This window comes from Balaenoptera ricei, chromosome 16 (genome assembly GCF_028023285.1).
Source record: "Balaenoptera ricei isolate mBalRic1 chromosome 16, mBalRic1.hap2, whole genome shotgun sequence".
Lineage (NCBI taxonomy): Eukaryota > Metazoa > Chordata > Mammalia > Artiodactyla > Balaenopteridae > Balaenoptera > Balaenoptera ricei.
Window position 1 is genome coordinate 50,429,841 of NC_082654.1, and position 1,153,433 is coordinate 51,583,273.

At 43.7% G+C, this 1,153,433-nt stretch overlaps 2 protein-coding genes, 1 long non-coding RNA gene and 4 other non-coding genes across 10 annotated transcripts; 4 read left to right on the forward strand and 3 right to left on the reverse strand.

The window, feature by feature from the left end:
• The first annotated feature begins 51,507 nt into the window (after positions 1-51,507).
• WAPL (WAPL cohesin release factor) lies at positions 51,508-129,129 on the forward strand. 4 transcript variants are annotated; one of them, XM_059899880.1, is made up of 19 exons: positions 51,508-51,890; positions 54,576-55,096; positions 76,129-77,172; positions 79,908-80,026; positions 104,433-104,528; positions 105,980-106,132; positions 106,408-106,544; positions 107,257-107,368; positions 109,558-109,785; positions 112,927-113,038; positions 113,414-113,511; positions 114,226-114,302; positions 117,095-117,270; positions 117,964-118,079; positions 118,456-118,620; positions 121,878-122,085; positions 122,889-122,977; positions 126,357-126,452; positions 126,796-129,129. In XM_059899880.1, the coding sequence occupies exons 2-19, from the start codon at positions 54,598-54,600 to the stop codon at positions 126,859-126,861; spliced, it is 3,591 nt and encodes a 1,196-aa protein (XP_059755863.1). In that variant the 5' UTR covers positions 51,508-51,890; positions 54,576-54,597; the 3' UTR covers positions 126,862-129,129. The 4 variants fall into 4 exon arrangements, with proteins under 4 accessions (XP_059755863.1, XP_059755864.1, XP_059755862.1 ...); XM_059899881.1 differs by having other exon boundaries at positions 79,926-80,026; XM_059899879.1 differs by having other exon boundaries at positions 51,683-51,890; positions 76,135-77,172.
• LOC132351334 (U6 spliceosomal RNA) lies at positions 63,957-64,063 on the reverse strand. The gene has a single exon (XR_009498273.1). It is a non-coding gene; the product is annotated as a U6 spliceosomal RNA (small nuclear RNA).
• TRNAW-CCA (transfer RNA tryptophan (anticodon CCA)) lies at positions 107,447-107,519 on the forward strand. The gene has a single exon. It is a non-coding gene; the product is annotated as a tRNA-Trp (tRNA).
• Positions 120,414-120,516, reverse strand: LOC132351350 (U6 spliceosomal RNA). The gene has a single exon (XR_009498289.1). It is a non-coding gene; the product is annotated as a U6 spliceosomal RNA (small nuclear RNA).
• An 83,608-nt stretch (positions 129,130-212,737) lies between the features above and the next one.
• On the forward strand, positions 212,738-859,774 carry GRID1 (glutamate ionotropic receptor delta type subunit 1). The gene is made up of 16 exons (XM_059899403.1): positions 212,738-212,816; positions 215,044-215,199; positions 344,201-344,485; positions 406,701-406,906; positions 617,281-617,334; positions 655,067-655,237; positions 667,806-667,967; positions 669,484-669,603; positions 752,913-753,014; positions 754,477-754,674; positions 758,326-758,650; positions 759,855-759,993; positions 817,628-817,823; positions 833,744-833,910; positions 840,739-840,979; positions 859,206-859,774. The coding sequence occupies exons 1-16, from the start codon at positions 212,738-212,740 to the stop codon at positions 859,632-859,634; spliced, it is 3,030 nt and encodes a 1,009-aa protein (XP_059755386.1). The 3' UTR covers positions 859,635-859,774.
• On the forward strand, positions 443,861-443,933 carry TRNAA-CGC (transfer RNA alanine (anticodon CGC)). Its single transcript has one exon. It is a non-coding gene; the product is annotated as a tRNA-Ala (tRNA).
• A 226,374-nt stretch (positions 859,775-1,086,148) lies between the features above and the next one.
• LOC132350376 (uncharacterized) lies at positions 1,086,149-1,133,214 on the reverse strand. Its single transcript, XR_009497906.1, has 3 exons — positions 1,133,135-1,133,214; positions 1,126,407-1,126,465; positions 1,086,149-1,086,221 (listed from the first exon to the last, which is right to left on the reverse strand). It is a non-coding gene; the product is annotated as an uncharacterized LOC132350376 (long non-coding RNA).
• Positions 1,133,215-1,153,433: the final 20,219 nt, after the last annotated feature.

Here is a 1,153,433-nt window from a genome sequence, read left to right on the forward strand (position 1 = left end):
GACCAAAGTCAAAGGCTGACTGTTCCCATGCATTTGGCAGGTGCAGCAGCTTTTGAGTTCCTGCCATATGCCATGCCAGCCCTGTGAGGATGCAATGGATTAGACCTGGTCCTTGTCTCCAGGCAGTGAAACTGACTGAGGAATAGTTGCACCAACTAAACAGGCACAACACTTGCACATACTTTACCTGTAAGGACTCATTTATTCCTTACAATCCAGCAGGGCCGGTACTATTATTATTCTCCATTTTGTAGATAAACAAACTGAAGCCAGTGAAATTAAGTAACTTGCTTGTAGTCTCACAACAGATAATGGGCAAAGCTGGGATGTGAATCTAGGCTGAATAAGCTAGATTCTTGTGGTTGCATGCATATGAGGGGAAAAGGAAGAAGGCGGTGTCTGAGCTGAGCCTGGAAGTGCATTTTCGTAGAGTGGGAAGGGAGGAAGGACAGCAGGAAGGGAAGAACAACGTTAGCCTCAGGCAGATACAGCAACCTAGAGCTGAGTCTCTGTGCCCAAGGATCCCAAAGGCACTGGGCCTGCTTCTCTGACATTCCACCCCCATTTTAACCTTGGCTGTGGAGCGCTGGAGGGCCCTGCCGAGAAGGAGACCCATCGATCACCTTCAACTCCTGCAGTAACCGGCCTCCACCAGCAGGGGGTGGAGCGGAAGAGCCCTCGGCCGGCATCCTCAGTACAGCCAGCCCGCCACTGGGTGGCATTGCGGCTCCTCAAGAAAGGTAGAGGCCCGCCGGGATACTAGCCACAAAAAGGAGTGGGAGCGATGCTGGGCCCTCCTGTGCCGGGCACAGGGGTTACAAGAGAGACAAGAAATAGTTCCTGCCTTCCAGGAGCCCATGGTGAGACAGAGAGACACATGGATAACTAATTAATTGTTCTGACGAGTGGTTCCAACTGAAAGGCCCGAGGGAGGAGGCGGTGTTTGAATGCTGATACAGGATTCCTTGTAGGCCATTCTGGGACAGGATGGCTGTGATGGTGCTGGCTCCCGCGGCACAGTGTGCAGACGTGGGGTGGGGGGAGAGGATTCTGCAGGGCGCTTAGGAGGGCAGCTGGCGGCGGGAGGCCTCCGTCAGCAGCGGTGCGCCTCTGTGCACAGGAGCCGCAGTGCCACAACCCCGTACGCCCCTCCCACCCCGGGGTGCTCTTTACCTCCGTGAAGCACTTAATTCAGGGACATGGAGAGGCCCCAGTGTCAGGACGACTAGAAAATGCTGGAAACCCCTGGAAGGGTTGGAAGACTACCGGCCTCCTGTCCTCTCGCTTCCTGGCCCTCCTGGAGCTCGGCCTCCAATCCCAGCTCTGGTGCCACCTTGCTGCGGGACCTGGGCCCAGACGCCGCAGCTCTTGGGGCTCAGTGACTGCATCTGTAAAAGGGGTCTTTCATGTGCACAAATATGTTGAAAATGCAAAATGTTAGTCAGAAGCCACAGGGTGGGGGAAAATAAGTCAAATAGCAACAGAACAGCCCATGTGGTTTCCTGCTGACCTGAAGGTGCGCCCCAGTCTTCTTTTGGGAGGTGGGGCAGCTGGGGGCAGCAGACTCCTTGTGCTCACTTCAGGCCTGGCCAGGGCCCACTGGAAAACCAGAATATGTCTTTGTCCTTGGAGCACAGTTCATCTCCACGGAGTCTGTAAAATTTGATAGGCCCAGCTTTGCAGCAGGGAAATAAATGGTTTAATATCTGCTAGATATATTTTCATCAAGTTTTTAAAGATGGAACAAAGACTCTCTGTTTTCAAATTTTCTATTCAGAAATGAATGCATCATGATGTTGAAACCCACGTTCCAAAGGCTGAACTAAAATCGACTTCCTAAAGAGAAACACAGGTGAAGACGGACTGGCGGAGGTTAGTGATTGGAGACTTCAAACCCGTGCGTCGCAGGTGGTCAGCATCGGGGTCGGCGGGCTCTTACCACACACACCCATCACTTGAAGGGGCTGCCTGTTTTTGCCCCCAATCCTACCACAGGCACAGAAGGGACAGGGCAGGTCGGGGGCTGCAAGCCAGGACCCGGTGTATCATTTCAAGCAGATACTCTGTGCCTCTTTTTGTCATTTACAAGTGACTCTGGTGAGAGGTGATAAGGGTGCTTGGAGGTGCCCAGGGTTTGCCAGGGAGGGAGCTCTTCCTCACACTCCCCTCCACCAGTTTCCAGCCCCAGAGCCAGACTTGCCCACCCCAGCTGGGTAGCCCAGGTCACCTTTTAGAGACTCCAGAAGAGGCACAAGGGGCTTTGCTGGAAGCAACATGTGTGTAGGGCTGCACAACTTTTTCATTTGAATAGTGTATTACAGATCAATACAAATTGCAGTTTTCCAAAGTTGCTTTTAATTACACGTTTCTGTTGTTCTGCAAAGCAACAAAAATTTTATATATTGTAACTACCTATTTGAGTAATGAGGGGAGGGGAGGAGGATGGCCTGAGGGGAGCTGATGGGGATTAAGGGAGATAAAGCCCTCTGGTCCTGCCCTCTCCTTTGCCTTTGTCCATTTGCTCCTAAACAATTACCTTTTAATGTTACAAAGAGTCATGCAGCAAGAAGGTCAAGAAATGCACTTGGCCCAGCCTTTGTGGTACCACACTCTGTAGTCAGATTGTATGTACTTTCATCCCCAAATTGATGAGGAGCTTTTGGGTCAGACGGAACTAGGTGCAGAAATGCTTCAGCACAGAAGCTGGCCTTGGAGGAGGGGCAACTGGGTTTCCAGAGGCATGATGCAACCCCCAGGCACAGATTTTGTTTTCTGCAACTGTGGGGTCCAGGAGAGGATTTGGGGAAACTGGGAATTTATCTTATTCCTCATCTCTTCTGCAGAATGCTTCTAATCCCTTTATGGGGTATCCTGGCACCACTGAGCTCTTTTTATAAATTTTAGATATGTAGATTTAAGCAAGTGATGTCGTGTCTGGTCATTTCATCAGTAAGAGCTTACTGTTGACTTTGTCAGTATCTTGGTGGTGTATTATCCTTAATACATAAAGAGCTCATATAAATCAAATAAAAAATGAGAACCCCAATTGAAACATGGGCAAAAGAGATGAAAAATACAATTCACAAAAGGTTAAAAATGCCCAGTTTTAGATGAAACTGGCCCTCACTTTCTATGACTAGGTGTGTAATTTTATACAGTCTTTCAATTGAGAATAGTTTAAAAATTGTTGAATGTATATACTCTTTTTTTTAAAAATCAGTTAATTTATTTATTTTTATTTTTGGCTGTGTTGGGTCTTCGTTGCTGCGTGCAGGCTTTCTCTAGTTGTGGCGAGCGGGGGCTACTCTTCATTGCAGCATGTGGGCTTCTCATTGCAGTGGCTTCTCTTGTCGTGGAGCACGGGCTCTAGGCACACGGGTTTCAGTAGTTGTGACACGTGGGCTCAGTAGTTGTGGCTTGCAGGCTCTAGAGCACAGGCTCAGTAGTTGTGGTGCACGGGCTTAGTTGCTCTGCGGCATGTGGGATCTTCCCGGACCAGGGCTCAAACCCATGTCCCCTCCATTGGCAGGCAGATTCTTAACCACTGTGCCACCAGTGAAGTCCCAGTGTGTATACTCTTTGATCAAGCAGTTCCAATTCCAGAAATTCATCCTGTGGAAACCCCTGCCCAACTAAGCAGAGACAGATATACAAGGATTTTCCTTGTAGTACTATTTTCTTTATAGGCAAATTGGAAAAATCATAAAAGTCCATCAAGAGTAGATTGGTTAAAAAAAAAAAAAGAGTATATTGGTTAAACTATGGTATAAGCACACAATGGAATACCGTATAACTATTAAAAAAGATACAATAGATCCATACCTGTTTTTTTGTTTCTTTGTTTTTTTTTTTTATTTTTGGCTGTGTTGGGTCTTTGTTGCTGCACACGGGCTTTCTCTAGTTGCAGCGAGCGGGGGCTACTCTTCGTTGTGGTGTGCGGGCTTCTCATTGCAGTGGCTTCTCTTGTTGCGGAGCATGGGCTGTAGACGCTGGCTTCAGTAGTTACAGCACACGGGCTCAGTAGTTGTGGTGCACAGGCTTAGTTGCTCCATGGCATGTGGGATCTTTCCAGACCAGGGCTCGAACCTGTGTCCCCTGCATTGGCAGGCAGATTCTTAACTACTGTGCCACCAGGGAAGCCCAGATCCATACCTCTTCATGTATGCCAATAGATCTTCAATATATTGTCAAGTAAAAAAAAGCAGATTAAAAACTAGTATGTTCCTGTGAGTTCTTCTATATAAAAATAGAAATCTATATATACATAGAAAATCTGGAAAGTTATAGAGCACATTAAACTTTTGCAAGTGGCTAGCTTTGGGAAGGATTTAAAATTTCCTATTTCTACTCTTTTGGATTAAAAAAAAACCTTTTGTAATATTTCTTAGTATTATGGTCAGTAAAAATAATAGAGTTTCCATCTGGGGAGAAAACAAATATTCCAACACTTTAATCCCTATATCTTTGGATGTTTCATGAGTTATTTGCCTGTTGTGAATGGGTCTGATATGATTTCAAACCCACTTGTTTATGACTGAAGTGAAGTTATTTTAATCTACTTGGTTATGGCAAAGACCAAAAAAAAGTTGTTTTTAGAGGTAAAATTGTTTTGATATAAGAATGAAGTAAGTAGTGTCAGGAAGTCATCATCTTGTTTGTTGTCACTGGTAAGCACTCAGTAGCTCAGCTGCTGAGGGGCCCCAGTGGGTGCTTATTGATAAGAACATGTGAAGAACTGACACAGGCATACCCCAGAGATGATATTGCAGGTTCAGTTCCAGACCACTGCAATAAAGCGAGTCATACTTTTTTTTTGGTTTCCCAGTGCATATGAAAGTTATGTTTACACTAAACTGTAGTCTATTAAGTGTGCAAGAGCATTATATCTTAAAAATGTACATACCTTAACTTAAAAATACTCTATTGCTAAAAAATGCTAATCATCATTTGACAGCAAAATGTTGCCACAAACCTACAATTTGTGAAAAAATGCAATAAAGTGAAATGCAATAAAACGAGGTATGCCTGTAAATACTGAGTGTTTGTGGGGCTATCAGCGTCTGGGCAGGCAGCCCTTTGCTGATCTAAGTAGTCTGGGGGACTGTTAGACATTAGCTCCTATGAGATAAGGGTGAGTCTTTTACTGGCAGTAGGGAAAGCCTCTCAGCGGCTCCTCCAAGGAGGCCATCTTGCCCAACAACAACAGTGCCTTCGTTCCCTAGCAATGTGCTCTAGCAACAAGGGACTTTGACTTTTGTGCTGGCAGGTGGACATCAGCTAGTAGTTGGCTAAGTCATCTGTCCCCTCCCAGCTTGTATAAAGGTACATCTCATGCTGAATTTGGACTTTATTCCTTTCCTCTCCCCTTGCCTGGAACAATAGTGTGATTAATCTGTCAGTGGTTTGGGGTATGTTATTTCGTTATTGGCTTATTAAGAGACATTATCCTGTATGCTCTTAGCTTGTGAAATTCCCACAGTGAAACTGTGTTAAATAAATTGCTGTGCATAAATTTTGCCAAAACAAAACACTGCCCCTCACCAGGTCAGGGAGGAGGTCAGTCAGTTCACCTCAGTCTTACAGGTGGGCCCCTTGAACCCCCAGGAGTGTAGGGAGCTTGGCCAGGATCACACAGTCGGAAGTGAGTGCTCACTTCTCTTCAACTAGATGTTTCACAAGGAACTTTTTGTTTTTCTTTTTCTGAGAGCCATCCCCTTTGCCCTGAGTATCTTCCGGCAGTCACCTTGGTATTCTGTATTTTCCTGTAGCAGATGCTACCTTACCTGTACCCTCTTAACTTTCTCATTTCATTGTATGCTGGCCTGACTTCTGAATGCTGGTATGTGCATCTAATTGCCTGAGAGCATTCTCTAGAGCCCACTCTGCCTTCAAAAACAGTCCAGAAGTGACAGAGAGTTCATCCCTCCTGGTGGCAGCCCTCTACTTAATCATAGGCAGGAGTTGGTGTATAAACACCCCAGCTCCCTCACTCCTCAGCTGGCAGAACACTGAGCCAGCTGTTCTACACTGACTTCCAGAGTTCCATACCAGACTGACCTCCTGTTGCCCACAATGGTAATTTGCTTGATAACATAGTATATTGACTTCCTTCCCTAACTTACTTTCCCACACCCTTAATGGGGTTTCCAGGGAGCCTTTCCCAAATAAATTACTTTCATTTAAATCCTTAGGTCAGAATCTGCTCCTGGGTCTACTCAAACTAAGATGCTCTGCTTTGTTAGCAAGTAGGAAATGGGAATCAGCCAGGATGGAGGAGCCAAGGGGTTTGAGGGCAATAATCACTCCTTGATGCCAGGTTAGGGCTCTGGAATAACCTAGAAAAAGGAGAATACCAAAATTCCCTCATAGTTCCAGTGTGCTAGGACAGGGTTTGGCCAGCTTTTTCTGTAAAGGGCCAGTAATTAAATATTTTAGTCTTTGTGGACTATATGGTCTATGTTGCCGTTGCCCAGCCCTGCCACTGTGGTATGAAAGCAGTCATAAATAATACGACAAGAAATGGGTACGGCTGTGTTCCAATAACACTTTATTTGCAAAAAGGCAGCAGGCCAGATTTGGCCCACAGGCTGAGTTTCCTGACCCTTGCTCCAGGACAACAGCGAGAGGCTGGGCAATCAGCTGGCCAGAATGGGGCGCTGGGTGGGAGGTGAGACCCATTGCTGCCTTGGACTCTATGAATCCAGCAGCAGAGCTCTCCGCCTGAGAGTCCCATGGCTATGCTGCCAAGTCAGGAAATACTCCTACAGCTCTGTCGACAGTGGGGCACTCAGTGTCTTACTTTCCAAGCTCAGGATAAGCTTTCTGCTTCACTTTTATGCTAATAGGTCACTTTTCCTAATGGGAAGAGTCCTGCCCACTAGAAAAAAAAATCCAGCCCCCCCCACCAGAAGGAAAAGCAGCTTAATATTTTAAAAGGCATATAAAATTGGTAAATTCAACTGATGTTTCAAATAAGACAGGGAATACAAAACTTGATTGCAAATAATTTACGGAGCAAGAAATGGAGTCTTCTGTTGGAAACTAAAGACATGATATTGATAGATGACTGCGAGAAAGGCCTTGTTTATGGTACTGAAAAGTACAGAACCAAGTTTGCCAAAAGAGAGTTGATCCAAAGATGGGTGACAGCATTAATAAGAAAACTGTTCTAAATAATACAGGTCTCCTGCTCTGATGAACTACATTCTGGAAAACTTGCAAATAAGCTAACAAAACTAGTTGGTTACCATTTCCAGTTTCCAAAAAAGAATTCTCCATAGTGAACTTCCTGCAGGCCCAAGGTCATATTGTAGACTGAGTTTTTGGAGAGGTTGGTTTGTGAGCTGACCTAAAAAGGCAGTGAACCCCAGAATGAAGAAGAGACAGTATCAGGCTAACTTTATTTGCTCTTTTGATGGTGTTACTCTGCTGGTGTGTCAGAAAGTGCAGAAGACAGAGGGTGTGGTAGAAAAATATTTTGATACATTGATCTTTGTGCTTTTCCCTTTTCAATTCCTAGTGCCTTGTGGCCCTCCCCAGACCAATCAGCTAGGCCCGTCTCCCAATCCTGTCTCAAGAGAGGTCAATTACTTCAAATGGGCATAGGTATCAAAGAACTCTTTGAGTTCTAAAATAGGCTTTTAGAATTTGTGACAAAGACACCACTTTGATAGAAAGGGTTTTAGAATCCCCAAAGCTTTCCATTGCCTTGGATGTCAAAAATAAAGCCCAAAAGAACTCAGGGCATCTAGCTTATGCCATAAATAACTGTTTTGGGGAACTGTAGGTAAAATGCCAAATTAACCCCACTTCACACATTTGAGATAAAATTTCCACTTCCCTGGGGACAAGCAGGACAAATATGACCTGGCAAAGAGATTAGAAGTGTTCAAGTCAAGGTTACAGCGACATGAATTGCATGGAAAACAAGATTAGAATCAGCGTGAAGCAATGGCCTAGAATGCCTTCCTAAACTTGGAGTGGGGACATCCTTTTTAATTTCAAAGTTCTTCAAAATTCAGAAGTCATAGACTAAAATTCAATCAATTTGATTACATAAAATCTAGACATTTCTGCATGGAAAAAAATTAATAACAAAACGAAAACTCTAGAAACAAATTGTCAAAAAAAATGACAGGCTTTCACTTCAGGCTGTAATGGAATGAAAAGGACCAGATTTAGCATTCTGCCAAGAGACCAATTAAACAAAAAACTGGACAGAATATGTGAAATTGATCTCAGACATCAAATAACAGGCAACACACACTGTGATACTTTTTGTTTTTAATTTACTTATTTTATTTACTTATTTTTGGCTGCATTGGGTCTTCGTTGCTGTGTGCTGGCTTTTTCTAGTTGCAGCGAGCGGCGGCTACTCTTGTTGCAGTGCGTGGGTTTCTCATTGTGGTGGCTTCTCTTGTTGTGGAGCACAGGCTCTAGGCACGCAGGCTTCAGTAGTTGTGGCACATGGGCTCAGTAGCTGTGGCTCGCAGGCTCTAGAGCATAGCCTCAGTAATTATGGCGCATGGCTTAGTTGCTCTGTGGCATGTGAGATCCTCCTGGACCAGGGCTCGAACCTGTGTCCCCTGCATTGGCAAGCAGATTCTTAACCACTGTGCCACCAGGGAAGTCCCACGACTGTGATACTTGAGAGAAAGGAAACAAATGAGTTGAGCCCTATGATCACCACAGCTTTCTGCCTGGAGGCATATTTCAAACTATAGAGTAAGGAAGAGGAGTCCAAACATAGTCCAACAATCTTGCTTAGATGAAGAGCCAGAGTTCAGGATTATCTGAGGTGGCTGGAAATTGCAGGGCAGAGTTCAGAGAGGAGCAGATTATGCAGAAAAAGAATTCCAGAAATCTCCATAGATACCTCCATGAATCTTTGCTGAATACTAACATGTGAATGTATGGGATAAAACTTCATGAGGCTGGTTGGAGACCAACCAGGAAGCTATGAGCTGAATGATTCCCCAAACTCACAAAAAACTGGAACACATTTGAGTTCTGACCAGCCAGAATAGAGAGATCTAATCCATCACTTGGGGCCCTAAGTGGGCCATGCCTTAGTAAAAAGGCTCAACTATCCCTAGAATATAGGCCTCTCTAAACACACTTTAATGACACTGTAGAGGAGCCTCAAAAGGATCAAGCTGAACTGAAGGATCAAGCTGTTCTCATTGACTATGAGAACAAAGCCCAACATCCTGTGGAGGAAGAAAACAAAAATAAGACACACAACAATGTAAAACAATGGTTAACATCCAAATTTACTAGACATAGAAGAAGCCAGAAAATGTGATCTGTAACTAGGAGAAAAATCAGTCAATACAAATAGACTCAATGATAGATTTAATAGAACTAGCAAATAAGAATATTAAAACAGCTATTATAGCTATTTCATGTATTTAAAAGAAAACATGAACATAATAAGGAGAGGAAGCATGAACACAAAAAGAAAGAGACGAAAGATAGGAAAAAAAGAGCAAAATGAAACTCCTAGAGGTGAAAAACAATACCTATGATGAAAAAAAAATCACTGGATGGAATTAAAAGCACGTTAAACAATGAAGAAAACAATCAGTAAACCTGAAGAGACAGGAATAGATTCTATTCAGAATGAAACAACGAGAGAAAAAGAAAGCCTTAAAAAAGTGAACAGAGTCTAGTGACTTGTGGGACAGTATCCAATGGTCTAACATAGTTCTAATTGGAAACCCAGAAAGAAAGGAGAAATAATAATACAGAAAAAAATATTTGAAGAAATAGTGGTCAAAATTTTTTCCATGGGCGATAAATACTATCCAAAAACATCAACAAACATGAAACAGGATGACTACACACACGCACATCACCACCAGCACCAGCACCAGAATCAAGACACATTATAATCAAATAGCTGAAAGCCAAAATATTATTAACAGAAAAATCTTAAAATTAGCCAGAGGAAAAAAGAAACAAAGGAATAAAGATAAGAATTAATGAAAACTTTTCAGAAACTATGTAAGTCATAAGGCCATGGTACATTTTTAATGTGCTAAAAAACATGATCAACCTGGAATACATATGTACCAAATATTGTTTACAAAAGAAGATAAAATAAAAATCTTTTCAGACAACAATAACAAAAGCTGAGTAAATTTGTCACCAGTTGGCCCATACCACAAGAAATGTTAAAGGAAGTTCGTTGGATGTAAGGAAAATGAAACACATGGAAACCTTGATCTATAGACAGGAAGGAATGGCACCATAAATGGTTGGGAGTCATGACAAATGCAGAAGTAAAATGTGTGAAAGTGGGTGGAAAAAGGAAAATGGAAGTGTGCTGTTGTAAGATTCTTACAATTTACGTTAGGTTATATAGTATTATTTGAAGGTAGACTGTGAAAAGTTAAAGGTGTATATTGTATGTGCTACAGCAACCACTAAAACTAATAAAACAAAGAGGTAGAGCTAGTAAGCCAATAGAAGATGTAAAATGGAAGCATAAAAAATTAATCAAGGGAATTCCCTGGCAGTCCAGTGGTTAGGACTCTGCACTTTCACCGCCAAGGGCCCGGGTTCAATCCCTGGTTTGGGAACTAAGATCCTGCAAGCCGCGTGCACGGCAAAAAAAAAAAAGAAAAAAAAAAAGAAAATCCAAAATAAGCAGTAAAAAAAGAAAGAACAGTTGGTACAAGTAGAAAACAAATAGAAGATAGTAGACTTAAACCCAATCATAACAATAAGTACAATAAATGTACATGGTCTAAACATTCTAGTTAAAGGGCAGAAGTATCAGACTGGATAGAAAAGCAATACTGTACAATGTGCTGTATACAAGAAACCCACTTTAAACATAAAGACACAGACAAAATAAAGTAAAAGAATGTAGAAAGATATACTATGGAGGCACCAATCATAAGAAAGCTAGAATGGCTAAATTAATATCACACAAAGAATATTACAAGCAATAAAGAGGGACATTACAAAGACATAAATATACTAAATACATACATACCCAATAACAAAGCTTCAAAATACATGAAGAAATAAACAAAAAAGCTAAAATAAATGAATAAATCGACAATTATATTTGGAAATACAAACATGCCTCTTTCGGTCATTGATTCAATAAATAGGAAGAAAATCAGTAAGAATGTAGAAAACCTAAAAACATTATCAACAGCTTAATTTAAATTCATAGAACACTCTACTCAATATATAATTTTCACATGCACATTTATTAAAATATACCAAATGCCATAAAACAAGCCTCAATAATATTAAAAGGATTGAAATTACGCAAATACAAAATGAAGCAAAATGAGCAAAAGAAAGACTGAAAAAAGTGAATAGCACTCAATGAGCTATGTGACAATATCAAGTAGTCTAACATTTGTATGAATGAGATTAAATTAAGAATTAGTAGTTGAGTTGAATTAGAAGAGAAATCAATATTAGAAATGAATCTAGAAAAATCTCCAAATATTTGGAAGTTAAACAACACTTCTAAATAACCCATTAATCAAAGAGAAAATCACAAGGAAAATCAGAAAATACATTGAACCGATTGAAAACGAAGACACAACATTTCAAAATTTGTGGGATGAAGCTAAAGCAGTGCTTACGGGGAATATTATAACTTCAAATGTTTATATTTAAAAAGAAGAAAGGGGCTTCCCTGGTGGCACAGTGGTTAAGAATCCGCCTGCCAATGCAGGAGACATGGGTTCGAGCCCTGGTCTAGGAAGATCCCACATGCCACAGAGCAACTAAGCCCGTGCGCCACAACTACTGAGCCTGCACTCTAGAGCCGGTGAGCCACAACTACTGAGCCTGTGTGCCACAACTACTGAAACCCGTGTGCCTACAGCCCTTGCTCCGCAACAAGAGAAGCCACCACAATGAGAAGTCCACGCACCACAATGAAAAGTAGCCCCCGCTTGCCGCAACTAGAGAAAGCCTGTGCACAGCAACAAAGACCCAACGCAGCCCAAAAATAAATAAATAAAATATAAAGAAGAAAGGTCTAACATCAAAAATCCAATTTAGTACATTAAGAAGCTAGGAAAACAACAACTTAAATCTAAAATAAGTACATGAAAGGAAAAGATAAAGATAAGGGGCTAATATCCAAAATATATAAAGAACTCATACAACTCAACAGCAAAAAAAAAAAAAAAAAAAAGATTCAAACAATCCAATTACAAAATAGAGAAACAGAACAGATATGTTTCCAAAGAAGACATGCAAATGGCTAACAGGTACATGAAAAAGTGCTTGACATCAGCAACCATCAGGGAAATGGAAATCAAAACCACAATGAGAGGGACTACCCTGGCGGTCCAGTGGTTAAGACTCTGCGCTTCCAATACAGGGGGCGTAGGTTCAATCCCTGGTCAGGGAACTAAGATCCCACATGCTGCATGGCACGCCCCAAAATAAAAAAATAAAAAACCACAATGAGATATTACTTCACACTTGGTAGAATGGCTGTCATCAAAAATACAAGAGATAGCAAGTCTTGGAGGATGTGGAGTAAAGGAAACTCTTGTGCACTGTTGATGGGAATATAAATTGGTATAGCCAAACAGTATGCTGGTTTCTCAAAAAATTAAAAATAGGACTACCATATGATTCAGCAGTTCTACTTCTGGGTATATATCTAAAGGAAATGAAAACAGAATCTTGAAGAGATATCTGCATTCCCATGTTTATTGCAGCATTATTCACAATAGCCAAGATACGGAAACAACCTAAGTGTCTGTCAATGGATGAATGGATAAAGAAGATGTGGCACATATGTACAATGGAATATTACTCAGCCATAAAAAGGAATGACATAAAGTTATTTGTAGTGAGGTGGATGGACCTAGAGTCTGTCATACAGAGTGAAGTAAGTCAGAAAGAGAAAAACAAATACTGTATGCTAACACATATATGTGGAATCTAAAAAAATAAATGGTTCTGAAGAACCTCAGGGCAGGACAGGAATAAAGACGCAGACGTAGAGAATGGACTTGAGGATGTGGAGGGGGAAAGGTAAGCTGGGACGAAGTGAGAGAGTGGCATGGACATATATCCACTACCAAATGTAAAATAGATAGCTAGTGGGAAGCAGCCGCATAGCACAGGGAGATCAGCTCGGTGCTTTGTGACCACCTAGAGGGGTGGGATAGGGAGGGTGGGAGGGAGATGCGAGAGGGAGGGGATATGGGGATATATGTATACGTATAGCTGATTCACTTTGTTATACAGCAGAAACTAACACACCATTGTAAAGCAATTATACTCCAACAAAGATGTTAAAAATAAAAGATTTGGTGTACATATATATGTATGTATGTATATGTATATACACACACAATGGAATATTATTCAGCAATGAGAAAGAAGAAAATACTGCCATTTGCAACAATGTGGATAGAACCTGAGGGCATTGTGCTAAGTGAAATAAATCAGACAGTAAAAGACAAATAGTGTGTGATATCATTTATATGTAGGATCTTAAAAAGCTGAACTCATAGAAACAAAGAGTAGAATGGTGGTTCAGGGGCTCAGAGGTGGAAGAAATGTGGAGATGTTGTCAAAGGGTACAAACTTCCAGTTACAGTAAAAGATAAATAAGTTCTGGGGACCTAATGCACAGCATGTCTCGAGATTATAGTTAATACTCTGTTATATACTTGAAAGTTGCTAAGAGAGTAAATCTTAAGTGTTCTCACCACAAAAAAGAAATGGTCATTATGTGACATGATGGAGGTGTTAACTAAAGCTATAGTGTTAATCATTTTGCAATAGATAAGTGTATCAAATCAACACCTTGTACATCTTAAACTTACACAGTGTTATATGTCAATTATATCATAATACAGCTGGGAAAAAGAAAATAGGAAAAGAAGAGGAAACTAATCCCAAGGCAAGCAGAAGGAAGGAAATAATATAGATCAAAGCAGAAACTAATGAGAGAATTTTTTTAAAAAATGGAGAGATTCAACAAAACCAAAAATTGGTTCTTTGAAAATATTATCAAAATTGACAAATCTTTAGGTAAAATGAACAAGAAATAGAGAAGACTAAAATGACTAAGATCAAGAATGAAGGAAGAGACATCACTACTAACCTTACAAAAATAAAAAGTATTTTAAGGGAATACTATAAACACTAATACACCTTTTTTCTTTTTTTTTCTGGCCTTGCCGTGCAGCTTGCAGGATCTTATTTCTCTGACTAGGGATTGAACCCGGGCCCTCGGCAGTGAAAGCACAGAGTCCTAACCACAGGACTGCCAGTGAATTCCCTAATACATATTTAATAGAATAAAGGACAGAACCACACACTCACATGAATAGATGCAGAAAAGCAGTTGACAAAATTGAACACCCTTTTGTGACAAAAGCACTCAACAAATTAGGAATGGAAGGAGATTTCCTCAAGCTATAAAGGGCATTTATGAAAACCCCACAGGTAACAAACATACTTAATAGTGAAAGACTATTTTTCCCTAAGATCAGAAACAAGAACGTTCTCTCTCCCCACTTATATTCAACATTGTATTGGAGGTTCTAGCCAGGGTAATTAGGTAACATAAAGAAATGAGTCATTCAGATTGGAAAGGAAGAAATTAAGCTATATTTATGCGTATATGACATGATCTTTTACATAGAAAATCCTAAAAATTGCACTAAAAAACTGGTAAATAATAAACAAGTTAAGCAAAGTTGCAGGATGTAAGGTCAATATACAAAAATCAATTGTATTTCTATACACTCCTAATGAATAATCTGAAAGTGAAATTAAGAAAATAATCCTGGGACTTCCCATGTGGCACAGTGGTTAAGAATCTGCGTGCCAATGCAGGGGACACGGGTTCGAGTCCTGGTCCGGAAAGATCTCACATGCCGCAGAGCAGCTAAACCTGTGTGCCACAACTACTGAAGCCTGCATGCCTAGAGCCCATGCTCTGCAACAAGAGAAGCCACCGCAATGAGAAGCCCGTGCACCGCAACAAAGACCCAATGCAGCCATAAATAGATAAATAAATAAATATAAATTTATAAGAAAGAAAGAAAAAGAAAATAATCCCATTTACAGTACCAGCAATAAGAATAAAATATCAGGAATAAATTTCACAGAAGTGCGTGGTTTGTACATGGAGAACTACAAAACAGTAGTTTAAGGTAATTAATGAAGATCTAAATAAATGGAAAGACATTTCACTCTCATGGATTGGAAAACAGTATTAAGATGGCAGTACTCTTCAAATTGTTCTAAAGATTCAAAACAATCTCTATCAAAGTCTCAGGTGCCCCCACTTTTTTGCAGTAATTTAGAAGATGATTCTAAAACTCATATGGAAATGAATGAGACTCAGAATAGCCAAAAAGTCCTGGAAAAGATGAACAAAGTTGGAAGACTTACACTTCTCAATTTTATTTATTTATTTTAAAAAAATAAATTTATTTATTTATGGCTGAGTTGGGTCTTTGTTGTTGCACACAGGCTTTCTCTAGTTGCAGTGAGCAGGGCTACTCTTCATTGCGGTACACGGGCTTCTCATTGCGGTGGCTTCTCTTGTTGTGGCTCTAGGCACGCGGGCTTCAGTAGTTGTGGCACACGGGCTTAGTTGCTCCGCGGCATGTGGGATCTTCCCGGACCAGGGCTCGAACCTGTGTCCCCTGCACTGGCAGGTGGATTCTTAACCACTGTGCCAACAGGGAAGTCCTACTTCTTAATTTTAAAACTCACTGTGAAGCTACAGGAATCAAGAGGGTGTAGTACTGGCATAAGAATAGCTAGATAGATAAATAAAGTAGAACTGAGAGTCCAAGAATAAGCCCTTACATTTATGGTCAATTGAGAGACAAGATGCCAAGACAATTCAAAGGGAAAGAATAGTGTTTTCAACAAATGGTGCTGGGACAACTGGATATCCACATGCCAAAGTGAACTAGCTCACATCATATGGAAAAAAACTAACTCAGAATGGATCGTATACCTAACTGTTGGAGCTAAAACTATAAACATTTAGAAGAAAACATGGAATGAAATCTTCATGACCTTAAGCTAGGTATGACCCCAGAAGCACAAGAAAACAAAGCGGGAGGGGAATAGATAAATTAGACATCATCAAAATTAAACACTTTGGGGATTCAAAGGACACCATCAAGAATGTGAAAAGACAACCATAGAATGGGAGAAGATAATTGCAAATTATATGTCTGATAAAGGACTGATTATATCCAGAATATATAAAGAACTCTTACAACTTAACAATTTTAAAAATCCAATTTAAACTTAAGCACAGTACATTTTTCCAAAAAAAAAAAAAAAAAAGATATACAAATGGCGAATAAGCACATGAAAAGATGCTCAACATCATTAGCCAGTAGGGAAATGCAAATCAAAACCACAATGAGATAACACTTCGTATCTACCAAGATGGCTTTAATTTTTTAAAACGGAAAATGACAAGTGTTGAAAAGAATGTAGAGAACCCTCATACATCATTGATGGGAATGTAAATGGTGCAGCCACTGTGGAAAACAGTTTGGCAGTTCCTCAAAAAGGTAAACACAGAGTTACCATTTGACGTAGCAATTCTACTCCTAAGTATATACTCAAAAGAACTGAAAACATGTTCATACAAAAACATGAACATGACTTTCATAGCATTATTCATAACTGTCAAAGGTAGAAACAACTCAAATGTCCATCAACTGATGAATGGATAAACAAGATATCGTATATACCTACAATGGACTTTTTTTTTTTTTTTTTGCGACACCGAGCAGCTTACAGGATCTCAGTTCCCCAGCCAGAGACTGAACCCCAGCCCCAGCAGCGAAAGCCTGGAATCCTAAACACTAGGCCACCAGGGAACTGCCCCTACAATGGGCTGTTATTCAGGAATAAAAGGAGTGAAGTACTGATACATGTTACAACATGGCTAAACATCAAAAACATTATGCTAGATTTTAAAAGCCAGCCACAAAAAGCCACATATTGTATGATTCCATTTATATGACTTTCCTGGAATAGGAAAATCCAAAATAAAGTAGGTTAGTGATGGCAGGACCTGGGGAGGGAGAATTGGGAGTAACTGTTATTTACTGGTAGCAACTGCATATGGAGTTTATTTTGAAGGATGATAAAAATGTTCAAAAATTTTATAGTATACTCTTTGAATATACTAAAATTACTGAATTGTACACTTAAAGGGTGACATTTATGGTATGTGAATTATATCTTGATAAAGCTATAATTAAAAAATGGGTCATAGATTAAATGTAAAAGCTAAAATTATAAAACATTTGGAGGAAAACATAAGAGAAAACCTTTGCAACCTTGGGGTAAACAAATACATTTTAGATAGGACACAAAGAGCACAAATCATAAAAGGAAAAATGATAAAATAAATTTTTAAAATGTAAAACTGCTGTTTGAAAGACATTATTAAGAAAATGAAAAAGCAAGCCGCAGACTGGGGAAATATCTACAATACACAAAACTGACAAAGGACTTGTTTTCAACATATATAAAGAACTCTTTCAATTAAGGAAAAAGAGAAAAGCCTGGTGAAGTAGGAACAAAAACCTCACCATATGAATGGTCAAAAAACAGAAAAAGATGCTCGTTGTCTGTAATCATCAGAGAAATTCATAGTAAAACCATGATCAGATACCACTACACACCCACTAGATCAACTAAAACTAAAAAGACTGGCAAGTATTTATGATTATAAACTAGAACTCTCATATATTTCTGGTAGGAGTATGAAATGTTAAAACCAATTAGGAAAACAGTTTGGTAGTTTTTTTAAAAAATGAGATGAAACATATTCTTACCATAAGATACAGCAATTGTACTCCCTAGAGAAAGGAAATATATATTTACATAAAGACTTGTACGTGAATATTCATAGTAGCCTTATCCATAATAGCCAGAATCTGGAAACAGTATAAATGTCCATCAACAGGTAAATGGATAAATAAATGACTGTATATCCATACAGTGGTATATTATGCAGGAAAATGAAGAAAACAAAAAGAATGAACTGTTGATACACACAACAACATGGTTAAGTCTCAGAAACAATCTGCTGAGGAAAAGCAGCCAGACAGAAAAGGGTACATACTGTACATTCCATTTATATAAAATATAGGAAAAACAAATCTATAGTTAGAGAAAGAAGATACGTGATTTTTTGGATCTGAGAGTGGTGCATGTAGATCGCCTGGGGATGGGCACAAGGGAACATTTAGGGATGATAAAAATATTCTATATCTTGATTGTGGTACTGATTACATGTTGCATGTATGTTTTTCTAAACTCATCAAATTGTACTCAAAATGGGAACATTTTATTATATATAAATTATGCTTCAATTGAGCTGATTTTTAAAATCTCAAATTGGTTTTTAAAATATATTCAGGGAATTCCCTGGTGGCGCAGTGGTTAAGAATCCGCCTGCCAATGCAGGGGACACAGGTTCGATCCGTGCTCCAGGAAGATCCCACATGCCGCGAAGCAATTAAGCCCATGGGCCACAACTACTGAGCCTGCACTCTAGAGCCCTCGAGCCACAACAACTGAGCCCATGCACCGCAACTACTGAAGCCTGCGTGCTCTAGGGCCTGCGTGCTGCAACTACTGAAGCCTGCGCGCCTAGAGCCCGTGCTCCGCAACGAGAAGCTAGCGCATTAAGAAGCCCGCACACCGCAACAAAGAGTAGCCCCTGCTCACCGCAACTAGAGAAAGCCCACACGCAGCAACGAAGACCCAACGCAGTAAAAAAAAATATATATATGTGTGTGTGTGTGTCTGTGTATATATATATATATATATATATATATATATATATATATATATATATGCAATTCAGGGAGTTCCCTGAAGGTCCAGTGGTTAGGACTCATGCTTTCACTGCTGGGGGTCCAGGTTTGATCCCTGGTTGGGGAACTAAGATCCTGCAAGCCTTGCAGTGTGGTTAAATACATATATATATGCAATTCAGATCACAGAGGCCAATCTCTCTAATAATAAAGAATATCTAAAAATCAAGAAGTCAAGGACCAACAATTTATGCAGAACATTTATGCAGAAAAATGTAGAAAGGCATGAATATAGTTTTCAGAAAAAGCAATACAAATATGAAAAAGATGTTTAACTTCACTTATAAAAAGAGAATGCAAACATAAACCACAATGGGGTTGCATTCTCACCTATCAGATTGGCAAAAATTCAAAAGACTGACAACACACCCGCTGAAACCATGGGAAAGCAGTCATGCATGAGACAGTCACATATGTATGCAGCTCATGCATAGCTGGTCCAGATGCAGAATGGCACCTTCCCCAAAGAAGGAAATTTGTCAATATCCACCAAATTACAAATGCACATACATTTTGACCCAGCAATCTCACTTTTGAGAATGTATCTGACAGATATTCCTACATATGGACAAAAAGATGTGTATACAAGTTTACTTACTTATAAGATAGTTTTTAATAGTAAATATTGGAAACTCCTCAAGTGTCCCTCTGTGGGTTTTTGATTAAGTAAACCATGTTTCATCCATATAGTGGCAGGTATTTTTAAAAAAGAATAAATTCTTTATATGCTGATATGGAAATTTCTCTAGGAAATATTGTTAAATAAAAAAGCAGGGCACAAAACAGTGTAAATAACGTACTACCTGTTTTTGTAAGAAAGAGAAAAAATGTGTATAAATAAAGTACTTTATTGAGGTGTGATTGACATACAAAAAACTGCACATATTTAATGATACAACTTGATGAGTAATATACACTTACCTGTATTTTCTTTTATTTGCATAAATAAACACTGTAAGTATTCACAATAAATGAATAAATGTGGTTCTCTGCAGAGAGCAGATAGGGAGGTAATGGGGTGATGGGGATGTGAGTGCAAGCAACACTTCTGAGCATGAATATTTATATACTGTTTCTGTATTTGAACCAGGTAAATGTACTACCAATATTTTTTAAAATTTAAGAAAAACCCAACAAGAATGATATCATCAAATCTAGGAAGAATGTAATACAATTATTTTACACATGCACACATATGCACACACACAAGCCCCATCTGCATCCAAGCAAGCATCATTCATTGCCAGCATCAGAGATCATTTTTCAGTTGATTTTTTTTTTTTTTTTTTTTTTTGGCCGCACCACACAGCTTGTGGGATCTTAGTTCCCAGACCAGGGATCCAACCGGGCCCTCGGCAGTGAGGGCGCGGAGTCTTAACTACTGGACCGCCAGGGAATTACCTGATTTTTCTTTAAATCTTCAGTAACTCTGCTCTGCACTACAGACTAATGTGATGTCTGGGCAGTGATTAGCACAGTGACACAGGAGGCTTGGAAAAATCTAGCTGAAGATGGGTAGAATGGAGCTTTGACTTTCTTTTAAAGCTGCCAAGCACAAACATATCTATGTCTCTTGGTGGGAGGCAGAGATGATCATTTTCCACTGTGGAAGCCATAAGGGCCAGATACCCACTTTTCCAGCTTCCTTTACAAACAGGGCATGGGCACGTACGACACAGGCTTAGTCAATCAGCTGCATCCTCCCTAGAGCCTGAAGTGAGAGCTAGTGGTGTGAAGAATCCTTTCTAGGGTCATCAACTGCAACAAGGATACCACCCAGGTCCTGGGACAGTGTAGGTATCCCAGAAACAATGGTAGTAGAGAGTCCAGGGCTGACAGTGGGTCCAGTGGTGATGTCCCAGATTCCATGTTGGCAGACCAAGTATATGCTGCAGTGGCCTCATTTTATATCACAGGTTTCGTTTTACAGCATATTTGCTGTGGCTCTGGCTGCATAGCTTCCCTTGGACCTGTTTATTTTCCAGGCCTGGGTCTCCAAGTCTCCCCATATTCACTCTATACATTCCATTTTCCTTAAATCTGTCAGAGTTGGCTTCTGTTGTTTGCAACTAATAACCCTGATTCAGGCATCTGGATTTTGTCAGGGTTTCTCTAGATAGAAATCAGAGCAAATAAGGGAACCCACAACCTAGCAGGGATCTCCAGGCCTGCACTGCTGGTGGAAAAGAAAAAGAGGCTACAGAAGTTCCCTCAATCTTAAAATTGTGTGTGTGTGTGTGTGTGTGTGTGTGTGTGTGTGTGTGTGTGAGTGTCTCATAGGACAGCAGTGGGGGCAGGAGTCGGACATGAGAACACAAGAGGCTTTCCTGAGAAGAGGCTGCTGGACCAGGGTCCTGGCTTAAGCTGGAAGGCAAGCTTTGACAGGTACACACGGGTGTTAATTTCAGCCAATTATCATTGGAAGTAAACGTTTGAGAGTGGGGGTAGGATAGAGAATCTGTGAAAGTGAACTGTTACATAGTTACTGTTTGAGCGTGTATAATTTTTTTTAAATTAATTAATTAATTTATTTTTGGCTGCGTTGGGTCTTCATTGTTGCCCTCGGGCTTTCTCTAGTTGTGGTGAGCAGGGGCTACTCTTCGTTGCAGTGCGCGGGCTTCTCATTGCGGTGGCTTCTCTTGTTGCAGAGCACAGGCTCTAGGCACACGGGCTTCAGTAGTTGTGGCACGCGGGCTCAGTAGTTGTGGCTTGCGGGCTCTAAAGCGCAGGCTCAGTAGCTGTGGCGCACGGGCTTAGTTGCTCCGTGGCATGTGGGATCATCCCGGACCAGGGCTCGAACCCATGTCCCCTGCACTGGCAGGCGGATTCTTAACCACTGTGCCACCAGGGAAGTCCCGTGTGTATAATTTTTAATAGCAACCATGAATTCATATATTGCTTTTGAAGTTTAAAAGACAGATGGGAAAAAGGGATTCAGCCGCGAAGGTTTGTGTGATTGCTCCACTGTATATATCCGACAACACTTCCATTAGATCTGATTCATTTATTCATTTAATACATATTCACTGAGCAGATAAAAAAGTGATTTAAACATGCACATCTAATTTTACTACTCTGGAAACCCCGATAAAATGACAGTAAAGGAATTTATAATTACTTTTTTCTTCATTTGGATCTATCTTTTTTTATTGTGGTAAAATACACATAATATAAATTTTATAATTTTAACCATTTTTACACATACAATTCAGTGGCATTAAGTACATTCCTAATGTTGTTCAACCATCATCACTATCCATTTCATCATTCCAAACAGAAACTCCACACCCATTAGGCAGTAACTCCATGTTCTTTCCTCCCTCCAACCCTGGTGTCTCTATTCTGTTTTCGGTCTCTATGAATTTGCCTATTCTGTGTACCTCATAAAATGGCATCATACAATGTTTGACCTTTTGTGTCTGGCTCATTTAACTTAGCATAATGTTTTCAAGGTTCAACCATGTTGTAACGTGTGTCAGAATCTCCTTCCTTTTTAAGGCCAAATAATATTCCATTATATAGATGTACCACCTTTTGTTTACTCATTCATCTGTTGATGGACACTTGGGTGTTTCCACCTTTTGGGTGTTGTGAATAATGCTGCTGTGAACGTTAGTGTACAGATATGTGTTCAAGTTCCTGCTCTAAGTTCTTTTGGGTATATGCCCTGAAGTGGGATGTCTGGATCATATGGTAATTCTACATTTCACTTTTTGAGGAACTGCCATGCTGTTTTCCACAGTGACTGCATTGTTTTATATTTCTATCAGCAATGTATGAGGGTTCCAAGTTCTTCACATCCTTACCCACACTTATTTTTCATTTTTAAAAAATAACAGCCATCCCCAAGTGGTATCTCAGTGTGGTATATTGTTTTTTAACACATAGCCTCACAAAGCCAGGGATGTACACCCAAGCGTGTCTGACTGATCTTTCCATTACACACCCTGGCCCTTCTGAGGCACAAGCATGTTTGTTTTAACAAAGCAGAAGGTTTCCCAACATTGCAGGACTTAGCTTAGACATGCAGTGTTTGGTGCTGATGCCATGTATCTCATCTTTAGCCCCATACCCTGGAATCCTGTTTCAGGAACTGTGGGAAAATAAGCCTCAAGAAGGACTAACTTTGATGTATAAAAGTGTCCATCACACACCTACTAGGGAATGGACTTGAGGATAGGGGGAGGGGGAAGGGTAAGCTGTGACAATGTGAGAGAGTGGCATGGACATATATACACTACCAAACGTAGAATAGATAGCTAGTGGGAAGCAACCGCATAGCACAGGGAGATCAGCTCGGTGCTTTGTGACCACCTAGAGGGGTGGGATAGGGAGGGTGGGAGGGAGGGAGATGCAAGAGGGAAGAGATATGGGAACATATGTATATGTATAACTGATACACTTTGTTATAAAGCAGAAACTAACACACCATTGTAAAGCAATTATACTCCAATAAAGATGTTAAAAAAATAAAAAATAAAAAAATAAGTGTCCATGACATTATTCTCTTATAAAAGTAAAAAAAAAAAAAAAACTAGAATAATATAAATGTACAACAGGTCAAATAAATTACAGTGTATCTTTTCAATGAATATTATGCAGTGATTAAAGAATGATAATTATGAAGTCTTTGTTGAACCATTGTACCACTGAAAAACACTTAAGTGGAGAAAATGGTCTATAGCTGTAGTAAAATAATATGAAGTTACATGAACAAAGACCAGAAAACACACTCCAAAAAAAAGTTGCTATGTTAGGGTGTGGATTATAGGTGATTTTCTTTTTTAAAAACATCACTCATGTCTTTTTATTGCATTTCCAGTAAGAAAAGGGAAGGACAAAGTGAACCAGACACTTCACTGAGTTTTCTGATGAGTGACAACCGAATATCAGGTCTCACTTTCTAAAATTGAGATGCAATTGACATAAAACATTGTGTAAGTTTAAGGTGTACAATGTGTTGATTTGATACATTTATATTGCAATACAATTGCCATTGTAGCATTAGCTAACTGTTCGTCATGTCACATAAGTACCATTTTTCAAAGTGATGGGAACAATTAAAACTTAATGTCAGCAAGTTTGATGTTTATAAAATGGTATTGTTGTCTATAATCACTGTACTCTGTACATGTTTATGCTATGATATTGTTGTCTATAATCACTGTACAAGTAAGTCTCCAGGACTTACCTATCTACTAGTTGTAAGTATGAACCCTTACATAATATCTCTTCCAGTTCCTCTACCCCCCAGCCCCTGGTAATCACCATTCCACTCTTTCTTCAAATTTGGTTTTTTAGATTCCACATGTAAGAGATATCATACCATATTTGTCTTTCTCTGACTGACTTAGCATAATATCCTCAAGGTCCATCCATATTGTAGCAAATGGCAGGATTTCCTTTTTTCTCATGGCAGAATAGTATTCTAATATATATATATATATATATATATATATATATATATATATATATATAATACTAATACACATATACATGTATATGTGTATATATATTTACATATATTAGAATATTATAGAATAAAATAGATTAGTATTCTATATATAATAGAATTATGTATATTATGTATTATTATTATTTTTTATTATGTATTGTTATATATATGTATGTTATCTTCTTTATCCATTGACAGACACTTAGGTGGTTTCTGTATCTTGGCTGTTGTGAATAATGCTGCAGTGAGCGGGGGAGTGCAGATATCTCTTCAACATCAGTTTTCATTTTTGTCAGGCAGCCCATCTCACTATGATTTTGAAATTTATTCTGAATCATCTGCTGGCATTTTTTGCCTAGTTACATCCTTAGATGGGTTCCAAGAAAGGTGTGATTAAAAACATGGTGTCCAAATTCTAGGAGTCCTAGACAAATTTGTCACATTTGGATGCAAACCATCACTAAGGTTTATGGCAGTTGGTTTGACGGGAATATCCTGATCCTCACATTTCCCCATGTATTAAACAACCACTAGATGCTGCTATAGGCTGTGATATGCTTCCCAGACAGGCAGTGTTTGCCTTTCCTCTTTCCTGCGGGGAAATGACAAACATGCATTGAAATGTTTTGTGTTAGGACACACCTGTATGCATTTTTATGCCAAGTAAAGACCTGCAAATTGGGAGCATAACTTTTTCTACATCTTTTGAGCAGTGAGCTGGAACTAAGGTCTATTGAGTGTCTTCGCTGGGCCGGGCAGGCACTCTTCATTCATGTTCCATTTAATATCTGCACCGCAACGCCCCCCATCCGCTCTCCACCCCTCTCCACCCACCCTGTGCCCCCAGAGGCTGAGCTGTTGAGACAGCGTCAGCCAGCTCCTTCCTGCTCTGGCTTCCCCTTGGGTTTGGCCAATGGGGAGCACCCGCAGGAGGTGGCACACAGAGGAGAGAGCACCTGACGTGTTTGTTCCCCTGTTTCCACTGAAGAACCCCTACTGGCTGGCTACGTCCAGCCACCAAGGGCCCCACCACCCACAGGGTAGCCCTCTGCACAGCCTCTCTGTCTCCAGTTTTTGTCCTTCAGGCCCACGGGAGATGACAGCCCTATTGTTCCTAGTCCCTAGTCTCTGCTCCCAGAGGACCACACTATCCCTGGTGGTTATTCTACACCTTATTCACACCTTTGTAAATAGTCCCTTTAGTAAACTCTCCTCAAATTACCCCATAGAGTGTGTCATCTGTTTTCTACCAGGACCCTGACCGATATAATCCCTAAAGAGATAAGGAGTAACTCACCCAAGTTTAAGGGTTTGTAGGTGGCAGAACCACACTGGGAAACAGGTTGGTCTGCATCCTTTGCCAGGCCAGACTACACTACCCAGGAAGGAGCTGACCTGAGGAGTGGGCAAGTTGGGCACCAGGGATGAGGTCCAGCACTGGGCACGGGGAATGGGCTCTTCTCCTCCTCCATGCCCTAGGCTGCTGCACATCCTGAGCCCATTCCCCCTCTGTATTTCCTGAAGTTGGTGTGTGCCCTCCTCATGATTCAAACACTGCATTTGCCCAGGAAGCCTTTGCTTGCAGAGCCCAGAGCAATCTCCCTAATGGTTCCTGTGGTGGTTTTTAATACATGGCCACAAATTCTTGGAGATTCTCACCATTGGGAGTGGAGTCTAATTCCCCTTCCCTTGCATATAGGTTGTCCCTAGTAATTTGCTTCTAACAAATAGAATACAGAAGAAATGATATGGTGTGACTTCCGAGGCTAGGTCATAAAAGCAGATCAGCTTCTGTCTGCCTGTGTCCTCTTGGGACACTCCTTCATGGAATCTAGCTGTGAGGAGACCTAGGCCACAGGGAAAGGTCACAGGCAGGTGATCCAGCTGAAACCCCAGCTGAGGTTCTAAACATAAGAAAGCCTTCAGGTCCCAGCCGTGGTTTGACTACTACAGGAGAGATGCCATCGAGAACTGCTGAGCTGAGCTAGGCGGTGACCAAGAAAAATAAAATAAAATAAAATGATTGCCATTGTTTTAAGTCACTAAGTTTTGGGATGATGTGTGACACGGCAATAGAAAATTTACAAACTCCTTTCTGCATCAGTGTGGTGGAGTCACCAATATTGATTGGAGTGTCCAATGTATTCTGGAAGACTACTCTTCTCTAATCCTTTTAAAAAAATCTCCAAATCTCTGATTTTTAGTTCACCATGATTGTCCTGGATAACTTCTTGGGATTAAATGTAGCTGAATTTTGTTCAGAACAAGTTCATGTTCTAGGACTTGCTTTTTTCATCAAGAAATATATTGTAGGGCTTTCCTGGTGGCGCAGTGGTTGAGAATCTGCCTGCCGATGCAGGGGACATGGGTTCGAGCCCTGGTCTGGGAAGATCCCACATGCTGCGGAGCAACTAGGCCCGTGAGCCACAACTACTGAGTCTGCGCGTCTGGAGCCTGTGCTCTGCAACAAGAGAGGCCATGACAGTGAGAGGCCCGTGCACTGCAATGAAGAGTGGCCCCCGCTCACCGCAACTAGAGAAAGCCCTTGCACAGAAACGAAGATCCAACACAGCCAAAAAGTAATTAATTAATTAATTTTTTTAAAAAAAGAAGAAATATATTGTAGACAACTTCCCAAGTAATTATAGATATCATGCTTTTTAGAAAGTAGCTTCACAGTAATAAGCTTGGTTTTTAAAGAGTTTTCCCAAGCTAAATATGCCACCAGATAACATCCACCTACTACTAGAGAATTTATTAATTCATTCATTTATACATTCATTCTCTCACTAGCTTATTCAAAAAACCACAAAATGTTCGCTACATACCTAATGGTAGTTTTGAGAATACCAAGAACTTTTGAGAACACTAACCCTAATTTTATAGAGACCATTTTTGCTTAAGCTAACCAGAGTTGGTTTTTTATTTTGCCATGAAGAACCTTGAATATAACGGCAGTTCATATGAGGTGTGAGGTATAAGCAATAGACTCTCAGGGAAATGGAGAGAATCTGAGTCTGGTATCTTCCCTTATTGGGGTTAAGATAATTGTGGTAGGCAGTCTTTAAGACGGCTCCCAAAGATCTGCCTCCTGCTAGTCATGCTATATTGTAATCTGGACCTAGTGACTCGCTCCTAACAAACAGAGAGTGGCAAAATAATGGGATATCACTTCTGAGATCAGGTTACAAAAGACCATGATTTCCATCTTGCTCTATTGCCTTCTATGTTTGCATTTTTTTTTAATTGAAGTATAGTTGATTTACAGTGTTTCAGGTGTACAGCAAAGTGATTCAGTTATACATATATTCTTTTTCAGATTATTTTCCATTATAGCTTAAGATATTGAATATAGTTCCCTGTGCTATACAGTAAATCCTCATTTATTTTATATATAGTAGTGTGTATATGTTAATCCCAAACTCATAATTTATGTCTTCGCCCCCGCCTTGCTATCCCCTTTGGGTTATAACTGTAAGTTTGTTTTCTATGTGAGTTTTTTTCTGTTTTGTAAATTAGTTCATTTGTATCATTTTTTAAGATTCCACATATAAGTGATATATGATATTTGTCTTTCTCTTTCTGACTTACTTCACTTAGTATGATAGTCTCTAGGTCCACCCGTGTTGCTGCAAATGGCATTATTTTATTCTTTTTATGGCTGGGTAGTGTTCCATTGTGTGTGTGTGTGTGTGTGTGTATATATATATATATATATATATATATACCACATTTTCTTTTTCCATTCATCTGTCAGTGGACATTTAGGTTGCTTCCATATCTTAGCTATTGTAAATAGTGCTGCTATGAACATTGGGGTGCATGTACCTTTTTGAATTAAGTGTTTTCATCTTTTCCAGATATATGCCCAGGAGTGGGATTGCTGGATCATATGGTAACTCTATTTTTAGTTTTTTAAGGAGCCTCCATACTGTTCTCCATAGTAGCTGCGCCAATTTACATTCCTACCATATGTCTGCACTCTTTAGTGAAGCAAACTGACATGTTGGAGAGGCCCAAATGACAAGGAACTGATGGGGATTTCTGACCAATTGTTCATGAGGAACTGAATCTTCTCAACAACCATGTGAGAGCGCTTGAATATGGATCCTTCTCCATCAAGATGAGATCACAGCCTCAACTGATACGTTGATTGCCACCCTGTGAGAGACCTTGACATAGATGATGCATATAGACTGTGCCCAGATTCCTGACCCACAGACACTGTGAAATAATAAGTGTGTGTTATTATTATTATTTTTTTTTTTTTAAGAAATTCACGTTCTTTTATTTATTTATTTATGACTGTCTTGAGTCTTCGTTTCTGTGCGAGGGCTCTCTCCAGTTGCGGCAAGTGGGGACCACTCTTCATCGCGGTGCGCGGGCCTCTCACCATCGCGGCCTCTCTTGTTGCGGAGCACAGGCTCCAGACGCGCAGGCTCAGCAACCGTGGCCCACGGGTCCAGTTGCTCTGTGGCATGTGGGATCCTCCCAGACCAGGGCTCGAACCCGTGTCCCCTGCATTGGCAGGCAGATTCTCAACCACTGCACCACCAGGGAAGCCCAAGTGTGTGTTATTTTAAGCCCCTAAATTGCAGAGTAATTTGTTATGTACCAAAGGATAACTAACAGTAATTATTTAGGGATGGGAACTTGCAAGTTATGGCATGTGGTGATGAAATAAGTAATTTAACTATTGCTTAGGGTTGCCTACAATGAAGCATCCATTGAGGCAAGGCTCTGGGGGACCGGATGGCTGACACCAAAAACCAGCGTATAGGAAACAAGGAATTTAAGGGCTATGGGTGATGCCATTGCTTTGAACTCTGCTGCACAATTTAAGGAAAGAGATTGATAAGCACAAGTTCATAAATTCTTCTTCCTCTTCTACTTCTTTTTACTTTTACTTTTCCCTTTTCTTCTTTCTCCTTACCTTGCTGAAAAATTCAATCCTAAAGGCATTAGATAGGACAGAACAAGGAAGGCATTTGTGCCTGGAGTGGAAGGAACTGTGGAGGCACAGAGCAGTTATTGGTGTCTGAATTGGGTAAGGAGAGCATTTGTATAGGAGGGCAGCCTGGCATAGAGAGTCAGAACTTGAGTTGGCTGTGGAGGGCACAGGAGGGCGGCCTAGCATAGGTGTTAGAGCCCAAGAAGGGTGAGTAGGACAGCCCTGCAAAGGAGATGCTCAGTGAGAGCATCATAGCCTGAGCATGACACTGAAAGTATATTAATTACCTCTTGCTGCATAGGAAATTACCCCCACATTTAGTACATTAGAACAATAACCTTTTACTATCTCACAGTTTCTGTGGGTCAAGCACTGAGACAGGGCACAGCAGGAATAGCTTGTCTCTGTTCTATGACATCTGGAGCCCTGGCTGACAGACTTGACAGGTGGAGAGCTGAAATCATCTGAAGTCTCGGCTAAGGCTGGTGGGATCTGCTTCTAAGGTGGCTCACTTCAGACTTGGAAAGCCAGTGCTAAAGAGTTGGCTTCTCTCCATGTGGGCCTATCCAGATATGGCGCCCTCCACAGGGCTGTTGAGTGTCTTCACAACACGGCAACTAACTTCCCAGGGAGCCAGTGATCCCAGAGAGTGAGTCAGGAAGAAGTGATCCTTTTTATGACCTAGCCTAAAAAGTCATATAGCATCATCTCCTTCATGTTTTATTCATTAGAAGTGAGTCGCTAAATCCAGCCCACAGCCAAGGAATTAGATTCCACCTTTTGAAGGCAGGAGTATCAGAGAATCCACAGACATATTTTAGAACCACTATAGAAGCCATGGAGGGACAGCCTGGTATGGGGTCTCACAGTCTGAGCAGGGTGAGAAGGGCATACACACGAAGGGGAAGCTGGCCTGGGTTTCCAGAGCCCAAGCAGGGTGAAGAAGACATCCATATGGAGAGACAGACTGGTTTGGGGAGTTAGAGCCCAACTGTGTTTGAGGAAGTCATCTGTGTCTGTGTGGGGGTGGGAGCAGTGGTGGAAGATAGTTTGCATACAGGGGATTGAGCACGTGAGTAAGTGTATTAAGGATAACTGGAGCTTCTCACTGTCAGAAGACTGAGTTACAAATATAGAAAGGGAGAAAAATAACATAAATCCTGTGGTGTTGGAGATATGAATGTTAACTCATGGTTTTCTAGAAAGATAGATGTGTGTGTGTGTGTGTGTGTTTCCTGTTGCTGTCTAGGGGGCCTGGAAGAGGAGAATCCTAATAGCAATGAGCATACCTAGCAACCAGAAATACCATTTTTCCTAAAAAAGAACCAGTGTTCCTTAGAGAAATGGCAGATTCCAGGCTTAGAGCAGGAAATATACAAGATGAGTGCAAAACATCTTTTTGTACCAGAAGGCAAGGATTTGCTCAAAGAATGTTGGAGACATGTCAAAAGGACCTGTGAGCCAGCATGAAGGGGTTCCTGCTGGCCAAATCTGGGACAATTTGAGCCAGTCAAAAGAAATGACATTAAGAAAGTACAACTCATTAAAATAAAATAGGAAAGCATGAGTCTATATGTATTAATAAACAAATTAATTAATTACGAATGGGATATTTACAGAGTTTCAAAATATCCACAAAATACTTGTCAATTTCAAGGAGAAAAAGGTGACTTTACAGTGGCAAGGCCCAGCAGACACTTTCTTACTTAAGTGGTCAAAATGGCGGTCCAGCGGTTAGGGCTCCGAGCTTCCACTGCAGGGGGCACGGGTTTGAACCCTGGCTGGAGAACTAAGATCCCATGTGCCATGTGGTGAGACCAAAAAAAAAAAAATCCATTAAAAAAAAAAGTGGACATCACCAGCAATGTGACAAATCAAAATCATGCACCATCTGATTGGATGAAAATAGAAGGAAACAATATCACTTTGGTGATAACCCAAATAACAGACAAATCTAAATTGGGAGCTAAAAAAAAAATAACTGAACTATAATCTCCCAAAATATCAAGGATATCAAGGTTAGGGAAAGACTGAAGAATTGTTCCAGAGTGAAGGAGATTAAAAGGACATGAAAACTAAAAGCAATGTACCAGAGGGCAGACAGCAGAAGCAAGAAGAACTACAATCCTGCAGCCTATGGAACAAAAACCACATTCACAGAAAGATAGACAAGATGAAAAGGGAGAGGGCTATGTACCAGATGAAGGAACAAGGTAAAACCCCAGAAAAACAACTAAATGAAGTGGAGATAGGCAGCCTTCCAGAAAAAGAATTCAGAATAATGATAGTGAAGATGACCCAGGACCTCAGAAAAAGAATGGAGGCAAAGATCGAGAAGATGCAAGAAATGTTTAAAAAAGACCTAGAAGAATTAAAGAACAAACAAACAGAGATAAACAATACAATAACTGAAATGAAAACTACACTAGAAGGAATCAATACCACAATAACTGAGGCAGAAGAACGGATAAGTGACCTGGAAGACCTAATGGTGGAATTCACTGCTGCGGAACAGAATAAAGAAAAAAGAATGAAAAGAAATGAAGACGGCCTAAGAGACCTCTGGGACAACATTAAACGCAACAACATTCACATTATAGGGGTCCCAGAAGGAGAAGAGAGAGAGAAAGGACCCGAGAAAATATTTGAAGAGATTATAGTCAAAAACTTCCCTAACATGGGAAAGGAAATAGCCACCCAAGTCCAGGAAGCGCAGAGAGTCCCATACAGGATAAACCCAAGGAGAAACACGCCGAGACAAACAGTAATCAAATTGGCAAAAATTAAAGACAAAGAAAAATTATTAAAAGCAGCAAGGGAAAAACGACAAATACTAGGGAACTCCCATAAGGTTAACAGCTGATTTCTCAGCAGAAATTCTAAAAGGCAGAAGGGAGTGGCATGATATACTTAAAGTGATGAAAGGGAAGAACCTACAACCAAGATTACTCTACCTGGCAAGGATCTCATTCAGATTCAATGGAGAAATCAAAAGTTCTGCAGACAAGCAAAAGCTAAGAGAACTCAGCACCACCAAACCAGATCTACAACAAATGCTAAAGGAACTTCTCTAAGTGGGAAACACAAGAGAAGAAAAGAACCTACAAAAACAAACCCAAAACAATTAAGAAAATAGTAATAGGAATATACATATTGATAATTACCCTAAACGTGAATGGATTAAATGCTCCAACCAAAAGACACAGGCTTGCTGAATGGATACAAAAACAAGACCCATATATATGCTGTCAACAAGAGACCCACTTCAGACCTAGGGACACTTTCAGACTGAAAGTGAGGGGATGGAAAAACATATTCCATGGAAATGGAAATCAAAAGAAAGCTGGAGTAGCAATACTCATATCAGATAAAATAGACTTTAAAATAAAGAATGTTACAAGAGACAAGGAAGGACACTACATAATGATCAGGAGATCAATCCAAGAAGAAGATATAACAATTATAAATATATATGCACCCAACATAGGAGCACCTCAATACATAAGGCAACTGCTAACAGCTATAAAAGAGGAAATCGACAGTAACACAATAATAGTGGGGGACTTTAACACCTCACTTACACCAATGGACAGATCATCCAACATGAAAATAAATAAGGAAACACAAGCTTTAAATGACACAATAGACCAGATAGATTTAATTGATATTTATAGGACATTCCATCCAAAAAGAGCAGATTACACTTCCTTCTCAAGTGCACGTGGAACATTCTTCAGGATAGATCACATCTTGGGTCACAAATCAAGCCTCAGTAAATTTAAGAAAATTGAAATCATATCAAGCATCTTTTCTGACCACAACGCTATGAGATTAGAAATGAATTACAGGGATAAAAACATAAAAAACACAAACACATGGAGGCTAAACAATACGTTACTAAATAACCAAGAGATCACTGAAGAAATCAAAGAGGAAATCAAAAAATACCTAGAGACAAATGACAATGAAAACACGATGATCCAAAACCTATGGGATGCAGCAAAAGCAGTTCTAAGAGGGAAGTTTATAGCTATACAAGCCTACCTAAAGAAACAAGAAAAATCTCAAATAAACAATCTAACCTTACACCTAAAGGAACTAGAGAAAGAAGAACAAACAAAACCCAAAGTTAGCAGAAGGAAAGAAATCATAAAGATCAGACCAGAAATAAATGAAATAGAAACAAAGAAAACAATAGCAAAGATCAATAAAACTAAAAGCTGGTTCTTTGAGAAGATAAACAAAATTGATAAACCATTAGCCAGACTCATCAAGAAAAAGAGGGAGAGGACTCAAATCAATAAAATTAGAAATGAAAAAGGAGAAGTTACAACAGACACCGCAGAAATACAAAGCATCCTAAGAGACTACTACAAGCAACTGTATGCCAATAAAATGGACAACCTGGAAGAAATGGACAAATTCTTAGAAAGGTATAAGCTTCTAAACTGAACCAGGAAGAAAGAGAAAATATAAACAGACCAATCACAAGGAATGAAATTGAAACTGTGATTAAAAATCTTCCAACAAACAAAAGTCCAGGACCAGATGGCTTCACAGGTGAATTCTATCAAACATTTAGAGAAGAGCTAACACCCACCCTTCCTTCTCAAACTCTTCCAAAAAATTGTGGAGGAAGGAACACTCCAAAACTCATTCTATGAGGCCACCATCACCCTGATACCAAAACCATATAAAGATACTACAAAAAAAGAAAATTACAGACCAATATCATTGATGAATATAGATGCAAAAATCCTCAACAAAATACTAGCAAACAGAATCCAACAACACATTAAAAGGATCATACACCGTGAGCAATTGGGATTTATCCCAGGGATGCAAGGATTCTTCAGTATACACAAATCAATCAATGTGATACACCATTTTAACAAATTGAAGAATAAAAACCATATGATCATCTCAATAGATGCAGAAAAAGCTTTTGACAAAATTCAACACCGATTTATGATAAAAACTCTCCAGAAAGTGGGCATGGAGAGAACCTACCTCAACATAATAAAGGCCATATACAACAAACCCACAGCAAACATCATTCTCAATGGTGAAAAACTGAAAGCATTTCCTCTAAGATCAGGAACAAGGCAAGGATGTCCACTCTCACCACTATTATTCAACATAGTTTTGGAAGTCCTAGCCATGGCAATCAGAGAAGAAAAAGAAATAAAAGGAATACAAATTGGAAAAGAAGAAGTAAAACTGTCACTGTTTGCAGATGACATGATACTATACATAGAGAATCCTAAAGATGCCACCAGGAAAGTACTAGAGCTAATCATGAATTTGGTAAAGTTGCAGGATACAAAATTAATGCACAGAAATCTCTTGCATTCCTATACACTAATGATGAAAAATCTGAAAGAGAAATTAAGGAAACACTCCCATTTACCACTGCAACAAAAAGAATAAAATACCTAGGAATAAACCTACCTAGAGAGACAAAAGACCTGTATGCAGAAAACTATAAGACATTGATGAAAGAAATTAAAGATGATACAAACAGGGGCTTCCCTGGTGGCACAGTGGTTGAGAATCTGCCTGCCAATGCAGGGGACACGGGTTCGAGCCCTGGTCTGGGAAGATCCCACATGCCGCGGAGCAACTGGGCCCGTGAGCCACAATTACTGAGCCTGCGCGTCTGGAGCCTGCGCGTCTGGAGCCTGTGCTCCGCAACAAGAGAGGCCGCGATGGTGAGAGGCCTGTGCACCGCGATGAAGAGTGGCCCCCTCTCGCCGCAACTAGAGAAAGCCCTCGCACAGAAACGAAGACCCAACACAGCCAAAAATAAATAGATAAATAAATAAATAAAAATTAAAAAAAAAAAGATGATACAAACAGATGGAGAGATATACCATGTTCTTGGATTGGAAGAATCAATATTGTGAAAATGACTATACTACCCAAAGCAATCTACAGATTCAATGCAATCCGTATCAAATTACCAATGGCATTTTTTACAGAACTAGAACAAAAAATCTTAAAATTTGTATGGAGACACAAAAGACCCCGAATAGCCAAAGCAGTCTTGAGGGAAAAAAATGGACCTGGAGGAATCAGACTCCCTGACTTCAGACTATACTATAAAGCTACAGTAATCAAGATAATATGGTACTGGCACAAAAACAGAAACGTAGATCAATGGAACAAGATAGAAAGCCCAGAGATAAACCCATGCACCTATGGTCAACTCATCTATGACAAAGGAGGCAAGGATATACAATGGAGAAAAGACAGTCTCTTCAATAAGTGGTGCTGGGAAAACTGGACAGCTACATGTAAAAGAATGAAATTAGAACACTCCCTAACCATACACAAAAATAAACTCAAAATGGATTAGAGACCTAAATGTAAGACCAGACACTATAAAACTCTTAGAGGAAAACATAGGAAGAACACTCTTTGACATAAATCACAGCAAGATCTTTTTTGATCCACCTCCTAGAGTAATGGAAATAAAAACAAAAATAAACAAATGGGACCTAATGAAACTTCAAAGCTTTTGCACAGCAAAGGAAACCATAAACAAGACGAAAAGACAACCCTCAGAATGGGAGAAAATATTTGCAAACGAATCAATGGAAAAAGGATTAATCTCCAAAATATATAAACAGCTCATGCAGCTCAATATTAGAGAAACAAACAACCCAATCTAAAATGGGCAGAAGACCTAAATAGACATTTCTCCAAAGAGGACATACAGATGGCCAAGAAGCACATGAAAAGTTGCTCAACATCACTAATTATTTGAGAATTGTAAATCAAAACTTCAATGAGGTATCACCTCACACCAGTTTGAATGGGCATCATCAGAAAATGTACAAACAACAAATGCTGGAGAGGGTGTGGAGAAAAGGGAACCCTCTTGCCCTGTTGGTGGGAATGTAAATTGATACAGCCACTATGGAGAACAGTATGAAGGTTCCTTAAAAATCTAAAAATAGAATTACCATATGATCCAGCAATCCCACTACTGGGCATATACCCAGAGAAAACCATAATTCCAAAAGACACATGCACCCCAATGTTCATTGCAGCACTATTTACAATAGCCAGGTCATGGAAGCAACCTAAATGCCCATCAACAGAAAAATGGATAAAGAAGATGTGGTACATATATACAATGGAATGTTACTCAGCCATAAAAAGGAATGAAATTGGGTCATTTGTTGAGACGTGGATGGATCTAGAGACTGTCATACAGAGTGAAGTAAGTCAGAAAGAGAAAAACAAATATCGTATATTAACGCATATATGTGGAACCTAGAAAAATGGTACAGATGAACTGGTTTGCAGGGCAGAAATTGAGACACAGATGTAGAGAACAAATGTATGGACACCAAGGGGTGAAAGTGGTGGGGGGGTGGGGATGGTGGTGTGATGAACTGGGAGATTGGGATTGACATACATACACTGATGTGTATCAAATGGATGATTAATAAGAACCTGCTGTATAAAAAAATAAGAAATAAAGTAAATAAAATAAAAGCAATGTACCAATCTTCACTGGATCCTATTGTTCTAAAGGATTTTACTAAGACATTTGGCAAACCTTGAATGGGATCTGAGGATTAGATGGTAGTAATATTAATTTCCTGACTTTGATATAGGTTGCTTTTTCATAGGAAATACACCCTAACTTAGTGTTCTATGAAAGAAGTAAGCTCTAATATCGTAAGCACCCATAATATAGTATGAATTAACTCTCTCCTGAGCATAATGATATGAATTATGTGCCATCCTTGAGAGAACTGGAATAGTCACTCAAATCATTTTCTCCTCTTCTGTCATTCAGTTGAGGAACCCTGGCTGAGAAAGGCTGCACTTTAATATTATAGGATGATCATGTCAGCAACTTACTCTCAAATGGTTCTGGGAAAAAAGAAAAATAATTCTGAGATAGTTTCGAGGTTAAAGGAAAGAAAGAAAATGTCATAATTTTTTTTTTGACATTAGACAAGATAAAAACCTTTATTTACAAATATTCTATTCCTTAAAAAATGTATACAGGAAAAGGGTTTGGATTAAATATGATAAAATCACAGGAAACAAAGCAAAATTCTGATAAAATCGAGGAGAAATTGATGACAGCCGGAAAATCCAAACCAGTTATAACTGTTACAAGAGGGTCAGGGCAAATAGATTGAGGAAGAAAAACCACATCAAATTTCCCTTGAACCCTCTGCCCACTGTTTTTGTTCCATAAGTTAATAGCTAGCTCAGAAATTTCAAGTTATGTGTGGTTTTACTTCTACCCACCTCACATAATGGTGAAGACATTTATTTAATAAAAACAAAATCAGAGAAAGAGATTGCCTCCATTCAGAGAATACAGTAGGAAAACCACTTGCTCAAAGTGACTGAGAATTCTTTGAGGAATGAAATCATATAACCTGGGATTGTGCTAAGTTGCCACTGGCTGAGGTAGCCAAAAGTCAGACCCAAAGTTTGAGCAGTAATCTGATAAATTGCATGATCAGTTGAATTCACAGCCTCACTGTTTTGTTTTTGTTTTAATTTATTTATTTTATTTATTTATTTTTGGCTGCATTGGGTCTTCATTGCTGAGCGTGGGCTTTTCTCTAGTTGTGGTGAGCGGGGGCTACTCTTCGTTGCGGAGCACGGGCTCTAGGAGCATGGGCTTCAGTAGTTGTGGCAAGTGGGCTCAGTAGTTGTGGCTCATGGGCTCTAGAGCGCAGGCTCAGTAGTTGTGCTGCACGGGCTTAGTTGCTCCGCGGCATGTGGGATCTTCCCAGACCAGGGCTCGAACCTGTGTCCCCTGCATTGGCAGGCGGATTCTTAACCACTGCGCCACCAGGGAAGCCCCAGCCTCACTGTTTCTTAGCTGAAAGTCAAGGCAGTGATGAGGATTCTCAAAAGTGCAATGAGGTTCACACTTCTAACCATACTCAGCCTCGTTTGTCTGAAGAGTCACCTTGCTTGAAGACCCGTTAGAGACTCTGGAGCGAGTTACCTGCAAGAGAAGGCCAATCCCATCTGGTGCTGTATCTAGACCTACTACGAGAACTATGGTTCTCAACCTTGGCTACACATTAGAATCACCTGGAGAGTCTTAGAAAACACTGTCTCTGGCTTTCATGCCTAGAAATTTTGATTTAATTTTTCTGGGGTCCAATTTAATTTGGGTTTTAGCAGCTCCCAGACCTTCTAACTTGCAGCCAAGACTGAGAACTACTGGACTATGGAGATCAGACCCAGCTTGTCCCAAGGTCAGATTGCAACATAAAACACAGGAGCAGCCTTTTATGAAAAAAATTTCAAGATTTAACTAACTCACATCGGCAGCATGCATTATTTGAAATTCTTGTGCATGGGAGATTTGTCTTTTCTTTCCCATTTATTTATTTATTCAATCATTTATATCAGCATGGACTCATGGATATTTATTTTATATTTTGGGTTATCACCAATACTACCTTCATTGATCAAATTGCTCCAGCTTTAGCCATTGGGAACTCTTTCAATTGACGTCTGTGTCCCCTTAACACTCCCAGAATTGTGAGGCTTTGTTTTTCAGCACTCCCTTACTTTCTGGCACTACAAGATGCTCCAGGTTTTTCTTGTACATTTGTTACCCCAGTCCTAGAATGAGTCATATCTCCAAGGGACCCTGGTTCCTTTTATTGGAGAATGGTGTTTGAAACCAAGAGCTGAGAGCTCTGTGTAATTTTTATATCCTGCTACACTAAAACAAACAAAACCTGCAAATTAAACAAACAAACAAACAAAAAAACCCCTGAGTTCCCAGGGCCAACCTTGGAATCCCTTTCCTGGCTTCCTTTGAGAGTTGGGGTTGGAGGTCGTCCTGACCATCAACTGTTTGGTGACTTTCCTTCAGGTGGGCGCCAGCCTGGCTCTGGTGGGCATTGATAAAACTAACAAATGATAGTGTAGTAAGTACTCAAAGAGAGGAAAGTAAAGGTGCATAGAAGGAGAAACTAATGCAGTGGGGTGGAGCTGGAAGAAATTTCAAGCCTTGAGAGTAGCTCAGGATGTGCTGCTTGAGTTCAGACACAGTAGCTGTCATCTTTTAGATCCCATGCTCTTGGTACCCCTAACCTGACCCGCCGCCTGGCCCACAGCAGTCCTCCATCAGCATCCTGCTGATGGTCCCACCCCACTGAGCTCAGAGTAGCCCACAGAATATTAGCAGAGCCCTCAATGTGGGAAGCCCCAAAGTAGCTCTCCAGCCCTGCTGCTTGTCCTAGGCAGAAGAATCCTTCCAAGTTTCTGAATTTATTCTGTGTGCCGTTTGGGAATTTCTGAACCATCCTTGGTGACATCTCCACTGAAAGCAGCATTTGGGAGGTTACCTCTAAGGTGAAGCTATCAAAGGGGTCCTCCAGTCAGCTCTGGACTAAGGTGGGTGGAGAGGGAACAGAGAAGAGCGAAGTAAAGGCCCCGTCCCAGGAGTGTGCCAGTCATGGGAACTGAGACAAACCCAAGGAAGACAAAGGCTAGGAGGCAGCTGGCTCCAGGTCACAAGGTTCAGTCAGTTGCTGTGGCAGTTCTGAGGTGATGACCCCTGGCTGCAGTGGAGGGTGGGAGGGGTGGGAGAGTTGCAAGGGGTGGCATTCTTGTAGGCAACTCACTGCTAACAGACACTGAAGCTGGACAGCCCAGGTACCTGCTAGGGAATAACAAGTAAGCCATCTTGACAGGAGTAAGGGAATAAGCAGGGAAGTGGAGGCTGGGAAGGTTTTAGAATAGGATTCTTGTACCTGGGCCCAGACAAATTTCATGGCCTGGAGACTGAAACTGGGTGCAAAGCTGAGAGATCACGTGCATTTTTCAGGGCACAGGGTTAACAGAGCTCATAGCATTTTCTCAAAGGTTGAGAGCCACTGTTGCTTCTGGGCAGAGTGAGATAAAACTCGGAAGCTGCCTAGGATCAGACCTTACAGTTTATCAACCCTGCCTGAAGTACAGTGGCCCTTAACTCACTCGGGCCTCCTAAAACCCTTTCTGCAGGGGGAAGGGGGACTGGTATTATTGTTTTCATTTCACCGAAACTGACAACTCATTCCTTTTCTATAATCCCAGGGGTCCTCTTGGAGGTATCTCCGTGATTCCAGAGAAATTGCACAGCCTGGGGTGAGTACGGGAGACCCTGTGTGCAAACATTCATTCTCCAGGGGAGACCCAGGGAAGCCAAGGCCTGAGGAAGTCCAGGGTGCACACAACTAATTATGACTGCGACTACAACTTTGTGGAATACCTTCGGGGTCGCCCAGGGATTTGGGGGCGGATAAGAGGCCACGGGCTCGGAGGCCTCAGGTTTGCTGTGTTGATCAGCTTCGGGAGGACCGAAGAAGCAATGCAGGTGTGAGCGCGGGGGAAAGGGGACAGCGGCAAAACGTGCAGGAACCGTGCATCCGGCAGCAGAGACCCCGGCAGCATGGTGCGTGGCCGGATGGGCACTGCGCGTGGCCTCCGGCGCCCAGGACCCGCTGCAGACCGCGGGTTCACTCCCACACTTCCCTCCTGAGCTGCACAGGCCACACCTCGATGGGACGCTGTGGGCGGGAGGCACGGAGGTGCGGGTGTCCACTTAAACCGGGCTGGCTCAGTGCCAGTCGTTGCTAAGCCCTTTTGGACTCAAAAGCCTCATATAAGGAGGTCAAAACCCAGTTGGGGGTGGACGAGAGAATCCTGCCGCCGCTAGCCGGTCCCCAGCGGCTCCCGACCACTGTGCGGGTCAGTAGAGCCGGTGCGCTCGGGCGACGGCTACTGCCCCGCGTTCTTCCGCCCGCGGGAGCCCAAGGACCCGCCTTCGTTCATCATCCACCATCCGCTCCGCGGGCCACTGCCGAGTAGCCCCGCGTAAGCCGCCGGGCCATCGGTCAGTCCAGGAAGTGCCCGCGAGGTCATCGGTACAACAAAGGCGGCCCCAAGCGGCGCCTTCTGTCTTGTAAATACCGGGCCGGGTCCCCGGGCACAGTGGAGTCCCGGGAGAGAAGCAGCCGGAGGAATCCCGCCCCCACTCCGCACCCTTCCCCCACAATTACGGAGCGCATTCATTTGAAATGTTAATGTTTTGAAGCTTCCCGTAGGCCTGCATCTGTCTCCCTGAAAGCAGGCTGCAGCCTCTGGGATTAATAAACAAACCAGCATTTGGCTTGGATGGGAGCCGGGTAAACATTTTTTGGTCTCAAAGAGAGAGGCAGGTGTACTAGGACAAACGCGGGTAAATCATTACACAGTCCCGCCACTCGCTTTAAAAAGACTCCTTTGTGCACAGATTCCAGGAGAGAGTTTTCCCAATCTACAGGCCCTTATTTGCACCCTCCGGGCTGAGGTCCCCAGCCCCGCTGCCTTCTGCCCCCCGACCCGCACGGTGGAATCCGGGCCACAGGTAGAGGGCGAGGCGGCGCCGCGCTCGGGCGGAGCCAACCCCAGGCCCCGCCCAGGTGCTGTCAGACCAGTTCTCCGCCTGCAGCTCCACCGCCAAGGGGCCGCTAGAATTCCGGGTGTCTTGGGGTAAGAGCCCCGACCACCGCGAGGTTCTGTGTCTCTGGCCCGTAGGCCTGAGCCTAACGCGCCCAGCCTCCGCAGCGGGAGGACACAGAGGGTTGTCACAACCGGTGTTTTTTTTTTTTTTTTAATTTTTTAAAATTTTATTTTATTTATTTATCTGTTCATGGCTGTGTTGGGTCTTCGTTTCTGTGCGAGGGCTTTCTCTAGTTGCGGCGAGTGGGGGCCACTCTTAATCGCAGTGCGCGGGCCTCTCTTGTTGCAGAGCACAGGCTCCAGACGCGCAGGCTCAGTAGTTGTGGCTCACGGGCCTAGTTGCTCCACGGCATGTGGGATCTTCCCAGACCAGGGCCTGAACCCGCGTCCCCTGCATTGGCAGGCAGACTCCCAACCACTGCGCCACCAGGGAAGCCCCCACAACCGGTGTTTTTAAAAGACTTGACCTGTGTCTCCCTGCTCACATTCCATAGTTGTCGGGTTATTGCCAAAATAGCATCATGTCGGATTCTTTGCTCAGCCCAGCTGCTAGCGATGATAATAGTACCCGCGAACACTTTGGCAGCGCTGACACTCTGCCAGTCACTGTTCGAATCCCTTTACATGGATTAATTTGTGATGAGATGATTCAAGTCATCGACGTGCTTCTTTCTAGAACAGGTACATCACTTACTCTCCACCCGTCCTCTCGGGATGAGAGCAAATCGGGATGCGCGCATAGAATATGGGGTTCCAGTTGTGCAGGTATGACTCCAAGGGCTCGGGGTTCATATGTGCTGCAGAGAGGCTGTGGAGGTCGCCAGGGCGCCATTGTGGTCCTGGAACGCTGCCAGGCCTCCACAATTCCCCAACTTCAACATTCTTTAATCCATTAAACCCTCCAAGCAGGCGCTGCCTGGCCTTCCAAAAGCTTTTTCCTCAAGCTGGGAAAACCCAACAGAGAAATGATCATTTTTCAACTATGAGAGCCAACAACACTCATACATAATGAAGCAAGTCACACAAAAGAGAGAATTCCTTCCCACTCTCCTGGGAGAGGTCCCTCAGCGCAGAGAATATTCAGCGCTGCCCAAACTATGGGCCAGGCTGGGGTATGTACAGAGTAGGAGGGCTCTCACCCAAGAGCTGGAGTTTGTCACTGGAAGAAATCCCTGCCCAGGTTATTCATAAGCATTTCTTTGAAATCCCAATTCCTGTGTTTCCTCTGTCCCAAGTTGTGGATCCCCTGGGCCAGCTGAGGGACACAGGGAAGGGAGGAGGAACAGCTTAGAGTAGAGGAGCCTGCTCTCTATCCCAGTAATAGCAGCTGGGTGCTGTCAGAGGACCCAATGGACAAGGTGGGAAGAGATTGTATATCACCTGGGTAAGACTAGGCACTGTGGCCCCAAACTGGTGAATAAGCCTGGTCTTGTAGACACCTGTCTGCCCCTCTACCCTTGGTATTCACAGATTACATATCTCCTAGGGTCTCCTAGATTTGTTTTATCTTCCTGCAAGGACTAGTCCATTCCTGACTCCAACCTGGCCTCTTCCTCTAAATACCCCCAAAGTCTCAACCAGATTCTTACTTTTCCAGGCAGGCCTGAACCTCTGGCTTAAAAGGACAGCAAAACGATGGGGTTCCTCTACATGGCCTGATATTAAGGGCCCAGTATAGTACATGCTTCATGCCTGTGACCTTTGGAGAAAGACAGACACCTAAGTAGTTGGGTGATCTTGAGCAAATCATTTATCTTTGACAGTGTTCCTTAAGTTTCCCATCAGCAGAGTGGTTGGATAATAGAACCAAAATCCCTGAAAAGGAGATGTAGGGAAATCTGCATCGTAAACTCAGCACCTGGAAGCCTGCTCACCTGTTTTCTCACATGCTCTCCTGAGGCTCTACTACATGATAGTAGAGACGGTAATGTCACTACCACACTGTCGTTTGCCCTGCAAGTGAAATACTTGAAACTGAATCACCCTGGCATCCTGGCTTGGGTGAGCAGCAGTCAGAGGGAGATTGGCTTTCAGAGCAGGTGACAACCCAGAGGCCTGCCTCCTGTCACTGTAGCCAGGCAGTCAGCTAACACCACCTCACTGTTGGGATGGATCTTGCTCCCAGCAGCGTATCCCACTGCCTCCTGCCTAGGAGGGGAGCCCAAGCAGATCTTCACTGACATTCAATAGCCTTGTTCTTCCACTGTTTCCATCTCAAGGATATTAATCTCTAGCCTGCCTGCGGCTATCAGAATTCTTTTTCAACACTTCCAATACACACACTCATCATAGCCATTTTCCGGACTTACTAGGAAGAGGCACAGAACTCCAATATGACCCAAACTCCATATGCCTGGTTTTCTGTATCTACTTTTAATTGAGAACTATGGAAACACGGAATAGAGGATGATTGATTTATGTGAGAGGGTATATGATTCATGATAAGGTTCCACAAGTGGAGAGGGAGAAAGACTTTCCAGGCAGAGGGGACTGAACGAGTCTTGCAATGAAGGCTTGAGGCTCTTGAGTAGTCTGATACAGGTAGAGAGGAGAGGAAGCGGGACGGGAGGTGTGGTCAACGCCATTGCAAATGCCAATGGATGTGAACTCATTTCTGGTAGACAGTGGGGAGCCACCAAAGTTTTTTTTAAAAGAGGTAGGTGGTTTGTTACATTCATGTTTTAGAATTATCATTCTGGTGGCTGTGTGTGAATTCATCTTTTTAAATAGACTTTTTTTAGAACAGTTTTAGGTTCACAGAAAAATTGAGCATAGAATACAGAGAATTCCCATATACCTCCCTCCCCACCCCCCCACCCCCCAGTTTACTGTTTTGCATTAGTGTGGTATATTTGTTACAATTAATGAACCAATATTGATACATTGTTAACTAAAGTCCCTAGTTTACATTAGTGTTCACTCTGTGTTTTACAGTTCCATGGGTTTTGACAAGTGCATACTATCATGCACACACCGTTACAGTATCATACAGAATCGTTTCACCACCCTAAAAAAATCCCCTGTGCTTCATCTATTCATTACTCCTCCTCCCTTCCTGTAAATCTCTTGGCAATCACTCTATCTCAACTCATCTTGCTTTCCCAGAACATCATATAGTTGGAATCATACGGTATGTGGACTTTTCAGACTGGCTTCTGTCTCTTAGTAATATGCATTTAAGGTTCTTCCATGTCTTTTTGTGGCTTGAGAGCTCATTTCTTTTGGTAAGTCTATTTCTTTTGGGGAAGGGGGGGCCACACTGCGCGGCTTGTGGTATATAAGTTCCCGGACCAGGGATTGAACCCAGGCCCTTGGCAGCGAACGAGCCGAGTCCTAACCACTGGACCACCAGGGCATTCTCTGGTGAGTCTATTTTTTTACATTTTCCTTCAATAAATATTTACTGAACTTCTATAGCAACGTCTATAGATTCTGTCTATCCAATAAAGATATAATGCAAGGTCACAAATTTACTTTTTCTAGTAGCCACATTAAAAAAGGTAAAAAGGAGATGAAATTAACTTTAATAACATATTCTACTTAACACAATGTATTCAAAATATTATTTCAACATTTTATCAGTATAAAAATTGAGATACTTTATATATACATTTTTTGTACTAAGCCTTGGAAACCCAGTGCTTTGTATTTCCAGAACATCTCAGGTTGGACTAGCCACATTTCCAGTGCTTGGTGGACACACACAGCTGGACAGTGCAGTACCGTGCTGGATGCTGAGGATGAGCAGGTGGACAAGGTCTCTGACCTCATACTGTTGACAGTCTAGTGTGGGAGACAGATAGTAAAGAAGTCAACAAATCATTCTGGAGAGAGATTAGCGTTATTGAGAAAATAATACACCGGTATTATATAGAGACTGGGAGGCAGATTTAGATTGCCTGGGTAGTCGGAAAAGCCTTTCTGAGGCTGAGACCCAAATGAGGAGGCATTAACCATCAATTATCTATTGCCACAATAATGCTGTATAACAAGCCACTTCAAAATTCACAGGCTTACTATAATAGCTAGTTATTATTGCTCATGAGTCTACAAGTCAGCTGGGCAATTCTTCTGGTCCCAGGTGGGCTCACACATGCATCTGTGAGCAGCTGCAGGTCAGGTGGGTGGCTATGCTGATCCTGGCTAGGCTTGCCTGTTTGGGGTCTGCCGGCTGTTGACTGGTATAGGATGTCCTCAGCTCTTTTCCATATAGCTTCTCATCCTCCAGCAGGCTAGCCCAGGCCTGTTCTCATGGTGGAGGCAGGGATCCAAGAGAGAATGTGGAAGCATTCAAGGTTTATGAAGGCTCAGGCTCAGAACTATTTATCACTTCTGCCACATTCTTTTGGCAGAAGCAAGTTACAAGGCCAGCCCAGATTCTGGGAGGAGTTGCAAAGACACATTGCAAGAGGTGTGTGTACAGGGAGGGATGGAAAATTCAGGCGATTTTGGCAATTCATCTCCCATATTACTTAAAAAGCTTTCAACACCATCAGGAAGTTATAACAATGCTAAACTCGTATGCGCCCAATAAAATATCCTAAAAATATAAAAACAGAAATAGAATTGTAGGGAGAAATTGACAAAATTCCTCTTACAGTGGGAGGTTTCAATATACCTTTTGCAATTATTGGTAGTTCAAGCACACACACAAACAATAAATAAAGATATGGAAGAGTTCAACATAATTTACGAGGTATTTAGTTCACAAATATTTTCAGCATGCTTTCTGTGTGTTAGGCACTATTCTAGGTGTGCTGGGCATATAGCTGTGAAAAGTCAACAATCCCTGTCCTCATAGAGTTTATATTCTAGTGGAAGGAAACAGACAAGTTAATATGTAAACAAACATGATGACTACTATGGTGAAAGACAAGAGGGAAAGGATATGGAGTGTGGGGACAGCAGGGTGAGGGGTTTAACTTAAATAGCATGGTCAGGGTAGACGCTACTGAGGAGACACTGGAGCGAAGACCTGAGAGAGGTAAGGGCATGAGTCCTGTGCTTATCTCCAGGACCAGTGGAGGGAACAGCAGTAGCAAGACCCTGAGGCAGTAGCTGGTTTGGCAGGTTCTAGTAGTAGACAGAGGCAGGCTTGGCAAAGTGGGAAGGGATAGGAGTAGTCAGGGGCCAGATCATGCAGGGCCTTATAGGCCATGATAAGGACTTTGGATTTTAGTTTTGGTGATGGGAAGCCCCAGGAGGGTTTTTGTTGAGGGAGAGGGGTATCATAGAGCATTAGGGGTGAGGACCTTGGGGAGAAGAGGGCTGCTTCCAGACAAGGGTCAGGTAGCCAGACCTTTAGAGATGACTGGGTACCAATCCTTATCAGGCAGCCTGTCCCCAGGGAATTTCCCTTGCTTTGTCTTTCAATTACCTAGACAGCAGTTTATTCCCCAAAGGATGTCACTATCTCCAGAGAACATGTTCCAATTATCCCAGAAAACAAGGTAATTGGGATTATAGCAATATTCGTCGCCTCAATTCTCAGAATGAAAACCTATCCAAAGCAAGAACAAAAGGTAGTTCCAGAAAGCACTCCCTCCCACTTGGGAAAACCCAGTCCTCAACTTATGGAGCCACAGTTTATGTGAAACTGTTGTTAGTTTCAAGTCACTTTCTTTTTATGATATAATCTTACATTAAAAAAAGAAAGAAATGGGGCCGTTTATTCAACAAATATTTACTGAGCACCTACTATGTGCCACACACTCTTCTAGGTGCAAGGGATACAGCAAAAAACAAGACCGGCAAAGATCTCTGCCCTCATACGGAAGATAAACACGCAAAATATGTGATATGTTGGATGAGGAGATAAATGCGCTGAAGAAAAATAAGGGGGGGAATAGTGAACATTTGAGAGTGGGTGTGTTACGATTTAAAATAGGCTAGTCAGGGGGAGATTAGTTGAAAAAGTCCTATCAGCCCAATATTCCTCGGAACACAGAGAAGGGTTGGGGAGTGTCAGAGGGATAAAGGCAGGGCGGGGCCCACATCTTGTAATACAACCACTACAATGTTAAGGGTATGATTTATAATTTTATTCCACATTCCATGAAAAGGAAAAATTTCCTCTAGCCGATGTGGTAATTTCTGACCTCTAGTTCTTGGAACTGAATTATATAAGTTGTAGTACATTTTACTACACATTATCAGAAAAAGACTGCATAGCTCTCTTTAGCAACTCCAGTTCTGACAGTTCCCATGTCTGGGCTAAAACAAAGGCACAACAACGGCAGAATAGATTCTTCTATTAGTTTTCTTTCTGGGATTTTCTTTTTTCAGCTAGAGTCCATCTGAGTGGAACTCAAGGTAGTGGGGATGCTGTGCTCCTCTAGGCAGCATACAGGGACAGCCTGCAGCATCAAAGGGTACACGCTTGCCTCAGATCCTTTTCAGTTTCTGAAATACATAAGAAATTTAATAGGAAAAAAATCAGACATCTGAGAGCTTTGCATAGTGGCATTCTAGCAAAGAAAAAAGCACCTACTGGGTGTGTATGTGCGCAGATTCAAATGAAGTGAAGAGAACCAACCTAGGGGGTGGGGATGGGGAATGGGCAGGAGTATAAGCTGAGGGAACTAAGAAAACAAAAGCAATAAAATATAAAAAAACCCAAAAAGCTGCTTGCCCATGTGTTATCCACACTGGAATCCAGTTCGCTCACTCTGGTATGGAACTCGGGGCCATGGCAAGGGAATGGGGTGGAGCCTTCAGAGCATTTGTTAGCCTCAGTGGAACCAGGGAGGTAAAGGGTAAAGTGGTGGTACAGCTTGCAGATCCACAGTCTGAACTTCCTCTAGCAGGGGCCCTGGAGTGGGCAGGTTCTCCTGTCTTTAGTGTGGGACACATGAGGGTGGAGAGCCCTAGCACAGCTCTTTTCAGTATTCATACACCAAGCTTCCACAGACTTAACACACAGACACAATTTATTTTTCAAATCATGTACTGGATTCAAGAAGATCTGAAAGTAATAATGGGTCCTGAATGCTTAAGAAAAAGTTTGATTTCCTCATTAGTTACAACACCTCGAGCAAATGCCAACGTCTCCATTGTCTCCATTACCTCACTCGTAAAATAAAGATAACAGGTAGAGATGCAAATGAAGACTTCCTCAAGAGCCTGATATCATATCTGATGCATAGTAGGTTCTTAATGTTCTCCCCCATCCTAACAAAAAGAATTAGATTACTGTCAAACGCTATGGGTATACTTTAAAACAGTACTTGTTAACCTTTAACATGTGGACCAATCACCTGGGGGAATCCTGTTAAAGTGCAGATTCTGATTCAGGGGAGTTGGGGAGGGGACAAGGATTCTTGCATTACCCAACAAGCTTCCAGTTTCTGACTATGCTGGGGGTCACTCTTGGAGTAGCAAGAATTTAACATTAAGTTCCATTACTTAACACAACTACCACACAAAAACCCTCAAAAGGAGCTTCACGGACTAGCTATTTCTTTAAAAATTTTACTTTTCCACTTCAGCTTCATGCAGAGTCACTGACCAAGCTAAGTCCCCAACACCAGCCAGGCCAGGGCATAATGGGATTTGTGAGGGCATCATTTGGTCCCGGAGGGTTCACAGCACCCTTTTACAAAAAGATCCTGCAACTGTCTCCCCACCATTTTCAGCTTTTTGATCTTAGCCTTTGCCTCTGATGATAATTACCCCTTAATTAGCACCCACCATCATGTCATCTAAATAATTATAGTAAGTGCAGCTTGCACCTCTGCTGGCAGTCTTCAAACACACTGATAAAACGAGATCCTATGCCAATTTTTAAAAAGACAAAACTGACCCAAATAAAAGTCACATGCCGTGGAACACGCAGACTCATTACAACTTCCATTAGAATAAGCTACTTGAGTTGGTTTTGGAAAAAAAAAAAAATTATATAGTGAAGCCCTAACCCCAATGTGAGGGCATTTGGAGGTAGGGCCTTTGGGAGGTTATAGTTTATGAGGGTAGAACCACTATATGAAGAGACACAAATGATCTCTCTCTACCATGTGAAGAAACAGCAAGAACGCAGCCATCTGCAAGCCAGGAAGAGAGTCCTCACCAGGAAGATAATCAACCTGCACCTTGATCTTGGACTGCCTAGCCTCCAGAATGTGAGAAATAAATTTCTACTGTTTAAGCCAAAAAAAAAGAGAAAAAAGTTGGTTTTGAAACAATCAAGTATTGATATATTTGGGAAATGTAAATGTCGGAATGTAAATTTTGCAAGCAGTTGTGCAAAAGTAAAACAGTTCATCCAGACTAAAATCCACTTTAAATTCCCGTTGGGAAGGGCTACAGGATGTCTGAACTATGTTTTCTGTTTGTAGCTGCCCGAATATATTGGAGGAGTTTGGTAACTTCCGGTGCATTAAAAGCAAATTGCCTTTTGTGTAGGAAGAGGCGGGCTTTTCAATTAGTAGTTTTCTAATTTCCCAAGTGGATCTCCATTCACCGCCCACCTAACAGCAGTGCCATCCGAGCCCAAAGAATCATGTACATCTCTTAGGAGGAACCAATTGTGCTACTATTAACGTGGTTTTCCCTCCGCAGCCTTAAAAACAAAAAAGGAAAACTAAAACTTTCCGAGTTTCTGAAGAGGTAATACATTGATACAGAAAAAACTTCGAACAGCACAAATTGGTGTATAAAGAAAAGTAAATGATCTCCCATCATCTGCCACCTCCCTGTCCTCCCCAGAGGCAATCACTGGTTCATTAAATTTTTTATTATGGAAAATTTCAGATATATAGGTAGATCTATTGGAATGAGTCCGTGTATAACACAGCATCAGCAATGAAAAACACACCACTGGCTTGTTTTATTCTCCTTCCATCAGTTTTTGTAGGAGTTATTTTAAAATAAATCCCAGACACCGGATCATTTTATCTGTCAAAACTTTTAGTATTTCGTCTTTTTTTTTTTTTTCTTTCTCTCCTTCACATAACCACATTACTGTCATCACACCCAACAAGGTTAACGATAATTCCTTAATACCATCCAATATTCTCAGGGGTCACTTTTAACGGGTTCGGGACGGACAGAGGGAGAAAGAACTACGAAGGTAAGGACCGAGGGGATACAGGTGGCACAATACAGAGCCGAGCCGACATCGCTCCAGGCCACGGCCGTGGATCGGGTGCCCAGTTCCCCGGGCCTCCCCGTTCCCGCTGTCATTAACTGCGCCGGGACAGCACCGGCCAGGACTGGTCGAGGGCCGCACGGAGCCGCGAGCTCCCAGCCTCCCGGCCGGCTCCCAGGAGGCGACCCCAGCAGGCCCGGCGCAGCTGTACAACCCACCGTCCCCAGACACCGGCGAGTCCCTGGAGGGGAAACGATTGACACAGCTGCCTGCACTGCGCCCCCGGCCCTCCCCCGTGGCACCTGCGTCTCCCGGCAGGACCAGCAGCTGGAACTGGCTCCGGAGCCCGGGCCGCCCGTGTCCGCCGCAACCTCTCCTCCCGCTGCCAGCTCCCGCGCCGAGCTCTCAGCACCGCGACCTCGAGGACTCGGACTACAACTCCCGTCGGGGCCCGCGGTCGGCCCAATGGCGGGCGCCGGAGCATGCGGGGCGCGGCGCCTGCGCGGCGGTTTGAGTAAGCAGCCGCGCGATTGGCTGCGGGGTCGGGCGGCCGCGCGGGGCCTGTGGGAAGCGGAGTGACGGAGCGAGCGGCTGTTGGAGGAAGGAGGTGGGGGCCGGGAGCGCAAATGGCGTTGAGATGGTTCAGGGCCCTGTTCAAACTCTAGCGCTGACCATTCACCGACGGAAGCGGCGGCGCAGGAGGCGGCGGCGGCCCATCGGGGGCACGTAGCGGGCTCTGGTACCAGCTCCGGCGGCGGCGGCGGCAGCCAGGGAGGCCTAGGCCCGGGCCCGGCCGGCGGCGCTCGAGGTGGGGAGGGAAGTTGCGGTGCCGCCGCTCCTCCCCCCCTCCACCGGGTTTCCTATTTACCGAGAGCGGAGTCGCGGGTTCTGACGGTGGCGGAGCCCTTTGCTTCTCTTCGCTCACCAGCCGGCCCCGTTCTCCCGCGCGGGGCTCCGGCGCCCGCCCGTGGGCTGTTGGGAGCGGGAGAAGCGGAGGCGGCCCGAGGCTAAAGCACCCTCCAGGCGCCGAGGGTAAGTGAGGTCTCGGGTGGCTGCCTAGGCCCGGAGCTTGCCGAGGGTGGGGGAGGCAGGGGTCCGGGAGGGGGTGATGGAAGTCTCTGTATCTCACCCACCCGGCCTCTGAGGAAGTTGGGTAGGGGAACAATCTGAAGAACTCTTTTCCCCTTTATTCTGAGTTCTTTCGGGGGCTACGGCTGATTTAGTTCCCTCCCCAGGCGCGGTCAAGTGCGTTGGTTTCAGGCCGGAATTTTTTGCCGTCTTTCCTCCGCCCCTGGCCGCCACTGAGGCCTTCCACTGCCCTGGGGATTCGGTGGCAGAGGCTTCCGGGGCGTCGGAAGCAACATCCCTTTCCTGGGAGGTGGGGGTGGGGAGGAGAAAAGTTGCGTGAGCTTCCAGCGGGAGGGGGGCCGCCTCTCCCCGCCACCTCCTCGCGCACCGCCGCCCCCAGGTGAGGATTTCTGGGTGATGAGGTTTGGCTTTTCCGGCTTTCATTCCGTCGTGGAAGCCCCTAAGCCCTTGGAGATGTGAAAGACGCTGGATTTGCTTGGGGGTTAAGTGTGAGGACTTTTTATCCCAGCGCACTTCCCAGAAAATTCGACCTGGCTTTGGGCTGGGGCAAAGGCCCACCGACAGAAAAGACTTACTTGTGAATCATTCTTTCCTTTTTGGTTATGGTAATCTTTGGAGTTTGAAGCCTGAGCAAGACAGCCTGTGTTCTTGAAGTATACTGAAAATATAATGTCACATACGTCTACACACTTGTTTTTGAATTTCTGTGTACTTTACACTCGAGGCTTGGATAATGCCATCACAACAGTTTGTCTAGTGACTTAAAAAAAAAAAAACGTGGAAAACTGTAAAGACAGGCAAATGTAGGGGATATTGTATAATGAACTCCCATGTATTCATCTTTCAGATTCAACAGTTATTAACTCTAAACCATATTTTTCTCATCTATGCACTTTCCATTCCACACCCTTTAAAGTTAGAGAATCACTGACATTATTGCATCAGTATTTCAGTATATGTTTGTCAAAGACATGGGTTTTTTTAAAAAAACATAAGCATGATTTTCTTGTAACTTAAAGTAATTCACTCCTTAATATCAAATATTCATCTGCACACTTTCAAGTTGTAACAGTGAATGCTTTATGGTTCTCAGACCACTTTTGCCATGAGTTTTTCTGGTATGGGCCTAAAGTAGCCCAAGTCTAGATTTTTGGTTTGGCCTTTAGTCAGCATTTTTAGGTAATTACCGTGTTAGTGTATCCAAAACATTCCAGCTTTGTTGGTGTATGTGTAAATGTAGATCTGTAGATCAGGGCTTTACATCCAAGGAGGAATGAAAAGAAATGACTTATTTTGTGTTTCTTGTAGCTGCCAAATATACTTAGTTTTTTTAGCTATACTTAACAAGAAAGACAAGATTTTTTAGTGTAAATCTACAGTAGAAGGGGAAATAGATTTCCCAAAGGAAAAAGTTTTGTGACATGTTAAAAGGTCTTCAAACAAATTACAAATTATTTTCTCTTAAAGCAGATGTGTATGATGACTAAATTAAGTATTATTTTGTCCAATTAGAATTGGCTTCTAACCAAAATATTAGAGGGGAAATTCCTTTACTGGATATATATATGCACACACACATATATATATCAAACTGAGTTTATAGGGATTCCCTATAAATTGGGAGAATTTAAGTTGATAAAGGGAAACATAAACTACAAATTAAAACTTTGAGAAGTATAGGTCAAAATATCATTCTGATTGTTGTATTGTGTAAGAAATGGATGAGGATTGATAGTGTTTAAGAAGTACTTTAACTTGTTTTAAAAATGTTTGACTCTTGATTTACTGTCCTGAAATATTTTTGTCCTAGTACTTAGTATGTAGATAAATCAGATGAATCAATTTATCCTATCTTCAAGCGAAGAGGAAAATAAAGTTACATGTTTCTGTTGCTTCTTTTAATTATCCATGGACCAGTCAGTGTAATATGCTGGAGTTCACTAGCTCCAGCAAATGAGCACAGCACTATGGAGACAAGGAAGGTAGAAGAAATATGGTTTCGTGCACTAAGGGAGATGACCAAGTAAGGAATATTTTTCAAGTCATAGTTCATATTACATTAGACCAAAAATCAGGTTTTTAAGGATGGGTTAAAAGCTGCAGGTTCTAATATGTGAGAAAATAGCACCATTTTTCTGACTTTTTCCCCCTTATATGAGTAAGTGCTCTGAAGTTTCGAAGAACTATATTTAGTCAATTATTTGACATCTCTAAAATCCTGAAAAAAATTAACATTTTGTGCTTAAGATTTTATATTAAGGGTAATTAACCTATTCAGATTATTTTTTATGGTAAAAGTGATATGAGAATAGTAAGTAGATTAATTTCAAACTTTTAAAGAAATCAGTGTTCCACTATAAGTTGGTTTTGTGAATGCTGTATTATAAATTGGTTAGTTGTTAGGCTTTCTTATTCTGAAAGTAGCATATGAATATGTATTCGTAAAAAAGATTAACAGAAGTATGTAGAGTAAAAAATGAGCCCCTCTCTTTATACTCCCTCCCCTTATTTATTTAACTGTTTTTAAAGATTTGTACCTTGAACGTGGAAAAGCCACATGGGGAGAAAAGCCATATTTACTTGTTAAATATTTGGTGATTATATATTTTCTTACTTTTTTTTCCACAGAGAATATGAAACAGGTGTCAAAATGACATCCAGATTTGGGAAAACATACAGTAGGAAAGGAGGAAATGGCAGTTCAAAGTTTGATGAAGTCTTTTCCAACAAACGGACCACCCTTAGCACAAAGTGGGGAGAGACCACATTTATGGCTAAATTAGGACAGAAGAGGCCCAATTTCAAACCGGATATCCAAGAAATTCCGAAGAAACCTAAGATGGAAGAAGAAGATACTGGAGATCCTTTTGGATTTGACAGTGATGATGAGTCTCTACCAGTTTCTTCAAAGAATTTAGCCCAGGGTAAAGGTTCCTCTTATTCAGAATCTAGTGAAGCTGCTCAGCTGGAAGAGGTCACTTCTGTACTTGAAACTAATAGCAAAATTAGTCATGTGATGGGTGAAGACAGTGTTGTATCTGATAAATGCTTACGTTTGGAGGATACTTTGCTTGGGAAAGAAAAGAGCACAAACCGTGTCTTAGACGATGATGCAAGCAGAAGTAGCTGTGCTAAATTAATGACTTCAGGTAAGTTTTGATTTTCTTTATTCTGAGCCAGGAGAGCTTTGTGTAAGCCATTTAGTTAAATGATTTTGATTTAGATTCTGAAATATTACACCTCTTGGGGTTTTTTTCTGCATTAATAATTAATGGGGGGCTTCCCTGGTGGCGCAGTGGTTGATAATCTGCCTGCCAATGCAGGGGACACGGGTTCAAGCCCTGGCTGGGAAGATCCCACATGCCGCGGAGCAACTAAGCCCGTGAGCCACAACTACTGAGCCTGCGCGTCTGGAGCCTGTGCTCTGCAACGAGAGAGGCCGTGATAGTGAGAGGCCCGCGCACCGCGATGAAGAGTGGCCCCCACTTGCCACAACTAGAGAAAGCCCTCGCACAGAAAGGAAGACCCAACACAGCAAAAATAAATAAATAAATTAATTAAAAAAAAAATTAATGGGGACCAAAGATAATTTTGTAGAGGCGATTTAAGAAATTAAAGAAACCAATTAGGAGTTGAAATTTTACTTAAGCAACTTGGAAATTAATGTTTCCAGACTGTACTCACAGTACATTTTGGGAGTGATCTTTCATTAATCCTTAGCTCCAATTGCAGTAAGAAACATCTCTTTTTGTTGTGTTGGGATTGCACAGTATCTCATTTCTATTACTGTGGAGGATTTGGATGGTTACTGATAATGAAACTGAGATGAGCATTTACAATGAGGATTAAGTTTAAGAGTGTTAGACTTTCTTCCAAATCTAGGAAGATTAAGGAAGTATGGAGTGGAAACAAAGAATTGAGCAAATTGAAATTAGTTTGGAGTCTGGTGCCAGTAGCAACTTGTATTAATAGATTTTCATCCACAAAACCAGTTGGATTTTTAAAATGTTAATTTGTAAACCTGGCATCTAGTGTTTGTTCTTAAAACAATGTATTTTATCAGTTGTACCCCTAACTCATTTTTGTAAAGGATTTAAGACTTACAATAATAAATGATAAAAAGTGCAATTAACTAAAAGACTGAAGAGCTTAGATTGGAGATGGCAAGGGAGACAACCTGTGTGCCTTATCAGCAATAGGATAAGGATCGCACTGTGGTCTAAAACAAACCTTAGTTCTTGACTTCCTGGCAAAATTTAGTGATAATAAAAGGTTACATAGAGACTTCCCTGGCAGTCCAGTGGTTAAGACTCTGCGCTTCCATTGCAAGGGGCTCAGGTTCGATCGCTGGTCAGGGAACTAAGATCCCCCTTGCTGCGCGGCCTTAAAAAAAAAGAAAAAATTACAGAGAGCTCATATTTTAAAAGGAGGTAAAGACAAAACTTTCCTATTTCTGAATTCTGGAGAGGAATTTGTCCTTTGGGGGCTTACTATAAGGCACCTCAAATACTTTGCCTCGCATAGTTTTACAAAAAATCCTGAACATTTTTCACTCTTTTTCTCACCCTTGGATGAGAGTGTGAGCCAGCTGTTACTGTCATGCCCTTGTCCTCCTGGTTAATTCTGATTTGGCTCTTCTTATCCTTTGCCTACATTTCTCCTGAAGCATTGTTCATAAATTAAGGTTAGGTTAAATTTTCATTAGAAAACAGAGCGTAAAAGCTGTTTCCCAGATCAGCTCCTAAAAATGTATTCTAATCATAGAACCATTGAGCCAAAATGAACTTTAATTCAGCTTTCCTTGTTTTATAGATGAGACTCAAAAAGATGAACAGTCCAAGTGTGGGTAGTGGCAGAATTGGAATGAGATTCATTTATTGATTTTTTTCAAAACACGCACCTACTGTGTCCTTCACTGTGCCAGGCTCTGGGAATGCTGTTCCAGTCAGTTATCCAGTGTTCTAATCCTCAGTATGGGGCAGATAGGCTGGAGGAGGGAAGATGAGGCTGGGGAAGTGGTGAAACTGGTCAAGGTGTGCAGACACAAGCTTCCCCAAGTGCTGTCTTTGGAGGAGAGGGGGGCATCACTGGCAGGCAGAGGGTATCATCAATAGGATAAATGTTTACTTGCAGGGGGAACAGGAACTTGGAAGTGAAATATTCATAGGCAGCAATTGCTTATATAGTTTTGTTCATGTTACATCTATATATATCCAGAGTGCCATTTGAAGTTGTTCACTGGGAACTGGAAACATAATGTTCTGTAGAAATGAGGTATTAGCTTCCCAGTATAATGTAGCTAAATTGTAGTTCTGGTGCTGATACTGTGGACTGACTGGGAAGCCAAACTCCATTATAATGGGTTTGTGAGGGGAAAATATATACTAAAATAGAGAAAATAGATGTTCAAGAACATCTTGTTCCTCTTCCTTCTTTCTTCACAAGGCACCCTTAGTAGGAAGGGAATGGTGTAGCACTATAAGTATTTCTTACTTTCTCCTCTCCCTCGCCCATCCAGAGCTGCAGCAACCCTGGTAGCTTGCTGTAGGATAAGAAGGGAACTTTGAAGGAGTGCTTTTAATTCTCATGGTCTTATCCTATCCCTAAGATGTAAAAGTTATTGTTCTTATAAACCCTTTATAAGTTCATGTTTATAAGTTGGTTATAGTTCTGAGAATACTTCTATACATTATGAGCTTCCTTTTTTGCCCGTCTTCTCTAAAATTTGGGCATTTCTCTGTGCCTAGACTCTTTTCTTGCATTATGTCTGTCAGATTGTCATCGCCTTTGCTATCGTTCAGAAAGCCTTCTGATTTTAGTTGAAGTTTAGAAATTCAAACCTAAGGTTTTGATAAAAGGAGTCTCTGTAAATCTAGAGTGGTTCCTAAACCTTTTTTGAATTAGAGATCTTTTGAGAATGATAAAATTTTGGACTTCAGATAAAAGTGCTGTACACCTATTTTGGTCTCAGAAATTCTTTGCAGGTCATGTACAGGAAATTTTATGATTATTCTGTTCAAAGTGCACAAGTCAGTTTCTTCGGTATCCTTCCAGTGGAATGTTCCTGCTCATTCATACCATTTTTGCTGCAGAATTATATCACATCAGTGAAAAGGACTTATCCAAGCTCAGACTTATTATATCATTTCTCCTGGCATTAAGTTTTAAAGTAGATCTCTTTATGGGGGAGTATGTGGTTAATTTTTAGGTACTATTAAAATTCTTTGTTTTAAATATTTTATACCAGATAGTGCTTTTTAAGATTGTGGCTTATTTGAAGAGGAAACCCAGAATGAGGTCATGATAAAATATGATGGTTGCTATTTTCCGAATAGATGCTTGGTGGGTAAGGGAACCAGAAGCAAGATTACAAACTGAATGAGAACTGCAGGGAAGGACTGAGTTGCTAAAACATCCTAACCTTGATTTAAGAAAAAAAACTTTTTAGTGTGGAACTTTCAGACACACAAAAATAGAATGTTAAAAAGAATGTTTTCTAGCTTCAACAGTTGTCAGTATATGGCAAATCTTGTTCCATCTATTGTACACACTAGTCTCTGCCTCCTGGATTTTATTTTATTTTTTTAATTTATTTATTTTATTTATTTATTTTTGGCTATGTTGGGTCTTTGTTGCTGAGCACAGGCTTTCTCTGGTTGGGTGAGCGGGGGCTACTCTTCATTGCGGTGCGCGGGCTTCTCATTGCGGTGGCTTCTGTTGTTGTGGAGCACGGGCTCTAGGTGTGCGGGCTCAGTAGTTGTGGCGCACGGGCTTGTTTGCTCCGCGGCATGTGGGATCTTCCCAGACAAGGGCTCGAACCTGTGTACCCTGCATTGGCAGGCGGATTCTTAGCCACTGTGCCACTAGGGAATTCCCTCTCTTGGATTATTTTAAAGCAGCTTCAGGATTTGTTATTTTATCTGTAGATACTTTAGTTGCAGTTATCATTAAAGCCAGTGAATCCTCAAACAGTGTGACACTTAAAAATGACTTTTAGCAGGACCTAAAACTTTGACCTTTTGAGAGATCTTGGAGTATTCTTAATAAAGTTTGGAATCCAGGGCTATGTGCATTAGGGGTAAAAGAAAGCTTCTCTTGCCTTTTATATGCAGCTACTTCTATTTTCCATCTTTGTGCTTTCTGCTGCAGGTTTTTAATCTGGGCTCCAGAATAAAGTGTGTAAAGACTTGTATTTCTACTTGGCACACTTTCCTTGCTAGCCAGCTGGGATTCAGTCTACATATCCTGCCAAATATTGAGATAACTATGGCATAGGCTCTTAATTTGCATGACTGTCTTTGTAGCCAATAAAATTTTTTCCATTTGCTTAAAGCTGTACTGAGTATTTGTATAAGTTAGAGGGCCGTTATTGTCAGGAAATTAGCAACTTTGATTTAGAACTGAAGATGGTTTTTAGAAAGGGAAATGAATTGTTCTAGTCCTGAAAGCTTAAAGTAGGCCAGGAACTTGTGACCTGAGAGATTGTCATCTACTCATTGGATAAAGTACAGGTGATTAATAAGGATTACTGAAGAATTCTGCAAGTATAGCATCAGCAAGAGTTACCTGCCTTCATTTAGATATTGAATGTATTTGTCATATAGAATATACTTGTCATACCTGAAATCAGCTTCTTTTAAGAGAAGAGGATAAGGGACTTCCCTGGTGGTCCAGTGGTTAAGACTCTGCACTTCCACTGCAGGGGGCACGGGTTTGATCCCTGGTCGGGGAACTAAGCTCCTGCAAGCTGCAAAGCTGGCCAAAAAAGAAAAAAAAAGAGAGAAGAGAAGATGCCTGTTGTTACTTTGTGCTAAGCCCTTTATATATCAGTTGCTCTTTAATCACAACTATTTAAGGCAGGCTTTATTCCCATTTTAGAGGGGGTAAAGCATAGTTCAGAGAAGTTGAATAACTTGAACTATTAAGTGGAAGATCTGAGAAATGTCCAAAGTGTTCTTTTCATACAGTGCTGCTGTATTCTGATGTGAGTGAACTTAATTTTATCATATTTAAAGCTTTGTATTTAAAATAATAGACTGTCACTATACAGCGAGTTTTCTCTTGATGTTGGAAATAACTTTGACAACAAATTATGGATTATCTCTTGCCTCTGTTTAAGTAATTTGCTTTTTAATAAGAATAGAGGCCAAACTACCTATAATACTTACTGAAGAAAGCTGACCTTATTTTTATAGTTAATAGGTATCTTCTATTTGTTAATTTTTTGTTCTGTGTGGAAATTTAACAATATGCAAATTCTGAGAGACACTAATTTCAAGTAAATACATTTTGTTTTAAAGTAGAGCTTTAGTTTCTTGTAAAGGAGTTTCTTTGTGAAAGGAGGTTCATTCTCAGGGTTTGAGCAGTAACACAAGTGCAGGTAATCACTAATAAGTTTCTTCTCAGATCCAGGTTGAATACCAGCCGTGAGCTGGTACAAGAAAACCGTAAGCATAGTCTCTGCCCTCTAGGGATGGAACTGTTGACTTCTGCTGGTTATGATAAATAACTATTTCTAAAACAATGGCAACACATTTTTGTAATGTTTGTTGTTTTTCAGAGCATTTTCAACATGTATTCCATATTCTTAGAATTTAGAACAAGATGATGCACCGTATATTTTTATGGTTCAGCCCCTGACTCTTCAGGAAATAGTCCTCAACTTTTCCAGACCTCTGGTGGTAGAGGAGGATGAATATTTCATAAGTAGTTGTGGGGATGCCTTCCTTCCAACCGTCCAGCTATAATTTCAGTGTCTTCTGTATGCCGGGTGTTGGGTGTATGTCCATGAACAAGATCTTGCTTTTTCACATTCTAGTGGGCAAGATGGATTGAATAAAGAATAAGAGATTGCATAAAGACAAACATTTTCTGCAGAAAATGACAGAAAAATATAGGATGCTGTGAAATATATCATAGGCTAATTTACCTAGTCTGAGTGAGGCCTGGGGGCAAGACTGACATTTGACTTGAGACCTGCTGGTGCACTGGGAAAGGATAAAAGTGAACCTGCTTGGTGATGTGGGCTTTAAGGAAGGAGACATAAAGAATGAATCCCAGGTATCTAATGTGAGCAACTGAGTAGGTTGTAGTATCATTCATTGAGATAAGGGGACATTTATGAGGGGAAGTTCGTGAGTTCAGTTTTGGATACATTGAGTTTAAGATATTTGTGAGATATGTTCAAGAGGCAGCAGGATCTGCTGGTATGGAACTTAGATAAGAAGTCTTGGTTAGAGATGGTAAATTTGCGACTCAGCATATAAATGTTATTTGAAAGTACAGGATTAGAAGTCATTACAGAGAATATAAGGAAAAGTACTGAACTGTGAAGAACTTGCAATACTTAATGGATGGAGAGAAGAGGAAGAAAAACTAGATAAGGAAATTGAGTAGGAGAAGCTAGAGTACCTGAAGGAAAATCATGTGAGTGATATTTTATAGAATCCAACAGAAAAGTGTTTCATGAAGGATCTACTGAATTGGAATTCCTGCTGTAAAATCAATGAAAATGAGGACTGCAAAGCAGGCATTGGACTTTACAGCTTGGATAGAAGTGGTCTGAGCAGTGAGTACACAGCGAGGAAATGGGGTTGGCAAGTGTACACAACTTGTTAAAGATGTTAGAAGGAGAGAAGAAAAGGGGCAGCTAGAGATAAATGAGGGGTTCTGGAAGGTTTGATTATACAAGGGAACCTTGAAGCGTAGGATCCAAAACCCAGGGGGAGTGGTCTTAGGAGAAGGGATGCTGCATTTCTTGGCTAGGAGGAAAGGTGGGTGAAAATGTGAGTTTAATGGGAAGATGGAAGATAAGGTGGTTTATGAACAAAAGCTGCTTTTTTTTTCTTTCTTTCCGTAAAGTGGCGAAAGAAGTCATCTCTGAAAGGGAGAAAGAAAAAAGAAGGGGTATGTAGTGGCTGGAGGGGAGGAGCAAAGGGTTCAAATAGATGTTGCAGAAAGTGGAGAAGGAGGGAGCTGTCTAGGGAGGAAGTAGAATTTCTGGACATTATTGATGCCTTAGTTGAAGTTTGTATCACTGAAAACTCATGATTGCTGATCTCCCCATTGAGTATGTGTGTTTCCCCCTCTTCTTTAGTAGGCCCTATTAGCCAGAACCTGCACAAAATACAGAATATTGGATAGAATAATGAGAATTACCCTGGACTGGCATGTTGTCTGAGTAGATATGGAATGAACAGATAGAGAAGAAAGAATTTAGGTTATCAACCAGAGAGTGACTGAAATGATGGACTGTGCAGTTTAAAGTTTACTAACTGGACAGGGTGGGTGGGTAGGAGAAAGGAGAGAAGAGAGGTCAGTATACTGAGAGTCTTATTAAATAAAAGTCAAGAATAGGATTACTGGAACAAGCAAGTTGGATAGTTGGTAGTGATTAAAATATGGGTTATCTGATTTTAATATTTGAAAGTTGAAGCATTTTAGGACATGACAAGTTCCTGGATGAAACTGTGAACTGGTGGCTCAGATGGAATGTAGAAGACTGTTGATGGGAGAAGATTAAGGAACTGGGAGGTCAGGGGGTTGGAATTTGGTGGAATTCAGGATGATAGCGAAAGTGGCATGGAGGGGTAGATTGTAAATCTTCGTGTAAAATCCTTAAATGCAGAATAAGAGGTTGTTAGATAACAGATATGAGGAATATTAGAGGGTAACTAGCCAGGTGGCACAAACCTCAAAGGAATGGGCTTTTATAAGATTGGGGAGTAGTAATAGTTGTATAAAGGGCAAGCCATCCTTCTCTGAGATACTAGAGGGCACTGCAGGAGAAGTAGCGTCCTTAGTCAGGTTTCAGTTAGGGCAAGGAGGTGATAGAGGGCATGACCCCCAGGTGGGTGTGAGTTTGCTGGTCACTGAGGCCTGAATACTCTGGACTTAAAAGGTACGGGGAGGTGGGGGCAGTGGGTTGTTGGATTAGGAGATGGGAAAGAAGTACAGGTACATTTTGAGTGTTAGAGTACAGGAGGAGGTAGATGACAAGATGTGTTTGCCCTCTCATACATATATTTTTAAAGTTTTCATCTTGATTTATCAGTCAAGGTCACACTTGGAAACATGGCGGGCCCCAGTTAGGCTCAAACCTGGAGGGTTTTAGGCTATTTACAAAGGTGTGGGAGGAATGTTAGGGAAAGTCTAGCCTGGGTTAGCTGCAGTGAAGCTATTATCACCCAGTTTCACAGGGGCAAGCGATTAATTTAGCCGCTTAGAGGCCACCTTAAGAAGAGCAGTATCCTTCTGTTGAAGGGACCTCCTAAGGAGGGTGCTTGAGGAGGATAAAGTATTTGAACCTAACTCTGCTCCTTCCCTCCTCTGTCCTGAGGCTTCTCATAGATGGAACCCAATGGAAGCCTGAGGGTAAGGAAACTTTATTACAGGTCAGTCTCCCAGGGCTGAGATCAGGGTGGAGAGTAGATCTGGAAGGGCAAGTAGAAGATAACTGGTGCAGTATCTTAAAAAAAAAAAAAAAAAAAAACTGTGGAAATGTACACAATTAGGTAATCATTATCAAGATAGAGACTATTTCCCTCATGTCAAAAGTTCTTTCATGCTCCTTTGTGGTGGGTCCCTTCTCCCACCACCAACCCTGGCATCTACTGATCTGTTTTCAGTCCCTGCAGCCTTGTTTTTTCCAAAATTTCATATACCTGAGGTCATACAGTATGTAGCAGTTTCAGTCTGGCTTTTTTCATTTAGCATAATGCTTTTGAGAGTATTCCACGTTGTTGCATGTATCAGTTTTTTTTTTTAACATCTTTATTGGAGTATAATTGCTTTACAATGGTGTGTTAGTTTCTGCTTTATAACAAAGTGAATCAGTTATACATATACATATGTCCCCAGATCTCTCCCCTGTTGCATCTCCCTCCCTCCCACCCTCCCTATCCCACCCCTCTCGGTGGTCACAAAGCACCGAGCTGATCTCCCTGTGCTATGCGGCTGCTTCCCACTAGCTATCTATTTTACGTTTGGTAGTGTATATATGTCCATGCCAAAAATATGGAACGCTTCACAAATTTGCGTGTCATCCTTGTGCAGGGGCCATGCTAGTCTTCTCTGTATCGTTCCAATTTTAGTATCTGTGCTGCCGAAGCAAGCACTGTTTCAGTATTTTTATTGTTGACTAGTATTCCATTGTACGTACCACAATCCATTCACTAGTTGAAGGACATTTGGGTTTTCAGTTTTTGGCAATTATGAATGAAGTTGCTTACAATTCCATTTAGGTTTTTGTGTAGAGATATGTCCACATTCCTCTTGGGGTACGTACCTAGGTGTGGATTGCTGGTCATGAAAATATTGAAATGCTTGCAAAGGATATACATTTTCTGTAAAATAATAATATAATTTCCTGTAAATATTGACATTTTAAAATAAAACTGACATGCAATAGGTATCATAGTGATTTCTTTTTTTTTTTTTTTTTTTTTTTAATAAAGAAATTCACGTTCTTTTATTTATTTATTTATGACTGTGTTGAGTCTTCGTTTCTGTGTGAGGGCTTTCTCTAGTTGTGGCAAGTGGGGACCACTCTTCATCGCGGTGCGCGGGCCTCTCACCATCGCGGCCTCTCTTGTTGCGGAGCACAGGCTCCAGACGCGCAGGCTCAGTAATTGTGGCTCACGGGCCTAGTTGCTCCGCGGCATGTGGGATCTTCCCAGACCAGGGCTCGAACCCGTGTCCCCTGCATTGGCAGGCAGATTCTCAACCACTGCGCCACCAGGGAAGCCCCCATAGTGATTTCTTTAACTTTTTATTGTAAAAAAAAAAATACAGAAAATCACACAATATAATAAAATATCTAGAAATACATGTTTTGCTTAGTGAATTATTATAGGAGCAACACTGTTGTAACCACCACCCACATCAAGGAACAGAATAGTGCCAGCCACTCCAGAAGCTCTTCCTTGTGTCCCCTCCTTCACCTCAAAGTAATTGCTATCCTGTCTTTTATTGTAATCACCTTCTTGCTTACAAATACATAAGTATTTGCTGTTCACTTTCGTACATTAAAAAAAATAAAAGAACAAGTTTTTCTTTAACAGCCAGAAGACTTACAGCACCCTTTATCCTTTTTGAAATTGTATTTCTATCCCACTTCCCCTTTAGAATTTGATCCTAATGAATATGTCTTTTTTTTTTTTTTTGACTGCTTTGGGTCTTTGTTGCTGCACGCAGGCTTTCTCTAGTTGCGGCGAGCGGGGGCTACTCTTCGTTGCGGTGCACAGGCTTCTCATTGCGGTGGCTTCTCTTGTTGCGACACGCGGGCCCTAGGGTGCACGGGCTTCAGTAGTTGTGGCGTGTGGGCTCAGTAGTTGTGGCTCATGGGCTCTAGAGTGCAGGCTCAGTAGTTGTTGGAGCACGGGCTTAGTTGCTCTACGGCATGTGGGATCTTCCCAGACCAGGGATCGAACCTGTGTCCCCTGCATTGGCAGGCGGATTCTTAACCACTGCGCCACCAGGGAAGTCCCTGAATATGTTTTTTAATGGTCATCTTTTCATAATTCTTTGTACAAAAATATGTGTATAAATTTAAATGTAAACTTTTAAGAATTTTCTGTGATTCTGATGCTTTAAGTATTTAAAAATTCTTCTAGATTAAGTTATGACCACAATTATTAGTGTATAATTGATCAAATGTGATTGCTGTGAGTCTTAAAGGCAAAGTTTATTGGAAATACACCTCTTAATGATATGCGTGGTGCCTTTTTTCAATTAGCTCATGTATATGTGGATGAATATTGTTGCTGGAATTACGAAGTCTTTGGCATCAACCTATTCCTTTTTTTTTTTTAATTAATTAATTAATTTTTATTTTTGGCTGTGTTAGGTCTTCGTTTCTGTGCGAGGGCTTTCTCTAGTTGCGGCAAGCGGGGGCCACTCTTCATCGCGGTGCGCGGGCCTCTCACTATCGCGGCCTCTCTTGTTGCGGAGCACAGGCTCCAGACGCGCAGGCTCAGTAGTTGTGGCTCACGGGCCTAGTTGCTCCGCGGCATGTGGGATCTTCCCAGACCAGGGCTCGAACCCGTGTCCCCTGCATTGACAGGCAGATTCTCAACCACTGCGCCACCCGGGAAGTCCCTATTCCTATTTCTTAATACATGTAAATATTGGGATACCATATTGACAAAAATAAGAATGGAGAGAGTTTTGCTATGGTAGTTTCTATTTGGAAAGCAATAATTGGAACCACCTGACATGCAAAGGATTTGTTACCAAGACATTAGAGTTACTCAGTTATTAAGCACAGAAACTAATAATGTATCACATTATTTCTTTATAGGTCATGCCAGAGTAGGAGCAGTGTATCATAGATGAGGGGTAGGTGAGGGATATGCCATTATTTGTAACATGGGAGAAGAATGATTAATCCCAGATGGGTTGGTAGATCAGTTTTTGGACCAGAGTACATGAGGAAGATGGGGATTTAAAAATGAATGTCCCTAAAACTTAATTGTGCCTGTATATGTTTTGGAAGGTCTTTGTGTAACTCCAGGGGTCTGTGTATCTAGTTTGAAGAGTTAATTGTCAGGGTGGCCTACTGTTTGAGTATTGGCTTGGGTATGTGGGTGTGTTCCCTGTTCTTCTGCAAGGGTGGGCAGAGTTAGGCAGCTTGAGCAGGAGGCCACAGGAGCAGACAAGCTTCTTGGTGTGTGGGTGGGCAATGGCAGTGGGCAGTAAGGCTCTCCATGGGCTATTGTTAATGAGGACTGAGGGGAAGTTGAGTTGACTTGGACTGCTCTGTGTAGTGGGCCCAGCTGAATGCTGCTTTTGAAGTTTTTTTGGCCATGCTGTGCGGCATGCAGGATGTTAAGTCCCCTGACTAGGGATTGAACCCGTGCCTCCTGCGGTAGAAGCGCAGATTTTTAACCACTGGACCACCAGGGAAGTCCCTGAAGTTGTTTTATATTTACTGTTTTATCTTTAAAATTACATGTTGGCTTTGTGTTTGATAGGTATGCTTTATAAAATATAAAAACATTTTAAATTACCACTTGAAATGCTTAACTTTTTAAGTACTTTTTACCTTCCAGATCTTTGAGTAAAACTGACCCACTGAAGATGATGTGCCATGTTTTTCCTGTGACTTTTTAAGTGCCCTTGATAGATAGCCACATACCTTCGCTGACAGTGAAAAATCAGTTCCCTTTCACAGAAGCAAGTGCTGTTAACAATTTCTTATATATACTTTCATAATCTTTAATATGCACAGCATGTAAATCTATGTATCCTTAAAAACAAACACATAAATGGGAGCATGATATATATCTGTGTATACTGTGTGTGTATAGTGTATTGTGCCTTAAAAAACACGGAAAAAATCTTTAAGATGTACACATCAGTATTTATAAATCTACCTTGTTCTTTTTTAGCAGCTTCATGGTTTTCCATTATATGGATGTACCATACTTAAGTCTCTTAGGAGTAGTTTGGCTGTTTCTAGTCATTTGCTATTACAAATAAATGCTACTTGGAACATCATTCTACTTATGTTTTTGAGAGTCATGTCAGTATCGTGGCAGAAGATGTTTCTAGAAGTTGAAACATCTAGAATTGAAAAAGAATATACATTTAAATATTCAATTGATATTACCAAATTTCCCACTAACAGTGTGGCTTTTTTTTTCTAGCATATCATTCTGTCGAACTTTGGACTTTGTCTAGCTGAAAGTAGAAAAAAAATGTTTTGTTTATTTTGGGGATTTAATTTTTTCTGCTTTAGAATATATACATCTTTATGTTTTAAAAATATCTGCACATGGTACAAAATGATAGTGGTTAGTTAAAAGCTTCCCAGCCCCTTTCTCCAGTTGTGCCAGTTCCTCTTGGCTTGATCGACCATTCATAATTTTGTTACCCTTTCTGACATATGCTGTGCACCGACAAGCAATACAAACAGTTACATATACGTGTGTGTATTTAGATCTGCAAAATGATAACGTGTTGTTTTGTACCTTGCTTTTTCACTTAATATATCTTGGGAATAATTCTATGTCAGTATATGAAAGTTTTCTTTCTGGCCTCCCTCCCTTTTTTATTTAAAAATACTGCTGCGTGGTGTGTCAATTTACCTATGTTTTGTAATTTCTTAACCAGTTCCTTGTAGATGTCAGACCTTTGGGTTGCTTCCAGTGTTTTTGTTTTCTTTAAAAAGTTGCTTTATTTTTCAGACAATAAACACCACTTAACTATGTGGCTGTCAACTGTCTACAAACTGAAATCTACCGTCCCTCATCTGCAGAATGGGATACAGCTTCACATTTCCTTACCTGAAACCTTTGGGGCCAGATTTATCTTGAAATTGGGATTATTTTGGAATTTAGGAAGTGTATGTATTTTACGTTAACACCCGTCAGGGGCTAGGTAGCACTCTAATCAAGACAGCTGTTTCTTCAGAAAAAGAAAATACTATCAGTAGCCTCACTTAGGTGAGGTCAGGTTTTGCTTCAAAATGCATTATGAGAAAACTTTGTTTTCAGAGCTTTTTAGATGTTAGAATTGTGGATAAAAGCTTGTGAACTTGTAATAGTACCTACATCAGATGGTTGCTAAGAGATCAAACGAATTAATAGATGGAAAGTATTTAGGACAGTACTAGTAAAACAACTTTGTTTTACTTTCTTCTTCCAGCTTTATTGAGATATAATTATATAACGTGTACTCTGATTTTTAATTGTGAATGAAATTGAGTGTCTTTTCATAAGTTATTAATTCATTCTATTTCTTTTTCTATTGATTGCTTTTATGTGTCTCTACCTGCTTCTTCTGCTGGGACGTTCATTGGACTTATCGATGTGTAAGAATTCTTAGTATATATATATTTTTTCATAGAAATCTTTTAAATTAATTAATTAGTTTATTTTTGTCTGCGCTGGGTCATCATTGCTGCGCGCGGGCTTTCTCTAGTTGTGGTGAGAGGGGGCTACTCTTCATTGCGGTACGCGGGCTTCTCATTGCGGTGACTTCTCTTGTTGCAGAGCACAGGCTCTAGGCATGCGGGCTTCAGTAGTTGTGGCATGCAGGCTTCAGTAGTTGTGGCATGCAGGCTCAGTAGTTGTGGCTCGCGGCCTCTAGAGCGCAGGCTCGGTAGTTGTGGTGCACGGGATTAGCTGCCCTGCGGCATGTGGGATCTTCCCGGACCAGGGCTCGAACCCTTGTCCCCTGCACTGGCAGGCGGATTCTTAATCACTGCGCCACCAGGGAAGCCCTGAATTCTTAGTATATTAAGGAAATCAGCCTTTTGCGTTTCCTTCATGACTAATGATCATTTTTCATGTACTTATTTGGTAACAGTATAGTTTCTTTGGTGACGTCTGCTCACATTTTTTTGCTCAGTTTTAATCGGGTTGTTTATTTTCTCACTGAATTTTAAGAGTTCTTTATTCTGGGTACAAGTATTGTATCAGACATATTTATTGCAGACATTTTCTCTGACTCTGTGGCTTGTCTTTGCATTCTCTTAACAGTGTTTTTTGCAGAGCAGAAGTTACTGGTTTTGATGAAGCCCCATTTTATCAAATACTTCTTTTATGACAAGGGAGTACACTCTCCTCCCTAGGCATCCCCTTCATTGGACGGCTCTAATTGATTTGTTAAAGAAAATATTTATTTATTTATTTATTTATTTATTTAGCTGCACCAGGTCTTAGTTGTGGCACACAGGATCTACATTACAGCGTGTGGGATCTTCATTTGCGCCATGCAGGATCTTTTAGTTGCGGCATGCAGGATCTTTTAGTTGCGGCCTGTGGGCTCTTAGTTGAGGCATGCGGGATCTAGTTCCCTGACCAAGGATCGAACCCGGTCCTCCTGCGTTGGGAGCGCAGAGTCTTAACCACTGGACCACCAGGGAAGTCCCTCTAATTGACCTTTAATGCTCATCAGTCCTTTTAGTTTCTGTGAATTTGAATGATTTCTACACATTGAATAAGTTTGTTCTCTCTTTGCATGACAGCCACTCAGATTAGAGGCAGCTTGCCATGTAATGGTGGCACATCCCCCCTGCCTCACAAATTAAACTTTTCTCGTTACCTCAACTGTATTTCATGGGTCATGGTCTCCAAAGCCACTTCTCTGTCATCTGTACAGTCTCCTTAGAAGTCAAAGGTTTTTGTTTAAATTTAGTATTTAGCACATCAGGTGATACTCATTGCAATTTGCCCAACACATTAGATTTTTACCTCTTCATCTCATCTAGACCTCTTATATTAATGTGGGTTAAGATGGTTTATCTGTTTTAGTATTTCAATTTTCAGCAGCCACCACTAGAGGTAGTTAATATGTATTAGAATTTGGTATGGTTCTTTTTATAAGATCTCTTGGTCATTGGTTTAATTGGCAGCCTTTGTCATCATTGGCCTCTCTGGGCTGCCTTTTCTTCATCTCTATAATGATGGGTTTAGTGAAAAGTGAAAGGAAATATCTTCATTTTCTTCTCTAAGAAGGGTGAAGGTAGTATATATGCTGTTTGTATATACAGACTAGCATACAGTTATACAGGAGTGTGTGTGTATCCAGCTTCAATAAACATCAATTCATAGTCAGTCTTATTTCATTTTTATTACCACCTACTCCCTTTCAACAGTGGATTATTTTGAAGCAAATTCCAGACACTGTATTTCGTACATAAATATAATTCTTTAACAGCTCAGCACTCCAAAAAAAGATAACTGTAGGACCACTGTTACAGTTTAAGGTACTTAATATGTACCTTTGTTAATTTTTACTTTTTGTTTTTGTTTTTTTTTGTTAATTTTTACTTTTAAGGCTTTTGAATAGACTATTTATAGACAATATAAAATTCAAGAGGTATGGAAGACTTTCCCTTTATCCTTCTGTCATCCCTTTCCCTAAGGGCAACCATATCTGTAGACCTGCCTCATTCTTTTTAACAGCTATATAGTATTCAGACATGTGGTTGTATGATAATTTAATTAGTTCTTTATTGATAGGTATTTGTATTGTTTATGAAAACAGAAATCAGGAAACAATGTTGTAGTGAGTTTCCTTGTTACTTATGTTATTCATACTCATGGAGAGTTATTTGTAGAGTAAATAAAACAGCTTGCTTCAGGGTCAGTCTATTTCTTTCATATGTACATTTTTAATTTTAAAAAGTATTACCAAATTGCTCTCTGTAGTGATTGTACTAAGATATACTCCTACAGAAATGTAGTTTTATTTATTTTTATTGCTCTGCAGTATTTCTTTGTATTAATAGACCACTTTTGATTGTACTGTTAATGGATATTTATATTTCTTTGTTTTGGAATGATGTTGTCATAAGTGTACTTCCCTTACGTTGAACTACGTGGAATTGCTAATACTTGATTATTTTAAAAGTGGAAGTTTTGTATGGTTAAGTTTAATAAGTCGTTTAGTGCATGTATGCATACATTTCTTTTAGGTAAGTACTTTGAAGTGGAATTTCTGGGTCATAGGGTAACTGTTACGTTTAGCTTTTGTAGATAATGCTAGAGTGGTTGTTCCCATTTCCATTCTGAACAGTTGAAGTTGCTTTACCTCCTCCGCAATACTTGGCATTGTGAATTATAACTCTCTCGGTGGTTGTTTAGTAGCATCTCATTATGGTTTCAGTTGCATCTTCCTAATAACCAATGAATGTCAATGCCTTTTAATATATTTATATTTTATATGTTTATTGAATATCCTTTTTTATCAAGTGACTGGTCAAGTCTCTTGATCATTTTTCTATTTTAAATTTTTATTGGGTGTCTTATTGAGTTGGGGCATTCTTTACATAGTTGTAATCAACCCCCAGCCCTGACCCGGCCACACACACACACACACACACACACACACACACTCACTCTCCTCTCTCTCTCTGGTATGGTAGTTCTCTTAAATAGCGTTTTTTGGTGTGTGTGTGTGTGTTTTAATCTTTTCTTTTTTTCTTTTTTCTTTTTTTGGCTGCGCTGAAGCATGCGGGATCTTAGTTCCCTGACCAGGGATCGAACCTATGTCCCCTGCAGTGGAAGTGTGGAGTCTTAACCACTGGACTGCCAGGGAATTCCCTAAATAGTGGTTTTTTTAATGGACATTTAATTTTGATGAAATTTCTTTTGCTTTATGGTTAAAGATAAAAGATGTTCCAGTACACATTATTGAATAATCCGTCCCATAGAGATTTGAAATTCTGCAATTAACATATACTGATTTCCCACAGCTATTTTGCTCCTTCTCTTGTCCTTTGCCAATTAAAAAATATATTTTGGAGTGTTTGAAAACCTGCTAAAGTTATAGATACTCTCCCTGAAAAATGTGTGCACAGGCATTTTTTTTCACACAGTGTCACAAGATTTGCAGATCCCATGAAATCATTCATAAATCTCTGATCAAACCTCCCTTCCCACTTTTTAAATACTTCAGAGTTCACTTTACGCATGGAAGCCTTAAATTATCCCACCTGATTATTTTCCTGTATAAAACCATATATACTCATGTTATTGCAGGTACTGATGTGTTTTTATTTTTAAGGGAATCTTCTGTTTCCTTTCAAAATTAAGAATCTTAAGGGAATAATAGGCATTTAATGAATCTTTAATGTGAGGTTGCGTACTGCTTTTTAGATAAGCAGAATGAGGCTTAGAGAGGAAATACGACTTGCCAAATTTTTACACGTCTAGTTATTGTCTTAGCTGTGTGGTTCAATACCATGTTTCTCAAATTCCACGTAGCCTTTATTATGCTAAATTCTCTCCCTTTTGTATTACCGAATATACAAAAGATTGAGTACCTATCCAGTGATACTAAAATCTAGTGATATTAAAAAGCATTTATTAAGTATCTTTGCAGATGGTGCTAGGCTAAGTCTTCTGCTGAAAACTTTCTACATATCCAATCTTCACCCTTTAGACTGAGGAGGAACAGTAGGCCTTAGAATGTAGTTTTGGATTCCTTGCTTGAAGCTGATAGACACAGGACCTAAGGGAATATTGATGAACATACAGGTTAAATTCCACTGAGAAATGTCTCACTAAAAGATTATTAAAAATATATGCTATATTGTGGCAGAGTTGTAACAGCTGTGATAATTTGCATTTGTGTGATGCTCTGTAACCTGCATATATCCTTAGATACATCTTCTTTTATCTTTTTTTATCTGTTCAACTTGCCCTTGAGACAGATTTTATTAGCTCATTTTTTCAGATGAAGAAATTGTCCCAACTTCTTTTTTTTTTTAATGTTTATTTTATTTTATTTTTGGCTGCGTCAGGGCTTAGTTGCGGCACGTGGGATCCTCCGCTCTGGCCTGTGGGCTCCTTCGCTCTGGCCTGTGGGTTCCTTGTTGTGGTGCATGGGCTCCAGAGCGCATGGGCTCTGTAGTTGTGGTGCATGGGCTCTCTAGTTTTGGCCTGCGTGCTCAGTAGTTGCAGTGTGCAGGCTTAGTTGCCCCACAGCATGTGGGATCTTAGTTTCCTGACCAGGGATTGAACCCGAGTCCCCTGCATTGGAAGGCGGATTCTTAACCACTGGACCACCAGGGAAGTCCCTGTCCCAAGTTAAGGTGACTTGCCTAAGGTCATTTTAGCCACTAAGTGGCAGAGCTGGCACTCATCTGTTTAACTCCTAAACTGTTATCTTTGCTAGAAATACATTTCTGTTTATATAGCTGGTTTAGATTAAAACAGAGTAAATACTGATATTTATCTTCTCTGTTTAAAAAAAAAAAGAGGCGCGGGGGCGTACCAGGTTGGACATTTGAGCAAAGATAGATGAGTATGCTTCCTTGCTAAGGTGGTGTGAGTGAGCCTTGTTGGCATACAGAAAAGGGTTTAGCCACCTAAGAACTGGAAATAAAGATTTCCAAGTAGAAATGTTGCAGAAGCCCTGAAGTGTCTCAGTAAAAGCCATTTTAAAAGAAAAAAAAACCAACTCATTTTTGTTTCCCCTCCCCGCCCTTGATGTTTTGAGATATAAAGTGAGTTTATCTGACAAGGAAGCTGGGATGTTTGAGGAAGGAGGGCAGTTGAAAGTAATTGCTATTTTGCATTTTAGGACAAGATAGCCTTGCTTTCTCTTCTGAAGGTATAGTTAAGAATATTTCTTGAAGACCTAAATGATGAAGGACTGTAGAAAGCATTTATTTTATATATCAGAATACTGTTGTGGAAAACTTAGATAGCTTTCCTTGTGCAGAACTCTTTGTTGATTAAATTAGTTTTTATCTATGCAGTGTATTTCTGAAGTTTAAAAATTATATAATATACTTTAATAATTCATCTGTAGGATTATTTATGCTATATAATTGAATACATGAATAAATTGTATTTACTAGTGACATAACTTTTAGTGACAAAACTTCTTTCTCTGAGGCTCTTTATTACTCTTTGCACTTAAATTTATAAGGTATACTCACAACAGAGTTAGATTTACATATGAAAGGCAGCCCATGAGAATAGTAACTGTTAAAACACAACACATATTCTCTGACTTTAGGGGAAATGGGAGTGGTAAGTAAAACTTAAAGTAGGAATTTTTAAAAACATGGATAATAAAGTTTACTGTAACATAACCTTTTTTTTTTGAGTCAGAAGGATGTTTATTACATAAAACAATTAGAAACAGCTTAAATAAATTTTGTGACATTAAGACAGTAGAATGCTATGTAACTAAAAGTGGTGTGGTATAACATTTAATGACATCTCATAGACGTCTGTGTAGCTAAGCATACAATGCATTCCCATAGGCATTTTTTAGCAAATAATTCCTTTAATAATGCTGTAAAGTAGTATGGGTCAGTGGCTTCCCTTTTGAGCACAGGAGGGAATTGAAGCCCTCAGGAAAACGCCCAAAGTTGAGGGTCTTGCCTGAGCTCTATAGGGCTAGTTGGTTAGGGCAACACAAGTCTCCAAATTCAGCTACTAGTGCTCTTTCCACTTGTTATGAGAGCACGGGTATCATTTCTTCAGATTTGGTTTTAAACTTGGCTTTGCTTCTGCCCCTTTAAGAAAGTATCAGATGTCAGAGTCAGCTTTTAATTCTTATCTTTTCAGTATTGTATACTTAGTGATTTGGTACTTCTGAGATTATGAAAACTATAGTTCCTTGCCTTTGGCTGGGAAATATCCAAGAATAAAACAGGTATACCTATAAATTAATTGCTTTGTAGAGGTAAGTAAATATAAATTACATTTACACCCATTGGGTAGCATTAAAAATTGTACAGTGAATTCATGTAAAGCATCCCTTTGCTTTTATTTGATGGTTTGTTAATTGAGATTTGTAAATGACTTTTCTTAAATATAGGTGGTTTTTTGTTTTGTTTTTTGGTAATTTTATTATTTGGCATAAACATTTAACCCAACTTTTTCTACTAACAAGTGCTTGGAGAATTAATTGTAGTACCAGTTTGAATCACATTTCCATCTCATTTAGAAAAATTTAAAAAATATTTCTGATGATAAAATTAAAGACAACAAAAATGAATTCCCCAAGTACAAAATGAATAGGCAATTTAAGATTTACCACTGGCTGATATGGATAAATAGCCACTGTAGCCATGTAATTTAGGCATCAGAGCCACTGTTTAAAAAAAAAAAAAAGAGCCTTGAAGTTGTATGGCTTTTAGGATTAGAAAAAAGAATGGAAAGCAGAAATAGGTAAAGAAACCTGACCCTGGAACAGGTTTCTAGACAGAGCTGGCATGCCATATGGGCAACCCTACCCCAGAGAAGTAGATACTGCCAGAATGTTTTCATTAATTGTGTTACGTTGTTTAGGTTCTATTAAATAATTTTTAAACATTTTTTTAAAACTTCTTTATTGGAGTATAATTGCTTTACAGTGGTTAAACATTTTTATTTGAAAAATCCATAGTACGTCTTAGAAGGTTTGGCCGAGTTATTTATATGTCATTCTGAATTGATCCTCTTGTTTAACACTGCTGAAATCTCTTGAGTTTAGGGTGACGATTTTAAGGGACTTGGATGCCTAGGGAGAGGTCACTGGAAGACATGAGAGCTGTATACTGGAAGGGGAATTATCAGATTTGTAAACATTTATTTTTTTCACAATTTAAAATTATTGCAATTATTTCATAATTAATTGTACTATTAATTAACCAAATGTCCCTTTTATTTGTTAACTTTTACATTGCTGTCACTCATATTTTTATCCTTTGACTTATTTTTCATTTTTATAGATAAAGTGGAGAACTTTAGTGAAGAACATGAAAAAAATAGTCACCATATTTACAAAAATGCTGAAGACAGTACTAAGAAACCCAATGCAGAAACTACAGTGGCTTCTGGATACAAAGCTGATGAAATCAAAGAAACAAATGATACTTGGAACTCCCAGCTTGGAAGAAGGTCAGAATCTCCATCAGAAACATCTTCAATCAAGGGATCTGTAAGAACTGGTTTGTATGAATGGGATAATGACTTTGAAGATAGCAGATCAGAAGATTGTATTTTAAGTTTGGATAGTGATCCTCTTTTGGAGATGAAGGATGAGGATTTTAAAAATCGGTTGGAAAATCTAAATGAAGCCATTGAAGAAGATATCATGCAAAGTGTTCTTAGGCCAAGCAACTGTAGGACGTATTGTAGGGCCAATAAAGCAAAATCCTCACAAGGAGCATCAAATTTTGATAAGCTAATGGACGGCACCAGTCAGGCCTTAGCCAAAGCAAACAGTGAATCAAGTAAAGATGGCCTGAATCAGGCAAAGAAAGGCAGTGTAAGTTGTGGGACCAGTTTTAGAGGGACGGTTGGACGGACTAGAGATTATACTGTTTTACATCCATCTTGCTTGTCAGTTTGTAATGTTACCATACAGGATACTATGGAACGCAGCATGGATGAGTTCACTGCATCAACTCCTGCAGATTTGGGAGAAGCTGGCCGGCTAAGAAAAAAAGCAGATATTGCAACGTCTAAGACCACTACTAGATTTCGACCTAGTAATACTAAATCTAAAAAGGATGTTAAACTTGAATTTTTTGGTTTTGAAGATCATGATGAGACAGGAGGTGATGAAGGAGGTTCTGGGAGTTCTAATTACAAAATTAAGTATTTTGGCTTTGATGATCTCAGTGAAAGTGAAGATGATGAAGATGATGACTGTCAAGTGGAAAGAAAGACAAACAAAAAAAGATCTAAAACGGCTCCATCACCCTCCTTGCAGCCTCCTCCAGAAAGCAGTGATAATTCCCAGGACAGTCAGTCTAGTACTAATAATGCAGGTAAGACTTTAAAAAAAAACTACTAGTAAATGTGTTTTTCAGGCTTAAATAACAGCTACTTAGTTTCCTCCTGGATACTCAGTTTTAGCTTGCTACTACATTTAATTTTAATAGGAGTACCTATTTAGTGCCGAAGATTACCTTATCCAAAGATAACAGCATTTAAATGTTAATAAAGTCCCACCTTTTAAGGAACCAGTTTGTAAATTGGGGAGTCTTTTCATATTTGTATTTTAATTCTACCATTAGCACTTGAGAATTTTAAAGTGTGTGTGTGTGTATAGGGATACTGAACATCTTGATGTTTCAGCTTTGAAAAACTAAATGCAATGGAGACATAAGGATAGATTTTGGTCATTTAGAACTATATTGATATTAGGTGGTTGTAATGAGGGAAATATTAGAAAATTAAAATAAAAAAGCGTAATCAATCAATAAATGTTAAAAAACATTCTAAAGAAATCTTAAATTTATGAAGTTAAGATTAAATCTTAAGAATCATCCTCGTAAGTTGACTTAATAAAATTAAAAAGTGCTAGTTAAATATTTATACACTCTTATCAGTGAAAAATTAATTTGTCCCTTAAGATAGTAGGACCAGTAATGACTTGAAGTCCTTGAGGAGTTGATAGTCTCCACTGAGAGACAAACAAAAGAAATAGGTTAGCTTTGCTATGAGTAAGTCACTACTTGACAAGGGCTTTGTTAAGTGGATTGACTGTTGAGCGAGGAAGAGTATGTGAAAGCCTCTGGGATACAGGGGCTAAATTTATTTGTATTTAACCAAATACATTTTTCCTATATCAGTTTACTTGTTAAATAGAGCTTTTGTCCTTTTAGGGTCATAGAACAAGAGTCATTATGGTGAGTTAGAACTATCATAGTAGGGACTTCTCCTGGTGGTCCAGTGTTTAAGACACCACGCTCCCGGGGCTTTCCTGGTGGTGCAGTTGGTTAAGAATCCGCCTGCTAACGCAGGGGACACGGGTTTGAGCCCTGGTCCAGGAAGATCCCACATGCCGCGGGGCAACTAAGCCCGTGCGCCACAACTACTGAGCCTGTGCTCTAGAGCCCATGAGCCACAACCACTGAAGCCCACGCGCGTAGAGCCCGTGCTCCGCAACAAAAGAAACTACCACAATGAGAAGCCCGCGCACAGGAGTGAAGAGTAGCCCCTGCTCTCTGCAACTAGAGAAAGCCCGTGCACAGCAACGAAGACCCAATGCAGCCAAAAATAAATAAATAAATAAATATATTTTTTAAAAAAAAGACTCCATGCTCCCAATGCAGGGGACCTGGGTTCTGATCCCTGGTCAGGAAACTAGATCCCTCATGCTGCAACTAAGAGCCCACAGGCTGCAACGAAAGATCCCACAGTATTTTTACATATAGATTCTCTTATAGAGTGTCTCATACTTGAGGCTACCTACCATTTAGCTTCATTTGGCCTAAAAATAGGTTTGCTAAAAATAAGAGTATTTTCAGAATTCAACGTTGTGTTGAATTGCTTCTGAAGAACTGAAGTTTGCTGCAGCCTTGCTAGTCGCTTGAGATATGACTGGTTAGACAGCTTTACATTTGCTTTCTCAGGAGGGTGGTTAGTAATTATGTATTGAAACCTGAGCTCCAGTCCTGCTACAACCTTCTTAGCTCTTATCCTAACCTTGATAGCAAGTTATCCTAAATCATTAGGCTCCCTTTGAAAAACGTCATGTTGATACCAAATATGTTTAAAAATTAGAGACTGTTTGATTGATATATCCAAAGTTGGAATCTGAGTCTTCATACAGTGTATGAAACAGCAAACATTTTTCAGGGTTGGGATAGAGAAAAGTCTTCCTAGTTTTTAAAAAATATTTATTTATTTAGGCTGTGCTGGGTCTTAGTTGCCGTACACGGGATCTTCGTTGCTGCGTGCAGGCTCTTTAGTTGCGGCACGTGGGATCTTTAGCTGCGGCATGCGGAATCTTTAGCTGTGGCATGCGAACTCTTAGTTGCGGCATGCACATGGGATCTAGTTCCCTAACCAGGGATCGAACCTGGGCCCCTTGCATTGGGAGCGTGGAGTCTTAGCCACTGGACCACCAGGGAAGTCCCCTTCCTATTTTTTTCTTTTTTGTTTTTGTTTAGGCTAGAAAAAAATGTAACCATTTGGAAATTAATGTAATCCTTTGGTTAGTTTTGTGGGAGTACCACAGACCACTGAACTGCATTGTACTAGGTCATTCTGTATCTTTTGCCAAGGATATAGCTATATCCTTTTTTGGGTTTTTTTAAAAATGTGGCCTCTTCAGATGTAAGCAGGCATTCTTTGAAGGCCAACATGATTCAGTGTACTTAAATTCTAGAAAAATGTTACAGGTACATATCACCTGATGGGGTGTGTGTGTGTGTTTAAACTAGACCATGCCAGTGTTAATGTTGATAGATAACTAGCAGTTATATGAACTTTGAAGAACAAATTATTCTGGAAAAGAATTGATTTTGCCAGTAAAACTGGAGCACATACATAGCAACTAGGTTTCTGATTTTCTTTTAGAGTAGGGGACAAGCAGGGAGTGAGCACGGGAGAATGAGACTTAATATCATTGGAGTATTTTGTCAACTCTGTGGTGCTTTTATTCCTTTATTTTTTTCTCCCCACAATATGCCTCTTTCTCCTCAAAATGTTCATAGGTTGTCTGGTAGATAATTTGAAATAATAGAAAGCTAGCTAGTTTTGATTACCATTTCAGAAAACTTGGATTTTACAGAGGATTTGCCTGGTGTGCCTGAAAGTGTGAAGAAGCCCCCAAATAAACAAGGAGATAAATCAAAGGAAAATACCAGAAAGATTTTTAGTGGCCCCAAACGGGTAAGTAAAGCACTATCAGTGATTTGTATTATTGTTGGAGGGCTCAACTCTTAATTTTTTAATTTAAAAATTACTAACAAACATCATGGCAATTAAATTTTGTCTTTCAAAGGATATATGTAAATTATTTTTTAAAAGCATTGTAACCATTTTTTGAAGTGTTGTAAAACATATATAACATAGTCTTTATTATATGCAAGTGTACAATTCAGTGACATTAAATACATTTGTAGTGTTGTATAACCGTCACCATTACCTATAACCAAAACTTTTTCATCATCTCTAACAAAAACACTGTACACATTAAACAATAACTCCACCTTGACCTTCCCAGCCTCTGGTAAACACAGTTTTACTTTCTGTCTCTATAAATTTGCCTATTCTAGGTGCCTCATATAAGTGGAGTCACACCATGTTTGTCTATCTGTGTCTGGCTTATTTCACTAAGCATTATGTTGTCAAGGTCCATCCCTGTTGTAGCATATATCAGAATGTTTCTTTTTTACGGCTGAATACCAAATTTTGTTTATCCATTCATCTGTAGATGGTCACTTGGGTGGTTCTCACTTTTTGGCTAGTTGAGTCCCTGCTTTCAATTGATTTGGATACTTAAGAGTGGAATTTGGGGGACATATGGTAGGTCTTTGTTTAACTGCCAAAGTGTTTTCCACCTTGACTGCACCATTTTTATATTCATATTAGCAATGCACAAGGTTTCCAATGTTTCCACATCCTCACCAACATTTATTTTCTGAGTTTTTTTTTTTTTTTTGATAATAGCTATCCTAATGTGTGGGAAATGGTATCTCATGGTGGTTTGATTTACATTTTCCTAATTATTGATGTTGAGCATCTTTTCATGTACTTGTTGGACATTTGTATATCTTTTTTGGAGAAATGTCTATTCAGTGCCCATTTTTGAATCAAGTTGTTTGGTTTTTTATTGTTGAGTTATAGGAGTTCTTTATATATTAATGTCTTATTAGATACATAAATTGCACATAGATGTTCCTATACTGTGGATTGTCTCTTTCTTGGTAGTGTGCTTTAATATCAGTGAAGTCCAGTTTATCTATTTTTTTCTTTTGTTACCTGTGCTTTTGGTGTCATATCTAATAAATCATTGTCAAATTGGATGTCATGTACCTTTTCCCTATGTTTTCTTCTAGGTTTTATAGTTTTAGGTTTTACATTTAGGTCATTGATCCATTTTGAGTTAATTTCTGTATATAGTGTAAGTTAAGGGTCCAGCTTCATTCTTATGCATTATATAAGTCATTTTAATATGGTCCAGCATAGGTATTGAGAATAATTTGCTTGACTTTACCTTTTTTAAAAAATATTCCTTTACTTAAATAGCTTGTATAGTGTTAAACAGTTTTGTTATTGAAAATTGCAGTTAGAAGTTGTTGACATTTTTTGTAGATTGAACTACTTTTAAGCAACTAAAGAATGAGTGTGTCCATATTATCTGGCCTCGTTTTATTTTTATTCTTTTACCTCTGTAAACAGCCAGTTAGGAATCTTTTCAGAGTGATTGTGTTATACTTTTGCAGCCCCAGGTGCTCACCCCCCACCAGAAAAAAAAATACTTAATGCTCATTTCAACAGAGCTAACTTGCTCTGGAGCCAGGGGCCAGGGTAGTGTGGTGTAATGGCTATAGCCCTTAATGCTTAGGTGAGGTTTTGGTTTATAAAATTGTGTATGGCATGTGTTGATTTCTAGTGTAAAAGTTATACATGTTTTGGTCTCAGGACTACTTCACATTCTTAAAAATTTTATTAAGAATCCCAGAAAGCTTTTGATTATATATGTTATATTTATCAAATTGGAAGTGAAAACATATTTCAAAGATACTTATTAATAATTCACTTAACAGTAACCCATTACATGTTAATATAACATTTTAGCGAGAATTATTTTCTTAAAAAAAGTAGTAAGAAGAGTAGCATTGTTGTACATTTTTTGCAAATCTCTTTATAAAGTTTGGCTTAGTAAAAGACAGCTAGATTCTTTGGGATTAGCAGATGCAAACTAGTATGTTTAGGATGGATAAACAACAAGGTCCTACCGTATAGCACAGGGAACTCTATTCAGTATCCTGTGATAAACCATAATGGAAAAGAATATGATAAAGAATATATATAACTGAGTCACTTTGCTGTACAGCAGAAATTAACCCAACATTGTAAATCAACTATACTTCAATAAAATTTTTTTAAAAAACAGCTAGATTCTTACATCCTCTATATATTCAGTATTTTTCATTATGTTGTTTTAGTTGAAAAAATATGAAGAAAATCCAGCCTCACACAGATAAGTAGTTGTATTTTAAGTAGCTTTTTCGGATAATTATGGACATTCTTTGTTGACATTACACCAAAATTGAAAAAAATGGGAGTTTCTTTTATAAATAAATAAATTTATTTATTTATTTATTTATGGCTGCGTTGGGTCTTCATTGCTGCACACAGGCTTTCTCTAGTTGCGGCGAGTGGGGACTACTCTTCATTGTGGTGCGTGGGCTTCTTACTGCGGTGGCTTCTCTTGTTGCAGAGCACGGGCTCTAGGCGCGTGGGCTTCAGCAGTTGTGGCTTGTGGGCTCTAGAGCGCAGGGTCAGTAGTTGTGGCGCACGGGCTTAGTTGCTCCGCGGCATGTGGGATCTTCCCGGACCAGGGCTCAAACCCATGTCCCCTGCATTGGCAGGCGGATTCTTAACCGCTGCGCCACCAGGGAAGCCCCAGGAGTTTCTTTTCTTTTTTAATATTTATTTATTTATTTGGCTGCGCCGGGTCTTAGTTGTGGCATGTGGGATCTAGTTCCCCAACCAGGGATCAAACCCAGGCACCCCCTGCATTGGGAGCGCAGAGTCTTACCCACTGGACCACGAGGAAAGTCCCTACCCCAGGAGTTTCTTAAAGATTAGTTGCAGCTTGGAATCTAAAACCCTGCCAGTGAACCTTTCATAATGTTGCATTAAAATCTGTTGGTCTGTCTTGCCTTTGAATGGATCTTTTACACATGCATGCTTTGTAACATTATACATTGGTCATTTGGAAAATACTGGTTAGACTGATTTATCTAAATCTTTCAATGGTGACACACTTCATTATACAGTATCAAAAATATCATTAATATCACTGCCAAACTCATCAGAAAAGTCTTTTAAGTATTGGGAAGCTATCAAGTTCACAGTTCTCCAGAATTTTAGTTTTTGCTTAAAAGTTGAAATTTTTTCATTGGCAGAAAATACTTCAGGGAAAACGACTGGCAATGACAGGCCTACTTTGTTCATTTTTGAGAAAATGTCTGCCTAATACCCAAGTCTGTATAAGCATAGTTTGTCAGTCTTTCAAGTAAAGAATGGTGTTCAGAAAAAAAGTGGCTAGTTCAGCTTGAAACTTGAGCCAGTAGTGTTTTTTTTGATACAACCACACTTTGTATGCAACAGAAGTGTTTTAGGCACACTGGTTTTGTCACATAGACCATTAGTGCACTTAGGGTTATGATTTAATAGTAATTTTCACTCCTTTATCAAGGGCTTTTTTCTTATGTGAAACTGGCATTTTATTTTTTAACTGTGAAGTATGTAGCAGTGAAGAATATGACTACCTAAATACAGTTCAGAGCCCCTACCTTGATTCATGCTGAGGCACCAACAGCTTTACCCAGCATTGCTTTTGCACCATCCCTGCAAATATCAACAAAGTGAAAAAGGCAAACAGCATATTATTATTGTGAAAATGGTTTTGTCTTTGTAGACACCCTGGAAGAGTTTCCTGAGTCCTTTAAAGCATTCTTTATTTCTCCCACCTCAACTTTTTATTATAAAAAAGTTAAAATATACAGAAAATGTAAAAAAGCAATGTGATGAATAACTATATTCCTCTATCTAGATTGATCCCCACCCCCCCCACCAAATCGTCATAATTACACACACAGTCCCCTTCCTCTTCCCCTTTTTCTCTTCTCTTCATATATGGGGGTGTGTGTGTGTGTGTATATATATTATATAACATTTTTTCCTGTCGTATTTGAAAGTAAGTTGTTGAGATAGCATGCATTTCTTAAGAAAAAAGACGATCTCATACCTAACTGTGGTTATATGATTATAATACTTAAGAAAATTAGTAATTCTTTGATATAGTCCTATGTCCAGTCCATATTTAGTTTTCCTCAGCTGTCTCCAAAATGTCTTTTAGTGCTGTTTTTCTCCCCAAACTATAATCATTTACTTGTTATGTCTCTTTAATCTTGAGCAGTCCCCTCATCTTTTTAAAATTCCCCATGGCACTAGTTTTTTGTTGTTTTTTTTTGTTTGTTTATTTTTTGTTTTTAAGAGCCCAGGATATCTGTCTTGTAGAATGTTTCACATTCAGAATTTATCTGATTGTTTCCTGATGATGTAAGTTGTTACTCCACTATATTAAAGTAGTATGGTGTCATAGAACACAGGGAGTAAGTCTCTATGTTTGATTAGGCTGAGGTTAAACATATTTTGGCAAGAATGCCTCAAAGTAATATTGTGTATGTTGCATCACATCGGAAGGTATGTAATACCTGGTTATTCCACTCAAAATTGACCACCTATTGAAGGTTGTGACCACTGGATCTCCCCAAAATAAAAGTATGTTTTTCCTTTTATAATTTAATTAGTAAGCTTCTGGGTGTTACTCTGGCAGCTCGTGAATATTCTGTTCCCCATTATTGTTTCACCTCATCATTTTAGCATCCATTGTTGATCTTTGCCTGCATCAGTTATTACACTGACAGTTACAGAATGGTGAGTTTTCTAATTGCGATTTCTTCTACATTTAATAACTGGAATTTTGTAAAAAGGGAGTTTTCTTTCTCCCCATCCCAACCCCGAACTCCTTTCACTATAGACTCAATAATTTTTACTTATTAAATGTATTTATAATAGATTTGGCCAGAGTAAACCATTTCAAGCCATTTCTTGTGTCCTTTTGATATAGGCCCATCATCTTTGAGCTTTTTTTTTGCTTTCTGCACAAAAGATGACCCAGACTTATCTTGTGCTTTCAATCATGGACCCATCCAAGGATCCTGATCCTTGGTTCTTTTTGTGGGGATTAGTACTTAGAAACCCAGAACTAAGTGCTGGGTGTGTTCATTGCTTCTAGGCTCTTTCACTGGACAGAGCTATGAAATACGTTGAAAAATAAACTGAGTCATATTGATAGTTTCATTTCAAATTTAACATTTCAGAATTTGGTACTTAGCTTTCTTGCTTTATTCTACAGCACACATTACTTTTTAAATTATAACACCAATATTATTATGAACAGTAAATACACTAAGTGAAGTTAAAATTTCTTTCCAGTTCTTTTTGTCTTTAGATTATTTCACTAAGGATGGAGTCATAGTAATGTGTTCAAAAGTTTTGAAGTAATTTTTATCTTGTGTATGTTAATTCAGTATTTGAGTTCATTTGTACTTATTTATGTTCATTTTTTTAAACTTAGTTTTAAACTTAATATTGGATATATTTCTTTCCTACTAACACGACTTAGGAGGCAGCAGTGTACATGTACTTGACCCGATTACGAAGGAATCTCTCTGGCCTAAAGTAAATCAGGTCATACAACCAGGTAGGCAGAAGACCTATTTACTGTTGATGGATAGTGTCAGAGGAAAATTAAGAAAATCATTATTAATTTATGAAACCAAAAGAGCTATGAGATTGAACTCATTTAAAAGATGTAATATAAGTAAAGCCTGCCTTAAAACAATAGTCCTGATCTAATCCCCAAAGAGGCTTCAGTAAATGTTTTAATTTCCTTTTTAACCTCCTATTGAAAGGTTTGCCCAAAACCCTCTTTAAGTGGAATTGTGTCAGAATTTTTTCACTTAGATACTACTACTATTTAGGTGGATCAGTAAGATTCAAAAATGAGACTTTGATCCAGAGTGTTATAGTACTTTAGTAAAAAGTAATAAAAAAATGCTTTAGATCCCATGGAAGTTATGTATCCTTATGAAAATATCTAGGTAAAGAATTTAGAAGCCTCCTTCAGGAAGAGAGCAGCAAGAAGTTAAGCAGTATAAAATCCCTAGCTCTTAAATAGGTCATCCATTTGTCTTCAAGACAGCTAAAAGACTACTTAAGAGTTGTTTAAAAGGAGAGAATCATTGAGAAACAGAAGTAGTGGAAATTTAACCTATTGAGTTTTGATGAGTATAAAGGAATACAGGAAAGAAATGGGATCAAAGTTTTAAGCATTTATAGATTAACAGAGTGGAAAGAATAGATTTGTTTCATATTTGAGAAATCAGGATTCATGTTTTCGATGTAAAAAGGATAAGCTCAGTTCTCCAAGGAGTTTTATGTAGGTTATCCCCCAAATCTCCAGAGAAAAAGGAAAGGCAGGGGTCACTAGGTAGGTGGGCATAGGAAATGTACTCAGCAGTTGTTCCATTTCTCCATTATAATAGAAATACCCTCCTGTAGCTGATAGGTCAGTGGGAGTATCTGGGTCTTCTGCATTCTGATTAAAGGCACTAATGACCTCATTTCTGAGTGGTAGAGAGGTGGCCCACGTCTTGTAGTGGCAAATTTTCCTCCTTACCTATCAGGCTTTCTTAGCTCATGTTTTGGATTGAATAAAGCTGTTGTGGAGGGTAGCCCTGTACATTGGAGGATATTTAACAACATCCCTGGCCTCTACCCACCAGATGCTAGTACCGTTTTCCCCTGCTCCATCCGCCTCCATTTCAACCAAAAATGTCTTGGACATTACTAAATGTCCTATGGGGGTCAAAATGGGCTCCCCTCTCATTGGGGGTATGTGTGTGTATGTATGATTTGAGAGTAAGTTGTAGACTTAATGCTGATTACTCCCAAATACCTTAGTCTTTACTTTCTGGAAACAAGAGTACTCTACTCTATAGCTATAGTATACCCGTCAAAACCAGGAAGCTAATAATAACATTGATATAATAATTCAGCCTAATCCACAGATCCCATTCAGTTTTACCAATTGTCTCATTAATGGCCTTTATAGCAGAACAAATCACACATTACTGCCCCCTCCCCTGCATCTTCCAAAGAAAGAACCCATGATCCAATCCAGAATCACATGTTGTATTTAGTTGTCACAAGTCTCCACCCTCCTTCAGTCTGGAACATCTGTGTCTTTCCTAGTCTTTCCATGGCTTTGACATCTTTGAGGAGTTAAAATCAGTTATTTGTTGAATGTCCCTCAGTTTGTGCTTGTCTGATGTTTCCTCCCGATTAGATTTAGGTTTTGTGTATTTGGTGGAAATACCTCGGAAGAGGTGCTCTGTTCTTACTGCATCATAACCAGGTGGCGCACAATGTCACTTTGTACCATTACTATTGATGTTAACTATCCCTTGAGGTCTGTCAGGTTCCTCAACTCCTCATCAAACTTTTTTTTAAAAATTATTTATTTATTTATTTATTTATTTATTTATGGCTGTGTTGGGTCTTTGTTTCTGTGCGAGGGCTTTCTCTAGTTGTGGCAAGTGGGGGCCACTCTTCATCGCGGTGCGCGGGCCTCTCACTGTCGCAGCCTCTCTTGTTGCGGAGCACAGGCTCCAGACGTGCAGGCTCAGCAATTGTGGCTCACGGGCCTAGTCGCTCCGCGGCATGTGGGATCTTCCCGGACCAGGGCTCGAACCCGTGTCCCCTGCATTGGCAGGCAGATTCTCAACCACTGCGCCACCAGGGAAGCCCCCTCATCAAACTTTTACCCACTAGTTTTAGCATTGATTTTTGCCTGAATCAATCTTTACTATGATGGTTGTTGAATTTTTTTTTCTAATTACATCCTGCCTTCTCTAGTTGTTAGTAGTTGGCCTTCTACTGGTAAGGTAGATTTTTTTCCTCTCCATGTATATAAAAGAATATGTATTTATATATTCATTATATAGTGTATACATTATATATTCATTATTATATATTCATTTAAGTATTTATAAATTTTTTTTTTAAATTAATTAATTGATTTTTGGCTGTGTTGGGTCTTCATTGATGCGCGCGGGCTTTCTCTAGTTGCGGAGAGCGGGGGCTACTCTTTGTTGCGGTGCGCGGGCTTCTCACCCCGGTGGCTTCTCTTGTTGCGGAACACAGGCTCTAGGCACACGGGCTCAGTAGTTGTGGCACGTGGGCTTCAGTAGTTGTGGCTCGCGGGCTCTAGAGCGCAGGCTCAGTAGTTGTGTCGCACGGACTTAGTTGCTGCGCGGCATGTGGGATCCTCCCGGACCAGGGCTTGAACCTGTGTCCCCTGCATTGGCAGGCGGATTCTCAACCACTGCGCCACCAGGGAAGTCCCTGTAAATTTCCTTATGTCAGTATGAACATGGATTTCTGTTTTATTCAGTCATTTGTTACAGTTATTTATTTAAATGATAGTACTATTATTATTTCAATACTCAGATTTTCTTAGACTTGGCCTGTTCGTGTTTTTTCAAACTGGTTTTTAACATGGCCCACCATTTTGCATTTCCTTACTAATGACACACTAAGATGTTCAAGGCTCATGATGCACATTCCCAGTTGTGGAATCAACCATTCCTCCAAGGACCCCTGTTTTCTTTTAGTGGAGAATGATTTAAAAATAAAATTTGGTCGCCAAGTATGGTCATTTCTTCTGGGATGTCATTGCTTCTAGGCCTTCTTTGAGTTAACAGAGCAAGGAAACACTTGAATATATACATTTTCTTCCTCTCTCCCTCGCCCCCCGCCCCATCACCACACAGACACATACTTATTTCATATCTATGTATATTTAGAACCATGAGTTCACACTGATACCTTCAATTCTAGTTCAACACCACATGTTTTATTCTAGCCTTCCCACTTTGCACATTTTACTTCTCTTTGCCGACAATGAGGAATCTGGTTCCCAGTATCCTCAATACATTTACGTATTTGCTCAGTCCTCTTGTATATAGCCAATTTCCTGACCACACAGGCCATCACTTAGTGCCACCAGCCAAGAGGTCCCTCTTCCCTCTCTCTATCTTCCCATGTTAGAAAACATTAACTTGGGAATTCCCTGGTGGTCCAGTGGTTAGGGCTCTGCACTTCCATGGCTGGGGTCCCAGATTCGATCCCTGGTCAGGGAACTAAGATCTCACAAGCCGTGTGGTGCAGCCAAAAAAAGAAACACAAAAAAAGTTAACTTTTTAAGCTTGCTGGCTGCGAGAATTTTCCCCAACACCTCACCAGGTATATAGAGAATTCTGTTCATAACAGAATTGAGGGCTGGCTGGGTGAACACATGTGGCAGAAAGAAGATGAGGAAGGTAAAGTAAACTTCTGGTAAGAACATATTTGAAATGATTACTCAGAAAAGTTGTCACTTGCAAGGGAGAAAAGTAAAGATAGAGTTTGAGGGATTAGGTTGAAACATACCTGGTTTTAAGTACCTGTTGTTTCTGTATGTGGTTTTATCATTTGATAATTTTTTAAAAAATAAATAAATATTTATTTATTTATTTATGTTTGGCTGTGTCAGGTCTTCGTTGCTGCGCGCGGGCTTTCTCTAGTTGCAGCCAGCGGGGGCTACTCTTCGTTGTGGTGCGCAGGTTTGTCATTGTGGTGGCTTCACTTGTTGTGGAGCACAGGCTCTAGGCACACAATCTTTAGTAGTTGTGGCACGCGGGAGCAGTAGTTGTGGCTCACGGGCTCTAGAGTGCAGGCTCAGTAGTTGTGGGGCACGGGCCCAGTTGCTCCGCGGTATGTGAGATCTTCCTGGACCAGGGCTCGAACCCGTGTCCCCTGCATTGGCAGGCGGGTTCTTAACCACTGCGCCACCAGGGAAGTCCTGATCATTTGATAATTTTAATAGTTTTTTTTTTTCTTTCAGTGCCATCTTATTTCTGATCACTGAATCCCATTATTTGTAGTTGCCATATACGGGGTTGGCTAAAATGTACGTTCAGTTTTTTTCCATAATATGGCTCTAGTAGTGCTTAGTTGTCATTAACTTCATTTGAAACAATTTTTTTTTAATTTGTTTATTTTATTTATTTTTGGCTGCGTTGGGTCTTTGTTGCTGCATGCAGGCTTTCTCTAGTTGCGGTGAGCAGGGCTACTCTTTGTTGCAGTGAGCGGACTTCTCATTGTCGTGGCTTCTCTTGTTGTGGAGCACGGGCTCTAGGCGCACGGGCTTCAGTAGTCGTGGCACGCGGGCTCTAGAGCACAGGATCAGTAGTTGTGGTGCACACGCTTAGTTACTCCGCGGCATGTGGGATCTTCCCAGACCAGGGCTTGAACCCGTGTCCCCTGCATTGGCAGGCGGATTCTTAACCACTGCGCCACCAGGGAAGTCCTGAAACAATTTTGTTAGATTGTATGTGACAGCTGTCATATCAGCGTGCATTAAAAAAAAGATCAAAATTGGTGAATTTTTGTGTAGCCATTTTAATATTGAAGATGGAAGAAAACAACACTTTCGGCATATTATGCTTTATTATTTCAAGAAAGGTAAAAACGCAACTGAAGCGCACAAAAAGATTTGTGCAGTGTATGGAGAAGGTGCTGTGACTGATCGAATGTGTCAAAAGTGGTTTGCAAAGTTTTGTGCTGGAGATTTCTCGCTGGACGATGCTCCACGGTCGGGTAGACCAGCTGAAGTTGATAGTGATCAAATTGAGACATTAATTGAGAACAATCAACGTTATACCACGTGGTAGACAGCCGACATACTCAAAATATCCAAATCAAGTGTTGAAAATCATTTTCACTAGCTTGGTTATGTAATTGCTTTGATGTTTGGGTTCCACATAAGTTAAGCAAAAAAAGCCTTCTTGACCATATTTCCGCATGCGATTCTCTACTTACTGTAACGAAAACGTTCCGTTTGTAAAACAAACTGTGATGGGTGATGAAAAGTGAATACTGTACAATAATGTGGAATGGAAGAGATTGTGAGGCAAGCGAAATGAACCACCACCAGCCACACCAAAGGCTGGTCTTCATCCAAAGAAGGTGATGTTGTGTATACAGTGGGATTGGAAGGGAGTCCTCTATTATGAGCTCCTTCTGGAAAACCAAACGATTAATTCCAACAAGTACTGCTCCCAGTTAGACCAGCTGAAAGCAGCACTGGACGAAAAGTATCCGGAATTAGTCAACAGAAAACGCATAATCTTCCATCAGGATAACACCAGACCACATGTTTCTTTGATGACCAGGCAAAAACTGTTACAGCTTGGCAGGGAAGTTCTGATTCATCCGCCATATTAACCAGACATTGCATCTTTGGATTTCCATTTATTTTGGTCTTTACAGAATTCTCTTAATGGAAAAAATTTTCAATTCCCTGGAAGACTGTAAAAGGCACCTGGAACAGTTCTTTGCTCAGAAAGATAAAAAGTTTTGGGAAGATGGAATTATGAAATTGCCTGAAAAATGGCAGAAGGTAGTGGAACAAAACAGTGAATACGTTGTTCAATAAAGTTGTTGGGGAAAATGAAAAATATGTCTTTTATTTTTACTTAAAAACTGAAGGAGCTTTTTGGCCAACCCTGTATGTGCTGATAAACTTAGATCATTTTTTCTGCCTGCCCTGCTTTTTGTTTGATTTCTAGCTTTCCATTCAGCTGCTGCCAGTTTGCTCTCTTCCTAAGGGATTATCTGTATAATCATCCCAACTAACCTTCAGTGCTTGGAGGGTTATATTTTACCTTGGGCTTTGGCCATCTTATTTTGCCCATTAAGACTATCTGCTGGGTCATTGATGAAACTAACCATGATGTCAATCTCAGTTTCAGTTCTCAAATATTTATACCTTCACTTTCATCATTTCCCTGTGGTTTAATGCTGGGCCCATCTGGTACTGTCTTTTGTTTGACTCTCAAAGGAACATTCTGGACTTCTTTTTCTTCTTCCCTCCTGTCATTCAATATGACATAGGATAGTGGGTTTATGGGCAGTTGAATTAAAACTTGATTATCAGTATAAATCATGGTTATATATTTAGCTGTATTCAAAAGTTAGAATTGTGTAAAGCTGCAGTTTTAAAGTTAAGTATAGTTTTTATAGTTTTGTAAACTCATTTTTTTTTGTTTTATAAAATGAGTTTATATATATAGGTTGTCAACTTAAAAACAGAATCTTACAATTGAAGAGATTTTAAAGGACAGATAGTTCCACCTCTCACCCAAGAACAGATATTCCTTTATAGTATCCTTCTCCAGCAATTAGAACTCACTCTGATGAAGCAGCTTATTTTTCTGTCAAATTGTTTTACCCATGGTTACCTTTGTTCTGTGTCTGGGGATTCATTGACCATCCTGGGATCCAGTCATCGAGATAGCAGTATGAGATTCACTATAGTCTCATGGACTAGAAACCTGAGACATAGATAAACGTGAAGCCCAAAAAAAAGAGAGACTCTAGCCATCAGCAGCCATAGTCTGCTAATGAGGGATGCTGGCCAAAGTGTAAAAGTAAAAAGCAGGTTGGTGAGTCAGAGTTGTTGAAGCTGAGCGTGTTCTGGCTGAGCCTGGGTATGGAAGAGGGTCAGTTTTAGTTGACTTTTCTTTGTCATTGTTTTTACATAATACCTGCATTTCACGGTACTAGGTACTGGGGATATAAAAAGGAGAAAGATAAGTAAGTGTCTTAGAAAGTGAGGTAGAATGTTTTTCCCCCACGGAAACTTTTGAGTAGTCTTAGTATTTCATACTCATTGTGTTTGTTCCAAAGCAGGAGTATCTGTCTTCCTTTTATATAGATAGTATTTAACTTAAACATTGAACCACGTACTTAAATCATTGATCTGTATTCTATAAAGATGTAGGAAAGTGTAAGTTATTTTCTTTATGAGATCTAATTCTGGTGTTTTTTTTCCTGTAATATTTTATTCTGGAAGGATTTTAATAAGGAATAAAAGCACCATTAATCTTTTTATTTTCTGTAGTTCAGGTTCCTTTAAAGTTTGAAAGTTCAAAATATTTCACTATAACTTACTTCCCAGAAAATGAAGTTTGAAATGAGAAAATGTAGCCATGGGTTAATCAAGAGCATGGGAACTCGAACAAATATTTGACAGAGGGAGAGGGAGGGAGGGAGGGAGGGAGAGAGAGAGAGAGAGAGAGAGAGAGAGAGAGTGAGTGTGTGTGTGTGTGTGTGTGTGTATGTGTGTATTAGGTTGTTTATAGTTTGGAATTTGGTTTTCCAGTTTGTAGTACATTTTATTTAGAGTTCATTTGGATTCTGACATCCAGAAAACTCTTTGCTGAACTTTCTTTTATTGATAGTCTTATGACTTTATGCTAATGATGACCATAAATTAACATTAGATGTAAAATATTGGGAGTTTTTTGGGGATGGTGACCATATATTTTTTCACCTTTAAATTCTTAGTGTCTGAGATACAGAAGGTGTTCATAAATGTTTATTTCTAGGATTTTTGGAAGTATCTTTCAGCAAAGAATCTTCATATAGTACTAAATGTTTGGGTATTTTATGTTTGAAAATTGGTAAACATCAAATTTGGGAAAATTTTAGCCAATATTCTTCAAATAGTTTTTGGCTCTCTGTCCCCCTCTGGGGACTCTTATTATACTGTCTTGCTTGAATCAGCCTAAGATCAACACGTATAACCTGTAATCTGACAGAATAAGGCTTATTGACTTATTGCAATAAGGGATACTGCACAGCAGAGAAACCAAGGGGCGTCTTACCAAAGAAAAGTTTTTGTAGGATTTTGGGGGAACTGGGGAGTTTGGGTAAAATTTAAATGAAACAGTGTTTGAGAGGTTCAGGGCAAAGTACTCTCTGTGAAGGGAGTTAATTTTTACTTTCTCATACATTTATTGGGCTGGGTGAACTTGTCCCAGTATGTGCTGACATTCTTTCTATCTTTTTAATTTTTTCAGTCTTGGTTTCATTTGGAGATAGTTTAGATAGTTTCTGTTGCCCATTTTCAGGTTCTTCTACAGCGTCTAATCAGCTATTAATCCCATCTCTGAAAGTTTAGTTTGGGTCTATTTTATATCTTTCTTGTCTGCTTAACGTACTCAGTTGTTTTCCCTACTTTCTTACATATGTGGAATATAGTTACAGTTATTTTCAGTGTCTTTGTCTCCTCATTCTGTCATCTGCCTTGTTTCTGGGTCTGTTCTTATAGTGAACAGAGACAAATTTGGTAGAACCAGGTTGAAAATAAATGAGGAAACTGTGTTAAGAAAAAGTAAGGAATAGATGAGTTGGAGCCAAAATTCAAGCCTTTTTGTCTTGATGGATTTCCTGGGGACCTACCACAAATACAACTTTGAGCTTCTTAGAAGCCAGGGCAGAGAAGATTATCAGTGGCCCGTTTTCTTTTTAGGAGGGGACATTAAAAACAGAAAACTCTTACTACCCTTGGGCCAGGTATGGGTTATGTTTTCATCTTTTTCTGTGCCTCAGCTAAGAAGTATTGCTATTTCATTTGTTACTGATGGGCTATTTAATTAACATTTGATTTAAGAACATAAATGAAGAATATCTTTATCCCTTCCCATTTTGTAGGATTGCCTGTATTAAACTTGAATTCATCTTTTTATTACTCTTTGATTTCTTACTTTCTTTTACTGTTGTCTGAATTTGATTTAGTTGTTTCATGGAAATTAAAATATTAATTGATAGAATGATGATTTATACTTTTTCTATTTTACAAGTTTTCTGAGAGAATTTTAAAAGATTTTTAACATTTTTTATCTGGAAATAATTTAAAAATAGTTTGTACTTGGAGATAATTTCAAAATTACAGAAGAGTTACAAAAATAAAATAGTACAACAAACATTCCTTACGAATATTATCTTAATATTCGCTTTTTCATTTGTTCTTTCTCTGTGTTTGTGTGTATATATATTCATACATATGTATTTTTTCTGAATATTTAAGGGTAAGTTCATATATATATATATAATTAGCCCTGTACCCTAAATACAGTGTGTACTTCCTAATCAATTACATGTCCACATCACAGTAATCATCTTTAGTAAATTTAACATTGGTCCAGTATTTTTACCTAATCTGTTGTGTCAGTTTTGTCAGTTGACACAGTAATGTCCTTTGTAGCATTTTCTCGTCTCTGCTACAGGATCCAGTCTAGGGTGAGGTATTTCATTTAGCTGTCATTCATTTAGCTGTTTAGCTGTGTCTTTAGTCTCTTAACCAGGAACATTTCTGTAGTCTTTCATGACGTTGACATCCCCTGATCCCCCTTTTAAAAAAAAGCTTCTCATTTTGGTTTAATCTGAAGTTTCTTCATGATTGTATTCAGGTTATTCATTTTAGGCTGGGATACTGTGTAAGTGATGATGTATTCTTTTCAGTGTGCCACCTCTGGAGAATGTTAATTATGATCACCCAGTTAAGGGGTTGTCTGTTCCTCTGCTGTATAATTATTTTCTTCCCCATGCAACTAAAAAGCAGTCTTTGAAGAGACTATTCAAATACCTTGTTCTTCATACTCTTAGATTTGATATACATGATGATGCTTTCCTGATTCAGTGTTTGCTGTGCTGCTTGCAAAATATTCATTTAGTCAGTTCTCCCCGTTTATTTATTTATTTTATTTGTTTGGTTTTATTTTTCTTTTATCAGTATGGACTCATGAATTCCTGCCTAATGGTTCATAATTCATTATTTATTTTGGAGGTACATTTGTCCTGATTTGGCTAGTCTGGCTCTTCCATCTCTGTGACATACCCCCATCATTCTATGGGCATTTTCTTACTTATTGACATAACACAGTTTTCCAGATTCATATTGTACCTGCTCTGCTCCAGCCCTGGAATTAAGCCCATTCTCTGAGAAGTCTCCATTCCCTTTAGTGGGGAATGGTACTAGAGACCAAGATCTGGTCAGGAGATGTGGTCATCACTTCTTGGCCCTTTTAGTAGTAGATGGAGATAGGAAACATTCATGTATATGCATATGGATTCCTGCATATGCACATATCTGTTTTAGAAATCATGTGTTCACACTAACTTCAATATTAGTCCATCCCTACAGGGTTCTTTCTTGCCTTCTGTCTTAACCCTGACTCCCAGCAATATCAACACTTTTACTAAAACCTATAATGCATCTAAAATAGTTTGAGAATTGCTTTGTCCATTCCACTACAATAAATAACTCTACTACTGTGTTTAGGATTTATTTGTAATCCTGCACTTGCCCTACCCTACACTGCCACTGACTCAAGGTATAAAGTCAAATACTGTGTTCATAAGTTATTTAGATTAGTTCTGTCTGCCTGTCTTTTCTTTCTATCTTCCCTTCATTGTATTTGCTATTCATTTGAATTATGAGTAGGTTTATGTGTTCTGGTTTGCTTTCACTTTTAGGTTTTTATCCGCTTTCATTCTCATTTATTTAATTTATTTGATTGAATATGCACAACATTAGCATGCTTCCAAAAGTCAGCACTATACAAAAAGGTAAGTTCAATGAAGGGTCACTTCATTGAGTGATGTTCTAGCCCATCACTCACCCCTGGTAGGGAACTGACTTCCCTGCTTTATCCTTTCTGTATTTCTTTTTATAAAAATAAGCACAAATTTTCTTATTTTCCCCCTTTCTTATATAAAAGGTAGCATCTGTATGTGCACTTTGGCACTTTGCTTTCTATTTAAATTTTTATTTAGTAATAACTCTTGGAAATTGTACCATGTGAGTTCACAGATATTCCTCAGAATATATATGTTTATGTTTGTTTTAAGAATAGTTGGCTTTAGATTATATTTTTCCTTGGTTTTTTCCTTCTTCTCTTAAATGTCCTTTATATCCTTCAAATTGTTTCTTTTAAGGTTATACGTGTGTAGGTTATGTATATACAAATCCAGTGTTGGTAAAATCTTATATATTCAGCACATCCCTATCATTATTTAGTCCTAATTTCAGTCGTAGCATTTGCCTCAACTACTGTAAAAGAAATCTCAAGTTAGTTTTTAATTGGTAGCTTATTTTTCTGTGGCGTATCAGACCTTGGCTGTTTATCTCTGGACTATTTTCAAGTTGCTGTATTGTCAGGGACCCCTTCCTCTGTGGGTGGTGTTCTACCATCTGTAGAGTATTGAAGAGTACAAATAGTAAGAATGGGAAGGGGAGGCAAAGAACCATCCCTAGAAGGCCAGGACCCAGAAGGTGTACCCTACTTCTGTTCATTGATTGACTAGAACCTGGTCACGTGCCCACACAGGTAGCAAGAGATGTTGGAAAATCAGGGCAAGCATGTGTCCAGCTAAATATTCTTAAGAGGAAAACGAAGGGGAGAATGAACATTCTCTATCTACCCATAGGTGTCTCAAGATATTTTCAGCTTCTCTTTTCGTGTTTCTAAATTTGATAAATCATCTCCCTAATACAGCTGGTCCATTCTATATTTAGTGATATTTTTAGTTGTAAAACTGATGCTTATTTCAGCTGATTTTTCATCATGGCTCATTCTAGTATCTTTTTATTTAACAATTGTTGAGTTGTAGGCTTAGTTGTGTTAGTTTTCACAAAGGGCCAAGTATTGGATTTTATGCTTTGTTACCTGGACTTTTTTAGAGCTTATGTTCAGGTTATGCTATTTCAAGGTGATATTCTGATGTGGCAGTGCTTGCTTTTATAAAGTTTTATAATATTGGTATAAGTACTTTTGAAGTTAAAACAACTGAGTAGTAGGTGTATTGTTCTTCTTGTGGATAGAAATTGACAGTTTCTTCATGAAAATAGCAGCTCTATCTTTGAAAGGTTTATCTGTAGCACTTAATTGAATCAGGGAGAAAAGAAAGATTTTCAGCTCTACTTCTCCTGTGTGCCTGTGGATTATATTCTTTGCATAGTGCTCTATCTTAACATATTCTAAATGTCTAGTTCTTAGCAGTACAGACATTCTTGGTTTTAGTTTAGGGATAGCTGCAGTTTTTCCTCAAATAATTTAATGCCCTGAATATTTAACAAATTATGAAAATTTACTTTAAAGCTTTTTTGGTCATAGTTTTAAGACAACTTGAGATTATATGATTATGCTTAAAAGAAAGTTCTAAAGAGCTAAAAGGTACCCTAATCTTTGTAAAACTTTCTTCCTCAAATTCCCTCTGCTTCTACTGCCCATCTTTAGGAAAAAACAAACAAACTTAACAATTTATTTAAAAAGCCAAATTCAGATTAATTTTCCCCCTTTCTGAATTGCCACTAAAGTACTGTGTGCGCGCACAAACACACGCACGCACAGTGGTGCATTGTGGCACTTTGCTTTTTCAGAACTCATTTAGTTTTAGAATGTGCTGATTGAATTACTGGTGAGAGTGCAATTCTGTTATGACATCCTTGTGTGGGTAAGGCTGGATGAATTCTAATCGGCTTACTATATTTGTTCTCCTTTAGTACACAGTATACATAGTACTCTTTAAAACTCAGAAATAAGTTTGGTACTGCTAAAAAATTCATATGGCTTAAAAGCGGTTATTCCAATTTTTTTCCCTTTTGAGAGCCAGCTCAATAAAGGATAACAATACTGTAATTTCTTCTTAGCTTTTCATGAAGGAACTCTTCTTACCTCTGCTTTATAATTGTGATTTAACAAGCCAATCTGTTAACCACAGCCTTGGCATTATAATTGTAAAAACCAATTTTTAATCCATTGTTTTTGTAGATACTGGATTCCCTCTCATGGATAAATGCTCTAGGGTCTGTCACTGGCATATTTTTTCCTTAGCTGTAATACAGTGTTACATTTGAGGTTCTCCTTGTTTGTCATGCCCCTGGAGAACTGAAAGAAAGGAATAGTATGTTTAAGATTACTAGGACTGAAATGTGCTACAATGATTGCAAATCTTTAGAATGTTAGAGTAGTCTTAAGAGCTTTCTGCTTATTTTGTTCTAAGTATTCTTCCCATTACATTTCAGAGGAAACAGAATCCACAAATATTTTAACACAGAAAAGTTAAGGAATCTGGTTAATATGGTGCATCTGTTTTTTAAACCAGAAAAAAATTAACAAGAATTAAAGATAAGCCTGGTGGTGTAATCAGAATGACCCAGTTAAAACTTAGCTAGGTTGCTAAATGATAGGAGTGATTTTCATTTTCCATGAAAAGTTGATTGCTATCTGGTATATTTGCAGATACTGTACACAGTCACTTTCACTGAGTGACATTATTATGTGACATAGTAGTGTTGTATGGTTTCCATATACAATTCACTTAGGTGCATGTGGAATTGTTATACTATTTGGAATGATGTGAAGAGCTCAGAGTTGGTCAGTGTTGTCATAACTTAACCTCTGCCACCCCCCCGCCCCGTGTGTGTGTATTAGCCACATCCAGATGTTATTTTTTATTTTAATTTTTAGATAGTAGGGTGTATCTTCATCTCCTCCTGCTGCCGATAGTAAACTCTATATTAACCTTGTAAAACTTTGAAATAATGAATAGTCGAGGAACAGTTCTCATTGGATTCACTTTCTTTTAGATTAATCATTAGCATTAAAATGGCAAAACCTTGTCAAAACTTTTAAAATAATAGTATTTACTAAGCTGCCTAGTTCAACAGAGTAAACAAAATGTTCACTGAATGTATCTTTTGAATATAACTTATGCAGTTATTCTGTATACTTTTAAGCTTCAAAGCCTTTTCAAAGTTTTTTTTTTTTTTTATTGTGGTAGAAAACACAACATGATGTCTACCCTCTTAGGAACATTTTAAGTGTACAGTATTGTTAACTGTAAGCACAGTATTGTACCACAGATCTCTAGAATTTTTTCATCTTGCATGACTGAAACTCTATACCCACTGAATAGTAACTTCTTACTTCAGTCTCCCTCCAGCCCCTGGCAACCACCATTTCTGTTTTTATGAGTTTGACTAGATATCTCATAAGTGGAATCATGCAGTTTTAAAGTCTTTCTGTGACTGGCTTATTTCATTTAGGGTAACATCCTGAAGGTTCATGTTGTAGCATATGATAGGATTTCCTTCTCTTTTATGGCTGAATAATATTCTGTTGTATGGATATGTAACATTTTCTTTATTCACCTGTTGATGGATGGTTAGGTTGTTTCTACCTCTTGGCTGTTGTGAAAAATACTGCATTGAACATGGGAGTGCAAATATTTTTTTGAGATCCTGCTCTTAATTCTTTTGAATAAATACCTGAAAGTGGGATTGCAGGATCATGTGGTAGTTCTACTTTTAATTCTTTGAGGAACCTTCGTACTGTTTTCCATAATGGCTTCATTATTTAAATTCACACCAACACTGCATGAGGGTTCCAATTTCTCTGCGTCCTTGCCAACACTTGTTATTTTCTGTTCTTTTGCTAGTGGCCATCCTAATGGGTGCGAGGTGGTATTTCATTGTGATTTTGATTTGCATTTCTCTTATGATTAGTGATGTTGATCATCTTTTTGTATACCTATTGGCCATTTCTTCTTTGGGGAAATTTCTGTTCAAGTCCTTTGCCCGTTTTTTAGTCAGGGTTTTTTGTTGTTGTTTTGTTTTTTGTTTTGTTTGTTTTTGCTATTGACTTGTAGGAGTTCCTTATATATTTTGGATAATAATCCCTTATCGGATATATGGTTTGCAAATATTTTCTTCCATTCCGTAGGTTGCATTTTTCACTCTTGATTGTTTTCTTTGCGGTGCAGAAGCTTTTTATGATGTAGTCCTACCTGTCTATGCTTGCTTTTGTTGCTTGTGCTTCTTGGCAAGAAGTCATTGCCAAGACCAGGGTTATGTATTTTTTTCTCCCATGTTTTCTTCTAGGAGTTTTTAGCTCAGGTCTTATGTTTAAGTCTTTAAGTCTTTAATACATTTTGAGTTGTTTTTTGTGTACGGTATAAGATAAGGGTCCAGTTTCATTCTTTTGCATGTGGATATCCAGTTTTCCAAGTCCCATTTATTGAAGAGACTGTCTCCATTGGTGAAGATCATTTGACCATATATATGTGTATTTATTCCTAGGCGTTCTATTCTGTACTGTTGGTCTATATATTTGTCTTTATGTCAGTAGCCTACTCTTTTGATTACTGTAGCTTTGTAATGTTTTGAAATCAGCAAGTGTGGGGCCTTTGAGTTTTTTGTTCTTTCTCAAGATTGTTTTGGCTATTCAGGGTCCTTTGGCATTCCATATGAAGTTTAGGTTCATTCTGTCTATTTCTGTAAAAATTATTACTGGGATTTTGACAGGAACTGCATTGAATTTGCAGATCACTTTGGGTAGTATGACCATTTTAACGGTATCAAGTCATCTAATCCATGAACAAAGGATGTCTTTCCATTTCTTTGTGCCTTTATTTTCAACATTTTGTAGTTGTCAGTGTACAGATCTTTTGCGTCCTTGGTTAAGTTTATTCCTAAGTATTTTATTCTTTTTGAGGTTACTGTGAATGGAATTTTCTTCATTTCCTCTTTTGATTGTTTTTTGTTGGTGTATAGAAATGCAAATGAGTTTTGTATCATACAGCTTTATTGAATACATTTATTCTCACAGGGGTTTTTTTTGATGGAATCTTTATGGTTTTCTATATACAAGATTATATCTGTGAATAGAGAAAATTTTACTTCTTTCTTTCTGATTTGGATGCCTTTTATTTCTTTTTCTTGCCTAATTACTTTTGCTAGTATGTAGAATCAGTGAGCATCGGCATCCCTGCCTTGTTCCTGATCTTAGAGGAAAAGCTTTCAGTTTTTCACTGTTGAGTATGATGTTAGCAGCAGGCTTTTAAAATATGACCTCTATGTTGTGGTACTTTCCTTTTGTTCCTGTTGAGTGATTTTTCATGAAAGAGAGTTGAATTTTGTTAAATACTTTTTCTGCACCAATTGAGATGATTATGTGATTTTTGTCCTTCATTCTGTTAAGGCAGTGTATCACATTGGTTGGTTTTCATATGTTGAACCATCCTTACATCCCAGGGATACATCCTACATGGTTATGGTGTATGATCCTTTTAATGTGCTATTGAATTTAGTTTTCTAGTGTTTTGTTGAGGATTTTTGCCTCTGTATTTATCAGGCATATCATTCAATTACTTTTGAGATGAATTAGAACAGTATATCCCAGTCTACTTTTTATAATAATAATATTTGTTAACAGAGTGGGTTCATGTCATTTATCCCTTTTATTGCAGTCCCTCTGTTATGTGGGTAGACCATATACTCCAATTCTTTTTATGAAGATGCTGAACTCAGAATTGCACATCATCACATAACAATTATTATAACTTGAATTATCAGCAGTAAAACTTGTATAGCACATATTGTTTCAGGCACTCTAATATGTGTTTTACATATATTCATTTAATCCTCACAACAACCCTTTACAGTCGGTACTGTTATTAACCCCATTTTACAGATGAGAAAAATGTTTAGTAACAAGCAGTAGTAGAGCTTACTATTTATCTGGATCATCTGGTTCCTGTGTCTCCTTTATAACTGTTAGGTATATATTGCCACTCACAATTAACTGGAAGGGGGTCTGTTTAATTTATATATATTTTTTGGTATTAATCTTTTTAAAATTTTTATTGGAGTATAGTTGATTTACAGTGTTAGTTTCAGGTGTACAGCAAAGTGAATCAGTTATACATATACATATATCCACTCTTTTTTAGATTCTCTTCCCATATAGGCCATTACAGAGTATTGAGTAGAGTTCCCTGTGCTATCTAGTAGGTCCTTATTAGTTATCTGTTTTATATATAGTAGTGTGTATATGTCAATCCCAATCTCCAGGGTCTGTTTAATTTAGAACATTGACCTGACTGTGCTATTTTGTTACCTGTGGAACCAGATAACCTTTTTGTTATCCAAAAGATTGTTTGTTACCTGAAATCAGTGCTTTTTAAAAATAAGTAAAGTGCTTAAGCCTTGAGGCACCTATTCCTTTCAAAAGTCTGTTATCTTCCTGTGCTTATGGCTGTGCTTTGGGGATTAGAGGTTGCTTAAATGAGGGATCTAACAGTTAGCAGGCATGTAGATTATATAGATAATGTTTGAGAGAAAAATAGTAAGGAATAGAGCTAGGTTTAAAAATTTATGTTCAGTCTGCTCTGTATGGTTGTGCCTTAGGGGGCCTGATCAAGTCATTGCATGAGTACCTAAATTGCTTTAGATTACTAATGCTGCATTACTTTATGCTAACCTGATATATAAGAATAATACATTCATATACACAATACAAATGAGACTTTCTGCTTTATGTAAGTTTCACAGTAGATTCCTTTTACTGTTAAGATTTTCTGACAAATTTAATACGTGAGTCAGTTTAAACTTTTATCTTTTGAAAAACCAGTTCTTGTGGAGCTTACACTGTTGTCTTTGTCACAGCATGGTTATTTTGAAGATAATATTTGTATAAAAAGATAACTTTGTATGATGCTTAATTCCAATTATGTTACTTCACTGCAGCTAATAAGGGAAGATGGTTAATTTTTTAATGCAGATTTTTGGCCAGTCTTGAAGTATGTTTCTTTTGTACTCTTTATTTTTTTATGTAGTACTGAAAGTATGAAGATCATTAATTAATTACACTCTTAAAAACACAAAATTTCTAATGAGATTATTTATTTGAAGTTTAAAGGACATAATTTAACATCACTTTTGTAAAGGATGGAGAAAATGTCAGTCTGTTTAATCAGTCCTCTTTTGAAAGTGAGGATTTGTTCCTTTTATACAGATTTAATCCTATGGATTTGATCATGCAGGCTCACAGTTATTTATCCTCAATTCTGAAATTCAAAGTGTTAAAACAAAGTTTTTTTTCATTAAGTTTATAGTATATTGATTTGGCAGCAAACTAATCTGAACTGGGGTGGGGCAATTTACATCTTTATCCCACCTGGTGTGAATTTTTATACATTTTGCATGTATTTTAGTATATAGTACTGCTTTAGATTCCAGTGTGTTATGTATTACGTGTTATACATACCATATTTACCTTTATAAAACCTGAAAACTTGAATAACGGCACTCATCTGGCCTCACCAGTTTCACTTAAATGAATAAGGACTTTTATCCCTTGTCATAACCTGCCTGATTTTCATTGTTGGAAGAATGTGGGGCATGAATCAGCAGTATGAGGAATAAAGAACAGGTTGAATTTAACTATATTGATTAGTTAATATAATTATAAGTTAATATAAGCCTGGCAAGAGGTTTAATTTCTTTTCTTGGTTGGTAATAATCGTCCAGAACACTGATTGTCAATTTTGTGTCAGAATAGCACTGTGACTCCATGTCTGCCATCGGCATGGGAGCATGGTGGGAGTATAAGCCAGATATTGTCTATCCTGCTCTGTCTAGGATATATGTTTATGTATTTAAATTACTCTTTATGATTTTTAGTTTTAGTTTTAAAATGAGGTAATTTTATAAGTATGCAAAGTAAGATGGAAACAGTTGATCTTTTCCTCATTTCTCTAGTCTCCTACAAAAGCTGTATATAATGCCAGGCATTGGAACCATCCAGATTCAGAAGAACTACCTGGGCCACCAGTAGTAAAACCTCAGAGTGTCACAGTAAGTGAACTGTACTTTTTTTTTTTTTTTAACATCTTTATTGGAGTATAATTGCTTTACAATGGTGTGTTAGTTTCTGCTTTATAACAAAGTGCATCAGTTATACATATACATATATTCCCGTATCTCTTCCCTCTTGCATCTCCCTCCCTCCCACCCTCCCTATCCCACCCCTCTAGGTGATCACAGAGCACCGAGCTGATCTCCCTGTGCTATGCGGCTGCTTCCCACTAGCTATTTTACTTTTGGTAGTGTATATATGTCCATGCCACTCTCTCACTTTGTCACAGCTTACCCTTGTACTTTTTAATTTCATGTTTGTGTAATGAATTTTAAATTAAGCAGTTGCTATCTTCATTCATAATTTGAAAGTCTCTGGCTTTTCTGTTTAACAGTTTATTTTCAACTTCCTTACTAAAATTTAGTGGCTTTAGTTTAATTCATTGGAAAAGTAAGGATTGTGGACAGGATAACAGAAATTCTGGTGTTGCTCGGTTATAAATGAAAGCCTTAAAAAATATTGGACTACTTTTTTCACTCCTGACATTTTATGGAATTATAGTATTTAGTGTTTAAGGGCAAATTATTTGAAGTTTGTATTAACTGTTAAGAGCTATATTATAAATTACATATTTCAAGTTTGTATTAATGATTAAGAGCTATATTATAAATTATATCCTATATTGATCTTAAAGTGTCTTTGAGTGATTAATTTGTTTTTCAGAGCAGAACTTTTTCCTGCATTCCAGTAATATCGTTCAATTCAAAACACATTTGAAAAAGATTCTTATCAAATTATTTTTTTCAGAATAACTGGTAGGACCATGCATTAATACTTACAGATTAATGGTGACACCTCAGTCATCTGGAGCTATCAAGGAATGGGTTCTTTATAGACAACAACAAAAAATAGGGATAGAGATCATTCTAAAATGTAATGTACAGTTCCCTGTCTTCTTGATATATTAAACTTCTTTCACTAGTATTAAACCATTATTGTGTATATTAGTAATTAAATACCATGCTCTTAATTATGGCTTTTCCCCCCTACCCTAAACTATGGACTCCTGTACTTTAAAAATTCTTTTGTCTATCTGTTGTAGTTTTCCTGTCTATCCTGAGCTGCTTATCAATACTATTTATGTATGTAATGGTGGTTCTTTGTTCCTTGTAATGGTCCTGGAGATGGATAACAAATTGTATGAAATGTAAGGTTAAAAAGACCAGAGTAAGTTCCTGAATGGTTCTTTTGTGAATAAAACACATATGAGTCTTACCTTGTAGTGCATGGAATTTTAAAGTATCCCTTGTGACCTTTCAGAGGCCTCCCCCTACCTTTGAGGGGGAGAATAGGGGTTTTATTACTCTTAAGCTAAATTTGCCAAGTAGATGAGATGTTACTATTTTTATATATTTATGTAGAACAACTAATTTAATACCTTTATTAATAGGTGAGGCTGTCTTCAAAGGAGCAAAATCAAAAAGATGATGGAGTTTTTAAGGCTCCTGCACCACCACCCAAAGTGATAAAAACTGTGACAATACCTACTCAGCCCTACCAAGATATAGTTACTGCACTGAAATGCAGAAAAGAAGACAAAGAAGTAAGCAGCCATATACAGTTTTACTGCACATGGATAGAATTTCGTATGTAATTTAGCCTTTTAATGTCTTGAACACATATCAGTACACTGATACTCAGTTTTGAACCACAAACTTATCTTGTCCTACTACTACCCATGTTTTTAAAACATTTTTTTTGGTTGCCATCTAATAAACTATTTTATACACTTTTAAATAAAGCATAGCAAGTGCTTTAAATATTTAAATATGCTACTTCATAGTTACAAAAGAGGTGGACATATTTTTTTCTTGGCAGTTGTATACTGTTGTTCAGCACGTGAAGCACTTCAATGATGTGGTGGAATTTGGTGAAAATCAAGAGTTCACTGATGACATTGAGTACTTGTTAAGTGGCTTAAAGAGCACTCAGCCTCTAAACACACGTTGCCTTAGGTAAGATCTTATTTTTATATTTGAAAACTGTGTGTGTGCTTTCTCATTAAAATTTTCTAGCTCATTAGAGCCAAACATTTGTGATTTTTGTTATCGTAGGTGTAGGTTATAGCCAGTGATGTTAAAATGTGATTGATTTCTTTTAAGGGACTTGATTCTACATGCACAAAGGAAAGTTGGATGATACAGCATTTTAGCACAGCATAGGCTTCAGTTTCCAGATGCTTAAAAGAGTGTTATGCCAAAGAATATTTTAAGTACTTTTAGTCCCAGATTTTACATATGCAAGTGATAGATTTAATTTAAGCATGTTTTGATTTGGATCATCTTTTACATACTGTAATGGATTGAATATCTTGGTTTGATTGAGTTATCCAGTCATTTGGAATATGTCCAGTTAGATATTTATAATCTTTATGGATCAGAAGCATTATGAAAGGTAGCTGAGGTTTTTTGCTTTTCATTTAATGGTAGTAGTAATGTAAGGAAAACACTGAAGATGATCATGGGTTATTCATATTTCTTATATAGCATACCTAATCACATCAGTAAGTTTTTAATAACTTGTTTTGCCCGTGTTTTTAATATTGTGATCTGCATGGGCAATGCTTTGACACACATACACCCCCACCCCTGAGCGCCCTTTTGCTTATTTTGGTATTACGCAAATAAAAAAACTTCAGCCCCCTTAACCTAGTCTATTTTCTTCTAGTGTTATTAGCTTGGCTACTAAATGTGCCATGCCCAGTTTTCGAATGCACCTGAGAGCACATGGAATGGTAGCAATGGTCTTTAAAACCTTGGATGATTCCCAGCATCATCAGGTATTTAAGTTTCTGGGATTGAGAAGCATTATTTTAGAATTCTAGTTTATTTGGCTACTGAGAAATACCTTTGGGAATTCCCTGGTGGTCCAGTGGTTAGGATGCTGAGCTTCCAATGCCAGGGGCCTGGGTTCGATCCCTGGTCAGGGAACAGATCCTACAAGCTGCGTGGCATGACCAAAATAGGAAAAAAAAAAAAAAAACCTTCATTGGATATTCATCTGTAAATATTTCTCATTATGGGTTGAGTTAGTTTTACGTGCTAAATATTTAGAGCTTAATGCCAGAATTTTTGCTTAATAAATCATTTAAGATTATCTTCTCATGACATTTTTCCTCCTTAACTTGTCAGTATATCCTATTAACCGTTGTATAACATAACATACCATACCATACTGGATACTGTAGCTAACATACCATGCCATACTGGATATTTAATTCTGTAAGTACTGATTTCCTCGAATCAGAAAGTACTGGAAAAAAAAAATCTTTTACTAGTTTTTGATATTAATAGCATGAAAAAAAAGTTTTGATATTAATTTTTTTTTAGCAATTTGTCTGGATGTTGAATCCCACTGTGAAAAGGAATCATATCCTCATTTTCATTATGACTTTGACACTTAAAAATAAAGCATATTTACATATAAAAGTCAGGTTTAACATTTTCAAAGTTAGAAAAAAATCATTATTAATCATCAATAGTGATATTTTGAGATGGCTGTATTATATTTTTGTTCAGGGAAATTGTGTTCCAAGTGCAGATTAGGTGACATAATCTAATATTGAGTCTTCTGAAACTGAAAGCAGTATACTTAACCCCGAGTGAGGAGAACTCCATTACCAAGTTGTAGCAGGTATAAAACAATGAGGGAGAAGAGAACAAGAATTAATTTGCTTTCTTATGCAGTTACGAGAGGACCAAGGCATTAATGTGTGTTCTTAGGGGCGGTGGATCTCCTAAGGCCTGTACTGTGACATCCCTATTTCCAAAAATATTTGCTCTGTAAGCATTTAATTAGTCACCTAGTCTGAATTTTGGGGATTCAAAGTTTAAATCTTTAGATAGTTAACTGTGTTTCTGTGCATTGAAATAAGTGTAAGATCAACTATACTTCAATAAAAATAAATACATATGTGGGGGGAAAAAAAGTAATATCCCAAATGTTGGAATATTCGAACACAGACCTCTTTGTTATATTAATGCTTACCTATATCACCTTCAGTACTTGTAGATTTTATTATAAGCAGAGTGTGCTAACTACCAGATCTGAATGATTTTGAGAGCACATTATATTAATGGTTTTTTAAAAATTACTTGGTTCGACCAGACCTGATAGGTTTATTTTAAAGAAATGAGTCTAAATATGTTTATTTGAGCATCGTAGTTTTATGTATTGACACAAACCCAGCTGTGTTTATTTTTACAGGAAAAAAATAGCTAAGTTTCTGATACAGATTTTAAAACACATTTACATTATTGATTTTATTTATTTTTATTTTTTGGCTGCGTTGGGTCGTCGTTGCTGCGCTTGGGCTTTCTCTAGTTGCGGCGAGCGGGGGCTACTCTTCCTTGCGGTGCGCGGGCTTCTCATTTGTGGTGGCTTCTCTTGTTGTGGAGCATGGGCTGTAGGCGCGCGGGCTTCAGTAGTTATGCACAGACTCAGTAGTTGTGGCACACGGGCTTAGTTGCTCCACGGCATGTGGGATCTTCCCAGACCAGGGCTCGAACCCGTGTGCCCTACACTGGCAGGCGGATTCTTAACCACCGCTCCACTAGTGAAGTCCCTACATTATTGATTTTAAACGGAAATTTGACTTTACTATATCATAAAGGACAAAGAGTGAAGTGCATTGTAAAATAGGATTATATAGCTGAAAAAATGTTTTGTGAACTCTTCATTTAGCACAGAATGGCTAAAAACATATGTAATTCCACTTAAACGCTTCTAGCTCTGGGGCGTTCATATAGGGAAGGTCTGTAGAAAGGAAAATCTTAAGCAGTGGTGCTTTATTTATGTATTTATTTAATTCACATTTCCCTAGAATATTTTGAGGAAGGTTTTCACTGAATAAAACATATTCAAGGTTTCCAACATGTGAACAAATGTCAAAATAGTCTTGTTTCCTGAAATTGTCACTAATTGCTTACATTAACTTTTTTTTTTTTTTTTTGGGGGGGTCCGTTGAAGAATCTGTCCCTTTGTACAGCTGCCCTCATGTACATACTGAGTAGAGATCGTTTGAACATGGATCTTGATAGAGCTAGCCTAGATCTAATGATTCGACTTCTAGAACTGGAACAAGATGCTTCTTCAGCTAAGCTGCTGAATGAAAAAGACATGAACAAAATAAAAGAAAAAATTCGAAGGCTCTGTGAAACTGTACACAACAAGCACCTTGATCTAGAAAATATAACGGTGGGTTCCTTCCTTCTATTGTAAAATGAAAATTACTTTCAGAAAGTTTTTAATTTGTCACAGCAGCTGTGTGACTTTGGACAAATCATTTAACCTCTTGGTTTACAATTTGGCAAATTCTTCGAAGGTTTAGCTCTGAGCATAATTCTGTTCCCTGCCTGAAATTTCTAAACTTGGCCCATTGGTATTTAGATTTTTTTTCCCAATAAATTTTTTATTGTGTTTTGCCTAATCCTTTCCTTTTGAAAAAAAATTTTTTTCAGTGTAGAGACTACATTTAGGCTATTAGGAACTTGAATTTTTAACCCTCTGTGGGTTTCAGGAATAAAGATTTAAAGGATCTTCAGAAAGAGCCAGTTTCAATGAGCATTCATTTATTCCATAGTATCTCACGATGTCTGATTAACTGCTGCAAGGGACCAAGACTCGGAAGATTCCTAGGCACCTGCCCTTCCGTCGAGCAATGTCCCTAATACTCAGGGTCGTGGCCATGGCTACCCTTATGCTCAATACAACTCCCTAAGTTTAAGATGACTATGTTGCCTTCGGTTGATTTTAGTTCTACTTTCCTCTGGCTTTCTTTAACTTGTAGAATCCCCAAAGACTAGTAGGCCAGTAGAAGATGAATTGGCCTTGTCATTTTGAAAAAATAAGATTATTTATATATACCTGACTTTCAGATATTTCCAACATCTGAACTATATAAACATTGATTTTTCTGCTGCCCACTAAACTGACAACTGAAGACATTTGCCTCAGAAAATTACAGAATGCTTTGTGCTACCCACATATGAACTTAGGGTTATTGCTCTGTTTAGTTAAGGTAGAGTAGGGAATAGATTCAGGTAGAGTGGAGGGTTGAGGGGTAAAGCAAGTTAACATTAAAAGGCAGTATACAAAATTGACACGTATTCAGTACTTTCACTTATTAAAATTAGAAAATAGCTGTTATGCTCAAAGTGTGGCTAAACAATCCTTCTACCTCACCAAACTATTTGTATACTGCTTTTAAAATATATTCATAATTTTTATTTACTTTTAACAATTTTACAACATATACTAATTTTTAATGCTATAAAAGAATAAATTTGAGCCTATAATTTTATTTGCTGCATAATGGAATAAATACAGCTCTTTAAAGTTATTATTATTATTTAACCCCCCCCTACGGTTGAACACTTACATTCTTTACAGGCATTCGCTCTTAAATAACATGATGGGAAACTTGTTCATTGAATTTTCTCCATTGTTTGTGGAATTTATTAGGATGGTAAATACCAGCTAATAACTTTGTTATATTGTGTTAAGTAGTTAACTCACATGATTAAAACCAGAACACACAGTTGCTAATACTAGGATGCCTGCCTCCCCCCACCCCAACTTCAGCTATTCTTGGATATTGTGTTTGTTTTAAATTTTAACAATAGCCATTGTTTCGTACAGTGACTATCTCCTACACATTAATTTTGTTTTATTAATTGCTCAACCTCTTCCTTGAAATACATTGCTTCTCCTGATGTGCCATGGAAAGATACTTTAAAACATTAACACTATAATATTAAAATATAATTCAGATAACTGAGAGCTCGCAATTGCTGAATAGCATTCTGATTAGTGATTTGGTTGTGATTTAACTTTTTAAGGACTATTCCAGTTTCAAATAAAATGTTTGAATTGTAGGCTGTTTTAATATACTAGCTTATTATATTTATATACTGAGTATAGCCTAAAATATCCAAACAGTCCTTTTTATGCCTATAGAAACAAACAGTCAAGTCCCTTCTTTGCGTAAAATCTTGTGAGTCTTTGCTATATTAACATCAAATCTTCCTAAGCAAAGAAAGCCTCATTAGTCTTCAGTTTCACTTCTGTGACTCAGGTGCTAACCTACCTGTACCGATCTCATTACATTACTCTTTCAGGGACTTAGAATGAGAATTGAGCAAAATTTAATCTGTTCTTGTAGTGTTGAATTCTAGTTATATATTTGTCACCTTGGATATCAACCTTGTTCTTTTTAAAGTATAGAGTAAAATCTATAAGGTACAGAATAAAATCTCTTCTAAATCAGTAATAGGAAGATTTTCGCTGATAAGGTCTGTTTTTTGCATTTCTGAATATCTAATTTATATTCAGTTCCAAATAGGCCAGGAAGACTTAATGTAAACTTGCATCTTTCAAGGGAAAAAGCTTTGGGAAGATACCCAGGTCTTTTCAGCCTTGTTAATTAAAGCATTTCTTTTGTTACACTAAAGTTCCTTTATTGCAACAGGAACCAAGTTGCCCATTGTTGGGGGGTGGTTTTATGTTTTTTAGAAGAAATACAATAAAAAGTAAGATTAATAATTAAAGGCAAAGAGAAGGAAAAACCTAAACTGGTTTATAAATATGGCTCTGACTGTCCTATGCTTCCTCTAGTGGTGGTCCTGAATCATTATTTATATATAATTTTGTCATGGTGGCCACATTATGTATATCTAAGCTGCTAACCCTTAGTATAAAGTTTAGAACTGGTGAATCTGAAACCCTAAAAGTAACAAAGGATTTTTGTTCAGAATAGATAAGAAAATGTATAGAACAACAGGAAAAAGACAAGCAACTTTGCAAGAAAATAAGGAAAGAATATTTGACAGGGGACTTACAGTAGAAGAAATACAGTTAACTGATAAATATGTGAAAACAAGCTCATTTGCTATAATTAGAAAAATACAAAGCAAAGCAATAAGATTTCAGTTTTTACCAACAGACAAAAATGCAGACACACCCACACCTTGTTCCTAGAGTATTACTTTTTACAGCCTTTGTGGTAAATTAATCCAATATATTGATCTGCAGTTAAAATACATGTACCCTTCGATTTGCCCTTGAGTCTTTATATGATGATACCAGTATATATTTTATTGAACTGGCAAGTGATAGACTACTTTAAATAATGGATTTTCTCTGAAAACAACCCAATGGTTAAAAACATTTCTTCAGCTTAAGAATTTAAATTAGTTTAATTTTACTTAAAAAAGCATTTACTGTATTACTGTGGGCTGGTAGCATGCAATATGCTTTAAAAAAAAGCAGTCTCTAGAAGTGTTGCCTCAGAGTTATTGCCAAGAGTCAGTATTCATTAATGGTGCTTTTGATTTTCAGACTGGGCATTTAGCTATGGAGACATTACTGTCCCTTACTTCTAAACGAGCCGGAGACTGGTTTAAAGAAGAACTACGGCTTTTGGGTGGTCTGGATCATATTGTAGATAAAGGTATGATATACACACGTATAACATTTTTATATATTATTTAAAGCCTGCGGAAAATATTCTATTTACATACTTCAAAGAATAATTGCATCAGTTTGAAAAGATCTGTTCCTTTTAGTAGCATCTTTAAAATCTCTTAACTTTTAAAGGAAAAGCCATTAACAGTTTGATATTGGGGAATTATGGAAATAAAATAATTATAATAAATTAGATTCTCATAAATTTCAGCATCTTACAGTATAAAACTTAGAATAAACACTGTTCGGAGAGGTTCCAGCATATTCGTAGCACGTGTACAGATGGCTTTTAATATTAGTAAAGGGGGTAAGTATTGAAGTGGTGAGACATGCTAATTTATGTACATTTCTTTTCTCCTAGTGAAAGAATGTGTGGATCATTTAAGTAAAGATGAGGATGAAGAGAAACTAGTAGCCTCATTATGGGGAGCAGAGAGATGTTTACGAGTCTTAGAAAGCGTAAGTATGGACAATTATTTGGAGAAAATTATTTAATCTTAAATGTGACTCTGTATGTGAGACTGTCATAGTTTATATTACATATCCCTAGAGTTTCACTTTTGTTAATCCAAATTGAAATTGTAACTGTAATGCAGTCTATTTGTTCTTTGACTTTTATGAATGACTTAGCCTAGTTCAGTGTAGATTAGAATTTATTCTGCCAGTGAATTTCAGGATGCAGAGACTGTGTGTTGACCACACTGGATTAGCTAGGTACTTTATGAAACATCTATGGGAAAATAATCTAGTGTGAATGAAAAGTTCCTGGCACAGATGAAATTGAAATTGTTCCTTTTCTAGAGTGTGAGGTACATTTGATAAACAGATCTAATTTTTTAAAATTCTAAATCTACTTAAGTAGTTTAAAATATTAGTTTGTTTATTAAGTTAGTGATTGCTCTTTTCTGACATTTAAAGTGCTTGGTAGTTCATTACAGTGAATGTATAGTACAGAATATATTAATTATGAGCAAGCAGTTATAACAGTGGTGTTTAGATTTTGTAATAAAGCTATAGCTCTATTATTTTAAATTTAGAACATGTGGGTTGTTATTCCCTTAGATGACAAGGGCTAATTATGCCTCATCTTTATGTCTTTTAGAGCACTGTGTGTTGTGTGTGAATGAATGAATGTTATGGATTGCCACAAAACTTCAAAATTTTCCCTTTTAGGTAACGGTGCATAATCCAGAGAATCAAAGCTACTTGATAGCATATAAAGATTCACAACTCATTGTTTCATCAGCTAAGTAAGTTTTTCTGAAATGTCATGCTATTTATTTAAAGCATTTGGATTGACCATTAAGGAAGTGCCATTGTATCACCTTCCTCCATAAAGTACTTCTTTCTGTCAAGTTCTGTGAACCAGAAGCAGTGCAGTATAGTACAAAAGTTAGAGGAGTACAGATTCTGAAGCCAGAATAACTTGAGTTTGGATCCCAGCTTCATAACTTCAGCCCTATAACCTTGGGCAAGAATACTTACAGGTTCCTCAGAAGGGGGGTAATAATTGTATCTACCTACCCAAGGTTGTTGTTACAATAAAAAGTATTAGTATATGTTAATGTATCTTAAATTATATATGATGTATATTTTAAATGTGTATTTTAAATAATATTTTAATTCTAAAAAAGATTTTAAAATATCTTTTGTATATTGTATATAATATATATTATATACAATATATATTAAGGAGTTTTTATATATATACATAAAGTCTAGAACAATGCTTGGCATATAGTAAACACTAAGCATTAGTCCTTATTTTTATTGTAAATGAAGTTTACTAGCTGCCTTCTACTGTTTATTTATACCTGTTTTCCCAGATCTATATGTAGCTTCCTCCGTTTCACACTCTCCACCCAACTTTCTTGACATTAGGCTAATGCTGTCACTCAGTGTGTGTAAAATTTCCAAGTATGTTTCCAGTCCTGGTTCTAGCTTATTACAGTAGCTTCTTCCTAATATGTCTATTTTAGTTTTTGATACCTCTGCCCTGGTACTCTGGCCTCTAGCCTCTCCAACATAATACCACAGGGGGTTAACCTTCCCCAGATTTCTGTTTTGTAAAAATAATCCCAAACTCCTAATCTCTGTGATCCCTTGTCTTTGGATATATGTCCAAAGTCCTTAGTATAGTATCAAAGGTCCACTACAGCCTGACTCAAGTTTATCTGTTTTTTAACTTCTTATTTTGGAGAATTTCAAACAGAGACAAAAGTAGACAATAGTTTGATAAACCCCAATGTACACTTCATGCAGCTTGAATAATCGTCAGACATTGGCCAGTCTTGTTTCCATGTATAACCCTATCCATTCCCCCCTCTACATTATTTTGGAGCAAATTACAGATTTCATATAATTTCATCCATAAATACTTGAGTATATAATCTCTAAAAGAGGACTCTAAAAAATATAACCACAATACCATTTTCATCTCTTAAAAATTATTAATTGCTTAATATTATCATAAATCCAGTCAGTATTCAAATTTGCCATAGTCTCAAATTTCTAATAGTCTCTAGTTCCCAATAGACTTGTTTTTAATCTGTAGGTTTCCCCTCCATCTCTTTAAATTTTGTATCACAGTTAGTATCCTTAAGGCATGTGTTCTGGTTGTTTTGTTACCATGTTTTACCTTCCCTCACCAAAGAGTATTCTTGCAAGTTAAATCTATTTCTTATTTTTAAAACGTCTCCTGTATACTTCATGACCCCTGACAAATGGACTTCTAAAAGGAGGTTAGGAACCTTTGCGATTAGGAACTTGTGTCAGATGTCTTAAAAGTGGCAGTAGACGTCAGAATTGGATGTTTGTGAAAGACTTTTTGAAATTTTCAGTAGAACCCTGATAAATGCAGGGATAGCATATTGAACGATTAAATGGTACACCCTTACTGTTCTCCCCTCACCTCCCAACAGATTTAGCTCAGTGCTACTTAAGGCAGTTAACAGTAACAGCATGGTAATTCTGGCGAACATCCCCAAACATCTAAACAAATTATTTTAGGTTAGACACGAACACCTTCCTAACTAGAGGATGTGTTTTAAGGAGCAGCTAGAGGGGGATTAAATATAGTACAGTTTTCTTTAAGGGTCTTGTGTGGTATATAATACATGAAGAATCAACTGACAGAGTCAGCTTACCTCATTCTCTCATAGACTTTTTTAAGTTAATGGAGTTAGTGATTTAAAGAGAGTCTTCAGAAATACTAGACCCACTTAAAGATTACATTTCCTTGTTATTTTGGGTAGCATCTTGAGAGTCCTTGGATGTATCTGGTACCCTTGTATGTCTGCCAGGAGACATGTCAGTTAAGTGACCTCATGTTAAAAAAAATGATTTGCTCTGATGTTTATGAAGTATTTAACATCCATTTATACAAGGTTATTATGCAATGTTAATATAAATAATATTCTTTACTTGCTAAGAGCTTACATTCTAAAGGAAAAACATCTAAATGAAATTCAGAAGTGTCCAGTGTTAGCTTTTAAAGGTTTTACCTTGTTTGGGGTGGGGTAGTGGTAGGTCTGTTATGTTGGAGAGATTGGTAAAATGGGGAACAGCTGTAGGTAGTATAGTTATAAACTTCCGCATTGACTTTATAATTTTAACTTTGCTTAGAAAAATTTATATTGTCAGGTTTTCCCAAAATAAAATTGAGCACCTGGTGTGATATCAGACATGTTTGGTACATGACTGAATAGTTGATATAACTTTTGGGGTAGAAAAAAATTAATTTGGCAGCATTTATGACAGATTTTTTTTTTCTTTGTGTGTTTTTAAAAATATTTATTTATTGGCTGTGTCGGGTCATAGTAATGGCACGCAGGATCTTTAGTTGCGGCATGAATGCGGGATCTAGTTCCCTGACCAGGGATTGAACCTGGGCCCCCTGCATTGGGAGCGTGGAGTCTTACCCACTGGACCACCAGGGTAGTCCCTATGACAGATTTAAAACATTAAGGTCGAAGTAAGTAGAAATTCTTAGTGTAACTATTTTAGTTTAGCATAATAGTCTGTATTTTGTCTTCTCTTTAAGAGCATTACAACATTGTGAAGAATTGATTAAGCAGTATAACCGTGCTGAGAACAGTATATGCTTACCTGACAGTAAGCCTCTGCCTCACCAGAATGTAACTAATCATGTGGGCAAAGCAGTGGAAGACTGCATGAGGGCCATCATTGGGGTGTTGCTCAATTTAACTAATGATAATGGTAAGTCATATTTTCTACATATATTCTCAATGATAGATTGTATTACATGTTAAAAAAAGTTAATCCATTTTTTTTTACTCTTGTTTATTTATTTTGGCTGTGTTGTGTCTTCGTTGTTGTGCATGGGCTCTCTCTAGTTGCGGTGAGCGTGGGCTACTCTTGGTTGCAGTGTGTGGGCTTCTCATTGTGGTGGCCTCTTGTTGCAGAGCACAGGCTCCAGGCGCGTGGGCCTCAGTAGCTGTGACATGTGGGCTCAGCAGTTGTGGCTCGTGGGCTCTAGAGCGCAGGCTCAGCAGTTGTGGCACACGGGCTTAGTCGCTCTGTGGCATGTGGGATCCTCCTGGACCAGGGCTCGAACCCATGTCCTCTGCATTGGCAGGCGGATTCCCAACCACTGCGCCACCAGGGAAGCCCCTCCCTTGTTTCTTGTCTTGATGTAGTGATTTTTAAATTGCCATCATGTAATTCACTTACTCATGTATAGATTTAACTGCTTTTAGGAGTTGATATTTTTAGAACCAGCTTGGTAGCTTGGCTCAGAAATATTATAGTCAACAATGTATTTTAATAAAGGAATAGCTATACTTTTTTTTCAAGATACATGTTTTTAACTTTTAATATTCATGTTAATAAGTATTGGTTGTCATAAAGAATCAGTAACAATTTTCATACTCTTCCCATTCTCCATTTTAGAATGGGGCAGCACCAAAACAGGAGAACAGGATGGCTTGATTGGCACAGCGATGAACTGTGTGCTTCAGGTTCCAAAGTACCTACCTCAGGAGCAGAGATTTGATATTCGAGTGCTGGTGAGTTGAAGTGTAACTATTTCAGAAATGAGTACTTGATCTATTAAGATGATAAAAACTTCATCTTAGTTTTGGATTTAAGAACCAGTTGTTTAATATGTTGTGGGTTTCAATTGATTCCTTATGAATATACCTCTTATTGTACAAAAGAGAGCTATGAAGGGCCCTGTGTAAAAATAAAAAGTATAAGAACTAAAAGTGGTAACTTTTAAAAGTGGTGACATCTTTGTTTGGGAAGATCATATACTGGTTTTTAACCACTTTGTAGATGGTAGAGCACTGATTAGTTTTCTGGCTGCAAGTAAGAGTTATGTATATTGTGTTCATTTGCTTTTAATTCTCCTCTGTGGTAACATGCATGTTTTAATTTTTATAGGGTTTAGGTCTACTGATAAATCTAGTGGAGTATAGTGCTCGGAATCGGCACTGTCTTGTCAACATGGAAACATTGTGTTCTTTTGATTCTTCCTTCTGTAGTGGAGAAGGAGATGATAGTTTAAGGATAGCTGGACAAGTTCACGCAGTTCAGGCGTTAGTGCAGGTAAGCAACAATTTAAAACCTAACACTTTAGTTTGTTGCATCTGTCCAATTTCTTGATCAGTTGCATCTTCTCTCTCCCCCCTACCTCCCCTCCCCCTTTCTCTCACTCTCACCAGTTCTGTGAGAGGTACACTGGGTTAGAATGTATACCATTACTTCTCTGCTGACTGTTTTCAACTACTATAATCACTCATTAGACATTGTTAGCAAAAAGCAGAAACAAGGCATATTTGTTTATGAATCAAAGGTAGATTATTAACAACAAATTAGGAATTAAGTTCTAGCCCTATCCTGGTTCATGTCCTCCAGCATTTACTTACCGGTCTCATCTGTGCCCAGGACTGTGTGCAACTAAATATTGGGACATACTTTTCAGAGTATAATTTCCTGGCTTAGGAATTGTGTCAGAATATGTGTTTTAAAATTGATGTCTCCAATTCGCTCCACCCCAAAAACCAAACACTCCCTCGCACCTCGATTTATACTCCCCCCGAAACTGTGAGTTTTTGTTTTTTGACAGTGCTGGGCATTACAGTTTTTACTTTTTGCCAGTTCCTAGCTACCTTTGTAATTTTCTTAAATGACAGTTTGCACATGTTCACAAGTGATAGTGAACCATTCTTTTCATTTTTTCTGAAGCCTTTGCTAACCTTTAATCCTTTTGGCCTTTTTGAAACTAGAAGTGCTTGAACTGTATCTTCAGGAAGTAATCTTCAACAACTTGGATCTTTTCCTGAGTCATAACTAGAAGCCCATCATTCTCTTTTCAAACATTTTGATCTCAGGACTTCTCTATACTCTTAACAATTATTGGGAACTCCAAAGAACTTTTGTTTATGTGTGCTTTATCTATTGATATTTACTAAATTAGAAATCAAAACAGAGAAAAGTGTAAAATACAGGCACTCATTCTGTTAACCATTGGAGCAGTAACATAATCACATAGCATGTAGATTCTGGAACACTCCACCATACAGTCATGAGAGAATGAAAGAAGTCAGTTGACCTTTTAATATTCTTATGAATGCAGTTTTGACCTCACCGACTCCCTGAAAGGATCTTGCGTTCCCCTAGGGATCCTTGAACCCAATTTTAAGAAATACTGCTTTATATAAAGCTTAAATTTTATTTTTTTAAGGGTATTAAAGTTTACATACCACTCTTGTATATACTCAGCAAGTTTTTGAGATCTGCTTGGCATTTAGTTTTCAGGTAGTTGTCATTAGTAACTTGGGATTTTCTCCAAATCATATCAGCAAATATATGAAATGCTTTCTGTACATTCAACACTGTATCAGCACAGGGAAGTAAGTGAAGGCAAAAGATTTTAGTGTGTGTTCCCTTTTAGACTTTTTGGTATATACTTCCATTGACAATTGTACTTCCATTGTTTGTTTGTTTTTAATTGAAGTATAGTCGATTTAAAACGTGTTAATTTCTGTTGTACAGCAGAGTGACTCAGTTACACATATACATTCTTTTTCATATTCTTTTCCATTATGGTTTATCCCAGAACATTGAATATAGTTCCCTGTCCTATACAGTAGGACCTTGTTGTCTGTCCATTCTATATGTAATAGTTCGCATCTACTAACCGTAAACTCCCAGTCCATCCCTCCCCCACTCCCCTCCCCCTTGGCAACAAGTCTGTTCGCTGTATCTGTGAGTCTGTTTCTGCTTTGTAGATAAGTTCATTTGTGTCATATTTTAGATTCCACATATAAGTGGTATCATATGGTATTTGTTTTTCTCTTTGTGACTTACTTCACTTAGTATGATAATCTCTAGTTGTAAAAAATATGGAACACTTCACAATTTGTGTGTCATCCTTGCGCAGGCGCCATGCTAATCTCTGTATTGTTCCAATTTTAGTATATGTGCTGCTGAAGTGAGCACTGTACTTTTTTTTTTTAACATCTTTATTGGAGTATAATTGCTTTACAATGGTGTATTAGTTTCTGCTTTATAACAAAGTGAATCAGTTATACATATACATATGTTCCCATATCTCTTCCCTCTTGTGTCTCCCTCCCTCCCACCCTCCCTATCCCACCCCTCTAGGTGGTCACAAAGCACCGAGCTGATCTCCCTGTGCTATGCGGCTGCTTCCCACTAGCTATCTATTTTATATTTGGTAGTGTATGTATGTCCATGCCACTCTCTCACTTCGTCCCAGCTTACCCTTCCCCCTCCCCATATCCTCAAGTCCATTCTCTAGTAGGTCTGTGTCTTTATTCCCGTCTTGCCCCTAGGTTCTTCATGACCTTTTTTTTTTTTTCCTTAGATTCCATATATATGTGTTAGCATACGGTATTTGTTTTTCTCTTTCTGACTTACTTCACTCTGTATGACAGACTCTAGGTCCATTCACCTCACTACAAATAACTCAATTCCGTTTCTTTTTATGGCTGAGTAATATTCCATTGTATATATGTGCCACATCTTCTCTATCCATTCATCTGTTGATGGGCACTTAGGCTGCTTCCATGTCCTGGCTGTTGTAAATAAAGCTGCAATGAACATTTTGGTACATGACTCTTTTTGAGTTATGGTTTTCTCAGGGTATATACCCATGCCCAGTAGTGGGATTGCTGGGTCATATGGTAGGTCTATTTTTAGTTTTTTAAGGAACCTCCATACTGTTCACCATAATGGCTGTATCAATTTACATTCCCACCAGCAGTGCAAGAGGGTTCCCTTTTCTCCACACCCTGTACTTCTATTGTTAATAATACTAGTTAAGATTCAGTTCTGAGTCTTTCTCTGAAAACTGGCCTTTTACTTTCACTGGTTCTTGTTTATTTCTTTAAATTTCTTTTAAGGAAGCTATGTTGCTTTTCCCCAATACTATGTAGCTTTATTCAGTGTCCTTCCTTCCTTCCAGTTAATTTATCCAGGCTGCTTAGGTTTAAAGAACTTTTAACTCTTTTAATTTTAACCTTTAATTTGTAGTTTTTGCTTGAATTTCCTGTCAATATTATCTAAATTAAGGGAAGGAGTTGAGATTTTCTTTCTTAAAAACAATGTATGCATCATCAATAGTTAATTCACTTGATTGAACCCCAGTGGCATTTATATTTTTGTTTTGGCCTTCAGTTGGATGTAGAGTGAAGGCTTTTATTGATACTTACCCTTTTTACCAAACAACATGCTTCTTAGGGATAGTGATGTTTAAAAGCAAATAGAACCTTATATTTGGGTACATACATGTTGGTTGGTGATCCCTTTTAATGATCTTCAAAAATGATGTTTATCAGCTATTCCTTGAGCGAGAGCGAGCAGCACAGTTGGCAGAAAGTAAAACAGATGAATTGATCAAAGATGCTCCCACCACTCAGCATGATAAGAGTGGAGAGTGGCAAGAAACAAGTGGAGAAATACAGTGGGTATCAACTGAAAAGACTGATGGTACAGAAGAGAAACATAAGAAGGAGGAGGACGATGAAGAACTTGACCTCAATAAAGGTATATTTATTTTGACTGGTGTATTAAAAAAAGTAATGTGGTTTTTTTTCCTGCAAGACTTTCTTTTAATTCACGTGTTGTCATAATCTTGCTATTTTATGGCCTCTCTAGTTCAGTGGAGACAAGCCTTGCTTTTTCATAGTTCTTCTTCATTGGCTTCCTAGCAGTGAGGAAGGTATATGTGCAGTGTGGGGAAGGTTTGCTTTTCCTCCCTGGTTCGTTCTTTACTCATCTGTAAAGAGAAGCAGCCAAATAATATGACCTCTAAAGGTTTTTAGAGTTTTGAAATTTTGCCCATATTTTAAATTGGGTTGTCTTTTTTTGTTGTTGTTGAGTTGTAAGAGTTCTGTATATTTTAGAGACTGGACTCATATCAAGTACATGATTTGCAGATAAATTCTGTGAATTGTCTTCACTTTTTTGATGGTGAAGCTTTAAATTTGATGAAGTCTAACTTAACCTGTTTTTTATGTTGTCACTTGTGGTTTTGGTGTTGTGTCTAAGAAACCATTTCCTAACCCAAGGTCACAAAGATTCCTAACCCAAGGTCACAAAGATTTAGTCCTGTGTTTTCTTCTAAAAGTTTTACGGTTTTAGCTTTTACATTATGGTCCCTCTTCCATTTGTGTTATTTTTTGGTTAATTTGTGTGGATATCCCATCTTCCTACCACCATTTATCGATGTTCAGCAGTTTTGAAGAAAAGATGACAGTTGTTGGTTTCCTGGGGGCGTTTGTTTGTTTGTTTGTTTGTGGGCTTTTTTTTGGATGTACTGTTACGGTTTTCTGTTTTAATACTTCCAGCCCTTCAGCATGCTGGCAAACACATGGAGGATTGTATCGTGGCCTCATACACAGCACTACTTCTCGGGTGTCTCTGCCAGGAGAGTCCAGTAAGTTCAGTGTTGTTTTATGTATCTTAAAAGGATTCCATTGCGACCACTTCACATCATTACCTAATTAACTTATTATTTATTTCCCCTCATGCTAAAAACATTTACATTTATTTGGTGAACTTTAGAAGGTGCATTTCAAAGTAAGAGTATATTGGATTTGATGAGTAAGTTCCAGATTGATGGAGGAATCGATTTCACCTGTCTTTGGTTGAAGTAAAAGAACACCATATAAAACCTGCGCTCAACTGACTTAAGGTGGAAAAGTCTAGCCTCAGTGATACCATCAAGGACTCATAATTTCTGTTTTTAAACTCTGCTGTCCTCTGCATATTGTCTTATCTTTTGCTAGCTCTCTTCATGGCCCTGTGCTGACTCTGGCTATGTGTCTCATCTAGTTAAATAATGTCCAGCAGAAGAATGTGGCTTTGTTTCTTTGTAAGAGCAATGGTTTCTTTTCTCTAGGACCTCTCCACACCCACTGCAAAAAGTAGACTTCCCTTTACCTTGGCCAACATTAGCTCACATGATTTTGTTTGATCTACTCACTGGCCGGGAAAATGGGATTACTATGTGAGATTTAGATCATCATGATTTAACTACGAGAAGCATGTGAGTGTCTACACAATTGGGCTGAATCAGCACAAAAGTGGACAGTTCTGGCTATTCAGACAGTCTGCTTTAAAATCGGGGACATGTGGATTTTTTTCTTTTTTCTTTTTTTTTTAACAGAAGAGGCCCAGTAGAAGAGCCAAATTTTACAATAAAAGGGAGGTGTTTTTTTCCCTTACAAGCAAGGGCATTCAGGATGCAAGAAAGAGTGGAGATGTGTTGTATAGTGGGATGGTTAGTTTCTCTTTTCTGAGACTGGAGGATTAGAAGAACATAATTATGATATGAAGGGCTTCTATCAGCCTACCCTTATTTCCTCATTTTTGCCACTGAGTTTTCTGCATTGCCCTGTATCTGTCTAAGTCCTGTGTATTTTTCTGAATCCTTCTTGTTCATCTCTTCCATATTTATATTGTAGACAAGCTCAGATCTAAATGCACAGTAGCCCACTTCGTTGTGGCCCTTGCTGGCACAGCTGCTTTCAGGATCAAGACCAGAGTTCTTACTGTGGCTCTGGAGGCCCTGCAAATCTTTATTCCATTTCCTGAATCTCTTCAGCTCAGCTCTTTTCCTTATTTCCTTAAAATCCGGAGATTTAAGGACAAATGAGAAACACATACCAAGCAAAGGGAAGGAGGAAGACTCCCCCCTCGCCCCCCCAAAAGAAAAAAACAATGGGTATGCTATTTAAATTTAAAGATTTTTAGGTATTGTATTTTGTATACACCTGGTTTCAATCATGTTCTTTCTTAAATAATCATTCTTAAAATTAACTTGAGTTATTATCAGATGTGATTTATTTAGGGCCATCTTTCCCATGTTAATAATTTCCTATTTGTCTATCTCTCTCCTGTCTTTAAAGAGATCATAAAATCCTTAGGTTGTAAACAATATTGTGAATTCATAGAGCCCAGGATGTCTTTGTTGCCTTGGGAATCATTATGATTAACCCCAAAGAGCTAGCTGATGCCACAAAATGTAAAAGAAACTAGTTTGCCCAATGTTTAAGTGGAGGAGAGACAAGAAAGCAGGTGGTTATATGCAGTTAATGCTGCTTTATGGTAAAGGACAACGTGTTTAGGAAGCCCAGGAGACTCTGGTGTCATTTTCCATTACCCACTATACATCTTGGTGCATTGCAATGGTCAGTCTTCTCTCTGGTCTTTCTGTCCTTGCTGCTCTCTTGACACTCTCCATTCCTGAAATCCTGCACACTGCCACCATAGCTGACTTCCTTACGAGCACATATGATCATGTAACTCCTCTCTCATCAATCTTTCCTGACTCACCATCATTTAGGGAATGATAACTTTGTTTACTGCTATAAGACTCCAAACTTAAATGCTTCTCCAATTTTTTTTATTTTAAATTTTATTTTATTGAAGTATAGTTGATCCAATATTAAAATCTGTCATACCCTCTGGGTACTTTTTCTAAATTTCCCAAATAGGCCATGCCATTTAACACCTTTTCTTTTTATACCTGCTGCACACTATTTAAAAATAAATGCTCAGGCTCTCCTTCCTATGCCTCAGCTACTTCTTATGTTGTATTCTGTAGTGTGTTGATAGAAAAGGATTTGATTTGGGTTGTTGAGGGCTTTCACTCAAAACCTAGGATCTAATTATTTATTCTGAATGATAAAAGTACACTTTTCTATTGAGCACTCTTCATAGACAACATAGCCACTATTCTTCCCCCCACTGTGCTATCATGTCCCTTTCCTAGAAGCTGGTTAAAGCTGTTATTAAATCCAGCGTTCCTTTACCTCTGCAGTTAGTTACCATAGCTATTGCCCTTATAACATACTCTCCACTTTTCAGTATATTTTAAAAATATAAGTATTTTAAAGATTTTAGCTCCAAGATCTAACTCAGTAGCAGTGAAAGTGGGAAGGAGGGGATTGGTTGCAAATTTCCTAAGAGATAATATGTACTCTTTCCTCCCCTGCCTCCATCAACAAAAATCAAATCAGAAGCTTCCCACTTCCTCCCCATCTTGCGGCCCAAAACTCGGGACAACATTTTTTTGTATGTGCTTTTTATTATAGGTGAGCCTCCTTAGAAGAGCTTTTCCTTTTATTCTTTATGAACCTTTAAAGCATTTTAAAAATATATTGAAATAAAACAGTTTTTTAAGCAGGCCGTCTATTTTTCTTACAACAAATTGGTTTATATATAGTTTGGCTGCTTCTTGGTAATAATGGAGGGAAACATCTTAATCTTCTCTCCTGGCATTGCCTACATTTTCCTTCTCATAGATGATATTAATGATAATATAATATAAGATAATAATTAATTAAGATGTAGTTAATTCCTAGCCTACATAGGAACACGAAGAATTTTCTTTGATCTTTTTCTTTCCTAAGCAGCTTTTTGGATAACATTCTAAGTCTGTACTCCTTCCCTCTCCTTACATCTCCCCCCCCCCCCACAACACACACATTCAACAGTGCATTTTGTTATTTCAGGCATCTTTTTGTGTGTTTACAAAAGTAAATATGCACACGTTTCTTTGTAGCCTTTGTCAGCTTTACCTTTTTTCCTTTCTTTCGGAGAATGGGATAGAGTAGGGAATGGACACACACGCTTACAGAATTAAGGAGTGTGGAAAAGGAAATCACATAGGTCCTTGAACTACTATCTACAAGGAGTTCAAGGACCTTGTAGAAGTTTGAAATAGGGTGTGTGTGCCAAAACCAACAACACAGTGCAAGGTTCAAGCTCATGTTTTCTGTCGCCTGATCAATGTTTCCATGTTTCCTCAGATCAATGTGACCACTGTGCGTGAGTATCTGCCAGAAGGGGACTTTTCCATAATGACAGAGATGCTCAAAAAATTCCTGAGCTTCATGAATCTTACTGTAAGTGACTTCTATTGCAGCTTCTGTGGTTTTAAATATGATACATTAATGACAGTAGAAATACAAATATTTGGCCATAGTGAATAGAAGCAAAAAAAGATTCTCTTCTAATAATTGTGCTCTATTTCTTTAAGAAAACTGAATTATCATGGCCAAATATATTGATACTATATTATCAAAGCCACAATTTAATCTGTTTGTTTTGATTCATAGTGTTTATTTGGTTTAGTAAAGCTAAAGAATTTAAGCTTTGATTCAATACTTTTGAAAATTTGATAAATATTAATTGTTACTTCCTCCCCCCCTCCCCCCCAAACCCGACCTCCAATCCTCCCCTTTTCAGTGTGCTGTTGGAACCACAGGCCAGAAATCTATCTCTAGAGTGATTGAATACTTGGAACATTGCTAGCTGCTTTACCTTTGCTTCAGGTGCTCGGTAATGCTGGAGCTATTCTTAGACAAAGAAAAGTCATGAAAGAAGTCCTTGAAGATATACCAAGAACATTCATCAGTATCATTCATATGTGGATTTTTAAGGCCACCTGATTTCTTCTTCGTCATGCATTCTGCATTTGCTAAATGACAGTTACTACATCAATCTGCAACTATCAAAAATGAGGGAAAAGGTTCAGGCTGTTAACAGTTCCACACAGTATTTAAACACACTTTGGCAGAATTTATACTCTCCCCTTGTTTTCTTGCTTTTATTCTGGGCAAGTTTTAAGGGGAAAATTTGTGCTGCTGTTAGTGCAACTGCTGTGTATGTTGAGCCACTGTTGTCATGCCAGCCAGGTGCAAAGGCAGCTTAGCTACTGAGGTATCGAATGTTCTGGGGACATTCTAGACAACAGCTTAGTTCCTTTTTCAGGCTCATTTGCTTTTGCTTTTTTGTTGAATGATTCCAATCGTAAATAAAGCTTTTAATAATTTTGTGAATTTTTTTTGTTGTTGTTCCCTGAACTACTGTCTATATTTAAAATTAGATGGAATCCAAAGACACAAGGGATTAATAGTATATTTTTTTATTCTTGATTTGGTTTGTCAAAACTGTTTTTCACCTTTGAGACCATGACCATATTCATTATCATATCATAATGAGTCATAGCTATAGACGCAAGAAAACAAATAACAGTTTGAGGGAATATAAGATGATGTGCCCTGTTAAAAGGATGAAGCAAAATAGACAAACCCAGGGTAGTTTACCCTTAATGTTAGGGTAGGCTCTTGAAACATGATTAAGTAAGTTTTGAGGGAGAACTCTCTAGATATATTTTCTAATGTTCAGTACAGTAAATATAAGTAAGCTAAAACACCAATGTAGAATTCATGTTTCCAGATAACATGTATATTCTTCTATAAGAGTGACAGGATCAAATGCATAAACGCAAAGCCTTAAATTGTTGGTTTAGAGAAGATCCTTTTTTTTCATTCAGATTCTTTTAGTTCATAGAACAGTGTGTTTGGAACACACAAAACACATTTTACGTATTTAATTTCACAACACTGCAAATTTTTATTATATTAATTATTGTTCAGACCACTGGTTAATACATTTTTTTCTTGATCAGGCCTGAATACAGGCTTTCCAGAGATTTCGTTTAATACATTAAAACACCTTTCAGGTAGTTATGTTTCTTCATTGGATTTGTAAAACTTGAAGCCATAAAAATATTAGTTTGGTGTGTATTGGGGAAAATAGCTGAAAGTCTAATTTTTACCCATTTAGACTTTGTTATTTCCTTGTATAAAGTGACAAATTGGGGCTCTTGGATCAGTGCCACCTGTAATGTTTTTTAATGCAGTGGCTGCCTTTTATTGTCTTCCTATTTTTGATAATGCAGATTGTTGGGAAATCTATAAGGAAGTAACTGATTCCAGTCAAATTGTTTTCTTCTTCCTCCTACCCACCCCACACCCCACCCATCACCTTTTAAGAGCATAGTATGCCAGTGTAACTTGGGAAAGATTGAGGTTGTATTTGCCCTGAGTATAAAAGCTAGCTTAGCAAACTATTTTAAAAGCTTATTGGTAAATGATATCCATAAAGTTGAATTAGTTAAATTATTTTAAAATACACTGATATTTATTACTCATTGGATTTAGGAAGAGATTTTTAGTGTTGATCAAACTGACTTGTGGCAGATGGTAAGGGGTATTATAAAACATTTGGATAAGAACAATCAGGGTGAACTACATTTTTCTGTTACACTGGTAATCATTTGAGAATTGATTTACCTCAGTGTTTAACAGTTTTTTTTGTTCTGTTTTGTTTTTTAAATAATAACTAATTGTCAAGCACTGATAGAGATGCAGATTTTGGTGGGGAGTGGTGGGGGAGAAATCACCTCACCAACCGCAGTGCATTTGTGTGTTTTTAACCCTCAGAGAACTCTGCATTTTAGGGTACTTGAGGCTGACTTGCAAATTAACTAAAGTTTTAAAGTAACCTTTTTTTCCATTGTAAATATTTCTGTAAATACTACCAATTGGAAATTAGAAGGTAGAGTACTTTTTTGAATCCAATCCTATTTTTATTTTATACAGTATTTCTCAGCTGTGATCTTTGGAGCAAAAGCCAACGGCAGGAAAAAAAAATAGTTTGTACCAGTTTCATGAAGTATGTCTTTGGGTTTTTGTAAATAATTTTAACTCAAATAAAATTGCTACTTTCAATACACATGTTGTCTTTAACATAAATCTATTGAACTATTTTGGAGGAAGAAGTCTCACGAACTTGATGTAGCCAACTAATGGGAAACATGATGTGTCACTTAAGTGAATTTCACACTTTGAATATGCACATAAAAATTTAACCAATTTTTGTTAAACACTATGTATCTCTCCATGTTTCTAATAATACTCATCTGAATGTAATGTCAACTCAGCAACTCACATATTAGGGATGGTAGTATTCTGGTTGAGTAGTCATGCCCTCGGTGTGTTTTTTAAGTTGCTTTAATCCTTTTGCTCCTCTGAATATGACCCAGGACTTCTTTGCGTTTGAGTTTTTAGAGCTGCTTTTTAGTTTTTCAGTTTTCTTCTTAGTTGACAGCCTTTAAGTTTCCTGTATTTACTCAAGTGGGTTCCTCAACCTCTCCTCAGTGCTTTTAACTACAAACCTAGATGAAAGGATCTGTCCTGGAAGTTCCCAACTACTTTCCCCTCTTACCCAGATAGAGATAGTATATAACCTGTTTAAGAGTGCAGGCTAAGGATACAGAAAGATCGTTAAAAAAATGCATATACTTTGAATATTAGTGATGTTTATGGACTTCGAATAAACTCTTGAACTTTTATTTTGTTTACTCAACCAGAAATGGGGGATAGTACTTAACCTCAGTGTTGTGAAGATCAAGATGGTACATGTGAAGCATTCAGTGTTTCAAACAGGTCTTGGTAAACGGCTTTTATCAAACAATTTTGTTTTCACTCCATCAGGAAATTAAAATGTTGTAAAGAACAATTTTAAACACCTGGGATAATACCTTTTCATATCACTGAGGGTACTGGGTTTGGGTTACTTTAAAGGCAAATCTCTAAAATTGTTGTTTCAAAACATACTATTAATATCTTGGTAGTGACTAATAAAGTAGGGAAAAAATGGAATAAAGTAATCATTAAAATGTTTCAAACAAGATTTTTCCTTACATTAGAAGCAAGGCCCAGAAGAAGTTTACACAATTCACTGTCAGTTAATTGATATCCTGATACTGGATGCATAGATAAATAATTTCATACAGAAAGTCTTTAAACTGAAGAAAAAAATTGAATAAATACTGTTGAGTGTTTTGGTCAAACCTCTATTTCCTTAGCTTCTGTGTTTGCAATTTGAATACTCCAAAGGCTGTGCACTGGCTCAAGGAGCAAAAATAGAAAACCATACCTGTACACCACCTAGATTAAAAGGACCTGTCTGCCAGAGTTGTATAACGGAGACTATGGGTAAATAGAACTATACTGTTACAAGGTTCAGAAATCTTAATGTAAAATAGTGTAATACTTAGTAGATTTAAGTCAATTAAAGATGCCTGTTATAATGCCTAAAGCATCCAGTAAACAGTAATGCAAAAAGATAACAGCTCGAGCCCCTTACAGGAATCAAAGTCAAACACTGGAAAATACTTGATTAACCAAAGGTAGAGAAAGAGTAGCAGTAACAAAAAGCTGATGAGAAAAATAGAAAACACATGTAAGTAAAAAGCAAAAACTGCTTTCCTCCTAAGACAGGAACAAGCCAAGGTTGTTCACTAAATCTAATGATACCAGTAATTATTTTGAATTATTTTAACACTCCAATTAAATGGCAGAGATTGTCAAATTGAAAAATGAAGAGTCACACAATAAACACAAATATAAAGATAATTTCAAAGAAAATGGATATACAAATAGTTTCAAAGAAGATGGATGGGAAAAGATACATTGTGCAAGAATTATAAGAAAATTGGAGTGATTAAAATCAGGCAAAGTAGACTTTTAAGACAAAAGAATATTAACAAGTCTAAAAAGAATTATTTCATAATGATTAGGGAAAGGGGAAAATCTGTATCAGTAAGAAATAACAATTATGGCTATGCACCTAGCAGTAGAACTTTTAAAATGCACAGCAAAAACTGAAAGGGAGTGTCTACTGAAGAAAAACAACCTAAAAGTTGTGAGTTAAGTTTTATTTGGGGACCTTACTGAGGACTATAGCCGGAGAGCTTCTCATATAGCTCTGAGGAACTCCTCCAAAGAGGTGAGGGTGGAGCCAGAATACATAGGAGTTTTTGCTGAAAAGAACATGTAGTCAAACACTGAAAGATTACTGCTGATTACAAAAATTTCAAGCTAATGGTTTTAGTGCTTTTCTGTGTATGGGAAGATGCAAGAGTCTGGGCTCACAAATCATTCCTTAAGATACGCATCTTAACTACCTAGGGCCAGTATCCAGATCACAGAATCTTAACTGTTTTTCTCCATCCTGAATTCCCCTCAGGGTATGCCTTCGTGGTGGTGGGGAGAGGGGGTCTGCAGTGGCTGAGGGCAGGCAACATTCTTTTTCCACAGGAGAAATAGATACAGTCACAGTTTGATATCTTAACACCTCTCAGGAATTGATATATTTTACCGATCTGAATGACAATATCAACTACCTTGACCTAACTGACATTTGTGGGACATTTACACTGAACAGTTTTTCCAATGCATGTGAAACTTTTACCAAGACAGAGCACACAATGGCAGTCTCAGTGAATTTCAGATGACTGAAGCCTTGACCACAAGGAATTATATCAGAAGGCAATACAGTACAATATCTAGAACATAATATTTGAAAATTAAATATACGTCTAAATAACAAATCACAAGGAAAACTAGAAAAAAATTTGAACTAAACGACAAAATACAAAAAAAATTTGTTGGATACAGATAAAGCAGTGCTTAGAGGAAAATTAGCTTGAAGAAGCTAATTACTGGAAGAAGCTAGAAAAAGTTGAGCAATTAAACCCAAGTAAGTTGTTGAAGGAAAGAAGTCAAAACAAGAGCAGAACTCAATAAAATAAAAAAGACAAGCAATGGAGAAATTTTACCAAAGCCAAAATTTTGTTCTTTGAAAAGTTAGTAGAATTGATAAACACTTAGCAAGACTAATCAAGAAAAAAGAAGTCACAAATTACCAATGCCAGGAATGAAAGATGGAATATCACTATAGATACTGCAGACCTTTAAAAGGATGATAAAGACTTATGAACAACTTAAGCCAGTAAGTTTTACAACTTAAGTGAAATGAGCAAATTCCTTGAAAAACAAAACCTACCAAGACTGACTCAAGAAATAGGAAACCTGATTTGCCCTCTATCTATAAAAATAATTTATATTTTAAAACTTTCTTACAAATAAAAGTCCTGTCCCAGAAGAACACTAGTGTATCATAAAACATTTAAGGAAGAGTATCAATCTTAAATAGACTTATTGAGAAAGCAGAGAATGGAATACTTCTCAAATCACTTTATGGGTCTTACCCATATATCCCTAATACTAAAGGCAGACAATGGAAAAAATAAACAGCAAAGGGAAAAAAAAAAAAACTACAGACCAAATTTTATGAATAAAGATGCAAAAGCTTTAACAAAATACTAGAAAATAAAATCCATTATTATATAAAAAGTATAATACATCACAAGTGGGGTTTATCAAAGGAGTACAAGGTTGTTTTAACATGAAAATCAAGATGATAAACCATATTAACAAAATAAAGGACTAAAATAATATGATCAGCTCTTTAGATACAGAAAAAGTATTTGACGAAATGCACCCCCCATTCATGATTTTAAAACCCCCCAACTCTTGGCAAACTAGAAATAGATGGGGACCACCTTAATAAGAAAAAGAGCATATAGGAAAAGTACAGTAATATAATGTAGAATACTTTACTCCTAATATTGAGAAAAAGGCAGAGATGTCCAATCTCAATACTTTTCTTTTAAGAAGACTTGGCAAACTGACCTAAAATTCACATGAAAATGCAAAGAACCTAAAGTAGTCAAAATAATCTTGAAGAATAACAAAGGATGTACACTACTGAACTTCAAGTTTCACTATAAAACTACAGTAGTCAAAACCATGTGATATTAGCATAGGGCAAATAGATCAGTACAGCAAAGAGAGCCTAGAAACAGAAGCACATATATATCACCAACTGATTTGTGGCAGAGGCAGCAAAGCAATTTAATGTAGAAAGTACTTTTTAACAAATGGTTCTCAAACAACTAGATACCCAATTAAAACAAAATCTTGACCCCCCCCCCACCTCATACCAAACACAAAAATTAATTCCAGATGGTTCCTAGATCCAAGTGTAAAAGCTAAAACTATAAAGCTTTTAGAAGAAAGCATGAAAAAACATCATCATAATTTGGGGATTGGCAAGAATTTTTTTGACAAGATACAGAAATCAATAACCAAAAAATTGATTCATTAAATTTTATTAAAATCAAAAATGCCTGTTCATAAAGGTACACCATTAAGAAAATGAAAAGGCAAGTTTTAGACTGGGAGAAAATATTCACAAATCATATGCTTGACAAAGGACTTGTATCCAGAATATAGAAAGAACTCAAAAAAAAAAAGCAAACAGTCCAATTTTTAAATGAACTTGAATAGGTACTTCACAAAGGATGATGTATGAATAATTAATAAACACATTTAAAAGTGCTCAACATCATTAGTAATCATGGAAATGCACATTTAAATTACGAGATACTACTCTATTCAACAGAACAGCCAAAATTCAACCAAATATAACACTAAATGTTGGTACAAATGAGCAACTGGAACTTTGTTAATGTTGCTGGTGGGAATGTAAAGTCATAACACCACTTTGGAAAAGTTTTGGGATGTGCTTGTAAAATTAAAAATACATTTCTCTTTCAACTCAGCATTTCCATTTTGTCCAGGAGAAATGAAAACATTCAACAGAAAAATTTGTGACAAAATGTTCATAGCCATTTTATTAACAATAGCCAAACACTGGAAACAACACAAACGTCCATCAACAGGCAATGGATAAACAAATTGTGATTTATTTATGCAACAGAATTTAGCAATAAAGAGGAATGACCTACTCTTTCAATCAACAATGTAGATAAATCTCATATTTATAATGCTGAGTGGAAGAAGCCTAACAAAAAAAGCTTACTTATAGCATGAATCAATTGATACAAATTTGTAGAACTGGCAAAACAAGTTTAAGGTGAAAAGATTCACAACAATTAGTTTGGAAGACAATAACAAAAAGTTAAATGAAAAATTCTTTGTTTAGAAAGTTTAAAACAAACCTCCTGATAACTTATGGGTTAGAGAAATTATGGTGGAAATTTTTCAAAAATTAGAACTAAATGATGACAAATAAAATATCAAAATTCATAAGATGCAGCAAAACAATACTAAGGATAAATGTTTAACCTTAAATGTTTATATTTGAAAAACAGCATGGCTGAAAACTCTAAAGGAAAACTTTCCACTTTAAAGATAGAACAGCAATAGAATAAACATTTGATAAGTAGAAAGAAGTTAACAGGCATCAGGCTCTGGTGTGCTGCGCCCGGCAGACAGCCCCCGGGGCGAAGCAGTTCCAGCTAGAGGAAGAGGATAGCGAGTCTTCACCTCCCCTTTTTTCCCCAACTGACAAACTGAGGCTAAAGGTGCCTGGCTTCCTGACTGTGCTTGGGCTAAAGCGCTCCAAGATGGCAGAGGAGTAAGATGTGGAAATCACCTTCCTCCCCACAAAAACATCAGAAGTACATCTACAAGTGGAATAACTCCTACAGAACACCTACTGAACGCTGGCAGAAGACCTCAGACTTCCCAAAAGGCAAGAAACTACCCACATACCTGGGTAGGGCAAAAGAAAAAAGAAAAAACAGAGACAAAAGAATAGGGACGGGGGGTTTCCCTGGTGGTGCAGTGGTTGAGAGTCTGCCTGCCAATGCAGGGGACACGGGTTCATGCCCTGGTTTGGGAGGATCCCACGTGCCGCGGAGCAACTGGGCCCGTGAGCCGCGATTACTGAGCCTGCGCGTCTGGAGCCTGTGCTCCGCAACAAGAGAGGCCACGATAGTGAGAGGCCCGCACACCGTGATGAAGAGTGGCCCCTGCTTGCCACAACTAGAAGAAACCCCTCGCACAGAAACGGGGACCCAACACAGCCATAAATAAATAAAAATAAATTTTAAAAAAATTATTAAAAAAAAAAAAGAATAGGGACGGGACCTGCACCTCTGGGGGGGAGCTGTGAAGAACGAAAAGTTTCCACACACTAGGAAGCCCCTTCACTGGAGGAGATGGGGGGAGGGGGGCGGAGGGGGGAAGCTTTGGAGCCACAGAGGAGAGTGCAGCAACAGGGGTGCAGAGGGCAAAGCGGAGAGATTCCTGCAGAGAGGATCGGTGCTGACCAGCACTCACCAGCCCGAGAGGGTTGTCTGCTCACCCACCAGGGCAGGCGGGGGCTGAGAGCTGAGGCTTGGGCTTCAGAGGTCAGATCCCAGGGAGAGGACTGGGGTTGGCTGCGTGAACACAGCCTGAAGGGGGCTAGTGCGCCACAGCTAGCTGGGAGGGGGTCTGGGAAAAAGTTGGGAGCTGCCTAAGAGTCAAGAGACCATTGTTTCTGGGTGCGTGAGGAGAGGGGATTCAGAGCACCGCCTAACCGAGCTCCAGAGATGGGAGCGAGCTGCAGCTATCAGCGCGGACACCAGAGACGGGCATGAGACGCTAAGGCTGCTGCTGCAGCCACCAAGAAGCCTGTGTGCAAGCACAGGTCACTATCCACACCTCCCCTCCTGGGAGCCTGTGCAGCCCACCACTGCCAAGGTCCCATGATCCAGGGACAGCTTCCCCGGGAGAACAGAGGCACACCTCAGGCTGTTGCAACATCACGCCGGACTCTGCCGCTGCAGGCTTGCCCCGCATTCCATACCCCTCCCTCCCCCTGGCCTGAGTGAGCCAGAGCCCCCTAATCAGCTGCTCCTTTAACCACACCCTGTCTGAGCGAAGAACAGATGCCCTCAGGTGACCTACACGCAGAGGCAGGGCAAAATCCAAAGCTGAACCCAGGAGCTGTGCAAACAAAGAAGAGAAAGGGAAATCTCTCCCAGCAGCCTCAGGAGCAGCGGATTAAATCTCCACAATCAACTTGATGTACCCTGCATCTGTGGAATACCTGAATAGACAATGAATCATCCCAAAATTGAGGTGGTGGACTTTGGGAGCAACTGTAGACTTGGGATATATATATTTTTTTCCTTTTTCTCTTTTTGTGTGTATGTGTATGCTTCTTTATGTGATTTTGTCTGTATAGCTTTGCTTTTACCATTTGTCCTAGGGTTCTGTCTGTCCATTTTGTTTGTTTGTTTTTTGAGTATAGTTTTTAGCACTTATCACTGGTGGATTTGTGTTTTGGTTTGGTTGCTCTATTCTTTTTTTTTTTTTATTACTTTTTGATTTTTTTATTTTTAATAATTTGTTTTTATTTTTTATTTTACTAACTTTATTTTCTTTTTTTCCTTCTTTCTTTTTTTCTCCCTTTTCTTCTGAGCCATGTGGCTGATAGGGTCATGGTGCTCCAGCCAGGTGTCAGGCCTGTGCCTCTGAGGTGGGAGAGGTTCAGGACACTGGTCCACTAGAGACCTCGTGGCTCCACATAATATCAAATGGCGAAAGCTCTCCCAGAGATCTCCATCTCAACGCTAAGACCCAGCTCCACTCAACAACCAGCAAAATACAGTGCTGGACACCCTGTGCCAAACAACTAGCAAGACACAACCCCACTCATTAGCAGAGAGGCTGCCTCAAATCATAAGTTCACAGACACCCCAAAACACACCACTGGACGCGGTCCTGCCACCAGAAAGACAAGATCCAGCCTCATCCACCAAAACACAGGCACCAGTCCCCTTCACCAGGAAGCCTACACAACCCACTGAACCAGCCTTAGCCACTGGGGGCAGACACCAAAAACAACAGGAACTACGAACGTGCAGCCTGTGAAAAGGAGACCCCAAACAAAGTAAATTAAGCAAAATGAGAAGACACAGAAACACACAGGAGATGAAGGAGCAAGGTAAAAACCCACCAGACCAAACAAATGAAGAGGAAATAGGCAGTCTACCTGAAAAAGAATTCAGAGTAATGATAGGAAAGATGATCCAAAATCTTGGAAATAGAATGGAGAAAATACAAGAAACGTTTAACAAGGACCTAGAAGAACTAAAGAGCAAACAAAGATGAACACCACAATAAATGAAATTAAAAATTCTGTAGAAGAAATCAATAGCAGAATAACTGAGGCAGAAGAACGGATAAGTGACCTGGAAGATAAAATAGTGGAAATAACTACCGCATAGCAGAATAAAGAAAAAAGAATGAAAAGAATTGAGGACAGTCTTAGAGACCTCTAGGACAACATTAAATTCACCAACATTCGAATTATAGGGGTCCCAGAAGAAGAAGAGAGAAAGAAAGGGACTGAGAAAATATTTGAAGAGATGATAGTTGAAAACTTCCCTAATATGGGAAAGGAAATAGTCAATCAAGTCCAGAAAGCACAGAGAGTCCCATACAGGATAAATCCAAGGAGAAACATGCCAAGACACACATTAATCAAACAATCAAAAATTAAATACAAAGGAAAAATATTAAAAGCAGCAAGGGAAAAGCAACAATTAACATTTAATGGAATCCCCATAAGGTTAACAGCTGATCTTTCAGCAGAAACTCTGCAAGCCAGAAGGGAGTGGCAAGACATATTTAAAGTGATGAAAGGGGAAAACCTACAACCAAGATTACTCTACCCAGCAAGGATCTCATTCATATATGATGGAGAAATTAAAACCTTTACAGACAAGCAAAAGCTAAGAGAATTCAGCACCACCAAACCAGCTTTACAACAAATGCTAAAGGAACTTCTCTAGGCAGGAAACACAAGAGAAGGAAAACACAATAACAAACCCAAAACAATTAAAAAAATGATAATAGGAACATACATATCGATAACTACCTTAAGTGTAAATGGATTAAATGCTCCAACCAAAAGACATAGACTGGCTGAATGGATACAAAAACAAGACCTGTATATATGCTGTCTACGAGAGATCCACTTCAGACCTAGGAACACATACAGACTAAAAGTGAGGGGATAGAAAAATATAGTCCACGCAAATGGAAATCAAAAGAAAGCTGGAGTAGCAATTCTCATATCAGACAAAATAGACTTTAAAATAAAGACTATTACAAGAGACAAAGAAGGACACTACATAATGATCAAGGGATCAATCCAAGAAGAAGATATAACAATTGTAAATATTCATGCACCCAACATAGCAGCACCTCAATACATAAGGCAAATGCTAACAGCCATAAAAGGGGAAATTGACAGTAACACAATCACAGTAGGGGACTTTAACACCCCACTTACACCAATGGACAGATCATCCAAAATGAAAATAAGTAAGGAAACACAAGCTTTAAATGATACATTAAACAAGATGGACTTAACTGATATTTATAGGACACTCCATCCAAAAACAGCAGATTACACTTTCTTCTCAAGTGCTCATGGAACATTATCCAGGATAGATCATAGCATGGGTCACAAATCAAGCCTTAAGAAAATTGAAATCATCTCAAGTATCTTTACCGACCACAATGCTATGAGACTAGATATCAATTGCAGGACAAGTCTGTAAAAAATACAAACACATGGAGGCTAAACAATACACTACTAAATAACCATGAGATCACTGAAGAAATCAAAGAGGAAATAAAAAAATACTAGAAACAAATGACAATGAAAACATGATGACCCAAAACCTATGGGATGTAGCAAAAGCAGTTCTAAGAGGGAAGTTTATAGCAATACAATCCTAACTCAAGAAACAAGAAAAACCTCAAATAAACAACCTAACCTTACACCTAAAGCAATTAGAGAAAGAAGAACAATAAAACCCCTAAGTTAGCAGAAGGAAAGAAATCATAAAGATCACATCAGAAATAAATGAAAAAGAAATGAAAGGAACAATAGCAAAGATCAATAAAACTAAAAGCTAGTTCTTTGAGAAGATAAACAAAATTGATAATCCACTAGCCAGACTCATCAGGAAAAAAAGGCAGAGGACGCAAATCAATAGTATTAGAAATGAAAAGAAGTAACAACTGACACTGCAGAAATACAAAGGATCATGAGAGATTACTACAAGCAACTATATGCCAATAAGATGGACAACCTGGAAGTAATGGACAAATTCTTAGAAAAGCACAACCTTCCGAGACTGAACCAGGAAGAAATAGAAAATATAAACAGACCAATCACAAGCACTGAAATTGAGACTGTGATTAAAAATCTTCCAACAAACAAAAGCCCAGGACCAGATGGCTTCACAGGCGAATTCTATCAAACATTTAGAGAAGAGCTAACACCTATCCTTCTCAAACTCTTCCAAAATATAGCAGAGGGAGGAACGTTCCCAAACTCATTCTACAAGGCCACCATCACCCTGATACCAAAACCAGACAAAGATGTCACAAAGAAAGAAAACTACAGGCCAATATCACTGATGAACATAGATGCAAAAATCCTCAACAAAATACTAGCAAACAGAATCCAACAGCACGTTAAAAGGATCATACACCATGATCAAGTGGGGTTTATCTCAGGAATGCAAGGATTCCTCAATATACGCAAATCAATCAATGTGATAAACCATATTAACAAATTGAAGGAGATAAACCATATGATCATCTCAATAGATGGAGAAAAAGCTTTTGACAAAATTCAACACCCATTTATGATAAAAACCCTCCAGAAAGTAGGCATAGAGGGAACTTACCTCAACATAATAAAGGCCATATATGAGAAACCCACAGCCAACATCGTTCTCAATGGTGAAAAAGTGAAACCATTTCCACTAAGATCAAGACCAACACAAGGTTGTCCACTCTCACCACTATTATTCAACATAGTTTTGGAAGTTTTAGCCATAGCAATCAGAGAAGAAAAAGAAATAAAAGGAATCCAAATCGGAAAAGAAGAAGTAAAGCTGTCACTGTTTGCAGATGACATGATACTATACACAGAGAATCTTAAAGATACTACCAGAAAACTACTAGTGCTAATCAATGAATTTGGTAAAGTAGCAGGATACAAAATTAATGCACAAAATCTCTTGCATTCGTATACAAGAATCTTTTGCATGAATCTTTTCATGTGATTGTTGGCCATTTGTGTATCTTCATTGGAGAACTGTCTATTGAAATGCTTTGCCTATTTTTGAAACTGGGTTACATTTGTTCTTTTTTTTGTTGTGTTGTAACAGTTCTTTATATATTCCGGATACTAGACCCTAATCAGATATATGATTAGCAAATATTTTTTTTCCATTTTGTGGGCTGTCTTTTTACTTTTTTGATAGTTTTTTTTTTAATTTTAGGAAAACATGCATAAAATAAAAGTATCAGTTTAGCCATTTTAAAGTGAAAAAAAAAAAGAAGTTAATAGAAAAAAAATTTTTAATTGGCCAAAAACAGATTCTTTGAAGAGGGTAACCTAACTTTGGGATACTGACCAAGAAGGAAGAAATAAAGTACACATTTAAAAATTAACTATAAAAATATGAAAGTACAGAGACAGTGATTTAAAAGACATTAACTGAATACTCTGAATAGATATATGCTAATGAAATTGGTAACTTAAAAGACATTATCAAATCAGAAAAATTAAGTGAACAAAACACACAAAAAGAAATGAAAAGCAAAAGTTTTATAACTTCTAAAGAAATCAAATCAACATTAAGAAAAAAACTCCATAACATATATAACAGAAAGTTCATGGTTTTGAAAGTTATTTCCACTAAATTTTCAAGCAATAAACAATTCCAATTTTACAAAAATTCTAGGGCATTGAAAAAGAGGGAACTTGCCTAAATACTCGATGAAGTCCACTGATAACAAAATAAGACAAGGAGAACAAGGAAAAGGAAATTGCAGGCTTCTCCCACTCAAAACCATAGACACTAAATTCCTTTAAAACATGTTAGCAAATTGAGTCCAGCAATTTATTAAAAAAATACAGAACATGTCCAAGTTGGATCTATCACAGGAAAGCAACGGTAAATTAACATTAGGAAAATCAGTATCTGTAACTCATCATATTAATAAATGACAAAAACCGTGGGATCTTCTCAGTGGATGCACAAAAAGCATTTAATTAAATTCAAATAATATTCAAAGATAAATATTCAAAATAAAATAAATCGAAAGACTAGCTGAAAGAATTATTTTATTTGAAGATTCAATATTAACAAAACAAATTCAAAAATATTCAAAGAAGAAAAAGATCTTTTAGCAACGTAGGAATAGAAGGGAACTTCCTTGAAACAATCAAAGGTATCTAGTATAAATCTACAGAAATGTATCTTAATAGTAAAATCCTAGAAGCATTTTCTTTAAAGTCAGTAACAAAATAAGGATTTCCAATGTCAGTACTTCTATTGAACATTATTTAGAGGTCCTAGCTAGTGTGATGACAAGTAATTACAGACATAAAAGCTGAAAATAAAGAAAGCCTGAAACCACTTGCAGATATGATTGTCTAATACAAAATCCAAATAAATCCATAGAGAATTTGTTAGAAATAAAAACAGTTTAGCAATATAGTACATAAGAATTTAAAAAAACCGAACAGCCAACAGAAGAGTTCAAACCAACCATCCTGCTGAAGACAAATTAAAATGCTGGCAAAAAAAATTCTTTTAAACCCTTTAAGAAAAGCATTGAAGAACTAACAGGCTAATGAAACATTACTTGGCTTAACAAAGAGGTGAGAAGGAAGAACCCAGCACTCACAATCACTTTTGCCCTGAGGGATTTGCTTGTCCACAGGTAATAACAGTGACACTTTTTTTTAAATTTATTTATTTTATTTTTGGCTGCATTGTGTCTTCATTGCTGCATGCGGGCTTTCTCTAGTTGCGGCAAGCGGGGGCTACTCTTCATTGTGGTGCGTGGTCTTCTCATAAGGGTGGCTTTTCTTGTTGTGGAGCATGGGCTCTAGGCTCGTGGGCTTCAGTAGCTGTGGCTCACTGGCTCTAGCGCACAGGCTCAGTAGTTGTGGTGCACAGGCTTAGTTGCTCCACATCATGTGGGATCTTCCCGGACCAGGGCTCCGACCTGTGTCCCCGCATTGGCCGGTGGATTCTTAACCACTGCACCACTAGGGAAGCCCCAACAGTGAAACTTTAAAAAGGATTATGCATCATAAACATTACATAGGCAAATCTCTGAAATACCATACATCTGTGGAAAGAAAGAGATCATTCTTCTACTGACACGATCTCAAAGTCATATTGTTAGGGGGATATTTAAGTTGCACAGTAATATGTACAGTGCATCATAATCAGTTAAAGTACATATTTATATGATATCTAGATATGCTTATGAGTGCATAGACAGAAAAATTCTGGAAGGCTACTTATCAAACTGATAACAATGATTTTTATGTTGGAAGATGAGATGAGGGGAGATGTCAAGGTGAACTTTGTTTAATCAGTATCGATTTGGATTTCTTTTAAATAAGAACATATTTATTCATATGTATTAAAAATAAATTTGAAAGGCCAGAAAATCAAATGAACAGACATAAAGCTGGTATTTGTGCCACTGCTACCTAGTAGCTATCTGCAGAGGATTCTAAATATTGAGCCTAAATGGTGATCTGGTTACATTCAAGAGCATCCCAGCAAACCACCCTCAACTTAGTTAAAATAGTCCTAATAGCTCAGTGGAAACCTGACCTTTGTGGGGGCAAGTTATCATTATTTAGTGCCAGATGTAGGCAGTAAATATAATAAACATGTTACATGCAACTAAGAGTCCTTGAGAGGTTAACAGGTATTGTATATTTCAACCAGCATCATATGAATAGCTTAATGCAAAACTGTGAATGATTTTTAGATCTTTTTAATGAATGTCTTGATCCCTGGAAAAAAGCAAATACTATTGAAAAGAGAGTCGATTTCCAAATGATAGTCTGTTTAAGGTATTTAAAGTGTTTTAAAACATCAAGAGCAGAAGTAACTCAAAACAACTCTGTGCAAGGATGTGATGAGAATGGGACCACTATTTGCTGATAAACGATCAAGACTTTGGGCAGGAAAGCAGGCCTGTGAGCAGCAGAAACCTGACCCTCCGATGAAGAGCCAAGCTGAGGATGACGCCATAGGATGGTCGCACTTTTCAGCTTTCACGTAATACTCCCTGATGGCTGATTTGAAACCTTATAATTCTCTTAGAATATGAAACATCAGAATTTTTACTGGGGCAATTTTTCTCACAACCAATCGCCAGTATGTCTGACACACAAAACTTGAGTCGAGCTCTGAAATGGGGATGAACTGAAACAAAGGTTTTACCTTCCAGTAAAATTGAGCTTTTTACTCCCCTAGTTACAAAACTGTAAAAGCCCGAAGTTTGTATGGTGGTTTTGGGGAGGATGATTGCAATATGAAATTAATGTTGGCACAAATCCTAAGGTATGTGAACCTTGGATTTTATTTAGAGAGTTTTTTTGTGACTGCTACGGGTCCAACGTGGTACTAGGTGCTTTCACATGTCTCTTCTCTGATATAATCTCTCCGACATCCTGGAAGGGTGAGTGGTATCTGTATTTCATTGAGAAATAAATTGAGGCTCTGGGAGGTCAGGTTGGTTACCTGAGGTCCCACCGGGGGCAGAATCAGGATTCAAATCCAAAACTGCCTGATTCCAAAGGTACGCACCCACGCTGTCCCACCTGGGGTGACCTCTCATTGTATCCCCTGCAAGGGTCTCTGCATCTTTCTGTTTCATGGGTTTCCCCATCCAGACTGAGTTTATTGAGGGCAGGAAGCACGACTTATTCATGTTTGAATGCTCAGGGTCCTGATGAAACTAGCTTAAAATAACTTTATTTTTCTCTCATCCAATTTCTAAAATAAATTCTGATTTCTTACAGCAAAGAAGAAACCATTTAAAGTTCTAAGGAAGAGAGTAATTAGAAACAGTAGGACTCCAGGAGGGACATAGTTAAGAAAAAAAAATTAGGCTGCTGGATACCTCATTAGTTTGAATGTGCTGAGAAGCAATTTATATGTCAGTTGGCAATTTGGGATGAATTAGAGACAGGTACTTAGAAAACTAAGCAAATTATTAACTTAGAGGTAACCAAAGTTGCACAAGAAATGTAATCAAGGTATATTATATATAGCTCATCTGGGAGTAATATTTACACAATTGTTATTACAAATATTGAATATTGATTTCACCAAAACTTGTGACATAGATATGTTGGAAGGGTAAATGTGGGGTGGGGGCCATAGGAGAGGGAATCTGAGTCTTCCAGGGTGGCTAGTTGATGAAAATACCAAGAAATAGCAGTATAAGCATATTGTTTAGAAATAAGGAGGTGTGACTTCCCTGGTGGTCCAGTGGCTAAGACTCTGCTCTCCCAATGCAGGGGGCCCAGGTTTGATCCCTGGTCAGGGAACTAGATCCCACATGCATGCCACAACTAAGAGTTCGCATGCTGCAACTAAGACCTGGCACAGCCAAATAAATAAATAAATATTTAAAAAAAAAAACTTAAAAAAAAGAAATAAGGAAGTAACAGGCAGAAGAAACAGCTGAAAGAGCAGGATGTGGGTACTTCTGGGGAACGGGGATGAGGGTGCGTTGGAGGAAAGCCAAGGGAACTGTTATATTTCATTGTAAGCATCTTCATTGTAAAACTTCTGACTTCTTAAGGTACATACATATATTACTTTGACAGAGATAAAACTTAAATTATAAAGTAACGTGAGTGGTAGCTGGGACCGTCTTCAGGGTGGAACCCACATCCTGAGTTGAACCTTTAGACCATGGAACTGTTTCTGAAGTACTTGAGTGTGAATTCTTGCATGATTAGCCATGTGGAGCATCAAATAATTTTTGGTGACTAAACTGAAGAAACAAAAATAAACGTTCAGGGTTTTAGTACTGTAGTTGTCAGTACTCTAGCCATACAGCACATCATGGAAAATAAAACAGTACAAATCAAACATTACTTAAGCACATACTGCTACTCCAACTTTTTCTGTTTTCTGTTCCTGTCATTCAAGGTGAAAATGTAAGCACAGTTTTCATAAAAATAATTCACTTACACTGAACATTCGCTATATCTATGCCAGACGCTGAATAAACCACTTCCTGCCTTTAACCTCTGGATCACTGAACAGTTTCTGAAACGGTAAGCATGAATTACTGCACAATCTACCATGGCCAGCCAGAAATAGGTTAAGTGGGCTAATATTAAATACAGCATTTATTTTTAGGGTTTTAGGAGTGACAGAGCAAAGCCACATTCAAGAGAAACTAAAATGGAATAAAGTAAACCATCTTTTTAAAGCACCTGTTAATTTTCCAATGCCTCTCCTTGCCTCTCCAACCTAGGATGACATTTTGAGGGACGTTTTAATATAAACTGCTAACCTTTACTGAGCACCTAGGATGTGCCTGGCACAGCCTTCAATATTTAGATACTTCCAGAAGAGCTGATGTTTCAGTTATGGGGTTCTAAGTCTATGCTTGAAGACCTTATAAAGTGTGAACAAGCTAACTTAATTTTCAAGGCAGTATGACGGTAAAAAGCAATGAAGGTTAACTTTAGGGCTTCCTTGGAAGTTAATGAGTTATTTATCATGTAGTGTGTAGCTCCCTTACATGCTACATCAAATTAATACAATGATGTTTTAATCAAATCTTCTACATGGTAAAATGACCCGCCAGGGCTGGACCCACTAGGGGTGAGCCACAGGTGTGTATAGCCTCATGTGGTAGGAAAATGAACAACTCCTTTGGAAGAGGCAGTGCCGAGTGGGGAGAGCCTACCAGGGCCTGGTTCCATGACAGTCGATAAAGTGGTTGGACATGGCCAGCTGTTTGCAAGGCTGGGCTGCTCCAGCAGTCCCAGTAAAAGCCAACATCTACTGCATATCTACAAGGTGCTACGTATGGTGCTAGGGGCTTCCTGTGCACTCCCTCAGTAATTGTCACACTGGCAGGAACTGTGGCCTGGAGAAGGCCAGGATCACAGTTAGCAGATAAGGGCTAACTCAGGGCTGTAACCCAATTCTCTAAGCCTGTCCTGTACCAGCAATACTCCCTGTGTCTGCAAGCTCTGAAGGGCAGTTATGTCCTGCTGAGCTCCATGGATGTTTCCTGAAATAATCTGCTGGGTTAGAAGACTGACTGATGTGTTTTATCAGTTCAGTCTTTGACATTTATTTCTGTTTTGCTCCATCTACATTTTTTACTAATACTTAGGTTTTTTGAAGATGTGGCCTGAATGAGATATCCAGGAAGAAGCTGGGTGTAGTGGGGAACAGTGTCAAGAGAGGAGACTGACTTAATTGTCCACTCATGGGTTCACCCAAAGTAAAGTTTTCATTTTTCTTTCGTGAAATAAAGAATCTTAGTCTCCTAATTACAGAATGGATAATACCTCTGTGTGTTTCCTTAAGCAAGGTTTCTTAGGCACACAGTGGACACCTGATGCTGATGCAAAGCCCAAGGCCCTGGTTTAGCATGATTTTATGTTTGTTTTAGGGATTGTGGCAGCCATTATGTGAAAGTTTCACAAGACCTCAATGGGAAAGGAGATGATGTATTAAAGTAATGCCTAATGAGCAGGCATTGTTAAGAAGAGGGAAACCCTAGTTGAGCCATTCCAGATGACACCATGTGGAGAAGAAGCCATGCCCACTGAGCCCAGCTCAAATTTCTGACCCACAGAATCATAACTGACAAAAGGATTGTTGTTTTAAGCTACTAAGTTTGAGTGTACTTTGTGACACAGCTATAGCTGACTGAGACAGACCCTTATTAGGAACAGCCTAAGTTGGAAAGATTCATAGCCCAAGGTTGAATCCAAGCAAGTTAAACTCAGGAGCATAAAAAGTACACAGAGAAGAGGGTGAAAAGGTGACAGAATGAGGCAGGTACAGAGGGAAACAAACTATGAAGGGGAAGATGAAGCTAGTTCTGTTGCTAAGGGATAAACAAGATGGCCTGATCCTCGGAGGAGAACTTCGCACTATGTCTGCACATGGCAGAAGTCCAAAAAAGTATTTGTTGAATAACAAATGAATTCGTGGGGCAGTCAGCTTTCCTGTCCTACTTATCTCCATTCCATCAACAAAATACATTCCTCTCAACTGTGTCAGCTTGTTTCTTGTTTATCTTGTGAGCCATATTGTGCCCCTAATAATACTCAGTTTCTTTGCTGTCATTGCTCACTGTGATTCAAGTGGCTTTCCTCAGGCAAAATGTCAAAGGTTCCAAAATTCTTATACAGGGCATGCTGGGGAGGAGAAACCTGGTTGAAAGGGGACACTAGAAAAAAATTTTTTAATGGTATGACCTATAGAAAGTACACTACACAAATCTTAATTGTACAGTGCTATAAAATGTGCATATGTATACACCATGTAACCACCACTCAGATCTAGGACATCCATCATCCCAGAGGTTCCCTCATACATTTCCTAGGTACCATGAGGTAACCACTACTCTGACTTCTATCATCATAGATTGATTAACCTGTTCTTGAACTTCATACATATGGAAATACAAAGCATGTGTGTCTTTGACTCCTTTTGCTCCACATAACATCGAAAATTCATCCATGTTGTATTAGTAATTTGTTGTTTTTATTGTACAAATATACCAACATTTATATACCTTGTTGATGAACATGAAGGTCATTTCCAGTCTGGGGCTATTATGAATAAGGTTGTCATGAACACTTTCCTACATATTTGTGGACATATGCACTCATTTCTCTTGGGTAAATACCTAGGAGTGAAATTGCTGATTCATAGGGTTGAGCATATGCTTAGCTTTAGTAGATAATGTCCAACAGTTTTCTGAAGTGGATAAAATCATTTACTCTCCCTCTGAAAATGAAGCGTGCTCCATATCCTTGTTAGCACTTAATACTGTCAGACTTTTATATTTTAGCTGCCCTGTCTGGTATGTAGTGCTATCTCACTGAGGTTTTAATTTGCATTTTCCACATGAATGATGAGGTTGAGCACTTTTTTGAAAGCTTATTGACCATCTGGATGCCTCTTTATGAAGTGTCTGTTCAAATCTTTTGCCCATTTTTTAATTGAGTTGTTTGTCCTTTTCTTATTGATATGTAGGTGTCCTTTTGTCAGATAGATGTGTTGTGAATCTATTCTCCCAGTCGCTGGCTTGCCTATTAGTGATATCTTTTGCTTAACCTAAGTATTTACTTTTAATGAACCAGGACTTATCTTTTTAAAAATATGATGAATACATATTATAATTATAATTAATTATATTATAATAATATAATTATTATAATATAATAATAATAAAATGAATACCTGCAAACCCACCCCAAATTTCTGATCTAGAACGTGACCCCTACTTTAGAGCAGCTTGCCCTTCAAGTCAACTACTCCCTCCCTGCTACTCCCTCAGAGATAACTCTTGCCTTGAATTTTGTATTTATCATTCACATACTTTTAAAAATAGTGTTACCTAATATGGATGTATCTCTAAACAACATGTTGCTCCACTTGTCTGTTTTTGAGATTTATAAAAATAGTCTTTTATACTGTGTTGTCTTCTTAGGCTTTCTTTTTTCCTCCTACTCACTTTGTTTCCAAGATTCATTTTTATTTCTTTTTTTTTTTTTAATTTACTTATTTATTTATTTATTTTTGGCTGTGTTGGGTCTTCGTTTCTGTGCGAGGGCTTTCTCTAGTTGCGGCAAGCGGGGGCCACTCTTCATCGCGGTGCGCGGGCCTCTCACTATCGCGGCCTCTCCTGTTGCAGAGCACAGGCTCCAGACGCACAGGCTCAGTAGTTGTGGCGCACGGGCCTAGTTGCTCCGCGGCATGTGGGATCTTCCCAGACCAGGGCTCGAACCCGTGTCCCCTGCATTGGCAGGCAGACTCTCAACCACTGCGCCACCAGGGAAGCCCCATCTTTATTTCTTCATGTAGTTGTAGATCACCCATTTTCACAGCTGGATAACATTCTACATGATTCTTTCCCCCACAATTTATTTATGCATTAGCCCATCCATGTTGTTCTCAGTATTTTTTTTTTTTTATTTCAAAGAATGCTGTTAGGATCCATCTTGCAAATATCTTCTTGTGTACCTGTGCAAGAGTTTCTCTAGGGTATATACAAAGGAGTGGAATATACAGCTCATAGAATGTGGTCATATTCTGTTTTGCAAAATACTGTCAAAGTGTTTTCCAAAGTGGTTGTACCAATTTATACTCCCACCTGCAGTTAAAGGTGCCCCCGTTGCTCCATATTTCCCCAAACACTTTGAACTATCAGATTTAAAAATGTTTCTAATTTGGTGGATATAAAATGATATCTCATTGTCATCTTCCACTTTCTTCATTACTAATAAGCTGGAGCATATTTATGGACCACTGGTCTTTTATCCATTTTTCTATTAGGTTATCGTTTCCTTATTGATTGTTATAATTATTTATTCTCAATACTATTCCTTTGTTGCTTATACATGTTGTGAATATGTTCTCCCAGTTTGTGGCTTGACTCTTCACTTTCTTTATAGTGTCTTTTAACAAAGAGAAGTTTTTGATTTTAATGTAGTTGCATTATTAATCTTTTCTTTCATGATTAGAAAAAAACTTTTTTTGGCTGCACCATGTGGCTTGTGGGATCTTAGTTCCCTGACCAGGGATTGAACCTGGGGCTATGGCAGTGAAAGTGCCCAGTTCTAACCACTGAACCACCAGGGAACTCCCAGAATTTTAAAATATTGTTTAGTAAACTATCCTCTACCCAAGTTGATAAAGACATTCATCTGTATTACCTTCTAAAAGTATTAAACTTTGCTTTCACATTTAAGTGTTTGATTTGGAATTGATTTTTGTGTTACAAATATCAATTTCATTTTTTCCATATGAATAACAAATTGTCCTAGCTTGATATGTCTTCATTCTCTATTGGTCTTTGTGGTAGGGTGAATAATGGTTCCCCAAAGATGTCCACTTCCTAATCCTTGGAACCTGAGAATGTGTTACCTTTTATGGCAAAAGGGAATTTGCAGGTATTCATTAAATTAAGGATCTTGAGAATGGGAGATTAACTTGGATTATGTGGGCGAACCCAATGTAATCAGAAGGATCTTCATAAGAGGGAGGAGTAGACTTAGAGAAATACAAGGACAGAAGCAGAGGTCAGAGATGGAGTTATATACTCTGAAGACAGAGGAAAGGGTCACAAGCCAAGGAATGCAGGCCTCTTTAGAAATTGGAAAAGGAGTAACAATACATTCTTCTCTAGAGCTTCTTTCTAAAAGGAACAAAGCCCTGTGGACACATTTTAGAATTCTGACCTCCAGAATGATGTGATAATCAATCTGTGTTGCTTTAAGCCACATAGTCTTTGGTAATTTGTTGCAGCAGCCACCGGAAACTAATATAGTCTTCATCATCACCTTTGTCATATGTCAAGGTTTCACATTCTCCTGAGGCTTTCTAGGCTCTCTATTCTGCTCCATTAATCTATTATTAATTACAGTAGCTTTATAATAACTATTGATCCTGGTAAAGCAGGTCCTTCATCCTCCTCCTCCCTATGTCTTAGCTAACTGACTCTTCTTAGGCCTTTGCTTTTCCAGATAAATTTCAGAATCTGCTTGTCAGGTTCCTCGTAAGACCCTATTGTGGTTTTGTTTAGAAATATATTGACTCTATGAATAGTCATTTTGGGAAAAATTAACCTCTTTCAGTCTTGAGTTTTCCTAAGAACATAGTATACTCTTGTATTTACTTAGGTCTTTGATGTATTACAAGAGGCTTCAAATTTTTTTTCATACTGGTGTTGTACATCTTGTGTAAGATTTTTCTGTGGATATCTTGTGGGCTTTTTGTTCCTAATGAAAATACGTTATTTTTAAGATTTTATTCTAACTGCTGTCGAGGTATAGAAGTGTGATTGATTTTTAGATAAGCTTTTATTACCATAATAGTTTGTCTATAGATTTCTTTGGTTTCTATTAGACAATGATATCACTTGTGTAATGACAGTTTTGCTTCTACCTTTCCATTTTTTATACACTAATTTTCTTTTTCTTCTCTTACTACAATGGCTAGGATCACCAACGTAATATTGAATAGAGGTGGTGATTGTGGTCATCCTTTATATATTTCTAGTTTTAAAGGAACTTTAACATTTTCCCATTGACAACAATCTCTGATGTAGATTTTTTTAAAGTTATGACCTGGTGGTGAACTTCATCAAATGCTCCCTCTCATATTTTCCTTTCAGTGAGATGCAGCAACGTATTTCAATAAGAATAGATTGTCCCTGCTATTGCTCTTGATTGCTTCTCTTCAGCATTTCTACCAGACATGTCATTCAACTTCTGATCTAATCTGCTTTGCCAAAGCTCAAGAAGGGGCAGCCCTGGGTGACCTCACCCAAGAGTAGATACATGACCCAACGCACACATAGTTCAATGCTAGACAAGTATTCCCATGTCAAGATCCCAAACTGTTCATAACTGTGCAGCACTGGAACCTTCAGGTCACAGAGATAAGAGGTCAGAATTGGTGGCATGGCAACCCTGGACCACTGCAGAATGAAGTCACAGGGAACAGAAACCTGGAACCGTCTCAGAAAGGAGAGACAAGGACCACACATAAAAAGAAGAGCCTCCTCTGATCTTAATGCTTCCCAGATCCGAGCCTTGTTCCCATGAGGCCTGGTTCTGTTTCATTTCTGCCCTTATAGAAGACATCCCTTTCCCCCCTACTTGCAGCCTGAATGGGCTTGTCCACATGATTAAATAAATAAGCCTAACCCATATCTCTTCCATATCAGTCTTTGTGATGCTGGCCTCCAGAGCATCTGTCACACTGACCCCCTGCTTTTCCATTTCCACCACCTCATTCAGGTCCTTCTCATGTCCCACTAGGGCTCTTGTGCTTGTGCCAAACCAGTCTCTAGGCTCACCCTTAGGTAAATCATTTCCCCAGCTTCCAGATACATCAGTCTGCAGCCTAGCTCTGAAACTGCCTTGCCCAACCTCGCAACTGGCCATGGCTGCCCATCCCCTCTGGAGTCTGAGCATCTCCCCACGGCATTCAAGGACTCCCATGGTTTGTTTTCATCACCTCTCAAACTTCTCTCTCCTCTCAGCTACAAGTGACCCGAACTGATCAGAACTGTACTTACTTTGGGTCTTGGTGTGCTCACACTTTGGTCCCCAGAAGCCTTTGCTCCTGTGCTTTACTCCATCTGCCCTGCCCATGCTCCTTAGGTCTTCGCAGGCTGCACAGAACAAGGAACCTCTCAGGTCCCTTAGGGATGGACACACAGGGAACTCGGGACACATCTCAGTAGTGGTGACCAGCCCTCAGGAGCATGTGTGCATCAGTCCTCTGCCAGCTGTCCTGTGATTCCCATGCCTCATGTGCCGTCTGTCACTTCCCCTCCTATGGTTCCCCTGCTCCATCTACTGCCCCCTCTGTTCTCACTGCAGACACTGGTGTGTCCTTCCCTCCTGTCAGCACCCGAGGGCAGTGGAGCCAGGCTGACTCACCCTTCTACCCCCAAGACCATCTCAAAGCTGACAAGGAGCAGTAAGGAGGGCAGGAGATTGCCCTTGGCGGACTCCAAGTCCAGGGCTCCAGTCCCTGCGTGCATCTCTATACTGGCTAGATCGTGGAGGAAACTGCGTTGCTGACCCCGGCCAGCTGGATGTCCCCTCCACTTAGCTCTCTTCACCCAGGGGTGGAATCGGAGGCCCCAGGAGGAGCAAGCCGCCCAAGGGCTACCTGGAGAGGAGGCTGATCCTGGTAGGTGCTGAGAGCCATCTTAAGCCCCAGGCCTGCCTAACCTTGTCCTTGTCTGACCTCTCCTGGGGTCTCGTCAGCACCCCAGGGCCGGCGGCACAGGGCCAGGATTCGCGGGTGTCACCACGTGGGTAAGTAGGTAGGCAGAGTGACACATCCTGGCGTAGGCACCACATCCCCGGAACTTGCCCTGCTCTGCTCCTTCCCCTGGGGGCCTTAGGAGGCACTGGCACCTCGGCCCCCATTCAAACCCATGGCCTCATGCTCCCAGCCTTCAGTCAAGGGAAGATCCACCTCTCCCGCTCCCCACAGTCCCTAGGGGAGCCCATCAGCTCCAATTTCGACCTCCTCTGTCCCTGCGCCACCATCCTCTCTGGATTGACTGGCCCTTCCTCCGAGCCTGGAAGATGTGGGTGTGGGGGAACTTGGGGGTGGCGAGGCTGACCCCAACCAGCGCAAACAGCTCTAGAGCCCAAGTCAGGCTGGGGTCTGCCTGAGCGGGTTGCAGGGGAAGTCCGAGAGGTTGGCAACTGTCATCGGCATCAGCCCAATCAAAGGAGCCACCGGGACAAGCAAAGCTTGGCAGTCAGCCAGCTGCGGGGGGTGGGCCACCTCCTCCTGGACCAGATTGTTGGCTGGGGCTCAGCAAATTGCAGATTTCCACCCTCCTGTGCCTGGCTGCAAGCCAGTTCTCTGGGTGCTCAGGGCCATGTGCCCAAGCCTGCCTGTCCGACCCTGGGGCTTACGTCAGCCAGCTGCGGGGTTCAGATCCCTGACGCCCTCCTCACTGTCTGCTCTCCGGTTCTAAGTTGGACTGGGGAGGCCTCTGGGCTTCCCAGGATTCAGGTCAAAAAACTGCAGTCCTTTCCTTGATTCCAGTGTGCCTACAGCGCCCCCTGCAGCGAGTCTCCAGTATGGGTAGCAGGGGACCCATTTCCCAACCTTGTCTTAACTAGAGATCCCTGGAGCCTTCCTTTTTTCTACCTGACAGACTCTGCCTCTGTGGGCTGTAGCCTTGGGTGTTGGAGTTAGAAGTTCTCAGTCTGTATCAAATATCCAATGTATAGAAAATGACACAAAACAAATGGGAAGCTTAGTGAATTATTACAAAAAGAATAACCTTGTATGGTTCAATATCTGCAAATCTATGTGATATATACATTAACAAACTGAAAAATTAAAATCATATGTTCATTTCAATAGATTCAGAAAAAACTTTTGACAAAATTCAACATCCATTTATGATAAAAACTCTCCAGAAAGTAGGCATAGAGGGAACATACCTAAACATAATAAAGGCCATATATGATAAGCCCACAGCTAATATCATACTCAACAGTAAAAAGCTGAAAACATTTCCTCTAAGATCAGTAACAAGACAAGGATGCCCACTCTTGCCACTTTTATGCAACATAGTATTAGAAGTCCTAGCCATAGCAATCACACAAGAAAAAGAATTAAAGGAATCTAAAATGGAATGGAAGAAATAAACTTGTTACTGTTTGCAGATGACACGATACTATACATAGAAAATCCTAAAGATGCCACCAAAATACTACTAGAGCTCATCAATCAATTCAGTAAACTTTCAAAATACAAAGTTAATATACAGAAATCTGTTGCATTTCTGTACACTAAGAACAAACTATCAGAGAAATTAAGAGAACAATCCCATTTGCCATCACATCAAAAAGAATAAAATACCTAGGAATAAATATAAGGAGGTAAAAGACCTCTACTCAGAAAACTATAAGACACTGATGAAAGAAATTGAAGACCACACAAACAGATGGAAAGATATACCCTATCAAAACATCAAAACAGAGAACTAGAACAAACACTTCTAAAATTTATGGAAACAAAGACCCCAAATATCCAAAGCAATCTCAAGAGAGAAGAACAGAAATGGAGGTATCATGCTCCCAGACTTTAGACTATACTACAAAACTACAGTAATCAAAACAGTATGGTACTGGCACAAAAACAGACACACAGATCAATGAAACAGAATAGACTGTCCAGAAATAAACTCATGAATATATGGTCAGTTAATCTATGACAAAAGAGGCACTGGAAAAACTGGACAGCTACATGTAAAAGAATGATTAGAACATTTTCTCATACCATATACAAAAATAAACTCAAAATGAGTTAACCATATACAAAAATAAACTCAAAATGAATTAAAGACCTAACTGTAAGACCAGAGACCATAAAACTCCTAGAAGAAAGCAGGCAGAACACTCTTTGACATAAATTGTAGCAATTTTTAAAAATTTGTCTCCTCAGGCAAAGGAAACAAAAGCAAAAATAAATGGGAGCTAATTAAACTTAAAAGCTTTTGCACAGCAAAGGAAACCATCTACAAAATAAAAAGACAGATTACTGAATTGGAGAAAATATTTGCAAATGATATGACCAATAAGGGGTTAATATCCAACATATATAAACACCTCATACAATTTAAGGTCAAGAAACCAAAACATCCAATTAAAAAGTACATAGAAGATGTGAATAGACATTTTTCCAAAGAAGACATACAGGTGGCCAACAGGCACATGAAAAGATGCTCAACATTGTTAATCCTCAGAGAAATGCAAATCAAAACCACAACGAGATCTTACTGCCCACCTGCCGAATGGCTATCATCAAAAGGATAACAAATAACAAATGTTGGCAAGGATATGTAGAAAAAGAAACTCTTGTAGAAAACAAAAACACCAATTTGAAAAGATATATGCATCCCAATGTTTATAGCAGCATTATTTACAATAGCTAAGATATGGAAGCAATCTAAGCATCCAGCAAGAGATGACTGGATAAAATATATATGTAAGAATATATATATAAATATAAATATATATGTAAGTATATATATACAATGGAATGCTACTCAGCCATAAAAAAGAATGAAATTTTGCCATTTGCAACAGTATGGATACACCTGGAAGATATTATGCTTAGTAAAATAAGTCAGACAGAGAAAGACAAATACCGTATGTTATCACTTGTACGTGGGAGCTAAAAAAAATGAAACAAACAAATGTATATAACAAAACACAAACAGACTCACTCATATAGAGAACAAACTAGCTGTTACTAGTGGGGAGAGTGGGGAGGGACAAGATGGTGAAAAGGATTAAGAGACACAAACTACTATGTATACAATAAACTATATGTTGTTAGGAATTTTTACATTTATGTTTTTCACTTAATCAAGGCCCCAGTTTTGTTGTGGGGATTTGTATGGATGCCAGGGCTAGGGTAAAGCTACCTTTGTCAAATAATTGCAAACTTCCCAACAGCTCAAAAGAATCAGCTTTCAGTCCATCTCTAGGTGAACTTGTGACCAACTTTTAAAATTCTTTTAAGAAAGTGGTCTGTTTGAAGTCTCAGTCATTTCTAGATTAATTTTAGTCACTTTTGTTTTCCAGAAAATTATCCACATAGCCTAAAATGTCAGGTATACAGGTATGAAGTTGTTCATTACCTTATTTATAATTTTTTGGTAGAGTATTCCTTGTCTTATAATAAACTAATTTTTTATTGTCTTGACAGGGTTCATCTATGTCCAAATAGAAGCAATACTTTGCTTTGCCAAGAACCAGCATTTAGTTGTATCCATCAAGCATGAGGTTTGCTTTCCAATTGGTTTTTTTAGGTTTTCCATATTAAATTTCTCCTCCATTTCCAATGTTTAAAATTTTGCTTTCAATTCTTAGGTTGAATGCATGCTTTGTGTAGTTTCAATCTTGCTAAATAAAGAAAAAAGTCCAAGTTTTTAATGAAAAAAAAAAGAAACACAGCTGCCATAAAGGAAAAAAGACACCAGAAACAAGGTTATAGTAAGTGATAGGTGGAAGAATATCTTTTAACATAGCTAAGACAAAGAGTTAAAATCAGTAACATACAAAGAATACCGCAAATGAAGAAAAAAATAGAAAAACTGATAAACGGTATAACGAAAAAGTCACATCTGAGGAATTGCAATGCTCACTGAATCTCAAAAGACATCCTTGACCAAGTAATAAGAAAAAGAGCATTTTAAATGACTTCCAATCATATCACTACTTTTATATAAATATTAAAAAACTGTAACATGCTTTACCTAACATTAAATGTACTTCTTCTCCACAGAAACCAGCAAATACCCTTGAAGATGAAATGCTAAGCACAGATCTTCATGTTTCTTTAATAGGAGATGGGCTCTTGATTGGATAATTGCAATAACATGGATTCTCATGGATAGTCATTGCACCCATCAGCTTAGCTTTCTCCCAATTAATCCAATGATAGAAGAGGCTGGGGGGCTGGGAAAGTTCCTTCAAGGAGAAGCTGGAGAGAAACCCTTGTTATATGGGTGTTAACAATCATGTACTTGTGTGAAACACTAGGAAGTCAAAGATTTGTGTTCCCCTGGCTGTTATTGGTAGTAGTTTCTTTTGGCTTCACCTGATGATGGTTTGGTCAGGATGAGGGAAAGCTCCTTCTCAGTTACCACCCACTTCATACCAGTGTTTCTCCACTTGCCTAAGCATGAGAATTCCCAGGACCCTTGCTGAAAGCACAATTCTCCTGGTGCTTCATGGAGGACTCAGAAGTGGGACCATGAGGATGGACTTTCCACAGCACCAGGGGCTTCTTACTATCAGCAAGAGACCAGGAAACACTGCTAATAATCATTCGCTCTGTGCTGCTTTATTCACAGATTCACAGATGTACAAATGAGATACAAATAACTGCACATATTTAAAGTGCACAGGGCTTCCCTGGTGGCGCAGTGGTTAAGAATCTGCCTGCCAATGCAGGAGACACAGGTTCGAGCCCTGGTCAGAGAAGATCTCACATGCCGCAGAGCAACTAGGCCCGTGAGCCACAACTACTGAGCCTGCGCGTCTGGAGCCTGTGCTCCACAACAAGAGAGGCCGTGATAGTGAGAGGCCCACGCACCGCGATGAAGAGTGGCCCCCGCTTGCCGCAACTAGAGACAGCCCTCGCACAGAAACCAAGACCCAACACAGCCAAAAAATAAAATTAAATAAATAAATTTAAAAATAAAGTGCACAGTTCAATGAGTTTTGACATAAATACCCAGAAAAGCATTAGCTTAAAGAAGATAAAAAATATACCCATCGCCCCCCAAAATCTTCTCATGCCCCTCTGTAATTCACACCTCCCTCCCTCCCATCCCTAGGCAACCACTAATCTGCTTTTTTCCCACTAAAGATAACATTGCAGGGGGCGCCTTCAAGATGGCAGAGGAGTAAGACGTGGAGATCACCTTCCTCTCCACAAATACATCAAAACTACATCTACATGTGGAACAACTCCTACAGAACACCTACTGAATGCTGGCAGAAGACCTCAGACTTCCCAAAAGCCTCAGGAGCAGCGGATTAAATCTCCACAATCAACTTGATGTACCCTGCATCTGTGGAACACCTGAATAGAAAACGAATCATCCCAAAATTGAGGCGGTGGACTTTGGGAGCAGCTGTAGACTTGGGGTTTGCTTTCTGCATCTAATTTGTTTCTGGTTTTATGTTTATCTTAGTTCAGTATTTAGAACTTATTATCATTGGTAGATTTGTTTACTGATTTGGTTGCTCTCTTCCTTTTTTTGTTTTAATATATATATATATATTTTTCCTTTTCCTCTTTCTGTGAGTGTGTATGTGTATGCTTCTTTGTGTGATTCTGTCCGTATAGCTTTGCTTTTGCCATTTGTTCTAGGGTTCTAACAGTCCTTTTTCTTTTCTTTAGTATAGTTTTGAGTGCTTGTTATCATTCGTGGATTTGTTTTCTGGTTTGTTTGCTCTCTTCCTTTTTTTAAATTACTTTTTAATATTTTTTTCTATTTTAATAACTTTATTTTATTATATTTATTTATTTTTCCTTTCTTTTTTCTTTCCTCCCTTTTCTTCTGAGTTGTGTGGCTGACAGGGTCTTGGTGCTCCAGCTGGGTGTCAGGCCTGAGCCTCTGAGGTGGGACAGCCAAGTTCAGGACACTGGTCCACCAGAGACGTCCCTGCCTCACATAATATCAAACGGTGAAAGCTCTCCCAGAGATCTCCATCTCAATGCTAAGACCCAGCTCCACTCAATGACCAGCAAGCTACAGTGCTGGACACCCTATGCCAAACAACTAGCAAGACAGGAACACAACCCCATCCATTAGCAGAGAGGCTGCCTCAAATCATAAGTTCACAGACACCCCAAAACACACCACCGGAAGTGGTCCTGCCCACCAGAAAGACAAGATCCAGCCTCATCCACCAGAACACAGGCACCAGTCCCCTCCACCAGGAAGCCTACACAACCCACTGAACCAACCTTCCCACTGGGAGCAGACACTAAAAACAAAGGGAACTATGAACCTGCAGACTGCGAAAAGGAGACCCCAAACAAAGTAAATTAAGCAAAATGAGAAGACAGAGAAACACACAGCAGATGAAGGACCAAGGTAAAAACCCACCAGACCAAACAAATGAAGAGGAAATAGGCAGTCTACCTGAAAAAGAATTCAGAGTAATGATAGGAAAGATGATCCAAAATCTTGGAAACAGAATGGAGAAAATACAAGAAACGTTTAACAAGGACCTGGAAGAACTAAAGAGCAAACAAACAATGATGAACAACACAATAAATGAAATTTAAAATTCTCTAGAAGGAATCAATAGCAGAATAACTGAGGCAGAAGAACGGATAAGTGATCTGGAAGATAAAATAGTGGAAATGACTACCACAGAGCAGAATAAAGATAAAAGAATGAAAAGAATTGAGGACAATCTCAGAGACCTATGGGACAACATTAAACACACCAACATTCGAATTATAGGGGTCCCAGAAGAAGAAGAGAGAAAGAAAGGGACTGAGAAAATATTTGAAGAGATGATAGTTGAAAACTTCCCTAATATGGGAAAGGAAATAGTCAATCAAGTCCAGGAAGAGCAGAGAGTCCCATACAGGATAAATCCAAGGAGAAACATGCCAAGACACATATTAATCAAACTATCAAAAATTAAATACAAAGAAAAAATAGTAAAAGCAGCAAGGGAAAAGCAACAATTAACATACAAGGGAATCTCCAAAAGGTTAACAGCTGATCTTTCAGCAGAAACTCTGCAAGCCACAAGGGAGTGGCAGGACATATTTTAAAGTGATGAAAGGGAAAAACCTACAACCAAGATTACTCTACCCAGCAAGGATCTCATTCAGATTCGACAGAGAAATTAAAACCTTTACAGACAAGCAATAGCTAAGAGAATTCAGCACCACCAAACCAGCTCTACAACAAATGCTAAAGGAACTTCTCTAGGCAGGAAATACAAGAGAAAGAAAACACTTACAATAACAAACCCAAATCAATTAAGAAAATGGTAATAGGAACATACATATCGATAACTACCTTAAATGTAAATGGTTTAAATGCTCCAACCAAAGACACAGACTGGCTGAACTGACATGAAAACAAGACCTGTATATATGCTGTCTACAAGATACCCACTTCAGACCTAGGGACACATACAGACTGAAAGTGAGGGGATAGAAAAAGATATTCCATGCAAATGGAAATCAAAAGAAAGCTGGAGTAGCAATTTTCATATCAGACAAAATAGACTTTAAAATAAAGACTATTACAAGAGACAAAGAAGGACACTACATAATGATCAAGGGATCAATCCAAGAAGAAGATATAACAATTGTAAATATTTATGCACCCAACATAGCAGCACCTCAATACATAAGGCAAATGCTAACAGCCACAGAAAGGAAAATTGACAGTAACACAATCATAGTAGGGGACTTTAACACCCCACTTTCACCAATGGACAGATCATCCAAAATGAAAATAAATAAGGAAACACAAGCTTTAAATGATACATTAAACAAGATGGACTTAACTGATAGTTATAGGACATTCCATGCAAAAACAGCAGATTACACTTTCTTCTCAAGTGCTCAGGGAACATTCTCCAGGATACATCATATCTTGGGTCACAAATCAAGCCTCGGTAAACTTAAGAAAACTGAAATCATATCAAGTATCTTTACCGACCACAATGCTATGAGACTAGGTATCAATTACAGGAAAAAATCTGTAAAAAATACAAACACATGGAAGCAAAACAATACACTACTAAATAACCAAGAGATCACTGAAGAAATCAAAGAGGAAAACAAAAAATACCTAGAAACAAATGACAATGAAAGCACGATGACCCAAAACCTATGGGATGCAGAAAAAGCATTTCTAAGAGGGAAGTTTATAGCAATACAATCCTAACTCAAGAAACAAGAAAAATCTCAAATAAACAACCTAACCTTACACCTAAAGCAATTAGAGAAAGAAGAACAAAAAAACCCCTAAGTTAGCAGAAGGAAAGAAATCATAAAGACCAGATCAGAAATAAATGAAAAAGAAATGAAGGAAATGATAGCAAATATCAATAAAACTAAAAGCTGGTTCTTTGAGGAGATAAACAAAATTGATAAACCATTAGCCAGACTCATCAGGAAAAAAAGGCAGAGGACGCAAATCAAAAGAATTAGAAATGAAAAAGGAGAAGTAACAACTGACACTGCAGAAATACAAAGGATCATGAGAGATTACTACAAGCAACTATATGTCAATAAGATGGACAACCTGGAAGTAATGGACAAATTCTTAGAAAAGCACAACCTTCCAAGACTGAACCAGGAAGAAATAGAAAATATAAACAGACCAATCACAAGCACTGAAAATGAGGCTGTGATTAAAAATCTTCCAACAAATAAAAGCCCAGGACCAGATGGCTTCACAGGCGAATTCTATCAAACATTTAGAGAAGAGCTAACACCTATCCTTCTCAAACTCTTCCAAAATATAGCAGAGGGAGGAACACTCCCAAACTCATTCTACGAGGCCACCATCACCCTGAAACCAAAACCAGACAAAGATGTCACAAAGAAAGAAAACTACAGGCCAATATCACTGATGAACATAGATGCAAAAATCCTCAACAAAATACAGAATCCAACAGCACATTAAAAGGATCATACAACATGATCAAGTGGCGTTTTTCCCAGGAATGCAAGGATTCTTCTATATATGCAAATCAATCAATGTGATAAACCATATTAACAACTTGAAGGAGAAAAACCATATCATCTCAATAGATGGAGAAAAAGCTTTTGACAAAATTCAATACCCATTTATGATAAAAACCCTCCAGAAAGTAGGCATAGAGGGAACTTACCTCAACATAATAAAGGCCGTATATGAGAAATCCACAGCCAACATCATTCTCAATGGTGAAAAACTGAAAACATTTCCACTAAGATCAGGAACAAGACAAGGTTGCCCACTCTCACCACTATTATTCAACATAGTTTTGGAAGTTTTAGCCATAGCAATCAGAGAAGAAAAAGAAATAAAAGGAATCCAAATTGGAAAAGAAGTAAAACTGTCACTCTCTGCAGATGACATGATACTATACATAGAAAATCCTAACGATGCTACCAGAAAACTACTAGAGCTAATCCATGATTTTGGTAAAGTAGCAGGATACAAAATTAATGCACAGAAATCTCCTGCATTCCTATACACTAATGATGAAAACTCTGGAAGAGAAATTAAGGAAACACTCACATTTACCACTGCAACAAAAAGAATAAAATACCTAGGAATAAACCTACCTAAGGAGACCAAAGACCTGTATGTAGAAGACCTTAAGACACTGATGAAAGAAATTAAAGATGATACAAACAGATGGAGAGATATAGCATGTTCTTGGATTGGAAGAATCAATATTGTGAAAATGACTATACTACCCAAAGCAATCTACAAATTCAATGCAATAACTATCAAACTACCAATGGCATTTTTCACAGAACTAGAACAAAAAATTTCACAATTTGTATGGAAACACAAAGGACCCCGAAGAGCGAAAGCAATCTTGAGAAAGAGAAACAGAGCTGGAGGAATCGGGATCCCTGACTTCAGTCTATACTACAAAGCTACAGTAATCAAGACAGTATGGTACTAGCACAGAAACAGTAATATAGATTAATGGAACAGGATAGAAAGCCCAGAGATAAACCCACGCACATATGGTCACCTTATTTTTGATAAAGGAGGCAAGAATATACAATGAAGAAAAGACAGCCTCTTCAATAAGTGGTGCTGGGAAAACTGGACAGCTACATGTAAAAGAATGAAATTAGAACACTGCCTAACACCATACACAAAAATAAACTCAAAATGGATTAAAGACCTAAATGTAAGGCCAGACACTATAAAACTCTTAGAGGAAAACATAGGCAGAACACTATGACATAAATCACAGCAAGATCCTTTTGACCCACGTCCTAGAGAAATGGAAATAAAAACAAAAATAAACAAATGGGACCTAATGAAACTTAAAAGCTTTTGCACAGCAAAGGAAACCATAAGCAAGACGAAAAGACAACCCTCAGAATGGGAGAAAATATTTGCAAATGAAGTAACTGACAAAGGATTAATCTCCAAAATATACAAGCAGCTCATGCAGCTCAATATCAAAAAAAAAAAAAACCCAATCCAAAAATGGGCAGAAGACCCAAACAGACATTTCTCCAAAGAAGATATACAGATTGCCAACAAACACATGAAAGGATGCTCAATATCACTAATCATTAGAGAAATGCAAATCAAAACTACAATGAGGTATCACCTCACACCGGTCAGAATGGCCATCATCAAAAAATCTACAAACAATAAATGCTGGAGAGGGTGTGGAGAAAAGGGAACCCTCTTGTACTGTTGGTGGGAATGTAAATTGATACAGCCACTATGGAGAACAGTATGGAGGTTCCTTAAAAAACTAAAAATAGAACTACCATATGACCCAGCAATCCCACTACTGGGCATATACCCTGAGAAAACCATAATTCAAAAAGATTCATGTACCACAATGTTCGTTGCAGCTGTATTTACAATAGCCAGGACATGGAAGCAACCTAAGTGTCCATCCACAGATGAATGGATAAAGAAGATGTGGCACATATATACAGTGGAATATTACTCAACCGTAAAAAGAAACGAAATTGAGTCATTTGTAGTGAGGTGGATGGACCTAGAGTCTGTCATACAGAGTGAAGTCAGAAGGAGAAAAACAAATAACATATGCTAACACATATATATGGAATTTAAAATAAAATGGTTCTGAAGAACCTAGGGGCAGGACAGGAATAAAGACACAGACGTAGAGAATGGACTTGAGGACATGGGGAGGGGCAAGGGTAAGCTGGGACGAAGTGAGAGAGTGGCATGGACATATATACCCTACCAAATGTAAAATAGATAGCTAGTGGGAAGCAGCTGCATAGCACAGGGAGATCAGCTCGGTGCTTTGTGTCCACCTAGAAGGGTGGGATAGGGAGGGTGGGAGGGAGAAGCAAGAGGGAAGAGGTATGGGGATATATGTATATGTACAGCTGATTCACTTTGCTATACAGCAGAAACTAACACACCATTGTACAGCAATTATACTCCAATAAAGATGTTAAAAATAAATAAATAAATAAAGATAACTGCATTTTAAAAAATATTTACTTATTTGTTTTTATCTTTGGCTGTCTTGGGTCTTCGTTGCTGTGTGCAGGCTTTCTCTAGTTGCGGCGAGCAGGGACTACTCTTCATTGCGGTATGGGGGCTTCTCATTGCAGTGGCTTCTCTTGTTGCAGAGCACGGATTCTAGGCGCACAGGCTTCAGTAGTTGTGGCTCACAGGCTCTAGAGCGCAGGCTCTGTAGTTGTGGTGCACAGGCTTAGTTGCTCCGTGGCATGTGGGATCTTCCCGGGCCAGGGATCTAAACCGTGTCCCCTGCATTGGCAGGCGGATTCTTAACCACTGCGCCACCAGAGAGGCCCAACATTGCATTTTATATAAATGACATCTTTCTGTATCTGGCTGCTTTCAGTCAGCATAAATATTTTGAGATTTAAATAACAAATAAATAAGCAAGCAAGCTACAAGGACATATTTTGCAAGACAGGGAATATAGCCAACATTTTAAATGACTTTAAATGGAGTATAACCTGTAAAGTTTTGAATCACTATGTTTTACACGGGAAACTAGCATAATATTATAAATCAACTATACCTCAAAACAAAACTGAAAAACAACCTTGTAACCACCATCCACGCCAAGAAACTGTACTTTTTCTTCCACTCCAGAATACCCTCCCTGTGCCCCTTCCCAATCTCAACCACCTCCCTACTTCCAAAAGTATTCTCGGGCTTCCCTGGTGGCGCAGTGGTTGAGAATCTGACTGCCAATCCAGGGGACATGGGTTCGAGCCCTGGTCTGGGAAGATCCCACATGCCGTGGAGCAACTAGGCCTGTGAGCCACAACTACTGAGCCTGCGCATCTGGAGCCTGTGCTCCGCAACAAGAGAGGCCGCGATAGTGAGAGGCCCGCACATCGCGATGAAGAGTGGCCCCCGCTTGCCGCAACTAGAGAAAGCCCTTGCACAGAAACGAAGACCCAACACAGCCAAAAATAAATAATAAATAAATTAAAATTTAAAAAAAAGTATTCTCTGTCCTGATTTTTATACTCATTGCTCTCCTTGAGTTTCTTTATAGTTTTTTGTCACCAAAGTTTTCTCTCTAGACCCTGTAGATGAGGCTTGCTCATTTTGTTGATGTCTTTTAAATCTTTTAGTCTATAAGTTCCTTCTGCATCCCTTTCTCTTTCTTACACTGTATCCATGGAAGAACCTGAGCCCTTCCCCCTATGGAACTTTCCAGTATGCATTTTACAGACTGTGTTCTAGGATGCAGTTCAACATATCACTCTGTTCTCTCCATTTCTGCAGATTTTCAAGTGTATTCAGAGGACTGACCAGACTCAGGATCAAGATTTTGGGTGAGACTCTAGGTATTGATGTGCTCTTTCATCAAGGGACACATAATGTCAGGGTGTCTGTCTTTTTCTGAGATGTTAGCAGAGATGATGTTCAATGCTCACATCCATTAATCCACTTGGGGTGAAAAATGATGGTATTCTAATTACATCATGTCTTTCTCATATCAGCTGGATTAATTTTATAAAGACACACTTCCCTTCATCGACTATTTGGTCACCCAGTGGAACAGTTCATAGAGAACAGGCAGGTTAGATGTTTCTTACTTTTCATGTATTTATCCATTACCAAGAGGATGAACTGCTACCCTGTCATCCTCCAAAAATGATATATTAATTTTTTAAAAACATGGTGAAGTTAAGAATTAAAACATATTTGATGGATTTCAATACATTGCAATTATATGTGTTGATGTTCAAACCGTCTCATCAGACTTTCCTGGTGGCGCAGTGGTTAAGAATCCACCTGCCAATGCAGGGTCACTGGTTCGAGCCCTGGTCTGGGAAGATCCCACATGCCACGGAGCAACTAAGTCCGTGGGCCACAACTACTGAGCCTGCTCTCTAGAGCCCACGAGCCACAACTACTGAAGCCTGTGTACCTAGAGCCCATGCTCTGCAACAAGAGAAGCCACTGCAATGAGAAGCCAGCACACTGCAATGAAGAGCAGCCCCACTCGCCGCAACCAGAGAAAGCCCCCACGCAGCAGCCAAAAATAAATAAATTTATATATATATATAAATATATATATATATATTTATATATATATGTATATATATAGTGTCTCATCTTTCACCAGCTGGAACACCTTCAAGCTAACTCTTAAGTCCTTTTGACGTGACCCTAGTAGTCTGAATGCTTCCTGATATCTAGCTTAGCAAGATGTTTCAAGCTCATCTTGTATATTTCCTGCCCAGGACTAGAATCAGTCATTTATCTAAGAAACCTTGGTTTCTTTTAGTAGGAAATAATATTGAATATTAAATACTGAACTTTAGAATGTTAGGAATCCTCCTTCTTTCTGGTTTGATCATTGTTTCTAGGTCTTTTCAGTGGGAAGAGCTAGATATTACATATAGGAGAAAATACTCTGATAGTTTATATAGATACATCCAATTCAAACTGAGAACTTTAAGGTTTTATTTAACCTCTTCTGTGACATCTGTATCTCCTTTCTTCCACACTGGGAAATCTGGTTCTCAAGGACACAGGGAATAACTGAATTAGAATATCTAATTAGTCATTTGTTTCATCTCAACTGATGCACACACAAGTTCAGATTAACAATATCCACAATACCATATAAAACACTGATGAAAGAAATTGAAGAAGATAAAACTAAATGGGAAAATATTTTATCCTCATGAACTGGAAGAATTAGGTAAAATGTCCAAGTTACCCAAAGCAATCTACAGATGTAATGCAATCCTTATCAAAGTTCCAATGGCATTTTTCACAGGAATAGAACGAACAATCCTAAAATTTGTGTGGAACCACAAAGGACACCCAACAGCCAAAACAAACCTTCTTTTTTTAAGATTAATTAATTAATTAATTTTTGGCTGTGTTGGGTCTTCATTGATACCCATGGGCCTTCTCTAGTTGCAGTGAGCAGGGGTTACTTGTCGTTGCAGTGTGTGGGCTTCTCATTGCGGTGGCTTCTTTTGCTGCGGGGCACAGGCTCTAGGGCATGCGTGGGCTACAGTAGTTGTGGTGCATGGGCTCTAGAGCACAGGCTCAGTAGCTATGGCGCACGGGCTTAGTTGCTCCACGGCATGTGGGATCTTCACGGACCAGGGGTCAAACCCGTGTCCCCTGCATTGGCAGGCAGATTCTGAACAACTGTGCCACCAGGGAAGCCCAGCCAAAGCAATCTTGAGTAGGAAGGACAAAGAGGGAGGCATGACACTTCCTAATTTCAAACTATATTACAAAACTATAATCATCAAAACAGTATGGTACTGGCATAAAAACAAACACACTGGTGAATGGAACAGAATAGAAAGCCCAGAAATAAACCCATACATATGGTCAGTTAATTTACTACAAATGGCTAAGAATATACAATGGGGAAGGACAATATCTTCAGTAAATGATGATAGGGAAACTGGATAGCCACATATAAAAGAGTGAAACTGGACCACTATCTTACACCATACACAAAAATTAACTCAAAATGGATTAAAGCCTTGAATGTAAGACCTGAAACTAGAAAGCTCCTAGAAAAACACAGGCAGTAAGCTCCTTGACCTCAGTCTTGGTGATGGTTTTTTTTTGGATCTGACTCCAAAAGCAAAGGAAACAAAAGCAAAAATAAACAAGTGGGACGACATCAAACTAAAAAGCTTCTGCAAGGCATAGGAAACCATCAACAAAATGAAAAGGTACCCTCTGAATGGGAGAAAATATGTGCAAATCATGTATCTGATAAGCAATTAATATACAAAATATATAAAGAACTCATACACCTCAATAGCAAATAAATGAGCACTCTGATTAAAAAATGGGCAGAAGATCTGAATAAACATTTTTCCAAAGAAGATATACAAGTGGCCAGTAGGTACACGAAAAGATGCCCAACGTCACTAATCATCAGGGAAATGCTAATCGAAACCATAATGAGATATCACCTCAGACCTAATAGAATGGCTATTATCAAAAAAGACAAGCAATAACAAACGTTGGAGAGGATGTTGAGACAAGGGAACCCTTGTGCACTGTTGGTACGAATGTAAATTGGTGCAGCCAGTATGGAAAACAGTATGGAGTTTACTCAAAAAATTAAAAATAGAACTACCACAAGACACAGCAATTATACTTCTGGTATTTATCTGAAGAAAAGGAAAACACTAACTTGGAAAAGATACATGCACCCTCATGCTCACTGCAACATTATTTACAACAGCCAAGATATGGAAACAACCTAAGAGTCCAATGAGGGATGAAAGGATAAAGAAATTATGGTATAGATAGACAATGGAATATTATTTAGCCAAATGAAAGAATGAAATCTTGCCAAGTGACAATGTGGAAGGACCTTGAGGACATTATGCTAAGTGAAATAATTCAGGTAGAGAAAGGCAAATACTGCAAGATCTCACTTATACATGTAAAAAGAAATTTGAGGCTCACAGCTACAGAGAACAGATTAGAGTTGCCAGAGGCGGGAAGTGGGTGGGGTGAAATGGGTGGAGGTGAAAAGGTACTAAGGTCCAGCTGTAATAGTAAAAAGTCATGGAGATGTAAGAAAGAGTATGGCGACCATAGTTATTAATACTATACTGCATATTTGAAAGCTGCTAAGAGAGACCTTAAAAGTTCTCATCACAAGGGAAAAGTTTTTGTACCTATGCATGGTGACAGATCTCACCTAGACTTATTGTGGTGATTATTTCACAATATATACAAATAATGAAACATTACATTGCACATCTGAAACTAACAATGTTATATGTTAACTGTACCTCAAAAAAACCCACTATGATATCCTAGGGAAAATGTATCAGAACTAGTTGTGACTTCTGAAAACAGGCACAACTTTTTTTGCATGCTATTTCAATTCTCTCCTCTCCCTTCCCCATTTTTTGTTTGTACCATATCCACATTCTCAGAACATAAAGCCATTATGAGATAGGCTGGGACCTGGGTCCCTCTACCTGAGCACTTGCACTTGCACCTGGGCAAACGTCTCCTTGAGCAACAGAACACACACAAAAAACCTCTAAGAGACTAAAAAGAGCTGCATGCATGTGCAATTATGAACAGTAAGATACAAAAAGGCCACAAACCAACTGCCACTTCTGAGGTGCCAGGAGCAAAAGCAGGGAACTGCATGATGCCTGCACACACCACCACCAAGCGGGTGGGCAGACCACCTAAGCCAGCCCTCTGGCCTGACCCACCAATCCTTCCCCACCATTATCCCATTTAAGGGACCAGTCCGCCTTCCTCAGAGAGCAAACAAGGGCACCTGTTACTTGTTTTCGCTCCCTCGTGCTGCAGCATGAGTCCCAGTAAAGCCTTGCCTAAATTCCTACTGTGGTGTCTTATCAATTACTGTTGATTAATGAGTCCAAGGACCCAAATTTGTATCAATTACATACTATAATCTCTTTTTACCTTCCTTTAATCTTAATTTTACAAATAACTACATATTTTCTGCTCACATGAATCCTTACTACAATGTTTCTAATAACTGTGGTTTCTGAATCTGGTTCTTTAGTAGATTCCTCAAGGAGGGCTCTGGAACACTCTACTGGAACACTGTAATAGAGACAGGATCAGTATTACTGATTTTTCCTTTTGCTTAAGGCTCCAGTATGGCTCAGCATCAGAATCTGAATGATTCTATCTTTAACTAAAAGTTAGGTATTTTGCTCATCAAGGATTTGGGGCATTACATTTTCTTTTTGAAAAAATTTAGCATTAAAATCTCATTTATTTCATAATAAATCAAGATTATATCTCATAATCTCTTGATTTAGGAGTTGTTCGGTGTTCCCCAAAATTTTGTACACGAGGCCAGTGCCTTTCCTGCCTCTCTGGTTCTAGCCGTGAGTTGGAGCTGCGCTGTCCTCTGTCTTTCGGTTCCCATCCCACTTAATCTTGAGTCACTCCTTATGGTTGATGTCCACTGTGGGTCCAGTCCCAATGGAGCCAGGACACCTCAGTGTGAGAATTCAAAGAGTTTCATGTCTTACCTTAGACCTCTGCCTCACTCGCTGGTGGAGGGAACCAAGTGCCTCCCTGGCTGGCTCAGCCGCAGGTCCGGGACTGGCTCCTGCTCCGCACAACCTCTAGGCTCCGCTGTGGAGCCTCATTGGGTCCCTGCACTGCGCATGCGGGGGCCCTCCTGGGAAGGGGGAGGTGCAGGCTCACTCTGCTCCTGTACTGAGCATGCGCCGGGCCCTCAGGCGTCCAGCTGCACTGTTGCTTCCTTCTACTTTCCCCGCACTCGTGGTGACGTTGGGCGGGTCTCCTGGCTGTTGTCCACCCACTCGTATTTTGTGGTAACAGGGGGATACCTTGTCAGCTACTCTTGTTGTGAATATTGCCCATGGGTATGGTTTTAATATCTTATTGCTCTGTCTGTGTTTATGTGGAGATTCTGGAAGATAAGACTACGCTTCCATGAATACTGCCATCTTTCCAGAATTCTGAAATTTATTTTGTTTTAAAAAGGATACTTTAAAAGAAAAAATGGGGAACCAGAATTATTTTTTATGTACGGAAAGCATTTAAAAAATACATTAAAAACAACAACAACAAGAGACTACTGTTTGTTCAAGGCCTAGGTATGTTCTCATTGCTAACAAGGATGATTGTAACTGCTAGGGATGTGACAGCTCCTGGTCCAGGCAAGGTGTAGACCAGGCAATCCAAACACTCTTGTGCTACAAACAGCCATACATGTGACGACCTGGCCAAGATCAGAAGAGAGAACGGGAAAGGCCCTGAGAGTGAGGAGGGAAGCGAAAACCAGGTGCAAGTTTGTGATCCAGTGTTTCAAGCTGCCAGGGTGGGGGTCCTGCTATTGGTCCAGGCAATCACGTGAGTGACTGAGATTTACTGCCTTCTGATGTGACAGGAGGCAGGGATCAGGGATGGAGACACACACACACAGACACACACACACAGACACACACACAGACATACACAGACACACACAGAGACATACAGACACACACACAGACATAGACACACACAGACACACACAGACACACAGACATAGACATCCACAGACACACACACACACAGACACACAGACACACACACAGAGACACACACACACAGACACATAAGCAGACACACACACACACACACACACACAGCCAGGTCTGTTGGTGGACTGCCCCTAGTAGAAGGTTGACTAGAAAACATTCAACTCATTGAGGAAGCTTTGCTGCCTGGGCTGTGGGTGAGGAAGAAAGAGAATCCCCTGAGGGGATATTACTAGGCCTGTGCTGTGGACTGAATATTTATGTCCCTCATATTCATATGTTGACATCTTAACCTCTAAAGTGACGATATAAGGAGGTGGGTCCTTTGGGAGGTGATTGGGTCAGAAGGAAGAGCCCAGAGGCCTGAGAGAGCCCCCTCGCCTCTTCTGACATGTGAGGACACAGCAAAAATATGGCCACCTGTGAACCAGAAAGTGGGCCCTCACCAGACGGGGAATCTGCAGGCACCTTGATCTTGGACTTCCCAGCATCTAAAACTGTGAGAAATAAACTTCTGTTGTTTATATGCCACCCAGTCTATGGTATTTGTTATAGCCGCCCAAACGGGATAAGACAGCCTGCGATTCTGGCAGCCAGTGTCTGATTATAAGTGCTGTGGATAGAAGTAAACAGAGGAAGGGGGTGGAGGTGAGGATTGGGGGACGTTTTGTTTCAACTGGGGTGATAAGTGAAGCCTTTCTGTGGGGAAGAAGAGGAAGGAAATGATATTTAAGAAGAATTCTATATGTTTGTTTCCAGAGGGTCTGAAAGTGCGTTGGAGAAAACGCAGTATCCTTTTCTGATTAAAAACCAAAATAACACTTAACAAAAATGGCCATAGGTAGAAATGTCCTGAACATGACAAAAAAAACATATACATACATTAAAACCCCCAAGCCAGCAAGGATCCACTATCACCAAAACATGCCCTGATCTCACCATGAACAAGAGGCAGCAGACACTACAAATGGGAGGATTAGAACCCCAAAACCTTCGTGAAATAGAGTAACTTGATTAAACAATTACAGAAATTTCTGTAAATTGGTTAAAGGCCTAAAAAATCGTATTGGAACCATAAGTGAATAAGATACTATGAAAACATAACAGGAAAATTAGAAAAACAAAACAAGATAAAAAAATTTCTAAAACTAAAAACACAGTGCCATGGAAATTAGAACTCTACTGGGTGGATTAGACAGCAGATTAACGAGGGTTGAAGAGAGAACCAGTGACCCAGAATGTTACAGGAGATAAAGTGATGGAAAAAAAAAAGAGGGCAAGTACAATGAGGCACATGAGGTATATATAGAGAGAGAGTCTAATGTACATGGAATTTTAGGATGAGAAATGGAACAAGTGGTGAAGAGACAGGATTTGAAGTTTTTAGAATTTTGGTAAGCATGGATCTCCAGATTCCAGTCCCGAGCAGGAAAAATAAAAATAAACTCAAACCTTGCCCTACAGTAATGGACTGTAGAATATTAAAGACAATTGAAGAGATTATCACAGAGGAGGGAAGGCAGACGACAGTGAGACCAAACAGCAGACCAGTCAGCAGTCACAATTAAGGGCAAACACAAGGGAATGACATCTTCAGAGGCCAAGGGAAATGTCACAGAAACGTCTGTATAGATTTCATTCTAAACTATCACTCAAGAATAAAGCAAAATAAGAACCTTTTCAGATAAAAAAGACTAAGAGAGTTTGCCTCTCTCAGGCTCTCACTGAGAGTGAGGAAGGATGATGTATTTAAGGAAGAAGAGAGTAAAATCCAGAAGGAAGGAGTGGAGTGTGAGAGACACAGAGGCAGGAGATGGGTGAGTGCAGGTCTAAGTCAGACAGTCATCGAGTGTGTGAAACAACAGTCATGCGTTAGTAATAACAATCATCAGGACCAATTAGAGTCATAAACCTCTGTGGTTCAGTGTTGTGTCCTAGCCATCGCCTGCCATCCTTCCAGGGTTCAGGAAGCCTGAGCTGAGGCTGGGAACGCACACATATCTATTGACATAATAATAATTTACATCTATTCATATAATAAGAACAAGTGGGTTCATTCCTGGAATGCAAGAATGCTTCAACCTAGGAAAATGCATTGGTGTAATGAAGCACATTAATGGAAAGAAGGGAAAAACACAGGATCACCTCAATTAATGCAGAAAAAGCAGTTGAAAAAATTCAACACACTTTCATGATAAAAAACACTCAACAGGACTTCCCTGGTGGCGCAGTGGTTGAGAATCCGCCTGCCAATGCAGGGGACATGGCTTCGAGCCCTGGTCTGGGAAGATCCCACATGCCACGGAGCAACTAATCTCATGCGCCACAACTGCTGAGCCTGCGCTCTAGAGCCTGCAAGCTACAACTACTGAGCCCACGTGCCACAACTACTGAAGCCGCATACCTAGAGCCTGTGCTCTGCAACAAAGAGAAGCCACTGCAATGAGAAGCCCACACACCACAATGAAGAGTAGCCCCCGCTCATCGCAACTAGAGAAAGCCCACGTGCAGCAATGAAGACCCAACACAGCCAAAAATAAATAAATAAATATAAATAAATTTTTAAAAAAACACTCAATACACTAGGTTTGAAGGTAATTACCACAACGTAATTAATGCCACATATGTAATACCCCCAGCCAACATCATAGTCAATGGTGAAATTCTGAAAACTTTTCCTTTGACGTCAGGATGCATGTAAGCATGCCGGGTTTTACCACTTCTAAGCAACATAAAAGTGGTAGTTTTAGTCACAGCAGTTAGGAAAGACAGGTCAATAAGTACATGAATCAATGCATAGATCACTTACACTCAAATCTGAAAAGAGGTACTAGCATTATCTCTGTTCACACATGACATGATCTCATATTTAGAAATCCTAAGGATGCCACAAAAATAATGTTATAAATAATAATAAATAAATTCAGCAAAGTAACAGGATACAAAGTCAACACTGAATATCATCCGCATTTCTATACGCAAATATGATCAATTTGAAATGGAAATTAAGAAAACGATTCCAGTTATAATTGTGCCAGAAAAAATAAACTACTTAGTAATTAACTTAACCAAGGAGGTGAAGAGTTACACAACTTAACCAAGGAGGTGAAGAGTTACACCATGAAATTTGCCAAACTTTTGCAAAGAGCGTAAATGCCACAAATCCCATTTTCATGGATTGGACAATTTACTGCCAAGATCTCAATATTACCCACTGCAATTTACAATTCCATGCAATCCCTTCAAAACCCAACCCTAAATCAAAAAGTCCATCCTAAAATACTTTACACCTAATAGACCCCCAAAGAGTTCAACAATTTTGAGCAAGAAAAACAATGTGGGAGGATGCACGCTCCCTGATTTCAAAACTTACTACAAAGCTACAATAATCAAAACAGCTTGGTACCTGGCATAAAGACAGAACTATCGAATCAATGGAATAGACTTCAGAGCCCAGAAACAAGCCCTAATGTATATGGTCAAATAATTTTTGACAAGAGTGGTAGATCATTTAATGGGGGAAAGACAGATTTTTCCACAAAATGTGCTGGGAGAACATGACATCCATGTGCAGAGGAATGAGGCTGGATCCCTGCAAACACCATTTATAAAAGTTAATTCATAATAAAGGTGAGACCTGAAAACACATAACCTATGTCTCTCCCACAATTATTATAACCATTGTTCATTATACTGGCCCTGATGCTCCTTCAGGATATACAGGATTTTAACAAAGTTCCCTGGGGGGAAAGCAGACTCAGTGCTTTGGGGTTAGGAGACAGTGTGGATCTGACCTTAGCTATGCTGAGCAGGAGATCTCCCGCTTTGACCAACTCCCACTGAGACCTACTCCCCACTTTCACATTGTCTCCTAGGGCACCAGGGACATTCTCACTGTCTTATGAACAGACCACTTGCCACCCAAAGATTCATATTACAAAGAAGAGGCAACATGACTGAAAAATCTAAGTTACATAGATTGTCAAAAGATGTTTTACACAGATAGATGTTTATGATGGTTGGAGGAAGAAAGGAGGGGACAGGTGCATAGAGATGGGGGGTTGGACAGATAATTTTAAATGCTTATAATGTGTCACAAGGGACAACTTCCAGTCAGTGGCTCTCATATTTATTACTTGTAGTGGATTTTCACTAGTTTCCAAATGAGATTGGAGAAGAGAGGCAAGTAAATTAATTAAGAAATCCTCCAAGTTTATAAAACATGTTCTGGCAACCTAAATGTCCATCAACAGATGAATGTATAAAGAAGATGTGGCACATATACACAATGGAATATTACTCAGCCATAAACACGAATGAAATTGAGTTATTTGTAGTAAGGTGGACGGACCTAGAATCTGTCATACAGAGTGAAGTAAGTCAGAAAGGGAAAAACAAATACCGTATGCTAACGCATATATATGGAATTTTAAAAAGCGGTACTGATGAACCTAGCGGCAGGGCAGGAATTAAAGACACAGACGTAGAGAACGGACTTGAGGGCACAGGGCAGGAAGGGGAAGCTGGGATGAAGTGAGAGAGTAGCATTGACATATATACACTACCAAATGTAAAATGGATAGCTAGTGGGAAGCAGCCGCATAGCACAGGGAGATCAGCTCCGTGCTTTGTGACCACCTAGAGGGGTGGGATAGGGAGGATGGGAGGGAGGCTCAAGAGGGAGGGGATATGGGGATATATGTATACGTATAGCTGATTCACTTTGTTGTACAGCAGAAACTAACACAACATTGTAGAGCATTTAGACTCCAATAAAGATGTGAAAAAAACAAAAAACAAAAAAACCTGTTCTGATGAAGGCTAACTTGGAAAGGACCACTTTTGAATGGGAGCAGTGTTTGTCATAAGCATCTACACACCGCCCTCTGGTGGCCGCGTGAGATATTGCATGAGTAATTCAGGGCCCCATGGTTTTGTCAGCAAAAGCAGCCAACTCTCAAACTTACACACTTTCACCATCTTGCTGTCAGAGCAAACCAAATTCTGTACGATTCAATGTTTTGGGGGAGCCTTCTAGTGAAAGTCATTGTCTTGACTACGACACAATAGGCCACTTCCCAAGTGCAGTATTTTAGAGAGTGTTGACTGAGCCCCTGTGTCAGGTCCAGGGTCCACAGCAGAGAATAGAGAGGAGGTCGCTGCCTCATGGGACCTGCAGGGAGAAGGTGGGAACGTGCTGGCGTTCACTTGTCTGCATCCCAGCGCTGCGTGTCTGGTGAGGAGAAATTAGTCTATCCAACCAAAGAAGTTTATGGCACTTTTCTGTTTATGTTAACAATAAAACATTGTGGAAAATTGGAAAAGTGTCACTCAACATATTTGTATAATTTCATCCAAATTTACATAGAGCTAAAAAAAATGGGATTACCTTATATTACCAGTCACTTTTTCACTTAATATGAGTAATTGTTCTGCCCATTTAAAGTTTTAGAATTTATGAATTTAATGGCTGCATGATATTCCTTATGATACCTTGTATTTAAAGGACCTGCTTCTATAGCTCCTGGTTATCTTGTTCATCTCTGCAAGTGGAGTCCAAATTCTATCATCTCCAGGCAGCTTCCAAATCTAGAATCATTCCCTGAACTTCCAGAGAACATTCTCTTTATCCTTGTCTCCTAGGATGGCAGGCCTTCATTCCATCTCATCTCTCCTGTGGATTCACAGCTTCTCCCAGACCAAGATGCTGCTCAATAAATTCTCAGTCTGCTCTCCACACAGTGATTGGCGTAGGGCTAATACTCAATAAAGATTTGAAAACACAAGAGATCCAAATGAGTTACTCACTATTGCTGAAGTCATCCTAAAATTAGAAATAAATCTCAGAAAAGAATCGGGGTTATCTTGAGGCAAAAGACTGGTTTATTGTTGGCAAGGTCTGCAATCTGGGGATACGGAGCTTTTGCCTGTAACTGAAAGTAGGTTCCCCGGGGCGTGAATGGAGTGAAGCATTTTTAAAGGCAAAATCTGCAGAATGCACAGTTGGGAGACTTGTAAGGGGACTGGATGGCCCTTTGCAGTGCGACCACAAGTCCTCGCAGCTGGACCACAGTTTGCGATGACTGGCTGTCACCGGAGCTTCACCTTTGGCTCTTTTCCAGGTGGGACCCTTAGCAGAATCAGAAGTCCTTTAGAGTTTTTGTTTGTGGTCTTCTAAGAACTCAGAGCATGTTACTGAACCCCAGGTCTGTCATGACTGCCTGGTTCCATTTTATTTTGGGTCCCTGTTAGCCACACCAGGTCCATTTTCTATGTTCTTTCCTTATGGGATTTCTCTCCTTTTTAATCTTCCTAAAGAGATATTATTTTACTGTAGCAGTGACAACATTAATCGTCCATGAAAATCCATTCCCCTCCTTGGGGTGCACAACTGGAAGACTTTCCAGCCTCTTGTGCGGCCACAGAACCATGTCCTTGCCAATGGAGCAGGAGAGGAACTGATGCATGTCCTTCCAGACCTGGCCCATTATCACCTCCCACATGCATTTCTCCACGTTCTTGTCCCTTCTGCTGATGGATGCAGATGGGGATGACGTCCTGGGGATGGAGGAGGCCCAGGATGGGAGAACTCTGGGTTCCTGACTGATCACGCGAAGGAGTGCAGGCTCCCCAAAGTGAACACCCACCCAGCACTGTGATATGGGAAATATAGAGGGATACGCTGCTGAAATTTGGGGAGTTGTTTGGTGATTCACCGTAAACTAAACTCCTGAGTGTATATTTGAAGAAAACACAAATTTGAAAAGATACATGCGCCCCAATGTTCACAGCTGCATTATTTACAATAGGCAAGATAAGATGCAATCTGTGTCCAGCAACAGATGAATGGATAAAATAGATATATTTCTATATAAAAGGGAGTACTATTCAGCCATAATAAAGAATGAAATTCTGCCATTTGCAACAACATGGATGGACCTGATGGATACTATGCTTAGGGAAAGAAGTCAGACAGAAAAAGACAAATACTGTATGTTATCATTTATATGTGGAATCTAAAAAATAAATGAATGTATATAACAAAACAGAAACAGACTCACAGATATAGAGAATAAACTGGTTGTTTTTAGTGGGGAGAGGGAAGTGGGGGACAGGATGGGGTAAAGGATTAAGAGACAGAAACTACTATGTATAAAATAAATAAGCTATGTGTTGTCAGGAATTTTACATGTTTTAAACTTATGTAAGGCCCTTGTATTGTCATGGGGGTTTTTATGGAGGCTGGGGCTAGGGTAAAGCTACCTTTGTTGAATAAAATAATTGCAACCTTTCCAACAGCTCCAGGGAATCAGCTTTCAGTCCATCTCTAGGTGAATGTGTGACTAACTTTTAAAATTCTTTTAAGAAAGTGGTCTGTTGGGAGTTTCTGTTCTTTCTAGATGAAACTTTGGTTACTTTTGTTTTCCAGAAGATTATGTATATAGTCTAACATGTCAAGTATATAGGAATGAAGTTGTTCATTATCTCTTTTAGAATTCTTTTTTTTGTACACAATTTCTTGTCTTTTTCATAATAAGCTAATTTCTTATGACTTGACAGAGTTCATTTATTTCCAAATCGAAGAACAATTCTTTTCCAAAAACCAGCCTTAAGTTGTATCCATTAAGCACAGCATTTGCTTTCCAACTGGCTGTTTTACGTTATCCATATTAAATTCCTCCTCCATTTCCAATGTTTAAAATTTTGCTTTCAATTCCTAGGGTGAATGCATCTTTGTGTAATTTCAATATTGCTATATAAAGAAAAAAGTTCAAGTTTTTACTGAAAAAAATGAAGCACAGCTGCCATAAAGGAAAAAAAGACACCAGAAATGAGGTTATAGTAAGTGATAAATAGAAGAATATATTTTCAACACAGATAAGAGAAGAAGAGTTAAAATCAATAACATACAGAGAATACCACAAATTAAGAAAAAGAACAGAAAAACTGACAAAGTGCATGACAGAAAATTCACATCTGAGGAAATGCTCAGTGAATCTCAAAAGACATCCCCGACCTTACTGAGTCATAACAAAGAGGGCATTTTTAGTGAGTTCCAATCACACCACTACTTTCATATAAATATTAAAAAATGGTAGCGTGCTTAACCTAGCATTAAATGCATCTCTTTCACTACAGACACCAGCAAATACCCTTCAAGATGAAATGCTAAGCACAGGTGTTCGTGATTCTTTTATAGGAGACAGGATCTTGATTGGATAATTGCAATCACACGGATTCTCATGGAGGCGCCATTTCACCCATCAGCATGGCTTTCTCCCAATTAATCCAATATATAAGATGCTGGGGGCTGAGAAAGCTCCTTCAGGGAGACACTGGTGACAAACCCTTGTTATACGGTAGATAACCATCAGGTACTTGTGTGAAACTAGGAAATCATAAACTTGTGTCCCCCTGGCTTGTTGTTGGTGGCAGTTTCATTTGGCTTCACCTGATGATGGTTTGGTCAAGATGAGGGAAGGCACCTTCTCAGCTACCACCCACTTCATACCAGTGTTTCCCCACTTCCCTGAGCACGAGAATTCCCGGGACCCTTATTGAAAGCATAAATCACCTGGTGCTTCATGGAGGACTCACAAGTGGGACCAGGAGGATGGACTTTCCACAGCACCAGGAGCTTCTATCAACATAACTGGGAAACACTGCTCATAATCATTCGCTCTGTGCTGCTTTATTCACAGCTTCATGGATTCACAAATGAGGTACAAAAACTGCACATATTTAAAGTGTACAGTTCAGTGAGCTTCGACAAATATATATACCCAGAAAAGCATCAGTCTAATTAAGGTAAAAAAATACCCATCACCCCCAAAAGTTTCCTCACGCCCCTTTGTAATCCACACCTCCCTCCCTCCCATCCCCAGGCAACCACTAATCTGCTTTGTTTCCACTAAAGATAACATTGCATTTTATATAAATGACATCTTTCTGTATCTGGCTGCTTTCAGTCAGCGCAAATACTTTGAGATTTAAATAACAGATAAATAAGTAAGCAAGCAAGCTACAAGAGCATATTTTGCAAGACAGGGAATATAGCCAGCATTTTAAATGACTTTAAATGGAGTATAATCTGTAAAGTTTTGAATCACTCTGTTTTACACGGGAAACTAGTATAATATTATAAATCAACTATACCTCAAAAACAAAACAAAAAAAACCCTTGTAACCACCATCCACGCCAAGAAACTGTACATTTCCATCCACTCCAGAATACCCTCCCTGTGCCCCTTCCCAATCTCAACCACCTCCCTACTTCCAAAAGTATTCTCTGTCCTGATTTTTATACTCATTACTCTCCTTGAGTTTCTTTATAGGTTTTATCACCAAAGTGTCCTCTCTAGACCCTGTAGATGAGGTTTGTTGATGTCTTTTAAATCTTTTAGTCTATAAGTTCCTTCTGCATCCCTTTCTCTTTCTTACACTGTATCCATGGAAGAACCTGAGCCCTTCCCCCTATGGAACTTTCCAGTATGCATTTTACAGACTGTGTTCTAGGATGCAGTTCAACACATCACTCTGTTCTCTACCTTTCCTGCAGATTTTCAAGTGTATTCAGAGGACTGACCAGACTCAGGATCAAGATTTTGGGTGAGACTCTAGGTATTGATGTGCTCTTTCATCAAGGGACACATAATGTCAGGGTGTCTGTCTTTTTCTGAGATGTTAGCAGAGATGATGTTCAATGCTCACATCCATTAATCCACTTGGGGTGAAAAATGATGATATTCTAATTACATCATCTCTTTCTCATTTATCAGCTGGATTAATTTTATAAAGACACAATTCCCTTCATCGACTATTTGGTCACCCAGTGGAACAGTGCATAGGGGAAAGGCAGTTAGATGCTTCTTTCTTTTCATGTATTTATCCATTATCAAGAGGATGAATTGCTACCCTGTCATCCTAGACCTACTGTCGTGATTACTTCACAATATATACAAATACTGAATCCTTAGGTTGTACATCTGAAACTAGCAATGTCATATATCAACTATACCTCAAAAAAAAACCCCTATGATATCCTAGGAAAAATATATCACAACCAGTTGTGACTTCTGAAAAGAGGAAACACTTTTTTTTTTGGCGTGATATTTCAATTCTCTCCTCTCCCTTCCCCATTTTGTGTTTGTACCATATCCACATTCTCAGAACATAAAGCCATTATGAGATAGGCTGGGACCCGGGTCCCTCTACCTGAGCACTTGCACTTGCACCTGGACAAACGTCTCCTTGAGCAAGAGAACACACAAAACCCTCTAAGGGACTAAAAAGACCTGCATGCATGTGCAATTATGAACAGTAAGATACAAAAAGGCCACAAACCAACTGCCACTTCTGAGGTGCCAGGAGCAAAAGCAGGGAACTGCGTGATGCCTGCACACACCACCACCAAGCGGGTGAGCAGACCACCTAAGCCAGCCCTCTGGCCTGACCCACCAATCCGCGCCCACCATTATCCCATTTAAGGGACCAGCCTGCCTTCCTCAGAGAGCAAACAAGGGCACCTGTTACTTGTTTTCGCTCCCTCAGCACAAGTCCCAATAAAGCCGTGCCTTAATTCCTCCTGTGGGCGTCTTATCCATTTCTATTGATTAAAGAGGCCAAGGACCCAAAACCGTACCAATTACCTAGTATAATCCCTTTTTAACCCTCATTTAATCTTAATTCTACAAATAACTATATATTTACTGCACACACTAATCCTTACTGCAACGTCTTTTTAGTTATTTTGGTTTCTGAAGCTGCTTCTTTAGTAGATTCCTCAAGGAGGGCTCTACTCTACTGAAACAGTGTAATAAAGACTGGATCAGTAATACTGATTTTTCCTTTTGCCTCAAGGCTCCAGGACGGTTCAGTGTCAGAATGTTACTAATTCTATCTTTATTTAAAATTTGATATTTTGCTCATCAAGGATTTTTGGCATTAAATCTGCTTTTTGAAAAATTATTGCATTAAAATCTCATTTATCTTGATTTCTGAGTTGTTTGGCGCCCCTGAAATTTTGTGCCAAAGGCCAGTGCCTTTCCTGCCTCTCTGGTTCTAGCCGTGAGTTGGAGCTGCGCTGTCCTCTGTCTTTCGGTTCCCATCCCACTTAATCTTGAGTCACTCCTTATGGTTGATGTCCACTGTGGGTCCAGTCCCAATGGAGCCAGGACACCTCAGTGTGAGAATTCAAAGAGTTTCATGTCTTACCTTAGACCTCTGCCTCACTCGCTGGTGGAGGGAACCAAGTGCCTCCCTGGCTGGCTCAGCCGCAGGTCCGGGACTGGCTCCTGCTCCGCACAACCTCTAGGCTCCGCTGTGGAGCCTCATTGGGTCCCTGCACTGCGCATGCGGGGGCCCTCCTGGGAAGGGGGAGGTGCAGGCTCGCTCTGCTCCTGTACTGAGCATGCGCCGGCCCTCAGGCGTCCAGCTGCACTGTTGCTTCCTTCCACTTTCCCCGCACTCGTGGTGACGTTGGGCGGGTCTCCTGGCTGTTGTCCACCCACTCGTATTTTGTGGTAACACGGGGATACCTTGTCAGCTACTCTTGTTGTGAATATTGCCCATGGGTTTTGGTTTTGATATCTTATTGCTCTGTCTGTGTTTATGTGGGGATTCTGGAAGAAAAGGCTATGCTTCCATGAATACTGCCATTTCCCCAGAATTCTGAAATTTATTTTGTTTTAAAAAGGATACTTTAAAAGAAAAAATGGGGAACCAGAATTATTTTTTATGTACGGAAAGCATTTAAAAATACATTTAAAAAAACAACAACAAGAGACTACTGTTTGTTCAAGGCCTAGGTATATCCTCATTGCTAACAAGGACGATTGTAATTGCTAGAGATGTGACAGCTCCTGGTCCAGGCAAGGTGTAGACCAGGCAATCCAAACACCCATACATGTGACGACCTGGCCAAGATCAGAAGAGAGAACGGGAAAGGCCTTGAGAGTGAGGAGGGAAGCGAAAACCAGGTGCAAGTTTGTGATCCAGTGTTTCAAGCTGCCAGGGTGGGGCTCCTGCTATTGGTCCAGGCAATCACGTGAGTGACTGAGATTTACTGCCTTCTGATGTGACAGGAGGCAGGGATCAGGGATGGAGACACACACACAGACACACACACACACAGACACACACACACACACACACAGCCAGGTCTGTTGGTGGATTGCCCCTAGTAGAAATTGACTAGAAAACATTCAACTCATTGAGGAAGCTTTGTTGTCTGGGCTGTGGGTGAGGAAGAAAGAGAATCCCCTGAGGGGATATTACTAGGCCTGTGCTGTGGACTGAATGTTTATGTCCCCCAACTTCATATGTTGAAATCTTAACCCCTAAGGTGACGATATAAGGAGGTGGGTCCTTTGGAAGGTGATTGGGTCAGAAGGAAGAGCCCGGAGGCCTGAGAGAGCCCTCTCGCCTCTTCTGACATGTGAGGACACAGCAAAAATATGGCCACCTGTGAACCAGAAAGTGGGCCCTCACCAGATGGGGAATCTGCAAGCACCTTGATCTTGGACTTCCCAGCATCTAAAACTGTGAGAAATAAACTTCTGTTGTTTATATGCCACCCAGTCTATGGTATTTGTTATAGCCGCCCAAACGGGATAAGACAGCCTGCGATTCTGGCAGCCAGTGTCTGATTATAAGTGCTGTGGATAGAAGTAAACAGAGGAAGGGGGTGGAGGTGAGGATTGGGGGATGTTTTGTTTCAACTGGGGTGATAAGTGAAGCCTTTCTGTGGGGAAGAAGAGGAAGGAAATGATATTTTAGAAGAATTCTATATGTTTGTCTCCAGAGGGTCTGAAAGTGCGTTGGAGAAAACGCAGTATCCTTTTCTGATTAAAAACCAAAATAACACTTAACAAAAATGGCCATAGGTAGAAATGTCCTGAACATGACAAAAAAAACATATACATACATTAAAACCCCCAAGCCAGCAAGGATCCACTATCACCAAAACATGCCTTGATCTCACCATGAACAAGAGGCAGCAGACACTACAAATGGGAGGATTAGAACCCCAAAACCTTCGTGAAATAGAGTAACTTGATTAAACAATTACAGAAATTTCTGTAAATTGGTTAAAGGCCTAAAAAATCGTATTGGAACCATAAGTGAATAAGATACTATGAAAACATAACAGGAAAATTAGAAAAACAAAACAAGATAAAAAAATTTCTAAAACTAAAAACACAGTGCCATGGAAATTAGAACTCTACTGGGTGGATTAGACAGCAGATTAACGAGGGTTGAAGAGAGAACCAGTGACCCAGAATGTTACAGGAGATAAAGTGATGGAAAAAAAAAAGAGGGCAAGTACAATGAGGCACATGAGGTATATATATAGAGAGAGTCTAATGTACATGGAATTTTAGGATGAGAAATGGAACAAGTGGTGAAGAGACAGGATTTGAAGTTTTTAGAATTTTGGTAAGCATAGATCTCCAGATTCCAGTCCCGAGCAGGAAAAATAAAAATAAACTCAAACCTTGCCCTACAGTAATGGACTGTAGAATATTAAAGACAATTGAAGAGATTATCACAGAGGAGGGAAGGCAGAAGACAGTGAGACCAAACAGCAGACCAGTCAGCAGTCACAATTAAGGGCGAACACAGGGAAAGACATCTTCAGAGGCCAAGGGAAATGTCACAGAAACGTCTGTATAGATTTCATTCTAAACTATCACTCAAGAATAAAGCAAAATAAGAACCTTTTCAGATAAAAAAGACTAAGAGAGTTTGCCTCTCTCAGGCTCTCACTGAGAGTGAGGAAGGATGTATTTAAGGAAGAAGTGAGTGAAATCCAGAAGGAAGGAGTGGAGTGTGAGAGACACAGAGGCAGGAGATGGGTGAGTGCAGGTCTAAGTCAGACAGTCATCGAGTGTGTGAAACAACAGTCATGCGTTAGTAATAACAATCATCAGGACCAATTAGAGTCATAAACCTCTGTGGTTCAGTGTTGTGTCCTAGCCATCGCCTGCCATCCTTCCAGGGTTCAGGAAGCCTGAGCTGAGGCTGGGAACGCACACATATCTATTGACATAATAATAATTTACATCTATTCATATAATAAGAACAAGTGGGTTCATTCCTGGAATGCAAGAATGCTTCAACCTAGGAAAATGCATTGGTGTAATGAACCACATTAATGGAAAGAAGGGAAAAAACAGGATCAGCTGAATGCAGAAACAGCAGCTGAAAAAATTCAACACACTTTCATGATAAAAAAACACTCAATACACTAGGTTTGAAGGTAATTACCACCACATAATCAGTGCCGTATGTGTAAAACCTGCAGCCATCATAATACTCAATGGTGAAAGACTGAAAACTTTTCCTTTGGCATCAGGAAGCATGTAAACATGCTGGGTTTTCCCACAAAAGAAGCAACATAGTAGGGGTAGTTTTAGCCACAGCAGTTAGGAAAGACAGATCAATCAATAAATGAATGAAGGAATTAATCACTGATGTCCAAAGTTGAAAGGAGGAAGTAGAATTAGCCCTGTTCTCACAGAACGTGATCTCATATGTAGAAATCTTAAGGATGCCACAAAAATGATATTAGAACTAATAAGTGAATTCAGCAAAGTAACAGGATACAAAGTCAACATTAAAAATCATTTGCAATTTTGTATACTAATGTGATCAATCTGAAAAGGAAATTAAGAAAACCATTTTATTTACAATAAAATCAGAAAGAATAAATTACTTAGTAATTTACCTGACCAAGGAGGCAAAGACTTTCACAATGAAACTTGCCAAACTTTTGGAAAGAGAGTAAATGACACAAATCCCATTTTCATGGATAGGAAGACTTATCACTGCTAAGATCTCAATATTACCCATTTCAGTTTACAATTCCAATGCAACCCCTATCAAAACCCCATTCTCAGTCGAAAGCCCCATCCTACACTGAAAACCCCATCCTAAAATTCACTTTACACCAAATAGACCCCCAAACAGTCAAACAATTTTGAGCAAGAAAAATAATGTGGAAGGACACAAACTTCCCAATTTCAAAATTTACTACAAAACTACAATAATCAAAAGAGCTTGGTACTGGCATAAAGACAGAATTATCAATCAATGGAATAGAATTCAGAGCACAGAAGCAAACCCTCACATATATGGTCAAATGATTTTTGACAAGAGTGGCAAGATCCAAGATCATTCAAGGGGAAAAGACCGACTTTTCCACAAAAGGTGCCGCAAGAATGTGGCATCCACGTGTAGAGGAATGAGGCTGGAACTCTGCAAACACCATTATGACAGTTAACTCACAAATGAATCTGAGACATAAAGGTAAGAACTGAAAATACATAACCTTATCTCTCTCTCACATTATTATAACCATTGTTCATTATTCTGGCCGTGATGCTTCTTCAGGATATACAGGATTTTAGCAAAGTTCCACAGGGGAAAGCTTACTCAGTGCTTTGGGGCTAGGAGACAGTGTGGCCGACCTTGGCTATGCTGAACAGATCTCCCACTTTACCGACTCCCACTGAGACCTACTCCCCACCTTCACATCATCTCCTAGGGATTCGGGGACATTTCCACCATCTTATGAACAGACCGCTTGCCCCTCAAAGATTCATATCACAAAGAAGAGGCAACATGACTGAAAAATATCTCTAATACGTTACATAGATTGTCAAAAGATGTTTTACACAGATAGATGTTTATAGATGGATGGAGGGAGAGAGGAAGAAACAAAGGACAGAGATGGGGGGTTGGGCACATAATTTTACATGTCTTTACGTGTCATAAGGGACAACTCCCAGTCAGTTGGTCACCTTACATTTGTTATTTGCAGTGGATTTTCATTAACTTCAAAATGAATTTGAAGAAGAAAAGAAAATGAATATACTTTAAAGAAATCCTGTAACTTTATAAAACATGTTCTGATGAAGGCTAACTTGGAAAGGACCCCTTTTGAATGGGAGCAGTGTGTTTGTCATAAGCACACTGCCCTCTGGTGGCCTTATGAGATATGGCATGACTGCTGCAGGGCTCCAAGCATCCATCAGCAAAAGAAACCAACATACAACTTGCAAAATTCACAGTCTTGTTGTTAGAGCAAACCACATTCTGTAAGACTCAAAGTTTTGGGGGAGCCTTCTAGTGAAAGTCATTGTCTTGACTACGACACAATAGGCCACTTCCCAAGTGCAGTATTTCAGAGAGTGTTGACTGAGCCCCTGTGTCAGGCCCAGGGTCCACAGCAGAGAATAGAGAGGTCGCTGCCTCATGGGACCTGCAGGGAGAAAGTGGGAACGTGCTGGCGTTCACTTGTCTGCATCCCAGCACTGCATGTCTGGTGAGGTGAAATTAGTCTATCCAACCAAAGAAGTTTATGGCACTTTTCTGTTTATATTAACAATAAAGCGTTTTAAAAAATTGGAAACTGTCACTCGACGTATCTGTATAAATTCATCCAAACTTATATAGCGTTAAAAAGAAAAGGATTACCTTATATTACCGGTCACTTTTTCACTTAATATGAATAAATATTCCATCCATTTAAAGTTTTAGAAAATACGAATTTAATGGCTGCGTGATATTCTTTATGATACCTTGTACTTAAAGGACCTGCTTCTATAGCTCCTGCTTCCAGCTTCTTCCACAACCGTATCTTGTTCATCTCTGCAAGTGGAGTCCAAATCCTATCATCTCCAGGCAGCTTCCAAATCTAGAATCATTCCCTGAACTTCCAGAGAACATTCTCTTTATCCTTTTCTCCTCGGATGGCAGGCCTTCAATTCCATGTCATTTCTCCTGTGGATTCAGAGCTTCTCTCAGACCAAGATGATGTTCAATCAATTCTCAGGCCACTCGCAGCACAGTGCTTTGCATATGGTAAATACTCAATAATAATTTGAAAACACAATAAATCTCAGTGAATTACTTGCTTTTGCTGACAATGTGAATTGTCCATGAAAATCCATTCCCCTCCTTGGGGTGCACAGCTGGAAGATTTTCCACCCTCCTTTGTAGCCATAGGACCATGTCCTTACCAATGGAGCAGGAGAGAAACTGATGTGTGTCCTTCCAGACCTGGCCCATTATCACCTCCCACATGCATTTCTCCATGTTCTTGCCCCTTCTGCTGATGGATGCAGATGGGGATGAGGTCCTAGGGATGGAGGAGGCCCAGGATGGAAAACTCTGGGTTCCTGATTGACCACGTGAAGGAGTGCAGTCTCCCCAATGTGAACTGTGATGTGTGAAATGTAGAGTGATGTGCTGCTGAAATTTTGGGAGTTGTTTGGTAATTCAGCATAAACTAACATACACACAAAAATTTTCATCATAGCATCAACTTAAATAGGCATCAATCAAGTACATTTAAAATGACAGGGACAGGGCTTCCCTGGTGGCGCAGTGGTTGAGAATCTGCCTGCTAATGCAGGGGACACGGGTTCGAGCCCTGGTCTGGGAAGATCCCACATGCCGTGGAGCAACTAGGCCTGTGAGCCACAACTACTGAGCCTGCGCGTCTGGAGCCTGTGCTCCGCAACAAGAGAGGCCACGATAGTGAGAGGCCCACGCACCGCAATGAAGAGTGGCCCCCGCTTGCCGCAACTAGAGAAAGCCCTCGCATAGAAATGAAGACCCAACACAGCCAAAAATAAAAATTAATTAAAAAAAAAAAAATGACAGGGACAGGATTTCTCCAGTGGCGCAGTGGTTAGGAGTCTGCCTGCCAATGCAGGGGACATGGGTTCGATCCCCGGTCTCGAAGATCCCACATCCCGCAGAGCAACTAAGCCCGTGTGCCACAACTACTGAGCCTGTGCTCTAGAGCCTGTGAGCCGCAACTGCTGAGCCCGTGTGCCACGGCTGCTGAAGCTCACAGGCCTAGAGCCCGTGCTCCACAACAAGAGAGGCCACTGCCGTGAGAGGCCCGCACACCTCAGTGAAGAGTGGCCCCTGCTCGCCGCAACTAGGGAAAGCCTGCGCAGCAACAAAGACCCAACGCAGCCATAAATAAATAAATAAATAAACTTATGTAAAAAAAAAATGACAGGGACTTCCCTGGTGGCGCAGGGGTTAAGAATCTGCCTGCCAATGCAGGGGACATGGGTTCGAGCTCTGGTCGGGGAAGAGCCCACATGCTGTGGAGCAACTAAGCCTTGCGCCACAACTACTGAGCCTGCGTTCTAGAGCCCGTGAGCCACAACTACTGAAGCCTGCGCGCCTAGAGCCTGTGCTCTGCAACAGGAGAAGCCACCTGAATGAGAGGCCCGCACAGCACAACGAAGAGTGGCTCCTGTTCACGGCAACTGGAGAAAGCCCGCACGCAGCAACGAAGTCCCAACACAGCCAAAAATAAATAAATATTTTTTAAAAATAATAAAATTTAAAAAAATGACAAAACTCAATTTTGCCTTTCTAGTTTCATCCTCTAAATTAACCCTGCTCTTCTGACCCAGTCATTTGACCTCAGAGAACTTTGATTCCTCAGAATTTTTTATTCTGACCTTAATAAACATTGCAATCAGAATTATAACAGTATTTGAAAAATAGCATTGAGAAAGTATTTTACAGGGAAAATTTCAATCAGACATTTTAATTGTTTTGATCCTGTTTTGAAAATACAGCACAGTAAATTATTTATAGTTTATCTATGTTTATTTTCAATTAACTAAAAGTATTTTAGTTGGGATCAATTTTTAAAAAAATAAACGACAGGTTTTTTGTTCACATCACATCTTAATGACTGACTATAAGTGCTCTCGTTTTAAGATTTCTTTAGTGATCGTTATTTGTACTTGGTCAACTGATCTGAGTCAAATATTGATATCAAAAATTTCAAAATGATCTTTTTCTTCCATCAATCTTAAATCAATAATACATTTGACCACATGGAGTTTTATATGGTATGTATTATTTTTACTATTAATATTCTCCATGATAGTGCAAGTCTTTTTTTTTAAAATATATTTATTTATTTTTGGCTGCGCATGGCTTTCTCTAGTTGCAGCGAGCGGGGGCCACTCTTTGTTGTGATGTGCAGGTCTCTCATTGAGGTGGCTTCTCCTGTTGAGGAGCACAGGCTCTAGGCACGCAGGCTTCAGTAGCTGTGGCTCGTGGGCTTCAGTAGTTGTGGCTCGTGGGCTCTAGACCACAGGCTCAGTAGTTGTGGTGCACGGGCTTGATTGTTCCATGGCATGTGGGATCTTCCCGGACCAGGGATGGAACCTGTGTCCCCTGCGTTGGCAGGCGGATTCTTAACACTGTGCCACCAGGGAAGTCCCAGTGCAAGTGTTCTTAATGTCAAAAGGCTTGTGTCCAATTAGTGTATTCCTTGAAGACAGCAATTCAATTTAAAAAAAAAAATTATTATTTATTTATTTTTGGCTGCGTTGGGTCTTCGTTGCTGTGTGCGGGCTTTTCTCTAGTTGCGGCAAGCAGGGGCTACTCTTCATTGCGGTGCGCGGGCTTCTCATTGCAGTGGCTTCTCTTGTTGCGGAGCACGGGCTCTAGGCATGTGGGCTTCAGTAGTTGTAACACACGGGTTCAGTAGTTGTGGCTCACAGGTTCAGTAGTTGTGGCTCATGGGCTTAGTTGCTCCGTGGTATGTGGGATCTTCCCGGACCGGGGCTCGAACCTGTGTCCCCTGCATTGGCAGGTAGATTCTTAACCACTGTGCCATGAGGGAAGTCCCAGCAATTCAATTTTGATGCAACCTTTGGAACACTTGCCCAAAAGCCTCCACCACCCTCCTATTCTGCCCACCTCATTAGAGAACAGAAGCTGTTCTCAGAGCTACTTACAAGGTACAGGCAGAAAGAAGCTACTCAGTGGATCCAATCACCTGCCTAGGAATTGAAAGAATCTTTCCCACTCAAATATCCTGGTAAGGCACCATGTTTCTAATTTCTCTGGGAATAAAAAGACACCAGGGAAAGAGTCCATGGTGGGGAAATGAATGTCTAATTCATCTGAAAATCACTCCATCTCCTTCCCTTTCATCCTGGTGTTTATTGTAGGGAAAGAGTCCTGGCCGTCACCATGTGGTTTTCATTATATTTTCCTTAAGAAGAGAAAAATAGTCTAAATGAGGATGGAAATTGGCCAAATTCAACGGTCGAGTTCCTAACCTCTGTTGCAGCCGAAAGCAGTCAGGTGAACTTCAGGCAGATTAGAAGTGAGCAAAAGGATTATGTGGACTTGTGGGAGGCTGTTTAGATAGAGCAGACACAGCTGGATTGGCCCTTTCGCCCTTCATTTTCCTCCCTCCTGCCTCAGAAATGAAGACTTGGTGGCTGGTCAAGGCTGGTGCTCCAGCAGCCACTTTGTACCAAAAGACAGACAGCCTTGAGGTTGGACACCAGCTAAAAATGCTGGGGCAGGAAAATATGGGCTGACTACCAAGGTGTGCAGGTGAGGGTCAGTATGAACAGTTTACATTCATGAGAAAGGAAGAAATCTCCCTCTTGCCTGTGCCTGTGGTATTCTGGTTTTTCTGCTATATTAGGGAAATATGGGCATCCAATGATAGTGGGCCCTCCTTGCTAAGGCAGACAACCTGCACTGCCCTGAACTCTGTGGGACACCCCGTCCTCAACCCTTGTCCTTGCTCACGAGCTAGACAGCATCTCAAGCTTCCATAGACTCCAGGTGACCAAGTGATATTTTGGGTTCTTTAGTGAAGATGTTCTCTGGAGGTGAATTTGGAGACTTTGATGGGATGATTCCCGGCCACTTCCTGCAAACCAACACAGAGCCTGTGCTCCTAACCATTATAGTAGAGCCTCAGCCCAGGCAGCCCTTCCCTTTGGTCCTCTGTTCTCTGCTTCATCTACTCCAAGTTTAATCAGGGCCTTCAGTCTTTCCTCCTCAAGGGAGAGCTTAGAATTTCCTCCCTGTGAGGACTTTTGTTCTCTGCTTTAGGGGGGCTCCATCTCTGGGCATAGAAAAGAGAGGTCGCTGACCATGGACTCACTCAATAACTCAGACCGTGGGACTCCCCCTGACTTTACTTTTTTTTTTTTAATGGGTATACTATTTTACTGACATTTAAATTTCACCAAAAGTGAGCTCAGGTATATGCTGGCCATATGTTCAGATTTTTGAAAGATAAAATGGATAAGACAGCTTTAAGGGTGCAATGTATTTAACACTGTACAATATACTCAACAATTAGACAATCTAAGGGGTGGTATAACTATACACTTAGGAGCACAGTATAGGGACAAGCCCTGGAATTGGAGAAAAAACCTGCCATTCAGGACTGAACACAGGTCCTTGATTGCTAACAGAATCTCTCCTTGACTTTCGACTTGAGACAAACCGAGGAGTCTGTCAGTATACGAAAACCACTGCATTCAGGACAAAGAGTAACAGGATAGATTGGCCAGAGCCAATTCGGATTGTGAGGGGGGCCAGTCTGAAGTGAGTAGGGTTCAGCACTGCAGCTGAAGTCTAGGGTCTGTAGATTAGAGCAGCCACCTTCTAAAAATCGCTGTGGACTTCCCTGGTGGCGCAGTGGTTAAGAATCCACCTGCCAACACAGGGGACAGGGGTTCGAGCCCCGATCCGGGAAGATCTCACATGCCGCGGAGCAACTAAGCCCGTGCACCACAACTACTGAGCCCGTGTGCCACAACTACTGAAGCCCGTGCGCCTAGAGCCCGTGTTCCGCAACAAGAGAAGCCCGTGCACCACAACGAAGAGTAGCCCCTGCTCACCGCAACTAGAGAAAGCCCGTGCGCAACAACGAAGACCCAACGCAAAGATAAATTAATTAATTAATTAATTAAAAAAGAAATTGCTTGTTTCCAAACAAGTTCCTAAGATGCTTTTCCCAAACAGGGCCCCTGACTTGACTTTGATGGACAAGGTGGCCCATAATGCCCCCACCCATTTGTGGTTTTGGGGAAAAGGCAGAGCCCCTTCCTGTGCAGAAGCTGAATGGGAGGGATGCCAGCCCTGGGGGCCTGAGGGGTGGGTGGGGCCTGTGCTCAGTCCTGAGCTCCCTGGACTGAGACTCTGACTTTCCTGAAGCTTCCTTGAGCACCTGCTATGTTTTGTTAAAACCCTTTCTGCTCACACAAGCGCCACTCAGAAATTCCCCTGGATCAAACACATCCAAAGTCATGCCTCTTAACTCAGTGGCCACCTTAAATTTTTAACATTTTTTATGTAAGCCAGAATCAAACTTTAATCAGTCTCCTCATACATACTTGGCCGGACACAACAGGCCACAAGTTACATGTTACCACTGATACGAAAAACCAGGGATTGATAAATCCAGAGATATAAGGAATATTGGGGCGTCCCAGCGCTGAAGGTGAGGGGAATGAGGAGTGACTAATACATACAGCATTTCCCTTTGATGAAATGTTCTGGAACAGACATTAGAGGGGGTTATGTAACACTGTGAATGTACTTAGTGCCACTTACATGTACAATTTTAAATAATCAAAGAATTAAATTTTAAGTGAACTTTATATCATAGAATAAACAATTTAGTATCTGTAATAAAACCCCCAAATATTAAAGAAAATGGAATTAGAGGGGAGGGGAAGGAAGGCTCCAGCGCTGCTGTAGGCACTGGGGCAGCTCCTAATTCGGCCCTGAAGGCTCTGCATGTGCTTGTGCTTGTGGCTGAGCTGGCAGCAGCTCCAGGGATCTTAAGGGAGGAACTGGCTCTAGCACCTGAGTAACTAGAAGAACTGGGTCTGCTGTGGTCTCTAATCCAGAACTGGAGCTGGATACACTCCGGGGCCACAGCTGGTGCCAAAGCATGATGGGCTCCAGAGCCAGGGGCAGTGCCCTCGCCGAGGTGGCTTCAGCTCTGAACTGAGGCTGTTGAGGAAACTGGCTGAAGTTGTAGAGGAAGCACTAGGACAGGTTTCTGTGATGATTCAGGCTCTGAAGATGGGAGGAGAGCTGTTGCTGGAACCTTCTCTGGATCAGGAATTGGAGCCTGTGTAGATGCTTTTTCTCCCTTTTGAGATTAAATGAGAGCTAGGGCATAAGCATGCCCTGGTTGTGGAATTGGAGCTGGCATATTCACTTGATCTTGTCTTTGAACTTAAGTGAGAGCTGTGGCTTGAGCTTGCTCTGGCTCTGGAGCTGTAGCGGGCAGCAGAGGTGCAGGTGGCTCTAGGTCTCAAGGTGTTTCCAGAGCTTGTTTTGGAGCCTGTGCTGTAGCTCCAAGAAGAGAAAATATCATCAGTAGGATTGCTTTTCCACGGGCCTCCCAAAGACAAGAAACTTCTCATGGCCAATCAGTGAAGTCTCAGTCCAACATGCCACCCCCAGGAAGTCTTCCAGGACTGCAGTCCAGGAGAGTAGTGATCTGAGCCTCCTCATTGCTCCTAGCCCAGTTCTAGCCTCTGAAGCCTCTATTTTGTGTGGCCCAGCCACTCCCGCTCCCCACTGATTTCCATCACCCACCCTGAGTCCTCCTCACCATCACTCTCTACCTCAGTGGGCTCCGGGTGCTCCAGCTGTGCCAGAAGGAAGTAGGCACGGTGCTCTAGGTCTGAGCCAGGTATGCTGAGCTCTAGGTAAGCCAATAGCATCTTCAGGCAGGGAAATTCTGGGGGCTGGTGAAAATCCTCACGGTAATAGTGCAGCCAGGTGCCCAGGATGGAGGACACGGCCCTGGGAGTAGTCAGGTGGGCAGCAGAGACAGAGGTCTGGCCTTTCCTTCCACCTTGCAATGTGTGGGATCCAGGGTTCTGCCAGCTCCCGCCCATCCACAGACCCTACATCTCTACACAGCTCTTTGGGGAATGGAGCCCCTCCCTCTTGAATCAAAGCCCACTCACATTTTCAGTTGGTGCAGGTGTCCGCCATCCTCATCAGAGTAAGGGAGGATGCATCCGTACCTAGAGGAGGCCAGGAAGGTGTCACATGGACTGTGCTGAGGACACCTGGATGTGATGGTCAGTGTGACGGTGTGACCCCAGGGAGAACGGAAGCTCTGGAGGGAAGGGCTGCTGTCTGCTCGATGCATTAAATGATGGTTGTTCCTAGAAAAATGCCTGCACCTGGTGGGCCTTCTTCTATATTTGAAGAATGAATGAGCCCAGTCAGCCCCATCACACATATCTGAGTGTCCTGGGCCCTATTGCTCGCCCCCAGGGATCTCTGCTCTCACTCTAAATTGAATCACACGTCAACATTCAAATGGGAAAACAGTTCAGTCAAGGCCACTGGCACAGCAACCAATGACAACGTAGCACAACCACAGCCCCTCCAGCAGACCTTTCCATGGGGCCAGGTCCCCAGAAAGGACTTTCCATGAAGGACCCACTTAGTCCCTACAGTCAACCTAGGGGGCTGGTCCTCTCTTTACCCTAGTGTGCAGAGGGGCAAACTGAGACTCAGAGAGGTGTAGTGACATTCCCACATCTCACAGCTAGTAGGTGGCCAAGTCACCAATGTCCCAGGAGGGGCAGAAGGTCCAGCACCTGCTGGGTGGTTGCAAGGGCTCTGTAGGTGCCCAGAAAGGCGGGGAGGACGGAGGGGTCGCTGTCCAGGAAGGCAGGCACCAGGTTGCCCACCAGCTTCTCCAGCCTGCCTGCCTGGACACTCCACACCATGAGAGTCTCTTTCCTGTCCCCTGTGGACACATTTCCCCCTGGGGTGGAACAGAGTAGAGACACGAGTCAGAGGAAGCATCGTGGACCACCAGGAGGGCTGGGGCTGGAGCTGAGACCAAATCCCCAAGCCTCAGGGACCTGTGGCAGGAGATGGGGCAGGAGCGCCCTCAGCAGAATAAAGGTTCTGGCGTCACCAGTAGAATTGGCCGTGGGCAATGATTAAATGTATTAGGATCTCAGGGTAGTTTGTAGCACAGTACTGAGAGCCCCTTCCTGTATTAACTGCATCATCCCTGTGATTGTTATAAAAATATGCCATTCTAGGGATGAGAACACAGAGGCTGATCCCGGGGTGGGAGGGATCAGGATGGTCAGGCAAACAGGGACACCTGGGGATGGAGTTAAAACAGGAAAATCTGTAGAAAAAGGCAGAAACACCCTTGACTTAACATGAAGTAGATCCTATCAGTCTTTCTGAAATTCCTACAAATATGAGGACAATGACTTTGCATCTGGACAAAGCAGGGACTGGGCAGTAGGGCAGGTGGGAGGGGAGATGGGGTCCAGATTCCTCTGGGAGCAGGGCTCTAGGAGGGAGCCCAGGGGAGGACCAGGGTGGCTCCGGGACCCGGGGCTTCCTGGGTGTGGAGTCTCCTCTCCGGCACTCACCCTGAGCCTGCCCTGGGCTCTGTTGCTGGTGCGGGGCACCTGCCCCTCCTGCAGGGAGATGGAGCAGGGGGCTCCGTGGACCAGCTCCTGTCCGATCTCCTGTGTGGAGCCCTGAGAAATCAGTGCCCAGCAGCCGGGCAGAAAGCCTCAGAGCCTTGTCCGGCTGTCTGTGCTGGTTCTCAGACCCACCAGACATCTGCACCCCAGACACATGCCTTCCACTCTGCACAGACCTCCACCAAGGACAGAAAAAAAGCTGACAAGCTGAGGGCCTTGGATTCACACTGGCACCTCAGGAATCCTCCTTCCTCCATGCCAGCCCTGTCCTCGGGTGTGACCATGACAGGACCACCAAGTTACCAAGTGTACACCAACCAGTTCCTGTCCGGGGGGAACCTCCCATCAAGTCCCCCTTCCTCCACATGGAGATGAAGGGATGTGGACCTGCTCAGGGTGGGCTCCCAGAGGTGGCTGGGCCTGGATTGGCCTGCTCTAGGCCACCTTATGTTACCTTAGGTGACCTCCTGGTAAATGACCAGAGGTGTTGGTTTTGAGGGTTGAACCAACGTCTACAGCATCTGAAAAACCTCTCACTCCAGGGTTTCCTGAAGCAGAAGCCCCAGGAAGTCGGGCCACAGCAGGAGAACATCTTTCTCTATGAGCTGGGGCTGTCACTAGAATGTGGGTGCCTGGTTGGAAGGTTCCGAGCTCTGCTGGAGTTTGTTGTCAAGGAAGTGACTTCACTCCCGGGGGCCCCCTTACTTGAATCCCCTCCTCAGACAATAGCTCTCCACACAGCACTCTGGGTGGCGGACTGTTCACCCTCTTCTCCACATAAGCCCATATCTCACACAGTCACACCCGCAGCCCTCTCCACAGCCCCCGGGGGGGGGTCTGTGGGCAGCTTTCAGGAGACAGACCTGGGCTCCAGACTCGTCTCCTCATTCGTACCTGTTCTCCATCCTGGATAAGGCATTGTGTCTCTCAAGGCCTATCTGTCTCCCATCTGCACTGTGGGAATGATTCTAGCATGTTCTTCTCGGGATGTCCTCAGGTATAGGTGGGAAAAGAACTCAAAAGTGTGGGAGTGGTGTCACATGTAGGCCGTGCCTCCAATCCCTTTTTCCTCCTCTTGTTACCTCCCCCCATGTCTGTTCCTTTTCTGATCCCACCCCATAAGACCTTGTTTAATGTCACTGCGCACGTGTGTGTGTGTGTGTGTGTGTGCGTGCGTGCACGTGTGCCAGTGCTCACTCTCTGGAGCCCAGAAGAATCCTGCTCCCACATAGGGAGGGATGGGCAAGAACTTCCTAAGATCTTAACGGTTTCTAATTTCCAGAGTAGACCCGAGGAGAGGGGTTCCAGCCTTGGCCTGGGCCGTGGTAACACTGTGACACAAAGCCATACAGGGAGCAGGACCTGGAGGTGGGATGACAAGCCCAGACAGTCTGGCTGCACTGTCCACACTCATCACCACAGTGCTGGCAGCAGAGAGACGGACACCTTCACGGGGCACACAGCTTGGCAGGCTCGGCTTCTCTGGCTGGACACATAGTGGCCCAGGGACAGACTGGCAGATGAAGGGCTGCCATCACCAGGTAGACTTGACAATCTCATTTGCTGCTGTCTTTATGTTCCTGTCCTTGAATGCCTCTCCCCAAGACTGAGGCTGGCTGGAACATGATATCCAGACCCAACCCCAGTATAAACAGTCCACTTCACTGGGAACAAGAGAATTTTTAGTCACCTGGAGTAAGAAGATGTTCAGCCTTGCTCAAAATCCCCTGGGAAGCAGTTTCTCCCAGTGACTTCATTAGGAAAGTAGATCAGAGTTGATCTAATCTTATAAGGGTCTAAGTGTTAACTGGCCCCAAACTGCCTTCTGGGACTCTCTTTCCACCCCCTCCCCCATATCCATGCATCAGCAGCTCCATCTCCCCACCTGCTCAGACCAGAACCCTCGGGCTCTGTCTGCTCCCTCTTTCCTCCTCACCCCCACATGCAATCAGCTCATCCCCTGTCCCTGGATCCCAACTCCAAAATGCATTATCCCCTCTCTGCATCTCCCTCCCTTCCCCTGGTCCAGGCCACCACTGACACTGTCCCTGATTCCTGTTCTCTGCTTCCATTTCCTACTTCCTCTGATTCAAGAGAGATATCTTTAAAAACAAGTCTGTTCCTGTCACTCTGCTAACAAACAGGAAATCTCTCAGTGGCTATTTGGGGAAAAGCCCCAATCCTCAGCCAGACCTCAAGCCCCTCCTCCTGCCAGCAGCCCACCTTGCCTCTTCCCGCTCAGTCCAGCCACACTGGCCTCTGTCTCTTCTTCCAAGAAACTCCTCCTCCCCAGCCTTCAAAAGCCCCAGGCTAGGACCCCACCGAGCTCTTTACCTGGGTGACTCCCCCTGCAGGTTTTACTTCAGGCTGGAGGTTGCTCCTCCCTGGGCCCTCAGTTCCTCCCCGACGGTGCTTGCCTTGGTTCGCAGGAGTTGTCAGTCTAGCCTGCTGGGCCCCAGTACTTGGCTAGGGGAAGTGGCAGGAGGCTGGGACCCCAGGCAACCTCAGGTGGTTAGCCTGGAGGCTCCTCCTACCACCAGCTTGCAGGTGAGCCCAGAGGTCTCTGTCGCTCCATTGCGACCCGGGAAGAGGCCCCGCGGAGCTCCCAGAGCCTCTCCCTTCTGGTTTTCCAAGTGGAATTTAGAGAAGGAGAAAGCAAGCCAGAGCCAGGGCGGGGCTTCCCCTTAAAGCCAACGCTGTCAGAGGCTTATCTACCTCCCCTCCCACTAACTCTGTCAGTGCTGCAGCCCTGGGGGTTGATATTGTCCCCAGGGCAGGAGTCGTTACTGGGTGCCTGTCCTGCGGATGTTCAATGCAGCTGGAGGAGTCTGACCTTTGCTTACCAGTCAGAGGGGCCAGAAGAGGATTTGTTCAATTTAATTAATTTTAATTTTAATCTTTAATTGTGATACAATACACATAAAATTTACCATCTTAACTGTTTTTAGGTGAGTATATTTAATGGCATTAAATATACTCACACTGTTGTTCAACCATCCAGCTCCAGAGCTTTAAAAACACGTTGCTATTACTCACAAACATAGAAAAAAAAACTTATGGTTACCAAAGGGGATGGGGGGTGGGAGGGATAAATTAGGAGTTTGGGATTAACTTATACACACTACTATATATAAAATAGCTAATCAACAAGGACCTACCTTATAGCACAGGAAACTAGACTCAGTATCTTGTAATAACCTATAATGGAAAAGAATCTGAAAAAGATATATATGTATATGTATAACTGAATCACTGCTGCACACGTGAAACTAACACAACATTGTAAATCAACTATACTCCAATAAAATAAATACAGAAAAGAGATGCATCTATTATGTTTATTAGTGGTAAGAAATATATAACTTAGCAGGATTTTTAGTTCGTAACACCCACGTTACCTATATATACTAGACTGAAATACTATTTAGATAATTCTGTGTTTCATATTTATCTACATTAAACAGCATTTTATATGATTAAAAGTAAAAAAGTTAAACAAAATTAATTTTTGAATAAATGTTGAGTAAAACAGACATCACAGAACTGTACATTTACCCAGAACTTTAAATTTTTGTTTTTTTTTTTTTTTTTGGCTGCACCATACAGCTTGCAGGATCTTAGTTCCCTGATCAGGAATTGAACCTGGGCCCACAGCAGTGAATGTACTGAGTCTTAACCACTGGACCACCAGGGAATTCCTTACCCAGAACTTTAAAAATCTTCCCTAACTGAAACTCTGTACCTATCCTCCCTCCCCCAGCCCCTGACTGACAACCACCGTTCTACCTTCTGTCCCTATGAATCCAACTACTTTAGGGACCTCATAGGAGAGGAGTCATAGAGTGTCTGTCTTTTGGGACTGTTTTATTCATACAGTTTATGTCCTCAGAATTCATGCATGTTGTAGCATATGTCAGAATTTCCTTCCTTTATAAGGCCGAATTATACTCCATCGTATGTATACACCACATTTTATTTATCTGTTCACCTTTTGATGGACATTTGGGTAGCTTCCACCTTTTGGCTATTGCGAATGCTGTGAAGATGCCTATACTAATAAATCTTTAAGATCCTGCTTTCAATTATTTTGGGTATATACCCAGAAGCAGAATTGCTAGACCATATGTAACTTTTTTAGTCCATATATTGCTAGTTTTTTTGTAAATTGAGGTAGAATTGACATATAACATTATATTAGTTTCAGGTGTACAACATAATGGTTTGATATTTGTATATATTACGAGATGATCACAACAATAAATCTAGTTAACACCCATCACCATACGGGTTAGAGAATTTATTTTTGCATGTGTGGTAATACTATTTTTAATTTTTTGAAAGAATATGTTATACTGTTTTCCATAGTGGCTGTACCATTTTACATTCCCACCAATAGTACACAAAAGTTCCAATTTCTTCACATCTTCGCCAACGCTTTTTTTTTTAATAATATTTTGGTCCTCGTAGGTGTGAGGTTGTACCTCATTATGATTTTGATTTGCATATCCCTAATAACTAAAGACGCTGAGCGTCTATTTACATCTTTACTGGGCATTTGTATATCTTCTTTGAAGAAATATCTGTTTAACTCCTTTGCCCATTTTTAAATCCAGTTGTTTGTTTTGTTGTTGTTGAGTTGTAGTAAAGGGTTTTAAGCAGGATGTCATAATTTGACATATGGTTGGGAGAGGACTGAGCTTGAAAGTTTTGCAGTAATCAGGGTGAGAACAGGAGGGCCAGAGCTGTCTGCGGCTGGGAGGACAGACACTGCACACAGGTGTTCTTCACAAAGGCCCACAGGGCTCTTTTCCATCTGGATCTTGGGTGACCCAGGACAAGGATGACTCGGGTCATTCCCTTAAATTCTGGAGTCTTTTGAGATTCCAGCCTTTTAAACTCCGTGGGAAGGCTCAGAGAAGTCCCAGGCCCATGTGAAATCCAGGGCCTCAGTCCTTCCATGTGGCCCAAGCAAAGAATGGTTCATAATTGGGGCTATAGGACACCTGTCTGCTCTTCTGCAGCTGTGGCTGAGACATGCGGGTTGGGCTCTAGAAATTGCAGAAAGTGAGACCTTGTTGGGGCACTCTGCCACTTCCTAGTTGAGCAAGTTACATAACCTTCTAGTACCTCAGTTTCCTCCTCTGTAAAATGGGGATAATTAGTGTGCCTCCCCTATTAAGAAGTGAGTTAGGAGTAAATGAGTTAACAATGTATGTAAAGCATTAGAGCAGCACCTGGCTCATAGTAAATGATGGCCGTTATTGTTATTTTCACTGAGATCTGAATCTCTCTGGCTTCTGACTTCGCTACCGACCAGCACAGCTTCCGCAACAATCCCCACCCAGGTCAAGGCGACCGTATAGCCCAGAGCCAGGTCCTGTCTCCTGGGGGCCTCATCGCAGTTGCAGCTGGGCCTGTTCCCTGGCCGCCGGCAGGGGGCAGCATTGCACCATGGCTGCCCCTGCTCAGGACAGTAGTTCCAGCCTGGGAAGCTTGGCGCTGAGTCCCTAGGTCCATCCCCTCTGGTCTGGCATGGTGGGCACGGGAGCAGGGAGGTGGCCCTCTCTCTGCCTGGCCCGGGGCTCCTCCTTCAGGAGGCTCCCAACCCTCGGGGCACTTGTGGCTCTTTCTCTATCCCTGTGCAGCCTGGAGGTACTAGACAACGCTCTTCAGTTGCTGCACAATCTCCACATCTGTGAAATGGGGTAACAGTGCTGTGTTGCAGGTTGCAGGGTGAGGGGCAGGAGATGTTTTAACAACCTCCACGATGGCCTTCCTTAGGGAGTAGGCTGGCCTGGGCTGTGGCCTGGCAGTTTTCTGGGCTTGTGACCAACTGAGGGAGAGTGTGGCCATGAGGATATGCATGGGGGCGTCTCTGCTCCAGGCTGTGACTAGCTATGTGGTCCTGAAGACAGGGCTGATCTGGGCATGAGCACACCTCATTCTTGAACCAGCTCGGTGCCTTTGCATCTGCTTCCTGGAATACCTACCCCTTTCTCCTTCTTCTAACTCTGCTTAGGCTTCTCAGAAGTCCTTAACAGCCTTCTGGGTCTCTCTCTAGGCCTGGCATCAGCTTCCCTTGGCCCTTGCCAGGCCCCAAGCCCAGTCCTGTCCGCACCTGTGGCTTTCCAAGTTCCCACCATCAGGCTCTGGATCTCACACCAGAACACATGTCTTTCCCACCATGGCCCCTAGCAGGGGACCAGGGGAGTGGCCCAGCTTCCAGTAAAGAAAGGCCCCTCCATGATTCCAGTTCTGGAATCTCAGGGACTCCAGGGGTCTAGCCCTTGGCTTTCCTCCTCCACAATTCCTGGAAGGCCTTGAACACTGGCCAAGGGGACCCCACCTTCACCATCTGTGTTCGCATACCTCCAGTAGATGATGGCAGATGCAGGCTTCAAGGCCACCCCTCCACCCGCCCCATCCCCCCGCAGGAGCCTGGGGCCTGAAAAGACCTGCGAAAAAGCCTCAAGCTGGTGAAAGAACAATCTGTGACCCCAGTGATCAGGAATGCACATTAAAACAACTTCGAGACATAACTGTTCATGTACCAAAATGAAAAAACATTAGAAATGAATAATGCCTAATGTTGGTGGAGGTGTAGAGAAACACTGTCATAAATTTCTCGTGGAAATGTTAATTGGTTTTAAAAACTGCTTTGGAAGGCAATTTTGGAAATATGCACTAAGAGATTTAAATTATGCATAACCTTTTTAGGCATTTATCGTAAAAAATAATTGCATAAGACCTGGAATGCATGTAAGAGTATTTTTACAATAGCGTTAAAAAATGTCCACCAGCAAGTGACTGGTTAAATAAAGTAGATAGATGCATGGGAGAGCGCTGTATTCAGCAAAAAATTCAAGGTTTCAGAAAACAATTTCATGGCCAGGGGAAGGGCTCACATTAAAATGTTCATTCACTCATTAATTAATTCATTGATTTAACTAACATTTATTGAACATCTAGACATGCCAGACATTGTTCTGGATACAGGGAATAAAATCATAATGAGATTACACTATCCTTCTTGTGAGGCTTATCTTCTACAGGGGGGAGACAGACAATAAACAAGCACTAAAAAATAAAATAATTTCCGGTATGATACTTTGTCTTCTTGTATGTAAAAATTATACCTGAATAGAGAAAAGGACAGAAAGAAAAACATTATCATGTCAGCAGTTGTTATTTCAGGTTGGTGGTTATTAGTTAGGATTTGTGTTACGAATAACTGAAAACTTTACTCCAGTAGTTTAACTAGTTGAGGGCTTAACTGTCTTGTGTGTCCAGGGTTGAAAAAGCCCACCACTGTCATCTGGCAGCTCTGCCATCCCGGGATGAGGCTGTCAGTCTCCTGCTTGGCTTCTCAAGGTCACAAGATGGCAGTCTGTCTTTTGGATCTGCTGTTTACATTCCAGGTCTGAAGGAAGAAAGGGGAAGGGGAAGAGTAATGTCTTTCTCCTTCTGAGGTGCTTGCCTTTTTATTATCCAGGAGCAAAGCTTCAGCCAATGTCATTTGTTCCTTCCCTGTGGCTGCCGTATCAAATTACCACAGATGAGGTGTCTTAAAACAACAGAAATTTATTGTCACGATTCTAGAGGCCAGGAGTCTGAAATCTGGTGGGGCCATGTTCCCTCCAGAGGCACTAGTGGAGAATCTGTCCTTGCCTCTTCCAGCTTCTGGTGGCTGCTGGGATTTCTTGGCTTGTGGCTGCATCACTCCAATCCCTATCTCCATGGTCACATTACTTTCTGTCTGTGTGTCTACCTCTGCTTCTCTCTCATAAGGACACGTGATGGAATTCAGGGCTCACCCAGACAATTCAGGACAATCTTCTCATCCTGAGCCCTTAATTTAACCACATCTGAAAAAACAGTTTTAAATAACAAGGTCACGGGACTCTCCTGGTGGCACAGTGGTTAAGAATCCGCCTGCCAATGCAGGGGACACGGATTTGAGCCATGCTCCAGCTCCATGTGCTGCGGAGCAACTAAGCCTGTGCGCCACAACTACTGAGCCTGCGCTCTTAGCCTGCGAGCCAGAACTACTGAGCCTGCGTGCCACAACTACTGAAGCCTGTGCGCCTAGTGCCCGTGCTCCACAACAAGAGAAGCCATCTCAATGAGAAGCCCGCGCGCCGCAATGAAGAGTAGCCCCCGCTCCCCGCAAGTAGAGAAAGCCCGCGTGCAGCAGCGAAGACCCAATGCAGCCAAAAATAAATAAATGAATAAAATAAATAAATAAAAACGCAAGGTTTACTAAAAAAAAAACAACAAGGTCACATTTACAGGTTCTGAGGATTATGGCATCAATATCTTTGGGGGGACCACCTTTCAGCCTATCACACCCATTAACTGTCCAGGGATTTTGCTGTGCTGAGCCTCAGTGATCTCACCTGTAGATTGGGCATGTGAACCCTATTCTAGAGGGTCTTGTACTGATCACCAACCATATGAGCAGGTGACGGGAGGACTGGGCCTCTCTGTGGTTGAGCCCTGCCCCTCCCCTCTGATCTCTGAGGGCTGTTCCCATCTCCTAGGGCAGCTTCTCCCTCCAATCTCCTTTTATCATTAATCTCACCTGGTTCTGGAGACAGTTACAGTGAACCTGGGAGACCTGGGAGATAAGCAGACCTTTATCCCCATCTCCAGCTGATTCTTTTTCTGGCATTGCTGCTTCTCTGCAGTGAGGTGTGTGCGTGGCTGCTGTACCCAGGTCTGGCACTTGGCAAGTTCAGAACATGTGAGTTCCCTTCCTCTCCTGGGGTCTCCCCTCGGGGCTTCTGCTCTCTCCTACTCCCTGTCGTGTTTTCCCCCACCAACACGCTGGGTCTCCCTCTCTATTTTCCAGATGAATGTCTGGGAATTTAGGGACCCTGCCCAAGGTTGCCCAGCATATCAGCGGTGGATCCAGGGCCTGTGCCGTCTCCCTGCCTCACCTGGAGGAGCACTGGGCAGTCCCTGCTCCAAGCCGAGTCCTCAGAAGCATTCCCGGGAGGTAGCACCTTCATCCTTCGGGGTTACAGGGTGCTAAATGCATCATGACACCCAGACAGAGAAAATCAATCACAATTTCATTTCATCACCACATAAAAGAAGAGGTTTACAGGGGAGAAAAATTGCTCATGGAAATGGGTGTGTCCATGAGCAGGGTGATCTGATTCATTAGGGTTTGCTTCTAGCTGGAGGCCTGGGTCTGGGGAAGAGGTTATCTGCCAGATGAGCCAGGGCTCCAGGCAGATGTAGTTCCCCCAATCCCTGCCCCTTGGGAAAGGGGTAGCTTGGCTTTGAGAGGCTACAGGCCCAAGCTGGTAAGAGCAGCAGGGCTATACCTGACTTGGGATGGGATGCAGTGGGGTGGGTTGAGCCTCTCACATTCATTTCAGAGTGCCTGTGGTGTGCAGCTCCCAGCCCAGTGGGAGGGGTGACACTTGGGTGTCCCATCACAGACGGGAACAGGCCAGGTCTGGGGTCCAGTAAGCCCGGGGCCCCCACCTCATCTATGGACACCCGCAGCCCCATCCCGCATGAGTGCAGAGGACATAGGACTGGCACAGAGTGTTGTGTGCAGAGTCAGGGTGGGTCAGCCTCCTGTGAGCTCCCTGGTGGCCAGGGGAACAAGGGCTTCACCCCTCTGTCTTGACTGTCCATTGTGGATCAGTGGCCCTCTGGCTTCCCGAAGATGGCCACTGAGGACATGCATGTTGACATGTCTCTGGCTGCCCAGGGCCACCTCAGGACCCTGCTCTGTAGAGACATGTCTGAAAAGTAGTGGGACTGGCCTCAGCATCTCCCACCAGGACTATTCTGGCAACTTCCATCCTGGCCCCTCCACCAACTTCTCCTTCACAACTTGCTGCTCTTCCCTCTGTGTTCCTTTACATGCTTCTGCCTCCATACTTTTCCTCTTGCTATTCTCTATTCTCTCTGCTTGGAAAGTGCATAATCTTCCTTAACTCAGCTCACGGGTTCAACTCAGCCTGTGTAGAGCCCACCGAGGGACCCACTGCAGCAGATGGCAGAGGCAGAGGGGGACCATGTCCTGGGTCTGGAGCCTTGGCAGTGGCTGATGAGGGTGTGGAGGCCTGAGTTTTTCTTTGGAAAAAGACAGGCTAGGTTTTGGTTCCCAGCTACTTGGTCCTTCCTGGGGAATCAGGAGCTCTCCCAAGTGAAAAAGGCAGAGTTGCAGGGCCCAGGGGCTAGGCACAGAAAGGAGAAGCCTCCTCAGGCCTTGTAGTGGGGGACCAGGGATCCCAGCATGCAAACTGGGAAGGGCTTGGACCAGCCCTTCGGCTCAGGAGAGACTGTCAATGCTGAGGTTTTCAAACTTTAGACTCTCAGCAGGAGAACCCTTTCCTTGCACACAATGGACTCGGAGCACACAGGTCAAGCCTGAAGGAAGTGGGGTGGGTCTAGAGCCTTGGAAGCCAGAACTTTCTCTAAAGAACACCCTGGATTCAGGCTGGGGGACACACACCTGGAGGATTACTGCTTTAGGAGGAGGCTGGGATACAGGCTGCCCCGGGATGCCTGGGCCTGAGATGACTGCTCAGGGTCCTTCCTGGGAACCGGGCCTTCCCCCCTCTTGCTGGCCTTTGGTGTTTGGTAATGCCTTTGTGCAAACTGCGGCCTGCCTCTTCTGCCCTTCAGAGGGACCTATGGAAGTGAGGGACGTTGCTGAACTCCAAGGGGCCAAGGGGAGTGCTGGATATCAGCATGAGAGCTCCAGATGGGCCTGAGCTGGTGTTTGGTCCTGCCACCCACCCTGCCTGGAGAGCCTGGGTCCAGGGACCAGACCTCTGAGGTTCCAGCTTGTTTTTGTGAAGGAAGCAACTTTTCACACTGGTAACTTTTTGGACTATCTTGGTTCTAAGTGGACTGCACACTCCAAACTGGGCCCCAGTTTATGGAACATATAATGGTGAAAAAGAGGGGCCCCTGCCCTGCAAAAATGAGATGCTCCTCTCTAAGAAGGACACGTTGTGTGTGATTTCCTTCCTCCTCATTAGCCTGTGGGGTGTGGTTCCAGCAAACAGAAGGCTCCTCAACAGGGCTCCCAGATGTGGCACCTGCATGTGCCATTGGCAGTGCCCTGGAAAGGGTACCTGGAAAGGGTGTGAAGGCTGGGGGTGGGCAGGGGGCCGGGACGTACTAGTGGGTCCTGCCCTGGAAGCTCCTGCAAGGTGGGTGCAGGGAGGGCACCTTCAGTCTCACTTGCCCAACCCCCAACGTGGAGAAAACCCAAGACTAAATGAATAGAAAGCCTCGAATAATGGAAAGAGCGATGCAAAAGACTGCTGCCCTGGGAAATTGAAAAGTAAAAACCCATGGGGCTAACCAGAGTAAAAATAAAATAAAAAACATAATAATATAAAAGAAGATCAAATAAAATAAATACAAGCTGAGAAACAGTAAAAATGAGAGGAAAGAGGTTGGCAAGAAGGGGTAAGGAAGACAAAGTAGAAATGGAAAATGAACATACAACAGAAGACCAAATGCCGAGAATGAAGGAAAGGATGAAGTAACCAATAAATGTTTTTTCTTTCTTTCTTTCTTTTTTTTCTTTTAAAGAAAAACCCAGTGGGTTAATAGAGGAAGGTAGCAGTGGGATTTTTTGAGCTCAGATTCTGGCCAACTGTGGGTTCCTTGGAGCCCATGGGTAGGGAGGGCCCAGCCCAGAATTGAAGCTTCAGGGCATTAAGCCTGGCTCCTTCTAGGATGCTGGTTGACCTCTCCCTGGTGGCGGTGGGGGATCGACCCTGGGACTTGGGTTGCCCTCTTCCTTGTGTTCTCAGGAGAGCTGGTCTTCTGTGCCATGGCCTGCAGAGAATCCTCCAGGTTGGGCCTTGGTGTGTCTTGCCAGTAGCAACCTTCATGCAGGTGTGGGCTGTATTATCTTAGAAATCCCAGGTGGGCCCTATGCTGGCGAGGGAGGAAGGCAATCTTTCATGGTACACTATCTTGTTTAATCTGGGGGCTTGCTTAAAGAAACATGATTGGAGAGGGGGCATCTCTTCAGGGGCTGAGTAGTGGTAGTTCTACATGGAGTAGACAGCTCCCCACAGAATGTGCCAGGGCAACAGGCTCCTGTGAGGGTCAGGATTCCAGCTGGTGCTTCCTCAGTCCAGTTATTGACTGGGGTGAGAAACAAGATGACAGAGAAAGGAGAGGTATGCTTTATGGAATGATGAAGCTTTAAGTGATGACTGTCGTGACTTCCTAGTGGACCACCATATTCTCTTTGTCTTGACATTTCACCTGCAGGTTTGGTGGCAAACTACTGGCTTCCAGTAGTATTCTAGTTGAGAGTGCTGATGGGCCCAGTTTATCTCTTTGCACCCTCCTTTCCCAAGTGGAAAATGGGAATATCGTCTCCTAAAAAAATGTAGGGTGCTGAGTGCAGTGCCTGCAAATGGTAAATGCTAAATAAATATGGTTATAATTAGTATAACTGAAGATCTCTTTAGAAAAAGCAATCACCTGTGTTGGCTGAACTCTGTGCAAATGAAGGATTTATTGACCCAGTTTTAATTTCTGTGAATACATCTTTGTGTAGTGAGGAGCAAACCAAGAGGACTGAGTCCTGGGTGCAGCAACTCACTTGGTGCCTTGGGTAAGTTACTCCTTTCTTTGAGCCTCAGTTTTCCCCTCTGTAAAATGGGTTTGTATCATATGACCCAGAGATTGCTAATCTCTCTTCTCCAGCCAGGTTATTAGAGTCAGGGTGAACTTGTTCATCAGGTAGAGTTGCTTGCCTGGGAGCCTGTATTGGGGGAGGCAGCTTTTACAGCCCCAGAGGTTATCAGGGTCTAAAGGGACTGGGCTGGCTAGGATCAATAAGTAATTAAGGTTTTGATGAATCTGATAAATCCCCAATAAGCCAATGTCCTTGGAAACTGGTAATCCCAACTTCAGGTGGCAGAGAGGATTAAAATAGTTTTGCCTAGAGGTAAACAGGCATAGGGCCCCAGTGATCTCTGGGTCTGCCTCCCAGCTCTAGTAGAAATGGGACCTGTGCAGAGTATCCTTCCTGGCCAGTCAAGGTATATCTAGGCCATTCCAGTCTGGTAGGGAAGACCGGCTTGGCTTGGAAGTATAAGAGGATGAGCATTAAGAGATGAGCATCTTGGGATGGTGAAGGACTCCACACTGTCGGAAATGGAGGGGAAGGTGGTACTCAGGAGAGGCGCTTCCAGGGGAATGTCAACCTGTGTCATAGCCCTCAGGTCCCAAACTAGAGGGACCTCATCATCCAGATTAGAAACTGATAGAACTCTTCCCCAAACTATGTGTGTTTCTAGGTTGACTTCTTAATATTTGGAAGGGGGGGCATGAGACTTGTCTCACTGTAATCATGCTGCCACTACCTAGCATAATAAATATCAAGAAAAACTTCTAACTGGGTCGAAGTATCACACATCAACTTTACTAACATACTACAGGGGTCCAAACAAGTGTGTTTGGGGATCCCTGACCCTGTGGTCTTGACCTCAGATTTGAGCCCCTACAGGGTGAACATACCACCATCCTTCCCAGGAGGAGACTGTCTCCATAGGAACCAAACTGTTACATAATAAAACCCATTCTTTATTTCCCTTCTTTCTACAACTTTTCAGCCAGTGAATGGTAGAATTTCCAGAGAGTGAGAATGGAGGCATGGGGGTTTTGTAGAGCCCGGGGTGTGTTTTACAATTCAAGGCCCCTAAGATGGATTTCTTGAGGAAGTGCCTTTGTGTGGGCACCACACCGAGCTGGACAGCCCAGCCTCCTTCAGGCGTGGTCATTCCTCTCCTCTTGCCCGTGGCCCCTTCATCCTGGAAGTCACCTTGCCAGCCCATGTGGTTCCCTGCTGTTTCTCCAACCCAGCTTCTCCTCTCCCCTAGGTTCCCACTGCGGCCCCACCAGCCACTGCAAGGGCTGCCTCACTGTTCTCCAAGCCTGCACTGTCCCCCTCTGCACAGCCTCCTTCCACACCTTTCCAAACTAAAATTTGCCAGTGACTTCTGTGGCAGGCAGCTTGGGACACACACATACGCGCGCGCGCGCACACACACACACACACACACTCACACTAAATTCTTTTTCTTCCTATCTTGGTTCGCTAACCAGCATTCAATGCCTGGAAGCCTCCCTTCCTTCTCCCTTGGTAACCCCCACTCAGCCTTTAGAACTGTCACCTCCTCCAGGAAACTATCCCCTGGCTCTTCCTCCCAGGCTGGGTCACAGCCCAGAACGCGCCTGTGCATACATAGCTTATTCAGGGTCCTTGCCACATCTTTTAATGATCTGTTTAGGTGTCTGCCTCTCCTCTGAGCGGGGAGTTCCAGGTAAGGTCTGTTGCTGAGTCTCTCTGAATCCCTCACGCCCTGCGCACGGCCCTGATCAAGGCAGGGGCCTTGGGTCGCGGGCCAACGACAGGGCCAAGCGGCACTCCCGGGGCTCGCGGAAGTGGCCCCTTGCACTAGGCTCTGCCAGGCGCGCCCGGACCGAGCTTCCGCGGAATCCCGGTCCGGGAAGGCTCAGCTGTCTTCCTGAAATCTTGGGTGTGCCACGTGGAGCCCAGTCTGGAACTTGTTGGGGGGGGGGGCGGTGCAGGGTGGCTACGCGTCAGGCCTGCCACTTCCACCCAGGCTGGAGCCCAAACAGCTTAACGCTACATCTGGTCGTGGCTGGCCTGAGGCGTTCCCGGAGCGGTGGAGAGAGCCCCGTTCTGCGCTGGCCGCGAGGAGCCGGCTCTTCGCCCTGGGCTCGCGCGTAAAGGCTCCGTGCAGAGTCGGAGTCTGAGCACGCCGGCCGCTTAGAAGGCTCCTCACGTCCAGGCGCCGCGGTCACGGATGCGCCGGTTTCCGGCCATGAATTGGGCTTCAGAGTGCGAGCCGCCTGCCCGACTCCCGGCTGAGCCCGGGGCCGCGGGGTGGGGGATGGGCGCCCGCCAATGTCGGTGGGCCAGCTAGGGTTGGAGCCTGCGGCCGTGGCTCTGCTCCGCGACGTTTGGCCGCGGCGGGTCCCCTTTGGCTCCCCTTGCGTCTCGGTGCCTGCTCCGCGACGTTTGGCCGCGGCGGGTCCTCTTTGGCTCCCCTTGCCTCTCGGTGCCTGGCTCAGTGCCCCGCCCGGTCTCTCTCCCGGCTACCCCTGGCCTGGCTCCGCGAGGGGCTCTCTGCCCAGGGCGGGGGTCATGGCCCAAGACGCAAGGCGGCTGAGGTCGGCGGGCGCCAGGGGAGTCCGGGAACCCTCGAGGGCAGTCGGAGGCCGACCCTTCTCCATCCTCTGGTCCCTGGCACGGGGGGCACGAGGCCCAGGGCCGCCAAGTCTCTGCGCGCCGCAGCCCCGGCCGGTCCCCATCGCCCGGCTGGCCTCCGAGCTTCCCTCGGGCTGGAAGCGCTGAGCACCCGGCGCCCCCTCCGAGCCGCGAGCGGGAGAGCGCCGCGCTGCGAGGCAGAGGCTCCGCAGTCACGTGGTCGAGAGGAGGGCGGAGGGGAGGGAGGCGGGCAGGGAGGGGAGGGGGAGCGGAGTCGAGGGGGAGGGGGAGGGGAGGGGGCGTCCTCCGCAGTTCGGCTCCTCGCCGGGGCTCAGACACACAGCGAGCCCGGAGCCGCCGTGCCGGCCCGGCTGCTGCCGCCACCGCCTCCGCCGCCTCCGAAGCCTCCCGAGCCGCGGGGAGCGCCGCCGCCGCCGCCGCCGCCGCCGCGGGCCGCCCCCGCCGCGCCGGCTTGGGCTCGGGCCGTCAGCGCCGCCGCAGCCACCAGCGGAGCCGGAGCGGGAGCCCGACCGCGCTGGGCTGGGCTGGACTGAGGCGGGCGCAGGGCGCAGGGCGCAGGGGCGGGCGCGCGGGGAAAGACGCACGGGCGGGCTTGGCTCCCGGGGAGCGGCCCGGGACTGCACCCGGACCGGCGCCTCCCCGCTCCGCGCTGCCCTCGGCCTCGCCCCGGGCCCGGGCGGATGAGCCACGCGCCCGGGGGACATGGAAGCGCTGACGCTGTGGCTTCTCCCCTGGATATGCCAGTGCGTGTCGGTGCGGGCCGACTCCATCATCCACATCGGTGAGCGCGGCGGGCGCGGGGCCGAGGCTGGGCGGGGGCCCCAGCGGCGCGGGGGGTGCGCGGCGTCCAAACTTGGCTGTTCCCTGGGCCGAGGGGCTCGGCGGGCGGTGCTCCCCCGAAGGGCCGCTCCGCGCCGCCCCGCGGAGGAGATGTGCACGGGCCGCGCCGCGCTCCCGCGGGCTCCCACTGCTCCCCGGGGCTCCAGTTCCTCCCGCGGGGCCCCGCGGCCTCTGCCGACACTTAGGGCCGCGGCTGCGGGAAATCCGGGGCTAGGCGCCAAGTCCAGACCCGCGCCCCTGGCGGGCCCGTCGGCGGGGTAGGGCCAGCCCTTAGGCGCAGCTCAGAGTAGCGGGGGCCGAAGGCGGGCAGGGCCCGGGGTCTCGCCAAGTTGGCAGGGCGGGATTGAAGAGGCCCGACCGGAACCGTGCGTGAATGTGGGTGGGTGGGTGTTGTCAGCGTGTGTCTCTGTGTGCGCCTGTGGCTCCATGTTGGTGTCACTGCGAGAGGGCGTTGGGGTGTATGGGGCCATCGGAGCCTGTGTTGGTGCGTGCATGACTGTCAGCCTGTTAGAGTGGACACAGTGTCTGCCTGTTTCTCTGGTGTGTGTCTGTGTACCTCTCTGTATATGTGTGTGTGTGCGTGTATCTGGCTGTGGCGACAGCAGCCCAATCCTGGACAGTCCCAGAGTTTCCTATGGCCCAAGTCTTGGGGGTCGGCACATGGTCTGGGTGGTGGGAATCAGGGAAGAAGCCTGGGCCGCGGTGTGTGGTGTGTGGGGGGAGTGTGTGTGCGCGCGCTGAGCGGGAAGAGACGGATGGAGGGAGAGAACCGGCAGAGGAGAGAAGACGAGATAGAGGAGAGGAGGAGGGGGCGCGTCGCCGATGGGGAGTGTGTGGGAGTTGGTAGCAGCAGGGGAGAAATCCCAGGAAGTTGGTCCGGGCTGGGGGACTGACAGCGGTTGCTTTTGGGGAGCCCGTCTGCAGTCGCTTTTCCGGAAGTTGGGAAAGACCAGCGAGCCCAGAGAGGCTGGGGGGTTGGGAGGTGTGAGAAGGCAGGGATGATGGGACAGGCGAGGCAGGGGTGTAATGGGTGGTCAGAGACTAGGCCTGGGCTTGGTGCGCTGCAATCCCCCTGCAGGGGTCAGGGGCCGGGACCAAACCTGCTTCCCAATGGTGGTGGAGGTTGTGGGGGGGGGCGCTTGGGTCTCGAGGTCGGCATTGCGGCTCTGGGTGTAGCATGGAATGGGACCTCCCTCCTCCTGCCCAGCGCCCAGCTCGGGGGATCACTGGGCCCAGCCCTGGGACTGTGGTGACCCTCAGGGCCTGGTGAGGGGGGAGGACTCTGGAGTTGTCCAGGCTGCAGGGCCAGGTTCGGCGAGTCCCACCGATCTCGGCTTCAAGCGCTGGGAGTCGGCCACGGCGGTGCTAAGAGCGCAAAGGGCCGGCGAGGCCGCCCCAGAGGAGCTGTTCATGGTTCTAGAAAGCACTTTCAAGAGCGGCTCCTTCTGGGCTCCTCAGCCCTGCTGGGTTAGAAGGCAAAGGGTCTAGGGACATACCTCTACCCGCCCCCCCCACAACGTAACGCGGCAGGAGAAAAAGTGGGGAGGGATGGAAAGCAGGCGGCAGAGCCCAGGGATCCAGGCTGGGACTGAGCTGCCTGTTTGCCTGTCATCGGTTATCAAAGGCCCCTGCGTAAAGAAGCCCCCTGGCATAGGAGAGCCACTGTGGACCTGCTTGCTTAGCTCTTTGCAGAGGGGGGTGCGCAGGGCAGAAGGAAGTCATTGTTCCATATTGGGATTGGGGCTGGGGAGACTTGCCTGCAGGGGAACTTTGTGGCTCCTGGGATAGGACTCATGGGCCCTGTCAGGGCATTTAGGTGCTGCCTGAGGTCACAACAGCTTGGCTCAGTCCATTATGTGGGGCATGGTTGGTACATGAGGTGGTTTGGTTGTGAGACATTTGTGTGACCTGGTGGCAGCATGTGCCATGTGCATGTGTAACTCATGTCGACTGTGTTGGAATATTTGGGGGGCGTATTTCTGTGTTGGGGGAATGAGGAGAGCCTTAAACTATCCTATCAGGCTGAAACCGCAGCCCAGAAGTCCTGCCACCTGGCAACCTGCAGTCCTGCCAGCACCATGACCAGAGGGCCAAGGCTGGGGTAGGGGTGGGGTGGGGTGGGGAAGAGCCCCTCTCTAGGCCTAGTCTTGACCCCTCGTCTCCTCTAGGTGCCATCTTCGAGGAGAACGCAGCCAAGGACGACAGGGTGTTCCAGCTGGCCGTATCCGACCTGAGCCTCAACGATGACATCCTGCAGAGCGAGAAGATCACCTACTCCATCAAGGTCATCGAGGCCAACAATCCTTTCCAGGCCGTGCAGGAAGGTGAGTGGCCGGCCGCCATGCCCAGGGCTAACAGGGCGGGGGCCTGCCAGCAGCGCTGGAGCCCTGCAGGGTCGCGAAGGGCTGGGCCACGCAGGGTTCCCTGTGTGCCTGGGCAGTCAAGGTGCCGCGCACGGTGCGCGCTCCCTCCCCGGCCCACCAAAGCAGTGGTGCGGGAGGGCCTTGCGCTTTGGGGCTGGAGCGGAGAGCTTGTGAGGAGAGCTTGTGAGCGGGGAGCTGGGCTCCTTGCGGGGCGTGTCTCGGGCTTGTGCGGCTCCTTTCCAGCTGGGTGGGCGCGTCTATGAGCCGCGCAGGCGTGTGTGGCTCAGGGCTGTCTGTGTTGAGTGTGGGTGGGTGTGTCTGCGAGCAGGGTACCTGTGTTGGTGCACCTCCCCTGACCTGGATGGGCCAGTGTCTTCTTCTCTATCAACCGAGGAGCGAGGAGCGTGTGGCGCCCAAGCCCGTGAACGCGCAGCATCTCTCGCCTCGAGGTCCCTCTGTGCCTCGGCTGGCGTTTCTCGGCCGGCCGCGCTCCTCCTCCGGGTTTGGAGGAGCCGTTCTCCCTCGCGGTCCCCGCCGTGGGTGGAGGCGTCCCTGCCTGGGCCGAAGGTGGGCGCTGTTTGACCAGAAAAGCAGCGGAGTTGGGCCAGGCCAGGCTGCGGGGAAATCGTAGCCCGCGCCTGGGCCGCCGTGGTCCGCAAACTCGGCCCGCAGGCAGAGGCAACAAGTGCGAGGCTAAGCGCAGAAGCCCCCTCTGCTCTTCCCTCCTCTCTCATTCGCTCACCCTCCCACCGGGCTTGAGCCTGGGCTCTGGGCCTCAGGTATCTCTCCCACGATGCCTGCTTCCTCATCAGAGACTAAGGCTCTCACTGCCCCTGATATCTGCCTGGCCCAGGGCCCCTTTCCTCTCCTCTGCCCCCATATCCATGGTTTCTCCTAGTTCCATATATCCAAGGCTTTGACTCTGAGGCCCTCGCCCAGGAGTATTGAGGACAGAGGCCACAGCTGGTGGCGGGGATTTCTCCCAGGAGGAACAGACAGGACAGAGGGTCGGTGTAGGGAGGAGGTGGGCTGGCTGAGGGCTCCAGGCAAGTTACCCTCCCCCCGCCCCTGGGCCCAGAGACCTCCGGCTCTAGGTTATATGTTGGCTGCTGGTTTTCTTGTATCTCCAGGGATAGGGTGACTCAGTGAAGGCTCTGGTCTGGGTCCAGAAGGTCAGAACTGGTGCTGGGGAGAACTTGGTGCTGGAAGGAGGTTTTGCGGAGTCTGCTATTCTTGCAGAGGAGGGAGAAGGCCCAGCTCTGGGGCCTGAAAATCCAAGGATGTCTTGAGGTAGTTGTGAAAAGCTGGAAGTCTGGATGTGTTTTGGGGGTGGTGGTGAGTGGGGTGAGGCTGGTGTTGTCTGTCAGGGGAGCTGCCACTCCTGGCCCTGGCAGATGTCTGATGTTCATTGAGGTACGAGGGAAGGAATCCCTGTCCTTTTTTGCTGTCTGATCATGTCCTACCTGCAGTCCCTGCCCCCACATGCCCTGTCCTTGGACTTTTTTTTCAGTGTGCCCTCATCACAACTGTTGCATGTGCTTGGGGTGGGCTCTAGCCAGGGGAGGGTGGGACCTCCTTAGGCAGGAATGACCCTAGCTGGGGTGGGGATCTGTGGTGACACAGGCTTTTCCAGTTACATGCCACAATTTTCACAGTGCCTCATGCTCCCTTGACACTGTCCCCAAACACTTGTCTCTGTGGACATTCATTCTTTGTGCTTGGGAGCTGAGGACACAGCTGGGTAGCACCTATTTCCTGCCCCAGGGAGCTCACAGTGTGATAGGGATGCCGCCTGTGTTCGCCATGGCAGTTTGGCTCTTCCACCTTCTCTGCTGACATACCTTGTTTCCGTTGACTTCCCTTCGCTGTGTTGAGTATTCCATGCTCATTCATTTTGCTCCAAATGACGCCCATTGGCCCCCCCCCCCACCTCCCTCCAGCAGCAGGTCCCCAGAGACTGAAGGTAATGCTCTTGCCCAGGGTTACAGTCTCAGGCAGGTAACACACATGGGTGCACTGGGCAGCTGGGCCTGGAAGAACCTGGAGTGTGGGGTCTGGAGAGGTCACCTCTGTCAAAAGGAGCAGCTGTTCCGTAGCTTCAGCTGACTTTACCATTTGGGAATGAAAATCCTAGTGTTATAAATGGGCTGATTTTTTTTTTTTTTTAAAGAGGAGCCCCAAATCTGGACTTTAATGTAAAACCTGATTTCTAACTGTTCTCGGCTAATCAAACGATTTGAACAACACAGTACAAGCCAAATACAACAGAGCTATGGGCCGTTCAGCTTTCAAGCCCTAATGCAACTTTGTTCTGGAGACACAGGGCTCCACCCAGGGGCCTTTTCTGGGTCTCAGTTTCTCTATTTTTATAACTGGAAGAATGTCTCAGGCTCCAAGCATGGCAGGCTGACACAGTCTTGGAAGGGTGTGAAGTGAGTGTGTGCGTACATCCAGAACTAGAGAATTGGAAGCTGATGGCTGACAGTTGTCCAGGTAGAGGAATACTGACCAGGTGGTGTTGGGCTACCCTCTGCCCAGAGGGCGTGTGGGGGTTAAAGTTGGCATGCTTTCAACTGATCAGCCCTGTGGGCAGAAATTCACATCATTATCCCATGACCTTTTGAAGCCCTGGGATGTTACCAGGGATGGGAGGAGCTCATCCCATCCCTGGGCTGGGACTCCTCGAGAGCCTCAGGGAGTACAGAGCGGGGCCGGAGGCTCCTCCTCCCTGGCCTGAGGCTTGGCACAGCAGGCCCTCAGCTGGCTGGGTGTCCTTCCTTCTGTGCTCTGTGGGGTGCTGTCCATCCCATGGCTTAGCCCTGCTTGATAGATATCTCATCTCTCTCCTTGGCCCTTCTTGATAGATATCTCATCTCTCTCCTGGGCTTGGACAGTCACAGCAGCAGGACACGGGTGGTAGATACAGCTCGGATGGGAAAGGAAAGGACTTCTTGGCTGGGCAGTGGCCAAGGATGAGGGCAAAGGCAGACTGGGGTTCAGTCTCCATCATGGACTGGGCGAGCTCCCAGTGACAACCCCCCCACCCCCGAGGTGGAATTGGGATTGAAGTGATGCTGCCCCATTTTGGCTTGAGAGGTAGCACCATGCAGGAATAAGAGCTTTGTTCTTGGAGCCCAAGAAACTGGGTTCAAATCTTGCTTGCCTCACGTGCAGTGTGATTTTGGGAGAGGCCTGGCCCTGTTCTGAGCTTCTGTTCACATATCTGTTGAAAGGGAACAATCACAGTACCTGCCTCCTGGAATTATTGTGAGGATTAAATGAGATGAGACATGTATAAATTGTCTGCAGAAGGCCTGCAGTAGGTGTTCAGTAGACATGAATTCCCTCTCCATTTCTTGACCAGCTGTGAATCCATCTCAGCTTCTCCTGAGGCTGTTATTTTCAGCTGCACCGTTGCTTAAGCTAGTGAATTCCTTGAGAGCGGACCCTAACTGACCTTTTCATTTTCAGCTTTTTGCTTAACTTTTTCCCTCCTGATTATAAAAGAAATGCTTTGCTACAATGAGCATGAATTAATTTAAAAATGTGAAAAAGGAAAAGGGCAATGCATGCTCATTATATAAAATGTGGAAGGTACAGGAAAGCATCAAGAGACAGAACAAAATCGTTTGGAATTCTACCACTGTTCTTTCCTTCTAGTCTTTTTTCGCGCACTGAATTTCGTAAGTGCTGAGAGTTCCTATTCTGTTCAGTTGTGTATATATATATATATATATTTTTTTTTTTTTTTTTTCATTTAACATATCATTGGCTTTTTTTGAAATCACTATGAACTATTTGTAAACATTACTTTTAACGGCTGCATATATTTTCAATATCCAAAACAACTGATTTTTAAAAATGCAAACATTTATGTTGAGATATGCTTAAGTATTTAATGAAGAAAACAAGAAACTCTACTTTGGCTTGTTGGTCCTAAGATTTATACCTGCAGTTTCTTTAGGCTGATTTTGTATCCGTACAAGCTTCTTACAAGCTACCTTTTGAGGCAGTTGGTCAGTTTATGTAAAAGATTGGATCACTTTTTAATAAAATATGCATTTGGTGAGGATTTAGCAAATGATAACACAGAAATGGTATTTAAATCTCTAAAAGGTTGTATCTTAGATTTAGTTGGCAAAGTCCATATTAACAGTAAGTGTGAAAATTTGTCTTCTAGATACTAGAAGAGATACTAATTTGTTAAATAAAAAAATTTTATATTGCTTTAAAGTGCCTGCTCAAGGAGAGGATTATATAAATGCATAAATGCATAAAAGAACTGCCTGAACACGAGTCTCTTCCGTTCACAGTATTATCTTTTACTGTAAGTAAAAGACTTGAGTTATTGGTTATGCTGTAGATATATCTGTCACAGAGTGGAAAGATAACAGTTTAGGGAAGAGGAAGAAAAAAAGGAATATATGTGATGCATTATTCCTTTTAGTTACAATAAGCACGAAAGTGTTTTAGGAAGACAAGGTAAAAATCACCCAAGTATAGCTTGGTGTTCACAGAATACAACAATGAAACAATGAAATAAGAGGAAAGTAAAGCACAGTGAGCTTGGTGGTGTCTATCTGATGGTCTTGCTCATATTATACTGGTCACTCCTAGGTGGTCACCCTGCCCCTTACACTCTATGACATCTGCTAGATGGTTTCCCTCCCTGAGCTTTGATGCCTCTGGTGTCTTCCTTGACTTCCCTTCAGAATTATAGGTCCCGCTGAGGCTGTATTTTTGCAGCCTCTGCTGGCAGACCCACTGTTCTCCCTGATAACGGCGTTATAGGTCCCTGCCTGGGAGATACTGTCAGCATTTCCCTGGGTGTGATGTTAGAGTCATTAAAGATGCTTGCAGGCCCACACCATCATTCCCATCGACTCAGCTGCATAATTTTTCTCTTGGTGCTGAAACAAATATTACCACAACTTTGCTGGTTAAAAATGGGAATGTAGGGAATTCCCTGGTGGTCCAGTGGCTAGGACTTGGCACTTTCACTGCTGAGGGCCCAGGTTCAATTCCTGGTTGGGGAACTAAGATCCCACAAGCCTATGTGGTGCGGCCAGAACAAACAACAAACAAACAACAACAACAACAAAACGGAAATGTATTATCTTACAGTTCTGCAGGTCAGAAGCCTGACATGGGTCTCCCTGGGTTAAAATCAAAGTGTTGGCAGTGCTGATTCCTTCTGGAGGCTCTAGGAGAGAATCCATTTTCTTGCCTTTTCAGCTTCCAGAGGCTGCCTGCCTTCCTTAGCTCCTGGCCCCCTTCCTCCATCTTTAAAGCCAGCGATGGTGGGTGGGGTCCTTCTCACAGCAAGTCACTTCTGTCCTCATACCCACTCCTCTGATTCTTCTGTCTCCCTCCTCCCAGGACCCTTGTGATTACATTGGGCCCACTGGGATAATCCAGGCCTGTCTCCCTGTCTTCAAATCAGTTGATTAATTCCATTTGCAACCTTAATTCCATTGCAGCCTTGCTTCTCTTTTGCCTTGTAGCCTAGCATATTCGCTGTTCCGGGGATTAGGATGTGCATGTGTTTGTGGACCCTTTTTCTGCTACCGTGTTGGCACACCTGGCAGGTGCCTGTTGTAGGCAGTGCACATCGTGACCCTTCCCTTTCTTCCACTTGGTTGGCTGCACTTTTGCTTACTGGGTGGCATCCTCTTGTCACTTGGGGCATATGGCCATGTTTCCCTGTCTTTCAGACTTGCTCTGGAGGTGGCACACTGTAAGTCTGCAGGCCTCTACAGACTTCCCTGTGCTCTCCAATGACACACTGACTTCCTGCCTGGGGTCTGCAAGCTGCTTGTGCCTAAGGAGGTTCCTAGAGGAATCTGCTTTGTGAATAACTAGACTGTGAGTCTGTGCCACCGTGCAGGTCCATGCCCTCCATTTCTTCCAGGCCAGGTTCTTCAGATCCCCCTCCTCTCCCCGCCCTCCATCCCGCTCACCTAGAGCACAAGGTGAGGGTCCCTACAAAGGACCCTTTGTAGGTGGGGTCCCTACAAAGGTCAGTCTTTCTCAGCTGACACACAGGGTCTTCTGCCAGTGATGTTTCAAGCCAGAAGATGGCTGTGGCCATGGCTGCAGGTGCTGATGACCGCTCACTAAAGTTGGGCTGGGGACAGGGAACCATCTAGTCCCCTCTCTGGATTCCTCACAAGCCTGTGTCTATGTAAAATAATAACTGCCATCTTCCCTCAGCTAGACTACCAGGCTTCAGAGCTGTCCTTCATTCTAGGGTCACTCTTGTGTGTCCAAACACACACACTCTCTCTTCATAGACTGTACTCCTGCCCTCCCCACATCCTCATATTTAGTGGGTCCCAGAGGCTCCCTTTTAGTATCCCTATTGCCATAGCCTTGCCCCCAGATTGGGAGGTTGGACTTAACTGGCAGTGAACAGATGGGCATCTCATGCCAGGCGTGTGAGTTGGAGGCCATAGGTCTAGTGAGACACTTTTCCTCGTGCTGCCTCCAAGCTGCTGCTATTCCCATTCCTGGTGACATGGGAACTTTAACAACCTTCCTGTCTAGAGCAGCACGTTGGGGCCATTTGTCCAGGTTTCTCTTGGAGGATAGCTAAGGCTATCCCTTAACACTGAAAGCCACATCTTGTAAGGGCAGACAGACTCTTTCCAAATTCTTGTAGTTGCCAGGTCAAAAATCCCCTTGCCTTGGTCCCTATATCAGCCATCTTCTCTCTTTACTTGGACTTTTCACTACCCAGAAAATTCTGTCACCTAAAAACTTGGAACATTGAGTCTGTACTGCTTGTTCCCAAACCATTTCTAACCCAGTCTAATAACCTGGATATGAATCTTTTTAGACTTGGCCACACAGGGAAGTGCCTATTTGTTCCTACCCTTTGGTTTTGTTCTGTGGTTCCCTTTGTATCAGTCAGGATAGACTAAGTTATGCCATCATAACAAACACTCTCCAAGTCTAGTGGCTTAACATAACACAAACTTATCTCCTGCTCATGCTACATGTCAGCTTGGAGCTTGGCTCGTCATGGTCACTCAGCTTGAATATTGCTAGTTGCTGTGCCAGAGGGAAAGAGAGCTCTAGGGGTCTCCGCCTGGATGTGACACATGTCACTTCTACTTATAATTTATTTATTTATTTATTTATTTTAAAATTTTATTTATTATTTATTTATTATTTATTTTTGGCTGTGTTGGGTCTTTGTTTCTGTGCGAGGGCTTTCTCTAGTTGCAGCAAGCAGCGGCCACTCTTCATCGCGATGCGCAGGCCTCTCACTATCGCGGCCTCTCTTGTTGCGGAGCACAGGCTCCAGACGCGCAGGCTCAGCAGTTGTGGCTCACGGGCCTAGTTGCTCCGTGGCATGTGGGATCTTCCCAGACCAGGGCTCGAACCCGTGTCCCCTGCATTGGCAGGCAGATTCTCAACCACTGCGCCACCAGGGAAGCCCCTTATAATTTATTGACCAGAACTAGTCGTGTGGTTCCAGCCAGTTGTAAGGGATCCAGGAAGCACAGACATACTATGTGCCTGGAAAGAGAGAGAGAACTGGAAATAGTTGGTGAATGACACAAATATCTACTACTCAGGTCATGTCAAAACAACCCTCCCATTTCCTTGGTGACTCGTTAAAACAACAACAAAAACAAAAGAAAAAAAAAAAACAAATAGAATTTTAGGTATTGGATCCTTGTTGGACCAGATCCATGGCTCCCATCAGTTCCCCTTTGCCCACTCATTTACTTGTCCCTCTGCTCCAGAAAGCGCCAGGCAGCCCTTTGGTGTAGGGGGACGTCAGGAAGCCTGGGTCTCCAGCCCCGCCAGGCTCTCAGAAGAGAGCCAATCTGTGTCTACCAATCTTGTCCTCTGTGAACTAGGGCCTGGATGGGCCCAGCTCTCCCAAGAAGACTTGGGCTCTGTGCTTCCTAAGCAATGAGGTGAAGATTGGCTATTGTGACACCAGCATCAGTGGCCCCCACAGCTGGACTTAAGCAAGTCTGTGTTTCCTGTGGACTCAGCAGGACTCCCTGTGGCCCTGTTTCTTCTACAGACACCCCCTGCCTCCTCCCAGTGCCCTCCTCATCCCTACCTTCCCCCACAGCAGCAGCTCTCTCTCTTTTGCTAAGGCACTGGGCTGGAGTGGAGACTCATCTCTGCCATGGGCTGGCCTGCGACAGCTCCCTTCTCTGGAGTCTGGCCTCTCTGACAGGCATGGGGCCCAGGAAGGCAGCTGGGTCTGTGTCCAATATCCCATCATTTGGGTTCTCCTAAGACCTTCCTTCCAGCCTGTAAACAGCCAGTTTCCTGGCTGATGGCCACAGGTTGGGAGAGAAAGACCCAGGGTTCTCCCTTCCGGGCCTGAAGCACAGGCAGGGTAGCTGGGAGGTGGTTAGATGGCCCTCTTCTATCTGTTTCTGGCCCCGATCTGGGCAGGGCAGGCTCGCAGTGGGTGAAGCCAGGGGCACCAGGCTGCCCCTCCTCCTCGAGCCACATCTGGAGTATGTGGCTCTGGCTAGTCCTGTCTGCCTAGTTTACCTCCCTTACATTAGTTCTTCGCTGGACCCACCAGAGGCAGCTAGACACTGCAGCTCTGTCTCTGCCTGCCCTGTGCCTGTTCCCAGCCAGAGCTCAGCCTGGCCCTCCCATGCCTCTGCGTGAGATTAGACATGGTGCCTACAAGCCGAATTGGGGGCAGAAGGAGTCTTGTTGATCTCACGCACAGACTGGGGTTCCCGTCCCTGCTCTGCTGTCCGACTCTGGGCAGGTTACCTCAGTTTCCTCGACTCAAAGATGGGAATGATGACACAGAGGACACTGTGATGGTCAGTTGAGGAAATGTACTGCAATGCCCAGCCAAGGGCCAAGCACAGAGGTTGGGATGGTTGTTATAGTACCAGCCTGAGTGGTCCCAAGGGGCTCTTGGCCTCCTTCCACTTTCTGACCTGGGCTGGGTGGGCTTTCCCAACCCCTGCCCTATTTAGGGTGGCTTGGAGTTGATCCTGGCCTTGCTGGTGTCCCAGGAAAGCAGGTCGGCAGGTTGCTATTGATGACATGGTTTACGTGGAGGCTGCCTGGAGCCACCAGTGTGGGCTGGGGCTCCGGGAACCTGTAGACCGTCGCTGCACGGAATTGCAATCTTGCTGCAGCCTTGCTGTTCTGAGTGCACGGAGTGGCCCGAATCCAGCCAGCCTGGCCCAGCCCCTGAGCAGCTGGCCATAGCACTTGCTCTTTTTTGGTGGAAAGGGGTCAGGCAGGTACGGGTTCAAATCTCAGCTCTGTGACTGATTAGCTGTGTGGTCTTGAAAGGTCACTCGTCTTCTCCAAGCCTCAGTTTTAACACCTGTGAAGTGGGCTACCTTGGGGTTGTGGTGATGGATCTAGAGAGGTGACTTACACCTGGTAGGAAGGAGGCTGTTGGCACGCAGCAGCCCACTGGGGCGCCCAGCAGAGGCACACTGAGGGTGTGGGTGGTGGCACACAGTACACTAAGTAGGCATTGGTTCTCTCTGTGTCCTGGCCACCATTTGCTCTGTTCGTCTGTTCACCTGCCAAGGGTACATGACACCCCTTGGTCTCTGGGCCCTGCCTGGGTGCTACCAAACCCCAGGTCAGGGCAGAGACATGGTCCCTGCTGGCTGGACACCATCCCCACCCCCACCCCTTGGCTGGAGCTCTTGGCTCAGCCTGGCCATGTGCCCGCCCTGATGTGGCCTGAGGCCCTGCAGACTCGCCCTGGGCCTGGCCTGGCAGGCTGTCTCCATGCTCTCCCATTCCCACGGAGCCCCTCCTGCACTTGGTACAAAGGCAGAGGCTTTGGGTCTTGCCCTGGCTCTGTTCCTGAACCGGGACTGGGGGCTTTCTTCCATCCTTCTGTCTGAGCACCCAGAGACCTGGGAGGGAGGGAGGGACCACACTCTGGGCCCTGGTCTGGGCTCGGGGCTCAAAACTCCGAGACCTGAACTGGGCCCTGGGCGAGGCCCTGGCTGCTCGTCTCTGTGGTGTCCATCTCAGGAGGTTGGGACCGAGCGCTGAGGAGGCCGTGACTTGGCTCGGCCCTTGGACCCTTGCTGCCTTCCCTGTCACGGCCGCAGGCCTCAGATGCGGCTCCTTCTCAGTCCTGGGTGGTTCCCAGGGCACCTGCCCTCACTCGCCTCTCCCTCCCTCCCTCCCTCCCTCCCGGGCTCTGGTAGCCCAAACAATCCAGTGGTCTGCCCCCAAGTCCTGTGGGCTGCCAGCCCAAGCCTAGAGCTCTGGGGGAGCATCTCTCCCTGTCACGGGGCCCCAGGCTGGAGCCTCAGCTCAGGGCTGGCTCGGGGCTTTGCCTACATACTGCATAAAGGCTTCTGAGGGCTGAGGCATGACCCTGCACGACCCACAGCGCAGAGCTGGGCTGCACAGGGCGCCTATGGCCAGTGTTCCTCAAGGGACAGGCAGGGGGTGGCCTCCGGGGGAGGGTGGTGTGTTGGGCAGTGCCGAGGAGGGGGGGCTGTCCAGCAGCGGGGGTCGGGTCCTCTGGCATGCCCTGGAATCTGGGCCGAGTACCCCTGCCTGTGTGTGTGTGTGTGTGTGAATGTCCATGTGTGCCAGTATATGGGTGTGCAGGTGTGTGCATGGGTGTGCGTGTCTGTGCACACACATGTGCTCATATGAGGAGGCTGTTGCAGATGTCCACGCTGCCTGGGCACGTTTGGCGGAAAGAGCCGCAGTTCCAGCTGCCACTGGGAGCCAGCCCAGGAGCCTCACTGAGGGAGGGAATGCAGTGAGCTTGGCAGCTGTGTCTGCTATAGGCTCCTGGTGATGGCCTGTTAAAAAGCAGAGGTGTCTGTCAGTACCCAGTGTCTACTGACACCTGTGCCCAGGGCTGTATGAGCATCATCTCTGGACCACCCCGGGGAGCACGGGGATTATATGGAGAGCAGAGCGAAGCAGGGATTGCTTCAGAAACGCGAAGGATTGGTCGCTGAGCCAGCATTCCCCTTGTTCCTTGCCTGCCCTCCCACTATGCACATGACCCTCCCTTTATCTCAGCCTTTGTCCAGTTCTCTCCACCTCTACCACCATCTCCCCAGCCTCAGCCTGGATCCCTGTGGTCACTTACTCACTGTTACCTGGCTCTGCCCTCCTCCCTTCCAGGCCCCTGTCCGTGTAGCAGCCAGAGCTATCAGAAAAATCAATCCTGTCACCTCCCTCTTCTGCTGCAACCCTTCAGTGGCTCCCTGCAGTACTAAGAATAAAATCCAGACTCCTTGCTAGAGCCTGCAAGGCCTCAAGTACAACAAGGGCTGAGCTCACTTGCTTCACTGCTGCCACTCCTCTTGATCTCTTTGCTTCAGCCACATTGACTTTCTTCCTGTGTCTCCAACAGTTGAAGCACGCTCCCACCCCAGGGCCTTTGCACATGCAGTTCCCTCCAGCAGGAAGGCTCTTTACATGATAGGCTCCTTCTCAGCCTCAGCTATTCCTCAGATCTCACCTCCTCAGAGAGGCTCCCCTTGGTTCCAAGTAAGGACCCTCTTATTCTCTGTCAAAGCCTTCTTTTCCTTCTTTGCATGCTTCCTCACCTGCAATTGTGTTATTAATTTATTTGTGAGGAGCGTCAGGTCTGTGAGGGCAGGGAAGTGTCTGTCTCATCCAGAGCTGAGTTCCCAGAGCCAAGCCTGGTGTGCAGCTGGTCATGGGTGCTCAGTAAAAGCCTCTGGATGGATGACAGAACAGATGGACACACGAGACCTCTGCTCTTTGAGGTCCCCTAAAGCTTGTGGTCCTGCCTTCATGCTCAGAACCACTCAGAGTCCCATGCCATGTGGGGCCTGGAGGCTTGATGCATTTATAGCAGCCCTGTCCTGCCACCTGAGGCCCACTTATGCCAGCTGTTCCCTCCTGGCCAGCTTCTAAATGTGAAGATCTTTCTCCTGGCAAGAAATGCTAGGAGCAAATACCACAGCCTCTCCCTGGCAGTGGCCACTTCCATGGGGGATTCCAAGGCCCAGCACAAAGGGTACAGTCACAGTGGAGGGGTTTCTCACGCTCATGGGCTGGAGCGGGAAATAGTTTTGGAGGACCTGTTTCTGGAAGGCGTTTCCCCGCCTGAGCTGCTCTGGCAGGGGCTCAGGGCCATTGGCCTGTCCATCCGCTCTGAGATGCGCCTGTGCAGATCGGAGTGGGTGGTGAGGGAAGGGAGGCTGCCCAGGGGAAGTAGACATTCCCCCTGGGCTCCAGGTGCTGGCCCTTGGGGGCTGTGTGGGCTGACTGCTCTCTGGGTGTTGGGCATGAGCCAGGACTTGGGTTTCCATCCTCGTCTCTCACCTGGGAATCCTCTGGTGGTCTCGGGAGCCGCACCCCGACATGTGGCCTCAGTCTCCACATGTATGAAATGGGGATGACGTTGTCCTAGCCACTGCCTCTTCCAAACTTGGGTAAGGAAAAGGGCTGGGAGAGGGAGGAGCAGCTGCAGGTGTGGGACCAGTGAGCCTGGCAGCCTCAGCTTGGAGGGGAGGGTACTGCCAACCCTCCCCCCAGCACCCCTGCAGGAACTGGTGAGCAGCGCCCATTTACGAGGATGTAGCCGCCACCCCTGCCACGTTGGCTTCTGAGGAAGCAGGAGTTAGAACCCTTCCAGTGAGCTGGGGCTGAAGGGGCTTTGAAGCTCTGTAGTTGTTAATGATGGAAACCTCATCAGGAGAAGCCTGAGCGTGGCTCAGGGAACCGACTGTGTCAGGCTGCTTAGCTCCTGCCAAGAAAATGGACTTCTTGAAGGGGAAGATGGCGGGTCTGTGATGGGTATCAGCACCCACTGATCAGTACTGGCGAGTGCTCCAGGGGAGCTTCTAGATGGCGTTGTGCAGCTAGATAGGACTACATGTGCGCTCTGCTCCAACCTTGCCTCTGGGACGCTCTTCAGGAGGCCTTCCCTGACTGCTCTGCTCCCTTAGCTGGGGCGAGGTCTTCTCTTGGCTGCCATGCCATCCTGCATGTCTCGCCTTGTGTCTCAGTGGGTGCCTGTGAGGCCTGTGAGCTCTACATCTCAGGACTCCCAGCACATGCAGGGCCGGAGCAAGTGTTTGTTGAGTGGCTGTCTGACTGTACTGATGGCATGTACACATGTGGGTCTGCAAACACACACGGGAGTGCATGCCTGTGTGTCCTGGCGCGCTCCCAGACATACCCCTGCAGACGGACTGAGCCCCTCCCTGGGGGAGCCTGTCAGGTGGCCTGCCAGGGGTGTGCCTTGAGGACCCCGCTGGGACTGTGGCAAGGTGGCTGAGCCACGGCACTGTGGGGTATGTGGAGAGTTTCTGAAAATACCACCGCCTAGCAGCCTCACATCAGGGAATCCTGCCGAGTGTCTGAAATCACGCTCTATATTAGTCACGTGGGTGTCAGGAATACTCGTACTGGCCTAAGCAAATTAGGGATATTTATCAGGCCGTGTAATGGAAAAGGCCTGACGTTGCATAACTTCAGGCATGGCTGGATCCAGGGACCCAAACGGTGTCCTCAGGACACCACCTCCTTCTCCACACCCTGTCCCTGCCTTCCCCTGGGCGGGCTTCCTTTCCAGGCAGCCCCATCCACTCAGAGCCCCCAGGCTATTGTAGGCTGATGTCTAATCGGCCCAGCCCCCTGGTCCTTCCCCACGGGAAGAGGGGGACTGTTTAACAAGAGTCTCACAGGTGTCCCAGGATTGCTGCTGTTTGGCCTGGCATGGGGACAGGCTCCTTCTGGAATCAGTCCTGGTGCCAGTGGAGTGGGGTGCCCTGATTGGCCAGGCCTGGGGCTGCCCCAGCCCCAAGCTGAGGGTGAAGGGGCAGAGCAGACCTGGGTGGGTGGTGTCACCCTGGAAGTGGGAACGGCTGCTCAGCGTGGGGCTTCTCTGCCCACGGGACACTCGGGACTGGAACTGGGCTGGAAGCCCTGGGGCCGCACCTGGTGACAGGACGTTCCCACACAGTGGGCTCCAGGAGACCTCAGACCTGGCTTACTCGAAAGCTCTGTGCGGCGGGCAGGACTAGGAGGGTGAGAGCCAGGGTCTGAGCTCTGTGGTGTGCCTGTGCGCGGCGGGAAGCAGACGGGATGGGGGCCAGGCGGGGCCGGAAGGCTTTCTGGGTGAGGGGCACTTGTGCTAGCCCAAAGGCCAGGAGGCTTTGAGTGAGGGAAGCCTGTGTTTCAGGCATGGGGCAGGGTGAGCTGAGCTGTGGGTGGCATTTGGGACAGTGAGGGAAGGGTGGGAGCCAGCCTGGTGGGGCAGGGACTGGGGGATGGGAAGGGGGAGGGGACCTGGGGCCTGGGCCCTCTCCCCACTGGGTGTCCTGAGGGTTCCTGTGGGCGTGGTGTGACCTGGACCTTCCTTTGCACCCCCAAGTCCCGAAGGGAGGCAGGGCCTGATCCCCAGGAGGTGGAGCTCACTGCCCTGTGGCCTCCTGCAGGTCCTGGGGTGTCTGCAGTCCTACCCCATACTGTGCATGCTGTCAAACTCTATTTGCAGGAGGGGACAGGGCAGTGGGTCTTGGCCTTACACACTTGGCCCCCACTTTATATGTAGACACAACCTGTAGCCTTGGCCCCAGACTCAACGTTTTCCACCTGGGGTGAGGGGGTCTTTCCTATCCCCACACACACCACCTGTTTTGGGCAGGGGTCTCTGTTCCCCTTCTTCCAGATGGCCCATTTGTGGCCACCCCTGGAGCTCACCCAGGTTCCAAGGGAGGGGAAGGGGTCCTGGGTTGGCAGCCAGAGACCTGGCTTGCCGCAGCAAAGCAGAGGGCCAGCTCTGCTCACCCTTCTGTCCGGTGGGGACACTTGTCTCAGGCTACCGCGGACCTTGGGAGGCTGGGCCGGTCATGGCAGAACTAGGAGTGCCAGGAGGGGGCTGCCTTATCGGCAGAGGCTCCCGCATCCTCCTGGGCAGTATCTGCCCCACACTGAACGGCTAATTGAATAGAAACCCTCCACACGCTGTGACACAGAGCCCGGGCCCTACCTAATCTCGTTAAGAAGTCCCCTGACAGTCTCATCAGGTGGCTGGCTGCTCAGAGAGGTTTATCTCTGCCACGTGGTGGTCAGGCCCCCAGAGACTGGGCCTGGGATCAGGCCCCCTCCCAGCTGCCCTCCAAACAGGGGCTCAGGCAGAGGTGAGGCTGCTAGGCTCTGCTGGCCACCAGCAGTCCTTACTTAATTGGATATGGTTTGCTGGACTTAATTACTTTAAAATTATTAACTTCAGCCAGAGAAAGCAGGCGGGGTGGGGGGTCAAGGAAGAAATGTGAGCCACCCAGACTCCTTCCTGCCTCCCAGTAGGTGAGCTAATGGAGGCACTCATCACCATAGATTTCTTTCATTTCAGCTCTGGGTGTGCTCCTCCAGTTTAGACCGTGTTCAGGAATGCGCACTTCTGCTCCACTAGGAGGTGTTCCTGGCTGGGCCGTGAACTGTCATTTGGTCCATCCCCCTGTCCCAGGCCCCTTGGTTTTCCCTCCTCAGACACTGAGCACTGGAGTTCAGTAGAGAGAGGACAAGGAGAGCCAGGCATCACTCACTCTGGGACTGGGGTCTCCAGAAAGAGCCCTCCCTCACATTGGCTGACACGGGGACCACCTCCTTTCCCAACTCGGGAAAGATGCTGCATAAACCTAGCAGCTCTGAGCTGAAGAAGGCTTACGTTCTCCATAAGGAATATTTCTCTGCAAGGAATATTTCATCTCATCAGTAACGTGAAGCAGTGGAGCGGTGGTACGTGCGTGTTCTAATTCACAGTTCTACAGGAATTTAAAAAAACTCAAGATGTTGGTTTTCTTTCCATTAGTGAGATGGCGGTAGGCAGTAAAGCCCACTGTCTTCTTATAGTCAGATTTAAATTGTTTTAATTATACAGCCCATATTCTCCCAGTAACATACCATCTCTGTGAGTTAATGGGCTTTGAAATCTCCTTTTGTTCCATACACTGTAGATACAGATTTTTTTGTAAAATGATTTATTTTATATATAGAAATTCAGAAAATTAGCTATGAGGTAGCTTCAGGTGAGTATTGCGTGGTTCTGTTATGTGAGAAGAAGGTAAATAAATGTCTACAGAAGACCCAGCCCGAATTCCTGGATGGAATTCTGAGCATCTCCCTGTCTCTGGAACAAGGTTTTCAGAGCACAAGTGATGTACAGGGCTATCATTGTTGCTCTGACGGCAACAGAGAGAACATTCCTATGCTGTATAAATTTCTCTGTTGATTCTTCAGTCAGGATATTGGAAAGGAAATGTTCGTTCATTCATTCATTCATGAGTGTCTGCTGTGGGCTCGGCCCTAAACTTGGGGATACACAGCAAGGAAGGCCATGATCTTTATCCTTAAAGAGTTGGTGCTTTCCAGAGAAACAAGCATTTATCTACATGACTCTCAAATAAGACCTTTTCAGTAGTCAGCGCTTCTGTGGGTTGGCTGGCCAGGCAGGCCTCACAGCTCACAGGGCGCCCTCTCTGTTGATGATCTCTAAATGCTGAGGAGGTGCACAAGGGTCTGACTCAGGTTGCCCCTAGCAAGGGAGCATTGTGGCTCTCTAGGGCTTCCTGGAGGGTGGGCTGGGCCAGGCCAAATCTCCTGTTCTTCAGACCCAGGGCATCCCTCAGCCCTGCCCTCTTCATTCTGTCCTGGGGCCCTGGGCCCTGTCTCAGGACCCCCTTGAGTATCTACTAAGGCCCAGTCTTAGGTCAGCCTACCTCTCAACTGGGTGAGGCTGCCCTACTCAGGCCAGTGGAGTAGCCAGAAAAGACTCCTGGGTCCTGATGGCCATTGGCTGAGGATCCAGTCGGGAGCTGTGTGTGTGTGTGTGTGTGTGTGTGTGTGTGTGTGTGTGTGTGTCTGCACTGGAGGCGATGGGATTCACCCTTCTTGGTTCCCCTGGCCTGGAGCTGACGCACTACTGGAGTCAGCACCTGGGATCATCCGGAAGTGCTGTGTGGCCTTCGTTAAGTTGCTGCCCTCTCTGTTCCTGATGCTGCAGCAGGCAGAGTGTGCGGTGGTGCTCCTACCACAGTCTCAGGGAGATATGCCCTCCAGCGTGAGGGCAGTGAGACCCCTTCCTTCTCCAGCGCTTTCTTCTTGCCCCTGCTCCTTGAGTCCATGGGCACTGTGTTTGGAGACCTGTCAGCTAAGGGTCTCTTAACAGGGCCATGGGAAAAGACCAGAATCCCCTCAAGGGTTCAGGAGTAAGCAGGATGAGCCAGCCCAGGAGGTCCAGCTGCCTCTCACCCACATCAGCCCTCTGCTGGAAAAGCCCAGAGCGATCCTTTTTCATAAGCTTTCTCAGCATAGAACTTCAAACCCAGAACCCCTTCCCACCCCCTGATAGAACTTCTAGAATTAGTACCCTTAAATCTAGACCCCTTAACCAGGCTCACAAACCCCAGTATAGCATCCCAGGCTAAAAATCTCCATGGCAAAACCTCAGGTTCCAAATCTCTACATGGATGCCTCAGAATAAGAGCGGCAGACTCAGAACTCTCTAGCCTGCAGACCCCTTTTGGAAGCCACCCAGCCCAGACCCTCCAAGCTAAGCTCCCCTGTTACAGAATCCCAGAACCATGCCTTCGAAGCCAGAACAAGCTCAGAACCTCAGCCCAGTGCCTCACTCTCTGGGTGGGCAGGGATGGGGAAGAGGGGCGCTGCCCCACTACTGGAGGTTCCAACTCCACAGATGTAAATGCTGGACCCACTTGTTGTGAGATGTGAGTGAGATTTCGTGACACGTGGCCTCTTGCAGTGTGTCTGGTATTTACAACTGGTGAGGAGCTCTGTACTTCTGGAAACTGTAAGAAAGGGGATGCCTGGGCTGAGGGCGGACTGGGGACTGGGAGCCCTACAGCAGAGAACTGCTCGTCCTCACTGGCTGCAGTTTTACCCTGAGCAGGGATAACGTGTTGGTAGGAGGGGTGCAGTGTGAGTGCCCAGAGTCCTGGCTGCGTGAGGGGATGCAGCTGACACGGGCCATCAGCCACAGGGTTCTCTGTGGTCCTTCTGGCTTGTTTAGTCGGGCAGTGGAGGCCCTGAGGGATCTGCCAGCATGTCGTATCGGGATCTCTGTGTCAGCAGTAGGATTTTCTCTCTGTCTCCAGATCACCTTGCTCCCTTTTTCCTTGTGTTTGAAGGGCTTATGTTGAAAGATGGACCTGGGGGATCAGGGACAGTCCCTGCAGGAGGCGATGTCTTAAGTGAGGCCTGAAGGATAAGGAGCACTTTTCCAGGGAAGGGATGGGGAACAGCATGTGCAAAGGCTGAGAGGCAAAAGTAGGGGTGCCCTGGGGGAAGTAAGGGCAGGAGTGTGAGGTGGGCAGTGGGAGCTTGCAGAGCCTGAGGAGCTCAAGAGCGTGGAAGCCCTCCAAGAGTTTACAGGATTGGAGGAGCTGGACTGGATTTGTCAGCTGTAGGGGCTGGATGGGAGAGGCCTGGAGTTGAGGGGAGTAGGGGGGTCCACCTATGGTTCTCAGATACGAGGGGCCTGAACTAGGCGGGCAGAGAGCTCTGCCTTTCCCTTCGTGGGCATCCTCCATGCATTCCTCCAGGGCCACCTCCTCCAGGCGGCCCCTCCGGTCTCCAGTCCTCACCCCAGCAGCTCTGCTCTGATGCCCCTGCAGGCTCTGGCTGCCTTGAAAGCTCCAGCAGGCAGGGAGTTCTTGGCCACTTTTTTTTTTCCCTCCCTCCTTCCTTCCTATCCTTCCTCCTTCTCTCACTCCTTAATTTTTTATTTATTTTTTAATTTTTAAAATTTTATTTATTTATTTATTTATTTAACATCTTTATTGGAGTATAATTGCTTCCCTCCCTAATTTTTATTTTCATCAAAATTATACATGCAGATAGTTGAAAGAGTTGATGACTTCCACAGGGTTAGAAAACCAGCAGCTCCTCCCCGCTGCATTCTTCCCCTCAGTGGCAGCCCCTGTTCCCTCTTAGCACATGTTGGGTGTTTACCTGCACATTTCCCGGGGCACCCTGGATTGCACCCCTTGATTTCTCAGTTTGGAGGTGGGGACTCTTGGGACCTTCCTGGCTCCATTCAGGGCTGACATTTGTGATCAGTAGGTGTGATGTTCACATGACCACTGGATTCCTGACCCTTTACTGGCGGGTGAGGCCCCACAGAAACTGTGCACAACAGAACTTCGGGAGGCCCCCCGAAAGGGTTTGCCCTGGGCCAGGGCCAGGCCAGGGCCCCGGACATACCATCCCATATTATCTTCGCGGTTCCCTGGGGAGGTCAGAGTGGGGAGGGGCCCTCCTGTCATCTTGGAGAAGTGACCATGGAAAGTGCAAGGAGCTGGGAAGTCAGAAAGTTCCAGAAGGCTGGCCCAGCTCTCCTGCGTGTGCCTTTCACTTGGCATCTTTTCCTGAACTGCAGTTCCTAATTGTGTGTCAAGGGCCTGCCATGTGTTTGTCTCTGTGCTGGGTTCTGGGGATACAGCAGTGAATGGGAGAGATCTCATGAGTCTGTGTCTTTATTTCTAAGATGGGGACCACTCGACTTTCCTGGGCTGTTGAGGAATGTGATATAGTAACAGCATGCTCCAAATTGAGTTCTGCACAACTAGTTCTACAAAATGTTGTGGGAGACACAACATGTGACCCAGCTAGATGCTTCTCTTGGAGACATCACCATGCGCATTGGCATATTTAAGGCTCTGAGAAGTCCTGCAGTCAAGAAGCCCGTTCACTTTTGTGAACTCAGCATTTGCAGGCTCAGTTGAACATGGAACTTTCTTTGGCAGAGCACCCGATAGCATCCTGTGTAATCACTGCTTCGCAAAACCCATTTTGGAAATGCCAAGGCGGCATATGTAAAGTACCCCACAGAGCGCCTTGCACCTGTGAGGCGCTCAATAACTGTGAGTCTCTCCCTGCCTCCGTGTCCTGAAGGAGGCACAGGGACCAGGCAAGGGCCAGCTGCCCACAAATCAGCTTGATGGAGCTGACGGTAGCTCACACACTTAGGTATTAATGGTTATAGCAACAAAAGTCAAAGTGAATTTAATCTTAAAAAGGCAAGGAGTGACTTTCCCCTTGCTCTGCCAAAGCAGGACTTCATAAATATTGCAGTGGGGTGTGCTGTATGCTGGGCACTGCTCCTGGCTGGGAAAATCTCCGCCAAGCACCATCCAATAGCAAAGCCGCACTCCTGTTCTTGTTAGCAAGACTCTCCACCTGACAGATTTACCTGGCAGTGCCTCTGGCTAGCCTGCGGATGGCAGTGGATTTTGCAGGCCTGTGTTCTGGAGAAAGCGTCCCTGCAGCCACTGATGTGGGGAGGGACTGAGGGCATGGGAGGCTCTGCGGACCCAGCACCCCCTCAGCCTCCTAGACATGATGTGGGATGAGGGAGCCTCAGTTTACTTCTCTGGAACATGGGGATCATCATGCTCAGCACTGTGGGTGCCTTGAAGTAGGGACTGCATCTTCCCCACTGTGTCCCCATACCCGAGCACAGATGAAAATCAGAATTGGCTTTTGAAGGATGAATGGGAGTTTTTTATACATGTCGTAGGAGAAGGGCATTCTAGGCAGACAGCAGTCCAGGTACAAAGGCATGGAAGCCTGAAAAAGTCTGACCTGTGACATGAACCATACATAATGTGCAGGGAGTGTGTAAGGACCAAACAAGTGACAGAAAACCCTTCTCTCTCGGGTTGGATAGGGCAGCCTCGGGAATTTGCTTCCTACGCCAGAAGAGACACCAGGAAGGGAAGCATGGTATGTTCAGAGACAGGAGTGATCCCTGCCCCCACCCCGTTCTGGGGAACTGGTTGACTTCCTCCTGACAGCCAGCAGCAGCAATAAATGAAGGAGATGGAACATGTTATTTTAATTATATATTCTCACCACCTAATTATAATTTTAATTGATATGTGAGCAGGTGCTGTGCTCTTCAAAGCAGTTTAAGGCAGGAGCATTCCCTGGAAAAGGAACACCGGTTGTTCTATTCATTAGTCAAGCAGATGGATGGTCTAGAAGGGCCAGGAGGGGCTGGGTGCCACGAGGCCAAGGGGTGGGGGAAGCAGCTTTTGCCCTGAGTGATGCAGGAGGTGAGGGTCCTGCCCTGGATGGGCTGAGTGCAACATGAGAAAAGAGGAGTGGAGGGGAGGGAAGGCAGGGGAGGGAAAAGAGGGAGGAGGTGGCTGGCATCCAATGATATAGTGGATTTATTCATTTATTCCTTAAGTTATACTCTCAACAAACATCTATTGAAAGCTCACTGCATGGCAGGCTCTGTGCTAAATGCAGAGGATTCCAGAATGACTCCAGTGCAATTTCTTCCCTTAACATGCTCCCAGTCTGGTGGGGGAGGGAGGTTATATGTGGAAACAAATAATTACAGTTCATGGAATAAATGGGAGGTTATCATAGAAGCAGCATAGACTAGGGGGAAAGTTTGCTCTCTAGTGAAGTCAGGGAAGGCTTCTGGAGGACACTTTTGTTGGGGTTTTGAAGTGTGAATAGGAGTTGACCAGGTTGTCTAAGGTTAAGGATAGGAGATGTTAGTGGGGCATGGCATTCTAAGCAGAGGCAGGAAGCTGTATGGGATATACAGGGAGTGCCTAGTGGTTTGCTGATCACTGGCATGAGGGAAGATCTGGTAGGAGATGAGGCTGTTGATTTGAGTGGTGAGTGGGTCTCCCAAGGAGAGGAGCCAGAGTTTAGCCTGATAGCAGAGAGGAGATGAGGGAGGTGGTTTGAAGCTGGGGTGATGTGATGAGGTGGTTTGTGTTTCTGGGAGATCATCATTGTGGAAGGTGTGCTGGAGACGCCAATGATGCAGCCAAGGGGGGAAGTGAGGAGGGATTTCATGAAAGCAAAGGCAGGAGCATGGTGGTTGGATTTGGGATATTGGTGTTAGGGAAGGAGAGGATCAGGGGGAAGCCCAAGTCTGGGCTTAGGCCTTCAGGGGAGGCCACACTTGAGATGGACAGTCAGGGAGGAGCAGGGGAAGGCAGTGAGGTCAGTCTTGACCACAGAGTTTGGGGTGCCTGTGGGTCCTTCTGGGTGAGACGTCCAGAGGAGAGGGCTGTGCTGGAGGCAGCACTTTGGGATTCAGTGTTGGAAGGCAGGGGAGGAAACCCCAGCAGGGATGAGGCAGGTACCTGGGAAACAACTTTAAAAATTAAAAAAAAAATTTAAATCTTTATTTATTGTGGTAAGAACACTTAGCATGGGATCTACGCTCAACAGATTTTTAAATGCACAATACAGTGTTGTCAACTACAGGCAAAATGGTGTACAGCAGATCCCTAGAGCTTATTCATCTTGCATAACTGAAACTTTATAACCCCGAACAGCAACTCCCCATTTTCCCTCCCTCTCAGCCCCTGGCAACCACCATTCTGTTTTCTGTTTCTATGAGTTTGACTGTTTTAGATATTTTATATAAATGGAATTATGCCATATTTGTCCTTCTGTGACTGGCTTATTTCACTTATCATAATGTCCTCAAGGTTCATCCATGTTGTCACATATTGCAGGATTTCCTTCTTCTTTAAGGCTGAATAGTATTCCATTGTGCAGTTATACCACGTTTTATTTATCCATTTATCTATCCACTGATGTATATTTAGATTGCTTTTATATCTTGGCTGTTGTGAATAATGCTGCAATGAACATGGATTTGCTAATTTCTCTTCAAGATTTTGATTTCAGTTCTTTTGGCTAAATATCCAGAAGTGGAATTGCTGGATCATATGGTAGTTATATGTTTAATTGTTTGAGGAAGTGCTATATTGTTTTCTCTAGCAACTGTACCATTTTCATCCCCACTAAAAGTGTGCATGGGTTCCAGTTTCTCCATATCCTCACCAACACTTGTCTGGTTTTTTTTGTTTTTTTGCTTTTTTTTCCCAATAATGGCCATCCTGGAAGTTGTGATATCTCATTGTAGTTTTGATTTTCATTTACCTGATGATTGATGATGCTGAGTAGTTTTTCATGTACCTGTTGGCCATTTGTTTGCCTTCTTTGGAGAAATGTCTATTCAAGTCCTTAGCCTATTTTTGATTGGATTATTAGTGGTTTTTGTTCGTTTGTTTGTTTGCTATTGAGACCCACAGACCAATGGAACAAACTAGAGAGTCTAGAAATAAATCCACACATATACAATCAATTGATCTTTGACAGGGGTGCCAAGAATACAGAATGGAGAAAGGATAGTCTCTTCAACAAATGGTGCTGGGAAAACTGGATATCACATGCAAGAGAATGAAATTGGACCAGGATCTTATGCAAGACACAAAAATCAACTCAAGATGTATTAAAGACTTAGATGAAAGACCTGGAACTATAAGACTCCTAGAAAAAAACGTAGGGGAAAAGCTTCTGACATAGGTCTTGACAACAATTTTATAGATATGACACCAAAAGCACAGGTAACAACAATAACAACAAAATAGACAAGTGGGAGGACATCGAGCTAAAAATTTTCTGCATAGCAAAGGAAACAATCAACAGAGTGAAAAGTCACCCTATGGAATGGGAGAAAATATTTGCCAATCATATATCTGATCAGGGGTTAATTTCCAGAATATATACAGGCTTTGACTTTTAGGTGGTTTATTAGCGGGAGCTTTTGGGACCCATACCTGGGGAAGGGAAGGATGGGGACAGAGTCAGGCCTGGGCAGGGGGACAAGACAAGGAATGAGGTCATCCTTGGGGAAGGCCCTGCACATACCCTGGGAACTCTGAAGATGACATGCAATGACCCTTCAGAGGAGTTTTGACATGGTGTCAGGGGGCTGGGCCCTTCACGCCCCGTGCTGCTCAGCCCCGGGGGGGACAGCTGCTCTAGGAACGGGATGTGACTTGGGAGCAGGGTTTCTCATCAGCTGGGGAAATCCACATCGGGAGCTGATGGCGAAGAACATCTGAAAGCAGCATCCTAGGGGCCCTTCACTCCCAGAGAGGGGTTTGGGGCACATCCCATTGTCCTTCACACGTGGATTTGAAGGAGAACAGAAGAGGATCCCCAACCCAGCCTCCCAGGCCCTCATCACCCCTGCTTCTTGTGTCTTCCTGGCCTCTGTTCATCTTGTTTTCTCTTTCTGGAAGGCCTCCCTCTCCTCTCCACGGGCTATTCTTACTCATCCTTCACCTCGGCAGCCTCCCCTCCTGGGGCAGGAAGTCGACCTTGATTCCAGAAGGGTAGAGGAGGGCTGTGAAGGAGCCGGTTCAGCCGTGAGGGTGGGGAAGGCCAGGGACAGCCAACTCCGTGTCCCAGGCTGTCACTGGCTGGCTGTGTGACCTCAGGGAAATCCCCTCCTCCCTGGGCTCTGGTTTTTCCATGTCTGAAGTGAATGATCTGGACCCAGCATGTTCTGACATTTGCAGGCAGCTCTGGTGTTGCAGGCCTGCCCTGGACTCCCCCAGCCTCCATCTGGTCTGTGCCCTGCAGTCAGTTTCTGCATCCCTGTCCGACAAGATAGCCAGTGTCCTAGGCAGTGGACCTGTGTCTGATCCAGCTCTGCCCGCCACAGAGTACCAGTAAGATCCGACAGTGACAGTGGGCCTGATACCCTTCTCTCTGGAGAAGAGATGGCAGCCTTGCTTTACCTGTCTTGTGCCAGGTGCATTACAAGCACTAGTGCATTTATTTCTCAGGACAACCTGTCTGCGAGGAAACTGAGACACAGAGACTCTCAGTATCTGCCCCAGAGCTGGGATGGAAGTGACAGCTGAGTTGGGAACTCAGGTCTGCTGACCCCAAGTTCTGGGTTCTTTCTGTTCTACCTGTTCCCAGGGTCCTAAGGTAACACTGTGGGTAGACTAGAGGTCTCTGTTCCCCTCCAGCCCTGCCTGACTGGGGCCGCTGGTGGGAATATCCAGCATGGGGTTGCCCTTGGCCGTGCAGCTTCAAATGGTGCTGTGGGCACTTTGCTCACCTCGCTGGGGGTGGGGGGCAGGGGGGGCACTGCCATGGCAGCTGAGCTTTGGAGCCACCCACCCTGGCCATCCATGGAACTGCTCAGGCTCGGATGTGTAGTGACCTGCCTGGGTAGGAGGTTGTCTCTGGGTGGCTCTGGGTGTGCTTCCTGCCCCACTCAGGGATGCCCAGCGTGGGAGCCAGAGGCCAGAATGCCTAGTGGAAATGTGGGGAGAGGTCCGGGCGTGGGTTCCCTCTCGGAGGTTGGATTGAGTCCTGTGGCAGTGAGGAGCCCCCAGTGATGCACCTGCTAAGCCATGATGTGGCCTGGTTTGCCTTGCAGGGGGCTCCTTCCAGCTTCTGCAGGAAGAGCAAGGCCCCAGGTCCTTTCAGTTGAATCTTGAGTTGTCCAAAGTGTGGGCAGGGAGGAGACTGGAATGCTCCCCAGTAGAGTCCCCAGCAGGGCTCTGTCCCCTAGGTCTCTGCAGCTGGGACCTCCTGGTTCTGCCAGATGGCTGGTCAGGGATCAGTGGCGTAGTGTAGAGGATGGGCACAGAAGGGGGCATATGGGTGTTGGAGGTCATTTGGGCAATTCTCTGATTGCCGGAGGTGGGGATTCACTCCCCCCTCCCCCTAGCCTGCTCCCATCCTCTGACGCAAAGGCAGGGGGTCTCTTGCCCAAAGTCCTTCCCAGGGAAGGTGGCCCACAGGCTCTGTTTCTTCCCTCCTCCTGGTTTTCACTGTGACACGTTGAGGGTACTTGCCCTCCAGCCACGTGGGCTTGTTAGGGGCCGGTGGTCCTTTGAAACCACAGTATGTTCTCTTGCCTCAGAGGGTCCCGGAAGTCCTGACATGGTTGGGGGTGCTCAGAGACATGGTGGGGGCAGGCCAGGCTCGGCAGCCCTGTGGAGTCTGCAGCGGGCGGAGTGCGTGCCATAGGCTGGCAGGGCTGGCGAGGGCAGGCATGCCAGGCGGCCACCTTATCATTTCCCTTCAGAGGGTGGGAAGGGATCCTGGCATCTGCCTGCACACGTGGAAGAAGATGCCGGCAGATGTTTGCTGAGGACCTGTACCCTTGCTTCTTCCCCTCAGTTGGGGCTTCCTGGATTTGACCACCTATCCCAGGGAGGCAGGACTTCTGAAGAGGGGCGCTCGGCGCTCAGTCCTCGTGGCCTGGAAGGTCCCAAGTTCAGTCCCCGAATCCCAGGCCCTTGATGCATTCTCCTACAAGGACCTGGCAGTACAGGGAGGTTCTGGGCCCAACGACAGGTAGGGGGCTAGGGGCGAGGGGTGACCTGGCGTCCTGGAGAGGGCTGTAAGTGGAGCACAAGTCCCCATATCCAGTGATTCTTCGGCTTGCAGGAATGGTGAGTCTGAGGGGCTGGCATGGGCAACAGGGGTCTTGCCAGGTGCACAGGGTTTGGGGCTCCCTCTTGACCCTGCACCGGTTCTCAGAATATGAGAGAATTATGGAGACTCTCTCCCAGTGGGAGCAGTGGGGCATCAGACATCTGTACATAAAAAGGTTTCCTGAAATTTCTGTTTGTAAAAGTATCACAGAAAAATTAGGACATCCTGAAAAGCACAAGAAAGTAGATAAACGTTGCTAGGAATGCAGCCATGCAGAGAACCATTGTTCACATCTTCCAGCCTCTAGTCTTGCAAACTTCCCTCTTCACAAGGTTGAGCTCATACGACTTGCTTGTTTTGTCTTCAACCTCAACACTTCTGTTTCTTTAAAACACTGTCAAAAAAAAAAAATCTGTCGTTATCAAAGATTTAAGAACTAATTATAAGAATAACTACTTTACTTCTCTGTACAGTAGAAACTAACACAACACTTTAAAGCAACTATACCCCAGTTTAAAAAAAAAAAGAAAAACTGACTATAGAAGTCCCATTTCCCTCTGTAGAAGGAAAACTGAAATCAGGTTGCTCTGTCCTTCCAGAACTTTCTGTGTTTACATTTATGAATACACAAAATGGAATACAGAGTTTTGCTTTGTGTGTTTTGATTAATGCTGACTGCACGTATTACATCGCACCTTGCTTATTTTCAATCACCAGTATGTCTTGGAGAGCTCGCTACGCTATTTCATATAAATCCACCAGATTTTAAACAGAATCTTACAACATGTTTCCCTGTTAGTAGATGTAGGGTACTTCTGATTTTCACAATTGCAAACCATACTGTGATTGAAATTCTTATACATGTTTATGAGTATTTATCTAGGTAGATTCCAAGATTGCACGTGTGCTTGGCTGAACAGCAGGCATGGTTAAAATTTTTTATTATTATTATTTTTAAAATTTATTTTATTTACTTATTTTTGGCTGCATTGGGTCTTTGTTGCTGTGTACGGGCTTTCTCTAGTTGCATCGAGCGGGGGCTACTCTTCATTGGAGTGCGCGGGCCTCTCATTGCGGTGGCTTCTCTTGTTGCGGAGCATGGGCTCTACGCGCGGGCCTCAGTAATTGTGGCACGTGGGCTTAGTAGTTGTGGCTTGTGGGCTCTAGATCGCAGGCTTATTAGTTGTGGCGCATGGTCTTAGTTGCTCCGTGGTGTGTGGGACCTTTCCGGACCAGGGCTCGAACCCGTGTCCCCTGCATTGGCAGGTGGACTCCCAACCACTGCGCCACCAGGGAAGTCCAAGGTTAAATTTTTTAAATAGCTTCTGCCAAATTGCCCTCTAGAAAGCTGAATCAATTTGCATTCCCACCAAACAGTTTAAGAAGAGGACCTACTTCCTCACGTTCCTGCCAACACTTGATATTATCAGCCTTTTGATTTTTGCCAATCTGGTGGCTAATAGGCAGTCCCTTCATTGTTACTATAATTTGCGTTTTCCTAATTACTGTGAGTCTTTTCATACCACCTACATGACATATGCCATTTTAGCAGATCTTAATTGTTAATAAAAATATTATTTCAATTTATCCAACTGCCTCATTGTAAATGAAATTAATAAAGACACTCTCCTTTGATACAACACTTGATGAGCGCAATGATGAAACCTTTGAAAGAGCAGTATATGGTGCTCTGGGACTCAGCACTGCTAATGATTGATTGATTGGTGTCCACCAATGTGCGTGGCCATTGTTCTCATGTGGATTTGCTGCATGTGTAAGTTTTAAAGATGATTTTGCCAAAGGGTGGGGTCTCTTGCAGTGGACAGAGTAACTGGGTATAGATAACTAGTGTATAACCAGGGTTTCTGTGAGACCCTTGGAATCTCTGAGCACAGGGATTTTAGGCTGCCCTACCTCCATATCTAATTCAAAATAAAACCAGCCCAAACTGTAACATAAATATAAGAATGTCCAATAATCATGTTAGTTTTCTCAGGATGACTAACTTTGAAATCAAATTCGTTAAAAAATGTGTTCTTATTTTGGGGTTACCGCTCTGCTGGTTACCTGTTGGGTAATCTGGCATGTGCTTCATTCTTGCCTGTAATTTAACCTGAAATGGCGCATACCTCCTATGTTATGTGCATCCATGGGGCTTTCAGCTCACTGATTACTGGAGCCTAGGACTGCCATTTGCTTGGTCTGATAATGCTCCTTCACTGCTCTTCCAATGGCCAGTCATTCTTCTTTTTCTTTTATGCCATTGGGTGACTTTGTGGCCCTAGATTTTAATTTTACTCTCATGGTCTATTTGAACTGCCTTCTATTATTTCATTAATTTTTTCCTTTGATTTCTGAGTCTGGTCATATGGCTCAGACCATTTTACCCTTCTTAAAACTTTCAAACATTTGATTAATTAAATGAATGCTTGGAAAATGAATGCAATTCTTTTTTTTTTTTTCCAGACTTTCTTTTATTTATTTGTTTATTTATTTATGGCTGTGTTGGGTCTTCGTTTCTGTGCAAGGGCTTCCTCTAGTTGTGGCAAGCGGGGGCCACTCTTCATTGCGGTGCGCGGGCCTCTCACTATCGCAGCCTCTCTTGTTGCGGAGCACAGGCTCCAGACGCGCAGGCTCAGTAATTGTGGCTCACGGGCCCAGTTGCTCCGCGGCATGTGGGATCTTCCCAGACCAGGGCTCGAACCCGTGTCCCCTGCATTGGCAGGCAGACTCTCAACCACGGCGCCACCAGGGAAGCCCTGAATGTAATTCTTATACACAATCATTAGCTACTTGTCACACGCTGGTGTTAGCAGTTATAAATGAAAAGGTGTGTCTGTCACTGGATGCTTTGAATACATAGATCAACAAAGCGAGAGCTGTCATCTTCACATACTGATAGTTACCATCCAGGAACATACTGTGTCTCTTCATTTATTCAGAGTCTTTTAATGCTTTTAGTAAAGTTTTACATTTTTCTTCATATAGGTCTTGCACATTTCTTATTAGGTTCATCCCCAGGGATTTTATAGATTTTCTTTTTTTTCTAATATGAGTGAGCTTTCTTTTGGATTACATTTTCTAATTGGGAGTGCTGGTATACATGAAAGCTATTGATTTTTGCACAGTGATCTTATATCCAGGAGTTTTGCTGAACTCTCCTACGAGTTCTAATAGTTTATGAGTTGATTCTCTTGGAGCTTATAGGTTGATGCTCATATTTTCTACAAATCATGGCAACTTTGTCTCTTCCTTTTCGACATTTATGCTTATTTCTTTTTCAGGTGTTATCACGTTGTCTAGGACAATTCTAAATATTGATAGTGATAGAATATCCTAAAATTTCATGATTAAGTATGACTTTTGCTGTAGGTTTCCGGGAGATGTCTTTTATCAGGTTATGGTAGTTCCTTTCAATCCCTAGTTTACTAAGAATTATGAAGGGTCTTTACCAAGAGTAATATTTTGGTCAAACCTAACAGGTGCCCCAATTAAAATTCATTTCTAAATAACTTGGAATTTCTGTTGTCATGTTCTCTTCAGCCAAAAGCTATAGAAAAGAATATTTTGTTTTCTAAGTAGATAGATTGGGACAGTTTCTTTGTATTGTTAATCCCTAATCTGATTGCATAAGACTCAGTTAAGATACAATAAATTTCTTTCTTTTTTTTTTAATAAACTTATTTTATTTACTTATTTATTTTTTACTGTGTTGGGTCTTCATTGCTGCATGTGGGCTTTCCCTAGCTGCAGCGAGCTAGGGCTACTCTTCGTTGCGGTGTGCAGGCTTCTCATTGCGGTGGCTTCTCTTGTTGCAGAGCACGGGCTCTAGGCACATGGGCTTCAGTAGGTGTGGTACGTGGGCTCAGTGGTTGTGGCTCGCGGGCTCTAGAGCACAGGCTCCATAGTTGTGGCGCACGGGCTTAGTTGCTCCGAGGCATGTGGGATCTTCCCAGACCAGGGCTCAAACCCATGTCTCCTGCACTGGCAGGCGGATTCTTAACCACTGTGCCACCAGGGAAGTCCAGATACAATGAATTTCTGAATAATTTTCTCCTTTAGGATTTTACTGAGATTTCTACTATGGTGAGCTGGGTGTGCATGGAAAGGACGGTGCTGTCTCTGTTGGGTACCATGAGAAGGGTGCAGAAGTGGGGATTGAGAGCCGACTCTGGGGCGAGTGCCTGGGCTTGAGTCTCAGCCCACCTCCTACTGGCTGCGTAATGGTGACAAGTGGCTGGACATCAGTATTCTCATGTATAAAATGGTCATCATAATAGTATCTACATTATAGCATTGTGTAAGGATTAAATTGCTTAATTGAAAACTTTAAAACAGAACCTGGAACATGATCAAGTACTTAATAAAATAAATATTATTGGATACATTTGTAGGCGAAATATGCATATCTTCCATATTATTATTTTTTGCCTACTGAATCTGAAATAAAAATGTTGTCACCTTTAGGATTGTGGATTGGTTGGTTTCTTCTTTAACTATTGTCGAATTTTGCTTTATCTATTTTGAAGTTGTGTTGTAAAGATCATAACTTGCCACGACTGTTATATTTTTGGTATGGCTTGTTATCTTTTATCAATATGAAATTTCCCTGTCTTTTCCTTTGAGCACTTTCACCTTGAATTCCATTTTGTCTGATAAACACCTTCTTTTTCTGGATTATCTTTTGTTTGGTATTGCCTTTCTCATCCTATTATTTTTAACCTTCCTAGGTATTTAGCTTTGTAACTTTTTGTAAAAAATTTAAAAGAATTTGCTCCATTAATTGAGATATTTATTAGGAGAAGTTAATCTAATTACATTTAATGAGATTACTGATATGCTTGGACATTTTTCTTGCCATTTTATTGTTTCTCACTTGCTCTGCTTTCTTGTACAATTTTTTTTCCTCTCCTGCCTTTTGTCGTGTTACTGGGTTTTCTTTGTCCCGGTTTTTGTTCCTTTAAGCAATGTTCTCAGTGGGGGCGCTGCTATCATTTTGGGTGGGACTGTCCCTTGGGATGTGGCCCTCTTCCCTACATTGATGGACATTTGGCATTCTCGGCCCTGGACACTCCAGTAGAGCCCTGCCCATCACTGTGACAACCAAAAATGTCCTCTTCTTTCTGTTCCCAGTGGAGAACCATCTACTAAGGTTTCAAATAATATATGATACTTTTGTTTTCTAGTGATTACTTTTATATTTTACAGATATATTTAGGTTCATATTTGTCTCTTATCATATAATCAGTGTTTCCATTATGTCCTGGAACAAATTAAGAACTTTAACATGCTTTCACTGCCTCCACACCCAAACCTTATCTCCATTCAAGGTGAGACCAGCTGGGATTTTAGTTCCAAGTTTTAGCAGTTAATGATAGCCAATAGATGGTTTTAACAGTTAATTAAAAATTTTTCTCACTGCTGCTTTTGTATTCCACGTCTTGTTCTTGGATTCATTTGTTGTTCTTGAGGTAAAATTCACATAATATCAAATTCATGATTTTAACCATTTTAAATGTACATTTAAAATGTACCATTCAGTGACTTCCAGTGTGCATTCAGAATGTTGTACAACCATCACCACTGTCTAATTCCAGAACATTTTCATCACCCCAGAAAGAAACTCTGTACCCATTATGCGTGGTCATTCCCCATTCCCCCCTTCCCCCCAGCCCCTGGTGACCCCTCATCTATTCTGTGCTGGATTCATTTTCATGGTGGCTGGAACACACCACTTGGTAATTCTTTCCAAGAGGGTATGTGGGTGATGAACTTTTGTGTCCTCACACATCTGAAATTGCCTGTTCCCTTCCCAAAGGCTGAGTGGAGAATTCAAGGTTTATACCATTTCCACCTAAGCACGTCTGAGACACTGTTTCATTGACTTGTGTACATCTGATGTTCTCATAACTGTAAGGGCTAAATCTTACACGATGGGAGCTTTGTGCCACGGCTTCACAAATGTCAACCCACCTAACTCTGATGTCAACCTCTGTGAGGTAGGCACTGTTCCTCACCCAAGAGATGGGGAGAGTGAGGCAGAGTGAGGAGGGACTCCACCGCTAGGAAAGAGGGGCCGAAGTTCACACCCAGGCCGCCTGGCTCTCAAGTCTCCATCCGTCACTCTGACTTCTGTTCCACTGTAAGAAATCTGTGTCGTTTATTCCCTGAAAGAATTTGGCACTTTTTCTTCTTCCCTTGGGTTCTTAAATTTCACCACTGTGTGCCTAAATATTGTCTTTTTACATAATCCTCCTTTGCATGTGGTGAGTTCTTTCAATCTGAGGATTTGTGTCTTTCCGGATTTGTTTATTTTACTAATTTCCTGTATTCGCTCAGGTCTCTCTTTGGAACTCCTTTTAGATGGTGGTTGGAGTTTATCCTCCATTTCCCTTTACTTGACTTTTATCCTTTCGATCTCTGGGTTTTTGTGCCGCCATCTGGGAGAATTCATGTCTCTGTTTCCAGGTTGCTAAATTTATCTTCATCAGTTCTGTGCTGCTCTTCAAACCCCTTTTTATACTTTAGCATGAAGTGTTTGGTTCCCAGATCTAGTTCATTCTTCTTTTACGGATGCAGTAGCCTCTGAGACCCATCACTCTGAAGGTTCTTATTATAAAGCGTCATTCTGTTTGTCCTAGTATCTCTATGTCCTCAAGCGTTAGTTCTTGTAGTTGATGAGTTTGGTGTGCCTCTTTTGATGCGTAGATCTTCTTAAATGTAGGGGAGTGATTCTGGGTTGTGTACTTATTTGTCTTTGTGTTTGAAATTTCCCGTTGGCATGTCTGTGAGGCCATCCCCGTCCCCAGCAATGGCTGGGTCGGGTCCCTGGACTGCTATGTTGGTGGCACCAGATTCTAGTGTTTGGGGGTGTGGGGTTCCACTTTCCTCTTGGGTGTTGGTGCCACTTTAGAGCCACCTGTCCTTGGGAATCAAGTACTCCTACTCCTTGCTCCTGTGGGCAGGTCACTGCTTGATGTTGTGGGGAAGGGGCACCTACCATCAGCCACCCTTACATTTGATCTGGGGCTTCTTCTGTGTCCCCATTTCCTCGGCTGCCTGCTTGAAGCTGCTGCCTTCATGGCAGCCCTCTCCTGGGCATATTTGGTGCTATTTCCAATCTGAATACATTAGCCTTCCGCTGTTCAGGGATTCCTCATGATTTCTGCCCTGTGAAGAATTCCATTCTTGTTTTCTAGCACTGAAACAGATTTTAAAAAATTACTTTTCATGTCATTTTAAGTGTTTTGTGTTGGGAAGGAGAGGCTGAGCGTGTCCTTAGGACAACATTTTGATCCAATCTCTGTTCCTTTTTTGTGGATGACCTTGTTCCAGAAGGACCTTATAATGTTGCACACCTTTCCATATAATTACCATGATATGGTCATCATTTCCCCGTCATTAAAAGTCCCTTGTAATCATCATTTTAATGACTGCATGATATTTCTTCTAGTGGCTATACCTTAAATGACTCACCTATTTCCCTTTTCTTCCCAACATTTTACTATAATCAAAAACGCTGCAGTGAACCTCTTGTACTTTGTCCACCATTGGGATTATTTTCCTAAGAAGATACGTGTGTGTATGTATGATTGTGGTGGTAAAATGTACATAACAAGTTTTATCATTTCAACCATCTTTAAGTGTAAAGTTCAGTGGCATTAAGTATGTTCACAGTGTTGTACAACTGTCACCACCATCCATCTCCAGGACTTTTCTTACCGTCTGAAACTGCAGCTCCCTACCAGATAAACAACTGCCCATCTCCCACGCCCCCAGCCCCTGGCAGCCACCATTCTACTTTCTGTCTCTATGAATTTGACTACTCTTGGTACCTCATATAAGTGGAGTCATATAAGTGTCCTTTTGTGACTGACTTATTCACTTAACATAATGTTTTCAAGCTTCATTCATGTTGTCAGTGTGTGTTTTAAAATGCCTGTTCTGTCCCCCTTCCTCCCCTTGCCCCGCCTCGGTCACCCAAGTTCGGGAATCCACAGTGCTGTCTCTGGAGGTGGCCTGGGTGTCTGTCCTCTCTCTTCATTCCTGCGCAGAAGGGCTTTTCCCAGAGACTCTGCCATCCTCATTCGCTTAGTGATTCATCTCAGAGCCAGAGCCAAATAAAATGGAATTTCATTCCCAACAGGGCTTGTCTGGAAGTTTGTGCTCATAAGCTTACTTTACAGTAATCTATACATTGAATTTTCACGCTCTGCCTGCTCTGTTTCTCCCTCGTCCGCCAGATGCGTTGTGTCAGTGGGCTGAGGGGCCCAGGCCTGAGGGGAGGCCCCAGGATGCTCTGTGCCTGTGGGGTGAGTGGCTAGGTGACAGCGAGGGGTGCAGTTTAAACATGGAATTGCATTTTTATTATTTCATTACTGCTGGTTCTGTCACCAAGGGAGTGAGGGGGCTCCTGGTACAGCTGCTTCTTACTGCAGTTCATGCTTTAATAGCTGACCCTGGGAGGGAGTTTGGTAGAGTACAAGAGTGCTCGAGGGATGGAGAGGGCCAGAACCTGTAGCAGCCTGGGCACCAATCCCAGCAAGTCCTCCTGAGAGCTATCAGCAACATCTTTGCCACTCTTGCTGGTCCTTGTCAGCAAGTTCTGCAGACACCGAGACCCCCCACCTCCCAGATTCACTCAGGGGACCTCTGAGGGAGCTGTTACCATGGAGACACCAAGACCCCCCCCCCCCCACCTCTCAGATTATCTCAGGAGACCTCTGAGGGAGCTGTTACCCTGGCCATTTTATAGATGGGTAAATGGAGGCTCATTGCCCAATGTCACAGCTCAACTTTGTTTCTTATGGCAGGTTGGGTGCCTTATCAGTGGGAGGAGGGGAGAGGTGAGGTCTGCTTCCAGAGATCCACTGGGCCTGGAGAGAGTGGAATGAACGATGGTGGGCAGGAGTATCCCAGCCCCTCTTCCCATGCACTCCTGCTCCTCACTCCCTGGGGCTTGCCCAGAGCTCCCCTCGGTCAGGCTCCTCATTCCCTCCTGCCCAGTGCAGGGGTTGCCCTGGGGAATGTGTGGGGCAAGCTGGCCAGTTGGTGGTAGATGGAGTCTTTGCAGGGTCCTGGAAGCAACAAGCTGGAGCCCCAGATTGGATTCTCAGCTCTGCAGTCCTTGCTGAGTGACCTGGGATCACCTTCTTAACCTCTCTAAGCTTTGGCTTCTGTTGCTGTGTCACCCTGCGGGTTGTGGTGAGTTTTTGTAAGGCTGATATGTCAGTCTAGTGTCTGTGCCTCTATTCCTGGCACTGCTGTCAGGGTGAGCCTTATAAAACAAAGGCAGTTCATGTCGCTCTTCTGCTTATAACCTGCCATGGCTCTCTGTTTCTCTTAGAGTTCAAGCCTCTGGGGCCCCTCATGATCGGGTCCCCTGTTACCTCTTGGGCCCCATCTCCTCCCTCTCACCCTGTGCTCCTTCCGCTTCAGCCACGCTGGCCTCCTCCCTGCTCCTTGAGCACCCCAGGCATGGTTCAGCCTCAGGGTCTTTGCACTCCCTGAACCCTCTGCCTGGAGTGCTCTTTCTACACCCACGTGGCTTCCCCTCCCACCTTCTCTGAGTATTTGTTCACACATCACCTCGATGAGACCTACCCTAACCCCCTATTTTAGATTAAAGCCCATTGCCCAATCTTCCTTTCCCTGCTCTTTCCATAGAACACTCATCACCTGTAACCCACTCTGTGCTCCTTATGTACATAACGTACTTGTTTATTTTTTAATACACTTCCTCCTGCTAGAATGCAAACTCCATGAGGATAGGGTTCTAAATCTCTTTGGTTCTCAGATGAATCCCACGTGCCTGGTACATAGTAGTTGCTCAGTTGAATGAATGAATGAATGAGTGAGTGGATGAGAGTGTCTAGCGCTTTGTCCGGTCTGTGATAGGGTCTCAGGAAGAGCAGTGCTTTCCTCTCCCGCATTCTCTCCTTCTGCCCATGACCTCAGGCCCAGCACCTTGGCTCAGATGGGTCCCAGCAGGAGGTGGACAGGCGGGACATTGGGCCTGGCCTGGTTGGGCTTTCTTGTCCTTCGGCCCCAGCACATCCCTAGGACACCGGAAGTGGGGTTTCCACAGCTGGAGTGGCAGCCACGTGAGGTTTGCCCACTCCGTCAATCTGTGCTGCGTGGCTATGGGCTGGCCCTGGCAGGTGGAGGCCAGAGGGCTGGGAGTAACCGCTGGAGCAGAGCACAGAGCTTGACTGGGGACAGCGGGGGCATTTTCCAGCCTTGGCACAGCTGTTGCGTGGCAGCTGTGGCCGTGAGCATGTCTGAGTTCAATGCAGTATGTGGAATAAAAGCCAGAGTGAGACATGATTTCTGGGGTCAGCCTTGTTCCATTACCAAGAGGGACTTTGGTGGAGAGCATGGGGGCCGGCTACCTAACTCCTGTGCTTCCCTTGGGCCCAAAGCCCCTACCCTCTGCCTCTCTCACCCTGAGGGTCCTACCTGTGCTTGGCTGTGCTGACTTTTAACATGGGGTGTGGCATTTTGGGGAGAACCAGCCCCCTACACTAGCTCAGGAACAATAGGGGAGGCTGGAAAGAGGGGTCAGAATCTATTAAAAGAATAGTGAAAGGCTGGGCCTCACGGTCTAAGAGAGAGGCCTGGGTCCCTTGCTGCAGGGGAGGCTGGAAGGAGGCTAAGACCACCAGAAAGGTCTGGTGAGTGTCTGTTCAGGGCTCCTCTGCCCTTGGGTTCTTCACCCTTCCCGAGTGGGCACTGGGGCCTACAGCAGTGGGGGCAGGGAGGCCACACTTGGCACCAGCACTCAGGTACTGAGTCATTGCTAGTACTTGCCTGCACTGAGGTGGGCCATGGCTCTTCTCATGCCTCTGAAGAGCAGGCCAGCGGTGGGGTGAGGTGCCACAAGCACCTGGGGCCTTTTCTTTCCACGTGGGAAGCCCAGGCTGGCTTTGCAGACTGTATGAGCCAAACTGACACAACTTGGGTGGTGTCCTTTGGCCTCCTGCTCCCTAAATCGGAGCCAGAGAAGGGGGCCCACTTGCCCTCATGACCCAGCCAGGGGCACTGGCTGAGCTCCCCAGGCACAAGGTGCCTGTTGTATGCAGCCCCCCGACCTCTCTTTGCCATCCCAGCAGAGGCAGGCTGTGAGAATGCCAGGCGGGTGCTCCCTAGAAAAACAGCAGCGTGGAGAATCCGTTTTCAGAAGGTGAGATGTAATTGTGGGTAATTGAAAACACTGTCAAGCTATTTGTCATCATTTTTACAAATGCTTTTGCCTTGGGTCATTCATAACACTTGCAGAAATTCACAGGCCCACAGAGCATCCACTCACTGTGTTCCTCTCCTCCATGGAGTCTGTCTTGTTCAGAGTGGATGTAGGGGTCTTGTGGGTGGGCTGGCCTAGCCAGCAGGAGCATGCAGGCCTGGGTGGGGGAAGGTTCTGTGTTCAGGGGTCTGAGCACTGTGGGACAAGGCACCATCTGGTCCTAGCAGTGAGCTGCAAGCCCAGTGTTTAGAATCAGGGCATGAGGCAGTCAGAACAGAGGGGCAGCTATGCTCACGTGGGCTGAGCCCGGAGGCCCTGAGAAAGGGCCTAGGGTGGGCTGGCGGAAGGTGGGGGTCTGCCTTTTGCATGGAGGTGAGGGGCAGGGACTCCGTTCTCAGGGGATTTAGATGTGTCGTATTTTTTCACGAGTGGCCCTGGGGCCACCTATATCGGAATCACCAAGGCTGGACTTGTGTACATCTTCCTGCCTCCACCACCCCTGCTGAGTCTCTTGGGGAAAGGCCTGGGGATTTGCAATTCATCATGGATAGTTCTAGTGACTCTTGTGCACTTTGTAGTTGAGAAGCACCGGCTGGGAATAGGTGGTTCCAAACTCCAGCCTGTCCCTGTCTCAGACAAAACTACAGCAGACCAAGATGGGGACCTTATCTGGAAGCTGAATGGGTTGGTTTGGGGTTTTTACATTTGTGACTGATGCCCATAAAGATGACCTGGGAGCTGGGAGGGCTGGGGTCCAGGAGCACTCAGGTTTCGTGCACTCACTGCTGGGTCCTTCTAGGCTGGGCTCCACATGCCTGTCTTCCATTGGGTCTGGCTCTGCCAAGCCTGGAGGTCTTGCCTATGCTACTCCAACTTGGCTGGGGGCACTTTTGAAGGGCCTCTGGGTCCAGTGTTGGGGAAAGGCTCTTTCACTTGGTTTCGGGAGTGTGCAGAGCTTCCGAGGCCAAGTTGGGCCTGCCATATGGGGCCCCTGCAGCTCTAGAGACCCTGGAGGGCTGTGCCTTATGACTGGACTCGCTTGCAAAAGTCCAGGCTGCAAAGTCCCTGGCATGAAGTAGCTGGCAGTCCCAGCTTATAGGAGTGTGTGGTGGGGATGGAGAGTGAGTGAACTGAGATCCTTCCAGAACATTCTGGAGGTACAGAGTCTGTCTGGGGCATCAGGGAAGACTTCCAAGAGTGCAGTGCCTGAAGGCTGTGGGAGGTGTTGGCTGAACAGAGGTTCCCAGTATGGACCAGAGTGGATGGGGTGCCACAGGCTGGGTCTGTGGCCAGTGCTAGCCCCCCATGTTGCATTCTAAGACACACTTGCTTAGTCTTAGGAGAAGAGCAGGGGAATGGAGTTTGGCTGGATGTGTAGATGTGTGGATAATCGTGGATGGGTGGATGTGTAAATAGATAGATGCATGGGGGCTAGATGGATGAGTGGATGGAAGTGATAGGATTTAGAAAGATGGGTAGATGTAGGTATGTATGTATGAATGGTTGATTGAGTTTATGGATGTCTGGGTAGTCAGTGGGAGGATGTGTAGATGGTGGATTGATGGGAATCAGAGTTGGATAAGCAGATGAGTGGATGGATTGGAAGATGGAGTTGGCTGGGTGGATGGGTGGATTGATGGAGTGTAGATAGGAGTAGGTCGATGGATGGGTGGATGACTGGAGGGAGATAAATAGGGTGATGAAGGAAAAGATGGATAGGTGGGGGTATATGTATAGGTGGGTGGGAGGATAGGTGGATGAGGGGTAGGGTGAATGGATGCATGGATCTACAGGTGAATGGGTTAATGGGGGTTGCTGGGTAGGAGGTAGATCAGATGGATGGTGAGGCTAAGTAATATAATATTAAGCTGCAGCCAGATATGCAGAAATCCAGGTTCCTTGTGGGACTCAAAGAAGCTGAAGGGGTTCTGAGAGAAGCTACTCAGTCTCAAACCCATTTGGGGAAGCATCCCTGCACTCCGCTCTGGGCCACCAGACCATGTTCCTGCCTTGAGAGTTGCTCTCTGCCCTGTGGCCCCAGCCATCCTTGCCTGGTGGGTGTGGTCATCTGGAATCTGGAGAGTCCTGCCTGGGATGCGGCTGTGCCTGGCCTGGGTGACAAGGTGAGAGCTGTGATGTGGAGCCTGGAGGACAAAGGCTGAAGGGAGAGCATGATCTTTGTTTTATGGAATCCCAACCAGGCACTGTGCTAAACGCTTTGTTTACATTTCCCATTTCATTCTTAGGATGGCTGAGGAGATATGGGCCTCACAGAGGAGGAGATTGAAGCTGGGGGAGGGTGGGTGACTGGCCCAAGGTCATGCTGTTTGACACGGGCAGAGCCTGGAGGTCCAGCAGAGGCTGGGGGCTCTGAACTGGAGACGTCACAGCGGGGTCTGGGGCAGAAGGTCAGTCCTGGGAAAGACAGATTGGGTGGAGGGTCCTGACTGTAGGCCCAAGCAGAAGGCAGGTCTCAGCGGGCGTTTCCTATGGGATAAATGAACACAAGGGGCTTGGTGACTCAGCGATGGGGCCCTGGGTCCTCTGTCTGGGCTTCACACCCACGTGGCCTTTCTGTTAAAAAAATTTTTTTTTAATTTAAAATTTTTTATTGGAGTATAGTTGATTTAAAAGGTTGTGTTGAGTTTCAGGTGTACAGCAAAGTGAATCAGTTATACATATACATATAACCACTCTTTTTTTAAAGATTCTTTTCCCATATAGGCCATTACAGAGTATTGAGTAGAGTTCCCTGTGCTATACAGCAGGTTCTTATTAGTTATCTATTTTATATATAACAGTGTGTATATGTCAGTCCCAGTCTCCCAATTTATCCCTCCCCTACCTTATCCCCTGGTAACCATAAGTTTGTTTTCTACATCTGTAACTCTACTTCTGTTTTGTAAATAAGTTCATTTGTACCCTTTTTTTAAGATTCCACGTATAAGTGATATCATATCATATTTGTCTTTCTGTGTCTGACTTACTTCACTCGGTATGACAATCTCTAGGTCCATCTATGTTGCTGCAAATGGCATTATTTTCTTTTTTATGGCTGAGTAATATTCCATTGTTTATGTGTACTACATCTTCTTTATCCATTCCTCTGTTGATTATGTGGCCTTTCTGATGCTCCTGCACGAGGTCTTAGGGGACTGGACATGGCTCTGGAATGGCAGCCCTGTATACTGGCTCAGCACAGAGGGTCAGACGGCGGACATACCTGTGACAAGTGCTGGGAGAAGGGACTGCCCAAGAGCCAAGGTGGCTTCATAAGAGATACGGCCTTCAGAGCTACTTTCTCAGGGATCTTCCCCTGATAAGCTGCAGGTGCTCCCTGCAGCCCACTGACACTTTCATTCCAAGGGCCCTGTGTCGTGATTTCCCAGGCCAGCAGGAAGCAACCCCAGAACTCCTGAAGTTTCCTTGTCCCTGCCTCTGGGCCAGGTCATGGGTTGCTCTGATACCTTCTAGGCAGAGCTGATCCCATCCTGAGGGCTTGCGAGGGCAGATGGCTGCTTGACACAGGAGCCTAAGGGGTGGGAGGAGCCCTGGTCTCAGGGATCTGAGCCACCTCCATGCCACTCACCCTCATCCGGAGCTTCTGACATCAGGGCAGGACAACCTTAGCTTATTTTATGGTGGGTTTCAGGCTGGAGGAGTCAGCCCTCATCAGTTCAGACCCTGGACACCAGTTGAAGCAGCCAGCCCCACCTCTTGGTGAAAGAGTCCGGGGGAGGGACAGGGAATGGAGCCTCAGAAGTGAAGGGCAGGAAGCCCGCATGTTTAGGAGGAAGGAGAGAGGAAGCTGGACCTGAGCTGGCCTGAGCAAAGAAAGATAAAGCAGGAAAAACAGAAAAGTAATGTTAGTGCATTAGGCTAGAGATGGGAGAATGTTTACGGATCATTTAGTTTATGGTTGGTGATAGGTTAGTGGTTAGATTAGCAGGAAGCCAGTCAGCTCGAAAGGAGGGAATTAATTTATGAGATTGCAAAGGGGAAAATTGTTTGCGAGAAATACAGGGGTTTTGTTGTAATAGCATCAAGTTTAGCAGAAACAGCAAGCGTTGGCAGGCCTGGCTGTCCAGCGGGGAGCCAGCCACCAGGAGTGTGAGTCTGTGGGCTGGGGATGCGGGGGCAGCGGATGCTGCAGTTGGGGGACAGCCCAGCTCTCACCTGCTCCCCAGCCAGGGGACGGCTGTTCCTGTCCCGTGAATTTCCTGGGCTTCGGCACTGAAGTTCTAGAGCCTGGAAACTGGAGTGGGGGTCAGGATTGGGGGAGCCTTGGCTACTGGGCGGGGGGGCAGGGGTCCAGATCCAGGATGCCACCCAGTCCTGGGCCACCATGGCATGCCGTGCCAGGTCATGCTGCACTGCACCTCTGGAGGGGAGGCCTCCTGCTGTGGAGACCTGGGAAGGGAGGCTCCCGGGTGGCTCTTCCTGCTCCTGTGTCACACTGTGAGATTAGGAGACAGGGAACCTGAACAGGGGATCCCAGAGATTCTCCTCTGTTCATGACATAAACACCCCTTTGCTCAGCTCATGTGCTCAAGAGATGCGTAAGGCTCAAGGGATTGGGCTCCAATTCCAGCCCCACCACCTACTGGCTGAGTGAGTTGGGCCACAGCTGTGGAGCCTCTCAGAAACTCAGTACCCTCATCTGTCAACGTTTCAAGGTTGTCATGACGATTAGCTGAGAAGATGTGTCTGAGGAGCCTGGCATGGTGCCTGACTCATGGGTAGTGCTGGGTGATGGCAGCTGTCAGTATAATTCCTGTATTATTAATGGCAGGGGAGTTAAGGGAGCCTGTCAAGCCCCAGGTTCTTGTGCCCTCACCTCGCTGCCCACCCTCAGCCCTGGTCTTTTCCACAGGACATACCCTTGTGGTAGCAAGGAAAGAGCCCCAGAGTTTGACATCTTCTTTCCTGGTTTCCTGTCCTACAGAGCTGCTTTGAGGTCCCATTGCTTCTCCAAATGGGATGCCAAAGTGGGTGGACCACTGCGGATATTATTACTGGGATTCGTTGGGTTCATTTGCACACAGCCCCCTCCCACAGGGGGCGCAGCCCTGGGCACCGTTTGCTGCAGTCTAGGTGAATGGCACCCTGAGGGTGGGGCAGGCAGAAGCCCTGACAGCACGTAACCATTAATAAAGGGCTCAGTCTCCCTAGTCACCCTGTGAGATGTGACCAATGGTGGCTTCCAGGTGAGGAAATGGGAGGGACAGAAAGGTGAAGCGTCTTGCCCAAGTTGCAGGGCTTGTAAGTGATGGAGCCAAGATATGGACCTTCCTCCCACCGCCCTGTCTGTACCATCAGCTCTTCCCATTCTGCTGCCTCCAGGCCCAGCCTAGCCTCTGTGGTCGGAGGTCTAAGGCAGCTCCACCTCCACGGACTGTGGCGAGGCTGGACGAAGGCCTCTGCATCCATTGCCAGAGGTTAGAAGGAGAGAAATCCCTCTCTGGGGGAGCAGCTTGGAAGGAAAGGAAAGCAATCACTTTCCTTTTGCTGACTTATGAAGGGTGAGCTGCTTTTTGGGAGGTGACGAGTGGGCACTCTTGTCATCAGCTCCAGCAGAGAAAGGGACAGTGTGTTTAGGGCGGGACGGGGGACCAAAAAGTGCATTTCCTGCATTCACTCCTCAGCACCGCCATGGAAAGTCATTTTCCAGGTTGGGGCAATTTCTGTTTTGAAACTGAAATGACTCTGATGTCATCTGGGCTTAGTGGAGCTAAACCACCTGAAAACATTAGGAGATAGCTTTGCTTTGTTTTCACCCACATTTAACTTAACAGTAGCCATGGTGGTCTGAACTTTACAAAAGTGTCCATGTTAGCAGAAAGAGCCTGCACGGTGGCACTCAGCCAGGAGGCACTTTGCTCAGATTACAAGTGCTGGGAAGTAGAAGCCAGCCCCAGGGGAGAAGCTAGGCTCCCCGCTTCTGTCCATGTGGGGCAGGCACCCTGGGCTGAGTCACTAGAGACCCTCGGAACTGTGGACCCAAGGGTTTCAAAACCAGCTAGTTTAAACAGACTGTGGTGCTGCCAGTGGGTTTTTGCTTTAGCTTCTGAACCCCGAGCTCAGGTTGGAGGGAAGGAGAGACAGCGAGAGAGAGAGAGAGGGAAGGATCATGGTACATTTCTTCACTCTGATGGCCCAGTGTTCTTAGGAGCCAGGAAGCCCCTGACTCTTCTCTTCTGTTGGGTCATAAAGATGTGGCCTGGGTATTTGCCCTCCCTGCCTGGGGGTGGGGGGTGGTCCTCTCGGGAACCAGTAACACTCCCAGGCTTTGATGGAGGGAAGTTTTGTTATGGGTGTGGGTAGCACCCCATGCATGATATGGTAGAATGTTATGGGAACAAACACGTGGGTGACACTTATCTGCTGTGACCAGGTCTCCCAGCTGCCCCAGGTTTCCCCTACTGCCTGTTGGAAACTGCACGATACAGTGGAGAGAGGAGTATCTTTCACATCCGACAGTCTGAGTTTGCACTTACAGGCTGTGTGATTTAAAGGACACTTAAACTTTCTGAGCCTTGGTTTCCTCATTTGTAAAGACACAATAACACTTGCCTAACAGGCTTTTGGGGGATTGAACAAGATATCAATATATGATGCCTTGGTTCCCAGGCTGGCACAGAGGAGGTGCTCAGAAAACGTTATTCTGTCCCTCCTAAGCCACTTCCTCCTCCTCGTCCTCCTCTGCCCTCTCTTCCTCCTCTTCCCCACCTCCTCCGCTCGCTCCTCCATCTTGACGCATGAGGTTCTTTCAGGATGGATTGGCTGGAAATCTATCATGCTCACCTTCCTGTACCCTCTGCTGTCTGGGCTGGAGAGATCTGAGCTCAGAGATAACACGCTATTACTGTGCAGACCGCTGCACAGTGTTAGCAAAGCTGGCCAAGTTGTAAGTTCCTCCGACTTTGGCTTTTTGGAAGCTCCAAAAATAAATGTGGGGACATTTCAGGCTCCAGCAGACTGGAGTGCACGTGAGTCTCTGGGACAAGATGACAGAAGGGCTTCAGGTGTTTCTGGCTGGGTCTGAGTGGGATCAACTGCCTCTTCTGGGATTTCCAGCCTCTTTGCAGAAACCACAGACCAGGCAGGGGGATGCCTGGAGTCTGGACCTATATATGCCCTTCTCTCCAATGTTCAGACACCTGAGTCCCCTGCCAGAGCACTGCTGGGCTGATACATTAAACTGTGATTGGGGTCCTCGGGACTCAAGGCTCATTGGTGGGGTGGGGCACAGGCTGAGAGCTGATGGAGTCCTGTTCCTACCACTCTGCCCCACCCAGGGCTAGGAAACACCTCCTGCAAATGCTGGCCCTGGAGAGAGTGCTGGGGGATGGGGAGGCGCCAGGTCCAAGTGTATAAAGAACCCTTGTGGTTCTGTCCTGAGCAGAACCTTGGGGTTCAGTCCATTGAGACGTTTGGGGAAAGATTTGGGGCATTGGGCTATATCTGTTAAATCCACTAGTGGCTCTGGGCCTGGTTAGAAGGATCTGGGTTTGGGGATGGGAGGAGGAGGGTGTGAGGACTGCCACTATATAGCTCTGGGACAGGGCAGATCCAGCAGGAGAGTAGGATGGGGGATTTCCGGCTCAGGTGACGGCAGGAGCAATCAGAAGCCACACAGATGGTGGAGCTGAGGCTGCTGACCCTGGCAGGTGGCCTCAGGTCATCCAGCTTGGACCTGAGGGGGTGGTGATAAGCTTGAACAGACCTGGCTCTGAGTTCTGAGAAGATGGGGGTGGGGAGATAGAGTGGAGTTGGCTTGTCCTGGATGTGTGCATATTGCAGGGGTGGGATGGAGGGCAGGGTTTAGAGCTCCAGGGGCTGAACTCATTGAGGCAGTGGCTTCCAGGATGCACTGGAGGGGATGGGCTCTCTCCCAGAAAGGGGTCTTTGTAGGAGGAGGAACTTCAGTGTAACCTTTGTGGGCACATTGCATAGCTGTGTTTAAGTATTGAAGCATATTGACTTCACTCCACTTATTGCACTTCCATTGGGGTGGGGTTCTTTGATGACATTAACCATGGAGGCCAGAGGCCGAGCTGCTAGTAATTCGAGACTCTCATAAGTGTGGCCAGGGGAACAAATGCTATCCCCTCCTCTCCAGGTTTCTTTCCAGGTAGAAGATGATGCAGTGTGGACTCCTCCAGTTCTTTACAATTCTTTGAAACTGTGCCCTTAAGAGACACAACAGGCAGGTACCATTCCCAGAACTCTCTAGAACACAGGCTCAGTTGATTCCTTTTATGGATCACTTTGGCCCTCACACTTATGCCCCCCCCCCTTTTTTGGCCACACCACGCTGCTTGCGGGATCTTAGTTCCCGGACCAGGGATTGAACCTGTGCTCCCTGCAGTGGAAGCGCAGAGTCCTAGCCACTGGATCGCCAGGGAATTCCCTGTGCCCTCTTTCTTTGTCCTTTACTCAGTCCCTCTAAACTCCACCCCAATACCCTCACCCAGGGTAGTTTTTTTTCATTAGCACGAGGAGGGGGCCCCTTGATGGGTGACTGAGAATAGAGTCTGCAGGCTTTAGTCTCAGCTGACCCTTTTTCACTTTGTCAAATCTAGCTGTGTTTAGGACTCACCTCACTCTGTGGTCTCAAAGAAATTAATGCTCTGAAGCTTCCCCCTTTACCTCCCCTACGACTTTATAAATCCTAAGTTCTAAGACAGGTTCTCCTGAATCCACTGATTTACTATACGATCTTCCTATTAACATAAAGTATAGACTATTTCCAAAAATAAATAACCAAATAATTATATATTTAGAAACCCTCTAACTAAGTTTATTTTATATACTTACTACTGAACGTAATACGTTCTCCTTTTCCAGCACAGCAGATTTCTCTTTAATCAATACCACCCTACAGGAGGGTTTATGACTTGTGAAGAGTGACACAAAGTCCCTTGGAGGCCGGGTGCTTTGTGTTCTTATTCCACCAATACATTTGGGCATAGACTCTCCAGCTTGTCAGAATGTACAGAGGCAATAGCCTGTTTGAATCAAATATCTGCATTTTCTGGAGGTGGCTCTGGGGCTGCTCCCAAGTGTCAGGACCTCACCCCAAAGTCTGGTGGGCCTTAGTTCAGGTCTGAGGGTGGAGGGACCCAGGTGAGCCCTTAGAGGTGGGCTCAGGTCATAGGTCCATGAAGCTAAAGATAAGGTGCTTCTAAGGCAGGGTCCAGCTGGAAAGTTAAGTGTCCGGGGAGAGCAGGCAAGAAGGGTAGGGTGGCAGGAGGTGAGGGCAGAACTGGTACCTGAATTTTGGACAGTAGACTTCACATCAAGGTGGCAGCCAGGTGTGGGGTTAAAGAATGGTGGTTCTTTCCATCCTCGCTTTGATCACAGCACACTTCAGGAGGTCAGGTCCGCACCTTGGACAGCTCCAGGGCAGTGTCATTATCTTAAGCAATTCCGAGGTAGAAACTATTCGACTCCACAGTCCAGACTGCCATTGGTACCTTGCTGTCTCTCTGGAGCTTTTATTTTTTATTGCATGCTACATATCCTCAGGACTCTGGATCTCTGTGTCAGGGGGGCCCTTGTTTTCTAGCCTGGGAAGTATATCTAGACTAGTGTTTGACCACCGTGGCCTACCCAAGTTGACACATAAAATTAACCACCAGTTGGGGACAATGTCATCTAGTGGCTTAGAAATGCTCCTCTAGCCCATGTTTACATCCAAGAGGCTCAGATCTGAGAACACCCCACACTCTGACCATGAAAAAAAGGTGGCTTTTTCTTTTCTTCTTCACTGCTTTGGCTGTTGCCTTCTGGAAGCCAGACTCGTGGCAGGGGCAGGAGGGAGAGAATTGAGGGAATTGAGCCCAGACATAGGGGTTTTAACCACCTTAGAGACCCTGTGGTTTCTGAGCCCAGGTCACCACAACTTTATATTTGAGAGTTTCCAGATAGCTCCTCGGTTTCTCCGTGGGATTTGGATGTCTCCTTGAAGCAGATAAGAGAGAGCCAAATGTGATTAGGAACAATTTTAAATCAGTGAGAGGAAGTGACTGGGGAAGGATACCCATGGAAAGAGCCTTCTCCATTGGCCTTGGCTCAGGAGAGCCCTAGGCAAGCCACCAGGGCCCATTAACACTCACAACTCTTGTGGGAGCCAAGGCTAGAGCAGGGGCCAACTGGGGTCTGGGGCTCTAGCAGGAGGGGGACCCAAGCTGGACCAGCTGGGGTGGAGGACTCATCCATTCTAGTTTTGGAGAAGAAGCTGGGAGCCCAGTTTGCTTAAAGATTTGCTTGAAGAGTCTTGGTGGGATGATCCCTGCAGGCAGTTTCTCGTCTCTGCATTCACATGTCAGGTGGAGTCAGCGTTTTCCGTGGCTGGGAGACATCTGAGGAAAGGGAATTTCTAAATGTTGTCAGGTAAATTGGGGTGCTGATCACCATATAAAGGTCAGTGGGAGGATTTGGGCTGGAACACAAGAGCATGCGTTTTTGAAGTCAAAACACTCGTTCGTAACCCTGGCTTCCACCCATCTTGTTGCAAGGCCTTTGGAAAGAGGACTGTGACAACTTTTGAGCCTCAGGCTCCTCAACTGTAAAAGGGGACAACGTTGCTTGCTTTATAGGATGGTTGGGAACATTAGAGACAAAGTATAGAAACTTTGCTCAGTGGGAGTCTCAGCTCTTCCTCCTCAGAGGATCCAAGATGCTGTATGAGTCTCCTTTCTGAAGTCCCTGGGGGAGCCACAGTGGTCTGGCACTGGGGAAGGACCTCCCTGGAATTCCCAATCCCCATTGTTTCTGGGAGCTGATACCTGGGACTAATGAAGACCCCAGCCTCTTCTGTCTACACATAGGGGCTGAACTGAGTAGCTTCTCTGTGCAGAAGTGCTCCCAGCTGTGGCAGCGCTTCCCCCTCTGCTTCTGCTCCTACAGCCTTTGGGGCCTCTGCTGTGGACATTAGATATTCTGTTGCTTCCTAGGGCAGGAGGGAAGTAGGGGTGGGGAATGAGGGCTGAGAATCACATGGTTATCAACTAACAGCTCTTTCTTTTGAGTTTTACACAGTCATAAAGCCAGGATCAATCCTTAGCCATGTTGCTTCCAGTCACTTTAAGAGAAATAAAGAAAGGTTTACAGGGCATATCTCAGGGCTGGCATAGGTCCTGCTTCTCTGCTTGCCTCTCAATACCCCCATACTCCTGACCAGTGACAGGATCTTGAGGAGGGCTTCTTCCAGGGAATGGTGTATTAGGGTTCTCCTGATAAACAGAACCAATAGGCATGCTTATTTCTCTCTCTCTCTCTCTCTCTCTCTTCTCCATCCATCCATCCATCCATCCATCCATCCATCCATCCAAAGCAAGAGCAAGAGTGAGAGAGTTACTTATTTCTTTTAAGAAATTGACTCACATGATTGTGGGTGCTGGCAAGTCCAAAATCTGCAGAGTAGGACAGCAGGCTAGAGACCCAGGGAAGAATGTTGCAGTCTTGGATCTGAAGGCAGTCTGTAGGCAGAATTCCTTCTTCTTTGGGGGAACTCAGTCTTCCTGTTAAGACCTTCAACTGATTAGATGAGGCCCACCCACATTATGGAAGATAGTCTGCTTTACTCAAAGTCTACTGATTTAAATGTTAATCATTTCTAAAAACACCTTTACACAACATCTGGACTGGTGTGTTTGACAAAGCAGCTGGCTACCATAACGTAGCCCTGTTGACACATAAAATTAACTATCACAGATGGGGACAATGCCATCCAGTGACTTTAAAATGCTCCTGTAGCCCATGTTTAAATCCGTGAGTTTCAGGGCTGAGAACACCTTACACCCTGGCCATTGACAAAGTGTGGCTTTTGAGTATACCAGTCTGGGTTCTGATCTCTGCTTCCCATGCTGTTGGCAATGACAGGTAAATTGGGGTGCTGATCCTTTGTCCTTTGAGCCTTAATTTTCTCATCTGCAAAATGGAGACAATAGTTATGTAGTTTGCAGGATTGCTGGCGATTGATTGAGATCATAGATATGGCAGAGTGTTAGTTTCCTCTCCATTTGTCCTCCTGCCTTTGGGAGCCTCTGTCTACAGCCTTGGCACCTGCCATGACCTCTGGACTGGGGGAAGCAGACAGAGGCAGAGTTCAGTAGGGCTTAGCAGGTGCTTTCTGGGTCCATGTCAGGGGCCCATGAGCAAGTGGGATCCTCTTTGAGACCCCAGCTGCAGAGCTGGGGGTAGGGCAGGTCCAGACTTCATGGGGAGCCAAATGTGGCAGCTGCGGGTGAGACACATGGAGCATTTATTCAGGTGTAGGAATGGAATCCTTTCTGCCGATGTCTTCCTCCTCTTAATCAGGTCCTTGCTTGTGCCTTCCCTTTGTCTTGGTGCATCTTAAACGTGCAGCTTCTGGACTCCCCAGGAAGATCATGTGGTATGACAAGGGGTAGAGTGCATTTTGAAGCTGGTTATTGAAGAGGCAGGTCAAGTAGGTTGTACAGAGAAGTGCAGTGGAGTGAGCTGGGGACTGGACCCTCGAGACCCTCTCAGCACCTCTTCTGAGTGAAGAAAGAGCAGAGAGGGTCACCACCCGGGTCAGGGGTCCCAACAGTCTGCCGAGGAAGAGTGGTGGAGAAACTTGACATTGTGTCTTCTCCTGGCACAGCCAATAGGTACACTGTGCGAGCATCCAGCTCGAGGGGGAGGAAATATTGGAGATGGGAAAGGGCAGTGTAATGAGAAGTAATGATCTGAGACTAAAAAGGGAAACTATGTTGGGTCTTTAAAAGGCCAGCATCTGTGAGGTCAGTTAGGGTGGAGATAACTTGCACAGGCAGGTCTAGGAGGGGGTGTCCAGAAAGGCACCGGTGTGGGTGGGAACAGCTCAGGATGAGCCTCATCCCCGCTCCTGCCAGCTTCGGGGTGCCCAGAAGAGAGTTCAGGTGAGACGTCTCAAATAGCTCCCTGTGGAACCAGATGGGCTGCTGGTGTGTTGGAGAGAACTGAGGCTGTCACCGAAATCCAGACCCCCGTCCTTACCCAGCTGTGTGATGTGGGGTGATGTGCTGTCCATTAGGCAACTTAGTTTCCTCATCTGTAAAATGGGGCAAATAAGACCAAACTCATGGGTTGATGTTAAGATAAATGAGGAAAACACGTAGCAACTACTCTTGTGCCCAGTAGGTAGTAGGTGTTGAAGCAATGTGTCTTCTCCCCTCGCCTACCCCTCCTCCACTCACTGCCTACCTGTAGAGCCTAATCCCTGCCAAGTGGAGAAATCACTTCAGCTGACTCCTACCTGAGGAGTACTCTACTTTTTGTTTAGAAAATCTCTTGCATGAAGTAAAAGCTTCTTCCGTTTTTTTTTTAAAATTTATTTATTTTATTTATTTTTGGCTGCATTGGGTCTTTGTTGCTGTGCACGGGCTTTCTCTACTTGTGGCGAGCAGGGGCTACTCTTCGTTGCGGTGCGCAGGCTTCTCATTGCAGTGGCTTTTCTTGTTGCAGAACATGGGCTCTAGGCGCGTGGGCTTCAGTAATTGTGGCACATGGGCTCAGTAGTTGTGGCTCGTGGGCTCTAGAGTGCAGGCTCAGTAGTTGTGGCGCACGGACTTAGTTGCTCTGTGGCATGTGGGATCTTCCCGGACCAGGGCTCGAACCCGTGTCCCCCGCGTTGGCAGGTGGATTCTTAACCACTGCACCACCAGGGAAGCCCCTTCTTTCCTTTTATTTCTAATTTTTATTACACAAATTTTTCATACATACGGAAAAGTAGTAGAATAGTATAATGGACACCCACATGTCCATCACCTAGATTTAAATTATTAACATTTTGCTATATATCAGCTTCGTCTACTATTTTTTCTTGTTGAAATATTTTGAAGTAAATTACAGACATGACATTTCACTCCTAAATACTTAAGTATGTATCCCTAAAAATTTCAGGACATTTTCCTACACAATCACAATAGCGTTAGTGTGCCTGGCAGAATAATCATAATTTCGTATTATAATCTAACAATCCATATTCAGATTTCTCTAGTTGTCCCCAAAATGTCTCTTACAGCTGATAGGTTCAAGCCAGGATTCAATCAAGGACTGTGTATTGCCATCCGTTGTTATTTCTCCTGTTTCTTCTTAGACCAGTGTTTATCAGATTTTCATGTGTGCGTACAAATCACTTGGAGTTCTTGCTAAAATACAGATTCTGATTTGGGGACTGGAGTGGGGCCTGAACTTCTGCATTTCTAACAAACTCTTTTTTTTTTTTTAAATTAATTATTTATTTATTTTTGGCTGTGTTGGGTCTTTGTTTCTGTGCGAGGGCTTTTCTCCAGTTGCGGCAAGCGGGGGCCACTCTTCATCGCCGTGCGCAGGCCTCTCACTATTGCGGCCTCTCTTGTTGCGGAGCACAGGCTCCAGACGCGCAGGCTCAGTAGTTGTGGCAAAATCACGGGCCTAGTTGCTCCATGGCATGTGGGATCTTCCCAGACCAGGGCTCGAACCCGCGTCCCCTGCATTGGCAGGCAGATTCTCAACCACTGCGCCACCAGGGAAGCCCTAACAAACTCTTAAGTGATGCTGCTATTGGTGGTCCACGGAATACACTCTGAGTAGCCAGGGTCTAGAACAATCCCCCTGTTTCTTTCCCGTGACATTGACTTGTTGTAGAGCATGGGCCATTTGTCCTGTAGAAGGTGTCCTCTACTGGATTTAGCTGGTTACTTCCTCATAGTGTTACTTAACTTGTTCATCTGCCTCCTGTATTGCCTATAAACTGGATGTTAGGTTTGGAGATGAGCGTGATCCACGTAAGACCTTGTGGTGAGAATACATTATCGGGGTGCTGTATGCTTCATGTTGCATCATATAAAAAGGCACATAAAACATCTTTTAGTGCAATTCATGGTTGGGCATCAAAGGGTCCTTGACCACTTGGGATTGTAGGTGGATGTTATTAGATGTGAGTGTACATATTTGGGGAGGTGGGTAAAGGTTTCATTAATTGCGTCACATTCTCAAAGAAGCGTTAGAAGTTTTCACTCATGAGAGACAACCCATAGAGCTTCCCAAACCCTTGAGGACACATCAGAACTGTCCCTGGTTCCTCTTTTTTCCCCATCTCCTCATCCACAGAAATGCCTCTGCAGGGTGAAGATCATCGCCTCTTGCTGCAGATGTGTCTCCCGAGGAGGTGTGTTTGTCCCTGTGGAGTGAGTCCCAGGGAAGAACTTGGTCACAGGCACTGCTCTTTGTGTCTGTGATCTGCCCGCTGGGCGTGGTCCACACCAGATGCCAGGGCAAGGAGAGAAGTGCAAGGTCAAAGCTATGGAGTTGTGCAGAGTGAGGTGGGGCCTTGAACAGAGAAACAAGTGCCGGGCCAGGAGCCAGAATGGTTGGAAGTGGAGTCAGGGCTGGCAGGGTGAGTGACTCAGGAGAGAGGTGGTGAGCCACGCCCTGAGTCAGCTCATTTCTGGGGGTGTGAGAACAGCCTTGATGGCTTAAGAGGCTCCTTCAGGTACAGAACAACCTAAGACTCCAGAATATATTCACTTGAATCAGAACAGCTGTTATCCAAAGGCTGTGAACAGTTGCTTTGTTTAATAGCACTGAGGCCTTAAGAAGGGGGAAGAGCCTGATGGTAGAAGGGGACCCTGGAGTCAGTTATTAGTGACGATTGTCATCCCTTGGGACCAGTGATGCTAATGGTTCAGGCAAACACAGCTCAGAGGCAAGGCAAGGGGCTGACGTGTTAGCGCTCCCCTTCTGAGGCCTCTTGGGTCCCTGCTGCCCCTTTCCTCAGAAAATTTGGGCTACAAAGTTGGAATGATACTCTGTGTCTGAAGGGCCGTCTACTGGACCAGTGAGCCCCTTGAGAAATGGGTCTAAACTGGGTGAGATTTGTACCTACTTCTGTCTTTAAAGAGTCAGCAGAGCCGGAGAGAAAAATACATGTGCGCAGGCTCAGGGGAAAGATAATGCTGTATAATTTTATATCTTCTTTTATACTGTGGCTTAGCCACACACCATTAGCACAACAGGAAGGAAAATGAATGGAAATGAAGGGTGTCACTGGCAGAGATAGATAGATGGGGATGATTGATTTTGGGTTTTTCTTCAGTGCAACCTGAAGCAGAAAGTCGATGAGCCACCCTCAGCCAGAGTCGGCCAGGGCCCGGGCAGCAGGGCCAAGCTGGGAGTCGTGGGTCATAGGCCCGTGTGCCTCTGAGCTTATCTGTGACCTGTGGCTTGGTCCCCATGGGGACCTGGCCCAGCTGTTTCTTTTCTGTTCCCGTGAGGGGTTTATGTTACTTGTCAAATAAGGATATATTTTCTTTGCCTTCCTTGGAGCGCGGAAGGAACTTGCAGGGCCTGCAGACATGTGTTAGCTCTGCAGAATGGACTATGCCATGCTCCCTACTCTCATAGGATTGCTCATTTTCAGCGACTTAATTGAGATCGCCCAGCTGGTAAATGCTGGAGGTGGAATTTGAACTCACTCTTCCTGCTTCCAAAGCTCTTGCTCTTCCTGCTGCTCCATGATGCTGTGGGTCTGCCTTGTCTTCTCTTCCTCCTGGCCCAGGCTCCTGGGGCCCCACTCTGGACTCTCCGCTCATTCTCCAGGTGGAGGTGGGGGAATGCCTGGCTCCACTGGGATGCAGCCCGGAGTCCCAGGGCCTCGGGGGCTCTGCCCCTCCTACCCCATAGTTACTAGAGCTTCATTCATAAGTGTTGGATGGCTCTGGTGGGACCTTGAAGAGGCCAGTCTGTGTGACCCCAAGGGCAGGACCAGGTCAGAGGGTGGAGCCTCTAGAGAATTCCATGTGAGGAAAGGCTGTTTCCAGGTGGACTTGGGAGGTGTCCCGTCCAGTTTCCTAGGGTTTCTGTATCAAATTACCACAAGCTGCATGGCTTAAAACACCAAAAATGTCTTCTTCTTCCAGTTTTGGAGGCTAGAAGTCTGAAATCAAGCTGTCAGCAGGGCCATGCTCCCTCTGAAGGCTCTAGAGAAGAACTCTTCCTTGTCCCTTCCTAGCTTCTGGTGGCTTCCAGCAGTCCTTGGAATTCCATGATTTGTAGGCACATTTTTCCAGCCTCTGTCTCCATCTTCATGAGATCTTCTTCCCTTTGTGTGTCTCTGGGTGTCCTCTCATCTCCTTATAAGGACACCAGGTCTTGTAAGGATTTAGGGCCCACCCTAATCCTGTGGGACCTCATCCTAACTAATTACATTTTCGATCACCTTATTTCCAATAATAGGTTACATTCTCATGTTCCGTGGGCAAGATTTTTTTTGGGGGAAACTACCGAACCCACTACATATCCCATCTGAGTGGGTCCAGGCAGAGGCTTGGACAGCCCAGGCAGATGTGAGTTAGTGGTGCCAGCATTTCTTGCCCTCAAGACTCTCCAGCCCATGGCTCTGTCCAGGTGGGGTGGCCATTGATGCTTGGAAAGTGTCAGTGAGAAGCAGTCTCTTTGAGGCAGGGAGTGTGGTTGGTAGCCTCTGACTGCATGGGCCTTGGTGTAAGGGGAAGGGATAAGCCTGGATATTCTGCTGGCTTTCTGCTAAGACCTCACAATCTGCTTTAGCAAAGTGTTATTCTTATTGCTCATGTGGAAAGCCAGTCCCTGTCCTGCAGGTCCCCTGTGGGACAGACAGGCTGAGTGAGGTTACAGGGCAAAGGCACAACCTTTGGATCAACAGCTTTGTTTACATCCTGGGCATCTGTCAGGACATCTGTAAAGTGGAGGTGATGAGAGTTCCCCCTTACAGGGTTGGATGAGGATGGAGTGGGATAAAGCACAGACACTACCCCACAGTGCCTCATAAGTGTGAACTACCCTTCCTTTCCAGCTAATCTGTGAACTTCTAGAAGGCCAGATGCTGCTCCCTCCTCCTATGTACTTTCCCACGTACCCTGCCCCACCCACCCCACCAAGGTTCGGTAGAAAATGGGAGGCCAGTGATATGTGAAAGATGAGCAAGTCTTTATTGATGTCCGCTCTGTACCTGGTTGGAGCTCAGTGCTGGGACTACAAAGGCAAACTGGACAGAATCACCGCCCTCAAGAGAACCCCCAGGCAAAGCAGGAGCAGGACAAGGATACACTCTGGCAACTCAGTCCAGAAGAGTTGCAGGTGCTATGAAGGCGGAGTTTATATGGGGTACTGGGGGGGAGCTGAGGAAGCCTCGTGGACATGTAAGCCATGGAATGAATCCTGAAAGATGCGATTTTTCCAGGGAGGTAAGTGGGGTGTTTCAGGCATCCCAGGAGAAACACAGCACAAGTCTGGGGCACCCACAGAGCTGGGGCAGGCCAGACCTGGGTGGGACCCCGAGAATGGCCAGGGGGCATCAGAACCTCTCAGCCCCAGCACAGGGTTTCTGGAGCTCAGGGGCAAGCGGCAGGTTAGGCTGACCACAGAGCCCAAGAGAGTCCTTTGTCTGAGTTTTAATGTAATATACAAGAATACTATTACATTGGAATGGAAATAACAGAACCAAACCCCATGGTTCTATTTTCATTTTCTATATTCCCTTCTAGTCCTTGGTCCACAGGCATATATTTTTTTAAATTAATTAATTAATTAATTTTTGGCCGTGTTGGGTCTTTGTTTCTGTGCGAAGGCTTTCTCTAGTTGGGGCAAGCGGGGGCCACTCTTCATCGCGGTGCACGAGCCTCTCACTGTCGCGGCCTCTTGTTGTGGAGCACAGGCTCCAGACGCGCAGGCTCAGTAGTTGTGGCTCACGGTCCTAGTTACTCCGCGGCATGTGGGATCCTCCCAGACCAGGGCTCGAACCCGTGTCCCCTGCATTGGCAGGCAGATTCTCAACCGCTGCGCCACCAGGGAAGCCCCCACAGGCATATTTTTAATCACAGCACAACTACAGTTTTGGTTACAGCTTCCTTCATTATACTGTAAACATTTTTCACTGTAGCTACAGAGTTTTCATAATTATCATTTCAATGGCTGCATAAATTGGCCATTAAGTTAATGTTCTTTAATTTGCTTAAACATCCCCCTTTGTTAGAGGTTGAGATTGTTTAGATTGTTTTCAGTTTTTGAATATTATAAATCATGTAATGTTGACCATCTTTTTTTTTTAACATCTTTATTGGAGTATAATTGCTTTACTAATGGTATCTTAGTTTCTGCTTTATAACAAAGTGAATCAGTTATACATATACATATATCCCCATATCACTTCCCTCTTGCATCTCCCTCCCTCCCACCCTCCCTATGCCACCCCTCTAGGTGGTCACAAAGCACCGAGCTGATCTCCCTGTGCTATGCGGCTGCTTCCCACTAGCTATCTATTTTACATTTTGACCATCTTCTTAAAGTAGGCTTTTCCATTTCATGAATTATTTTCTCAGGGAAAAAAGTGAGATTATTGGATCAAAGAGTGTGTGCATTTTCGTGGTACTTGCAGTGGTAATGCCAAGCTGTTTTCAAAAAGGATCATTTCCCATCAATACGTGAGAAGATGAGTCTGACTATAACTCAAGAAGCATTTGGTGTTGCAATGACCTTTGTTTTTCTTTGTTGCTATTTTAATAGATGAGAAATGATTTCCCATTTGATTAACAGAGGGATGGAGCCTTTCTCTTCATGTGTATTTACTAAAGATACCTCTTCGTATGTGGATTTCCTGTTCAGCCCATTCATCTGTTGGCATCTTGAAGTTTTCAGAACGATTTGTGTGAACTCTTTGTATTAGAGTTATCGACACTGTGCCTGACACATTGCTACAAATATTTTTCCTAGACTATTTCTATTTTAGTTATCTTGTTCCTTTCCCACAAAGCTTTTGTACTTTTATATTTTTGAATCTGTTTTTTTTTTCATTTGTACTTTCTTTTACCAGTATGAAACTTGAGAAGTTATCACTCCCTCCAAAGAACAGATAAATATTTCTTGCTAAGTTGTTTTTTTTTTTCTTTTCATTTGACTTCTCCGTTTCATTCTCTAATCTCTCCAGAGTGTTTTTTTTTTTTTAAACATCTTTATTGGAGTATAATTGCTTTACAATGATGTGTTAGTTTCTGCTTTATAAGAAAGTGAATCAGTTATACATATACATATGTTCCCATATCTCTTCCCTCTTGCGTCTCCCTCCCTCCCACCCTCCCTATCCCACCCCTCTAGGTGGTCACAAAGCACCGAGCTGATCTCCCTGTGCTATGCGGCTGCTTCCCACTAGCTATCTGTTTTACATTTGGTAGTGTATATATGTCCATGCCACTCTCTCACCCTGTCACATCTTACCCTTCCCCCTCCCCATATCCTCAAGTCCATTCTCTAGTAGGTCTGTGTCTTTATTCCCGTCTTGCCACTAGGTTCTTCATGACCTTTTTTTCCCCCTTAGATTCCATATATATGTGTTAGCATACTGTATTTGTTTTTCTCTTTCTGACTTACTTCACTCTGTATGACAGACTCTAACTCCATCCACCTCACTACAAATACCTCCATTTCGTTTCTTTTTATGGCTGAGTAATAATGTATTTTTTGGTGTGTGAGGTAAAGTGTGTTTCTGAATTAATTACTTTTCCTCAAAATTACCAGTTATCACAGCATAATTTATCAACCAAGAATTCCTTTCTCCATTGTTTGGTGAGCCCTACTTTGTAATACATTAAATTCTTCATGCAATTAGGTCTGGATTTTTAAATTCAGATCCACATTTCTATATTTTTGCCAGCTCTATAGTATTTTAAATTATTTTGCTTTATAATATATTTTTATATTTAGTTTCCTCTCATTTTTCCCTTTACAGAATTGTATTTACTGTTCTCATCTGTTTATTTTCAAATGATTTTAGAATAATTTTATTTAATTCCTTGAAGGAATCCTTTTGAGATTTTGATTGGAATCAAATTAAATTTATAAATCAGCTTTGGGGAAAATTGACATCTTTATAACATAAAGTCTTCCCATCTGGGAGCAGTTATTTTCTCTATTTATTCAGTCGTCTTTTACAACTCACAATAAAGTTTGGTAGTTTTCTTAAGTGGGTCATGCATATCTCTAGTTAAATTTACTCCCAAGTAGTTATAACTCTTTGATGCTCCTGTGAATGGGTTCTCCTTTTTAACTTTATTTTATATTTATGCCTGGCTAGAATACAGTGATAGAATAATCAATTTTACAAATTATGCTTCTTATTTATTGTATAACCAAGATGGCAATAACAATTGCAGAATTCATAAAGAAAACAAGGGAGTAACCCACAGTCTCACCATTTTAACAAGCAAATGGTTTAAATTTTTCTGTGGCTCCTTCTAGAACTTATCCACAGACACGCTGTGCACAGCTGTAACTGCAGTGGTGATCTGTTTGGCATCCTGTGGCTTCTCTTATACTATATCATAAGCATTTTCCCTTCTTGCTGCAGAGTTTTGCTAAAGATCCCCTTTAATGGCGAGCCATGGGGACTGAATGTTGGTTCTCAGACGTCCTGAGGGGCGTATGGGGGCGAGGGAGACGGCTGTGGCTATGGCCATGGTGTGGAAGGTGCCGTGATTAACACGGAGCTGGTGGAGCAGGCAGTACAGGGAGCTGCCTTGTTCCCAGCAGGGCTTGCCAGGGCTAGGCTGATCCCAGCTCCATGAACCTCCGTGGAAACAGCAGGAGCAAGGAAACAGAAGCACCCTCTGCAGGAGAAATGGGGAGATGAATTTGGAATCAACTGACTGAAATGGCCCTCTACAGTCCTGTACAGATGAACAGGATACTTGCCAGATCTCTCTGGCTTTGGGGCCAGGTGGGCACAGTGTACATCTCATTGGTATGTCTCCTTCCCTCATCACTCCTCCTCTTAAACGTTTACTGAGTGCCGAGAGAATGCTGTTGGGTGCAAGAGATACAGATGAGCGAGACAAGCTCAGATGTGAGCTACAGTATCACCCCAACCTGCTGCTGCTTCTGATGGGGAAAAATGAACATCCATGCTGACCAGTCTCACTTTAAATCCATGGTGTAAGGGGACACTTACTCCATGTATTGCGTTTCTCCATTCCCTTTGCCTTCTTGTCTCTTTTCGTATCACTAACATCTTCCCTCATCTGTGCTGCCTCCCCTCCACTAGCAGAAGACTTGCTTCCTCTATATTTCATTGAGAAATAGAAGCCAGTGGAAGAGAACGCTCTCTTCCTCACCACCAAGTTAGCTTTACCACCAGTCTGCGCTCCGGACAATGCTCTGGGTCCCTCCGGACAAGTCCATGTCCTCACCTGAGGCACCCCTCCCCTTGGGCTGTACGCTCGGTCCCCTCTTGCTCACTCAAGGCGGCTGTCCCAGCAGATCTCCCTTCTCTCCTTTGTTGTTGAGTTTCCTTCTCTGTTGATCTTTTCCATCAGCTTATGCATAGACTGTGCTATCTCCTCCTGCCTTAAAAAATCCCTGGCTTGGCCGCACTCCCTCTCCATTACTGCCCCACTTCCCCGCCCCTTCACAGCACTGTCTATGCTCTCTGCTCCAGTGCCTTCCCTCCATTCACTCCTGAATCCACTGCAGTCAGGAGCAAGCCCTCAAGACTCTATCAGAACTACCCCTCTCAACGTCCACGTTGCTCGGTCCAGTGATGCAGTCATCTCAGTTCCCCTCTTACCTGACCCATCAGTAGCCTTTGGAACACTGGACGCAACCCCTGCCCACTTTCCACAGGGCTGGAGAGCAGGGGTAGCGGGCTGTTTCCTCCCAGCTCTCTGGCCAGCCTTCCTGGTTCTGTTGCTGGGTCCTTCTCACCTCCCTGACCTCCACACCTTGCAGTGTCCCAGCCTCAGACTTTGAACCTCTTCTCTTTTCCAGTGACGCTCCCTTCTCTGGTGATTTTGACCTTTCTCCTACCTTTAAATGCCACGTACGTACCAATGACTCCCAAGTACAGCCAGCCACTATTATCCACTCCAGACTCATTTGTCCCCTTGGATGGTTTCTCCGATGAGCATGTCCGCAGCCAAGCTCAGTTCTTCAGCCCAAGCAGGCTCCCCGAGTCTTCTCCATCTGCCCATAATTCCAGGTGCTCAGGCCTACATCATGGGGTCCCCTCATTCTCCTCTGTTCCCCTTGCCCGGGCAGCCCCTCCTTCCATCTTGCCCCACTTACCACCCTGCTGGCTGCTGCTCTGGTCTCAGCCACCACCGTCTCTCACTCGGATTAGTGGAACAGTCCCTGCCTCTGCCCTTGTTCCTTCAGTCTGTTCTTAATGGCAGCCAGTGTGATGCTGATACAAACAACTAATATCACGTCACTCCTCTGGTCAAAACCCCCGATTGCTCTCCATATCACAGCGTAAAATCTCCCATTGTGACTGAGGCTGATGTTCCTGGGAGCTGATTGGTCTTGTCAGACAGTTTGAGGGTTGAGGGTGCTTTGGCCCTCATGGACTGTGCTTCTCCAGTCAGCCTGGTGGGGTCCATTGGTCTGTCTGTTGACCTTGAGTGACATGGACTTATGAGTCCACCTGTCAAGCTTGTAGTTCTGATGGCAGTGGGCTCTTGGGCCCCAGTGTGATAAGATCTGTGGGGCAGAGCATATTTTTGTTCACCTCTAAGCTGGGGCAGACATAAGTGACATGAGGTGTGTGTAAGACCAGTTCCTGCTGCTGAACAGGGGGGCGAGGAGCTGGGCAAGGTTTGCCACTCTCCTGCAGCCATCACCCTGGAGCTTGTCTGGGGCGTCCTGGCGCCTGCACTGCCTGCCATTCATGAGGCCGGCATAGCCATCAGTGATGGCTCAGAGAAGGACCCTGACAAAGCTATCTGGCAAGTTGAGTGCTGCCACCTTTGAGAGAAGGACCCTGACAAAGTTATCTGGCAATGTGAGTGCTTGTAGAGGTAATGGTTGCGGTGAAGCTTGAGAGTCTGATGACCGAGGCGCCATTTGGGGGAGGCTACCGACCAAGGTGCTTTTCTCCTAGAATGTACCTGAAGGGCCGGTGTGGGTGTTCAGTAGGACTTCTGGGTCCTCATGAGGTTCTATCTTGTTTCCAATTTCTGACTCAATTCAGGAGCAAGTTTCTAGAGAGAATGGTGATCGCGTTCTAGAATCACAGTGCCCCAGAAAAGCCTCCTTTGTGGGGATATGACCCAGGTCTTGGGCTGAACGTTGCAACAGGGAACCTCCCTGATCAAAAATGTAAATGAGCACACGCTCTCCAAACGAAAGACACCATTATTGCCCTTAGAGAGTCCTGACTGGATACAGTGGGCTCTCTCAAGCTCCTTGAGCGTGTTCTTGGTGGGCTGTGCCTGCTCCTTCCAGCTGAGGGGGTTCTTGCCCAGGAGACACTGGGGTCTCTTGGTGTTTGCTGCTGCACTCAGCTCCGGCACGGCGAGCAGGTACATCAGTGGTGAGATTCTGACCTGTAGGGAAGGCAGCCCGTGATCAGAAGTGAGAGTCCTGTCCTCTTGCACACGCTCAGGTTCTGCTGTGCACAGCTTGGCATCTGTCAGAGCATCTTTGGGCAGCTGAGAGCACTGCTGTGGGGGTCGTTTTCCCAGGAGGCTATGGTATGACTTAGCAACCGGCACCTTTGGTGGAGGCAGAACATAGAAGGGACTGAGGAGCCCTGGAGGGCGGCACTGGGCCTGCATGGAGCGCATGTCAGAGCTGGAAGATGCGACCCTGGCAGTTCTGAGCACGCCCCAGCCGAGGTACTGACCAAGGAGGAGTTTCCTGGAGTCTGCGTGTACATCCTCTATTGATCTGGATCCCAGCCACTTTCTGACTCGGGTGTCTAGGTAACCTCAGAAAATCCCAGGAAAATCCCAGGACAGCAGGAGTTCTGAGCTAAAAACACAGGGCTCAGAGTTTAGGTTGATCGCATGAGATCTCATCCAAACTGGGAAACCTCTGAAAGTTGGTACTATTAATAATTATGCCAAACAACAAGTGCATCGTGGCTGTGTAGGGCAAAGCAGGAGGTGTGGTCACCCTGCTGGGGTGCACCTCGTGGAGGGGGATGGCCAGCTCTGTCCTGTGGTCTCTCTGATGGCCCAGCTGATGGTCAGAGGTCTGCCTGAGTATCACATCCTCAGGATGAGCCCCCTCTCTGTTCTCTTGGGTCCTGACACAGTGCAGACAGCCCATTTGAACCAGGGGTCTGGGCCGAACGGAAGTATAGTCATTCATGTGCATTTTTTCTCGTTGCAAAAGCCACTTGATAAACCAGTAGCAGCAGCTACCTTTAATTAATTGACAAATCAGTTGGGGCCCCGACACAGTGCTCTGGACTTTTCCTTAGTTATCTCTTGCTTTGAGGTGGGCACCTAATTTTCAGTTAGGGGTGAATTCGTGAACGCTCTGACCCACTCCTTCAGGAATACCTTGGAGAATTTGGTGACCTTTACAATCCGAGCTTCTCGTGTGGCATATCTGCTTCTGTCTGGCCTTGGTTCCTCTCCACCCTCACTGAGGCTCCTTCCCCACCGGGCCTCCTGTGCCCCAGGCATATTGGCTACTTCCATGCCTCCAGGCCCGTCTCGTGCACCTTTCTGCATCTCACCCTCTCATCCTTGAGGGTCCTGTCTGTGGATCCTTCCAATCGCCAGCCAGAGTGGTCCCCCTGTCCTTCTCCCTAATCCCCCACTGCACCAGCAGGAGTCAGAGTCATATGTCATGTGTCTACCTCCCCCACCGGCCTGGGGCTCTCCCGAGAGCAGGAAGCATGATCTATAGAAACGTGGTTTGACTCAGCAGACACACATGGCTGTTTGTGTCTGTGACCTAGGACCTGGGACCTTGTAGGTGCCCAGGCAGCGGTCGCCCAAACCGGTGGGTTTCCTGCTGGGGGCAGGGGGGGCAGGGTCCCGAGGGCCCTAATTTTTCCCCTCTGGTCCTCTGTGTGGGCACTGATGGCTTCTCACTGACAAGGGAGGGTAGGTAGCACTGATGGAGCATTTGTGGGGTGCCACAATGCTCTGAGCACAGAGCTTTGTTAATTCCGTCACGTGGTGTAGGTACTGCTGTCATCCCTACCTCACAGATGAGGAAAAGAGGTTATAAGTCCGGTGGCTCTGTCTTGGTCACGTATCTGGTGTCTGGCAGAGTGGTGATTTCATCCTGCGTCTGATCCGATTCCAGGATCTTAACCATATGCTGAGCTGCTGAGAAGCATTCCCTCCCTGCCCTTTGTGGAGGGCAGTCCTACTGCAAATTCCCACTCCTGATTCCTGTGGCCTCAGTCGTGGGAGGGAGCTGGGGCCTTGTGGAGCCCACGGTAGTTTCTCCAAACCGGTGAAAAGGCAGGAAAGGGAAAGATAACCTGGGGAAAGCCGGGAATTTTTTCCCTGATGATAGAGTCTTGGTGGCTGCCTCCATCTCCATCCCCCGCCCATCCAGAGATGGGAGTACACAGGCTGCTCCCCAAGGCCTTTTTCCTAGGTCCTTGATGACGGCCAGGTTCCCAGGGTCACTGCCCTGTGGTGGTCCAGGCTCTCCGCTATCGTTGTTTCCTCATCTGTAAAATGAGGAGATTAAATATGTATTCCCTGGATTGTGGTGAGGATTGAGATTGAGCCTATATACATACATCTATACCTTTATATACCTCTGCCTCTATCTCTATCTGCATATATGTCTAATCTGTACCTATAGCTACATTTATATATATTAATATGTAATGTATATATTAATCTAGATCTACACCTATACCTACAGCTACACCTACCTATCTCAGAGCAGTGTTGGCAGGCAGTGAGTACTGTGCATGTGTTAGCTGACTTGTGATTATTCTTGCTGAAGCCAAGTGCTGGGGCCCAGTGCTGGGTCTGTCTGAGGGTCAGGAAGCACGCCTGCTTTATGCTGCCCACCCCACGCTGCCTTCTGTCTCCTCCTTGGCCTGCACGGCCCCCAGGCCTGACCTGATTGTATGATGCAGGTTTCCCATTTCGCTGACCTGTTCGTCAGGGGCTCAGGGCCTGGACATTTAAACAGCTTGTTTATTAGAAGTGGCCCCTTTCTTTCTATGTCTGACGTCTCCCTGCGAATCTCCTTTGCGGATGGATCATTAAGAATGTCACATTTGGTTTAGGCGAGTGTGTCACCACAGGGCTTCTCTGTGAGCATCACATACAGGGCGGTCCTGAAGGCGCCACCCAGGAACTCCCTCGCTGGCAGCCCGAGACTGAGTGGGAGATGGTGTCTGGCCCATGCGTCGTCCTGATGGTTGCAGTGCCCTGGCTCTGGGGACGCAGCGCATCACCGGGCTACTGAGTTTGACAGTGCCGCTGCTGGGGGTGGTGTTTGCAGGAGCACCCTCGACCCTCATCCGACCTGGGCGGGGCAGAGGCAAAGGTCTCTGACCAGCAGGACAGCCCCTTTCTCGCCTGTCCTGATGTCACCTCACTGTGGAGGGAGAACTGTTGACAGGTGGAGTGTGAGGCCAACGGGGCCCACGTGGGGCTGGGTGCAGGCAGGGGTGTGCGTTACTGTACCCTCCAGTGACCCCACTGCTGTTGTCCCTGTTGCGTATCATGACAGTGAGGCCTGAGGATGGCAAGGCTGTCCCAGGCCACCCTGCCGCTTGAGGCAGAGCCCACCTGAGTGACCACAGGTCCCCTTCGTTCTTCTGAAGCACAGTGCCCACCCGGCCCTGCTCTAGCACCTAACCCCACACCCCTCTGCTGTGACTCTGCCCTTTCCTTGGACTCTGACCTGGGATGCCAGGAGCCCCGGTGTTCTTTTCTCTGATATTTACTGTGGGAATCTGGTTGAGCTCCTGGAGGCAAATCTCATAGGACTGTGGGATCCCTCCTATTACTGGGTCCCCTGGAGTTTTAACTCTCAGAGTTGCCCACAATGAACCTCTAGTAATTCATCAGCTACAATTCCGATTTTCCTTCCCACCACTGGTTCCCACAGCAGTTTCCACTCACGAGTCTCTGCTCCAGTAAACCGCGGCCACCTATATTCACCTGTCTATCCAGTCTTGGGGGCAGTGATTTTTCCCTGTGTACTCTTCTCTCGTATGGATCCAGGAAGAGTTGTTGATTTTTCAGTCTGTTATGCTTTTTACTTGTTTTTTTTTTTGGACAAAGTGATGACTTCCAAGCTTCTTATATGCAGAACAGGAAACTGCAAGTCTGCTCTTTTTAAAACAAATTTTTAAATAGAATCTGAGGTCATTGAATTCACCCTTTTATAAATATATAATGTCCTTCATTGTCTCTTGTAACAGTTTTGTCTTAAAGTCTATTTTTTCCTGGTATTAGGATAGCCATCCCAATTTTCCTTCGGTTACTATGTTCAGGGAATAAGTTTTTCCAACCTTTCACTTCCAACCTACTTATGTCTTTGGATTTAAGGTGAGTTTTTAATAGACAGCATATAGCTGAATTAATATTTTTAAAAATCCATTCTTCCAGTCTCTACCTTTGATTGGAGAGCTCAACTCATTTATATTTAAAGTAATTATTGTTAAGGGTTGACTTATTCTGCCATTTTGCTGTTTGTTTTCTGTATGTCTAATAGCTTTTCCCCCTCATTTCTTTTTTTTTTTTTTAAATTATTTATTTATTTATTTATTTATTTATGGCTGTGTTGGGTCTTCGTTTCTGTGCGAGGGCTTTCTCTAGCTGTGGCAAGTGGGGGCCACTCTTCATCGCGGTGCGCGGGCCTCTCACTATCGCGGCCTCTCTTGTGGCGGAGCACAGGCTCCAGACGCACAGGTTCAGTAATTGTGGCTCATGGGCCCAGCCGCTCTGCGGCATGTGGGATCTTCCCAGACCAGGGCTCGAACCCGTGTCCCCTGCATTGGCAGGCAGACTCTCAACCACTGTGCCACCAGGGAAGCCCCCCCCCCCACCTCATTTCTTTATTACTGCTTTTTTGGGGTATATATTTGATTTTTTTTGGTAGCAATCCATTTGATTCCTCTTTCATTTCCTTTTGTGTATATTTCTTAGATAGTTCCTTTGTGGTTACCATGAGGATTACATTTAACCTCCTAAATTTATAGCAATGTAGTTTGAATTGATTCTAACTTAAGTTCAATAGCAATTGAAGAGCGCAACTAGGCTCCTGTACAACTCCATCGCCCTTTATATCATTATCACAAATCACATCTTTATACATTGTGTGTCCATTAACATAGATATATAATTTTAAAAATGCATTTGTCTTTTAAATCTTTTAGGAAATTTAAAAAATGGACTTAGAATACAATAACAATGACTTCTATATTTGCCCATGTAGTTACCTTCACTGGAGATTATGATTTCTTCATACAGTTTTGAATCACTCTCTAGCGTCCTTTCATTTCAACCTGAAGGACTCCCTTTAGCATTTCTTATAGGGAAGTTCTAGTGGTAACAATCTCCCTTATCTTTTGTTTATCTGGAAATGTCTCAATTTCACTTTCATTTTTTTATTGTGGCAATATATATATATAACATAGAATTATCATTTTAACCATATTTAAATGTACATTACAGTGGCATTAAGTATATTCACCTTGTGCAATCACCACCCTCCATCTCCAGAACTTTTTTTATCTTCCCAAACTGAATCTCTGTACCCATTGAGCAATAACTCCTTATTCTCCTTCTCCCCTTCCCCTGGTGATAACCATTCTACTTCCTGCTTCTATGAATTTAACTATTCCACACACCTTATATAAGTAGAATCATATAGTATTTGTCCTTTGATGACTGGTTTATTTCATTTAGCATAATTTCTGTCTCTTTTTTAAAAAAATAAATTTATTTATTTTTGGCTGCATTGGGTCTTCGTTGCTGCATGCAGGCTTTTCTCTAGTTGTGGCGAGTGGGGGCTACTCTTCTTTGTGGTGTGCGGGCTTCTCATGGCGGTGGCTTCCCTTGTTGCGGAGCATGGGCTCTAGGCGTGCGGGCTTCAGTAGTTGCGGCTCGCGGGCTCTAGAGCACAGGCTCAGTACTTGTGGCTCATGGGCTTAGTTGCTCCGCAGCATGTGGGGTCTTCCTGGACCAGGGCTCGAACCTGTGTCCCCAGCATTGATAGGCGGATTCTCAACCACTGCGCCACCAGGGAAGCCCTGTCTCTCACTTTTGAAGGGAAGTTTTGCTGGATGTAGAATTTTTAGTTGAAAGCTTTTTTTTCCCCAGAACTTTAAACATGTCATCCCCACAGCCTTCTGGCCTCCTTCCTTTCTGATGAGAAACTGGCTGTTAATCTTACTGAGCGTTATGGGTTGAATTGTCACCCCCTCCCCTCAAAATTCATATTAAAGGCCTAGCCCATAGTATCTCAGAATGTGACCTTATTTGGAAGTAGGATCACTGCATGTGTAATTAGTTAAGATGAGATCATTAGGGTGGTCCTTAATCCAGTATAACTGCTATTCTGATAAAAAGGAGAAATTGGAACACAGAGCTAGACACACATACAGGGAAGACTATATGAAGAGACACAAGGCGAAGACAGCCATATACAAGCTAAGGAGAGAGGCCTGAAACAGATCCTTCCCTCACAGTGCCTGGAAGGGACCAACCTGGTGATAACCATAAATTTCTGTTTTGTAGATATGTTCATTTGTACCATTTATTTTAGATTCCACATATAAGCAATATCATATATTTGTCTTTCTCTCACTTTCTTCACTCAGTATGACAATCTCTAGGTCCATCCATGTTGCTGCAAATGGCATTATTTCTTTCTTTTTTGTGGCTGAGTAATATTCCATCGAATATATATACCACATCTTCTTTATCCATTCCTCTGTCGATGGACATTTTGGTTGCTTCCATGTCCTGGCTATTGGGGAAAGGCTGGGGATAGGGATAAATTGGGAGATTGGGATTGACATATACACACTACTATATATAAAATAGGTAACTAATAAGGACCTACTGTAAAGCACAGGGAATTCTACTCAATACTCTGTAATGACCTCTATGGGAAAGAATCTAAAAAAGAGTGGATATATGTATATGTATAACTGATTCAATTTGCTGTACACCTGCAACTAACACAATATGGTAGATCAACTATACTCCAATAAAAATTAATAAAAAAAAAAAGAAAGGACCAGCCTCAATTTCAGACTTCTGTCCTCCAGAACTGTGAGACAATAAATGTCTGTTGTTTAAACCACTCAGTTTATGGTATTCTGTTAACAGCTTCTACAGTAAACCAATATATTGGTGATCTCTTGGACATGATTAGTTGCTTCTCTTTTACTGCCTTTAAAATTCTCTCTGTCTTTCGGTGGTTCCCACAGATCACTGACTTAGTCAAATTGGGCTGCCATAACAAAATATCATAGACTTCAACAACAGAAATTATTTTCTCACAGTTCTGGAGGTTGGGGAAGTCCAAGATCAAGTTTCCAGCAGATCTGGTTCCTGGTGAGGACTCTCTTCCTAGGTTTCAGGAGGCTGCCTTCTCACTCTGTCCTCACATGGTAGAGAGATAGAGAAAGCTAGTTTTCTGATGTCTCTACTTATAAGGACACTAATTCTATTGGATCAGGGGTCCACATATATGACCTAATTTAACCTTGCCTGATTTCCTTACTCCAAATACAGTCATACTGGGTGGAAGGACTTCAACATATGAATTTTGGGGGGACATAATTCAGTCTGTAGTAGTCACTTAGGAGATCATTATTCATTCATAACAGTTTTGAGTTATTGTCTAGTGTCCTTTCATTTCAACCCGAAAGACTCCCTGTAGCATTTCTTATAAGGAAGGTCTAGTGATAACACACTCCCTCAGCTTTTGTTTATCTAGGAGTGTCTTAATTTCACTTTAATTTTATTTTTTATTGTGGTAATATTCCATGTTGGAGGGGGAGTGGGGCAAGGGCAAGCAAAAATGTTACAGTGCTTTTCTACTGTTTTCGAGTTGCCTTTTTTTGTGGTTAAGTATTCTGTTGCTTGCTGTAAACCTTTGACTGTTTTGCAGATTTCTGACAAAGTTGGTTCTGGCAGTTTATTCTTGTGATGATTATGATGATGATGATGATGATAATGATGATGATGATTTTGATGTTTCTATAGAAAGATGAGAGCTTAGAGCTGCCAGTTCTGCCATTTTTGTTCCACCTTCATTTTTTTTGAAAGCTATTTTTGGTGGGTATAAAAATCTAGGTTGATAGTTTTTCTTTTTCAGTACCTTAAAGATTTGCTCCACTGTCTTCTCTTTTCCATTGTTTCTGGTAAGAAGTTTACTGTCATCTTTATCCTTCTTCCTCTGTACATAACACACCTTATTTCTTAAGCTGCTTTTAAGATTTTCTCTTTATCCTGGTTTTGAACATTATGTTGTGTCTTGGTGTAGTTTTCTTCATGTTTCTTGTGCTTTGGGATTTCTTAAGTTCCTTGTATCTGTGTGATTATAGTTTTTATAAAATTTGGAAAATTTTCATGAACTATTTCTATAAATTTTTTTTCTTTTCTTATCCCTCTCCTCTCCTCTCTCTTTTCTGCTCCTCTGGGACCCCAGTCACACATATATTAGACTGCTTGAAGTTGTCCCTCAGCTCAGTAATATTCTTTCCTTTCTTTCCCTTTCTTTTTTCTTTCTCTCTCCTTTCTCCTTTCCTTCCTTCCTTCCGCCTTCCCTCCTTCCCTTTCTCTCTTCCTCCCTCCCTCCCTTCCCTGCTCCCCTTTCTCCCTCCTTCTCTTCTTTCTTTCCTCTTTTTTCTTTAGTTCCTTTTTTTGCTTCTTTTTAAGAAAAATTTTTATAGAAGTATAGTCGATTTACAATGTTGTGTTAGTTTTAGGGGTACAGCAAAGTGCTTCAGTTATCTATCTATCTATTATCTATATATTCTTTTTTAGATTCTTTTCCATTATACGTTATAATAAGATATTGAGTGTAGTTCCCTGTGCTATACAGTAGGTCCTTGTTGGTTACCTATTTTATATATAGTAGTGTGTATATTCTGTTCCCAAACTCCTAATTAATCCCTCCTCCTCCCCTTCCCCTTTGGTAACCATAAGTTTGTTTTTGATGTCTGTGAGACTATTTCTGTTTTGTAAGTAAGTTCATTTGTATCATTTTTTTGATTCCACATATAAGTGATTTCATATGATATTTGTCTCTTTCTGACTGACTTCACTTAGTATGATAATCTCTAGGTCCATCTGTGTTGTGGCAAATGGCGTTATTTCATTATTTTTTATGGCTGAGTAATATTCCATTGTATATGTGTACCACATTTTCTTTGTCCATTCATATGTCGATGGGCATTTAGTTTGCTTCCATGTCTTGGATATTGTAAATAGTGCTGCTATGAACATTGGGGTGCACATATCTTTTTGAATTATAATTTCCCCCAGATATATGCCCAGGAGTGGGATTGCTGGGTCATATGGTAACTCTATTTTTAGTTTTTTAAGGAACCTCCATACTGTTCTCCATAGTGGCTGCACCAATTTACATTCCCACCAACAGTGTAGGAGGGTTCCTTTTTCTCCACACCCTCTCCAGCATTTATTTCTTGTAGAGTTTTTGATGATGGCCTTCTGAGCAGTATAAGATAAAACTCTCTATTTCATTTTCTATACTTTCTTTTACCATGTCTTTAAGTTCACTAATCTTTTTTTTCTACTATATCTAATCCAACATTAATGTAATTCGTTAAAAAATTTTTTTTTAAATTTTTGGCTATGTTGGGTCTTTGTTGCTGCATGTAGGCTTTCTCTAGCTGTGACAAGCAGGGGCTACTCTTCATTCCAATGCCCGGGCTTCTCATTGCGGTGGCTTCTCTTGTTGCAGAGCACGGGCTCTAGGCGTGTGGGCTTCGGTAGTTGCAGCATGTGGGCTCAGTAATTGTGGCTTGCGGGCTCTAGAGTGCAGGCTCAGTAGTTGTGGCACACGGGCTTAGTTGCTCCACGGCATGTGGGATCTTCCCGGACCAGGGCTCGAACCCATGTCCCCTGCATTGGCAGGCGGATTCTTAACCACTGCCCACCAGGGAAGCCCTGTAATTCAGTTTTTAATCTCATAAATTGTAGTTTTTCTCTCTAAAAGTCTAATTTGCATCTTATTTTAATTCTTTCATGTCTCTCCTTAACTTTTGAACATTCGGCATGTAGTAAAAATGACTGTTTTAATATCTTTTTCTGCTAATTCTGACATCTGTACCAGTTCTGGTTTGGTTTTGACTGATTGATTTTCTCTGCATATGGTTTGCATTTTTCTGCTTCTTTACATACCTCATGAGTTTTGTTGGATTACATGCATTGTGATGGATATTTTTATATTCTTAGAAGTATTCTTGAACTTTATTCTGGGGTGCAGTTAAGTTACTTGGAAACAGTTTGATCCTTTTGAGTCTTGCTTTTACATTTGTCAGGCAAGACTACAGCTATTACTGCTAAGGCAGAACCTTTGTGTGTAATCTCCCCAGCATTTTGTGAATCATGAGGTTTTCTAGTCTGATTGGAAATAGGCACTGTTCTTAGCCCTGTGTAAATGTCAGGCACTAGTCCCTCAAATATTTTTGGATGGTTCTTTTCCTGGTGTTGGAAAAGATTTACTCTGCTAAATACTTAAGTGGGACCTTCTGAAAATTCTGATTTCTCTGTCTGTGTACATCTCTCTACTTTCTGGTACTCTGTCCTGTGAACTCTGGCTGTCTTTGTCTCCCTGAACTCTCAGCTTCAAATCCTTAATTCAGGGCATCTGCTGGACTCTTCTTGTATGCCCAACCCTTATGTCACCCTGGAAACTCTCTTAGGACAGGAAGATGTCCATAGAGCTCACCTTACTTTAATCTCTCAGGGATCACTGTCCTTTTTTTTTTTTCTTTTTAAGTATTGTCCCCACCCCAGATCTACAGAGTCAGAGACTCTGAGGGTGAAGCCCAATAATCTTGGGGGGGTTTTTTTTTTGTTTTTTTTTAAATTAATAGCTACTCTATTTATTTATTTATTCATTTTTAGCTGTGTTGGGTCTTCGTTTCGTGCGAGGGCTTTCTCAGTTGCGGCAAGCGGGGACCACTCTTCATCGCGGTGCGCGGGCCTCTCACTATCGCGGCCCCTCCCGTTGCGGGGCACAGGCTCCAGACGCGCAGGCTCAGCAGCTGTGGCTCACGGGCCCAGTTGCTCCGCGGCATGTGGGATCTTCCCAGACCAGGGCTCGAACCCGTGTCCCCTGCATTAGCAGGCAGATTCTCAACCACTGTGCCACCAGGGAAGTCCGATCACTGTCCTTTGTTGTCTCATATCCGGTATCTTAAAAACCATTTTTTAATATATTTTACCAACATTTTTGTTTGTTTCAGGAGTGAGGGTAAATCTGGTCCCTGTTCCTCCATCTTGGTCAGAAGCAGAAGTCCAAATGTTATTATTTTTAATGGTGATAATTTGGTTTTATTTAATGATCGAGAGAATGGAATGGATAAAGATGTAAGGGATGGTGGAGAGGAGACAGTTGTTGGAATGAGGTGGGAAGGGATGTTTTAATTATTTAACTTGCTACTGATCAATACTCTTTGCCAGGCTCCTGTGGGTATTGGGTGGAATAATTTATAGCCCCTGCCTTCTAGAAGCCCATGATCTGAAGAGGTGGGGGAAGTGGTTTATAGTTGTTTTAATCAGGAGATACAGTTGCTGAGACAAAGCAGGTGTTTCATGTTTCCAAACTATGAAGAATTAGGTTCATTTAAAACATGTTTCATTGACTGCAATTATAAATGCTGTTCCAGGAAGGGCTACAAATCAGGGTAGATTTGTTCAGCCCTTACAGGAAGAGGATGGTTAGTTTTGTGAAGAGGTTGTGGGAAGGAGCTTGAGATCTGGGGTTAGAAGACCAACATGTGAGCCCCCTGGGTCCTCTCCCCTTAGGGAGTATTAGTGCCTGTATGCACAGTAAAATGGAATAATGGGAGGCATCTTGGAGGGTTTTCATGGGGCGCACATGTAAGGTACCCAACATGGTGCCTAGCATCTAGGAGGTGATCGGCAAATGTGGTTCCCGTGTCTTTGTGCAGAATGAGCTTTGCTTTGTGTCTTTGCACAGTGTGACTCTCTGATGGGCATTTCCTCATGAGTCCCAAGTATCTAGGCATACCAGAGTCAGACCCTCGCCAGAAAGGAGCTGTGGGGGGGCTTTGGTTTGTGGACTGCATTCTGAGAGGTGCAGTTTCTGGCTCTTATGGGACCCGTTGTTCATTAGGAGTCACCCCTGTTATGCCCCTAAATAAGACAAGTCTGAAGGCTTAGAGGGACAGCAGGAAGCAAACGGGAGGTGCCCCTGTCTCCAAGAAGCAGCTGTCAACCTGCCTCAAAAGTGTCTTCTGTTTGGGACTAAAGGACAGAGAAATCAGTCTTAGATGGGGCCTGAGGAAAGGGCCGTCTGTGGCCAGGGAGGAAGAGAGGGAGGACAGAGGACCAGGAGAGACGTGAGGATGAGGACAAGAAGACAGTTAATCTGCAAGGGGTCAGTGGAGGCCCGGGTTCAGGTGCCCCGGAGGAGCCAGAAATGGGACTTCTCAGAATGCTGCCATTTGTCTTTGCGTGTGGGAGGAGGCGTGGGGGGCATAACTTGGAGCATTAGCTGGTGACCTCAGTGAGCCCAGCACACCAGCAACCTGGGGCCACTCTCTGCTCCGTGTGAGTGACAGGTGGCATTATCTCAGATACAACCTGTCTCACGGTGGCTGGATGGTACCCGAGCCTTCCCATGCCAGGGCTTAGGGCTCAGCCTGGCTCATCCCGGTCCCACTGGAACCCACCAGGCATCTTCGAGTCAATCAAAAGAACTGGCAGCTGTGAGCAATGAAGGACTCCCAAAGTGCTAGGCACTTTACATGCAGTGTTTGTACTCTTGATCCTTTAAGAATGCCCTCGGGGGATAGGTATGGTTGCATCTATTTTATGATAAGGAAAATGAGGTTCACAGAGGCGAAGGGACTTCTCCAAGGTCACAGATATGTCTTAACTTGGATTTGAACCCAAGTCTATCTGCCTCTAAACCTCAGTCTTTTTATCATGCCCTACAGTTTCTCTTCCTTTTTCGTATTGTCATGTGGTCCTCAAGGGCCTCTGAAACACAGTCAAGAGTAGGCGTACTTCAAAAGCCATGCCATGTTAGTGGCGTCCTGCAGAGTCCTGACACCTGTACTTTCCTGGGCAGGTATGGGAAGCATTTGTTCCTTCTCTCCTTGCTTTGCCAGAAAGTGACAGTAACAAGCAGCCTGCAAATCTTGGTGACTTATTTCTTGCTCAGACCACGTGTCCCTCATAGGCTGGCCCGGGGGCGCTGCTAGCCTGTTGTCATCTTATTCACTCCAGGAACCAGGCTGGGCAAGAGCCACTTTCCAAACCACTGTTGGCGATATTGGTAGAGAAGCCAGACCAGCTCTGAAACTTCTGCCTGGAATGAACGCATATCACAACTGCTTGCATTTCATTGGCCAGAGCAGGTCACCTGCCAGGCCTGGCTCAGTGGCACTGGGGAGTGATTGGGCATTGGTGACAGCAACAGTCTACAGTGGATGCTCTGTGCTGTCCCACTGGGGAATGACGTTCAGGGTCCCCGTGATGCTTTCCTGAGCTGGGGGTGCTCAGGGGAGAAGGGTCCTGCTCCCTGCCTCCAGGAGCTCACTGTCTAGTGGCAAGACAGTCATTGCCCCACGAAAGGGATGTCTCTGAGTGAGAGGAACTGTGTGTGACACAGGCGAGCACAGGGCTGTGGGGTACACGGGAGCGGTGATGTGTTCTGCTCAGGGAGAATCGCAGCGGGGGAACACTTGAACCCTTGGTTCAAAGATAAGAAATCCCTAGCAAGGGGCAAAGAAGGAAGGGGCTCTGCAGTCTGAGGGACAGGGTTGCAAAGGCATGGAGAGAGCATGGGACTCGGTGAAGCCAGTGGCCTGTGTGTTTGGAGCCCAGGGGCCTACGGGGGCTTGGCGGAAAGGGGAAGAGGCTGGCGAGGTTGCAGGGGAGCCGCGATAGGGCTTTCATGGTTTTGCTGTCTCGCTGCTGAGCTGTGGTTGTGGAGTTCCGGCTGGAGGGTGTGGTGGGCGCTGGGAATGCCCGTCCAGGGAGCCTGGCCCGGCCCCCCTCCCCACATGCATCAGCCTAGACCAGGTTGCTCCAGGCTGCCGACGGGGGTCTCAACCCTGCTCCCCTGCTGGCAGCCTCTGCTCTTCACCCTGGGGGATGAATCAGCTCCATTCTTCAAGAACAAAAGCTCCTGGGTTGCCAGGGAGATGCAGCGGCTGCTGCCTGCACTTCCTGGAGCTGTGGTTTGGTGTCAGGAAGAGATGGGCACCGATCTCCGGAGGCCTGTCCTGAGCAGGGTGGGGCTGCAGCGAGTAGCCTCTCCCCATGTCATCCCTGTTGAATGGGGCTCTCTGTGGGTCAGAGCTGAGCAGCGGCTCTGGAGTAGGACAGACTTGTGTTTGAATATGGCTCTGCTAGTGGATGGCTATCCTCAAATTGTTTGGGGTAATATTACCCAGCTTGTCAGGTGGCTGAGATGTTTCATGAGACAACAGGTGGAAAGCCCTCTATCCATTCATTTATTCAATGAATGCTTCTTGCTGTGCACTGTCCCAGCGTCGGCATCCATGCAGTGATGTAAGGCTGACGTGGACTGTGCTGGCCAGACGGCCTGGCTGGCACCATGTGGGCACACGGGGACACTCACTAAGTGATAGTCAGTATTGTTCTTGAGGCCAGTAGCTCTGTGGGGCTAGGAGAGGAGTGCCCCCAGGTTTGGAGCATTTCTGGGAATTGGAGGGAGGGGGCCTACCACTCCCTGGTGTCACAGCCCTGCTAGAAAGGGGGTGGGGCTCATGGGAAGGTTCTGTGGACCTCAGCTCTGTCCTGGTTGTGAGTCCCCGGGCACAGTGGGGAGAGGGGGTTTCCTGAGCCAGTGAAAGCTGCTGCAGTTGGCTTTGGAGCTCACCGTGGAGCCACACTCCAGCGACGAGTGGGCCTTTCCCCGTCTCTCTTAGCAGGCCACAAAGCTGGCTGTGGAGAGCTTGGCTGGAAGGCTCCGAGCTGAGCTGACACCCCATCAGAGACCTGGGATTGGGAGAGTGGGGCAAAGCCCCTTCCCTCAGAAAGGATCTGTCTTTCTGTCGCTGCTGCGTTAACCCTGCCACCACCTCACACAGGGACGGGGGAAGCCTTGGGCAAGATTCGGGCAGGACCAGGGGCAGGTGCAGAGTCTGGGATCTCCTCAGCTGCGTGGAAGTGCTGGGAATCTGGGAGGTGCCTTTGGGGACCAGATATGGTGGTTTGGGTTGTTGATGGCACACAGGAGTGCCCTGTGTGTGGATTCCCCATGATGGGGTGTGGGGAGTGGGAGGGGTGTGCTTGAGGACCTTTCTGTTGGGGTCATTGGTGCTGTGCATTGCAGGCTTGATGGCAGGTCCTGGAGTCACAGGCGTGTTGGAGAGTAAGTGATGATGGGCCGATTGGGGAAGATTGTTGGTGGTGTGGTGAGGGGTGGAGATCAGCGAGGATGGGGTGGGGACTGTTGCCTAGGGGGTCATCAGTGCCTGTTCCTGAGCTCTGAAGGATCTGTTTCTTGTCTGCCTACCCCAGGGGGCAGCTTGGGGCTTTCCTGGATAGAGAGGCATCTCTGGTGGGCGGGGCTTGGGGGCAAGCAGACGAGGGGCAGGCACAGAAGGGGAGGGGCTGAGCCAGGGCCGTGAGGAGCCAGAGGCTTGGAAGGCTGGGCTGCTGCTCAGCGACTTTGCAGACCCGAAGGGTCATTACTTGCCATTGTCACTGGGGAAAGTTGCAAAATGAAAATTAACTGTCGGAGAAGATTGATTTGTTTGATGTCTAACCAGGAACAGCCTCTTACTGCTGTAAAATGTTGATTTCCTCTCTCTGCCAATGACAGGTAAGTCTTAATGGCACTGAAGGAAGACAGACCCCTGGTTGTGAGTGACTTTCAACTGTAATCATGTATTGCTTTTCCATGTGTACCTGTAAGATTTTTCTGTCATGTCTGAAAAGTAAAGGCTTTAAGAAAGAAAGAAAGAAAAAAAAAAGGCAAGAACAGATCTGTGGGCCCGCCAGCCATGTGGCAGGGTTGGTAGTAACACTTGGGGCTCTGGATTCAGACACGTCTGGGTTTAAATCCAGGCTGGGCCACTTAGAAGCTTTGTGCCCTGGGCAAGCCTCAGTGTCCTCATCTGTAGAATGGGAGGGGTGTACCTAATTATGTCTTAGACTCTAAAGCTCTCAGCACAGTGCCTGGCACAGATTATTAGGGGGTTTGACCTGGACCTTGCTGAAATGATCAGAACCTGATGTGGTCCAGGACACAGATCACTTTCCCAGTAGCAGCATCGGTCAAGCGTGAGCATGAGACTGAGGGCAGGACACAGATCAAAAGACGGAACAGTCAGGAAAGTAGAGTAGGAGGCTAGTGAGCATAATTCTTTAAGATGAGATTGTCCAAGGTAGGAGTGTCAGGAGCTCACATCTGCTGGGGGCTGGGCAGGGTGAAGGCCCAGGCCAGGCTGGCCACCTGAAGCCCCATTCTGTCCCCATTGTGTGGCCAGGGAGCTTCTCCTTGCTCATGGCACTTTTCTTGCTTAAATGTGGCTTGGAAGACAGGGGCTGGGCAAGTAAAGGTCCTACCTGGTTGGTCCCAGACCTTGATGGCAGATGACAACGTTCAGGGGGCTTCCTGGAGGTTAGGAAATAGCCATCCTCCCTTGGGAGCTTCTGGCTGGCAAAGGGTGCCGTTGAGCGTAGGTGGAGGGGCTTCCAAGTCTGTGGGGCAGAGGAGGAAGAGGCAGTAGTGACGCGGCGGGCGAGCGTGTGGGAGGTCTCTGTGTCGGGCGTCTGTCTGCCCGCATGCCTGCCTCTCTGTTGCTCTGAAGGAGGCAGGGGCTGGGCCTGCAGCTGCCTGGGCAGAGCGGCTCCTGCGTGGGACACAGCTCTTCTCTCTGGTTACAGACTCACCGCTTTGCTCCCCGCCCACCTCGACAGTCAGCGTGGGGCATTGGGCCAGGCTCGCACGAGTGAGAAGATTGTGGAAGTCTCATTCTCCAGGCAGAGCAGCCAGCCCTCTGGGAGGTGTTCAGGGACTGGCCCTGGTGGGGGACAGCCCCTAGAGGGGTGTGGTGGGCTCAGGCTGGGTGTGAGCTGGGCAACGATGCATCCAAGGAGCCTGCATCCGAAACTGCAGGATGGTGGTGAGGGCAGTGAAGCTCAGGGGTCACCCAGCCCTGGGTTGGTCTCTAGCCGGTGAGGCAGGGTAGAGACTCCAGCCCTGGGGGCAGGGGTCCAGCGTTCCAAGGGGCAGACAAGATACAGGGAGGAGAGGCAGACGGTTTCAGAAAGTTTCCAGGCCAAGGAGATGCTGCAGAGACCCAGAGGAGGAAAGGAAATGACAAAAGAAGGACAAATGGGCAAGGGGTTGCCAGCCTCCAGAGTGGGGGAAGGTTGAAGTCTGAGGGTCCCAGGGTTTTATCTGCCGGTGGGGGTGGGGGGGCTGGCACTGCAGCTGCTGGGGTGGGAGAGGAGAGTGCCCAGCTGGTATCATTTGTGGGTTAGCCTGACCTGGCATTAGGTAGAGAGGCTGGTGAGAACCTTACTGAAAGTGAGGTGAATGCATCCTGAAGTCACACGTTACAAACAAAAAAGGACCTGGGGAGCAAAGGTCTGGATTCTGCTCCCAGCTCTGCCATGAACTTGCTGAGGGCCCTGGACAAGTCCTTTTTCCCCTCTGGCTTTCAGTTTGCTTCTCTTTAAAATGCAAGCCATGGCTTTAAAAAAAAAAAAAAAAAAAAAAAAAAAAAAGAAAGGCTTTCAAACATTTTCAAGCAGTGGGACCCTTAGTTCAAATGAAATGTTCTAGGACCCTTTCTATCCTTAACTGAGTGAAGTAGGTGGAGAGGGTGGGGTGGAGGAACTGGGTGGTACTCTGCTCACCTTCTCTCTTCTTGCAGGACACATTTAGGACCCAGTGGTCTAGCCTATTTCTAAAGCCCTACTTACAAACACTTGCCCTAGATTTTCAAAATTATGTGTATTTTAAACCAAATTTTACTGAGCACTTAATATGTGCCAGGCACTGTTCTAAACACTTTACAAATAGTAGCTCATTTAATTCTCACAGCAACCCTGGGAATTAGGTGGGGGAACTGAGGCACAGAGAGGTGAAGTGACAGCTCAAGGTCACCCAACTAGCGAGTGGCCCAGCCAGGATTCCAGCCCAGGCAGCGGGGCCCTAGGTTTTCCCACTGTTCCCCGCGGTCTATAGATGATAGTGGAAAGAGGTGGCTTATTCTGCTGGGAGAAAGGCCACCAGCATGTGACTCAGGGCCTGTGGCTGCACGCTGGGGCCCCAGACAGACCGTCTCTGGAGAACAAGGGTCTGGATCTGGATGAGCTGGGAGAGGCTGGATCCTGGCTGCTGCCCTCTCCATTTCCCAGCTGGGATCGCCGAGGCCGCGGGGTGTCAAAGGCGAGTTTATAATGGCAGCGATGCGCACATTGGTACCTAAGAAATTGAATGCGGGAGTTTCTCCGCCAGGCACACACTCTAACCACCAAATTTATTTAAGCAGATAAAATGCAGGGGGTGTAATGTCAGATTAATGGATAAATAACTGCTCTGATTTTTGGCAGGATGGCAGGGAGCGGCAGTGAGAAGCCTCATTATGTGCCGCTCTGCCTCGAAGAACAAGCCTCACGCTGCAACCCCAGCACCCGGGCCCGCGAACAGAGCATTAAATTGTTGGAAATGGCTCCCCTTCACTCGCAGAACAAAGATGTTTTCTCCCGAATAAAGTGACTCCCTCTCTGCGCGCTGAGTCCCGGTTTCCCACAAATGCAGGCTATATTGCTGCTCAGCTCCCCACGGGAGGGCAGGAGGCATGAGCTTGGGAACGGGGATCTGGGAATGGGGCTCGTGGGGCGCTTCCTGCTGGGGTGAGGCCACTGGCCCCGGGGGGTTTCTGGCTCTTGGGCTGTCTGTTGCCAGGTCTCGGTGGCTTTGGGCGAAAGGAGCCAACCCGCAGTTGTGTGGACAGTGCGGGAGTCTGGAGGAATGGGGTTGGAAATTAGGGCTCGTAGAGAGGCAGTGTGTGTTGTGCTTATGGCTTTGTGTTTAACGAATGTTCCTGGGTTTGTGTGTTGCTCACCAGCTGTGCCATCTTTAGGCAAGTTATTTAACCCCTCCGAGCTCTGTTGTTATTAGGGACACGGGGATAACAGCCCCTCCTATGCAAGATAACACACAATGAATGAAGGACCTCGGACAGCGCCAGCCAGAGCCAACTTTTGAGGGCGGAGCCATGGGTGCAGTACCATCAGGGCTCCGCCTCCTCTTTCTGCAAACTTGATGCCCAAGGGAGGGGGGCGGGGTGTGGGGACCCAGGAGGCTGCTGTGCTGCTGGGCCTTGGCCCTGTGGTATGGATCAGGGGCCTGGGCTGAAGGACCCAAGCTCCTTAGGGTGACTGATGGTACAAAGTCCCCTTCCGACTCCCCAGAGTCTGCCCGGTGCGTGGCAGGCCCCTGCCTGGGTGGGACAAGAATCTCAGGGGAGACTTGGCTTTGCCCTGGGGCAAATTTAAATACAGAGATTTTGAGTTGCTGCCCTGGCTGCCCTGGGGTCAGTAGGAACAGGGCTCGGGGGAGAGTAACTGCTTTCTGCTCCAGAAGAGCCCTTTCGCCCTCTCTTTCCTCCTTCTGGATGCCACGTGGGGCAGTGGAAAGGGCACAGGCTTTGAGGCCAGACTCACTGCTGTCACCTCTTAGCTGTGTTACTCTGGGCGCATTGCTTCCTCTCTGAGCCTCAGTTTTGCCACCTACGGAGACTGGAACAGTACTTCCAAGGGTTTGGAAAACTGGTCATGAAACATGAAGCTCCCGGAACAGTGCCTGGCACATAGTAGGCTCTTTGGGCAGTGATATTCTGTAACAAATATTTATGAAATGTCTACTCTGTGCCAGGCCCTGGGCTGGTCTCCAGAGATGCAGTGATGAGCACAGCAGCCGTGTTGTGGCCTCTGGGGGTTGAACTGGGGAGCAGGGCTGATTTGATGCTGGGGGCCGCCTGGAGGCATATATGTCCCTATGTGCTGCTACCTATGTGAACCTGCCCCGGGCCTTCAAGGGTGGGTGACCTGGGGTTCTGTTGAATCTGGCAGGATCTGGCCTTTCGGGCAGTGAGCTGCCTCTGTCTTGCTCTGCCTTTCCCCTCCTCCTTTGTGCCTTCCCCCTTATTCCCACCTGCTTCATCAGAGCTTTATTTCCTCCAGCCCAGAGGTTGGAAAAGGAAAATTCAGAAAGTGCCCTGGCCTGGACTTAGTCAGATGAAGCCTGATGCAGGTGCGTGGGGCGTGGACCCCTGATGGTTGATGGAGCTTCTCCTGGCAGGTGTCATCAGGTACTCTTCAGGCACTAGGGTCCCAGGTGGGCAGAGTAGAAGAAGTCCCTGTCCTCATGGAGCTTTCCGTCTTCTGAGAAATGACAATTACTGAGCGCTTTCCCAATGTCAGTTTCAGTGCTAGTGCTTTTCACATCTCATCCTCACCGTGGAATGGACAGTCTGTGGCCAGCTTTGAACCCCACCCCTTTCCCAGGCAGGCAGATCCTGTGTGGCTTCCCTGTCTCCTAGGGTCCTGCTAGGCCTGCGGAGATAGAGCTCTGGGCTCAGGCGGGGCGGATGGGAACTTGACCCAGTCCTGTTAAGTTGCAAGTCATATAACCTGTCTTAGCCTGATCCCTCATGCACAAAATTGGGATACCGCTCACATCACCTCCCGGGGTGTGAGGAGGAAGCCAGCAAGCACGGAGCTGTTGTGGGGCTTGTCCCACGTGGCTGGGTGTTTCGTTCCCTGGGAAGTGGGCTCCAAGGTCCCAGGCCGTGTCCCAGGGCAGCAGCCACGTCCTCTGCAGCCCCAGCCCCTGCCTTTCCTCTGGTTTTAGAAACACGTGTTTGGGAGGGATCGGGCTCCCTAGGCAGCACTCCATCTCCCACCTGCTGGGTCTTTGTTTAGCTCCAAATTAAAGTGAAAGCAGAAAACACAAAACATTTCCTGCATCTAGAGTGAAGGAACTGTCTGTCTTGTCAGCTCCAGAGCTGCCAGTGAGCACAGGCCCTTAATTGTGGAGTCTGGCTGTAGGGGCCTCCTCTGGGGGGCTCGCTTTCCATCACTGTTCCTGTCTGTTATCATGGTTATCACATTCCCAAGCAGACGCTGGGGAAGCAGGGCTGACTGGGGACTTTCTGTTTTCTGGAGGTGTAGCTCTCACCTCTACTCACTCACTCATTCTGCTGGCCCAGCTCCTTACAGCCCTTCCTGGCCCCCACCTTGAGCCTTCTGCCATGTCAGCTGGCATTCATGCAGTTCATTTCAGTGTGTCTGTCTGTGTCCTTGCTGAGACTGTGAACTCTGAAGACTTGGCTGGGGTCCAGGCAGAAGTGCACTGCAGGGACCGTTAAAGAAGCTCTATGGAGGAGGGCAGTGGGGCACTTGGGGGGGGAGTACAGGCCTCCGAGGCAGACCCGGCTTCTAAATCTAGCTCTGTTGCTTGCTGTGTGACCTTGGGAAAGTTACCTAACTTCTCTGAGCCTCACTTCCCTCATTTCTAAAATGAGGGTGATGGTGGTACCCGTTGGCTATAAGGATTGTTAAAAGGATTATCACAAAGTAATATTCACAGTGTATAGCTTAGTGCCTGGCACATAGTGTTTAGAAATGGCTGGCTTTAAAGTGGCAAGAAGCCATGTGGGCACTGCCTGAATTTCCCTGGTGAAGGCAGAGCAGAGAGCGAGGCCTAGGAAAGGAAAGGTGGTCGTTGCCCAGATGACAATTCCACCGGGTTCCCATGGGTGGGGGCAGGCTCATGGCTGTCTTAGGACCAGGTGGAAACTGAGTCATACTAACCAAACTCAGGAGTGATTGATTTTTGGCTGAATACATGCCAGCGAATTAAGTCACAGGGAGAAACCACTGGCTGGGCTCTCACGTGCTCCTCCAATGAGAAATCCCTGCAGGGAGTCCAATTTCAGCCAGCTTCTCCGTGAGCCAGGTGATCAGGAGCTTCCCACATCCGTCTCCGTGGGGGTGACCCTCCTGGGTGGGTCTCAGGGAGATGTCTTGGTCACCATTTGGAGCCTACTCTGGAAAGAGGTCAGGACGCGGCCTCTCCCTGGCTCCTCTGCTCCCTGCGCTTTCCTTACTGGCCTCTTTCCATCCTCTCCTTCCTCTTATCTTTGCCCCCTTCTCTCTCTCTTCTTGTCCCCTCCCCCATATGTGCCTCTCTCCCCCCACAGATGTTGCACTATTAGAGATGCAATTCCAGCTGGACTCCACGCTTGATTAAGTACGTTTGAAAAAATTAACTTTTTTTCTGCTTTGAAGCTTTCAGATTTTTTCCCTCTTGTTGGTGGTGCCCAAGTTTCCCCTGATTATCTTTTAAATTAAAATTTTTATGTATATACTTTTATACGTAATTATAGATTTATATGATTTTCATATTCTTTAATGATTCAGAGACATTTCGTTTTCTGCATGCAAATAGTTTACAGACACAGATGAGAAAGGATGGGCACTAGACTGTCCTCAGTGAACATGGGCACATGGAGATTTATGAGGGAGAAGGGAGAAAAAGACTGCAGAGGTCTGCGACCAGCCAGTCCTGTCTTTACACTTTTGGGATTAGCGATTGAGCTGACAGTTTGCAAAGAGGTCATCCTGAGCTATCTGCCCTGAGCAGGGGGCTGGGCTCATCAAAGGAAGCAAATCCACATCTTATGCATTCTCTTGAGGCTTTGAGGGCATAGCTGTGGAGCACCTGTGACAGACTTGCCCTTGTGGGGTCAGCCCCTGTCAGCACTCAGCTGCATGATACCACAGTGGCACCATTTCCTCATCAGAATATCCCATTCTCTTTTTCTTTGAAATTGACCGAGTAAGGTCATGAAATTTAACATTCCTTTCTGTGTGTAAACTTTTCCTTAGACAGGGTGTGTCCTTTTGATTTTTAATCTCAGTTTTTGGTTCAGTTCCAGGAACTCTTTTGTTGGGCTTATGAAGATAGCTACAATCTGTTTCTTATGTTTTCTTTGGGAATCAGAGCTCTTGCCATTGGGTTCTTCCAGCATTTTCTCTTATATTTGTCATCTTCTCCACTTATTCACTCGGTATCCTGGATATGTGTGGTAGGCTGTTGTGTTGTTCAAAATCTCCACAGTGGGAGAATTTATGGGCTTCTCTGATGATGTCGTTCCTGGCCACCTGACTTGCTTGGGCCAATGAAATAGGGGTGAGCATGACATAAGCCTCTTTTGAACAGAAGCTTTAAGATCCGTCACACGATTTTGGCATGTTTGTTGTTCCCTCTGCCATGAGAGATGGGGGCTGCTCCCTCAGCCTGGATCAAGATGTCACAGAAAGGAGCTGCAGTCAACCTGCAGTACACATGTAGTGTGAGGGGAAAATAACCTTTTGTCTATTTAAGCCACTGAGATTTCGGAGTCGCTTGTTATGACAGCATATCTTAGCTTAAACTGACTTATACAATACTAATACTAAGATCCCTCCAATGTGTTTTTTGTTTTACTGGTACAATTTTTTGGCAGTACCAATTCTGTTTTTTACTGCTTCCAACAGTGGGTTTATTGGAATCATAGAAATATTACTTTTGTTTTGAACTCTATTATTCAGTTGATGTATTTTTTTTCCTCTTTGAAAACAACTGGTAGCATTTTTCTAAAATCTTCTTGTGCTCCATATATGAGTCTATTTTAGGGTTGGCCATGCCTCTGAAATTGTACTGTTTTCTTTTTTTTAAATTGGATCATAGAGATTTGATTTTATTTTTACCTATTTACTCATCTTTGTGTTTTTTCTGTTGTTCCTTCCTGTTTTGCTGAGGGATTTAGTAGACGCTTTCAGGTAGAAAGCTGGGCTGTAAGGCTGGAGGGGGACACCCACCCCAGCACCCTCGTTGGTGGTAGGAAGCGTGTGATTTGAGGCTGGGTCCGTTTTTTTGCTCAGGGCTGTTGGTGCTGCTGATGTTCTTTTTTTGGTGATTGCAGATGATTTTAATTGGATCAGGTGGAGAAAGTCCTTGGCACTGCTCCCCTGTTCTTTATCTTCCCGGAGATAATCCCTTTAGCTGTCTGGAGCCGGCTCTCATGTCACCTTCTCACTTGGCCTGCCGCTTCCCAGGCTCTCTCTGGTCCCCTCAGCCATGCCCTGTGGTGAGTTTCTGTGTCCTGTACACTTGGCCTGGCTGTCCGCTTCCAAACCTTCCCCACGGTACCACTGTCCCTACTGAATTAGATCCCAGGATGGAACTGAGCTCTCAGTTGACATCTGGCCTATTCCCTCCTTATCCTTGGTGTCCTACTGTTAATTCACCTATCACTAATGTGACGGCCACGTTAGTCTGTTGACTTATATTCAGCTTAAAGGTGGCTGAACCCAAGTCTTTCTTCCATAAGCTTCTCACTGAGTCTTCACCTCTTCTTATGCCTTTGGCCTTCTAAACCTCCAAGCCTCCATCTGTCTCTGTTTTGCTGACTGTGGCCCATTGTTCCATGTGGCTGAGACCATCTTGGATCCCAAACACTTTGATTTGGTATACTAATTATCTCTTCAGTGGGATCAGTAGCAATCAATGTCCTCTGCCAAATCACTCATAAAAATGTTGATGAATAAAGAGGTCTTAGGACAGAGCCCTGAGGCATATCACTAGAGACACTTTGCTGGTTGTTATGAATCATCTGACTTTGGATCTGGTTAATTCAGTCTCTGAATCCACTTGATTGTACTGGCACCCAGCCCACCTCAGAGGACTGTGCAATACTTTGCTGAAATCCAACCCTACACCAAAGCCTATAGGTATAGATTCTCCAGGTGAAGTCAGTGTCGGGCAAGAAACAGACTACACATTCTCAAGGGTCGTTGAGCAGATTAGATGAAGAGGAACCAAACAGGGATAGGGAAGCAATCAGGGACGAGAGGGGAGCTGCACCATCCCTGGGCCTGAAGGGTCAGGGGCAGGGGCAGGGTTACTGAGCCTGAGAGAAGGATGCAGCAGGCAGAGAGGGGCTGCCCGATGAGAGCTGTGTCCTAGATGCGGGAACACAGCCACTGCAACTCCGGGCTCAGCTCAACTCTCTGATCGCCTGCTGTTGCCTCCCAGCATGTAAAGCCAAGTAGAAACCAGGAAGCAAGGAAGCCCAGGAGTGGAGTCCCCGGAGGCCAGCCTCGCAGGGCACATGGGAGGGTGGATCAGGAGGTGCAAGTAGAATAGGCAGCTCACCAGGTCAGGTTGTGACCACGTGCGCTTCTACAACAGTGCCACTTAACCTCCGTCTGGTGCTACTCGCAGTTACTTATTGAAGTCCCAAACAATCTCGTGAATTAAATACTTGTTCAGGGGCTGATCCTGTGGAATGGAGATTGGTCTTGTCTGTCATCACTTGTGGACTCTCTTGCCAACAAGGTGAATTTAATTGCAGTCATGGGGATGTGATGATACTTACATAATTTGGCAAATTAAATATCTATGGGAGCTAGCTGGGCCATTCCTGCTGGGAGCCGAGCCCCTGCCCTGGCCAGACACAGTGGTCTCAGGCTGCCGAGAAGGGGAAGGAGAGCTGGCAGAGACCCCAGGGGTGGGAGGGGTTGGATGGGAGGTCATGGAGTTGTCCCTCTACCCAGGACTGTCCTAAGCAAGACAGACAGACACAGTTCACACTGACACACCCGTGGACTAGGAGAGCTTTGTCACCTTCTGAGGAGCCGGATGGTGTCTGTTACACGCCTGCTTTTGAAGGAAACGCAGAGGCAGGCTGTGATCTGAATGAGCCTTGTTTCCTCTCCGGGAGCTCTGGTTGCTGGCTGTCCTGTGCATCCTGGTGGTGTGTAGGATGTAAGGAGCTGAGACGAAGTGTGTGCTGGGGTGGGCGGCCGACGTGCGGCCCTCGGACTCCTCTCAGGTTGTCCCTCCACTGCTGACCCAGCCCAGCACAGGTGAGTGGACACAGCCAGTCTCTCCAGCTGCGATATCCAGGGCCTCTGCCTGGCAGGACCAAACTGAACTCTTATAGGCACAGTGCTGAGGCTACCCCAGGATTCCTAGGGGGCAGTCCGGGACCCCTCTGAGGCCCCAGGCTGGCACTGGGCAAGAAAGCTGGTGACAGCAGAAGGAGGGCCTCCTGAGCCATGGGTGCTCGGAGCCTGGCCAGGTGTGCACGTGGGCTGCAAGAGAGCTTGGCCAAGGCATCCCAAGTGTGGAGAGGCCAAGGAAGGTGTCCCTGAAGGGGGCATTGACCTAGGCTATGAGGTATGGAGACAATTTATTCTAATTATTAATTTTAAAGTATTGGGAATTCCCTGGAGGTCCAATGGTTAGGACTTGATACCTTTCACAGCTGGGGCCCGGGTTCAGTCCCTGGTTGGGGAACTAAGATTCTGCAAGCCATGTAGCAGGGCCAAAAAAAAAAAAACAAACAGTATAAATGCAGTATAATTATATGACAGAATCTTTGAAAAAGAAAGGAAAGAAAAAATATACCTTTACCACACACCCTAACCCAACCAGGGTTGCATTTTGGCTTGTTGCCTTCCAGGCCTTTCTCAAATAATTGCAATTCCTCAGGGAGTGGAGGGCAGGAGCCACAGTGGGGTGACACTCAGGTGAGTGGAGGGCCCACGGAGAGGGAGAGAGCTTGGCTACCAAGGGCAGGCCTGGCCTGGGGCTTCGAGGCCAGGCTCGTGCAGGGCTTGTCCACAGTGGGTTCCCATGCGGCCCGCCCTGTAAGCCAGTCCTCCTCTGGGCTTCCCGTGTCCTTGAGGCTCTCCCCTGTCAACGCAGGTGTCTGTCAGTGAGGTCCTGAGCAGCGCCTCGGCAGGCATGGCCAGCGTTGGTCTTTCTGCAGCCCAGAGATCCCTGGTTGGGTTGGTGTAGCAGGCTTGGGTCTGGCCAGGACTGCTGCTAGCAACTCTGGTCCCCCTAGAGGGGGGCTGCTGGACATCAGACAGGTGATGGCCAGTCTCAGGTAGTGGGTGCTTCTGCCAGAAGCCCAACTGGGCCTTGTTGGGCTCTTCCAGAGAAGCATACAGGGCCAGAGCGTGACTCTCAGCCCCAGCTGCACGTTAGAATTACCTGGGAGCTTGGAAAATCAGTGACACCAGGGCCCCTGTGTTCTGGGGGTACCACCTGGGTATCAGGGTTTTTACAGGCTCCCAAGGTGATTCTAAAGAACAGCCACCGTGGTTCTCAAATTTCATGTGCATCAGAATCACCTGGAAATCTTGCTAAAAAACACGAATTGCAGGGCCCTACTTCAAAAGTTTCTGATTCATTAGGTTTGGGTGGGGCCTGAGAATTTACAAGAAATTGAATTCTGACAAGTTTCCAAGGGGGTGCTGATGCTGTTGGTCTGGGGAGTGTGCTTTGAGAAGCACTGGCTTAGAGGAAGATGACTGGGGAAAGTTCTGGTACTTACAGGTGGTAAGGGCAGGTATCTGCTCTCCCAGGGGGTGAGGGCAGGGGTTGGCTGCCACACGGAGGTGGTGAGAGAAGATGTTTGTCAAAGATGGTGAGGGAAGAGGTTGGCTGTCACAGGTGCTGAGGGCAAGTGCTGGTTTTTGCTGCCACACCCATAGGTGGTCCAGGAAGGTGATGGCTGCCACAGGTGGCGGAGGAGGGTGTTGACTGGTATCAGGTAGTGAGGAAAGCTCTGGGTTGTAGGTGTAGGTGGTGAAGGAAGGTGCTGGCTCTGACAGGTGGCAAAGGAAGGTGTCCGTGTCAGTGAGCGATGAGGAAAGCTGGTGGCTTGCGGCAGAGCTGGTGAGGGAGGCCTTGCTTGTTGCAGGTGGAGAGGGAAGGTGCTGGGCACCAGGTGGTGAGGAAAGCTCTTGGCGTCACGCACGTGAGATGAGGGAAGCATTGTCAGTTATAGGTGGAGACAGAGGTACTGGCCCTTCTGGTTGGCTGATAGGGGTATCAGTCCCGTTTGCCACTGAGGCTGAAGCGGCCTTCATCTCTTAGGTTCCCTTGTCTGTCCTCCCATTCCCGCTTTCCTGTGCCCTTGGACCTGGCCTGTCTGTCCCCCTATGCCACAGGGGTCCGAGAAGGCCAGTGGAGTCCGAGGCCTCTTTTAGGGTCGGCGTGTTTCTGGTCCTTGGAGGTGGGGCTGTGAAGGTTGGGCGGGACATGGCAGTGAGTGCAGGGCTCTGTGGTGGGTACGTGCTTTGCACAGAAGCACTTTGGCCATAAATAATGCATTCTCCACAGAAGGATGGTCCCAGGAAGCATAACTTCCCGGCACACGTTCAGGAGGCACATTTCAATGCAGAAACCACAGGAAGAGTGCGTCCTTATCTCTGTCTTTTATTATCATTTTCCGATCAAGAATCACAGCAGCCCATGTCCTGGGGCTCCAGCCTGGTGCCTGTGGGGACAACAGTTTTCCCAAGAGCAGGCTGCCGAGATGCAAGATTTGGAGTCCCGTCCCTGGAGATGGCAACATGCAGATGAGCCATCCTTTGGGGAAAAGACAGAGCTGTCAGCCCGGCTAAGTCTGACATCCCTTGTTTCTATAGCTACAGTAAATGTAATTACCAAAGAGTAACCCTTTGCGGATTTCATTGTAACCTCAGATAGCTAATGACATTTACTGGGTTTCTAGCAATCTGGGACAAAATGCTCATTTTAAATTTAACATGAGTAATGCCATTTTCCATTTTAGTTAAGTACTTTGTGTCATAAAAGAGTTATCTGTACAGAGCCCCCTGTCCTGTCAGTAAACATTATTACACATATTATCACCACTTATTTTCTGGATGAAAGATGTGGTGAAGGCCCAGAGAAACAGTCCTCCTTTACATTTATGACTCTGCTCGGAGACTTAGCAAATTCAGCATGAAATCATCATGGAGGCACCAATATTTCACACGTAGCCGGAGGCCCCCTGGAGACGGTAATGTTATCTCAGGGAGCACAAACTATGTAAATACGTCCTTCCGCCGTCTGGCCACGGTAGGTGTCAGATGGTGTCACTTGGCTACCAACACAGATGACGGATGCTGAGTGTCTTTGGTCTAGGGAAATGGAAGTCACTGAATGCCGCTTGTGAGCGGGGAGACGTGTTTTCTCTTTGTTCTTGGAGACGTAAAGAATTTGCACACCAAATTAGAGTTGGTGCCAAACCACATATTCGTTTGTTCATCCGTTTATTCATGCACCTTGTGGATCCATTCACCCAGCCCCATCAATAATCCTGTGTGTGCAGTGTGCTGGACGTTCTGATGGAGGGGTACCAGGAGTGCTGGGGTAGGAGGAAACATAGTGGGCGAGGCACCAGAACTGCCCAGCGGGTGTGGGTGTTCCAGGCAGGCCCTCGGGGAAGGTACCACTCAACCAGGGTCTGCGTAGATGTGATGGAGTTGGGCAGCCTGAGGCTGAAGTAACGAAGCTCTCCTCGGCCAAGTCCAGTGTCTCTGGCTGGAGGGAAGACTGGCATCTCCCTGCTTCCTCTTGGGCCCATCACTACTTTAGAGGTCTGTGGGATGGAGGGGAGAGCCCCTGTGGGCCTGGGGCTCAGCTGGACCCGGGCTCTACACCTGCTCTGCCACTCAGTAGAGGGTCACCTCAGGTAAGGCCAGAGCCTCAGTCTTCCCATGTATAAAACGACACTCACATGTACCTCCTAGAGCAGTGGTGAAGAGACATGAAACAACATACCAAGATGCAGGTGCTGCTTCAGGTCTTGCTTGAGGCACCTCGTTTAGGTAAGGAGAGCGCCCATCAGGATATTCCCCTGGGAAGTTTGTGTCCACAGAGTCTCCCAGGACAGCCCTTGGCCCAGCTGGACCTAGAGAAGCCCCCGCAGACGCCTGGCCCTGAGACACCTCCCAGCCGCACAGGTGTGTGGGAGCCATCTGTGGCCGTGCCAGGTATCCATCTCCCTGATCCCTGGTGATACCTCGAGTGACCCTAGAGGCAGCCGGGTGATTGAGGGTGGTTTCACTCCAGCCACCGGCCCGTCCTCGCTCTGACTCTTACAGGCAGTGATTGGCAGACAAATTCCAAAGTGTGAGGCCTTTGGAGGAGGCACTTCTTCGTTGCCCTTCCTGGCAGTGGATTGAGTAGATTCAGGTGGCGGTGCCCACCCTTGACTGCAGACCTGAAGGCCACTCCATCTGGGGCCTGACATTCTGGGGAAGTGAGCAGAAGGGTGCAAATCTAGGATTTTCCAGGAACAGCTGGGTAGTGGCCCTGCAAGGCCTGGGGGCACCAGCTCCTGGCAGAGGTGAGGGGCCTATGAGCCATAGGTGCAGGGATTGGTCGCAGCTATGAGACTGGGTAATTTGGCTTAATTTTTTCATATTGTATAAAAATACACACAGTTTTTAAGGGCTCTTTTTTTTTTAAAATTGATATATAGTTGATTTACAATATTATGTTAGCTTCAGGTATACAACATAGTGATTCAATATTTTTATAGATTATACTCCATTGCAAGTTATAAAATATTGGCTGTCTTCCCTGGGCTGTACAATATATCCTTGTATCTTATTTATTTTATACATAGTAGTTTGTGCCTCTTAATCCTCTACTCCTGTCTTGACCCCCTCCCCTTCCCTCTCCTCACTGGTAACCACTAGTTTACTCTCTATATCTGTAAAGTACACACAATTATTTATTTATTTATTTATTTATTTATTTATTTATTTATTTATTTATTTATTTATGGCTGTGTTGGAACTTCGTTTCTGCGCGAGGGCTTTCTCTAGTTGCGACAAGCGGGGGCCACTCTTCATCGCGGTGCGCGGGCTTCTCACTATCGCGGCCTCTCTTGTTGCGGAGCACAGGCTCCAGACGCGCAGGCTCAGTAGTTGTGGCTCACGGGCCTAGTTGCTCCGCAGCATGTGGGATCTTCCCAGACCAGGGCTCGAACCCGTGTCCCCTGCATTGGCAGGCAGATTCTCAACCACTGTGCCACCAGGGAAGCCCCCACACAATTTAAAAATACTTCTTGGGCAAGCCTGCTGAGTGTCCTGATGGGGAACCGAGATACAGCACGCTTGCACGAGGAGCTGGATGTGTAGAGAAAGTCGGAGGCTCGACACCCTCCTGCCCACTGAGAGCATTTCCCATTGCCCAGAAGACACTCCAGTGCCGAGGCCTCCCCACACCACTCTTCTTCTGGAAGTCTGTGCACTGAGAATGTAAGTGTGGAAACGAGGGGGCTGCTCAAAGGCAGCAGCAGGGGAAAGCTCAATGCTGAGGGGATGCTGAAGAGGTCAACTCGTCTACCCCTTTGCCTCCGCGTAGGGCTGCCCTGAATGCCCTGACCAGAGGGAAATGTGCCATATTCACAGTCTGGTGGAGCCTCTTTTGCGTGGAGGGAATCTTGGCCCTTGGAGACAGTGTCCATACTGGCTCCTACCTTTGCATTTTCTTCATGTGGCATTCTTGTTGGACCTCTTCATCCATCCATTCGTGTAGTCATTCATTCATTCATCCATTCATTCATTCATCCATTCGTGCATCCATTCATCAAACACCGATGAGGCTCTCTGTGAGCTGGCCCCTGTCCAGTAACTGCGGATTGGAAGGGTCTGTTGTGGGGAGACATACATATAAGTAAACATGCATAAGAGGACCTGGAGGCCCAGTAATTGGGTAGCAGTTGGAGACTTTCTCAAGGAGCGGACGCCTGGGGTAAATCTGAATTTTAAAAAGGCATTAGCTCTGCAAAGCAGTGATTGAGGCAAAGGAGTTCCAGGTAGAGGGGACTGCCTGGGCTAAAGCACTGAGGCTCAGAACAGTTCTCTCCTCCTGGTCGGGGAGGGGTGGATCGGTGTTCAGGTAGTTTCGTCTGATGTCAGAGACTGGAGAGGGTGGGGCGGCATGAATGGGGGGTAGGATCTGAGTCAACTCCAGTGGGGGAGTGGAGGCCTTGAAGGTAGGGTCTGTGGTGACCCCAGCTGGCCCACGGTGGCCAAATGCTGGACCCTTTTCTGCCTCCCAGCCCTAACCCCAGTGCACAGGTCCTGCTGTCAGGAAGGGTCACCCTGGGAACCCCTACCTCCTAAAGAATAGGGGAAGCCTTAGTATGGGACCCTGTCTCCATCTGATGGCATCATGGCAGTCAGAAGAGGAAGTATTTGCGGACAGGAGGGTTTCTTGGAGGCCCCTGTGGGCTGCCCTGCCCCAGAGTAAGTGCAGGCCTCAGCCCCCTAGAGGTTTTGGCCCCTCCTGTAGAGAGGGCAGGTGTCAGGGAGGCCATTCTCCTGGGAAAGTGAAGGTCGGTATGGCTCCATTTCCCTGTGCCTGGAAAGTGCCTGGGCCCATGAGCTTTTGTGCTTTCTCTGGCTCCTTCGATCCTGACGACAGCTGGAAGGTGGGGATTGTCACACACAGAGACAATCTGATTGAGAAACTGATTTATCCCAGGTTATATGACCTGCACAGAAGGTAGAGCTTTCTTCCAAGTCTGCTAATTCCAAACGAAGCTCCTGGGTATTTTTGGTTGATTCATGTAATATTGTTCTTATTGTCTCAGCCGCTCCAGGCAGCACCCCCTCCCCTGCCTTCCTCCTCCCAGTTTGGTTCTGCAGATCTGCCTGAATGTGGCCACCTGTCTGGGGTGAGGCCTCAGCACGCAGAGGGGGAGGGGGAGTGAAGGTGGGTGAAGGTGACCGGTCTCTGGCAGAAGCCATCTCATTAGACAGTGCCTTTGCATCTGAAACCACTCCTTCTGTGCTGTCTCCCTGCTTTGCTTGTGGGTTTTGGGGAAGGAGTTTAATAAGCAAGGATGGGGATTCTGTACATTCGGGGGGATGTGGGGGGCAGTGGGAGGGGTGAGTACGCCCTCTATTGGTGGTCCCTGGGTCCAAAGGTTCATTTCTCAGGGTCTAGAAATGGGGTCCAGGTTGAGGCCCAAGCCTCTTCGGCCTCCTGTTCTGCTCAGAGGAGGAGGTCAGCTCTTTCTGGGACCTGCCACCCGCTCCCTGGCCAGGTTAGCACTGACCTCACCTGGGCCCTGGGCCAATGCCTGTCCACTGCCCAGCCACGCCACAGCCTCCAGGGCAGGACTCATTGATTACCCATCTCTGGGTTCTGGTGGAATTTGGCTGTCAGGGTGGTCAGAACCACATTCCAGGCCTGCTTGGAGGACCTGGTGACCGATAGACACAGCTACCAACTCACACTCAGTGTTCAGAGGGCTGGTGTGGGGTCCACATTGATTCTTTCAGACTCTGCCAGGCCTCCTCGAGGGCGGAGTTCCGCCCCATCCCATCTCTCCAGCTCATGGCTTGGTGCTCCCTGGGGCCTCTTGGGGTCCAGCTGGTGCTGGTCTCTGCTCTGCCTAGTGCCGCTGGTTCCATCACCTCCCCTTGTCGACCTCAGACTCTACCTCCTGCCTCTTCCATCTTGGTTCCCCCTCGCTTTGGAGGGACCCCCAGGGGGCAGGCCTGGCTGTCATGGCCCCTTATCGAAGCCCTAGGGCCTCTCTTCCTGGCCTGTTGAAGACAGTGTCCAGCCAACCCTTTGGATTTGGGGGGCTGGTTGGGGTCTCTTTTTGGTGATTGTTTGAGAGTTTATCTGTTCATCCATCTGTCTATTTGTCCATACCTGTATTCTTATACCCTTCTACCCATCCATCTGTCCATCCATTCATGCATACATCCACCTACCCTCCCAGCCACTGACTCCCTCACTCATCTATCACTCACTCATCCATCTGTCTGTCTGTCTGTTTATCTGTCCCTCCATCTATGCAGTCATCTAGACAACAAGTATTTATTGACACTCACAGTGTTCCAGGCTTAGTGCCAGGGACTCTAAAGTAGACGGGCCTGTCTGCATTGGAGAGGTGAGTCCTCATCTGTGCAGAGGGGCCATCAGTCACCCTCAGGGGCTGTTGTGAGGCCTTATTTAGTGACCCAAGGCTGTCATGGGCTTGGTGAACTGGTAAAGGGCTCTGAACAGGTGGACCCATCACACTGGCTACTCCTGGAGGCCGTGTGAGCTGGGTGTGGAGGGGCAGTCAGGAGCCAGGACTGGGCGGGGGAGGTCCTGGGCGGGGCACAGCTTTGGTGTGGACCTTGGTGAGGTGGTTTTGGTGAGGACCCCAAGGCCTGGAATAAGCTTTAGGGTGGTGTCAGGAAGATGAGGGGGTGCTCTTGTGCAGGGTGCATGGGGTGGGCAGGGGCCCTGGGCAGTGGTGACCCAGCACCCCTGGGAGGCAGGACAGGCCTGCAGGAGGCAGGGGCAGTGGGCTGGAACGAGGCGTGCTGGGTGGCCGGTGGGGGATGTCAGTGAAGGGGACTCTGGGCTCTGTGGCCTTGTGTGGCTGGACGGACCCTCAGGCTCCTCCCAGGGTCACATGTCACTGCCCTGTGAGCTGGCCCACAGGTGGCCGGGTTTGGGGCACTGAGAGCCAGCTGGAGTCATCGTCAGGAGCTCCCCTGCTTGTTTCTTCTGGAGGTGGCTGAAGCTCCGACAGGCCAGGGCTTTTCTTACTTTCCAAACGCACCATCCCCGGCACCAGAGAGGCCCTGGGAGAGCGAGGAAAGGTGTCCATACCGGGCCCTTAGGGAGCCCAGGTGGGCCACGTGGCCTCCCAGGGGTCTTTGGCTTTGCCTGAGTGGCCTTGGTCAGAGGGGGGTGGGAAGCGTCAGGGCCAGTGAGGAGAGGTGAGGGGAGAGGGTACTCCGCTCCCCCCACCCCTCCCCAGGGCTGACCCTGAGCCAAAGCCAGAGAGGCCTAGGGGTGGGATGGTTCTAGCTGGGCCTGGCCTCCAGATAGTGGTGCCTTAAGCATACATATTAGCTATGAGTAATAGAGTAAAGTTAATGATCATAGGAGTCATGATAGTAGTAATAATGAGCCTTGGGAATAGTTGACTGTCAGAGGGGAGGGTGGGTGCTGGGATGGGAGCCCCTGGTGGGCAGCATCCTCATCTCCCAGGACACTAGGCCATGTTGTGGGCCCCCTTGCCCTGAGGGATTTCTGTGCCAACCCCAGGACTGGCAGGTGGGTAACATCTCCCACTCCCTTCCTGGGTGGAGCCAGTCCCCAAGAGCCTGGGAGAGGAGCTTCCAGATGTGGGGAGCTGGACATAGGCCCGTTGGTCTGCCAGGAGCCCCAGGCCTTGTGCCAGCCCAGGGTCCTAGTGCCTAAGGTACCTGCCATTGCCTTGGGAAGAGAAAGGGAGAAATGAAAATGCAGAATCAATGAGACAGGGGTCTAATTACCGTGGGTAGCATCAAACCTCCAATTTTGGGCACCGGTGCCCCCTTTCATTTGGGGTGTTTAAATATTTACCTGACATGGAGGGGAAAAAATCTTTTGGAATGCAAGGCTATTCTGGCAGCAGTGCGCTGAGAAATTCATTAAACCACAGTTAATTAGGGGATGAAAGATACATATATAGCTCATTAGTTTAACCCACATACTTTACACCTCTGAGGATATTCGAGTACTAGCTCAGCTCAGGCTCTGGGAAATGATGTCCTGAACACAGCCTTTCCTTGTGGCTGCCTCTGGGCCTGTGGGACTAGGGAGGGGGCCATGGCTGCCCTCTGTCCGTCTGTCCATCCAGGAGCGGGAGAAGGTGCTGTGGGCCTTGCTGCCCCTCCCGTTTCCCGCTGGAGAGGGTGGTGGCCCGGCTGGCTGTGGTTCTGTTGCCGGGGATGATAAACGAGGCGGCGCAGCCCCCTTGCAGCCACTCTGCTTAGCATAATGGTGCCGTGTCTGAGCAGATTTTAAGCTGCATCGAATCTCGTTCCTACATCAGGGACATTAATCCCCGATTTAATCGGTAGCAGTCAGAGAAATCAGGGCTGCAGCATCAAATCCCCGTGTCTCTTTACCAGACAGTAGTTCTTGTTCTGGAACCTGCCTAGGCCTCTGAGAGGCCGGAGGTTGGCTTGGCTCTGCTGAGCCTCCAGCCCGGCCTTGGACACGCAGCTGGCCCCTTGAAGAAGAGCCTTCTCCTCCTCCCGCCAATTTGATGGGATTGCTGACCCTGCTGAGGGTTCCCATATAGCCACTGCCTCTTGTGGGGAGCCGGGAGAAGATGGTGTTGGTAGAAAGTGGGGTTGGTTTAGAAAAATTCCCTGTCCTGACACCGTCCAATGCTCAGCCTGATTATGCCCCCAATTTGGGAATAGAGACACGGTGAGGAAGGGAGGCGCTGTGTGCATGTGTGCGCATGTGCAGAGCGATGGCAGTGAGGGAAGGTTGGACTACACATCCTAAAAGACATCGCGGCCCCTGTCCACCCTGGCATGCTGGGGACCGTGAGTGAAAGGAGAGTGGCCGTCATCAGGCTCAAGCGTGGGGATCCCACATCTGATAGTGACTAGATGTGGCACTTTGGTAGGCAACTTTCACTTCCACTCCTGGGTTTCCTCATCTGCAAACTGGCAGCAATAATCCCGCTACTTTTGAGAATTAAGGGAGATAATGCAATCGACGCTCTTTCTCCAGGGCCTGTCATAGAGCAGCGGCTCAACAAGTGTTAGCTCTTTTCATTAGTATTTTTTGTTACTTTACTTCTCTGAGCCTCAGGTTCGTCATCTATTAAATGGGGTTAACGTTGCCTGGCTCACGGGGTGGTGTGTAGAGCTGAGTGCCCGCTCGCACCTGGCACACAGTACACAGCAGGCCCCATGGCATGGGGGCCATGTGGATACGTGTGGAAGGGTGGGCAGAGGCTGGCAGCATTCTGTTCCCTGGCCTGTGGTGGGGCTCTGGAGTATCGGAGCCCCTAAAGGGTCTGAGGACACTTGGCCCCATCCTGGCCTCGCCCGCTGGAGACCTGCCCCACTGAGCTCTGGTCTGTCGAGCCAGACCTTCTCTTCTTCCTTGGGGGGTGGTGCCCGTTCCTGATGGCACCGCATCTGTGCCAGGTTTTCTGCTATGAACCACAACCTCCACCACAGCAACAACGGCAAGAGTGACAGGTGATGTGCACTGTCCCTGGAATTGACATCCTCACCTTTGCTCTGGGAAGTCGGCACCCTTACGAGCTTCGTCTTAGAGATGAGGCACAGGGAGCTTGAGCCTGTTCCCAGGCCGTGCCAGTGGCGGGTGTGTGCAGGGCTGATGGAGAGTCCATGTCCATGTCCACCAGCTATCAGGGTCAGTTCTCCACCCTGCCACTTATCACTGTGACTATGGGCAAGTCACCCGTCTGTTCCTGAGCTCGCTCATCTGCGACCTGGGGTGGCATCACTCGGAGAGGATGGGGTGAGTTCACCTGTGTAAAGCACTTAGCCCTGTATTGGGCTTATGAAGAGCTCTGATTATTTATGGGAGGCGGGGCAGCGAGGAGATTTGATCCTGGAGAAGACCTCTTGGAGAGGGGGTCTAGAGCTGATGCCGAGGCCTTGGGGCTGGCATGGGCCACTTCCATTACTCGGGAGCCTCCCAGGCTCCAGCCCTGCACTTCGTCAGCTGTCTTACCCATATGGACTTGCAGAAGTGATCCAAGTGGGGCTGAGCCAGGGCCTGTAGGGTGAGGCTTCCCATGAGGCGTCCCTCCTCTGGCAGGCAGGCAGCTCCAGAGTCTGCCATGCTGTCCCTCCCCACCCCCACCCCCGTTCCCTCCTGGAAGTGGCAGTGTGTCAGGCCTCTGCTTGGCTGACCTGTGGCCTGGCTCCCCGAGGCTCTCAGTGACCATGTAGGGGTGGGGAGGAAGTCTCCTTGTCCCCTCATGCCCTTCTCAGCATCATATGGAGCTCTTGCCCCAGATATTCCCTGTGTGATCTAAAAAGTAACTGCAGTTCCCTGGACCAGTGCCGTCGTCCTGTCTCCGGGTCCTTGTATATGCTGTTCCTTCTGCCTGGGATGCCTGACTCTATTCTTTACTGGTTGAACACAGCTCAGCCTTCAAAGCTTAGTTCCTGCTTTTAGAAACCCCCAACCCCTGCCAGGTAGGGTCATTGCCTCCATCAGACTCCACTGTGTCTCCAGAATCTGGCACAGGGCTTGGCACATAGTAGATGCTCAACAAAGATTTGTGTAATTGAATTAGTGCACGTTATTTCCGCCCGTGTCATGCCTCTGTTGTCTCCGTGTGAGCCCTTGACACAGGGCCCTACCTGAGGGTGGGGGCTGCTTGTTTCCTGTGTCCAGGGGTCCAGCATGGGCATCAGCACACAGGAAGCACTTCCTGAAGATCTGTTCATACCCTCCCGTGGGCTCTGGCCAGGTTGGGTCGGGTTGGGGTGTCTCCTTCCCCTTCTCAGGCCAGGCTGGGCCACGTGTCCTGAAGCTCCCTACAGGCCATCTGCCTGCTAGTGCTGGTCTCCCCGGGTCAGTGGCTGGGAGTTTGTCCCAGCAAGACTGAGTAGGAACTTGCACTTGAACACTCGTAACTAATTAATTATATTGTGGAATTGAGATTCATTCCCATTACTCAGTGATGAGAAAATTAAAGATCTATTGATATTGCAATAATTAATTGAACAAAAAGTGGAAATAACTATGCAAACTTTATCTGGGGTTAAGTCAGTGCTGTTAACTCCCCGATGGTCAGATAGTGATGAAGAGCCCTGCGTAAGGGGAGTGTGGGCTGGCCAAGGCCTGGGGACCCTGGTTGTCCATCAGGGAGGGGGGGCAGGTTGATGGTGTTCTGTGTGGCCCTGTTGCCAGGACTTTAGCATCAGACTGTCTGCTGATGTGGATCTGTAAGATACAGTGTCCACGCAGGCTGCAGGACCTCAGGGGCCCGAGGGGCCTGACTTGGCCTGGGAAGTGGTGTTTGGGGGTGCTTAGTGGAAGGAAGAATACCTTCCATGCCTTTCCCTGGGGTGGGATGCTGCTTTGCTTCTGGCCCTCCTGCCGCTCTGTGCTTTGGGCTCCCTGAGGCTGGCCTGGGGCTCCCATCTTCTCATCTCTGGAGGATGAAGGCCTGGGGAGGGTGAGCCACAGCTTGGTGGCGGCCTTGATGCTGTGGCTGGGATGCCAGAATATTCTGGCTGCTGCCTTGCTGGTAGGGAATCCCAAGCGGGCACAGCCCCAGAGCTGGAGGGCACCATGGAGATTACCTCCTCGGCTTCTGGGTCTGTGTGCGGCCCCTTGTGGCTGCTCTGACTGTCCACCAGGGAGCACAACCCATAGGCAGGCAGTTGGTCTTTCCTCCTCTGGCGCTAACATCCGCTTCTCGTGGGTCCTGGCTCTGCCCCTGGGGCCCTAGAGCACAGCTGGCAGTCCCTCTGTGAGGAGCTAGGGCCCTGGGGCACATCTTCCCTCCAGTCTCGCACACCCAGTCCCTAAGGTCTTGCTCAGAGCCTGCTTCCCATCTTCTCACAGATCTGCTGCCTTCTCTGTTCTTTCCGCTGGGTGCCTCCTGCTCCTCCAGTGTGGGGCTCGGTGCAGGGGGAGAGGGTGCTCAGCTCCCATCCCTCAGAGGGTCCCCAGTCCCCTCTGTGTGCCAGGCATGGTTCTGTGTGCTAGTTGGGGTGTATGCTGGGGTGAGGTGGCAGGGGGACAGGATGGAAATCTAGGGATCTGAAGCCAGACAGCCTGGGCTTGCCTCTCCCCAGCTGTGGGCCTCAGGCACGGTGCCACCTTCTGAGCCTCAGTCTCGTTGTCTGGAAATGGGCTATACAGTTGACCCTTGAACAACACGGGGGTTAGGGGCATTGACCCGCCACACAGTCAGAAATCTGGGTATTATTTATCATTAGCCCTCTGTATCCACATATACAGAGGATTCCTCTGTATCCTCGGTTCCTCTGTATCCAAGGTTCTACATCCACAGGTTCAACCAACCCTGGGTCGTGTAGTATTGTAGTACGTATTTATTCGGAACAAACAAACACGTATAAGTGGACCCATGCAGTTCAAACCCATGTCATTCAAGGGTCAACTGTATTAGTTTGCTAGGGCTGCTATAACAAAGTACCAGAGACTGGGGGGCTTAAACAACAGAAGTTTATTGTCTCACAGTCCTGGGGGCTGGAAGACAGAGATCAAGGTGTCGGCAGGGATGGTTTCTCCTGAGGCCTGTCTCCTTGGCTTGTAGATGGATGTCCCCTTGCTGTGTCCTCGCATGGTCTTCCCTCTGTTGTGTGTCTGTGTCCTAATCTCCTCTTCATACAAGGACACTGGTCATATTGGATTACAGCCCACCCTAATGATCTCATTTTAACTTAATTTAAAGGCCCTCTCTTCAAATACAATCACACTCTGAGATGCTGGGGGTTAGGACCTCAACCTATGGATTTTGGGGAAACAACTCAGCCCATAACATGGAGTAATGTCACCTCCTGACATGATTGTAGTGAGAGGATGACACAGTGTCCCGACACAGCCCATGGCACGGAGGGTTTCCCTCTGGTTCTCCCTGGACTATGGGCTCCTTCAGAGGCCAGGGGGAAGAGTGCAGAAGCAGAAGCAGTGGACTGTGCCATCCTGGCAACACTTGGAAGTAAACATTCTCATGAATGCATCTTGCCAGTCACCATGTCAGCAGAGATGCCCCAGGGGCTCTAGGATGGCCTGACTCTCCAGAGCGCCATCCCCTCCTCCTGCCCTCCTGGTGACCCTGATAGCTGGGCTGGCCACACGCCCTGCATAGGGCGTGTAACTCTGTCTTGGGCTCCCAGAATGTGGCGTGCACTTTGTCGTTTTCTGTGCTGTGCTCATGCTGTCCCCTCTGCCAGGACTTCTTGTTGTTCTTCCCCTGCTAACATCCCATCACAAGCTCCCTTCCTGGTGCTCACATGGGATCTTGCCCATTGCCCTGCACTTTGCAAGGACCAGGGCTGGTGCTGCTGAGGGTGGATGGGGTCCTGGAGGGAATATGCAAGGGGCTGCCAGCATGGGTGGGCGCTCAAACTGACTGAGGTCCTCCTCTGCACCAGGCCCCTACTGGGCGCTTCAAGCCACAGGCAAAGACTGGTCCTTGACATCCAGGGGCACTGGTGATGGTGGTGGTTCCAGTTATCGCAGGCCTAGTGTGTGGCAGGCCTCAGGCTGGGCACTTCATACACATCACCCCTGCTCTTCACTGCAGCATGGCGAGGTGTTATGGCAGACTTCATTTTGCAGATGAGGACATTGAGAGGTTGAAATACTGCCTAAGAGGAAATACTTGCCAATCACATATCTGGTAATGGATTTGCATCCAGAATATATAAAGAACTCTTACCACTCAATAATAAGAAGACAAACCATGCCGTACACAATGGGCAAAAGATTTAAATAAATACTTCACCAAAGAAGATGTACAGGTTGCAAATAAACACATGAAAAGATGCTCAACATCATTAGTCCTTAAGGAAATATAAATCAAAACACAAGATACACTTCACAAAACACAAGACGGCTACTAGGATGGCTATGATAAAGACAGACAGTAACAAGTGTTGGGAGGATGTGGAGCACCTGGAACCCTCATACACTGCTGGTGGGAACGTAAAATGGTACAGCTGTTAGGGAAAACAGTTTGACAGTTTCTTAAAAAGATACACATATACTTAACTGTATTATTCAGCAATTCCACCTAGGAATTAATGCAAGACAAGTGAAAGCAGAAGTCCATGCAAAAACTTGTACAGGAATGGTCATAGCAGCATTATTTATGATAGCCCCAAACTGGAAACAGCCCAAATGTCCATCAGCTGGTGAACAGATAAACAAAACTGGGCATATGTATTTCAGTGGAATACAACTCGGTAATAAAATGGAATGAAACACTGACACACGCTACAACATGGATGAACCTCAAAACATTATTCTAAGTGAAAGAAACCAGGCACAAAAGGCTACATATGTGATTCCATTTATGGGAAATTTCTTGAAAAGGGCCAAACTATAGAAATAGAAAGCAGATTCATGGTTGCCTAGGGTTAGAGGAGGAAGCAAGGGTTGACTGCAAACAGGCATGAGGGGACTTTTGGGGGGTGATGGAAATGTTCTAAAACTGGATAGTGGTGATGGTTGTACAACTGGATGTGTTAGCTAAAACTCAAAGAACTGCATGCTTAAAATGGGTGAATATCATGATATGTAAATTATAGCTTAGTTTAGCTGCTAAAAAGTCTTGCTGAAGACCATACAGCTTGCAAATGGCCATGATAGAATTCAAACCAAGGTCTGCCTTCTTCTGAGCCCTGGCCTCTGGCCCCCACCACCAGGTAGAGGCGGATCAGCCTGGGAAGGAGTTGAGAGACCTCTGCCCTCAGCAGGGTGGGAGCCCCAGGTGAGGTTACAATTACATTTGGCAGTGGGTGGAGAACTGGGGATTTGGGAAGTGCCTTCTGGAAGGCCCAGATTTTTGGGAAGGGTATGTGTGTGCAAGTGCATGGGGTGTGTGAGGGTCTGGACTTAGGGGTAGGAGGCTGAGAGGGCTGGCCGGCAGCTCCAGGTCCTTTCTGCAAAGTCTATCTCGATGCATGTCCATCTGTGGAGCTGGTTTTCGTCTCCGCCGCACCTCCTTCCCTTCGAGGTTTCTCTACTGCTATTGATTGGGCTGGCCTCAGTGCAGCTGCAGGTAGCGAGCCAGATTTTCCCCGCAGCATGTTGGCTCATTAGGGAAGCCTGGAGCTCCCTGGGCCTCCAGAATGCCTGTTGTATTTTGCTGCTGGGCCGGGAGCGGCTCGACCACGGAGGCTGCTTTCTCATCCTCCCAGTCCCACCATGAGCATCCCAAAGTGGAAAACAGGCCTGCTGCCTGCTGCCTAAATATTGATGGAATACTGCTGGGGTCAGAGGACAAGAGCGGCAAATGAAATGAAAGATTTACACCCAAATACCAGCCAGGGGAGGGCTTGCGCCACGGCTTGCTTTTTGTGTTGCTTGGAGAAAAGGGTTTTCTCTTTTCTTCCAAGAAACTTAGTTTTTATAGATTTTTGAAGCCAAAGGCATGAAATTTTAATCTGTTGCTTCACATTGCATCATATGCTTCATATGTTGTTAGTTACTAAGGAGCTGAAGGTGCGGGCACTTCTGTGTGTCTGGACGCACACTTGGGGATTTTGGAAAAACCAATTCCTTTGCTTGGCTTTCATTCTTATGGTTCCACTGGGGGAGGAGGGCCCATTATATAGTGTGGGAAGTGGTAAGGTAAATTAGGTGGGAGCAGAGGTGCTGGATTGGGAGAGTCTCAATAATCCTGAGAGCCACATACTTCTCTTTCTGGGGCTGCCTCTGATGAAACCCCCCACCTCACACTGGGGAGGGCAAGGGAGGCTGGAGCATCACTTCTGGACCAGTTAAGGGCTGGCAGGAAACGGAGGGTACACTCAAAGGGTAATCGGAGCGAGGTTAACGAACTGAGTCTTTACAAAAGTGTGGGCCAGCTGAGATTTGTTGAAGCACCTGGGTCAGTGCTGCCGGGAGATGTCATCTTCCTATTACTGAGGGAGCCAAGAGAGGGGACAGTGGATAAAGCACAGATGCAGCCATGGCCAACCCAGCAAGGAGGGAACAGGGGAGACCTCCCCCTCCCCTCCCTCTCCCTCCGCCCTCTCATTTCCTGCCTGAGTCCCCCTTGGCCAAATCCCAAAGGGAACTGGAGGACAGGAAGTTCTGGCAATGGCATCCACGGTGGCCAGCCTTCCAGAGCGCAGGAGTGACTTTGCAGGGAGGGGCACATCATCTCCGCTCAGGCTCCCTGGGAGCAGAACCTGGGATGGGGGTTGGAGCGTGTGGTCTGTTGGGGGAAGCAGGTTAGAGAAAGAGAAAGAGCCAAGCAAGAATGTGGTGTCATCGAAGTCTAGCCTGTCCCCAGCTGGGGACTCTGGGACATAGGGTTGTCCCCTCTGGGGGTAAGGAGGAGACCACCTTCTCTGCCACCATGACTGTAGGTCATTGGCTGTGAGCTGCCCTCAGGCAGGGAGTGGGCCATCACTTCTGGGTAAGGTGGCTCCCTCAGGGGAGGATGGTTTGCGGAGAAGGAGGTCGCTGTGACTCTCGGCCCCCCAATGCTGAACAGGTAAGAGTGACAGCACGGTCCACTCAGAGAATGGCAGCCACACCACCACAGCATGACATTGGTCGGCGGGGTGCGGGGATAGATGTCAATTAGCAAATGCCTCTGAATTACAGAAACCCAGCCCCTTGCTCCCCAGCCATCTCATCTGGGTATTTAATCTGAGTGCCAGTCTTCTCAGTAGCTGCCCCGAGCCTGGAAGAGTTTGTGACAGCAGAGCCAGAGCCCCCTCTGAGGCTGATGGATTTCCCTCTCGAGATGCCCAGGGCTGCTCAGCTCTCACTCAAATACTCCTGCCTGCCACTTAAGTTGGTCTTGCTTTGTGTCCCCCAGGCCACCGACAGAGACTCCATGGCTTCTGCAAAGGTCGGGCTGAAGTGCCCCCTCTGGTTATCCTGAGAAATAATACTGAAGGGCTCCTGCAAGTGAAGAATTTTAGATGAGGATATTTATCAGAGCCGAGCATTAATAATAAATGCTGCATGATTTTTTTATTAGAGGAGCCCCATAAATGTGGCCGCTTCAACTTTTTAACTCTCTGGAAAGCTTGGAGTTGCGGGCCTCGCTGCTGTGGGAAAGTGTCGGGCTAATCAGTTTCCATTCATATGCAAAGCACTCACTTAGCTGAGTTAATCAAAATTCAGTCGTTTCTTAAAAAAATTATTTATAGACTTCCCCTCTCTGCAAAGGATTGCGGAGAAGACAGACAGTGAAAAAATACAAATTGCTAATACGCTGAAAAGGAAGCCTCACTCTGAACCCTGCTAAGCATTCCCTATTCTTTGAGAAAAACTTAAAAATGGGCATTTGTACTATAGCGTTCTCTACTTCTCTTTTCTAGATTTTCTCCCTCCTCTTATTCCAACTGCTTCTCAGTGTCTCTCTCCTTCAGAGGCTGGCCTGATTTGTCAGGATGGTGGTGATGGTAGTTTCGGGTGTGGGCAAGACAGGGAGCAGGGGAGGAAGCTGGCCTGTCATTGCTAAGGCCCTGGGCTCTTGAAAAATCGAGTTTTCACATCAACTTTGTCCCCATTATAGAGACTGGAAAAGTGAGGCTTATAGAGATGCCCAGGGAGCGCCAGCTAGAGAACCCTCAGTGTACCAGGGCTTACAGGATTGGAGCTGCTCAGCTTTCCTTTTCTCTTGGCTTCATTATGATGGCTGCTTTGTTACTCTGGGGCCCTTCCTGGCTTCCCAATTGCTGCATTTTTACAGGATAGGGGAGCTAGGATTCAGGGGTCCCATGAGCCCTTTTTCTATCTCTTCTTCCCCTCTCTAATCCCCAAGTGCAGGGAGGATAGGGCAGCCCAGTCCTCAGGAGGGAGAAAAAAAGTCAGTGAGGATGCATGGGAGGGTCGGCAGTACGGGACCCAGCCTCACTCCATCCCCCACCCCACAAGCACTTGTTGAATGTGTTCTGGGGGCCTGCCATGGGGAATCATGGTAACAGAGGGCCTGTTTTCTTGGGGAGACAGACTGGCAAATGCAGATTACTGTGGAGGGCTTTGGCCGAGGAGTAAATGAAGACACTGGGTCTGCAAACACGGTGGGCACAGAATAGGTACCAGCTCAACATGAGATGTCGCATGACCCCCATGGCTGGTTTATAATAGCTGCTTACCCTCTGCTACTTCCCCTGATAGCAAGTATTCTTGCCATTTGTCAAGTGGGAAAACTGAGGTCCTTAGAGACACTATAACCCAGTTGTGCTCTTCATACAAAGCTTCAGGTGAGGCATTTCTCAGACCGCTACCTGGGAGATGGTCTCTCGGTGGGCGCTTGTGGTGTGAGACAATGGTTGAGCAATAAGACCCCTGTGCCCACCGAGGCTCAGCCTGCTCCTGGCTTAGGGCACGGGACTTCACACAGTGGGGCTGGAATTGGGTTACAGGTGGGCTGCTGGTTCAGGAGCCATTGAGCCGGAGCCTCTGTCCCGGTGCAGAATGACTGGTCCCTGCTTCCCAGGCAGAAAGGCTGTGCCCTGAGTACTCGGAGGTGGTGGGGGGAGGTCAAAAGAGCATCTCTGACCTTCCAGGAACCAGCCCTGGATCACTTTGCTGCCCTCCCAGGAGACACTCTCTTCAGATATTCAGGCAAATTAGCAGGGACTTCAGCAAACCAACCATTTCCGTTTGGAATTTGAAATTGATAGTGGACAATTTTCTGACATGTGTGTTTCCTGCCTTTTGCAAAATGTGCATCACAGGCCCCTTCTGGAAGCCTGGCTAGGCAGGCAGCGTTTCCTCTGTCCCCAGCCGTCACCACAGGTTTCCAGGTTTGCTGAAGCCAGGGTTGTGTTTAGAGACCTTGGAAAGAGCCCAGTGCTCAGCAAAGTCTCAGGGAACCTGGGGTGGCAGCTTGGACAGATGCAGGGCCACCTGGGGCCCATCACTATCCACACTGCAGGGCAGAGGTGACAGTGCATCATTCACATACCATCTGTGAAAGGAACCCATCTGCCAGGGCTCCTTCCTGCCAGCCCTGGGCAGGGAGATGAATAGATGGCTTAGATATGACCCTACCTGGAGGAACTCACAGACCAGAGGGGGAGGGAATTCTGGGAATACAGAGGAGCGACCTGGGAGAAATCAGGGAGGACTTCCTGGAGGATGTGACAGTTGAGCACATTCTTAAAGTGTGAGTAGGAGTTTATAGTGGCCAGGGGAGAGTTCTGCAGATGGAGGTAACAGGGCACGCAAAAGTACAAAATCTTGAAAGGTGAGGTTGTTCTGGGAACAGTGAGTATTTCAGATGTGGAGATAGAAGGGAATGCATATTTCCTTGCTCTGGGCTTGGTGCTGATGGTGGCTCACTCAGAGTTGACTAGGTGAAGCTGTATGAGCTCTGTCTGCTGCCCTTTTGTTGTATATCACGTGACCAAGTGGCTTCTGGAAGGGGTGAGGCTTCTGGGAGAGGAGGCAGCCTGGCTCCCGTGTCTTTACTCTGAACCCTGCACTTTCCTTGCATGACGCTTGGTGTTTTGCGGGGCCTCCCTTCTGCCTCAGCGGGAGGGGCACTGGCCATGTTGGCCCCATGCACTTGCTGGGACTGAGTGACCGGGGGTACCGTGGAGGCATGGAAGGTATATGGCTGCAAGATTGAGGGGCCAGGGAGCTGGGAAGGAGGGGTCACAAAGTAGAAGGCCCTGAAGAGATCACATGGAAACCCTTTCTGAGCTTCAGATCGTCCTTATTTGGAGGACAGAGAGCCCCTTTCTGGGCCAGAATAGCCCCTCCCCACTGGATTGCCCACCCAGTGGTGTCACACGGTCCACCCTTGTTTGGGGTACCTCTGGGTGGGTAGAGGATATGGAGGGAATGTACCCCTTTTCCTCACTCCCGCGAATAATGACCAAGATGCCACTGTCATTTTTTGGTGTTGAAGAGACTCCTTATGCAATGCATGAAGCCCTTAAAAGTCCCTCCTCCGGGCACCAACTCTCTAGAGCCATGAACTATCTAGGAGAGTAGCTGAGGCAGAAGGGGACCCACATGTCCATTTCCTGAGGTTGACCCAGCTCCCTTGGAGGTGTGTGGTCTCCTGGGATCTCCAAGCTCTGCTCTGCCTGTAGCTCATTGGCACTGTTGTCCCTGTTAGACATTGGGGATCCAGGAAGCTGACTTTGCTTTGGCCTTGGCTGAGTAGGCCCAGCCCCTACGATCCCTCATTTGGGGCTGACACCTGGCGCTCCGAGTTGCCTAGCCAGGGTGTCAGGTGGAATTAACTGGCAGCAGGGACAGGTGGGTGTTGATTGAGGCTGATTGTTGTGAGACAGTGGCCGCAGGCTGCACAGAGCTATTTCCAGCCACTCCAATTGTATCAAGGAGGCTTAATCCTTCTAAGTGCCTTTGTGCTCTGGCAGCATGGAGTGAGGGCAGGGGCCCAAGGCCAGAGCAAGGTCAGCCTTCCCCTGGTTGTCTGCATTTCCCTTCACTTCTACTCACCCACCCACCCATCCACCTACCCACCACCTATTTACGCATCTACCCTTCCACCTACTCACGCATCTACCCTTCCACCTACTCATTCACCCATTCACCCACCCACCCACCCACCCATCCATCCATCCATCCTTCTGTTGTCATCATTCAGTCACTCATTCCCTCTGTGTTCATTTTTGATCTACCACGTGCCAGGCACCATGCTGGGCCCCAGGATCCTGGCTCACAGTCTAGGGGTGGGGAGAGAGCACCAATGGCCTGTGATGGAGGGGAGCGTGCCCACCATAGGAGCACTGGCTGGCTTTGGGGGATGATCCGTGCTCGAGCTGTGTCTTGGGGACCAAGTAGGGAATTCACGAGTGGGACTTGGGCTGATGGTCCTCTAGACAGAGGGCCGGCATGGACAAGGGCTCAGAGGCAGGAAGAAGGGCAGCAGGGAGCAGGAAGTCATCTGTGAGATGCAGTGTGAGTGGTGGGGCAGGTGTTGGGGAACGGAGTGGAAAGCTGGATGAGGCTCAGCTCATGAGAGTGTTGGGCCAGGTCTCTAGGGGCTGGTCCCATAGGGATGGGAATCCTTGAGGGTCTTAAGCAGGGGAGCGTTTTAGAAAGATGCCTTGGGTGAGAAATGTACCAAAGAGGCAATACTGGAGGCAGGAAGATGAAAGAAGGACCACAAGGTCTGCTTTCAGGGAGCCTCTGCTCCCTGCCTTTTGTTGCTGGGGCCTCTTTTCTACTCTCCTCGAAGGCTGTGTGCTCTGCTTCTCTGTTGGGGCTTCTCCCTGAGCTCCTGGTGGAGGGCGGGAGAGAAGAGGCTGGGCCAGGACTTGAGGCACCTGCCGGGGTGGCTCCTGCCATTGCAAACACCCCTACTCCTCTGGGAGCACAGAAGGGGGAAGCTGTGCTGGGTGGGCTGTGTCCGCCGCTCCAGGGAGTGTCAGCTCAGGAAGGTGGCTTTTCCATAGCTTTACATATGAGTGAGGGGTGTGTGCGTGTGCGTGTGTGTGTGGTGTGTGTGTGTGTATGTGGGGTGTGTGTGTTGTCTCTGGTGGCCAAGGATGGGTGGGTAGGAGCAGACCGGTCCCCTCTTCCCCGGTGTGTGGCTTTGTGCGTCTTCTGGGATGCCTGTGATGGGATTCTTCTCTCTCATCCTCACCCTCTTCTCTCTCTTCGTGGCTCTGCCCTGTGCCCCATCAGCCCACCTACCCATCCGCAGGTCTTGACATCTTCATCAGGCAGCTGTTAACTGAACCAGGCCTGTGGAATTCCAAAGCTCCCTGTAGTGGGTCCCTGGGGGTCCCAGCTCTATAGAAAGGAGACGTGACTCCATGAGTGCTCCCAGCCTGACCCTGGCCACACACCACCACAGTGTCACTCTGGTTGGTATAACCACGTGCAGGTTCATTTACTGAAGGTTCATCTGCTCATGCTGAATGCTCTCAGCCAGTGCGTACTCATAGAACAACTACCTCGGGTAGGGACCAGTTTTGAACTTAAAAAAGGTTCCGCCCTCAAAGAGGTGTGGGACCTCTAAGCCGGGACACCGGTACCTCTTAAGGTGCCTTCCAGACCCCGCTGTATCCAGGCCAACTTCGGGCATCAGTCCACCTTCCCTGCAAAATAATGTGCTCCGAGGAGACTGCGAATTGCAGTGAGCAATCTATAGTCCTCATCTGAATACGATTATGCTTAAACACTATAAATATTCGTAATTCTCAGCCTGGAGTACTGCTTCCCTTGGTATTATATGCTTTTACAAACCACTTGAGAAGTCAACCGTTTAAGGTAAAAGAGTTGTGCTGTTCTGGGCGGCTGCCTCTCCTGGTGCCACGGCTGCAGAAGTGCAGGAAGTGGACGGAGACCCTGAGCGGTGCTTGCATCTCAGTTCCGTGATGTACCAGGGCCCTGGCCAAGTCATTGGGCAGTTCAGCTCCCGACTCTGGCCTGTGGGAGGGGCTGGAAATGGAATCCCCTTCCTTCCTCCCCTCCCCTTCTTCTTCATACCTGGGTCCTCCGCTGGAAAACTCGAGCCACAGTTCTGTAGGGCAAAATCAATACTTTCTATAAGAAGTGAGTCCTCAGCACCACGGCTTGATCTAACTCAACAGTTTCACTCACTCCTTCAATAAACATTCAATCCCAGGCGGCTGCACCATGGGGACCCTGGAGTGGCCTCGACACGGTCCCAGACCTCCAACAGCTCACACTTTGGTGGCAGAGACAGAAGGTGATCATTCAGAGTGACAAGTGCCAGGCTGAGCTGAGCTGGGGGGTGTGGGTGTATGTGGGTGGAAGGTCCCAGGGGGCTTCCTGAAGGTGGACACTCTTGAGCTGAGCTTTGAAGCGGGAGGAGGAGGGGGACACGGAGTTTGGGTGGTGGTGTGACAATGGCCAGTGCTCTAGATGGCTGTGTAGAGGGAGTGAACCCTGGGTGCACTAAAGATGTCAGCTGGTTGCCTTCTCAGGGTGGATTGGGGCCCCTGGGGCACGATGGAGGTGCAGGGGGTGTGGTGCCACCTGGGGGTGGGGTCTTTGTGAATGGGCAGTGTCTGTTTGTGTGTCCCCTATATCCCATCATACCCAGTCTCCATGTGGCCCTGTCAGAGCAGAAACAACTGTGCTGGGAGGCCCAGGACAGGGCTGGTGGGGCAGGGTGGCCATTAGTCTGACCGTAGCTGGGTGGGCTGCAGCGTCCCAGTGCCCACCCCTCCTCATGCCTTCCTCTGTCCACCCTAGACTCTGAGGCTTAGGGAGTGTCTTCTGGTTAACTGTGTGGGAGTGTGAGCAGCTCTCTAAGAAGGAGGAGGAGTGGGCCAGGGTGGGGAGTGATGCCCCTCTCTAGTAAGGCTCTGCCCAGATAGGTGCTGGCACTTAGGCTTACTCAGCCTGATGCTATCGTGGTTTAAATAGATGCAGGAAATAGATTTGTGAGTCTGTGTATGTTGGGAGTGTTGGGGGGGGTGGCGCTGGAGAGGGTGGGAATTCTGGGGGTTCGGTAGGAGGTGGGAAGGGGAGGAATAGAGCCCAGTTAGTGGGAATGAGAGCAGGAAAGTTCTCCTTCTTTCCTTTTATCATTTGACTTTCGACATCAGTCTATCGCCTCCTGGTCCTTGGTCTTCACCTGTATCACTTGGGAGAGTGGGAATAGCAGGATCTGCAAAGTTAGACTTACTTGAGTTCGAACTCAGGCTCTGTTGTCTTCCTGCTGTGTGACTTTGGGCAAAGGACTTGCCTCTCTGAGCCTCAGTTTTTTCGTCTGAAAAGCACAGTCAATACTCTTATCTGAGAATTGTCAGGCAGATCAAATGAGATAAGGAAGAAGCTGTCATGCGGAACTTATTTGCTCAGTAAGTTAGGTCTCTCCTTTGGCCTGTTCTGCCCACAGTATCACCGTGTCTCTGTGATGAGACGCAGCATGTGGTTGTAGCTTGCTGTCTATGCCACCTCAGCCACATCTTGGAGAGCAGACTCAGGCCTCTGGGGGCTGCCCGCTCACATGGGCCTATGGGAGGGAGTGCACTTGCCCAAAGGGCTGAGCCGAGCTGCCCTTCGATGAGGTGTAGGTCCCTGCAGGGAGGAGAGACAGCACTGAGGCAGGCCACGGAGTTCAGGTATCTGCAGAACTGCCCGGAGTCATCCCTGCCAAATCCCGGCAAGGCTCAGTGGCTTGGAGTAAGGCTTGGGCAGCTGCCAGCGCCACCATGGGACCTCCTTCTCTGTGCAGAATGGTGTGCATGCACGTTTGCTGGGTGGGGCATTTGGAGGGACCAAGCCCTCAGCACCCCCATCTTCCCCATTCCTCTTCTGGTGTGGACACTGGTGACTGTGTCCTCCTGCCCTGTGTCCCCTTGTCTTCTCCGGGGAAGGTGTCTGGGCAGAAGAGCGATGGGGGCGCTGCCTCCCACGCCTGGGGCAGGGCTGGAGCTGGGTACCACTTCAACCTACCATGCCTTCGAGGTCCAGCCATCCACAGGGCACCTCTTTCACAGCAAGAAAATGCCTTGGGGGAATGCAAATCACAATAAGCAGCATATTGTGCTATTTTTGTGTGTGTGGGAGGGTGATTCTCATTTATTCTCCAAACCTCCCCGCCCTGGTTTGATGCACCACAGTGCCCTCCAGAAGCAGGCCTGCTGCATGGGAACCTGTGTCCCCGGGCTCCTCTCCTGGCCAGCAGGAGCTCACCCAGGGGCCCTGTGCCCAGCTGAGCTTGCCGTGGGGGGGGGGTGGGCAGCCTCACAAGTGCCTCCACCTGTGATGGTGCCATTCTGTGCGTGTACCTGGCATTGCCGCCTCCTGCTTGACTGAGGTGCTGGTGCCCGGTGATGAGGAAGGGGATGCCTGCTGCCCTCAAGCTGGCCTCTAGGGAAAGGCTCATGTGCTGCTGGTGCCCACTCTGACTTGGAGAGTTTTGTGACACAGCTTTGCTCACGATTACACCCTCTGCACCCATCAGAGGTCTTGGACGTGATCAGTCCCAGTGACAGGCCCTGCATGTAGGGTCTCCCTTAGCTCTGATGCCCTACGTTGCCAGGGTGCCTCTCCTAGGGTGCATCCTTCAGAGGCCTCTCATCCCCTTCAGCACACAGGCCCGAGGCAGCCCTGCCCGCTGGCTGCCAGGTGTGCCAGTGTGTCTGTGCTCATCCTGGCCTGTGATGCGCGTGACCTCCATGAGATTTCCATGACGGCAGAGCTAGGTGAGGGCGCTGCTTTTCCTTTTAACCCTGATCTGCTCTCCTCCGCCAGCTTCTTCCCTGGCACTCAGGCCTCACCAAGCTCCCTCAAGCCTCCAGGGGCTACCCAGATGCTGATGGAGGGCTGAAGGGCTGGCCTCATTCCCCGCAGGGCTGGGAGGCACCGGCTCTTGTCCTGTCCTGCCCTGTGGGCCTTCGGCCCAGGCTTGAGGTGGGCAGCTTGTGCGTCTCAGAAGCCTGAGTTCTCCATCTAATTCAGCTCATTTCCTGGGGGTGGGTCAGACTTAGCAAGAGACCTCATGTCACCAAGCCTGAACTATTCCTTCTGGAAAGGGGGGCTATGCCCTCCTAGGCCTGTAGAAGATACCAGGTGATAGTTTGTAAGTGTAGCGCGTGCCACTAGGCGATAGGTGCCCCTCCCCCAGTCCTGCTGGCTCTGGGGTGGGGCCTGGGCTCCTAGGTCTGCCCATCTCTTTGTCCCTGAGTCTGTGCTTCTAGCTGACTCTGTCCCCTGACCGCCCATGGCCCTGACTGTCCTCTCTGCCTCCTGTCCCGGTGCTCACTGACCCAGGTCCTACCAGGATGAGGAGCAGGAAGAGTCAGCCTAAGCCTCCTGTCCTCTGGCTGTGTCCTCACTGGGGCCACTTTGCCAAAGGCAGGCCTCACCTGTGCTCAGGAGGGGAGCCTCCAAGCCTCCCTGGTGCTCATGGGGTCAAAACAAAGCCCTTCAGCTGAGCAGGCAAGACGTCCACTGTGAACCCACCTCCTTGTGTCCCCCTCACCCCAGGACGAGTGGCCCATTCCTGGCAGATCCACAAAAGCCACGTGTGGGCCTTGGCTCTCACCAGGCCACCAGCCTCATTGCCCTCTTTCTCTTGGTCCCCCCTTTTTTTTTTTTTTTTTTTTTAAATATGATTTATTTCAAGTAAATGTCCTATTTGTTGTTGTTGTTTTTTTTTAATACACTTCCGGGCATTTTTATTTTTAAATTTCATTTATTTATTTATGGCTGTGTTGGGTCTTCGTTTCTGTGCGAGGGCTTTCTCTAGTTGCGGCAAGCGGGGGCCACTCTTCATCGCGGTGCGCGGGCCTCTCACTATCGCGGCCTCTTGTTGCGGAGCACAGGCTCCAGACGCGCAGGCTCAGTAATTGTGGCTCACGGGCCCAGCTGCTCCGCGGCACGTGGGATCTTCCCAGACCAGGGCTCGAACCCGTGTCCCCTGCACTGGCAGGCAGACTCTCAACCACTGCGCCACCAGGGAAGCCCTCTTGGTCCCCTTTTTAATCTATGTTTTGGCCCAGCATCAGCAGCCCTGCCCTTTGTGAAGCCCTTTGCCACTCCAGGCCACATGACCGCCAGCTCACTCTCCTCCTGCCTGATATCCCTCTGTGGACACCAAGCCTCGTCTGGCCCATGCCCCGGGTCCCCCCTCCGTGACGTTTCTGGGACCTGGGGCCAGATCTGCATCATCTCTGTGTTCCCAGCGTGGGCCCCAGCTGGGCATATAGTAGGTGATTGGAGAGATTTGGGATGGGCTCTCGGGGGCAATTTGACTACCTGATGGGGAGGACCTGTCTCCCAATCGGTCTTCTTGTGGCTAGAAAGGTGCCCATGGGAACACTGACCCCCACCGATCACATTTCTCTTAAGTTCCTCTCTGATTTGTGAATTTTGTCGTATTGTTTTTGAATTTTCTCCAAGCATCTGCTACTATGAAATTTTTCATTATCACTGGCAAAGATCCCTTCTCATCCCTGCTGGCTGCAGGAGATTTCTGACTTCTCTCCTGGTCTGCTCCAAAGCACCTGGGAACTGAGATGGGTAACGTCCCTGGACCAGCCGGGCTCTTTCATGCAGGTCTCAGGAGTGAGCCATCAGCAGGGCTGGCCTGAATGGCCAGGGCCACACAAGCCACAGCCCATGTCCTGAGCGTTTTGCTTTTATTTCCTCAGGCTGTAGGGCTGGTCCAGCCGGGAAGGCTGCCTTTGGGGGCCAGGCCAGCACCCGCCCCATCCCCTTTTCTGTTCTTGAGAGACCCTCAGGTGGGGGCCGCTGGGAGCAGGGGCAGCTGTCTCCTCTAGACTCATTCTCTAAAAGTGGCCCCGTCTCTACAATTCTGGAGGCTGGGTGTTGTCATGATGGCTGTTAGGATGATGGTGAGCTGTTAGAACTGAAGGGCGGGCAGGGCCTTGGGGTGAATGAGCAAAGCAGCTGCAGGCTTTGGCGGGCACCCAGGCTGGGTGTCAGCCCCCCTCACCCCTCACCAGCAGAGCTGCAGCTGGCACCCTGCTAGGCGTGTGCACAGGTGGGCAGAGGCAGGCCTTGGGCACTATATTTCGTTGTTGTTTTGTTCGGTTTGTTGATTAAATGCATTTATCATATCTGAAATCACTGTTGTAATCCCATTTTTAAGGTGGGGCCTGGAGAGGGTGTGGCTTGCCCAAAGCCCCATGTAGCTGTAAGAAAAGAGCAGTGATTTGAGTGCAGACAGTTCGGCGCCAGAACCTGTTCTCTTACCACTGCACTGTTCATCTCTCTATGAGGGAAGCAGTGCTTCACTTCTTTCTGTTTTAGCCCCAGAAGGCTGGACAGTGGCCTGCCACCTTCCCCTATATGTCATCGGATGTCCTCTGCACTAATGTGGCTTTCAGTTTAAAAGAGGCTGGGGGCTTCCCTGGTGGTGCAGTGGTTAAGAATCTGCTTTTGCCAGGACAGGAATAAAGACGCAGAGGTAGAGAATGGACTTGAGGACACGGGGAGGGGGAAGGGTAAGCTGGGACGAAGTGAGAGAGTGGCATTGACATATATACACTACCAAATGTAAAATAGATAGCTAGTGGGAAGCAGCCGCATAGCACAGGGAGATCAGCTCGGTGCTTTGTGACCACCTAGAGGGGTGGGATAGGGAGGGTGAGAGGGAGGAGACGCAGAGGGAGGGGATATGGGGATATATGTATACGTATAGCTGATTCACTTTGTTATACAGCAGCAACTAACACAACTTTGTAAAGCAATTATACTCCAATAAAGATGTTAAAAAAAAAAAGTAAATTTTAATTAAAAAAAAAAAAAGAATCCGCCTGCCAATGCAGGGGACACGGGTTCGAGCCCTGGTCCGGGAAGATCCCACATGCTGCGGAGCAACTAAGCTCGTGTGCCACAACTACTGAGCCTGTGCTCTGGAGACCGCGAGCCACAACTACTGAGCCCGCATGCCTTAACTACTGAAGCCCGCGCACCTTGAGCCCATGATCTGCAACAAGAGAAGCCACCGCCATGAGAAGCCCGCGCACCACAACGAAGAGTAGCCCCCGCTCTCCGCAACTAGAGAAAGCCTGTGCGCAGCAACAAAGACCCAACGCAGCCAAAAATAAATAAATAAAATTAATAAATTTATTTAAAAAAATAAAATAAATAAAAGAGGCGGGGAAGGAGTGTGCTAAGTGCTTGATAAGTGAATGAATGATGAATGAATAGACGCTTCCCAAGGGGAAGGCATTAGCATCTTAGAATTGATTCAAGATGTATTTTGTGCCAGAGGCTTCTTTTCATGTCTTCTGTGTAATGCGGGTGCTGTGACCCATCCCACCCTGCCCTCTTCCCATTAAAAAAAAATTAGACACTGACGTCTGACGAGTGTCCAGCTCGGGCTGGATGCTGAGTGACAGGATGTGGCTTGGGTTTCAAGATTGCTGCCTCCCGGGAGGAGTATCAGAGGGCTGGATGGACACAAGTTCACATATAAGAGGCACGTCAGGAATTTGTGGGACCACTTCCCTGCCAGCATTCTGTTCACAGTCAGCTGTGGGTTTGGACCAGTAAATGTGGACAGCAGCCTGCTTGGACTTCTTCATGCAAAGACCATGACAAGGATGTGAAGAACACGGCGGGACCTGGGCGGTGTAACCAGCTCCATCTGCCACCACCACCTCCCCGGTGTTGCCCAGTTTCCTGCCTCCTGCCCTCACCCTCCGTGCCATGTGATGAGGGCTGTGGAGAGCAGTGTACAGAGGAGTGAGGAAGGCGTGAGGGGGCTGCCCCTTGCTGCTTATCTTCCTGGGCTTGGCTTCAAAGCACGGGTACTGGTGACAGCCAGGGAGGCCAGCAACTAGGTGGGGCAGAGTGAGGAAAGGGGCTGAGCTGTGGAGGGGTGGGCCCTGAAGAGGGCTCGGCAGCCCAAATCCCTCATTTGAGGGACATCTGGCAGTTGGCAGTGTTGAGCTCAAGGCTCACATCTGGAGACTGGGTGTGGCTCTCCAGTCATGGAACCAAGGAAGGGGGCAGGATGGACTGGGGGCCCCTCTGGGCCAGTAGAGCCCAGAAGATGGCGGTTTAGGGATGGTATCCTTCCCTGGAGGGTGGGCTATCCCTGCCTTTTGGGAGGGCTTCAGGCATGGTTCCAACCAGGTGACAGGCCAGGGAGTGGCACAGAGGGCTGGATCCACCTATGCCTGACCTGCCCAGGCTGTTGGAGGGGGACTGAGGTGTGTGTGGGTGTCCCTGTGGATACTTACCCTAAAGACATCCCCGTAGGATGGTGACAACCTATGGCCTTAAGGTTTGCCTGGTGATAGCAACCATCTGGGGCTGCCCAGTGATGGTGGTGGACCAAGGCCAGCACTGTGCTCCTCCAGCATTGTCCTATTGTTGCCTGCTCCCCTGAGGCATCTGAGTGTCGATCCCAGCCTGGGTGCTAGGCGCAGAGAGGTCTTTAGGGTGCTCAGTCCAGAAGGTGATGGAGACCCCCGAACAAACAGTGACACTGAGCTGTAATCGTGTATGTGGTAGGGATACAGCAGGCGCAAGGCCTGTGCTGTTCTAACTGGGTGAAGAAGGCCTCTGGAGAGGAAGAGGCACTTGAACTGGGTCTGGAATGATGATGAGGGGACAGCGATGTGAATTTCTAGCAGGGGAGTGCAGGTGCAGAGATTTGAGCCTGACCTCAAGGACCCCTGCTTTGCACCTTGGAGCCTGGGAGTTGCCTTCTGGAAGCCTGCTGGCAGGCCAAGCTGCAGGATTAGTGCGAAGTCTTGGAGCTGGAGCTCAGCGCTGGAGCTTGGCAGGATGGGGATGTTTCTGCGCCCTCCACATTTTCCTGGAAGGAGTCCTGGCCCAGAGGTGACACTTGTTCCTGCTACACTAATCCCCTGGGCGGGGAGGACCAGAGAGCTGAAGGCCTACAGGTGGGCATCCATGGGTCAGCTTTCAAGCCCCGGATGAAGACTGGGTGCCAAGGCATAGATGTGGGGCTCTGTCCCTTTGGGACGGTCAGTCCTTCTGGGAGAGAGGGCATAGGCTGGTGGGGGAGAGAGTGAGATTTGCATACACATATACTCTGTCTCTCTCTGACAGAGAGCTGAGACTTAGAAAGTGGGAAACAACAGAGAGAATAAGAGAGATATCAGAGAGAGCTAGAAAAAGTCAGACATGGGTTGAGATGCAAAGGGAGAACCTGAAGCCTCATGGTGTCTCTATTCCCCATCTGAGAGGGCCAACGGGCCCTGGAAGGAGCACCAGGCTGGGGCCTGGTGTCTGGATGGCCTTGGCTTTCCGGAGACAAATGCAGGTGGAGGGAGGGGAGAGGCAGGCACGGAGCTGGCCTTGGGCACCCTGGGGATGCGGGGAGGACTGAGGTCAGGCTCCGTGGTCTGGCCTGTCCATGTATATCCAAACGTGACCTCTGGTTCACTGTGCTCATTTAATCCTCGTAAGAGTCCTAGAGGTGGGGACTGTTCTTAGCCCATTTACAAGTGAGGAATTGAGGCTCAGAGAGGTTAAGTGACTTGCTTGAGGGCACACAGCTGTAGCAGTGGGCCTGCCTGCCTCCTGGGCCCATGTGCTCAACTTTGAGGTCAGGGGCAGCTCAGGGTTTCAAGTCAGGCTCCCCTGTGACTTCAGGCAATACCCCAACCTTGGGTCTCTGCTCCTATGCCTCCTGTCTAAAATGAGGTAGCAGAACCCACTTCCCTGGGAGGCTGTGGGACTCAGTGATTAGTTGGATGGGCCCTGAATGGTGCCTGGCCCCTACTTTGCCTTTCAAACTCCTACTCATCCCCCAAGACCCATCCCAAATGCCTCTTTCTCTATGGAACTTTTCCTTGACATCTCCTTGCTAGGCAAAATTAATCATTCCTTTTCCTGCAAGATTCTAGCACACTTCTCTTGAGTGTGTATTATTTGACTTTATGCTGAATTCCTAAATTCCTAAGAAAAAGGACTGAGTTTCACAGCCTTCTGTGTCTCTAGGCACAGGACCTGATACAGCGATGATCAGAGGATTTTGGGTGAAGGAATGAGTAAGTGCAAGCACAGATACACGGTGAGGGGAGCCCAGGAAGAGACGTCTGGCCTCGGGGCAGAGAGGCTGCAGGAGTCGCCACCCACCACCCCCCCTTGGTGCTTGGCTGCTTTTGAGGTTCTCTGAATCTCCCAGGACTCATCACCGTCCTGATTTAACTTTCACAGTGTAGGCTTCCGGTGAATCCCGGCCTGGGAGCCTGGTGTTCCCTTGGTGGAGCAGTAAAAGTCATTAACGAGGAGCCGGAGAGCTATAAATAAGCCAGCACGATCTCACCCAGTGTTCCCTGTGTTTCCAATCTGCGGGAGCAGGGAATCCGTTTTGATTCATTAATTGGCATAAGGATGAGGCCCCAGAGATTGGCGTGGAGCCGCCGGCCCTTCCCCACCCTACTGGTTGGCTCCGTGCATCCTGCCTGCACCAGCTGCCCCCCTGCCCTGGGCTACAGTCCAACATCCAGGGGGACCCTTTGGCCTTGCTCCTGTTCCCCTCCCTGGGCTGGGCTGACCGTGAGGCCAGAGGGGCGTGGGAGATGCTGCAGGACAGGCACCTGCCCAGGCGCTGCTGCCTAGGCAAGGCCTTGGGCCCAGCCAGCTTTCCTCTCCACTGTCCCCTCGGTACCCTCTAAGCTCTTGGTGAAACCCGCCTTAGAGTGGAGGGTCAGCTTTAAGAAACTCCCCTTCTCCACATTGTGGGATGTAGCTTCACTCTGGGGAGGACCTGAGCATCTGGGGACCTTGGCAAGTTTGAAAGCTCTGCCTCACCCATGAAATATGGACACCAATAGTGCTTGTCTTATGGAGTTGTTAAGAGTATTAAATAGTTTGTTGCTCTGCTAGGCCATGCTGGGGGCTGGGCCACAGGCTAGGAGGGTGTGCAGCACACAGGTGCTTCTGCTCACGGGCTCATGGTTCAGAGAATGGGACAGAACAGTCCACGATTGCAAACGTCAGTGGGTGGTCTGCAGGCGGAGTACCTTGAGGGAAGATTAGGTTCATGGAAAATTCTCTTCAGGGAGTCACAGTTACCCCCAAAAATACAGAATGAGGAGAGATAGCCAGATAGAAGTGGGAGGAGTGTGGCAGGCCAAGGGCGAGTATGTGAGGAGACCCACAAGTGGGCAAGAGCTTGGACATCCGAGTTACTGCACAAAAGCCAGCTACCTGGAACACAGGGCACGGGTGTGATGGCTCAGGGCTCTGTCGGGGTGTGGACTTTATTTTAAGGCCGACGGGAAGCTAATGCAGATTCTAAGCAAGGACAGCACAGTCTGGTTGGCATTTTAATCTGTGAAGGCCAGTCCACTGCAGTGGACTGAATGGGTGGCATGTGGATCTGGGGGAGGTTGGGTGTGTGGAGGTCCAGTGGGGAGATAGTAGTGGTTTAGACCAAGGTGATGGCATTGGAGATGGAGGAAAGTTGACAGATCCAAGATACATTTTGGAGATAAAACAATCGGGACTTGGTGATGGCTTGGGTGCAGAGGGTCAGGGAGAGAGAAGGTTCAAGAACAACTGGGTGGGTGGGAGTGCCCCTTTATGGAGATTGGGAGACCAAGAGGGACAGGATCACACCCCAGGGAGCTCGGTGTTGACACACCAAGTTTGAGTTGCCAATGGACTCACTGTGGGAGACCCCCTGGTTGGGGGTCAGGAGCCCAGCGAGGGCTGTGGGCTGGAGCGATTACAGGAACCGTCAACAGAACCGAGGTGTAACTTTCAAAGGGATGGGTCAGATATACCAAGGAAGGTTGATGATTCCATAGAGAGGACATTGTGATGGATCTGGGTCTGGGTCTGGGTCTTGGTCTGGGTCTGGGAGACGGCAAGTCATGGGAGCAACCAGAGCTCGTAAGCAGGGGCCAGCCTAAGATGGGAGAAGCTTTCTTCCTCAGCTTTCAGCACAAACGCAGATAGGTGTGTAGATCTGGTGATAAGAACTGGGATGAGTTCCTTATGATGATGGCTTCTGTTTTTAATCTATGAAAAATGAAGCAAGGTCATTAGTTGAACTTGGGGCAGAAACCCGGAAGGTTTGAGGAGAATGAGCAAGGCAGGTGGTGCAGAGGATGTAAGTGAATATGGCGGGGTGAGGAGCCCTGTTGAGGATGGTGACACAGCTTTCCCACTTTGGGTCCCCACATTGCTGGGTGCGTGGGTCTCTCTGACTCTCCGCTGTTTGCTCACAGACATGGAGAAGTGGGTGGGCAGGTGGACCCACCACGGTTGACCCTGGGTTGGGGTTTCCCAGCCGTCCTATATAAGGAGAGAGAGCAGAGAGAGGGAGTTTGCAGCAGAGGGACTGTATCGATAGACAGGCAGAAACCAAACTGAGCAAGGAGTCAGGAGTGAAGGCAGGAGGATGCTGGTGGGAGAGTCACTTAAGCAAAAGGTCTGTAGGACAAGATGCTTATCAAGTTTGTCCTGTGCTCAGGAGGGATGCGAGGCCTCAGTGACCCTCCCCTTTGGGGGCCTTTCGATGGTGAGAGGCGATGGGGGTCAAGGTCCTGCCGGGCCCGAGCTCTAGCGCTCACCTTTGTATGGTGCTGCCACCCGTTTCCCCCCATTTCATGGTTTTGTTTACCTTTTAAATGTCTTAATAAAACATGAAAAATAGTTATTCTCCATAGATCAGTAATTTACTGAGTTACGACGATACTAAATTTGGTCAATTATTCATCAGCTATAAAGTATTTATAAATGCTACCTTAATTTAAAGCATTAGCCACTAGAATTCAAATATTAATAAAGTTGGTGCCAGCTTAAAGGAGGAAAGGAAGGGCACAGATAATGAGGGTAGCTTGGGGGAGGGTGAGTGCTCCTGGCTGTTCACATTGTTGGAGTAGCGGGGTGGTACATGGAGCCCGGATTGTGGGGCAGGCAGAGGTGCTGGAGGGCCTGGGGCTGGCCTGCTGGACCCCGTCGGAGAGAGATCATTACCTCTGGAGGGCAGGGCTGAGCCCAGGGCTGCCCGGAGCCAGCTCTCCCTTCTGCTGCCTGCTGTTACCGGCAGAGCCTTGCCCAGCTTCTCTGACATGAGGGCACCTCTACTAGGCTGCTTCCACTCGGATGGAGTGCCCTCTCTTGCCTTGTCCATCTGGAGAAGTCCTGTCACTCTTTAAGGGGCTACCCAGAGGCCAGTTAGCACATGAGGTTGAAAGGGTTTGTAGCCTCAGAGAAGCAGGGGCTGCATGGGCGATCTCACCTATTTGGGGACCACGTCAAGTCTTCCAGGAGGAACAGGTGTGGATGTGCTCGGGGCACCATGCATTCAGGGCACATGGTGGAGGGAAGGGCTGGGATGGCCGTGGTCAGCATCATTATTAGGTGACGGCACCAGGAATGGTGCATCTCTTCCAGCACAAGCCTCCTGGGGTATTGCTTCCCCCCGTCTTGGCCTGAGAATTTTCCAGGAATGCCCATGGGGATGGAGAAGACTGGGCGTGGATCAGTAGTGGTTCCCAGACTGATCTCAATGTCTGGGGGCACCTCTCTTATCTCCAACACTCACCTGGGGCCCCGAGTGACTTGATGCACCAAGGATTTGCCTTTAGCAGAGGGAGGCCTTGTTCTTGCTTGCTGGCTCCTTCTCTAGGGCCTGCGTTAAGTGTGGAGCTGCCCCAGGAGTTTCCATCCAGGGAAGGGCTGGGTAGAGTCAGCCATGGAATCCTGGCCTCTGTCCTCTGCTGGCCACCATCTCTTCCTGGGACTGGCTGTAGAGGTACCTGGTGGTCTGGTTCCGATGCTCTCGTTGCCATTCACTCTCTGGCTGTATGGCCCTAGCCAAGTGGTCAGCCCTCTCTGTGCTTCAGTTTTCTCACCAGGGGATCAGAAAGCTCACCTGGGGTGAGAATTAGGGAGACCCTGCTTGTCAGTGCTACACCTGGCACATCCTACCCTGAGAGTCCTGTGTCTGGAGAATCCTGAATCAGCAGGACGCTGACATCTCAGGGGAAGCTGGCAGGGATGTGACTGTGGGGCTGTCTGGGAAATGCTGGCTGAGCTCCATGATCCTCTTGCCTGGGCCCAACCTGAGTCTGAACAGCCTGCTTCTTCCCGATTCCTGGGAATCCATCACGTGGCCCGGAGACCTCTGCTCTCCTAGGCCGCTGAGCTTGGGTAAGGGGTCTCGAAGCTGCTCATTACATTCATCTCCACTTCTTACTTTCGCAGCTGATGAGCCATTCTTGGGGAGCTCATATCAATCCATCAAGCCTGCATTGTTATCATCAAGAGAGAGATCAGCTTTATGACCATATGATATTGGAGACAAAGAATTATAACAAAGGCTGTTATCTTCTAGTGAGCTGCAGAAGCACCTCTAAGCTGGAGACAGAGGTGACTTCTGCATTCTTACTATGCATCAGGCAGTGCCAAATGGTTCTTCACATACAAAGACCTTTCAGAGAATATGCACAACAGCTCTGTGAAGTGGGTGCCATCATCCTTCTCTGACAGAAAAAGCACAGAGGCCCAGAGAGGGTCAGCCCCTCGCCCAAGGTCCCACAGCATGTACGTGGCAGGGCCTGGATTCAGATCCAAGCCATCGGACGCCAGCACTGGAGTTCAGTGTCTCTTCTACAACTGGGGTGTGAGTTGTGTGATGTCCTGTCCTAGGAATGAGCACACAACCTTGTTTAAGCTAATAGCTGGTGTGGCTTTGATCTGATGTATTTTGATCTTGTTATTTTTATGTTAGGAGCCTCTAAATAACCATCATTTCAACAGTGCCCCAATTAGCAGGCCATTCACAGTGGATTAGAAATTGACTTGTATCAGGCTTCTCCATTAGTGCCTGGGAGAGGCTTCCAGCCTTAATTACCCACCCTGCTCACCTAGGAGGTTGAGGCCTTGAGGAGCTTCCGTGGTGCTGCGGGTGTCCATACAGGGACGGGTCAGGGTGCCCACCTCCACGGGGAGGGTTGGTCAGCAGCAGGAGTGAGGTCGTTCTCTGTTGTAACTGCTATTTCTTGGGATCCTGGGCATGACTTGGGTGGGGACATTGATGGGGAGCTGGGGATGCCCAAGGAGAGGGGCAGGAAACTGACATGTATTAATATTTAGCATCTTTCTTGTGCATGGCACGGGATTGGCATTTGTGGTCCACGTTCTAAGTCAGTGCTCCCATAGCTCTGCTGGGTAGAGGTTCATATCTTCAGTTAATAGAAAACGGGCGCTCAGGAAGGAGACACACCCATGACCACACAGTCGCTGGCCAGAGGAGCCCAAACTGGAACTTTGGTCTGTGAGATTCTAGCGTTCCTTCTGCTGCCCTGGTGAGCCCAGGCCCAGCCAAGAAGCTGGTGTCTCGGGCTGCCACCGGGGCTGGGGCAGGGGGACCTGTTCCCTGAGCACGTTCCCACTGCCCAGCCCCTGTGTCTTTGTCCCACTGCACCCCTCACTCACACTGCTCCCCCCATCTCTCCTGGTCTAAATCCTTTTCTTCCTTTCAGGCCCTGATGCTGACCCCACATGAGTTCAGCCTCTTCTGGGTCCCAGGGAGCTTCCCCTTTCCTTCCTCGCAGGCCAGGTTGTGGGGTCTGGCTCCTTGGTAGATCCTAAGCTCCTCAGATGGGGCCTGTGTTCATCCTGCTCTTTGCCCCTCCCCCTCCCCAGTGCTCATTGCAGGGCTTTGTGCTTAGGGGGTGTGCTGAGTGTATACATAAAACACACAGGAGGGAAGAGACAAATCCATCCATGGTGAGCAGTGGGATGTGTGCCCAAATGAGGAAACTGAGCCTCACGGAGGTTTAGTGACTTAATAACCCAGCATAGGTGGAATGGGGATGGGGCTCGCCATCAGAAGTCAGGAAGTCCCTGAGATGGAGCCAGGTGGGGTGGACGACAGAGAGCCAAGACCCAGTGATGGTACAGTGGGTGTCTTGGGCTGGGACCAAGGGCTGGAGTTCCTGGGCAACTTTACACCCTAGTGATGTACAGTGTGTTTTGTAAGATTACTTTTTAAACGTATAAATGCGGTGTATCAGCGTTAAAGAGAATATGTACAAGAGAAGAAAGAAAAATCCATTTATCATCACAGACCTTGGCTTTTAGTGTCTTCTCTTGCCTTTTTCATAAGCATGCTATCCACCTAGTTGTAATCCTGGTGAGCGTAAAATGTCGTGCCCTGGTTTTGTCACTTAGTCACCCCCCAGAAGCATTTTTAGACGAGAAGCCATCTTAGTCCAGCCCTTATCGGTTGTGTGGCTTCACATCTTGTTATCTGGAAAATAGACACAGTGATGCCTGCCGTACAGGGATGTCGTGAGAATAATGTGAACTCATGTATATAGAGTACTCGACACAGTTTTTTGGCACAGAGGAAATTCTCACAAAATAGACCCTCCTCCTACATAGCTTCATGTTTATCCATTGTTGGAGGATTATTTTCCTTTTGTAAAGGAATTACCTGTTCACGACATGAAATTTTGGCAAAATGTAGAAAAAAAGGAAAACCATGTCTAGACGTCTTCTAAAATGCAGTCACTTTTAACATTCTGCAATATTTCCTTCTGGTCTTTCTTTCATGCATGTTAAGTTTTATTTAATTGGTATCATAAAATACATACAATTTTGTATTACTTTCACATAACTTTTTTATGACAAGCACTTTCCCATCTTCCTGTAGTATCTTCATAAATAGTTTTAAAGGCTGTGTGTGCTTTCAACAAATGGAACACTTTTATGTCACTCACCTCTTCGCATCTTTTAGATCGTTAGCAATATATCAAGAGTCTGGATAAGTATCCTCTGAATGTTTTTGGATCTAAAGCCATTTTTACAGCTTGGATGGATGCCCAAAGTGGAATTATTGACCAGAGGGCATGAAAATGTCAAGGCTTATGGTATTATTGTATCAGTCTTGACTGACTGCTGTGTGCCAGGCACATTGTGTGTCTGGAAAAGGATGGTGAGCAGAATGGGCATGGCCTGTGTCCCCTTGGAGCTTGAGGTCAAGTGGGAGAGAGAGACAGTTATACACGCAATGCAGTGTCATATAGGGGAAGTGTGGGATGCACATGAAGCGCTTGACAAAGGGTCCTTAGTCTGGGGGTGTAGAGTCTGGGTCTTGAAGCGAGAGTGAGTGTGAAGGTTCAGGAGGCAACAGGAAATGTGATGGGTTCCAGGGGCCGAAAGGTGGGCAGTGGTCTGTAACAGAGCGGGCGGGGGCGTGTGAGGAGCCTGAGGCTGCAGGCACTGGGGAGCCTGCAAGACTGCCCTAAGGAGTTTGACTCTATCCGCAGCGGTCTTGGGAGCCACCAAAGGGCTTTAAACAGTAGCATGACATGATTGGATTTCAATTCAGGAATGAACTCGGCCGCGTGGAGCCTGAATGCGAGGGGCCAGAGCATTTAGGTGGCTGCATGGTCTTCAAGAGAGACTGCAGAGAATCTCTTGTTTAACCACCCCCTCCTCCTGCCTTGTGTTTGGAGGCTGAGGGTTCAGCAGGGAGAGTTGTGGGCATTTGAGTTGTCTTCCTGCCGAAGCCCATGAATGTGCAAGGTGAGAGTCCGTGCGTGGGGAGCAGCTGGCCTTTGGTATTTGAAAGCTTGGAGGTGTCTTCCTCTTCCCGCACCTTCCCAGGCTCCCACTGCCTTGCTCCTTGGATTTCCTCCCCCTAGTCTTCGTCTCCTCCTCCCAGCCTGGTCTGAGGCATTACATAAACCCAGGTGCTTTCAACCGAAAGAACCGCATTGTCAAAGTTGTTCAAAAGTCTGCCGTTTGCAGTAGAGGCCTGCTGACATTCACAGGCTGTGTTTTGAAACTGCATCTGCTTTCCCACATTCCTGCCATCACATAAAGCATTATTAATAAGTGTTTGCTTCAAAACTGGTGCAGTGGGTTGCAGTGTTGGGAGGTACATCTTTCTATTAATTGGTCTGATGTTCCAAAATGGTCTGTGTGGCTAAAAGGGTTTACTGGAACTCATGGTTGCTGGATGACTTCAAAAGGTGATCCCTGAGCGCAGCTACCCTAGAAACAGCTGCTGGCGTCTGGTCGTGTTCCTCCTGCACACCTGCGGTCAGCGCCCCAGCTGCACGAGCATCTTCCTTTGTTATTGTCAAGTGGCTTTTGAATAATCCTGGGCTTCTGGAACCAAATGCTTCCTCTGGGATTTGACCTAGTATCTTTATGATATGAATCAAATGGACTTGGCCAGAAGACCTAGGGTTTCTGGGGGGTTTTGCCTACAATCTGGATCCTCGGGGGTAAGTGTCTCCCTGGCTTTCCAATGTTATTCATTCCCCTCAGCCCCAATCAGTTCAGTTCAGCCAACAATTGTAGAGTACACAGTGTATTCTTGGCCTGTGGCGTGGCCTTGGGAATACGTGGATCAACAAAACGAGCTCACAGCTCTTAAGGGGCTCACAGCCCAAGTGGGAAACGGGATGGCTAATTTAGTAGCACTGATGGCTGTCTCAGGCAGATGTGGGTTGTATCCCTGTTCTACTCTCCCCGCTTGAGTAGCCTAGGACAAATGATTTTGCCTCTCCTGACCTCTGTTTTCTCATCTCTTGAATGGACACAAGAACATCTAGCTGGCAGCATCACTAGGGCATCACAGACTGTGCCTGTGAGCGCCTCTGGCCTGGCCTGACATGGGTTCTTGGTCCCTGGAGGGAGGCAGTGTTTCTTGGAACCCTGGGAATGAGCTGCCCGGCATGAGCTGTGCCAGTTGAAGCCAGGGCAGCATCACCCCCATGCTGACCCCACCCTCTCTCTCCCCTCTCTTTCCAGCCTGTGACCTCATGACCCAGGGGATCTTGGCCTTGGTCACATCCACCGGTTGTGCGTCTGCCAACGCCCTGCAGTCCCTCACAGACGCGATGCACATCCCACACCTCTTTGTCCAGCGCAACCCAGGGGGCTCTCCGCGTACTGCCTGCCATTTGAACCCCAGCCCTGACGGCGAGGCCTACACGCTGGCCTCCAGACCTCCTGTGCGCCTCAATGATGTCATGCTCAGGCTGGTGACAGAGCTGCGCTGGCAGAAGTTCGTCATGTTCTACGACAGCGAGTATGGTGAGTTGGGGGCAGGGGCTGCTCTGGGGCTCTGGTGGGGGCATGGCCAGGCACTGGGAGATCTACGAGCTGGACCATCGCTCGTGGAGGCTGAGCACTTTGGAATGGGCTGGGTGTGGACAGCGGTTGGTGGTCTGAGCCAAGTGGGTCTCTGGGTGGTAGGACTGAACCTCGAGCTTTGTGAGTGGGGGAGGAACTCTGAAAACAGATCTGTAGACAGGCACTAAAGTTGCCTAGCAACAACACCTTATCATGACAGCTGAAGTTGGAATCATCTTAGAGTTTTCAATAAAATATTAATAAGCCACTGGCAGGGATCCGAAGGGCTGCACGCAGGCAGTGGTGGAGGCTGGCCAGCATGGGTCCTCCTGGAAGCCTCCTCTGCAAAGTGTTCCCCTCTCACTGGCCACTCTCCCAGCCTTCCCAGCTCCTTGTCTCCCTCTGCCCTGATCTGCCCTCAGTTTCAGGGTTTCTGGCTGGGGCAAAGGTCAGGGGGAGGGACACCCTGAATGTCATGGAGCCAGGCTGGGGTTGTGTGGGTCTGGGGACACTGGGCATGGCTGGTCATGGCTTCTTTGAAGGCCTCCCATATGAAAAAAAAAAAATCATAATTTGCTTGTGAGGAAACTAGAACAGTGGGCTTTGAAGAAATAGCTTTAGGTTTTCTATGACTGCTTTGTGAAAACAGACCATTTCTAGTCCCAAGATAAAATGGTTTCCACCTTATGCGTTTTTTTTTAAAAAAACCTTTTTATTTTGAGGTAATTGAGATTCACATGCAATTATGAGAAACAATTCAGAGATTCTGTGTGCTCCAACATCTCGCCTGTCATACCATATCACAAGTGGGATTTGACCTTGACACAATCCATAGGCTTTGCTCATATTCACCAGTTGACATGCACTTGGGTGTGTGTATTCACTTCTGTGCAATTTTATCACATGTGGATTCATGTGACCGCCACAGTCAGATGCAGAGCAGTTCCCTCACAAGGATCCCCGTGCTACCCTTTTATAGCCACAGCCACCCACATTACGTGTCTTTAAAGGGTGTGGGAGACTGGTGAGGGTCAGCAGCTGCATAGCTGGGGCAAGGGTAGAATGGAGTGGACCCTCGAAAGTCCTGTTTTTCTCTCTTGGTGAAATAATTCCTTTGCCAAGAATGTAACTCAGAGGAGAAACCAGCCTATGTTTGCCTTTGCCTAAATACTCTGCTTCTCTAAGACCAGAATGTTGTCCTCAGCTCTTGAGCAAATATGCTGTTTAGAGTCTTCCAGAAGGAACTGAAAGAGCAGACAGTCACTGGGCTGAAATTAAGATGAGGTGGTGATGGGGAGAAGGGCAGCCGGAGGCTGCAGGCGCTTGAACTGGACTCTGTCCAGGACTCGACCTCTCCTTCCAGACCCCGCTCAATCCCTGACTCTGGGAAGGAGTTTGAGACCATGTCATAGCACCTCTCAGTGGCCCAGCCTTCCCCTGAGAACCCTTTGTGTTGGTGGTTCAACCCCCGACGTTGGGTCTGCTCTGAGGCTGCATCCTGTAGGGAGGTGTGGACACTGCCAGGGCTGAAGGATGCTCTGGTCCAGTGTCTGTAGACCCTTCCCACCTCACTGCTCCTGGTCTCTTTGCTCTCCTTTTGCTCTGACCTATAGAAACTCTTCAAGCCTTGGTTCTTCCTAAGCCCTTAAGGTGGCTTTGGTGGGAACCTCAGCCATAGGAAGCAGGTATCAGCTCTCCAGCCTACCTATCCCATCTGGGCTCCTGTAATTCTTGAAGACCAAATGACACCTAATGGCACTTGCTCAAATTCTGTGTTTTCTTCTTCTTACATCCCTTACCCCCACTTGGCTCAAGGATCAAGTCCCCAAGGAAGGGCACCTGATCTCCACCTGCCTGCAGACTCCTCCCTTTCTCATAGAGCTGGTTCCTTGGTTACATGCTCTCACAGACACGTGTCTCCTTCCTTCAGCCTGCTCTCAGCTTGGTGCAACACACTCATGAGGGCTAACCCTTGATGCACAGTTACTCCCACCCAGGCCCTAAGCTCCAAGACAGTGGGCCATGTGCTCTTCCCTATGTCTCTGCTGCTTAGCATGGTGGCTGGCACAGAGTAGGCCCTAAGAAATTGTCACTGTGTGAATGAACCCACTCGTTTATGCGGACATGGACTTTTCAAGCAATTTTCACACAAGACAAAGGAGAAATGGGGGAAAGACAAGGGCACTGAATAGTCTGACCTCTGAGGCAGGGGAGGTGAGCTAGGAAACAGATGTTTCATTCTGTAGGCACACTCCTCTGCCCCCTCTCCTCTCCCACCCAGACCCACCAATCAAACCAAAAGGTGTGCCCCTCTTTTCTGACACGGAGACCTTTGCTACCTTTGGTAGGGTTGAAGTGAGTTTTCAACCAGACTGGCCTTTATTAGTAATTCTATAAAGACACAGGGTAACCAATAGCTTTCCTCTGGTGGACCACCGCAAGCAATTGGTTGAGCCTTGAATGCTGTGTTGGGAAGGATTCTGAGGAAGCATGTAGGCTCAGCAATAAAAGTGCTGTGATTGCTCCATGAAGCATCATGGTGCGGGGACGGGCTGGCAGCAGCCTGCCCTGTTTGCAGATTCTGATCCGGAAGGTAGGGGAGAATCAAGCATTTCAGAGCTGCCTTACACTTGGCTGTCGCTGTCCGAGGTGCTGATCCATTTGACGTTAGCCTTTCTGGAGGCCAGTGCTCTTTTTTTTTTAAAACCTTTCTTTTTTTTTAAATATAAATTTATTTTATTTATTTATGTTTGGCTGCGTTGGGTCTTTGTTGCTGCGTGCGGGCTTTCTCTAGTTGCAGTGAGCGGTGGCTACTCTTCGTTGCGGTGCGCGAGCTTCTCGTTGCAGTGGCTTCTCTTGTTGTGGAGCACGGGCTCTAGAGTGCAGGCTCAATAGTTGTGGAGCACAGGCTTAGTTGCTCTGAGGCATGTGGGATCTTCCTGGACCAGGGCTCGAACCCGTGTCCCCTGCATTGGCAGGCGGATTCTTAACCACTGCGCCACCAGGGAAGCCCAGTGCTCTTTCATTGGGTACTGTGCAGAACCTCCTGCCTTTGCTTGCCCTGGTCATTGGCCCCCTGATTTGACAACCTTTGAGGCCGGGTTTCTACCCCAAACATTCTCTATAAAACGTTCACCACTGTTACTTGTTTTGGCCATGCCCCTCAGGCACAGCCCAAACTCTGGCCCATTTTTAACATGTTAGACGAGCCAAGGCGGTAGAAGCCCACATGCTGTTTGATGCAGCCCCAAGAATTCGGGGTGTGGGTGCTCCCTCAGCTTGGCTGGCATTGGCCTCTCCGAGGGCCGTGGGTGGATTTACATTGCTGATATGCCCAAGACAAATGGTGCCTCCACAACTCCTCAGGGCCCTTCCTCCACCCGACCACTGCAATACTAGCTGCAGTGAGCCCAATTAAAAAGCAAATTGAGTGTAAAGACTGTTTCATTCCTTCCAAAGTCAAATAGAAGTGGTTTGGGGATATAGCGACTTTTTTTTTTTTTTATGCTGATCTGCAAGTATCTTTACATATATTATTTTATTAAAGCCATTTAATAACTCTCTGAGGTGAGATTATTGCTGCATTTTACAGATGAGGAGTGTGAGGCTCAGAGAGATTCTTTTTGACTTCGATGCCCATGCACTTAGCCAAGGCACCATCCTATTTCTGTAATCTGGGGCTTGCTAGGCTCCAGCCTTCTTCTCCTAGCCCCAGCCAGGCAGAGTTAATGCAAAGGATGGGGTGTGTGGAATGGACTTGGCATGCCCTAGCTTTGTGCAGTCAGTGACTTGCTAATGAATGTCATATGTAAGATCCCACCCTTGCAAGGTGAGGACTGATCCTTCCTCATTTGCCCCTCAGCCTCCCTTTAAACAAAGGAATGTCCTTCCCTGGGTGGGGCCTGAGGACTGGGCATCTGAGTCAAGAGTCAAGGGTCAGAGAGACAAAAACACATTCTAAGAGAGAGTTTGGCAGAGTGGTGGGAGAGGAGTTTGTGTATTTAAGGTTTACAAAATGCAAGATGTGCCATTTGGTAAAATTCCATCAAAAATACTTGTATGCTTGTTGTGACAGCGAAAGGAAAAATGAAAGAGAAGCTGACATTTGGGAGAGAAAATCTGTAACATTAAAATACCAAAAGTTTGGATTGAACAGAAGAGAGAACTTTCTGACTTGCCACTTCAAATTCTGGGATATTCGTGTGTGTCTTGGGGAGGATGTGCTAGGAGCTGCAGGCACAGTTTCTCCCTGGTGAATACATTTGGATGAGGGGTGTATTTACGATTGGGATCTTAGAAATCACTGACTCATTCATTCAACAAATATTCACTGAGTCCCTACCATGTACAACTATTTTGCTAGGTACTCTTTTTACATGAAGAAACAGATGGGTGGAGTATCTTGGCTAAAGTTGCACAGGGCTGGGATGTGAAGTCAGGACCCCAGGGCTCTTTCCTCCACAGCACCTCCGGGGTGTGGTGGTCCCTCTTGGCCTCTGGGCCAGCTCGCAGGCCTGGAATGGGGTTAGGAGCTGGGATTCCACAGAAACAAAAGCTTAAAGCTCTAAACGTGTGGCCATTTCCTATTCGTGCTTGTTTTAAAATTATTTTAAGAAGTTTAAAAGTTACACATGTTTACAATGTATATGTCAAGTTAAAAGAATGGTGATAAAGTGAACTCCCATGAACCCAGACCAGTTTAAAAATGTACAGGAGCCCTGTGTGTCTAGCTCGTATCATGTCCTCTCCTACCTAGGGGACATAAACACTATCTTGATTGTGTTCTAACCAGTTCCTTGCTTTTCTTTATAGTTTATCATACAAGTATGGATCCTAAGATGCATATCGCTTAGTTTGGCCTCTTTGAGAACCTTAAATATCTGGAGTAACACTTCTGTACACTTTTCGTGATTGCTTTCCTTTTTATTCAATATTAGGTTTTTGAGATCTGTTCATTTGATGCAGATGGGTATATTCGATCATTTTTACTGCTGCAAAGTATCACCTGATTTATTAACCATTGTGTTACTATGGGCATTTGAGTTGTTTCCAGGTTTTTGCTATTACAAATAATACTGATAAGATTATTGGTGTTAGTGTGCAAGAATTTTTTAAGGGTCTATCTCAAAGGAGCAGAATTGCCGGACTATTGGGTATGCGTGTTTCACTTTAGTATATCATTCCAAATTGCTTTCCAAAGAATTTCTACCTATTTTTACTGCTCTCTGCAATGTATGAGAGTTCTCGAAGCTCGCCAACTTCACCAACACCTGGTACTGTTTTTACTTTTAAGATTTTCATGTGAAATGGTATCTTGCTGTGATTTTAATTTATATTGCTGTGATGAAAGATGAGGCTGAGAATCTTTTCATATCCTTATGCACTATTTTTGTTTGCTCTTCTAAACACCTGTATGTAGTTTTTAATTTTTGCCTATTTTTAAGATTGAGCCTTTTCTTTTGTAAGTTAGGGATGTTCAATACTTTCTTTCAGTTAGTTGTCTTAATTCACAGAAGTTCTATATTGTATTGTTGTCAAATTTATTCAACTTTTAGACAAGTAGCTCTGTTTCCTCTCTCATTTAAGAGGTCCTTCCCTATCCAAATGGCATAAAGATATTCTCCTGCTGAAACCTCTCTCTCTGCACTGAGAACAAATGTTGTCCTCCTGCCTGGATGTCCATAGCTAGGTCCTGGCCCTGGGTGTGCCTGGATCCCAGTGCTAGACCATCTCTCCCTGCAACCATGACCTGACATTCCTCGCTGACACTGCTCTGCTCTGTATAGTCACAGAGCTGATCTTATTCTTGGTGGTGATTGCACAGCCTGTGGCATGGTGGCTTGGGAGGGCTTCCAGGAGGAGGTGGCATGTAAGCAAGGGTCTAAAGGACTAGTAGGAGATAGGCAAGCAGAGGGCACTGGGGGAGGAGCGGGGGAGGAAGCGTGTCCCAGGCAGAGGGAAAAGCATGCTGGAAGGCCTGGGGACAATGGAGAGGGGAAAGATCATATGGCTGGGCTGTGGGCAGTGGCCATGGGTGAGGTTGGAGCTCTGGGCCAGGCAGGCCTTAGAGGCCTCACTGATGAGCTCAGAGTCCCCAGAAATCCTTGGGAGCCATAGCTCACTACCTCAGGTGGTGCCTTTGGGTCCTATTCTACACGCCCAGTCCAGAAACCTGAGGATAGACATGGGGTCTCCATCTCCAGAGGGCTCTGGTTCTTCTGTTGCCTGTGTCTGGACTCATTGGCTGTCTATGAAAGGGAAGAAACTAACACACAGAGAAGAGCTGTGATCTGACTGAGGACAAATCCCAGACCCAGAGTCCAAGCCAGAGTCAAGGCCTGAACTTCCCAGGTAACCCAGGTGGCCCAGGTATCAGTGAGTAACAGCTCACGTCTCTCCAGCCGTCACTCTGAGCAGGGCACTGTGTAAGTGCCTTAAGTGCTCCAGCTAACATCATCCTTATGGCAACCCTTCCAGGTGGGTGTATACTATCCTTGTTTTACACATGAGGAAACTGTGGCTCAGAGAAGTAAAGGGATCTAGGTCATATGGCTGGTGAGTAGGGGGGTTGGCCAGGTCTGATTCCCAAAGCCCGGGTATCACAGCTCTGCTCACAGCATCTTGGTCCTCGTGGCAAAACTGTGGGGAACAAAACCTCAGGTAGACTCTTTTCTTAATGCACAAGGATTTATTGTAGCACTGTTGGTAACTGCAGACATTCCAACAACCTTAATGGTTAAACATATTATGATACATATATATAATGGAAAACTATGGTTCTTTATGTATTAAGAGGCCATAGTTCCAACACATGGTACTGTTAGCTCACAATAGCAAAGTGAGAACAGTGGTGCCAGTATTGCTCTGGGTCAAAGCAAGCTCACATGTGTGTGTATCTGAGTACACAGACAGTCATAAAGGAGTGCTGTGTTAGGGAGGGAAACACAATGACTTGGGACGGGGATGGGAGATATATTTTTTACTGCGTATTTTAAAATATCTTTTAAGTTTTGTTTCAAGTACAAAAAATAAGTAAGTAAATAAAAAAGAGTGGAGGTTGCCATTCCTCCCTCCTACTGACTGCCCATGGTGACTTCTCTGAGCTTCTGCTTTCTCACCTAAGGAACAAGGATGGTAATTTCTGAGCTACAGAGTAAAACCCCCAGCAGAGTTCCTGGTACATGGCGAGTGGTCTATATGATAATAACAAATCATGTGTGGGAACCAGGAGTGGCAGTGGTCAGTATTCTTCCCTCTCATGGCTGGGTGTGGGCTCAGGGCTTGGTAGAGTCTTGGCAAAAGAGCTTTGGCTGTTTGCCCCTCCTCAGGATTACCCTTGAGTATAATGGTTAGGAGCAAGGACTCAGGAGCCGTCTGCCTCAGTTGAATCCCGGCTCTGTCTCTATAGCTGTGTGACATTGGAGAAGTCACTCAACCTCTCTGTGCAACAGTTTCCTCATTTGTCAACTGGGGATAAATAATCATTTCCCCCCGGTGTGCTTGATGTGTGGATTAAATGCATTAGTACATGCCAAGAGCTTAGCACAGTGCCTAGCACATGCTGAGTACTCAGGAAGATTTCCTTGCTCAGGAGCTGCACCCAGTGGTGGCCCCTTTACTGCCCGTTCTCCCTTAGCCTCTGAGCTGGTTCATCTCTGCTGTGGCCCAGAACACATCTTAGTTATATCCTCGGTGCTTGTGGAGGGTCAGCTCTCTCACCTGCAGGGGACACTCCAGGCCTCCCTGGCAGCAGGGCTGAGCTGCTGGGCAACTCTGCAGGCTCACTGCACGGTCCCAGGTGGCCCTGGTGAGCCATGGCACCTTCTCAGCTGGACAGCCTGACAGTTTCTCGTGGCAAACATCTGTCGGTGTTGGTCCTCACCCTCGAGTCCTCCTGACATGGAACTCCCCAGAAGAAAGAGAATTACTGGACAAATGCTATTTTAACCAATGCTTTGTGCCAACGAAATCTCCTTTCTTGCCCCCGGCATAGGAAGTCAGGTGACTGAACCGTGATGGTGAGCGTTCTCAAAAAAAAAAAAAAAAAGATGGTACTGATGAACCTAGTTGCAGGGCAGGAATAAAGAGGTAGACGTAGAGAATGGACTTGAGGACATGGGGTGGGAGGGGGAAGCTGGGGTGAAGTGAGAGTAGCATCGACATATATACACTACCGAATGTAAAATAGTTGGCTAGTGGGAGGTAGCAGCCTAGCACAGGGAGATCAGCTTGGTGCTTTGCGATGACCTAGAGGGGTGGGATGGGGGGATGGGAGGGAGGCTCAAGGGGGAGGGGATATGGGGACATGTGTATGCATGTGACTCATTCACTTTGTGGTACAACAGAAACTAACACAGCATTGTGAAGCAATTATACTCCAATAAAGATCTATTAAAAAAAAATAACACATATCCTATCATTATGGCATTAGTTTAAATTGAAGTAATAAATACTTTTTCCAGATGAAATGAACAAGTGAGTTTAATTGCTAGGAAACCTACCAAGAAGTTCCACAATAACTTTACCGGGACAAGTGTTTTGTGTTTGTTCTCCGATCTAATTATAAAGCGACTGTACTTTGGGGCACGTTCATTGTAGCACTTGCTGGAAGATTAAAGTTCAGTAACTCTGAAGTTCCCTCACCCTTCCATGAGATTCCATGGTGCGTCTGAGGACGTGAGGAGATGCCTGATGCCGGCGTGGATGAGGGACAGGAAGGCGAGGCTGCCCTGGCCCCCACGCACGGCCCATTGTGCAGCTGGGGCCCAAGGGAGTCGCCACAGCAAGAACTTGGCCAGGCCTACACCTCCCTCTTCCCATGTCGTGCCACAGTGCCCCCTTGGAAGACAAATGTGGCCCTGTCGACATCCCTGTCCTGCCAACCCTGCTTTTCCAGACCTCCTCAGCCCCAGGATACAAGAGGGAACAGGTTTTGGTGTTAAATGCTAGCATTCCAGGAAGAGCACCCACAAGATGGGGCCCCAAACATCTGGGAGGACTGTTGGCCCAAGTGGGATCCTGATCCTCCCCGCAACGCCCAGTGAAATGAAATATTACGTCCTTTTCATTGTTTCAGTTGAACCATCTCCTACCCTCCCATCAGGGAGATCAGGGCTCTTTCCTAATAGGATCCAGCAATGTCAGGAGAGTTCCTTCATTTTTTGAAATGAACTGTGTTGAGGCACAATCGGCATGCAATAAAATACACTCATTAGACGTGTACTGTTTAATGGGTTTTGACAAATGTATGCACTAGCATAACCACCATCCTCGTCAAGGTGCAGAACATTGCCAGGTATAGAAATGCCTTTGCTGTGAAGAGAGAACATCATAGCTAACTTCCTTCTGGCCCCAGTCACTTCAGCACTGGCTGGAAAACCATAGGCCCTGAGAGCAATTCTATATGCCTGGAGCCTGCGTGTAGCCTCCTCTGCTCCTAGGAGTGTTCTCAGGGACCTGGAGTGTCAGTGTGTCTGATCAGAAGACAGGGAAAGCGTGGGGAGGAGTGGAAGACAGGGGAGGCGAGGGGTGGGGGGAGCCAGGGAGGCCCTCTGGCAGCTGTGGCTGGCACTCGGGCTGAAGCCATCTCCAGCCGGGATGAGAGCTCTGACTGTTTGCTCATTGGCCAGAGATGGCTCCTCTTCCCTTGCCAAGCGACGCCTGGCACCTCCTTGAGAGGCGACATTCGGGTGGTTATGAGCACAGACTCCAGCATCAGAAAAGTATGACATTCAAGTCCCTGCTCCACTGCTTACTGCATCCTGGGCAAGCTATGGGTACCCTTCAGAGCCTTGGTTTTCCTGATCTGTAAGATGGGTATCATAGTGCTTCTTTCCTAGGCTGCTGGTGGATCCTGGCCAAGCACGTTCTCAGCGCTATAGCAGGTTGAGAGCCTTATGCTTTAAAAGTTTTCCTTTGCTTCTCACAAATGGAATCTCAGTGGATGGCACCCAGCCCTGAAGAAGCCTTTTTGGAGGCTTGGGAAGTGGGTTTCCTTTCCTGGTTGCTCAGCAGCTGGGCCCTGGGGGAGGGGAGCCATGGGTCTTGCTGGTCTAGATGTGTCTAGACAGCATCTATGAGCAGCTTTAGGAACATCCTTCTCCTTGGGAGTCTTAGGAGGCAGAAAGGCTCCGGGAATACCCTAAGATGTTTCCCTGTGAAGTGTTGTGTGGGAACACTTGGGGCACTTCTGCCCCCAAAAGCCTTCCCTCACCAACTCATTAAAAAATGGAACTCCTTTTCCTCTTGATACCCTCTTCCCTCTTCCTTGAATTATTTTTTTCATTGAATTTACCTGCCATTTACTTACTTTTTGATGTTTGTCTTCCCCCAATGAGAATGTGAGTTTTGTGTTTTATTAAGTGACGCTGCGTACCCAGCATTTAGAATAGCACCTGGAACATAGTAGGTGCTCAATAAATACTCAATATATGAGTGAATGAATCTATATTTTGCGGTGCTTCATTGCCTATTTATTCTTGCAGGAAGCATTTGTTTCTTTATGTGAGATTTCTGATTACGGCAGTAACATGTGATTTCTATGGAGTCCAAAGATCAGGCAAGACCTCACCCTCCTCCACTCCCACCAGTGAACTAGTGTGTCCAGGCTGCTGAGTTTCTGTCTACACCTTCCTTCTTGGCAAGTGTGGAGGGAGCACTTGTGTACCCAGGGGCAGGGCCTGATGAGAGTTCAGATGGGCCCAGCCCTTGAGAAAGCTCTCCCCACAGCTTCACAGGAGGAATAAACACAAAATACATGTTTATATCACAGTGCAAGGTTAATAGTGGCCGCTGAGGTTTTGTGGGTGAACACATTGGGGAACTTCGGTTCCGTTCCTGCCTCAGCCTTTTTTCTCACTTATCTCTGGGCCCATTGACAAATATTTCTCATCCTTGGTTTTCTCATTTTGGCAGTGGGGATAATAAAAGTGCCTACCTCAGAGGGTTCTTGGGAGGTTGAAATAAAATGAAATGATGGATCTGAGAGCGATTGAGCTTGTTGTACCAGTCCATTTCTCATTTGTCTGACTCTTCAGTACCCAGGACAGTGCCGCAAGTGCCGGCCTGTGATTGCAGAACCCTGAAGCCTAAACTGCCCCCCCTCAGCCCCTCTCAACTCTGCTTTGGCAGGCGGTGGGTTCTGAATTAGCTGGGAGCAAGGAGGGCTTCGTCAGGTAGAGGAAGGGGGAGGGAGATCCCAGGTAGGGGAAACCTGTGTGCAAAACATCAGGGTGTAAAATAGCACGGCATGTTCTAGAGGAATGTTTGGAGGGCTAGCAGCTTATGCTGAGAGCTGGAAGTGATGGAAGGTGTCAGTGGGAAGGGTGGGCAGGGGCCGCGTCACACAGTCTCAGGCGACCTGGCCGGGAGCATCTGAGTGGTTAATTCATCATGTCTATGGCAGGGTTTCCCCTCTTCCGATGCAAGGTGTGTGTTGTGCCATCAAGGCTTGCCCTTCCGTGGGAACTCTCCTGTCTAGCGAGATGCTTAGGAACAGAAGCCTGTTGTCTTTGGTTGTGTCACCCTGGAATGTGACAAGGTTGAAGTTGCTTGTACATTGTGTGGCCAGTTCTCCATTGTAAGAAGTCTGGCAGTTTTGATTTGGGGGGCTACTGCCCACCCCACGTTTCCCACTGGAGGCTCTGAGAGTGGTGACAAGTTCATTTGAAAGCAGCAGATGGAGGGGTCGCACTGACACGGCCACGTTCCCTGTAAGTGGCATTATGTCTCTTCTCCAGGCCTCCGTTTATCTGATCCCTTGCTGACCTGGTACCTGTGAGGGCTTGCCTGCTCCTCGCCGCAAGCCTCCTGGTCCAGGGCAGGGGCCTCCACGTGGACCTGGCATGCTGTCGTGACTTTTGGTTTAATTGTTTTGGGATGCCGTGTTTGCCTGTTTGCTTATTTGTTTATTTCCTGCACACACCTAGAGAGGGTTTGCAGAGTCTCCTAATGAGGCGGCGGCAGTCAGGAAATGAAGACAGGGCCACAGAGGCTGCGCTGGCTGGGAGGGTGGTGGGGAGCGCCGTGAGCACGCCTTCCTGGCAGGCAGGATGCGGGGAAGGAAGCCGTGGCTTACAGGGCGTCCTCATCCTCCAGAAGGAGGAAGCAGGGCAGCTTGCTCCTCAGCGGGACCCGGCTTCTCCAGCACTTCAAAGGATTCCCCCGGAGGATCCTGGTCTATGCAGGGGACACGGAAGACAGAGTGTAGTAGTAATCCCGGCTCAACGTTAAAGCAAAGGCAGAGGTGGGTTTTGTTTGACTGTCACTCACAGTCCTCTGACTATGGAAGGTGGTCTCCTGCTAGAGCTCGCCATTCCCGGAGGGCGGGTCGGACTGCCCCCACCTGAGCTTCCTTTAGGCTGGTCTTCATGGAGTCTGTGGATTCTTGTTGCCCACTGAGCAAGGCCTCCTGTGTCTAATCAGTCCAGTTCCATCGGCCAGGCACCCACTGAGTTCCAGCTGCTGTGCTGGGGATTTGGAGGTGAGCGTGGCAGGCATGGCTTTTGTCCCCTTGGCCCCAAGGGTAGCTGCCTTCATTGGGGAAGAGGGTCGTGATGGAGGCCGTGCTGTGACGGCCACTGGAGCTGCGGCAGGGAGCTCGGCCTGCCCGGCGGAGCCTGGGAAGGCCTTTGAGAGTGGAGCTCAGTCCTGATGGAGGGAGGAGGGCCGAGCAGAGGGGAGGGCAAGGTGGGCAGATACAGGGGCCCAGGGGTGAGAGAGCTGGAGGAAGTTCTGTCTGGCTGGATCTAGTGTCTGGGGTCAGGGACTGAGACGTGGACCTGGCCCAGGTGGTGGAGAGGCTGAGTATTCTAAAGGCAGTGGGGAAACATGGAAGGGTAAATCACTCTGCTTTCTTTGCTTTGTTGATTTTTCTTTGAAATTATTTTTATTGTATAAGTAATAACACAAAATGAATATGTCTTGTAAAAAAAAGGTAAACAACTTAGGCAGTTAAGGTGAGAACAACAATAGGTGCCCTTAATGCTCCCTCCCCTGCATTCCTCTCTAGAGCTAAGTAAAGGCCTTGCCTGGGCTCATCACACTTCTCATGTACAGACATTCATGTGCACATACATGGAGCTTTTCAAAAGCGGAAGCTTTTGCTTTGTGCTGTGCTTCTTACTTGAGTTGCTTCGGAACCTTCACACCATGTCAGCCCCGTTGGTTCTACCTTGTTCTCCTTACCTGCTGCACAACATTTGGCAGGGTGGGGTTTATGGATCCATTTCCTCATTGGGTGGTTTCTGGTGATTTTGCTCTTACAAGCAATGCTAGAATGCACACCCTTGAAGGCACAGCTTTGTGCACATGCCTAAGTATTTCTCTGGGCTGGATTGCTAGAAAGTAGAGTTGCTGAGTTGCAGTGGGCCCTGTGTTTTCCAGTTAGGAAGCTAGAAAGATAGTGCTAAGGTGCCAGGGACCAAAATAAGGCAGGCAGGAAGAGAAGTATTTTGGAGAGCAGACCCTATTCCGGTCCTTGTTTTTTTTTTCTTTTTTTTTTTGTTGGTTTGGAGGAAGATAGTTTCTTGGATGCCATGTTGCTGGGAAAAAGTGTGATTAGGCAGAAAATCAGGGACAAAATCCAAAATCAGAGAAGCAGATGAGGTGGAGCAGGGGCCCTCTTAGGTCAGCAGCAGCTCTTTTTTTAAAATTTTTATTTATTTATTTATGGCTGTGTTGGGTCTTCGTTTCTGTGCGAGGGCTTTCTCTAGTTGTGGCAAGCGGGGGCCACTCTTCATCGTGGTGCGCGGGCCTCTCACTATCGCGGCCTCTCCTGTTGCGGAGCATAGGCTCCAGACGCGCAGGCTCAGTAGTTGTGGCTCACGGGCCCAGTTGCTCCGCGGCATGTGGGATCCTCCCAGACTAGGGCTCGAACCCATGTCCCCTGCATTGGCAGGCAGACTCTCAACCACTGCGCCACCAGGGAAGCCCAGCAGCAGCTCTTGTGAGAAACTATTTGAGAACTGAGTCATTGCAGCTCGGTGGGGATGGGCAGTGGGAGCGGGTGGTCCTGTGGTGTGTCCTGTTTTGAGGGGGTTAAGCCTCACTGGTGGGATGGAGCCAAGCCGACGTGGGTGGTCCCTGGAGGAGCAGCTGACAGGCAGGCCTGGGACTGGGGGAAGGACTGATGTGAGCCAAAGACTCCAGCCTGCTCTAAGTGGTACCAGGACTGGACCTGGACTAAGGGGGAGGTGGTACAGGAAATCAGGAACTTTCCAGCTGTCAGAGCTGGTCTGAGCTAGAAGGGACTGCTTCCATCCCCCAGGGAGCCCCCAGGGTCACTGTGGCAGGAAGAGTCCCTGTCCCTTGTACACCTGGGATGGGGGGGGCGCATCTTTGGTTGACAAGTCATTATTAACCAAAGGTCCCCATGGAAGATCTCTGCCTCATCTCCCTGGGCCTACAGGCTAAAGGCCGTTTGGTTGAGCTTCGCTTAGGGACCATAAACAGAGTGATGTGCCCTGCATTGTTTCTCCAAAAGGAAGGGGATAGAACACTTCTTGTGCAGTTACCCTGTGCCAGGCGCCTTCACCATCCTTTTCTCAGTCTGCACAGCCAATCAGCAAGGTTGGCACCTGCACACCAGCTAGTCTAGGAAACTGAGGCTGGGAGGGGTTACAGCTGCAGGTGGCAATTCAAGTCTCAAACCCTTACTCTCCTCCCCACTGCTCCAAGCGACAGATGTGTGTGTTCCCCTGGCGTGAGGAGGAAGAGGAGGGGTGGGACAGGTGGCACCCTGAGGGCCCCTGGGTCAGAAGATGCTGTAGTGGGAGGAGGCCCAGGAGGCTGGGAGGCCTTTTCTGGCCGTCCCACCCTCTCTGCATCCCCCACCCCTTGCCTCCCATCCTCCAGACCCTCCTGACGCACACCTCCTGGACATGAACACAGCACAGCCTTAGGGCCGGAACTCAGAAGGCTGCTCTGGAGGGTGTACCCTCATTGTGTGGCCTGTATGGACTTTGTTGCTGGAGACCTCCGTGGCTCTGTGGCATTGCCACAAATGTAGGTATGAAGGGATGTCACCTGCGGGTCCTTGTGACATGTTCTGCAGTCTGCTTGTATGCTGGGTATGTCCCACTTTGCTTTTTTGCTTTTTTCAATTGTGGTAAAATCTATACAACATAAAGTTTACCATTTTAGCCATTTTCAGTGTGCAAATGCAGTGGCATTTAGCACATTCCCATTGCTGTGGAACCATCACCACCATCTGTATTTGGAACTCTTTTCATTTTGTGAAGCTGGAACTCTGTACCCATTAGATTCTAACTCCCCAGTGCCCCACCCCGGCCCCTGGCCACTACCCTTCTCCCTCCCTCTATGAATTTGACTGCTCTAGGGACCTCACATAAGTGAGATCATACAGTGTTTGTCTTTTTGTGACTGACTTATCTTACAACACAAAGTCTTCAAGGCTCACCCATATCATAGAATGTCTCAGAATTTCCTTCTTTTTTAAGGCTGGATAATATTCCAGTGTATGTCTATACACCATATTTTGTTAATCCATTCATCTGTTGATGGACATTTGGGTTGTTCCCACCTTTTGTCTACTTTGCTTTCTGAGGGTAATGAAAGAAAAGTGTAGTCTCTTGAGAGCCTGTGTGTGTGTGTGTGTGTGTGTGTGTGTGTGTGTGTGTGTGTAGCGTGTATTTGCATATAATACCTTTTGGAAGATGTCCATTCATTCTTCATTCTGTCACCAAAGTCACCTTCCTTAAACTCACAACCTTGCTTAGAGCCCGGCAATGGTGCCGCTTCTCCTCCGGGTGAAGTTCAGATCCCTTCAGGGAGCCCATGGGCCTCAAGGTCTGTTCCTTGCCTCACTCCTTCTCCAACCTCTTCTCTCATCATTCCCCCAAGACTCTGTAAATCCTGGCTACACAGGATGTATCAGTTGGGGCGCAGTCAGGGAAACACAGTCCACTCCCCGTCCTTCAGGGGAGGGAATTTATCTACTACCGGAGGTGAGACAGGTGACATGGAAGCAACCCAGACTAACAACTTTAGGAAGGCACCAGAACACCCAGGGTTAAAGGGGCAAATGGGAGAGATGGTCCTGGAGCCAGGACCACCCAGTGGGAACGGGGATCTCCCAGAGAGGCCACTGTGTGGGAGCTGGGAGCATGGAGGAGGCACTGAGCTGACATGGGTCAGAGGTACAGAAATAGAAAGACCAGAGATCTGGAGGCTTACACACGCACGTGAGCACACACACGTGCAGGCACGCACACACCTCAGGCGCCTGTGGTAATTAAAGTCAGAGGCACAGATGAATGTAGTCTGCTGCCAGCTGTGAATCTTGCTAACAGTCACCAAGAAAGATCAATAAATTTGCTTCCTTCTAAGCGACGCAGGATTTCACTGGAGGGCCTAGGGCAGCTCAAGGTGAAATCTTCCTGAGGACTTCCAGTTAGCCAGCCCGTGCGGGGAGGGCATCAAAGTGAGTGTCAGGTGCGCTCCAGACCTGCAGGATGGTATGGCGCATCAGGGGCACCTTGGTACCCGGAGACAGGAGCTGGGGGAGAAGCTTTCCTCCCCAGCGGCCCACCTTGGACCTCCCTTGTGCCTTGGTGACAGCCTCTGTGGTCAGAGGCCCTGGCCACAAAGCCAGGCAGTGGCTGTGGGTGCTGCTTCAGCCTCTCCTGACACGGCAGAGGGCACGGCACCAGCACAGTGAGACTTCTTGGGCCTCCACATCTGCTGTGGGGACGGAGGCAGTGCGGGGAGGGGTGTGTGTGGTCACCAGCAGCCAACGTGCACGGGCTCATGAGAGCCGCTGGGCCACTTCTCCCCAGCCCCATGTTCAGTGACAGCACTTTAGTAGCTAGAAATTGACCATGTGGGAGTATTTACACCATGGAAATCAGCAAGTGCTACACACCAGGGCTTTTTGACAAACTGATTTTAAAGTTCATACGGAAATGCAAAGTACCTAAAATAGCCAAAACAACTTTGAAAAGGAAGAATAAACCTGGAGGACTAACTAAATGACCTCAAAACATGAAAAACTATAATAGTCAAGACAATGTGGTTTTGGTGTAAACATAGACAAGCAGACTACTGGAACAGAATAGAGAACCCGAAAATAGACCCCGACATGTATAGATGATTGATTTTCAACAGAGGTGCAAAGGCAAGTCCATGAAGAAAGAAGAGTGCTTTCAACAAATGGTGCTAGAACAAGCAAATATCTATGTGCAAAGACATAATCTTCAATCTATACCTGTACTGTATATAAAACATAAGTAAAAAATGGATCACAGACTGTGAAAAAACTAAAATTATAAAACATCTATAAAGCACAATAGAAAATTTTTGTGGCCTTAGGTTAGGCAAAGATTTCTTGGGTACAACACCAAAAGCACAATACATAAAAGAAAAAAATTGGTAAACTGGATTTAATTAAAATTAAGACCACTTTAAGAGTGAAGCTCTTTGAAAGACACTGTTAAGAGAATCAAAAGACAAGCCACAGACTGGGAGAAAATATTTACAAGTTACATGTCTGATAAAGGAGTCACATATAGACTATAAAGAACTCTTAAAACTCAATAATAATGAACACCACAATGAAAAATGGGCAAAGTATTTGAATAGACACTTCACCAAAGAAGATATATGTTTGACAGGTAGGCATATGGAAAGATGCTTACTAGTTAGGGATTAGGGAAATGCAAATTAGAACCACAGTGAAAAGCTGCTGCCCACCTACTAGAATGGCCAGACAGACAATACAAAGTGTTAGTGAGGTTACAGAGCAACTGGGATTCTTTGTTTTTATTTTTTTAATTAAGAAATTAAAACAATTTTATATTGGAGTATATTTGATTAACAGTGTTATGTTAGTTTCAGGTGTACAGCAAAGTGATTCAGTTATACATATACAAGTATCTATTCTTTTTCAAATTCTTTTCCCATTTTGGTTATTACAGAATATTGAGCAGAGTTCCCTGTGCTATTCAGTAGGTCCCTGTTGGTTATCTATTTTAAATATAGTAGTGTGTACATGTCAATCCCAAACTCCCAGTATATCCCTCCCCCAACCCTTTCCCCTGGTAACCATAAGTTTGTTCTCTAAGTCTATGAGTGTTTCTGTTTTGTAAATAAGTTCATTTGTATCATTTTTTTAAAGATTCCACATGTAAGTAATATCATATGATATTTGTCTTTCTCTGTCTGACTTCACCTAGTATGATAATCTCCAGGTCCATCCATGTTGCTGCAAATGGCATTATTTCATTCTTTTTAACAGCTCAGTAATATTCCATTGTATATATGTACCACATCTTCTTTATCCATTCATCTGTCGATGGACATTTAGGTTGCTTCCATGTCTTGGCTATTGTAAACGCTGCTGGTAGGAATGTAAAATGACACAACCACTATGGAGAACAGTTTGATAGTTTCTTAAATAGTTAAACATGCACCTACCATATTAGCCATTCTACTTCTGGGTATTTACCCAAGAGAAATGAAAGCATATATCCACTCAAAAACATATAGCAACTTAATTTGTAATACTAAAACCAGAAGACAGCTGAAATGTTTGTCAGCAAGTGAATGGATAAACACATTGTGGTACTGATGATAAACACAACTATACAATGGGATACTATTCAGCAATAAAATGAGATCAATTATTGGTACAGTAACAGCGTGGATGAATTTCAAAGTAATTAGGTTTAGTGAAAGAAGACAGAAAAGAATACACCCCAAATGATTACATTTATATAAAACTCTAGAGCATGCAAACTAATCTATAGTGAGAGAAGCAGTTCAGTGGTTTCCTGGGGACTGGGGTGGGTGTCAGGGGCCACAAAGGACACAAGGAAACTTTGGGGGGTCACGAAATATGTTCGTTATCCTGATTGTGGTGATTGTGGCAATACATATGTTGAAATCATGCACTTCAATATTTGCAATTTATTGCATGCCAATTATACCTCAATAAAGCTGTTAAGAATTTCATTGCCTTTTCCAGATACCATGCTGCCTGTCACAGGGGTTCTGTTCCCACGCCAAAGAAACCAGCACGCCTGAATTCATTCAAACTTTTTCTTATGGTTTCCAAAGACATATTAGTTTGAGAATCCATCTGTGTAACATCTACCACATAAGTGAGTCATGCTGGCTTGCTGGAATTCTGTCACACATGGGATAGAAAGGGTGGAACAGTCAGGATTGTATCAGGGGCCCTGAATGCAATGAGTGATTTCAACCGATAGTCCTTGAAATGCACTACAAAAGAAGCTAAGTGAATCGTGATCTTCTAGAAGCTGACATCATGGTTTTTAATCTCAGCGTTATAAGTTTCTTCCTTTATCAACTGTCTGCATTAGGGTTGATTAGTAAGTCTCTGGCCTGCTCAGAAGCCATCAGGTAGGGGCAGAGTAGCGTGCCAGTTATGGAACAGCGGTGGGGAGAAGCTGATCAGATGTACTCAGCACGGTAATTAGCATGCCCGAGACACCAGGCTGCCACGCTGGGGCGGCCTTGGCCAGTCTCACTGTGGAGCAGTTTGTTCCTTTCCACAAAGAAATTCATTAGTGGAGATCAATGGCCAGCAGAGTGGAGGCCCCCTCACCCCTGCCCGCTGCTGCCTCCCATCTTCACGGCCCAGAGGCAGAGGTGCACAGGCTAGTTTGCTGGCTGCTCTCCAGGGCTGGTGGGCAGCAGCCTCAGGGCAGGGCTTCTGGGAAGCGCCCGCAGACCCTGGAATTCTGCATGCCCCCACCATCTCACCTCACGCTCCCAACCAGAAGAGCTGAGCTCTCAGCTCCAGGCTGTCTGCGTCTGTGGAGGTGCATGTGGAATGATGCCAGGGTCTAGTTCTGGTGGGAGGAGTCTGAAGTTTCTGAGTCAGATTCATAAAGAAGTCCACTTCTTTGTGGTCTGTCCCACGCCTGTTTGCTGACCAGTGGGAGCGAGGACATAGCAGATTCTAAATCCATTTACGCATCCAGTAAGTGTCTATCATGTGCCGTCTGCATGCCGGGCTCTGTCCTAGGTACTGGGGAACGAAGAGAGTGACAGAGTTAAGATTTCTGCCCTCCCTCATGGAGCTTATAGTCTAGCATAGGAGACAGAAAATGAAGAAATAAGGAAGCAAGAAGATAAGTACCAATAAGTGATTAATAATCTTGTTCTTATTTAATGCACAAGATATATATGACTTCCTCTCATTCAGAGGTTCACTTCCTGGGTTCACAGAATCCCTAAGCTCCTTGAAATTGTATGGAAAAGTGTGTGTGTGTGTGCGTGCGCATGTTTCTACTTTTTCTCTGGGAAAGGTCTGTAGTTTTCACCAAATGCTTAAAGGGTCCATGTTCCAAGGAAGGGTAGACCCATGACTTTAGTTCACCGACCCCCTCATGTCCATGGGTGCAGGTGTCCAGTGCTCAGCCTCTCCTGGACCCACCATGGCTCTCTCCTCCTTGTCTCTCTAAGTCAGCTCACTTCCAGAGAGGTCTGTCTTCCCTTCTCCCAGCTGGGCTCTGAGCTGTTGCCTCCCTCTCTGGATTCAGGTCTGGGTACACCGGAAGGGGCTTCTTACCCGGCTTTCTGAGTGGCAGAGGTCACTCTGCCCCAGTACTAGGTCTTTCTGCAATCATGAGAACGGGGTCTCCATTTACCATGGGAGGCCCCAGGAGATGGGCCATGTGCAGAAATCTTCGCTTTCCTGTCCTGGACCAGAAAGCTGGTCAGGAGCCTGCCGGGTGTCAGGTCTGAGCCTTGAAGATTGTCCTGCCCGTGGCCTGTATGTCTGAGGGAGCCTCAGGGTCTGGGCCTAGCTATCCTCCACACGGCCAGCATCCAAGTGAGGACCCCACGCTGCGCACCCTGATCCTCAGCATTACCTTGGACCCTCCAGGTTAGCCTGCTCTGAGCTTACCTGGTCCCTCAGGGCCTGTGGCCTCTCTGGTCTGGCCCTGGGTTCCCTCCACCCCATCTCAGGAGGGTGCTGGGGGGGCCCTGGGTGCACCTGTTGCTCTTTGTGTCTTAGTCTCAGAGGACTCTCACCGCCCAATTCCAGGGCCTGTCCTCAGGTGGTGGAGAAGGCTCTGGCAGCTACCTTATTCCTGCTTGCAGCTCACAGGAAGATGGGGCCTTTTGTGGACGAGCCCCTGGAGAGTGTGGGGGAGGCTTGGGACTGAGTACGTACACATGGGCTTTCTCCCACAAGGCTCCCCAGTGCCCGTACCTTTGCCCCAGCCCGGCTCAGGGCAGGGAGCCCATGGGGCCGGTAACCTTGGTCCCTCAAATGGTCCTTGCCCTTGACCTGATCCCTGCACTCAGCAGACCACAGGTTCTGATTATGTTTGGAACAAGGTCAGTATGGGGCACTCTGAGGACAACCTCAGAGTCTCAGGGATCCCAGAGTCACTTTCCTAACAGAGAGTAAGACCCTTATACATGCCTAAGCATGGCCCTGGGAAGCATTTGATCACCTGGGGACTCTGTGTCACTTGTCAGGAAAACGGGCAGAGGGACACCTGCTATTGGAGTCGAGCAGAGGAGTAATTGAGGTGATTCCTGCAGGACCCCGTGGTATGGTGCTCTCCCACCACATTCCCTGGGTCTCCTTCCCTTGCACCAGCTGGACGCTCCCTCTCACAGGCTTGTTGGCGGGTCACCTCACCCGTAGCCACCACCTAAGACGCCCCTCCCTTTGTTCAACCCTGCTCTGCCCTGCCCCAGCGTGTCCCACACTCTCGGCTGTGCTTCTGTTTCAGGCCATTGGAGCTCCACTTTCTTTATGGTGCTCCAGGCCTTTAAGCAGGATGATGACCTCTCTGGGAGTCTTTCTGGACCCAGAGCCTGGGATTCTCCCTGCCCATGTGCAGGGGTTTGGATGGAGGTGGATGAGTAATAATGTGAGCCCCTTTCCCCTCTCCCTTTCCCCTCCCCCTTTGCAGGAAGCTGGCTTTTGGGGGGAAAGATGGGCTTCCTCGTGGTCACCTGGGGAGGGTGATTTTCACTGTCAGATGTCTCTTGATTAAGGTGGCTGAAATCCTAGCCAACATTTATTTAGACCTGATTCACTGGTTTGGGCCAGGAGGATCATCTGTAGCTGTCGTGATTGGTGGTTCTGGGGCAGGGCAGAATTTGTGTGAGCTGTGGCTCCCTGCTTCATAAAGACATTCCCATAGATGGAAGGGCACTGTTCTATGGCCAGTTGGTGCAGTAAGTGGGGGACCCAAGGAGAAAAAGGGACCTTGAGGTCCCACAAAATCCCATCACCTGTTAGAGCCAGTAAAATCCAAAATTACATTGTGGCTCTCCATTTGCAAATTATGTGACCTTGGACAAGGAAGGGAAACTTTCTGAGCTGGAGTTTCCTCCCTTGAAATCTGGGGATGGAAGTGACTTCCTGCTTGGGCTGTGGTGAGAATCAGAGGAGGTGACCTGGTGAGGATGCCTGGCATATCATCAGGGGGAGCCTGATTGGATTTGGATAAGTAAATGTTCTGCTGGATCTCAGGACAGTGAGAAGGATGGAGGGGGAGGGGATAGAGCTGCTGGAGGCTGGCAGGTGCCCAGCTTGATCTGATTGCCAGAACCCCTGTGCTTTCCATCACATCCTTTGCTCCGGCCAGGCTGGGACCCTGGACCACCAGCCTGAGGAGAGTGGGGCTAGAGGAGAGCTTGAAGATCAGTCAGACTCTGCAGCCTCTGCAGTCCTGCCCGCCCAAGGTCAAGGCCCTCAGCTCAAAGTCGCGGAGAAGGTTCTCCCCATCAGAACACTTACGAAGGGTTCCCTGGTGATGACACTGATTTTGAGGGCCTCTGGGATAGATGGTCCCACTCAGAATTAAGCAGGGATGCTAGGAAGGAAAGGCCTGCTGAGAACAAAGTGGAATGGGGGAGGGGGAAGAGAAAACAGAAAGTCCGAGAGGCCTAGGAAGGCCTGGCTGTGGCTCCTATGCTCCAAAGTGCGGACCAAGGGGCTGCTTGATTTAAGGAGCCCCTGGTTCACCGTGTGAGACCACGGTCCTGAGGAACGAGCCACGTGTTGGTCAGCTGGAGGCCGGCATGTGGAAGTGTGGCCTCTCTTGGGTTTGTCCTCTTGGCTGTTGGCAGAAACCCTTCCTGCGACCCCCCACAAGCAGCGAAACGGCCCATGGGCATGACTCTGGGGCGTGGATGGGAGCAGCCTGGGTGACCTCACCAGTAGCCCTGTGCCGATTCGCCAAAAATCAGGCCAATTTGTCCTTAGAGCAACTCACGGAATAGTCTGTTTGCTGAAAGACTGGAGATATTTCCCCAGTTTTGCTTTTACCCCAGTCCTTGCCTCTGCGCTGTATCCTTCTCCCCCTGCCTCTTCCTCTGCCTCAGTTTTATGTGCAAATGGGTAGGTTGGGGAGGAGCAAGATAAACAGAAAACTTAGAAAAAAACCCTTAGTGACACCAAGTGGCGTTTGAGAGACACGGGATTTTGCGATCTGGCCTCTGGTCAGTTGGCCGCTAGGGGAACTGGTCGCTTGGTGATCTTGTCATTTGGGCAATGGCCTGTGGAGATTTGGTTTTTGTGGAGATGACCTGATTTCTGAAGAAAAATATTAGCACAGAGGTCTACAGGAAGCCACAGACCTCCTCCTTGAAAAGCCACGTCACCCGTTATGGCCCTCAAGGCTCTGACTGTCTCTTCAGAGAGAGTGGCTCGGCGCTCTCTTCACAGTGATGGGCTGGGCTCCCCCCTCCAACCGCGCACCCTCTCTCTCTCTCTCTCTCTCTCTCTCTCACACACACACACACACACACACACACACACTTCTGCCTGAAGCCGACAGAGAAATAAGTTGGATGTCGGGCAGGCTTTTCCCAGGGGCTGGCTCAGAAAACAGCCCTAATTGGAGGGAGTAGGGAAAAGACAATGCACTCTAATTGGTCTCAATAATCCTTCTCGCTGAGTGTTAAAGGCAAATAAGTTCTCCAGGAGCAGACACAGCTATTTCCTTCCGTGGGTTTTCTTTCCGTCTTGGAAGCGCTTGCTCCTGGTGGCGGTGCTTACCTCTCTCCCCTCAGGGCGGGTGGGAGACCCTGGGTGCTGCTGGTCTTTGCTGCTTCAGGGGCGAAACGCGGGACAGTGACATGACAGAAGCCGGGCTGTGTGCCTGGGGCTGTCTCGGGGGCGCAGTGTCTGAACTCACTGTTTCTCCTCCACATCTGGTCCCCTCCTGTCTTGGCTGGTGGCACCACTGTCACTGGGGGGGTATTCCCTACTTTCTCACACAGCTCTCAGTCCATTGATCACCCACTCTTCTGAACATCCTTGAATCTGTCCTTTCTCCATCCCCCCATTACCAACCTTCATCATTTCTTACCTAGGTTAGTATGGTAGTGACCTGTCAAAGTTCCTTCAACCGATATTTCTGCTTTTAATCCACAGTCACCAAAGGGGATTTGAGAACATGTATCTGATCAGTCGAATCCCAGTCTGATAATTTTGGTGGCTCTCTGTTGACTCAGGATCAAGTTCAAGCTTTGCAGCATGGCATCTCAGAATTTTCCTAGCCTGGGCCTTCCTTTCCTCTCCAGTATCATCTTTTCTTACTCTCCCATCTTTGCAGTTAATCTCCAGCACACTGGATTGCTTTAGTTCTCAGAACATGCATGGACTGCTCGTTGCTAGTGACCCCAATTTTATAAGCCTCAGTGCCTTTGCACATGCTGATCTTCCTATCAGAGAATGCTTTCCTTTCACCTTGTACCCTAGTAAATTTAATAGGCCTTCAGGACCCAGCTCAGAGAACATCTCTGTTCTTCTAGGTAATATTAGATATATACTCCCTGTGCTGATTCCCTTCGTCTCCTTCCTCCTCTTCTTCTCCTTCCCTTTCCCCTTCCCCTCCTTCTCTTCCTCCTCCTCCCCCCCTGCCCTCCCCCTTCTTCTTCTTCTTTGCATGACTACTATTATGCTTTTATTACTGTGCTGTAGTATTCATTTTTTTCTATATCCTAATGTCCTCCTACCCCCACCTGGGGTGTGGTATTTGAGGGTGGGAACCATGCTTTGCCCACCTCTGTATCCCCAGCATCCGGCCCAGGACTTGGCAATTGCTAGTCCTCAAGAATGGTGGTCCATTCTCCCCAAATGGGCTCATCCACCAATGTTTATCAAACACTGACGATGTGCCAGGCACAGCTCTAGGCAGTAGGGACATGACAATGAACTTGACCTCATGGAGCTTCCATTCTAGGGGCGAGAGGTGGAAAATAAACAAATACATAAGTAAATGTGTGTGTCAGATGATGCAACCGAGAACCAACAAGGGAGACCAAGAAGGAGCCGCCAACAAAGTGAGAGGAGAACCAGGAAGAGATGGCGCTCTTGGGGGAGGGTGCAATGAGGCTCATCCAATGGTGCTGGTGGGTCAGGGAAGATGAGAGCTAAGTTCTGCCCATTGGGTTTACAGCAGAAAGGCATTTGAGGTCCTTGACAGGAGCTGTTGCAGTGGGATGATGGAGCCAAAGCTGATGGAAGTGGGTTCAAGAGAGAACGGGAAGAGAGGGAGTAGAGCCAGCAGGTACAGGCAGCTTTTGATAGAAGTCTCATTATAAAGGGGAACAAAGTCATGGAGGGGTGTTGGTGTCAAGGGAGGGATGTTTTCATTAAGATGGGAGCCATGGCAGTGTGCTTGTGTCCTGATGGAATGCCCCTGCAGAGAGCGTGCCACGAACAAGAGAGAAGGGACAACAGGTCGAGTGATGTCCTTGAGTCGGTGAGAGGGGATGGGATCTGCTGCTCAGGATGCGTGTGTTATAAGTGAGATGAGCCTCATCTGGCTTCTCCAGCACCATTTACCAGCTGGCCGCTGATGAGCTCAGCCCTGGAGAGATTTGCAGGCTGTCCTTTCCCTGCCATTTCTAAATGTCATGGTCATGACCTCCAGGACTCCCAGCATGCCATGAGCACGTGCAGGGCAGGGCAGCTCCACAGATGTGGCAGGATATCCCTGGTCACAGGACAGTCAGAGCAGCCTGGGGGTGGGGCGGGTAGGGTTGGCAGCAGGTTTGACTATGGTTCACTTAAGAAGAAATGGTGTACACGGTACCCGAGTGGTGGTAGTGTTTGGGGAGGGGCTCATAGATGTCCAGGCTGGTGGGGACACTAGCAGAGAGCAGTCTGTGAACCAAGGTCATGGTCACATTCAGGGTACCAGCTCCTATCGAAGAAGGCTGAAGCAGTCAGGCACAAGTCAGGGGCCAAGTTCAGGAGCTGGGCAGCAGTGTGCAGACTAGGATGGGAGTTAGGCAGAGGAGGCCAGGGTGAGCGTCCTGTCCCGGGAAGTGGGGGCAGTGTGGGGACCCCCCCAGAGCTCACTTAGCAGCATTGTCACACAATGTCTACACCAGGTCAGCATGGGGAAGCAAGCTCGCAGTCCTTAGTTTTAGTGCCAGGCTCTTGGGTAGATTATTTGTTCATCTGCGCATTCATTCAACAAGTGTTTCTCATGGCTGGTCTGTTCTGCATTGAGGCAGAAATGATTGTTTTCATCTTACAGATGAGGAACTAAGACTCAGGAGAGTTACAGGATGTCCCTAAGATCGCACAGCTGGTTAGTGGCAAAGAACTCAGGCTCCTGCCACTGTGTGGTGCTCCACACCAGGAAGATGTGCTGGAGAGGTCCAGGTGGGCTGAGGTCCCTCAGTCCCCACAGGGGGCGTTCTGGGTCCTGCAGAGGGGTGCATGTGTGTACATTTGTGTGCATATGTGTGTTGGGGGTGTCAGGTGGCTTCAACCAGGGCAGAGGAGGGTTGCAAAGGCCATTAGCTAGGGAGGGCCCGAGGCAGCGTCCCTATCGTGTGTCTGCTCTTTGGGTCATGCAAGTCCAAGGTCGGATAAAGGCAGGCAGGCAGGTCTTGTGGGTCATGGAGATTGCAGCAGCCCTGCCCTGTCCCACCCACCTTGAAGGCCTCTCAGGGGGCTCACCTCTGTGACGAGCCTGCTCTCCAGGCAAAGGCAAGGAGGCAGCTCCTGGGCCAGACCGCGGGCCTGAACTGGGGCGCCTTTGTTCTGGTGCAGCGTCGCTGTGAACTGTGGCCTTGCCCGGCAGCCTCGCTGCCTTTGCTGCTGATGGTCAGAGCACGTGGGGACATTCAGGGAGGTGGGGTTTGTATTCCTCACGGCCGCAGCTCTTTGCTCTCTCTGAGGTTGCGTCTCTCTGGCACAGTAGCTGGGGAGTGTTTGGTAGATTGGATGCTGGTCTGGTCTTCAGGAGACACTGACTGAGCACCTCCTCTGGGGAAAACACCATGCTAGAAACCTCTTGTTCTCTCTGTGATTTCATCCTCAGGGCGACAGCATCACCTTGTTTTACAGGTGAGGAAACTGAGGCCTGGCAAGTAGCACTGGTGTAGGAACCAGGTCTGCTTGACCCCAAAGCCCGGAGAATTTCCAGAACCTTCGTTGCTGACCATTGAGCCATTAGTTCTTATTAGCGTGTCCTGGATTGACATGTCTAAAGTCATTCACGTATTCATTTGTGGACAGAATGAAGACCATCCTTGACAGTTCCAGGCAGTGCAGCGGGTGACAACTGGTCGAAGGGAAAGGGCAGGGTCTGGAAACGCCCCCTGGAGTCTGAGGTGGAGAGAGCAGGAGGCAGAGTGAGGGGTGTTCGTGGCAGAGTGAATAGCATGAGTCAAGGCCCAGAGTTAAGGGGGTGGGGGTCCCTTGACAGGAAATGGCTCCAGGCACACCCCCCACCCTGGCCTGGCGTGCTTGGCACCTGTCTCTAGTTTCATCCGTATCCAGCAGCTCATTTGTGCATGTGCATACGTGCGCGTGTGCAGGCCTACACGTGTGTATGTGTGCGCAGCAAGCGGGGAAGTGTCTGTGCATCCGTCTGTCCATCTATGCTGTTGGCGCCTTGATCTGTCCATCTGTAGTCATTGTCTGCTTATCTCTGTATCTCCAGAGAAGGTGCTTAATCAATGTGGATAAGATGGTGTCTAGCTCCATCTCCGTGTCAGGTCATGCTCCCGTGTAACAGTGGCAGTGTGGCCACCACTGTCCCTGCTAATAGTTCATTTCTACCTTGGGCAGGGCCCCCTGTTCCCCTTTGTGTCCCCCATCCCCATACAGGGTACCCCAGGCCCTTAACCTCTGGTCGGGACTCTTTCGAGGGTGCAGGATGGTGGAGGGCTCTCGGGTGGTGTGTCGCTGGGGAGGGGTATTCCATCTTTATGGGCACCTCTGCATCTCTGCCTGTCTCTCCTGGTCCCTCTTTTTTTTTTTTCACATCTTTATTGGAGTATAATTGCTTTACAATGGTGTGTTAGTTTCTGCTGTAAAACAAAGTGAATCAGCTATACGTATACATATGTCCCCATATCCCGTCCCTCTTGAGCCTCCCTCCCTCCCACCCTCCTGATCCCACCCCTCCTGGTCCCGCTTTATAGAAGGTTTTGTCTGATTCTCTCCCTCTCTCCCCAGTTTGCTTTTTTAGTTTTTCTTTTCTAGTTTTTCACTCTGACCTTCCCCCGGGCTGGACCTGTCTAGCGTCTCAGAAGTAAAAAATGAAAAACTAGCCCTGAATCTTCTCAAACTTAGGTTGGCATTTCCTTGAGTCTTTTTTTTTTTTCCTGCTTTGATGAAGGTAGGAGAGTAGAAGAAATGTTCCTTGGGAAGTGAGTGAGTGAGAAAAGGGGGAGAGAAATACATAGAGAACAACCAGATCAGTACTTGGCAACATTTAATCTATATTTACATCTCTATCTACATTTGCATCTACATCTATTATCTATATTTACAGCTGAATCTATACATATGTATACACACCCACATACACACATTTGCACACATATCTGTCTAGAACTTTTCATGCTTCTCAAAGGTCCTGTGGAACACTGGCTATTTTGGGGGAGAAAAGGAAACAGAGGCGCAAAGTATAGACTAAAGTGACTAAAAAGATGCATCAAACAGTTGGCTGTATGTAATGGACTTCATCAGGATCCTGATTTGAAAAATTTGTTTAAAAAAAACTTATATGAGACTCTTGAGAAATTTTAATACTGACTAGATATTGGAAGATATTAAGGGATCCTTCACTTTTTTAGGTGTTCTCAGAGTATTGTGTTTATGTTTTTTTTTCTTTTAACCCTTGTCTTATAAGAGATACAATTGAAATGTTTACATGTGAAAAATATGATGTTGGAGATTTTCTTCACAATAATTTGGGGGTGGGTGAGGTATGGTTGATGAGAGTTGAAGCTGAGTGATAGATGCATGGAAGTTCATTCCACTCTTTTGAATGTTTGAAATGTTCCATAATAAAAAGTAAAATAAAATCGTATAATAGTATTCTTTCCTCTAGTTATGCAAGGAATATTGTTTGGTTTTTATTTTAGATTTTATGCTTTAACTTTTCTATAACCTTAGGTGCTGTTGTTACTTGCTGGCTAGAGAGAGGAGCAGATGGCAGGATGAATGGATAAGTGATGAGCAAATATTAATGAGAACAGGAAACTACCAGTCGAGTTTCCTGGACAGCTTACTTTTATCCCTGGATACTTCTGCGAAATTACATGCACATAATATAGTCCTATTATTTTTTATAAGGAAATGATTCATACCATGGGATTAAATAGGCCAGTACTTTATGGTAGGTCGTTAATAGAAGCTTAAGTGTGGACTCTGAAGGCAGACTGCCTGGCTCTGCACGTAGTCGTCCTCTGACCTTGGGGAGTCACTCCCCACCTGCAAAATGAGGATAAAGATAACACCTACTGTATCCCCATGCAATGGAATATTACGCAGCCACAAAAAGGAATGAAGTACTGAAACTTGGATGAGACTTGAAAACATTATGTTAAGTGAAAGAAGACAGTCACGAAAGACCACATATTGTATGATTCCCTTTATATGAAATTTATAGAATAGCCAAATCCATAGAGATAGAAAGTGGTTGCCAGGGACTGGGGTTGGGTGTGGGTTAGGGGTATAGGAAATCTCTCAATCTGTCTGGGCGGTTATAAAAAATACCATAGGTAGGGTGGCTCATAAATTAAAAAAACATTAATTTCTCACAGCTCTGGAGGCTGGGAAGTCCAGGATCATGGAACTAGCAGGTTCAGTGTCTGGTGAAGGCCCTTTGCTTTAAAAATATTTTTTATTATTATTTTTTAAATTTTTAAAAAATTTATTATTTTTTAAATAAATAAATTAATTTATTATTATTATTCTTTTTGTGAAAGCCCTTTTCTGGGTTGCAGACTGATGATTTCTGGCTGTGTCCTCATATGATGGAAGTGGGTGGGGAGCTTTATGGTGTTTTCTTTTTTTTTTTCTTTTTTTTAAATAAGTGCACTGATCTCATTAGAAGGGCTCCACTCCACCCTCAAGACCTAAGCACCTTCCAGTACCATCACATTAAGATTTCAACAAAGAATTTTTGGGGGACACAGACATTCAGACCATAGCTGGGAGTGACAGCTAATGGACATGAGGTGCCTTTTTGAGATGGGGGAATCTCCTAAAATTAGACTGTAATGATGGTTACACAACTCTGAATATAATAAAAACCATTGAATTGCACACTTAAAATGGATGAACTCTGTGGCATGTAAATTATATCTCAATAAAGCTGTTTGAAAAAAAACCACCCACGTCATAGAGTTGAGTTAAGGATGAAATAAAATACCGTGTGTAAAGTATTTAGGAGAGTGCCTGGCATGTCACGCGGGGGTTATAATTCTCGGTGCTTTACTGAAATCATTGGGGGGAGCATTTTCTTGCAGCATTTACTTTCTGAAGTGTTTAATATGTATCATGCTATGCAAACTTTGGATGCCAGTGGTTTAGGTAAAAGTACAATCTCAGGGTTTTAATGACCATACGCTGGCCTGGACTTAAAAGTCTTCTAAAATAGATTATTCATCTATCTCCACATTTTTGGTATTAAAAAAGACTCTCTTAAAGAAACTTGAAAAGACTTTGGACAGTCTACACAGTCTACAATGTGGCATTTTCCTGCATTGCTGCACTCCCACCCCAATTTAGACTGTCCTCTATTCCCATACCCACGTTTTTCAGGTTTTGAAATGTCTGAATCTTGGTACAACTTCAGCCTTCAGAGTCGTCCTTCCATTAACAGATATAAAGCTAATTAGTAGCTAACCTAATTGATTCACCATCTCCTAATTTATCTCTCTTCCTTCAATAATTTCTTAATTGACTAAACCGCTGTGAGTGAGACACAGAGAGGCCTGACCCTCAGAAGTGACTGAGAATTGGCCTTGATGTTGGGGATTTCCTTTCCTTTCAAGTTCCAGGCTTGCAGACCCAATCCCTGGGCTCAAGGCAGATGGCCTCAGATCTGCCCTAGGTCCCTTCCCTGGGTCATTCCTTGGAGTATGAGGGGAATGCGTAGTATTGCTTTAATTTAAACTCTTGCTGCCCTGGCAGGGACAAAGCACACGTTCCATAGTGGTTGCACGTGGAATCACTTGAGAAGTTTAAAAAAAATACTGATGCCTGGGTCCCGCCTCTAGATGCTCTGATGTAACTGGTACAGGTTATAGAGATTATTCAAAGCTTCCTGGTGATTCTAATATGCAGCTAAGTGTGAGAACCGCCACCTCCAAGGGAAGACACACCGAATAGGAGGGCTGAAGGCAGGAAAATCAAGAGTATTTGATCACTGGGGGTAGGAAGTACAGAGGGTAAACATTTCTCTTGTATGTAGAGGAAAGCCTGTGAGTAAACGTGCTATTTAAAAACCATTCGGCATTCTGCTATAGATAGATGGGAAGCATGGGTCCAGCCGTCCATTCAGCTTTTAGAACGTGGACCAAAATAGCTCCCCTTCTGCTCTGACACATCCTCGGGCAGAACTCTTCCTCCTTTGTCAACCAAATGTGTCGGTTGTTGTCCTCTGGCACTGGGAGCGTGTGTGCCTGTGTGACAACAGCGAGGTTTGCTCAGCTGAGGGCCCTTGGCAGATTGCTTCTCTGTGGTTCGCCTGTCCCTGGGGGAGCAGAGGCTTGTATCCTCCCGGAGATGAGCAGGCCCACCAGGGAGAGCGGTCCATTCACTGAAGAACAGGGTGTCTGCCTCTCCTGGGGAAGGGGCCTCTGGAGGCAGGCACGGTGCTGGGGCCCTTATCTCCTGCAGGCTTCAAACCTCACTCTGGTGTCCTAGCTCCACCTTACAGGGGAGTAAACTGAGGCTGGGGGTGGAGGGGCATGCATCCAAGGACCCACGGATGATGGATGGTAGAGCCTGGATCAGGACCATAGCAGGCAGCTCCAGGCTGGGGCGGGAGTGATGGCAGGGGTGACATCTGCAGCTGCAGAGACCCAACCCTGGGGGCCGGGCCAGAGCTGCACAGGCTCTGGGGCTGGCTTGGACATCCTCGTCCCCTCTGGCCCCTTGATTCCCTGGAGTCCTAGGCATGCCTGGAGACTTCCTGGGAGAGGTAGCGTGGTGGGAAAGGCCTGCCCGCTGCAAGCCCCTGGCAGTGCTGATTTGGAACTTGCATGGACCCCTCTGCTGCCTCCCCTCACTCCCTGGGCAACAGGACAAAGGAGGTGACTATATGTTGAAGAAGCAGAGTTCTCAGAGCCCCAGGCTGAGTCACGTGAATGGCCACTGTCCTGTTTCAGCAGCAAATCTCTTGGGACGAGGCTCCTGCTAGCGGTTCCTCTTGTAGGATTTGGTTCTTTGCCTCTAGAATGGGGGCCTTTCCTTGGCTTGGGAGGGCCCATGTTCTGGAAATCCCAGTCTGGATTGCTGCTGGGAAATATCTGGAAGAATTTTATGGCTCCTCTGACTTGCTGGACTCAGGAAGCCTTACCAGTTGCCCTGTTAGCATTCCCTGAGGTCTGTCTTTGGTTCCCACTCCCATTTTCTCCTGGGTGGCTTGCCCTCCACACCTCCGAAATAGAACGAGGCACATGGGGGTGTCCCAGGGGCAGAGGTGTGCTGGAAGTAGCTCTTATTGGCTGGCTTCCTAACTCCATGGGCAGTGAAGTCACTTTGGTAGCTTGAAATTGACCCTGTTGGATGTATCTTCACCAAGGAAATCTGCAAATACTACAACTCCGGGGTTTATTTATTTATTTATTTATTTATTTACTTTCCAAGAGCTTGTTGTTAAGCCTCTACCAGCACCCCTGGTGCTGCAGGATGGCTCGACAAGCCCAAGAGTGCTTGTGTTTTTCTCCATCTGTCCAAGCCCAGCATCACTGCATGCCTGGGTACTTGGCTTTCTCACAACAATGATTCCAGAGGTCACTTGCTGCCCTTTCGCTGTGACTGAATCCATAGGTCTGACCCAAGCCCTTATTGCCATCGAGTCTAGTTCTTGGCCTGGTCCTGGGTTGGCCTGGATCATTGCATAGAGGCCACCTCCAATGTCACAGCCCATGTCCTGCAGCCTCCCCGAAATGCCTGGATGCCTCAGCAGCCCCACGCATCCATGCAGGGGGCATGTTAGGGTCGGGAGCAAGGGGCCGGCTGGAGCTGTGGGCCTGTGCTCCCCCTTCAGGTTTGACCTCCCTTCCCTGCAGTCCCAGCTGAATTCGGAAAGTCCAGTTCACTCTCTCTGGGCCTATGGACTTTGAATGGTGCTGCCTCCCATGTCCCCTCCCTCTGATGTACACCTTCCCCAGGTCCTCTGCCCCATCCCTCAGGGGCAGTGGATGGGGTTAGAAGAAGATCTAATAGAGGCCCATGTTTTCATAAATCCCGTGTGTGTGTCTGACTGTGTGAATGAGTATTTCTGTGCGTCTCTGTGTGTTTTCTCCCTACCAGCAGTGCCTCACCGGCTGCTCTGCCCTGGGTTGGCTGGGGCTGCCTCGGGGCTGGGACAGGTGAGGGAGGGCAGTTGGCGGGGCATTCTCCATACCTTGCAGGGCAGGGGATGCCAACTCAGCAGGTAGAGTGTGAACAGCAGGCTTATTCAGTGCTGGTGATTATCTTGGGGCCAGAGGTGAGGTGTCCTGATCCTTGAGGGCATCCCAGGGCTCAGATGCACCCAAGGGAATAACAGCCTTCAACTGAGGCAGGGCACACCTGTCTTGGTGCCATGGATGAGGGCAGGGGCAACTCGCTTTATCTAACCTGCATTATCTCACTAGCTCTGCACACCAGCCTGGTGAGATAGATGTCACTGTGTTCATTTTTCAGAGGTGGAAACTGAGGCTTGGAGTGGTTCAGTCCCTGACCAAGGCCACACAACCCATATGCTAGGGGGAAGATTTGTCTTGGATTCAAAGGCCTGTGCTCTTTCTCTCCAGTCACGGCACTGCCTGAGGCAAGGAAATGAAGGTCCACCCATGTACAGGCTGACTTTGCCCTTTGGTGCCTCTTGTAGAGTCTGGACCTATTTAGGCTGCCCTCTTGCCTATGAAGGATTTCAAACCACTGATGCCTATGTCTGCCTCCTCCAGGCAGCCTGCCCTGACTGCTCCCTTCTTTTCCTACCCTCATTACACTCAGTCGGCTCTTGAGCTTGAACTGTGAGCTCAGAAGCTATGGGGCTTGTGTGGCTTCTTGTCACACCTTCCTTCCCTGAGAACCCACTGTGGGCCTGGCCTGGCACTTACCTGCAGTCCCAAGTGTTCAGCCTTGATTCTTTCCTTCCCTTGAGGACACTGTCTTCTGTCTCATGAGTCTCTCGAGATTCTCAGGCAGGATGCCTGGGCCGTAGCTGGCCCAAACGAAGCCCGGTGTCCAGCCAGCCCTCTTTTGTGTCCAGAAGGCAGAGGCTCAGGAATAGGCTTTGGAGGGCTGATCCCCCAGTGGTTGGGAGGCAGAGAAGACATCAGAGCCTTAGTTTCCTCATCTGTAAAGTGGACAACACCATGGACCCTGCCTGGCCTTGGTGAAGACTAGGTGGGATGGTCCAGGTCCAGCAGGTTGTCCGGAGTTGGAGAATGCCGCAGGGAAGCCCTCCCGCCTGCCACCCCCGCAGATACTTCTCTCTCCCAACAGGACCTTAGGTCCATTTGCCTGGTTCTGAAGTCCTTGGAAAGAGCCGGGTGCAGGGATGTGTGTGACCTCTGGGATCTATCCTCTGCATCTCAGGGAGATGCCTGAATATCTTCCAGAGAGGGAAGGCATCTTCTCTGCAGCTGGCTCCATGGTTCCTTCTAGAAGACAGGCACTCTTTCTGGGCAGGGCCTGTACGAAGGCCTTCAGGCTGCCTCTGTGGCCCTTCCTGCCCCCTGCCCATCCCCAGAAAGGCAGGAGCAGGGGGGGCTCTGGCCAGATCCCGATTGGCAAGCAGGCTGCCTCCTGCCAGTGGCTGGACACACTCCCAGTGCCAGGCCCTTTGTTTTTTCTCATTGGAAACCCCAGATTGGCCACCCAATCAACCATCATTCACATTGTGGGATGACCTTTGGGCTCCCTGACAAGATGGTGCTGGGGCTTGTGGGGAAAATTGCAGTGCCACACGGAGGGAGAGGTAGTTTTCTCCTGCTCCTCTTGGCTGGGCCTTTTCTGTTCTGGGGGGGTGGGTGCTGTTCACTGAGCCTCCCTGCCAACAGAGCCCAGCATCCTTGCTGCAGCAGGTGGGTGGAGACACCTGTAGCTTCCCAAACACAAAGGCAGGAAGGTTCTGAGCCTGAGAATTGGGACTTTGGGTTTGGGGCCTGGCTCAGGCTTAACTGGGAGGGGAGGAGGTACTGGGCACAGGGCAAAAACCAACCCTGCCACAAACAGCGTGGAAATAGAGACTGCCCAGCAAAAACTCAGGTATGGCTGTGGTAACCAAAGGAAACTGCGTCTTGGTCACAGATAACCTGGTTTGGGGAAGCAAAGATAGAGTAATTTGTTTCTATCTAAACTTTAAATGTCAGCCAAGCCAACTTCTACTGTGGGCCAGCAATTGGGCTGTCCTGCCTGCAGGTCCTGCTTTGACACCTCCCAGTTGTAGGACTGCACTAAGTTACTTGTCCTCTCCAAGCCTCAGTGTTCTCATCTGCAGAATGGGACAGTAATATAGACCTTACAGAGTTCTCTTGAGGACTAAGTGAAAAAACATAGTGAAGTACCAGTAAAGCTGGACCCGAGGCTCATTAAATCGTGCCAAGATGATGACAGTGACAAAAAGGACTGCTGAGAACGACAGATCTCACATTACGGACGCCAATCCGTGGATCGCATTCACTCCCCAGTTAGCTTAGACATAATGAACCGTGGCACGTTTTCCTGTGTCTTCAGCTTTCTGCCATCTCCCTTTGCTCTAATGTCCAGTCAACAGGATGCGGGCCTCGTCTGAATGTGGTGAGGACCGCTGCTTTGCACAGGATTTCTGGGGGTGTGAGCAGGAGGTGAGTCTCACCTCTTGAATCCCAAGTCCTGCTCATGTGTCACTTCCCGCTCGTGTGTCACTTCCCGAGACCGCCAGCAACTCACCCCCCAACCTGGTCCTGCAGCAGGAACTGCCCCATGCTCCCTCCTCTGATGTACCCCAATGCAAAGCGATCTGTGGGACAGACCCACTGAACATTTGGGACTAAAAGAAGGGATGACCCCTCGCCCTGATCTCAACCCTAGCTCTAACACTCATCCCAGACCCAACACTCATCCTAACCCTGACCCCCAAACTGACCCCAGGCCTAATCCTTAGCCTCAGACGCAGTCTTAATCCTAAACTTAACCAGAGCTCCATATTGGATCCCCCCCTTTGTAAATTGTTCCAGCCATAGGTAGCCTCCTCAGCCCCTGGGGCTTGATCCTTAGCCCCTGCTGTCACGCTCTATCCTGATGCTCTGCATCTCCTCTCTTCCCCCAGCCCACTCTCTCCAGGAAGCCAGGAAACAATGCTGCACTCCTGCCCCTTGGTCCTGCAGAGCCCAAGTGTTTTCTTTCCCCCTCCTCCGTGGTCTAGCCTGGGCCTGGTCCTTCACGCAGGAGAAGGACTGTTTAGGCATTTCTTCAACGAAGCCTGAGCCCGAGCACGGCAGCATCCTGCTGCTGCTCTGACGTGACCACCCCTCTTTACCTTGTCTCAGTTCTACTTCTTTGTGGCGCTCCTTGCCCTCCCCGTGCCCCTCACCCCCAGGGTATAATAAAAGGGAGTAAGAAATGTGCTCTGAGAGCAAACCTCCAGGATCACAGAATTAGTTTTCCTTCTAGTGGGTATAGCCGGGGCCAAGGGAAACCCTCATGGCTGCTCTATGGCTGTTAGTCCTGCCAGGTGCCTAGGCTGCCTCTGGGAGCACATAGTAGGTCAGCTGAGGGCAGCCCCACTGTTGCTAGGCTCCGTGGATTTCCACCACTCCTTTGCTTCTGTTCACTGTTCTTTGCACCTGTCCCTGGCTTTGGATCCCAGGCCTGCCTCTGGGCTGGGAGCGCACACAGACATGCTTTACCACTGCCCACGTGGCCTCCCCAGGCCGCTGATGTGCAGGAGGAAGTCAGGCCGCCACCATCATCTTCTACCCCTCAGGGCCCCAAGGGAGGGGCTGAGTAGTCGCGGGGTCCAGTGGATTGGAGGAGGCGGCTTCTCTCAGGTCCTTGAGGAAACCAAGCTCCCAGCCTTTGTTCCTGCTCTTCCATCTGCCCCAGTGCTGTTCCTGCATGTGCCCCTCTGGCTAACTCCTCCTCCAAGCCTCAGCTTAAAGTCATTTCTCTGGAAGCCCTCCCTGACCCTCCTGACAAGCTATACTTTGCCCTCGTTTAATTGTAACGTAACTATTTCGTTGTGCCATTATCAATTTAATTACACATCAGCCTCTCCACTGTGCTGGGCAAGAGCAGGGACTGTCCTCCCTGCCGGTGTAGAGCAGGCTGCCTGGAACACAGGTGCCACTCAGTGCATGTTTGTCCCAAGCTGGGGGGTCCAGGGCTGGGCTTCAGCGTGGCTTTCTCTCTTCTGCTCTGGGATGCTGATGGGGATGGGTCCGCCCAGGCTCTGCTGTCCTGCGAGTCTCACTCACCCCCAGTTCTGAGCCTCTTTCCTCCTAGTTCCTGGGCTGCTGTTCCAGGTCGCTGGGCTGGAGCCTCCCCCAGATTTTGTCCTTTACAACTCATTGATTTTTGTGCTGACTTTTACAGTACAAATGTCATTGTTAGATAAAATAATTGAAGCAGGTAATCTATTCGCTGAGCTCACAAGGCCCCTCCCGCTCTGCCTGGCCTGGTGTGTCTGCGAAAGCGCTGCTGGGGTTTGCCTCGCCAGCCAGCCCCCACCTGGGCTCCAGGGACTGGGGTCAGCTGGGCTGAGCAGGACCAGTGATGCAGAGGCCTCTGGCCGAGACCCTCTCCTGTGCACCAGCGCCTTCCGAGGTGGACTCTGTGTGTGATGCAAGGGAACGGGCAAGGCTGTGTGGACAACTGCTCACCAGCCAGATCCGGGGGCCGCTCTCCACCCTCTCTGCTCTGCAGCCTCTCCGGCATTCAGTGGGGACGGTCATACTTCCCTAGAAAGAAAATTACATGAGGCCACAGACAGGTGGCCCGCACTGTCCCTGACACCCAGCAGGGACTCAGCAGGTGTGGCTCCCTCCTCCCTCTCCAGAATGAGTCCTGCAGGTGTGGGAGGGGCCAGGTAACCAGGAAACTGTGTAGGTGTTATACATCACTCAAAAACAAAACAGAGTTGGGCGCCCCAGAGAAAAGAGCTTTATCACCAGAGCATAAACCTACCAATCTTTTCTGTCTTCAGGAACTTTCTTTAGGTAAGGCAAAGAGTAGCTCGAACCCAATTTCCATTCCCAATTCTGCAAATTCAGTCTTCAGAAATGGAGGGTTTCCTGTAGAGGAGAAGGATCCTGGGGGGCCATCTTTTCGAAAGCAGAAAGGCACAGGGTCCGTTTGGACGTGGAGTTGGCCGGCTGTGCGTCAGCGGGCGGGTGAGGGTGTTGTGTGAAGCTGTCTGCTCTGCCAGCACATGCAAATGGGGGTTCGGGGGCTGGGGAGACGGGGGGCTCCCCTGGGTCCCGGAGCGGGTGAGGATGAGTCTGGGTGATGGGGAGGAAAAGGCCTTTGCTTAGATGCTGTTGAGCTATTATGCAGGAAGGCCCTGGTGACAGAAGAAAGCTAGGACGGAGCTCTGGGTCCAGGGGGCAGCATCTGGCTCTCTCTGCCTGCTGAGCGGTCCCGGGATTGGGGCCAGCAACGTGCAGAAGCTCTACCCCGTGTGTGAGGGAAGCACGGCATTAGCACCTGCCTGCCTGGGTGTGGGTTCAGATTCTGCTACTCCAGGCTGAGGCATGTGGGGCCCATCACTTCACCACTCTGAGCCTCAATTCCCTCGTCTATGAAAGGGTGCCCACCCGTGGGGTGGAGGTGCAGGTTAAGAAGTGCGGAGTAGGAAGGCATGAAGTGCGGGGCAGACAGGTGCTGGCTTGGAGCCGCCACTCGCCCAGCAGAGGGTGTGCGCTTCCCGGGTGCTTGGCTTCCTGGCAGGGCAGGGGCCTGATGGCCTCGGAGCCCAAGGGCGAGAAGGAGGAGACGAGGAGATAAAGTCGGCCTCTAGTAGGGAATGGCAGTCTCAGCCACAAAGGCAGACTGAGAAAGTGTGCCGGGAGATGCGTGGAGTTGGGGGGCAAGTCAGGTCAGGGCTGGGGCTGTGGCTGGAAGGCCACAGGGAGCCCAGGGGCCCAGAGGGAGCCGTTGGGCCTGTGGGCCGACCAGGCATGTCTTAGGAAGGCAGCAATCCCTCCCTCTCAGTGCAGAGTCCACCTCCCTCCTAATCCCCATCCCCATTCCACATTCACTCTGGGCAGCCTGGCTGTCCAGAGAGGGCAGACCTCAGACCCATGGGAGTGGAGAGTGAATCCTTCTGCCCCCCGGCCCCCTGCCCCTCACGGAGCAGCCTGGGCCTCCTCTGGGAACTCTGTGAGGTTGGGGCAGACCTGGCTGGCCTGGGACTTCCTGGCTGCCCCTGCAGCACCTTTCAGCCTTCATGTCTTAAAGATGCTCTGTTGACACGTCAGTTAGCTTTAAGCCAGTGATGAAGGCTTGAGAGGCAGGAACGTAGCATCTAGACTGAAAGGTCAGTGCACTGATGTGAGACATGGACAAGGGGTCAGAGGCTGAGACTTCACATGCTGGCCCATGCCTGCACCCTTGCTGCTGGACCCTGGCTGCCCCTTGGTCACACAGTGACTGTCCTGCAGGCTGCATGGACCCAGTCCGAAGGCAGAGGAGGTCGCTGCCGGGGAGGATGCCAGCTCACACCCAGCCAGGTACACCGGCCAGTATCCCAGGGCCCTTGGAAAAGCCTTCCCCTCAGGAAGCAGGAAGAGACCCTAAACGTGCTGTGCCTGCCAGGACAGTTGAGAGGAACGCCGAGGAGGGTGCGCCGGATGGACCCATCCTGCCCAGCCTCGTGGACGCTCCCGTTTTCATGGCCCCCTTGAAGGGGCTGTGGTTGGGAGCTGGCTGGCTGGGCTTTTGGTTGTAGGGCTGCAGATGCACCAGTGTCCGCTCCTGAGTCTGGGAAGGGTGAGGGCCCCCAGGCCTCAACAGGGACACGGTGTTGAAGGCCCCATGGTTTTACCTTTTTTCTCTCTCGGTTCCTGGAAGTTCCTCACTGTATGGCCACACCCTCTTCCCCTTTACTCCCTGGGCCTTGCTGCCCAGGACACAGGGATCCATCTGGATAAATTGCTAACACCAAAACACATTCACTTATTTAATATTTAATTTGAATTAGGAGTAAAATTGCACCCCCAAAATACATCTGGTCCCAAGCCCCACTGAGGGTTACGTGTCTTGCTGTCCCCTAGAACAGGCTGGGTTTCAGCCAGCCGTCGTGAGCATTCCTGTGTGATTGCCAGCATTTGGACAGAGTGTGGCAATTGGAAGCTCGTAGAAAATAAGACACACTTGTTTTTCTGCCTTCTTTATTGATTTGGTTTTAGGAGGAAGAAGCTGGATGTAATTTTTGTTTGATTTTCCTCTTGGTTTCCAAATGGATAGAGATGTTCTTATCAATTCCTCCACCCCCAGCCCTCTCTGTGATCCACTTCCTTCATGACCACCATCATCTGCTTGCAAGCCTTGTTGTGTGAGCAAAGCAGCCAGCAGGTCATCGCTGCCTCCTTTGAACCAGGGTGATGTGGCTGAGTTCCGCAGCATATTTGGGAAGGCGAGCTCTGACTGATGAAAAGACAAGCCCTCCTGGAGACTCCCTCAGGCCCTCACAGCTCTAGCCTCAGTTGCTGAGGTTATTTCCTGGCTTGACATACTCTCCAAGCCTCAGTGTTCTCATCTGTACAATGGGCTTAGGGTATTTCTCCTGGGAACCAGGAGCGCTCAGTGGGATGACACATGTCAAGCACCTGCCCCACCATCTGGCCCAGAGTGTCCCTTCCTGCAACTGCCTGTCCTGGCTCAGCTTCTCAGACTGAGTCATTTCTCCAAGTGTCCCAACCCTCTCTTGGGCCACCCACCCCATGAGCCTTCAGAAATCCCAGCATAAAAATCCCCACATTTTCTGAGCCCTCTGAATGTGCTAGGATGTCAGACCAGGGCCCAGAATTTGCTCGTTTTCCCACTTGATACTCTTGGGATCAGCTTAGTTTCTCATAACATCTCTTACTCCAAACAGCGTGGCTGATACCAGGTTCTCTGGGTCACTGAGTCAAGGGTAAGGTGGTTTTTACATGGCTGTGGCTTCTTTCAGGTTTCACAGTCAGCCTGTCTGTCGTTGCTAGCAGTGACAGCTGAGAGGTAGGAGGCCTGGGACAGATGCACAGCTTTCCCGAGAGCCAGCTGGGAGAGAAGGGGCCAAGTAGGTGGTGTGGACTGAGCTGAGCTGGGAATTCCCCGTGGTTGAGATGGAATGTGTGCTTTGGACAAGTGCACTCAGCAGGGAGGGAGGACAGGCACAGAGTGAGCACTTACAGGGCTCCTTCGTCCTCAACCAGAGACTTTGGCAAGACTGGCCATAGCTCGTACATGATGGTTCCTCTGTATGGAAATCAGAGTCAACCTAGCCCAGTCCCCCAGCTTAAAGATTAGTGTCCTGAAGATATGGGGTGGACAAGTGTACTTTGACCCACATGATGATGATGATGATGATGATGATGATGATGATGATAATGGTGACGATGATAGTGGTGATGATAATGGTGACGGTGATAGTGGTGATGATGAAGACGTGATGATGGTGATGGTGGTGATGATGATGATGAAGGTGTGGGTATGATGATGGTGGTGGTGATGATTGTGGTAGTGATGGTGGTAGCTTCCTCTTTGACAGAGATTTCAGACTCCAGAGCCCTTGGCCTCTGTCCTTTTTTCCACCTCAGCCGGAGAGAAGGCCAAGGGTCTAGGGCTGCTGTATGTGGGCTTCTAGGATTCCCAGCAAGGGTGGGGTGCGGTACATAGAATCTGCCCCCATCCTCTCCTCCTTTCTTCCCGCATCAAGGTCCACAGCCTTGCTTCCTAGCTGTGGGGCCCCAAGTGAGTTACTAAATGTCTCTGGGTTTCTATCCATTTCCTTATCTATGAAATTAGGGTGACCGACTACACCTCCTTACAGGGCGTGGCAAGGATTTGGAGCAGATTCGCTCTGGTCCCTCCCATTCGGCAGCCAGCATCCATTTGGTTGTTTGGTGTCCATGCTGAACTGCTTGTGTAGATCTTGACCGTGGCCCTGATGCAGTGGATAATGAGAGAACCACCCCCCTCGCCTGGCCCCCAGTTCTCATCCTCTCTCTGCTCCATTCAGGGGCCTCGCCTCTCAGATCAGTTTCTCTGTTTCTTGTTATTTCAGTCTTTCTCTTGATTCAGTTCCCTCCCATTCAATTCCCCCATCCCTACAGGGCAAGGAAACCCGGCTCCTTCCCCTGCCGTCCTGCCTCTCCTCCAAGCTCCCGTCTTCCCTCGGAGCAGGAGTCTTGAAAGTGTCATCAGTATTTACTGCCCCTACTGCCTCTTCTTCACTTCTGCCATGGTTGGTTTTATGTGTCACCTTGGCAGAGGCAATAGTACTCAGTTATTCAATCAAACACTAATCTAGGTGTTGCTTTGAAGGTATTTTGTAGATGGAGTTAACATCTGCAATCAGTTGACCTTAAATAAAGGAGATCAGCCTGGATAATCTGGGTGGGGCTCGTCCAATCAGTGGAAAAAGGCTTAAGACCAAAACTTTCCCCGAGGAAGAAGAAATTCTGCCTCCAAACGACAGCATCATCTGCCTGAGAGTTTCCAGCCTGCGATATGCCCTACCTATTTCAGACTTGCCACCCCCCAACAATCGCCATCAGCTAGTTCCTTTATATCTGGCTAAGGTTTATCCCCACCTTTCCCCTTTGTGTCTCCACCTGCATATTGGCTAATTCCCTCAGCCTTGCTTCCTCCATACGGCAAGAAACATGGCAGCTCTCACCGCCTGAGCTGACATGATGTGCTTGGTCGCTAGAGGGCGTAACCCTCTTCTCCTAGTTCCAGCTTGGAAAAAGTCAGGGAGTAGCTCTGTTGGCCTGGCCTGGATCAGGTGCCCTCTCCTGAATCCAGTGTGTGGGGAACAGAGGACTCTGGAAGGCAGCCCCACGAGAACTGCAAGACTGGAGTAAGGTGAGGAGACATCCCCCGGAACAAGAGCAGGGCTGTTCCCAGAAGAAGAGGGGTGTGCTCGGCACACGCCAAGCTGGGTATCCACTGCCTCTTTTTGTCTTGCTTTCCTCCACGTCTTCATGACGGCGAGACCTTCCCTCTGCTTCCGTAGCATTTACATGTGCCTCTAATATAGTTCTTAATTTTGCCACTTGACCCAGCGTTTCCAAGTCTGGCTTCTGCCCCAGCCCACCAGCTGCTCCAGGGCACTGCTGATGCTTGTTCATCTCTGTGGCCTCCTGAGCCAGCAGACTGCCTGGGGCATGGGATGCCCAGTGTATGTACATTTCTTTCCTTTTCCCCTGCTCATATATCATGTTTCTGGTTCCCACTTTCACGCAGGTATTTTCACATCTGCTGCTATTGCTATTAATAAAAATATTGACTGTTTGCTAAGTTCACTTGAAGCACCTTACACTTGCTATCTCATGGAATCCTGGCATCCACTGTGCAGAGGGGGTTTTATTATTATCATCATATAGATGAGGAAATCGCTGCTTAGAAAGATTTGAAGTGACTTTCCCAAGGTCACATGGCTATGAGGGGCTGAGCTGAGTTGATTTCAAACCCAGAGCAGGCTTGTTCCAGACTTGGGCTCGCCCCGCTGCAGCATTCTGCCCCTAAGTTTTACTTGGGCCATTAGTTAACATCTGGTAACTGCCTGCTATGTGCCAGGCACTGCTCTGGGCCCTGGGGACACAGTGGAAGATGAGACATGAGGACTGATCAATGAAGATGATCATTTCAGGAGGTGAGGAGTATTATGAAGAAAAGGGTAGGGGATGTGGCAGAGACTCACAGGTAGGGATGGGGCCACCCGGCAGCTCAAGGAAGGTCCCTTTGAGGAGGTCACATTTGGATCCGTAACACAATGCATTGAAGGAGGCAGTAAGATAAAAACTGGGAAGAGCTTTCCAGCAGAGGGAAAAGTAGGTGTGAAATCCCTGAGGTGGCAGTGAACTTGGAGTGTTCAAAAAGGAGGACGAGGGCTGTGTGGCTGGAGGGTGGGAAGGAGAGGAGAGAAAGAAATTGGGTTGGAGATCAAGTCAGGGGCTGTGTCACGTGGAGCCTCTTAGGTCCTGAGTGAGGAGTTGGGATTTTATGCTGAGCGTGCTGTGAGGCTGGTGGGGTTTTAAGCAGGGCAGAGACATGTCCGCGTCACGCTTAGAAAAATCACTGTCTCTGCCATGTGGTGGGCAGATGGCAGGAGGGTGAGGGTGGAGGCAGGGAGGCCAGGTAGGAAGCTGTCAGAATAGCCTCTGGTAGAGATGGTGGTGGCAGGGACAGCAGTGGCAATGGCGGGGAGAGGTTGGGTTTAAAGTCTCTGGTAGATTATAGGTGAAGAGTGTGGAAAAGGGAAGTCTCCAGGAAGACTCCCAGGCTTGGGGCCTGAGCACTAGAGGGATGGTGACGTCGTTTATTAGAAAGGGGAGCAGAGCTAATGGGCGATTGCAAATCAAGAGTTCCTGTTTGGGTGGGTTAAGTTTGAAATGCCTGTTTCCGAGTGGATAGGTGAGTCTGGAAATCCTGGCAGAGTCCAGGGTGGTGATGTAATTCAGGTGTGGATGGTATTTGAAGCCCCAGGACTGGATGATATCACCTAGGGGAGAGAAGAGGCTGCTCGGGACTCTGGAGAGAATGGGGTGCTGACTCCCGAGTCCCAGCTAGATGGAGCTCCCCACCCCCATCCCCTGGCAGCTGCTCTCCCCCATGGCTGCAGAAACTGTGACAGTAACGCCATCATCTGAGATCCCCTCTCTCCCTTTCCTTCTGGGATCCTATGCTGGTCCTGATCTCTGATTCTGCCTCATTGTAAAGGAGTTGGTAGTTCAGCATGTGCATGGTGACCTCTAAGTCCTGACTTCCTGGCTTCTAGGAGGAGCGTGAGTTCAGAGTGTGGACTGGACCAGACCCTGGGTGTCTGGGGGCTTGGTCCTACCCATCGGCAGACTTGGTCACTCTCGAATGCTTTGAGCGATCCTCGTTCCCCGGATGTTTCTCTGCCTTCACCTCCTCCCCAGGCCTGCAATCTGTGCAGCGGATCCTCAGACCTTCCTTGAGGGGCACACGGTAGAGCCCCGCCTGAGATTCATGACTTTCCTCCGTCCGGCACTCTCCACCCCCCGTCCCACAAGAGAGCCCTGAGGACCATCAACCTGTCCCTCCCTTATGCTGATGCATGTAGTCAGAGGAAAAGGCAGGGGAGTGGGGATGAGGAGGGGGAGCTTCTGCCAGAGCTTTGATACTTCCACCTGCCTGGGAACCCGAGCCAGCCAACAGACAATTGGATCTCTCTTTTCTCCCAGTGACAGGGCTTGCGATGTACTGCCTATATTTCATTCCTAACGGAGTTTTATTGCTGCTCCAGGACGGTAGGGTTAATTCTAAATGATTTCTGCGGTGCTCATTTCCCTGTAACCTGGAAATCACTAGGATCATGGAGAAAACTCCGACTCAGAATCGGAATCTGCATCTCCAGTTGCTCTTGTGAAGTTGGGGGAAAAGGCAGCTGTGGGCTATGAAAGAGCCCTTTTGGTGCCTGGGCAGAGGCTGCGTGGCTGCTGCTGTGGAGAATGGCAGGCCGGCCACCCCCCCAGAGCCGTGGAGCTTGATAATGTGGGCACTGAGCCGCCGGCTGCAGGCTGGGGCAGCTCAGTCCCAGGGCCATGGTAGGGCAGTCCCCAGACTTCAGTGCACTGGACAGCCCATGGTGCTGGCCTGGGAGGGGGATACTGGGCAGAGTGTGGGTTTATTTTAACTGTTGGTTTTCCTGGAAGGCAAAGGGGGCTAACAATAATGAGGAGGTTCTGTGTGGCAGCCACGTCCCCATAAGGCAGAGAGGCTAAGGGCAGAGGCTTTGGAATGGTGGCTCTAGCACTTAGCATTCTTGAGTCTCAGTTTTACTATCTGTAAAATGGGGATGATGATAGACCTGCCCTCCTGGGGTTGCTGGGGTGGTAGATGAGATAGGGAGAGCACAGGGCTGGGCACAGGGCATAGTGCCGGGTGCACTGCCAGGATGTCCCCCACGGTCGCTGCTCCTGGGGAATGTGTGGTGGGCAGAGGCGTGTGCTCCAGGCCAGCCGGCAATGGCAGCCCTGCCAGCCCCTCCTCTCCAGTTGCATGACCCAGCTCCAGTGAGGGCTTCTGCTTCAACCAGGAGGCTCTTCTTGGACATGGACTTCCTCCCCTGGACAGAGAATTGCCTTTCATTAGTTAATTCACACATTTTCCCCATGACGCTTTATTGAGCTGCCATGCTTGGAGAACAGGATATGCAACGGTGAATCAGATACTCAGAATCCCTGGCCACTGGCCAGAGACACCTGCTGCTGCTGGGATGGGCCCCCTGGGATATTATGGCTGGCCCAGAGTCAGGCAGGAGTCAGGGGGCCTCCTGGAGACCGCGGCACAAAATATGGTCCTAGGGGCTCGATGTTCTGTTGTTTCACTGCTCTGGGGGCAGCAGCGTGGGGTGGAGTCAGGTCTGACTGGGTCAGCCCCTATTACTTGAGTGACTGAAGCTCTCTGGGCTCCGGCTTTCTCATCTGTAAGCCAGGAATACTAATACTGCCTTCACAGGCTTGCTGTGAGGAGGTCATGAATTGGAAGTGTGCGGGGCTAGCACACAGAAGGGGCTCCGTGACTGGTCTTTGCTCCCCTCGTCCCCAACCCAGTGCTCCTGGCAGGGAGGACGTTTGCCCTTGGAGGAGGAGCAGGGGTGGCCTTGGCCCTGGCAGCCACGCTTCTGTCACTTGGCCTGCCCCACTGACACTGATCAAACTGTTAGCCCAGTTGTCCCCATCCTCCTCGGAGCCCTAAAGCAGCCCTGGCATTTCCAGGACCTTCCAGAGGCTGGTGATGGAAGGTGCCACGGTCCAGGCCTCGCTTGTGGCAGGTGCGGGCAGAGGTGGGCCTGTGATGGATCAGCCCGAGGATGGTATTTTGGAAGGAAACTTCAGATTATATTTCGGATAGTACCCTGCCTCCCCTGGCCCCCCACCCTGAATCCCATTTGTAATCTGGCCCAAGAGGTTCTGGCGGGAGTTAACTAGCCTGTGACAGATGGGCCGGCAGTTCTATTAGGCCTGCAGAGCCTGGCTCTTAACTAATATAGGTGCGGGTTTAATTTGGGGGTTTAGCAGGGCTGCATGGGGCCACAGAAGCCCTTGGCCACCTGTGTTTCCTCCCAGAATGGCCGGGCTGCCTGGGCCAGGGCGTCCAGGCATCTCACCCAGACTTGCAGAGCTCCTCGTCTCTGTGGACAACCGACCCCATTATGACTGATCTCTGCCGTCGTCTTGCTTTTATTACTAATGTGAGGTGCCCTCCAGGCAGTGTGGGGAGGCTGCAGCACAGACGCCTTCTGGGGGAGTCAGCTCCCAGGCCCGGGGGAGGGTGGGGGGAGGCCAGGGTGAGCAGACGGTACGGTTCTGGTCTCCTTCCTGGGCATGGCTGTGGTTTCTGAGCGTCTGTGTGATGTTAAGGGAAATGAAACGCTGGTGTGTGTGTAAGAGAGTGAGGGAGCATTGTGTGTGTCTGTGTGAGTGTGTACGTGACTTGAGTGGCACTGTGTGAGTGTGTTAGTGCGGGTGTGAGTGTGTGTGTGAGCGGCTAAGCATGGGCGCAGGTGTGCGTGTGTGAGAGTGGGGGAGTGTGAATGTGCGCAGCATTGTAAGCCCTGGTGTGCTAGTAAGTGTTCAACACCCGGCTCTCCAGGGAAACAGAAAGCCCTGCTTTATAGTTTTGCTGGTTTCTGGGGTGTAAATACTCCTATGGTGACTGATTTTGAGCGTCATGATATCACTGAATGTGGAGTTGGGAAGGGATGATGCACCATTAAGTGGTATTTCAGATACAACAGACATTAACAGCTCCATGAACACAGATAAGAGTAAAATGTAGCAAAATAATTAGGAAGTGATGAGCTTTGTGTATTTGTCAATTTTGTTTGTAATGTAATTTGTTTAATTATACGTTTATATAATTTAATTTATAGTGGCTGTATTTGATAACTGGCTTGCAAAATCCCTGAAAATTTAACCACAGCCTCTCGTGAGATGGGACAGGCTGGTTCCAGCACGCTGCTGTGTGAGTGAGTGTGTGTGTGGGTGAACGTGAGGGTGAGGGTGCAGGTGAGTGTGTGTGAGCGAGTGTGTGTGAAGGTGTGAGTACGAATGTATGAGTGTGAGAATGTGGGCATGGATGTGAGTGTGTGAGCAGAAGTGTGCGTGAACATGTAAGTGTATGAGTGTGAACATGTAAGTGTATGCGAGTGAGTAGGTGTGTGTGCACAAAAATCAATGAGTTGTAAAGGACAAAATCTGGGGGAGGCTCCAGCCTGGAACAGCAGCCCAGGAACTAGGAGGAAAGAGGCGCAGAACTGGGGGTGAGTGAGACTCGCAGGACAGCAGAGCCTGGGCGGACCCATCCCCATCAGCATCCCGGAGCAGAGGTGAAGGAGGAGAGGCGCTCCTGCGCTCCCAGCGTAGGCCTGGGGCTGAGTGGCTGAGGCCACTCAGGACTGAGCCCCCGTCCCCCGTCCCCCTCCTATATTTCTCTTCTTGGTTCCCCATCCACCAGCCTGGCAAGCATAACCCGGCGTCCCTCATGTTTAATTCCTCCCTCACCTTCTTTCTCTGAGCCGAAGGCCCTCCTCTCCACCTCAGTGCTCCTGCCCGTGTTTGTGCTTGGGCCATGGCCTTGAGATTTTGATGACCTATGGCCCTTTGCCCTCCAGGTCACGCCCCTTCTTACAGAACTGCCAAACGGATTTTTCAAAATCAGACCCTTTCTTCCACCCCACGGTGTGTCCGTGCTGCCCTCTGTGGTCTGCCCAGACCTGGACTCCAGCCTCATTTACACGACGCCCCTGGGACCCCCACTCTGCTGCACCAAAGAGGGTCCTGGCAATGCCATCAGTCCATCCACTGCCTCCGGACTCCAGCTCAGTCTGATGCCCAGCTCCACCACTTCCCCACCACTCCTGAGCAGAGGACTCCTGCCGTCCTTCCACCTGGCACTGCCCACACTTCCCTCTGGGGCTGGCGTAGAGAGTCGTTCCTGGCACTGGTGTTTACGCACCTCTCTCTCCACTGCGAGGTCTTCGCGGGCAGTGATCCTCCCCAGCCTGGCCCCCATCTGACACCGGGAGGTGTGAGGCTCCGTGCATGGTGCCTGTGTGCGGGCAGAGCCTGGTCCTTCTGCAGAGGCGGCATTTGGAGGCCCCCCCGAGAGGGGCGGTGGCATCTGTGAGCCCCTTGCTGCGCTTCACTTCTGTCTCTGGTTGGCACTGTCTCTTCAAAGGCAAGTTCCAGAGGAAACAAATTAAATCTGAGTAAATATCAGAGAGTAATTATGTAAATTAAATGCATAAGTAGAAGAACATTTGTCATGAGGTCATCAGAGAGCTGTGAAGACAGAGGTTTCCTGTGGCAGGGCTGCGGAGGAACAGAAGGGGCAGGGTGGCGCTGGAGGTGGCATGGAGATGGCGGTGTCACTGGTGAGGCAGGCCCATCGTTCCAAGCCCTCCCCACACTTGGACTGTGGCCCAGGTGCTTGCATCCATCATCCCGCTTGCTCCCTACAATGGTCCTACTGCCTAGGAGGCATCACCCTGCCCATTTTACAGAGGTGGCAACTGAGGCTCTTTGACTCTCTCCTACCCAGGAGCCAGAGCCCTGCTTTGGAAAGGACCCCCCCAGGAGTTGGGCAGCAGCTGCTCAGGCCTCCTGGCTCCGGCCATGGGGGACACTCAGGTGCACACTGGGGCTCCAGGCTGCCTCCAGAGCAACTGAATTTGCTGCCCCTCGGTCCCTCGGTGGGGCTGTGGCCACAGCCCTGGTCTCAGCTGACCCAAAGACCACTCTGATGCTCTTCCTTCTCCTGCTTTCTGGTCAGTCCCAAGAATGCCACTGTGGCCATCCTCCTCAGGGGCACATCAAGCCCTGTGTCCCTCATGACCAAATAGAGCCATCAGCAAGTCCCCCAGGTGGGCTGCTGGGTTCCACGAGGCCCTTGATCCTGATGTTCTCTTGGTCTGGAGTACACTTCCCTCTCTCGTCTACTTAGAAAAGGCCACTTTGACCCACAGGCTCCAGCTCCTGGGCTGAGCTCTCTGAAGGTTTCCCGGAGATCTTTCCTCGCTTGACACTGCCTGGGGAAACAGACTGCTTCCCAGGTACTTCTCATGGGTCCTAGCACGTCTTCAAGCGTTGCTTGCGTGTCTGTTTCCATTGAGCTCCTTGTCTGATCCGTCTCTCAAGCCTCCACAATGGTTATGGCACAGTGGGCACCAGACGCTTGCAGAAAGCCTGAGTCGGGGGCCAGTCCCATACCCTTGGCACTGGGAGGTGGGAGGCTGCTGCGGTCCTGGGGCAGCAAGGATTGGGGTCAGCAGGCGGCATCCCTGGGCTCCCCACGGGGCAGGTCTGAAGATGTGGAACCTGGCCCAGGGTTGCTTCCAAGTCAGCCCAGTCGAGCTGCCGTTTCTGGGAGCGTGGGCTTTTCCCTACAGTGATAATTTATGGAATTAATGAAGATGCTGCATTTCACTGTGTAATGTCAGTTATTAAAACTGATTGCAAATTAACAGCTGGTAATAGCATGCATCACATTTCCATCTTCTTGCCATTCCTAAAAGCTAGACTCCAGCATTCGACCAGCATGCTGCGTGGTCTCTCTGGAGCCCTGTGTGCTTGAGATGACCACTCTGTAGGCCTGGGCAGGGGTCTGGGGAAAACCCTCGCCACCATCAGCAAGTCCCATGCCTTGATGTGACACAGACCAGAGCCTCTGACAGTATATGGCTCTGGGGTTGAATCAGCTCTGTTCTGAGCCGGGGGCTAATCTGTGAAATAGGCGTGATCTGGCCATTCCCTAGGGGTGTGTGAGGCTCAGATGAAGTGTGTGTGACAGGCCCCTGGCTCAGCCTGTGCACGCAGTGGGGGGCTCTGACCTGCCTCCTTCCCATCCCTTCCCAGGTGCCTTTGGCTGATTGGCGAATGTGGGTAAAGAGCTCTGACTCCGGCATCAGAGCTCTGGATTTGAACCCTAGTCCTGCCTCTAAAGGGCTGGATGACTTTGGGCCAGACATCAGGGTGTCATGGGGACTAAATAAGACAGTATGTGCAAAATGCTTAGCATGGTGCTGGCACCACACCAGGCCTTAATAAGCAAGTGCAGTGAGCATGATTCCATCTTCCTCACCACATGGCATCGTTCCCGCCATGCCATGGAGGGAGGGCATTTGTCTGTGGCATTATCAAAAAGCAAAGTCGTCATCTCTGGGGCCCCTTGGAAATTCAAACATGGTTGTTTTGGGTAAACACTTGGAAATTACTTTTCTAGATTTGCTTCAGGATCTTACTTAAATTAGAAAGAAGTCCAGAAAAACATCCAGAAATTTCTCAACGCATGACTGTGGGTTGTTCCTCTTGCTGGCTGTGTGGTGTTGATGGAGGGACTCAACTTCTCTGGCTTCAGTTTTCTCATCTGTGAAATGGGAAGGTTGTCCCTTCCTCACAGGCTGTGGAGAAGGAGAGAATAAAGGAAGCATCTAAGGATCCAGCAGCTCCAGGAGAGGGAGTTCTGGCTCTGGGCCCGCTTGCTGGGCATCAAGGACCAAAAGGCGCGGGGTGGCCTCATGGGGCCGGTGGTCAGTCTCCTTAAGGACCTCGTGCTCAGCCTCCTCTGGGCATGTCGAGTATGTCCAGTGGGGTCTTGCTTCTTTTCTGAGGGGCCTGTTGGTGCAAGCCTGTTGAGAAATGCCATTCTGATGCCTCATCCTGAAAAGATGGCAACCAAAACTGCAGGACTTTAAGCCAATCCTATAAATCTTGGAGGAAGAATTGCTAAAATCAATACCAAATACCTAGTAAGTGAAAGGTGACAGGAACATCAAACTTTATTTGTGAAAATTCTAAGAATCATTAGTGTATTATGGATTCTTTAAAAATATGAGCTCTCTCAGTTGATGGAAGGGAATTGCAAATCAAAGGGACTATTTATTGCAGTGGGAATAAGGGACCTGCCAGATTAAAAAAAAATATTGAAGGAGCCAGAGATTTGAAACATGAAAGACAGTAGCAGATCAGCACTGCAGAATTTTATCTAAATACTGGAACCCAACTCGGAACAGAAGTTGGTGAAGAATTCTTTTATAAACCTATTTTCATCATAACATGTGTAAAATGCAAATTTTGATCATTATGTAAATTAGTTACTTGGTGCAATTTACTTAATTCAAAGCACTTAATGCAGCGTGATATGTTTTTTCCAAAGTGCCAGGGTAGACGTTTATTTTAAATTGTTTTTAATCTTGATCTGCCAGCCTGATTATTTAAAATGTTTTTCCCTTGGGTTTGCTTTTTAAATGGAAAGGAACAGAATCTGGGGAGAAGTGAGCATGTTATGATCATGCTATGCCCTCCTTTGCCAGGGCTTCAGGCGGTGGGTGTGAGTAGGGCTCACGCATGGACTCCTGTGTCTGAAATGACACATGTGTGTGCATACACCATGTAAATGTGCTCACAAGGAATTACCCAGGCGACCCTTTCTCCTATACAGAATCTGCTCATGTATAGTTTCGTGGCTTGTTCTGAGACCTGTTTGAACAGAGGCTCCTGGATATTATTGGCCCCTATTATGGGCAGAAATTTGGTCTCTTTCTCAGAGAGTTTTCAATGACAGACCTTCCCCTCAGCCACTTTACAACTTTGGAATTTCCATTATCACAGAAGGGAGAGCCGACCTTTTTAGTCTTCTGTTGTGTCATCCGATTATCAGGATGGCACCTCCCTTCTTGATGAGCCTCTAGGACAAGAGAGATGATTTGTTCATTTGGGAACCTTTTGGGGGGTGTTTCCAGGGCTGGTGAGAAGGTTGGAAGGGAGCTGACAGCCACTGAACATCTATTTTGCACTGTGCTGGCAGTAATGTATGCCACTCAGTGAAGGATCATAGTGCTCCTAGGAGGAAGGTGGAATTAGCTCTGTTTGCAGAAGAAATGGGCTCAGAGAAATGGCTGCCCAAGGTCACTGGGCTAGTGAAGGGTGGGATTCGAACCCATGCCTGTGCTTATTCTGTGACACCCGGGGGAGGGGGCAGGGAGTGTGGCCAATGGGGCTACTTCTGTGTGCCCCTCCCTGAGCTGCATCCCAGGTCACCATGCAGAGGATGTTCTATTGTTACTTAGGTATGACAAGGCCAGTAGATCAGGAGACAACTTCCATTGGAAAAATAGTTTGTGACAATTCCCATGTGGAGGGGGCACACCATGCCTTGGGTGGCCACTGGGAGAAGCACCAGGGTTGATCAGGAAGCAGAGGGCGAAGGGAAACTATGGGCAAGAGCCCTTCAAGTGATTTCTGCAGGAAAGAATGGGTGAAGTGGGGTAAGCAGGCTTAGGAGTGGCTGGTTTGAATAATTTTGGCAGGCTGTGGGGCACAGGGGTGTCCCGAGTTGTCTGGTACCTGGTCCTGGGGTGATTGGAGCGGGTGGATAGTGGCTCAACGTGTGCGAGTCCCGTAGAGGAGGTGGTTGAGGGTGCAGGCCCTGGATTGGTTGGTTTGCATATGAACGAGGTGCTCTGGGGCGAGTTGTTTACTATCTCTGGGAATTGATTATCCTTCTGAGGGACAGTCCTCCAGGGTCAGCAGAGCTCCAGATGCCCTCAGAATACCAAAAGTATTGATAAAAGACATGATTACTACAGAGAGCAGGGTTTTGGCAGGGGGGGTGGGGGGTGGAGTTTGGGATGGGAGGTCACTCTGGAGGACTCCCAGGGCCAGCTGGGCAGCTGAGATTGTGACCAGGAAAGGGAGGCTGAGAACCTTGCCAAGAAACATAGAACAGTGGCACTGTGCCGCCAAAGAAGGTGGGACATCCCCTGAGGGTCTTCCTGCTCACCTGAAGCCAACCCCTGCCTGGGCCCTGGGGGGGCATTTGCTGTGGGGGACCTTGTCATCTCATGACAGGGAGAGGCCTGCATCCTGCTTTACTGAGAGCCGGCTGGATGCGTCGCATCTGTGCATTTCTGCTCCTCTCTTTGCTGAACTCCCATGGGCCTGCTTTGTGACCACCTCGCTCCCATAGAGAAGCCCTTTATCCCACCAACATGGATTGATAATGCATCCAAGAAATGTAGTCTGCAGATGGAACCCACGCTGGCACATGGGAGGTGCTCAGTGAGTGGCAGGGCGAAGCCACTCTTTGCTCTGGGCTCAGTCTGACGTGCAGGACTGAGAGCTCCTTGAGGACTGGGCTGTGAAGTTTTCAAATTCTGCTGTTCCCAGAGCAGTGCTCAGGAAATATTTGAGGAAGAGGGAGGGAGAAGGGAGGGAGGGAATGCACAGCTGGGCAGCTGCGTTCTAGGAGGTGAGGCACCAAATGGATTCTGAGCAGAGGGAAGGGGTATCACTTTTGATTGGCAGCAGGCAGGTCTTTGTGATCTCTTTTCTTGGAAACGGTGGCTGCTTCCTCCCCTGCAGACCCAGCCTCCGTCACACCCCAGTTCTGGAGCTGTTCCATGAATGACAAGCATGGTGGCATTTTGAGTTGGTGCTGTGGAGGGGAGTGAGCAATTAAGGAGGAGAGGACCCTGGGCAGAGGTCTTGGAAGTGAACTCGAATTTGGGTAAACTCTAGCTGGGAAGAAATTCGAACCATGTATTTGGGGGCCAGATAAGAAAGGAGTTTTAAAAAAAAAAGTCAGTAGAATGAAAGTTGCGTCTCAGCTTTTGGAAAATTTGCCAGTAATCCCCAAACACTTCTAACTTTGAACTTCTGGGTGTGAGGTGGCAGCCTTCATACATATACATATATATCACAGATGGTAAAATATTCTTTACAAGTACTCTCAGTGCTTGGACATTTCTTGGAAATTGAAGATAGTATGGGAAGCAATTTGAAATGTGTTCTTTCATTTCAGTTACTTTTTAGAAAGTATTCTAAACACCCATGACTATATGATTCTTTTTTCAGAAGGAGTAGTGGGATAGTTACAGCTTTCTTGCTTAGTAGGGCTGTGCCTCCATCAGATACAGGGCAATTGTGTGGTTGCTGAAATCACCCTGGGCTTCAGGCTGCTTCTTGCTTTGATCCAGTTTGATTCTGCTGACTTTGGCTGTCTTTGACTCTGTGCTAGTCACTGAGCCTTGGGCTTGGACAAAGAAATGAGAAAGACCTAGTTTCTGCTTCTCAGGTCCTTGAGCTATGAAACTTCAGGGAGGCATGAATTCTGACTTGAGGATCTGAGATGGCCTGGGGGGAGGTATGATTTCAGTTGAGTCTGATGGAAAGGTAGGGCTCCGTAAATTTCAAACTGGGAGCATCTAGGCTGAGAGTATGAGTGCGTGTGTGTGTGTGTGTGTGTGTGTGTGTGTGTGGTGTGGTGGGGTGTGGGGTGTGTATATAGGGGGGTGTCCAGGGAAAGGCAAAGAGCTTTTTTTACTGGGGTTTGGGTGCATGGTTTCTGGTGGTGGTGGTGGAAGAAGGTGATGGTGATACAAAAGCAAAAATAAAAAAAGCTGTTAAAACCAGAGAGTCTCTTATGTATCAGACTAAGATGCATGGAGTTTATTTATATACAATAATAAAATCTCTGGAAGGCTTATTGTTTGTTTGTGATTGATGGATTCTTTTGCGAATATTAATTTCTTGGCAACTTTAAAAGAAATGAGTTATTCATGGAAGGTTTTAGAGGAGGGCTATATCATGAGCAGATATAAACTCTGAAAACATCCTGGTGGAGGAAGGCATTGGCTGGGAGGACCCCGGGGTCAGGGAGACCTCGTAGGAGACTGTGGCAGAAGTCCCAAGGAGGAGATGATGGTGCCTGAACTTGGGAAGGGATCATGGAGATGGGCTCATGATGGGATGTTTAGGAGAAGTGGAGAGCCCTTGGCCAGCCTGGGTGTCTGGTGTTGATGTTCTCCAAGCCTGGCTGATGGGTGATGCCAGAGGGAAGCCCAGGAATGTGGGGATGTGAGCAGGAGTGCATGAGGGGAGGGATCAGGAAAGAGGCAGGGGCAGAAGGGGCACATGTGTGTGTCTGGAAGCCCGGGGAGGGGAGAAAGGACTTCAAGGATGAGCGGTCACAGGCTGGGTGCTCCGGAGAACCCATGGAAAATGAAGAGAGAGGAGGGTCTCCATTTGTTGATGGCTTTGGCAAGAGCTTCAGAGCAGCGTGGTGTACGTGGCAGTGGGCAGAGAGGTGAGTGCTGGGAAGTGCCAGAGGGTGCCTGGGCCCAGCATTCGGAAGCTGGTCTGTGGAGGGGAGGAGGGATGGGGCAGAGGAGGCCCAGGGCTCGGGCACTGGGGATGCATGTGCTCACCCCCTCCACTGCTGGTGGTGGGGCCCCAGCTTCCTTCCCTGGCAGCCCCACAGTTCCGGTCCTCCCTATTCCTGGTCCCCGTTGTGAGGTGAGCAAGGCCCTTCTTCATTTGGTATCCCAGATGCCTCATTCTGGAACTTTCCACGTGCTGTTTCTTCGGTCAGGAGTGGTCTTCCCCGGGCAGTTTCCAGGGCTGGATCCTTTTCACCGATGCTCTTCACAGGGGCCTCTCCCACCCTGACCCTCTGCAGTTTCCTGCAACCCAGTCTCTACTTTCTTCAGCGCTCACACCACCGTTGGAAATTATCTATGTCAACAGGACGACTTTGGTATTGCAAAGACTTCTGATGACCAGGTCCTTTGAGAGCCCAGAGGGTGGGCCAAGGCAGCTGAGGCCCGTCCTGGGGTGTCGTCACATCAGATTCCTCGCAGGAATGCACTTGCCCTGTTCCCTGAACTGCTTCCTTTCTCTGGGGAGCAGGGCGTCTCTCCTGGGAGCCTCTTCCTGTCATCCCTGTGGGTGGCCGATGCCTTTGTTCATGGTTCGTGCCCCCCGCACCCTCCCCGCTGCCACCTTGGAGAGCTGTGGGCCGTTTGCCTTCTCCTGCCCTTTCTGGGCTGCGGCTGATGTGACGCCCACTGTGGCCCCCTCGTCTCCCTCTCTAGTGGAGGTGGGTCTGCTTGGGGGGAGCTGCACCAGCAAAGGTGGACTGGGCCGGCCAGTCTGCACAGAGAGCTCCCAGTGGAAGGGCCTGGGCCAAGGTCCAGAACTCTGTAGGGGGCCAAAGGGCTCCTGGGATGCCCACACTGCTACCCCGAGAGCAGCCCCATCTCTGTCTTTAGTCTAACTTCTTGGAGAGTTCTCCCTTTCTGGGGAGCAGCAGTGGACAGCTGGCTTTCTTGGGGGATGACGGTAGGGTGGTGTTACACACTCAGTCTCAGTCTTGAGGGAGGAAAGGATTTTCGTTGGAGAAGTGGACTTCCTTGGCCCCATTCCTGGGGAACGGCAGGAGGGCGGCAAAGTTAGCTTGTGCTCTTGACTGTTATTCTGCCCCCCCAGCTCTCCTCAAGGGCAACTGAATAAGACCTTCAGAGGCTGAGGGCTGACCTTTTCAGCCAAGTGGGAGCAGGCAGCTGTAGCCGGGGCCATGGTCCCTCAGGAGCACTGCCTTCAGCCTGCGTCACTTGTTCCAGGTGTGAGGAGCCAGCCACTGGCAGGGAGCTTAAACTCTCGCCGATGGCTCAGTTCCATCAGGGGCTGCCCGAACAGAAGGCAGAAACGCAGCAGCTGTGCGTGCGCAGGAGCTCTGAGGGCTTGTGTTCCCTGTGTGTGCATGTCCTCGTGCGTCCCTGTGGGTCCCGAGACAGTTGCCACCCCCCATGGCACCTCCTATTCCCTGAGGAAGTGAAACAGTCCTATGACTTGAGATGGATTTAGGTAGGGGGACCTCAAGGAAGAGACTGAAGGGGACTTCTTCCCCAGCCTGTGAGGACCGGCCGTGCTGGTGTGATGCGTGAGGTTCCTGGACCCCTACCAGACTGGTGGACCCATGGGCACACACACAGAGCCACCCTGGAGCTCTCTTTGCGCATGTGCTCACGTAAAGCATGGCTCTGCAGACGTGCCAGTCTCTGCCACTTTAAATACTTGTAATGGCCTTGAAAGGCGCCAGAAGTGGAGTGGGAACTGGTAGATGGTGGGTCTCAGAGCGCTGTCTTTATCCCTGTCCCATCGGCTGTGCTCAGATCTGGGTCAGAGCCAAGGCCACGGGCAGTGAGGACATTGGTGTCCAGGCGAAGGGAAAGCGCTGCAGAAGCTACCAGTGTCCTCACCCCAGGACTGGCTCGCACTCGGCCCCATGTGGGGAAGCTGTGTGTGTGGGTGACTTTTTAAGATACGGGCCTTGCTCTTTCAGTGAACTTTTCCTAAGGCATATTAGACATAATGCATCTGATGAACTTGGTTTATCAGTTAGTTATTGCTGAGAAACAAACCATCCCCAAAATTAGTGGCTTAGAACAACAGTCATTTGTGTGTGTGTGTGAGTCTGTCGATCAACTAGGCAGTTCTGCTCTGGGCTCACTGGTGTATCTGAATTCAGCTGGCATGTAGCCGGGGGTGGCTGCCCGGTCCGCCTGATTCTTCTCCACGTGTCTGCATCCTTCTGGAGGCTAGTCCAGGGCTGTTCTCACGGTGGTGGCAGGGTCCAGGAGTGGAAACAGAAATGCACACTTACTCAAATCTCGGCTTATACCAAGTCACAATGGTCTCATGAGTCAAAGCAGGTCATGTGGTTGAACCTGGAGTAGGAGCCGGGATGGTCTTCAAAGTGACAGGGCAAGAGGCATGGTAATAGGGAGGCCTGAATGCAGCTCATCTCCCATATTTGGGACCATCATTTACACTGCACAGGTTAAAAGACAGTTTCTCAGGCAGACCCTGTACTGGAACTTTCTGTGATGATCCATCATATATGATCTATATTTGTGCTATTTAGTATGGTTGCCACCAGCCAGATGCGACCATTGAGTACTTAAAATGTGGCTGTGTGACTGAGGAACTAAGCGTGTGACTTTATGTAATTTTAATGAAATTAAGTTTGAATTTGAATAGCTACAGGTGGCTAGTGACAGCCCAGATTGAGGGGAAACCATCATGGGCCATTTGGGTGCAAGCTGTTGCATGCCCGGCACAGGAGCGCACTGCTGATTTAGGCATATGGGTGTCTGCTCGGTGCTGAGATGTTCTCAAGCTTGCCCTTGGCAGGCGTGAGTTATGCTGTGGTCAGGAGAGGGAGGGGCCAGTGTTGACACCAGCCCTGACTTTTCCTAGTTGGGGGTCCCCTCCCCCTGCTATACTTCTGCTCCTTGAGCCATCTCTGCCCATTTGCCTGCCATTCCCTCTGATAGGTGAAGAAGCTCTGAAGAACCTCTTCAAATTTTTCTTTCAAGAGGCTTTAAGGCTACAGATCTCTAGGGGCCCAAGCAGGCTGATGCGGACTGCATGGCCTCTCTGGGGATCCAAGGGGTGTTGACAACCCGGGGCCTGTGTGTTGGGAGCCCCTGGTGCCAGGGCAGGTGTAAGGCACTGTGTGGTCTTCCATTGGTCACCTTTGGGGGAGCCCTGGGGCTTGGTGCAGAGGGCCCATCCTGCTTCCTGGCACCTTTTCCTGTCTGGATCAGAGGGCAGAGCAACGCTGAGACCTCTGTGCTTTGTCAGGCAGGCAGCTCTGGGTGCATGTTTGTGCTTCAGGGGCCAGGCTGCCGATAGACCAAGCTGGCTGAGGTCATGGCTGGACTTGAACACATGGACTTGAATATCAGTCTCACATTTGCGATCTCTGGAAGGGACCCAGGGGTCCTCATTTGGGCACTGCTGTGCCCTCGGATGGACCATTAGGATGTAGGCTCTCTGTGCCTCCCAGGTGCAGGCCCCTGAGATGCAAGCAGGTGGTACCTTCAAGAACTGTGGTTCCTCACAGTCCTATGAAAATGGTAGTCAGGAACTTTCATCCCCAGTTTACAGATGAAAACACTGAGGCACAAAGTGGATGGAACTCTACTAAGGAACTGTACTAAGTTCTAAGTGTCTGAGTCTACGACAGGTACTCAGACCCTATTCCAGGGCTTCCCCCCATGGTGGGAACAGAGGGACTCTGTGCACATTCCCCCCAGCACCCCAGTTATGACTGCCATGGTACTCTGGTCTCCCTGGCACCGTGCTTGCTTTTCCATGGCTGCTCTTGTCGTATCCAGCTGGGACTAGACTTACTGGTGAGCCAACCTCCCAGCAAGATGGGCAGTGAAGGAACCACTGTAGCAGCTTGCATGCTGCCTGGTACGTGTAGAATTCATGAAATTTGTGGAATGGGCATGAAGTGAAAGTTTGGAAGAGGAACTGGTTGGGAAAAACAATTGGGTTGAATTAACACTGTATCCTTTGAATTTGATTTTGGGTGACTGGATGGGCCAGGGCATGCCCGGGCAGCCCACGGACATCCCAGACACTGAGGGAGTACTACGAGTGCGATGTGGACTGGCCCAGTGTCCTTTGGAGGGGGTGGCTCAGGTGTGGGGCCTGCCTTTGGGAGCTGGAACACAGATACGGACCAGATGAAGGAAACATCCCAGACTTGAAAAAGTGGCCTATGCATTGAGACTCTGGGCTGCAAGTGACAGAAATCCAGCTCAAGCTGGCTTAGGCAGGAAAGGGTATTCTTTGGCTCATGAAACTGAAAGATCCAGGAGAAACAGGCTTCATAGGTGGACCCAGAGGCTTAAATGACATCATCGGGACTGTGCCCCACTCTTGGACCTGCTTGCTGGCTCCATTCTTGGGCAGATCTCCTTTAGGAGAAGCCAGATGGCTCATGCAGGGCTGCCGCTGAGAGATTTGGGCCCTAGTTAAAAAAAAATATTCAGCAGCCCCGGCCATCACAAGAGTAGGTTTGCACTAATATTTGATGTAGCTGGGCCCCAAGCTCCTTATGGGCTCCTGCTTCCTGGTAATTTATTCCAGCTTTCCATGCTCCCCTCCTGCCCTGGGCTTGTATCCTGATCCCTTGGTTGATCACAGGGGAAATAGCAGACCTCTCTCCTGGGTGCTCCACCAAAGTGTCAGGACGGTGCTCAGTCTAGGACCATCCTGGACCACCTGCTCACCCCTGAACCAGTCAGGATGCAGAGTTCTCGTTGGACTTGGGGTGAGATCACCCCAGCTGGAAAGAGAGTGGAGGAGGAGAGCTCATCCAGGAAAATCAAGTCCCTGGAACAAGACAGAGTCCCAAGCCTCAGGGAGGCTGTGAGGGTGCAAGCTGTTCAGTTACAGGATTGGGGCAGGGACTGAGTCTGGGCCTGCTCTGACCAGGGCAGTCAGGGGCCTTAGCTCACCACTGAGGGTCAAGGAGTCATAGCCCTGGGGAGCAGAGCCAGGTGGAGGGAACAGGGGTCCAGGGTTAGGGACCACCACCACATGTAGCAACCAGGACAGAACTGCCAGAACCTTCACACCCATTGGGTGAAAGCAATAGGGAGAGAAAAGGAGCTTATCATGCAGGACACTTGTGGCCACAGGACCTGTTGGATGGCAGGAAGTGCTTCCTATGGTGGGAGAAACTTACCCAGGGGCTGGATGCTGCTGAGGGACATTGGGACTAAATACATGCCTTCCATCCTTTGTTCATTGGACCATGGAGGCGGACTTGAATCCTTGCTCAAGGCCCATATGGGAGGGGGTAGCATTGGAGTTAGACGCCCTCCAAGGTCCCTTCCCGCTTAAAGATGTTTCTCTCTCCCTCGTCTTCTCCACTGCTCAGATATCCGTGGGCTCCAAAGCTTTCTGGACCAGGCCTCGCGGCTGGGCCTTGATGTCTCTTTACAAAAGGTGGACAAGAACGTCAGCCACGTGTTCACCAGCCTCTTCACCACGATGAAGACAGAGGAGCTGAACCGCTACCGGGACACACTGCGCCGCGCCATCCTGCTGCTGAGCCCGCTGGGGGCACACTCCTTCATCAACGAGGTAGGTGGTGGGGCCTGGGGCGCAGGAGCGCTGCCCAGGGCTCCCTGGGGGTGGCTCAGGTGGGCTGCAGGCACTGTCTGCTCGGGCATGGCTGAAATGGACGTGGGGATCCCTGGGTGCTGGGCCCACAGCACATACCACGAAGGAGGAGACCCCAGCACAACTTGACTCCTGACTGGTCCCCGACAGGTGACCCAACGCCTGCCCAGATGCTGAGAGGCTGGGGGCGGCTAGTGGGAAACCTGGTTATTAGTCACTGCCAGGGAATTTTGCAGCAAAATTTAGGCCGTTGTTGTTTTTTTCCTTTTAATTTTCCTCTCTTGGTTGACAGGTGTAAGCCTCTAGGGATAAAGTAAATTTCCAGCTCTCGGCAGAGGTGGGCAGCTCTGCTTTGGGATGTGTTAACACCCGGAGCAGGTGTCGTTTGCATGTCACCAAATGATACTTGGTGTACGTGCTTATTTTTTTGGTGCCTGGGATAATCAATGATTTTTTTCTAAACAACTTTATTAGGGGTCAGACCCACCAGTTTAACAAAGAATCCATGAATTTGGGAACAGAAAACTAGAAGTACTATATGAGCTGATGATGGGTGCGCCCTGGTGGTCTAATGGCAAAGAGGTGACAACCTGGAGTTGGCAGGTCCCTCTCCGGCCTGGGTAGGTTTTGGGGGACAGGCTGCGGGTGTGGTGTGCCTGGCAGCAGCGGTGGACGGAAGGAGTCAGGGGGTGGCTGAATGCTCCCGGCGGTTCTCTTTCCAGCCCCGGGCACTTTGTTGGCCCTCTCTGACTGAATGTAAAATGAAGTGAAAGGCAGAATTGTACTAACTCCATCTGATGTCCTCTGCTTGCTTATTCTGCTTTCTTCTCTAATTAATTATTACTCGAAATGCTACCTCATGCATCAGCAGCCAGCACGAAGCCCACTGCTGGAGAACTTAAAATTTGGGAACGCTTAATTTGGTGCAGTTGGCCAGCAGCCCTGCCGTTCTGGGCTAATCAGGCCCCAGATCACGCTGGTGGTCAGCCCGGCTGTGAGGTCCGGGCGATGCTCGGCATTTTCACCAGAACACATTTCTCTGTATGAAGTCATTCAGGCCAGTAATGGGCAGGCTAGGATTAGCAGCACTAATGTGTCCAAGGCTTTCTCAGAATGTTCCCAGCAGTGTCCGTGCCAGTGTCTGCTCCCAGGAAAGCTTTTCTCCTTGCTAAAAGGCCGGTGGAGTCTGCTCTGGGGCTGGTGTCTGCTAAGTGTCGCCGGGCTCCTCCCCTCCCCTCTCCTCGCCAATCCCTCGCCTCCTCTCCTTGCTTCCTTTCCTCCTGGCTACTGCTCTGCTGAACGTTGGTTTTGGATGTAAGCAACTTTGGGGTCGAGTCTAGCTCCCCCACTTACTCTGTGTGTGACCTTGGGTCATTTGCCTCACCTCTGTAACCTCAGTGTCTTCATCTGAAAGTAGGGATGGAGGCGGTGATGGACACATAGCTTCTCGAGATGCATCTGTGCTTGTTCACTGTTCACATTCATCATTTCCCTTCCAGATGAATTCAGCTCTTGCCCTGTTTCTAGGCCCTGCAAGGATTTAACACATAACCAAGACTGGCCTAAAGGTATTATTTCCAAGTGGTTAATTATGCAAATTCCTGCAGTGTTGGATACACTTGGCTTGGCTTTGGCCGGTTGCCTTCTTGATCTCCCAGACCGTGTTTGCAAAGCCTTTGCTTTGCTGGGTGCTGCGGAGCTGGGGTTGCTCCTGGAGTGGCTGCTCTTTTTTTTGGCTGCACCTCGCAGTGTAACCTCTTAGTTCCCCGACCAGGGATCAAACCCGGGCCCCTGGCAGTGGAATCGCGGAGTCTTAACCACTGGACCGCCAGGGAAGTCCCCTGGAGTGGCTGCTCTTAATGTCGGGCAAGAATGACAAGCCCCTGGGAGGGGTGGCCAGAGATTGTAGGGGAGGACAGCACCTGGGCTTCATTGCTTCCAGCTCCGGCTGCTCGGAGTCTTGGTTTCTGGTCCCACGTGCCTGCTATCAGGAGGAGGGAGGGTACCATCATTTCCTGGGTGCCCGCCATGGGCCTGGCCCTCTGTGTGCCTTCTCTAATCCTAACACTTTGAAAATGAGGCAACTGGAGCTGAAGAAGTTAAATGCCTTGCTTAAGGTCATGCAAGCAGTCACCCAGGGTTTGAACAGAACTCAAGTCCAGAATGACCCACTCCAGAGCCCCTCTGTGCCATGTTACAGGCACATCTAGCCTTATTACGCTTCCCAGATATGGTGTCTTTCACCAGTTGAAGGTTTGTGGCAACCCTCTGTTGTCAGATGATGCTTAGTATTTTTTAGCAATAAAGTATTTTTTAATTAGGATATGTACTTTGTTTTTTTAGACATAATGCTATTGCACACTTAATAGACTACAATATAGCGTAAACATAACTTTTATATGTACTGGGAAACCAAAAAATTCATGTGACTTGCTTTATGGCACTATTCGCTTTATTGCGGTGGTCTGGAACCAAACTGACGATATCTCTGAGGTCTGCCTGTATGGAAAAGACAAGCATAGGAGTTACTGTACTGGGTAAAACAGGGCCATGCTGGTTTCATGGGGGAAGGTATAATTCAGTTGCCTCTGTCCAGTGTCTGGCAAAGGTTTTTAGGGTGCTTATGCTCAAAGAATTTTACTGCATCTGTTAAGCGTGGTAGGGGAAGGAGCCTGGATTCTGGAGGTGAACGTGTCCTGTATGGCTGGCTAGCCCAGCGGGTCCTCCAGGAGAGACTTGGAGATGCCAATCCCAGAACAAAACCTTTGTGCACTGCACACAGGCATTGCTTGGGCTTTTTGAGCAGAGTAACCCAACCTCTTCTTTGTTGTGACAAGGACAGAGGAGGTTCACAAGGGTGACCCACTGCCAGGGCATGTCCTGAATTTTATGAAACACAGAACATTGTTGCGGGGAAGTGAATGGCCTCAGAGCCGCGCCGCTATTGATGACATGTTGATATTGTGTCCGATCAGGCCTGGTATGGACAAGTTCCAGTAGGACTGGGTTATGTGGTCCTCCTAGCTGTACCTCCTCCACTTCCCCACTCAGAAAGCCTGGCTGATGGGAGTGAGGGAGGAAGATAGTTCTGCTTGAATCGTTTACATTTTGCTGCATGTGAATCTGTTGGGAAGGCCGGTGCTTTCGCTGTCGTTAATGACAAATTCTATATGACACGGACATGGCTGTCTGGGACCTGCCAGGCTGTTCATATGCTGTGCTGGGAGATCCGCTCAGTCACTGGGGCTGTGTGGGGGGCTCGGTCTGGGGGCCCATGCACCTCTGGCCTCTCTGTGATCCCACTTTGCAAGGGGCTGCCCTTGCCAGGGGTTGTGGGCTTGGGGAGTCTAGCCTAGATGGTGGGTGAGAAGAGGGGTGTGCCGCAGGCTGAGGCACTGGGGTCTGCTTGGGGGGCCCTGTGGGCTCATATAATGGGCCCCGCCTCAAGCTCCTCTCAGCTTGTATCACTCAGTCTTGAATCCACATTGCCTCCTCTGAGATCTTTTTTTATCACAGTGTTAATATTATCACTGCATCAATGCATTATCTTTAAAAGGCTCCCCTTGGGGAGACTGGGCTCAGGGGTGACAGAACTCCCGTCTCCTGGTTCCAGACTTGGAGCCCCCCAGGGTGCTGCCCTTGGGGGGCTGTGAGGGCACAGGCCATGGAGGGAAGCCTTGCATGGGCTCGACACTGGGACTCTCGGAGTGAGGGGAGGTGGCACCTTCCAATCACCCCTAATTGGGACTGAGTTGGACTCATCCTATCCTGAGCTGGGCCTTGGTTCTTCTCTGGACCATTGTCTGCCAAGTGGGGATTTAGTGGATGGTGACAGCCATCTATGATGCTATACTCATGTAGCCTGTCAGCCCAAACCAGCCAGGGGAGGTGGGAATGTCACTGTCCTCTCCTCACTCACTCCAGGGCTGTGGAAGTCCTGAAGTGATCAAGGTGACAGCTGCTGAGAGGGGCCAAGGCCAGGGGTCTTGCTCCTGGCTGCTGGAGCCACCTCCCCTCTGTTCAGGAGTTCCTTCTTTCATTTGTCCAGCATTTAATGAACCCGAGTGCTGTGCTAAGTTCTGTGCCGGGCGCTAAGGCTACTGTCTCTGCTCTCTTGGGGCTCCCAGCTTGGTGGGGAAGACAGAGGTGTAAACAAACCCCTTCACCTATAAAAGCAGAGGTGTGGACCGGGTCCTGTGAGGGCACCGAGGATGGAGCCATGTCCTCTGGTCTGGGAGAGATGGGGGTGGCCAAGGGGTCAGGGATCCTCCCTGGAGTAGGTGACACTGGGTCTGGGTCTATAGGGATGAACTTTGATTAACCTCATGGTCAAGGTGGGGCTGGAGACAGGGGTCTGGAGAGCCCTAGGATCTTCAGGGATGTGTGTGGTGAGGTTGCTGCAGTGGGTGTGCAGGGTGGGGAGTGGTGGGGCTGAGGCTGGGATGGCAGCAGGAAGGGGTTCCCTATTCCGGGGGTGGGGAATCCAGACTTCGGGACCGGTTTGTTCTTGGTTTGTTCTTTTCAGGGTCTTCGAGGTTAATAGTCTATAGTGGCCTCCATAGCCACAGCCACAGCTGTTGAGGGGTGTGTACGTCTCTCTGTTATTTCTTCCCCAGGTCAGGTTTCATGGGGAGCCCTCCAGTCCACAGTCCATTTTGGCCCCGGGCTTCATCTCATCTTCCTGAAGGAGAGTCTATCCATCCGTTCATCAGCTGTCCATGTGTCTGTGTGTCCATCTGTCTGTCCATCCGTCCATTCGTGTGTTCATGCATCAGTCCTTCAGTCCATCCATCCATCCACCCACCCAGTCATCCATGCAGCCAGTACAGATTGGGTGCCTACTATGGACCAGGAACCATATCAAGTACTGGCTGGGAACACAGTGGTGGTGCCTTCTCCTGGGGACCTGCCATGGTGTCGAACATTGTGGCTACACCGTGGCCGTGGTCCTGCTGGGCACTCGGCCGTGGCGGCCGAGAGGGGGCGCCCCAGGGCTCTCATCCGCCAGAGCCTCCTCTGGGCGTGTGCGGGGAAGGGGGACTCCAGGACTTTGTCCTTTCAGCTCTCATTCGTTATTTCTGTGCTTCTGTCTCTAGCTGTACTTGGGCTTCCCTCTTCCCTTTTGTATCCTCTTTATTTTTCTCTCCTCTCCCTCCCAGTCTGTTTTGTTTTACTGGAAAAAGTAGAAAAATTAAGGTATTTTAAGCATTTATGGAGAAGAATTGCCACTGCTTGCTGACAGTTCGTGAGGTAGACACCGTGCCCTGCCCCCGCCCTGCAGTCCGAGCGCCGTCCAGCCCTGTGCAGCCTGTCCCTCCCGCGGGAATGTGACCCCCTCAAGGGCAGGGACTGCGTGGTGTCCACTGCTTTATCTTCCAAGAGCAGCACAAGTCTTGGCCCGCAGTGGCTGTTGAGGGAATGATGAATGGATATTTTATATTTCTTACTTCCAATACAAAGCTACGTTTTCTTGTATATTCCTCAGTTGCCTTGTTTTGGTTGGTCATCAGGTCCTTGGCCAGCCCATCAGCAAGGGCTTGGGTCTTAAAACTTCTGCTCTTTGGAAGGCTTAAGTTTGCTTCAGAACCCTGCCTTTGGCCTGGTCTTGGTTCCTCGGTCAGCGAATGGGGTGAGCTCTTCCTGCGGGTGACACGTGGTACCACAGGGGGAGAGCACTGTGCAGGGAGGTGAGTGGGTTGGGAGAGGGCTGGCAATAAGCAGCAGTGCAGGCAGGTGTGGGAGACTGGACACACACACACCCCACACACGGACGCACACACGGATACAGGCTGATACAGTGATACCGCCAACCAGCCACATACTCTGGTACAAGCAGACCCTCAGACTAGCACAGCCCAAGAGGCACTGATACACACACATACGCGTGCACACACACACACACACACACACACACACACACACCCTGAAAGGCACTGCTGATGGCAGAGCAGTCTGGGGAAGGCATTGCAATGTTGGGAAAGAAATAGCAGCACCGAGTGACAGTTGCAGCTGATGGCTTTGCCTCTGCGGTTAGAATGATACCAGGGACCTCTTTCTGTACCGAGAAGGATGAGAGAAAGAACCACAAGGGAGCAACCTGTTCGTAGGACAGCTCCCCATTGCTCTGGGAGTGGGGGCCATCGTTCACCCAGGCTGGGAGGAGTAGGTGAATGTGAAGGGACCTGGACTGGCTTCCCAGGCAAGGGGTGTGGCTGGAGGCCAATTTAATCTTTACTAGAAGCACAGCCAGGGTTAATGCCTGGCTCCGAATCAGTTGCTTCTCAGAGTTTGCTGCAGTGAGTGAGTTTGCTCCTACAATTTGAATATAAAGACTGTGCTTTTAAATACATTCATAGCAAAGGTAAATTAAGTGATTGCAATGTTCTGTTGTCCCACATGATACATGCAAATATTTCTCACTCCACCATGGTAAATCTTCAGCAGATGACTTTATTACTCAGAGCTAGGATAATTCTGTGCCATTTAAGTATCATTTATCAGAATGTTTAAAATTGCTAATTAATTATAGAAGATTAATTTTTAAATGTGGCCCCGCATTTGCATTTAATTATATCCTACTGTTTACGGATTTTAAAGCCTTAGTAGTTTAGCAAAAGTACAACGAGTCTGAGAAATTCTTTTTTTTCCCTTTAGAAATTCTTAGAAATGAGCTCAGGAGGAAGAGATATTCGGTAGAGTTTGTTCTGGCAGGTTTGGAGCTCTGCGATGCTCAAGACAGCCGGAATTCGGGGCCTGGCTGAGATGGGGAAGGGAACAGACAGCTGTCCCCCCAGGGCCTGTGTCCAGGTCACTGTCTCCTTCCTTCTCTGTTCCCACACTCCTCTCATCCTTCTGAACCCTGTGCACCTGTTGCCGAAATCTCGGCTTCTCTGTGCACTGATGCCAAACAGAAATAACGGAGACAGAGATTTTGGAGGAAGAGAGAGATGGCTTTATTTTTCTGCCAGGCAGAAGGGAAGACACAGCAGGCTAGCGCCTCAAGAACTGGGCCCCCCTACTCCTTCGGGAATCAGAGAAGATTTTATATGTGGGGCTCACAGTGCAGGGTATATGATAAGCATCAAAGTAGTGAAGGTCTTGCATTCTTCGTCTTCCTGCATTATTTCAAAAGAGTCACAGCTGGCATCAGGCAGCCCAGTAATTGGGTCCGTTTGTCTCTGGGTTATCTGCCTGAGACCTTTTTTTCTGAAATGCAAATGCTACATGGGGTGATTTGCTACAAGGTAGTGCAGGATGTAATTCACATAGTGTTAAAGAGTAATAGGTTAGCTCTGTGAAGTACAAATCTAGTTACAGATTAGTAACAGTTAAAAAAAAAAAAAAAACTAGGAGTGATTAACTCTTTCAGGCCAGGTTATGTTTCTTCTTTAGCCTGTTCACTGTTCCCTTTATTCTCCTTGTTCTCAGGAGAGGGAAAACTTCATTTCTATTTTTGCTGCAACACACCCTGGGAAAGCCATTGAGGGCTTGCAGGGCACTGCAGCACCCTGGGCATACCTCCATGGCCACCCTCACCGCAGGGCCCACAGCCAGCCCCCACTGTGCTGTGAGCGTGTTTGTCTCTCTCCCCGTGGAACCTAGGAGCATGTGAGGCCAGGAGCTGGGACTGGGACATATTCATCTTTGTTAATGGCCTTTTCAGAGCCTGTGGATGATGGTTTTCAAAGGGATGGATGCAAGGCTGACTCCCAGGAGCCCTGACTCCTGCTCCAGGCAGATATTCTCTGGACGCTCAGTTACCCAGTGGGCACAGAGTAAACACATTCTTAAGGTTCAGGCCAAGCAGGGGCACCTGAATAAGAGATTGTTTTGAAAGAATGAAATGTTTGGTTTTTAAATTTCAAAGGAGCATCCAAGCCCTCCTCGAGGGAAATGCTTGAATGTGGCTGGACCTTCTGGAGTTCGTTTGCTGTTTGAGTGCTGTTTCTATTTCAAGTTGCATTTTGAATCTGCCACACCATTCCTGGTGCTCAGGAAAGCCTTACTCAGCTGTCTGCGAGGCCTGTCTGCTCCTTTCTGGGGTTGAAGAGAGGGATCTTGAACCTGAAGCATGGGCCTGGAGGTACCTGGTGTTCTTTTCTTCTTCTGTGGACCATTAAATAGCCAGCAGAGTGTCAGTTCCTCCCTGCAGGGGTCTCTGTGGCTTATTAGCAGGTAGCCCCTGGGGCTGGGGAGGCGGCAGGCATGGGAAATAGGCATTTACATAGGGAAACAGCCTGCAGCAGTGGAATGACTCAATTACCCTTTCCGCTTCTGGATCCCTAAGGGTGTTCAGCTTGGGGAGGCTTCCCCTGAGGTGGTGAGTCAGCCCTTTGTTGATTGAAGGGCTGGGTGGGGAGCCCAGTGGGAAAGGAGCAGAATTTCCTCAGCACTGCGGGAAGCCACGGGAAGGCTGGGGTGTTAAAGAGAGGCAGAGTTGAGGCGAGGTGATCCCGTCTGGCGAGGATTCATCTCAGAGAAGCTGTCTGTGCCTTGCAGCCCATATCTGGTGCCATCCTCTGCATGCTACCAAATGGGGCCCTTGCTTGGTGCCATCAGGAACTTGGCCTTGGTCGTCTGCCTTTTGTGTCCAAGCTGCCAGTCGGCTTGGAGAATAGAAGGCCTCTGCATCAGCTAGCTGGTGCAGCATCACAAACCATCCCCAAACTCAGTGTCGTGAAACAATAATACTCATACTTATGAGTCTTCTGGTCAGCAGACCTGGGTCAGATATGACTGATCTTGTCTGGGCTTGCTCATTCATCTGTGGTCAACTGGCCGTTCAGCTGGGGTTGGCCGGTTAGGATGGTGGTGGGCTGGCTGTGAGTTGGGGTGGCTGGTGACCAGGCCTTGGGTCTCTCATCACCAGTTGCTAGCCCACACTTATTCACTGGGCACCAGCAGAGTTTCAAGAGAGCAAATGTAAGTGCTCAGGGCTGCTTGAGGCCTAGGTTCAGACCTGGTGTATCATGGCTTCTGCCATGATCTCTTGGCCAAAGCAAGCCACGAGCCTGGATTTAAGGGCCAGGCGAAGGAGACGCTGGGGAAATTCCTCTTGGGGGAACTGCAAGGCTACATTGCAAAGGGAGTGGAAACAGTAAAGGATGATGAGTTTGGATGGGGCCAAAGTGGATGGGGCCACTTTGTGATCTGTCTACCATTTCCAGATGGGCTTCCTGGGAGGAAGGTCTGTGAGTGACAGGGGCCATATGCCTCCTTTCTTGAACTTTGGTTTTTTTTTTTCTTTTGACACCTTTTTTGGAGTATAATTGCTTTACAGTGGTGTGTTAGTTTCTGCTGTATAACAAAGTGAATTAGCTATATGTATACATATATCCCCATATCCCCTCCCTCTTGTATCTCCCTCCCACCCTCCCTATCCCACCCCTCTAGGTGGTCACAAAGCACCGAGCTGATCTCCCTGTGTTATGCGGTTGCTTCCCACTAACTATCAATTTTACATTTGGTAGTGTATGTATGTCCATGCCACTCTCTCACTTTGTCCCAGCTTCCCCTTCCCCCTCCCCGTGTCCTCAAGTCCATTGTCTACGTCTGCGTCTTTATTCCTGTCCTGCCCCTATGTTCTTCAGAACCTTTTTTTTTTTTTTTTTTTTAGATTCCATATATACGTGTTAGCATACGGTATTTGTTTTTCTCTTTCTGACTTACTTCACTCTGTATGACAGACTCTAGGTCCATCCACCTCACTACAAATAACTCAATTTTGTTTCTTTTTATGGCTGAGTACTATTCCATTGTACATATGTGCCACATCTTCTTTATCCATTCATCTGTCGATGGACACTTAGGCTGCTTCCATGTCCTGGCTATTGTAAATAGTGCTGCAATGAACATTGTGGTACATGACTCTTTTGAATTATGGTTTTCTCAGGGTATATGCCCAGTAGTGGGATTGCTGGGTCATATGGTAGTTCTATTTTTAGTTTTTTAAGGAACCTCCATACTGTTCTCCATAGTGGCTGTATCAATTTACATTCCCACCAACAGTGCAGGAGGGTTTCCTTTTCTCCACACCCTCTCCAGCATTCATTGTTTGTAGACTTTTTGATGATGGCCATTCTGACCAGTGTGAGGTGATACCTCATTGTAGTTTTTGTTTTTGTTTTTTTTATAAATTTATTTATTTATTTTTGGCTGCGTTGTGTCTTCATTGCTGCGTGCCGGCTTTCTATAGTTGTGGTGAGCAGGGGCTACTCTTTGTTGTGGTGCACGGGCTTCTCCTTGTGGTGGCTTCTCTTGTTGAGGAGCATGGGTTCTATGTGCATGGGCTTCAGTAGTTGTGGCACATGGGCTCAATAGTTGTGGCTCGTGGGCTCAATAGTTGTGGCTCGCAGGCTCTAGAGCGCAGACTCAGTAGTTGTGGTGCATGGGCTTAGTTGCCCCACGGCATGTGGGATCTTCCTGGACCAGGGTTTGAACTCGTGTCCCTGCATTGGCAGCCAGATTCTTAACCACTTCGCCACCAGGGAAGTCCCCTCATTGTAGTTTTGATTTGCATTTCTCTAATGATTAGTGATGTTGAGCATTCTTTCATGTGTTTGTTGGCAATCTGTATATCTTCTTTGGAGAAATATATTTAGGTCTTCTGCCCATTTTTGGATTGGGTTGTTTGTTTGGTTTTTTTTTTGATATTGAGCTGCATGAGCTGCTTGTTTATTTTGGAGATTAATCCTTTGTCAGTTGCTTTGTTTGCAAATATTTTCTCCCATTCTGAGGGTTGTCTTTTCATCTTGTTTATGGTTTCCTTTGCTATGCAAAAGCTGTTAAATTTCATTAGGTCCAATTTACTTATTTTTGTTTTTATTTCCCTTTCTCTAGGAGGTGGATCAAAAAGGATCTTGCAGTGATTTACGTCATAGAGTGTTCTGCCTATGTTTTCCTCTAAGAGTTTTATAGTGTCTGGCCTTACATTTAGGTCTTTAATCCATTTTGAGTTTATTTTGAGTATGGTGTTAGGGAGTGTTCTAATTTCATTCTTTTACATGTAGCTGTCCAGTCTTCCCAGCACCACTTATTGTAGAGGCTGTCTTTTCTCCATTGTATATTCTTGCCTCCTTTATCAAAGATAAGGTGATCATATGTGCGTGGGTTTATCTGTGGGCTTTCTATCCTGTTCCATTGATCTATGTTTCTGTTTCTGTGCCAGTCCCATACTGTCTCGATTACTGTAGGTTTGTAGTATTGTCTGAAGTCAGGGAGCCTGATTCCTCCAGCTCCATTTTTCTTTCTCAAGATTGCTTTGGCTATTCGGGGTCTTTTGTGTTTCCATACAAATTGTGAAATTTTTTGTTCTAGTTCTGTGAAAAATGCCAGTGGTAGTTTGATAGGGATTGCATTGAATCTGTAGATTGCTTTGGGTAGTATAGACATTTTCACAATGTTGATTCTTCCAATCCAAGAACATGGTATATCTCTCCATCTATTTGTATCATCTTTAATTTCTTTCATCAGTGTCTTATAGTTTTCTGCATACAGGTCTTTTGTCTCCTTAGGTAGGTTTATTCCTAGGTATTTTATTCTTTTTGTTGCAATGGTAAATGGGAGTGTTTCCTTAATTTCTCTTTCAGGTTTTTCATCATTAGTGTACAGGAATGCAAGAGATTTCTGTGCATTAATTTTGTATCCTGCTACTTTACCAAATTCATTGATTAGCTCTAGTAGTTTTCTGGTAACATCTTTAGGATTTTCTATGTATACTATCATGTCATCTGCAAACAGCAGCAATTTCACTTCTTCTTTTCTGATTTGGATTCCTTTTATTTCTTCTTCTCTGATTGCTGTGGCTAAAACTTCCAAAACTATGTTGAATAATAGTGGAGAGAGTGGGCAACCTTGTCTTGTCCCTGATCTTAGTGGAAATGTTTTCAGCTTTTCACCATTGAGAACGATGTTAGCTGAGGGTGTGTCATATATGGCCTTTATTATGTTGAGGTAAGTTCCCTCTATGCCTACTTTCTGGAGGGTTTTCTATCATAAGTGGTGTTGAATTTTGTTGAAAGCTTTTTCTGCATCTATTGAGATGATCATATGGTTTTTATCCTTCAATTTATTAATGTGGTTTATCACATTGATTGATTTGCATATATTGAAGAATCCTTGCATTCCTGGGAGAAACCCCACTTGATCATGGTGTATGATCCTTTTAATGTGCTGTTGGATTCTATTTGCTAGTATTTTGTTGAGGATTTTTGCATTTATGTTCATCAGTGATACTGGCCTGTAGCTTTCTTTGTTTGTGACATCTTTGTCTGGTTTTGGTATCAGGGTGATGGTGGCCTCGTAGAATGAGTTTGGGAGTGTTTCTCCCTCTGCTGTATTTTGGAAGAGTTTGAGAAGGATAGGTGTTAGCTGTTCTCTAAATGTTTGATAGAATTCGCCTGTGAAGCCATCTGGTCCTGGGCTTTTGTTTGTTGGAAGATTTTTAATCACAGTTTCAATATCAGTGCTTGTGTTTGGTCTGTTTATATTTTCTAGTTCTTCCTGGTCCAGTCTCAGAAGGTTGTGCTTTTCTAAGAAATTGTCCATTTCTTCCAGGTTGTCCATTTTACTGGCATATAGTTGCTTGTAGTAATCTCTCATGATTCTTTGTATTTCTGCAGTGTCAGTTGTTACTTTTCTCTTTTCGTTTCTAATTCTGTTGGTTTGAGTCTTCTCCCTGTTTTTTTTTTTTTGATGAGTCTGGATAGTAGTTTATCAATTTTGTTTATCTTCTCAAAGAACCAAGTTTTAGTTTTATTGATCTTTGCTATTGTTTCCTTCATTTCTTTTTCATTTATTTCTGATCTGATCTTTGTGACTTCTTTCCTTCTGCTAACTTTGGGGTTTTTTTGTTCTTCTTTCTCTAATTGCTTTAGGTGTAAGGTTAGGTTGTTTATTTGAGATTTTTCTTGTTTCTTGAGGTAGAATTGTATTGCTGTAAACTTCCCTCTTAGAACTGCTTTTGCTGCATCACATAGGTTTTGGGTCATCGTGTTTTCATTGTCATAGGTTCTAGGTATTTCTTGATTTCCTCTTTGATTTCTTCAGTGATCTCTTGGTTATTTAGTAGCATATTGTTTAGCCTCCATGTGTTTGTATTTTTTACAGTTTTTTTCCTGTAATTGATATCTAGTCTCATAGCGTTGTGGTTGGAAAAGATATCTGATATGATTTCAATTTTGTTAAATTTACCAAGGCTTGATTTGTGACCCAAGATATGATCTATCCTGGAGAATGTGCCATGAGCACTTGAGAAGAAAGTTTGTTCTATTGTTTTGGATGGAATGTCGTATAAATATCAATTAAGTCCCTCTTGTTTAATGTATCATTTAAAGCTTGTGTTTCCTTATTTATTTTCATTTTGGATGATTTGTCCATTGGTGAAAGTGGGGTGTTAAAGTCCCCTACTATTGTGTTACTGTTGATTTCCCCTTTTATGGCTGTTAGTATTTGCCTTATGTATTGAGGTGCTGCTACGTTGGGTGCCTAAATATTTACAGTTGTTATATCTTCTTCTTGGATTGATCCCTTGATCATTATGTAGTGTCCTTCTTTGTCTCTTTTAATAGTGTTTATTTTAAAATCTATTTTGTCTGATATGAGAATTGCTACTCCAGCTTTCTTTTGATGTCCATTTGCATGGAATATGTTTTTCCATCCCCTCACTTTCAGTCTGTATGTGTCCCTAGGTCTGAAGTGGGTCTCTTGTAGACAGCATATATACAGGTCTTGTTTTTGTGTCCATTCAACCAGTCTGTGTCTTTTGGTTGGAGTATTTAATCCATTTACATTTGGGGTAATTATTGTTATGTATGTTCCTATTACCATTTTATTAATTGTTTTGGGTTTGTTATTGTAGGTGTTTTCCTTCTTTTGTGTTTCTTGCCTAGAGACGTTCCTTTAGCATTTGTTGTAAAGCTGGTTTGGTGGTGCTGAATTCTCTTAAATTTTGCTTGTCTGTAAAGCTTTTAATTTCTCCGTCGAATCTGAATGAGATCCGTGCTGGGTAGAGTAATCTTGGTTGTAGATTTTTCCCTTTCATCACTTTAAATATGTCTTGCCACTCCCTTCTGGCTTGCAGAGTTTCTGCTGAAAGATCAGCTGTTAACCTTATGGGGATTCCCTTGCATGTTATTTGTTGCTTTTCCCTGCTGCTTTTACTATTTTTTCTTTGTATTTAATTTTTGATAGTTTGATTAATATGTGTCTTGGCATCTTTCTCCTTGGATTAATCCTGTATGGAACACTCTGTGCTTCCTGGACTTGATTGACTATTTCCTTTTACATATTAGGGAAGTTTTCAACTATAATCTCTTCAAATATTTTCTCAGGCCCTTTCTTTTTCTCTTCTTCTTCTGGGACCCCTATAATTCGAATGTTGGTGTGTTTAATGTTGTCTCAGAGGTCTGTGAGACTATCCTCAATTCTTTTCATTCTTTTTTCCTTATTCTGCTCTGCGGTAGTTATTTCTACTATTTTATCTTCCAGGTCACTTATCCGTTCTTCTGCCTCAGTTATTCTGCTATTGATTCCTTCTAGAGAATTTTTAATTTCATTTATTGTGCTGTTGATCATTGTTGGTTTGCTCTTTAGTTCTTCTAGGTCCTTGTTAAAACCTTTCTTGTATTTTCTCCATTTTCTTTCCAAGATTTTGGATCGTCTTTCCTGTCATTACTCTGAATTCTTTTTCAAGTAGACTGCCTATTTCCTTTTCATTTGTTTGGTCTGGTGGGTTTTTACCTTGCTGCTTGATCTGCTGTGTATTTCTCTGTCTTCTCATTTTGCTGAATTTACTGTGTTTGGGGTCTTCTTTTCACAGGCTGCAGGTTCTTAGTTCTCGTTGTTTTTGGTGTCTGCTCCCAGTGGGTAAGGTTGGTTCAGTGGGTTGTGTAGGCTTCCTGGTGGAGGGGACTGGTGCCTGTGTTCTGGTGGATGAGGCTGGATCTTGTTTATCTGGTGGGCAGGACCACATCCGGTGGTATGTTTAGGGGTGTCTGTGGCCTTATTATGATTTTAGGCAGCCTCTCTGCTAATGGGTGGGGTTGTGTTCCTGTCTTGCCAGTTGTTTGGCATGGGGTGTCCAGCACTGGAGCTTGCTTGTCATTGAGTGGAGCTGGGTCTTAGCGTTGAGATGGAGATCTCTGGGAGAGCTCTTGCCAATTGATATTATGTGAGGCCGGTAGGTCTCTGGTGGACCAATGTCCTGAACTCGGCTCTCCCACCTCAGAGGCTCAGGCCTGACACCCGGCTGGAGCACCAAGATCCTGTCAGCCACGTGGCTCAGAAGAAAAGGGAGAAAAAAAATGAAAGAAAAAAAAAGTTATTAAAATAAAAAATAAAAAAAATTCTTAAAATTAAAAAAATGTAATAATAAAACAAAGAAGAGAGCAACCAAACCAATAAACAAATCCATCAATGTTACGAAGCACTAAAAAGTATACTAAAAAAAAAAACAACGAAAAACAAAAAATGGACAGATAGAACCCTAGGACAAATGGTAAAAGTAAACCTATAGAGACAAAATCAAACAAAGAAGCATACACATACACACTCACAAAATGAGAAAAAGGAAAAAAAAATATAAAAGGAAGAGAGCAATCAAATCAATAAACAAATCTACCAATGATAATAAGTTCTAAATACTAAACTAAGATAAACATAAAACCAGAAACAAATTAGACACAGAAAGCAAACCCCAAGTCTACAGTTGCTCCCAAAGTCCATCACCTCAATTTTGGGATGATTTGTTGTTTGTTCAGGTATTCCAGAGATGCAGCATACATCAAGTTGATTGTGTGGATTTAATCCGCCGCTTCTGAGGCTGCTGGGAGAGATTTCCCTTTCTCTTCTTTGTTTGCACAGCTCCCAGGGTTCCACTTTGTATTTGGCCCCGCTTCTGCCTGTAGGTCGCCTGAGGGCATCTGTTCCTTGCCCAGACAGGAGGGGGTTAAAGGAGCGGCTGATTAGGGGGCTCTGGCTCACTCAGGCCCAGGGGAGGGAGGGGTATGGATGCGGAGCGAGCCTGCAGTGGCAGAGGCCGGCGTGGTGTTGCAACAGCCTGAGGCGTGCCGTGCGTTCTCCTGGGGAATTTGTCCCTGGATCATTGGACCCTGGCAGCGGCGGGCTGCAAGGCTCCCGGGAGGGGCGGTGTGGATAGTGACCTATGCTCGCACACAGGCTTCTTGGTGGTCGCAGCAGCAGCCTTAGCGACTCATGCCTGTCTCTGGGGTCCGCGCTGATAGCCGCGGCTCGCGCCTGTCTCTGGAGCTTGTTTAGACAGTGCTCTGAGTCCCCTCTCCTTGCGCACCCTGAAACAGTGGTCTCTTGCCTCTTAGGCAGTTCCTGACCTTTTCTCAGACTCCTTCCTGGCTAGCTGTGGCACAATAGCCCCCTTCAGGCTGTGTTCACGCAGCCAACCCCAGTCCTCTCCCTGGGATCTGACCTCCGAAGCCTGAGCCTCAGCTCCCAGCCCCTGCCCACCCCGGTGGGTGAGCAGACAAGCCTCTCAGGCTGGTGAGTGCTGGTTGGCACCGATCCTCTGTGTGGGAATCTCTCCGTTTTGCCCTCTGCACCCCTGTTGCTGCGCTCTCCTCCATGACTCCAAAGCTTCCCCCGCACCTATCCCCGGTCTCCGCCAGTGAAGACCTGGGCTTCCTAGTGTGTGGAGACTTTTCCTCCTTTACTGCTCCCTCCCTGAGGTGCAGGTCCCATCCGTGTTCTTTTGTCTCTGCTTTTCCTTTTTTTCTTTTGCCCTACCCAGGTATGTGGGGAGTTTCTTGCCTTTTGGGAAGTCTGAGGTCTTCTGCCAGCATTCAGTAGGTCTTCTGTAGGAGTTGTTCCACATGTAGGTGTATTTCTGATGTATCTGTGGGGAGGGAGGTGATCTCCACGTCTTACTCCTCCACCATTGTGAAGGTCCTCTTGAACTTTGTTTTGACCTTGCTCAACTTTGGGGTGAGAGTGGCAAGGCGGGGGATGTGGAACAGCAGGAGAGATGGAAAACAGGCCTTTATCAAACTCGCTTATTTAGACCCATGAACTCACCAAATCTCCTCAGCAATGCTGGAAAGGAAGGGCTGTCACAGAGCTCTGGAGCCTGGGGTATTTAGGGATTTGCTTGTGCTCCCACAGATAGAGTGACAGGGCTGGGATGGGAATTCAGAACTCCTTGACTCACAGCCCAGATCTTTTCGACTATATGCCACTGGGAGAAGGAAGAAACTTGCTGCCTTTGACAGATCAAGGGGAGGCCCATTTTCCTCCTATAATTTGGCAAATGGTGGGCTCGATGATAATTGCCATTGAGGAGCAGGTGGGGTAGGGTTCCAGAAGGTTGACTGGATACCTCTGAGAGTTCATCCGGGGAACGAGGGATCCCTCTTGCCCCATCGCAGTCCTGTCTTTGCCAACACACCTGCAGAGAGTGTGAGGGGATGGACAGGCTGCCTGTGCCTCTCCTTGGCACCTGGAAGAGCATCTTTCAGGGGACACTCTGGTCACCAGAAAGCCTGAGGGCATTTTACTGGACCCTTCTATAGTGTGGTCAGTGGGACGGGGAAAGAGCAGAGTTCCAAACAGACATGGTCCAGCTTCTGTCCCATTCCTCACCGTGCATCTTTCTGAGCTTTGCTTCCCTATCTGTACAAAGGAGTTAATGATACTTGACTCACAAGGTTACTCTAAGAATTAAGCACAGAGAACATTCTGGGGTGCAGGTCTCCCTGTTTCCTCCTTCACAGTGCCTAGCACATGGCTAGCACTATTGTGTCAACGGGGAGATGGATGAGTCTTAGAAAATTTAAGGATATGAGGCCCTGAGGGCATTGAGAGGAATAAAATCTTTTGTGACTCTGGGCAAGGTCAACATTCCAAATTTTGAAATGTGCTGGTGGTTGACATTAGGGATTCTGATGGGGAACTGCTGCTGGGTCAATTGACTGAAGGAGAGACATGGGCATGGTTGATGGGCCATTAATAGGTGGGTCTAATACTCATTTCTCAGCTGTTTGCTATGCGGGAGTGGAGTGGCGTCTCCCTCCCCCTGGTGTGTTACCCGTGAGTCTTCAGTATCTGCATCCATGAGTGATGTCAGGGAGAAAGCAAGGAGCAAGGGTTGTGGTTCACAGTTGGAGCCCTGGAGATGGGGGAGAAAGGAGATGCTGGGGGAGACGAGTGTGAAGGTGTGAGAGAAAGAAGCAGATGCAAGTAGAACATCGAAGGAAACATTTACTAGGGGAAACTTGCGTGCATCCCCCAACCCCATATACAAAGCCCCGGTACACTGGCAGGCAGTGAGGGAGGGCGTTGGGTTCCTACCATGAATCTCTCCATAGGGAGATTCAGGACTAGAAGCACTTTAATTTCAGTAACAAGAGCCAGGGCAGAAGACCCGAGTGTGTCCCCTTTTTTTCCTCCTTCCTCCTGTACCCATCTAGTTCCTTCTTCCTGGAGGAAATCTGAGGCTTTTAGATGCTCAGCTGGGGACACGATGGTGCGTCTTCAGGAGCTAGGGCTGCTGACAGCACAGAGGAAGGGACATTGCCTTTGGAACAAATAAGCACACAGTGAGATCCCAGCTCACAACTGGTGCCATCTTTTTGAGCCTGTTTACTGGTCTGCTAACTGGGATAATAATACCTTCCCCATGTCTTTGGATGGTGCTTGGCTGAGATTGTAGAACCAACCTGGGCTATTGGGGTCAAGGGCGGAAGTGTCAGTGGCTCAGAGGAGCAGTGCTTTGAGCAGCCCTTGAGCTCCTTCTGGACTGTCGGGTGGTCGACCACCATCAAGACAGAGTGGGCCCTGCCCCCAGACCCCTCACAGTGGGTGCTTTGGGGGAGAAAGATACAGGCTCCGCCCCCAAAGAGTGGCCAAGCTTAACTGGAGAGAAAATTCACACTCAGGAAGAGCTATGAGCGAGAGAATTGGGTGCCCACCGGTGAGCCCCTGACTGGAGAGAGCGCCATGCTGACAGCATGGGGGAAGGTGCTGTGCATCAGCTCTTTTCTTGCGGCTCTGCAGTAATCAAGTGGGTCCATCCAACCCAGGCAACCACAAGAACCACTCTTGGCTAATTCTGTCACGTGCGGATTTTGAAGACAATCAAAGGGTTAGGTAAGAATGGCTAAAGCCACCCTTTGGAATGCCAGCCAGCTATAACACAAATCACAAACCTGAATGCCCATGACCTCCAGCCAGGTATATTAAAGTGTAGAGCAGGTGGGCTGTGAGAAGAGCTGAGAGGGTAGCACCTGTGGGCACCTGGAGGGCACGTCATTCCCTGGAGGGGATGGTCAGGCTTCAGTGAGGCTCCCACGTGAAGGCCTGGTGCAGCTGCTGCTTCCTGTGTCTCAACAGGAGGCAGAAATCTGGACTTTACTGTGAAATCTCTTAATTCTTAAATGTCGGCAACTAATTACTAGATTTTTAAGCTCTCCATTGGCCAACTCTGCCTGTGGCAGGGCTGATAAGACTTTTCAGACTGCTGAGTGGCAACGTCTGACTTATCTCTTATATACTGTCAACTTCAGCATATTAAAATACGGGCATGGAATGAAGTGAGCCCATTCTCCTTTCCCAGTTCTTTCTCACTAGGAATCAGCAATCATCCTTAGCACAGTGTTCCTAAGAGTTCCTGTTTCACTCCTGGATCCTCAAGGTACCCCACTTTCTGTGCATCTGTTATTCTTCTTGCCCTTGCCAGTTGGTGTCAGGATGTTGCTGACCTGCCTTAGGATCCTTCTTTGTATTTATTTGCAGGAAGTTCTTGGGCTTATTATCCATCATTTCTCAAAGTCTACGTTAAATGCGAACTAAGTGTGTGGAGGTCAACTCCTTAGACAGAGGTTATCATTGGTGTTGGTTTGGCCCCTAATAGTACTCCACAGTGCTGCTGCTAGTTGCGTATCCTGGGGCTGGCAGTGTCCTGTTCTTGAGTCTGGTAGCTTTCCACGGCCCTGGGTGCTCCTGAGTGTGATACCGGGAACTGGTCAATTTCTTAAAAGCCTGGCTGATGTATTTGGTGACTCTCTGAGCATCTACTCCACACAGCTCTTTCTGGGCACTGGAAAGCAACTGAGAGGTGAGGTTGGTCCCTTCCTGCAAGTGAGACATGGTTTAGAAAAACATGAAAAGTGAGCCTACAGCCCAGGTAAATGCCTGAGCCCGGCCCGGACCAGGCTCCCCTGGGATGCTGTGCTCTATATGACTCTAGTGGCTCTCCAGGTCTCAGTTTGCTTGTCTTGAAATGGATTAAATATTAATCCAGCAGCCAGTATGGATCAGGCCATTCTCGGTACTGGGGATACAGAGGGGCTGAGACAGATATGTTCCCTGACTTCAAAGAGCTCACATTCTAGTGGAGGCAGTGGGCAGACACTAAGCAAATAAATGAATAAACCCAAAGTAATTCAGTTAGTGACAACCTCCATGAAGAAAGATAAGGCAAGGTAAGAAGAGAGTGGGTCGTTGGGACACTGTTTTAGTTGCAGTGATCAGGGACGGTGCTGCCAAGGAGGAGGCTTTCGTGGAGTGACCAGGAGGATGTGATGGAGCCCATCAAGCAAGATCTGACTGCAGAGCGATTTCAGCAGTTGGAAAGCATGTGCAAGGGTCCTGAGGCTGGACTGAGCTTGGCACACACAGGAGGATCTGTGAAGAGGAGGGTATGCCTGGTGCAGGGTGAGCCAGGGGAAGGGTGGTGGGAGGTGAATGTGGGGAGGGGTCCAGGGTCGGAGCACAAAGCACTGCTTTCTGGGAGGGCACAGGAGCTCATTTGGGGCTCTCTGCATGGGCCCTTGGTGTGGGAATTAGGCCCCTGCTTTGTGTCTCACCAAGCAAGTTCGCAGCGGGGAGTGCAGCCTCCTGGCAGCCGCCATGGCAGCTTCCGTGAGGAGCAAGTAATCAGGCTAAAGAGCTTTGCATTTTATTCACCTGTGTGCAAAGGGGCCTGCCTTGCTGTCCCAAGGGCTCTCCTTCTGGAAAGGCCGAGAGGACATGCTCTTTGCAGAAACATCTTTCCTCTATCCTTCACCAGGGAATTCAAACCCAACCATGACTAACCTTTCCTCAGTCACCTAATGGGAGTCAGGCAGGACTGCTACTGAGCCTCTGCTTGTTTGCACTTGTGCCAATATGTAAACAAATCTGGGCTGCTGTTGTATGTTTGTGTGCATGTGTGTGCATGTGTACCTGTGTGTGTGTGTAATGCGGGTCAGTTTGCTCTTGGGTCCCACCTTTATCCGCCTGCTTCCCCCAACCCCCTTCCACACCCCACTGGGGCTCTCCATGTGTTCAAACCCCATGGGGTCAGTCCCATCAGGGCCATGGCTATAGCCTAGGCATAATAGGAAACCTCAGAGGCAAATAAAAGGTGGGGGAAAAAAAGACTTTTTCTTTGTGATGGGGAACACTATTTGCACATTTAATTCAGTGGCCAATTTAAAAAAATCATGACTTTTTCTTTCTTTGAGGGGAGGTGTCCTTTCAAATCTGGCTAGTTTTAGCTTCAAAAAGAAGGGAAGTTGTATAATAAGCTAGCTGGGTGCCCGGCTGGGCTCCAGAGCCAGGAAGAGGCTGAGCAGGGAGAATTCCAACCCTGGGACTGTGTGTTCCCTTCCAGTTGTCTGGAGGCTCTTCCTCTGAGGATGGAGCCGTGCCCAGAATGGCTGCCTGCCCCAGGGAAGGCAAAGCAAATACACCCCGGGCACTTAGAAGTGAATGTACAGTGAATGACCCTGCTTCTCCGACATGGTCAGACAGAGGGGCCTTGCCATGTGGCAGGTATGACCTGTCCTCAAGTTTGGGGAACATTGGGGGCAACAGAAAGAGCAAGGGCTTGGGAGTTACACAGCTGGGCTCACTCTCTGAATCTGGGGTCACTGGTAAAATAGGGAAGCTAATCCCTGCTCACCCCCGGGGCTTAGTGAAGTTTAAATGAGATGTGTGGGAAGTGCCCAGCATTGCCTGACCTAGAGCAGGTGATTAGTAAGTGACTGCACCCTGCCCCCTCCCACGACATAGGGTCCCTCAGATCTGACACTCTGCCCAGACCGGGCCGTTGTCACCACTCCCATTTTCCAGATGCAGGGACTGAGGCACTGCCGGGCTATATTCGGGGGTCTGGGGTCTCCAGTGGAATATTTCTAAAGCAATTCAGGGTGACGAGCCATGGAGCCAGCTTGAGGGAAGAAGAGCCAGAGCAGTTAGATTGGGCATGGCCTTTGGAGTTAGTGCATTTGGGGTTAGAATCCCAGCACTGGCCTTATGGCTGGTGGCTGCGGACAAGTTATAAAACTGCTGTAAAACTTTGTCTTCTCATCTCTAGGATGGGGGGTAGTAGCAGGACAACATCATGAGAATGTGATGAGAGTTTGACAAGACTGTGCATGTGAAGTGCTTAGGATGGTTTCTGGTACATAGTAAAGTGCTCAGTAACTGTCCCTGGTATTACTGGGATAATGGTGGTGATGCTTCTGCTGTTGCTGCTGCTGGTAATAGTGATGATGACGATGATGATTAGGTTGAAGGTGGTGGTGATGGTGATGATGATAGTTATGATGATGATGGTGGTGGTGGTAGTGATGATGGTGGTGATGATGGTGATAGTGATGATGACGATGATGATTAGGTTGAAGATGGTGGTGATGGTGATGATGATAGTTATGATGATGGTGGTGGTGGTGGTAGTGATGATGGTGGTGATGATGGTGATGAAGATTATGATGAAGATGGTGGCGATGATGATGATGGTGATTGTGCAGATGGTAATGATGCTGATGGTGGTAATGATGATGTGGATGACAGTGAAGTCTGTGCTTCCCATCAGAACTACAGCCTTTGGCACCGTCTTTGTCTTACTTGTAACGTGAGGTCTCAGCTCAATCGTAGAGTGCTTAGAGGTGATTTTTGTTTCATTTCTGGTTGGTGGGTGGGAGTGAGGTGGGGGTAAGGAGTCCTTGCTGTGTGGGGTTAATGGGGCCTGGGAATCTCAGGCCTTGCGGTTGTGGGGTATGAGTAAATGTTTCACGGAGTTGTTTGAGCCAGAGCACCAGGACATTGGCGCGTCATTCTCTGTCCCACAGTGGGACCGGGACCACTCTGAGAAGCTGAAGCCAATTTTGGCTGCTGGAAGAAGGGTCCGAGAACTGTTTGTTCACTGCAGTAGCTCTGATGTTGGACCTTTGTTCTGGTTACCTATTGCTGTGTGATGAACCACCCCAAAACTTAGTGGCTTAAAACAAAAACTATTTTATTTTCTCTCATGTTTTCCTTGGGTCAGAAATTTGGTAAGAGCTCAGCTGGGTGATTTTGGATTGGGTCTGTCCTGCTGTTCCAGTCAGACAATGGCTGGATCTGGAAGAGTGAGGGGAAGGAGAAGCTGGAGGCTGGCTCGGCATCTCTCCCTCTTCACATGATCTCTCTGAATATAGTAGTTTGAGCTTCCTCACAGCATGGTGGCCTTAGGGTAGTAGGATTTATTACATGGCTGCTCAGGGCTCTAGTATTTTTTTTTTATATAATTGTTCTTTTTTTTTTTTTAAATTATTTATTTATTTATGGCTGTGCTGGGTCCTCGTTTCTGTGCGAGGGCTTTCTCTAGTTGAGGCAAGCGGGGGCCACTCCTCATCGCGGCGCGCGGGCCTCTCACCATCGCAGCCTCTCTTGTTGCGGAGCACAGGCTCCAGACGCGCAGGCTCAGTAATTGTGGCTCACGGGCCCAGTCGCTCCGCGGCATGTGGGATCCTCCCAGACCAGGGCTCGAACCCGCGTCCCCTGCACCGGCAGGCAGACTCCCAACCACTGCGCCACCAGGGAAGCCCAGGGCTCTAGTATTTATAAATGTTCCAGCAAGCCAGGAGGGAGCTTGGGCTTGTCTCTTCCCGAGTCATGGCTGGATCCAGGGAGAGAGAGGGGCTAGGGTGGCACATTGCTTCCTGTGTTTGGCTTTTGTGGTGTGAACATTCATGGTCCTAGCATTTGAGAGTAGCCAGAAGTCAACTGACAAGAGACAATGTTTTTTGTTAAGGCACAGAATGAAATCACAATCACACTAAGGATGGAGCCAGAGCCAGGCTTGTGAGTGGCTGGAGAAGAGGGCATGGCAGAGGGTTGGAGGCCCAAGATGAGGCCTTGCTGGTCTGCAGCAAGTGGGGCATCCCCTCCCTGAGCTGGCTGTACTGTCTCTGCCTTGACATAGCTTCTGAGAGTCCCTCATTCCTCATGGTTGCTCTTACTTCTTGTTATGGAGGTAAGTTGAGGTCATGAAAGGATGTGTGACTTGGGAACCTCCCAAGGGTCCTAGAGAGATCCCTTGAGAAATTCCTCTGCCTAAGGTCCTTGGTTTAGCCGGAGCAAGACCAGGTATGGTGGTTTGTGCCTGCGTGTGTAAGAGATGGGGCCCATCTCAGGGTTAGGGGTGCCAGGAGCTCAGCCTCAAGCCAGGGCAGAGGCGTGCTTCCTGGAGGACAGTGGCAGCTGGCAAACCAGAAGTCCTACGTGGCATCGCTTCCCCCATGGTAAAGGTACCTCTCATCAGAAACTGGGATTTCCAAGCCCAGTCATCACAGGGTTAGAGAATAGTTACATTGAAGGTGATATTTAATATTTATGTCCAAACTGGCAATACCTTGACATTAATTATCCTGCTATAGTTAAATCTAGTAACCATTACATTTGCCATATAATAGAATGTGGTTACATAGGACTCTAGCGAGGTTGATGGGTCTCTGAAGCATAGAATTTGTAATTTAAAACCCAGGAACAAAAGTCCTGGAATGCTGGGTACGATTTTTTACCCCACCTTTTCCCCTAGTGATTAACTCATTGTTAAATAAACATTTGGTGAAGATTGGTGCTAGAAATACATGAGTGAGAGCACTGTGCCTGTCCTCAGCGAAAGTAGGCAACCATCAACAATATAGAATAGATTTAAGTGTAGGTATGATTGGGGTGTCCACCAAAGCCAACATATCCCCCCTGGGGCAAAAGTAGGCTTTCTGTAGGAAGCAGTGTATGAGCTGAGTCTTGAAGGACAGGCATGAGTCAGCCTGGGTAAACAGTGGGCAGAGGACATCCCAGGTGAGGAATCAGCAAGTACAGGAGCATGGGAGGGAAGCACATGGAAGCTGGAGGAATAGCTTTTTGGGGAAAGAGCAATAGGCATTTAAAGGAAGAGTAGGAAGCAAGGCTGTGAAAGGACCCCAGATGCAGTGCGGGGGACTGGAATCAATCCTGAAGATATGGGAGCCATTGCAACATGGGCGTGCCTCATCACATCTGTGTTGCTGAAAGCTCTGGGTGGCCTCAGGGAGCAGGGTGGATTGGTTGGGGGCCTGGGGCCAGGGAGGAAGGGTGGTGGCAATATTTGGGTGAGCATTGACATAGCACTGATGAAGGCAGGGATAATTCAGGAAAAGGGAACACTTTTGAGGACTATTTTGGAAGTATAGAACTCAGGATGAGGCTCCAATTCTTAAAAATAAACTTTTAATTTTAGAATAGGTTTTGATTTACAGAAAAATAGCGAAGATTGTACAGAGTTCTCATATACCCCACACCTAGTTTCCCCTATTAGAGCATCTTCCATTCGTACTGTACATCTGTCACAGTTAATGAAGCATTACTGATGCATTTTTATTAACGAAAGTCCATGCTTTATTCAGATTTCCTTCTGTGCCTTTTCTGCTCTAGGAACCCACCCAGGACACCACATTGCTTTAGTCATCATTTAGACTCCTCTTGGTTGTGATAGTTTATCAGACTTTCCTTGCTGTTGATGACCTTAACAATTTTGAGGAGCACTGGTCAGGTATGATGTAGAATGTCCCCCAGTTGGGATTTGTATGATGTTTTTTCATGATTAGACTGGGAGAGGAAGAGTGCCGTTCTCATCGTCACATCAAAGAATGTGCTATCAATATAAGTGATCACAGTTGATGTTGACCTTGACCACCTGGCTGAGGTCGTGTTTGTCAAGTGTCTTCACCACAAAGTTATTTTTTGTTTCCCTTTTCTTATACTGTCCTTTTTGGAAAGAGGCCACAGCGTGCTGCCCACACTTAAGGAGTAGGGGGTTATGCTCCACATCCTCTCGGTGAGCCGCAGCCCTGGCCACCTGGTCTGTCTTGCAACTTTCATGCTCTTTACTCTATGACACAGAGAAGGCCATTCAATTCAACTTATTAATTCAAGTCAAACCCACAAGCACTTTTGCATGTTGACTTTTGCATGTGTGTCAGACCTGGCATTGATCTCCAGAAACAGAAAGATGAGTGAGACACATTCTCAGCCCTTGAGAAGCCCTGTGCTTGTGGGTACCACCCTCCCATAAGCAGTCTCCAGCCTCATGTGGCTTCTAAGACAAGCTAAATTTGCTTGAGGTTCCAACCCTGCCCCTTCCAGCCTGTCACCCCTTGGGCTCCTCCCTGAGTGCCCTATTGAGGAGAAGGGCTGAGGAGCAGCATTATTGCTCTTGGGCGTTTGCATGACAGATTCCGGGGGTAGAGGTATTGCAGACATGCCTCAGCCTCAACATTTGAGGCTCAGTGCTTTCCAAATACCTATTTTTCATGTCGTTATTGTGTTTCTGTGAAATAAAATTTTGTAAACACTTATCAGTTACAGCCCAGAAGGTGACAACTGCATTTGGTTGATTTTTCTGCCACTTAACCCTAAGCTGTTACAAGATATGCACATGTTTTGGCCTCTTAGGGCAACAGCTCGCAGGCTACTTCTGACAGGAGCAGCTGGGATGGGGCTGACCCTGTGTAGTGGGGTAGGTGGCTCAGCAAGCAAGTTGGATCTTTGCACAGATTCATAGAGTAGCTAAACACATGGGGCTGGAACCATCCTCCTGAGTTGGAATTCTGGCTCCAGCACTAACTATGGGATCCAAAGTGAATGTTTCACTTTTCTCGCCTGCAAAATGCAGGTAATGTTATTACCCACCTCATAGATGGCTGTCAAGATTAAAGGAGTTAATACATGTAAAAAGGTGCCTAGCACAGGGCAGATCTTTACCGAGGAAGTATTGACTGTTATCATTTCTCACACAGGCAGGAGAGACTTATGACTTTGTGAGCTAAACAATGGATTTGGGGTTCTCATTTATTTACTCATTTATCTGCTTAAAAAATATTTTAACATGACCAATAAAATTTATTTAACATATTTACATATATTCACAAATTCTTTCATAGTTGAGTACAAAAATAGACATTTACAGTTTCAGAATTTTCACTGAGTGTCTTTCCTTTCTGTGGTGGGGAGGGTAATACACTTTACTATGATATGAATAAGGAGCCAAGTTTCTTTGTGTGACTAATTCTAAATATGGCTAACGTAGTAAGTCAGAGGTACTATCACTGGAGACTAGCATTTCATTCATTTGTAATCCAAATAAAACTGGTGGTGCCCCATGTCCCAGCCTCTATGTAAAGCCACATTAGAAAAAAAAAAAACCAAACAGGAAACATAATGATGTGCTTAACAGTTCTTGACTGAATCCTTTGAAGACTGTCAGAAGATCCAGTTCATCACTCACAGCACTTCTTAGGATCCTCGTTCTCTTTCTTTCTCCCCCTTTGTCTCTTAAAAGCCACCATCTCCCCAGACTCTGGATACGTCACCTTTCATAGTCCACATGTGCTCTTGCTTCTCTTCCTCACTCCTCCTTCTTTCTGCCCCGATTTTTTTTTTTTTTCCTGCAAAAGCCCACAAACCAGCGCAGGAAGCCCGAGGAAGTGGAGGAGATACAGTGGCTGATACTGGGTCCCTGTTAGTGGGCTGGGAGGGAAGAGTATTCTGACATGACTTGTCCTGACACGTGGTTATTTGGCAAATCGGCGCTGAGTGCCTCCATGTGAGTACCTGTCCCAGGTGATGGGAAGGAGGTGTGGCATGTACAGAGAGCTCTGTGCCTGCACAGGGCTGGGAGGAGGGAGCATGTGATTGTACTTGTTCTACCAGCTTCCCTCTGAACAGGCATGAGGCTGGATGAAACAACAGGGAACTGAATGTAGTTCCAATTTGGGCTCGACTTGGGGGATTGAAAGGGCCTCAATTTCTCCGGAGACAGGGGAGAGGAAAAGGCAGAATGAGTTGAGAATGTTTCCAACTGGATAGGTCTAAAATGGGGAGGAAAGTGTCTGTCCCATTGGGGGTCAAGGTGTCAAGATTGCAGGTCATGGCATCCTTCAGATCTGAGCTCAACTCTCAGCGTCACCTAGACCCACTGTAGGACTGGACCAGAAGCCTGGCTTCCCTGAGCCTTGGTTCCTTGTCTGGGGCTGGAAATCATGTCAGCCCCTCCCGGGGGGGAAAAGCAATCAGAGTGCAGGTTGTGATGTTCTGTGACCGCCACCTCTTCCTCTTTCACCTCCTTGCCTGTCCACTCTCCAGGCTTGTGTCCCTGGACGAAGGCACAGGCCACAAGCTCAGCCCTGCCAGGAAGGTGCCCATCTCCACATGGGGCCCCACGGAGGTAGCCCTGCCTGGAGCCTCCTGCTTTCACCTTAAAGGGAATCAGGCACGTTTACTCCACTCCATGTCTGGTGGACGTGTGTGCTCCATCTGTCACCATGGCCTTGCCCTGTGCAAGGCACTGTGGGGCTGTGCTGGAGAAAGATACTCTGCCCTTGCTCAGGGGATCATGATCTGGATGGGAGAATAAGACCAAGACAGAAGACACCAAAGTGGATGTTGATGATGGCTGTGGACTCAGGAACTTAGAAGGATGTTCATCTCTTGACTTCATGGGCACAAACAGTGGCCTCTGCTTACACACCTCCAGAGATGGGGAACTCGCCATCTACTGAGGAAACCCATTCTGTTATTGGGCAGCTCAACAGTGAGAAAGCTCCTACTTAATGCTGGGCAAAATCTGTCCCATGGCTTCTCATTAGTCTTAGATCCATGTTCTGGGCCACATAACAATTTTACTCTTTCCCCCATGTCAGTCCCTCAGTTATCTGAAGGTAGTATGTATTCATCTTGTGGTCCTCTTTGTAAGCCAAGCCCCACCAGCTTCCCTACTGGTCTTGAGTCCATCAATATTTATTGAGCCCTTCCGGTGTGTCAGATGCTCTGCAACTCTGCAAGGTGCTGGGGTGTGGTGGGTAATAAGACAGGTGAGGTCTCCATAACTACAGAGCTTACATTCTAGGTGCGAGAGGAAGAGGCAAAAAGCAAGATGATACCACATGATATCTATAAGAAGGAACCCAGAATAGGATGACGTGATATGGAGTGATTGGGGGCCGCTTTTGACTTCTGAGCTAGGACCTGCTTGATGGAATCAGGCCCGTGAGGGCCTTTGCTCTTGTAAGGGAGACCTTTGCCATTGCCAAGGTCCCAAGGTGGGAATAAAGGCCGACTGGTTGGAAGAACAGAACGAGAATGGTTGAGTGGCTGGAGCTTAGTGAGAGGAGGGGAGAGAGTGACATGGTGAGGTGAGAGAGGTGGGTGAGGGTACACCTCCTGGGTTCTGCGGCCCAGGTGAGGATGTGGGTTTTATTTTAAGTGTGAAGGGAAGTCATTGGAGGGTTTTTCTAGGACAATAACATGACCTGTTTTCCATTTAGTGATTCTTCTGGCTGCTTTGTGGGGCGAGCCTATAAGAAGGCAAGAGTGGGAGCAAAATGGATATCATTGCCCGTATTGTACTAATAGGACCCTTGAAGATTTGCTTGGACAAATCAGAGGCTAAATGTCTCATCTCTTGCAAGACTTGGGGTCAATGAGAACCTCTGAGTCTTGGTTCCTTGAATACCCAACTTCTAGGAGTATTTTCTACTCATGTAAAATTTGTGTCTGTCTTCATTTTCCCCCAGTTCTGGGTAACCCTGGCCAATGGGAAGCCTCCACACCCCAGCCAAGGCCCCCAGGCTCTGGGTATGGCCAGCCCTGGGGAGAAGAATGCTCAGACATCTCCACACTCAGCAATCCCCCAAGGCGCCTCATTCTCATGATGTATCATTAGGAAACATATCAGTGGAAATTGGCCTTTCATCTTCATCAGCGTCACTTTTATGTTGCAGAAAAGGCCCATCCTCATTAGAAGGCGAGGAGGAGGTGAGACTTGGAGCTGGAGCTCCTTGGCAGATTCCACCGTCACATCCCCCACCCCCGTCCTAACTCAGCCACAGTTGTCATCAATCTGTGTCTCACTCCTGCTTTCATCCTTCACTTGCTGTTTGTCATTTTTGGAGAAGAATCCTCTCAGCACATTTGGAAACCTATTTCATTGCCGAGGAGAAGGGAACAATACAGGTTTTCATCTCAGACTAATTTTGCCTCCAGTACACTGGTGCTGAATAAAACCAAGGGGAAGGTAATTGGAAATTTTTGATGTGACATTCACAGCTTTGAGAAAAACAGATGTTCGCTTGAGGAGCTGGGAAGAGAATGCATATCCCTGAGGCTGGCCAATGAGGTCCATCCCAGGAGGTTGTGGGTGAGAGCTGAGCCACCCCTCATCCTATAGACATGGCATGGGGATTCTCTGCGAGCCCATCTGTTCCTTGTTGGCCTGGCCTATGCTTTGTCCTCACCTGGGCCAACATGGATGACTCCTGTGGTGTCATCTAAGGCATTCAGTGGCAACTCAGGTCTTCAAACAGAAGGTGTCTGCCTGCAGCCTTGTCCTTGCCACCCACCAGCTGTGGGACTCAGGGCAAGGACTCTAGTTGCTATGATTGTCCATTTCCTCATCCATCAAATGGAGCCAGCACCTCACAGCATCTTACAGGGTTCCCCTGAGAATTCAGTGAGACAGTATCTGTAGTGTGCTCAGAACATGGAAGTCCTCCGGAAGTTTGCATTTTCTTTCCAAAAAATGGTACCTTCCTGCGGATTAAGGCTGTGCCAATTCATGAGTGCTTCTTCTCATCAGTTTGGATTTTTTTGACCTCCTTAAATAGCGTGACTTATTGACCAGCTCATCTCTGGTTTCTATTAGCCTGGGAAGCTATGTACACTACATCTACTTCCTTTTTCAAATAAACCCTTTCACCAAATGCAAATAATAGTGGAGAACTGAGGCAACTGAGTGTGTCTTGGGCAAGCCCCTTTATCCCTCTAAGTTGCCTCTTCCCCACATGTCAAATGGGGTAAAAACTGCTGGGCCTAATTTACAGGACATGTATGTAGGGGGAATGAGAGAGGGGATATTCCCTTCTGGCCAGACAAGACTCTGGGTCCCAAATAGCCCCAATGACTGGGGCAAAAACACATCGTGCTGCAATTATTCTTGATACATTGCACTCCTTGTGCTGGCCAGGAGGAACTCTTGAAGGGCACAGGCTGGGTGTGGCCAGTTGAATAGTTACCCCCAATTCTTCATCACGCCCTTGCTGTGGCCTCATGGTGGGTGGAGTATACTTTCTCATACTTTGGCTTGGTTTGGCCGTGTGTCTTGCTTTGGCCAACAGCATGTTAGCAGGGGTGACAAGGTGCTAGTTCTGAGCCTGGGTACAAGAGATGTAGGATGTTTCCACCTCTCCTCCTGAGTTGCTACCACCTTCACCTTTAAGAAGAGAAAGAATAAGCCCTGGGTAATCCACTAGTCCCAGGGGGATGAGAAACATAAGGGTCAGATCAGAGCCACTGAGCTGACTGACCCACAAACCTGCAGTGAGAAAAAGATCTGCCCCAACCAACCCACACATCTGTAAAAATATATCACGGTTGGTTTTAGCCGCTGAGTTTTTTTTTTTTTTTTTAACATCTTTATTGGAGCCACTGAATTTGGGGTGGTTTGTTACATGGCATTATTATGGCAAGAGCTTACTGATACAGTGGGCTGTATTTGTTTCTGCATTCCCCACATCCAGCATTATGCCTGGTACAGGCGTAGTGGAAGTTTCCATTGCCAGAAGACAGCAACTGGACAGTTGCAGCTTACTGAGTAAGCAAATGAATGAATGAATGAAGAATTTTATTTGGTTGTTAAACCTGATTATTAACGTTGATCCTTCATTTAAGTTGACACACACGGACACTCTGAATCTGAGGGTCTTCTGGAGCTACTGAGGTGCCCACCCCATCTGGCTGACTCTTTCAGAGTCTTGTTCAGATGAAAAGTATGAGTGTCAGCTGGGGAGCGGGAGGAAGAATGAGCCATGAGGGCCTGGTCCTGGAATACCTGTCCAACAGTGTCCTGAGGAGAATTGCCTTGAACCCTGGGTTCGTGGGTGGTAGAGACTGGAAGTCCCCCTGGTGCCCCGCCTACCCCTTGTTCTCTCTAGGAATGCTGTCCTCCTTCCCAGTAGCTGGTTGCTCTAGTGGGGTGCTTCAATAGTCCTGTGACAAGCACTGTGACCCACACCATCTTCCCTACTGCCTGGGGCAGTCAGCCCAACCCCAGAGACAGACCCAGGGGCCTTTCCATTTCCCTCTGAAAAGCCCTGTGCAGAGGCCTCCTGGTGGACGGGGAGAGAATTGGGATGGGATGACCCCGGGATGAAAGAAAAACGGGAGTACTTAGTGTTTATTGAGTGCTGACATTGTGCTAGGCTCTTTACATGCCTTTTCTACTTTATATACCAGGAGTGCTATTTTGATTCTCCCTTTTATAACTGAAGACACCGAGGCCTAGTGAGGTGGGGTAACTTGCTGGAGGTGGATTGTGGAAGCAGGATTTGGATCCCAGACGCCTGGCTCCTGTGTCCCAGCTCTCGGAAGTGCAGTGGTCTCACCCTGGCCTGTACAATAGAGGCATCTAGGGAGCTTTCAGACAGCTTTGAGGCCCAGACCCCACTCTAGATCCATTAGGAGGGAGCTGTAGGGTTGTGACCAGTCAATCAGATGCTTAAAAATCTCCCCAGGTGATCTGATGAACATCTGGGTGGGACCATCATACGATGTCCAGGCCTTACTGCTTGCAGCTGGGGCTGAAGGGCCATCTGGCATCGGGACACAGAGTAGTGGGCGCTGCTGTTCTTGTGTGGAGTTGTGTGTGCGAGGGAGTTGGCATGGCTTGGCCACTGTGACCTCAAGGGTGGCCATGGCCCCTGGGCCTGATGACAGAGGCTGCTACCCTGGGGCAGGTCAGTGAGGCTCTGTGTGTTGGGCACCCAAGCCCTTTGCTGAGAGCTTTGTGAGCCGTGCTCGCGCCTGGCGGCGCTGGGGTGAGTGATCATCCCTGAACATGTAGTTTCTCTTTCTCTTTGCACTTCAATTTGCTCCTTTTTCCCTTCGTTCACTGCTTAGCTGCTAAGCAGAGGCCTTGCTGGAATTTAGGGAATGGCTGTTTTGACTTACAGGTGAGGGAAAACACCTTAAAGCAAGATAAACAGGAAGGCAAATGCATGTCGTGATAGATATTCAGTCTCTAACCATGGCTGGAAGAGTGTTTGCTTAGAAAAAGGGTCAGGAGAAAAGCGGAAGCAAAGGACAATGAAGGGAAAGTGGAATGAATGTTTGGAATTTTGAACTCGGGCGGGCGTTCAGGGCTAGGCAGAGAGCAAACTCAGACGATGGTGTGCAGGGAGGGAACGGGCTCCGAGAGGGAAGCGGGCCAGGGTGGGGATGGATGAAAGCCAGCTGAGGCAAGGGCTGCCCTGAAATAACTCAGGGAGACCGAGTGATCAAACACAAAAACTGCCAGACTCACAGGCACCCGTGGGCCCTCTATGCGTGGGCCTCTTCCAAAAAGTGCTGACGGAATTTTGAAAGTGATCAAAGACCTCCCCTGTTGAACACAGGATGGACAAATAAAAGAATGTGGGAAATCAGAAAGACTAGAAGAAAGGCAAATGAGAAAATGTAAATAACTCTGTGGAGAAAAGCAGAGGGCAGTCTGGTACAGGTGGCGGGGTGTGAGGGCTGGCACCACTCCCCCCTACCCCAGGGGTTCTGCTCCTAGACAGAGATGGAGCTGGGTTCCCAAATATCACCCGTGTGTGTGTGTGTGCATGCAGATGTGTGTGTGTGTACACGCCTCTTCTCATGGAAGTTTCCAGTGCCAGAGGACAACAGATGGTTAACTGCTCCATTCCAAGCAGGCAGTAATAATAACAGCTAATACTTGTGGAGGCTGACCACAGGCCAGGCACTTTCTGAGCACCTTCTGTGTCTTGTCTCATTGAATCCCCTCAATCCTATAAGGTAGAGATGTAAACAAAGTGCATTTCCATTTTATTTGGAAAAACTGACATGATTCCTAACCTGGCTAGGGTTTGGGCTGGCAGCCTGGCTCAGGATTTGCTTCTAACACTTGCGCTGCTTGTATGTTGGACGCTTTCAAGGGACACCTTTCAGATCGTGGTCGTGGTAGCTGTGGATCTTATCATGACACACTTCTGCTGTCAGCGCTCTTGGGCAGAATAGCTCTTTGGGCTGGTGCAGGGGTGCAGGGCTGCAGCCCACTCCTGGGTTCCCTTTCAGAGCAGCAAGCACGCAGGGGGAATGTGAGGCCCTGGAGAGGATGCAGGTAGGTGGTGAGCTGCATGGGGCCCCTCTGGAAGCTCATGGACACGCCCTTGAAGTTTGGTGTCTTGGCTGCTTGGAGAAAGGAGATGCCCAGCAGACTGGAGGAGTGGTAACTGCAGGCTGACGGCCTGTAAGCCCCTGGCTGCATCACCACCAGTGTCAGGGGCTACCTAAGGCAATGAGAGTCATACTCAGTGAGACAGCACCGGGAGTAACATCTGGGTTCAAGTCCTCAACGTTCCTGCTGTGTCTGCACAGTGAAAACCTCCTGTTCCTGGGCCTGTAGTGCAATAATCCATTTGCATCTACTTTGGGTTTTATGTAGGCAGGTTTGGCCTCAGCCCACACAGGTGTCTGGGTTCTCTCACCTCACCCCTCCCCTAACCTCCGCCTTGTCATCATCAGTTCATTTTTCTCTTCCCCTCTGAGTGCCTTTACCTTCTCCATCCGTCTTAGCAACCGACTCCTACGACCTCATCCTGGAGCTTGCCCAGCTGCAGAACTGCTCCACCTCCACTCTGCCACTCAAACTTTCCATCTTGTTCCAGTGCTTCCCTAGACGTGTCCTTTGACTTCACTGAAACACCCCCACCCTCACCTCATTGAGCAGAAATCAGAGAGGTGAAGGACTTGGCCCAAGTGTGCCACCCAGGAATAGAACTTGAACTTGAACTTAAGTCTCCCTCCTCCCATCCCCATTCCTGAAGGCAGGTCCCTCTTCCCATTCTCACACCTGAACGCAAGTCCTTCTTCATAGTCTAACACCTATTTTGCTTATTTTGAAAGCATTCTGACAATATCAGGATGAATTTCATAACCTTACTGCCTACCCAGTCCCCTTTTTCGTTTTCTGTATTCTTCTCTAACCACATGCACACCTATTTCATAAAGAGTCACTCATAATCTAGATGCAATTTTGTGTTCTGCTTTTTTTTTTCTTTTTTAAAAATTTATTTATTTATTTATTTATTTATTTATTTATTTATGGCTGTGTTGAGTCTTCGTCTCTGCGCGAGGGCTGTCTCCAGTTGCGGCGAGCAGGGGCCACTCCTCATCACGGTGTGCGGGCCTCTCACTATCGTGGCCACTCTTGTTGCGGAGCACAGGCTCCAGATGCGCAGGCTCAGTAGTTGTGGGTCATGGGCCCAGTTGCTCCGCGACACGTGGGATCCTCCCAGACCAGGGCTCGAACCCGTGTCCCCTGCATTGGCAGGCAGATTCTCAACCACTGTGCCGCCAAGGAAGCCCCCTGCTTTTTCTTTTGACCTAACATCCTGGCATGAACATTTCCTGTGTTGCTGCAAAGACCTCCTAATGATCATTTTAAATGATTGCATTGAGATAAAGAATTGATGTTCCATAACCTACCTAATGTTTCCTGTTATTGGACATTGTAACTTTTTCCAATTCTTCAGTCAGTTTTTTTTGGACAGTGTTTCAGTGAAAATTTTCATGTGTCAGGTTTTATTTTCCTCCTTGGATTGTTGCTGATGGGAAATTTCCAGGGTCAAAAGAGTCAGGGTGCCAGTCTCCTGAACGGCATCATCTTGGTCTTGGCTACCATGCCCTGTGGTGGTATCGTCACCCTCCTTTTACAAATGAGAAAACTCGCCTTTCCAGAATCTTCTCACACTGGCTTCCTCTCCCTGGAGCAGCCCCTGCTGCTCTTGTGCCCACTTTGCACACCTCACTAACTCCTATCATCCTTTCCATTTCAGCCCAATCACTGCTCCTCGGGGCAGCTTTTCCTGGGTGCCCTACCATACCCAGGTCTGTTAGATATGCACATGGCACCCCGGGCTTTTCCTGCAGAGTGCATGTTTCACTCTGTGGTGATATATCAGTCACATAATTATTTGACTAATGTCAGTCTTGCCCACTAGATTCTAATCTGTGCTACAGAGGGTGGTATGGCCACCTTTCCCCCCATAGTGCCAGCCTGGTGCCTAGCATGCAAAAGGGTCTTACTAAATGCTTGCTGAATAGGGAATGAGGGCTCCATATGCCAAGGACACCACTGGTAAGGGGCAGCTGGCCCCTCGTGCTCTGCTTTCCTTGAAGAAAAATGTTCCTAGCATACTCTAGCTGTGCGCCTAAGAAGGGTATATCTCAAGCTTGAGAATAGAGTGCAAGCAGCAGGAGGCAAGAACAGTGAGCAAATCTGTAATGTTCTTGGAAGACAGCATGGTGTGGTGAGGCAAACAAGGCTGTGGGCAATAGCAAGGACGTGCTCCTGATTAACTCTGCACTAAGTAACTGTGGGGCCTTGGGCCGAGCCGTCAATACCTCTGGGTCTCAGTTTTCTCACCTGGACAATGGGCACACACTTTGCCCCCCTGGGAAATGACCATGACTTGGAAGTGACCTTCCCTTCCCTCATTGTCCCCTTGAGCAAATGAAAGCTACCCCAGTGCCCGTATCATTCGGCTTTCTTCCCAGGTATTTGAAGAAGGGTAACACTTTTTGTAAAAACACGGCCCAGGGACTTCCCTGGTGGTCCAGTGGCTAAGATTCTGCACTCGCAATGCAGGGGGTCTGGGTTCGATCCCTGGTTGGGGAACTGGATCCCACATGCATGCCGCAACTGAGTGTGCATGCACGACTAAGGATCCCGCATGCTGCAATGAAGACCCGGTGCAGCCAAAATAAATAAATAAATAATTTTTATAAACCCCAAAACAAAAAATAACATAGCCCATTAAATTCAAAGTGCTCCTCAACTTCCTGGGAAGGAATGCAGTGATATCCTTATCCAGATGTTAGAGCAGCTGTAAGTCAGTATTTTTTAAAGCTCAGGTGTAATTATGTGAATAAATCATGAAGTCAGAAGTGGGTTGGATTGATGTGTCAGGTAAATTCATCTCAGCAGCAAGTGGAGGTGCATGGGGGCCCGGGACTCGCCGCAGCCCTGCCACCGGCTGTAGGTCTTGCTGGTTTCCCAGTTCTCACTTGTGGCCTTTGCCCTCCTGTCCTCCCTGCCTCATGGCCCTGGACCTGCCTTCCAGTGTGCTGTCTGACCGCCAGCTGCATGGAAAGGCCCAACGCACCTCGTCGGGCTCTGGAGGGTCATGGGAGCAAGGCATCAGGGCTGAATTTCAGCCGAATCTGAGTATGATGGGAACTTGGGTGCAGGCGTGTGTCTGAAACTGAAGCGGCAGAGGCAGATCCCCTCTGTTTTGGGGGGCTGGGGTGGGGGATAGGCTGGGTCCCATCAGAGGAAGCATGGATGGCTCTTGGCATTAAGTCTGCTGAGGATTCCCTCAGATGTATGGCATGAGCTGTTCTCTGGTCCTCCCTATCTGCCTGTCTGCCGCCAGCTAAGGCTGAGCCTTGGGCCTTGGGACACATTGCACATGGTGGGCATACCCTTGTCTGGGCTGTCCTTGTAGCAGGGACCTGTACCCTGGGAGGGGACTCCAGGTCCCCGGCCAAGCAAGTGGTTGTGAGCTGTGCCCTCCATAGGTTAAAGGATACAGGTATGAGAGGCCTCAACACCCTTGCACTTGCTAAGGCCTTCTCCACAGAGCTGAGGAGGTTTGCAGGTGTGGGATGGGCACAGCCTGCAGGTACACCCCAGGTTCTGAGCTAGGCTACCTGCTAGCTTTTCAAGAGGACTGAGGTCTTCCTATCTACTGGGCACATTTACACACGAGCACATTTATTTCTTATAGCTCGAGACATCTTACAGGTGAGGAAGCTGAGGCTTGGGGATTAAGTGACCCGCACCAAGTTCACAGCCAGAGAGTGACAGGTTTGGGATTTGAACCCTGGTCCATGTGTCTCCAAGACCCTGCTTTTGTCAACTCTGTGATATTGAAAAGAGTGAGGCAGGCAGTGGGATGGTGCCTTACCTAGTGGAAGGGGCCCCCACCCACCTCTGTGCAGACTGGAGTGTGCGTGTGTGTGTGTGTGTGTGTGTGTGTGTGTGTGTGTGTGTAGTTGGAATAGACTCTGAGGGCCACACCAGGAGCGGTGCTTACGAGGGAAGGACGGCAGAGGGAGCTGTTCTGACGTTTGAGATGAGCAATTTGTGATAGCCGTCTAGAGATGGTGAGTGGGAACCCTGAGGGTTGTGTCCGTCTAGCATCTGTCATTGGGTGACTAATTTATTTCGCAGTGTGCAGGGCTCGGCTCAACAGTGCTAAGTAATGATTTTCTCTGTCTCAGTGACATGGCTGGGGTAGAAGGAGGTGGCTGTGTACCAGGGTGACTGCCCTCTGCTTTGCTACCCTTGGGCTACAGGGCATATCCTTTCTTAGGAACTTTGTGTGTGCAAGAATGTGAGATACAGTGAAATGAAGGGGCGGGGCCTGTCCCCCCACCCACCAGAAAGGTGGCGCTTGACCAGCAGTGGGAGCCCCCCGCCCTGCCCCTACCTCCCGCTCCTGTCTGCAGTGTCATTGCTCATCCACAGGGTCTCCCAGCTCCCGGGGCTGACACTTGCCCTTGGGAGCCTGGACACATGAGCCAGGATGGCAGCCCATGGTTTGGGGGTGTGGTAGAATCTCCTTGGGGGTCAAATTGTGAATCTAGCGGTAGGCCCTGAGTTGATGCCTATGGGTAGGCAGGGGGCTGTGGCCTCTGTCACAGGCTCACACAGAACTACTGAGGGAACCAGAGTTCCCCACCTGCGCCCCAAAGGGAATTCAGTGCCAACTTGGACCTCTAGTCCCAGAAGGAACCAGGTTGCCGTGGATGACCTCGGGTAGCAGAGTGGCAGCCAACGCCCACACTGCCTCTTGCTCAGCCATCCTCCTGCAATGCACAGACTCAGTGGGCTGATGAGTGTGGGGTGTGGTCAGGGCCCCCAGACCCTACTGTTTGCCTGTCCTCGCTTCGTGTCCCTGCTCCCCAGCCCTTCCCCAGCCTTCATATTCTGGTTGCGAACAGCCCAGGGGAAGATCCAGCTCCCTCCCTTGGGGCCTCTTGGCAGCTCACCCCTGGCTGGGCCTTTCCTGGAGGGGGCACATTTGTGCTGTCGGAATGGAATTGTGTCTGGAGGACTCCCAACATGCGATTTCTCCTTAGGAGGAGAACTTTTGCTTCCTCCTTTTGACATAAGGCAAATGGTGTGGTGACGCCAAGCAGCTGGCTGCTGGAACACCAGTCCTGGCTCTGCTGTCTTGATGTGTGGTCATGAGCAAATGTCTTATCCGTTCTAAGCCTGCAGTGTTCTCCTCCGTAAAATGGGCAAAGCAACCCTTCTTTACTTGCTCGGGTCAAAAATCTTGGTGTTGTTTTTGATGCTTCTTTCTCTCACACCTCATAATTAACCCATCAACAATTCTTTCAGCTCTCCTTGTGGTGTATCTGGAATCTGATTTCTCCTCACCACTGCCACGGCCACCTCCCTGGTCTATCCCACCATCATTATGACAATAGCCTCGTGATTGGCCTTCCTGCTTTTGTCCTTGGCCCCGTAGCCAGAATGATCCTGCTAACATGGCAGCTGATCACGTCATTCCTCTGCTCAGAGTCTTCCCATAGCTTCCCATCTTTCCAGGGGAACAGCCAAAGTCCCTACCTTGACCTAAGTCAGGTGAACACAGTTCCCCAGCTTCATGCAATGGTCCCCATTTATACCTCTTGGCCCAAAAGAATTATTCACTCTCAGAATTGTCCTAGTTCACTGTATGCTAGTGCTTGTAGTGGCTTTATTCATGATAGCCCAAACTGGAAACAACCTATATGCCCTTCAGGTGGTGAATGGATAACAAACTGTGGTACATCCATATAATGGAATATTATTCAGCATCAAAAAGGAGCAAAATACTGACACACATAGAAACTTGGGATGATTCTCAAAAGCATATGCCGAGTGAAAGAAGCCAGACTCAAAAGGCCTGATACTCATGATTCCATTTAATGATGCTCTGAAACAGGCCAAAGTACAGGGCAGAAAACTGAGTGGTATTTGCCAGGGCTGCTAGCTGAATTGGCCCTAAGAGGCCAAGGAATTTTTGTGGGTGATGGAACTGCTCTATATCTTCAGTAGGGGATTGGTTACACGATGGTCTAAGATGATCAAACTCAGAATTGTACACTAAAAAGAATGTATTTTACTATATGCAAATGATAGTTCAATTTTAAAAACATATTCTGGTTTGGATGATAAATTATGTGGTCATCCTATTTCTAACGTCTTACGTGATCTAGCCATGCATCATCTCTTTGACCTCGTTTCCTCCTGCCCTCTTTCTTGTTCCCTTCATTGCAGCCACCCAGGCCTCCTTGCTGTCCCTTGAGTATTCCTGGTATGATCTCTTCACTTCTTCTCCTCTCTGCCTGGCACAGTTGACACAGTCTTCCCCCAGAGAGTCACATTGCTCCTTCTCCCCCTTCCTTAGGGTCTTTACCCCAAAGTCTCTCTATCAGTCACCAATATGACCACATCATGTTACATAACAAACAACCCAGCAAATTTCACTGGCATTCAGCTTCTCATGCATCCCTGCAGGCTGGCTGGGGTGACTTATCCAGGCTGGGCTGGGTAGGTTTTCTTCCACCTGTGGATTTGCTTCCTGGCATCTTGGCTGGGGCAGAGCTTAGAGGAGCAGCTCTCTATCCTTAAGATGCTCTCCTTTGGCCATGGCCAAAGCATAAGAAGGCAAGTGCCTGTATGTGCATATTTCAAGCTTTAGCTTATGTCATGTCTGTTAACATCCCACTTGCCAAAGCAAGCAGGGCTATGAATATTACCAGTAATCCAAACTGCCACTGTCACCTTCCCAGGGAAGCCTTCCCTGACCAACCTCCTAAAATTTTAACCACCAGCTAGACATTTGCTAACCCTCCTCTCTGCTTAACTGTTTTCCTAAACACTCATGACCCTGTAACTTAATATACATTTTATTTATTGTTTATTTTCTCTTTTCCTCACTGGAATGTAAGTTGCACCAGAGGAGGGACATGTGGCTGTTTCATTCACTACTGTATCTCCAGCACCTAGAAAAATGCCCAATAAATAGTTGCCTCAATGACTGAATGAGGTTATGCTAAGAATGTAGTGAGATGAATTTAGGAGACATGCTTGAAGTACAGTACTGCACACAGGAAGTGCTCAGTAATTGGCGACTCTTATCACTCTGAATGCTGAATGCCTGAATGCTGTTGGGAGAGTCGGGGACTCAGTTATATACATGATTGCAATAATTTGCATGATTGACCTTTGAAGCAAGATCTGTTTGAATTCTGACTTCAGAGATAAGGCGTTGAAGCAGGGAGAGACTGTCACTTGCCCAAAGTCATCTGGTGAACTAGGATCTCTTTAACTGAGAGCTCATGTGTTTCCTCAGTGCTGTGCTGCTTCTGCACCTCCCTTCATGCCAATTTCCATGCTCTGGCTTCTTTCCTTGCACCAGAGTCCCTGTGGAGTCAGAATAACTGACCAGATTAGAGCTCAGTCCCGTGAGGGTGCTGAAGGTGGGTCCCAAACACCCCTCTCAGCAACCCGGGAGTCGGGCACAGCGTGGGGCCTCGGGGACACCAGTGGCTGTTCTGTGCTACCTCCAGCCACTAGTGGCCCCTGTTTGTTGAGACCCCAGAAGGGCAGCTCTCTGCAGACTCTGAAGTGGTCAGACCCTGAGGATGGGTGGCTGGGCCTCTGGGCAGAGATCACAGAAGCACATGTTCAGGAAAGACGTAGGCTCCTCCTGCCGAGGGCAGAGAAATGGAGGGAGGGCTTGATGGATGGGACGTGGGAAAATTTATGAGAGTCATTCTGTTTGGTCTGATGACCCCTCATGGATGACACTGGGCTGAAAGAGCCAGACTGCCCAAACGAGAAAGATCAGAATGTTGAATCTGACCTTGAGTGATGGATTCTGTCTTGGTGAGGGGACAAGGAGTCTGGGTCATGCCCACTCAGTGCCTTGTACGTGCTTCTGTGAGGCCTTCCACGTGGATTGGCAGTCTGTCTATTTTCCCTGCCAGACTCTGAACTTCTGCGTTCCCATGGTGCATTCCCAGGGCCCGGGAGAGTGGCCCCAAAGGCATCAGCAAGTGTTTATGGCATTAATGATTTATGGAGCAGTTACAGTGAGCCAGGCACTGTGCTCAGCTTTGTACATCCATCATCTCATCTGCCCCCTCACCTGCCCCGGGAGGAAATCGCTGCTATCATTCCTGGGGCTTGGAGAGGTCTGCCCATTCGAGGTGGTACAGATGGTCAGGGTAGAGCTGGTTTACATACCTGGACTCATAACGTTTGCACTGTCTTGCCTCCTGAAATTGAAGGACCCATTCTGCTCCCAGCCCTGCTATTTAGAGGTCATGTAGCCCTGGATATCTAATCACATTGGACCTCTGCTTTCTGCTCTGTAAGATGGGGGTTACAAATCCCATCTGTCCTACAAATAAATAGGACTGTTGTGAAAATCAAACCAGAGGTTGCTTGTGATGAGTGCTCTATAGATCTAAAATTTCATAGCTAGTGTTATTTCAAGTGGGCACCAAAGGCAGTCAACAAATAGGGGAGTCATAGCAGAAGGGTGACAGAGAGGGCTTAGGGAAACTTAATTATGATACTGATCATTCTCAGTGGATAAATGTGCAAAGAACATGATCAAACAAATCACAAGAGGAAATGCATCTTGTTAACAAACATATGGAAAATCACTAAAACCTCAGCTGTAATCAAAGCAAAGCAAATTAAGACAGGATGCCATTTTTCACCACTCAATTAAAGAATACCCAGTGCTGGTGAGACTCTGGTAAAATGAATGCTTGCCTTTTCTACTATATACTGATGAAGACTTTCTGGAAGATAATTTAGTAATGAGTGTCTGGAACCATAAAAATGTTTAAACCCTTTACTTGGTAATTCCATTTCTAGGAATCTCTCCTAAGGGATTATCCTAATTACACAGAAAGCTTTCTGCACGATGTAGTTCAAAACAGCTGAATAAAAAATTGTGACAATCTAAAGAGCCAACGTTAGGAGAGTGGTTAAGGAGACTATGGAATAGCCAAGTGATCGAGTATCGTTCCATGAATGTTCGCCCACTTGCATGAGATGAACACGCAGACTATGAGGGGAAAAGCAAGCCACAAGATTGTACACATCATCATGTTATAACTATGTAAGAGATCCTAGGGATCTTTGCATAGAACTAAATCTGGAAGGAAGTTAAACAGAAATGGTAACTATGATTGTTTGAGGGTGGAATGAATATGGGTGCTTCAAAAGTCATAGTTTTAATAGTAAGCATGCACTTCTTTCATATGGGGACAGTAGTCTAGTAATTACATTGACATGGGAGTGTGAGTGGAGACCTGGATGCTGCCGGAATAGAGGTGCCATGGTCAGCAAAGCTGGGTCAAGAAACTGCTCTCGCATGTAATATTTTCATCTAAATTCATTTTGGTGAAAAGAACGAGATGGTTTCTGATGATAAGCCATGCTGGAAAATTGCTGCTCGATTGCATTTTCTTCATATCTGGAATTTTTTGTTTGTTTTGTTTCACATTTAGCTCCTTATCACTTTCTCTTTTTCTTGAAAAGTGCCTTGAATATTTTTCTTCTGCTTACAAACTTAAGAGACAGTTGTATCAACTTCTACCATGATCAATCCCTACACGATTAAACGTGAACAAGGCTTGTTTCCCAGCCTTCAAAGATAATCACCATCAAGGATTCAGTGTGCATCTGCCCATCTTTCTCCACATATATAGTGTCATGTAATTATAGCGTATTCTTTTTTTTTTTTAAGGTTGGGTCATAGTATGCATTTGCTTGTTTTTTTTATTTTAGCAATGTATCTTGGACATTTTTCTATTTCTATAAAGTAGTTGTAGGCCAATGTTCCCTTTCACAAACTGTTGGCAAGAGGGTAAATTGGTAAAAAATATTTAGCAGTGTCTATTATAATACAAAATTCTCATCCCTGTTGACTTCACTCCTGAGAATGTGCCCTTCAGAAACACTCTGCTATGGACTGAATGTTTGTATCTGTCCCCCGCAGCCCATCATGTGTTGAAGTCTTAACCCGAATGTTGTGGTATTTGGAGGTGGGGAGATAATTACGTTGAGATGAGGTCATGAGGGTGGAGCCCCTTGATGGGATTAGTGTTCTTAGAAGAAGAGGAAGAGATCAAAGCTCCCTCTTTTGCCATGTGAGGGTATAGCAAGAAGGAAGCCCTCTACAAACCGGGAAGAGAGCCCTCATCAGCAACTGAATCTGCTGGCACCTTGATCTTGCACTTCCTAGCCTCCAGAACTAATAAAGAGAAATAAATGTTTGTTGTTTAAGGCACCCAGTCTATGTGATTTTGTTATAGCAGCCTGAACTGATTAAGCTGTACTTCCACAAAGAAAGATATACTGGACTGTTCATTTGGCACTATTTTTTATAGTCTCAAACTGGCCCTTTGATTTCTGGAGCATCAGGACAACTGCTTTTGTGAGCCCCACATCATGGGACAAAGGCTGGTGTGGGTCAGGCAGCCCAGGCTTCCTGGGGGTGGCCATGGGAGGCTGCAAAGAGGCTCAGTGGGGTTGAGGCACCATTAACCAGTGAGAGCCCTGGTGTCATTGGGGTGACCAGGGGACACCCAGGTACAGAGCTTAAATCCAGGCACTGCGTTCTTAAAAGGGCTTTAGTAAGTTAGAAGGGACAAAATGTTTGCCGAGAATCCACTGTGTGATGGGTGCTTTGCATTTGCCCTGTTTAAGAGTGCAGACATTGGTATTGGATGGGTCTGGGTTTAGATTCCAGTAAAACCACCCACCAGTGCTGATGGTAATGTTGGGGATCTCCTCACCATCTCTGAGCATCTGCTTCGTCCTCTTATGATGGAGATGTCTGCTTTTAGGGTGGTGGAGACCACTGAGTGCAGTACTCGGCCCATAGTAAGTGATCAACAAAGGTTGACATTATCGTTATTGTTGTAATTAAGTAATCCTCATAGCCACCGTGTGAAGCAGACATTATTAGCTCCAGTTTACAGATGAGGAAATAAAGCATTTATACAATTTGCCCAAGGCCCCATAGCCAAATTCAGGTACATGATTGCATTTCTCTAGAGCCTTTGCTCTTTGAACCATGGCCACTTGTATTGTCCCCTGGTAGAAGGGACTGCTTAGTGAGGTGGTGAGCTCCTCACTGCCACATGTGTCCAAGCAGAGGCCAGCAACCATTCTTTGGGTCTCTTGAATCTAGTGGAAGTTAGGAGTAGATCATCATTTTTCAAAGCATGCTTTTTGTAATCAAAAAGGAAGTTGCATGGCAATAGATTTCTCTGGCCAATCAAACTATGAAATGTTGGCAGATTGTTTACGGTAGGACTTTTCAGTGCCTTCAGCATGCTAGTGTGCACTACGAATTGGCAAGAAGGGCATGCAAAAATGCAACGGTTCCCAAACTAATCTGACCACTGAATCCTTTCCCCAAAAATATCATGTAAACCTAGGGAATGTACCCTGGACAAGAGGCTTGCTTGGCACCCTTTCAACTTGGCGTGTTCAGAGTCTATGGCTGGCCTAGAAGGTACCTTCCAGAGTGACCCAGCTTCACTGTCATTATCCAGCCAGTGTTTTCATGATCCAGAGCTGTGCCATTGGAACTGGGCGGTTCTGCCATCATCTCCCTTTCATGGTCCCAGCCTCTCAAGGCAGGGTGCTGTGATGGACAGCAAAGGACAGTGGCCATAATGGGGTGCCATGGAGCATCTCTGTTGCCGTCCGGGTGCCTCACAGAAGTGGTCTTCTGGGAGGATAATCCTGCCCCTGTTCTCTCTTCCTCCGGTGCCATGAGCTACTCAGGCTCAGGAACTGGGCTGCTTGTGTCTGCAGTTTCTGGAACTCATGCAAGTGACCTTTGCAGATGCTGGTTGGCATCCTGAATGCTGGACTTTTCTCTGCCCTCAGCTTTTTTTAAATGAAACTTTTTATTTTGAGATAAGTAGAGATTTACATTACTTGCAGATGTAATGAATAATTCAGAGACCCAATGTAACTTTATCCAGCTTCCCCCAGTGGTAACATCTTGCAAAATTATAATACAGTATCACAACCAGGATATTAATATCAATACAGTCAAGATACAGGACATTTCTGTCACCACAAGGATTCCTTATGTTGCCTTTTATATCTACATCCACCTCTCTCATACCTCACCCCTCCGGAACCCCTAGCAACCAGTAATCTGTTCTCCATTTCTGTAATTTGTCATTTCAAGAATGTTATATAAATGGAATTATACAACATGTAGCCTATGGAATTAACTTTTTTCGTTTAATGTGATCCTCTGAAGATTCATCCAGGTTGTAGCATGTATTCATAGTTCATTCCTTTTATCGTTGAGCAGGATTCCATGGCATAATATATCACAGTTTGTTTAATTAGTTGCTCATTAAAAGCATCTGTTTTTAATACATTGCTGGTGGGAATGTTGCTTGACATAAGCCTTGGCAATGATGTTTTGAATCTGACAGCAAAAGTAAAAGCAACAGAAGCAAAAATAAACAAGTGGGAGAACATCATATGAAAAGCTTCTGTACAGCCAAGGAAACCATCAACAAAATGAAAAGGCAACCTATTGAAAGTATTTGCAAAACCTGTATCTGATATGGGACTAATATCCAGAAAATATAAAGAACTAATACAACTCAACAGTAAAAAGAGCAAACAATCGAATTAAAAAATGGGCAGAAGTTCTGAACAGACATTTTTCTAAAGAAGACATACAGATGGTGTACATGAAAAGATGCTCAGCATTATTAATCATCAGGAAAACGCAATTAGATACCACCACACATCTGTTAGAATGGCTATCATCAAAAAGACAAAAAATAACAAGTGTTGGTGAGTATGTGGAGAAAAGGGAACCCTTGTGAACTGTTGGAATGTAAATTGGTGCAGTCACTATGGAAAACAGTATGGAGGTTTCTAAAAAAATTAAAAACAGAGTTACCATATGATCCAGCAATTCCACTTCTGTATATTTACCCAAAGAAAACAAAAACACTAATTCTAAAAGATATACGCACCCACATGTTCATTGCAACATTATTTACAATAGCTAAGAAATGGAAACACCCGAAGTGTCCATCAATGGATTAATGGATTAAGAAATTGTGGTATACATATACACACACACACACACACACAAAATGGGATAATATTCAGCCATTAAAAGAATGAAATCTTGCCATTTGTGACAATATGGATGGACCTCGAGGGCATTATGCTAAGTGAAATAAGTCAGAGAAAGACAAATACTGTATGACCTCTCTTATATGTAGAATCTAAAACACACACACACAACAACACAAAATGAAACAAACAAAAAACACAAGCTTATAGATACAGACAACAGATTGGTAGTTGCCAGAGGCAAGGGTGTGGGGTGGGAGAAATGAGTGAAGGGGGTCAAAAGGTAAAAGTTAAAAAAAAAATAATTTAGGAAAAATAGTGGTGGTGGAGAAGAGTTAGCTTGGACTATTAAAAAAAAAGATACATGTTTCCCCCCCAGTTTTTGGCTATTAGGAATAATGCTTCTAAAAACATTCATGTGTAGGTTTCTGTGTGAGCATGCTTTCACTTCTCTGGGATAAATATTCAGGAGTGCAATTTCTGGGTCATACAGTAGTTGCATGTTTTGTTTTGTTTTATTTTGAAGAAACTGTTTTCCAGAGGGGCTGTACCATTTTATATTCCCACCAGCGATGCATGAATGATCTAATTTCTCCTTGTCTTCATGCATATTTGATGTTGTTACTAATTTTTTTTTTTTTTTACTATTTTTTATTTTAGCTTTTCCAATAGGTGTGTGGTAATAGATCACTGTGGTTTTAACTTGTGTCTCCCTGTGACTAAGATGTTAAACATCTTTTCATCTACTTGTTTGCCATCTGTATACCCTCTTCAGTGAAATGTCTTTTGCTCATTTTCTAATTGGATTTTTTTTTTTACTGTTGAATTTTGTGAGTTCTTAATATTCCAGGTAGTGGGCCTTTGACAGATAATGTGGTTGGCAAATATTTTCTCCCAGTCTGTAGTATGTCTTTTTATCCTTTTGTTGTTTGAAAGAAACATCCCTGGATCTTTTGCAGAAAGAAAGTATTTTATTTTGATGAAGTCCAATTTATCAATTTTTAATTTTATGGATCATGCTTTTGGTGTCAAGTCTAAGAACTCTTTGCCCACATCTGTATCCTGAAGACTTTCTCCTATTTTTTTTCTACAAGTTTTATAGTTTCAGGTTTTATGTTTAAGTCTGTTACCTATTTGGAGTTAATTGTTGTATTAAGTGTGAGCATTAGTTTGAGGTTATTTATTTATTTATTATTTGTTTGGCCAGTGGATGTCCAATTGCTCTAGCACTATTTGTTAAAAAGACTGTTCTTCCTCCATTAAATTACTTTGCACCTTTGCTAAAGATCCATTTGGTGTACTTGTGTGGGTCTATTTCTGGGTTCTCTATACTGTTCCATTGATCTGTGTGTTTCTCTGTCTACCAATACCATCACAATCTTGATTTCTGTAGCTATATAATGTCTTGAAATTGAGTAGACCAATTCTTCCCACTCTGTTTTTCTCCCCCTTCAAAATTGTTTTAGCTATTCTACTTCTTTTGCCTTTCCAAATAAATTTTAGATTAATCTTGCCTATATCTAGAGAAAATCTTGCTGGGGTTTTGACAGGAATTATTTAAACCTGTACATCAATTTGGGTACAATTGATATCTTTACTGTGTTGAGTCTCCCAGTCTATAAATGTGCTATGTCTCTCCATTTATTTAGATGTCTTTCCTTTAATTTCTTTCAAATTTTAGTATAGTTTTCTGCATGTAAGTCATATACATGTTTTTCTTTCTTTCTTTCTTTTTTAGATTTACACTTAGATATTTCAGTTTTTGGCAATAATAAATAGTATTTTATTTCAGTTTCAGTGACCGTATGTTCATTGCTAGTCTATAAAAATATAATTGATTTTTGTATGTATATCTTATATCGTGTGGCCTTGCTAAACTCATTTATTATTTCTAACTATTTTTTTCTAGATTCCTTGTGATTTTCGTAACAATGAGGTCATCTGCAAATGGGAGCAGCTTTCTTCCCTTCTGTCTTTAGACCTTTTATTTCCATTCTTTGCTTTATTGCACTGGCTGAAATTTCCAGTACTATGTTGCATGAGAGTGGTAAGAACAGATATTCTAACTTTGTTCCCTACCAAATGAGGAACAAATGAAAGAGGAAAGCATTCAGTTTTATTTTGCCATTAAGTGTGATGTTAGCAGTAGGTTTTTTGGTAGATGTTCTTTGCCAAGTGAGGAAGTCCCCTCTATTCCTTTTCCAGAGAGTTTTTATCATGAGTGGACATGGAAAGTTGTAAAATACTTTTTCTGCATTGATGGAGATGATCATGTGCTTTTTCTTCTTCAGTCTGTTAATATGGTAGGCTATTAAATTGATTGACTTTCAAATATTGAAACATTCTTGCATCCCTGGAATAAGCCCTACTTTGTCATGTTGTATAATCCTTTTTATATATTACTGGAATCCATCTGCTAACATTTTGGTAAGGATTTATGCATCTATATGCAGCAGTGATATTAATCTAATGTTTTCTTCTTTTGTACAGTCTTTGTCTGGTTTGGTATCAAGTAATGATAGCTTCATAAAATTAATTGAGACAAGTATTTCCTCCTATTCTACTTTTTGGAAGAGATTGTATAAAATTAGTGTTAATTCATTTTTAAACAATTGATAGAATTCTTCAGTGAAACCATCTGGGTCTGGAGATTTATTTTGGGGGAGTTTTAAAATTATGAATTCAATTTCCTTAATAGTGATAGGGCTATTTAGATTATCTATTTCATAATGGATAAGTTGTGTGGTTTGTGTTTTTTGAGGAATTGATCCATTTCATCTAAGTTGTCAATTTTAGATGTGTAGAGTTGTTCACAATATTCCCTTATTATCTTTTTGTTGTCTGCAGATCTGTAGTGATATCCCAGTTTCATCACTGGTATTGGTAATTGTGTCTTTTCTTTTCTTTCTTTGTTAGTCTCACTAGAGTTTTTTCAATTTTATTGATCTTTTCAAAGAACAAACTTTTTTATTTATCTTTTCTTCTTTTTTCTGTTTTCAATCTCATTGACTTTGGGTTTTATCTTTAATATTTTCTTCCTCCTGCTTCTTTTGGGTTTATTTTGCTCTTCTTTTTCTAGATTCTTGAGGTGGGAGCTTAGTTTATTGATTTGAGGCTTTTCCTCTTTTCTACTGTGTGCTTTTAGCTTTATAAAATTTCTTCTCATTATTACTTTAGCTGTGTCCCAGCTAAAGTATGTTGTATTTTCATTTTCATTCAGTTAAGTGTATTTTTTGGCAACTTCCTCTTTGACCTACGGACTACTTTGTAGTATGTTGTTTGGTTTCCAAATGTTTAGAGATTTTACTGTTATTTTTCTGTTATTAATTTCTAGTTTGATTCTATTGTGGTCAGAGAATGCACTCTGTAAGATTTCAATTTTTAAAAATTTGTTGACATTTGTTTTATGGCCCAAGATATGGTCTATCTTGGTATGTGTGCTCTGGGCACTTGAAAAGAACGTGTACTCTCCTGTTGTTGAGATATGTATTTATAGATATGTATCAGATTCTGTTGGTTGATTGTACTGTTAAGTATTTCTGTATTCTTGCTGATTTTCTACCTAATCATTCTATCAATTGTTGCAAGATATGCACTGAAGTCTCCAACTATAACTGTGGATTTGAATATTTATCTTTTCAGTTCTATCAGTTTTTCTTTACACATTTTGCAGCTCTGTTATTTGGTGCATAAACATCAAGGATTGCTATGTCTTCTTGGTGGACTGACTCTTTTATCATTATGTAATGTCCCTTCTGTCTCTGTTGACTTTCTTTACTCTGAAGTCTACTTTATCTGATATTAGTATTGTCACTCTTGCTTTCTTTTGATTAATCCTGTCATAATATAGCTTTTTCCATTCTTTCCCTTTCAACCTCTGTATTGTTATATTGAAACAATGTTCCTACAACAAAACTGAGTTTGTTTTTGTAGACAGCATATAGGTGCACATGGTTTTTAATCCACTCTGCCAATCTTTCTCTTTCAGTTGTCATGTTTAGGCCATTTGCATTTAATGTCATTATTGATATATTAAAGCTTAAGTCTTCCATTTAATTTATTTTTTTTCTGTTTGCTTGTTTTTCTGTTTTTTGTTTCTCTATTTCCTTTTTTCTCCCTTCCACTTTGTTACTTGAGCATTTTTTAGAATTCCATTTTGATTAATCTGTAGAGGTTTTAAGTGTATCTCTTTGCCTAGCTTTTGAAGTGATTGCTATAAGTATGATTCTCTCTCTCTCTCCACACACACAAAATCTTGGCTCAATATACTGGTGTTGACATTTTACCTGTTCACATGAAGTGTTGAAACCCTACCTCTCTTTTAAAAAGAATTGTTTTCCCACTTATGTAATATAATTTATAATTATCTTACATGTTTACATACATTTAGAAACACATCCGGCAGTGTTGTAATTTTTCTTCAAGGTTCAACATAATTTATAATGCTTAGTAGAAGAAAGTATATTGTGTTTGCCCATATTTTTGCTTACCGTATTCTTTCCTCCTTTGTGATATTCTAATGTACCTTCTTTTATCATTTTCTTTCTGTTCAGAGAACTTCCTTTAGCCATTCTTAGAGTAGGTCTGCTGGCAACAAATTCTCTTAGAGGTTCTTTATGTGAGAATATCTTTATATTCCCATAATTCCTGAAAGATATTTTTACTGGCATAAGGTTCTGGGTGACAGGTCTTTTCTTCCAGCACTTGAAACATTTTGTGACACTTCCTTATGGCCTCCACGGTTCTGATGAGACATCTACTCTCATTCAAATTGAGTTTCACCTGTAGTAGGGTGCTGTTTATCTCTTTCTGCCTTAAATAATTTTTTCTTTGTCTTTAGTTTTTAGAAGTTTGACTAAGATGTATCTTGACATGGATTTATTTGGGCTTTTCCTATTTGGGGTTCACTCAGCTTCTTAAATCTGTAGATTTATGTCTTTTGCCCAATTTGAAAAGTTTTCAGCCATTAATTCTTCACGTACTTTTTCAGCCCCACCCTCTTTCTCCTCTCCTTCTAGGACTGCGATAACACAAATGTTAGATATATTTTTTAATAGTCTCACAAGTCCCTGATGCTCTGTTCCTTTTTATTTTTTTCCAGTCCATTTTCTCTCTGTTGTTTAGATTGGGTAATTTCTATTGTTCTACCTTTCAGTTCACTGACTCTTCCCTTTGTTCCCTCCATTCTGCTGTTGAACCCTCCACTGAGCTTTATTTTCAGTTATTGCATTTTTCAGTTCTCAAATTCCATTTGGTTCTTTGTGATATCTTATATGTCTTTGCTGAGACTTTCTATTTTTTTCATTTGTTTCAAGTATATTTGCAATTTCCCATTGAAGCTTTTTTTTTTTTTTAATGATGGCTGCTGTAAATCTTTGCCAGATTGTGCTCATTATTTTCATGATGTCAGTGTTGGATCTATTGCTTGTATTTTTTCATTCAGTTTGAGTTCTTCCTGGATCTTGGTAAGAACAGTGATTTTTCACTTGAATCCTGGACATTTTTGGCTATTATACTATGAGGCTCTGGGTCTTAGGTCAACCTTCTGCTTTTGCTGGTTTCTTCTGACTCTACTCTAGGGAAAAGCTTGCTTTCTCATTACTGCCAAGTGAGAGTAAAGTCCTGATTCTCCTCTTGGCCTCTGTTGACACTGGAGGTGAGCTCGCATGTTATCGCTGGGCAGATGTGGGAGTTTAGGCTCCCCACTGAGGCCTCACTGATCCCTCCCTGGCTGGGAGAAATAGGAGTGCCCCATTACTATTCCTTACCTGCACTAAACCCACAGGGGTAACCTCTTTATCTCTGTGGTGGTGAAAGCCCTGACTCCCCACTGAGCTTCCTGTGACATCACACAGGTAGGGGAAAGGGAGCCTTGTTACGGCCTGGTGAAGGTGGACCTCTAGGGTCTCCGCTGTGCTTTTGCTGGTCAGAGTGTGGTTGGGAACACACTTTATTCTGCGGTGTTTGGCTGGAATAGAGTGCTTACTGTCCAGAGGTTTTCTGTCTTTTTAAACTGCCCCTTTCCTGGACCTTTGGCTAGAGAGAGCAGGCTTTGTGTGTTTTTTTTTGGCCTATGCCTGTTGGTGTTTCTGGGTTGCCAACTATTCAACTCCAAAACTGGAATATATGAGACAGAAAGAAAACCCAGGGATCACATTATCACCACATTCCTTGGGTTCTGAGGTCCCTCGCTGGTTTGCCTTCTCTTCATTGTTCAGATTCTTCTTATGTTTGTTTTCTGTATAATGTTTGGGGATTTTAATTGTACTTAGGAGGAGGAATAGGGGAGAGTATGTCAATTCCATTTCCCCAGGAGCTGAAGTCTAGACTGTGGCTGCCCTTAACAATCCCCTTTTCGTTGAGCTCTTTTCCAGTGACCCCAAATTTGTGCTGGAGAAGCAGAATCACTGCTTCAGAGCTAGAATTCCAGTGCTCCCCAGGACACGTCTGCTGTTCTTTAAGCAGGGAGATACAAAGTTAGTTAAAGCACAGTTGCTCATTTTTCTGGCATGTTTAACGCTAGAATTCATTTGCATGCTAAACAAGTATATCTGGACTCTAAGAAAAGTGTTTAAGGATCTCAAGTGGAGGATTAGTTCTGAATCAACAGTTGTCATCTCTCTCTCTCTTTTTTCCTTTTTATTTGCCTTTTATCTCATTGTTGTCTTTTAATTAATTCTTTCCCAGGATGTTCTTTCATTGAGAATTATTAAAGATGTAAGCCTTCCTTTATCAAACCATGGGCTGTGCAATTGTATACACTTTACATTTGGCTCTGGGGAAATTTTAGAATTGCAGGAGAGAAGGTGCTTCATTAATTGGTTGAGCAAGATTGTGCCTTTAATGGAGACAAAGCCACGGAAGCGTTTGTGGGGCTGGAACAGTCCGCGGTTGTTGGTGAGGACACAGGCAGCCAGTGTTGGGGGCTCTGCAGACAGTTCCTCCTTCTGCACTGAGCACACAACGTGCCCTGCATGAGCCGATGGAGGGCGAAGGGGGTGGGGAGGACCAGCCTCTGCAGGGGCCTGAATGGGAGCTGGCGGCTGTGCTGCAGGCCTGAGCGGACCCTTGAAAACTTGGGCTGCCTTTTCAGGGTGGGGTGTCAGTGGTCCAGGCGGGTGGAGGGAGCTGAGGCAGATGGGGTGGGAGGGTGAGCGGTGGAGGAGTGGGGGCTATCTACCTGTGCTGTCTGGGCTGGCTGGGCCCTCATCACTGTGAGGCTGGGAGGCCCTGTGGACAGGGATCCAGGGGAAGGGTGAGCCCTGAGCTCACCTGCTGTTAATTGACAAATTAGTTAATTAACAAATTGCACTTAACAGACACTCAGAAAGTGGCCAATGAGAAAAAGAGAAGGAGGGGACCTGGTCTCTCTCTTGTCAGGAATTTACAGTCTGGAGGGGGAAGCAGGAAGCACACAGACAGACAGACACACACACACATACACACACACACACACACACACATGCACAGACACCCTCAGACTCACACAGAAGACTCCACCCACCCAGACACACACAGACACATACACCCACTCACACACATACATTCCATCTTCCAAATACAGAGGTGACATAGGAGGCAGGGTGGGGAGGCCCAGACAGGAAGTGCGTGGAGCGTCAGGAGCTTGTTGGTTCCAGGCCCCACGCCCTCCATGTCAATACATTCATTGTTTACCCCTAAGCTATTGCTAAGCTAGCCTCTGGAGGCTCAGGTGCCCTGTTCCCCCCGACATACACATGCAAAAAAGCACAGGAACTTAAAACAACGATTGCTCACATGGAGACAGCTCTTGGATTTGCAGTTAGTTCAGCAGACTTTTACTGAAGCTCAGTTGAAGGCCCTATGGAATGTCCTGGTCACAAACATGTGAAAAAGACAAGGGCCTTCTCCTCCAAGAGCTCTCAGGCCTGTGGGGTGGAGCCATGTCCAGGCCTAGGGGCACTGGGCTGGTGCCTGGTGAGCACATACACACAGACACATGCATACTGTTTCATTTGCTTCTTACATCCCCCTGAGGGCTCTGCAGGACCCTCAGACAGATGTGGCTTTGAATCTCAGCCCTGTCTCTGTCTCACTGTGTGCCTGGCACTCAGTCTCCAAGGGCTTACTTTCCTCATCTGTAAAGTGGGGATGGTAATTCCTATCTCAAAGCCATTTCCCGATCAAATGAGTCGATGGGCGCAAAAGTGCCTGGCAGATAATATCCATTCATTCATTTATTATACAAATATTTTGACTCTTTTTGCCCAGTGCTGAATCTGGGTACCTGGCCAAAAATGTCAGATAAGACGCTGGCCCTCCTGGAACTATATGCTACTAGAAGGAGACAGACAGCACACAAATAAGTGAATAAACAGAGCAGGGGATGTGACAGAGAAAAGCTGGGTGGTCAGGGCAGGCAGGGGGTTACCTTTAACTCCTGGAGAGTGTAGCTCTCATGGGCGACTGTTGCTTCTCACGGGCCCTACCAGCCATCCTCTTCTGACCCTGCTCTAGGGGTGTTTCTACTTGTACTCTTGGTTCCACCGTCTTCTCACACTTGTCTGCCTGCATCTGCTGGTCCCGTTTTAACTTCTTATCCTTGGGGGGTGCACTGTCTTTTGGGGGCTGGCATGGTGGGGCCTGTGGAATGGGCAGAACAAGGCAGAACCTCACGGGCAGGCAGATGTGGGTGGATCAGAGCACGTTGCAGAGCTGGGTGAGCCCTGAAAGCCCAGCAGGACAAACTGAGGACCCTTGAGGCTCGTTGAAAGCCTGGCTCTCTCCCCCGCTGTCCCTGCAGTGTTCCGACCCTCCCCACCCTGAGGCCCGTAGAAGCAGCAAGAGAGGCTTATCACAGCGCTCCTTCCTGAAATGCTCTCCCCTGGAGACTCCCCTTCATTTTTATTTATTTATTTTAAAAAATTGTGGTACAGTATACATAAAATAAAAGTCACCATTTAAACCATCTTCACGTGCAGTTCAGTGCCAGTTCAGCGCATTATCGTGCAACCATCACCAGCATCCATGTCCAGGACTTTTTCATCTTCCCAAACTGGAACTCTGTACCCATTAAACACAAATTCCCCATCCCCCACTCCCTGCAGCCCCTGGAAACCACTGGTCTACTTTCTGTCTCTATGATTTTGACTACTTAAGTACCTCATATTAGTGGAGTCATGCAGTATGTGTCTTTTTGAAACTGCGTGATTTCACTTGCAATGTCTTCATGGTTCATCCATATTGAAGCCGGTGTCAGAATTTCCCTCATTTTTAAGGCTGAATAATATTCCACTGTATGTATAGACCATGCTTTGTTTATCCATTCATCCAGTGAGGGGAATTTGGGTTGCTTCCACCTTTGGGCTTTTGTGAGTAATGCTGCTATGAACGTGGGTATATGTTCTCTTTGAGATCCTGCTTTCAATCCTTCTGGACATATACCCAGAAATGGAATTGCTGGATCATATGGTAATTCTATTTTTAATTTTTTGAGGAACTGCCATACTGTCTTCCATAGTGACTGTACAATTTTACATTCCCACTGCAATGCACATGGGTTCCAATTTCTCTACGTCCTCATCAATATTTATTTTGTTTTTGTCATTTTCTTTTTTTTTTTTTTGGCCACACCGTGTGGCATGTGGGATCTTAGTTCACCAACCAGGGATCGAACCCATGCCCCCTGCATTGGGAGCGCAGAGTCTTAACCAGTGGACTGCCAGGGATGTCCCTCTTTTTTTAATAGAAGCCAACCTAGTAGTGGGTGTGAGGCCTTTTTATTTTTTAAGGCACAAGTGAGCCATCACCTCTTCCGGGAAGTCTTCCCTGATGCTCCCAGCCTAGCAAGGCACCTAGCCTCTGTGCTCCTTCAGCCCCCTGTACTTCCCTTGATTACTTTGTCTGTGTGCATGACTCCTCCCTAGCTGGTCTGTGAGCAACTAGTGGGAACACGCTGTGAATATTCAGTGCTTGTCTATTCAGTGCTTGTCCCCTTTCCCCCTCTTCATCCCACCCCCATCCATGCCAGGGTCTGACCCTTTGACCCACAGGAGGCACTCAGGACATCTTTGTGGAATGAATGCCCAACACCTAGACCCAGGCTGGCCTCCAGGGTCTAACAGTGGGACTCCAGACTCAGGAGAAAAGCCTGATCCCCTCCCCTGGGGCTGCTGGCCCAAGGACACTGGGAGAGCTTCTCGTGGGTTCTGGCACAATCCTAGAAAGCAGTGCTGTTTTAGGGACTCATAGCTGGAAAAGCAGAAGCACAGCTTAGTGTGAGCTGAGTTGGATTTGGTCTGCACGGGAGTGAGGTGTTGAGTGGAGGTCATTGGTAATGTTGATCAAGGTGACCTGATTCCTGAAGCTAATGGTGGCAGATTTATCATTCTTCTTCCCAGTGATAAAGATAACGACATAACTTATATTCCTTGTGATTTACTGACAGCCCCTTCATTTCTCAGAATGGCCAAGAGACTTGGAGCTGAAGGTGGGATGGCCTTTCACTGTCACTTGAGAAAGCAGTATAAGTGGTAGCTGTCCTTATCCCCTGGGGGGATGTCTGCTTCTGAAATGAGATTTAAGGAGCAGACTTCTTGACAAGAATTGTCCCATTACAGCAAGGAAGGGAATTAGCTGGCAGTAATTAAGCACCGACTGTGCAAACCTGCAGTGCGCTTCACCGCGGCCTCACAAGAGCACACGGGGTAGAGATGGGAGCAGAGTGACGCCGGCTCTGGGAAGGTGGAGACAGCATTAGCTCCCCTGCATCCGGCCGGCTCCACGCCGAGCCCCACCGCAGCCCCCTGCCCTTCTCAGAGATGACATCTATCTCCCAGCAAGTAATGCTCGAGAAATGGTTCTGCTCGAGAGTATCACGTCCAAGGGAAGAAGAAAATGCTGCCTTACATTCCACGTTCAGGTGGGAGCTGGGCCAGGTGGTATTTCCGTCCATTCACATTCACCCATTCACTCAGCATTGCACAGACTTTCCTGAGCCCCCGCCGTGTGTCTGGTTTTGTGCTGGGAGTGGAGATGGTGACAAGAGGAATAACGTGTCGCCTTCCATCCCCCAGAAGCTCCTAGTCTAGTGGAGCGGAAAGGCAGACAAGCCCTTCCATGGCACAGGCATAAAGGCGGGAGTGGAAACAGGATTCCAGAACCGTGAGAGCTCAGACTGCTTCCTTGACTCTCCCTAAGTGTGCTGAGGAAGCACCGCACAGGAGGGGACACGTGAGCTGGGTGTCCAGGATAAAAGTGAAGGGAGAGGGCAGGGCAGTGAGCAGAGGGGACGGTGTGTGCAAAGGGAGAGTCATGGCTTGGGCCCTGCATGGCAGGAGCAGAGGGCGTGGAGGAGGGTAGGGAGAAGAGGCAGGAGAGCCAGGGTGGGCCTGGGTGGCTAAAGGCTTCCTTGTGCGTCGTGTTAGGAGCCTGGTGTTTGTCCTGTAGGCAACTGGGCACCAGCAGAGGTTGTGAAGAGGGAGCGTGACTTCCTTGGGTGAGTTTTCTTTGAAGCTGCCTCTGGCAGTCATGTTGAGGTTGGAGTCTCACCAGAGGGGGGACTCGTGAGAGGCTCTTACAGTGGCCCAGGTGAGAGATGAGAATGGGGGCAGAGGAGAACATTCAAGAAGCATGCTTGCAACCCCATGCTGGGTAAATCCAACTCTCTCTCCCTTCTGCACCTGCAGCTGCACCCGGGCAGTCGGATGTGGTTGGAGGGAAACACACGACCAGGCTGAAGCAGGCCTCTGTGATCTGGCTGCCCACCTCAGATAGACCCTTCCTGCCACTCCCCCTAGGCCCTTCATTCTCCCACTCTGTAGAAGAATATTTCACAAGTGTCCTCTCTTCAATTTTCCAAAAGTTTTTCTTCTATACTTATTTTTGGCTGACTTTTTTTTCTTTTAAAAAAATTAATAGACTTGACTTTTCGGAGCAGATTTAGATTTACAGAGAAGTTCTGCAGAAAGTATTGTGTTCCATATACCCCTCGCTCTCCTTCCCAACTTCCCCTATTAATATCCTGCAGTGATGGGGTACATTTGTTACAACTGATGAGCCAGTATTGGTACATTATTATTAACTAAAATCCTTAGGTGACATTGGGGTTCACGCTTGGTGTTGCATATTATGGGTTTGGACAAATGTATAATGATGCGTGTCCACCATTATAGTGTCATAGAGTCGTCTCACTCCCCTAAGCATCCTCTCTGCTCTGTCTGTTCATTCCCTGCCTCCTCCCCTAACCCCCGACAACCACTGATCTATTGTCTTCATAGTTTTGCCTTTTCCAGGATGTCATATAGTTGGAATCGTATGGTATGTAGCCTTTTCAGATTGGCTTCTTTCACTTAGTAATATGCATTTAACATTTCTCCATGTCTTTTCGTGGTTTGATAGCTCATTTCTTTTTAGTGCTGAATAATATTCCATTGTCTGGATGTACTACAGCTTATTTATCCATTCACCTACTGAAAGACATCTTGATTGCTTCCACGTTTTGGCAGTTGTCAGTAAAGCTGTGATAAACATCGTGACCTTGCTCTTTAAATCACTGAAGAAACAGGAGGGATGAGGACAGAGCTGAACTGTGGACCAGGGCTATGCCCACCAGCCTCCATCACTGGTACCCAGGAGCCTTGGCCTCTGTCCTGATGCTCTGTGTGAACACTGTGGGGCCCTTATAAAGGCGACCCCTTTCCTTGGAAACTGGAAACCATTCCCTGTCACCTACTCAAGAGTGGAACTCTTGCATCCTTAGTGTCTCCTTTTTTTTTTCTTGTTTCCAATACTTTATTCAGTTTTACAAGCATTTAAAAAATTTTTTTTTAATTTTATTTTTTATTGGAGTATAGTTGATTTACAGTGTTGTGTTAGTTTCAGGTATACAGCAAAGTGATTTAGTTTTGCATATATATATCTATTCTTTTTCAGATTCTTTTCCCATTTAGGTTTAATGTCTTCTTTAAAACAGATCATATTCACAGTTCTCGAATACGCTGTAATTTAATTTTTCCCGTCTTTGCATAACCCTCTCTTCACCCCCCATTCATCTCCAGCCTCATTTCTCTGCTCCCCTTTATGCAAAAACTCTTCAAAATAGTCAGCTGTACTTGCTATTTGCACTTCATGTTCCCTGCATTCTCTCGCAGAGGCCCCCTGGGACAGGCGCTGGCAGTGATTGGTCCACACTCCTCAGACCCTCCTATTTCAGCAGGATCTGCCTCCATCTGCCTCTCTGTGACCAGGGTTTTTTTCTGGAACCTCAAAGGCCATGCTCTGCTTTCACTCATAGCAGGCAGGAAGTGCCGGGGAATTAGCACACCTGGGAACAGCCCTCCACTGAAGATGGATGGGAGTTGGTGTATAGATACCCTGTCCCCTGTTCCACAGGTGGCGTGATCCCAAGGCCCACACTGTGTTCAGGCGTTCCCTGCAGGAGGAAGCTCCAGCCGTTATGTGGAACCTTCCTGATAACTCTATTATTGGCTGCCTTCCCTTCCCTGTATCACTTCCTACTCCCTGACGGTTTCCTCTGTGCTTCCCAAACTAACCCCTTGCATTTGAATCCTTGTCTCAGAGTTTGCTTCTGGGGACCCAGACTCAGATACTTTCCAATCAGGTGATGCCCACCATCCCAGCACTGCTCCTATATGGTCACCAGTGACCTCCGTGGGCCCAAGCCCAGCTTGTTCCCTGGGCTTCATCTGACCCCACTTCTCACAGTCTCTGGCCCTGCCAATCACTACCTTGTACTCGGAACACTTCCTCACTTGGACTTTGGGACACTGTTCCCTTTCGGGTTTACTTTTTACTGGCCGGTCCTTTCATACTCCTTTGCTTCTCATCTTCCTGCCCCCAGTACCCACTTCCAGGGAGATTGGCCAAAATATACAGAAACGAAATAACACACACTTCAGACAGAGCAGGAGTTAATTTTCTCTATGAGTTTTAAGTTGAGGGGGGAGGTGACTGTTTATGGAGGGCCCAATATGTGCCGGGCACTTTGCATCATTAAGTCACTTGATCTTGACACCAACCCGTGATGGTGGTGCCCTATATTGCCACATACAGAGGAGGAAACAGAGGCTCACACAGATTGAACAGAGGCTTGGTCAAGGCCGGGCCCCCAGGGGTGGTGCTGGGATTCAGACTCTGGGCTGTCCCACTCCTTCCCCTTTGAGGAGACAGATGTGGCCTGAGACAGCTGTGCATAAAGTGGACCCTGATTTCTTTCCCATCTTCTGTCTCCCTCACTTCCTGGTCTGATGACTGCCTTTATTCCCTCCAGCCCAGTGCCCTGAACCCTTGATTTGGCTGAGCCGTGGAATAAGCCCCAGAGAAAAACGGGTGATTAAATCATCAATAGTGCGGAGCCCCAGCCAATCGCAGGAGGCCCTTGCCCCCCGCCATCTGGAGCATTCAGCCTCCCTCAGGGAGAGTGAGGCCGACTTAGAAATTCCTTTTCAGAACTGTGTTCAAAGGGTAATCAGCTCCCACCCAGGCCATTTGCTGAAACAGGGCTGAGTGATTCACCAGGCGCGCCAGTCAGTCCCTGTGATTTGGTCCAAGTCACTGAGGCTGAAAATGGGGTTTCCCGGAAGTGACACGGTCCACGTCCCCACACTCACTTCTCTGAAACGTGTGCTGTGACCCGGTGAGGGAGCACGGCGCATTGAGTACGAAGCAGAAGTCCCTTCGTGCCATGTGAAGGGAACCACAACTGCTGGTCTGCCACTCGGTTTGCTGGGGCTGTGGTACCCTGGGGGCAGCTCTGCCCTGGGAGTGGTCGGTCCTCACGCCTGTTGGGCCCCCCTGGAGGTGGCCCTGAGTCCGTACAGCTCCTGACACAGAGCCTGGTCCAGGCAGGCTTCCGGGCATGTTTGTATCAGTGAGGAATGCCTTGCAGGCTCCCCTCACTGCCACCGATGCTGGGTGGCTGGGAGAAGGCTAATGGTGCCGGGGGTCTAGCGGCAAAGCCCAGGGAGCAGGGGTGGGGGTGGGGGACTTGGGCTCTGTGGAGAAGGCTGGGTTAGGCGTGTGTCTGCCGCTCCCGAGCCCTCGTGCGTGCATGGTTCCTCCGGAGCCCTCGTGTGCGTGCGCGGCTCCCGAGCCCTCGTGCGTGCGCGGCTCCGGAGCCCTCGTGTGCGTGCGTGGCTACCGAGCCCTCGTGCGTGCGCGGCTCCGGAGCCCTCGTGTGCGTGCGCGGCTCCGGAGCCCTCGTGCGTGCGCGGCCCCCAAGCCCTTGTGCGTGCACGGCCCCCGAGGTCTCGTGCGTGCCTGGCTCCCATCACACAGTGGGCCCGGGCCCCTGAGTCGTGCCGGCGGCTCCGTGAATAGTGGGAAGGGATGCGGTTGTTGGCCGAGCCACCTGCTCTCACATCGATCCCGTGTCTTATTCCTCGTTCAGGGGAGATGGAGGACAAGAGACAACGCTTTAAGGAACATAAAGAGTTTTGAAAAGAGGGTGAGTCCCTGATTTACAGGATAAGGAGAAGAGGAGGGAGGGAGGGGGAAGCAGAGCCAGGAGAGGGTGTGGAGAAGCTGCTGCAGCCACAGGGAGCACCCGCTCCACCTCCTGACTGTGCCCAGGGCGGCCAGCTGCTGACCGCCCGCGAGAGGACGTTTCTGATTTACAGATTTTACACTTCAGGTTTTTTGCAGTGAAGAAGCAGCTGTGCATTTTAGCAGGAAACTAGAAGGAGGCAAGAAGCCCAGGCAGGAAAGGATCCACGTGTGACCTATAAAATTCGTTTCAGGGCTTTGCTAAGCATATCCTTGGAGTCATCTGCCTCCTGGTCTTCGGAAAAGATAAACAGTGTGATCGCAGCCCTTTTCTAGCTGCAAAGTTGAAAATCAAGGCCTGTTGCATTTCCTCGGAGATGGCCTGTGGGTGCTCAGGGTCAGGCCTGCCAAGGGAGAGGTGAGTGCCTGCCCTGGCACTGCCAGGTCCCTCTTTAATCTGTGTCTTAGGGAACCCTGGGGGCATTAAAGCCACCAGGCTTGCTGTGGGTCAGGATTTTGCCTCCTGTAAGCCCCCTGGGCAGCCTCAGAGGGACCTTCCTGGTCAGCTTAGGAACCGAAGTGTCTGGGGCTTGCCTTGCAGACCAGGCCAAGTGGGCCATTGTCCTTGTAACTTAATGTCCATGCAGGGGTGTGTGGGGTCTGAAGCCGAGGTTTCTTCCCATCTGTAATTTGTCTGCTTTACGTCCATTCATTCACCAGCCTCCTGGTGAATGAACCTGACATCTATTTCCCAGTATACGTCCTCAGAGGGCCATAGGAGCTCCCAATCTATAGGTGGAGATGGCTCAGCCCATGGCCACATCAGGGTGGTGACAGACTCCTTAATCCTTAACCGACACAGATCACCAATCCTAGTCACACAATACATGCTTTAATGGAGGTCTGTGCAGATGGAGACATGGAGACATAGAAAATAGAGGATGTGATTCTGTCTGCAGGGAGCAGGGAACGATTCATGGAGGGGGAGTCTCAAGTAGCCCCAGATCACGAGTTCCAGATGGGACAGAGGTGAGATGAAGTTTTTTTTAAATTCTATGTTTTCGTCTACCCAATACCAAAGCCATAGTATTTGGAAACATCCAGCTAACTCATGGAATTTCCCCTGCTTATCCAGATGTGTGGCTTTGTGAATCTGGAGCACAAGGACTAAACACAGAGCAACAGCCCATTCATATTTCCCGTTTGTAACTTACTAGTAATGGAAAAATCTTTGCTTGTTGAGGGATTTAGGAGGAGACATTAACACCCCCAGAGATTTCAGTAAGTGAAATAAATTCTGAATAAAATGATTAGCAAATAGAGACTCTGTAAACATCCAAGCAGACTCATACATGTGCTCATAGTGTAACCTTTCTCTCCATCTCACCTCCATTCCGTAGATACAAGGTGTGCTGTACAGGAATCTGTACATTTCGCAGGATGCAGTAGTGTGGCTGAAGTGAGGGCAAGTAGGTCACTTGCTCCCCTACACTAGCAAAGCAGTGAACATCTTCTTGGTGTAGACTGACATCTGAGACGATGAAAAAATATGGGATAGAAGGATGAAAACACATGAACAAAAATACACAGTAGTAAGGTAAGAAACTCACTATGTTGGTCAGATCTGAGCTGCTTTGTGTTAGGTGTGGCTCCTCATGTGGTTGGATTTTATTTCTTGACTCAGCTTGAGAACTGATTTCTGTTTGTCATACTAAAAGATATGTATTGCTCTTATTTCTTATATTTTATTTTATATTTTTGTTTTCTTGCTGTTTCTTCTGATTTTATATTTTGATATGTGGTTTGGGCTTCCAAAGGTGGTTATTTCCCTTAGGAGTTTGGAATGACTACATCTTATTTTACTTCTATAGTGTTTTACTTCTATAGGTCTTTAATGACCTATGCTATTTTTTAAACATATGTATATTTCCTGAAATGACAGACATGCATTTTTTTACTCAATAGAAATAGAGAGAGAGAGAGTGAGATAGAGGGAAAGAGAGTGAGAGAGAGAGAGAGAGAGAGAGAGAGAGAGAGAGAGAGAGAGAGGCTATTGATTCCTCTGTATACCATGAGGAAATACCTGTTACTGTCTGAGAAAAAAAAATCTACTGGCCTGAAAAATGGCCAGGCATTGTCTTGCCCATGAGTCTTCTTTTAGCAACTTAGTTGTTACAAATTGCAGAAGTTTCTCCTGGCATCGGCCCCTTGGTTAGTGATAAATCTTCGTTTGCCGTTTTCATCTTAGTCTGAGTTGTCATAGATTTTTTTGGAGGGAAGTTGGCTGAGGTACGGATTATTGCAGACACTGTCTTAAACTTGAAAGTCTAAAATAGAAAACTTAGCTTGTCACTTCCCTGCATACAACCCTTCCACAGTTCTCCAGTGTCCCAGAGTAATGTCCTGATCCTTTAGCCCCTGTGGGGTCCACAAAGAGCTGCCAGCCATTCCTCTTCCCGCTGCCCCCATTCCTCTTCCCTTCCCCTTCCCTGCCAGCAGCAGCAAATGACCCATAGCCCTGTCCTCACTGCCCTCTGCCTTCCACCCCCTCTCGCCTCACTATTCCTTCATGTCCTTCACCGTTCACTCAGGTGCTGTCTCCTCCAGGTTGCCGTCCTGAGCACCTGTCCCACTGGCTGGGGAGGCTCCCCTCATGGAAATCTGGGCTTCCCTCTCTTCACCAGCTACCATCTTATACTAACATTATGGATCATTTAGGAATAGCTCCATCTCTCCAAGTAGACCATCAACTCCTCAAGGGCAGGGTCCTTGCCCCACCTGCCCACTACCTCCCTAAGCACACAGGTAGCTCAGAACCCAGCACATTCTAGGTGCTCAGAAAATGTTTGTCATAACCTGTAAAAAGAATGGTGTCAATCTTTGTTTAGTCGAAAGCAAGACGTATGAATTTAATGGAACGGGGTAAACTAGAGTAAGGAAATGACTTGGATTTGAAGAAAAGCGTTGCTTTTCAAGGCCGTTGTCTTGAGTTACCATTTCTGGAGCATCTTGCTCACCATTACCAAACACCTGGGAGAGTATTGTGGACCCCGTTTTGTGCACAAGGGACCTGAGCCTCAGTAAGTTGCTGAGTTGCCACAGCCGGGCTGGCAGAGCAGGGCTCTGAGTCCGTGTGCCACCAGCTACTGCATTTGAATTCTGGGCAGTTATGCCAGGCAGGCATTCTGAGCCACACTAGAACTCTGCTTATCATTTCTGGACAATGGGCCAGTGGCTCTACTCTCTCAGGGAGGATCTTGCTCAGAACAGGCTGGGCCTGGGCCAGCTGTGCCTGCATGGGCCTGTTGGGAAGATACTCCACTTGAGTTTATTCCTAAGCAGTTCTTCTTGTGCACATGTCAAAATCAGGCCAAGCGATCTCAGACATTCACATAAGTTGACTCAATATGTGAAGCAGATAAACTGAGGGCCACACACCTAGAGGCCACCTTGGGTTTTCAAATTTGCCTGCAATCTCCCAGCTTAGAATGGAGGAGCAAGGTGCAGAAATTGGTCCCTGGGGATGCTGATGCCTGGGTGATGCTTTAGGTGAACAGAGAGGGGCATGTGGTGGTTCTCAGCCCTTCCCAGACACTTCCTTCATTATGGGGTCCCCTCTATTAACCTGAGAGCTCCTCCAAGGTAAGAACAAAATCTGATCAATTCTGTTCATTTCTGTATTATCAGTGCCTAGTTCAGGGCCTGGCACAGTCAATGAATGTTTGATGAGCCATCACTCAGTGCACAAGTGAGTGGGTGGGTAGAGGCATGGGTGCAGGAAGGGGTCATGTCACCGGAGTTGCCTTTTTTCCTTGCTGCTCTGGAGATTCTGAGAAGGCTGATGGAAACTTCTCAATGTCCACTGTGGAGAAAAGGGAGCTTGTGCATCTTTTGGGATTTCCTTTACCTTGTTCCCGTCCAGACATCGATGGGGGTGAGGGCTCCTGGCGAGGGTTTTTGGCGGACTGTGGGAGCAGGTAGGATGGGGAGCCTGGCCAGACCAGAGTTTGAAACAATTACCCTAATTTGAGCAGAAGACTGCAAGGGCTGTGCTGGGAGGAACAGCTTCCCTCGTGAAAGATTTGGGTCTGGAAGGAGACTCTCTGGTAGAGGTGGGGCCGGGTAAAGCGTGTGAACCATGAAGTGCAACTCTGCTCCCGCCAGGGGTTCACGTTTGTTTTCTACTGCTCCGGGAGATGCTGGCACTGACCACCCCCAACCTCTCCACCCCAGTGCTTTCTTCCAAGCCTGGATGCTTGTTACTCCTCTGGTTAGCCCAGCCAAGAGAGAATTATTGAACATCCCCAAACTTATCTGAACTCTGAGGGGAAATAATAAGGAGATAAGCATGGGGTGCATCTGGTGTTCCTTGGGCTCATAACTGGATTTCCATTCCACAAACCTTCTGAAAGATGGTCCCTCTAGGTCCAAAGCTGAGAGCAGATATCATATCAGAACCCACAGCGACTTAGGAGTTTCCTCTTGGGTGTCCCTGTTTCTCCATGTTCAAGAGCAAGTAGTTCACTCTTCTTATCCATCCAGTGCCCTCATTGCTCCATCAGATCTCAGCTGAGGTGTAGCGGAGTGCTCTGGCCAACAAGAAATGAAGATGCTGCGGGGCTAGCTTGCTTCCTAATTTCCTGGGCATTTTTCCCACTGAAAATGGGAAATGAGAGCTTGGTCCAACTGATGAAACCTTTTGGCTGTTGAGGATGTCGGGGAGGGAAGTGCTCTCACTTGTAGCACTCTCAAAGGCCTGGCTTTGTGGTCTGGAGCAGTACCTGCTCCCTGAAAGGTAGGGCCTACTTAGAATTCTGCCCATATCTAGGCTGAGTGTACTCGGCAGCCGTGACTGTGTCTACAGCGGCAGGCGTGGCTGCAAACCTGGCCACGTGGGCGGAGCCGCCTCCTGCCTATAGCTCTCATTTGGGAGCCACAAGTACATAATCACGTACACACTCCAGCCTCGTGCCCCTTCCCTGATCCTCCACCACCCAAACTTCCCCAGTGGTGCACATACACTCCCCCTCGCCAAGGCATCCTGAGGAAATTGTTAGATTAAATCAAGCCAGAGGCGAAATGGCTGCAGACCAGATTGGAGTTTCTGACTGTGGCCAGGGGAACCAGGACTTGCTGGACACTAGGGAGGGGGTCTGTGGATGCAGAAAGGTGACACGGTGAGAAAGAGGCTTCCCTCGACACCTGACTCCTGCTGCCTGTCAGCTCTGAGATCACTGGGACAGTAATTAATACCTTACAGGGGTGGCATCGCACTGTTGGCTTGGAGTTAGGCTCCCTGCCTTCTTAGGAATGACAGTATCCTTGGGTGGCACCATCTGAGCAGGTTACCTCTCCAGAGATGCTCATCACAGAGCATGCTTTAGTTTAGCTGGAGTATGTGTGACCGTATCAGAAGGCACTGTCGCTGGCAGGAGCCTTCTTTACCTTTATGGAAATTGTGAGCTCCTGTAGGCCGGAGCCCAAAGGAACATTTGTCTCAATCTGTTGGCCAGTGAAATAGACATCCTAAATTAAAATGTAGAATATGCTTTACAACTGGGAAGCAGAGAGGTGGCAAGCGATTAGTTTCTTGCCAGCCAATAGTGTAGACTCTGCTGGGGGTGACAGGAGCTTACAGAGTGGTGATTTGAGCCCCTCAGCTCAGTGTGGGGAGGTTTTCTTTCTTCCTGCTGGTCTGTCAGCTTTCAGCCTTATGTATCTTTTCAGGTCTCTATCTTTATTAAGCTCTGTTCCCTCTCCTTCTGACGCCACACGTGGTAAACAGGGGGAAGCAACATGGTGTCATGGAAACAGACTTGCTTTGTTTTCAGCATCAACCAGTCTGGGGTCACATCTTGCCTTTGCCATTTAGGCTTCGTGTGACCTTGGCCAAGTCACCTTCCCATTCAGAGCCTCAGTTTTCTTACCTGTGAATGGTGCCATGATTCCATACCTCACAAGTTTACTGAGGAAAGTTAGTGAAACAGTGTGGAAATGTCTAATAGTGCCCTGCACTTAACGGTGCTCAAACATTAGTAGCTCTCACCCATCTTCTTTCCTCCTGCTTAAATCTGGTTCCTTGGAAGCAGAGCCTGGCATTGCACGGGTGATGTATCCCGGGGCAGCTCTCAGGTGAGGTCCTTCAGAGTGTGAAGGAAGCAGGATAGGGCAGGGGAAGAAGCTCGGTAAAGCCGACGCCTGGCCTCAGCCTGATCCCAAAAGGAGTGGGAATTGTACCACGAGGTTATACCAACTTGAGGCAAAAGGACTGGACTTGGGTGTCCCATCACAGTCATTTATTGACTGGCTGCAGGCCACCTGCAGAGGGGGGAGGTGACCTCCCAGGCATTTCTGGGTGAGGCAGAGTCCGCATGCACAGCCACTGGGGAGATGGATACACCAGCTGGTAGAAGGGATCTGGGTGGGGGAACCAGCAACACCTATTACATTCCCCTTGACCATTTCGAAGCCTCTTATCTCAAGAGTTTTTATACCAGCTACAAAGGTAAGTATGTTGGAGAAAGTTTTGACTCCATTCCTACATGCCTGATACCTAAAGGTTATCTGGGGCAGGAGGGATGTGTGTCAACTTCTCCACCCTTGTGGGGTGCAGTCTGTGAAGCACTTCGTGCCCACGCTGTCCCTGGGTACTGAACTCAGGCTTGACGCCACGGGGCAAGCCCTACCTGCCGGGCAGCTCTAAGGCACTGGAGGTGCTTCCTGCTGCTGACTTGGGATCACTTCCAAATTGAGAAGCTCCCCAGGCTTAACTGGCCAACCCTCCAGCGTGTGTGAAGCACAGCGGCTCTGTGCTGCTGGAGCGTCTCTAATCAGCATTTGCTAAGGTTTATTAACACCTTATCAAGTGCTAGGGACGGCTCAGTGTACATACTCCCTTGTCTGTGGCGTTATCTCACTCTGGGAAATTTGAAAACATTAGATGTGGGGCCATCCTGCATGGCTCATTAGCTGTTCAAAGCATGCATGGTTTGAGGGCCATCGGGGGAAATCCATCAGCTCCATGTGATATTAAAAGAAAGGTGATTGATAGGTTAGCTCTGTCCCGAGGCTCTGCGGCACCAGGGGCACCTGGGCAGGGGTGACAGCCCACAGAGAGCCCCAGGCCCTGCTTGTACCTATGGGGAGCTTGTGCCTAAGGGCAGCCCCCGTGGGGTCTGGGCTGTGGCTCAGGGTTTTTGCCATCTGAGCCCATTGCCACTCTGCAGTCATGCCAATGCACATGTCCTTAAAGGAGTGGAGGTGGCCCCATGACAGGAAAGAACACGCAGAGCTTCCTGAGTTAAGCAAACTTGGATTTGACCTCAGCTCTGCCACTTACAAGTTGTGAACTTGAGTGTGTTCCTCAGTCTCCTCTTTTAGAAAATGGGGATAAATCCATTTTCCTTTCAGGGATGATAAGTATAACCCCTCTTGGCATACAGCCTATTGGAAAGTTCCAGACACATATTAGCTGCTCAACTATTAGTAACAATTTTCATCATTGCTATTGGATTCTCGGCTTGGGTTTGAGCTTGTGAGAGGCCTGTGGCCCCTCTGGGCACGTGTTTGCATCAGAGCTCCCCATGGAGGAACATCTCTGAAATCTCTCCGGGAAGGGGCTGCAGGGTTGAGGGTTTTGATGAATAACTTTTCTTCCAAATCTTACGTTTCAGTCAATTTAGCCTCCTGCTGTGTGTGGGAAATTGCACCATGTTAGTATTTCTCTCCCCCCTCTTTAATCTGTCTTTTCAGAATGTTCTGTCAATTAGAAAATGCTTGTCAGTGAAGTGACTATTCGGGAAAACAACCTACATGACTTCTCCAGCACTTGAAGAATTTAAAATAATGGGAGGAGATTAACTCGCAGGGGAAGGCATTGTTAGGAAGGAGGGCTGCTATTCAGAACTGCCTCCTAGTCTGTACGGTTTCATTAATAACACCTTTCATTCTATAGCCCCTCGCATCTAGAAGGATCTTGAGTGATTACCAGATGCTGTGAATAGGAATTACTTCATCTCTGCTGAAATATTGCTTCTCCTGCAGCTGCCAGCATTTGATGCTTGACATCCTTGTCATGTCAGAGGAGGGCTGAGGCTGCCTCACGGTCACTCTCGCTTCAACAAATTAGGGGGACATAAATGATCACTAAGTGATCATTGCTTCAGTGCTGTAGAAGCCCCTGAGTCCCTGACTGGGGACTTGGCTCTGTGCTAGGTGCTGGGGAGGGAGGGATCAAAAGTAGCCCTTGCTCAAGAGGATCTCAGTGGGTACGAAGACAGTCGGACAGGTAAACAGCCCGGGGCCACAGGGCAGGGGAGTGCATGCAACAGAAGGGTAATGAGTGTGGTAAGGAGCTGGCACAGGACTGAACTTTGCTGGAACTGAGGATAGAAGGATGGAGGTCAGGGGTAGAGAAGGCTGGCCGGCTGCTTGGGTGAGATCCCACAGTGCTAGAGCAGAGAGTCTCTCATTTGAGCGGTCATCAGAATCCCCCAGAAGGCTTGGTAGTACACAGATTTCTGGGCCCCATCCCTGGTGTTTCTGATTTAGTAGGTCTAGGTTGGGGCCCTAGAGTTGGCATTTCTAACAAGTTTCCAGGTAATGCTGATGCTGCTGGGCCGAGGAGCACACTTTGAGAACCACTGTGCTAGAGCATCTAATGCAGGAATTGCAGTCCTAGATAGATGCCTACAGAGGCCAGCAGAGGAGGCTGGGTGGTGGCACTGGCGGGGTCCCTGGCCGGCCGAGAAGCATGTACCCCATGAAAAGGAAACAGCTGCTATTCAGCCACAGCCTGTGGTGGCCGTTTGGAAATGTGGGATGCGTGTTACGAGGTTCTCCGCTTGGTCTGGAAAGACTGGGAATCTCAAAAAATTTTTATATCAAATGTCTTTATTTATTTATTTTTTTTTTTATAAGCGTATTTTCTTTTATCCTGGATTTCCTCATTTTTTTTTTTTTTTTAATTCACGTTCTTTTATTTATTTATTTATGACGGTGTTGAGTCTTCGTTTCTGTGCGAGGGCTTTCTCTAGTTGCGGCAAGTGGGGGCCACTCTTCATCGCGGTGCGCGGGCCTCTCACCATCGCGGCCTCTCTTGTTGCGGAGCACAGGCTCCAGACGCGCAGGCTCAGTAATTGTGGCTCACGGGCCCAGTTGCTCCGTGGCATGTGGGATCTTCCCAGACCAGGGCTCGAACCCGTGTCCCCTGCATTGGCAGGCAGATTCTCAACCACTGCGCCACCAGGGAAGCCCCAAATGTCTTTATTTTTATAAGGCCACATTGGTCTGAGAAAACACATCTGCTGCCTTCATGTGGCCAGGGAGTTTTTAGTTTGTGATCTTTCTTTTTAAAGAATGAATAGGAATTTGTCAGGTGGCTGGGGAGGGAAAGGACTTTTCACGCAAAGAGAACCAACCTCATTTGCAAATGCTCAGAAGCACAAAACACCCTGAGTGGAGAAGTGCAACGACTTCTAATTGGCTAGAGCGTAGAGTGGACGCCCCTGGATGAGGAGGGAGGAGGTGGAGGAGTTGGTGGGAAGCAGGCAGGGAAGATTTTGATTTGGTCTCTGACCCCAGCCTGGCCAGATTTGCTTGCTGACCTCGGTTCTTCTGTGTCCCGGGATAGATTGGTACGCATTACAGCTGGCCCAGCAGGCTGAGGTGGGAACTGTGGACTCAGTGACCACATGCAGAGTTCTGATGCCTCACTCCTCGGTGCCATGCTTCCCATCCAGGCAGGGAGGAGGGGCCGTGGGTTATGGTGGTGCCTCTCCTTGGCGAGGGGCCCTCTGTCCCTGTCTTCTCAGGAAAGGAGCCTGGGGACCTTCCTTCCATTGAGGTCTCGAGAAGGTCTTTGCGTCAGACAGACCCACGCTGGGGTCTCACATGTACCACTTGCTGTGTGACTTCGGACACATTGCTAGAACTTTCTCAGACTTGGTTCCTCAGCTGTAAAATGGGGAAAATCACTGTGAGCATTAATGAAATTATTTTTAATGTAAATATGCTAATAGGTTATTTTTATAAATTATGTGCTTTTTAGAAGATTGTACATTATCATGGTAGAAAAAATATAAATATGTAGCTAGGCATAAAGAAAAAAAAAACAAAATTAAAATTACCCAACTTCCTACTACCTTGAAAGTAAACATCATTAACATTTTGATATTAACATCTGATATCTATTCTTCTAGACCAGGCTTAACAAACTCTTTCTTAAAGGGCCACTTAGTAAATATTGTTGCAGCACATATGGTCTCTGTCAAAACTATTCAACTTTACCCTTGTAGCCTGAAAGTAGCCACAGAAAATTCATAAATAAATGAATGTGGGAGGTTTTCTAATAAAACTTTATTTATAAAAACAGGCCCACAAATTGTAGTTTGCTGACCCCTGTTATAGATTTTACTCTATGCAAACTATACCCTATATTTTAGAATCATGGAATGGTTAATACTTTTTCTTTTTTAATCTGATCACTTCACAATATAGCATGGAAATCTTATACATATATACTCATTTATATTTTCATTTCTAAGAGCTGCAGGGTATTTCTTACCATAGAGGACTGGATAAATAAATTATCGGACACTTGTAATTGATTTAACCAGTCTAGTACTGTTGGATGCTTTTCCAATTCATTTTTTTTTTAAATTTTTTAAATTTATTTATTTATGGCAGTGTTGGGTCTTCGTTTCTGTGCGAGGACTTTCTCTAGTTGTGGCGAGCGGGGGCCATTCTTCATCGCGGTGCGCGGGCCTCTCACTATCGCGGCCTCTCTTGTTGCGGAGCACAGGCTCCAGACGCGCAGGCTCAGTAATTGTGGCTCACGGGCCCAGCCGCTTCGCGGCATGTGGGATCTTCCCAGACCAGGGCTCGAACCTGTGTCCCCTGCATTGGCAGGCAGATTCTCAACCACTGTGCCACCAGGGAAGCCCCCCCAATTCATTTTTATGAAAACATGATACTGAGGATAAGCTGTACATTACATCGTTGCACACTTGTCCAGTTTTGAAATAACCTCTTCAGAGTCTGGGCACCGTCGATCTTCAGGAAGCGTTTGTTGGTCCCTCTGGTCTTTCTCAGGTTCCTGTCATGGTGTTTCACATCCACCTCTGTGTTCTCCTTTATCTAGTTCACCCAGGGCCTGGGTGGCTCAGGTGAAAAGCACAACAAAACGTCATCCTCCCTGAACTAGAATGTTAATAGCCTCTCATTGTACAGATGGAGGAACTAGAGAGAAAAGTTGACTAGCTCACCGCAGCATGTGGAAGAGCCAGGGTTGTGGCTCGGCCTGCTGGAAGCTCTCCCCGATGCTGTGATGCTATAGGGAAGGGAGGGCAAGTATCTTGTGCTTGAGGAATGGGAGCCCTTAGGGACAGATTCTGGAGGAGGGGCCTTGGCTGAGCCTGAGGGGTGGCAACGATGCCAGGTTTTAAATGCAGCGCTGATGGCACTTTGAAGGTGGCATGAGGGACAGAAGCAGGCGGGGACCATGGGAGGCAGGGAGGTCCTAGATGATGATCATGAGGGGCCTGAGGGGACCAGTGACCATCTGGAATGACAATGGAAGGCTTTGCCCTCCTTGCTAAATGGCAGGGGGCCCTGTCGGCATCTGATGAACCCCTGGCTGGGCTTTGAAGAATATGAATCTGGCAACAGGAGCAGGACAGATTAGAGGGGGAGAGCCTGCTGGCAGGGCCACCATTTAGAAGGCTGGTGTCAAATGTGAGGTGGCTGCTTTCAGGACAGAAAGGAAGTCCCCAACAGAAGCGATCCTGGGATGGGGTGTCCCTCCTGCAGAAGGGAACAGGGAAAGGGACAAGTCAGAGGCATCACCTGGGCTTCTTGCCTGGGGGATGCTTAGCCTGGCCCTGCTGCTGAATGGACCTAACTCACGGGGGAAGTGGTTGTTAGCATTTGGTTCTCATGAGCTGCCTTTGGGACCTCTACCTAGTGAAGATGCCCCCAGGCATTAAGAATGGAGAGTCCCAAACTCTGGCGGGCCGTGAATGAGGCCCTTCGAGTCCACTTTCAGGAGGGGACAGGGAGAGGAGGGAGCAGCGGGCACCAGGATGACCCAGTACCACACAGGTCAGGGGGCATGAAGCCGCAGGAAGGATGGTGCCGGCAGCAGGGGAGATGGGGGCGCCTTCAGAGTGGGGGGCTTCTCTGCCCCTCCCTCGGGGGCTTTGGGAAGGGTGCAGTTCTGAGTCCACTGATCTCCTGGTGTCTGGAGGTGAGTGCTCAGCTCACTCCCTTCCCAGCTCTGTTCGGAGGTGGCTGTGCAGAGGGCTTCAGCATCTGTGAAGGAAGGAGCTGCCAGTGGATGGGGGACAGAGGCGCATGTCAGCCCATGGAGAGTCCAAGGAACTGAGGGGGCTGCCGGACGTGGGGCAGTTGCCTGTGACCTGGAGGCTGGGGGTCTTGAACCTGGCCTGGGTGCCGTGCTCTCGGGTGGTGGTAGGGGGATGGAAACCACAGCGGGGGGGTTCTGCTCACCCTGAACTCCTGAGCCAAAACAGGAAGGCCGGTTGCTGAGGCCAGGGACCTGCTGTGGTGGTGAGTCTGACACCTAGGGACATGAGAAGCATTTAGGCGACGAGATTGTTCAGAGTTGGGCAGATCCAGCTGCAGTCCCGGTTTGCCCTTTTGCCTGTGTTCATGAGCCAGTCAGCCTCCAGGGCCTCTCCAGATCTGATCCCTCATCAATAAAACAGGGATACGTTATCTGCAAAGTTTAGGTACGTGTATGGAGTGCTCTGGCTGGCGGGGTCAGGCCACTTCTATCTGGCAGGTAGAATTGGGCAAGCTTCCACTCTGCCCCCTGTAGCTAGTTCCCGTAAACGCTGGAATACAAAATAGCTCCCCAAAGAAAGTGTTTTTTGCATTTTCCCAGGGGGAAGATCCTATATTTAGGGGAGAGGGTCAACTTGAAGTTGAACATATAAACTCTTCAGGAGGTAGATGAAAGAGTCAGATGTCTATTTAGAGCACTGGATTTATTAATTTAGTGACACGTACATATTTAAACTCACATGTTATGTAAAATAGTATGATAATTTAGAAATACTGCTTTCTTCCCTCTCTTGCATTTCATGGAGCAATTTTATTCAAGACCTCTTCTTTGGCAGCCGTGCTTCTTCCATTGCCTGAGCCATGATAGGCAGCGACTAACCTAGTTTTCAGGGCACAAAATCTCCACTTCCATCGGAGTTGTTTGAGGTCCAGTATTTTGTGGATCTGTATAAAATGCTGTCACTGGAGACTCTATCCCAAGCCACCTGCACTTATTTGCATAATATTAGGGGAGTGTTTTTTCCTTTTGTTCTGTAGGTATATTCATGCTCTCCGCAGTGTGACTACTCATGGTGTTGCTTTTTAAAGTGATTTGTAAAAGGCTCGTTTAGAATAACATCCCCAGCTTGCAATTCTAAGGTCATACGCAGGAATAATTATTAAATAGATGTTAAATAGCTTTGCCTCCTTTTTTAACAGTTCCGTCAGGAAACCTCTCATAAGCATCCAAAACTAACATTGATTGAGGTCTTTTCAGGCTAATGTCTTTTCCCCAAATAGTACTTTGTTGGTTAAAATAAAGTCAATGAGATAGTTGCCCTTTAATAGGAGAGGGTTTGTCAGGGATTTGAGTGTAAGTACACTCACTCTTTTTTTGTAGGATGATTTTGGTAAAAATTACCCTTGCTGTTTACTTGGTCCTAAAGAGTAGCTGTGGCTCTATAGCTATTTGTTGAACTGAATGAATGAATGAATCTAAGGATTTCATAAGTGAAACCCTTGCATATGGCATAATGCCTGAAGAATAGGAGGTGCTCAGGAAAGGCCAGTTCTTTTCCCTCTTGTCAGACTCCCACTGCATCTTTCCCACCTCTCTTTTAAGGTGTGACCAGCAGGTCTCTCTCACCCGTGATGTTGTCAGGTCCCCTGGAAGCGGGGCCCCTTGACATTATCCTGCACAGTGGGACTCAGGACCTGGATGGCCACACCTGCCTCCTCTGCCTGCCTTATCTCAGCCCACACCTGCCTTCAGCATCCACCCATCCACGTGGTCCTGATCCTCCCAGCAAAGGGCTTTGCACATGCTGTTCCCTCTGCTGTGCATGCTTTCCCCCTGCCCGTTCCTTCTCCTCATTAACTCCTACATCCGTCTCTGTCCTTTTCTCAGGGAGGTGTCCTTGGCCTCTAGATGAGGTTAGTCCCCTCACACCCCATGTTATGCTCTCCTAGAGCCGAGTACCTTTCCTTCCCAGGTTGTAATTGAACATGCATTTGGGTGGTTGGTTGATTGATGCATGTCTCCTCCCCTGGATTATAACCTCCTCAAGGGCAGGGACCTCATCTGCCTTCACAGCTGTGTTCCCAGCTCTCAGCGTGGTACCAGACACACCGCAGGTGCTCACGACAGCATTGGCTGGGCATTGGACTGAGGGTGTGGTGCTTGCAGATTAAGAAGTTTGATGGAGGAGAAGTGCTAGTCATAAAATCTTGACTTGCTTTCTGGGTCTTGAACACCCTCTGGCAGACGTTGGTTTCTGTCATTTTGCATAAATATGATGGGCTTAGGAAATTGAGGCAGGTGGGTGCTTGGAGCCTCCAGCTGTGGGTCATGGTCTCCATACAAGGTGCCACTTCTTCCTTTGGAGGGAATGAGTTGGACCTTTCAGTGTAATCAGCCAGTTTTGGTATTACATGTAGCCACCGGTAGGGCCTGAGACTTACCTAAAAAGATTCTTGTCCTGGAGGAGCTGAAATTGTGTGCTAATGGGAAACCAGTGGCAGTGAAACAGGGAGGTTGGACCCGATAACTCCCATATCCGCGTGGCTAGAACCTGGGACTGGAGTCACCACAAATCAAGTAGAAAACCAAGCAGCAATGAGCTGGTTCCTCGCTTTCTCTTACCTGTCCTGTCATGCACACAGGTGAGCCTCCAGCCTGTCCTTCTCCCTTCCTCCCTCCCCCATCCCCCCCAGCCATCTAGTCCAGGGATCTCCTGTACACACCCTGGTGCTTCCTCCCTTCCTCCGTCCCTTTTTCCTTTCTTCCTTCCTACCTTCCCTCCTTTCTTCCTTTCTTCTTTCCCTATCTTCCCCACTCCTAGATCAATTCTTCCTGGTTTCACTCCCTAAATAAACTGACTTGTACTCACATTTTTCTCCCAGCATCTGTGTCTGGGGACACCCAACCTAAGACACCGTGGATCCTCCATTCCCCAGAGCAAAACTGCCAGTTAGAATTCTTGCAATCTCATTCATCTATCCATTCACTCAACAGATATTTGTTGAGTGTATACCGTGTTCCTGGCACTGTCAGATATTGAGCATACAAGTATAAGCAAAAGCAGACACGATTTCTGCTCTCATGGGGTTTACTGACTAGTGGGCAAGACAGATGTTAACTAAAAAATTACGTCAACAGGAATATAACTTCAAGATACATTAAAGTACTGTGAAAGGGATGTGGTTCTATGAGAGAGTAAATCTGAGGACGCTGACCTAAACTAAAGGGCCAAGGAAGACTCCCCTGATGAAGTGACCCTTGAGATGATACCTAAACTCGGGGGAAGCAGCGTGTGTGCCAAGGCATGTGTGGGTGGGATGTGGCTCGGGGCTGAAGGAAAGCCAGAGTGCCTGGAGCCCAGCAAGGGAGAGCAAGAGTGAACAGGCAAAAAGGCTGATGAAGAGGGCGAGGGCAAGCCTGCAGGATCTTGTAGACCATATGGAGGGCTATAATCTTCATTGAAGAAAAAAGGGAAGCCATGGCTTGCTTTTAAGCAGTATAGCAACAGTAAGTAGGGTGGGGATCTCAGCCATCTTGTTGGCCATTGCAGAAGAAGGTGAGCTCAGATGCTGGAGAGCATGGCACGTCTAGGAGGTAACACACAAGACAGAGTTCTCATCTGCTTCATTCCTGACTTGAATCCTAGATGACTTCTGGGCAACCTCCAGAGAACTGATCATGGGAAAGAGCTTCTTGAAGGCCCTGTTCAAAGGTCCTGTCCTCTGAAAAGCTTTCTTTAAGGCCTTCCTGTCCTCTGTCCCTCCAGACCAGAATCAATTATCTTCTCTGCACTCCTGCAACTGTATAAACCTCTGTAGGACACCCACTACTTGACTGAGGCTTCCTCGAGGGCCACAACCATGCCGTGTTCATCAGAGGTCCCCAGAGCCCCAGAGACTGCAGCCCTTTGCCTGTGTACTGAACGAACTCCATCTTCCCTAAGAGTTTCACCACAACCTAAAGGCTGGGGCAGTGCTCCAGCTCCAAGGGAAGCACACAGCGTCCTTGATGCTTTGTGGCATCTGAAATGAGGCTCTTGTCTTTGCATAGCAGATGGGCCCCAAGCCCTAGGGGTTCCTGATTACTGTGTGGTGTGCAAGCTCTTAGAAGTAGCTGCCTGGCCACCATATGCATGGCAACAGCCAAACCTTCTCCATAAGCTATAGCCTCTGCTACAAGATCCTTGTGTGGCCTTGGAGAAACTCTAAGGATGACCCAGGGGCTCCTACATGGGCATACGCTGCTGCTGCCTTTATGACGCTGGTGGGCTGAAGCAGCCTCATGTCCGCTAGGAACCCAGGCCCTACCATCTGCCCATGCTGTGTTGGCTGTGTTGCTTAGCAGGCTGATTTGTGGAGAAGGGCTTGGGGAAGGGGGAAGATGAGATAGGAATTCATAAGCAGCTCCTAGGAGTTTTGGTTCCTGGAACTCAAGACTGGGACCCTTGGGGCACTGGGGTAGGGAGCAAGAAGAGACTTGCCAAAGGACAACCCTTTCTTGCTCTTACTATGCTTGGAGAGACAGAGCGGCCCTGAGTGGACCAATGAGCACTTCCCTGGGGGCTAGGAGACCTTTACTCCAGTCTTCTCTTTGCCGTTATATATAGTCTGACCTTGGACAATTCATTTGGATCACCTGGTTTTCAGCAGCATCATCTATGTCACCGGGGAGTTGGAGTTAAAGCCCTCCAAGTCTGTTTCCAGCTTTGGAACTCCATGTGCCTCAACATTTAGGATTCCAGGATGGCTCAGGACAGAGGGCAGCCCAGTGGATGTGGCTGATGAATTCCCTGGAAGCAGAGTCCATCTGCTCTGGTCACAGCCCCGAGGCTGGGTAGGAAGCCATGAACTGTTTTTCAAGGGTACAGGCTTTGGGTTCTCACTCTGTTACCTACTAGCTGTGAGCTCTTGCCTTCATCTCCTCTGGCTGCCATAACAAAATGGGGCTTAAACAACAGAAGTTAATTTTCTCACAGTTCCGGAAGCTGCAAGTCCTATGTCGGGGTGCAAGCATGGTTGGATTCTAGTGAAAGCCCTCTTCCTGCCTTGCAGGCAGCCACTTTCTCGCTGTGTGCCCTCATGGCAGAGGAAGAGTGAGGAGAGAGAGAGAGAGAGAGCGCGCAAGAGAGTGAGCTCTATTATTTCTTCTCATAAAGGCAATAATCCCATCAGACTAGGGCCCTGCCCTCATGACTCCATCTCATGCTAATTACCTTCCAAAGGCCCCAGTTCCAAATAGCAGCACAGCGGGGGGTAAGGGTTTCAACATGAGTTTGGGGGTGGGGTGTGGGGGGGGGGTGGGTACACATTCAGTCTATGACAGGAAAGTTTCTCCTTCCTCAGGTTGAGTTTGGCAACCATGGTAGCACTCACCCGCTTCCAGTTAATATATTGCCGTAGCAATTCAGTATAGCAAACTATCCCCAAACTTAGCAGTTAAAAATGACAACCATATAATATTTCTCATGAATCTACAGGTCTACTGGGTGGTTTTGCTGATCTGGGCCTGGCCTGGCTGATCTTGGATCACTTATGTCTGTGGTCAGGTGCAGGGTTGGCTGGCTTAGGGTGGCTTTGGCTGGGATGGCTCTTCTCCAAGTGGCCTCTCATCCTGCAGGGGGATGTTCTTGTTCCCGTTCCCAGGCTTGTTCTCATGAAAGTGGCTGGATTGCAAGAAAATGCGTGTGCAAGGACACTGGAGGGCCTAGGCTTAGAATTGCCACAGCATCGTCTCTGTTGCACATCTTTGGCTGAAAGTCAAAATATCTGCCCCAAGTCAAGTGATGAAATATAGACTCCACATCTTGATGGGAGAAGTCACATGACACCGAGCGTGGATACAGGAAGGAGTGGAGAAGTGGGACCGTTTTTACAGCCCGCCTCCCAGACTACTTCAGAGCCTTGCTGTTAGGTTTAAACGAAATTGTTTATGTTATTGCAGTGCCTGATAAACAGCGAAAACATGAGAAATGATGACTGCTATTATATTATTAGACTGATGACTTTTCAGAACTAGATACAGGTCAGCCACTTCATGCAGCCAGGGACCAAAGTGAGAAGTACCTCAGCCTCTGCAGGGCATGCTGTTCCCTCCTTCACACTCATAAGGAAAAAGCTGTGGATAAGTGAGGGGCCCTTGCCTTCAAGAAGAGTCAGTGGGACGCTGGTCTTAACCTACTTTTAGTGTTGGGGGAAAGACCAGCCCAAGTCTGAACCTCCAGCATCAAGTCGTCTTTGATGGCAGATGCAGCTCAGTATAGTCTCAAAGACCAGCCCACACTGTGCTCCGGCACCTGCTGAAGTGAGTGGGGGGCTCTGACCCCCTTCCTTGGTCTGTCTCTGCTTCTCAGGTGCCCACTCTGGTTTCACCTTGCTACCCACCCCCACCCCCCCAACCCCCACCCATTTCTCTCTCTAGCAGACAGACAAGCCCACACTCTGCTTCCCCGTGAGTCCTGTTGAATCGCACCTCTGGGCCTTCACTCATGCTGTCATCTGCCTGGGATAAAAGCTTTTCAGACTCATGATCTGAGTTTTGAGAAGACATCTCTGGGGAATTGAGAGTTGAATGGTTTCTTGGTGCTTGGACTAGGTGTCAGGACAGAGCTTCGTGGGCTAGTATTCCTGTGTGTTTTCATCTGCTAAGTTAAATCTTAGGCAGAAGGCCTATTTGTAAAACGTGAAAAAGTGGAGCTACTCTAAGTGTGTGTTTGAATATGTGTGTGTGTAGGGATGGGAGGGCCAGAGTGTGGAGCAGAGCCTCAAACCCTGCCTGCCCTCTGCAGCCCCTGAGGAGAGCTTTTGGATTTCACCATAGTGTAATTTAAAAATTATTAGAGTAGAGAAGCTAGATAAGTGATGTCCATTAGGTTGGTGCTCTTGGGTATCAATCAACTATGCTGGGGGTTTTCTTTTTCTTTTTTTTCCTTTTTAATAACTTTTATTGTTTTTTTATTACACAAGTAATACATATTCATTGTAGAAAAATTAGAAAATATTAATATGCAAAAAGAATAGAAGTCATCCATAATCCCAGTCCTAGAGATAACTGCAGTGAATATTTTAGTGTATATCTTTGCCAGCAGAGAGTAAACATCTTTTGGTATCATTAAACATTCTACGGCATAAATTTGGTGCCTGCTTGGCATTCCGTTTTATGGGAGGCCATGATTTACTTAATGAATCATCTATTGTCGAACATTTGCTTGTGAGGTACAGCTTTGTACCAAAGTCTTTGAGCACGTTCTTAGTGATTTCCTTAAAATAGAGTTCTAAATGTACAATTGCTGGGGACAAAGGGCATGTATTGCTCATGAAAATGTTTTAAATTATGAAATTTATATAAATGTGTGCACACATAAGAGTTTTATATAATGTATATGATTATAGTAGCCCCCCTTTTCCATGGGGGATACATTCCAAGATCCCCAGTGGATGCCTGAAGCCACAGATGGTACTGAATCCTGAATATACTATATTTTTACCTGTAGATACACACCTATGATAAAGTTTAATTTATAAATTAGGCACAGTAAGAGATTAACAACTAAAATAGAACTATTGTAACAATATACTGCAACAGAAGTTATGTGAATGTGCTCTCTCTCTCTCATAATATCTTATTGTACACATTTAATGCCTTTTCCATCCTAACCAAGCCCTTATCATGCACTGTGGCTATAACTTTTGTAGTTTGAGTTGTGACAGCAAAACTAGCATGAACTTCTTTTTCCTTCTTCCCAATTTCATGGATAGAAGATTGATTCTTACTGTAGATCTTAGCAAACTCAGCATATGATTTTTTTTTCTTTCCTTATTAAGTTGAGGCCTTTTACCTTTTCACTTAAAGGAAGCAATTTATGGCTTCTCTTTGGCATATCTGAATTGCCTGCATCACTACTCTTGCATTTTGGGGCCATTATTAAGTAAAATAAGGGTGACTTGAACACAAACACTATGATACTGTGATGATCTGATAATGGAGATGAGATGGCTAGTAAGTGACTAACAGGGCGATATGCTGGACAAAGGGATGATTCACGTCTCCCGCAGGATGGTGGGACGTTCTCATGTCACTCAGAATGACATACAATTTAAAACTTAATGAACTGGGACTTCCCTGCGATTCTTAACCGCAGGCAGTGGTTAAGAATCCGCCTGCTAATGCAGGGGAAACAGGTTCGATCCTGGTCCGGGAAGATCCCACATGTCACAGAGCAACTAAGCCTGTGTGCCACAACTACTGAGCCTGCGCTCTAGAGCCCACGAGCCACAACTACTGAAGCCTGCGTGCCTAGAGCCCATGCTCCGCAACGAGAAGCCACGGGAATAAGAAGCCCGTGCACCGCAACGAAGAGTAGCCCCCACTCGCCGCAACTAGACAGAAAGCCCACGTGCAGCAACGAAGACTCAACGCAGCCAATAAATAAATAAATAAATAAATAAAATTACTTAAAAAATAAAACTTATGAATTATTTATTTCTGGAATTTTCCATTTAATAATTCTGGGCCGTGGTTGACCACAGGGAACTGAAACCTTGGAAACTGAAACCAAGGATAAGAGGGAACTACTGAAGTTCAAAGACGTTAGGTTGCTTATTTCTTATGCGTTATTCCTTCACAATCCCAATTATTTGCCCTTGGCACTTCCATTTTAGTCCTACAGAGTCTTGCTCATTTCCTTTCCTATCATTCTTCTCTTTTATGTCTTCTATCTCTGTAGTTCTAGAGTTTCACTTTATTTTTGTGGTCTCTGTGATCTATGCCACTAGCATTTATCTTTTGAAAAAAATTAACATATTTATTTAATTTTTTAATAGACAGTACATTCCCATGACTCAAAAACTAGGGGTAAAAAGGTGTAGAGAGAAAATTCTCCTAAGCCCCATTCAGCTCCATTCCTTCCCAGTCCCTCAGATAAACACATTATTCATTTTGGGGGATCCTTCTAGATTTTCATTAAGAACTATAAGCAGATATAACTATAAATTCACATTTCCCCACCTCTTTATGCAAACGGGGACATACTCTGTATACCTATTCTGCACTTTAGTTTTTTCACTTGGTAACACATCTTAGAGATATTTCTGTAGTAGTATATCAAGAATTTTCTCATCTTTTTCCCAGCTGCACAGTATTTTATTGTATGGATGTGCCATTACCTATTTAACTAGCTTCCTAATGAGAGCATTAGGGCTCTATCCAATCTTTTGCTGTGAAAAATAGTGCTGCAAAGAATAATGTTGTAATTAGGTCAGTTTGCATTTTTCCAAGTATCAGATGAAGTTCTAAAAGCGGAATTGCAGAGTAAAAGGATTTTTGCACTTGTAATTTTGATAGCTATTGCAAAATTCCCTTCCAAAAGGGTTGTGCCGATTTATACTCCCACGAGCAATGTATAAACATGCCTGCTTTCCCATAGTTTTGTCAACAGAATACATTATCAGACTTCTGGATTGTTGCCAGTTGAATGGACAAAAATAGTATGAGAGCATAGTTTTAATTTGCATTTCTCTTGTGAGCGAGATTAAGCATCTTCTCACATGCTCAGGAGTTATCTGTATTTCATTTTCTGTTAATCATGTGCTTTGCTTATTTTCCTATTGGTTTTTGGGAGCTCTTTATAATTAGGGATTTTATCCCTTGTTCTTTACATGAGTTGAAAATACTGAACCCAGTTTGTTGTTGTTTCTTTGCTTTTTTTCATGAAGAAGTTTTTGATTTATATGTAGTAAAATTATCGATCTTTTATGGCTTCTGAAATTTAGTTCACAACAAAATATACCCCAATACAAGGTTATAAAGGATTTTCTCCATTTTTCTTAGAAGTTCTATTATAGTTCCATTTTGAACATTTAAATCTAAGATCCATTTAGAATTTTGCTTGGTATGGAGTCTCAATACCATTCATTGAAACATTTATCTTTTCCTCATTGATTTGCAATGCCAAATTTATAATATAAATTTATATATTTTTTATAAATTTAGTATACTAAAATGCTGCATATATTTGAGTCTATTTCTAGAATTTCTGTTCTGTTTCACTGATCTTTCTGATGATCTTTCACGTTTGTACCAAACTATTTTAATTATTGATGTTATCTAATAAGTACATTTTCATACCTGGGAGGATTAGGTCTCTCTAAACCGTCTACTATTTTTTAACTTTAGTTTTTTTTTTCCGTAGCTCTCCTCTTTGTTCATTTTTCCTTTTGAACTTTAAAATCAGCTTGTTAAGTACCAGAAAAACAACCTATTGACATTTATTTTTTATTGCTTTAAATTTATAAATTAACTTAGGGAGAATCCAAATCTTTGTGATGTCAAGTCCTACTCAAGAAAAGATATTGTAAGTTCTAAATTAATTTTACCAGTTGAGAATTTCTGTGCTTCATGTAGAAAATTTTTTGAGTAAACTTTATCATCTAGTGAAATATAGTTGGTGTACAATATTATGTTAGTTTCAGGTGTACAACATAGTGACTTGACATTTAAATACATTATGAAATGATCACTATAAGTCTAGTAACCATATGTCCCCATTTAAAGTTATTACAATATTATTGACCATATCCCTTATGCTGTATATTACATCTGTATATATATTTTATAGCTGGAAGTTTGTACCTCTTAATCCCTTTCTCCTATTTCGTCCAACTCTGTACCCCCTCCCCTCTGCTAGCACCCATTTGGTCTCTGTATCTATGAGTCTGTTTTCATTTTGTTTTGTTTGTTCATTTGTTTTTTAGATTCCACACATAAGTGAGATCACATGATATATGTCTTTCTCTGTCTGACTTATTTCACTTAGTGTAACACTCTCCAGATCTATTCATGTTGTTGCAAATGGCAAGATTTCTTTTTTTTTTTATGGCTGAGTAATATTCCTGTGTGTGTGTGTATGCCATTTCTTCCTTATCCATTCATCTATTGATGGACACTTAGCCTGCTTCTATGTCTTGGCTATTGTAGATAATGCTTCAGTGAACACGGGGGTGCATGTATATTTCGAATTAGTCGTTTGGTTTTTTGGGGTAAATACCCAGAAGGGGAATTGCTGGATCATAAGGTATTTCTATTTTTAATTTTTTAAGGAAACTGCCAATATATACTGTCTTCCATAATGGCTGCACCAATTTACAATGCCACCAGCAGTGCACGAGTGTTCCCTTTTCTGCACATCCTTGCCAATACTTATTATTTATTGTCTTTTTGATGATAGCCATCTATGCTTAATTTTTTTTTTTTTTAATTTTTATTTATTATTTATTTATTATGTTTATTTTTGGCTGTGTTGGGTCTTCGTTTCTGTGTGAGGGCTTTCTCCAGTTGCGGCGAGTGGGGGCCACTCTTCATCGCGGTGCACGGGCCTGTCACTATCGCGGCCTCTCTTGTTGCGGAGCAGAGGCTCCAGACGCTCAGGCTCAGTAGTTGTGGCTCACGGGCCCAGTTGCTCCGCGGCATGTGGGATCCTCCCAGACCAGGGCTCGAACCCGTGTCCCCTGCATTGGCAGGCAGATTCTCAACCACTGCGCCACCAGGGAAGCCCCTGTGCTTAATTTTTAAAAGCTTAAGTAAATAATCAGAAATACAGACTTATAAAGTGTCACTACCAACCTGTCACCCCTCACAAATTTATTGACTTGGTTTTCCAGTGATCCTTGGATGTGTGTCATTTGTGGAAGCACACCTGGCTTTCTTGTGAGAACGCACCCAGATTTTCATGTGTGCAGAGCCTGTCATTTCCCCACTGCCTAACACGTTTTGGCAGAAGTGGCCAAGCAGACAGTTTGAGATTGAGTTCTGGCCAGTGCTCAACACACGTGCCCTCGCTCCATGGGAAGACTAGGAAGAGATTCTCCCTTTTAAAAACCAGCCATGTAGGGGGCAATGTGGACATTCTATGTAATGTAAGGGGCGACATGGACATTCTGTTGCAGAAAAACTGGCGACAGTATAACGGGCTTGAGGGGGTTACAAGGAGAAGGGGAAGTTGAGCTGTGGGCAGGGCCCAAATATGTCTCAAGAAGAGTGTTGTAATTTCTTAAGGGTTTGGACAAGTTAAGGCTCGTGGGATGGAGTCTGATCCCAGTGGTAGTCAAAGCCAAGCAATGCAACCATACCCACCAACGGGCCCAGTGGTTTGGAAAAATGCATGACTTCTGGAGCCACCCTGATTCTCATGGGTCCCCACTGCTACTAAATGGCTGGATTGTCTTAGTGCCAGTGGGAAGCAGCCTCTGCCTTGTTCAGGGACCAAGTATGTCTGTCGTTGGTTTTTTTTTTTTTTTAATTAAATTTAATTAATTAATTAATTAATTTTGACTGCATTTGGTCTTCATTGCTGTGCGTGGCCTTTCTCTAGTTGCGGCAAGCATGGGCAGTACGCAGGCTTCTCATTGCGGTGGCTTCTCTTTGTTGCGGCGCACGGGCTCTAGACACATGGGCTTCAGTAGTTGTGGCATGCGGGCTCTAGAGCACAGGCTCGGTAGTTGTGGCGCACGGGCTTAGTTGCTCCGTGGCATGTGGGGTCTTCCTGGACCAGGGCTCGAACCCGTCTCCCCTGCATTGGCAGGCGGATTCTTAACTACTGCGCCACCAGGGAAGTCCCTGTCGTTGGCTTTTAATACCAGACTTGCTTTCCATCTTCTGGTTTAGTCCCTCACCTTTACTATTAGACCAGGCTTTTCCTGGGCCACACAATAGCCCTTCTCCCACAGTCTTCTTTATTCAGGAATAATGTCTTTATGAAGGAAATTTTATAGGTCAAAAATATCTATGTTGCTAGAATGTTGGGTCACATCGAACAGAATAAAATTTGATAGGAATCAGTGCAATGTATAAGAGACTGCCTCTCTATCCCAATGATCCAATCAAAGTCAGTGGGTGAGGGTGGGGGTAGGATGGGGGTGGGGAGGTGAGGCTGTGACCGCTGAATGAGGGGCTGCTGTGTGGTTGTGATACACCCAGGACCTGTTGTCAACGCACTTGAGTTTACATCTCAGCTCTGCTGTTTACTAGCTAATGGCTTTTGGACCAAGTTGCTTAACTTCCCTGAACCTCAGTGCCCCATGTGGAAAATGGGGACAATGGTAATGCCAAGTTCATGGAAGGACTGAGAATAAGGCAACATATATAAGATGTCTGGCACAAGGCTTGATATATAGAACAGCTTTTTTTTTTTTTTTTTCCATTTTCAATTCTTGCACTAATTTTGTGGGAGAAGTGAGTTACTATTTCCATTTTACTGAGAAGGAAGCTGAGCCTCAGAAAAGAGAAGGAATAAAAGATGCATACCCAAGTCTGTAGGGCTCTAAAGCTTGTGAACTTTTTACATGTCCTGCAGAATTCCGTATTATTATTATTATTGACATTACAAACTAGTTCAGTCTTCAGTGTGATGTGTCAGGAATAAAAAGCTAATGTGGCTTTAGGCCACATGGAGCCACACGATTTGCAGCCCTCCTCCCACCCCACCTCCCAGATGGCATTTCTGCACACAACCACTCACCCACTCTTTCGTCAGGAAGGGAGAGGCCATTAGCATCAGCCAGAAGCTCTGCCATGGATGCCAGGCATTGGGTTTTGAGCCCATGCCACTGGCCTAGCCTCACTTTTCCCTGATGTGGTTTTATTTCCAAGTCTTATTATGTGCTTCTGCCTCTGGGACAGGAAGATCCCAGCTGGTGTCCTCTTGGCCGTCTCTCTAACTTAGAATATTAGGTTGCAGTGGTTGGGGCTTCTGTACCTTCTCCCCCGGAGGCCCCTGTAAGGCTTTGCAAAGCTCCGAAGGAAGTGATTGTGTTAATAGACTCAGAATCCCAGGCCATAGCTGCCTGTCTGCCCTACTTTTGCCTAAGACGGGCACTCAAGTGATCCTTCAGAGGTCAAAGAAGTCAGTGTTTCTATTTAAAAATATATATATGTGTGTGTGTGTGTGTATATATATGGCACTCTGCTTAATATGCCTAAGAACTTGAAGTGCATGCAAATTAGAGCCCTTAACTGGTGACCTTTGATACTGGAGCCTCGGAATAGTTTATCTTCCTCACTAGGCATTTGGAGTTTGTTCCCAGAAGTGAGGAAAACCTACACATGTGTTCATTTGTCTGCCAGGATGATAAGCTTGAGGTCAGGGCCAGGAGAGCAAAAAGCAGGAACTGACAAAGGGCATGCAGCCCTGCATTGCCACGCGGGGTGTTTCCAATGAGGACGAAGCAGCCATTATTTTCCTCCTGGGAAGTTCCGGTCAGCCTGAGAACAAAAATCCAGATGCCTGCATCAGCATAGTTAATGCCTAAGTTCTTGCTAGCCTCTGAGAACGGAAGTCCAATATTACAGTGAGCTCCCTTGCTTGTGGTTTTGTGGCTGCTTTTATCTAATTGCACATGTAATTCCATTTCCCAGTCTTGATTAAAAGTCATTTTTCTCTCTGGAAACCACGTCTGCAGTGCCTCTGCTGTACCGCGAGGGCATCCAGGTGGCTCGTGTGTGGATGAAAGGCCGCCAGGACTTGGCTAATCCAGGATCATGGTGAAAACCATATCCAGCAATCACGGCTGTGTTCTCCTTAGCCCAGAGCTTCTTTGATTGCCTCAGTCCTTAAAGTTTACTTCATCACAGTTTAAAGGCAAGGAGAGGGGCAGGGTTAGGAACTCTGTTTAGACTGGGTAATATAGCGGTGCTACCCCCCTCCCCCAAAGTCCTAATTAACCATGAAATTGTACACCTCGCCCTGGTAGTAACGAGTCCCTTAACATCTCCATTCACGGGGGTAATTGCATCATTTCTCAGGGCTGCTGCCATGTCCCAGGAAAGGGCCAGCACTATTAATCACCTAATGCAGAGTAAGTGATTTTCAGCTTATGTTTTAATGATATGCGCCTGGCTCGGGTCCGTGTACTCAGGGCTTGGCTCTGCTCTGCACTTGTGGATTACTGTTCAGCCTACGGCCATAATCCCTTCTTCCATCAGGACCCAGGTAGCTCAGGAGGCTGAGTTGTTTAGACGAGTGGGTTTCCTGCTGGGGAGTCGTCTTTGATGATGAATTCAGGTTTGGTATGTTTAATCATTGAGGGTGAGGCTTCAGTGAGCTGAATGAAAACTAATTAGTTTTGAGTATGAGCAGCTAATTAGTTTTAAGGCAATCCTTTGTCCTGATGCTCAGAGTACATGGTAGTGAGCAGTGGGGAAGTTTTGCAACCACTGTTCCAGTGGCCCATCTTGAGTTTGAGTGGGGATAGGACGTGCCCTTTGCCATCAAACCGACAGACCTGGGTGGCGTCCCCACTTGACCGCTTGCTGACCACATGGGCCTCAGCAATGATGTGACCTCACTGAGGCTTCATGTCTTCTTTGTGCAGTGGGCTTAATGATTTGCAGCATTATTGCAGGGATTCAATGCATTTACATATGTAAAGAGCCTGCATACATGAGATCAGTAATTGGGAGTTATATGGAGGTAGTAATTGTCCAGAAATAAACACCCGGCGTTTCCTTCCTTGACAGTATCACTTGTCAAGATAAGCCCTCCCTCCTCCTCTGCTGGCATGGGGCGAGCAATCCAGATGGATCAAGGTGAGTTTAGGGTTTAACTATTATGTATGATCTTTATCAGACCAACTCTTTGGGGGATTAAACTTTCAGAAGAGAATGAAGAAATTCTTAACTGTCTACCTGATGTGGTCATATTGACTATAACCCAGAACTCACTGGCCACTCTGTGCCTTGAGACCAAGGTGAAATCACCCTGAAACCCCTGCCCAAGTCCATGGCCAGTGGAAGTCCGGAGCTCACCCAGTGATAGTGGTGTATCTCTAAAGGTTTTCCAGTCTGCAGGCTTCCTTTTCTCTGAGCCAGCCGCTGCCCTGCACCACATATTCCCAGTGGGAACCTTAGACCTCTTCTGATTCCAGCAACAACTGCAACAACCCTCCCACCAGTCAACAATCATCACACTAATCAGTCATGAGATTGGTCGACTTTCCTTAAGATTTGCTGGGGGTGAGGGGGCAGAGATGGTCAGCTGTTACTTGGTGCCTAGCCTTCCTTCCGCCATCTTGGTCTCTCTTCTCTCCCTCCCTCCATCTCTGCCTCTTGTCTTTTCCCTCCGAGATTGTCCCAGGAGCCCCACATGCTTCTCCTCTTATACAGCTTTACTCCCCTTCGTCTGAAGCTTGGGGCCAGTCAATGCGAATGTTTATTGGGCAACTGCTATGTGCCAGGCTTTCCTCTCAACACTGGGAAAAAGGACTTACAAATACTTGCTTTCATGGAATCTACAGTCTAATAGAAATTATTTCAGCATAGATAACATTTACTGAGTTATCTGACTTCTCTCGTGCCAGATACTGTTTTGGGAGCTTTATTTGTATTAACTCATTTAATCCACTAACACCCAGTGTGGTAGATTCTGTTCTTATCTGTTGGGAATTCCCTTGTGGACCTGATAATAGCACCTCTGTGATATGATTAGTAGGTTTTCTTTTTTCGAATAATGTTTTCTATGGGAGGTAAGGTCTCGGGACCCCGGGGGAAACTGGGTGGGCTGTCATACACTCTCAGTGAATATGCAATAGAGAGAAGGAGTATGGAAAGATAGAGTTGCTTGTGTGAATGTCTAGTTCTTCATTTCTAAGCAAATCATGTGTCTTCTATAGATCAGCAATGTTTCAGGCCTTCCTGGCTCTTCAGAAGGACCGGCAATTAAAATATATCCAGAGTTAACACTCGTTGGCATGTCAGAAATGGTTAGGCCAGTGCAGGTTTCTAAGTTTATGTGCTGTGATTACTGAGTAGGGGAAGGAGGCAGGCTGTGTGGATGTTTGCCTGAAATTTGAAAATTAAGCATCGGATGCACTGGAATGCCATTAATTCCTTCACCCCTTCATTCAGCAAACATTTCTATGGCACATATTACGAGCCTGGCACTTGCCAAGGAGCTGGGGTTGAGAATTTAACACAGCATAGTTCAGCTCTTGACCTTGACAACCTTATTATCTTAAGCAGTGTTTGTGTACTGGAGTCTGATAAAATAGCTAATATTTCTTTAGTGGTCTATTGAGGAGATGTAAACTGGTACAGTATAATAATATACTACTTGCTTTCTTAATATAGAATACATGTTGTACATGATGATTGTTAAATCTTTCAATAATCATATTAAATATTTTATTTTCATTTTCTATCGTCATGCATTAATTCTCTGAAATTTAGAATGTCATAGGCTCATAGCACATGGGATGATTTACCTTGTTGGTAAAGATCCAGCTATTAAGAATTCCAGAAAGTACAAGTTTTTATAGATTGGTGAAATTCAGTGTCGGAGCTGACGTTTGGGGGATCAGAAATGGAGGATGGGAAGAAATTGTTTTTGGAAGAGTGGTCAAAAATCTGGTAGTCGGGTTATTTACGATGCAGTGTACAGTTCCAGAGGGGGTTTGATTGAATTCAGCTGAGCTGTGAATTTGCCAGAGATCAAATTGAAGCTCCAGCTGGATGCAGAGCCGAGGTAGGTCACCCATAGCCTGCAGCCGGGCCACCTGCGCCCTATCCTGTGCCTCCAGGCCCGTCCAGCCGGTAATGAGGGCAGGGGTCAGCAGGCCACAGGCAAGAGGCCTGCAGGAGAGACTTCAGGACACACTTCCAGGGGAGGCTTTGGGCTTCCAGACATCCTCAGGGCCCGATCCCAACCCCCAGCTGTCAGGAAGGTCTTTCTTATGCTGATTTAATTCCGTTGGAATGGAGAGGGAGAGCTTTACTTGTTTCTGGTCTTGATTCTTTAATAGTCCGATGGAGTGCAGAAATGGGTGCTTAGAGAGGAGAGAGTCTGAGAGCTCTGCTGGGTTCCAGGGGTGGAGGGCTCAGGGCTGAGGGAGGGCCCTTCCTGGTTGGGAGTTTCAGGTATGTTTGTGTGTGGGAGGAGGGTGTGTAGCTGCTCCCGCTGGTAGAATAGACGTTTTGATGGCCTCTCGCGAAGTCTTTTCTCTGGCATCTTGGGCTTTCTGAGCTGCTCAGAGATGAAGAGGAAGAGGGAGATGCTCAGAGTGCAGCTTGGATGGTGCAGGAATGGCAGGACCACCTCCTGCTCCTGGCAGGTTTCCATGGAGTTCTTTGGAAGCAGCCCTGTGGAACTTGAGTTTGCCATTAGCCTGCTACTCCAGTGTTGGCAGCATCTCCAGCTTTGAAAGTACCTCCTGGAGGTACTTTCAAACCTCCAGGCTCCTAGAAGCTTCTTGGACCACTGACCAGACCTTCCAGCTGTGCAGGGGCCTCTGCTCACCTGTTGGTCCTGGGGGCCAGGGCAGCCGGGGCTTTATCTCTCCAGGTCAAGTTCCCTCTTCCCTCTCTAACTTCCTTCAGGCACTGCTGGCCCCACTCTGTAGAGGGAACTCTGTTTCTTAGGGAGGCTCCCACTCTTCTGGAAGCTGTGTGGGTTATGAATGTGGTGTCTGGGAGCCCAGAGGCCTGACTGCCAGGCCAGGCTGACCTCCTCTAGGGGAGGAAAGACTCCAGGCACACGAACAAGCCTCCTCTCTGTCCTGAGGGTTTGGAAACAGTCATCTGGAAGGAAGGGGTTAGGACTAGGCCAGCCGCTGTGCTGACGTAGCCCTTTATAGGATGGTCTGGAGCCCTCACGAGCCCCCCTGGTACCCTCACGGTCTCCCCATCGCATGGCTGGGCTGTTTGAGGAGCTGGTGGATCTGGTCCTGTTTCCTGGCCGAGACTGCTCAGAGGGGCTGCCACTGGACAAGATGGTTGGCTTTGCTTGGTCCCCTTGGATAGGTCCCCAGGATGTGGCTGGAATCAGAGGGGAGGGTTCAGCTACCCAGGTGGGAGGGCCTGACAGGTCGGTCCCCCTGTGGCAGGCAGTGGGAGGCCAGGTATCTGTGGTGAGGGACGGCGTGTTAGCACTTCCAGTGAAAAGTGGTGGAAACCGAATTAGGGGTTCACCGGGGCTCCAGCAGGCAGCTCCGCCCTCAAGCTTCCTGAAGACAACAAGGCTTGTGTGACTCTTTGGGAAAGCCAGGCTGCTTCAGGTGGGTCCCGTGGCTGGCCTCACCAGGGAAGAAAGCAAACTATCAGTTCCCCCTCTCCCACCCTATTTCAGGATGCCACCCCATAAATAGCACTGGCCAGGGAGGTTTCTAAACAAGGTCAGCCTCTTTCCCACAGGTCACGGGACAGGGTGTGGCTCGTAGCCTTGCACCTCAAAGGCCCGTGTGTTTCTCTCTGAGCCCCTGGTGGTAGTAATGGTGAAGGCAGATGAGGGTTCTGCTCTGTGGCTGTGGTGTTTGTAAGACTTCAGGCCATGCAGGAGACCCCCACAGGGGCTTGAGGCCTTGCCCCACCACTGACACCCCAGGTTAGTTTGTTTGTAGGAGTAGATTGCAGTGGCTCTGCCCTAAACACCGCTGGTCTGAAGTGTTCTAGGAGGTCTCCGTGCAGACGAAGTGATGCCCCTTCCTCTGGGGTCCAGGGGTGGTTGGCACCCCGGCACCAACGAGCAGTCACATCACAGATCACACAGGCAGGGAGCAAGAAAGAGGCAGAGTGAGAAGGAGCAAGGGTAAGAGGAACCAAGTAAGAGAGAAGGTGGCAGAGCGAGGCAGAGCCACAGAGGGCTGTGAGTAGCATCTGGATCCCTCCATGGTGGGTGCATCCCCACCATGCACTGCAGAAGGCTTGGGTCCTGCAGCCCAGAGACCATTTTGGACCTGCTCTTTCAAAGCGTTCAGGTCCAACAACAGTTGACACCCCACCGAAGTAGGATGGATACTCAGTGCTTCTGGAATGCATTTGCATTCAGTGGAGAAAAGCCTCAGCCTCTGCCCTCCAGGGGCTCACAGTCCACTGGCGGAGACCAACAAGTTAGCAGATAATTACCACTCTGAGTACAAGTCTCTTTCTGACACACGTTCCGGCTTCCAGGGGCTAATTATTCATACTTGACTCTTCTGTGAGTTCTGGACCATGGAGAGACATACATAAGAGTCAGATAGGGATTAAAATATCTGTTTTTCTGCTGGATTAAGACCTGTTTTGGAGCTGAAGTCAAAATGGGTTTTCTGCTGTTTCTCCTCAAATGCATCTGTTGAGCCTTACGCATGGAGACAGTCTACAGATCTGACCATTCAGGCACCTGTCCTGGGCCTCGGTCTTCACCCTTCTACTCACTCTTGCCGGCCACTAGAGATACATGAGCCAGTGGGTGTCACACTCTTGCCCTCTCCTCAAGCAGGTAACACCTTCACCTTCCTAAAGGGAGGAGCCTGTGAAAGGTGAAAGGAAGAGCGGTAGCGTTTTCTTCTGCATTGAAAGGATGACATTTCTTCATTAGCATCTGGGATAAAACATGGGGAAGGAGAGTAAGCTGTTCCTCATAATGATCTATTAACATTGAGTGGAAAAACTCAGAAAAGGGTTTTGAAGGGTTAAGAGGAGCTGTCCAAGGTAGTCCAACTGGGGTGGGGAAGAGAATTTTGAATGGAAGGAACTGCATGTTTAAAGACAGCATAGGGTCCATCGTATCATCTAGAACTGCCAGGGTTGAGGGTAGGGTTTAGGGGAACAGGGGAAGATGACCAGAGGGAGGTTGGGAGGGGGGAATGACAAGGTCAGTTTTGCATTGTGAATTCCCTTTCTAGTTGTGTAAAGGAGGGAAGGAATGGAAGGTGTAATAAGATTGAAGAAAAGTGGGACACTTAGCTAGGAGACAATGGAATAGTCTTGGCAGAAGATGATGAGGACCTAAGGGAAGGAGGTGGTGGTAGACAGGAAGTAGGGTTGGGTTTCAGAATTTTTGTTTAGAAAACAAAATGTATGGGATTTGCTGATTGCTTGGTTTGTCATCACAAGGATAACATTGGCTTAGAGTGGGATCGGGGGTTACAAATTTAGCCTGTTGAAGAGAAGAGTAAGGGCTGTTGCGAGGTGACTCTCTATTCCAAGAACTAGGAAATAATAGCAATAAGACCATCCTCTGAGAGTTATCACTTTAGCCAACACAGATAGATCTGCATAGACGTGCACAGAAAGCATGGAATGGCTCCCTTAAAGAGAGAGGAATGGCTTCTGTGTCAGGACAGAACGGGATATTCAGAAGCACTGAGAAGTGGAGGTTGGTCCCCCCAGAAGCAAAGGCAAAGGGGAGTTGGCCATGTCCATCTAACCACAACACAAGTGGGATGGGGGGACCCCTGTACCTGCAAGGGGCGTGGTTTTACTGGCAGTGTCATCACCAGTGTGAGCACAGCACCTGAAAGCTAATGGACTTGCGGGCTTATCGGCAAGACGGTCAGCTCTGCAGATAATGGTGCATTTGGCTAACTCCACTTGTCCCATTAGTTACCTGCTGCTTCTGATTTCAGTAGCCCAGGAGATTTGCCTCCAGAAAAAGAATGCACCTTGTCTCATGGATGCAAGATTTCAGTCCCAGGCTCAGTTTCGCTGGTGTTGTGCTGGACCAGCTTGTACCTGCTCGTGAGAGCTGATCGTGTACATCTCTTCCCAGCTCTGCTGTGTTCAGTGACATCATGTTGATAGTTTGAAATTGGTCATGGTGGGAGTATTTATAGCATGGTAAATCCTGCAACTCAGGGCTTCTCCCCTCTCCCCTCCCACCACCTGAGAGCTGGTTGTTAAACACTTACCAGCACACCGCTGGTTAGAGCTCTCACTGCCATTCATTCATTGGCCTTTTGGTGTGTAAATCCATTTCAGTGAGCTTGGTGATTCCTCAAAGAGAAACAGTTTCTGAGTTTCTGAACAAATAAGGCTGAGAACACGCCCTGGACTATCCCTGGAGGAACGGGTGAGGCATCTAGGCCACCAGCCTGAAAAGCTTCCTAAGACAGTACCCTCTTGAACCTTCCATTGGAAGTGCATCTTGCAATAATAGTGACAACTTTTATTGGCCTCTTCCTACGGACCAGGCCCTGGTCCAAGCATTTGGCATGAAGTCACATATCAGCCCTCACAGTAACCTTGCAAGATAGGTAGTATTATTATAACTGTATCAATTTCTGGATGAGAAACCTGCCTAACGCCATGGTACCGCTAATAGATGGCCAAGTCAGGATTCCAGCCCCTCAGTCTGATGCCCTTGATCATTACGCTCCTGAGGCCCAGCATCTCTCCCTTCACACCACCTCAAGTAATTAATTGTTAATAACTCTTTTCCAGAGGCCAGATCTTGGCTGTTGACAGCCTTTGTTCCCCCTCCAGGGAAAGAAGTAAATCTTTGCAAACACTTTTGTGGTTCAAAGCTTAGATGGTGGATTGGATGATATTTTCTAAACGCCTTGAGCCCCTTGTTCCATCCCAGAAAGTGGTGTCAAAAGGACACCTTTAGAATTCACTCTGATTGCATAAGTACTTTTAATAATACATCTGTAATTTGTGACATAGATTTTCTAAGCAAAATATAGTAAGCGATGCTTCAGGGAACACACTGTGCTGCTGTACTAATTCATTTGTCAAGTTGTAGCTAATTATAAAATGTAGTGTTGCTTATTTTGATTTGTAACGTAGCCTACATTGTTTGAACCACTAAACAGGAAGTGGCAGAGCATGGGGGAGCAGAGGGTTCCCTCCAGGCTACAGGAGCCCTGGGCCTGGCGTCTGGGTTACCTACGTCATGAGTGTGGGTTCCAGCCATCCTCACTGCCCCTGTAAGGCCAGAGGTCCTCCTGGACTCTAAGCTCCTCCAGGCCGTTCCTCTCCCACCAAGCGGACAGCAGGGGGCCCCCTGCTGGTCAGCTGCTGGATACTCCCACCTGGTTGTGGTATTTTAAGAAGGGCTCACAGGGGGAATTCCCTGGTGGTCCAGTGGTTAGGACTCCATGCTTTCACTGCTGAGGGCGTGAGTTCGATCCCTGGTCGGGGAACTAAGATCCCCACAAGCCGTGCCGCATGGCCAAAAAATTAAAAAAAAGAAGGGCTCACGAGGTTGGACCAAAGCCCTTGGTTCCCAAGACCCCTGGGACTGGCAGGCCAGACAAGATCACTTTCCGTGGGCCTCTGCTGGCCACGGGAGTGTGAGGGGAACTGGCTCTGGACCTCTGGCTAGGCTTTCTTGGGGCTGGAGGTGACAGGGATGCGGTCAGAGTGCTGGTAGCCCCTTTCCAAGACTTCCGGGGCCAGAGTTCCTTGGGAGATTCATCACCAAAGTGCAGGATTGGGTCTTTGGGTTGAATCCTTAGAAGCTTGATTTTGTCAGCATGTTTAGAGGGACTCCCTTCCCAGGGCAAGCTCACACCAAGGAAAATTGCAGCTAAGGAAAGCCCTGTGTGACCCCAGGCCAGACTGCCTGGGAATGCACACCTCCTGCCTGCCCAGGGAGGGCAGTCTCACAGTGGGGGCATCGCTGGTCTGGGCCCTCATCCAGGATCCACCTGCCCCAGGCCTGGCGGGCTCAAGTCGGGGGCCCTGGGCACCCTTTCCCTGATAGCACTTGCATGGGTGCTCTCAACTTCTGCCTGTTGGCTCTTCCCTCCCCAGGTTCCAGGCTGATCACCTCCTCTTTCTTTTCTTTTCTTTTTTTTTTTTTTTTAAAGAAACTTTTTCTTTAATTTTTTTTTTTTTTTTTTTTTTTTTTTTGGCCACCACACGGCTTGTGGGATTATATAGTTCCCTGACCAGGGATTGAACCCGGGCCCTCGGCAGTGAGAGCCTGGAGTCCTAACCACTGGACCACCAGGGAGGTCCCCCCCTTTCTTTTACCCAAACTAATTATAATATATTTGGCGAGGTGTCCCCACAGCCTCGCCCTTTGGGGTCACACCCAGGGCTACTTGGGGTGGACTGTGGGAGGCTCCCCAAAGCTTCAGCCTGAGGCTTCCACCCCATGTGTCTGATGATATCAGTTTTCTGATATTTCCTCATATTTTACCAGCCCATGTTATTCTATCAAAACCACTGCTATTTTCATTGGAGTGTGTATCTCAGCTTATAAATATCTACTTATTAATATTTATGTATTTATGTTACATTGTAAACTTATTTATTTATTTATTAATTTATGCTCATTGTCTCCCTCCCAGCCTGTATCTGTTTTGTTCATTAGGGCACACCTGGTGCCTAGCCCAAGGCCTAGCACCTAGTGCGTGCTCAATAAAATAGTTGTTTTACGCACAGAAAGTTCAGCCCTGAGAGGGGACCCCCAGGAGACCTCATCGACCTACTGGACTCTGGACACCCGACTCGGGACACTTGCCTGGGACCCGAGGGCATTCACATGGGGCTGGGTCCTGCACAGCACACTCCCACCCTCAGTGCTTTCATAGTCAGGAGGGTACTTAATGAAATTTAAAGGCTACAAATTTAAAATAGACACGCGGGGACCCTTTTCTGGGCAGCATACAGTGAATCAACCTTCGGAACTCAATCCTGCAGGACATGATTGAATCAAATAATTCAGCATGACTAGGGAGGGGATTAGAAAACTCTATGAATAAGAATAGCATCTGTTAACAGGGAGCTTCCCTTTCCACAGAAATCCATCCCAGGGCTGTTCGGTAAAATCTTACCACCAGCTGTGATGGAGGGATAGCAGGCCTATTAGAAGAAAGTAGATAAAATAAAAGGGGCTGGTGAGAGGGTGGGTATAGCCGCTGCCCTTTGATTGGCCAGGGAGAGAGGCCCTGGCCCAAGACAGCCCAGCCCCCAAAAGCTCTTGCACAAATAACCATATTCCTGAAGGCTAGAACCTAGACTCAATAAAGTCCTCTCTGATTCCATCCGTGCATCCATCCATCCTCCCACTTGCGCATCTATCCTTACATCCAGGCACAATATGGGGATGCGAAGGTGAAAAGATAGACAAGATCCTTGACTCAGAAACTCACATTCAGTAAGGGAGGCCAAAGAGAATACTGACAATCGCAAAATTGCGTAATGAGTGGGATTACCGGGGACCTTGCAGATGCTCTGGGAGCCCAGGGGAGAACTCCTTACCAGGAAGTGAAACTTCAGCCATTTCCTGGGAAGCAGTGTGTTATTGTGGGAAGAATGTTTGCGCTGGAACTTGGCAGAAATGGATTTTAATCCTGGCTCTGCCACTTACAATTTGAGCGACTGTGGGTAAGTTATCGAGCCTCTCGGAGCCTTTATTTTCCTCACCTTTAAAATGAAGACGGTGATATCCAGCATAATTCTGTGAGGAGTCAGCGAGATGGGGTCTGTGAAGCGCTCAGAATGCCTGCCATTAGTAGCTGGGCAGTAAATTTTAGTGTCCTCCTCTCTGTCCTGTGCAAAGCCTCCCTTAATTCATTATAAAATACAGATTCTGTTTAAAGATATTTATACGTCCCATATTTTACACATACACACTCACACACATCCATGCAATTTAAAACTCTCAGTTCAGCATTAAAGTGTTTCCTTTTCCTGGGCGACTCAAAAGGACATCTGCCACCTTGATGCCATTAGCTGTGTTAGCACACGTTTTAAGTACCTCGTTAAAAAAAATCAAATATTAACACACATAGCAGGAGCCTTGGGCTTTCTATTTGATTACTCTGAAGGGTAAGCTTACTTAATATAAACAAATTTATAATTCTGAAGTTGTAAATTTGAATAGCACTGTTCCCTGAAAACTTTCTTCCCATGAATCCAAATGTAGACATAAAATCCATATTTTCTATAGGAGAGACACCAGGCTAAATGGGGGTGAGGTGTTACAGGGTGATATCAAAATCAGCAGGAATGCTGTTAGCACATTTTAACTGGAGCCAAGATGATGGGAATTTGGAACGTGTTGCTCTGAAAGGAGATGATTACCATTTCCATCTCGCGGTACCTCCAGCAAGCGATGGGGCAGAGCTAACATTCTTGCTTGTCCGGTGGCTAGTCCAGCCTGGAGACCTGGGCCCTGATAGAGAGAGCTCAGTGGGGGCGTGAGGAACCCATCAACCTGGAGCCGTGGGAAGGAAGCAGTAATGTCTACCTGTCTGGGTGCTGCTCCAGACTGTCTTAGGGTCCACACTTCTGTAGGGTAAGGCTGTGGTCCTTTTACAAAAGCTTCAGGAGATTTCCACAGAGGCCTAGATTGGGTCTTTTAAAGTGAAGTCCAATTCTCATCTCATCTACACCTAATTTCTAGCCTGCCTTGGCTCTCTGCTTTCTTCCCCACCCATGGACAGTACAGAGGCTGAAGCATCATTCATATTAATGGGCCTCCCATTGTCTGCTGTTCTAGTTTTCTCTGTCCTTCTGAGGAGCCTGCCAAGCAGGGCACCATGTGCTCACGGACCCTCAATAAATGTTTGATGATGATAATTAGATCATGGGCAATTTGTTACCATAACATTTATTTTTCACATTTTTCTTAGAAATGGTATCTGTCTTCAGCTCTGCTTGACTCAGGACAGCGATTTCAATTTCTACAAAGAATGTGGCCCAGAGAGGCAATTCATTGTTGAACAAAGAGCAAAGGTTTTAGAGCCTCACAGCCTGGGCACACATTCTGGCTTTTCCACTTTCCAGCTGGATGAATTTAGCCCAGCTTGAATTTCTGGCCTTGAATTTCCATTGTTGGTAAAGATGCCAATATCTAAAGACAATTCTGATTCCATAACTTTGTTGAGGGTTTAAAATTCCCTCCCTCCCTCCATCCCTCATTCCCTCCCTCCTATAAATATTTAATAAGCACCTACTACATGCCAGCCAGTGAGATATGGTGGTGAACCAGACCAAGCCCCCTTTATCATGAAGCTTACATTCTAGTTAAGTGAGACAGGTAATAATCAGATAACCACATAAATATAAAATACATCTGGTAAGGATACATAGGATGAAGGAAAATAAAGATGCATAAGGAGGAAAGAGAAGGGTGAGGGTTCTACTACAGAGTGGAGGGGAAGGGAGGCCTATCGGGTGTGGGGTCATTTGAGCAGAGGTCCAAAGGAGGTGGGAGAGTGAGGCTCTGGGATGTTGGGGGAAGAGCCTTCAAGCAGGGAGAACTGTAAGTGCAAAGACTAAGCAGGGGTCTTTGGCATGCTCAAGAACTGGATGCAGTTGAGTGTGGAGCTGTGGTCAGAGAAGCAGCATGGCAACAGGTCAGGTAGGGCCTTGTGAGCTTGGTAAGGAAATTGGATTTTACTCCACGATGGAAGCCTTTGGAGGGTTTTGAGCAGATCCGATGTGAAGAACAGACCATAGCGGGACAGAGGAGTTAGGGAAGCCTTGTAGGACATGCCTGAAACAGTCCAGGCAAGAGGTGTAAGGGGCTTTGACGAGGGGGCAGAAGTGGGAAACTTGGAAAGTGGTCTGATTCTGGGGTGTATTTTGAAGGCAGATTGTCAGCATTTGCCGATAGTGTGGATGTGGGTGTGGAGAGGAATAGGAATCAAGGATGGGGCCATTGATTTTGGTTTAAGCAACAGGAATGGAGTGGCCGTCTCCTGGGGTGTGGAGGACTGCAGAAGAGTGGATGTGGGGGGATGTGAAAACCAGGAGTTTGGTTTTGGACATGCTAAATTTGAGGTGCACCTTGGACATCCGTTCGGAGGTTTCGAGGAGGCAGTCAGGTCTGCCACACTGGGGTTGGAGGGAGGTCAGGGCTGCAGGTACAGCCTTGACACCATCACACAGACTGAAAAACCCAGGACACCAGATATGAGACTCACAGGTGAGGGAGGGAGTGAAGGTTGAGAAGAGAAGAGGTCTGAGGACTGGTCCCAGGAGGACTGTCTGTAAGGACTGAAGGTGGGAGCCTAAAGCAGCCTCTTTCCTGCCTCTCACCGCCGAGAATTCACATGATTTTTGGACCTTTGACTCTTCCAGTTTGGAAGTCTCCTACTCAAAGACCTGGGACACTTTCTAAAAAGTGTGGATGTTTTGCTTATGATGAGGCAAACATTATTTAGTTGAAGAGCTGTCATGTGAGTGGATAACACCCCCTTTCCATAGCCCCTGAATTCCTTCTACCAGACAAGGGATGCCCCAGGACCCTGGGCACTGGCTGAGGGCTGGTGCCAAGGGGAGCCCTGGCTTTTCTGATTGCCTTCTCTCTGGTAAGTACTAAGTATCACTTGCTCCCCTTCCCTGGATTCAAGCCCAGCTCTTCCATGTGAATATGTAAACGAATAGCTAAAGATAACAATATCTAAAGACAATTCTCACAGTTCCTAGGACAGACAACAGCTGTCCATTTTTGCTGGCAGGGATGTGAAGGCCAGTTCAGCAGACTGGCTCGCCTTCAGTCAGACAGTAACTTAGGACACACCAGACACCTGGGCTTTGAGTCCCTTGGTGCAGGATCCCAATTCCATAACCTTGCTGAGTGTATAAAATTTCATTACCGTCCCAGAATGATGGGGGTAGAGTTGCCCCCGAACCCAGCATACAAGGATGGGAGCTTTGTTTATTCCTAGAAAGGCAGTGGTACTTAGTTTGATGGGGCAGGAAGCAAACGGATGCCATCGGAGACAAGCGGGAGCACGCTAAGACGGCCCAGTGTTAATAATTATACTATCAAGAAAGCAGTGGAATATTACTCAGCCATAAAAAGAAATGAAATGGAGGTATTTGTAATGAGGTGGATGGAGTTAGAGTCTGTCATACAGAGTGAAGTAAGTCAGAAAGAGAAAAACAAATACCGTATGCTAACACATATATATGGAATGTAAGGGAAAAAAAAAAAAAGGTCATGAAGAACCTAGTGGCAAGACGGGAATAAAGACACAGATCTACTAGAGAATGGACTTGAGGATATGGGGAGGGGGAGGGGTGAGATGTGACAAAGTGAGAGAGTGGCATGGACATATATACACTACCAAACGTAAAATAGATAGCTAGTGAGAAGCAGCCGCATAGCACAGGGAGATCAGCTCGGTGCTTTGTGACCACCTAGAGGGGTGGGATAGGGAGGGTGGGAGGGAGGGAGATGCAGGAGGGAAGAGATATGGGAACGTATGTATATGTATACCTGATTCACTTTGTTATAAAGCAGAAACTAACACACCATCGTAAAGCAATTATACTTCAATAAAGATGTTTAAAAAAAAAAAAAAGAAAGCATTGCCTTGTCACACAGGGGGCAGCTTTGGAGCCAAACGCACCTGGGGGCTGAATGATCGTCACTCAGCCTCTCATTAGCTGTGTAATTTGAGACAAGTCACTGCGTCTCTTTGAGCTTTAATTTTCTCATCCATGTGACAGGGGATGTTAACGCCTACCTCAAAGAGTGGTTGTGAGGATCAAGTCAGATAAAGTAGATAAAGGAGCCAGCACAGAGCCTGGTACGAACTCGGCACTCACCCAATGTTTATTCTCTTTCCTCATCTATATGCAGCCAACAAGAAATTCATGCTGATAATAGTTAATGATGAACAGTTTCTGTAATGACTATTGTAATAACTTGAGGGTGGATTTTTTCCATCAATAAATCAATTAGGAAACCTGAGCTGAGAAAACACAAGGTGGTGCCTGATACATAGGCAAAACAAAGAAGGTGTGTATGAATGGAAAAGCCATCAGATGCTGGCTTTACCAGAAGAAATCTTGGTCTTCGAGGGACATGGGGAGGAGCAGGTCCAGACCCCTTAAGGATGATATGATGATCTGAGTTAATGAAAACAACACCCTGAAATTGAAGCACTGTTGTCCCCATCCTTTAAAATCAGATAAGGGTTTATAGCCGCACTATTCATAATAGGCAAAAAGTGGAAACACCCAGAATGTCGGTCAGCTGTTGAATGCATAAATAGAATGTGATTTGTCCACACAATGGGATATTATTCAGCCATAAAAAGGAATGAAGTACTGATAGATGCTACAACTTGGATGAAACTGGAAAACATGCTAAGTGAAAGAAACCAGACGTAAAATGACAAATATGATTTGTTGTATGACTCCATTTATATGCAGTGTCCAGAATAGGCAAATTTTTGGAGACAGAAAGCAGTTTAGTGGTTGCCAGGGCTGGGGGAAGGGAGACACGGAGAGTGATTGCTAATAGGTACAGGATTTCCTCTTGTGGTGATAAAAATATTCTGAAACTAGATAGAAGTGATAGTTGCCAGACATTGTGAATGTACTGAATGTCATTTACTTGCGTACTTTAATGTGGCCAAATGGCTAATTTTATGTTATGTGTATTTTACCTCAGTAAAAAAATAATCAGATAAGGGAAGCTGGGATTTTACCCTAAAGGCTCTCAAGGCAGGCTGCTACCGCTGTGTGGAGCTCTTTTTTTTTTTTTTAGAAATTCACGTTCTTTTATTTATTTATTTATGACTGTGTTGAGTCTTCGTTTCTGTGCGAGGGCTTTCTCTAGCTGCGGCAAGTGGGGACCACTCTTCATCGCGGTGCGCGGGCCTCTCACCATCGCGGCCTCTCTTGTTGCGGAGCACAGGCTCCAGACGCGCAGGCTCAGTAATTGTGGCTCATGGGCCCAGTTGCTCCGCGGCATGTGGGATCTTCCCAGACCAGGGCTCGAACCCGTGTCCCCTGCATTGGCAGGCAGATTCTCAACCACTGCGCCACCAGGGAAGCCCTGGAGCTCTTTTTTTCCTGTCTCCCACTGCCCCTCTGTGGGCCAGACACAGCCCAGAACACGTTAGACATGATCTTCATAGCAGCTCCATGAGGGTGGAGGCATTAGTCTTCCTGCTTATGGACCAGGAGTGTGGGGTTGGGAAAGTGTCATTCATTTTCTCAAATCATAGAAGCAGCCTGTGCTGACCTATCATTCAGACACTGGCTGTGTCCATCTCCACATTAGGGCTGGACTTGCCACCACGAGCACGAACCTCTTGTCAACCATCATAGTCATTGCCACTTATTAAGCACCGACTGTGTGCCGGGCTCCGTGCTAGGTCTGGGCTGCTTTCTCACCATCTGGGTTAGGCTTCCGGGTCCCCTGTACTTAGCACAGCGTGTGATCTCTGGCAGAGGGTAGAAACTGAGTGTGTGTCTGATAAATAAATGTCAGGTTTTTGTCCTAGAGGCTGGTGACTTGGTGGTAGACTGCAGACTGGATTGGGAGGATGATGTCCTCTTTGACAACCATTAATATGAGTGATTTCAACGAAAGCGAGCCTGACTCCTAACTTCTCCGAAGTAAAGCTTCTCGACACCCTTATCCTCCTTTTCCCTGAGACTTGGCAGCCACAGCGCATCAAGCAGTTGAAAATCATTTCTGTGTTCACAAATGGACAGTTCAATATTGTAAAGTTTACAGATTAACAAACTGTTGAAGGATCAGTGCACTTCAAGTGGTGGCAAAGCGAGCATTTCAGCTTTTGTAAGAGCAATGTGTGTATGTGTGTGTATCAGCTATTACCCATTGAATACAAGCATCTGTCTACAACCCGCCATCTATATGCAAATAGCTTGTGGTGTGGTGCATATATCCCCCACGAACAGTGTGAAATGTATATAAATTAAGCAGCAATATAGATGTGGCGCATATGTTAGTTTGAGCTGATTGTTGTCAGTACTCTGGGCTTAGATGGGTTTGTGATGGGTGTGTCAGCAGCACATTCGCAAGCCTGGGAGTGTCGGGAGAGCTGGGTAGCAGTGTGGCCTGGGGAGGGGTGCTGGCTGCCTGCCTCGGGGAGCAGAGGGCTAGACCTTGAGGCAGAAGGCTTAGATGCATGTTCCCCAGGCCAGGGGCCTGGCTTTCAGTTTGGCAAACCTGAAATTCAGTTATATTGGGGCCCTGGGGAGTGAATGGGCCAGAGGCACGGTTCCAGTTTAACTGAAGTGGGGAGACTGGACTATTCATAGTTAGGAACCCAGTGTCGGCTGGCTAGGAGATTCACCTTGGCTGAGTAGCATGGGCTACCCTTGCTGACACGGTACAGAGCACAGGCCTCGAATTCTGCTCTGCATTCAAAATCCAACCCTGCCACTTCTGGGCTGTGTGTGGGACCCCTGGGGGAGATGCTTACCCTCTCTAAGGGTCTGTTTCCTCTGTAAAATGAGGAGAGATCGGATCCTCTCTCAGGGTTGTGGTGGGGACCAAATGAATACCATTTGGAAAGAACGTGGCATGTATAATTAGCACCCGGTTGGTGGGTCCCATGACTGTGACTCTGACGGCAGGGAAGCTACAAGGGGGAAGCTGAATCTAATGAGAAGATCGCTGGGTCTCCTTATCGGAGCCGGTGACCCAGTGGCACCATCAGTGAGCAATGCGTTGGGATCCAGCTATCTCCCCTTTAGGGCTGGCTCCACAATCACACGGCCCAGACACAGGGGAACTGCTGTAATCCCTATTTTTGAGGACCTACTGTGTGCCAGGCACTAAATGCTTTATACGCATTTTATGACCTATTCCCTCCCGAATGGAGAGGTGGTCCCATTACTATTCCCAGCCTATAGCTGAGGGAGCTGCAGCTCAGCAAGTGGAACTGTGTGCCCAGGTCACAGGACTGATCAGAGGGAACCAGGATTTGAGTCCAGCCCTGTCCAGGTCCAGAGTACACTGCTCTGTGGCCATCTCCTTCCATCAGGGCAGCCTCTCTCCAAATAGTGCTGGCCACGTGGGGGACGACGCATTTCTGCATCTTGAGCCCTTCGCATCACACGTTCTGTGTTTAAGGCAATTTCAAGCCACTGGTGCTGTTTCAGGTTTCTGCTCATTGGAATCGATGTTGCAGACTCCCCAGGCCTGCTTTCCTGGACTTATCCTGGCATAAAGACCCCTGGGTATCAGGTGATATCTTAGGATGCCTGGGCTCATGTACTCTTTGGGTGCTTTCCTTGTTTACGTCTTGGCAGATGGGGCTGAGGATCTTTCTCCTTCCATTGGCTCCCTGTGCTGGGGAACCAATAGCCCCCTGCATGCTGGTACTAGCAGTGAGTGATGAGGCAGGGCTGGGTACTCGGAGAGGAAGGCACCAGGGGCAGGAGGGAGATGCGCTCCGGCTCAGCAGGGCACTGTGAGGCCACTGGGAAGCAGCATGGCGGCCACAAGGACATCTGGGCTGCAGCCAGCCAGAGAAACGGGACTCAGAACGGGGGACATTATTTACTGGGAGGAGCCCTGCACCTGGCTCAGATGTGCTCACCTTGCGGATTCCCGGTCCCTGCCACCTCGTGCTGAGGTTTCTTGCAACGCCTTCTTATAGAACACAGTGTACCACTTAGAGCATCGCGCAAGTAAATTTAGCCAAGCGTATTTTAGGCCAATTGAAGTTGTAGGCATGCTGCCTGGGGGAAAAATAGATCTTCTCACACTTGATGTGTGACACACGAGAGCGACGGAGAGGCTCGTGCACCCCATCCTGCACACAGTGATCTCGCTGCCTGGGGGCCCAGGGCTGGCTACCTCATTATCCTGCTTCTCTTCGTCACTTCGGAGGTGTGTAAATGGGTCGTTCCCACCAGACAACTGGGTGATCGTGGAAAAGGGGTGGCAAAGAGGGAGCAGGAAGGTGATTCTGCAGGATGCTAACCAGGTCTAGTCTATGCCCACCAATCTGGGAGCTGGGTGGTCTCATCCCAGGTTACCCAGTATAGCGGTTGCTTTGCCTCCCATGGCTTGTGGGCTGTCAGAGTGTGGACACCCACCTCCTTCTCACCATCCTCTGTTGGAGGCTGGGGGCCCTCGATAGGGAAATCTGACAGCTTTTATACCATCTGCACCCTCTGGAGACATAAATGGCTGGCGTCAGTTCATAGAGGGCATGGAGGATAGAATGAAGTGGAAAAAGAGGAAGGCATTAATTCAGCACAGTTAATACGTACACACTTGTTATGTGCTAGGCATTCAGACATGATTGTGATTATTACTTTTTTGTCTGTGAACTTGTGTGTCTTTTGCTGTAGCCTAAGTAAAAGCTGGTGAGGTCCTTGTCATGTGCAGCACAGGGGTGGGAGGGGTCTAACTTGGGTCATGTGTAGGGTTAATGTAATTGAACGTAGGGAGATAGGAGACAGATGAGTCATAAGACAGAGGCTGGGGTGAGGCCTCGGTGCTTCTTGTGTGGCTGTGTAAGTTGTACACGACTCACGGAGACTAAGAAGGCAGACGGAAGAACATGTTTGGCCAGGGGGAGATGGTGAGCCCAGCCTTGGGCATTAGGGGTGTGCAGGGTTGGTGCGATACTGGCCTGCAGGGGTTTTCAGTAAGCAGATGGTACTAAAGAAATGGTGTTCAAGAGGGGGCCCTGGCCGGGAGGCCTGGGTCTCTAGGTGGTGGTAGCAGCAGCAGCAGGCATGGAGCAGATCGTTTAGAGAGATAGTCTAGGAGGAAAGTGGACTCAGGGGCAGAGCCAGAATAGATGGGCTGGGTGGAGGCAGTGAGAGGTCAAGGGCACCCTTGCAAAACAAGATCATCATAGCACTTAGCTTGCGGGGTTGTGAGAGTTCAATGAGGTGATGCAGGCTGGAGTGTTTACCGCAGAGCGCCGGACACTGAATTGGCAGGCCGGGCAGCCATTGGCATGGCTGCTGTGGGTTTCGGTGTAGCTATTGTTCTGCTTCGATTGGTTTCTCCAGCCTTCCTTCGGGCACACTTTTCACCCTTGGTCAGGTGTTAGTGGGTGGGGAGCTGGGACTCTTGACCACGTCCCTCAGGGCAGGGGAGACCCTGAAACACAGTAGGAGGTGGCAGTGCAAGGGGATAAGGGGACCAGCCCAGGGCTGGATGGGAGGTCGGGAGAGCTGGAGTCGGTCTGCCCAGGGGGCAGTGGTAAAAATCTATGGGCCTCCTCACCATGTGACCCTGCTTTGGATCCTCATCTCTTAACCATCTTGCAGGTCTTGGAAAAGGCGTTAGCCAGACCACTCATTCCCCAGTAGACTAGTGGCCTTGAACTAACCATTCAAGGAGACTTTGGGAAGAAAAGAACTTCAGAGCTGCCCTTGCTTTTCCACCTTTAATTGACTTTGGCATCATGGGGGATAATGGCCATCGTGGGCCAAAGCCAGCACCAGATGAACTGTGGGACCCCCCTGCCTTGCGCTATGGTCCTGCCCTGGCCAACACAGGAGCCACCAGCCCCATGTGGCCGTTCAGCACGTGAAACGTGGCAGTGTGACTGAGGACCTGGATTTTTAATAATATTTAAATTTAATTAACTTAAATTTTAAGCACCGACACCAATTCAAGCATTAGAAAAATTTTAAGTGTTTTGGGAACAACTTGATTACGTGAATCTACTTTTCTAAAGGTACATTTTATGAAATCTAAATTTGGATCGAGTATTTCTGATGAAAATTTAACACTGAGATGTGCTGTAAATGTAAAAGACACACCAGTCGAAGACTTAGTATGACTGTAAAATATCCTATTAATAATTTTTATGTTGATTACATGTTGAAATGATAATATTTTGGATATATTGGGCTAAATAAAATCTGCTATTAAAATTAATTTCACCTGCTTCTTTTTAAGACGGCTGCTAGAAAACTAGAAAATCGGGGAGACCAGTCTTATCCCCTGGTCTGAGAAGCCCATGGCTCTGGGCTTCACTTAGAGAATATGCCACGGGGGTGAATGGGAAAGTTTTGCAGGTTTGGAACAGACATCAACTATAATTTAAACTATGGACTTTGGGTGCTAAGGATGTGTCAGTGCAGGCTCATCCGTTGTAGCAGGTGGACCACTAGGGTAGGGGATGTTGATAATGGGGGAGGCCATGCGTGCGTAGGGGCAGGCGGTCGGTGGGAACTCTACTTTCTGCTCAATTTTGCTGTGAATCTAAAACTTCTCTAAAAAATAAAGTCTATTGAAAAATTTAGGCAGAAGAGTAAGGAAAACAAACAACAAACAGAAGAACACAACAAGACATCTCAGAGTGCCATCAGTGTTTTTTGGGGAAAGAAATTTGCTCAGTGAATCCCTCCTTATCAGGGAAGGCACCTGCTCATCAAAGCATCTCATCAGAGCATCCTTGAGGCTGCCCATCACACAGCACAAGGCAGAGCTGCAGGCAGAAGCCGCCTGCCCATCAAGAAGTCTCTCTTGAGATTCTCACTAGGAAACCCAGAGAGGCCCAGAAAGAAAGAAAATACCTTTTCTTAATTTGGCTGGCCTCTGTTTTGGACATCAGGGCCTCAAATCAAACCCTGCGATTACAGGTGGATCCCATCCAAGCTTTGATCATGGACGTGTTCTTCGAATTGTAGAGCAGCTTTCAGACACTTTGATCCTCCTCCCAGGCAGGCTGGTCCAGGGTTAAGTTAAGCATGTTTGAGAATCAGAAGGTGAAAACACCTTGCAAAGTGGTTCCTGGGAGTTCTGGTGGGGCTGCTAATATTCAGTTTTCCCATCTCTGTGTGTTCATCTATGAAAATTTGCCAGTCTTTAGGATTTTTGCACTTTCTGTTTGCCCATTTATACTTCAGTGAACATAATTTCTTTAACAAAAGGCCCCAGAGTTAGCCGTCCCTGTCACCAAACCCATGAGAAGCCAGCAGGGTGCGGCTCCCAGAGTGGAGCAGAGTGGCCTCCCCGTGGAGGCCTGGCTGCCTTGCTGGCTTTGCACGCTGGGGGCCTGTAGTGCTGGCTGAAGTGACATGATGCTTTAGGATTGCACAGATGGGGGGGATGGAGTTGATGACGGATGACAAAGCACTTCCTACTCTTTTTCCTGCATCTGTTACTTCCTCTGACCCACAGTCACCTTCACAGACTTGAGTTCATTTGAATAGGCTGGAAACAGAGGCTTAGAGAAGTCAAGACACTTCAACAGGGTCACTGGGCAGAGATTTGAATTCAGTTCAGCTCAATTCCCCTGGGTCCCACAGGCTGCACCCAGGACCACCCAGGGCCCCCTGCAGGCTGGAGCCGAGTGGTGGGTGGGCTGCTTATCTCGAGCTGGGCTAGTCTGTCAGCCTGTCAGTGGCCGGGAGCCATCTTGTCAGTCACAGGGGCTCGGAGTGGCCAGCTCAGCTTTTGTTCCTCTCCTGTGCGGGCTCCGTCCTTCCTCCTGTCTGGCACTTTACAAATGAGCGAGGGGTTTCCCTGCCTCCTGCCATCTAAAGTCAACCAATTTTTCTCCCACATTGGAACAAGTTTGCTCATAAGTGGATCTGTGCTGTCTCGCCTCTGCCAGTGCATTGCCAGCCCTCGGAGGTGAGTGGGCAGAATACAAAATGAGCTCCCTTGATGTTACACCTGAGACATGTTTGTGTTATAAATGGGTACAAATTGAATTTGGTTTTAGGTGATGTATGATGTCTGTCACGTTTTCCCCTGTGGTAGGACAGCTAGAGGAGAGCTAATTTATTTGGAGTTGGGCATTTCCAAGCCTCTGGTGGGTTTGGGATCACTGTTTCCCTCTGTAATCACTAGGATGGAGCCGGCAGTGCTGGGGAGTGGGGGCTTGTCAGTGAGTGGGTCACCGCCACTAGGGTGCTGTGCTCGGGCCCCTGACCCTCGGCATCCCTGCCCAGCATGGCCTGTGGCCCTGACCAGATAGATGTGCCTCTCCCTTCTTTTGGCCCTGGCTTGCAGTCAGACAGATCTCTATTTGAACCCAGATCTACTTATCAGCTACCACAAGAGGGTGTGGCTCGTGCTAGTCACGTACCTGTGTGCACCCGGAGGTTTCTGGGAGGAGCAAGTGAACAATCTGACAAGGGCCTGGCCAGGGTGTTCCATCCATGTGGACGGTAAGAGACGCCGGGATGGAGTAAGCGGATTGGAGTGGGGTTTGGGTCCTGGGAAAGGAAAGGGGAAGCATCTTGTGCTCCGAAGTCCTCTAGGAGCCCGAGGTTGCTGCCTTCTCCATGACGGGGATGGCGGGCTTCCTGGGGTTCGGGTTAGGGGGCTGAGGCCTCGGGGGGCTTGCTATTGTGGTGCCTGTGGAAGCACTGTCACATCAAGGGGACACGGTGGCTGTGCAGAGGGCAGCCGGGGTGCAGGGGCGAGACAGGGCTTGCCATGGTCAGCACTGGGGTGGAGGTGTGCCGGGGTGCCCAGACACCTCTGCAGGGCAGAAGCCAAGTCGGGTCTGGATGTGTCCCAGGTGGGTTTCGGGGGCGCATCCAGGCCTTTGGCTCAAGCTGCCCGTGTCCCTCCCTCTGCACCCTCACAGGAGTGAGAAGGCTCCACCTTCATCACAGACACCTTCCTGTCTGAAAAGAGCCATCATGCCCTTCATCGTCCCTATGGTCTGGCATCCAGTATTAGGTCTCGTGATCGTGCATCCTGATTTGGGGTTTGCAAACTCCTCACTCTGCATCCGGAGTATCTTTTGGAAGAGGGCCATTGGGGGCTGGGTGTGCATGCTCTCTTGGGGTTTCCCAAGGGCAGAAACTATCTGGTTGCCTCCTGAGGAAGGCGAGGACAGCGCTGTGTGGATGGTGTTGGAACCCTGGGTCTGTGGCTGGTGGAAACAGCGGAGCACGTACTAGCCTTTGACGGGGCTGGGAGACGGGGCTGCTCCTCTCAGTGACAGGCCAGTCTTGGGGGTGTGTCTCTGGCCCCAGCATTCTGGCTGGCCGTCCACTGGTGGGCTCCACGGGCTCGGGAGGTATAGCCTTTGTCACCCAGCAGCTCCGGAGGATGGAGGCTCGGCCCAGATGGAGGCGTGGGCACCTGCAGTCACATGCCGTGTACCAAAGCCAGCTGTTTGCGCTTGGCCTCGGAGCTGTAATAAAGAACCTAGACTTGTTGGAGTGAGAGACGGGTTGTCATGCTGTGCTGAGAATGCTGCATGTGTAACTGGATGCGGTTCCCCCAGACGTTTTGGCACGGGAGGCCGTCTGTTTTGTAGTGCTGGCTGCTTCTCACAGGCCTGTCTTATCTCTTTGCACAGAGTTGTGGGAAGCCAGAGAGTGAGTCGCTGCCTCTCTCGCATCCACCACGGGTGTTCACAGAACTCTGACCAAGCTGGGTCATCTTTGGTGTGTTTCAGGCAGAGGTTTCTGATGCCAGGGTTTGGTTATGCCTCATGGCGTAAAGGAGCTCATGAGAAGTGTGTGTCCCCATGGCTGAGGGGGATGACCATCCAGTGAGTGGATGGGAGCAGCACACCTAAATATGGTATCTATTGGGAATTCCCTGGTGGTCTAGTGGTTAGGACTCTGCGCCTTCACTGCCGAGGGCCCGGGTTTGATCCCTGGTTGGGGAACTAAGATCCCACAAGCTGTGAGGTGTGGCCAAAAATAAATAAATATATAAATAAATAAATAAAATACGGTATCTATTGCCTCTAAAATCCGAAGATGTCCACCTTGTGTTGTGCCTCTTTATTAATGACATGGTATACAAGGAGCAGCATCTTGTTCTTTATTTTCTAGAGCATATTCTTAAAGAACCCAGAACATTGGAACTCCAAAAAACTTGACCAAGTTTGGCAAGTTCCTATACTATTTTAGAAATTATTTTCTACCATGTATATGTGTGTTACTAAGGCACTTGGTACCTGCTGATTTATGCTCTCCACGTCTTATCAGCATGAAGTCATCAATGTATTAGACTAGCATGATGTTCTATTAGATGGTCAGATAGTCAAATTCTCATAGACTGTGTAACTCAGAGACAGGAAGTTGATATGGCCCTCGGGTAGGACAGTGAAGGTTTATTGCTGTACCTACTGGAGAAAGCTAATTGTTTCTAGTGGTTTTTTGTTTGTTGGGATAGAGGGAAAAAATACTGGCAGATCAATAACTGTGGACCAGTTGCTAGGGTCTGTATTGATTTGATCCAATAAAGAGACCATATCAGGAGCAGCAGACACAATTGGAGTCACCACTTGATTAAGTTGATGATAATCCACTGTCACTCCTTATGACTCATTATCTTTTGCATCTGTCAACCTAGAAAGTTGCATGGGATGTGATTGGAATCTTCTGCTTTGCACCTTTCAAATATTTAATGATGATGCTAATTTCTCTGATTTCCCTGGGGATGTAGCAGTGTTTTTGTTTTCTTATTTCAGCAGGGAGAGGGAAATGGTTTCCACTTTGCTCTTTCTGCCTTGTTAACCCTTAGTCGATTTTCAGACAGTTAGGAAGTTTATCATATTGCTGAAGTTATCTATTCCAAACATTCACTCAGGAAATGGTCTGGGGTTCCTCGGACATTCTATAAGGCTGACTTGGGTCAAAACCCGATTTTTTTTTTGACTTCCATTAGCCCCCACTCTGACTGATAGGCCCCAGCAGTGTTCCAGGTTTCTAGGAATTAGGAATAGCCAAGATTCAGCATTCGATAATACCCAGTAGGTCATGGAATTTCCTTTCCTCCAGTGCAAAGTTATCTTGATAAATAGTTTCAGGTCTCTTTAAGAAAGGCCAAGAAGAATATTCACAATACTTAATTGTGATGCTCCAGGAAGAGTTCAGGTCCTCCTCTCATTTAAAGAGTACAGGGTCCATTCTCTACGTCTGCATCTTTATTCCTGTCCTGCCCCTACGTTCTTCAGAACCATTTTTTTTTTTTTTAGATTCCATATATATGTGTTAGCATATAGTATTTGTTTTTCTCTTTCTGACTTCACTCTGTATGATAGACTCTAGGTCCATCCACCTCACTACAAATGACTAAATTTCATTTCTTTTTATGGCTGAGTGATATTCCATTGCATATATGTGCCACAACTTGAGGACGGGGAGGGGGAAGGGTAAGCTGGGACGAAGTGAGAGAGTGGCATGGACGTATATACACTACCAAATGTAAAATAGATAGCTAGTGGGAAGCAGCCAAATAGCACAGGGAAATCAGCTCGGTGCTTTGTGACCACCTAGAGAGGTCGGATAGGGAGGGTAGGAGGGAGACACAAGAGGGAGGAGACATGGGGATATATGTATACATATAGCTGATTCACTTTGTTATACAGGAGTAACTAACACAACATAGTAAAGCAATTATACTCCAATAAAGATGTTAAAAAAAAAACAACTAAACACACACACACACACACACACACACACACACAAGACATATGCACTATTCATTGCTAAAAACTATAATATAATAAATGGTTTACTAGTCCCATGGTGGGAACAAAAAGAGTACAGGGTCATTCAAGGGGCTCAGGGTTTGGACATTGGATGAAAACAGTCTGTGTTTCCATTTTTATGGCTTAAATAAGGCCTCTTTTTCCCCCCAGTTATACAAATTAAGTAAGATCTTGGTGGATCACCTGTCTCCTTTTGTTTTGGGGACCTCAGAGTCAATCACAGTCAGCTCTGCCTGTGGGTAAGAACATTCCGGAGATAATCTGGTCCTGCTGCTTCTTTCAGTCACGAGGCTCACCTTCCCTCTGGTGTTTGGATGCTAACCCTTGGCCTCTGCTCCTCTCTGTTAAAATCAGGCATCCAATTTCAAGACTGCATTTGAACCAGAACTTTATAGCTTATAGGCATCAGGCACTGAAATGTTTAGACACAATGCTGGTGCTCTCCTCACCTTCGTATTTATCAGCACTTGGTGAAGGGCGTGGCGTGGCTTGTGGGAGTGTGCTTAAGGGTAAACAGAGGGAGATAACATAAAGGGATGTCGGTATTCTCTGGTCTTTGGGCTACTTCATCTACATTATGCCAAAGAAGTTCTGGCATCTCAACTTCATTTAGAATAGATCATTGTTGAGTTTAGATTCCTGTTAAATAGCTGAGCAAACAGGGCTTCCCTGGTGGCGCAGTGGTTAAGAATCCGCCTGCCGGTGCAGGGGACAAGCCCCGGTCTGGGAAGATCCCACATGCCGCGGAGCAACCAAGCCCATGTGCCACAACTACTGAGCCTGTGCTCTAGAGCCCGGGAGCCACAACTACTGAGCCCACATGCCACAACTACTGAAGCCCGCGTGCCTACAGCCCCTGCTCCGCAACAAGGGAAGCCACCGTGATGAGAAGCCCGTGCATTGCAACGAAGAGTAGCCCCTGCTCACTGCAACTAGAGAAAGCCCACACACAGCAATGAAGACCCAACGCAGCCAAAAATAAATAAATTTATATTAAAAAAAAATAGCTGAGCAAACAATTAGAACCACTCCCAGCTGCTTGAGCTAGGACACTGAACTTAAGAAGTCTGGTGAGTGCCTTCATATCAATGAACTCAGTCTGGCTTGAGATTATGTTTCTCTCTCCTTGGTCTAACCCTCTTGGGATCCATACCTATACATCCATTCCTGCTGTAAATTACCTAAGTCCTGCTATATTTGTGTGTGATCAAGGCTTCTCCTCCCACGCTTGACTTTGTAATTGTCCTGCAAGAGATGCTGGGATAATACTCTAGTTATAGAGACAGTGATGTGTGTGTGTGTGTGTGTGTGTGCGCGTGCATGCACACGTGCATATGTGTTGTGTTTTGGAGTTGTTAGAACATGATGAAAATGAGCTCCTTGTTTCAAAGTAGAAGCTGAAATCAAAGGAGTTTTGGGTCTTCAAATAAAGGAGGGTTGTGCTAACAGGGAAGGGAGGAGAAGCTGTTTCAGCCGATACGGGAGGCTGAGTGGGTTGGGAGTAAGGGCACATTGAGTTAAAGTCTCCCATTAATATTCATTTCAATTATCAGCTCCCTGTTTGTTCCCAGTCAATGCCCCCACTTCGTAAGACACTTGGTAAGATTTTTTTAAATAAATTTTATTTATTTATTTTTGGCTGCGTTGGGTCTTCGTTGCTGCCTGCAGGCTTTCTCTAGTTGCGGCGAGCGGGGGCTACTCTTCGTTGCAGTGTGTGGGCTTCTCCTTGCGGTGGCTTCTCTTGTTGCGGAGCACAGGCTCTAGGCGCGTGGGCTTCAGTAGTTGTGGTGCACGGGCTTAGTTGCTCCGCGTCCTGTGGGATCTTCCCGGACCAGGGCTTGAACCCGTGTCCCCTGCATTGGTAGGCGGATTCTTAACCACTGCGCCACCAGGGAAGCCCCTTGGTGAGATTTTATTTTTTAAATTAATTAATTAATTTGTTTATTTTTGCCTGCCTTGGGTCTTTTTTGCTGCGCGTGGACTTTCTCTAGTTGCGGCTAGTGGGGGCTACTCTTCGTTGAGGTGCATGGGTTTCTCATTGTGGTGGCTTCTCTTGTTGCCGAGCGTGGGCTCTAGGCTTGTGGGCTTCAGTAGTTGCAGCATGCGGGCTTCAGTAGTTGTGGCTCGCAGGCTGTAGAGCACAGGCTCAGTAGTTGTGGCGCACGGGCTTAGCTGCTCCGCAGCATGTGGGATCTTCCTGGACCAGGGCTCGAACCCGTGTCCCCTGCATTGGCAGGCGGACTCTTAACCACTGCACCACCAGGGAAGCCCCCCCTTGTTGAGATTTTAAATGCAACTAATATAATTCAGCACCTATAGGGCCTAAAGTTCAGAGATTTGAGTTTTTCTTTCTCTTTCTTTCATTTATACGGTACCGTTAGTAACTGCCCCTCTGCCTCACTCCATTGTCATTCATCCCTTTATGCCTTTCATACTGCTTTTTGGGATTTTAGCCTTAGTTCCCCAAAGGCTTGCCTTCTATCTATCCATCTATCCATCCAACAAACATTTGGTAAGCATCTGTTATTTACTAGGTATTATTCTAGGTGTTAGGATATAGTGGAGGAAAAAAAAAAAAACAGAAAAATCCCTGACCTCACGGAGTTCCCAGTCTAGCAGACATTTTATTTCAGATGATCATATGTGATAAACTGATGAATTATTTCATCGTTGCAAAGTATTGGCTTCAGCTTCTCATCCCTGAATCCCAACAAGATTTTCATTACTTTAGCTCACAATGGGGCCGGAATATCAGTCCCAGATATCTCTCATTGTTTCTTATTGCAATAGACTATTGACTTGTCTTCCATATTCACTTTGAACACCTCTAATCTTCATCCGGAGTGATTATTTTTCAAAAAACAAAATGCAGAGGTAGTCTCCTGCACCTACTCTTTCTTACCCCGGATTCCTTTTAAGATTTCCATCAAATTTAAGGTTAGGACCAGAGTCTTAAACGTGACCTTCATGGTCCATCTACCACCTAATTTTGCACGCATTTCCTCTGCCTGTTGGCTCCTCCACTCAAACACGTACACGTGCATGTACACACACACACACACACACACACACACACACACGGGTACTTCCTTTTCATTTTGCATACATCAAGTTAAACCACTTCCTAACCCCACTCCCACCCCTGCCAACATGATCTGGTCCCTCAGCACCTTGCCTGCCCTCCATAGCCCTTGGTTCAGATTGTAATCAAGCTTACAGTTTTATGACTATCTGATGAAGGGTCTCTCCCTTGACAACAAGTGGGCCCAAAGAAAGCAGATGCCATGTTTGTGTTTGTTTACTGCCACATTCCTAGTGTGCAGCATGCTGTCTGGCACGTAGCAGTATTCAGTGATATTCGTCTAATGAATGAACAGCATCGTGTTACCCATTCTAATGACTACTCAGTCTCTAAGTGCCACAATAGGGATGGTAGTAATACTATTGTCACTTGGGTAATAGGCCCTTCAAGGCTTCCAAGGGCAATCAGGGATGGCTTCCTACAGGAAAGTTTAAGCCATGAAATGAACTGAGTTTGTTTCTAAGTGGGTGTTTGACAGTAGCCTGGGTCTTTTTGTTTTGGATCTTACTCTGCCTGATATGCAAACCTGAATGAGGTAATTGTTGGTTTTAATTCACTATCTGCAGTCAAGGAAGTGGAAAGAGGTAGTAGCATTTTTGTCTCAGTCTGCAGACACCACTGAGACACAGGTTTTCGGCCTTGTAACCTCCCTGTTCATTCATCTGCTAATAATTATGACCCAGCTTTTGGGGGTTATCCCCTTTTTGTTGCTTCTGGTGTTTGAAACAGAGAATTAAGGCAGCTTACAGACCACAGCTTAGGTTGGGTTAGGAAACTTCTGGATAATGTGTCCATGTCCCTGGTTCTTCAAAATTCTTTAGGAACGTGAGAAAGCCTTTGCAGGGGAGGAGCATAAACAATGTTTGGGAAACTGGAATCTAACAACAGCCTTTTCCATTGTTCCAGCTATATTTACCTACCTTCTTGGCAACAAGGTTACCTCTTTTATCATTGCTGGTTCATTTGTCCAGTAAACTCCTGATTATCCACCTTTAGCAGCGTGGCCTGGCTTTATCTCAGGTAATTGGTTCCAGCAGACAGACTGATGTAGAAGCCATTTCCTTCCCAAATTCTGTAGCTTGATGTTCCTGTTAACTTTTATCATCAGGACTATAGAATTCTCTTTTTGCTCTGCCTGGATGCATGCATAAATAAAAATGGCTGTAGCTAAGCCCCCATCCTCTGCCACTTAAATCCCAATTTATCTCACTCTGGGATGCTGGTGTAGATATTTCATTTATGGCATTAGCTTGAGGAATGTCAGGAAGGACTTGTTAAAATGATTCTTCTGCCATAAACACTTACGCCCTTTGCAAGGATGAGATCACAGCATTTGTCTGACCAGGGAAGATAGGTGTCCTTTCAAAGATTTTTTTCCCACTTTTTTTCATTTATATTTTAGACCACGGAATTGGATTAATTGTAATCCCTGGTTTATGACATATTCTCATTATTACTACATGTAGCCAGAGTTAGTTATGTATTAGCATTTTGAGTACTATATAATATTACAATGGGATGCTGTTGTGAACGGTGTCTCCTTTTTAATCCGTTCTCCTGTTGATGGGCATTAGGCAGGATGCCAAGATTTTGCTATTATGAGCTGTGCTGCTGTGAACATTCTTATGCATGTTACCTGCTATACATGTACAAGTTTCTCCTGGAGTGGCATTGTTGAATTGTCGGGGACTGAATGTTCAATTTTACAAGAAAATTACAAATTATTTTCTAATTGACTGTATCAATTTATCCTCCTACCAGCAACATATAGGAGATGCTCTTGATCCACATACTCTGCAACAGGCAGAGGCTTCTTAATCTGTGTTGACAGAATGTGTGTAAAACGGTATTTTATTATGGTCTTCATTTGCATTTCCTGATCACAAAGGAGAGTAAGAATCTTACAGCTTTATTGTTCGCAGGAGTTTCCTTTTCTGTGAACTGCTCATTTATGTCTTTTGCTCAGTTTTGTATTGGTTTTGAAGATTCTTACTGATTTGTAGTTCTTTATATGTTATTGATATATTAGTCCATTGTCTGTTATAATCATTACAAATATTATTTTCTTATTTGGCTTTTTTATGTTCTTGAAAGTTTCCATTGATAAACAAGAGTTCTAAATTTGGATATAGCCAAAATTTATCACCCATTTATTTTCTATAGTTTTGTTTTGAGGGGGTTTAAGAAATCCTTTTCTATCCCTAGATCAGAAAGATATTTACATATATAAAAGTATTAAAGTTGGCTGTTGTCATTAAGTTCTTAATCCAACTACAGTTAATTTTTATGTTTGAATTGAGTTAGGGATTGAAATTCACTTATTTTCCCAAGTGGATACCATATTTTCTAACTCCATCTGTTGAATAGTCCCTCATGTGTCCTGAGGGACCTGACCTGCCACGTGTGTCACCTAGAACATTTCCATATACTTATAATATCTGTTTCAGGGCTTTGTATTCTCTTCTGGTTAATTTATCTACTACTGCAGTAGTACCACAATGTCGTAATTGCTATAGCTTCGTAATAATTCTTGATATCTGGTAAAACGAGCCTCTCCTCATCAGTCTTCTTTCTCACAAGTGTATGGGCTATTCTTTATTCTTTCATGTAAATTTTAGAATCAGCCTGTTGGGGTCCATAAAAATCCTGTTGGACTCTTGAGTAGAATTGCATTAAATATGCAGATAAATTGGAAAAGATTTTACATCTACATAATACTATATATTCCTCCCCATAAGGATGGTATGGGTCTTCATTTATTTAGGGTTTTCTTAGATCAGATAGGACCTTGTATTCCAATATTTCTCTTGCTTGCTGTCGTGGAAGCCCTCATCATCTATTTCTCCATAGCATAACATGAGCTATGCCCCATAACTATACATTCCTGTATATTGTCTTAATTCAATGTCTGCTCAATTGCTCAGTTACTCTTAGGTTCCCTGGCATTTACCCCATTTGTGTTTGATTGCTGGCAGAGCCAAGGTGCACCCACTATCTTGGCCCTTGCCATATGCTTTAGGGAAAGATGTGAGATTTGAGCATAGAAGCACTTTGTCCCTTGCCTGATTGGAGCTGTTGGGAAGTTCTTTAGCTTTTCTGAGCCTCAGTTTTCTTCCCATAAAATGGGACTAACAGTAGCTACCTTGGAGTATGATGTTCTGATAATTAGTGGCTTCTTGTGGTTCTTTCTCTCAAGACTCCAAACAGCAGGGAATAGGAGCAACCCAGACAGGCCTTGTTCCATCTGTCCATCAGCAGTCACCGTAGGGAAAGAGCTGGAGGGAAGGTGTATTAGTCAGGGAAACAGCACCAATGGGAGAGAGATATATTTATCTATATCTGTCTATCATCTATATATATATATGTGGGGGAGAGAGAGGGGAAGATTTTAAGGAGGAATTGGTTCACACAATTATGGGGGCTGGCAAGTCTAAAATCTGCAGGGTGGGCTGGCAGGCTGGAGACCCAGGGATGAGCTGAGGTTGCAGATGATGTCCAAAGGCAGCCCGCTGGCAGAATTCGCTCTTGCTGAGGTAGGTCAGCCTTTCGTTCTGTCCAGGCCTTCAGCTGATTGGATGAGGCCCATCCACCTTATGGAGGGCAGTCTGCCTTACTCAGAGTCCACTGATTTAAATGTAAATCTCATCCATTGATTTAAATGTAAAACATCCTCACAGGAACATCCAGGAGAATGTCTGATCAAATATCTGGCCACTGTGGCCCAGCCAGATTGAAACAAAATGAACCATCACACAGGGGCTTTGGAAATCTCTTTCTTGTAGCACTTCTCCCTCTTCTTCTGTAATTACATTGTTTGAACGTACGTAAACATCAGGAAGATTTGCAATGTGCCTCCACGTCCATTCCACAGAGATAGGATTCTAGAGTGGTTAGGAGCACAGATAGGGGTCCACATGGCCTGGGTTTGGATCCTGGGTGGGTAACCTGAGGCATCCTCTCAGTGCATCAGTTTCCCCATTTGGAAATGGGGGTAAATAGTACATTTACCTCACAGAGTTGTAGTGAGGGTTAAATGATGTAATGTATGCAAAGCATAGATCAGTGCCTGACACCTGGCCGTTTTTATCATTCACCTTTAGAGTTAATACATTTAAACATTATGATATGATATGTTTCCGCCAAATAGTTAAATGAAAAATAATATATATAGTTAAAACCTCCTTTGTTTCTCTCTGCAAGTTCTTTTCCCTTTCTTCTTCATTGAAGGCAGCATTGTCCTAAGTGTAGCATTTGATTTGGCAGTTACTTTTTTTTCTACATTTTAACTACATACCCATTAACAAGAGATAGCAGTGCTTTCTGTGTTTCAAATGATGGAATATGGTATCATAGAGTACATAATATTCTGTAACTTGCCTTATTTTTACTCAGCAGCATGTCGTTGGGATCTAACAATTCTGAATATATACAGAATTGTCTCATTTTAATGATGATTAGATTCCTTGTATGAATAGCTTACCTTCTTGTGCCCGTACTGCTGGATGTTGGGGAGTTTCTAATGTTTTGATGTCACAAGCAGTGCTGTGATGGACACAGCCTATGGCTCTCTTTGTGCCCTTGTGATAGGCTGCAGGGTAGGGCAGGCATGTTGGAGGTTCCCTGGGTACTGACAAATGCTGGCTAATGCTTGGTTGATATTGTCAGGCTTTAAAGTCTTTGCCTGTCAAATGGCTTTATCTTTTTTTATATTAAAAAAAAATTTTTTTAACATGTTTATTGGAGTAAAATTGCTTTACAATGGTGTGTTAGTTTCTGCTTTATAACATAGTGAATCAGCTATACATATACATATATCCCTATATCTCCTCCCTCTTGTGTCTCCCTCCCACCCTCCTTATCCCACCCCTCTAGGTGGTCACAAAGCACTGAGCTGATCTCCCTGTGCTATGCGGTTGCTTCCCACTAGCTATCTATTTTACATTTGGTAGTATATATAAGTCCATGCCACTCTTCTCACTTTGTCCCAGCTTACCCTTCCCCCTCCTCCTCTCCTCAAGTCCATTCTCTACGTCTGCATCTTTATTCCTGTCCTGCCCCTAGGTTCTTCATATCCTTTTTTTTTTTTTTTTAGATTCCATATATATGTGTTAGCATACGGTATTTGTTTTTCTCTTTCTGACTTATTTCACTCTGTATGACAGACTCTAGGTCCATCCACCTCACTACAAATAACTCAATTTCATTTCTTTTTATGGCTGAGTAATATTCCATTGTATATATGTGCCACATCTTCTTTATCCATTCATCTGTCGATGGACACTTAGGTTGCTTCCATGTCCTGGCTGTTGTAAATAGAGCTGCAATGAACATTGTGGTCCATGACTCTTTTTGAATTATGGTTTTCTCAGGGTATATGCCCAGTAGTGGGATTGCTGGGTCGTAGGGTAGTTCTATTTTTAGTTTTTTAAGGAACCTCCATACTGTTCTCCATAGTGGCTGTATCAGTTTACATTCCCACCAACAGTGCAAGAGGGTTTCCTTTTCTCCACACCCTCTCCAGCATTTACTGTTTGTAGATTTTTTGATGATGGCCATTCTGACTGGTGTGAGGTGATACCTCACTGTAGTTTTGATTTGCGTTTCTCTAATGATTAGTGATGTTGAGCATCCTTTCATGTGTTTGTTGGCAATCTGTATATCTTCTTAGGAGAAATGTCTGTTTAGGTCTTCTGCCCATTTTTTGATTGGGTTGTTTGTTTTTCTGATATTGAGCTGCATGAGCTGCTTGTAAATTTTGGAGATTAATCCTTTGTCAGTTGCTTCGTTTGCAACTATTTTCTCCCATTCTGAGTGTTGTCTTTTCGTCTTGCTTATGGTTTCCTTTGCTGTGCAAAAGCTTTTAAGTTTCATTAAGTCCCATGTGTTTATTTTTGTTTTTATTTCCCTTTTTCTAGGAGGTGGGTCAAAAAGGATCTTGCTGTGATTTATGTCATAGAGTGTTCTGCCTGTGTTTTCCTCTAAGAGTTTTATAGTGCCTGGCCTTACATTTAGGTCTTGAATCCATTTTGAGTTTATTTTTGTGTATGGTGTTAGGGAGTGTTCAGTTTCATTCTTTTACATGTAGCTGTCCAGTTTTCCCAGTACCACTTATTGAAGAGGCTGTCTTTTCTCTATTGTATATTCTTGCCTCCTTTAACAAAGATAAGGTGACCATATGTGTGTGGGTTTATCTCTGGGCTTTCTATCCTGTTGCATTGATCTATATTTCTGTTTTTGTGCCAGTACCAGACTGTCTTGGTTACTGTAGCTTTGTAGTATAGTCTGAAATCAGGGAGCCTGATCCCTCCAGCTCTGTTTTTCTTTCTCGAGATTGCTTTGGCTGTTCGGGGTCTTTTGTGTTTCCATACAAATTGTGAAATTTTTGGTTCTAGTTCTGTGAAAAATGCCATTGGTAGTTTGATAGGGATTGCACTGGATCTGTAGATTGCTTTGGGTAGTATATTCATTTTCACAATGTTGATTCTTCCAATCCAAGAACATGGTATATCTCTCCATCTGTTTGTATCATCTTTAATTTCTTTCATCAGTGTCTTATAGTTTTCTGTCAGATGGCTTTAAGTGATGTCTTGTTATCACGTACAGCTCCCTGTTTGCCGATGTTTGAATATGTTTTCGGATACTCATTGGCTATTGGTTTCAAAAGAAAGCCACCTTCACATTTGGTGTCTGCAAGGGCAGCTTCCCTCATGTACCTGGGCGTGATGAAGATTGGGAAGGTGGCCAGGCCCACCTGGGGCTCCATGAGCCACCTGCTCTGTGTCCTGTTGGCTGCTGGTGGCACTGGTAGCTTTGAGAAGCCACCTGAGCTCTTAGGAGTCCAGAGCAGTTGGGCTCCCCTGATTAGTGACTGAAGTAATATTCTAAGTGGGGCACAAGTGCCAGAGAATTAAAAATACTTCTTGTTTTTGAGTAAGAAGCTGACAGGTTCTCAGGACATCAGGGCTATATCGGGATGAGCATCTGTCGGCTGCCTCATGGGCTCTCCCAGCCAGCTGATATGCCAAGGGCTCCCCATTCTCCCACCTCCCTGGCTTCCTAGGAGCAAGTCTCGAGTAGATGAAGGCTCAGGGAGGACAGGTGCCCTGTGGCTCTCTACCATCACTTAACTCCATTGCCTGACACAGCATTGGCATATTGTAGTTGTGCACATGCATTTGCTAAATGAGTGTGTAAGGTGTCTCTGGTTGCCCTGGAGGTTCTGGGCTGCATTACGCAGAGGAGATAGAAGGAGGAGAAGACATCTTTGTCCGTATGGGTTTGCCACAGACATGGTGAAATGAATTAAACTAGTTGGAGGACAGTCACCCCTCACTCTCCAGGAAGAATTAGAGGCAGCCCCTAGATCCCAAGGAACCTTGTGCTAACCCCATGAGAACACTTAAAACTGAATTTTTATCAGTTTTATGGCTCTGCCCTATTTGTCTTTGTACCCCAGCACAATACATGGGGTGTGGAAGATAGTATGTGCTCAGTGAATATTTACTGAGTGAATAAATGAACCAACGGGGGAAGATACAATGATCCTTGCCAACCATGGTTTTGAAATGCCACTTTTGTTTCTGTATACTAAAAGTGTTAAATTTCACAATCTTTTAGCGTATGCATAATTCAACATAGTCCCTTTAAATAAAAGAACACAGCAATAAATATGGCTCCTTCCTCCTAAAACGTGTAGCTGAGTCTGGGAGGTTATGAGGGGAGTGAGATTTGTTTATACCCCTCCCAGTCCCAGTAACTACCATGATAATTTTGTGAAAAGGCCAGATGGTTAAACAAGTATTTTGCTGAGAATTGGGAAATTGAAACACAGGAGAAATGCAAGTGCAAAAAAAAAAAAAAAAAAAAAAAAAAATTATTAAATTTTACATCCGTGAGAGCTGGTTTGAAAACTTTAAATAGTGGTGTAGCCTGCATTATATAAAAACATACAGCTCAAGGGGTGGCTCTCTTTTTCCCAGGAACTCAAGAAGGCGATTCAAGATAAGGAGAACAGAGACTTAATGCCAGTGAACTTCTTTAGAATCAACTGCTATTAGTACATCAAACAAACTAATGCCAGTGCTATTACTGTACCTTTCATTTCCTATATTCTATGAAATCTTGATATTATAGGTTAAATTGTATCCTGCCAAAAGGTATGTTGAAGTCCTAATTCCCCATACCTGTCAATGTGACCTTATTTGGAAATAGGGTCTTTCCAAATGTGATCAAATTAAAATAAAGTCTAATTAGGGTGGGCCCTAATCCAATATGACTGGATTATTCATAAGAAGGGGGAGATTCAGACACAGACACACACAGAGAGGAAAATGTCATATGATGACACACAGAAAGAAGACGGCCATGTGAAGATGGAGGCAAAGAGTAGAGTGATGTGGCCACAAGCCAAAGAATGCATGGGGCTACCAGAAACTGGAAGAGGCAAGGCAGGATCCTTCCTTGGAGGCTTTGGAGAAAGCATGGCCCTGTCAACACCTTGATTTTGGACTTCTAGCCTCCAGAACTGTGAGAGAATATATTTATTTTAAACCAGTCAGTTTGTGCTTACTGTTACAGCAGCCCTAGCAAACTAATATATTTGAGGTAGCTACAGTTTCAGCAATCAAGCCAATTGTCAGATGTATATCCCACATAAGGGAACTTTCTAGATGGTTGGATGCTAAGCTGTATGGAAGAATCACAGACATCACTGAAGCTGAATTTCTGCATTTGTTAACACATGCCCTTCCATTGCAAAGCCAAATTTCTTTAGGAAACCTCTTTGGACACTGTGTACAGGCAAGTTTGAGGACCAGTGCTATAAGAGCTCACCAAATTCAGGGGAAAGTGGCTGAACAGTTCTCCAGGCTCAGGAGGGGGCCCACATCTGCTCCTTTAATGCTTTTATTATCCTTCTGTGTCTTCTGGTTTCCAATGCGTTTTTTGTTTTGTTTTAAGTTTTTAACTTAAGAAGCTTTCACCCAAGACCTTGGAGACTGATTGGGGGCTGCCACGGAGTCCCATCTAGTTTGTGTCATTGTGTTTTTGTTTGTTTTGTTTTTGTTTACAGTTCTCTGAATATTAACATGTAGAGATTTGTGACGTCACCACCCTAATCAAAATACACAACAATTCCATCAAAAACTCCTTCATGCTACTCCTTTATAGTCCCACCATTTCTCCACCCCGAACACCCGATCTGTTCTCCATCATGATCATTTTATAATTTTAAGACTGTTCTTTAAGTGGAATGAGATGGTAATGTAACCTTTTGAGACTGGCTTCTTTCACTCAGAATAATGCCTTTGGGATTCATCCATGTGTGCACAAATAGTTTGCTCATTTTATTGCAGAGTAGGATTTTATTGGATATACCATGGTGTGTTTATCCATTCATCTGCTGGAGGACATTTTTTTTTTCCAGTTTTAGGTGATTATGAATAGTGCTGTTAAAAACATTTGTGTACATGCTTTTTTGTGAAGATTTTATTTACTCTAGGGTAAACACCCAGGAGTGAGTTTGCTGGGGCATCTGGTTAGTGCATATTTAACTTATTAAAACTGCCAAACTTTTCCAGAATGGCTGATCCATTTTGAGTTAACGTTTGTATAGTTGTGAGGCTTAGTACAAGGTTTTTTTGTTTGTTTGTTTGTTTGTTTGGTATATGAATGTCTAGTTGTTGCAACAACATTTGTTGAAAAGACTATCCTTTAAGCATTGAATTGCTTTTGCACCATTAAAATCAATTTGCCATATTTGTTTGGGTCTATTTCAGGACTCTTTATTCCACTGATCTATTTGTCTGCCCTTTCACCAATATGTTGTCTTGATCACTATAGTTCTTAAAATTGGATAGAGTGATTCTTTCAACTTCTTTTTGAAAATTGTTTTAGCTATTCTAATTCCTTTGCCATTCAATTTACATTTTAGAAACCACTTCTTTATATTTTAAAAATCCTCCTGGGATTTTGATCAGAATTACCTTAAATCTATAGACCAATTTGGGGGAGAACTGATATTATTGCTGTGTTGAGTCTTCCAATCTGTGAACATGGTTTGTTCTTCCATTTAGTTAGGTCTCTGATTTCCTCTCTACACGTTTTGTACAGGTGCTTCACAATTTATGTTAGCTTTATAACTAATTTCTTATTTTGGAGATATTGTAAATAGAACTGTTTTAAAATTTTGTTTTCAACTCTACATGGCTACTATATCGAAATACAATTGATTTTTGTGGGTGGACCTTGTATTCTGCAACCTTGATAAACATAATTTTTGATTCTAGAAATTGTTCCATAGATTAATTAGGAGTTCCTATACATAAACAATCTTGCTGGTTGTGAATAGGTCAGTTTTATTTCTTCCTTTCCAATCCATGTGCTTTAATTTATTTTCCTTACTTTATTGTACTGGCTGTGACTTCTAATACAATGTATAATAGGAATGCTGAAAGTGGTCATCTTTGCCTTTTCTTGATTTTAGGGGGAAAGTTTCAGTCTTTCAATATGAAGAATAATTTACTTTTAAATACTGAATTAGGCTTGCATTTCTGAGATAGCTCTCACATGGTCACATTTATTATTCTTTTTATATATATTGCTAGATTCAATTTGATAATATTTAATAGTTTCTTGAAGATTTTTGTGTCTATGTTCATGAGAAATATTGATCTGCAGGTTTTTTTTTTTAAATTTCTGCACTGTTTTTGGCTTTGGTAAGTGCTAACATTATATAAAAGAGTAGGGAATATAATTTTCTCTTCTATCTTCTGGAAAAGATGGTGCAGAAGTGGTTTTATTTTTTCATTAAATGTTCAGTAGAATTGTCCAGTAAGATCATGTAGGACTGCAGTTTTCTTTTTTGAAGGCTTTTAACTATTCATTAAATTTATTTAGTACTTATAGTACTGTTCAGGTTATTGATTGCATTTTGCATGAATTGTGGTATTTCTGTTTTTCAGTGGGTTGGTCTGTGCCATCTAAACTGCTGAATTTGTGTAGAGTTATTTATCATATTCCTTTATTTTCCTTTAAATATCTGTGGAGTCTGTAGTGATGGCTCCTCTTATGTTCCTGACATTGGTAATTTATGTATTCTCTCTTTTTTCTTTGTTAGTCTTTCTAAAGGTTTGTCAGTTTTGTTATCTTTTCAAAGAACCAGTTTTGGTTCCATTTATTTGATCTATTGTTTTTATATTTTCAATTTATTTGATTTCCATCTTCTTATTTCTTTTCTTATGCTTGCTTTGGGCTTAATATGCTCTTCTTTTTCAAGTCTCCTTTGATGAAAACTTAGATTATTGCTTTGAGTTCTTTCTTCTTTTATAATATAAGTATTTCAATACTACAATACTTTCCTCTAAGTATTGCTTTACTTGCATCTCACAAATTGTAAAATGCTGTACTTTCAAGTTTTGTTTTCTTGAAAATATATTCTGATTTTCTTTAGATTTTCTCTTTGACCCATGGATTATTTATAAGTGTGTTTTCAAGTGTTTGGAGATTTTCTTGTAATTTTTCTGTTACTGAATTCTAGTTTAATTCCATTATGACCAGAAAGCCTACTTTTTATGATTCAATTATTTAAAACTTTGAAAGATTTGTTTTACGATGCAGTGTATAGTCTTTTGTTGGGAATGTTCCATGTGTACTTGATAATAAAGTGTATTCTGATGTAGTTGTGTGAAGTGGTCTATAAATGTCAACAAGATCTAGTAGGCTGATGGTGTTGTCTAGTTCTTCTATATCTTTGCTGATTTTCTGTCTACTAGTCATATCAATTACTGAGAAAGTTGTGTTGGAGTCTATAATTATGAATTTATTTCTCATTTTAATTCTTCCAGGTTTTCTTCTGTGTATTTAAATTTCTGTTCTGTATATTTGTTATGTATATTTGAATATATAATTTTTTATATAACAATTTAAGATTGTTATATCTTCTTGGGAAACTGACCCTTTTGTTATTATCCATAGTAATTTTCTTTGCTCTTATGTCTCCTTTGATATTAATATAGCTGCTCCAAGTTTCTTTTGATTAGTGTTTGCATGATATGTTTTCCACCCTTTTATCTTTAATCTACCTATGACACTGTATTTGAAGTGAGTGTTTTGTAGGTAGCACATAATTATTTTGTGTGTTTTTAAAAAATCATTCTGACCATCTGTCTTTTGATTGGTATGTTTAGGGTATTTACATTTAGTGCATTTGTTGATATGTTTAGATTTAGGTCTTCTGTTTTCTTATTTGTTTTCTGTTTCATTCCTCTGTTTCTTATTCCTCTATTTCTTCTTTTTTGCCTTCTTTTGGGTTATTTGAACATTTTTTTAGCATTTCTTTTGGGTATATGTATTGTGATTTTGATTATATTCCTTTGATTATCTTTTGTAATAATTTCCTTGGAGACAATATATGTATCCTTAGTTTTTCACAGTACTTTGAATCAGTATTTTACCACTTCAAGTGAATATATAAATCTTACCACAATTTAGTTCCTTTTTCTCTCCTGAATTTATGTTTTATTTGTCTTATATATTATATCTACATACATTAAAACCCCCACTGGACTATGCTTTGATTTTTCCTTTTAGCCATCAAACATATTTTAGAGAACTCAAGAGGAGAATAGTGAGAATAGTCTCTTGTTTACATGGGTTTAACTGCCTTCAAGATTTTTTTTTTAATTAATTGATTTTATTTATTTATTTATTTTTGGCTGCTTTGGGTCTTTTTTTTTTTTTTTAAAGAGATTGGAGTTTGTTTATTTATTTATTTATTTATATTTATTTATGGCTGTGTTGGGTCTTCGTTTCTGTGCGAGGGCTTTCTCTAGTTGCGGCAAGCGGGGGCCACTCTTCATCGCGGTGCGCGGGCCTCTCACTGTCGGGGCCTCTCTTGTTGTGGAGCACAGGCTCCAGATGCGCAGGCTCAGTAGTTGTGGCTCACGGGCCTAGTTGCTCCGCGGCATGTGGGATCCTCCCAGACCAGGGCTCGAACCCGTGTCCCCTGCATTGGCAGGCAGATTCTCAACCACTGCACCACCAGGGAAGCCCTGCTTTGGGTCTTTGTTGCTGCATGTGCAGGCTTTCTTTAGTTGTGGCGAGTGCAGGCTACTCTTTGTTGCCGTGGCTTCTCTTGCTGCAGAGCACGGGCTCTAGGCACGCAGGCTTCAGTAGTTGCAGCATGTGGGCTCAGTAGTTGTGGCTTGCAGCCTCAGAGCACAGGCTCAGTAGTTGTGGTGCATGGGCTTAGGTGCTCCGCGGCATGTGGGATCTTCCTGGACAAGGGCTCGAACCTGTGTCCCCTGCATTGGCAGGCGGATTCTTAACCACTGCACCACCAGGGAAGTCCTGCCTTCAAGATTTTTATTTTATCTCTAGTTTTTAGCAGTTTGATTATGATGTGTCTTAACATACATTTCTTTAGGTTTATCCTGTTTTGGATTAGTTGAACTTCTTGGATCTATAGGTTTTTGTCTTTCAACAAATTTGGCAAGTTTTCAGCGATTATTTCTTCAAATGTTATTTTTGCTTTCTCCATTCATTTTGAGACTTTCATAAATATTCAAAATATGTTTTTGTTTCACAGATCCCTAAGGATTTGTTTATTTTTAAAAATTCTTATTTCTCTTGTTCTCATTGTATAATTTCTATTGATATGTCTTCAAGTTCATTGACTCTTTCCTCTGTATATTCATTCTCTTATTCAACTGATCCAATGATTTTTTTTTTAAGTTATTGTATATTTCAGCTTAACATTTCTATTTGGTTTGTCTTTCTTTATCTCTTCTGTTTCTTTACTGAGACTTTTAATTTTCCCATTTATTTTCAGGGTATTCATGATTGCTTGTTGGAACTTTTTTTTTTTTTTAATTTTTACACTTTATTTATTTATTTATTTATTCTTTTGGCCGTGTTGGGTCTTTGTCTCCGTGCGTGGGCTTTCTCTAGTTGCAGTGAGCGGGGGCCACTCTTCATCGCGGCACGTGGGCCTCTCACTGTCGCGGCCTCTCTTGTTGCAGAGCACAGGCTCCAAACGCACAGGCTCAGTACTTGTGGCTCACGGGCCCAGTCGCTCCGTGGCATGTGGGATCCTCCCAGACCAGGGCTCGAACCTGTGTCCCCTGCATTGGCAGGCAGACTCTCAACCACTGTGCCACCAGGGAAGCCCCTGTTGGAACATTTTTAAGAACAGTTTTTAAAAATAGCTGTTGCAAGAAAATTCCAACATCTCTTATCTTGGGGTAGATGTCTGTTGATTATCTTTTCCCTTGTGAGTTGAGATTTTGCTCGTTCTTTTTATTGTGAATATTTTTGGTTTTTATCTTGGATATTTTGAATATTATAAGACTCTTGGTCTCATTTACATCCTATGGAGGATGTTGATATTTTGTTTTAGCAGATTTGGTTAAAGCCACAAGTTCTAGGGTCTTCCCTGTAGACTGTTTCCAATGTCAGTTCAGTTTTCAAAGCTTTGCACCATGTGTGCTCCCCTGCAGTGGCCAGTCTGGAACTTAGATGGTAATCTGCCTTTAAATTCTGTTCTCAGAGTTTCTTATATCCTGATTAGGATCCTAACCATGCATGAGCAGCTCAGGAGTGAGCCCAGGAGTTCATAAACAACTTGATAGGGCTGTTTTCCTGAACTGCTCCCTCTCTGTGACATCACCAGTATTTTCCTGTTCCTGCGGGTTCCCCTTTGAAAAGGTCTTTCAGACAGATAGACGTGACCTTTGTGATCTTGACTTGCTGCATACTTTCATTGCTGTACTTACCTCTAGGGTCAAGCGGTAGGAGGAACAGAGGATTAAAAACTTGGTAAATTTAAAGCCAGTTTCGTGGTGTTTCAAATTCTTGTCCTCTTCCCTTATCTGCCTACATTTACTTACTCTTCAGATTCCTGCAATAGCTGGTCCATGCATCTGGCCAGGTTTTATGGCTACATTCAAGGGGAGAATCATGGTGGGGTGTGATTGCTCCATCATGTCCCATCAGTGCTTCATCACCAGGTGTGTGCTTCTAACTCAGCTGAAGAATGTTCTTTCCCTTCTGTAGTTTTCATGGAGCCCTTTAAGTAGGGTTTACAACCTTCCCTCACACCTAAGGCTGGAGACCCTTAAACAGTGTAGCCATGGTGGCAAAGTCCCTGGAAACTGAGACGGAGCCAACAGATGGGGTGAGATAATCCAGCTGCTCGCTAGTTGGGGACTGCTCTGCTAGATGGATGCTCTTAGGACACTTGCTCTATCTAGAAACAGAATACAGGATAGCCGATAGATGGCAAATCAAAGAGTTGGCTCTTGACACCATAGAATTACTTTATTCCTAGATGATGCCCCTCCATTGAGTTGTTGTAAGTGAAGCTTCAGTTTCCCATGGACACAGTGTTATTTTCTATGGGTGCAGGATTCTACTTCTGGAAAATCACTTTGTAACAGAAAACCCCCAAGTTTAACATGAAATAAATGAAAAGAATATAAAACACAAATATGTGCCTTTGAAAACATTTATGGTAAGTTTGTGAAACCAGACAGGGTCTGTAAAGGTTAATTGTACATTTGCATCTGTTTCAGCCAGTCCTGGGTTGGGCTAGCAGAAATGTTTAAAAATGTAAGCCCAGTGGCATTTGGACTGAAGATACCATTTTCTCTTCTTAATAAACCTCACACATGAAGTGCTTTTTATTGCTCCAAGAACCTTTAAACTGCATTAAATAGTAGGGGATTCTTGTCAGTAGAAGGCTCTCTCTTTAAAACCAAAGGCTGCCTTTCCTAATCCTGCCTGGGCAGCTGAAGATAAGGTTCCAGCCATGGTTCCTAGACTGTAGGGTGACCATCAGGGTGACCTCAGCATTCGGCCCACTGTCACAACTGCACGCAAGTGTGCAGAGCATCCAGTGGTTCACCAATAAATGAAGAGCATGCCTGGTGCTCTGGCCAGGACAGGCTTCTATTTCTTTATCCCAGAGTCTCCCATTATCTCTTGGATTTAGTCAGTTTTATAGTTACACAGAAGTGGGCAGCTGGGGCTCTGTGTGGTCCTCAGTCTCTGATTCTAGGTGTGTGATTCAAGGGCAGGGATGTCTGGTGCAGAGATTGCAGTTATTGACAGTTATTGGCTGGACTTCAGGCCATTTCAATCCTAGTCAACTTCTGCCGCTGGAAACCACCCTGCCTTACCTCTGCCTGCTCACAGACGCCGTCACTGCAATCCTCATGCCTGCCCCAGCAGACCAGGCTGCCATGCTGTGGGTCACTGCATAGCATCTGTAAGCCCAGATGGAGGGTCTGTTTCTTGACTGGTGGAGCTATTTGGGGGCATTGGGTCGAGCCCCTTTCTGGGTCTAGTTTGCTCATTTTTCTTTCCTGTTGTTTGTTGTGTTTGAAAAATTGAAACAGCTTTCAGCCCCTGCCCCAGCACACGTCTGATTAGCTGATTTATCACGGGGGATGGCTCAGCAGGGCCAGAGTCCGACGTGGTTAAAGGATGTGGTGTCCATCACTGTGGCAGGGGCACCTGCTGTGTATATAAGCTGGTCTCCTGATGGGGCAGATGCCTGACAGAGCTTGGAGCAGGACTCCTATGGGCAGGCTGCCATGCAAGGACACATCATCTGCAACAACAGAAAGGGGTGCCTGCCTTTGACTTTGGGCAAGACTCATTACTCTCCAAGTCACAATTCCATCATGTATAAAATGAGTACATAATGTAATTTGCTTTATAATTTTATCATGAGGATTAAATAAGACAATGAATGGAAAAGCAATTAGCCACAAGTCTGCTGCAGTAAATCTAAATGATGCTCTTCTTCTATTACTTACAAGTTGTACGCCCTGGGTGTGGTACCTAATTTCTCTGAACCTTTCCCTCAGGTGTAAATTGGGAGCAGTAGTATTTTCTCTGCAGATTGTGGGAGGATTAATGGGACACAAATAACTTCTTCTGGGACCAGTGGGTTTCCAGTATTAATTGCTTCCCCATTACTTCTTGATTAATATACATGTCTACGCTTTGGAAACGTTTTCTAATATATAAAGAAAGACTTGTGTGCAGAGAATAGCCAAGTGAGGTAGTGTCCTGGGATTAACTACACCATCTACTAGAGAATTAGACGCCTTAGCTCCAGAACTGAGTCCCTTCCCCACTACGCATCTGTCAACTACCATCAACCCTGCTTACCTCAGTCAAAGCTGCCCCAGAACCTGCACAACCTCCGCCTGCTATCACTTCCTCTCTCCATCTGTAACTGCTGCCCTGGGGCCAGCAAACCCTCTGACCTCCTTTTCTTCTCTTTTCTTACTTAACCTTGGTTCATACCTGGTTGTCCTCTTGGGACAACCTGTCGAGTTGAAGGTCTTATTCCCCTTACATTCCATGCTTCCTAGGAGGTATCTTCCTTATTTCACATCACCACCTGCAAACCATTTCTTTTCTTTCTTCTGCCAACACCCTGCTCTTTATAACTCATGCCATTGCCTCCACTCCCCTCTCCCTATCCTCATGTTCAACTCACTCCCCTTTCCTACCATTCACTGAACCCTCTGGCTCTCTCTCCATCCCAAATCTGGCTCATTCCTAATGACCTTCACATCTTGGCCTTGTATTTCCTTAATCTCTTCATCTCCATCTTCTCCCCTTACCCGAGCCTTCTGCTTTCGTGGATATACCACTCTAGACACGCCCATTAGTGATAACCACACTGTATCTGAAATCACAGCCTCAATATACTATTCTCCAACCAGTTCTTCCACTGAAATATTCTTCGACCTTAGTGAGACCTCCAACCCCACATTTTTTTTTTTTTTAACAAAGCCCTTGTCTTCATATCTTCTGAGTTAAGCTTCAGAATTTTGTTCTAGAATAATCCCTCCCTTGCCTGCCCAATTTCTTTGATCCCTTTCCTTTGGGACATTCTTCAGGCAAAACTCCAACAGGAGCTGAGCCTGGCCACCACCTCGGCATCCTGCACAGAAAAACTGAGCGTTGCTGTAGAGAGTCACACAACTAGGCAGCTGGTTTCGCTTTGCAGTATTCATCACAAATCACAGTTTTTGCTCTTCCTCCCCAAACCCATATTTCATACTTTGTCTTCTGTTCTCAAACCCCCATCCTCCTCCTTTCCTACTTCTCAGCCATGGGTTGGGAGGCCCCTCATTTCCTATCTCCAAATTTATAGACCCACCTGCATCTGCACCCTTTGGCTCATGACCCCACCCTGTCACTCTAGAGGAAGTAAGTGTCCCTTCACCTTGAAAAAGCCACTTCCTCCCCTGGGCTCTGGATCCACCCCCTTTCCCCTCACTAGGATTTTGCATTTCCCCTCTGCACATCTCTCTCCAGCATTATCAATCACTGTCTCTCCGGGCATTCATCGCTGCCCTCCCTAGAAACTTGTTTTAGAATCTTCCGAGAAAAAAAAACCCACGAAATTTTCCACACTCCCTTTTAGTGACTTTCCTGTTTCTCTCCTCTCCATTTTCTCTCTGTTTGTCCACTTCCAACCCACCGCAGTGTGACACTCTCCCTGCCCTGAAACTACCTTTGTCATGGCCGACAGTTTTCATATTTCCAATCCAGAGCTTGTTCCCATTTCCCGACCCTCTCTGTAACATTTGACAGGGTTGAGGCTGGGAGGGAGGGAGGCGAGGTGGAGAGGGAGGCGGGTAAAGCCTCCTGTGGGTAAGGTAAGGCTGAGAGGGAGCACCTGATCCTCAGGAGCGGGCCTTTAAAAGGTGGGGACAGTGGCTCCATCCGGGGTGGGCTTTAATTAGAAAGACCACTCTGGCTGCTCGTCTCGGGAGCTGGCAGGCTGGGGACAATTCTGAGGTCTGAGCATTGAGTGGCTGCCATGTCCTCTGCTGGAGTGCACCCCTGCTCTCCCAAGACAGACCTGGATGGGAGAAACAGTTAGGGTGGGGCAGGGAGAGAAGTTCTGGCCCACTCTGGGGCTCAGGCTGGCAGTCCTCACCTAGGAATAAGCACCCGTGGCTGGGAGATGCCGCCGTGCTGGGATGGAGCTGCTCTGGGCCAGGGTACTGAGCAGGGGAGTGGGCAGAATCCTGGCTCCGTTGAAACTGAGCAGATGGGACTGTTGTTCGCTTTCCCACTCACATGAGAGCTGAGAGAGAAGAAAGCTTTACCTGTGTTGTCCTTTGCTGTATCTTCCGTACCTAGAGTGATTCTTTGGTCTTCGTGCTCAGCAAACACTTGTTGAATATATAATATTCCACATATGTTAGACTTAGGTGCAGGTGCAGGCTGAGTTGACCAGGGGCCAGGGCAAGTTTCAGAAAGCCCCAGCATCCCTGCCCACTCCCTCACCTCCATGGGCCTGGTGCTGACATGCTTCTTTCTGCTTGCTCACACCTCTCCCTTCCCCCAGTGTGGCTGGCAGGTGGAGTGTGTTGATATTGCAGGCGGGATTTGGCAGTGATGCCAAGCTTTTCCACGTGCTGTATCTCCCCGATGCTCCCCCCAGCTGAACCCCCTGTCATGCCTGTCTCTGCAGCTAATGCTGTTTTCCCAGCAGAATGCACAGGTAAATGCCTTGGACAGCAACCTTTATTATTATTATTTTTCTCTCAGACTGACTGCTTCGGCGCCCACCAAGGGCCCTCCCCATCTCATTTGGAAATATTCTGGGCTTGCTATCTGCAGGCGATTGCCTTTCAAGACCACGGCAGTCTGAGACAACTTCATTACCTTTAAGGTTGTTCTCTATTAAATTGGGGCTGCCTCAAATACGGGCTCCTGACTTATCATGGACTTCTTAGCATACATTTGGGTATCCAACCAATTTATCTGTGAGCTCAAAAACACCTGGGAGGCATGCAAAGCTTTTCTTCTGGTCGTGCTTAGTGTTTCATAATTTCATTAAATGAATGATTTATTGAGCACCTTGAATGCAGCAGACACTGTGCTGGGCATTTAGCCTCCAACGTATGGTTCTATTTCCGTTCTGTCCCTGTGAGGTGGGTATTATTATTTTTGTTCTCTGGGGGAGTAAATGAAGGCTTTGAGAGATGAAACCATTTGTTTAGAATTTGTCAGGATTTGTACCAAGAGACCAGACCTTGACCTTTTCCCCTGGTGAACCTGACAGTGGGTGAGACAGGCAGACGGCAGCTGACTTGTCCTACTTTTGCCTCTCCCCGTGGGCCAGGCAGCCAGGTCTGGGAGGTCATGTGGGGCTGTGTCTGGGGATGGAACCTCCTCCAGGCACGGGTTTAGGTCCTGCAGATAGAAAGATGGATGGAATGGAGGAGCACGGTGGGGACAGGCACAAACACCTGCTCAACCAGGTGGGGACTGTGGAGGTAGCATTTCAGGGGCTCCACAGGCACTGAGCAGCCGTCCCGGGACCCTGGGAATGTTCATTCTGTGCTGAGAGTGGCTCCTACCAGGAGGGCCGCCCCATGAGCTCCCTGTACCATGCAGTGAGCCCTACCTCTGACCTCTGAACGCCATAGTCTAGGTACATACACGGAGGTTACTTATATTTTATTGATGGAATTCAGACATTTTCCTCTTGGTTACAGGAGGGGAGACTGAAGTAGGCAGGGATTTACTGTTCCTCTTTGCATCAGGAGATGGAGTTATGTAGCGGAAAGTGCCCTGCACTTTAAATCAGAAAGCCCTGGATTCACACATGAGCTCTGCCACTTGCTTGGTGACCTTGGGCAAGTCCATGAAACCTCTCTGAGTCTCAGCTTTCTCACTTGCAGCTTGGGATAGAAATATCTATTGCTTGCGTAAGGATTAAATAGTGTGTACCAGTGGTTCTCAACTCAAGATGATTGTGTCCTCCAGGGGGCATTTGGCAATGTCTGCAGACGTTTTTGGTTGTCTCGACGAGGGGGATGGAGGGCTGTGGCATCTAGTGGGTAGAGCCCCGGGATACTGCTCAATGCTTTACACTGCAGAGGCCAACCCCCCACCACGAAGCATGATCCCGCCCAGAATGTCAGTAGAGCTGAGGTTGAGAAAACCTGGTGTGAAGGATGAAGCTTCACCTAGTGCTTAGCACCCAGGAGGGTGTGAATTAAGGTGAACTGAATTCAGGGTGTTACGAGCAGGAGACCTCTTTGCTGGGACTCCTGTCAGGCACCTGGATGCTCCGTGTCTGGCCTCTGGGACCCCGGGCAGGGGTGCTATGAGTGGGGGGTATTCTTTGTCAGGGAGCGTGAGGAGTCCTGAGCCTGTTGCTGACGGAGGACACTTCCTTTCCCCTTTCTGGGTGCCACTTTCACTGCCTGTAACGTCATAGGTCTGAGGCCTTCTGAGGGCCATCTGGCTCTGATGTTCTTCCTGGGCTCTGGCCCGAACCAGGGCTTTTGCGAGCTTTTCACAGGGGTCCTGCCACACACCCCCAGTCCCCAGCTGTGGGTCCTGGACCCAGTTCATCCCCGCTGCCTGCAGCTGCTGGAGATGAAGCACAGCAGTTGGGGGAGCATGCTTTTCCCCAGGACCCCTCAGCATGGGGCTTTGTTCTTGGTGTAAGGAGCTCATGCCTTGGCCCCGGGCAGCCAGGTGGTAGATAGATACTAGATCCCTGCAGGTTTGGGCTTCAAGGAGCTCCTCAGGCTGGGCTGGGTGTGGTGAGTCCACAGGAAGGAAGAGAACCCTTGTGTCTCTTCCTTGTTCCACGTTGACTCGTCCCAGATCTTTCTGTGGCCAAGGGGTCGGGGAGCCAGAAACAAAGGGTATCTGTTAGGAGCCTTGTGGTAGAGTTGCTGGCAGCAAACACATAGTGAGATTAGCGGGACAGGAGGAGGCCAGAAGATGTGCTAGGGCCTCCGTCTGTGGTCAGGGAGAGGTGATAAGGATGCTGAAATGTCATGGAGGCAGGTGGTGAGGAGGGCTGGATTCGGGCAACTTTCCTGAAATCCCATGGCCAGATGGGGGCGGTCGGCTATGGAGGAGAGAGCCTGACCCCAGGTGTCAAGAGGAGAAGGGAGGGGAGGAGAAGTGACAGGTGTGGGGAGAAGCTCAGTTTGGGCATGCTGAGGGTTACGAGTCCTGGGGCTGCGGGAAAGAACAGTGTTGTGCAGTGCAGGATGGAGAGACGGAGCTCTCTTCTCTCAGCAGTTCCCAAGGCCATGGCCTCAATGACGAGTCTTGGTCCTCCCCCACCACCCCCCTTGATGGGAACTCGGCCGGGAAAGCAATGGAGCATGGCCTTGAGGAGGAGCTGAGCACTGCTGTGGAGATTCCGTGGGGCCTTTCTTGGCCCAGCCAGTTCCTGATGACAATCCAAGGGTCCAGAGGCCCGTTCCAGTCTGACAGCCCAGGATGTGACCCACTGGCCCAGGAGAAGTTGGGCAACTGGGACTCCTTGGTCATTTTTCTTTTTTTAACATCTTTATTGGAGTATAATTGCTTTACAATGGTGTGTTAGTTTCTGCTATATAACAAAGTGAATCAGCTATACGTGTACATATATCCCCGTATCCCCTCTCTCTTGCATCTCCCTCCCACCCTCCCTATCCCACCCCTCTAGGTGGTCACAAAGCACCAAGCTGATCTCCCTGTGCTATGCAGCTGCTTCCCACTAGCTATCTATTTTATATTTGGTAGTGTATGTATGTCCATGCCACTCTCTCACTTCGTCCCAGCTTCCCCTTCCCCCTCCCCATGTCCTCAAGTCCATTCTCTACATCTGCATCTTTACTCCTGTCCTGGCCCTAGGTTCTTCAGAACCATTTTTTTTTTTTTAGATTCCATATGTATGTGTCTGCACATGGTATTTATTTTTCTCTTTCTGACATACTTCATTCTGTATGACAGACTCTAGGTCCATCCACCTCACTACAAATAACTCAATTTTGTTTCTTTTTATGGCTGAGTAATATTCCATTGTATATATGTGCCACATCTTCTTTATCCATTCATCTGTCGATGGACACTTAGGTTGCTTCCATGTCCTGGCTATTGTAAATAGAGCTGCAGTGAACATTGTGGTACCTGACTCTTTTCGAATTATGGTTTTCTCAGGGTATATGCCCAGTAGTGGGATTGCTGGGTCATATGATAGTTCTATGTTTAGTTTTTTAAGGAACCTCCATACTGTTCTCCATAGTGGCTGTATCAATTTACATTCCCACCAACAGTGCAAGAGGGTTCCCTTTTCTCCACACCCTCTCCAGCATTTATTGTTTGTAGATTTTTTGACGATGGCCATTCTGACCGGTGTGAGGTGATACCTCGCTGTAGTTTTGATTTGCATTTCTCTAATGATTAGTGATGTTGAGCATTCTTTCATGTGTTTGTTGGCAATCTGTATATCTTCTTTGGAGAAATGTCTATTTAGGTCTTCTGCCCATTTTTGGATTGGGTTGTTTGTTTTTCTGATATTGAGCTGCATGAGCTGCTTGTAAATTTTGGAGATTAATCCTTCGTCAGTTGCTTCATTTGCAACAATTTTCTCCCACTCTGAGGGTTGTCTTTTCGTCTTGCTTATGATTTCCTTTGCTGTGCAAAAGCTTTTAAGTTTCATTAAGTCCGATGTGTTTATTTTTGTTTTTATTTCCCTTTCTCTAGGAGGTGGGTCAAAAAGGATCTTGCTGTGATTTGTCATAGAGTGTTCTGCCTATGTTTTCCTCTAAGAGTTTTATAGTGCCTGGCCTTACATTTAGGTCTTGAATCCATTTTGAGTTTATTTTTGTGTATGGTCTTAGGGAGTGTTCTAATTTCATTCTTTTACATGTACCTGTCCAGTTTTCCCAGCACCACTTATTGAAGAGGCTGTCTTTTTTCCATTGTATATTCTTGCCTCCTTTATCAAAGATAAGGTGACCATATGTGTGTGGGTTTATCTCTGGGCTTTCTGTCCTGTTGCATTGATCTATATTTCTGTTTTTGTGCCAGTACCAGACTGTCTTGGTTACTGTAGCTTTGTAGTATAGTCTGAAATCAGGGAGCCTGATTCCTCCAGCTCTGTTTTTCTTTCTCAAGATTGCTTTGGCTGTTCGGGGTCTTTTGTGTTTCCATACAAATTGTGAAATTTTTGGTTCTAGTTCTGTGAAAAATGCCATTGGTAATTTGATAGGGATTGCATTGGGTCTGTAGATTGCTTTGGGTAGTATATTCATTTTCACAATGTTGATTCTTCCAATCCAAGAACATGGTATATCTCTCCATCTGTTTGTATCATCTTTAATTTCTTTCATCAGTGTTTTATAGTTTTCTGCATACAGGTCTTTTGTCTCCCTAGGTAGGTTTATTCCTAGGTATTTTATTCTTTTTGTTGCAGTGGTATATAAGAGTGTTTCCTTAATTTCTCTTTCAGATTTTTCATCATTAGTCTATATAGGAATGCAAGAGATTTCTGTGCATTAATTTTGTATCCTGCTACTTTACCAAATTCATTGATGAGTCCTAGTAGTTTTCTGGTAGCATGTTTAGGATTCTCTATGTATAGTATCATGTCATCTGCAAACAGTGACAGTTTTACTTCATCTTTTCCAATTGGCATTCCTTTTATTTCTTTTTCTTCTCTGATTGCTGTGGCTAAAACTTCCAAAACTATGTTGAACAATAGTGATGAGAGTGGGCAACCTTGTCTTGTCTCTGATGTTAGTGGAAACGGTTTCGGTTTTTAACCATTGAGAAAGATGTTGGCTATGGGTTTTTGTTGACGTAGGTTCCCTCTATGCCTACTTTCTGGAGGGATTTTATCATAAGTGGGTGTTGAATTTTGTTGAAAGCTTTTTCTGCATCTATTGAGATGATCATATGGTTTTTATCTTTTAATTTGTTAATATGGTTTACACATTGATTGATTGTGTATATTGAAGAATCCTTGCATTCCTGGGATAAACCCCACTTGAACATGGTGTATGATCCTTTTAATGTGCTATTGGATTCCGTTTGCTGGTATTTTGTTGAGAATTTTTGCATCTATGTTCATCAGTGATATTGGCCTGTAGTTTTCTTATTTTGTGACATCTTTGTCTGGTTTTGGTATCAGGGTGATGGTGGCCTCATAGAATGAGTTTGGGAGTGTTCCTCCCTCTGCTATATTTTGGAAGAGTTTGAGAAGGATAGGTGTTAGCTCTTCTCTAAATGTTTGATAGAATTCGCCTGTGAAGCCATCTGGTCCTGGGCTTTTGTTTGTTGGAAGATTTTTAATCACAGCCTCAATTTCAGTGCTTGTGATTGGTCTGTTTATATTTTCTATTTCTTCCTGGTTCAGTCTCGGAAGGTTGTGCTTTTCTAAGAATTTGTCCATTTCTTCCAGGTTGTCCATTTTATTGGCATAGAGTTGCTTGCGTAATCTCTCATGATCCTTTGTATTTCTGCAGTGTCAGTTGTTACTTCTTTTTCGTTTCTAATTCTATTGATTTGAGTCTTCTCCCTTTTTTTTCTTGATGAGTCTGGCTAATGGTTTATCAATTTTGTTTATCTTCTCGAAGAACCAGCTTTTAGTTTTATTGATCTTTGCTATCATTTCCTTCATTTCTTTTTCATTTATTTCTGATCTGATCTTTATGATTTCTTTCCTTCTGCTAGCTTTGGGGTTTTTTTGTTCTTCTTTCTCTAATTGCTTTAGGTGTAAGGTTAGGTTGTTTATTTGAGATTTTTCTTGTTTCTTGAGGTAGGATTGTATTGCTATAAATTTCTGTCTTAGAACTGCTTTTGCTTCATCCCACAGGTTTTGGGTCATCGTGTTTTCATTGTCATTTGTTTCTAGGTATTTTCTGATTTCCTCTTTGATTTCTTCAGGGATCTCTTGGTTATTTACTAGTGTATTGTTTAGCCTCCATGTGTTTGTATTTTTTACAGGTTTTTTCCTGTAATTGATATCTAGTCTCATAGCATTGTGGTCGGAAAAGATACTTGATACGATTTCAATTTTCTTAAATTTACCAAGGCTTGATTTGTGACCCAAGATATGATCTGTCCTGGAGAATGTTCCATGAACACTTGAGAAGAAAGTGTATTCTGTTGTTTTTGGATGGAATGTCCTATAAATATCAATTACGTCCATCTTGTTTAATGTATCATTTAAAGCTTGTGTTTCCTTATTTATTTTCATTTTGGATGCTCTGTCCATTGGTGAAAGTGGGGTGTTAAAGTCCCCTACTATTATTGTCTTACTCTCTATTTCCCCTTTTATGACTTTTAGCATTTGCCTTATGTATTGAGGTACTCCTATGTTGGTTGCATAAATATTTACAACTGTTATATCGTCTTCTTGGATTGATCCCTTGATCATTATGTAGTGTCCTTCTTTGTCCCTTGTAATAGTCTTTATTTTAAAGTCTATTTTGTCTGATAAGAGAATTGCTACTCCAGTTTTCTTTTGATTTCCATTTGCATGGAATATGTTTTTCCATCCCCTCATTTTCAGTCTGCATGTGTTCCTGGGTCTGAAGTGTTTCTCTTGTAGACAGTATATACATGGTGTTGCTTTTGTATCCATTCAGCCAGTCTGTGTCTTTTGGTTAGAGCATTTAATCCATTTACATTTAAGGTAATTATCAATATGTATGTTCCTATTACCATTTTCTTAATTGTTTTGGGTTTGTTGTTGTAGGTCTTTTCCTTCTCTTGTGTTTCCTGCCTGGAGAAGTTTCTTTAGCACTTGTTGTAAAGCTGGTTTGGTGGTGCTAAATTCTCGTAGCTTTTGCTTGTCTGTAAAGGTTTTAATTTCTCCATCGAATCTGAATGAGATCCTTGCTGGGTAGAGTAATCTTTGTTGTAGGTTTTTGCCTTTCATCACTTTAAATATATCCTGCCACACCCTTCTGGCTTGCAGAGTTTCTGCTGGAAAATGAGCTGTCAACCTTATGGGATTCCCTTGTATGTTATTTGTTGCTTTTCCCTTGCTGCTTTTAATATTTTTTCTTTGTATTTAATTTTTGATAGTTTGATTCATATGTGTCTTGGCATGTTTCTCCTTGGATTTATCTTGTATGGTACTCTCTGCACTTCCTGGACTTGATTGACTATTTCCTTTCCCATATTAGGGAAGTTTTCAACTATAGTCTCTTCAAATATTTTCTCAGTCCCTGTCTTTTTCTCTTCTTCTTCTGGGATTCCTATAATTCAAATGTTGGTGTGTTTAATGTTGTCCCAGAAGTCTCTGAGACTGTCCTCAATTCCTTTCATTCTTTTTTCTTTATTCTGCTCTGTGGTAGTTATTTCCACTATTTTATCTTCCTGGTTACTTATCCGTTCTTCTGCCTCAGTTATTCTGAGGCAGAAGAACAGATAAGAAGGAATCTATTGATTCCTTCTAGAGAATTTTTAATTGCATTTATTGTGTTGTTCATCATTGTTTATTTGCTCTTTAGTTCTTCTAGGTCCTTGTTAAAACCTTTCTTGTATTTTCTCCATTCTATTTCTAAGATTTTGGATCATCTTTACTATCATTACTCTGAATTCTTTTTCAGGTAGACTGCCCATTTCCTGTTCATTTGTTTAGTCTGGTGGGTTTTTACCTTACTCCTTCATCTGCTGTGTATCTCTCTGTCTTCTCATTTTGCTTAATTTACTGTGTTTGGTGTCTCCTTTTCACAGGCTGCAGGTTCGTAGTTCCCATTGTTTTTGGTGTCTGCCCCCAGTGGGTAAGGTTGTTTCAGTGGGTTGTGTAGGCTTCCTGGTGGAGGGGACTGGCGCCTGTGTTCTGGTGGATGAGGCTGGATCTTGTCTTTCTGGTGGGCAGGACCATGTCTGGTGGTGTGTTTTGGGATGTCTGTGAGCTTACTGTGATTTCAGGCATCCTCTCTGCTAATGGGTGGGGTTGTGTTCCTGTCTTGCCAGTTGTTTGGCATGGGGTGTCCAGCACTGGAGCTTGCTTGTCATTGAGTGGAGCTGGGTCTTAGCATTGAGACGGAGATCTCTCGGAGAGTCCTTACCGATTGATATTACGTGAGGCCGGGAGGTCTCTGGTGGACCAATGTCCTGAACTCGGCTCTCCCACCTCAGAGGCTCAGGCCTGACACCTGGCCAGAGCACCAAGACCCTGTCAGCCACAGGGCTCAGAAGAAAAGGGAGGAAAAAAAAAAGAAAGAAAGAAAAGAAATAAAGTCATTCAAATAAAAAATTTAAAAAATTATTAAAATAAAAAGTAATAAAAAAGAAAGAAGAGAGCAACCAAACCAATAAACAAATCCACCAATGATATCAAGCATTAAAAAGTATACTAAAGGGCTTCCCTGGTGGCTCAGTGGTTAAGAATCCGCCTGCCAATGCAGGGGACATGGGTTTGAGCCCTGGTCCGGGAAGATCCCATGTGTCGTGGAGGAACTAAGCCTGTGTGCCACAAATACTGAGCCTGCCCTCTAGAGCCCGCAAGCCACAACTACTGAGCCCATGTGCCACAACTATTGAAGCCCGCGTGCCTAGAGCCCGTGCTCTGCAACAAGAGAAGCCACGGCAGTGAGAAGCCCACCCACCACAACAAAGAGTAGCCCCCACTCACCGCAACTAGAGAAAGCCCGCTCCCAGCAACAAAGACCCAACTCAGCCAAAAATAAATAAATAAATTTATAAAACAAAAAAACCCCCCAAAAAACTATACTAAAAAAAAAAAAAAGAAAAAAGAAAACAGACAGAACCCTAGGACAAATGGTAAAAACAAACCTATACAGACAAAATCACACAAAGAAGCATACACGTACACACTCACAAAAAGAGAAAAAGGAAAAACATATATATATATATATATATATAAAAAGGAACAGTACAACCAAATCAGCAAACAAATCTACCAATGATAATAAGCTCTAAATAGTAAACTAAGATAAACATAAAACCAGAAACAAATTAGACATAGAAAGCAAACCCCAAGTCTACAGTTGCTCCCCAAATCTTCCACCTGAATTTTGGGGTGATTCGTTGTCTATTCAGGTATTCCACAGATGCAGGGTACATCAAATTGATTGTGGAGATTTAATCCACTGCTCCTGAGACTGCTGGGAGAAATTTCCCTTTCTCTTCTTTGTTCGCACAGCTCCTGGGGTTCTGCTTTGGATTTGGTTCTGCCTCTGCATGTAGGTCGCCCTCTGGCATCTTTTGGGAAGTCTGAGGTCTTCTGCCAGCATTCAGTAGGTGTTCTGTAGGAGTTGTTCCACATGTAGATGCATTTTTGATGTATTTGTGGGGAGAAAGGTGATCTCCATGTCTTACTCCTCCACCATCTTGAAGGTCCCCTCTCTGTGGTCATTTTGGAAGCAGGTTCCATTCAAGGCTTCATATCCTGTCTGTCAGCACAGAGGGGAATGGATTCTCTCTTCTCTAAAACGGAATAATCATTTCTGCCCTGTCCATCTCACAGGGCAGCTGTGAAAATTAGCTGGGCTCCTCTCTGAGGCTGTGCAGTACTGTGAACTCAGGAGTCACTGCAGGGCACAGTCTCACCCAGTGAACTTTTACACGCACCCTGCTCCCATCGTCCCATCCCTGCCTTCTGCATGTGGCTCCCCCCAGCCTTCCTGGTTTGAACTGGGTCCTACCCCAGGCCCAGGGTCAACCAGCATGTTGGGGAGAGACCCCATTTCTTCACTTATCAACTCAACAGAGGTTGTCCAGTCACAGTCACTGCAGACAAGGTGGTGGGGGCACAAGAGGGACTGCCCACCTGCTCCCCTGGAGGCCTGCATCCAGGTCAGGGCCAGCATCTGCTTCCACCTGGGTAGCTCCCCGCCTCTCTGGGGGCCACCAGTCTCTGGAGTTCCGTATTGTTTCCAGGGCCCAAACTGGCTAATTGGATCAACAGCAGAGGGCCTCGAGAGAACGCCATGTGTGTTTCTAAAGTGTTTTTAGGGAGCCGTAAAACTGGCAGGTTGTCTTTTTTATAATGGTTTTTTAGGTCCTGATTTAAGAGATTTTTTGAGTTTTCCTGTGTTTTGCCCATGGGTTGCTCTTGCTGAGAAACTTGGGCCTCCTCTGAGGGAGTATCTTTTCCAGCTGTAATAGCTACTGTGGGGAGATGTTCTCCCCCCAGAACAGAGATGATAGTGGAGGAAGAACGAAAGTCCTGATAAGAGGCAGGCACTGTGCAAAGCCCTTTACGTATGTTATCTCATTACGTTCTTACTTGGAACCCATGTGATCCTGGGGTTGTCCAGGGGCAGATGCTGAGGCTTGGAGAAGCCTCCCCAGCTTGTCTCAAATCAGACATCTGTCAAGGGCTGGGCTCACCAGGAGTCTCCTCCCCTGCCAAGAACACTGCCTGTGCCACCCTCGTTCCTACCTAATTAACCACAGCCACAGGACTCCTCACCTTTGACCTCTAGAGACAAATTTCCATAGAGTACCCGGAATGACCCTCGTAAATATAACTCAGATTATTTTTGCTCAAAATGCTTTCAGTGGTTTTTGTTCTCACTTAGAATAAGATCCAAAGTCCTGTTCATCACCTCAAAGGCCCTCATGAAATGGCTGTTGCTCCCTCTGGCCTCATATCCAGCGTCTATCCCCTGTGTCACCTGGTACCTCCTTTTTGGTCCTCAAACATGTCAAGCAGGCTCCCCTCTCAGGGCCTTGGCACTGGCCACCGCCTCTAACTGGATCCCTTTTTCCCCCAGATAGCCTCAGGTTCACCTCCTTAATCTTGCTGGTCCCTCTGCACGATGCTGCCTCATCAGAGAGGCTGCCTCTGACCACCATGTCTAAAACAGCATCCTCCCCGCTCCCCTCTGGCCCTTCCCCTGCTTCACTCCATAGTATTTGTCATGACCTGACCTTATATCATATGCTAGTTTGGTGCTCCGTTGATTATCTCTCTCCTACCAGGCTGCGACAAAAGGGTTTATGTCTGTCTTGCCCCTGTCATACCCTCCTCCATGCCTGCGGTGGCAGCTGTCACACAGTCGGGACTCTGTGTGTTTGGTGAATGAAGCACTCCTTGAACAAACACCAGGATCAAAGGGGTGGTGGGGTGGGGAAACACAAAAAGTGACAGTAAAGGAAGAGAAGGCCAGGTCTTTTAGACAACACTTCCAAATGTGCACATCTGGGCACAAGGCCACCAGCCTGCCAGGGACCCCAGGCAAGGAGGCAGAGCTTAAAGGACCTTTGGCACCATTTGAAGGAGTCCGACGTGAAGTCCTTTGTCAAGGTTCCTCGTGGCTGCCGTGCTCCCATTTAAGTCTGGACGGGCAATGAAGCCCTGGTGCAATTAGCGTCATTGGCAGCCAGGTGCTGCCAGGTTCCCTTCTACAAAGGCTAATAATCCTCAAGGGCTCTTCCCTGGAGTGACTGCAATCCATGGCCATTGCCTGCACATTTCCACACGTACAATAGAGCAAAATCAAACAGGTCTTGCCTTTTCAGCTGTGCGTCTGACCGAAGGTGGTGCTTGCAGAGATGAGGGTGTGGAGTGGCCATATTCATCTCGTTTGGCTACTGGTGGTCGTTTCTTCCAGGGGTTGGACTGGAACCTGCAGCCTATTGGTCAGTTCTCAGTACTCTGTGGTCATTGGCTGTGGTTGAACTGAGATTTATCCTCATACAGCTCTTTGTCCCACAGCCTTAGTGGGAGCCAGTGGCCCCTTTACACTGGGGCTCCCCAAGCTACAAGTCACCCTGGTGGAAGGGAGAGACAGCTGTCATTGCCTGGGTGCCTGCAGTGGCCGGCATCCAGCAAGGCATTTGTGATTTCCAGAGTCCTCGCTGTGAAATGGGCTTCAGTATTCCCTCACATTTTACAGAGAAGGAAAAGGTCCAGAGAAGCCATGTGACTCTCCCAAGTTCCTGCCCCCATAAGTAGCAGAAGCAGGATTGGATGCCTCATTTGGGAACTCCAGATCCAAGGTTCAATTCATTACAGCGTGTTCAGAAGGCAGATCCCTCTTCTGACCCTGCTTGGGGCACGGCCAGCACTCTTGCCTGTTTTCATTATTGCTCTCTTATCAGCCTTTAGCCCCATAACTTCTGGGTGGGAACATGAGGGTATTTCTGTGGAGAGGGAGCAGGGAGGTCTCTCTCCTGGCCAGGAAACAGCCAGGGGTGAGATGCAGAAGGAAGAAATCAGGACTGCCTTGGATAATCCCCAGCCCGGGGAGCCAGTGGAGCTTTGTGGTTGAGAACTCAGAATCAGGAGTCAGATTGCGTTCGCTGGGTGACCTTGGACGGTCATTTCCGGTCTCAGAAATTCAGCTTCCTCATCTATTATATGGAAATAAAAGTTCTCTTTGTATCTAAAGCTTCCAGTGCAGTGCCTTAAGCCTAGAAAGGATTTAACCAGCATTCACAAAAAGAGAGAAAGTAATCCAGGATAATACATTTAAATGAATCACTGTCACACTTCGTCTTCACTTAACAAATATGGAACCGCCACCATGTGACGGGCAGTGTTCTAGGTGCCGGTGGGGGGGGGGTTGGGGGGGGGTTTCAGTGGGAGCAGAACCGACTTGATGTTGTTGTGCTGGGGGCTGTGGTCTGATACAGGAGACCCTGGAGGGAAAATTTCTGAGCTGGGATCTGGCGGTTGAGAGGAACTTAAGTGTGAGTCCCAGGTGGGGAAGGTCAGAAGGGGAGTGTGTTTCAGGACCCAGGGTGGTATTTGGAAAGTAATAAGGATGGAGTGGCTTTGGTCTCTCTTCTGAAACTAATGGGTAGCTTTCTGAGGGCTCTTAAACAGTAACTGCTGTCATCAGATTTGTGTTTGATTGAAAAGTTCATTCTGGCTGCTGTGTGGAGCCCGGATGGGGGCGACAGTTGTGGTTGAGTGAAGACCAGCCAGGAGGCTCTTGATGTTGTTTTGGCAACGGATGAAGGTGGCTTGGAGCAGCAATGGATAGACCTGGAACCTGGCAGGGGACCAGTTCTCTGCTTGGCCTTCTGACCCTTCCTGATCCCTGTGGACCAGGCCTTGTCACAGACCATACCTGTCTGGGCTATAGCCTTCTGTTATGGATTGAATCCCCACCCACACCAAAAAAAGATCTGTTGGAGTCTTAACCCCAGTACATCAGCATGTGAGCTTATTTGGAAATAGGGTATTTATAGATGATGAAGTTAAGACAGGGTCATTAGGGTGGACCCTGATCCCACACGACTGGTGTCCTTATAAAAAGGAGAAATTTGGACACAGAGGCAGACAGAGGGAAGATTATGTGAAGATACAGGGAGAAGACATCCATCTATAAGCCAAGGAGCGAGTCCTGGAACAGATTTTTCCCTCATGGCTCTCAGAATGAAGGTAACCCTGCTGACACCTTTATCTTGGACTTCTGGCCTCCAGAACTGTGAGAGAATAAGTTTCTGTTGTTTAAGCCACCCGGTCTATGGTAGGTTGTTACACAGCTCTAACAGGCTAATACACCCTTGTCTCTTCATATAGAAATTTGGGGCCCTTTGAAACATCAGCACACCTGGGTCCCACTCTTGGCGACACAGATGTGTGGTGGTGGAGAGGGCTCTCCAGGTGATGCTGATGAGCATTCTGGGATGTGGGGAGAGACAGATGCAGAGCCTAAGTCTCACACAGGTCTCCCTCTGTGCATTTTCACCTTTGGTCCTCAGTTCTATCCTTGGGGGAAGCCAGACCACCACAAAGCTCTGCACTAGGCCTTCATTATATCCCCAGACTTAGAGTTCCCTACGCAAAAGTGGCAGCTTTTGTCAAGGGTCTTACAGGCAACAAAGCAGTATGGAATTTGCCACAGTGTCTGTGGCTGACACTGTTATTGGTGTATAGTAGAAAGAAGCTGGAAATGGGAGTCAGAGAATGCAAGTGTCACTCACTGACTTGAACTTGGCCAAGACGCTTAAAGATTCTGAGTCCCAGTTTCTTTATCTGTGAGGTAGAACCATGTCCTTGCAGAGTCACGGTGAAGATGCAGGGAAGATGTGCATAAACAAGGCCGCCACATGCAGCTGGGCAGGTTGTGTCCTGCACACGGTGGCCAGGGGGTGAATCAGAGCTGGACCTGGTCAGCACGTTGCTCACCACCCCTTCCACGCTGGATCATGTTTTTCTTGGCCCCTACGAGCTGGGGTGGCCCAGCGTCAAGGGTCTCATCGCATTCCCAGCATGTAGTCGATGTCCAATGAGCATTTGCTTTTTCCCTTGAAGAATTGCCCATTACACCATTTGGAGGGATATTTTTCAGAATTCAGTGAGCATTTGCTTCCTCCTCCCTGGCATCATGATCCATGTAACTGAATCTATTTCCTTTTTTTGCTCTCACTGCCAAGAGGGTCAAGACTATTAATTCTTATGCTTGCACGATTGTATTCTCCCTTTCCCTCGTTCTAATTTATTATGCTTTATTTATGTTGTACCAGTTGATTAAATACATTCTTTATGGTAAGCCATCCCAGTTCCTTTCGAGAAAATGTTCATAAGTAGATGCAACACGTTTTTAGACTTTGGCCAGCACATCTTGTGACCGTTCTGGGTCCTTTAGTCTGGCAGACGGTCAGAGGCGAATGGAGCAACCCTGGCAGCTGCATGGTGTTGAGCCTGAAGCCCAAGGATGTGTCTTCAGGGATGTTTCTTTGATCACAGAGTGAGTGGGATAGATGCTGCATGGCCTGGGAAAATGCCCATCCCTGCATCACTTGTTAGTGGCTTTACTTTATATGGAGAGCAAGAACTACAAGGATAACCGCAGCTACCTGGGGAGTCCTGGAAGGTTAGCAAAATGCTTTCAGAGAGCTGAATGAGTTCCCTGGCCCTTTGGGCCTTCTGGTCCAACCTGACATGGGTACCCTCATGTGGGCCCTGAAATGGCTGACTACTGTCATACCTGCTCACCCTCCAGTGCATTGATTGGATGGGCCAGGTGTCTTCCCAGGCTCCTGGGCATGGTCCATGATGGTATACTGGGTTCCAAGCCTTGGCACTCTGTATAAATATGGGTTGGGATTTCACTTTCGGTGGAGGGTCTGTATCGAATTGTGGGTATTTGCCACATGTATGTTGGCCTGGCATTTCTGCATGGGAACTGGGACTTGTGATCTAATCCAGGGAAGTGAAGGAGACCCCTTGATGGCATTGGGTCCTGAGGGGGCAGCCTTGAGTGTGTACATCAAGAGGGTGAGTTTCTAGGCTCAGCAGGTGCGCATGATCTGCTCCCTTTATGTTGCTAGAAATGTTCTACAGCTATGTTTATTCCCTTGTTTTCCAGATGTTTCTCTCCTCAGAGTTGAAAACTTACTGCCTCTGGGCAGCTCAGAAATGTGTTTGGGTGGCTGGCATAGTGGTTTTTGCAATACGCATTGGGGTGCCTTTAGGTGGGGTGTGCATCCTTGGGGTCAGCCCTCGGGGTCGTGGGCTCCTCCCTGCCTGTTCCTCTCCCTCCTCCCTGTGTGACCCACCTGGGACAGAGTCTGTGCTCCTCTAGCATCTGCAATTTGACCACAATAGGCTGTAGGATGGAAGAAAAATATTTACTGAATCTCTACCACGTACCAGTCACAATTCTAAGCATTAAAAAATACTCTAGTCTTCTTCAAATTATATCACACCTACCGTGTACACACTAACTGCATTTTCAGTGGAGGGGGCTGGACCCCACGTCAGATGTGTAAGCAGAGTATGTTCCAGGATTTCCGCATCGCTGTTTGCTACACAGGCTTCGTGGGTTTCACGTCTCCCCTGGGAGCTGGGCTTTGTCAGAGGGAAAAGACTACTTTGGAATCCATGGGCCAGTGCCTCCTGTAGAAATACGTCCTCCCTCAGTGCCTTCCATATGGACCAGGGGAGGGAGGATGGTTCCTTTGATGATTTCAGATCATTTATGCTTGCAGAGCATACGGATCAGTCCCGTTATGGCTGGAGCAAATCTGTGGCAATGTGTTATATTTTCCTGGGTCCTCAGTAACTCTGTGTTTCTGTTTTTGCCTGTCCTCTGGGGCTTTTGAAGACCGTCAGGCCTGAAGGTAGACATTTGCAAAAAATGTACCCAGAGATGAGGAGATACGGGCTCTGGCTGAGAGAGAAGCTGCTGTTTCTCCTCAGGCTGCTGTAGGGACAGGAGGGCTGCGTTTCCTGGGTGTCACCTGGGATGTGAGCGCTCCACCTGTTGGTTGCACACACATGGGAGTGTCTGAGGCAGCAAGGGGCTAGCTGGGTGGGTCAGGTTTTATAAGACAAGGAAGCAGTAGTTTGTCCCACTGGTGAGTTCTGGGAGGAGCCAGAATCTGGAACCTTCCTTCAAGGTCAGTAGGAGCTGCTAAGGGGCCTGCCTTCTCTGCAGAGAACCAGGCACGAGTCACGCGAGCAACAGCATGGACTGCCTTCACCCAGTCTGGAGGCATCCCCGCTCCTGGGGCAGTGATTCTGAACAGTTGACTGCGAGCCACTCTGGCAGTCGTGCTGTATTGATGGAACACGGTCCCGAGTCATGATTAACGGGGATCAAAGTGCTCAGCAGAACACGGCCTTAAAGACAGATTAATTGCTGCAGGAAATGACCACAGTTTGATCTCTGGTCATTTTATTTTCAGTTGACAGTAGAACAAAAACCCGATAATCAAATTAGAGAAATAAATGCTTTTACATTAATGAGAAAAAAAAGGAAGAGAATAACACAAATATGTTAGGATTCTAAGAAAGAGAAGACACACAACACAGAGGCATTAGCGGCTATTAGACGGCATTTGCTTAACTCAGCAGTCAGCTGACAAGTAAACAGCGGCAAAGAGCGCTCCTGAGCCTTAAGTGAGCTCTCTCAAGGCTTCCTGGCACATACGGCACACCATTTTGGATAGATAGATTTTGGAAGAATAGTAAAGAAAAGACATATAAATATGTTAACTTTTCATGTAGGTGAAATATATTTTATAGGGGAAAAAAATCGCTATTGTCTTTTTTGGGGAGCACAAATTCACCTAGTTATTGGAAAAGATGGTCTATGAGAGAGCTTGGCCATGTGCACTGATTTTCTTGATCACGTGTTGGGTGGTCTCCTGCCTTGGGGGAGCTTGGTTGAAGGAGGGCTACTTGGAGACCCACTGACCACAAATCCGGACCAAGAAAAGTCAGACCCTGCAATGTCGAGTTCCCGCTTTAGCCTACTACCGAATGGCCCCAGCCCATCATTCACAGTGAAACCAGTTGGCATCCTCTGTTTGAAAATTCTAGGCTGACCCCTAAACTGATCCCAGTCACCCACTAGCATCTGCTAGGTCTCACTGAGCATCATATAGCTTTTTGACAACTTTAGTTCCCATAGGACAGAGAATCCAATGAAGACAATTGCTACCTTGCCCCTACATGTGGATGATATAGAGGAACTTTTTGGTAAAGTAGAAGAGAAAAGAAACTTGTGACAAGCTGCCCAGATGACCCTTTAGTTTTTGAAGCCAGGAAGGGAAGGCTGGGCAAGCACATGCTCACCCTACACCTTGGTAAGGGAGATTTCAAAAGGCCCAAAGAAATCCCAGTGTTTTTGTCTAAACAAAGGAAGATGGCTCTTCGGGCTACAGAGATTGAATTGAACGTGGACAAATAATTGTGAAAGTCCCTAGAGGAGACAGGGAAGATTAGGATAGACCAACAAAGCCATATCCAGAGATTTTGGACAAATTCATACTTAGGACAAGGACACAGAATGGGAGTGGAGATACTGAAGGCTGCATATTCAGATTTATACAAGGCTCTCAGCCAGCCTTTGTAAAGAAAATGGAGAAACACAGAATTTTAAGCAGGACAGTTAGGTGGATATGTTAACTTTAAACGCAGGTACCCAGAGGTTATTGATTCACTGATTTCTGTCAATCGAAAGAGGGCTTCAGGATTGTCCTGTCTCCCTGGACTCATCCACCACCTGTGAAGAGCAGTGGCACAGTGATTGAACATGCAAATTATAGCAGGTCAACAGGGAAAGCTATTTCATCAGCACCGCACAAGCCAGCCAGGTAATATATGGGAACCTACTTAGTGTAGCACTCTCAGAATTTATTTACATGATAGATGATGATTCCAAATATCTCCAATGACTGGAACAATGTGTCAGAGATAACAGGATGAAATCTGATATGGAAAAATGGAACGTCTCCACCTGGGTTCAAAAGATCAACTTTAGTATCTGCTCTAGAATTAAAAACAATCATAATATTTGACGTTTATTGTGCTCTTATTCATCAAGCACAATGCTGAGTGGTTTTCAGACATTATTCCATTTAGTCCTCATGGCAGCCCCATGAGATGAGCAAGGTTTTACAAAAGAAGGAAACTGAGACTGGGGCTTTAAGCGAACTTCCCTAGGTCATATGGTGTGGTGGACTAGATTATTGTACAACAAATATTCATTCCGTTTCCTAAATATTCATTGATACATTTAGTTCCATGTACCGTTGACGCTGGACCTGGCCACAGATTTGCTTTGGCCAATGACTTATGGGCGAATGTGAGTGTGCAAGTTATGAGCCTAGGCCTTTAGTGGCAAGGCATGTTTCCACCTGTCCCTCTGCTTCTGACCACATGCAGATGAGAACATGCCCCAGGTGCTAACTGCCCTCCTGCCTGGATCCAAGAATGAGACACATAGAGCAGGGCCATCCAGCTGACCTAGAAACCTGCCAGTGTGAGAAATATGTCCTCAGTGTTGTGTGCTGCTGAGCTAGATTTTATGGTTGTCACTTAGCAGCACTGACTGATTTTATCTATATCTATATCTATATCTATATCTGTTTGTAGCCAAGCTGAGATTCAAACCTAGATAATATGACTCCAAAGCCCATGTGCTTTGGTATTTCACCATATTTAATTGAAAGAAATAGGGAAGAATAATCAAGGAGACTTACTGTATTCCTGGATGGAGTCTTTGGCTAAATATAAAAAAGCCTATTCTCAATTTATAATTGTAGTTCAATCTCTATCAAAATTCCAATCAATTTTCTTATTGGACTTGTACAAAATCATTAGAAAATTACTCTGGAAGGAGAAAGATGGTTAATAAAAAGTACTCAGGGAACAGGAAATAATGAAGAGGACCAGTATTAACAGATTTTAGGACATATAAACCAATAACAATTAAATCAGAGAGATACCATTGGAACACAGAGATTTACAGCTGAAAAAGATTCTATTATATGAAGTAATTTATGTAACCGATAAAGGAGAAATCAAACACCATGGAGACAGGAAGGATTGTTTAATAAAAGATGTTGACAAAATTTATTAGTTATTAGGGAAAAAATAGCCACACACCTCATAATGAGCCAAAAATAAATAATAGTCCTATTAAGGAATTAAATATTTTTTAAATCATGGAAAACTAGAAAAAAATAGACCACAAGATTTTTCAGATAATTTTCTAAATTTTAAATGGTACACCTGAAACTAATACAATATTGTAAATCAACTATACTTCAATTAAAAAAAGTGAATAGATACAACTTTATAGCAATTAAAGACAAAAAAGAAAGAAATGATGGAAGGAATAGCTTTTGGTACAAATATGACAAGATGGAAATATTTACCTTGTCTCATTCAAATTAATGAGACAAAAAGTAGAATCCTGATTTAAAAATGGACAAAAGGCATGCGTGAACACTAACATCAGAAGAGATAAAGTTCAGTTCACTCAAAAGATGTTTACTGAGCTCCTTCACCGAGCCTGACCCGTGCTAAATACCAGAATTTCAAAAACTAACATGGCAAAAACGGACAACTACTGGAGTACTCATATAATTGCAAAATGAGACAAAATCCATGAAATCATCTAATATCAACTGTATTTGATTAAAAGTTATAATACTCCTGCCAAGATAGTGATAAAACTGTTACCTTTATACTTTTTAGTGACCATGTCCATTAGGAACCATTTTGCAAAACATACCTAGAATCATACATTTGACCCAATGATCTCACTTCTAAGAATTTTGCCTAAAAGTATAATTTAAATGAGACAGACAAATATATAAGGATTTTATTGCAGTGTTATTTATCACACTGAAAAATTGGAAACAACCTAAAAGTTCAGTGCAGAGACTAGCTAAGTAAATTATGGGTGTAGCCACACAATAGACTATTCTGCAGCCAATAAAGATGATAAAGACGATGGGAAATATTTATGATATAACAGTATATTTATTAAAAGAATAGCAAAATTGTATCTAATGAGGTGATTATAAGTGCATAAAAATTAAATATGTAAGTGGACAGGAACGGAGGGCCCTAGAACTTGATGATTTGTGGGATGGCAAGCCTATGGGAAAATTTCCTCTTCCCAACTGAATTTGATTTTCATTAGGGTTGTTACAATTTGCAGTAACAAGTGATAATAATAACACTAAAAAAATTTTAAACATGCATAAGGACAGAATGAGGACAATAGGTCCTAGCTGTGCATGAGAAAAAAGAGAGTCAGGAATTTTAGTTGACTGAAAATTCACTATGAGCCATTAATATTTTAGGTCAGTAAAAAATGCTCAGGAAATCCTTGGCTGCTTTTATTGAGACAACAGCATGAGACCTACAGGACATGGGGACATAGACGTGATGTGTGCTGGGGCAGACTCAGGCTGGAGTTCTGGGTGCAGTTTTTTTTAATATAATTTTTATTTTATTTTGCTATTATTCAATTTATTTTAATTTTATCTTTGATGATGTGATTAAATTTTCTTTAAATCATGGTTTGGTAAAGTGCATAAAAATGTTAATTTTAACGGTAGAGCTTGGTTTAATTGTACATATGTACACTCTTATGTAACTACCACCTAGATCAAGATATAGAACATAATGGTATTCCAGAAGGTTCCATGGTGTTCTAGTCTCAGTCAGTTCTCATCTGTTTCTCACCGGGAGGTTACCACTGATTTTTATCACCATCAGTTAGTTTTCTCTGAACTTCATATAAATGGAATCATACAGGGAATACTCTTGTTATGTCTGGTTTCTGTCATGCAACATAATGTCTTAGAGATTTTCCCATATTGTTGTGTCTTCCATGGGTTTGTTGCTGTGTAGTGTTCCATTGTATGCATGTATCACAATTTATTTATCCATTTCCCAGTTGATGGACATACGTATTATTTCTAATTTTGTGGTAGTATGAATGCATCCACCGTTAATGTTCCTGTCCATGCTTTTGGTGGCGTCCATTGATGTCCATTTCTCTCATACATATATATAGGAATGGAATTGCAGGATTATGAAGTATGTCCATATTTAGCTTTAGAAGATACAACCAAACATTTTCTTAAAGTGATTGTAGCATTTTTCACTCCCACCAGCAAGGTATGAAAGTTTCAGATATTTGCATTCTCACCAACTCTTAGTCTTTTTAATTTTAGGTCTACTGAAGGGAATGCAGTGGTGTGTCACTGTGGTTTTAATTTTTATTTCCCCATGACTAAATATGTTGAGCATCTTTTCACATTCTTACTGATTTAGATATCCATTTAGATATCACATTTAGATATCCTCTTTTGTAAAGGACCTGATCAGCTCTTTTGCCCACTGTACTTTTCCAATGGGTTGTTGGTCTTTTTCTTTTTGATTTGTAGAATTATTTAAAATATGTATTCTGAATATGAGTCCTTTTTTGGTTATATTTTGGATATTATTAGATATATTATTTGCAAATACCTCCTCCCTGTAAGCTGCCTTTTCATTTGTTGATAGTTTCCTTCGCTGTGTGAAAGTTTTCAGTTTGAGTAGTCCCATTTGTTTATTTTTGATTTTGTTTCCTCGAGGAGACATATTTAAAAAAATATTGCTAAGACTGATGTCAAAGAGTGTTTTATTCTTGGAGCTCTTTGGTGTCAGGTCTTCCATGTAAATCTTTAATCCATTTTGAGTTTATTTTTTTATACGGTGTGAGAAAGTAGTCCAGAGAAAGTAGTCCACATGTAACTATCCAGTTTCCAAGCACCATTTCCTGAAAAGGCTGTCTTTTCCCCCTTGTATATTCTTGCCTCCTTTGTCATAGATTAATTTCTCATATAAGTGTGGGTATTTTGACAGGGATTGCATTGATTCTGTATATTGTCTTGGGTAGTATGGTCATTTTAACAATATTAATTCTTCCAATCCATGAGCACAGTATATTGTTCCATTTGTTTGTGTCATCTTCTATTTCTTTCATCAGTATCTTATAGTTTTCTGAGTACAGATCTTTTACTGCCTTAGATTTATTCCCAAGTATTTTATTCTTTTTGATGTAATTGTACATGGGATTGTTTTCTTAATTTCACTTTCTGATAGTTCATTGTTAGTGTATAGAAATGCAACAGAATTCTATATATTAATTTTGCATCTTTAATGCATTTATTTATTAATTCTAGTAGTCTTTTCTGGTGTCTATATATATATACATATTATATTTAGACCTATTATATATATGTGTGTATATATGTGTGTGTATGTGTGTGTGTGTGTGTGTGTGTATGTAGTTTCATGCCATTTGGAAACAGTGACAGTTTTACTTCTTCCTTTCCAATTTGGATTCCTTTTATTTCTTTTGTGTATGTGTGTCTGACTTGCTATGGCTAGGACTTCCAATACTACGCTGACTAAAAGCAAGGATAGTGGGTATACTTGTCTCGTTCTTGATCTTAGAGGATATGCTTTCGTCTTTTAACCATTGAGTATGATGTTGGCTGTAAGTTTGTCATATATGGCCTCAACATAATAAAATGTTGAGGGATTTTCCATCTATAGCCACTTTATTGAGAGTTTTTGTCATAAATGGATATGGAATTTGTCAAAAACTTTTCCTGCATCTGTTGAGGTGATAATATGATTTTTACTCTTCAGTTTGTTAATGTGGTATGTCACATTGATTGATTTGTGGATATTGAATCATCCTTGCATCCCTGGGATAAATCCCACTTGATCATGGTATGATCCTTTGATGAATGTATTGTTGAATACATAAGTGGCTGATAACTAACTTTACTGAATGTTTGCCTTTACCAATGAGATTTTTTTTCATAATTTTTGTATTTCTAGTTGTGGTCTTTTCTTTTTCACTTAGGGGAGTTCCTTAAACATTTTATGTTAAGCCAGTTTAATGGTACTAAACATTTTTAGCCTTTGCTTGTCTGTAAAACTCTATTCCTCCTTCAAATCTGAATGATAGCCTTGCTGGATAGAGACTTTTTGTTGTAGGTTTTTTCCTTTTATCACTTTGAATACATTGTGCCACTCCCTTCTGGCCTGCAAAGTTTCTGCTGAAAAGTCAGCTTAATCTTATGGGAATTCTCTTGCACACAACTAGCTGCTTTTCCCTTCCTGCTTTTACGAGTCTCTCTTTAATTTTTGCCATTTTAATTATAATGTGTCTTAGTGTGGACCTCTTTCGATTCATCTTATTTGGGACTCTCTGTGCTTCCTGGACCTGGGTGTCTGTTTCCTTTCCCATTTGAGGGAAGTTTTCATCTATTACGTATTTTTTTCAGATTTTTCTTTGCCTCTTTCTCTCTCTCCTTTCCTTTTGGGACCCCTGTAATGAAAATGTTAGTACACTTGATGTTGTCCCAGAAGTTTTTTAAACTTTCCTCATTAAAAAATTGTCTTATTTTTTCTCTTCAGCTTGGGTGATTTCCACTACTCTGTCTTCCAGTTCACTGATATGTTCCTCTGTATCATCTAATTTACTTTTGATTTCTTCTAGTGTATTTTTTCTTCATCTCTGTTTGGTTCTTCTTCATATTTTCTAACTCTTTGTTAAACTTGTCACTATGTTCATTCATTCTTCTCCCAAGTTCATTGAGCATCTTTATAATCATTACCTTGAACTCTTTATCAGGTAGATTGCTTATCTCCACTTTGCTTAGTTCTTCTTCTGGGGATTTGTCTTGTTCCTTCATTTGGAACATATTCCTCTGTCTCCTCATTTTGCCTAATTCTCAGTGTTGATTTTTATGTATTAGGTAGGTCAGTTACATTTTCTGATCTTGGAGAAGTGGCCTTATGTAGGAGATTTCCTATGGGGCCCAGCAGCTCACCCCCATCTGGTCACCAGAGCTATATGCTCTAGGAATGCCCCCTATGCGGGCTGTGTGGGCCCTTCTTTTATGGCAGAGTCAACAACAGTGGGTGCACTGGTAGGTGGGACTGGCCCCTGGCCAGTTTGGCTCCTAGGCCCTGCCTTGTGCAGTGGCTACTGGCCTGCTGATGGATGAGGCTGGGTCTCAGTGTGGCTGGCTGTGCAGCCTGGGGGGTCCCAGGGCTGGTACCAGCCTGATGGTGGGTGGGCCCAAGTCCCCATGTGGCCGGCTGCTCAGTTCACTAGTGGGCAGGTAAGCCCCCAGCACTAACAGGCTAGAGGGAAGACTCCAAAATGGCATTTGCCAGCACTAGTATCCTCATGGTAGAAGGATTTCCAAGAAATGGCTGCTACCAGCATCTCTTTCCCCAGGGGGAGTTCCAGGTGCCTCTTGTCTCTCCAGAGGCTCTCCAGGATCATCAAGTGGGTCTAACCCAGTCGCCTTTCAAATTACTGCCTCTGCACTGAGACTTGGAGTGTGTGAGATTTTGTTTGCATCTTTTAAGAGTGGAGTCTCTGTTTCCTACAGCTCTTTATCTCTCCTATATGTCAATCCCAGTGGCCTTAAAGCCAGACATTCTTAGGGTTCATCTTCCTGGTGCTCCACACTGGGGAGCCTGATGTGGGCCTTGGACTCTTGCTCTTTGGGGAGAACCTCTTCCATAGTGATTATCCTCTCACTTGTGGGTCACCACCTGGGGTTGTGGGTCTTGACTGTACCACATCTTCACCCCTCCTACCTGTCTCCCTGTGGTTCCTTCTTAGTATCTTTAGATGTGGAAAATCTCTGCTAATCTTCAGGTCCTTCTCATAGATAGTTGCTGTGTAAATAGTTGTAATTTTGGTGTGCCTGTGGGGAGGACGTGAGTGCAGGGACTTCCTAGTCTGCCACCTTGGCCACACCTCTATCTTTGAATCTAAAGTTTGTTTCTTGTAGACTGCATCTGGTTGGATCTTTTCAAAGATCTGTATATGCTGATCTCTACCTTTGATGGGAATTGTTTAAGCTATTTACATTTAATATAATTACTGATAAAGTATAATTTTCATCTTTCATTTTGCCATTTGTTTTCTATATGCCTTATGTATTTATCCCTCTATTCTTCCTAATGACTTAATGTGCATTAATAGATATTTTCTAGTGTAACCTCTTTATTCTTTTGTTTGTATCTTTTATTATATTTTTGAGTTATTTTCTTAGTGGTTGCCCTGGGGATTACAATTAATATCCTAACTTAAAACAATCTAGTTCAGATTAATAGTAGCTTAATTTTAATATTATACAAAACTTTACTCCAGTATAGCTGTTTCCTCCTCCTCCTTTGTACTATTATTGCCATATAAATTGTGCAGAGAAGTGATGGCCAGTACATGGACTAAAGCAGTGGCAGTGTACGAGAGAAGGAAGGGGTGGAGTGGGGAGAAAATTCAGCAGTGGTATCCATGGGGCTTAGGACCTAGTTGCATGTGGAGGAAAAAGTCAGAAGAATCATTTTGTGTCTGGAAGATGTAGCTCGTTCCACATGAAGAATGCCATGGACTCTAGGCTTCAACTGCCTTTAGGAACATGTTCCAGAATCCATGATACATTTGCAGCAGGAGAAATGAATAGAGGAGAAGCAATTCCTAGCTCAGGTAAGCTCAGGCATCAGCAGCACAGACCATTTTTCCAGACTCTCCTGGCTGGGTTGGAAGGCTGACACAGAACCTATTTTTTATCCCCAGTGGAGTACTTAGCACAGTATTTAAAAATTATCTGCGTATGTGCCTATTTTTCTTATAAACTATGAATATCTCAAGATTAGGAACCAAGTTCGTACTCATCATTATATTGCTAGCTTGTCCCAGAGTAGGGGCTTCACAATTTGTGCATTGAACTGAATTTGGGTGTAGGGGGTTGGGAGGAAAAGGGCATCTGGCAGGTTATTACTGAGTGGTTCCATCAATTCCTAAATCCCTCTCTAAGTTCAGGACCTCCCAAGCCTGAGCAGTGTGTTCAGTGTCCTCTGTCCTCACCACAAAGAGCTTAGAGTTCATAGACTGTGGTGCTGGTGCCCAGTGATCAGTGTGTCCAGATAAAGCAGCATCATAAATACATATTGGGCAAGGAACTTCAGCCTCCCAATTCAGGATGGCCAATTCTGACTTGGCCATTCCTCAACTTGCATCTGCCAATCCTTGTTCTGTTTAGTTGCTGAAGTCAGGTGAGACTTTGGCCCCTCTCCCAGCTTCTATTGACTCTTTTCTCCCAGGCACTTGTGAGGTTCCCGTGCTGACCTGGGAGGGGGATGGGTTCACTGACCTTGGGCTCACATGCTTGTTACCATGTGCTTAGCAGAAGTGTGGCCACCCTCTGCGACTGGGCCCTTTCATACTAACTAGGCATGAGGTTGACATAGCCCTCCTCAGTGTTTGAGACATCCAGCCTCCCTAGAGTCAGAGTGACCCCTGATGCACAATGGTTTCTCCAGAGCCGCCATCTTGCCTTCCGGGATCCCTGCTCAGAGCTCCCTGTGTGCCTGGAGGTCCAGACTGTACTGGGAGCAACATTGCAATGGTATATTCTTCCCTTTCTCCCCATTTGGGGAGCTGATTTGGCTCAGGGCAATACAACTTCCCTGGGCATCAAATTTGAGTGGAGCTTTTGAATAATCATGGAGTTTTGCCTTGCGTTCAGCAGTGCCACTTTGCTAAGCTGGGGCTTTTTTCCGATTTTAGAGACAGGCAGTTTCAGGTTTTCTCCTAAGTGGAGAAGCAAAGTGGAAACTTGGAGAGAAAGCTGTAGGGAGGAGGATCCATGCCCAGCCTCCAAGATCCTAAGTAGCTTTGTAGCCAAAGAAGTAAGGAACACGGGGGAAGGAAGGAAGGGAGGGAAGATGGGAGGGAGGAAAGATGGAAGGAAGGAAGGAAAGTGTAACCCATAGGTCCTGAGGCTTTGCAACCCTGCTTCCTGTTACCTCAGAGTCCCAGTGATGAATGCCCCCTTACCTGGTCTGGCTCTCACTGTGCTCATCATACAAGGTCACTGTGGGTGCTGATGGTGGGTCTGTTCATAGCTTTTTGAGACTGACAGATACATGAGTACTTGCTCAGCACAGCTGATGAGTCTGGTGGTACCAGATGGGGGGGCATGCAGGCAGGGTGAGGCGAGCCAAATGCCACATGACAATAGGGACTTATGTTTGGGGAGCTATTTAGTGTTTTGAAAGCACTTTCATATACATTATCTCATTCTACCCTCAGAGCAATGCTGTGAGTGTATTATTACCACTGCTCTTTTCAGAGGAGAAAATCTGGGCTTAGAATAACCCTGCCACTCAACCAAGGCGGGGACCACTCCTGAGATGCATGAGACCCAGCTCTGGAGCCCTCACTCCCAGGACCAGGACAACCACATAGGAGAGCTGTGTGCCAGCCTGTGTGTGCAAGATGAAAGACCTCACCAGGGGGACCTCCCTCTATCAGTCCTCAGGGAGAAGGCAAGGGCTGGTAGGGAACTCTGCAGAAGCCCCTTCTCCCTCCCCAAGCCATCAGGCTTAGTGTTCTTCTCAAAAGATTGAAGGAAATGTTTTCCCTGAGAGAGGTCAGTGCTCAAAATTGTGCATCCAAGTGGAGAAATCAGTGTTCCAATTGAGTGAGGCAGGCATGTGATTAACCCAGGCTCCATTCATTTATTCATTCATGCAGTTGTTCATCACACATGTACCAGCAAATGGTAATGCCAGGCGTGAGGAAAGCTTCTCAGGGGTGGGGGTCAGGAGGAGAGACACCCAGGTAGATAAAATGGAGCTCTGCCCTTGAGCCCTTGGCTGGTAGAGCATATGGTGCTCTCTCTACCTCAGTGTGGCCAGTGCTGTGTGGACACGTGTCACTGTGCACCCTGCAGGGACAGAGAGGAGTTCAGACTTGAGGGCTAGAGGAGGCTTCAGCACAGAGGGCCCTCCAGACCTGGCTGGGAATTCCTGTCCCACTGTGATACCGTCACCTCTTCCAGCCTGCAGAGCCTGCAAGTCCCACGTGAACACCTCTTCACCTGTCTGTGGGGGCAGAGTGATACTCAAACTTTGCTCTGGGAATGGAAGGTGCTGCAGTCACTTCAGAAGATAGTCTGTCCCTTTCTTATAAAGTTATGTGTAAATTTACCTTATGAGCCTACTACTTGGTGCCTAAATATTTACCTGGAAGAAAAGAAGATATATTCCCACACAAAGACTTGGATGTGAATGTTTAGAAGAGCTTTAATCTTAATAGAAAAAAACTGGAAATAATCCAAGTTCCCATCAGCAGGTGAATAGATAAAGAAATTATGAGGTATTCAGGTAATAGAAAACTGAGCAGTAATAAAAGAAAACAGCCTATTGATAACTGCAGAGACAGAGATGAATCTCAGAAACATTATACTGAGCAACAGATATCAGAATTTAAAAAGAGTACCATGTGTATGATTGCATGTATATGAATCCCTAGAAAAGACTAATCTGATCCGTGGTGATATGAAGCAGGTCAGTGGTTTCCTGGGATGAAGTGGGGTGGGAGATTGGCTAGGCAGGGCAGAGGGAACTTTCCAGGGTGATGAATGTGTGCTACATCATGATTATAGTGGTGGATGCACTCGTCAACTCATTGACCTACATACCTCAAAGCAGATGCTGTTACAGCATCGGACTGTGTCCTGGAGGCCGACTTCCTGCTGTGTCATGTCTTACCCCTTTCATCTGCCAGATCATGGGGATGCCTAGAGCTTCCCAGGGGAGGGTGTAGTGTGGCCAGGACAGTGAAGAGGTGTTAGAGGGGTATTGTATTAAAATGCTCCAGAGACACAGACCAATAAGATATATATACGTATTACATATACCTATAATATATATATAAAGAGATATATTATGAGGAATTGGCTTACACAATCACACAATTATGGAAGCTGAGATGTCCCAAGATCTGCAGTCAATCAGCTGGAGACCCAGGAGAGCCAGTGGTGTAATTCCAGTCTGAGTCCAAAGGCCTGAGACCCAGGAGGAACTGATGTGTAAGTTCTAGTCTGAGAGCCAACAGGCTGGAAACCCAAGGAAAGCTGATGTTTCCATTGGAGTCTGAAGGCAGTTGATGTCCTAGCTCAATGGTTGGGCAGGAGGAGTTCCCTCTTATTCAGTCGTGTTGTTCTATCCAGGTCTTCAACTGATTGGATGAGGCCCACCCACAGTATGGAGGGCAATCTGCTTTACTCAGTCTATTGATTCAAATGTTAATCTCATCCAGAAACACCCTCACAAACACACCTAGAATAATGTTTGACCAAATGTCTAGGCACCCCATGACCCAGTCAAGTTGACACATAAAATTAACATCACAGGGGTCACCAAGGGGCCTTGGCAGCAGACAGATGTGGTATTACTTAGTGTATGTACACAGGCTCAGTGTACCAGAATCTGATTTGCTCTTCTGGACACACATGCTTTCCATGCCCCCACTCCTCAATCCATGTTTAGAATCACTGCTGCACTACTGAATAAAGCCAGTATCTTCTACAGAACCGTAGCCACCATGAGGTAGGAGTGATATTACATGAATAATTGGGCTGTGGAAAACAAGAGAGTCAGGCTTAGTGCATTCGTTCATTTATTCATTCAGTGCCTAACACAACACAGATTTAATGAGTTCCCGCTTCTAAGTACCAGATGCTAAATGCTGGTGACATTTGTGGGAGCACACGTAAGACCAGACTTGGTCCCAGTGCTTTCGAAGATTGTGCTCCATTTAAAGAGATCTTTGCCAATAAGTAGTTGCCCAAGGAAGTAAAATGCAGACTGCAACAATGTCCAAGAAGGAGCTGTGTGGGATCCCGGAGCAGCCCTGGGTGACCTGACTCAGCTGGGTATCAGGTGGGGTTTCCAGAAGACGATGGCCCCAGGTCTTTGAGGTTTACCTTTGTTGTCTACTTTCTGGGTTCTGCCATCCCCAGCCTAACTAGCTAGCACATTTCCTGACCTCCCTTAGAAGTACTTTCACACATTTCATTCTCATTTTAACTAAAAGTAGCTCAATTTGGGGAGAGGTCCCTGCTTCCAGCTGGTCTCACTGTGGCAGATGACAGCTGGGTTTGCAGAAGCGCCTCTGACTGGCAGGTTCGCCAGACAAGACATTCCAAATCTTGCTGCCTTTCCATTAACCCCTTGTCTCCCAAGCTCTGGAGAAGGGTTAACTTGGGAAGCATGGCTCACCTTTAGGATGAATGCAGGGAGAGGTTCTGCACAGAAGACTTGGGGTCTTGCCAGGCCAACCCTGGCTGGGAGCCAGGATGTCCAAGGCAGGGTGTCATCCTGCCACAAGGGCTCTGGGTGTTAGGACATCCTTATCTTTTTTATTTTTTTCACCAGAAAAATTTTTAATGAAGATGTGGAAAATAATATGTCCATAGGGTGCTTTGCAAAGCTCTAACATATTCTTGAGAATCTCTGGGCTACATGCATGCCCAAGGCTGTGAACATGTCCAGGGCTGTGTGATACCCAGGGAAGACTTGAGAAAGCCTAAACTCTCACCTCTTGCTAACCTTGAGGCTCTGTGCAAGCAGGAAGTAAAGGCTAAGGCAGAGTTGTAAACTGCCTGCCTGAACATTAAAAGGCATGCCCCAATACGTGGAGCCTCTCAATAAAGCCTGGGAAACTTATTGGCTCCAGGCATTTAAGGAATTTCTATACAAACAAACAAACAAAAAGGATAACTGATAAGAACCTGATATATAAAAAATAAATAAAATTAAATTAAAAAAAAAAAAAGGAATTTCTGTACAGACATCAGCTGACCACTAATCTAATCAAGCAAAACTGCAGTGACCACAGTGAAAAACAGTACAGACTTACAGAATTAATTCGGGAAACCCACTAAAAAAACAAAAGGCAACACAAACAAACAGCAAGAACAGCAAACCCTGGAGTGGGCGTAAATATGATTTCCAGAGTTGCCACATGATTTCAAAGGGACATCCTTATCTTCATTTTCACTGGGGGTATATTCACACTTTCCTCCTTCCCACAGCTCTCTGATTTCCTTTTGGAGAGATGACTCTTTGCCTCTGTTTATAGTCTGGGGAGATTTTCCCACTAAACAGGATGCCAAAGAGGCCTAATATTTCTTCTCCCTCCCTAGTACAAGCAGAGGAGGGAACACCAAGATCTAATGTGGCCAGTGACATACTTTCTTGTGGAGCTTTGGAAATTTGAGGACCAAAGGCCCAGCTAGAGTTCATTCATCTGGGGGCATGGGACTAAGGGACAGTCTGGTTACAAGGTTCCTGCTCTAAGGTTGTTTCTGTAATTTATTCTCCAATCCCCTGGAGCTGTCTTATATCCCAGCTTCATTTTCCAGCTTTTGGCAGTGATTCTGTCAACTCCCAGACTCCTTACAATAATTCCTTAACTTTAATTAGAATTAATTTCTGTTGCTTGCACTAAAAAAACCCAGTGGTGGTGGTAGCCTCTTGGACCCACTTCAAATTGATGCTTTTCATCTCTACCTCATTCCTGCACTGATCTCATCAATATGAGGAAGGGCATTTTCAATTCAGCTCAGTTGGCCTCTTTTAATTAGAGTTTGTAGAATGCTGGCCTCCGAAGGAGCTGTTCTTGTGCTACTACTGAATGTTTGGGAAGCTTATGGTAATCAGACCACACACATGAGCACAAATCAGGCTAAGATGGTCCCTAGGGGTCAAAACTGCATTTAATCCCCACCTGCTCCCATTTGAAAAGAGAAATCCTGAACATGTATTTTATACTTTCTTAATATATGACATTATGTAATGTACTGAACTTGCAAACAGTCTTCCTGAACTTTCAAAGGAATAGCCATTGGCAGCTCAAGAGTATCCAGAGAAGAGTGTTGGGGAAGTTTGGGCTAGCAGGAGCTTGCTGGAGTAGGAATTGTTCTGGAAAGGAGTTGGCATAGCCAACTAAAGGCTCAGGTCGTCAGTGGTACCCAGTTGTAAGGCCCTTCGTCTGGGCCTCTTGGAGCCCAGGATTTGCCAGGTAGGCACAGACCATTTGAGGCAGTAGCATATGATCTGATTTGGGAAATTATTTTGGTTAAAATGAAAATAAGAAAAAATATGTGGATAATGGAACATGGGCATATCGGATGTTGAAGGGAGAAAGTACAAGATCTCTTGCTGACTAATGAGGCTGCTTAGTAGCTTGAACATCATGGGTCCTGAGTAACCATATCTGGACTATAGTCTTCCACTTCGAGGGACAGAATTGAGACTCTTCCAGGGTGCCTGGAGGTGACTCAAGCCAGTCACACTCACAAGAAACTGTCGCTCATGTCAGATCCCAATTCTGTTACTATACTGTGAATTAGACAGGGCCGGGGAGCCCGCAATGGCTGGTATCAGGCCAGCAGGCCCTCTTGTGGAAGCTGAGCTGGAGGAGCTTCTGTGGGGGTCTGGCAGCATATGGGTGCTGGGGAGTGAGAAGGAGAGGTGCCCACTGCAGCACTCAGGGACAGGCCGGCTGCACTGTCCACCGTGCCTTTGGCAGACGGGGCAAAGTGTTGGGCACATAAGATGCTCAGTAGAGACAGACTGAGTGAATGAATGAATCATGGTGTCCTGAACCCTCCACTTGTCTGTTGATAGAAACCTGTCTGACCCACTGGACCCTTTTCATAGCTGGCTAGAGCTTTCTTTTTTTCTTATCCCAGACAAGACTGGAGGCCTGGAAACATTTTTCTTTCACTCTGCCCTGTGTCTTGCAGTGGAACAGTACCCTTAATGAGTTCCTGTTCCCAGGCCCTGCTGTTCCTGCTTTGACTGCAGAGACTCTCCTAGGCAGGGGGCCAGGTAGGGAGCCTGTCAGACCCTCCTCCACAGATTTCACCAGTTTTACTCCTAAAAGAGGCCCTTGCATGAAGGTTCTTGGTACTTACTCCTGTGGCTAGAGGTTTGCCACCTTGGTGCTGACCTCTGGTCCCTGGGGGCTGGGACTCTGGGGCAAGGTCAGAAAAGCTACTGTTGCCCCAGTTCCCGCTGAGTGAGCACCATCCAAGGGACAGGGAGATGGAGTTTCTCCTTCAAGTCCCAGCAGCTCATCATCTGAAGCTGTGAGTCACTGAGCGGGCGTCAGTGGTCCTCTTCACTCCATCACATGCATGTTCTCCCCAGGGAATGGGGCCAAGCTGACACGCATGTGCCAGAGTATTTAGTATTCTTGGACCTGTGGACTCCAATCCTTTACACCTATTTCAGAGCAGGTACTAGAAAGGAGAAAAACTAATGTTTGACAAGCACCTGCAATGGGTTTGACACTTTACATCCATGACCTCATTAAGTTTCACAACAACACGGTGGGGAACTGTGGCTCAGAGAGATTAAGCGATTTATTCTAGATCACATGATTAGTAAGTGTTTGAGTTCACACGACTTCAACACTTGTTAATGTAATTTACTATCTTGATCTGCATTTAGGGGGTTTAACACAGTTCAGCAAGCTTGTGAGGACCTGGGAAGCTGGTGTAGGGACACATATCACCCAATTTTGTTATTTTCTGCTTATACTAGAGCACACAGTTTATCAGAGGAACCACATGTACAGTAATGTCAATTGGGGGAAAGCTTTTTCAAATATATCAAAGGTCAATTATCTGTATTTCATGAATTAATCCCTTTTAAAATAAAAGGTATAAAGATTTTTTGCATGCCTAGAGTGCTGCTAAAAGGGTCATTTTTATTTCCTATATTTATGACTTAAATTTTCATGTAGATTTAATTTCGGAAGATTTCCCATTACTGTGAGTCACTCTCAGTTCATTAAATAGGTAGGGCATTAAATAGATAAGGAGAGATGATGTTTATACTTGTTTGATGCAATAATTGGCTGCCATTGATTTGCAGTGAAAGTGCAGTTCTTTCTGTTAGAGTTTATATTTAATTGAACGTCTCACCCTCTCTTGTTGTCACCCACCTATTCTGAGAGTGCCATCCGATTATGGTCTTCTTTAATGGCATTTCATGGCATGGCTCTCTGGGGCCGGGGTTTCCCACTGGCTCCCCTTCTTTCCTCCATTCTGTGCACTTGTTAATTTCAGGTCAGTTTCAGCTACTCCCTGTAGTTTGTGGAGCAGCCATAGCCTCTCCTTCTATCTGACTTGGTTGCGAAGTGCCAGATTCCAAGGTTCAGAAAGATTTGTTATTTGGAAATTATTTTGCCCTCTGTTGTAAATTAACTTTCTTCCCCGCAAAGACAGCCAAAGCACCACAGTGATTTTCTACCACAGAGAGGTAATGAGGCTTAGGGGAAATTGTTTAATAGGAAAACATTGTTCCACAGTGAGAATTAGGAACTCTGGGCGGAGATGAAGCCGATGAATATTAAAACCAGAAAGTGTGATGTCTCTGTGTGAAGGTTTCTGTGAGTGTGCATGTGCTGGTTATGCCTGTGCCTTCAAGCATACTGCTGGTGGACCTGAAAGAGAGACTGTGAAGTGATTAAACGCTTAACCCGTCAGGGGCTGAAGCAGAGGAGGAGGGGTACTTGATAGAGCTTAATGTTGGGAAGCCCGGAGTATCCCAGAGCCCATGGATTCTGCACACTGAGGAAGCCTTTTTAGTTATATTAGTCGGGAAGTTTCCTCTCATGAAATATCCTAGAAACTATACAGTTCTCCCCAGGTGATAGTCCAGATCAGTGGAGGAAAAAAATGCATACCAGGGAGCCCACAGAACCGAGTCAATTTGCGAGGCCCTGTTCCCTGGGTTTTGTTTGTTTTGTTTTGTTGGTGGTAGAAGACTTTTTTTTTTTTTCTTTTTTTTGGAGAGGAAGGTGAGCTTGGAGGAAAACAAATCTTAAAAAACAGGTTTTGTATTGATACTGAAGGCATTGCAGGAATATTGGGATTGATTTCTAAGTGCCCATTTCATCAAAGATGAATTGGGGAATTTAGATGAGTTGGCAGTTTACTTGAGTGGGGGGATTGAAGAAACATTGAAGAGGATCATTAAAAAAATTAAAAGATTTTCAAATTTCTCTGTCTAGATTTTCCTCTGGATTGAGCTAAAAAAAATATGCCATTTTTGTTGTTCTCTGAATAGTTTTGGCCTGTCCTAGAAGTTTGCTTCTTTATGCTGTGTTCACAGGTTTGTGTCATAACATTTATTCCTCCTTGTTTAGTAAAAATTATTAACTCCATGCAGTCGCTCCCTCATTCCTTCATTCATACAACCCCCTTCTGTTTGTTTTTAGAGTGCCGGGAAGGCACTGCACTACAGGAGATAGAAGGGAGAATTGACCTACATCTGGCTTTTAAGAGATTTGTTGGAATGTTACGTCAGATTGGATTTCTTAGAAGCAGAGCCTGGCAGGGAGACTCGTGAGCACTTTATTTATTGAAGAAGGGAGACGCGCGGAAAGGAGTGAGGGACTTGGGGGAGAGGAAAGTGTGGAGCTACTCAAGAATGCGGTTTCAGGAGAAATCTAGCTTCAGCCTGACTCTCGAGCATGAATGGTGCTTCAGAGTGTTGTTGCCCTGAGGTGAGAGGGCCATCTTTTGTTCTTCAGCACATTGGCTATGGGATGGGGATGTGGCCCTGTGGGTAACTCCCAGGCACGCCTGGGCTTCAGTAGCTCTAGGGACATTGTGAGAGCATTAGCCCAGCACCTGTAGCCTCTGGGGCAGGGTCATAGCTGCTGGGCCACTAAAAGGGATCCTGGGGTGCTTCTAGGTGGGGCACCAATGGTGTCTGCTGCAGCTGTGTAAACAGTCTTAAATCAAGATAGACAAATAATAAATGTTACTAGAAGGTTTATATAACATGCAATTGGAGTTGGAAGGTATAGAGGGTACCTTGACCTGGGAGCACCTGGGAAGACTGCGTCACAGAACTAGTATGTGAAACAAATCTGGAGAGATTGGAACTTTTGAGCATGCATAGGGAACGGTCTTTTGGTTGTATGTGACAGAAGCCCAGCTCAAGTTAGTGTAAGCAGAAAGGTAGACATGGAGCATGTGAGTGGACTTAATTAGGAGGTCTAAAGGGCACACGTTCAGAACTCTCTCTGCACAGTGGCTCTGCCTGTCCTATTGTATGCCTGCTGATCTGAATTGATCCCGTCACATTCATTTATTCATTCAACAAATATGCAGGCACTATGTGCCAGAGGGGAACCCCTGCCCTTATGGAGCTCAGAGGCCAGTTTTCCTCCATTGTGGGCGGGAGGCGGGCTGGCAGCCTCAGCCCACATTTTAATGGCTTCTGATCCCAAGGCAAATAGAGGCTGAGTCTGTCCCCACGTTCATCTGTCACCTCTCTTAGAAAGGCTGGGTTTGGCCTGGCCTGGGTTGTGTTCCTCTCCTCTGGGCTAGTCACTGTGAACAGGAGGATGTAAACCTGCCACGGCCAGGTATGAAGTGGGGTCTTGTGAGTGGTATCCAACCGGAACCAGACGCCGTCATATCGGGACCATTTCCAAATAGAATGGGGGTGCCAACAGGTACCCAAACTCCAGGTGTCCACTGTGTATACTCCGGGCCCAGGGTACGGGTCAGGCCGTCGCTACCACGGGAGGGGACTCCTGAGTGGTGGTGCGATCAGAGTGTAGGGTATGTAGAGGGGAGTGGTGCAAGTCAGGCTGGGACCAGATTTGGGAGGACTCTGGACTTTAGACTTTCTTCTGTAAACCACAGAGGACTAGAAGGCCTGACTTGATCAAAAACAGGTTTAAGATGATCACTCTAGTGGGAGGTTTGTATTGGACATAAGGTTTATGGGATTTGGGAACAGATTGAATTAGAGGATGAATCAAAGGTAACTACAAAGCTATGCTTCTGATTTTAAATATTTTGTTGTCTCCTAGGCCTTTGAGATATTCTCTCTTTCTGCTCCTTGCCAGGATTACTTATTATAGTCTGGTCAACTTTGGATTCTGAGAACCTCCCACATCTGTAGCTGTATCATTTTTAAGAATCTTGGTCTTGCTTTTCTCTGGGTATTTTACAGTGTCTCTGGCCAAAGGCTGGGATACATTTCATTTGCGATTCTATAGAGCTTGACCATCCCTGGCTACCCTGCTATTAAAATGACAGGGCCACATTTTCTCAATGTTCTTGCCACTCCTATTACCTGAGCCACTTCTCCTTACGTCCGGCGTAATGCCATCTCCTCCATTGCTTCCTCTTCCCTCTGAGTCAGGCTACTGTCACTTCCAGGTACGCTGCTCAAGCAGTTACCTTAGAGGATCTAACTCTCCCATTGCTTCTGTGTTTTGTCTGCTCCCTATTTCTGTGAGTAGACAAGGAAGGGTATTAAGTTTATTGATCACTAACTTATAAAATTTCCCTTATGCCCTGTTAGTGAGTAGCAACTCCTGCTAGACGTCCTTACCTACCAGGTATCTATCCACTTGTTTGTCTATCGGTCCATCCATCCATCCATCCATCCATCAGTCCTTCCATCAGTCCATCTGTCCTTCCATCTTTATATACATCCATCTCGCTCTCTCTGTTTCTCTCCCTCCCCATGTCCATCTATAGACACACACACACATCAGGGAAACTACTAGACATTTTTGTTCATATAATTTCACTCATTAATGTACACTGATTTAATCCATACACCTCCCTATAAAGCAGATATTATCTCCAATTAAAACGAGGGCACTGCGTTTCAGGGAGGTGAAATAATCCATCCCAAAACACAGAGTTTGTCTTTGGAGGTGCCAGGATAGTAGCTCAGAGGGCTTGTTGTAAAGATTATGTTCATCAGAGCACAAACAATGTGGCAGCCCTATCTATAATAGCAAGAATCTGAAAACACTGTAAGTGAAAATCAATAAGAGACTGGATAAGTAATTTAAGGTTCATCCATAAAATGGAATATGATGCAGCTTTTCAAAAGAATGAATTAGACCTGTATACACAAAGGGTAGAAAAATGTCCATGATCTATTGCTTCATGAAAAAAAGAAGCAAATTATACAGTAGTATGTATAATATGATTCTATTTCCATTAGCAGCATCTCTCTATTTTTATATATGCGTAGAAAGAGTCTGGAAAGCTGCCCAAAAGTATGCAGCTATCAGCAGTTACTTCTGGGAAATGAGATTGGGGGATAGAGAGGAATTTTCAATGAAAACTTTTTTGAAATTTTTATAAATATTATTATTTTAATAATAGTTGTTTTCATCATAAATATTTTAAAGCCTGTTTAAAACTACCACACCCTGATACCAAGGAAAGACTGGTATCTCTCTCTCCCTCCCAAGCATCTCTTCTGTTCTCACAGTGAAGGCTTTTCCTTTGTCCTTTATGCCCAGATTTAGCTATGGTTTCACTCCTTTCCACGTGGTTTCACTCCTTTCCAGTTTGTGTATTTCTGTATGGGCTTAAAGTTTCTTTCTGTATACCTTTTCCTTATTATAAAAATAATAACAAAAAATGTAAATTAAGACAACAATAAAATACCATACTATCTTTCAGAATGGTCAGGGTATTTTGGGGGAGGGTTATTATGTTTACATTTCTTTTTGTCCTTAAAATACATTTTTATTTAATTTAAAAAAATGTATATACTTCCAAGCATTCAGAATGTTGACAAGACAGTTGAAAATTTTTAAAAATTATAAAAAATAATTTATTCAGTTCACAGAACAATGATTTAATATAAGCTGTATATCAAAAGCAAAACTACCAACCCATATATAATTTGTATTATACACGACCTGCTTTAAACTTCCATGCCAATTTACAGCCCCATACTGTACCATACAAGGTTAATGGCTATTGCAAATCTCACTGACATACAGGGTTATCTTAATAGTAGCTTTACTGTACAAAAAATGATCTTATGTATCCTTGTGATTTCAATAGTCATTTTTTTTTTTAAACAAGTGAGATGTATATTGGGTAGTTTATTCCTTTCGAGGAAAACCTTCACTAGAACCAACTAATGCATTAACTTATCTTCAGCTACCTCCTCCTCATCTTTCTCTTCTGGATCTTTCTCTTTTTATCCTTGACAACTTCTCTTTTTTAAAAAATAAACTCTATTTTGGAATAATTTTTGATTGTTAAACATAGTACAGAGAGTTTTCATGTGTCCCCTCACCCAGTTTCCCCTAATGTTAACAATCTCCTTTAATCAAATCTTACTTTATTATAGTACATTTGTCAAAACTAAGAAACTAACCTTGGTGCATTACCATTAATGAAACCCCGGACTTTATTTGGATTTCACCAATTTTTCCACTGATGTCCCTTTCCTGCTCCAGGATTCCATCCAGGGTACCACACTGTAATTAGGACAACTTCCTTTCTTCCTATGCCAGACTCTCCTTTAACCCAGTAAAGCAATGTCATTTTCAGTTTTTTTCCAGCTTAGCTGACTTCTAATACAGGTGCTCATCATCCTTAGCATTATTTAACATTCTCCCAATTCTTTTGCAGCATTTCCAAGATGCTCTCCCTTGATGTCTGGGCGATAGGCAGAACAAACAAGAACAGGTCGAAGGAGGCTATTTGGTGCATTGGGGTTCTTGAACCTCTTTTCTTTCCCTTCAGAGGGAAATAAGGCTTCCATAACAAGGCTTGTATACTTTTGTCATGTCTTCAAGTTTCCCTCTCTCCTTTGGAGACATGGTGGGCCTCTTCCGTGCTAAGCATTCTTGAGAAAATTCTGTGAAGCTGACTGGTCCTGCTTTTTGTGTCCTTTCCTGTGGCACAGCATCCCGTAGAAATGTCACAAGGCTTTCCATGCAGGACTGCTCTGTGGCAGCCTGGGGGCAAACCACAACCCCCCAGGACAGGGGCTGGGTCTTCTACAGGAGTCTGTGACCACAGCTTTACTCACAAAACCAACCAGCGAGCTGGTAATCGCTCTACATATATATTTTAAATTATATTTTATCTGAATTACCTAAGTTACAAATGGCCATCAGATCAAGTGAAACGATGTAAAGAAGCATAAATTAGTGATTCCTCCTCCACCCTATGCCACCCTCCGGTCCCAGCCTGCTGAACTAACCCCTGTTCACAGCCTGGAGTGTATCCTTGCACATCTCTGTATAATGTACAACATGCATAGTGGGTACTTATCTCAAACCACAAATTCAGAAGTGAAAACAATGTAACTTTTGATGTCTGTGGGTGAACTTAATGTTTACCTTGAGCTTCCCTTTCTGCCTGGGGCCGGAGAAAGCAGTCATAGCCATGATGAATTTCCTCTCTTCCCTCCTCGTGGAGGAGTCTCTCTGATTGGTGGTGGAAATGGTGGTGATGGATGGTGGGGACTGCTCTGGTCCAGGGTCATCATCTGCCTCCCTTCTTCTGAGCTATACACTATTCCTTCTTGAATTTACTGGCTGTCATCTCTCCTGCTCCATTCGCATTTCCACGTCTTTAGTTTTTGGCACTTGTACTGTGTCCTTCTCATCGGCACCTATGATTGCCCTCGTCCAAGACTCTCAGGTCACCAGGCAGCTCTAAGCATCACACTGGGGAGTGTGACCAGGGTTCCGTCAGGGGCCCCACATCCTTCTTCCTAGGTGCCTGGGAACACTAGGCTTTCTGGCATCATAGCCTCCCAACAAAGTGGAAGACCAGCTCCTCTTCATTCAGAACCACCCAAGACTGTCTGGGGGTTCCCTCAACACCCACTCCCGAGACCTGGCCTTGGGCTGGGGGCCAGGGCCCAGGGAGCGGAGACACCACAGCTTTCAGAGACCCTATTGACTCTATTCTCAAGTGTCTCATGCTCTCGCTAATGCCCTAGCAATGTGTTTTTATCTCCTTGTGGCATAGAAGGTGTTTTTCCAAATGGCTTATTTAAGGCAGTCATCTCCAGGGTGGGTTGCACAATTGATCCCCTGGGTTATGAGAGGAAAATATTAAAACATCTGTTTCTCTCTCTTTTTTTTTTTTAATCAAAAAGGAAAGGAACTAAGCTTTCCTAATATGTGATATGAGTTGGCACTTGGACAGTGAGGAGTGTCTGGGGTGGGGACCACTCCTGTCTGTCTGTCTTCAGGGTATCACAGCACATCCCGTGTAACGTGCCACGGGTACCGTTAGCTGATTGCTTTGATAAAAACAAGACTTTTAAACGGTAGATTCTTTACAGTACTTTGTAATGAAATGGGGAGACATTTTGTAATCTTTTTTACCACCCAGAGCTTCACTGATGATTTCATGGCAAAGTGCTTAAAAGACTCGTTGAAATAGATGTTAAGATACCTTTTCTTTCATAGAAAGACAGACATTCGAGTTTACCGACCTTTGTTTGAGATGACAATATTAGTCAAATGCTACTTGGCAGGTATTTTTGAGAAATTAAACATACTTAATTTGTTCCTTCAATGGAAGATAGTGTTTAACAATTCATGAGAAAGCAATTGCTTTTTGAAAGGAACGCTTGCTCTTGGAAGGCATTTTGAAAGTGAATGTTTGGAAATATTTCTATTATTTTGCTGTTGTTGCTGCAAAGAGCATATGTCACCCACAAATAGTAATTAACCCCCTAAAAACATGGAATTACATTACGTTCTGAAGCCTTTGCAGGAAGCACTGATTAACATCTTTGGGTGGATGAAAATATTCCAGTGAACTTTTGACATATTCTTTGATTGAGAAACCAAAGCCACCAGAGATGAACTTCTTTAATTTGGACCCATGAAATTCTGAAATTCACCTCTTTCAGCTACAGTTACCATTAAAATCAAGCATTGAAATAAATGGAAACTGGAACCAGGTCTTTGAATTACTGTATCATGCAAGGTTAAACCAAGATTGTTTTACAAAAAGCATTTCCAGTTACTCTGCTGTCACTAAAAATTATTTATGATTGAGGATATATATTTTTATTTTTTTATTTTTTTATTTATTTTTTTTTTGAGGATATATATTTTTAGTCATAGCAAAAAGATTTTGTGCTCAATGAATTGTATATAATAATATCACTGATTACAAATAGTTTATATCCTCTTTTGGCTCTCCCCTTTATAGTTATATATTTTATATGTTTTATACTCTATAGTAATTCATGTACATAATTTTCAAGTAGCTAAGTACATACATAATGGGGTACCTGCTTCAAAGGTTTTACTGATAGGTGTACACAGGACGTTTAGGAGTTATGGTTTAGACAAAGACCTCAGAATTTGAGACTCAAAGCCATGAATTAACTGGTGTTTCTGTAATCTGCTATGGCATGTGTATTTCTGTTCTTTAGGAGGGCCACTGGATAAATGGAATTAGTGATATGAAAACATGTCAGTATTATTCTGCTAAAACACATGCACATACATCTTTTATTTTAGAAAAATAGGATCATATTATATACATTATAAGTTGCTTTAAAAATTCAACAGCAAATCAAATTAATCCCTCCATATTAGTAGATATATCTCTAAGTTATTCCTTTAATATTTATATGATAATCCATAATATGCATGGACTACATTTTATTAAGCATTTTCCTTTTGAGAGGTATACACGTTTTCTCAGGGTTTCTTTTCTTTTCTTCTTTCTGTCCTTCTATCTCTTTCTCCTTTTCCCTTTCCTTCCTTTCTTCTTTTCTTATTTCTGTGGTGATTTCTCCTCCATCCCCACCAATCCAGACAATGCTCCAATAAATATCTTTTTACATGTTTTAATTTCTGTAAGATAAAACCCCCCCAAATGGTCAAAGGTATATGTATTTTCATTTTTAATAGGTATTTTCACATTACTGTTCAAATAAGTTTGCAGCAATTTACACTCTTGTCAGCAGTGAATGAAAGTATTTATGTCTTCACATCCTTGCCTGAACCGGTTATCATTTTTCTTCATTTTTGTCAATTTGATGGGTAAAAAATGATGTTTTGTTTAAATTTGCTGTTTGTGAGTTTGAACATATTTTTATTTATTAGCTGTTTCTGTTAGCTTTTGTTGCATAACAAACCAACCCAAAACTTAATGGTCTAAAGCAGCGGTCCCCAACCTTTTTGGCACCAGGGACCAGTTTCGTGGAGGACAGTTTTTCCGTGGACTGGGGTGTGGGGGGACGGTTCAGGCGGTAACACAAGTGATGGGGGAGCCATGGGGAGCGGCAGATGCAGCTTCGCACGCTTGCCGGCTGCTCACCTCCTGCTGCGAGGCCCAGTTCCTAACAGGTACGCGGCCTGGGGGTTGGGGACCCCTGGTCTAAAGCAACAGCTGTTTATCTAGCTTATGATTCTGGGGGTCAGCAATTTGGGCTGGGTTCACTGGGAAGTTCTGCTACTGGTCTTGCTTCAGCTCCCTCATGGGTCTGTGGTTAACTACTGCTCAGTTAAGTGGCTCTGGTGCATGGTAGTTGGCTGGCTGTTGGCTAGGGTGAGGGAGGTGAGTGGGCCATGTGTCTCTCATCATTTACCAGGCTAGCCTGGACCTGTTCACAGGGTGGTTGTCACAAGGTTCCTCAGAGCAGCAAGACCGGGCAAGCCCAAATATCAAGCACTTTTCTTTGCTTGCATTATATTTGTTAATTTTCCATTGGCCAAAGCAAGGCACGTGGCCAATCCAGACTGGGGTGGGGGGGTGGAGAATTAGGCTCCACCTCCCAATGTGAAGGGGAAATTGTGTGGCCATTGTTTGCAATCTACCTTTCCAGTTTCTTCTCTGCGTTGCTTTTTGCAATCTTTGCCCTCTTTTTTTTCCTATCAATTCTGAAGGAGATCCTTGTTTTGTGACATTAACCAGTTTCTTGTCATATGCTTATAAATATATTTTCTAATCTTTCATTTATCTCCTGGCTTTGTTTGTGGTATCTTTTACTGTATTAAAAACTATCTTTCTTAAGAAGTTCTTCCTCATTCTAAGGTGAGGTAATACTCATGTTTCTGGTATTTCGTACTACTTGGTTTAGCCTTTTTTTTTTTCTTTCCTATTTAGAGCTTTAGTCTGTCTAGTGTATCGTTTTGTATACGGTATAGTCTTAGATATCTTTAACTTATCCTGATTTATTCAAGTATTTTTTATTACACTTATTTATTAAATAAAGTATCATTTTTACATGGAATTGAATTTTTAACCTATAATATTCCCGTATATATTTTGCTGGTGGGAGGTTATTTAGCAATATCCTTTGACATAAAAAAATTGGCCTCTAGGAGTTTATCCTCCAGAAATAGTTGATCAATTGAACAAAAGATATGAACAAGCATGCGCATTACAGCATTATAATAGTGAAAAATTGGGTAGTACTCTCTTTTTGAAACAGAGGATTAGATAACCAAATAGGACAATAGACTGTCACTCAACTGTTACAAAGAATGTATTAGCTCGATAACTCCAAGACCTATTGCTCAGTGAATAAAAGAACACCGTGGAAGTATGTGTTGTCTGATCCCACTGTGATACTGTTATTACACTATGTATCTCACACACCCAAAGACACAAATACAGTAAGTTAATATTTTAAGACATTCACAGATGTGTTTTTCTGTTCTTTCTATGCCAAGCCCATTGACCCCTCCAACTTCAGGCAGCAGTTAGGTCCTTTCTTGCTCCTGCTGTAAGAAAGGAATAGTCATGCTAGTGCAGAACATGAAGCCACAGAACCGAAGTTAGTTTCCAGCTTTGGGATTTTAAAATAGACTTTTAGACTCCACGATAGAGATACTGTTTAGAAGCGAAGACTTGTGTAGTCTCCAGGCTGAGGCAAAGGATTCCCAACATCGGATTTATGTCATAACCCTCAGATACCCAAGCACACTGTCCAACTCACACAGAGGAGTTAAAGGTCACAGATCGCACTAGCCCCGGAGAGGAGAGAACCTGAGCAGAGGTTGATCTCAGAGCATGGGGGGGGTGCGGTGAGGGACGTCTGAGAGGGACTCAGTGTCTTCGGGGCTCTCCCTGGGTGAAGAAGGTTGGTGATCTGAGACCACACCAGAGCTCAATGGGGGTGGTGGCCCTCAAAATGTCCCTGGAGCCAGGTCGCTGCAACATTAGAAGACTAGAAATTTCTCTCAGAGCCTGAGAGAGAGCCTGAGAAAGCCCCTCCCAGGGATGAGTGGAAGAGCATCCAGAAGTTTTCCATGTGGCCCCTTGAGAGGGGTTTTGAGAAATGGAGAGCACAGAGCTGTTAGACCAGAAGAGGGCTCGCAGTTGAGAAAGGGGTGCCCCGAGTGTTTGGCACGGTTGGTAAGTAGATTTGGGAAACTTGACGTCTTAGAGTCTGTCAGCTGGGGTACATCCTGCAGACCAAGGCCAGGCAAAAAGTCTATCACGACTAGTTACACTAACAAGATTGGATGATAAGTGAGCACCAGACACTCCCACACACCTGGATACCTTGTCAGCCCCCCAGGATGAAGGTGCAAGTCCAGGGAGGGGAACAGGTAGGTAAGTGAAATCCACAGAGAGAACTCTTATTTGCCCGAGCTTACTCTCCATTGCTTAAAATGGAGTTTCTGCCACTAGGTGGAATGGGGACTCGAAACAAAATTCAGTGACAGAAAACTAAAGCTGCCCTCTTTTGCACACCTAAATTTGTGGCCTGTGAAATGCATGCCCTGTACTTATGTATTTAGATATGCATAAAAAAATATCTGGAAGGACTCATAACAAGCTATTCCCAGTGGTAACAAAGTTTAATTTCCTACACTGAATATGGATCACTTTTGCAATAAAAATGCAAATCCAGAAAAATATTTCAAAGTATGTCATGTTCATTGTGGGCAATTTGGAAAATATGAAAATTATATTTAAAAATTAAATCATCTGAATTCCCACCATGAAAGTAACCATCATTAATATTTTTATATATTTCATATGTATATTTGTAGGTAGATTCAAAGTATATATATTCTTTTTACAAAGTCAGAATTGTATCGGTATTTGTCGTCTACTTTTTTTCCTTTTAATGTTGTTAATGAACATTTCCCCATGCTATTAAATACTCTTTGAAAACACACTTTAAAAGGTGCATGCTCTGTGAGGTATACTATAATTTATATATACATATATAATAATTTCTAAATACAAATTATATATGTATGCATATTTATAATTTCTAAATACAAATGAGAAGCTGAGGGTCAGAGAGGTTAATTAACTTACCCAAGGACACCCAGCTAGCATATGGTACAGTTGGGATTTGAACCTATACCTTTCTGATTATTAAGACCCAACAGTCCTCCCAAGGTTAGAAGAATACATGAATAAATGTCATAGGTTGATGTAACGTACCTGATGTGTGTGGGTCCTTAATAAATTTTTTCTCCACCTGCCCTGCCTTGCCTTCCTCAGGCAGGGCAGTTCTTATTCCCTACCAGGGTTCCTGCCTCTGTCAGTCTTAGTTTATAACCACCCTTCCACAGAAGCTCTCATTGCTAGAGCTGCTATTTCCGCAGCTCTTCCCTTTGGTACCTGAGCCTCTGCCTTGACCTGCTGTCCTTGGTTCTGGCTGGCGCCCTTCTCCAACCCTCCAGCCCGGCTCTGGCTCTGTCTCCTCCACTAGCGCCATGTTTTTACCATGGACCTGACGTGCTTTGTGTCCAGGTCATCCAGAAGTATAACAGAACCCTTCACAGGGGACAAGATCTAAACAGTTCAGGCAGCCAAAGTTCTCCCAGTGCCCCTTTAAATTTAAAGCGATCAATCCAATTAGTTATTGTGGAAGCAGTAACTGGGTTTCAGCTGGGTAAAGTCTAGGGTCTATAAAATTCAGATAAATCATTCCGGAGATAGATAGATAGATAGATAGATAGATAGATAGATAGATAGATAGATAGATAGATAGATATAGATATAGATACATAGATATATAGATATCACCCAGACATCAATAGAAATGAATGCTTCTCCAATTTCTTTTTTTGGAAATCACATCAGTGTGTGTGTACCCCAGAATCTGCATTTCTTATTCACTCCAATAGCTTTTGAGAGCACTGCAGATGGCATGGTGCCAAGGACTTCTTGGGGTTCATTCCTAAGATCACTCCTAAGAGAAGAGCCTAAGCTAAGCAAGACTGGCCCTCTCTTGACGATTTATTAGACTTGGGTTGGAAAACCCAAATTCCTCCTTGATTCAGGCAGATAATGTAAATGAGGGCAGAGGGTGGAGAAAGACAATCAAGAGTGGTAGGGACTGGGCAAACTGGAAAGGGTGTGTCCCATAGAAAGGCTTTCAAATTCAATTAAGAAATTATCATGTGGGCCAAAGTCCTCTGACAGTTTGCTACCCTATCGGAGAGGTGGTATGGTAGGCAGAATAATGCCTCCCCACCTCCCCCCAAGTCCATATCCTAACCCCTGGAACCTGTGAATATATTAAGTTACATGGCAAAGGAGAATTAAGGTTGTAGATGGAATTAAGGTTGCTAATCAGCTGACTTTACAATAGGGAGATTATCCTGGATTACCCAGGTGGGTTGTTGTAATCACAATGGTCCTTAAAACTGGACAGGGAGACAGAAGAGTCAGAGGAAGATGTGATTACTGAAGAAAGGCACAGGAAGATGCAATGTTGCTGATTTTGAAGATGGAGGTAGGGTACCACAAGCCAAGGAATGAAAGCAGCTTCTGGAAGTTGGAAAGGGCAAGGGAATGGGTTCTATACTGGAGTCTCCAGAAGGGAATACAGCCCTGCTGACACCTTGATTTTAGACCAGTGAGACCCATATTAGACTTCTAATCTATAGAACTCCACGATAATACATTTGTGTTGTTTGAGCTGCTAAATTTGGGGTAATTTGTTGCAGCATCCATAGAGAAGTAACACAAGCGGTATCTTTTCTGTGAACCAATAAGAGGGAAATCTCAGTCTGCATCATGGGGCCCAACAAGACCTCCTTGGGTAGGGTGAGGTGGGAAGGCATAGACTTGACTTAGTTGCTGACTCAGGTGAGGATTATGGTTCCCCGAGGCAGTTCAGGGGAGTTGACTGAGAGGTGATTCTACAGACCAGGTGCCAGGTGGAACTGGGGCTGAGCAATGACCATCTGTAGAGGGTTGGCTGGAGGGCACAGCCATTGGTAAGGCCCAGCTTTCCAGGGGGCCACAACTGTCACTGTCTATTCTTCAAATAACCAGCCCTTGGCAGATTTGAATAAGTGTGCTCAAATATGTTTGATTAATTTTTTTTGGGGGGAAATTAATTTTAAAAAGGGATTTTACATAATGTATTTCTGTGTGATTTCTTTGGGTCCAATGTGAGAGATTATTTTATTGCTGGCACTAGCATGCTTTAATTTTTTAAAGCTTTTTGCATCCAAGGTTAAGTGACTATCTTCAGTGGTCCAGCTAGGGGCTAACAGAACTGGTTTCTGGCCTATTTCCTATCTGTTGCTCTGTTGTTATAGGTGATGTCCCATAGAGGACTGGGTTGTTGACAATTGCTTGGCTTTCTGAGTTCTGCTGATTAGAATTAGAGAGGCTTTTGTACATTTTCAGTTTGTTTACTCACTATCCCTGAGGTGAAATCCTGGCTGTGTCGTATCGTGGTGTATTATCATATGTTTGAGTCTCATTTTTCTCATCTGTATAATAGACATAATGATAGAAACTACCCACAGAGTTGCTGTGAGCATTCCAGGAGTTAAGCCATATAAAATTCTGAGCACATCACGTAGTGCATAGTAAGTGCTCAAATAAAAATAACGGTTTATCTCATTGTTATTATAAACTTGAATGATAATATGAACAATTGGAGAATGCTGTATTGAGGGTCAAGGCAAGTGTAGAGGATGGAGTTTAATCCCACTGGAGCATTTAGATGCTGGTGGGGGGTCATGGGTGTGGCTGGAAACTCCCCTTCAGTATTCAGCCCTAATTATAGATACATGTGTCCAGATATCTTCCTCCTTAATTTATGTGGACTTTCCTGGAGAACTGGTCCTAGGGAGCCAGTCTTTCCCATCTACATCTCTTCTGTCAAGAGCTTTGGGATTGTCATTGGAATGGAGGCACTCAGACCTCCTGAAAGGACTCTGCTGGTTAATATATTAAGTTTAAAAGCTTGTCAAATTGAGGGCAGATAGCTAACAAATCTGCTATGAGGAGTCTAGATGTTTATAGATCATGATGTCCTTATCTGGATGATGTGGGAAAAAAATTTCCATTCTTTTTAATTGAAGTATAGTTGATTTACAATGTTGTGTTAGTTTCAGGTGTACAGCAAAGTGATTCAATTATACACACACACACACATATTCTTTTTCAGATTCTTTTCCATTATAGGTTATTATAAGATATCGAATATAGTTCTCTGTGCTATACAGTAGGTACTTGTTGTTTATCTATTTTATATATAGTGGTATGTATCTGTAAATCCCAAACTCCTAATTTATCCCTTCCCACCCCAAGCAGAAAGTTCTTGAGGGCAATATCTTTCTGATATTTAGTGTCAACTGTGTCAAGTGTTAGACTAAATCAGAGTTTCTCACCCTAGGTACTGACACTTTGGGCTGGATAATTCTTTGTGGTGGGGGATTTCCCTGTGTATTGTAGGATGTCTAGCAGCATGATTTCTACCCACTAGATGCCAGTAGTACCCGCTCTCCGAGTTGTGACAACCAAAAGTCTCGTGATATTCCCAAATGTTCCTGTGGATGGGGGGGCTACATTGCCTCTGGTTGAGAACCACTGGTCTAGGAAATGGGGTTACAAACATTAATGAGACTCAGCCCTCGCCATAGAAGCTCTCACAGTTTAGAGAGGAGACCTCCATGAACAATGGGCCATGACAGTGCAGTCAGGTTAATCCCTGGGCTGAAGGAGGGGGGGGAGATAAGCAGGACAAAGGTGAATGAGGGGGGTGGGCAGTGCCCCTCCCCACAGCTGCTTTGTTATATACAAAGACCAAGGAGACTTTTCTTGTGAATACAGGTGAGTATTTTGAATATCAGTTTTGGTTTCCTGATGCCACAGGGGCCAGTCAGAGGGTACTACTCTTTGACCCTACAGCAAATGACCCCTTACCACACTCTACATTTTGACTTTGTGTGTCTGTTGGGCAGTTTTCACTTCTTATCATTCGTAGTCTGTCTCTAGCATTCTTATTCTTCTCTCAAAGTGCTAAGGCTTGCTCAGGCCCCTTCCAGAATAATTAAGTCAGAATTGTGAAGGGTGGAGCCTAGACACAATTTTTTTAAGCTTCTCATCAGGTTGAGAACCATTGGTCTCAAGTAGAGAGAGGAGATTGAAGGAGGGTTTGCCCAAAGCAGAGCAGGATGTGGGCTTGCTGCGTCTCTCGAAGTGAAACTCACTCTCCAGGGCTGGGCTGGTTCACATCAGTAAAGCTGGGTAATGGCCACTTCTAGAAAACCAAATCTTTGTTTTAATTTATAAGATTAAACTCCATTAATTGGAAAAACAAATGTGAATTAAAATTAACTTATTAAACCAATCTTTAACACTAGTACCAGAAGAGATTTTATGAATGTCATTTTAAAGCGCACTGTCTTTTAAATAAATACTTTAAACTGAGCATCAAAATAGCTCAATAAAAATATTGAATGTCAGCTTTTTCTCTCAAACTAGAGTCAAGTTCTTCTCTTGAATGGATTCTACAAGCTAGTTTTCAAAAGATTTAGTTTTCCTTAACATAAACTCAGAAATAAGGAGTGATCAGTATCCAATTCAAATCATTTCAGTTGTATTTAGTTCAGTGCAGCTCACTTCACTTTAACAGACCTTTGTGGTACCTCTTATGTGTCCAGGACAATCCTAGCAGGTGGGAAGCAGATGAGTGAGGAACAGCCTCTAAGAAACGTACCCATAAGATGCAAGGTACATACACTATGAGTTTGGTCTGGTCACCCATCCATCTACCGAGTGCCAGGCCGGGAAGTATGTTGAATAGGTAAGGGATCTGAACATTTCTGAATGGGGAAAATAGAAGACAGCTAAGTTTAGCACTGCCATGGAGAAGGATGGAATGTTCTTCCTATACGGGTTGCATGAGGACCATACAAGCTGTGGTCAAAGGGAGGACGAAACTTGACCAGGGTCCAAGTATCATGGGAGCCAAATCAGCCAGGTGGGACCACCAGGACCTCACCTAGTCAGGAAACCACCCACCATCCCTGCCAGCAAGACCAGCACATGGAGTGAAGGACCAGACCAGACCAGACCAGACCAGAACAGCTGGGTCAGAGGAGAGTGCCCCATACCACGAGGTCATGAAACCTCTCCGTGGGAAAAAGGAGCAGGAGCAAGGGGGAGGCTATCCGGAAGACAGAGCATCCACCAAGGAGACCAACTAAACCTAAAGTGACTGAGACACAGTGTATGCACAGGTCTGTTTTCCTGTGCGCAAGGGTGGGGATGGAGACTTGTGAAGAATGTTCTGGAAAAAGGCTATGTTATCTTTGCACACCTGAGTAAAAGGAGGAGTGAAATCGCAACTCGACTTTATGTCATGTCAGCTGTTCAGATCTGTTGTTTGCTGTCACTGATTCATTTAAGCAATATTTATCCAGTGAGTGTTGTATTCTAAGACTGAGCATCTGTCTGGTAGCTCCTAGGGCCAGGATGTGCCTTAGGCACTGAGACTGAGACAGTAAGATATTCACAGTCTTCACCCTCAAAGAGACCATAGTCTAGCATGGAGAGAGCAAATGACGATGAGATAACCTTTGTAAATTGCCTGCTGTATGTCAGGTGCTGTATGTCAGATGCATCATAGCAATGCTTGTATGTACGTAATGCTTCATAGCAACCTCACTTTGTGGGTGGGGATAAAAAAGCATCGGTCATGCCAAGACAGAGCATGAGAGTTCGGGTGGATTCGGGCATGCACAGAGACACAGACACACACGCCGACACATACATATTCTGAAAGATGGCAGTGCACCTCCTTTCACCAGAGTTAGCTCAAATGCCTCTCGGCCTCTGGCCCTGATGCTTGGAGTTCCCAAAGAACATGTCTTCAGAGCTTTCTTGAAGTCCTGGAGGGGGTCATGCCTGGAGAAGTGTGAGGCACAACTCTTTCTTCTGTTCTGAGAGGACCCATCCCCCAAGTGGCAGATGGGGGCTGTTTTGACCCTTTCATATTTGACTGCAGATCTGTACTCATCCCTTCTGGGTATAAAGGGACACTCAGGGTTTGAAGAAAATAATGGGAAATCGTAGGTATCAATGAACTGGGGAGTAGGGTGGCTCTGAGTGTCAAGCAAGCCTACTCAGCTGTTTTCCGTATGCTGCACTGTGTCACAGTAGTATTGATAACTAAAAGTCTAGTTACAAAACAAGATAAAACCCTCAATCCATTAAAACAAAGTTACAATGTTAAGAGCCAAATAACCAAGGGCAATGGGACCTTTAGGCCAGAAAACCTAGGCTAAGGGAAGCTTTTTTTTTTTTTTTTTTTTTAAACATCTTTATTGAAGTATAATTGCCTTACAATGGTGTGTTAGCTTCTGCTTTATAACAACGTGAATCAGTTATACATATACAATATGTTCCCATTTCTCTTCCCTCTTGCATCTCCCTCCCTCCCACCCTCCCCATCCCACCCCTCTAGGTGGTCACAAAGCACCGAGCTGATAATATGGACCTCCGTTCTGAGGTTCGTGGTAGGCGAGGCAACAACAGAACCTGACAGAATGCATAGCCTTCAGTGCTGACGACAAAGAACAACACCAATCCATTGGGAGAGAGGCTTCTATTTCTTATTTTTTTGGTTTAGTTCTTTGGGAGACATTTATCACATGAGTCTCTAGATAAGGGACATAGAACAACATAATGGATAGTGACTTTGCTCGCAGTTTTACAAACAATGCAAATGTGATTCATATGGCTGCCTCTTATATCAGCCTCGGCTGAAAGCCAAAGGCATAAACAATGTGATATTCCAGTTCAGTGCAGATTTTTCTGTGAAAAGCCAAAATGATATCACCCAGACTCAGAGCTTCCTAGGGGTTTGACTTGGCACAAGAAAGAACTTAAAAGCTTTAGAAGAATTAAAAAGTGGTGTTTCTTAGGTTGTCTTGCTGGCTCGCTTCTGCTTCCTTTTTAAGATGTAGCTCCAGCATCATCTGTTCCGAGAAACTTTCCCTGACTCCTTGAGGTTGAGTTAGGCGCCCTTCAATATGCTCCCCTAATGCCCTGTGCATCCTTCCCCTCCATAGAGCCCCTGCCTCATTATACCTGGTTATGTGTCTGTGTTGAAGATGGTGGGATCCTGAAAGGTAGACATGACCTCAGTTATGTTCATATTCCCAGCTCACACAGTGGCTTTGGCACCTAACAGGCCTTTGTGGGTATTTATCAGGCATGCCAAAACTCAGAGCCGTTCTTGGTATAGGAGATGTAGTGTACAGAATGGTTAAAGTCTGGGCTTTGGCACCAGATTGCTGGGTTCAGATTTGGACCTCTGCTACTGTCTAGCTCTGCTACCTTGGACAAGTTAAAGAAGCACTCTTGTGCTTCAGTTTCCTCATCTATAATATGGGGCTAATAATAGTACCTATGTTGTAGGATTGCTGAGGGAATTAAGGGAATCGATACATGGTGGTGCATCGATATTGCTTTGTGTGTAATTGGCCATGATGAATAGTGTCTGGTGTCCCAGCAGCTCTTGGCCAGTGTTAGTAGGCAGATGTACTGAGTTGTGGTCCGTCCATACTGGGCCTGGCAGACGGCCACTTTTTGGTCACTCTAAAGCAGCTCTTGGGCACGTGGGGAACCAGGCTGACACTCTGCGCTCATTGGCTCTCCTGGCTGCCTCTGTCTAGAGGTTGGGAAACCCCATGCATCCTTCTCAGAGCTCCCTGTGCTCCCACAGTGGGGCAGGTTTGTGGAAGGATATTTGTGATTCCAAGGTCAGAACTCCATCTCTGAGGCTCTCCAGCCTTCTTCCGGGGCTTCTCACCCTGCCTCGGTTTCCTTTGGGAAGCGACTGAGGGGTCTTTGGCCGCCAACAGACTTGGGATCCTCTCCTGGCTCAGTCTCTTGTTTCCTGTGTGAACTAGGGTGGGTCACGTGACATCAACTGTCTCACCTTTAATAATAAGGATGATGGTACCACCGGGAGGGACGGCTGTTGTAAGGATCCAGTGAGGTCATCTATGTACAGCGCTTGGCCAGGACCCAGCATGTGATTGCCACACACTCAGTGTTGGATGCAGTTCCTCTAGGCTTTGGGAAACTCACTTCTCTGATGTCTACACCCAACCTTTTTCTCCATGACATGAACTCACTTTAGAATTCATCTTTGTGAAAATAGCCAGAAAGACTCGGGAAGCCTTAAAGTTCCAAGGTGGCTTTATCTGAACCAAGGTCCCCAGGACTTAGTTGTGGGTGGAGACCAGTGTTCGCCAACCAGATCCTGGAGTTACAGGAGCCTCTGTACAACCCCTTCCCCCTGGGCCCTCCTGCAACAGGTAGGCTGCCTAGCGCTCGGGCCCAGGCCTGGCCAGTGACCGCAGCCAGCCTCACTGGCCTCCCATCTGCCTGTGTATATCCAGGCCAGGATGGGCTGCTCAGTGCCCTGTTCACACTAACTGCATTTTCTGCTCTAAAAGACACACAAATATTTTACTAGAAAAGGATTCAGGAAAAAAAAAGAAATACTTTTCATCATACTTGTGCAGAAAGTGATGTGTGAAGTGGTTTTTTCTGAGAAGAACATATGATTTTGTTAATGTAAATACAGCGTACTGTGTACTAGAGACAGAAAAGAAGCCCTGAGTTTAGGCTTTGCAGAAATCTTAGCCCCAGAGGGAAACATACGCACACCCTGAAATATGCATGGTACAGGGGCCACACATGTGAATCTAGACTCTCAGAGGTATTGCCCAGACTCTAGCTTGGACCCATCCCTGGCCTGGTGGTACATCCTTTTGGTTGAACATGCTCCAGGTGAGCGATTATCTCTGCTGTGGTTTTCTTATGTTTTCTGTCTCTGTCAGTAGAGGTACTTCAAGCCACTATTTTGGGGCATACTGTGGGCACTTTGGACTCAGAGCCATTTGTCTGTATCCTTATTGTTATTTTTGAGGACAGGGGCATGTTTTGCACTCTGTTGCCTTCACCGTTTTGCTCATCTTCACTCTTCCTACCTACGGCTTCTTTCTTGCTTTGAGTCTATCCAAACCTTCTCACCCTTCCAGCCCAGTCCCTCCAAGGAGCCTTTCCCACGTCTGCTCTCACGTCTCCCTGTCGGAGGCCCCTCGAGGCAGCTCATCCATCCACAGGCTGCATGCACATCTGTTCTTCACACCTGTCTTCCCAACAGAACCGGTCTAATTGGGGTAGAGACATCGTCCATGGCTTCCCTTGTTGCCTTCAGCGTCAAGGACATGCCTAGGAAACCCTCATCCTGGGTTTATGTTGAAGGAGTCCAGATTCCTGAATTCTACAGATTCTTAAATCTTTCATTCTTCTAGAGAGATGTGTTGATAAAAGTGAGCCAGTATGTTTGAACGATTCCTTTGAACAGGCTATTATAAATCCCCAAATCTCACACACATCCGATTGATATCATGTCATTCCTGAGGTTGTTGATGGTCTCCTTACCTTGGGTTGCCTGATGTATGGTTATTTAAATGGGCTGTGGAATGAAGTTGTTGGGTAAGAATCTGACATCCTTCCCCTCGAGGAGTGATAAACAGAGCATGAGCCCAAAATGTGCTTGTGGGTTTGATCAAGAATTCTCTGTGAAATTGTACCTTTTCAGTTGCATGATCGCCCAGAGAACACACTGCCCCAAACAGCCTCCAGGGGCTGTAGATAAGAGCAGAGAAGAGAGCTGTCCCTCTCTCATCCCAAAGTCTGGGTAGGCAGTCTTACCCTCCCAAAGCTTATGAAAATAAGTTCTTCGTGAGAAGTTTTGGAGTTTGGGTTCTCAGCTAGCTTTCCAGCCTAACTGCAGAAAAAAGATGTTCCTTTTCATTCTACTTTTGCCTCCAACTTGCCCTTTTTCATCAGCCCTGGCACAGGCCATGCTCATCCCTACTGTGCCCTCCTACAACCTTCTTGGATCGGTCAGTGTGCTCAGTTGCCAACAACAAAAACCTACTCTAGTTATCTTGAGCATAAAATGAACCTACTAACCTCTGACTGACTTCAGTTTTATTGATTTCTGATTGATGAGACAATTCTGATTTGTTGCCCATGTTTAATCCCTCTTTCCCTCAAACTATTTTAAAATGACAGTAAAGTTAAATGTTAAAAACCTGCAAGGTCAAAGACTGCATGGGAGGAGACAACAGTTGGTGAGATCTTGGGGCTAGTTTTTGGAAAGTAGAGAGTAGGTGGAGGAAGGGTGACTGATCCAGCTGAGGTAAGGATGTTACAACCTCAGTGCCTGATGATAAAGATGCTCATGGGAAGTGAGTTGGTTCTACCTGCTTGAGAGCCTTAGAACCCAGAGACCCCAGAAAGTAGGATGAGGCAGGTGGCAGAAACCAGCAGAAATTAAGCAGAGATTTGCATGGAGAGTAGTAGGACCTTTACTTCCTTTTCCTACTTTCAGAATGCCAGCAGCTGGAAGATACCCTTCAGACAGGTTATTGGAAGAATCTTTTCTGGAGAACCTGAACTGGAGAAAAGACCTCCAGGGCTGAAATTGTGGAGGAGAGAGGTGTCTTCCAATGCAAAAGCAGGGAAGCCCACCAATCCATCCATCCATCCACAAGCCACATTCATGCCCTTTAGTGAGCTTTTGAATGCCCCACTTTATTTTTTTTATTGAAGTATAGTTGATTTACAATGTTGTGTTAATTTCTGCTGTACAGCATAGTAATTCAGTTATATATATATATACATTCTTTTTTAATATTCTTTTCCATTATGGTTTATCAAAGATATTGAATATAGTTCTCTGTGCTATACAGTAGAACCTTGTTGTTTATCCATTCTTTATATAAAAGCTTACATCTGCTAAACCCAACCTTCCACTCCATCCCTCCCCGAACCCTGATTGATGAGACAGTTCTGATTTGTTGCCCATGTTTAATCCCTCTTTCCCTCAAACTATTTTAAAATGACAGTAAAGTTAACTGTTAAAATTTGGTTTGGCAACCACCGGTCTGTTCTCTATGCCCGTGGTTCTGTTTCTGTTTCATAGATAGGTTCATTTGTGTCATATTTTAGATTCCACATGTAAGTGATATCATATGGTATTTGTCTTTCTCTTTCTTACTTCATTTAGTATGATAATCTTTAGTTGCATCCATGATGCTGCAAATGCCCCACTTTAAACATGAAAGAACAACCAGGGATTATTATGCATTTGAGGAATGTCTCTTATATGAAAGAGAGAGTACAAAACAAATATGACAAAGGAATCCAGGGCCAAACTTAGTTTAGGGAACAGAAGAAAACATCAAAAACCATATCACTGATTTAAAGGGATTAAAAATATTTTTTGCTTAAGACATGAACAGGATACTATGTAGAAGAACAGAGAGCACAAAATAGCAACTGAAGGCAAAAAAATAAATTAACTGAATTTTTAAAAGTCCAATAGAAGTATTAGAGTTGAGGAAAGTAAGATCAAAAGTAAAGAGGTATAAAATTGGAGAGTAAACTTGACAAAAATGAATAATTTAGTCTAGAAAGTTCAATATTCTTCTAACAGAAATCCTAGAGAAAGAACAGATAAAAATGGAGACAAGGCAAATATCAAAGAAATAAACAAGAAAATGTTTTGGAACAAAAGGAATGTGTCTTCAGACTAAAAAGTCCTATCAACCATTTCTCTCTTAGCCAAAATAAAGGAAAAGAACACCCACATCAGGGTACTTCAATGGCAAGTTTCAGAGCACCAGGGAGAGAGAAGAAGGGATGCAGAGAGAGAGAGGGAGAGGGAGAAAGAAGAAAAGAAGGAGGAGGAGAGGAGGAGGAAGATGGGCAGGTGACATAAAGGGAACAGGAATCAGAATGACATCGGGATGCTTAGGAGTAACAATGGATGCACGAAGATACTGGAGAAACACTATTTTTGTGGATGAGTTAGTACTACCCTATTATGTCTAAGTGAAACAATCAATGTGATAGAAATATTTTTTAAAGAAATTTCTGTACATGCATAGACTGAAAAATTTACAGCCCATGCACCTTTTCTTAGGAAGAGGCTGTAGGATGAGCTTCAGAAAAAGAAAATAAAAACCAAAAAGATAGAAGTAAGTAATAACAAGTATAGAGAATCCAGCCAGCAGAACAGATAGGAAAGTCTCAGGGCAGTCTCTGGTCATCCAGCTGGAGAGCAGGGGTCCATACAGGAGCAGGGGAGAGAGGGCTCTGAGAGGCTGTCTCTGGGGTGAAAGGGAACTGAGAGATGCTTTTGTATGGCTGAGCATTTGGACAAATATATTATAGAACTTGTATAAATACAAATAAAAGTAATTGCTAATGCAAGAAAAGCAGAAGTTGTGTAACCAAGAAAATACTATAATCACAGTCTACTACTTGGCTTAGTAGGGAACAGTGTTTTTGTAATATTGTCTCACAGTTCTGGAGGCTTGAAGTCCCAAGATTAAGGTGTCAGCAGGGTTGGTTTCTCCTGAGGCCTCCCTTCCTGGATTGTAGATGGTTGCCTTCTTTCTTTGTCCTCACATGGCCTTTTCTCTGTGAGCTTGCATCCCTCATGTTTCTTACTCTTGTTATAAGGACACCAGTCAAATTGGATTAGGCCCATCTTAATGGCCTCATTTTAACTTAACTCTTTAAAGACCTTGCCTCTAAATACAATTACATTCTGAGGTCCTGGGGATTGGGGCTTCCACATATGAATATGGAGGGCCACAATTCAGCCCATAACATTCCAAGGACATTTCTGTTAGTGTCCTTTTGTGATTCTTCAAGGTAGGGATATAAATACAGTATATCTCAGACTTTCTCAGCATAGACTTTTTTTTTACAGGAGAACTTTTAGCACCTCCTAAGCCTTTTCCATTCCATAGAACACAATCTGGAAGCTCCCAATTCACAAGGTAAAAGCCAGGCTCCACTGCATAGCGTAAGGCCCTGCTGATTGGGACCTGGCAATATTTCAGTCCATAACTCATGCTTCATGCTACTGACCCTTACACCCCTGATTTTAAGCCACAGCATGACCAACAGTGAGGATGGTTCACACGCACTTTTAACTCCAGCTGATAGATACTTGGACCAGACAATGCCATGACTGCCTCACCAACAGGCCCTGGGCACAGTGAAGCTTGACATAGTGAGAAAGAACCTGCTGGAAAGAATGGGTGTGTGGTCTCAAGGGCTTCTCCACATGGCCAGTCTGACCTCTCTGGAATGCAGATCTGACCATACATATACCATCCTAACTTACAAGGCAAGAAGAGGTTCTGGTCTGGCCATTTGGATAGTGCAGTGGCGTGACAGGGCAGGGTAGGGTGCATGGCATTCCAGGGCTGGGCAGGTGGGTGATGAGTTAGTCAGTACACTCAGGGAAGAAAATGAAGCTTTAATTGAGGACCACCATGGAAAAACATTGATTAATAAAGGTTAGAGGATTGGCTACAGGGTTCTTTACACAAATTATATTTTCTGCACTATATCTATGAGCTAAGAAATCTCCATGGCTAATTTTGATTATAATTGATTTTTGCCTCATCTAATAACCTGAGAACCAAATCCTTATTCATAAGATGTGAAGATGTGACTCAACCACCATTCTTTTTTTTTTTTTTTTTTTTTTAAATTTTTATTTATTTATTTATTTATTTATTTATGGCTCTGTTGGGTCTTCGTTTCTGTGCGAGGGCTTTCTCTAGTTGTGGCAAGCGGGGGCCACTCTTCATCGCGGTGCGTGGGCCTCTCACTGTCGCGGCCTCTCTTGTTGCAGAGCACAGGCTCCAGACGCGTAGGCTCAGTAGTTGTGGCTCATGGGCCTAGTCGCTCCACGGCATGTGGGATCTTCCCAGACCAGGGCTCGAACCCGTGTCCCCTGCATTGGCAGGCAGATTCTCAACCACTGCGCCACCAGGGAAGCCCCCTCAACCACCATTCTTAACCGAATGCCCCTTTTCACCTCCAGGCTTATACATGCTGTCCCCTTAGACTGGAAGACCCTCCCATCCTACCACTACCCACCCCCAGCAGGGGGCTTCTACTTGCCAGGCAAGAGTTGGTATCTGGTTCCTGATTCACTGAAAGCCTCTCTATCACTGCACTTTCTCCCTTGGTCTAGTGGAATTCTCTCTCTTTGTGGCTTTGTCTCTCCCAGTCAGCTGGATTTATTCAAGGATGGGGCCCAAGACTGCCTCAGCTCCATGTTCAGCATCCTTCATAGCACCCGGCACCTAGTAGGAGCCCAGGACATGCTTGCTAAATGGGTGGGTGCGTTCTGCTGTTGTCTCCCTCCCACCTGCTCATGGATTTTCCTGAGGGTGACGCCTGCTTCTTTGACTTTTCCATCTCATTAATCCATGAAGTGGACAAGTCAGAGACTCCTGCTATCCTCCCTGGGGCCTCCATCATGTCTTGCTCTTTCCTCAGGAGGCCTATGGGGTGGGTCCCTTTCTAGCCTGAAGCCTCTTGCTTTGTGCCGATGGCCCTTCCCCTGGGCCCTGTGCTGCCAGCCGGACACTAGCCAGCACTTGGCCCTTCCCTGGGCCATGGCCAACTGGTACCAGGGAGGACAGAGTCAAGATGCATCACAACCACACTGAATGACCACCAGGGGAGGGGCTGAGCCCCTCATGAGCTTCCCTATCCTTGGAGTCTGGTGGGACAGATGGCTAGTCCAGACATGGGGACAGGCTGTCTCATGCCATCATGATTTGAGCTGTACCCTTGGGCTCTCCCACCTGGGCACAGATGATGCTATTCCTGTCTGTGACTCCAAAGAGCTGACCATGTAGTTATATACTAGTTTGTAAGCTTCATTTTCTTTTTCTATTAATAGGGGATCATAAATGATCACCTTCCATGATTGTTGCAAGAATTAGCGGCAATGTAGATTGAGGTTTACATTTTAGAATGAGCACCTTGGAGGCCATATGAGAAATCATGGAAAGACGAGTGTGGATTTGAGGCAAGAATTTTTGAGAGCTACAATAATGCCTGTGCTGGGCATTTTTGTTTGTTGATTCATTAATATTCTTTTTATTTGTGCCCCATTTTCCCCCACAAAGTGAATGAAGTACAATTATTTATGTGTGTATGTGTATATATTTGTGTATGCACACACCCACAGGAATAGGAATGTTTGGAGAGTTTAAAGTTTAATATTGCCCTGGGGGCCAAGGTCATGCCTAATACCAAGATCAGTAGATGAAACCAGTGGGGTGCCTCAGATCAAGGCAGGTTGCAGGACGTGATTGGTGGTAAATTCATTGTTTTTTCCACTCCAGGTACTGAGCTTGGAAGCCTTGTGTTCAGAGAGGTTTTTTTCTCCAAATGATGCCACCAAATGATGGGTAGGGCCTTTCCAGGTCCTTTGTGCAGGCAGTAGAGGTGGAGGGTGGGGCAGGTGGGCCACACCCCCGAGGATGAAGCACACGAGTATTTGGCTTCTGCATCTACTCTGCAGCACAATGCAGAGTGACATGGCTTTACTGTTGGGCTCAGAGGACTTTGCTTAAAAACTAAGCTCCTGGCCATGCCCAGGTCTGGGCCCCAACTGTACAGAGGCTTTGTATTTGGTGAGAATTTATATTGTGGATTCCTCCTCCCTCTTTTCTTTTCACTGAGTTTGCCACATCCTCTCTTCCTTACTCCCCAAGACCTCGGAGCCCCACCCATGGACTCTGAATCATTTTCAGGGGATCCAGGGTCCAAGTGAGCCCCAAGATGAGCAGCTATTTATACCCCACCTCCCCAGCCCCCTGTCCCCACCCCAGCACAGGGTGTCTCCCTGGCTTTCCTGTGTCACAGATCAGCGACTTGTTTCCTGACAATTCCTGAGCCAGGGAACTCCTCCGCAGAACCCAGAGAAAGAAGCGGTTCTTGTCTCCAGAACTGAAAAGAGATTTTTCTTCCTATTTCATTCTCCCAAAAGTCAGGCTCATAAAAAAGAATACAAATTACACCCAGCAGCTCTTATCAGCTTGGTAAAGAATTGCTACTTTCAACGTTATTGCCTTAAAAAGAATTCAAACGCTTCCATCTTTTAAAAACAATTTAGGTTGGGAAAAGGAATTAGATGCGTGTGCAGAAATGGCTTGCCTGGCACAATTTGAAGGGGTCGCGGTATTAACCTTGAACGATGATGCTTTAATTGAGCAGCAGAGACAGTGCAGTTGTTCCTCCAGTGGACGTCCCGCTGTGGGTCTTGGTCTCGGGGGCTGACAGCCACACGTGGGGGGGCAGGCCTCTGCGGCATTATGTGACCCAGTGGCACTAGGAGGGACTTTTCTGCCCCAAACGGTCCCCATCCCCTCCTTCAGCAGCATCTGATGCTGTGGGTCCCCAGAGCCAGTCTTTGGATGCTCACAGCGCCGGCTCAAGCTCCAGTATGAACGTGCAAATACCCGTGGGAGGGAGAAAAAAAAAACATTTTTAATCAGTTTTAGACTTTTCTTTGCTTATAGCTGAAAATCGCTTGAAGCTGGAGCTGGACAGCAGAGTGTATGAGAAATGGTTCAACGCAGCCACCTGCCACCCGAGAGCAGCGTCCCCTGCCCCCTCGGGGACCACGTGGTGACACTGTTCACAGCCCACTGCAGAGACTGGCGGCTGCTCTCACCGAACCAGAGCGGGTGTAAATAAGCTCAGAAACCATTTGTTCTGTTGTACACCCCAGTCTCCCCAAATGATTGTGTGGTAGCCTCCGTGTGGCCAAGGGCCGGGTATACCTTTCTCTTCCATCAGATAAGATTGACAGAAAAGCTGGCTCCCATTCCCTCCCATCAGAACAGCTTGGGTGTCTGCGAGAGTGACAACACAGAGGGCCTTATTTGGCTTCTCTGCCTTCCAGGTGGCAGGGAAATTATGGACCATTGATTAAAATCCAAGTATCCATCAGTTTCTACTCATCGGCACTGCCTGGCTTCACTTCTCCAAGTTGATCTTATTAAACAGATCGTGCCTGCGAGCGGACTCCATTTCATTTTTCTGCTGATATTAACACTTCGTCATAAATTGTCCACATGTAGCGTATTCTCACTTTTTATTACAGTCAATTGCGCTGCCTGTACAGCCCTGGAACCTGTCTCTGTTTCATCTGAAAGATCCACAAATGATCTGTAATGAATCTTCATCCCCCAGAGGCCGTGAGCTGGCCCTTCTGTCCTCTGTACGAAGTGGGAAGGTGGTTTGGAAGAGCTGATTGTCTCAAACTTGGTAAACAGTGGGGACTGAGGGCAGGGAGGTCTCATGATTGACTAGAAATTGTTTAGATCTATCAGATTTTTACATGTACTTAGTCAATTATGCTTTTTTTTTTTTTTTCCCAATAGCAACATAATAGTTTTTCTGAGATCAAAGCAAGTGTAAGAAACAAATCTCATGAACAACACTCTGTCTCAGGTGTGATGGTAATATCTTTTTAAATGCCATCAATGGACCAAACTAGTCCAGAACTTATTGTGTTGCTAAGCAGGATAGATGGGAACTTTCATCAGGAGGTTCAGAACTCAGCACAGGGCTTCCCTGGTGGCGCAGTGGTTAAGAATCCGCCTGCCAATGCAGGGGACATGGGTTTGAGCCCTGGTCTGGGAAGATCCCACATGTCACGGAGCAACTAAGCCCGTGTGCCACAACTACTGAGCCCACGTGCCACAACTACTGAAGCCTGCACACCTAGAGCCCGTGCTCCGCAACAAGAGAAGACACCGCAGTGAGGGGCCCGCGCACCGCAACGAAGAGTAGCCCCCGCTCGCCACAACTAGAGAAAGCCCGTGAGCAACAATAAAGACCCACACAGCCAAAAAAAAAAAACTCAGCACAAATGAAGAAACGATTACATTCCCACAAAAAAGCTCTAAAATTTGATCATGTTGGCATCAGCATCTAAAGGTCATGATATCTTGCATTTATCCACTTTTCACATTCACTTCACTTCATTCTCAGGTTCTCACAGATGTGTTGAAAAAGAATGCTACTTTCAAATACAGGCAGGACTTACTTCGCACAACACAGTGTTAACTGGAAATTAATTGTGTATCAATGCCGTGGGAGGCGAGGACACAGGCCCCTCATGCGTGGGTTTCCATTAGTTCAGTACCTACTGTGCAGAGTGATGGCTGCCTGTATGTCAATATCCCTTTGCACTGTACTGGGCTTCCTGTTTATGGCCCTGAGCTTCCTCATACTGAGCACCAGGGAAATATGCAGGCGTGTGAACCCACCATTCATTTCTTCTGTAGACATCTTCTGAAGTTCACTGTCTGCCAGGGTTGCATGGTAACTGCACCAGACCTCGGCCCTCGAGGAGCTCACCTTTTGGTGACGGACTGGAAGCTGCTCTCCATATACAGAAACCCTTTGGCAACCAGAGGACCACCTGACCCAGGGGTTCTGGGGAGGGGTGGTGGCAGGAAACTCCAGAATCCAGGACCTGACTTCACAGAAGTCCCTGTGGCTCCACACGCCAAGCCTCACCACTGTCTGCATCGTCTTCACGCTCAACTCTTGGTTTTTCATGAAACATCTACAAGAAGTGCCAAGAATGAGTTTGTCTTTGTTTGGTCCCTGAGTCGGCATGATACACTCAAAAGTGCGTGGGATCTGGCATCTGAAAGGCTTGATTATGCTGCCTCGGTTGCACTGACTTGCTGGGAGACTTGGGGCAAGTTTCCCCATCTGTAGGCTCAGAACCTCTGTCAGTGGGCTGTTGTGAGACTCAGGGAGGTTTCATGTGCAGAGGGCTTAGCTCCTGGTCAGGTGGCAGAGTTGTTCAGTGAGTGTCAGTGATTGGACCCAGCCTGCAAGCAACCCTCACCTCCATCCAGCCTCTCCCAGCCAGAGCATTCCCTGAACTCCCAGGCCACAGGCTCAGCTCTCCCTCAGCAAAAACACCCTCTTACTGTCCCAGAGTTATGTTTGGAAGCTATGCAAGATTAATTCTGCCACACCTTCCCCAGATGGCCTTGTGTAGCTGGGGTGATTTCCTTGTCTCCACCATCCTCCAGCAAACTCCCCTTCTGTCCCCCAACACACACACATGTGCTCAGGTGGCTGAATTTCCTGCTCCCACCAAGGGTGAGGGCCCTGGGCTTCAAGGAAGCTGTAGCGGAACGATGGGTGAGGTGGGAACAGAAACCTCACACTCGGTCAGGAGGTGCCATCTATTGGGAAGGGTCTGGGAGAGGAAACTGGAAAAGAGACCCACATAGGGCCCAAGATTCCCCACTCAGTTCTAGGAGTAAGGATGGAGCCAGAAGTAGGAGCCGTGGGAGACTGGGGGAGATCCTTAAGGCAGTTTTCTGGTGAAAAGAAGGCTCCAAGAGGTTCTAGAGAAAAGGCTGGAGTACAGAGGGCCAGAAAGTATCTGAGCCAGAAGTTCAGGCCCTTTTCCCAAGAAGGCAGCCCCTGGGAACCATGGTGTGGCCTGACCTAGTGATAACTGCCCTTTATGGGATTCCTCATGGTGGTTCTGGGCGTATCTTTTGAAACTCGGGCCTCATGGTGGCTGCTTTGCTGATTTCCTTATAAATGGGCTCCTGAAATTGTCCGTAGTCTCGCCATCAGCTACTCCCCTTCCTTGCAAATGGGGGGCATTGCACTCCCTCGTGCTTCAGAGGGGTGACATTGCACAGAGAGAATTGTTCCTAAATAGCATGTTGTTGCAAAGGCAGCAGTGGGTCTTCAAAGTTAGCTCAATATCTGTCCTTGGGAAAATGCCAGGCCCCGGGCTCCATGGGGAGAATGTTCTGAAATGTTAGAGTTGTGGTTTTAAAGAGATGCTAGTCGTTGACAAGCTTTCATTATCTCAGGCTCCCAGTGTTGGGGGGTGGGGGATGCTGGATAAGTGGCCAACAATTAACATGTACATGAATAGTCAGTGGCATTTGCACTTTGTAAAATAAACCCTCAGCGATGTTGCTGGAAGGCTTTCGTGTGGAGGTTTTTTCCACTCCATTTACTATTCCTTGAGGCCAAGATAAAGTGAAACAGCCTCAGACTTGACAACGGCAAGTGGTACATTGGTCTCATACTTAGGAGGATAAGTTAACCTGGGAAGGAAGGCACCGCGGCTAGTAAGGCCATTTTCTTAGATATGAAAAAAAAGATCATTTTGTTCCCATAGTCAGAGGGCCAGGCTCAAAGGCTCGTACATTTGCTCTGACGGTTGTCCAGGCCTTTTAGGGAGCTGCATTATCAAGGGAAAAGAACATAGGCTTTGGGGACAGATGGACCTGAGTTCAAATCCAGTCTCTACTAGCAGAGGGGCTTGTGCAAGATCCGAGTCTAGATCTAGATCTTAGTTCCTCGGCTGTGAAATGGGGATGAGAACCTACCTGGCTCCTTAGGGTGTTGTGAACCAAGCGAGACCTGTGGCTTGTCAAGTGGACGGGTTGTATTGAAGTATCTGGCTGGTGCTTGATAAAAGCAGGCTCTCGTTGCCCTTGGAAATGGCTGCAACTTGGTTCTGCATGAAAGACTGTGAACACAGAGGAAAGGGAACAGGCTGGAGATGCTTTCTCTGATCCCTCAGAACTCCTGTCTTCTCTGCTTCCGTCCAGATGTTTGCATATTAGCACTGATCCTCACTTCCACGTGGTCCCAGCCCCTTCCAGGCGAGCTGCCCCACACATCCCATTCCTGGCAGTGCTAGGGGTTGCTGTCATTTTGGGAGCCAGGAGCTGGGGTTTGGTCTGCCTCTACTTCCCTATGGAAACTGTGGGATCAAGGTGGCTGGGTGTTCAGGACAGCATCTAAATGTCCCCTGGCGCCTGGCGAGCCTGCAGGGATGGTGTGTCCTGCATCACTTATACTCTGGCTCCATAGATGCGACTGGCCGTAGGAAAAGGCACCCTGAGGTTCGGACAGGGGCTGCTGCTCACGGACGAGGGGACACATTCCCTCCTCCAGGTGTGGGTGTGGGAAGAACAGCTGCCTTCCGCTTCCTTTAACAGGGGTCTACCTATGACAGTGCCCTTATCTCTCAAAAGGGTGGTATGTGGGTGTCAGAACAAGGGCAGATGTCCAGTTCTGCCTCTGCAAGTGATGTCCCTTCCCACTGGCTGGCTGTGTCCACCATCCCAGCTCTTAGCCTGGGCTACATGCCACCTGAAGCATTTTGGGTCTCCTCTTCTATTCAAAAGGGGCTAAAACAGGAGTCAGCATGACTCTTTAGAAGTTCGCACCTCCTCAGTTCTTCTTCTAAAGTTCTCCACTTGCCACTCTATTGAGGGACCCCAGGAGTCAGGCCTTTGGGTTCTGATGGTCTGGCATAGCCTTTCAGGGACTCACAGCAATGACCTAAGCAGGGCTGCCTGTGCTGTGCCGAGGCATCGCGCCACTGCGGGCATCCCTTGGGTTCACTGAGACCTAGTTTCCAGGGTCTGTGCGGAGCTCCTGAAGTTGCTCAGGACTCTACCACCTGCCACTGCGTTATTTAGTGGGGAGTTTCACAGCCATGGTGCCCCGTTCCAGGAGAGAAGCCCGGTTGCAGGAAACCAGCCTCCCTACCTGCGGTGGGCAAGTGACCAGGAGCCCAGCCGGAGCAGGACGCCAGCTCCACTCCCTGCCTACCCGTGGAATGAAGGGCCTGCCCTTATTTGTCTAGTTGGTCCAGTGCTCCTCTGCAGACGCCAGCGGTGTTTTGCAGTGGTAAACCCGCAGCGTGGCTGGGATGAGGGGAGGCCCCACTGTGCTGCCCTGGAGGGTCTGTGGACTCGTAGAGGAGGCAGTGCTGACCATATCTGCGTGTTTGTTACTGGTCTGTTGGCTCCACAGCGGCATGGACGGGACTCCTGGCTCACACCCCTATGCAGGAGAGTAAGGGCAGCTGCTGTGTGTGTCTGGTGCCGTCTGTTGACTGAAGGAAGGAACACATGAGAGATTACCCACTTCTACACATTCAAAAGAGACCATCGAAGGACAACCAGCCAGGAGATGTGAGGGGAAGGAGTAGGGAGGGCCTTCGTGTTCACTGATCATCCATAGTGAGCTTCTTTCTGGGCTGGAAGCTTCACCCGTAATTTCATTTAATTCTCACAATAACTTTAAGATAGGAGGTGTTTGTCCCGAAGCAGACTTTGGGGCAAGAGTGTGTGTGACAGTGATTTAGTAAGAAGTGTTCCCAGGGGAATTAAAAAAAAAACAAACCTGGCTGGGGAGTGGGAACATGGAACAGGGAAGTGAAAGCAGCCAGCGAGGGTGCATGAGCGAGGTCGTGTGGGCTGGCCCCGCAGAAGGAATCCGGAAACAGCTGAGCTCACACTCTGGGCAGTCCCCATCGGGGAACGAACGGGGCAGCTGGGGTTTGGATACATGGCACCCTCAGTCCTTGGTGAGGGCGTACATTTTCCCGAGTGCCAAGGAAGGTTCGGACAGCTGGCCGCAGTGCCTGCCATTGGCAATGAACGCATACGGGGAGCCACTGGGCTCCGAATTCCTAATGGGATTTGAGGGGGACCAGGGCAGGGTGTCAATAGTACTGCTGGCCTCCGAACACCCTGTATGCATGGGACTGCCGCTCAGAGAGGTGGAATAGCTCACCCAGGAGCACTCAGCTAAGCAGAGGCAGACCTGGGATTCGACCGTCCTGTGCTTGCCTGCCCCCTCCTTACCTTGCTGGCTCTGAGGTGAAAGGGAGGTCTTGGGGGCCTCCACCTGCCTCAGACATGGCTGGGGAGGAACAAGGAAAGGATGGCACTTAGAAGGGGACACGTCCACTGGGCTGGGAACATTTAGGGCTCTGCCCATGGAGCTGGCAGCTCTCCAGCCATCGGGGGGAGGGGTGTTCTTGCTAAATCTGCAGTCGCTTCTCCTCACCATCTATCTCAGCTTCTGTGGGAGTTGCACCCTCTGGAAAAGGCTGTAGCCAAGTGCTGTTTATCTCCGTGTGGGGAAAAGAGGCTTAACAAATTAGCTAATTGGTGAGGGAAAGTAGGACAGGAAAGTTGGCCAGTTGTCCTGTGGGGTTTTCTGATCAATTCTTTCCATCACTATCTTCCACGCATGAGGATGAGACCAGGCGGGAAGATGCCTTAATGTAGCCAGGGCTCCCACCTGCTTCCTGGGATGTCCTGGCAACTGAGTCAGGTCCTCTGCACTGCTGGCTCCTGCAGGGACACTGGAGGACCTCTCACCTGTACAGGTGCACCTATACCTTCAGATTCACAGAACTGTACATTCTGGAGTAGAGCTCTCAGCTCCAGAGGCTAAGAGTCAGGGTTCAGAGCTCTGAAACAACACAGCATGTCAGGCACATGACTATTCCCAGTGAGTTAGGAATCCAAGGAGTGCGGCCCAGGATCTGCATTCTTAAAAGCTCCCTAGGAGGTTCTTACATGCAGCCAGACTTGAGACTCATGGCTGCAGAATGCCAGTGCATGATGGCGTGTTACCCCTCACCTGTGGTCAACCTCCGTGTTGATACTTGCATACCATATATGGCCCTGCTATCTGCCTTCCATGCAGGCATTTCCACAATGAGATCTTGTTGCTCCCGCGGCAACCCATTCCATCTTGAACTCCTTGGAAAGTCAGGAACTTCTCTTCTGTATTGAGTTGATATCTGCTCCCCTGAGTACAGGAGCCTTTGGTCCTAAATCAACTCTCAGAGGCTGCAAAGAGCAATTCCAGCCTCTCTTGCACACCTGCACTGTCCCTGGTGACTGTAACTGGCTATCAGTTTTCACTGTCCCATTCTGTGACCGCTTCCAGTTTGGAGTGCCCCCTATCATGCAGGGTGGCCCAGTAGCCAACCCCCCAAGGGGTAGCACAGACCCCCAGCCCCCTGGGTTACTGGAGCAGGGAGGCTCCTTACCACTTTGTGACTAATCTGTTAAGAAGAACGAATCAGATCTCTGTGTACTGAAGAGGAAAGATATTTTTGATACACTAAGTCAAAAATGACAATTGTAACCTGATGTGTATTTCATGATCCCATTTTAATAAAAACATCTGTCTGACAAGTGTATGTAGATACATACATGCAGAAGTGACTGAAAACTTCTGGAAGGGGCCATTTGGAACAATCTCTGGGGGATGAATTTGGAGGGATACGTGGGGTGTTTTCAGTACTGTAGTGCATTAAAAAAATGGGGCAGGTTTATGGGATAATTTTGAACATTTTAATTTTTCTGTATTTTTCCAAATAAAAAAGTGACAAAAATTACATTAAAAAATACCAAAAAAAGTAAAAATAAAAGAGGACTACAATCTGAGCTCTCTCCCAGGTTCGTAGATGGCCTGGAACAGTGCCTGGCACTCAGCAGTATTTGGCTCGTGCTAACTGTGAGTATTCTTACAGGACAGGCTTGAAAACTCTCAGTTCCTCCTCTTTTTCAATCTGTTGGATTACCAATTAAAAAAGGGAAAGCGCACTCATGAAAACATATGAGAAACAAAATAAGTAACCGGGTCCTATCTGCTTCGCCCTCCTATACTTCATTCACATCTTCAACAACAGTATTCATTTATATATTGAACACCTACTATGTGCTGGTCATAGTGTAAGGTTTTGAGACACAAATGTGACAGCCACAGATGTGGCCCCTGACCTCATGGAGACCCCCAACTTGGTGAAGGAGATAGACAATAAAAAATAAATAAGCTGATAATTATTCAAGTACAGACATGGCAAGTGCTATAAAGAAATAGAACAAAATGCTCTAAGAGAGAATGATGGGGATGGGGGTCACTGCCCTGGAGCAAAAAAGAGCCAGTTCTAGGGTCCTTGATGGGTTCTTTAGAACTGAAGACAGCTCAGAGCCCCAGCTGTGAGCTGCCATCTTCCTGGGTGTTGTTTAGCTAGGCTGGACAAGCTGCTGTAAATCCCTTGTTCCAGATTCCTGATTCTCTAGCCTCAGGCAGTGATGAGACATTCCCCCCTGAGCGCCCCTCCAGAAAAGTGTTTGCAGGCATTCTCCAAGAGGAGAGAGGGGAGGGATGTCCCAACCCATGGCCCTGTGACGCCTCCTGGAACTGCACTGGCGCGTGAGAGCTCCGAAGAACAGCAGGAAATCAGATGTCCGTGTTCAAATGATGTGTCTTGTAGCTAAGGCAGCCAGAGCTGGCCCCAGGGGGATGGCGTGTTTTGTGCAGAAAAAATTTTCCAGAAACAATGTTTATCAGACTCCATCTCGGCAGTCATCCTGTGCATCTGCCAGCTTCTGGCTTGCTTCTGGTCATGTTTTTTTTTTTCTCTCTCTCTCTCTGCAGGCCGTGGAGACCAACCTGGCTTCCAAGGACAGCCACTGGGTCTTTGTGAATGAGGTAAGAGCCCCAGAATGGTGAGGGGCGTGGCCTGCACTGAGCCCCCACCCCTTGGGAAAGTGCAGAGTGATCCTTTCAGGCTCAACTCTGACTTGGGGTGCTGGAATAGATTCCAGGGCTCCACTGTGCAAGACAACAGGTGAGAGAGGTAGACAGAGCTTGCCAAGCTACTCACCTGGAGCAGGTGGAAACCAGGGGAAGAGTGGAGATCTGAGTCCAGGAGGAAGTCAAGAGTCAATGAGAAGTGGTGTCAAGCATTAGATGTGCAGGGTGAGGGGAGGTCGCCAGTCAGGGGTCAGAGACCGGAGAGATGAGGGTGGGTTAGAAAATGGGGTGCAGAGGGGGTGGGCAAAGGAATGCAGAGGGGATGGAGGCTGCATTTCCTGCAGGAGGTTGAAGGTATGTGTGTTATGTGATTCTGCGTGAGGGTGTGTGTATAAGAGTGCATAGGTGTGAGTGTGTAACTATATATTTGTGAGAGTGTGGATGTGTATGCATAAGTGTGTGTGTGCATGTCAGTATGTGTATGAGTATATGTGTGTGTGTATAGGTGTGTGTGTGTGTGGGTATGTGGATGTGTGTGCACATCCCCCCGTGCAGCTGGTCAGGGCACGGTTCAGTGTAACCATTTAAAGGGGGTAAATGGGAAATCTCTCCCATGACTGACCGTTCCACTGGTTTGGGTCCTGGGAGGAATGGGCACGCCAAGGTTTCACTGCAGCCTGGTCTGCTCTCCACCAATGACACCGTAACTTGTCCTGGCCACCTCCACGCTGCAAACATTACACGGGAGTGGCCTGTGATGCCGTGCCCTCTGCCCGCACATCCATTCAGGAAGCACCCACCAAGGCAGCCTGGTGACCCTAGCCAGCTATTAACACAGCTGACTCTAGAAAGTGCTTCCTGGCACGGGCTTTCATCAGCCCTGTGGCCTTCCGTTGCTCCTAAATTAACTGATCGATTTCTAATGGCCACATACTAGAAGATGCAAGGTTTATTGTGCAGGTAATTTATGCTTTTATGATGTGTGTTTCTTCATCGGCTCGGTGCTACTATGGCTGAAAGAGCTTGGGGTGGCTGGTTTTATAATTTTGCAGGTAGTATCAGATAGTAACTGCTTGCAAGGCCCACTTTTCGTGGTTTGTCCATAAATTCATATCTTATTAGCTCCACGTTTACACGGGCCAGTGGGAGGCATGCGAGGTAACTGCCCATTTCCCTCGGGTTGCAGATGGTTGTGCTGGTAATTAGGAGAAGGGACATGACAGCCACCTCCCCTTTCTTCAGAGCCTGACAGAGTCCTCCATGGTCCCTGGGAAGTTTGATCCTCTGGGCTTTGCCATCGTCTTTATAGGTTTCTTTTATTTTGGGGGAAGGATGCATTCTATGTACCACTTAAGGCAAATATCTAGTGCTGGCTTTATTTTAGGGGGGGCTCCTCCAAATTGGATAGCCAGTGTTTCTCTATTGCCAGTCTTCAAAAAGTGCTCTATTTTTACATTTCTAAATTATTTCCTTTTTCCTCCCCTGCATCCCGACCCACTCCCAGCGCCCTCTTGTCTGTCCCTCTTATTCCCTTTCGAGGGCTGGGGTTAACGCTAGCCAATGTGAAGTGCCCCCAGGGCATTGCCGGGGCGGCTGGAACCCAGGACTTACTTAGTGCCACTGGGAGGCATCAGGTGTGGGCACACCTGTCGGAGCCACACTGGAACAGCCGCACCCAAGAGGATGGCTGTGTTCCACCCCAGTCGTCAGTGCACCGCACCGTGAGCTGACACACCAATCATGTGACTGTCCCCGGGATAAGTGTGTCCTCCTCCAGAAGTGACCTCCCTCTTTCTTGGTTTCCTTTTCTATGGGGAGGCCAAGCACTTGTCAGGGCGTTTTGTATTTGTTAACATCCTTATCTTCATCAACAACCCTGTATGTCAGTTATTACCATCCTCATTTTGCAGATGGGAAAAGGGAGGCTCGAGAGGTTAAATCACTTGCTCAAGGTCATACAGCTATTGAATGGTGCATTTGGGATTCTGTGTGATGACTGTCTAGCTCCAGAGCCCTTTCCACCAAAGGACACCATCATGCATGTGGCCCTGACAACGATCCTTAACCTATGGTCAGGGTCTAATTCAATAAGGTCAGTCAGTAGGGCTCCGGTATGCATACTGACAGGGACACTCTTGGGCTGGCCTTGGTGTCAGCTCATGGACATTCCTGAAGCCTGCGATCTAAAGGTGGGTCCTTTTGTAAAGCTTTGACCCTTAGACCCCAGTGTGGCCTCTGGTTAATGGCTAAGACGTTCTCTAAATTGACTTATCCTTTGGAGCTAGCCATATTCAAAACTGCTGTTTCCTATTACAGCATGGCCCCATTGGGAACAAGTCCTGTTATTCTTATGACAGTTAGATTTCCAGGCTTTATTCAAAGAGCCACAGACAAATATTTTCCCAGTTGCTTTTCCATTTATCATATGTGATGGCTAGGAAAAAATCAAATAGGAAAAGAAGAGGAGCAGGTATTTGGTAGCTCCAACATGGTCTCCAGAATCCAGCATCTACACCGGGGCCCCATCTTCCCTCTTCCTGAGCTGCTCCCCACTTCTCTGGAGGAAGTTCAGTCCATCAGATGAGCTCAGGTCTGTGCCTCTTCCTACCACATTTTTCTCCAAGGCGGTCCTCCGGCTCCACCCCTAGCTTCCCTCATTCCTTACAGGCTCTGTCCTCCAGTTTCTCTCTCTGTATTTGACTTTCTTAATATATTTTCCTGGATTCAAGATAAACATTCAAGGGCACATATTTTTGTTTGCTTTCTTCATGCAGTGGTTTTCTTAATATGTCTACCCCTTCACCAATGAATATTGGTGTTGCATGTTACAAGCCTGTTTTATTTGGAGAAGGGGTAATTGGATACAGAGAAAGGTTTGTGAGTATGTGAGCCTCACTGACAATTTCTACAGGTCTCTGGGCTCCACTGTGGGGACACTGGCAAGCAGGTGTGCTTTGGGGTGTAAACTCTATTTTTATTGATTGATTAAATTACACGTTAATTTGGAGGAGGATGGGGGATTCAAAAGAACGTGTGGAAAGCAAATTTGAACATTAGTCAAGGTGGCTACTAGGCCATGAGTCCCTTGAGGACGTGGTCAGAATCCAGCTCACCACTGAATCCCCAATACCCCATGCAAAGAGTAGATTCTTTTTTTTTTTTTAAATTTATTTTATTTATTTATTTATGGCTGTGTTGGGTCTTTGTTTCTGTGCGAGGGCTTTCTCTAGTTTCGGCAAGTGGGGGCCACTCTTCATCGCGGTGCGTGGGCCTCTCATTATCGCGGCCTCTCTTGTTGCGGAGCACAAGCTCCAAACGCGCAGGCTCAGTAGTTGTGGCTCACGGGCCTAGTTGCTCCGCGGCATGTGGGATCTTCCCAGACTAGGGCTCGAACCCGTGTCCCTTGCATTGGCAGGCAGATTCTCAACCACTGCTCCACCAGGGAAGCCCAAGAGTAGATTCTTAAAAAGGTTTGGTTGAAGGCAAGTCAGTGTACTTAGGATAGGGTAGAACAAGTTGCTTTGAATAGTACTTCCCAGCCAGCCTCTGAGAAAAGGCAAAGGCAACAATTAAGATGAGAGGCTCAGGGATGGAGGGGACAGCTCTGGGTCATTCATCGGAAGCTACCAGTTCAGGACCAGTCAGACTTGACTTTGGCCCCCAGAACCTCTTTATCAGCTGGTCTGGAGAGCTTTCTGTCCACGTGGCTCTGGCCCAGTGATGCACAGGTGTCCTCAGTGCTGGGTGGAATCGGGACGCAGTGGAGAATGCCCTCCCTGAGAGGCTCTGTGTCCAGGCAGGACACATCTGCCTCATAGCCTGGCCTCTTGGGAACTTTTTGGAGGAAATTCTTTTGTGGAATATGTCTATCTCTCCAGCCTCTTCCAGAACCATCTGTGAAGGGGACTTGAAGCACTCCATTTGTTACTGGACAGCTCTCATGCTTAGACTAGCTCTTCCAGACATAGAAACAAAAGCAAGCTTTGATGGAAGTGGTTCAAGAAATGCAGAAGCACATGCATAACCCTTGCACTTAGGTTTTGTCAGCAAGTGATGTTCTGAGCTGTGTTCTGTGGCTCAGCAGGGGCCCAGGGGGAGGTGGGCTTTAGGAGGGAGGAGTCACATCTGGCAGGCCCTCACACCCTTCTTCCTTGCCAGCCGATGTCCATGACCCCCACATCCCATATCTTTGTTCTCTGAGCTCCAGACCCACGGATCCAGATGCCTTCTGGACTCAGCCACTTGGAAGCCTCATGACCACCTCCAGCTCAGTGCGTCTCTCTCTGAACTCATCATCCTCCCCCTAACCTGGTTCTCACCCAGTGCTCCAGTCCCAGGGACCGGTGTCTCCATCCTATTTGTTGGCTCCCTAGCCAATGGACAAAAGCCAACATCCTGCTCCCTGCCTCAGAACCTGCTCCAGGATGACCCCATCACACCTTTCCATGCTTTTGTACTTCTTACCCTCTGCCCACTCTCCCATGGCTCATCCATGCAAGCAGTGGGTGACTTGTTGTTTCCTCTATTTATTTTCCTCTCCTGGCTCTGGACCTTTGCTAGGATTTTCCTTTATTCCTGGAATGCCTGTCTCTGGCTATCAAGGACTTACCTTTTCAAGTCCTGTGGGGTACAAGCTCTTCCTCTCGGGCACACAGGCTCCCCTGTGCCCTGGACAGGCCATTGGCAGGTGGTGGAGCAGCCAGGGAGGAGGGCAGGGGAAGCACTGGCCAGGCTTCCTGCAGCAGTCTCCACACTGGGCTCGGGGGAACACATGTTCTGCTAATTCGTAGGTGCTTTGTGGAAAAAGGATTCTGTGATCAAAGAGGGTGGATAAGTTAAACAGCAAGAAACAGGTGTCTCCTGCAGGCATCTTCCATCTCTAATGCATACTGTGCTTTCCAAGGATGAAGTGGTGCACGCTGGCTGCCACATGCATTTGTGTTTCAAACACACTCATGTGCTTTTTCTCTCGACATCCGCTCACCTGTATGCTGGAATAGGTCTTTGGCAGGTGGTGGGCTGCCAGGGTCCATAACATAGAGTTCATATTCCTCCACGTGGTCTATGAGGCTGTTGATGAGCTGACTTCAGAGCCCTCTCTGGTCTCAGTTCCAGAGATTGCTTGTCATCTAGAGCTGCTGTGCCTGTATCATAAGACATCTCTGCCACCCCAAGTGCAGGGTCATCCCAGTGTCTGGACCTCTTCATAGCCCCCTCTGCCCAGAGTGTTCTCCTGTTGTTGCCCCCTCCGGCCCCGGCCCCCACCTTATCACCTTCACTGGTTTGCCACCAACAAACATTCCATAAGGACCCTCTGGGTACAGACCTTGGCCTGCCCCAGAGGAGACTCCCGTCAACAGTCCAGAGAACATCACTGTAGACTTTCAAACCATCCCTACCCCCAAACACACACTGAGTTAAAGCAAATGAAAATGAGGTTAGGCTACACATGCATAATGTAGGGGAGAGAAATGCTAATATACTAATTGAAGAAAACAAGAATAAATAGACCATGATATGCATGCTGAATCAAATAGCTTTAAGAAGTCTCTATTTGTGGCACAGAGGAAGAGAGGGAGGGTAAAGATTTAATTTTTTTTCTTCCTTTCATTTTGAAGATTCCAATTCTGTTCGGATGTTAAGTCCCTGTACCATTTACCGTCTGCAAATTTCATTTAGCATCACTCCGGGACAATTATGTTTATTGTAATCGATTCACTTGTTTCTCTCCCCAGCCCCACTGAGGAGTCCTTGAGGACAGGGGCCACATCTTAGCCAGCTCTGTAGCCCACTGAGAGCCCAGAAGGAAGAATAGGAGCCGCTGTTTATCAGACATTAGATGGAGCCAGGCACTGTTTCTGAGCGTCACTTTTCAAATCTATTTTTTACTTAAAAATTAACCGCTTTATTGAGGTTTAATTCGCATACAATAAACACACATATTTAAATGTACAGTTTTTCTTTGCCATATGTATACACCTGTGAAACTGTAACCACAGTGAAGATGGTGAACATATACATCACCCCAACAGTGTCTTCATGCCCCTTTGTAATCCCCACCCCTGTCCTACCTTCCCCACTCCCCGGGTAGTCTGTTTCTCGCTCTACAGACTATTTGTATTTTCTAGAGTTTTTATGTAAGTGGAATCATAGAGTACATACTCTTCTTTTCTTCTATTTTGCTATGGCTATTTCCCTCCAGATCATTATTTTTTTGAGATTTACCCATATTGCAATATACAACAATAGTTCTTTTTATTGATGAGGCATGTTAAATTGTATGACTACACCACAATTTGAACATACATTTACCCCTTGATGGGCATTTGGGTTGTTTGAGAATTTTGGTGATTACAAATAAGGCTGCTGTGAACCTTCATAGACAAGTCTTTGTATGGACAAAGGCTTTCATTTTCCTTGAGTACACATTTCCAAGTGGAATTGCAATATTGTATGGCAGATGTACGTTGAATTCTTTAAGAAACTTCCAGGTTATATGAGAATTCCAGTTGTTCCACATCTTCTTCAGTACCTGGTTTGATCAGGATTTTTGATATTAGCCACTGTAGTGGTGTGTAATGGCACCTCATTATGGTTGTAGTTTTCATTTCCCTAATGACTAACGATACTGAGCATCTTTTCAGGTGTTTATTTGCCATCTATATCTATAGCTTCCTTGGGGGGGAAGCTGCAATCATTGATTTGAGAACTTTATTTTTCTTTACTGCTTTAAACTTCCTTTAAGTGATTTAATGGCATCTCCCAAATTTTGATATGCTGTATTTTCATGTTATTGAGTTCAAAATACTTTCTATATTACCTTCTGATTTCTTCTTTGACCCATGGGTTGTTTAGATGTGTGTTATAATAGTCTCTAAATATTTGAAGATTTTTCAGGGATCTTTCTCTTACTGATTTTTAATTTAGCTCCATTGTGGTCAGAGGCCATAGTTGAATTACTTGAATTCTTGAATATTACTTGAATCCTTTTAAATTTATTGAGACTTATTTGATAGTCCAATATATTGTCTTTGCTGATAAATTTTTTTTGTGCACTTGAAAAGGATGTGTAATCTGTTGTGAGGAATGTTCTATAAATGTCACTTGGGTCAATTTTGTTGATAGTGCTGTTTATGTCTTCTGTATCGTTGATTATATTTTGTCTATTTGTTCTATCAATTATTAAGAACAGGGTATCAAAATATTCAACTTTAAATTTGAGTTTGCCTACTTCTCTTTGCAGTTTTATCAGTTGTTGCTTAATATATTTTGAAACTTTGTTACAAGAGGCATAAATGTTTAGGATTTTTATGTCCTATCGATTAATTGATCTATTATCATTACAGAATGACCTTCTTTGTCCCTCTGCTCTGAAATGTCCTCTGCTCTGAAATATACTTTATCTGATATTACTGAAGCTATTGGAGATTTATTTTGACTAGTGTTAGCCTAATATAGTTTTCTCCATTCTTTTCCTTTTAACTTATTTGTTTCTTTAAAGTATGTTTCTTGAAGGCCATTCCTACTTGGATCTTGCTATTTTATTCATTAGGACACTGTGTTTTATTTTTGTTTGTTTTTTGTTTTTAATTTTTTAACATCTTTATTGGAGTATAATTGCTTTACAGTGGTGTGTTAGTTTCTGCTTTATAACAAAGTGAATCAGTTATACATATACATATGTCCCCATATCTCTTGACACTGCGTTTTAATTAAAGTGCTTTGATAATTTAATATGAGTATTGATACGGTTAGGAGAGGGTGGAGTCCTGGAAGCCAAATTAAGAAATTATTTCAAAGAGGAGGGAGAGCTCATTGGTGTCAGATGCTGCTGCCTTGAGGATGTGGTGACCTTGGGGGTGAATGTTGGGAACGGGTTGGAGGACAAGTTTCCAGGTACTTCGACTTATATCATTCCATTTTACAGATAAGGAAACAGAGGCTTAGAGAAATGAATTGACTTTTCAATATCACTTAGTAAGTGGCAGAATCAGGATTTGAACTTAGGTGTGAGTGACTCCACATTTCAGAAATATATTCCTGGGACTTCCCTGGTGGTGCATTGGCTAAGAATCTGCCTGCCTGGGGGGTGGCTGTGGCTCACTGTGGGGACAAGGACACTTGCAGCAGAAGTTCTGGGAAGTACTCCTTGGTGTGAGCCCTCCAAGAGTCTGCCATTAGCCCCACCAAAGAGCCCAGGTAGGCTCCAGTGTTGGGTCGCCTCAGGCCAAACAACCAACAGGGAGGGAACCCAGCCCCACCCATCAGCAGTCAAGCAGATTAAAGTTTTACTAAGTTCTGCCCACCAGAGCAACAGTCAGCTCTACCCACCACCAGTCCCTCCCATCAGAAAACTTGCACAAGCCTCTTAGATAGCTTCATCCACCACAGGGAAGACAGCAGAAGGAAGAAGAACTACAATCCTGCAGCCTGTGGCACAAAAACCACATTCACAGAAAGATAGACAAGATGAAAAGGCAGAAGGCTATGTACCAGATAAAGGAACAAGGTAAAACCCCAGAAAAACAACTAAATGAAGTGGAGATAGGCAACCTTCCAGAAAAAGAATTCAGAATAATGGTAGTGAAGATGATCCAGGACCTCGGAAAAACAATGGAGGCAAAGATCGAGAAGATGCAAGAAATGTTTAACAAAGACCTAGAAGAATTAAAGAACAAACAAACAGAGATGAACAATACAATAACTGAAACGAAAACTACACTAGAAGGAATCAATAGCAGAATAACTGAGGCAGAAGAACGGATAAGTGACCTAGAAGACAGAATGGTGGAATTCACTGCTATGGAACAGAATAAAGAAGAAAGAATGAAAAGAAATGAAGACAGCCTAAGAGACCTCTGGGACAACATTAAACGCAACAACATTCACATTATAGGGGTCCCAGAAGGAGAAGAGAGGGAGAAAGGACCCGAGAAAATATTTGAAGAGATTATAGTCGAAAACTTCCCTAACATGGGAAAGGAAATAGCCACCCAAGTCCAGGAAGCACAGTGAGTCCCATACAGGATAAACCCAAGGAGAAACACTCCGAGACACATAGTAATCAAATTGGCAAAAATTAAAGACAAAGAAAAATTACTAAAAGCAGCAAGGGAAAAACAACAAATAACATATAAGGGAAGTCCCATAAGGTTAACAGCTGATTTCTCAGCAGAAACTCTACAAGCCAGAGGGAGTGGCATGATATACTTCAAGTGATGAAAGGGAAGAACCTACAACCAAGATTACTCTACCTGGCAAGGATCTCATTCAGATTCAATGGAGAAATCAAAAGCTTTACAGACAAGCAAAAGCTAAGAGAATTCAGCACCACCAAACCAGCTCTACAGCAAATGCTAAAGGAACTTCTCTAAGTGGGAAACACAAGAGAAGAAAAGGACCTACAAAAACAAACCCAAAACAATTAAGAAAATGGTCATAGGAACATACATATCGATAATTACCCTAAACGTGAATGGATTAAATGCTCCAACCAAAAGACACAGGCTTGCTGAATGGATACAAAAACAAGACCCATATATATGCTGTCTACAAGAGACCCACTTCAGACCTAGGGACACATACAGACTGAAAGTGAGGGGATGGAAAAAGATATTCCATGCAAATGGAAATCAAAAGAAAGCTGGAGTAGCAATACTCATATCAGATAAAATAGACGTTAAAATAAAGAATGTTACAAGAGACAAGGAAGGACACTACATAATGATCAAGGGATCAATCCAAGAGGAATATGGAACAATTATAAATATATATGCACCCAACATAGGAGCACCTCAAAACATAAGGCAACTGCTAACAGCTATAAAAGAGGAAATCGACAGTAACACAATAATAGTGGGAGACTTTAACACCTCACTTACACCAATGGACAGATCATCCAAAATGAAAATAAATAAGGAAACACAAGCTTTAAATGACACAATAGACCAGATAGATTTAATTGATATTTATAGGACATTCCATCCGAAAACAGCAGATTACACTTTCTTCTCCAGTGCCCATGGAACATTCTCCAGGATAGATCACATCTTGGGTCACAAATCAAGCCTAAGTAAATTTAAGAAAATTGAAATCATATCAAGCATCTTTTCTGACCACAACGCTATGAGGTTAGAAATGAATTACAGGGGAAAAAAACGTAAAAAACACAAACACATGGAGGCTAAACAATACATTACTAAATAACCAATAGATCACTGAAGAAATCAAAGAGGAAATCAAAAAATACCTAGAGACAAATGACAATGAAAACACGATGATCCAAAACCTATGGGATGCAGCAAAAGCAGCTCTAAGGGGGAAGTTTATAGCAATACAAGCCTACCTCAAGAAATAAGAAAAATCTCAAATAAACTATCTAACCTTACACCTAAAGGAACTAGAGAAAGAAGAACAAACAAAACCCAAAGTTAGCGGAAGGAAAGAAATCATAAAGATCAGAGTGGAAATAAATGAAATAGAAACAAAGAAAACAATAGCAAAGATCAATAAAACTAAAAGCTGGTTCTTTGAGAAGGTAAACAAAATTGATAAACCATTAGCCAGACTCATCAAGAAAAAGAGGGAGGAGACTCAAATCAATAAAATTAGAAATGAAAAAGGAGAAGTTACAACAGACATCGCAGAAATACAAAGCATCCTAAGAGACTACTACAGGCAACTCTATGCCAATAAAATGGACAACCTGGAAGAAATGAACAAATTCTTACAAAGGTATAACCTTCCAAGACTGAACCAGGAAGAAATAGAAAATATGAACAGACCAGTCACAAGTAATGAATTGAAACTGTGATTAAAAATCTTCCAACAAACAAAAGTCCAGGACCAGATGGCCTCACAGGTGAATTCTATCAAACATTTAGAGAAGAGCTAACATCCATCCTTCTCAAAGTCTTCCAAAAAATTGCAGAGGAAGGAACACTCCCAAACACATTCTATGAGGCCACCATCACCCTGATACCAAAACCAGACAAAGATTCTACAAAAAAAGAAAATTACAGACCAGTATCACTGATGAATATAGATGCAAAAATCCTCAAGAAAATACTAGCAAACAGAATCCAACAACACATTAAAAGGATCACACACCATGATCAAGTGGGATTTATCCCAGGGATGCAAGGATTCTTCAGTATATGCAAATCAATCAATGTGATACACCATATTAACAAACTGAAGAATAAAAATCATATGATCATCTCAATAGATGCAGAAAAAGCTTTTGACAAATTCAACACCCATTTCTGATAAAAACTCTCCAGAAAGTGGGCATAGCGGGAACCTACCTCAACATAATAAAGGCCATATACAACAAACCCACAGCAAACATCATTCTCAATGGTGAAAAACTGAAAGCATTTCCTCTAAGATCAGGGACAGGACAGGGTGTCCACTCTCACCACTATTATTCAACATAGTTTTGGAAATCCTAGCCATGGCAATCAGAGAAGAAAAAGAAATAAAAGTAATACAAATTGGAAAAAAAGAAGTAAAACTGTCACTGTTTGCAGATGACATGATACTATACTTAGAGAATCCAAAGATGCCACCAGAAAACTACTAGAGCTAATCAATGAATTTGGTAAAGTTGCAGGATACAAAATTAATGCACAGAATTCTCTTGCATTCCTACACACTAATGATGAAAAATCTGAAAGAGAAATGAAGGAAACACTCCCATTTACCATTGCAACAAAAAGAATAAAATACCTAGGAATAAACCTACCTAGGGAGACAAAAGACCTGTATGCAGAAAACTATAAGACACTGATGAAAGAAATTAAAGATGATACCAACTGATGGAGAGATACACCATGTTCTTGGATTGGAAGAATCAGTATTGTGAAAATGACTGTACTACCCAAAGCAATCTACAGATTCAATGCAATCCCTATCAAATTACCAATGGCATTTTTTACGGAACTAGAACAAAAATCTTAAAATTTGTATGGAGACACAAAAGACCCTGAATAACCAAAGCAGTCTTGAGGGAAAAAAACGGAGCTGGAGGAATCAGACTCCCTGACTTCAGACTATACTACAGAGCTGCAGTAATGAAGACAATATGGTACTGGCACAAAAACAGAAACATAGATCAATGGAACAAGATAGAAAGCCCAGAGACAAACCCTCACACCTATAGTCAACTAATCTATGACAAAGGAGGCAAGGATATACAATAGAGAAAAGACAGTCTCTTCAGTAAGTGGTGCTGGGAAAACTGGACAGCTACATGTAAAAGAATGAAATTAGAACACTCCCTAACACCATACACAAAAATAAACTCAAAATGGATTAGAGACCTAAATGTAAGACCGGACACTGTAAAACTCTTAGAGGAAAACATAGGAAGAACACTCTTTGACATAAATCACAGCAAGATCTTTTTTGATCCACCTCCTAAACAAATGGAAATAAAAACAAAAATAAACAAATGGGACCTAATGAAACTTCAAAGCTTTTGCACAGCAAAGGAAACCATAAACAAGATGAAAAGACAACCCTCAGAATGGGAGAAAATATTTGCAAACGAATCAACGGACAAAGGATTAATCTCCAAAATATATAAACAGCTCATGCAGCTCAATATTAAAAAAACAAACAACCCAATCCAAAAATGGGCAGAAGACCTAAATAGACATTTCTCCAAAGAAGACATACAGATGGCCAAGAGGCACATGAAAAGATGCTCAACCTCACTAACTATTAGAGAAATGCAAATCAAAACTACAATGAGGTATCACCTCACACCAGTTAGAATGGGCATCATCAGAAAATCTACAAACAAATGCTGGAGAGGGTGTGGAGAAAAGAGAACCCTCTTGCACTGTTGGTGGGAATGTAAATTGATACAGCCACTATGGAGAACAGTATGGAGGTTCCTTAAAAAACTAAAAATAGAATTACCATATGACCCAGCAATCCCACTCCTGGGCATACACCCTGAGAAAACCATAATTCAAAAAGACACATGCACCCCAACGTTCATTGCAGCACTATTTACAATAGCCAGGTCATGGAAGCAACCTAAATGCCCATCGACAGACAAATGGATAAAGAAGATGTGGTACATATATACAATGGAATATTACTCAGACATAAATGCCCATCGACAGACAAATGGATAAAGAAGATGTGGTACATATATACAATGGAATATTACTCAGACATAAAAAGGAATGAAATTGGGTCATTTGTTGAGACGTGGATGAATCTAGAGACTGTCATACAGAGTGAAGTAAGTCAGAAAGAGAAAAACAAATATCGTGTATTAACGCATGTATGTGGAACCTAGAAAAATGGTACAGATGAACCAGTTTGCAGGGCAGAAGTTGAGACACAGATGTAGAGAACAAACGTATGGACACCAAGGGGGGAAAGCTGTAGGGGGTGGGGATGGTGGTGTGATGAATTGGGCGATTGGGATTGACATGTATACACTGATGTGTATAAAATTGATGACTAATAAGAACCTTGCTCTATAAAAAAATAAGTAAAATTCAAAAATTTTAAAATAAATAAATAAATAAATAAAGAGAATCCACCTGCCAATGCAGGGGACACAGGTTCAAGCCCTGGTCTGGGAAGATACCACATGCCACAGAGCAACTAAGCCCATGTGCCACAACTACTGAGCCTGCGCTCCGGAGCCCACGAGCCACAACTCCTGAGCCCGTGTGCCACAACTACTGAAGCCCACCTGCCTAGAGCCCATGCTCCGCAACAAGAGAAGCCACCACAACAAAGAGTAGCTCCCCCTCACTGCAACTAGAGAAAGCCCGTGAGCAGCAATGAAGACCCAAAGCAGCCAAAAATAAAAAGATAAATAGACAAATTTATATAAAGAAAAGAAATATATTCCCTATGCCACACTGCCCCTCTCTCACCTTTCCCCTTCACACTCAGCACTAATTAAATGCTAAATACATGACTGAATTCCAGCAATATTTGACTTTTTAAAAATAATGTGGAAGTAGTAATATAATCTTGTGGAAAGTCTTATTATATAATTTTTATTATTTATTATTAAATTTCTTCCCTTTATGTTATTTTCCATATCAACACCTTATTTTTAAAATTTCCTATGGGACTTCCCTGGTGGTGCAGTGGTTAAGAATCCACCTGCCAATGCGGGGGACGCGGGTTCGAGCCCTGGTCCAGGAAGATCCCACATGCTGCGGAGCACCTGAGCCTGGGCACCACAACTACTGAGCCTGCGCTGTAGAGCCCGTGAGCCACAACTACTGAGCACACGTGCCACGACTACTGAAACCCGCGCGCCTAGAACCCATGCTCCGCAACAAGAGAAGCCACCGCAGCGGGAAGCCCGCGCACCACAACGAAGAGTAGCCCCCTCTCACCGCAACTAGAGAAAGCCAGCGCACAGCAACAAAGACCCAATGCAGCCAAAAATTTTTTTGAAAAATTAAAATAAATTTAAAGAATAAAATTTCCTATGGAAAAGGTGAAAGAATCCTGGAAAAGCCCACACAAATAAGCTAATGCATGTCACATGAGTAGTATCTGAAAGGAACAAACCATATTTACTGGAAATGTACTTCCGTTTGTTAATCAGAATATATCTGTTTTCCTTTCTCAGCCCAGAAGGAATCTATGAGAGTTAACACTTATGGTTACAGATAGATGAAGACATTTTTGTTGTGTAATATCATTCTTCAGCCCTTTTGAAAGCCCCATGTGGGGGAACTTGGAGCTACACTGATAGTGTCTTTGGGGAGCAGTATTGAGAAAGCAGCAAGGAACCATTGTGTTTTAGATCAACCTTTGGGAACACACCATGGATAGGATTTGACTCCAGTGCCGACCACCTCTTTGACTTTGGGCAAATTGTTTTACTTCCTTCTTTGAACTTTATTCTCCTCATCCACTCAGTAAGGTTTGTGATAAACACCTCATGGGAAATTTATGAAGACTAAATGAGATAACTCACCAGAAATGACCCTTCACAGGGTCTGGCATAGAGCAGGAACTCTTAAAAGATAGCTCTTCTTATTAACAATCAGCTAATGTTCTGTGGGCAAGTTTGTTTTTGGAACTTAGTCAAGGAAGCATCCAGATTTAAGGACTTGATAACAGGTCGGTGCATGTCTTTATGAGGAGGTCAGGGGGTTGGGGACATAGCTTGGTTCATCGCCTGGATGAACTTGAATTGCAGCATTTATAAATGTGTTTTAGCTTGCTGGGACCCTAGTTCTCCCTGTCTCTGTCTTTCAAACTCCTATGCAACATTTAAGACTCAGATCAAATTACCCTCTCCCTACTTTGCAATACCTATTGATTTCTTCTGTAAACTTTCCTTCTTCCAATACCCCAGAGAACTCAGGCTGTGATTCTTCAGTGGTCCGTAACTTCTTTCTGTATGTCCTATTTCCCTACCTGGATCTGTAACTCTTGACCATCTATCATTCATTTAGCATCCATGTACCAAACACCTATGAGGCACTGGGGGTGCTTATGAGAATTAGAGAGATATGCTCCTCACCCTCAGCTTATATTATCATGGGTAGGAAATGTGTGCCTGGATTACTAAACTACAGCTAGGCAATGATTCTAGGAGCCACTCCAGATCCTCTGCAATTTGCGAGCAAGTTAACTCCCTGCAAACAGAACGGCTCAGCCAGACCCCATTGCTGTGGAATCAGACTCCATGTTTTAGACGTGAGTCAATTGTTTCCAACAAGTTTATTGTTATTTTGCAGAGTTTTGACAGAAGAATGCTTGGGAAAGTGAGTGCTGACACTTAGGGAGTTATAAAAATAGGTTTAATTACCACTTGCAGCAAATATATCTGAAAACTAAAGGTTAGCGTCTCTACCTTTCTGCATTCCTATCCATCTCTCTTCCCACAAATGGATTCTGGTGGATTCAGATGAACTCGTTGCTTGTGCCAGAAAGACCCTATTATCTGTGCCTTCTACCCTGTTATTACACCTCCTTTGCCAGGCTGGATAATCATCAGGCACCACACAGAGAAGTGAGAAGCAAGGGTTTGTGTACACACACACACACACACACACACACACACACACACACATACATATGCAAAGACAAGGCTGCTGCTTTCATGTGCAGCTCCTGTAGGAGCTCCCAGGGAGAGTCCTTTCAAAACTGGAACATGAAAGCAGAAATGGAGGCAGGAGAAAATTCAAGCCACCAGAGCTTCTTGTGAGGTGTCTTAAATGATGTGTGAGGGCTCATAGAGACAGTAGACTCAGCTTTGGTTCTTTTTACCGCTGTCTCAGAGGATATGTGCACTGAGGCAGCCTGTGTCTTAGAGCTGGTTGAAGAATCCAAAGTGAGTATTGTGCAGTTTCAGAAAGGGGAGGGAACCCTTTAATTGTCAGTGATCAGAACTGTGACATAGTTTCCTACAGCCTTGGAGACTGGCTTGTCAGTTACCATGGCAATGAGAGACTGAGGACCAGATGCTGCCTCCATCGTGTCTGGCACTACTCCTGGCCAGGTGTAGAGTTGGCCTCCTGGTCAAGAATTGCTGAAGAGCCCACCTTGTGAGGCCAGGGGGTTCTAAACAACCTCCTCCGTACCCTCAGATCTCTGCTTGTTTGCTGTGGGGCATTGCACAAACAGTGAGCCACGTGGTTTGTCCTCAGAAGCAAGGAGACTCACATTGTTGAGTACCTACTGTGCGCCAGGCCCTGCTTTGGATGCCTTATAGACAAAACAAGTGACATCTGCCCATGAAATCCCACTTAAAGAGATTGCAAGGGCTTCCCTGGGGGCGCAGTGGTTGAGAATCTGCCTGCCAATGCAGGGGACACAGGTTCGAGCCCTGGTCTGGGAAGATCCCACATGCCGCAGAGCAACTAGGCCCGTGAGCCACAGTTAATGAGCCTGCGCGTCTGGAGCCTGTGCTCCGCAACAAGAGAGGCCGCGATAGTGAGGCCCGCGCACTGCGATGAAGAGTGGCCCCCGCTTGCCGCAACTAGAGAAAGCCCTTGCACAGAAACGAAGACCCAACACAGCCGAAAATAAATAAATAAATAAATAAATAAATAAAATAAAAATAAAGGAATTCCTTTGAAAAAAAAAAAGAGATTGCAAGAAATTTGAAGCCATTATAAAAGGATAGCTTCCTCCTTGTCCTCAGGAAGTTGTGTAAAGGTCCCTGGGTTTTACACTGTCAAGGTCAATCATAGAAAGATCTCCTTGGACACTCGGAGAACTCGGAACTTCCAGTTCACTTGCTTAGGGATGGTGATTTTTTTTCTGAGCCTGTACACCCCATGCTTGGGGCCCAGCCTTCCTAAATGGCCACCAGCCATTTTTCTCTGATATCTCACGCTGGGCCTAATGTGGATCAGGGATGGGTAGACCACAAGCCTTTCTTCTGTCACTTCTATATCTACTGGAAGCTTCCTGGCTCAGGCCACTTTGACCACCTCCACTCTCCAAGCCACAGAGGGCTTTCCAGCCAGCCATAATTGTCAGTTCACCTGTACTGAAAGAAAATATCTTGGGAGGAAGAACAGCACAAACTTCCTCGAGCATAACGTATTGCTGACCTCTGTGTGGGTGTGTGTGGGCAGGGGCATGGCAGAGGTGGGGTACAGGGATAGAAGGAAAGTTCAGAAAAATTGTTCTAATTCTTTCTGATTCTTCTACAATAGTAAAACAAAATACAAAAAAAAATCAATATAAAAAATCAATAAAATTATCTTTTCTAACAGCCTTATATATGTAGCATGTTTTGCCAAATTGAGGTTTTCCTGTTTGGTTCAGTGTTATGTCCTACTGTTTTCAATTAATAATATATCATTAACATTTTATCAGCTCAGTAAATAGCATTTGGGGTAATATTTAATAGCCTTGCAGTAGTCTGTCACTTGGAGGAATCATAATTTATGTAAATCTTCACCATTTTTGGAAATGTAGGTTAGTTAATGCTATTGCAAATAATACTGCGATCAACTTCGTTATACCTAGATCTGCTGATGTCTCTCTGATTTCTTATGATAGTAAAAATATTGTTTCAGGGTATGGGAGCTCCCAAAGAGCTGAGCTCCTTTTTTCAGAGTGCCTGTCTCATCCCACCCTTATTATGTCTTGTGAACATGAATATAATCTACATAAACAAATATATATTGGTTTTTCATTTTTACCAATATTTTAGATGAAAAAAGCTCACACTGCCTTGATTTAATTTACATTTCCTTGCTTATTAGTCAAGTCAAACACTTTGAACATTTATTGGTTGATCATGCCTATTTCTAATTTTGTGACTTGGTTGCTTCTGTCCTTTGTGCAAATGTATGTCTTTTGTTATATGACTGGATCTTTACAACAACCCTCTAAGAGATACATTGTTAAGACCAGAGTACAGATAATAAAATCGAGGCTCTGAAAAGGTCTAAGGTATGAAGACAAGCTGGAATTTTGAGCTCAAGTTGATCTCATTTCAAAGCCTGTGTTATTTCCACGTTGTACTGCTTTTGAACCAGCCCAGCCCTACCTTAATGGGAGATACATTATTGATTTATGTCTTTTAAGGGTCAAAATTTCTGCACCAAAGCAAGTAAATATTCCAGTTATTCTGTTGGATTAGATCATTTAAATATCTGTGTCAAAACTTGGTTTTGCAACTTAAGTAGAATTTTCTATTAACCTTGGTTAGTGAACAGAAAAGTCATGAAACTTTGCCTAATTTTCATCCAATAGAAGGGAATGAGCAGGGTCAAAAGGCCAATGGAAAAACAACATTAAGTAGCTTTTATGATTAAACCGAAAGAATCCTGCTTGTTCAAGGCTCTGGCTCTATTCTGTGGGTGTCTTTGATGACCCCCATGTGAAACCCCTCCAAGAAGACTTTCAGGGAAAGGGTGGGCACCCTCCTTCCTCTTCCACAGAGTGGAAGCATATCCAAATTCTCTTTTCCCCTCAAAGAAGTGTTCCTCACTAAATCCTCTTTCCTTCAATTTTGACTCTTCTGGACTTTTTATATCTTCCTTGTGGGTGAAAATTTTTGGAGTACAGAAATTGATTCTCAGTCATTTCCCTTGGCCCATCTGCATATGCACCAGGCACTTCACTATGGAATTTCATATCATTAAAGCTTGGTGCCTCCAAGGGAAATTCCAATTTAGCATAATGGGTCAGTTTAATATAAAATGCCATTTCCTCCCCCAAATATTGGCTTCAGGAAGAAGGGCTCTATCATCCATTAGATTTTTGTATCTCAGCTTGCATGACACAGCCCTGGGAGGGGTGCATACCCCAGGTGAGAAGCAGTCACAGCAACTAGGACCGGAAAGTGTGGTGACAATGGGGCATGAAATTATGGACAGTCATCTACTCCAATGACTTGGAGTAGAATGTGGCAATATGTGAGGGAGGGTGTGAAGAGATTCGGCTGCATCTCTTGCTACAAGGACTTTGGGTTTTACTCTGAGTGAGCTGAGGAGCCGCTGGGACATTTTGAGCTGAGGAGTCATGTGATCTGAATTATGCTTTAGAAGGCCCACCCTGACTTCTGCTTTGAAAATACACTGTGTGTATGGTGGGGGTTGGGGTGAAAAAAAGTTTAAAAATTAAGGCCTTTAATTAGAGATGATGGTGGCTTGGTCTGGGGTGATATGAGCATAGGAGGTGAGACGTGCTCAGATTTTGAAGGTGGGGCTGACAGATGTTGCTGACCAAATTGATGTACGAAGAGGGCAAATGACTAGCCCAAGGGCAAACTCCTGGCAAGCATTTAAAGCCGGGAAAGGGAGATGGATATTTTAGGGTGTGAGTGAGGTGAGTGGTAGTTTATGTAGGGTGCTCTGGCTTTGAACCCAGGCATTCTAGCTCACTTGCTTATACTCTTATTATTTTGCAAACTTTTTGAAGTATAATTGACATTAAAAATACTGCGTAATTTGATGAGTTACAATTTGGAGTTTTGACATATTTACTTGTAAAACTATCACCACAGTCATGATAATACACATTTATATTACCCATGAGAGTTTCTTCATGCCCCTCTGTAATACATTTCTCTCTCCACCTGATCTCAGGCAACCTCTAATCTGTTTTGTCACTATAGATTACTTTGCATTTTCCAGAATTTTATATCAATGGATTAATAAAGTACAGATTATTCTTTTTTTTCCAGCTTATTTCACGTGGCAAAGTGATTTTGAGATTCATTTATACTGTTGTGTATATTGATGGTTAATGTTAGTATATGGTGTGAGGCAAGGGTTGAGTTCAATGATTTTATTTTATTTTATTTTTATACATGGTTATTTAATTGCTTCTGCACCATTTGTTGGAAATAGTATCCTTTCCCCTTTGAATCCTTTGCTGAAAATCAATTGGCCTTCAGTATTTGGGTCTTTTCCTGGACTCTTTATTCTGTTCCATTAGCCTTTATGTTTATCTTCACACCAGTGCCACCCTGTCTTCATACTGCAGCTTTATAGTTAATCCTGAAATCAAGTGGAATAAGTTCTCCACCTTTTTCTTTTTGAAAAATGTGCTTCCACCCTTTTAGGTCCTCCACATTTTCACAGGACTGGGACTAGGGTGAGGCAAATGAGGCACAAAATTCAAGGAGGAACTCACTCTCAAGTGTGTGCATATATCTCACCCTAGTTCTGGTCTGCATTTCCACACACATTTTATTTTCAAAAAATTTTTATTGGAGTATAGTTGATTTCCAATGTTGTGTTAGTTTCAGGTGTACAGCAAAGTGAATCAGTTATACATATACATATATCCACTCTTTTTTAGTTTCTTTCTCCCATATAGGCCATTACAGAGGATTGGGTAGAGTTCCCTGTGCTATACAGTAGGTCCTTATTAGTTATCTGTTTTATATATAGTAGTGTATATATGTCAATCCCGATCTCCCAATTTATCCCTCCCTCCTCTTTACCTGGTAACCATAAGTTTTCTACATCTGTAACTTTATTTCTGCTTTGTGGCTAAGTTCATTTGTACCCTTTTTTTAGATTCCACATGTAAGCGATATCATATATTTGTCTTTCTCTGTCTGACTTACTTTACTTAGTATGACAGTATTACTCAGCCATAGAAAAGAATGAAATAATGCCATTTGCAGCAACATGGATGGACCTAGAGATTGTCCACATACATTTTAGAATTAACTTGCCAGTTTCTAGAAAAAGACTTACAGAATATTAATTTCATTTGTGTTGAATCTAGAGATACTTTGAGGGACAGTTAAGATCCTCACAATATTAAGTCTTCTGATCCATGAACAAGGTATATTTTTTAAAATTTACCGTATCCTTCTGAATTATTTTTAGCAATGTTTTGAAGTGTTAAGTATACAAAATCTTGTTGTTAAATTCATCCTTACATATCTAATCTAATATTTTGATACAGTTGTAGATGATGCTGCTTTTTCAATTTAAATTTGCAATTGTTTGTTGCTATCATGCAGAAAATACAATTGATTTCTGAATACTATCCTTGTATCCCACAACCTTGCTAAACTCACTTAGTTCTAGTGGCGTTCATTTGTAGAGTTCCTGGGATTTTCTATGTAGACAATCATGCCATCTGTGAATAAAGACAGTTTATACTTCTTCCTTTCCAATCTGGGTCTCCTTTATTTCTTTTTCTTGCTCTATTGTACTGGCTAGAACCTCCAGTACAATGCTGAATAGACGTAATAAGAGTGGATATCTTTGTCTTTTTCCTGACCTTAGGGGAAAATATTCAGCTTTTCACCATTAATTATGATGTTAGATGCATGTTGATCATAGATATCCTTGATTAAGTTCAAGAAGTTTTACTTTTATTCCTGAGGGTTTTAAAAATAATTGGAAGTTGGATTTTGTCAAATGCTTTTTGTGCATCTATTGAGATAATCACATTCTTTTTCTTTTCTTTTTCTTTTTTAAAATTCTGTGAATACAGAGAACTAAGGAGATTCCTTTTCAAATGTGAAACCAACCTCACAGGACTGGAATAAACCTCACTTGATATTGATGCTTTTGGGTGTTTTTTGAATTGTTGGATTTAAAGTTAGCTAAAGTATTTCAGCTAAAGTATTAGCTAAGATATTTTAAAGAAGTTTTGTATCTATGTTCACAAGGGATGTTAGTCTGTAGTTTTCTTGTCTTGTAAATCTTTTGTCTGGTTTTGTTATCAGGGTACCACCAGGCTCCTGGATGGGATGTGTTTACTTATCTTCAATTTTTTTGAAAGGGTTTTGTAGAATTGATATCATATCTTCTTTAAACATATTTTAATTCAAAACATATTTTGAATTATTTCTTATATTTTTTTCTGTCGCCCCATTTCTCTCTTCTTCATGGACTTAAATGACATGTATATTAAGTTACTTGAAGTTGTTCCACCACTCATTATTAGTGCTCTGTTGATTCTTTTCAGTTTTTTTTTTTTTTTCTTCCTATGATTCATTTTGGAGACTTTTTGTTTCCACACTTTCAAGTTCATTTATTTTTCTTCTACAGTGTCTAATTTCCTGTTGATTTCATCTAGAGTACTTTTCATCTCAGACACTGCATTTTTATTTGTAGAAATTCAGTTTGTGTCTTTTATTTTTCTCCCTATCATGCACAAATTTTCCTCTGTCTTCTGGAACATATGGTGTGCATTTATAATATTTACAATTTCTGTTTTAATGTCCTGTTCTACTAATTCTACCATCTGTATTATTTCTGGGCCTGTTTCTATTGACTGATTTTTCTCCTCATTATGGGTTGTATTTTCCTGTTTCTTTTCATGCCTAGTAATTTTTGAGTAGATACTAGACTTTGTAAATTTTACATAGTTTGTTGCTTGAATCCTTTTTATTCCTTTAAATACTTCTTTTCCCCCCTGGGACTCAGTTAAGTTACTTTGGAACATTTTGATTTTTCAAGACTTGCTTTGAAGCTTTGTTAAGCAGGACAAAACCAGTCCTTAGTCTGTTGCCATTTGACCCATTTTTGAGGATTGTTAAACCCCATCCTTTCAGGTGGTCCTTTCCCTCGTAGTTTCCTCATGCACATATGCTAATCGATACTCAGCTCAAGACTCAAAGGGAACTTTCTACACATTTCTAGAGGACTTTTTCTGTGTAGCTCTCTCTTCTCTGGAATTCTGCTTCCTTGGCCTTCTCAAACCCCAAACTCTCTCTTCCACTCATGGAGACCATCAGGTTCTGCCTAGGTTTCCCCTTCCTCTGCGGCAACCTGGAAAGTCTGTTGGAGCAATAAACTCAGGATTATTTCATTTATTTCTTTTTTCTTGGGTATCACTGTTCAGCTATGCCTGTCGTCCCACGTCTGAGAACTATTGTTTCATATGTTTCGTTTGTTTTTTAGTTATTTAAGGTGAGAAGTAAGTTCAACCTGTATTAGACCATCAAGGTCAGCATCTACACACTTAACTACCATGCTGTATATCTCTAGTCTTCTGAATTTATATTCTCAGATTTTTACACTTGGGTCTACAGAATTGGATCCAGTTTAGATGTAAGGGCTTTGATATGTTAAATACAGGCCTATAAACTTCAGAGCCATCCATTCCAGAGTTCTGTGCCATGCAATTTTATTTTAAAAACATCTTTGTAATTTGTTTTTGGTAATATTTCTGGATTTTAAATTATAAATGCAATTAAAAATTACAATTTTCTGTCAGCTCCTTGGGGTTAAAAAAAAACACAAGGTGTTAATGTGAAACATAAGGTCTCATTTCCTAGTGGTAGGGATAGTTGTACACAAATAAAAGTGGATTTAAATATTCTTCTGAGGTGAACAAATAGGTATTGCAAACAGAATAATTAAGTGGTTTGTAGCAAGCTAGCAAATGAATGCTGTGAAAGATCAGCCGCTATTATATTTATTTTTTTTCTTTTTGAATATCTGCCTGGGGAGTAAGCTGCAAATTAAAGCCTCAACCAGCTTTAAAAGTTTAACAACAGAATGAAAGCATTGGCTTTGTGTTATATAGATAGTTACTTAGGTCAGAGCTTTAAAAGTTTAAATTTTTGAGGTCCTCATTTTTTGTGTGTGTGGAATTCTGAAGAACTCCTTCCTTCCATCCCTCCCTTTCTCTCTCTTCTTCCCTCCCTCTTTTCTTCTCTCTTCTTCCTCCCTCATTCCCTTCCTTCCTTCCTTCATAAGTATTTGCTAGGCTTGGTGCTCAGCGCTAGGAAGGCAGCAGAATATGAGAGATCTATGCCCTGTCCTGGAGGAGCAAGTTCTGGTTCCAGCTCCAGCAAAGATGCAGTGCTAGACAAACACCTGCAGTTTCCTCCAGTGCAGGGAACACTGAGAATTCATAGTGCCCCAGATCTGGATCTGAGTTGTGGGTACACAACAAAGGACCAGAGGATCTGAATAAATGGAGTTTCTTTATGTGGCTCTTGAGACCCCCTTTCCGGGATGAATTCTGTGCTGCTCTGCTGGAGGCATAGGATTGCATGAAGGGCCACTTCTCTGCCTGTGACTGCAGAGTCCTGTTACATGGAAAATTTCTACTCAGACTCTGCCCCGAGTTATTGAACTGGGCAGACTTTGATTTGTCCTGCTCTCCAAATGGCAGACCAAACTATTTTTAGCCTGTCCCTACAGTTATTTTAGTGCTTTTAATGCCCAGGTCCAGACCTACAGAAATATACATTTCAGGTCCAACTTAGAGCATATTTCAGGAATATCACATCTGAAAAAGAGAGGGTAAGATTAGCAAACGCTGAACCACTTCTGGGAATTGTTTTGACTTACCTTAGATGTTCTAAGTTCACTGGAATTAAGGGAAACTGTATGAGTAGAGGTGGGTGACATGGGGTTGTAAGAATTCAGAACTTGCAAGGTTGGAGGAAGCAGGAAGGCTGAAGAAGATGGAGGGAAAAGAGGGGGGCAGGATGAAGAGGGAGAGACAGGAGACAGTGGAAATAGGAGAGGAGAAAGTGAAAGTTAGAGACAGGAAGGAAAGGAGAGGAGAGAAAGGGTGGATGACTCTCACCGATAGCCCACTCAAGCTGTCATCCGTAAATAACCAGCCAATCAGAGGAGCTTTAGGGACTGTCCCCAGTAAATGCTGGGGACATGTGTGTGTCCCCTGGCTCATTGGAGGGCAGATATCCACCTTGTGCTCATGGCCAAATAAAATAGAATAAAATGTGATGAAATAAAAACTCAATTAAATGAAATAGAATAAAAGAGCCACTAAAAATGCAAAGCTCTGGGCAAATTTAACCTTCTCAGGCAAGACGGAAGATTCTCCTGGTAAACGAGCAGGCCTGGGGAGGGTTTCCCAGAACTTCACAGAGAGCCTGAGGGGACATCCGTCCAGCCCTCTGGCCACAGGCAGCTGCAGGTCTTTAGGGAACAAGTTCAGCTGCTTATTGCTGGCTGGTCTGACTGGACCATTCATGGGAATGGGCTGTGATGGAGGAGGTGGGGTGGGGGAGAGCCCTGCCACCTGTACCACTCGGCAACCCGAGTATAAAGGGGCAGGAAGAGTGTGGGCTTGTGATCAGAAACTGTGCCATTTATAAAAATAAAAGAAGCCATACAAATTTTCAATCAGTGGGCCATTTTAAAGAAAATGATGGAGTGGTTGAGTCCAGTCAAGTATATGCTGGGGTCTCTTGGAGATGAGGAGCAGGAAAGAACTCAAAGCAAATTGGGGTGGTCAGCTATGGGCTCCTTTAGGGGTGAGGAAGAGGCTGCAGGAGCAATGGGTGACAGGAAGGGCAGGAAAAGGGCTGCTCTGGCTTGCTTGGAGGCCAGGCTGGCGCGGGTCTTCTGTTGGCCTTCTAAGGTTGTAAAAAGAGCTTTAGTTTTTGAATTAGAAGGATAAGCAGTACTTGCTGCAAAACTTTGTGCTAGAAGTGTTGGATCCCATTGAATTAAAGTCACTGAATTAAGTCAAAAACCCTGGAAGTACTGTTATCCCATGTACTGATGACACTCAAAGGAATTAAGTGCCTTGTCCAAGTTACAGAGCCAGGAAGAGGAGAAGCCATGGACAGAACCCAAACCCATCTGATTCCAGATCCTACAGCCTCTTCACTTCACTGTATAATATCTTAGACCAGAGCTTCTCAAACATAACATGCCTATGAATCACCTGGGGCTGGTGTCAAAATGCAGATTCTGGTTAGATAGGTCTGGGAGGAGTCTGAGAGTCTGCATTTCTAACAAGCTGGCAGTGATGCTGATTCTTTTAGTCCCTGGGCCACATTTGGAGGAACAAAGGGGATCCTCTATGGCTATTTTCGATATACTATGTAAAATAGGGAGACTCATGCATGCCCCATGTTTTCTTAGGGGATAAATAATGAGACATGGTATGTCTCTGGTCAAAACAACCTCTCAGAAGGTGCCCTTCTTCTCTGCCTTCTGTCCTGGAAATGGAACCAGCACAAGCTTTGGCAGCTTCTTCCTGCCCTGTCTTCCTCACCAGGATGTCTTTGTCTCCTTGGAGCCTTAGCTTGCCTTGCCTTAAGCGCTCCATAGGGACCCGAATACAGCAGGCATTTGAAAAGCCTGTTGACTTTGCTGGGAGTAATTCTTTCATCACAGCTTTATTGAATTCTCCTTCAATCTTCTCAACTTCTCTCAAGCCAGCCTTGTCTGTGAAGTTTCTCTACGATCATCAACTTTAAATTACTGACACCATCTTTTTTATGAGGAAAATAAATTTTATTATTTTTCCAGAGATGGAATAATGCTGGTATCACACAGATGTTTGATAGATCTAGGTCTTTCTAAGGAATAAAAGGAAATGACTAATAATGTGATTGCACAGCCCTATGTAAGTTTAGAACTCTAAATAAATATTTAATAATAGTTTCCCCTGATATCAGAAGGTTCAGAAATTTTACTGAAGTCTTAAAGATCAGACAAAAACTTACTTGTGTATGAGGTTCGCATCTCCTTTGCCAAAATGTGTATTTAGAAAAAGGAGACCCTTATCATTTTGATTGCTATTTCGAAGATTTCTCCTCATTATAAAAATTTATCCTCTTTGCTATTCATACTTGAAGTGAGACTTCTGTAGTGATTCTCCCTCTGTTTTAAGTAAAATATTTTTAAGAAGTTTAAAAGATACACAGCACGATATAACAAACACCTACATGTCCACCATTCAAATTTTGCATTATTTGAGATCTTAATTTTTAAGAAATTGACCATTTCAGATAGATTTGGAGTCTTTTCTGTACCCACTTACCTTGGAGTCTGTTCTGTACCCACTTACCGATCCCATTAAATTCTGTACCAGACAGATTGATGTTGACTATAAATTACAGAAAAATCTGAATCTGATTTCCTTAAGTGGACCGAAATTTTATTATCTCTCCTTAGAGGAGGCTCAGAGATATGCCATATGGTTACAGGGCAGAGTGATTCAGAGGCTGAGTCGTACCCTTAGGACCCCTGTTTGGTCTGTGGTCCTCAGTGTGCTGGGCCTGCCCTCACATGGAATCTCCCTGTGATTCAAACCTCCAGAGGCAGAAAGTTGCTGTCTTTTCTAGGTCTTCTTAATACTGAGCAAACCTCAGAATCCCTCAAAGAGAACCCCCCCTCACATCTCAGCAATCAGAAATGGAGTCATGTACCCTCCCTAAAACTGCTGAAAGTAGTAGGACCACGCAGGTTGGCTCAGACCAAGCAGGATGTACCTCTGGTTCTGGGCACAGGGGGTCACTCCGACTTGGAATCCCATGGTGGAGGGCAGGGCACCTGTTCACATGAGGGCTGTGCCAGCACAGAAGAAGAGGGGCGAGATGGTCAGGAAGGCAGCAGATCTGTTTGTTCCCCAGTGGCAACCCTCTCCTGAGGTCGGTGCGTGTCCTTCACAGTCATGTTTGTATCGTCTCATTACATACATTTCTACTGTTTGATATATCATTCTGTAACTTGCTCTTCATTGTCTTCCTTTCTTTTTCCGTTTTCCTTAGCTCTGTTATCTACAGCTCTACAGGTAATAACGTAGTACTGTAGATTTATTCAGTCTTTTTTATTCCTGCATAGTAGCTCACCATACAAATTCCATTGCTTCTTGGTTCTATTTTTGTTGTCTTCATTGTTGATTTTACATCAGAGGTCTGAATGGAAGTGAGGAAGAAACAGCTAAGTCTGACAGATACTGAAACTCCTTTGTCTCCAAATTATTCTGTCAGTGTTGTCATCATCGTTTATATTCTCGCAGTTGGCAGCAAGGAAGACTTTAAAAACCCTTACTAGCTTCCATATCAGTGGTTCATCACCTTTTTGGAGTCAAAGGCTTCTTTGGAAACCTGTGGTCTTTTCTCCACAGGAAAATGCACACATACTTGTATACTTTACATTTGGGGGGAAAGGTGGGCCCCCCAGAAGCCAGCCAGAGACACTGGCTGAAGACACACGTTACCTCTGAACGGTGACTATCAGATCCCATTCTGTTCCTTTCTGTGCTCTTTAAGAAGGACAATTTTGGTTTCGATCAGTGAATTAAGTATGTCCTGTCTGGGAGGTTGTGAGGATTGGATTTTCTTTCGAATTTTTCTAATTTTTCTTCAGTTTTAACTCTTTGTAAGTGGAGATTTGTAGAGGTTTCCTAATAATTTAATTGAGCCAAAATAAAGATCACCTAAGCTTCAGTGTGTATTCTCAGAACAAATTTAGAGACAGTAAATATTTTTATTATTCAGTGCATGATGTAAGTCTCACATTTTATTGTTTTCATAGAAATCTTTCTTTAGGTGTGCTACAAGACACAAAAGAGTCTTTTTTTCCCCCCTGATGACTGGCAAGAAGGATGTAATGTTACTGGGAGCGTCATCCTTGTTTTCTTCTCTACTTCTTTTAGTTGTTACAATATTTTTATTACCAAACTGCATATAATTCTTCCATTGAAAAAGAAGCTAGTTCCAGCAGTAGTTTGCTATCTCTCTGTTTTAATTCCACAGTCAATATGTGCTCCATTTCCTACATTTTACCATCTTTAAAGATGATCCATTTGGAACCACTTTAGTCCAAGACAGCGTCATCTCTCACAAAGATAATCTCTTGAGTGAGCAGTATTGAGAGAGGATTTATAGTGGAGCCTTCTAGATTGCAGGAGAGGAAGGTAACAGAAATTCAGGGGGGATATTTCTGGAGCAACAGAAAATAAATAAGGTGGAACCTGCCAGATATTTACCTTCTTCCACCTATAATAGTGAGATGATTCAAGAATACAATTGGGATTTAACCAAATGGAAAAGGTTACACATGCTTCTCTTGGGCCCCTCAGAACTAGGCCTCCTTTTAATATTAATGACAGTGAACTTTGGAGAAGGCAGGCAAATGAAGCAAATGTAAATTGTAGCATAAGAACTGAGGTTTAGTCAATCACACAGCCAAGACACATAGAGAGGGATTTGGGAGATGGATAGGTATCCCAAGAAAAAGGCAGGGCCATGCCTTAAAGAATTAAAATTCTATATACAAGGTTGAGTAGTATGTCTTTACAGAAGAATAATTAGCTTGAATGACACTCCCAAAAGGAAAAGAACTAAAAAAGGTGGAAGTAATGTATTTTAAAAATAGTTTAAAATAAGTCACTGAACAGTCGAGAGTAATGTCCACAAGAGCCAAATATAAAGTGAAAATGGAAACTCTGGGAAATAGTTGAGCTTCAAATTAGGTTTTGCCTTCAATCTATTGGTCACGCTGTGGAGACCTTGAGCTTTTTGTTCTTCTGGCTGTGTGGGACATAGAACACATGAGGTTCAGTGTAAGGACCAAGCAAATGAGAGATTTCCACATAAAGCTGGAAACTTACATCCTCAGTATAAGGGTTGATGAGAAACAAACCCACTGTGCAGAAGGGAATAGGAAGGGAAATTTCCTGCCTTGACTTGGAGTTGTCTAGAGAAGGGATATTTTCTTGAGAAGTGATAACTCTCATGCAGGCTTGTGATCCAAGTCACACCACCTGTGGTGCCTAACAAAGCACAAAGGAAAATCTCATGTTAAATTATGTAGTTATAGATTGGGAGTGATCCTAGCTAGATGGTAGAAGCAAGCATAAATATTTTCCGAAGTAATGGCAATTGCGTCAAACTTCAAAGAATTCCTAAGGAAGTTCTAGGAGAATAAGATTGCATTTGAGAAAGAAAGAAAGAGAAGGAGGGAGGGAAGGAGGGTGGAAGGAAGGGAGGGAGGAAGGAAGGAAGGAAGGAAGGAAAGAAGGAAGGAAGAAAGGAAGGAAGGAAGGAAAAAGGGAAGGAGGGAGGATGAGAGAGAAAGAAAAGCCATCATGAGTGAAATCCCAGGAAAAAAAAAAAGGGGGACAGATTCATCAGATCTGAAGTGACTTTAGATATTAGAATTACCTGACATAGAATATGAAATAAGTACGCTTAGATATGTTTCAAAAGTAAAGAGATGCTGGAAAATATGAGCAAGGAATAAAAACACATTTTAAAAAGAAGCAGAATTAAGAAAGAAACAGAGCTTCAGGAAATTAAAAACCTAATAATTGAAGCTAAAAAAAAAATCAAAGTGGACACATATAGAGAAAGAATTAGTGAAGTGGAAAATATGAAGAGATTATTTGGGATGTAGCCCAGAGAAACAAAGAGGTGGAAAATATGAAAGAGAGGCTAATAAACATAAAAGATAGAATAAGATCTAACATACTGTTGATTGGATTTCCAGAAGGAAATAGGAGATAACAGGGAAAAATAACATTAAAGGAAATTATGGTTTAGACTTCTCTAGAATTATTGAAAGAAACTAAACCCCAGATCTAGGAAGCCCAAGGATCAGGAGCAGAATAAAAATGAGAAATCCACACCTCATAGTGTGACTGCAGAACACCAGAGACTATAAAAAGTCTGAAGAGCATCCAGAGAGAAAACACAGGTCATCTTCAAAGGAATGACAGTTAAACTGATTCCTAATAACTAGAGGTTGTGGCCTGAATAATGGTCCACAAAGATATCCAGGGCCTAGTCCCTGGAAACTGTGAGTGTCACCTTATATGGCAGAAGAGATTTTGTAACATGATTAACAGTCTTGAAATGGGGAGATTACCTTGGGTTATCCAAGTGTACCCTAAATAGAACCCCAGGTGTCCTTTTAAGAGGAAGGCAAAGGGATATTTAACTATACAGAAGAGGAGAAGGCAATGTGACCAGGGAGGAAGAGATTGGAGTGATGTGGCTACAAGCAAAGAGGTGCTGGCAACCACGAGAAACTGGAAGAGGCAAGGAACAGATTCTCCCCTAGAGCCTCTGGAAGGAGTATATCCTTGCCAACATTCTCATATCAGCCCAGTGAGACTGATTTTTGGACTTCTGGCCTGTGGAACTGTGACAGAATAAAATGCTGTTGTTCCAAGCCACTAAGTTTGTTTTAATTTGTTATTGCAACCATAGGAAACTAATACACTGGACAAAAATAGAAGCAAGAGTACAGTGTAATATTATCTTCACTGTGCTATGAAAAATAGTGTTCAACTTAGAATTTTCTATTTCAAGAATGAGCGAAACAAAAGATAAAAGATATTTTCCAATAAACAGAAACGAAGTTTATCACCAGCAAACCCACATTAAAGGAAATCCTAAATGATATACTTCAGGGGGAGAAATAATGATCTCAGATGTAAGGTTTGAGGTCCACAGAAGAATGTTTAACAAATATATTGATAAATATTGGTTAAGTAGATAAATATTAACTGTATAAAACAATGGAAATTATGTGTGATAAGAGGACACAAAGAAAGGTAGAATTAAAATACTAGATATTATTCTCACATTAGTTGAAATGATGGTGGTTAGAGATAAAGATTGAAGAAGAGAGTAAAAAATAATGATTAATTTTACACTTATGCATATTAAAATATCTATGATATCCAATGAGAGAATAATGGATAATATAACTTCTAAAAGAGGGTAAGAAAATGAAAATAGGAAAAAATCATTCCAAGAGGAAGCTAAAAAGAAGGAAGAAAAAAGAAATGGTAAAATATGTAAATAATATGATAAAATTAAACCATATATATATGTAATCATAATCCAATATAAATGGATTAAGATTTCTACTCAAATGTCTAGGACGGATATAAAAAATCGAGTATATTTTGCTTACAGGAGTCCTACCTAAAATGTGAGACAGAGGAAGACTGACAGCAAAGTAATGAGAAAAAAGCAGGCAGATTCTAACCAAAATAAAACTGGTGTAGATATGTTAATAACAGTAGACTATAAGGCAAGGTGCATTACTAGAAATAAAGAGGATATCTAAATAATGATAAAAGGTTCAGTTGAGCAAGGGGTTGTGATTCTAAACTTACATGTAATTAATAAAAGACAATATGGTTTTTGAAAATACAGACTGAATACAAAGAGAAATAGAAAAATTCCTCATCTAATGGACCTAAAAACAGACCATTGAAATCAACGACAATTGGACAGTGAACATGCATGAAACATTCATGCAAACTGTCACAAAATGAGGCTCAATAAATTTTAAAGGATTTGTATCACACGGTCCACATTCTTGGGTTACAATGCATTTAAAGTTAAATCAATATGAAGATTACTAAAAAACAAAAAAATAACCTCATGTTTGGAAAATTTTGGAAAAAAAAATCTCTAGTAAACTACTAATGGGTCAAAAATAAATCAAAAAGGAATTTTAGAAATAATGATACAATTAATATATGTGATAACTTCTGGGACACAACCAAAGCAATGTTCAGGTGTAGATATATAGTCTTAAATACTTCATTAGGAAAGACAAAAGCTTTCCTAAGCTTCATATGAAAAAATGTTTGAAAAATAACCACTTAATAAATCCAAAGAAAATGGAAAAATAATAATAATAAAGATGAGTAGACATTAATGAAATAGAAAACCAACACATAAAAGAGTATCAGTTAAGCCAAAACTTACTTTTTAAAGAGAATTTATAAAATACACAAACTTCTAGGATCAAAGTAAGAGAGAAGACACAAATACAGATTATTAGAAATGGATGATGGCACACAACTTTAGATACACTGGAGAGAATAGAAGAAGTAGAGTGACATTGTGAACAACTTATGCCATTAATTGGAAAATTTGGACAACATGGCTGAATTTTTAGAAAAAAGTGACTTAGGGCAAGGAAGGCAAAACAAGCAAAATTCCTATGAAAATAAGGAAATTTAATTAGTAATAAAAATCTTTCTACAAAGAAAACACCAGTTTAGATGAATTTATAGGCTAGTTCTACCTAACATTCTGGAAGCTGGAGAAGATATTTGCAGCATGTGACAAAAATGTAATATCCAGAACTAAAAAAAAAAGTCCCACAAATCAATATGCAAGATATCCAACCCAGGAAATTGGACAAAAACACAGACACAAGAAAGGAAACACAAATGATTCATGAATGTATGAAAGATATTTAACTCTATTAAGAATTAGGGAAGTGGAAATTAAAGTCCAGTGATGTACCAGTTCATTCTCACCAGATTGGCAAATATTAGGAAGTCATAGGATATTAGGAGCAGGGAACGATGCAGAACAACAGGAACTCTCTTCACCACACACAATTATAAGTGGATACAAATCACTTTGGAAATTTGGTATTACCTAGTAAACTTGAACATGTACATATTCTCCCATGGAAGAATTCTAATTCCAGGTATATAGAGAAATTCTTAAAAGTATGTACCAAGACACACAGGCAGGAAAAATGTACATAGAAGCTTTGTTCCTAATAGCAAAGAAGCAAAAACATTCAAATGGTAATCACAATAGGGTGAATACATTGTGGCAGAATCACACAGCACAATAGTACAGCTGTGAAAATGAATAAACCAGAGCTGCATCCATCACCATGAATAGATCACAAAAACTTAATGTTAAACCCAGTGGGTTTTAGACATTGGTGAGTACTGGAATTGTCTGGAGAGCCAGTGGAGACAGAAGCCTTGCTTGTGGAAATGGGACTGGACTGTACCTCTGTAATTTTGCCAGTTCCCCAGGTGATCCTGATACACAACAAAGTTTGAGAACCACTGTGTTAAAACACAGTTGTAAGAGGCGTGCAGAATGTTTAGCTTACACAAAGGTGAACAAAACGTACAAGACTAAGATATATGTTATTTAGGTTACGTACATAAGTTATAGCAAGACAAAGGCAGCTCCTGGTGAGGAGGAAACGGTAAGCATTTGGGGAGGAGGCATCCAACCAAGATGCGGGTTATTTTTTGATGGAAGGTACACTGAAATCATTTTATTATTCATACTTCATGTAGTGTTTGTGCATTAAGATATATTTCACAAGGCAAACTTAAAAAGTAATCAAATAAGCAAGATTTATTTTGAGCCTGTGCCCTTCAGCACTTCAGTGAGCTTCTGGGTATGATGTGTTACTGTTTCATTGCTGCCTTGATGACTTTGGTGAGGTCAGTGGAGATCACACAGTATATACGCATTGTCTTGTTTCTTCTACTCATCAGCAGCACTGTCTGGAAGGAATGTCCAACTGGGACAGAGGGGAAGTTTGTTCTCCATGTGGGTTGTGTCAGTAGGCTGCTTGCATTGCCTTCTGCACCCTTAGGAAGGCCCGGAGTTTGGTCCTGTTCACAGTGGTCCAGAGGCTGACCTGGTGTGCAGCCTGGAGGCAGTGCCTGCCTGACAGCAGCGAGCAGATACCTGTGTGCAGCCCAGTGGTACTGAAGGGACATGGTGGGGCCAACAGGACAGGAGAGGGCCTGGCATGAAGCTGCCGGAACTGATCGATGATGCAGGCTTGGAAGTCTCCAAGGGAAGGATACATTCCTAGGAGAAGTGACCCTTTTTCTTGCCTCCAAGCGATCCGGGGGAGTTGCTTCCATGGATTCTTAGAATGTGATTGCAGCTATCTCTGTACTAGATACTAAGGATAGGCCCAGAAGTGTGGGGAGGTGTGTAGGAGTGCTTTGGCAGACAAGACTATGTGCTTCAACCCCGAGTGAGTGGGTGAGAATTGGGCCACGGGAGATGGGAGGTCTGCAGAAATCCAGCTGATCCTTACTCTGAGGAAGGCTTATAGCAGCTAATGGGTTGGAGGAAGCTGTACCAAGTTCTCATCTCTGACCTGGGTAGGCAGAATCGAAAAGGAATAGTCTGGAGGTCAGGGCTACTTGGGACAGGGACCCAGCCCCCTTGATTAGGTCCTGGCTGCCCTGGCTTCTTTAGCCACTCACGCCAGGTGCTGCTGCATGTGGCCAGGGAAGGTGAGGGTTACACCTATTAGAAAGGTACTGTGTTCCCCCATCAGCCAGGTCCCCTACAATTTCCAGGGTTCTTCTTGGGGCGCAGTAGGGAGGGTTCAATGCCACTGACTCTCCCATCGGGAAGTTGAGGGTGCAGGAGAGGTTTAATAAAAGAACTTCTGTGGTGACCTCTGCTATGAAGAGTAAGCGAGAAAAACAAAAGGTTTGTAACATATCCATTTCCTTTCCAAGATGTGCTGGCTTTGATGAAGCCCTTTATGCATAATTCAAATTACATTCTTCATGACCTCATGATTTTTCTAGGTTAAAAAAAAAAAATCCCCCTCTCCCCCACCGCAAAGGCCTCTATATTCCTTCTCCAAGTAAAGCTGACCACTCCGCTCATTGCTCTTTCTTATAGTTCTACTTACTATTAGGTCAGAATATGATTTCTCTCATCCTACTATCCTATGCTTGGGGCAAGGCATCCATTAGCAGGACAGCTAAGAGCAGAGCACAAACGTCCAGGCTCAGCTACATTCTCTGCTTCGTTTCCTGAAGCCCAACTGGGTCCTGGGCCCGTCTCACTTGGTGGTCCTATAAGAACATTCTGCAATTTCCTCACCATTGATTGTCAGTTGGTCCCAATCCAACAAGATCACTGTCCCTTAAACAGACTTTTGTCTGAAATACAAAGTTTAAGTGGCTTAAACCCAGATTCAGTAGGTAACAGCACTTTAATTCTTTTGAAATGCCTGCAGTTCTGCATACTTGGGAACTACTGATCATTCTAAAAGGATGCAACTCTTAATTTCTTCCTTTCTCCCAGATCTAGCATATGGCTACAACTGACCACTCTGTCTACACACTCATATTGAGTACCTAGGGCAGTTCCTGAAATACTTTGTTTACCCTTATACTCTTAAACATGTTATGTTCTTGTTTAAGTGATTTTGAAACTCCTGATCACTCATTTCTAACCTCATTAGGTCCATTTATACCATCTCATTGTCTCAACTCTAGACTGTGTCATCTGCAAGGAGGAAGACTTAAGACCAATTTTAAAACACAGTTATTCACAGTTAAAATCTTGACGTGCAACCAACACTGATGGAGTCACTTCTTAGAACCAGCGAACCAGGGCTTTCTTAACCTGACTCTCTCCCACCGCCAAAACCCTCGGTGAATGTCCATTTCTTGTAGTTCCTGTGTTGATCTCAGACATGGAGCTGTTTTGTTCCTCTCTAATCCTCGCTCCATACAGCAGCCAGAGATTTTTTTAAAATGTAAATCTGACTGTGGCTAGTTGGTGCATAAAATCTTTCAAGGGCTTCTCATTGTCTCTAGTGTGGATGATTTAGCGGGATTTACTGAACCCCACACCCATATCTGGCCCAGGACACAGATCCCACGCTGCCTTTGACCATCCCTCCCCCCTGCCAGTGGCCCTGCCCCTCCCTAGGTTGGAGGGGCACCCTGCTACCTGTACCAGAAGAGGGTAACACAGGGTGCCACCTGTTGCCCACATCTTTAGGAGCACGGCCAACAACTCAGCTCTGCACTGCCCTTCCCCCTGCCCCCCCCCCCCACCTGCAAGCACTTTGCCTAACAAGGTCATCCTTCAGGTTCAGCTTCAGCACTAATTCCTCACACAAGCCTCATCCTGGAAAGAGCTCCCCTTAGCCTGCCCCCTTTGCTATTTCTATGCGTGAGAGTGCTCATTTAAAATAGGATAATAATAGGATCTTCCTCATAGAATTCCTAGGGTTGTTGTGAGTACCAACTGAGAAAATGTGTGTAAAGAGCTTAGCAAGTGGTCTCATGTGGAAGCACGATGGGTTTCCTTTGCCCCTAGATTTCCATATGACATCACTCAGCATTTTTCATCCAATGATGAAACCTTGAGTTTCATCAGATGGGATTAAGCCTGACTCATTCACTGCTATATGCCCAGCGCTCAACACAGAACAAATCACAGAGGAGCTGTTGGGTAGATTTTGTGCAATGAATGAGTGGACATATTTTTAAAATTTGTATGCAAATCTTTTTTTAAAAAAAATCTAATTATTAAAGAATTAGGGGAAACTCATTGCATTTTGGTCAGCTATGCCAGAGAAAACCAGTTTTCTCCTTGTCTAAATCAGGTAGATGACTCCCAACAGGAAATTTAGCCTTTAATTCCAGCTAATGCCTGTTGTGACATTTGACAGCACTGGTTCTTTTAGAGTTTGACTCCGTGGAAGCCAGTGCATTGGTGGTTTAGCTGCAGATATCTTTTCCTGTCCTTCAGGGAAGGTGTTGAATAATCCTGTTTGCATTTTAGGGTAAGCAAGTATTATTTGTAAATAAGCAACAAATGAATTCTTTGACCTTGGGCCCAAACTCATAACCCCTTTGGCATCAGCTATTTAGGCTGTAGACCTAGACAACTACTGTTAAGTCTTTTGCAGAGATCATGAGTTCATGAGTCAATGGTAAACATTTCTGGTTATCTTCCCAGGAAATCAGTGACCCAGAGATCCTGGATCTGGTCCACAGCGCCCTTGGCAGGATGACCGTGGTCCGGCAGATCTTCCCATCTGCAAAGGACAACCAGAAATGCATGAGGAACAACCACCGCATCTCTTCCCTGCTCTGCGACCCCCAGGAAGGCTACCTCCAAATGCTGCAGGTCAGTGCTTGCCTCCCAAGCTCCCTCCAGGAGGGAGTCTCACCCGTACACTTGGCCTGTCATGGTCAGCGATATGCCTCAGCTCTGGCTGAGTGCCCTTGCTCACCAACTTTAATAACTAGAACTCTGTCATTTGCTGAAATGGAAACCAGTCAACTGGGCAGTGCCTCTAAGCACATTAGCAGGCAGTTGTGGCCATTGTCAGCAGACAGGACATACGAGCTCACTGGGTGCCTCTGATATTTAAAAGTTGCATGCTTAGGGAGTAAGGAGAGTCCTGTCTCTTAGGCTTCTGTGATGACTGTTTTGTGGGGCATGATTTCATCTGGCAGGACTGGGGGTAGAGCCTTCCTGCAGGGAGTCATCATTTTGAACCTGTTTTAAGTTCTTCCGTGTAGAAAGTCAGTAATGTGGAAACAGCTGGGAACTGTCCCAGTTCATCTTCTGAATGCTGAGGCTTAGGTCAACCAGAACATGCTGGATTCCCAGCTGAGCAGGGAGGGACAAAAGGGTAGGAGCCTCACTTGCCCACCTCTTCCGTTCCTTCCAAGATGAGAAGTACAGCATGTATGGTTAGTTACTCTGCCACTCTCTTGACAGAGGTGCAATCAGCGTTAGCTCCTCTTGGGCCAGGGAGGAGGATGTGGAGCTGTGCACCTGTTGTGAGAGGTGGTTTTCTCCCTGGATGTTTGGTGGTAACAGTGAAGCATTGTGGAGACTGTCTGTTGGTAGCCCGGCATCTGCATCTCCACTAGGAATAGAGCACCCAAGAAAACTTTCATTTGACGCTTGGAAATTTCTCCCAGTTGGGTTTGTGAAGAGTGCTCAGAAGTTTGTGCATGGGATATGCTTGCCACTCAGCATTTGAAACTAGTTACACCTTCTTTACTTAGCCAGGCATAAGGATTGTAGGGCAGAAATGGGCTGTATCTGCCACCTGAGTATCAGTGCCACCCCAGAACATCTTGGTATCATCTAATCAGGGGGCACATGTTTTGCGGAGGGGTGTTATTAGAATCTCTAGGGTAGGCTGGGTACATGTGTGATTTGCCATGGTACCAAATCCAGTCTATCACCTTATATGGGCGGGGCGGGGGGAGGAAACACGCTCCAAGAGACAGCAAACGCTAGAAATATGTTCTTGGTTGATAGGGAAACACAGAAGACACTGGGATTTTAGCTGGAGTAACTCCCTCTTCCCCAAAGCCCATGGCTCCAGGGAGCCATGACAAGGTCTGGGGTCTTTTTAAGGTGGTGAAGGGTTGACCGAGAGAGTGGACCAAAGGCCTCCACAGGGCCATGGACTTGAGAGCCCTGGGCATATGGGCCAGACGTGGAAGGTGCTTAATGCAAGGATTTGTGTTTTTGGATCTTGCCGTGACCTGTTCTGCCTTCCTCTCGTCTGGAGTTTGGAAGAAGAGGTGAGGGGCTCTCATGGTGCCTCTGTATTTACCACCCCACTCTCCGTGTGGATGGAAGTGCAGTGCGACCATGTGGCCCAGGCAGTGTGTGCTCATCCCCACCCGGGGCAGGACAGGGAGGTGCCGGCCACTCTCTGTGGGGGCCAGACCCCGGGAGGGTCTCACTCCTAGGAAGGTCTCCCCCGGTTCTCTCTCCTCAAAGGGCTTTGTCCTCCTCCAAACGTACACCAGCCCTGCTGCGCCCTGCCCCATATCCCTCATCCATTTTTCTCAGTTCTTGCTTACCATACTGCACTCCTTCTACTCCAGGAGAAAGGAGGGCTGCTTCCCGTTACACCAACACGTGCTGCCCTGATGGGGTGGAGGGAGAGGAGAAAGTACTTCCTGTCTAGGTCTTGATTACTCATTTTGCCCTGGGCAAAAGGCTTAGGTGAGCTCTTTGGTTGCACATCAAACACATTGGATACAAAGAATCTGTCCTGGAGGCCAAGAGAGAAAAGGAGACTGATGGTAGCAGCGAGGAATGCAGTAGAGGGCTTTCTGAAATGACACACACCCATTAGGAGGATGAACAAAGCCATGGCTCTGAGGTGGGTAGCTAGTCATCATCAAGTGAGGTCAGTGCAATATCGAACCTAGAATCCTGGCCACCCTACCTCTCTTTGTTCCTTCTGAGACCCAGGCACTACATAAAGTGCAAGATTTAAGAGTGACATCATAGAGATCTTGTAGCAGTAGTAGCAGCAGTAGTAACAGTAGCAGCAGTAGCAGTAATAATAGCAGCAGTCACAGTAGCAGCAGCAGTGGCTATAATAGTGTTAGTAATAGTAGCGGTAGCAGTAGTAGTGATAGCGGCAGTAATAGTAGCAGCAGTAATAGCAGCAGAAGGAGTAGTAGCAGTAGTAGCAGCAGTAATAGCAGTAATAGTGACAGTAGCGGCAGTAACAGTAATAGTAACAGTAGCAGCACTAGTCACAGTAGCAGCAGCAGTGGCTATAGTAGTGTTAGTAGTAGTAGCAGTAGCAGTAGTATAGTAATAGTAGCAGTAGTAATAGCAGCCCAAGTAGTAGCAGTAGTAGCAGCAGTAATAGAAGTAATAGTAACAGTAGCAGCAGTAATAGTAGCAGTAGTCACAGTAGCAACAGTAGTACCTATAGTAGTGTTAGTAATAGTAGTGGTAGCAGTAGTAGTGACAGCAGCAGTAGTAGTAATAGTAGCGGTAGCGGTAATAGTAGTAGTAATAGTAGCAGTAGTCACAGTAGCAACAGTAGTACCTGTAGTAGTGTTAGTAATAGTAGTGGCAGCAGTAGTAGTGATAGCGGCAGTAGTAGTAATAGTAGTGGTAGCAGTAATAGTAGTAGTAATAGTAGCAGTAGCAGCAGTAGCAGTAATAGTAGCAGAAGTCACAGTAGCAACCGTAGTACCTGTAGTAGTGTTAGTAATAGTAGTGGTAGCAGTAGTAGTAATAGTAGCGGTAGTAGCAGTAGTAGTAGTAGCAGAAGCAGAAGCAGCAGTGGCAATAGTAGAAGTAGTAGCAACAGCAGCAACAGCACAGGAGCCAGCTTGCTTGGGTTCAAATTCCAGTAACTCTAGTTACTAACTATTATTATTTACTTGTCATTCTGTGCCTCAGTTTCCTTCTGTGTAAACTGGGGATTAGGTCACAACCTACCCCTCAGAGTCATAATGAAAATTAAAGGGGAGAACAACTGTTCGAAAGCAATTCGAACAAGGCTGAGCTCTTAACAGTACCGCTCTGGAGGAGGGAGCCAGGTGTGTTCAGGGTTTCCACGGCAAGGCTGAACACGGCCTCGTTATTTTGTGTATGATGTAGTCCGCTCTCTTCTTGAGCATGCTCTTGGAAAGCCTCACAGTGGGTGGGAGAGCACTTCCCACCTGTCCAGCCCCTGATCACCGGCATCCAGCACCACTTACTGTCTGCGTCAGTCACACAGGAACTCAGTCATCGCTGCCTTGTGTGGGAGAGGAGAGGCCTTGTCTTTGCGACCCGCTTAGCTCTTCAGACAAGACCCTGCTCCTTGGAGACTCTCGATAAGGACTGATGGGGTGGATCTGTTAAGAATGCAGGTCTTAACATAAGTTAAACTGTCTCTAGAAGCCTCTTTATAGATCCATAAATAAAATACGTTATTAAAGCAATCTATCTCCATTCATTGCATCTCCTTCCTTGTGCGGGCTATGACGAGAGGCAAACGTGGATTTATTTACTCATCCTACCCAACAACCATTTGGGCAGATTCATCTCATTTACAAGCCATTCCCTTCAAGTTTCCTCAGTAGCTATTACCACTTCTTTCCTTCTTAATGACAGTGTAGAAGGCAAACTGATTTCTACTAGCCTCTAGCTGTGAGATTTATGGAGAAGATTCTAACATGTTTAGCACAACCAACTGAAGGAAAAAAAAACAACATTGATGTCGCGGATTATTAACTTTGTCTTGATGAAATTAATGAAAATCCTTTTGGAAATGGAACCCTCAAGTCCATCTTTAGTTCCTCCCCGAGATGGCTGCTCTTGGGATGATAATTCTGGATTAGAAGTTTTCAAGCAGACCATCAAAAACGGGGGATTTTTACAGGATCATTCATCTCTCTGCTTCTGTACTGAGCTGGCCTCAGAAGCTCCATCTTCTTCTATTAGGCCTGTGGTCAGGGCTTTCTGTGCTCCAGAGCCAACCAGGCACTGTTATAGCAAATGATTTTGGTTCCTATTTAGTAAAGAGAACGTCTTTTGGAAGAAAAGTACTTAAATAAGTGGCTTCTAGTGGCTCCAAAAGTATTGCCTTTGCCAGTGTGCAATGCTGTTGTTTATTTTTCCCTACAAAGCACTGTCTTATTTGGGTGTTTCTGATTCTTGTTTTCTCGACAAGTTAGTTTAGGGCCTGTCTTACTCAGCCAGTAATAAAAGTGACAACCGGACCTTAAGGACCCCTGAGACTTTGCTCAGATTTCATGGGTAGCCTTGGTCAGAGAAGCATCTTTAGCATCCTTGGTCTCCAGAACTGCATTGCCTGGTGACTTCAGGGCTATAATTGACCTAACAGACACATTGTCACATTGTTACCCCATTTCTATTCAAATGTGTTTCCAAGGCGGGTCAGGTGAATGAGAGAAGCTGTGTTGTCTGGTCACTGTGAAGCCTGATGCTTGAATTAGGCTGCAGGGGCTAATGTGGTGTTATTATAAAATGCTCCCTCAGGTTGGAATTTCTCTTCTTTGTGCATTTTAAAGTTGTGGAATGGCTTGATAGATGGAATCACTCCTTCCTCGCTCAATCTATTAAAGCATTTCACCCTGCCCCTTACATCCCTGTTTCTTTAAGGCTTTCTGGACTCTTTCCCCAGCTTACAAGTTTTTTGTCAACGTGCCTGTAGAATTCTTTCCTCTGGAGCAACACTGAGCCTCCTCACCTCAGAGCTACCTTGGACTTCATGTCACTTTCTCTGGTTTTCTTCACCCTGAAGACCCAGATGGAACATGTAGGGGCCAGACTGGGGAAGCGTGATCATCGATGCCTTTGTCAGGGCCAGTTGAACAGGTGGTCTGCTTGGGTGCAGCTCGTTGCAGTTCTGGCCGCCGGTGGCCATGTGTACAACTGGAGGCCAGAGAGCCTCGGGTATAGCAAATGCTCCTCCACAACTCTCCCCCCTCCCCCCTCCTCGGATTCAACATGAGCAGAGATCCCCATCCTCTTGGCCCTCTGCCACCATCGGCTCCCTCCTCAGGCCTGGCCGTGGCGCCCTCTCTCAGGACGGGTGGGCTGGCAGCAGGTTGGCAGAGAGCTCTCGCCTGGAGATGGCTTTCTCAAGCTGTGACATCTGGGCGTCAGCTTGTCGTCCCAGCTGGACCCTCTACCGGCTGCTTGTCTGACTTCGCTGGACGGCTAGAGCCTGTCTAAGGATCTGGTCAGAGGTCAGTTCCTGCTGATTGCCTCTGTGAGGTCTCCCTGCACTTTGATTGATTAATTACTTTGCTTGATTAATGACGGAGGCAAGAGGAAACTGGGCTCTTTAGAAGCCTGGAGGAAATGCAGCCTTTCTTAATGAGCACATTTCCCACATTTTTAGTTTTGGTGTTGGGTGGGTAGTGGTCTGGTGGCGAGATGCAGCTGGCCCGTGTGGCTGTGACCCTGGCCTGCCATTCATCTTCCTTTGCCTTCCAGGATGATTTGTACCTTGATAATGTGGATGCACAAGAGTTCCCTGGGCCCCTGGAGTGCAAGGGAGGCAAGGCTGGAGCACCCTAATATGACTTGCCTCAATTCTCAGATTTACTGTGGAGAAACGTGCACAGAGCACTGGGAAGGCAGACAGCCAGGGACCTACCTAGCAGGGCCGTCATCCTCCGGGGCCTCTCCCTTCCAGCCTGACGGGGGTGGGCATAGGTCTCAGGCCGCTGAGGTCCAGATAGGACTGGACGCGGACAGGTCTCCTGAAGAGCTCAGCACATTTCACAGGGGGCTTCTATTTTCATTACTCCTGGCCCTAATCCTCCCGCTAGGGACTCAGTAAGGAAGTAAAATCATCTGAGCTTCTGATGGGGCTGCCTCTACCCAACCCAGTACCGATCCAGATGGGAAATCAATGCCTTTCCTGGTTTCAACAAGACAACAAATCCAAGTCTCGGAGATGGTGTCACATACAGTGGAGGTTGAGGTGGGACTTTCGCATTGCAGCTGCACAAACAGCCTCTAAGGTTCGAAGTCTTCCCGGAGAAGGCGTGTGTGCTTCTCCACAGCCCCACCCCCTCCACCCAGGGCCTCATCCTTTCTCCACATCTTGCTGGCTTCCCTTTCCCTATCCACCCTCTCTTTTCTCCCTCTGGGTCTTGACTCCAAGGTAAATTCTCCTCATTTTCTCATGAAGATCAATTTAACAATTTTACTGGTAGCCTTTGCTCCTGCTGACACAGGTATTTTCCTAAATAAAATATAGTTACTGATGTAGTGGGGATTCTGGGTGTTAACTGTTCAAAAACATGTTATCTTTCCATCCTTGGTCCTCTGGCTTCATGTGATTGGTCTTTAATTATTCAGCAGCCAGGAATGTCTGCCTGGGTTTCTCAAGAGCTGAAGCCCCAGTCAAGAGCTTATGGCTGAATTCTGTCTTCCGTTTCCTGCAGATGTGAGGACCTGCCTCTTATGTAGGTATTGACTTTGGAAATGCAAGCCTTGCCAGGATGCCCCCATCTCGTGGGAGCACATAACCCAGATTCTGACTACAGATGGGCAGTTCCACATGGAATATACCCATGTGGAGGTCCTGTTTCCTTTCCCAGGGTGGCTTCTGTCCTCCATCACTCCTATTCTAAGAGGCATCCTCTTTCCAAACACTTTGACATCTGTTTACATCGGTGTTTTTTCCTAAGAGCAGATTTAAAACTATTCATTCAACATCCATTAATTCCACAGACACCCCTGAAGCACTTATTATGGGCCAGTTCCTATGTTAGACATTTCACAAATGTTGTCTCTCTGAATTCTCACAAACTCCAAATAAATTGAGAATTTTAATCTCCGTATAGTAGCACGTTCCAGTTATGGAGAATGGCATATGCAAAGGCCAAGAAGCCAAGGAGAGCAGGGGCTGAATTCAGTGTCTGAGGCAAGGGGTGAGAGGCAAGAAGTGTTTGGAAATCAATCATCGAGGAGGGCAGCTGCAGGGCACCAAGGCTTGGGGTGCAGCCCTTGGAGATGTGACAGGGCAGGATGTACATCTGAGAGTGACAACTCGGTGCAGGGTGGAATTGGAGGGTCTGGGCTGGGAGACGAGGTAACCAGGGGTCACCATCTCCCCAGGGAGAAATGAGGGCACCTGAACTATGCAGTGGCCGTGGGAAGTGACCATGTAGAGAGGATGTTAGGAAGCTTCCCCAGGGGTGAAACCCCTAAGGCTGGGCAGGGGACGGGCAGCCGGTGACAGTGTGCAGGGCATGGCACCTCCCACAGGTACTGGTCTGCAGCTGCCCCTAGTCACATCCTGCCTGCCTTCTCCTCTCCCCTGCACACCTGGGTGGTCTTGCTGCAGGATTGGCTGTGCCCCAGGCTCCCGTGGCTGAGCCAGCCCTGCAGTGCAAATGTCAGGCCTTTGAAGTGGGCCAAGCCACTTCCCTTTCAGGAACCTGGGTCAGGGTATTGTAGAGGCCCTCACTCTGGGCCTTCCTGTATTGGCAGCTTTTATAGAACACCCCGGGAGCAGAGAAGTGGCCTTTTTCTCAAAGGGCAACTCTGCAACCCTTCAGAACATGCAGACCTGAAAGGCCTGGATCAGGCCCGGGAGGCTGTGGCAGTCGTGACCTTGCTGCCGGGCCAGGAGGAAGCCAGGGACGTGCGCCCAGGTGAGCAGATTTCAGGCAATGCTGGAGATGTGAGACTCAGGGCTGATCCTTGCTCAGTCTTTTGACCCAGAATCTACAGAAGCCAGATATGACCCCTGCTTGCCCTTGAAAAGCTTTCGGACCAAGGGGCATTGGAGGAGAGGGTGAGTGGTGGTGGAAGATAGAGACTGCTTTTCACGATAGCCCCCACGCTTCTGTGTGCAAGACCCACGCTGGGCCCCAGCCGCCAGCGATACCCCTGGACAAGCTCTCAGCTCATCCACATTGAAGTCAGGAGCCTGCTGGGGTCCTTCATTTCCCCTTCCATTCCTTTCTGTCCCTGTTACCCCCCAAAACAGAAATGCATGCAAAGAGCTCAGGATGGTACTAGGCACCCAGGGTTATCACCATCTGCATTTCACAGGGCGGGTAAATCAGGGCTGCCCCACTGCACCTCTCCAGGGCCACTGATCGCACTGTATTTTATTGTCATCAAGATAAGGCTAGAGCTTTAAATGACTTGTTCAACATCACCTCGCAGGTAAGTTCCAGAGGAGATTCAATTCACCCATACAGTGAGCATTTATCAAGCATGTGCTATATCCATGTGCTGCTGTCCACTCTGGGGGCTCAGCAGTGAGTGGTGGTGGCCCAGGTTGTGATGAATCCAAAGCTATTGCTCATCCTCCCAGGGCCCCAGCTAAGCTCCCCACATGGTAGGGTAAGAGTTGTACTGTATGACAGCAAAAGGGGACCCCAGCATGCATCTCTAGGTGGCTCACTGAACCAGCTGGGCCCCTTGCAGCTGCGTATCCACTTAGAATGGAGGCCACAGGCTCCCAGGAAGGCCTCTCCCAGCTCTGGCTCTTGTCTGCCTCTGACTTCACTCCATCTGGCATGTCTGACCTGGTCCCAGGTCTTTTGCTGTGCATCTGGGTCTTTCCTCTGCCATGCCCTTGGCCTCGACACTTGGCCTCTCTTTAGCTTCTCAAGCCTGCTCTTACCTGAAATGCTTTTACAGTCTTTTGTCACTTTAGTGCTGCAGTGTTCCTAGGCCAGCCAGAGCCCAGGGCTCCTGCCAGCAGAGGGGTGAGGTGACAGTGTCTGCTCTGCTTGTTTGTCTTTTGCTAGTGAACTCTGTGCTGGACGTCATCTGAGATGTGAAGGAGAGAGGCAAGGACTCTTTCAGGCCAGGGCCCCTTCTCTGACCCTGTGACCTGTAGCTCCAGCTCGGGCTGTTTGCCCCTCAAGACCAGCAGTGAGCGAGGGTCCATGCAGCTGAGAGCCTCTGTCCTTCTACACTTCTCCTCTTGGCTCAGGGACCTGGCTTGACCAAGCCGGGACACTGGGACACTGGTCTTCACCCACCCACCATGAGGAAAGGCTTTTCTTATGTTTGTCAGGACCTGGAGGGAGCCCCAAGCAGAGGCTGCCTTTTTACTCTATGTTCTTGATCTTTTCCCCTAAAAGTCCCTTCTCTGGACAACCAGACTGTGAGGGTAGCATCCCTGCCTGTGTATACCCACCAGTGGACCTGGCAAGTCACCTACGTGAGGGTGCTGAGGTTGGTGAGCAGACCGTGGAGCCACAGGCCGGTACTGGAGTGTTAGCTTCTGCCAAGGCAGGGAGAAGTACTGAGACAGCACCTTACAAGAGAAGGGGCAGGAGTGAGTGGAGAGATGGAAACAACTCCAAGTTGACTCAGGAAGGCTCAAGAAGACATTCTGAGCAACCTATAAATGAGAACCAGATTTTTGTTTGAACAGAGGAGGTCCCCTCTCAAGTCAAAGTTGGAGGCAGAAAATCTCTTTTTCGTGCTATTTTGTATGTTTTCTCTTTTTGTGAACCAAGATCAATGTGTACATTCTTAGCAGAGATCCATCCATCCATCCACCCATCTTCCCCACTCACCCCCACATACCCATCCATCCAGACTCATCCACCCATCCACCATGCATCCATCCATCACACATGCGTTAAGCACCAACCGTGTGTCTTGGTTGGTGCTGAGTTCTAGAGATAGTGAAAATATATAGACCTGGAAAAGAGCATTGCTCAAGCCTGTTCTTCCTTTGGCCTTTCTGAGTCACATCCTGTTTTTTCCTCTTCATGTCAGGCCTTTCTGCATTCATACATTTGTATCGTATGAATCACTTATGTAATTAAGTACTTTAATTTATTGTGACTAGAAGTGCTGGAGGGGAAAAAAAGGAAATTCCACTGGGCGCTAGTCTGGGCCACTGCAGGGGAGGTGTTGCCCCGTGTGTGTGTGTGAATGCACGTATAGGCGGGGATGTGGGTCAAAGGGTCCCAGCTGGTTGAATAGCATTGGCTGTGAGTGGGTGGCCGGGAGATCCACAAACGTCTTGAGAAGAGAAATCTTCACATCGTCAAGGACTCTCAGCTTTGAGTTACCCTTTTGGAAGAAATAAAATAAAAAATAAGACCAAGCCAACTCAAAGTGGCTTATATCCTCTTAGAACACCTCCATTATTGGTTTGTATTTCAGAGGGGAGGTACACATGTCAGAAATAATTTTGCAGTGGTAGAGGCTCCTGAGAGCTGGGGGCTGACAAGAGCAGGGAGTGGGTTTGTCTCTCTCATCGAGGCAATGATCCCCCAGGGTTCAAGGAGTGGGAGACAGTGTTCTGTCCTGTCTGTTCCCTGCAGGACAGGGGGTGAATTCCCGGTGGTGGGAGTGATTTTTCTCTGCTGTCAGGTAAGCATCTGTGTAGTGCAGGACCCTGAAAAAGGTCACTAGGCACTGACATGCCTGCTTCCCTATGGCCTGAGGACCTTGTTTAACTAAATCAGCAGTGGTCGGTCACGTCAGGCTTGCTCCTGCCACCTCTGAGACATCTCCTGTCCATCTTCCACCTACCGAATGGAGAGGCGTCAGACATGCAGGCCTGCAGGCCTTAGTGACATACATCCCTGTGCTCACTGCAAGGACACCAGTTGAGGGTGGATAGGACAGGGCTGTGCAGGAATGGTCAAGCACAGGGACATCTGTGGAGGAAGAGGTCAGCTCTGCTCAGACCTGTCACGGCAGAGATGACCCCCGGAGGTTAGCATGAGTTGGGGAAAGGGCACGATGGAGCAGATGTGTGTGATGCCCTGGACCAGCTCCTTTGGGCCACCTCTGATTTCAGTTGCAGGGGACAGTTCCTAACACCCAAGTTCCTGTCTGGGCCTCTGCTCTGGGGGTATCCCATCTAAGACTTGTGAGGAAGGGAATTGCAGGCTGAGAACAAGATATGGAGGTGTTGAGAGTGTGAGGGGCACACTGGGGAGCAGTGGGAGGTGGCTGGAATTCTTCCCACAGCCCAAGGATCCTATTTGATCTTCCCAGGAGTCCTGTGAGGCCAACATATTCTCCTATTTATATCTGGCGATTTTGTTTTTCTGAAATATTTTTAGCAGACACCTTGCTGCTGAGGTGTGCAGAGAATCATCCCCTTGACCCACTTTGGCTAATGATTGTTTGTGCAACAGTTACCCCTGAGGGGTCACAAACCTGACCGAGGATGGGTGTTACTTCCCCCCCCCACTTCATGCTCCGTGACAACCCCTTGGAGGAGCGGGGTGGGGTGGGGTGGTGGTAACCTCGGAAAGCAGGGCTGCCCTCCTCCCCACCAAGGGCTCTTGTGACCGCTGGAGTCCAGGCTCATGCCCATCCGGGTCTTAATCACGGTCATGAGGGTGGCCCAGACCTGTCTCACCCCTGCATCTCACCACTGTGGTGCCGTTCTTCTCACTGTTTTTACAAACTTTCCCTTACTACCGTGCTCTCGAGAGTTCTGAGAGGGACTATGTCACCTCTAAGATCCAGCTCTACTGTGGACAGCTAAGCAAAGGAGTAATTCTCAGAGGCTCATGGTTGCAAATTCCAAATGCGTCCCCTAGCCAGCAGTGATGTCACTGTAGCGCAGGCTCCGTGGCCTCCAGAATCTCACACAAGCTGCCAGTGTCACTCAGGCCACCATCTACCCTAGGCCTGTCCAGGGACCAGAGTGGTCTTTCTAAGGCACAGATCTGATTTCAGGCACAGATCCTGAAGCCACCTATGTTGTGCCTCTTTAGCATGGCCCACAAGGTCATGATCCCTGCCTCCGTACTGTCCCCTTGATGCAGACATCTTGAACTGTTTTCAGTCCCTCTAACCCAGGGGTCAGCCAGCTGTGGCCCACTGTCTATTTTCTAAATAAACTTTTCTTGGCATAGCCTCTGTGTCTGTACCATTTGGAACAGCTTTCCTGCTAGAACAGCATGGTTGAGCAGTTGCAAAAGAGACTGATAAGGCCCACGAAGTCTAAAATCTTTACTGTCTCGTCCTTTGCCGAAAATGCTGGTGGAACCTGCTCTACCTGGCCCAGCTTCTTTGCACCTCATGCCTCTTCAAATGTGGCGCCCTCCCTACAGTGCTGCCCACCCTTTATCCTAATCCCTCTAGACTGAGCTTTCTGCCCGTCCTTCCCTCCATCCTTTGTTACCTGAGTGTGATGCCCCCTCCAAGTCTTACACAGAGCTGTGTCCAAGCCTCAGTCATGGCTCTGATCGCACTGGTTCTGTTGATGTACAGATCCACCTCCCACTCTAGTTCCTGAAGCAGGGCCAGGTCTGATTCCACTCAGGACTCCAGCACCTGGCTGGGTGCTTGGATGACCAACTGGAAGCCGCAAGATCATGGCCTGGGTATTGGGCCCCACTTCTCAGTGTTAATATCGTGGGTCACTCTAGTCCTCTCCTGGTTTCTCCCTGTCCCTGGAAAGGCACCAGTGGAAAGGGTTTCACCATCTTTGTCTTTGCAGATCTCTAACCTCTACCTGTACGACAGTGTCCTGATGTTGGCCAACGCCTTCCACAGGAAGCTGGAGGACCGGAAGTGGCACAGCATGGCAAGCCTCAACTGCATCCGCAAGTCCACCAAGCCGTGGAATGGAGGGAGGTCCATGCTGGACACGATCAAAAAGGTGTGTGCAAGGGGCACCCTCCAGGCCAAGGCCAAAGACAAGCCCCTTCTCGCACCCCTGCTCTCTTCCCGCTCCAGGAGGCTGAGCTCTTTCTGTGGTCACCCAGCCAGGCCCCTCCCAGGCCTCTCCCCTTGCCACTCTTCCTGTCCCAGCATTTGAGAGCTGGTGAGCTGGGGTTCATGGATGCGTGTTATTATTATCTTCGTTTTATATAAGGAGATTAGTATCGGAGAGGTTATGTAACTTGCCCAAGATCACAAGTAAGTAAAAAATGGAGGCAACCAGCTTGCTCATGCCTGCCAGATACCCCACTCTGCAGGCTGCCACTGTCCCCAGGAGAGTTTGTCTCAGTTGGCAGTGCACGTGCTACTCAGCAGGACCTCACCTTGTGTGTGTGTGTGTGCATCCCTGTGCATACATCGGCATACCTATGACTTGGTGGATTTCTTGTCACACCTCAGCATGGAGGACATCATGTGTCCTATATGCTTAGGTGTGACAGTAAATCCATCAAAAGACTGGATCTGAAGTGAACTGGGTAATCCGCAGAAGACGTGTTAGAGTGAATTGGCTTTGAGAGGCTTCAAAAAGACATTTAGGGAAATCTATAGTGCCAGGAGTCTTAATCACAGTAAATTCTGCATGGTTTCTATAGCAGTGAATGGAGTCTGATGTTGGTTTGAATCTGCTGCAGCCCAAGCCCGAGCGGGGGCCTCTTTGGGGCCAGCTCATTCTCTGGGACTCTCCCTGCTTACAGTCTGTGGGAGATCAAGGCTGGATGTGACCCCCCACCCCAGGCTTGAAGAAAGAAAAGGGCTCAGCACAGGCTCACTCAGCCCCTCTGCCGCCTGCTACTCCAGAGCCCACAGAGCGACCAGAGAGAGGCGCAGGACTGGCACGCCCCTACATCCGGTGTGTGCCAGACACCACGCTTTGTACACATTTTCTCCTTCGGCCCTTGCAGGCTCTGTGATGTGGGTCTTAATTAACGCCAGGCCGAAGCTGGGAGACGGGAGATGACTTGCCCAAGGTGGCAAAGCCAGGACTTGAGCTGGGTTTTAGCCTCCAATGCTCACGCTCGCTGCCCTGCCACTTTCCGCCACCTGTGTGAGATGGCTCTCGCTGACCTTGGCGTTCCCTCTTGGCTCAGGCTAAGGTGAGCCCCTAGAGCAGGTTGCAGTGAAAGACTGTAAGCTCCAGGAGGGTGGGGACAAAAGCTGCCCCTCTCTAATCTCAGGACTGGCACGGTGTGTGGCATAAAGCAGATGCTCTAATCATGTCAATGGCATGAATGACGGGGACAAGCCTAGGAGCTTCCCTTGTGAGCAAGGGCCTAGGAAGTGTTGATCCTGCTCCGAGGCCCCAGGACTGCCAGCACCTCTGGCCTTATTACAGTGCGTCCATTGTTTCCCAGACCTTGGCGACCACTTCCTTTTTCTTCCTTGCCTTTGGGATTCCATCCCCTGCCCGTCCACGTTTGCCCTACCCTCTCATGGTTTTTCCTTCTCTCTCGCAGGGCCACATCACTGGTCTCACAGGGGTGATGGAGTTTCGGGAAGACAGATCGAACCCCTACGTGCAGTTTGAAATCCTGGGCACGACCTACAGCGAGACCTTTGGCAAAGACATGCGGAAGGTAAGCCTCGGGGCGCGCACCTCCTGCTTTTCCTACTGCCACGCGTTGGGCCTGTGTTCCAAGGAGATGTTAACCGGCACGTAAGTCCCCTCTCCAGTCTTTCTCTGCAGATGCTGCTGTTGATGCTGGTGTTTGTGGGGCATGGTGGGGAGGGGGCTCCAAGGGGTTTCGGACAGAAAGTGCCACTAATTCAGCTCTGAGTGCAGCAGGGGCGTCTGGTGCCAGTGGGTCCTGCTGCTTGGGCCTGGAGGACCAGCCTTGTGGTCCTGGACTAGGCCGGAAGGGGCGATGTGAGTCGCTGAAATCAGCCCAACTCTGGGGACAGGTGTGACTGTTACTGAGGCAGGAGGCAGAGGTTATGGCCAGAGAGTGTCCCCGATCAAGAGTGAGGCAAAGCCATGGCCAGAAAATGAGCTGCGCGGAGCGTGAGAAGTAGGCAGTGCAGGCGCCCACTGGAGACACAAGTGAGAGACAGGTGAGCCGCAGAGTTCAGGGTGGGCTTTGACTTGCCTTTATTTGGTGCTGATGCAAGTGGCAGGCCTGGGGACTCTTTTCAGTGATACTTTGTCTCTTTCTCCCCCACCCCATGGCGGGGATTTTCAGAATTGAGGTCTGGCAAGGTGGCCTTTACCCAGAGTTGAAACTCGCCAAATTGAAGGGGAGGCCTGTGAAGTCAAGAGTCAAATAAGGTGTTAGGACCAAGAGGTCAGTGTGGCAAGCAAGGGGATGGAACAGTTATCCAGCAAGGGACCTCAGATGCGGTGCTTATGAGCCGGTGTGGAGCCAATAGCGGGGGTGCAGGTAAGGGCAGTTGCTGGCTCGCCAGGGATGCTCTCCCACAGGTGGCCTGCACGGGAAGACTACGTGCTTGTTGGAGCCAGGGATGGGAGCACCCATGATGTAAAGGGGTCACAGGGCTCCGTCTAATCAGGAAAGCACTAAAGCATGAGTTGGTTGGCATAGACTCAGGTAGAGGCTCCTGCAGTCACACACACACACACACACACACACACACACATTTCTATACATTTGAGGGGGAGACATCTCTACTAATGATAGTGCCCTGGAGATGAAGGGCATGGTGAGTTCTCAGCAGGTGGGATAAACCTCTAATAGAGAGCCCTCTAGCCTGGCCTCTAGCATTGGCTGGGGGCGGCAGAGGGGCAGGAAGGGGTTACATGATGTTGGGGTACTGAGAATCTGGATGAAGGCATTCTCTGGCTGTGCTCCTTGAGGACCAGATGGAAGGATGCATGTGTGAAGTCGTGGAGGGTGTGAGAGCTGGAAAGCAGGGGGGAAGCACTCATCAGTTAGAACATGGGGAGGAGGCCTGGCTTGCTAGGGAGAGGCTGGGTTGGCTGGAGGGTCCATTTGTGATGTGGGGATGGTGGACTTTCAGCCTGTTCTGTGACAGAAAGTATAGTCATGAGTTGGTCAAATAATAAGAAGTTCAATAATTTGTTGTGAGGCAATGGTGACACCCAAGCTTTGATGACATTTGGGAGCTCGGAGGATTGTGGCATCAGAAAGGGGGTTAGTGACTATGGTGTGAAACCTTGGGAAGCCAGGGTGTGGCCTGCAATGTCAAGGGTGTCAGAGATGACCTGTGATGTCTGTTAGGGATGCCCAAAGCTGTGAGGTTTGGTGGGTGGGAGCCTGGGGATGGGTGGTCAGCGTTGGTCTGGGTCATTCATGGCCACAATAGAAACTGGCTTGTGTTGGGACTCCCACCTGGCAAGGGGAAACCAGGACCAGGGAGCCCTTTCAGTCACTCTGGTATGAAAGGAGCTGCCTGCCTCAGTGACCATTCATATTTGCCACAGGACTTGCCTTCATCCCCAAGTCTTCCTCTGAGGTCCTAGAAAATCAGGCCCTGCCTGCTGGCTCCTTTGCTACCCCCCCTCCACTTTCTTTTAGCTCAGCTCTAACCCCAAGGTTCCCCCATTGGGTGGGAATGTTGGCTGTAGGGCTCCCTGCCTCGTCTTAGGCAGCTGACTGGGGTCATGCTGGCTACTCCAGGTGCCTGAGAGACGGGAGGTACTGTGTCCTCCACTTCCCATTTCAGGTGTCTGGGCCTTCCGTGTTGCCATGGCAACGCTCCTCCAGTACCCTGAAGCCAATGGGAGCTGGAATCTCTCGGTATAAGGAGCTGCTGAGCAGGAGGTCTGAATGTGATTGAGTTGGAAGGGAAGCTGATTTTCAAGTGGGCTTTATTTTTAAATGTAATCTTTTGTCATTTTAAAATTTGCCCTTAATAACTGCATATCCCAGTTGTTATCTGTCTGCCTGGCAGCTTATCTCTGTTAAGGAGAAGTTATCTGGAAAGCAGGGAATGGGATTTACCACAGCAAATGTTTGCTATTCAGGCCCAGGGTGCCTTAAAGCAAGGCCTGGGTGGGTTCAGGATGAAGCAAGGAGAGCGCATTGGGACAGAGTGGCAGGGGTCTAGGAGAGCATTTAAAGGCAGAGCTGAGCTGTGGTTCCTGGTGGAAGATGGGGCTGGGAGGGGTAGGGCTGGGAAATTGGGGCAACCTAAAAATAAAGTTGAGGGTGGGCAGCAGATGTGATGGTAGGGTTAGGGTTCAGAGACACACAAAAGGCAGTGCAAAGATCAGTCATCCTTAGGAGGCAAGGGCAGCTCTGAGGAGGCCCCCTCAACTGCATCTCTGTGGATAGAGGAGCCAACTGGACTGATGGCAGAATGCTCTCATGGTGGAGCAGTGTCAGGGGTTCCCTCAGAAGATGATATGTATCAATATATGAATATATTGTCTATCTATCTATCTATCGATCTATATTGAAAGATAACAACAGTAAACAAACAGACACAAAAACAAAAACCAAGTAGTTTCTTTAAGATTTAAATCCAGAGGAATTGTTTAAATTAAGGAGCAAATGGATGTTTTCTTTAAGTGAATACCCTGGAGGGAACTCTCGGGGAGGGTGAGTCACCCAGACATTTTAGATTAAGTGGCATCAAGAGGCTGTAGATTACTCAGCCCCTCCAGAGGATGGAAGGAGTGGGTGATCGCCTTTCACTGCAGGGTGCTGGACAAATACTAATTAAATTATCTCATCCAGGAAGCGCGTTCTTGTTGAGGGAGTGTGGGATGGCAAAATCAAAGGTCTATGTCACCTGCTTGCTGTGTAACTCCAGGCAAAATATTAATCATCTTTGTGTTCCGCTTGGCGCTTTGTGTTCCGCTTGGCGCTGTCTGGCATGGGTGATTACCAAGCAACCCCGCCAGGGGCAGGCTTTGCTGGAAAGTCTTGTCCAGCCAGTCCCACAGGACTTGGCTTAATATTTGTCCTGGGGACCCATGCTTGTTCCTATTGGAGCCCTACACTTTTCTCTTTGGCTTTCTCTTTGTTCGGACGGAAGTCTCCAGAGGAGGGTCCCATGGCTTTGTCCTTGCACATGTCCTCAGCTCATGACATGAGCTGGGATGGGATTGGTGGAGACCACCTGTAGGAGAGTTTCCAAAGGTGGGGGCAGGGGAAGTTGTTTAAAGCACAGGACAAGAGGGAGCCAAGGAGGGACCACTGAGCACCTACTGTGGGCAAAGATGCATCGCAGTACGTTGTCTCCCTGACTTGGGGGCCTCTGTGATGCTCCTGGCTCTGCGCTCCTGAGCTTTTGCAGCCACTTCCTTTTTTTGAATTTTCACGTTCTCAGATGGAAGGTGCAAACAATAGGAACCTCCTGGTCAGCCAGAGTAATGACCCTGATGCAGCACTTGGCAGTGAGAGCTCTCCCGTGTGGCCTGGGCCATCAGCTTCGGGCGGCTGGAGCTGTACACCTTCTCTGAGTATTCTACCCCAGATCCCACAAGAGCAGAGAGGCACAGGGAGGCTTAGAGCACAGCTTTCTGCCTGCAGGTGCCCTGGATAGGAAGCTCCTCTCCACACCCGTGTGCCAAAGCCTGAGGCCAGAGACAGGAGCAGGGCTCTGCATGGTGGACAGTGCCCATCCCCGCTTCCATGCCTGGGGGCAGATTCCACTCCTTATAAAGACCAAGGGCTGAGAGGGAGCTGGGGGCTTCACCTCTGATGAGATTTTGTTTTTAGGACTGTTTTGATATGATGAATGGAAGAAGGAAAACATGGTTATCCTCTTCTCCACAAGCATGACTTGCCTAGAGTGTAACGTGAGCCACAGCCCAGCAGAAACGTTCTTCCATGACATGATTGCTGAGGATGTCTGCCCTTCTCTGTCCTAAAGATTCCATTGTGGGGGAATCATTCCTTTCCACTAACGAGGTTCCCTGATACAGTGAAACTCTGGGAAAATTGCCAGATGTCTGAAGGCCCTTTGAACCTCATTTCCCATGGGCACCATCCACCTAATTCACTAGCTCAGTGGAGGTTAGCCTGTCTCCTTGGGCAGGAGGGTGGAGAAGTGGGCGGGAAGCATCTGGAAAGACTGTGAAGCTGCTTTATGCGTTGACATTCCAGGACAAAGGACACCCTGGTGTGATGAGAGAGAGAAAGGGACTGTTTTATGCTCCTTTCCATAGAGTAGAATTGAGTTAGGACCAAGAGACTGAGAAAGGATTTAGCCCAGTGGTTTTCCAGCTTTTCTCTAGTCCTAGAAAATCTGTTGCAGCAGTACCTTACTGCAACCCAAATATATTAAACCGTCGTGGAAGCAGACATGCAGTGGTTATGATGGTGGGGAATTGGGACAGGGGGTCTCGAGCTTCACCTGAACGGTCTCCCTGGTCCCCAGCCTCTCCATGGTGTTCTGTGCAGCTCCAGTTGGGAAACTGAGGCCCAGAGCCTGGAGAGACCCAGTTAGGTGGTACCGACAAGCAGGTGGCTGCGCTGGGGCTGGAAGCCAGGTTTCCTGGGGTGGGGGTGGGGGGATGTGTGGCAAAGGGCCTGGAACATCGTTTCTGAATTTAGGATGATGCAGTTCTGTGACTCCCTCACTCCCCTCAGCCTGTTTTCCACTGCCGCCCACCCCACTCCCCCGGCCAGCATTAGGGCCCCATAGTTCCTTCCCATCGCTCTAGAGCCTGCTGACATGAAGTTCCACCAGTGCCCTTGGCTCAGCCTCCCTGTTCCAGCAGTTACCCAGGGAGATGGGAGGCCTTCCTTCTCCTTTACTTGTTTAAGACGTTTCTTCTGTCTTCTCTGTCAATTTTGATTCTTCGTAAAAGCTGGCTTTGGACAGGAATCAAATGCCTCTCTTGATGTCATGTCCCTGGCAGGGCCTTGTGGCTGCTGTGAAAATAATTCACAGAGTAATAATTGCTCATCATGGAGTGATTGTCATGCTATAGGACCCCAGCCCTCCCCGGGCTTGGAAGTACATCATTAACATTCTAACCCAGGTCTGCTGCACTGTGTTACAAATTGTCCCACAGTCTCAGGGTCCAGGAGCTCTAAGCAGTGAGGCCAGGAGGAAAGGGTATCAGCCAGCGGACAAGAGAGCTCTGGTAATGAAGCAGGAGCTGCCTCTTAGAGCCCAGGTGGGATCCTTTACCTGGTGGCTCCCGCCGCAGTGCCAGGAGCCTCGCAGTGGGTTCAGTAATGGGGAAGGGGCGGTGGGCAGTGGGCGGTGGTGGGGCTGGGAGGAGCCAGCCTGAGAATTGTGCGGTGTCTCTATTAAGCTGCTCTGATAGAGACTCTGGCCATGCACAGGGAGTCACAGAAGAGAAATAAACTTCAGTCTCTTCGTGGATTAGCATTCCTGCAGCGTATTTCCCAAGTAAAATGTCAGCCCTTCCAAACCCTTGTGCGGAACCACTTTGGATAGAGCTGAGACCCAAAACAAACACTGCTGCTTCATCTGAGTAAAGGGATGAGGAAAAGATATGATTAAATATTTCATTTTAAGTGACATCTCTTCGTTTTGAAGATAGCGTCGATACATGCTCATTTAGGGTAAAATGTTTAGAAAAGACAGATAAATGAAAAGAAGAATATAAAAGTCAGCTATAATCTCTGAACCAAGAAATAAATACTGTTAGCATTTCTGGTGCATTTTCCTTATAGTTATTTTTTTCTTTTTTCCATCACCCTGCACATAGAGATAGAGATAGTAATATGTGTACTTATCAAATTGCTATTTATTGTACATAAATTTTACATCCTGACTTCTCCACTTAATTCTGTCTAGGGAGTATTTTCTCACTTCTTTAACTATTCTTTACAACTATTTTTAATGGAAACACATTACTCAACTAACAGGGAGCCATCGTTAATTTTATCTTTCCATATGATGTATCTTTAGGCATTTTCACCGTGTTATTATAAAATAGTATTGTGACAGATATGCAAAATATGTATACTTTTATTACATCTATATTTCTTTAACTTTTTTTAGTAAGTGGCATTACCAAGCCACAGATAATAATTTTAGGTTCTTGATGTACTTGATACATACATATTTTCAAATTCATTATAGAAAGATTTAATAATTTACACATCCATCAGTAATATATGGAAGTCTCTGTTATATCCTATACTCAAAAATTGAGTGATATATTAAACATTTTTGCTAATTTGGTAACAGTATGAAAAAATGCTACTAAATTTGCATTTTTTAGGAGATCGTACATTTAAAAATGTGATCATTGGTCATATATATTTCACATTTTGTAAATTATACCTCAGGTCCTTTGCTTTTTTATATCAGGAATGAAATTTTTCTTGTCAACTCATATAACCTGTCTTTCGGAAGGGAATTGATAGTTATTTGTGTCAAATATGTTGTTCCCATATATCCTTTGCTTGCTTGCTTATTTATTTATTTATTTATGGCTGCGTTGGGTCTTTGTTGCTGCACACGGGCTTTCTTTAGTTGCAGCGAGCCAGGGTGCGCAACTCTTTGTTGCGGTGTGCGGGCTTCTCATTGCAGTGGCTTCTCTTGTAGCAGAGCACGGGCTCTAGGTGTGCGGGCCTCAGTAGTTGTGGCTCGTGGGCTCTACAGCGTAGGCTCAGTAGTTGTGGTGCACAGGCTTTGTTGCTCTGCGGCATGTGGGATCTTCCCGGACCAGGGATTGAACCCGCGTCCCCTGCATTGGCAGGCGGATTCTTAACCACTGCACCACCAGGGAAGTCCCTTATCCTTTGCTTTTGAATTAAGAAAATATTTTCACATAGGGACATTTAAAAATGTATGTGTTTATATTTTTTTGGAAAGCCATTCCCAGTTTGCAAAGTAGATACTCTTCATCCATACTTTCTTCTAGTATTTTTATGGTTTGATTATATTTCAATGAAATCTGCCATCTACTTGGGATTAGATTTGGGGTAAATTGTGAGGTTATGGCCTATCTTTTACATTTTTCAGTACTGGCTCCTTCTGTCATTTATCCAGTAATCCTTCCTTTCCCCCATGGACTTGAATGTCATATTTATCATATGTTCTACTAAATTTTATGTATTTCCTCAGTGATTTTTAAAAAATTCTTAGACTCTTTTCTTTCTTTTCTTCCTCTTCTTAAATGTAATTCATCTTTGTATATTATTAGAATGTACTTGTCTGCAAGTAACAATGCTCACTTTGAGTGGCTTAAGGAATAAGGAAGACTTATTATCTCACATGAAAAGAGGCCTGGAGCTAGGGTGGCTCCAGGGTTGGCCACTTCAGACGATCAGTGCCCAGATCAAGGGCTCTGGTCTTTTTCATCTTTCTTCTTGGCTTTCCACAGGGTGGAGTCTGAGCTCTCCTCATAGTTTTAGGATGGCTGTGGCAGTTCCAACTGCCATACCCAGAAGGACAGCAGCACAGGGAAGAAGAGGGTATTCTTTTCTGTGTTTCCTTTTTATAGGTGGGGAGAACTTTCCCAGGAGTTGGCCCTGGCTTTCTGTTTTCATATAACGGTTGTTTTGCTTTTTTGTTATTGCAGTTGAAGTTTTCCACCTAGATGCATATGTGACCGTGACCAATAGTTTCTCTCTCAGATGCTTGTGTTCAACTTGTATTAGGGTTTACTCCCTTCATGATGTGGATGAGGAATTGCTCATTCTTTTGCCCTTGTATGGACAGAGCTCTTGAAAGTTGGAAAAAAATTCAACTGTAAAATTATCTGGGCTAGATGTTGGTCTTGGAGCTTTTACTTCGATATCTTGAAAAATTTCTTTTCTGGTTGCTACATTTCCTCGAGTCATTTTTAGTAACCTGCTGTACAGAAAATCTTAGAAAACACTGGCATTTTCAAATGTTTCATTAAAGCTTGATATAGTATTTGCAAATAATTTAAAAATATCTACCTGTTGAAATATCTTTCTCTTCATTGATACTATTTTGTTTTTGTGTTGTCTTCCTTTATTTCTTGATTAGACTTGACTGAAGTTTTCTAAATTGATTTCTTCAAAGAACTAGTTCTGATTTATTTAATCAATTTTGTTGCATTTTATGTTACTCTAATTAATTTGTTTTTCCTTCTTGTCTCCCTGCTGCTAGTATTCATTTCATCGTTAATTTTTAAACTTATGATACGAAGTGTTAGATAATTTATTTTTATTCTTTCCAGTTTTGGAATGTTCTTATTTATTCTGAATATAGTTGTGGCTGAATCCTAGTGGTTTTTCTAATGAAAACTGAAGTGTAACACTCATATAGAAAAGTGCCTAAATCATGAGTAAATCACAGTGAATTTTCTGAACACACCCATGCAATCAACACCTACAACAAGAAACAGAACATCACCAGTGTCCCCAGAGGGCTCCCTCATGCCCCCTTCTGGTCATTACACTCATGAGCGGAAACACTACTGACGTCTAACGCACTTATTCTGACCTCTTTTGTAACGGCCTTCTTTTGCTTAATATCACGTTTGTGAGATTTACTATTACTATCATCGTATATAGTTTTAGTTCATTCATTTTATTGTGTTTTAAAATATAGGTTTTATTATTCAGGTATGGTGAGGCCAACAGGTCAGGAGATCCCTGCTATTGAAAAGATAGTTTGTTACAATTCCTAAGAGAAGGGGGCACACCACACCATACAGGGCCACATGGGGACGCACCAGGCTTAGTCAGGAGGCAGAAGCAGCAGGGTAAAATGTGAACAAGAGCCTTTATTGTGGTTTGTGTAGGAAGGAATGGGCAGAAAAGATAGACTTGGCTATTTTTGGCCCTTTGCATTTTCTTATAAATTTAGGATTTCGACTGAAATTGCATGGACCTCTAGATCAACTTAGGGAGAATTAACATCTTACTAATATTCAGTAATCTAACTCATGAACATAGTATCCCCTGAATTTATTTAGGTCTTTAATTTCTCTCAAGAGAGCTTTGTAGCTTTCACTGTAGAGATTATGAATAACCTTTGTTTGATTTTTGCCCCCAGATATTGACATTTATGATAATATATATAGTATATATTAAATTTATTTTTCTACTTGTTCATTGTGTGTATATAGAAACATAGTTGGTTTGTATATGAAACTTGTTTCTAGTGAACTCTAGTTATTGATTTATTCTAATAGTTTGCCTGAAGATTCTTTAAGATTTTTCTATACACACAATCATATCATCTATGAAAAATGAGAGGTTTTTTTCTTCTTAAATTTTTATGCCCTTTATTCCTTTCTCTTTACTTATTACACTACTTAGGATCATTAATTTAAGTTGAACAGATGTAATGATAGTGGGTATCCTTATCTTGTTCTTAATCTCAGAGGATAACTTTTTATAATGCACCATTTTTTAAAAAGATATTTATTTTATTTATTTATTTGGCTGCGTCGGGTCTTAGTTGCTGCACACGTGTTCTTTGTTGTGGCTTCTCTCTAGTTGTGGTCTGTGGGCTCCAGAGCACTTGGGCTTAGTAGCCCCGCTGCATGTGGTATCCTTAGTTCCCCAACCAGGGATTGAACCTGCGTCTCCTGCATTGGAAGGTGGATTCTTTTTCTTTAATTAATTAATTAATTAATTATTATTTTTGGCTGTGTTGGGTCTTCGTTGCTGCACGTGGGCTTTCTTTAGTTGTGGCTAGCAGGGGCTACTCTTCATTGTGGTGTGTGGGCTTCTCATTGCGGTGGCTTCTCTTGTTGCGTAGCATGGGTTCTAGGCGCAGGGGCTTCAGTAGTTGTGGCATGTGGGCTCAACACTTGTGGCTCGCGGGCTCTAGAGCGCAGGCACAGTAGTTGTGGTGCACAGGCTTAGCTGTTTCGCAGTATGTGGGATCTTCCTGGAACAGGGCACGAACCCATGTCCCCTGCATTGGCAGGTGGATTCTTAACCACTGTGCCACCAGGGAAGTCCCGGGAAGGCAGATTCTTAACCACTGGACTACCGGGGAAGTCCCAATGTGCTTGGTAAGTGTTCTTTTTTCAGACTGAGAAAATTCCCTTGAATTTCTAGTTTGGTAACAGCTTTGTCAAAAGGGGTATTAGTCAAAGGCATTTTTACATTTAGTCAAAGACTCTTTTACATCTATTGAGATAATTATATAACTTATATTTTCACTTTTTACTCTCAATGCAGTAAATTGCATTGATTTATTTTTTTCCTTTTTGATGCTAGCTTATTAATTCTCTTTTTTACATTAATACTATACCTTGCTGTTTTGAATATTATTATTTTACAATATGCTCCAGTATTTGGAAAGGTTGGTACCTCCTAATTTCTCTTCCTTTTCGTAATATTCTTTTTTAAGTTAAACTTTTATTTTGAGATTAATGTAGATTCACATTCAGTTGTAATAAATAATACAGAGAGATCCCGAGATCCAATATACCCTTTGTTTCTTCCAATGGTCCAGTGCATGGTCCAGACATTGATCCAGTGCATGAATCTGCCTCACTTTCAGATTTCCTCAGTTTCATTTGTGTGTGTGTGTGTGTGTGTGTGGTGTGGTGTGTGTGTGTGTGTGTGTTTGTGGTTGGTTGCTCTGGGTATTACAATATACATATGCAACTTATCAGTCTATCAGTCAACATTTTACCACTTTGAGTGACATATGGAAATCTTACTTCCATTTGGGTCTCTTTCTTCACTTTTAAATTTCATTGTCTTGAGTATCAGTGTTATAATTTCTGTTTCAATCATCAAATATGAAATATTAAAAACTCATGAGGAGGTCAATCTATTGTATATTCTCATATTTCTACTCTTTCTGTGGTTCTTTATTATTTCTGATGCTCCAAGAATCCTTTTACCATTTCTTTTCTGTTTAATAAACTTCCTTTAGCCAATATTTAAGGATCAGTCTGTTAGCCACAAATTCTTTTCATTTTCCTTCATCTGGTAATGCCTTTATTTCTTTTTCATTCCTGAAAGATAGTTTTGCCAGATACAGAATTTGTGGTTGAGAATTCTTTTCTTTCAGCACTGGAAACGTGTTGTGCCATTTCTACTGCCCTCCATGGTTTCAGATTAGGAATCTGCTGTCATTTAGTTTGGTTTTCTTCTGGCTAGTTTCTCTCTGTGTGCTTTCAAAAATTTTTTTTTCCTGTGTTTGTTTTTCAGAAGTTGTATTATGATGTATTGTGTTATGGATTTCCTTGAATTTACCCTGTTTGGGGTTCCTAGATTCTTGCATCTCAAAGTTTAAGTCTTTCACTGAATTTGATAAATTGCCGGCCATTATTTATCTGAATACTCTTTCATCCCCACACTCTTTCTCCTCTCTTTCTGGTATTCCAATGAAATTAATGTTAGATATTTTATTATTATTCCACAGGGCCCTGAGGCCCTATTCATTTTTTTTTCAGTCTCATGTTGTGTAAATTTTATTGTTCTATTTGCCAGTTTACTGATTCTATACTCTGTCCTTTAAACTCTAAAATAATCCCATCCAGTGAGTTTTTTATTTTTGTTAATTTGCAATTCCATAATTTCCATTTAGTTCTATTTTATACTTTCTCTATGCTGAGATTTTCTCTTTTTTCATTTGTTTCAAGAGAATTTGTAATTGCTTGTTGAAGCATTTTTATAATGAAATTTAAAATCCTCATCAGATAATTCTAACATCTGATTGTCTTGGTCTTTGCATCAGTTGATTGTCTTTTTTTTTTTTAATCTGAGTTGTGATTTTCCTGGTTCTTGATATAATGAGTATTTTTTTTTAATAAATTTATTTATTTTGGCCTTTCTCACCTTCTGAGATGGCCCACACTCTGTCTGTGGAGTGTGTTTCTCTATAAATAAACCCACTTGTTACCTATCACTTTGTCTCTCACTGAATTCTTTCTGCAATGAGACATCAAGAAGCTGAGCTTAAGTCCTGAAACCAGGTGCTGACCCTTTATTCCCAACTTACAGCTAGACCAACTCCCGCTCATTGTCAACACCACTGGGGACGTCTTCTGTGCTGTTTCTTTGTGAGAACTTTTTGGGCACTAACACCTGGTTGGGAGACTACCTTGGAACGGATAACGTCTAAAATCATACTGAAACCCCCACCAGGTGGGAGAAGTTAATTGTATGCTGCCCACAAGCACGTAGCCCCCAGGCCGGTTGGAACCAGAAGGCTGATGATGCTAACTCCTGCTTACCTCCCCACCAACCAGTCAGAAAAACGTCCACCAGCTGATCATGCCCTTCTCTTTGAACCATTACTATAAAACTCCTCACTACCCCCTCCAGGTTGGGACACACAGTTTTGAGGGCATGGGCCTGCTGTGGCCCCCTTTGCCTGGCAAAGCAATAAAGCTATTCTTTTCTACTTCACCCAAAAAAAAAAATTTTTTTTTTAAATTTTATTTATTTGTTTTTGGCTGTGTTGGTTCTTCGTTGCTGTGCTCAGGCTTTCTCTAGCTGCGGAGAGCGGGGGCTACTCTTTGTTGCAGTGAGTGGCCTTATCGTTGTGGTGGCTTCTGTTGTTGTGGAGCACGGGCTCTAGGATGCATGGGCTTCAGTAGTTGCAGCACGCCGGCTCAGTAGTTGTGGCTTGCAGGCTCTCGAGTGCAGGCTCAGTAGTTGTGGCACACGGGCTTAGTTGCTCCGCAGCATGTGGGATCTTCCCTACCAGGGCTTGAACCCGCGTCCCTTGCATTGGCAAGCAGATTCTTAACCACTGCGCCTCCAGGGAAGCCTGAGTAATTTTTATTATATACTGAACCTCATGGTAATTATCTTAGGAGACTGTGTTCTATTTAAGTCTTTTGTTTTAGTAGGGATTTATCTTGTTTAGTTTAAGCATACATGTCTGGCCTATTTTTGTCTGCTGTGCTTACAATGACTACTTAATTTTAAGAGCTGGTGCTATTTTGTGCTGCTGATTTGGTCTGCTTGGTTTACCTGGTGCCATTGGGCTCCTATAGCTCCCTCTTCATGCTTCCTGAAGAAGGTGAAGGGGTTTCTCCAGGATGGACCCCACCTGGTACCTCTGGTTGAAGGAAGAGAATCTCTGGCCTGTGAAGATGAGGAGCACTTCCCAGGCTGGGCACCTGAGGCCAGACCACCCTGCCTGTGGGGAATGGAGAGCACTTACCTGGCTGAGTCCAGGCTGTGGCAGGATGCACCTTGCTAAGGCCACCTGGTGGCTCTCGGTGATGGAGGGTATTCTCAGGCCTATGGGGAAAAAGAGGCTTCATGTACTGAGCACTAGCCGTGGTGGAATCTCCCTTGTTGGTCCTGCCAAGCTGCCTCAGTGTCTCTTGGTAGGGGAACAGAGTCTTGTGCCCACAGCAACAAAAGGGATGCCTGGGCTATAAGCACGTGGTGAGACCCCCTTCATAGTGCTGCCCAGCTGCCTGGTGTCTTTTTTTGGATCAGGCTGGTGCTCAGGCTGGTGCAAAAGGAGAGTAGTTTCTAGACCGGGCCATTTGTTGCCAGACAGGCTCTTGATGGATCTCCCTTTCCAGTGTTCTTGGGCCGGGCTGGCTGGGCAGAGAATGAGCCTACATGGGCCACCTTCTGTTGCTAGATTGTAGTTCCCAATTCAAGGCTTTGCTTTCTTCTGTTGGTTGGGGACCATAGGGCACTCTATCACTCTGCTGTTCCTCCAGTCCTGGGTTCTTTGACCAGTTTGCCCCCTTTCTATCTTTCAAAGTTCTCCTTTGGTTGCCTCTTGCATTATTTCCAGGGTGTATAGTTGTACTTAACAGGGAGGAGGAGGGAGAAATGAGTCTGCACCATCTTGTTAAGAAACTTTCACTTTGATTGATTTTTTGAAAGTTACGGAATTTTTCATTGCTCAGATAAGCCCTGCTAGGTCATAATTCCTTATCCTTTTTGTATATCACCACATTTAATCTGCTAATATTTTGTTGATAATTTCTTTAAGTTCATGGAGAGTTTGTAATTATCCTGTGTGATAATGTCCTTGTTAGGTTTTAGTATTAAGATTATCAAGGGCTGAGGTTCTTAAAATGAGGTAGAAAGTGTTTGCCTTGTTTCTGTCTCTGGAAGAACTTGTGACATGGGTGTAACTTCATTCTTAAATGTTTGGGAGATTCCACTAGTGAAGCAAACTCATGTTGACCACACATACACATGCAATGAGTGTATTTAGATTTTATATTATTTCTTGAGTCAGTTTTGTTAAGTTGTGATTTTTAAGGAATCTCTCCACTTACATTGTGTGAGATATGTTGAAGGGTCTGGCTTGTATTATCTTCTTCTGATGATTGTAATCTTTCCCTCACTCTTAAAATAGAATTCTTACTTTTAGGACACAGCTTCCTGGGGTCTCAATTGAAAGTGATTGATATTCATCAAGATGTTTACAGTTTGCTGAGCCTAAAGTTTAACATAGCTCCAGCATCCTGAGACTCTGAAATACCTGCTTATTTCTCCATCCTCCTAGCAGGTCAATCACATCCTCATAGATTCTTTGCGGGCTGGATACATATCCTAGGAGATTCAAGAAGATGCATGCAATTCTTGCAGAGATATTTTGTACTTTTTCACTGCAGCTATTCCTCTCTCAACATGCTTCACAAATTTGTCTCACCTTGCTACCACAAACTGTTCCCCCCACCTACTGAGATTGCTAATCCGTGCTTTTGTTGGATATATATGCAAAATGGATTGAAAAATGTCTTTAGGTAAGAAGATCTAGTGTGACTATTGGGTGCTTCTCATGTTTTTTTCATTATCTCAAATGTAGTCATGTACTACATGGTTGATATATAAAGGCCTGAAAACAGTTATTCTATACATTTTAATAGGTCTTATAGTTATTTATCATGGTAGGTTCCCTTATTTTTATGATTCTATCACATATTATTTACATGCCACACTCTTCCTGTTCGAAGCATTGTTTAGTTTAAATGGTTTTGAACTTTAAATAAGGATACCATGTTGTAAATATTCTCCTGGGACTAAATTTTAAATTCAACATTATGTTAATAACGTTTGTTCTGTGTAACAAAGTTGGTTAATTTTCATGGGTGTATAATATTTTCTGAGTATATGATTTATCTATTTCCCTGGACTTGGACATGATTTATTTACAGGTTTTTATTATTATTATTATTATAAACATTACTGTCATTAACACTATTTGACTTATACATGTGCTCATGTACAAGAGTTTCTCTTGACTATGTACAGAGATGGAATTGCTGGGTTGTGAATAATCAACTTAAAAATCAACATATAGTATCATTTTGTTTTCCAGAGTGGTTATATTAACTCATGCCCCCAGTGATGTGTGTGATATTCCACTGATCCATGTCTTCTTTACCCCTTACTATATTTTGGACTTCTTATCTTTGCCAGTCAAGAAAATGATCTTGATTTGCATACCTTGATCACTATGAAGATTGAGTTTTCTTCACATGTTAATTTAGCGTACATTTTTCCTGATAATGTTTGCTTCTTTTGCTCATTTTTTTGCTCTCTTTATCATTGATTATTGAATAATTTCTCTCTTTCTCATTGGTTAATAAGAGTTCTTCATGTGTTCCTGGAGGTTATAACTGCTTGAAGTCTTGGAAAATTTATCTATAGAGTTACCTCATTTATTTTCTCCTCTGCCATGCCTCACCCACAGACTGCTTTTTGTCTCTTTCTTCCTTCATAATCCTCCTCTGCTTTTCTATGGTACCCAGTGTGGTCCAGAGATGTTTCTCCTACTATCCAATACCTTGCATTCTTGTGTTCCAAACAAGGGAACTTAGTATTGCTTTTTGATATTCTATCTACTTTTGAGAGGAAAGTGACAGGTTGGCATTTAATTATCAGAAATCCAAAAATCGGAGTTAACACATATAAACTATGTGCTTAAATTATTTCAGTGTTCAGCATCATTGCCTTTGTAGCATGATTTGACTATCTTGGTTTCCGAACTCTGTTATTTCTTTCAGGTGGCTGGATTTTATATTCATGCTATTTTTCCAATCTGCTGGATTATATATTTATGCAGTTATTCCAAGTATGTCACTTTTTATTAATTTCTGGACCTTTATATCCAGCAATGCCATTCTTAACCTGGAATCCACTTTTCTTGTGTTATTACATAAGCTGGAGACATTTACTCCTTTTTCTCTGTTTTTAGTGTAAGAAAGGAAAAATCCAAAATGATCTGATTTTAGTCAACATCACATTTTTTCTGTAAGAATTTGTTGTAATATGTACTCTTTGTTCAATTAAAATATCTATTTTACCAGAAAATGTTTAGATTTATTTGAAATAATTTTGTTTCAAGTACTGTAGTTTCCTTTGATTTACAATTGATTCTTCTAAAATTCAAAAAATATACCTTCATTTGTATCTTCATTTGGTTCTGTTAAAGTTTTTGTGTATTTGCAGATTTGTATTTTCTAAGAATCTTCTGTAATTCTGGCCTTGCTCCCCATCCTTGGTCTTCTCCATATGTTTCACCCCTTGCCATTGATATTTCTGTCATTGCCCTCACATAGCCAGGGAAAGGAGGCGTCATCTCACCAATTCAGTCTTCTCTTTGTCCATTCCAGTGTAGACTTGAATATTGGGATTAGAAAAGTTTGGTTCTATTGGCAACCCTTCTTTCCTTAACTCACCAAATGCCTCTTAAGCTCAGCTTATTATTTTTCTGTCTCTTCCTGTGACTTCCATCTTAGTCTGTTTTCTTTTAGTTCTTTGTAAGTTTCATTAAAAAAAAAAAAAAAAAAAAAGAAATGTCCTCTGAATTATTTTGCAGTTTGTGTTGTTTACCACATTGTACGTTGTTTTATCCATGGTCACTTTCTCTGGCACTCTAAATATATTACCCGGTGAGCAACTTCAATCCCTGCTGTAGGACTAAGCTTCTTTCTAAATCTGTCTCAGCCCAGTGTGCTTTGCTCGAGGGGACTACATTTCCCAGAATTCAGTGTGTCCTTGCCTGTCCCCATACTTCTCCACTTCTTGCTCTAGTTCTCTGGAAACTGTTTTTCCTGAATGGATTTAGAACGTTTTCTGAAAATGTGTTTCAAGGAACAGTAGTTCTTCCAAATGTGTATTAGACATTAAGTGAAAAATAAAATTATTCAAATGCATTTAAGAAATAGTGAGACAAAACCATAAAGGATTCTTTACTGAATGGCCTCTCTGAGGCTTTGATGACTCTGTAGCTCCTTGTGATGGGGCTAGATGAGGCTCTTTGTGATACATTTTATAAGACTAATGTTCTGCAGATCACCTTTCAAGAACCTTTGCTGTCATATGTTTGGGAAGATGGGAAATTTGTCTAGCTGCCTAAGAGCAGGAACCACATGTGCATGGAATTACTGTGCACTCTTCAGGTTAGCTTAGACCCTGGGTGCCAATCTCAAGAGCAAGCAAGGAAGGGAAGGGTGATGTTAGAATATCTGCCTATGCCATTTTAGAAGGGCCAGGCTGTCCTGTCTTTTGCCAGAAAACATAGGTAGTTATATTTCTCAATCCATATCCATCAACCTTATATTCAATGGAAATTCCCCCAATATTTATAATAGGATGATTGCCAAATTGTCTTCATCTTTTTTTCTTTGATTTTAAAAAAATCATTTCTCTGTATTCATAAATATTTTAGTTAGAATTCGGGGGGAAATGTGCGATCTGCCATTTTAAACCAGAGACTTAGGTAAGTAGTGCAAGAGGTTGGTAAATAATCCACATTGAATTTGCTATCTCTTTAGGGGCAGGGAAAGCAATCATTTGGAAGCAAACCAGCTTTACACTTCTCCATGAGCCTTTGACCTCAAGGTCATGGCTATGTTGTCTCATGATGACAGCAGGCAAATGCAGGGTCTTACCTATGGCTCAGCTGCCTTTCCTAGCACATGGCTCTATTGGCACCCAGTGGTGAGTACTGGCTGTACCCCAGGCACTTGTTTAGAAGTAAGACTTTGAACTTGCCACTGCTTAATCCCCATCAAATGTAGCTTGAGAGAAACAATACTTTTAGTAGATTACCTGAAAGCTATTCAATCCGTCAATCCTTTGTACACTCTAAGGTTTATAATCCGATAATGCTGGCATCAGAGAAGCTTCCTCTATTGAGAATTGCTTTCCTCCATGGAGACCCATTTCATCCAATATTTTTGGTGTGATGTCATTGGCTGTCATGGAGAGACATGGTTAGAAATACACTTATGAAACTCATTATTGACTTTATTATGAGCTTGATCTTGAAAACATTTGCTGCCTGAAACATTTTCTCTATAAGCACTGATGCACAGAGATTCAGTCTCAGCGATAGAAAAAGCATGCTTGTTCTTGTCCTATGATATTATAAATCATGTAAATGATTAGGTTACTGATCATATTAAGTAGCTAAAATGATGGGTGACAGAGTTGATATTTAAATCATGGGAGAGATTGGTTCAAGATGGTGGAGTAGAAGGATGTGCTCTCACTCCCTCCTGTGAGAGCACCGGAATCACAACTAACTGCTGAACAATCATTGACAAGAAGACACTGGAACTCACTGAAAAAGATACCCCACATCCAAAGACAAAGGAGAAGCCGCAGTGAGACGGTAGGAGGGATGGAATCACAGTAAAATCAAACCTCATAACCGCTGGGTGGGTGGCTCACAAACTGGAGAACAGTTATACTACAGAAGTCCACCCACTGGAGTGAAGGTTCTGAGCCCCACGTCAGGCTTCTCAACCTGGGGGTCTGGCAACGAGAGGAGGAATTCCCAGAGAATCAGACTTTGAAGCCTAGTGGAATTTGATTTCAGGAATTTGACAGGACTGGGGGAAGCAGAGACTCCAGTCTTGGAGGGCACACACGAAGTAGTTTGTGCATCAGGAACCAGGGGAAGGAGCAGTGGCCCATAGGAGACTGAACCAGACCTATCTGCTAGTGTTGGAGGGTCTCCTGCACAGTTGGGGGGTGGCTGTGGCTCACCGTGGGGACAAGGACACTGGCAGCAGAGGTTCTAGAAAGTACTTCTTGGCGTGAGCCCTCCTGGAGTCCACCATTAGCCACACCAAAGAGCCAGGTAGGCTCCAGCACTGGGTTGCCTCCAGCCAAACAACCAATAGGGAGGGAACCCAGTCCCACCCATTAGCAGACAAGCAGATGAAAGTTTTGCTGAGCTCTGCCCACCAGAGCAACATCCAGCTCTACCCACCCCCAGTTCCTCCCATCAGGAAGCTTGTGCAAGCCTCTTAGATAGCCTCATCCACCAGAGGGCAGACAGCAGAAGCAAGAAGAACTACAGTCCTGCAGCCTGTGGAACGAAAACCATATTCACAGAAAGATAGACAAAATGAACAGGCAGAGGACTATGTACCAGAAGAAGGAACAAGATGAAACCCCCAAAAAACAACTAAATGAAGTGGAGATAGGCAATCTTCCAGAAAAAGAATTCAGAATAATGACAGTGAAGATGATCCAGGACCTCGGAAAAAGAATGGAGGCAAAGATCGAGAAGATGCAAGAAATGTTTAACAAAGACCTAGAAGAATTAAAGAACAAACACCAAGAAGAATTAAAGAACAAACAGAGATGAACAATACAATAACTGAAATGAAAAATACACTAGAAGGAATCAATAGCAGAATAACTGAGGCAGAAGAACAGATAAGTGACCTGGAAGACAGAATGGTGGAATTCACTGCCATGGAACAGAATAAAGAAAAAAGAATGAAAAGAAATGAAGACAGCCTAAGAGACCTCTGGGACAACATTAAATGCACCAATGTTCACATTATAGGAGTCCCAGAAGGAGAAGAGAGAGAGAAAGGACGAGAGAAAATATTTAAAGAGATTATAGTCGAAAACTTCCCTAACATGGGAAAGAAAATAGCACCCAAGTCCAGGAAGCTCAGGCAGTCTAGGCAGGATAAACCCAAGGAGAAGCACACCGAGACACATAGTAATCAAATTGACAAAAATTAAAGGCAAAGAAAAACTATTAAAAGCAGCAAGGGAAAAACAATGAATAACATACAAGGGAACTCCCGTAAGGTTAACAGCTGATTTCTCAGCAGAAACTGTACAGGCCAGAAGGGAGTGGCATGATATATTTAAAGTGATGAAAGGGAAGAACCTACAACCAAGATTACTCTACCCAGCAAGGATCTCATTCAGATACAACGGAGAAATCAAAAGCTTTACAGACAAGCAAAAGCTAAGAGAATTCAGCACCACCAAACCAGCTCTACAGCAAATGCTAAAGGAACTTCTCTAAGTGGGAAACACAAGAGAAGAAAAGGACCTGCAAAAACAAACCCAAAACAATTAAGAAAATGGTCATAGGAACATACATACTGATAATTACCCTAAACGTGAATGGATTAAATGCTCCAACCAAAAGACACAGGCTTGCTGAATGGATACAAAAACAAGACCCATATATATGCTGTCTACAAGAGACCCACTTCAGACCTAGGGACACATACAGACTGAAAGTGAGGGGATGGAGAAAGATATTCCATGCAAATGGAAATCAAAAGAAAGCTGGAGTAGCAATACTCATATCAGATAAAATAGATGTTAAAATAAAGAATGTTACAAGAGACAAGGAAGGACACTACATAATGATCAAGGGATCAATCCAAGAGGAAGATGGAACAATTATAAATATATATGCACCCAACATAGGAGCACCTCAAAACATAAGGCAACTGCTAACAGCTATAAAAGAGGAAATCGACAGTAACACAATAATAGTGGGGGACTTTAACACCTCACTTACACCAATGGACAGATCATCCAAAATGAAAATAAATAAGGAAACACAAGCTTTAAATGACACAATAGACCAGATAGATTTAATTGATATTTATAGGACATTCCATCCGAAAACAGCAGATTACACTTTCTTCTCCAGTGCTCATGGAACATTCTCCAGGATAGATCACATCTTGGGTCACAAATCAAGCCTAAGTAAATTTAAGAAAATTGAAATCATATCAAGCATCTTTTCTGACCACAACGCTATGAGGTTAGAAATGAATTACAGGGGAAAAAAACGTAAAAAACACAAACACATGGAGGCTAAACAATACATTACTAAATAACCAATAGATCACTGAAGAAATCAAAGAGGAAATCAAAAAATACCTAGAGACAAATGACAATGAAAACACGATGATCCAAAACCTATGGGATGCAGCAAAAGCAGCTCTAAGGGGGAAGTTTATAGCAATACAAGCCTACCTCAAGAAATAAGAAAAATCTCAAATAAACTATCTAACCTTACACCTAAAGGAACTAGAGAAAGAAGAACAAACAAAACCCAAAGTTAGCGGAAGGAAAGAAATCATAAAGATCAGAGTGGAAATAAATGAAATAGAAACAAAGAAAACAATAGCAAAGATCAATAAAACTAAAAGCTGGTTCTTTGAGAAGGTAAACAAAATTGATAAACCTTTAGCCAGACTCATCAAGAAAAAGAGGGAGAAGACTCAAATCAATAAAATTAGAAATGAAAAAGTAGAAGTTACAATGGACACTGCAGAAATACAAAGCATCCTAAGAGACTACTACAAGCAACTCTATGCCAATAAAATGGACAACCTGGAAGAAATGGACAAATTCTTAGAAAGGTATAATCTTCCAAGACAGAACCAGGAAGAAATAGAAAGTATGAGGAGATTAATCACAAGTAATGAAATTGAAATGGTGATTAAAAATCTTCCAACAAAAGTCCAGGACCAGATGGCTTCACAGGTGAATTCTATCAAACATTTAGAGAAAAGCTAACACCCATCCTTCTCAAACTCTTCCAAAAAATTGCAGAGGAAGGAACACTCCCAAACTCGTTCTATGAGGCCACCATCACCCTGATACCAAAACCAGACAAAGATACTGCAAAAAAAGGAAATTACAGACCAATATCACTGATGAATATAGATGCAAAAATCCTCAACAAAATACTAGCAAACAGAATCCAACAGCAGATTAAAAGGATCATACATCATGATCAAGTGGGATTTATCCCAGGGATGCAAGGATTCTTCAATATATGCAAATCAATCAATTTGATACACCATATGAACAAATTGAAGAAGAAAATCCATATGATCATCTCAATAGATGCAGAAAAAGCTTTTGACAAATTCAACACCCATTTATGATAAAACCTCTCCAGAAAGTGGGCATATAGGGAACCTACCTCAACATAATAAAGGCCATAGATGACAGACACACAGCAAACATCATTCTCAATGGTGAAAAACTGAAAACATTTCCTCTAAGATCAGGAACACGACAAGGAAGTCCACTCTCGCCACTATTATTCAACATAGTTTTGGAAGTCCTAGCCATGGCAATCAGAGAAGAAAAAGAAATAAAAGGAATACAAATTGGAGAAGAAGAAGTAAAGCTGTCACTGTTTGCAGATGACATGATACTATACATAGAGAATCCTAAAGATGCCACCAGAAAACTACTAGAGCTAGTCAGTGAATTCAGTACAGTTTCAGGATACAAAATTAATGCACAGAAATCTCTTGCATTCCCATACACTAACAACAAAAGATCAGAAAGAGAAATTAAAGAAAAAAATCCCATTCACCATTGCAACAAAAAGAATAAAATACCTAGGAATAAACATACCTAAGGAGGTAAAAGACCTGTACTCAGAAAACTATAAGACACTGATGAAAGAAATCAAATATGACACAAACAGTTGGCGAGATATACCATGTTCTTCTTGGACTGGAAGAATCAGTATTGTGAGAATGACTATACTACCCAAAGCAATATACAGATTCAGTGCAATCCCTATCAAATTACCAATGGCATTTTTTACATAACTAGAACAAAAAAATCTTAAAATTTGTATGGAGACACAAAAGACCCCGAATAGCCAGAGCGATCTTGATGGAAAAAAATGGAGCTGGAGGCATTAGACTCCCTGACTTTAGACTATACTACAAAGCCATAGTAATCAAGACAATATGGTACTGGCACAAAAAAAGAAATATAGATCAATGGAACAGGATAGAAAGTCCAAAGATAAACCCACACACCCATGGTCAACTAATCTATGATAAAGAAGGCAAGGATATACAATGGAGAAAAGGCAGTCTCTTCAATAAGTGGTGCTGGGAAAACTGGACGGCTACTTGTAAAAGAATGAAATCAGAACACTCCTTAACACCATACACAAAAATAAAGTCAAAATGGATTAAAGACCTAAATCTAAGACCAGACACTATAAATCTCTTAGAGGAAAACATAGGAAGAACACTCTTTGACATAAATCACAGCAAGATCTTTTTTGATCCACCTCCTAGAGTAATGGAAATAAAAACAAAAATTAACAAAGGGAACCTAATGAAAGTTAAAAGCTTTTTCACAGCAAAGGAAACTATAAACAAGACGAAAAGACAACCCTCAGAATGGGAGAAAATATTTGCAAATGGATCAATGGACAAAGGATTAATCTCCAAAATATATAAACAGCTCATGCAGCTCAGTATTAAAAAAAACAAACAACCCAATCCAAAAATGTGCAGAAGACCTAAATAGACATTTCTCCAAAGAAGACATACAGATGGCCAAGAGGCACATGAAAAGCTGCTCAACATCACTAATTATTAGAGAAATGCAAATCAAAACTACAATGAGGTATCACCTCGTACCAGTTAGAATGGGCATCATCAGAAAATCTACAAACAACAAATGCTGGAGAGGGTGTGGGGAAAAGGGAACCCTCCTACACTATTGGTGGGAATGTAAATTGATACAGCCGCTATGGAGAACAGTATGGAGGTTCCTTAAAAAACTAAAAATAGAATTACCATATAACCCAGCAATCCCACTCCTGGGCATATACCCAGAGAAAACCACGATTCAAAAAGCCACATGCACCATAATGTTCATTGCAGCACTATTTACAATAGACAGGTCATGGAAGCAACCTAAATGCCCATCGACAGGCGAATGGATAAAAAAGATGTGGTACATATATACAATGCATATTTCTCAGCCATAAAAAGGAATGAAATTGGGTCATTTGTAGAGACGTGGCTGGACCTAGAGACTGTCATACAGAGTGAAGTAAATCAGAAAGAGAAAAACAAATATCGTATATTAATGCATATATGTGGAATCTAGAAAAATGGTACAGATAAACTGGTTTGCAAGGCAGAAAGAGAGACACAGATGTAGGGAACAAACGTATGGACACCAATGGGGTAAAGTTGGGGAGCGTGGTGGTGGTGAGATGAATTGGGAGATTGGGATTGATATATATTCATATAAAAAAAATCATTATGGCAGGCTGGTAAAGCCTAACAAAATAACCTCATCAGGGGAAAATCTACAGCCTTCATTGGATAAAAACAATCAATTGAAACACCTGCCCTGACGGCGAGATTAATTTCGCTTTTCCAAAAGTGTGTTGTGAGCAACCATATTTCCAGGAGATGCTTCCCAGAGGAAGAGCCCTGAGGAATACTAAGTATGGGAAACTTATGGAATATCTTATGATCATTCACAACACATATTAGCATAGTAAAAGTTTGTAGTAAAGAAATGTTTAATTTTTGTTGTTGCCATTTTTTCTTCCAATGTTCATTGACCAGAGGACTTTGCGTGTTGTTATTGTTGATGTTAGTCCTCACAGGACCTTGTACTATTTAAGGAGTTCTCAATAGAATTCACTTTAGAAAATGCTGGGTTAAGTCATTTAACCTAAAAGGCCAGTGCAGTTTTCCTCATGCTATTGGCTGTCCCCCACTATCATAGTGCTTTTATTTTTTCATATACTCTTCATTATTTTCCTGGAACTCTTTCTTTACAATAGTAGCAATAGCTACCATTTATGGGGTGTCCAGACACTTTATACAGTGTATACATTTAATAAAAAGAAGCATACCAAGCATGCTGAAAGGTGGGGCCTTGCATCGTAGAGGTTGGAGGACCTCATGTGACAGCTGGTGGTCCAAGAGAAGGACCTGACTCCTTCATTCACATCTTGACTGACCTTCCTCCAGGCCTGTGCTAGGTTCTGTGAATAAAGTTACGAATAAGATATAGACATTGTCTCCAAGGGCTTAACATCCGGAGTGGTGACAGACAAGTGAACACACGGGGCCCAGCATATGACAGCAGCTGGGGTAAGAGACTCCAGAAGAGGAATTGCTTAGTCTTGGTTCATGATTGAGGAGCAGTCACCTGAGCTGCTGGATAGACAGGAGCTGCCAGGTGGGTGGCAGGCTAAGGATTTCCAGCAGGGAAGCCAGGCCACGTCTCCACAGTGTGTGGCCCAAAGATTTGTGTAAGGAACTGCCAATAGTTGCTTCTGCTTGAGGCAGTGAGTGTAGTGTAGCCAGATCATAGAACCTCTGGGGAGAGGAAGATGGAAGATGGTGCTGGAGAGATTGCCAAGGCCCATCCTCAGGTGCTGAACTACAGCGAGTGGATACCTATGCAAGAAACACTGGGATTTAACATCTGGCAGTTGCCAGACATTTAATCTTGAGAAAGCTACTTAGAGACTTGATAAAGGCCTTTTTTTCTTCACTTGTTAAATGGGGGTAGAAGTGGAGCTTAAAGGCTTAAATGAGATACCGTAGGCTTTGCCTGGCACATCCTCTGAGTTCCATATAGGTTACACGTTCTAGAAGAGCTAGCTATCCATTATGAACATCCCTACTGAGAAATGTGGGGTTTGTCCAAAGGCAATGGGGAACCACTGAAGGATATTAAAAGGGGTGATGGCATAGTTAGGTTTCTTTTTAGAAGGATAATTCCATGTGGTGAGGGGCTGGGAGGAAGAGAGATTGGAGGCGTGAAGGATGGTGAGGAGGCCATTAAAATAGTTTAGGAGAGAGATGTTGAGAGTATGGACCAAGGCTCTGGCAGGGAGGCTTGGAAAGGATTGAAGGACTCAAAAGAATTGTAGGAAAGAGATGGGATTTGAGGGCTGCTTTGGTGGATTAGGTACCATTGATAATTGAGGCCTTGCCTTCTAAAAGCACATATGACCCTTGAAGTGGTCCTAGGACAGTATGTCATATAGAGGTATGAGGGTGTGTTCTGTATCATTCCGGAAGGGAGAGATTATAGGGAGGCAGCTTGCAACAAAAGTAAGTTTCTAACAGAGCTGTCAGAAGACATCATGGGCTGCTTTGTGAGATAGTGAGTGCCCCATCCCTGGGGGTATTCAAGCAGAGTCCAGATTCCAGATACTATGGAGGGGGTTTCTGTTGTCAGTGGAATTTTTGACTAGCTGACCTCCGAGGTTCCTTCCCATTCTAGGTTTCTGAGCCTCTTCCAGATTCTGAGGTATTCAGTAGTTCCTGAAACCGTAGTCCTAAAGATGGGAACAGATTTAAGACCACACCACACAAATGACACAAAGCACAGTGCTTTCTTTTCTGTTGTGATCAGTACGTATTTGGATCCAGACTGTATCAGGTCCTGCGGGTGCTTGGTGGCTTGATGGCCTTGGAACCCAGGATGGGATGCACGTACTCCATTTTTGGGACCCCAGTCTCAGTGCATGTTGAGGACCAAAACTGGGTATGTTGAGCTTCCTGTCTGCATCTCCCTAGAGATATGGATACAGATTTCCTCCATTGTAGACTCAGCGTATGAGACATATTATCCATTAACAAATGTTTTGTTTGAAGGTGATAAAAAGAAAGGACCACGTTGACAGTCCTGGAGATTGTGGGACTTCTCTGTGGCTGAGCCTCCAGAGACCTGGACACTTTGACCCACCATTGTCCATGGCTAGTTCTCTTACTTGCCCGGTGCTTGCCTGGGGCGGGACAGGTGTGCCAGAGCCCTGAAGCAGGCATCTGACTAAATCAGACATTTTGCATCATCCTCACTGCTGTCTTTCTGATAAGGTGAGGGCCTCCATTGCCCTCTGCTTTGCTGCTCCGCTGTCTCACGAGCTGTGCGCTCTGGTATAGTTTTGTTGGAAGGGGAATCAGACCCAGGATCCCTGTGGCTCACCCTGTAGAACTCCAGGGTGTTATTTCCATTGTTACACTGGGGTATCAAGGAGGGCTTCAACTTAAGGGGAAGAAGACAACCTCCTTTGAGAAGGCCTGGAATGTCCCTGCCTTTGAACTTGCCCTGTGAATCTGGGTGCTCAGACAGAGCTGCAGCTGTCGCTTTATTCAGTCCGTGCTGTGAGAATGGCAGAAGGAGACCAGGAGCCTGAGGCCTTCTGCAACGCTCAGCTTGGATCGTGAGCTGGATTCCAGAGTCATAAACCTTGCATCCTGCCAGAGAACAAATCATTTCAGCAAGAAAGAGAATCCTGGCTTCCAGTGTCTGATGACTGATTATGAAGTACAGCCAAGAGGAAAAATCATTTTAAAAATATTGAAAGGCACCTCACCAGGGCTCCCTCCGCTGGTGGAAATATCAATACAAGATTCATGTGAGGACCTGAGTCCTGTGGCATCATCCAGAAACAGGGACAATGCTGTGTGCGTTTCAGAAGTGACAGCTACAGCTTGTTTCTCCTGCTGCTGCCGCTGCCGTCCTCAGGGACTTCACAGAACAAGATGGCTCTCTGGTGGCACTGATAGTGGGGACATGATGGTCCAGCGGGGTGGGCACTGGTTCCAGGGCGGCTGAAGTCCCAGGCCGGTGGAAGGAGGATTTGGGGAAAGCCCTGCTCCACGATTTGGCAGGGGGTGGACAGAGAACTTTAGTTACGCCCTAGCCTGTAAATGTGCTTCTCTCTGAGCTGCTCTTCTGCCCGGCAGCAGCTTTGCTGCCCAGGCTTCAGGGCCTCAGCTGCTCCCCTCCACCTAGTGCTGCCGCCCTCCCCTTAACTGAACAGCTGGACCCTCCCCTCTAGCCCTCCCGCCGAGCCCCCAGACAGGGTCTCCTGGCTTCTCTTTCCTCAGCTCCACTGCTTGTTTTTTATCTCCGTTTGTTGTTTTATAATCTCCTCTTTGAACTCTCGTCTCTCATCCTAGCTTTCTTTTTCCTCAGAGAGACCATGTTATCTGTAATTTCTTTGAGACTGGGGAGAATGTTTGTCTGAACTCTTCATCTTTCTTTTTTTTTCTCTCCCTGAGAGATAATTCCTTGTAATGGATTTTACATTTTCTTTATCTGCTCTTTCTGATGAGCCTTTCTTCCCCATGCCTGCTTCTCCCTCTCTTAATCCATTTTGGGGGAAATTCTGCTCATACATTCATTATTTGTTTCCTTTCTTGTTGTTACCCATCTTTCAGGACCACTAGCTCCCTGTTAAAATACGCTTGGGGAAGAATTGGGGCTGGGGGTGCAGAGGGGGTGGGGGCAATCCTGGACCTCCATCCAATTCAGTGATGTTCTCATGGCGTCCTGGGGACTCTCTCCATGAGAGAGTTCTCACTTTGTCCTGGGTGTGTGTCTCTCTGTAATTCTCAGGATTCAAAATGTGAAGGGGCTTTCTGAAAATCACCTTAAGGTCCACATTATCCTCGTTATGACTTGGGGGGTTCTGCCCTCAGCTCCTTCACACCACCTCTTCTTGGGGCATCTCTCCTGGCTGGGGTCTGGCTGGAAACCGCCGCATGGCCTTTCTCTTGTTCGGTCCCCTGCTGTGTTTGGGGGCTGACCTGGTCTGTTCTGCGACATCACTCACTTCTTCCACGGGCTCCCTGCCACACTCGTCTGGGGACACTTGTGTTCTGCTCATTAGCATCTGTCTCCCCACTCAGGTATCACTCCCAAACAGGTGTGTTCTGACCGCTGTGGTTTGGAGTCTCTGGAGGTGAAGGTCCCTTGTTGTCTCTGAGAAAGTCAGGATTAGAAGGGGAGCTGATTAAGGGGGACAGTAGAGTGTGTCACCCCCAGGCCCTCAGGAGGACCAGGAGCCAGTGAGTTTCTCACCTCTGCTTCCCACAGTGTCGGGATGTGGCTGGCATCTTGGAAAGCTTCCCTAACAGGAGAGCAGGAGCTGGGACACAGAGGACTCTGTGCAGCCCCTGATGAGGGCTTCTTCTGGGCAGTGGGTGAGGGTAGAAATTACGGGGTTGAAGAGGAGGAATTACAAGTTGGATGTCCCTACAACAACAAGGTACCTGACTCTTTTATTTTTATTTTTATTTTTTAATCAGTATTTATTTTTGGCTGTGTTGGGTCTTCGTTGCTGAGTGCGGGCTTTCTCTAGTTAAGACGAGCGGGGGCTACTCTTCGTTGCGGTGCACGGGCTTCTCATTGCGGTGGCTTCTCTTGTGGCAGATCACGGGCTCTAGGCGCGCAGGCTTCAGTAGTTGTGGCACGCGGGCTCAGTAGTTGTGGCTCGTGGGCTCTAGAGCTCAGGCTCAGTAGTTGTGGCACACACGCTTAGTTGCTCTGCGGCATGTGGGATCTTCCTGGGCCAGGGCTCGAACCTGTGTCCCTTGCATTGGCAGGCAGATTCTTAACCACTGCGCCACCAGGGCAGCCCTACCTGACTCTTTTAAAGCCTGGTGTCTATCAGCAGCCATCTCTGTCCTCTACCTCTGGATGGCTACTTACCGAGCAGGATGGTACCCATCCCCAGGTGTGCCTGACCAAGCCAGAAAGCAGATTGGACCAAGGGCCACCCCCTGCCAGGTACCTCCTGATCTGACCCAGGAGAGGGTCAGGTGCAAAGCCAGTGACCCCAGTGTGTCCTAGTCCCCTGTCCTGATGGGACTTGAACCCTCCCCACATCATCCCATCTGTTGCCCCACCTCTGCCCGCCTAGCCCATTCCCTATGACAGAGCTTCCTTTCTGCCCAGCTCTGAATCCCCACCATGATTTCTCTGTCCCACCATCTCCTCGCAGATGTAGACCTTGTTTGTTTCTTGCCAATTTCCCTTTTTCAAGGCCCGGAATGGCCCCTGGGTATAGAGCCAGGTCCCCTGAGGACAATTGCCTGGTGACAAACTGCTGCTGCTTGGCGGACTGAGTGTCATCTCATTTAATCATCTTCTTCTCAATCTATATTTATTGAGTTCCTGGTATCTGCCAGTTATGGGCTTTGGTGCCAGGGAAATGACAGGGGACAAAAGGAGGCATAGCCTTGCCCTCTCTCCAGTGTGGTGGCCGGCCCTTACCCCATCCAGCAGACATTTTCAGTGATGCTCTGAGTGCCGTGATTGGGGGAGGACAGGGTGTTACAGGAGAACACGCAGCGGTGGTCCCAGCCCGGCTAGGGGGTCGGGGGCAGCAGCAAGAAAAGCTTCCAGACAAAGTAACATCTAAGCTGAGGCCTGAAGCAGGGTCAGGTTAAGGAGTGGAAAAGGGAGAGGGCTCCCTGCAGAGGGAGGAGCAGATGTGAGTGCCCTGAGGCATACGAAAGGTGGGTGCTGCCGTCAAAGAACTGGAGGCTCTTCAGGGTGGGTGAAGCGGGAGAGAGCAGGGGCCAAATCACTCAGACCCTCAACCTGCAGTTGTGTGTTCAGACTGTATTCTGAGGGTACTGGGAAGGTTTGCATTTTGTGAGATCATTCTGCCACGGTGTGGGGATGTTTAGGACCGGCTGAGGCTGGAGCTTGGGGCATCGCTACACCTCTGCTCTGTACCTCTTTCACCCTGACCACGAGGCCCCCAGAATTGTGTGGGTGGCTTGGGGATCGTCCACTTTATGGGCAGGTCTGAAGTCAGCTCCGTCTCTCTGCTCTGTTCTGAACCTTGAGAGCGTCTGCTGCTTTTAATTGTGGCAAAGAGCAGGTAAGGCCGAGCCTAGAACACAGCATCTGAAGACCACCCGTGCAAGAGAAAGGGCTGTAGATACCAGGGACCATACGTTATCCCAGACCCTGCACCAGGAGCTCTGCAAAATCACCTTTCCACCCTCAGAGATGCTCTTTGTCCAAAACCCCCATTTCCCATAAGTTCAAGCTGAGGCCCAGGAAGAGATGTGACTATTGATTGTTCCTCTGGATTCGAGGGACTGCCCAGGTCCAGCGTGCTGACAGTCCCTCCGTGGAAGGTCCAGCGTCTTCCCCAGGCCTCTGAGCTGCTCTCAGCCTGCACTTGGGCTGCGGGGCTCCATGGATTGGCAGCTCAGGCAGGTGTCTCCATCCCAGAGCCAGCCCTGTGATTTCTGCTTACACAGTCAGAATCCAGCAATTCGAAAATAGATCACGAATAGACACGTGGATGACCTAAATCCAAGTGGAGTGGGGCACCCTGGGGGAAGGTGGAACTTATTTATTTATTTATATTTATTTATTTATATCCTGCCTCATTCCAAAAAAGGATTAGTTGCAGTTTACAGAAATACTTAATGTACAAGTGAAGTTTTTTTTTCTTTTTCTTTTTCTTTTTTTTTTTCCCCCCCTAATCAAGAAATTGGGGAAATCAGGCCAAAGAGGAAAATGAGGGCAGTGGTGTAAGCTGAAGACAGTGGAAAGATGAGTTTATGAATTGCATGTACCCACTCTACCTCCCCCCACTGCATTCTCTAGCCCAGTTCTGTTTCCCAGGGGAGTCCTGACTTGGGCTGAGGCCTCTAAAGCAGCCAAAGCCCTCCAGGCTCCTGTGGTTGGTGCTCAGTGACTCATTTGCTAAGAATGTGATCAGTTGCTAGAGGTCAGCTCCAGATGCTCCTTATGTGACTGGGAGCCTCCTACTGGTCACAGTGAAGAAGGAAACAAGTCCTGGTCGAAGTGCCAGGCTGCCCTAAGGCAAAGACAAATCAGGTACCCCAGGAGAAGATGAGACTTCCCAGATACTCAGAACTGAAGAAATCTTCCAGTAGGTGATTTATATTTAGATACAAATGGTGTTTACCTTTCAACAGAGAATAAATTCACGTGATCAGTCAACAAGTCCTTACTGACCTTACTCTGGGCCAGCCACTGTGCTCGGTGCTTGAGAGGGGACATCAGGGAGACACACCATAGAAAGAACACGTAGTCATTGAAGGTCCTGGTGAGTTCTAAGAAGGGGACGGGAGAGGTTCTGATGGGGAAATAGGCGGTGCTGTTGGTAGGGCTGTGCTCTGTAGAGTTCTTTCTGAGGAGGTGTAATACACAAATTGAAACCTGAACGTTGAGAGGGAGAAAGCCACCCAAAGAGCCAGGGAGAGGAGAGGAAAGGGCAAAGATGCCAAGGTGAGACAAACCTTAGAGAATTCTAGGGATTGAGGGGTGTTAGTGCCGCTTCAAAGATCTTTGACTTCACAGTTCGTGTCTCTACTCTAGGGCTCCCAGGGCCTCAGCCTGAGAGCCTGACTCTGACAGTACTCCAGGTGAGAGTCTGGGCTTTCTTGGAGGCAGGAGCGGCTCTGGAGGTTTCAACGGTTTTGCCTCTTAAAGTAAAGGGAGCTTATCAGGCCTGGGTGGACACTGGGTTAGGGCAGCTAGACTTCAGTGGGGGACTTCGTCTTCTGCGGTCAGGATTGACTTTATCTGCTGAGAGCGGGGAGGAGCTGGTGTAGGAGCCTGCATGGCTGAGGGGGACTTTGAGGATGTGGTGATAAGGATTGTGATACAGGACCCAGGGCAGGAAACCAAGCATCCTCTAAGAGGTGCCCTCATTCTCCAGGGATCAGGTGGCTCCTCCAAGAAGTGCCCATGGCTAGTAGTTTTCAACGCATGATCTCTCTGAGGATTGCATGGTAAGAAAAGGCATGCAGGGACCCTCTAGTCATTGCCTCAGCTTACCCATTACTGGGGAACACCTGGTCCTCAAGACAGAGGAGGGGGTATGGGGGCAAACTCAGCAGTATATTTAGGACCTGAAGGAAAGTGACCTTGCCTGGCTCCCCCCACCAGTGAAATCTGATCATGAGCATTACATGGTACAGAAGGACCCAGATCAGACTTACCCTACTTTCATCTGATCAGATATTGGCTTTAAGAGAGACCACTAGGGATGTTGGGAGGATGTGGAGGGTATATAGAGAGGCCACCTTGGGTGGGACCTGCCCCTATGGGAAGCAGAGTCCCAAGATTTTCCACTGAGTGGTTATCCTTCTGAGGTTCTATATCACTACAGATGCTTCTGGGTCAGATTGTGATAGTGGGAAATGGGAGTGAGAGCTTGATTGTTGGGGTGATGTAGCCGAATTGCCGATGCTCTTGGTTTATGGATACATCTGCACTTTGGTTTTCTACCCAGAGGGCAGGGGCCAACAGGCAAACTGTGGAGCCTGGAAACAAAATCTGGCCTGGTAGCAACTTGCAGATTTTCAGAAAAGCATTTCATTTAGATTCAGTTTTTCTTGGTGAATGTAAGGAGCAGAGATAATAATCTAGCAGCTGAAGCCAAGCTGTACAAGCCCTCCTGTCAAGCCTTGGGGTTTCAGCTCTTGCAGGAGTGGCTGTAAGGTAAGAGGAGACCATTTGGAATCATGAATCCGCTAGCTTACTTAACATTGACCGAGACTGTATCTCCAGGGGGGATAATAAGCCAGCCACAGGTAAGGTTTTCCAGTGCTTCCAGGCCTCCTTCCTGACTTGCTGCGCCCATGTCCCTGTCTAGCGGTGCACTGAGCACCTGCCTCTTCTGGCCAGATTCACGGCACCCCCTACCCCTGACCATATTCCATAAGGAAAGATTCCCCCCACAGAGAAGGAGTAAATCAAGAAAGTAAAAAGAGGCTGGCAAGCTTCTAGGCATCAATACTTTCTTATTTTTTTCACTCATTCATCAGCTCTTAATTGGTGTCTACCGTGTGTCAGACACTCTGCTAAGGGGTAATTAAAAGGCAAAATAACTTTTTTTTTTTTCATGAAGTTTATAGCCTCCTGAGGGTGACCGATGAGTAAGCAGATACTTAAGATGTGACAAGCATTTTGCAGGGAAATAGGAGATGAAAGCAGAGAGCGTAACAAGGAGCCAACCCTGGGGAATGATTTTGGACTGGATTCTGTGAGCCGCAGGGACCCTTCTCAGACCCAGGAGCGGAAGTGCCTGCATAGGAAGAAACTTTAGTGGGGACTGCCTGGCCGCATGGGCCCCCGGCGGACGGGCATCAACTGGACAGAGCATCAGAGAAGAGCGGGGCCGTGGCAGTAACACACCTATTGAGACTGGCTGAGGGATGGTCTGGTCTGGGAGATGGTGGAGGTCCAGCTGGTGGGGCAGCGCCCTTGGCTGGGCATGTGCCTGGCTCCATCCGTGGTTCAGACAAATGTGTGGCCCTGGGTGTCCGGGTAGTGGTAGGTGTCACTGAAGCTGGGAAGGCTCTGGGAAGGGAAATAGGGTTGTTTGGGCAAGAGATGTTCCTGACTTCAGCTCCCAGTTATCCCACCCCAGGATTCAAAATAGGGCCGTAATTACAGTAGGAGCAACGAGTGAGAGGGAGGGGGGCCTAGACACTGGAGGCTAGCACTGATGTGGGTACCCAGTCCATGGACAAGCCAAGAGCTGCTCTGGTGGTAACCTTACCCATGGGACCTTTTATGAATGGGGTCCAGGTAGACGGCAGAGCCGTGACTCAGAGGGCAATGCACATTTCATGGCCAAGGCAGTTGTAGGCTAAGTCCTTCTACCAAGGTCAGCATTGTTCAGTTGTAGGGACCAGGCTGGGCATGAGGATAGGAGCCCCAGCAGGTCCAGTGGGGGCCGGAAGTGGCCAGGGCAGGGGAAGGAGCAGTCACATAAACCAGGCCCTCCTCCTTGCCAGGCAGAGTCTGTCCTGGACGCTCTATGTCTGTGATCTTACTACAACGTTATATGAATGGGAGTGGTCTCTTCATCCCCCAAGGAGGACAGCGAGCCTCCAAAAGAGTCTAAGTCACTTGCTAGCATCCCGGCCATGCTTGGTAGATGCTGTGCTCCAGGCAGGCCTGTGTGGCCCCGATGGCAGAAGGCCGACCAGAGCTGGGAGGCAGAGGGGAAAGTCTTTCCATAGCAGGAGGATTCAGTCCCCGAGTCCCGGGCCACAGTGGGAAGCCCAGCCATATGACTCTGCCCCTCATACGGGCAGTGGGGTTGTCTGGTTGTGACCCCCCCAGGCAAGCTGGCAAGAGGCTTTGTTCTCTAATGGCTGGTTTATTTCCAAGGTTGAAACCTTCTCCCTTCCACCGCCCCTCCTCAGCCGCCCTGCCCTTTGCAGCCTGGGCCCCGGGAGGACTAAGTGACATCCAACGCTCACAGCGGGTTCATCGCCCTCTGCACAAATCTCCCACATGTCAGCCGGGTCCTGGTGGGGGAGGGTGGGCATGCTTATCTAATCAGCCCGTTCCCCCTCTGTAATTACTGTAATCTATAACAATAATTACAGTCCATTTTATTTTAGTGCCACTTATCTAAATGTGGAGGTGCACTGCTGAGATCGCCAATAGAAATAAGTCCCTGGGTGAGGCGGCAGGCTGGGGAGGGCTTTGGGGGAGAGTGCCGCCTCACACCGTGGCCACCGCCTTTGCGGGTTACTGCCCCCGGGCCGCCCCGGGACGTCCCCACCTTCCCCTGGAGTCCAGCATGTCTGCTGGTGGGTGGGCCATTCAGCCGTTGGGAAAGAGGCGGGATGGTCACGTCAACCTCAGGTGGACTGACTCTGCAGGGAGGGGGTCGTCTTGGACCTGAGAGCTAGAGTCACCGCCGGCTACAGTGCCCGGGAGGTGACCGCTGCATTCTGGTTGCAGAATCCTTTAATGATGAGGATGACGGCCCCTACACGCAGTTCCTCAAGTGCCTAATGGGATGTCTGGCACATGGTAGGTGCCGAATGAGTGTTCGGCAAATGATGTAAAAAGCAGCATTAAAAACAAATATTGTGTCATTTAGGCTGGCCGTTGATCTAGGCAGCTTTCTATCTGGGAGTCGGGACTCACTGCCTCTGTAATCCGGGAAAGATGATGATTGCTTGGGGGAATAATTTATGAAAAAAAGCATTTCATTTTGCATAGCATGATGTGTGTAGTTGGGCTAGAGGTTGTGAGTGTGTGCATGTCATGTGAATGTGATGTGTTGCATGTGTATGTGCACCCTGTTTAACGTACTTTGTGACCATTTTCCCGTTTCCTTCTATTGAAGGGGAGCTAATCTGTCTTCAGCCTTACCCTGAGCCAGACACATTTCCTGATTTGATTCCAGGGTTTGGAAGTCTTGGGGATGGTGGTGGTCGTTGTGGTAGAAAGCTGGGTACAAACCATTTATTACTGGGGGCTTTGTCATAACGTCCAGTGGGGTTCATTCGCTGAAGCACCAGACACCAGGAACACAGAAAAAGGAAGTCACCATCCGTGTCCCTGGGGACCAGTGGAGATCGCTTAGTTCATCTCAGCCCACAAGCCTCAGACTCTGGAGGCCATGCTTCTGTCAATATGTACAAATGGCTGAGTGTTCATCCACATTATGGTGGTAACCCCAGCCCCCCTGCTCTGGACATCTCAGAGGAGCTCGCTTCCTCCCAGTCACCGTCTTTCTCGTCGCTCTCCCGCCTCCAAGGAATTCATCTCCTCATCATTTTATCTCCGCCTGTGAGTCTCTCTCCTCGGTGTTGCTCTGAACCACTGTGGATCCAGACTCTTTTCCTTTGATTTACAAAAGTGACCCCAACCCGGGGCTGTTGCAGTAGCAGAGTTTCAGTGAAGGATTAGGGGTGTTCAGAGACCAGCATAAGGCATTTCTTACCTGAATATTTAGCCCCTGAGTTTAAAAGCCTCTGAACTGCACTCAAGTTTATTTCTCATTCATATAAAATCCACAAGGAGTGTGTGTATGTGTGTGTGTGAGGGGGTCTGCTCCTCCCAGTCGTGTGCTGTGCCCCAGACTGAGTGACTGATTCCAAAGCAATGCTAGGTGAAATGATCCCATCTGCAGGGGAGAGCACGGGGGGCCTCCTTGGAGGATCATTGCCAGGCTTAGAAGTGTCCGTCCCCTGTCACATCTCATTGAGCAGAACTCCATCACACGGCCGGGCTGAAATGGAAGGGAGGCTGGAAATACAGTCCTACTGTGGGCTGAGAGAGAGAAGAAGGAGAATCCGGTTACCATCCACAGTGCACTGCCACAGTTAGCCCATGCAGTGTTCCATCTTTCTCCCCTCACATGGAACATACACCCCATCCTCAAAGGAGACAACCCCCAAATCTGGTCCAGCCTCTGGATCTGGTCCAAAGGCCGTGGGTTCTGGATTCTGTCAGCTTATGATGAGGTTCTCTGTGGTTCTGCCGCTTAGGAGCTCAAACAAGCAAAGCAATACCTCTGCTTGTCTGCTTCGCTCTCCCAAAACCATATCATACACGGTCCTGGAATCGGGACAGGATAAGTACAGTAAACACTCCCACTCAGGAGAAAGAAGAAAGGGAGAAACGCAGCAGTCATTCAAAGTGATGCTGAATTCCTAGAAAGCCCTCGTGAGCTCTTCTTCCCTGGCAGTGGACAAAGTTCCCTGAGCAGAGGCCAGTTCTACTCTCTGGGGGAAACTTCCTTGACCCATGTCCTCTGTGGCTTCTGATTCCCTCTCTAGAGGTTGCTCTTTACCCATCAGCCTTTGTGGCCACATCTGAGGTGGGTGCTGTGGAGTATGTATATAGGTTTATGGGCTTGAGGATTGGCTTATATAGTCAAAGCTCTTGTTTGATATATGTTTATACATATAGTAATAGATAAGCAGGAATCCAGCTATTGAGATGAGAATCAAAAATTATATCACACACAGCTGACATGCTTCTATCATCTTGAACTGGAAGATTCCTGGTCAGACAGTAAACCCTCCAAAATAATTACTCCAAGAGAAGGTCCACATTTCTTCAGCCTTCCTAAAATTTATGTTATTATCTTTGCTAAATGTCCCCCAGATCTTTTTTCATCTGTAGCAGATTTTACTGAAGTTTTGACAGGATGGAAGGCAGTCGTATCCCAGCCCCACACAGGGAAGCCGCATAGAAATTGAACATTGCATGTGCATGTTCTTAAAAGGCCCTTGGCCTCCCGATGCTGGGGTGTCCCTGACCTCAACTAGCCCCTTCCACACACACACACACTCACACACACTCTCTCACACACACACACACAATGTGGTTTCCTAGGTGCATCCTGGTGTGGCTATCCTTTCTCAAAGCCTGCTGTTCTCTGCGTGCTCTTGGGAGGTTTTATTGTGGCTCAAACAAGTGTCTGGTGGCAATGGCTTTATGTTTTTTCAGAGTAAAATGATTCTGGCCATGCTAGATGAAAGGAAACATTGGATCAGTCCCTGACTGCCCATTTGTCCATGTTTCGAAGCAGATTCACAGCAGTCTTCCGAGGTGATTCTTGACCCTGCCGGGAGTAATTCTCAGCTCACCTCATGACACAGGTGGGATGCATTCCTATCAGGATCCGTAGATTCTACAGAAAGATGTCCCCTCTCCCTGGCTCTGTTTCCTACTAAGTCTCAGAGGTCCCTACTCAACTGGCAAACAGAGAGCTGCATCCCTGGAGTTTGCTGGGTAGTTCCGGACAGTCCCAAGCTCACCATAGCTCTTTCTATAATTCAGCTTCAAGAAACCCCATTCAGCGAGGATTACATGAAGAACAAGAGGCCTCACCTCTCTTCCTGATAGAATACATTGTAAAGTCAGTCTACATGTTTAAATGTGACACGCTGAAACGCCCAGCCCTCCCAGCATCCTCTGCAGAACTGCTTTGAGTACCTTGCACTTTGCTACCTAAGAAACAGGGTATGGGAAACTTCTAGCTGCATTCATTGTAAGGATACTGCTAATGATGTTGTCAGTCACTTTGTTGTACACAGCCTGGGTTTATGATCCCCCAGAAGATAGTCTTTTCTGATCATATTGCCAAGAACCTTTGTAATCCCAGAGAGAGCTTTGTTTGCAAGTATCTTTTGGAGGTGAGGAATTTGGTGACTAACAGCGTTTCTGTCCTCCTGCTGGCTCCTAGGAGGCTGACAGCAAAAGAGAGGGTCACCAGTTGGAGATACGGAGAACATCTTTGATTTCTAGTTAGGTCTGGCTCCGGTTTATTTCCATCCTTGTTTATTTCCTTCCTTCTTTTGATCTTATGTCAATGTACACTATTTTATTGCAATGAAGTTTTTAAGGTGCCCAAAATCCCTTATGGAAGGAGGATTAGACATGCACACACAAACACGCTGACGTTTACATGAATCATTTCTAGAGTAGGCCCCGAGGCCAATGCAGTCCATCATCCTTGACTTCCCTAACTCCGCTGCAGCTATCGTGGCCTCCTTGCTGCTCTCTGTGCCTACCAGGCATGCACCTACCCCAGGGCCTTTGCACTTGCTATTCTCTCAGCCTGGAATGCTCTTCTCCCTGATGTTCACTTGGCTTATTTCTTCAAATCTTTCAGATGTTCACTCAAATATCTCCTTTTTAATGAGGCTTTTTTGGGTCCCCTTTACTTAAAATTTTAAGCCTCCCTATCCCTCTTCCCATATAAACATTTGTATTAGTCCACTAGGGCTCTCCATGAATATATATATATATGAATTGGCTCACATGATTATGGAGGCTGACAAAGTCCCAAGATCTGCAGGGTGAGTGGCCAGCTGGAGACCCAGGAGAGCTGATTAGTGTGGTTCCAGTCCAAAGGCTGGCCGGTGAAGACCCAGGAAGAGCCAATGTTTTATTTTGATCTCGAAAGCAGGAAAAAGCTGACCTCCCAGTCTGAAGGCAGTTAGCAGGAGGACTTCTCTCCTACTTGGGGAGGGTCAGGTCAGCCTTTTTATTCAAGTCAAGCCTTCAGTTGATGAGGCCCACCCACATTGGGGAGGACAATCTGCTTCACTCAGTCTCTAGACTTAAATGTGAACCTCATCTAAAACACCTCCACAGAAACCCCCAGAATAATTGACCAAATATCCAGCCACCCTGTTGCCCAGTCAAGTTGACACATAAAATTAACCGTCACATTATATAGCACATTCTTTATTTTGACTTGTTTTGCTTTTTGTCTGTCTCTCTCCACTAGACCATAGCATACAGGAAAGCTGTGATTTGTGCTTGTTTTGTTTACTGCTAGGTCCCCAAGGTTTAGCACAGGGCCTGGCGTGCTCAATCAACATTTGTCGAATGAATGACGAAATTCTGTCTAAAAGCTGTCAATAGACAATAATACTGTCCGTCCCACAGACTCCTTGTGAAAGACATTGATCGTCAATAATTCAAGCACTTCCTTGACATGATATCTTATGATATAGATTCAGACTGCTGTGTGTGTATGCGTGTGCGTGTGTGTATTTGTGGTTCTGGTCTGAAGATTAATTGTTAAGTGTCGGAATTAATATTGTTTCTGTCATTATCATTTTGTGCTAACTGTTGTGGCTCCCAGACTTGGCTGGCTTTTCAACTTAGGAATGTCATGAAATTCTTAAAAGAATATTAATTTGGATTCATTATAATTAAACTTTTATTTGTGCCTTGAGGAAGATTAATTTTGAGACAAAGGACTAACAAAAGAGGTCAAACCAATGCTAAACTATTGAGAATTCCTGGCCTCCTTAATAACCAGCAAGGTCTAGAAGACCTTGTCAGGGCTTAGTGATTAATTAAGATCATGGCTTCTGAGACCAGATATTTTAGAGTTCAAATCCAGGCCCAACCAGTTACTGACTGTGTGAAAACTACTTTGAACTAGTTTTTAACGCACAATAAATCTCTATTTCTTTGCTGGAAAATGGAGACAATGGTATTTACTTCACAGACTTATTAAATAAATCCTTTGTGTATAATGCCTACCACAAGGCCAGGCATGTAGTAGATGTTCATTAAATACAGGTTTTACTCAAGAGGCTTAAAGGACTGAATTAGCATTCCCTGAGCCAAACCCTCTGGCTAGAAAGTGAAGCTTAGTAACCTGCCTATTAACTATGTCACACCATTTTCACATCTGAACTACATGTTTATACTGGTCGAACACCACTCTCTTATAGCTTATGTCATCAATTTTACAAAATTTATGCCACATTTTACAAAAGCAAAGATTCTTCATTTGTCAGAGATACACTATGAAAACATAACGGTATGGATTTCAGAGGACAAAGAATTAACTTCTGGTGGTGCCAGAAGTGCTTACGTGGCACGGTGGAAGCATAAAGAGGTGTCTCAATATTTGAAGGGAAATGTTCTTTCCCAAATGATATTATGGCTCGGGAGTCCAGGAGAATTAACTTTAGTTTCTTTCTAGCAGAGGAAAAATCATCCTCGATTTGATATTGATTTTTTTTAATTTGGGTTCTGCTGCCTTCACAGGCAGCTCTCTTAATCTGAGAGCAGAGATTCAAATGCTGGCTCTTAATCCTCGGAGCACCCATGTTTTCATCTTGCCTTCTGGTTGGGGAGCCGGAAAGAGTCTCTTGCTACTCTACAGGGATTGGGGGAGACACTTCCTGTGATACAGAGAATCATTCACTTCCCTTTCCGCCTGGGTTTCTAAGCACACCTGTGGAACCACCTGCTGGGCCAAGCAGGGCTTCCATGTCTCTTGACAAGACCACATAACTCTGGAAATCATCACAGCAACCAATCTTTATTAAGCACTTAACTACATGCCAGAAATTATTGGAAGCACTTTATATCTGATAACTAATATAATCCTCATAATACCTCTGTGACTTAGGAACTGATGCTGGCCTCCAGTTTATAAAAGAGAGGCGCAAGGAGGTATAACTCAGCCAGAATCACAGCTTAGAAGGGGTGAAAATAGGGCCTGACCCAGAGGGTCTGCCTCCAGACTGGGTGTTGGGGAAGTCGGCTCATGAGTGTCATTGATATAGCTAATTTCACATCAGGCTTGCCGTGTGCCAGACACCTTGTGCATATCACCTCTCTGTCCTGCCAGCTATCCTCTAGGAGGGATTATGGTCCATGTTTTACCAGTGGGGGAACTGAGGTTGTTGGAGGTTGAGTAATGTGCTCAAGGTCCCATGAATAGTAGCTGAGAGAGACAGGACCTTGGCCCCATGCTGTAGGGTGAGAAGCAGGCTCGCGTCCTCTCTCTAACCGCAGTGCTCACCAGTTCTCCCCCCTCAAGCCCTGCACCACGACCTCCTCCAAGCACACCTTGGTTTGTGGGTCTGTGGGGATCTGTTGGCCGTTGAAGGTCAACATGTTCCAGAATCCCAGCTGCTGGGGGCCTTGGCTTTGAGTCCATTTGGGCTGCAGCGCCCAAGGGAGCAAAGCAGTGAGTGGACAGGGGTCTAGCAGACCCTCCTTTCTTATACAGAAGATTTGCTCTGAAACCCTCGGGCTGGGTATAGGTGAGGGGCCTGCACGGTCCTCCCAGCTCTGTGCAGTGGCACAAAGTAGAGCTGCTTTACTCCTTTCGTTCCATCCAGTCCTGACCTGGCACCACCTGAGTTGTAACAGAGCACGCCATCTGGGCTCATGCCTGTGGAAAGTAGATAAAATGAGAATTTGTCCAAGGCTGCCCCTGGCCCCAGTCAGCTCTCCCTTCCTGCTCCCCGCAGGCGTCTTTCCATCACCCACAGGCTCTAGCCAACCAGATCCCGATGCAAAGGACCTGGATGCGGTGGCATCACGGAAGCCACCCACCATTTCTGCATTTCACTTTCCTGTTTCTCTTTCCATCCTCATCTCAGCGGCTGCCTTGCCAGTGTCTGTTGTATGAGATTAGCTGCTATTATTGACTGCTCTCTCAGGGGCAAACTGAGAGCAGAACATGCCTGGAAGGGGCAGTTAGGACCTCTTTAGACGATGTAATTAACCTCGTCACATTTCTGCTTGTAGAGTGGATAACGCTGTCAAACGCTGTCCGATCTTTTCTGGTATTCAACATGTTTTAATTAAAATAGAAAAGCAGGGGCTGCCCAGGGAGAGGAGCAGTTGAGCCTGTGTTTTTTTGTTTTTGTTTTTTGGATTTGCCAAGCAGTTTATCATCCTGTCGGGCTCCATCCTTCTGAAACATCTGGGAGTGGTGTCTGCTGGGAGCACGGGGCTTGGCACAGAGTAGGGGCTTAGTAAGCCGTGCCTGAGCTGAGGGGCAGTGATGAAACTCTTGGCAGGAGAACTGAAGAGGCTGTTACTGGGGAAGAGAGATTTCACGTCCCCAAGGCAGGTTTTAGATTTTTCTGACAGAGTAAGGCAGGGAGACAAAAACCGAGTCTTGTTTCCATTTGATGTGTTTTCCCTGCTTGCCTGGAGGCCTTCATAGAGCGAGAAACACCAACAAAGGAGACGAGGTGTCCCCGGGCCAGGGCCTTTCTACGTGCACATTTCCCTCACATGAAAGGCATGCCAGCTTTGCCACCCAACTTTCCTCCCATGTGACCAGCAGCTTGGTCACATGAACAACAGGAAGAAAGAGCGGTATTGTACTTCCCTGAAAATACTTTGAAAAATGACAACATAAGAATGTTTCTGTTTAAATAGGCAGCTCCCTCTCAGACTTCTCAGGCGCTTTTTTCTCCTTTGCATCCCTTTAAATACTGTTATTTCCTGGGGATATTGTACTGGTTCACACTCTCCACAGTTACTATCTGTCACGGCCCAGCTTTGAGGAACTTTCATTTTCTTCATCTCCAGCTCAGGAGTCCTTCTAAAGTTCATTGCTGAGGTCTTTCTTTCTGCTGGGAATGTTTGGTTTCTTACTGGCAGTTAAAATCCAAAACGTCCGTCTGGCACACGTGACATGCTTGTCCCCATGCCCTGAAATGATCTCTTATGGGTCCTTCCCATCCACTAGAAAGTGAGCTTCCTGAGGTCAGGAATTGCATCTTTTGTGTTCATGGCAGTATCCCAAGGGCCTATAGTGACTAGCGAAGAAGAGAAGCACAATACATTTTTTTCTGTATTTACGGTTCTTGACAAGCTGGCCCTGGAGTAATGTTGCCGGCTGTCATCCTCTGCCCTCTCGCCTTGGCTCCCCTTGGTGCCTGCGTCTTTCGTCCCCGAAACACCTGTTCATCACCGCATCCCTCCATGCCCTGCTCCCTGTCCGTAAGCCTCACTGGGTTTCCCTCCCGCCTCACAGGATGGAAAGGTGTATTGGATGTGGGCTCATCCCACGAGCCTGGAATCTCGGCTTCTCCAGCACCCCCGGGACCCCTTCTGCCAGGGCTGGTGCTCCCTGTGCTCTCTGGTAACCAGTAGTGCTTGCTTGTTTGTGTGGGAGGATCCAAGTGTGACAGGCTGAGTTGAGGTTCTGGCCATCATGCTTGGTAGAAGACCTCCATCTGGCGGTCTGGCCTCCGGGAGTCATCTCACCTCCTGTCACTTCCTTTCAGCCACTTGGTGCTCTAAGTCATGCCCATACTCTGCATAGGTGACCTTAGCTCTGCCCCAGCCAGGACCACAGCATTGTCTTGTAAAGGTGTGTTTCTATTTTCCTCATAAGTGAAGGGGGGGAGGGGGCGGCCTTTCTTATTTATTTATTTATTAACCTTTCGTATTTTATCTTCTATCAATTCTCTGTTCCATGACCTTCATTGAGGAAATCATGAAACTGATCTAAGCCTCACTTTTCTTATTTGTAAAACAGGATAGCTTTGAGGATTTATTGTATTTCATACACACATGTTAAGTGCTCATTCTTGGGCCTAAGGCATCCAGGTCTGCTTGCTAACTTTCTATAGCTTCTCTCAGAGCAACAGAGGCCTTACCCACCATCTCCTCCAACATGCGAGGCCCAGGGGTATTGAGTGATTTGGCAGGATTGTGGAGGGGGTCAGTGCCAAGGTCAGGATGCACACCCAAGGCTCTCAGCTCACAGCTTCTAACTGGCCACCTCGCTAATGATACCACCAACAGAAAGTATTTGGCTGTTCTTCTGATGGTATAGAACTCAGGCAATATCATTTTTAAAGTTCATCATGTAAGAAATTTTTTACTTTATAAATTAATTATGTAATAATTCACATGATTCAAAAAACTTTTTAAGTATTAAAAGAGTATAGAGTGAAAATTCTCCTCTCCACCCTCCGTTCCCCCTCTTTGACAAGTAGCGTGGCTTCTGTGTGTTTACTTCTCATTTCCTTCCTGCCTGAATAGATACCTAATGTTGTTAGTTTCTTGCCTATCATTTTTTAAACCACATACAAACAAATAAGAATATATAGACCTTAAGCCCTTCCTTTATTTACTGATATTCTTTTAGTTAATAATTCAGAAAGTACTTCATGATTCATTTTTTACGGGTGCATGACTACAGGTTCTTTATCTGTCTGTTTACAACTGCAATACTTTCCTGTGAGTGAATGGAGCATGATTTATTTTACTAGTACCCAGTTGAGGGACACTTAAGCTATTTCTAATCTTTTGCTATTGAAAACATCATTGAATGAATAACACTGAACGTATATTAATTCACAAGTGTGTGAGAATAACTTTTAAGATAAATATCTAGAAATAGAACTTCTGATTAAAAGGATGTGTATGTGTGTAATATTGCTAAATATTGCCAAGTTGCCCTCCATAGGGGTCATGTCAATTTCTACAACCACCAACAATGTGTGGAGGTACCAATTTCCTATAGTCTTGTTAGGACTGTGTCTTACCAATCTTTGATATACCTGCCAATATGATAGGTAAAAAATTGTAACACAGAATAATTGGAATTTACATTTATATTATGCTGCATGAGGCTGTGTATCTTTCCAAATGTTTTAGATCCACTTGTTTTTCTTTCCTTGTTAGCTACTATTCATATAACTTCTCCATGTTAAAAATTGGGTTGTTTATGTGTCTCTTTCTTGTTGATTTGTAGGTGTTTTTATACATCAGGGAGATTATTACCCTTTGTGCTGTGTGCACTGCCAATATTTCCTCTAGAATATTGTTATTTTTTTACTCTACTTATTATCATTATTATTGTCATCATTATTATTTTCTACCACATGGAATGTGTTTATGTAGTCCATTTACCATTTTTTTTCCTTTTATGGACCCTAGATTTTTAAATAATTTTTCCATGTTTTCTTCTAGTATTTTTTATAGTTTCAATTTGATCGCTTTGAAGCTATGATCCTTTTGGAATTCATCTTCATATATTGTGTGCCTTGTGTGAAGAATGGATCCCACTTAATAGTTTTTCAGATCGTCGGCTAGTTGTTCCAACACCACTTATTGAATAATTCACATTTTCTGTACTTTCTCAGGGTTTGGTTAAGGGCAAAACATTCTCAACTCTCATTGGCTTTAATGGATTTTAGCCTAGGATTTCCTAAGAAGGTGATAAATCTCTTTGTCAAGGTCCCTAGTGTGTGTATTTCCTGTTCTGTTTGGGATTACTGTGTACTTCTTAACTCTTGTCACCTGCTTTCCAAGCCTTAACAAAAAGATTCTTTTCCTACAAAAGGCAACTCAAGGCCCAATGTGTCTGGTGTGCTTTCATGGTGGTTACAACTACAGCACCAGCCATAGCCATCTGCAAGCAGAGAGTTCTCAACAAGTACCTCATGGCTTGCTAATTTCTCCCAAATGATTCTGCCTTGGCACAGGATGGGTGCCGCCAGCCAAAAGAAATATTGACAGGTGGAATAGGGGCTACATTTGGGAAGTAAAAACATAAGGGTGGAAGAAAATATCAGCTCTCAAGCGTATGAAGAGATAACTAAAGAAATGCTTATGCCCTTCCCCTGAATTCCACCTTGATCCCTTTCCATCTCCCTCACTCAACAATTCTTGCCAATGGGATGATTAACCACAAGCTGAAAACTCCAGCAAAATGTAACTGACTCAGGACTTCTGGGTCCTGTTTGTCTCTGTATGCATTTCTATATAAAGTTGATTTCCCCATATAAAAATAAGCCTGTTCATTGTTTATAGATATGCTTTTTAACTTATTTGAATTTTTAATGAATCTGATTCAATAAAGAATTTGAAGCAGCTAAACAAACCAAAAAAGATAAGAAAAAATAACTGGTGGAATTTGATAATGAAGGGCAAGAAAGCCATAAAGCTAGGGTGTTAGGGATGACGGTGAGAAAGGAAGATGGGCTCATAGAAGTGTGACTTATATGAGTTGGTACGGTTGCTACATTGCACACATTATTTGGCTCAATATTTCCTAGCAGGCAAAGCAAAAAAGGGGAATATTAGTTACAATCTTTACAGTAAGATAAAGAGCTGCCCATGAGAAGTCCAACTTCTGATACCAAGTCCTGGGCCCTTGTTCTCCAAAAGATCCAAATGCTCTCTGGGATTGACAATCATGTATGTGAATTTGATTACAGAGGAAACGGGCATAGATGGATCTTTATGCTGTGAAGGAGAAGATCCTTCACTTCTGGTTAGCTTTGCAGGCAGGTTGGATCCAGGTTTTGGGAGACAGGAAGTGTATGCAATTTCAGAATATTTTTTAAGGAAAAGAATATGAAATTGTGAATATAAAATCAGACATGAAAGTGAATATATATTTACTGAGAATATAAATCATAACACAAATCATTAAAAAAACATGAAAAAGATGACAAATACAACAAATCACACACACACACACACATACACACATAAACTGCCTGGTACATGGTCTATAAACATTTCCCCTATCTTTTTTTGACTACTGTTTGACCCTCTCTTCATATGACCATCTCTTTAAATTTAATTTTCTATGGCGAGAATAGAAAGATAATTAAATCTTTAGTATGGTTGATTGAAAGGTTTTTTAATTAACAGTTAGAAAAGTTTTATGCAGATTCCCATCATTGTTAAGGTCTTGTAAATTTAAGATTATTGTCAAATTTGGGTTTCCACATGTGAGTTGTAAGATTTGGAAGATTTTTCCGTGGCTAGCTTCTGACTTGGTTTATTTCAAACCCTGTTTCTCTTCCACTGCCACAATACTTCCGGTGCCAGGGGCTGCAGGATGTATATTGCCATGACACGACCTCACCTGCGCACCTTGGTGGCATGAGGCCAGGTGAGTTGACACACAGGGTGGCTTAAAGAAATCCTGGATTGCCCCCTGGGAGAGCTGGCAATAGGTTAACTATGCACAGAAGTGCCCTTAGACCGCGAAAATGTGTCCCACTAAACTCAAACCAAACATACTAAAATTTAGCTTCCCCAAGTTTCTACCAGCTGCTCCAGCAGTAGTAGACATAAGAGAAAGTGTGGCTAAAGGGAATTGGAGTGAAACAGTGGTCTTAATTGATTTCAGTTAAGTATTGTACTTTTACAAATTTTACAAAGGGGCATAGGAGCACATAGCTAGGGCCCCTCCTTAGCAATCTGACCAATTTTCTAGAGCAACAGAAGGTGTCTGAGGCCTAAATGATCCCCTTTAGTTAAATCTCCTTCTGCATGCAGAACACCACGGGGTAACCATGATCATTTCTCATGCCTCCTGGAGGGTTTCACTTATGGGATTTGGAGGTAGACACCAGGTCCCACTTTATTGTGGTGTGACCAAGCGCTAGTTGTTTAACATCTCTGAGCCTCAGTTTCATCAGGTTGAGAATTGAGATCATCATAATAATACTACGAACGTACGAGATTGTTTTAAGTGAGATATATTTCAATTGCTTTGTACAGCACCTGGAACATCATAAGCTCTAAATAAATACCAGGTATAAAGGTACACTGGACATCCTCAAAAAGACCATCTAACCACTTGCTTTGTCCTCTTTGGGACCAAATCCTTGCTGTATTTGTACTATACAGTCCAATGACCCTTCGTATTTTAGAATTATAAAAGTCTCACCTTCAGACAAGTAGTATTTTGAATTTAGTGATTCTGATTTTTGTTTTCAATTTTCCTCTTCTCTTCTCCTTGAGTTGTGCTTGGGTTCAACATTAACCAGAGGTGTAAGCTACAATGAGCAAACTCTAGCTGCTTTTTGTGAGTGGAGCGAGGGTGCTGACCTAGCATAGGTGTGGGAGGACTCACTCGAGGACACAGGTTTGTTAACCTAGTTGCAGTAGATTCAGAACTTAGTTGGAGTAGATGTGGGAATAAAGTCTAAGTGTGTTTTCCAGTGTTCCCCCATAGCACATGTTGGACATTCATCTGCCTCTGTCTACCCATCACGTCCTGGGCTGTAGCTTGCTCTGGACCATATGGTGTCTACAGATTACCTACATAAATCCTACGTAAATCCTAAGGATTTCTCCGGGTGTGGAGAAAGTCAGGTGGCTGTCTTTCTCCACACCCGGAAGGCTGACTCTTAAGGGGACCAGGGGACCCTTCTCTACCTCTGCCTGCTCTCTCTGTCTCTATAGGGTCTAGCGGAGGGCTTGTGATCCTGCCAAAAATTGCCGTGTAGGGCCAGGCAAAAGACCTGCATTTATTTCTGAGGCTGTGTGGTGGGTGGATTTGCCAGATATCCCCCTACTAAAAACGGCTCTCATTGGGGCACTCTGTGATGCCCTTTTAGAACCATCACTTTGCAGGGCAGTGCCCAGCAGTGTAGAAAGACAGTGCATCTCTCTGATTATTAAACACGCCGCCCCTTGGTCCAGGAAGGATTTCTTGAGCATTTAAGGATCACCACCCCTCACCCTCCATGGAAGGGCTCACCATTTCAGAGGCTCATTCATTGTCCTACTCCTGAACAAACTGGATTTCTGTGGGCAGAAAACATATTTATTTAACTTCTGTTGTGAACTAATGTGGAAGCATCCAGCTGTCTCCAGAGGTCTTCTCTGTGGCCTCCTCTGTAATTTATGTGTGATTTAATCTTCAAATGCAGTCTCACAGAGACTTCGCTGGATTTTCCTCATCTGCCTCCCCACACAGAGATGAAATTATTCCCCGAGCGTCTTAGATCGCGAAATGCTACCTTTTGGAAATGAAAAGATAATACTGTTTATGTATGAGTATGAGAGAATTACTTTACTTGTCTGCAGTAACACTGATTAAATTGAAATGTCAGAGCTAATGTTATAGTTAATAAATGTTATACATATTCAAATCTGTCTAAATACTGAAGACTCTAACTAATGCAGAGGATGCTGTTTAAAATTGCAGGAATACCCGAATCTCCTTGTGATTGCCATTTTTGCTATCCATTTCCAGTAAGTAAGGTAAAAATGTGTGTTATAAATGAGACCCATGTTCGTGATATCTGTGGGTGGTGTTTACTTAACCAGATAAATCGGTACTATTATGAGAAATCAACCTAGCATTTGGGAAACGTTTTATGAGATAAGTTGCACTATGTAAATCAGAAGGTGATGGGGTAGGGGTGCGTTGTCAGGGCATAATGGGAAAATGGAGTGTCAGACATTAGTCCACCAGGGGGCCTTCAGTGAGAGGGAAGGCAAGTGGGCATCCCCAGGTCTTCCCCTCACACAGTCTTGCAAAGGTTTATCGTGGCTGCTTCTCTTCTTCATAAGAGAAAATGTAGCCAAGAACTGTCATCTCAGTGGGCATCCTTGACCAGGTGGCCATAGCATCCTTTTTTACAAGGAGTGGAACAGACAACAGGATGGGGTAGGCACACAGAGGAGAGGGGCTTAACAGCTGCAGCAGGGGGTGGGCTGGGGAGGGGACAGCTGGCGTGGGGTCACTGATGACAGAGACCAAGATTCTAGCGTCCCCCTCCTGTCATCCCGAAAGTCGTCTTGATTTTTGAAGAAGGGCAGCGCCTCTTGCTCGGGCCACAGAAGGTCTTTGCCAGTTTGCTGTCCACCCACCCCCTCTCCCCAGGTACTCTGTGTTCTGCTTTGGTTTCCAAGTTTCCAGAAAGAGCATGAGATTTCTAGCCCCATAGATACATGGTAATTGCAAATCTAGCCCTACGCCGTGCTAGCTGTGTGACTTTAGTGTAGGTTTAAGCGCTGAGGCTGCTCAGGAGCCTCATGTGTCAAAGCGGGGTAGAGAAGCCGTCTCCTGGGATCATTCTGCTTAATCAGCGAGCTAAGATTTTATCAGGCACCTGGCACATCACCTGGTTCATAGCAGGCACTCAGTCCTCCCACTGGCTCCAACCTGACTGCCATGCATTTTTTTTTTTTAAAGATTTATTTTTTTATTGATTGATTGATTGCTACGTTGGGTCTTCATTTCTGTGCTAGGGCTTTCTCTAGTTGCGGCAAGCGGGGGCCACTCTTCATCGCGGTGCGCGGGCCTCTCACTATCGTGGCCTCTCTTATTGCGGAGCACAGGCTCCAGACGCGCAGGCTCAGTAGTTGTGGCTCACGGGCCCAGCCGCTCCGCGGCACGTGGGATCCTCCCAGACCAGGGCTCGAACCCGTGTCCCCTGCATTAGCAGGCAGACTCTCAACCACTGCACCACCAGGGAAGCCCTGCCATGCATTTTTACAACATCAGGACTGGGGGTTCCCTTTTCCTCCCCACTACCCTCTCTCTGTCCTGGCAAAGCCCCAGTCACCTTTTTGGGTCAGCAGGAAGGGAGCAAGTGGTCTGTTCCCTCTCCCTGGCCCATGGAGTAGTCCAGGGCTTAGCTAGAGAGAGGAAGCCAACTGAGGCACAGTCCCTGCATCAGGGCAGATCCGGGAGGGACTTGCAGTGGAGTGTCTGTGACAGTGCAGCCAGCATCCGCGGACAGGTAGCTCATCATCCTAGGAGAATTCTAATTTGGCAGGATTTTACCAGTAAATGACTGCAACAGAGAAAGGATATATTAAAGTGTGCATTAGGGATTGTGGTTATTATACATTACATTCTTTGAAATCTCATTTAGATCCAGGAAACAGACGGCATAAGGAAGGTGCTGAGGATTAATACTTTTGGAACAATGGAGTGTCAGTGATCATTTGGAAAAGTAATTATGCCAAATTTAATTATCACGCACGTGCATTTTGTGATATCACCATGCACACCCAGAGGACAGTGGGGAAAAGACTGCCGCAGCACGGGCTCTTGATTGAGGAACGCGGTGCAGAATTATACATGTTGTAATTGAGTGTCGCTTAATATGAGGCTTGATGGATACAGAGATAGTGGGTGGAGCGAAAGGGAGGGGGCATTTGGCCCACTCAGCAGATGTTTGAGATATTTGGAAAGGCTTTTCAATGTTTTCAACATATTGGAGAGGAGCAAACTACATTTCAAGTAGGCTGATAAAAATGTTTCCCCGTCTTTAAGCATTTCTTTTGTTCTCTGTTCTTGTGGTAGCCTCACCTCTTCTGAATCGCAGAATTCAGCTTGAAACATCCAAGTGAGCTGCTGAAGGGGACTTTGAAAGGGTGTGTGTGTTTGGGGGAGTATATGGGGGTGGCACGAAGAGTGTCTGGTGGACAGATGGACCAGGGCAATGTGGATCCCAAGGATTTCAGAGTTTGTGATATTAGAGGCTGACCTATTGGGGACCCACATCAGGATTATCTGTCTCCTGGCCCCCATCCTACCTTCCTCCCTTTGGCTGGCTAACACCTACCCTTTAGAACGTATTGCACCGCCTCGCTTTAACAGGGCTCCCCTAAAGACAGATATCATATGATATCACTTATATGTGGAATCTAAAAAATTATATAAATGAATTTATTTACAAAATAGAAACAGACTCACAGACATAGAGAACAAACTTATGGTTACCAGAGGGGAAGCAGGGGAGGGATAAATTAGGAGTATGGATTTAACAGATACAAACTACTACATATAAAACAGATGAACAACAAGGATTTACTGTTTAGCACAAGGAACTATATTCAGTATCTTGTAATAACCTATAATGGAAAAGAATTGAAAAAAGGACATATATATAACTGAATCACTTTGCTGTGCACCTGAAACTATCACAATATTGTTAATCAACTATACTTCAATTTTAAAAAAAAGAGGCTCCCCTGATGACCCTGGGTTGGGTTGGGTGCCACGCACTTACTTGCGCGGGACAATGACATCAACATATATGCTAATTTGTGTGCCTGTTACCCTGTACACTGTGGGCGCCCACTGTGAGAGCAGGGACCACATCCTTTGTTCAGCCCTGGCTCCCCCGTCCCCAGCACAGCACCTGCAAAGAAAGGGCTCAGTAAATATTTGTTTGAATGTATGATCAAAAACTGCAAAGAACAGGAGTCAGTCCTTCATCTCCACACATCCCTAACTGTGCTGAAGCCTAAACAAGCTGTCCTCAAAGACGCTTGGTTTGGGGGTGTGATCTATAACACTCTGGAGATAAAACCATTAATGTTTGAAACATGGACCTTCCACTTGATGCAGGACCAGGAGCTAACAGATTGGCTTCTTGCGGGTCAACGGGGATTATAAAGCTGGTCTCAGGCATCTTTGAGAGGACAAACTGAAAGAGTGTATAGTAGGTGCCTGGAGGTTGGCAAGCCCTCTGTCCTTCTAGGATATGCATAAAAAATTACTTTCCATTCATTCATCTGACCTCAGAGTCTCTTTATCTATGGAAGATTTGGCCAAGATTTCATTAAGGATCCAAAAGGCAGGAGCTTTAACTACAGGTTAGAGGCGTTATTGTTGTATTTTCGATGCTGTGGGCCCAAAGCCACAGCTCATGGGTGTCAGTGGTCAGTGGGCAAATCTGCCCATGTTGAAGAAAGACCTTCTGCCTGTGCTTTCAGCTGAGAACATCGCTGCCACAGGTGGAGTTTGATGGCCTTCTGGGGCTTGGTATCCATAAGATGCAGCTGTCCCTGCCCGGGAAGATCAATAACCCTCAAATTGCTACTGCCAAGCAGAATGGGTACCACACGGGAAATCCAGGCATAACTTCATGGAGCTCTTAGGAGAGAGAAAATGGGAAAATTGGGGAGGTTGTGCTTGAGAAACCATAGAGAATATTGCAAATACAAACTTACTGTTGACTTCTGTCTCCCTAGCTGATACGATGAGTGTGACCAGCCTCAAATGCTCTTCCAAGATGTGGGCAGGCTTAAAGATAAAGGCATGCAAGGTGCCTATGGCTTGTTGAGTTAATTCTGTTTTCCTGGCAGCAAATGAATGGGGAAAACCGAAAACTGGCAAAGGGAGTGAACAAAATTGTTTTGAAATTGACTGGTATGCTGGGCAGGGTACTAAGTACCTTATCTCATATAATTCCATCTGCTTTTCCCAACTCCCCATTTACAGATGAGTTGCCCAACTCATACAATTAATAACAACAACGATAATAATAACAATACCTGAAATCTATTGAGCACTTGCCATATATAGGCATTTCATAAAGCTGAACCATGTAAAATTGCCATCTGTGTAGGTAAAAAACAATGGAAAGTCAACACTTTCCATGTATGTTATTCGTGACTGAACTAACTTAAGTCAGACAGGCTGTGTGACTCCAGGTTTCCTATTGTGACACTACCTCCTAAGGAGGTAAGCTACAGGGCTCCTGCCAAAACGGATGTCAGAAAGCCATGTTATATATTCATAGCAACAACAGTTGTTACTATCAAGGGTCCCACCGAGATGGCTTAGGCCTGGGAATCAGAGGAGGTAGGCGTGTTGTGAGGCAAGCGAGCAAGTTCCCATGCACCTTGCTTTGGGGACCTTTTTTTTTTTTTTTTTTTTTAACATCTTTATTGGAGTATAAATGCTCTACAATGGTGTGTTAGTTTCTGCTGTGTAACAAAGTGAATCAGCTATATGTATACATATATCCCCATATCGCCTCCCTCTTGCATCTCCCTGCCACCCTCCCTATCCCACCCCTCTAGGTGGTCACAAAGCACCGAGCTGATCTCCCTGTGCTATGCGGCTGCTTCCCACTAGCTTATCTGTTTTACATTTGGTAGTGTATATATGTCCATGCCACTCTCTCACTTCGTCCCAGCTTACCCTCCCCCCTCCCCATGTTTGGGGACCATTTCTTTCTCGTGCTCTTTACCTGCATGGCAGGGTGCCCTCAGAGGTGGAAGATGCTTTTGCTGTATTAAGTTTAAAATGTCATCACTACTTAGCTAGGATTGCAGGCTGGGGTGATGCAGCACCAGGGCTGGGGACTTAGCTTTATAGACATAGAATTGAAGGGAAAAATATATTTTCCAAACTCATTTAAAAATAGTTTCCCTTGGAAATTAAAACCATTAAATGTACATCATTATGCAGATCAGTATTCATGCTTTAAAGTAACATAATTTTGCCTTCATTTAATTTGTTTCTCCAAGACCTAATTATGGGTTGGATAAAAAATATTATTTTTCTATCACTGTGCAAATCTCCTTTTACCACCCAGGAGGACAGTTCTCTCTGGTTATGGAGGGTCGTTTCTATGCAGTGATTAATCAAGGAAAAGTTAGGGAGACGTATTCCAAGAGGGAGTTGGTTGTTCATGAAGACGAAGAAACACAAGTGCTCTCCTTTTCAGGAAGACAGAGTGATGGGGACTGGCTTGTCTGGGGCTCCAGGTCTTTCGCCAAGAGCAGATGCCTTCAGCTGTTTGACCAGGTCCTGGGGACGTAAGGACGCAGCAGGCTAAGGGCTGGTCCAGGAACCGGCAGCAAATCCCATCAGAGTGGGCTGCCTGACAGAGAGCAGCAGGGTGGCAGAAGCATGAATAGCACTCGGTGACCTTGACTACCATTCAGGGATGAGGCAGAAGACAGTGGCTCTGTAGAAGTCACTTTGCACACTGGGAAGTGCTGATGCTACTGACTTGATCCGGGGAAAGGCTCAGAGATTGGAGTGGGCTTGGATTAGTATTATAAAAGCAGCAAGCCCTCTACCATGTGCACTGTGTGTCAGGCAGTTTCGTGTTGTTAAACACTAGTGTTTAACTTCAGTGTTGCTCAGTGTTGTTAAAGGGTGTCTTTAATACTTTACAAACACCCACTTGTCTAATCCTCGCAACAATTCTAGATGCAAGTGCTGTTATCATCTATATTTTACAGAGGAGGACGTTGAGGTGCATAAGGGTGAAGTAGCTTGTCCTGGGTCACATTGCCAGTGATGGGGGTACTCCAGCAGTTTGGCTGTATTCCTTCGCTTTGACCGCTCCATTCTCCCACCTCAGTACGAGCAGGTCACTCATGACTCAGCCAGTGCCATAGATTCACACATGCGCTTAATCCTCTCAATAGCCTTATGAGGGAGAGGGCACTGTGGTGAGCTGTGAGTCTGGTGGTCCTCAATGAATCACACCTCCAGGTATTCACACCCTTTTGTAATCTCCTCCCTTTGAACCTGGGCTGGCCTATGACTTGCTTTAATCAACAGGATGTGGCAGAACTGACACTGGGACCATTCTGGGTCTCAATCTTATGACACCTGTTGGCCTTTATTTTATGCTCTGGGGGAAGCCAGCTGCCATGTAAGACATCCGACTTCCCTGAAGCCACCATCCTCAGCAATGAGAAGAAGCTATGTGGAGGGAAACTGAGGCCCCAGCCAGTAGCCCCTGCTGAGATCCCAGCTGATAGCCCCAGCACCTTGCCAGCCAGATGAGCAAAGCCATCCTGGAAGTAGACCCTGCTGCCCCTGTGAGCTTCCCTGACTGATGCCACGTGGAGCAGAGACGAGCTAATGCTGAACTCTGTCCAAATTGCAAAGGTGTGAGCAAAGAAATAAAATGATTGAAAATGCTTTTTATCTTAAGCTACTAAGTTTTGCAGTTGTTTGATAATGCAGCAAAACATGATTGAAACACCTACTCACTTCACTGATAAAAAATGTGAGGTACAAAGAAGCTGTAGAACATGCCCAAAATGATACAGCTAGGAAGTAGCAGATGCAAAATTAATCAAGGAGTGTGAGTGCAGAGATGCACTCTATTCCCTGCTCCCTCTGTGCTATTCTCTGCTCCCTCTGTTGGTACATGTTCAAGGATGTACTAAAGGGAATGGTGTTATAAGTGAGCCCCTGCCTACTGGGCCTTCTTGGTCTGGTTGGAGCTTCCATTCCGCCTTTAGAATACCTCCCAGCCTTGGGGTATGCTACAGACTTTACTGAACTCCAAAAACGTACTAGACACTTTTTAGCAGCCTTATCATGCAGTCTTACCACAGTTAAGATGATGGTCCCCAGCTTGCAGATAGGAAAACTGAGGCTTGGAGATCTAATTTGCTCAGGTTAACACAGTATGTTTGGAGTGCAGCTAGAATTTGAGCCTGGTCCAGCTCCACCTCCGTACGCGGCCCCTGGCCCAGCTCCACCTGCGTACGCGGCCCCTGGCCCAGCTCCACCTGCGTACGCGGCCCCTGGTCCAGCTCCACCTGCGTACGCGGCCCCTGGTCCAGCTCCACCTCTTGCACCCTCTAGTCAGTGTCCCCAGCAGGCGCTGCCACACCTTCAAGCTGTTGCTGAACTCTGTCTAAATTCAGCTCCCTACCCCGCTCCTGCCTTCAACATCAAGGTTAGCCACTACCCCGGAGATGCTTTGAAAGTTTGTAAGACAACCCAGGCTTGGTAGCCCCTCCTCACTCCCCTGATGAGAGACCATTATGTTTGTTTTTCTGGGCATACCAACTCCCCCAGAAGACAGATGGGAGGATTTCCTTTGTTCACAGTGGGCATCGGCTCCTCTCTGCATCCTGGACACTGTCCTCAGCACAGCAGTACCATGGCCAGCTTGCTTTCTTGTGGCTCTTTTGGGATCGGGTTCTGGCTGGGCCATGGGCAAGTGTCTCCTTCTCACCCACAGAGAATGAGCAGGGAGGCATTCCTACGTGAGGGCTGGCGCTTCCCAGGGAGCGGGGGCAGCAGAGCCTTGATGGGGAGGTAGAAGCATCTGCTGAATAGGTGAGCCCTGAGCCCCCGGGCTCTCCTCTGTGGGGTCAGTATGTTTTTCACGTCTTAGGTCTTGCACATAGCTCAGGGCACATTCTAACAGCTAGATCCCTGTGTACAAGTAGCCAGCAGACTATGAGCATATTTGATCAAAAAGTGCAGCCACCTGCCCTTAAAGCTTGAAGACGACTCCCTGCCTCTCTTTCCCGTTGTACTTGGGGTTGGTAATGGTGCCTACCTCATTAGGTCGTCATGAGGACTGGAGGAGCTCATATTTGTACAGTGCTCAGAGCAGGGCCTGGCATAACCTATATAGTTGTTAATTTAATCAATAAAGATTATTGATTAATACTCAGTGTACAGGACAGATGGACACATGGCTGAATGCCCATATATACATGTAGGTAGGGGATGAGAGAGAGAGGGATGGAGAGAGTGGGAGAGAGATCACCATGGTGAGGGTTGTTTCAGAGCTTCTTCCACTAGTGTCCAGTGCATGGCAGGGTCTCAGTAAGTCCTTGTGGTGGTGGAAGGGCTCTGAGAGGTCAGGATGCTACCCCTCATTTTAAGATGAGATGACTGATGCCCAGGACCAGGGGAGAAACCTGTGTAAGTTTGTATCAGACCTTTCCTGTCCATGTCACCAGGTACTGGGTCCTGGGAGGGGCCCGGGTGTCGGGGCCCCCATCATGTGTGTTTTCAGGTCTGTTTTGCCTTCTGGGCTCCCTGCACAGGTGTCCCTGAGCAGACGTGCCACGTCAGAGCTGAGAAGTGAGAACGGCACAGTCCTCTGCTCCGTTAGGTTCTCTCACGGTGGCAGATCCCTGCGTTCTGCATGTGTGCTCCTTGGCACTTGCCTCTGTTGCTTCTCCTTCCAGACAGAGAGTCTCTTGCTCTACCCTGGCAATCTGGGCTGGCCAGTGTCATGCTTTGACCAATAGAATATGGCAGAAGTGATGTTGCAGAAGTTCCAGAACCTCAGGAAGCCGCTCAGCTTTTACTTCGCACACTTGGATGCTCATTGTAGCTGTTTCCGGCCACTTGGTTTTGGGATAGTGTGTTTTGGTACAACAGATCATTGAAACACCTGCCAAGGTCAGACCAGGCTTGGAGCCCTGGGCCTCTTTCTAGCTGCCTCTCTACCCACAGATGAAGTAAAACTGGATTGTGTTTGGAAAAGGGTGACTCAGAAGCATGCTTCATCAGGAACGGTAGGAGGGGAGCTGTTGAGAAGAAAGACTAAAAACCCCCCAGGCGGCCCATTAGGCTGCTTCAAATACCAGGAGGGCTGTCCTGTGCTAGAGATGAGACTGATCCAGAAACATCCCAAGTGCGTTAAGAAGAATCGTAACAATGATAAAAAATAAGAACTTCCAATAAGCCAGTCATTTTACATGCAGCCTACCCTAATCCTGTAAATAACTCTTGAAGGTAAGAATTCATTATTTTGCAAGTGGAGAAACAGAATCAAAGAGGTTAAGTTACTTGCCCAAGATTGCCGTGTCTAAAGGGGAGACACTAGAATTTGAGCCTAAGTTCGACTCCCAAGACGGACCTCTCTCCAGTATGCCTTGCTGTCTCTTTCTTGGCCTACTGGATGGAACTCGAGGAAAGGGAACATTTTTGGGGGGAAGGGGCAATCTCTGGGCATGGCATGCTCTCTTTCACCTCTACTATGTTGCATATGCTCTTCCTTTAACCAGCAATGACCCTTCTGTTCTTTGTTTGAAGGAATCCTATTCACCCTTTAATATCATATTTCACTCTCTTTGTCATAGGTTTCCCTAGGCTTCCAGGCTCAGAGGGCCATTCTTCCCTCTGTCTTTCCACAGTGCATTCTACAAACCCTCTCATATGTAACCCATGATTTTAATTACTTTCTGTCATTGTTCCTTTCTCCCTTCTAGATCATAAATTTCTCTAAGACGGATGAGATGGGGCTATACCTCACCCATCTTTGTGACCCCTGCCTGTCCGGTTCTGGCCATGTGACAGGCTTCAATAAATGTTTATTTAGTTAATGGATATTTGATGAGTCAATAGAAGAAATAACTCAGTGAATTGCCCATATTTCGAAAATGACACCTGGGATAGAAGTGAGCCCCTTCCCCTCCATCGGTTGAGTGCCTAAGTAGTCATTTAGGCTGCTGTTATGTGGATTCTGACATCATATGGGGATTTCACTAGATGAGTGGTCTCATGAGTGAAATGGACCATCAGGTGACAGAGGATAAAATTAGAATGTTTTTTATAGGTTTTTATTTCCTAAAACTTAAGAAGGAAATGAAGCTTTACAGTATTTATGACATTGATTGACAATGGTGCTTGTAGGGGAGTGATTCTGCCATGATGCTCTGACAGCCTTGCGTGTCAGAAGGGCCACGTAGGCAAAGGCTTGAACTGCAGCTACTGTGAGTCTTGGTGGAACACCTTGTGATCCTCCTGGAACCTGAGAGGAGAGGAGGCCTGTCAGGAGTTCGCTATTGTCATCTCCCATCCCCTCGCTATTTCTCCTGGGGGGCTGTCCTGAGACAGCTTCTCATTGCTGCTCGGGTTCTGATGAGTTGGGAGGCTTTCTGAATACAGAGTATAGCTGTGGGCTAGAAAACTGCTTAGCTGAGTCTCGAATTGGCTCCACAGCAACGAGGTATCCCACCATTTGTGTTACAGTCGTCTAGACCCTTTTGTTTCAGTGCTGTCATTTTTGGTGCGTAGTAAAAGGACCCAGGAAGCTAGTACATTCGGCCACTTTTCCTTTCTCTGTCTATGTAAGTAATAAACTGTCTGAATCTAAAAGTGGCTTGTTGTGGCTTTACCATCCGAATCGTTCAGGCTTTGGTCCTGGCCTTACCTGTGTGCCTGACAGCGCCCTCACTCTGTCTACGTGTCACCTATGGCAGAGCTTCTCAGCTGTCTGCAAGGAAGGACCACGTATTTTTATTTTCAATCTGCCACTAACCAATATTTTCATGAAGTACCATAAAATGGGTTTCTAAAAAGATAAAATGAAATAAAAGACCTACAAACATAAGTCTCTCCCTCTTTGTCTTAAATTAGACTACACAGGGTGATCTGTCAAATTGCTAGATGTGTTTATACACTTACTTTTGATTTCTCTGCTTATCTCATTGAGGACTAGAAATAGTTTGAGGGCTGGCATTGGTCCACGGATCACACTCTAAGCAGTACTGATGTGTGGAATGTGGGGTACCCCAAGGGAAAAGTAGGGATTTTAGAACACAGATGGTTGCCCAGAATGCCCAAGTTTTAATTTGATTTTAATAAATTATAATATATTATAATTCATATCTGCTTGTTAAGGGGTTTATAGATAATATTGAGTTTTAAGTAAAATGATCCTTAGAGAATGGGGGAAAATGGCTTAAAAAGTTACCTATTAATAATTTTCAGATTGAAGGTAATACAAATAAGGTAAACAACATGAAAACAGCAAAGTGGACATTTCTCCAGATTTTCGTGTCAGCTCCTTGTCAGCCATATTATAAGATAAAAACAATGACATCATGTACTGATGTTGTAGGAAACTGGTTAAAAAAATTCCAAGTTATCAGTAGAATTATTTAAGATATCAAATTAAATTTATAGTGGTTAATAATGAACCTTTCCTTAAGTGTATATTGGATCTTGAAATATTCCCTAATGAAAATATGATCTACCAAGTCTGGCAGGACATTTAACGATAATTGGTTGCATCTGTATCTCCACTTGTAAAATTCTGCTTTACCTTTTTTTTATAATATATGCAGTATGTTAGTATATATGTATATTTTTCATAAATAAGCATACACATATTGTCTTGGGGCTTAACATTCTTTCACTGAAGGAGTAATGCCCAGGAAATGTGGAGATGATGGCGCGAGATCACCTCCAAGGCCTTCCCAGCCTTGGAGAAGGTGGCCAGATGTGTCTCCACATTTTACCCTCCAAGTGTGGGTCAAGATTTCTGGTCTTTCTCCAGCTGGAGTGTGTCTCCAAGAACATGAGCTCAGGGCTGGTCCCGGGATGTGTTTCCCAACAATTCTAACTCATAAAGGGCCTGAGGGCTGGGATTGTGTGTGCTTTGGTCTTGTACCAATTACAAGGATCATGAAGATACGCTCAAGGGGCACATTGACTCTTTCTACAGTTTGTCTATTCCAAGCTTCATTAAAGAATGTGGATTAAAGAAAGGCCATTTGGGGAAGGCCGATGTGGCTCTGTCCTGGCCAAAATAGGCTGATTAGCATAAATAGGGGGATGATGGCTTTCAGCTGGTCACTGGCATGGAAATACCCCTGGGCTTCTCTGCCAGGGAACACTGAGCCTTCTTGTGTAAAAGCACGGCTTAATTTCAAATTACAGTTTATTTTTCTCACTATAAAAGGAAGGCAAGCTCATTATAGAAAGTTTTTTAAATGCACTGAATTCTAAAGAAAATAATTTCATTACTTAAAAGGAATCATTATTAAGTTTTGTACCTATCTATCTATCAGGTACTATAGATCCCCATACTATATACCATATACATGGTGTATATTTTCATATATACACATATATAACAATAAGAATATATTTATCATATATCTTTCTTGTTTCCTTATAAAATCAGGTAATCTTGATTCCCTGCCTTTGACCTGTACTGACCCCCAAAACCACAAACTGAACAAGTAAAGGCCTGTGGACTCCCTGCTGTGATGGGACCACCTTGGTGGGAGTGACAGAAGATCTGGTGTTTTCAAGCTTTGGCAGCAGTTCATTGTTATTTTGACTGTGACATTGTCTCTTCTTAATGTCACCTTTTGTTTTCTGCACATAATCTTCCCAAATTCTTCCCCAGACCTACCCCAAAGCAGAGCATCTTAGAGTCAACCCTACTGTTCCCTAATACTGCTTACTTCATTTGCATGTGACTTGGCCCATTTATAATACCATTACCAAGAGAAGGAGGCCTGTAACCAGGGCAACCAGAAGAGGTGCTTTTGTAATTCAGACTTAAACAGACTTTCTGCTCCATTTAGTTGGATTCTGATCCACTCTTGACTCCCTTCTCTCTTGAGATTGTAAGAGTGTAAACACCCAGAATCTGCCTTCATCTTGTGCCCTTTTCTCCAGGGCCTCCCCTCAACCCACGGGCACAATACATTCTATTTCTACTGACTAAACAGTTCTTCAACGGTTACAAGAGTCCCCTTCTGATTATCACTACCCAACATTTAGGGTCATGATATTTTCTAATGTTATTACCATCTCTAACAATCGTTTTTAGCACTGCATTATATTATATCTGGGGGTGGACCATAACGACTTAACAATTCTCATGTAATTGGATTATAAAGTGTCCTTTTTTGTTTGTTTTCACCATTGTATTTAATTATCTGATGATCATCTACGTGAATGATTTTTTTTGTCATTAATGCATAGAGTTCCTTCCCTATGAAAGTCCCCTAGAATTGAAATGACTAGTCAAGAGGTATATTTGTTAAGCTCTTGAGGCAGACTGTCAAGTACCTTCCACAGAGTATCAATTTACCCTGTATTATGATGGTGCTCATTTCACTGTATCATCAACTAGGTATTTTACTTTTTAAAAATATTTTTATAAGCAAGAAATAGTATATCACTACAACTTTGTCTTTTTATGTTACTAGATGAAACGTATTTCCATGCTTGTTAGGTAATACTGTGGAAGTATTTGTTTTTATTTTTTCCGTATGATTACTGGTTTTCTTTCTTTTCAGTTTTTACAAGTGTTTTGTGATGCAAGGCTTTCTGTCAGTGAGGCTGGGGCAGAAGCCCTGTTTTTGACACTAGAGTATCACACCTTTCAACCAATCATGACAGGTGATCAGATGCTTAAATTCTTACCTGATAATGAGTCAGAAGAGTCTTGTGCTTCTGAGCATAACTGAGTCTTCCCTGAATTTGGGGTGAGGGAACGTACCATATGATCTTATATTAGGATTCTTCCAGATCCACAGTCTAGTCATTTGTCTGCACTGGGATAGATGTTTCTGTTGGAATTCAACTAACTATAAAAATAGCATGCATATCTGCATTATTGGATATGATGATAGTATTAATCATTAGCTTTTACTGAGTGCCTGCTCTGTGCCAGGCATTTTAATAAGTGCTGAGGGCACTGCTGAAAATGTGTCAAAAGTATTCTGTCCTCAGGTAGCTTATATTGCAGCGAGGGAAGATAGACTATACCTTTATAAAATCTTTAGCAATTACATAATAAAATAAGTTGGATAATTTTATATGGTCACATATACTATTCAGAAATGAAACAGGAAAATAGATAGAGAGGGACTCAGCAGGGGAATCTGCTGAGATCGACAAGGAATCTCTTTAGAGAAAATGAGGACCAACTGTAAATGATGCAAAGAAGCCAACTCAGAATAGTTCTACAGTAAAAATGTTTCTAGAAGAGGAACATGTACAAAGGCTCTAAACTAGGAATAGTTGTAGAATGTTTGAGAAGGAGAAAGAAGACCAGTGTGGCTGTTTCAGGTAACTAGGAGGAAGTGATAGGATGTTATTAGAGAAGTAATAGGGATCAGATCGTGGAGAATGGCATAGGTCGTGCTTAGGATTTTGGATCTTATTTTAATTGGGAGCTAAGGGAGCATTTCAGATGAAGGAGTGATATGAAATCATTGATGTTTCTGAAATGTCACTCTGCCTGCTATGTGAAGGATGGACTACGGTCAGGATAAGCTAGACTGTGCTGTTGTCAGAGGTTTAATACAAGTTTATTTTTTGTTCACACATAGTGAGATGCTTAAGCAAAGACTTCGGAGTCATCTTTGATTTCCCCTCCCGCATAAAAGCCATATGCTAGTCATAAGGCCATGTGCCTGAGTTCTAACAAATGGGAATGTTTGCAAAAGGGATTCTTACTTTTGGTCCAGAGCACATAAGAGTTTGTATGCTTTCCTTTTCATCTCTTCTTTGTGTCATGGAGGTCACATGTTGATAGAGATTATCACAGGATAGGTGTTGCCTGGATCCCTGAATCACTGCATGGAGAAGATATTCCCTAGAGGTAGCCCCAACCTCCCTGAAATAAGACTGAGAAATTTAAGGGAACATAACTGATATCTGATGAACAGTAATTGCCTGTAATCGCATGAGGCTGGCATGGAAATAGTATTATTAAGGATACCAGTTACAAAGCAGTTTCAGTGATCTAAATGATACTGTTGGCTGGGACTTGGGAGGCAGCAACAGAGATGGTTCAGTTTCCGGACATATTTCAGAAGCAGATAGCTTTTATGTGGGAGGTGAAATCAAAGCTGACTCTGTTGTCTTTGGCTTAAGCAACTAAGTGGATGATGGTGCTTGTAACTGAGGGGAGGAAAATAAAAGACTAGTGTATGATGCATATTTTAGGAGTTTGGGGATCAAAAGTTATGTTTTGGAGATGTTTGACTCTGAGTTGTCTATTAAGTATTCATACGGAGATGTTAAGTTGGAACCCCAACATTGGAATCTGGAGCCCAGGGAAGAAACCTGATCTAGGAAGAAAAATTTGAAAGTGATCAGATCATTGGTGGATTTTAAAACTCAAAAGAACCTACCATCAGTGTTATTATATTCTCTATTTTAAAGAAGGCTTGAGGCTGAAAAGGGTTAAGTAGCTTGATCAAGGTCATAATTAGCATGACTGAGATAGGGTTCAAATTCAAGTCTGTCCAAACTCATTCTGCCAAAGATAATAATTGCTTTAGTATTATTAATGCAACATCAACTTTTTGTTCCATTTTGTAGCTCTCAGCCCTCTTTTTTCATGCATGCTTTCACTAGGGGAGAGAGTCAATATAAAAAACTCTTACCCCCAATTTTCAGGTGATGACTATGGGACATAGAATATTCAAATTAATTGGCTACGGTCATATGATATATTTCAGGCAATCTTACTCTTGATTTGTAAGTTTTTCAACCCTACTACATTGTACTGCACTGTACTGCCTCTCAATCAATAAGGAGTCATGTATACATTTTACTCCATTCCATTTATTTCAGTTCAGTTACAAATATCTCCCCTGAGTATTTGAGCCCAGGGCTTTGGAGGCCACAAAGAGGTAAATACTTTCAGATGCTGACCTTCTGATGCACACAGTCAAGATGGCTAGGTACCCTTTATTCCTATGACTCATTTCCCTGCTCGTAGCCTTAAAGCTCATCAGAGCCAGAGTCCTCTTACAAAGTAGTGTACTGATCATTTCTGGTTTTACTGTTGTAGAAATAAAGATGCTTTATTTGGTTACCTTCAGATCTGAGTGACATGTATAATCTAAAGAAGAATCCCTGGGGCTGGAAGCAAATATCATTTCCCTTCTGGTTGTGGACTATGAAAGGGAAAATGAGAAATGGGAAGAACCATCTTTCTTCTCCTAAACTGTCCCTGTAGCCAGCTCAAGTCTTCTTCTATCCCCCATAACATAAAATGCTTTCAAAATCTCTATCTCTTGATTCCTACTGCATAAAGCAATCACTTTCAGGGGTAGGTTTTAGCTCTCTTATTGTCACCCTTATGTATAGTTTCTGGGTAATTCTTTGACTCTGGTGCTGAGGGGAATTAGAGCCCATTTGCCTTCTATGCAGTTGGAGAGACCTCTAAATTGTGAGGCTAAGAGGAAAGGATGGGAGAAAGGAGGTCTGAGACTGTGAAGTTTCCAGATTGCACCAGAATAGTGATCTGGCTCCCAGAATGTCAATAAAATGTTGGGAGAACGGGAGAATGCTGACCTCAGGAATGTGTCTGGGTTCTGCCCCTCCTCCATAGCCCTGGAGTCAGAGGAGAGTCCATCACCATGGAAGTTAGCAGCCTTGGAGACATGTGTCCTTTCTTTCTTCCTTTATGAAATAAGGAGATGCTTATGAAGGCCCTACTCTGTGCAGAGGGAACATTTTACAAGAAAAGTCCAGTGGTCTGGGATTCAGAAGTCTTGAGTTTACAGCCTCCCTAAACTATTGATATTTAGTAGACACACAACAAGTCATTTTAATTCTCTGAGTGGCAATTTCTCCACTGGCAAAGTTGAGAATGCTAATTCCTGTTCTGCTTAACTGACAAAGTCTTGGTGGCACTCAAATGAGATGTATTGTGGGATGATGCTTTGTAGAGTAAAAAAAGTCCGCTTAATGTTTGGGAGGCATTACTTTAGACACGTTAAGAATACAGAGAGAAATGAATCAGCCCATGCCTTTAAGATGAGCACAAGGAGGGAATTCCCTGGCGGTCCAGTGGTTAGGACTCCACGCTTTCGCTGCTGTGGCCACGGATTCAATCCCTGGTTGGGGAAGTAAGATCCCGCAAGCCTCATGGTGTGGCGAAAAAAAAAAAAAAAAAAAAAAAGATGAGCACAAGGACAAATGCAGGGGAAACTGTTACTATTGATGCATAACAAACTACCCCAAAATTTAGTGGTTTCAAACAGCAATCATTTTATTATATCTCACAGATCCTGCAGGTCAGGATGTGGAGCAGGGCTTGGCTGGGAATTTTTTTGCTCCTTGTGGAAACAACTAAGATTTCTTAGTTGTACTCAGCTGGCAGATGGACTGGTTTGGAGAGTCCAAGAGGACTATGCTGGTATGTCAGGAACCTTAGTAGTGGAGAGGGAAGGCTGAGCTCATCTAAGACTATCTTCTAGGGAACCTACATGCAGCATGGTAGTCTCAGGACTGTTGGATTTCTTACAGGGTGACTGACTTCCCCCAGAGCAAGTGTCACAAGAGAACCAAGTGGATGTTGCATGATCACTTAGAATGTAGCCTCAGAAATCAGTGTCACTTCTACCACAACTTATAAATTCCAAGAGAAACCAGTCAAAACTCAAGGGGAAGAGGAGGAATTAGGCTCCACATATTGATGGGGAAGTGGCAAGGCACATCCTAGAAGAGCATATGAGATAGATGACTTTGTTCCTACCCTTGGAAGATAAAATCTTCTGTGATCTTTCCTCTGGACACAGCGATCCTCACCCCTCCCAAATGAGAAATACTCTCATTCCTTCCCTCAAGGACCCCAGAGTCTCAGCACATTATGGCATTGGCTCAAAGTCCAGGGTCTTTCATTGAAATCAGGTCAGGCTGAGGATAAGGCTCTTTGGGTACAAATGCTTGCATACAGCTTTCCAAGTATAGGTCTTCCCAATCTGAAGACCTCAATCTAAAGAGATAAGTTTTCTGGCCTCCCCACACTCAATATATAAAGGTAAGAAGGTGATAGGATAACTGCAAGAAAGACTTCCATCCCTAAGGGAGGGCAGTATCTCCTCTCTGGAGGCACATAGTGATTGCTGGTCCATAGTAATTTTGATATCCACCTGGGCTCACATTAGTAGCATCTTGATTAGGACCTGTTACTGCTTCCTGGGAATGATTCTGTCTTATCAGTCCTCTGAGTTCTCAATTCTGCCTTCTGATTCATCCTTACTGTTCCATAAAAATATATACTCTGTTTTAAGCTTAATAGTTTTCTCAGCTGCTTCCTGCCCATAGAAGTTTAGAGGTCTAAAAGGCTCTTTCCATTTTGCATCTTCTATGTCCCATTTAGTCTGTGCTTCTATGTCGCCTGGCTGTGCTTCTGCCATTGCAATTCTTTAAAAAATTGTGTGGGTGTTTTATAAAGTTTATTGGTTGTTTCACTATATTAGATGAAAACCATGCCTACAAATTTATTTGAGACAGGTTCTTTTCTACCTCGACTTCCCTAACAGTTTGCCATGGAGTTTTAGAAACTTTATTGTTTACCACAGAGGGCCTGTGATACACGCCTTTCAGATTGCAGAAAATGCCATTTGTTTCTCTGAAAGGTCTACAAGACACTACCTTAAGCATTTCTGAGATCTTAAGGAAGGGTTTTACCATTGCACCCTTGACCTCATGGGTCCATATTTTCCAGGTAACCTATGAGATTTCTTTGCATCAAGGACTTCTTTTATTTTGGGATTTTCTGCTAGAAAAGACACGGGTTGAGAAATAGTTTTTATTTTTGAATCCAACAAATCATGGCTTCTATATATTTTCTCTAAATTTTGCTTGAAAACAAAATCCCTTCTTTAGTCCATCTATGAACTATCTATGTGTCTGTGTTTACATTATGATATACAGCTAAGAGAAAAGACACTTCAAATTCTGCCTGACACTCTCTTAGCCAAATCCATCTGTTTATTAAGTAGATTGCTATTTTCCATATTACTGCAGGTGACAGTTTTGCTTAATTTTCTGCCATTATATAACAAGGGTACTCTTCCTTCTAGCTCCCAGTAATACTGGGTTGGCCAAAAAGTTCGTTCAGGTTTTTCATAACATCTTATGGAAAAACCCAAACGAACTTTTTGGCCAACCCAGTATTTTTCCTCACCTTCCTTTAAACTCTCACAACCAGTCTCCTCAAGGCTCATTTTGCTTCCACTAAAAGTCTCCTTAAGGTCCTTGTAGATTCCTCCTGCTACACAGTCCCAAAGTCAATTCCACATATTTTATATTTTCCTTATAGTAATGCCACCATACTTCCAGGTACCAAATGCTATTTGAGATATTACTGCTGCATAACAAATGTCCCCAAATTGGCTATTTTAGACAATAATATTATTATATCTCATGTATTCTGCACGTCAGAAATGTGATCAGGGCTTGGTTTGGTGATTCTTTTGACATTAACTGAGATCGCTTGCTGGTACTCAGCTGCCTGATGGGCTGCTCTTAAGGGCCTAAGATGGCTTCACTCACATGTCTAGTGTTTTGGCAGAGGTGGCTGGAAGACCAGATTCATCTGGGACTGTTGACTAGAATACCTGCATGTGATTATTCCAGCATGGTAGTCTCAGGGCTGCTGAACTTTTTGCACGGCAGCAGGCTTCTCCTAGATAAGAGGTTCTAAATGGGAGGCGATTCTGTCCCGCGGGGGAATATTTGGCAATGTCTGGAGATATTTCTGGTGGTCATCCTAGGGGAGGGGATGCTACTGGCATCTAGTTGATAGAGGTCAGGGATGTTGCTAAACATCCTACAGTGCACAGGACAGACACCCCACCCCCCGCAACAAAGAACTATCTGGCCTCAAATGTCAATGTTGTCGACATTGAAAATCCCTTTCCTAGAGCGAGCATCCTAAGAGTCAAGCAGAAGTTTCTGACCTAGACTCAAAGACGTGCAGCATCAGATTCAGACCAGATTTTAAGAGAGAAGGGAATTAAACGTCACTTCTTGATAGGGGGTGGTGAAGTCATATTATAAAAGAGAATGTGGGATGGGAAACATTGTCACATCCATCTTTAGAAAATACAGCCTGCTGCAGGAACTGTCAGGGAATTCTGAATGTGATCCATGCCATGAAAAAGGGGCAAGCAGAATGCTTTAAGGATGCAGGAGGATCTGCCACTTCTGGTTGGAGGGATAAAATGGGATTTCTGGAAAACACGACAGTTAAACAATTTTTTTACATGACAAATTAAACCTTGAAAGAAGTGTAGTGTTTTGAAAAGTTCAGTTGGAGAGGCAAACATTTTAGATGGAAAGAACAATAGGAAGAAAAACGGAGTTGGAGGAATCAGGCTCCCTGACTTCAAACTATACCACAAAGCTACAGTAATCAAGACATTATGGTACTGGCACAAAAACAGAAATATAGATCAATGGTACAAGATAGAATGCCCAGAGATAAACCCATGCACATATGGGCACCTGATTTACGACAAAGGCAAGAACGTACAATGGAGAAAAGACAGCCTCTTCAATAAGTGTTGCTGGGAAAACTGGACAGCTACATGTAAAAGAATGAAATTAGAACACTATCTAACACGATACACAAAAATAAACTGCAAATGGATTAAAGAATTAAATGTAAGACCAGACACTATAAAACTCTTAGAGGAAAACATAGGAAAAAACCCTCTTTGACATAAACTACAGCAAGATCTTTTTTGACCCATCTCCTAGAGTAACGGAAATAAAAACAAAAATAAACAAATGGGACTTAATTAAACTTAAAAGCTTTTTCACAGCAAAGGAAACCATAAACAAGACAAAAAAGCCCTCAGAATGGGAGAAAATATTTGCAAATGAAACAAAGGATTAATCTCCAAAATATACAAACAGCTCATGAAGCTCAATATCAAAAAAACAAACAATCCAGTTAAAAAATGGGTGGCAGACCTAAATAGACATTTCACCAAGACAAACATACAGATGGCCAAGAGGCACATGAGAAGATGCTTAACATCACTAATTATTAGAGAAATGCAAATCAAAACTACAGTGAGGTATCACCTCATGCTGGTTAGAATGGCCATTATCAAAAAATCTAGAAACAATAAATGCTAGAAAGGGTGTGGTGAAAAGGGAACCCTCCTGCACTGTTGGTGGGAAAGTAGATTGATACAACCACTATGGAAAACAGTATGGAGGTTCCTTAAAAAAACTAAAAATAGAACTACCATATGACCCAGCAATCCCACTACTGGACATATACCCTGAGAAAACCATAATTCAAAATGAGACATGTACCACAATGTTCATTGCAGCACTATTTACAATAACCAGGACATGGAAGCAACCTAAGTGTCCATCAACAGATGAATGGGTAAATAGGATGTGGCACACATATACTATGGACTATTACTCAGCCATAAAAAAAAATGAAATTGAGTTATTTGTAGTGAGGTGGATGGACCTAGAGTCTGTCATACAGAGTGAAGTAAGTCAGAAAGGGAAAAACAACATATGCTAACCCATATATATGGAATCTAAAAAAAAAAATGGTACTGATGAACCTAGTTGCAGGGCAGGAATAAAGAGGTAGACATAGATAATGGACTTGAGGACATGGGGTGGGAGGCCAAAGCTGAGGCAAAGTGAGAGTAGCATTGACATATATACACTACCGAATGTAAAATAGTTGGCTGGTGGGAAGCAGCAGCATAGCACAGGGAGATCGGCTCGGTGCTTTGAGATGACCTAGAGGGGTGGGATGGGGAGGATGGGAGGGAGGCTCAAGAGGGAGGGGATATGGGGACATGTGTATGCATACGGCTGATTCTTTTTGTTGTGCAACAGAAACTAACACAGTAAGGTGAAGCAATTGTACTCCAATAAAGATCTATTAAAAATTTTTTTTAAAAAGCTATTAACTATTAAGGATCTGCAAACTATGGGTTTTGGATCAAATATAGCTTGTCACTTATTTTGTAAGTTAAATTTATTGGAATCAAGCCACACACACTCAATGAGTAGCTGACCCCAGAGACCATATGACCCAAGGAGCCTAAAATATGTACTGCCTGGTCCTTTATGGAAAACTTTGCCAACCCCTTGGACTAGTTCATTGATTTATTTGCTTATTCAACAAGTACTTATTAAGTGCCTGCTGTATGCTAGAAATGTATCAGAGGTTGGGTATCAGATGGTGAGCTAAACAGAAAAACAGTGGAACAGATAGAAACAAAAAAAAATTTCTGTCATGGAGGGTGGTTTTAACAATTACAATATTTGAGAGCTATAAAGAAAATAACAAAGTTCTGAACTTAAGAATATTGAGTACTTAGGAAGAGTGAACTTGACTTTATCAAGAGGATAAAGGTAAGACCTGCCAGATGAGAAAGAGCCAAACATGAGATGTGAAGGACAGAGATAAGAATTATCAGGTAAGTGAAGAGTGTACACAAAGTTCCCAAGGCAGCAAATATCTTGGCTTGAGAGAGTAATTGAAAGGTGATGCATTTTGGTGGAACTTAGTAAGCAAGATGGAAAGCATGGCAGGGGCTGAGGTAGAAGGGCAGGCCTGGGGCAGGTCTTGGAAAGTCTTATAAGCCATGAAAAGGATGTATGCCTTTAAATCCAAGTTTAACAGAAAATCACTTGAGAATTTTAAGAGAGTGAAATAAAACAATTTTTATTAAAAAAGGAAAGGAAAGGAAAGCGACTTCCCTGGTGGCACAGTGGATAAGACTCCGCGTTCCCATTGCAGGGGGCCGGGTTCGATCCCTGGTCAGGGAACTAGATCCCACATGCATGCTGCAACTAAGAGTTTGCATGCCACAACTAAGGAGCCCGCCTGCCGCAGCTAAGACCCGATGCAACCAAATAAATAAATAATATTAAAAAAAAAAAAAAAGGAAAGACAATTCTGACTGCTGAGTGGGGATTAGATAGCAGGTGGATAAGAGACATTGAGAGATAGGTAAAGCAGCTCATAAAGATTCTAGGCCAGAAATAATGGTGGCATGATCGAGAAATATGCTTCTCAAATTTTTCTGTGCCCACACGTGACCTGGGAATCTTGTTAAAATGTGGATAATGACTCAAGAGACATGGGATAGAGCCAAGATTCTTTGATTTAAACAAATTTCCAGGAAATGTGATGTCCTGGTCCACAGACCACACTTTGTGCAATGAGAGTCTAGAGGTAAAGACATAAAAAGTGGGGTTTTTTTAAATGCCTTTTGAATCATTCATTTTACCAACACTTTCCCATGACTAGAAGTCTTAAAAGTAAGTATACAAAACAAAATCTTGCAAAAGAGAAAATCCAGCCCAGGCACTCTCAACCATTATAAATAAATCAGAAGTGAGTGAGAAAGCCGTTTACAGAGCTTCAGATATGGGACGTATCCTGGGAGTTAGAGTTTGAGAAAAGCATGAAATTTCAGCCCAGTTAATGAGAAAGTGCCCAGGGGATGATAAATTTTATTAATTTTTCTAATAAAATTTTATTGAGGGAATCAAAATGAAGAAAAGAGGGTCCATGCTTTTAGAGAGATAGAGTATATTTGTGAATAATAGACATGCAATTTTAATGTATCATGAAAAGCATTTCCACAGGATCAAGGCTGGAGTGCAATGGATTGGGATCGCCAACGGGAGACGTACTCTTGGTGAAAGGTGCAAGGAAGGATCTCTAGAATGATCTTCAAAGGATGACTCAGTCAGAAAACAAAGGACAAGGAGAGTGTTCTAGGGAAAGGAGATAGCCCAGAATTTAGAGAGAGTATAATGAGAGACACCTGCTCCTTTTTCAGTGCAAAGACTCATAGTACTGGCTGTCAGAATGTATCTTGTCGGACTTCAGACTGATGTATAAAATGTATAGTGCCATTAATTCTAGTCAATTCACACTAGCAAAAATTTCTTAAGCTGCTAGCATGGACCTGAGCATAGTAAAGACCTGAGAAAAACGTATTGTCAATAACACTAACTAATGCCTATTAATAACCAATAACAGATGTGCACACTTGAGCCCAGAAAAAGAATATGACCAATTCAAGTAACTTGCCAGAGGTCCTCCAGCGCACAGGTGGGAGAAACAAATTCCATCCTGGCTTGTTTCACTATGGATACTGCCTCTGGGAGAACTTGCAGTTTATTTAGAGAGACAAAACCAATAAGCCTAAAACAATTAGAGATATGAAATCAACATTACAGTTATAAGCCATATTGCGATGCAGCTTCAAAATGAAAATAGCTTATTGTTTTTCTTCTGATTACAAAAACAATGTTTCCTCTCAGTAAAATAATTCAAACATTACAGGATTGTATTGGGCAAGAGATGAACATTCCCCGCAATCTCATCGCTCTACCTAATTCCAGATATAGCCACTTATAACTACCCTTTTGTGTCTTAGGTATGCACATGCGCCATCTCACAAAATGAAATAAGCGTGAAAAAATTGGATCATACTATATATAATGTTATGTAATCTATTTTTTCTCCCACACAAACCCACAAACCAAGGAACCATTTGAAGGTAAAACTGCCCTTATGTTCTTCCTAAACCTTTATAAAGATGAATTCAATTCTTCTAGATAGATAAATGATTTCTTGGCCACTTGATATCCATCTAGCTCTAACTAGTTCAGGCACAATTACGTGAGTGTCCTAACACTGCTCATCATGTTATTTTGGGAATCCTCCCCTCTTACCATCCTTGCCAAAAGGTCATAGTTGGGTCACATGACAGGTTAGTGCCACTAACCCACCTCTCTAGCACATGGCTCCATCCTCTTCCAAATCATTATCAAGATGTGCACGTGTGTATGTGTGTATAAGACAAGTCAGGATTATTTAGATGCAATTATCTGCAATAAATTCACTGGTTTAGGTGTACAGTGTGATCAGCTCTGGCAAATGTAAATGGTAGTATAATCACAAGAACACTCAAAATATAGAACACTGCCATTACCCCCATATAGCCTTCCTTTTACTTTGCATTTGATACCCTCCTCCCATTCCTGGCTGCAGGCCACCACTGCTCTATCTTCAGGACCTAGAATAATGCCTTTTCAAGGAAGTCATATAAATGGAATCATAAAGTCTGTGGTCTTTTGTGTCTGGCTTCATTCCCTTGGTGTAATGCTTTTGAGCTTTATCCGTGCTGTTGCCTGTGTCTGTAGCTTGTTGCTTTTTATTGCTGAGTAGTATTCCCTTGTATAAGTATACCCCACTTTGTTTATCCATTCACCAGTCACCCATGGTTGACATGTGAGTGTTTCCACTTTGGGGCTGTTATGAATAAAGCTTCTATGAACAGCCACTTCCTGACCTTTGTGTTGGACATATTTTATATTTTCCTTACATAAATAACTAGAAGTGGAATTGTTGGAAGGTATGCTCAGTGTATGTTTAACTTTCTAGGAAATTGCCAAGCTGTCTTCCAGGTGGCTGCACCTTTTGCATTCCAGATCCTCATCAGCACTCAGTAACATCAGCCTTTGATTCTAGTCATTCTAGTGAGGTATAGTAGATGTCGATGTGGTCTTGTTTTGCATTTCCATGATGACTCATGATGTTGAGTTTTCATATGCATATTAACCATTCATATATATTTTTTGGAAAAATAAGTTCTTTCTCTATTTTTAAAAATTGAGTTGTTTGCCTTCCTGTAATTGCGTTGTAAGGTTTCTTCACATATATCAGACACAAATCCTATGTCGGATATACATGTATCTGATATTGTCCCATAACTTTTGGATGCTCTGTTGTTTTTCTTTCTTGTGCTCCACCCAGTGGAGGCTTGGTGGAAAGAGCTGATGAGTGGGTGTGGCCCCCCTTGGGGCCTCCCTTGAGTCTGGGCTCCCAGGGAGCCTCACTGTCATGCTGGCCTACACATGGCCTTTAAGAATTTGGTAAAATTTCCATTTTTTTCTTCTTATCCACTCATATAACTACCACCTCTTTTGTCCCATTTTCTGCCAAAGATGAAATATTTCTTATGTGCTGTCTCTCCTTGGAGGGGCTTCTCATCCTTTGACATTCAGTTCACCAGAGGGTCTTAGGACCACAGGTTTCTCAGAGGATAATTTTTAAAATATAGTTTTGTTGATGCTCTGACTTTTGATTTGTTTGTTTGCTACAACGAGAGGAACATCATCTTGCTTTCTGTATCTTAAGCAGAAGTGGAACTGCCTCCATCCTCCCTGTGAATGTGACCGAAGAATTTCATTGCTGGCACCACTAGAGTCAGTCAGTGTGGGCCCAGGGAGCCCTCTGTGCTCCCAGAGGGCTCCCTGGGCCCACACTTTCAGAGAGAAGAGGCCAGAGTTTGGGCCTGTGTGTGGCCTCCATCATGAATGACCTGGTTGCCAGGGTCAAGGGCACTTCTAGTTTTCCTTGTCCTCCTCTGTAATACCACTGGGGGAGTATCTTTCTCTCATCCTTGCTAAAGATTTTTCATGGAGCCCCCATATGTGATATCTCTCCAGCCTATTTCACTTTTCTTTCACTTCCTAAGGGCTCTTCCCTTTGGACATTTAGCCTAAGTTCTGCTGGGGCTTGTTTTCAGAAAGTACAACTTTCACCAAATGCTTAATTCCCTGTGCAAATGCTCCTGGGCTGAGATTTTCAGTTATCCCATGTCTCAGAGTGAGTCCCCTCCCCTCTCCTATAGAGCACATCTGGAGCCTCAAGAGTGGTCCTGGCCCCTTTCTCCGTAGATATATCTAATCTGATGGTCATCTCCTATGGTTCATACTCTACAAGGCCTGCCCTTAGTAATCCTGATGTACTGGAATTCCCAAAATGAATTCTCAAAGTAGGCCTTCCTTCAGGAACCCTGGCTACAAATATTAATATCCTATCCTCAGATGCTTGCACTCTGCTTCCAAGATGCCCTGTTTGTGTCTAAGCATGTTGTCCTTGCATTTAGTCAGAGTTTAAAATGTGCAATTTCCTGACTGAAATCAGTGCTGGCTGAATCCCCCGGTGCACGCTGATTCAAGATGTGGGGTCCCCCTTCACCCAACCCCCACCCAAGGCTCTGATTCTTTGAAACATACACCAGACAGTTTTGTTTTCCAATAAAAATGGACCAAGGAATAAAAGCTAATAGAGGGCTTATTATTTCAGAAAAGCCCATGTACTGACATGATGGTAAACCCATGTGCCATCATACTGAATCCTGTATGCCAGCCGAAGATGTCTGCACTCGGCTGATGGCAATCACTCACTGGTCAATGAGGATACAGCTCAGATGGAGCTCCAACTATGGCTGTGAGACCTGACTGGCATGGTCATAAAAACTTCACTTCCAGCCTCCAGTGCTCTCTTGAGACAAGCTTACCACCAAAGTATTGCTCACTCAGTTGCGAAATGTGACGATAGAGGTTATTGATCTATTGTCTTGTTAGATATAGCTAAGTATAAGATTTGGGGGTAAGCAAACCTACCTTCCTTCTTCCCTTCCTCTCCCCTCCCAAGAAATTGGCAAGGCTCAATGTATGAAGCTGGTCATATTCTGGGCTGCACAGCAGTTGGATTGCCTCTTCTCTCCTTCCCCTCTCAGCCCCCGCCATGAAAAGAGGACCGGCACTTTACGACACCTCTATAGCTAGACGACAGACCACAAAGCCCGATCTTCCAAAGGAGGTCTGTCCCATTTAGGGTTAATAGTCCTGCATTTAATAAGGACAGGCCACAAAGTCCCAAACCCCTACATCTCACAACTCAAACGCAAACATGAAGAACACCCTGATGGACTCAGGAAATATATTTTCCTGAGACCAATGGTTTATGAAATTTATTCTCCAATTGGCTGATCTCTTGAACGGTTGTTTGTCATCATCAGATTTTGAAACCATTTATCCCCTTTCAAGTGATGATTGTGCTGTAACCTCTGGCTCCATCCACGCTTCCGGTCTGGGTAGAGCAGATCTTGGCAATGAATGAAAACCATAGCTGTCTTATCAAATAGCGGCAGTTCTCATTTTGTTTAATAGTGCTGGAAATTAGTTTTTCAGGCACTGTTCTTGACAGGTCAGCTGTCAAAAGTGGGTTTCTGTGGCCATAAATTCATTGATCCCATAAACAAAATGCTGTCTGCAAAATACAAGAGGAAGTCAGAGTAGATGCACTTATGTACAAATGAAATGGTCTGCAGCTGTATGACTAAGTGTCAGGACTTCTTTGGGTGAAAGGTTTTTCTGGCTTCCCATTTATCAAGCCTATCAGCCTCATTTGGCTTTCATTATCTGAATTTTTTTCTCCAGCATTCTGATCCGGGAGCCCCAGCTGTCCTCAGGAGGGAGGCAGAACACAGTCTCTCCTAATCTTGATGGGCTGCAAGTTTGGGAATCCATTTAAAGGCTTTATTTTATTTTTAAAAATTTCCACTTCAGTCTTTTAAACAAAAGATTTTGTTTGAAAAGGATTGTGACTTTCTCTGCTCTGGTCTTACATATTGGGTGCTCAGAGGGATGGCCTCACTCAAATGAAGGTTTACCACTCTGGACTTAAGATCTGGACAAGAGCCAAGGCTTTGTGGAAATAGGGAGATTCACTCAGCGTAGGGCACTCGGCTTCAGGCTGATGTGAGGGAATAATACACTTTCCTGCCCAACTCGAAGGCTCCCAGATCCTGGAACATGGTTACTTTGATGTGTTTGAAGGCAGAATTTTGGTTTCTCTTTGAAGTATTTTTTCTTTCTTTGTTAGAGTGCAGGATGCCTGAAGGCCAGGGAGAGAGAAGTGAGTATTGAAAACCAATAAACTAAAAAATCTTTAAGCCCTAAGTACTTTCAGACAAAAGAAATAGGAATAATAATAACAGGTTGGAGGAATTTTTTTTTTCTTTCTCTCATGAAGTTGCGCTTTGATTTAAATGACTTTGCCTTAGGATGGTCTGAATAGTAACTAATAGGATTTGATGCCGCCCGCCCGCCCCTCTTCCTTAGTGGAGGAAGACTGCCTGTCTTCATGGAGCTGGGCCCCAGGAGGGGCCACTGCCCTGTCTCCAAACCCAAACAGGCTCATGGGGCCCTACACAATCTTGGAGGTGTCTTAGAATGTGAGATGCTGTCCTGAAAGACCTTGCAATGTGCCTCTTCTAGGAGATGGGCACCTCGGCCATAGCTCCTTGCAGCCAGAGAACTGATGTATTCCATATTAAGTTCTGACTCTTAGACTGGCCTTGACCTACCGATAGATAATTTGACTCTGATTGCTTCCTTCCATTCAGCCCTCAATCATACAAGTGCATGTGACAGGATTTTGCTTTGTCACCTGTGCTAGCTATTTTTATCAAAAGCGTATTTTCCTTTTTGTGAAAGTAATGACAAACCTGTTAAAAACATAGGAAACTGTAAAAAAAGTGATCATGGTTATTCATAATTTTACCACCAAGATAAATCCAAATATTACATTTAAACACATTTCCTCACGTTTTAACCACTGCCTTTAAAAAAAGACATAATTAAGGTCGCATTGTACACACCTTTTAATATCTTGATTCTTTACTTTGTGATTATTATTTAAGTTATTTTATTACATATTATTTCAAAACTATTTTCTCCTTTGAACAGCCCCTCAACATGGTAGGCAGGGAAGGTATTTTTATTCCATTTTATAGATAGGAAAATGGAATCTCAGTGAAGTTTGATTTATTCAAAAATATTTGTTGCCTCTTGTGATTTAAGTACTGTGCTGTAAAATGTGCTGAGGTCACTCAGGTAAGTGGTGGAAACACACCTAGAACATAGTTATATTGGCTTATAAACATATGCTAATTTAATACCTCCAAGTTCCCAAACTATACCAGTAATAGGGAGCTGATCATCTAGAGGAGAAATGGCATTCAGGGCAAGGTTAGAAACTCTGAGATGGGAATAAGCAAGGCAAGGTCCAATCCAAGTGCCCAAGACTCTAGACAGTTTATGAAGACAGGGTTTGGATCCCGGGGAACAGGGTAAGAAACCCAAATAGCACAGTGGAATCACAGACTTAGGTCTAGAATGGAAGACACTGAAGATCATTTCTACTGCAGCTTTGTATCAGTGGTGGAGATTGAACTAAACATTTCATTAGCTGGGAGGAAGGTATCATACTAATCATACCAATGTAACATCTTAACAACAGGGGAAGCTGGGTGTGGGGTATATGGACGGTCTCTGCATAACCTCTGCGACTTCTCTGTGAATCTAAAACTACTACTATCTAAACTACTATTTTTTTGAGAAATTGAGTAAGAGTTTACCAGACCCAGCCAGAGAGAAATGGCATTCCAGGGGGAAGAAACTGGGTGTAAAGAGTCAGGAGGGAACACCATGCGCTTGAGAAAGGTGAGGAATTTGGTGGGGTTGCAGTGAACTGAAGCTGACAGTCAAGGTTGGGTCTCGATCAGGAAGGCCTTTTCATTTAGGCCAAGTTTAAAAGTGTTAGCCTTTATTCTTTAAGAAATAGAAAGTAATTAGAAGGTTTTAATTAACATAGTTTGTATTTGAGTTTATGGTGAATATCAGCACAATGGAGGAGGGCTGTTAAGAGAGAGAGGTTGGGGTAACAGGGAGGAGGCTGTTGCAGTACTTTGGGGCAGAGGTGCTGCTGCCTTGAGCCAGACAGTGGGCTAGAAGCAGAGGATGGCGAGGACAGGGATGGAAAGGCAGAGCATTTCTCACAGCTGAGCTAAAACCCTAGAAGGACAGGGCTTTATCCCAACTGTTTTTCCTGCTTCCATTCCCATGACTGATTACAATCCCAATAGAAAGACAGGTAAAGCCGGTTGATCAATGCCAAGCAGAGCCTCATTCCAGGTGCTCATCCAAACCAGGGCAGCACAAAGTTGAGATGCCCCTTCACCAGTGCCAGGGAGGTTGGGCAGCAGGTGTTATGAATTCAAGTCCTGGTACAGAGCAGAATATCCAGTCCCTGGAGCTGACGTGTCATCTTTGCTTCCATTATGACTCTGTAAGTCACTGAGGTAGTAAAGGGGACCTTCATAACACCACCCAACCCAGGGGGTGCAGCAGATCGCACATAGAGTTAAGCAGCCCCAGTGCCTGGGCTAAACAGTTATGGGGATGAGATGCAGGCTGCCCAAATACACACCATGAGTCCCCTGAGTCTGATATCGAAGGGTCCAAAGAATGCAGGGAGTCAACACCTTGACTCCGTTTGTCTGAGTTTGTCTTTTCCCTTTGACCAGCATTTGAATCTGGCTGCAGGAATTGATCCCAAGTCCCAGGGCTATTTCCTGAGACCCCATAGGGAAATAGCCATGAAGTTTCCTTCTCACTATACCAGTTCCAAGAGTGTGGCATCTTTGATGTCCTTGAACAGGACTTTGGATAGATCTTAACTTTGTTCTTCACTGCAGTGCCCCTCAAATTAATGAGTGGTGGCTGTGGGGAGTTCCTCAGAGTATGTGACTGTGCTCTTAACTAAGTGATTTATTCATCACTTCCAGGCATCCTATTATCTAGGGTGAAGTGGGTTTTAGCTTGTATCATGTTGGAAGTGATGGCAGGAGGTTCCAGGTTCCTTTAAACTGGTTCTAGAACCACATATCTCATTCTGATGTTCCTGCTTTAGGCCTCAGGGTTCTAGTATCTTCCAGGTAGAGCGGCCCCACAGATTCTGGAACTGTGGCCTCATAGTCAAGGCTCCGGGTGCCGACCTTGCTGCAGATGTCAGGGCTATGGGAAATGCTGGGAGAGTAGAAGCGTCCGTAAGCGGCACTATTGGTGGCTCCTTTAGGGCACCTGGTGGCACTTTTCCACAAAGGGGTGGTTCTTTTGCTCAGCCTAACTGGGGGTCTTGTGGGTTTTCCCTGACGAGGGGTAGGTGCTACCTGTGACAGTCTGAATTTTAACCCCTTGGTACTGAACTGATGGTCCATGGGTCAACAGCAGCAGCACGTGGGAGCTTGTTAGACAGGAATAATCTCAGGTCCCAGAATCAGAAAGTGCATGCGAAATCCCTGGGTGATTTGTCTGCATATTAAGGTTTGAAGATCACTGCTTTCATCTGTAGCAGTGGTTCACAATCCTGGCTGTGCATTAGAATCACCTGGGGAGCTAAACGATCCGTATCCAGTCCACTACTGACCAGTTAAATCAGACTCTTGGGCAGGGGGGCAGGCTTTAGTTCGTTTTAAAAGCCCTCTTTAGAGATTCTAATGTGCAGCTACGTCAGAGGCCCAGTGACCTAGAAGAGCAGAGGTTTTCAACGAGGATCTCTGGAGAAGCATTAACATTCCTCATGTCCAAGTGCTGAGACCCTAATTATGTTGGCTTTAGATGGGGCCAATATCTGTATCTTTTTACATCTCACCAATTAATGACTGAGAACCACTGATCAGACAAAGCGTTCATCGTTGTTGCTCAGGCCCTGCAGGGATGCAGGGAAGGGAAGCAGTCCCAAGAGCATCTGTGTCTCCAGTTGTTTCTGAGCCAGGATAGGGTCTCCTTGACCATCTTAGATGGTCTTAAATGCATCTATTGGACAGATCCTGCAGGCTCAGGAGGATATGGCAGACCCAGAGCACATGTATTCTTGGCCTCTACCTGCCTATCAGGGAAAATTATGAAGTTTGCACTACAGTGAAGACAGTGAGCTCTCGGTCCTGTTTGCAGTTGGCATCAGGGTGTAAGACAAGCTGTAAATTTGGGTCTTTGTTACCTGCTTCACTTTTTTTTTTTTTTTATAAATTTATTTATTTATTTATTTATGGCTGTGTTGGGTCTTCGTTTCTGTGCGAGGGCTTTCTGTAGTTGAGGTGAGCGGGGGGCCACTCTTCATCGTGGTGCGCGGGCCTCTCACTGTCGCGGCCTCTCTTGTTGCGGAGCACAGGCTCCAGACGCGCAGGCTCAGCAGTTGTGGTTCACGGGCCCAGCTGCTCCGTGGCACGCGGGATCCTCCCAGACCAGGGCTCGAACCCGTGTCCCCTGCATTGGCAGGCAGACTCTCAACCACTGTGCCACCAGGGAAGCCCACCTGCTTCACTTCTGAGTCTCATCCTGCTCTGGTGATGGAAGCAGCTGATCTCAAGGACCTTCTGGCCTGGGCAAGTCAAAGGAGTATTAAAGAAAGAGGGCACTTTGTGCAAGACATAGTGACGTGGCCTCAGTAGGTGGACAATAAAATTGGACATAAATGTTCATTCCAGAAACAAGTCCCTACCAATTGGTTTCATTTCAAGGATGAGGCAAGTCCTCAAGATCCAGATGAGCTGCTGGAGGAAGTGGAGCTCTATCTGTCACACCTTTATTCTTTCTAAGGTTGTAAGATGGCTCTAGCTCCCTGGGAAGCTCCTAGGGCTGTTGTCCACCTATCTGCCTGATTCAGGAGCCCAGTTTAGGAGTTGATTCCTAAGGTTTGCACAGGTGCCCGTTCTGTCCCTCACACTCCCTTTCTCCTTCACAGCTGGCGACGTGGGACTCGGAGAAGGGCCTGAATGGCAGCCTGCAGGAGAGGCCCATGGGCAGTCGCCTCCAAGGACTGACTCTCAAAGTGGTGACTGTCTTGGTAGGATCATGGGCATATGGGGGAGGTCTGCCATTCAGGCTTTGAGTCAGAGGCTTCTCTCTGTTTGGCTTGATGCTGGGTTTAGAGAGAAGGGGATCTTAAGTAGTGGCTTGAGCTTTCATAAGGCCTTTCACTCAAACAATTTTATGAATAGTGAAGGAAGAGTGAGATTGGAGATTCTGCCCCAGGGCCTCTGAGACCTTCCATGGGAGGTCACTGGACTGCTCTAGAGAAGGACCACTAATCCGGATCCAGTGCTGAGCTCCAGAGCGGGAATAACAACTCTACTTGTTCTTGGATGTAAACGATCTTGACCTACTGGTGGTCCTTAGGAGAGCTTTGCTGGTAGCTAGAGTCCCCAGAAGGATGTTGGGAGGACATCCTTCCAGAACCCAATACCACTGATGGGCCCATGTGACACAAAGTTCATAATGAAGACCATTTGTTGCAATTTCTCTGCATGGTTGTCCTGGAATCAGAGACTTTTACATATTTAAGATACCTTAGAAGCATCTTCCTTTCCATTTCTTTCTTCACCTCTTTAGAACCATAGGAGACATTTTAGATTTATCTCTTATTAGCTGGTCAGACATGGTCCAAACATTCCCCTCTGTCCCTCAGCACTGGTGTCTCTTGGTTCTAGACCTCTAGAAGCCTTTGGCAGCCGCGTTTCCGCATTCCCCATATGCCCACCAGGAATAAACATTATACCTTATTTCCCCCCAAAATTAAATTAATGAGATGTAGTCTCTGGGGCTGTTGCCAAAAGCCTCCTTCTTGTTCAGTTTCACAGGGTGGTGGTGGGGAAGCCTGAGATGTTTTCCAGATGATCATGTGCCCTACAAGAGCACATGTGATACAGCACAAAATGTGTGAATGTGCACATGGCCTGGCTTTGGACTTTCAGACCGTGGGGTTTAATACTATCCTGTCCTTGACGTGCAGTAGGGCCTTGTCCTGTGACTCAACATCCATTTTCTAGTACAGTCTGATAGATGTATTACTGTCTTCCCTCAGTCCAGTATCACAGAGCTCTATTTTCATTTAATATCCTGGATGAGAGGTATCCACATTTCTTATGTGGGTTCTGAAGAATTATGGCATTTCCAAAGGACAGAGTCCTCAGTGTCACAAATGAAGGAATGAAAACAAGCCATGCTATTCTGGGAGATGGGGCTCTGGGCCGAGTCTGGGATGACACAGGACAAATAAATCTGTTCCTCCATCAATATGCTGGTTGGAGGGATTTTCCTGTGCCCTGTATCCTGAGTGTCCACAAACTGCTTTAGAAAAAGGCAGAGAGATTCAGGCTCCAGGCCTAAATTGGGTAAATACAATGCACATGTCCACAAACGTTCTGAAATTATGGTTCATCGGATTGGTCTCTCTAATAATACCCTGGAAAGATGTGTGTTAATGAACCTGTGATTTAGTTGAAGAACATTCATTTTGTTGTCCTCAGGAAGAGCCTTTTGTGATGGTGGCTGAGAACATCCTTGGACAGCCCAAGCGCTACAAAGGGTTCTCCATCGATGTCCTGGATGCACTGGCCAAGGCTCTGGGCTTCAAATATGAGATTTACCAGGCCCCCGATGGCAGGTATGGTCACCAGCTCCATAACACCTCCTGGAACGGGATGATCGGGGAGCTCATCAGCAAGGTAGGTCCCCAAAGCATGTCCATGGGGAGGGGTACCCCAGGCTGCCTCTGGGGTGATGTCTAAATTGGGCCCATTATGAAGCTGGAACCTTGGGACCAGCTAGACAGACCACAGTTACCACTCTCCACACACTAAGGATCTCTTTTCCTCCACCCCCCTCCTCCCTGCTATACCCATTTTTGCTCTTTTATTTTCTAATTCGCTGGCACTTTGTGTTTTCCTTCTGTGCCCATTGCTCTCATTCCTTTGAAACGTGTCCACTGTGCCTGTTCTGTAATCCACACTTCATGAAATCCACTCCCACATTCGGGCTGCAATAGGAACCCAATTCTCCCGAGGGGTGGTTGGGGGGACTGGTGAATGCTTATTCTCTTCTTCAAGGCCCACAAGTGGGCGTGCATATCGTGTGTGTCCACATGCATGTGTGTAGGTGAATGAGTGTGTGGGTGTGTCTGCATTGCTATGTATAAGTGATATGGCATTCCCCAGCTCCTCAGATTAATTTCAAATCATTAATCTTCCTCCTTCCTGTAGAACCTGGGTCATCATTTAGATTCATGGTGTGAGGCCAATTTGCTGTGTCCTCATCCTTGCCCCTTCTGTCTTATGACCTCTAGGTCATTTCCTGACAACCATTTACATTGGTGGACCTGCTCAAGCCCTCCATCTCCAGTATTACTGTTGCCATCAATCTTGATGTTTCTGACATCCCTACGGACCACCCTGGGCTTCGAGTGCTTTGATCCCTTCACCTCCAGTGACCTTTGAGGACCTGACGCCATGCATCCTGTTAGCGTCTTGCATGTCACTGTCACTGTCCCACTCCATGACTAAATCCTGTCGTCCTTCTGACTCTTTCTGGCCTTTGTTCCTAAAACACAGGTCCTCTGCTTTATAACCCATGAATGCAGACACAAGGCTTATATTCTCTCTGGTTTCTCCTAAGCTTAAACAAACAAACAAACAAAACACACACAACAACTTTATTGTGGAAAAAGTTATATATCAAATTTACCCATTTCAGATGTATCATTCAATGATTGCTAGGAAATCTAGTGAGTTGTGCAACCTTCACCGTATCTAGTTTTACAGTACTTCCATCACCCCAATGAGATCCCTCATATTCATTTACAGTTAATCCCATTCCCAACCCCAGCCAGAGGCAACCTTTAATCTACTTTCTAGCTCTATAGATTTGCTTTTGCAAACATTTACTATAAACGGAGTCATACCATATGTGGTCTTTTGTGTCTGGCCCTTTTCACTTGGCACATGTATTTGAGGTTCATTCTTCTCTAAGATTTCTGCGCTCTTCTGATACTGCATCCTTTCCTGGTGTGTCCTCTGTGGTTGTCCAGATAAACCCCTGTTCCCTTCATCCTTTACGATTCTCCTAAATTATTCTTGATTTCTTGTTACATTGAAACCCTGACCTGGTTCTATTATCTACCCTCTGACTCTGACACCCAGCTTGCTGTATGCAATTAGAGGAGAAAATCACAAATTTGTCCAGATGGATGTATGAACAATGTGTGGCCTCCCAACTCAACTGGGCCTTCAGGACAGTTCCTTAACATGTCCTTTATTGGACCCCTTGGCTACATTCCTTAGAGACTGTTTCAAAACTTTATCTTTCTCCTCAAGCAACCTAATAATCTTCTATCTTAAATTAGAAAACAAAGTGCTCCTATATTAGGGAAAGAAATGGAGACATCTGGACATGAGATTCTACTTCAACTTCCTGTGAAGTTCATATCTGCAGACACGTGCCCTCGCCTCCAGTTTCGGGGTAGGGGGAGTGTTTTTCCTCCTGTTACAGCTCACCCCTCCACCAGCATCACGAGTCAACTCTCTTGTGCCTCCTCTGGACCTGGTTTCATAAATTAGTTTCCCTCCATCCTATGTTGTTAACCTATCCTGATCCCCTAGATTTCTTCCTCTGTCATTAAATATGCTCCAAACTTAAACAAAACAAAAACAAAACAGACAAACAAATAAACCAAAAAAACCAGAAAACCTCCCTGGATCGTGGGTTTCTGAGAAGAGAAGCAAGAACCAGAGATGCAAATGTGGCAAGTCTGAGATCTCTGACACGGTCACCTCCACCATTTTTTCTCTTTACTCTAGGTATGTTGTTGGATTTCACAGTTTAGAAGTCAGTATATTTGCCCCTCTAGCCCGCATATTGGACCTGATAAAATCCTTCTATATAGTTTTCCCCAATTTGAATATGTAGTTTGGATCAGCTGTCACAACTGGTCATTCTAAAATAAACCTAGCTCTGACGATGCCTCCTACTTAAGAGAACCCAGAGCCAAGATAGAGATGATCACTGTACATTTTAAGGCTCTTATGTTAACATCCACCTAGGCATAAGGATCCTAGTCTCCACCAGTCTTGGCAGCTTTAACCTCACAATCTAGTTCCATCTTAATGGGGTCTTGGGTGCCCAACTAGCTCAGTTAGTAGAGCATGAGACTATTAATGGGTCTTTGTCTATTTATTTTTAAACGTATTTTTAATTTATTTATTTTATTTATTTATTTTTGGCTGCTTTGGGTCTGTTGCTGCTCGTGGGCTTTCTCTAGTTGCGGTGAGCGGGGGCTACTCTTCATTGCGGTGCACGGGCTTCTCATTGTGGTGGCTTCTCTTGTTGCAGAGCATAGGCTCTAGGCACCTGGACTTCAGGAGTTGTGGCTTGCGGGCTCTAAAGTGCAGGCTCAGTAGTTGTGGAGCACGGGCTTAGTTGCTCCGTGGCATGTGGGATCTTCCCGGACCAGGGCTTGAACCCGTGTCCCCTGCATTGGCAGGTGGATTCTTAACCACTGCACCAGCAGGGAAGCCCTCTTTGTCTATTTTTAAATTAAACTCATCTTGGAAAGCAAAAATCTTGGGAGGTACTTCTGAGGTCGCAGCACAGGATGCCCAGAGAGCCCCTTCACAGCTTGGCTTTACTAAAGGACAAAGCAGCCCATCTGTCTGAGAAGCCATGAGTTAAGGCAGGCAGAAGATCAAAGGAAGTGGATGACCCCTTTCTTCTTGGAGGATGTTACTCTCTGGCATAGAGTCTGCATATAAAACAATCTAGGCCTGATACACTAATGAGATTCAAGGTAGTTGTATACTCATCATATAACTTCTAAAGTGTTTTAGAAAAGAGAGATACTTGTGTGGGCTAATGACGTTTGGAGAGGTTTGATGGAAAAATGGAGTGTCCCTGTGGCCTTGAAGTATAGGAAGGATGTAGATAAGGCCAGAAGAAGATAGAGGGGAGTTGGGGCGGGGATGGGGGTGGGCGGTAAGAGGGAAATACCAGCAAAAGAAAGGAGATAGTTCACTAAGGGGACTGTTAAGAAAATGAAGAAAAACTGTAATTCACACAGGAATGAAGATGGTTATAGACTCTTTCCTCCAGAAGTGGTTTCCAGGAGCTTTTAGGGTTTGGGAGAGAAATTTGTAAGGTGAAAGAGGTAATAACAGACACCTTAGTGCTGGATTTTCCTTACAACATTCAAAGTCACGAGGTGTCAACTCTCGAATCCATTTCCTCTGAACTGAACAACCCAAAGGGCAGAGGATAGGCCTTGACCCAGGGTAGAACCCAGTGGTAAACTGAGGACTGCTGTCTGATGAGATGGGTTTGCCTTTCAGAGAGCGGACCTAGCCATCTCCGCCATCACCATCACCCCAGAGAGGGAGAGTGTGGTGGACTTCAGCAAGCGGTACATGGACTACTCGGTGGGGATCCTCATCAAGAAGCCCGAGGAGAAAATCAGCATCTTCTCCCTTTTTGCTCCTTTTGATTTTGCCGTGTGGGCCTGCATTGCAGCAGCCATCCCTGTGGTTGGCGTGCTGATATTTGTGTTGAACCGGATACAGGCCGTGAGGGCTCAGAGTGCTGCCCAGCCCAGGCCATCTGCTTCTGCCACCTTAAACAGTGCCATCTGGATCGTCTACGGAGCCTTCGTACAGCAAGGTACCCTCCTGGTTTCTCAATGTTGGAAGAGCCCCAGGGGCTTGGAAGAACTTGTCCGTTGGCAAAGTTCTTGGATGCATTTTGCCAAAGTCATTTGAAATGCAATTTTATTTAATCTCTAAGGTAGTCCTAATGTCATGCTGCTCCCAGTTTCTCTGAGTAATACCAGATAGGAACTAAATGAGATGACAACAGGGAACTTAACTTCAAGTCCTGATTTTCCACTTTAGATAAAATTAACCTTCGAGTTCTGCTTTGCACTTTCCTTGCCTCCCACATTAGATTGATTGTTATGCAGACAGGGTTGTCAGATGAAACTCTATCTTGTTTAAATTTGAAGTCTTAATGGGATAAAAAATCAAAATTGTTTTGCAATCATCTAAGAGGTACTCCAGCCATTCTTGAGATACAAAGTCTCCTGTCTCTGAGAAGTCTGGATAGCACTTGGGGAGTTACAGGATTGTGCAGTTTTGACTGGAAACAACAAATTGCAAAGTTCCTAATGTGAGTCCTAGCCTTATTTGCACCATGGCAAATGTATGCATTACTTGCTTGAGAGGTTATATAAGAATAGTCAGTGAGGAGTGTTCTTCTGCTACCACCTAAGGGACCAAGGAGAAACAATTGGCCTCAAAGAGGCAGCTTCTGACTACAAGTCACATGCAGTGATTTCTGAAAATCATAGGAAAAAAAAAAAGGTCATCTAGTGAGGGCTGAGTAACAATAAAAGTGATATGGTGCATCTCATTTCTTAAAAGAAAGCCAGGAAATCCTCCAGGTAGGAGGTAATTTTACATTTACAGAATTCCTGAGACTGTTCCATGTGAATTTAAAATGGAAAGGGACATTACATAGGGTTGCAGCCCTGAAAGTTCTCAACACAGTGAGGTAGAATCTTCTAACTAGAAGATTTTGATATTCAGAACTCTACTGTTGGCATTTTGACAAACATCCTGTCACTGAAAATGCCAATCCTAGCTTTTCCGTATTTTGTGGTCTGCCATCCCTTTCCAAGATTGGTGGTCCTAGCATTTTTTCCCCAGAATTGTCAGAGCCCACCATAACCAGCCGGCATTCACCTTCCTGATCCCCAGCTCACCACCAGGGGTGGTTCCCTATGCCTGGCCGCAGGGCAGAGAATTTCTCTGGAGATGCAAGCAAGAGCAGAAGCCCAGGACCAATCCCCTTTGCCTGCCTCCTGCAGGTGGTGAATCCTCAGCGAACTCCATGGCCATGCGAATCGTGATGGGCAGCTGGTGGCTCTTCACCCTCATTGTGTGCTCCTCCTACACAGCCAATCTTGCTGCCTTCCTCACAGTGTCCAGGATGGATAACCCCATAAGGTAAGATCCATTACTCCTTCCAGAAGGCTGTAAAGAGAGGATGCAAACCTAGCCAGGGCAGCCTGGTGTCAAGGAGGCAGAGAAGGACTTAGATTCCAGATCTGCAATTTGATGACAGTAATCTTTAATGCATGAGGAGCATCACTCCTGTTGTATTTTATTTCATGCACAATTAAACAGTGTATAAATTCATTAAATAATAGTTCTTTGAACATTTAAATTCTGCTTATAAGACTAATCAGTCAAAACATTAAAAATTAACAAAAGTCCTCAGACCTTTCAATATTGATTACAAACTTATTTAATCAAAATTTTTAAACATTTAATTAAAATTAATTAAAACCACAAGTCTAATATATTTTTCCAGTCTTCAAACATCTAAAAATTGTTTTTAAAAACATGCCAGTTATCACAGTGATTAGAAAATTTGTCACTTACAGTTACAAAATTGTAAAATTATTGAAACCAAGGACTAAAAATGTTTCATTTTAACCAAAATGTTAAAAATATGGCATAAAAGAATTAGTTCAACATAGTGAAATAACTTGGAAATGCCTTTGCTTTATAGTCAGATTCCCACATACTGTGTGAATTACAAAAGAGCTTGGACAAAGTGAATGTCTGTTAAATATGTCATCGCTGAACTGACCAAAGGCAAAGATATAGTCGTACTTCCTTGGGTGCAATACCCTCTTCAGTATCACCTCTTACTTGATCCCTGATTATGGTTTTCTGTGTCCCTGCCTTCAGTAATTTCTCCTTTAATTCATCATACTTACTATCATCATATTGATTCTTTTGATCCATAGCCCTATAATCAAGTCATCCATACTCAACCAGCTTCTATAGCTCCCAACTGCCTATTTGAAAGAGGTTAGATTCCTTGATTAGGATTCAGAATTCAGAATGACATTATCTAGTCTTTATTTTAATTGACATTTTATTGAGATAATTATAGATTCACATGCAATTATAATTAGTAATGCAGAGAGATCTCATAATATCTTTTAACAAGTTTGCCCCAATGGTAACATTTTGCAAAACCAGGATATTAATGTTGATACAATTGACTGATTCTATTCAGATTTCTCATTTGTACTTGCCCTCATTTCTATGTGTATGTGTGTGTGTGTGTGTGTGTGTGTGTGTGTGTGCATTTTATTCTACACAATCTTATCGTATGTGTAGATTTGTATTGTTCTTTTATAACCACACTCACCTCCTTTGCACTTCTTCCCCTCCAGTCCTGTTCTTAACACCTGGAAAACACTAATGTGTTCTCCATCTCTAAAATTTTGTTGTTTCAAGTATGTTATATAAATTGAATCACACTTTTGGGATTGACTTTTTCTTTCAGTATAATTCTCTGGAGATTCATTCAAATTGTTATGTGTATTAATAGTTCATTGCTTCTTTTTGCTTGGTAGAAGCCAGTGTAACACAGTTTATTTAACAATCCACCCATTGAAGGACATCTGGGTTGTTTCCAGTTTTGGGCAATTATGAATAAAGCCACTGTGAACATTTGTGTGTAGGTTTTTGTGTGAACGTGTTTTTATTAATATGTGATACATATCCAAGAATGTAATTGCTGCATCTGTGGTAATAGCATGTTGTTTTATTAAAAAAACGATCAAACTGCTTTCTAGTGACTGTACCATTTTACATTACTAGTAATGCAGGAATGATCCAGTTTCTTTGCATCTTTGCCAATATTTAGTGTTGTCACTATTTTTTATTTTACTATTCTGATAGGCATGGTGAGATAGCTCATTGTGGTTTTGTGTTTCTCTAACAACTAATTATATTGAATACCTTTTCATGTGCTTATTGCTATCTGTGTATTCTCTTCGATGAAATACCTCTTCATGTGTTTTGCCCATTTTCTCACTGGATTGTTAATGTTGAGCTTTGAAAGTTCTTTATATATTTTAGACACTGGTTTCTTGCCAGATGTGTGGTTTGCAAATATTTTCCCCCACTCTGAAGTTTGTTTTATCAACCTCTTATCAAGGTCTTTCACAAAGAGGAGTTTTTAATTCTTATGAGGTCTAATTTATAAATTTATTCTTTTGTGGATCATGCTTTCGGTATCAAGTCTAACTCTTTGCCTAGCCCTAGACCCTGAAGATAATCTGGGATTGTTTGTTTGTTTGCTTGTTTTTCTAGAAGTTTTTTAGTTTTACATTTTACATTTTGGTCCACAATCAGTTTTGAGTTAATTTTTGTATAAGGTGTGAAGTTTGAGTTCTCTTTTTTTTTTTTTTTTGGCTATGGATGTCCAATTGCTATAGCACCACTTATTAATTTAATTGCTATTTAAGTTTGTCCGAAATCAGTTGAACATATTTATGTGGGTCTATTTCTGGGTTCTCTATTCATTCCATTGATCTATGTGCTGATTCCTTTGCCAGTAGCACACTGTCTTGATTACTGTGGCTGCACAGTAAGCCTTAATACTGAGCATAGTGATTCCTCCCATTTTATTGTTCTTTGTCAAGATTGTTTTAACTATTCTGGGACCTGCATTTTCCATACAAATTTTAGAATAAGTTTGTCTATGGCTGTATAAAAAAATTCTGTGGTTTTGACAGGAATTGCATTAATTATAGTTATAATTGCTTTAAGCCAAAAGGTCATGATTTGCTGAGAATATTTATCATGAATGGGTACTGGATTTTGCCAAATGCTTTTTTTACATTACTTGCCATAATTATATGCTTTTTCTTCTTTAACTTATTAATATGGTAGATTAAATTGATTGTTTTTTCAAATGTATATCTTGAATGAATCTCACTTTGTCATGGTCTATGATTCTTTTCATATATTGTTGAATTCTGTTCACTGATATTCTGGTTGAGGATTTTTGCATCTAAACTTAGAAGAAATATTGGTTTGTACTTTTATTTGTAGTGTCTTTGTCTGGTTTTGATATCAGGGTAACACTGGCCTCATAAAGTGATTTAGGAAATCATCTTCTATTTTTTGGAAGAGATTATGTAAAATTGCTGTTAATTCATCTTTAAGTGTTTGGCATTATTCTCCAGGGAAACCATCCAGGCATGGAGATTTCATATTTTTGGAGCTTTTAGATTGTGAATTAAATTTTTCATAGCTATAGGGCAATTCCTGTTGTCTGTTTCATCAAGTCTAGTTGGTTTATAGTGTTGTTCATGTTTTCATTTACTTGTTGATCTTCTGCCTTGTTGTTCTATCAATTACTGAAAGTGGGATATTGAAGTCTCCAACTATTTTTGTAGACCTGCCTCTTTCTCCCTTCAATTTTATCAATTTCTCTTCATGTGTTACATGTGTATATGTTTATAATTGTAATTGTTATATATTCTTATTGATGGCTGTTTTATCATTATATAATGTTCTTTGTGTCTCATAAAATTTTTGTTTTAAAGTCTACTTTTTCTGATCATTAGCATAGCCACTCCACTTCTCTTTTGATTATTGTTTGTACAGAATATTTTTTCTATCCTTTTATATCATTTCAATCTATCTGTCTCTGAATCTAAAGCGAGTAGCTTCTACACAGCAAATACTTGAATTGTGGTTTTTAATTCAATCTACCACTGTCTACATGGTAATCAGAAAGTTTAATCCATTTATATATTTAATGTAATTAGTGATAAAGAAGACTTCACTTCTCCCATTTTGCTATTCATTTTATATATGTCTTACATCTTTTTTGTTCATTTTCTCCATTACTGCCTTATTTTGTGTTAAGTAGATATGTTTTGCATACCATTTTAATTACCTTAATGTTTCTTTTACTATATATTTTTTGAGTTATATTCTTAGTGATTACCCTAGGCATTACAATTAATATCTTAGTTTATAGCAATTTAACTTGGATTAATACTACCTTATTTTAATAGTGTACAAAAACTTTGCTCCTATATTATTCTGTTCCACTGCACCCCTGCCCCAACAACTCATTTTTGAAGCTGTCTGATCCCTTCCTTTTTAGGAGATAATTAGTTTTTTTTCCAATTTATTCAATGGATAGTCTTCTAAAGTTAGTTTTTAAATTGTTATTTTTTGGTATTTTACTTACTGAATAAACTTCATTTTTTAAAAAAAACAAATTTACCTAGATATTAGAATATATTATTAAAATGCATGTTTGTTGTTTTTTTATTTTTGTTTTTAAAATTGTGGTAAAATATACATAACATAAATTTTATCATTTTAATCATTTTAAGTGTACAATTCAGTGTCATTAAGTATAATCACAGTGTTCTGCAAATATCACTACTATCTCTAGATCACGTCATCTTGCAAATATATATACAATATTCTTTATTCCCCTCTTCCCCAGACCCTGGAAACCACCATTCTATTTTCTGTCTCTATCAATTTGACTCTCTAGGTACCTCATATAAGTGAAATAATACAGTTTTTGTCTTTTTATGACTGGTTTATTTCACTTAGCATGTCTTCAAGGTTCACCATTTTGTCATATGTGTCAGAATTTCCTTGCTTTTTAAGGATGAATAACATTTCATTGTATGTATATGCCACATTTTATTGATCTATTCATCTGTCCAGGAACATGGGTTGCTTCCATCTTTTGGCTATTATTTAATAATGCTGCTATAAATATAGACATAAAAATAGCTGTTCAAGTCCCTGCTTTCAATATTTTTGGGTATATATTCAGAAGTGGAATTGCTGGATCATATGGAAATTTTATGTTTAATAACACTGAGGAACTACCTTACCTTATTCCACAGTAGCTGCACCATTTCACATTCCCACCAGCAAGACACAAGGATTCCAATTTCTTTAAATCCTCACCAACACTTGTTTTTATTCTGGCTTTTTGTTTTTATTTTTGTAATAGCTATCCTAATGAGTATGAAGTGATCTCATTTTGGTTTTGATTTGCATTTCCCTCGTGATTAGAGATGTTGAGCTTATTTTCATGTGTTTATTTTCCATTTGTATACCTTCTTTATAGAAATTTCTATTCAAGTCCTTTGCCCATTTTTAATTGAGTTGTTTTTGTTTGTTTGCTACTGAGTTGTAGGAGATTTTTGTATTCTGGATATTAATCCCTTATGAGATATGTGATTTGCAAATACTTTCTCCCATTCCATGGGTTGCCTTTTCTTCCTGCTGATAGTGTCCTTGGATGCAGAATTTGTTTTTTTTTAATTTTGATGAAGTCCAAATTATCTATTTCTTTGTTGTTGTCATTGCCTTTGCTTTTGTTGTCATAACAAAGAAATCTTGACACCATTGTTGAAAATCATTTGACCACTTATGGGACAGTATTTCTATGTTGTCTATTCTATTCCATTTGTTTGTATGTCTGTCATCACGCCAGTTCCTCACTGTTTTGATTACTGTGGCTTGTAGTACATTTTAAATTCAGAAGTTTGAGATCTCCAACTTTGTTCTTTATCAAGATTGTTTTGGCTGTTTGGCGTCACTTGAGATTCCATATGAATTTTAGGGTGGATTTTTCTATTTCTGCAGAAAACATCATTGGAATTTTTTTTTAATTTATTTATTTATGGCTGTGTTGGGTCTTCGTTTCTGTGTGAGGGCCTTCTCTAGTTGTGGCAAGCGGGGGCCACTCTTCATCGCGGTGCGCGGGCCTCTCACTATCGCGGCCTCTCTTGTTGCGGAGCACAGGCTCCAGACACGCAGGCTCAGTAATTGTGGCTCACGGGCCCAGTTGCTCCGCGGCATGTGGGATCCTCCCAGACCAGGGCTCGAACCCGTGTCCCCTGCATTGGCAGGCAGACTCTCAACCACTGCACCACCAGGGAAGCCCCATCATTGGAATTTTGATAGAGGTTGCATTGAATTTATAGATTGCTTTAGGTAGTATTGACATCATAACAATATTAAGTCTTCCAATCCATGAATACAGGATTCATTCCATTTATTTGTGTTTTAAATTCTTTTTCCAAAATTTTTAGTTTTTGGGGTACATGCCTTTTGCCTTTTTTTTTTCTTCAGTATTTTATTCTTTTTGATATTATTGTAATTGGAATTGTTTTTGTAATTTCCCTTTCAGACTGTTCAATGTGAATGTATAGAAATGCAGCTGGGTTTTCTGCATTGATTTTTGTATCCTGAAACATTGCTTAATTAATTTGTTAGTTCTAATAGTTTTGTGTGTGTGTGTGCATATGTGTCTGTCTAATTTTAGCATTTTCTGTGTATAAGGTCATGTCTGACAACAGAGATACTTCTACTTCTTCCTTTCCAATTTATTTCCAGTTATTTCTTTTTCTTACCTAATTGTCTAACTGTGATTTCTAGTACTATGTTGAGTACTACGTGGTAAAAGAAGATATCCTTGTCTTGTTCCTAATTTTAGAGAAAAGTCTTTCAGTCTTTCACCATTGAGTATGATGTTAGCTTTGGGTTTCTCAACCATTGTTACGTTATGGTTGTTTCCTTTTATTCCTAGCTTGAGATTTTATTATGAAAGGGTGCTGGTTTTTTTCAAATGCTTTTCCTGCATTGAGATGATAATGTGGTTTGTATCTTCATTCTGTTAATGTGCTATATTACATTGATAAAATTTTTTATGTTGAACCATTCTTGCATTCCAGGAATAAATCCTTCTTGGTCATGGTACATAATCCTTTTAATATGCTGTTGAATTCAGTTTGTAAGTATTTCACTGAGAATTTTTGCATCAACATTCATTAGGAATATTGGCTTGTAGTTTTCTTTTTTTGTAGTGTCTTTTTTGGACTTTAGTATCAAGGTAATGCTGGCCTCATAAAATGAATTAGGAAGTATTCCCTCTTCTTGAATTTTTTTGGTAAGAGTTTGATGAAGACTGGTGTTTCTTCTTCTTTTTAAAAATTATTTATTTATTTATTTGGCTGCATTGGGTCTTCTTTGTTGCACGTGGGCTTTCTCTAGTTGCAGAGAGCAGGGGCTACTCTGCGTTGCAGTGCGCGGGCTTCTCATTGCAGTGGCTTCTCTTGTTGTGGAGCACAGCATGCTGGCTTCAATAGTTGTGGCTTGTGGGCTCTAGAGCACAGGCTCAGTAGTTGTGGCACACGGACTTAGTTGCTCCATGGCATGTGGGATCTTCTCAGACTAGGGATCGAACCCATGTCCCCTGCATTGGCAGGTGGATTCTTAACCACTGAGCCACCAAGGAAGTCCTGGTGTTTATTCTTCTTTAAATTGTAGAAGTCCACAGTGAAGCTATCTGGTCCTGGGCTTTTCTGATTAGATCCTGATTAGATCTCCTTACTAGTTATAGGTCTATTCAGATATTGTTTCTTCATGATTCAGTCTTAGTAGGTTGTGCATTTATAGAAATTTGTCCATTTTATCTAGGTAGACTATCTAATTTGTTGAAATACAGTTGACAGGTATTATGATATAAATACATTTGTTCTTACTGCTATCATGTTTACATGATTTTTATGCATTCTTAATTATTTTCATAAAGTTTAACATTTAGTTACCATTGTTATTACTGTGTTTCTCCCACCACCTTCCCCCCACTAGAAATTAAGCATCCTCTTTTAACCTCCAGTGGTTTCCTTTAGGCTTCAATTTGCATGCACTGCTATTTCTCTTTCAGAATCAAGAGTGAAACCATGTATTCATATCTCTTCCTATGTAAGAGGATAGTGGGATATCTTTTTTTCCTCTTCTTCCACCTACTCAGTCATTTTTTTGGTTGATAGAATCTGAGATTTTAGACTCAGTTTACTCTGATTTTTTTCTTTTGTTATGTTTTTAAATCTTCTACGGTTTCTCTAAGATACATATTTGGCATTTGCATTCTTTTGTTTTATCTCATCCATATTTATAGTCATTATTTGGACTGAATTCTATGTTCAAAATGTTTCAGTGCTTGTTGAATACCTCTTTATTCTATGATTTAGCCATCATTCATTTCTTTATTTTAATGTATTTTTATTCTACTAGAATAGCTCTTTGAGCAATATATCTAGCAAGAGTGGTATATTTTCTGGGACAGCATATCTGCGAATCTTTTTCTGTTCTATTTACACATGAATTGAACTTATCTGGGTGTAATATTCTTGTGTCACAACTTCTCCCCTTACTATTCTATAGAAGTTGCTCCATTGCCTGAATTCTATAGAATTTGTTCCCTTGCTCTTCTTGTATGTAATGCTACAGAGAAGCATAAGTATACCCCATTCACCTCCTCTTTCTCCTCTCCTCTTTCTTTACTTCTCTTCCCCTTCTTACTCTGTTCTCTGTTCTCCCCTCTTTCTCTCCCCCCCGTTTCCATCATCTTCCCCTTCCTCCTTCCCTTTCCCTTCTCTTCCTCCTCTCCCTTCTATGCTTTCTGTCCTTCCTCTTCCTCCCTCTAGTTTAATCCTTCCTCATCCTCCCTCCCATTCCTCTTTCTCCATATCCACATGAAAGCCTGCATGTGAATTTTTTATAGCAGTTTTCTTAAATTGTCAAAATGTGGCAACAACTAAGATGTCCTTAAAGAGGTAAAGTATAAGTAAACTGGAGTACATCCAGGTAATGGAATATTATTCAGTGCTAAAAAGAAAGGAACTATCAAGCCACGGAAAAACATGGAGGAACCTTAAATACATATTGATAAGTGAAAGCCTTATGATAAATAAATACATATGTATATATATATATATATATTTACAAATTTTATAACGTATAGATTTATTTTATATATGTATATAAAGAGAGAGAGATGTATGGATTTTATGAAGACCTATGTATGTAAGTTTTAAGATATCTTTGTGGATAAAATGGGAAAAAATATGAGCAGGGCAGCACTAGATATGTATTTGGCCAAATAAAGCCAACTTAACATATTTTTAATTGATCATGCTATTGGTGTTATATCTAAGAAGTCATGGCCAAACCCAAGGTGGATCAATTGCTCTTTGCAAACTGAACTTAAAGGCTTTTTACACATGGATCATCATCATCAATTTGGATGTGAAGATTCCATTTTTAAAATTAACTTATGGATAAAGACATTGAACAGGAATCATAAACAGTTGGATGTGACCTGAATTTACTTCCCAAGTTTGTGGGGTTTTTTGGTAGCATAGTGTTTTAAATATTTAAATTTGAATGACTTTGGTGGTGCTAGCACTCTTCAGGTTGCCTCTGGTCCCACCATCCTCTGTTTTATTACACCTGATAGCTTCACACTTTCACATACTCACCTTTCAACATCAAGTCATTCAAGTTAGTGCCCTGTGACATAGAAGACCTGGATGACTCTTTGTGAGCTAGCAAGTCTTACACATCCGTGCTATTCAAAGTGTGGCACACAGACCAACATTGCTGGCATAAATCCTAGGCCTTATCTCAGATCTCATGAATAAGAATTTATATCTAAGTAGGTCTCCAAATAATTTTTGTTCACATTAAAGTTTGAAAAGCACTGCCTCCAATTAGACAAAAATGATCTATGAAATTCTAACAGCCTGAAGCGATTGGTTTCAACTAACAAATGCATTTTAATAGAGCTATATACATCAGTTCCTGCCTTCGGGGCACCACAAACTGGAAAAGAAAGATGGTGCATATTAATGGTACCAAGAAAAAGAATGTGGGACTTACTCTACATGCCATGATGGAATAACAGTTATCTGACTAGACCTCCCATCATTAACAACTGGAAAACTGGAAAAATACGCTGTTTACAAGCATTTTAAACATAAAGGCACAGGTAGATTGAGAAAGAAGGGAAAAGATATACCATGCAAATAATAAGCATAAGAAAGCTTGTAAGGCTATCTCAACATTAGACAAAGTAGAATTTATGCCATAGAGTATTACAAGGGGTAAAGGGAGACCTTACATAATGATAAAAGAAACAGTTTCACCAAAAAGGCAATTCTAAATATGTTTGTACTTTATAACGAAGCATCAAAGTTTATGATATAAAATTTGACAAATCTAATGGGAGAAATAGAAAAATCTAATATAGTCCAAATTTTAATTTCATTCTCTTAGAAATTTACATAACAAGTAAGCAAAAGACTAACAAGGCTATAGAAGATCTAAAAAATGCTATCAACCAACTTGATGTAATTGACGTTTATAGGACACTACACCCAACAATTGCAGAATACACATTCTTTTCAAGTATGCATCCACCAAGATGCATCATTCATTGGGCCATAGAGTTAAATCTCAATCAAGTTCAAAAGAATAAAATCTTACCAAGTATGTTCTAGCACTATAATTGAGTTAAAGTAGAAAGCAAAAAAAAAAAAAAAATCTAGAAAATCCCCACTGAAATTTAAATAACATAATTCTAAACCTATGGGTCAAAGAAAAAGAATCATAAAAGAAATATAAAAAATATTTCTAAGTAAGCAATAATGAAAACACAATATATCAAAATTTGTGGAATGCAGGTAAAATAATGCTTAAAGGAAAGTTTATAGCTTTAAATGCCTATATAAGGGACAGAAAATGCTTAAATTTGAGATTCTTAGTTTCCCTCTCAGAAAAGATAAAAAAAAAATAAGAACAGGCTAAACTCAAAGTAATTTTAAAGAAAGACATAGATTATGTATAACAACATAGAAAAGTAGCAAAGTCAAAAGTTGGTTGTTTGATAAGTTTAATAAAGTTAATAAACCCCAAACAAGAATAATCAAGAAAAATGAGAGAAAACTGAAATTATTAATATCACAAATGAAAGTGGGGATTTCACTATAGATCTTTTAGACATTAAATGAATAATAAGACAATATTATGAACAACTTTATGCCAGTAAATTCAACAACTTAAATGAAATGGATACATTTCTTTAAAAACACATCTTATAAAAACTGATTTAAAAAGAGACAGAAAATCTGAATATTAATTATCTATTAAATATATTGTATTTGTAAGCCCCACTACAAATGAAATTCCAGGCCCAGATGGCATCGCTGGTGAGTTCTAGCCAACACTCAAATAAATGACACTAATCATAAACTTTTTCAGAAAATAGAGGAGAAAATGTTTTTTAATTCATTTAATGAAACTGGCATAATTCTGATACCAAAAACCAAAAAAGATATTACAAGACAAGAAAATCACTGCCCAATATCCCCCATGAACTTAGATGTAAACATCCTCAACAAAATGGTAGGAGATTGAATCTAGCAATACATAAACAGGATAATACATCATATTCCAGTGTAGTCTTATCCCTGGGATACAAGCTTGTTTCAGTGTTTGAGAACCAATTAATGTGATTCACCACATTAACAAAATAAAGGACAAAATTCACATGATCATCTCAAATGATACAGAAAAGCATCTGACAAAATTAACCACCCATTCATGATTAATAAATAAATACATAAAAGGAAACTTCCACACCCTGATAACAGCACAGAGAACTGACTACTAACAACATACTTAGCGATGCTTTTTCCCCAACATCATATTGTGGGTCCATGTCTGACCAACAAGCAATAAAAGAAATGAAAGGTGTACAGACTTGAGAGGGAGAAGTAACACTGTCTGTTTTCTGATGACATGATTAGCTTTGTGAAAAATCCTAAAAGTCTTCTAATAAAATTAAATCTAATAAATAAATCTTCATAGGCTGCCAGAAACAAAGTCCCTATACAAAAATCAATTGTATTTTTACATACTAATAACCAACAACTGGAAAACAAATTTTAAAAAATTATAATAGTACCAAAAGTATAAATTCTTAAGAATACTTTTTTTTTTTAATGTATGTTATACCTTTAGCAGAAAATTTAGTGGAAAATGTCACCAAGAGAAATTAAAGATCTAAATAAATGGAGAGATATCCAATATTCATGGATTGGAATACTCAATATGTTGAGATGGCAAATCGTCCTAACTGAGCTGTAGAGTCAATGCAATCCCCATTAAAATTCCAGCAGACTTTTAAAAAATAGAACTGGAAAAGATTATATATATATATTCAAAGGCTCTAGAATGGGGAACAGAATTTTGAAAAAGAACAAAGTTGGAAGACCAGCACTACTTGATTTCAAGACTTTCTACAGAGCTGTAGGGGCATTCTGCATGCCCTCTGTCTAACTGTATTTATTCTCATTTCTCAGTGCTCTTGCTTCCCTGGCTATGTTCCTCAAAGATCACAGTTAGTTTTCTGCTCTGTGGCCTTCACTAAGCTAGTTATTTTTGGAACACTCTTCTATGCTTTTGACCCAACCAACACTGACTCATTTCTCAAGTCTCTACTCAAATGTCACCTCCTCACAGTGGCCTTCCTGGATATTCCTCAATTTAAATCACCCTTTTCTATTTTTCTCTTTCATATACTTTAGTACTTTTCTTTCTTAGTAATTGTCACATAAGTTTATGTGTTTACTTTTGTTATAATGCATCCATCATTCTAGATATTAAACTCCATGGATCCAGGGACTGAGTTTGTTTGTCCTCCATTGTATAACCAATGCTTAGCACAATGCCTGGCACAGCTCAGCTGCCATAACAAAATACCATAGACTGGATGGCTTAAACAATAGGAATTTATTTCTCATAGTTCTGGGGGCTGGGAAGTCCAAGATCCCGGTGCCAGCAGATTTGGTTCTTGGTGAGAGTCCTCTTCCTGGCTTGCAGATGGCCTCCTTCTCTCTGCTGGGTCCTCACATGGTGGAGAGAGAGGGAGCACTGGTCTCTCTTCTTCTTATAAGGTCACTAATCCCATCATGGGGGCTCCACCCTCATGACCTTATCTAAACCTAATTACCTCCCAAAGGCCCACCTCGAAATACCATCACATCAGAGATAAGGGCTTCAACTTGTGAATTTGGGGAGGGCTGAGTGGAATACAACATTCAGTCCATACCACTCACTATGTATGCCCAATATATGTTAAATGGATGCATTAAGTTTTGAAGGAAGACTTGTTCTTTTTGGTTCATATATAGAAAATGAGGAACTTTGGGTAGAACAATTCAAGATACAGAGTTTAGCTCAACAACAAAAAGTCCCTTCCTGGCATCAGACCTGTCTGAAGTTTAGTAAATGACCTTGGGAGGTGATGAGCTGCATATCCCTAGAAGTGTGTCTGCAATAGGTGGGAATCAGGAATGTCACTCCTAAACTCTGAAGTCATGTATTCTGTGCTCCTTGTTTTTTGGGTCACACTCCATTTATAGATCTGTATGCAAAGAAGGAGTTGCCTTTGCTTTTTGTTTGTTTTTCTCTGATTATTTATTTTTATCTTGAGGGCAAAGTTTTCTATTGGATATACGTGTTGGTCTCCTGCTGGGCAAAGTGTTGCTAGAACACCTTTTTCTAAAGGTCACATTGGAGATTTTCCACATTTTTTGATTTTTTTAAATCATTCTTTTTATTCCTCTATTGCTCCTGTATTCATGGATCCATTAGAATCACATGAAATGCAGCTTGCAGTCTGTGTACTGTTTCACATTGGAACCATGAGATTCACGAATTGAAAAGCTCCAGATTTTTATGGCTGTGATAAATCATCCATAGGCACAAATTGGCTGTAGAATTTGTATTCAGGCTCAGGCTTATGAATGCGCAATATATGAGCAAAATTGATATAATTCAGGAAAGCTGGGTTCATAAGGGGCAAACAGATTGTGCCACTCCTGTGATGGGATGCATGCCCGCTTCTCTCCTGTCTCATCTAGAACTACGTCATCATGCTGTGAAAGAAACGTGAAAGGCTTAGAACCCAGTCCTCTGAAGCAGATGTTGGGATCCTAAGGAAGTGTAGAGATAGGGCTTCCTCAGGCTTACTGTGTAGACTGTTCAAGAAGCTGATCCTTCTCTATGGCTACCTTAAAGTGGCATACCCAAGGTGCTGGGAGACCTCGAACTGGTATTTCTCACACCTTCTATTTTTTCTAAAAAAATAGACTAGTTTTTTGAATGGCTTTAGGTTTACAGGAAAATTGAGTGGAAAGTATGGGGAGTTTCCATATACCCACCCCGCTAATTTCCCCTATTATTAATATTTTGCAGTAATGTGGTACATTTGATGAGCCAACGTTGTTACATGATTATTAACTGAAGGTCATAGTTTACCTAGGGCTCATTCATGTATTGTGCATTACATAGATTTTGATAAATGTATAATGATGCGTATCCAGTATCATAGTAGCATATGAAACAGCTTTACTGTGCTAAAAATTCCCTGTTCTCTATTCATCCTGTCCTCTTCCTTTTTTAATATTATTTTTAACTAAGCAGAAACTGGGGTCATTCTAAAAACCTACCTGTTCCATACTCTCCAGACTATTTTGTAAATAGATCATATCCACTCTACCTCCTAAATCTCTCAAATAGGTGTCATTTATGTATTCTTTCTGCCATATCCAGGTCCTGATGACTGCTTAGTTTATTACAGCAGCCTTCTGACTTTCTTTTTTCTTTCTTGAAGAACTCCTTCAAACCTTTCTCTGTATAGCCATCAGAAACATCTTTGTAAAATAAATTCTGATCAAGTCAGTTCCTTGCTTTTAAATTTCCAGTGGTTCCCCATACATTTCAGGTTAACAATTCAGCTTCTTTAGCACAGAATCTTCACTTGACCTTAGCCACCCTTCCAGACTCAACTTTATAACTACATGTATGTTCCGTTTTGCCTCAAATTGCTAAGTCATGATGGGTATCTCGATATATGTACTTCCAGTACTTAGCTAGTGTAAGAGTTGAACTTTTTTAAGATGCAGGTTTTTTTTTTTTTTCAATCTTGTATGGTTTTCCTTCCCTTATTTTTTTTCCATATAGAACTTCTTAAATTGAATTTTAACTGTTGATTTATTTGTTCTCTTTGTGTTTCTATCATCAGACTTATTAAACTGAATTATTACTGTTCAGTTATAAGTTATCTCCTTTATTAGACCATGAGCTCTTTGAGGGTAGAAAGAGTCATATTAGGATTCTCCATCCTAAGTAAAGGGTTTTGTACTTAGCTAGAACTTAGTAGGGTTAGACAGGTGCATGAATGAATGGACTAGAGAACTTGACAGACTCAGGTAACCTAGAGTCAGTAGGAAAATAAACAATAACCAAAATGAGCATTTGAAAGCTGGAGGAAGAAATGGTTGAATGTAGAGAGAAAGTAGCAAAAATGGGGCTGCTGGTGAAACCAGGGAGAAGAATATCTCTTGCTGAGAATGAGCTCCTCATTGGGCTTGTATAGTATCATGTGGGACATTTGGGTACCAGTGAGGCTATATCAAGTGCTACTGAGAGCGAGAGGGATACAGTGACAATTTGAAGTGAGACCACCCAGTGTACAATGGGACCCCGATTCCAGTATCCTCTGAAGTGGAAACGAAGTAGTTTCAATGAGTTGGTCGTTGCTCTTGGTGTTCAGTGACTATGGAACCATCCATCTTCCAGCCAACCTGGGTGTTCTTGGTGTTCAGTAACTGTCTTCTAACAAGCCCAGGTCAAGTGTCTTGGAAAACAACCAGCATATTTATGGCAAATTTGGGGCCATGTGGATCTGTTCACATTTTAATTATTATAGAAAGAAAATAATGTGTTGATAATGTAAGTAATGAGAAGTTTTGGGGAAAGAGAAACTGTCTTATTGAAATTTATTATGATAGACCTGAAATAGAAAAAGAGCTAGGCATAACTTGGCAGTTATCTCAGATTACAAGAAATTTCAGAAGGGAAGGTCTTTAAATAATAAAATGGTAGTTGTCTAATCACAAATGATCCCAGTGAGGAAGGGACAGCAAGCCGATGCCCAGGGCATCTCCCGTGGGGTCAGACGGCTAAAAGACAAGTACAGAAGCTGAGAGAGAGTGCACAGGGTAATAAAACAAAACAGGCACATCTACTTGAAAACACATGAGACTTCCCTGGTGGTGCAGTCGTTAAGAATCCACCTGCCAATGCAGGGGACATGGGTTTGATCCCTGGTCCGGGAAGATCCCACATGCTGTGGAGCAGCTATGCCTGTGCGCCATAACTAAAGAGCCTGCGCTCTAGAGCCCGTGAGCCACAATTACTGAGCCTGTGAGCCACAACTACTAAAGCCTGTGCTCCACAACAAGAGAAGCCACTGCAATGAGAAGCCCACGCACTGCAATGAAGAGTAGCCCCCACTTGCTGCAACTAGAGAAGGCCCGCGTGCAGCAAGAAGACCCAACACAGCCAAAAATAAATAAGTTAAAATAAATAAATTTTAAAAAAAGAAAAAGAAAACACATGCAGGTAGGGCCAAGTTACAGAATTAGCTTAAATTGGGAAAAATGCTGAAGAAAACACATGTAAAGTTTAGGCAGAATTAATTTCTAAACTCTAGTTTTGATTTTAAAACTGTCAAAAGGAAAGAGAATGCCAGTGCTTAAGGAATACTGGGTGGTATGAATGGATGAAAAAGTGAAGCAGAATCACTGTTGCAATTTAAAAATCATGGCATTCGAACATTGTGCTAGCATAGTGGCTTGCTCTCTGTGTGATTTTAGATGGTCACTTCATGGATCAGAGCCTTAGCTTTCTCATTTCCAAAATAGACACAAACCTACCAGTTCAATGGTGTGTTATGTCATTTAATTAAATTGAACTTTATAAGATCCAGCCTGGTGTTGGCATTCAGTTGGTCCTCGATAAATAAATAAATCATTTTTCCCTGATGCCTTTTAAATCTTGCTTCCAGATTCAATTGGATAACCATCCCAAGACATTAGAAAATTGCAGATATATATGCAAATGTACTGCTTATAATATTTAAAAATGAGGATAGTGTCAGATTATTGATGATGTTTAAATATCTAACCTTTTGAAAAGCAGTTGAATTTTTTATTTGATATGCTAGTGAATTTGATGTGCAACCATGGCAAAATTTATGAATGATTTAGTTGAAAAGAGATTTGTAAATACTTAGAAACAAAAAAGTGATTCCTAGGAGGTGGTACCAATTCCCCAAGAACAAATCATATTGGGTTAGGCTAACCTCTTTCAATTCGTTTTTGTTTGTTTCTGATAGGCTTATTAGACTGGCAAAATAGAATAATGGTATAAACATATTATATATTGATTTAAGCAATACATTTGATGCTCTTACATAGTAATCTTGTGAATAAGAGGGAAAATGTGGTTTATAGTTAAATAGATTTGTAATTGGTTTTAAAAATGTCCCAAACCATTAATTAAATAATATTTGATTTAACTTGGCAGATGCTTGCCTAGTCGAGAGGCATAAATTTCTGACCTTGGAACCACTGTGTTCAATAATCAGCAAAGTCTTAACATTAAGATATCAAAGACATACTGATCAATTTCCCAGATGATATAAAATTTCAAGGACATATAATATGTTTTATACAAAGTCGATTATTAAAAATACGTATTCATTAAAGACAAGTGCACAAATCAAAGTACAAAAATATAAGACTGCATATTTCAATATATACTTATTTTATTGCAGATTTAATTCATGGCCAGTTCAAATAGGTATGGTTTATTAAAATCTTTCTCTTTAAGATAATTTTGAAAGGTAGAGTATTGTTCCTGCTGACTATTTTTTTGGAAAATCTGAAAATCATTTTATATACGGTTTTCCTGTTTAGGTTCTTAATGTCAATTTAACCCTTGATTGGTTGATGTTCTTAGTGTGAATTTAACTCTTGATTGGTTGATGTTTTTGGTAGGTGTTTTAACAACAGACTCTAGGCATTTTCTTTTCAAAACTCCTTCATTTCTGCAGATATGTTTCATTTCTGGTTCTTTAGATATGAAGGATAACTCAGTGGACCCAAGTTTATATTCTCTAGCATGTAGATTCCACATGAGATGAATGACCAGCTTTATTTTTCTTCCTTTGGATCTGTCCTGCTTTCCATTCTTAAGCTTGAATTGTAGGGTATTTTTGACAGATTTTTGTTAGTATGTGTACAAGTATTGTAGATTTCTTTTCATGGGTTTCCCTTTGAATGTGATAAACTCTTTCAACTTTCCTTCTCCTATATTTTGTTGTTTTGTTGTATTTGAGGATTTTTTTTAAAGTACAACTTTGGCTATTACTTCTACTATACATTTTACGTGTATCTTAGGAACTACTCTATTCTGAGGGTGGTGCTCTGGTCTTTTGCCTCTGCAACTATCATCAATTTATTTTCATTTTCCTTCCATTTCTTTATTCATTTACTCTGGATTCAGAGCCAACTTTTGAAGTGTGTCATTCATACAATTTATTCTGTGTTCTCTACTGTTAACATGGGTTTTATTTGAGCAATTACAATTTTTCACTTGCAATTCTTTATTTTATAAACCATTTTCCTTTACATCTCATCCTGTTGACTTTTCACTTCTGGCTGTTTTCTTCTTAGGCTTTCTGTACCAGTTCCAGAAATGTTTGCAAAGGAACAGCACATTTTCTATTTTAGAGAGTTGTTAAGTTTTGAGTGATCATGTGACATTTTATCCTTTCTATGGTTATTTTACTAGGAAGTTGGGAGACTAGTGCGTGCTAGCTAGAAACCATTTTCAGCGGACACATCTTAGGATGGTTAATATGTTGACTGATAGAATCAAGACTCTAAATGGTATCAACAACATGGAACAAAGTGCTGAAACCAGCAAGCTGGATAAATGAAATCTGACGGGCTACCTAAAAATAATCAGCCACTTATATACAGGACAGTCTAGGGGATGCCTGACTGGGTGTATTTCCAGGCTTACATATTCAGCTCACTGCTCTGCTCACTCTCCTGACCTTCACAGCCAATCTCATCCATCCTGAAGGCTTCAATTACCACCAAATGCGGGAAGATGTGACATCTGTGGCCCCGGTCCAGGCCAGGCACTTAAAGTCAACTTGTTCAACCCTGAGCTCATTAGCTCAGCCCCCAAACTATCCCACCAACATTATTCATTCGTTGAAGAGCATCCCCATCCACCAGGTCACTCAGTCATCCTTAACCCAGCCTGTCCCCATTTCCCACAGGAAATCATTTGCCACCTATAGATTGTCTGCCTCATTATTATTTCTCAAAATCTTCCCCTCTTCACTGTACTGTTAGAGAAGGGGCTCACAAACCTGGATGTCTTCCTCCCAGCCTTTGGAAGTGTTTAAACCCATCTTTTCTGCTTTTCTTTCATCCATTTCCTTCTGACCATCTTTTTAAAAGACAAATTTGATCATGTTATTTCCCATTTCCACCCCGCTCCAAGAAAGAGTCTATTAGTGATTTTCTGCTAGATGTAAGCTCTTCCAGAAAGCACCGAAGGCAAGAACGTTATCCTTGCCTGCCTTTGCAGCCTCACCCTTCTCCATTTCTCCTCACACACGTCTTAATCACAAGTTGTCTCCTTTCTGTCCTCTTGCATTTTTTTTCCATCATGGAATATTAGCCCTTATCTTCCTGGAAAATTCATAATTTTCTATTTGAGAATCTACTCAAGTACTCCATCCTCTGTGAGTCCTTCTGTGATCTACCAGACTCTGAACAATCCCATTTTCCTATGCTTTCCCAGGACTTTACACATATCAATATTAATGGCCAACTCCCTCTATTGAAATTGTATCATTACTATACTGTATTTCCTACATAGTATTTTAATATTTTAAATGTTTAATATTTAAATAGTTTAGTGTTTAAATATTCCTGTATTTTTGAATACAGTCATTTCACTGTCAGTGAACCAGTCATTTTCAAGTTAGTTTCCCCCACTACCCAACACACATTCCATCCTTCCGTTCTTTGTGACACTGTACTCTTCCAGGTCTGGTTAAAGTCTGTTCTTCCTTGAATTGTTCTTGAACTTTTCCAATTTAGTTGGTATTCCTTTCTTTAAAATTCCTTGTCACGCTGTCCTCTTCTGGCATGTGGTACTTCATTGTCATTGCTTCATGAGTCTTAAAATAATAGTGGTTGTATTCTTTTTTATAAATATTTCTTATTCTTACCATAAAAATTCAAGTAAAAAATACTAACAATCACCAAAATCCTTCCCCTAAAATAATGAATATTTCCATTTGGAGAAAATAATTGTAGGTGTCTGGCTCTGCATATTTATGGATATAGAGAGGTAATCTAGGAAACAATGGGATCATATGACCAAATTTATTTTTGGTAAAATCATTACATTTTTACATTTATTTTTTCTTGACCTTGAAGAAAAATGAAAAAAGTAGAACTAAAGATACTGCTGAAATTTGATAAATATTTATTTATAGCAGGAAATATTAGTTCCTAAATTATTCTTTGTAGTTATAAAATCATATCTGAAAAACTGAAGGAATCCAAATACTTCATAACCACCTGCTTCAATTATTTGAATCTCTACTACGGAAAAAAGAGAAATACCATGCACAGATATTCTCCCCATTTCCCTGAGCATTACTTTCATTTTTTTTTTTTTACTAGTTATTGTATTTACATACATGGTAAAAAATTATGACATTTGCATGCCTTTTCTGTAACGACCATAACCCAGAATTTACAAATATTAGTTCTATAAGTACATGAATTCAGGGTTTGCTCAATATTTGCATTTGTAGCATAGTTCACATCTCATTAGTTATCTTGGGTTTTGTACAAAACATTTAAATTGTGAAAAAAAAATAAAAATAATATAACAAAGACTTTTGCCCCACCACCCACATGTAGCAAATGTTACTTAATCCATTTGCTTCAAATTGTGTTTTTGGAATAAAATCTTATAGACACAGCTGAACACACATTTGAACCTATTCCCAGTTTCATTACCTTTTATTCTACCCAGAGGCATTTTCTGACATGAATTCAGAGTGTGTTGCGTTTACATATATATAAATAAAATTTTACCCTATATAATATGCATCTATAAATAAAATACAGGATTATTTTAATATATTTACTATCTCTTTTAATATCTTAATATATTTATATCTATATATTTAAAATATTCAGTGTAATATTTTTAATACCTTCAAATGTATATAGGTAGTATTGTAGCATATAATCTATATACAGTAGAAGGTCTTCTATGTATTGTGCTTTACAATCAATATTTTTTTTAATTAATTTATTTTTGGCTGCGTTGGGTCTTCGTTGCTGTGCGCAGGCTTTCTCTAGTTGCGGTGCGCAGGCTTCTCATTGCGGTGGCTTCTCTTGTTGTGGAGCACGGGCTCTAGGCGCACCGGCTTCACTAGTTGTGGCTCGTGGGCTCAGTAGTTGTGGCATGCAGGCTTAGTTGCTCCGTGGCATGTGTGATCTTCCCCAACCAGGGATCAAACCCATTTTCCCCTGCACTGGCAAGTGGATTCTTAACCACTGCACCACCAGGAAAGTCCCTACAGTCAATATTTTATACATAAAGGTCTAGTCCATTTATTTAGATACTGTATAGTGGAGTATATTTTAGTTATACAAGCATGTATATTTACTTATCTCCCTACTGACATTGGATTATTTCCAATATTTTGCCAGTATTGACAGCCCTGCCTTGTGCATTTTTATATGTGTTTTGTGAACACATGGATATGTTTCTTGGGATATAGACCTTGAACTAGAATTTCTGGCTCATTGGTACAGGCCTGTTTGATTTTATTAGATATTGCCAAATTGCTCTCTAATGTGGTTTTGCAAATTTGCATTCTCAATAACTGTGAAAGAAAATACCCATTGTTTGTCAATGTTCTGAATATTTGATGATTTCACACTTTTCACTTTTGAAGATCTTATGAGTCTGACATGATATTTTATGACTATATTAATTTGCAGTTTCCTGATTACAAGTGAGGCTAAGCATTTTTTCGTAAGTTTATTTCCACTGAAGCTTATTTTTTTGCACACTTCCTTTTCATACTTCTTGCTTTTGCTTTTATTCAATTGGATTATTAGTTTTATTCATACTAAGCTTACATTTATCTGTTATGTGTATACAACTATTTTCTTCCTGTCTGGGCTTATATTTTATTTTTTTTACAGTATCTTTTATTGTGAAGAAGATTTTAATATTAACATAGTCAACTTTATCAGTTATCCCTTTAGGGTTTGTTCTGTTTGTGTGTTATTTTAATATATCACACCTAACTCCAAGTCATATAATTTGTATTAAACATTGTATGACATTGATTTTTCACATATAGATTTTTTTATTCATCTTGAATTTGTTTTTGAGAATATCATTTAACCCATGTGAATAAACTATTTTTACAGCACCGTTTATTGAAAAAACCCAGGCTTTCCCCTGTGATTCTTTTAAATAAACATTTTATTTTAGAATAGTTGATATTTACAGAAAAGTTGAGCAAATAGTACAGAGAATTTCTGTATACTTCTCACCCAGTTTCACCTATGGTAACACCTCATATTATGATGGTATATTTGTCATGACTAAAATCCAGCATTTACTATTACTATTTAAATTACTATTAACTAAATGCCACAGTTTGTTTGGATTTCACTAGTTTTCCCCAGTGTCATTCGTCTTTTCCGGGATTCCATCCAGGATCCCATGTTACACTTATTTATCATGTCTCCTTAGTCTGTGACTGTTATTCAGACTTTCCTTGTTTTTCATGACCTTGGCAGTTTTTGAGGAGTGTTGTATTATTGTATAACAGATAATTTGTAGAATGTTCCTCAGTTGGGGTTTGCTTGCTTTTTTTTTTTTTTTTCCCGTGGGTTTTTGTGAGGAAGACCATAGAGAAGAAATGTCCTTCTCATGACATTATATCATCATATCATTTACATTCTATGGACATTATTCATGACTGGTGATGTTAGCCTTGTTCACCTGGCCAAGGTAGTGTTTGCCAGGTTTCTCTAATATGAAGTTACATTTTCATCTTTTCTGTACTCTGTACTTGAGAAACGAGTCATTAAGCATAGCCCACACTCAGGGTTGAGAGGATAAGTTCCACTTTCTGGAGGAGTGAATATCTACATAAGCTATTTGGAGTTTTTCTCTAAGGGAAATTTATCCCTTCTCTCCCTATTTATTTATTTATTCAGTTATTAATTTATATTAGTATGGACTCATGAATATTTTATGCTTCAAATGATAATCCAATACTACTGCATTTATTCTGTTACTCAAATTATTTTAGCTTTGGCCATTGGGAGCTGTTTTGGGTTGGCTCCTGTGGCATACCCCCATTCTTTTATATTTAGCACTTCTTTGCTTTCTGACACTACCGGATTTTTCACAATCATCTTTTCCACGATATCCTGCCCCAGCCCTAGAATCAGCCATTTATCCAAGGAGCCTGGCTTCTTTTGTTTAAGAATGGTATTGGAATCTAACATACAGGTTCTAGCTGTGCTCATTGCTACTGGGGCATCACTGCTTCTAGACCCTCTCAGAGGTTAGAGCTAGGAAATTATCTGTCTGTCTATGTATCTATCTATCATCTCTCTATCTGTTCACTAACCCATGTGTCTATAATTGTTTCTTTATCTGTTCATCTGTATCTTTACTAAGTTACACACATGAATTCATAGTGTTGTCTCTGCTTCTAATTCAGTGTCACATGTTACATTCTAGTTTTCTCCCTTTGCTTCTCTGTAATTTCCCTCTCCAACAGTCAGAAACCTGGGTCCCACTATCTATCATTCATTTACTTATTTTTTCAATCCCAGTGAATACATGAACCGGTTTCAGAATTGATCTCATTATTCCACGAGAGACAAATTTACCAACTAGAACACAGCATTTATGAACACTACCTTTTGTCCTTAGCCTTACACCTTTCAGTAAAACATTGTTTGCCAAAGTTACCTGGGTAAGCTTATTCTTCCCCATACCTTTCAGAGGTTATGTGATACACTTGTATTACAGTTAGATTCCTGTATCACAATTTATATAATTTATATTCTACCACTCTTTATCCTATAAAGTTCTATGGGTTTTGACAAGCGCCACTGTTGCCAGTGCCTCTTTTATCACATAAACAGGCTTTGTATGTCCCTGAGACCCTGTCTGGGCTTTCTTTCTCTCTGAATGGTCTATTTGTCTGCCCCTATGCACTATATACTTTTGTAATTGCCACACTCATCTTTGTTTTTCTTCTCCAAAACTGCCTTGAAGCATAATTCTTTCAAAAACCTTTTAAAATAAGCTTCTTATATTTCCCCAAAACAAAATTATAATATATTTGTAGATAAATTTTGAGATAATTGGCCCCTTTTTGTCATGAGTCTTTCTATTCATGAGCATGGTATATCTCTCTTTCCATTTATTATTTATTTATTTTAATTTTTTTCTTCAATATTGTATATTCCAACTCATGTAAATGGTAGTCTCTCCATTTATATAAATATTCTTTCTTTCAGTTTAATTTCTCTCAATAATGTTTTTGTGACAAAGACATAAACACCTTTTGTTAGATTTATTACTTGGTATTTGAAATTTTGATGCCATTTTAAATGGTATCTTATAATTTTTAACTTTATCTTGAATATTTATGTTGCTAATATGTAGAAAAATAATTTAGTTTATTTATTTTAAATGTAATTGCTTTTCAGAGCAGTCATAATTCTAGTAATTTAACTATAGAGTCTTTTAGAATTTCTATGTACAAAATCATATCATTTGTGAAAAATCAGGATTTTGTTTATTTGTTCAATTCCTTAGAGTTTCATTCTCCTTTCATTTAATGCACTAAATAGGACCTCCAACATAATGTTGAATAAAAACAATGGTAGTGGATGCTGTGGACTGAAATGTGTCTCCCCAAAATTCATATGTTGAAGCCCTAACCTCCAATGTGACTGTATCTGGAGATAGGGTCTCTAGGAGTTAGTAGGATAAATGAGATCATAAGGATGGGGCTCTAATCCGATAGGACTGTGGCCTTATAAGAAGAGGAAGAGAGATTTCTCTCTCTCTCTATCTCTCTGACATGTGAGGACACAGTGAGAAGGTGGCCGTCCGCAAGCCAGAGAAGATCTCTCAGCAGAACCTGACCATGCTGGCACCCTGATCTTGGACCTCCAGCCTCCAGAATTGTGAGAAAATATATTTCTGTTTTTCAAACCAACCAGTCTGTGGTATTTTGTTTCGGTAGTCTGAGCTGACTAATACAGATGTTGGTGCTAAAGTGGGGTGCTACTGTAACAGATACCTAAACAAACGTGTGGAAGCCGCTTTGGAGCTGTTAATGGATAGAGACTGGAGGGTTTTAAGGTGTGTGCTAGTAATATGGATTTTGAGGGAAATTCTGGTGAGGTCTCTGATGGAAATAGGGTCATGTTACTGGAAACTGTAAGAAGTACAATCCTTGCTATAAAGTGGCAAAGAACTTGACTATATTCTAGTGTTTTGTGGAAGGTAGAACTCGCAGACAAGGAAATTAGATATTTAGCTGAGGAGATTTCTAAGTGTCAAAGGAGCAGCTTGCTTTCTCCTGACTCATTACGGTAAAAGGTGAAAGGAGAGATGGACTGAAGGAGGAATTGTTAAGCAAAAAGGAACCAGAAGTTGAATATTTGGGAAATTCTCAGCCTATCCATATTGCAAAAAATGAGAAATCGTGTTCTGAAGAGAACACTAATGGTTTGGCTGAACAGCCATTTAATAAAGAGCAGTCATTTAATAAAGAGAACCCAGGTGTGCCTCGTGGACTTAATCAGCCATCTCTGCAAAATCCGGGAGTAGAGTGGGATTAACACCAACAAAGACATTTCCAGTTTGAACTAAAGGAGTCAGAGAAAGTGGGATGGAGGGCAGGAAGTCACTTGAACCTTTGGGTTCCATAGACCTAGACCATAGATTTATTTGGCTGTGAACATATGCTATTCTTCAAGAAAAGGGAAGAATTTCCAGGAAGGTGATTCAGATATCTTCAGGGCTGCCACTCCCACCATAGGCCCAGGGGCAAATTTGGTTTTGCCCTGATTTCAAAGGGTGGGACCCACCTCTCTGGTTTCAGTGGGTTAAGATCACTCTGCCCAGTGCCTCAGGGGTGGAGCTGCCCTCTCCAGAGAGCCTCATGTGCAGGGTCCTCAGAGAGCCAAGGGGGAGGAGTGGCCCTACAGAGCCTTGAGGGTGGCAACCCAGCGGAAGGCAGGGTATTTGACCAAAGAGGATAATTCTCCAGCCTTAAGATCTAATGGAATTTTCCTTAGCTAGGTTTTGAACTTGTTTGGGACCTGTCATGCCTTACTTCCTTCCAGTTTCTCCCTTTAGAATAGGAGTGTCTATCCTATGCCTGTCCTACCATTTATATTTTGGAAACACATAACGTGTCTGATTTCATAGATTCACAGCTGGAGACAAATTTTGCCTCAGGATGAATTGTATCTCAATTATCACTCACACCTGATTTAGATATTTAGATGAGACTTTGGACTTTAGAATTGATGTTGAAGTGAGTTAAGACTTTGGGGGCTACTGGGATGGAATCAATGTATTTGGACTGCAATAAGGACATGATTTTGGCAGGCCAGGGATGGAGTGCTGTGGACTGAATTGTCCCCCCCAAGAACTCAACTGTGATCTCAGACTTCCAGCCTCCAAAACTGTGAGAAAACATATTTCTGTTGTTTAAACCACCAGTTTTTGTTATTTTGTTATGGCAGCCTGAGCTCACTAATACTACTCATCTTGTTTCTTGTCTCAAAAGGGAAGCTTTCAGTATTTTGCCATTTAGAATGATGTTTGATATGTTTTCCAGATAACTATGATTAAGAAATTCCTTCATTCTAATGAAGCTGAGAGTTTTTGTTTTTGTTTTTTCTTAAGATGAATGGATATTACATTTTTATTAAATGCTTTTTCTACATCTATGAAGATGATCATAGGTTTTTTTTTTCTGCTTTATTATGTTAACATGGTAAATTACATTGATATTTCTAATGCTAAACCAACTTTGCATTTATAAAAGAAACCCAATTAAGTTACCATGTTTATCTTTTAAAATATATATTGCTGTATTCATTTTCCTGATATTTTGTTTAGGATTTTTACATCTATATTTGTGATTAAGTTTGGCCTCTAATTTCCATTCTCGTACTATCTTTGTCAGATTTTGTTGTGAAAGTTATGCTAGTTTCATAACTTGGGTTTCATAAGCCCTTGGGTTAGGGGTATGAGTATCTGTCAGGTTAATCTGTGCTATACTGTGATAACAGTTAAATGCCAAAATGCCTTAAAAGAATTCACTTTGGATGCATTATAGTTTAGAATTGTTCAGGAGACTCCTTTTGGCATGGGGATGATTAAAGGTCCAAAATCTGGGCATACTATAAGGCTCTCATCTTAAATGTGTGGTTCCTGAGGTTTCCATGGAAGGGGAAAGAGTATATGGGCTCAGGTTTTATGGTCTGGTCTAGAATTTTTATACATAATTTATGCCCATATGCCATTAATTTGAATCTAGCACGTGGCCCCAGTCTAACTGCCAGGAAGGCTAGAAAATGTAGTTTTCCATTGTGTCCAGTAAGAGGAAATAGGTTTAATGAGCATTTAGACACTTGATTACAGGAAGAAACTTTTGTTGGCTATTATCTGCAAGAGTCTGTTGAAGACTGGAAATATTTAGTTCTTCAGTATTTGGTAGCACACTAGTGAAGCTAACTGGGCCAAGAATTTTCAATGCAGGAAGGTTTCAAAATATGGGTTTAGTTTCTCTAATACTTGTAGGACTATTTAAGTTTTTAATTTTTTCTCCTGTCAGATTTTACTAGACATCTTCAGTGCTGTGTTTCAGGTATTTGTTCATGACCAATGACCATAAAAAGCTGGAATCCCAAGGATTGCATGGCAATTTTCTGCTGCTCGTAAGGAGGAAAGGAGGAAAGATGTTTGCTTTAGAGTAGATATCATGGCTTTGTATGTTCCGCAGCACCATGTCTCAGATTACCAGTCCTCAGGACACTTCCTATGCCCCATGTCAAGTCTTCACTAAGGGCTCTAAACAATATTGTGACGATTAGCTCATATTTTCTTTGTCAGATCAAAAATTTCAAAAATTCCTCTCTTAAGGTCTAGAGATCACCTCTCCAATCAGATTTGTATATTGTTATTGAGAGAGACTTGGAGCTCACCCTATCTACTCTGGCACTCACACATCCCTAAAAACATCTCTGTAGAAGCTCATTTTCACTTTTGTCCAGTGAAATTTTGTTTCCCTATTTTCCTTCTGCATGCCTACAACAAGCCTCTAGAATTTTCTATAAAGTGAGGTCTCTGATGTTGAGTAGGTTTCAGGCAGAGACAAATGGGATCTCTGTTGGAATTGCTGTTTATTTGGGAGTGGTCGTGAGCTGGATGTGAGAGCTACTAGTCTGACATGTTGCCATAGGAACTGAGTATCTCTTAAGTACTGATTATAAGAAGAGGTTGCTTTACCAGACTGGTTGAGGCAAACTGAGAAATGAAACAAAAATTAATCATGAAGGAAAATGTAGGATGTTCTTCATATCCTTGGAAATTGAGAAATGATCACAACTGAAAAGTTGTCTGGCCATGAGCCATCTTCCCTGGAGATGGGTGCCAAAAGGAGGCTCTTGTGCATTTGAAGAGAATTCTCAGAACAGGCAAGCTTGTGATTCTCTCCAGGTGCCTACATTGCATGAGCTTGGCCACACCCCAGGCACTCCACCGAGTCAAGTCTATGCTGCTGAGGGCATGCAGGCAGGCTCAGTGCATGCTCAGCCTTTGTTGGGGGTGCCTGAGGTCTCAGTCTTCTCTCCATACCCCAGTTGGAAGTCGTAGTTGTTTCCTTTTTCACCTAGCAGAGAAGTCTGTCTTTATTTACAGGGAGGTGGAGAGAGTGGCACATGGAATTAACCCTGTTGTTTTTTGTGGTTTTTTTTTTTTGTGAGCCACACGCGGTGGTATGCTGGAGTTGACTAAGTCATAGTTTGGTGACATCATGTTTTTAGCTTGAAATTGGCCATGGTGGGAGTATCATACCATAGAGATCGGCACACTCTACAATTCAGGGCTTTTTTTTTTTTTTTTTTTTACTTGCTTATTTTTTCAGAGCCTGTTGTTGGGCATTCATTCTGCCAACCATAGTCCATAAATGCTGTACAACCACTGTGTGCTAAACCCTTTAGTAAATGTGTTATAAACATAATGTCATTATGTCTCATAATCTCATTATCATCCCAACTCTCTGGGAGGTGGGTGCCATACTATTCCCATTTCACTGAAGAGGAAATAGAGGATCTCAGAAATTAAGAGCCTTGCCCACTGTTACCTGACAGCTCATGAAAGCTCTGTGGTCCTGAGCTTCCTCCCATAGCCTTCTTATATTGACTCATTACCATTTCCCCACATCTTCAAGGCCTTGGTTGGAACCCTTGTCTCTTGCTACAGAGAAGCCTGCTGGTTCTGAGAAGGTAAGTCTGTCTTTCCTGTCCTCATCATCCAGGACCTGTTGCTCTCTACTGCTGCTTTCACGTAAAAAATACTCCAGGCCATGATAAGAGAGGGGATGGGATGCTCTCTCCGTGTTTGCTAGTGTGTAAGCTCTTCCAGGAAGTACACTGAGAGGGTGCTTTTGAATGAATTGCCTGGGGAACCCTGACATTCATTCAACTCTAGTTGAGCATCAGCTCTGCCTAAACACTGTGCTGACAATGTGTGGGCAGAGTGGGGGCATATACTGTCGTCCTTGGAAAGGACCCTTCATTAGAGACATTGCTGTTTGACATGGGAAATAAGAGAGAAGCAGAAATGCCAGCAGAACAACCCAGAGCGATGTGTCAGATGCGTGGGCCAAAAGCACTGTGGAGGAAATAATTATTTTCAGCTGAGGTGGCAGGAAAGGAGCTGGGTTGTGAAGGAGGTGTAAGATTTAGAAAGTGATGGTAAGCGGGGCATTCCAGGTAAAGAGGCAATGCATGTTGGGTAAAAGCAGAGGTGGGAATTTAGAGAGTATTCTGGGGAAGCATCAGGTTGGAGTGAAAGGAGCAAAGCTGTGGAGGCTGTCAGACAAAGGCCTGAGTCCTTGCTCTGGAAATTAATAAACCTTGCACAACTTAACTTTTCTGGTTCTAGTTTTCTTTCTTTTTTCTTTTTCCAGAAATAAATCAAAATACTAATATCTGCTTTATGAGGGTTGTTTGGATTTTTTTTTTTTTTTTAAGAAGCTAATGCATTTGGAAGTGTTGCATGCACTGCTGGACCCCAAGGAGGTATCCAGATAATTCCCTAGGTGCTCCTTTTCTCTCTTCCTGGGTTCAGATTAGGTGGAGAACAGGGCTCATAGGGGAGCCAGGGGAATAAACTTGGACCTGAGGTTGGGCCAGGTTCTTGGATGGAGGGCCCTGCACATGAGATCAAGAATTTTTACAGTTAATGACTTGGAGAATGAGGGTTTCAATCAGGAGTCAGCCGTGATCATGGTGACACATTTGGGAGATGCGTTTGTGTGAACATATTGGAGAGAGAAGTTGTGAGTTCCTGGGCTAAGGAAGGGATGAGGGTATTATCTCCAGGGGGCAGCTCTAGTGGAAGAAGCACCAGTGGAAAAAGATACAGGAGAGGGTGACTGGCAGAATGTGCGTGCTGTTGGGGCGTGGCCTGAAGAGGAGGATGAAAGGTATTAAGCTTGGCCTTTCTGGAGCTTCCTGCTGCCTAGTTTCCTTGTCATACTCTGCACCCTCCTCCCACTCCGTACACACTTACTCTCACAGTGACCCTGCAATATTATTGGGAGTTCCAGGACCTCTTTGGAATGGCCAGAGAACCAGGCTTGGGCAGAGAAAGGAGGAACGGGTTGGTGGTATAGGCCACCATGTGGCCTGATGTGGTCAAGGTTAGGGCAGATGCAGTAGAACCCAAGCTGCCCTCCCAGAGCCACGTGACTCCTTCTAAAACCACCCACACTGACCCACTACCCCCTCCCTAGGCCATCACCATCGTTGCCTGCTCAACACTCTCATGCTACTCCTTACAGGGACTGGGGCTGCCTCAGTGACAGGGACTGGAGTATGTTAATATCACCGCAGTGACTCCGGCAGGTGGATTGCCTTTGTATCCTGAAATTAATTTATGGACACTTGCTGCCTTGCTGGATTCTCTTTCATTTTCTTTTCAGCTAGCTGTCATTTCTCTGGAAACATTTTTGCCTCATGCACTTCCCTACCCCCACCAGTGACACATTTCCCTAGCAGACTGGGGGCTTCCTGGCTCTGCATCCCCTGTTCTGCATCCTTCTCCTTCTGCCTGGAAGAATCTGCCCTCCTGCTTCTCCAGGGAACTTATGTCTCTGTCTGCCCCTGAAGACTCAGTTCAGTTGTTACCTCCTCCAGGAGGCCTTCCCAGATCCCCCTAGGGTAGGTTGAGGAACAGCTGGAAACGTATACCTGCTGGTCTGAGACAAGTAAAGACTGCTAAACACAGAGCTTTCAGAGCTCCCTGCCAGGAAATGCACTCATCATTGTGGACGTTAACAAATTCTCAGTGGAGATACTGTAGATTGTATAACCAGATTGAGGGCATGGACAGACCTTGGACAGGAGTTGCGTGTAGGGTATGGCCAAGGAAGAGGAGGGAGATCTGTGGTTAGGGAGGTGCGGGGGACGCTCGAGGAGCTGGATTGGCATGGTGTTCCAAGGAGCAAGCATTGTGGGGATGCAGCAGCGGAGGGGAGGCGGTTGGTCCGGGGTTGATTTCAGAATCCCGTGGGCGGGATTGAAACTATGCCCCCACCATCACTGAGAATCGTTGCCATGGCAGTTAGGCCTTCTTGCCACCAGGAAGATGTCCTGTCTCTAGATGTGATGGGGCATGAGAGACTAGAACAAACGCTGGGTTAAATGACAAATTAGGTCATCAGCACTATTTGAGAGCCTGTTTTCTCTTATGGCAGGTGTAGATTACCTATAATGATGCATGTTAACGTATATGGTGGGACTTAGCTGAGTATAACTCCCTCTCCTTTATCCAAAGATAGAGAAATTTAGTTGCATGCTAAGGGTGTAATTTAAATTTCAAGGAGTATAAACCAAACTTGAAGAAGTGAGGATATATTGTTACTGAGAATTTTAACAGTAAGAGGCAAGGGAGAGAAGGCTGTAGCTTGCAGAGGTGATGGTGTAGGGTTGGGGTCGGGAGAGGAACTGTCCGGGGAGATTTGGATGTTGTAGTTATTGTTTTCAGATAAGGCAGACCTGGTTGTGCTTCTAGAATGAGAGTAACCAGGGGTAAGAGAAAGAGGGACTGATCAAGGGGTCTAGTCTCTAAGAAGACTAGAGAAAATGAGATTAAAGGTGAGATTCAGGTGGACAAAGGAACCAGAGAATAAAGATGCAAAGACCATTTGAGGTGATAAGACCTCTCCACGGACACAACCTGTCGAAGAAGCTCATGTTTGGGTATTGATCCTTCTAGAAGTCCTCTCTTCCCAGTTTACGATTTCTGCTCTTAGGGCTTGAGAAAGGGCAAAAGGGAAGCCTGGGGCCATAATTGTCTTTGAACATGTTTGAAGGAGGCTGGTGGAGAAGTAGAAATGAGTGCATTATGTCCACTCTTTGATCTTTCCCTTCAGGACATCAATAAGAAAAAATACTTCTCTGCTGAATCATCCAAGTTGAGGTTTCCTCCTGGGGTGGATTGGCACCCAACAGGGCCCTGAACCTCCTGCCCCAGTGAGGCCTCAATTGAAAGGCTCATTAGTGACTACCCCACTTTTGCCAGGAAGCCCATCCCAGGCCTTGCCTCAGCTCTGGCCAACTTAAAGTTGGGGGGCAGGGGGCTGGTGGTGGAGATACAGGATTCTTGGCCTCTGAGTGCCATGTAACTAAAGAATGAGAAACAGCATGCTGCCTGCACATTTCCTATTTTAAAGCCCTTCTATAGACTCCAGTGTGCTGTTTTTGGTGTCTGAGGGGACTCTGGCACCATCACTCTTTGGAGTTTCTTATTTTTTGTGTGTATCTCAAGATGCAGCTCTATGAGCTCACTTCTCTCTAATCTCACCAATCTGCAAAATGCGTCATGTCCTTTTTAAATTTTTAATTGAAGTATAGTTGACTTACAGTGTTGTTTTAATTACTGCTGTACAGGAAAATGATTCAGTTATACATATATGTACACACACACACACACACACACACATATATATATTCTTTTTTTAACTATTTTTTTCCATTATGGTTTATCATAAGATATTGAATATAGTTCTCTGTGCTGTACAGTAGGACCTTACTGTTCATTCATTACCCATCATCACTCATGCTATTCCTACTCCCTGAAGTGTTCTTGCAGGTTATATACCTCCAACATTCTACTTTTCATTCATGGCTCAGCTCATAAACACTACTTCCTAGGGAAGACTCAGGTTCAGACTCAAAACTCCATTCTCTCCAGGGAAGGCCTTATCCAACTCGGATACCAGAAAAATATTGAGAGTAGAACCGTGGTGGGTGGAAATCACCTTGACTTTGGTACTCAACTGATATAGGTTGGTATCTTCTCAGCTCTGTTTCCTTGGGCTATTAGCTAGAAAAATGAATTCCTTCTCCATAAGCCTGTTGAAAAGGTTAATAGAGATCACCATATGAATGCACCTAGCACATGGTAGGTCCTCCATTGGGATTACCGCCTCTCTTTTCTTTCCCTCTTTTTAAATCCCCGATTCTTGAGGCATTCAGGAACATACTGATCTCTGATCCCCATTTTCCCGCCACCTCCAAGTCACAGGGGTGACTCAGGCAAGCAGACCCTCTTCCTCCCGCTTGCTAGCCACTTTGTGCTGGGAAGACTGGCTGCCTGGGGAGTCTTGGTCTGCCTGCAGCCATCACACCTGACCTTGGTCTTAATTAAAACTTACCTGCCCTAGTCCCACTTGATCTCTTGTCCTGTTGAACATTTTGACTTATGAGAATTTGTTCTAGAAATAGCTTCCAGGCTTAACAGCGAGTGACCCTGACTGTTTTGGGCGGGGTGGGTCAGAAAGTCCTGCTCTGAGATGATCAAAGTCACACAGTCCAAAATCATCAGCACAGCTTGGAATGTGCAGTCCAAACACGGGGGCTGAAGAATTGGTTTCTCAGCTTGTCTGCAACCAGCAGCCACTGTGGATCAGGTTTTCTCTTAGGCCTTATTTATTTTATTCCTTCCCCAAACAGAAAAATGATGGTTCTGATGGTTCTGGCTGCCATTAACTAATGGCAAACTCAGTGACTAATTGTGCTTGAATCTGGTGAGCAAGTGAAATTAATTGTCCTTGCAGAGCCTGGCTCCTGAGGACTTAGGGGAGAGCAGAAATGCAGGTGTGCAGAGAGCCAGCCGTATGAAAATATGGAGTTTTATCAATCAAGTCAGACCTCCAGGATTTAATGGGTGCTTAACGACGTTCTCAGTTCTGTGCCTCATAGCTTTCTGTAACTCGGAAGTATGTGCTTCTCAGCTTCCATCTGCCAGCCTGGGGCTGGGAGAGGCTTGCTGGAGTCTGCATCTTCCTTATGGTGTATTTGACCCCAAAGCTCCAGGCCTCTTGCCCCTAGTTGGGATCCCTACAAACAGAGCCTGAGCCAAGGAACCTTCCACAAATGTTTTAGGGGATCGGGGGTGAGAGGGGAGAATCTCAAGAGAAGCAGAATGAGAGAAATAGAGTCAGGCAGGGAAAATTTGCTAAGAAAGGATGCAATATCAGCCGGAAACTAGCTCCAGACTGATCCTACAAGAGCTCTGGTAGGAGCTACCCCACAGATATGGTCCTATCCTCAGGCAAAAGGGCTGGCCTTTTTCAGCCCCACATCATTCCGTTTTGGGCTGTGAGCTGCGCCCTGCAGAGGAGATAGGAGGGGGTAATCTGTAGGGGAGGGAGCTCCCCTCCGTGGAGGGCAAAGCTCCTTTGCCATTAGCATCCAACACTCACAGGAGGGGTGGCTACATCCTTGCAAAAAGGGATCTAGGCAGGGCACCAACCGTATCCCGTGCAGGTCTGGCAGACCTCCCTTCCATGAGCAGGTACTCAGATTATACCTGTGTTCTTTGCTGCTATGAAAACCCTCCGGCTTAGCTGTCCCCGTGGCACTGCACAGCCTTTTTAGTGAAAAACCACATGGGGAGAGGCAGGGCAGGAGGCAGAATTTGCCAACTGCTCTTTGACCAAGCCCAGGATTCTGAACTTGGGGCCTAGCTGTGGACCTTCACTTCCTAATCGTCACTTGCCCTGCAGTTCCCAGCCCTCTTGGGCTGCCTGGAATGCTCACAGCTCCTGCCTGTGGTCCCATGACACAGACTCCATCCCTGGCCTCTGACTCTGCGTCACAGGTCAAGAACCAATCCTGTCTCTCTCATGCACACCTGAAGCTGACACATCCAATTTTGCCTTTGCGGGTTAGTGTCATACCAGGCTGTACAGCATTTTTATACCAGGGGCCCTGCTGGATGGTGAGAGGGCATTATTCTTCTTATCCCTGAAGTTTGAATGCTGGCTTCATTGTGTTTGTGACCTCCCTCTGTTTGGGAGAGATAAAGATGGAAAGAGAGATGGGGCTGATTTTCCACCACATTAACACATTTTAATTAACTTGCTTTGTCATTTTCTCAGACATCTCCCTTAAGGATCTTGAGCCATAGTCTGCAGGACCAGGTCAGGGAGCCCCCTAAATGACACACATACAATGTGATTCCTCAAAGCAGCCTTCCCCGCGAGTAGTTGTCATGCATCCCTGCTCTAAGGTCGAGCTCCTTCTGCATTATTTTGCCCCAGGTTGAGTTCTTCATTGTCCCCGAACTGGGGAGAAACTGGGGTGGAGGCAAAGGGATGGAGGAGGAGGGCAGTTACATTCCAGACTGTCCATGCTGGTCAGTTGCCAGCCCTAATGTACCTCATCACTCCCTCCTCGCCAGGCTCTCATGTATGTGCTGCCCCAGGGTAGACACTGACATTAGATCCTTTCTGGACCCTCTCATAGTGTGAATAATTTCTGAAAACTTTCCCTGTGATAGTTTTCCTAAGAGGAAATGACACAATTTTCCTAAGAGGAAATGACACAAAACAGCAGCATTGAGCCTGATGGACGGTCTCTTATCTTCTCTGAAACAGCTGTAAAGCCATTGATAGAGCATTGAGCATGAACCCAGAAATGAACTTTAAAAGATAATTTTCAATAAACTCCAATGGAATATATCAGTTTAGGCAGAACGATTCTCTACATGTCTGAGTTCAAACTCCATGAATAGAGTTTGTCTCTACATTTATCCCCTCTTGGGATGAAGGATGTAGTGTGTCTTTGGTTACGATTTACATTAATAATGAGTGAGCTTCTTATGGATATACACTGGCTGTGTCATAGTAGCTAATCCATTTGTCTCTACTGTGGATGGATTTATGTGGCACTTGAAAAAAATCTACAGTGTCATCTCCTAACTTCTCTTGTGATAACTGATGTAGCAAAAAGGATAGATGATAGGGTTCCATACAATACCAGCTCTGTGATTTGGAATAACCCTTAACCACTCAGAATCCTGTTTCCTCATTTTTAAAATGAGGAAAAATAACTGCAGTTAATTTTATAGGATAGTCATCTTGATCAATCAGTGTGCTAATTCCTGGAGTATTATAAAATGTCTTATGAGATATAATGTATAAGCTTTTATAACCCATCAATCTGTGGAATAGGACTTTTATAATTTGTATTTCTTGAACTTTGAGCTGTGCAGCAGAATATGCTAAAGCTGTTCTCTTTTATTTAATTTCTACTTAATATCCATTTCCTGGGTACCTGGTCTGTGGGAGGCTTTCTGAGGGACATCTAGAATCAAATGGAGAAAGATGCTGATTTTTTTCCTCTAGGTAGGTATGGGGGGAGAACAGACTAGCCCACAGTTTGGTAATTATTGGGCAAATGAGCCAGAGAAGAGGTGCAGAGAAAAGGGCCAACTCACACATCCAGTGTGGAAGGGTTCGTGGAAGGGTTCATGGAAGGGAGCAGAAAGGAAATCTCATCAAGTAGGACAGGTAGAGATGTGGGAAAGAAGAGTAACAATTTTTAGCATAAGCCGGGTTTTAAAAATGGATTTATAGATTAAGAAGAGAGATCTGAGAGGAATTTGTAGCTGGACTCAAGCAGTGAGAGATTGGGATAGTGGAGGCCTGTGACAAGAATACTACAAAAATTGGGTGACTGGGAAAGAAACTGAACTAAAAGGGTAGCAGCAGGAATGAAAAAGAAGAGGGATGGCAGTAGAATTCTATTGGTTAAATATGACAAATGGAGAAAAAGAAAGGATTAGTAAATAGTCTTAAGACTTTGTGTTTAGGGGATTAAATGATGACAGTGTCCTCAGAGGAAATAGAGAAGTCAAGAGGAAGAGCTGGTTTTGGAAGAAGTTTGATTGATGGAGTTCTCAGGGTGGAAGGGCCATATTTTGGCATCATGGAGGCACTTGCTATAACCCCATGAGAGTAAGAGGGCTTGAGGGGTAAGGGAGAAACAGCAAACAATCTATAAGTGGGTGAGATGAGGCAGAGGAAATGGAGGAGGTGACAGAGGATTTGCAATCAGAGATGAAAGAGAAAAGGTAAAACAGGGCATTATCAACATGGATGGCCAGGGATACGGCAGTTTCCAGGAAGTGGTGGTCTACTGATCCAGCGAGATGGGAGAGCCCATTGACTGATGGGTGAGAGCAGAAAGTGAAGTTGCAGGGGATTCACATGTGCTTTTTGTGCTCTGAGTTGTCCTCAGTTTTGTCTTTAGACCCCAGAAGACTATATCTTTATGTTACTTTGTGCTTAGGTCCTTAACTTCTGATACTGTTTTTGGCTCTTTTTCTGAGGTGCCATCCTTAGTCATCTCCCTTTCTCAAGGAGCAGAGTTTCTTCAGTTAATCTCAAGATGGAAATACAAGGGCTTGTAAAGGGGAAAAAAAAAGTTCCGAATGCTCTGTTTCTGATACAAGTCTCGATTCTGACTCAGCATTTGATTCCCATTTTGGAACCTTCTGGCCTTTGGATAGTCTATACACCAACATTTCCAAAAGTGAATTCATAGTAACTTTATTTTCCTAACATTGAAAAAGTTGGGCTAAATAAAGTTAACAGTTTTCTTTTAGAGGACGTGTCAGAGTCTTCACTATGTTATTGTGCATCGTAAATCTCCAGGAGGGAGCCACAGTGTTCAGCCTTTCCCAAATGTATTTTACTAATGAACTTTGTTTTTTAAAAAAATCGAAAATATTTATTTCCTAAAAAAAAGATGAGAAAGAGAATATGATTAGCTAACTTGATAAAAATATTTTCATCACATTTTTACAGGAAACAAAATCCATTTTTTATGACACAATTTTGCCAGTATCTCTCACTGTAAGCCAAATCACAGCAGAATATGTTCTAGGAGGTGGGAGTCTGCAGTCCTGTCTTAGACAGCTTGATCTAAGGATGGGTAAAATCAGGACCCACGAAGCAGGGCTGAGGTAGGACGCCATGAGGGGTAAGGCTGGGTGGTCAAACTGGAGATGCAGGAAGAAGCCTGGGATGGAAAGTGGGTTGGGAGCCATACCAGAGGAGTAGAGGAGTGGAGGGAGTGTGAAGCTAGAGGCTCAGGGAAGTGTGAGCATGGTTGTATGTGGATGTGTTTTGTTTTTTATATTCTGCAGCTGACTTGTCCACATTGGAAATCATTTGCCTTTCATGTCTTTCCTCACGTCCCCTAGAGAAACACTGGGAGTCTTCTCAGAACCCCAGGTCCCTCCTCTGTGAGATAGCACTGACTTCCCGAAAGTTCTGTGATTGTGGAAGGAGATGCCGTCAGCAAAGGGCTCTGCACAGTGCCTGGCACATAGTGGTCCTCAATCAATAGACTTCCTACCGTCCTCCACTTGTACTCACCCCACCCTCCCACCTAGAGCCGTAGGAGAAGACCATGTCCTGGCTTCAGGTTATGGCCATGAAATACCCCTTGGCCAGGGACTTGGAGTCGAACTTGGTTAGGGCCTCATGCTTGCTCAGGCCTGGAGTGAGTAATCCTGTGATTAGCCCTGTATCATGCTGGGGGGGAATCAAGGGGATTCCTGACTTGGATGATGCTTTCCAAACACCTGACTTCATCAGTGCAAAGCCTCTGTGGTTTCCCGTGTGTCCTCTGGGTCACTGCTTTTCCCTCCGGCCTCCCGAGCTCTGGACCCCTTAGAGCACACTCGCATTGTCATGACTTGGCTTCTGGACTCACAGGAAGAGTCCTGAGCAGTTGAGAAGGCATTGACCAATGCGACTTGGATGTGCCACATTGAATGTGAATATTGGTGGCCTTTCTTAGGAGCCTTGTCTTACTCTGCTGCTGAAACGTGGGATAAGGTCTACCTTAAAGCAGTGGCAGGTTTTATAGCAGCCCCTCGGGCACTGTGCAAAGTCTACTGCATAGGCTTCTGGGAGTCCTGGCAAACTCAACAGCTGTGTGTCCTTGGAAGAATGTCCTTACTGGGCCTCACTTTCTTCTTCTATAAAATGCAGGGATTTTACAAGATTTCTAAAGTTCCTTCTCATTCCAACAGTTTGCAAGCCTATCAACAACTTAGCTGCTACCCTGGTCTGACACAGTAGCAGAACATCTCAGAAGTGGCTTCTCTTGACCCAGCCCACTAAGCAAAGCAGGCTTCAGATTAGGGTCAAGAAAAGACACGTTTTCTTCCCTCCACTGCAGAGCTCCACGTTGGGAGGGCACACATCAGCTCGCACACACCCACTCAGAGGTGGCCACACAGGTACACACACACACGCACGCACATCAGAGCCACGTACTCTGTTGCTCACACCCGGAAGGGAAGGGAATCTGATCTCTTTGTGCATTGCCTGCCTTCTTCTACTCCCCTCTCTGCTTTTGCCTGAGAAGGGCAGGGCTGTTGGTGCATTTCCCTCCTTAGGATTCCTCCTGGCACCTCTCTGTCAGAACATTCCTGACTCCTGTGTCTGGCAAGCTGTGGGATGTGCATGTGTGCCTGATGCCCTCACGTGGCTAATGTGCTTTATATCATAATAACAGTGGTTAAAACATACAGCATCTTGGCATGGGCTTTGCCTCTGAACATGGGGAGAACTCAGCTGGTGAGATGTGTGTGATCGTTGGGGAGCTCGCCTCTGCCTGTTACTCGGGGGACTGTGGGGATGGTGGATGCCCTCCCGGCGAGAGCACTGGCTCAGCCTGAATGGATGGAGAGGTGGGGAAGGAGGAGGTGCCATTTCTTTTAGGGGAGGGAAGCCAAGTCAGGCAGTGGAGCCAGGAGCCGAGGGGAGCAGAGGGAGCCAGGAGCAGGAACCATTATCAGGGCTTAGCGTGATGACACGCACTGCAGCAGGACAGTCTGGACCCATCCACTCACCAGATCTTTATTGATTACCTACTATGTTCCAGGCACTGTGCTCAGTTCTGAGACCTACTGGGGAAGAAGGCAGACCTGTGGAATGTTCTCATGGAGCTTAAAGCATGGAAGGAATGCAGCCTAGGGAGCCGTATTGCCTGAACTCACACCTGGGACCCAATATTTAATGGAGGCATGACTTTGGGCAACTTAATTAACCTTCTGGGCCCCGGACTCCCCTTCTGTAAATTGAGAATAATAATAGGCCCTACCTAAAAGGGTTGTTCTGCAAATACTCAGAACAGTGCTCTGTACATAGTAAGCACTCAGTAATCTTCTCTTATTTGCCTTTCTTCTTCTTCTTTTTTAAAATAACAGCTTATTAGGGGAACAAGCAAGATAATATGAGATATATAATACAAGACTTTGGTTAAGGAAGAAGTGTTGCATATCAGGATGCCTGCCCCTGTAACATGGGGATCACAGAAGGATGCCAGGGGTGGAATCTACTCTACTTTCCTGCTCTTAATGAGGCTAAGCTCATTCTATCTGTCTGCTCCTCTCTGCTTCTGCTTAGTTCTCTTCTCCTTACAGCCCAGTGAACATTCTCTGTATTTTCCTGAACTAGGGCAGCAGTGCTGTTGGAGGAGGAGGGAAATCTGAGAAAGATTGAGGAGGTCAACTTGAACATGCCTGTTGGGATATGACAGATGGGAGGAAGGCTGAAGTGAGGAAGAAGGACAGCCCAGGTCCTGGCTCCAGGGCCTGGGTGGCTGGTGATGCCTGACCTGATGTGAAGTGTACAGGGGAGGAGCAGTTGGGACCATAAGTTTTAGATGCTCATGGATGTCCATGTGTTGATGCCCAACAGGTAATTATAGTAAGGGAGCTCAGGATGAGGTGAGGTCACATCTCCTATAGTATCTGAAACCAGGGCATACAGCACAGACGACTACTAAAACTGATTTACTGACTACAGTGAAATTGACCTAAATAATGCAATGCAAACATGGAGTCTCTAAAATCATCCACCATCTCCTCATGCCTTACAAGTTAACCCCAACTAAATCTCTAACTTGTCCATGGAGAGTTGCTAGTACCTGCCCCTCCCTGGGGAGAAGAGCTTCCCCGGCTGGGAAGTCCAAGTCCCAGTGTAACCTCTGCTGTTGGGAGCGGAAACAGCAGGCCATGGTCTTGCGGAGGGAAGCTCTGACCCTGGAGGGATGTCCCATCAGAAGGACTATCCCAGGACTGGTCTCCTGGACAAAGCCTTCTCATTGTACCCTGGCCTCTGATACCTCCTGTTTGATCAGAACAGTGCAGGGCGGTGATTTTAATCAAACATGGTCTTGAATTCTGCTGAGCCGTTGACTAGCCATACTGGGCCTCAGTTTCCTCATCCAAATTGACACCACTCTGTGTCAGTATATTGTGAAAATCGAGCACATAATAGCTATCCATTAAATATGAGCTACTCCCCAGGCCATATCAAGGGATGTTTACAAAAGTGATGGCCTAGTTCTCTACAAAAGAGGTGGGATATCAGATAGTCACTCTTGGTCTAGTTTCTCTGTCTGGTTTCGGGAGCTATTTGGGAGAACCGGAGCCGTGACCTCCAGGGGTGAGCTGTGTGCACTCCTCTCCCCCCTCCCCTCGGTGGAATTATGCTGATCTTGCCTGGCAACGTGCCTCTCTTCCTGAGACAGCCTGGAGATGCATATTTATGTATTTCCAGTCACACCCCCAGAGCTCAGATTTTCGTGTCCTTGGTGTCACTTTAATTAATACACTCCCGTGTGCTGGGTGACAAAATTAGGTTGCAGGGGTGGCAGGCGTTTATATCACGAAGGGAGAGAAAAAGGTGTTTTGCATCATTTTCCTTCTTGAACTCCGTTATTAATCTTTGCAATCAATACTCCTTTATTTTTGGCTCCAGGAGGTCGTAGGGTAGAATCAGACTGTCAAGCCATTTAAGGCCACATCTGCGTAAGTAATAGAGATGTTTTGTTACTTTCACTCCAGGTGAGGACACGTGTCCCTGGCTAGATGTGCCGGGGCCAAGCTCTGTGATTCTCATGCCAACTTTATGATATGTTTGATTTAGGTAACGTGCCTGGAACCTGCTGGGATGAAGTTGTTATTAAACACCATCTGTAGTTTTCACTTTAATTAATATAAGAACTAGGATCTCATGCTTTCATTACCATGTTAACCCTTTACAGCCATGGGAAGAAGCAGGGGAAGGTAGGAGTGTGGACTAGATGGCTCTTTAGAGACCTTTGGATCTGTGTGTTGACATCCTTCATCCTGAGCCCCAGGGCTTTGAGTGCATGTCTTGGGCTGGTCACTGCCCAGGTATGACCCTGGGGCTGCTGGAGTTTTCTTGTGTGGAAAGGAAACTGGAGTGTATAATAGAGGAGTCTACTGAAATATCAGTCATACCTATTTCCCTGACTCTGTAAGGGAATATACTTCAGCAACAACACTAATAATAATTGGAATGACAGCATCTATGCATATCATTTACTGGAGAAAGAGGGAGTTGTACAATAATGTGCTAGAAGTTGCCTAAGTGCTTTACATAAATTTTATCATTTGTTTGTTACCATATTGAACTATTATTGCAGATGAGGAAACCGAGGCAGAAAACCAGTTCACACAACTGGTATGTAGCAGGGCCTGGGTTCAAATGTAAGCTTGTTTGAACCAAAGCCAATGCTCTTCACTGGCATACAGCACTTAATAAGGTATTCATGCTGAAAAGCTGACAGGAAAGTCTCCAAGTTGAGAGGGGACCTATTGTGCCCTCCTGAGTTTCATTTCCTTTGGGGAAATGAAACCTCAGGTTCTATTATCTCTGCCACCACCATCTCCAAGGTACCCATGGCTACAGCTTCAAGCTCGGCTCTCAGTAAAGAGGCAGAACTCATCCCTTGGGTCCCCAAGCACAGCTAAGGTTGGCTGGGACTTTGAATTGCTTCCTCAGCCCATGCAGGATGATAAAACATGAATACCTTCAGACATTACAAGAGATTAAAAAACTGAAAACATAGATTGTGAGTCGAAGTGTAGCCTCAAAGTAATCCTCTAATTCCAAGAGAAGAGCATTTTGGAGTCAGACACCGCTAGGAAATCTTTGCTCACACCCCTACTGGCTGCAGGACCACATAAGTCACCTATTTCATATGTCTTGGCTTCCTCATAGGAAAATTGAGATGTTCATATTTAGCTGTCTTGGGTTTCATGAGGATTTGACAGGTGCCTGACACATAGTAGGTATTCTTTACACAGTGTGATTCTTCTTGCGGAAGGCTGTTACATGTGAGCTCTCAGGCTGTGATCTTTGACTCCCAGCTAGGAGCTCCTTACTGAGACCTGACTTCTGTGTTCCTGTTCTACTGCACATCAAGGTCAAGTGACTATTGCAGAGCCTCCGGAAGAGAAGAAAAAGAGAGAAAAGCATGGCTGAGGCAGCAGAGATGTGTGCTTATACATCCTTCATCCACTCAATCAAATGGAAGTGCACTGTCTACTTAGTGACTCTTGTGATCTGGGTATAAAGATCCAGGAACAGCCTGGCCCTGGTGCTCTAGGTTCTGAATCCCAGGAGACACGGGAGGTGGCTGTGAATGTGGATGGCCTGTGAACATGGCAGGAGGGAGACATTTGAGGCAGAGCCTTGATTTTGACAGACACAGCAATCTGGAAGGGTGGCAGACACAGGGCACCCCATCTTTGAACAACACAGTCCTTTGAAGATTCCCATGGAATGCTCATTTCTCTTGAAGATGACAGCCAGCATCTTCCTAAAATTTACCATCAACCCTCCCTGCTACATCGAGGAAGGGGTTGGCTTCGCTTTGGGTTTGTGGCTGGTTTTTGTGCATTTTTCTTTCATCCCTAGGCACCGTGGGGACAATATTATGCTGCTAAGAGTCAGGGAAGCCCACAGAGGCCTGAGCAGATGCCTTTGAAGGTGGTTAATTTGCTTTGCCCCATTAGGTGGGTTGTGGCCACAGCCTTGGTGTGACTTGGAGACAAGCTCCCGAGACCCCTGCTTCTGGGGAGGCGGCTGCCAGCTTCCCATAGGGGCAAGTCTCCTGGCATCTGGACAAACTGGATTTTAATTGCTAGAAGCCTGTTCTTTGTGGGGTCCTCCCCTCGGTAGCTCTGAGCCCTGACAGACACTGAAAAATGAGATTCCAGTTTTCAGAGAAAACAGTCCATGGCGCTGCTGCTTTGTCAGAAGCGAGAATCCTAAATAAGATGAGGTTTTGAGTTCCAGACCAGGCCATAGACTCATGAGATATCACGGTGGGGGGAGATCTAAGAGACCATATTGTCCAGGGGTTTCAGTCACGAATGTTTACAGGGCTGGATAGAGAGTGTCCATGAGGGTCTGAGAGCACTGGAGCTTGTGATGACCCAGAAATCACATGCCCACGTTAAAAGCATTCAAATTTAACACAAACACTACGCTGGACCAATCCAGCCACTCCTGGACCTGTCCTGAGGACTGGCAGTTTATAACCATGACACAGCCTAGTTTTCTCATTGAATAGTTAGGGAAACTGAAGCAACCATTGATCAAGTGTGTCCCAGGGTCCAGCACTATTCTCAGGGCTTTTCCTGAATTCACTCAATCTTGTGAGTAGCCCTGTTGTGTAGATGAGGAAACCAAGGCACAGAGAGGTGGAGCATCTTATCCAAGGCCACAGAGCTAGCAGCGTAGCATGATACTCACAACCACAGTCTGACTTCAGCACTGAAGCTCTGGACCCCTGCCCTGCACTGTCCCCCCAGGACGGGTGCCCCTCAGAGCAGGGAGGTGCCGTGTTCTCTAGGCAGAGCCCAGAACCCAGGTCCCAGACCTCCCAGACTCACCAAACTAGCCCATGTTGCTTCTCTAACTTGCTCCTGTTTCTCAGGAGGTACCACGTCAAGGTGTAGAGCCAGGCTTTGCAGCCAGAACAGACAGATGTACACGCTCAGCTCTAGTGCTGATGCTACATGGTCTTGGGTAAGTTGGCGCAAGTCTCTAATTCTTGCAGAAGTTAGTTGGCCTCACAGGGCCCTGAGAATGAGGACTGTGGTAACTTCCATCCAGAGCTATTAGGAGGATCCAGTAAAAGCGGAGATAGCACAAGGAAGGCGTGCGTATATTTGGATGCCCCCCTTAAGTGCCAGAATCCTTCTCTTTGTCCACCAGGCTGCAGAAACTTTTCCAGAAATTTCTCTGGTGTGCTTTATCTAGTGTTCCACAGCTGGGTGTTTTGCTCCCATCAGACAGTCTCCTGTTGGACACTGCAGAGTTGTCCTGAGTGTTTTGCCCAAACCCTAAGAAGTTAATGGGATGAATAATTATCTTAGAGAACAAAAAGCAGGACCATGTGTAGTTCTGCCAGCATCCCGGTGCTGCAGCTGTAGGCAGTGTTCCTCTGCTCGGGCACAGGCAGCTTCCGACGGTGCCTGCCTGGGGAGTGAAGCAGACAGCCTCTGTCACTAGCCAGAGAGAGTATCAGATCAAGGCCGTTTGGCTGGTGGGACTTCTGGGGTGGTGTGGCTGGCACCTGGCATTGCTAATGGTGCTAGAAGAGCCTTTTGTCCAAGAGAAAACCAGCTGTAACTGAATGGTGCACAGCAGGGACATCACCCCCAGTTGGAGCTCGTTTGGGAAGAACTCTCAGGCATCTCAGAGATACAGGCCTGGGAAAGCTCGGGATCAGACAGACCAGCAAGCTCAACCTGGCCCTGGCATGGGACTAGCCCTAAAGACATCATCATTTCCTCATCTAGGAAGGGGTCGAATAACTCGTCACGAAGTATGTTTCCGTAGATGAAATGAGCTGACCCTCATGTAGCACCTGGCACATAGTAGGGCCCCCTCCATCCCTGAACCAAGCAAGACTCATCAGTATCAGAACATACCTCTGTCCTCCCAACTCCCTTCCCTAACCTCTCCATCGGCGTCCATATCCTTGTTAAGTGATTATTCTGCAGACTGATTCAGAATGGCTAACATCTTGTAGCTTCACGTTTAATTACAGCTAGGTTTGTATTGTTCAATAACAGACTCACATGCGCTAGTATTTTCTCTCCAGCTTCCCCACGTGACAAGGGCCTGAGTCTCCGATTTTTTGCGCAAGGAGTGCTAACTGCCCAGGCCCATAAACACACTCAAGTGGGCAAGATGTGTCATGTGCTATGATCCCTGCACTAGATGCTTTGGTTGGTTTCCCCGTCATACAAATCTGCCTCCTATGAGGTCACCATTCCGCTACCGAAGAACCCATAGCTGCTCGTTTATTTTAACATTTGTCATAGCAAATGACATCCCTTAATCTGAATGTCCCAGCCCTCCAGCCATACCCCTCTCCCTCTTTCCTCTCTTCTTTCTGCCCTGGAGTCCTTCTGTGCACACACATACATGCACACACCCAGGCCCTGAATACATGTGCACAGGCGTGCATGCACACTCACATGCAAGCACGTGGGCTCACTGTGACTCCTCAGCCCTGCCTTCTAACACACGTGTGATAGCTTTCTGCAGTACCTTCCCTACTGCCCATTGTACAGGACGTGCCCACCTGCTCATCTCCCACATGCTTGGACCCTGTAATTGTCCAGGGAACACCATCATTTTTGCTTTTCCATCCCATTATACTGGCCTATAAGTATTTTATGAATAATTATTTCCTCAATCCTATCCTTAGTGCTTCTCAGTTACTTACCATTTCTGCTCCCTTGTAGTAAACCATTAGTAGTTCCCAGGAGGTTCTGCTCTCAAGACATCCATGGTTTGAAAATACTATCACCTTTACACAGAACATCTTTTATTCCCTTCCAATGTCAATTTCCGCTTTCTCCTTAAGTCTCAACTTAAGCCCCGCCTTTCCTGCTAACCCTGTCTCCTTATCCCCACCCTCAATCTCTCATCTGCCAAGCTGGGATAGGTTCAACATCGTGTTCTAATGACTCTGAGCTTATTTCTAGCAATATATTCTGCACGATATTTTTGATCGTCTGCTTACTTGTTAATCCTCCACACTTAGCTATGGGCTGCCTAACATCACTGTAGGATGGTGATCGAATGTGTGGGTTTTTGGATCAAGCCAGTCCTGAGTGGGGAGATGGCTCTTCTACTTCCTGCTTCTGTGGCCTTCCATAGTTGCTTAATCTCCTTGAGCCTTGATTTCTTCATCTGTAAAATGGAGGGATAATAATAACTTCATGAAATTATGGCCAAGGTTAAATGAAGCAATACCAATGAAGTCTTAGCACAGTGTCTGGAAGTTAGCATTATTGTAGCTTTCTTCTAGCATATCAAGTGACTGCATGCCGGGGAAGCTGATATAATAGAGGGGCTCAGTCAGACATCTGGAAAGAAGGAGCAGAGGGAGGGGAAGAGGGTGAAAACAAAAGCCAGCAGGGAGAGAGGAGACTCAGGCTGTTTCTCTGGAGCACAGAGGATGCAGGCTGTGCCAGGAGACAGTGAAGGCACCTTCACACCCTCCCGGAGGGCTGCTGCTATGATTTGCATTTCAGTCACATTTATGACAGCCTCATAATAGATTAAGAGCCCTAGCACTGATATATTAAAGGTTAATGGTGCATCCTGCTTTTGTATGGATTTGTGGCAGCAAATATTTGTGGGTACGGAGAGCTGGGAGCCAGTCGTGTTTTTGGTATGGTGGTATTGCCGCCTGGTGGAGCTGTTTGTGTGGGGCTCCCACCAAGTAGGAGGGGCATGGGAGCTAGGGAGGCAGACAGCAGCTGCTGGGGATTCAGACCCAGGAGGAGACTCTCAGCCAGTGCTGATTTCCGTCAGATCTGTAAGAAAGCTTGATCCTGAAGCTTCCAGACCCTGAGAAGAAAGCCCGTGGAGAACCCAGCCTGATCCCTGGGCTTCCTGGTGATTTGTTCCTGGCCTAGCTATGACCATGTAGCTCTGTGCTGCACCTCCTGGCCCAAGGCTACAGCTCTTCCATTCAAACTCCCCAAGCCATCAGTATGCTTGCTTCTCTGCAGATGACCGGCCCACGCTTGTCCTGAAAGGACACTGGTCAACCCAAGACCTTTCCAACAGAATATCCAACCTAGATAATGGGAAAGTGAGAAAAAGGCTAATTCGTTAATATATTATTCATGCACATAATAACCCATGTTTATTAGAGCATCTACTATGTGCCAGGCACTGTTGTAGGTAGGGGGGGATATTACCACAATTTGGCTGGAACTTCCCTGGTTTTAGCACTGAGAGTCCTGTATCCCAGGAAACCTCTCTGTCCTGTGCAAACTAGGATGATTGGTCATGCAGGTGTAGGCACTGGTGACATTGCAATAAACCAGACAAGTCCCATTCTAGGGGGAGAACTGCCATGAAACAGCCTGTTATATATTTCTTTGTTTTTATCATATAATTTAAAGAGGGTGGTATTTTATAGAGGGTTGTCAACGAAGGTCTCATGGAGAAGGTGACATTTGATGTTCCCAAAGCACTGAGGGAATGAGCCAATTAGAGATGTGAGAGAAGAGTATATCACATGGAAAAAAACAGCTGCAGAACCCCCAAGGCAGGAAGGCAGAGCAGCCAGTGTGGTGAGAGCAGAGGTATTGGGTCCAGATTGTGTGTGACCTTTCAGGCCATGTGAGGATTCGGGGTGTTTCCTGGAGAGGTGAGAAGCAATTGGAGGGTTTCTAGCAATGAGGTCACATGATCTGACTTAGATTTTGAAAGGATACCCTACTTATCCCCCAAGTAACAGACTACAGAGTTAAAGGTGGAAGCAAGAAAACCACTGGGGAGATGATCTCAATATCCAGGTAAGACACAGACTGGTTCATCATGAACGTAATGAGAAGCGATGTGATTCTGCATCTATCTTGATGGCAGAAGATATCAAACATGCTGAGATTGTATGTAAAATATGCAAGAGAGAGGAATCAGTAGTGACCCCATGGCTTTTGGCTACAGCATGTCAAAAATAGAGCAGCATTTGACCGAGGTGGATGAACTAAAAATAGAGGTTTGGTGGTAGGTTTGGGGGTTTGCGATTCAAGAACTTGGACTTGAACATGATTGGTGTAGGGACCTAATAGCCATCCAAATGGAGATGTCAGGGGGCAGCTGCCTAAAGTCAGCGGGGTGGATCAGGGCTGGGGTGGTCCATTGGAGTCATCAGTGTATAGATGTATCTACAGCCAATTGACTTGACCAGATCGTGGTGAAGGGGGGTCACCAGAGAAGAGAAGGAATCTGTGGATTGAACCCGGGACACCCCAAGATTCAGAGTCTGAAAAGAGAGCAAGAACTAGAAAGGAGATGGATAGGGAGGTGCCTGCAAGGTGGGAGAACTAAGAAAGAGTGCTGTCCCAGCAGCCAAATGAGGGAGGGACAGATTGATCAAGTTTGTCAAATAAATGCTGGTGGGTGGGAGTAAAGTGAAGACTGGGAATGGGCCACTGTGTTTGAGAGATCATTAATGACCTTGACAGAAGCCGCTTCAGTTGAGTGGTGGGATGAAAACTTAAGCTAGGTTCATGAGAAATGGGAAGAGAGTAATGGAGGCAGTGACCATAGACAGCTCCCTAGAAGAACTGGAGAGTGGTTGGAGGAGGATGGGAATTCAAAGCAGGATTTTTTTTTAAAAGGTAGAAGATGTATGTGTTTGTATGCTGATGGAAATGACCTGTAGAGAGAAGCAATTTCATGATGTGGGAGATAAAGATGACAACTGGAAGGGCAATGTACTTGAGAAAGCAAGAAAGTCTGGGATCCAGAAGACAGAGTTAGAAATAACTAGGAGCAAAGGCAAAGCCAGTGTTTTGAAAAGCAGGTATTTGATGATTTTTGAAAAGGAAGTTCTTTATAGAGAGGCAAATTTCTCTACTGATTACTTCTACTCTCTAAGGAAATTGGAAGTAGGGTCCTTATCTGAGAGTCATCTAAGAGAGTGGGAGGGTGAATTGAACAGGAGAATTTAGATTGCCAGGCAGCGTTAGGGGTCACTTGAGGTTAGTGGTCATGATTCTAAAGTTAGGCCCATCACTGTGCTAGTCTCCAATTTGGATTTTCTCCAGCCATATTCAGCTGTAAACACAGAGTTGTTTTTAAACTAGACTTGATTCTTCCAGAAAGCATGAACTCAGCACCCACTGTCTGTCAGACCATATGAGGGGTGACAGGGATCCAGAGATGTACACAGAGTCCGGCCCTGAGGGAGCCCACTGTCAAGGTGGGGGAAACAGGCATGTCAATAGCCACAAGAAGTCCAGGAGGTAGGATAGGCTTAGGATAGACTAAGCGGGGAGCACATAGAGGGGGCATGGGCCCAGGGGGGAATCCACTCTTTCTACTGGAGATGACAGCTGAGCTGATTCCTGGAAGGAGGGTGGGTTTTAGTCACATGAAGGCAGGGAACTGCGTGGGGAACAGACAGTGAGCCTGAGTGAAGGCTCAGAGGCCTAAGAGAACAGGACATCCACCAGGCTAACACCCGAGAGCAGGGTAGTCTGAGAAGAGGCTGGAGGAGGTAAAACGGGGTGCAGAAGTCTCCATGGGCTGAGCACCCATTGCCAATGGTATTGGCGGTCCCCGGATTAGACCCAGTGAAAGATGTGGATATTCAACCTCTGCCACATGCCAGGGCCTGGGCTTGGTACCTGGCCCAGAGTTATCTGGCCTGACTGAGGTGATCCTTCAGCACCTATTACTGAGCACCTATTACTATTAGCACCTATTACTGATTCTTCAGCACCTATTACTGAGCCTTGCTCACTTCCAGGGTCTAGACTGCATTTAGCAAATCACAAACATGTGATGCATATGCCCTTCTTTCAGAAACTCCTGTTTAGCCACCCCCATCTGCTTTGGCAACCAAGGGCACCTGAGGTGGGCTGAATCCAAGCAGAAAATGTGCAAGTAAGGGAAACTCCAGCCTGCTTTGGTGAGGGAACCTTGGTCCTGACGGGCCCTGGATGCCCAGGATGGCTCAGCCCCCTTGGGGTTAATACGGGCATGTTTGTCTTGCTCCAGGGACGGAAGATGCAACTATCACAGCCCCTTGGAGCCCTCTCCCTACAGTCAGCGGGGCACGAGTGTAATGGGGCAGGAGAGAGGCCTCTTTTCTTCCAAGCAGATCTTGGCTGCAGGGGCGGTTGGTGGAAGGGGTGGACGTGGAGGAGACAGAATAGCACAGAGCTAAATTCCCAAGGCCCAGAACTGACACTTGGGCAGCAGGAGGATTTGTTAAGTCATTCAGATCACACTTGTGTTTACAATATAATAAAAAATGCAAATTTTACAGAAATACATTTGTAAAAAGTAGAAGTCTCACTACTGTTCAGTGCACATTCCTCCTGTTTTTGTCCCTATATTTACATACATTTATTAATGGTTATTCTTTATAAGAATGGAAATATACTACATACAAATGCATTGAGGTTTTTTTTTTTTTTTCCTTAGCGTACTTTGGGCCTCTTTGATTTTCAATAGTAATCAAAGAAATGGGATTTGGAGGGAAAAGAATGTGGAGGGAAGATTGGGGGAGGGAGTGAGCACACATCAGCTGGGTACCCGGTACCCACCGGGCCCTCTGTGACTGGCACGTGGGGCACACTTTTGAAGAAGGGCTTCCTGGCCTCCTATGTCCTACAAAGAGGCATTTTCCTGCCACGTGACCCTCATCCCGTGTATAAGTGTCCTCATACAGTGTTAACCTGACAGTTTCCTGATCTGGGATTCTGATCTGCAGTCACTCAGATGACAGCCTATGGATACAAAGGAGCCCCGTGTAATATCCAGCATCGCCTGCCCCAGCCTCCCGGGGGGGTCCCTGGTCCATGTTAAGGGGGCCATTCCAGGGGAGAGAGGCTGATGAGCTTCGGGCCTGCCGGCCTCTGCTCCTTGGAAGGCAAGCGTCTCCAGGTCTAAGCCCTGCCCTCAGCAGTCTCTACTCTCACCTCCTCCCAGACCCGCTCAAGAAGAAGTAGTGAAGAAACACATGCCCTCGATGTCAGCTCCAATAGCTAAAACACCCCCCTGCATACTTCATATAATCACTTCCTCCATCATTTTCTGTAACCCTTACTTTGCTTTATTACTCTTCGTAACACTTTCATCACTGGAAACATGACATTGGCAGTCGGCTGACTACGTCCCCACAGGCCACATCTGGCCAGCAGCCTATTTTCCTGCAGCCTGCAAGCTAAGATTGTTTTTCTTTTTTTGAAACATTTTACAATGTTCTAAAAAAAAAAACCCCAAAACACAAAATCAAGGAATATGCAACAGAGTGGTATGTGGCCCTTATTGCCTACATACGTGCTCTCTGTCCCTTCCCAGAAAATTTGCTGACCCCAGCATTTTGTAATTATTGGTTCTTTTGTTTGTTGCTCATATGTTTGTTTCTCTCTCCCACCTCCATCATGCAAACTCCACAAGAGTGGGAACTTTGCGTTGCTCATATCCTTAGACCTAGAACAGTGCTTGACAGAAGCAGATGCTCAGGAAATAGGATTTTTTTTTCATTGGATGAAGGGAAGAATGAAGACCCTGAGATGCCTGTCAGGGCCCAAGGCTGAGAAGCATCTTGGAGTGTCTCAGCCTTCACCTGAGGTCCTGTTCGCCTTGAAGAACCCAGGTCTGGGGTGGAGAGAATGGGAAACGTGGCAGAGCCCTGGGTTGGAGCCACTGCATGGGAGAAGGATTAGTGAGACTGGAAGCACAGGGGGAGCCCTGGGAAGAAGCTCAGGAAGGGCAGGGAAATGGGCAGCTCTGGTACCCAAATGTCCCGGAAGGAGGCTGTGGAAACCTGACCAGGCAATCCCAACTGATTAGCACAGCACCATTCTTGTCGAGTCAGACACAAGAGAGAAAAGTGAGGGGGCTTCCCTGGTGGCGCAGTGGTTAGGAATCCGCCTGCCAATGCAGGGGACATGGGTTCGAGCCCTGGTCTGGGAAGATCCCACATGCCACAGAAGCAACTAAGCCCGTGCGCCACAACTACTGAGCCCACGAGCCACAACTAGTGAAACCGGTGCGCCTAGAGCCCGTGCTCTGCAACAGGAGAAGCCACTGCAATGAGAAGCCCGCACGCTGCAACAAAGACTAGCCTCCGCTTGCCGCAGCTAGAGAAAGCCCGTGTGTAGCAACGAAGACCCAACTCAGCCAAAAATAAATGAATAAAATTAATTAATTAATAAAAAAAAGAAAAGTGAGGCTGCTAGAATGATAGCAAAGGCATCTGTGGGCTGTAGTTATGACAGCTTCAGATTACAAGGATGAGCACCCCCACCTGCCTGTAACTTTTGGGGTACTCCACTAATTCCTTTTCTCTCACTGTCTCTTTTTTGCTTTTTGGCCGCATCGTAACATGTGTGATCTTAGTTCCCTGACCAGGGATGGAAGCCGTGCTCCCTTCAGTGGAAGCACAGAGTCCTAACCACTGGCCCACCAGGGAATTCCCATTCCTTTTCTCCTTAGGCAAGAATAACAGGGCTTTGGGATTTAGATTTATCAGACCCGTGACGATGGCAACCCCACAGTTGTTGAAATCTGTTTTACATATACTGTATATTGATTCTCCTCTTGTTGCAAATGTATTTATCTTCATTGCCAATGTATTTCTGTAACATGCAAAGATGTATTTATACATTCTGTGTTATTGATTTTTCTCATGCTGCAAACAATTTATCTCTTTGTTAATGAAAATGTACCTGGGAAATAGTAAGATTGATTTATGGAGAAAGGTACGGAGAGGGAGGGAGGTGGTGCCGGGCTGGGTAGACTGTCCTTGGCCACAGCTGAAGGAGACATTGTGGGACTTCCAGAAGGTGCCTGTTTAATTGGAGGAAACTGCTCTCAGAGGCAAGGGATGCTTACAAAGTTCTTTTGTGAGACAGTCTGATGTGCTCACAGGAGTCAGCTATGCTTTCAGCTAGGGAAGATCCCAAAAATCAGCCATCCAGGCCAGGAGATGCAGAGAAGCAGCTCCTATTGGTCCCAAACCCAGTTTCAATAGGGTTCAATTGAGTAAAAGATACTGGCTCAGTGGAAAGCATGGAAGAGAGGCTAAGCTTTGCCATGGGAGGATTGTAACACTCATTGTTACTAAAAGGTGAGGTAAGGAGATAGGCAGCCGAGCACAGAGCTGGGTGTCAGCTGCTAAGTCTGCATGCCTGCACAGGACACTTAATTAGTCAATCCAGACCCAGGCAGGCTTCCTTTTCTAGAAATCCTTTCTTTAGCTCTGGCCAACAGGCTAGGTGCTTCTCCTGTGTGCTTCCGGGACCCCTCATGCAGAACTCTGCTTTAGTCCCTCTCACATTGTTTAGTTACTGTTGGTTTACTTCTCTGACCACTCATCACCCGTCACTATGAACCCCTTGATGAGGCCCACCATCCATTCCTTGCCTATGTGCCTCTGTGCCTTACCTAGTACCAACTAACTAACTAACTAGCTAGCTAGCTAACTGTGGATGAGACACCTGGTTGAATGACTTCAGCCAGTTGCATCATGCATGATTTTGGTTTATAGAGACACCACCTGTGACAGGAAGATCTCCTCCATCTCTGTGGTGAGGGTGCTTGGACACTTGCTAGCAGTTGTTGCTGAAGAGACTGTTTTGAGAAACATGCTCAATTAAGTGTGCTGCTAGTGCAGCCTTCTCCAGGCTAAGCCTCCCTTGCTTGTTCGGATGGGCGTCTTATCTGATGTGAACATCTGTCTTCTGCTGACTGATGGCTTGGAGCCTGGATGGCTGGCTGTTCTTTATTCCTCCTTCCATGTCCCTTCCAAAGCTGGGCACTCGGACAAGAGGATGAGTGCCCCAGGGAGAAGACAGCTTTGGTCCATGAGTAGTCGGGCCCTCCCGCCAGATTCCAAAGAGCCTAAGGTTTAGTCACTCTGAAATATGATGGTAGTACTTACTGTGTGTTAATGAGCTTGGAGACCTTCCTTGAAAGAAGCAATGTGCCTTTAAGATGGGAAAGATCCCTCTACACAGACTCATGGCTGCAGGAGGTGATGGATGGAGGCCAGGGGGCTGGCACAACAAAGATGACAGTGGTGTTTTGGGATGGGAACAGTGACCTCTAAGGGGACAGAAATGGACATGAAGCCATTAACATTTGGGCTGCCTGCTTGCATTCCAGAGACGCTCCCCGAGCCTCTGGCCAGGAGCTCCGTTGTGAATAAATACCAAGAGGAGAGAGGAAATCTACATTTCAAACATGGGGATGAAACAGTAGTGCTGAACTCCTTGGCCATTACACATTCATTCCAGACTCACGGAAACTGCAGTAATTTAGAGCTGTTCAGTATTTAGACTCAACTGTGTAATTCATCCTGATGTTTCCCATTCATCAAAGCCTTGTGTTTGTTTGTATTACCATGAGAAAAATTAAAAATGCGGGGGAAAAAAAGATCCCTCTTCCTTTCATTACAGGCAGATTACGACAGAGTTAAAACCCTCGGGGCCCTTTAAGCAAAGGAACATCTTGCTTCAATTAGATATAAATAATGAACAATAATTAGAAAGATTTCTTCATCAAATTTGTTATTTTGTGTTTTCTTTCATCTGTAATGTATTGAAACGAATACTGAGCTCTGTTTCTGGGCCATGTAGCAGGGCCTGAAGGAATTCCATGGAGTGTGTCTCCAAAACAGGAGGAAGCATCCATTGCTGGTTCCTCTGTGTACAGGCTGTGTAGGCTGGCAACTGCCCTGGGTCTAGCGCTGAGGATGCAAATACTGGGCTACTTTGGCTCTATCTACTGAGGACCCAGCCATATCATAATAGCACAGAAGTATTGCTACTAGTTCCTGGGCACTGAGTTTATATCAGTCACTGCTCTAAGAGTTGAACACATATCACCTCATTTCATCTTCACAGCAGCCTCTGCTACAGGCTCTGCTTCTAGCCCTATTCTTTTAAACATTTGGGAACTGAGGCACAGAGAGGTCAGCTAACTTGCCCAGGCCCATAGTGTTAGTGCTGGTGGAGCTGAGAGGCAAGGCAGGTAGTTGGACTCCAGAGCCCCTGCTTTACCCATTCTGCTGTGCTGCTCCCTGCAATCACAGTGAGCTCTTACTGCCGTAGAAGCCATGCAGGGTATAGAGATGGTCAGGGAGGCGGGGGATGGCGATGTCTTCCCACAGGGAAAGGCGGCAGCTGGAACTTCAGGGTGTTTGCAGAAGTGTATCAGGTGGATGAGTAAGATAAAGGGATTCCAGGAAGAGGGAGCTCCATGGTTTGGTGCCATAAATGGGGACTGTGTGGGATTTCTCATTTCAGCCTTGGCTTTGGGGTCCTGTGGATGCAGGAGCAACAGGGGAAGATGAGATCAGAAGATGGAGGGTTGTGTAGATCAGGTGGAAATGACTGGATCTCTTCGTGGGAACGGTGACTCAGTGAGAGGTGGGGATGATGATTCTGGTTGATTCAAAGGAGAGACAGATTCCCAGAAGAGAAATAAATAAAGAGGGATCAGGTTGGAGCCTGCAGAGAGAGGCTGGCTCACCATTGAGCTTTTTGTTTTTTGCAGTTCTGTCCTCTCAGCACACAGAGTCAGGTACTGCTCATCTCGGGACAAGTGAAAACTTTATGCCAGTTGGTCCTTCCTGATGTGACTCTTCCTTCTACCCCAAGGAAGGCACTGTTCCTCTGCCCCCAGCTCAGACATCTGCTCCTGGACAGCTGGTGGACCTACCTGATGTACCCCCTCCCTGCATCATGCACCTGGCCTGAGCTACTTGCTTCTCCTCCATGTACAACAGACTGAGGCTCTCAGAAGTGCTTTGTTTTATCTTCATCACCTTTTGAATAACTGTCAACACTTCAAAGTCAAGAGATTTCATGTACAAACCCAGATTTCTTTATTGAAAAACAAACTGGGCAGAGATTCTTAAAAGGCAACAGTTGGGTGGAACTCCAGAACAGCTGCAAGCTTTGGAGGGAACATGCCTCTTCACTGACACAACCTCTGAGTGTGTGTCTGCCCCACGCCATCTCTGAGTGTCAGAGACCAGTCACCATCGTCAGTCTTGCCAACGTGTTTCTCTTTCCTGTGCTTCTGCAGGAATTTGAGTTGGAGACCTTCAGTGTACAGCCTCCCATGTTGCCCTGACTCTTTCATATTGTGACTGTCTGTCTATATGTTTCTACAGCTAGACTCTAAGCTCCTTGAGGGCAGGAATCATGTCTTTCTCATCCTTTTGTCCTTCAGGCTCAGCACAGAACCTGGTTTTAGGTGTTCAGTGACATTATTGAATTAATCTACACTGAGGAAACGTAACTGGGATAGAATGAGGCCCTGGCAAGTGGTGCTCCAGGCTGAGGGACTCATACTGCTGGGGGTTGGCAGTGAAGGATGTGGACGGTGGCCACAGCCAGGCTCCGACCTCAGGAGGGCCTTGTAGCCCATGTGTGTCCCTGCAAGTTGCAACATGTACCCATGTTTCATGGCCTTTTTGTATTTCAGGACGTTCCAGGACCTGTCCAAACAAGTGGAGATGTCTTACGGCACCGTCCGGGATTCTGCTGTGTACGAGTACTTCCGAGCCAAGGGCACCAACCCTCTAGAGCAAGACAGCACATTTGCTGAGCTCTGGCGGACCATCAGCAAGAATGGAGGGGCTGACAACTGCGTGTCCAGCCCTTCAGAAGGCATCAGGAAGGTAGGCGAGAGCTGGCCACCTGGGCATGTGTGTGCTGTGACAGGGGCCACGGGGACTGTCATCCTTGGGGAAGGAGATACCTTCCCAGAGGCATCTCCTTTGAGTATCCCTGTCACCTGCAAGGTGATCCATGTTAGCAGCCTAGATAGACACTTCTCATAAGCATGTGGGTATCAGGTAAAGAGGCACACATTCTTTAGGTAGACGCCCATTTTCGGCCAGAGAAACAAAGGGGCTGGTCCTTATGGCCTTTCTAAGTATCCAAAGGGTCAGGGAAGAGCAGACAGGTTAAGCCCAAGACATGGACCTCCCTCCTCCTGGGCTCAGAGGATGGTGGCGCAGAGGGGACTCCCCACCCCAGGTGAGAACACTTGGCAAAAGCAGACACAGAGGACCAGGTGAGAGGTAGAGGGAGTGGGGAGACAGGGTTCAGGGGAGGGTGGGCACACTGCAAGATCGAGGTGTGCTTGGGAGATGGTGGTAAGGACAGCAAGCCCGGGATGGAGGCTGAACGGGAGGAGGAAGGGCAGAAAAAGGTTAATACATTCTTCAGCAGTGGGTTAGACTTTGCTCATTTATTACAGTGAATTTCCACAGTGACCCGAATTAATCATGATTATCCCATTATACAGATGGAGAATCAGAACCGTGGGTCACACTCCTCGTTAATTTTGATGCTTGGGGTTCCAGACTGAGAGGTTTGGTATTTATCTGCCATGTGCTGCAGAACCCTTGAAGGTCCATGAGGAGGAAGGTGGTGGGATGAAGGCAGGTGTCATCAGGGTGTTGCTGGTGGTGGCACCTTCTTCCCAATGACCCTCACATGCAGAGGCTACTATCTCTTGGTCATTAGTGAATGATGCAAGAAAGGTGTGCACCGTGGCCAGCACTACTGCCTCTCTGGGTAGACCAGCTGTCCAGCCTGTCTCACTCAGCATCTCTTCCCTTCTGTTCCCTATTCAACCTATCCCACCATCTCTGCGGAACCTTCACACACATGCATTCACACACACATACACACATGCATGCACACACCTGTCCAGCCTGCCTCAGTGTGTCCTACCTTTCCCTACCCATCAATGCTACCTCTGCAGAACCTTCTTACAGGCTCTCACACAAAGTCACTCATGCACACGCTCCCACTACTCACACACACTAATGCACACACATATTCATGTACACACATACCCGTGTTCTACATCCCCAGCCATTTGGCCATCCCTTAGCCTTACTGCAGAGGGCAGTGGATATAAGGGGGCAGTCTGCAGAAAGCTTAGGGGCCACTAGGGCCCACCACCTTGCTCTTCATGATGAGAAGAGTCCTCAGCAGTTTGCCAGCCCCTCTCAGGAGAGCCCCAAATGGGTCCAAGGAGAGAGGCAGAGCCTGAGTCCTGCTTCAGAAGCAATAGGCCCTGGCCCCTGAAGGCAGTGCTTTGTGTGGCGTGGGAGCCCCCGGGGCACGTGTGCTCACAGGGCAGTTGGCTTGGGGTGGTTTCTCCCTGTCGTTTAGCGAAGTTGAGCAGCAGAGAGTGTCTGGGCTCTGGGGCCTGGCACGTTTGGCTGTGAATCCCAGTCCCACAGCTCACCAATGACATAAAACTGAGCACACCACTCTCCCTGTCGGGAACCTCTCAGTGTTGAGAGAGGCCTGGGCAACTTCCTGTTTCGGGTTCCCTTTACACACTTAAAACATTTAAAAGTACACGTTATGGTAGATTTGGAATGTTTATATTTAACCAAGTGATATCTTGACAAAAATAATAGAATGCAACATAAATGTGCTATTCCCATGCTCACAAGGTTTATTAAAACCTCTTACGTCCTCGTGCACAGAGAAATATGGCGCCCTCACCTTGAACTGCTGGGTCTTCTTTCATCCCTGACAGTGGATCTTTGTGGCTGTAGGTGACTTCATTTGGAGATAATGAATACAAAGTTGATTTAAGACCTTTTATGAATATAAGGCTTGGGCCAAATGGCCTTCGAGTTTCCCTTCTCTGATTTCCTTGTCTCTCACAGAGAGCCAATACTCCCATCCAAACTGGATGCTTATGAAGATTCATTGCAACAAGGCTACAAAAAGAACTTATAAAAGAAAAGATAGCAGCTTTTGACTTTATCAAACTTCTATTCATTACAAGGCACTTTAAAGAAAATAAAAAGGCAAGTCACACACTACAAGTGGATATTTACAATGCATACAGTCAACATAGGATTAATATCCTATATGAAGAACTTTTAAAAATTAATAAGAAAAGCTCAAACAATTTAATAGAAAAATGGGCTAAAGACTTGTACAGGACTTTCACAGAAGAGACACCACATATGGCCGATAATCATATGAAGAGATGTTCAAAGTCATTAGTGTTTCCAGAAAAGGAAAATCAAGACCATAAAGATATATCACTCACTTTACCTCAATTAGACTTGCCCCAAATGAGAGGTGGTAGAAAGGATGGGAGTAACAGGGGGTTAATTGCTGGTGGTAGTGTACTCAGTACAGTCACTTTGGAAACAAGTTTGTCATTCTAGTAGAAAATGGAACATTTGCATACCCAATGACTCAGCAATTCCACTCCTATACATCCACCCAAAACAAACTTCTGCAGCACCTCAGGGATAAGAAAGACCATGGTAGCATTGCTTATAGAGCCAGAACCCTGGAAACAATCCAAATGAGCATTAACAAGTTAAAAAATAAGGCCTGCAATGAAATGAATGAACCACAGCTTCATGTAATAGTATGGATGAATCTTAGCTGAATAATATTGAGTAAAAAAAAGAGCATTAAAGGCAATTTCATATAGGTCAACTAATAGAAAATAACATTCAACATAACACCCTTTTAAACACAGGCATACACACATCCAAAGTAATGGTAAAATATAAGACTCAGGGAAGGGGTTACTACAGATGGGAGAGACAGAGCAAGAGGAAGGAGAGAAGCGTATTGTTGGCTCTAAGTCAGGGTCAGTGTTAGCTTTATAGTCAGTCTTTCCTTTCTGTTTTTTTTTAATTTTTCATTTCTCATTAAAATAAATAATTAATAAGTTAATTTTAAAATAGGGCCGTTCCTAGACAAAAGGACGTGTGTCCTGAACCAAGGGTTGTGATTAATCTCATTCTTTGCACCTACCTACTCTTTCAAATAAATAATTCCAGGCCAGCCAGGCAGAGTTTGATTTAAGACCTTTAAGACACACCAGCCGCTTCTCTCCTTGCGGGCGCCCAGGTGCAGGCCTACTCCTGGTGTTCCTCAAGAAGGCCAACGCCACCAGTAATGCCCTCTGGAGCACGATAAACCTGGAAATGGGTCGTTAGAGAAATATCTCCCCATCATTCTATTTACTCCTAGTCCATAGTTGGCACCTTAGAAATCATCACCCTCTGGTGATATTTAGGGTCTTACGCATGAATAAAACAATGTTAAAAAAGTAAGTGGTGGAAGATGCAAAAAAGGGGTTCTTTATAAATGCCTAAAGCTTCATGGTACAGAATCTAATCTTTTTCCAGTACAAGGGATGTGTCGCTTTTATGACACCTTCATTTTATAAACCCCAAGCCAGCTTTGGGGTCACAGATCTCCCTCTTGCCCTTGGATCTTTAAGAAAAAAACCTGACTGTCAGCACTCGGCAAATGTTAAGGGTTTTATAACTAGTGTCATATAAGTGAGTTTATAGTACTGTCAGAAAGTGGAGTGCACTACATTTTTTACTGCAAGGAGAGCTCAGATTCCACTCTCAAACCTTCCTTCTGCATGTGCCTGTTTGGGTGGTTACTGTACTTACATGCTTATCCGAAACTCTTCCTGTCCCCTGCCCCCTATGGAATTGCTCCTCACCCCCCAGGTTTTGACTTCAAATACCTTATGAATCCCCAGCCTGAAGCACACCAGACTGGGGATGGCTGTGCCCTGAGTGAGGGCCATATCCTGAATCCAGAAACTGTAAGGAAAAATCCAGCATATTGGGAAACATGGACATGATCTTGATATTCAGGGAGGAGGGGCTTCTCCAAATCCCAGGCAGAACCCGCGTGGGTGCAATGCAGGCAGCCTGGCAAAGGTGAGGACTGGATGCCCCCAAGGGATATCAGAGGAAACTGCTTTAGCAAGAGGAGGATGCTGCAACTTCTAATTTCCAGTTACTCTTTGGTGACCCTGGCTCCATTTCCGGAGAGTGCTTGGTAGTGGAACAATGTCTAATTGCTGCTAAAGTCAAGGAGCTTGGTGTTGAAAGCAACCTCAGAGAGCTGCTATTATTTTTTTCCTTGGGAGTGCTGCAGCTTTTAATGACTTGAAACCAATTTAGGTGGGAAATTGCTTAGCAAGAGGTGATCACTTTTGCACAGTATCAGAACCAGAGAAAGGAATTATGTCATGGTTGCCCCCACTGCTGTGACCTACTCCTTCATGCCAGCCGTCACTCAGATAAGGAGGGGGCAGCCCTTTCTGGGCCCTGGTGAAGAAAGCAGAAAGGAATTTAGAAGCGGAGGGAAGTTTTATTTATTTATTAAAAGCCCACAGTGTGCAGTTTTTAGAGCAAACCTGCCTGGTGCCCAGTAATTCTCAATAAATACTGAATTGTCCCTGAATGAATCATCTGTTTGTTGTCTGACTGAGCAGAGACACATAAATCAGGGGTGTAGTTGGTGCCGTCAGTGAGTAGGTTACCCTCTGTGAATTCCTTAATGGGAGGGATGAGGTAAATATCTTTATAGTCCCTTGTCTCTTGATACCCGCCTCTTAGGAAAGAGGTCCTGCTGGTCCTTGGAGAGTAGACAGAGGCTGCCTTCATTTCTCTCAGCCACCTATACTTGTCAGGCCTGAGGCAGACTAGAGCAAGGGTCCACAGACTATGGTCCATGGGCTAAATCTGGCCCACCACCTGCTTTTACAAATAAACTTTTATTGGAATACACGCTCGGTCATTTACATACTGTCTATGGCTGCTTTTCTGCTACTTCAGTAGAGTTGAGTAGTTGTGGCAGAGACCATGTGGTCTCCAAAGCCTAAAATATTTCTTACCTGGCCCTTCGTAGAAAAAGTTTTGAGGATCCCTAGCCCAGAGCCATGGGTGCTCCAGGGATACTGCCCATCGGTCAACGCCATCTGATAACTTATAGACATATCCAGTAGCTTATCATCTAATAAGCTCTATAAAACTACCTACTAGAGTATATAAGCACATCTAGCAGGTAGTTCCTCCTCTGGCTTTATGTCATCTAACAGCACGTCGGCACATGCAGGGATACATCATCTAGCTCTATGCCATCACCTAAGTTCCGTACCATCTAGTAGCATACAGGCTTTGTCCGTTCTTGTTCTTTTCAGGCCTACCTCTCATGGCCCACAGTCTTTGCCCTCACTATACTGGGACCCAGCCTCACTCCTGACCTGGCCTAATTCCCCCCTGAAATCTACTGAGCAGTCACTATGTACCAGGCACTCTGCCAAATGATCTACATATATTGTTCTTTTCATCCTAAACAGAACTACTTGATTATTACTGTCTCCATCATGTAGAAATGGGACTGACCCTCAGGGAGATTAAGTGGCTTGTTCAAGGTCACGCGGACGTGAGTAAGCCATGGCACAGTCATGTCTCACTTCAACCTTGCCTCTTCCCATGGGTTTACATCCCCATTTCTATACCCAATGTGTCTGCACCCTTGCATACTGTTTACTTGTGCTTCTATTTCCCTTCCTCTTTTACACCAAAGTAGCAAGATATATGCCTGGCTCCCATGTTTAAAAGCCTTAGCTCTCTTTCCATGTGACATAGCAAAGGTTATTTAAGTCTGTGATTTTATCTTTTGATTTCCCAATTGTTAAAAATATCAATTAGAGAAACTCTGGGATGCAGAATTGAGCTGGCAAGTGGTTCGAATTTGTATGATAATAACTTTGTCACATGGAATCTGACTTTAATGTTGTTGGTAAGACTTTTTAAATTTTTCCTTAGCTTGATCAACTCTATGAAGTAACATCCAGCATAACCCAATTTCTGTGCAGTGTCAGGGCTAACCCAGGCTGCCAATTTATTAAGTCTTTCCATAAATCAAACCTAATATTTAATAACATTGTCAAATAGAATACAGTTTAATAGTTTAAATGTCAATCTTCACAGCTCATTAGGCTCTTTGAATAAATAGACAAGTAGCTTGTTTCAGACCCTGTGGCTGGAGATAGTATTTTTCAGATGGAAGTCACTTGGGAATCAAGCAGTTGTAACAGAAGGTTGTTTTTTCCACTCAGTAAGTATCGCTGAGGTCATAAAGTGTGAATGCAAATGCAGGAAGAAAACGGGCCCACAAATCTTATCTATTTCCACACTGATCTAATGCTTGCCCTGGCGCCGGATTGAGTGTGGGTATCACCAGTCAGCACCTGCCTTCATTCCTTGCCCTGGCTCTCTGCTCTGTGACAAAGGATGCTCTCATTGTACACACTCCCTGCTGAGTGCCAGGGACCATACCTTGTGGCAGAAAAGGTGGTCCCCAGAAGGACTACAGTCTTCCATGGGAGGATCAGGAACTCTGATGCCCCACAGTGCCCTCCATTTGGAGGGAGCAAAGTGAGGAAGCATCCTGCTTCCATGGCATACTGGAAGTCCTTACTGAGGAGTGGGAAGAGGCTTACATGGGATGGCACTCCTTTATATCTTGGGGATGCTAGGTTCGGTGATCAGGAAGGTTTGGTCAAGTTGATGAAAGGGATCCTTTGATGCAGGTCTGACCCCCCAGAAAAAGGACTGGTACAAACTAGGCAGCCCTGTGCAGTGGAAACCAACAATGCTGTTCTCTGTAGCAGCAGTGGGCTTTGTAGGCATGCTCCAAGACACATATTTTGTCCTTTTTCTGCTGCTAAGTCAGTGCACCTTGGGGATTCTACATGCCTCCTTCCTTCTCAGACACTCACAGACGTTGGATAATCATTCATCTCTATTCTTTTTTTTTTTTTTTTTTTTGGCCACACTGTGCAGCTTGTGGGATCTTTCTTAGTTCTGACCAGGGATTGAACCTGGGTCCTCGGCAATGAAAGCGTCGAGTCCTAATCACTGGACCACCAGAGAATTCCCCATTCATCTCTATTCTTTCATTCTTGCTCAAAAGGCACTATATCCTTTTCTTAAAAAAAATTTTATTGGAGTATAGTTGATTTACAATGTTGTGTTAGTTTCAGATGTACAGCAAAGTGAATCGGTTATACATATATATATATATCCACTTTTTTAGAGATTCTTTTCCCATATAGGCCATTACAGAGTATTGAGTAGAGTCTCTATGCTATGCAGTAGGTCCTTATTAGTTATCTATTTTATATATAGTAGTATGTATATGTCAATCCCAGTATCCCAATTTATCCCTCCCCACATCTTACCCCCAGTAACCATAACTTTGTTTTCTACATCTGTTACTCTATTTCTGTTTTGTAGGTATGTTCACTTATACCCTTTTTTTTTAGATGCCACATATAAGTGATGCCATATGATATTTGTCTTTCTCTGTCTGACTTACTTCACTCAGTATGACAATCTCTAGATCCATCCATGTTGCTGCAAATAGCATTATTTCATTCTTTTTTAAGGCTGAGTAATATTCCATTGTATATATGTACCACATCTTCTTTATCCATTCCTCTGTTGATGGACATTTAGGTTGCTTCCTTGTCCTAGCTATTGTAAATAGTCAAAAGGCACTATATCCTTTTTGCAAGTTGGATGGTCTCTTCTCTTTATTCCTTCATTTATTCACTTATTCATCCATTCAATAAATGTAATTTGAATAGCTTCCTCCTAAGAGCTTCAGGAAAGCAGCTGTTGCACTACCCGTGGGAGAGCCCAGCTGCCGTCCCCCCTCGCACTGAGCCCACCTGGCTTTGCTTGCTTGTGCTGGTCCAGGGGCTGATCCAGGTGAAGGGTCATTCTCTTTCACTCCTTGCTTGGCAGGTTTCCTTACAGCCTCCTGAGGAGGGCATGTGAACACTTCCTAGGGTCCCGTTGATTGTCTGCCTTACATTTTCACATCATTTTGGAGGCCTCTTTCTACTGTTCTGAGGGACCGAAGAGATGTAGGCTCCTTCTTTCCAGCTGAAGGTCTCCTTTTCCTGAACCTCATGTGGTCTCCAGGTGCTTCGTACCTGAGTTCACCTCTCTTCTGCTTCCCTGGGGGTTGTGGTGCTCACACTCACACACACTTCCACACGTGCATACATTCATGCACACACATCCTCATGGGCACACACGTACACACACTCACACACCCCCCCACACACACACAGCATGTTGCTGACTTGGTCAAGGTGGAGGAATGGTTGGCAGGAGGGGAGTGGGTGGGAGGAAAGATGTTTCAATGACAGCTGAGGTATCGATCTTCTGAATCGAGCTGGGGAATGCCAGACAGAGAAGAAGGAACTTGTGTTGGGTCTTTACTGTGCGCCAGGCACAGTGCATTGTGTCCTGTAATTTCATCCTCAAGCCCCAAGTCTATATAGGTTCATTTCAAGCCCCAAGTCTGTAGGTTCACCAGAGAGCTGGAATGTGGCCGTGTGTCTGTCTTCGTTCAGAATCCTGCTCTTTTCTCTACTCTGTGCTCTGTGAAGGAGGCTGAATCACTAAAACTACCCTCTTGGGCAGCTGCAGTCACAGAAGAAATGCTTGCTGAGTTGCAGAGAACATGGGGGCACAGGAGACTGAAAGAAACCAGCAGAAGTCACCCATGATGGCATCACCCAAAGATAGTATTTGGTACTTGGTTTTGATTCTTCATAAAGTTCTTGCATAAGATATCACAATGTAAGTACTCTCTTGTAACAGGTTCTTTTTCACTAAACAATATAATACTGGTTATCATTTATTTAGTGCTCACCACATGCCAGGCAAAACCCTAAGCATGTTACATTTACTGAGGGATTTAATCGTCATCAGAACTCTCTGAAGTATGGACCATTTTACATCCAGGGGAACTGAGGTTCAGAGATGTTAAGCATCTTGTCGGCACTCACATAGCCAGCAAGCAGTGGAGTTGGGATTCGGATCTATACGGTTGGAGTCCAGAACCCAGGCTGGCTCTTCTTCATCATGGACAGTTGTTTCCCTTAGCAGGGAATGCTCTTTTAAAACACCATAGTAGCAGTAACATAATATTCCATCATCTAATACATCATTTACCTAGCTGATTCTCAATTGTCGAGCATTTAGATGGTTTCCAATTCTTGCTAGTTTAAACAATATTGCCCTGAGAATCTTTGTACAAACATCTTCTCTGAAAGGGAATAATTCCTTAGAATGAATCCCTAAGGGTAGAATTGCTACATATGCACATTTTAAAAGCATTTGATTCTCCCCACCAAATTGCCATCCCAGAAATATCATGCCAGCACACACTCCTACCAGAAGACTGTAAAATTGTCCTTTTCTCCATAGATAGTCTGGGTCTTGCTGTTGCATCTTTTGATTTGGCGTAGTGCATAGTAATGTATCTCTGTAGCCAGGATTCAGGATACCTGTGGTGATGTGTGGCCATTTCGCGAACATGAGCGTAGGAGCTAAGATTTGGGATGCTGAGCTCTGCTTTGTTGGGGTGAAGGGTGGATGCAAGGAGAGACAATGAGCGTGTCCCTGGATAGTTAATGCCCATGAGGCTGCATCTGGTTTCCAAGGTGTCCCTGATACCCTAACATCCCCATCCACAGACAGCGCAGGCCCCTGTGTCCTCCCTCTCCCCGCATTTCAGCTGTTCCATGAACCACCCCTGTAAAGCTGGAGGAGGAAAGTCACTGGAGCCAAAGAAACCTGTGCTCTCCCCACTGCCATGCTTGGACTCATGAAGGGAGGGCTGGGGAAACTGCTATGGTGCCCTCACCCTCTGAGCACTTCCCAGGGGAGTGCTGTTGGTGATAGAACCCATGGGAATGGCAATGACTGTCTTTCTCCAGATTGACCTGGCTCCACTACTCACCATCTGGGTTTATTTGGGACAAGTCACTTTATTTTTCTGAGTCTCAGTTTCTTCATCTGTAAAATGGGATTAATGTTCAGCCCCTCAGAATTATACCATGGATAGAAAAGGAATCATGTATCTGACAACTCGGCATCCAGCAGGTACTTCACACCTACCCTGTACCTGGCAATGCAGACACCTGATTTCCTTTAGCACTTCTTTTCTGATAGTATTTGTGTTTGATGTTTGTAGTACCTGCATTCTTGTTTGGGGGGATAGCGTGGTTGCTTGTCCCTTTCTAAAAGCAGCTAGGATGGAGTAGAAGAGCATTACGAAGTTCTTGCCTCCAAGGCTGTTGTCTTGGAAAGTTTGTGCTCCAAGTGAGTTCTGGGAAGGGCCATATCAGTGGTGCAATGAAGGGCAATGCAATCTCATTTTATTACCAGTGTGGAGCAACGGCGATGAGCCATCCAATATCCCGGCTCACTTGTGACTCTGTTTATGGTGCCCAGCCTTCCTCCAGCAAAGTAGGCTGATCGTGTTCCCCCAGATGTTAGGGAGGATGCTGTAAGCACTGGGGTCAGACAGCCCCGTGGTCTCAATCCCTTTCCATTTGTAGCAGTGCACCGGCGTGTGGGTGGACTTGGGAGGAAGTGGACTTCAGGGATGGGCTTGGATTCTGTTTGCTAAGATGCTTCCTGGGAGACAAACTAGGAGTGGTCTGTCTACCTGCTGCTGTCCTGGCATCCTGAGATGCCAACTGGACATTTTCTTTGACATTTTATGCGATGTCAAAGCTGTTCTTTCCTCCTTTCCCCAGAGTCCTCACATCTCTTCTTTTATGTGTGAACCAAATGCCTTTTCTTTTTTTTTTTTTTTTTTTAAGGAAAAGGAGAGAGTGAAATGAAGCCACATGCTTAGATGCAGGCCAGGGATGTAAGGGAGACTTTCCCAGGTGTTTGGGTAGTGTCAGGGAGGCAGTGCCCTGGGAAACCGGAGAGCTCTGACAGACCTTTGTGCTCTGTTGATGGGCAAAGGTGCCTTTAGGAGCCAAGAGCACACAGGGCAATGGAGATTGAATCTGGTACAGAGGTCGGATCTGGTACCTATGTAGTGTGTGATAGCATAGATTGTGTAACAAGATTAAAGAAAATATTTTAATCAACTTATCCTAAGAATCATCAATAATCCCACTCCATTATGTAATATTCCTGTTCAGCTTTTGGCGTATTACATTTCACATGTATACAGAACAGTAATAATAGTGTATCCATCCCATTGTTTTCTACTAATTTACATATATAATATGTATATATTTCTGTGTGTGTATATATATATATATATATATATATATAATATGTGTATATACATTTCTGTGTTTCTGCATAGTCTTTTTTTTTTCTTTTTCTTTTTAAAAAATTTTTTTTCTTCTTTTTTTCTTTTTTTTTCTGTTTTTTTTCTTTTTTTTTTTTTTTTTTGTTCTTTACAAACCCTTGTGTCGAGGGCTGACTTTCAATAGATCGCAGCGAGGGAGCTGCTCTGCTACGTATGAAACCCCGACCCAGAAGCAGGTCGTCTACGAATGGTTTAGCACCAGGTTCCCCACGAACGTGCGGTGCATGACGGGCGAGGGGGCGGCCGCCTTTCCGGCCGCACCCCGTGTCCCAGGACGAAGGGCTCTCCGCACCGGACCCCAGTCCCGACGCGCGGCGGGGCGTGCCGTCTGCATAGTCTTTATAATTACTATCGGTTGCATAAAACCATATCGTATTAGTGAACCATAATTTATTAAATTGTTTCCCTAAATTAAATATTTAAACTGTCCCATGCTTACTTTATAGTCAACATTAGATTTAAAATGCCTGTCATGTCATTAAGATACATAGATACGTTTGGTTTACTTTTTAGGTTAAATTCTTAATTTGCTACGCAAAGGATATGAGCATTTTTAGATGTTCATGTTATGGATGCTGCATTACTTTCCGAAGTGTTGTGTCATTCTGTGATGCCTATGGCCACGAAGGATCACGCCCACTTTGTCACAGCCTCACTAACACTGGATATGATCAATTAAAAACAAACTGTGGAAGTAGGAAATTATATTCCTAGGCTATGTTAACTGTCAAACCTCCACTGTCTTAGATGAGCTAAAAAATGCCTTCATAGCTCCTGGAAGGATCTTGGGCTGGAATCCCAGGACCCCAGAGCTAGCTCTGAAGGGCTCTCTGGGTCACTGTGCCCACCTTCTGCATAGAGCCAAAGGCTCGGGGAAGTCTTGGCTGAATCTACCAGCCTTGTCTCCAGCCTAACTTTCCAACAGCCGCATTCCAAGGCATTGATGCATAGTAAGTCAATGATTAGAAGTTAGGAATACATTTAATATTATAAATGGGCCAGCCAGATCAAGGTACTTCAACTCATTAAAGAGGTGAAATCCAGTATTTGTTCTTGTTTTGTTTTAATGCAGAACACAAATCTATGGTACCACTTTTCATCTTTCAGACTTTATGAAATAAACGTCAATAATCTGTTTGTAAACAGCTCACTGCCTATTGCTCCTGATCTCACATAACATCCTCCTTAACTCCCCTCAGCCCCCTGGGAAGTAGGGAAAGGACAGGACTGGGAGACATAAGAAAGGATGAGTTGGTATGAACAGTGGCAAAATAGCCACTCTAGAGCTCTGTTGTGCCATTTAGCCAAAGCATTCCCAGTTTCCTGCAGGAAGGTGTCTGGTTCACCCTCCTTTCTCTGTGAGAAGCAGCCGATGGCACACAGTTGAGAAGAGGCTAGATTCCTGCCAATAGTCTGTCTTCCCAAGAGACTGGAAAAAAATCCTCATCAAAAAGAAGTAGTTAATATAAATAGGAAATGACAGATGTCCCAAAGTGTGCGAGATCTCTGGCATAGAGTTGAGGGGGTGGAGGGTAGAGGGAGAGGCGTAGAAATGCCTTCTCAATGGAAGTAGAGACGAGGCAAGAGGCTGAGCTACAAAGGAAGGAGCTGAGCCAAGAGCAGAATGGGAGAGATGCTCAGACTCAAGAAAGGCAGAGGATGAGCCTATGACAGGAGGGGAGAGAAAGAGAGGAAATTCTTGGATCTCTTGGAGGCAGATTTTTGATGTATCTGGCATCTCCCACATATGGAGAAGCCAGAACTTTTGGATAAGCAGCACAGAATGAGAAGGTGGACACATAATTATTAGGGGCTGCATGGAAAATTGGTTCTGATCCTAAGGAAGAGTTATAACTGTGGGGAGGTTATGGGGCGTTCATTCTGCCTGGAGCAAGAAGAGGGTCTATATAGAGGGGGTATAGCCATGGTGGATGGCATGTTTGGGCTTCTGATACTGGCATCCAAAGTGTTCCTGAGAATATGGTCCTACCTAAGAAGCTTTCTGTCTCATACAGGGGCTGCGACATACCAGGAAGATTGGGGAGACATCTGTAAGGTCCAGGAAGTTGTGCTGGAAACTGATGAACTTGGGAAGCCCAGGGAAGGTTTTGGTGGTGCATTTTACTCAGCATGAGGCTAAGAGAAGAGGACCCAGGAAGCCGTGGGATGCTGAGGAAGTGAGGAAGGGATGTTGGGGATGGGGAGTATTTTATAAGGCTAGAGCTCCATTGCAATTGCAGTTTCTGAGTTAGCCCACATATAAGAGGTGGCATATCAGCCAGCCTCTCCAGGTCTTCCCTGTTCTGGCATCGTCAGGTAGATAGGGACCAGCCACATGCTTCTTGAAGCAGACATAAGAGCTATGGTAGTAAATGTAGTCCCTGTTTACAAATAGGGAGATGAGTGTCTGGGGTCATTCAGCAACTCAAGAAGGAGAACTTCTCTTTTCTCCTCTTTTCCTGACTGCCTTCCTGGTTAGCAGGGATTTGCAGCTGAGACATTGCCAGCATGCCTTCCATATGTTTTCTGCCTTCTCAGCTTAGGCAGCGGGACTATAAATGCAGCTTCCTTCATGGATCTGTGCTCACCTGTCACTTAGCCCAAACTGGAGCCACAGATGCCTGTGGCTTGACGGATCCAAGTGCCCCATTAAAATGGCCATGCCAGGCTTTTGTCAGAGCCGGTTTCCACTCGAGGTGGGCCAGCTTATTTCTTTCTCCTTCTTGGAACATCACTTGAAACGTAGAAATGAACTTGATCTTAATTCTTTCTTCAACATGACATGCCCTTTTGAAATTGTGCAAATAACAATGTCTGATTGTCATGTTGAATTGCAAGCATGGGTATGAAATGCTCCAGAGTCGGACAGAAGCCAAATATTAGGTCATAAGTCAACATTTTGCTGAGAAACTCGGTTACTAAGAGGTGGAAAATTTATATCTTTTCATGAGAAAACGTGTTTGCCAGCAGGAAAAAATTTCAAAGACTGTTATCTTCCCTTGTGGAGGGAGAGAGATGAGTGTAATTTTGCAACCTGGGTCAATGCCCTTTAGGGACTCCTGAAATTGACTTGGCCAAGGAAAGAGGCTCTGAGGTAATATTTGGATTGTTCCCTGAGGTGAATGTCAATGGGTGGTATGGTCTATGTCATTTCTTACAAGGTCGTCGGGTAAAATTGTGTGAATGGCTAGGAGCAGTCTATTCCTGGCAGGGGGAGGCCGTGCTCTACCCACAAATCCTTCGGATGGAAAACTCCTGATGAGAAAATAAGCCAGCTTGGCCCATGGGCACCTAGGGTCCCAAAAGAAGCAATATCGTGATGAGCTTCATCTAAGCAGCTATGGCATTCTCCGGAGATTCTCAGTGGACACAAAGACAACTGAATAAAGGCAGGAAAAGGGAATAACAGCCCTGCTGACAGTGCCACAAAGCTTGTAGCTTGCCAGCTTGGCCTGTTGTTACCTGTGATGTTTCAGCCCTGCCACTGCCGCAGACTGGGGTCCTCCAGCATCTAGTGTGAGCTGTGGTAGGAGAGAAGAAAGCATGAGGTGTCTGTGTGTTCACTAGAGAATTAAAACCAGGCTCTTGGCTGCATTAAGAACATCATGCTCTATTTTAAGCTGGCCGAGTGACAATGTCTAGTTTGCATCTTCTTCCAAAAATCGAAGCAGCTCACATTACTTCCGAGTGCCTAAACTCCAGGCCAAGTCAGGATTATGGCTCAGGATAGAACTGAATGTCTGCTATGGATGGGTGTGATGGAGTGGGACTTCAGCTGTGGCCACAGGCAAATTCTGATGGAATAATTTGCCACCATTGCATGGATATAGAAACACTGACACCAGAAGCCTCCTCCATGTAGATGCATGTGTGTGTGTTTGTGCACATGTATGCACATATATGTGTGTGCATATAAATGTATGTATGCTTATGTATGTGCATGTGTGTGTGTGCACACTCTTGTGTGGGCAGTGAAAGGGAAGTGGCAGAATCCTGGCTTGGCACCATAACAGTCAGGACCCTGTCCTTAATGGCTTCTTCCCCAGGCATAGCAAGTTCACGACTTAGATATTAAGTCTCAGCCACTCAGGGGCACTGATCCTAGGGCCGTCTCCCATGTTCGCCTTAAGCAGGGCTCAGTCAAGCTCTAAGTAGAAATATTAAATGGATACTATTATGCCTCCCCCTAAATCTCCGATCAGAAAATCTCAGTTCCCTGGGTCAGACTTTCTGCACTCTCCCAGGTGAGCTCACTACTCTGAGAAACAGGTCCATGCCACTGTGACCAGGAGGCTAGCTCAGAGGCCACGTATAGCTCATCTTGCCCACCTCTCTGTGAGATGCGCAGCTCTGGGGCCTCCTAGATGCAGCATCACATCCTTCTATGTCTAACCACAGTGAGCGGCATCAACCAGGGGTGGAATCTGCAGACCAGAAAATAGGAGAGGTTGCTGTGCCGGCTGGTTGGGCAGGAGGACCATTTAGAAGGGTCCCTCAAATCCCACCACTGAGAGGCCTCCCTGCTCGAAAATAATACGGGAGGCCAGGTCTGCCTGACTTCATGGTGATTTTGGTGTTTCAGGCAAAGAAGGGGAACTACGCCTTTCTGTGGGATGTGGCCGTGGTGGAGTACGCAGCCCTGACAGATGACGACTGCTCCGTGACTGTCACTGGCAACAGCGTTAGCAGCAAGGGCTATGGGATCGCCCTGCAGCACGGCAGCCCCTACAGGGACCTCTTCTCTCAGAGGTAGGCTCGGTCAGTGAGAACACGCTGGCAGCCCCCGTGCTCCAGTTGGGGTTTAACCAGCCTTCAAGAGATGAGAGCCAACACAAACTTGTTTATTCATCACGTTTTCCTCAGTGCCGACTATGTACCAGTGCATGCTGCTCTCCACCCCTGTCCCCAACTAGTCCTGTGCCAGGTCCTGGGATAAAAAAGAGGAAGTATGTGTAACCTTCCCATGAAGCTGCATAGTCTCAGTGGGAGCTGTGACGTGAGTAGACGATGTCAGCACAGGGCAGTCAGTGAGACAGAGAGGATATTCTGGGGGTGGAGGAGGACAAAGAAGGGCATCTGACCAGACCCAGAAGACCAGGGAGGACTTCCCAGAGGAGGTGACACCTGAGGCCTGAAGGTAGAGTAGGAGTTAGCCAGACGGGCCTAGTAATTTAAAATTAAATGAAAGATTAACTGGATCTGGCAAGGGCCCAATAATAACTTCTTAAGATAAATGCAGGGTGGGAAGAGTCAGTGTGGAGACGTGAAAAACTGGGGCCAGAGAAGCAGATTGACTCCATATTCACCTGCACAGGGGCTGAGGGAGCAGATGCTACCAACTGGGGCAGGACAAGGACCTGGCCCTCACTGCCCACCTCCTCCCCGTCCTTTCCAGATCAGCTCCTGGTAATTAATACTAGCGATGGGGCGTGTTGGGGGAGAGTGGGGGGAAACACTGTGTAGACAGGAGTGTTCTGGCCTAAGCAAAGACACGTGGACCCTGTCCACCAGAAATTAATATGTGTGTCTAGTTTGCATTGGCCTCTTTAGCTTCCCAGATGATTTTCTGGTGCAAGTCCATCCTTTGAACTTGATCTTCTCTGGACTCCTGGGCATGATTGAGTTTCCAAGTGCTCAGTCTGGACACCTGGTCAGCCTCCTTGAGGAAGATAATCTCTCATCATCCCACCCCCATTTCTCGCTTCCCCACAGGAACTTACCTTAGTCCTTGACCAGGTTACCTGGCCTCACAGAGAGGATGGAGGTGAACAGCATGGGTGAGCTCAGTGGCCTTTTCCCAGCAGCCAGCCTGCTAACAGGGGCTCTTGTCCCCCAAGGATGTCTAAGCCCACCACTCACACATGTCTGTGGGGTGACATCCTGGTGGGTGAAGGAGCAGAACTAGAGCTCTGCCTTGGTCCACCAAAATCCAAACTGTGGCGGAAGTGTCCCGGTGAAAAGGCCGGCATGGCGCTGAGGCTTAGGGGCAGCGCCCTGTTACCTGATGAACACATGCTTTCCAGCACTGATGAGCGTCCGCTTGGAGGGGTGAGAATTGTTAAAGATCATTCGTTTCACATCCTGAAGCTCAGAGAGGGTAATGTGTGCTGAGGGCAGCTCAGCCAGCTACTGGCGGAGTTGGGAGGAGAAGGCAGGTCCCCTGAGCCCCAGTGCTGTGCCCATGTTGCTATCGGATCTCTGAGCCCTACTGCGTCCCTCCTCCCACCTCCCAGATGTTGACTGGGCTCTTCTGATCACGAGCACCTGAGCCTAAACCCCATCAGGGAGAGGCCTAGGAGGAGGGCCTGCAACTCATTCATTCAGTGGCTTGTTTGCAGAACTGGGAAAAGGGGTAGAACTAATTAAGTTCAATGAGGCTTTGGGGTTTTCTGTAGAATTTAATCAAGTATACATTCCATGCCTCCCTTTGCTCCCTGGAGCAGAGAGGGATGACACAAGAGAAGGAGGAGTAGTGATTTATCAATTGCTCGGATTAAAGGCATGAAGAAGGGATGGCTTCTCTCCAGGGTATATAAGACAGTGGTGTTCTCGAGGTTTACCCTACTTGGTTTTCTGAGACAGGATGCTCAGGGCATTCCCCAGGCCATCAACCTGTGAACACCTCTCTGAAACAGATGGTAAGGGAGCTTGTGGGACGAACGCAGCAGCAGCAGCACCACCAAGACAGCTAATGTGCCCCAACACAGTGCTCACAGAAGCACAGCGTCCCCAGTGTGGAAAGCTTAGGGTCCCCGTGCACTCAAACCGCTCAGAGATCCCCTGAAAGTCTGCTGAACACACTGGAGAGAGGAGAGAGCCTGGTTCTTGGCTGGATCTTTCAACGAACATGAATGAAAGTGGCTAGTCCAGTTTCTGTGTTATTCTGGCAGGAAGTGATTAATTACCCTTTGCTTTCATCAGAAGGCCACATGCTCTAGGACTGTAAGTAAATGTCCCCAGTAGGCTCTGCTGGCCTCCTGAAGTATTGTCATTGGTCTCTATGTTTTAGCCTTTCCTGGGCTGGAAGCATCCCCCCACCTCCCCTACCTGGACACATGGGTACCTACTTGGGGGAACACTCAAGACTTCAGGTTTCCAACTTTCTGCTGCCAACGGTTCTTTAAGAGGCTCCATTATATGATGCATGCAGAACTGTGGGCTGCCCTTAACTGGGTCATGCCTGAGAGGAGGAAGGGGGCAGGTCCAGGAAGCAATGCCCCATGCCATTGACAGAAAAAGAATCCTGTGTAAATAGCAGATCCCAGTCTTATCTGGAACTGCTGTAGCCTTCCTTCCCTGAGTCCCAGGGACTCAACTTATTTCCTTGAATACAGATATGTTCCCTTGTTTTGGCAGAGGACTGGGTCTTTAGGCTACAACTTATGTGTGTGTGTGGGACTGCGGTTGAGTGCCATAGCCCTTTTATGGACCATGGCGTGCAGAGTAGGCATTCAGCAAATGTTTAGCAACTTAATAGCCATTTATAGAGCACCTACTATGTAGCAGCCTGCATGACTATTGACTAAAGGAAAGCACCTGCAATTATATCTGTCTGGAAAATAGGACACCTGGCTTCAGGAAGTGGCTATTATCGTTCTGGCTTACTCATAGGCAGGAGTAGAGATTATTATGGTGTGCATTAGTTTAGCCTCATTCCAGGAGTCATTTTGTGCCTGTGACTTGTTTTATCTTTCCTCTGTTGCTTACATATTTAAATTTTCTTTTGGATTGGCTTGTTTGTTTTTATTTTATTCTATGTTTTCCTATAAATTGCCTCACATTCTTCCTGGAATAATATTGGGCATAAAAATGCATACAATTATAAGGAGCAGGAAGAAGGGAAGCGTCAGCAAAATGAAGCCTCCTGCAGTTAATGAGCGGAAGAGTGGGCATCCGGCCCTCTGGCCCCGCTCTTGTTGGAGTCTCACCATCCCCTAGGCTGGAGCTGACCCTCAGAGAGGAGGCTGACTGCACTTAGCAGCTTGGTGTTCTGGAGAGAGCGTGGCCTCCCGGGTCAGCGTGACCCAGCTCTGAAGAGCAGCTATGCCACTTGCTAATTGCAACTGGTGGCAAGCCGTCTAGATTCTGAGCCTCAGGTCTTCCATCTGTAGACATAAGAACTACTTTGCAGGCTATTGTGAGGAATAAAACAGTGTAAAACGATCAGTCCCTACTGTGTCCTCAATAAAAGGCAGCTTGTGTCCATATTGGATGGATAGGACTGCTGGTCAATATGGCGCCAGAGTGTGGTGCCATACTGACCAGATTTAAGGAGCTCTTCTTGCTTGCTAGCTCGTGAGCTGAGTGGTCCCATGTGTTTCCGCTTTTCATTTGGTTGTGATAATTCTGTGAGGTAGGTGCTTTTGTTACTGACCTGGGTCCTTGGACTCTTGAATCAATAGAAATTGATAAGAGGCCAGACAAGGAATTCAGGCAAGGCTTTACTGGGACTCGTGCTACAGCAGGAGGGAGCAAAAAACAAGACAAAGGTCCCTTGCTCACTCCCCAAGGGTGGGGAGGGGGGCAAGCTTGTACCTTAAATGGGGTAAGGGTGGGGGCGGATGGGTGGGTCTGGCTGGAGGGCTGGCTTAGGTGGTCTGCCCACCCCCGTGGTGGTGCTGTGTGCAGGGATCGTGTGCAGTACCCTGCTTTCGCTCCCTGAAACTTAGAAGCAGCAGTTGGTTTGTGGCCCTTTTGTATCTTACTCTTCATAATTGCCCCGACTGTACATGCATGCAGTTATTTTCAGTCCGTTACAGTTTCTTTGTGTTCTGTTGCTCCAGCAGACATTTGTCCAGGTATGAGTGCAAGCACTCCGCTAAAGGGTCCCAGGTCCCAGCCTTTCTCACCTTTGTTATGATCTCAGATTTTAGTGATACAAAAGGTAAAGTTGAGAGGTTTCCTAACATGGCTAGTGTGATGGCAGAGTCTGGGTTTGACTGGTGTCCATCAGAGCAGAATCTGTGGCAATAAATAAAAAACTCTGCTCCTTCTCCATGGTGAGCCAGTAGCCCAACCACGAGTCCTCTTGAAGGCCCTGAGGTCCTGCATACCTAGCCCTGGGGTTCCTGTAACTGCCAGGAGGCCCAGCCTACTCGGAACTGCCAGTAGAGACTTACATAATGGCCACTCAGCATGAGCCAGTGGACGTACAGACATGCAGCTTCCCTAACATGTCCAGAGCCACTTGGAGGTAGTGGGACCCTGCAGCTGCCCAGTTAATCACGGCATGTGCCACAGAAGAGACCTGTGGCATACCAAGTGCGACCCCAAATGCCTGTGTAAATCATGCCTTTATCTCAGTGACCAAGCTGAATTCTAAGTCTTTTGTGCTGACTTGTGCCCTGGCCACTTAGCCGACATTATCTCATTATCTCACCACAGCCATTTTAGTTCAGGTTAGTTTTCATGATTCAGTTCATACATTTGTACATTATCGATGCAACAAATATCCATTGATGGCTCAAGTTGTGCCGGCCATTGTGCTTGCTCAGGGGAAGCCATGGAGATCCAAAGGATCTACTCAGCTAGCGGTAATCATGGGTCAATCTTGCAATGATGAGGAAGCCAAGCTTAGTAGGGGCGAGTCACTTGTCCGAGGACACCCAGCTGGGATTGGTGCAGATTCTTTGCACAGAGCCAGGCTGTACCCAGCCGGCGAGACGCCACGCTACGCTGGCCCCTAGTTGCTGACAGGGCAGGGCACCCCCTCTGGGCTCTCTCCCTCCCTCTCCACAGTCACAGCCCATGATTGTTACTGAGCTCAGCTTCAGCCTGTGGTCACAGCTGGCCTGCGATGCAGGTCCAGGGCAGAGTCTGCTCAAGTGGCCAGTTGGCCTTGAGCTTCTCCTGACCATCAAGAACCACTGCTCCTGAACTGTGCATACCCAGAGGGCTCAGAGAGGCCACTGTGGGTGTTGTCAACTGAACAGATGACCATGGACCAGGCCAAAAGAGCCCCGCCTCCACAAATAAAAAGGCTTGGGTGTGAGGAGCCCGGGGGCCGCCAGCTACCACTGGTTCACTGTCCAGACCCCTGGATTACAGGAAGAGTCCATGAAATACTACAACAAAGGAAAACTGCCATCCAGACACCGACCTGGGGAATACGGGAGCAGGAGGGTTGCCCCAGCTCTGTGAGCAGGATAAAAGCCAGGCTCCCTCTCGTACCTTCTCAGAGTCCACATTCTTGGCTCTGCCTGTTTCATTAACTTCAACTCACATCCTCCTCCTCCTCCTCAGCCACCATCTACAGCCTCACTTGCCACATTTTAGCTTCTCATACACTCACCCTAGACAAGACTTTCAACCATGGTTCTAGTCTCAGGAAGGCTCTTCCTCTTCCCTGTTGAATGCCGTCCTTGCCAACCACAAAATGACCTTGGCAAGATATTTCACCTCTCTGTGCCTCAATATCCTTCTCTATAAAAATGGGACCATGGAAGTAGCCTTCTCAAAGGGTTGACATGAGAATTAAACACTGTCAAGCACTTAGGCGATTTCCTGGCACATAGGTGTGCTAAACCCCTGTGAGCTATTTTATGCTTACCTTTCACCTCCTTGATGAGGTCTCCCCTCACTCTCCAGTCCAGGCCACCCTCTCCATGGGCGCCTTTCTTAGCACTTCTACTTTCATTTCGTTGTATTGATCACAGCTTCTGACTCCACGTTGATTGCTCTAATTGTTTCAGTGTCCGGGTAAGTATCTCTAGACCAGCACTCCCCAACCTTTTTGGCATCAGGGACCAGTTTCACGGAAGACAAGTCTTCCATGGACCAGGGTCGGCGGGGGTGGTTTCGGGATGATTCAAGCGCATTACTTATTGTGCACTTTATTTCTATTATTATTACATTGTAATATATAATGAAATAATTATACGACTCACCATAATGCTGACAGGAGGCAGAGCTCAGGCGGTAATGCGAGCGATGGGGAGTGGCTGTAAATACAGATGAAGCTTCACTCACTCACCCGCCACTAACCTCCTGCTGAGGGGCCGGGTTCCTAACAGGCCACGGACCACTATCGGTCCATGGCCCGGGGGTTGGGGACCCCTGCTCTGGACCATGCTCTCAGCAGTGTTGAATATCATACTTGGCACAATGCAGATGCTCCTCAAATCAATGAATGAATGAATGATTTGATGAATCCTAGTGGGAGAGACTTAGGATATAGTTATTGACATTTGAAAGAAAGCCTTTCTGTGGGTCCATAGTCTGAGTGATTGCATCATGCATTTCTGTATTTCCTGATTTTATCCTCAGAGCTTGCCCGAGGATCCCATGTCAAGGGTCCTTATGTGCTTTGCTATTGGACTTCATCCATGGGCAGTGGGACAGGGTGGGAGAGGACATCAAGGCTTTGAGGAGGAAAGTGACAAAATCTGAGGAGTGTTTTGAGAAGGGTGCTTTGCCTGCAGAGTGGACAATGGATTGGGAGGGAAAAGCTGAGGCAGAGAGCCACTATGATGGTTCAGCATGTCTGTGGAGGGGCCGGCATGGTGGGGAAGGGGCCAGGGCCCCCATGGCTGTGTCAGTGAGGCCAGGGCTGTGGCTCATGTGGATTGTATCTTGCAGGATCCTGGAGCTTCAGGACACTGGGGACCTGGATGTGCTCAAGCAGAAGTGGTGGCCGCACACGGGCCGCTGCGACCTTACCAGCCATGCCAGCGCCCAAGCGGATGGCAAGTCCCTCAAGCTGCACAGTTTCGCCGGGGTCTTCTGCATCTTGGCCATTGGCCTCCTCCTCGCCTGCCTGGTGGCCGCCCTGGAGTTGTGGTGGAACAGCAACCGGTGCCACCAGGAGACCCCCAAAGAGGTCCGTGCCCTGGGCCCTACTTCTCCTTTCTGCAGCCTAGAGGCAGGAGAGTCCCACTGGGCCACTCGGCGGGCGGTTTTCTTCCAGTTAGTATTTATCCAAACCACTTGTCTGGAGACAGCAATGTTTTATAGGGGGGATGGTATCATTGTTTTATTTTGCCTTGAAAGCCAGATAACAAATGTAAGGAATGTTGTCATGCTTGAGCAAGTGCCAAGGCGCCAGCAATGGCCACTAAAGCCATGTATTTATCTATAGAGCGGGTACAGCATGAACAGCGCCTTCCCTACCCTGCCCCGCCCATGTGCCTCCACCCTGACCTGGAGAGACCAGCTGTAGGGTAAGAGAGGAAACCGCATTCCTTCCTGATTCTCTTTGGTTCATCAATGGTCATGGGCCCTGCTTTCCCAGTATGGGAGGGAGGACCGACCCCCGCCCCCCATCATCCATTCTCCCTCTCTTCCTCCTCCTTGCAGGGCCCAGCCTTGCCCACGTCCCTCCAGGCACACCCAGCACAGGGACCACTGTGGCTCTGTTCTGACTCTAGGTTCTGGGCACATTTCCTTCCCCGTGGGTACCAACTACAAGCTGATTCTGCCCTCCACACTTCCTGTTCTTCAGGTTTTGCTCATCTTCAAGCTCGATTTTTTTTTTCTTGTCTGTAGAGTCTTCATGGAGTTCTCCTGGAGCCAATGCCTCTAGGGAAGGGTGGCAAGGAGCGTCATTTGGTAATGATGCTCTCCTGGTCGAAACCTGCACACAGGCATTGTAGCACAAGCCCAGCCACTCCACTGTAGGGCTGTCACTACCTGATACATATACCTCAGCTAATTGTTGAATCATAGCTCCACTTAAAGATTATGTTGATACAAACAGGGGTAAATTTCAAACAAGAAGCACTAAAGTAACCAGAGCCAGCATTCAAAGAGGCAGCATCACCATGGCCACCATCTCTGCAGCCTGGAAAGGCTGGCTGACCACAGCCCCATACATCAGTCTGTAACAGAGCCCCTGACATGACTGGGAGCGAGGACGGACACTCCATTCATACCAGGCAGTGAGCTCTCTGTCATCACGCTTAGATTTTGCTGGAAAGAGCTTGCTGTTTGACTCAGCATGTCTGAAATATTCTGAGGACCTCCATCTTCCTCTCATGCTATCTGTATACCTTCATGTAAGACCATGCAAGGCTGGAGTCTCCCACAGACTCAGGGGTCTCCTGTCACCCCTGGACCATATGAGAGGAGGAAGGAAGAGATTTGAGGAAAACCCACTGACAGGAACAGTTAATGGTCCTGTCCCAAGCTTCTTTTTTTTTTTTTAACATCTTTATTGGAGTATAATTGCTTTACAATGGTGTGTCAATTTCTGCTATATAAGAAAGTGAATCAGTTGTACATATACATATGTCCCCATATCTCTTCCCTCTTGCATCTCCCTCCCTCCCACCCTCCCTATCCCACCCCTCTAGGTGGTCACAAAGCACTGAGCTGATCTCCCTGTGCTATGCGGCTGCTTCCCACTAGCTATCTATTTTACGTTTGGTAGTGTATATATGTCCATGCCACTTTCTCACTTTATCCCAGCTTACCCTTCCCCCTCCCTGTATCCTCAAGTCCATTTTCTAGTTGGTCTGCATCTTTATTCCCGTCTTGCTCCTAGATTCTTCTGACCATTTTTTTTTCTTTTTTTTTTTTTTTTAGATTCCACATATATGTGTTAATATACGATATTTGTTTTTCTCTTTCTGACTTACTTCACTCTGTGTGACAGTCTCTAGGTCCATCCACCTCACTACAGATAACTCAGTTTCGTTCCTTTTTATGGTTGAGTAATATCCCATTGTATATATGTGCCACATCTTTATCCATTCATCTGTTGATGGACACATAGGTTGCTTCCATGTCCTGGCTATTGTAAATAGAGCTGCAATGAACATTTTGGTACATGACTCTTTTTGAATTACGGTTTTCTCAGGGTATATGCCCAGTAGTGGGATTGCTGGGTCGTATGGTAGTTCTATTTTTAGTTTTTTAAGGAACCTCCATACTGTTCTCCATAGTGGCTGTATCAATTTACATTCCCACCAACAGTGCAAGAGGGTTCCCTTTTCTCCACATCCTCTCCAGCATTTATTGTTTGTAGATTTTTGGATGATGGCCATTCTAACCGGTGTGAGATGATATCTCATTGTAGTTTTGATTTGCATTTCTCTAATTATTAATGATGTTGAGCATTCTTTCATGTGTTTGTTGGCAATCTGTATATCTTCTTTGGAGAAATGTCTATTTAGGTCTTCTGCCCATTTTGGATTGGGTTGTTTGTTTTTTTGATATTGAGCTGCATGAGTTGCTTGTATGTTTTGGAGATTAATCCTTTGTCAGTTGCTTCATTTGCAAATATTTTCTTCCATTCTGAGGGTGGTCTTTTCGTCTGGTTTATGGTTTCCTTTGCTGTGCAAAAGCTTTTAAGTTTCATTAGGTCCCATTTGTTTATTTTTGTTTTTATTTCCATTTCTCTAGGAGGTGGGTCTTGCTGTGATTTATGTCATAGAGTGTTCCTCCTATGTTTTCCTCTAAGAGTCTGATGGTGTCTGGCCTTACATTTAGATCTTTAATCCATTTTGAGTTTATTTTTGTGTATGGTGTTAGGGACTGTTCTAATTTCATTCTTTTACATGTAGCTGTCCAGTTTTCCCAGCACCACTTATTGAAGAGGCTGTCTTTTCTCCACTGTATATTTTTGCCTCCTTTATCAAAGATAAGGTGACCATATGTTCATGGGTTTATCTCTGGGTTTTCTATCCTGTTCCATTGATCTATATTTCTGTTTTTGTGCCAGTACCATACTGTCTTGATTACTGTAGCTTTGTAGTATAGTGTGAAGTCAGGGAGCCTGATTCCTCCAGCTCCGTTTTTCTTTCTCAAGATTGCCAAGCTTCTTTTGCTACTGGAAAATCTTCAGTGAAGTTTACAGCAAATGTCCCTCTCTACAAATGTCCCTTTGATTAGGGAAGGAGGACAGCTTTTCCAGCTGGGTGAGCATTGCACTGTCATGGAGGCACCATTCTGGGCTGCTGTGGGCCGTGTGGAGACCAGGGGACACAGGCTCAGACCCAGAATGTCCTTTGTGAGTCCATCCTTGTTTCTTCCAGTCATTGTCTCTTCACATCCCCTGGTTCAGTATCTAGCGCCAGGTCCAGCCTGGACAGCCCAGAATGAATTGTCACAGGGGCTGTGTATGTGTGTGTGAGAGAGGTGGGGGGGGGGGATCACTGGAGAAACATAGAAGACAGAGGCAAAAAGAGAGAAAGACCAGGAGACCAAGGGATGACCTCGCTGAGAGGAACAGCTCCCTTCTTGCCTGGAAAGCCTCCTAGCTTCCTTTTTGGCTTCTACATAAGCCCAGGATCTCAGGCACAAGAGAATGAAATACAGTATTCCTGCTTAGAAAATGTGGAACTTTCTGCCCGGGGATGCCAGCCTGCTTCCGGATGGGAATGAGAGTTGATGTAGAGGTGGGTTGAATAAAACACAGTAGCTGCCTTTCCTCCAGCCCTTTTGGGTGTTACACGGTAAAAGGAAGAATTGTTCCATCTTTTTCCTGTTTTTATAGGTTTCTGCTTTTCAAATGAAATTTCTCCCTTCCTTTCCTCATTTCTTTAGTAAGTATGCCTGTAAGGACACAGTTCCTGTCCTTAGGGGGCTTAGCTCTACATGGGCAGACATGGCAGAGGGGTCAGCCAAGCGGTCTCCGTCATCAGTTGATCAGGGCCACCCTGGAATGAGCCACAGTTTCCATCAAGGGCTCAGGGGCACCCAGCCCAGCCGGGGCATGGTGGGGTCACAGAGGGTAGGGATACTGGTTAGTGGAGAGTTCCTGGGGCTTGGGCTTGTTGGAACTGAGTGTTGAAGGATTGGTACTAATCCTCGAGCTGGAGGAGATTGGAGCTTGCTTTGGGGCAGGGTGACCAGCACAGGGTAGACAAAGTCATCACACCTGCTGGAGCTCTGGGGCATCAGCAAGGAGATGGGAGTAGAGGAGGCTGGAGTGCAAAGCAGGGACTTGCTCTGAAGGACTTAGATGCCAGGCCAAGGGGTTTATACCTCATCACATAGGGAATAGGAGCTAGGAAGGGGGTTGAAACAACAGATTTTAGAAGCATGTATTGAAAACCTTTGACAAATAATAATAGTATTTAATCGAGAACCGCTTTGTATTACTGGTTGCCTGTATTTTATGGAGCAGCATTTGCAATTAGGTGAGAGTGTCTGCTTGAGCTTAGAATGCTTCATTTGGGGACACTGGCCATATTTCTTAAAAGCCAGAAACCTGTCTTTGGGTGGAGTCCTAAGTCGTATTTAACAGCTTATGCTGCGACGTCTTCAGAGTTTAGACACCTACTTCAGGAGGAGTAGTAATGTGCGTTCAACCTCTTAATATTCATGTGGATTTGAGGTCATATTTTTTCTAAGGAATCAGACGATTATGTAGTTACCCAATGCAGGTGAGTGCACCCCGCTCCACAGTTGCAGTAAAGAGCCATCCTCTAGATTTATGGGGGAAGTGGAGTCATTGCTCTGAGAATAAAATATTCATGAAATAAAGATGAGAACTGCACAAATGCGAGATGACATGAGAAGTGAGGGATGAATCGTTTGTCACTAGGCTGGGAGCTTGGAATTCTTGTTGCTTCCTGCCTTGCCTGCCCTCCCCCAGTCTCTGCTTCCTCTGTCAGGGGCTGACAGAGGCTGGGGTGGCCAGGCAGCAGGGGTGAAGCAGCAGCCAAGCCCCTCTCTTCTGGCCAGTGGTCCAGCTTCTGTCTGCGAACACCCACAGCACACTCCTGTGCTCCATGGGAGATTTGTTGCTAAGGACACTCCCCTCAAATGTACACCTTTCCCTGCCTCCATCCTCCGATGTTTCTTCAACTCCATGTAGAGACTTTCTCTCCTCCACCTTTGCCCTCTTCATTTATGCTAACCTCACAGAGTCACTCTGAGGTTCAACAAGGGACGGTGTGTAAATTGCCTTAAGTAGCAGCTGACCCATGGGAACGCTCTTGTTGAATGGTGGCCAAGGAGCTGCTCCCTCCCAAGGACCTTGTGATGGGCAGAAAGGGGTGCAGGAAGAGGAATCACATCTTAGGGCACCTTCTCTGTGCCAGGAAAAGTACATGTTATCTTCTTTTTTTTTTTTCTTAAAACGTAAACTATTTATTATTTCAGAGTTTGGGTCTGAAATGGAAGCATAGCTTAGCTGGGTCTTCTGTCTCAAGGTCTCTCACAAGGATGTAATCAAGTTATTGACCAGGGCTGGGATCTCATCTGAAGGCTATACTGGGGACAGATCCACTTCCAAGCTCACTCACATGGTTGTTTTTGTGGTCAGGATTCAGTTCCTTATGGGCCATTGGGCTGAAGACCTCATGTCCTCACTGGCTGTTGGCCAGATGCCATCATTGACATCTTTGCACATGGGCCTCTCCATAGGCCAGCTCACAACGTGGCAGCTGGTCTGGTCATTGTCATTATCATAGTCATCACCACCACCACTGTTGTTGCTTCTCAGACGGGGAGAGATTAAGAAGCCTTCCCAAACCAGGCCTGGAATCTGCCTCTGCAGCACTGTTAGAAATATGGATTCCCAGGCCCCACCCCATGGATTCAGAGCTGAACCTGAGTCTTTTTTTGTTTTTTCCAAGGCCCCCACATGATTCTCAGGTTCCCATGTTATCTTCTTAACTCTCCTGATTCTCTTCAACAACGTTTGAGGAAGGTATCCCTATCCCTGGAGAAACGGGACTCAGAAATAGCAGGGGCAGAACTGGGATAGGAATGATATGTCTGCCACTGGGCCTTACATCAGGAGTGTGCAGGAGCAGGGGTTCCTACTTAGCCTTTCCAGATGGTTTGCGGATGAAGAGTGTAGACCAGTGATCCTTTCCCTGAGCCAGGATCCTGGCTCCTAGCTAGGCATTTACATCTTCTGAACCCCAGAGGGGTTAGGATTAGGGTTAGTCCTAACCCAGAAAGGTTCAGAGCTTCTGCTGAGAACTGATCCTGGCCCAGTGGCTACACTGCTGATATCAGATCCCTGGGCACGAGGGTAAAGACAGTGAGTGTGTGTTTCAGCCCTTCACTCAGGGTCTTTCAGTAAGAAGGCACTGAACACTTATCATACACCAGTGTGTATCTCAAAACCAGCTCAGACGTCACCCCGCTCTGTAAAACTTCCCTTGCTCATCTCCATGGGCCTTCTTACCTCCCTGTGTAAACACTCAGGATTGAGTGTTGGGTGGGATTCCAAATTGCCACTAATGGTTTACCTGCCTATCTCTGCTTTGAGTCTGTTGGCTCTTCTCCACCTCTGCATTCCTATCACTTTGCTCAGTTTCTGGAACAGTGGGACCTCTCATTAAGGGGTGATGTATACAAACTATTGAGCACCTTCTCTGTGCCAGGGACCAAGATGGATGCTTCACGAAGAACATTAGCTCCTCTGGTAGTAGAAGCTCAAAAGTGTTTATCGAATGAATGAACCAGTCTAGGATCCTATAAAGAAAATGTTATTAATGTTAAATTGTTGTGGAACTATTGCAGCTGGATCAATGGCTTTCAGTTCTGGCTGCACATCAGAGGTGATTCATTCTGGAGCTTTTTAGAAATACAGATGCTTGGGCTCCATTCCCCAAAGGGTCATATTAGGCAGATCTGAACAACTGTAATTTCTAGAAGCTCCCCATGTGCTTCCGATATCCTGTCAAGGATGAAAACCAGTGGTCTACACCGTCATGCCAAGGGGAAAATGAGTGGAAAAGAGCTCAGGTTTTGGAACCGGGCCGACAAGGGCTCTCATCCTGGTGCTCCACTTACCATAGAATTGTGTAACCGTGAGCAAGTCTCTCCACCCCGTGTGTACCTGCTGCTACCACGTATGATGGGAGGTGTCTGTTAGCTCCCTCTTTTCCTTGTCTGCCCCTACAAAATCTGCAAATAAGCTCATCAGAACTCTTTCTCTAATGTTCTGAAATACTGCCCATCTCATCCCCTGAGACCACTTCATTGGCTTAAAGTTCAGCTTCTTTGCTCATACCCGGCTGTTACTCTCAGATCCCCAGCCCAGCTCTTTGGGTTGGAGCAATTCTTTGGAGCAACACTTTAGAAGATCACGTTGATGGTTGTCTCCCAGCCAGTTGAGTCTTATTTACTACCTGCTTGGTCTGCAGTAATAGAAGATCACCTCCTACAACCATCCGCATCAGGTGGGAAGTCCCTCATTCCATTTTGTTCCTGCCTAACTTAAAGTAGGAGCCATTGGACTCCAAACAAAGTCAGTTCTAATCAGTCCCACCTGGAACCGGCTGTTGCATAGATGATAGTTTAGTTAATTACCGTTTTCCACTACAGTGTTTTATTTCCATGTTGGTGAACAGAGGCTCAGTTACAGAACTTTATTTCTCTGCAAGACAATAGCTGGGAGAGGGTCTCCAGTAACCTTTGTTGGTGCATATGTTGTCATGTTTGATATGAGGTAAGAAACACAGAACTGGAATTCAGCCGGATTCATGGATAAACGCCATCAATGAATTTTATGTCATATTCAGGGCTGTTTAACTAGGTCAGTTACTTACAGTAAATTAATGAATGCAGCAGCAAGCTTCCAAGTTTCTTTCCACAGCTGTCATTACCTGGTTGAACACTGAAGCCTCGATATAATGAGGATGTAAACTGATGTAGTGCACATAAAGAAGTCCATTATTTGAATTTGCATAACATAATAGAATGCCCCATTTTGTCTAAAATATACATAATTATTCAAATCACTCCTGCCTCTTTCCTTGAGCAGGTGGATTATGTCTGCCTCCTATTTCCTTGGACAGGGGGCCACCAGAAATGACTCGATGTGTGCTCAATCTGATCCAAGAAGACAGTGTTTCCAGAGTTTCCAAAGAAGGTGGTTTTTTCCAGTCCTCTGTACTTCAGCTCTGGCCCCCTGAACAGACACCTAATGGGACATATTGGGAGACTCAGAAATGGGCCGCATGTGTTTTTCAGAGAGGATAAGGAGGTATTTGGCTTAGTTCTACTCATTTTCTTGTGCAGAAACAACCAATGTAGGAAGCTCATAATGGCACCCTCTTCTTCCCAGGTTTGATTTTGTGTTGGATCGACCAGCAGTAATAGATTTTGAATAGAATGAGGTCCCACTGGTGTTGAGAGGATGGGTTTCTTGACTGCCATTTGGAGTAGGAAGGTCTCCTTGGAAAGTTTGTTCAGTGGGTATGGACATTTTCTCTGTGTCCCGATGAGGAGAGGTTACAGGCTAATGAATTGAGACCCACTGCACAGCTTTGCAGCCCTTCTTGGAACTGATTCACTTGTCCTTAATTGGAGGCAAGAAAAAAATATGGATTTTAAAATGCTATTTATTGGAGGAAAAGGTCAGAGAGAGGCCTTCCAGGCGGAGAAGAGCAGGTAGCCGTCTTGGGAAAAGACTGCACTTAAGAAAGCCATCTTAGATTGGTTCAAGATGGCAGAGTAGAAGGACGTGCTCTCACTCCCTCTTGCGAGAACACCAGAACCAAAACTAACTGCTGGACAGTCATTGACAGGAAGACACTGGAACTCACCAAAACAGATACCCCACATCCAAAGACAAGGGAGAAGCTGCAATGACACGGTATGAGGGGCACAGTCACAATAAAATCAAATCCCATAACCACTGGGTGGGTGACTCACAAACTGGACAACAATTATACCACAGAAGTCCACCCCCTGGAGTGAAGGTTCGGAGCCCCACGTCAGGCTTCCCAAGCTGGGGGTCCAGCAACGGGAGTAGGAATTGCCAGAGAATCAGACTTTGAAGGCTAGAAGGATTTCATGGCAGGAATTCAACAGGACTAGGGGAAACAGAGACACCACTTTTGGAGGGCACGCACAAAGTAGTGTGTGCATCAGGACTCAGAGGGAGGAGCAGTGACCCCACAGGAGACTGAACTAGACCTATCTGCTAGTGTTGGAGGGTCTCCTGCAGAGGTGGGGGGGTGGCTGTGGCTAACCACAGGGACAAGGACACTGGCAGTGGAAGTTCTGGGAAGTACTCCTTAGCGTGAGCCCTCCTGGAGGCCACCATTAACCACACCAAAGAGCTGGGTAGGCTCCAGTGCTAGGTTGCCTCCAGCCAAACAACCAACAGGGAGGGAACCCAGCCCCACCCATTAGCAGACAAGCAGATTAAAGTTTTACTGAGCTCTTCCCATCAGAGCAACACCCAGCTCTACCCATCCCCAGTTCATCCCATCAGGAAGCTTCCACAAGCCTCTTAGATAGCCTCATCCACCAGAGGGCAGACAGCAGAAGCAAGAAGAACTACAATCCTGCAGCCTGTGGAACGAAAACCACATTCACAAAAAGACAGACAAAATGAACAGGCAGAGGACTATGTACCAGATGAAGGAACAAGGTGAAACCCCCGAAAAACAACTAAATGAAGTGGAGATAGGCAACCTTCCAGAAAAAGAATTCAGAATAACGATAGTGAAGATGATCCAGGACCTCGGAAAAATAATTGAGGAAAAGATTGAGAAGATGCAAGAATTATTGAACAAAGACCTAGAAGAATTAAAGAACAAACAGAGATGAACAATATAATAACAGAAATGAAAAATATACTAGAAGGAATCAATAGCAGAATAACTAAGGCAGAAGAACAGAGAAGGGACTTGGAAGACAGAATGGTGGAATTCACTGCCATGGAACAGAATAAAGAAAAAAGAATGAAAATAAATGAAGACACTCTAAGAGACCTCTGGGACGACATTAAGTGCAGCAACATTCTCATTATAGGAGTCCCAGAAGGAGAAGAGAGAGAGAAAGGACCTGAGAAAATATTTGAAGAGATTATAGTCGAAAACTTCCCTAACATGGGAAAGGAAATAGCCACCCAAGTCCACGAAGTAATCAAATCAAGTCATCAAATTGACAAAAATTAAAGACAAAGAAAAATTATTAAAAGCAACAAGGGAAAAATGACAAATAACATACATGGGAACTCCCATAAGGTTAACAGCTGATTTCTCAGCAGAAACTCTAGAAGACAGAAGGGAGTGGCACAATATATTTAAAATGATGAAAGGAAAGAACCTACAACCAAGATTACTATACCTGGCAAGGATCTCATTCAGATTCGATGGAGAAATCAAAAGCTTTACAGACAAGCAAAAGCTAAGAGAATTCAGCACCACCAAACCAGCTCTACAACAAATGCTAAAGGAACTTCTCTAAGTGGGAAACACAAGAGAAGAAAAAGACCTACAAAAACAAACCCAAAACAATTAGAAAATGGTAATAGGAACATGCATATCGATAATCACCTTAAATGTGAATGGATTAAATGCTCCAACCAAAAGACACAGGCTTGTTGAATGGATACAAAAACAAGACCCGTCTATAGGCTGTCTACAAGAGACTCACTTCAGACCTAGGGACACATACAGACTGAAAGTGAAGGGATGGAAAAAGATATTCCATGCAAATGGAAATCAAAAGAAAGCTGGAGTAGCAATACTCATATCAGATAAAATAGACTTTAAGATAAAGAATGTTACAAGAGACAAGAAAGGACACTCCATAATGATCAAGGGATCAATCCAAGAAGAAGATATAACAATTTAAATAAATATGCACCCAACATAGGAGCACCTCAATACATAAGGCAAATGCTAACAGCTATAAAAGAGGAAATCGACAGTAACACAGTAATTGTGGGGGACTCTAACACCTTACTTACACCAGTGGACAGAACATCCAGACAGAAAATTAATAAGCTAACACAAGCTTTAAATGACACAATAGACCAGATAGATTTAACTGATATTTATAGGACATTCCATCCAAAAACAGCAGATTACACTTTCTTCTCAAGTGCACATGGAACATTCTCCAGGATTCACATCTTGGGTTACAAATCAAGCCTTGGTAAATTTAAGAAAATTGAAATCATATCAAGCATCTTTTCTGACCACAACTCTGTGAGACTAGATATCAATTACAGGGAAAAAAACGTAAAAAAAAAAAAAAAAAAAAAAAAAAATGGAGGCTAAACAATACGTTACTAAATAACCAAGAGGTCACTGAAAAAATCAAAGAGGAAATCAAAAAATACCTAGAGACAAATAACAATGAAAACACGATCCAAAACCTATGGGATGCAGCAAAAGCAGTTCTAAGAGGGAAGTTTATAGCAATACAAGCCTACCTCAAGGAACAAGAAAAATCTCAAATAAACAATCTAACCTTACACCTGAAGGAACTAGAGAAAGAAGAACAAACAAAATCCAAAGTTAGCAGAAGGAAAGAAATCATAAAGATCAGAGCAGAAATAAATGAAATAGAAACAAAGAAAACAATAGCAAAGATCAATAAAACTAAAAGCTGGTTCTTTGAGAAGATAAACAAAATTGATAAACCTTTAGCCACACTCATCAAGAAAAAGAGGGAGAGGACTCAAATCAATAAAATTAGAAATGAAAAAGGAGAAATTACAACGGACACCACAGAAATGCAAAGCATCATAAGAGACTACTACAAGCAACTCTATGCCAATAAAATGGACAACCTGGAAGAAATGGATAAATTCTTACAAAGGTATAACCTTCCAAGACTGAACCAGGAAGAAATAGAAAATATGAGGAGACTAATCACAAGTAATGAAATTAAAATTGTGATTAAAAAGTTTCCAGCAAACAAAAGTCCAGGACCAGATGGCATCACAGGTGAATTCTATCAAACATTTAGAGAAGAGCTAACATCAATCCTTCTCCAACTCTTCCAAAAACTTGCAGGGGAAGGAACACTCTGAAACTCATTCTATGAGGCCACCATCACCCTGATACCAAAACCAGACAAAGATACTACAATAAAAGAAAATTACAGACTGATATCACTGATGAATATAGATGCAAAAATCCTCAACAAAATACTAGCAAACAGAATCCAACAGCACATTAAAAGGATTATACACCATGATCAAGTGGGATTTATCCCAGGGATGCAAGGATTCTTCAATATACGCAAATCAATCAATGTGATACACCATATGAACAAATTGAAGAATAAAAACTATATGATCATCTCAATAGATGCAGAAAAAGCTTTTGACAAAATTCAACACCCATTTATGATAAAAACTCTCCAGAATGTGGGCATAGAGGGACTCTACCTCAACATAATAAAGGCCATAGACGACAAACCCACAGCAAACATCATTCTCAATGGTGAAAAACTGAAAGCATTTCCTCTAAGATCAGGAACAAGACAAGGATGTCCACTCTCGCCACTGTTATTCAACATAGTTTTGGAAGTCCTAGCCATGGCAATCAGAGAAGAAAAAGAAATAAAAGGAATACAAATTGGAAAAGAAGAAGTAAAACTGTCACTGCTTGCAGATGACATGATACTATACATAGAGAATCCTAAAGATGCCACCAGAAAACTACTAGAGCTAATCAATGAATCTGGTAAAGTTGCAGGATACAAAATTAATGCACAGAAATCTCTTGCATTCCTATACACTAATGATGAAAAATCTGAAAGAGAAATTAAAGAAACACTCCCATTTACCATTGCAACAAAAAGAATAAAATACCTAGGAATAAACCTACCTAGGGAGACAAAAGACCTGTATGCAGAAAACTACAAGACACTGTTGAAAGAAATTTAAGATAATACCAACAGATGGAGAGATACATCTTGTTCTTGGACTGGAAGAATCAATATTGTGAAAATGACTGTACTACCCAAATCAATCTACAGATTCGATGCAATCCCTGTCAAATTACCAATGGCATTTTTTGCTGAACTAGAACAAAAAATCTTAAAATTTGTATGGAGACACAAAAGACCCCGAATAGCCAGAGCAATCTTGATGGGAAAAAACGGAGCTGGAGGCATCAGACTCCCTGACTTTAGACTATACTACAAAGCTACAGTAATCAAGACAATATGGTACTGGCACAAAAACAGAAATATAGATCAATGGAACAGGATAGAAAGCCCAGAGATAAACCCACACACCTATGGTCAACTCATCTGTGACAAAGGAGGCAAGGATATACAATGGAGAAAAGACAGCCTCTTCAATAAGTGGTGCTGGGAAAACAGGACAGCTACATGTAAAAGAATGAAATTAGAACACTCCCTAACTCCATACACAAAAATAAACTCAAAATGGATTAGAGACCTAAATGTAAGACCAGACACTATCAAACTCTTAGAGGAAAACATAGGAAGAACACTCTTTGACATAAATCACAGCAAGATCTTCTTTGATCCACTTCCTAGAGGAATGGAAATAAAAACAAAAATAAACAAATGGGACATAATGAAACAAAATCTTTTGCAAAGCAAAGGAAACTACAAACAAGAGGAAAAGACAACCCTCAGAATGGGAAAAAATATTTGCAAACAAATTAACGGACAAACGATTAATCTCCAAAATATATAAACAGCTCATGCAGCTCAATATTAAAAAAACAACCCAATCCAAAAATGGGCAGAAGACCTAAATAGACATTTCTCGAAAGAAGACATACAGATGGCCAAGAAGCGCATGAAAAGCTGCTCAACATCACTAATTGTTAGAGAAATGCAAATCAAAACTACAGTGAGGTATCACCTCACACCAGTTAGAATGGGTGTCATCAGAAAATCTACAAACAACAAATGCTGGAGAGGGTGTGGAGAAAAGGGAACCCTCTTGCACTGAAGGTGGGAATGTATATTGATACAGCCACTATGGAGGACAGTATGGAGGTTCCTTAAAAAACTAAAAATAGAATTACCATATGACCCAGCAATCCCACTCCTGGGCATATACCCAGAGAAAACCACAATTCAAAAAGCCACATGCACCATAATATTCATTGCAGCACTATTTACAGTAGCCAGGTCATGGAAGCAACCTAAATGTCCATTGACAGACGAATAGATAAAGAAGATGTGGTACATATATAGAATGGAATATTACTCAGCCTAAAAAGGAACGAAATTGGGTCATTTGTAGAGACGTGGATGGACCGAGACTGTCATACAGAGTGAAGTAAGTCAGAAAGAGAAAAACAAATATCGTATATTAACTCATATATGTGGAATCTAGAAAAATGGTACCAATGAACTGGTTTGCAAGGCAGAAATAGAGACATGGATGTAGAGAACAAACATATGGACACCAAGGGGGGAAAGTGGCGGTGGGGTGGTGGTGTGATGAATTGGGAGATTGGGATTGACATATATACACTAATATGTATAAAATAGTTAACTAATAAGAACCTGCTATATAAAAAATTACAATAAATTTTTTTTAAAATGACATAGGGAATGATACAATAAAAATAAGAAAAGAAACCCATCTTAGAAAGGCCTCAGGAGTCGGGTATGCAAGATTAGGAAAATATTTTTCAATCTTATCAATAGCAGCAAATATTATTAACATTGTTAAATATTTGTACAATTATCACAACATTTGCTTTTATATTCACCATCTTCACTGATCTTTACCCGGCTCCTAGGAAGCAGATTTTAGTACAACTGCCATGTTATAGGGGAGAGAATGGAGGCCCAATTAGATTATGTGTCTTAGCAGAAGCCAGACTCACATCTCAAGCTTTGGCTCCAAATTTCATCCTCCTTCTTCTCCACCTCATGTCAAGTGCTAATAATAAGTGGAAAAAAAGATGTTAAAAAAAAAAACAGAAAAAAACACCAAAAACCCGCTATTTATTCAAGTTCTTTCCTCCAAAAATCCTCACTCTAGGGTATCGGATTGTCTCCACATCCACACTCTGGGCTGGTCTTTATTCTAGATGCTTTGATATTACCTGGTCAACCCCTCAGAGCTGTGATATTTATGCTAGATTATGATATAATTATGCCTGTGCCCTATCACTTTTATAATACTGCCCCCAAACCTCCTCTCCCTTGTCCTTCACTGGTGAAGGATTTCATCAGAAGGGTGACCTCTTTTGCTCCCATTTCTACAGAAGATTTTGGTTGGTTGGTCTTCCCACAAAGCTTTCCTTATGTCTGTTTCCCTGGCTTTAGGTAAGAGGGCTCCTTTCACTTTGCTCCCACTCTCAACTCTCTGTCTCCCTCTGGCCTTCTTTGGCAGGAAGTTCTCATTCTCTACCTGTCGACCCCCAAAACACAGGGAGCATCTGAACACTTGTCCTGGCCAAGTGTTCCATTGACCATGAAAAAGGGGGCCAAGCCCTCTCCTTTAAGTGCCAGAATCCAGAGTGAACACAGCTGGGACCAAGACACTCACCTCCCACTCCAAATTAGTCTACTCTTACTACTTATTTCTATCCTCAAGAGGATTCTTACAGCCCTGAAAAGAAAATAGAAAGGAGAAAAAGGCAAGGTTATGCAACTAACTAGTTCTTCCAGTGATCCCAGGACCACTCACTGGGTCATCAGTTTTCCTTTAGGCTAAAGGCTCTGCCAGCCCTTGGCTTGTCTACTCTTCGAGCTTGGCTGGATGCAAAGGAGAAGGGAAGTTTATATTATTAAGCTCCAAAAGTGTCTCAAATTCTCCTTCAATTTCTCCACCTTCCAGGTTTTCTGGTACCTGTCTTCTGCCCTTCATGTATTTTGAAATGAAAATAGCCCATCGATACAAATATTTACCAACACAGCTGTGGCACTGACTTTGGCTGACATACATGAAACAGTGCATCAGAAGCTTATCAGGAGCTCACAGCAGCCATGAGAAGGCTGGAGAAGCATGCTGGGTGATGGGCAGAAGTCAAGGCTTGTTTGGAGGGCTGGGAGGCAAAATCGAGGAGGTGGTCACAGAGTAGAAAGTTTCTTGAAGCACTACCGCTGTCATGGATGGACCGTCAACCATCTTCTATCTCTTTATCTCTTTGTTCAGGATTCAGATCCAGTTCTCTTGTCCTTACCTGGGTCATGGTCCTGCCTTTTGGCTACAGGTAGGCAGGGCACTGCCAAACTGTTATCCAGTGGGGAAAAAGTGATTCCCCCAAGGAAAATAAATCATGGTCTTCTTGGGAAGGTAGAATTGATGCTTGATAGCAGTAAAACAGCCAGTGCCTAATATAACAGTTTAACAACTATTAAAAATAGTTTAATATTCAAGAATAGAAACAAAGCATATAAATGATACAGGGAAAAGAGCAAGTTTGCACAGAGCTGGATCAACCATGCTGTAACATAATTAAGAAGAGAACTTGGATTTAGTTTGCTAAACATTTTACAAACTGTTGAAGGAGCCAGTGAAAGACATTGTATGCACCATGTTTAGTCTAAGTAAAGGCCTGGTACTCTCTAGCCACTTCCCCTAATTTACCCGTCGTACTTGCCACCCAGAGGTGTCCCTAACTTGGAGCTAGTCTCCCAGCAACGGTGAGCTGAGCTCTGCTGAGCTGGGGCTTCAGATCACTGGAAGCTTGGCTCTGCCCATGGGGCCATGTCAACGATTTCTGATGTGGCTTCCATTATGACATGACCCACTTCCCATAGTGCCTTCCGCCCTCAAACCAGTTGGATTTCTTATCCTCAGGTTTCCTCTTGGCCTCGAATGAGTTTCTCATTGTTGTATGGGTATTGTCAGTCTTCTTGTTCTGGGAAAGGTTCTGGGGAAGATAGCAGGTGTCACGCCAGAAGCGAAGCCCTGTGTGCTAGTCATGAACTCAACAAAGTTGTGGAGAGAGTAGTGGTCCTGCCTTCTCCACGCCAGGGTGCATTGGGAGCATGGAGTGGTCTGCAGAGACAGCTTCCTTGCCTGAGAAAGGCTAGGATGAGACTTAATGGGATGAAACTTAACCAACCCCATGTACTCTCCTATGAGAGGGGAGCTCACGCCAGTTATTTAGGGTTGCCTCTTCCTGGGGAATATCCTCTCCCACTAGCCTCAGAGGAGCCCAAAGCAGCCACTGGAATGGCCCTTGGATTTGTGTGTCTCCTTCTTTTTTCTTTTGAAAGTACATTCAGGGCTTTTACATTTTGTGATATTTCTAACAACCCTACAAGGTGGGCAGGGGACAGGTTTCTCTCTGCTATATGGATGTTGACATTAGACAGCCTGTGATGCTCTGTCTTGGGGCAGAGTTTTGACTTGGTATTGCTCATGCAGTTTGACAACAGGGAAGCATAGGCAGTGGGAATAACCTTGCCTGGCACATCCGCACTAATACTCCTGAAAATAGGTCTGCAACTTCTAACACCTCATTGAAGGGCTGGCATGGCTCTTCCATGGACACCTGGTTTTGTACCCCAGGTCACTGAGGAGAAACTGAGGAAGTAGATTACATGGTCTTTTTCTTTAAGGAGCTTTCAAGTAGTTTGGCCTCTTTGATTTATTCTGACACTGTAGACAAAATATCAGTGATATTTGTTCTGCTTCTTTTCTTAAGCAAATAGATAATTGAACAAACAAAACAATTTCCTTGACGCCGTTCACCATATGGAGAAAGAGTCAGGTGTGTGAGGGTCACCTATCTTGGCAGCCTCAACCCCTCATGATACCAGAAAAGTCAGCTGACCCCTGGGAAGTCTCTTCCCTCACCATCCCACCCCCCATCCTCATCCAGGACCCCAGCCCCGTGAGGCTCCAGATGGGGACATGCCCCCTCCCTGGCATCTCTGGAGATTTTGAATGCTCCAGGCTTCCTGTGCTGCCTGTGCCACTCACTGAGGTTATGAATCTGGGAGGCCATCGACCTTCCTGAACCCAAGCCTCCTTTTGCGTAAGGTGGGGTTGATCCCACCAGGTCTTTTGAGCATTATGAGCACTAGATGGCAAATCCATGGGGCACGTTAGGAGCTCAAGGACCATTCCCTTTTATTCCCATGGGACTCCTGCTGCTGTTTCTGCCCGTTGTTCAAAGCATCTTCTCCTAAGGCTTGCCTCTGGGTGTGACAGTCGTTCTAAGAAGAGCGCGGGCGGGGGGGTGGGGGCGGGTGGCAGATGCTGCCAAGTCCTGCTTGCTGGGTCTTTGCTACCTGGGGGCAGTGTCCCAGGCTACTGGTACCCCAGGTAGCAGGGCTGGCCGTGCAGTTGAGGGGAGGTGGGAGAACTGGAGGCATGCTCACCCACTGCCCAGCAGGCTGAACAGGCCTGGGGTCTCCAGCCTCCCAGAGTTTTCAGAAAGCCAGTTGGGGCTCCTGTTAGGGCTTGGCCTGACCCTCCTGTGCTCTCCCTGCAGGACAAGGAAGTGAATCTGGAGCAGGTCCATCGGCGCATGAACAGTCTAATGGACGAAGACATTGCTCACAAGCAGATTTCCCCAGCGTCCATTGAGCTCTCGGCCCTGGAGATGGGGGGCCTGGCTCCCAGCCAGGCCTTGGAGCCGGCGCGGGAGTATCAGAACACGCAGCTCTCGGTCAGCACCTTCTTGCCGGAGCAAAGCAGCCACGGCACCAGCCGGACACTCTCGTCAGGGCCCAGCAGCAACCTGCCTCTGCCACTGAGCAGTTCGGCCACCCTGCCCTCCATGCAGTGCAAACACAGGTCGCCCAACGGGGGGCTGTTCCGCCAGAGCCCCGTGAAGACCCCCATCCCCATGTCCTTCCAGCCCGTGCCTGGAGGCGTCCTTCCGGAGGCCCTGGACACCTCCCACGGCACCTCCATCTGATCGCACCGCCTGCCCTCCTGCCCACCCATCCACCCACCCGACCAGCAGAGCTTTTTAATACCAGAAAACAACATAAACCACACACACACGTGCACACACACACAGAGACTCTTTCATTTTTCTTGTATATATGTGTAAATAATGACAGAATGGAGTGGGGTAAAAGTGTATTTTGAATATTCCCAATTTTCGAAGTCAGTAAAAAAAAAAAAAAACCACAAAAACTGTATGAATGACTTTGTAAATTTTGTTCTATATGAATAAAAAGGCAAATTACTTGTGATCATTCTGAAGTGCCAAAGAAGCCCCCTGTTCCTGGGCCTTTCTGAGAGCGAGGGCAGGAGGAGCGATCAGATAAGGACGTCCCCTGCTGGCGGAGAGCGGAAGGTAAGCAGCTGGTCCCTTTAGAGGAGCCCCAATTGCTGCTTGCTGCCCTGTCCCATGGTTTCCTGCCATGTTCCTCCGCTCCTGGCCCTTGGTTCCCCTTAGTCCTCTCGGGTAGATAAAAGGTGAGCCTCAAGTCAGTGCTGGTCCAACCCCTGGGTCCCTGTGCTGTAGGGTGATCAACTGTGCCAGTCAGCCTGGGACTGAGGAGGCTCCCGGGACACAGGACAGTCCTGTTGGTCACCCCACTGCATGTCACGGTGTGCTGTGGACCCAGGAGAAGCACCCAGGCCAATGCAACCGACTCTGAGGGCTCTGAGGCCGACATGCTCTAGGGTTATCCTGTTGGCCTTGTTTTTTACTTTCTTTTCCTAATTGGAAGAATCAACAAGTGATGGAATCTGGGAGAAGGAGGGTAGGTCCCATCATCTCCTCTGGAGACTGGGCAGAAGTGGGCTTGGCCTTGTCTGTGGGGATAAGGAGATGTGAGGTGTGATGTGTGGACCAGGTGAGGTGGGGGGATGAGAAGCCAGGTAGGGGGAGAATATTCCCTTGGATGTGAGACCCGTGGTTTCAGGTAAAAGGATCCTGTTGGAGGGGTGGAGGGAGGTACGCCAGGTGAGCAGACCAGTGCTGTAGGTGATGGGAGTGCCCAGAGTAGATCAAAGGGATCATGTTGGTTCAGGTAAGAGGAAGCCTCGGCTCTGAGAGAAAGAACAGCGTAACTGTGTGTGATGTGGAGACAAGTAATTCCCAGCCCCCAGGGAAGTAGCCCCAAAAGTAAAAGAATGTCTCTGGGTCTTAAACACTGCAGGCAGTCTGCCAAACAGGGCCGGAACCCAGCATGAGCCCTCATACCCTGCTTTGCCACCTTCTCCAGACCAGAAACCCTCAAGCTGTGATGTGGCCCATAGCAGGGGCCCTCCTGGCTGATGGCATCATGTAGTTGCTGAGATCCACAGGCCTATCCTTGAGCTGGTGAACCTGCTAGGAAACTCTGTTTCTTAAGCAGAAGACAACCTGACAGCCCTGCCTCCCTCCATTGCCCTTTTTGGGGCAATTAAACTAGAGAACCAGAGAGGGAAAAAACAAAAACAAAGCAAAACACTAGGGGCAGAGTAATTCGAGTTCTGTGAGCTGCACCTTCAAGCTCTTCTTCTGAAGACGAAGGTGATTCTGCTTTCCTAACCTGCCAGAATGTGGTGAACGCAGCCTACATCTGGCACCAAAAAGGGTGGGGCTCCCTCTCCCAGCAGCAATCAGGGGGCTAAGAGCTCGGATCTGTGGTCGTGGAGAAATACAAAGTCCTATTGATTGCCTCTCCTATAGCACTGTGGAGTTACTCCAGAGATGTAGTTATGAGGGTGATAACTAGCTTGGGATTGATTTCTTTCCCAAAGTCCCGCGTGGCATGATTGAGCAGTAAGGAGCGGCTGCATCACACAGTCAGCTAAAAACACTCTGGGGAGGACAGTGTTTATAATTATGTTATTTATCTGTGGATTCTGAGAATGGCCTGATATTCATGCTACCAAGGAGATCCACTGACACTTCTCCAATCACAGCGTGTAGAGCCCAGACCTGGGTGCACGCACATGGGGAAGCTTAGGTGGGCAATGGTTACCCGGAGGGAGGACGGGCTTCATTTTCTTTCCATCAGCACTTTGAGGGGTCCTGCCCTGGATGGTCAAGTTGTCATATATATTTCTCTATTTTTTTAATCAAATTCTGGTCTCACTGCCTTATCTCACACCCAAGTCTGGTTTTTTTCATTTTTTGTTTTTGTTTTTCTCCCTGAAATGACCTGTCTGCTGGGGTATACCATGGGTATCTTCTTGGACAGTTTGCTTTGAATGGGTGTCAGGGAGAGGTGAGACATTGTGTGTGTGTGTGTGTGTTTGTGTGTGTGTGTGTGTGTGAGAGAGAGAGAGAGAGGATGAGAGCAAGTGGATCTTTGAGGGAAAGGTATTTTGCTGATAAAAAAATATTAACACCTCATGGTGTTACTCTTCGCCATGTTTATGTTATTTTTTAAAATTTCCTATCCTTGGCATGAGGGGAAATGATTGATATTCAAGCAAATTCTCTAGAAAAAAATTCTTCCCAACTCAGATTTCTGTGTCAGCTCAGAATGTATCTTTTTTTCACGCTTTGCTCTTTGGATTTATAACTCTGTTTAGACTATTCCATACATTTTAGGTATATTTTGTGCCTTCAGACACTGCAAATAATAATCAGCATTTGGATTAAAGTTGTTTAATAATAAAACTTGACTTTGCTCCCTATCCTCTTCTTCTGTGGGGGAAGGAATGCTATCTGCTTGTTCCTGGGCAGCAGCTGGATTCTGTCCCATTGGCGTGGACTGTTGTGAGTGAAACTTCGTTGGCCAAGTGGGTCTCAGACACGCCTAGGGGTGGAGGCATGCCCTCCTCACCCAGTGTGTATACAGAGTACCCTCACACCGACTGGGGAGCAATGTGAGAGCAGGCTGAGAAGTCATCTTAATCTTTGGTTAACCTAACAGCTTCCTGTGATATGTGATTTCTTGGGAAACTCCTTGGAGAAAATTGGGCCACACTCCATAGGGAAGTGTTCCCATGGCCTTGTGGAATGAACATCCTTTTAAGAGTTGGATGCCTTTGTTTCTTCTCTCATCTCTACATCCACTCTGACCTTGGAGAAGTTGCTTCCTTGTGCTTTGGCCTTAGGGCTAAGGGTCTGTCATTCTTTGAGGGCCCACAGCTTGGCTTCTCAATATTTGGCCCTCAGAGGGTCTGTGGGTAACATTTTCCAGTGAACATCCATATGCGCGGTCATCTCTATGCCCCCAGGATCACCAGCCTGGGCCCTGGACCTCCAGATTCATATGCTCTCCAGACCTATCTTTTGCATCACAAGGTTCCCCTCTGACTTTTAGGCCTTTGCAGGAGAAACAGCTCCACTGCCAGCCTTGAGCCAAAGAGGACTGACCTGAGGAGTTTGGTCTTCATGATCAAGTTCTCAACTTTTAGGCACTGAAAGGAGCCTGTCTGGCCCTTGCCCTTCTATCCCTGCACCAATGAGAGGCTTCTCCAATGTTGGGTGCAGGCTCCAAAGGCTGGGGGCGGGGAGGCAGAGAACCCTCAGGCATTCCCAGGTCATCTGGACAGACAGATGGATCTGGACAGGAATCCCAAAGGGTTCTATTTTCTTAAGAAAAAGCTGCCCAGTTCCTAAATTCTAGATCCTTCTAAATCTTGCCAAGGTGAAATGAATTCCATATTTAATCTTGTCTTTTCAAGCGCTGAGAGAAGACAAAGGACACATGAAGGAAGAAAAGACCACTGACCCTAAAGAAAAGACCACTGACCACTGACACATAAAGGAAGAAAAGACCGCTGACCACTGACCACATGATCACATGGAAGGAATATTCCGTTCCTCTGGTCTATGCCTTCTCATTTTATCATCATAGGGGTGGGCAAGGTCCCATGGAGAACCTGGCTTTCTGTGTGACAATATGCTTCCAAGACTAAGGGGTTACTTACTCACGGGCCTCTGCCTTCATTGCAGGAAACTTTCTAGAGAAACTCACCTTTCACTCCCACAGGTGAGCGCTCATGAATTAGCATCTATATCTTAACAAAAGCTTTGTTTTGCTCTCCTAGCTTTGGCAACACAAGATTAGATAAAATTTCAAAATATTTTAACTGACCTTCCCTGGTTATGAACACAATAAAAGAGACAGAATTTCTGTTCCTAATGTGGCATGTTTTACATCTAAAATATTATTTTATTTCATATAATTAGTTGCTTTTAATAAATGAAATTATGCTTGATCCTTATTACTCTTACCCTTCATACCAGGAAACTTCAGATAGGTAACAATTTCCTGTGCCAATAACTTTAATTACTGTCTTTTTTTCCCTCCCATTGGTATATAGTCAGAGGGATTATTTATGAGAGAAGTGCACACGTTCCAGATAAATCAGGTAAGCTAATACCTCCTATAAAGGAGGAAGGGACAATTGTCAATGATATCAGACCCTCCCTCTAGCTTTCATTTTCACCTCTGAACTTGATATTGGGTGCTGAGCTCCAGAGAAAGGAGAGAGTCTCTCCACAGCAAGAAAAAAACTCCTGCTACAGAAATTTGCAATGGTCAATGGCCAGGATCTGGAAGAAGGAGCACCAGGGTGAGCAATCAAATGTGTCTCTGGGAGGGCTCAGTTGCTGGCAAATTCAAGCATACAGTTGCTAGGGACAACCAGGTATCCAAGCTCAGAGGGAAACAAAATAGCCACCAACACACTGAGACTTATCAACAAACACAATAAGGGTACACAGGCACACGTACACATATACACATGCTCATGCATGGACACTGAGGTCCATGCACACACACTCACCATTGCAGGCGCAGGCATATAGAGTTTAAAAGCACACAGCAATGCACTTAGGTGATGGAAGCAGGTCCTGCTCCTCAGATCTAGGAAACAGAGTCCAGGGAAGAAAGAGGCTATTTCAGAGCTTTTCTGCCCAGTGCGCAGTCTCAATGCAACCATCAGCCAAGTGGTGTTCTGCAATCAGCCACTGTGGAGGGAGATGCATTTCCTGCAAAGTGGCCTCTCTCTGGCCAGGTGGCCCAGTGTGCAGTGAACTGTAGCCAAACCATTATTTTGAAATTCTTCGGATTTTCAACCCAAATCCTTGAAATATGCAAAGAAATCTCAAGCATTCTCCAAGGCATCTAATTGTTTCCACATAAGAATAGACATGAGCTATAGGCAGACCTCAGAGATACTGCAGGTTTGGTTCCAGAGCACTGCAATAAAGTGAATATCACAATAAAACAAGTCACAGGAATTTCCCATTGTATATAAAAGTTATGTTTACACTATATTGTAGTCTACTAAATGTGCAATAGCATTATGTCTAAGAAAACAATGCACATACCTTAATTAAAAATACTTTATTGCTAAAAAATGCTAACCATCATCTGAGCCTTCAGGGAGTCATAACATCAAAGTGCAAAAGTGACATCAAAGATCACTGATCACAGATCACTCTAACAAATACAATAATGATGACAAAATTTGAAATATTGTGAGAATTACCAAAATGTGACACAGAGACACAAAGTAAGCAAATGCTGTTGGGAAAATGGTGCCAACAGACGTGTTTGACACAGGGATGCCACAAAGTTTTAATTTATAGCCAATGCAATATCTGCAAAGTGCGATAAAGTGAAGTGAAATACAATAAAACGAGGTCTGCCTGTATAGTGTTCCAGGGACTGTACTCTACCCTTTGCATACAAATGCCCTTTCATTCTCAGATCAGCGCTGCGAAGTAAAAATTATTATCCAAAATTTGTGGAAAGGGAAGATGAGACTCAAAAAGGCATGGTCCCAAAGCTGGTAAGTGATAGTGCTGGGATGCATATTTCCTTGTCTGTCTGAGTCTATAGCACATGTTCCTGCCAACACAGCTGGCTCTTCCTCGGTAGGGAGCACACCTGCTGTCTCTCAGCCACTGGACCCGTGCTGGCCTTCTCTGTCCCAAGGTATGGTGGAGACAGCCCCACCAGCTCCCTCAGCTTTGGCATCTGCTGCTTCCTCTCCAGTGGCCTCAGGTGTGTTGGTGAGTATCTGCTTTTGCACCCCTGCTGTGGACGTGGCTAGCCTGGGCTAACAGGGTTATTACTATCCACAGAGTCTAGGCCAGGTACCTGCTCCTTTAAAGAGCCCTTAACCAGGCAGGGAATCAGAGTCTGCCAGATTCACTCAGAAGATGGGCTGCTTCCCGAGGGTATCTCTTCTCCCAAAAGCCCCTCCTTCTACAGAAAGCAAACTGTATATCAGGCCAAGGGAAGCTCCAGGGCTGACTTGTGCTCTAAAGCACTTTAGGATTCTCCCCAGAGCAGGAATTCCTCCCCTGAAGTCCCTGGATAGATCTCAGAGGGGCCTGACAACCTTCTAAAAATTGTTTGTCAAATTGTTGAGTTACTTTGTGTGTGTGTGCATGCTTTTCAGAAACAAGGTCCATACCTTCTAGGATATTCTTAAAAATCATCTCATAAAAACTCTAAGACACTGCCTGTAAGAGATGGAATTCAGGCAAGCCCTTGTGTCCCACTCTCCCAATGCCAGTGTTTAGGTGTGATGGCAAGTTGGTACCTGTCTGAGGAGGGAAAGAATTACAGAACTGTAGCCAGAGGAAAGAGTGTGGGAAATACGCTGTGGCTAGGACCCTTGGGACTTTAACCCAGAGCCTGAGAAGTCCCACTGGCAGGGCACACTAGAAACTGCAGGATGCAGGGGCCATGGGGCGATGCTGATGCTGTAATCCTGGTGCACAGGAAGGTGGTCCAGACAAGGCAAAGGAACAGCTATTGAAACTGGCCAAGTGTGGGCTGGAATCCTACTTCTGGCACGTATTGGTTGTGACATCTTGAGTACAGTGGGTTTTTTGTTGTTGTTGTTGCTGTTTTTTACTTCTTTGAGTCTCGCTGCTTTATTCATATATTAATGATGATAATATCTGTCTCATTGTCTTTTGTGAGAATTCCATAGTTAGTAATCATAAGGATAGCTGGAAGTTTTTGAGTGTTTGCTACGTGCCAAAGCTTCCTCTGTATCATCTCATTTGTTCCTGTTATTATCGCGCATTGTAGCTAACGAGGAAAATGACGCTCAGAGTTCAGTGACTTGCTTACCTGGTGGAGCAGGGATGTGACATCCAGGCAATCTGAGTGCACAGCCCACACTCTTACTCATGACCAAGTATTAACACTTTACATTGAAACTGTTAGCACAGGACCTGGGACATATCAACATGTATTTGCCTATGCCTGGCTCCTTGGGGGATGGAACGGGGAGAAGGAATCAGTGTCCCTTAGACCTCAAGCTAGGCAACTGCTGAGTGTCACTAAAATAAGCAAGACCTGGATTTTCATTTTGTTTCTGGACTTTTCAGCTCTGTGATCCTGGATTTAAGGTGAGGAGACTAAATGCGTAGAGCTGTCTGTGACCTAAGACGGCTAGAATGACGTTTTTCCAGTTCATAAGCTCCCCTCTTCTGATACCTGAGTCTCCTGTCGAACCTACGCAGAGGCTGACAAGCAAGGCCATGCTTACCTTTGCTTCATGGAGGTCAAATTACTTTCTTCTGCATTAAGGTAGAGCCAAATGAACCTCTATGGAAGGCAGCATGGCTTAACACTCATATAATGAGTACAAACTGAGGATCAAACGGATCTGGCTTAAATTCTGGTCTTTGTCACTCACCAGATGAGTATCCCTGGTCCCATCACTATCATCTCCAAGCCCCTGTTGTGTCCTTTCACCTGTAAAATAGGTCCTGAGTCCTGATCGGTTGTGAGGATCAGTCATAAGGCATCTGCACAAATAAAGTCTCATAAATGGCAGCTCTTAGGGTGATTTGCATACCTACATCATCCCACTTCTCGGTGGGAACTGCTCAGCCTCGGAGCTGAGCCAAGCGTCTCATTCATAGTGTTCACATACGGAACACTTCCTTTCAGCTTGGGCAGCAGGCAAAGTTGCCTTCCAGGTCAAAGAAAAGCAACATTTCCATTTTCACCCCTAGGACTGGGACACTTGCCCTATGCCCCAGCCCTGTCCCGCTGGGAGCTGACAGTGGCTGGAGCCTTCACCTGTTTCCAAGACCCGCTCAGGTAATAATTCTGATGGTTCCCAGAAAGCAAATGAAAAGCAGCCTGGCTCACTTAGAGTGGCATGAATTGATTGGGAGCTGTTCAGTCAGTGCCCTGACTTCTATATGTGCTCATAATGAAATGCAGATGAGAGAAGAAGCAGGCTCTGGGGAGGACCAGCCTCCAAAGCTGTAGAGGCACTGAGTCCTGGGGAATATAGTTTCAGGGGTGAGGTCCATAGTCACGTATTCCATAAAACCCCAGGTCTTCAGGGGCTTCCTGGAGTGATGGCTCTTTTCTTCTGAGGTAGGACCTAACTCCCTTGTGTCTTATGAAAAAAATAGATGCATGAGTATGTGTGCTGAGATCATTTTACATTTACTCTGTCTGTACCTGCTTTTCAGTTTCTGCCACTACCTTAGGTGTGAAGCTCACAGTGGATGAATCTTCTTTGATCAGCATCTGGACAAGCTATGTTACCTCAGGTAGAATGTGCCTCTCGATTCAGGAGAAAAGCAGGCTACCAGATCAGTAAGGATCCTGCCCAGTAGGAAAGACAGGGCACATTGAAGCTGAGGAATTTGAGGAGGGGAACCATTCAGAAAGATGTACGCGGGTCGTGAAAGCCACAAGGATAGTGGAGAAGACTGTAGTTAGAAAGAACAGCACACTGTTACCCCCTCATGGCCTGAAAGGACAGGAGGAGAAAGCATGTCTTCTAACTGGGAGAGAGGAGGTGTGGAATGGGCTGCCTGAGTCCATCTCCAACGGATGACCCCACAAGGAGCCAGAGCGGGGAACACAGACTCTGACTTCATTGGTCCTCCCACCTCCTAATCTGCTAATCCCAAGAGCAGAGGGCAGGGAGCCCACCAAGACAGTTCACACTAGCCAGCCTCCTGAGGCACAGAGCAGGGATCCAGAGGAGGAAAAAGGGGAGTCACGTGGAATATATGCCTATCATGTTCTAGGAGAATTAACTCATTTCTTACCTTGGAAAATCAAGAAATCTCTTTCTGACAAATGAGGTAAAAGAGACTCAGATTAATTAAGTGGTTTGCTCAAGGTGGTCCAGCTAGTCTATCAGCCTAGATAAAAGCTGTGTTCTTTCCACCCTAGATTGCCCTGCATGTTCAGAAGATGTAGACGTGAGATACCGTCAGGCAGAGGGCCACTTTCCCAGATCTGGGGCTCAGCCATCACGGATTGCAAGCTTGTGGGTGAGCTAGGCAGAGTAGAGTATGTGACATTTGTGGAGAACACACTCGTTTCCCTTTTCACAGCTGAGGCAGAGTGACTGTATCCCTCAAAACTCCAGTTGTTGGAGACCACTCTTCTGAATGGATTCCCAAGTAATGCTGAGGTGGGGAACTACAGCGGAGGCAGTGAATTGCAATCAGAAAGGCATGTTTTTGAAGTCAAATTCTGCTATTTTCTTGCTATATGACCATGAGCAAGTCACTTAACCCCCCTGAGTATCAGCTTCCACATCTGTGAAATCTATACACTGAGGGCAGCAATCCCATCTCAAAGGATGAAATAATAAAACTTGGAATAAAACGTCTAGTACCAGCGTCATTGGCTAGTACATAGCAAGTACTTAGTCAGTGATGAACACCGTTAGTGTAGGAAATATGGTCACAAAGGGCTCAACTGACTACAAGGGCACTGTTTGAAAATATACTTTTTAAAAGAATTATAAAATACACCAGAAAAGTGCACAAATGATAAGTGTACAGCTTGATTCATTTTTAACAAGGTGAGCACTCTCGTGTAGCCACTGGCCAAAACAGGAATAGAACGTTGCCACCTTCCCAATGGACACCTCTGGAACCCCAAAGGTAACCACGCCTCCCAGTTCTATAGCCACTGATTAATTTCATATATTTTTGAAATACGTACAGATAGAATCAATTATCCTTTTTTTGGCCTGGCTTTTTTTTTTTTCATTCAACATTGGCTTTAGAGATTTCTCTACATTTCTATGTGAAGTTCATTTTCATTGCTATAGAGGATTTAATTATCTGAATATCACAATTTATGCAGTCTACTGTTGATAGACTTTTGGTTTGTTTTTATTTGATGTTATTACAAATAGTGTCCCTATGAACATTTTTTTGTTCATGATTTTAGGCAAATTTATGTATGCCTTTCTGTTGGAGTGCTGGTTCAAAGATAAGCATCAGTTGGACTTTATGTAGATACTGCTAAAAAGTTTTCAGAAACAGTTGTGCTGATTTCTGCACTTTACCTGTGATGTTTGAGAGTTGCAAGTATTGTAAATCCTCACCAACAGTAGTGCTTTCAGATATTTTAATTGCAGTCATACTAGTGGGAATGTAGTATACCAAACTGTGGATTTCATTTGCATGTTCCTGTTGACTAATGAGACTGAGCCTTTACATATGCTTGTCTGAATATCTGCTCTTGTGAAATGCCTCTCTTCTTCCACACTGTGACTTGCCTTTTCACTCTCTTTCTGGTATCTTTTGTTGAACAGAAGTTCTTAATTTAAATGTAGGTTCATGTATCAACTTTTCTTTTACCCTCAGTGCTCAACTTGTCCTGTTTCTGAAAGCTTTACCTAACCCAGGCCAGGGACAGTTTGGTTTTCACATTTACATCTACAATCCTCCTGGACTTAACTTTCGAGAAATGTATTTTAAAATACATTTTAAAAAACACAGATATTTGATTATTCCAGCACCACGCATTGGAAAAAACTCCCGTTGCCATCACCATTGCAGTGTCACGTTTATCATAAATCAAGTGAGCTTGTATGTGTTGGCCTGTCTTCATATTCTGTTCTGATGGCCTATCTGTCCATTTTCACTAAGATCACACTGCCTTGATTACTGCAGCCTTGTAATCAGTTGTGATAATTGGTAATTTAAGTCAGTCCTTTGCATTTACACATCAGTTTTAGAATCACTATCCTATTTTCCACAAAATTCCTCTTAACATTTTGATTGAAACTGCATTGAATCCAGAAATAAATCTGGGGAAAATTGACACCTCTCCATTCCTTACTTTCAACTTTTCTGTGCGCTTATATTTAAGGTGTGACATCTGTAAGCAGATTAAAGTTCTGTGTAAATGTGTGTGTGTGTGGGGGGGGGTCTGTGTTTAATTTGGTATATTTCTTAGAATCTTTAATTGTAGTAATTAGTCCATTTGCATTCAATGTACTTGCTGATTCATTTGGGTTAGATCTACAATCTTATTTATTTATTTATTTTTCTATTTGTCCCTCTTGTTCTATGTTAATTATCTTCTTTTTTGGCCTACTTTGTAGTCAAAATAATGCTTTGTCATTCAATATCTTTGTCTCTGCTAGCACGTTGGTTATACATTCTTATATCCTCTAAATTCTTAAAGGAATTACCCTAAAGATATAAATATGTATTTTTACCATGTCCAAGACAAAGTGAGCACCTTAAAACACTTTAAATCAATTTATTATTTTATTTCCCACCTTGTATTATTTTAATTCTACATATATTTTTGACAAGGGCCAGGAGAGGTGGTAAACATTTATTAAACACAAGAACACACAGGGCACCATGTTCTTCTGGGGATGGAGAGATACACAGAAATTCCTACGGAGATATCAAAGTATACTGTGGTGAGACTATAATGAGGATGACCTTACATCCTCATCTGCCAGAGACTGTCCCAGTTTATGCTTATTGTTCTAACGGAGTTACTAATACACTTCAATTAGAGGGGTACATTATGTGGTCACTCTAGCTATCATGGATGTGGGGATGCTGAGTTCTTTGTGGCTGGGAACTGGGAACTGGTGGAGGGCCTGGAAGAGGCAGTCAGGGGTAAGCTCTGAAGGGCCAGAGCAGTTTGCACTTCTGATAAAGTGCTTCCCAGGTAATGAGGAGCCACCAGGGAACTTAAGCAGTTAAAAGTCAGCCCTGGGGGTGTTGACTTTTTCCTAAGGCTCTCTCTAGCAGTGGCTGAAGTGGTAGGATGGGAACAAAAGGTAGCAGGGTCCTGAGGAGGTGCTGGCCATAGCTCAGAGAGTAAGAACAGGATTCTGAGCTGAGGCAGCAGCAGGGGAGGATGGAAAGGACAGAGATGGATTTGAGAAACATTATCCTTCATTTCTTATTATTGTTGCACCTGTTCAGTGACACCTGTACCCTGAATAAACCCAACCACCTGTTTTCTCTATTCCTACACCCAGACAGTGGAGCACAGGTGACGTAAGCTTCACAGCAGAGCAGATTGCTGTCCTTATAAATTCATGATCACCAGTCTCAAGGAGACCTGAAAATTCTACTAGGACCATCTGACCAATTCAATCTTCATTTTCCCCAGAAACTGTTCACATTTTAGAAATGCATGAACATGCCTCCTCTCCCCTCACTCAACATTTTTAAAATTAAACTTAAAATGTTTTTGATATAATTATAGACGATGTAGTTGTTAGAAATAATACAAAGAGATCCAATGACCCTTTAGTCAGTTTCCTCTAATGGTGACATCTTGCAAAACTATAGTACAACATCACACCCAGGATACGGACATCAGTACAGCCAAAATAGAACACATTTTCATCATCGCAGGACTCTTCATATTGTCCTTTTATAGCCACATCCACTTTCCTCTGCCTCTTCTTAGCTCCTGGCAACCACTACTCTTTTCTCCATTTCCACAATTTTGTCATTTCAAGAATGTTACATATGTGGAATAATGCCGAATGTAACTTTTAGGGATTGGCTTTCATCACTCAGCATAATTCTCTAGAGATTCTTCCAAGTTGTTTTGTGTATTAATATTTGATATATTTTATTGCTGAGTTCATGACTCAGCAATGGATATACCACTGTTATTTTAACCATTCACCCATCGAAGGACATCTGATTGCTCCCAGTTTTTGCCTGTTACAAATAAACCTGCTATACAGACACACATGTACAGATTTTAATGTGAACGTAAGTATTCATTTTTATGGGATAAAAATCCAGGAGTGCAATTGCTGGGTTGCAGTTGCTATGATAGCTATATGTTGGTTTTATAAGAAACTGCCATCTCTATGGGCATTCTTTCTTTGTTCCTGGTTTATTTTTTTACCATTAAGTATAATGCTAGGTGTAGATTTTTTTGGTAGATGTTCTTTATCAAGTGGGAAAAGTTTCTCTCTATCCCTGTTTTCCTGAGTGTTTTTGTATTTTTATGTATGTGGTAGGTTAGTTACGTTTCTTGACCTTGAAGAAGTGGCCTTCTGTAGGAGATGTCCTATGCGTCCTAGCGGCCCATTCCCTCTCGTCACCCGAGCTATATGCTCTAGGGAGTCCCCCTAAGAGGGCTGAGTACGGCCTTCTTTTTTTTTTTAATTTTATTTATTTATTTATTTTTATTTTTGGCTGTGTTGGGTCTTCGTTTCTGTGCGAGGGCTTTCTCTAGTTGTGGCGAGCGGGGGCCACTCTTCATCGCGGTGCGCGGGCCTCTCACTATCGCGGCCTCTCCTGTTGCGGAGCTCAGGCTCCAGACGCGCAGGCTCAGTAGTTGTGGCTCACGAGCCTAGTTGCTCCGCGGCATGTGGGATCTTCCCAGACCAGGGCTCGAACCCATGTGCCCTGCATTGGCAGGCAGACTCTCAACCACTGCGCCACCAGGTAAGCCCTGAGTACGGGCTTCTGTTGTGATAGGCTGACTATGTGGGTGGTCTGGTGGGCTTGGGTGGCCTCTAGTCCGGTTGGTTGGTTGCTAGGTCCTACCTTGCGGGGATGCTGCCGGCTGCTGGTTGGTGGAGCCTGGTCGTGAGGGGCCTGACTGCAGAACACCAAGGAGCCCCGGGGCTAGTGCCGGCTCACGGGTGGGTGGAGTCAGGATCCAGAAAACTCTGGGGCTGTTGCCCGCCCACTGGTGGGCGGAGCTGACTCTTGGCCCTCTGGTAGGCTGGGCTGTATCTAGGGGCGTGTCCCAAGGTGGTCGAGCCCGGAAGTCTTTAGGCAGCCCCTCAGCTGATGCCTAGGGCTGTGTCCCTGCCCAGTTAGTTGTTTGGCCTGAGGTGTCCCGGCACTGGCACCTACAGGCTGTTGGGTGGCGCCAGGTCTTAGCGCTAATGAGCTAAAGGGAGGAGCCCACAAAAATGCAGCCCGCACCGGCTTTCACGCGGAAGAATGTTCCCAAGTATGGCTGCCGCCAGCGTCTTTGTCTCCAGCGTGAGCCGCCCCCTCTTTCTCCTGGGAGACTCTCCTGGACCAGCAGGTAGGTCCAGCCCAGGCGCCTATCGAATTACTGCTTTTGTCCTGGGTCTTGGTGCACGTGAGGTTTTGTGTGCGCCCTTTAAGAGTGAAGTCTCTATTTACACCCGCTTATCTCCCCCCCCCCCGCCCCCGCCCCCGCCCCCGGCCCCTGTGGGGCTCCCAAAATTAAGCCCAGCTGGCCTTCAAAGCCAAATGCTCTGGGGGCTCGTCTTGCCGGTGCAGGACTCCCAGGCTGGGGAGCTCAACGTGGGGCTCAGAATTCTCATTCCTGTGGGAGAACCTCTGCACTATACTTATTCTCCAGTTTGTGGGTCGCCCACCTGGGGATATGGGACTTGATTATATCTGGAGTCCACCCTTCCTACTGGTCTCATTGTGGGTCCTTTGTGTCTTTAGTTATAAAAGATCTTTTCTGGTAGATTCTGGTCTTTTTCATTGATGTCTGTTTGGCAGATAGTTGTGGTTGTGTTACGGGGCCCTTTCTAGATTCTTGGACAGCAACATCGTAGAAATAAGTATCACTTCCACAAGACTCTTAGGCAAACAAAGCTTTTTACTAAAAGAGATAGCAGATGCACAAAAGAGAAGGCAGAAAAAAAAAAGTGCCAGCTCCCCAAGTAGAAGGGGCGAGTTGCTTTTATAACTAGAGGGGGAGGGTTTGTGTCATGATCACTGATAATTTCCCTAAATCCTCACACTTGTGTGATCAGCAGCAGGTGGCTCCATGGTGGCTGTCAGGAATAGGGAGCGTTTCTATGAGCAGAAAGAAATGCATGAAAATTTTCTGCAGGAAAGCACAGGAACAGATAAGGTTAAAATTTATAGTTGAACCTGTCTCTTGGCAACTAAGTGTACTTGTTAGTGTAGCAGAGATAAAGCTAATCTTTTATTCCTGCAAGCATGGTTTTTGTCTCTCGGACTCAGGCCCTCAAGGCCTTTGCTCTTTAGCTTGCAAGGCCTGTTGTGCCCAAGGCCATTCCCCTTTTCCAAAATGGTTGTGCTCTTGTCTTCCTGTCTCAATTTTGGTGTGTTCCTGGGAGGAGGTGAGCTAGGGTCTTTCTACCATCTTGGCCAATCTCCTTCCTGAGTTTTTTTTGTCATGGGTGTTGAATTTAACCAAATGCTTTTTCTGCCTTGACTCATATGAGTGCATGATTTTTTTTTTCCCCTTTAACTATTTAATATGGTAGATTGCATTGATTAATTTTCAAATACTGATCTATCCTTAAATCCCAGGAAAAACCTCACTCGTAATAGTATAATTCTTTCTATACATTGCTGAATTTTATCTGCTAATATATTTTTAAGGATTTTGTATCTATCTTTAAGGGGTAAATATACCTGTAGGTTTTTGTTTTTTGTTTTCGGTTTTGGTTTTGGTTCTGTCTTTGTCTTGTCTTGGTATCAGGTAACAGTAGCTTCATAAAATTAATTAGCACGGCTTTCTGGGAGTGATTGTGTACAATGGGTATTAATTCATCTTAAATATTTGATAGAATTCATCAGTGAAATCTTCTGGGTCTGCATTTTTGGGGGGTGATAGTTAAATAAAAAAATCAATTTCAAGACTTCCCTGGTGGCTCAGTGGTTAAGAATCTGCCTGCCAATGCAGGGGACACAAGTTCGAGCCCTGGTCTGGGAAGTTCCCACATGCCATGGTGCAACTAAGCCCGTGTGCCACAACTACTGAGCCTGTGCTCTAGAGCCTGCGAGCCACAATACTGAGCCCACGTGCCACAACTACTGAAGCCCGCGCACCACAACTACTGAAGCCCGCACGCCTAGAGCCCGTGCTCCGCAACAAGAGAAGCCACTGCAATGAGAAGCCCGCGCACTGCATCGAAGAGTAGCCCCTGCTCGCCGCAATTAGAGAAAGCCTGCACACAGCAACGAAGACCCAAGGCAGCCAAAAAAAAAGAAAAAAAATTCAATTTCATTAATTGTCCATTAAAATTATGTTTCCTGTTGGATGAATTGTAATAATTTCTGCTTTTTGAGGAATTGATCCATTACACCGAAGTTGTCAAATTATGTTTTGTAGTTATTTGTATTATTCCCTTTTTATCCTTTTGAAGTCAACAGGGTCTGTAGTGATATCTTCTGTTTTATTCCTGATATTGGTAATTTGTGTCTTTTCATTTTTGTCAGTGTTGCTAGAGATTTGTCAGTTTTATTGATCCTCTCAAAGAACCAGGTCTTGGTTTCACTGATTATCTGTTTTTCTGTATGCAATGTTATTTATTTCTGTTATTTTCTTTGTTGTTTCCTTCCTGTTGATTGTTGTGGGGTTTTTTCCCCTCTCTGGGGTCTTGAGGTGTAGGCTTATATTGTTTTGAGACTTTTCCTCTTTCTAGTGTATGTATTTAGTGTTAATTTTTTTCTCTTAGTACTGCTTTCTCTGTGTCTCACAAATTTTGATTTTCCAATTCAATGAATTTTTAAAAAATTTTGCTAGAGATTTTCTCTTGAATCTTTGGTTTATTTAGAAGTATATTATTTAGTTTTGAAATGTTTGGAGATTTTCTTGTTATATTTGCGTTATTGATTTCTAGTCTGACTCCATTGTAGTCAAAAAACACACTCTGTATGGTTTCAATTTTTAAAAATGTGTCGAAGATTATTTTATGGCCCAAGATATTTTTATGGTCTATCTTGATACATGTTTTACAAGAACTTGAAAATAATGTGCATTCTGCTGTTGTTGGGGGAGGTGTTCTATACATGTTGATTAAATCTTGTTGATTGACCATCTTTTTAGGTTCTTCCATTTCCTTGTTGATTTTTTTGTTTAGTTGTTGTATTGATTGTGGAGAGGGGCATATTAGAGTCTACAACTGTAATTGTGGATTTGTCTATTTTTCCTTTCAATTCTATCAGTTTTTCTTCACATATGTTGCAGCTCTATTTTTTTGTGAATACACACATACCTTTAGGATTTCTATGTCTTCCTGGTGGATTGATCCTTTCTAAATCATATTATGTCCCTGTCTGTCTCTGGTAATAAATTTCTTTGCTCTGAATCTACTTTATCTGATAGTAATATATGCACTCCTGCTTTCCTTTGATTAATGTATACATGATATAACTTTTCCATTCTTTTACCCTCAACTTGCCTACATCATTATTTTTGTAGCTTAAAAAAAAAATAAACAGCATATAATTGGGTTTTATTTTAAAATCTACTCTGCAAGTATTTGTCCTTTATTATAATTGTACATTTGCTAGGGCTTAAGTCTGTCATTTCTTTTTCTCTTTCTTCTCCCTCTCTTTTCCATTTCTTTGTTTCCTTTTACTTTTTCCTGCTTTCCTATGGATTATGGCAGCTTTTTTTCAAGTTACATTTCCATTTTTATACAGCATTTTTTTTTGTTAATTTTTAAATATAATTTTATTTATTTTTGGTACAGCAGGTTCTTATTAGTCATCCATTTTATACACATCAGTGTATACATGTCAATCCCAATCTCCCAATTTATCACACCACCACCCCCATCCGCCGCTGCTTTCCCCCCTTGGTCTCCATACATTTGTTCTCTACATCTGTGTCTCAATTTCTGCCCTGCCAAACGGTTCATCTGTACCATTTTTCTAGGTTCCACATTAATGCATTAATATGTGATATTTGTTTTTCTCTTTCTGACTTACTTCACTCTGTATGACAGTCTCTAGATTCATCCACGTCTCTACAAATGACCCAATTTCATTCCTTTTTATGGCTGAGTAATATTCCATTGTATATATGTACCACAACTTCTTTATGCATTTGTCTGTCGATGGGCATTTAGGTTGCTTCCATGACCTGACTATTGTAAATAGTGCTGCAGTGAACACTGGGGTACATGTGTCTTTTGGAGTTATGGTTTTCTCTGGGTATATGCCCAGTAGTGGGATTGCTGGGTCATATGGTAATTCTATTTTTGGTTTTTTAAGGAACCTCCATACTGTTCTCCATAGTGGCTGTATCAATTTACATTCCCACCAACAGTGCAAGAGTGTTCCCTTTTCTCCACACCCTCTCCAGCATTTGCTGTTTGTAGATTTTCTGATGATGCCCATTCTAACTGGTGTGAGGTGATACCTCATTGTAGTTTTGATTTGCAGTTCTCTAATAATAAGTGATGTTGAGCAACTTTTCATGTGCTTCTTGGCCATCTGTATGTCGTCTTTGGAGAAATGTCTATTTAGGTCTTCTGCCCATTTTTGGATTGGGTTGTTTGTTTTTTTAAAATTGAGCTGCATGAGCTGTTTATATATTTTGGAGATTAATCATTTGTCTGTTGATTTGTTTGCAAATATGTTTTCCCATTCTGAGGCTTGTCTTTTTGTCTTGTTTGTAGTTTCCTTTGCTTTGAAAAACCTTTTAAGTTTCATTAGGTCCCATTTGTTTATTTTTGTTTTTATTTCTATTCCTCTAGGAGGTGGATCAAAAAAAATCTTGCTGTGATTTATGTCAAAGTGTTCTTCCTATGTTTTCCTCTAAGAGTTTTATAGTGTCCGGTCTTAGATTTAGGTCTCTAATGCATTTTGAGTTTATTTTTGTGTATGGTGTTAGGGAGTGTTCTAATTTCATTCTTGTACATGTAGCTGTCCAGTTTTCCCAGCACCACTTATTGAAGACGCTGTCTTTTCTCCATTGTATATCCTTGCCTCCTTTGTCGTACTTGAGTTGACCATAGGTGCGTGGGTTTATCTCTGGACTTTCTTAGATCTATATTGCTATTTCTGTGCCAGTACCATATTGTCTTGATTACTGTAGCTTTATAGTATAGTCTGAAGTCAGGGAGTCTGATTCCTCCAGCTCTTTTTTTTCCCTCAAGACTGCTTTGGCTATTTGGGGTCTTTTGTGTCTCCATACAAATTTTAAGATTTTTTGTTCTAGTTCTGTAAAAAATGCCCTTGGTAATTTGATAGGGATTGCATTGAATCTGTAGATTACTTTTGGTAGTATAGTCATTTTCACAATATTGATTCTTCCAATCCAAGAACATGGTATAACTCTCCATCTGTTGGTATCATCTTTTATTTCTTTCATCAGTGTCTTGTAGTTTTCTGCATACAGGTCTTTTGTCTCCCTAAGTAGGTTTATTCCTAGGTATTTTATTCTTTTTGTTGCAATGGTAAATGGGAGTGTTTCCTTAATTTCTCTTTCAGATTTTTCATCATTAGTGTATAGGAATGCAAGAGATTTCTGTGCATTAATTTTGTATCCTGCAAGTTTACCAAATTCATTGATAAGCTCTAGTAGTTTTCTGGTGGCATCTTTAGGATTCTCTATGTATAGTATCATGTCATCTGCAAACAGTGACAGTTTTACGTCTTCTTTTCCAATTTGTATTCCTTTTATTTCTTTTTCTTCTCTGATTGCCATGGCTATGACTTCCAAAACTATGTTGAATAATAGTGGCGAGAATGGACATCCTTGTCTTCTTCGTGATCTTAGCGGAAATGCTTTCAGTTTTTCACCATCGAGAATGATGTTTGCTGTGGGTTTGTCGTCTATGGCCTTTATTATGTTGAGGTAGGTTCCCTATATGCCCACTTTCTGGAGAGTTTTTATCATAAATGGGTGTTGAATTTTGTCAAAAGTTTTTTCTGCATCTATTGAGATGATCATATGGTTTTTATTCTTCAGTTTGTTCATATAGTGTATCACATTGATTGATTTGCGTGTATTGTAGAATCCTTGCATACCTGGGATAAAACCCACTTGATCATGATGTATAATCCTTTTAATGTGCTGTTGGATTCTGTTTGCTAGTATTTTGTTGAGGATTTTTGCATCTATATTCATCAGTGATATCAGTCTGTAATTTTCTTTTATTGTAGTATCTTTGTCTGGTTTTGGTATCAGGGTGATGGTGGCCTCATAGAATGAGTTTGGGAGTGTTTCTTCCTCTGCAAGTTTTTGGAAGAGTTTGAGAAGGATGGGTGTTAGCTCTTCTCTAAATGTTTGATAGAATTCACCTGTGATGCCATCTGGTCCTGGACTTTTGTTCGCTGGAAACTTTTTAATCACAGTTTCAATTTCATTACTTGTGATTGGTCTTTTCATATTTTCTGTTTCTTCCTGGTTCAGTCTTGGAAGCTTATACCTTTCTAAGAATTTGTCCATTTCTTCCAGGTTGTCCATTTTATTGGCATAGAGTTGCTTGTAGTAGTCTCTTACGATGCTTTGTATTTCTGTGGTGTCCGTTGTAACTTCTCCTTTTTCATTTCTAATTTTATTGATTTGAGTCCTCTCCCTCTTTTTCTTGATGAGTCTGGCTAAAGGTTTATCAATTTTGTTTATCTTCTCAAAGAACCAGCTTTTAGTTTTATTGATTTTTGCTATTGTTTTGTTTCTATTTCATTTATTTCTGCTCTGATCTTTATGATTTCTTTCCTTCTGCTAACTTTGGGGTTTTTTTGTTCTTCTTTCTCTAGTTCCTTTAGGTGTAAGGTTAGATTGTTTATTTGAGATTTTTCTTGTTTCTTGAGGTAGGCTTGTATAGCCATAAACTTCCCTCTTACAACTGCTTTTGCTGCATCCCATAGGTTTTGGATCGTTGTGTTTTCATTATCATCTGTCTCTAGGTATTTTTTGATTTCCTCTTTGATTTCTTCAGTGATCTCTTGGTTATTTAGTAACGTATTGTTTAGGCTCCATGTGGTTTTTTTTTTTTTACTTTTTTTCCCCTGTAATTGATTTCTAATCTCATAGCGTTGTGGTCAGAAAAGATGCTTGATATGATTTCAATTTTCTTAAATTTACTGAGGCTTGATTTGTGACCCAAGATGTGATGTATCCTGGAGAATGTTCCGTGCGCAGTTGAGAAGAAAGTGTAATATGCTGTTTTTGGATGGAATGTCCTATAAATATCAGTTAAATCTATCTGGTCTATTGTGTCATTTAAAGCTTGTGCTTCCTTATTAATTTTCTGTTTGGATGATCTGTCCATTGGTAAGTGAGGTGTTAAAGTCCCCCACTATTATTGTGTTACTGTCGATTTCCTCTTTTATAGCTGTTAGCAGTTGCCTTATGTATTGAGGTGCTCCTATGTTGGGTGCATATATATTTATAATTGTTATATCTTCTTCTTGGATTGATTCCTTGATCATTATGTAGTGTCCTTCCTTGTCTCTTGTAACATTCTTTATTTTGAAATATATTTTATCTGATATGAGTATTGCTACTCCAGGTTTCTTCTGATATCCATTTGCATGGAATATCTTTTTCCATCCCCTCACTTGCAGTCTGAATGTCTCCCTAGATCTGAAGTGGGTCTCTTGTAGACAGCATATGTATGTATCCATTCAGCGAGCCTGTGTCTTTTGGTTGGAGCATTTAATCCATTCACGTTTAAGGTAATTATCGATATGTATGTTCCTATGACCATTTTCTTAATTGTTTTGGGTTTGTTTTTGTAGTTCCTTTTCTCCTCTTGTGTTTCCCACTTAGAGAAGTTCCTTTAGCATTTGTTGTAGAGCTGGTTTGGTGGTGCTGAATTCTCTTAGCTTTTGCTTGTCTGTAAATCTTTTGATTTCTCCATCGAATCTGAATGAGATCCTTGCTGGGTAGAGTAATCTTGGTTGTAGGTTTTTCCCTTTCATCACTTTAAGTATATCATGCCACTCCCTTCTGGCTTGTAGAGTTTCTGCTGAGAAATCAGGTGTTAACCTTATGGGAATTCCCTTGTATGTTATTTGTCATTTTTCCCTTGCTGCTTTCAATAATTTTTCTTTGTCTTTAATTTTTGCCAATTTGATTACTATGTGTCTCAGAGTGTTTCTCCTTGGGTTTATCCTGTATGGGACTCTGCAATTCCTGGACTTGGGTGGCTATATCCTTTCCCATGTTAGGGAAGTTTTCAACTATAATCTCTTCAAATATTTTCTCAGGTCCTTTCTCTCTTCTCCTTCTGGGACCCCTTTAATGTGAATGTTGTTGTATTTAATGTTGTCCCAGAGGTGTCTTAGGCTGTCTTCATTTCTTTTCATTCTTTTTTTTTAGTCTGCTCCACAGCAGTGAATTCCACCATTCTGTCTTCCAGGTCACTTATCCGTTCTTCTGCCTCAGTTATTCTGCTATTGATTCCTTCTAGTGTATTTTTCATTTAAGTTATTGTGTTGTTCATCTCTGTTTGTTTGTTCATTAATTCTTCTAGATCTTTGTTAAACATTTCTTGCATCTTCTCGATCTTTGCCTCCATTCTTTTTCCGAGGTCCTGGATCATCTTCACTATCATTATTCTGAATTCTCTTGCTGGAAGGTTGCCTATCTCCACTTCATATAGTTGTTTTTCTGGGGTTTTATCTTGTTCCTTCATCTGGTACATAGCCCTCTCCCTTTTCTTCTTGTCTGTCTTTCTGTGAATGTGGTTTTTGTTCCACAGGCTGCAGGATTGTAGTTCTTCTTGCTTCTGCTGTCTGCCCTCTGGTGGATGAGGCTATCTTAGAGGCTTGTGCAATTTTCCTGATGGGAGGGAGTGGTGTTGGGTAGAGCTGGCTGTTGCTCTGGTGGGAAGAGCTCAGTAAAACTTTAATCCACTTGTCTGCTGATAGGTGGGGCTGGGTTCCCTCCCTGTTGGTTGTTTGGCCTGAGGTGACCCAACACTGGAGTCTACCCAGGCTCTTTGGTGGGGCTAATGGCAGACTCTGGGAGGGCTCACGCCAAGGAGTAATTCCCAGAGCTTCTGCTGCCAGTGTGCGTGTCCTCACAGTGAGACACAGCCACCCCCTGTCTCTGCAGGAGACTCTCCAACACTAGCAGGTAGGTCTGGTTCAGTCTCCTCTGGGGTCACTGCTCCTTTCCCTGGGTCCTGATGAGCACACTACTTTGCGTGTGCCCTCCAAGAGTGGAGTCTCTGTTTTCCCCAGTCCCGTCGAAGTCCTGCAGTCAAATCCCACTAGCATTCAAAGTCTGATTCTCTAGGAATTCCTCCTCCTGTTGCCAGACCCGCAGATTGGGAAGCCTGACGTGGGGTTCAGAACCTTCACTCTGGTGGGTGGCCTTCTGTGGTATAAGTGTTCTCCAGTTTGTGAGACACCCACCCAGCAGTTATGGGATTTGATTTTATTGTGATTGCACCCCTCCTACCGTGTCATTGTGGCTTCTCCTTTGTCTTTGGATGTGGGGTATCTTTTTTTTTTTTTTTTAAATTTATTTATTTATTTATTTTTGGCTGTGTTGGGTCTTCGGTTCGTGCGAGGGCTTTCTCCAGTTGCGGCAAGCGGGGGCCACTCTTCATCGCGGTGCGGGGACCGCTCTTCATCGCGGTGCGCGGGCCTTTCACTATCGCGGCCCCTCCCGTTGCGGGGCACAGGCTCCAGACGCGCAGGCTCAGCAGTTGTGGCTCACGGGCCCAGCCACTCCGCGGCATGTGGGATCTTCCCAGACCAGGGCTCGAACCCGTGTCCCCTGCACTAGCAGGCAGACTCCCAACCACTGCGCCACCAGGGAAGCCCGGGGTATCTTTTTTGGTGAGTTCCAGTGTATTCCTTTCAATGATTGTTTAGCAGTTAGTTGTGATTCTGGTGTTCTTGCAAGAGGGAGTGAGAGCACATCCTTCTACTCCGCCATCTTGAACCAATCTCCTATACAGCATTTTTTTTTTTTTTTTAAATTATTTATTTATTTATTTATTTATTTATTTATTTATTTATGGCTGTGCTGGGTCTTCGTTTCTGTGCGAGGGCTTTCTCTAGTTGTGGCAAGCGGGGGCCACTCTTCATCGCGGTGCGCGGGCCTCTCACTGTCGCGGCCTCTCTTGTTGCAGAGCACAGGCTTCAGACGCGCAGGCTCAGTAATTGTGGCTCACGGGCCCAGTTGCTCCGTGGCATGTGGGATCTTCCCAGACCAGGGCTCGAACCCGTGTCCCCTGCATTGGCAGGCAGATTCTCAACCACTGCGCCACCAGGGAAGCCCTATACAGCATTTTTGAGTGCATTTCTTTGCATAGTTTTCTTAATGGTTGCTGTAGATATTATATTACATGTACATAATATCACTGTCTATGGGTATTGTCCTTTTATCAACTAGTATGAAATGTTACTATAACCTTACATCCCTTTCCATTCTTTTACTTTTCCTGTTTATAGTATAGTTACCTTAAATATTTTCTTTCCATACATTTAGAACCACATCAGACTGTTATAACTGCTTCATCCGTTAGTAAACTCAAGAGAAGAAGGGAAGTCTATTGCCAGTATTTGGTCTTACATGTTCTTTCTTCCTTCCTTATTTCCCGGGATTCCTTCTTTTATTATCTTCTTTCTGTTTAGAGAACTTCCTTAGTCATTCTTTTAGTGTAAATCTGTTGATGACAAATTCTCTTAGTTTTATTTTATCTGAAAGTGTCCTAATTTTGCCTCCATTCCTGAAGGATATTTTTGCTGAATATATGGCCTTTTGGCCTCCATGGTTTCTGATGAGAAACTCACTGTTATCCCAGTTGGTTTTCCTTTCTAGGTAAGGTGATTTTGGTCTCTTGCTAATTTCAATATATTTTCTTTGTCTTTAGTTTTCATATGTTTGACCATGGTGTGTCTTTATCTGGATTTCTTTGATTTATCCTGTTTGAAATTCTGTCAGCTTCTTGAACCTATAGGTTTATGTCTTTTGTGTAATTTGGAAAGTTTTTAGCCATTATTTCTTCAAGTACTATTTCAATCCTGTCTTTTCTTCTCTCTTCTGGGACTCCAGTGACATGAATGTCATATATTTTTATGATATCCTGCTGGTCCTTGAGGCTCTGTTCATTTTTATTGCAGTCTATTTTCTTTCCTTTGTTCAGATTGGGTAATTGTTATTGTTCTATCTTTATGTCCATTGATTTCCTCTGATCCCTACTTTCTGCTGTTTAGCCCACCATTGAGGCTTCTTTGTTTGTTTGTTTTTTTACCTTTGTTATTGTATTTCTCAGCTCTAAAGTTTCCATTTGGTTTTTAGTTTTATCTTCTATTTTTTTGTTGAGATTTTCTATTTCTTGGCTGAGACTTTCTTTTTCTTTTTTTCATTTTTAAAAATTTATTTCAAGCTCAGTGCTAATAGCTCATTGAAGCATTTTTTAATGACACTGGCTTTAAAACCTTTGTCAGATAATTCTAACATCTCTCTCTTCTCAGTGTTGGCACCTACTGATCATCTTATTCCATACAGTTTCCTGGTTCTTGGTATAATGCATGCTTTTCAGTGGAAATCTAGACATTTGGTGTATTATGCTATAAAGCTCTGGTTTTTATTTAAACCTTTTGCTTTAGCTGGCTTCCTCTCACTGATACTGCTCTGGTAGGAGAAGGTATAGGCACTGCCTGGCTACTTTCATATAGGAGTAGAAATTCAAGTTCAGCGCTTGGCCTCCAATGACATCCGACACTGGAGGACTCTGTTACTTTTGGGTGGAGGTGGAAGTTTCAGCTTTACTGACACCATGGTGGGGGTTGCCTTATTACTGTTGGGCAGTCCTGAAAGTCCTGACTCTCTACCAGGTCTCCTTGAATACCTCCCAGTTATTAGGGAGAAGGGTAACATTTTTCTTTTGTTTCCTACTTGACCTTTTCTGTTAACACCCCGGTGGGAGGAGAGGTGCTTTGTTACAATCTGACAATGGTAGAAGTCTAGACTCCCCAGTTTGCTTTTGTTGGCATGGGTAGAGGTGGAGCCACAATTTTTTTCTGTTATGTTTCATAATAGTGGAGCAGGTACTGTCCATAGTTTTCTGTCTTGATAGACTATCCACTTCCTTGTCCTTTGCTTAGAGAGAGCAGGGTTTTACTGAAGCTGTTTTTGTCTGTGCCTATTAGTGTTCCCAGGTTGCCTGCTCCTTCAGCTCCATGTCTGGGATATATGAGACAAAATAGAAAACCCAGGGAACTCACTGCCCCCAGTCTCACCCCCTTTTTTTTATTGTTGTAACAGAGAAGCTTTCCCATCTGGGAGCTAGGGCCAAACCTCCTACTGAACACTAGATCCCATCCACTCCTGCTTCCCTAGGAGCATTAAAATGTAGATTGTCTTTCCTTTCCCTTTTACATAGATTCCTCCTGTAACTAGATTTTTCTGCTACCTTTTAATTGTGCACAAGTCATGTCTTGGTCTCACATTCCCTCTGGCTCCCCTCTTCTTTCTTCGAATTTCTCAAAAGAAAATGTCCTTATTTTTCTATCTCCTATCTACCATTCAACCATTCCAATGTGGGTTTTGTTCCCATAATTGCACCTCCAAGTGGCTCTACTGTATATCATGTTTCTTGAACTGTTAGCACCTTTTGGCTCTGAAAGTCACTCTCTGCCCTTAGCTTCTGTGAGGCAGCACTCTCCTGGTTTTTCTCTTCTCTTGCCATTTCTTTATTTTCTGAGCTCATTCTCTTCTACTCTACCAGTAAATGCTATTCTCAGAGCTGAGTCACATGCTCTCTTCTCAGATCTTTCAAGTTTTCTCCCCGGATAGTCTACCAAGACAGAAAACTACCCTGGGCATTTTCATTTATACCATGACTTCAGTTATTATCTTTACAGATAGCTCACACATTTATATCCAGCCTTATCTCTCCTCTGAGTTTCATACTTGTATGATCTCTCTTGGAAGGCTGAAAGTCTCTGCAAGCCAATATGTCCCGAATTGAAATCAAGATCTCCTTAGCAATACCCCATACTCTTAATCCTCTTCCCCTGTTCTCTGAGTCAGTGAATGGTACCATGATCCATCCAATTATAAAAGTCAGAAAACTATATAGGAATCTTTTTCTTTATCTTCCATATTCTGTACATCACTGTGTACTGTTGATTTTACCTCCCAAATAACTCACAAGCATATCTTGTCTGCAGTCCCACTGCCCTCACACTGATCTGAGACACCATCACATCTCTCCTGTCATGGCTATTGCCATAGCTCCCTAAACATTCCCAATGTCTACTCTTGCTCCTTGTCAAGCTGGTTGCCACACAGTAGCTGGAGTAGTTTTTTCAAAATTTAAATTAGATTCCCTGTCTTTCTCTGCCTCTCTCTGTCTCTGTCTTTCTCTGTTTCTCTATCTCTGTGTCTCTCTGTGTCTCTCTGTATCTCTCTCTCACACACACACATACACTTCATGCTCAAAATCTGTAGATGCCTCCATTGTCTTGCCAGTACTCAGAACAGAAACATGATTTAGTTACGTAGTCTAAAGCTCTGTTTGGTCAGCTTCTCCCCTAACCTTCAGTCTCATTTTGTACTATTTTCTCCCAGTTTCTGCTTCAGCCACACTGGCCTTTCAGTAACAAGGTTGCTCCATGGTGCTTCTGCCCCAGGGGATTTGCCTGCGTGCCTCTGCCTGAGTCTATTTATCCTCTTCCATTCAACTCTTTTTTATCTTTTCCTCTTCCTTCAATTCCTGGTTCAATCATCATTTCCTGAATCATCTTTGCAGTGTTTTATTTATTTGATGCTTAAAGTATTTATGCCCAGACCCCTCCGTTAGAATTTCAGATGCATGAAGGCAGAGAATATCATTTACTGTTTATCCTTATATCCCCTGTGTAGCCCAATACCTCACAGAGTCACTGTGTTACACAAAATATAGGATATCCCCGGAGTCATGCATTGCTAGAGCTGGAATTATTTACTTCACACACAAAGGATTTAAAATAAATACTGTAGGATGAATGAATGAGATTAAATCAATGAGACTTAATATTGAATTGGGCATATGTATGGGAGTAACTGATAAAAAAAAGTAAATTGTCATTCTTAAGTTTTGACCTTAAGCAATATGATTAATGTTAATGCCATTAACAAAAAAGGAGATCACAAAAGCAATTTTAGGAGGAGAAAGTTGGGTTTACTCTTTGACATATAATTTTTGCTATATAAGTGTAGATCTCCAGTGTTAAGTTGAGGTCCGGACTTGGGAAATTGGTTTTGGAATCATTAGCTTATAGATGGTATTTGTAGTCATATATGTAGATAAAATGTATTCAGTGGAGGGGGGAACTGGCTCACCCTAAGATTATAAATGTGTTATCACAGAAGTCACAGAAGGAGGAAGTTTCAGAAGGAGGGTGTGATAAACACTATTAGAAGGTGCACATTTCAATTAAGATGAGGAACGGAGTAGAATTATAGATTTAGTCTTTCCAGAGTGGCCACGGGAAGATAGCAGGGGACTTGGGAGTGAACGGAATGATTGATGATAAACATAAAGACACAGCGGACACTTAATGGCAAGGCATGATCCACGGAGATTTTTGACAAAGTGGAGTCCTGCTGAAAACCAGGATATTTGAAATCTGAGGGACAGGTGGGGGACAGAAGTAGGGCAAGAAAGGGGATTTCAGAGCAAAGATGAAGGAGTTCATGCTTAATGATCTCAATTTTCTCAGTTACACAGACCACTTACTCCTCAGCAGAGAAAGTGAGGGCAGGAGCCTAGTGGAGTGCCTGGCGATGAAGACAAGACTGAGGGTCATCGCTGCGGGGAACAGGAAAGGCAGTCAGCTTGAGCAGGATAAAGGATTTAGAGTGAGACAGGAAGCTCAAGACAGCTGAGTTCATACATGTGTACTCCATTCAAGTCAGTGGCACTCCGCATCCCCAGGCCAGCCAAGGGAAAAACAGGTGGTTGTACTAATCCAGGTCTGGACATCATCAGAGTCAGTGCTGAGAAAGATTAAGGGATCAGGGGAGTGGAGGAAGTTGGAATGACTTGTAGTCATGTAGCTGAAATGACTGACAACAGCAAGGAGGTTGATAGGGAAGGAAGTGAAGCTGGACTGAGGTTGATGGGCTGGAAAGATACAGCAGGATTCTGAGACTGGAATTCTCCATGAGGCTTAAGTTAGGGCAGTTCTGCTGAGTCAGATGAAGAGAGAAACTGTAGTCAGACACTGAAAGATTAAATTAGAGATTGCAGCAAAGAAGCAGTGTGAAACCGATAAAAATATTATATACTTTGACGGTAGACACACCTGTGCATAAATCTTGTCTCTTAGATATTAACTGTGTGAACTTACAACGCAATTGCTTAATCTGTAAAACAGAGATAATAATAGTTCCTATGTCAAAAGCTTCTAGCAGGAATTAAATGCGCTAATGCATGTGAAGCACTTAGCACAGTGTAGACCATGGTAGGCCTTCTAGAAGTAGGTGGATATTTATATTCTTAACTTTATGGTGATCATGATGTGACCTCAGGGTGTGGTGTGACTGTGAGTGGCTGAAGATGTGCAGAGGGGCAGAATTTCGGAGTGGAAAAGACTTGAGACCAGGGTATAAGAAGGGTGAATAACAATATTCTTGCTTTGTCTCCATTACCAACAGGGGTGCCACAGCTGTAGGCTGGAGATGGTGCTCTTGGCTTCCCCCGCCTCACACAAGGCACTTTGCCAAGGCAGCCCAAGACTCAACCCAGTTGGGACCTTGCAACCGGAAATATGTGTGCAGACAAGTTCAGCTTTGTTTGCTTGTAGTCATTCTGTGTATATCGCAGTGTTTGATTTGCATTAAAAGGACGCCCAGGTTTTAGTAATGAGACCTTTTTAATTGTTTGGTTTCTGCACATAAAATTGGTTCTGAGTCAGCCAAATATGCTCATAATTAGGAGACAAACAGCAGAGGCCAGTTGTTAGCATTTTCCTTTGCTTATTTAAATAGTCATCTTGTTTGGAGTCAAGCCATATTGATTCCAAGAAAGCTTTATTCAATTAGTGCCCATGTGTGCATTCAGCACTGTTTAGTCAATGAGGACTCAGGTGGGTTTGAGACTGACCCTGGTTACTTCCCAGAAGTGTTTGGTTACCACGTGTCCTGCATAGAAGATGGAGAGAATCTGGCTCCTGCAAGATGGCACTTATGTGCTGCCTCTGCAGACACAGACCATGTCAGCATCTTCAGGGTCCTATGGTCCTGTGGGTGATCCATTAAAGCCCACAAGTCTGGGTGCTCAACACAGGCTGAAAGACCTGGGGAAGATAAACTGTGATTCCTAGCTTAAGAGAAGAAAGGAAACTAGCAGTTAATAAGTGCTTACTGTGTGCCAGGTACTGTTCTAAGTGCCATTAGTGATAGCTAATCATTTAATTACAGCAAAGGGAACTAGACTCAAAGAATTAAGTGCCTTGTCTAAGATCACACAAAGTGTTGAAACTGGGATATAAATGCAGGTGTTATGAGATCTAAGGCTCACATACTTAGTGAACTGTTAGTGTTTTTGTCTTTTGTTTTGTTTCCCTTTGTGTATATATGTGTTTTTAAAATTTTTTTTTCAGGACTTACTGGGAAATTTAAGCAAATTACATAAAGGACTATGTATTTGTAGCTTGCAAGGCCAAATACATGGGGAACATCCAGGACCAAGGTGAGATATTCTGGCAAGTTAGAGCAGGGCATTGGGTGTCCAGGGGCCCAAGGCCTATTGGGAAGGTGATGATGAGAATTACTGGGGCTAATGGGTACCTATTATGCCCAAAAGAAACCTCCTGGCAGAGTTTCAAGAAGATCAGAGATCAAGTTATGTTAGTTTTGAGTCTGATTGGAGATCGCCAAAATGCAGGGGTGATATCCATATTTCTCTTTGGCTTAAACAATTTAAAATTAAGTGAGAAGACAGATGAGGATAAAGAAGACACAAGGATGGTATCAGGATGTAGTATATGAGGGTCCCAGAGGTTCTGGCAGAAGAAGGATTTCATTAGGATAACTGGTAGAGTCAAAGTGATATTTCCTCAGCAGGAAAAAAGTAAATACAACAGAAATGGCAGTTAAATCCAGGAGTGGGGATTTAGGGTGCTTAACCAACCAGTTTCCCTAGAACTGTCTTTGTTTTTCATTGCAAACCCTACTTCTAGGAAATCCCTGTGTCTGGAATGAATAGGAAATGAGTCATCAATGCAGATTCCAGGAGAGGCTCAGGAAAAAAGCATCAGGAAGGATGGTAGGGCAGCTAAGTTCTTGTCACTGTAATCAATTATCTCTCTCAACCTCAGTGTCCTTAAATATAAAGTAGGGAGAGGGATTCCTCTTGTGTGTGGTTACTGTGAGACCTGGCTATAATGAGCATTAGAGAAGAAGGGACAAGGAACTAAAATCATGGAGCATTCTCTCTGAACCCATGCTGGAACTACAGTGTCTCCTTTAATGCTCATTTGTAATATTATTATTGTTTTCTTTGTCTTATAGATAAGAAAAAAATGAATTAATGAGGCACTAAGTCACTTGTCCCAAGTTATATGACTGGAATGTAGTAGAGTTACATTTGAGAACCAGACAGTAGAGATGGGGTTAGATACAACTGAAGGAATTTCCTTGCCAGTGGGGTTTGTGAAAAATCCAGGGTTAGGAGCCCCACTACCCCAGTGAGGCCCTTCTACTGAGAAGAATGCCTGGGAATGATGTTATTCTGGCTTGAAGTGTCTGAGGTACAGGGTGCTGGATGGTTCTCAAAAGAGCTGACCTTTTTGACCTGAAACTGTTTTTTTAAGAAGAAAAATAACCACTCCTCTGAATTTCTATTAAGGAGAGGGTTGGCCATTCCAAACAAATAAGGCAGAGATAAAATGAAATAGGATCTGTTGCGGTCTACCCAAGAGTGCTTGTTGGGATTATTTCTTCTTGGCTTGAAAGAAGGTAATCAGCTCAGAAAAGAAAAGATAGCTTTGGGTATGAAATCTGTTTTTCCTGTAGATGGTTGGTAACCATTTAATCAGGTGGAGAGACACACCTTAATCCACTGCAACCCAGAAGCCGACATGTCTCCATTGGAAATTAATTATTTCTGACTTAATTAATAAGGAAAGGCCCTTTCCAGAACCAGCTCCATGGGAGACCCCTGAGTGATGGCTCTTGGAACTTCATGGAGGCCTGAAGCCGCCATCTTGCTCTGATAAAGGAAACTCCAGTCAGACTGGCCTCATACCTAGCACTCTCACATTACAGGGGACATTTCAAAAGGGCAAATGGCCAGGCAGATGTAGATCTTTGAAATGATAATTTTCTAATTCTTATTCATTAGCTTTCAGTTTCTGCAGAGATGTTTCTAAAGGGGGGGGGGGAGGCGCAAAAATGACAACTAATCAATGTAGAATTTGAAAATCACAAATTTTCAACCTCTAATGTAAAAATTTATTCAAGCAAATATTACCAATTGATGCAAAAACCTTTGGGTGAATTTTTTTTGGGGGAAAAAGAAATTCACACAGTAACAAATATCACTGCCCAGTCCCTTACCAATTATTAAAGGTGTAGGTGTATAATGCAGTATTATATTACATAGATATGATCAAAAAAGTTGCAAAGGACAAGAAAAAAATGAAACTATGCTATAGGAAGATCCATATATTTATGGTAAAGTGGTATATTAACTTTTAAAGATTCTTAATGTAATTCCTAGAACAATCACTAAATGGAATACAAAGACGTATAGCTAAACGCTAATAGAGACATTAAAATCAATTACTAAAAAAAAGAAAAAGATTTAAACAAAAAAACAGGAAAAGAATAATAGAAGATCAAAAAAAGACAGGGTAAAGTGAAAACAAATGAAATAATACAGCATGTCGATAACAGTGGGTACACTGTTTTACATTCGCACCAGCAATGTATGAGGGTTCCAATTTCTTCACAACCTCACTAACACGTATTTTCCATTTTTTTGATAATAGCCATCCAAATGGGTTTGAGGTGGTATCTCACTGTGTTTTGATTTGCATTTCCTTAATGATTAGTGATGTTGAGCATATTTCCATGTGCTTTTGCTGGCCATTTGTGTATCTTCTTTGGAGAACTGTCTGTTCAAGTCCTCTGCCCATTTTTGAATTGGGTTGTTTGTTTTTTTGTTGTTGTTGAATTGAAGGAGTTCTTTATATATTCTGGATATTAAGCTCTTAGATACATGATTTGCAAATATCTTCTACCTGATTGTAGTTATTGATGCCTAAAAATAATTTGATGAAATTTAAAACCCATTCATGTTGTGAAACCTCAGAAAACTAGAAATAGAAAAAAAATTCCTCAATATGAAAAAAGTCATGAAAAACTACACCTAACAGTATACTCAACAATAAAATATTTTACATTGTCATCCTGTGATTTAGATCAAGGCAAAGATGTCTGATCTTATCATTTCTATTTAGCATTGTACTGGCAGTCCCAGCCAGCACAATAAGGCAAGAAGTAAAAAATAAAAGGCATAAATACTTGGTAAAATAAAAAAGGTAAATTATCTGTGTTCATAGATAACATGATTTTTACATTAAAAAATCCAGAGAGATCTATAAAAAATCCAACTTAGACAGTAATTAATTTAGTAAGATAGCAGGATACCTGAGCAATATACAAAAACAATTTGATTTCTACATCATAGCAGCAAATAATTAGAAAATGGTGTATGGAATAAAGATAAAGGATAATTTATTTAAAAGTAACAGATATAATGAAAGTCATGCACTAAAAAATTTAATGCATAGCTGAAAGAAATTAAAGAAGGCCTAAATAAATGGCAAGATATAATATGTTTATGAATTAGAAGTGTCCATATTTTGTGATGTCAGTTTTTCCAAATTGATCTGTAAGCTTAAGGTAATTCTAATCATAATCTCAGCTGGTGTTTTGTAGAAATTTAGAAGCTGATCTACAGCCACAAAAATCTTGAAAAATATGAGCAAATATAGAGGAATTAAACTTTATGATTTCAAGACAATATAAAGCTACATTTATCAAAATAGTGAGTTTTTGGCATAAGGGTAGACAGATGGATCAATGGAAGAGAACAGAGAGTCCAGAAACAGACCTACACTATTAATTTTTTAGAGGTGATATTTTAACTTTTTAAATAATTTTTATTGAAGTATAACTGATAAATAAAATTGTAAGATATTTAAAGTGTATAACGTGATGTTTTGATATACTTACAAATTGTGAAAGGACTCCCTGCAATGAATTAATTAACACTTCCATTCCCTCACATATTTACCTGTTGTTGTTGTTAACACTTAAGTTCTACTCACTTTGTAAATTTCAATTATACAATACAGTGTTATCAATGTAGTCACCATATTATACATTAGATCTTCACACCTTATTCATCTTATAACTGAAAGTTGTACCCTTTTTTTTTTTAAAATACTAATCTTTTTAATTTATTTATTTATTTATTTATTTATTTATTTATTTATGGCTGTGTTGGGTCTTCGTTTCTGTGCGAGGGCTTTCTCTACTTGCGGCAAGTGGGGGCCACTCTTCATCGCGGTGCGCGGGCCTCTCACTATCGCGGCCTCTCTTGTTGTGGAGCACAGGCTCCAGACGCGCAGGCTCAGTAGTTGTGGCTCACGGGCCTAGTCGCTCCGTGGCATGTGGGATCTTCCCAGACCAGGGCTCGAACCCGTGTCCCCTGCATTGGCAGGCAGATTCTCAACCACTGCGCCACCAGGGAAGCCCCGAAAGTTGTACCCTTTAACCAAGCTCTCCTTATTTCCCCCACCTCCAGCCACTTACAACCACTTTTCTACTCTCTGCTTCTATGAATGTGACTTTTTTTTTAATACATGAAGAGCACTAACAACTTAATGAAAAAAGAGTAGAAAAATTGGACAGAAACATCACAAAAATGATATCAGAATGATTAGTGAAGTGATGCAAAAGCGCTAAACATAGTTAGCCCTTTCCTCCCTCTCTCTCTTCCTCCCTCCCCCTCACTCGCCTCACTTGCACTGTTGAAGCAAGTTGCAGTGCTATAAGCTCCCCTTTGGAGAGGCCAGTGCGGTCAGGAACTGGAGTCCAATAGCTAATACTAAAGAACCGAGGTCCTCGGTCCAACAACCTGCTAAGAACTGAATCTTGGCCACAGCCGCATGAGTGAGCTTGAATCATATCCTTTTCCAGTAGCACCTTGAGAGGGTTATCGTCCCAGCCACACCTTGATTGCATTCCAGCTGAGCTGTGCCTAGATTCCTAACCTACAAAAATTGTGAGATAATAAAGGTTTGTTACTTTGAGCTGCTAAGTTTTGTGGCAATTTGTTACACAGCAATAGATACCTATTTCAGTGACTTTATCGAAAATCAAATAATTTATTGGCTCCATTTCTGGACTTTCTAATCTATTGATCTGTTTGTCTATCTTTACCCCCCAGAACACACTCCGATGATTTCTGTGGTTTTCAAATTAGGTATTGCAAATCCTCCAACTGTATTATTCTTTCTCAGGGTTGTTTTAGTTATTCTAGGTCCTTTGTTTTCTACACTGATTTTAGAATAATATTATCAATTTCTAAAGTAAGTAGATAAATAAATAAATAAATAATGAAAGCCTGATGTGACTTTGATTGGGATTGCATTGAATCTATATCATTTGGAAAGAACTGGCATCTTAACTAAGTTGAGTTTTCTAGTATATGAATATGATAGATACCTTTATTGTCTATCTTTATACCTTTCTATCTCTTTTTTTGGTCTTTAATTACTTTCTGCCTTATTTTGTAGTTTTTAGTATAAAAGACCAGCATATTATTTGTTAATTTCCTCCTAAATATGTTTATGATAATTGTTGGTGATATTGCATTACTGTTGTATAAATTTTACTTGTCAATTTTGATTTGCTAGTATTAGAATTATATTTAGTTTTTGTATATTTAATTCTTGCTTCTAGTAGTCTTTTTAGTAGATTCCATAGGGGTTTCTACATATACAATCATTATTTGAAAATGATAACAGGTAACAATTTTACCTCTTTTCCAATCTTTATTTTCCTTTTCCCCTAACCTCCCTCCCTCCCTCCCTTCCTTCCTTCCTTCTTTTATTCTTTACTAGTTTGGACTTCCAGTATAATGTTGAATATAAATTAGGAGCAGATATTTTTGCCTTCTTCCTGATCTTGGTGGAAAGGCATTCAGTATTTCACAGTTAAGCATGATGTTAGCAATAGTGGGTTTTTTGTTTTCATTGTATAAATGTATTTTATCAGAATGAGGAATTTCTCTTCTGTTCTTGGTTTCCTGAGAGTTATTATCATGACGAAGTGGTAAATTCAGTCAAATGCTTTACTGTATTTACTGAGGTGATCATTTCTTTTTCTCATCATTCTGTTGATGTGGTAAATTACATTGCTTGACTTTCACATGTTAAAACAACTTTGCATTCCTGAGATAAATTCCTTTTGATGATTTATTATCCTTTTTATTGACTGCTGGAAAAGATATGCTGATATTTTATTAAGTATTTTGTGTCCGTGTTCATGAGGAATATTGATCTGTAATTGTTTTCCTTCTAATGTTTTTGTAAGATATTTATATCAGTATTATGTCAGTTTAACGAAATGTGTAAGAAATTGCCCCTTTCTCCTGTATATTCTAAAAAGTTTGTGTAGAATTTGCATTATCTCTCTTAATGTTTCATTGAATTGTTATGAAGTCATGTGGACTTGGAATTTTCTTTGTGGAATGATTTTTTTATTATAAATTTCATTTTTGGTAGATATTGTGACTTTTAGATTTTCTATTTCTGCTTCTGTTAACCTTAAGTTCTACTTTTCAAGGGTTTGTTCTTTTAAGCTATGTTAAAGAATTTATTGTCAAAGTTCTTCATACTATTCCCTTATTATCACTTTATTTAATTTATTTTTTTAACATCTTTATTGGAGTATAATTGCTTTACATTGTTGTGTTAGCTGCTGCTGTATAACAAAGTGAATCAGCTATACAACAAAGTGAATCAGTTATACGTATACATATATCCCCTTATCCCCTCCCTCTTGCGTCTCCCTCCCACCCTCCCTATCCCACCCCTCTAGGTGGTCACAAAGCACCAAGCTGATCTCCCTGTGCTATGCAGCTGCTTCCCACTAGCTATCTGTTTTACGTTTGGTAGTGTATATATGTCAATGCCACTCTCTCACTTCGTCCCAGCTTACCCTTGCCCCTCCCCGTGTCCTCAAGTCTTTATTCCTGTCCTGCCCCTAGGTTCTTCAAATCCATTTCTTTTTTTTTTAGATTCCATATGTATATCACTTTAATGTTAATAGATCTATAATGATGTTCTCTCTTTCATTCCTGATGTTGGCAATTTGTGTTTTCTTTTTATCTTAACCAATCTTGTTAGATTTTTTTTTTTTTTTGTTAGATTTTGATTAATTTTATTACTGTTTTCAAAGGACTGACATCAATTTTTTTGTATTTGTCATTTTTCTATTTTATTGACTACTGATATTCATTTTTCCTTCTGCTTAGTTTTGGTGTAATTCGATCTTTTTTAGCTTCTTAAGGTAATTGGTTTCAGCCCTTCCTTCTTTTCTAATATAATCATTTAAAGCTATTTAATGCTGTCTAAGCACCTCTTTAGCCATAACCCACACAGTTAGATATGTTGGGTTTTCATTATCACTAACTTCAAAATGCTTTTTAATTTTCTTTCTGATTTTTTCTTTGACTCATGAATTATTTAAAGCAGTATTACTAAATTGCCAAATATTTGGGGATTTTCTGGATATCCTAATGATGTTGATTTCTTTTTTTTTTTTTTTTTTTTTTTTTAATTTTTTTAATGCTATTCTTGTCTGCTTACATTCTTTTTTTTTTTTTTTATGTATGTATGTATGTATGTATGTATGGCTGTGTTGGGTCTTCGTTTCTGTGCGAGGGCTTTCTCTAGTTGTGGCAAGCGGGGGCCACTCTTCATCGCGATGCGGGGGCCACTCTTCATCGCGGTGCGCGGGCCTCCCACTATCGCGACCTCTCGTTGCCGAGCAGAGGCTCCAGACGCGCAGGCTCAGTAATTGTGGCTCACGGGCCCAGTTGCTCCGCAGCATGCGGGATCTTCCCAGACCAGGGCTCGAACCCGCGTCCCCTGCATTGGCAGGCGGATTCTCAACCACTGCACCACCAGGGAAGCCCTGATGTTGATTTCTAATTTAAAATACTTTTAGCCAGATAATATACTCTGCATGATTCCACTGTTTCATATTAATCAAAACTTGTCTTATGACCTAGAATATTGGTCTGTCTTGGTGACTCTTCCACATGCCACTGAAAATAATAAGTATACTGTGGTTTTGAAGGGAGGTGTTCTATAAATGCCAGTTAGGTCAAGTTGCATGATAGCATTTTTCAAATCTTGTCTTCTACCAATTTTTGTGTACTTACTCTATCAGTTACTCAGAGAGGAATGTATAAATACCCAACTGTAATTTCCCTCAGCTCTCCTGCTCTGCCCTCAGCTGTCCAGTTGTGGCAAACCCAGTTTGCCTTGATTGATCAGTTTCTCTCAGTTCCCTTCCTGCCTCTGCTTTTGGAGGGTATTTGCCTTGCACTTGGAGGAGGGTCCATGCACCTCACTGGGATCTCTCTCAGCTCTTGCCCTGTATCCAGCCTTTCACATGGTACTCCTGAACATTCAGTGAAGATCCATGGGAAAGAGTTGGTGGGTGAGGAAGACTTTGTAGCTGAGGTAGCTCAGAATTTCAGATCGTAATGCAAGCCCACTCAGGGCCATGGCAAGTGTATTAAAAGTGTTTTTATGTTCTCCTAAACCTCATCCATGATGGATTTTTCCTCTTCACAGTTCTCCATGAGCCATCAGTTTCTTTTATCCTATAATATGTTTATCCTTTTCTGGAATTTAGTGCATTTGCATTCAGAAGTTTCTGATGGGATTGTTTAAAGCTATAATTTTATTGCATAACCAGCTTGTTTTGGTTGGTAGAATAAGAACAATGATTTCTTGCAACTTTCTAATACTAACAGGAGGAGTAAGTCTGTTTCAGTTGATTTTTCATTTTGGGGATTACTTTTTAAAGTTTATTTATTTTTATTTTTTATTTTTTATTTTTTTTTTTATTTTAATTTATTTATTTATTTTATTTTTGGCTGTGTTGGGTCTTCGTTTCTGTGCGAGGGCTTTCTCTAGTTGCGGCAAGCAGGGGCCACCCTTCATCGCGGTGCGCGGGCCTCTCACTGTCGCGGCCTCTCTTGTTGCGGAGCACAGGCTCCAGACGCGCGGGCTCAGCAGTGTGGCTCACGGGCCCAGTTGCTCCGCGGCACGTGGGATCCTCCCAGACCAGGGCTCGAACCCGTGTCCCCTGCACCGGCAGGCGGACTCTCAACCACTGCACCACCAGGGAAGCCCCCTCTAAAGTCTATTTTTAAATATGGAAAACATTTACTTGGTTCAAAACCAAAAGCATATAAAATGTATAATGTGAGAATTTTTGTTTTAATTCTTTTCTCCTTTTAAAATTAACAGTTGTACTTTGCTTCTTGTTTATTTTTTCAGTGTTTCTTTTTCAAATATAAGCAAGTGTGTGTATGTGTGTATCTAGATAGGTTAGATAATATAAGTATATAGATCTTAATTTCCCATCCTTTCTTACACAAAAGGTAGCATTCTAAAAATTGTTCTGTACTTTGTTGGATTGTAAACTTAAAAAAATTTAAAGTTGACTATAATACAGAAAAGTATAAAAATGATAAGAATATAGCCTAGTGATTAATTATAAATGAATCCATTTGTGTGATAACTACATTATCCAAGAAATAAAATGTAAATAGAAACCCCTAAGACTCCCTCATGTCCCCTCTCAATTATTATATTCCTTTTCTCCTGGGATATAACCACTATCCAGGTTTTTACCATCACTGATAAGTCATGCAGGCTTTTGAATTTTATAGGTGAAATCATACAGACATTCTTTTGTCTGGGTTATCTACTCAATGCTATATTTGTAAGAGTCAACAATAGTTTTTTATGTAAAGCCTTAGTTCATTTTTATGGCTGAATAATATTCCATTGTATGATTAGCATGCACTTTATTTTGCTGTTCTATTTTTCATTATATTTGCTATTGGAAATTATATTTGTAATTTAGATATCATCTAAAAATAATTACAGCTTTATTTCGTACTTTTTGATCCTTATACATGTGTTTTCTTTCCCTTGTCCTACAATGTTGAAAAGAAGGAGTAAGAGGGAACATATTAGTTGCTAAATATCATAAGGTTTTTATTCTTTGAGGATTAAGGCAAAGCTTTATATTCTGGGTTTGCTAGTAGTTTTTAATTTTTGTCATCAATAGAGCTTGAATTTTATCAAATGATACCTAGGCATCTATTGAAATAACGTTTTTCTTCTTTGTTCTGGTAGTGAGTCATATTACATTGATTGATTTTTGAATGATAAACCAGCCACATTTTATGTTATCATTTTTATGTATTGCTGCATGTTTTTGCAAATATTATCTTTTAAAAGTTTCATTTAAGTAGGATTGGCCAGTACTTTTCCTTCTTTATAATGTCTTCACTTTGTTTTAAAACCAAGTTAATTCTGTTTTCATAAAATGAAATGGCAGGTGCTCCCTCTTTTTCCATTTTCTGGAAAGATTTCTATAAGCTTGGTGTTATTCTACCCTAAAAGTTTACCAGACTTTCCCTATGAAGTAATATGGGACTACCATTTCATTTGTGAGGAGTTCTTTTTTTTTAAAAAAAGGATACAATTTCCTTGATAGAAAAGGACTATTTATATTTTCTCTTATTCCTGTGTCAATTTTAGTGAATTATGATTTTTCTAAGATTTATTTCATCTAAATTATAAAATTTATTATCAAAAAGTTGATCATAATACCTTTAATTTTAAATGTGATATCCTCCTCTTCCTTCCTGATTTTGGAAATTTTTTCTTTCTTTTTTTTCATCATTAGTATTAATTTTTTTAATCAATTTTTTACTCTTTAAAGAACCAATTTTTGTTTTCGTCAGTCCTGTCTGTTATATTTTTGTTTTCTGTTTAATTTGTCTCTTTTCTTAGCATATTGATTTTCTTCATATATTTCCTTTGTGCTTCCTTTTTGGACTTAATCTGCTTTTTGCTGTCTTCTGACTCTCCCTCATGGTGGATCATTCTCTTATTTTATGTAAGCACATCTTCAGGAGAGACTGTTTTGTTTATAGACATCTTTTTTTTTTTTAATAAATTTTAAAAAAATATATTTAGTTTTTGGCTGCGTTTGGTCTTTGTTGCTGCACTCGGGCTTTTCCCTCTAGTTGTGGCAAGCGGGGGCTACCCTTCGTTGTGGTGCATGGGCTTCTCATTGCGGTGGCTTCTCTTGTGGAGCACGGGCTCTAGGCATGCGGGCTTCAGCAGCTGCAGCACAGGGACTCAGTAGTTGTGGCACACAGGCTCAGTTGCTCCGCAGCATGTGGAATCTTCCTGGACCAGGGATTGAACCCATGTCCCCTACATTGGCAGGTGGATTCTTAACCACTGTGCCACCAGGGAAGTCCCTAAACATCTTTCTTATACACCCAACTTGTATAATAGTTAATCTGGATTGCTTTGCATTTAGTTTTGCCAGACCGCCTAAGAGTTTTCAACAGCTGGAAACTACATTTTACTGTTGTTTTTCTCATTTGTGAATTACCATCCTGAGTAGAGAAAATTTTGACTTTATTTCCACACATGAAATAAACTTATGAATTAAATTTCCATGGGAGACCTAGAAGACATTTTTGCCCACCCAAAGTCCTAGACAGAAGCTGTCATTTCCTAGGGTTCTGGGGGCTGGGGGGTGGGGGCAGTGCAGGCGTCCTCTTTATCCTATCAACCAGGTACAATCCTCCCATGATTCTGATTCTGAACCGGGCCTCACTGGCCCTCCTTGACTCACTTGGGCCCAAAGCCAAGTGATCTGTTTCTGAGACAGCACTGAGATGCCAAATCTTCCCTCTGAAGCCTCAATCTGTCATGTTATGGCTTCTGCAGTGACATCTATAGGGCTCATTTTTCTGCTTAATTTTATACATTGTTTCTGGGTTTTCTTTTCCTTTAAATTTTGGAATAGATAGATACTCCATTGGGATAGAGATTCCTGCTAACTCTTTCATCATCTTGCCTAACTTGATTCTAGGCAAGCTTTATAAAAGTTAGACTGGAATCTGATTAATCTGTATGTTTCAAGTGAGGTGGTAGAGGTGGCAGTATAAGTGGGGAGAATATGGAAATGTAAGAATGCATTTGGATGGCCAGGAAAAAAGACAAAATGGATGAACTGTGTAACATGCATCTTATTCTGCTTGCAAGATAGCCAGCATAGAAAAATATCACTCCCAAGCCATCTTAGATATCAAACAAGTCTTGGCAAAGAATTGCCTGTGGAATTAAGCATAAATAAATCAGAACACAAAGCTTATGCTTCTTCAGAATGCAAATATATATGAGATTTGAGGTTGAAAATAATTCTACAGTGAGAAATAAAATTAAGTCCATCAGTATGTATTGGGTTCTAGTGAATTTGGCATCACTCACCCCTAATTTAGAGTGTTCCAAAGTTTGCAGTTAAGAGCTACAATTGAAGAATGCCTGAACACAGGCTTATTAGTAGAGAGTTACAAAAGCTCAACAAAAATCACCTAAATTATAGACCTTGACTGTTCACAGGGCTTCCTCAGTTTTGGCAAATCAATGTTTTTAAAGGGTAAGTGTGTTGTTGGGGAAGAGATTGTGTATTTATTGCTTACTGTATTTATTTATATCAATCTTTTACTGTATCTCGGACTCAGAGATGTGCATGACTTGAACTTCACATTCAATTATCCAGTAAAAAAACCCTTTCAGTTTTTGTTTTTGCTTTTACTGTATTTTTTTTTTTAAAGCAGTTTTAGATTCACAGCAAAATTGAGAGGAGGTTACAGAGATTTCCCCTTAGAGCTCTTGCCCACACACATTCGTGGTCTTCCTCATTATCAACATCCGTCACCAGAGTGGTGCATTTGTTATAACTGATGAACCTACACTGGCACATCATAGTCACCCAAAGTCCATAGTTGACAACACTCTTTTTTTAATTTTTTTTATTTAAAAAATTTTTTTGGCTGTGTTGGGTCTTCGTTTCTGTGCAAGGGCTTTCTCTAGTTGTGGCAAATGGGGGCCACTCTTCATCGTGGTGCGCAGGCCTCTCACTATCGCGGCCTCTGTTGTTGCAGAGCACAGGCTCCAGACGTGCAGGCTCAGTAGTTGTGGCTCACGGGCCTAGTTACTCCGCGGCATGTGGGATCTTCCCAGACCAGGGCTCGAACCCGTGTCCCCTGCATTAGCAGGCAGATTCTCAACCACTGCGCCACCAGGGAAGCCCCGACAACACTCTTGGTGTTGTACATTTTATGGGTTTGGACAAATGGACAATGGTATGTATCATGCAGAGTATTTTCACTGCCCTAAAAATCCTCTGTTCTCTGCCTGTTTATCCCTCCCTTTCCCCTTTCCCTGGGCAACCACTGGTCTTTCTTCTGTCTCCATAGTTTTGCCTTTTCCAAGATATCATATAGTTGGAATCATACAGTATGTAGCCTTTCCTGATGACTGTTCATTTAGTAATATGCATTTAAGTTTTTACTTTACCCAGCCCTAACTTCATTTCTTTTTCTCAACACTTGTCATAATGTGTGAAATCTACATGTTTGGGGGGGTATATATTCATTCTGAAAAATGATAAGATTGTAATAGATAATGTTGGTAGCCTGCTGCATCCCTTAACTGCCATGAATGGTGACTTATAACATTCCCAGTTGCCCCTTCTCTGGAGAATTGTCCTTAGCTAAAATTCCTTAGAATTTTAAATGTAATGTTTTATTTCTTAAGCTGAGTGGCAGGTATATGGGCTTTTTGTTATATTGTGCATACATCTGTATGCCCAAAAACTTTCTTGATAAAAAAGAAAAATGTATTTTATGCTGTTTCCTATGTATTTAAGTTTACGTATATAGCACATGCACACCAACATTGCTTTGTTTTATACTTTTTTCCCTCCGGATTTGTTTTGTGTTGTTCTTAATACTACCTGTGTTGCTCTTTGCAGATCTTAAGTGTTTCTGAATGCTGCAGCGCAGTCCAGTATTTATCCCTCACATTTTGCTTTCATTCTTCTAGCAGTGGCTCCCTTCCACCATTTTACCTGTTCTCTTGTAGACCTATGTTGGAGTTTTCTTCATGTATTGCTGGATCATAGAATGTGCACATATGTAATTTCACTAAGTATACCCAGATAGCTCTCAATCAGATAGATCCAAATAACATCTCATTTTACACTTCTACCAGAAGTGGAGGAGGGATTCTGTTTTTCCACCATCTTCTCCTAGGCTGTCATCAGATAACAAAATCTACAGCATCCTTTGTTGAACAAGAATTCTTTTTTTTTTAAACATCTTTATTGAAGTATAATTGCCTTACAGTGGTGTGTTAGCTTCTGCTTTATAACAAAGTGAATCAGTTATACATATACAATATGTTCCCATTTCTCTTCCCTCTTGCATCTCTCTCCCTCCCACCCTCCCCATCCCACCCCTCTAGGTGGTCACAAAGCACCGAGCTGATCTCCCTGTGCTATGCAGCTGCTTCCCACTAGCTATCTATTTTACATTTGGTAGTGTATATATGTCCATGACACTCTCTTACCCTGTCACATCTCACCCTACCCCCTCCCCGTATCCTCAAGTCCATTCTCTAGTAGGTCTGTGTCTTTATTCCCGTCTTGCCACTAGGTTCTTCATGGCCTTTTTTTTTTTTCCCTTAGATTCCGTATGTATGTGTTAGCATACTGTATTTGTTTTTCTCTTTCTGACTTACTTCACTCTGTATGACAGACTCTAACTCCATCCACCTCATTACAAATACCTCCATTTCATTTCTTTTTATGGCTGAGTAATATTCCGTTGTATATATGTGCCACATCTTCTTTATCCATTCATCTGTCGATGGACATTTAGGTTGCTTCCATGTCCTGGCTATTGTAAATAGAGCTGCAATGAACATTTTGGTACATGACTCTTTTTGAATTATGGTTTTCTCAGGGTATATGCCCAGTAGTGGGATTGCTGGGTTGTATGGTAGTTCTATTTGTAGTTTTTTAAGGAACCTCCATACTTGAACAAGAATTCTTAAATGTGATGTAGCAAAATTAGTTCATTCTTACCTCAAAACTTATGCTTTTTTTTTTTTTTTGTATCTGATTTAGGAAGTTCATTGTGACACCAAGATAACAGAAATATTCTGGGCTGAAGAATGGTGGTTCTAAAGGTTCTATCAGGGGAGTGCAGCTGGTTGTATGCTCTTGGTCAGAGAACTGTTCTCCTCTGTCTGAGAAAGTGATCCTTCTCAACCACAGGGGCAGTTTCAGGAGGAATGCCCATGGGGGTTTGAGGGAGAGGACTGCATTTAGACACCCAGAGCACATGTGTCGCCCTGGACAATCAATGGAGACCCAGCTGTTCCAAACAGGACATTCTCATGTATGAGTTAGGAGACTTGAAAGCAAGACAACTCAGCCACACCGGACTAGCCTTTCCCTTTCTGCACCTCAGGATTCTCATGTGTAAATATGGAGAGGATGGCCAATAACATCTCTATTATCTCCTTAAACTCAAACAGTTCATGTAGGATATATATATATATATATATATATATATATATAACCAATTTAAAATTTCATCATTTCAGAGCTATAGGAGTCAAGTTTGGTGATAGTTTTTCATGTGCCCTAGAACAAGCCATTTGTAAATCAAGGTCATCTCAGATTCTAGTTGGGACCATATTAAGCTCTTTACCAAGAGTATTACTTTAGCTTAACTGCCATATATATGTATATATATAAATTCTCAAACCTTGGTGATTTACTGCAATAGAAACAAATTTCTCACTCAGGTAAAGTCCAGTTGAGGGATTTTGGTTGGGTGGCTTTCCAGGCCATCACTTAAGAACCCAGGATTCTTCCATCTTGTGGTTCTTCCCTTTTTGAGGTTCTTGAAGTTCTTTCTGGTCACCTTCCAGACAGGAAGAGAGAACCAAGTTCACTGTGGGAGGATATTTTGAGACTAAGCATTGAAGTGGCACACAGCACTGCATTCTCTGTGCTGGAACTTGATCCCATGGCTACAGTAACAGAGAGAGAGGCTAAGGAATCCAGTTTGGGTGTGTGCCATGAAGAAGACATAACTTTAAGAGAACACAGAGAAGTCTCTGCCACAGCAGCACTCCCTGTCAGGCATCTGCAGAACACAAATTAGTTTTGTTTTAATTATAGAAGCAATGTAACAACATTAAAAACAGTGTTTCAAAACTAGGGAGGAATTACTCATAATCCCATGCCAGGAACAAAATACCTGTTAGTATTTCTGCAACTTTACATAGCCGGGACCTTAGAGGGCATGTACATGAGTAGTCCTCCCTCCCTTCCCTCCTTCTTGATTTTCTAACTTCCTTCTTTAAACATTTCTTGTTTTGTTTTGTTTAAACACTTCTTGGTTGTCTACAGGGTTAGACATCAGGAACACAGAGATCAGTAAGACACAGAATTTTGGGAATTCCCTGGCAGCCCAGTGGTTAGGACTGCACTTCCACCGCAGGGAACACAGGTTCGATCCCTGATCCCTGGTTGGGGAACTAAGTTCCCACAAGCCGCATGGCACAGCAAAAAGAAAAAAAAAAAAAAAAAAAAAGGGGAATTTTAAATTTGCCCTCGAGAAGTTCCGGTAGCATGAAATCAGGCAAGTAACCAACCGTTATAACATAACATGACTAGGGATGTGATAGAAGTAAATGTGGAGTATTGTGGCTGCACTTATCCCAGAAACAGATATCTAGAGAAGGTGGTATCTTAGCTGAGTAATAAAGGATAAATAGAAGCTAGTGTGGTAGTAAAGAGTTCCAGAGCATTCCGTGGAGTGGGGGGAGTGGGGGCACCATTCTCCAAGACCTGGAGACATGAGATAGAACAGCGAGCTGTGGGAAGTGCACATAGTTCAGGTTGATTGGAAAGTAGAGTGTGAACGGGAAGTGGTGAGAGCTGAATCAGGATGGGGTCAAATTGTGGAAGATTTTCAGCTCTGCTAAGGAGACAAAATTTTAGTTTGAACACAAGAGGAGTCATTGAAGTATTTTAAGCAGAGGAATGATTTAATTAGAACCTTGCTTGAGAAAGATAACTCTGGTTGCTATATAAAAAAAGACACCAGAGGTGGACAAAACTGAAGGCAAGAGACAAGTTAAAGGACTAGATGTATAATTCATATGAGATATGATGGTGGGTTTACTTGTGTTGTGATTGACATTGGAGAAAAATGTGTAGCATTCAAGAGATATTTAGGTGGTAAAACCAACAGGGTTTAGGAACTGATTGGATATGAGCAGTTAAAGAGAGGAATATGTTAGGGATGACCCAGAATTCAGACTTGGCTGATTGAATGGAAAATTAAGACAGAGATTACTGGAAAAGAGAGGATAATGAATTAAGTTTTTATTTTAATTTTGTGACACTTTGGGAAATACAAGTAGAGGAGACTGGTAGGAGGTTGGTTGATTATAAAACTGAAATTCAGGAAAGAGAATTACACTGGAGTTAAGATTCCTAATTGAATGTATAGGAATAAAAGAGGTTGTCCAGGGACCACATATTGAGTATGAAGACCATCATTTAGGTGAAAGATAAAAGAATAAAAGTTGACAACAGAGGTTATAAAGGAGCAAGCAAACAAATAGAAATGAGCAATAGAATAAGAGCATTAAATCAGAGAAACCAACAGAAGAAAATTTTAAGTGCTGAGAAGAGATCAAGGAAAATACAGATTAAAAAGTGCCCATTAGATTTGGCATCCAAACAGTTCATTAATACCTTTTTCAGTACATTTTTTTATGGAAAAGAATCAGAGGACTTGAATTAAGAAGTGAGTGAAAAGTGAGGAAGTATCTCAATGACAGTCAATGGTTATCAATAAGAAGAGAGAACGAGATAGAAGCTCTAATGTTTATCTGAACAGGTTTTTTTTTTCAAAACTGGAAAAGATTTGATAAAGTGTAAATGCTTTTGGGAGAAATCTTGTAGAAAGGGATACTTTGAAAATAATTGAACGATAACAGAGAGAGGAGTAATTAATAGGATGAGGTACCCAGGAGGAAAGAGCAGACCTGAAGGATAAGGCTTCCACTTTAATAGGCAGAAAGAAGGAACAATGATTTTGGATGAGGCTACATTTATCAATTTAGTAGTGGGAATTTCTGGTAGATCTCATGTGCTGACTCCTAATGCATTTTTAGTGAAATGCCAACTGCTGAGGGAAAGCAGGGTGGTAGAGTCAGATATTTAAGAAAAGTGGAGAAGGTTTAAAATTACCGTTATGGAAGAAGATCTCACACACACAAATATAACATCAATACTGAGTAGTGCTGGGAACTTCCTTGAAATCAGAGATGCTACTATGACCACCCTCCCAAGGGTGTGCTTTGGGAGTTTTCTCCAGCAGTGTTTAGTGTCCTATGTCCGGAGGTGAAGAAGGAAAGTAGTTGAATGATCTCACAGTAGCCAGGTGGGTTTGGCAAAAGGACAAGAGAGGCAAAGATAATGGCAAGAAAGTGGAGAAAATGATCAGCCAGAAAATCTAAGCCATGAAAAATGGAAAAAAGCTCCACAGGACTGGAGAGTCTCACAAGATGGAGATCAACTGACACTAATTAATTGAGTGAAAGAAAAGGAAGAATAAATGCTAGTACTCTGAGTAGATGTTTAATTTCATAAATCTATGAGGCTCTAAATAAATATTTGTTGAATGATGGCTGAGCAGATTTGCTTATAGGCACGTATAAACTTTCCCCTGTGTTGTACACCTAGGTTGCTTTTATTTTCAGTTTTTAAAATGATCAATACAGTAAAATAGATTTTTTTCTCCCAGTGTACAGTTCTGTGGCTTTTTAGCTAATGGAGTATATTTTTTAGAGCAGTTTTAGCTTTTCAGAAAAGTTGAGCAGGTATTACCAAGAGTTCCCATATACTACCTTTCTACCCCATATTCTGTACACAGTTATTAACAACTTATATTAATGTGGTACATTTGTTATAATTGATGAACCCATATTGATACATTATTATTGACTAAATCCCATAGTTTACATTTAGACTCACTCTGTGTTGTATAGTTCTATAGGTTTTGACCAATATCAATATCATATTTCCACTATCCACAGTAAGCACCAAATGAATATTTGCTCTTATTGCATTATTAGTTTGGGAGGTAAATAACTGTTCTTTTTTTAATAGACTTTTGTGGGGTTTTTTGTTTCTTTTTAACAGGAGAAAACCAAACAAGTTTAATAACATGTGCAACTCCTGCATACGTGGGAGAGACCCAGGAAAACTGAGTAACTCCTAGACTTTATTTTTTAGGGTAGTTTTAGGTTCACAGCAAAATCGAGAGGAAGTTCCCATATACCCCCTGCCCCTATACATGCACAACCTCCCCTTCTATCAACACCTTGCACCAGAGTGGTAGTTTGTTACGATCAATCAATCTCCATTGACACATCATAATCACCCAAAGGTCATAGTTTTCTTTATAGTTGACGTTTGGTGTTGGGTTTTAACTAATGTATAATGACATATATCCACCGTTGTATTATCATACAGAGTATCTTCACTGTCCTAAACATCCCCTTCCCTCTACCTATTCATCCCTCCTTTCCCCTCAATCCCTATAAACCATTGATCTTATTAGTCACTGTAGTTTTGCCAGTTCAGAATGTCATATAGCTGGAATTATATAGCTGGCCCTTTCAGACTGATTTCTTTCACTTAGTAATGTGCATTTAAGGTTCCTTCATGTCTTTTTGTGGCTTGATAGCTCATTTCTTTTCAGTGCTAAATAATATTCCATTATCTGGATGTAGCATTTTATTTATGCATTCACCTACTGAAGGACATTTTGGTTGCTTCCAAGGCTTGGCAGTTATGAAATTACTATGTAGATTTTTGTGTGGACCTGCAAGGAGAGATATTGCTGGATTGTATGGTAAGACTGTGTTTAGCTTTGGAAGATACTGCTAGACTGTTCTTCCAAAGCAGCTGTACCATTTTGCATTTCCACAAGCAATGATTGAGAATTCCTGTTGCGCCGAGTCTTCACTAGCTTATGATGTTGTCAGTGTTCTGGATGTTAACTATTCTAATTGGTGTGTAGTGGTTTATCATTGTTATTTTAATTTGCCATTACCTAATGATATGTGATGTGTTACATCTTTTCATATGATTATTTGCCATTTGATTATCTTCTTTGGTGAGATGTTTGTTTGGACCCTTTACCCATTTTAATTGAGCTGTATGTTTTCTTATTTTTGAGTTTTAAGAGCTCTTCATATATTTTGGATAGTAGTGCTTTATCAGATATGCATTTGGCAACTATTTTGTCCCAGTCTGTGGCTTGTTTTTTCATTCTCTTAAAAGTGTATTTCTTAGGGTAGATGTTTTTCTTTTTAATGAAGCCCAGCTTATCAATTTTTTCTTCCATGGAGTGTGCCTTCGTACTGTATTACAAAGTCAGTGCCAAACCCAAGGACACCTAGATTTTCTCCCATGTTTACTCCTAGAAGTTTTATAATTTTGCATTTATATTTGAATCTATAGTCCATTTTCAATTAAATTTTGTGAAAAGTGTAAGGTCTGTGTCAAGATAAATTTTTTTTGTATGTGGATGTCCAGTTGTTCCATCAACATTTGTTGAAAAGACTGTCTTTTCCCCATTAAATTTCCTTTGCTGCTTTGTCAAAGTTTGATAAGCCCTATTTGTGTAGGTCAATTTCTGGGGTCTCTATTCCGTTCCATTGATTTATTTGTCTGTTCTTTTGCCAATACCACACTATCCTGATTAATGTCGTTTCTATGAATTTTAATACATGTATAGATTTATGTAACCACCACAATAATCAGCATATGGAACAATTCCATCACTCAAAAAAAAAAAAAAAAAGAACTTCCTTATGTTTTCTCTTTATACTCACATTTCCTACCCACTCACAACCTCTGGCAACCACTAATCTGTTTTCCAACACAGTAGTTTTGCCTTTTTGTGAATGTCAAATGAATGAAATCATGTGATATACAACCTTTTGAGATTGGCTTCTATCAGTCAGCATAATGCTTTTGGAGAATCATCCTTTTTTTAATGAGTATTAATGGTTGTTCCTTATTATGGCTGAAGGATATTCCATGGTGTGGATGTAGCACCACTTGCTTATTCATTCCCTATTTGAGAGATATTTGGGTTATTTTCAGTGTTTGGTGATTAAGAGTAAAGCTGGATAAATATCCATGTACAGGTTTTGTGTACATGAACATAAGTTTTCACTTCTTGAGGTTCAATGCTTAGAAGTGAAATTGCTGGGCCATAATAAGTACATGATTAACTCTAGAAGAAACTACTGACCAATTTTCTATAGTGGCTGCATGATTTTATATTCCCACCAGAAATGTATGAGAGATCCATTTGTTCCACTCCTTCTCTAGCACTTGGTATCATCAGAAATTTTTAGTTAAGACATTCAATAGATGGCAGTTTTGTTGCATCATGATTTTAATTTGCATTCACTAGCTAATCATGTTGAATACCTTTTCATGTGATTATTTGCCATCCATACATCTTTGGTGAAGTGTCTGTCAACATATTTTGCCCATTTAAAAAAAATGTGTTGTTTATTTTCTCACTGTGTGTTTTGAAAGTTCTTTATTATTATGGGTAGAAGTCCTTTGTCAGATATGTGATTTATAAACATATTCCCCCAATCGGTAGCTTGCTTTTTCATTCTTCTGATAGTGCCTTGTGCAGAGCAAAAGTTGTTAAATTTGATGGTTCAATTTATCAAAAATATATAATTTTTATGTCTCAGGTTTTTGGTATCATGTCTGAGAATTCTAATTCTTTGTATAGCCCTAGGTTACGAAGATTTTCTACTAAAATATTTATAGTTTTGCATTATATATTTAGATGTATAAGCAATTCTGAATTAATTTTTATATAAGATATGAGATGTAGGTTAAGGTTTATTTTTTTGTCTACGTATATCAGATTGTTCTAACACCATTTGTTGAAAAAGGCTGTCTTTTCTCTCTTCAGTTACTTTTGCAGCTTTGTCAAATATCAATTTGCCATATTTGTGAGGGTCTATTTCTAGACACTCTATTCTGTTTCACTGATATATGTGTTTATTCCTTCACCAATACCACAATGTCTTGATTACTGTAGACTTATAGCAAGTCTTAAATTTGGACAGTGTGATTTCTCCAAATGTTTTATACTTGATCAAAATTGTTATAGCTATTCAAGTTTCTTTACCTTTTCATATAAATTTTAGAATCAGCTTGTCTAAATCTACAATATGTTTTGCTGAAATTTTGTTCAGTATTACATTCATTTACGGATCAAGTTGGGAAGAATTAATGTCTTTACTATGTTGAATCTTCTAATCTGTAAACATGTGTCTTAGTCAGTTGGGCTACTATAATAAACATACATAGACTGAGTGGCTTAAACAAAAAAGTTTTATTTCTCATAGTGCTGGAAGCTGGGAAATCCAAGATTAAGGTATTGGCAGATCCAGTGTCAGATGATAGCCCATTTCCTGGCTGGTAATTAGCTATCTTCTTGCTCTATCCCTACAAGGCTGAGCGAGAGATCATATAACTCATACTTCTTATAAAGGCACTAATCCCATTTATGAGGGCTCCACCTCCATGACCTTATTACCTCCCAAAGGTCCCACCTTCAAATATTATCACATTGGGAATATCTCCATTTATTTAGGTCTTTGCTAATTTCTTTCATCAGTGATTTGTAGTTTTTGGTATATAAATCCTATACTTGATTTTTTTAAAGTATTTATACCAAAGTATCTCATTATTTTCTTAGAACTATTATAAATGGTATTGATTTAATTTCTGTTTTTAATTTTATATTGTTAGTATATAGAAAAAGGATTGATTATTCTTATGTTCTGCAACCTTGCTAAACTTATTTATTATAATTTCTAGAAGGATTTATGTTTGGTTTATAAAAATTTTTTATCCTCTGGGATTTTCTATGTAGGCAAGCAGTCATCTGTGAATAGAGACAGTTTTATTTCTTCATTTCTAGTCTATTTCTTAAAATAATTTGTTTCTTGTTTGTTGCACTGGCTGAAACTTCCAATACTAAGCTGAATAAAAGTAATAAAAATGACATCCTTATCTTTCCCAATCTTAAGAAGAAAGCATTCAGTCTTTCACTAGTAAGTATGATATTAGCTGTATGATTTTTGTTTTTGTTTTTGTTTTTTTGATGCCCTTTGTTTGTTTGTTAAGGAAGTTCCTTTATAGTCCTAGGTTTTATCATGAATGGATATTGAATTTTGTCAAATTCTTTTCCTTCATCAATTGATCTGTTAATTTACTTTTTCTTCTTTGGACTTTGAATATGGTAGATCACATTGATTGTTTTTAAAATATCGAAACAGCTTTATTCTCTTGGGATAAATCTCACTTGGTTGCAGTGTTGACTGTGAATATATCACTTCATGTAGTTTGGTATTATTTTGTTATGATTTTTGCAATTTTTCATGAGGGATATTGGTCTGTAGTTTTCCTTTTTCCTACAGTCTTTTGGCACAGGGTGATGAAAGTTTCATAAAGTGACTTCAGATATGTTTTCTTCTATTATCTGAGAGACATTTTGTACAATTGGTATTATTTCTTTAAATATCTGATATGATTCACCTGTGAAACCATCTGGGCTTGGGGATTTCTTTTTCAGAAGATGTTTAAACCAAAAATTTCATTTCTTTAATATTTATAAGACTGTTTAATTTATTTCATCTTGTGTGAATTTGGGTAAAGTTTTCAAAGAACTGCACCATTTCACATAAATTGTGGACTAGATTGCACAGAGTTGGGCAGAATATTCACGTATTATCCTTTTAATATCTGTAGTATCTTTAGTGAAATTTCTTCTTTTATTTCTGCAGTTGGCAATTTGTGTCTTCTCTCTTTTTGTTTTATCAGTCTGATAGAGATTTATCAATTGTATTCATCTTTTTAAAGAACCAACATTTGATTACATTGATTTTTATTTTTTGGCTTTTAATTTTATTGATGTTTACTCTTTATTATCTTGTTCCTTATGCTGTTTTAGGTTTCTATTTCATTTTTCTTTTTCTCAGTTCTAAACTTAGAATCATGAATTATTGATTTGAGACCTTTCTTATTTTCTAATAAAAGCATTTTTTGCTATGAATATCACTGCATACACTGCTTAAACTGCACCCCACAACTCTTAATATCTTGGTATTTTTATTTTCTTTAAGTTCAAATTTTTTTCTAATTTACTTCAGGACTTCTCTTTGACCCACAGATTATTTAGAAGTGTGTTGTTTGATAGCCAGGTGTTTGAGGATTTTCCAATTATCCATTATTGATTTCTAATTTAATTCCATTAAGATCTGGGAACATAATTTGCAGGATTTAATTATTTTAAATTTGTTAAAGTTTGTTTTATGACCAGAATATCGACAATCTTGGTGAATGATCCATGTGGACTTTAAAAGAATGTACATTCTGCTGTTGTTGGGTGGAGTGTTCTGTAAACACCAATTAGATCAGTTGGTTGATGTTTTTTTTCAGTTCCTCAATATCCTTGTTAATAGTCTGTCTGCTACTTCTAACCATTACTGAGTGATGTATGTTGAATTCTCTAAATATAATTGTGAATGTTTTTATTTCTCCTTTAATTTCTGTCAGTTTTTGCATATTGAAGCTCTGTTCCTACATGCATATGCATGTAGGATTGTTATTTCTTTTTTTGTGAATTGAATAATTGATTAATATGCAATGATTCTCTTAATCCCTGGTAATTTTCTGTGCTCTGAAGTCTTCTTTGTCTGATATTAATATAGCCACTTCAGCTCTCTTTGGATTAACCTTTGCATGGGACATAATTGCCCACCCTTTTATTTTTAATTTACCTATTTTGTTACATTTGAAGTGAGTTTGTTGTAGAGAGCATATAATTGGGTTATTTTTTTAAATTGAAGTATAGCTAATGTACAGTATTATATGTTACAGGTGTACAATATATGGATTCACAATTTCAAGGGTTATACTCCATTTATAGTTATTATAAAATATTGACTATATTCCCTGTGTTGTACAATATATCCTTGTAGCTTATTTCATACATAATAGTTTGTATCTCTTTATCCCCTACTCCTATATTGCCCCTCCCCCTTCTGTCTCCCTACTGGTAACCACTAGTTTGTTATCTATATATATGTCTGCTTCTTTTTTGTTATATGCACTTTTGTTGTATTTTTTACATTCCATATATGTGATATCATACAGTATATGTCTTTCCCTGTCTGACTTATTTTACTTAGCATAATGTACTCCAAGTCCATCCATGTTGCTGCAAATGGCAAAACAAACAAACAAATAAAACTATTGATATTTTCATGTAATTGCTGTGTTTAGACCAATGAATGTAGTATAATTATTGATAGATTTAGATTTAGGTCTAATATTTTGTTGCCTGTTTTCTGACTGTTTCCTCTATTTTTTCATTTCTGTTTCTCCCTTCTTGCATTCACTGGGTGAATTTTACATTTTTATTACATTTTAACTTATCTATTTACATAGATTGTTAGTGGCTGTTCTCACAGTCGCAATACACATACTTTATCTTTCATTGACTCCTAATAATTTTACCTCATCAAGTGGAATTTAGAAATTTATCATCATATAGGTCCTTTTAGTCTCCCTCTTTTATTTTATAGTTGTCTTACATATTACAATTACATTAAAAACCTCATCACACAATGATATATATATTTTTTATTTTCAACAACTGAATATATTTTAAAAATTGAGAAGAAAAGAATAGTCTATCACATCCCCCAAGTTATTTACCATTTCTGTGGCTCTTCCTTCATTCCTGATGTTCCAAGTTTCCTTCTGGTATCAGTTCCTTTTTGTCCACAATTCCTTGTCTGCAAATCTGCTAACAACAAATTGTTTTAATTTTCTTTCATGAGGGAATGTCTTTATTTCATTTTGTATCCAGAGGATATTTTCACTGTCTACAGAATTCCTGGTCAATAGATCTTTCCTTCATCAGTTTAAAAATGTTGTGGCGTTGCTTTCTGGCCTTCATGCTTTCTGATGAGAGATCTGTAGTCATTCAAAATCAATTTCTTTAAAGGTAATGTGTTGGTTTTCTCTGATGCTTTTATAATTTTCTTTTTGTTTTTCATTTTTAGCAGTTTGATTATGATGTGTTTGAGTATGGAGTTGTTTGGGTTTTTCTTGGTTAAGTTTCATTGATGTTGGCTCTATAGGTTTATGTCTTTTGATGAAATTGGAAAGTTTTCAGCCATTTCTTCTTCAAATACTTTTTTCAAACTGTACTTTTTCTCCTCCAGTTCTAGAATTCCAATAACATAAATGTTAAATATTGTGTTACTGTCACACAGGTCCCTGGGTTTCTGTTTATTTTTTTGAATCTTTTTTTTTCTCTCTGTTGTTGCTATTGAGCCTATCCAGGGAGTTTTTAAATTTGGTTATTATATTTTTCAGTTCTAACATTTCTATTTGTTTCTTCTTTATATATTCTATTTCTTTGCTGACTTTCTGTTTTTCTATTTTTTGGAATATTTATTTTTGCTTCTTGGACCATTTCATAATAGCTGCTGAATAGTCCTTATCAGGTAGTTCTGCATCACTGTCATATTGGCATTTGTACCTGTTAATTATCTTTTCCATGCAAATTGAGAGTTTCCTGGTTTTTCAGAAGAGAAATAACTTTGGATTGTTTCCTGGTATTTTGAATATTATGTCATGTACTTCTTCTATGGAAAATGTTGGTATTGTTCTTTTAGTAGTCAATTGACCTGGATAGCTTCAGACTACAAGTTTCAGCTTGCCTTCTGTGAACTGTGAATCCAGTCTCAGTTCAGTGTTCAGTGTCTTGCAGGACCACTCAGATTTGCCCCAGATATGTGCCACCCTGCGGTCAGTCCAGGGCCTAGACAATGATCTGTGTGTTACTTCAGTTCTCTAAATGTTTTGTGTGCTCAGTAGAATCAGATCCATGTGTGTGTGGCTTGAAGACTAGTTCTTAAACAACTTAATACGGTTGTTTTCTCAGTATATATCAATACTTCCTTTTCACAGTCTCCAAGGTACAATATATCCATTTTTAACAGATTCCAAAGGGCCCCTGGCACTCTTCTTTTTTGTCCTCCAGACAAAGTGCTGTGGCTTAATTTGCCCCGCCCTCCCCTGAACTTCTAAGACTGCAGCTATGTCTCGGGTTAAGTGGAAGGAGAACATGAAAAAAAAAATGGTGATTCACTCCACACTCTTAGGACGCCAACCCCACTGACTGGAGAGGCCTTTGCAACTATCACTGTGTTACTGCTTAGGGGCTGGGCATGAGATGCCAGAGGAAAGAAAATAAACAAATTAATAAAAACAAAACCTGGGAATTTCCACATTCTCTTGAGATTTCAGAGTTCCCTTTCCAGCTCCAGAGCCAGAACTGGGAACCTGGAGGTCTCTCTGAGCTGATGGTCACCTTTAGGTTTTGGTTTGAATTAAATTCAGGCCAAAGGATACTGGAGGAAAAAGCATGTAAACTCACCATCAATTTGATGGTCTTTGGAATTCTGGTATTCTTTCCTAATCCACTTGCTACTACTTACTTTTCAGAGTCCTAAAACAGTTCCTCCAGGTATAGTGGTCACAGCAGTGGGAGAGACACGGGAAGTACAGTTACTCCACATAAAAGAACAGAAGCTGCAAAAATAATACAGAGAATTTCTGCATGTGCTTCACCCAGCGTTAACATTTTACATATCATAGTGCTTTCCCCAGTGATAACATTTTACATATCATAGTGCATTTCAAAACCAGGACATTGGCAGTGGCGTGATACTATCAATTAAACTACAGACCTTATTTGGTTTTCATCAGGTTTTTGTTGTTTTTGTTTTTGGTGGTGGTGTATAGTACTATGAAATTTCAACACGTGTATGAACTTGTGTTACCACCACCACAATGAAGATATGGAACTCTTCCATCACTACAAAGAAACTCTTTCACGCTACCTCTGAAGAGTCATACCCCGCTTCAACCCTAACCTGGGCAACCACTGATTTGCTCTCCATCATTATAATTTTTGGTCATTTCAAGGTTATTCTATAAATGGAAACATACAGTATATCCATCAGTTGTTAACAGAATTCAGCCTTTGGCACTGTGTGTTTTGCTGCTATTATGCATTCAGACATCCAGCAATATTCCTTTACTGGGACAAAAATTATGAAATAGTGGCGCCTCCCCTCGAGTCCCTCTAACAAGTACAGGAATTTAAAAAGAAGGAATTATAGCCCGAGATATATATAGTGACTAGGGTCTGTTAAAGGACCAAACACCCCATTATTACTCATGTCTGAGCACCCAACTCCTGGCCTTCAGGAGTCGGAATGAAACCACCTTCCCTGGACATAAAACATCTGAGTCATTGCCTCAGGTCACAAGGGATGACAAGGGATCAGTGCATGCCTTCTCCCTAACCCCAGGTGGCCCGCTCTGCCTTCATGTGACTGTGAGAGCTGGAGAAAGGTGGGCTAGCATGCCCCAGGGAAGCTGTGCACAGAAAGGCACATTTAAACACACCTATTATCCGTGTGGCTTTGTCAACAAAACATTTCAACCCCTGATGAATCTCTCTGTGTTCCTAGATTTATTTTTAGGCGCAACACAACAGATTGTTTCTTTGTTTGCTTTTCTATTTGCTCATGGTTGTTACTTTCTCCTGAACAGTTCATCACAGTGGCAGTCATACAGTAAACATCTGGCAGTATATCGTTATTTATTATGTATTGAGTGCCATAAAGGCTCATAAAGCTTACCTGGTGTCTATGATGATATCAGCCATCGGCTGCAGAGCTTACTGCCGCACTCGGGCACTTACTGGGGAGCTTGAGCTGGAGGCTCAACGATGGGGCAGGCAGTTCTGGGAGCAATCTATTACTCCTGCTTCCTCCTGGCAGTATAAAGGGATGCAGAGCTCGAGAAGCTCCATGCAGTCAGGACACAAAGAAAGATGTGGATGGAGCATGAAATCTTCATGTGGATTGAACAAGGGAAGGTGGTGGTGCCTGTAATAGCATGGATGGCTTGACTTCTTCAGTTCTGAAGACCCTGATTCTCATATCTTTTGAAATGAGATTCTATAGTTGTGAGAGAGGATGGGGAATGAGAAAAGGAGGGTCGAGCTAACTCATGTTTATTGATTATCTCTATAACCAACACTGATCTAAGCATTGGGGTATAGAGGACTGGAACTCATACCGTGTTACAGAAAAGACAATAGGTGAATATATAAATGCATAATGTAGTGTCTAAGAAGGAGACTAAAGTTGGGTAAGGAGATGAAACATAAAGAGATGGATATTTTCAATGGATTGGTCAGAGAAGTGTGGCCTGAAGATGTGGCCTTTGTGCAGAGACCTTGATGAACTGAAAAGGGGAGCCGTGTAAATACCTGGGGAAGAGTATTGAGTACGAGAGAACAGCACATGCAAAGGCCCTGAGTTGGGGCACACTTAGCAAGTGGAGGGTCAAGTGAGAGCTCCTTTTGCTGTGTTGATCTTCACTCTATCGGGGAAGAGCCCAGGTTGGCTGCGCTGGCCACTTTCTCCAAGCTCACAAGCCTGGGGGCACTCAGTTCAGTTACTTTCAAATACTGCCTGTTTAGGTCAAAAAGGAACAGAGGAGGAGGAGCTGCCTGAGGCCAGTCCTGCCTTGCAGGCTTGCCCCTCATCCTCATGGTGACTGGGGAGTGGAGCTCCATCACGGTTTTCTCACCTCCCTCATGGGACACACTCCAGTCTCAGGAGGACGGCTGTGTTCCTTTCGTGGGTGTAGGAGGCTTTCTTCGCTCTTCTCCTTCTTGTGCTAGATTCATGACAGAATTCTACAACCGATCCCCCATCTTTCACTTGACATCTGCAAATTCCAATCAGCCAAGAAAATTTTGTCAAATTTACATTTTGAAGTTTGTTTATGAACCAATTCTCTCATTGCCTCTGCTTTACCAGCCTACTTGATGCCTCTCTGGAGTTTCAGGCACGCCTCTTTATTTTCCCCTGGATGAAAATAAGGTATAATTTAGAAATCCTTCAAGTTTATTTTTCACTTTTGACTGCAACCCGGGCCTGATAAAAATTTTTTTCTCCATTTTTATTATCTATCAGTCTTTCTAATGAAATTAATGGAGATAGAGACAGTTAGATTCCTGTGCTGAAATCACTATCTTACCCCAAATCCTATGTAAGACCAAATGTTACATATTTTGAATAATATGGAGCTCATATATCCCTTAGATAAACCTACTTGCTGTTGCTAGTTTAAATCTTCCTGTTTTAATTCCATCATCTTCCCAGAGCAGGCTCAGATGAAGTCCGGAGTTTCCAGGAGACAATAGAGCACTTCTCATGCATAACAGGGACAGTGCCTCGGCTGTAACTCTCAATCTGACCAAACTCTGTCACACGATCACATGATTTCCAGCACTTGACACATGTCTATCAGAAACAGAACTTAAGAAATTAACCCCATTTACAGTTGCATCAAAAAAATAAAATACCTAAGAATACATTTAACCAAGGAGGTGAAAGACCTATAATCTGAAAAATATAAGAAATTGTTGAAAGAAATTGAAGACAACACAAATAAATAGAAAGTATTTCATGCTAGTGGATTGGAATACTTAATATTGTTAAAATGTCCAGTTAGTACCCAAAGCAAGCTACAGATTCAGTGCAGTCCCTATCAGAATACCAATGGGGTTTTTCACAGAACTGGAAAAAGATAATTCTAAAATCTGTATGGAAGCATAGAAGATCCCAAATAACAAAAGCAATCTTAACAAAGAAGAGCAAAGCTGGAGGTATCATGCCCTCTGATTTCAAACTATACTACAAAACTATAGTAATCACAACTATATGGTACTGGTACAAAAACACCTAGTTTTGATTAAGAACTTTCTTACTTATCAGTCTTTTCCATATCTGTTAACTCTAGTCCTGGTTTTGTTAATCTAATAGTTGATGGACAAACATTGAGTACCTACTGCAATCAAAGGGTATTGCCAGGCATTAGATATATAATCTAGCACCTCAAAGAATCTACCTAAATCATCAGACTCAACAGGATTATTCTTTTTAACACAAGGAAACTTTGAGTTTATGTATATTCCTCCTCAGTCTTAGCCACATGCTTCAGAACTTGGGTTTGGCTCCATCTCAGAAGCTTCAATTTTTCAATCATGTTAACTTCAGAAAATTGTCAAGCAATCTCTGTTTTGATTTGACTTCTCACTCTGCCAGTGATACTGTTCCCACTTCTATTCAGTCTCCCAGTCTTTCTTGTCAAGTGATGTGAGGTATCCCCTTCAAGAACATTCAAGAGAAGACAAAAGAGGAAACAGAGTGGGAAACCTCTTTTTCTGTAGAGGTGTACCTGTGGTGGGCAGAATTCTAGATAAACACTCAAGATTCTACACCCTAGTCCTGGAACCTGTGAACATGAAGAGATATTATTCCCATGGCTATGTTATCTTATATAGCACAGTTGACCAAGAAAAAGGAAGATTATTTGGGTGGAGCTAATCTAATCGCATGAGCCCCTAAAGCACAGAAGAGAACACAGAAGGAAAATTCAGAGCTGGAAGAGTGAGAAGGACTGATGCACCACTGCTAATATGAAGATACAGAGGATCATGTGAGATGCAGAGGAATCTAGGTGGCTTCTGGGAGCAGAGAGCACTTCTTACTGACAACCAGGATGGAATTTGGCTGACAACCTAAATGAACTTGGGAGTGGAGTCTTTCCAGAACCTCCAAAAAAAGCCCCAGCTAGGTCACACCGCCCTTTTGCTTTGTGAGAACCAGAATTTAGAACCTAGAAGAGGCCTCCCTGACTTCTGACCTCTAGAAGTGTGAGCTAATAAAAAAGTTTTGTTTTATGCTGCTAATTTGTGGTAATTTATTACAGCAGCAGTGGAAGGCTAATACCTACTCCTTCATGTGTAATTAAATTCTAAACAGAAGAGGTAAATGGAGTTACTGAATATCCTACTCTCAAAAACTAAATTAGGAGGTGAACTCATTTGCACTATAAAAGAATTCTTTATATTACAAAAGGATTTAGAGGTCCCTTTAAGTAGCACTTATTTAAGTGTTTGTTTACAGATCATTACTTGCTTAACAGAGGAAGAAACTAAAAGCTGAAGTTTTCCAAGCTATTGCTGATTAAATAGCAATCAAAAATGAAGATAAAGAATGAGATTATAATAATAAAAAATGGACATTTACACAGGCATTTCAAATATTTTCATTTTACATAAATGAAAGCAAAAATTCCAGGATCTCCAGTTCTCTCCAGGACACCTGCCCTTCTTATTCAAGTCATATTTAGTGCAAGCAAGAAACTGTGCCGCTCCAGAGACCTTAGAAGTACAAAGAGAGACAAGGAATTCTTGCCCTTGGGTCCTTTGCTCCAAACTATTTTGCCACATACTTCTTTCTAACACTGAAATTTAGAGCAGAGGAGCAGGGATCTTGATTCTGAGGAAAGGAAAAAGGGAAACTTTGTCAGGCTCCCACTCGTAGGGACTGGTGGTAAGAGAAAAAAAAATTCAATGACACTTGTTAAAGATGGTAGGGCAGACTTTACTGAGGAAGATTGCCATGGAACAACTTGATTGGGGTTTTGCAGCAGCAGGAGAGAGATTGGGCTCAACTCTGAAAACAGATGGGCAGGTGGTAATTTATAGCCAAGGAACAGGGTGGGGTTGCTGGATGGAAAATTACTAAGAAGAAACATCAGGAGTAAAGGAGGTTCTGGTTAAACTGATCTCATAGGATTCTTGCGGAAGGCAGGCTAGAGTAATCAGACATTACCAGGGGGATGGATGATGCAGGATGAAGAACTTGGTCCAATATCAAGGATGAGGGTGATCAGATATCAAGGATGGGGGAATTCTTGCTAAACTGACTTAGCAGGGTTCTTGCTAAAACTGGATTTTACAAAGAAGTGCATACATGTACCCAAGAGAAGGTTTAGGAACCTGAATAAAGTTTGGTCAACCAAAGAATCTTTGTCACTGGGCCAGGCCCACTTGACTTTTATTATCTCATTCAATTCTGCAGGGTATACAGTTTTGCTCCCATGTTTCGGGTAAATAAACCAAGGTTCCAAGAGGAAAACCAGTTAGCGCAACCTTACAAACATTTAAATAAAGGGCAGACTCAGTTTGGTTCCCAAGCCCCTGCCATTTTTATTTTAAAAAGCTGCCTCTCCAGGCATTTGCAGAAGTGGACAGATGATTAAGAGAAGTTACAAAATCAACACTAGGGCAATATCAATTCTATCTTTGTAACAGTGACCTTAGGACTCTGACCAGGTAGCAACAAATTCAACATTTTGACTAAAAGTTTCCTAAGTGCTTAGACACTTCCTCCTCCTATATATATATTATACATATATAATATATATAATCTCAACAAAATTGTGGTTAGTCCTAATAATTTTCACAATTACCTTTAAAGGACCTATGGTGGAACTAGGGGCCATTCATTGCCAGGTTATCGTATTGCCCTGAACTCAAATTTTACCTTCAGGACGCTAAAGGTTTTAAAAGTTATCCAAACCAACTAAGCATTCCTTTACTTTCACCATAATTACAGCTTGGTGAATGCTGTGGTAGTTCATCATATAAGCTCAGCGTTACTAAATACTTCACCTGGTATAAAGTAGGCATCTTATAAGCATTTCTTAAATTACTAATATTGGTCTCTAGCTAACTCTGGCTCTTTCTCATAACCCCATGAGTTCTATGAAGCAGTCAGTCATATACTCACCCACTCTCTGACTCATTAAATCATTAAGACTCTTATGATCAGGTTTGTCACATTTATATTCATTTTCCTCACTCTCTTGAGTGACTTTTTTTAGTTCAAATAAGAGTTCAGCATTTATTGAATGATTTCTATGTAGCAAATAAATTCCCCAAAACTATTTACTAATTTTGGTACTTTTATGCAAAATGATCTATGTGGTGGCAGTAGGATCCTGAACATAACTGCAAACCACTAATTCATTCATTCAATATATGTTTGCTTAGTGCCAGCTGTTTGTCACACACTGGAATGAAGATACAGAGGTGATTGACAAGTCTTCTGTCTTTTACAGAGCTCCCAATATAAGTGAGAGAGAAAGAAGAAATTATTAATTACAAGAAAAAAAATGGTATGTTGGCAAGACTCAAAGGAAAATGCAAACACAGAGAAGATACCTAACATGGGTGGAAGAAGGGGGTAAAGGGATGATGAAAGGCTTTCTAGAGGAGTGAAAAAATGAGGAGAATTGTGAAAAATGAGTAGGACTCAGCCAGGTGGATAAGGAAAGCAATGAAGGACGAAGCATATGCTTTTGAGAGTGATATTCTAAGGGATATATTGAGAAACTCAGACATGGCTGACTGATGTGTAGAAACGAAGCATGAGAAGGAGTTGGGAAGGTCAGCCTAATTCCCTTGTACTTCTGGCTGGGCTTGCACGTGGGCTGAGCAGATAACCATGGTGTCTGACAAGGTTCTGGCTGAGAAGCAAAGCTGACAGATGCCTGGCTTCTGCTTGAAGTGGAACACTGTCCTGTAAGGTGAGACTGAGCTTATGTGAAACCATCCACTGGCTGAAATGACAGTCCAGAAGGATGTGATGGGGAGCACTGGGGCCATCTTCATGCATGTGACTTTGGGAGTAGGTGTTCCTGGATCAACTGCCATTGCCAGGAAGCCCAGGAGGCCCAACTGAGATCAAAATAAAAGCAGGATGGGGCCTGAAATAGTCCAGCCAAAAGTCCAAAGAGAGTGGAGAAATATCGGACAAATGCCTGCACCACAGCTCCTGATGCACCGTTCGGCTCCTCTGGACCTCTCTGACCTCAGTAGAAATGCAACCGTTTTTTTCCTTTTTGAGACGTGGTGGGATCCTGACTTAAGTGCTAGGGATGGACATTTGGGAGAGATGATGCCCAGTGTTGGGGATGGACAAACCTGGCCTGCACAATGGTTTCAGAAAAAGAAACCTGAATCCTTTTTAGCAGAACATCTAATTTCCAGTTTTCCATGCTCTACACCACTCCCTATTATGCTTGATTCATTAACACGTTCATTCTCCTTCCCTGACTGTCTAGGTATTTGAGTTTAAGACCTATGAGAAAACAGATAATGAAACTCCAGGAGACACCAGGCCAGCTTGGGGCTGACCAAATAACAATGATCAGAGGGAGAGCAGTAAGAGGGGTGTGATGGAGGCCCAGAGAAAGCATGGTTGTTTGCAGCGAGAGGAAGGTGTGAACCCAAGTGCAATGTCAGAGGAAGATCAGGAAAGATGCATGTTTGTAGTGTCCCTTGGGTGTAGCACTGGGCAACACCAAACTGGGTCCCATCTGGTCCCTGTGGCATTGTCAGGAACTTGGAATTTTAAGAACCAAGTTTATTAGAGTCAGTTTGCTTCATTATTGACTTCTCTGCGAGGATTCTGATTCATACAATTGAAATTATATTCAAATTGTCAAGAAGCAAGTCTAAAGGGAGAACACTAGTTACCCCTTTCCCCAAGTTTTCATCCCTACTTCCTGACACCCATCTTCATATCCACCCCCCTAGCTTATCTTTGTCCACTTTTCCCAACTTGGGCCAGTTCTGTTCTTACTTTTAAGCTCAAATCCCCCTTCTAAGGACATCTTCCTGATGCTTTTCTTCAAGGCTGAATTGATTTGAACCATTTCTGAAAGCTTTTCCTGTGTCAATTTCCCTGTCCAAGGCAGTTGGCCACTTTGCTTGAGAGCTGATGAGGCCTGTGTAATGCCTAGACATTTTCTTCTGCCTCATTCAAGGGCATCAAGGCAGAGCCTCCTAACATTTGAAAATGGAAAAAAATTTGCAAAGATTACTCACCAGCAGCCTCAGGGATGAGTGGATTGTTGGGTAATGGTGCCAGGGATTTAAGAGGGTGGATTCACTGAAACTCCCTTCACTCTCCTAATAAGGGAATCTTTTCTTCTCCTCCCTGAGTGGGAAGGAACTGAGAACAGTGCGGGAAGCTGTGAGTCTATGGAACCTTGATTCCACTCTGCTGGCTCCTACCCTCCTTGTTCTCTCTGTGAGCTCAGGCCCCAGTAATCCAAACTCTCCAGTAACCCTATAACTGCCTTTTTTCCCAGTAATCATTTCACAGTTGGCTCTCTGGATAAGAATGCTTCCTAACATCTGTAAAAGTAATTTCTCTTCACATCTGCCTAAGAATCTCTTACATCTGTAGCAGCCTTCAGTATTCATTATCTCATTTGATCCTTATAACTGTCATGTATAATCATAATAATGATGATAAAAATTATTTAATACTTAATTGTTCTAGGCAGTATCCTAGAAGTTTTGTGCTGCCCAATTCAATACTCTCAAACCCTATCATGGAGAGATTTTATTATTCCCATTTTTCAGAGATAGAAACTGAAATTTAAATATCCTTTAGTCAGAAGCATCAAGCTTTTTAAGGCCATGCTACTTTTTGGTTGCAAAACTGTGAAGGGTAGCAAAATATACCACCCCAAAATAAGTCACTTTGGCATTCTGAACTGAAGGCAATTGAGAAGAAGCAGACATAAGAAAAGCTCTCTGCATTTCCCCTATTTGCCTAAAAGCAGGTCATACATTTGTAAAGGTGTTCCCACTCCACCAGAAGGGACAGAAGTTAATCAAGAGGGATAACTCTAGACCCTTATCAGCCCAGAGACAGCACCAGAGGAATCTAGATGATAAACCTTGCTAAAACTAGCCCTTAACTACCATTAGTTTCCCCACATGTTTGCTTTTCCATAATTTGCCAACCCTAGAAGCTCAAAGTCCTTTTTTTTTTGTCATGTCACTTCTCTAAAAATTTACTGTTCTTTTGTTAAGGTGCTATATAAGCTCAAGTTCTAACCAGCCCTTTGAGTTACTCATCTCTAGGTATTCTCATGTGTATGGGCGATGCACATGTTGATAAACTTCTGTTTTTCCCTTGTTATTCTGTCTTTTGGCAGTCTAATTTATAGGGTGCCAGCCAATGAACCTAAGATGGATAGAGGGAAACGTTTTTTTTCCTCCCCTGCGGCAGGTACCAAAGATCAGGTATCCCAGCTCATGATCTTGTGCTTATTTGGTTACACCAGGTTGCTATAAACATATGTTATAGACAGCACTTCTCAAAATTTATTGTGCACAGAATCACCTGGCGATCTTGTTAAAATGCAGATTCCTATTCAGTAGGTCCGGGGTGAGGCCCAGAAATTTGCATTTCTGACGAGCTCCTGGGCAAATGCTGATAGTGCGGATGCAGGGACTACAGTTTGAGTAGCAAGGTATTAGGAGATTGGACATATGGCCCCATCTGCATTTCCCTTCTTGAGATAACAGCCACTTTCAAAAGAGGATTTTTGCCACCTGATCCTCATCTTGCTTGCTCTGACAACCGTGCAAACAACGGCTTTGCATAAGCAGCTGAGCTGGCCCTGTGAAAGGAAAAGAGCAGTTACTGGAGAACCTAAGAGAATCTGCATTATGGGACATTAGATCCTCTTCCTGGGAGCTGGGGAAGGCATTGGTAATAGAGAAAAAAGCCAGGGCCTTTTGTCTCAAAAGCAGCCTTACTTGGTATGGAAGAAGGGTGTGATGTGGCAGGGGAGTAGATGCATTTTTTATCCCACACGATGCATTTTTTTCCCCTCAGATTATCAAAGCATTGTATATCTTTTACAAGTCATTTGCAAGATACTTAAAATAACAAAAGAACTGTTTAACTCACTCAGAGCTCAAAATCTAGCAATAACCACTATTTACAATTTTTATGTATTTACAATGAGTTTTAAGCCAGATGAAGATATCAACTGGCTGATAAAACAGTTGAGCTCACACTGCATTTTCAGATTTATGTGTTGCAATTGGTTGAAAATTTTGTTAGAAGCATCTCCCTATGTTACTAGGGCTTCTTTGTAAACATTGTTTTTGATGGTTGCATGATTTTCCATTGTTTGTTCCCATCATAAGTTCCTGAACTATTCTCAGATTTCTGTTCTTTCTAAGTTATTTTCAAGTTTTCACTCTTAGGATCAACGTTGGAATAAATCTTGGTTTACGTTTTCTGTGATTTCCTTATAATAAATTCCTAGGAGTGAAATTACTTGAGCAATGGTTTTAGACATTTTTAAGACTTTGGTTACATATTGCCAAACCGCCTTCCAGAAATGCTGTTTTCTGGAAAGAAAGTTTTACAGGTGTCTTCTTCAAGACATGGCCCTGGATCGGGACACTGAGCCCATCTTCGGAGCCTTCCTCCTCTGGGAAGTTCAAGCTGTGTCCCTGCTATTTGCTTCGCAATTGTTTTCCCAGGCTTTCCTCCCTCTCATTATCAGAAAAGTAGCAGTGGAGGACCAATTTGGTTCTAAATGCACTTTTACTAATTGCACCGTATGTTACACATTTGGGTCACGGTAGCTTTGGTTTCTGTTTGTGTGTCTTCAGGGAAGGAAATGGAAAGAAGCCAACAGAGGAAGGAACCAGTGATGTGGGAAGCCCAGCCCTTGGTGCCTCCAGCCGTCCTCTCCATCCCGGTAGGTCATGAGATATGCAGAAGGTGGACTGGGTACAAAGACCCACCCAAGTTTGCCTTTTTGGTCCATTTTAATTATCTGGCAATTTAATTGTAGTTAAGTTGAGCTGAAATTAAATTGTGACTTAGTTGTGGGTTCTTCCCCACCCCCAAGGTTGTGTTTTGTTGTTCAAAGTCACATGTCTTGGGACACATTTCCTTGCGGAAGATGTGAGAATAGCATGGGCTGTATAGGAGGCAGAACCCTGTATCACCCGGTAGCAACTTGTGTAATCCTGGCATTGCCATTTTGGAGCAGAGCCTTGTTTATATTGGGCATGAGGCAGGGCATATGCTGAGGACCCCAGGCAGCCCATGGTCTGCAAGGAGGAAGGACACATGTGGGAAAGGTCGTGGGCACAGTGATACTGACAGTCAACACAGAGGTGAGTGAGGGAAAGGTTTGGGGATAGGAATGAATCCCAAGCCTGCAGGATAGGATCCAAGTGGTGGAAAGAAGATCCTGAAGCACAAATCTGATAAGTCTGCAGTTTGATCTGAACCTGGCCTCAGATGGAGCCCAGCCCCTAGACTAAGCATTAATCTTAGTCACAAACTGGACTTGTCCCCAGGCTCACTAAGCCCTGACCCAGCCTCCATGTGAATTTGGACTTGGGCACAGAATTAAGTTGTAACCTGGCAAGTGTCTGAGCCTTAGCCCCAACCAAGAACAATTCTGTTTATCCATTCAAATAATGTTTATTCAATGCTTACAGATTTCAGGTCATTCTCTGACCTTGAAGCCTCTTCACCTTTTCTCATTATTAGTGTGAAATTGAATCAGATAATATATGTACCAGGTTAGTGCAATTCCTGCACACGGCTGTTACCATGACCTACCCTCACCACAGCCTGAGCCCAACCAATCCCCCTCACTGTTGGGAGGACAGTAGTCTTCTTAGGATGCAAAGAGGGGCTCTTATAAGGCTTTCCAGCAGTTCTCTTGAAGGCTTGCCTCCGTTGGTCTTACATGCACAGTTTTCTGGGTCTAATAGCTGAACATTCTGTGTGGCTCTCCTTGCTTGCTCTGGTCCCCAGCCCACCTCCCTGCTTCTTCACAACCTCACTCTTCCTACACTCCTGTCAGTGGAAACGCTCCAAGAGGAAAAGATTTCTGGATGACGTCTTTCCTTCTTTAACTCCTCTTCACACACAAAGCTATTTCTTTTCAGCTCCACTGTTCTGAGTATAGAAAAGATGGCTGGAGTTTAGAACTGTCTGTTCTTTTGCCTCTTCCAAAGGCAGTGATGTTCTCTATCTTAATTTGGGCTGTTATAACAAATAAGCACAGATGCACAACTCATAAACAACAGAAATTTATTTCTTACAGTTCTGGAGACTGGGAAGTCCAAGAGCAAGGTACCAGCAGGTTCTACCAAATACATTTACAGTATCTGGTTAGAACCCACTTCCTCGTTCATAAATAGCCATCTTCTCACTGTATCTTCATATGGCAGAAGGGGCAAGAGAGCTCTTTGGGGTCTCTTTTGTAAGGGCACTAATTCCATTTATGAGGGTCCCACCCTCATGACTTAATCACCTCCAAAAGGCTCCACCTCCTAATACCAACTCATTGAGAGTTAGAATTTCAACATATGAGTTTGGGGGGACACAAACATTCAGTCCATAACATTCTCCATTGATGTTGGACAGAACTCTGTATCCCCAACCTGGGGCAGAATGTGGGTGGAGGTTGCCACCTGCAAATGACTCCAAATGATCATTCCTGATTCATTTATGATTCAGCCGTTGCTAGGCTTCTAGTGGTACGTGAGGGCTTGTGACATTGTTGGCCTGGTTTCCTCCTTCAGATGTAAGTACCTGGGCATTCTGAACATCTTTGCTCTTTGTGATGTCTGCCATTCGGAGACACTCCTAGTGGGGACCAACCCCAGAGTGCATGGGCATTGCCCAGTAATTCAAAGGTGACTCTGAATTCTGAGTAAGCTCTCAGTCATCCAATCTCACTGGAATTGTGCCTGCAAAAACTGTTCATCTCTCTTGGAGACTTGAGGGATAGCAGGTATTTGTGAATTCTTTTCTACTTTATAGAGAATTGGGCCAGCAGAATCCACCAGAATGGGGCTGCTTTTTTGTTAGCAACAGACCCACCCAGATTCCTGGAGATCAGCCATTGGGAGGAAGGGGTTGTTGCCTTCCTTATACAAAGAAATGGAAAGGTCATTTCACTTGATCCTTAATATAGTTTTTAAAGTCAGTACAATTATCCCCATTTGCCTGATGTAGAAATTGAAGCTTGGAGATGTTAAGGAAACTACAAACTCACACAGTTATTGGCCCAAGTGGGACTGGAAGGGACAATTTCAGCATTCAAATGATCATGCTCTAGCATAGAGAAAACCACAAATCAGTTTTGTGGGGCACAAGAATGAACTTCCATTTGTATCTTTTTGTGATACATTTTAACTGGGTCTTCTCCCCTTGTTCCTTCTGAGATGTTTAGAACTTGAGAGTAAGAGGGGATCTCACAGACCCCCAGGTGAATATTCATGCTTCATAGAATGGGTCAGGCTGCTCAAATGAGAAGCAGATTACCAGCAGGAGGGATTTTCCAGGGCAGAGGTTGTGATAAGAAAGGAAGAAAGAAAGAAAGAAAGAGAGAAAGAGAGAAAGAGAGAGAGAGAGGGCGAGAGGGAGGGAGGGAGAGAGAGAGAGAGAGGGAGAGAGAGAGAGAGAGAGAGAGAGAGAGAGAGAGAGAGAAAGAAAAGGAAGGAAGGAGGAAGGAAGGAAGAAAAGAAAGAAAGAAGGAAAGAAAGAAAGAAAGTGAGCACAAGTTTTATGGTAGACCATACATATGTTTCTTAATATCTTTCAAACTTCTTTGTTTCCTTATTTGTAAAATGGGAGTAATAATACTTGCCATCCAGGGCTATGGAAAGAATTAAATGAAAGTGCATTTCTGAAACATTTGTCACTGTGCCATACAAGTTTAAAGAAAAAAAATGTTCCAACATGCAGAGTGACTCTAAAATCTAAAGAGCTGGGAACCCAGATCGGTCCTTCTCTCCTCTGCCTCCCCTTCTCCACCAGCCTTTCTTTACCTGCCTCTGTCTTGCTGCCCACTTTCTCAGAGCTCTGCTGCAGCCCACCTGCTCTTCACTCCTCGCAACCTCCCACCCACAAGCACACATTGTTCAGGTTCAACCTCTAGGCTCCCCCTCCTTTGCACTACTTTCTGCTTGTCCAGACTGTTTCCAGGTTCAGTGAACACTCGTTTAACCAGTTCAATGCCCATGGATCTCTGCCTTCTTTATGGCTCACTAATGGGTCTAAACAGGACTTGATCTATTCCAGCAGTTTGGGAGCTGTTTTATTCGAGGGGTTGTAAGACCATCAAGGGAAGAGTTTTCATTCCCAGCACAGCTGAGTGCAGGCTTCAGTTCATGAGAGTAAGACTAGGCATGCCCTGACCATAATGGTCTAGAACAGTGCGTAGAATATGGACGAGAAAGGGAGGGAGAGGTTTAGCATCTTCTGCTGTTGCTCTTCTTCTTGTTGCTCTTCCCACCCCCTGACATACACACTAACTCACTGTCTCTCTCACACACACGCACACACGCACACGCACACTTAGACCTTAGCAAAACAGAGCGCAGGGCTGGTTGCATTTCACCACAGCAAAGCCTGTGACTTTTCTTTTAAGCACCTTCTTGGGAACCTCATCTGCTATGAACTTCAGTTTTGCCCAATGACCTAATTTATCTAAACAGTTCAGGATGATTCTGTCATCATGAGACAACTCAAACACCTTGAGTAATTGCCAAGCGCTCTGACTTCTGATGGAAAGGCCCTTCGTCAGCCACAAGAGGTCTGCATGGTGAAGGAGAGGGGAAACAAAGAAACAGACCCACTGAGGTGTGGTTCTCCTCATGTTGGAGGACTGAGAGAAAATCTGAGCCTAAACACTTTCCAGAAACTTCCACAAGCCTTGCTTTAATGCCAAGCCTATCCGAAAGCTATACCTGTAAAATCTGACAGAGCACATTTAATTTCCCCAACTTGGAACAGTCTCTCAATTGCTCCCAACTCAGAGCAAAATCAGATTACCTCTGATGTGATTTCTTTCCCAGTTTCATGGGTCATAGGTGTAGGTTATTTTAAGAACTGCTACCGGGCTTCCCTGGTGGCGCAGTGGTTGAGAATCTGCCTGCCAATGCAGGGGACATGGGTTCGAGCCCTGGTCTGGGAAGATCCCACATGCCGCGGAGCAACTAGGCCCGTGAGCCACAACTACTGAGCCTGCGCGTCTGGAGCCTGTGCTCCGCAACAAGACAGGCCACGATAGTGAGAGGCCCGCACACCGTGATGAAGAGTGGCCCCCACTTGCCACAACTAGAGAAAGCCCTCACACAGAAATGAAGACCCAACACAGCCATAAATAAAAATAAATTAAAAAAAAAAAAAACTGCTACCAAAGAAGAAAGGGAAAGGAATTCAACGGGTCTGTGCAAACTTCTCCTACTTGCCCCTCCTCCTTCCCTTCTTCCCATGCATCCTCCCCTCCTTGCTTTCCTGAACAAAATTTATTGATCCCCAAGCCACAGACTAGGTACTGAGGACAAGGGGGTGAGCAAGGACAATACCCTCACCTAGTTCACAGGCCAGTTGGCAGAGGGAATGGCATAGAAGGGACCCAGTTTCTGATCAGAACTCTGCCGATGACTGCATTTTCTTCTCTGTGCAATTCCCCAGTGTTTCCTTTGTAATTACTGCTATCTTTCAGATTCAGTGACATCAGAAAGGTGAAACCTGGATGGAAAGGGGTTCAAGCAAGAGGGAGGGGGTTGCAGCAGACAGGATTATAGCCAATTCTGAATTTTAAGATTCTTCAGGCTTCATTCCTTTTTTTCAATATTTGTTTTTTTGTAGACTTTCTTGTTATACACAAAATAAAATCTCATTGCAGAAGCATTTAAAAAAAAGATAATAGTTCACATTTACTAAGCTCCTACTTGGTTGCTAGGCCCTGAGCAAAGTGCTTTATGTGAATTACACACCTCATTGCTACTGAGACTTAGAGGGGTTGAGTTACCGAGCTGGCGGAGCAAGTTAGTGACAAACCAGGATTCTACTCAGGGTGTGTTGACTTTGGAGTGCAGCACCTTGACTACTAAACTATCCTGCCAAGAAAAGAAGGGGCCAGTTAATTCCCTTGTAAAGTCATTTTGGTTAGTACGCTTCCTTCTTTCTAATATTCACAAGTCTTTTTTTGACTCCAATTGCTTTGGGTTCCACATGCAGATTGATACTCAATACCATTAGCAAAGAAAATCAAAACCATGATGAAATATCACTTCATGCCTGCTAGAATGGCTATCATCAAAAAGACAAGAGATAATAAATTCTAGCGAGGACATGGAGAAAAGGGAACCCTTGTGCACTCTTGGTGGGAATGTAAATTGGTACAACCAATATGGAAACAGAAAACGGTATGGAGGTTCCTCAAAAAATTAAAAAATAGAACTACCATATGATGCAGCAATTCCAGTTCTGGGAATATATCCAAAGGAAACCAAATCACTCTGTCAAAGAGATATCTGCAACCCTGTGTTCATAGCAAAATTATCTATAATAGCTAAGACATAGAAACAACCTAAGTGTCCATCAATGGATGAATGGAAAAAGAAAATGTTCTGTCTGTCTGTCTATCTATCTATCTATCTATCTATCTATCTATCTATCTATCTATCTATGAAAGAAAGAAATCCTGCCATTTGTGATAACACAGATGGACCCTGAGGGCATTATGCTAAGTGAAATAAGTCAGGCAGAGAAAGACAGTTGCTGTATAATTGACTAATATGTGGAATCTAAAAAACCAACCAAACAAACAAAAAACACCACCAACAAATGCATAGTAAGTCATAGAAAAAGAGAACAGATATGTGGTTACCAGAGGCAGGGGTTGGAGGTGGTAGACTTGGATGTAGGCAATCAAAAGTTACAAACTTCTAGTTGTAAGACAAATAAGCACTAGGGTTGTAATGTACACATTATGATATGCATGGAAGTGGTTTTCCTTGTATTTATCCTGCTTGTAGTTCATTGAGGTTCTTGTACCTGTAAGTCAATGTTTTTCATCACAATTTATAACTTTTCAGTTATTATATTTCACATCATAGGCAGACTACTGGAGACCAAGCTAAAGATACAAGCTTGAAAGCATCCAGTGAAAAAAGGTGTGTTGTGTACATAGGAACAAAGATGAGACTGACCACTGACTTCTTATCAGGAAGACAGAAGACCAGAATGCAACGGAATGACCTCTTTATAGTGCTGGGGTCTTGGTGGCAGGGTCGGTCCACAGGAAGGCTATATAAACTAAAAACAACTTTCAAAAGTGAGAGTTTAATACAGAAATCTTATGGTAGAACAAAAGGTGAGAGAATTTGTTGCCAATATGCCTGCAATAGAAGAAATCCTACATAATATCCTGAAACCAAAAAGGAAATGATATCAGAGAGAAACTCAGATATCTAGGAAGTAAAGAAAGGCAACGGAAGTGGAAAATAAACACTTAAACATAGAAGACATTTTTTCCTCCTAATAATTTCTATAAATATTAACTGATTTTAAAATAAAACAGGTAACATCATAAAGTAGAATTTATCATGTATTTAGAAAAACACCATGACACTACAGAAGGGGATTGTATACATAAAATAATACTGTTCTTTAGGTATTCTGTTTGAAGGATGCTAAGTGGGAGGTGTGAAGAGTGAAGTGGAACATTGTAACATCAGTAGTGGATCCCTCAGGTGTGACGTGGTACAATATTAACCTAACTAGATTGAAAGTGAAAAATACAGCTAGTTAGCCCTGGAGCAACTACTAACAAAATAACAAAAGATGTCTTGCTAAGAAGTTAATAGAGGAAATAAAAGAGATTTTTATTTATTTATTTTAATTTGGCCGTGCTGCGTGGCATGTGAGATCTTAGTTCCCCAACCAGGGATTGAACCCATGGCCCCTGCATTGGAAGTGCAGAGTCTTAACCACTGGACTGCCAGGGAAGTCCCAAAAGAGATTCTTGTATATGAGTAATCCCCCCAATACCCCACAACGAGAGAAAAAGGCAAGAAAAGCACAAAAGAAGAACAAAACCAGAAGACACAAATGGAAAAAAATTAGATTATTCCTCTTGCCAAATGGAAAACAAATAGCAAGATTGTAGACTTCAACCAACCACAGGAATAGTCACATAGAAGAATGTAAAAGGACTAAACACTAATTAAAAGTCAGAGCTTTTCAACTGAAAAAAAGCAAGATCCAACCCTATGCTCCTTACAGGAGACACAAAGAAATTCCAGCCTTATGTGGTTTCACCAAGGAATGCTAGCAAATATTCGAGGGAGAAAGCAGTCCAGTCTCATACAACCCTTACAGAAAATAGAGAGGGAGGAGATGTTGCCTACCTCATTTTATAAATCCAGCATTGTCCAGATTCCCAAACCAGACACATCTATTGAAATAGAAAACAACAGACAAATACCTTCATGAACCTAGATACAAAACGCCTTAAAATATTAGTCAGTTGCATCTGTTGTTGGGCCCTCTTTCTCATTCCCAATGTTGATGAATTTTCTGTTTTAGTCCTTAGTTAAATTTATCAGAATGTTGTTTGTTTTATTGACATATACAAAGGCCTGTAAAGGTATTAATTTTAATTTATGTCTTTAATATAATTTCATCTTTTAGATTGTATTGAGTCAGTGTGTATCGATTGTAATATTATGGTTTTTTCCCCGCCCCGATATCCTATGGTCATTTAAAAAGACAGTAGAGTACAAAATATATACATCTGGCAAATAAACTTTATTTACTGTATTATTCAGTTTCCCTGAAACCCATTTATTCTTGTTTATTTGATCTGTAAAAGATTTAGAGAATTGGATTAGTTTCCCAACTTGATGATAGTTCCATTAATTTCCCCTCATATTATAGTGGTTGTTATATTTACGTTGATGCAGTGTTATTGCCCATAAACATTTCATGGCAGGTCTATTGAGAGCATTTATCATTATCGACAATGCTATTAATACTAAATATACTTCCCGCTTATCTTTAAATATCCAGTTCAGGAAGTACCTCCTCTAAGTCTTGCCCTGGTCCTCCAGGCTCGTTTTTCTACATCCCCCCCGGCCCCCAGGGCTTAATTCTTTATTAATATGATGCTTTGTGCGGTGTTCTTCCTCATTAGATTGTGAGCTCCATGAGAATGGAGTTCATGCCTTATTTCCTTTTAAGCTGCAAGTTTTAGCATAGTTCCTGGATTGGGGATGGAGCTGGCTAAACGTTCATTGAATTGGATTGAAAGAAAAGTGACCAAAAATAAAAAAATAGGTATTTAGAAATAGTCATCATAGGTATTGGAGGATGTGCTGGATGTGAAGTCAGATAATGGGGAGAATTTGAAAACAAACAGAGAAACAGAAGGAAGAGGCAGCCAGCTTAGAAACTGCCCTCACCACTCCAGCCCCATCTCACCTCCAGCTCCCTTGCCAAATCCTTCTCATCGCCCACCCTCCTTTCAGCATGTGTCAGCTGCCAGTCCCCACTTCCCCCCAAACCCCTGCACATTCTTCCCTCACCTTTGGCCCTGGAGCAAAACAGGTCAGCTGGCATGCTGTTTGTATGGCAAGTCTCTGGGATAAAAATACTGTGTTTTGACAGCTTGGTAGTGTGAAATCATTCTTTACAAGGCACGTCTGCGTGGGCTGCCTTACCTGGGAAGAGGATAACAGGGCAGTAACTGGGACACTCTGTAGAGACAGGGATGGGCCGTGGGAGAAGTGAGTGTTTCTGTTTCAGTGTCAGGTATCAGGCACACGTAGCTCAGGGAATGCTCTTGGATGAGACAAGCCTGGGACTGGAGAGAAGCAAAATGGCACCTTCAGCCCCAGTGCTTCCCCTGCTTCTGACCTATTGATTCCTAAAGGCCCCTGAACTGCAGCTTCAGCTGGGGGTCAGTAGAAAGGGAGACAGTTCCAAACTGCTCAACCCATTCCTATTCATCTCCACCCCTGCTCAGTCTTTGCCCCTGGGGAGGAGGGAGGGGAGGGGATCTGACCAAAGAGACCACTTGCAAGTCCTGAAAGTAGTATTGTGTGCTTTACACTTTGGCCTCTGCACCTGCTATTCCCTCAACCCAGAATGCCCACAGCCCTCATCCTCTGCACCTCTTGCAATTCTATACATCTTTCAGGAACCCACTCAAATATCAACTCCTCTAGGAAGCCTTTCTTTGTTTCTAAGGAGTACTGATAATATCCTTCTGTGTGCTTCTAATATAGCCTGGTCATTTAACCATCATAAAATTTTAAGGGATAGATAGTAATGAATATTTTTATTAAGATATCTCTTTCTCTTACTAGTCTATGGGATCCTTTTCTGTTAGGGCAAGATTTTATTCATCCCTTGCATTCTCAGTACCTAGTGGTTGGTACATAGTAATACTCAATAAAGGTTGCAAATTTATTGGAATTGAGGGGGTAGATGGATTAATTCACTGATAACTGGAGGGAAGAATGCTTTACATTGGAGGACTGACCTTTCTGGAAATGTACTTGGTATTTCTGATTTCTAAAACTTTGCCCATATAGGTTCCCACTGTCTAAAAAGTCTCAGTCCTTACTTTTTTTTTTTTTTTTTTTTTTTTAAAGAATCTTGTGCACTTGACTGAAAGGAACTCCAACTCTCCTTAACCACTAAAGCAACATTGTCTACAGGCCTTGGATCCCAAAAGATACGGAGTCACATTTCTGTTCTATTACTAGAGTCTTGGTCTTGGTCTTGGTCATAACTTTTAGAGCCAATTTATTCATCTGGTAAAATATAGATATTAACTCCTACTTCTTTTGGCATAACCGACTGCCTGTGGATTTTTTTATTCTAATAATTTTTGTATGAAATCTAGTCTCTGATTTATGGTGTTCCTGACCTTCCCAGAATATCGTAGAGATTAAATGAGATGACATAGATGACAGATCAGAATGGCATTGGGAGTTCATGCTGTGAACCTCCCTTTTGCTTTAAACACATCAGTGATGGGTGAGCTGTGCTCACAAACAAGAGGAACCTCTCAGGGGCCCAGAGCATAACTGAAGCCCTCTGGTGAGCAGAGCTGTAGTCACAGGCCTGCTGGGCAATACGTCTGGAAGCAAGCAGAAGCAGCCTGGAGTGAGTGTGACATCTGGGGGTAATGGGAACCAAATGGACTCTGCATGGGGTGGGGGTCCCGTGCCAGCACACTGCATGAGACAAAGGCAAGCACAGCGTTCTTGCACCTGGTAAAGAAGGCTGAAAAATATACTATGGGCCCTGTCCTGAGGCGTGGTTTATATAAGCCGTGCATGCCTTGGCTGAAGAAAGATTTTTCAGGTTCACTTAGAATTTGCCCTCGCTTGCTAACATAGTGCTGGACCTGTGATTTGCAATATCAGTCCAGGATGGAGCCCCAAGCCACCAATATAAAATCTGCTTAAGGACTGGATGGTGCAGGGGCCATATGGATAAAATCATGAAGCCACTAGATTGCAAGGAGTGAGCTTAGAGAGAAGACAAATAAAACACCAAACAAAGAAAACAGCCTCTCAGGATGAGTCTACAAAGGGCAACTCTAGGCAACCTGAAATGTACCAGGAGATGGTACCATCTCCCTTTTTCTTCAGTGGTCCTATCAATTTCTACTTTTTCATATATATCTCTGTGTGTGTGTGTGTGTGTGTGTTTGTGTGTGTGTATGTAATCATGTTTTCCTTCTAGACAGTGTGCTCTTGAGGCCAGTGGCTTTCTCTAAGTCCTCCCTCCTCCCTGCAGGGGTACAGGCCAGGGCAAACAGTGGAAGCTCTGTTTGCCATTGGCAGAACTCTGTGTATGCCAAATGCTGTGACTTTGTAGTGGAATCATTGCAAAGAGCACAGTGGGTGTTATCAATGTCTGTGTGAAAGGGAGTTTGAAATTCTTTTTGTTGAACCATTTGTGAAGACGGGGTAGTTGCTCTGGGGGATTTTCCTATTTCTTAGCACTAATAACATTCTCTACAACACAACTTCAGTGCACAGGAATCCTTCTGGCCATGGATGTAGCTTCCATCATAGAGTGGGAAAGTCCCAGGCCAGCCGCCTCCCAAGTTCCAGGCTCATCAAGCGTATTTCATCTTTCTGACTGCCCAGTACTATTTAGTGTTATTCTCTCTGCCGCTTTTTCAGATCTTTCTTTTTTCCCCCCATCTATTTCACATGCTTGGGTTGGCAGCTGCTCACTCAGTAGTATGAGGAAGCCAGTTGCCTTCAAAACAGTAGGATAGTTTCCTTTGTTTTTTTTTTTTTTTTCCCCTCCCAAGTGTTTAATTTGATATTTTCGGTGAATTTGATATCATTTGGTAGCAGTCCATCAGCACATACACTGGGGCTACAGTTTGTCTTTAAATGAAACTAACTTTGCTTCTGAAATTCTCTCCATTAGTTGTTGCTGTTTTGATCCTCCTCTGTCAGCCCACATCCGTTCTTCAGCTTCTCCCTTTTTCACCTCTAGCTCCTCATCAGTCTCTCTTTGTTCTTAAGTGCCTGGGTTTCAAGAGGAAGGGGCCTGTGTCTTGCCAAGGCAGTCCTCTCACTGCCATTACTAATCAAGCCAACTCCCACCTTTGTTTAAATGTCATGAGCCAGCCGTGGCACTGTAGTCACACCCTCATTTGAACTCACAATATTCTCATGTAATTGTAAGTCAAGATCCAGGCAAATAAGGCAAGCCACTACAGAGTGATTGTTTCTACACTCAGCTCTAGACCTACCTGACTCCAAAGTCCATGCTTCTTTTTTTTTTTTTTAATTAATTAATTAATTAATTAATTAATTTATGGCTGTGTTGGGTCTTCGTTTCTGTGCGAGGGCTTTCTCTAGTTGCGGCAAGTGGGGGCCACTCTTCATCGCGGTGCGCGGGCCTCTCATTATCGCAGCCTCTCTTGTTGCGGAGCACAGGCTCCAGACGCGCAGGCTCAGTAATTGTGGCTCACGGGCCTAGTTGCTCCGCGGCATGTGGGATCTTCCCAGACCAGGGCTCGAACCCGTGTCCCCTGCTTTGGCAGGCAGATTCTCAACCACTGCGCCATCAGGGAAGCTCCCAAAGTCCATGCTTTCTTCACCCCAGTGTGATGACCCCTCTCTCTGACCACAGCACACTGTTGTGCTCATGCTTCTGTGTTTTATCATGTCATGCACCATGCTTCTTTCTGGTGTTGCCAATCTATTCGGCTTAGAGTGTCTGTCATAGTTTTAGAGAGGGGGCTAAATCTTCTGGCTGGCCTGAAATACTCACCATTGCTCCTTTCGTTGTTGGCAGTCTGCTACAGCCCTGACAGAGTTACCGAAATTACAACCCTGGATTTTTCTTCAGTCCTCCTACTGTTGAAAACTTTTCTCCTCTGTCCATGGTTCTGCTTCTTGCTAATCCTGCTTCCATGCCCTCACATTTCTTCCTTTCTGGACTCTGGTCAGAGAATAGGTCTAAAAGCAAACAGATGTTAGACTAGCACAGCCTACTTTTCTGCTACTCAACATTGATTCTCAACTTCTGCCTTTATTTAACTCGCATACAGCAGCAACTTCATGAGACAGAAGGGGCAACACAATGTCCTGTTATTCACTGTACCCATCTGAAAGTCTCACATCTCCAGTGATCTGCTATCTTCCCTTTTACTTCTAGATGTGGCTTCTGGTGTTCTGTGAACTGAAATGTAAATGTAAGCACGACTTAAATATATATCACTCAACTTAATAGAAAAATGGAAAACTAAAAGAATGAAATATATAAATGTATATATATGTATATATATATGTGTGTGTGTATATATATATGGTTGACCCTTGAACAACAGGGATTTGAACTGCGTGGGTCCACTTGGATTTTTTTCAATAAATATATTGGAAATGTTTTTTTTGAGATTTGCGACAAATTGAAAAAACTCACAGATGAACTGGGTAGCCTAAAAATACTGAAAAAATTAAGAAAAAAGTTAGGTATGTCCTGAATGCATAAAATATATGTAGATATTAGTCTATTTTTACCACTTACTACCATAAAATATACACAAATCTATTATAAAAAGTTAAAATTTACCAAAACTTGTGCACACAAACACTTACAGACCATACATGGTGCCATTTGCAGTTGAGAGATATGTAAACAAATGTAAAGGTGCAGCATTAACTCATAACTGCATAAAATTAACTGTAGTAATACTGTCCTACTGTAGTAATCTCATAGCCACCTCCTGTTGCTGTTGCTGTGAGCTTAAGTGTTGTGAGTATCCGCTTAAAACACTGTGTGATGCTAATTATCTTTGAGTGAGCAGTTTGTCTCTCCAGTAAATTGTGTGTCATAATAAAAAGTGGTCTCTTGCAGTTCTTGTGTATTTTTCATCGTGTTTAGTGCAATACCATAAACCTTGAATAACACCATGGGACCCATACGAAGTGTCACTAGTGATGCTAAAAGTGCTTCCAAGAAGCAAAGTCATGACATTACAAGAAAAAGTTGAATTGCTTAATGTGCACCGTAGATTGAGGTCTGCAGCTGAGGTTACCCACCATTTCAAGATAAATGAATCCAGCAAAAGGACCATTGTAAAAAGAGAAAAGGAAATTCGTGAAGCTGTCGCTGCAGCTACACCTTGCACTTTTTGTGAAATACCTTTTTATCTCATAATGAAAATGCAGCTTTTATGTGGGTGCAGGATTTCTGTAATAAATGCATACCTATAGACTCTAATACGATTCAAGAAAAATCAAAGTCATTATATAACAACTTCAAGCAAGAGGAAGGTAAGGGATCTAAAGCTAGGGAATTTAATGCCAGCAAAGGATGGTTTGATAATTGCTGAAGAGGTTTAACTTAAAAAATGTCAAGATTACAGGAGAAGCAGCTTCTGCTGACCAGGAGGCAGGAGACGAGTTCCCAGATGCCTTTAAGAAAATTACTGAGGAGAAAAGATATCTGCCTGAACAGGTTTTTAATGCAGACAAACATGCCCTATTCTGGAAAAAAAAATGCCACAAAGGCTATTATCAGTAAGGAAGAGAAGCAAGTACCAAGATTTAAGGCAGGAAGGGATAGACTAAACCCATTGTTTTGTGCAAATGCTGTTGGGTTTATAATCAGGACTACCTTTATCTATAAAGCTGCTAACCCTCGAGCCTTGAAGGGAAAAGATAAATCAGCTGCCATTCTTGGTTGTACAACAAGGAGGCCTGGACAACAAGAACTCCTTTTCTGGATTGGTTCCATGAATACTTTGTCCCTGAAGTCAGGAAGTATCTTGTCAGTAAGGGACTGCTTTTTATAGTTCTTTTGATACTGAACAATGCCTCTGGTCACCCAGAGCTCCATGAATTCAACACCGAAGGTGTCAGTGTGGCCTGCTTGCCCCCAAACACAATGTCTCTAATTCAGCCTTCAGATAAGGGGGTCATAAGGACCTTTTAGGCTCATTATACATAGTACTGTATTGGAAGGATTGTCAACTGTATAAAAGAGAACCCTGGTAGAGGGAACATCGTGAAAGTCTGGAAGGATTACACCAATGAAGATGCCATCGTTGTTACAGAAAAAGCTGCGAAAGCCATGAAGCCTGAAACAATAAATTTCTGATGGAGAAAACTGTGTCCAAAAGTTGTACATGACTTCACAGGATTAACTACTGAGCCAATCAAGGAAATCATGAAAGAGATTGTGGATATGCCAAAAAGAGTAGGGGAGAGGAGAAGGGTTTCAAGATATGGATCTTGGAGAAATTCAAAAACTAATAGACACCACACCAGAGGAATTAACAGAAGACAGCTTGATGGAGATGAGTGCTTCTGAACCAGTGCCAGACGATGAGAAAGATGTAGAAGAAGCAGCACCAGAAAACAAACTGACATTAGACAATCTGGCAGAAGGGTTCCGACTATTAAAGACGTTTCTTTTGGCTTCTTTTAGGACATGAACCCTTCTATGATGTGGGCATTGAAACTAAAGCAAATGGTGGAAGAAGGTTTGGCACCATATAGAAACATTTTTGAAGAAATAAAAAAGCAAAAAAAGTCAGACAGAAATTACCATATATTTCCATAAAGTTACACCAAGTGTGCCTGCCTCGCCCGCTTCCCTTACACCTCCTCCACCTCTTCCACTTCTGCCGCCCTGACACAGCACGACCAACCCCTCCTCCTCCTCCTCCTGCTCAGCCTACTCAGCATGAAAACGATGAGGATGAAGACCTTTATGATGATCCACTTCTACTTAATGAATAGTAAATAATCATCATGCCATCCAGTTACTAAACATATCTGTCGTGCATGTGTATGAGCTTCTTCATGTGAAAATCTAATAACTGTATGGCAAGAACGTGCCTGTGAATTTTGAGTTGGCACAAACATTTCTACCAGAAAGAGTGTTCCACATTTGCTTGGTAGCTGGTTCCATGGGCAGGGTTGGAATTACCAGAAGGAACATGCAGAAAGAATGGAAGAGACTCAAAAATAGTCTCAGGAGACCAACATATCTCAGGGGCAGGCAAGGGCAAAGACCTGAGAATGGAGACCAGTACAGAACAGAAAAACAGCAGCAAGAAGATGGTATTTTGTTTATCATAATTACTCAAGAGAGAGAAATATGGTAAGAAGGTCAAGGACTTGAACTTGTAGGAGTCTGAGACGTAAATACTCTATTTGGTATTGGGGAGGTCAGTTTTAGTGAGTGGTAGGAATGAAAGATAGATTGTATTTGTTGAGCAGCGATCATGAGATAAAGAAGTCTGATCTTTAAAAAAAGATAGCATTTCTGGCTGAATTTTGCATTCCCAATAATCCCCTGTGGAGAATCTGGCACATGACAGATGTTTAATAATATCCTCATTGCTCCCTTGGAGTCTGGGTCTCTCTGCCTCATCTAGGGATCTGCTCTGGGCACTCCTCCTAGGATCTACTCTGCCTCCTAAGTATGCTTGACATGTACCCTTGTGAGCTCTTGGTATTAAGCTCTCAGCCCCAGTTCTGCGATGGCTGACCTCAGCCTGCTCACTAGTGAGGGCTTGTTGCTTATTATCCCAGAGAGGAGAGAGAGGGCATTGCAACATACACAGGTTTTGCTTAGATAATTTCACAGAGTGATGACATTTCATTCATTATAAGTGCAAATGTTAGAATAGAGGAAACATGCTGTTTAACAGTTATAGTTTTAAGAGATGGTGTTGTCAATCATGATCTCTCACTGGGCAAAAACATTTTTAATTAGCTGGTTTGAGAAAACAATCAACTGGAAGATGTTGTTCTAAAGCTGATGAACAAGAGTTGGATGCTATCTAGATTATTCATTTTTTGTCTGTGATGCTGACCACCTGATCAGCACAACCCACTATTCTCTGCCACCATTTTACATCCTGATGTTCTGTCTCTTCTGGAGTGAAAATGGTTCCTTAGCCCTGAATGACTGCCACCTAACCTCAGCATTTAATCTCTCCTCTCACTGCAAATAGGTTGTGGTTTCCTTGGGTCTTCTCCTCTGGCTCCACTCCCCTATGTCCCTTTGAGTCTTTTCGGAGCATGTCTTTGAAATAAAGAACTGTACCAGAGTAAGCATTATGTGCCTTCTCTTTCAAAGAAAAAGAGTCTAAAACATATTGTCTCTCTGCTCTATGCTAAGCACTTCCACAAATTTTATCTAATTTAATCTTTACCACAACTCAATGGAGTATGTTTTATTATCCCATCTTAGAGATAAAGAAATTGAGTCTCAGATTAGTGACTTGCTTATGATGACATATCCATTTGCCAGTAAAACCATAATTTATAACCAAGTCTGTCTTACCCAGTGCATTGCATTCTGTAATGCATATTAAATCCATGTGATAACTTAGCACCTTATATCACTTGATATTCCCTCTACCTTGAATGCTCTTCTCCTGTGGCTGGATTCTGCTTTTTGCTCAGATGTAAGCCTATATATTGTCTCTGCATAGGGCCCCTTATGACCACCCTATCCTCCAGCACTTTCTTTCACAATATAGCCATTATCAGTACTTGTCATTTTATTATTTATTTGGGGTCTTTATTGTTTGTTTTCTCCTTCTAGAATGAAAATTCTGTAATAATAGACCTCTTGTCTTTCCTAGTCAACACCATATCCAATCTCTATAACAGTATCTGGTATATCCTAGCCACTCAATAATTTATTGATTAATGAATAAATAAATAAATTGATTATGGATAAACGAATGAGTAGAAATTTATCTTTTTTATCAACTATACTTTTTAACTATTAAGTTTTACTCTATAATATAAATTATAAATCAGTAGTTCTAAAAAGGAATGAAACATTCTTTTCAAATTGAATTGGGCTTAGTTGATATAGAATAATATACACAAGTTCAATTAGAGAAAGAAGAACAAAAAAACCCCAAAGTTAACAGAAGGAAAGAAATCATAAAGATCAGATCAGAAATAAATGAAAAAGAAATTAAGGAAACGAGAGCAAAGATCAATAAAACTAAAAGCTGGTTCTTTGTGAAGATAAACAAAATTGATAAACCATTAGCCAGACTCATCAAGAAAAAAAGAGAGAAGACTCAAATCAATAGAATTAGAAATGGAGAAGTAACAACTGACACTGCAGAAGTACAAAGGATCATGAGAGATTACTACAAGCAACTATACGCCAATGAAATGGACAACCTGGAAGAAATGGACAAATTCTTAGAAAAGCACAACCTTCTGAGACTGAACCAGGAAGAAATCGAAAATATAAACAGACCAATCACAAGCACTGAAATTGAGACAGTGATTAAAAATCTTCCAACAAACAAAAGCCCAGGACCAGATGGCTTCACAGGCGAATTCTATCATACATTTAGAGAATAGCTAACACCTATCCTTCTCAAACTCTTCCAAAACATAGCAGAAGGAGGAACACTCCCAAACTCATTCTACGAGGCCACCATCACCCTGATACCAAAACCAGACAAAGATGTCACAAAAAAAGAAAACTACAGGCCAATATCACTGATGAACATAGATGCAAAAATTCTCAACAAAATACTAGCAAACAGAATCCAACAGCACATGAAAAGGATCATACACCATGATGAATTGGGGTTTATTCCAGGAATGCAAGGATTCTTCAATATATGCAAATCAATCAATGTGATAAACCATATTAACAAATTGAAGGATCAAAACCATATGATCATCTAAATAGATGCAGAAAAAGCTTTTGACAAAATTCAACACCCATTTATGGTAAAAACCCTCCAGAAAGTAGGCATAGAGGGAACTTACCTCAACATAATAAAGGCCATATATGACAAACCCACAGACAACATCGTTCTCAATGGTGAAAAACTGAAACCATTTCCTCTAAGAGCAGGAACAAGACAAGGTTGTCCACTCTCACCACTATTATTCAACATAGTTTTGGAAGTTTTAGCCACAGCAATCAGAGAAGAAAAAGAAAAGGAATCCAAATTGAGAAGAAGAAGTAAAGCCATCACTGTTTGCAGATGACGTGTACACAAGTTCAATAAATAAAGGCCAGTAGGAAAAAAAGAGCACTGATGGGGATGTAAGGGGACTCGGATTCTGTTGTTAATTTAGCAATGCCTGGCTACATGATTCAAATCAGTAACTTTTGTGGAATAAAAATTTCCTTGCTTGCTTTAAAAAAATCTAAATGTATGTGTAAATATTTGCCTAGTTTTCTAAGGCAAAGTCCCAGTTAACATTCAGGGATATGGGCACTTGGAAAGTGTTTCCCAAAAAGAGTGATTGCTTGTGATTGCAGAGCATGAAAAAGTTCACATCAGTTTACACTCCTGGGTGTCTGGATATTTTAGTTTCATATTGCTATTGTAATAAATTACCACAAACTTAGTGACTTAATACAGCACAGACCTTTTCTTTTACTTTTCTGGAGGTCAGAAGTCCTAAGTGGGTCGTTTTCCATGTAAGATCATATTCACAGGTTTGGGAACTGGTTTGAGGGCCTCTTTGAGACTCCATTATTCTACCTACCTCAAATTTTAGGTCTTTCTCCCATGGCCTTCAAAGCTACACATGACCAAGCCTTCATGTCTTCTACCATGTTTTGCATTGTTTTCCCTTTCTTGTACTACATTCTACTACATCTTTCAACTTCCCATAGCCTTTTCCAACATGGGATATTTGCACACATTCTTACCTATACTCGGATTTTCCACCCTATTCTTACCTATCCACTTATTTCCTTAAATACCTCATTCCTTTGTGTGTTCCCATTCTTGTCATTATGCCTTCGAGTTATTTTATATGTCTTTTTCTTTTTCTCTCTCTTTTTTTTTTTTTTTTTGCCTGCCCAGTAGAAAATTAGCCCATGAAAAGAGGACCTGTGTTTGCTTTATACCTGCAGTGCCTTGAATAATGCTTACTACAGGGCAAGCAGTCAACAGATATCTGTTAAATAAGTGAACCAACAAATGGCTTGGAGTCCTTTTAAAGGTTTTGGTATTTATTTTAATAGTGGAGAAAATTTTACAGAGAGTAAGATTGGGATTGGTTTGACATGATCTTTTTACATTTTAAAAATATTAACTTGGCTGTTGTGTATAGAGTGATTCTAAGGAAAACAAGAATGAATGCATGGATACATGAAGGCTGCTGCACATAATAATTGATGCCCGCTTGACTTAGTGGTGATGAAGATGGAGAGAAACATTGATGACAGGGAGAAACAGGTGTAAAGAATGATAATTGGGTTTCTTCTTTATGCAACTGAATGTTTATGCCATTCCCTAAGATAGGGAACAATGAAAGAGATTGCTTATTGGCAGGGAAGATTGTAAGTTTAAAATTGAAGATACTGAGTCTGAGATATGTTAGGGACATCCAAGTGGAGAAATCAAGTAGGAGATTGTTATACCTGTGGTGACCACATGTGTTCTATTTTGCTTCAGACAGTCAGGTTTATGCCAGTTATTCCAGTGTTATAATCCACAGTACCTTCTTTCACTTTCAAAACTAGTTCTTTACTTAGATCTATTACATCAGAACTTGGTTAGTATCAGAGCAAATTTTGTAGTCTTCTGCATCTAGATTTAATTTAAATATTGGGAAAAGATATTACTGCTTAAAGAGAGAAGATAAAGTGAGAAAAGAAAGGGATCAAGGACCAAGGCTTTATAAGTTTCAGTGATGACATTGAGAATGTTGAGCCTACAAAGGAGATAGAGGAAATATGTCTAGTTCTACAGAAGACAAGGGAAGAGACAAAAAATTTCTGTATTTCTATGTAAAAAATATCAAATGCCTCTAAGTTGATAGTCTTAATATGATTTAAGGTCAATAAGCAATATTAACATGTTTGATTCTAAGACCCCCATTATCTTTTCCTAAGTAACACTCTCCAGACAGTGCTACCATATGATTGAAAGAGAGGAATCAGAGCATGGGAAAAAGGAGAGAGAAGTCAGGGAGGGAACAGTGTTGATCTAAGCCTGAGCCAGGAAGGATATCTGCTCATTCTGTTTGGTGAAGCAAATTGTGAGGAAGTTTGGAGAGGTGTGAATTTAAAGCTGAAAAGACTTCAAATCATCTTCTAGAGTTGCTTTTCACAACACATGGTGTCATGAACCCAACAGAGCCTCTATAAATATTTGTTCATGGAGAAAGTAATTTATTTGCCTAGCTCTTATATTGTCTTAGTTTTCACACCCACTGTGGTAGGCAGAATAATGGATCCTCAAAGATGCCCAGGAACTAATTCTCATACCTTACATAGAAAATGGAACCTTGTATATGTGATTAAGTTAAGCATCTTGAGACAGGAAGAAGATTATCTTGGATTATCTGGATGGGCCCATTATGTTCACAAGAGTCTTTATAAGAGGGAATGTCAGTGTTGGAAAGAGATTTGAGTAGTCTACTGGATTTGAAAATGAAGGAAAGGACCACAAGCCAAGGAATGCAAGTGGTACCTAAAAGCTGGAAAAGACAGAAGCAAATTCTCCCCTAGAGCCTCCGGAAGGAATATAGCTTGGCCAACACCTTGATTTAGCCCAGCCAATTTGGGGCAAAAGGAGAAATCATGAAGTATTTCTAAGTTTATGATTTGAGTAACTGGAGGAATATTTCTATTTATTGAAAGAGGGAAATCTAGAGGAAGAGTGAATTTAAGAGGGAAAATGGGGACTTCTGTTTCAGGTATGTAATATTTGAGATTCCCACTAGACCATCAACTGGAGCTGTTGAGTGGGCAGTTGGATGTATAAGTCCGGAGTTCAAGAAATCGGTTAGTTCTGAGATATCTAGTTAGAGACATTTCATAATGCTAACAGCTTAATTATCAATTCCAATATACATGCTCCTGATAACAGAGCTTTGAATTTCATGCAAAGATTGACAGAAGTCCAAAGAGAAATAGACTAATCTAAATCTAATCTAGAAATTTTAACACTCTTCTCTCAGTAACTGATAAAAGACGAAGTAAGGATATAAAAGATTTGAATAAAATGATTAGCAAATTTGACAGAATAGGTTATATATAGAACATTGCACCCAACAAACACAGAATAAACATTATTTTTTCAAGTATACATGGAACATTTACCAACATTGACCACATGCTGGGTGGTAAAGGGAATTTCAACAAATTTCAAAGGATTGAAATTCTACAGAGTAGGCTCACCGAACACAGTGATATTAAGCTAGAACTCAATAACAAAAAGATAACCAGGAAATTCCCATTTGTCTAAAAATTAAGGAGCACTGTTCTAAATACCCATGTATCAAGATAAATATTGAATAAAATTGGAAAATATTTGAACTGAATAATAGTGAAAATTTTTATCAAAATTTTGGAATGTAAGCAAACAATCTTAGAGCAAAATCTATAACCTTAAATGTGAATTAATAAAAGAATAAAAGCTGAAAAATTAGTGACCTAAGCATGTATCTCAGAAAGTTAGAAAAAGTAAAATAAATTAAACTCAGGTAAAACTTAGAGAAGGAAACCATAAAGATATAAAAACAGAAAATAAGTGAAATTGAAAACATGCAGGGAGGGGATAAAATGTAAAAGTTGTTCCTTGACAAGACTAATAAAATTGTTAAGGCCCTGACAAGAAAAAAAGAAAGAGGACTCAAATATTCATTCTTAGGAATGAAAAGGAAATATCAGTATAGATGCTAGGACACAAGATAGATAGTGAAAAAAAAAAAAAAAAAAGATTGTGAAATTATATGATGAATGGCACTTTGACAATAAATTTGAAAATGTAGACTAAAGAAATATCTAGAAAAAGAAAATACTAAAATTGATGAAAGGAGAAGATTGAAGAGTAAGTGTTAAAGAAGTTGAATCTGGAATTTAAAATTTTCCAGCAAAGTATATACCCAGATGACATATCCTTGGAAGATTCTGCCAATATTTAGGAAAAAGTAATGGTGAAAAGTGAAAGTTTTCTTTCTGAGATTTGGAAAATACAGCATTTTCCCTCAGAGTAGGAACATAAAGATCACTACTCTCTTTGTTTTGTGTGACCAGAATAACCTTAATATCACAATCTGACAAGTGTATTATGTAAATGAAAAATAGAGGACAATCTCACTCCTGAAGATAGAGCCAGAAAGCCTAACACATTTTTGCAAACAGAGCCCATTATACATATACATAGTACAATTATATATATATATAGTATAAAGTATATATATAATTATATATATAATAATTATATGTATCTGTATATAGTGTAAAGCTTCATGGCCATGTTAGATTAATTTTTGGTGGGATGATTGGTTTAAATATTAAAAAATTAAATAATGTGATTTACCACAGGAACAAAATAAGGAAGAACAATTATATTACCATTGCGAAAGATGCAAAGATGTTGATAAAATTTAACATCCATTCATCTTTGATGTCTTTAGCAACCAAGGAATAAAAGGGAATTGCCTTGATCTGATAAAGAATATCTGTAAAGGATTTTGTTGCAAATATCATATATAATGCAGTATGATATTTTATAAATTATACAGGTACACCACAAAAATGGTAAACAGCCCAGATTCATACCTACTCATAAATAGTCACTTGTTTTAAAAGGAAGAATTACAAAGCAGTAGGAATAGAAATACAGCAAATAATAAATGTTGCTGAGTCAGTTGGATATCCAAGTGGACAAAAATGAAATTTGACTCCTATCTTGTACCTAACACAAAAATAAATTTCAAGGGGGCTGTAAATACGGATTTTCAAAGTCTATATGGATTACAAAACACTGAAACTTCCAGATGATAGTATATGAAAATATGCTCATGATCTGGGTGTAGGAAAAGCTTTCTGAATGACATAAATATATGTAAATATAGAGGAAAAAATTGAAAAATGAAACTATATTAAAGTTAAGCACTTTTGTTTAAAAGAGACTATTAATAAAGGAAAAAAAACAAGCTACAGAGTACAAGAAGATATTTTAAGCCCATATAACCAATAAAACCATGTATACAGAATCTATAACTATTTCATTAAGAAGAAATAATAGACTACCCAATAGAAAAATGGGCAGGAGAACTGAACATTTTACCAAAATGTCTGTCCAATTGGCCATTAATATAATATTTATAAAAGTGCTCAACTTTTTGATAGTAATCACAAAATGTAATAATTTTAATCACAATTTAATACAACATTGCTCTCACCAGAACAACTAAGAGAAAAAAAAAAAAGACTTAACATTTCTAAGTGCTGACAAATATGACAGGGACAAAAAAAAAAAAACCTCTCATAGACTACTAGTGGGAGTGTAAGTTGGTGTAAGTGTTTTGGAAAACACTATTAGTGAATTATCTATGAAAGTTGAAGATACATAAAGCCTGTGATCTCTCACTTTTACATCTATTGGTATGTACCAATAGACATGTACAAGTACAAGGATGCTCATAGCAGCATTATTCATAAGAGCCCCAAACTGTAAACAATCCAATGTCTATCAAAAATAGAATGGATAAAGAGCCATGTTCATGTAATGGAAGACTTTTTAACAATGAAAATGTATAAATTGCTTTGTGCAATGTGACTCTCACAAACGTGATGTTGATCCAAGGAAACTAGATCCAAATTACTTCACACCATATGATCATAAGATTAAAACATCAGGCAAGATAAAGTATAGCATTTAAGGATGCAAGCATAGGTGGTAAAATTACAAAGCAAAATTAAAAGGTGCTTAAGTAAAATTAAGAATAGTTAACTTTGGAGTTTAGAGAAGAATCTGGAAGAGCAAATGAAGGGGCTCCTAAGGTGCTGACACTGTTCTATTGTTCTTTTATTGACCAGTGTGACAATTCATTGGTTTCTGTCTTTTGTAAATGTGTGTTATATTTACTAATTTACAAATTGCACATCTGTGTGTGTGTGAGAGAGAGATTGAGAATGAGAGGTGAGAAACTGCTTATGAAGGCAACTTTATAAAGAATTTCGTCTATAAAAAGAAAAAGAGAAGCATCATGGCAGATGCTAAGGGAATGTGGGTATCAATGCAGTTGTTTTTTTAAGATAGAAGATACTACAGTACGTTTGCATACTAATGATAATCCTGCAGAAGGGAAAGGGACATCAGTGAGGTTGAACCCAGAGAAAGTGGCAAAACATGACACCCTTGAAGGTGGTGGGAGTGAGCTGTAGAACATGAATGAAGGGATCAGCCTTGAAAAGAAGGAGCTCCTCAGAAAAGGGTCTTGAAGGAGGTTGAGATGAGTGTAAGTGCAGCAAGGTTTGCAGATATGAGTCTCAGAAAACCATCTCTTCCTTAGTGAGCTGTGGACCTCAGCATCCCGACAGGCTCACCTCAGCCTCGGCAGCTTTCTTTCCATTCCTGCAGAAGATCCTGCTCCTTCCTACATCATGTGCACCTCTGCACGTGCTGTCTGCTGCATAGAGTGATTCTACCCTTGGCCCCTTCCACCTGGTTAATGCCTGCACATCCTGTAAATCGCAGCTGAGCCACCAGGCGTGCAGGAAAGCTTGACCTGACTCTCCAGTACACACTCTCAGCTCCCAGGGCAAACTTCTCTCACAGCACACATCTCCGTTGTGACTTCATATTCATTTAATGTAAGCTGTCCTCCCACAAAACAGTATGTGCTATGTATTCAGGGATTGTTTCTTCTTTAGACCCACCCCTGCCACAGTGCCTAACATCTTGTAGGTGCCATTTTATAAATGCATGAAACCATGAATAAATGAAGGTCGTGCAAAATATTCTTAGAAATATTACTTGAAGAAGTCAGAATTTGTTCACAAGAAATGTTATTAGCAATAATGTTTCTGCTCACTGATCAAATACTTTAATATATTTAACCTAATAAATCATATTTTCCTTTAGACAGACATTCATTAATAAACATGTATTTAGTAAGGATGTAATGGAAACGGTCACAGAAACAATTCAGGTTTCATGTAGGTAAAATTGTTCTGTGGGAACAGCCCCTGGCTTTGGAGTTTATAGTTTGAATTTTAATTCTAGCTCTTTTTCCTACGATTTTTTTGCATTGGGTAAGTCCTCTAATTTCTTTGAGCCTTTGTCTCCTTAATAGTAAAATAGGACTCCTCATGCAGCTTTTACATTATTTTTGTAAAGATGGCATATGGTAACCTATGTAAAGACTCATATGATGCCTGGTGCAGTGCTGTGTCCTGCCCTTGGTTCATATCTAGGTGGAGAAATGAGGCAGGAAGGTTATGCCCTGAGTCAGATTCTGCACATTAATGGGGAGGGGGGACTGATGCTGAAGGAGGTCTTGAGTTGATCCTCAGATCCTTAGATAAATAGAGTGTCACAGCTGGAAGGAACTTAAAATTCATGTAGTCAGAATGCCTTCTCTACAAGTGAGGCCTCTATAGTCCTGAGAGGGGAAGGGCTACCGCAGGTCGATGGCTTCATCTTGGAGCAGAGGGCAGCCTGTATCTTAGAGACGGCACACTTCTTCCTCCCTTGCCTGTAGGAGCTCTCGGCTGGGGTGCTAACAGGCAAGCTGTTTTGTGCCAGGAGTTGCATAAAGAAAGACTCAACAGCAGTGCCCAGCCTTGGTCTTGCCATTGTGTTGGCCTCCTGTGTTGCTTCCCTCCTTGCAAGGCACTTTGTGTCAGCAGGAATGTGAGGCAAGTTGTGAAATTCAATTAATTCTACAGCCAGCCCACACACCTCCTTCCAGGGCTGGCCCAGCCGGGACTAGGCAGCATTACCAGCTTAAAAAAAGGAGGTTTTCTGATGCCCCACCCCTTCCCTTCTCCCAGCTCTTTCTTAGGTCTTCTCTCACTCTCCCCATTCTATCTTTGATAGAAGACAAAGCTGATCTATGGGGATGTGTTTCTATATTAAAATACTGTTGCAGACCTAAATTTGATTTGGAATATCTGAAAGCTTGAATTATGGAATTTCTTCTGTTGAAGATGGGAGGGAGTGACTAAGAGATTCTCTCCATCTCTCTGGAGTTCTAACAGAACAAAAGCAAAAAGCATGAATATCTATATGACTAATGTGTTTCCAGGATGCACCTGTAAACCTTATATATAGAGGTTCCAGTTAATTAAAACCAAAATAAGGGCACCAGTTTTCTCTGCTATGAAGGAGGAGGGGGTGAGGGGCAGAGACACGCCCTGGTTTCAGTGCATGAGATGAGAAAACCATCAATGTCCATATAAAAGCCCCAGGTATCGGGAAGTGAGAGCAGGGGTGATATGATTCAAGTATTGCAGCCAATTCAGTGCTCCCTCTAAGCCAGTGAGCATCCTGGGCTCTAATTGCACACAGAAAGAAAATTCAAGAGTGCAGAGAAGAGCCGAAAGTATTTACTCCAGTATTTTCTCCTTCTGGGGAGTTAAATAAAGTTCCTCTTTCTATGGACAAAGTGAACACAGGGAAATACTGGATCTCTTCTAACATTCTCCAAAATATTAATCTTGATATATTGGATGTGGAGTCTACAGTCTGTCAGGACTGTAGTTGTCATTTTTGAGGAGGTCTATGACTTTTCAGAGCAGACCTGTCTTTGCTTTCTTGATGTTACTCTTGGCTAGAGGTGGAAGCTCAGATCAGCTCCTCCACCCAGGAGAATCTGAAATGGATTAGAATGGGCAGCTAATTAAATTAAATTTTAAGGTCAAGTTTTGCCCTTGGCAAATGGTTTACCCATGATTCTGTTTCCTGTCCCACATTAAATAAGTCCAGACATATTGCCCAACAGAGAACACCAAGGAAGGTGCAACACACAGTGCATGTTGCTAGCACCTCCAAAGTTGAGTTATCCATCTTTAAACCTGTTATTCTCCACATCTGTGAACAGCTCACACGGTCACGTAAGAATCACAGTGTCTGCCCCACGCACCAAGACTTCGAAAACACAAGGATGTTTCTCATATTTCCAGTATTTTTTTTTCCTGGGCCACAGTACAGAGTTTAATTTAGAGTCATACTGCTGTTGTAAATCAAAGATTAGAATGGGGGCCTAATGCTCTCCAGAGGCTTGTAGATAAAGTAGAAAATGGGGGGAAAAAGGATGAATATTCTTGGTGTAAGCAGCACCAGAATGTCAGTCCTTCTAGTGAGTCTGTTCCAATTGTGTGGTGTATGTATGATACATGAACCTCCCTGCAATGGGAGAAATCTCCCAACAAGAGTTTAATTGTGAGATTATGAATGAGAGTTCCCTTATCCTGAAAAACAATCAGCTCTTCATACTTTTATTTCCAAGTAAGCATTTAAGATATTGCTCATTTTGAAATATTTAGAAAATGGTTGTGGTGACACCCTACATCAATCTTCAGGTCTAATTTGAGACTTCCTTCTTCCCCTCACTGACTATCACCCACATTTAAAATCGCTTTACTTGCTATTTCCCTTTTGTTCCTGGCATCAGAATGGAGACTGTCTTGTGGTCCCTTTTCTCTTGGTAACAAGCAAATCCAGTTTTGTAAGACAGAAACTCCTGTGGCATGTTTCATTTCCTTATATTCCTCATAGCCCCAAATGTTTGTTGTTATATCTATAATTCTTTGGCTCAAATAAGACCTTAAAGAATTTTCGCCAAGTCTTTTAAATTCCACATGAAATTCTGAGTTTTTATTCGTGAAGCCCAGTTTGAGAAATACTGTTCAGCGCAATGAAGGAACATGGGTTCCCACAGTGGCTGCCATATGGATGGCTCTCAGTTTCCATCAAAGGCAGCACAAGTGCACCTGCCCAACAAATGAGAAAATTTCATTTATTCACAAATACTATCAGGTATCTATCAAGCGTCAGGCACTATTGTAGATGCTGAAGATATATCAGTGAAAATACTGCCGAAAAAGCTTGCCTTCACAGAGGTTACATTCTAGCGAAGGGAGACAGAAGATACTCCAAACAACCAAGTAAACACATATAGCATGTTGAAGTGTGAAAAGTACTATGAGGGAGAATAAAGAAAAATTAAAACGGCTAGAGGTTGCTAGGTGGTAGCGGATTGCCTTTTTAAATGCAGTTTGAGGGGGAATTCCCTGGCAGTCCAGTGGTTAAGACTCGGCTCCTTCACTGCCATGGGCCGGGGTTCGATCCCTGGTCGGGGAACTAAGATCCTCACAGCCAAAAAAAAAAAAAAATCATCATAATAAATGTAGTTTGAGAAGATATTAATGAGAAAGTGACATTTGACATTTGAGAACAAATTTGCCTAATATCAGAAGTCTTGAATGTGTGCATGCACACAAACACACTCAGACACACACACTCTAGGTAGGTAGGAGAGGGAGATACAATTCTAATATTATCAAAAGGTATAGCCTGAGGATCTGGATCAATTTGGAAACAGTGGTATCAGAGCTGTACATCTTGTGGTAATACCTAGAAGGAAAAGCCAGAAGCAAAGTTGTTACAACCTGACACTGGTAGGACAGTTGCAAAAGTGACCCTAAGGCTATAATTAAGTGGTAAATATAGATTAAATTGGCAGGATGAACCTAACCACTAGGTAAAAATAAATCATGGAGTGGAATAAGAGGGTTATGGAAGATAAGGAAATTTTCAATAAGCATATATTAAACATTTATGGTGTCTGAACGTATATTTTACAATGATATCTCACTTCATACACTAATAGCTTTAGGAGATGCATAGGTTTACCCCCATTTGGCAGTTGAGGAAAATGAGACACAGAATGGTTAAGTGACATGTTCACTTGTTCCACAATAAACTTTATATAGTTTTCTTCTCTAGTTCAGTATCTAATTGAAGACCTTGCAATGCATTTCATTGTCATGAATCTTCATTCTGCTTTAATATGGAATAGTTCCTGAGGTTTTCTTCATGTTTGTTGACCTTGATGTTTTTGAAGAGTCCAAGCCCATTGTAGAATGCCTATCAGTTTGTGTTTGTCTGATGTCTCCTTGTGGTTATTTTCATGTTCTTGTTTTTTTTTTATTAATTTATTTTTTTTTATATTTATTTTTGGCTGTGTTGGGTCTTCGTTTCTGTGTGAGGGCTTTCTCTAGTTGCGGCAAGCGGGGGCCACTCTTCATCGCGGTGCGCGGGCCTCTCACTATCGCGGCCTCTCTTGTTGTGGAGCACAGGCTCCAGACGCGCAGGCTCAGTAATTGTGGCTCACGGGCCTAGTTGCTCCGTGGCATGTGGGATCTTCCCAGACCAGGGCTCGAACCCGTGTTCCCTGCATTGGCAGGCAGATTCTCAACCACTGCGCCACCAGGGAAGCCCCATGTTCTTGTTTTTGTTGTTTGGAAATAATAGGAGTGTTGTATTCTCTTCAATGTATCAAATCAAGAATCACGTGATTCCAGATATCCTCAGTATTAGTGATATTAACTTTGATCACTTGGTAATATAGTGTTTACCAGGCTTCTCCACTGTGAAATTACTATTTTCTCCTCTTATAATAAATAATTTGTGGGGAGATACTTTGAGACCATATAAATATACTTTTCCCCATTAAGTGTTAAATCACTGGTTTAGGATCAATGAAGATTTTCTAACTTTATCATCCCTCTATAGTTAGTTGGCATGCTCCTGTAAGGAAGAGTTCCTGTTCTCCCATATTTATTAATTTATTCATTTATTTAGTTATATTAGTATGCCTCATCATTTCTTACTCCATTTAAATATTTTGGTGCTCAATTTGTCTGACAATTGGCTAATAGGAGCCCTTCAGGCTGGCTCTTATGACCTTTTAATACATCCATGAAAAAGGGAACATTACTATGAAAGAGGGGACATTATTAACAATCTTACAGAAAAAAGGGATTGTAAAGAAACAATTGTATGCCAACAAATTAGATAACCTAGGTGAAGTAGACAAATTCCCAGAAAGACACAAATGATCAAAATTGATTCAAGACAAAATAGACAATCTAAATAGACTAAAAATAAGAGATTGAATTAAAAATCAAAAAAATTCACCACAAAGAAAAGCCTAGGACCACATGGTTTCACTGGTGAATTTTATCAAACATTTAAAGATGAATTAATACCAGTTCTTCACAAACTCTTCATAAAAATAGAAGAGGAAGGTACACTTCCTAACTTCTTATATGAGGCCAGCATTGCCCTGAGAGCAAAATCATAAAATATATACAAGAAAACAAAGTAAAGAATACTATCCCTTACAAAAATGTAAAAATCCTCTTTAAAAATACTAGCAAACTGAATCCAGCAGCATATTAAAAAGGATTGTACACCATGACCAAATGACATTTAACCCAGAAGATGCAAGGTTGGTTCAAATACGCAAATAAATCAAAGTAATACACCATACTAATAGAATGAAAGTGAAAAAACACAAGCTCATCTCAAAAGAAGCATAAAAAGCATTTGAAAAAATGCAACACCCTTCCATCATAAAAACATATAGCAAACTAGGAACAGAAGGGAATTAACTCCACCTGATAAAAGTTATTTGTGAAAAGCTGATGGTGAACATCACACTTAATAGTGAAAGACTGAAAGCTCTCCCTGTGAAATCATGAGCAAGCAAGGATGTTCTTGCTACTTCTGTTCATCATTGTATTAATGGTTCTGGCAAGGTTAAATAAATGGCATCCGAACTGGAAAGGAAGAAGTAAAACTATCTTTGTTGATGACATGGTCTTAAATGTAGAAACCTCTAAACAATCAATGAAAAATGCCTATTAGAACTAATAAGTTCAGCAAAATTGTAAGATAGAAAGTCAATACATAAATATCAGTTGTATTCCTATATGGTAGGAAATAACAATCCAAAAATGAAATTAAGAAAGCAATTCCATTTACAAGAGTATCACAGATATTAAATAATAGGATTAAATTTAACAAAGAAGAGTAAAAGTAGTACACTTAAAACTACAAAATATTGAGAATTCCCTGGCAGTCCAGTGGTTAGGACTCGGTGCTTTCACTGCCATGGGCCTGGTTTCGATCCCTGGTCAGGGAACTAAGATCCCAAAAGCCCCATGGTGCTGCCAAAAAAAAAAAATTACAAAATATTGCCACCTCCCCCCCCAAAAAAATAAAATAAAATGAAAAAGACTTAAATAAATGGAAAGGCATCCTTTGTTCATAGATTAGAAGATTTAATATCATTAAAATGGAAATACTCCTCAAATTTATCTAGAGTCAGTATCATCCCTATCAACATTCCAACTGCCTCTCTTTGCAGAAATTAACAAGACGACCCTAAAATTCATATGGAAATGCAAGAGACCAGAATACTCAAAATAATCTTGACTGTGGTGAGCAAAGTTGGAAGACTCATATTTCTGAATTTCAAAACTTACTACGAATCTATGAAAATCAAGTCTCTATGGTGATACTAATACAAAGATAGACATGTAGATCCATGGAATAGAATTTGGAGTCCATAATTAATCACATTTATTAGTGGTCAATTGATTTTCAATAAGGCTGCCAAGGCAATTTAATGGGGAAAAGGACAATTGTTTGTTTTGTTTTTAACAAATGATGCTGGGCCAACTCAATAACTGCACGCAAAAGAATAAAGTTGGACTACTACCTTACACCATATAAAAAAATAACTTGAAATGGATCAAAGACCAAAATATAAAAGCTAAACGTATAAAATTCTTACAAGTAAACAGGTATAACTCTTCACAGTCTTGGATTAGGCAATAGTTCCTTAGATATGACACTCAAAGCATGAATGACAAGAGAACAAATATATAAATTGGACTTCATTAAAATTAAAAACCTTTTTGAATGAAAGGATAGTATCAAGAAAGTGAAAAGACAACCCCCAAATGGGAGAAAATATTGGGAAATCATATATCAGATAAGGATTTAATATCCAGAATATATAAAGAACTTTTACAATTCAACACAAAGTAAATATCCCAATTAAAAAATGGGCAAGGATCTGAATAAATATTTCTCTAAAGAAGATATACAAATGGCCAATAAGTACCTGAAAAGATTCTTGACATCATTAGTTACCAGGAAAATGCAAATCAAAATCACTATTAGATGCCACTTCACAGCCCCTCTTATGGTTTTTATATAGTCAATATAAAAGTGCACTTATTTTACCTACATATTTTCTTTTTCATTACTCTGCATTTGTTTCTGCACCTCTCTTCCCTCCTGGATCATTTTTTTTAATCTGCCAGAATGATTTTCTTTAATCTTGTTTTTAAAGATTTCTTAGAGACATATTTTTAGTTTTTATTTGTCTCAGAATATTTTTATTTTACCTTCTTTATTAGTGAATACTTTTTCTGGGTATAGACTTTTAGTTTGACCATTGTTTTCCTTCATTTCTTTGAATGTAACATATCATTGCTTTCTGAATACTGCTCTTTCTGTGAGTCATATTATTCAAACAAAATGAGATATAGAACACAATATTTATGTATGTAACAGAACACAAAAACCTACATTTTCATCGTCATGTAAAAATATTTTATCTCTTTTAATAAATAAAGGAGAGCCCCTGGGTTTGCATTTTCTAAATTAATATTTATTCATAATTGATGTTATACTTTTATCTATGAAGACTAATTTCAAGTAGATGAACTGTGAGGGTTCATAATCTTAGTTTTGGAAATTACTCAGGGAATAATTGGCCCTTCCCATTGACTCATAAGTGACAGAAATCCTGCCGAAGATACCCTGAGATCCCTCTTGAGTATCAAGAGGTACTTGGTATGGTGACCATAGCTCAGGCACACCACTGGTTGAAAGAAAAACTCAGATTCTTCATTGAACACAGGCAGAGCAAATGAAAAGAAGGTAAGCAGTATGCCCTTAAGGAGTTTGTAGTTTAATGTAAACAACAGTTTCATTAGAGACAGGGATGCAACAGAAAATAAATAGTGTAGTACTGTTGAAAAACAAATAGATTATCTTCCAGAACTTGCAGGTAGATAGTGGGTCCAGAAAGCTTCCTGAAGATCTTGACCATCCAAGTTGTCTTATGTGAAATCTTAAAAATAGCCAACCGTCCTGCCTCACGTCCACGCTACTCTTTATTCTGTCATAAAACACAAGCCTTTCCTTAACCCCATGTTATTTCAGAGTTCCTCTGTTTCCAAAATCCACCTTTGCACTGTTGTCCTTCCTCAAACTCTGGGGCCTTTAAGATCTCACTAAATGTTAAATCAGCACATGCCATCATCATCCTGACTGAATCTTCCCTCTACCTGATAAAACTAAGATCCCATATCCCCTATAGACACTGATTTCTGGTAATCCCTTTTAGCAGATGCTTATTTTAAGGTAGGAAGTCAGCTTCTTCATCCTTTTCCTCCTAGGCACCTCTTCTATCACTCTACACTCACTTAAACCCAGCCTCTCATGTACAGCAGGGGTTAAATGTGCACAACAAACAATCAGATGGCCTGGAAGAAAATTCTGCTGTACTGCTTACTGGAAGTTTATTTGACCTTTCAGTGCTCATTTGTAAACTGGGGAGAAGAGCAGTATATCCCCCATAGGGACATTTTGAGGATTAAGTTAATATTATATATGTATTAGTTCCTGGCTCACAGAAAGTGCTTAATAAATGTTAGCAGTTATAATGGTTATTGTTTGAAGCTTATGATGCCCAGCAATAAAACTTTCCCCTGCCCTCTTTTCACCATCTGTTTAGTCACTCATCACAATTTGAGTGACTTGGCCACCTGGTGCACAGTCTTTGCTTTACCCTAATATCTGCTTTCACTCCTGGTCACATGCAGAAATATCCATCTGACATCTTTGCACCTGGGATCTTCCCATTTCTGGATCTTACTACTCTCTGAACTTAAACTTCTGTGCCTTCTGTAATTTAGGCCCTTCATTTAATCCTTCAGTTTGTTAAGACAACAGACCTTTGCTTTTCTATGTTCTCCCATATCAATGAGCTTTCAGATTCACCTTTTTTTATATAGAGCGTTCTGGCCAATACCCTCATCTCCTCTCTCCCTCTGTCCCTAAATGATTCCATGAGTCTGGATAAATACAAACATCTGCCTTCATTTATCTTGCTTTGGGACTATTGAATATTACTAGTGAACATTAGACAAACCTGAAATTTGGTGCTACTTTAGGTGCATGATCACCATTGTCTATAGGGGCAAATTGTCCTGTTTTATCCTATTTCTATTTTTCTTTCCATTCTCATTTAAGAATATAACTATATAACTATAACTATAACTAAATTTTCTATAGAGTTATAACTATACAACTATTTAGAGAAATTTTCCTTAATACCAAGCTAGTTGGATGTTCCTCCTCCATGCTATTATAGTATCCTACTTTATCTCTATCACAGCTCACATCAAACTGGGTGGTAATTTCTTCCTTAATTATCTCAATCTACCACTAGACTGTGAGTTCCTTAAGGACAGTGTACTAGGTTGAATAGTGTTGTCTCAAAATTCATATCCATTTGGATCCTCAGAACGTGACTTATTTGGAAATAGTCTTTGCAAATATAACTGGTTAACTTAAGATGAGGTCATATTGGATTAGGATGGACTCCAAATCTAAAAACTGGTATTCTTATAAGAAAACCATATAAAGACACAGAGACACACAGAGCAGAAGACTCTATGATGACATAGGTAGAAACTAAAGTGATGAATTTGCAAGTCAAGGAATGCCAAGGATTGCCAACAACAGATTCTAGGAGAGGGGCATGGAACAGATTTCCTTCAGAGCCTCAAGGAGGAATCAACACTGCTTATATCCTAATTTTGAAGGTCTGACCTCCAGAACTGTGAGATAATAAATTTCTATTGCTTAAGCAAATACTGAAGCCTACGAAACTAGTACAAACTGGGACAATATCGTTTATATCTATACATTTAGCTTCTACCTTGGAGCATGGCACAAGGTGGGTTCTTAGGAAATGATTGTTGAAGGAATGATCAAAGCAAAAGGGAGATCTTACATGCAAGCTTGGTACTAGGACTAGGATTGACTAGTCTAGCTTGTTGAGTATGAGGCAGATTGAGCCCCAAACATTAGATTAAAAAGAGTACTTGGCAGCCCTGCTTGTGGCCCTCTGCTTAAGGGGACTTTGGGAGATGCGAGAGAGAAACTTGCCTGACTTTTGTATCCTAATCTAGTTGGGTGGATTCATACATACGGACCGAAGAGATGGAGCATCGGAACAGGAAACTGGAAAGTAATATGGCCAGTGCCTGACGCTGGTGGAAGACCAGAGTCTGAGCTTCAAGCCAAGTATTAGGAGGGGAGAGTAGGAGGGTCATCGCCAATGGAGAACAGGGACCCAGCATAAGGGAGAGCAGAGAAGTTTGCTAATTCTTAGCCACAAGGTGAATACATTTCAACACAGATAAAACAGTCATGTCAGGAAAATGTAGCAAGAGACAAGAAAGAATTTGTTACTGGAGTTCCCAGAATTCTATAACTGGAGAAACACTCTATGCTTCTATCATTTTACGACCTTAGCCTTCATAAAATTGAGCGCCAATTGTGATTCAATTACCTGGACCCAGGGGCCTGGGGAACTTGCAGAGTGAATGAGAATTCACTTCTAGGCACCCAGAAAAGCTTAACCTCTCTAATTCAGATGAGAATTTGGTTAAAAACACTTAGCTCTTCTTGCCTTGAGAGCCAAACACAACCATCCTATTTTACTAGCAAATGTTATTAAAGGGAAGCATTTGTTTGGAACTGCTGGCCAGTCATTTTTCTGCTCTTTTTGTTTGCTTCATCTTTTTACAAATGCATCCCTGGGCTAAAAGCCATTCTTGTTTTCCTTTTGCTAGAATCCTAAATCCAAACAAATAAAAGATGCTCTTTGGCATAATGAAACATGAAGCCATCTCAGTAATTAGTGCAGCCCATGGATTCAAACAAAACAAGAGGACTGCTAGACTGGAACCTGGAAGTCTTGTTGAAGACAATACCATCCAAGAATCTGTCGTTTTCTCGTTTGAGGATCAGTGGCAGGAGAAACCCATCATAATTTCCCTTTGAGCCTTTGAAAATCCCATCTGGGAGTTTTGATTCATTCATATCACTGCCTCATCTGTTGGCAGATTGGGCTCAGGAGTCTCCTCACTGCTGATATGCCACTGTTGAGACACAGATTTGGCAAGCCAAGCAAAGAGAAAGTCAGGAATTGAGGTTGGTTTGCCACAGGCAAGCTGAAATATGGAAGGGATTAGAGAGAGCAACTGAAAAAAACCTAGGGATATAAGGAAGGGAAGGAAGTTAGTGGAATTCAAGCTGCTGGATAGTGGCAGCTCCCATGTTTCTGGAAACAAGGGACTTAGGGGCATCAATATGAATGCAAAGGAAATTAAGGATAGCAGAGAACTGTAATGAAGCTGTAGCAATGTAGTTAGATTGCAGAACTAAGAGCAGCAGGGCTGTGTTCTTACAATGTGCTATACACTGCTATAAGTGCTTTACCTATACTGACTCATTTGATTGTCACAAGGCTGGGACTGTTACTTTCATTTACAGATGAGGAAATTGAAGCAAGCTCACACAGTTAGAAAGTGGCAGTTCTGGGGCCACAGATTCCAATGACATGGCCCCAGGATCTATTCTTTCAACCCCCAAGCTATGTTCTCTCTCATACTCTATGTCTATTTGTATTTGTTTAGCTGGTCATGGAGATAACATATGATCCATCTTTGCCACCTATGACTGCTAGCTTAAGGTCAGGAATCATGGAGGGTGATGGCTAGGCTGACCACATAATTTATTGAATTATAATTATATCATTTGGAAATATTTCTATACTGATCAACAACTGATTTATTTGTAGATGTCTAAAATTGTTCTTTTATTTTTTTAAATTTATTTATTTATTTTTTATTTTATTTTTTTGGCTGTGTTGGGTCTTCGTTTCTGTGCGAGGGCTTTCTCTAGTTGCGGCAAGTGGGGGCCACTCTTCATCGCGGTGCGCGGGCCTCTCACTGTCGCGGCCTCTCTTGTTGCGGAGCACAGGCTCCAGACGCGCAGGCTCAGTAGTTGTGGCTCACGGGCCCAGTTGCTCCGCGGCGTGTGGGATCTTCCCAGACCAGGGCTCGAACCCGTGTCCCCTGCATTGGCAGGCAGATTCTCAACCACTGTGCCACCAGGGAAGCCCAAATTGTTCTTTTAAATAAAGCTTTCCATAATTATTTCTAAGACAAAAAATTTCGAAGACAAAATAAGGGTACCTTAAAACAACATTTAAAAATTTATATTGATTATCTGAAATAAAAAACATTAAACAAAGTAATCCAGTCTTGGCATACACTTATGTATCTTAATCAATTTTGTAGCCTTGTGTAGCTCACTGGTATTTTTATTTTTGGTTGCATTGGGTCTTTGTTGCTGTGCGTGGGCTTTCTCTAGTTGTGGCGAGCGGGGGCTACTCTTCGTTGCAGTGCTTGGGCTTCTCATTGCGGTGGCTTCTCTTATTGTGGAGTACGGGCTCTAGGTGCGCAGGCTTCAGTAGTTGTGGCACGTGGGCTGAATAGTTGTGGCTCTCAGGCTCTAGAGCACAGGCTCAGTAGTTGTGGCGTACGGGTTTAGTTGCTCCATGGCATGTGGGATCTTCCCAGACCAGGGATCGAACCCATGTGCCCTGCATTGGCAGGCGGATTCTTAACCACTGCACCACCAGGGAAGTCCCCTCACTGGTGTTTTTAAGATTGTATTTTTTATTGTGATCTTATTTTTTCAAATAAAACTGTTTGAGACTTACTTCCAGGTTGCATGTTATGATTAATAATTTTCACGTTATTACATTTCAATTAATCATTCTCTGTTGACCATAATTTTTTAAATGAAAAAGTACTGTATTTATAAGTGCTGAGATACTTGGTAATTACAAAGATAATACTTACATTTAGTAGTCTAAATGGAAGTTATTCATAATTCTATTTTTTGTAATAAAATTGATATCTGTATTTCCACAGGACTGTTATTTTGCTTCAAACAAGTTTATCGTTCTTTGAAAAATATTTTTACAGCTAAAATCTCATCAAATTCTTTTGAGTGTTTCACCAAATGTAGATACTGTAAAACCAGAGACCATTTCAATTTCATTCTTCTCTGGCATTGAATATCAATTTACTGAAATAAAAATAGGAGCTCTATCAAAAGATTCTTCCCACAGTTGAGATATTTGAAAGAGTAATTACAGAATTTAAAAATTAAATCTTCAGCATCATTTGAATTCTCTTTGTTTAATTTGTTCAGCTTCACGTTCACTTTTACAGGATTAAATTTAAATGCCTTCCTGTTTGCAAGCTTTGCTTTCAAGTCTCAATTTGCTGAAAGCACAAAGGCTGGATTTTTTTGGTACCCCATCTTTTGAGTATACTGATTAAAGTTTTACAGCTGATTTTTAATAAAATGCATGGTAGATTTAGAAAATTCATTTTAACATGATTAATACCATTGTAGGGCATTTTAGTCAATTTACAAAGTAGTTCTTCAAAAGCTCAAACATTTCTAAAATTTGACTGATGTTAAGCAACAGTGAAAGCATGTGTCGCCACGCTGAATTTTTGTAGTCAACATTTTTGTCACAATGATTCTGTAATTCAGTTACTTTGTGTATCTTGACTATAGTTTATGTATTTTGATTACAGTTTTTACAGAAATATTTGTTTCATTGTACAACTTTGAGTTACTGTCTACTGTCCTTTCATTTCAAACTGAAGGCCTTTTATAGTGTGTCATGTAGGGTGGGTCTTTCCTCAGCTTTGACTTATCTGGGAATGCCTTAATTTCTCCTTCATTTTTGAAAGATCATTTTGCCAGATTAGAATTCTTGGTTTTAAGTTTTGCTTTTCTTTTAGTTCTTTGAATATGCCATCCTTCTGGCATCTATATTTTCTTTTGTAAAATGGGTTATTATTCTTATTAAGGATTTCTTGTACGTGCTAAATTGTTTTTCTCTTGTTGTTTTCAAGATTCCTTTTGTCTTGTCTTTTGACAATTTGATGACAATTGTCTCAGTGTGGATCTATTTGAATTTGTTCTACTTAGACATCATGAAGCTTTGTGGGTTTGTAAATTAATATCTTTCATCAAATTTGGAAGGTTTTTGGCTATGATTTTTTTCAAATATTTGTTCTCCTCCTTTCTTTCTCTCTTTTATTTCTGGGACTCCCTTAATACATAACCTGGTCTGCTTGATGGTGCCCCACAGATTCCTTAAGTTCTCTTAACTTATTTATTCTATTTTCTTTCTGCTCCTCAGACTGGTTAAAATCAATTACAGGTTCATTGATTCTTTTTTTTTTTTTCCTGCCTGCTAAAATCTACTGTTCAACCCCTCTAATGAAATTTTTACTTCAGTTATTGTACTTTCCAACTCCAGAATTTCCATTTGGTTCCTTTATTTGTACATAGTTTCCTTAGCTTTTTGATAATATTTAAGACAGTCACTTTAAAATGACTTTTCTTTTTCCTAGTAAGTCCAATATCTGAACTTCCTCTGGGATGGTTTCTGTCAATTTATTTATTTATTTTCCTTGAATGGAGCATCCTTTACTGTTTCTTTTTATCTCTGTGATATTTTTTTGTTGTTGAAAACTGAACATTTAAATATTTTATATTAAACAATATTATAATGTGGTAACATTGGAAATCAGATTCTCCTCCTTTTCTAGGGTTTTCTATTTTTGATTGTTGGAGGCTGCAATTATCTATTTGTTTAATGATTTTTCCAGGCTATTTTTGCACAAACTATATTCTGTGTTGTGTGTGGTCCCTGAAGTCCTTGTTTCTTTAGCTTCTGTCAGTGTTTTGACAGAAATTTTCTCAAATGCCAGAAACTAAAAATAAAACAAAAATGACAAAACAAAACCACTTCTCCTAGACTTTCTGGATTGGTTCTCTGTTGGGCCACTCCTTCAACACTTAGTCAAACTGCTTTCACTGAGCATAAATATCAGCCAGTGGTGGAAGTTTAGGGTCTTCTCAGGTATTTTCTGAGCATGCATCCAGTCATGCATATGTTGCTTTTGAGTGTCTTAATTTTCTAAAGGAATTCCCTCTCCAGCTTTTCCTCCAAGATTTAGGTGATCTATTGTGTGTCTAAACTGTAATCTTTTGCCCCAGGTCCTGAAAAAAATCAAGTGAGTTGAATGAAGTAATTCAAATTTCCATGGCATTTACCTGTTTTGTGTTGACACATTTCTTTCAACTCATGTTTTCAACCTAAGAGGAATAAAAAAAAAAGTTTTTTATTCCTGATTTACAGATGGTTCTGATAATGTGCCCATATCAGCCAGTTTTTATCACCCCAATCAGGAGTAGCCATAAATTACAGTGGGGAAAATATATTCTCTCATTGGGCAAATCTTCGGGCATTGAATTTGTTTTCTCACTTTGAAAGAAGAAATAGTCAGAGGTATAGATGTACACTGCTTCATGGGCAATGGCTAATGTTATATCTATTGGTTAGAAATTTGGAATGACAAGATTTGAGGATTAGTGACAAGGAGTCTGGAAAAGACGTGCAGGTGTGCCTTATTTTGTTGGGCATCACATTATTGTGCTTTGCAGATATTGCATTTTTTACAAATTAAACTTTTGTGGCAACCCTGCATTGTCAGATGATGGCTAACTTTTTTTTTAGCAATAGGTTATTTCTTAGTTAAGGTGTGTAAATTGGTTTTTTAGACAAAATGCTATTGCATGCATAATACACTACAGGAGAGTGTAAACATGACTTTTACATGCACTGGGAAAACAGAAAATTTGTGTAACTTGCTTTATTGTGATATTTGCCTTATTGCAGTGGTCTGGAACCAAACCCCCAATATCTTCAAGGTATCCTTGTATATGGAAAGCTCTCTCAAAATGGAGGATTTTTGTTTTGTTTGTGTGAATGTACACCGAAGGTAATCCTTTGTAGAGGGGTCTTTTAATAATCAGGGTGACAAAATTACAAAATCCTGGCTGTAGTTGACCACTTTCCTCAGTCAGTAAAGTACTTGTTCACAGGACTCAAGAATAAAGTAACCAGAGTAGCAGGGATGAAAGATTACATGTGGGCTAAACAATGTAGGTTTCCCCTGACCAAAACTTACTTATCCATCTTTTATTTTGTGTGTCTACCTGCTAATGATAGAGACCAATATTGAGCTTCCAATACAACCACATTCTACAGGGGAATCAGTTGTCTACCTAGTGGTGGGTTAATTTCAATGACCTCCTCCATCATGAATAGGCTTTCTATCATGAATGTATTTGTACTCAGTAGAAAGCCTTTTGCTTTAGATATGGACTTGCCTTAATATCCTAATATTTTTGCCAGCATCACCATCCATAGATTTATGGAATGCCTTATTCACTAACATTTTATCCCAAACAATATTGCCTCTTGTCAAGGAACTATTTCTATCCTGTTTTCCAAAGTGGTTTTATCAATATATGCTCCTGTTGAAAGTAGGTGAGAATCTCCATTGATACGCATCCTCATCAACACTGGCTATTGTTCAGCTCCATTTATGGGTAAACAGTTTGTCATTTTCTGGTGAAATTGAAAGTGAGAATACCTTATAGCTTAGCAAATCATTTCAGCAATATATACTCTAAAATACTCGAGAAAGTTTATGCTAAGATACATATACAAATGCTCGTATCAGTATCATTCATGATAACAAATAAATGGAAACAATCTATATGTACATCAACAGTAGAACAGATAAATAAATATTGGTTTATTCACACAGTACAATACTGGGAAGCAATGAAAATAAATGAATTAGAGTTATAGGTTTCAGTGTGAATAAATCTCAAAAACATAATATTAAGTCAAAACTGAAGAATATACACTTTATGATTCTATGTGTATAAAGTTCAAGAAGAGACATTCTCTCTATGTATATATTTTAGCAAGTGTTAGAATCTATAAAAAAGAGAAAGGGAATGGTTAACACAAAATTTAAGGTAGTGTTTTCCTTTGGGAGGTTGATGAAATGGAGTAGGGCCCATGTGGACTTCTATGATACTGTAAAAGTCTATTTGTTTCTTTTTTTTTCCTTTAACATCTTTATTGGAGTATAATTGCTTTACAGTGTTGTGTTAGTTTCTGCTGTATAACAAAGTGAATCAGCTATATGCATATGCACAACCCCATATCCCCTCTCTCTTGCACCTCCCTCCCACCCTCCCTGTCCCACCCCTCTAAGTGGTCACAAAGCACCGAGCTGATCTCCCTGTGCTATGCAGCTGCTTCCCACTAGCTAGCTATTTTATGTTTCATAGTGTATATATATGTCCATGCCACTCTCTCACTTAAACTTACCAAGGCTTGATTTGTGACCCCAGATATGAAGAATGTTTGGAGAATGTTTCATGAGCACTTGAGAAGAAAGTGTATTCTGTTGTTTTTGGATGGAATGTCCTATAAATATCAGTTAAGTCCCTCTTGTTTAATGTGTCATTTAAAGCTTGTTTTTCCTTATTGATTTTCATTTTGCATGATCTGTCCATTGGTGAAAGTGGGGTGTTAAACTCCCCTACTATTATTATGTTACTGTTGATTTCCCCTTTTATGGCTGTTAGCATTTGCCTTATGTATTCAGGTGCTCCTATGTTGGGTGCATAAATATTTATAATTGTTATATCTTCTTCTTGGATTGATCCCTTGATCATTATGTAGTGTCCTTCTTTGTCTCTTGTAATAGTCTTTATTTTAAAGTCTATTTTGTCTGATATGAGAATTGCTACTCCAGCTTTCTTTTATTTCCATTTGCATGGAATATCTTTTTCGATCCCCTCACTTTCAGTCTGTATGTGTCCCTAGGTCTGAAGTGGGTTTCTTGTAGACAGCATATGTACAGGTCTTGTTTTTGTATCGATTCAGCCAGTCTGTGTCTTTTTTTGGAGAATTTAATCCATTTATATTTAAGGTAATTATCAATATGTATGTTACTATTACCATTTTCTTAATTGTTTTGGGTTTGTTTTTGTAGGTCTTTTCCTTCTCTTGTGTTTCCTGCCTAGAGAAGTTCCTTTAGCATTTGTTGTAAAGCTGGTTTGGTGGTGCTGAATTCTCTTAACTTTTGCTTGTCTGTAAAGGTTTTAAGTTCTCCATCAAATCTGAATGAGATCCTTGCTGGGTACAGTAATCTTGGTTGTAGGTTTTTCCCTTTCATCACTTTAAATATGTCCTGCCACTCCCTTCTGGCTTTCAGAGTTTGCTGAAAGATCAGCTGTTAACCTTATGGGGATTCCCTTATATGTTATTTGTTGCTTTTCCCTTGCTGCTTTTAATATTTTTTCTTTGTATTTAATTTTTGATAGTTTGATTAATATGTGTCTTGATGTGTTTCTTTTTGGGTTTATCCTGTATGGTACTCTCTGTGCTTCCTGGACTTGATTGACTATTTCCTTTCCCATGTTAGGGAAATTTTTGACTATAATCTCTTCAAATATTTCCTCATACCCTTTCTTTTTCTCTTCTTCTTCTGGGACCCCTATAATTTGAACGTTGGTGCGTTTAATGTTATCCCAGAGGTCTCTGAGACTGTCCTCAATTTTTTTCATTCTTTTTTTCTTTATTCTGCTCCCTGGCAGTTATTTCCACCATTTTATCTTTCAGCTCACTTATCCATTCTTCTGCTTCAGTTATTCTGTTATTGATTTCTTCTAGAGTATTTTTAATTTCATTAATTGTGTTGTTCATCACTGTTTGTTTGCTCTTTAGTTCTTCTAGATCCTTGTTAAATGTTTCTTGTATTTTCTCCATTCTGTTTCTGAGATTTTGGATCATCTTTACTATCATTACTCTGAATTCTTTTTCAGGTAGGTTGCCTATTTCATCTTCATTTATTTGGTCTTGTAGGTTTTTACCCTGCTCCTTCGTCTGTAACATTTTTTTTGTCGTTTAATTTTTTTTTTTGATGTGTGGTGCTGTATTCCTGTCTTACTGGTTATTTGGCCTGAGACATCCGGCACTGGAGTTTGCAGGCAGTTGGATAGAGCTGGGTCTTGGTGCTGAGATGAGGACCTCCAGGAGGCCTCACTCCGATTGATATTGCCTGGGGTCTGAAGTTCTCTGTTAGTCCAGAGGTTTGGACTTGGAGCTCCTACCACAGGAGCTCGGGCCCGACCTCCAGCCTAGGAACCAAGTTCCTGCAAGCTTTGTGGCATGGTAAAAAAAAAAAAAGGAAGAAAGTAATAAAAAAGGAGCAGTACAATATCGAAGAATAAAAAACAAAAAAAAATTAGAAAGATAAAAAATATATTAGGAAAAATAAAACTGTAATTGAAACAACTGCAACAAGGTAAAATAAAACCACAACAGAAAAACGAAAAAAAACGGGGGAGGGGGGAACAAGCCAAAAGGAGAGATCACTAACGAAGTATAAAGAATAAAATAAAGTTAGAAAAATAGAAGATTTATTAGGAAAAATAAAAATATAAAAGTATCAACAACAATGAATTAACAAGGTAAAACAGAACCCCAATCTAAAAGAGGAAAAAAGAAAAGAGAAGAAAAAAACCCCAAAAAAACAAAGAACAAAAAAATCCCTTGGCTGTGTGGGCGAAGTTTAGGTAGAGGTGGAACTTAGGCAGGGGCGGGGTTTAGGGTGGGGCGGGATCTAGGTGGGTGGGGGTGTGATGTTTGAGTGTGAGGCAGGGCCTCTGCTTAGGACCTGCACAGAAAGGGAGAGGCAGCATGTGGAAAGGAGGGCTTCTGGAGTGTGGAGTTCCGGAGTTTGGAGGTAGGGCCCTGAGTGAGGGTGTGTGGGTGGGGTTTAGGCACCGCTGGTTGGAGGGGGTCTCCGAGTGTAGAGGTGGGGCCCTGGGTGTGGGTGTAGGGGCGGGGCTTGGGCTCTGTGCAGCAGGAGGGAGGCTCCGAGGGCAGAGGATTAGGCCCAGGAGCCCAACAGGCTTCCCGGTGCCTAAGTGGACAGGGATAGCACTGGCCCCGTTCCCTTCTGTTCCTTCATGCCCCTCCCCTGCCATCTCTCCCAGGGTCTCCCCCATCCCTGCTGGACCCCTAACCGTGGGTGGCTACCACTGGGTGTAGGAACTCCTCCCCTCCCCCAGCCACCCCTCAGGGGTGCTGGTCCCGGAGGTCTGGCCTTCACTTTTGCTCCCCCTTCCCTTCCTCCCACTCCTTCAGGACCCATGTGCCTGGAGGGGGCCTCAGTGGGCAGAGGATCAGGCCCGGGATCTCAACAGGTTCCTGGGGGCCCAAGTGAGCAAGGGAAACCTGACCATGCTCCCTTTTGATCCTCTGCCCTCCCAGTGGTTCCCCAATTTCCCCCTTCAGACGTGGGATCCCTTCCCCTCCCCCAGCCACCCCTCAGGGGTGCCAGTCCCCTCCAGCCTCCACTTCTCCTCCCCCTTCACTCCCCCCACGCCCCACGTCCTACCTGGTCTCTGGGGGTTCCCCCCATCCCCTTAGGTGTCCGTGGTCCCCCACCAGTGCCTGGTAGGTGCCCTAGTTGTGAGGAGACGTGAATTCCACGTCCTCCTAGTACGCCATCTTGACTCCCTCCTATTTGTTTCTTGAGTGGTAGGTATATACATCATCATTTTATTGTTTTCTTTAAACCATATTTACCAAAGACTACATCTGTGTTGACCAAACCTTTTCCTCTTCCTGGGTACATAGGAACACAGCAATTCTTAGCCCCTTGCTAAGGCATTAGGGAATCCCATGGCATCAGTTTCAACCAATGAAATGTGAGTGATGCACATCACTTCCAGGCTGAGGCAGGGAAAGATACAACGTGGTCTTTCTGGCACTATCTTCTCCTGTTATGTTGGCTTCATGTTGAGACAGAGACTGCTTAGACCTCTTAAGTCTTAGATGTCTTCCTGCTGTGAGGGGGTGCCCTGGAGAATCTCTGGACCTGCAGTGGACTTTGTGTGAGTGAGAACTATAGTTTATGTGCTAAGCTACTGAGATGTAGGTGTTTGTTACTGCAGCATACACTAGGCTTTCCTATCGAATGCAACATACTTACGTGATTTCTTTATTTATTCTTGTGCATATAATAAATTTCCCAATATAAACACTAAGCTCATGTTTTGGAACCAAATAGGGAGAGAGAAGTTGTGAGGGGCAGGATCACTTACAGTTCCATTCTATAGTAGGTGTCCTCCTTATTCAAATAACTTACCTTCCTGGAGCCTCAGTTGCTTCATTTAAAAAATTGAATAAAGTAACTACCTTACAGGGTTGTCTGGGCATTATGTGGGATAATGTGTGTTACTGGCATAGTGAAATGCAAAGGACATAGTGGATAGTAAAAGAATAATATTAATTTTAATTAATTAAGGAAGTAAGAGAAGATATAAAATAGGTAAAAGGCCCTTGGTTTCTTAAATGAAGATATTGTAGTCTCTTGACTTAGCTAAAACCGAAAGAAATGGAGGCAGAAAGAACTGAAACAAATATCAGTCAAAGGGAAAAGCCAAGTAAACCTCAGGTAGGCTGGTTAGGATTTTCCATCTTCCCCTCTATGATCTGGTTAATGCAGTATTGAGAAAAGGTGAGGGTCATCACAAGGGTGATTTTGCGTCATGATTATCATCCCCAAACCGAGTGCTAAGTATGCTAAGAAATTAATTGTGACTTAGGACCAGACTGTCAGCACTATCTCCTTTCTGAGATCTTTGTGGTTAGAGCTGTGATTAGTGGGCTTCAGGGTAGGTTTAGCCACTGATCTGTCCTGGGTCATTCAGTCCTCAGTCACCTATAAGGTCTCATCTTTCTCTCTGTGTACTTTCCTGGACAACTTTTCCCTTTCCTCACTTCAGCCCCCAGCCCCCAGGGTCCTAGCGGCTTTGCAAAGAGCTAGGATTTCTAGACCAGTGGTTCTCAAAGTTGAACGTGCCTAAGAATCATCTGGAAGGCTTGTTAAAACACAGCTTGGCTTCTCCCTCAGGACTTTGAACCCATTAGGTTATACTGGGTCCCAAGAATTTGCATTTTGAACAAATTCTCCAGTGACTCTGATGCTGTAGGCCTGGGAACCCCACTGTGAGAACAGCTGCCTAAGAGCATCTCCTGATGTTCTCTGATGCTCAGAAAGTTGCAGAAAGCAGGAGCCCCAGGCATATTGGAGGACTAGATTCTCCATAAGCAACGGTGACTTAGTTATATGTTTCTCTGGGTTTTGTGGTCTGGGGCTAGATGTCTGCCCTCATAAGTCAGAAGTCATCCCAGCATCTACTTTGACCTCTTTCAGGTGACTCAGCTAAATAGCAGAGAGTGATGGAAGAAATCAGGGAAGAGAACTGAAGCTGGACTCCTTGAAATGGACTTTTTCTTGATGAAATTTGTTATTCTGTGTATTTCTCAGAAGCTATCATTGCAGGCTGCTTGTGGGAGTGACCCTTTTTAGGAAAGTGGAGAAGGAAGTTCTGGACACCCTGTGGGATCCTCCCAGCTCTAATTTCCCTCATTGTAATGAACACTGAAGGGTACTGGGATCAGCTTTTTACCCAAGGGCCTGCATGGTTCTGTAGGAATCCTTTTCCGCTGTGGCACGTTTGGTCTGTGGGGAGAGGATGGATGCTGGTGGCAGACTTGCTGACAGTAAGCCACATTCAGGCTGGCCTCACATCATCTGATTCCCAAGGGAACCACGTGCCCTCCTTCTTCCCCAGGGTCGCACGAGGAACAGCCAGGGCTGATGGCCGCCCCCAGTTACAGCCCTTCAGGGCAGGCTCAGTGGAAGAATGTGATTCCATTAAAACACAACCGTCCCCCTGGGACAACTGAAGGAGACAATAATAATCTTTAGATCCAACCCTGAAGTTTAAGGAAATTACCGAGAATTAAAAACATGTCAGCACATTTTGCAAAAGAACTAGACTGAGTCCAAGCTAGTTAGGGAAGCTGGAATGAAGAGGAAAACTTAAGATTTCTTGAGCACTTTCTAAGTACCTGGTGATTTAAATATGTTCTCTGATTGCACATTCAGGGAAATTCTGGAAACTAGAATTTATCATCTTAATTATATGAGGAAGTAAACTGGGGTCAGAGAGAGTAATTGATTTGCTGAAGTTTGGTGAGCGGTAGGGAGGGCGTGGCTGTGAAGCCCAAACTGGCCTGGCTGCGCAGCCGTGTGTGTGACCACATGACCCTGCTTTCCAAAATGTTTGGATCAGAATTAAGCTGGCCACCAGGAAACAGAATACCTATACACACTGAGCCTGTGTCTTTAATTTTCTATGCAGTATCCACACATTTGCCAAACTCCACACTTTGGCCATGGTGCAAATGGAATATTCCACTTGTGTTATCCTTGAAGATGGAGGCAAGGGGCCATGACCCAAGGAATGTTGGCAGTTTCTACCAGTTGGAAAAGGCAAGGAAATGGATTCTCCTCTAGAGCCTCCCGAGGGACCATAACCCTACCAACCTCTGGATTTTGCCCCTATAAGACTTATTTCAGACTTCTGACCTCCAGAAGTGTAAAATAATAATTTTGTATTATTTTAATCCACTAAGTTTGAGGGAATTTTTTCTAGCAGCCGTAGGAAACTAATATATTCTCATTCCCAAAGCAAGGAACAGTGAACTGGATCCAGAGAGATGAGTGAACTCCAAACTGAGAAGGGCTTGGTCCTCCAGGCAACTTTACCCTTTAATCCAGGGACATTTATCCCTTCCCTCTGCTTTTATCTCAGACTATTTCAGCATCTAGCAAAAGACACATCTAAAACCCTGGTTACTTAGTTCTAAACCAGTTTCACTACTAGAGCCCTCCTTCCTCACTTCTCCCTCAACATTCACCATTGTATTCATTGGGCAATCCAAAGAACCATTCCCAAACCAGAGCTACTTTATGCCAGACTTCTCAAACCCTTAACTGGCCCCAGACTACAACCTCTTGTCTCACTTTTCACTCCTTTTAAAAACCCATCACCTTGTGATTTCTCAGATCAGATCATTCTTCCAGATATCAAATGTAGCATCTCAATTTGGATGTCCTGTAGCAACTTAATTTTATAACTGAAATATACCCCCCCGCAATAACCCTGCTCTATCTTGATGAATGGCATAAACATCTTCCTAGAAAGACAGTCGAGAAATTATAGAGATGTATTTGGTTTCTCCTTCTCCACCCCACCTTGATGTCTGGGTGCCAGTGTGCTTTGATGCTAACCTCATAATGTTTTTTTTGCAGCTGCCCCTTCCTCCCCCTCCCACTGTCTATGTTATTTTTCCTCTTTACTGTTTTCTGTTTGACCAACCTTCTGCATCCAGCCTTGGTGTCCTCCAATCTGTCCTACACCCAAGTTACCTAGTGGGGTTGGTGCCCCAGCACATCTCAGACCGAGCAAGTCAGTGCCTTCTCAAACACTCCCCTCGCATACATAATAATGTTTTTCTTTGTTTGGCATTCCCAAATCTTCCCAATTTGGCACTAGTCTATTTTTTTTTTTTTTTAAGCTGGAAGATTTTTATTTTTCACAATAGTTTCAAATCAGTCTGTGATGTCAGATATTTTTTTAATGTTGATTTTTAAAAACTTTATTTATTTATTTATTTTTGGCTGCGTTGGGTCTTTGTCGCAGTGCGCGGGCTTCTCATTGAAGTGGCTTCTCGTTGTGGAGCAGGGGCTCTAGGTGCGCAGACTTCAGTAGTTGTGGCACGCGGGCTCAGTAGTTGTGGCTCCTAAAAGCAGCAGAAGTCTTGTGATGATCGTCAGCACATCTTCACTTACTATCAGGAAGCAACATGGCTGAACCAGGACTCGTCTGGCCTGGGATTTCTCTGAGCAGGGATTCCATCACTGACATCTCTGGAACTGGCCACATCTTGTCATTGTCATGCATTTGAGCAATTTGAGTTTCTCTGGTGTTCAACGCACAGGCAACGTTTTTGTTGGTTTGTTTTATGAAAGATACTATTTGCCCTTCCTTCAGTTCCTTTAGGGCTTCCTCAATACTTCCACCCACTGTGGGCTGTCACCTGAGAGTCAGGGAGAAGCCAGGGTTGACAGAGACCTGGCTGTCCCCTCCTTTTTTGTCTGCCCAGTGCTCTTGGAACTTGCCGAAAACTTTGATTGCTTCCCCAGGCAGCAGAAGCCTTGCAGGCAGCCTCCTGGGAAGGTTTCACAGAGAGAGAGAGAGAGAGACAGAGACAGAGACAGAGACAGAGACAGAGACAGAGACAGAGAGACAGAGAGAGAGAGAGAGAGAGAGAGAGAGAGAGATCTGTTTATCTGCTGCAGTAAGCTCTGCTAATGCAAAAGGAATACATTCAGCCCAGAGTGCCCTGGAGAGCGGTGGGGATAATAATGCCACTATTCATTATTTTAAAACAAACACAATTTGGAGTGTGGACCTCTCTGGAAGTGTGAAATTGGTTCCTCTTAGGGAACAGCTGGCAAAGGAAGAGCATGTGACCAGCCCAAGGGCTAGGAATTCCACCTCGGGCCAGCAGTGCAGTCTCTCTGAGTCCTGGTCAGCCCTGCTGACTCAGCTGCAGCTGCATGTAATGCAGGAGTACAAGAAGAGATATTTAACATGTATTGAGCACCTACTGGGTGCTCTATATGATCTATTACACAACTACTGTGTAAGATGAATATTTTCCCCCCATTTTCTATAGGAAGAGACTGAACATCTCAGAGAAATTAAGACATTTGCCCAAGGTCACATAGCTCAGCCTTGGCAGGGAGGAATTCAATCCAGATTGACTTGACTTCAAAGCCATGTTCTGTCCACAGTACCTTAGGGATAGGGGTAGGGATAACACCTGAACTACCTGAACTGTGACACAAGGCCTTCTAGACTTGTCCCAGAGCCAAGAAGTGGTGTGAGAAGGGAAGATATACAAAAAGGAAGAAGCCCTTCTTGTCGTGGTCAAGGCTGGATCTCCCTTCCAGCCTGGCCGAGAGTAGGCACCAGAAACATGTATGACTTTGGTAGGTTATTTGCCAGTTCTGCCCCCAACTCCTCATCTGTGAAATGGGGATTTGAATGGGATGAAAGCTCTGTTTTTTGGGTTTCCTGTGCTAAAATCTTATGCCAGCAAGAGATCATTACTCACTGATCCATCCAGTCACTTGCAGGTTCCAAAAGGACCCGCAATGAGTCAGGAGCCCATGCTAGAACTTCAAGGCCCAAAGGTTCCTTTAAGGAGAGGGCAGACCTTCATGTGAGCTAGTTGGGGGTGGCCTGAATGGACCTGGTGAGTTGGTGTGGTCATTCCCTGAGGTCCAACTCCTCTGCACCAGTTATATGAAAGAATCACTGTGATGAGGTGGGAAAAGCAAGGTTTGGAATCAGAAAACTCTGGGTCCAAATCCTGTCATAGTGTGGTCCATCCTCTGCAACCTGCTCAACTGCTTGGGGCCTGAGTTCCCTCGTCTGTAAATTGGGGAAAATAGTGCAACCTTGCAGCTAAAGGAACAATTGAGTGAATACCGGGTGTGAAGCAGCTGGCCCAGTGGCTGGCCCAGTGTTGGTGTCCTTTGCCCTTCTTTACTTCACGTGCCTTCAGTAGAAAGATTCCTCCTCTGAGAGGTGATTCACAGGCTCTAGATCTCATTGGGCCCAGTGAATCTGTAATGGCTATGCCTCTTTAAGATATTTAGGGTCATAGGCCCTTTTGAGACAACATGAAATTTGTGAAATTTTTTCCTAGAAAAGAATCACATTGAGCCATAAATGTTAGCTCACACTTTTAGGAATCCCTTCCCTGGAATCTCAGCCATGCACTCCAGGTGGCATTCTTGCTCTCGTAGAAGGGAGGGGTCTGGAAGGGTCCATGTGTCCTCTTTCATAGCTTTCGAGAATCCATGGAGCTGCCTGCGATTCAGTTCACAGGAAACAGGAAAATCTGTCCCAGATCCTGGGAAGGCAGTGAGAGAGGAAGTTGAAGGCCAAGTGGGTTGCCCGCTGGCCTTTCCTAATTGCTTTTCTTGTGCTTGCATGTGAATGTGCACTTGTTAATCTGTGCTTCCTGAGCCCACGGTCCTAGCACCTCCTCTCTGATCTGTGACACCAGCAGGAGCATAATTAGTGAGGAAGAACAAAGGCTCTGAGGCACCTGAACCGGGCTCTGACCTCACCAGATGTTGCGTCCTGGCTGTTTTCCTGTCGCTTCCCGGAGCGCACTGAAGGCTGCCCGTTGCTCCTCTCCAGAACACTCCCTGGTCTATTGAGGTGGCCGTACTTCTCTATTCTCAGTTACCCTGTGCAGTTACAATCATCTGTCCTCAGGCACTTTGCTCACACCAAAGCCAGAGACGCCCATCTTCTGAGATCAATGCTGTTTTGTTTATGACCTAACAGGAGAACAGGATAGACCGCTGTGCTTTAATGCGAAAAGGGTCCCTTGGTTCCCAGCCAGCCCCACGCACGTGCAACTGCAGTCCAGGCAGCCGCAGAGGCAGCGGTGGTAGCAGCATCCTTGAATGCAGGGGACGGCCGGCCGTCACTGGCTTGCTCGTAGTGCCATCCCCTGGGAGGGGGTGCCTGCAATTTGGCATCATTATCTGGCTCTTTTCCCCCCCAGCCAGAAGCTCTGTTCCTGGGCCACCCTTGATGACACTAATAGATCCTGACCAATAAATTATGGAACTCCTACACACACACACACACACACACACACACACGGCCCTGTTTTTGTGTGTCCTTATCCCATGCACACAGGATTTGGATAACAATAGTTTTCATCTTCCCAATGGCCACATACTGCCCCCTCCACATTCTGAACAAGCCCCTATTCCTGTAGGCTTCTCCATCTCATTTGCCTGTTATATTTTATCTGTAGAGCTTACCATTTGCTGAACTTCTGTTACTTATTTATGTTTCTACCTGTTGACATCCATCTCTCCCACTAATGGGCAAGTCCATGAGAGCAGGGCCTTCATCCCTTGTTCATGTTCTATCCACAGGGCAAGGAGTAAGCACACAAAACCAGTTCTGTTGAATCAAGTGTTTGTGGTAAAGGCAGCGATATATTATATGGATTCAAAACTTTCCCCTGCGTCTTGTTTTGCCAGGGATTTTATCCATCTGAAAAAGAAAGATTCAGAAGCTTTGCAGACCCAGGGCTGCGGTTAGTTGTATCTCTAAGATAATGCGTGATGCCACGGGAGTGGACTGCACATTGCAATCGCTGTGGAGGTTTGTGCTGTTGTTTTGGCTGCTGTGTGTCTGAGTACCTAGATCTTGTCTCTGATACCTACTTGCTCCTCCTGATTTTTTAACTCAATTTCACTCATGTGTGTGCAATTTCTGGTTTCCCAGGAATGGCCTTCTCTGCCATATTGCGAATTCCGATTTCCAACCGTTGCTGTGCGACCTGCTAACTAATCATGACGGTCACAGTCTCAAGGGCTGATATGCCAGTGTGGGGTCACTGACAGGAGCCTGGAGTGAGATCATCTCCTTCCTAAACTTGTGGTGCATGAAGCCATGGAGGTTCATGATGCTTTGTGGCCGATTAGCACGAGAAGCTGGGATGGTTGGTCTTCTGAGCATAGGGGGTCTACAGTGGTGATAATGATGATGATGGTGGTTTAACTATGTTAATCACTTACACTTTTATGGGGACTCTGCTAAGTGATCTATACATCATTGCATCTAGCAATCACAACAACTTAATAATGTAGGTATTATTATCCCTACTTTTCAGATGAGGAAACTGAGGCCCAAAGACGTTAAATAACTAGGGCTTGAGTGTGACTCTAAAGCCCATACCTTTAGCCACCATGTTCTGTGGCTTCTGTTCCAGTGAGGTAGGGAGAACAGACAGCAGGGTGCATGCCTGAGTGTGGAGAGGCTGGTTGGGATGTTTCCACAGCGGTGAAGTCTTAGGACATGCATCACAGCCTGGTTTTGGCTAAACCACCAAATTTGGTGACTTGGGTATGGATTTGGTTTCTGATTTGTCCTTCCATTGATGTCACCTTGATCAAGTCACATTCTGTCTTAACCCCACACATCCATAATCTTGAATAAAGAACAACAGCCTCCCTCTCAAGGTTGTAGTGGGCTTTAAATAAGATAGTCACTTAAGAGAGATAGTCACTTGGCATTTTCTCTGACTAATTGAAAATGTTCTGAGTCAGCAAAAAAGAGACCATGTGAAACTCCCTGGGGCACTTCCCTTCCCCACCTGCCCCAGACAGAATCCTCCATCTGGTCCTGGCTGATGGAGAGCAGGTGGTCCTCTCTGCCAGGCCCAGCACAGGCATTAGCACTCACCTTGTGGGATGAGGCCCTACAGTTCAGATGTGGGGTGCTGATGGGACAGATGCTGGCTGATGGGACGCACCGCTGCCATGGAAGCTTGTGTTTTGATGTAAACATGGAAGATGCAGGGACTAGATTCTCTTGATGTCCACCACTTTCCTTAACTGAGGTCTAAGGATGAGCTCATATGGAGCGTCTCTGATACCTGAATTGCGTGCACATAGTTTGAGAAGTTTTATATCCTAAGGATCCAAAACATTCACCAGTTCCTCAAGGAGCTCTGTGATCCAGAAAAATTAAAGGAATGTAAATCCTAGATGACAGTCCATGACATGGAGGGAGCAGCTTGGTACCTGGCCACACTGTAGGCTCCAATAAACATCTCCTAAAAGGAGAGAGGGCAGGGAGGTGTGTGGGAACCTCCGCAGGCGCTGATGTTTTCTCTTTCTGGAAATGTCTGTGCTAGAATCGGCATCAAAAGAAATTGGGGCGGGGGTGGGGTCAGCAAGAATGAACAAAGTTGCCATGGGTTTGTCTTTGCTGCATCCTTTGGATCAGCCTTTTGCCTCTATAATTCCATTTTAGTTTCACGGATAACCTCTAAAGGGTGATGAAGTAAGCTGCATTTTACATTGACGGGAACAAGCCCAGAGATGCTAGGCGACTCTTCCAAGGCAAACCAGCTAATAAGTGTACAGTTAGGATTTTAAACTCAAATATGCCCAACTCTCATATTAGAACTTTTGAAAAGAGAAGTGAGAATATAGAAGAATAGTCATCATCAGTAGAGGCTGCCCCCCAAATTTAACGAATATAAAGGTTATGATAGACTTAGGGACTAACATCACCATCTTTGGTAATATAGAAAAAAATAGTTGTTTTTTTTTTTTTCTAAAGGATTAGAGACATGTTTCCATCTTTCCTTCCTTCTTTTCAACTTGACTTATTTTCTTCCTTTTTTTCTCTTTCCTTCCCTCCCTTTCTCCCTCTTTTCCTTCCTTCCTTCCTTCCTTCCTCCCTCCCTCCCTCCCTTCCTTCCTCCCTTCCTTCCTTTCATCTCTCCTCCTTTCTTTTTTTCCCCACAAATGTTTCCTGAGCCTTTCTTATGTGAAATATAGAGTACAGGGCATTGAGGGTCATACAGACCTGAAAATATGCCCAATGCCTTCCCGCTCTAGAGAAAATCTTAAACTACTAGGGTACTAATATCTAAACCAATATGCCAAAAGAAAAACTACCTAGGAAACAAAAATTCTAGGTAGAAATTTAGGAGAATAATTGTAGAATTGTTGGATGGAGGTACATTTTAGAGAAGAAAACTCAAACTATATATTAAAAATATGTATACTATATATAGCAAAATACATAATGCATTAGTTAGGTCTCTTTCAACTGCAAGTGAAAGAACACAAGTAAAACTAGCTTAAGTTAAAACTACCTTAACAAATACGAAAGCTAGGATAGTTGCATAGACTATCACCATTCTTTTAAGTTAAAAGAAAATTTAGAAGCATTCAGAGATGGAAATACAAATTGTACATGACATTAATAATTAATTTCCTGAATATATCAGAAATTCCCACATTTTGATACACTGCCTAGCTGGATAATATCTGAATGAGTTTAGGTACAAGGAAACACACAATTGCTGATGGAACTGTAAATTGCTTTAACTTTCTAGGAAAGTAATATCAGGGTATTAAGTGCAATTGAAAATAACTATATATTTTGACCTTCTGGAAGTTGATAATACAAACATATATGTACAAGGATGTTTATCACAGCAATGTTTAAAGTATACAATGCACAAAAAAGCTTGAAGATACAACAATCGAAATATCTACCAGAAGGGGGATGGTTGAATAAGCAGCAGAACATTCTTACTACGAAATTTTATTCTGCTGTTAAAAAGGAAGAAGGAGGTACATGTATGTGGGATGGCTGTGATGGACTACTACATGTAAAAAAATCAAGGTGCAGAACTGTGTGTTAGTATCCTTGCACTTTTGTACAACAATATAGATGAAAAATAGCATTTGTACATGCATATATTTATCTTCATACTATCAGAGAGAAAGTTGAGAAAGAATGCACACAGAGCCACTGTTAACGCTGATTAATTCAATTTAGTGGGACTGGGAGGTGGGGAGAAGTTGTAATACCAATATTTTTATTTTTATAACTTTGCATTTTTAAATGTGTTGGAACTACTGTGTGTTATTTTTTTTATTTAGGAAAGCAACTTACACAAGGAAAGCATAGAAAGTCAAATATGGAGGTAAAATTCAGCATACTGCTTTACATTAAGAAGGAGTAGATGGTTAGCTGAGGCCAGGCATAGGAAGACTTGGCCTTTTACAGAACTCAGCGTGGCATGGTTATTTCGTTATCGGGGTGCTGCATGGACTCAGGACACACCTCAGAGACAGGAAGGGCGACTGGCTATCCATAGATGGCAGGGGTGGGGAGACGTGTGTAAGAGACGCTCACATTTCACAACCTCGTAACATTAAGGAGAAATGAGAAAACTGATGATTTGCAGCTTGTGATGTGATGGAGAAGATTCCAATTTTAATTGTAATTGGTCAAAAATACGTATGTTTTTTATCTTTGTCTTAACTCAGCATAATTCCTTTTTGTTGTCCGCTGCAGACCATCCTTTGTAGAGCAATTTATTTATATTCTTCAGTTTCAGCAAGTCCCTAGCTCACCTTCAGCAGCTGCAACAAGTTGGGTCACGAGGCACATCATTTTAAAAAAACATGAGACTCTTGCTGAAGTGAGAAGACTTGGGGAAAATTTTTCCAAGTGCAAATTAGATGGAGGACATGGGTCCTAGATGGTTGTATTGGTGCCAAAGGACAAGTTAGTTTTCTCAGAGGCTCCTGAGCAGCATAATAAAGGCTGTTTCACAGGCTTCCAGTTCATAGGAGCTGTTTGATTTCAAACCCCGCCTGTCTTATATGCAGCTGGATCATTAACCTTAAAAATGTCAACTTGTTCATGTTAATGTGAAGTGAGTTACAAGCCAAGGGACCCTGCAGAACCAGCAGGTATTATGGACGTGCACATAACGTTCCATCTTCATGTTTATTCAGGCCAGAAGCCAGAGAGGGGCAGAGCAGCGAGTAACCCACAGTCTGTCCCTGTCAGATCTGCTGTGTCCAGTGGGAGAAAAGAAGGAAGGCAGGGTTGGGAGGGGCAGGACTGATACTGGAGTGAAAAATCCATGGGACAGGCTGAAGCCAAAGGCTGACCACAAGCACAGACCCGGGGAGGAGCCAAGAAACAAGGTTCTACTGGCAGGAACAGGGTGGCTGCATCAGAAGGGCTGCACAGGGTGAGGTGGATGGAAATGTGCCTGCAGCCCAGCCTTTTCCCCACAGTTCTCTGGGCCAGACCCTCTGCCCCTTTGGTCAGGGACCCACCGTTCTCCCAACCTGGGAAAAGCAGGCTGCACCTGGGAGTCCCAGATTCTTCACTGAAACTTGGTATAGAGTTCATGGCCAGTAATTGACCATATTAGTTTGCTAGGGCTGCCGTAACAAAGTACCACAGACTGAGTGGCTTAAAAACCAGAAATTAATTTTCTCACAGTTCTGGAGGCTAGAAGTGAGATCAAGGTGTCAACGGGGTTGGTTTCTTCTGAGGCCTCTCTCCTTGTTTGTGGATAGCTATTTTCTCCCTGAGTCCTCACATGGTCTTCCCTCAGTGTGTGTCTGTGTCCTAACATCCTCTTCTCTAAGGACACTCTTCATATTGGGATAGGGCTCACCCATATGACCTCATTTTAACTTAATTACCTTTTTAAAAGCCCTGTCTCCAAATACAGCTACATTCTGAAGTGCTAGGGTTTAGGACCTCAACATCTGAATTTGGTGGGCGGGGCACAATTCAGCCCATAACATTACCTCTTTCCATTTTTTTCCCCTCAAATAAAACCAAGTGCCCAGTTAGAAATGTGCAAGTGTGTATGTAGGAATGTGAAATGATCCTTCTCCTCCCTAATGATACTTTATTTCTTCTAGTTTTCAACACTATGCATAGTCAGCCCCCTGAGCTGTGTACCTCCAAGGAACATGACAGTTATATCCCTCAGAGGGACAAGGTATCTCCAAGCCTGTCCACATTGTACAGCTTTGAAGCCAATGCTCATCACTGCCCCCTGAGCTAGGCAGAAGCACTGCCTCCTTAAAGAAGGCTTGAGGTCAGGATCTGTCTCGAGATCTGATTTGGATCATCCGCCCTTTCAGTCTGCTCATACCCTAAAGATGCCTGCATCATTTATGAGATACTCTAAGGCTGGCCCTTCACCAGGCCCTTTATAGGGCTTAGCTCACTGACATTGTCTGACCCCTTCTAACTCTCTGTCACCATAGGTATATGTGCATATTTGCATGTTGATTATTACATACCACGATTACATACCTGCTACCAGGTATTCTAAGTGTTTTGCAGATGTTAAGTGGTTTAATCTTCACAATAACCCTAGGAAGCAAGGGTCTTTATTATGCACATTTCTGTAGTTGAAGAGACTGAGGCTTCAGGGAGCAGAGCGACCTGTCTGAGGTCAAACACCCAGCCAGTGGTTGGAGCCTGCACCTGAAACCAGGTATTCCAGAGCATATCTATTCTTCACACAGCCTTGTGAAGGAGTATTTGCTTTCACATCTTGCAAACGAGGAAAGAGATTTATAGCTGTTAAGACCCAGGGGTTTCTAATTCTAAAACCATTTTTCTTTCCACTGTGCCAGCCTGTTTGCTTGGACACTGTCTGTTCCCCAGAACCTAGGCTGATCCTCCCTCCTGTCACACATCCCTCAGAAACACCCAGAACCAAGCACAGTCACTTCTTCACATCAATATTGCAGAGTGTAGAGTGCCATCAGGTCCCTTTGGGGAAATGGAGAAAGCACAGGCTTTAGAGTCAAGTAAACTCGCTTCAAACCTCATCTCTCCTAATTTCCAGCTCTGTGGTCTTAGCCAAGTTACTTAACTTCTCTGAGTCTCATAAAAGTGAGGATAGTATAACTGGGTAACAGTGCATCTTAAATGCTCAGCAAATGGTAGTTAACCCACTCACCCTGTCCCCAGTGAATAGTATGGTAACTTGGCTCTGCAGTAACATGACTTTGCAGTTCTCCCCATCAAGAGATCACTCCCCATCACTCCCTTCCCTACCCTGGATTCTGAGCTGGCCTTGGGGCTTGTTTTGGCCAAAAGAAAGTGACAGAGTGATGGTGTGTCAGTTGCAAGTCTCAGGAGGCCTTGTATGCTTCCACTTTGTCTCATGGACTCTTACTGCCCCCATGAGAGCAAGCCTGGACTAACCAGCTGGAAGATGAAAAACCACATGGTGCAGGACAGAGTCATTGCAGCTGAGGCCATCCTAGACTGGCAAGTCTCAGCCAGCTGGCCGGCTGACCACAGATGCATGAACAAGCCCAGCTGAGATCAGCTAACCACCCTGCCATCCTGTTGACTCCTGAGAAATAAGACACAGTTGTCATTTAAATTATTGATTTTGGTGTGGTTTGTTATGCAGCAATTGCTGACTGATACAGCCAGATATTCATAGTATCAGTACTTTCTAGAAAAACCTCAAAAACATGCTCAAATTTGCCCAGAGAAGCATCCCCTCTCTTGTATGTACTCTCACGTACACACTTATATTCTCCCCATGTGTTCATAAGAGAAGATCTATATACAGGCTACTGTATGATGATTCTAATAACAAATGAGAGTGGTAAACCTTTGTTTCCATGGGCTCCAATAAACTGTATTTGCACATGCTTCTCATTTTCCTTGTGTCAGAATTGGCATATGGAGCTGGGATCTTTTTATGAGGCCTTTAGAGTTTGATTTTAGCAAAGAGGCTGGCACTTCTCTTGGCAAAGAGAACACAATTCAAATGACATTAAAGCGTTAGGGAAAGGGTCCACTTTCTCCCAAACTGGCCAATCCAACAGGGCCCAAGGGCCATGGTCATGGTTCCGTGTCCTTGTTGTGCCTTCTGTTCCATGGCTATAGCCAAAGCACTAGGGTACTTGCCTGGATGGCCAAGGCACACCCCAAGTTCCTATAACAACTAGTGGCCTCACATGAGCCTGCAGGGCTTATAGCACTTATCAGGCCTAATGTAATTATTGTGTGTATGTGCATGTGTGTATCTGTGTGCATGTGTGTGTGCCTTTCTCCCACATTGTATTACACAGCAGTGAAATTAAAAATGGCTGTCTTTTATGGAGTCCTAAGTATTTATAATAGATCCTTTCTACCCCAGTTGAAAGATGGATCAGGAATTCCCACCAAAGCTGCTTGACGCCAGAGAGCCCAACAGTCCCGGCTATAGTAAGCACAGTTCCCTTGTATACTTTGATTCCAGGACAGTGTCAACACAGCCCCCTAGTGATTAAGTGAATCTGAATTCATGGTCTATAAAGAACGCCTTCATCACCTTCCCCTCTACCTCCTCAAACAAAATGTTCATTTCTTAGAGTCCAGCATAATTGTTAGGAGCCATGGATGGGTTCAGATTTCGGCTCCAGCACTTTCTACTTGAGTGATCTTGCATAAGCCCTTTAACACTGATGAGCCTCAGGATGCTCACGTGTAAGCAAAATACCCCATAATATTTATTGTGTCCTGATGAGGAAGTACACACAGGTAGTTAAATGAGATGGCGCATGTATGACGCTTAGAACACTGCCTTGTCATAGAGTAAGCACTAAATACATAGCCCCTGCTGTCCATTTATACTTCCATTTAAATCACACTTGCAGAGCAGCAATAATTTGCCAGCTGCAAAATATGCAGAGATACTGGGATGGAAGAGACCTGGCTCCTCTGTGAAAGGCTCACTAGCTGTAAGGGGGAAAGGAGGGTAAACAGTGAGGGGTGAGGGGGGCAGTTGTTCTGCAGATGAGGACACAGGTCTGAGGGAACTCAGGGAAGAAGCATCTAATTCCTTCGTGGTCCAGGGAATTGGGGAGAAGTCGCAGAGAAGGCGATATTTGGGTTACACTTAGAAGGATGAGAGGGAATTTGACAGTTGAAAAGGTCAGTTATTCCAGGCAGAGGGAAAGGCCTGTGGGAAGGAATTGGGCCACGCAGGGCCTGTGTTTTGATCTGGGGAAACGTGGAGAAGTTCACGTGGAGGCTCTCGGGAGGGAAGTGCCAGGGGATGGAGCTATAAAGGAGGGTCCCAGAACTCTTCAAGAGGGTCTGGTTTCCTTCAGTTGCCTGTGCAAGAGGGAGGGAAATAATGTTATCTTGGATGTTGGGAGCAGAATTCCACTCAGGGAGAGAATATGCTTGTTTAAAAAGAAGCTTTAATGGGTCTTTTGAATATGATTGGAGGCCCTGTGGGGATTGTTGGAGTGGGTTGGGGTACATCAAGGAGAGGGAACTGTGGAGCAGAGGGGTTTCAGGAAGTGTGGAGGGAAGAGATGAACGAGAAGCGGGAGGGGAGATGCAGGGCAGGGCAGAACCGGGAGAGAGGGTGAGGGGGAAGGGAGCACGGAGCTGCCAGGGAGATGGTGGAAGGTGAGGAGGAGGTTTCCAGGCTGCTGAGAAGAGAAGAGGACAAGCTGTCTGTCACTTGAGCTGTCTGTCACTCGCTTTTAGGCTGCTGGCTGTGCAGTGCTGTCTTACCTCTTCAGGAAAAGTGGCTGCACCGCCAAACAGCCTGCACAAATGGTGTTTGTGAGAAATGAAGGAACAGGGGCTGAGTTCCAAGTTGAGGTCAGCCCAAGGCAGGAATAAGAGGTAAGGTATCAAAATAGAGTAGAAATTAGGTGACGTAAACACAAAAGCCTCCGGGAAGTCACAAAAATGTGGAGGCAGTATTAAACTGCAGAACTTTTGAAACTATTTTATTTATATATTATAGAACAGAGAGACACTGGCTGTCACTTGCGTTCACACGTATGTCGTATGTCACCCATGATCTTTGCAGGCATGAGGTCTTTTTCGAACACAGCATGCAGCTATTGCATCTTCAGGAGAAATGAGGAGGGTAGATTTTGAGACTATTTTAAATTTGGGATCCTTAACTGTATATTTAATTTTCATAGCCATTTTTCTTGCTCAGTGACATGAGGGCGTCTTGACCTTTCAAGTTTATCTACAGCCTCTTATTCACTAAGCCCATGAAATAGATGGTACCAGAGCATAGGGCTGCCAAGACCTGACGTGTCTCCACTAACAGCAGGAGAGAATGAGAGAAACGTTCTAAAACTCGTAGTGCCTCAGAAATGACTGCGTGTTTGTTTTTTTTTTTAATTCAGGCATCACTGAGTAGTAAGGGACAGAAACCCACTCCAAATATCAGGAACAAAAGGGGGGCTCTTCTGGAAGGAAATTACAGTTAACTCAAGGAACCCAAGGCAAGGCATGGAGCCAGGAACAAGCACAGAACTGGGAAGTCAAGTGGTCTCTTGATTCTGTTTCTTCCAGCTGCATTTTGTCTTTCTTTCCTCCACCCCAGCATGTATGGGATCCCCAGCCTTGCTCTAGATAACCTGGGGGCGGGTTCTCCAGTCAAGTGTTCCCCGGAGGCTGGCACCTCTCACCTTAGTTCAGATTCCCAGGAGCCCGAATCTCACTAGTTTGTCCCTGTGGATCGGCTGCCGGTTTGGGAATCTCCCTCCCTTCTGATCATCTGTACCTGGGAGTGGAGGCAGGTGGCAGGGAAGTGGATTCTCACTTTTGAAATGGACTAGTTTCAAAGAAGTCAGATTAATAGGAAAATACCCTCCTGCCTGTTGGGCAGAACTGCTGCCATTTAGAGCGTCTCCTCCACAAGGAGAGGACACTGGCTTTTAGAGTACCACGTCTGCACGGCCTCATGCCAGACACTCTGCCCTTATCTCACTTTCTCCTGTCAGCCACTTTGGGTAGGAGATGTGGTGGTCCCCATTTTACAATTAGTGACTTGCCCGGAACCTCATAACCACTTCAGGGTGGGAATCACAGTTTAACCTGAAGGCTTAGCCCCTTTCTTCATGAATAGGAGCAAGCTGACAGGGCTACTCTGTCACCAGAGCTCATTCCTTGGCATCCCAGGCCCTCCTAATCCTGGCTCTGCAGGCCTCCAGATGTGCTGGAGGAGTCGGGGTGGCTTTGCCAAAGGAGCTGGTCCTACACCTGGTTCCTGCTTTTGCTGTTGCAGTCGCAGCACTTAAAAGGGCCAAGGGGCCATAGGTGGACGATCATCCTGTGAAGACTGCTTGGTGAAGGAAGGGCTTTGAGAAAGAGAAATTATCAGAGGTGGTTTTGTTTACATGGGCATGTAGGGGAAGCCTATCTGCATGCAATTGTCAAGGGCTCTCTGTACACAGAGACCCCTGTGCAGGGGACGCCTTTCACACACACATGCATGCACATACACACACACAAACCCCTACACAACATGCATGGAGATTATATATCTCACACACACATGCATCGGGTACACTGCATCTACAGTGTGTCAGACCAAGGATTTAAGATGTAATCCCAACTTCGCCTCTTGCTACCTCTGTGATACTGGACAAATCTTTCTATATCTTTGATGTTCACTTTCTGCTTCAATAAAATGAAAATAATTATAGACTTTCAATGGTGATGTGAAAATAAACTGAGATAATATATGTAAAAAACTAAGTGCCCACCACATATTTAGCAATATATAAATTTAAACAAAATATAAATTATTATTCAACTATATGTACCTAGACCCACGTGCACACATGCTCATTCATATGCATGCATACTTGTATTTCTGTACACATACATCTTTGTATATATACAAGAACATATAACCATAAATACCAACATACACAATGATTTTATACACATCCATGGATAGTATTAACGTTTATAACCATTCACATACACATGTATGTTTATATGTAAACATACACATGTGTAAGCATACATCAACTTATTCTTAGACACACCCATAACATTAGACATATATGTATATACATCTAATACATAATACATAGCACACACACATATACAAATTGTATATGTGTGTGTGTATATATATATAAATATATATTACACATTTTATATAGTAAGAATTCACCTCTAATACTTAAACAAGTCAAGATAGTTCATAGCTCTGAAAATATCCCTCTGGTCTGCTGATCTTATTGCCTCACATATGACAAAATACTTCTGTTGCTTCCTTTGGGGAAAAAACACCTAGACTGCGGACGTGCACTCTGTGATCTTCATTAGCCTGTTGGTGGTGGAGAAGGTCATCACTCCACGTCAGGCGTGGAGGAGAGACACCCACTTCCCAGCCTGGCGAGAGGAGCCAGTCTGCATTTGGAGCACCACCAGCCAACCGTGAGATGGGCTTTTCTCATACAGAAGTCCTGTCTTTGGTGCTGGCTCACAGAAGGCTGGGCTTGGTTAGTACAAGGTGTCTTTCTTCCCTCAGTGATATGCTCATAGGTGAGCTGCCGGAGAGCTGCAGTTTGTATTCCTGAGCGTGTGTGTGCAGTGGGAGTGCTCTGTGCAGGGCACCAACGTCCTCTCAATCTATCTGCACCGTCCCAGAGTCCTTGGGAAATTGAATTTGTGTTCAGTGGCTCTGGGGTTGGAGCACAGGCAGTAATCAGCACTGCCTACTGCTGCCTGGGCATCTGGGGGCCTCACACCCAGGTCTCCAGTCTGCTTGGGACTTGTGGGTTTGTACATCTCACTTTGGGGAAGACACCCAAACCTAAGGGACTGGAGATGCAGGCAAAGCTCCATGCAGAAGGACATCAGGCCACCTCATTTATATGGTCTCACTTCCATTTGTAAATTACGAAAGGCATGAAGAAGGAAGACTTTGATCCATCAAATTTATGGATTCAATAACTGCTGCCATTTCAGACAGCAGGGATCCCTGCGGATTATTTCTCCATGTAGGCTTAGGTAGCAGCGAGAGAGAGAGAGAGAGAGAGAGACAAATGCTAAATATTCTGCTGTATTTATGAAATGTCAAATGTGCTTTCCAGGGTAATTACATGAATATTGAATAGACTCGCTGAAATTTACAACCTTGCAACTGAGTGTTTGGGGATGATTCTTGCCAGCAGCCTCCGTGTAGATAGGACAACAGCTGTGGCGCAAAAGACCCAAATGGAATGGAATCCAGCCTTCCCTCACTGCTCAGCTTGCTTTGCTGTTGCAGCTGGATGACTTGGCCTGACTTCATAAATATTGACCATCCAAGAAGTCCATGTCAGACCCAGTTGACATCGTAAGCATAAAGAGGGGACAGGGTTGACATTAAATATCCCATGACAATTCTCAAAAAAAAAAAAAATGTCATTTTATGACAATTGTCCCCAGATCTGGTGGAATAGCATATAGCATATCAGAACCCAGGACTCTTCTATGGAGAGATGAATCATTCCTTTGCTGGTTTCTCCAAAATATTGGCATCTTCTTTGACTGAGAAGAACATTCTAGATTCCAGCGGGCAAACAGCCTCGTCATTAACGGAGGCAAAATCCCGTAGACTTTCCCACTTGCAGACCTAAAGTCCTATTAATATGTGAGGGGTGGATTGTAGTCCCCTTTTTTGTCAAATTTCAGTTAAATCAATGTAATAGTCTTACGGGGCATTCTCACCTCCTCTTTCTCTTTAACCACTGATAACCTTGCTGTCATAGATAAGACTGCTCTAATCTCAGAAATGTCTCTCGAAGCTCTAGCTTGTTTCGCCACTGTCTTTTCCCAGGGCCCCCCCCCCCCGACTCCCTGAGATTATTTGAATAGCATCCTATTTGTCTCCCTGCCTCTAATTCATCCTTCACTTTACTCCCAGAGTGACTTATTATTTAGGATATCATAACTATATGTACTTTACAGACATGTCACCCACTATTTCCCCTAGGCCCTGTGCTATAGCTCTTCATTGTCGCTCACTGCTTCCTCAGCCCCCAGTCTTCTCATACCTCTGTGCCTTTGTATATGCTGCCTCTACTGCCTGGAGGCCCTTTGTCCTTTTCTCCACCCAACACATTCCTAACTACCTCTGAAAGTCTAGCTCAAATGCTAAAGGTATATATTATCTTTCAGATTCTTTTCCATTATAGGTTATTACAGGATACTGAGTATAGTTCCCTGTGCTATACAGTAGGTCCTTATTAGTTATCTATTTTATATATAGTAGTGTGTATATGTTAATCCCAAACTCCCAATTTATCCCTCTCCCACCCTTTCCCCTTTGGGAACCGTAAGTTTGTTTTCTATGTCTATGAGTCTTTCTGTTTTGTAAATAAGTTCATTTGTATCCTTTTTTTAGGTTCCACATATAAGTGATATCATGTATTTGTCTTTCTCTGTCTGACTTACTTCACTGAGTATGATAATCTCTAGGTCCATCCATGTAGCTGCAAATGGCATTATTTCATTCTTTTGTATGGATGAGTAATATTTCATTGTATAGATGTACCACATCTTCTTTATCCATTCATCTGTTGATGGACACTTAGGTTGCTTCCATGTCTTGGCTATTGTAAATAGTGCTGCTACGGACATTGGGTGCAGGTATTTTTTCGAATTAGAGTTTTCGTCTTTTCCAGATATATGCCCAGGAGTGGGATCGCTGGGTCGTATGGTAGTTCTCATTTTAGTTTTTTAAGAAACCTCCATAGTGTTCTCCACAGTGGCTGAACCAATTTACATTCCCACCGACAGTGTAGGAGGGTTCCCTTTTCTCCACACCCAGTTCACGTAGTGAAATGTTTGCATGGCCATGCAAGGTGAGTGTTGTGTCTATATTCTGCCTTGAACTTCCCAAGGGACAGAAACCTTCGCTGCCATCACCCTGAAATGCCCCGTCCTTCCCTGGATGTCCCGTTTTCTCTTCTCTACCCGTATCTCCCTTCCTTGCAGCCCTCCCTGTCTGGTGCTCTGTCTCCCATGGCCCTGACACACACTATCCCTCCAGTTCATGACAGCAATTCTTTCTCGTCTTCAGGTCCTCTTATGGCCGTAAGTTCCAGAGCCTCAGAATTTAGTCTGCTCAGTTTCTGTCCGTGGCAGGGAGAGAATGGTCTCTTGTCTCAGTTCTGTTGACTCTAACTGAGCTCTGGACAGGAAATTTGGTAGTGGTCAGGGGGCCTTCTAAGCCCACAGCATGGGCTGTGCCTGAAAATATTAATTTTTTTATGAGAGTAAATTGTATTCTGAAGACCATCTAGCCTCATCTTTGTCCTAAATGCTGTAGAAAGGGTAACAGTGGCCTTATGATGCTAAGGGCGTTGTTTCCTTCTCTTTAAGTGTCATTTTAAAATTTTTAAATAATCTGGCATTAATAGATAGTGAAGTTACCAGGCTCAACAAGTTGCTGTCAAATTATTGGTAGGGGAAAGAGAACAGCCCTGATTTCCAAACCCAAGCCCTCCCCAGCACTTTTCTAGAGCAGTGGATGGTGGACTAAACCTTTCTCTTTGTGAATCAGACAGTCATTGACCTTAAGGTTATTGGCTGGCCCTTGCCGTGCATTTCAAGCAGATTAATAGACAAAGTCAAGATTCCTGCACGGAAGGTTCTGGCAGATACAATGAATCCAGATTGCACTCTCAGAAATGTGTAGACTGTGAACAATGGGCTGAGGACAAAGAAAAGCAGAGAAATATCTGCATCCAGCAACTGAGATTCATGCTGGGCATCGTGGAGTGTGGCTGGACTTCCACATGGCAGCGCAGGCTACTGTACACCCCATGTCTCTAGTGCCCTGTGCAGTAAACTTTCTTGACAATAATAAATGAATGGATACATTGATTAAAGCTTAGGGCCCTACTTACCCTATCCCAGGGTGGTTACTTTTAGAAAAATACTGTGGTAACCAAGGGTAGTTTAAAAATTTATGATCTTTTGACAAAAATCTTTCAGTCTTTGAATTGAAACAGTATAATTCAATCTGTGAGCATTCTGCTAGGAATCTCACTTTCAGAGACTGAATTTGTCCAGGAAAATCTGGGGGAACAACTGACTACAAGGTACCTTGGAACAGCACTTCTCAAACTTTAATGTGCACTGGGCTCATGTTGGAGATCTTGTGGAAATGCACATTCTGATTCAGTAGGACTGAGAAGAGGCATGAGATTCTGCATTTTTAATAAGCTCTTAGGGGATACTGATGCTGAAGCTGCTGGTCCCTGGACCACACTTTGAGTAGCAAGGCTCTAGAGGTGACTTGTTATAGGGCTCTCAGTAAGGTAGGGATAGAGGAGGGGTGTAGAGCTCACCTCCCCTCCTCGAGGATACTTGGTGACGTCTGGGAATTTCTTGATTGTCTTAACTAGAGAGATGCTACTACTGTCATATCATGGTAGAGGCCAGGGATGCCACTAAACATCCTACAAGGCACAGACTGTTCCCACACAAAGCATTATCTGGCCCAAAATGTCAGCAGTGCTGAGGTTTAGAAATTCTGCTCTAGGGGAAAAAACACAGATTTGCAGTCTGGTTTACTTGAGGTCCACCCATGACCATTCCACTTAATTGCTGTAACCATTACAATACTCTCTGAGTGTCAGTTCTTTGGAGAACTACCTAACCAGGATCAGCAGAAGGCCTGGATATGCAGTAAATGTTCAATAATATTTGTTATGAATTAAAAGAAGGTCAAAGAACTGTCTTTCCTTGTAGACCTATAGAAAAGCAATTACCATAATTGAGTACCTATTATTGTATAAATCAATAATTTGAATATTTCAGAGATGCTTCAGATTATACAGGCAAAACCTGGGCATAGACTGTCTCTTGAATCTGTAATATTAGATTTCTAAGATAAAATGGTCCTTCAATCCCCATTGTTGGGCAGATATTGACAGAAGCTATTCTCACAAAGTATCAAGTTATAATGGCCGGTCGATTGAGAAAGTTGGGTACTGTGTCTTTGACCATCCCAAGGGCAACAGTGTTTTCTTATCTCAGAGGCACCCGGCTTTGACTTGCAAAAGCATGAGTATGCAGAATCCCACTTCTGGTGATTTCAGGGGCTTCCCTTGGTTTTTCTCTTAGAACTGGAGCAAAGCTAACCCAGGAGGGAAGTCCTAGCGGGGTGATGGGGCAGGAGCAGGCCGATGCTGACCGTTCTTGGCACTGGTGTACGTGCACTTCAGGCAACAACCGAGGCTTAATCTTTCCATGTGTCTCAGAAAGCTTCTCCTATGTTCTTCCCCTCCCACACCCACCCTGCAACTCCTCTGCCTGTCACATAAGCAGATGAACACAAACACACACAGACCGGTCCCCCGCAACACACACACACTGCCCCGTCTATGTCTCAACAGATGAGTCTTTCTGCTACCTGCCTGTAAAAAGAAAAACAAGCAGATGGCACAGCTGGAAAAAAAATGTCTGTGCTTTAGAGGGTCAATAAAGCTCTTTATCATCCCAGCAGGAATGGGCAAGAACCCGGCAGGACACCGGGGTGCTCAGGAAGAATGTTAAGCATCTGTCTGACGTGTTGGTGGAGCATTCAGGAATCATCTCCAGGTCTCGCTCTTGCCAAATGTCTTGCATAATAGCCCTGGGACCCAGAGGTTGCCTTTTCCTGGTTCCCCTATCACTTACCGTGCTGCTCTGCAGCCTGTCTGCCTGCCTGTAGAATTTCATGAAAAGTTACTCTAGAAGTTTCTTATATTTGCCTGGATGGAGACAATTATTAGATCAATTCATATGAATAGATAATTCATATCTATTAGAGTAGATAGATCAGGGATTTGGGACTGAATATGCTAGGAGGACTACAGGACTAGCACATAGTTCTACTCATGGCTATAATTTATTATGAGGAAAGGAAACTAAGCACATTCAGCAAAGGGAAGAGGCGCAAAAGGCAAGGTCTGGGGGAGACCGGCCTCAAGCTTATAGAGTCCTTGCCCATGGGAATCAAACAGGATACAGTTCATCCCCCAAGCAACATGTGTGAAGAGTTGCCAACCAGGGAAGCTCATTAGAGACTTAGTAAAGAGTAGTTTTTACTGATCCCATAGGCAGGCTCTGCCTGGATTGTACCCAAATTCCAGACTCCCAGAAGAAAAGCAGCTGTCCAGCACACACCACATTGTTCACACAAACAGCTTAGGCACATTGAGCCACTCTTACCCAGTTATGGTGGGAACTTTCCTGAAATCTAAGTTCCCAGACACTGGTCAAGGTCCAACCTCGCAAACAGGCCTTTTCAAGGATCACAGTGGAGACCTGTGATGTTAACTGTTTCTGCACAGTCATGGGCCCTGTGCTGGTTCCTCTCGCTGTCCTCCCTGGGGCAATGGGCAACTCAGTGGGAGTCCAGACTCCAGAGCTGTGACGAGGTGCATTGGGGCCCCCACTCCTCCCACAAAGGCAGAGACAGCTGGTTCTCAGCCATTCTGCCTGGAGCCTTTGAAGATGCAGGTCCTGTGGGAGAGGACCATGGTTCCCAGGGGAATGGGTTATGCCAAAACAAAGACAATCTCTTCTCAGAACCGTCTCCGTCTGTAAGATCAGCTGCTCCATTTTCTTCTTTGAATTAGGAACACTCAGGGTTTTATTCTTGTAAGTCAAAGGATCTTTTTGAAGAATGGCATGTAAGATTTTTTTTTTTTTTCTTTTTGGCTTGAAAGCTTGCAGGAGTCTTTCTTTATCTTTGAAATTGGAAGCTTTTCCCTCCTCCCCCTAGGATATGCCTTGGCATATTTTCTTATTATTAACTTTGTCCAGCATGTAAAGCTCCCTCTCCATTTCTTACCTCAGATCTTTTTAGTATTTTCTTGGCAGTTCTACAAAGTTTTCTTCTATTAGATCTGTAATTATTGATATTCATCCTTGGTAATACTGACCATTTGGGGGCTAGATTTCCATGTTCTGTCTTGTCATTCATTTTCTAACTCACTCATTTATTTAGTCAGGAATTTGTTCATTTACTCAATAAACAGTCCCAAACATCCATACCCACTAGGGGCACTACCAGATGCTAGAGATTCAAAGATAACTATCTTTAGTTTGGGCTGCTATAACGAATTACCATAGACTGGGTGGCATAAACACCAAACATTATTTCTCACAGTTCTGGAGACTGGAACATCCAAGATTAAGGAAGTTCCTGTGTCTGGTGAGGGCTCACTTCCTGGTTTGCAGATGGCCATCTTCTCCTTGTAACCTCACATGGTGGAGAGCAGAGGCTCCACCCTCATAATCTACTTACCTCCCAAGGGTCCCACTTCCAAATACCATCACATTTGAATTAGAGTTTCCACATAGGAATTTTGTTGGGACACAAACATTCAGTCCATTACAATAACTAAGGTTATTGTTGGTGTTTAGGATCTTAATAGTGAAAACACATGTGCACAAATCCCCAGAACAACAGGGCTTTAATGGAGGCCTGCCCACCATACCAGGGAACACGAAGGATGGGGATCTTTAGAGTGTGAGGGGCTTGTCTGTGAACTATTTTTCTTAAGTTTATCTTTTATGCCAGCATTTGGTTCTCTGCAAAGCCACATCCTAATTATTTCAATCTCATTTTTATTTGGTTGGTTGCATTGCCCGTGCATTCACATTTTGTTGACAGGTGCCAGGATTTTGTACTTTGTGTGATGTGCTGATCTTCATCCTTCCCTAATGGTCTTAAGGAGCTGCTTGAAAGCTTGTTCCCAGCCTGCATGGGTCTAGTCCTAAAAGAGAAGTCAGTGAGTGGGAGAGGATGCAGTTTTCTCTTTCTCCTACACCTCAGGGCTGACAGTGCCTCACCTTGACACAGATGCAGAAAGTAGCAGGTGGAAGCTTGAGTGCTTCCACTCTCCTGTCTAGTGTGGCTGGAAGCATAGGGTACTTCCCAGGACTGGGGCTGGAGAGATGGTTCTGGAAGCCTCAAGGAGAAAGCCTCAGAGACATCATCACTGTCTGGCTGCACTGGGAACTCTACTCAGATCACAGATGGACGAGGGGTGGGAGCTGCTTCTGACACCTGCGCCAGGGGCTCAGGTGTTTTTAGATGGTCTCCTAGACTGTCGGTGGTAGCACAGACCAGGTACAGAAGCAGGTTTAACTACAACGATGAGGCGTGGTTGGACACAGAGACAGTCCTCTGATGCTGTGGGAGCAGTGTAGATGAAAGGAAAATGTCAGGTGCCTTCCATTCCTGGGAGCCCTTGTTATTACCTGTAATTGCTGCCGCTACTGCTGTTGCTGTTGAAAACTCCTTGAATTAGATGATTTAACAGTAATAATGATGAGCATTAGGGGGAATAGATTCCTTGTTATTCATCTTTTTCTGCCATCTCTTCGGAATTCTTTCACCAGTTTATCTTCAAATAGAGGTAATTGAAAATTAATTTTTGTCATAAAAAATAAAAACCCTCTTAACATAATTGGAGCCTCCAGAGAGGGTCTTCTTAGTCAAAAAAGCAATCCTTCCCAATTACTGCTTTCCCGTGCTCTTTAGTGGGGGTATTTCAAGAGATCTAAGTAGAGAAAGAGATGAACTGCCCTCTATTGAGTACTTAAGTGAGTATTAGGTACTGGGGTCAAGTCTCTACCTGTGTTATTTTATTTGGTCCATAAAACAAACCGACAAATAATAGTGTCCCCATCTGGCAGGTGACAAGACTGAAGTAGAGGTGAGGTTGAGAGATCTATGCTTGAATGAGGTTTAGGAGTTTCATTGGTTTCTAAGCCACTCTTCCTAGAAACATCTCTCACAGGTTAACTTACCTCTCACCTGCACAGATGACACAGTGTCCATTTTCTCTCCATTTGCTTTACCTGGTTTTGGGTCAAGGCCCTTTACCGTTAGGGCTTGGTGGGTCATTCAGGGGCAAGGAAGTAAGAGCCTTCACACACCCCCATCCTCCCAAATCAAAGCTCCTTCACTGGCTATTCCATCCTCATCCTGGAACTGGATTACAGGCAGGCTGGGTTTAGGATGTTCCTCTGTCATTAAGGCTTGTCATAAGTTGTCATTATTCCTTAACTTCCACTGTCATTACTTACTTGGAACTATTTTTTACACTTTCAGATGCATTACCAGTCCATTTTTCTTCCTAAAAGGATCTTTAACTCAGGCATCCCACTACTTGCACAGATGATGGTGGCTGGACTATACAGCCGTGCCCTAGAGGGGACTGGCTCTAGGAAGCAGGAGACTCAGTATGTGCTCATGCCTCTTGGATTATACAGATATCAAGTAAATGGGGAACCATGTATTTGTTTCAAGGGTGATTAAAGTATTTGGGGTCATATTAGGAAAAGGGTCAAAAAGTTGAGAAAAGAAATTCCAAGCCAGGCTCTGGGGTGCGTAGAAGTGGTGAGCATGCCCCCCTGTTTTTGGAGACAGACTGGAGGCTCCAGTTGGGGGAGCTCTGATTCCCCTGGGGTGCATTTGCAGCTCCATCAAAGGATGCTTCTTTTCCCAGTACCCGTGGCCTAACATGGGTGGGAAACCTCACTGTACACACGGTTGTGAGATCTGTCAATTCAAGACATTGTTTGGTACCTGGGGGGAAGGAAACATCGTTGCTGGGGCCAGCTCTGAATATTTCACTTAGGGTCTTTCGTCCATCAGTTTGCCATGTGGACTCTCCCAGTCACAGTGTTCCCTGTGGATGAGAAGATTTTTGTCCCAAACAGTCATGATCGTAGAAGGGCATCCATGATATGCCAAAGCAAAATCCATATTTCGAGTTTTCTTGCTTATTTGTCATTTTGTTTTCCTTTTCTCTTTTCATTTACTAATGTATTTATTCATTTTTCTGCCTGATAGGGGTGAGGAGAGATGAGATGGCACTAGACAAAAAGTGTCTTTAGAGGACTAGTGAAGCCCCAATCACATGGTTTGAGTCATTCATTCATCCAAGAGTTCACAAGCAGGGACCACCTGTTTGCACTAAATGTCATAACATAGCATTTGTTCTTCACCTTCTTAATTTTTTTTTTTTAAAGAAGCACTTATATAACTACATTACAGATGTCTTTCTTATTTTGGTAATAGTATTTTTTAAAATTAATTAATTAATTTATTTATTTATGGCTGTGTTGGGTCTTCGTTTCTGTGCGAGGGCTTTCTCTAGTTGCGGCAAGTGGGGGCCACTCTTCATCGCGGTGCGCGGGCCTCTCACCATCGCGGCCTCTCTTGTTGTGGAGCACAGGCTCCAGATGCGCAGGCTCAGTAGTTGTGGCTCACGGGCCTAGTCGCTCTGCGGCATGTGGGATCTTCCCAGACCAGGGCTTGAACCCGTGTCCCCTGCATTGGCAGGCAGATTCTCAACCACTGCGCCACCAGGGAAGCCCCTTAATTTTTTTTAATGTTACAAATTTATTTTAACTCCTGATATCAGCAGTAGGCAGCCTCCTCCTTTGCAAGGTGTTTGTGATTACCTTGACACTAATATATGGGTCCCAAATTAAGAAACCATAGGCTAGATAAACTCCAATATCTCTTCCAGCTCTTAGTTCCTATGATTCCTTTTTAATTTTAATTATGCAGATATAAATAATGAGATTGCTAAGCAGGGAGTTTAAAAAAAAAAAAGCACTCCTCTCCATCCCTACAATCATACTCAACTCTAAAAACCCAACCTCTTCAATTTGACTCTAAAAGTGGCCAGCTCCAATACATGAAATTTAAAATGTGGATTTAACAACAGTGAGGCAGAAACTGGCCAAGGTCTCCACTGGGAGAGGCCTCAGGAGAAGCAAGACTCACACCTGTGCAAAGCGGGCGTAGGGGTGGGAGCCGACGTGCTGAGAGCTGTTCTCTCAGCAATCACAGCCCCTTCCACTCGGAGTCAAGTGCCCCTCCTTAGGTGTGTAGGCATCAAAAGGCAATGAAACCCTAATTAAGGAGCTGCTGTTTTTTTCAAGTAGAGCCACACAGGCCGGGCATGCTGCCATTTCAGCCCTAATTCAGACCTTTCATCTGGAGGGGAGCAAGTCGGGAAAGTTTCCATTCCCAGCCCCAACATGCCCTGATTGGACCCTCTCCTCCTCTCTCACTTGAGCTTATTGAGATGAGCCTGCCAAACCTGGTACTTGGTACCCAAGGCCTATGGAGGTGCTGGAGGCGCTGTCGGGACAGGTGAGCTGAACATCTAGGGCCTCTTCACTGAGGAGCCCACGTGCGTGTTCACACCAACGAACAAGTCTGCGGGAAAACAAAAAGAAGAAAAAAATTCCCCTTCAAACCAATTGATTCTTCAGCAGCAACAGGAAAATTTAAGCTGAAATGTCGACGGAACTCCAGCTCATGAAAGGCTCCAGTGAGGGCTCTGGGGAAGATAGGAGACACCTGCTAATGAGAAGAGTTTTTTTTTTAAACCATTGCAAGTCTTAGTTTTTTATTATTTAAAAAAAAAAAAAAAAAAGACACCCCTAGAATGACAGTTTCCAAAACTGGAGGGAAGAGAGAAACAGCGGAGGTTTTATAGAGACGGAATCTCTTGCTGAGACAAACTGTCAAATTTTTCATTATATCCATTTCAAGGCAGGCATTTATTAGCTTTCTAGTGACTATATATCTCATGTAATGTTCTTACTGTGGTTTGCCTCTTAATTACCTGTAGAATTTGCATTTAAACTGAGTTTAAGTGTGCTATCTACTCTTCGGCTTCACACAGCTGTTTCCATGGTAACCAAAGGGGTCTCCTGGTGGCTGGCTGGCCTGGAATGTCTGCTTCAGCTGGCCTAGAAGCATCTCCCCCTCACTGTTGATCCGTCTCCTTCACTTCACAGATGAAAGTGAATGAAAGCATCAAAGGATCCACTGACCCCTGTTGGATTTCTCTAGAAACTACTATCAGCAGCAAGATTTCCCTTTTTTGATGAGCCTTTCAGGATTGGGGTCTGGGGTTGATTTCTCCCTGTGTAGTCCACTCAGATTGTCCCCTCAGCTTCAGATACATCAATTGACTGGGCCTGATGTCCAGTCCCCTCTGTTGACCCAGAGACTTAGCACAGGTCCCAAGCCCAGGCTCCTCCTTGCCTGGAGAGCATGAGTGGAACTTCTTCCTGATGGGGAGCAGCCTGACCCTACATAAGCATTGTTCTTAAAGACAGTCGTAGCGGGAGGTCATGACAACACTATGCAAACTGCACTGAGCTAGTAATCAAGAGCACCTGGAGTCCAGGCCTGGCTCCTGCAGGCTTGGACGAAGCTGGTTTAGTCCTCCAAAGCTAAACAAGAGATGAAAGGAAGATGAACGTGTGCTGAGTGATTTTCCTTGATCCCACTGGCACTGAAAGCAAATGTTTCTAAGGTTACTTTTTCCCCTCAAAGAGAAATGGATTAAAAACAAACAAAGGTGCAGTATAACAATTTTTTGGGGGGTGGGGGGGTGGGGAACGACTTGTGATATGGCCCTGCACGGACCACAAGGGAAGAAACACAGACCTCTGACCCATCCCATGGTGTGGCCTCAGACTTGGGAAGCAAGGAGGCAAGAAGGGAACTGCACAGCTATCTGTGCAACTCTTGCCCTCAGCTCTCGGAAAAAGCTAAGCAGAGATTACGCTCACACCTTCAAGGACCGGAGCCCAGCTACCGACGTTCCCCCTTAATCCTCTCTGTTGACCAGTCCCGGGGTTGGGCTGAGAAAAGGCATAGATCTAGGTCTGCCATGTGATCTGTTATGTACCATCTCATCATGGAAGAAGCAACTCAGCTGGGAGTAGTGGTGGTAAACAGACTCGCAAATCACATGGACAATAGTAAGTGGCCAAAAGCCAGGATTCTAGGTAGTTCTACTTGCTTATCCTGGGAGCCAACTTTCCATTGCAACCAGATTTCAGAAGATAAAAATGTGGCAGGTGTCAGTCATTGTTTCTCCATGTTTAGTGAAGTCCTTCAAAAAATCTCCTTCGTTGCATCAGAACACTTAATCTGGTTTGTCTTCAAGATTGGCCGTGATTGAACCTGTAACTATATTGCCTTTTACTGGACATTTTTGTTTTCTCCTCTCCCTGGATGCTGCAGTAAACTTACTTCAACTGCCTGTATTTCAAATTCATCAGTGATTTAGACTGAATGTCTATGGCACATGGGAGTTCAGCACAACTCCCTGGTGACCCCTTGGCTGAATTCCTGAAAGGGAATGAGCTCCCTGTACTTGTCTTGATCTGTTTCCATGGGTCCTGAGTGGACCCCAGAATGGTGTGTATCTGTATAATGTGTGTCTGCTAAGGTGGTAATGTTGAAGACAAAACTTTCATCAACTGGGATTTAGAAAAATGCCTGTCTAGAAAGCACTTCAGCAGATAACCGAGCAGGGAAACGTTTGGGGACCCCCCCCGCCACCGCCCCAGGTAGGCATGGAGGCTGCAAGTTGAGCAACATCAGACTTAGGAATTGAGCCACTTCAGACTTGTACCTGCTTCTCCCAGTCCTCTCTCCATGTAACTACTTGAATATAAAGCTTTCACTAGGGGTTTCTGCCTCCTAAGCTTTAGCCTTCAGTGTTCTTATGCCTGAGCTTAATGGTTTCCATTTTGGTTTCTTCTCTAAGATATTCAAAACAAATGTAACCTTACTGAAGACTGAGAGACACAGAGGCTAATGTCTTGCAATTTATTTTTTTCTCATGAGATCACTTAACCCTCTAGCCTGTGTAGGTGTATAGCCTAATTCCCAGGATATAAGTGAGCCTGAATTGTTCACATCTGCATGATATGAGTAGACAACTTTCCATCAGGTGATGGAGGGGTTCCCATGATCTTCCAGTGATACAGCCAATACTATATTAGGGGTTATCCCTTTCAACAGTCTACTTCTAATTCTAGTTACTTCATTAGTTATTTCTCTTTCTGTTGCAATTAAGAGAAATCCAATCTAAAATATCTTAACTTTTAAATAGATGGGAAGCTATAGTACATATAGCTGAAAATACCAGAGAAGAGCTGACTTAGGATGGCTGAATCTGTGCGATCATTCAAAACACATATCTCATCTCCCAGCTCTGTTTTCCTTGTATTACCTCCACACTCAGGTAGGCTCTCCATTTGAGGTGGCAAGATGGTAGTCATAGTTCCGAGCTTATAGAGTATCAACCTCCCAGAAACAACAGAAGGAAGAAGGGGAGAGTCTCTTTCTCGCTGAAAGTTTTGGATGCACTGCTTATTGGGTCAAGTCAGGTTATATGTCCATACTTGATCCACCCATTATGGCCTAGGATATAAACAGCAGTGATTGGTTTAGGCTTGGTCCCTCTGACTGTCTCTGGTAGATGGACTGGGAACAATCCCACCTAAACTACATGAAAGAGAAAAATCTGGATGCTACCACAAGAGATACAATTACTCCAATTTCATTTCTTTATGTCACTGTTGTGAAAAAAGACTTATTTTCCTTACGCGAATTTGGCAACTGATGCCAAGTGTAGTAATATTACGATACTATACGATTAATAGATCATGATTTGAGTTCTTGTCTTTCTGACTCCATATTCCATGTTTTGGACTAAATTCTCTTGCTCAGTTTCCCTCGTGGCTACATTATGGAGATTGGACTCAGAAAATTTAGTTTGGTTTCTCAAAGTATACTAATTTGAATATTCTGAATCTTGTATGATGACGGTGATGGTGACGATGATGGTGATGATGATGATAGTGATTTTGTTAATTGGTGTCATATTTTGTTAATTGGTATAAATTTCTAAATATGTTCCATCGATTATTTTCTCACTTGCTGATGATTTAAGCAAGTATTTATGTCCCCATATCATTGAAGCTAAGAGGAAAGTAGACAATTCCCATAGTCACCCAGTCAGTGAAGAGAGCCAGGATTAGAAACTGGATCTCCTTTCTTTTATTTCAGAGTCCTTTCAACCACCTCCAATTCTTTGTTTTTATGATTTCTTTTCTTTTGCGAAGGACAGGCCCCCTGAGGAACAGGGTGAAACCCTAAGGATCCATATAGCAGATTCTTTATTGGTCCTGAGGGGAAAAGCCAAGTGCAGTGGTCTAGAAGTAAGTAGATGAACATCTATGAAGGTTTGAAAACCAGCATTACCCCCCAGACCACATTTGCTACCATAGTGAGAACTCTGGGTCCACCAGAAATCTCTGTTGGCCCTAAGGTGTTTTTGCTTTTCTGAAGGATTTTTATAATACTATGAGGAAGATGAGCTCTTAGCTTCTCCCCTTGTTCATGCGACACCTCTATTTTTGCAGTTCCTCCATTGATTCACAGCTTAGGGGGAGGATGTGCCAATCTAAGTGGTCTGATCCTAAGACCACTAGGACTTTAGGATCTAGGCTTGGCTATGTTTACTAGTGAGCAAGGTCAGTGATGCCCAGGTATCGAAGGTGGAGCCATGTGGAAGTCCGCCCTGGCCGTACACAGCAAGGGAGGAAGCTGTCTTCAGGGAATTTAAAAACAATACTAAAATTGACTGAAAGTTGATCTGGTTTTTATTACCACTGTGTTCCCAAACTCAGTGTCAGTGACAAAATCCTTCTCCCCAGAGGGGTAACTGCTCCCACCACCACACCCTTTATATACCCCTGCAGGTAGGACGAACAGAGGCCAGGGGGAGTGGAATAGAAATTTCCAATACTTAGCATTTACTGCAGCTGAAACCCCGCTCTCCTCCCCGCTGCCGGCCCCGCCCGAGCTTGCCCACAGATGCTCTGAGGGAGCACGCTCAGCAAAGAAACTGCTACCGATCTGTCACTGCAGACTGTCTGCGCTCCCTTTGGGCTGCTTGCCTCTCCCAAGCAACTCCCAGCCAAAAAGAGCTCAGCAGTGGGATCCCCCAGGGCAGCATAATGACCCAGACTGTAAATGTGGTTATTGCTACCGCAGCACTGGAAAGGGAGAAAGAGAGCGACAGTGAGAATAAGAGAGTGACTGAGTTGGGTACTGGGTGGGGGGGTGGTGGTGGTTTGAGACAGGGAGAGAGAGGGAGTGGGTGAGTGTGGATGCGAATGGCTATAGCATTGGGAATAAGAGAAAGAGAGAGAGGCTGTGAGCTCACCCTGTCGTCCAACTCTCACCCCTGGATCGACTGTGGCTTTACCTTTCTGTCCTTTGCTTTTCTCAGCAGCCAGTCCTTACTTGGGTCACTACTTACAATTCCTAACCCTATTCAGTTTTAGAGAAGTATTCACTTGCTTAGGAGAGAAAGCAGGGAATGTGTTGAAGGCTGCAAAGTGTCTCTGGCCCTTTCAACCTTGGAGTGCTTTGCTGGGCTTTAACTGTCCTCAGTAAACCTTTATTTTTCATGAAATGTCCTCAGCACCGCGCCCTGTGACAATGCTCCTTTCTTCCGATGTATGCACAGTGACATGAGGATAGCATCCCCAAATATACCCAGAAGCTGTGTCTGCGTCCTGAGCTCTTTTGGCAGAGGGCAGGGAAACTTGCAAGGCCTCACACCCCATCTCTTGGCAGATGAGGAGTTGGGTACTAGGCTAAGAGGGGAGATACACGGACAGGCATCTTGATTGAGGCTCTAGGAGGCTTGCTTTCTGGGGTCTCCCTGTTCCTTTATCTGACATTGGGTTGTCATTTTCCTGAACTTTGGGGGTCATCTCTGCAGGGCATCTTTAAAAACATTTGCTGGGCCTCTTTGATCTCCAGGCCAGAATGTATTTTCTGAAATACCCACCTGTGTCTAAAGATCACTCCTGTCACGTTCCCTGTCCAGGGTTGGATCTGAGAGAAATCCCTAGGTGTTCCTGTGATTGCAGAGATGGGCATTTTCTCTGCAGCATCAGTCCATGTCTCTAAGGCTGTAGACATGACACATCTCTGTAGAAAATTCTGTTTTTGCTTCTGTGACCCTTGTGGATCTGTCAAGTGTCTGCCTGTGGTTCTGGGGTCCCTGCATCTTCCATGGAACGGCCTTCCGAGCCACTGTGATCCTTGGACTGGTGTCTCCTGGGAAACGTCTTTCCTTGCCTCTGTGACTGCGGTGGATTTCTACCCTGGAACACCTGCATGTGCCAGTCATCTTTTAGGCTTTCTCAGGGAATCATGGTATCCTGCAGTAGGGGAGGAGCATTGCCTGGCACTAGAGCTGTCAGTTCAGTCTGGAAGGACCCTGGGCAAGCCCTGCAGGGAGAAGATGCGCAGTCACCCTTGTCAGCTAGGTGCCCTAGTCCATCCTTGGTGTAGAAATGAGGGGCTGCCTTGCCTGCAGAGAATTTAGAAACAATACTGAAACTTTCTAAATATTAATCTGCTTTATATCTGTATTAGTTTGCTAGAGCTGCCATAGCAAATACCACAGATTGGGGGGCTTAAACAACAGAAAGTTATTTTCTCACAGTTCTAGAGGCTGGAGGTCCAAGATCAAGGTGTTGACTGGGTTGGTTGGTCTGATGCCTCACCCCCTTGGTTTGTAGATGGTATCTTCTTGCTGTGTTCTCACATGGTCTTTCCTCTGTGTGCACGCACCCCTGGGGTCTCCTTTGTGTGTCCACGTTTCCCCTTATAAGGACACCAGTAAGGTTGAATTAGGGCCCCACTCTAAATTTTTCATTTTAACTTAATTACCTCTTTAAAGGTCCTATCTCCAAATATAGTCATATTCCAAGGTGCTGTGGGTTAGGACTTCAACATATGAATTTTGAGGGGATGCAATTCAGTCCATAACAATAATATTCTCATGTTCCAGAAATTCTAAAAAACTTCAGTAATAACATTTTCTCCCCCTGAAAGATATTTTTGTGATCTGAGTTCTAAGCAGTTGCTCTAGTTGTTGAATTTTTATTACTTCTACATTAATAAACATTATATTTAACATTGGAATTAGTTTACACGAATACGGGTTATACATTTGACCCCTGCACGGGATGACTTAGCTACACATGGTCATTTCAAGAGTAAGTTCTTAAAAGTTTGGAATCATTGAAGGCTTGTATCTGGTAGAGTTCATGTCTCCAACCCCTGTGTTTACTTCGTACACCTTCATTTAAATGACTGATTAGAAATTAAAGGGAATGTTAAAGACAAACAGAATTCAATTTACTTCAGTTGGAGTTTGTGTTTAAATTTTAAAACAGTGAAACAAATGATTATTTTATTATCTCCAGAAATTCATAATTAATTGACATTCAATATAAAATTTTCACTGTCTATATTTTTTTAAATTTCTGGTCATTATTACCGTATGCTTAATACTGAAAATAACTTAGTAAAGAGGATGAGGATGCTAAAAAAGTAGAAGTCCGTGCATGATGATCTTTAGCTCCAGGAATGCAGTTAACATTGGGGATTTAGAGGGAAAAGGTGAGGGGAGAGCCCACAGGTGTGTACAGGTTAAAATGCAGGCATCCAATAACTAGGGTCTAGGCAGGAAACCTGGGATTCCATCCTCAGTTCCCACCTTTCCCATGCGTGTGTGTGCACACACACACGCATGCACACCACATGCATGCACACCACATGTACACATACACATGCATACATTGTGGTGGATGGTATCTTAGCACTGGGACCAAGACAAACGTCCACTTCCATGAGGCCAGGCACAGGGCCCTGTAGGGCCCTGCAAAGGGGCTCCATTCTGCACAGAATCATCGTGGTGAAGCAGATGACCTCTTAGAGTGCGAGGTCCCATACAGAGACTCAGGGCCAGCCTCTGGGTTCGAGGACTCTAGGGACTGTCAACTCCCTTTTGCTCCTCAATGTAGCCAAATATTCCCTAACCTTCTTCTGCCAGCTGCAAAGTTCTCTGCCCAGCATGGGATACACAAACCATGGGGACAGGTCTTTGCCCTTGGGGAACTCAGTGTGTTGGAGGAATCAAAATTGTAAACAGATAAAATTCACCGGGTGCCAAATTTCCCCCCTCTGGCCAAGAGAGAGGGGGAGAATGTTGGTTTTAACAGAGAGCTTCTGTCAGCCAGTGTGTAATTCCAGACTCTGGAGAGCAAATACCGCTGAGTGTCTAGTTGGGAGTCATATCCACCAAGTCCAAACAATCCCCCAGATCTGATGGGCCAAAGCTGATGTTGGGAACGAGATACTCCAAATACTGGAAAGAGGGTGGAGAGTTAGGGAGTGGAACTCCAGGGAGGTGACGGAGGAGCTGTGCACATTGCAGGGCAACCTTGTGCGAGGCTGGGGGGGCGTGATGTTTCTTTATTAGTTGGTGGCTGAGTTTTCTGTGCAAGTGCTAGTGCGTCTGGGAGAAAGCCCGCTATCCCCACTGGTCCAGGACAAAGTGAGCTGGGCATACAGGAAGGACTGGGAGGATACCTAAGAGAGCACCCAGGAAGCTTCCCACGGGGGTGGTTCTGGAAATGAGCCCTAAGCATGAAAAGCACTTTAATTTGGTCAAGAACAGGGAGAAGTTTATGCATATTACAAGAAGAAGCAAGCATTCAGAAAAGTAACATGGTCACACATGGCAGCCTGGCAGAGAACTTCAAATATTCCTGGTGTAATTAACGTGGGGGTAAGTGCCCATGATGAAACTGGAAGTGTGAAGCTGGGGCTGACCTGGCCCTCAGGGCACCTTCCCTGCTTCCTGCTGAAAAAGAAGGAGTCAGGCCATCAGCATTGAATCTCCGTGTTCTAGGTCAGTCCTCAGGGAGGGAGACTTGGTGCCCTGCCATCTGACTGCCCCGGGAATTAGGACAGAACAGCTCCTGCAGGTGGAGAGCTGAGGAGCTCCGTGGGAGGAAGCCGGGCGGGACTGGCAGTCGTCTGTAATCAGCCAGGTGGGGCGTATCCAGCTTATTCAAATGCAGGTTGAATTAAGCTCAAAGCTTTATCTCCTTTCTGTCCTCTGATCCTGGCTTAACTTTCTTCAATTACTGCAAGAGATAAGAAAAAGCCCAAATGAGAGAGAAGCAGGAGGCCAGCACCTCTTTGCCTTAGTAAGACGGAAATGTGAGGGGAAGTGGATTCACTCCTGAGCAAATTAAAATCAACCAATTGGCCAAACTCAAGGATATGCTCATTATGTCTGCTTGAGACAGGAATTCTCAGGAACCAGAGCATTTACCAATGACCTCAAGGGATCAGCTAGGTCACCCCTGCCTACTGAAAACTTCCATTTAAATGTGAGGCCTTTAAAAAAATTTTTTTTTCCTTATTATTCAAAATATATATGCATTGTAGAACCTTTGGGAAATAGAAAAAAATTTAAATAATCCACATACCTTACTCAGCAATACCAATGTTAAGATTTTGGTTTAAATCCTTCCAATCTTTTTACACACACACACACAAACACACACACCTCCCCCAACCCACACACACCCATACATACTCATTTAGTACTTCTTGTTTGACCATTATAATGGAATGGTACCATTTAGAAATCTGATTAGTAGCGTTAATTAATAACTCATACGTAAAGCACATATTAACACCTCCTTTGTACAGGCCCCTTCTTAGGCCTGGGGATGCAGTGGCATCAACAGTTTCCATTCCCTTCTGGAGCTGACAGTGTGTAGAAGGATACAGCATCCCGTAAACACAAGATTAGACCTCACGATCAACTATTCTGATGGGAACGAGGTGATGGCACAGACCCTAGCAGGATGGGAGCGGGGCTTCTGGAGCCAGGTGATCTGACACCTGAGAGCTGTTTGAGAATGCGACAGCCAGAAGAGTGTTCCAGGTGGAGGAATACACGGTCAAGCTGGAGGGGAAGGCCAGGGCCTTGTGAGCCACGGGAGGATTTTAATTTAAGTAAAGCTGAAAGCCACAAATGGATTTAAAGCAAGAGAGTTTATTATATAATCTTATAAATTGTTTTAAGACATGGCTGCTGTGTGGAGAACATAGTGAACGGGCACATCAGAAGCAGAGAGACTGATAACTAGGAAGCTATTGCAGTGGTGCAGGCAACATGCCACAGTAGCTTGGCCTGGCTTGGTACCATCAGAGATGGAGAAAAGTACATGCCTCTGAGAGATATTTTGGGAGTAGATCACCTGTCTATGCTACTGACTTGGATGTGAGTGGTCAGTTATATCCTCAAGGTTTCTAAAAGGATATGATAGTTACTAACGTGGATCAGGTTGGGAGAGGACTACATTCGAGTCACTTTCTTTTGGGGGAGGTGAGTATGGAAAAGTCAAGAGATCCATTTTGGGCATTTGTTATTATTTGAGATGCCGTGAAACATCCAAGTGAAGGTGTGAAGTAGTCAGATCTGTTCATCTGGAGAGGAGAGGTCTAGACTGGGGATATGAAGGTAGAATATTGCTATCAAACCGGCCTTGGCATTGGTGTTGGAGAATAGGGTATGTATACAAAAGATCAGCAGAGACCCTGGAAGAAGTTCTACAGTTGGTAAGAGAAGGAGAAGTCAATGAAGGGGCAGAAAAAGGAGAGGCTGGTGGGGTCAGGATGGAAGGCAGTATGAAGGCGTGGTTTCATAGAGGCAGAAAGAGGAGAGGGTCTTCCTTTCTCATAACTAAATATTCTAAACCTTAATTTAAAATCTGTACAGTATCTTACTGAATGGGTATACCATAAATTTTTGAAATGCATGTGCTTTCACGCTGCTCATTCAGATGGAGGCCAGGGCATTTCTTGATGCCTGGGCTTGTCATCAGTGCTGCTCACAGGCAGATACTTCTCTTTCTAGGCACACGTAGAATGGCACCTCTGGACCCTTGAGGCTGGGCAGGGCCATATGGCCACCTCTGGCCAGTGAGTTTTGAGTAGATGGGCTATATATCAGCTTGGCTGGAGCATTTAATCTTCAGTTTGAGAACAGTGATTTCTCTTCCTCTGACAAGCAGCTGGCCACATTGAAGACGGTAGCTGCTCGGTCTGCCCGGGTCTCTGAATAACTGAAATGAGCAGAGTTCTCCAAATAACCCTTGACAGGCATATATAAAAAATAGATATAAACCTTTGCTATTTGAAGCTTCTGTGATTTGGAGGTTGTGTGCTACTGTAGCATGTCCTAGCCTGTTCAGACTGATTAACTTTTTCCTTTTCTGCCTCTTTATTCCCTTGAGGTTTGGTCACCTCAACCTCAACTTTATCAGCCTCTGCTCCATGCCATGTCCCTCTCGGCCTCTTTGCTCTCTGTGCTCTGGGGAACTTTGTCTAGCATGTGGCTGAGGGTGGAGCCGTGTTCTGCCCCAACATGCTTTTTTTTTTTTTTTTTTTTTCTTTATGATGCCGTGTGTCCTCTCAGGATTAGGGTTTTTAAAGCTTTAAAAGGATCTAATAACCTTTCTCTGAGGTTTCACTGGGGAGGGCCAGGGAATAAAAAATACCATCAAGAAAAGCAGTAACACACCATTTAGTATATTAAAATGTTGTTCCAGCTCAGGTACATCATACTGGGCGCCTATAAACCACTTTATTAAACTGTGCTTTTGCGTGGTACCATTTGATTAAGTTGAAGGACACCATAAGGAATAGCTCTGTGAAATGTATTATTGTGAATTCTGTCAGAATGTTGCTGAGGACTGTTGATTTTATCACATATGGTCTCTGTGTGAAGATACTCAGGAGAAATTCTGAACTTAGAATGGTTGAAATTGTGAGCAGTTATTTTGTTTTTATATTGTAGATACTATGTGTTATACAAATAATTAGACATGAATCCATCCATGCATCTACCTACCTATCATTAATCAATGAAGCAATCCTCAGTGTGCATATAGTAAAGCAAAACCTAGTGACAGGATTGGACTTGCTATTCCTGTTCCACAGTCTTTGGAGCACTGGATTGTTCTCTGAGCCAGGGCTGGCAGGCCTTCAATTTTCCATCTTAGGAGGAAGGGCTATGTCCAACTTCACCTTGTGCCCGTGTCTCGGTTTAAAAGGACCAATAGAGGCTGTTACAGCTGAGGCTCAGGATTTGACTGCCTCTTATTAAGAGAGGTGAGTTAACTGTGGAATTGTCTCAGGAAAACCAACATCATTTAGATGCATCAGGAATCTAGCTCCGATAAGAGTGACGCAAACTCAGAGCTTCTAAGATCCTCTTCTTTAACTCCAGCATCAACTTTCCTGGGTGTGGTGGCTTTGTAACAAGGTGTCAGCTTGGCTAGTGAACTACGCTTCCCTAAGTCCCCTTTCCTCTGTGTTTTTGGCCTGAGTAAACCACAGGGAGATGCTTAGATGTGGAGGCAGAAAGGAAGCAGCAGACATCCTGAAGCTCACAGGCATTGCTTGATCAGCTGACTCACCTTGTGGGCGTGAGGCTGCAGCTGGGCCTTCAGCTGCTTCGCCTTCCCCTGGAGCTTCCTTCTGCTTCTCTGACTCCTGGGCCAGGTGTGTATTTAGTTCTGTAACAAAGGGCCCTGGCTTTGGCAGGACACGCACACATCTGTAGTTCTACTGCTCCGGTTGAGAAGTGCACTGGGATGGATCCACATAGCACATGATAAGGAATCTGCAGTAAGTGCCTCTTCCAAATCCTTCTTGGGCAGCTCAATTCCCAGAATGCTCTATTTCTGCCAGTGTGATGTTCTGAACATGATGTTTCTTTTCTGATTCATGGCCTTGTCTGCTAGTGGATAGATCAGCATACACCTGTTAATTCACCAAATAGGTGCTGAACATCTAATATCTAATGTATCTCAGTCATTTATCAGGTTCTGGGACTACAGAGATGAATGATGCTGGTAAAGATAGTCTACAGATAACTATTAAAATGTGGTGGTGGGGTAACAAAGAGATGTAAATTTTCATGATGGGAAATGGGAAAGAATGACTACTACTTCCTACAAAAGACCTGAGATCAGGGAGGACTTCACAGAGAGATAAGCAATGGCCTTAACTGACAAGCTCATCAGATATGAGTATTCTTTGAAACAAACAAACAAACAAACAAGCAAACAAATCTAACAGTGCAAGACAACCCTGTTAAATGAAGTGGGGTCCACAGGAGGAATAGTGGGGGGTAAAATAAGATGCTAATTCTCTTTGGTACATGTAGATTATCAGATGCCAGTAGGGCAGCCAGATAAAGATGTCCAGGAGAATGTTGTCTAATCCAGGTCTTCAGAGAGATCTGGGCTAGAGGTGTAGATTTGGAAGTTTTCAGCACAAAGGTGGGAGTTGCAGTCAGAAGCAAGGACCTCAATCCAAGGACAAACAACTTTCCTCAACCTGTGTCTCTGCTCACTGCAGCAGGAACCACAGACAAAGTGACTGCAGGTCCTTACTCGTGGCTCAAAGGCTCCATGATTTTCCTGTTCATCCAGGCTTTGACTCCCCAGTTCCAGACTCAGTTAGCTTGACATCTTGGTTTATGCTTCTCATCCTATCCATGTGGAGATCACATGGGATCACTCACTAGGAATGTGCCCTAGACTCCATGCTCTGCACCTGTTGTGAAGTAGCAGGAAGTCCAGTCCACATTCCTGGGATCTGGCCTTGGTGAGTCTCCTGTGGTCTGTCCCATCTTGAATCCATTCATATGTCTTATTGATACTACCTCCAAAACATACCTCTGCTGCTTTAGGCATCCTTGCTGCTACTCTGGTCTAAACCACCATGTTTCACTGGGACCTTGGCCTCCTTACCATCTCCTTGCTTTCATACATGGGCCCCCATAACACACTCCTTTCACAGCAAGAAGAGTGATTGATCCCTTTAAAAAATGAATCTGGGAGTTCCCTGGCGGTCCAGTAGTTAGGACTTGGTGCTTTCATTGTCATGGTCAGCGTTCAATAATCCCTGGTCGGGAAACAAAGATCCCACAAGCTGCGTGGTGCAACCCAGGAAAAAAAAAAAAAAAAGAATCTGATCATTCCCCTTCCCTGCTCAGAACCATTTAGTGGCTTCCATTACACTCAATATAAATCCAGTTCTTTACCTTGGCAGGGAAGGCCTTGCATGATATGTCCCCTGACCTCATCTCAAAGGTCATCATGTGTCAGTCTCATCCTGGAGCAGCACATGCGTCTGCAACACTGGCCCTTTTTCTGTTCCTGGAACATGATAAACCTTCCTCACTTCAGGCCATCACGTTTGTTGATGGCCCTACAAACAATCTCTTCTCCTAGCTCTTTTAAAGGCTTCTTTCATTCTTCAAATCTCAGTTTAAATATATCTTCCTCAGACAAGTTGTTCCCTTGACCCCCAATCCAAAGGAACCCCACCACATTCACCCGGTTACATGCTAGCCATTGCCATGCTTACGTCCACCAAACTTATGACCAGTGAATACCTTATTCATTCAGGTGTTTTTTTGCTGATCTGCTGTGCTCCACACTCTATTGTGAGAGTGTGTGTGTGTGTGTGTGTGTGTGTGTAGCGGAGTAACTTCCCCACATCTGAAGAAGATGATTTGATCTGATAGTTTATGAGCATAGGAAGAGGGCTAATGTCCTAGAAAATAATATGTTCTTATCCTTTTGTCTTCTACTATTTTCATTCCACTTTATTTCATATTCATTCCAAGTTGGAGATAGTCCTAATATTTCTTATTTGGAAAGGCAACATAGTGTTTCTTCATGTTGAGATTTATCAAGCTCTCCATTTGCTTGGTAATTGGATTATTTACCAGTTTTTTTTTTTTCTATTTTCAATTGTATTTCTATGAGTACATAAATTTTTGTTTATTGTATCCAGGAGAATTTCTTTGGAATATAAACACAGAAGTAGAATTTCTGGGTCAAAACTGTGAACAATTTTAGAAGTCTTATTACATAGCAACAGATTTCTCCTTAGAAAGATGGAACCAATTTGCTGTGCCCAAAGCAATGTACAACTGTGCCTGGTTCCCCAGAGTCTTGTCAGAATTGACTTTAAACTTTTTTTTTTATCACTTGAACCTTGTTTTGCTAATTTAGGTATGTTGGGAGGCAACCATAGAAAATTGCACAAGGGAAAAATCACATGGTAGAGTCACTATGTTCTAGCGTGAAGCACTCACTTCTGCAATCCTAGAAACTTGATTTTATCAGAGCCTGTATCTTTTGGAATGCTTTCAGCAACAGAAAACAGGAAAAAAAAATTCAAACTGGCTAATATCATGAAGCAGATTTATTGGCTGGTAACTGCTCTGTTCATTAGGACCGTGGCTCATATCTCTACCATTCTCTTGGATTTGCTTTCCTCTTGGTGTCCACTTGATATTGGAGGGAAACTTGCTAACGCAATTCCAAGCCTTGCTTCTGTATATGACAACACCCAGCTAAGGAATGAAACAATTTCTCGTGACTCTTTTTACCACTGAGGAAGCTTTTCAAAAATAACTCCTCTTTCCTCCCAGATACATCCCCTGTGTCTCATTGTACTGAAGTGGGTCCCTTGCTTGTTTCTGAACTAATTACTATGTGCCAGCAATAAATGTGGGTATTATCTTAGGTTTGCATTCCTATACTTCTCCCACACAATCCATGCAAGGGGCAGATGTATGGTGAGTAGCCAATTAGACCCAAGCCCCTGGAGCAGGGCTCGGAATGAGGTGTCCGGAAAAGGAGAACACATGAATAAAAACAGAACGATTAGGAGAGGGGAATAGATGCTGGGTAAACAATTTCCAACAAAATACTAGAATATAATCACACTCACATTAACCAAACTCACAGAGACAGAGATACCAATGGATTACTATTTACAATGAGAAACAGCACTGCCAAGGGGACAATGCTATGTTAAATACCTAAAGCATTTTCTCCCTGCAAGCTAACTGCACGTAAAGCAAAAAGTCCACTTAAAAAATGGAGCAATAAAACAAGTCTGGGTATTCTTCATGTCCTGTATCATCAAGCTTTGGGGGCTTATCTTACCATCTCCCGTACTGGTCAGAGACTCCAAGGGGGCCAGGAAGTCGTGGACTCTTGACCAGGATGTTCCTTTCTTACGAGCAGTGCCTGGACACTCCTGAGTTCTCTGATAAAATCCAAGTTGAGGATCCCCTATCCAGTAACCTAACTCTCATAAAGCCAAACACAATGGAAATTCGTGGATTTCAGCTTTGAAAGCCATTGAATTTAGATTACCTGAATTAAATATTGTGTCCAGGTTACTTTTTATGTTCTCTGAAACTCATTCTCAGAGGTTGATTGAACCACACTTTAGGAAGTATATTATGCCCTCTTCATGTCCTATCTGCCCGTTTCCTTGCTTGCTCGGCTTGAGCGGCTGGGCTCTCTTCCTGTTCTTTATCCACTGGAAGCAGACTATCACCACTGGGAATCTTCATCTACCCCCTCTGCCTGGAATACTTCTCTTCCACACACACATATTTCAATGGCTCCTTTTCTCATTTTATTCAATTCTGTTCTCACATATCTCTTTATAAGTGAGACTTTCGCAGACAATCCTATTTAAATAATATCCCATCTCTCTTGCTCCACTTCAGTTTTCTACATTGTTCTTATCACAATCTGACATAGCTGTTATTTATCTTTCATCTCTTTGCTCTGAGGATCTTGTCTGTTTGGTTCACTGCTGTAACTCTAGCACCTAGAAGAATAACTGACACATACTAGATTCTTAACAAACACCTATTCAATCACACGGTTTGGACATGAATTTGTTTTCTTTTGTATGCCTCTTTGTTACAAAAGTGTGTATGTGTGAACAAATTCAGTATCAATTTAGGCCATTTTAGTAGAATCTATTTTATGCATCCAAGATTTATTTTTTTCTAAACTGCTTTGGCAATTTTGGGTCCTTTGCATTTCCACATAAATTCCGCAATCAACTTGTCAATTTTTCACAAAAAGGCTGCTAGATTTTATGGGGACTATATTGAATCCATAGATTGATTTGGGTAGAATCACCATATTCACAATATTGAGTCTTCCAATCTATAAACATGGAATGACTTAATTTATTTAGCTCTCCTTTAAATTCTATCAGCAATGTTTATAGTTTTCAGTGTACAAGAAATTGTTCATTTTTTCCTATGGATTTTTATTCTTTATAATGCTGCTGTAAATAGGATTTTTAAAAAATTTAATATTCAAATTGTCCTTTGTTAATATATAAATACACTTATTTTTAATATATGAACCAATGATCTCCCTCATCTCTGTTTCTCCTTGAGTCAGTTTTTTTTTTTAATTTTTTGGTTTCTGCTCTGTTAGATTCTTTTTTTAAAATTAATTAATAGGCAGTAATTAATTAATTTTTGGCTGCATTGGGTCTTCGTTGCTGCACGTGGGCTTTTCTCTAGTTGCAGCGAGCGGGGGCTACTCCTCGTTGCGGTGCACGGGCTTCTCATTGCGGTGTCTTCTCTGGTTGCAGAGCATGGGGTCTAGGTGCCTTGAGTCAGTTTTGATAATTTGTGTCAATTTTTATTTCATCTAAGTTGTCTAATTTGTTGATATGGTAATTTATAATGTTCCCTTTAAAAAACTTTAAAAGTTTAATTGGTGGTGATAGTTTTTCTTCCAGTCCTGATTTTTGATAATTTGTCTCCTCTCTCTTTTTAGTTTGGCCATTTCAGTAAAGGCTTATCCATTTTGTTTATATTTTCAAAGAAAGAACTTTTGGTTTTATGGATATTCTTCTTTGCTTTTCTGTATTTTATTTCATTGATTTTCACATAAGATTATTTCCTTTCTTCTGCGTTCTTTGTATTTACTTTTCTCCTATTTCTCTAGTTTCATAAGGCTGAAGTTTAGGTCAATAATTTGAGACGTTCCTTCTTTCTAATACAGGTGTTTAAAGCCATAAATGTCCCTTTAAGCACTGCTTTAGCTGTATCTCACTGATGCAAACATGTTGTATTTTCATTATCATTCAGTTAAATATATTTTCCGATTGTTCTCTTTTGTTTTGTTTGATCAATAGGATATTTAGAAGCGTGCTGTTTAATTTCCCTCCAGACTGGGCTTCCCTATAAACTAAACAGTGTTTTAGTGTTGATGAGCAGTGTTTTTTAAAATAACAATGAAGTCAAATTTATCAGTTTCATTAGGTGTTATTACTTTCTGTAACCTAAGGATATTCATATATCACAAATAGGTTCTCCTGTGTTTTCCATTAAAATATACTCAGTGTGAACTTTTACATTTAGATCTGTGACCTAACTTAACTGAGTGCCTTTGGTCTATTTCATTGATCTGTTTGTCAATTCTTATGTCAGAACTACATTGTCACAAATATTTTAACTTAGTGATACTCAGCTTTTCCACTCTTGACATTTTGGACTGGATAATTTTTCGTTGCTTTGGGCTGTCTTGTGCATTGTAGAATGCTTAGGTGCGTCCTTGTGTTCTAAACACTAAATGCTGATAGCACCCTCCTCCAAGTTGTGGCATTTCTTATAGTTTGGGGACAAAGGATTTTCTTAATTTTCCTTTATCTAAAAATGTACTTATTTTTCACTCTCTCTTAAAGATATAGATATAGAATTAAGGATACAGAATTCTGGATTGAGATTATTTTTCTCTCATTAATTTGAAGATGTGTTTTCACTGTCTTCTGAACTCTGTAGTTTTTGATAAGAAGGCAGTGATAATTCAAATCATTATACCTCTGAAGGCTGTGTTTTTTCCCTTGTTGCCTTTAAGATTTTCTCTCTTTCTGTCTCTCTCTCTCTTTTTTGTTTTTGTTTCAGCACGCTAACTGATGTTCTTAGGAGTGTGTGTGCGTGTGTGTGTGTGTGTGTGTGTTTTAAACCTGCTTGGAATTCAAAGAGCTTTTTAACTTGTGAATTTGTAATGTCATGTTTTGGTAATCCCACAGAAATGGTCTGGCTTCCCCACCCACCAAAAAAAATGGTACAAATGTCAAACCTGATAACACCAAACACACACACCAAGAAAGTATGTAAAGATTTATTACTCACATAATGAAGATTTATGGCGAGAGCGAGGTGGGTTTCCCAAGCAGGTCCAAAATGGACTGAGAGAGCAGAGAAAGGAGATTGGCTTAGGGTTTTTGTGGTGGTTAGGAATTAGGACCAGGATGAGTGTTGCTGCCTGTAAGCCAGAGCTGCATGGTATGAACTTCCCACTGGTTCACACTGAGGCTACATCCGGGCTTTCTTATTTGCTTGCCCAGATGTGAGGCAGAAAGAGAAGAGGAGGGGTGATGCTTAAAAGCAATCAGCAATCAAACATCAAAGATGGAGTCAGACGCTTTATTACATGTGACCCAAATTGGAAGACATTTCAGAAACTAGATCTTCATTTTTTTCCCCTCCAGTCACATACTCTCTCTCTCTCTCTCTTCTGAGTTTGATATCAGCAAATTAATTTTTATCATTTTCTTTTAAATTATTTCTTCGTATTGGCTTCTTTCATTTAAAATAACGCTTTTGAGAGATAGTCATGTGATTGCAAGTCATTAGTCCATTTCTTTTTATTACGTGGATATGCCACAATGTGTTTCTGCACCTACCACTTGAATGGAAATTTGAGTCATTTCAGTTTGGGGTTTTTTAAAAATTAATTAATTAATTATTTTGGCTGTGTTGGGTCTTCATTGCTGCGCACAGGCTTTTCTCTAGTTGAGGCGAGCAGGGGCTACTCTTTGTTGCAGTGCGTGGGCTTCTCATTGCGGTGGCTTCTCTTGTTGCAGAGCATGGGCTCTAGGCGCGTGGGCTTCAGTAGTTATGGCTCATGGGCTTCAGTAGCTGTGGCTCATGGGCTCTAGAGCACAGGCTAAGTAGTTGTGGTGCATGGGCTTAGTTGCTCCGCAGCATGTGGGATTTTCCTGGACCAGGGATCGACCCCTGTCCCCTGCATTGGCAGGTGGATTCTTAACCACTGCACCACCAGGGAAGTCCTCAGCTTGGGGTTATTTTTGATAAAGCCTCTATAAACTTTTGCCTGCAAGCTTTTGTGTGGACACAAGTTTTCCTTTATCTTGGATAGATATCTGGGAGTAGAATTCCTGAGTCTACTATTATAAGCGCATATTTAACTTTATAAGGACTTCTCAACTTGTATTTCCATTAGCAGCATATGAGAGTGCCAGTTACTCCAGATATCACCAACATGTGGTATTGTGATTCTTTTTAAGTTCAGCATTTTTAGTGACTGTGTAGTAGCAGTGTCTCATTATGGTCATAATTTGAATATTCCTAATTTTTTTTTTTCTGTTAATGGTATCTTGGGTCTAATTGAACTACATCATGTATTTGAGCTTAGTAAATTTAATTGACCATATGAAGGATATATAATACATAGGGGGCAAAGCACACTGGATATGGCACCAGATGACATGGGATTTGCATCCCAGTTCTGCAATATCTTAACTGTGTTGCCTAGAGCAAAGTCAGCTTCTTTGGTTTTGTTTTGTTTATTTTTTATTTATTTATTTTCTCTTATTAGTCATCCACTTTATACACATCAGTGTATACATGTCAATCCCAATCTCCCAATTCATCATACCACCACCCCCACCTCCCACCGCTTTCCCCCTTGGTGTCCATTCATTTTTTCTCTACTTCTGTGTCTCAATTTCTGCTCTACAAACCGGTCCATCTGCACCATTTTCTAGGTTCCACGTATATGTGTTAATATACGATATTTGTTTTTCTCTTTCTGACTTCCTTCACGCTGTTATGACAGTCTCTAGATCCATCCATGTCTCTACAAATGACCCAATTTCGTTCCTTTTTATGGCTGAGTAATATTCCATTGTATATATGTACCACATCTTCTTTATCCATTTGTCTGTCGATGGGCATTTAGGTTGCTTCCATGACCTGGCTATTGTAAATAGTGCTGCAATGAACATTGGGGTGCATGTGTCTTTCTGAATTACGGTTTTCTCTGGGTATATGCCCAGTAGTGGGATTGCTGGGTCATATGGTAATTCTATTGTTAGTTCTTTAAGGAACCTCCATACTGTTCTCCATAGTAGCTGTATCAATTTACATTCCCACCAACAGTGCAAGAGGGTTGCCTTTTCTCCACACCCTCTCCAGCATTTGTGGTTTGTAGATTTTCTGATGATGCCCATTCTAACTGGTGTGAGGTGATACCTCACTGTAGTTTAGATTTGCATTTCTCTAATAATTAGTGATGTTGAGCAGCTTTTCATGTGCTTCTTGGCCATCTGTATGCCTTCTTTGGAGAAATGTCTATTTAGGTCTTCTGCCCATTTTTGGATTGTGTTTTTTGTTTTTTTAATATTGAGCTGCATGAGCTGTTTATATATTTTGGAGATTAATCCTTTGTCTGATGATTCATTTGCAAATATTTTCTCCCATTCTGAGGGTTGTCTTTTCATCTTGTTTATCATTTCCTTTGCTGTGCAAAAGCTTTTAAGTTTCATTAGGTCTCATTTGTTTATTTTTGTTTTTATTTCCATTACTCTAGGAGGTGGATCAAAAAAGATCTTGCTGTAATTTATGTCAAAGAGTGTTCTCCCTATGTTTTCCTCTAAGAGTCTTATAGTGCCTGGTCTTACATTTAGGTCTCTAATCCATTTTGAGTTTATTTTTGTGTATGGTGTTAGGGAGTGTTCTAATTTCATTCTTTTACACATAGCTGTCCAGTTTTCCCAGCACCACTTATTGAAGAGACTATCTTTTCTCCATTGTATATCCTTGCCTCCTTTGTCATAGATTAGTTGACCATAGGTGTGTGGGCTTATCTCTGGGCTTTCTATCCTGTTCCATTGATCTATACTTCTCTTTTTGTGCCAGTACCATACTGTCTTTTTTTTTTTTTTTTTCACACACACACACACTGTATTTTATTTTTACAAGAGATAAATCGACTGACACCAAGCATTGTACATGGATGACCACAACAAAAGCAACAATGATTGCAATTACCAAACATGAAACACACTCATACTATGTCATAGTATTGACATTCAGTCCAGTAATCCTCCACTGTAACAGCTCCTTTACTTTGCAGTGAAAATTGATTTGTATATTCTTTGCCTCTGAGTCCTTGTGGAATTTTTTTTTTTTTTTTTTAATTCAGACAGAAAGTCACAAAAATTATACTCATCCTCATCAGTTCACTCAGTCCCATGTAATTAATTTTTTTTTTTCATCTTGATCTTTTGTTAGCACTTTTATGAGTTCATCAGTTTTTCATTAGAGTTCTGAAAATGCTTATTCATTCAGTTCAGCAGTACATACTGTCTTGATTACTCTAGCTTTGTAGTAGAGTCTGAAGTCAGGGAGTCTGATTCCTCCAGCTCTTTTTTTTCCTCAAGAGTGCTTTGGCTATTTGGGGTCTTTTGTGTCTCCATACAAATTTTAAGATTTTTTGTTCTAGTTCTGTAAAAAATGCCATTGGTAATTTGATAGGGATTGCATTGAATCTGTAGATTGCTTTCGGTAGTATAGTCATTTTCACAATATTGATTCTTCCAATCCAAGAACATGGTATATCTCTCCATCTGTTGGTATCATCTTTAATTTCTTTCATCAGTGTCTTATAGTTTTCTGCATACAGGTCTTTTGTCTCCCTAAGTAGGTTTATTCCTAGGTATTGTATTCTTTTTGTTGCAATGGTAAATGGGAGTGTTTCCTTAATTTCTCTTTCAGATTTTTCATCATTAGTGTATAGGAATGCAAGAGATTTCTGTGCATTAATTTTGTATCCTGCAACTTTACCAAATTCATTGATTAGCTCTAGTAGTTTTCTGGTGGCATCTTCAGGATTCTCTATGTATAGTATCATGTCATCTGCAAACAGTGACAGTTTTACTTCTTCTTTTCCAATTTGTATTCTTTTTATTTCTTTTTCTTCTCTGATTGCCGTGGCTACGACTTCCAAAACTATGTTGAATAATAGTGGTGAGAGTGGACATCCTTGTCTCGTTCCTGATCTTAGAGGAAATGCTATCAGTTTTTCACCATTGAGAATGATGTTTGCTGTGGATTTGTCGTATATGGCCTTTATTATGTTGAGGTAGGTTCCTCCATGCCCCCTTTCTGGAGAGTTTTTATCATAAATGGGTGTTGAATTTTGTCAAAAGCTTTTTCTGCATCTATTGAGATGATCATATGGTTTTTATTCTTCAATTTGTTAATATGGTGTATCACATTGATTGATTTGCATATATTGAAGAATCCTTGCATCTCTGGGATGAATCCCACTTGATCATGGTGTATGATCCTTTCAATGTGTTGTTGGATTCTGTTTGCTAGTATTTTGTTGAGGATTTTTGCATCTATATTCATCAGTGATATTGGTCTGTAATTTTCTTTTTTTGTAGTATCTTTGTATGGTTTTGGTATCAGGGTGATGGTGACCTCATAGAATGAGTTTGGGAGTTTTCCTTTGCAAATATTTGGAAGAGTTTGAGAAGGATGGGTGTTAGCTCTTCTCTAAATGTTTGATAGAATTCACCTGTGAAGCCATCTGGTCCTGGACTTTTCTTTGTTGGAAGATTTTTAATCACAGTTTCAATTTCATTCCTTGTGATTGTTCTGTTCATATTTTCTATTTCTTCCTGTTTCAGTCTTGGAAGGTTATACCTTTCTAAGAATTTGTCCATTTCTTCCAGGTTGTCCATTTTATTGGCATAGAGTTGCTTGTAGTAGTCTCTTAGGATGTTTTGTATTTCTGCGATGTCTGTTGTAACTTCTTCTTTTTCATTTCTAATTTTATTGATTTGGGTCCTCTCTTTCTTTTTCTTGATGAGTCTGGCTAATGGTTTATCAATTTTGTTTATCTTCTCAAAGAACCAGCTTTTAGTTTTATTGATTTTTGCTATTGTTTTCTTTGTTTCTATTTCGTTTATTTCTGCTCTGATCTTTATGATTTCTCTCCTTCTGCTGACTTTGAGTTTTGTTTGTTCTTCTTTCTCTAGTTCCTTTAGGTGTACGTTTAGATTGTTTATTTGAGATTTTTCTTGTTTCTTGAGGTAGGGTTGTATAGCTATAAACTTCCCTCTTAGAAATGCTTTTGCTGCATCTCATAGGTTTTGGATCGTTGTGTTTTCATTGTCATTTGTCTCTAGATATTTTTTGATTTCCTTTTTGATTTCTTCAGTGATCTCTTGGTTATTTAGTAACATAGTGTTTAGCCTCCATGTGTTTTTGTTTTTTACTTTTTTTCCCCTGTAATTGATTTCTTATCTTATAGCGTTGTGGTCAGAAAAGATGCTTGATATGATTTCAATTTTCTTAAATTTACTGAGGGTTGATTTGTGACCCAAGATGTGATCTATCCTGGAGAATGTTACGTGTGCACTTGAGAAGAAAGTGTAATCTGCTGTGTTTGGATGGAATGTCCTATAAATATCAATTAAATCTTTCTGGTATATTGTATCATTTAAAGCTTGTGTTTCCTTGTTAATTTTCTGTTTGGATGATCTGTCCATTGGTGTAAGTGAGGTGTTAAAGTCCCCCACTATTATTGTGTTACTGTTGATTTCCTCTTTTATAGCTGTTAGCAGTTGCCTTATGTATTGAGGTGCTCCTATGTTGGGTGCATATATATTTATAATTGTTCTATCTTCTTCTTGGATTGATCTCTTGATCATTATGTAGTGTCCTTTCTTGTCTCTTGTAACATTCTTTATTTAAAAGTCTATTTTATCTGATATGAGTATAGCTACTCCAGCTTTCTTTTGATTTCCATTTGCATGGAATATCTTTTTCCATCCCCTCACTTTCAGTCTGTATGTGTCCCTGGGTCTGAAGTGGGTCTCTTGTAGACTGCATATATATGGGTCTTGTTTTTGTATCCATTCAGGAAGCCTGTGTCTTTTGGTTGGAGCATTTAATCCATTCATGTTTAAGGTAATTATTGATATATATGTTCCTATTACCATTGTCTTAATTGTTTTGGGTTTGTTTTTGTAGGTCCTTTTCTCCTCTTGTGTTTCCCACTTAGAGAAGTTCCTTTAGCATTTGTTGTAGAGCTGGTTTGGTGGTGCGGAATTCTCGTAGCTTTTGCTTGTCTGTAAAGCTTTTGATTTCTCCATCAAATCTGAATGAGATTCTTGCCGGGTAGAGTAATCTTGGTTGTAGGTTCTTCCCTTTCATCACTTTAAGTACATCATGCCACTCCCTTCTGGCTTGTAGAGTTTCTGCTGAGAAATCAGCTGTTAACCGTATGGGAGTTTTCTTGTATGTTATTTGTCATTTTTCCCTTTCTGCTTTCAATAATTTTTCTTTGTCTTTAATTTTTGCTAATTTGATTACTATGTGTCTCGGCGTGTTTCTCCTTGGGTTTATCCTGTATGGGACTCTCTGCGCTTCCTGGACTTGGGTGGCTATTTCCTTTCCCATGTTAGGGAAGTTTTCGACTATAATCTCTTCAAATATTTTCTCTGGTCCTTTCTCTCTCTCTTCTCCTTCTGGGACTCCTATAATGTGAATGTTGTTGCATTTGATGTTGTCCCAGAGGTCTCTTAGGCCGTCTTCATTTTTTTTCATTCTTTTTTCTTTATTCTGTTCCACAGCATTGAATTCCACCATTCTGTCTTCCAGGTCACTTATCCGTTCTTCTGCCTCTGTTATTCTGCTATGGATTCCTTCTAGTGTATTTTTCATTTAAGTTATTGTATTGTTCATCTCTGTTTGTTTGTTCTTTAATTCTTCTAGATCTTTGTGAAACATTTCTTGCATCTTCTCGATCTCTGCCTCCATTCTTTTTCTGAGGTCCTGGATCATCTTCACTATCATTATTCTGAATTCTTTTTCTGGAAGATTGCCTATCTCCATTTCATTTAGTTGTTTTTCTGGGGTTTTACCTTGTTCCTTCATCTGGTACATAGCCCTCTGCCTTTTCATCTTGTCTATCTTTCTGTGAATGTGGTTTTTGTTCCACAGGCTGTAGGATTGTTGTTCTTCTTGCTTCTGCTGTCTGCCCTCTGGTGGATGAGGCTCTTCCTAATGTTTAATGACACTGTTAATCACTTCTCTTGCTTATTTACTCTTCATATATCTTCTTTGGTAAAATTTCTATTAATATCTTTGGCCTGATTTTTAAAATTCTTCTTTTTATATTTGCTTGTTTTATTTAGATTTAAATATTCTCTATATATTCTGGATAAAGATATTTGTGTTACTAATACCCTTCTCCTAATTTATCTGACTAGTAATGGCTTGAAAGGCAAAGGAAATCCAGGTCACAAAATTTTCTCCCATGTTTTCTTCCAAAATGTATATAGGTGTAGGGTTTACACTTCTATCTTAGTGACCTACATCAGGCAACAATTTCTTAGATAAGACACAAAAACATGAACCTTAAAAGAAGGAAAAAAATACAATAGACTTCTCTTTATAAATAATTTAAGGCAGACGACAGTGGAGAAATATCTTTAAAGAACTGAAAGAACAAACAAACAAACAAACATCAACCTAGAATTCCATGCCCAATAAGATAGTCTGCAATGATGAAGGTACAATAAAGATTTTTTGGGGGCATAAAGAAGCTGAAAGAATTTATGAGCAGCAGACCTACACTATAAGAAATATTAAAGGAAGTCCTTCTGACAGAAGGAAAAAATCATATAAGATGGAAATGAGATCTACATAAAATAATGAATACCACTGGAAATAGTCAAATATATGGATAAACATAAAATAATTTTTTTATAAAAATCTCTTTATAAGATAATTGACTATTTAAAGCAAAGCAAATGTGTTATGTAGTTTATAACATGTGTAGAAGTAGAATGTATGATGACAATAGCAGAAAGTCCAGCAGAGGGAAAACAGAAGTGGATTGCATAAGATTCTTACACAAGATGTGAAGAGCTATAATGTTACTTGCAGGTGGATTGTGCTAAGTTAAAGGTGCATGTTGTAAATCCCAAAACAACCACTAAAAACACAAAATAAATAGCTAATAAGCCAATTTAAGAAATGAAATAAAGTCATAAAATCTATTATGTCTGAACATTGGCATACACACACAAAACTCAGAATTGGAATTTTTACATGTTCAGAAATTTTCCAAATATAAAAGTTCAATGGGTGTAGAGCAAATGTGTTAAAATAACAAAGTGAAATATCTTCTCATTAGTGTGTAGAGACTGCTGATTGACTTCAAGAATTGTGGAAATATTCAATATAAAAGTCCAATTTCTGCAAAAACTAACCCCTATTTGGAATGAAAAATGATACTATGATTAACTATGCACAGCCGATGATGACATTTTCATTTAGATTCATGAATCTTTGTGAGCCATCTTTTTCAGATACTATAGCCATTAAACCAAGAATCAAAATGAACTAAACTTAGAACCAGACTTTGGAATTTCTATATCACCAAGGGTGAAATAAATATTATTCAAAAATAATGATGCATATTCAAACACATTGTCACTATTAAAACTTTATTATTAATGAGAATATTTACTATGTGAAAAATATTAAAATGTAAACATTGATTATTTCATCTTTATCTCATTGTTTTAATTTATAATTTTATACCATCTAATGTAATATATATTTACAAATTTTACATTTACAATTTATTCTGTTATTTATTGTAATAATTATGTTTACATAGTGATAGATACATATATATTATAAAATACATGTGAAATATAACATACATATTACTAATTGTAGGAGTTATGATTATGTAATATTAATTATTTGGAGAGTAAAACCAATAAGCATAATGAGGTTTCAATGAATGGGAGGTTCAGTTCTAAAAGCCCAGTCTTGTCTGTTCTGAGAGACAATGCAAATGGATGGACAAGCAAAGAGTTCCAGAAAGGGACTTGCATGGGTTGAGGTCGTTTTAGCACTTTCTAACCATGAGAAAGTGCCTTTTCATGTCTTTAATTCAGAAAGTGCCTTTAATTCACACCTTTTAGCCTCATTTTTCCCCTTTTATGAAAAGGAGCATGTATTAATACCTACCTCAGTAAGTTGTTGAAAGGATTAAATAATTTTGTAAAATAATTAACACTTGTAATTAGCATATGTAAATGAATTCAAATAGTGCATGAGACGCATTAGTGTTTACAACTATGATTAGCATTACTGCTACCATTAATTATTGCTAAAATTTATACAGCATTTTTAATAAGTGCTAAGGCCTATTTTAACATATTTTATATATGTTAACTCTCTTAACCCTCATTAAAAAAAACAAGCTGGATATGCATGAGGTATTAGTCCTACTTTAGAGATGAACAAACTGGCATACACAGAATTAAATTTTATTATTATAGTGTGTTTGTTTTAAAGTAGCCTTCTATTTGGAGAATAAGTCATTTTTTTTTCATGGTAGATAAATAAGGAATTAGGTTGGTTAAGGTAAGCTTGAAAAAAAGTGTCTTTTTAAAAGATTTTTTTTAAATTTATTTATTTATTTATTTATTTATTTTTGGCCACGTTGGGTCTTCGTTGCTGCATGCAGGCTTTCTCTAGTTTCGGCGAGTGGGGGCTATTCTTCGTTTCAGTGCATGGGCTTCTCATTGCAGTGGCTTCTCTTGTTGCAGAGCAGGGGCTTTAGGTGCACGGGCTTCAGTAGTTGTGGCACACGGGCTCAGTAGTTGTGGCTCGCAGTCTCTAGAGCGCAGGCTCAGTAGTTGTGGCACATGGGCTTAGTTGCTCCGCGGCATGTGGGATCTTCAATGACCAGGGATCTAATCCATGTTCCCTGCATTGGCAGGTGGATTCTTAACCACTGCGCCACCAGGGAAGTCTGAAAAAAATAGTTTTGCATGGATTGTCTTAAGTTAGATTAGAATATAATGTTCTTTTTTTTTGCCCTTAACATCATATTTGACAATCAGAGTCACACTTGCTTCATAAAAACAAGTGAGCAAATTAGCTCTAAACTTTTAAATCTACTTTGAAATGGTTTGTGTAATATAGGAAATATTTGGTCTTTGATATCAAAAAATAAATCCAAAATTAAGGCCAGCTGGTGTGTGTGTGTGTCTGTGTGTGTATTTACACAACTAATTATGATATGATATGAGAAACCTTTCTTTGATCTCAATGATGGAAAAATATAATCACTCTATACATATAAGCAACATACAAATGAAGATATTCAAGACACCTTTGGGGATACTATGTGACTGATTATTTTGATTCCTATTAGCTGTTAATAATTAGTGTTTCTCTAGCCAAAGATTTATTGAAGGCATAGATCCACTGGGTCAATGGTCTATGACCTTCATTGTTAGAAACAAAGCAGCAAAAGCCTATGTTCTCTTTTCAATTAGCATTTATTGCACACCTACTTTTGTGCCTCGCACTGTGATAAATGTTGGGCAGCTAGCAATGGGAGGTATCAAAATTCTTGTCTTGAGCAATTCACAATAAGTGAGAGAGCATTGCAAGAAGATAATGACAATACACAGTTAAAGGTGTTAGAATAGCTAGAGATATGGGAATACAGTTATGGATTCAAGAAGGTCTCCATAAAGGAGACTGTATTTCAACTGCATTCTCAAGATATTTTTTTTCCTCATATGAACTAGGCATTCAACACAGCAGGAGTTAAAAGAAGTCAGATTGTGAAAGAGTAGGGCATGCATAGAAACAGCTAGTTCAGAGTAACTGGAGCTAGTTGTTGTTAAGGTGAAGATGGACAAGCTGGGGTTTGTTCATAAATGGTTTAGCTTTTATCCTATAGAATACAGGAATGCAATTAAGGTAATTTCCATAATCAGATTGTTCTTTGGGTCAAAAAGAAAGATACGTTGAAGCCTACCCTGTGCCAGGCACTACACAAGACCCTGGAGATACAGTAGTGAAGAAAGTAGAAATGTTTTCTGCCCTTGGGGTGCTTACAGGGTACTGAGCAGGTGCCCAGGTACTGTGGTCCTATGTCCTGACAATAGATGTTGAGGATCACTGAGATATTTTGGAGGTAGACTCAAGAGTATTTAGCAGACAAGTAAATGTTGCAAGTGAAGGAAAGCGAGGAATGGAAGATTTCTGGTTGGGAGGTGAATCGGATAGTGACATTACTGAGACTTACAGAAGAATCCGGGGTAGGGAGGAAGATGCCAGTTCAGTCTTTGACATGGGTGTGAAACTCTTCAGTATGACTGAACACACACTGAAGCTAATTAAAAAATACTCATCAGTAAGGTGTAAGTTAAAATATCTCCTCAAAGAGAGCTTCTCTGACCAGCTTAGCCAAAGAAGATGCTCTCCCTAACCACTTTCTACTCCATTACCCCAATTTATTTTCTTAACTCTTTTCCCTATCTAGAATTATCTTATCTGCCTATTTGTTCATTTTCTGTTTTCCCGAACTAGAAGGTGAACTGCATGAGGGCAGAAAAATGGTCTGTTCTGTTTTTATTCACCACTTTATCATGGACATTAGAGAGAGCTCAGGTTAAATTGGAAATCATTGGTGTTTAAACTCCAGGTGAGTGTGAGAAGATAACAAACAAATTAATCAATATGTGATTTCAGATTATTGTGCTTTTGAAACAGAAAGAAGGCCGATATGGTGGAAGTGTCGTGAATAGTGTCTTAATGGTATAGGATGAAGCTCGAAGAATAGAAAGGGACAGGTCATGAAGGGTCATAGTCAGGAGTATAGATTTTATTCTAAGTGTAACTGATGCTTCACAAACATGGTTTCATCTTCAAGGGCAAAGCTAGAGACCAGATATTCATCATGCCTAGCTAGACTTCCCAGTGGTCCCTTAAAAACTCTCCCAGTGGGAATCACTAACACCACCTTTAAATTTAATGTGACTCAAAACCCACCCACTTGGGAACACTTTTCAGCAGAATTAATTCTAATTGTCCCTTGATCTCCCACTACCTGTTTTACAAATCCGAGTTCCCTTCTTGAATGTCTACTTTCAACACTGCTTTGCTCCAGTCTGTCATATCCTCCTGATTTCCTCTTCACTCTCTGCTCTGTGATTATGGGTAAAACCTGTCATGGGTATCCTTCTCTCTTACTCCATATATGGCTTGGGTCACAAAATATAAATTAAAATATGATCCATTTCAGTTATTTTCCTTTTCTAACCTTCATAGACAGTTGAGGAATGTGCCGTATCTAGTATCTTGCTCAAGAGTCCTCTCCAAGGCATGACACTTTTACAGTTCTTCAAAGTGCTGGGAAATAGCAAAAATAGGAAGCATGAAAAGGTAAACTGAGCTCTTCAACCCAGATTGATCCCTTGACCAAAAGCCAAATGTTATTTAAAATTTGTACAGGATTTCACAATTAAAGGTAACACTTGGCTGCAATTTCCCAACAGTCAGCATTCAATTTAGCATATCTTGGCTTTTTGTTTACCCTATTTGGCTTCTTGTACAGTCTTCATATTTACTATATTTTTTAATTAAAGGAAACTTGCAGAATTTCAGTCCTGTGTATTCGGTTGTTCTTCATGGAGTTGTGCCTTTTGAGAGAAATCTTTTCATTTTAAGAGCTCCATCTGAGAAACTCCTTAATGGAGTAGCACTTCCAGTAAGATCAAGAGTCAGTAGATGCAAGCGAATTGCAGCTGAACTCAGGCTTTCTTGTGGCTGGGTTACTCTGAACCATGCATTGTTCCTATTATTCTGTAGAATCTTTGCTGGAATGTTGTTTATGTTCATTGATTTCTCAAGGCAAGTGGTGGCGCTCAGTGAAATTCCTTTCTAAAAAGATAAGTGTACAACAGGAGAACTTGGATAATTTTACACTGCTTTCTTCTCCTTTCTGACTTCCACCTCCCTCTAAGGAAGAAGGATATGGAAAATAGAAAATATGGAATGGTGGATAAAAAATGGGATAACAGAAAAGAAGGAAAGGGGAAAAGTCTAATGGAGAGAAAGATAATGGGGAAGAGAGACATGAGAGGGAGACGCTGAAGGAGGGAAGATACATAGGATATATTGTTGGTGGAGGGAGAGAGGATATAAGAAGGTAGGTTTATTCCTAGGTATTTTGTTCTTTTTGATGCGATGGTAAATGGGATCATTTCCTTAATTTCTCTTTCTGACAGTTCGTTGTTAGTGTATGGAAATGCAACAGATTTCTGTATATTAATTTTTTTTCCTGCAACTTTACTGAATTCATTGATGAGCTCTGGTAGTTTTCTGGTGGCATCTTCAGGATTTTCAATGTATAGTATCATGTCATCTGCAAACAGTGACAGTTTTACTTCTTCCTTTCCAATTTGGATTCCTTTTATTTTATTTTTTTCTTTTCTGATTTCTGTGACTAGGACTTCCAAAACTAGGTTGAAGAAAAGTGGTGAGAGTGGGCATCCTTATTTTGTTCCTGATCTTAGAGGAAATGCTTTCAGCTTTTCATCATTGAGTATAATGTTAGCTGTGGGTTTGTCATATATGGCCTTTATTATGTTGAGGTAGGTTCCTCCATGCCCCCCTTCTGGAGAGTTTTTATCAGAAATGGATGTTGAACTTTATCAAAATTTTCATTTTTGTGAAGGTGGGGTAAAGAGAAGTAGGAATGAGTGAATAAAATCTTTTATTAGAACTATATAATCATTATTTAACCATTGATATATTAATTGATAAAACAAGGCAAGTTAATATTTGAGAGGGTAATATTTAAGGTAATTTAAAAATATATATTCAAAATTAATGGGGATGTTGGAAGAGAAAATGGTGTAAGGCAGGAAAAATAAGGAAAAGAAAATGAACAAATAACAACAACAAATAGCAGACAGTTTAATAAACAGAAAATACAAATTAGAATGGAAGAAATAAGACCATGTATGTTAGCCAGCACAATAAACACGAATGAATTGATATCCTCTGTCATGATGTTGATTTTCACAATAGTACACATAAATACACATACACACGCACACTTTGATATTTTAAAGTAGTATGCTCAATGAAAGCTACCAAGGAAAAATTTGAAATTAAATACTCTAGCAAAGATACGTCAAACCAGTGTAATACAATGAAAGTAGCCAAGGCTAAATGCAAAGCCAAACACAACATACAGGAAGAAAAAAAGGTCTTATGTGTAAAGAATTATGAAATTATATTTCTTTATGAAAAAGCAAAATGGAAACCAAGTACATAAAGTAAATACTGTAGAAGATAGACTTGATAATATGAAATAACAGAGGAAGATATTAATAAAATTTATCAGGATGAAAAAAACTGATAAGTAGACTATATATGTACATAGATAAAGAAGGTTTAGATAATAAAAGATTTGATTTGGTGGATTTTTACAAAGATAATTTTCTTATATAGACTTTATATTGTTTTGCATTTACAAAATTAAATACTATTCAAAATTTCAAAAAGTTGAGACCTTATTAGCCTCCTTCGTTGCTCATAAATTTGCAAAACTGTCAAACTTAAAATTAAATAAAAATTAACTAAGACACTGTTCTTAAATAATCTCGGAAGCAAAAAGGATATCATAATTGAAATTAAAACTTTACGAAAAGGAGAAAACCACACACTAAAATATATATCATATAACAACACGTTTACCTATAGGAAATTTATAATGGCATTTTTTATTATTAATAAAACAATAAAAAATACATTGAGTATTTGCCTACAAAATATAGAAAAAATTAAAAAAATTAAACAATACAAGATTAAGAACAAAAATTGAAGTAATAGAAAGCAACTAAATGGTGAGAGAGAACAATTAACAAAATCCCTTTTCCTCCAAGAATAGTAAAATAAATAAATTCCCAACAAGGTGGTCAGTTTAGGAGAAAAAGAGAGGCTAGAACAATACAAAACATTAGGAATGACATGGGAGGTATAAGCCCAAATACAAACAAATTAGAAGATTTATTTTATTTATTTATTTTTTGACTGTTAATAAAAATACCTTTATTATACAGAAAAACATAAATTATGAAGCAAAACTACCAAAGAGAAGACTGCAGTCAAATGACTGACATATTCTTGAATATTCTGGGAATGTGTCAGGCTAATAAATATTTAACTAAGATTTTTCCTTCCCCATCCCACTCCACCCCTCATTATTCGAATATTATTTTACCTTTGATTTTAGTAACTGACCACTCACTCACTGTGAATTTGGTCCTGCCCTGGATCCTGAGACACCACTGAGTCAAATCCACTTGTAAGTTCTGGTTATTCCTCAGTCAGTCTTACAAGGATTCCCTTCCTCCACCTGACAGACATTTAAAGTTTGGAATTTCCTAGGACTCTGTTGTCAGACTTGTCCCCTCCCTGTCAGTCACCTCTCTGGTGAGGGGTGATGAGATAAACCACCAACATATGAGTATCTTGACTATGACAGTGTGTTTCACCTATCTCCAAATATTTACCTCCTTTAAGTTCTCTCTCCAGTCCAGGCCTGGCACATGCTCAAGGCAGAAAGTTGGAATCCTCCCTCTTACTTTTCATATTCTATTATTTATAAGTCCTAAAATTCTACTTCCTGAGAATCTCTTTAATCCATTCTTTGAGCTCCATTTTGCAGACCTTTGTTTTTTCCTACCTTGAAGTTTGAAAGATTCTCCTATTATTTTCCTAATTTCTGGGCTAGCCCCTTTCTGGGGCACTTTGGACCTTCTCTGTTTATAACACTTCAATATCTGTAGGCTAAGCACCTTGGAAGGACACAAAGGTCCCTTGTGATTGGGCTCTTGTCCACCTTTTCAGCCTCACCTCCTCCCACTCCCTCTAAGATTCTGACAGATTTGCTCTGAGAAACTATTTACAGTTCACCAAGTCACCTCTTTCTCTCAGGTGTCTGTGGCACTGTACAGATTCTTCCATCCATCTGAAGTGCCTTTGGCCTCTCTGCCTATTGCGAGACACCTATGTATCCTTCAGGTGACACTCCTGTGTTCTGTAGTCTCCATGGTCCCATTCCCATAGTGTGTTTTTGCAGACTTTTTTTTTTTTTATGGCAGGCATCACATATTTCAGTGGTTCTAGTAACCTGAATGTTTTATTATTGGAGTTTGAACTCTTTGAGCATGGAAATCTTTTATTTTAAATTATTAAGTTTAACACCATGAATATGACAGGTAAAAATGGATAATTTCCTAGCAAAAAAGAAATTTTCATATTTCGAGATGGCAGGATGAGCTTTATGCGACTCCCTTATCCCACCCCCACCATAAATGGCTTCACGTGGTAGAGAATATTAGATGAAAACCAACTAAACCAAACCTAACAAGAAGAGCAGAAGTAACACATCAACAACAAAAAAGTGGAAAAGAAATACAGTAAATCCAAAAAGCCACTGAAAACATAAAAGGTTATTTTTGGTAGAAAGTAAACAAATACCTGTACACATAAAACTGTTACTCTTATATTAAAAAAGAAAAAAAAAAAAAGACAAGAAAGAAACCACCAGCAAAAGCAGGCACAAAAGAAGATTGCTAAAACGGTGAAGGTGTTTCTAGACTCTCTCCAAGCCTGATAATGGACAATTCTGGGAATAGAAGGGGCTCCAGTGTCCCTACAGAGACAGTATAATTAGCAACACCCAGCTACACCAGCTTTTTGACATCCATGCAATCCATCTGTCCTGTGCAGCATATGCAAAGTCACAAATCAGCCTCACTAGGGGCAGGAGCAGTGAGTTTGGGCACTGATGTCAACATGGTGGGACTATCCCAGAAATCAACAGGAAGATGTGGTACATCCCAGCTCTCCCCTAGGAACACTACATAGACTCACAAGTGCCCCCTATCAATCCAAGTAACTCTCAAATACAAAAATACATTCAGAAATACAATCACCAACTAGTTAAGAAAAATCTGTACCATGTTAGAGAGAAACCACATTCAACCAATGCAAAACCTCCTATCCGGTAGAGAAAATAAAAGGATATGTGGGGTTATTTTTCTTTTTGAATAAGGAATTTAAAAGGTTGGTGGGAGGAGGGTGATATAGATATGGATTAATGCTAGCAAGGTTCTGTTTGACAAATATAACTTTAAGTACATGTGTTAACACCTAAGGGGAAACACTTGAAAAATGGAAATAGAATTAATAACTTGCAGATCATTAGAGGAAGGGAAACAACAAAAAGTCCTTGGAGAAAATGTAATAAAGATGTACACAAAAATCCAAAAAGTGGGAGGAAGGAATAATTAGAACTCAGAATAAATATAAATTGCTGAAAGGATGGAGAATGCCCAAATATGTGAATAATCATTACCAAGATGAGTGAATAAAATTCATGTAGTAGAAACAGATTTTTAAATGCCAACAAAATAAAGCAAGCAGGATCAAGGAGAATTCAAGATGAAAAGATTTAAAAGCATAAAAAATATTTTTTCATTCTGATAAAAGGAACAATCCACCATGAAATTATTATATTCAATAATATTTATGTACCCAGCAAAATTGCTTGAAATATATAAAAGAAATATGATTAGCCATGGAGGACAAATTGACAAAGCTACAAACCTAGTGAGAGAGTTTATTACACCTCTCTCTAAAATGACAGAACAGATAAGTAGATCAAAATAAGTGTAAGTATATTGAATAATAAAATGTTTGAACAAACAGAATTCGAATTCAATAGAAATTGCACATTGTTTTGTGAATTTGAAGAATAAAAGAAATTTATTTGAGCAAATAACTATGTTACTTTGAATTTCACAAAACTGTGCTTTTTAAAAAACACAAATGAAACATTCACAAATATTGATTATGAATTAGGACCCAAAGGAAATCTCAACAAGTTACAAGAAGCTGATATAATGCAATCTATATCCATTAAACAAAACAAACACAATACAATTAAGAATTAACAACAAAATAGAAGCGAATGATTGCACTCACTGAAAAGTAAAACATATGCATACATAAAACCCACAGTTATAGAGAACAATTGAGTTAGAGAAAATGTAAAGTTAGAAATTACTATTCAAAACTTAGAGCAAAGGCAACACCTAGATATTTTTTAAAAAAACAGTAAACATTGAATAATATATAGCCTTAAAATAAAATATTAGAAAAATAAGAAATTTTGGAAACAAATAAACTGAACTTTTAATTTAAAAACTAGACTAGGCCAATCCAGTGATTAAAAATAGAAGCAGAAATAGTAAATTAATAAACAGTCAAAATGATATAAAAAGGTAAAACATAGAATGAACCAAAAGCCCAGGGAAGTTTTAATTATATTAATACATAATATTTATGAAATTTATATCAATGTGTTTGAATTAGGAAATCAATGTGTGTTATTTCTTAGTGTCCTGACATTCAGGGAAGTGCCTTGTTACCTAATCCTTGGCAGAAGTTGACTCCTTTATAGTAGATAATCCCAACCATCTGAAAAATCCTAACTTCAGAGAAGACCAGAGAAAGTGAGGAGCGCCATTCACCTGCTGAAAATGCCAAACAATCAGACGCAAGGCAAGACTAGATGGGGAGCGTTGGGCAGGGTGATAAATTGCCTTTCATACAGCCCGAAATAGTCTGTGCCCATTTACAACTTGAAGAGCCCTCAGCAGGTACAGGGAGCTCTGCCAGGAAGCAGATACTCTAAAACAGCGACCTTGAATCTTGGCTGGCTGATAATGGACCACAAAGAATTGACACAATCCAACTGCTTGCTGGAAGATACATGGTTTCCTTCAGCAGACAGTGAAAGATGAAATAGATTGGTTTAAAAAAAAAAAACAAAACACCAAAGAGCATTGGGCTTATTGATTTTTATAAACAAAACCTTTTGGGTGCCCTACGAGTAGAAAGATGCTATGAAAATCTGTCTTCTTGGAATAAAAATAGAGACATAAATTAAAGATGCTTTACTTCTGAAATACATGCTAAAGTAGAAGTAGAGTTAACTACTACTGGACCTTTTCCTTTCTTTTTTATTTTTTTAATCAAAAAGAAGTTTGCTTAGCTTTTTCTTTCTAAAGAAGTAGAGAGCAATGCAGTAAAGCCTCTTCAGATCTTTGATCTACACAGAGATTAAAAGCTGGATTGAAGCTAGATCCTTTACAGGGGTTCCACCCTCATCCAGCCTCACTCTTAACCAGAAAAACTCGTATTCATTATATAAGTTGTAACTTAAATGGACATTTTTTGTAGTTTTCTGGGTATTTAAAATATTCTCCACTTCTGAGTTCATAAACTTTTTGTTCATTTCTCCTTTATATCATTTCCTAGATTCTATTCTATGTCTGTTTACCAACCCACCACCCCCCAAACCCCAACTCAAGGAAGCAAAGCAAAGTCACAGTGTGCTTCCAAAGGTGAAAAAGCAAATCTTATTTTTGTTTCTAGGACCAGGGAGGAAGAGAACAAAGAAAGGAGGGAGGGGGGTCATGAAGCTAAATTTTAGTGAGTGATTACACTACAAAAGGTATTAAGCTAGATTATTTCACCTTTTATTGCATTTAATTCACTCACCAACCTTGATATATTGACACTGATAATATCAGATTGTATGTATATGAAGTCTGCAAAATTTAAGGACTTTGTCAAAGGTCACAAACCTGGTTAATGTTACACCCTTCATCTAATTCCAAAGTGCATGCTCTCTTTGCTACTATACAATAATGTCAAATTTAAAAGCAAAATAAGTTGCCTGCAATATTGTCATTCCCTACAAGAGATGAGCCTCTAAAATGTACAGTGAACCTTTCAATTGCCAGTAACCATGAGAAAAATCAGAGCAGGTGTTATGGTACCTTTTGATAATGGTGTTTATTTAAGTAAAAGTAAAACAGGCTTGATTTTGAAACACAGCTGAGAAAATATAGGGAAAGATTTCCTGGGGGTGAATGAAGTTGTCAAGGAAGTCACACAGTTCAACTGTCGGTCACTCGACAGTAGTTGGAGTATGAATCCATTTAAGGCATTTTTAGATCAGATTTGCTATCCAAAGTTATAGGAACCTCACTCTCTCTGGCAGGATATCAATTAATTTGCCAACTCGACAGCCTCCAAATAATGATAAAGCTTTATGCACATGTAATTTTGTATGTCTATAATAAGATTTGGACTATTCAGTTTTAATTATATATTTGGTTTCTACCTGTTATTAACTATATATACATATTATATATGTACATAGCTGTACATGTATGTATTTATATACATATATATACACACACACATATAGAGAGAGAGATCATTTTGTTTCAAACAACATTAAGTGATTGTAACTAGTTTAAGTATGAATGGAAACTTTTGGAATTATATTCTGTTGTCTCATGGAATGCAAAAAAGTAGTGAATCAAACATCATGTAGGTAAGCTACTGCTTATCTAACCCAGAGTCTTTGATAGCAGGAGTTCACCAAATTTCTGTCCAACTGTTAATATAAATATGATTCAGCTCACAATTCAATCAGCTTATCATGGATGTGGTGCCCAGTTCTTAACCAATCAGAACTGCCTGATGGTGCCAAGTAATATAATATAGACGTGGCTGATGGGGATGGGAGAGATTCCCCACTGTTTCAGGAACAGTTACCAGAGAAGAGGGACTCATAAACCTGGATGATATATCCCTTTATCAAACTTTTGATGAAAGCATTCTTCAAACTTTATTTTTACGTTCTGAGTACAATATGTTACACATTCAAAGTTAAGCCTGATTAAGCATTCAGTAAGGATTTTGACCAAACTAGAATTTTCATTCCACTTAATTGGGCCCACCTGGTTTAAGAATTGTCATAATAATGACATGGTATATGAAGAATACAAAATGATGTATTCAGAATGACTAAGCCCATAATCTATAGTAACAACTGCCCATTTTGCATTTCCCAAAGATGGCTACACCAATTTATATTCCGTTCCACACACTCCTCTTAAAGTGCAATATTGATGATACCCTTGCATTAGCTGCTTTAGTCTATCTTCCTTTCCATTGAACCTGGGTAGAACTTTCTGACAAGCACAAGTGATAAAATTGTAGACAGATGTGACATTGCATGACAATCAAGGACAGGTTGTAAAAGGCAAAAGTTTCTGTCTGGCCCCCTCTCTCTCTTGGGATGCTTGTTCTGTGGGAAGCCAGTCACCATGCCATGAGAAAACTCAGACTAGCCCATGTTGAGAGACTACATGGAGAGAAGTTGAGGCCCCAGCTGACAGCCAAAATCCTATGCCAGACTTAAGAGTGAGCAAGCCTATGGTATATCCCAGCTTGCCAGCCTTGAGTTGCCCAGCTGAGAGAGTGGAGGTGGGATTTGTTTAGCCCTGCACAGATTGCAGATTCATGCCCCGATTAAATGTTATTGTTCTAAGTCTCTAAGTTTGGGGTTGGTTTGTTATGCAGCACTAGCTAACTGGTACACATATTGGGACCTGGATGTTGTATGCTGCCATAAACAAAACCTAAAACTCTGATAGTAGCTTTGTGACTAAGTGATTAGATGGTATTTGGAAGAACCTACAAGAAGCATAATGGCCCTTTTAGAGGCTACTGGTGAAGACTTAAAAGAAAGAAAATACTCTTGAAAACTGAAGGAAAGGGGATCCTTTAACTAGTTTCAGGAAGTTTAGCAACACTGTTATATGTTATAATGTGGAAAGTAAAAAATGTACCTAATGAACTGTATGGTCTCACTAGAGAGATTTCCAGGCAAAGGATTAAAGGTGTTTTCTGGTTTCTTTTATCTGCCTATAATAAAATGCAAAAGAGAGAGGCAAGCTGAAGAAATAACTATTAAATATAAAGGGACCAGGGCTTACTGGGTTTAAAAATACAGCTCTCTCTCATTCTCAGTTTCCTAGCTCCAAAATTAAAAAAAGAAAAAAAAAAAGCTTCAGAGCAATGATAAAATCCAGGGTGGGACTAAATTATGCCTTATAAAGTCCTCAGAAGGATATAAGGTAGTGTCTTAGAGAGTCAATCAGAATAGGCATGACTTAAAGAATCTTTCCATTAAACAAAAGACCCTATAAGGGCCATACCACACAGCTGACTTAAAAAGTCTAAAGTAGGAAAAACAACAAGAACAACTGTTCTTGAACAGGTTTGTGGATGTGGCTCTTTGTCTATTAGAGAGGATCACAGATTGATTCATAACAGATTCACAAAGTGTAAAAAGAATTCTATCACTTTGGACTGAAAGAGATAAAGATAATACAGAATGAAAATAGACCTTTGGATATTCAAATTACCTCTGTCAGAATGTACTCTGGGTAAACTACACAGCTACAAACACCTGTCACTTCTCATGGAAGAAAAGGATGATTTAGAGGGCAAAAGCAGTGGGTCAGAGGGTGGAAAAGAGAATCATGGAGAATCATGGCAGTAGGACAGGGTTCTAATTTGGCAACTGATATCATTGTCCAACTGGATTTCAGAATTGGAGCAGTTACTACTGTGTGCCTCCCTTTTTCTCTTCTTTGAACAGGAAGCTCCAGAGCAGTTAACGGATACCTGCTCTACCACTGTATGTTGGGTGTGTAAAGGGCGTATAACTTGCCTTTTTAGCTCACAGATCTTCAGATCTAAAAAAATTTAACTTGAAGAGCTGTCCTTGAGAAATTTCACCTGAGGAGCCTCATTGGCAACTATACAGTATCTGGATGCTATGAACCTGAATTTGAAACGATGTCTTACTGAGATGAGGCTTGAGGGTCTTGGGGGAGAGAAATGAGAGTATTTTGGATATGAGAGAGGTGGAATCATGGAAGCCAGAGAATGAACTGTGGTAGATGATATTTTTCGAAGATGGAAGCACTAATATTTATCTGATCCCACATATTTTTCTTACAGTGTGGCGCTGACACTCCTCCATCAGGAGCTGAGTTTCACAACCGCCTTAATTAACTTTTTGGCCAACCTAAGAGAATGCAGTATAAGTAATACTATGACTTCCCAGGCTAGGTCACAAACAGCAATGTGACTCTGACTTGGTCTTCTCTTTTTCTCTGTTCTTGCTCTCTCTCTCCCTGTCTCTGAATCTCTCTCTCTCTCTAGATTTCTCCCCCTCTCTGAATATCTTTCTCTCTCTTTGAATCTCCTTCTCCCTCTGAATTTCTCTTTCTCTCTGGGACACTCACTCTCTGGGCAAGGCAGACACTGTTCTGTGAGAAAGTCCAAACTAGCCTCTGTTGACAGACCACGTGGAGAGGAAACTGAGCTGAAGCCTTCACCAAACCAGACATATAAAGATGTTTACAGCCCTTAGCCTTGGAGCTACTTCAAGGTGGTGCTCATAGGAGCCAAACTTTCCCAAGCTCTACTCCAATTGTAGATTTATGGGCAAAATAAGTGTTATTCTTGTAAGGGGTATTTGTTGTGAAGCACTAAATAACTGAAACAAAAGCTATGTATGTTGGGATGTTTACATTCCAAACCTTTGAAATCAATATGCCCCAATTTTTCCAAATGTGGTGAAAAACACCATATATGACACTTCATATATGCCAAAACGTAGTGGTTCTAATCTCCCATCTGCTCAAGCAGAGCCTTATTCTTCTTCAAACCCACATCTTGGTCTTCTGTATTCTATGCTTAAAAAGAAGACACGTGTTCATGTACACACACACATATGCACACACATGCAACAGTTCTCCCGTCTGTACAATTCACATCACCTCCATTCAAAACACAACAAATCCTTTCACTCAGGAAATTTACTCTCCAGAGATGCATCTCACTTGTATCTACCTATAGGTACAATCCTCAGGTACCAGCTTCATCTTCACTACAAAACAGGTGTTAACTCCTAATCAGAGTAACTAATGAAAAATACTCTTTCATCTGGACTCATCTTCTTCTATATAATGGAGATGTCCTTTGGGGCCACGTGTTGGAATTTTTTTCACTGAACTGCTCAGCTTTGCTTCAAGGTTTTTTTTTTTTTTTTTTTTTGGGAGTGTAAAGTTCTTTATTTGCTTATGTTAAACACTATTTTTGAATTGAAAATTCATGTTTTACATCTAAGAAATCAAAGATTTTTATAAGCGACATCATTCTCCAAATTTAACAAATCCTTAAAGTCCAATAAATAATGAAATTAAATTAGAAAATTTTTCATGTTTCTAGGTAAATAAACATTCCTGATCAGCATATAATGAGTATCACACCTCTATCAAGAAAATAAACCTTTATGACTTGTTGCTTTATATTTTTTCACCTTTTTTTTTCAAGTCTTTATCCTTCAGTTCTTAATCTTTGCTCAAAATTCAGCCTTTTTGTTTTCTAGCCATGCCCACAATACTTGGCTCTCCTACCACATGCAGTGTAACTTGCCGGTGTCTTGCTCATCTGTTAATGGCTGGATGAAACAGCAACTCTGTCTCCTTAAACTGAGAGCATTATCTCTGTGTGGTCTCTGGTATCATCAGCATTCTGCTGAAGCTTTGGAAAAAAAGTAGTGCTTTACAGTAACATTAGTAGAGAGAGGCTGATATGAAAACACATCCCCATTGTGCAGAACATTGGGGTCTTTTGCATTCTACCGTTGAATGACTCTCCAAAAGTCACAGCTCAAGGGCTTCACTGGTTAATTGTTTTATACCCAATGTCATGGTAGGTTTCATGTGCAAGTATCTTTGTCATATCAAAGTATTCATTATATTTTTTACCTTTTTTCAGTTAAAATTAATGTATATCATAGTTCCTATATGGTTTTTGAAAACATAATTTTAACAGTTGTATGTAACGGTCAATTTAGTGAATCAACTGTGACTTACTCAACCATTCCACTATTACAGAAACACTACATTGCCTTCCTATCTTCCACTACTATGAGTACTACATACATGGGAATCTGTTTAATATAATAATTTTTTCCCCAAATAGTGGACAATTTATTTAATCCTGTCAAGAACTAAAAAACTATGCTTCCTAACACAATATTGTCATTTTTATTCCTTGATGTTTTCTCATTTTCACTGTCACCTTCATTATACAAGAGAAAACAAACATTTTCCTTACTCTTCCTAGGATCAGATATTTACCTTATTCATATTTTGCCACTTTCATAAATGAAAAAAGAACTGGTTGCCTTAATGAGCATTTCTTTGATTATTGGCAAAGATGAACTTTTTTTCATGTCTTTGCTTATAATATTTACTAGTTTCTGTTTCTCTTATGAATTGTCTGGTTTTTTGTGCTCATTACCTTTGCTAAAAGTCCTAGAACCTGTTCCCTATAAGGTCAGGGTTTGAAGCCAGGATTGCCAGACCCTGGGCAAGTCGTAGCATTTCTTTTTCATCTACAAACCTCAGAGATACAAGGCATCTTTTTTTTTTTTTGAAGGGTTTAAATTTCTTTTTTTTTTCTTTAACATCTTTATTGGAGTATAATTGCTTTACAATGGTGTGTTTCTGCTTTATAACAAAGTGAATCAGCTATACATATACATATATCCCCATATCTCCTCCCTCTTGCATCTCCCTCCCACCCTCCCTATGCCACCCCTCTAGGTGGTCACAAAGCACCAAGCTGATCTACCTGTGCTATGCAGCTGCTTCCCACTAGTTACCTATTTTACATTTGGTAGTGTATATATTTCCATGCCACTCTCTCACTTCGTTCCAGCTTACCCTTCTCCCTCCCTGTGTCCTCAAGTCCATTCTCTACATCTGCGTCTTTATTCCTGTCCTGCCCCTAGGTTTTTCAGAACCATTTTGTTTTTTTTTAGATTCCATATATATGTGTTACCATACGGTATTTGTTTTTCTCTTTCTGACTTACTTCACTCTGTATGACAGACTTTAGGTCCATCCACCTCACTACAAATAACTCAATTTCGTTTCTTTTTATGGCTGAGTAATCTTAATAGACATAAGAACTAAAACTGGAAATTAGTGGAAATTCAAGAAATGATTCTTGATAACAATATTATTATTTTTGTTGCTGTTGTTACATAAGTGATCTGATTATCCAGAGAGTATTAAAAGAACATTGATGGCAGGAATTGTCTTCATTTGATTCTTAATATTTATGGAATCACTTTTATTATTTTCACACTGTTATCATCTTGAATATTGGTTCTTAGTATACACCACTTATTAGAAAGAATTTTATATTTTAACAAGGCTTTTTGGTTTCTATTGAGATGAATTTTATTTTGCTTTTTTATTTTTGATTTGGCCAATTGATTTGATGTTTTGTTATAGTAAAGTTCTTAATATTTGTGTTTAAAAGAGTAATCCTTATTTGGTCGTGTTTTAGTGAGCCACTAACTTCCATTAAGAAAGAATTGAGAGGAGGTAGAGAAGATGGCGGAAGAGTAAGACGCGGAGATCACCTTCCTTCCCACAGATACATTAGAAATACATCTACACGTGGAACTGCTCCTACAGAACACCCACTGAATGCTGGCAGAAAACGTCAGACCTCCCAAAAGGTAAGAAACTCCCCACGAACTTGGGTAGGGCAAAAGAAAAAAGAAATCACAGAGACAAAAGAATAGGGACGGGACCTGCACCAGTGGGAGGGAGCCGTGAAGGAGGAAAGGTTTCCACACACTAGGAAGCCCCTTCGCGGGCGGAGACTGCGGGTGGCAGAGGGGGGAAGCATCGGAGCCACGGAGGAGAGCGCAGCCACAGGGGTGCGGAGGGCAAAGCGGAGAGACTCCCGCACAGAGGATTGGTGCCGACCAGCACTCAGCAGCCCGAGAGGCTTGTCTGCTCACCTGCCTGGGTGGGCGGGCGGGGGCTGGGAGCTGAGGCTCAGGCTTCAGTCAGATCGCAGGGAGAGGACTGGGGTTGGCGGCGTGAACACAGCCTGAAGGGGTTAGCGCACCACAGCTGGCTGGGAGGGAGTCCGGGAAAAAGTCTGCAGCTGCCGAAGAGGCAAGAGACTTTTTCTTGCCTCTTTGTTTCGCGGCACGCAAGGAGAGGGGATTCAGAGTGCCGTCTAAACAAATTCCAGAGACGGGCGTGAGCCACGGTGATCAGCGCGGGCCCCAGAGACGGGCATGGGACACTAAGGCTGCTGCGGCCGCCACCAAAAAGCCTGTGTGCGAGCACAGGTCACTCTCCACACCGCCCCTCCCGGAAGCCGGTGCAGCCCGCCATGGCCAGGCTCCCGTGATCCGGGGACAACTTCCTCGGGAGAACGCACGGCGCGCCTCAGGCTGCTACAACATCACACTGGCCTCTGCCGCCGCAGGCTCGCCCCGCATCCGTACCCCTCCCTCCCCCCGGCCTGAGTGAGCCAGAGCCCCCGAATCAGCTGCTCCTTTAACCCCGTCCTGTCTGGGCGGGGAACAGACACCCTCAGGCGACCTACACGCAGAGGCGGGTCCAAATCCAAAGCTGAACCCCGGAAGCTGTGCGAACAAAGAAGAGAAAGGGAAATCTCTCCCAGCAGCCTCAGAAGCAGCGTATTAAAACTCCACAAACAACTTGATGTGCCTGCATCTGTTGAATGCCTGAATAGACAACGAATCATCCCAAATTCAGGAGGTGGACTTTGGGAGCAGGATATATTGATTTTTCCCCTTTTCCTTTTTTTGTGAGTGTATGTGTATATGCTTCTGGGTGAGATTTTGTCTGTATAGCTTTGCTTTATAATAGCTTTATTTTACTTCACTATATTTTATCCTTTTTCTTTCTTTCTTTCTATTTTTTCTCCCTTTTACTCTGAGCTGTGTGGATGAAAGGCTCTTGGTGCTCCAACCAGGCATCAGGGCTGTGCCTCTGAGGTGGGAGAGCCAACTTCAGGACACTGGTCCACAAGAGACCTTCCAGCTCGATGTAATACCATACGGCGAAAATCTCTCAGAGATCTCCATCTCAACATCAAGACCCAGCTTCACTCAACGAACAGCAAGCTACAGTGCTGGACACCCTATGCCAAACAACTAACAAGACAGGAACACAGCCCCATCCATTAGCAGAGAGACTGCCTAAAATCATAATAAGGCCACAGACACCCCAAAACACACCACCAGACGTGGATGTGCCCACCAGAAAGACAAGATCCAGCCTCATCCACCACAACACAGGCACTAGTCCCCTCCACCAGGAAGCCTACACAACCCACTGAACCAACCTTAGCCACTGGGGACAGATACCAAAAACAACGGGAACTACGAACCTGCAGCCTGTGAAAAGGAGACCCCAAACACAGTAAGATAAGCAAAATGAGACGACAGAAAAACACACAGCATATAAAGGAGCAGGGTCAAAACACACAAGACCTAACAAATGAAGAGGAAATAGGTAGTCTACCTGAAGAAGAATTCAGAATAATGATAGTAAGGATGATCCAAAATCTTGGAAATAGAACAGACAAAATGCAAGAGACATTTAACAAGGACGTAGAAGAACTAAAGAGGAACCAAGCAATGGTGAAAACCACAATAAATGAAATTAAAAATACTCTAGATGGGATCAATAGCAGAAAAACTGAGGCAGAAGAACGGATAAGTGACCTGGAAGATAAAATGGTGGAAATAACTACTGCAGAGCAGGATAAAGAAAAAAGAATGAAAAGAACTGAGGACAGTCTCAGAGACCTCTGGGACAACATTAAACACACCAACATTCGAATTATAGGGGTCCCAGAAGAAAAAGAGAAAAAGAAAGGGACTGAGAAAATATTTGAAGAGATTATAGTTGAAAACTTCCCTAATATGGGAAAGGAAATAGTTAATCAAGTCCTGGAAGCACAGAGAGTCCCATACAGGATAAATCCAAGGAGAAACACGCCAAGACACATATTAATCAAACTGTCAAAAATTAAATATAAAGAAAACATATTAAAAGCAGCAAGGAAAAAACAACAAATAACACACAAGGGAATCCCCATAAGGTTAACAGCTGATCTTTCAGCAGAAACTCTGCAAGCCAGAAGGGAGTGGCAGGATATACTTAAAGTGATGAAGGAGAAAAACCTACAACCAAGATCAATCTACCCAGCAAGGATCTCATTCAGATTTGATGGAGAAATTAAAACCTTTACAGACAAGCAAAAGCTGAGAGAGTTCAGCACCACCAAACCAGCTTTACAACAAATGCTAAAGGAACTTCTCTAGGCAAGAAACACAAGAGAAGGAAAACACCTACAATAACAAACCCAAAACATTTAAGAAAATGGGAATAGGAACATACATATCGATAATTACCTCAAATGTAAATGGATTAAATGCTCCCACCGAAAGACACAGACTGGCTGAATGGATACAAAAACAAGACCCATATATATGCTGTCTACAAGAGACCCACTTCAGACCTAGAGACATGTACAGACTGAAAGTGAGGGGATGGAAAAAGATATTCCATGCAAATAGAAATCAAAAGAAAGCTGCAGTAGCAATTCTCATATCAGACAAAATAGACTTTAAAATAAAGACTATTACAAGAGACAAGGACACTATATAATGATCAAGGGATCGATCCAAGAGGAAGGTATAACAATTGTAAATATTTATGCACCCAACATAGGAGCACCTCAATACATAAGGCAAATACTAACAGCCATAAAAGGGGAAATCGACAGCAACACAATCATAGTAGGGGACTTTAACACCCCACTTTCGCCAATGGACAGATCATCCAAAATGAAAATAAATAAGGAAACACAAGCTTTAAATGATACATTAAACAAGATGGACTTAATTGATATTTATAGGACATTCCACCCAAAAACAACAGAATACACATTTTTCTCAAGTGCTCATGGAACATTCTCCAGGATAGATCATATCTTGGGTCACAAATCAAGCCTTGGTAAATTTAAGAAAATTGAAATCGTATCAAGTATCTTTTCCAACCACAACGCTATGAGACTAGATATCAATTACAGGAAAAGATCTGTAAAAAATACAAACACGTGGAAGCTACACAATACACTACTTAATAACGAAGTGATCACTGAAGAAATCAAAGGGGAAATCAAAAAATACCTAGAAACAAATGACAATGGAAATACGACGACCCAAAACCTATGGGACGCAGCAAAAGCAGTGCTAAGAGGGAAGGTTATAGCAATACAAGCCTACCTCAAGAAACAGGAAACATCATGAATGAACAACCTAACCTTGCACCTGAAGCAATTCGAGAAAGAAGAACAAAAAAACCCCAAAGCTAGCAGAAGGAAAGAAATCATAAAGATCAGATCAGAAATAAATGAAAAAGAAATGAAGGAAACAATAGCAAAAATCAATGAAACTAAAAGCTGGTTCTTTGAGAAGATAAACGAAATTGATAAACCACTATCCAGACTCATCAAGAGAAAAAGGGAGAAGACTCAAATCAATAGAATTAGAAATGAAAAAGGAGAAGTAACCACTGACACTGCAGAAATACAAACGATCATGAGAGATTACTACAAGCAACTCTATGCCAATAAAATGGACAACCTGGAAGAAATGGACAGATTCTTAGAAATGCACAACCTGCCGAGACTGAACCAGGAAGAAATAGAAAATATGAACAGACCAATCACAAGCACTGAAATTGAGACTGTGATTAAAAACCTTCCAACAAACAAAAGCCCAGGACCAGATGGCTTCACAGGTGAATTCTATCAAACATTTAGAGAAGAGCTAACACCTATCCTTCTCAAACTCTTCCAAAATATTGCAGAGGGAGGAACACTCCCAAGCTCATTCTACGAGGCCACCATCATCCTGATACCAAAACCAGACAAAGATGTCACAAAGAAAGAAAACTACAGGCCAATATCACTGATGAACATAGATGCAAAAATCCTCAACAAAATACTAGCAAACAGAATCCAACAGCACATTAAAAGGATCATACACCATGATCAAGTGGGGTTAATCCCTGGAATGCAAGGATTCTTCAATATATGCAAATCAATCAACGTGATACACCATATTAACAAATTGAAGGAGAAAAACCATATGATCCTCTCAATAGATGCAGAGAAAGCTTTCGACAAAATTCGATACCTATTTATGATAAAAGCCCTGCAGAAAGTAGGCATAGAGGGAACTTTCCTCAACATAATAAAGGCCATATATGACAAACCCACAGCCAACATTGTCCTCAATGGTGAAAAACTGAAACCATTTCCACTAAGATCAGGAACAAGACAAGGTTACCCACTCTCACCACTATTATTCAACATAGTTTTGGAAGTGTTAGCCACAGCAATCAGAGAAGAAAAAGAAATAAAAGGAATCCAAATCGGAAAAGAAGAAGTAAAGCTGTCACTGTTTGCAGATGACATGATACTATACATAGAGAATCCTAAAGATGCTACCAGAAAACTACTAGAGCTAATCAAAGAATTTGGTAAAGTAGCAGGATACAAAATTAATGCACAGAAATCTTTTGTATTTCTATACACTAATGACGAAAAACCTGAAAGTGAAATTAAGAAAACACTCCCATTTACCATTGCAACAAAAAGAATAAAATATCTAGGAATAAACCTACCTAAGGAGACAAAAGACCTGTATGCAGAAAATTATAAGACACTGATGAAAGAAATTAAAGATGATACAAATAGATGGAGAGATATACCATGTTCTTGGATTGGAAGAATCAACATTGTGAAAATGACTCTACTACCCAAAGCAATCTACAGATTCAATGCAATCCCTATCAAACTACCACTGGCATTTTTCACAGAACTAGAACAAAAAATTTCACAATTTGTATGGAAACACAAAAGACCCCAAATAGTCAGAGCAATCTTGAGAACGAAAAATGGAGCTGGAGGAATCAGGCTCCCTGACTTCAGACTATACTACAAAGCTACAGTAATCAAGACAGTATGGTACTGGCACAAAAACAGAAATATAGGATCAATGGAACAGGATAGAAAGCCCAGAGATAAACCCACGCACATATCGTCACCTTATCTTTGATAAAGGAGGCAAGCATATACAGTGGAGAAAAGACAGTCTCTTCAATAAGTGGTGCTGGGAAAATTGGACAGGTACATGTAAAAGTATGAAATTAGAACACTCCCTGACACCATACACAAAAATAAACTCAAAATGGATTAAAGACCTAAGTGTAAGGTCAGACACTATCAAACTCTTAGAGGAAAACATAGGCAGAACACTCTATGACATAAATCACAGCAAGATTCTTTTTGACCCAGCTCCTAGAGAAATGGAAATAAAAACACAAATAAACAAATGGGACCTAAAGAAACTTAAAAGCTTTTGCACAGCAAAGGAAACCATAGACAAGACAAAAAGACAACCCTCAGAATGGGAGAAAATATTTGCAAATGAAGCAACTGACAAAGGATTAATCTCCAAGATTTACAAGCAGCTCAGGCAGCTCAATAACAAAAAAACTAACAACACAATCCAAAAATGGGCAGAAGACCTAAATAGACATTTCTCCAAAGAAGATATACAGATTGCCAACAGACACGTGAAAGAATGCTCAACATCATTAATCATTAGAGAAATGGAAATCAAAACTACAATGAGATATCATCTCACACCGGTCAGAATGGCCATCATCAAAAAATCTAGAAACAATAAATGCTGGAGAGGGTGTGGAGGAAAGGGAACACTCTTGCACTGTTGGTGGGAATGTAAATTGATACAGCCACTATGGAGAACAATATGGAGGTTCCTTAAAAAACTAAAAATAGAACTACCCTATGACCCAGCAATCCCACTACTGGGCATATACCCTGAGAAAACCATAGGTCAAAAAGAGTCATGTACCAAAATGTTCATTGCAGCTCTATTTACAATAGCCAGGACATGGAAGCAACCTAAGTGTCCATCATCAGATGAATGGATAAAGAAGATGTGGCACATATATACAATGGAATATTACTCAGCCATAAAAAGAAATGAAATGGAGGTATTTGTAATGAGGTGGATGGAGTTAGAGTCTGTCATACAGTGTGAAGTAAGTCAGAAAGAGAAAAACGAATACAGTATGCTAACACATATATATGGAATCTAAGGGAAAGAAAAAAAGGCCATGAAGAACCTAGTGGCAAGACGGTAATAAAGACACAGACCTACTAGAGAATGGACTTGAGGATTTGGGGAGGGGGAGGGGTGAGATGTGACAGGGTGAGAGAGTGTCATGGACATATATACACTACCAAATGTAAAACAGATAGCTAGTGGGAAGCAGCCACATAGCACAGGGAGATCAGCTCGGTGCTTTGTGACCACCTAGATGGGTGGGGTGGGGAGGGTGGGAGGGAGGGAGATGCAAGAGGGAAGAGAAATGGGAACATATGTATATGTATAACTGATTCACTTTGTTATAAAGCAGAAACTAACACACCATTGTAAAGCAATTATACTTCAATAAAGATGTTTAAAAAAAAAGAAAGAATTGAGGATTTCCAAAACTATATTCATTGATTTATAGTTTTCTGTTTTTATTATCCTGGTATTTTTTGATATCAGGGTCATATTTCCCTTATAAATTTTTGCTTTATTTCTTCTGGGTTTTAGATCATTTTCTTTGTGTAGAAATTTTCTGCTGCTGAATATTTATAAAAACTAACTTTAATAATCAGCAAGACCTGAGGCTTCATTTGGGTCACTTTTTAACAAATTTATGAGCTACTTTTCATGTAATGTATTTATTCAGTTTTTCTACTTCATTTTGTAATGACTTTTGTAATTTGAAGTTTTAATATTCTATGCGAAATATCTGCTACATAAAATTTCAGATAAATCAATATATGCTATTTGTTGTATGTTATTATAAGTTAAACATCTCTTCTGAATTACTGTTACATCTCCTTTCCTCTTTCTCTCTTTATTTGTACATGTTTTTTCCTTTTTTATTTGTTTTGTTGGATGTTTATTTTTCAAAACAGAATATTATTGTCTTCTAATCCATTTTAACCTTTTCGTAGTCATTATTTTTAAAAACTTATTTTTTGTTCTAAATTCCCAATGTATAACATTATTCTTATTTAATTATCATTATTATTAAAATTTTATATCTGTAAACTCACCTGTTTTTGCACCTTTGCTACAACATGTAACTCTTAAATACGGTGCTTTTATAAATTTCATTTATTTAAGCTGTATTTATTTCAAACTCTGTGCTAGGCCATTACTAAGCATTCATGATATAATTATGACTATGATATTTTTCTTACCACTTGGAGCTTACATGAGTGAAAAAGAAACTGGTAAGTAAGGATTTATAAAACATCATGGTAAGTATTAAAATAGTATCCACAGGGTCCCATGGAAACACAGAAAAAAGGAAGCGTATGTGAGAAGTATCATAAAATGTTATACAAATATTAAATATTACATTTATTTTTCTTTTTTGCCTGTGTCATCTTTAAGGCTTTATCCAAAATGCTTGACTCTACTCTTGTGTATTCCTCTATATATCTAATCTGACCATCTAGGCAGCTGCAGGCTTAGAAATCTCCTTTCACGCATAGACTGGACACCATGAGCTATAAACCAGCTTGAAATAGCAGCATTCCAGTTTGGCCCTTATGGTATATTCTGTTTATTACAACACAGTATTTTCCAAATTGGCTTCCAAAAATGATAGGTATTCTATGAAAAAAGTTGGGAAATCTCTAAGTCAGAGAATTGTGTTTTCTATTAGATTTTAGAGATTTTAATGTGCTTTGAAATCTCTGAGTAAGAAATAAAATATACACAATTTTTCATATTAATTTTATCATGGGTTTCTTTGATCTGGGACCTTCTTGAGAGAACAATGTTTCTTGCAACAGAATTTGGGAACAGCTATTTTATACTACCATGGCTCTACTGGGTGTGTGAATCTGCCAGCCTCAGAGAAGGAGACTTAGAAAGGCCACTGTATTTATCTACATGTACTGGGAAATGTTAATTGTAGGATAAATCACAAGTAAAACAAAAGGTACACACATATACAATAAAATATACAATACAGTATGTAAATATATATACTATTTAATATACAAATCCTGCTGTGCCTTATAGTATTATAAAACAAAATTGTTTTAATGAGACTTAACCTATGTGTGAAATGTTTCATAGAGAATAACTATTAGACAAGTTAGGGGAAAAAAATACCCTTTTGTGAGACAGTCAGCAAAATGGCATGAACAATGTAAAAAACGATTGCAAGACTAACTTTTTATTTTTAAATTGGTAGGACTTATGATTCGCATTTGCAGGAACCAAACTATGTCCAGCTGGGCCAAAGGAATAACAAATTGAATCTACCCCTACTTGGATGACACCAAAGGGGGACTCACAGTGAGGAGACAATTTCTATACTCTTAGGACATGGAAACCACTAGGATTGACTGAAGGTTGGTGATAATTCAAAACAGGACAGCTATATAGGCTTTTCCAAAGTAGAATCTTATTTAACTCCATATCACTTTTTCTTTAATTTTTTTGAAATAATTTCAGACATAGAGAAGTGTTGCAAAGCTAGTTTCTGTATACCCTGCACAGTTTCTCCTCATGTTAACATCTTACATAACCGTGGTACAATGATCAAAACTAAGAAATTAATGTCAGAAAAGTACTAAGAACTAAACTATAGACTTTATTTACATTTCCTCAGTTTTTCCACTTTTTAAAAAATTCTAGGATCCACCCTTGCATTGTACATTGCATTTAGTTGTCATGTACCCTTAATCTAAGTGGTGATGCATCAATTATTCCTTGTCTTGGTGACCCTGACACTTCTGAAGTGTACTGGTCAGGTGTTTTATAAAACATTCCCTGATCTATATTTGTATATGTTCCCATGATTGGACTGAGGTTATACATTTTTGGAAAGAACACCTGAGAGGTGATGGCCCTTTTATACTGTATCATAATCAGGAGCATGTGATATCAATATGACAGGTGATGTTAACCTTGATCACTTGGTTAAAGATGTGTCTGCCAGGTTTCTGTTCTGTAAAGTTATTATTTCCCTTTCCTTACTTTATTTGTTAGATCCACTAAATCCAACCCACGCCTAAGAAGTGAGGAATTATGCCTCACCACCTGAGAGAAATATCAAGGAATTTGCGAACAGATATTAAAATCATCATAGTAGTTAACAAATATTTCAAGAGAGATACTTCGAAGACATGCAAATATCCTATTTCTCTTTAATATTTCTTCTACTAAATTTGGCATTTATCAGTGGATTTTGTTTGAGAAATTATTACTGTGGCATTCTAGTGACGACTTTCCATTTCTGTTATTCTTCTGTGTTTATTAGCTGGGATTCTTCTGTAAGGACAAGTTGCCGTTTATATACCTCATTTATTTATTTATTCAGTTATGCATTTATATATTTATTCTTTGGGTTATAACCCAGTACTATTATTTTCACTTTGTTGCTCAAATGATTCCCACATTGGTCACCGGGAGCTCTTACGGATTGGTTCCTGTGACTTTCTGACATGCCCCCATGCGTTTATATTTCTTCTTTTTTAAGCATTTCCTTAATTCTGGCGCCAAAATACTCCAAGCTTATCTTATATTCATCTTGTCCCAGCCCTAGAATGGTCCATTTCTCCAAGGAGGCCACAATGGTACTTGGAGATCAATATATTCTTATTTCTGTTTCTATATATTCGTACATACATTAAAAAATGTAAGTTCAGGGGCTTCCCTGGTGGCACAGTGGTTGAGAATCTGCCTGCCAATGCAGGGGACACGGGTTCGAGCCCTGGTCTGGGAAGATCCCACATGCGGTGGAGCAGCTGGGCCCATGAGCCACAATTACTGTGCCTGCGCGTCTGGAGCCTGTGCTCTGCAACAAGAGAGGCCACGATAGTGAGAGGCCCGCGCACAGCGATGAAGAGTGGCCCCCGCTTGCCACAACTAGAGAAAGCCCTTGCACAGAAACGAAGACCTAACACAGCCAAAAAATAAAAATAAAAATAAATAAATAAAAAATAAAAAAGGGCTCTATTAAAAAAAAAAAAAGTAAGTTCATACTGATATATTTATTTGACTCCAATCCAACATCACAGGTTCATTCTAGCATTACCTCTTTGCTTATTTGTTATATCTTTCTCTGACAGTGAAAAACCTGGCTTTCACTGTATAAATACATATGATTTTGTCCAAGCATAGTGTATATGTAAAGTAGTTTAGAATAACTAACCTGTACTCCTGTGAGAAATACATTTACCAATCAGACTACAAACACAATAGTGTTTACGTACAGTTCTTTTTGTCCTTAGCCTTATGATATGATATCTGCTTGAAATCACTGTTTCACAAAGATAATTAGGTAAGTTCTTTTCTTTCCCATACCTTAGTGTGGTTATGTTTTATATTTGTAATGCAGTTAGATTCATTTGTCAGTTTAGATTACATTTTGAATTGCTGGGACTTACTGATTTTTCTGCCTACTTGTACTATCAATTGAGAGAGAAGTGTTGAAGCTTCTGATTCTAATCATGGCTCTCTCATTTTACTTCTACCAGTTTTTCCTCATTTATTATGAAGCTCTTTGTTAAATGCATTATTTTCGGATTAATATATCTTTTCAGATAAACTATTTTATCATTAATTAATGTCCATCTTTGTTCCTGAAAATATTCTTTGTTTGAAATGTGCTTTCTGTGAAATTAATATAGCTACTTCAGTTTATTTTGGTTAGTGTTTGCATGATATATTTTTTCATCCTCTTACTTTTAACATCTATTTTTTTATTTAATGTGATTTCTTGTAGATAGCAATAGTCAGGTCTTGGTTTGTGTTCAGTATGACAATCTCAGTCTTCTAAATAATTTTTTTATAACATTTCCTTTCAATGTGATTATAGATAGTATTGGATTTATACCTACCACCTTATTAGCTCTTTTCTATTTCTTCCATCTGTTTTTTATTTATTTTTCTTCTTTTTCTAACTTCTGTTGGGTTATTTGAGAATTTTATTTCCTTTAGTGACTTATTATTTATACCACTTTAAATATTTTAGGGGTGGCCCAAGAGTTTACGATATATATTTTTAAATAATCTGCGTCTACCTTCAAATAACAGTAAGTGTAAGGATCATGCAAGAGTATATTCCCAATCTCTCATCCTTTGTGATAGTGTCATCATATATTTTACTTTTAAACTTGTTATAAACACAATATGTTTATATTAAATTTACCTTAGGACATCAATTATCTTCTATAGGAATTAAAAATAAGTAAAAATTATGACTTTTACTTCACCACAATATATTCTATTTCCAGTGATCCTCATTTCTAGATCCAGATTTTCAAATGATATCATATTCTTTTTGCCTCAGGAATTTCTGTTGATATTTCTTGTTGAGTAGATCTGTTAGCAGTGTATTATCTCAGAGTGAGTTTGTTTGTGAGAGAATATATTTATTTCCTGTTCCTCTTTAAAAACAAATTTTTTTAGTTACCATACAGCAAAACTGACCTTTTCTTGGTGTATGTTTCAATGTATAGATTCACATAACCGGGACTCCCTTGGTGGTGCAGTGGAGAGGACACGGGTTCGATCTGCCAATGCAGGGGACACGGGTTCGATCCCTGGTCTGGGAAGATCCCACATGCAGCGAAGCAACTAAGCCTGTGTGCCACAACTGCTGAGTCTGTGCTCTAGAGCCCGCGAGCCACAACTACTGAGCCTGCGCACCACAACTACTGAGCCCGTGTGCTGCAACTACTGAAGCCCGAGTGCCTAGAGCCCATGCTCCACAACCAGAGAAGCCACCGCAACGAGAAGCCTGCATGCTGCAACGAAGAGTAACCTCCTCTCGCTGCAACTAGAGAAAGCCCACGCAGCAATGAAGACCCAACACAGCCAAAAAGAAAAAAGAAAAAAAAAAAGATTCACATAACCACCAACACAATAAAGAAACAGAATAGTTTTGCCCCTAAACAGTCCCTCGTCCCTTTGTGGTGATTCCTTGGGTTTAGACTGTTGGCTGTTTTCCAGAAGTTATTTCTCAATGTCTGCTTCCTTCTTGGCTTTGTATCTTCCCTTTACTCTGTGCTCTGGAAGGAGTTTGTCTCCTGCAGTTTCACAGTTAGCACTCCACTGTTACTTCCATTCTATAGTTATTAGCCTGTTGGAGGGCAGCACGTGTGTGTGAGTGTGGGTGGTACCTGATGTTTTGACTAAGCATCAATCTTAGGTAGACATTATATCCCTTCCTAGCCATCTGGCACCTCCTCTATAGCTTTTGGGCTGTGCCTAGCACATATTCCTGCCCTGCACACAGAGTTAGATTCTTTTTGGTTTTTCATTTTATTTTTTTCTGTCTGCTTTACCCAACGGTAATGGATGCCCAGCAGTACTTACAGGTAGAACTTCGTGATCTACTCTCACTGCAAATAAGGCTTTTAATCTCTAGAGGCAATAGGGGAGATGCAAAACCTAGAACTTAAATAACTGAATTTTAAGAACTCATTTTAGGGCTTATCAGCCAACTGGTCACGATTAAAAGAGGATTAGTGAATGAAACATAAATCTGAAAAATATACTGAAGAATGGAGAGGTAAAAGCAAGGAAAATACAGAAAAATAAAGGCATATGAAGTATGGTGAAAAGATATATGTGTAATTCAACTCCCAGGAAGAGAGGAGAAAAAGAAAATGTGGAAGATCAATATTTTAACAGATAATGGCTCAGAGTTTTCTGTGAACTGGAAAGTAATACAAAGCTACATATTCAAGAAGCTGAATATTGAACAGGAGAAGCATTTGAAAATCATACACAGACGCATAATAGTACAACTACAATCCAAAGACAAAGAGAAATATCTTAAAAGAAGCCTTGAGCCAGGGGTAGATAGATATATTAATTAAAAGTGGCAATAATAAGGCTAGTAGGTGATTTCTCACCATAAATAATGGAAAAGGAAAGACAGCTGTATTATATATTCAAAGTGTTGAAAGAAAATAAAATCTGTAAATTTAGAATTCTATACGCAAAACAGCCTTCAGATATGAAACAAAAAATAAATATATTTTCAAACAAACGCACAAAACCTAGAGACTTTACCACCAGCAGGCCCACACTAAATCTAATATTAAAGCATATATTTCAGGAAGAAGGAAAAAATAATCCCATATAGAAGCTCAAGAGAGCATAAAGGAATAAAAGCAATGGAAAGGGTAAAACTGTAGATAAAAGATAAATTAATGCTAAGTATATTAAAACAATAATAATGTATTATGGGGGTTAAAACTATAGAATTCAAATAATTAAAAGAAGACCATGTATGGTAGGAGGTGATTAAAAATAGATACTGTGTTACAATGTCTTTCCCTTGTCTAATAAATGATAAAAGTACTGATGTACATTGAACTTTAATTACTCAAGGATGCATGATGGATTTTCTAGGGTAACAAGTTAATAACAAGTGGATGCAGGGAATGGTAAATAGTAATAATAATAATATTAATGATAATTCCTATAAAAAGGAAGAAGGGAGAGAAAAAAAATGAGATGGTAAAGTAGCAAATAAAATGATAGATTTAAACACAAAAATTGACACTGAATGTAAGAAAACTAAATAATTCAATTAAATGACAAAGATTAAAGGGCTTTAAGTTTAAAATCTTATAAGATATATATATAGGAGACAAATGAATACACAAAGTTTGAAAATTAAAAGATCCAAAGAGATAACACCAGGCAAGTACTAAAAAGAAAGAAGGAAGAGTAATGTTAATATCAAAGTAAACTTTAAGGCAAAAACCATGGATAAACAGGAATATGTAATAATGATAGAAGTTTTAAATCACTAGGAAATCATACAAACTTTAAATTTCTATGTATCTAATAACATACCCTCTCCATTAATTTCCAAGGGCTGCTGTAACAAAGTGAGTGACTTAAAACAACAGAAATTTGTTCTCTCACAATTCTGGAGGCTAGAAGTCTGAAACCAAGGTGTTGGCAGGGCCATGTTCCCTCTGAGACTCCAGGTAGAATCTTTCCTTGCCTTTTCCTAGCATCTGGTGGTGATGGTCAATCCCTGGAATTCTCTGGTTTGCAGCTGCATCTCTCCAATCTCTGCCTCTATCATCACATGATGTTGTGATGATAGGGCCACTGTGTGCCTCTGTGTCTTCAGATGGCATTTTCCTCCCTGTGTCTCCACTTCCTCTTCTTATAAGAACAGTCATTTTTGGTTAGAGCCTACCCTAATCCAGTATGACTTCATTTTAATTTATATATGCAAAGATTCTATTTCCAGATAAGTTTATATTCACAGGTTTCAGGGGTTGGAAATTCGACGTATCTTTCCAGGGGACTCAATTCAACCCACAATTGCCTCAAAATATGTAAAGCAAATATTGAAGGAACTAAAACAAAAAAATTACAGAAAGATGAAGCCAAGATCAACATGGATGATATTAACATACCATTCGTCACTGATAAGAATAAGAAGACAGGGCTTCCCTGGTGGTGCAGTGGTTGAGAGTCCGCCTGCCAGTGCAGGGGATGTGGGTTCGAGCGCTGGTCCGGGGAGATCCCACATGCCGCAGAGCAGCTAAGCCCATATGCCACAACTACTGAATCTGCGCTCTAGAGCCCACGGGCCACAACTACTGAAGACCCTGTGCCTGGAGCCCATGCTCTGCAGCGGGAGAGGCCACCGCGGTGGGGGGCCTGCGCGCTGCAATGAGGAGTAGCCCCCGCTCGCCGCAACTAGAGAAAGCCACATGCACAGCAACGAAGACCCAACACAGTCAAAAATAAATAAATACATTAAAAAAAAGAGGAAGACAAAAAAATCAGCAAGAAATTTGATTAAAATAATGATTAAAACCATGTATCCCAACAGCAATAAAATATACATTTATTTTGAAGAACACATTGGCTAGTAACCAAAATTGACCAATTGCTGGGATAAATAAAAATTCCAAATCACTGAAATTTTCAAAACTGAGTGGAAAGACAGTTTAGATGCTACCATTCATTGAAATGCCTTTGGAAACAATGATTTCAAAGATGCAGTAGAAAAGAAAATACTAATACATATACCAAAAAAAAAAAGAAAAAGGGAGAGAGTATAAAATATAAACTGGAAATGGGAACAAAAACAAAAATAATGAACTGAATCATAATAAAATATGCTTATGAGAAGAGTGGAGAAGATGGTGGAAGAGTAAGACACGGACATCACCTTCCTTCCCACAGATATAGCAGAAATACATGTACACATGGAACTGCTCCTACAGAACACCCACTGAACACTGGCAGAAGACGTCAGACCTCCCAAAAGGCAAGAAACTCCCCACGTACTTGGGTAGGGCAAAAGAAAAAAGAAATCACAGAGACAAAAGAATAGGGACGGGACCTGCACCAGTGGGAGGGAGCCGTGAAGGAGGAAAGGTTTCCACACACTAGGAAGCCCCTTCACAGGTGGAGACTGCGGGTGGCAGAGTGGGGGAGCTTCGGAGCCACGGAGGAGAGCGCAGCCACAGGGTTGCGGAGGGAAAAGTGGAGAGATTCCCACACAGAGGATTGGTGCCGACCAGCCCGACAGGCTTATCTGCTCTCCTACCAGGGCGGGGGGGACTGGGAGCTGAGGTTCGGGCTTCGTTCGGATCACAGGGAGAGGACTGGGGTTGGCAGCGTGAACACAGCCTGAAGGGGTTAGCGCACCACAGCTAGCTGGGAGGGAGTCCGGGAAAAGGTCTGCAGCTGCCGAAGAGGCAAGAGACTTTTTCTTGCCTCTTTGTTTCGCGGTGCGCAAGGAGAGGGGATTCAGAGCGCTGCCTAAACGAGCTCCAGAGACGGGCGTGAGCCGCGGCTATCAGCGCGGACCCCAGAGATGGGCATGAGACGCTAAGGCTGCTGCTGCCGCCACCAGGAAGCCTGTGTGCGAGCACAGGTCACTCTCCACACCGCCCGTCCCGGGAGCCTGTGCAGCCCACCACTGCCAGGGTCCCATAATCCAGGGACAACTTCCCTGGGAGAATGCACGGCGCACCACAGGCTGCTGGAAAGTCACACTGGCCTCTGCCGCTGCAGGCTCACCCCGCATCCGTACCCTTCCCTCCCCCACGCCTGAGTGAGCCAGAGCCCCTGAAGCAGCTGCTCCTTTAACCCCGTCCTGTGTGAGCGAAGAACAGAAGCCCTCAGACGACCTACACGCAGAGGCGGGTCCAAATCCAAAGCTGAACCCCGGGAGCTGTACGAACAAAGAAGAGAAAGGGAAATTTCTCCCAGCAGCCTCAGAAGCAGCAGATTGAGGCTCCACAAACAACTTGATGTAAGCATCTGTTGAATACCTGAATAGGCAACGAATCATCCCAAATTCAGGAGGTGGACTTTGGGAGCAGGATATATTAATTTTTCCCCTTTTCCTCTTTTTGTGAGTGTATATGTGTATGTTTCTGGGTGCGATTTTGTCTGTATAGCTTTGCTTTCACCATTTGTCCTAGGGTTTGGTCCGTACGTTTTTTTTTTTATTCCTTAAAAAAATTTTTTTGAAATAAATTTTCTCTTAATAATTTTATCCTTATTTTTTATTTAATAAATTTTTTCTTATTTTTTATTTTAAAAAATTGAAAAAAATTTTTTCTTAATTTTTTTCTTATTTTTTATTATAATAGCTTTATTTTATTTGATTTGATTTGATCCACATTCTTTCTATTTTTTCTCCCTTTTATTCTGAGCCATGTAGATGAAAGGCTCTTGGTGCTCCAGCCAGGCATCAGGGCTGTGCCTCTGAGGTGGGAGAGCCAACTTCAGGACACTGGTCCACAAGAGACCTCCCAGCTCCACGTAATACCAAACGGTGAAAATCTCTCAGAGATCTCCATCTCAACATCAAGACCCACCTTCACTCAACGACCAGCAAGCTACAGTGCTGGACAACCTATGCCAAACAACTGGCAAGACAGGAACACAGCCCTATCCATTAGCAGAGAGACTGCCTAAAATAATAATAAGGCCAAAGACACCCCAAAACACACCACCAGACGTGGATGTACCCACCAGAAAGACAAGATCCAGCCTCATCCACCACAACACAGGCACTAGTCCCCTCCACCAGGAAGCCTACACAACCCACTGAACCAACCTTAGCCACTGGGGACAGATACCAAAAACAACAGGAACTACGAACCTGCAGCCTGTGAAAAGGAGACCCCAAACACAGTAAGATAAGCAAAATGAGACGACAGAAAAACACACAGCATATAAAGGAGCAGGGTCAAAACACACAAGACCTAACAAATGAAGAGGAAATAGGTAGTCTACCTGAAGAAGAATTCAGAATAATGATAGTAAGGATGATCCAAAATCTTGGAAATAGAACAGACAAAATGCAAGAGACATTTAACAAGGACGTAGAAGAACTAAAGAGGAACCAAACAATGATGAAAAACACAATAAATGAAATTAAAAATACTCTAGATGGGATCAATAGCAGAAAAACTGAGGCAGAAGAACGGATAAGTGACCTGGAAGATAAAATGGTGGAAATAACTATTGCAGAGCAGGATAAAGAAAAAAGAATGAAAAGAACTGAGGACAGTCTCAGAGACCTCTGGGACAACATTAAACACACCAACATTTGAATTATAGGGGTCCCAGAAGAAGAAGAGAAAAAGAAAGGGACTGAGAAAATATTTGAAGAGATTATAGTTGAAAACTTCCCTAATATGGGAAAGGAAATAGTTAAATCAAGTCCTGGAAGCACAGAGAGTCCCATACAGGATAAATCCAAGGAGAAACACGCCAAGACACATATTAATCAAACTGTCAAAAATTAAATATAAAGAAAACATATTAAAAGCAGCAAGGGAAAAACAACAAATAACACACAAGGGAATCCCCATAAGGTTAACAGCTGATCTTTCAGCAGAAACTCTGCAAGCCAGAAGGGAGTGGCAGGATATACTTAAAGTGATGAAGGAGAAAAACCTACAACCAAGATTAATCTACCCAGCAAGGATCTCATTCAGATTTGATGGAGAAATTAAAACCTTTACAGACAAGCAAAAGCTGAGAGAGTTCAGCACCACCAAACCAGCTTTACAACAAATGCTAAAGGAACTTCTCTAGGCAAGAAACACAAGAGAAGGAAAACACCTACAATAACAAACCCAAAACATTTAAGAAAATGGGAATAGGAACTTACATATCGATAATTACCTTAAATGTAAATGGATTAAATGCTCCCACCAAAAGACACAGACTGGCTGAATGGATACAAAAACAAGACCCTTATATATGCTGTCTACAAGAGACCCACTTCAGACCTAGGGACACATACAGACTGAAAGTGAGGGGATGGAAAAAGATATTCCATGCAAATGGAAATCAAAAGAAAGCTGGAGTAGCAATTCTCGTATCAGACAAAATAGACTTTAAAATAAAGACTATTACAAGAGACAAAGAAGGACACTATATAATGATCAAGGGATTGATCCAGGAAGAAGGTATAACAATTGTAAATATTTATGCACCCAACATAGGAGCACCTCAATACATAAGGCAAATACTAACAGCCATAAAAGGGGAAATCGACAGCAACACAATCATAGTAGGGGACTTTAACACCCCACTTTCGCCAATGGACAGATCATCCAAAATGAAAATAAATAAGGCAACAAAAGCTTTAAATGATACATTAAACAAGATGGACTCAATTGATATTTATAGGACATTCCACCCAAAAACAACAGAATACACATTTTTCTCAAGTGCTCTTGGAACATTCTCCAGGATAGAGCATATCTTGGGTCACAAATCAAGCCTTGGTAAATTTAAGAAAATTGAAATCATATCAAGTATCTTTTCCGACCACACCCTATGAGACTAGGTATCAATTACAGGAAAAGATCTGTACACAATACAAACATATGGAGGCTACACAATACACTACTTAATAACGAAGTGATCACTGAAGAAATCAAAGGGGAATTCGAAAAATACCTAGAAACAAATGACAATGGAGACACTATGACCCAAAACCTATGGGATGCAGCAAAAGCAGTTCTAAGAGGGAAGTTTATAGCAATAGAATCCTACCCTAAGAAACAGGAAACATCTCAAATAAACAACCTAACCTTGCACCTGAAGCAATTAGAGAAAGAAGAACAAAAAACCCCAAAGTTAGCAGAAGGAAAGAAATCATAAAGATCAGATCAGAAATAAATGAAAAAGAAATGAAGGAAATGAGAGCAAAGATCAATAAAACTAAAAGCTGGTTCTCTGAGAAGATAAACAAAATTGATAAACCATTAGCCACACTCATCAAGAAAAAAAGGGAGAAGACTCAAATCAATAGAATTAGAAATGAAAAAGGAGAAGTAACCACTGACACTGCAGAAATACAAACGATCATGAGAGATTACTACAAGCAACTATATGCCAATAAAATGGACAGCCTGGAAGAAATGGACAGATTCTTAGAAATGCACAACCTGCTGAGACTGAACCAGGAAGAAATAGAAAATATGAACAGACCAATCACAAGCACTGAAATTGAAACTGTGATTAAAAATCTTCCAACAAACAAAAGCCCAGGACCAGATGGCTTCACAGGTGAATTCTATCAAACATTTAGGGAAGAGCTAACACCTATCCTTCTCAAACTCTTCCAGAATATTGCAGAGGGAGGAACACTCCCCAACTCATTCTACGAGGCCACCATCACCCTGATACCAAAACCAGACAAAGATGTTACAAAGAAAGAAAACTACAGGCCAATATCACTGATGAACATAGATGCAAAAATCCTCAACAAAATACTAGCAAACAGAATCCAACAGCACATTAAAAGGATCATACACCATGATCAAGTGGGGTTTATTCCAGGAATGCAAGGATTCTTCAATATATGCAAATCAATCAACGTGATACACCATATTAACAAATTGAAGGAGAAAAACCATATGATCATCTCAAGAGATGCAGAGAAAGCTTTCGACAAAATTCGATACCTATTTATGATAAAAGCCCTGCAGAAAGTAGGCATAGAGGGAACTTTCCTCAACATAATAAAGGCCATATATGACAAACCCACAGCCAACATCGTCCTCAATGGTGAAAAACTGAAACCATTTCCACTAAGATCAGGAACAAGACAAGGTTGCCCACTCTCACCACTATTATTCAACATAGTTTTGGAAGTTTTAGCCACAGCAGTCACAGAGGAAAAAGAAATAAAAGGAATCCAAATCGGAAAAGAAGAAGTAAAGCTGTCACTGTTTGCAGATGACATGATACTATACATAGAGAATCCTAAAGATGCTACCAGAAAACTACTAGAGCTAATCAATGAATTTGGAAAAGTAGCAGGATACAAAATTAATGCACAGAAATCTCTTGCATTCCTATATACTAATGATGAAATACCTGAAAGTGAAATTAAGAAAACACTCCCATTTACCATTGCAACAAAAAGAATAAAATATCTAGGAATAAACCTACCTAAGGAGACAAAAGACCTGTATGCAGAAAATTACAAGACACTGATGAAAGAAATTAAAGTTGATACAAAAAGATGGAGAGATATACCATGTTCTCAGATTGGAAGAATCAACATTGTGAAAATGACTCTAGCAACCAAAGCAATCTACAGATTCAATGCAATCCCTATCAAACTGCCACTGGCATTTTTCACAGAACTAGAACAAAAAATTTCACAATTTGTATGGAAACACAAAAGACCCCGAATAGCCAAAGCAATCTTGAGAACGAAAAGTGGAGCTGGAGGAATCAGGCTCCCTGACTTCAGACTATACTACAAAGCCACAGTAATCAAGACAGTATGGTACTGGCACAAAAACAGAAATATAGATCAATGGAACAGGATAGAAAGTCCAGAGATAAACCCACGCACATATGGTCACCTTATCTTTGATAAAGGAGGCAAGCATATACAGTGGAGAAAAGACAGCCTCTTCAATAAGTGGTCCTGGGAAAACTGGACAGGTACATGTAAAAGTATGAAATTAGAACACTCCCTAACACCATACACAAAAATAAATTCAAAATGGATTAAAGACCTAAATGTAAGGCCAGACACTATCAAACTCTTAGAGGAAAACATAGGCAGAACACTCTATGACATAAATCACAGCAAGATCCTTTTTGACCCAGCTCCTAGAGAAATGGAAATAAAAACACAAATAAACAAATGGGACCTAATGAAACTTAAAAGCTTTTGCACAGCAAAGGAAACCACAGACAAGACAAAAAGACAACCCTCAGAATGGGAGAAAATATTTGCAAATGAAGCAACTGACAAAGGATTAATCTCCAAGATTTACAAGCAGCTCATGCAGCTCAATAACAAAAAAACAAACAACCCAATCCAAAAATGGGCAGAAGACCTAAATAGACATTTCTCCAAAGAAGATATACAGATTGCCAATAAACACATGAAAGAATGCTCAATATCATTAATCATTAGAGAAATGCAAATCAAAACTACAATGAGATATCATCTCACACCGGTCAGAATGGCCATCATCAAAAAATCTAGAAACAATAAATGCTGGAGAGGGTGTGGAGAAAAGGGAACACTCTTGCACTGTTGATGGGAATGTAAATTGATACAGCCACTATGGAGAACAATATGGAGGTTCCTTAAAAAACTAAAAATAGAACTACCAGATGACTCAGCAATCCCACTACTGGGCATATACCCTGAGATAACCATAATTCAAAAAGAGTCATGTACCAAAATGTTCATTGCAGCTCTATTTACAACAGCCAGGACATGGAAGCAACCAAAGTGTCCATCATCAGATGAATGGATAAAGAAGATGTGGCACATATATACAATGGAATATTACTCAGCCATAAAAAGAAACGAAATTGAGTTATTTGTAGTGAGTTGGATGGAGTTAGAGTCTGTCATACAGAGTGAAGTAAGCCAGAAAGAGAAAAACAAATACAGTATGCTAACACATATATATGGAATCTAAGGGAAAAAAAAAAAAGGTCATGAAGAACCTAGTGGCGAGACGGGAATAAAGACACAGACCTCCTGGAGAATGGACTTGAGGATATGGGGAGGGGGAAGGGTAAGATGTAACAAAGTGAGAGAGTGACATGGACATATATACACTACCAAACGTAAAATAGATAGCTAGTGGGAAGCAGGCGCATAGCACAGGGAGATCAGCTCGGTGCTTTGTGACCACCTAGAGGGGTGGGATAGGGAGGATGGGAGGGAGGGAGATGCAAGAGGGAAGAGATATGGGAACATATGTATATGTATAACTCATTCACTTTCTTATAAAGCAGAAACTAACACACCATTGTAAAGCAATTATACTCCAATAAAGATGTTAAAAAAATATCCATTTTACAGAAAATAAACAAAGGCACAAAGTTATTTGAAAAGACTAATGTAATTGATAAACTACTGGAAGCAATGAAGAAGCGAAAATGGATAGATGGCATAAACTCCACTGTTAGAAATGAAAACCATCCCAACAGAATCCATTGCCACTTTTAAAAGATAGTAAGAGGACACTCTATAATTTTGAAAATTTTGGTGAGATAAATTCCTAGAGAATACTACTTAACCAAACCTGACACAAAGAGACATAGTAATCTGCCAATTCCTAGATCTATTAAAGAAATTAAAACTCTAGAAGATACACTTCCCACCAGACAACAGCCCAACCACAGGAACAACTGCAGGCTGAAAGGCTTTGACCAGTGAACTCTACCAAATATTTGTGAAAGAAAAGATACAGATGTTAATGAACTTGTCCAGATAATAGAATAAGAGGGAATTCTGCCTAGTTCATTTTATGAGATCAGTATAACGATAGCAAAAGTTGACAAGGGGTTTGCAAGGAAGGGCAATGTCTTGAGGAACATAGGAGGCAAATTCCTGAACACTCATTATTAAACCAAATCCAGAGTTACAGAAAAGCAAATGTACTCTTTTAACTAAGTTCTTTTTTTTTAATTCCAGGAATTAAAGTTTGATTAAACATTTGAAAATCAATTACTGTAATTTACCATATTAATAAAATAAAGGTGAGCAATCACATGATCATATTTAAAAGATTGGTTGAGGTAGAGAAAAGATTTAATTAGTAAATTATAAAACATGCATGCTCATGAGTACACACACACACACACACACACACACACACACACGCCACTCATGAATTCTTTATTTCATATGTGAATTGTCCAAGTCCTAGCAGAAAGACAATTTAAATACTAAAATTTGTTGGAATACCTTTAGAAACAATGATTTCAAAGATACAGTAAAAAAGAGAATCCACTTGCCAGAGCAAAGTAGATGTTGGTGGGGGAATGAGTATTGAGCTAAACTTTTAGGTAAACTGCTACTTTTGATAGGATGCAAAATAAAATTCTAAGTGCCACTATGCCTCTTTCCTCAGACGGAGCCCAGGGAAGTGATCAAAATTCAGAATGGAAATGGCTGCAGGCAGGTCAGTTGCAGACAGCCCTGAAAGGGGCTCAGAGTTTTTCTAGCACAGGAGGCTTCCAGAGAAGGAAAACATCCCTCTGCACCAGGAGTAACATGGCCTTGGGGAAAGGATGGTTTCTCAAGTCCAAGGTGATGTGGTTACAGGCACTAAGTCTCCTGTATCATAAAAAGGTGCTTGAGTGAGCTAAGGGAGAGCTGCACAGCCAGGAGCCTGAGGACGGGAAACCGGAGACTGTGGTCATCTGTGTGGACTGACAGCCCCAAACCAAATGCGAGCCATTAAGTCTGAGCATAGGCAGCATGGTAAACAAGGACCTAAACAAGTTACCTCCCACACCACCTGAAAATCCTGACATATGCAGAACTTTGGAAACCTAGACGGAACTCTGAGCAAGGCTGGTGGGTAGCCCTGAGTGGATTATTCTGTTTTCAACTCCAAGCTACTGATGTATCATGTCTCAGTAGAGAAAAAACTAAAAATAAAAAAGGAAGCTACACATTTCCTACAGCTCAGTTGGTGAACTGCTAAATGAGCATTCTGGGATGAAAGATCTAGCTATGGAATTTTGGAGCAGCCGGGAATCACTGTAGAACTCTAGTCTGCAGTTGTAATTAGGAACATGATCTAGGTCAAAGGCTGGCCAAGGTGAGGAATAGGGATGCAGCTTGGGCACAGAGAAGGGCTACACCCTGGGGTTCAGGGACATGGGTCCTGGTGTCAGTAGCACCATGTACATGGGCTGTGAGAACCAGCCCACTTCCATTCATGGGAAAGAAGTAGAGGATTTATTTCATTTGACTTCTTAAGTGCTTTTCCAATTAGCCTGACAAATGGGAATGGCCCAGAGACCTACTGAGACCTGAGTCTGGCCCATACAGAGAGCTGCTCTCCTTTACTAGGGCTCAGGTGCCACGTCCCCATCACTAGCCTTCAGAAACATCTGTCCATCAGCCCAGCACCTTCAAGGGGCCTCCCAACAACCCTGGATCCTGGAAGGTTGCATCTTAGGGATACAATAAGTTGTTAAAAGTTGATCCCAGAAAATGAGATTTATCAGGAGAAATAAGTACCCTGGTCCAGATTCTCATCTGCACTCTGTTCTCAAACAGGGCAATGCCAACTGACTTCCTCAAATCTAACCTGCAAGATGGCACAGGGTCTCCACACTACTGGTAGGGGGACAGCCTACTGGGACCTTCAAATGTAGCTTAGCTCCTCTTTATATCATTAATTACAAAACATGGAAGTCAGTATTTGTCATCCCAAAATAGGAATGGCCCATATGTTGGGATTTAAACATAGAATAAAGTTTGCATGTCTCGCTCCCCCTTCCCTCCAAATTCATCCCCTCTGGGCTGACATATTTTTTGTTTGCTCTGAACTTGGAAATAGAATGTTTGTGGCTCTGAGACTCTTCTTGCCTCCTTATTTTATGGGAACAGTGTAACATACATTTCTATTTTGGACAGAGACCTTCTGTTCTGAAAATTTGGGGGAGAGAAAGGCCTGCGGTCCTTTGTCAATACAGCATATGTCAGTGTAAAGCAGAATTAATTTTCTGAAAAAGAGAATGTGTTTGTCTTTAACCTTTTAAGGTGTTGTAGCGGAGGACAGATAGTGGTGCTGGGGATCTCAGAGAAGCTGGTTTTGTGGATGAGTAAGGAAGCTGTGTGGGAAGAACCCAGGTGGAGGTTTCTTTACAGGGGGTCTGGGTGTGAAGTGCGACTGGCATAATTTCTAGTGGGTGCTCTGCGGCATGATCACTAGCAAAGGCAGCCTACAAAGCCATGGGCTCCCATGTCCAAGCCACATAGGACACCACAGACTCAGAGACGGCAGAGGGCTTGTGCCGCCCCATTTATAGGCCCACATTACTTACAAATAATTTCTTATGAATTTATGAGAATGGATCATGTTTTAACTCTTTGAGTTTTGGTTTCTCTGATTATCCTTGGGCAGAGGGTGCAGTGGAGAATGCAGGGGCTTCAGAACCAGACTGGGAATTTGGGGTACACCACCCATCTTATCTGAGCTTCGTTCTCTCCTTCTGTGTAATGGGAAGGATAATCAATAATAATAATTTGTCACGCAGATTAAATATGGGAAATGCATAGAATACACTTGGAAAGCAGAAGGTACAAGTTACATTACATGTTGGCTATTTTTATTATGAAAATAAGATAGGCATCCTCTGAGTAAAACTCTGGCCATCCAGCTGTGATCATCATTCCTGATTGTCATTTTCTATCAGTCTGAGTAGGATAACAATTCTGTTCTCCCCCACTGTTTTTATTAATCAACCAATCATGGGTCAGGAAATATAATCTCTTTATTCTTTCTTCCAAAAAATGTAGTCAGCATGCTGAATACAGCTGTGCAATGTGGAGTCTTCACAAGTTTGACTTAAGCGTAGGTTTCATTTAAGGACACACATGTACACACATCTATAAAACTGGAAGCATTTGTTTAGGCTTTAATCCAACTTCTCTCACTTTGGGGATGAGGACCTTGAGACACGGAGAGTTCAAAATACAGAGTCAGAGCACCTCAGAGTTGGAAATGACCTCAAGAGAAGCGGTTATCTGATTGCAGATTGTATTTCTTCCACTACATCCCTGAGGAGTCTATTCCTTTCCTTTGCTTATTCATCTCCAGAAAACTGCCTAGTCCAGAGCGAGAGCTCGGATGGTCCAGCAGTTTCCTTTTAGTATCAAATGGAAACCTGACCTCCGAAAGCTTTCACTCTCATTGCAGACCTGGGTTCCTTGAAGAACGAGGACGACCCTCCCACGTGCTGGTGCCTCAGTGATTTCTTGGCAGCATCATGCCCTGCTGAGTCCTTCCTTTGTCAGAACCTTCTACTGTCACCTTCGCCACCCTGACTGATGCTCTGAACTAGCCCAGTGTGTGACAAACAGAAATAGATAGTGGCATTTGACATCAGACGGGTCAGATTTCTGATTTGTGAAGTGGCATTAAGAGTTACCACCTCACAGGCACATTGTGAGAAGACGTAGCGAATGTGTTCATTTCTTTGCCTCCTCCCATTTCTGTACCCATATGATTAAAACAGAAATACATTGTTAGCTGAACTGTGAAGGAATAATTGGTAGGAGTTAGATCTTCTTCCTTGGTTACGGATAAAGCCCAAAATTAAGAAAACGAGAAGGAAGGAGACTGTTATGCTGCGTTCATTTTCTCCCCCCAAACCGTTGCATAATTACATTGCCTCAAAGCACATAATTAGAACTTATAATTCTTATCTCATTATAGTAGCTTCGAGCTTTAACAAATTTTAAATGTAAGTGAAATTTTATGGCCTATTATGTTTATAAAAGGAAAAAAACAAAAATACAGTGAAGCTGCAATTTGAGTAATGATTGTTTTTCTTGATCTCCCTTTCCCCACCCCTGTCTACAGGATAAAGGCAAGATCTCATAGTTGTAGATACTCTTCATCACTTGGCTATGTGTTTCCTTTTTTCTGAAAGTCACAAAAAATAAGGCCTTAGCAAATCAGTTGAAATGTAGTTTTTTAAACAAACTTAATTGAGGGTCTATTAAGCACCAAACACAATGATGATTATATTGAATTTTTCTTTCTTTCTTTCATAATACTAATGTGTTTCCAATGTCTGGAGACAATAGGGGCTTCTGCAGCTGCTGGCAAATTTCAAGTGTAAGGGGCAGGGAGACAGGGCACACTTCTGCTTCATCTACGACCTGAGTCCTGGTCCTGGACAAAGGCTCCTGCCCTGGCTGGCATGGTCCAGGCTAGGGGCAAGCTGAGAGCTCCCAGCGGGAGGAGGAGCAGGGTGAGGAAGGCATGAGATGGGGGTGGGGAGAAGATTGTGTCCACCCCCCCAGGATGGCAAGTAGGCAACACCCTTGTAACTCAGGAGGATGGAGCAGCAAACCTGACTCCACTGGAGGCTGAAATTATATCTGCTGAAGGTATCTGATCTAAGGCTCAGGGACTGTGAGGCCACAGGGCTTGGAGGCAAAGAATTTTCTGTTACATGATGAAGGTAAGAGTCACAGGCATTAGCAGGAACTCTGAGTTGACACAAGAGGTGCCAGGAGTTGGATCCCACCACAGGAAATAGGAAAAAGTAGGGCTGAGCAAATGCACATCAAACCAGGAACTGGGCAGAAAGCCCATTGACAGACTGAAGGCACCCAGAGGGGCTCATCTGGGACTGCTCCTTGCTCCAGCATGGCACCCGGAAGCTCCCTCCGCTTGGATCCACTGTGGCCTCATTCACTGTGGGAGGAGGATTCTAGCTACACAGCCAGGCAGGCTGGAATCCGCAGGCTCTGGGAATCGGTGGTGAACTTCCTGCTGCGGCCGGCAGAGCGCTGAGCTGGCTGAGGTGGACAGATTGTCCCTGAGCCCCCAGGTCCTGATGCCAGGGGACCTGGACACAGGGAGCAGCTTCTGCTTTAATGATAAGGGGTGGCCTTAGCACCTCACCCTGATCTCCTGCTCTCCTCCAATCTCATGGTACTTCTCTTGCTCAGATAAGATGCTCACATAGGAGTGAGGAAGATTAATTATTTAGTGCCAGAAGAGGGTGGTATTTCTGATGATGAAGAGTTTCATGTAACTTTTAAGTATTATTATAATTAGGGAGCTAAGCAGATACACTTATCCTGCATCTACTAATTAGGCAGAGAAGTAAATTAATTTTTCCCTATCATGCTCATTTTGCTTGTTGGCTATTTTTATATCAAGTGCAAGGAGAAAACCTTATCTCTTTCAGTATGGATTATATATGCCGTGCTCCTCTGTCCAACCAATTTAGATAAAACTGGATCCACCCTAAGGAAATTTCCACCCTAAGGAAATGGTGGTGGGAGGAGATAAGACCTCCTTGTCTGAGTTATAAATAGCGGATAAATAAATAGAAAGTCCCAGATGCTGTTGGGGAAAAAAAAATGTCTGTATTTTTTTTTTCTTCTCCGGTTACTATATAATTAGCATGAGTCACGGTCCTCCGGGCTTGAAGTGTATGAGGGAGAGAAGGAGGAGGTGTGGAGGAAGACAGCCAGGCCCAGGACTGGGGAAGGAGCTATTCTTCGTTGAGTTTCCCAGAGAGACTGGAGCTCTAGAAGAAATGGTACACAAAAAGCATCTGGTCCGAGTGGGGCACCAGGAGGAAAGGAACATCGTTGCTCAATGGAACTCACAGACAAGACGTTCTGGATGTATGTCCACGACGTGTCATGTCTGCATTTCATTTCCGCTTCGAGGCCTCATTCCCCAGGAGTTGTTTTAATAGATGTCAATCAGTGATCTTCTCATCACTTTTCCCTGCTGCATGTACCTTCCAGGGGGTGTTCATCTGGTCCTCGGTGGTGTCCATGCTGGCAAACTCAGACAAGCTCATTCCCTATCTGGCCTGGGATCCCATTCTCAAATAGGCAAGGCCACTCCAAGACTGGCTCCATCTGAATGAAACCCACTCCACTCTGGGGTGTTACGAGAGAGGGGTGTTACTTACTCTTGTGATCAAGGGGAATCATTCTACTGCTCTATTTCTTCCTCCTTGTCTCTTACTCAATGTCCACACACACACACACACACAGTCATTCAGGCAAACACATCCCAGCTCCTGGAACCAGCAGGAACTCTATTGGACTGTCTCAGGCCTGCTGCCTAGACATAGCCCCACCTATTTCTGCTCCAGCTCTGTTCTGCCACTCCAAGACAGGATCCAGACTAGGGTAAGGTGAGCAAGGCATCTAGTGCACAAAATTTAAAGGCACACTCATTTTCAGGAGCTGATCCCTCATCCGGGATAATCCTGAAAGTGACGGACTCCTTAAGTCTCAGGCCCTGAGTGCTGCATTCGCCTCACCCTAGTCCCTGCTCTGCTCCAGGGTTCCCCAGGATTTACTCATTAAAGGAACTCTGGAGGGCTGAAGAGTGATCCCCAGAGATGTCCAGGTCCTAATCCCTGGAACTTGTGAATATGTTACCTTAAATTGCAAAAAGAGCTTGGTAGATATTGATTAACTTAAGGATCTTGAGATGGGGGAGGTAATCCTGCATTATCCACTTGGGCCCTACATGTGATCACAGTGTCCTTATAAGAGGGAAGTAGAGGGACATTTGACTACTGGGACAGAAGAGAGAAGGCAACGCCATGACTATAGCAGAGAGCAGTATTTAAAGATGCTACGCTATGGGCTTTGAGGATGGAAGAAGACACCAGCCAAGGAATATGGACAGCCTCCAGAATCAGGCAAAGGCAAGGAAACAGATGTCCACAGAGGAAGCATGATCCCTTTAACTTTGACCCACTAAGAACCGTAAGAAAATAAATGTGTATTTTTTTTAATAGATCTTCATTGGACTATAATTGCTTCACAATACTGTGTTAGTTTCTGTTGCACAACAAAGCGAATCAGCCATATGCATACACATGTCCCCATACACCCTCCCTCTTGAGCCTCCCTCCCATCCTCCCCATCCCACCCCTCTAGGTCATCGCAAAGCACCGAGCCGATCTCCCTGTGCTATGCTGCTGCTTCCCACCAGCCAACTATTTTACATTCGGTAGTGTATATATGTCGATGCTACTCTCACTTCACCCCAGCTTCGTCCTCCAACCCCATGTCCTCAAGTGTATTCTCTATGTCTACCTCTTTATTCCTGCCCGGCAACTAGGTTCATCAGTACCATTTTTTTTTTTTTTTTTAGATTCCATATATATGTGTTAGCATACGGTATTTGTTTTTCTCTTTCTGACTTACTTCCCTCTGTATGACAGACTCTAGGTCCATCCACCTCACTACAAATAACTCAATTTCATTTTTTTATGGCTGAGTAATATTCCATTGTATATACGTGCCACATCTTCTTTATCCATTCATCTGTCAATGGACACTTAGGTTGCTTCCATGTCCTGGCTATTGTAAATAGTGCTTCAATGAACATTGAGGTACATGTCTCTTTTTGAATTATGGTTTTCTCAGGGTATATGCCCAGTAGTGGGATTGCTGAGTCATATGGTAGTTCTATTTTTAGTTTTCTAAGGCCACTGACTTTGGGGTGATTTATTACAGCAGTCATGGGAAATGAATCAGAAGCCCAGCTCCTTCTACCCTTGGCTTCCCCCAAACCATCTAGGATGCTTCTCATCATGCCCCAAAACATGGAATAGGATAGAAGGACACAGACCTTGTACCCACACATACCAAAGTTGACTCTTGCCTTCCCTTCAGACTCTGACTCTCAAATCTTTAGCCTGTTGCCAGAGATGTGGCTTTTGCAACTCCAAAGCTCAGAATTGACATAGGTGGTGAAAGTGGAATGCCTGGGTACGAGGCAGCAATGAGAGAATCTTGGTAAATATCACAGCGAGCTTTATCTCCACAAAGATGGTGAGCAAGGCGATTTATACACTAGGATATTTACCCATGAAGGTAGCCCAGTTCACCCTCATTATGCAAATAAGTAAACAGAGTATCTAATCTCACAGTTAATAAACAGCAAAACAGGGGTTCTCTTTTCTCCTAACTCTTATTTTCTCCTTCAAACCAGGAATTTAGAGCCCCCTCCTGGAGCTTGCAGGATCTGGAATTTAACATCTGCTGCCTGTAATGAGCCCTGGACCAGGGACAATACATCCCTGACAGCCACCAGTGATGCAGCTGTGTTGGTATTGCCCCACCTCTGTTAGTTTTTAGCGGGGTAAAGTTTAAGATCTTACCACTGCTTAGGAGGCCCTCTGTGATGTGGCCCTGGCCTCTTGCTTCACGGGGCATAGTGGATCACTGTGCTGCTCCCCATGCTTGCTCCCACAACCTCTGGCACCAGTCTCTGTCACTAAAAGAATCATGCATCCCCATCTCCCCTGGTTCTGTAGACACACTCACTTTTGCACGTGCCCTCTCCATTTATTCTGCAAGTGCTAAATCAACAGTTTCTTCTTTGGCTAACTCTCTTCTGATACCCTTTGGGCAGAGTGAGGGTGCCCTTCTAGGGTTGCCACCAGAAGCTCTGTCTCACTGCTCTATGATTGTTTACTCTCATTCTTCCTGCAACAGACACAATCTGTATCTTACAAATTCTGCATCTTTTCCCTAAGCAACTTGCACAGTGCCCAGCCCAGTACATAAAGGTCACTCAATAAAGGTTTGTTCATTGAGTGAATAAATGAATTCCTAAGTATAATAAAGTAGAATGTTATCAGTGATAGCAATTTCTTTCTGGTATCTCTGAACAGCACCATCTAAGACTTGCTCCAGGGTGAGATAAAGCCTAAGACAATACTTTGGAGGATAAATTCCAGTCTGACCCTTTGGAAACAGGGTGAGGGAGGGCTGCAGATGTATATTTTTTTCTTCTTGGTTTTAAAATTTCATTTCAGTAACTATAACCCATCTCACCCCCAGTGGAGCTGTATGTCTTATAGAGCACATTGAATAGAATGAGTGTGCCTGGGAGATTATGTGGGGAATTGAAGATGAACATCAATTTACCTGGACCTGAAAATAAAAGTTTCATGGTAAGAAAAATCAGTAATGTGACTCTTCCCTTGAACTCAGAGGTAGATGAATGGATGAGGCTAAGTAGTGATACTAGAAAAATATACCACAGGATCTGGGGGAGTGGAAGAAACTCGTAGGGCAGGGAGGGGAAGCCTGAACAAGGAAACACAATTGGAAGACTTATTCTTCTTCATCCTTCTGCTTTACTTCTCTCACTTTCAGCATGAGGTTGCCCTAAGGTGTACCTGGTTCATGAAACTCCTATTTTAAGAGTATGCCTTTTACCTTAGTGATTATATATCTTAGCCTCCAAATTCTGTAATTTCTTTTTTATTTTTTATTGAAGTATAATTGATTTACAATGTTGTGTTAGTTTCAGGTGTCCAGCAAAGTGAGTCAGTTGTACATACATATATATCTATTTTTTTTCAGATTCTTTTCCTTTATAGGTTATTACAAAATACTGAGTAGAGTTCCCTGTGCTATACACTAGGTCCCTGTTGGTTATCTATTTTATACATAGTAGTGTGTATATGTTAATACCAAACTCCTAATTTATCTCTCTCTCTGCTTTCCCCGTTGGTAACCATAAGTTTGTTTTCTAGGTCTGTGGATCTATTTCTGTTTTGTACATAAGTTCATTTGTATCATTTTTTTTTAGAGTCTACATATAAGCAATATCATATGATATTTGTCTTCCTCTGTCTGACTAACTTCACTTAGTATGATTAACTCTAGGTCCATCCATGTTGCTGCAAATGGCATTATTTAATTCTTTTTTATGGATGAGTAATATTCCATTGTATATGTGTGCCACATCTTTATTTATTCATCTGTCGATGGACACTTAGGTTGCTTCCATGTCCTGGCTATTGTAAATAGAGCTGCAGTGAACATCGTGGTACATGACTCTTTTTGAATTATGGTTTTCTCAGGGTATATGCCCAGTAGTGGGATTGCTGAGTCGTATGGTAGTTCTATTTTTAGTTTTTTAAGGAACCTCCATACTGTTCTCCATAGTGGCTGTATCAATTTACATTCCCACCAACAGTGCAGGAGGGTTCTCTTTTCTCCACACCCTCTCCAGCATTTATTATTTGTAGTCATTTTGATGATGGCCATTCTAACTGGTGTGAGGCGATACCTCATTGTAGTTTTGCTTTGCATTTCTCTGATAATTAGCGATACCAAGCACCTTTTCATGTGCCTTTTGGCCATCTGTATGTCTTCTGCAAAAATCTGTAATTTCAAAAGCTAGGAAGTCTGGGAAGATGTGAGTTGAGGGAATAATGACAAGGTGAGTGAGGAATAGGTTTCAATCCTTGACCAGAGAAAAACAAGCCCTACAAAATATGTTTGGCCTAAAAAGCAAAAAAGACCCTAAGTACAGAAGCATTTTCTGTTTCCAGGTTTAATGGAAATAGAAGCATGTGTAAGTCCAATAGAGGAGAGAAAAGAGCATGGCCCCTGGGGTCAGAGTGGCGCCAGGCTCACGTCCCAGCTCTATCACTTGCTAACAGAGGGATGGAAGGGTACCAGCCAGCCTTGCCTCAACTTCCCTCGCAGAAGTACGTTCATCTCCTCTATGGCTGTGGCTATTGTACATGACAGGACACAAAGACTGTCCCTGACACATGCAAACACACTGCGGAATCACAACAAGTAAGTTCCTCCTTCCCTGTAATTAGCACTGGTCTGCTAATTCAGATGCAGAAATACTACCGCATAGCATGTTAATGGTTTATGACATGCTTATCATTTTAATGTCATGACATCACCCTCCCTAACTCTTTCCTGGGAAGCTAATTTTAAATTTCTCTAGGTTAGGTTATAGGTTTGCTACAAACATCCTCTACATTCTTTTACAGTATTTCCCAAGCTGATAGTTATAGATTTGCTTCCCATATTCTTCTCTCTTTAGGTTTCGGGAGATTAGAGGATGGCATTGAGTCATGCCTGCAGGAAACCAACATTGTTCTTCAAATCTTTGTTGAGTCTTACTGTCCAAAAACACACACACACATATATGTCTTTTGATATATACATGTACGTGCATATATGTGTGTTATACGTATATATACATGCTCACACATATGTAAGTACATACATGTATACATAAAATATATGTATGAGTGTGTGTTAGTTTATACATAGAAAGAGATCAAATAAGTGACTCAAGTTGATGTGAGCCCTGAAACAATAAACCCATATCCATTATATTTGGCTTCTGTGGAAGCTCTTGAGAAATTGGAAACAGTTATATACAAAATGCTGTCCCCTTTGGCACTGACATGTGCTTTGTTAGGAATTTTCTGTTGCAAGGAGCAGAAACACACTCAGAAAAGCTTAAGGAAATAGGAGGTCAATTTATAAGAAGAGAGGAAAGTACAGCCAGACCTCATGGGAGCGTAAACCCTTTAGGCCGACATGATCTTCTATCTCACACTCTTCTTGCTCCAGGGGCCACGCAACTTCTTGTCTCAGTGAAACTGACTTCTTCTGCAAGCTCCCTATTTTCTCGCATGGTTTCTGTATACTCGTCCCCCGGACTTTGACCTGCATGTGATGTGATTCCAGCCATTCCTGGCATCACCTCTGGTCCCAACACCACTTACATTTCAGAACAGAAGTCTAAAGCACTTTGAGTTTCTCAGAGTAAAAATATAATGCAGAAAAAAAGAGGGGTTCTTCTTATATTGGCCCAGGTCCCAACTACTGTGGAGAGGGTTAAGTTCAAGGTCAGGGTGGTGACATATATGCCATGAAAGACGCAGGCTGGAGAGGATTGATTTGCATTTCTGGTAAAGGAGGTAAAAGCACATGGTCCAAACTTTTTGAAAAGAAAAGTTTCAGAAATTTGAGAACAGAGTTTTAAATTTGCTTGGAATCTTTGATCTACATATTCTACTGGTGGGAGTGTCATGTAAGAACCTTATACTGAATTTGGAAACAAATAGTCACAAAAATGTTCAATGAAGCATTAATAGAAGTGGAAAAGAAATTCTCAGTAATAAGGAAATGATCACTTAAATTAGAATCTGCTTCTGATGCATTATTTAACCGTCACAGTGTATAAGCATGATGACCATCCATTGAGTTCGTTAAAAAAAAAAGTAAGATTCAAAATAGTACATACAGAAAAGTCTAAAATACGCTAAGAGTATGCATAAACAAAATATAAAAAACGTTTGCATCTGGTGGCTTTGGTATACAGATCTGCATTTTTCTTCCTTTTTTCTCTAAAGTTTCGTGTTTTACAAATTTTGTATTATGAGTGTGTATTATGTTATACTAAAAATTTATGCTAAGTCCTATAACTGTTTTTAAGAGAACCCTTCTGGCTTCCTCTTCCATTTTGTCTCCTGCATATTTTTGGAAACATAAACCAAGACGTGTGAATGGAGGACACAATGAGCAGAGTTACACTGATAGGGAGTTTAAGAAATAAATCTGGGGTACTCCAATTTGTGGCAAGGAAAATATCCTAAACAGGGCTTGCATTTTGCCAAATTTCAATTAACCTTAGGCGTTTTTGGATATGTTAACACTTTTTTTTTTGTCAGCTAAATGATGATTACTCAGTTTGCATGCCTCCAAACCCTCATTAACTCTTCTACTGAATCCTCACAAATTACAGCATTTGAGAGATGCATTCTGCTACGCAGTCACAAGAAAAATGTCATTGATCACTTGTTTCTTCTCAGGGAAGAAAAAACTTAATTAGAGTTATTGGAGGTCCATCAATATAGTCTAAAATAGCAACCATTCTGACAGAGTTTTTAAGCTGATCTCTGAAAAAAGCTGGTGATTATTTTGCATTATAATGATACCTTCCCTCTTCTTCTTCTGTCCCCGCACACATTACCCTGGAAAGTCAGACTTCTTCATGAATGAATGCCTCTTACCTGCATACCCCATTTGAAAACTCCATGGTCAATAAGGTAACTTTTAATACCACTGGGAAGGAAGAAACATCAACATAGTACTGTCACAGGCCAAAGAGGACTGTTGTCCCCCTCTGAAGCATACATAGCACCTATGCCACTGTAATTTGCAAAATTATATTTTAATTTATATGTCCATGTGTTCATTCATTTACTCAGCAAGCATTTGTAGAAAAGCCTAGAACAGCTATGGCTAACACCTAAAAAAAAACTGTTAGAAGAACTATTAGAAGAATATAAAGTACATCTTGCACATTTGGCCAGGTAGTCTCTAGGTGCTGGGAGTATCGTAGTTAACAAGGTAAGATCCCTGCCCTCATGGAACTTACATTTCAGTGGAGGAGATAACAATAAAGTAGTAAATAGTATATGATATATATATACATGTGCATGATATTTTTATCTATCCATATCATAATGTATACATATACATACATAATTGACATAGCATGTATATGTGTGCTTCTATTGGACCACACACCATGGAGATTGTGTGCTGCTAGAATGGGTTTGGGATTCACAGAGACTTGAGTTTAAACCCCTGGCTCAGTTATGTATTAACTTCATGGACTTCAGCAAGTGACTTAACCTCTCTGAAGAACCAACTTAAAAATGGGCAAAACACTTGAAAAAGATCTCACCAAAGAAGACATACAGATGGTAAATAAGCATTTGAAAAGCTGTTGAACATCATATGTCATTAGGGAATTGTAAATTAAGACAACAGTGAGATACCACAACATACCTGTCAGAATGGCCAGTCTCCAAAACACTGACAACACGGAACGCTGGCGAGGATGTGGAGCAACAGGAACTCTCACTCTTTGCTGGTGGGAATGCAAAATGGTACAGCCATGTTGGAAGACAGTTTTGCAGTTTCTTGAAAAACTAAACATACTCTTACCATTAACATGCAACGATCATGCTCCTTGGTATTTATATAACACAAAGGAGTTAAAATTTATACCCACTTAAAATCTGCACGTGAATTTTATAGAGCTGTATTTATAACTGCCAAATCTTAGAAACAACCAAGATGTCCTTCAGTAGGTGAATGAATAAACTGTGGTGCATCCAGACAAGGGAATTTTTTTCAGTGCTGAAAAAATGAGCTATCAAACCACCAAAAATATGGATGAACTTTAAATGCATATTGCTAAGTCAAAGAAGCCAGTCTGAAAAGGCTACATACTGCATGGTTCCAACTATGTGACACTCTGGAAAAGGCAAAACTATAGAGACAGTAAAAAGATCAGTGGTTGCCAGGGCCTGGGGGAAAGGAGAGATGAATATGCAGATCACAGAGGATTTCTAGGGCAGTGAAATGCTTCTATATGATACTACAATGGTGGATATATGTCATCATGTATTAGTCAAAACCCAACACCAAGAGTCAACTCTAAACTATGGACTTTGGGCAATTATGATGTATCAGTGCAGGTTCATTGGTTGTAACAAATGTGCCACTCTGGTGCAAGATGTTGATAGAAGGGACAGTTCTGCAGGGGCAGGGAGTATATGGGAACTCTCTGTAACTTCCTTTCAATTTTTTTAGAGTGAAACTGAGACCACTCTAAAAAATAACGTCTTTTAAAAAATGAACAATTATTTACCTCTCATACTAATAATGCAAAATAGCCAATATTTATTTGATGTTTGCCGTGTACCAAGTCCACCTATTTCTTTTTTCATATGAAAAAAAAAAAGATTCAGAGTGGTTAAATCACTTGCTTAAAGCCATGAAGCTAGTACTGAATGGATCCAGGTTTTAAACTCTAGGCTATGTGACTCCCAAACCTCTTTTAAGAGTGCACCATCTCCATGGTGTGTGGCCCGATAGAAGCATATTCACACCAAGAGTAATTACAAGCTTGAAGCAGGAAAGTGACAGACAACACTCAGCGCAGCATTCTCAGGATCTGAGGCCAGGCAGGATCTGCAATGGCAGGCTGGGGGCCTACAAGGCAGAAATACAACCCTCACCTGAGCATTTATGCTATATGATGGACCTGCCAGGTATTCTTTTATCACTATTCAATAATAATAACAATAATCTACAAGGAAGGTATTATGTATTCATTTAAGAGACCAGGGAACTGAGGCTCAGAATGTTGAAGTACTTCCCTAAAGGCTGAAGAGTTGGCTGTAGTAACGCTTGCCTTTGTCCATTCCAAATACTATCTTTCATTTGCTGGTGCTGAAATATTATTTGTACTTCATCAGTTCAAACAGATTACCAGACACTTATCGAAGGTACCAAAGGACCGAAGACATTGTTGAAGGACACTGGAGCCACAGTGTCACAAAATGAAACAGACAAGCCAAAGGAGCAGAATTCTCAGGTAGCACAGAATCTCCAGTGCTTAAGGGTCTAAGCAGTGTTTGTTTTTCTGATCCCCCATCTGCTCTGCTGGATTAGGGACCCTTGGGCACCTCATGGGGTAGATCACTCAAGTTTTCACTAAGACTCCAAACTGCTCATTCCCTTTCTCATTTCATTTCATCCATGGGTCATGGATTCTCTCAAATGAGAAAATTAATTGTAATTATTATTTTTAAGAATGTGCATCTTGGCTACTCTTTTTATTCATCTTGAAAACTAGAGAGCCTCTCTGAAAGAGTGACATGTCAATGAATAGGAAAATGGGAGGGAGTGTTTCAGCTTTTAAACTGTTCTTGAAAAACAATGCAAGCCATCTACTGAAAGAGGCTTTAGTCTGGAAAACCAGGTGGTCAGTATCACCTCAAGAGATGTGACAAAGAGGATTTAGTAAAAGGTTAAGGAGAAGCAGGCTTCTTTGATTTCCGTGATAATGACTAACAGCGTACTTCACATTATTCAGGAAGACTCACAAGTGCTTCGTCGATTTTTTGTAACCTGTGCACAAGTCCTTGTAGGTGGGAAGGACTTTTCAAGAACACTCTCAACACGGATACTCTTTGTTTCCATCTTTTAGTATTTATGATATTGAGATTTCTGATACTCACTACTTTTATAATCAGTATATCTGGTATTCTGATTTACATTTTGGAGGATTCCTCTATTCAATATATATATTTATTTATTTTAAATTTGTATTGGAGTATAGTTGATATACAATGTTGTGTTAGTTTCAGGTGTACAGCAAAGTGAATCAGTTATACATACATACATACATATACACATATGTGTATATGTATAACTGTTTTAGATTCTTTTTTAGATTCTTTCCCCATATGGGTCATTACAGAGTATTGAGTAGAGTTCCCTGTGCTATACAAGAGGTCCTTATTAGTTATCTATTTTATATATAGAAGTGTGTATATGTCAATCCCAATCTCCCAATTTACCCCTCCCCCTCTTTCCTCCCTGGTAACTATAAGTTTGTTTTCTACATCTGTGACTCTATTTCTGTTTTGTAAATAAGGTCATTTACCATTGTTTTAGATTCCACATATAAGCGATATCATATGATACTTGTCTTTCTCTGACTGACTTACTTCACTCGGTATGACAATCTCTAGGTCCATCCATGTTGCTGCAAATAGCCTTATTTCATTCTTTTTTATGGCTGAGTAATATTCCATTCTGTGTGTGTGTGTGTGTGTGTGTGTGTGTGTGTGTGTGTGTGTGTGTATATATATACACACACACACACACACACACAACACATCTTCTTTATTCATTCATCTGTCAATGGACATTAAAGTTGCTTCCATGTCTTGGCTCTTGTAAATAGTTGCTGACATGAACATTGGGGTTCATATATCTTTTCGTATTATGGTTTTCTCTGGATATATGCCTAAGAGTAGGATTGCTGGATCATATGGTAGTTCTATATTTAGCTCTCAATATTTTTAATAATCAGTGTTTCTCTTGGGATTTCTAGTTTGGGAACTCACTTATTTTTTTTGTTATTTTCTGTTTTTAAAGTCTCTGCCTCTTAGTGTCACATTCGTACCTTACCTTTGGGGTCCCCCAGGTTACTAGCTTAGATGTATCACCTTTGTGGGAATGTTTCTTTCTCAGAAGTCCTAGAAACATCTACAAAATGGGAAAAATGTGAGTCTCACTAACATTCTTAGTATTTGGTATTGAAAAAAAGTATCGATAGATGAAATATAACTTCAAACATATTGCCCATGTTAAGGGTAAAATTCTCACTATGTTTCTATTCTCCTTGCTTGACTACTGTGATAGAAGAAGAAAGCAAATATCCTGGTAACCAGCACCGCTCAGCTTCACAGTGGAGCCTCCTTCTGTCCCCAGGACAACATGCATTCCTGAGGAGTCCTTTTTCGAATATGGGTCACCAAAGACTAAGGGTCTTCTCGTAACGTTGCCAAGTTGTACTGTAGAGGGCAGTATTTTGAATTTACTGTTTTTGTCATCTTTATTTTAATATGGGTATGGTGCTGGTGGTCTATGACATAGCACAGATGTGGATATCCCTGCTCGCTCTCTGACCTTGCTTATAGATCAGTAGGCTGACCTGTGGTTCACTTAGAAGAACTTGAGACTTTCTTAAGCATCAGAGTGGCAATTTTATATGCAGCACAGACCATACAACCATGTAGCAGAATACAACTGCATCCACATTCTCCATTGTCCAATAACTGTGCTGTCCAATAACTACATACTGTAGTGGGCCACATTTTTATTTTTTAAATGGAATGTTCAAGGTAATATTGTCCTTTCGATGGCTTCCATCTTTCTTGATTTTTCATTACTCTTCTAAGATAAGGAATTTAGCAGTTTCTCTCTTTTGGGTTGATTTTGGGGTACCCCAAAATTGTCTCTATTCAAAATTATAGACAATCTTGCTTAGCTCCTGTTCTATAGCTATGGGACTAGGTCTTTACTAACTGCTTGACCTATTCCCACCTGGACATGACAACTGAGTTTGCATTTTCTTTTCATGAATATGACAAAATAAAAAATTACAATTCAAAATACATAATCACCTGAGATTAATTTTATCACTATTGATGACAAAATGGGTATCTATTTCCAAAGCCTAACCCTCTAGGCATCAATCATGGAGTAGGCCATAGCCACTGTTCAGCACGTTGTCTGGGCTGCCAGAGCACTCTTTCTCTTGCGCTCACATGGTCATGGGTCCAACTAATTTAAAGAGCACAGCTAGGGCTTCCCTGGTGGTGCAGTGGTTGAGAACTTGCCTGCTAATGCAGGGGACACGGGTTCGAGCCCTGGTCCGGGAAGATCCCACATGTCGCAGAGCAACTAAGCCCGTGTGCCACAACTACTGAGCCTGCGCGTCTGAAGCTTGTGCTCCGCAACAAGAGAGGCTGCGACAGTGAGAGGCCCACGCACTGCGATGAAGAGTGGCCCCCACTTGCCACAACTAGAGAAAGCCCTCGCACAGAAGCGAAGACCCAACACAGCCATAAATAAATAAATAAATAAATAAATAAATAAATAAATAAATAAATAGCGAGCACAGCTAAAGCAAGGCAATCAGAAGCTAGTTTTTGCTGAGGATGTGAGCATGGAAAGCTAGAGTTCCTGATCCCAGAGCCACAAACATTTCACTTTCTGTGGTCAGTTACTCAGTGCCTGCAAAACTCAGGGCTGACCCTCAGTATAGACCCAAACACTTTTCCATTGATCAGGGTGTGTGTGTGTGTGTGTGTGTGTGTGTGTGTGTGTGTGTGTCTGTGTTGAAGGGGAGACAGGAAGGTCAACTCATTTTCTCTTTCAATGACTTTCAGGTAAAGAGCCAGGGATGAAGTGAGGTATTAGCAGTTTTTCATTCAGCTTATGAGGTCTGATAGACATTCACCCTGGTTAGCATAGTGAAAAATATGCCTTCCCTGGGAAATGATGCCTTGCTGTATTACCCCCATAATAGGGAAAATGTTTTGCTGTTCTTTATCTTTTACTGAATCATCTTCCCATTTGCTCTTTGGATTCCAACTTCAGGCGATGTATCAATACCATCCTATTAATTTAGAAAGAAAAATGCCAAGTTTTATACATTACTTAGGTAAGTAGGGATGAGTTTGTTAAAGTGTTGATAAATGACTACAGCAACTGGGCTCAAATTGTCAAAATTTCCCCAAATTTCATTTGATTCCCAAAGTTTTTAAAGTAAAAGAATTATTATGATTTCTAAGAATTAACATCTCAGTTATGATTCATTCCTATAGCCAATACATCTTCTGAAGTTTGAATACACGTATACAAGAGTGCTCAGATGTCTAGAAATGGCAAGGCTTTAACACTGTAACACTTGATGCTTTGAGTGCTTTAAATTTGATGAATTACAAAATAAATCACCTGTTTTTGTGAAATCATTCAAATTTGGATGATGTAAACATGGAGCTAAATATTCTTTCCAATTACCTTTAAGAAACAGCCATTGCTTTAAGGATTGTGTAGGATGTAGACTGCACTTGGTAAAACAGCAATTCCTGATGAGTGAATTTTTTGAAGCAGCAAAGAAATTTCTCTTCCAAATCTGTTAAACTGATATACAAATGGTAAATAAGCACTTGAAAAGATGTTCCACATCATATTTCACGAGGGAAATTCCAATTAAAACAACAAGATATCACTATACCCTTGTTAGGATGACCCAAATCCAAAATACTGACAACAAATGCTGGTGAGGGTGTGGAACAAGAGAAACTCTCATCCATTGCTGCTGGGAATGCAAAATGGTACAGCCACATTGGAAGACAGTTTGGCAGTGTCTTACAAAACTAAACATACTCTTACTGTATGATCTAGCAATTGTACTCCTTGGTATTTACTCAAAGAAGGTGAAAATCTATGTCCACACAAAAACTTGCACATGGATATCTATAGCAGCTTTATTCTTATTTACCAAAACTTAGAAGCAACCAAGATGTCCTTCAGTTTAAGTGAATGGATAAACTGTGGTATACCCACAATGGAATATTATTCAGTGCTTAAAAAAAAATAAGCTATTAAGCCACAAAAACTATGGATGAGTCTTAAATGCATATTTCTAAGTGAAAGAAGCCAATCTGAAAAGGCTACTTACTATATGATTCCAACCATATGACATTCCGGAAAAGGCAAAACTATAGAGATAGTAAAAATATCAGTGTTTGCCAGGGGTGTGGGGAGGGAGGGATGAATATACAAAGCACAGAGGATTTTTAGGGAAGTGAAACTCTTCTTTATGATACCATAAGGATGTATATATATCATTATACTTTGGTCCAAACCCATAAAATGTACACCATGTGTGACCTATAAACTATGGACTTCGGGTGATAATGATGTGTCAATCTAGACTCAATAATTGTAACAAATGTATCACTTTGGTGGGAGATATTGATAGATAATGGGGGAGGCTATGCATGTGTGGGGTAGGAGGTATGTGGGAAATTTCTATACCTTCCCCTCAATTTTGCTGTGAACCTAAAACTGCTCTAAAAAATAGTTTTATAAAACAACTCTGTATGCTGATCCTTTGGTATAGTATTTGGAGAGAGAATTGCCCTCCTCACTCCCCACATTCCTAAGCATGTTTGCATCCAGTGGATATAATCAAACCTTGGTAGAGAGGCAAGTTAAATATAAGCTGTTTGTCCCCTTAACTCATCCTATTTCTCTCCTTTGGTCATACCTATGTCACTCTACCCTCATTTCTCTGCAGAAAACTCAATTTTTAAAAAAGAGAATAAATCAATATACCTCAAAGATGATGTATTTTCTCTTTAATTCAGTCATTTGACAAACTTATATTGTGTCTATAATATGTGCCACACTCTTTACTATGCTTTTAGGGGGATCCTATGTAGAATACCATCATCACTCCTCTCAAAGAGGGTAAAAAAGAGGAATATTAGATGAGGAGAATTTGGAAATAAAACGCAAAAGCAATAGAGAAGATTTTAAAAGCCCAACATTTGTTTTTTGAAAAGATTAACAAGATAGATCTCGGGCAAGACTAAACAAGAAAAATCAGAAAGTACAAATAAATACCAAGTGAAAGGGGGTGATAAATTAGACACATTAGAAATTTAAGCATATTAAAGCAACAATTAGAGAAGCAAAAACCAGATAGCATGCATAAGACAAGCTGTTCAAACTCATTAGTAATATGAATAATGCAAATTAAAACAACAATGGACTATCTCTTTAAACCGTGTAGATTAGAAAATTAGAAAGCTGGATGGTGCCAAGTATTCACAGGGATTAAGAACTCTGGGAGTAAGAACCTTGATTCACTGTGAGTGCGAGTAGACTAGGGCTACCAACCAGGAGAGTAAGCTGGCAGTACCAAGATCCAGCATTTATGCCCCTGGTTTTACATGCCGTGAGAGTTAATTTTATGTGTCAACTTGACTGGGTTATGGGATGCCCAGATATTTGTCAAACATTCTGGCTGTGTTTGTAAGGGTATTTGTGGATGAGATTAACATTTAAATTGATATACTGAATAAAGGAGATTACCCTCCATAATGTGAGTGAGTGGCCCTCATCCAATCAGATGAAGGCCTGAATAGAACAAAAAAAACCTAACCCTTTCCTGGGGTAAGAGAGAATTTTTCTTGTCTGTTGGCCTTCAAACTGGAACATCAGCTTTTTTCTGCCTTTGGACTAGAATTGAACATCAACTCATCCTGGGTCTCAAGCCTGAAGCTTTTCAGTCTGGAACTACACCATTAGCTCTCCTGGGCTTCCAGTTTGTGATTCACCCTGCAGATTTTGGGACTTTTCAGCCTCCATAATCATGCCAACCAATTCATTATAATAAATTTTTTTAAATTAATTAATTAATTTTATTTTTGGCTGTGTTGGGTCTTCGTTTCTGTGCGAAGGCTTTCTCTAGTTGCGGCAAGCGGGGGCCACTCTTCATCACGGTGCGCGGGCCTCTCACTGTCGCGGCCTCTCCCGTTCCGGAGCACAGGCTCCAGACGCGCAGGCTCAGTAGTTGTGGCTCACGGGCTTAGTTGCTCCGCGGCATGTGGGATCTTCCCAGACCAGGGCTTAAACCCGTGTCCCCTGCATTGGCAGGCAGATTCTCAACCACTGCGCCACCAGGGAAGCCCATAAATTTCTTTTTAAAAAAATTTTTTTTAAGGCTTTTTTTTTAACATTTATTTATTTTTGCCTGTGCCACGTGTTAGTTGAAGTACGCGGGATCTTCGTGGAGGCATGTGGGATCTTTGGTTGTGATGCGTGGGCTTCTCTCTAGTTGTGGCATGCGGGCTCCAGGGCATGCGGGCTCTCTAGTTGAGGTGTGTGAGCTCAGTAGTTGTGGCCCACGGGCTTAGTTGCCCTGCGGCATGTGGGATCTTAGTCTCCTGACCGGGAATCGAACCCACGTCCCCTGCATTGGAAGGCTGATTCTTTACCACTGGACCGCCACGGAAGTCCCAATAAATTTCTTGATATATTAATACATACACACACACACACACACACACACACACACACACAAACACACTCTATTGGATCTGTTTTTCAGGAAACCTTGACTAATACACACGCCAAAGTCTTTATCTACCAGTCCGTAAGAGGACATAGATAAGGGTGCTCCGTTTATTTGTAGACGTAGAGAGTGGCTAGGTAAAATGTGGCGTGATTCACACCATGGAGGGCTATACATTAGTCAGAAGAAATGAACCAAATAGAGCTGAAACGGATGGATAATGAAGACAGAGTGCTTAATGAAAAGTTAGAAACAGAATTAGATATATTACACAATATCATTAGTGTAAGTTGAAAATGCAGGTGTGTAAAACAATAGTATACATTTTGTAAAACGAATGCCTATTTAGCAAGGATACAGTTTTATATAGCAATGGAAAGATATATGGTAAATATATTAGAATTTTGCCTAATGCGGGTGAGAGAAATGAGAGCAGACTGTGTGGAAATAAGAGGAAATGATTACATAATTAAATTAATAAACAAATAAGAGGAGAGCTTTACATAGGCCAGCAGAAATAATATACCAAGAACTAAATAGTATGATTAACTTAACTCTGTACTTTAAAGGGAATAAGGAAAATCTGATATCATCTAATATCTAATTAGATTATTTTAGACAATTAAAAAAAAAAATCAAGCATTCCAGGGTGAGAGATTCACAAATTCTTAGCATTGGAGGGGTCCCTTGAGGTCACTGGCCCAATGTACCTCATGATACTGAATATCCTCTCAGACCTCACTAGGAAGTGTGTGTGCAGCTTGAGACAGAGCACTTGGGTGGTGAAGAGCTCAGAGTCGCCTACAGCAGAGACAATGCTGTCTTCGGGTAACTGTGACAGTTAGAAGGATCTCCTTCAAAATGTGATTGAAAATCTGTCTCCTCAACATTCCTGGCTGGCTCTAGGCCTTGGTTCCCTTTTTCCTGATTTCCTTTGCCTCGTTATAGTCTCAACATAACACCATAGATGTGAACATTTTTCTCTGTATTTAAATCTTCATTGTCATGATGCTAACTGCCTTAGGAATGCTTGGATAAAGGATCTTCCTTCAATCTCCCAACCTCACTCTACAACACAAAAACATATTTCTACAGCTTACAAAAGCCCTGTGAGGCATAGAATTACCTTTATTTCTTTCTTAATTGGACTGGAAGTGTAATTAAGAACCTCACAGACGAATACAATTAGGTGTCACCATAGAAATAATTGTTAGATAAAATATAAAAGTCCAATCTTAAATTTGTAACCATGATCTATTAAATATCTTTTTTTGTTCTGAAGGGTCATGGTATCTAGTCAGGGCTGAAACATCAAATAGAAATGAAGTTGAATGAATATTCAGAACTAGGTCAGCAAATCTGAGATTCAGTCCATCAGAGAAGTTATTGCATTCTCTATCATTGGTGTCCATTCATTTAAAAGGAAGGATGACACAGCCTTGCTCCTATAAAGAGTCCGTTTACATAAAATATCATGCGCTAACTCAAGAGAAAAATACCAGATAGCTCCAATTCCTTAAAACGTCATTATGCAATGACAGGTTGGGTGTTTCAAACTAATTCTTTCACTAACAACAAATTAAAAGGCTGGGAACATGTAGAAAGATTTGTCTTAATGATATCAAAGACCAAACAAGATATTGAAGGTTATTGGACCAAGTCACTGGCTGAAAATAGGAGCAGAAAGTGTAGAACAGAATGCCCTGCATGGACATCTTCCTAGGAGTCAGGAGGAGGCGGAGCTCTGTGAGCAGATGGGAGGCAGGGCAGCGTTGAGCCAGGGCACTACACGGCAGGGACCAGAGAGACTCTGCTCTTGTCACGTGCACACACGCTGAAATCCTGTCCCCTCCCCCGTCCGTGCTTCCCTGACAAACAGCTGAGAGGTGAGTGGAGCTTTTGGTTGACACTTGGGGTTGACAGGATGGGAGCTCAGATCCACCAAAGGCAGAAGCCAAGAGTAACACCTCATACAACAGAGGTTCTTAATCTTTTGTTTTTTCCTCACGGACCCCTTTTCACAGTCTGAAGAAGCTTATACACCCCTTCTCAGAACAATTTTTTTTAATGCATTGTAATGAAATACTTAGGATTACAAAGAAACCAGTTATATGGAAAAGCAGTTATCAAAGTGTGTTTTGAAGGAAAATTTATTCTTTTTAGTGTGTAATTCTATGATTTTTGACAAATGCATATATTCCAGTAACTACAGTGACAAACAAGATATAAAACAGTTCTATCACCTCAAAAAATTCCCCATGTCTCTTTGTTGTCAACCCCTCCACTAAACCCCTGCCTGGCAACCACTGGTTTGTTTTCTCCCTGAATAATTTGTCTTTTCTACAATGTCATATAAATGGAATCCTATAGCATGTAGTCTTCCGAGTTAGATTTCCTTCACTCAGTATAATGCATTCGAGATCTATCTAAGTTATGTATATCAATAATTCACTCCTTTTTATTCCTGCATAGTAGTCCACGGTATTTATGTACCATAATTTGTTTATCCAGTCACCCCGTGAAGGACATTTTGTTTTTTCAGACTTTTTATGATTAGGAAAAAAGATGCTGTAAACACTAAGTACAGGTTTTATGTGTGTGTGAACGTATGTTTTCACTTCTCTTGGATAAATAAGAAGTGTTGGGTCTACCTGTTTTATCGAAAACCCAAAGTTTTAGAGTATATAGAAGAAATGCAGAACTCTTTCTTTCAAATCCTTAACACGTGCTGCCTTAAAAGGTGAAACTATTTCATTCCTTGGAGGATTTTCTATGCGTTTCAATCAATGGGAGGAGACGTTTATAAATTAGCAAAGTCACTGTTTGCTGATAATGGCTTTTTTCTTAATAATTTCATGAGCATTTAAAGAAAGTTTCTTGATTTTCATGATGAAGGATAAACTTTTCCCTTGTTTACCTGTTGATTCACCTTGTAAACATTTTCCCATTTGAACAGTGTGATTATCTTATTGCGGGTGAGGTCTCACTGGGCTCTAACTGGTTTATTGTGCCATGTCTGGCAGAATTGAAGCTCAAGGTCTTATCCAGGCTAAGGGGTTAGCCACCCTGTCTTGAAAGTGTTTCCTTGGAGCAGTGGCAAAAGTAAAGGCAGCCTAATGTGTGTGTTGGGCGGGGGTGGGGGGAGGTGGATTCCAGACCTGCATTAGAGAACCTGTATTAGTTCCAGCTCTGTCACCAACTAATTACATGAACTGACCAAGCACTTTGTCTCCATGGGCATCAGTTTCAAGGCTCAACCCTGAGGTGAGTAAGGTGCTTAGGACACAAAAATCCAGGAGGCAGTCCCTCTCGGGGCAGGCCTTGTACCTGTAAGATCCTGTGAGCAAGTGCCCTTCAAATTTTGCACCCTAGTTGCCTCACTCCCCCAATCCCAGTCCAGGCATAGATGGTAATTTCTAGGAAAATTACATATTCATTTACCCTTTGACCCAGCAATTCCACTTCTAGGAATTGATTACCAAAATGCACAGACAAAAATATAAAAAGTTATACGTTCTCAGCATTCTTTGCAGGAATATTTGAAATATCAACAGACTAGAAACAATGCAGGCGACCAACAGTCTCCAGATAGGAGAATGGATGAATAAACTGTAGTATTCCACAGTGGAGTACTAAGCAGCTGTGAAAAGTAATGAGGAATATCTCTATACCTTATTGATAATTTGGGGAGTTCTCTAGAATATCTTACTGCCTAAGAATAAAGGGGAGAAGAGTGTATAGCTTGCTATCACTTATACAAGAAAATTGAGAATACCAAATTGTGCGTGTGTGTGTGTGTGAGCTTAAATATCGTTGGGGGATGAAGCAGAAATATTCAAGGAGGGACAGAGTTAGAAACTAGACATGTACTTTTTTTTTTAAGATTAATTTTGGAATCAGATACTTGAAAAATTGATGAACCGGTTTGCAAGGCGGAAATAGAGACACAGATGTAGAGAGCAAACACACGGACACCAAGGGGGGAAAGGGGGGATGGTGGGATGAATTGGGAGATTGGAATTGACATATATACACTAGTATGTATAAAATAGTTAAGTAATGAGAACCTGCTGTATAGCACAGGGAACTCACCTTCACTTCGCTGTACAGTAGAAACTAACACAACATTGTAAAACAACTATACCCCAATTAAAAAAAAAAAAAGAGAGAAGTGATATGGTAAAATGAATTAAATATTTGTCTATTTGGTGGCTAATCATTCAGGGTGGAACTGTTACAACTGACTCAAAAACGCCAATCATTTTACTCTAATATCCTAGTGGGATATATTCTCAAAGAGAAAAACTTCAACAAAAAAAATCTCAATTTTTTTTACAGTAAACATATTGTTGCTGTTATTTATTTGTATTTGTTTGTGAGACTATTGAGTATGTGTATTTTGGGATTCATTGAATGAATAATTATATGATATTCTAATTCAATTATCCCTGTGTCCTGGAGTACTGAGATTCAAACTATAATTTCTATATCTATTACACAAAATAGATATATAAGATAGATGTGCAGATAGAAATAAATATACATGCACATACACACAAGTATATACATAGATGACCTATATAAATACATACATATGTGTCTATGTGTATTTTCTAGCTCTGTTCCCTGAAAATGCCTTGAAAACATAACAAACCAAATAGCAAGGAACACTCACGGCTCACAGATTATAGTCTTGAAATGCCATTTCGTACCCAAAGTAGCCAGAGCTCCTTTAAGAATGACTGCCCCTAGACACGGGTTCGAGCCCTGGTCTGGGAAGATCCCACGTGCCGCGGAGCAACTAGGTCCCTGCGCCACAACTACTGAGCCTGCGCGTCTGGAGCCTGTGCTCCGCAACAAGAGAGGCCGCGATAGTGAGGCCCGCGCACCGTGATGAAGAGTGGCCCCCGCTTGCCGCAACTAAAGAAAGCCCTCGCACAGAAACGAAGACCCAACACAGCCAAAAATAAATAAATAAATAAATAACACCCCCCCCCCCAAAAAAAAAAGAATGACTGCCCCTAAGTCTGGGGCAGTGTAAGATGATCATGGAATATCTTTTTATACTGGATAACAAGAACTCTATCAACTGGGAGGGTCATATCTAAACAAATTTGAAGTCAACCCGAGTAAGTTGTTATTGGCAAAAGTAGTACAATCTGAGCATCACTAGCACTAATTTCTGCTATGAATTTAAACACATAAAATTTGTATAAAACTGTAAGCTGCAATATGATACTGAAAAAAAAATAACCTTGGTGACCACTGGAAACTTGAAAATAAAGGAAAAGTATTCAGCATGTTATCATGTCTTCCCATACTATTAGGCCACCAAAAAGTAGATGAGGCCGTTTCTCTTTACAGAAGTATTCTAGCTAATGCATAAGGAAGAAATGAAAGAATTAGAACACCATCACTGTGTAACACATAGTGAATTCATATATCGAAGCACTGGTCATTAACTACTGCTAACATCACAAAAAGTGGCAAACAAATATTCCATATACCCTGATGAAATACACAAATCTATATGCAAACTACCCTTGTCCTCACTCAGATCAATCCTGAACCTGATCAAGCCTTCCAGATTCAATTTAGCAAAATATGAAAGACAGAACAATATGTTGAACAACATATTATGTTAAATAACAGATGCTAAAGAACAACCTCAGGGCTGTAATCAGCAAAATACAGCTTGTACGAAGCTCTACACGATAAATGATCCTGTTTCTTCAACAAGTACATTGTAAGGGGGATGGAGAAAGATGGAAAGGAACTTAAAATATGGAACTTAGTTGAATACTGAGTCAAAGAAACTTTAAAAATGATATTTATGAGACAACTGGAAACTTGAACATTGTCTTATTTTTTGCCTTGTGGTCATGGTTGCTTGACTCTATACATTTATCAATACTCATGGAGCTGTACACCAAATAGAGTAAATTTTTCTATATGTAAATTTTAAAGAATTCTAAACAAAAAGTAGCAAACCAAATCCAGAAATATAAAAAGTATAGTACATCATGCCCAAATTAAGTTTACCCCTTGAATACAAGCTTAAACATTAGAAAAATCAAACAATTTAATGTAGACGTTAACAACTTAATAGAGGGAAGAAAAACATGATCACCTCAATAATGTTTGATGGAATTTAACATTCATTTTCAAAACTCTTACTGAAATGTGAATAGGACTTCCTTAATTTGACAAGGAAATCCACGAAACGCATAACAAACATCCCATTTAGTGATGAAATGTTGAAAGCTTTCCTTTGAAATCTAGAGCAAGACAAGGATACTATCACAGACTGGGTTCTCTTGAGAGCAGACACTGAGATTAAAGCATAACCAGTATCTGAAACATAAAACAGGATAAAATGGAAATAACAGGAATTTAGGTACTTAATGAGGTTTAATGAAACTTCTGCTCCAATTCTACATATTGTCTACTGAATCATGATACAAATCTTATTTCTTGTTGCGGTTCACATCACAAAAGTATGAGGAACACCACACAGAATAGAGTCCAAACAGCTTTGTAAGTTACAGGAGGCTTTCCTTAACCCTGATTTTGCCTACCCTCTACCTGCCTCGATCCTCCTCTTCCACACTTCTTTTACCTTTCTTTTTAGCATTATTTAACAACTTGCAGTTTTTTACAATGCACTGTATAATTTCAGGTCCTGTGTGTTTGCAAACGAGAATCCTTCCCTAACTCACCCACCTAGTGCATTTCTACAGGTTGTTTAATGCCCAGCTCTAGTGCGTTCCCTGCAAAGGTGATGCACTGCCACCTCTCTGCCCCCTTGAATATACTTCCACTATAGTACTTAGTATATTTCCATTATTTGTGACAAGCTTCTTTATCTCTGCACAGGGTGCTTTTTGAAGGCAGGTATTATGCCTGCCTCAATTACCTTTTTAATTGAGATAGCAGACATTTTAGGAAAGTCAAGAAGTGAGGAAGGGAGAGAAGGAACGGAGCCTTGAGGAGCAGAAGTACACTTCCAGCAATGTCTTTACTTAGGCTTGAGCCGAGTATGTAGGATTTGAGGTAGCCTTTAAGTGGGGAATCCTCCCAACACCTCTTGTCACTCACTGCCTGCCAAGCCTAGCAGCAAACACGTTGAGCCGTACTTTCCCACGTGGACCCCTGTCACCCAGGCGCAGTGACATGCCCCCACAGGGCTACCTTCCATAATGCGAAATGGGTCACGGAAGCATTTTGGCTAATAGGCAGCACTGAATTGTCAAATTATCCTCTGCTCTGGGATAGCAGAAGCCTAGCTTCTGTCGTCATGTGCTTCTAATTACTGTCAGCTTTATTAGCTTCATGATGCTGGGGAGAACCTGATGATGAAAATCTACAGATAGCTGAGCTTGAACTCTAGCATTTTCTCCACCAAAGCCCCAAAAGTGATTCACTAATGAATTGGGAAAAGAAGTGCTTCTTAGGGGATTGTAGAAACCATTCTTTCTCTAATAATTCTGAAAATATTTTCTGAGGAGGTATGAGCCCAGAACTGTGCATGTGAGGATACACTGATAAATAAAACAGATTTCTCGTCCTCAAGGAGCTTAATAGTCTGGGAATTCATGCAGACCAGTAAAGAGAAAAATGTAATGGTGTAAATATAAAAATAGAGGTCTGCCCTGTGTGCTTCCCACACTTTAATGCACATACAAATCAGATGGGATACTCGATAATATGCAGGTTCTGAGTCAGTAGGTCTGGGATGGGTCCTGAGATTCTGCATTTGTAACAAGCTCTCACATGGTGCTGATACACTAGTCCGGGAACCATTCTTTGAATAACTAGGAGCTGGAAACATAGGGAAATGGAAGTGTATCCTCTGATAGTGTGTGAATAGAATAGTCTTCCCAAAGGCTCCAAGGCTTGAACCACATCTTGACAGCTATGTCGCTGTTTCCATCCTGATCTAGAGGGGTTATAGGCATTTAAGGTAGAGAGACAAGCACGCCCACAGTCCATTATGTTTAAGTAATTACAGTGGTGTCATGGGATGAAGCAGAACCATGAATAAATCAATGACAGGTGACAACCAGGGAAGGCATAGACCAGATGTTCAAGGGCATAGTAAGAAGCAGAAACTGTATCTTGTAGACACTGAGGAACCATAAAAAATGAAGATAGTGTACCAAAATGTATGTGCCTTTTATATGCTGGGGAAAATGAGTGCTGCTGTACCTGTGAAGTAATTTATTTATGAATAAGATTAAGGAAATGATATCAACCCAATGGTTTTATGTATATATTTTAATATTTGCATATATATGCATATATAGTCATATATATATATATGATTATATGATGTGTGCAGATTATTTTATGCTTTTCAAAATGTTTTAGCCCAAATGGAAGCAGAAATAAATGAATTCAAGATTTAAAGTTAGAACCTATATGAGTTGGGGAAAAGTATAATATCAGGTTTTTTTTAGTCAAGTAAAATTCACATAAGATAATTTCACCATTTGAAAGTGCGTAATTCAGTGGCATTTGGTACAATCACAATGTTTGTGCAACTACCACCTCTATCTAGTTCCAAAACATTGTCATCATAGCAAATGGAAACCCCATACCCATTAAGTAGTCACTTCTCGTTCCTCTCTCCTCCCAGCTCCTACCAACCACTAATCACTGGTAAAGGACTTCTGTTGTTTTGCTATTTGTTTCTTTGTGTATTATGTCTTTTTATATGTCTATGTTCCTCCATTACTGCCTTTCCCAATAATCTATAAATTTTTTTCTAGTGCATCATTTTTATTTCCTTCTCTTTGTATTTTTAGGTTTTATTTCCTTAGTGGTTACCATGAGATTACAATTAATATCTAACTTTATAACAGTCAAATTTGAATTTATACCAACTTAGTTTCAGTAATATTCAAAAACTCTGTTCCTTTACAGCTTTATCCCTCCTCCCTTTATGTGTTATTGTCCCAGTTACATCTATATACATTATTTGTCCATTAACATTCATTAATAATTATTGTTTTATGCCTTTGTCTTTAAATTGTATAGGAGAGAAAAAAGAGGAAATACAAACTAAAATGCAAAAATATTGGCTTTTATATTTACCTCTGTAGCTACCTTTGCCAATGTCCTTTGTTTCTTCACATGGCTTTGCCTTACTGTCTAATGTCCTTTTACTTCAGTCTAACAGACTTATTTTTAGCATTTTTTGTTGGACAGGTCTACTAGTAATGAACTCCATTTTTTAAAAATCAGAGACTATTTTAATCTCTCCATTTTTGGAGGATTTTTTTTCTGGATATAGAGTTCTTTGTTGACAGGTTTTTTTTTTTTTTTTTTAATTTAAGTACTTTAAATATAACATCCTACTGCCTCCTGGACTGTATGGTTTCTGAAGAGAAATTAACTGTTAATCTTACTGAGGCTCCCTTATACATAGCAAGTTGCTTCTTTCTTGCTGCTTTCAAAACTCTATCTTTGGCTTTTGAAAATTTTACTATACTTTCTGTTACTGTGGATATCTTTGAGTTCATCTAGTTTGCAATTCCTTGAGCTTCTTGAACATGTACATTCATGTCTTTCATCATATTTTGGCCAATATTTCTTTAAAGATTCTTCTGCCCCTTTCTCTCTACCCTCTCCCTCTGGGGCTTTCATTATGCATATGTTCATTTGCTTGATGTTGTCCTACAGGTCTGTTAGCCTCTGTACATTTTTCCTCATTTTTTTTTTCCATATGCTCCTCAGATTGGATAATCTCAATTAACTTATCTTTAAAGTTTGCTGATTCTATCTTCTTTATAGTCAAATTTGATATGAACCACTTTAGTGAATTTTTAATTTCAGTTACTGTACTTTTCAGTTCTAGAATTTCTATTTAGTTCCTTTTTACAATTTCTGTCTCTTTATTAATATTCTCTACTTGATGGGACATCATTTTCATGGTTTCCTTTAGTTCTTTGTCCATGTTCTTCTTCAGTTCTTTGAACATAGTTAATACAGTCTTTGTCTAGTAAGTCCAATGTCTGCTTTCTCAGGGATGGTTTCTATTAATTTATCTTTTTTCCCCTGTGGCTGGGACATATTCCCTTGTTTCTCTGCATGCCTTATCATTTTTTGTTGAAAGTATTCTTCTGAATATTTTACTGTGGCAACTCTAGAAACCATACTCTTCTCTCTCCCTGGGTTTGTGCTCCTGCTTGATGGGGGTTGTTTGTTTGTTAATGACTCTTCTAAATTATTCTTCTAAAGTCTATATTCTCTGCCATATGTGGCCACTGAAATCTCTGTTCTATGAACTTAGAAGTCAACCAGTGTTTTGACAGAATTTTCTTAAATCCCTGGAGACAAGAAAAGAAAAGAAAATTCTCCCAATCTTTGTAGATTGGCTCTGTGTTGGGGCAATTTTTCAATGCTTATCCAGGACATTTACAACTTTGCCTTAACCTTCACTTCCTGCTGTGTGGAGCCTGAAGATCAGCCAGAGGTGAAAACTTAGTCTTTTCAGACTTAGTTACTAAGAATATATCTATCTGTGGGAACGCGTTTGACCTTCTTGATTCTCCAGTGTCCACAGGAACTTTTTAAAGCCCTTATTCTCCTCAGATATCTCATTTCCCAGCCTATTCTTTCCTAGGAGTTTTGGTCTGTCTATTGTGCTTGTTCTGGCTGTTTTCCCTTGCCCCAAGATGCTGCACTCAATACTTTTGCCTTTAAGTACTTTCACTAAAAGCTGCCCAGCCCTGGGAATGCTCCAAGCCAGGGAAAACCAATGTCAGCCTTTGTGCCCATCATCAAGGAAGCTGCCAGCCAGGTTGAATCCTAAAACCACAATCTTTTTTTAATGATAAGATATTTATTGCTCCTGTGGTACTTGCAATATGAACCAGGTGTTCAGACTGCTTTTTTCATGGCTTCTGACATTCTGGAGAGTGGGGGAAGGTAGATAGGTGATGCAAAATGCCACAGCTCTCTCTTACCATAGTGAAGCAATTTCTATCTCCATTAAACTTTTCCTTGGCTATTGTAAGTTTTTTTTTTTTTTTTTTAATTTATTTTTGGCTGTGTTGGGTCTTCGTTTCTGCGCGAGGGCTTTCTCTAGTTGCGGCAAGCGGGGGCCACTCTTCATTGCGGTGCGCGGGCCTCTCACTATCGTGGCCTCTGTTGTTGGGAGCACAGGCTCCAGATGCGCAGGCTCAGTAGTTGTGGCTCACGGGCCTAGTTGCTCCGCAGCATGTGGGATCTTCCCGGACCAGGGCTCGAACCCGTGTCCCCTGCATTGGCAGGCAGATTCTCAACCACTGCGCCACCAGGGAAGCCCTATTGTAAGTTTTTGACTAGATTCCAGAGTTCTATAAAAGTTAATTCTGACAGTTTTTGCCAGCTTCTTAATTGTTTTTCTAGATGGACAGTCTTGGAGCTCCATATTTCACATTTGTTGAACTCATCATGATATTGTTTATACAGCCCATGCTGTAATCTGCATTTGTTTGTTTGTTTGTTTGTTTGTTGGCCATGCCACATGGCTTGCGGGATCTCAGTTCCCCAACCAGGGATTGAACCTGGGCCATGGCAGTGAAAGTGATGAATCCTAACCACTAGACCACCAGGGTAATCCCCTGTAATCCATATTTCTGCCCAATTTGAGCAGAATAGAGAGCAATGTTGAGTGTTAATTATGGAGGAGTATTTACTTCCAGAGAAATTGTTTTTACTTCTGGGGCAAAAGGATTTCTGATCTTCCATCTACCTTGATTAGGTCTCACTGAGCTGGCCTCACAGGAACACAACAGTTCTGATCACAGGAGAAAGAATCCAGCCGTTGACTGAGAAAGTTACTTGTATGTTGGTTTGGGGTGCACATACCTCTGTGCCTCATCTTCGCCTTTCCTCCTCCTCTCAGATAGGGCTTGTTAAAATGTGACTTTTAACTTTCTAGTGATCTCTGAGAGACTATTTTGGAGGCAGGTCTGGGGCATGTATATCATCCTTAATACTTAGTTATTCATTCAATGTTTAGAATAACTTCACACATACCCTATGCCAGAACAAAGCCAGGAACTGGGGAGATAAGGAGGAATAATGTGTGGTCCTACCCTCATATAGCTCACTGGCAGCAGATGCTGGGTTCCAGATCAAAATAGTCTATCATTATGTAATTGTGGGGAAAAGATTCACCCTAAAAAGAAGTGCAAACTATTAACCTACAGCCATGACTTTTGTTAGCAAGAGAGTGTTAGCAGTTTCAGCAACATACACTTCTATCTTCTCTCAATAAATTCATGGACAATATTCTAATTTGTGCCTTTATTTTCTAAGTAAACGCAGGCAACTGGGCTTCCCTGGTGGCGCAGTGGTTGAGAATCTGCCTGCCAATGCAGGGGACACGGGTTCGAGCCCTGGTCTGGGAAGATCCCACATGCCGCGGAGCAACTAGGCCCGTGAGCCGCAACTACTGAGCCTGCGCGTCTGGAGCCTGTGCTCTGCAACGAAAGGTCGCGATAGTGAGAGGCCTGCGCACCGCGATGAAGAGTGGCCCCCGCTTGCCACAACTAGAGAAAGCCCTCGCACAGAAACGAAGACCCAACACAGCCAAAAATACATAAATAAATAACACTCTATGGAAACTATTTTCAATACATATGACACATAAAGGGTTAAATCCATAACATCTCAAGAGCTCCAAAAATTGATTAAGAAAAAAAAAAAAAAAAAAAAAGCAGGCAACTCTGAAACCCAAATGGCTATCTAAAAATCAGAGCAGATCTGTCACTGTTTGATCAGACCTCTTAACCCAATGTTCACATGAAAGCCAGTCACTACACAGTATACTCCTTCCTTTGTTAAAAGGTTATGAATGATAATGGTCCAAGTTCTAGTAACTTTGTGAAATCTTATTGGTAATTTGAAATGGAAGGAAAAGAATTAACAATTAGTTTTGTTAGTAAAATTTACATGAAATCCATTTGGGGAGGTGGGGCTAAAAGGCTAAAGAGTATATTTAACTAAGATTGAGTAAATACTGGATTACTCTCCTTTCATAAATGAGTAGAAAATTGGACAAAATATATATGAAAGAATAGTTTCCGACGGGTAGGACATGATTGTGATCTCTGAGTGAAGAGAAACAAAGGAGGTAAGCCCTATAATCACCCTACATTTCTGAGCTGCTTTCCAGAGAATGGTTTTCCAGTGGCAGAGAAGGAGAGCCCAAACATACAAATGTGGTTTCATTTCATTGAGGACAGAGATTCATGGAGGCCAAGGTAGCTAGAATTTCCATGGCAGATACCAGAGAGGAAGAAGTCACATAAAGAAAAAGCAACGGAAATATTCATAAGTTTCATAGGTTTCTATTTGAATCTCTGTCTGTTCATATATGCAATGATTCCCCCACAAGGCCAGGCAAAGAATGACCAAAGACCTTACCTATAAACTGAGCAATTGTCAGATTTCACACAGGGGTAAGAAACTTTCTAGTTCCAACCAACCAATGTGGAGAGGCCTTGTTGAACATCTGGAATACTCAGTAAATAGCTCAGTAGGGAATCTTACTAGGAGGGCTAAACTATCAAACCTGGAAGGAAAATAGTCAACATTTTTAACAGCTTTATTGAGATAGCATTCACATACCATATATTTCATCCATTTAGACTGTGCAGTTTGGCAATTCCTCAAAATGCTATATGTAGGGTTGCCATAGTCCCAACAATTCCACCCGAAAGAAAACACAAATCCACAGAAATACTTGAACAACAAATTTCATAGCAACATTATTCATAAATACTTAAAAAGTAGAAGCAATTCAAATGACCATAAGCTGATGAATGAATAAACAAAACATGTTATATCCGTACAACGGAATGTTATTTCGCAATAAAATGGAGTGAAGTTCGGACACGTGCTCCAATATGGGTAACCCTTGAAAACATTATGCCCAGTGAAAGAAAGCCCAATTAAGAAAGACAACAGGGGGCTTCCCTGGTGGCGCAGTGGTTGAGAATCTGCCTGCCAATGCAGGGGACACGGGTTCGAGCCCTGGTCTGGGAAGATCCCACATGCCGTGGAGCAACTAGGCCCGTGAGCCACAACTACTGAGCCTGCGCGTCTGGAGCCTGTGCTCCGCAACAACAGAGGCCGCGATAGTGAGAGGCCCGTGCACCGCGATGAAGAGCGGCCCCCACTTGCCGCAACTAGAGAAAGCCCTCGCACAGAAACGAAGACCCAACACAGCCAAAATTAAATAAATAAATAAATAAAAACTTAAAAAAAAAAAAAGAAAGAAAGACAACAAATTGTATGATTTCTTTTATAAGAAATGTCCAGAACAGGCAAATGTATAGAGATAGAAAGTAGCTGAGGGCTGGGGAGGGGCAAGTGGGGAAGGGGGAGTGACTCCTAATTTGGGGGGTGATAATATGTTCTAAAATTAGATTGTTGTGATGGTTGTACAAGTCGATGAATATACTAAAAACACTGAACTGTATGTTCTAAACAGGTGAATTATAGGTTATGTGGATTAAGTCACAATAAAGCTAGGGTTTTTTTCTCCCATGAGTTTTAAAGGGCATAAAAACTGGATACAATACCTGGTTCTGTAATGGATGCTCATAAACAAATAAATGAATTATTAAAGACGGTTACAGAAATTTGGATATGGAATGGACATTATCGAGACAAAGAATATTGAATATTGACATGGAAGCATAAAGGTAGACATTGCTTCTCCCAAATAATAAAATAAACACATTAACAACAGAAAAAAAAGGTAATTAAAAATGTATACTTTTATCTAATTTTGGTTAAATTAAAAAAAATAACAAGTAAGTGTGTGTGTGTGTTTACACATATGTAAAGATTTGGAAGGACATACAATATAAGAACATGCTATTAATTAAATTCTGGGTAATAGATGATGTTTCTATTTTCTCATTTTTTCTTTCCTTTTTTTTCAATTCTTTACACTGTACACATATTTATTTTATAATTTTATTTTATTTGTATATGTCAAACAAATGCAAAGTAGAGAGAATAAAGTGACAAACCCCCATGCACCCATCATGCTGCTTCGACAATTATCAGCACAGTCTATTCTGTTTCATCTGAACCTCACCCTTATGCTCCTTGTGTTATTTTGAAGCCAATTAAAATGTTACTTTTAATTCAAAGATTATCATCAACTTGATAATTAACTTGATATAAATGCATAGAAGAAGGTCTATTAGGTACATATCAATTTGTGATTGAGAATAGAATAAGGACGCGGTAGAGTGGGTGGTTCTTTTATGATGGAAAAGTATTTATGTAGAGTTTTTTAAATCATGCAAAACAAAGATAATTTTTTAAAAAAGAAGCATTCCTCCATATGTATTAGAGGCATAAGGTTTTCCTCAAATTAGTAAAGGTCCATGGAAAGAAGTTGAAGAAGCACTGAACTAGAAATCAGGAGATGAGTTTTACTTCTATTTCTGTCACTGTAACAATAATCTCTGAGTCACTTCTTATAAGGATCAAGCATATTATTCACTCATTCCGATATCTTTGAGCATCTACTGTATGTCCTGCATTGTCCTTATTGCTGGAGATACAGAATGACTTCATTTCCATATTAGTCAAGACTCTTTGGTGGTAATAGTAACTTTGACTCAAAGTAGCTTAACCAAAGAGAAGATGCAACGGCTTACACAACCACAGAATCTAGGGATGGATCTGACTTCACATGCATCTGGAATCAGAGGCTATTAGAGTTTCATCAGGACCTAGTCTTACTATCTCTCCATCCCATCTCCTCAGCTCCACTTTTCCTCTGTGTGGGCTTCCCTTTCGTGCAAACTCTCTCAATATGGTGACCCCGGGCAGCTCCATGGTTATATCCTCACTGCATCAAGACCAAGGGCTCTCCGTACTACCTTTCCTCCTCTCGGTCAATTATGATCCCATCTCAATATACTCTCTTGCGTAAAATCCAGAGCGCACCAAGCGAAACGTCTGGCACATTAGCTGCTACGTAAATGTTCTCTCTTTCCACCGTCTACCTACAAGGCTGCATCACTTATGCTTGACAACCAAGTTGTTTCCTTTCTTTGTTTTTTAATTTTTAAAAATTATTTATTTTTTATGTTTTTATTTTTAATCTATGATCTATCTTCTGAGGCCATAGTTTGGAAAAGATCCATAGCCCATTGACTCATGATGATATTCTGGGCTGATTTTCATTAATCATCATGGATGTTTCCCTGTTGAACCATCAGAGATCCTGCATGGGGTTACTTTGCCAGTACAACCCACGTTATTCACACTCAGTGCTGATGGAAAAAAACTGTGCTTGTGTTTTCACAGTTATTTCAGAAAGAAAAATGCCCATGATTCCCATCTCTCTTTTGCAGAATTACTTATAGTTTCCCTATTATCCAATGGAAAGTTGCAGCATAACATAGTTCTCTTTTTTCCTAAGGACAGTGTAAACATCTTTCCTCTCTACTTTCTCTTTCCTTAGAGTCAAGGAGGTATTCCAGAAAGAGAACATAAGACAGTGTAAAATCCCTCTCATCATCTGCTAGCTGGGGCCTCCTGGAAAGTCATTTGGCCCTTCTGAGCCTCATTTCTCACAACTATTAAATAAGGATAGTAGTGGACCTACCCCACGGAGTTCAGAGGATTATGGAAAATAGGTTTATAAAGTTCTAACATAGTGCCTGGGACAGACACAAGTCACTTTTCCTCCTCCAATGGCACAGCATGTTCAGATTTCTTTCTTTAGGTCTCACTTTATTTCTTTTTGTTGTTGTTATACATTTATTTGTTTGTTTATTTTTGGCTGCATTGGGTCTTCATTGCTGTGCATGGGCTTTCTCTAGTTGCGGTGAGTGGGGGCTACTCTTCATTGTGGTACGGCGGGCTTCTCATTGCAGTGGCTTCTCTTGTTGTGAAGCACGGGCTCTAGGCGCGTGGGCTTCAGTAGTTGTGGCACGCAGGCTTAGTAGTTGTGGCTCGAGGGCTCTAGAGCACAGGTTCAGTAGTTGTGGCACACGGGCTTAGTTGCTCCACGACATGTGGGATCTTCCCGGACCAGGGATCGAACCCTTATCCCCTGCATTGGCAGGCGGATTTTTAACCACTGCGCCACCAGGAAAGCCCCTCACTTTACTTCTTATATGACCATTACTTTTATCTCTCCTACTCATTCATAAATCCCTTTAGTTTGTGAATCATGCTTTGGTTCTATTTATTGCCCATGGAGCTGAGCACAATGCCTTTTCATGCAGAGGGGCCCTAGCCAATGACTCATAGCTGTAAAAAATGTCGTAACTTTGATACTCCTATCCCCAAACTATGGGTGGGAATATATTAATGATACAAGCATCTAATAACCCCACTACATGTGAGACTGTGTTATGTGATTTCTGTTTATTTTCTCATTTGATCTAACACTGTGAGCATAGGTATGGCTCCTTTCTCATTTTACAAATGAGGAAACAGGTTTGTAGATGCTAAGAACTCACTGCAAAGTCATTCAGCGGGTGAGTGGTGGGCTTTGTCCTTAAGCCCAGGTCTGATTACGCTGGACACCTAGCCCCTCTGACTCGACTGCACTGCTGCACATCGCCCGTCTTCCCAGTAGGCCAGTGCCTAGGACTTTGGCATCTCAGCCTGGTGCAGTATCAAAAGATCAGGCTAAGACGTAAAGTCTTCAGGAACCCATACTTCATGGTACAGGTGTATAGTACTGTGGGAGCAGAGATGTGAGTGCTCACAAAGGCAATCAGGGGAGAAACCTGGGCTGCAAGAATTCCTCTCTAGCTCTAAAGCCCAGTCAATTATGTGCAGATAAGCTCTTGTTCCAAATAAGCTCTTGGGCGCTTAGGTGTGGCACCCATTCCCTGCTCTGGTCCCTCTGAGGATCCTCTTTATGTTATGGTTCCAGGTCTAGCCTGGATTCTCTGTGGATGTTTTGTTTTGAGTCTCAGGTCTGTGCCCCACAAGGACACCCCCTCCTTGCCCTCCTGCTACACTGAGGGCTTTGATGTCTCAGCTCCCTTCTCAGCTTCCGCCTGCCAGGTGGTCTAGTCAGACTCCAAATTGTTGTGGGAACCTGGCTTCTCCACCTCTCTTTTGCAAAGTAGCATCATGCTTCACTCTTGAGATTTAAAATTTAACAGCATACATATTCCTACAACAGGAAAACATTTCAGCTCCCTTTCCACTGACTTTTTGCTACTTTAAACCTTCAAGCTTTCTCTTTTCAATAGCACTTGGGTCATTGCAAGCCCTGCCCAGTTGCAGGTGGATAGAGCCCAGTCTAGGTTTACAAAACAAGAGTGGGTCCCAAAGTGCTGGGTGGAGATGGTAGAACTGCCAGGTATTTGACCCTTTGATCTGGATTCAAAAGGAGGCAGGAAAAATGCACCTGGGGCCAGACACTGGGAAATGAGCGTAGAAGGAAATGAAGCAGGACCCTGAATCCAGATCATGTGACTGGAGAATAGGGTAAGAGCATCATGACTCTGGAAGGCAGTGATGGAGAATCCTACAGATGGAGGCAAAAGGGGTTAGACCAGGAAAGGTCTAGCCTGCCATGTGATACTAACGAAAAGAGTTGCTATCACCTTACAGATGTTATTTCTTTTCATCTTCCAAATAGATCTTTGGTATATATTTGTATATCCATTTTAAAGATGGGAAATTTGAGGTTCAAGTAGGTTAGGTAATCTGTCCAATGTTCTAGAGACAATGGGTGGCCAAGATTTAGATGTTGATTTGTCTGATTCCAGAACTCACACTGATTTTCCAGAGATACTGTATTTAAGGAGCTACACTTCAATATTATCCATGGAAATTAAGATTGTCTCTGAACCTAACGAACTGATGGGGCAGGACGTTACTGATGTACTGCTCAGTCAGATTGCTTCGCCATGGTACTACTCAGGTGACTGTGGTCCCTTATGGCCAAAGGAGACAGGGCTGGTACTGCAGGAGCTCAACACACGTGGATAAAGGGTTAGCACCAGAGGGCATGACCTGGGGCCCCTTGGATGTGGCAAATAGCTTCACCCTCCTTATTTCCCCACTCTTTGACATTTTACTGCCCTTACAGGCTTCCTCTCTCATGCCCCCATAACGTGTCTGCAGTGATTTGAGAAGGTTCACATGCTTTCCTGTGTCCCTTCAAGCTTGTAATTCCACAGGGCATGTTCTAAAAATAAAATGAAGCTATTCTGAAGTAGGAATATTCATTTGCTCAGAGCTCAGCTTCTGGGGAGCTCCAGGCAGTCACCGACACATTTGCAGAGACCTGTTCCATCTCTTACAGCACTGTCATCTACTCCCCGGGCCTCGAAATACTGCAGCCCGCCTCTGTAGCCCAGTATGACCAGTGCAGATTCTCTAGGCCTCCATTTCATTAAAGATAAAATATATTCAGTGAGGATCAAAGCACAGAATGCTCTAAGCATCCCTAGAGCAATGGTGGGAGCTTGGGAGCCAGCAGTGAATGACTGGCGGGGGCGCAGGGCATGGAGGCGGCATGCAGGGCAGGGAGGCTGTGGCAAGAAGTTATAGAGAAGTAGGCTGTGGTCATATGAGGACATTCTAATAGCCTGAGCTGTCTGAGGATGAAATGAACCATTTTGGAAGGCAGAGAGTTTCTTGTCACTGAGAGCGGGGCTGTAGCAGCACTTAAGGGTACAGGGGAAGCGCTCACCCCCGCTGAAAACCTGGCCCCCAGGCCTGCACAATGGGGACAGAGTTCTGGGAAATAACTAGTTGAAGTGCTTGACCATGAAGGAAGCCGTTAGCCCAATCCCATCACCTCTGTGCGGCGTTCCAATTTGGACTGTGTGGGAGCAGGGTGGTAGTTCCCAGGCATCAGCAAGCTGGGTGTTGGCATTAATCCAGCTTAGTAGGGAGCAGAGGAATGAATGAAGCCAAGTGGGGCATTTGGCAGCATCTGGAAGAGTAGGGCCAGCTTTGCTTTCTTACAGAGTACAAGGTCAAGTCTCGTAGATCCCACAGAGGGGGCACTACGGTCCAGGCGGGTGTCCGGAACTCTGGAGAAGCAGAATGATGTGCCCTAGACGCAGATGGTGTGGAGGATGGTGGGAGGGAGTGTTGGGTGCAGGGAGAGTTCCTTTGCTCCGCGATCCTGCCATTGGGCATGAGGTTCTTAGGGAAGGGCCTGTGTGTCTACACCCACTGAGGCAGGGCAAGCAGGAGCTGACTTTCCCTGCAGGGGCTGGGTGATTGCACCTTATACTGCCTTCCATTCTGAGACCACAGCATCCCATGGCCTGAGGGAATCTGGGATTCAGCCAGAGTTGTGTTAAGTGTACTTAGAGGCGTCAGTCCTTGGTCTAAAGCAGCGATTCTCAAAGTTTGGCATGTGTCAGAATCACCTGGATGGCTTTTCAAACCCCGGACGGCCGGCCCCACCCCCAGAGTTTCTGATTCAGTGGGTCTGGATGAGGTCTGAGAATCGGCACTTCTAACAAGTTTCCAAGGTTGCTGGCGCTGCTGGTCCAGGGACCACCCTTTGAGTAGCTCTAGTCTAAAGTAATACTAAGAAAAAAAGCACCCAGGAAAGTGGCGCTTAGTCTTGATGCCAAGAACTAGAGATATCCCAATAAACAAGACAGAATCCCTGGTGTCAGTGGCTTATTATCTAGAGATACATGAATGGGCAGTTACGAGGCAGAGTATTGCCAAGACAGGAGTAACTACTGGTGATGGTGAGCCTGTGTGCACATGCGTACTGAGACATACAGTCCTGGGACGCTAGAGAAAGTTTCTGAACCACTCGACCTTGAAACTGGAAGCTGATTTTAGGGTCAGAAAACCCTGCATCAGCTCTTGGCTCTGCCCTTGGTAGCCGGTTGACCTTAGATGAATTAATTAGGTTCTTTGAGCCTCAGATTCCTCGTTAGCCAACTGGTCCATAGTCACTCATCACCATGGCCACGGGCATGTTCTAGGCACAGGACCATAGAGAGTAAGCCTGACAGCCTGTCCCTGTTCCCAAGGAGTGCACACTGCTAGTGGCATTGGGATTGGGGACAGCACACTACCATGTAGATGCATAAATGAGATAAGCTGTGACAAAGTACAAACAGGATAGCCAGGACAGGGAGAGATGAAGGAGGACAGACGATTTTATAGAAGGTTGTCAGAAAAGGCCTCCCTGAGCAGATTACGTTTGAACTGAGGTCTAGATGACAAGAAGAAGACTGTATTTTCCATATAAGGTGGACATTGAGAAGATATGTGAGATAAATAACTCTGATGGTCAACTATCAATAAAATATGCTTATTATTATCACCATCTTTCTCTTTATTACACTTACTGCTGTTGTTATTCTTACAGTTATTACAATGACTATAATGCCAGGAATGCCAGCATATGAGTGAGGCCCAGAGAAGCGTGGCCTCCCAGGTACATTCAGAAAGGTCATAGATCAGCAGCACTGAAGCACAGAGCATTCAGGGGGCGTGAATGACAACACCTGAGATCCAGTAACAGATCTGCGGAGCTGGCCAAACCCTGGACGTTGTCCTTGGGAGCCAGGGGAGAAATCTGGGTAGCAATGTGACGTGTTCATATTTGCGTTTTAGGAAAAGCACCTGTCATCTCGTTTTCTCCTGTGTGCGGCGTGGGGAGTGGGCGGAGGTCAACAAGATTGTGGGCGAGGGGGAGATGCCAGCAGTCTACACCGGGAGGGACCGGTGGGGCAGGTGGTGACAGAGACACTTAGGAGGGGCGATGAACAGCCGTGGATCGGACTGGATGGCAAAGGGGCTCGGGCCATGGAGGGCGCCTGCCGCGGGAACAGGACACGCCTCTCCCCAACCTCCCTTCAAACTACGAGGAGGCAGGGCTTTGGGGAACCTGCTGCGGGATGTCAGGCAGGTGACTCTGCCATCTGGGCCTTCTTTCTGTCAAACAGGATATTTTTCTGCTTCCTGGAGAAGAGTATTGTGAGGACTGAGTCAGATGGCAGGTATGAAAAGCACTTTGGCAATTGTAAAACACTGTGTCAAATGTGAGGTGCTATTTTTATTACCCTTCATTTCCTTGTATAGAATGTGACCCAATAACTGGATGACAGTGGCTGGCTGCTCCAGAGGCAGCAACAAAGGAGGAGATGGCAGGCCCCGGGTCCCACCTGCCAGGGCCTCTGGACATGGCCTGAGCTAACTCCCCAGGGGCCCACCTTTCCCAACAATGCCCTTAATGTATCTCTCATTTAAAATGATTTGCTAGGCAAAGCTGTGTACATCATCAGAGGAAAGGCGGCAGCCTTGGATGATTCAGTGGTTGCAAAGAAATAATCCCCATCGACTCTAATGGGGGTTAAGGCGGCAACGACATGATTACCAAGCATCCTCCCAGGATTAAGCTGCGCGGGGGCAGCTGGCTCTGCATGCAAACAGGCACTCCCAGCAGGGGCTCCCTGTGCAAAGCATTAACGAGAACGTAAGATAAATTCCTCTTCATTGGGCTTTGGAAATGGAAACCTATTTAGGGCAAGGCTGGGCGTGACACACCGTGGAAGTCATTTTACTCATAGCTGATCCCTTCCTTCTTTCCTTTCCTCTCTTCTTTCCGCCCACTTCTATTTCCCTTCCTCCTCCTGTCCCTCAGGTCTTTCCATCTCCTACTGTGACATTAGGAAGTCATCCCCGAGGCATGTACCCTGATGCATTTGGAGCCCAGCAGTTTAGTGATGGGGGCGCCCATGGGAGCGCAGGGCAGCACCCGCAGAGCTCCTCTGCGCGGGTGCTGTGGGGGAGAACTGTGGGAAGCCTGTGGTCGCACACACACTTGATTCTGTCCCTTGGGATGTGATGCACAGGTGAACACGTGGCTTTCCCATCCTTGTGTGTGTACACGTGTGTGCACTGTGGCCCAGCGTCGCCCTCTGTCCTCTCGCTCCAGCCAAGCATCTTGAGGACTTGCTCAGAGCACGGTGGCTACTTGAACTGTGAGGCCCCTGAGGTCCCAAAAGAATCTGCAAACATCAGCAGACTCATTTGCTGTGAAGGATTTTATATCAAGACTCCTACAAGGGCCACAGCAAAATAGCTCAATCTCAGATTGCATCCATAGTCGTGGGTCTCATCCGTTCTCTCTCCTTCCCTTCCCCAAGTGATGAGCAATCTTGTCTATCCCAGCTCAGCTCCTAGGAGCTCTGTTCTCACCTTCTCTCAGACTGAAACCTTGAACCCTAGAGGAGGTCTTGGATCTCCGTAGGAACAGACCCTGGACTGGGTCCCCCCTTCTCAGAGCTGCTTTGCCCCTTCTCCCAGGGCCTATGTTGGAATAGGTTATCATCTTCTCCCCAGAGATTACCACCTTTCCAGCGTTAAGACAGCATCCATTCAAGGCTGCACTGTTTACCACGATGGGGACCACCGTCCCCGTTTGAGCCTCAGTACACAGCTGGCATTTCCATTAGTTCAATAAATGTTTACTGATTAGTGACTAGTGGGGATACAAATGAAAATAAGACATTGCTCCTGCCGGTAAGAAAACCACAATCTAGAGGAAAGAGAAAGATGTAAACAAATAAGTTCAGTAGCTTATTTTAAGTGTCCTTTATAATTTGGAGATGTTTGCATTTACAGATACGTGTTCATCTCTGGGGAAGCCAGGGTGGAATACAGCATCTGACTCATAATTCCTAGGGATCTCATGTTATTACCGAGAGTGACAATAATATTACAAGCCTGATCTTCAAGTATCTGTAAGCACTAGTTCCATTATACTGCCAAGGAAACTGAGGCTTAAAGCAGGTAAATGACTTTCCCAAGGCCAGACATCAAGAAAGTGGCAGAGCTATAAATCAAATTCTTACCTATTTGACTCCAAAGGTCTCACTCTTTACCTTACCCCAGCCTGCCTTTCTCTGACACCCTTCTTTTTGGATGGGGACTTGCTACCAAACTGCAAACTGGTGGAGGGTGACCCTTTTTATGTCAGCATCACGTTTCAACTTCTGAAATCAGGCAGCATCGGACATGTGACATGACAAGGGAACGTTTCCCCCATTCAGAGGATCATTAACGGAAATGAAAGCCGGCGGATCATTGTTATGCACGAGGAAGCAACATAAATGGAAAAATCTATGAATGTCATATCCATAAGTCTCTGGGGAGTTCGCAGTGGAAACAAATGGGCCAGATATGAATGGGAAATGCTTCACCAATGGGAACCTGGGAACCATCAGGCCGAGCTCTCAGCAAAATGATCCATTCTGTTCAGCATGAGATGAATTCTCTGGCAAAATAGAGGAAAGGCAGCTTAACCACCTGTTTCTCAACTGTAAGATCTATGGATCTGGGTTTTGTCTTCTGGAAGATGAAGGAATGCTAAAGCATATTCCTTTGGGCATGTGGACAGAAGCTTGGCGGATTCTCCTGCAGGTGGGTTAAAGCCCCTTGGCCATGCCCTGCAGACTAGGCAGTGTTTGGAGATCAGGGCTTGTTCCACACTCCTCAGGTTCGCTCTAAAGATGGCAGCTGGAAGATAAGGCCACTCCAGGAACTTGGACATGGCATCCAACATGATGCCTCTTAGAACAAAGTCTGTTCAGCAACCCCGGGTCCTTTCTGACAAAGGGACAGTTCCTAGTTGATCGGGGGGATGTTTGAACATTAGGCCAAAATTTTCACTCTGTTCCTACTTGGGCATGGTCCAAATTTCCCCCAAATCTCTGTCTACTTGGGAATTCCATTCTGCTTCCCCTCAGAAAAGTGTCTTCCTCATGAAGATTTGATTGATCATTAGTACCAAACCAACAGCCCCTCCCCCTCAGGGTCCTTATGCAGCCACTGGAAAGTGTGAATCATACAGAGAAATTTGTTTTTCCTTGCCCACCATCTATCCTCACTTTGTATAATAGCACCAAGGTTTTCGGAGAGGAACCTTCAGGACAGATATTTGTTCTCTGCTTAGGATTCAGTAATTTTATAGAAGAGAGGCTCTGGGTAGCTTCCATGAAATAGTATGATCCCATCTCTTCTTAAAAATAAAAATAAGAATTATAATGATGAATTAACTTCTATTGCATGCTTAAATACATGTACTGTATTAAGCACTTTTCATAAATTATCTCATCTAATCACCACACATACATCTATGAAGAAAACACTCTTATTCCCATTTTATAGGGACTGAGAATCAAGGTGCCAATAGTACAGAACCAGGTATTTACATCCAGATGTCTCTGACTTCAAAGTCTTTTCCTTGACTACTATGCTCTGTGCTGCCTCAAGACTCCTTTTTTTCAGATATACAATATAAATTTGAGGACTGAACGCCCGGACGTGTACTCAGTAAAGAACATTATTTAATTTTGTTTCATCTTAAATAACATGGAGAGCTTTGTTAAGCTTTTCCAGGTACCACTGGCACTATCAGCAGGTATGTCCCTGCCTGACCTGTATGTTCAGAAGAGGACAATCGTGTAGAAGTTGGAGTAGTAGTATTGGTGGTGGCGGTGGGGATGGTGATGACAGTATTTACTGAGAGACTATCACGTGCTAGGTGTTTTCCATGTATTATCTCATCTAAGTCTTACAATTTTGGTAAAGAGTGAGTGTTATTATCGTCCCTATTCATAGCAGATGAGGACACTGGGATTTTGAGAGCTATCTTGCCAAAGGTCATACTATTAGGAAATGGTAAAACAGGAATTCGAACCCAGAGCCACCTGAATTCTCAGCCCCTGGGTGGTGTCTGCTTTTCTCCTAAGCGATGGCAGGCTGCCTTCCCTTGGGGAAGGGCCAGCCTCCAACCCAGCAGAGCCCCACCCACCCTGGTAGCTCAAACTCTAAAAGGACATGATGACTTTCTTTCAAGAAAGAAAAAGGAAGCCCCTTGTCCATCTGTCACTCAGCCTTCTAAAATGTAAAACATCGGAGCCCGTGGAAGTTCTGCTGTCGGCCACAGAGCTCTCCTGCAGGAGGCTGGACACAGGGAGGGAGCCCCACAAGCCTCACTGCAGCAGCACGGGCATCGTTCTACGTGGAACCCTATAGACCAAGAGGAGATTAAGGCTCCAAGATGCACGAATTTCAAAATTGAAGCAATAAAGCACATTTTTTTTTTCTCGGCTGGCAATTGCCCCTTAATTGGACCATGAATAGCAATTACACTATAAAGCCTAACAGGAATTTGTGGGTAATTAGAGTGTGTCTTGGGTGGTGGGTTTTAATGGAGAAATCCTGCTAATCATTGAGTGACTTTCACCCTCTACCAAGTGATAAAATCATCATGCAACGCTTATCAATCACTCAGAGAAATTGCAAGTGTGATTTTAATTCCTGTTAGAGTAGGACTAAGAAGGCTGGAAAACCACTCTGCCCAGAAGGCTCTGTCTGTGTCCTTGAAGAAGTGGAAAAAGCAGGAGCAAAGGTGCTCCCATGGTCTGGGAACTTACAATGCTCTGCTCTGTCTGTAGCTGCTTTTTACACAGTACTAACTTCAGTCCTCAGTACGGCTTTGTGGAGAGCATATTTTTACACCCAATGCATAGATAAAGGCATCGAGATTTGGAGTAATTTACCCAAACTCATATAGCTAGTAAGTGACAGATCCAGAATTTAAATCCATGGGTTTAATTTATGTCAAGCTCAAAGTTCATGACCATTTAACTCTACAATTGCTCAACATTTATTGAGTACCCACTCTAGGCACTGGCTTTCCACACATCATGCGATTTAATACTTTCAACAGGTACATTGGGGTAGGTGCATTTTATCACATTTACAAATGAAAAAGTAGAAATCAACAGGAATGGTGGAAGTTCCTGTTCTGGACTATCACCCTCTCCTACACTTCCCATCTCACACACACACGGACACCCCACATACCACATTTCTTCTGTCCTTCCATCTCTAGTTTCAAGTAGCTGAAGCCACACTTTTGGGGTTTCCCTCAAAAGCAGGCCGTGAGCCAACAATACAAGAGATACCCTAAGAAGCACCAGGGGGATGGAGAAATGGCACAAGGAAGGTAAGGCAGCCAAGAAAGAAAGGATAAGCAAGGCAGCTAGCAGTGTTAGAGCCTGGGTACGGCCTCACCGGGAAGCTAGAAAACAGTGTAGATCACACACAGCACTCACTGCAGAGCAACAGGGTGGGTATTCATCTATCCATTTCAGCAGTCATAGTTGGGGAATCCTGGAGGTGGGAGAGTTAATCCTTCCATGCTTTCAACTTCTGGCAAAGATAGCAAAATAGGTTCCAGAGCAAGAGAAGGCCCTCAGCAAAAGAATTCAGGCACAAGTGGTAAGGACCAGTTCAACAGTAATGGAACAAACTCGTCTTCAATGAACCAGGAAGCAAAGGAGAGGCAACAGAAAGAATAGCTCTGGAATGCGATAGACCTGCTTAGGTCTGCTTGCTGTATCATCTTCTGGCAGTGACTGACCTGGGCTAATGTGCTCACCAGCTTCCATTCAATCTAGATCAAGTCACACATGAGCCAGGGAGACTGATGCACACATCCAGAGTGGATTAGAAGATTCTAGGGATAAGACCTGTCCGATCCCAACACTGTACTTATCTGGCAGACATTTGTTGCTCAAGATAGTAAGTCACCTGCACCTTGAAAACTGCCTTAAAACCAAACAATAATAGGCAATTTCTGGTCTAGCCAAAATATCAAATCATTCTTCAGATGGGTCCTCTAAAGAGTAAAGTGTAATTTGTAACTTCTCTATCCAAGGGGTCATGGATTTCTTTGAAAATCTCTTGAAATCTCCCAGCTCCATCCCAGAAATACACACAGAAGATACAAAAAGATAATTTGCAGAAGGCAAAAGAGATACTTCCACAATTATCTGGGGGAATCAATATGTAAACACAAGTACATTTAGTGAATTTGCTGGGTTTTGCCTACTATGAGCATTCCCTAGTCCTAATCCTGGTAGTGATGTAAGCCTGTGTAGACTCTTAGAAGAATAACATCCTTTATGGTGTCTCTGAATGGCTGAGGGCCAGCTAGGACCCTTATTCTGTATCCTGGTTCCCAGCAGCATCAGGACCACATGTTTCAGCAGAGACAGAAGCATTTTGTGAATCATTTGCTCAGTTCGGCTTTGGGCCATTGGTTTCCCTTCATGTCAGTGTCCTTCCAGAAAATGATTTAGGTCAAGCTGTAGCATAACTGCTGACTGGTTTATTCCAAGCTCTCAAGTATAAGCAGAAGCGTGATGGAAAATACAAGCCATGTTTGGAGTTACTTAACCTGGCTAAGAGACATCAGTCTTCCATGGAAAATATACCAATCGGCTGAAATTTCGGATCTGAATTTTGATTTGTTCCTTTTGGGAAAGGAAACCTCTACATGGGGGTGATATACTATCCCACCACCTTTTTATAATTGAATTCCTAAACTTGGCTTGCTAAGGTTCTACTTCCCTACCAAGCAGCATAAGTCAGAACTACACAGCACAGGGACCCATTACTTACTTGACATTACCCTGTGCCCTCATTTTCTTCTCCCTTTACTCCCTCCTGTAATATTTCGGGACAGAGAGTTGTGTTCTGAAGCTTCAGAAGAGGAGTCGTACTAAATCTACTTTGTGCCAAGGGGCTCTTCCATGTAAAAATAGACTCTGTTCCACTCAGACTCCGAGGGACCGAAGAGGGATCACTTAACCGCAGGTTTACTGCCGAGCAATCCCGCCACTAGGCTCCCTTCCCGTGGAAGAGGAATCTGCTACCATCTGTATATGTGACAAGAGCAAGTGGCTAGGGGACCGAGTCACTGAATAAGGATTTATTCCTCCTTCAGAGATGAAAAAAGAAGCACATGTATGTCTTTGCCACACCTTCCCTGTCATCTCTTACCCTCATTTGTCCTCAGTAAAGTATATAGTTATCAACAAGCCTTTCAAATGCCATGTGACAAGGGTACACAAGAGTGACAGAAAAATAGCAAGAACTCCGCCCCTCCTCACACCCTCCAGTCTCCTGATGTATCGCCCTAGAGATCAGCACATTGTGGGGATATAGACACACAGCCTTAGGAAACAGGTAGTTCTGATCAGAGAGCTGAGCCTCACCCACCAGCCGTGTGACCCTGGGCAAGTCCTCTCTGAGTATCTATTTCCTCAAAGCGGTGACACTCATATCTGTTGGGGTTGTCGAGAGGTTCATGTGAAATAAAACATGTGAAATACTGGATGTATTATAAGTGTCCAAGAGATGAGAGGGCTCTTCCCCATTGCTCTGGGTTCCCAGAAGTCTGTATCACCTTTTCCGTGCCTCATGTTAAAGTATAACCACATTACTGTGGAACCCACGAAAGCAGACAAAAAGACACATTTTTAAAAGGATGTATAACCATAGGAAACATACCTGGCATCCTTATACCTTACTGAGACCTATGATAGGGTTGTCAGGTAAAATATGGGGTATCCAGTTAAATATGGTTTTAGTTTAAGTATTTCCAAACTTGCGTAGGATACACTCGTACTAAAAAATTATTTATTGTTTACCTGAATTTCAAATTTAATAGGCTGTCCTGTATTTTGATTCATTAATTCTGGCAGCTACTTGTGCGTGTGTCTCACAACTCTCAATTTGCCTTACCTGGTTGAGCAATGTTAACAGCTCAAGGGCACTAGTCAAATTACGTTGCCCTAATTTGGATCCCAAGACAAGATGTCTGTCCTGCATAATCTTAACCATGTTTTAGGCAACATTGGAAAGATATTAACAAGCTTCAGGCAAGTAGACACAAATATCATTTTTATGATATGTAGGTTTGCCAAAAGCAATACAATAGCAAAATGAAAACAGAGCAGGCAGAACCAGATAAAACATGTTACTTCTTTGTTCAGAGGCAGCAATCTATAAGGGAAATTTAAGTTTTGTCATGAGAGTGTGGAGATATACTTTTATGATATGTAGATTTGCCAGAAGCAGTATAAAAGCAAAATGAGAACAGAGTGGCTAGAACCCGTAGAATGCTTGTTACTTCTCCATCCAGGAGCATCGATCTCCAAAGAAATTTTAACTTTTTTTGTTTTAAGAATATTTCTTTCTCTGTGCTAACATAAGAAATAGGAGAGGAAAACTTTCCAAAGGACAGATAATATTTGTCCAAATAGAAGATTCAGTGTGTCCTTCTAAATGCCTGATTTGTGGTTCTCCTTCTTTTAGAGGAAGGTGGTTTTTTGGAGAGGGGTACAGGCAAGTAGACTCTTAGAAGGATGTGCATTGGGAAAATCTGAGATCATAGGCTAGATCCCATAATCTAGATGTTTTGAGGCATTTCCAAGTTTGCTGTTCTCTTGTTTCAGCTGTCTATTGCTGTGTACCAACCACACCGCCCCTACACACACACACTACTTACTTAAAAATAATAACCACCATTTATTATCTCTCACAATTCCGCAGATCACGTGGGCTTAGCTAGGGTGCTCTTGCTCCTCATGTTTTTGGCTGGCACTGCTGTGGTAAACAAGCAGGACCCTATGGGGTTTTCCCAGAATAGATCCCACCCCCATGTCCTCTGCCTGCCTTTTGTCTGTAGAAAAACTTCAGTCAGAGAATAAATGTAATCAGAGAAGTGAGAAAATGCAGAAAGAAAGGAAAACAATCTAGACAGACAAAATAATAATAGTTTAGCCATTAAACAAAGTCAAGACCTTTAGTTCTTCCTCAAGCACTGCAGATAATATTCTGAGCCACGTCCTTTGAGCTGTTTGGCAGACACTGAAACCCCCACCAGGTGGAAGAAGTTAACTGCATGCTGCCCACAGGCCAGAGACCCCAGACCAGTTGGAACCAGAAGGTTGATGACGTTGACTCCCAATTACCTCACCACCAACCAATCAGAAGAATGTTCATCAGCTGATCACGCACCCCACAATCCCCCTCCCTCACCCGGTCTTTAAAAACCTTTCCCTGAAAGCCTTTGGGAGATTGGGCCTTTTAAGCAATAGCTGCCTGGACTCCTTGCTTGGTGCCCTGCAATAAACACTGCTCTTTCCTTCACTACAACATGATGTTAGTAGATTGGCTTTACTGCAAGTACGGACAGTGGACCCAAGTTTGGTTCGGTAACACGATCACCTGTAGGCTTGGCTAGGCCGGAACAACCAAGATGACTCACTCAAATGGCTGATGTTTATTAGCACTGTTGGCTGGGAGCTTGCCAGGGGCTGTCAACTAGAGAGCTTGCTGGTCCTCTACCCAGACTCTCTCACTGCTTGAGCTTCTCACAGTGCAGCCACTGGGCTCCAAGAGAAACTGTTCCTAGTGCACAAAAGCTGCACATCTCTTAAGGTCCAGACTTGCAAAATATGCAAGGTCACTTCCCCCACACTCTATTGGTCAAAGCAGGTCCAAAGACAGCCCACATTCAAGTGGAGAGGAATAGGTTTCACCTCTAGATGCAGGAGGTGGCAAAAAATGACCACCATCTTTCATTACCCACAGTTCATCTTGTGGCCACAGATTATTTACATTCCTCCCACATGAAAATATACTCCCCTACACCCCAGGAACCATAAAAGTCTTATTCAATTATAGCATCAAACTTAGGTTTGAAGTCCAGGATCTTGTCATTTAATCATGTTCAAGAGTGTATGAGAAACTTACCCTGATGTGTCATTCCTTGGGGGTAGGTCCTTTAGTATGGTTCTTCTCAATTTGATGACCTAGGAATTAAAGAGATAAAATTTAACATGCAATGATGGAACAGGCATAGAATAACTACTAGAGAAACTCATGCTCACAAAGGGAGGAAATATGAGGTATATAAACATCACTATTCCACTGAAATCTGAAATCTAGCTGGGCACATGTCACAACTCCCCCTCCTTTGGGGGCAAGGGATGTATATTGATTAGGGCCCGGTTTTGCTCCCTCAGATCTTAGCTTTGTTAGATCTGGTTCTCCTGCAGTCTCAGCTTTGTTGTCTAGGCCCTTGGTTCTATTTGAATCATCTTTCCTGTACTGGCTATATTTTCTTATTTTCTATATTCTTGATGCTCTGACATTTGGGGCCTTCATCTGCAAGAGAATGCCCCTCCCAAGCCTAGCTAATTCCTAGAGATAGCAAACACCTCCCTTTATAGTACACCTTTGATATCAATCAATCCAGAGCCCACACCTCCAACCACTTCCTTTATTAAACTCTCACACACTAAGCCAATGATTCCTCTGTCCTAAATCACCCCAGGGGAAAGACACTTGAAAACTGGGAATTACCCCTATAACCTAGAGCTCACTTGAAATTATTCAAACTATCTAATCCTAAACCTAGCATATTCTACCCTGCCTCCCCCATTCCTTCCTACAAAAACCCTTAATTGGGTTTTTGTCTCTGGATCATACACGCCCCTCTCTGCCTCCTGACCTTCCCTGGCCCTTTCCCATAAGGCCCTGCATGGCATGGCATGCCTTCAGCTTTTAGGGATCTGTGAGTATAAACTTCCTCCCTCCTGACAGTCATTTCTGTGCCTGCTGTCGTACCATATTTGATTAAAACAAACCCTGGGAACATTTTAATACATCTCCTTTCACATAAGAAATAATTCATGTTTACAGTACAGTAGCTTTCTCAGGCTGCTTCCTGTCTAAAGAAGTTTGCGAGCATGGAAGCTTCCTCATTTCCTATAGCCAGGGTTCAACCATGAAGGAGATCCATTAAAAGCACTGTGGAATCAGGGATTTATTACAGTAATTAGAATTTCCACAGTTTGTGGAAGGAGCTGGGTCAGTCCAGGTCTAGAAGGAAAAGGCACAAGATCCTAGGAGAGTCACAAACTCGGTGTCCTGGAGAAATGGAGCAGGTGGAGACGCAGAAGATGGCGGAGAAAACACCGAAGTGGATGGAGAAGAGGGTCTGGAAAGACATCTATGGAAAGCTGTTGTTTCTGTGTGACTCTTGCCTTTGGGGGCCTGCAAACAACTTTCTGATAATGGCCAAGGACCACTACTGGTTAGCAGAGCCAGCATCTGGAAGAAGATCGGGACACAGAGCGGATGGGCATAGGGATCAGCTGGAAGCCACCGGGCACGATGCATCTGACCTTCATCAAATCTCTGCCACACTTGCCTTTACTTCAGACATTCAGTTTCAGTTTTTCTCTCCTTTGCTGAGGACAGTGTTTCCCACTTCCTATGGCAGGAGACTGTGTCTCCCTTCCCTAACTCTTTGTGGACAGGCTTGATTCACAGTGTCTGAAGCACTCGCACTCTCCCAGCATTATCCAACCCCACCTTTGCCTTCTGGTCCAAGAGAGAAAATTTAATTGATGGGACTGTAATACAGTTAAATCTTGACCTCACTTGAGCTCATTCCTCTCTCTCTCTCTCCCTTTCATCTTGCCTTCCTGCCTTCTATCCTTTCCTTATGCAAGTTCTATGCATCGGATACCTATGATGTACCTAACACTGTGCTAGGTGCTGGGGCAGGTCACCATCTGAGTAACTGAGTAAAGGTACAGCTTCATTTATCTGTGCCTGCCTACCTTATTCATTCATCTAACAGTTGTAATTTGAGATAACATTTGCAGGACTTCGTGCTGGGGTCAGGGAGGCACCCAGCTCATTCTCTGGCAGAGGACAGGAGACACTTACTAATAGGTAAAGTAGATATTGAAAAGGCCAGAGGGGAGCTGAAGACAAACTACTGGAAGGTTGAAAAGATACACTAAAGTCAGGTTATGAGAGTGTTTTAATGTTTGTCTAAGGACTCGGCCTTTTTCTGTGCCTAATGGGAAATCATTAAAGACCTCTGAGCTGGAGAAGGCTATAGTGAGAGTTGAGCTTTAGGGAAGTGTATCAGGTAATGCTGCAGAAGGATGAGGAGATGAAGATGACTAGAGTCAGGCTTATCAGCTGGGGGCTGAGGAAAGGTGAGCTATTACTGATGTATTAAATGAATCTCCTTGGAGCTGGAGCCTCGGTGGTATGCATCGTCCTGGGATGACTGCAGGTATCTCTGAGTTTTCACAGCTGTGGGCATGGGAGGTACTGGGCAAGGGTTGTGCCATCCTGTGGGTGGCAGTGGGGTGTCGAGATTGTAGGGCCAGGGTTTAAGGCATTCTGGAAGACAGGGTATTTGCAGGACTCAGGACACCATGTCACGCAAGTTCACTTCATCCCACAGGCACAGTAAACTGTTCTCTTGGCCGTGTCCCCTCTGACAAGTGAAACTTCTCTTGCTACCAGATCAGTAGTCACTGAGCTAAAGAATTGTTAGAGATAATTTTTAACTCAGTGGAGCATAGTTCCTATAAATCATATTTATTTTTACATCCATGTATTCACAAATATCGGTTAAGTGTGGGCTGTGGCACCATGATATATAGAACATTAATGGTGGCAGAGATGCGAGTGTGCCTGTCCTTTCCCTTATAAAATGATGGTGATGGCAGTACTTTCTTTTCTTTCCCTTTTAAAATAAGTAAATAATGTCCTAACTTGGCAAAATAAAATATTGGCAACCTTATGTTAATACCCCACCTCCCTTGCTGGTCCGTGACTCCAGGGTAGAAATCATTGCTTCATGACAGAGGCTGCACATTGTTTTTATCCTGTTCAAATGATTATTATGGACTTATAAAGGCAACGATGATATTCCTATCAAGTTTCTGCATGACAGGAATAGGAAAAGGGTCTAATATGCAGATATCTAATATGCTGAATCATGATCCAAAACTTTCCCAAAAAATTGCCAGTGCCTTCAGGAGATAGATTATGGACGTAGCTGGTGACACACGGCAGCATGGTTCAGACCACAGCTGCACATTGGGTCTAGAGCTGGCCGGCCTACTCTAAGAGCAATACTGACAGGGCCAGTCAAGGAAAGACTCGCCAGGATGTAGAAGCCATCGTTTCAGAACAGGAAACAATTGAAAGAGAGTTGTTTCTTCTTTTTTTTTTTCAGCCATGCCAAGAGGCTTACGGGAGCTTAGTTCCTGACCAGGGATTGAACCCATGTCCCCTGCAGTGGAAGCACAGAGTCTTAATCACTGGACCACCAGGGAAGTCCCAGGAAGAGACAGGTGTTTCATAAAAGAAGAGATGGCTTGAGGCAAAATGGAGAGAGTAGCCTAAGAATGCTCATTAAAAAAAAAAAAAAAGTTATACAGTTGTATTATAAAGAATTTTGAACTTTTTATGCATCCCACCAGGAGGCAGAACTAGGGAGAGTGGATGGAAACTGTAAGAAATGCCGTTGGTCTAACTATCAGAAAAAAAAAAAAAAATCCCTCCAATGTTAGCATTTACCCCACAGGGGATATATCATTGCCTTGTCTATGATCTCATTCAATTTATAGCTCTGCGATGTCCAGACCTCATCTTGGAGCTTTGGGTGGATCCCCAAACAAGTAGCCAGTACGGTGCCTGCCCCAAGTAGGAGATGGATAATTGTGCAATGAACTGCATTAAGTGGATTCACTGCTTTGGTGTTATTTGTGTCCAGTATGGCAGTTTTTCATACAATTCTTTTCATCCTCACTCATCATAGTTAATCCACAGATAAGGATTGCCCAGCACATGAACATTTTAACTTGTATTCCCTGTGGTATATAACTTCTTGAGGCTAAAACAGTGCACTTCCTCAGTTTCTCCATATGTACGAAAGAAATCCCCAGGAGTCCATAAGCCTAAATGATATGTACTTGGAGATACATAAAGATAGGGTATTTTGTGATACTACTCTTTCTGCCACTTGTTGACATTGATTGACGATGACTGAAACTCAATGGAGCCAGGTAGAAATAGCAGGGAGGAAGGACATAAGGCTGCCTGTGGGGGTCAGGAAAGGTTTCACAGAGGAGGTGGTATTTCTGCTGAATTTGCTAGGTCAGCAGTCCCCAACCTCTTTGGCACCAGGGACCGGTTTCGTGGAAGACAATTTTTCCATGGACTGGGGGGCTGTGGGGGAGGTGCGATGGTTTTGTGATGATTCAATCGCATTACAGTTATTGTGTACTTTATTTCTATTATTATTACGTTGTATATAATGAAATAATTATACAACTCACCATAATGCAGAATCAGAGGGAGCCCTGAGCTTGTTTTCACTTGCCACTCACTGATAGGGTTTTGATATGAGTCTGCAAGCAATTGATTTATTTTGGTCTCTGTGCAGTCAGACCTCTCTGCTAATGATAATCTGTACTTGCAGCCGCTCCCCAGTGCTAGCAGCACCGCCTCAGCCACACCTCAGATCACTAGGCATTAGATTCTCGTAAGGAGCACGCAACCTAGATCCCTCGCATGCGCAGTTCACAGTAGGGTTTGCGCTCCTATGAGAATCTTATGCCGCCGCTGATCTGACCAGAGGCGGAGCTCAGGTGGTCATGCGAGTGATGGGGAGCAGCTGTAAATACAGATGAAGCTTCGCTCACTTGCCTGCCGCTCACCTCTGGTTCCTAATGCGGGTTGGGGACCCCTGTGCTAGGTGGGCAAGGGGTAGAGGGTTGAGGCAGGAGGTGAGAGTGGAGAGCATGGGTAGAGTCAATCTGGAAGTGTCAGGGGCAAGATGGTTTGGGGAACTCAAAGATGTGATTAGATACGATGTGAGTACATATTTTGAGAGAGAAGAGGTTGATGGGACAAGAAACGAAGCTACATAGACGAGGAGACATGGTAGTCTTAAAGGGCAGGTAAGGGGTTAGCGACACCCTGCAGGTAGCTGGGCTTCTTCTCAGGGTGGTCTATTTTGTGGATCATGGAAGCTTCTAATGATGTGACTTTCCTATCTTTAACCCACAACTACTTAGATAATTTTGAAAACTTGTTGTATCCAAAGAGATTGCCATACAATGACTCAGATATCTATTGCATTATCTGCCATCAGGGAGATGGAGCATTGGTAATCATGTTAGAAGAAGACCCTTATTTTCCCCTTTGAAATAAATGTTTTCTATCCTCTCTTGTCCTATACCTGTTTCTCATTCTGCTGGCAATAAGAATCACAGATTTGACAAATGAGCAGGTAAGCTACCTTCAGCCTAACAACAAAGGCATTTAAAAAAATTATTATATTTTAAAATAAGCTTGACTTCTCTAAGTCTTCCTGTTTCCTAAATCTATGAAACAGGAAGACTTAGAGAAGGTGGGCCTTCATTGTGAAGAGCAAACACTCCAAAATGACCCTTTTCCCTGCACAGACCTCTTAAAGCCAAGACTACTTGTGTGTGACAATCATGTTTTGATAAAAAAAAATGTTTATAGCAAAGTTCCCCCACCTTGAATTCATCAGCAGGTATTAAGACATCCTTGAAAATGACATCAGAAATTAGGAAGATTGTCCTAGGGCCACCAACATAAAAGGCTTAAGGAACCCAAATGGTTTTAATAAGATAATTAGAAGCCATAGCCTGAGTTGAGGATTACAACTCTCTCCTTTGTCTTTTTCAGTAGAAAACAGATGAGAAATAATGATCCTTAAAAGCCATCAGAGCAAAATAAGATTGTCCAGAAGGGATGGAAGTGTGTGTCTGTGTGTGGGTGGGATGCTGGGACTGGGGCAAGCCAAGCAGAAAAACTGCAACCATTTGCATGATGAATACATCTAGGCAGCCTGTCTGTACCACACACGCTGGAATGAAGGGCTGGCTGGTCGGACAGGAGACGGCCGGGAATTTTGATAAAGCAGAAGTGAAGATGGAGTCACACCCCAACCATGCCTGAGCCCTGCCAAGCACGGGGCTTGTAACACTTTCATGAGAAAATGACCTAGCAGGTAAGATAAGGCCCCTCTTTTCCTCCTTTACCTATCACTACTGGCCCAGGTCTGGGTGCTCATTCCCTCTTCCGTGGGGCCCTACTGCCTCCTGGGAAAGCGATCCTGACCATCAGTGGCCCCTTGGGCTAAAGTGTTCCCACACACGGTACTGTGGTCCCCCCCAGCATTCTCAAGCATTGTCCACCAGCTTTCCTGTCCTTTGTCTCCTGTTCCTATTTTTCGCTTCTCATCTCTTCCTTGCAATGGTGACTCTAAATAATTTCAAATAAATATGACCCTGCAGAGCAAACTGCTGTTGACAGTGAAAAGACTTTGGTTACAAGTGCTAGTTATTCGGCAACCAGTACTACTGCTAGGACTTATCCAGCACACAATAAGCATGGCACTAAACGCTATTAAACGGTGTCTCATTTTTCCTCACAAGAAACTTGGGAGGGAGCAAATTTTTATACCCAATATCGTTTGTGGCTGAGGAAACAGAAAGGCCAGGTAACATGTAGGAGGTCACACAGCTAGTGAGTGGCACTGCCAGGCTTTGGAGCCCCGTGCCCATCGACACTCTTGACAATGACAGTGAGAAGCAGGTAACAATCCACCCTCCCCGTTGATCACTTACCCGTGAGAGCAGAAGATCCAGGATGCCTCGTTGGTACACTCTGACCTCAGTAATTCTGGCAAGTCTGATTTTCTGAATTTAATTTCTGCGACTCTTGATGAAAAGAATCAGAGAGTTGCCCCCAGACCTTGTCGACCAGGGAGATTCTCCAGGGCTCATGCACCCATGAGCATGGAATTTGGAAACATACTGGGGGCTGCCCCAGCCTCCCAGAAAAGCTACCAGTGAGCTGGGTAAACACTGAGCTTCTTCACGGTAGGTAATATTTTCCCCAAGCAGCTCTGATGGGGGATAAATGAAATCCTGTATGTAAAAGACAGTACAAAACCTGTCACAAAGGATGTGCTTGGAAAACATAAGTGCCTGCCCTCATTCCCTCTTCTGTAATCTGCAGGCTCGTGCCAGGCAGGTCCACGGACAGCAGCAGCCAAATGGCACGGCTTCATGTGGAACATTTCCCGGTGGCATGGCCAGAGAGAGGGACAGGCTGAATATCCCTTTTCCAGAGCCTGTACAGGAAGCAGCATCCTGAAACGTGGAGATCATGATGTTGGGCTGAGAAACTTAGGGTAGAGGTGATCTGGAGCAAGTCACTTAACTGTTTTCAGTTTGTTGATTAAGTCACCTTCCAGACCCTGCTTCTGAGGGTGTTTTGAAAGTTATATACGATGACACATGAGAAGTATTTGGCATGATGCCTCGTTGAGAGGAAATGGTTAATGTGTGTACACTCTCTCTTGTCTCCTGTATTTCCTTTCGTGTTCAGATTCAGACCTCTGCCAGGGGTTGATCTCTGATAGGATTTGGAAGATTAACAAAATGAGCTGTGACTCTCTCAGATCCAGGACTCTGTCCAGGTGAAAGATGCACAGCGCCCTGAAGTGAGTGCCGCCTTCCAGCACGGAGGAAGCAGCATGAAGGATGGGCCTTCCCCCGCCTCAGCACTGGGTCAGGAAGGCAGAAAATCACACTCACCGGGAGCCGTTCTTCATTTTCTGCAATGAAATTTGGGAGGATCATCTTCAATCAGTATCATTTTCCGGAGGAGAAGGAGCCACTTTATATGTTCCTTCTGATTTCCCACAAAAAGAAAACCTGGATGAGGCCGGCCCCTGGCATCCACCGTCCTCCCCATTCACACCTTCCCCACCTGAAACGCCTCCCGAAGAGCACAAAATGCAGCCCGCAGACTTGGGGAGACTGCCGTTCCCTGCAGACCCCATTTCCACCTTGTTTCTCAGAGGTGCTCCACAGCTGACACCCTCTCTCACCCACTGGGGCTCCGTGAAGCCTCTTGTTTCTGCATCCTGTGCACAGAGGACATTCAAGGGGGGCTCTGTAACACCCCCGCCCCCAAACACCAGTCACCGCCCTTGGCCATGCCTCGCTCACAGATGTCCCCACTTCCTTCATTTCCTTTTTGCCTCACTTCCAGGGCTGGAGGAATTATAAACGTGTACTCTTGCCTATGATTCCAACATGGCACTTTGCCAAACGGCCTTAAGGTTCTTGACCAGAGACACTGTCAATTTTATTCAAGTCTAGAACTTTTCTCTCGGGTCTGTTCCAGCAGGATGACCACCTGTTTTACCCCTGTCTATAGGCGAAGGCTGAGCACAGTCTAACACGTTCTGTAAGCCAGCCACGCTTCATCCTTACTGCCATCTTCTCTGTTTAAGTCACTCTCATGGGCCACCTGCATTGCTGTAATAACTGCCTGCCTTGCTCCCCTGCCCACGTCCTGCTCCCCCTCTTCCTGAGCCTCCAGAGTCTATTCTCAGAGCAGCGGCAACAGAGGGACTCATTAAGCGGAAGTAAGAGCCGCTCTGAACTGGCTTATGTCTTCCTCTCTTCCAAGGAGGAAAAGGCTTTCAGTATCCCAGCCTCTCCCCTTTCCATCCCAGGCTACCCACGACCTGACCCCACCTCCTACTGTCTTCTCTGCCCCTTGACTCCTTCTTGCTGTCTGCCGACATGCTAGGCAGGCCTCTACTTCGAGGAATGCTCTTCTCCCAGAAATCCAGCGTTTTATTTTTTTCTTCATTTCCTTTTTTTCCCCCCTCAAACACCGCCTTTTCATTGAGGTCTTCAGCAAACACTCCATTTTAAATTGCAGTTTTTGCCTCCTATACTCTGGCATCTATCATTCTGATTTCCCCTTCCTTGCCTTATTGTTTTGTTCACAGTACTTATCATGTTCTAACATACTACATGTTTTAATTATTTTGTCTGTCTCCTCACATTCCATTTTAAGCTCTATGAGGATGGGAGTTTTATCTGCATCCCAGTGCCTAGAACACTTCCTGGTACATAGTGGGCCCTCAATAAATACATGTTGGTTAAGTGGACTCTAACAATTGCAGCCAGGTCTGGGATCTGGTCATCTCTCCATCCATCCCCTCACAGTTTTATTCCTCACTGCTATGCACATGGCCTTTGACTGGACCCAGAGACCCACAGCAGGAAGATGATAAAGGCATCACCCCTTTCTTCAGGAAACACCTCTATCTAGACTTTTTTCCAGTCATTATCTACGCCCTAACTCTAACTAGTTTTTCATTACCACATGTCATTGACTTTAAAGGACTCTTTGGAGTGCAGATGACCTTGTACACACCTGTTTCCTGTTCAGGGGCCAGCGTGGAGATGAAGGATGGTCCTGCTATTATTATAAGTTGTCAAGAAATCTCCTTGGCTTGATCCATCCACACAACCTTTATTCAGAGGGGAGAGACAAATCAGTCAAATCAGTTATTTGACAAGGTGTCAAAGACACTTCAGTTATTTGGCTGAAACAAGATTTTTCTATCAGTTAGTGTGGTTTTGTTTAGAAACGTGCCTTCCCTCAAAGACTCTATAAAGTACACATATACTTAGTTATTCAAGTCCCTAGAGAATGAGCCCAAACATGCCTCAGTTACTTGTCCTAAAACCAGGAACTACTATTTGTGGATGGACATGGTGGAAAGCTCCTAACCACTTCCCTATGTCAGTATTTGTGAGCTTCGGTAGTCAGAGTCAGATAGGTTGCACTTGAGGGTGGATGGGGAACTAATATTTATAGGGTGGCTACACTGGCCAAGGGCTTTACATAAATACAGCTCCTTATTTCTCAGAATAACCCTATGAGACAGGTTTTATCATCACATTTTACTGATGAGAAAACCATGGTGCAGAGAGGCTCAGTAATTCTCTATTTGATATGCAGCATCAGAGCTGAGATTTGAACCAGGTACTGACTGATTCCAAGCCCAGGTTTCTTTAGTGTTTCAATCTGTATTCCTAGTCTCATTCTTTCTCTTCTAGGTTACTTCTGTAGCCAGTTGAATAAGAACTGTGTTTAAAATAGTCAAAGGTTCAATAGAAAAAGCAGATTAAATATCCAATCCTTTCCCCTTGCATGATCCTTGGAGTGTATCTGCTCTCCAGCTATGTACATAAGCATTGAGGGGTCAGCCGTTCTTAAGTTAATATCTGAGGTCAACCATTACTTATTTAATTCAATCTTAACACTCATCCAACTGCTAGAGAGAGAAATCCACCTTAAACTGTCTTAAGGAATAAAGGAAAAGTGTTGGCCTCCTAAAAAGTCACATGGGTAGCACCAACTTCAGCTATGGTGGAACACAGGTGCTAATAACTATGGCACTGGGAATATGTCTCTCTTTATCATACGTCTCTAATTTCTTTCATATCAGCATCACAATTAGCTACACTTATCTTACCCGAGCAATCACAAGAAAGAGCTATTATCTTTCCTAACATATTCAGGAAAATGCAGGAGCTCAGTCTCACTGGCCTGGCCAAGGCCATGTGCCCATACTGAATTCATAAAATGGTCAGGATAATGGAACAATCTGCTTAGCCAGACCCAGGTTGTGAAATGGAGTCAGCCCCATTTCCATACAACATGTACTAAAAAATTGGGAAAATGCGTTTTCAAAGGCAAATCAGGGTACTATGACCTGAATAATGGCAAATGATTGCTGGATAGGCAAAAACAATAAATAACCACCAAACCAACAGTGTGATATAGGATAGCTTGCGTACCCTATATGTATATCAGTTTCCTTACCTGTAAAACAAACATACTGTGTATCTCACGGCATTTGAAAAGGATCCAATGATATAATGTTTGAAATTGCTTAGCACAATGCTTGATGCTTTGCAAGGCCTCCAAATAGCATTGTATTATTTTATATTACAATGTCCCAGGCCTCATGACTTCTACATGCAATAGCATTGAATTATTTTACATTACACTGCCCCAGGTCTCATGACTCTCTTCTCATGCCTTCCTACATGCAACTGTATTGCCGTATTTTCCTCATGCCTCTGGCTCCTTATTTAAATGGTCCGGAATTTGTTAGACAATCTGAATTTTTGATGGCCAGAGGGTCCATGGGAAGCTGGAACCTTCAGAAAGGCTGCTACAAAAGCTGTTGGCAGCCATCCTCTTTCAGCGGGGGTTGTGTGTGTGTGATTTGTGTAGAGACGGTATGAGACAGAAGTACACATCTCATTATCCTATTAATCCTCTAACATGTTGCTATTTGGCCATAATCTCCTTTCCCCAAAGACGAAAAGGGAGAGGGAGACAACAACAGTACCGCACATAACAGATTGTGCTTTGATACCCATGAATGATCTGGGGGGAGAACCACTTCATCCACAGGAAATACTTACTCCATAAAATTTGGCCCCAGTAGCAATTAACTGGTTGGGGAATATTTTGGGGGGAGGGGGAGTCATATTAAATAAACTGTGGAAATAAGCTTCTGGGGACAGCTCTTCCCTTCCCTTTCTTCAAATCTGTTCTGTAAATATTTCAGGATAAGTGCTGAGAGCTGACTTTGCCTCCCTGGTGACACATATCATCGTTTCAGAAAACATGGTTTATAAGCAAGTTTCTGTGGAATGCTTTTTGTTTTTTAAAAAAAGCAGCCAACTTTACTTTCCACTGATGGAACATGAAAATGGCCGAGGAAACAAAGGAACTCCAGGGAGCAGGTAACCATGACAAGGACAATGGACAAGTCGGTCCTCTCATTTTGCTTTTAACGCATTCTTTGTCTGAACACAATTGTTTTTCCCCATTCCAGGAGAAGGTGGATGGCAATCAACACTCACTCATTAAACCAGCCTTTGTTCTAGAGTCTAGAGATGTAGCTATGAACAAAACAGACGAAGTAACTGCTTTCAAGATCCTATGCTCTAGTCAGGGAGACAGAAAATCAACCAGTAATTAAGCAAGAAAAATATCAGAGAATAAATGTAAGCCAAAAGTTAAGCTAGGTTTATGTGACAGTGCGTAGATGGCAATGCTGGGCCAGGTGGTTGCAGCAGGTGAGCTGATGCCCTGCTAGATCCTATTGTCAAGCCAGGGCACACATCCTCCAGCTGCTAGAGGATAATCCTGTGGCCAGTGGCTTAAATGTGAGACCTTCTCAAGAAAATTGTCCTTGGCTGGTAGGATATGCCTTGGAGTCAGCCAGTGATGGACTGATACAGTGGTACAAAAGCCTGGCTCCTTCCTTCAAGGCCGACCACCTATGAGGAATGATTTACCCTCCAGATCCCCCACGACCATCACAACCCATAGATCAGGCCAAGGTAGACATTACCTAAGATCACATCTCAGACCATGTCCTGGTTCTCTTTTTCTCTTGCCCTCCTTGCTGCCCTCACCCCTTTGTAGGTTTTTCCTACATATACACTTTAAACAAAGTGTGTGCTCCTAAACCCTTCTCTCAGGCTCTATTTCTAGGAAACACAGCCAAGACAGTGGTCGAGGAAAGTCTCTTTTGAGTTATCATATTGAAGCTGGGAAATGAGTGATGAGAAGTAGCCAAGAATGCAAACATCTGTGGCACAAACTTCACATGCTTAAAGAACCAAGAGAAAATCTTGGGTGGCAGGCACTAGAAAGAGGGAAAGTGGAAACAGAGGAGGTTGGAGAACCCCAAGAGCTGGGCCCAGATCTTACCGGAGGAAGATCCTGGATTTTAGTCCAAGTGTAATGGGAAGCTATTAGAAAGTTCTGAGCGGTGTGTGTTCTGACTTACGTTTAAAAAATTCCTCCAGAGAACAGAAAATCCTGGGGTCAGAATAGAAGCAGGGAGATCAGGTAGGAGACTACAACGATGACATTGGTTGGACTAGCAACTGTTGTGTGCCTGTTATGTGTTAGACAATTTACCTATACTGTATGAGTTCTACTAACAACTCCACAAGGTGGGTATTATTCTACCCATTTTAGAGATAAGGAAAGCAAGATAGATTGTTCATATAGCTACCGTGAAATCCCCCAGCTATTAAGTAGTATATCTGCTATTTAAACTAGACCATTTGGTTCTAAAACTGATGTTTTTCTTACTATATTACCCTCCTCATCTGATTTCCTGGTGTACAGTTTTCTTTGAAAATAGCTCAATCACTCTGGCTTGCCATGTTTGGGTCATCAGAGGTGCTGAAGCCTCTCTGTCCCACTGGGGATATGAGTTCATGCTGAAGCATCGGTCTGTGGGGCCCCTGAAAGACTGGTTGCCATTCTTCAAACACATCTGTTTGTAATTACAAGGTGCCCTTACACTTCCCCATTTTGTCAACATAATTACTCTCAATTATGCGAACACTCCACCCTGACCAGCCCAGGGATCCACACCCCTGCCAACTACAATGGTTGATTTCCAAAGCCCCTGCCACTCCAGGCCAAACATATGGACCCTCTTCTCAGTTTTAAGCACAAGAGGGTTCAGGTCCAAATACAGTATGAATAGTAGCTACTTCTTGCTCTGTCTGTATCACTATGGCAATGCAAGAGATGGTTAAATTACTTAGGGCCATCTTTGAAATTTGCAATGACTTTGCCAACTAGAGGGAAATTTTTAATGGGCATTTAATTTGAAAGTGGTTCTCTTGCCACAAAAAGCCATGGCAATCCAAAATCTCCTCCTCCCAAAATGACGCAGAGAGAAAAAGAGAAACCAAATCTGTTTCAAATAATCAATTTAGAATTAAGGCAGAGGAGATGTACCCAAATTCAAGAAGTGCACAGTTCTGAAGAACAGCAAAATAGGAGCAGCAGCAGTGAGAGCTTTTTTATGTGGCTGATGAAGGTTCTAGATTAAAATCCAAACTTTGAGAAAGGGCGGTTGAAAAGTTTTCTGTAGTTAGTGTAAAACCCTGAAGTAAATATGAGATGAGTCCAAAGTGCACTAAAATATGGAAGAAAAAACAGAGAATTATCACTTACTTTGCCTCCTCTTGCCAGGCATGTTTCAAGGTGTTTTACCTTAATGATGACATTTAATCTTTATACCAATACTATTAGGGCGATTGTTATTCTGGTTCTCTAATGGAGGAAATGGACTCAGAAAGCTTAACAACTAGCCAGAGGCTATAGACTTCATAAATGGCACAGAAGTCATCTGAGCTCTGGTCCCCGTGGTTTCAAAGGCTACAGTATCTTTTTAATCTGCAATAGTGAAAATGGAAAAGTGAGTGAACTAGGGAGAAGCAGAGAAGAGGAAGACAACATCACTAAGGAAGAGAGATTTCCTTTGGAGATACTTGACCAAGAAGATCAAGCAGCTCTTCAATTTGGTGTTGAGGGAATGATCAGAGATAATAATCAGAGATAATGATCAGAGAATCCCAAAGCAAACTAATTATAGCTTGATGAGTACCTATGTGTGTGTGCACCCAAAGCAGCTATGTATAATTGCCTATCATTCATTGCATAGTGTATATGGTTCAGTTGCTCTCAATATTCCTCTTTGACCCTAGTAATACTGAAGAATCATTGAAGTCTTTGGGACCCATGTACCATGCAGCTTGCAGAGCAGGTGACCATGCCCCATCATAAGACAGAGCTTAAGCAAATTCCATCTCCACTGGGGTAAGGCAGAGCTTAACCCTGTCCTGCTCAAAGGAGGCTCATTAATTGTCCTGGTTCTAATTCCAGACCTGTACAGATCACCTGAAGTTAAATACATATGCAGGGCAGTGCTGCTGATAGGAGTCTTTCCAAAGAATTCCTTTCCCACGAGTGTCTAATTGGGTCCCTGTGACAGAGATATAAAGATATATAGAGTAACAACAACCACCAATTCCCGAATCTCACGTCAGAGACTGTTCTAAGCACTGTGCCATGTATCATAAATGACAACCCTGTGAGGCAAGTATAATTAAAATCCCCACTTTACAGGTGAGAAAAGTGAGGCTTAAGAGAAATAAAGCCTTGCCATGGCCACGCTATAGGTCAGTTTGGCACCCTAATCAGTACCCTTAGCATGCTGTGTCTCTCTCAAGGCTAAGTGCAGATTAGAGCCCCAGGCAGGGGAAAGGAGGCCTCATCTGTCTTGGGTACTGGGAAGAACAGAACAAAAGAACTGGAAGGTAAGGGGTGCCACCGTGTGCCAGGCACCCTGGGAGGATATATATAGATGCTTTATGATTGAATCCTCACCACGATCATGCTGGCAGGTTACTTTCATTGCCCACATTGTGCATGTATGTAAATATAAGCTTGAGGCTGTGAGTGTGCTCCCCAAGGATATTCATTCATTCATTCATTCATTCATTCAACAGCCCTTCACTGGACATCTACAGGGGATCATGTCCTGTTCTGGAAGCTGGAGTGAATGAAATAAGTGACATTACAGCTCAGGGAAGGGGCTGCACACTAATCAGACAGTCACAAGAATGGATATATGGTTACAACTGTCACAAGTAAGTGCTCGCCATGGTGCTCTCGGAGGGAGTGTATGTCTCCTCAGGGGGTCAGAGGAGGCTTCCCAAAGGAGGTGATGGCTGAGCTGAGGTCTAAAGGATGCAGAGGTGGTGAAGGGGAGAGGGAGGATGGTTTTAGGCAGGTAGAAAAGCAAGTATGAAGACCCTGTGGAAGGAGACAGTGTGACCCATTTGAGGAGCTGAAAGAGAGCAGAGCGGGGAGCCACAGGGCCATGTGAGGTCAAAGAGTTTGTGTGGAAGCCAGGCTTGGCCGAGCCACGTGAGACCACAGAGTTGGTGATGGCTCGACCCCCAGCTACGCCCAGCCCTTGTTGTTTGCTCTGTCACAAACAGAGCCTCTTACAGGATGGGGAACAGGTGTACAAGGAACTGGAATCTTAAATGGTACACTGTCCAGTGGCTCCAGACATTATAGCCTGTCTGACCTCTCATAGGACTGAGACCTTACCAGTAAAGGCCATGTAGCACTTATTTAGGAAACCTATATTCACTAACCTGGCATCGAGGTCTTTCCCAGTCTTTCCAGTTTCAGGATAATCTACTCTATGGAACTCAATCTTCATGAGACTGGGTCCCTGATCCGAGAATTCCTACCCACCCAGCCCTGTTCAATACTCGAGTTTGGATAGCAGACAATTTGGATAGTGAGGGATACATGGACTTGGCGGGGTTCCACGATGCTCTCTGAATGCCTGGCCATCCTGTGGTGCCACCTCTCTGTTCACCTGAGTCTCTGCTGAGCTCAGATCCCATCAGTGACTTGCCTGGACCTCATGTAGACCATAGTCAGGCGTTGCCAGCTATCTTTACAATGGGAACCGTCTGGCTGCCCACCTGTATGAGTGCCGGACACCAGCTGCCACCCATCTGCCAATTGTCTGCCTACCCTCTACCTGAATGTCCACTCTGGATACTTGGGTCCATCTCAGCCTTTTGCCGGGACCACTTGCCTGCCACCTGTTCTCCCCTCCCTGGAACAGATGACTCCCTTTTGCGCTTATCTTCTCACATTTGTGTTGGGTTCTGACCTCAGCAATCACACTCCCTCTGAGTCCTCGAGGCTTGGAACCTTCACATCCAGGCCATCCAGGCCCTAAGTAAAGCCAGCTGAGTTTCAGCAGGCCAGGCCTTTGCAGACAGGGACTGGATTTGTCCCACTGCTCTAACCCTGGATTGTTGCTTTATCCGTGGTAGAGTGCGAGCTTCTACTGATCTCCACCATATATTCCCAATGCAATGCATTTGTACCTTTGCCTCATTTCTTACTTTGCTCTCCTGCTCTCCATACTTTTCTGGGGTCTGAAATTCCTGCCTAGTTACTGCCACATACCTCTTTCTAGGGGAAATCCTTGTCCCCTTAAATCCAGTCTCTGCCAGAGGTTTTCTGCCGAACTGAATGGACTGCCTTGAGCCACAGACCACCTCCCACCGCACTGTGAGGGACAAGCATGCCCTTTGGAAACTTTGTCTTACTAACTTACAAAAGTTGATGGATGGATGGATGGATGGATGGAAGAATTGATGGTGCCTGGCTTAGGAGGGATGAAGGACTCTTCAGCATGGCCTGGCAGGTGATATGGGTTGGCAAACATCCATCTGGTGCTTAAGTAGATATTAATCTCACCCACATCCAAGCACAGCCGAAAGGCTCAGGGACATAGTGGCTATTGGGAGCAGCCCTGGGAGGCAAGAGGTGAGTTCTCTGCTAAATGCAGACTCAGTCCCAGGCTCACTGGGGATCAAGGTCAAATTGCTTCACCTCACTTGGTCTTGTTAACTCAGATGGAAAATTGGGTTAGAAGCAAATCACATACATGGAGAAGAGCTGCAGCTACCCAGGGCCTTTAACAGTGTAGCGGGGTCTCTGAGAAAGGAAGAATAGTTAAGGTGGATGCGTAGACAGGAATGAGGAAGGGATGCAGGCTCCCAGGGGAGTGGAAATCCCCATTAGCATCAGGAACATCATGCTGGAAAACCTTTTTTTGTTTCCTACCACAAGTAGTTGCCAAAAGTCCCCGCCTTCTGTCAGACCACACAGTGAGGATCGCTGCCTAGACTTGGGTTGCAGAAACAGAGTGGGCATTTGGGAGTGAGCATTGCTCTGGGGATGAAAGCTCGTCAACACATGGCTGGCCAATGAGACCAAAAGAAACAGCTATACTGCGTCCTGTCCCACCACCCTCATCTTACAACTCAGCTCCAGCTAGAAGCTTTGGTTCCCTGGCTACTGCTGGAGTGGCTCTGGGCTTCTCAGGTTAAATTTTGATCAGCACTGATTCTGTCCCACAGATCTCAGAGCCGGACAAGTAACTGTGTGCTCTGGCTGTACCTCAGCACCCTTGCCCACTCCTCCCACATTCACTTCTGCCCAAGTGTTCTGCTGGCCCATGTCTGAGAGGAACAACCACCAAAACTTCCTGTAGGAAGCCAATGCACTGCAGGATATTTTCATAAGGAGAATTTATCAAACCCCACTGTATGAAGATCATGATGGAAGAGCCTGAGTTAGGTGTGCTCACTCTCTGCCCCTCCAGCAAAGCGCAGCCTCTGGAAAAAGAGATAAATTGGTATCTTCCGTTCACTACAGAAAATGAAAATTTTCTGCTGGGTACCCAGAGCCAGACAGGAAACCATTGATCATCCTGAACAAACATCCTTCAATAAATCTTTATCTCTTCTGAAGATAATTGGAAGGACAGTGACTTCTGAGTTTACTCTCTTTCAGTAGTCACCTCCCTTTCACTCTTCTGGGTATATTTGTTTTCAAAGCCAAAATGTACTACATGGTCCCATCCATCAAGGTGAAGGAACATCAAATGATTTCCTATTTCATCTCCAATGTGTTGAGCTTGAGAATTCTCTTAATCCACTGGCTTTGCAAGGTGCTTGGCCTTTTCCATCACAGCTAAGCACATCATGTTGCCTAATTCCTCAGGAAGGATGTACCCACACTACTAACCCCGTTGCTCTGTTTGGAGTTAAGACTTCCTCTCTTTTAATGAGCATATTCATTTATTCATTTCACATGCAACTTATCATATGCCCATCACTGTGCCAGGATGCCCAATTTTTAAAGTAGATATGATGACAGATTTGCATGTGCCTGAGCTCTCTGGATCCCAGCTTGCTTACTAGTGCCCCGTGAGGTGTGCAGCTGAAGCAAAGAAAATCATTTTGGTGGACCACATTCATAACCAAACCTATACGTTCTCAGTTCTAAAAGTCATTTAAAACATTGAAAACCTTAAACTTGGTATTTCTTATTTTCAGGACTCTTAATTAGCTGTGTAGCTGGTACATCAATATCTTAAGACCCATATTCATTAAAAAAAACTAGGTTATTATAATGTATAACTTTTAATAAAACCTTCCAACTATAGTAATGCAAATCATAGCAGTCCTGAAAGCTCTATGAATCAATGCCATCACCTCACACCCAGCTGTGGAAGTTATTTGCTATTCACACAACAACCTTTAAATACAAGAGTGTGTTCTTAAGCATACTGGGCCTCAACAAGGGGCCCACCCACATGACGAAGAGGCCTGGCCTCTGTGTTGCACTTTTACATGAAAATATAATGGAAAGAATTTTTAATGTGGCAGAAACGAATGTCAACTCTTACAAGAAGATTTCACAAGCATCTATAGAGTTTGAAGATCATCGACACAATGCAGATGGTTCTTTTATGCAAGTGTATGAAATACAAAAAATGATGGCTCCTCTGAACAGAGGAAGTTGTCAGATCTCACTAGGAAGGCTGTTTGAATAAATTTTAAAATAATAAGAATGAGGAACCAAATTACTTTTACAGTGGAGTAATCTGGAAAACCCCTTGTTTACCGAGTGATCAATGCTAACCTCACTGATAAAGGCATAAATTGGCATCATGTGCCTCCTGGTTTGATGTGCTGAATAGAGCAGAATATTGCTTTTATAGTAGTTGTACCAAAAATGTATAGCTTGAATCTAATCCCGAGATAAATGCAAATTGAGGGATAGTCTAAAAAAAAAAACAGTTTGATTCTTCAAAAACATCAAAACCATAAAAAAGAAAGAAAAGGGGAGAAATCATTTCCCATTAAAGCCATGACCCTAGATTAGCACTTGGATATAGATGAAAGATTTATTGATCAATCTATTTAATCTATTTATCCATACATAATTTTCCCTCTATATCTGAGTGTGTATATCTGAAGAGAAGAAGGACATTCTTTCACATAACTATCACACAGTTATCAATTTTTAGAAAATTTAACACTGATAAAATAAAAAAAAAATATTATCTAGCTCTCTGTCCATATTCAAATTTGCCAATTTCCCCAGTAATGCCCTTTAGAGTAGGGGTTTGCAAACTACAGCCCGCCCACCATCTGTTTTCATAAGTAAAGTTTTATTGGAACAAAACCATGCCCCATTTGTTTACATGTTGTCTATGGCTGCTTTCGCATTACAACCACAGACTTGAGTAGGTGCAACAGAGACCATATGGTCCATAAAGCCTAAAACATTTATGATCTGGCTCTTTACAGAAATAGTTTGCCAACCCCTGCTTTAGAGCTATTTTATTCCAGTCTCATCCAGGGTAATATATTGTACTCAGTTGTCAGGTCCTTAACATCTCTTTTAATCTGAATTAGCTCCTAACCCTTTCTTTGTGTTTCTTAACCTTGGCATTTTTTGAAGACTACAGGTCTGTTTTGTAGAATTCCACTCAACTTGGGTTTATCTGATGTTTCCTCATGAGATTCAGGTTATGCATTTCTGGCAAGAATAGACTGATGTTGCGTCCTTTTCAATACCTCATATCAAGAGATGTGTGAGTTTATTTTTTGCTTTTTTCCAGTTTCATTGAGAAATAATTGATATATATTACTGTATATGTTTAAGGCATACAACATGAAGGTCTGATTTACATATATTGTGAAATGATTATCAAAATAGATTCAGATAACATCCATCTTCAATACAATAAAAAGAAAAGAAAGAAGAAAAGAAAAAAAATTCTCCTTGTGATGAGAACTCTTAAAATGGTTTTATCCCAATATTGATGATGGTAGCTTTGGTCAGCTGGCTAAGGTGGTGTCCTCCAGAAGAAAAAATATTTTATTTTGCTCTAAAGGACATTATCTGGAAGATTAGTAACATTCAAATACAGGTTGTATATTTGGTAACAGAAATTTTGGCATATTAGATTTCCATTATTTGATCATTGTGATGTGGTTATATTAAAAGAGTCCTTGTTCTTAGGAAATTTGTACTAAAGTATTTAGGGATGCAGGGTCATTATAATTACCACATATCAAATGATTTGGCACACACACACACACACATACACACACACGATGTAAATTTGGAAAATCTTACCATTTGGCCAATCTAGGTAAACAGTATGTGGGTGTCCATTGTATTATTCGTACAACTTTTGGGTAGGTTTAATTTTTTTTTAAATAGGAGGTTAAAATAATGATGGATCTATATTACCTGGCACATAAGACAGAACAGAGTGTCAGGAGGACAGTAAGGAAGTAAGATTGAGAATGAAGAACATCTTCCCCTCCGTACTGGGGGGAGCAACTGTGTAGACTCCAGTGGATAATAAAGGGAGCTCCCAGAGGGGAGATCCCAGGCTATTGTCACATTCCCAGCCATAGCATTTGCCCACCAACTGGATAAAATCGATTTTTATTTAACTGTATAGAATGCTTCAGCAGAGTTTTGATTTACCCATGAAAGCTACAACTTCCAAATCAGTTAGAGGAAAAAAAAAAAAATCAAGAAGGAAGGAAAAAGGAAAAAGAAAGATGACAGTAAGGAATTGTAAGAGATTTGCAGTAAGCCAAAATATATCAGCTATAAAAATAATGCAAATGATTGAAGAGCAACCTCTTGGGTAGGGTCAAAACACAAGAGCAAACTAGAAGATGAGCTATTTACAAACAGATAAACAAGCCTGAAACAAAAACCACAGAAGGGAGAGTAGAAAAGTGTTTGCCAGGGGCTGGGGGGTGGGGGACATAGGGAGAGGTTAGTAAAGGAGTACTAACTTTCTGTTATAAAATGAATAAGGTCTGAGGATCTAATGTATAACATGGTGACTATAGTTGATAATACTGTACTGTGTAATGAAAACTTGCTAAGAGAGTAAAACTTAAATGTTGTCACTTAAAAAAAAAAAGTAAATATATATGGTGTTAAATGTGTTAATGAAATTGATGGGGGGAATTCTTTCACAATGTGTGTGTGTGTGTTTATAGATATATACATAATTATCATGTTGCACACTTTAAATACCTTACAATTTTGTCATTTATACCTCAAAATAGCTGGGAAAAGAAACGCAGAAGGGAAGAGCAACTAGAGATTAGACAAATGCAAATGCAGAAAGCAGATGTAGCAAAATTAATAACAGACAAGATAAAATGGGAGGGCAAAAGCATAAACAGATACCAAGAGAGTTTTTTTATATTTTAAAATGAATAATCCACAAGGAAGACATATATTCATGAAATGAATAATAAAACATTGAAAAATATAAAGGAAAAACTGTTAGAAAACCAAGGAGAATTTGACAGTACCATAATTATAGTGAAAGTCCAAAACACAAATTTCAGTCTTTGACACACTAAGCAGACAAAATTTTAAAAAAAGGTATGGAGAACTTCATTAATTAACGTTTCACTAATACATATATATCAAATATATAACTATAGAAAATACTTATAAAAAGCATACTTTTTTTGGGCTTCCCTGGTGGTGCAGTGTGGTTGAGAATCTGCCTTCCAATGCAGGGGACACGGGTTCGAGCCTTGGTATGGGAAGCTCCCACATGCCGCGGAGCAACTAGGCCCATGAGCCACAATTACTGAGCCTGCGCGTCTGGAGCCTGTGCCCCGCAACAAGAGAGGCTGCAATAGTGAGAGGCCCGCGCACCGCGATGAAGAGTGGCCCCTGCTTGCCGAAACTGGAGAAAGCCCTCGCACAGAAACAAGACCCAACACAGCCATAAATAAATAAATAAATAAATAAAATTAAAGAATGATTGTTAAAAAAAAAAAAAAGCATACTTTTTTGATGCCAATATAACATTTATACAGAGACCATATCCAATAATAAAAAAGAGAATCTCACTGATCCCAAGAGTAGAAATTCTATTAAGTTGCAATTGATTAATTATAATGTAAACAAACCAAATACTTAATACTAAATAACTTTTGACAAAATACGGACTTATAATTATAAAAACAATGCATTTAAAAATAAATAACAAAGAGTTAAGGAAAAAGCTCCAAATATTTATTTTTTAACTTTTAATTTTGACTGGGGCAGAGAACAAAATTAACTTTGAAGATTTGTTTCAAAATTAATTAGTGTTGAGCTGTCATTATAGTTCAAAGATTATCTCATATGAAACTATATAGTCAAGAAAGTTTGTATGCTTATAAAATTTACTACTAAATATGAAAAAATTAATGAAATAAAAAATTTTTTTTTTTTAATTTGGGAAGTGTGACGATGTAACAGAACTCTAGGATCAATTGCATCTATTTAAAAAAATTTTTTTTCTACTTAATTAATTAATTAATTAGGCTGTGTTGGGTTTTCATTGCTGCATGCAGGCTTTCCCTAGTTGCGAGTGGGGGCTACTCTTCGTTGCGGTGCGTGGGCTTCTCATTGTGGTGGCTTCTCTTGTTGTGGAGCACAGGCTCTAGGTGCATGGGCTTCAGTAGTTGAAGCACGCAGGCTCAGTAGTTGTGGATTACAGGCTCTAGAGCGCAGGCTCAGTAGTTGTGGCACACGGGCTTAGTTGCTCCGTGGCATGTGGGATCTTCTAGGACCAGGGATTGAACCCGTGTCCCCTGCACTGGCAGGCAGATTCTTAACCACTGCGCCACCAGGGAAACCCTGAAATAAACTTTTATTCAATTCTAGAAGCAAAGAACAATGAGACCTTCCTAGAAAAGGCATAGAAAACAGGTAATAAAAATAAAACCAAAAATTAATGAATTAGAATAAGACGTAATAAAAGTAAAAAGTCAACGACCCGATTCCTAGAAAAGAGAAATAAGATGGATATGTCTCTGGCAGTACAAAATCAAAAACAAAAAAAGGCAAAAATAAAAACACAAAAAATGTATTACATTATGCAAAGTAGCATATACACACAGAATAAGAATGGGTGAAATAATTACAATGGGATGCAAAATGTCATTATAAGCTTAACAACATGCAGTTCATTGATAAATGCATGACTTTCTAGAAAAATGTAAACTACCAACACTTATTCATGAAAAGTTAGAAAAGGGAAATAGGCCATTAACTATGTTAGAAGATGACAAAAGTTGTCAAAGAACTTCCTCCAAAATAAATGTTTAAACCAAATCATTCTTCGAAAGAATTTTATCCAACACTATTTAAACTGTCAACATATAAGAAATTAATGCAAATTTCTCAATGAGCAGTATAAAACTAGGGTAAAACTGATGCAAAACTTGAAAAAAAGATAGCACCAAAAGAAAACCTGCAACTTAATCTCACTATGAATGTGTGTGGGTATAATCATAAATAAAATATTTCAAAACGTTTAAAATGATATACTATAGACATGTAAGTATTAATCCCAATAAAGCAACAAGTCAAAGGAATTTAAAAATTTTGGAAATCCTAATATGTAATTACTTTAATAGAGAAAAAAAAGGTCAATATGATTATCAGAAAGATAAGCAGAAAAGGTATTTGATGAAGATTTGCATCAAATATACTATTTTATTGTAGACCACTAGGAAGATAAGAATTAGCCCTCAGGGACTTCCCTGGTGGTCCAGTGGTTAAGAATCTGCCTTCCAATGCAGGGGACACACGTTCAGTCCCTGGTCAGGGAACTAAGATCCCACATGCCTAGGGGCAACTAAGCTAACGCTCTGCACCTAGAGAGCCCACGCACCACAACTAAAGAGAAGTCCACGTGCCACAACAAAGCTCCTGAGTGCCACAACTAAGACCCGATGCAGCCAAATAAATAAATAAATAAATAAATAAATATTTAAAAAAAAGAATAAGCCCTCTGTTTGAAGTCAACAACCATCATTATGTTAAAGGAACATACTGGTGACACCTCCACTAGAGCCCCAAAGGGTCTCAGGGGCATTGTTGTTATTTAACATTGCTAAGGTCAGTGCAAGAAGCCAAGAGAAATAAATATGACAAACATACCTATAGGAAGATGGAAGAGGTGACTGATTACTTGGCAAATCAAAAGAATTTATTCAACAAATTTAGAAAGAGTGAAATAATCTAAGGAAGCTAGTTTACATACAGTCATGTTTAAAGATTTATCCTACCATTCAGAAGTAACCATTTGGAAAAGATTTAAAAAAAAAACTCCCTTTCCAGTATCATATGTATTATAAAAATTTAGTAAGTAATCTGCAGAATTCTTTTGAGCAAAGCCATAATTTTCACTGAAGGAAATAAACACTTTATATGCATTATATAATGTAATCCTCATAACTAGACTATGAGGTAGACATAATTATCTTCATTTTGCAGACAAGAATACTGATTCAGTAACTTGCCCAAATTCACAGACTTGAACTATCATATATTACATTTTATTTGGGGATCATAAAATAATATAAAATATGCAGTAAAATAAGAAAAGACGATAATAGGCAATCAACAGAAACCCAAGACATTCAACAAAGCATCTGAATAATACATATGATATCTTTTAGTCACTGAAAGAAAAGATTAAAAGAAAAATTAAGCAATTGGTACACCACTACAGAAAAACATAATTTAGATGCTCACACCACGATACACACCAAAAATTTTCTGATGGATTATGAGTTAAGTGATAAATAAAAACATCAAATAAGCAATTAAACTATGGCAAATGTATGTTAAATATCAAGCTGGGGAAACCCTCTAAGAATAACATCAAAGGCAAATGACGAATATCGTTAATAGATTTTACTAAATAAAAATAGAAAAGTTGTATACAAAGAAACTCACTATAAATCATAATAGAAGTAAGCAGAAAACTGAAGACAGTGTATAATACAGGCAAAGAGTCTATGCTTTTAATCTTCAAATTAAAAAAAAAACTCCTGCAAATTAATAAGTAAAAGTCTAATACGAAATAATCAAACTAACCTACTTTTAGGTATATACGCCAGGTAAAAACTAGAAACGTGTGCTTAGATAAGTTTGTTCTGTGAAATACTGTTTATAAACTCCAAAATTGGGGGAGTGGAGGTTAAACATCTAAAAATATCTGTACTTTAAATTATGGTACACAATGTTATACGACACATTAATAATACTATCACATTTTATATATTACACATCACGTACAAAACGCGATGTGCACATTAATGGAAATAAACGATTACTAGTATATTATTACTAGCATATTCTTTGTGTGATGGTGCTCACAATTTAATTCTACATTTTTTAAAATTATGAAACTTCACATTCAGTATGTTTTCATCTGTGGGAAAAGCATCATTGTAAGAAAGATTTCAGAAGGATTTGCACCAAAATTATATCAGCAATGTATTTGGAGACATGGGTAAAATTTCATTTTTTCTTATGTCTTTGGTGTTTACAATTACATTTTAATGTGCCCCATGATCTTCCACTCACCCTCTAGTCATGGCCTCTCTACTAGGTGTCAGGCGTTATGGAAGCTGATGATACGGTGCTTAGCAAAACAGATGCTCTCTGTCCATCTCAGGGGGGAGTAGCCAGGAAACAGATGAACTAACCAGTTGGTAAGGCCATTAGTTACAAATGCATACAGGAGCTCTAAGGGTACATGTAGGTAGTAACGGGGTACTCCTTCCAATAAAGTAATCTCTCTGAGCAGGCAACAGTAGAAATGGAACCTGGAAGATGAGGTTAAATTAAAGTATTGAGGGAAAGGTGTGGAGACCACGGGAACAGCAGGTGTCAAGCCTCGGGAGACAGTGGTTAGTGGTGTTACGAGAAGGGAAAGGAGAGAGCGGCGAAGGGAAAGGAGAGAGCGGCGGCTGAGTGGTATGAGAAGTGGTGGGAGACTTAGGCCAGGACAAAGAGTTTCATTTTTATTCTAATTTGACAGAAGCCTTTGGAGGTAACACAGCATCTGGTTCACCCTGGAGGCAGACAGGGTGGAGGGACTGGCGCAGCTGTGTTGGCTGGGAGGCTATGACAGTGGTCCAGGGTGAGGAGGGCTTTGGGCAACATTATGAGCAGCGTCAGCCAGCAAAGGAAAGAAGATGTGATCATAGGTAATGCGATCCTGACTGCGGGAGACAAGAGTAAAGATTCTGGGGTAAGAGGCCATTCCGTTACTGCAGTTATCCAGGCCAAGACTTCGGAGTCATCCTTCCTTGCTCCCCAGCTCCTCTCTTTATACCACTCATCCAATAAATAAGCAGATCCAGTTTGCTTTACCTTCAGGATGTCCCCGGAATCCAATTCCTTACCTCCTGCACAACGACCACCCACATCCTGTAGTCTCCCAGTTGCTCCCCCCTTTCCTGTCCTTTCTTCCTTCCAATC

Bases quoted from the DNA above. Each gene is read 5' to 3' on its own strand.
- WAPL (XM_059899880.1), top strand. From the start codon at position 54,598: ATGACATCCAGATTTGGGAAAACATACAGTAGGAAAGGAGGAAATGGC. The intron at 55,097-76,128 runs GTAAGTTTTGAT...TCATTTTTATAG, and splicing joins TGCTAAATTAATGACTTCAG to ATAAAGTGGAGAACTTTAGT. The intron at 118,080-118,455 runs GTGAGTTGAAGT...TAATTTTTATAG, and splicing joins GATTTGATATTCGAGTGCTG to GGTTTAGGTCTACTGATAAA.
- GRID1 (XM_059899403.1), top strand. From the start codon at position 212,738: ATGGAAGCGCTGACGCTGTGGCTTCTCCCCTGGATATGCCAGTGCGTG. The intron at 344,486-406,700 runs GTGAGTTGGGGG...TCCACTGCTCAG, and splicing joins GTTCTACGACAGCGAGTATG to ATATCCGTGGGCTCCAAAGC. The intron at 759,994-817,627 runs GTAAGATCCATT...TTTGTATTTCAG, and splicing joins AGGATGGATAACCCCATAAG to GACGTTCCAGGACCTGTCCA.